The 1153433-nt window shown below is 41.9% G+C and overlaps 15 protein-coding genes and 2 long non-coding RNA genes across 71 annotated transcripts; 12 read left to right on the forward strand and 5 right to left on the reverse strand.

Annotated features, from left to right (window-relative positions):
- Positions 1–16435: 16435 nt before the first annotated feature.
- On the forward strand, positions 16436–30118 carry MYLIP (myosin regulatory light chain interacting protein). 2 transcript variants are annotated; one of them, XM_090136897.1, is made up of 7 exons: positions 16436–16654; positions 17326–17532; positions 25111–25296; positions 25736–25933; positions 26228–26392; positions 27981–28401; positions 28749–30118. In XM_090136897.1, exons 2-7 carry the CDS (start codon positions 17450–17452, stop codon positions 28836–28838), a joined length of 1143 nt encoding a protein of 380 aa, XP_089993023.1. In that variant the 5' UTR covers positions 16436–16654; positions 17326–17449; the 3' UTR covers positions 28839–30118. The 2 variants fall into 2 exon arrangements, with proteins under 2 accessions (XP_089993023.1, XP_031445255.1); XM_031589395.2 differs by having other exon boundaries at positions 17342–17532.
- A 31163-nt stretch (positions 30119–61281) lies between these two features.
- On the forward strand, positions 61282–102020 carry GMPR (guanosine monophosphate reductase). Of its 2 annotated transcripts, none has more exons than XM_031589393.2 (9): positions 61282–61828; positions 66349–66468; positions 67131–67214; positions 68673–68846; positions 74837–74918; positions 76774–76880; positions 82224–82266; positions 89395–89554; positions 97896–102020. In XM_031589393.2, the coding sequence occupies exons 1-9, from the start codon at positions 61742–61744 to the stop codon at positions 98074–98076; spliced, it is 1038 nt and encodes a 345-aa protein (XP_031445253.1). In that variant the 5' UTR covers positions 61282–61741; the 3' UTR covers positions 98077–102020. The 2 variants fall into 2 exon arrangements, with proteins under 2 accessions (XP_031445253.1, XP_031445254.1); XM_031589394.2 differs by lacking the exon at positions 61282–61828 and adding an exon at positions 62483–62620.
- An 80-nt stretch (positions 102021–102100) lies between these two features.
- Positions 102101–306720, reverse strand: ATXN1 (ataxin 1). 7 transcript variants are annotated; one of them, XM_031589391.2, is made up of 6 exons: positions 306399–306720; positions 301922–302042; positions 250881–251010; positions 187845–187968; positions 116559–118584; positions 102101–110202 (listed from the first exon to the last, which is right to left on the reverse strand). In XM_031589391.2, exons 5-6 carry the CDS (start codon positions 118422–118424, stop codon positions 109672–109674), a joined length of 2397 nt encoding a protein of 798 aa, XP_031445251.2. In that variant the 5' UTR covers positions 118425–118584; positions 187845–187968; positions 250881–251010; positions 301922–302042; positions 306399–306720; the 3' UTR covers positions 102101–109671. The 7 variants fall into 7 exon arrangements, with proteins under 7 accessions (XP_031445251.2, XP_089993025.1, XP_031445252.2 ...); XM_090136899.1 differs by lacking the exon at positions 306399–306720 and adding an exon at positions 305748–306181; XM_031589392.2 differs by lacking the exon at positions 306399–306720 and adding an exon at positions 304054–305024.
- Positions 306721–316328: 9608 nt separating this feature from the next.
- On the reverse strand, positions 316329–565496 carry LOC116226471 (uncharacterized). Of its 13 annotated transcripts, XM_090136912.1 has the most exons (11): positions 563363–564726; positions 561890–562176; positions 552229–552271; positions 493355–493448; positions 490160–490297; positions 421740–421856; positions 386598–386682; positions 383910–384070; positions 354916–355010; positions 325114–325203; positions 316329–316596 (listed from the first exon to the last, which is right to left on the reverse strand). In XM_090136912.1, exons 8-11 carry the CDS (start codon positions 384006–384008, stop codon positions 316434–316436), a joined length of 447 nt encoding a protein of 148 aa, XP_089993038.1. In that variant the 5' UTR covers positions 384009–384070; positions 386598–386682; positions 421740–421856; positions 490160–490297; positions 493355–493448; positions 552229–552271; positions 561890–562176; positions 563363–564726; the 3' UTR covers positions 316329–316433. The 13 variants fall into 13 exon arrangements, 11 of the variants coding, with proteins under 11 accessions (XP_089993038.1, XP_089993039.1, XP_089993037.1 ...); XM_090136913.1 differs by lacking the exons at positions 561890–562176; positions 563363–564726 and adding an exon at positions 565398–565496; XM_090136911.1 differs by lacking the exon at positions 561890–562176.
- Positions 328466–329772, forward strand: LOC149918395 (uncharacterized). Its single transcript, XR_016465419.1, has 3 exons — positions 328466–328610; positions 328691–328791; positions 329451–329772. It is a non-coding gene; the product is annotated as an uncharacterized LOC149918395 (long non-coding RNA).
- On the forward strand, positions 418548–429443 carry STMND1 (stathmin domain containing 1). Of its 5 annotated transcripts, XM_090136904.1 has the most exons (6): positions 418548–418851; positions 419501–419681; positions 421817–421971; positions 427081–427153; positions 428958–429197; positions 429328–429443. In XM_090136904.1, the coding sequence occupies exons 1-6, from the start codon at positions 418768–418770 to the stop codon at positions 429441–429443; spliced, it is 849 nt and encodes a 282-aa protein (XP_089993030.1). In that variant the 5' UTR covers positions 418548–418767. The 5 variants fall into 5 exon arrangements, with proteins under 5 accessions (XP_089993030.1, XP_089993031.1, XP_031445249.2 ...); XM_090136905.1 differs by lacking the exons at positions 428958–429197; positions 429328–429443 and adding an exon at positions 427610–428147 and having other exon boundaries at positions 418556–418851; XM_031589389.2 differs by lacking the exons at positions 428958–429197; positions 429328–429443 and having other exon boundaries at positions 418556–418851; positions 427081–427369.
- RBM24 (RNA binding motif protein 24) lies at positions 457758–468222 on the forward strand. Of its 3 annotated transcripts, none has more exons than XM_090136908.1 (5): positions 457758–458263; positions 458764–458887; positions 459920–459974; positions 465217–465268; positions 466152–468222. In XM_090136908.1, exons 1-5 carry the CDS (start codon positions 458096–458098, stop codon positions 466452–466454), a joined length of 702 nt encoding a protein of 233 aa, XP_089993034.1. In that variant the 5' UTR covers positions 457758–458095; the 3' UTR covers positions 466455–468222. The 3 variants fall into 3 exon arrangements, with proteins under 3 accessions (XP_089993034.1, XP_089993035.1, XP_031445248.1); XM_090136909.1 differs by having other exon boundaries at positions 457759–458263; positions 466124–466417; XM_031589388.2 differs by lacking the exon at positions 465217–465268 and having other exon boundaries at positions 457760–458263; positions 466124–468220.
- CAP2 (cyclase associated actin cytoskeleton regulatory protein 2) lies at positions 495200–561740 on the forward strand. Of its 2 annotated transcripts, none has more exons than XM_031589386.2 (13): positions 495200–495352; positions 506735–506859; positions 510366–510466; positions 526620–526697; positions 538895–539038; positions 539264–539349; positions 541090–541195; positions 552915–553113; positions 553975–554150; positions 555377–555500; positions 555693–555775; positions 558460–558600; positions 560160–561740. In XM_031589386.2, the coding sequence occupies exons 2-13, from the start codon at positions 506736–506738 to the stop codon at positions 560241–560243; spliced, it is 1446 nt and encodes a 481-aa protein (XP_031445246.2). In that variant the 5' UTR covers positions 495200–495352; position 506735; the 3' UTR covers positions 560244–561740. The 2 variants fall into 2 exon arrangements, with proteins under 2 accessions (XP_031445246.2, XP_089993029.1); XM_090136903.1 differs by having other exon boundaries at positions 495238–495352; positions 506806–506859.
- On the forward strand, positions 564727–571771 carry FAM8A1 (family with sequence similarity 8 member A1). The gene is made up of 5 exons (XM_090136907.1): positions 564727–565581; positions 567939–568059; positions 569923–570046; positions 570255–570394; positions 570644–571771. Exons 1-5 carry the CDS (start codon positions 565026–565028, stop codon positions 570786–570788), a joined length of 1086 nt encoding a protein of 361 aa, XP_089993033.1. The 5' UTR covers positions 564727–565025; the 3' UTR covers positions 570789–571771.
- An 831-nt stretch (positions 571772–572602) lies between these two features.
- On the reverse strand, positions 572603–620603 carry NUP153 (nucleoporin 153). 3 transcript variants are annotated; one of them, XM_031589384.2, is made up of 22 exons: positions 620217–620603; positions 602028–602244; positions 599622–599870; positions 598295–598434; positions 598084–598212; positions 595808–595924; positions 595641–595685; positions 595483–595536; positions 593356–593502; positions 592204–592256; positions 589025–589148; positions 587404–587541; positions 586201–586293; positions 585878–585965; positions 585457–585576; positions 583562–584176; positions 581693–581887; positions 580281–581132; positions 578316–578684; positions 576395–576667; positions 575109–575268; positions 572603–574655 (listed from the first exon to the last, which is right to left on the reverse strand). In XM_031589384.2, exons 1-22 carry the CDS (start codon positions 620334–620336, stop codon positions 574571–574573), a joined length of 4383 nt encoding a protein of 1460 aa, XP_031445244.2. In that variant the 5' UTR covers positions 620337–620603; the 3' UTR covers positions 572603–574570. The 3 variants fall into 3 exon arrangements, with proteins under 3 accessions (XP_031445244.2, XP_031445242.2, XP_031445243.2); XM_031589382.2 differs by having other exon boundaries at positions 585878–585968; positions 620217–620602; XM_031589383.2 differs by having other exon boundaries at positions 572605–574655; positions 585878–585968; positions 602028–602241; positions 620217–620602.
- A 1283-nt stretch (positions 620604–621886) lies between these two features.
- On the reverse strand, positions 621887–635814 carry LOC116226465 (tRNA selenocysteine 1-associated protein 1-like). 6 transcript variants are annotated; one of them, XM_031589376.2, is made up of 11 exons: positions 634935–635045; positions 634079–634261; positions 632154–632245; positions 631099–631175; positions 630863–631005; positions 630181–630312; positions 629185–629304; positions 626912–627107; positions 626352–626397; positions 625398–625566; positions 621887–622220 (listed from the first exon to the last, which is right to left on the reverse strand). In XM_031589376.2, the coding sequence occupies exons 4-10, from the start codon at positions 631126–631128 to the stop codon at positions 625430–625432; spliced, it is 804 nt and encodes a 267-aa protein (XP_031445236.1). In that variant the 5' UTR covers positions 631129–631175; positions 632154–632245; positions 634079–634261; positions 634935–635045; the 3' UTR covers positions 621887–622220; positions 625398–625429. The 6 variants fall into 6 exon arrangements, with proteins under 6 accessions (XP_031445236.1, XP_031445238.1, XP_031445237.1 ...); XM_031589378.2 differs by lacking the exons at positions 621887–622220; positions 634935–635045 and adding an exon at positions 635796–635814 and having other exon boundaries at positions 625168–625566; XM_031589377.2 differs by lacking the exons at positions 621887–622220; positions 634935–635045 and adding an exon at positions 635314–635453 and having other exon boundaries at positions 625168–625566.
- Positions 634960–645241, forward strand: PAK1IP1 (PAK1 interacting protein 1). 2 transcript variants are annotated; one of them, XM_031589375.2, is made up of 10 exons: positions 634960–635232; positions 635875–636037; positions 638588–638708; positions 638804–638878; positions 639661–639713; positions 640183–640328; positions 640417–640514; positions 641884–641983; positions 643815–643941; positions 644709–645241. In XM_031589375.2, the coding sequence occupies exons 1-10, from the start codon at positions 635170–635172 to the stop codon at positions 644867–644869; spliced, it is 1107 nt and encodes a 368-aa protein (XP_031445235.2). In that variant the 5' UTR covers positions 634960–635169; the 3' UTR covers positions 644870–645241. The 2 variants fall into 2 exon arrangements, with proteins under 2 accessions (XP_031445235.2, XP_089993047.1); XM_090136921.1 differs by lacking the exon at positions 634960–635232 and adding an exon at positions 635268–635378.
- Positions 645242–646959: 1718 nt separating this feature from the next.
- Positions 646960–652229, forward strand: LOC116226466 (transmembrane protein 14C-like). Its single transcript, XM_031589381.2, has 4 exons — positions 646960–647870; positions 649360–649461; positions 651451–651538; positions 651711–652229. Exons 1-4 carry the CDS (start codon positions 647795–647797, stop codon positions 651766–651768), a joined length of 324 nt encoding a protein of 107 aa, XP_031445241.2. The 5' UTR covers positions 646960–647794; the 3' UTR covers positions 651769–652229.
- An 18389-nt stretch (positions 652230–670618) lies between these two features.
- On the forward strand, positions 670619–740199 carry GFOD1 (Gfo/Idh/MocA-like oxidoreductase domain containing 1). Of its 6 annotated transcripts, none has more exons than XR_004166321.2 (3): positions 670619–671052; positions 732757–735460; positions 736364–740199. XR_004166321.2 is itself a non-coding variant. In XM_031589373.2 (2 exons), exons 1-2 carry the CDS (start codon positions 670800–670802, stop codon positions 733674–733676), a joined length of 1173 nt encoding a protein of 390 aa, XP_031445233.1. In that variant the 5' UTR covers positions 670619–670799; the 3' UTR covers positions 733677–740199. The 6 variants fall into 6 exon arrangements, 1 of the variants encoding a protein (XP_031445233.1); XR_016464970.1 differs by having other exon boundaries at positions 732757–734845; positions 735308–740199; XR_016464971.1 differs by having other exon boundaries at positions 732757–734795; positions 735293–740199.
- An 8593-nt stretch (positions 740200–748792) lies between these two features.
- TBC1D7 (TBC1 domain family member 7) lies at positions 748793–760076 on the forward strand. 8 transcript variants are annotated; one of them, XM_090136933.1, is made up of 9 exons: positions 748796–749328; positions 749982–750180; positions 750297–750417; positions 751359–751439; positions 753691–753878; positions 754827–754964; positions 756226–756371; positions 758915–759044; positions 759806–760076. In XM_090136933.1, exons 3-9 carry the CDS (start codon positions 750306–750308, stop codon positions 759890–759892), a joined length of 882 nt encoding a protein of 293 aa, XP_089993059.1. In that variant the 5' UTR covers positions 748796–749328; positions 749982–750180; positions 750297–750305; the 3' UTR covers positions 759893–760076. The 8 variants fall into 8 exon arrangements, with proteins under 8 accessions (XP_089993062.1, XP_089993059.1, XP_031445230.1 ...); XM_031589370.2 differs by having other exon boundaries at positions 748796–749324; XM_090136935.1 differs by having other exon boundaries at positions 748797–749328; positions 749982–750098.
- A 4579-nt stretch (positions 760077–764655) lies between these two features.
- LOC149918396 (uncharacterized) lies at positions 764656–774413 on the forward strand. Its single transcript, XR_016464972.1, has 3 exons — positions 764656–764979; positions 765660–765769; positions 773826–774413. It is a non-coding gene; the product is annotated as an uncharacterized LOC149918396 (long non-coding RNA).
- Positions 765486–1062161, reverse strand: PHACTR1 (phosphatase and actin regulator 1). Of its 8 annotated transcripts, none has more exons than XM_090136924.1 (17): positions 1062081–1062161; positions 1059929–1060042; positions 1049037–1049183; positions 1047811–1047957; positions 1035230–1035334; positions 888515–888679; positions 840685–840765; positions 833437–833622; positions 832248–832454; positions 823599–823932; positions 816603–816811; positions 814343–814499; positions 787920–787975; positions 783222–783283; positions 775416–775556; positions 772196–772272; positions 765488–770153 (listed from the first exon to the last, which is right to left on the reverse strand). In XM_090136924.1, the coding sequence occupies exons 2-17, from the start codon at positions 1059987–1059989 to the stop codon at positions 770138–770140; spliced, it is 2151 nt and encodes a 716-aa protein (XP_089993050.1). In that variant the 5' UTR covers positions 1059990–1060042; positions 1062081–1062161; the 3' UTR covers positions 765488–770137. The 8 variants fall into 8 exon arrangements, with proteins under 8 accessions (XP_089993054.1, XP_089993057.1, XP_089993056.1 ...); XM_090136925.1 differs by lacking the exon at positions 1062081–1062161 and adding an exon at positions 1061216–1061234; XM_031589369.2 differs by lacking the exon at positions 1035230–1035334 and having other exon boundaries at positions 765490–770153; positions 1062081–1062156.
- Between the last annotated feature and the right edge of the window lie 91272 nt (positions 1062162–1153433).

A 1153433-nucleotide genomic window follows, 5' to 3' on the forward strand; every position in this document is an offset into this window, starting at 1 on the left:
AAATCAATGTTGCTTCGATTACTTAGGACTGACTTGAACATGCTGATGTTTATTTACAGCAGTGGGGATCTACATCATGATTAATAAGAAAAATAGCTTGAACTTTGGTAGTATTTTTTACCTGGAGATTCTGAATTGCTTGTCTATGTCTTACATTTGGTAAAAATGTCTTATATTTGGTGAAGTATTGCATTAATTAATTTAGGACCTCATGGACACTTTTAATTCATGAAAAATACAAATTTAATCAGATATCTTATTAAAAAGACATGGTTTTATGTACATGGTATGAAGAAGAGAAATGCCTGGAGGCAGTTGAAGTCATTGTTTGCAGTCCTTTCGAACAGTCTGAAACCTATCTGAAACTCAAAACCTGTTTTCAGTCCTGCTGTCATGTTGCAGACAATCTGTTTGAACTCTAAAATCTTGTCAAGACCCTTCACCATGAGGGTGGTGGGACTCTGGCACAAACTGCCCAGCAAGGTTATAGATGCCCCCTCCAAGCATCCAAGGCCAGGCTGGATGGGGCTGTGAGCATCCTAGTCTAGATAGCAGGGGGTTGGAACTAAATGATCTTAAAGGTCCCTTCCAACCCAAACTGTTCTATGATTCCATGGTTCTGTAACTCTATAAATATCCTCAACCTTTGTGGTTATTTCTCTGCTACCCACCCTGTGCTCCCTTAGATTTGCTGCAGGCTCTGAAGCTGCTGGTAGTTCAGCCCTTTCTTTTGCCAAGCATCTTTTTTCTTCCCCCTGCCAAACTTTTCCTGATTGCTTCTCAGGGTTTTGTACCACTTCATTCACTCCACAGAGATTTTTTGCACAATCTGTAGTACACTGTGGATTCTAGTTCAGCACTCGAGGCATCTGTTGTGACCTGTATGTCCAGCAGTGCACATATGTGGTGTCTACATGTGCTCTGTGTGCATGTGTCTACTATCAATACACCTTCAGCCTTACTGCTGGGGGGCCTGGAGTGCGGCACCACGGCAGCCACAGCTTTCTTGGAGTGCTGGATCCAGCATACTGGATTTTCCTTTTTGTGATTTATCACTTCCTATCTGACTGTGTTCTTTTAACTAACAGAATGACATTTAACTTGGTGCTGGTGAAAGGACAAAAGGTATTTTGGCCTATAAATCTCACTGATCCTTCAGATCTATTATCTTATTATCAGTACTGTTCTTTCACATTTAGGTATATTACTCCAGTCTTACACGATATCAGTCCTATTTAGGGTCATGATCACAAAAAATACTATTGAATCCATTGGCTAACAAACAGCAATGGCCCACATTATATTTGTGTAGCTGAAGAACTCATCATTTTTTCTAAAACATTATCACTCTGCTATCCCTAGGAGTAGGAATTCTTTCCCAGTAGTTACCAAAGTCACAAATACAGAACACTGGTACAATGCTGTACATTTTTGTGGGTATCTGTGATACAAGATATAAGATTCCACTTTAAATGGCTGATATGACAGGGTAGTGGCATGCATTTAAAATAATTCCTGTGTCTTGACTGATGTTGACCCACTTCAATTGCTGAGAAAAGCAGTTTTTGTTATAGAGTACTTGATCATAACTATTGCAAAACCCTGAAAAACTGGAGCCAGTATTTCCTATCTCTTAAAGTAAGTATGTCTTTTGGTCTCAAGTCTGTACTTAAGATTCCTAGGTATTTTAGTACTTTAAATAACAATAATATTAGGTATTTTTGAATCTGTAGGCTGTACTGCATGACACATTTACAGCAAATTATTCAACTCAGAAATACCATTCATTGAAATGCTAATTTAAAGTCTTTAAAATAAATTTTGTTCCATAAGCTGCCTGCAGTATGTAAACACAAAAATCCACACTCAAAATCCCTCACTCCCTGTTCAGTAATTGTGTTTGCAATGAGTATGAAAGATACAGATCTTCAAAAGCTGTAATTGTGCATGTAATGCTAGAGTAAATAGGTGATATTCCTATTTTTTAGAGCATAGAAAGTAAGTTAAAGAAATTCGGCATAACTTTCAATAGGAATATCCTGGTTTAGTGCCCTTATTTGTTTCTTAATGTTGTGACAATTTTGTCTTGTTTGTGAATTGATCTTCGTGGATTAACGTGGCCATCTGACTGAAGTGCCTTAGGAATCTGCTCTGCAGAATTCACCCTATAATACCAGTCCTCTTTGTTTGTGGTTATCAGTTTTGGCTGAACGCAGACAAAGACCATCAGACAGTGGTGCACCACGATTGGAACACACTTCAAAGGTTGTTGACTGTTATGTTATGTTCCTTTCTTTAGATTTGCTCTGAAGAATACATTGAGATGTATAGTATTAACGTTTTGGAGAAGCACTCCTTCTGAATAACTCTGTATTTTAAGAAGCTGGGACATGAGCCAGAGACAAGCAAACAGTGGAATTATTCAGAGACTTAGGACAGGCAGTGCTGATCAGACGGCATCAGATGTTGAAAGAAGCAGGGCTCTGTCAGGTACCTGGCACTGAGTGGTGTTTGATACCAGGATGTGATGCCAAGAGTGATGATAGTAATGAGGAAAATAACCTCAGCGAAAGATAGACCAAATGCAGCACTGCCAAAGAGGTGAAGTGTAGAGGACAGCTGGGGAAGGTTAAATTAATGGATGCCAACAAAAAGAGGCTGATTGGTCAGAAGGTAGCTTTATTTTGGGAAATAGTGTGTCTGAATCATTGCATGGTCTGAAAACCTTCCAGTTAGCTCAAGCAGAAAAGGCTAATTGTGTAAGTTTGTAGAAGTGTGACATTACGGCATCTAAAAACATAACACTTGAAGAAATACATTTTTGAACCTTTAGGAGTTCTCAGACTGCTTAAATTTAGACTTATAAATTAGGGAGACAAATTAGAGGGGTAGTCTTTGTCGATTATTAATGGAAAGAGAGAAGAAGGAATGTGCTGGAGAGGGAGTGGGAGCTCCTCTAAGAGCGATTCAGAGCAGGAGCCTAATTTAAATGCTGTAGTTGCCCTCATAAGGAATTCCCCTCTCACTTCATTTAGTCATCTGCAGTATGTAAATATCCTCCAAAGAGAACTGAAAGAGTTTAGAAAAACAGAGTCCGCAATCAAAGGGAGAAGAGAGGAACTGATAATGTGGGGGGGCTGTTTCAAGCCCTAATAAAATCCCCAAATTATAATGGGGACAAGGGGTTAAAATCTGTGCCAGCATATACATTAGAGAAGAACACAATTAATCGAAAATTAATCTGTGACAAAAGAACCAGATTTTGCATCCAAGAAATTAAGCTGTCCAGAGAAAGAGTTGTGAAGAACAGACAGCAGTCAAATGTTAGAGTCATGATGAAATGTGAAAACACACAAAAAGAAGTGTGAGCAGGAAGACATGGAGGTCAAAATGAGCCTGCCAAAAAACACCACATCCTGTGGCAAATAATGCAAGCTGAACTTGGTGTGTTAGTCATAACATAAGAGGAACTTCACTGAACAGTAACACATTGCAAGAATTTGCAGTTACTAGCAGAGCATGGCAGTGTTCAAGTGGTGAAACAGAATGTCAATAGCACCTTTATTCCAGAAAAATTCACCGTTATAGCAAAAGCCAGTCGTTGCAGTAGAAGTCAGAGATCTGACAGGAAATAGGACATTTCTCCATTCTAATTAGACAAAGATGTACAAAATGGTGTAGTACCCACAAACATCCCATTGCATTCTTGCTCTCATCACAAACTGATCTCAGCTGAAGTTTGGGAGCACAGAACTTCTGAGGATGAGCTGAATGATATCTTCCAAAGGAAATAGAAGCTCTTTGCAGATCAGAGCTAGAAGGACTGTGCTGTCTCAGAGTGTACAACCCCAGCAAAAGGCCATGGTAAAGCATACACTGAAATGTTGGCAACTCTTTTTCCTCTTGGAATGATGGGACAAGTATAGTGAATAACTTTTCACATTTAAAGAAAATAAGATTAAATACTTCACTGAAATTGTCCACAGATAGCAAAAATAAGCAAATATATAAAAATATATATATTTTACTTTAACACTTTAACACGTGAAGTAATTCCAGGGGAAATGCCAAATCTTTTCTCTTCTTTTTGTACTGAAGGTTCCTCGTGGATTCTATTAGTGAGACAAAGTGTGTTAGTGTGCATCAGAAGCATATTTTATGAGGCATTCAGCTCATTTTGTTTGGAATGAGGTGTTTCACCACAAAGTGCCACAGATTGGATTTGATACAGAGCGTGAAATTTTGTGTAGAAGATGGCTTTGATGTAAAAAAGACTCACATCAAAGTCAGAATAGCAGCATGATTACTGGACCAAAGCAGAACAAACAAGAATGTCAATACGCGGCTAATTAATCTAACATGCTACAGAGTCAAGTAAATGCCACAACATACAGAGATGTTCCCTGAACAACTGACCTTACAAATAATTCCTTCCAACAAAGAAAGGGTGCAAGTATTCACTGGAAAAGGAATTGCTGTACGAAAACTTATGCCTACTGTAGTTTGCTTGCACAAGCAGGATGAGAGCAGTGTTCTGGTGCTGCAAGATGCCTGGAACAGAAATCTCAAAGGGAGTTTGAGACACTGAAGGATGATTACAGAGTCCTCAGTCCTTTGGGGAATGGCCATGGACTGTTCAAGCAGGATCATAGGAGGGCTGCACTGAAAGTAATGCCTTGCATTTTATTTTGCTGACCCACAATATCAGATGCAGTTGGTGGTATGGCAGTAGGTGTTCCGACTAATATTCCATTACATTTTGTTGCCATGCAACAGATGTCAGCAGAGGGGTTGTCTGACAAAATGGCATGTAACATGGAAGTGCATATGAAGCAAAGGTGTGTCACTGAACTCTTCCATTTGCATTCACTGACACTTGCTGAACATTGATGGGCACCAAACAGTGGGTGTGAGCACAGTGAGGCAATGGGTGGTACATTTCAGCAGTGGCAAAAGCAGCGTAAAAGAAAAACCACATTGTGGATGGCCAGGCACTGCTGTCACACCACAGAATGAAGAGTATCTTGATCAGTTCATCCACGTGACCAGGAAACTGTATACAGAGTTGAATAGCAGCTCCAGTGCATTAGAAAAGATGGTGGCAGTGTTGGAATATCACAAAATTTGCACTGGGTAGTCCCAAAGATGCTCACAATGGAGCAGAAGGAAAGCCATATGCAAGTTTTTCAGGACCTATTGAATCAATACAAGTCTGAACGTGATAGTTTCCTGGACTGTATAATTACTGGTGATGAGGTTTGGTTTCACCACTACAAGCTGGAGTCAAAACAACATTCCATGGCATGGCAATGTGTGAGTTTCTTATAGAAGTAAAAGTTCAAGACACAGCCCTCAGTGAGTGAAATGTTGACCATTGTCTTTGAAGTAGGAAAGAGATGATCCTTCTGGTTTTCAAGGAACCTGGACCAGACATCAACTCTGACCACTGCATCATAATGCTGACTAAGGTGAAGGCTAAAACTGCCAGAGTCAGACCAGAGAAGAAGACAACCTTTCTCCTGCAATATGATGATGCCAGGCCTCGTACCAGTTTGAAGACCATGGAGCACTTCACTTTAGCTGGATTGTCCTGCCACACCCACTACAGTCTGGATTTGGCACCTTCAGACTTCCATTTGTTCAGGCCAATGAAAGATGGACTGTGTGGGCAACATCTTCCCAGCAATTACACCATTACACCATTGTAGCAGCTGTGAAACAGTGGGTCACCTCTGCTGGTGCAGATTTTTATGAGTGTGGTATACAGGACCTTGTTTAGTGGAAATGCATAGAAGATGGTGGAGACTATGTTGAAAAATAGCATTTTGTAGTTGAGAATTTGCTCTATTAAATAGTGCTATTGTGTTCTTTGCATCTGTTGTTGTTTCCACTGAATAGGAGGCATTATTTTCAGAGTAACCTACATAGAACCACAGAATGGTTTGGGTTTGAATGGGCTTTAAAGACCATTTAAAGTTCCAACCCTACCTTCTATGGTCAGCATTGCTACATGCTACATGCTGCACAGGGCCCCATTCAACCTGGCCTTGAACACCTCCAGGGATGGGGCATCCACAGCTTCTCTGGGTAATCTCTTCCCCTGTCTCAACACACTCTGAGAAAAGGATTTCTTTCTAACATCTAAATTAATCTCCCTTTTTTAGTTTAAAACCAATCTTCCTTATCCTGTCACTATCTGCCCATGTAAAAAATTATTCTTCCTCTTGTTTATGAGCTCCCTTTAAATACTGGAATGAGGTCCCCCCAGAGACTTCTCCAAGCTGAAGAAACCCTGTTCCCTGAGCCTTTCTTCATAGGATGCCCGCACGCTGCTGGAGGTTACTAACTTCTCAGTAACATAGACTTGAAGACTGTGGCAATATGGATGTTAAAAAAGAACCAACAAAAAGTAAAACACTGAGCCTAGTTTCCTAAGGAAAAATGGCTAAAGTATTTCACTCATCTCTATCCCAGTAACTTCTGCAACTATTGACCAATCTCAGCTAAGTCTGACAAATAGACAGTCGTCTCAAAGACACATAATTGTTACAAAAGCTTTATGAAACTGGGTACTTATATAGAGAAGACAGACATTGTTTTGTTCCTCTACTAAGGAAAGATTGCAGCATGAACTCAGCCCTTATTAGACACCAGAGAAACCGCAAAAGGGGGTTATTACAAGTGCTTGAGTCAAAGGAGTGTCTCCAGCAAGAGGCATCGACTTATGAAACATCTGAGAATCCAACCACAAGCCAGATCATGAGCTTCATTAGTTTTAGTGCTGATAGGAGGAGTTGTTACATATGGAATGCCAGGATTCACTGAAACTGCTCGTTAGCGATTTCCTGCCATAGCCAAAAGCAGCTTCACAAACAGATATTTTCTTTCCACATTTTAACATATGATTTTGAATTGAATACAGATCTGTGAGTGGCTTAATGTTAGAAAACAACAACAACAAAACAGCCTTTCTGAACATTTAATAAAGGGCTCTCAGAAGGAGGTCTAGGGCCATGTTGACTACATGATAACAGCAGGATCTGGGTTCTCACCAAATATAGGCTTTAACTGACAGAGTAACAACTGTGAAAGAGTTGCCATAGAAATAATTAATGCACAGAATACCATATTTCCAGGTGTCAGGTAATGGGAAAGACTCCTTAATGAAAGATGGCAGATACTTAAAGACAGGGGGTTTGTGATTCTAAAGATGCTACAGAGGAAAGCAAAATAATTCCTAGAACTATCTGGACATCGTTTAGGAATTTAAGTATGTATGGAAAGGGGCAAATGGTTTTATGCTGGCCTTAAATGAACCTTGACATTAAAGGGCTTGTTAGAACAGTATGAAAAATGCAAAACAAGTCAAGTGAAAGAGCCCATATTCATGGCACATGAAAAATAGATTACCTCAAGCAAGACACACATTCCTGTGCTTTTTCATGGTCTGTTTCTGGTTTGGTTCTGATTTCTACTTAATTTAAAGTAGTAATTCTTGTAAGGAATGTATAATCCTCTTTGTAAATGATTTTTTTTTTACCTTCTGCAGAGAGAGAGAAGTGTTATTTTCCATGCAGAAAGTTAAAGAGCTTTGCATGCACTAATCTGTAACTGCTCTTCTTCTTCTCTTCAAAGTCCTGTGAGAGCTGCAGATACAAACATAATGTTTTAGCCAAGAAAAACTATTCGGGGGGATGCTGTCTAATGGATCTTAAACTCAGTTTTTGGAAATTACAAAGAATTGTTGGTTCTCAGTACTTTTTTTCTGACTACAAGAGGAATTGATACAGAACTAGAAGAGTGAGTGGAATCATAAAACAGATGTTTTCTTTTTAACCTTGGCCCACACAGTAATGACAGGTTTACTACGGACAGACTCTGGCCTTAATGACTTACATGAGTCACACAGACTACTACAAAACCCGTTGGGGTTTTCCCACAAAAAAACATAGGTTAAAAAATAGTCTATGGAATTTTTTCTTGCTAATCATTAGAATATACAAAGCAGCCTCTGAAATTAAGGATAGTTTATCTGACTTTTCTTTCTGTAGTATGTATTTAATAGAGGACTCTATAGTTTGCTTTTTGTTCTTTCCCCAGCTGTGGTTGACTCTAGATCAATCACAATGTACACCTTTCACACAGGTATACCCACTTCTGCACATAGGCCCTGCCATTCTGAGAAGTGTGATTTTTTGTTTGTTTGTAACATTAAAATCACTATTTTGGCCCACCTTTCTTGTTTGTTTGTTTCTATTTTGTTTTGTCTTAATCTCTGACTGATCTTAAGTGCTTCCATTAATAGATATTAAGATATTTTTGTTGTTTACAGATAGGCATTCTCAAGCATTTCTCAAGCGAGAAATCAAGTTCAGAACAAGGCAATTGCAGAGAAATTGAAATAATCAAGAAGTATTTTATGTGTGTGTTTCTGATGATCCTAAATCAAGAGATTGTGTTGTCTGTAGAGTACTGCATGAACTTCTATATTTTGCAGTTAATGTACAGAGCTTTCCTTTAAGAGCTTTTTTCTTCATATTTTTGCTTTATTCCCTTTCTTCTCCCAGTCTTTCACTGGGAAAGGAAATTAAATCCTAGATATTTTCTTCCATTACCAAGGAGATAACATTTTCATTACATCTCTTTCTACTCCCAAATTTGTATATATTGTCTTCTTTGTCTTCTGTTTCCTCTGCACTGCCTTCATTTCACAAATCCTTAGCTCAGTGTCCTCTCAAACTACTCTCACAAGGTGCATCAAGTAAACACCTCTCTCTCTTCCTATAAATGCACTTCATGAGCTGGTTTTTCCTCTTCACTAATATTCTTTTCTCTGTTAGAACTTTAAAGCTTCAAAGATGAGGACAGCTAAATTTGGGAGTTCTACGAATAAAATACCTCTTTTCCTGAGCTTCTTAAATACATGTGTAAAAAGCAGCCTAACTTTGTGATTACAGACTTCAGAAAAGAGTTACTGTCATTCTTCTGCATCAAGACCTCACAAGAAAGTGTCAGCTTTGGGATCCAGTTCATGAAAACAAATTCATTCACAGCACAGACAGTACCATGAGCCTTGCCTCTGTCTAACAAGCTCCCGACCCCACTAAGAACAAGTCATGTAACTGTGAGACAAATCGATTGTGTTTCACTTGCTTCTTGAGGCTGGCAAACTCTTCATTAACTTGATGGAACAACTGGTGTCATCCATTTGGGGAAATAACCTTCTGTACTCAAAAGGTGTTACTCAGAGTATGTACATACAAATATTTGTGTGTGCACACATATATGAATGTATGCGCTTTTAGCAGGAAATATATTTTTTTTTTCTTCATATTAGAAAATAGCTTAAAAAAAAAAAAAAGATGCTATATGTTCTGTCTTTGATACACATCCACACCATAAAGGTAGGCAGGAGTGAGTTTCCAGTCAGGGCTGTGAAGGAAACTATTCCCTACCCCAAACCACAGCACAGAAAAATGCTCTGTGCCACCAGAGTGGCATCATTCCTTGTCACTTACATCCTCCATTTTTATAGCAATGATAAGTACTGGATCTGTCAAGTGACAAAATCACCAACTTTGCCCTAAATTCTCCCTGAAACATGGCTTGAAAACCACCACACTCTGCATCAACTCCCCCAGATCTACTCAGTGCTTACTTTGCTTACTGTGGCATTTCTTAGAGAAAGATAAGCTTATTCACAGAAAGGAATGAGCACATTTATAAAATATTTATTTCCCTTTCATGGCAGATTTATAAGTTTTTGATCCATCTTAATTTACTTATTGTATATCTCTGTAATTGAAATTGTCATAATTTGGTGTCTGTTCCTCATTCGTTCACAAAAATATTCCAAGCACTAAACTAGAGAAAATTTTCTTATGTTGCTCAATTAGAGTTTTTGTTTTGTTAAAAATAATTATCAATATCTGAAAATGATGAAATTATTAATCTCTCTACTCAGTTTATGAGCTCTTTACTGTGTCCAGGAAGACCACAGACCCCAAGTTTTGCTAGTTATGAAACAGGAAATAAGTACACTGAAGTTACTGATGTTAGATGAATTTGAATATACAATAAGATATAAAAAATGAGTAAAGGTACTGAGTTCTAAGAGTGACCAGTTTTTAATTCCATTTTGTTATCAATCTTGTTGGCTGATGTTAAAGCGCATAACAGTCTTGTCTGCAAAGAACTTCAATTGAAAGATAATTCTCCTCAAAATGCCTTCCTGAAAAGCAGACTCACAAGGTTGTGCAACCAGATCACTCTTGTGTAGCTTGCATTTGATTCATTGTTTTGTTTGCTAAATATCTGCATACTCATTCGTAAATAAAACAATTTTAGGGTAAACACAAGAGCCAGCAAATTTTTACTTCTCCTTTTTAGTCTGTAAGCGAATGATGCCACTCCTCAATAAGAATGATGTGAACTGAATTCTTCTCAGAAAGAATGGTTATACAGTGGAACAGGTTATGCAAGGAAGTGGTGGAGTCGCCATCCCTGGTGTTGTTTAAGGAAAGGGTAGATGTGATACTAAGGGACATGGCTAAGTGGGGAAATACAGGTAGTAGGTGGACAGTTGGACTGCATGATCTTAGAGGAATTTTTCAGCCTTAATATGATTCTATGATTCTGTTTATACCAATTGAGGCTGATATAGTACAAAGTAGAATAAAACGGTATTTAAAATATACTAATCTCTAAAGCATTCCTGCTAGATTATGTTTCTATAAATTCTAAAATAAAAAATATAAGCTTTGTTGATTATAGTAACCATAATAGTGTTTTCTTTTCTCTTTTTAAAATTCTTTTTCTTATTAAAATTAACGTTTAGAAGAAGCCAGGGGAATTTCCTACTGTTAAATGACCACTTCCCTTTCTGATTCATACAGTGAAAGATTCATGCAGTAGGGCACTTCTAAAATTTGATGTGATATATTTTGACCTGCTCATAGATCAGTGTAATCTGGCAAGAAGCTCTAGAAGCAGAACAGGTAATTGTTACAGAATGATAGGATTATAAATAGATCTTTTTGTCTAATCAAAATTCTGGAAGGATGCCCTAATTAATTTCAATTTCTGCCATCAAATGACCGGTGTGACATCATCTGAACACCGAGTACTCTCAGAAGCTTGTGTTTTCCAGTCACAAAAGGAAAACATGATTTTTTCATCATGTACTGCTGCTATTAATAACTTTTTAGCTTCAGTCAAGCCAATGTGGTGGAGCTAATATTTCTTCAGTACAGGAGAAGGCTGTTGAATAAGAAAAAGACATAGAAAGGGAAAAAAACAAGCAGGAATGGAGATAATTCTTCCTTTCAAAAATAATTTGAATTATTATAAATATATTGAATATATTATAAATATATATGTTGAATAGTTACTGTGTGTGCAAAGTCTCCAAATTTTAAAACCGTTACAGTTAAGGCCATCCTTGGTGTTTGTAATCACTGTGCTTATGCATGTGCCTTTTTATGCACACTTTTGATCATCCAGACAGATACTTAAATACTGAGAGTTAATCTGAGCTGGAGATATACCAGCTTTGTGAAATGGGGGAAACTGCTTTTTTAAGTTCTGCTATTACAGGTTTTAGAATTTTTTTTATTATTATTTATTTACATTCAACGTAATTTCTGGGAATTGAGTTACGGGTTTTTTTTAAATATTATTATTTTTACATATATAAATGAAACTGAAATTGGTAAAGCAGCATAAAACAGCAGCAAATAAAAAAAATAGAAATAAACCAGAAGTAAAGAAATTAGCAAAACAAGTAGGCTGTAGCCTTCATTCGGTGCAACTGCACTGAATGAAGCTGAAGCTAATGGATCATATAAGTGGAAAAGGGCAGTTCTGGCATCAAAACCCACTCCCAGTGTGTTTCATTGGCACAATTAGACTTGTGTGGCAAGAAAAAGCAGATTGACCTCTCTAATTTCATGAGAGTTAGAAGGATATTGCACCATGCAAACTATAAAAATAAACACATTATATTTTAGTTCAGAAAGATGTTTCAGTAATTAGTGTTTATTTTATTTACAAGTATATATTTAATCACAAATCAATGTCATTCAGTGTATCATAGACTGAGTCACTGAAAAGATATGTACATTTGTTTGGTAAGCTTGTATTTATTAGCAAATGCCATCCTGAATGTTAGCATCAACTTAGTTTTAAAAGCTGTTTGTGTCTTTCCATCTCCTGAGAACAAATACTGTGAAAGCTGCTGAAAGCTTTGTGTCTTACTGCTGGAAAACCACAAAGATTAAAAATCAACCTCGAGGAAAAGGCACAAATGTAGCAGGACTGATCATGAGCATTTACCTTACATTATTATCTTATAGTCTCTGTTATTGGATAAAGCCTTGATAGCACCAGTACATTTTCTTTTATTTTCTCCAGTTTTTCATTTCTGTCATTGCCTGTGCTGGATTTTCTTCAGCACTAGAAAAAAAGTGGAAATTATTGTAGGCAAAGTTAGGTAAAATGCACAAACTGAATCAACCAGAAACAGAAAAATATCAGCATATCAGTCTTTCCATTCTTTATAGCAACAGTATGGTAAAAGGGTTATATTGACTGACTGATAGGGGTAAAAGTACAATGCTTATTCCAAAGGATTTATGAAATCAGTGTTTGCAAACTCTGTAGTGGAGAATAAAATACAACTTTGTGTGTGTGTGTGTGTGTATTTTGTGGCCTTGACTTTTATGATTACGGCAATGTCGTGGCTTCCTAGATACCTGTAATTTTCTTTTTAATTGTGGTTATTGAATGCTTGACACATACAGAAATAGCTATTATACCAACCCCTTCTCGATATTTTATTCTATTTAAATTCCAAGCAGTTTATCTCATTTTCCTGGCAGTTCTGAATGTGATGTGTGGAAGTGGAAACAACCTAAATACATGAGTTTATATGGGCAGCAGCAGGAACAAATAGTAGTGAGAATTTCTTTTGAAAGCTTTGATTCTAATCCGTGAGAGCACATTTTAACAACTTGAAAATAATCAATGATTATTCCATTCTAGAAGCACTAAAGGAAGTAAAATGCTCAGAAATTGAATCGATGACCTGGAAAACAAGCTCATGTCCAATGGAGATTTGATGTTGGGAGTTTCTGAATAAGTGCAGAAATGGAGAGATTATTTTTTGCTATCCATTATAAATAAATAAGTTATGAAATTGAGTTAATAGATTTCACGAGCAGCTGATACACGTCCCAGCAACCAGAAGAAATTTTCTGTAATGAGTCTAGCCCAAAACTGGAAGGGGTTTTGAGTACAAGATGCAATTCTACTTCACAGATTTATTTACCTAGCACAAAAAACAGACTAGGAGCTCAGGAGCTGCAAATCAGTGAAAGCTGAGAGAGGATTCTAGGGAGTAAGAATATGAATTTCTTCTTATAATCTTCACTACAGCATCATGTATTGGCCTTTGTAGCATATAAGCAGCCACAAGCACTTCTTGCTTGTTCATCCTGTAGTCTACCACTGAACTGAATCTGCAAGGAATAGGATTTGGTGCTGTCAACCTTTGGTCTGATCTGGTGGGATTGTTTTTATGTTCTTAAGAATGAACTGACATCCCTAGCTTTACTTTTGCGTAATGAGAGTCTTGGGTGTGATCACAGGATGCTTAAAACAGTAAACTTATGGACAATCTTAGCACATTAGTCTGTGTTTGTTATGTCGGTAATGGTGAACTAGAACAGTGGGAGGCATGTCAATCACTAGCAGGCTTTTTTTGCCATAGAAGCTAATTAAGCACTGGAGGAAGGTGTAAAGCAGAGGAGTTAGGACAAAGGCATGATATTTGGGAGAACACTAACAGGATTTTTCATTTTGAAAAAGAAAGTGTTAGTGTGTTTATGGATGGATAAGCGTCTCCCTTAAGCAACCGCTGGTGTCAGAGCAGCTCCTCGATTTTATGCTTCCCTCCATGCTGCTCAGCCAGCAGATCAGCAGCCACGTGAGTGATGTGCATTCACAGCATGACCAGCAGCCCTGACAGTGACAAGAAGGAAGCTAGACACTGCAGTTGTGCTCATGCACAAAGCAATTTCACCCAGGGAGGAGATGGCAGAAGAGACTGACTGCAATCATGTGATCCCCCTCAGCTCCAATTCAAATCATTCTGAAATGCATTTATGCCGAACTAGTCCTAGGTTACCCAGTTTGATGCAGAATGCAGAGAGACGGTCAGAAAAAAATAATAAAAAGAAAAAAGGGAAAGCAGAACTAGAATAGTAATGGCGCAGTATGTGCTTTCCAGTGCTTTTCTCTCAGGATTTATGTTAGGGGAAAATACATCATAGTGAATCCATCAGCCTGCGAGCAGCAAGGTTACTGCCGCTCTGTGCCTCCAGATCCAACCAGTAGTGAGGATGGAAATGCATTTGTAGTAGACACACACATACAGAACACACGTATACGCCCCATACAAGCACGTACATACATAGCTGGGCGTGCAGTTCGCAGGCACAGATTAACAAGTCCTTCATTTGCATTCCCACCTTCCCTCACACCTCTGTGGTCCTCCGGGTGTGTGGAGGTGGGCCCTTCCTGGCTCTATAATGGATCTGGGGCAGCCTACCAATCTGTCATAGCCTATAGGTATTTAAATCTACATCATATATTCTATTTAAGTCAGAATGAATGAGCTAGCATAAAATCAGAACAAGAAGAAAGTGTATACAAAGTGCAAGAATAAGGAAGAAAAAGGCAAGGTCTAACATCCTCACGCTGGTTCTGATTATTACAGGAAGTGGGATTACAAACCTGATGTTTGGTAGCAGTGAAGTGAATTTGACAGGATTCAATACCATGTGCAACAAGCAGCGTGAGAAAGGATCTTAGAGAAGGTGTTGTGTAAGCCTCTGGATAGCAAATCATAACTATGCTACTGGACTCCTCACGAGACGGAACATCCAGACAACAGCCTGGAGGCAACTTCCTTGTGAGCAAAGGAAGGAGAGGCATTAGCCTTTATTGGTAACAAGAGCAAATACTGCAGTGTAAGGCTCCAAGTTCAAAGGTCTGGAACTTTTCCACACAATTGCTTTCTCACAGGCTTTCCATTCAAATATCAGACAAGGAGGCACTACAAACAACACCTGCTGTGTGAAATAGGATGTGACCAAAAAGGAACCTTGTATAGGGATTACACCTAGGCAATTTATACTCATCTCAGTATGGTAGTGAAAGTGTGATCCATCCTGGAGGCACTGCTGTGGTGCAGCACTAAGTCATGACGTACAGCATCAAGATGGCACATTGGTGAGCAATGTTCTTCTACCATACTCCAAAGGTGAACATGCGTTTGTCAGTGTGCCTCACTGAATGGTACTAATCCATCAAAGAACCTAAGTGGGAGTAAAAGAGGCTTTGGGCTTTTCATTCGGGCAGAGCCCAACAGGCTGCAAGGTACTCTTAATTCCAGAGCTGTCCCATATATGTTAGTATAGGACATGGTTCTTTCCTGTCTCCTTAAAGCATGAATAAAACATCACAGAGGGCCTGCAGAAAGGAACGTCTTTATGTGACAGCAGCATCCGGATGACACACTTGAAAATGCTTGTTTTGCACAGGGCTTAACCAATCTATGCGATTTAGTGCTACAAGCTATTTTGGTGGCTTTAGGCTTAGCAGATTTCAAAGCAGGATAGTGCTCCTGCAGACATAATAAGAACACCTTCATCTGCGTTAGGTCAGACAAGAAGAAAACAGGAGGAATGTTGATGTATGCAGAAAAGGTGAGGCCTCTGGGAGGGGAGCCAGCCCTGCCCTATACTGAGAGCAAGGAGAGCCAACCCCTGCTGCATGAGTGTAATGCATGTGTAAGGAATGCCTGTCAGCTGTAAGCTGGCCATCACTGATGGGTGCTGAGTAAAACCTACAGTGTGCTATCACACCATTAGGGAAGGATTTCTTCACCTTCCTGTGGCATCTGACCCTGGCTGTTATCCAGGACACTCTTTGATTAAGACAGAAATCGGACAAAATGCCACAGCAGAGGTATGTATGCAAGCAAAACAGAAATGAAACCCAAAGTTTTCCTGCACTCACTCCAAAATAAACTGACGAACAAGTGGAGAAAGCAAAACATTCGGTGATTTTTATGTTGGTGGCTCATCTCCCCGTCATAAGTCCCTCCAAAGGAACTGTTTTTCCCAAACCCGTCCCGCGCCTTCCCTCTCCTCATCCCGTCCTTTCTCACCAAACCCCCAGGCCGGCAGGGGGCGCCCCACAGCCCAGCCCCGCACCCCAAATCAGCCGCAGCCGTTCTCCCGAGGACAGCGGCGCTGATTGGCGGCGGAGCGGCCCGCAGCGGCGAGCGGCACCTCGCGATTGGTCCGCAGGTGCCGTGCAGGGGGGAGAGGGGGAGGCAGAGGGTATATAAGAAGGGAGCGGCGGCAGCGGAGCGTGGTCAGTCGGAGCGTTTTGGTGGTGAGCGGGTGTAGGAGGCGAGCCGCAGCCACAGCCGCCCTTCCCCGCCGGTGACGGCAGCAGCCGCTCGGTGCGCCCGCGGCGGCGGCGCTGGCCGACCCCAGCCATGCTGTGCTATGTGACCAGGCCGGACGCGGTGGTGATGGAGGTGGAGGTAGAGGCGAAAGCCAACGGCGAGGACTGCCTCAACCAGGTGAGAGGCGTCCCCCGTGGGGCGGGCGGCGGTCTCCCTTTATTTCCCACCTTCTTTTTCTCCCCTCCCTTCCGTGTAGGATGCAGGGCTCGCCGCATCCCTCTCCTCGCCGCTCTCCGGCCCGGCGATGGTTATCGCCTTTCTCCTTCACTTGCGTGGGAAGGGCGGGCTGCCGGGGGATGCGGGCGGGGGGGGCTCGGGAGGCCTCGGCCTCGCTGCTGCAACCCCATCTCAACCCCCCACGCGGGGGGAGGAGGGCACGAAGGGACCCGTCTGGCCGCGGCGAGGCAGCCCGGGCGGGGCTCTCGGTGGCTGAGGCCGGGTCCAGGTGCGGCGAAGCTGCGGGAAGAGCCGAACGCCGCTGCCCCGGGCTGTGCGTGGGGCCCGGGTAAAGCCGAGCCCCGCCCGGGGAGCGCTGCTGGGTGGGCCTCTGCCCCGGGGGTCGTGAAGTCCGCGTTGTTCTCGGCCGGTGGGGACGTCGCCTGCTCGCTATCAGTGCTTGTTTACGTACTGCTTTGTACGCTGCTTTTTGAAAAATCTATTAAAAAAAAAAAACAACGTTCGTATAAAGATGCTCACGAACAGGGTTTCTCGTTTCAGGCTGCTCACACGCAACTCGATTTTTGAGTCGTGGTATCTTTGTCTAATCGTGTTGTTCCTTCCTTATAAAGGACCTCTTTCTTTCAGGTTTGCAGAAGGTTGGGGATCATAGAAGTTGATTACTTCGGACTGCAGTTCACTGGTAGCAAAGGGGAGAATCTATGGCTGAATCTGAGGAACAGGATTTCCCAGCAGATGGATGGTTTAGCTCCTTATCGGTTTAAATTAAGAGTCAAGTTCTTTGTAGAGCCGCATCTTATCTTACAAGAACAGACCAGGTAAGGTAAAGATGGCTATAAGCAAAGCTAAATTTGTTTTCAGCTTTGTTAACTTGTGAGAATTGCGGAGGCTCTATTTCTTCCATCTTCTGATGTTCCCTGTTCGACTTAGTTTTAAAAATCCATTATTTAAAAGCATTCACTTTCTAAAAAGAAAAAGTAAAGGCGTGAGTAGCTAGCAGAAAATGAGAAATCAGTGCTGGAGGAAACTGAACTAGCAGTAACAACTTATTTATATGGCAAATGTGTGTCCGATAGTAACCCCAGCTCAGTGGTGTTACTGTAGGTCGTTCTAAGGCAGGAAACAATTCCTCCCACAGAGCAAAAACTTGCTGAATTCCTTTTTGTCTGGTATCATGTTACAGTAGCTTTCAAACAGCTACAGGGCCTGTGAGGCTACAAAAGAAACAGCTGTTCTGCTTCTGTAGCCAGTCCTAGTAACTAAATTGTTATACTGCTAGCCAGACTTAGAGATTTCGAGTCCTTAGGTTAGTGAGGAGTGCTTGCTTTCACTCCCTGAGCTTGATGACTGCCTTACCACTTGATCTGCAGTTGCTTTCTCATTAGGGAAAGCTGAGTACTTAAGTTTAATACTGATCTCTCAACTAATGCTTTTTGTTTTAGGTAGTAAATGGGGCAGATGGAAGTCTAGTGTCTGGGTGCTAGTGCCAAAATGTGTTTTTGCTATTGGCCTTTACTTGGTACTTTCAGAATTAAGGCCATAAGTACAACACTCTTGTTCTGCACAGAATGTTTGTATAATTAATTTGGTCAGAAACTGATGTCCTGATTTGGTGTGTATTTCATGGAAAGAGATGTATTGAGGTTTTTCTTTGGTTATGTGTAAGGGTGAGGCTTTGGGGAATGGTTGTTGCCCACTCTGGTTGAAGTTTTCAGAATGCTATTTGTAGGACTTTATTTATTCTGCATAATAGACTTAGTTGGGCAAAGACATTCCAACAAATCCAGGGTTTGGTGTGTTTTTTTTTAAGGAAAATTCTAACTTCTGTGCTATATCTTTGGGCTCTTATTGAATGTTTTTCCACAAAAAAGATTGTCTTAAGCATTCTCAGTGGGAGTAAGTACAAAAAAAAAAAAGTAAATGATCTTTATGTAAAACAAAAGAAGCAACAAGGTCTCATTCCTGATGAGGCAGATGAGATTGCCCCTGAATGTGTTGGATGCATCTCCTCACTCAGACAAAATCAGGGTGAATCTGAGGAAACAAAGTGCAGGTGTGATTGGTGTTTTGCTGTTGCTTCTGAATGCTTGTTCTGCTTTACAAGGCTTTTGCAGGCACCTGTCTTCTTAACTTCAACACCATCAGTGCAAGTCTTGGCAGGCTGTCTAAGCTAACAGAGAGCTTGAAGTGGTGAAATGTACCCCCAAGGGCCTAGGAGACAGGTTTTGTAGCTAGGCTGCAATAGAACTTGTATGTACATACATCAAAGTCCATGAGTATATTCCACTATAAAGATGGCTTTAAAAGGTTGTAGGTGGGATGAGTTCTCCTTTAAGTATGAATTAAGACTGTTCTGAGATATTTTAACAAATAAGTCTAACACTGAGACTCTCAACGAGAGGTCTATTAAAATGAGGCTGTGGTGAAAATGAATTGATGTTTTTCAGAGAAATGGCTTATCTGGGGCCTTAGGAGTGTCCACATCTGCAAGATAATTACATAAAATGCGATCTTGAAGTGAGCTGTTCAGTCCACATCCAATCAATATGTGCTAAAAGTGCTTGTGTTAAAAATTAAATCCATGTTGCAAAATAGTTTGTGTTGGCTGCATTTTATTTGTATGCTCACTGGCCTTGCATGTAACAGACCTGGAACTCCATAGTGGTTGTGGTTAATGTGTATTTCTGTAGTGCTGGCACTGAGGTACAGTAAATCTGCTATTCCTTCTCAGGTCTGCCAAAGGGTTAAGCCATGCACCCTTATTTTAGTTTAAATGCAAATTTGTGTGGGATGAAGGGAAAGATAAAAATATGTTGAACCTGTGACTGAATTGGTAGGTGTGTCATAGAATAGAGTTAAAATGAGCTGTACAGTTACAACCAACACCTTGCTTCTTACTTTTACTTGTAAAGTTGTTGTTCTGGATGACAGAGATGGGTATTCTTGGTTTCCTGCAGCACAGTTACATGCACTGGTATACAATGCAAGGAGGGTGTTTCTGGCACTGTTTTCCTCTAGTCTTTGCATGAGGAAAGCTGGGGAAGTCTCAGTCCTGATGTTCTGCCTCTGAAGCTGACTTGCCTTGTAGGTGCGTCCTGAAACTGAAATCTGCAAGTAATTGTAAAATCATCTGGGTGATGTGCTTTGCCATGACTAAAAGCAAATGTCACCACTGAGTTGTTCTGGTTTCTCCACACGCTTGGGATGCTTTGTTGACCTCAGTTTGAGCACTTGATGGTAGAGATCTTTGTCTCGCCTTTATGTTTAGAACTTGGCTGTACGTTTCTGTTGCTTTTTGTCGTTCAGGTTTGTACATGCTGTGCGAGGAGCTGATCTGGCTGCTGAACATCAGCCCGCGCTCCTGTTATCTTTCATCACTGGAAGATCGCAGCCTCATGCATTTTTAATATTCTGATGCAAGGAAGCCTTCCTGCCACCAAATGCGAGGCTGTCATTGCGTCTTTGACCGCTGTGGCAACAGGCTGCCTTTACTGAGTGGAAAGCCGAGGAACGGTTATGCTTCGGCGGCGGGGTTTGCGGGAGAGCTGCGCGGGGCGGAACCCTCATGGCCGGGGCGCTCAGGGGCGGTGACCGCGAGTAACCCGAGCGGAGCGCGGCGCTTCCCGCCAATGGGCGGCCCCGGCTCCCCATTGGTGCGTGCGGCTCCCCGGTCTCCAGGCAGAGAGCGGGGCCCGGCAGAGCCAAAGTCCGCGTTTGGGTCATCGCCCAAAAGCAGAAATAATTTTCAAGTGGAGGTTGCTTGAGCAACGAAATGTTTACCCACCCACTTTCAGAACGGGCCGTGTGGCTCATCTTGTGTAATATGACTGAAAAGTATTCTTATGTAAGCTGTGGCAAGTTAAACAGTGTGTCTGCTTCTGACAGAACCCAGAGTCTCATGAAGTGTTCAAAATAAGTGTTTTGCCAACTTTTGGATAGGTAATTAGTGCTCTGGAGGCTGCTGTGTGTGCTATTTCCAAGTCTTGTAGTTCTGCTAGCTAAAATGAAGAGTGAGCTTGTAAAACTCCAGTGTTAGATGCACGTGGCCATGAGAAAAATAAGGAAAATATCCCACTGTCCCATGCTGGCACAACTGCCACAGCTTTTGTTACAGTGCAATTAGGTCTGCTGTAACGGACACCAGAATGAGCGTGGATCTGTCTCTGCAAGCAGAGCTGAGTTGCAGTGGGTAACCTTTCACCCACTGCTGAGCACAAATGAGGATAAAGATAGCAGGGGAAGAACGTAACTGCGAGGCTGTCTTTTACATATGGTTTATATCTGCTTTTAAAAATAGAACGATAATCTATTTCCTCAGCGATGTATTTTTAGGGATAACAATCGCGCCTTTGGTTTCTTCAGGCTGTGTAGTTGTAAATTACTGCGCAGCAGCAGTGAGCTTACCCTGGAAGCTCTTTTTAGGGGTGTCGTACCTGCAGAGGACAGGCAGTTCCTTGGGTTGGGCTCTAAGATACTTGCCAGAAGTCTGGCAAACGGATGGGCTCCCCTAATCTGGGAGCTGTTAGTGGTACGGGCACTTTTATTGGTGAAGGGTTGAGTTTTGGCACTTCTTCAGCTGTCGGCTGAGTTTAGAACATATCTTGGTATGCAAACTTATCTCTATTTGCACTGTTGTCCTTTGGTTTAAGCAACAACAGGAAAAGCTGTACAATGAGCCAAATTTTCACTGTAGAATTTTGAGTCCTAAAGTATGTAGTTATCTTCAGTAAGTGTTAATGAAGGAGAAATGAATTTTCTATTGCATATACTTCTTATAGCTCTTATTCTGTGCAGTCCTTAGTTCTATTCCAACTGATTTGACAATGGGCTGATCTCAACTCTTTTCCTTAGAAATATCAATACTTCACTGTAATGACACGTTTTTGGTAGTAGCAATCCATCTGATCAGCCTGCTTATCAGTTCTTCCTGAGAGAGAGGAAAGCAGCACTTGATTTGATACGTGGGTTTGTGACTTATGCCAAAATATATTCAGTATCAAATTACTTTTGTGCAACTAGCAAGTACATTAATCATGGCTATGCATTAAAGTGCTTTCCTATTCTCATGGGACTTAGATGGTGTGGAAAGTTTTAGGGCAGTATCATGATGGCTAAAGGAATATAAAATCACCCATGTAACCAGTGCTTGAGAAAAGCACGTGTGTTCTAACTTTCAAACTGCTTTTTCTTCCCTTTGGGAGGAGGCAGTTCTGGTGGCTTTGACAAACTTGTTGCTTTGTGCATTTATCAATATTTTTAAGTAGAAATTGAAAGAAGGTACTCCATAATTGAACATACAGGAATATCTAGCTGGCATGAGGTGCGGGGGGATGGAACTAATGTTCTTTCAAGCTGCACAGACTTCTGTACCAATGCTCTCACCTATAGAATGCAGCATATTTGTGACTGCAGTGGAAGGTTCTGTTTGCTTTTAAAGCTATCTTTAGCTGTGAGATGTCCCAGTATGCCTGGTGAATGTTAAGGTGACTAGCAGCCCCAATAAGAAATGGATGTACTTCTGGTGCACTTCTACTTATGAAGAACTGTTTTCTAAGGATAGCTGAAGGTTAAGTGGAACTTTGGCAAGAGCAGTAACAAAGTGGCAGGATGTACTATAAGAACATTGGGGGAAGAGGGGAAAAATGCCTTTCCTTTTGGTTACTTCTTGAACTTCTAGCATGTACATGGCATGTTAATATTTATTACAACTGAGGTGGTGAATGGTATGGAAACAAAAGCAATTACTGTATTATATGGTAGTCAAAATAAAGCGTTCTGTCAGCTATGTTGGAAACTCAACAGATTTCAGTTTAAAACAGCTTTAAACTCATTGGGTAAGAATTCCATTAAGTATAAAACACTAATACTAAAATTCCTTGAAAAATTGTGTGCCCTTCCACTGCCCAGCTTGTACATCTATAGAGGTGGTAAAAGCCCACCTTGTTTTTTTTATATCCAGAGGCTCTCAGAGAGATGGATTAAGTGCTGTCTAATGATTTCAGTAGAACCTCAGCTAAGGTCAGAAATTAATTTACAAAACCTTAAATACTTTCTGGTAAGTAATAGTATCTGTAATATGACCAGCTTTTCTAAAGATGATCTGTTGGGCCTTTCACACTTCACAGAATTAGATGTCTAACTGCCTCAGGGCTCCTGTTTTTTATTTTGCTGGAGTGTATTCAGCAGTGAAAGCACATTCTTTTGGCTTTCTGTTTGAAGATAAAAAAAAGGCTATAATTGTGTATAAAAAGAAAAATCTTTTTATAGTCACAGAATCTGACTGGTGTAATGTTTGTAACCTTGAAGGGTGTTGATTTTTGCAGTGGATATTGATGTATTTTTGGAAAAGCATAATCTTAAAAAAGGCTGGGTGGGAAGACTAATTAGAACTGCTTTTTCAGATGTATAAAACACTTGCAGCCCTCATTCTTTCATTTATAGATGCTTTTCCTTCCTGTGATGCATTTCAGGTCCAAAAAAGAAAAACACCAGTGCTGTAGCTTCACCTGTATCTGCAGGAGCCATCTTTTGTTTATTCACTTCCCCCCCTTGATGTCAGTAAGGTCTCCCTGCCAGAGCAGAATGCTGGCTTTTCCTTATGCTGTCATGTATGCAAAGTACACAAAATGAAGATACAAGTATTTAGGTGTGGCAGATGAAAACATGTCAGCTAATGAGAATAAAATTGACAGTTTCTTCTTTGAAATTCTGTAGGTGTAATTAGTATGTAGTTATAAGAACTAGAAAACCTGCTTTCATACTAGCAGGAGCAGAAGTGCATGGAAAAGCCTTTTTATTTTAGGAAATATTGATTGGGATTAAGGAAATGCTACTGTTTGGATTTATTTTGGCTACAACACTTTCATAATTAATTGGATTGGATTTATGGATAGATTTATGAATGGAGCTTTGAAAGGAGCACGTACAACCCATCCACCCACTTGAAAATCCCCAGCTATGCCTTTCTATGGCTCAAGGCAGAGGGACAGAGATTGTAGCAGAAGTTCGAGACTTCTACAGGAGGAGCCTAAACAAGGAATAGGCTGCTAACAGGAGAGACAGTTGTCAAGTTCTTGTGTTCCCACCACTCAAATCTGCATTCTGCAGGGGGGAATGCTGACTTCCCTCAGGCCCACTGAAGCATAGATCTGCATCTAAACATCTGAGTGATGCAGTTAGAACACTTGCCTGGCAAGCAACCAGTGTTGCTGTGCTGGTTGTAAGGGGAAGTGCTAATGCTGCAACATACTGCTGTAAAAAAAAATGTAATGGAGAAGCCTATGGGATGATATCTAATATTTTTCTCCTTTCAGAAGCTGTGGATTTGGGGGGCTGGTATTTGTGTTTTCTGAGCTCTGGTATTTACTGTCATAGAACAAAGAATGAGCACACGTTTTGCAAGATACGTAATGGATCATGCTGGGAAGGTAGCCCTGTAGAACTGAAGTGTGTTAGAAGAGGAGCTGCATGTGACATCCAGAGTTCCTTTTGGAAGGAAAGCTGATCACTAACCAGTGTTTGAACTTCAGTGATTCCACATAATTTCTTCAAAAAGATTACATTTAATTTTTAGAGAAGATGGTAGAATGAAAATGTCCTGTCATAGTAGAAGTTATGATGTATCCCTGTGAGTACTAAACTTGATTTATTGAAGGCTTTCTCAGTGAAACATAATTACTGCTGCATCTGGCATCCTTAAACATGCTGAATGTTAAGAAAAAGTGGAAAGAAAAGTATATTTCTTTCCCTGAAGGAAGATGAGGATGAATTTGCAGAAGTAAAGGTAGGCTACAGTGGAAATTAACAAGCTGCTGTTAGTGATTGTTAGAGAATGTGATTTGTCTGACTGGCCTATTATGTAATTAAGAACAGCTTAGTGAATTTTCCAGCTCATCTCAAACTAGCCTTGATTCCAAGTTACTCTCTTATTTATGCTCCTGACAAAAGTGTCATCTTTAATTGGTGGCAGAGCCATTGTAGAGGAAGTATGTTCTCCCTTGTGTGATAAAATTACATATGCTGTTTGAGCTGCTCTTCATAGATTTTCTTTTGTAATTTGTAAATAGTGACAAAAGGAAATAATCACAGGAAATTAACCTATGTGTTTCATTGGTATTTTACTTAGTGAAGTTAGTAAGTGGCCTTAAAAGTGAAAGCAACTTTTATTAAGACTGATGCTGAAGTGCTAGCTTCTTTTAATAATGCTTTCAGACAGTCTTTACTTGTATTCTCATCTTTAAGAGCACAGCAAGAAGGTGGGCTCCTTCCCCCTGTGCCAGAATGCTTATTATACTCACTTGATTACCAAGTGCCTTTGATGTGTATTTGATACCTATTTTGATTACCAAACATGTTGTATCATCTAGTATAAGCAAACATTTCTGATTTCATTGCAGGCATATGTTTTTCTTGCATATAAAAGAAGATCTTTTGGCTGGTAATCTTCAGTGTTCTTCAGAGCATGCAATCGAACTCAGTGCATTGTTGGCTCAGATGAAGTTTGGAGATTATAACCAGAACACTGCCAAGTACAATTATGAAGAGTTATGTGCAAAAGAGCTCACCACTACTATTCTGGAGAGGTAAAATAATAATAATAATAATAATAATGGAATAATATGGAAGCCAAAAGCACGGAACTTTGGTTATGACCTAAGCTGCTGATGCTGTAGTGTATCTAGTGGGGCTAAAATGCTTTCCTGTGGATTTTTCATTATGTATTTTATGCTGATTCAGGTGAATACTTAAGGAGAGGGTAGCTTAAAAGAGAAGTTTTGGTTGCATTTAGCTTTTATAGTTTTTAAGCAAATTATAGTATTATCTCCAAATATTCTCAGAATGTTTTTGAAATCTATTAAATGTGTCTGACCTGTTTTATCCAGCTATAGATTTCCAGTCATTTCAGACCCAGAAGAGTAATCTGTTTAACTAGGTCATCCAAAACCCATGTTACACCCACCTGCTACCAGTAGCAGCATGTACTTGAGTTACTTCATCTATCCTTCATCTTTTCACCAACAGCATTATTGCAAAGCACAAGGAGCTGGAAGGTCTAAGTCAAGCTTCTGCTGAATATCAGGTTCTACAGATTGTGACAACACTGGAGAACTATGGGGTAGAGTGGCACTCAGTTAGAGACAGTGAAGGGCAAAAGCTCCTTATTGGTGTTGGACCTGAAGGCATATCCATCTGTAAAGATGACTTTAGTCCCATCAACAGGTATGTATTATGTGGAAGTGTTTTTCATTATTGAGAACTGTGTGCGCCTCTGGTTTTTACATAAATGGACAAAATTGCTCTGAATTACTGAAAGGAACTATTGCAGTGTAGGTTGTGAGGGTAACAACCTGTTTACCAAGATAATTAGTCTTAATACTTCTGAGCTTTATGTACTTTTGAAGCAGTGTCTTCAGTATTACAAGCAATGGCGAAAAGTCATGGTTACTTCTGAAAGTGCACTTTCAGTTGTGGGAAATGCCCTTTAAATCTAAATAACGTTTTTTTTTTCCTTAGGATTGCTTATCCTGTTGTTCAAATGGCAACTCAGTCTGGGAAGAATGTGTATTTGACTGTTACTAAGGAGTCTGGTAACAGCGTTGTTCTCCTGTTTAAGATGATCAGTACAAGGGCAGCAAGTGGACTCTACAGAGCAATTACAGAGACCCATGCATTTTACAGGTGAGTACTGCCACTTGGATCAACTTAGCTCTTCCCTCAAGGCCAGAAGCTGAATAGGTTTTTGTTCCTTTCCATTCTGTGGGATGGGAGTATTTAAAAAAAAAAAAAGCAAGATTTTAGCACTTTACTATGAATAATAACATCTTAGGGATAGAAGCTTGCTGTTGTCTTTATTTCATGATACCTTGTGTATGAGTCAAGGTGAGAGCAAAGGAGCAGGGGAGAGCTTGTTTTTCAAAATGTGTAGCTTAGCTCATGTGTGTGTACTTGATATGTACTCCTTTCTCCCTTATTAGGCTGCTCTTGTTGCCAGAAGTTCTCTTCCTACAGTTCCTACGATTTTCCTATGTTTCCTCTTGACTCTGCTTACGTACTTAAAATGTTGTTTCATGCCAGGAGCTATCAGTTGTCTTTACCCTTCTGTTCTTTGAGGCAGAGCTGTTATAATTGATTTCTGATGGCTGATTTTTTTTGAAACTTCTCACTCCTATGTGAGGTCCAGCACTGATCAGTAGAAGTAACCATCAGTGATGTTTCTCCTCTAAATTAACTACCACATATCAATTATTTAAGAGAAGAATTGAACTTCAGCAGAAGAAGATGGCAAAGACCTGTCCTGCTTCTCATATCAGATCAATTTAATACAGTGAGAGTAATTGACATAAACTAGTTGCCTTTCTAACTGCTGCAGCTACTTAGCAGCTAACCACTACTTATTTTGTGAGCATGATGTTAAGCATGACTTGTTCTCCTTAATTATCTGCACATGCACTTTTATTTTGCATTCTTCTTACTACTTTCTAGGCAATTAAGCCTTAAATACTTATTAGACAATCTTAACTGTCTGGTCTTTGTCTCTGCTTGTCACTTCTGCTGTCCTTTGCAGTTTGTGATTGTAATTGAGCAAAATTCTAGCTAGTATTTGCCCATAAGCTTAGATTCTTGAACCTTAAGCCATCTCAAAGCTGTAGTCCTTGTTCTTTTCTTATCCTACATTGTCTAGAAAGGTGACAATGTCTTAAGCTTCTGCAGGTTTAGATCAGTGATCTGTGGTTAGGCTAGCTGAAGCACTCTAGCAAATGGAACTGCATTAAGTGAATCAGGGGAATCATTAAATTCAGGTGATGCAGTGCTAGTGTATCAATACTTAGTGTCAAGTCATGCTTTTAACCAAGCTTTCACTATGCTAAAACATTTTTAGAGCCTGTTTAGAGAAAGAGGTGTTGGTGGTTATGCCAGAGGCTATTAATTACAATTAAAGTAGCATCAAAGAATTACCATGTGAAGAGGTGCTGCCAGGCAGAATTATGTATTAAACAAGTGTTTGCTGTTTATATTTATTACCTCGACTCCTTTCAATAGGTTGATTGTTTTACCAGATTTTTGTACCTTTTCAAAGATATCGAATGTCACACTCTCTTCTATTTTAAAAATAGTTCCAAAAGAATTATGCAAACAATGTCATAGATCTGAAATATTTCAGACTGATTTTTGTTTTAATTTCAGTATGTTATTTCAGCTTTAGGAAAAATAATTCTAGAGGTGCTTATTAACTAAACAAATTTGCATTTGTCTTATTGTTTTATAGGTGTGACACTGTCACTAGTGCTGTCATGATGCAATATAGTCGAGACTTAAAGGGTCACCTAGCATCTCTCTTCCTGAATGAAAACATTAATCTTGGGAAAAAATATGTCTTTGACATTAAAAGAACCTCAAAAGAAGTTTATGATCATGCAAGAAGAGCTCTGTATAACGCTGGCATTGTGGATCTTGTTTCAAGAAGTGACCAAACCCCACCAAGTTCCCCTCTGAAATCTTCAGAGAGCAGCATGAACTGTGACAATTGTGAGGGTCTTAGCTGCCAACAAACAAAAGCTCTGCAAGAGAAATTACGGAAGCTAAAGGAGTCCATGCTTTGTATGGTGTGTTGTGAAGAGGAAATAAATTCAACCTTTTGTCCCTGTGGCCATACAGTGTGCTGCAAGGCCTGTGCTGCCCAGTTACAGGTAAGTCCTATGCCATTAAAGGGTGAGTTAAAGATGTGGAAGCCTGGTTTTCTGAATACTTACAGTTCTGGGTTAATTTGTGCACACTGATGTTAGTAAAACTGAGTTTTAAAATAGCTCTGAGTGAGCTAGTTTCAAAGGACATTCTGCTCAGATGAGTTGAAAAGATAAGCTTTAGCTGTGCAAGTCCTATTGTGGTGAGAGTAAGGATTACTAGCATCTTTCTCAGAATGTCCTGTTTTAAATACGGAGATCATGAAGTGCTGTTTGTTGTGTAAATAGTCTCCAGTAAAGGTAGAAATGTTCAAAATATGAAATAAACTGATTTCTTTATTTTTTCTTTGCAGTCATGTCCTGTTTGCAGATCTCGTGTAGAGCATGTCCAGCATGTGTACTTGCCAACCCACACTAGTCTTCTCAATCTGACTGTCATATGATCTGCGTGCACTCTTTAAACCCATCGTGTCCTCTTTAAACTGCACTAATACAAATTGCAACCATTGATTGTGAAGAAAGCAATCACTCTGGCACCAATCCATGATGAAAAGCAAAAATACTGCATTTTTGAACATAAATATTCTTCGCTCAGCATGCCCAAGATGGTTTGGGACAACTTTTGAGAGCAAAGCTGTTAATTGATTTATGTTACTGAAAAGGAAAATCATGTCTAAGTTTGTAGCATGGCAGTGTTGCCAAAAAGCTAGGGAGCCCTGGAGAAATGTGGTATATGCATTGTTATACCCAGCAAGAGCAATGCAGCCTTTTATTTTACTCTTCCAATTCTTTTTTTTAGTTCAGTCATTCCATTTATTTTAATAGTAAAACTAGCTTTTACAAATATCAGTTTAGTATGGCTTGTAGCTTCTGCTTTTAGTCAGTTGCTTTAAAGGGGGGGGAGAACACTGGAAAAAAAAGTTAAAAGGGTTCATCAAGCAGCTATGTTCAGTTTTCTTAAACAGAAAATCCCAATAGCGTAGCTTTCAAGGCAGAACAAGTTGGTTAATTTCAAAGTGCTGAGGATAGATCAGGAGAGTCTTTTAGTTCATAAAGATGCCCTATGGAAAGCACTGTTGAGTCTTCATCCACGATTCTCAGGCAAAGTATTCCCAGTATAAACCTGGGAAGATCCACATCCAGCTTGGAGGGTGATTGCAGCTGCTGCAGGCAGCTGCCCTGAAGTTGACTTTATTGCTGGGGATTGATATCAAAGTGTCAATCATGTACCATTGTGGTCATGCATAATTTTAAATGCTTTCTTTGGTTAATGTCTTTATTGGCTAGGTTATTAATTGCTGAAATGTTTTTATTCTCCACCTCCCCTCCCCCCCGTTTGGGCATTTGAGACTCCAGTTTCCTAGTATATTCTCCAGGATACAGAGGGAACTAGAGACCATGTTTGGGTGCAATACTGGCTTATTCAAAGCTAGAAAAGTACACTGTCACTTTACTGAATCTTTCTGACTATACTTTTCATATTGCCTTAATGTAGCAGTAATGTGTGTTTATGCATCTGTTTCTTTGCACAGACATTTTGTCAAAATATTAAAACTCTACTTTTTTATGACACATTAGCATATAAACCTTACTCTAAGAGGGTATTTATTTTTTCACTTTGTAAAGAAAATTTTGTTTCCTCATGAAGCAAGAGCTTTTGTCCTATATTGTAGGCAACTTCTGTCTTTTTATATTCAGATTAATAAAGGACTTTAAAAATCTATTTTGTGTTATAGGGCTGCTTTGTTCTGAAGACCTTCTGCAGCATTGCTGAACTGAAAATAAAGTATTAAGTATTGATGTTTGTCAGCTGGATTTTGTGGGTCATGTTCTAAGAGAGAGGGGATGAAGTGTGTAGAAATGCTGAGGGAGCAGAGAAAGTGGTGTGAATAGCTGCCTTTGTTTAGGCAGTGTATTTTATAACAACTGACATCTTCCAACTGTGAAACAGCCTTCAAAATTAACTTTGTGGAGAACTTTCCTGTGGGTGCTACTGAATTTGCTTCCAAAGCTAAGCTCTAGGAAAAAAAAAAAAGTTGTATTTTTCCTGTATGCTATTTACAGGAAGGGATAGGTATATAAGTATATTCAGGAAAAGTTGTCCAACTCTCATACCAATATACAATGATACTGAAGCATCCTCATTTCCTGAAGATTTTGTTCAGTGCTGATACAGTCACATTAACATCTAATCCATCATCCTATGGCAGCTGGCAGAAATGGATTGTAAATTAATTAAATTGATGTTAGTATAGGTACCTGATTAAAAGCATTCAACAAAATCAAACTTAAAGTAGGCAAATAACTTCTAATTAGATCTGCTGTGTAATTAGACATCCTAATAAAAATAATTCCAGTAGATAGAACTCTAATTAAGGTAGGATTTGACAGGTTATATGATATGGTTATATGATATAGGTGAAATTCCAGCAGAGCCTGTGACTTCTCTGTAGGTATTTTCTGCCTCATCTTGCAAATCTAAGCACAGGATCAAATAGGGGAGCCAGAGTGCAGGTTCAGGCAAGAGCCTGTCAAGTACTGTTTGTATTTGAGGCTGTTTGGAATCCAGGTCTGTGTTGGCAAATGAAAGTATGGAGGAGATAGCAGCTTTTTGCAGTTGAGAAAAGATGCATTTGATATGCTCTGCAATGAGTGTTTTTAACTAACTGCTATTTAATTGTTGGCAATTGAGTACCAGGTAAGCTGTTCTGAACCCAGTATCCCACTGAATCCTGCCTCTAAACTAAGTTTTCAGTAAGTGACTTGCAAAGAAAATATGAGTAGCTTTATTGTGTTCAGATAGCTTTCTCTGCAAGTGTTTAAAAGCTAGTTGATCATGCTATATTAGTTTTGCTTAACCATCTGAAGCTGCTGCAGTGTGCATTGCTCAGTGTGTGCAGTTCCAGTACACTCTCATGTAAGAAGTACCATGCCCAATCCTCGTGAGCTGCTGAGAGCTGTGAAAAGCATTAAAAGGAAACAATAGGAAATCTTGAACTCTCTGTGCCGTGTAGCTTACTTCAGAAAGAGTCTGGCCTCCTTTGCCAAAGTCCTGTTGATTCTCCTGAAAAGCACTGAAGTGTTGTAACAGATGTCAGTAGGAAGAAAGAGAAGCAACACAATAGTTCCTGGGAACAGCTGGAGTTTGTGTCCTTAATGCTTCTAAGAACTTAGGGACTGATCACAGCGCTTCCTCTGGTGTTTCTTGCACCTTACCTTTGTGTGTACCAGGTACTTCTAGCCAAGGCAGCTCCTACTCAAGACTTCCCATCTTTGCAAAAAAATGTTACCTCAGGAAATTCAGTTTTTCCTCTTTACAATCACTGTGCAGCCTCTGCTATCTCATCATGCACACACAAGGTCATTTTAAAAGGCTGCAGCTGCCAGTTTCTACTACAAGTAACCACACTGGAATAACTTGCCTTTGGAGGTGGCCTGACTAGCTGGGTGAGTCGCTTTGAGCTGGCAGCAGGGCTGCATTCAAAAGCAGCCATGCAAAGAGTGGGCTGAGAGTCTGAATCCTAGGAGAGATGTTTTTACCATATAGGTACGCACAAATGTTATATATTAATGAGGAAGTCAGGGATTTAGCTATAGCTACACCTGGGCTACAGTGGCTGGGAATGTCCAGCCCTCCCCTGGTAGCTGCCTGGCTTTAAATCCTGCAGCTTGAGGGAAAGCTCAGTCTGCAAGGAATTACAAAGGCAGGAAGCTGAGATGCTTCATGTTGCAACTGTCAAGAAAGCACAGCTCTTTAGTGCATAGTTGCTCATTCCAAGATTAGCAAAAATGTTAAAAAGCCAAAGAAATATAGAATAGAAGCTTTAGTATTTTTAAATTATTTTGGTTTATTCCCTGAGCGCTACAAAACCATTTACACAACAGCATTCGTAGATTTTAAGATTTATTTCCTTGTTAAGTCAGCTCTGTTGTGTTCCCCATGGAATGCCCCTGGGGAAAATTCTCATCTGCCAGCCTACGCCGTTTCACTTCACAGCAGCACACTGGCATGTTGATCAAAGATGGAGAACAGAGCATTAAAGTTATGCCTTGACAAATCTTAGCTTCAGCAGTGCCTGGTCAAAGATCCTTCTTGAATTTCCCTCAGAGCCTTTCTGTCTCCTCTGAGGGTAGTAAAAGCAGTCGTGGTTTCAGTGTCCTTTTGTTATCTGTGAAGGTTGGTCGGATCTAGGAAGAGGTGCCAGGAGCAATGCTGGAAAAGGGCCTTCAGAGCCCTGCCTGAAGGAAGGATTGAGATGAGAGGTGTCCAGAGCAGGGAAACAGGGTCTGCTGCACCCTCAGGGTCGGACCAGCGGAGCTGTGGCTACTGAGAGCAGGGGGTCTCTAGGGCTGCCCAGCAGCTAGCAGTCAGAGCACTCATGCATACACAGAGTTCCTGAAAGATAAAAAAGGTCAAGAAAAAAAACCATTCCAGCTTTCCCAGATCTTAACATCGGGTCACTTGCTGATTTCTTGCCAACCGAAATGGAGAATGTTTGCCAGCTGCTTGGAGCCTGGGGGAGGGCAAGAAGTGAAGCAGGGGAATCAACCTGCCCCTGAAAGCTGTTAACTTCCTCTGCCTTCACTTCCACCCTCTCCTCTGTCACCCAGCTGAGCGTCCCCACTCTTTGCTGACCTTTCCTTGTTCCTGAAAACTTTTCTGTTTTGTCAGCAATGACAATTGGGTTCCATCACTGGGCAGAGTGAGAACAAAATCAGTAGAACTGAATCCTTCCTCTTACTAGTGGGGTGCGAGATCAAAAATGTCTAAAGCTTCCCTTTCAGGGTCACTTAGTGGGTAGGAAAGGGCTTGTCTGGGTGTGTTCAAGGTGTTCTCTATCTCTGTTTTTATTTATTTAACTGGTGTCTAGCTTCTCTGCTTCTTCAAAGCAAATCAGTGCAGGTAACGATAGACAGTAACACGGCAACGCTTTACACAAACAGGCTTTCTGGAGCCAGATCTTCCACTCCTGCCAGAAAGCTGTTTGTCAGAGGAATCCATGCATCTGGCACCCAACTCCAATCAAAGCACTACAACCGTGGGAATTATAGAGACGTTGGCAGCTCGTCTGAAGAAACAGTATTTGTTTTCCTTGTTTAGAACTATAGTAGTCAATAGAGGACTCTCATTCAAACAGTAGCAATGACTGAAGTAAACCAGGCACAAAAATCAGACTGTTACGCCAAAGCTGACCCACCTCTTGCTTCAGAAGCCAGAGTTCCAATGTGGCAATACAGAAAAGACATATCCAGCAGCAAACAAGCCCTCAGGGTACACTGACAACGAACTCAGTGTTTCACCTTAACATACTCTGTCGGTGCCCCAACCTGACCTGGAATTCTTACAAACTCCTCCAGATCTGCTGTGGTTTCTGATGCTAACTTCCACCTCAGCCTCTCTAAAGAGCCACAGGGTGGGCTGGGAGCACCAGCCTGCCTGGGAGATACAGTCAGCGCCAGGGCACACTGACAACACGTGTGTTATTCATAAGGGCAGCAGCAAGTTCTTTACATTATGTTTATAACTACAGCTCCACTATTCCCTGGGTGAAATATCCCTCTGATGTGGTAGGAGATAGATGAGAACCCAGTCTTCCCCAGTAAAACATACATAAAAAAAGATTGCTTAGTTTTTGCTTTTAAGAATAATTGCAATCTTCTTGGAGGAGACATTAGAGACTAGTAGGGAAGGTCTGTGGGGAAAATTTCCAGCTAGGACAAACAGAGACAGAAATGTATTCAGAGAATCATAGAATGGTTTGGGATGGAAAGAACTTTGAAGATCATTTAGTTCCATCCCCCTGCCATGGGCAGGGCAGCCACCCACTGGATCAGACTGCCCAGGGCCCCATTCAACCTGGCCTTGAATGCCTCCAGGGATGGGGCACCCACAGCCTCTCTAAGCATGTTCCAATGCCTAACTACCCCTGAGTAAAAAACGCCTCCCAACATCTAAGATGAATTTCCCCTTTTATAGTTTAAAAGGATTCTTCCTTGTCCTCACATTATCAGGCCATGTAAAAAAGTCACACTCCCTCCTGTTAATAAGCTCCCTTTTAGAACTGGAAGGCCACAGTGAAGTCTTCCCATAGTCTTCTGTTCTCCAGCTAAACAAGCCCAGTTCCCTCAGCCTTTATTGATAGGAGAGATGCCTTACCCCTCTGATCACCTCTGTGGCACTCCTCTTGACCTGCTCGCACAGTTCTATGTCTTTCTTATGCTGGGGGCCCTGGCACACTGTTGTGTAAAGACATCTTAGGTCTGAGATAGGTTCCCAAGTGCTCAACCAGTGCCACTTTGCCCTCGTGCTATGTTCCTATCGGAAGGGTTTTCCTCAAAATCAACCCTCGTGTCATGCAAACAAGGCCATTATTGCAGATGTTTTTCCTACGTGGCAGGAAGCTCTGTGGCAATGGAAAAAAAGAAGCGTAATACCAAAACATGAGCACGGTGAACCAAATGTAAAATCAGCAGCATAGTTGTAACTCGTCTTGAAAATCCTGCCCCTGAGCGAGAGGGGAACCTGTGACTGTGAAAAGCAGAACCAGCAAGGGTATGGAACAAGTGGCAGGAAGACAAAGTACAACTCCCCAGCGATCACATACATTTCTGTGGTTTTTAATAATAAATGGAACCATGTCACATGCTTCTTTTCCCACACTTAGCCATGCAAACACCAAATTAGCAACCCCTGGCTGCCAAATCTTTGTGACCTAACATCAGTCACAGCCACAGAGAATGTTGCATTGGTAGTGCAGACAGAATCCCCACAGCTAATCCTCAGCCAAGTGCTGTCTCCCTGGATTGTCTGGTGAGGATTCAAGTCCTTTGCCATCTCACTGATGTACATTTTTCCCAGAGCAGTGGTGCCTGCTTTTACCCTGCATATTTGTGGAAGGGTTACAGCAGTGTTGTTGAAACACCAGCAACTTTCCTGGACACCTACTAAGAGATACTCATGCCCAAATGGTCAGTCTCTTGGGAGTTTTTCCTCACTATCGCAGACTCCCTGTTCTACTTCCACTGCAGCTCTAATCAAATACATTTCTGCCAAAAAAAAGGTTTATTTGCATGTGAAAATTTACCTTGGGTTGGTGTTCTGTTCTAGTAAAATACAAGTGTTCGAAAGGAGAAAGCTATGTATGTTGGTGAAAGGATATTTTAGTTTGTAACTTTGTCCAGCTTAAGAAAATTGTCATAAAAATGATGTCTTCAAACTTGCTATACTCTCAAAATAGACATTCAGACAGGCATACATTCTGTGAAGCATGAATTTTCAGTCACTGGAAAAGGTGTTTTCATAAAGTATAGCAAATGGTTAAACAGGAAGCTATAAGTCAAATTGTTCTGCTAATTCAGTGATGACTGATGATCACCAGATTGAAATTTCGCCTCCAGCTTCCACACAGCATCCAGTGTAAAGCTTCTCAGACCTGAGTTATGGCTGCTGCTGCATGCTTTGCTGCCTCTTGCATCCCACACTGAGCTGCCTGGTTTCTGAAGGTGTGATTCTCTGCCTTCACTATCATCTTCTCTCTGTGGACCCCAATTTGGTCACCTGTAATCCTCTTGCTGCCTCTCCTCCCCATTGCCCTGCCCATCTCCTCTGGCTCACTCTCACCCTGCACTCTTGATGCTTGAACCCAAACACTGGGAGCAGACCACAAGACACAAATGTGCAGGCACTGGGATCTATGATGAGCTGATGATCAAAGAAGCAGAAGATGGCTGGATTTGAAGGAGCTGTATGGTCCCAAGGCAGGGATAATTCTCTGTCCTTTTGAGGAAAAAGCTAAATAGGGATGTAACAAACTCTCTGTGATTCTGGGATTTTGCTAGGGATGTTCTTGAATCTACAGAGGCTTTGAGAATAAACATACATGTGGCTAAATCACCCCAGACAGGAAAGACTTCAAGAAAATATCATGTTTCCTATATAGTTTTCAGTAAATGAGAGTTGCTAATTGTTTGATCCTTCTAAGCATTTATTTCTCTGTGCTGTGCCTTAGCCTGCAGCAGGCTCCAGTCTGGACTGGAATTTTGGTTCTTATCCATGCAACAGTTTCATTGTGGTATTCCTTCCTAGAGATCCTCTCATCAGGTGCCACAGGTTGCCACAGAGACAGGACCAAGTCTGAAGCCAGCATCCAGACTTTGGATTAGATCTGTAAGGAGCAGTGAAAGAAAACCAGGTAAACCTCTGATTTGTGAGCTCAGCGTTGGGACTGCCACCTCAGCAGCACTGTCTGGGTATGCTTCTCCTCTTTGCTAAATACTGAGATGTGTTCTTCCCCCTGCCTGTCTGCTCCTGACATTCATTTCTTCCCCCTGGTTGGTACATTGAAGAACCAGGTAATTACTGCTCTGGTGTTTCCATTCTTTGGAAAATGCCCTGCTCTCCTCCAAAATGTGGATCTTTCTGCCTAAACAGAAGTGCTCGTGGTGAGTGGGTTAGCTTTGCTTGTTGTCTTGTGTTTGCTCCTCTGAAAAACAAAACATTTTCTGCAGACTTGCTCAGGGCTAAAAGAAGTGATTCATAAACCTCATTTTAGTGTGCAAGCCTCTACGTGATTATTAATTAGGATGAGATATCATCCTTATCCCTCCAAGCCATACATTGCCATCAATTCTGCTACAACCAACTGGTTCCTAGTTCTTCCAGACTGCTAAACCAGCTGGACTGTAAGAGGAGCATGTCTGAGGCACAATTTCATGGTGGCAGAGGCACAATAGGACCTTCACCTCAAACATACGGATTAATGCAGCTCTGTCCATGTCTGGACATGGCTCTCACTGGCCTTTACCTTGGCACAAACACAGCATAATGTTGGCAGGGATGGAGTGTGGCAGCCTCTGCTGCTCCTGAACACTCAGGCTTCTTCTGCTGAGCAAATGGAGCAGAATAATAAATGGACTGGTGGAAGGCAAAGCAAAGGAACTACAGAGTACACGTGCACACAAGTGCTTGTATGTGTGTATATATATATATACACATACATATATGTACGACTGTTACTGCTGATGCTACAAAGGCAATCTTGTATTGCTTGGAGACAACAATGACCTAGAAAATGGAGCAGGCGTCAAGGAGTAAGTGAGATGGAAAGAATCTAATCCTCATTAAACTGCTCTCTCTCTAGCAACAGATGGTATGCTTGGGAGTGTTTGCTGTTAAGAAAGTTAGAGCCCTGGACCAAAGGGAAAATAGAATCCACATTTAACTACTTGCATATGTTGACTTTTGGAATCATTTCCAGTCAGTACAACATCAGACATCCATACAGTGACTCCTGGATTTGGTCTGCTTCTGCTCTCTTGTTTGTTTGCTCTCTTGTTTGTCCTGTGAGCCAACATGACAGCAAGATGTTTGGTACTACTTTGCCATAAGTAGTAAACAAGTTCAGAGAACTACATAAACGAAAGGAGAACTGCAGTTCATGTTAGGATTGTATAGCAGAGAAATTTTAACACAGGCAGAAACAATTACTATGTCTCACATCACATGCTATTCAAAATAGCTGTGCCAATTTGCATCACTCAAAATCCGTTTTACTGTGTTGCCTGTCTGATTGTGATTGTTGGGTATCTTTTTAAGCCTCAACCAAAGAATTCTAAGAAAGACACAGAGAAAAAATATATATCATTTTGTCATCTTAAAAATTATCACCTGTGCAAATCCTTCCTGTACCACCAAATTTAGATAAACACGTGCATTTACTTATACCTATGTATCCAAGCATGCAGGTACGTGCGTTTCATTAGACTGAGGTTATTTTTCTTCCTACTCTACCTCCAGTGCTGATGGCCAAAGCTGCCATTCCCAGTTCCTTTGGTCGGGCTGCACGACCAAAATTCTTTTTCTAATACTGGCTGAATCCCCAAGGTGCTCCTGGAAAGAAAAAAATATCAGCTGTGTGAGGTGATAGATGTGCTGTCTTACAGGAAACAGCAAAGTGATTTCCATTAAAATATAGCATTAAATCTCACTCTTCTATCCCGCAGTGAAGCAATGGAAAAATTATCTCACGAGGAGGATATTTCTGTGATTTTGAGAGAGCTTCGCAGCCTCGCCTCTGTCACTGATACTGTCAAAGTGGCAAACTGCATGCCTTGAAGTGCTGTGCATTGCACAGCCATAAATCCTACAGGGATTGATATAGCAGGCTTAGTGCCGTCAGCCCCCGCTATGACAGGCTGTAGTGCTGTATGAGTGCATAACTTGGCAGGGGTCATGCAAGGTAGCAGGACCTTGCAACAGATCACACGCTTTCAAACAGCCTCGCATTTTCTGAGTGCTGCTGGGCGAGCAGCCTGGGTGCCATACTCTGTCTGTATCATTTAGTTTTGCCCTCAACTGTTTCTATCAAGGATGCATCTGTGCATCATTCTGAGAAGCAGAAATATTTATCAGGCGTTTTGTTGCCTTGTTTTCTGACCACCCCCCAAAAGCTACCTGTCATCTCCCAGTGCCATTGCCAAATCTCAGTGTGGCTGTTTTCAATGTGTGTTAAAGCTGTGCTAACGTGTGCTGAGAAAGCCCTCTTGGCCTGTGCTGACCACTTGGAATTCCAAATTAGCACAGTGATTCTATTTCACAGGCTACCAGCCAATGGGACATTTCACCTCACTTGTGAATTTCCATGCTCTGAAATAGGTCGGAGAAGCAGATGGCTTTGAAAGAAGATAAAAACAGAAAGGGTAGGGAGTCATCCTCCTGCTGTGCTCCTTGGATGACGCCCTTCCTGGCAGGTTGAGGGCTAACATGCAGTTTGGTGCACCTGGCACTGAGTAAACCATTGAGAGCATCCTGAGAATCTTCCTGATGTAGCACCAGCTGTGTCCAGAAGAGCCAGCTCCTGAGCATCTCCACTGGGAACTTCAAAAAGAGCAGCAGAAGGAGCTTTGCACCTACATATCTGAGGGCAAGAGAAGAACAGTATTCCATTAGCATGATGTTCAAGCTGTAATTAAATACAGGAACTGCCAACTGCAACATCTTTTAGATAACTGAGCAAGAACATCTCTGGGGAAGCCACCTTGGCCTGAGGTGTTTTTCTCACTTCTGTAGACACACGATAACTATAACATCCATATTCTAAACTTTTAATTATCACTTCAAACCTAGCAATGAAAGGCAGTCTAGGTAAACTGAAGACCCTCAAGGAACACAGAGAGGAAACCATCATGTTCCTGTGGTGTTTCAGTGTGTTTGAAGCCTATTTTCCCACATGCTATGGCAGTGTGTCAGGTAAGAACATTGCAGGGACACAAAACTCCAAGCCATGTGTCACAAAGATTTGCTTCCTTCTGGCTTCACGTTTTCTCTTCTCATAGAATCATAGAATGGTCTGGGTTGAAAAGGACTTCAAAGATCATCTAGTTATAACCCCCTTGCCATGGGCAGGGTCACCAGCCACTAGATCAGGCTTTTACTTGCCTTCCCCACTGTGTGCCCACCAGCACCTAATTTGTCTTCCAATAATCCACGTCTCTCTCAGGTTAATAACAGCTGCACAAAGAGAAGAGTCACTGTGACCACCAGCTGTGCCTGACAATGGCCAGACACAGAAAGTGAAGAAGCAGCACCACATGGAAACCCATCATGAATCCCTCCTGCTTCTTCATTGTGCTCCTGCCCGTGTGCAACAGGCACAGTACACTTGTGTACAAGCATATATATGGAAAGAAGTTCCTGGGAAAACCCAACCCAAGAATGGAATTTTGCTTGGCAGCCAGAAAGCAATTAGTATTAGCATTGTTTTCTTCTCTCAGGAAATGAGCTCCACCATCTAAGTTGGCCACCTGAAGCAGGTCTGAATGCAGCACTTAGAGCTCTGTGCCTTTCACCAGCAACTCAGTCTCGCTTGACCTCAGCCAAAAGCCCGAGGCTTTTCTGTGTGCCAGTTTAGCTGTGCCCTAATTTTATGCTAATAGTTGCAAAAATCAAGAACTGATTGTTTATTTATAATTAATGAGGGGTTTTTTTTCCAACACCAAGCAATGAATTTCTTAACGACATTCAAATCAGCTGTACATTGAGATGGAAATGGAGGATTATTTTTGTAAAGATACCAATGGTCCTAGTTAGTGACAGTCTGGTCTGGCCTTCCCTGCCAATGCTTTCTGTGTATGTTTTCCTGTTTTTTTTTGTTTTGTTTTGTTATGTTTGTTTTTAATTTTGATTCCTGTTTCATTTATACAGAGAAGAAAGACAGAGTATCAATGTACAAAGAATGTATCCAAGCCAAATGATTAAATCATGAGTTCAATATGAGCTGCAGAACAATAAAGTAATTCATCTTATCTCCAGCCTTGAAGAATGGATTAAAAAAAACCTTATAAAATTCACCACAAAAGTTATTTAGGAAAGATGTGAAATAATACTGTCAGCGAAGTACATGTAAAGAGAAATGCAGTGCTAAAAAAGGAAGAAATATTCACAGGCCTCTCTTCATATCAGCGGTAGTACTAGCAGTATCTATTTTTTTGCAATAAATTCTTGATTTATTTTTGTTTATCAAATGTCATAGAGAAAGGGAAACAGTCAGCAAGACTGACACACGTCAACGAATGTCCTCAGGGAACAGTGTCATCTGTGCCATTATGTTTGACCTCATTTGTCTGACTCGATTTGACAATTTAGGCTGCTATTTTTTCCTTCTGCCTTTTGAACAAGGAGCATCTGCAGCTTGAATTCACCTGGTTTCACATCAAATCCCATCTGATCATCCCCAGGAGTGTGGTTTGAAGCTATCTGATGGATAGGCCACAGGACCAGGAGCTGGGGTACCTTTGATGCGCAGCTGGAGAAGAGCTTTTGGTGTTGTTTCTTTCACAGGGGCTCTACTTCCCATGCGCCAAGGTTCTCTTCAGCTCCATGTTCCAGGAATGGGAACTATCAGCTGTCTCATTTCAACACTATGTTACTGTAGCAAATAAAATGCAACTGCAGATGCAGCTGCAGATAAGGCACTTCATGTTACTCAACTCCCATACTAACCACACATGAGATCACATTGCTCAACACTACTTGTCTGAAGCTACAGCAAGCAGCACAGAAGGACTCAGATAGAACTGTGCTCTTTGGAGATGTCTTCATTTTCCCCAGATGACACCTATGACTTGAGTGATTTGGAAATGCCGTGGAGCAGCCTCAAGGAATAAAATTTAGAAAAAGCAGAAAAATTAATTTAATGATAAAGCAGTCAGGAATCTTTCTGGAGCCTCTGTTAGTTTGTTGATATTAATGGGTTTTGTGACATTTATTGTGTTTTACAGGCTGTAGCCTCTCTGTGTGTGAGAAGCCCTTTCTCTAGAAGGAATTAATGTTAGGGTTAAAGAGGCAAGGAAATCATAGAATCATTTGAGTTGGAAAGGACCCTCAAATGTCACCTAGTCCAACTTCCCTGCAATAAACAGGGACACCTGCAGCTCCACCTGGTTGCTCAGATCCCTGTCCAGCCTGACTTTGAATGTTTCTGAGGACAGGTATCCACCATCTCTCTGGGGAGGAGTGTTGCCTTCCTTTGCAAAACCCCTGACCCCTTTCTTAGAGAGGATGTGGACCAAAGAGGCACACTCATCCTCACTCTCTTAAAGTGAAGATAGAGTCTGCTTCTCACGTTAACCCAGCAGAGTGTACAAGTTACCTGCTTCCTTCTGTATGGAAGCATCCAGGACCTGGAGGACCTGATACACTGAGAAGATAAAAAGCATTTAAAGGACTTTAATGATCACAGGAGTCACAGATTGAGGTGATACACTGAAGTGCTTCAAGAAATACCTTACTCTTTAATGGGTTGTCATTTCAAATAGATTTTATCCAGCAGGCCTAGGATCTGGTGAGTCATTTCTCTGCATCCTTATTCCTTAGCCAAGGTTTGCAAAGAAATATTTCTCAAGCTCAACACTCCAGGGCAAAACTATGATGACTGCCACAAAATCCTCCAGCTGCTTCCATCTGCACTTCTGAGTAGTGGTTTCTATGGGAAAGAGCTGGTATGTAGAATGACAGGATCATTAAGATTGGAAAAGACCACTGGGATCATCTAGGCCAACCATCAACCCATCACCACCATGGCCACCAACCCATGTCCCTCAGTGCCACATCTACTCTATGATACTCTGCCATTTAGTTTTTTTCTGGTGTTCTCACTACAGCTCGCTCTGAAATGATTTGGGAGCTGGATTCAGAAGAAAGGAGAAAAAAAAAAAAAAAAAGACTTAAAAATTTCCATACAGAGTTGTGGGTTTTTTAATATCTGAATTTTTTGGTGAAAAGTTGTGCAAGAAAAAAAAAGATAACAGAAAATAGTTTTATCTTTAGTCAATGAGCGTAAAAATTTCCACTTGATAAATCATTTGGCTTTTGGAGTTTTGACAGCCTCTGTACAAAATTTCTCAATAATTAGGTGCTTCCTTCTGCAACTGAACTTACTGGTGTTCTATAAACATTTATTCATTTAACATAAACCCCCCTTGAAAATGAAAATTCCATCTGCATCTTTCATCACATTTTCACTGGTGTCCCAACCCAGAAGAGCAGGGGAGTGCTACAGCCTATTTCCACAGTCAGGTGTCTGAGCAGCTGGTTCCTCACCTGGCTCTTTCCCCACAGAGCCCACCTCAGAAGAGATGAAAGTGCCTTGTGGGGAGATGGAGAAAACAGGCAGTTTTTCCACAAAAAAAAAAAAACCTTGAGATTTTGTTGCAAGCTAAGAGAAAGCAGAAGAGTTTTCAAAACCTCTGTTCTTCTGTAAGTTAGTTATTAGTCATGCTGAGCCCAAACTCCCAGCCACCCATGCTGCCTACCTACTGGCTTACCACCTGCTCCTGGTGTTCAGTGAGCCAGTTGTCTTCCCAGGCAATAACACAGGTAAATATAGCCCCTATAATTCAAAAGCTTCCTTCACAGGAAGACAGCAGTACAGCTGCACAGGCACTATTTGGGATGAGAGCTCTGAAGGAAATAGGGCAGGCTATCCTGGAGCTCAGTGTGAGCTCTGCAGCACTACAGCTGATACTGAAATGAATTAGAACAGTCAGCTCCAGCTCATTGCCTTTGATCTTTCTTCGTAGGTGATTTATAAGAGTGTTTCTGGAGTTCTGTGTGCACCTGAGCATAACACCAGTGGGCAAAGGAGCTTATATCACTGAAATTTTATGCCACAGAAGGCAAAGAAAGCTCCAAAAAGGCTTCAAGTAAAACCAGAAAATTCAGCATGTGTAAAAAGGAAAAGGATAGACAGCTGAAATATATGATCTTTAAAACACATTTCCAATACTCTATGGTCTCTGCTATGTTTTGCAGAGAATAGATGGAGGTAGGCAGGAATTTGGCAAGAGTGAACTGTGATTCAAGGCTGTGAGAGCCACGTAATCCTGTACCCTTCTGCAGCACTGGTACTCCTGGCCAGGGCATGAATCTGCAGACAGACTGAATTTAATATTCATTCTTCAAAATCAAATTAATACACTTCTGTGATACTTCAGAAAAAAGAAATAAAAGTACTCATTTTAGAGCTAAAACTCTGACCTTTTCTGTCCTTCTATTCCTTCAGAGAGCCTGATGTGTCACAGATCCTTATGAGGATAACTGTGCTTTGCAAAATGAGCATCAAATGCTGGTCCTGTACAGTTTTGGTTCATATCCACTTAGCAGCTCTGCAGGGCTGTTGTGGGCACAGTGCTGAATATGGAACTGCTGGCGTTGCCCTCATTTGTCCTTTTTACTTCAGGGTAATTTCTCCCCTCATTTTGCCTTTTCATTTTTTTTTTCTTCAATTCTTAATTCATTTCACCCTATTTGGACAAAGAAGCTCTCAGGAAAAAGCTGTCTCTCATTACATGTTGGTAAAACCAGGCCTTCAGCCAACCTGTTGTCTTTCTGAGCTATCAAAATAGCAATAAGAATAAAAATTAAAATATTTGCACATCATGGGAAAAAAAAAAAAAAAAGCAGTAAATCCAATTAATGGACTTTAACGCTCCTGAAATCCATAATTGTGCATTACTTCAGTTTTGTGGTGCTCCCTTCTCCTATGCAGTTCTAATGCCCAATCCTGGCACAAGCAGTTTTCTCCCAGACCCAGCAGCCCCCAGCTCTTCTCCTGTCAGGATGCACCCTATTGGTGCTGAGCAAACTTTGCAGAGCTGCACACAGCATTGACTGCCTGGGAACCAGCAAAATCTCTTCTCCCTAATCCTCAAAGCTTGCTTGAGCAGATTTGCTGGCATCATGCCTGTGCTAGAGGACAGGAACATTTAAAATCACATAATTTTTTTTGGCTCATTGAAACCATTCTGTTGCCTTGTTGTTTTGGGTTTTTTTTTTTTTTTCATTGCCATTCAGCTTGATTTGCAAGCAATTTTCTCAATGGAGCACTTCGCAGAGGTTGGGAGTGCGCTGTGCTCAATGCTGCTTCTTAACAGTAAGCCTCGTTGGTGCTGGTTTATTTTCTGGCACTGTCAGTTTGTGAGTAATGCTCACCTCCCCACTTCTGGCACAAACCCCTTCCTACACGGTCATCAGATGCCCAGTGAAGCTTACTCCATTCAGACAGATTCTCAACTCCCTTTTTACAGCTCACTTTCGGGATTCGTTGCTGCTTGTTAATGCAAGCCTCCAAGCATGCTGCTGCTGTGCATTTTTAAACACTTACCCAAATGTCATCTCTATTATTTCCAAACTCTCAGACTCTTTGGGGATAGCTTAGATGCAAATGAGCTGTCAAAGAAAGATTACTTGAACCAACATTCAGAATGACAAAGGCTTACAGCCTTCATGCACGGCTCATGGCTTCCAGCTTCTCAGTCAGCTGTTATTTGCCAAAATCTAGGGTTTATATGCACAGTCCAAAAAAGTGCTTTGCTTTGTTACTGTGGGTCACAGTTTCTTTTCTATCAAAAGATTTAAATCTCTCAGATGTAGAAAAATTCTGATTTCTGTGGCATCTCAGCGGTTGCTCAGCTACCCATTCACCCCACGCATTCCTTCTAACTAAAAAGGCATTTCAGAGGCTGCTGTCCTCTGCACACTGGAGTTGCTTTTCCCCATCCCACACTTTTTGGAGCTGCTGCACAGGTGGGCTGAAAGAATAATGATATTAATCTTACCCTGTGCAGAAGCGTGGAAAACAATGAGCATTGCTCAGGCACAACAAGCCAGGACCTCTCTTCCCAAATGCAGGCCTAAATTTAGCAGGCTCCAAGAGGAGCTGTGATGCCATTGCTGCAAGAAAAGAAGGGCAGTGAAGATGGTGAAGGGTCTGGAGCACAGGTCTTACAAGGAGTGTCTGAGGGAACTGGGGTTGTTTATTCTGGAAAAGAGGAGGCTCGAGGGAGACCTTATTGCTTCCCACAACTACGTGAAAGAAAGTGTGGTGAGGTGGGTGTTGACTTCTTCTCCCAGGTAACAGCAATAGGACGAGAGGGAATGGCCTCAAGTTGCACCAGGGGAGGTTCAGGTTGAATGTTAAGAAAAATTTCTTCTCAGAAGAGTGGTGAGGCATTGGAACAGGCTGCCAGGGAGATGGTGGAGTCACTGTCCCTGGAGGTGGTCAAGAAATGTGTAGATGCGGCACTGTGGGACATGGTTTAACAAGCATGGTGCTGAAGGGTTGGTGGTTGGTTGATCTTAGTGGTCTTTTCCAGCATTAGTGATTCTACAATTCTGTGAAAAGCACAGTTTTGCAGAGCTGAGCTTTGTAACTGTAGGTGGCACCCCTGCCTCTGCTATGGTGACACATTTTGCTAAGAGCTGGTTTCTTTCATAGAAAATCAGAGAGCCCCAGAGGCTGCGGAATTTAAAACAAATCCTGACCTGCTTTAACAGTGAGTGTTGCACACAGGAGATGCATATGCTCATGCACTCAATTAAAACGGGCTAGCAAGCCAAATTTGCCTGTCATACAACCACTGACGTCAACAGAAGGCCCTCTGTGCTTGAACAGCAGCTGTCACAATTTGTTCTGAGTAATATTTAGTCAAAATCAAATGCGGACAGAGACAGCAGGTATTCTGCAGATATTCTGGTCTAGCAGTGAGTGGGCCCTGGAAGAACAGGGTTTGGGGTACACAAGATCTGCTTAGCTCTGGCTTGCTGTGTTTGCTAAGAGCCCCTCTGCTCACACTGGCAGTGGTCCACAGGATGTCTTTTTCAGTAAGATAATGAAATGCAATTTTAAAAGTAAACACATACACTGCACTTTTCATCCCAAGAGCCTAAAAAGTGCACCTGGGCTCTAATTAATCTGCTCGGCATCTCTGCAAGGTAAAGGAATATCTTTCCCCCTGTGTGGAAACTGAGGCACGAGGAAGTGGAGGATCTTGCCAAAGGTCAAAGAAGAAATCCATCACAGGAGAAAAGATTTTCCTAATTGGTTAAAACCACAAACTAATGAGTACTCCCTGTAATTGATGAAGATGTGTTCTGTGCATTGCAAGGTTTATTCCTGCTGAGATATGCTTTGTGCTCACAAACTGCTGCATCAAGGCCAAAATTTATCAGTATGTCATACCCAGTTGGTTCTCAGCCCAAATCACTGCAGTCTGTAACCCCTGCCAGCATAGTTTATAGCTTTATGGATCAAGAGCATCAGGTTTGATAACCGCCAAGGCTCTGTCCCACAGCACCTTCAGAGATAACAAGGAAAAGTGCAGTGCAGTCAAATATGCATGTTATACAGTGCTGGATAAAAGGGAGCCATGTGCCAACTGCTGATGCTGTTGTTTACAACATATGAAGAGGAAAGGACACTATTTTTGTATGCGTGTCACTCCTTGAATGCGTCTAGTGGGAAAAGCCTTAGTATTTCCAGGCTCATGGATTCCTGCTCATGCCCCACTCCACTGCTGCTCATCTCGCTTTGAGGTCTGCCTCTCATATTGAGCAGGGTCTTCCCACTCAGACACAGGTTGAAATTGCTTTATGCTCCCATTTTACTCTGCACTTGGTCAGTGGGATTGTGTATTGTGACACATGTGATCAGAATCATTGTTTGCCTTGCCCTCAGTAGCAAAGCAGGGATGTACAGCACCCCGAGAGGATGGGGAGGGCACAGGGCCTGAATCGCCCTGGCCTACCTAGTGACCTCTCCTTGCACTGTGCCAGCCAGGGATGATGGTTACAGTCCTCCCAGCTCGCCCAGTTAAATTCGTTCCCTTAAGAATGAGCCGTGCTGACCTAGAAAATATAGCAGGAATGGATATGTTGGTTACCAGGTTACTGCTGTGCCTTGCAAAATCACAGTGAGCTCTTTCCTAAGGGATGAAGTTACACTTCCTGCCCCACGTGATAACATTCTCTGCAAGCACAGGGGTGACTGTAGTTCAAGTGGATTTAGTCATCAGGGTTGAGGCTGCATCACTGGGAACTGGACAAGACAGTAACTACCGTAGAAATAAAAGACCCTTTTGCAAAAGACCCAAAGAAAGATTTCTGCAGGAGTCCAGACTACATTCCTCCAGCTGAGCATTGGAGAAAAGTCTCAGTGGGCTCTCAGAAACCCCAGAAATTGCTGCAACCTCATCATCACATAAACAAGATTTTTATGTGTTGCAGGGAAAAAATGACAGAATTTTATCTTTAAAGATTGAGAAAATGCCTTGGGGCCCTAGGCAGTGATTGTTATTGACTTTAGTGACCACACTGTCACCAGGATGGAACACTTGGCCTTTATTCCCAGGCAACTTGGAACAATAGCTGGTGTATCGTGCGGCTTGCCTGTTTTCTTACAAAGCTGTGGTAGCTCTGAGAGTCAAAAGGGACATTATGGATCTATAATCTATTGCTTGGTCCACTGCCAGAACTTCTGGCCTTTTGTCCTATACTCATCACTTTCTAGAGGTTTATATTATTCGTCTTCAAAAACACTGCAGCATAACAGAAATGGAAAACTTGAGAAAAAAGAATTTTTTTATCTCAAATAAGTATTACTAACGCTGCAACACTGGAAGTATTTTCTCCTTCTTGAATCAATTCTAAAGAGGGATTTTCCAACTAATCTGCATTCGTTACAGAACTTGGAGTATTTCTACCATTGTGCTACAAACCTAGGAGATCATGTGGCAGAATTTAAGCTTCCCTCCCTACAGAGTACACCAGTTCTTTGTTACAATTGTAAAAAATTAAAAGGGAGAAAGAAAAGGCTGAACACAGGCCAAGAAAGGCTATATGCCTTGGGAGCTAGAGAGAGACATTTGTGGCACAGGTTTATTTACCTTCGCTCAGTTAACTTGTGTTAGCAGAAAAAATTGCCAGGTCTGCAGGGAGTGGGATAACATCTAATTAAATGACTAACGATGCTATTAGTTGGAGAAAACAAACGCTTTTCTTTTCTCTGGACTGGCATGTACCTCTCTACTGAGCACCTATGGAAGGGCTAAGCTTTAAGGGTGAAACACTTCTGATTTCTGGATTGCTGAGTAAGAAAAGGGCAGAAATCAGTTGTGTGTTGGGAGCACGGCAGCAGGGCATTATACAAATGAGCTTGAGGATCTGGAATTATTTCCTGATTCTACTAAAAGTAACATTGTATATGCTGAGATCCTATCTGAAGAGGAAAACACTAAAAAAAAATGTAGATATAAAACAAAGGGTATTTCACAAAAGCAATGGATTCTTTTTCTCATTTTGGTTGTTTTGGTTATGACTCAGAAGTTTAACTTTCCAGGCCACTCAATATTTGTTTACCAGAAAAGCTTCTTAGTACTTTGGACGATGGACATATAATGATTTGAGAGCTGTTTTAGCAGAAGTAAGCACACCGAGTCCTGCAAACTGCACATTCTTCATCATTGCTGTCAGTGTCCCAGATGTACTCAAGGCATTCACACCACACTTAGGAGGAGCTAGAACTGTTTTGCTTGTAGCTGAGCTGACCTGCAGTATGCTTGGCTGTGCACATCTATAGTCCATCCACTGCTTATGCATAAGGACTTGGTTCTGCTTGTGTGCTCTTCCCCAGCAGTCTTCATGCAAAGTACAGAAACAAAGTAAATCCAGCCATGTCCATGGGGTCAGGCTTACATTTCCCAGCACATCCTGGCTGTCACTTGAAATGTTCTCCTCCACTGAGACACAGGCTCTACTCACATTTTCTATGCTAAAAGAAATTGGAGTTAGTACTAGCACACAAACTCAGGGGCTTACAAATGCTGAGCACATCCAAAAATCAGGTGCTTCATTGTGGTGCTCGTATACATCTGCTTTAGGAATCTCATCTCAGAAAAGCCATTTGCAAATTTAGTTTAAATATTTTATCATGTCTATTCCCATCAGAAGTAGCTGCACAGATTAAATACAAAATGCCTGTAGAATCCTCAGATAAGATACACCACTAACTCAGAATGTATTGTTAATTACGATTAATTATTATTATTCTGCAGGCTGACAGGCATCTGACTGATGGATACTTCCTAATCCCTATTCTCTCCCCAGATTTACTTCCTAATTAGCGTCTTCTAGAACCTTGTAATCACATGCCAAGCAAATGAACTGTACGTTATCTAGCCAGATAGATTTCAGTAGATTTACTGACTTCCTTTGTCGCAAACAGGCTAGAAAAATAGAAACAGAAAAATTACACGATATAAATCATTGTTTTCTGTTGTGAGAAAGAAAGAAGTGGGGGGTGCTTTGTGCAGTGCTAAAGACACAAAGCAAGCAGCTGAGGACCGTGATACAAGAGTAAAGCCGCCCTCTGCAGGCTTCTCTGACACACATAATAAATTAAGGCACAGCATCTATAGGGCTGTGATGCTAACAGATTGCCTTAACTGGGAAAGAAAAAAGATAAGTCATTCATTCCCATACGCTCTTAGCTCCACGGGTCGTCTGTGCAGCTTAAAGGTCTCTTCTAGGTCTTGCATGTCAAAGCCTGAGGTTCATGTGCCTGTGTAGCAGAAATACAAAATGGTTGAGATGGGAAGGGGCCTCAGGAGGCCCTCTTGTCCAACCTTCCTGCTCCAGCAGGTTGCTCAGCTCCATGCCCAGATGTTCTGTGAAGATCTGAGCCTTCTCTTTGATATCCCCATCCAGCTATGTAGGTGCTAGAAGCAGCATTTCCCTCACATCCCCACTTCTCCTAAAGGCCACCTGTTTGGGAACACAAAGTAGTGCAGCGCGTCATTCACAAATGTGGGATGCACTCCCTCAGCCATTCAGGAAGCTTCATTGTAGGATTTTCAGCACTGCTGCAACTCCTTTAAGAGACAGAGCACAAAAGATGAGTGAGCATTCCAAATCTTCACCAGTCTGTTGGGCCAGCTCTAATACCAGCCCTCTGAACTGAGGGTGTTAAACTGAGTGACCAAAATGGAACAGTGCCTGTTTTATTCAGTACCAGGCTTCCCAGCAGATGGTTTGCATGCTCAACAAGTACTCCCTGACAAAGCTGTCCTGGAGAAGGAGCCAGCTTGTTGCCTGGAGAAAGCAGCTTGGAACCTCCCTGTCAGGACAGCCTGGTGTTTCCAGTGTCTGAGATTCCAGTCTAACCTGGGAGAAAACTGGCAGCAGATATCTTAAATGGGCTCCAGTTCAACCAGTGCTTATGCATAAGGAGCCCTGAGTATAAAGTTGAAATTATAAACTGTATATAGATTGCTTTCCCAAATCACCTCATACACAGATTTTGTAGGGGAGCAGGCACTTCTAGGAGCACTGCTGGGTACATGGTGCCACGTGCCTGCTGGGCACCTGTGCCATGTCACACAGTGACACACAGCTATGTATACCTGCCCCTCAGTCCTCCCAGCCCACCCTAACCAAAACACCAAGCTTTGACCCAGCCTGTTTGGAGAGCTCACAGTGCTCAGCCCTGCTGCCAGCAGGGAGAGAGTACGCACTGTGCATGCCAGAAATGTTGGTTCTGATCCCACAGTTCAGCTGCAGAAATTCACAAGAATTGAAGAGAAATCGGAGATTAAAATCTAGGCAAGCTATAATTGGCAAACCTGAAGGAGCGCAAGGAATGAGCTAAGATCTCCTTCACCTGATTAAGTGATGTCTGGAAGTGTTTCAGTGACACAACGGGAATTTTTAAGTACCAGCCATATATACTTGTCAAGATTGCTTTGTCACAAAGAGACAACGCCAAGTTGTTTGTTCTGATCTGCCTGCCGCTGAAATAGGATTTCACTCATTCAAAGGCACTCGCTCAACTATAAATACAAGGTCTAATACCAGCTGAGGTTTACTCCATATCTCCCAGGAGTTTCTCTCAGTCTTTTTTATATTTACTGGTTCCTAATGATTTCCTCAATCTGCAGACTTGTAGCAAGTGTTCATGATGTATAGTTTCATATGTATAGTTGTGACGTATATTCTATGTATGTCTATGATCCTTCTGTTCTTCCAAAGACACATTTAAACTCAGCACCAGAGGAATATAATAGAATGCATCAGAGCACTGTGTGTGTTGTGGTGTTTTCCCCGCTCTGTGCCTCCACATTACTGTCATTCAGGAGGAAACCAACACTGTCCCCTTGCTCCCCCCTTTTGATTCATGGCTCTGTGCAGCCCTGCACAGCTGAGATTCAGAAACAGTCTCCAGTTCCTCTCTATTAAGGGAGAAAATGATCACCAACATTTTATCACAGTCTTTTTCCCAGCTTTCTGTTAGTAGCCAACTATAAGGGGAGATTGGAGAGAAAGGGGGGAAACAGAAATTGAGTATTATACTAATGCCTGATGACCCAGTAATTAATACAATCTTTTCAAACATCCACTCTTGTCATGACAGTCAGACCTGTAAACTAAGCCTTTATTGACTTTTTGCCAGGAAAAAAAACAGGGAAATTAATGAAGGCAAATTAATTATTTGTCCCTGTGGTTTCTGATGTAAGAATACAGCTGGTCTTTATCAGTATGATTTGTTTGTTTCCTAAAGCTCAGTTCAGATATATGCCCATGATCACCGCATGCCACACTTCCATACTGATTAAATATGAAATGGATTTTAAATATCAAAATGGTTCTGTCTATCTGAGCTCCGTATTGAGTTGTGGAAAAAGAAAAACAAGGACTTTTTTTTCATCATATGCACGAGTCTGACATGACAACACTGGTGATTTCTATGGATTTAGTACCAATTTATTCTTACGCAAATGAGGGAAGGTAGACCCCATACTATGGAGTCTGTAGCACAGAATATCCCAATCTGGTGTTCAGTAGCCCAAATGTAGGGTTAGGAAAGTAATGAGGAGTAAAGAAAGATGTCCTTTTTTTTTTTTTTTTACCAAATTTGACACTGGACACAGTGATTCAGGAATGGATCCATTTCAGTGATCAGGAAATCAAATGTCTACAGCCCTTTTTTTATCCTTATCCTTTTTCCCACAAGCTAGGATAGCCCCACATATCTCATTTAACAAATTCCAAAGAACTTGTTTGCTTGGTCCCAAAGGGACACTGCAGCTCACTGATTTTCATGGCAAGTTCTTGTTCTGGCAAGAGATGTACTACCACCTGACAGCAGTGTGTCAGAGTGAAAAGATGAGAAGCAGCTTGCAGTTGTATAAAAAAAAAGCTCCAGAAAGACAGGAGCGAAAATAATTGAGCTAAACTAATGAGGAGTGAAAAAGGGGGGAGAAAAAGGCCCCCCATGTACTGCATTCATCGCGAGCCGGTTGTGCAGCCCAGGGCAGTGCCACAGCAGCACAAGGAGCAGTGATGTGGGCAGAACTGGCAGCAACTCGAATGTTCAGCTGTCTTTACTGAGGGACTGGCTGCAGCCCTAATACAGCGGGGTCAAGCAAGGGGACTGCAGGGAATGCAAGTGTCTGCTGGCCTTCCAGAGCTTAATGAAGCTAATTATTCCCTTTCCCACAGAGTCGGGCAGAAGGGCTCAGAAAAGCAATTGTGTTTTGCCTTTTTCCCTCCAAGGAGACAATGAGCTGCTGCTTAGGTAGCCTGGCGAAGTTGATTATTGGTCTCCTTTAGGCTCTCTCTAAAGGGGAAGAGCCTTTGCTATTCAAACGCAGTGGAAGGAAGATATACACACACAGGACAAAGAGATACCTTTACACAGGTTCTTTTAACTCAGGATACAGGATCAGCACAGACGTTACCATGTACCACAGGTGAACTGAGGCGTCAAATGGGAAATGGGACCTGAATGAGGAATCTCAGAAATTGTAAGAGAAGGTATTGAGGATGATAAAAATAAAGAGACATTTGGTAGTAGGAGAGTCAATTGTGTTCCTGGAAAATAGCCATCTTTGTGTAAAGTGGAGCTAACAGAGCAGTGATTATGAGTCTGCCAGCAGCAAATGTTCATGGTATCACTGAGATGTTTCACAATTTAGTCAGGGGAGCTCCAGATGAAAGCAAAACCTATTAGCACTGTGTGAGCTGGGGAAAAACGGAATGAACGGTATCTTATGTTTATATCACACCTCTCATCCTGAAGGATCCCAAAGCACTCTGTGAGCCACATATGGTAGTGTCTTCTGCCTTTGCTGAAATGTGGGCAACAGCATAGTTCAAGAAATGGCACTGCTGCATGGCAGCTTGGGACAAAGGCAGTGACAGGTAAGCAAAAATCAGTACGCAAAATAACAGATGAATTGCTGAGCAAAGACATGGAGTAACAGACTGAAAATATGCAGAATTTTCCAGAAGAATTAATTATATTAATGGAAAAAGATTTTGGTCAGAACTGGTGCCTTATGGAGCCTGGATGCTGTATGCTCACTGGGACAAAGAAAACTCTTGTTCCAGAGAGCTTTCCAGCAAAGGTATTGTACACAACAGTGAAATCCAAACAAAGATGTGATCTTGAATTTAGCCCCTCGTTCTCTTCCAAGAACAAAATCATTTACATTTATTTGCATTTTATTCTCAGAATGTATATATCTATCTATCAGTTATAAGGGCTATTTCAATATAGTTTATCGCTGATGAATAGACTTTTAAACATATTTGTTCACAGGAACAAGAGAACAGGTAAAGAGGATCCATTTTCTCCTTAAAATGGAGGGGTGTAATCAATAAGGTTTAATGCATGAGTTTCACAACACGCTTGTCCTATTCGATTACTGAAGGGTGGTGGACACACAGCAGCATACTGGAGACACACCAACAACTACAGACACACATCTAATGTGGCCTCACATGCTAATCATCGTCACTTTTCAAACAGCCTTGCAAAACTGCTGCATATTTTACAAGCTCATGCATTAAATTCTCCCTTCCCTTTTTATCATAATGATATTTGAGAATATTTAGCACGGTTTTATTTGCAGTGGGAGAGAGGCAGCATTTTCTAGGTCACTTTAAGAATATCTTTACTGTTAGTCGTGGAGGAATTATGGGTAAGAAAGGCATGGCAATGACAGCATAGTTGATGTTTATCATAATCCCTATGTAGGTGTGTTAATGAAATAGCATGTGACAGCTGATGAATGCAGCAGCTTTTATCTACATCACATTAAATTCTTAAAGCACAATCAGGGTCTGAGCCAGACATGTCCTCTATTTCCCCACGATAACAGGCAAATTGTGAGGTATTCTGCAAAAGCAAAACTTCCTAGACAAAGCATACAAGATAGTAAAAGTTCTGGGGAACGTAATGTTAAGTTCAAAAGACATAAGAATACATCTAGTTCAGAAAAACATAAATCTGCTTTCACTGTTTGTAGTGATTAAAAGACAGTGCTTAATACAGTTCAAACACTCTGTGGTGGTTTTTTTGTTTCGTTTTTTTTGCCTGTAGATGGTGCAGTTGGGCAGTAGAGTTTCAAAGATTTTCTTTAAATAAAGATGAAATCGGGATCAAGAGTTAGGCATTACCAGACGTTCACAGTTCAGAAACATTTTTTTCTGTTCAAAATTTGCAGCAAGATTTCCACCCAACACAAAAATATCAAGGAAAGCCCAGAAGATAAAGAAAATACTATTTGCCTATAGACTGCTTTTTACGAATGATGTGCCTCTCACTTATCTCATAGAGCAATGGCAGTGTGCTTATTGAAACAGGCTTTGGGCACCAAACCAAAGCAAACATTTACCAAGGTTAAAAGAGACAATGTTCTGACCCTTCTCGATAAGCAGGAAATGGACTTTCAGGACACCAGTTTGTCTTACTCCCAAGAGGCTGACCAAACCCATGGTGTGAAGCATAAGAGAATTGTTGTCTAATTTTCAATGCAGAACAATATCTGTGTTAACCACCTCGATCCTGAGCAACACAAACTCCAGGAAAAAGCTGGAAAAACCTGGAGCAAGATGTAGATGAACATAAGGGAAGCAGCATGTTGATACAGCTACAGCGATAATTTAAAACTAAAAACAAAGAAACAAATGACAAAAACAAAATCACAAAACACACACACAATCATTAAAAAATCCAGTCCAAGCCAAACATCAGTGCTAGCATTTGTGCTGCCCCAACACTACTCTGACTTCACTAGTGCAAACTGTGAAATCAGCTGCTTGCAAGACAAAAACCCTCGTGTAAAAGTGCTTCTTGAATTACCCTCACTTTGCACGAGCAGGTTGTATTGACACTGAACTCTTGGGAAGTCTTGAGCTAAAAATGATGGATGAAGCTCAGCTTCAAGCTTACATTAAAGTTTGAATACAAACACTGAGAGAGGGTTATTGCCAGACCCAATAGAGTCTGGCTTGTCACAGTGAAATTCTCATGCACTATCATGACAGAGGATCATTTGCTGACAAGAAGCTTCCAGCTGCTGTGCAGGCAACACAAGAAATTCATTTTTTGCTGAGCTCTTCTCAGCCCAAATCCTTCTACACGATTACTTTGATTCATTTATTTGAAAATATAATGTTATTTACTGAGGCAGTTTTTCTACCTAGCTTAACTTGCTGTTAAGAGAACATGGCCTAGTATCTTCTGGAAAACCCTGGTAAATCAGCTTAGATCTAGTCCACACAGAAGACCTCCTACTAGTCTGAGATGGGAGGACCACATAGCCAAGCTGTCCTATAATTTTAGAGGGTAACAGATGCAAAAACAAGGTCAGGCATGGGGTTCCAGAACCAGAACTATATTGTGAAAGAGGAAAATGTAGAAGAGGACCTAGAAATGCCCATCCCTCCCAATGGAAGTCCAAGGAGCCAAGGCACCAAGGAACTTCTTCAGAGTTATAAGAAAGAAGAATAGGTAGAGTTCACTGTCAGAGAGCCCTTTCCCTGCTGATGTTTGTGGTGGTGTGGATAACCACGCTGGCTGCTGTTAGAAAGAAGCTGATGAAATGACTCTGTGGGACTGCAGGCAATGTGTATACAACACAGATAGACGAAACCTCATGTGGTTGAAGGAGGAGCTCTAACAGTTGGCACAATGTGGAGTTCTGCCAGGCTGAACATACCCTGAAATGAGAGTTAAGAACTTTCCAGTTTCAGTACCAGTCCTAACAATGACCCTCTGCATGACTTCAGCCGTAAAGACGTACAACTCATGGCCAAGTTACAGCACGTTTTGGTGGTAACAAATCCTAATGGTAATAATGGGAATGAGTCCATTGTTTTTGCTGTGTGAAGTCAGTTTATATGCCAGATCAGTGTAGGCTTCAGAACTGTCACTTGTCTCTGATGTATTTCACCCAGTAGTGGTATTAAGTAGGGACAAAACCACTCAAGTCAGTAATTTCACTGCTAGAATGCCAATGTGTGACCATAATCAGAGTTTAGATGTGTAAATTGCACATGATTCTACTTCATCCTTGAATTTGTCTTTCCCTGCCTTTCTCTTAATGTAACAGAGCTTTAGTGATGGCTATGACCACCTAAGAAAGTATTTAATTACAAGAATTTTTAAAGCCCCTGGAGATCTTACAAGGGAATTATAGAATGGCTTGGGTTAGAAGGGATCTCAAAAATCATCTAGTTCCAATCCCCCTTCCATAGTAGGGTTGCCAGCCACTAAATCTGGCACTAGCTTAGGCTGCCCAGGGCCCCACCCAACCTGGCCTTGATCATCACCAGAAAGGAGGCATCCATAACCTCTCTGGGCATTCTGTTACAGCACCTCACAACCCTTTTGGTGAAGCACTTCTTCCTGACATCTCGTCTAAATCTCCTCTCTTTTAGTTCAATGCCATTCCTCCTTGTCCTATCCCTATTTACCCATGTAAAAAGTTGATTTCCCTCCTGTATATAATCTCAGTTTAAATACTGGGACACTGCAGCGAGGTGTCCCCAGAGCTTTCTCTTCTCCAGGCTGACCAAGCCCTGTTCCCTCAGTGTGTACAATACCACAGCATCACAGAGTGGCTGAGGTCTGCAGGGACCTCTCAAGGTCATCTGGTCCAATTCCTACTCGGGCAGGTTCAGCTAAGGAAGGTTATCCAGCACCATGTGTAGTTGGATTTTGAGGCTCTCCAAGATCAGAGAAGCTCCATAACCTCTTGGGAGCAAACTATCCCAGTGTTCCATCACCCTCACAGCAATAAAAGTGGGTTTTTTTTTTAATGTTCAAATGGAATTTTCTGTGTTTCAGCTTATGCTCATTTCATTTCCTCTCATACTGCCAGTCAGCACCACTGAAGGGAAAGTGGTTCTGTACATAGAGCTCTACAGCAACAACAGAATCTGCCTTCAATCCTGGGAGATGGCTGAAAATTTCCATGGAAATAATCTTATTTTCTTTTGCAGTATGTGGGTGTTAGATGTGATTTACAGAAGTATCACTTCACAGTGGATAGTATACAAGATAGCATGCAGACTTTTTTTCAAAACAATAAAGCCCTTAGTACACCAAACTGGACCAGAGCATGGCAATAAATGCTCCACCATGCAATGGTCCATACTCTTAATTGGTATCACACTCCCTTGGACAACTAGGGCAGCTACTACTTCCAGCACTCTGCCAGGTAGTCTGAGTACAGTTCAGGCATCAGACTGTTTCTAGTATGTAGTACGAGTAAAACCCCTGGGGCATCTGAACAGATGTTACAATCGCATTCTTGCAAGTACAAAGAATGGGCTTGGTTCATTTTATTTGTCAGCATATACAAGCTCTAAATTCATAAGCCACGGAAGGCCAGTGTCTCATTAATTATTGATTGTTATGACTACTCATAATTAGCATTTTAAACCTGCTGAAATCAAAAGGTATGGATACTGACACTCACGTAAGAAAACTGTACCCTGAATGAAAGGCTGACCTACTGAACTCAGTGTAGGCCTGGAGCTCAGATACTGATTAGTAGGATAACTTAAGATCTTTGAATTTAATGAAAATATCTCCGGCATGACTCTCTCCTCTTCAGAACAAGTGATCATCATGCACATGGCTGAAGTCAGCTTGGAACAGCTATGTAGGTCAGGGGTGTCAGCCCCACTCATTCCATTTCTGGTGACTATCAAGGCCAGCAAAAGACACAGTGTAGATGCTGCAGTACCAGTGATATTTCAGAAGAACTCCCTTATCTCCACAGCCAAAAGAAATCTGCTCGCATTTGCGGGGTTTGCTGAGTTAGGTCTCTTCATCCAGCTATTGGCAAATGCTTTTCAAAGTTGACAATGTCAAAATTCAAACGGAAAAATAAAAATTATTTTAATGTCTTGTAAGAAAACAAGGTTCTTTCTAAAAAATATTGCTTTTCCTTAACAGTGAAATAGCTTTGTCACATATCCTGCAGCATGTTGCTCTTTCCAGATGTTGCTCTTTCCAGATGTACAGTTTTGCTATGAAGTTGTGACACACAGTTTGTGGGAGCACTTAAACACTTGTGGGAGCAACACTTACTCTACTGTTCACCACACCCCTTAAATGCACAATTAACTCTGTTACAGGGTGTCTGTATGGAGCTGTATGAGGCCATAGAGTTTACTGGGAACCATAGCACAGAAGTCAGCAAGTACTTCAGCTGTCAGCTGTGTACCTGCATCAGGCTATTTGTTTCTGTTGATAAACAATGACAATCTCACTAAGCATCCATCCTAGAGGTGTGTCTGGTGCTCAGAAGTTATCGCTGATTGGCTTCTTTAGTACCAAGGAGCTGGTGGAGTTGTTCTTATTTAAATTAGAAGAAAACTGAGTATGGGTAAAAAGGGATGTTTTCAATGCCATATACAATTAACCTGGTAAACTGTAAGTGACCAACCTCCTGCTGGACTTTGTGTCACTGATCACAACCCTCTGAAGTTCAGTCAGTCAGGGTTCAGCCCACTTCACTGTCTTTTACCTAATCCACACTTCAACAGCTTATCTATGAAGATGTTACGGGAGTCTGTCAAAAGCCTTGCTAAAGTCAAAATAAACAACATCCATTGCTCGCATTGCTCACACCCCATCTACCAAACTAGAAGTTAGCTGAGCATGATTTTGCCTTGATAAATTCATGAGGACTACTTTCAGTCAGCTTCTTGTCTTTCATGTGTTAGGAAATATTTTCCAAGATAGTTTGCTCCATCACATTTCCAGGCGCTGAGGTGAGGCTGACTGGTCTGTAGTTCTCCACACTCTCCTGCTTGCTCTTCCTGAAAATGCCATCTGCTTTTTCCAGTCCTCAGGAATCTGCCTTCAAAGATAATGGAGGTGGTCTCACTGGCCAGCACCCGTACACATGCACAATTTCTTTAAATATTCCCTAACTTGATGCTGAGCAGCACAGCATCAGGCATAGATTTTCTCGGGTTTGCAGGTATTGCTGATAGCCACCAACTCCTACTAGGCACGACAGTGCTGACCTTCTGCATGCACAGTGCATCTCAGGAGCTCCTTTCTTGCTACTCAGCATTCAATCCATTCCACGACGGGTAAAGAGAAGATGTGGTGTCGGGAAGGGACAGAAAGCATTTGTGTTTTCTCCATTCTCAGTGTTCTCCACCATAGGCTTGCCACTTCCACAGGATCCATTCTCACCACTACTCGCTGCTTCTGAATAAAAAATTAATTTATTATTGAGTGGTAAATGGTGGGAGATGTGGTACATATCTGAAGGACAAACTTTAGTAGCTCTGTTATACTGATGCCTGTGGAGAAGTCACCAAGAGAACAGCCTTTGTTGTGCAGATGAGACGGATTGTAATGGTCTTATTTCACCTGAACACTTATGTGGGAAGAGCCTCAGCGACAAAATTCTCATGGGATATCTTCTGGAGTTTGAAGCTTCAAGGCTTACTGGAAGCCAGATTCAAGTCTTCTTCACCAGGACACTCGAAACAGAAAGCACTCAAGCATCTGTTTGCTGCAGAAAGCCTGGGCATCACACCCAGTCATACTAAATGACTCAGGACAGCAGGGCAAAGAGGTTGTAAAGAGCTTTGCTGGAGGGTGTTGACTGGATGCGTGCAACTTGTAGATAAAAAAGAGAATACTGCCTCATCCTGCAGGGTGTGCAAGGAAAGGAAACCAGCAATGACCCTCTCCTGCTTCACTTTCCAGTCACTGGAAACACTTGCGCTTTGCAAAGAACTCTTAACAACCTTTGTAATTAAATAGACTTTAAGCTCAAAGATCCCACGGTACCTCACGGTACCTTTGTATCAATCCTGTGCCAGTACATGCAGTCTGGACTCAACACACTTAATTCTGCCGCTATTACGAAAATAAGAAATGCGTGTGCTGAGGCAGCTGCAGGTGGCTGGCTGGCAGCTTGACCGCTCTCCTGTGACCAGCCAGCTGCAAACGTCTCACTTCTAACGCCGAACAGCGCTTTGCTCGGCTGTCACACCTGGAACCAGTTCGGAGGGGTGGGGGGGTGGATGGTCCCGAGATCCGGACCACGCTCTGAGGCGCCATCGCCAGCGGATGACAAGCAGGGACCGGGACACGAGCGCTTGAGGAAGCACTCCGCAAGCCCCGACTTCCATCAGCAACTTGCCGGGCAATGGGCCGGCCCTCTACGAGCCTGCAAAGTTCGGGGCGGGAAGCGGCGCTCAGCCCTCGGGGCCGGGCGGCGCGAGGTGGCGGTTGGTCGGCGGCCATCGGCCCGCAGCCATCAGCCCGCCGGCGCGGCGCGGGCAGCGGCAGGGGAGTCCCCAGGGCGGCGGGCTTCCCCACCGGCGCGGGTAGCGCCAGGGCCGCTCGCTCACACGGAGGCGCCATTTCCTCTGCCCTTCCTTTGCCCTTAAGCCGCCGTGTCGGCGGCCGTGCCCGCGCTCCGTCCCGCACCGGCGGTCTGCGGGCGGGAGCCGCGTCCCCGCTACGCAAGGAAACAGGGAGGGGGGAGAAGGGGCAGCGGGCTGCGCGGCTGACACCAGCCCGCTCCTAATAAAGCGATGGGGCCCGGCAGCCGCGCCGCGCTCCCCGCGCCCTATAAATAGGCTCCGTGCGCGGCCCGCGGGCTTTGGCCGCCCCGGCTCGGCAGGCGGCGCGGCGGAGCGGAGCGGAGCGCAGCGGGGCCGCCGTTGCCGCCAGGAGATCGCAGCAAGATGCCCCGGGTAGACGCAGACCTCAAGCTGGACTTTAAAGATGTCCTGCTCAGACCCAAACGAAGCAGCCTCAAAAGCAGATCCGAGGTGGGGGCGCTCAGCATGCTTTCCCCGCTCAGCCCCTAACTTCCCCAGCCCTCCGCCCTCCTTCCTTCCCCGCTTTATTTTTATCCCCCCACTCTAACGTAGCCGTGCCCTCCCCGATCGAAACGCCCTTTGCGAGGGGGGTGGGTGGATGCGGCGTTGCTTTTGGGAGCGGGAAGGGGGGGGGGGGGAGTTGAAGGGACCGGGGTTCTGCCCCGCTCCTCGGCGGAAAAAAGGGAAAATAAAAGGGTCGGAGGGCTGCCTGCTGCCGACAGGTGCCGCTGCGGAGAGCGGGGGGAGCTGCGCTGTGCGCCGGCTGGGCGCCTCGCTGCCTGGGTGCGTCTGCGCCCTCCGCCTCCGGGCCCGTTGGGCAGCGATCCGCCGCTCACACACGCACTGAAAGCGAAAAGGCGGCCGTGGCTCAGCTGTCCCGGGCTGCGAGCCCGTCAGGTGGCAACGGGAGCGGTGGGGTCCGTTCCTCCTGCAGCCATCGTAATCCGTCCCGTGGCCTGCTTTACTCCTCCGCTTCCCTTTTGGGCTCGGGGCTGATCCCCGCTGCTATCCCTCATCCCGGATCAGGGGAGACCCCAGGAAATCCTGTGGGGATTGCCTCCACGGAAAAGATGGCTGCCTCCGGAGCGAAGGTGCCTTCTGGTTCACCTCGCGTAACCCCGAGGCTGAGAAAGGATTTACTTTGACTGATGAAGGTTTTACGCTGTGCTGGGGGATGGAAAGAGGATTAAGCTTTTCTCCACGGGAAGCAGAGTTGTGAGGGACTGAGACCAAGGGAGCGAGGTAGAAAGAGAAGCCTGGAAAGGGCAGCGGGGTGGCTGTGTCTGTTAGGGGTGCGTGGATGGGGTTGGGGGCCAGCAGCTGAGCTGGAATGTTCTTGTCACTGTGCAGGTCTAAAATTGAAGGGACCTTCTCACTAGAAGGGTCACTTCAGGTTAGTCTTTTCTAAATTGCATGGAGTAACGTCCAGGCTGTGTGACTCTTGGTGCATAGCTGCTGCTCTCAAGGCCTGCAGGCTCATCACACAGCTTTTAGGCCCTTTCTGGCCCTTTGCTTTCATTACTCACAGCCCCTCTCTAAAAGTCACTGTGCCAGCCTGGCAAACAGGTGGAGCTGTGCTCCAGCGAGTGGCACATCGCTCCTTCAGAGTGCTGTTAGATGTATATTTAGCAGTGTGCAGGCTGTGGATAGAAGGGTTGCTGGGAAGGGAAAATGATAGGGGGAACATGAGCTGATATGGCAGGGTTGTAGCAGGTGGCTATGATGAACTGTTAAAAGCATTTCAGATGAGAAAAAGTGCGTGTCATGTGGGGGGAGGGGGTGGGTCAGTGGAAACTGATGAAGGTTAAGAAATTGGACACCATCACTGAGGCTGTAGCAACAGGAATAGAGTGTCTGTGAGAGCCAGATCTGAAATGGACAGCCACAGTCTGCCTCAAAACAAGAATATAAATAAATAGTGCTGGCAGCGGAACAGAGGTAGCATACTACAGTGCCTCTTACCCAGCAAGCTGCTGCTTTGAAGCTTTTATCAGCAAGGGTTTTGCTTTTTTGGTGTGAATGCCTTAATTTGCACAAGGCTAGCTTTCTGTGCAGTCAGCTCCTTAGCCAATTTGGGCTGTTTGCAGCTCTTCTTGAGGGTCTGTATTCTGATACTTGATTTTGATTCTGTGCGCTGTCTTCATTTTCTATCACTGCTTTCTCTCTGAAAAGATACCAGAAGCTTGAATTCAAACTCAGGGTGAAATGGTTGAAAACAAGGATTGGAGTCAGAGACTGTAGGAATACAGCATTGTTTGTCAGTGGCTTCTTGGTACTCCCATAACCTGTTACTCTTGCCTTTGCTGGATTTAGCCTCTGCAGAATGTCCTATGTAACTGCACTGGACTTGTAGCCCTCTAATTTTGAATTTGAATTTGTAAATTTAAATAAGTCCTGGGAGCTTTAACAGAACAGCCAAAGCCCCAGTATTTTCACATGCCTGAGGTGGGAGTTTAAAAAATAAAAAAATAAAAAATCCATTTAATGATCTATTTTTTTTTTCCTGAAGGAATATTTACTGTTGGTGAAAGATGGTGAGCAGTCCTTGAATTTGAACTTATTTTTTCTTATGCGTAGAACAATAAGCTATAAATTAGCTTTTTTCCACTCAGAAAATAGATTTGGGAGTTGTAGACCTCTGAAAGCATCAGCTCAGCAGCATTCAATAAGACAAGGAGGTCAGAAGAGTTACTAGAGGAACTTGATATGCCTGTCTTGAGTACGCAAGAATATTCTTCACAAGACTAGGGTACCATGCCAGAGCAGCTATAGAAAACAGCAGCAAGGGTATCAGTGGTAATGCTTGCTTTCCAGATGAGGAAACAAAAGGAAATCCTAGGACTATCCAGTATGGAGAAGCAGCAACTGTGGTGGGTATGCTAGAACTCCAAGAAGTGAGGAGTGGAATAGAAAAGGTGAAACTGATAAGTGGTTGCTGGTTGTCTCTTGCAAAACAAGATGCAGGAAGCAATGAATGTAGTTAGGAGGTAAAGGTCATGCTTTTTATGTAATGCATAAATAAGCTTTGGAATTTATTGCTATAGAATACCATAGAGACTAAAGATGTGAATGTTTTCAATAAAAGTACAGGGCAAGTTTTTTGTCCATGAGTGGCTATCTAGCTCAGGAGATCGGAGAGGTTTTTTGTCTTCATTGGTCTCTAAACACTGTCTTCTTGGAACCTGGGAAAGTAGGCTAAGGAAGGAGTCTTAAAACCTGCCTTGATTTTGATGTCTCCTTCCCAAACATTTGGTATTGGCTGTTTGGGGAACTAGAGCACCACATAAATTTGTACAGCCCCCTGCAGCATTTCTCCTTTTCTTGTATTACAAAAGCCTCATTAGTGGAGGCCCTGCAATTATCCTACACAAATGCTGTTGTTACAGTATTATCAACTGAGTGGATAATTGCATGAGATCCTTCTAACTGGTTGGCTAAAGGAGGTCATGTATTAAAAGTTACAGTAGATGAAAGTGAAAATTGTTGACATTAATGGCCTCATGTTTCCTGTGTAGCTTTGCATCTTGCCTCAGACTATTCTTAAGTTTACTCATCTTAAGTTCATATGAAGGATACTTTTCCTCTGTATTAGTGTAAGGTTGTAGGTCTGTACCATTGTCTCTGTAGGACTAGTTGTGTGATACTTCTTTTTCTTTTTTTCCTTGTTTCTAGTTAATAATTGCATAAAAAGTGAATGGAATACATTAAATGTCTTCCTTGTACTGTCTCCCCTTGTTAGCTGCAGCAGAAATTGATAGAAGAATGCTATGTCAGCAGAGATGGGTGGAGAACCAGGCCTCTCTGATAGTGAATGGGAAGAAGGGCGAGTCTCAGTTAAAATATATCTTAGATTGTCCTCTAACAATGTGACCCTTCACTTAGGAGCTTCAGCAAAATGAGAACCTGATCCATGATGTGTCAGTCAGACACAAAGTTGTTTCTCTTAAACCAGCAATGAAAAAATTAGATATCACTGTATTAATCAGTCAGAATGTAGCCAGAGCTCAGAACACACTGAGTTTATGACCAATAGTACTGTATTTTTTTTATAGTGCCTGTTTACTGGTTCTGGACTTCAGTTCAGGGAGGTCACTGGCTGTTCCTGGATTAAGGAAGTGAGGAATAAGGAAAACTATGAAAAAGCCTTCATTTTTCACTGTGTCATTTCAAAAACTAAACTAGTATCTTACTGTTGAGCATGTCTTAGGTTTCTTTTCCATTTTGCAAGATGCTAAGCAGACCAGTGGGAGCTAATCAAATTTTGGTGTTCCTCTTGTATTAGAACAAAATACCTGATGTTACTGCAATCATTTGAGAATGCTGAGAAGAATTAACTTTGAAGGCAAAGGCTGACACAGTTATAAGAAATTAACTTAGAAATTAGCTTGCTTTATGATTTAATAAACAAAGGTATGATTGTTCATATTGTATAGCCAAGAGTAGCTGGCAGCCATAGCAAAGAGTGAACTTGGTTTTGAATTATTGTACTGTCACTTACGTTAAAGAATGGGACAAAGCTATCTATGCCCTGGAGTCAGAGGAAATTCCAGCTCTTACTTCTGTGGAGTTAGGATTTCAGCTCTGGTTTCTCAGACAGCTACACAAACAGCTGTGGTTACTTCTATATAAAATCATCCACAGTCTTTTCTTTCCCTGTCTGTCTCTTCCAAACACATCTGCATTGTGCTTCTTGTTGTTGTTCTTTTAAATATCAACCCTCTTTGTCTTCCACAAGAGCTCTCTAACACAAAAAACAGTACTTCATATTTGTATTTTCCTTGTCATATGGAAAGCGGAGGTTGTAATTCATAAATGAAATTAAGTGAGGCAATAGTTGAATGAAAGGAGGAAGATCAGAAAATTTGAGGAGAAGTAAGAAACATCATTCAAACTTGCTGTCAGTGAAATGGTCACAAAACTCATTAGGATTCAATGAGTTACTGAAAAGAAGGTGTGCTTGTTTGTTGCAGGTTGACCTCACGCGCACTTTCACCTTCCTCAACTCCAAGCAGACGTACACGGGAATTCCCATTATAGTGGCAAACATGGACACTGTGGGAACTTTTGAAATGGCTGTGGTTATGGCTAAAGTAAGTCTTGGTTAATTTATAGGAATTAACGGTTAGGAACTCAGTGAGTAAAGGTAAACAGCCCTTGTCAGTTTTTAGCTATGAGTGAGAATGGGGCCGAGGTCCATTAGCAGTAAGGTGTGGTCTTGCTTCAAAGCAGCTGTACTTTTACAGCAGCACCGTTGCCTGGAGAGAGACCCACATTAAGGGTGTTAGTGGAAATGCTTACTGGATGTAGCTCAGCTTCAGGTGGGGGACTTCTAGAGCTTAGTTTTTGATGTGTATATATGTTCCATTGCAGGAAAAAAAGCTGTTAGCTAAAAAAGGCTTTGAAAGTGTGGGTTATTGAATAAAACTAGAGTCAGGAGTCTCTAGTTAATTAGCCTCTGGCCTCAAACCTTACCTTAATCTCTTGCAGTGCATAAGCACAAGCAAAATATTGACTATAACTTTATTAAATGTCAGAAACCTGATCCTGAAAAGTTGTTCAAGTATGCTAAGCTACCTTTGGAGAGCCATCTGGAGTTGTCTGGTCCCTTATTCACTGTTATTCATTGTTATTCTTTCAAGCAAGATGAGTCTATACTTAAAATGGGAATTTCTGATATCCTGTTTGTTATTCCACAGCTGAGGGAAAGATGATTTAACTTGGACATTAATGTAAGTTCTCTTATTTTTGCTAGCATGCAATGTTCACTGCAATTCACAAGCATTATTCTCTGGAAGAATGGAAACTGTTTGCTGCCAATCACCCAGAATGCCTAGAGGTACATTTTCATACTGTAAATTATTATGGTTTATTGCTTTGTTCTGAACTCACATACCTTGAGGTCTCTTGGGAATACTGTTGTGAAGTGAGGTTTTGGGGAATGGAGGTATTTGCTCTTATTTAACACATCTAGGGAAGTGGTTTGTCCTCTTTGAGTCTTTGAGTCCATTTTGCAAGTGCTTATGTTACGATGCAATAAGCAAAGAGTATCTATTCCTAGAAAGGAAACAGAAATACCCTGAACAAACAAGAAGGAAGCATCTGGGAATTGATCTGGCTGCTGGCCTTTTGTTCCTGGTGGGAGCAGTGATAGTGCTGGGAAGGGAGAAGCCCAAGTTCACAAATGTGAATCGCACTGTGTTAACCAATAGTGAAGTGACCCTGCATGCCCTAGTGCTAGGCAGAGTCTTTGCTGTCAGGTATGCCAGCAGACACATAGCCTGTGGGCTGGAGTGGGTGCTGGACTCAAGTAGGGATAAGTTTTGAAAGTTGTCAGTGTATGTATCTTCCATTTATCTCTTTGCACCAGTAGAAGAGCGGGTCTAGTTATCCCCAGTACTCCTCAGAGTTTGGCAGAGTATTGAAATGGTCCTGTATAGAAAAGAGTACTGTATAGCTGTATTGTATCCTTACCTTAGAATTATGTTGTATAAACTATTGATTACAGGATTGGCTGAAAGCCAATCTATCACTTAGGTTCATCAAGATTCCTTTTTGCCACCATAGGTTAGCAAGTGATCCTAGGAATATCCCATGCCTGAACACTTTGGCACTTAAATAGTTCTTTGTGGTTCATAATCACCAGAGCAGGCTCTCTTAGTGATTAAATTCTGACTTGCTCTGTGACCTTGGGTCTCAGTAGAGGTTTTTGGGCCAACTGCCATGGAAACTATTTTTCTGGTGTAGAGAACTTTTACGAAGACAGAGGAGGAAGCAATCTGCTTGTTTTTGATAGTAGCAGGCCCTGCTTCAGCGAGGGGGTTGGACTACAGCCTCCAGAGGTCCCTTACAGGCTGAACTGTTGTGTGATTCTGTAGATCAGGGAAGGGTTTAGTGAACTTAGATCCAAATCCCTCTCTATGACACTACTCCAACTCTTGCCTGGACTGTTTCCCTGTACATACACCAAGTTGGAGCTTCTGTGTCCATGTTAATGTAAATATAGCTGAACATTCGTTCAGGTGATTATATTTGACTATGATAAGCCACTTGGGAATGTAGTGCTCATAAAACAGTAACCTTGCTTTGTTTAAGATCCTGTAAACAAAACAGAGGTAACCTTCCTGGTATTGCCAGGAAGGCATTTATTTAATGTTATATAGCATGACTTCAACTAGTTTCCAGCACAGGTTTCCCTTGAAGCCCCTCCAAGACAACGCAATAGAAGATGTACAAGGAGTATTTTTTCTGCAGTTTTTACAAAATAATCTGTTTTGTTCTCCCTCTATCTTTCTAGCATGTAGCAGCAAGCTCAGGTAGTGGAAAAGATGATTTGGATAAATTAACAAGCATTCTAAAGGCCATCCCACCTATCAGATACATCTGCTTGGATGTGGCAAACGGCTATTCAGAACATTTTGTGACATTTGTGAAGTCTGTCCGTGCCCTGTTCCCAAATCACACCATTATGGTAAGTCTGTAGAAGGGTTGGAGGATGTGTATGTGAATTCTGTGAAAAGGGCCTGGAGTATGGCTGGTAGGCATTGAGAGCCGTGTAGTAGCTCCACCAATCTGTGTCCTCTGTTGGAGGGAAAAAAAGTAAAAAGAGAGAAAAAGAAGCCTGTCTGAAACATCTTGCTTTCCAGACAAATGTATGTGGACAGATATTCTTCTGAGAATACAGAGGGCAGCTCTATTCATCTCTCAGTTCAGCAAGGTGTTGACTCTGAGCCAGATGATGATGGTTTAATAACATGTTGGCACTGTCAATCTTCAATTGCTGAAAATATCTGTTCACTGTGTGCTCTGATGTAGCAGTGTGATGTTGACGTTTCGGGCTGGGTGGATCCAATTTTTCTACTACTCACATCCTCCTTCCTACACCAAATGCAACCTCTAATGATAAAATATGTAGGTTTAATTTGGTGATTCCACGCTGAGATTTGCTGCAGGAATGTGCCTACATCTGTGGCCAGTTGAGGCTGATAGCTATTTCCAGCTAGTAGATCACTAGTTGAACATAGACTAACCCTTGCTTACGAGGAGAACCATAGGAGTTTCGTGGAATTGTGAAGGAGATCGTGAGGGAGCAAAATAGTCACTGCCAGAGCTTTTCAGGCCCCTTCTGTGATATTCCTGTCCCTTCTCTGAGTGCTGCTGCCATTTTTCCTCTGGTCCTTTTGCACTAAGAGTAAGGTGTTTGCATCAGCAATGGGAATACTTGCAGCGAAGCCATAGTTTGACTTGTTTCTCAGGGCTTTTGATGGAGTGAGTCTGAATTTGTTTTCAGGAAAATAGCAGAAATTTTCAAGCAGCAGATTCTTAATGAGGCTACCAAACTTTCTTCACACCACTGCTGCAAAAAGTTACATGCTTAGGCAGCACTTTCCCACTTGTTCCTGCCAAGCATAACTGTTTGCATATAAAATAAGTGTGGAGTAAAAGTGATTGTAAGTGCACAGTTTGACTTGGTTCAAAAGGGAACTGCATGTTCAAGCAGCTTGCAGAAGACTACGTTCTTTCCTCCAATGTCAACAGAAAGCATCATTCTTGCCTGCTGAATGATGGCAGCACTGGAAAATTGAGGTCATCTGAAATGCCTGGCAGGGTTCTAGGTTAGCATAGGCTAATAAATAGGTATCCTTCATCACCTCCCAGCAGACATGGGAAGCTTTTTGGTATGTCTGTTTCTTATGACTTTGAGGAGAACCTTTGAAATTTTGAAGTGATAATTGTGGGTTTTTAGAGCTGGCTACTTCATGTTCACAATAGTGAGGGAAGGAACTGTTTCCTTGCTTTAGAATTAGTAACACTAGTGTTGTTATTACTCTAGTGTCTTTGGCTTGAAGTGTTGTGGGAGGGAATTTAAACAATTAAAAACAAAACCAAACAAATTCAAACCTCTTCCATGTCAGTTCTGGTGAGAAAATTGTAATCCCCTCTTCCACCTCCCCATAAATTGACTTTGCTGTCTGAGGAGGAAACTCAACTGAGATGAATTGCCCAGAAGGCTCTGGTGTAAGTGCCACAATTGGGTATCCAGCCCAGATATCAAGTCCAAGGTCCTTAGGCCAGCCTCATCCATCTTCCACGTCTGTTCAACTTTCTAGTTCCTTTGCTTCTGTGACTTAAGTTTTTTCTTCCTCTAAGTCTTGACCTGAGAGCACAACCTATTCAAAAACATATATGGGCCCTGACCTGTTCTCTCACCTTCTCCGACTGTGGCTCCTCTCTCTGATTGTGGCTTAGTATGACTTAGTATGGCTTGTGTTTTTCATCTCCTGCAACAGGGATAAACTTTCATTCCTAAAAGCATGCTAACAGACTTGGAGTGTTCAAAAACCTTCTGTTTTCCAAGGCTTCCAAAATCTGTGCAGTTTACAGAAGTCTCCAATTCAGCTAGGGAGACACACTTATACCCCATTTCCAAATGAGTTTACTTTACAGTCTGCACAAAAATGGCCTTCTGAAGCTGCTCCTGGCTGTAATACTCATCTAGACTGTTTTTACGGTACTCTGGAAGACATGTCCTGCTGCTGCCTGCTCTCTGGCTGATTTGATGTTGTTCTATGCCTGCAGTATGCTCTCTGCTGTCGTGGCTTTCAAACAAAAGAGTTAGCAGTTAAATACAAGATATAAAAGTAAAGAAGCTTTCTCATAGCTGAAAGTGATCTCCAGGACCTTGCAGGCTGTCTTGTTTGCTTTCCTCAGCATGACCATTCATTCCACAGTCAGCTGCAGTGCAGTACAAAACAATAATCCAATCCCAGGTCTCAGGGAATATGTGCTCCCAGGGGCTGCGTAATGGGTTCAGCTCTAAGGCTGAAATGTGATGTGCAAGGCAGCTGTGATTAACATAGTACTCTCTGGGGCCAGTACTCCAGTGTAGATGAAGGATGTTTCTTGCATAAGTGCTCTTCAAGAGCATGTTTTTCCTTTTCTAAATACTTGCTTTTATAATTACATTACCTTATTTTTTTTCTGCCCTGGACTTTTATACTGAATTACAAATATCAGTTTATCCATGAAAGACAAATGATGGGGAACACAGGTGGGGGCAAAAAAGGACTACATGAATTGCCTTGAATTAGATGAGATTGAGGATGGAGGAAAAAGCAGAGCTCCTGAGAGCTGCATGGATTTGGCTCTACTTCCCAGAATCAAGAATAATAGTTCAGTGGTGTGTTAAGCTGTAGCATAGTATGACATTTTTGGGTTGTGCCTCACATTGATATCTAAAGCAAAATTTCAGTTGACATTAATGATGGAGGGACAGAACTTTTATAGCAGTAAGTGTAGTTGATATTTATTAGTGTAATTGCTGGTGTTAGGGTTCTTCCATTTTACTGGAGGCCTCTTTAGCAAGCTAAAATATCAGTGCCAGCAAGCTTTCCCAAATATTTATTCTGAATTTTTCCATTGTGTAGTTTTCTGTTTGTTATACAGAAAAAGCCATGGTGAAAGGAGCAGAGATGTAGCAGAAAGGAAAAGGCTGAGGAAGGTTCATGCTTGCAGAAGGAGAAGCCCTCGCAAGATGTGGGCCAGAGAAGGCAATCAGAACTGCAAAACCAGAAGCAAAGGGAAACAGGGCCAGAAACCATTGTTCCCTTTGGAGTCAGTGACAGCACTTCTCATGGCCTCAGTGCCATTAGAATTCAGTTGGAAGAAACCACGTGGGTGCCTCCCAGTTTCTCTGCAAAAAGCAGCAGAGTCACTTTAGTTATGGTGTTTCCACATGGGCTGGAGTCCCAAAGCTGAGGCCAGCTGGAATCCCAGGTCAGAGGCAGTGATGCTGCCAAGGCTGTCTTGGGTAAGTCACTATATTGAGCACAAACACCCACCTGATGTGGGTCAGCCTAGCAAAGGGCATCATCCCTATCTTACTGTAAAGCACCCTTTACTTTGGTGGGTGGGAAGTGTCCTTTGGCAGTGTTCTGAGAGTGTGGAAGCACAGACTGTGCGTTTTCCTCTAGGATACAAGAAGAAAGTTTGAGAACTGTTGTCACAGACTTTTCTCCCCAGCTTGATCCATTGCCATTTGTCAGCAGCTTTCAATCAGTGCAGCAGTGTTCCTGTCTTAGTCAGTGTGAGTTGATATTTATAGCAGGCTTTTATGAGGCACAGTATCAAATGCCTGACTGAGATTCAGAGGCACTACTCTACTGTGTTCACTAATTTTATATCTGTCAGAGGAGCTTTATAATCCTGTTAGGTGAAATCTTGATCCCACTAAAGTCAGTAGTGAAACTCCTTTTGACTTTTGAGAGGTCAGGACTTCCCTCAGGTTTGACCCACAGTTTGGTCATCGCAGGTACTGTTGGAATGAGCCAGGGTGGCACTCACTGAAACCTCACACTAAAGAATGGTACAGCTGAATGTCATCCTGAGCATGTAGGGCCAGACCCACATCCAGGGTAATTTGCTAGATCTCCTAATAGCTGACCACATTGAAAGCATGCTGGTTAGCCTGAGCTGCAGGGACTTGCAGTTGTTACTGATGCTATTATTTTACTCCCAGAAGTAGCAAAGTTAGATGAGTGGTAAGGTGATTAGTAGGGTATATCTTCTTCAAGAAAGTTAGTTCTACAGCAGAGGAGCAATGCATTAGTATGTTGAGCATTGTTTTTGCTAACACAATACACCCACCAATTATGTTTCCTGACTGCTTTCCCAAGTGCACTACTTCTTCCAATTACTTTGCTTACTTTATGTTCTTAGTTAATTTTAAAGGAGGTTCATCTCTTTAGTCTCAGTCTTTTGACATTCATATTATCCATCCTCTTTTTTTTTTCCTCCCACTTCAAGTGATCTGTTTTTATCTTGGTGGTGGGCCTTTCAAAAGCCCTTTTACCTCTACTCAGCTGTCACGCTGGCATCAAGTGATAAAACAGCCATTGGTTTCAGTGGAAGCAGAGGTCAGCTGGATTTGAGACAAACAGCTTTCCTTGCTCTTCAGCTGTGATACTACAGTTCTTTCACATGCAGACAGCTGTATCTGACAGTGTTTTTTGTCCTCTTAGAGGTCTGAAAAGAGAAGCAAGCCTGTCATCAGTAGGCTGAAGTCTGCTATGTAGAGCTTCACATCTTCCCTGAAAAGTTGTTGAGGATCTGCAGATTCAGAAATACTGAAACACACTGGTGTGTGCACATGCATTCCAGGAAAAAAAAACCCGCATGTTGGAGACATAAGTGCTTTTCCCTGCTAGAATGAACATTTTGAATCGACGTATGCAGTTACAACATTCTTAGCTGTAATTTTGCATTAAACGTCTGGTTAACGTTTCTGAAGAGACAGCTTGACAACCTGCCATGCACTGCTAATAGGAAGACACTGCTGTTCAACTTTAGTACAGATTTGATCCTAAATCTCACTGAGCCACTGGCTTTAATATGTGTTTGCTCCTGTTGACAAATCTGTCGCATGTGCTCCAGTATTTCACCAAGTCATAACGTGCTTCACAGATAATCATCTGCTTTCCCAAAGTAGACTGCTTCCCAAATGTAAGCAGCATGCTCTCTGTCACCTCACCTTGGATTGTGTAATGCTTAGTATAACAAATTGCCACTGAGCAGAAAGAAAGCAACACTTAGCTGGAAATGCTGTACCTACATATTCTCAGTTTCTCAACGATTCTCTTTTATTATTTCTATTCTTTTTTTTAAATCAATATCATGCCATCTTGAGAAAAGTTAAGTAGGCCTGTGACATACACCACAAATTGCTGCCTAAATTTATCATTGTTTTTTCAAGTGCCTCACATTGTGACTTGCCAGCTGTTTCAGGTCAATGAAAGTGGGGGGTAAAATTCATTAAAAAGAAATAAATGATGAATTAGAAGCCAAAAAACAATAACAGGAGAATAGGTCTTGCCTGACGTTTCCTGGGCAGCTCACGTTAACTTCCACTTCCAGATGTTTTGTTTCAATAAAAATGAAGCAAATATTAAGTAAGCGTTTCAGGTTTTGCTTTCAGCTCTGCTTATATCAGCACTACTACAAACTTGCTAAGTCCTGAAAAATTGTTACATAACAGGTTTTCTCTAGATCTTAAATTCAATCTTAACAAATGAATTGCCCATCTCAGTACAAGTTTAAAGTGGATGAAGTGGGCAACTGGAATCATGTTTCATGTAAGTTTGTTATATACAGTTTTTGCTCATTAGGAACATGCTGTAGACGTTTCACAAAGCTGGGATCCAAAGCAGACTTGGTTTTGAAACATATCTTTTGCAACCTGAGCTTGCTGGACCAATCATGAAAGTAGTTAGAGTCTAGATTGTACCTGTATAATCTCTTCAATTTTAGTGGCATGTGCAGTGAAGAATACGGTGAGCTATATTCTCTCTGACTATGTAGCTCAACTAATAAAAGATCTGGATAAAACTCTACATTACCACATTTAGTCTTTGCTGCACTAGTCTTAAAATTGCCTGTATATGTGATATTGTTCCTTCTGTCTAGGCAGGCAACGTGGTGACAGGAGAGATGGTAGAAGAACTACTTCTTTCTGGAGCAGACATTATTAAAGTGGGTATCGGACCAGGTAAGTTGAATCCAGTCAAATAAGGGTGGTTTATGGTAACACTGGTGACTTAGTTGTCCGGATGGAACTAGTGTGTAATGCTGCAGCTGTCTGCTTGTCAGAATTCCTAGATCACTTAGGACAGTAAAGTAACAGTGCCCTTGCTCCATAGTATGTTTAAGAAATACATGGGCAGAGTGCTAGAGTAATGTACTACAAAATCTTGGATGTTGTGTTTCCAGGAAATGTAGATACCTATAGTTAGAAGCACAGAGTTGCCTGAGTTGCTGTGGCATTTTATGTCACATTTACTTCTTTTCCTCCTTTGCGTGTTTGTTCGTGTGCTCCTTCACTTTGCCATTTCTTTTACAGACCGCAGCTGGGGTCAAAGTGTAGGGGCTACATTTAACTGGCTAGCAAGTACCACTGACATATAACTGTGATCAGCCAGTGCAGTGCAGGAGGGTTCTTTATACTGCCAAATGATATGGCCTTTGAATGGGTAAACTGAGTATAAGAAACGATGCAACAGATGTTGCAGTTTTTCCATGGGAGGCCATCAAAGAACAGTAAATACTGCAAAATAGTTGAAGAGTAAGCAACAGAAATGTTGCAGTGCACTGTCACAGGAAAGTTCAGATATAAAAGATGTAGTAGTATGGTTTGTAGTTTCAAAGTAGAAACAGGACTAAATGTTGTGTAAGCCTCCCTGGATAGCTGCCAGCACAGAACTTTACAAGTTGACCAGCCAGTGACACAGGTAACAGATGTTCCTTGCAGAAGGACACCTTTTGAGGTCTCTCCTAGACAGTGGTTCACTTTGTGGATTATGGCAGTGATTTATTATAAAGCATTGGGCACATAAGTATATGTTTTCTCTGTGGAGATTATCTTAAAATCATTTTTTTCCTACTTTGCAGAAATACTTCTGAGTGCTTATACCTTGTCAGTTCTCAGCAAGATCATTGGAAACTTTTGCTTTACTGACAGTTTTGAGCGTACCTAGATGTCAGTTGGGTAAAGAGATTAACTGCAGTTGGGTGAAAAGATTTCACTGCATTTGGTTTAGGATCTGTTTTCTTGTTATCATGCAGACCTTTATGGCCTGTATTCTAAATGATAAGACATGGACTATCAAAAAGCAATCCTCTTTTTGACAATTCCTCTTGAAAAGTAGAGAAGGTATTCCAAAAGATCTATAGCCATGTTATCGTGGTCAAGCTGTAATTGGAGTATTTATATAAATGCCTATAGCTTTTAAAAATATATGTATACACCTTTATATATATATATATATATATATATATAGTAATACAAATATAAATATATGTATACACAGTCACACATGCACCATATATGTATACACACACCCCCACATATTTTCTATGATAATTTTTTTTAATTCATGTAGAAAATAGATAAATAAAAATATTTATTGGAAGAAATATTCAGATACTAAAAGCTGATGCTGAGCTTCACTGAAGCTGAGACTGTCTGGTTCCTTTGTCCCTTTTCCCTTCAGGCACCTTGGTCAGATTACTTTCCCATTAGGCATTAAATCCTCAGCAGGAAGCATTATGGATGAGACCTAAACTGGGAACTGGGGACCTGGAGAAGAAGGGGAGTGTTAGTCATTTTAATTACAGCTGCCATGAAGATAACATTTCAAAATTAAATTTCGTATGTCTTCCTTTTATCCATGAGAATAATGTTTACAATAGAGACTTCATGAGAAACAATACAGAGAGAAACACATTTTTTTCCTTTGCTAAAAGAAAGCAGTCTTGCAGGTCTTTTCCAACCATTGTGGTTCTGTGATTCTTTTCTGTCAGCCTAACTAACTGCCTGTGTTTTTTCCTCTCGTTTTCTTGTCTAGGTTCTGTGTGTACCACACGGATTAAGACAGGGGTGGGCTATCCACAGCTAAGTGCTGTTATTGAGTGTGCAGACTCAGCACATGGCTTGAAAGGACATATCATCTCTGTAAGTAAATATCATCTGCTCTCAGATTCCCACTGTGCAAACCATTGCGGAATGGGCGAATCAAACAGTCCAGTACCTTGCACGTTAAAGGCCATCTTTCTGTCATTTCCAGTTGATCCCTATACTAGCTGCTAGGTAGTGAAGATTTAAAGGAATCAACTTGCTTTAATGTTTAAAAAGACTTGGGCATTTCATTCCTGTTTGTGACTTTGGAAAGCTGCTGCTTGTTCCCTGAATTGAGTTGCTGAGTTGAGTATGTTGTTACACGAACAGAATAAGAAGCTTGATAACTCTCTTACTGAAGCAAAACAGTACTTCCTCCAAGAGATTTCTGAAAAATGAGTGAAATGTAAATATGGCCTTCCTTAGAGAGTAGGACTAAGTGACAGACAGGCAGCAGAGGGGAGTACAAGATAAAATGATACATCTGTCTATGCCTTAGTGGCTGGACGGATTCAGACAGAATCCTCACAAAGCTCTTTGTGCAGAAACAGCAGCATTTCAGAGGTGGGAGTGGATGAGCACAGTTGCTTGTTTGCTACTGATGCTCTGAGTAAATGCTGAACCTGCAGAGAAAAAAGAGGATACGTATGCATTGCCTGCTAATGGCAGCTTCCAGTCTACCAGCAAGATCAGACTCACCTCTCAGGGAAATCTATAAGCATGGTCTCAGACTGAGCTATACTGGAGCCTGCGGTACCCAAAGGTCCTGTGTGCTTAGGCATGCCTAGCCAGTCAGTGTGTCCCTGACTGCCAGGCTTGCAGACACTCTGCAGGCTGTCTGTTAGACAGCTGATAATCAGGCATCAGGGCTATGCAGCATTCTGTGCTCACAGGTACCCTTACTGTCAACAGTCTCCCTCTGTGGCTGTAGGAGAGACTGTTGTCATGTGAAATCACTGGAAAGCCCAGTTTTGTTTGATTGGGTTGTGACTAGTATCCTTGTGAGGAAATGTCCCTGTTTCTGAGGAGGGAGAGTAGGGGAGAGGAGAACAAACTGTGGTTAGGTAGAGGGCCTGACTGTACTTGGAGCTGTGGGTATATGGAGCAAGTAAACAAGTATAGCGTACTTGTCAGATCTCTCTTCTTTTTAATGTTAATGCACGTATATTCACTCCTCTCCCTGACTACCTTATCTGATTTTGCAGGGAAAAAAAAAGAAAAGCAGTCTGTGATTTTATGACTTGGGCAGTATTAGAAACATTTATGCCTGTAGCAGACAGCTGAATACATATGGAACAGAGCATGAAAGACTGGCTCATTACTACGAAGGCTGGATAACTGTATGTGTTGTCCCACTAGTGGTGCTCAGAAGCCCATCCTGGTTTTGCAATAAGCATTTTCTGCTAACAGCTCTCAGAAGACTCTCACTTTTCTGCTTTTCCAAGAAAACATGATTGTGTATCAGATGGTTGTGTGCAGTTCTGTTATTTCTTGCTTTGCAGATGGGATCTTGTAGGTTTCAGTGAGCCTACGTACCCCCCTAGCCATTACCCCATAACAAGGGTGTCTAGTACCTCTGCACCTCAAGTCTCTCATTCAAGCTAATGAGACTAGAGCAAGGGTTGAAGGTATTATGCTTTAATTATGCATTGTGCAGGTAGACACTGATGTGTTTATTGGAAAGGCTGGCCTGCATGGTTATTGCTGGACTTCTGGGAAGACTATTAAAGAAGAGAGGTACCCTTCTGAGAGGAGACACCAAATGGGAGCAAAGCTAAGTACATAATTGGGGCTAGACGCAAGAAGTAAACTTGGCGTTCCTCAAAATGTCTTGTTACTGCCATTTTGTAGATTAGGGAAGGGGCATACCTTGCCTGAGTCAAAAGAGACCTCTACAGGCAGAGTCTTACCATGGCCATCTACAGCAATTAGGCAGGAGAAAATATGCCCATGTTTTTGTCATGTTGATACCAAAGTGGCAGCAAGGATGTATGGGATTCAAAGCCTACCAGGTGTCTTCATGTGGATTATACCTGATGGTGTGGTGTGGGGGTGTCCCTTGGGGTGCTTTATTGCATTTTCTTCCCTTGCGTCCATCACCTTCATCAAATTGAGTCTCTGTAACGTTACATGTAAAGGGAAGTCCTATTCACAGAATAAGACAGCAACAATGCATAGCATGGTATGGACTCTCTGAGGAACACAACACACTTCAAATGCATTCTCTAGCAAGTCTGCTAGGATGGCAGCACAAACTGGGATTTCAAACAGTTTTGTATTACTGAAGTGATCATGCATGATTTTTGGAGCTGATATGTTGATAAAGAAGGTGACAATTTTCAGGCAGACATATTACTTTACAGTCACACATGCACAGAAGGGGGATGTACCAGTTACATTCCTCATGCTGAGTTATCTTTAAGACTTAAAGCTCACCTCAGAAATGAATCTTTCATGGCTCGCTGAAAGAGGAAACTGCCTAAGATATGGGTTGTGTCTATCCTGCACTATTTGTCTGGCAGCCAATAGTCTCACTTTTCGTTGGCTTTGATAAAGCACAGCAGTGAGTTACAGTGGAGAGGCCATTTAGCAGAAAAGCTCCTTCAGAAACACCCTACTCAACATAAAGTTTCTTTTTCTTGTAGGTCAGTGAGCTTCTCTGCTGGATAGAGAGGCAATCGTGTTTTAGTAACACATGCAGCAAATGTGGGGAATGCAAAACGGCGTTATATGTGTGCTCTTTCATCTCATCATTTGATTAATATCCCTTTTTTCTCTTTACCCTGCCTGGGTAATAGATCATAGGTATTGAAGGAAAAGGATGACTTAGGGGTTCTTCGTCTAGCTACTGCCATCCCTTTTCTTCCTCCACACAGAACGCTTTCCATACAGAAATATGCCCAGGATGTGTAGCTCAGAATAAAGCACCATATGTATTGTTTCTACTGCTATATATGCCACATACTTTATATATCTTCTGCATAATAAATAGCTGCCTGCTGATACTGTAGGAATAACTAATTATACTGTTTATTGTAAACGTTGCTTGAAACATACAAGTCATAGTTATACTTCTGTTGTAAGGTGGATATAATATTGAACCAGTTCGTGCTGTTTTTTCACCTTGTGTTTCTCCCCAGGCTAAATTTTGTTGTTGTAAATGGTCTGTCTATTTTGAGAACAAGATTGGGAAAAAAAAAATAATTTTAGCCATGATAAAATAATTCCATTGACTGGAAAGCTGTCTTCTCCTTTGCTTCAGCTTAACATCTAGTTGTTTCAGGGGCATGCCCGCTACAGGCTCCTTGGAAACCCTTTCCAGTAAGCCTGCTTCAGATTAATGCCAGTTCTCAATTTGCAGGGGGATTTGTACAGTTAAATTTCCCCAGGGCTGTGAGATAGAGGCTGTCTGCACCAAGCCCCATGACTGTAGCCCAGCAGTTCTACAGGTCATTCTAAGCCAAAATCCAGGCCCTTGCTGGAACTAGCTGAACTGCAAGGGGAAGATTCCCAGACTGAATGCAGCAGAAACACCATCTCATTTTCTAAGCAAAGCACTTGATTTTACACATGTAATGAAATATTTTAATGCATATAGCTTTATTATGGCATCTTCCAGCTTAACTGCTTAGTATATCTTCTTTTTGTTTTCCTTTCTTTGAAACATTGTCATTTAATTTACCTGCTTATGTGAAGTGGAGACATTACAGAAAAAGAAGTGCTGTGAATCATCATCATTTGTTCCTTTTATCTTAAATGGTAACACGTGAGCTTTTGGGATAGTTACCGAGTCTGCTCAGCGTTTTGTACCTTGATGATTTTTTTGAAGCAAATGATTAATGTTGACACAGTAAGACCCTCTATCCTTGTGAAAGCATAAAGCCTCCATCACTGCCACTACTGGGTTAATTATGAAAGTCAGGCACGGAGCCACACAACAAGAACAGACAGAAACCCACCGACCAGAGAGCATTTACAGCCAGCCGGTCTCAGTTAGAGTCAGGCAAATTCCTGACACTGTTCTTTGAAGATTATTAGACCCTTCTTTCTACCTCTGCTGTTCCTCCCCTGACACATGCATACGTACACTCTCACCCTCCTCCAGGCTCTGACAGAAAGAGAGAATTGCACAAGCACAGCCCTTAACAGGAGAGAGAGAGATTCAGCTGTCAACCCAGCACTCATTTCTGGAGCTGACAGCAAGAGTGTCTAGCTCAACAAAAAGCATAATGTGCTAGAGGTTATCAGCAAATGGAATAAAAGCCTTTAAACTTCTGCCAGGCACTGTTTCCAGTGGGATGCCTTTTGAAAAGCCACTCATTTTTGGATCCACCTGCTCAGTTTGTGTCTGAATCCTGTTCTGTGTGCAGAGGGGTTCTAATGCTCAGCCCCACTGCCAGCTACCTGTGAAAGCTGGCTCTAAAATGGCTGCTGGCAGGAGCTTCTAGCTGTGCTCAGCCACAGGTCATACAGGCATGTATTTCTAGCAACAGGGAGGTGAAACAAAATGAAGTAACCATACAATCTGGGGGGTAAACTCAAAAGCAGGAAGCCTGTCAGCAGTCTGCAAAAGACCCCGATCTTCAAAGAAATGGGGAGCTCTCTTGTTACGATGACTTTGTAGGGTTGAAGAAGCTTTCATCTGATGCTCAGAGCTTTATGAAACCTGAAAAGCCATAACACGTGAGATCTGCTATGTGCCTTCCTTTTTAACAGACCTATCACACATAAATGACTTTCCTCCCTCAACCAAAATGCCCTCATCAGTCACTTTGCTCTGAAACTGAAACACAAATTTCTAAAATGCTAAAGAACTGAAAGTGCTGTTGTTTCTTTACCTAGCCCGAAGCAAACAGTAAGGAGTAGGATGAGAGATTAATTTTCACTTACCAAAGATCAGATTACCCAATTTGCTTAAAGATTATCAGATCAAAATCCAACATATCTGATGATATGTTTCCTTATTCCTCCTACTGTGACCTTTTAATTTATTGTAAACTGCTGAGAAAGTTATTTTAAATGTCTTTGCTGGTTTATAGTAGGGGTTTGTGGTACCTCTGCATCATACAGCCTTTAATTAAAATGGCAGGGAATGATTCAGATCAAAAGAAGAGGTTTTTTGTTTTCCAGTTTCTGATTTAGGAAATGTCAGTCAAGAATTTACATCGCTGCTGTTACCAGTGGTATTATTGTTACACCATACTGGTAGAGTAAATGAGATTAATGTATAAATGCAATAGAAAGGATAATATGGATTCCCTAGAAACTCAGCCAAGTTGATATACCACTGATATACCAGTGATGCAGTCAGCTCCTGCTGAGCTTTTCCTGCAGAGAGGCCATTTGGCTGCGAATCACAGGGTGCTGATGTTTACCGGGTCCCTTCTTTTCTTTATGCAGGATGGAGGATGCAGCTGCCCAGGAGATGTTGCCAAAGCGTTTGGTAAGGACAATATGCAGGGCCACATGTTGCACCCTGTGTAACTCCAGCATGGCCAGCAGTGGTGCAGGAGTCAATTTGACCCCGTGTGTGTGATCAGTAGTAGGTTACATTTGTCCCTGTAGGTGACTGCAGTGAAATTAATACACTAGATATGAATTTGCTCTTTGGACTGGTCAGTCAAAATCCTACAGAGAAAAAGTATACAGTGGTCGAAGTCCTATTTAGAAACTATCTGCCAGATATGCACAGGATACAGCCACTGGGATAGTAATACAAAGAAAGCTGATAAGGGTTTCTTCTGAGTAGGGTTCAAAGATGACTGTAACACTGGCTGACCTGAGCTCTGGATGGATGAAGAGATGGTGAAACGTGTGTTGGAGAGAAGAACAAAGAAAAAAGCAGGGCAGATTCCCAGAGATGTTCTTGGGATCTCCACTTGAAGAGATGAGACTTTATTTATAATGTATCCCCTAAAGCTGAGCAGATGTCTAAAATGTCTAAGTTAATAATTAACAGGTTTTGCTCTCGTGCCAAAAGCTTCAGTAAATCGCACCAGCTTTTGCTGACAGAATAGAGAATTTAGCCTGTGAGTGCTTTCTGTTGGGAAAGTTACATCACTGTGGAGGGTCGAGGTTAGGATTGTCTCTTAGCCATGACATTTTTGCTGCTCTGTGTGTGAACAAAGGACTAAAAGGATCCCGGGCTTACAGGACACTTAAAGACAGTTCTCAGAATATCAGACCCTTTGGAGATGTCACAATAAGGTAATGCCCAGAATATAGTAGGACAGCATAGTCTCGTTGAGATTTCAGGGTAATACAAAACTAGAGACAGCATGTTGTGATACAACACATCTGCTCAGCAGGAAGCTTAGCAAGTATGGAAAGCACAGGCCTAAACTGAGATTACAGACCTTCCAAGAAAAAAAACTGAACCTCCTGGAAATTTTGAAACTGAAATCAGTCTTCTAAGTTTGCCAACAGCTCCTGGTTTTAGACAGTTGATATGACAAGACATAATTTTAAGCGCAGCCCAGGAGAGAGTGGTACCACCAAGGAATCTGCTCTGTCACAGGATTTCACAGGACCTTTGTGTTACCCGATGGGTGATGTGATGTGAAGATAGATACTTTCAGCTGAATGATTCTGACATAGCTGAACAGCAGCATCCACTCTTTCTGACAACAAGATTTTATTAAAAAAAAACACCCAACTTCTCCTCAGCTCAGATTAGCTGCCTATGACATCATGCAGCCTGCAGTGAAAGCTTTGTTCTCTCTGACTTTGTCTGGCTCCTCAGCTATCCCCAGATCTTGCTTACATTGTCTTTGGGGCATTGTGAACCTGCAGTGCCATCTCACTGCATTCTGTGCAACCTGGCCCTGAAAAGGTCTTTCTTCACAAGAGTATTCCCGGAAGTTATATTTTCCCTTGTAGTAGACTTGCTAGCAAGTCAGAAGGGTCCCTTTAACCTCTTTGGGCTATTCTGAAGAGAAGCTTGCTTGAAACCTATGAGGGGACAGATTCTGGACTTGCTGTTTGTTGTGAGGTGCTGGGATTCAACAGTGGGATGTCTGAAAGATACCACAGATTGTTCCTGGAGAGGAGGAGCATTGAAAACCTAAGATGACACAGACAGAAGTTGTACTCTGATGGTAGGACAGGCCAATCAGTCTGACCTGTGTGTCACAAGGATTAGAACTGATAATCTGGGGCAAAAGATTTACCATGTCTGGTTACGTATAACTGAGGCAGCCAGTCTGTGGACATCTGACTAGCTGGAGCTAGGTGTGCTTTTTTTAAAGATGGGTGCCGAAATAAGAGTCTGGAGATGGAGGCCTGGATGAAACATAGACAAGAGACCCAAAGAGGACTTTTTGTTAACTATCTTGTCAATTATACTGTCTCTTTTTGCTGTAAAGTCTTTATGAAAGGGATGTAGAGCAGTGACAGTGCAGCCATTTGAATCATTTAAAGTATGAGAAAGTCCCAGATGTGATGAGTAGCACTGAAAAATAGAAGAGGCGAGTTCATGGCAAGAGAAAGGTTTGAGTGGATTGATAGCAGCTGAGGAATTGTGGAAGAAAATAAACAAAAAACAACGGCATGAAAATGCTGAGAAGCTTTACAAGTAAAAGGTTACACCACTACTGGTGACAGGAATCAAGGGTAGATTGGGCATTTTGCAAAAGAAAAGCAAGGTAGAAACCTAATACAAAAGGGAAGGAGCAGAGAAACATTAAAGTAAAGGGACAAAAATGCAGGGGACAGACTGCTGGAATTCTGGAATTGCTGAATAGAAACTATTTATGGATTTGGGAAACTGAAGATGACACTGCCATCTGAGTATTGGAAATGATAATGGAAAATGGTTGATCAGGAGAAGAGATTTTGAAAGCATGAAAGAACCTTGTCTCTAAAACGGTTCACATAACTGCACCCTTGGAAGGGCTGATAACATGAATACATTTCTCAGAATGCCCCAGGGAGGCACTACTGTCCCTGTTTTTGTAGATGAAAAGTCAAAGCACAGAAATACTAAGTTCAGTCGCCTGAGGTCACATATTTTTTTGTGAAACAACCAGGAACAGAATGTGCCTTTTGAATCCTCTGCCAGCATCTTAAATGCAATATTTCTGTTCCTTACAGCAGTGGTGAGAAAGGATATGTGAGCAGAGAGTGAAAAGGAAGGAAAAATCAGATGGCAGAGTCAACTGGGAACCTACACTGGTTCCAAAATATACCTGACAGATCGTGCTAGCTTTTTTTCTTGTTTTCAAAAGCTGTGTCTGTACACCTACTGTTGCAAAGGCCCGCTGTCTCATCTGGAGCACAGGTGAACATTGCTTCCAGGGCCAGCTGTGCTGCATCTGCATGGGGGGCTGGCCATGCTACAAATCTAGGCTGACTCCACCTGAATTTGTGGAGAGTTTATCTGGTTATCAGTAATTATTGTGTTATCAGGCATATAAAAGCCATCTGAGGGACTTCCAGCAGAACTGTGTGAGAGCTGAAAGAGTAGGTTGGCTTCAGCATATCTTCTGTGGCTGTGTGAAAGAAAAGGTGTTGCAGGATATGAATGAGCAAAATCAGCCCAGTGTAGGGCTCAAGGGAGATGTCCTCCCCAGCGTCAGTGTGTTGAAGTGGCATTGTACAGGAACAGGCCAAGTCTAGCAAACTCTGGACAAACTACCTAGTTGTTTGTATACAGTGTACCCCATCACATCCTGTGTTATTTGGAGGATTGTTGCCAGGTGTTCCCATTCCTCCAGTACATAAAATAATGTCATACTGTGTGTACTTGAAAATGAAAGACTGCCAGGTGTGTACTGAAAGCATTACCCATGCTAACAGAAACAACGCCACACATAGGTAAGGAAACTACACCTAAGTAAGGAAAAACAATGCTAAAAATGCTGGTGCCTTCTGGTGACATGTTAAATGGAACTGAAGCGGAATAGACTTGAAATTTTGAGACAGGGCAGTAAGCATTATCATTCGAATGTTTAGAAATGCTGCAGTGTGCAAGGCAGAACTCTGTGCTGTATTTGTAGTAACATGGCACCTGTCTTCTGGAAGGGCTAGGTGAATTATGTTGTAGTTTGAAAGAGTTAATCAAATTGGAGGAGTTTCAATCTTGTAATTGAAACATATTTGCTTTCCTACCAAAATGTGCAGTCAAAAGAAAAATAATAGGTAGATACTTAAGTATGCAGGAACCAGAATTCTGTGATCCTAAAGCATAGATTTTGTCTGTTGGGCACTAATTGGAAGCTGTAGGACCCACAACCAGAGACAGAACTAGAAACTGTTAAATTGCTAGGCCACTATCCATCATGTCTGAGGAGCTGTGATAGTCCAGTGAAGTTTCTAGTGATCAGAAAAGGAGAAATATAACCCCCATTTTTAAAAAAGGAAAAAAGATCTGTGGAACTGCTGGCCAGTCTGTCTCACCTCAGTTCTCAGAAGATTATGGGGCATATCCTCCTGGAAACTATGCTGAGGGCACAGGGAGAGCAGATGTGACTGGTGACAGCCAGGATGGCTTCACTAAGGGCAAATCACACCTGACAAATTTGGTGGCCTTCTGTGATGGGGTTATAGCACTGGTGGATAGGAAAGAGCAGCTGACATCATCTGGTTGCGTGCAAAGTATTTGACACTGTCCTGCATAACATCCTTGGCTCTAAATCGAAGAAGCATGGGTGTGACAGATGGACCACTCAGTGGATAAGGAATTGGCTGGATGGTCACACTCAAAATGTTGCAGTTAGTGGCTCAGCGTCCAAGTGGAGACTGAGTGGCATTCCTTAGGTGTAGTATTGGGACCAGTGCTGTTTAACAAGTTTGTCAGCAACATGGAGAGTGGGACTGAGTGCACGCTCAGCAAGTTTGCTGACGATACCAGGCTGAGTGGTGCTCTTGACACACGGGACCTTGACAGGTTAGGAAATTGGGCCCATGCAAACGTCATGAAATTCAACAAGGCCAAGTGCAAAGTCCTGCACCTGGGTTGGGGCAATCCTATAAACCCATACAGAGTGGCAAATGGACTGAGATTGGCCCTGTGAGAAGGACTTGGAAGTTTTGGTTGATGAGAAACTCAACATGAGCCAGCAGTGTGTGCTTCCAGCCCAGAAAGCCAATCCTATCCTGGGCTTATCAAAAGAAGCGTGGCCAGCAGGGTGAGAGAGTTGATTATCCCCCTCTGTTCTGCTCTTGTGAGGCCCCACCTAGAGTACTGCATTCAGCTCTGGGGCCCCAACATAAAAGGACATGGAGCTGTTGAAGCAAGTCCAGAGTAAGGCCACAAGGATGGTTAGAGAGCTGGAACACCTCTCCTGTGAAGACAGGCTGAGGGAGTTGGGGTTGTCCAGCTTGGAGAAGACTCTCGGGATACCTCATTGGGCCCTTCCCCTACCAAAAGGGGTAACGAGAGATGAGCAGGGACTCTTTGTTAGGGAGTAGAGTGACAGGACAAGAGGTGATGGTTTTAAGTTAAAAGAGGGTAGATTTTGATTAGATAGTTGGAAGAAATTCTTGACTATGAGGGTGATGAGGCACTGAAAGAGGCTGCCCAGAGAAGCTATGAATGATCTGTGGAGACATTCAGGGCAAGGTTGGAAGGAGCTCTGGGCAACCTGTTCTGGTGGAAGATGTCCCTTCATATGGCAGGAGTGCAGAACGAGATGGTCTTTAAGGTCCCTTACAACCAAATCATTCTATGATTCTATGAAATAGGGATCAGAGGGTGCTATTGGCAAAGTAGAGTCTTGTGCTCTTTGGCAGGCCTTTGATTTGTTTAAAATCCTTTTTGAAACCTTTACTCTGAATCCTTTCCTCCTTCATCATGTTGTTATCTTCCATTCTTGAAGGAAACATCAACTAGATTTCCTAGAGTACTTATATTTTGCGAAGGTGGAACAGGAGTGTGTCAAATAGCAGCAGGAGCTCTCTGCCCATAATTGAGAATTATCTTAAAGGATAAGCATTCCCATTGTTTTTGACGAGTTAATAGTAGGATCAGGTGTGAGTCAAACTGAGGCTTTAAAACTTGGCCATCTGCAACAAGAGAACTCAGGTAGCTGGCACGATAGGATGCTTAAATGTGTGCCTGCCTATAAACTTTGCTTGTGATATGCTTAGCACTTTGGCACAAGCCTCATTTTTAATATCTCTTTACTAGGAACATATTGTTCTTTTCAAACAACAACCAGGCAAAAGGAGATGAGGTCAGCAGAGCAGCTGGTTGCTGTGCTCACAGCCATTGTTGATAGGTCTGCTCTTTAGTGAAAGGGAGGTGGGAGGGAACTGGCTTTTATAAACCAAAGCATACTCCACAGTTCTCATTTATTCTAAGATCAAAATACTCCTAAGTTCAGGTTTATGTACAGAGCTTTTAAACAGATGGCAGAAGCTGAGTAGATTTGATAATCATCTCGCTTACTTTTCAGATTTGGATAGAGGCATATCAGACCAAATCCTAAGTTCCAGACTTACCTAGCCTAGGATCTCCCTAGTGTCTTTGGACATGTTCATGACTAGGTGGGGCTAATTCAGGCTCACCTGCTTTCTAGGAAGTGAGGATTATATCCCTGTCCTTTTGCCAATTCTTTTGCTGAGCAGAGAGGAGGCTTGTTCTGCAACATGCGTATGGATGAAGCAGAGAGTTTCAGGGATAGGTCACCACAGCCTCATAAAAGAGTTAAAGCCAAACTTCTCCAAGCAAGACAAAATGTCACAGGAGTAGCTGCTGATGGAATAGTTCCAGTACAGCTGGAAATATTGGAAATCACAATCAGTCTTGGAAAACTAAGAGTAATTCTGAAAATGCTTATTTTACTCTCAGGAGACTGATTTCATGATTTGCCAAGCCTGGGAAGATGCGCAGACTGAGCAAATGTGACTGGGTATTCAGTGTTGTCACTCAGCACTTGAATAATTGTATTATTTAGGAGTTGTAGCTACCAGCAAACCTATTTTGTGCTGCATGCCAGGTACTACACAACCTAAAAGGAAACAAATGCAGACCCATCCTGATCCCCAGATCATCCTGTGCTGCACTGGACAAATATAGCTGATGGCTTGAAAAAGTCCATCATTTCATTAAAAAATCTGAGTGTTTTAAGTCAGCGTTGGGAGTAGGACATTCATGGGTATACCTTCCTTGAGGACACATTCCCATTCACAGCCTTTATGCTTCAGAGCTTTCAAGCAGGAGCTGTCCTCTTCTTTGTATAGCACAGAGAGGAACAGGTTCCACCCTGTTATTAGGGCTTCTGAGTATTGCAGTCACAATAGTAGTTGTTAAGGAGACGTGCTCAGATACTTCTGTAAACTAAGGGATAAAAACAATTTGAAAATAAAGAGTGTGGAGTGGAGTAGAATAATCTTACACCTTTGGCCCCACAAAAGAAAGTGATTCTTTCAATTTAAAATATCAGAGAATTCAGTGTTTCAACTCTTCAGTAAAGCATTTCTTCAAGTTTACTGCATGTATTACAAAGAAGACTTTCTGTACCCATCTGTGTAAGACTGTCAGTTGTTTTTGAATACTACTGTGTTCTTGCTTTGTCTTTCACCATCTCTCCATTCCCATCTTACTTACATACCACTCTGCTGATCACAGGAGCCGGTGCTGATTTTGTCATGCTTGGAGGAATGTTTGCAGGCCACGACCAGTGTGCTGGAGAGATTATAGAAAAGAATGGCAAGAAAGTTAAACTCTTCTATGGGATGAGCTCTGATACAGCCATGAAGAAGCATGCAGGAGGTGTTGCTGAATACAGGTAAGAATTTCTCTAGCAATTGCAAATACATAACTTCTGAAAGTGAATTCTGCAAAAGCCATGTGTTGCAAACAGGCCTGTGTTTCTGTTCTTGTTCAGGAATCCATTAGCAACACAGCATCTGATCTCTGGGAGGGGTGACATCAAAGAGGAGACAGGGAGAAGGAGCTGGGGGTGGCTAGCTGAGAGCAACCCTTTTCACTCAGTTGCAACCAGTTCAGCATACTTTCAAACTGGGAAACCATTCATCACTGTTCTGACCTTTGGGTCTCTCAAGATGTGTGTGAATTACATGTGGGTACATGGCACACCAAGCTGTGGTTTCTGGCTCTCTCTTTAAGCAGATTGTGTGTCCTGTTGGTGTATGGATTCCCAGCTGGCCCATATGCTTCTTTCTGCTTGCAAAGAGCGAGTGCCTGGTGAATCAGTGAAGCTGGGATTACCCCCAGTTTGGTGCTGCGTAACAGCTGTAACAGTACCAAGAGCCCAAGACCATCAGAGCCCTCCCAGTCACAGGCTGTAGCCACTGTACTCACACCTGGCTTTTTGGCAGTCTTTTTACACAGCACAATCATGCAGTACATATTTCTCACTCCTTTTGGGGTAAGAGAGCACCAGAGTACCCCATTATCCATTTCCCGAAATCATATAGCTTGTGGGAGCTTGATAAAACCCTCAGAGAGAATGCTTGGGGAAGGGAAGGCAGACAGGCTTTGTAAAGGAATCTTGTCCATTGCTACTTTACTCCTGAAACTGCTGAGAATTCTTACTTTCTGAAAAAGCAGATGACTCCAGAAAAACTTCTCATATGTTTTCCCTTAATGGCAGGTATTGCACTGCCCTGAGACAACATCGTTCTTGCATACTGTGTTAGAGTCATGATATGCTGATGTTGTCGCTTTGGTGTCGTGATTGAAGGTGTCGCTTTGAAATCTCCTCCACTGGTGTAGATTTAGACTCTGGTCCTATCTGATAGAGTGCTGTCTGTTAGTAAGGATCTCAAAGCCAGTGACTTTTCCCACTGTTCCAGTCATTTAAGATGGATGAGTCTTACTGGCCCTGTCTGCTGCACAACTGTCCTGGCATGCTTTTTTCCCTGATGTGTTCATCTGCTACCTGGGCAAGAGTTGCAACACTGTAAAGGTGACAGTATGGAATGAAAAGCAGATTGATATTTACAAAACAAAATGGAATTCATGCTTTGACACGAAGATGGGGTTGGAGCTTGATGATCCTTGAGGTCCCTTCCAACCCAAGCCATTCTCTGATTCTATGTGCTGATAGATCCATGGCAAAGAAGGAGACACGTATCAGATATAGCACCAGCTAGAGAGCGTATTTGATCCCACCTTCCATCTCCCACCTCAACATTAGCTTGTGTAGTTTGTCTGACACTTGTCAAGAGTTGAAATGCACCATAAAAATGTGCAGCAGTACCTCCAGCACTTTACAAAATGGTAGGATACAGCCTATTCAAGCATTTACACCACTTTCCTTTGGCCTAAAATATGAACTCTGAAGCTGCAATGGTAATAGAGACTGAGGATTATTGGTAGACACTGTGCAGGAGATACCCAGTGACTAATAAAGTCATTAACTTTTCTGGTCTGGCAGAAAACACAGGCTCATTAAAATAGAATTCTATATGAAGATGGGGAAATAGAGAGCTTATGGGTGCTGCACTTATCTGGTAGTCTGTGCCTACTAAACAGAGCATGGCTCAGAACTACATTCTGAGGAAGACTTCTGAGGAGAAAAATATCAGTAGGACATGGGGAGAAGAGATGATAGTAAAGAGTTTTTTCAAGGGCAAAGAAGTTTGAGTTGAGTTTTGTCATATCCCAAGGTCATTCTTTTGCAAGAAGTAAAGATGTTTGACAAGGAGAAATATAAAATAAGCACTGTGGTTTGAGGAGAGGATTTATATTCTGGCAGATTCTCAAGCCAAGATTTTTGTCCATCTGACTGGACAAGAAGGAAACAGAGATACCTCTACCTTTTGCCTGAGGAGCACTTACATTTCTTGAGTGGAACGTACCCTTTCTTCTTGACTTGAGCCCACGTACCTCTTTTCTGTGGCTCAGGTCAGAAGCTAGAGAGCAATGTGCAAAGGATTTTGTTTATTTCATATTGACTGTACCTGTACGAGCTTAAAAGCACCACTGCCTGTGAGATACAGCTTACTCTGACAACAGCAATGGGTTGCCTTTAGGAGCAAAGCATGTGACTGACTGTCCACCTGGTTAACCTGCAAGGCTCTTTTGGCACAGCAGGTTCAGTGTGCTTTTGCTTTCAAGCACAGTTGGCTATTTGTAGAAGGAGGAGCTCATCTGCATCTGGGACAAGCTGAAAGGATGCATCAGTGAGATGTTCTGCATACCTCTGAGCTGTGATTCACAGTGGTTTCATACCCAAGTCCACAGAAGCAATCTACATTTGTTGAACCTTTTTTGCCCCCAGATAATGTTTGGCATCAAAGTTTCTGAAGAAATGCTTACAGTGCGTGGCACTAGTAATTCTTTTACCATGTAAAAGTGGCAACTGCTTACAAAGAGGTGCTGTTAACCTTTTATCTGAGGTAACTCACTGTCCTTTCCTACTCTACACTTATGTCTAGCATGGGAAAGTCCTGATGCTGTTCAGGTATATGGTTAATGGTCACTCTCTGAGAGAACAGGATCAAGCATGCTGCACAGGAATCAGTGCAACAACATAGGCATTTAGTATCTGGCCACCACTGTGCTGCTGGAAGTCATAGGAGAAGTATAGGAAACCTTGCTGTAGCAGTGGGACAAAGAAGTAAGGCAGCTGTTAAATTCTGCTTTACCTAGTTACATGTGCATGTAATCTGAAAATAAGTATGCCCAGCAGGAGAATTAACTAACAGTGGTTCCCCTTAGAAATGAGAAAATGCAAGTTTATGTCTTGTAAGATTAAAGGATGTACAGAAAAGTGCTATATTTGGCTTGGTCTAGACCCCTTCAATTCCTTGTGGACAATACTACTATCAAGTTCTGCTTGATCCATAGCCATATTATGTTTTGTATCCTAATATTAAAAGTCCCCTGGGGATCTAGTTCTGAAACCCAGCAACAAGGGGAGCAGAAGTATAATCTGAAATTTTCAGTCCTTTTTGAGAAGCTGCTTTTTTTGTGCCACCAATAGGTAACATAGCAGGAGTTCCCCAGTCTACTGCTAGCTACCACAGCTCCAAGCATGAAGCCTGTAAGTCTCAGCTGTTAACTGTAAGGAGATGATTCTCATTTTGTTGGTGCTGCAGCCACAACGCGAAGCTGGCTATCCCTACCAGCCTTAGTCTTGCTCTTGCTTGGCCCACCAGCATGATGAATGTCATTGTAGATTAAAAAAATCAACTGTCAGTTATCCAGTACAGCAAATGCACTGGGCATGGAAGGGATGATCAGAAATGGTTTTCTTTCAATTACTTTTGTAGAAAAACTTACTGAAAGTTTAATTGCTTACTAGTTTAGGTCATGGCAAACTTGAACCACAAGGGTTCTAACTCAGCATTTTAGATGCTGGATACCTCAAACCTATCAAGTCAGTGGGACTTCTTTATGCAGGTTTTAAAAGCCCAGCTGTAAATCCCTACCAGTGACCCAAATAAGTTGTTTTGTCTTCAGAAGAACCTAAGCACTCAATGTTTTATTCAAGCAGTGCAGAGCTCGTTGTGCACAGCCCCCTGCAGAATCAGACTGCTTGTCACTGAACTTCAACTTCTGAAAATTACACATTCTGGCTGGAGAACCTGAACCTCCAGTAAACAGAGAAATTAAATTTGATGGGTAAGGTGAGATAGCTATAGTAAGAATAAAGTCATGTGTGTAATTGTTTTTGTAATGACTGTGTCAGGTTGAACACATTTAATTTGCATGGAATCTTTGGACCTTGTCTCATTAGCTGTCTGCCATTTACTTATTGGTTTATTTTTACATTTTTACCCCCTTTTACAAGGCATGGATCAGAGCTGGGAATTTCTGAAAGGCACCTATTAAGATTCTTTTTTGGGGAGAGAGAAAATAAGGCAAGTAAGGATAGAGACCACGGTATTGTTCAGTTAGAGCCAATTTGCTTTTGTTAACCCTTCTAAGATCTTATGTGAACATACAAAAGACACACTGCAGCCCTGCTGTGGTCACCTAGCAATTCACAGCTGCTACTGAGCTAGCTTTGGTATTTAAACTAACTAGGGGTGGAATTTGGGCCACAGAGACAGAATAGCATCAGCATCTGGCTGCTACTTACCATCTTTTTCTGTATCTCAAATGACAGCCTGAAAGACCTGCCCCCCAATTCCTGCCATCTCTTAAATGCTCCACTTGTGAGACTGCCTCACGCCAGGACAGTCTGAACCCTTTGCCATGGTCCATGTTTTGCCAGACTGACAGAACACCATCACTCCATCACACCCTTCCTGCCAGGATCCCCATCTGTGGTGCTCATCCGTCCATGCCTGCAGCAATCTTGTGCTGACTGCGAGTGAGGGCACGTACCACAGATTAGACCCATGCAAAATATCTAGAGCAAATCGTTTTCCCTTTCTGTTTGCTGTTCAGTGGCAAGAGACATAGAGTCTGCCAGAAGCATCTGGGCACACCCATTCCCAGCTGCTGGGAGACCCAGTTGCTCCTTCTTCACCTTTCTTTCCTGAGAAAGGGTTCGTTTCACATCATGGCTCCAAGCGTCAGAGCTGCAAATCCCTCAGCAGTTCCTGCTGACATGCTTACGCAGCCCTCTGCCAAGTGTGCCAGGTCCTGTGACACACCTTGTAATCCATGTGAATGGGCAGTCCACGCTGGCAAAACAGCCTCAACTAGGGAAACTTTTAATTATTTTGACTTATTGCCAACTAACATATACTTCTAATCAGTGATTTGGGTAATTAAGCCAACACCGAATTCGGTCCTTCTGGGACCCCTTTGACATGGAGCACCTCCTTGCAAGGTGTATCTCCAGCTGTGTAGCTTCTCAGATGCATCCACGCACATCTTCTAGAGGCTGCTGGCTCTTTCTTAAAGGCACATGAGCAGAGATGTAGTGTTCTCCCCCAACTTCATTATGAACTCTTTCAGCATCATCACAATCTTGATATATATCAGTTTTAAACTCCACTCTTCCTCTGTTTGCACAAGAAAGCAGAGATTAATACTGTAACAGTGCACTTAGTAAAATATTACTCTGTCCTGGGTATCATATTACAGGAGTTGGTGTCAGTTTGGTTATATATCCTTCAGACTTCACCCCTGGCCAGACTGTAGATGTGAATATTACAGCAACATATGCATACACTTAGTAAAATTCCAGCCACTCTCCAGGTGGCAGGATTTGTTAGCACAGTCTGAACTGTTGCCTGTTATAAACTCCACAGCTTGCCCCAACAAGACTAGAGTATTAGGGTTAACAGTAACACAGCCCAAACAACAAGCTTCCCCCTTCATCCCTGTGGATGAGATTAGAGGTTGATATAACAGTCTCAGTACGTACTTACTACAAATGTCATGCTTTGCTCCTGCTAAACACGTAACTCAGAAAGCCACAGCAATTTGAGTAGATATCCTTTTACAAAGCCCATGGACTAGATTATCAGTGTTAACACCATTATGATCTGAATGCTTCCTATGAGTATTACGTCTTGTTCCTTCAAAACGAATCACTAAGAACGTAACAGTAATTCAAGTTATTCACTGTGCTTTAGCATAGAAGCAAACAATTAAGATCATACAAGCAAAGACTGACACCAGTGTTGAAGGTACCAGTAGGGTCATGAGACCATTGGAGTGTTCAACATTCACAATACTGCCTTGTGGGCACTTCCCCATCTAGGGAGTAAGATGATGCACCAATGAGCTTAGGTCTCTTGGCCCTTGCTCTACAGACCTAACATTTACTGAGCATAGGTATGCACTGTCCTCACGAGCACAGACTTCTGTCCCAGTTCTGTCTTATAGTCCTTGTTCTTCAGAAGCATATGGAAGTCACAACATGTAGAATGGGAGAATTTTCAGCCCTTCTTGACACTTTTTTTTTCCTCAAGACTGAACATAAAATTGGACTCCCAGCATTTTCCTTAGGGCTGATCTCAGACCTGTCTTCCAGCATGCTTTTCTGGGTCACCTCTTGATATTCTGACTGTGTTTCAGCTGATACCAGTGAGCACTAGTAACACTGCCAAGCTATGGGAGCTTTTGGGTTGTGGTTTTAGCAATCACCACTTCGATAATTGTTTGATCTCCAAAGCCAGAATGGGCATCTCTCAGTGGCAGTGGCTGTAAATGTCCCATGTTTTAAAAATTTTGTTCTGAAAAAAGGACCACCAAGTGCTCACAGTCCTCAGAGTAATGCTCCCCTTACTGCAGGTCTGTTTAACCACTGTGACTGAGGCTGCCTCTAAGTACTTCATTTTCCAGTCAGCTCTCTGCTAGCAAACCCTGCAGCTAATGCTTCACACAACACCCATGCTAGAATTAACTGGGTGCTTATGCTTGAACTGACGGGGACATTCTTGCATCAATTCATTGGCACTCATGCATGAATTGAATGGACTATCATGCATAAGTGCAGAAAAAGCTGCATTTTTTGTCCCATCTAGTGGTAGGGCTCTTTCAGATGGCAAGATCTAGTAAATAAAATACAGTTTTCCCCAAGTCCCCAGTGTGCAGTCACAGTAGTCTCATGGAAGGCTCCCTGGAGGCTGAGCTGAAGCTCTAGACTCTGGCTGGAGGACATAGGCATGGTCAAAAAACAAGCTGCAAAATTGTTAGCAGGGCCACTTTTATGTCCTTTTGTGGCTGAGCCTTCTCATGCTGCTGGCACTAGGGCTAAAAGTAAAAGCTTGTCAACTCCTGCAGCAGAGTCCCAACACACCACTGAGCCCCAGTGCAGTCTGCTAGGTAGCAGCAGTATGTACATTTTCCATTGGCCACTTATTACAGTGTTTATTTAAGAGTTTCTTGCAAGAAAGAGTCAATTACTCATCAGATGTAAGGAAATTAATCATGGTTCCTTATTCACATGGCATATTAACACTTCTCCTTTATTGTCTCCCTAGGGCTTTGACCTTGCATTTAAACTAACAGAATGAAATATAGCCAGGCTCACACTCAAGTACCTCTACATAGCTGCTGGTGCTGTTGTTAATGATTTGCAAATGGAGCCTCCAAACAGGCATGCCCTTTCTTTCAAGCACTATCCCCTAGACAACTTGTTTAAGGGAAAAGTAAATAAAGCCACATTTACAACAATGACAGATCCCAGCCATCATTTTGAACTCTTATAGGAGAGAAGAGCAGCAATCCCCTCTTCCCCTCCACATTTCAAACTCTAATAATACTGAAGTGCCATCCAAAAAGCATTTAAAGCTGAGTCCTCAGCTGTCAATCCTCTATCTGCATGACATACAGAAATCTCAGCCGTTTCTGAGGAAGGAAACACAAGGATAAGGATTTAAGTCCAAAGTAAAGTTTGCCAGCTGTTGTCATCTGTTAGACCCCTTCCCAAGGCCGCCTTCTCCAACTCAGACAGATAGTGTGGTGCAGCACAAGCTTGGTCTAAAGATCAGCTTGTGATGGGGGAACTCTGCTGCAGGAGGAATTGCTGTGCGTGAGAAAGCTGAGGGGGAAGAGATGAAAGTTATTTGCTTGGAATCTCTTATTTTCAGATGTGCTCTTGGGGACAGTGTAAACCTGTGTTGGCATGTGCCCATACTTGATAGTATTCACAGTGTTTTTGTTTTTTGCTATCCTTTTTGCCTGCCTCTGAAATGTGCTAGCACACTTCTTTGCTTCTGGGCTCAGCTCTGCTGCAGCTTTCTGTAACAGGTTTCTCACTGTATCTGTGTTGGGCCTGAGGAACTGGGCCAGTAGGAGACAGCCGGAACATTTCTGTGTCTGATCAAGGGCGTGGGAGAGTGCCCTGCAGAGATCTGCTGCCCAGAACCTGCTGAGACTCAGCTCCCACATTTTCACATGAGGCCTAAGCCTGGCCATTCCTTTAAAGCTTGACACTGTCAAGGTCAAATCTGTCTTTCAGTAAACCTGGAAGCTTCCCTTGGAGATAGTGTATGATGGAGTGGAGGGGTGGGCAGATCTGTAAGGACAGATACAGAATATTGAAATATACACGAGATGTGTCCTCTTCTGGTTCATAGTATTGGTGACGGGAGTTGAAACATTTCAGTGCTTGAGAGCAGCAAGGAACAACAGATAAACAAGCAATAAAGCTGAGGGAATAACAGTGAACTGTACCACACATTGCTTCAGTAAACACGCTGTTATGTTTTGCGTAAGTAAAAAATAAATGCAGTAACCAATCTCTTCTCCAGGGCTTCAGAGGGCAGAACTGTGGAGGTACCGTACAAAGGAGATGTGGAACTCACCATCCTGGACATCCTTGGAGGGCTGCGTTCCACCTGCACCTACGTGGGAGCTGCCAAACTCAAGGAACTGAGCAGGAGAACAACATTCATCCGGGTCACCCAGCAGCACAGCCAGGTCTTCTCATAGCCCAGGACGGGGGGACTGGAAAGAGATGGGAGGAGAGGAGCAGGAAAGGTTGTTGGTCTGTTTTGATTTCTCCTCCACATTGCATTAATGGCAAACTCCTCTCTCTATGAATGGCAGTCTCATAGCCATGATGGCTTGGATTTGAAAGGGGAAGGCTGTGCTGTTAACACAGTGCCATTGATTCAAAATGCAATAGCCTCATCTTTTACTGTGCCTGATTTATTTTTTAATCAACATTTCTTCATCTGTTCTTTCTCCTCTGATAAATAGTTGCTGAAACCTCAGTTAGCAAGGAATTGGCTTGTACAGACATGGCTGTTGCACCTGCACACATACACACATTCCCTCTGTTAAGACTGACCTGTCAGCTACCATTGCTTCTGACAGTGCACCCTCCAGAGAAAAAGCTACAAGGAATTGAGTGGAGGGATCAAAAATCAAATTGTCTTCACCTTTCCTGTGGCAAAATGTTGGATGCTTGTGGCAGGGCTGCCAGCCTGCAGGATGTCAGAGGTGGCTGAGGCTTCTTGCTGTGATGATAAAAATGCCAGGTCTCTTTCACTCTCTGTTCACAGGGCTGGTACTGCCATTTTTAGTGAAACCTCTCCATGGACCAGCCTCTGCAGAGAAGCTGGCACTAAGTGTAGCAACCCCATGCTGTCTTCCCTGCCCCTGTCTGTGGAGATCATTCAGGAGAGAACATCTCAGAGCTTGCCTGCTTTACGTGCATGCAGTAATTGTGTTGCGTGGGTTGCTGCTTTCCCCTGTGCTCTGTGATCAGATTTTTAAGACATAGAAACTCAGCAACAGTAAACTCACCGAGGGGAGGTTTCTCCACAGCCCTCCCTGCTCCCATTTAAGTTTTCTGCCTGTTCATGTCCATTTAGCAGAGATGTAAAAATGTTGTGCTGTGCGTTGCCTGTGGCCAGGTGATTGAGGTTGGAGGAATCAAATTCACTTCTTAGCTACTTGGTACCACTCCTTTGCAATCCTTGACATTGTGAAAAGCAAAAGGGAGTTTTCAGCAGAGGAGCCTGATTGCAGGACACTGGTAGGCCAAGACTGAGTTAAAGCATTTGTTCTAAAGGCAGTAATGAATGTTTAAGACTCTGGATAACACTTTATGGCCCACTAATTAATTGATAAATCACAGTGAAATTTCTTTGGAAATAGACATTGCATCCACATGAATACCACAGTAGCTCGTTATGATAAATGATGTAAAAGTGAACAGCAATGAATTAATAATGCTTGGCCACTTACTTTGAAGTGCTGCTGAGATCATAATACAGCTGTTGTTACCTCGGTACTTCAGAGCCTTACTTTTCCCTCCTGCAGATATCTGTGGAAAGAGGCAGGCTTCCTTTGAAAAGCAAATGAGTGATCTGTAGGAAGAGGAATAGCAAAGAGGATCTCTAGATTTAAGCTCATTTGAGGGACTGCTCAAAAAGCCGTGCATGAGTATTGGTACCACTGGCCATTGTGAGAGCATATCTAGGCCACAAACTGATGCCCAGTGAGTTTTAAGTCTGTTGTGCACATTAGGAAAGGCTCAGTAGATCTTCTAAATGGCCTATTTTAAATGTCTTCCATTAAACATGTAGGAGTTAAGTCTTAATTGTGATATGACCCTTTCATTTATTTTGGAGATGAATAAGGGCCTTCATGTGAGCACAGGTTACACCCATGCTGAGTTTGAGAACCGTCTTTCCTGCTGGATCTCTTACAGGAATCTGAATGTAGAAGAGATGCAAACCCTGTGATAAAGGGTTTGATCTCTGTTTCCTCAAGCCTGACGGCATCATGTTTAGAAGATGCCCAATTTCTTTTTCACAAATCCTGCTCTTACCCTCACTAAGCCTCAAGTACAGGCAGCATTACTCTGTGCATCAGTACAACTGTAGGAGGTCACCATGCCTTTATGTACATGATGTGAAGTGTAGGGTGTAAAGGCAAATGAACAGCCCTGTGAGGAGCAGGATTAGATCGCGTCAGGCTGTCACGTTGCAGGCCTGCCCACAGATGTGTCTCTGCACTCGTGCCTTCATACGTGGGACATGCAGCAGTGTGCTGGTCTCATGCCTACACTCACTATTGCTTTTCTACTTTTTTTAGCTACATTGCTGAATGAAAGTTAAGAAATACATAGACGCATAGGATATATATTTATAAACATTTTTCTAAAAAGATCAGAACACTGAACAGAGCAGCTTTGTGACATCTCTGTCAAACAGTTTCTTTTTCCAAAGGACTGGTGCTGGGGTAATGGGGGGCTGCCTCTCTGCAAGGGTGGTGAGTGTGGGGGCCTCTCCCTGGGCAAGTTGTGTGCTTACCACAGCCACGTGCACCTTTCTCTGACCAGTGCCAATAGGAAAAGGTGAGAGTAAATTGGTAGTAAGAGTTGTCCCCAGTTCTCCAGTGACGCTGACAGTAAGAGTGATGGCTGGTAAAGCATGGACTTAAGGTATTTGGTTTTCTGAATAGCAGCTCTTGCCATCATTTTGAGAAGCAGCTCCTGTTCTTTTTGTTTTCTCCTTCTGTCTCCAGAGAGAGCAGGAGGGAGGATCAGCTGCAGAAAAGGTGAACCTATGGCATGGCTGTATCTCCCCCAGAAGTACATATTAGTTTTGTTCAGAGGCTGCACTCCCCCAAATCAGCCCTCCTTGCATATGGAACAAAGACAAGGTGGAGCCCTCATTTAGCACCCAGCCCTGTGCCTCCTCATTTGCCCTTGTATTCTCGTAGCCCCAGGTACTGTGCCCTGCACAAGCCCACAGCCACTTTGGCAAGGAACTGGGGTGTGCTGTGCCTGGTGGGATGGTCCACACCAAGACCACAAAATGCCATGTGCCATTTGCAGATCTACCTCACCTGCACATTTTACCTGGTTTTCTGTTACTTGTTGCCCTTCTGTGGAACATCTGTACATTTTCTAAGTGCTTACTTTTGGGTGATTCTGCTTGACCTGGTCTTCTTTAACCCTGCCACCCCAGCCCCATGTCTCCCCACTACAGGAGCATGGGAGATGAGCAGCACTGTAGGCTAAGGTCACACCTGCTTTCCCCAGCCAGGTAATTGCTAAGCTGAGCACACAAGAGCCAGTGCTGAGTTGTGGCACCACTGGCTCCACAGTGGTTGAATTGGGTACACCAAAATTTGTAAACAGAGATGAAAAAGGCCACGTTACGCTATTCAGACAAGCCTGGCAGTATTCTGCCAGATGCAGAACAAGCCACGTGGGCTCTTGTTTCTGAAAGAAATGAGTGCGTGCACTCAGTAGGCACTTGGCTCCCTCTTGGGCCGTGCTCTTCTGTGCATCTTTCTTCTCTCCTCAGGGCATGGAGTTGAATGTAGGATGTGGGGGACCCTGCAAGTGTGAGGAGCTGGGCAGGAGGAGCCTCTGCTTACTTTTGGAGAAGCGTTTCCCATGCCAGTGTGCCTGCATCTTCCTTTCTGCCAGGGAGAAGGGACTGGGGAAGAGCAAGAACCAGGGCAGCAATTAGCCAGACCTTAGCGTCCTGAGATGGGAACTCCTATTTTTTTTCAGACCTGGTCACTTTGAGAGTTCAAAGCCTTTTCTGAACCAAGTACTTCCTTTGCTTCTTTTGGGGTCTTTCAGATGCCCTCTCTAGCATTGACTTGATACCTTGTGTACTGTTGTTGAAGTTCTCACACGTAAATAAATAGTCTAGAACTCCTTGGTGTTGCCTGCGACAGCTTTAAGAAGCTTCTATATAATCAGCCACGCAGAGTTGCTGAGCCTTAGCCATTTCCCTGCCCCACGCCGCACTGCTGAGATGGTGATGGCACCATCTGCCCTCCCTGCAGCCAGCACGTGTCTGCGATGCCTCCAGCGCCAGGGACACGGTCATGTATCGCGTTTGGAAATTGTCCATGGGAAGTTTTGTTATGCAATAAAGAGCTTCACTCCAAAAGTCTGAGAAGGTTTTATGCCATGCACGGTGCATTCCTGGTGGGGGGAAGGAAATGGGGCAGAGGGCTTTCAGAGGAGTGCGATGCCACATTCAGCTGCTGCTCATAAAGACAAAGCACGCGTTTGCAATTGGCACTGTTATTTTATTAGTACGAGTATACTGAAACAATAAACTTGTACTGGTATACAGACAATTTATTTAAAACAATTTTGTTCAAATTTTGAATCAAACATTGTTTTATTATAATAATGAAATAATTTCTACCTAGAAAACCTGCAAGCACCATCAAAGAAAGGGACCATAAAATTCAATAAACAGACGCGAGTGTATCCTACAAATAGACACACCACCATTAGAAAATAGAATATGAATTCTTCCATTTTTTTTTTTAATATTTGTTTTAAAAAAGCTAGTGCAAGTACAATATTTTACACTGGAATTACAGAGAGTATGCACGCATATGGAAAAAAGTTCTCCTGTCACAATAAAAGCTCTTAACTATGTCTGTATGCACTTAAAATCTTCTCCTCTTTTCAATAAGGTGCAAAACGTTATTCCCTCCCTATTTCTCCTTTGTACTGGCCATGTCAGCTCGATTTCTCCCCAACACAAAGCTGCGATATCCCTTTTACTGGGCCTACGCTAGGAACTACGCTGGAAGTGTGATTTGCAACAACCCTCATGAGTACTACCAAATGAGAAGAAAAAAAACAAACGAACAAAAATAAAGGACCTCAGAAACGCTGAAGAATGGCAGACCCTCACCCGGCAAGGCCCCTGGCCAAGCGCTTTCGCAGCCGGCCCCAGCCCACCGGCTGCCAGCACGGTGACATAGCTAGTACAAAACGGTTTTCAGTAGCTCACCCGAACTGAAAAAGGTTGGGAAACCCCTGCCTGTAACCCTGCCCTCCCTTCCCCCCCCCCCCCCCCTTTTAACACTGCCAAAAGAACAGTGTTCAACAAGTTAATATATTATTCAAAAAAAAAAAAAAAGAGCAAATACATAACATTAGTGAGTTTCAACATTAGCTGACTGTCGTGAGAGGTTGTATCTACGCCCTAACAGATTAGTAACTTTGCGAAGAGGCCAGCCCAATGGCCAGACAGAGATGCCAATGCAGCCACCTGCAGCCGCCCTCGGCCCACGCTCACGCTCGGCTCCCAGACCCCACCCGCCGGCTCAGGCAGTTCTGCAGACTGCTTTCGAAAGGAGAGCAATTGGGTCCTCGGCTCTTAAAGCAAACCCCAGGGGGATCCCCGCCTCGGCTGACACCGCGAGGCCATGGGTCCGGCCCCGGGGTTTTTGCATGTCAGCAATCCAGTAGTACAGCAATGACAGCTCAACGAGTGACTTAACGCCTGCTGCACACAGCGCTTCCAATGCATGCCTACTGCATGGGCGAGGGGATGGGTGCAGGAGCTTTGACCGCTCGAAACAGAAGCAAACAAAAAAGAAACAACCTTGGTGAAGCCTCCGTAAAATCCTCAGTGGAAGACTTGAGTCCTTTCAGATAACGACAAGAAAAAAAAAAAAAAACCTACAGAAACCTTAGAGACTGTTATTGTATAAATACTACCTATTGGCTGAATGCACTTCATTGTAACGCAACTGGGGCCGTTCCTCCTGGTTCGGGGACACCTGGACACAGCGGTCACCGCCTTGCAGGGGATGGGAGCGCTTTGGGATGTCGCCCCACCGCCGGCCGCCAGCTGCCCAGCTCAATCTTTGGACTAGAAAGAGACCCTCTCCTCAAAAATGGCTCCAGGATTCTCTCCTTTGGGCTTCTGGAAAACAAACACCGGTCTCTTGAGCAACCGAGATCATCACTGGAAACCTGTCTGGTGTGTCTGCTCCCGGCAGCGGGGAGAGGGGGCAGCGGAAGGGGCCCGAAGGCCACGTGGCCTCGGGCACAGCCCTGCTGCTGGCACTGGGCTAGGATCCCTTGTTATAAACACTTCTTGCTCAGGATTATACTCTTTGGGTTTCGTCTGGAACAGGAAGTGCTGAAAAAAAGTGGAACAGCATCCCAGAGAGAGGAAAAAATGGGAGCGAGAGGCTTTGTGCAGGATCCCCAAGGGCATCGCCAGGCCTCCCCCAAACCAGCCCTGTCCCTCGGTGCAGGCAGGAGGGACCGGGAGCCAAATCCCACAGCAGAGCCACCCTCTGAAGTGCCCGGCAGCCGCACTCGAGAACTGCTGCTCCAAGGTGTGTTTTCAGCACAGGAATAAACAGTGTGAAGCACGACTCCACTCCCCAGAAACGGGACCCATGTAGTACGAACAGAAAATTAAGCACAGTTGTTCTTTAAGAGCCTTTTAAGTAATAATTCTTCCTGGCCAAAGCCAATACAAATCAGATCATCTAGACATGACAATTTCTATATACAAAAAACATGTAACTTTCAACCTTTCTCTGCTTTTGTATTTAAAAACTTTTTTTTTTTTTTTTTTTACAAACAAGGTATGAAACTCACTGTTCAAACAGAGCCATCTCTTTTTCAAACACTGAATGAATCATTCCAACATTCATTTTTCTTTTGTGCAATTTTTAAAACATTACCTGTACTCCTCAATGTGAGTGCTTCAAAAAAAGTTTCTATTTTTAATAAGCTTCTCAAATTAGGTTTACATCAAAAAATATTCCCACAAGATATAGTGCTACAAGAAAAGATCCTATCAGTAAAGGTAACACATCTGAAGCGAGGTCGTCTATGTAAAAGAAATTGTACTCTGGAGTAGAGGTGTGCAACTCGTTTGGGATTTCCCTATTGACACAGACACCAAACTGTCCTTGGGACAGGAAAATAAGTGGACGTGTAGGCTTACGGAATTCACGCGGATTGATTCATGTGCAAACCAACGCTTCTGTCTGGCTGTGGGTACACGTATGCAGATCTGCATTGACCGATTCTCATTTTTCTATTTATTTCTGGGACTTCGGGGGGGCCAGGAGGGTGAACCAGGAAAGGAAATGGCTGACTGCACTCTGGAGATGTGTTCACCCCTCTGCTCTCACATCAGCACTGGCCAGAGAGCGCTGAGGAGGCTCTGCTGGTACCTGTGGTGGCAGGGAGGGAAGAGAAGGAAACCACCTGTCCGAGCGCACGTCCCATTTCACCTCATGGAGCCCTTGGGCTGACCTCTCCGTGCGTGTCCAAGTGCCAGCAGGGCCAGGGCCCAGATGCTGCGCCGAGAGCCCCTCTCTGAAGTAACACTATTAGTGTTTAAAACGGAGAGGATCCGCTCTCCTCGATTTTGTTTTTAGCAGTTGCAAGCCTGAAGCGAATCATTTCCGTTTTAATATTGGCAACACACTTTAAGTGAAACAAATCTCTGCACAGAGTGAATTTTCATGATAACCAACAGCGACAGTTCACGCTGAGCCTGCTGCTTTTGTATTGCGATCTACGTGATATCTACAAAGTTAAAGTCATGAGATGCAGGAAATCCAAACTCGTCGGTAATGTTGTACATCCCTACTCCAGAGCAGTAAAAGTGCTGCTTCTGGTCACATCAGTGTACCACACATATGCCAGCCCCATCCCTGAGTAAAAGGTGTGAAAAATTTCTAAATGTTCCTTGATTGAGGGAAACGAGAGCAGTGATGTCACTTCCCCAGCGCTGAGAAAATGACAAACAGCGGCCGAAGAACGCGACGGCGGGATGAGGGACCTGAAGGAGTCAGAGGAACGTCCTCGTCCCGACGTCAGGTTCATCGGGGGAAAAATCCCAACAGCGACATACAAAACTGTGAAGTAGGTCAACAGCAACGCCAATTCGGGCTTCAGCTGAAGGACTTGAGGTAAGTGACATCAAACTCCAATTCCCCGCGATGTGGCCCAGACAAACTGAAACAATGCCTAAGTTAAACACTATAAGGAACAGTCATTTTATATATAGAGATATATAGATAGATTAGATAGATAGATAGATAGATAGACAGATAGATATTTTTAGAAATCCCTATAAAGAGGTTCTCGTTTTATTTTCTTTGCCCTGACTAATTTCTCGGTGATTGTATGCATTTCATTGTAAACTAAACAGGCCTGCTACAAAAAGGAGGAGAAGAAAAGAAAAAAGAGACCCAAAGAAAAAGACAACCACTGCAGCCCGTGCCGCGGGCGCGAGGCTGGAGCCAGAGGCACCCCACAGCTGGGAGCAGGGTCTCATGTGCGCAAAATCCCCTTCCCCCTCCCCCCCCGCCCCAAAAAAATAACAAACCCCAAACTCCTCTCTCGGTGGTTGTGGGGTGAGCTTGGGTTCAGCTTTTCTTCCTGGATCTTTTTTTTTTTTTTTCCCCGTTACACTGCGGAGGCCAGAGGCATGCATTTCAAACACACGGGGCTGCGGCAGGCCCGTGATTCACACGCCACGCACACTGAACACAAAAGAGGTCGGTGAGCCCTGGGTGTAGGGCTCACCTGGCCCTCGATTCACTGCTTTCTGGGGGGAGGGAGTTATTAGCAGGAAAAGAAGGAAGGAAGGAAGGAAGGAAGGAAGGAAGGAAGGAACGAAGCAAGGAAGGAACGAAGCAAGGAAGCAAGGAAGCATGGAAGGAACTATTCCAAGAGAACAGAAAGGGGAAACCAGAAGAGGGTATGAGATCTAGCTAACACCACACAGGTGAGTCTACGTTGGCACGTAAAGTATTGCACATCCTACAAAAGCCAAAGCACGGAAAGGGACAGTTGTTTGGAAAGAACCAGTTATTTCAGAATTCCTCAGTCTGAAATACAAGCACAGAACTAATACATTCCTATTGCTCCAAACTTATATATTTTTTTATTAGTTTTCTATTTTTTTTTAGTGTTAGTTGAATAGATCCAGTCAGTTCAATAGCCCCCGCTTCCTCATCAACCACAACCGTGAATGCGCGTGGTTCTCGTGGAGATTTCTTCCCAGTACGTGTGAATGACAGAAATAGTGGTACGAATGCCAAGTAACATCTGCGATTCTTTCTATTCCTTTACCATCGAAGCTCAAAAACGAAACAGGAAACGAAACAAAACAATAAATTGCAAGTGCCCTGAGCAGAGTATATGGAAGATTAAGCAACTTCTCTGAGCAGAAATATTAACGAAGAAGCACTACCTAAGCTGCGTGACTGTGAGAAGAAACCCGCTCAGCTGTTTGGTAGCCTGCTGAGAGGTTAATAAAATTCAAGGAAATTCAAGAATAGTTTCAAGCTATTTTAAACATATTTCAACTTTTTGGTGCACCCCAGAATACGGTATAAAAACAATTAGTTCTGGTGTGAGCTAAATTTCAAGTAACACATAACAGAGTCAAAGCTGGGGTTTGGGGTTAACCTTTCTTTTCTTAAATAAAAGCATTGCATTTTAGGGGAGAGGGAAAACGAGATTTTAAATAGGCTCGTTCGCTTTAGGTAATGTATTTCTAATATCCAGAACTTTGATTTCCTTTCCTCCCCATCAGTACGGCTTCTTTAAAACTACCTGAAGGCGGGAACTCACCAACCAAAAAAATGATGTGAATGCTCAACCCTGCAGGGCCCAAGCCAGACCCCACAGAAAGCAGTGGGGCCCTCCCTCCGTTGGCCCCAGGCGCCAAGCACCTTGTGTGAGCGGCTGGCTGTGCAGCCCTAATGGGGAGCTAAGCATCCCTGCAGCTCCTTCTGTACCAAACTCCTTAATCTAGTCGTCCGAATGGGAAACGAGGCAATGAAAAGAACAAAGAATCATAAGAAGAAAAATAACATCCGGCTTACGCCTTGCTTACGTATAGAAATGTTTCTCATGGAAAACTCTCAGCAAGTCTGAAGACAAATTCTCAGAGCTGTCCCGGTAGGACCTGGTTCTGTGTGGCAGATATGGCGGAGACCAAAATGGACTGGGAAAGGAACGTAACCCTACGAAACGGCCTAGAGCCAGGCAGGTTAGTGAGTCATTGCTACATTTGTTTATGCTCTTTCAGACACCCCCCCCCACCCCACAACATTATTAGGTAAAAACTGCAGGAATACCACACAAATGATAAACTCAAGATGTGCAAATTGCAAGATTCTTTAAAGTCCATCTTTTTCAAAAACACTGGACAAAGATTTTTTTTCTCTTTCCTTTCTCCTCTCTCTTATTTGTTTATTATCTGTCAGCTCGCATACGCCTTTAACTCATTCTCAAGCATTAAAGTTTAAAAAGTGCCTCCTATTAAGTAGTCCTTTGTGGACAATGACTGTCACATACTAGTTCAATAATTCACATTCATCCCTTTGAAACCACATGGAAACTTTCAGCGCCTTGCCTGTGAGAAAACTTTACAGAGTCGCGTGTAGTTACAGTGTTGAAGAGATTCGTTTGTTTGCTGCTGCTGCCTTCCGAGCAGATCAAAGTGAGATACAGTACGCACTGAACGTTAGACCAGGATGCTCAGCCATAAAGTGTGAACAGCATTTTAAGTGCTTAAAGACATTCTATGTTCCTCTTCAACATCGGGTTCCTGTGTCACACTGAAACTTGAAAAAAGTGGCACCGGTTGTCCATAATCATGAACCAAAAACAGTACTATAGAGTTAAAGACCGAGATCTGCAACCTAACTGCAAACGATGTGTGCCTGTGATCTCAAAGGGGCAGTATGCATCTCCCTCGTGGAAGCAAATGTCCATGGCATAACCTGACCGATGCGTCTAACACTGCACAGAAACAGGAGCGAGCCTGAGCCGGGCACATCACCCGGCCTGAGGCTCCCTGCACACCCACACACACCTGCGCACACTCGCACACACCCACACCACCAGGCAGCCCCGCAGGGTGAATGGTGCAGAACAGCCACCCTGTGTGTGTGTGTGTGTGCATGGCCTCTGGCAACGAACTGCACGAGCAAGCAGAAGGAAATGTTGGTGTGGCAGTTGCTTCGCGAATAAAAATCAGTGCAGTCGGACCCCATGGGGGAAATATATATGTACAGATACACACACACACACAAATATATATATATACATATATATATATATACATGCACATATATGTGTACATATATATACTGTGAATCTTGAGTAAGAGTTGGCTTATTGTTGACAAGGTCAGAGAGCATCTGATCCTTTTTGGTAACATCTGTGGGGCTGTGTCCTCCACATTCACCTGGGGTAAGAAAACCTCCTCACGAGCCCCCATTGCTGCAGGGCTGCCTCAGGCTGAGCACGCACACCACGCGTGACACATGCACACCACACATGACACGCACACCACGCGTGACACATGCCTCTGCTACAGTTCCCTTCTCCTCACCTCCCCCCAAAAACTGGAACAGGAACCAAAACAAGGAAAAAAACAAAACAAAACAAAACAAAAAACACAAAAAAACCCCAAAAACAAAAAACCCAACAAAATCACAGCTGGACCCTGTCCTACACGAGGTGTTAGAAAACAGGAGCCATGACAACACATTCATTTCCACTAAGGGTGTGTGAAGCAGATACTGCCCCTTCTGTAGCTCTCAGGAAACCTAGTCACTGACAAACACTTGTGGAAAAACATATGCACCAGTCTCCTGCATAATACCAGCTGCAACTATAACAACAAGGTTATAACATAAACCTAAAATAAGATGATAACATGTAAATACTGGGTTATTTAGTCTACAGTACAGTAATCTGGATAAAAATGACAAGGGATAGCCTAATTTCCTTTCCCCAAACAACATTTACTTTCCTACATTGGATCGACCTTCAATGCAAATCTTAACCTCCTGAGGAATAAAAGAAGGCTTGGGAAGAGTCAAAGGTGGTTCCTCTTCTGATTTCTCTAGTTTCCGCGATTCGGGGGCTGACCACCTTCTCTTCCTTGTTGCCGGGGGCTTGCTGGGTTCTGTTTTGGTGAGCAAAGGTGCTGCAGGCAATCCTATTTTGTCCGGAAACTTCAGTTCACCATTCTCAGCTAACATCTGTGCACTTCCCTGATTAATCCCATTTTCCTGCTCCGCATACCTGTGTCTACTTCCAGCTAGACTGTCATTCTTTGAATGCTTCAGCAAGATGCTAGCTGAGTCCACGGGCTGGCCCTTTTTAATAGAGCCGTTCTTCAGGTTCTTGAGCGTAAGCGATATGCAGACGTCCCCCACTGAGAGTTTGGAGCATGGCAAATCAAAGAGCTGGCTGGTTCTCTCGGGGCAGCAGGATGACCAGCCTTGTCCAAATACAAAAAAAGGGTATTCTACCAAGACCTCCACGCTGACCTGCAGAAAGAGAGGAGACAGCAGAGAGAGAGGGAGAGAGGAGAGAGTGTGAGACGGGCCCTTTGCCTTGGTGCACATGCGCAGCGGCCAGCAATCGTCGCTGGCGAGAGTCAAGCAGGGATTGTGCCGCTGCCATTTGGTTTCTGTGAAATCTGCACATCGTGCACCAGACTTCAGGCTTGTCCTTGTCAAACGGGTGTTAACTCTCTGACGGGTGTTGACTCTCTGAGCTCAGCACTTAACACAAAACCTCAACAGGAATTGATCTTTACTTCTCTCCAGATGCTCACAGGAACCCAGCAGGCAAAACAGCTTTGGCAGCTCACAAATTCTGCTCCCTGCTGTGCCCTCGTGGTACCTCAACCTCTTGTCCATGCTTACCAATACGTTCCAGCCAGAGGACGGCTCCCTGAGCTGGAAGAGGCTCTATTCCCAGCTCCAAAATCTGATTTCCTAGATGACTTCGGGAATGTCACCTCTCCTTCTTGGCCCATGCAGCTGTGTACTTACCAACATGAAATGGCTGAAGATGTTGATTTACAAGGGAAGGCCACAGGTGTGCGCAGAGCTGTGTCTGTAGCAGTGGGAACGAACCCACCTACCCTGAGCAGTCCTGGGCCTGGGCCACCTTGTGCCCTTCTCACACCACTCTTCCAGCAGCCAACCTCTCTGATTATAACCCATGAAAAGCATCTTTCTTGATTTCACTGCTCAGCCCAGCCCTGTCAGCCCCCACTTCACCCCACTTTCAAAACATGCATAGCTTTGGATCACACCTCATCACCGTACAGGCAGCTGCAATATCCAGGAGATCATACCAGCAGCAGGTGTCTGCTGCTCTGTGACCTGGCTCATGGTGGATCATAGGGCTAACATGATACAGCACTCAAATACCCTCTGATCTTTGTGCCATGCCTGTCCATGGGCTCAGACAGTGGATTTGGGCTCTTCTGACTCATGGCCTACAGGACACAACCTAACGCATCCCAAGGGCTCCTGGTTAGCAGCAGCCGGTAGCTCTGCTCCTCTCCCCACTGATATCACTCCCCCAGAAGCACCCTGCCTGCAAATAGGACCCCAGGCAGCTCCCCGTGCACTTCACCCGATGGATCATCATCCCCCCTGGCAGGAAGGCTGGATGTGGGATGTCCCATAGAGCAGAGCCATCAGATCATGAAAGCCTCGTGGCTTTTGACTGATTAAACCCACACCATGCCCTAGCAGACAACTGCAGTTCATGAGACAGGTCATTCCATTTATGGAAAAAAAAACAAAAAAACCTTTGAAAGATCTATGAATATATGCTACAATCTTATATGACCAGGCCAATCAATCTATTGTCTTGATGCTCCATCTGTCCAATATAGAAATGTCTGCCCCAAGTTTGAGATGCTATTCCAAAGACACACACCCCAGCAAGGGGTATGACAAAGAGAAGTGGGGAGGGAACATGCACTACCATCTCTTCCAGGTTTAAGTGAAACACACTGTCCAAACAGAGCTGTAGGCTTTCCTAATGAATGCAGATTTCTCATTTACATTGCTATAGTTTTCCTCTTCGTCTTCTCCTTCCTGTTTGCTATATATATATTTTCCTTTTTATACTTTCCCCACCCCATCAAAAGCAATGGGTATCATGGGTATCATCCATGCTTGTGTGCATTATCCTCAGTAACACACAAGTTCCTCTTGATGTGAACATGCTTTCACAGGTGGCAGTGCTTCTGTTTTACGTGGCATATAAAACACATGCCTGAAATATCAGTCACGGAAACAAAAACTGCTGCTTTGGCGGTGGTGATCATGAACAACACTAAACAATAAAGATGATGATCAATGCCAGAATATCCATGACCCAGTCACAGTGTTCATAGGCATCTATTGATCTGGAATGTGTTCCCTCACTTGCTATTAAGCATTGTTCTAACTAGCTGGATGTGGCTCTGGGCAGCCTGGTCTGGTGGTTGGCGGCCCTGAACGTAGCAGGGGGGTTGAAACTGGCTGATCATTGTGGTCCTTTTCAACCCAGGCCATTTTATGATTCATATCAAATCATGATATGATTTGATTCTAGCTATGTGTGGATTCAGCTCAACTGGGCTTTTAACATCACCATTCTCTACAAGTGATAGCAGTCAAACAACTTTAAGTGTGGAAGTTCAGAAGAAACACCTCCCCCATCATTCTCTCCTGACATGAGAGAAGTTAATTCTAAAAGCTTCTTCCCCTGATATCCTGACATCATTACTGTAAGGGACAAAGAAATTTGGAATTCCTTTCTGTGCCTTTCTGGTTACTAAGACAATAAAGCAAGAAACCAAAACACCGGCCTCTCTTCAAGCACCCTGGGGCTCTGTCGTTAAGTTACCTTTCCCAATGACCAGTGAGAGCACCCAAAACTTTTCAGCACAGTCAATGAATATCTCCACTTTCCTATGCCCCTTTGTCACATGATGTCTTGGCCATGCTCAGCTGAAGGAAAGCAATTCAGACTGCTCAGGAAGCAAAGGCTGGAGCTGGAGCACCGCTGACACATGCAGGAAGACCTGGTGCACAGGGAATAACATTCCCACTCTTTAGATACAGTGTCTTCAGAGAAGAACATGGAAATTTGCATTGCAGGGCCCACTGCAGCAACCATCGAGACAAGCACTAAAGCAAAGGGTGCCCAGTAGAAGTAAGGAATTGGATGTTCCCGCATCCAGGAACACAACATGAAGATCACATAAGGGAAGAGGGGGAGAGACATCCACCTGCTGCAGTGAACAGGCCAGCATCTGTTTCTGTGCCTGTGTCTGTGAAAAAGGTAAAGAAAAGGAGAGAGATGGGCAAAAGAAAAAATGAATGGTTTGCATGTGCAGAGATATATAAGGGAAACTGGATGTCAGTCTAAAAAATGTGCACCAAACTGTCAGGGCTTCTAACTAGAGGTGGGCTTCTCCATCTCTTATGTCTCTTATTCTGTTTCTGAAAGAAAAGCTAAGTTATGACCCAAATGCTCATCTTCTGTTTTAAAGTTGTACTTCAGAAACGATTAGGAGCTGAAGCTCAGGGATGAAAGTGAGCATTTCAGAGAACAACTTCTGCATCTCCTGTGTGTTGTAACCTTAACACAAATGGACGTGCATTGCTGCCTTCTGCTTGTTCCTGGCAGCAAAAGAAAGGACAGGTAATGAGGATGTATGTGTCACTGTGACAATAAGATGTGGAATTACAAAGAGATGCAGATCCACAGGGTTTTTTTAGGCAACGCAAATCCAAGGGGAATAACAGCTGGACTTTGGGTTCTAATCCATTTGGTACTTGCTTCACTTCTCATTCATCTGCAGCAGGGATGCTGTGAAGTGGGAACATCACATTTCTCAGGGCTAAGGACAGTTGTTTCACTGAAGAAGCATGTGGATTTAGGCGGGTTCATTCTCTTCTGCTCTCCACACCTGGCAGAGCATGGGATTAGCAAGGCACCCGGCGGAGGGGGAGCTGGGAGGATGGCCTCCTTCTGCCATAGCCCTCTGCTATGGAGGAGCAGTGATGATGTGGTACAATAGCAACTGCATGCTGCCTCCCTGTGTGCATGAGAGTTGTATACGCTCAGCTAAAAATAACCTCCTACTGCTGTCCCTCAGTTGGGGTGGAAATTAGCTCATGTTTGCATCGAGTCTGAAAAGATGAGTTCATCAGTATTCTGATGGCTTCCCAGAGATTGCTGGGAGGAGTATTTAAGTGAACGGAAGCTAATGGTAACAACGCTATTTTTGTACGGCACTTAGTCGTTACAACTCACGTCCCCCTGATAACACCATTCTAAAAGGTCCCTCTTTACAGAAGTGTATCTGCAAGAGAAACTGAGCTTAATAAAGTACGTTGGGAAGCTGAACTACGCATGCACTGCATTCTCACTTCACTTAGGAATCAACACGGATCTGAGTGCAGCAGCACCACAGAACCTCTGCCCTGAGCAGCCAGATTGAACAGCCTTCTTTCAATGGGAAGAAGACTAAGCCCTCCTCACACGAGCAATTTTCTATCGTGTAATGAGTGCCACATGCCTGCTAATAGGGCTAAATGCCTTCCTACAGCCATGCTAGTCTGAGGGCAAGGTCACACACGTAGAAACACTTCCCTCTCTCCAGCCAGGCATGGGAAAACCTGCACAGCTATCCCTGTGAGCGGGGACACAGCTGATCTGGGAAGGGACCCAAGCCCTGGAATCCGCAGGAAACCGAAATTAAACCCTCACACTAATGATATCTCTGCGTGACTCTCCCTCGCTTCAGTTCTGGAAGCATCCCCCGTGGGAAACACAGCTGGGGAGTATTTTGGCTGCGATGATGTCAGCCTGCTTCTGATAGGCTTCTGGATAAGGTGACACTTTGCTGGATGAGCCCGGCGCGCGCGTCTGTGCAGCCTCGGACCCAGCATGCATTCCGCCAGAGGATGGCAGTCCGCCCTCTGCAAAGGACCGCACCGTGCCAGCACATCCACCAGCTCAACACACACAACGCTACCTGCTGGTGCAGGGACCAGGCTCTGCTGCAGAAAGAGAAATGAGAGCGAGGTGACCACTGCGGAGGGGAGACCGCCGCTTCTGAAATCTCACGACTCAAAGCACCGGGGCAAATCATAGGAACTGGTTCTGATTCAAGGACAGGCCCCTACTGATGGGGCCTGTGGTACACAGCTCTCACTGTGAGAACCACAATACGGCTTGGAGGTGAAAAACAATCAGTCCTTATCCTGAAGGTATCCAAGGCCCTAAGCTGATCTTTCTATCAGTCCACTCGGTGATGCACACACATCTACAGACAAAATACATGGGGAATCTGCAAACTGACATGAGAAAGTGACTGTGTCACATGCAGTGATTCCCCTGTCTGTGCAGTTTGGGAAGGATAGGACACCAACTTGGAGTTGGACTCGATGATCCTTTGAGTCCCTTCCAACTCAGGCTGTTCTGTGGTTCTATAAGAATTCTGTGTGCGTGCTTTAATCCTCAGTACCAGATCTCTTTGCTTTTCCTACTCCAAACTGTCAGTCACAGGTGCTTTCCTGCATCCCCTTCCGGCTCCCCTCTCCCTCTCTCCCTCTGGGCATCCGTCTCTGAGGATGCAGCATCAGGGTGCTGCCCTTTGTAGCACTTGTGTTTCAAACCAAACCCAAAGCACTTGAAACAAAGTTATACTTTAAATGAGCACCTCTAGAGATCACACTATCTCTTACATCTAATCTGCTCCAGCTTCAACAGAACAGCATCTCAATTGCTCAGAAAACAAACAGTATTAAGATACTGCTTTATGATCAGTTACCATCTTAATGTAAGAGTTACTTTGGAAAATTACAGGATTTTTCCTATCCTGGAAACCTGTGAGATACAAAGTTCAGAAGTACAGCCTGCCTGGCCACCTCAATGGTTTTTCTTTCCAAACTTCCCTTGAACACACAGTTTATGTGAGCTGTGCAGTGTTTAAACTATCCACAGCTGAAGCCTTGGTAGAACTCCGCAGTGTTTTGGTAACTTACGTGTGTGAGTGGATGTGTTCCCAAAGAGCTCCAAGCTGTCTCTCAGCCATGGAAATTCACAGCCTTGTGCCCTACCTATTGCTCAAGGCTAAGATTTGTGCTGAATCTAGCCCAAGCTTTCTGGAGTGGATGGTCAAAATCACCTCTGAGAATGCAAAACAGCCTCTCGTACCGCTGAACTTATTTTGTATTTTAATAAAAAAACACAAAGATCGTGTAATTTCTCCTATGGGTTCTTGAGCTATAAAATACAGCAGGATTTATACCAAATCCTGACCTTTGTGTAGGCCCACGGGTGGCAGCAGATCCACCCATGTGCCTTGACTCTGACAGTGACACACTTGACCATACTTTGGCAAATCTCTTTGCTGCCCAGTGTCTTGGTTTGCCCCTTATCTCAGACTGGTTTTTCATGATGTCAGGACAGGCTTTTTTCCTCACTGTGTGTTTCAGCAGCGCTGGGTGCAGACAGGCTGGGGCCTCAGGTGGTATTGCCTTGAGTAGTATAACACTGCTGGGATTTCCTGTGCTTCCCTCGAACTGAGGAAGGCACTGAGAGTAATCCCATAGTATTTTAACCTGGGTGTAAGACAAGAGGGCAGACTGGTCCCTCAGAAAGTCACAGATATCCCATTTTATATCCAGGAAGCTACACCTGTCATCACTGTGACCCTGATGGATTCACCGGCACTGTGAGACAGGTGGTTTTGGGGCCAGGGTCAGCCTCATAGAGGGGTGTGAAGGGTGAAAAACTACCCTGGGCAGGTCTGAAGCAGCTGGGGCACACTGAGGTACCCCCATTACTCCCCCAACTCCCCGCCCCGTGTCGCTGTTACCTGTGCTCTATGCTCTCCAACCGCAAACTGTATCACAGCAATGCCTGGGTTATGGCTCTCTTCGATCCTCTCCACAGTGCTGGAGTCTATTTTCAGGTCATTGCTAATTTCCGCGCTCTGTATGAAGTCTTCTGTTTTTAAGTCCTCTACTTTCTTCAGCTCTCCGTTGGCCAGCTGGATGATTGACCCCTTCATGAAGTAGGGAGGCAGCGTGGGGGGGGCCGCAGCGGGGGACGCGATGGACTGCACCACGGGGAGGTGGATCTGCGCCTGCACCATGGTGGCCTGGTAGGCGGGCTGGGTGGTGTGGGGCTCGGCGCTGAAAGCCTCGCTCTTGGGGACAGCGGTGGTGACAAACGTGTGAGGCACTGCTGCGAACTGGGGAGACGAGGTGACAATGGCCGGCGTGACGCCCGACGGCTCAACGTCGGCGCTGCCGACCGGTATGAGCAGGGGCTGCGTGCCGGGGATCACCAGGTGCTGGGGCAGCCCCCCGGGGTACCCCAGCGCTTGCTGCTGGCTGCTCAGGTAGCCGATCACCGGCGGCTGGGTCCCGGCGTAGAAGGCTGTGGCCGGCAGCCCCACCGGGAGCTGCTCGGAGGCGCTGTGGGTCGTCTGGATGACGGTGTGGGGGGACAGCGTGGCCACGGCCTTCACCCCCTCGTGGCCCAAGGCCTGCTGCGGGGACAAAGCATAGGAGCGGTGGGTTGGCTTTCCTAGGTGCAAGCTTCCCTTGTCGTTGAGGGCTGAGGGAGAGTTCTCTCGGTTGGTGGCCTGCTGCACCTCCAAGTCCGCGGTTGGCGTGCTGCTGTTGGGGACCACCATGACGGAGGCTCGGACCCCTGAGGACTCCCGGGCACCATAGTCGGCAGGGCCCGAGTGCACCACCACGTGCCTGGTCTCGTAATGGTGAGGAGCTGATTTATTGCCTGCTTTGACCAGACCCATGTCAGCAGAGGGCGAAATGCCGTACCTCCGGCTCTTCTCTATCTCGCCGTTCAGCACCTCCTTGGCCTGCATGGCCTGCAGCCGGCCGCTCTCGGGCTTCTTGGGGGCATCCCTTGTGACAAAGTGCGAGGCATCACTGTACTGCACCACAACCTGGGAGGAGGGGCCGAGAGTGAGTGTGTGGGGGATCACCGTCTGGTGGGGGTGCAGGGGGACCGGGATGGTTGGAGGAGAGACGTTTCTGACCGCGCTCTGGGGAGAGCTGGAGATGTGGACGTACTGATTCTGCTGGGCAGGTGGAGGAGACCCCGCAGCGATCAGCCCGGGCGTCCTAACCAGGTGCGGCTCGACTTTGTGCCCCTGCTGGCTTAAGCCGCTCATGCTGGCCAGCAATGTGGAATAAGCCTCCAGCTGGGAGCGCTGGGATGGAGTGGTCGCGACAGCTGTGGCCGCCGCCACGGCGCCGGTTGCCGAATTGGCGGTCGGAGAGATCAGCTGCGAGGGGATGAACCCGGCATATGGTCCGCTGTACTGGGGCCCGACGAACTGGAACGTGTGCTGCAGGTGCGTGTACTGCACAGGGGAGACGGGGGTCCCGGACTGGGAGAGTGCGGACGAGTACACGGTGGGGAGCGTGGTGGGGGCCGGCACCGACCTGGGCGCGCTCGGTGGGGAATAGTCCAGCCCCGCCGGCGACGGCTTGTGCAGGCCCTGCTGCAAGCCCACCTCCGCCGACGTTCCCCCGGGCCTGTGCCTGCCCCCTAGGCTGCTCTGGCTGCCGGGGAGCCATGCTAGGTTGTCCGTGCGGTGGTTGTCATTCGGCAGGACCGGCTTCACCTCCGAAGGCAGGCTGGTGGCGGGGATCTCTCGCTTCTTGGGCGGCAGGCATTCATTGCTCCGCTCTTGGTTGGATTTCATCTTTCGCCGTCCCCCCTCCACTGTGCTTGCTTCACTGTCTGGCTGGCTCTGATTTCAGTCTGATAAATGGAAAGTCACATTTGATTTCTGCAAGGGATCCAGTGACTTCATGAGGAATCATCTCCCCGTGAGCACGATTCTCCAACGGCTCCTCTGGATTCTGCAACGAGAGGGTGGGTGAGGGAGGGCGAAATCACAATGTCAGCACTGGGGAATGGGGACAAAAAACGTGACACCTCAAACCAGCACTTAAGAAAGAGAGAAAAAAGGTAGAATGCCAACCCAGCTGGCCATTGTTGCTCTCATCTCAAGGAGCAGTGGACAGCTGTGCTGTAAAAGAGCAGCTAAGATTCTGGGCATATCTGTTTGCACATTCTGAAAACAATTAAAACTTCAGGCAGGTTGGAAACTCTCTGACACCATAAGGTGTCAGATTTATCTCCCAGTGACTCAGAGGCTCACTTCCTTCCCACTGCACCTTCAAGGTTCACTCTTCCATTCTTTCCTTTCCCTGCAACAACAGCATTGCATTCACACTACCATGTCCTAAAACGCCTGGGAACCTGGTGTGACCTCCTGCACAATATGTGCATAGCAGCTGGCAGCTGTACATGGAGTGGAGGGAAGGTGAGCTACTGCAGAGCCCTCAAATGCAGCACTGTTGCTGGACCAAGGAGGCTGTGGGCAGCCTGAAGACACTCCAGGAAGGAGAAGGTAAAGCTGAGCAAACTCCATCCCTTGAGGTATTCGAGGCCGTAGGCAGCCTGATCTGATGGGTGGCAGCCCACCCCATCGTAGAGGTTTGGAACCAGATAATCTTTAAGGTCCCTTCCAACCCAAGCCATTCTGTGATTCTATGACTCTACAAACTTGGCCCCAGAGATGCCTCATTTGGGAAAGCACATCCAGATCTTCCTGATCCCAACTGAGAGTCCCCATAGTGGTAAAAGCTCAGGATATTGTAGGGATTGGAGCAAAACCACCTATCCTGCATCACATTCACCCATCCAAAATCAACAAGTGCAAAATTAGGTCCTTAATCTATTTTATAGGGAAAACATCATAACTGAATCATGTCACGCTTTGAAAGAAAACCTGACAGACCTCCCCTACCTGCCTGACAGCAACAATAAACTTTAGGGAAAGGGACAGTTCCCAGCCACTATCCAGTCCCTGGCTTTCTAGATGTGTTTCTGGCTGCCCTGAAGGAGTTGCGAGCACGGCTGCTCACACGTTAGGCATTCTTGCAAGAAAAGTTGCATTGTGTGAAAGAAAAAGGGAGAAAGAAGATGGAAATAGGATATAAGTCACTTAAAAGTGAATGCTGAGCAACAGAAATGATAACTATCTTATGGCAAATAATATTCCTTTGGGGGATTTCCATTCCTATTGCCTCACGCCTAATGAACAACAAGCCTGATGTCTGTAAGTGCACACAGTGCATTGAAGACATACCAGGTTAAGGTGAAACCTATCTTTAAGAGCATTCTTTGCAACTGTGGTTCTCCAAGCTGCCATAATTCATCAGAAGCCCAAAGCATCCAATGGTTTGATACAATTTGTCTCAAGTTATTTTTTCTGTATGTTAAAAACAGAGCTAACAGCAACAGCCACACAGACCCTACAAAAACAGCCTGTTGTTTTGCCTTCACCCCCTCCACAGGTTGAATTGAGAAACCAGAGAAACATGAGCTGTAGGTTTGGGACCAGGCTGCCGAAAGGACTACATTTTGGGGCAGATTCTCTGCATTTGGACAGACGGAAGACAGAAGGAAGTTCACCCAAACGTGGGGCAGCCTCCTGAGAGCAAGAGCCAGTGATTCCCAGAGCACGGCTGCTCAGCTCTGGTCTGCCTTGACCCGCCAGGCATGGGCAGCCGGGAGCAGGCCCCGCCACCAGCACGGGCCTTCCCCTCCTCCTCGCAATTGCTCGCTGTGTCTTGGCAACAGCTAAAATTATTATCTTACACATGACTTACAGATTTTTATTTTTACGTCCAACTAAAAATAAAATCGCCGAGCTCACATTTGCGCAGTCATCCTTAGTTAAGTTTAGCTCACTGTAGCCTCCTGCCCGGGGCGGTCAGGCTGGCGGATCAGTCAGCGGTTCATGGCTGGGCAGCTGAAAGGGAGCCTGAGCGTGGGGCTGAGCACGGCCAGCTCCTTTGGCGGCAGTGGATGAGCCAGCCAGCCCCACACACAGTCGTTCCAACAGGTGGAGGCACATGGATTCAGATTCTCCGCATCAAAACTGCTAGTACAGAGCTGCGTGACACCCGGTGAAGCTTTGCTTTGTGGGAGCTGAAGCAAAGGTTTTTTTCTGATGAATAGGATGGAACAGATGAGTTCTGGGTAGTCCCCAAAGCCAATGCTGATGTTCTTCAAGAATACCATGAGCTAATTCTTCAATTTTTTCTTTTGTGAGTCTTTCATATGGCTCTTTTCATCATCACGGGTGACAAAAGGGCTACCCCGCATCTCCCGCAAAGCACAGGAGGAACGAGCAAGCCTAATGGAGGCAGAGCAGGAGGCAGCTGTGAAGGCTGCCCCACTTTTCCAAGCCCCACTACTTCACAATTCCACTTTGAACTCCAACAGACACAGGATGGGATGTGCAGAAATGCAAATGTGCAGCAGAAAGCAGCCTATCTCTGCTCCAAGACTTAGAAGTGAAGTGGTAAGTTTTCAGCATAATTCCAGTTCCAGCAGCAGCAGCAGCAAAGATAACACAGGCCTGACTGTGCTCGGCAAGCAAGACTAAAGTGCCTCCAAGGCAAGAGGTACAGGGCATGGTTAAATGCTTCCTAGCTGGCTGCCCCAGAAAGATGAACACTGCCTTCTGAGGTGTGGCACACAGTTTATTATTTGTGTGCTTTTTTGGGGGATCCGAGTCGTTTTTCCGACTATGGAGATTTCCCTTCTCTCTAATTTCAGAGCTGTCGATCATGACTTGCAAGATATGCAAAACAGCAGCTAGCACCAGGAGATTTTTTGCTCCCGCTTTGTGTATGTGCTTCACAAGAGTGTGCGTGCATGCGTGTGCAATTATGGCTTGGAAGGTAACGAGGACAAAGAGATCAGGGACAGCAGCTGGACTTCGGTATCTCTGGCAGCTCGTACACAGGGAGCATTGCTAAAGTGTCTGGACAGTCCCTGTCCGCTGGCAGCCTGCCCACACAAATTCCTGGAAAGGCTTAAGGCAGAAAAATAATCACTCGGAGGAGTCACCATCTGGGTTTACTCTGGTCCCGGAGGCATTGCTCGCTGGAGCTCAGGATGTGCATTTCTCATGCACAGCTCCAGCATGCCTCCGCAACGCACTTCAAACCTCACTACGCCTCCCGGAACACTATTTTTCTATTTATTTCATCTAACGAATCTAAAACCCACTAGAGCATACTGGATTACAGCCTGAAGGGCTGGCCACCTTTATTTATCACCTTTATCCAACACACCACTGGGTCTCCTTTCTGTCAGGCAACACCACCCCGCCTGGCAAGGCTCCAGCAATGAAATGCTCACAGCGTACACCCAAACACCCAGCCCCTGAACGACACCCGGCACACAGCTCTGTGCCTGCCGTGTTCCTGCAGGGGATGGCAGTGCAGGCTCACGCTCCTGCCCCATGCCTCCTGCTCACCCCACTCTGACATGATGAGTGGGCAATGTCAGCATCACCAACTGTCAGAGGAAAGGGAAGGCACTCAGTCCTCCATCCCCTCCTCTGCACTCTGAGGAGCTGGGCACCTCCAGGACTGAGAGGCTACAAGGCAAGGGATGCAGAGCGCTCTGCAGCTGCACATTTCTGGCTGTAGCCTCTCAGGATTGCATTAGCCCTGCCATGCGCATCTCAGTCAACAACAGCTACGTAAGTTCCTTATCTGACCCCACCGATTTCATGGCTCTCTGGCAGATTTCCCAGAAGGGCCAACTGGAGAGAGCCATTAATAAGGAACATGAAAACCTCTAACAAAATTTGAAATTCCCCTCCACAAACCAAAGGATTCCTTATCAACACTGCATCTGCAAGACAGATTGTCCACTGCAATGCTACCTCTTATTATACTTCTGGGAATCCACCCCAGCAAATTGCTACAGGTTTCTGCAGAGCGAGCAGCTATTTTGTGCATCTTTCTTCTCCTCGGTCGGATCAGAGAACCTCTGGACAATACAAAGAGTGACTGATAGTGAACTCAATGATTCAATCACTGGGCTCCTCCACCCAGTTCCATGACAGCTTCCACACACATGCAGCACGATGCAGCAGGTGGCCTGAGCTGCCCTAGCCACCAACTACAGCATCCCTTACTCCACGTTTCTTCCAAAGGAGTCCCTATCAGAGTCAAGCCCTCATCCTCCAGCATGTGCTGCAGATGCCAGCACCCTGCTGCTAAGCATGACCAAATGGGCAGGCTGGTACTGGAGACAAGGTCATGTTTGCTCCCCATGCCATGACCCTGCCTGCGGCAAGGCTGCCATTGGAGAGCACAGAAATCCCCTGCCTTGCAGAGCCCAACCCTGGCACTTACAAACCATGAGTCAGAGCTCCTTCATGCTCCTGAAACTTGTGGTACTGGCTCAGAAAGAGAAGATTTCTTAACATGATAAAGGTAGAGGGATTTTTGCCCTTTTCAAGACAGTTTTAGCTTACCCTTCTGTTGGGAGAGGCCCTTCAGTCTCGAGGCCTCTAGCTTCTCTGCAACCCACAAGACCAGAAACACATTATTTTAGATAAAAGTGGAATTTCCCACTTTATTATCTGACATCAGGAACTGGAGTTTTGCAAGGCAGCATCAGGTACCTCGGAGCCAGTGACAAATCTTCATGAGCTGACAATGCTGATTGCAGAGCAGTTTCTTTGAGGGTGAAGCACCAGCCTCCAGAGCTCTCTGCTGCCAGGGAGGGAGGAAGAGAAAGATGTAACCTGTACAGGGCAGAGCCAAGCATGCAAGTGTGTACAACTTCACAGCTGGCCCTCTTGGAATTGTACATCAGAAGTGCACATCGGTTAGCCAAGGAAAAGCACATCTCTGTAGCTACAAGGGGAAGACTTGAGTTTGTAGTTGGGCTGCTTATGTCTTGGGTTTCAATTCAGGCAGAACACGAACTATGGTCTGACATGACATGGGCACGTGCTCCAGCAGTGCAACCTTTCACCAGAGTGCCACGTTTAAGCAGACCATTAGAGATCTGTAAAAGCCCTCCTGGACAGATGCAAGATGTAACCTTTATTTTCCTGCCCAGCGCTGACTGCTACCAGCTGCAGGATGTCAGATCTGAAGGACCGGCTCGGCTGATATTACACAAGAAAATCCTTGACTCTTACACCAATCTCCCACAGGCATTTCTGCAGCTTAAATGAGTGAATAGAGCTCATTTATAAACAAGCATAATACAGAAATTACTTTGTTGATGTTTTTCCTTTATCTAAAATGTCCCAGCTAACAATGGGAGCTGCCTACACAATTTTCCATTGAAAATTTCACGAGTGACTATAAGCGTAGCAACACCCACTCGCCACTCGTTTTAACTTGTGACAGAAACTGTCATGCCTGCATGAACACATTTGCACCGCAGATATGTCACACGGGTCTCGTTCTGTGTGTCTCAAAACGCTCCCTTACAAGCTCCCTTTCCCACCCATGGCTGAACGACTTTAGAGAAGGTCTGGCTTTGTTTCCAGGAGAGATGAGTGTGATCCCCACAAAAAAATGATGGCTCCTGGGGGCGTTCCACCACTTTGAAGCTGCAGCCAGGAGCTCCAGAAGGCAGCAGCCGGCTGAGCTGCCATTGTACAGATAAGCACATGGGTTGCTGGGGAGGAACACGCCGCCACGCCAAGCTGATAGGGGGATCGTGCAAGAGCAGGGCTGTGGGGCCAGGCTGGGAAGGCCAGCTGCATGCTTGTGTCCTGCACTGGGAGCCCTTCCTGCTCACTGCTCTGCTGCTCCATTCCACATGCTAGCCTATTAGTTGCAATTAGTCCTTTTGTAAGGTGTTAGAGATGAATTCATGTTAAATTTCCCTTGAAATGGATTCCTCTCCTTTCAGGCTCCATTCAGCAAAGCTGTAACTGTCAGCAATTTCATCCGAGCTCTCGCTCATGGCCCAAGCCAATAGTTGGTGCCTTGCCAAATCAGCCTCACCAACCATTACATCTGTCAAAACCAAATTGCCAGCAGCTCACCCCTGGCCTCAAGGCACACAGCTGTGCCTGCCCTGTGCCACAGAAGATGCAAGGGACCTCAACATTCCCCTCTTCCCATTCGTTTCTTCTTTCTTTCTCTAATTCCTCCATTTCTCTTTTTAACTCAGAGTTGGTTCCGTGTGGGCATGCCCTACAGCATCACCTGTCCCAGTCCTACACAGACCCTCACCGGAGATGTGAACATTCTACGCCTCAGTGCACACAGGAAGGCATGCTGGCTTCCACACAAAAGAAAGAAAAAGCAGCCAAACCCACTGGTCTGCAGCTCCCTTCCCTCTACAGGAGCAGCCCACAGCACCAGAGGACAAGTCTGCTATTCTCCATCCTGCAGGAGCTTCCCTCCTGCACAACAGAAGCACAGGCAGCAGATCTAATAGGTAAAGGGAGTCAAATTCACCACCAGTGGCACTTGGCTGAGGCCAGCACAGCGAGGCCGAGATGGCCCCCATTGCTCTATCTGACAAGACAATGCAGAAAACCATTAAAAGAAAATGAAGTAATGCAGGTTTACATCAACATAGCAGGATACGCAGTCACAGGCTCCAGTCGCAATTAAAAAAAAGCATTCCAACTACAAATGCAAATCAGCATTGCTCTCAAGCAGGGAACACTGTCAAATGAAGGCGGTGTGCTAACAGCAGTGCCAGTGCTCTCAATTTAAGTACGTGAGAAACAAAGGTATGTAGCATCCAGGACTGCCAGAGAGAACTTGCTTTAAACTGCAGTCAAAAAGAACTGGGAGGATTTAAAAACGCCTTTTCTTACAAAAAGCAGATACAAGAAAACCTTTTTCTCCCCTTCTCCCAGCCAACAGAGAGAAGAAAAATAAATCACAGAACTCCCATAAAGGTTATTTATGTAGGAGTCTTGAACTCAGGAACTAAAAAATTCCTCCATTGGACACGCAGGTCTGTGAATCACAGCTTGGCCATCTGAATGGGCCTCGGGTAAAAGCTGCTGAGCAACAAAGACTCAGTGCTGCAATTGCTCAGTGAAAGCATCTGACCCATCTGCCACTCAGAATCCGAGGTGCAGCGACAAGTTACCCCTGACACCAGCAAAATGGACAAAAGGATGATGAGCTACCTGCAGCTGGTTTCAATCAAAAAGCCCAGTAATTACTGCAACCCTCTCCTGTGGCTCATATGGAGCGCAGCGTGGAGCTGTAAAGCATTATACAAGTCTAATGCACTGCCAGATCTCTCAGAGCAGTCAGCAGCCAAGTCACTCCCTCCCACCATTGGCTCAGCTTCATTAACTTAATCAGGTGTTCATTCATTCATTCACTCATCCATTCAAAAAAAAAAAAAAAAAAAATTACACTAAACCTGGCAAATAGCCAGTGCCATGTATGCAGGGAGCATGCTCACAGCAACCACTGGGGTGAGAAGAAAAAGGGTGAGATAGGCATTTATCAGCCTTTGTGCAGGGGCATGGGTTTTGCATGGAGCCTGGGTGAACATGTACCTTTGCCACAGCCTCCCAAAAAGCACTGGGGGCTCAGAAGCTGCAGTGGGGGCAGATGCAGATTCTGGAGAGCGTGGAATTGAGAACAGCCTTGTGAGTGCAGCCAGCAAGCAGCAGTTATTCTCCAGAGCAATGGACTAATTAATTAATTTGTTTATTTAGGGGGAAAAAAAATAGGAATTGTGGCAGGATCGACTCAAATAATTTTGCTGCAAGGTTCCTACCCTTTCATTTGCACATGCTACATATGTTGCACAGCTTAATCCAAGCAGAAGGGAACAAAGCAGAAAAGAAACACACAAACAAAGAAAAAAAGAAAAGAAAAAAGAAAGAAAGAAGAGGAGCTTCATACAATTGATGATAGGAGCATTTGCTAATGGAAATCTGCTTGACTCTTGTATCCAAAACGTAAGACTCTACATCCTCTAGCATTCAAGCATCAGATAGGAACCCCCTCACTTGCTCTCCTCAGCCCTTACATGTAAGTTTGCAAGGAACATTATTTCTTCCCTCTAGCTGTCATCAGAATGACTTTCACTGCATTTGTTTTTTCCAGCAAACTACAAGAAAGCTGCTTTATGACTATTCCAAAAAGCAGGCCTCAAGAGTCAGAGCTGACTTACTGTGAAGAGCTTCACGTAGTGAGCCAGGCTGGGCAATAAGGAAAGGGGAGAGGTGTTACATTTCCCACAGTGGAAGCTGAACAACAGTGTGAAAGCAGTCAGAATCTCTCCCCTTTATCTCACTCTGCCCTGTGCAAAAAAATACAGGCAGGTTACTGCGAGCAAGTTCATAACTGTGACATGGAGATACACAGCACTGCAGCTACATCGAAGTACAACTTACAGATGGGCAATAACAAAAACTGTAGTCCCTGGTGCAAGCCCTGAAGTTATTTCTCTTTGGACAAAAAAGCCCAACACAACAGAACACGTATTCTAAGGCCATGATCCATGGTACAAACAGCAAATCAGACACTCCAACAAAGAATCTAGAAAGGGTGACTAACATATGGCCAAGCTACAAGCCTGCAGTTTAGATGTACTGTAGAACGTAAGCTGAAGACCACAGACCATCACCCATTATTCTGGACCCAGCTCTTGTATCGTTTCCTGCATTTCTCTGTAGGTGTATGTACTGAAGAGCACTACGTACCTACTAGCATCTGGGGAACCAGCCACCAGCACCTGGTACACAAGCTAAAAGAGCATTCTATGTATTGTAGCTCCTCCACGAATGAACGGTGAAATACTGCTGAACAGTGCTTCTTTGACTGTACCAGACAACAGCACGTAAGAAGTACTAATCAGAAAACAAGAATTACTCCAGTTGCCTTTACTGTAGTAGGATTCTAAAAGAGAAAGACAAGAAAAGGTGTCTGAAGGTGAAACATTTTTTTCTCGTAGTCCCTGGTCTTCTGCCTTCCACACCGTGCAGAACACAGGCCAAACCTCAATGTAGTCTACATTAAAGTCAGTCTCCTTCTCTGGAAGTTCAATCTTGAGCTAAGGGCCTTTAAGTCATCCAAGAACCTAAACACTGTCTCTTTCATTACCACTTTCCCTATTTCTAATTGTTCTCTAAACAAGATCCAAAGCTTTGAGGTTCCTTGTGTTCTTTCCACTTCACCTCCCTGACATTACTACTTCATTCAAGAGACAGTGCAATTCTTTCCTCCTCTGTCCACTCTAGTCTATGTTAGCTTTCCCCCTCCCACCCAATCGGTTGCTCTTCTTCCAACAGCATCTTCCTTTTCTTCCACCAAGGCACCACACCGTAGTATGGCTTCATTCTTGTTTTCTCCATCACACTCAGGAGCATCCAGTGAGGGGTGACTTCTAACATAAGAAACAGCTATGTGAGTTCTAAAGCAGGTCACCAGACGCATGTACATAAGGCAGTGAAAGAAGAACAACAGCCTACAGATGCTACAAATTCCAAATGATCCAACGTTTGGTAGAGGTTCTAGTTCAATCTAGATAAAGAAAAAGGATGTGGTTTGAGGCGTTCTGGCTCTTTATATGAATCATTTCACTTCTGCCTCTGAAAGAAGCATTAGAAGAATGTGGGGTTTCATGATTCAAGGCAGGAGAATGAGAAGACAATATCTCAGCATTCTGAAATGAGGCTTGCGTGTCTAACTGCACTGCCAGCTCAGAGTTCACTTCTCACAAGTGTCAAGTATATTTTCCCTTCCATATCTTTGCAAGCCCCAGTTCTGTCTGTTGTCATCACTCATGGGATTTACCTAATCCCCGAAACAACGGAAAAAAAGTCATTTTTTTTCTGCCGGAGAAACAGAATCAAGTCTCAAGCACACACTGAAAAATTCAAATTGTGCGTATCATTTACTGTACCTCCATTCATTCACACTGTGTTGACAGTATAAATGCAAATGATGCCCATAAAAAATGCTGAACTGTGGTCCAATGTATTCAGCGGTATTTCTCAAAGATTTCCACTCACTTCTACTGTTCTCTGCTCACATTCCTCACACTTCAGCACATTCAAGCAGCTGCCTATTTATATAAACACAGCCTGAAACAGAAATGTTGATCTCCTCTTCTTCAAAGCTGCTGGCTTTAGCTGCATCCACTGGTCTGAAGTAGGAAGCATGGCAGAGGCAATGAGAAGGTACAATTCCTTTGAAAACTATGTAGGTTGCTCTGAAAGTAATGCCTCCTATTTATTTCCAGGGAAATAACAGATACAAAATGCACAATAACCCTATTTGATGGATCAAATTCTCAGCTACAAAATTCTGTTTTTCAACACAGTCACCACCATCAGTTATGCATTTTGCCACTGATTGACGAGACCTGCATGCTCATGAAAATCTGCACGACTGTCCCAGTTGTGGCTTGCCTTTCACATCGCTGCTGTCACTGCTGCAACACACCACTCGCTCCCTCACTGTGTTCACATCAGCTGTTTGGTCTCCATAAATGTTCAGCTAGTGTTAATGGATATCAATGAGTGCCATTTTTTCCACATGGAGTATCCCACACCTTTGCTCCATACTCACTTCCATGTCAGACACCATTCTCTGAGACTGCCCCACTGGAGCCATCTGTTGCACGGTAACAACATGTAATGGATTATTGGTGGGAAGGTTCAACCTCTACTAACATCCCACCAACATCCATCTCTGACATTGCAGGAGAATATCATAAAACAAGAGGCATTACTTTCAGAGCAACCCTCATATTATCCTTAGATTCAGCTACGAAGAGGGGCTCCATAGCTTCCTCACAAAAAATTCACCCTTACACAGTTTCATGTCTGATGCTAGTGGAGCATGATCTTGACCTTTTAAATTCATCACATCACATCATACACATCATGCACAACTTGCTCTACAGCTCCAGTCACACACAAATACATGATGGTGCAAGTCCAGATATTACTGGCACTCCTTGGACCCACACCAGTGAATCCTGCTCATGACCGTGCATCCTCTATTGACAAGGCTTCCCTATAAGCTTGAGCAGCTTCTTTGCACAGCACTCTTCAATTGCGCATCAGCCCTTCTGTAGTGACAGGCACGTCTGACTGCAGTTTCCCAATATGTATCAGCAGTTACTTCCTATAGGGCTTTGAAGTGTTCCCCCACACTGAGGCAAAGGCAAGACTTAGTACAAAAAAGTACAAAAACCTGTTCTCTAACCAGCCATACCTCACTAACGACAGGATTTTGGTTTCTGCGTCAGCTAAGGGCCTTTCAGAAGCACTCTCACAAAATAAGGGGAAGGGAATGAGATTCAGCTGGGGGTCTGAGTGCTTAAAACCTTTGTGCATTCCTCTTCAAATCAGCACTTAAGCACTGCTCTCCTGGAGAAGAAAACAGTTGAAATAGGCTCAGATCCTCCCACTGCAGAGTAGAACCCACTGGAGAGAATTTCCTGGGAGAAGAAAGCTCTCTGGGGAGTCCCTCACAAAAGCTGCCTTATCTCACCGAGAGGCTCGTTCCAAGGGGGATAAACAGGGAACATCGTGGCACTTCCAGCCTGCGCTCAGACACGCTGTGGCTCTGACAAATAAATGACAGCAGTGAAAGCAAAGTGATAGATGGGATGCATCCCACGATGGGAACATCACGTGCCATTGCACATTGTGAAAAGGAAAAATGATTTTTTTCCTACATTATTTACACTCTCAGGGATTCTTCAGCATTTAATTTGTTTACCGCTCCCTCTCTACCTCCTCTGATCCTTTCTTCTGAATGTATAATGCACAATGAGTTTACATCTGTTAATCTGGTTTGGTTTAGTTTCTTTTTCATGTGTGGTTTTTGACTTGGAGACTCCTTATGGTAGATACATACAGTTTCTCTTTTTTTTTTGTTCTCTGTTTTGTGTTTACAAATGGAAGTTACGTCTTCTTAGAAATGAAAAATGCTCCTGCAAGAGATGATTTCTAATTAGATTTCTAATTAGATTTAAATCTCTCCTAGCTGGGGCAAGACCTTCCAAAGCATTTTGAAACACTGCCATGTTGATTATCCATGCACATGAAAATCCGCATCCTTGCTCCCAGTTGGCAAAACCCAGGAGTCGAAGTGGAAAAAGAACCTTTCTTCTTCTGTGGTAGCACCATTCAACTCACTGCCCATGGGTTAAACACTGCCTGCAAAATCTTTCCTTTCGGCTCAGATTGCTGCTGAAGCAGCACAGTATCTCCTCTGATGCACAGCTGGGTTGAGATGACAGCTACTGTGCCAATTTAATGTGAGGGAAAAGGAGAAAGAGAGAGAAGGGATTGCTGTCTGGTGAAATGGGGCTGAAGGGGCTGCAGCATCTCGGCAGAACCCATACCTGCTGGCCCATCCCATACAGGAGGGAGGAGGGACACGTCTCCTGTACAGACACTGCTTTTGGTGTTTGGAGAAATGGGTTAAAGAGATTTTCTGTCAGTCCGAACTGCATTCATAAAGCTTTACATTTTGGACTGCACTGCTACAGCTTTACCAGCAAAACCTCCTAACAAACACCAGCCTTAGGACAACCTCAGCTCACTAGCAGTCTGCTGGCAAGAGTGGGAATATGCTCGTTGCATCTCTTCACTGAAAATGCTGAAGACTCTCTAAAGTGACAGATTTTAACAGGTGAATTTGACAGCTGTGCTTTGTGATGCCAGTCAGCACAATTGCACTGAAACCGCTTCAGTGAGGAGCTGCAAATGTGAAGGTAACACTGATAGTGCCTCAGCTGTGCAACTTAGGTCACACTCTACCCAAGACTTCTGCTGAGGTCCTCAGCATCCACTAACTGAAGTGTACGGCACACGAGAGTCCCACGGGAGCAGGGAGAGCACCACAAGCTGCAGCATATCCACAGGGAGCAGCTGCATGTAATAGTAGCTGCACTGCCTGCATCCATCAAAGCCCCACACGTCACAGATAAACTGTGAGCTAACAGAAAACCAAGGGAATGCTTGGTACCACCTATTGCACAGTCTGAATGCTTTCATTAGCCTAGGTGCCTCCTGCACATAGTTTTCTTCGTTTACAGAAACATTTCCAGTGCAAGTTGCAGACAAATCAGTCCTGAGATCACCAGCTGCAGCTGCTGCTTTCTGCATGCAAAGCATTGAGCAAATCAGCAGAGATGAGCACCCACTCACATCAAAATCTCCGAGATGTGGTTGACAACCCTGGTTAATTAAAAGACATGGGACCAGGCTAAAGCAAAACTGTCGCTCAGCAGCTTTGAATCAAAATCTGGCTGGTCTGACAAGGAATGGCAGCTTTCCTCATTTTCAGTCTATGGACAAGTACTTTCTCTATGGTTCTGGTCTAAAATTGTTTCCCCCCACACTTTGTTCTTTTCTGAACTACTGTTTTAGCATTTGCCTTCTTTACTCTCCTCACTTTGTGATTTCTGTCACTCTTGCTTGGTCTTTAAAGTTAGTTTCTGTCCTTGCTTTGCTATCAGTTAAAATGCCACTCTCACTAACAACATGAGGCTGAGTCAGAATGGAGACTGCACGTACACACTTCTGACTCTGGGAGAAAATTACTAAAATTGAAAAAGCACTGTGGGTAACATCCCTCTCACTGATGCCCAAACAGCAGAACTGCACCAGCGCAGTCTGTCAATAAAAACATCTACAACTGCTACAAAGCATTCATTGTGTTGATGCCTATAAAAAAGTTTTGCTTGGTTTTGTGCCCACTCCTCTGTCCACCAACTTTAAGCCTATGGAAAACACAGCAAAAAGGTAGTTGGTGGGTGCATCTAGTCTTTAATTTCCACCTTCAACACGTTCTTGAGGCTGATTTTTTATGCATTACTCTCATTTTAACCACGTAAGCATGTGGTGAAAGAAGGCTGACAGGGTTTTCTAACATTTGTGCAGGAAGGGTGGCTCATTCTGTTCACATTCATTGCAAAGAATCCTCACTTCATGGGCAGGTGAGCACAAACATGAAAAAATGCAACTGCTGATCTCAAACAGTGATCAAACAGTGTTAAATACGCATGTGAAATGCCATTTGTTTTGGATTTAATGGCATTTAAGTATAATCTTTGAAGAAGAACTGAACTAAGGCAGCCTCTCCTCTTCGTTCCCTGCTGGCAGAACATGGCCACCAGATTCAGAGCAGTTGCCACCAACAGGGTGATTCTGTTCAGATAATAAAACTAATAAAACGCTTTTTAAGAGTGGCTACCTGAAGTCTTGCTCTTTTCCACATGCTCAGAGTCACTTATTGCAATGGGAACGACATCAGGTCTTCCTTATATGAGGAATTTATTAATAAACCAAACCACAGTAGTAGCATATTAACAATGCAGTGACAAAAAGAGCAGTGAGACCAAACCAAACTTTCAGAACCTTTCCTTCTAAAACAATTTCCATAAGAGTAGGCCTAGTTTTGCTTCCGTAACACCTCTACAACATAGAGGAACTTCAAGTTCCAAAGTTATTTGGATATGTTATTGTGTCAGTTGTTTCCAGACTTATTCAAAAGGACGTCCTGAGCCAATTGCAAAGCCCTCTCTCTTACTGGAAGCTCCACCACTCCAAGCCACACTGCGTGACATCAAGCCTCGAGGGGCCATACCTGGTCTTCCAAACTCTCCACGTGAAGGTAATCAAGAATCTTGCAGGAAAATCATAACCGGGATGAGCTGAAAGAGACTGAACGAGCAGAAACAAAAGAAAATGGGACACTGGCCTTGATGACTTCAGGATAGATAATGTGATGAAAAGGCTCTGCCCTCTAGGTTGCTGGTTTGAAGCCAGGCCAGGCTGGAAATGCAAGTCAGTACTCCTGGGCAGCTGTTCTGAAGGGAGCTGACTCTATCAGGCTCATGCTCATTAGAGAATAAAAACCACGACAGCAACAGGGTGTGCTGCAGGAGGGAAGTGCTGAAAAAGCTTGGTCTCCTGCTTCTTGTTGTCACACATGCAGATGCTAGCTTGGAACAAAGCTATTTATACAGGGCTATCTGTTTCAAAGCAAACCTCACCAGCACTGACTTTCTGAAACCTGCACAGGTGCACCTTACGCTATTTTAAAAACAGCTTGCTTTGGCAGAACAGGGTTGGGTTTCCCTCCGTGCAACCCTATTACATTGGTGTGGAGAGACAAACTGGGAGACCACCAGCACAGCCATGCCTTTCAGCCACTACCAGCTGAATGTGAATCTCAGCATTATTACTGTATTCCTTCTTAAAATATTTAAGCAATGCCAAACTCGAAGGTGAACTGTGCATTCAGCTGGATCTGGAAGGCTTACAAAGTTTTTGGGAGGCCTGCAACGCCTCGTAACTGTTAAGTAAATGGTTAAAGCCAGCTGAATCAATGCAGGTGCAGCTTAATAATGAGCTGAACAGCTCTTCTTTTTTTTTTGTTGAGGTTAGACACTGCAAAGTCTGAGCTAACACTGCACCCCCCGGGACCGACCCGCTCCCAGCAGAGGCTGCAGCACATACATTAGCAGGACAGAGCAGCTTGCACTGTGCCTGCTCAGTAGATTAATACAGATTTTGTCCTCTGGGGCTGTCAGTCCCAAACCTTTCAGCAGAGATGAAATCTCTGAGAAAAAGAAGACAGACACTACTGGAAGTGCGTCTAAGTGTCTTTCTGGCTTTCAAACGAAACCTGAAGCATCTTCATTTCCAATTTAATATTTTAGTAAGCACTTTATTGGAAGAGACTGCGTAATGGGTTAATTTCGAAATGTCATTTATCTTTACTCACTGGGGATGACTCTCTGTAATTCACTTGAGGCTGCAACAGTCATGGATTAATACATCATCCTCCAACTCGAGAAGATAAAAGCCTAACAAGCTCTAACCTGCTCCACGAGCTATATTTAAGTAGTACTGGGTAATGATAAATATCTCCCATAAAATGTGTTCTCTTCACACTTCTTGTGAAAACTGCTGAGAGAACCAGCTGGTGAGATGGAGCTGACGGTCTTTGTTCGCAGCCCTGCGATCCATCCGCCATGAAACTGAAGCACTCCCTTCCCTGGCACCCTCTAGATGTGGGGCTGCCTTCAGAAGGGAGGCCAGTAAGGAGAGGCTGCTGTCACGGCTGCTGTCACTGCTGGTGTCACTGCAGGTGTTACTGCTGGTGTTAGGGCTGGTGTCACCGCTGGCTGCTGGTGCTGACAACTCTGCCATCACCCACCTTATTGCTGCCAGACTGGCAGGGAGGGAAAGAGCTGGGGAGGTGTGAGGGATATTTTGTTTTTCCTTAACCGTGCTGTGTTTCTGGCATTGGACATTTTGCAGAACAAAATGAAGAATGGGCTTCTCCACTGAAAAGCTGATAAACCAACAGGGATGGCTGTTGCAGCCAGAGTGGGAGAGATGCAGGAAGCGAGAGGTAGTGAAATCACACCCTTACACACACTGCTTATGGGCAAGTGAATCATTTCACATTTCCTAATTTTGCTTGCAAGTGGTGGATGCTGATAAGCATGTGGGGACCTCACAGTACAGGTGCTTGGACCATACTCCTGCCTCAGGAAGCTAGAAGAGGTCCAGGCCAGCCTAAACATACTCTTTTCCATTTTCATTGTTGCCTGCTGAGTAAATGTTAAACTTCGATGCCTTCAACGTCCCAGCCTGACCTAAAACCAGGTGCTAGGACCTTCAGATGGGGAGAGTTCTCCTGCCCAGGGCCTACAGAGAGTGACCTAACCACAGCAGAGGGATGCTGAGCTAGCTCCTTAACCATCCATCCATCCATCATGGGAACAACTGCACTTCCAGGAGATACTGATACCCAGCATCCTTCTAGCCCCCTTTTTCTCATTACAGGTCATCCAGAGAAGCTGTGGACGCCCCATCCCTTGAGGTATTCAAGGGTAGTTTGGATGAGACCACTATCAACCTGATTTAGTTTATCCCACAGCAGGGGCTTGCAAATGAATGGACTTGAAGGACCCTTCCAACTCAAGACATCCTATGATTCTCTGATTCCTCTCTTCACTGCTTTACACATGCTGACAACTCACATAGATCACTAGAGGGATAGAGTAGCACTGCAGCTCTCCATCCAGCCTGGAGAAACAGACAGTAAAATAAAAATTCTGCCTTTATGACATGCTAAATAGAAGACTGTGGCTGCAGCTGCATTCCTCAGACCCCGTGTGTATGCCACTGGAACTGGAAGGGTGAACTACTGTGGTTAAAATCACGGGTATCCTCTACAGACCTAACGCATTTCCCACTGTAAATTTCCTTACCTAATTAACACAGAAAAAGAAGTCATCTTCCTTCCACCCACCTGGCCACTTGAAGAGGCTGAACACCCTAAAGCTGCTTCAAAACTGTCTCTTCAGATAAAAAGCCATTTATTTTGTTTTATTTTATTCTGTGTTAAAAACTCCTCTGGCCTTGCCCAAGCCTCTCTGAGGGGAGCTGCAGAAGCCTGACTGCTCTGTGCCATGATGGGTGTCCTTTGCTGGCCTTGCCTTGGGCCTCCAGGCATTACTGGGATTCCCTCACCACACACAGCCACCCCTAATCCAGTTGTGCTTGTGCCTCCCTTTATCTCTCTTGAGTTAGGAGAGCTTTAGTTCAGAAATAATGCAAGCAGAGTAACCCAGTTCCATCTTTTCTTGCTAACTCTACCTTCATTTTACTTCAACAGTGCATTTGGACTCCTGTATATATTTCTTCTCAGATCACAATGATCTTGCAATAGGTTACTGTTCAAACATGTCCTTGACAACACAGAGCTGACCACCATGTTTTTTCCAAAATAATTCTGTAGAGATGATGTATTCCGTATTCCAGCAATGGCAGAAACATAATAAAATACTTTTTGCAGTTAGGAACCAGTAATACAAACTACTGCTTGCAAAGCAAATGCATTCTAGGTATGTTCATAAGTCCTATCACAACAGCACATCTGGCACATCAGGCTTCTGGGAGTGGGCAAATCCTAAACCCTCACTGAAAGGCAAAAATTATAAAAGCAGTAATAATAATGTGACAAAAATCCATGAATGCCAAAAAGCAACAGAAAAATATAATTAATCTGACCTCTGCAGTCTTCTACTCCTGATCACTGAATTTCATGGCTGAAATGTATGGCAGCTCATCACCAGAAGAGTGTATCAGATCTGCACATGAACTACAGCTCTATAGCTTATGCTCAAGATGCCCTTTATGTTGGTCTTATGAATAAAGAAATAAAAGAAAACCCAGTGTCCAACAGAAGGCTGCGCAGGATACGGTATCTTAAAATATCACAGAAAAAAGTAGGAATCAACTCCAGGAGGAGGAAAGTTTAGGTGCTAATGGCTCATACAGGGGACAGTAATTTCCATATAGTTTTGAAACCATTCAAAACATGCTTACATCCCTGTTCTCTAGTACTGGTTGCACTTGCTCTATGTATACGTATGATTCAGAACTACTTCAGCTTTGCTTTGGTAGAAAAACAAACTCAATTTTCCACATTCATATCACCTATCACACTGCTCATCCTGTTCTTTTTTTTTTTTTTTTTAACAGTCCGAAGGAAACGTCCTAGGTATTTGTGTAGAGGACTTTGCTGGGAGTTGAGTAGATTCATTTTTTATCATATGATAAAAATCCAGTTGTCCTCAAAACTTGTGCACACAAATCTGCAAAAGTAAATACCAGTCCTTACAGTATAAACAAAATAATTTTCAATTTTGAGATTTTCTTCCTTATCTACTAATGATTTTTTTTCCCCATCAGAGTGACATTTGCCCACATCCAAACACAACGTTTGTAACAGAGATCCAGTCACTGGGTACCTTTGTGCAATTTACAGCTGTCCAAGTGACTTCAATTCATTTAAGCAGAGATCAAAGCTGGTGTTTCCCTAGGTCCTGACCTAGCACAGGACTTGAAACCATTTAAGCTATTAACTTGAAACCACAGGGAACCAGCCTACTTAAAATCACATCACTGAGAACATGCAGATACTTGGCTTCAGGGCAGGCATGTGCTCTTTGCTGAACTGGGACACTGAGGCCCCACATGTGCTGAGCAGCGCTCTCTGAAGCAAAGGCATGGAGGCAAAAATTCCACTTAAATGGCTCAAGACTGTCAATCCACTGCTTTCCTCAGAAAGTAGCTTCAACACAATGTGGAATTTATCTTAATGCCACCATACAATTGCTCTTCTCACCATGGAAGGCTTCATTAGAGCTGGAGCCCAGGAAGGCTGGATGCTCCTCAAGAAGGAAATCTTAGAGATATAGGAGAAGGCTGTTCCCCTGTGCCACAAGATGAGCCAGTGGGGAAGAAGACCAGCATGGATGAACAGGAAACTTTTTCTGAGGCTCCAGGAGAAAAAGAGAGTCTATCTCCTGTGGAAAAAGGGTGGGCAACTCACGGAGAATACAAATAAGTTGTTAGGATATGCAGGGAGAAAATCAGAAAGGCAAAAGTCAAGCTTGAACTCAACCTGACCACTGTAGTAAGGGAGAACAAAAACCTTTTCTACAAATGAACAGTAAGAGGATGGCTAAGGAGAACCGCCATCCTTTACTGAATGCAGCAGGGAACATGACCACAGAGGATAAGGAAAAGGCTGAGGTTCTCAACGCCTTCTTTATTCCTGTCCTTAAAAGTCAGACCAGTTATCTTCAGGTTACTCTACCTCTTGACCTGGAAGTCTGAGATGGGGAGCAGAATAAAGCCCCCCTTGATTCAGTGGAAACAGTTAGAAACTGTCACAAGTCCATGGGGACAGATGGGAACCACCCAAGAGCGCTGAGGGAGCTGAGAGAGATGACTGCCAAGCTGCTTTCCACCATCTACCAGCAATCCAGAGAGGTCCCAGAGGACTGAAGGCTTGCCAATGTCACTTGTCTACAAGAAGGGTCATAAGGAGAATCCGAGGAACTACAGGCCTGTCAGCCTGACTGCGGTTGTTAGGGAAGGTAATGGAACAGATCATCTTGAATGAGATCACGTGGCATGTGCGGGAGAACCAGGGGATAAAGCCCAACCAGCATGGGCTCATGAAAGGTTGACCAACCGGATCTCCTTCTACGATGCCTGGGGACGAGACAAAGGCTGTTGATGTAGTCTACCTAGATTTCAGCAAAGCCTTTAGCATTGTCTCCCACAGTACTCTCCTGGAGAAGCTGGCAGCCCGTGGCTTGGACAGTTACACTTTCACACATTGCTGGGTAAAAAACTGGCTGGAGGACTGGGCCCAGAGAGTGGTGGTGAACGGAGCTAAATTCAGCTAGTGACTGGTCACAAGTGCTGTTCCCTAGGCACTGGTATCAGGGCCTGTCCTGCTTGGTATCTTTATTGATGACCAGAAAAAGGGCAACGAGTGCGCCCTCAGTAAGTTTGCAGATTATACCAACTTGTTGATCTACCTCAGGGTAGGAAAGCCCTACAGAGAGATCTGAACAGGCTGGATGGCTGGGCTGAGGCCAGTGGAATAAACCTTAACAAGACCAAGTTCTGGGTCCTGCACTTTGGCCACAAGAACCCCAGGCAACACTAAAGGCAAGGGGCAGAGTGGCTTGAAGACTGTGTGGAGGAAATGGACATGGGGGTCCACTGATTGGTGCTTGGCTAAATATGATCCAGCAGTGTGCCCAGGTGGCCAAGAAGGCCAATGGCATCCTGGCTTGTATCAGAAATAGTGTAGCTAGCACTCTGTACTCATCCCTCTGTACTCAGCTCTGGTGAGGCTGTACCTTAAGTACTGCATTCAGTTCTGGGCCCCTCACTACAAAAAAGACATTGAAACCCTGGGGAGTGTCCACAAAAGGTCAACGAAGATGCGAGGGGTCTGGAGCACAAGTCTTATGGGGAGCAGCTAAGGGAGCTGGGATTGTTCAGTCTGGAGAAAGGAGGCTCAGGGGAGACCTTACTGTTCTCTACAACTACCTGAAAGGAGGTTGTGGTGAGGTAGGGGTCTGCCTCTTCTCCCACGTAACAAACAACAGGACAAGAGTGAATGGCCTCAAGTTGCACCAAGGGAGGTTCAGGTTGGATATCAGGAAAAATTTCCAAACTCATTGATTCTGTGATTATATGATTCTATGATTCCATGTGTTGAGTTTTAGTCCGACAGGAAAGGCACAGAACTGTTTCCTGGGAAACAAGTGAAGTTGTGACCGATGCATGTTGTTAACTTTCCAGAAAGAGTACACTTTTTTTTTTTTAAGTGAAAAAAACATATGCAACAAATATGCCTGTTCCTTAGCACTACTCAGCACAACATGGTACTCCAGATTGGGCTTTCACAAAGCAGATAAACAGCAGAAATGACCAGAAGGATTTATAGAACCTTGACAGCACCAGGTAGAGTATAGTTTTTGTTTTATTTACTAGTATTTGCTATTTATACTTATCTGGTCATGCACGTTTCATTTCAAATTTAATCCCTGCACTTAAAATACTTTATCTTTGGAAGGAATTGCTCAGCAGATAGAAGCTGGACTCTCAGATCCTGTTTCCAGCTCTCCATTTGGTCCCCGGCTAATTATATATATCCGTATCTCTAATCACAAGGAACCTATTACAACTTTTAATGGAGTAACCTCATCGCATCTCTGTGGAGTGAGAACTCTTCTTGTTACTTCCACTTCAGAGATTGGAACAGAACACTTTGAGTTTGTCAGGGGAGACTGCAAACTGGAACTGGCAGCAGGTTGCAGCAAAAGGCCAGCTGAAAACCATGGTGGTGAGGGAAAGGCACAGGTCTCTTGTTCTAAACAGAGCAAAATGGACAGAGAGGAAAGGAAGGAGGTGAGATGCAGACAGCTGGAGGCTGCTGCCAGTTCAGTTAACTGTGCTGAATTTCAGCCAATGCCCTCACCACTACTCTATTTTACTCTTACAAGCTGTTAAGTGCAGTGACTTGGGCTAGCCAGAAAAAAATAACGAAAAAAAACCGATTAAAAAAAAACCCTAAACACCTTCTTTCAAAGCTGCAGAAAGAGTTACTCTTGATCAATTATCAAAAATCATGATTTATTAATAAAAAATTTCCTCTGCACATCACTTAATGCCATTGTTTAATTGACCTTAATAAGGAAGCCAGATATTTTAAAGCTCAGAAAATAACAGAGAAATGATGATATTCTGCTTTCTCATAATAATGTTGATGATTATGTCTTCTAAAACCCGTTCAGCAGTTTCTGATCTACTTGGTACTTCCAGGGGAATGCTATTTCCCAGATTCATTAACGACAGATTTTACACTCAAACCTTGTCCTCTGATGTTTGCAAAATGACCCTGATCACACAGGTTATCACCCCAGCCCTAGTAAATCATCCCAGTTTTGGTTTGTTTTAACACTGCGTTTTTCTCATCTTCCACTTCTGGTACAGTGTCCTCATGTCACCCTGAAGAAATATCAAGGAATCAAGAGGAGTTCTAGGGGAGAGCAGAGATAAAACAGGAGGAGAAATGCACAAAAGTATTTGTCTGCAATCCTATTACTAGACAAAATGCTTTACAAGGTTACCTTGTGGGGAACATGCCCTGTCCAAGAGTAAAAAATCCTTCCCGCAGCTGTTCAGTAAAATCCCCAAGTATAAAACACTTCTTTGAAGCCAAATTAATGATCCACAGCACGTTAGAAAGCATTTCTTCTGACATTTCTGTAGACATAAAGTTCTTTCACCCTTTTGCCTTTCAGCAAAGCCTCAGGAACAGACTTGCTCAGATTGATAAAACCTCAGAATAGAAAACACCACCAGGGACCGCCACAATGGAAACTATAATGAAGGATATAGGATACATATTGTGTGTATCGCCATTCTTTCTATGTATCTTTAGGCTGAAAATGCGGGGATTCAAAGGATGTATTTTTTGTCCATTCTAATAGGAGTTAAGAATAGAAATGACAAAGAATGTGATTTCCTTCATCTGTTTTCTTAGTGTTTCCCCATGGCTTTATCTGGTTAGTTTCCATTTTGCTTAGGGGAAAAGTTTTAATTTGTATAATTGGTTATGAGGGGAACTAAAAGATGGCCTGCATTTATAAATCGCAATACACAATAACAAAAATCTTTTGCACAAGACAGCTACCTTGAAACAATGGACTTTCTGTAGGTCAAACTTCACCCTAGTCAACACAATGGAATTAAGAAAAACAAAACAAACAACACACTCACAACCCCCCCCCACCCAAAAAAAAACAAACAAAACAACCAAAAGCAACACAAAAACCACAACAAAACAACAGGAAAGCTAAAGAAAAAGACATAATTTATAGCAGAGCCTATTCAGAGACCCAGAAGGGTACAAAAGCTTTCAAAAACTTTTCAACAGAAACCTCCAGTTACCAGTGGAAGCTTGTGCCTCTCAGGCCTTTTGTACATCCTGAACAGAACAATTAGCCCTAATAGCTCAGTGCCCACCCTCCACTAACCTGTTTCTCTCCCCTGGGGACCAGGGTGCTACAGATCATTAATTTCCACCTAAAATTCTCCAAAACTTTTCATGTATTAGTATGGGGAATACACAAAATAATTTCCTCCTAGGTTCTTCAGTTGACTTGAACGAGTATCCTAGGCAGACAGAGCTCCAAACATTGCCATTCTGTGGGAAGGACTCAGCTGGAGATCCTGCACTCCCTTTCCTACTCACTCACAACTGCTCTAGTCCCTTAAATGGGGAGATGGCATCCAACAGGCAGGTACAAGGATTCTCCCCAGTTACCACATTTCAGTTAGAAATGGCTTTCCAATCTGCAGCTTCTGTTTCTCTAAGGTGCCCAGATTAAACAGCTAGAGCATTGATTATTTTATTTTCTACAAGGTCTGCCCATTGCAGCTTTTCTAGAGGAAAAAACACAGTTGTGCTGAAATTCCCCTAGACTCTTAAGTGTGAAATCTCTGCCTAAGAGCATCTGAAACACAAGAGACTCCATCATGCCCAAATACCAGCGAGGGAGGACAAGCCACTGACTGCTTTGATGCACCAGGGGTTGCTTTCAGTGCCTCTGAATGTTGAGCAGGGTTTGACTTGTGTTCTTTTATATGAAGCATTGGTTTAAACTTCATGTCCTTGAGCTACTGAGGATTTGGTCATTCTTAAACAATCTCCCAAGAAGCTTCAACTGAAACCCATTTCTGGCCTATAAAATGGAAGAGAACAATTGTAATAGTGGCTTCAGACTAGCAAACAGACGCAAGGAACAAAAAGCTTTTATCAGTCCGCCTTCACGGGAGCTCTGTGGAAACACTGAACATCCCAAGTTGGAAGGGAATCACAGGGACCCTCAAGTCCAACTCCTGGCTCCACAAAGGACCACCCAACATTCAAACTCCATGCCTGAGAGCACTGCCCAAACACTTCTTGAACTCTGGCTGCTTGGGGCTGTAATCACAGCCCTGGGCTGCCTGTTCCATGCACACCACACTCTGGTGCAGGACCTTTCCCTAACCTCCAGCTACCCCTCCCCTGACGCAGCTCCATGCCGTTCCCTCGGGCCCTGTCTCTGTCACACAGAGCAGAGCTCAGCGCTGACCCTCCGCTCCCTGTGAGGAGCTGCAGCCACCATCAGGCCTCCCCTCAGCTCCTCTGCTCTGAGCTGAACACACCAAGGGACTTCAGCCACTCCAAATACACCTTGACCTCTAGATCCTTCGTCATCTTTGGAGTGAGTCCTCCATTGGATGCTCTCCAATAGTTCTATGTCCTTCTTATATTTGTGGCACACAAAACTGCACACAACAAACTGCACACCATGCACATCATGGGACAAATTCTGACCTTAACCGTTGGGAGGCTTCAATCTATCACAAATGCCACATTTTGACTGTAACAGACAGCAAACTCAGCTCCCAGACTTGCTTTCCTTCTCAGGCTGAGCACACAAACCTAGAAAGCGGGCTTAAAATGTCTGGATGGTTCCCTACGAACACCCCAGCTCCTCTGGGCCTCATGAAATCTCTTACCTCCCTCATTAATGAATGCTGGAGCCTGTAGAAAGCAGTACAGCATCACTGCAGTGTCTGCTGACCCTGAACAACCTCAACAGGTGCACGGCTCTTGCGGAAAACACATGTTGCTCTATCACTATTAATACACTGAGAGTGTGAATGGCATATGCATGTTTGTTTGCGTGGGGAGCATAAATTATGGAGTTCCCGGGTCTGCAGTCATCACCTTGCAGCTACAGTAAGTTTTCTGGGGAAAGCAAGGCATTTGGTCTAGGCATAAAACAGCACCAGGGCCTGCCAGCCACAGTGACACATGTGAGTGCCAAATCAGCACAGCATCCAGATGAAGGTTTCAGTGCTCCAGTGACCCAGAGGGTTCACCAACCAGGGAAGAAAACAGACAAATCACGTCGCCTCCAGACGACCCGGGTGAAGTAATCCTGCCATCAACAGCTTCTTCCTGCATTGCTGTGTGGACCAGCTGCTTCCTCCCCGCACTGTTAAGTACAAGGCAGGAGCTGTTTATTGTTTTGAGTGCAAGAATGAAAAATTGCAAGTTAAACTGATTTCCTGGGAAGGGAAAAGAGGAGAAATACAGTTCCTCTACAAAGCACCGGCCTGGATTTACCATAGCAAAGACTTACTTACCCCACGTGGCCAACAGCAGTTGGGTGATGTCCCTACATCTGTACCTTAACTCTGAAGCCACATAGAGCAGAAAAATAAGGTCTACTCTGCAGCAAGCAAGAAGAAGCACTGACTGAACTCATGGAGAGAAATCAGGGTACTTGTGCAAGGCTGAAAACGCCATTCCTTTTCAGCCTGACCACACAGCTGCTGCACGCACCCGAGCCACATGTGTGCTCACACCAGGTAGGAGAAAGGAAGAGATGATGTTCTGTATTCATTTATTTCAGGACCTCTCAGTTTTGTATGCAGATGAGAGGAAACGGTCGCCCCAAAACCTTTCCCTTACAGCTGGAAGATCTCTAGAAGGTGAGAAAGGTGTAGTTTCAAACTTCCCTGTGATCTTACCAGCTTGTGTTTTCATTGATGAGACTTCACTGCTCCTGCCACATGAAAGAGCTGGCTGAGTACTGCAGAACAAAAATAGAAAACACAAGGCAGCTAGCACTATTTTTTTTCCCCTGAAATCACACAGCTGTGCTACAAATCTATACCTTCTCTAAATTACTGGTGAAAGAGAAAGATTACCCAAAGTACATGCATTCTCCCTAGACCAAGTGCACAGGGCCCAGAGAGCACAAGCCATAACAACAAGAAAGCCTGCATTCTCTACATCTATGAGAAAATATTAATAAAGCAAACCAAAAAGAAAAACCCTTTGCTGACATCTTAAAGGAAGAAAGACTAGCTTTGTATTGCCCCAAAGGGGTCGTGCCTGTGCTTGGTAAAACCATGGCCATTGGCAATGGAGAGTAAATGTAGGAAGCGTTACCCCCCATGATATCCTTTGCAGACACTGGGGAGTCCAGACCTCACTCAGGAGGTGCACTTTCTCTGCACAGAGCTCTGGTGAAGAGGGTGTTCCCACACCCCATTCCCCACTCCCTTTGCTGTACATAGGGATATTTCACAGCACTTCAGGCAACCAAAGCAAGGATGAGCCCGGATTTGTCCCCTCCAAATGGTGACACAGCACAAATGTTACTGGCCCTGATGCAACTAGTGAATGAAATCAGACCACTGTGCAGCCAACTAGCCCTTGGTTGAGGAGACCACCTTTATATTTTCGTGGGCATCCCACAGATTCTATCTCATTTTTTGTGTGTCCCAGTCAGGTCCTTTTCTTTCATGCTCCTGCTGCTCCTGGTGGCCAGTCTGCAGAGTAGGGCAGACTGTATCTCATGCTTGCTTTGCTGGGGCAGGGATTCCTGTTCCTGTACCCACAGGCAGCCTGCCAACCTCATGTAAAGTTCTCTCATGGATAAGCTGTGTGGTTGACAGGCTCTGAGCATACAGTCTGAGTCCCATGGCAAGGCAGCAGCACGTGGATACACAAGCAGAGGCTCTGTGAAGGCACAGACCTGGGTAGACCCAGCCAGTAGGCTGAAGCATTACATCCACGCCTACTGATAGAGCCATTCCACACACAGAGAAAAAATGCTCAAAGAAAACAGTCTTTTGCAGGCATTGCAGCTGTTGCACAGCTTTTTGGCAGAAGCCACAATTCATACCACAGCCTTGTCACTCTCCACCCCTTTCCTGCAGCTCCTTTCCCTATCACCTCCACCAAGCAAGCACCTCAGTAAGGTTTATGGCAGACCTATGACATCTTGGGATGGCTGCACAGCACTGCTTTTCTGCTCCATTTTCCTGCTGCCTTCTGCCTATTGGCATCTTTTCTGGGCCACTTTTAGGCAAGGGCAAAAAAAAAAAAAAAAAAGAAAAAAAAAAGAAAAGATCTAAAACCACTGGATGGTGTATAGTCTTTCACCGTTCATTAACGACACAGCAATAGAAGCAGGTAGCAGCTGTGGCTCTCCAGCCCTTCCCATCCAGCTTGCTAATGCTTACTCCCTGCTTTTACACAATTTGATTAATTTGAAAAAAAAAAAAACCTGTTTATCACAAAGGCATTCATTTAATTTAACTATCCACGGAGGCCTTGGATAACATGCTTCACAGGTCCCATTCTCAGACTCATAATGATCAGCTCAGTCCCCTGCAGCCTCAAATCCCTTATTTAACAAGCACCTTTGGATCCAAGTACAATATTACACAGCTGACAAAGCAGCAATTAAAGAGAAATATTTTTAAAAGGTAGGGATGGTGAGAGAATAATCAGAGACACAATTGCCAGAAGCCTGTGTTAACTGAGGACACACTGGAGAAGTATGGATGATCCAGCCTCTTCACCACTTAATGTGAATAAACAGCTTACGAGTGGGAGAGGCTGAAAGGGGAGCAGCCTCCTTCCCTGTCACTAGAGAAGGCATGTGATGATCACTGAGCACAAGAAAAGCTCCGGTCTGTGAAATCAGAGAAAGGAAGGAGCCTGCTTCTTGTCCCTGTGCCTTTCTAATGAGCTCCCAGTGAGAGGCATCCGCAGTGGGCTGGGCACAGGCACGCAGCTACCTCCCAGGCCAGCCCTGAAGCCCCATCCTCAGCAACACCTGTGGGCTCTCACCAGTAGAGCCACCAGCACAGCGTGGTACACCAGCCTTTTTTGAGCTGTCTTCTGGGACTGCACGCTGTGTGTGAGCCTTTGATGCGCAGCAGAGCCCTGAGGTAGGGCTGACCCACCTTCACCTTTACACCACTGCACAATGGCTGGCGTGGTAAAATCCAAACGCTGGCCATTAAGTTTGGTCCCTGGAAGGCTGCAGCTATGAAAGGCTGTAATTTTCAGTTAGCTGAGAAACAAAATAAACAGCGCAGTCTTGACCTCACTCTTCTTTTGCCAGTAAAGCTTAACCAATGAGCAAAGGGAAAAAAAAAAAAAAGAAAAAGCAGAAAGCAGAAGAAATACAGCAGAGTGCAACTGTTTCCCTCAGGCACACAAGGGACTGACTCTTCCCCTGCACAACTGCTACCATACACCTCCACAGCTGGACACGCAGCCTCAAAGCTAATCTAAAGGTGCATACCTCACAACAACAGAAATGACCTGCACTGCTGTCTCTGGATAGTAGACAGGTTTTCTTCTCAAGGACAGTTTTACAAGGCTTGGGCACTGGAGAACGGCTTTTGCCAGTTCAGAATAACAATTCTTATTGCCTAAGTGTCACAACCCATAAAATCAACCTGGTGAAAGACCTAAATGAAAGATAGTTCTGAGCTAAGTCTCTATCATTATAATAAAAACAAACTGAAAAGATACGTATGACAATGCTATCTAAGGCTAAGTGACTCCAGAAAAGCAAAATCCAAGCTTTTCCATGAAGAGTTCGAAACCAGACCAGGCTCCATCACAGTAAGCATGACAGTGTCACGGTCACTCAGGAGTGCGTCAAGAGAAAACAGCCTCTCTTCAGGCTGGCATCAACCACCCTGGCTTCTATAAACAAACTTATCACATGTTTCAAAGTAATTGAGAAGGGAAACAGGCCAGGAAATTATCCAATCTGGTTTTGAATGAGCGCTTCAAGCGACAGAGACCTCAGGAGTCCCATAGTTACCACTGCTAGGAGACGATGCACAGCTAAGAGAGGAATAAAAAGACCCACCCAAGTAGAAGAAGGGCTGCAAAGCTAAGGAACTAGGAGGCCATGAAAGAAAACATGTTATTTAAAAAAAAAAAAAAAAAAAAAAAGGAAATCAAAGTAAGAACTCCAAAGGAGAAAGAAAGAAAAAGTCTCCAGGATTAGCCAGGAGAAGTACAGACAGATCCACTGTCTGAGAACAGCTTTACGAAATCTTACAGCACAATGACCTTTAAAAATAGCTTTATTTCCATAGCCAAAGCAGCACCACAACCTGCAACAAATAAAGTTACCATCCACCAAGAAGCTGAATGCACTGGCTTTAATGGGATTTCATGGTGCTCAGTAACTTGCAGGATTAGGTCCCTGCCAGCCAGCGCCAGGAAGGCACACAGGAGAAAACACAGTAAAACAACCCTGCAGAGTTATATTGTGCACAGTCTTTTACACTTAAGTGAACTGGATCAGCTGTTCCAACTACGCCAACATTCAACATACCACAATGGAATGACAACAGTCATAGGAGGTACTGGAGGCTTCTGAGAAATGCACTTTCCCCTAGCTGTTTCCCAGGAGATTATAGCAAGCAACCAGGATCTTTGTTGAGTGTTTTGGAGTGGAGGTTACCAATTTTTTTCAGTGGCTGTGTGAGGTTTATCGTCACGGTTATCAAGAGCAATGGTTAGGTTATCTATCCTATCTATGCCTCTCTACAAAGCCTACAAGCCCAAAGCATCACCTGCTCCGAAGGGCTGTATTGGGATCACACTGATGAGGTTATGGTTGTCTCCCTTGGATCTCAAGTCACACTCACATTTAAACACATCTTTGAACCCATGTTCCTGGACTGTCAGCTTTTCAGGAAGGAAGACACAGTGCTGAGTGAGACAGGCTGCAGGCAGGGGCTCTGAAGGTGGTGCAAAGATGAGATGGATGTTAGGGAAACAGCATCCCTGCACGTACAGGGAGGGAGTGCATAGGGAGGGAGTGAAGTTAAATCTTCAAAGACAGCATTGTTTTGCCATGCCCTGAAGTTTCAGCAGTTTCTTTTGGTGATTAGAGGAATTTCTAAAGCATTTTTGTTAAGAAAAGCGCTGTCATGTCAGGATTAGGGAGATGCCATCTGAGGCACTTTCACGTGGTCCCAGATATTAGAAATGGTCAGCAATGCAATTGCACAAGTAACATCAGTTTTATTATTATGGCTTTTCTATCAGTGTCTTCAAGCACATCATACCAGACAACAGAGGACTTGGGGGAAAAGATACAAGAGTTGTCCACAGAGGGATGATGCGGTGGTCACCTGCAAAGGGATGCAATGCTCTGAGAACGGGCGAAAGAACAGCAAAAACAATTAAGAAAAGGAAAGATGCTGTTTCTTTCCCCTTGCTGCTGCTCTATAGGCTGCTCACCTTCCAGCACAGCCTGCACAAGCAGCTCAGTCCGGTAGCCTTGCCAGCCCTGAGACCAGAACTGTAAGGGATGCTTGTAGGTCAGGTTTGATCCTAAAGAGCCTGTGGGAGGGTGAACAAAGACGGAGTGGGTATGTATGTAAAAATAAAAGACCATGAGACACCTGGTTCTGAGTACTGCTCCAAGCCTATTCCTTTCTCGCCGTTAATAGCACACCAGACTTCACAGAAACAAAAGCAAGCAGCAAGGCTCTTCCTCTCTCGAACAATAAAATAGAATAGTAAAACAGAAGCAAAGACTGACTCAGTTAGCCTAAGATCTTTTTGATAAAGGTTACTCAAATAAGCCACGTATGGAAGCTCTCCGTGTCTACAACATTTCTGCACTATTATTTGTAATAATATGACACCTCAGCTTGCGGAAGGTGCCACACTGGATACTAATAGCACACTTATTATTAGATTTTCTGCATGGTTACATAAGCCTGCAAAAGGGGAAAAATGTAAATGATTCAAGAAGATATTCTTCCTGTGGTTCTCATGAAGTCTTTAATATCTGAAGATTGAAGAAGATCCCTCCTGGCAAGAAACAATCAATTTTTATGCTTCATTAAAAGAGTTCTTTTAGTACTTTTAAGAAAATGCTTAAAGGCAAGTCAAGCGAAGAACGTATATATTTTCTTAATCTAAACAATTTGTGCTGAATTTTACTCTCAGATCTTCCTAACTCTTCTTCAAGGAAGACTAAGCTATGCGTGCAACTTTGTGTTTGCGTCTTCCTCATAATGTAACTCGTAGAGATCTGATAACATCTTGCCCTATCCAAACCCACCTGTGTGAGTGGGCATGGAATTCAAAAAAAGACAGAAGAAAGGCAAAAGCAAGTGGCTTCAACAGCAAGACAAGATTGCAGCCACTTGTGAGTCACTGACAGCATTCAGCACAGCTGGAATAATTTCTCTGTGTCAGTGCCCCGGTGCAAGGTATACAAGAACCTGCCCAGCTGTGAGGCCACAAGCACACCTCTTCATTATTCAGAAATGCTCAAGTCATAACAGTGATCTGGGAGGAGTGTGACTATCATACAGTCCTCAAAGGACCCGTTCCCCGAGGTCAGTCAGTGGCATGCACTCATCCCCAAAGTCAGAGTCAGTACCAGCCGGATCTAAGCCTGCTGCCCTCTGCATGGAAATGCTGCCTGACATGATGCATGTCCAAAAGAATGGCAGGCTAATCCACTGCTATTAACCAAACGTATCCGGTATGAGTTTACAGGTCGCTTGGTCGTATCAGAGGACTGCACACATGGTCACACAGAGCAGCAGATGCAGGAAGGGTTTACTATTCACTGCAGTATCTGTCCTTACCTGTCAATGAGCTGAAAGCTAATTTAAGCTTTCACATTGTCTCATACTTCACTGCTGTGCAAATGGCAATACAGGCGCTGTTATTTGTGCACAGGTCTGCTCACAGCTTAGGTAAGCAAGATAAATCATGTAAAACAGATTCAGAGGGCTGGCTGGCAAGTAGCTGTGTGCAAGAATCACTGCTCTTTTCCCTGTAAGTAGAAACGGTGTCTAGCAAACTTACTTTTTTGAAGGATTCAGCGTTCCTGCTCTCATGCATATGGAATGGGCTCCCAGCCCACAGCAAGCCTCTGGCAGCAGCAGGAACCAGGTGGCCATCACCAACATGGCAGAAAGCTTTGCCACTGTGCCACCAGCTCATCTAACCCCAGGTCATGAAGCTGGCAAGACAGCTGGCTCACCTTGTCTCCAATAGAGGTGTGGCTTCCACAAATACATGTAGTGACTTGCAAACTGCAGGCAAATACACGTAGTGCCTTTTCAGACACCCACTGAGCTGCCCACATGCAGGAAGTTGCAGCGTACTGCACCGCTGTACCCTAATCTAGTGCAAAAATAAAAATAAAAAATAAAATGAAAAAACAACTATTGCAAAGAGTAAACCGTGGCAAGGATTTCCTAGCACCTACAGCCAGGTGGTGGTACAGCAGTCCATGCTCAGCCTGGTTTCTTCACCTGAAGGACAATAGGAATAAGCCATGCTCTGCCTCTAGGTCACACCCCAGGCAAGAAGACCCATGCAACTGCAGCAAAGCCAGGATGCAAAGAGCCAACCTTTACATTCTGGGGAAGCAAGGACGCTTTTTTTTTAAGCCCTAAAGGCCATAGTTTGAGGCTTCTACCCCGTGACCACTATTGGCAAGAAGCAAAATCACCTTGAAAATCATTTGGGGTACTGCAGGTCCTCAACCCCTCAACAACTTCTGTAGCTCTGAGAACACTTCAAAGAAAGCCTTTTCTGTTCCTGCTGCCCCATGAAGGCACCGCTTAGTGTTGCAAAGAGAGGCAGATCTGCACAAGCACTGGAGAGCATCCTCTCACTTCATCACTGAAAATGAGTTTTGTAAGGACCAGTAACTTCTACCTCACATTCTTAAATTAACTTTCTAAATCCATTTGTAGGAACCAAAAAAAAAAAAAAAAAAGCAGGCTAAGCAGCTGCATCTGCCTGTTACTTAAGCAGAAGGCAGAGTTGTTCAGCACCTTTGAGTATCCGCCAGCTTTATTTAGGGGCCTAACTTCAGTCTCCCCAAAGGAAGATTCAAAGGGTCAGGCTTTTCACACATAAAAGCAATAAAGCTGCCTGTATTAGTGAGTGCACAACCCAAAACAGCTTTGTTGGAGTCGTTCATACCACCAGCATCACACATCTAAGTAAGCAGTGCCAATCAGGTGTACATAATTTCAGGATTGTTTACTACGTTTGTTTAGAAAATCACCTTGCAAGTTGTTTTTAAGCACTTTGTTTGCAAAGAACTGCAAGAATTGCCCCTAGGAAAGCAGATTTAATGGGCCATATTTTATTTTTCTGGAGAAACAGAAAATTCTGAATACAAAAACACAGAAAAACATGCTTGGAAACCTGCAAGTGAGATAAAAGGCCCATCTGAAAATGCAGCTCTTCGATGAGAAATGCTTGCTTGCTCCTGATGCAGGTGGTAGCTACCCATATTCATGGGTGCATATGAAGCCAGAGAAAATAAAAAAGGAGAGAACTACTCCGAAATGTCTTGCCTAATATAATATACCTAGATTGAATTTGTAAGCAGGTTATTATATTAATTATTTAGAGTACTGCTGTAAGAGGAGGTCGATTTTTGTGTGTGTATGCACATTTGGATTTTTTTGTACATTTATAACTGCTGAGTTTTGTTCTTTGCCTTAGAAGAAAGGAGCTGACTCTGCCTTCATTTACACTGATCTAACTCTTAAATTCAACATTACACTGCTGTAAAATTACTATTATCGAGGGGAAGAGTATTCTAAAATTATCCTTTCGGCAGAGAGCACAGAGCCTGAAACACACAGTGCTTCCAATACTGCTTTATCAGTACGGTGATCTCGGCAGTGCCGGCAATTCAGCCAGGAGAACCCATGAAAGGCAGTTCTGTGCTGGCACACACCAGGCCACGCACAGCTCCAGCTTCTCGACTGGCCAGCGGCGACGTTGCTCTTAGTAACACGGCAAGATTGATTAGGTACAATAAAAAAGGCATTTAGAAAGGCAGCGGGGGAATAAAGTTCCTCCCCTGTGAAAGCTGCTACCGTGCAGGGGAGTGAAAAATGCCAAGTTGTCAAAAAAGGGAAAGCGATAAAATATTCCAGGGACTGAACTAGTAAGTACATTCAGAGATCTGGTTATAATCAGAAAATCCTTGCTCTGCTCTGATCCAGAAGGAACGCAGTGCCATACCCCTGGTGAACCAGACACAAACCCACCGAGACCCTGCAGAGACATGGCAAGTGCTGTCATCATGATGTCTGCCTTTGAGATCTCACTCTGACTTCTGCTGCCCCTTCACTCCTGTCAGCACAGGCCAGCCAGCAGATGGACTGACAGACAGATGGACAGGTCTCCCTAGGCAGCTGCTTTCCTTCAGGAGGCTCCAGAAGATATCCTAGCACTGTGCAGGGAGCTGGGGGCTGTGATGAGCCAGCCCTTTCTTGGATAGTCCCGTGCCCCATCCCTAAACCTTTGGGGTTGTTCTGTGACTTCCACAATTAGAAACTGGCTTTTCTCTGGGATGGCAGGGCAGAGAGGAGCAGTCTTGCTGAAAACCACAGGCAGCTTCTTCCCAGCATGCTCCCGTGGTGGGAGGAATGGGTCAGGATCAGAACCTCTGCCTACCACTGGAGCACCTCTCCTATAAGGAAAGGTTGAGGGAACTGAGCTTGTTCAGCTTGGAAAAAAAGTAGGCTCTGGGGAGACCTCATTGTGGCCTTCCAATACTTGAAGGGAGCATATAAACAGGAGGATGAATGGTGTTTATGAGGATGGATAGTGAAAGGACAGGGAATGGTTTTAAACTAAGAGAAGTTTAGTTTAGATATTAGGAGGAAGTTTTTCACACAGAGGGTGGTGAGGCACTGGAACAGGTTGTCCAAAGAGGCTGTGGATGCTCCATCCTTGGAGGCATTCAAGGCCAGGCTGGATGTGGCTCTGGGCAGCCTGGTCTGGTGGTTGGCGACCCTGCACATAGCAGGGGGTTGGAACTAGATGATCATTGTGGTCCTTTTCAACCCATTCTATGATTCTGTGGTTCTATGAATGCTGTGTACTCACAGACACCTCACCATCTTTCCCATCATGAACCTCTGCAGCAGATAAGAATGGCACTCACCATCTCATCTGGATCCAGGCTCATCTCTCAAATGCACCCTGGCACACTGCAGCGTAACAAAACCATCACCACAAACACGCTGGTCACAGAAAACCCCAAAGCTGCTGGCTAACCTCAAAGTGACAAAAACTGATGGCACAGCACCGATGTTCCACTCATCTGCCAGAAGGTGATTCACAACAGGCAGGTGGTGAGCGCCCTGTTTGGGACCCTTTCATAGGCTTAGGTCATGTGTGGGGCTGCGTAACCCCTCTTCATTCCTTGGTGTGCATTCTGAACCTATCCACCCGTGTCTTTGCACTGAGACAGCTACACGTCCGCACACTGTACACACAAAGAAATGCAGATCAGACCGGCTTTCCTGCACGGCCCCGCAGAGACAAGTTTGCAGAGCCGCTTTAAATATCTCCCTTATTCAGAACACAGATTGGCTCGGCGAGGTGGTATATACACATTACTCTGTATACTGTGGATGTGTGAACATATGTTTGATAGCTAGCTCCCCCTATTCCGATACATAAAAACGAGTGCAAGTACACGCTTGTTCTTTTAAAACCTCGCCGCTGCTGACTCGAGCAGCGGTTCCCTGCAGGAATCTCACCCCTGCCCCTTCCTCCCCGGGGAGGCAGCAGGACTGCGGCTGGCTGCGAGCAGAGCACGATGCTGCGAGCATCAGCCAGAGGGGGCTGCGAGCGTGTGCCGTGCGCTGCCGCCGCCGCCGGGGCTGCGCTGCCTACTGTGCGAGAGGCTTTTCTCGCTTGCGTAAATCATTTCTTGAAATAATAACGCTTAAAATAGTTCAGCAAGTCTCCAGGTTTCTCACTTTTTTTTTTTTTTTTTAAGAAAAAAAAAAGCACGCGGAATTATGCATCCAGCACTGAATGCGCAGAGCAGCACGCTGCTGAGTACCTGCGCCTGAGACCGCGATTGGATTCCGATGGCACCAAACCCGCAGCGCTGGGGCTGCGCGTCCCTTCCCCAAACCGCCCTCACCTCAGGTTGTGAGCGCAGGCTCTGGCTGGCGGCGTTTGCTCACTCGACTGGATGCTAACGGTGAAGAAAGGGGCCAGACTGCTCGGGATAATGCATTGGACGGTGATAAAAATGTTTCCATGGAGCTGTACAGCAAAACAAAAATTGCTGCCCTTTTATCTGATGTGCACACATTTCATACTTGCAATATGTCTAAAGTGATTTTATGACTAAATCCTGGGAAAAATGCAAAGAATGCTTGGCTAGAAGCATACTTTTCCAGTAAAAACACAACATGGCTTATTAACTGCGGCACTTGGAGGAGGCTATTCAGCATGAAGTGCATTTTTTCAGCTCAAGACCGAAAACATGTGTTTGGCTATACATTTTCTTTGGCTTTGGGCACCAATTTGACTGACTATATTAGAGGGGTCTCAGAACCCTTTCAGTGCAGGCTGGCACCAGCACAAATGAAGCAGCATTCTATTATATGTGTCCGGGTATCGCTGCTTAAGGCAAGGTTAAAACCTCCTGACTTTTTCAGAATATATTACAGAGAAATAATGGAAACAAAAAGCTCCATTAGGTACCTCGTTAAGATTTTTGTAGTTGCTGATCAGCAGCAACCTTGTTATGGCAACACTTTTCAAAGTCACTGCGAGAAATGTTAATTGTGGCGATGGCGGGTGGGGACACGGCACAATGCGCTGCAAGAGCGGTACTATTAGTGTTACCGTGAGAACACGTTATGCCATTCCCATTCTATCTTTGCATGCTGGTGGGTGTAGGGTGATGTGACTCCGAATGATGTCAGATTACCCAGCCTACATTTTTCTTGGAAAGAAGCTCCTTCCTCCATTTCTCTAGCGGAAGGCCTCGGAAATACCAAGCTTAGGAGAGCTAGCTGAGCCGCATTGGGCTCTGAGGACATCTCCATGCTGCCTGGAATTTCTTCATCGGGACAAGGAGAAGGAATGTGCTGCTCCAATGCCTGGAAACACTTGAACATGCTCACCGGGGCCTGTGAAACCAGGAGAACAGATAACGAGGCTTGGTTCTCTGGACTAATCCCCAGGAAGCAGGATTTCACTGCCCGGAGTAGGCTGCGCTCCTGGCAATCTCAGGCACGTTTGTAAGTGGGTCGTAATGTCGCTCCTCTGGTCTCACTTTAAAATACTAATTGTGAAAGCTTTTGTCTCAAATCTGCATCTAACAAACAGGAAAGAGTGAACTTGGTCCAACACACCTACAGGGTACACTGTCTCCTCAGCATGCAGCTACTACTCATGAAACTGCCCAAGATAGAGCTTGTCAGGAAACACAATCAAATAATGGGTTTTGCTTTGAGCCAGCAGTGGGTTTGTACTTCTTTGCTCCCCCCATTCCCCAGTGCACCGTGAAAAGCTGAGCAATGGACCAGTGCCCACAGTTCTGGGCCAGCCTGGGCACATCGCTCCGGGTTGCACAAACTGCTCTGGGCAGTAAAACCGCACCGGACAACAACACTGTGTGCTGTTAAATGCAAAGAGAGAGCACAGTTCCACCCCAAGAGACGGACACTCACTGCAGGACAGGTGGCCAAACCATGAGGATTAGTCAGCTCACGTTTGAGCCAAAGACAAAATATTCTGAAGTCCATTCAGGGGCACGACACACTCCCTCTGTTGGCACTGCCTACGCTGAGCTAGGCAGCGATCAGAAGACTGCACTCCCATGTGCGAAAAGATGGGGCCAGATTTTTTCTGACTACTTTCTGGTATGCTGTCATGGGTGGGGAGGTAGAAAGATGCAATCTAGCCCAGTTCAGCCTTCCATGCTACACCGAGGGTGAGTGTACTTCTCACTCCTCTCCTTTACCTGTCCTGAAAGGAGCGCAGAGCTCTGTGGATGCCATCAGAGCTGTGAGACTGGGCCTACAATGATCACCTCACTTCCAGCTTTTCAAATAGCAGCTTCTCAAAATGACAAAAGGAACCACATACACCATGTTGAGAAGCCTTTGTTTCTCTTCTGGAAGGCTCTGCTCACCGTCAAGACAGGAATCAGTTTATATTTTTTTCCTCTAGAAAAATAAGATGCAGTATTTTTTTCTCTTGGATGAAGGCAACAAAGAGAAAAATGCTACTTCTGAAACCTGGAAATTTTTTACTCTTTTAGTGTCTTTCCAATGTGCACTGAAGCTTTAAAGATTAATTCTGAAACTCCTTAAAAAAATGAAAGAAAAAAGAAGTTATCAAATTTGACGATTCTTCCCACACAGGTACACCCTTGCCTTGCCACAGAAACACACACTCACATGTGCAGACTTTTCTGCCAGTCACCTGCACAGGACAAGAAACCTGTCCCATGGTGTGTGTGGGAATCCCATAAACACTGCTAGGAGATGAAGGATTGGAAAGAAAGGACAAAGCAGCCTTAAGCACGTGGCTGTGTCAGGACAACACCTCAGCTCTTCCCACAAATCTGAGTATTTAAATGTAAGGGGAAAGTACGAGTAACACCATCTTCTTTGAAGTGAGTCTGTTGGCAACTGCAGACGTGTTAATGTGTATGCGTGTAAAAGGAAAAGATTACTTATCACACACCGAAACATGTATTTTTGTTCATCACAAGACCGGCGTGTGGGGTTTTCCCTCTGCTAAACAGCCCCACTCCTCGTGGCCATCCCTCGGCTTCTAACATTTCTGCCTGCTTCTCCTATACTCCATCGGTGACTGCGCTTCACTCCTGAAATGCAGTTAGCACTGAACCGTTTATACCTCATCCAAGATGCTAGTCTCACACTTGGCACAGCTGATGAGTCCTAAAGAGAGCTACTGCCATGTAAGGCTGCTCGGCTGTGCACTTAGTGCCACCTCATCCGTATCAGTGTCCCATTTACCTTTACAGCTACAACCCAGGCTTGCTGATACACCATCCACAAATGTCAGACCAAGCTCTGAGCTGTCGATTGCTCACTTCCTTTGCCTCTTAACTCTGCAAGAGAATATTCTGCTGATCCACTGCAATTTTTCTGGTGCTTCTTAATTTTTGTATGCTTACCCTGAGCTGCAAAATGGCACTTTGCACATTACGGTTTGTAGTGAAACAGGCAATTTTTCTCCAAGCACCTTCCTTGCTCCTTTATTCATCTCTATTTTAAGCAACTTTCAGATGAGAACAATGTCAGACTGACAGCTCTGGAGACCAGAGTATTTCAGGGAGAGGAGCCAAGCACAACTCCCTTCCTCTACTAACAGCTAAGGCAAGCACTGTACTGCAAGAAACTGCATGCTCTTTCAGTTGGCGTTAGTCATTGGAAGTCCTTGTTCACCAAAATAATGTGCTGGGCAGGTACAAGACCATATCTACCCACTCAAAATGCTTCAAGGTACCAGGACTCGTATCATTCATCTAGAGGGACGAATCACATTGGTCAAGAGTTTGCTCTCCATTCCCACACAGTATTATACCTCTGCAGAGGATGAACAGAGGTGGTCTTACAATCACAGAATCGTTTGAGTTGGAAGGGAAGACGATGCAGTTCCAAACCCCCTGCCATGGACAGGGATAGCTCTCACCAGATCAAGCTGCCCAAGGCCCCATCCAACCTGGCCTCAAACACCTCCAGGGATGGGGCATCCACAGCTTCTCTGGGCAGCCTGTGCCAGTGCCTAAACACCTTCATAGTGAAAAATTGATTCCCAATATTCAATCTAAATCTACCCTTGTTTCGTTTAAGGCCATCACCTCTTGTCTTATCACCCCTTTCCCTGCTGGAATCCCTCTCCAGCTTTCCTGCAGTCCACCTTCAAGTACTGGAAGGCCACGATGGGGTCTCCCTCGGGCCTTCTCTTCTCCAGACTGAACAAAAGCCCAACTCTCTCAGCCTCTCTTCAGAGGAGAGATGCTTCAGCCCTCTGAGAATCCTTGTGGCCTACTCTGGAGTCATTCCAACAGCTCCATGGCCTTCTTACATTAAATAAATTCACCAAAGGATGGTGAAGACAGTTACTTCATAGATTGTTCTTTTGAGATCTAACTAAGAACAGACAGTCAATTTAAAAGCTATCCCAGAATTTGAGCCTAACAGGACTACCTATAGAAAAGCTCCAAGTAGTATCATAACGACTGTATTTTTTATTGAAGTCTACATAACTTAACAGGAACACAGCTCCAGTTTGTATCTCGTCTTGAAATTCAGCTTAATCTTTGCTGTTTTGTGAAGTAAAAAAACAAACTTCACATACACAGCTGAAAAAAGCCACCACTTTTCTCCCAGATCTGGAACACATGCTTTAATTCAATAGATCCAATACCATTTTTGAGTGACTTTTGTCTTGCATTGGTATACAAGCACAAAGACACAAAGCTACCTGAGAAATGACCCCAGCTGCTCCTTCAGAATGGGCTTACAGACAATGAGAACAGGAACACATTAAAAAGCAGAAGTGTATTTCATTATTTACAAGCATTATTAAGTGCCAGTACAGGATGATAAAAAAAATCAGTAAATCAGACAACCAAAACCCAGTGTACAACTAAGTGATAAAACCAGCCTTTAAAACCTTGATTTCCAGGCCAGACCCTATTATAAGGCTGTTAAAGCAGTCAAACAGCTGGCAGAAGCTAAGATGTGCATGGTGACCAATGGCTGCTTTAGTTCACCAATATCCATCACACCAGTTGATTACGTAAAGTCCGCATCAGTCATTTAATAAAGGAGAAATAAAGCCATTGTAATAGAATATAGCTTGCAGGATCAATACTTCCTGCTAAGGAAATAAATGCTTTGACAACAGCTCGACATACATTTCTTTCCAGACCTCTGTCCCCATCCTGCTACTTAGGTGGCAGCGGGAAATGCTTAACCTTGCTTTTCAGAGACCCTAAAAATCCTGTAAAACCAGCCATGACATGTAAGCTGTACAGGGGGCTCTAAGAGAGAGCAGCACTCAGGATGCTGCCAGTGTGGTGTGGTCTGCACACTGTAATGGAACTTGGCACTAGGAAGCCTCTATGGGGTCACCTGGTCTCTTCTATACTCAGTGCAAAGCATCAGAGGATGCAAACCCTCTGATTCTGAGTGTGCCAGCAGCAGATTATTTTCCCTGTGAAATTACCTAGCATGGACCTGAAAGGAAAGAGGCAATAGCTTTATATCCTTCATTCACCCATGGAGTGATAAAGAGAGTGCACATCAGCCATTCAAAGCCTCACAGCCCCAGCAGTGCAGAGAGCCTAGCAGGAAGGAAGAATTATGCTGGATATGGTGCCACAAACATAACCATCACTACTGGGTTATTAAAAAAATAAAAACCCTTAGTTTTCATCATACATGTTGCAGCTTTCTAGTCATGCACTCGCAAATTAGCCTTATGTCCATACAGAAAAACAGAGACACAAGAGACCAAGCATCTACATGAAAAGCACAATTTATGAACTTGGGGATTGCTGAGATACAGCAGAGCAGTGAATGAGTAAACCAGACCCGTTTGCTCAGCCCTTCTCACTGGCAGCAGCTGTTTGCTGCCTGCCAATAGCTTTTCCTCTGACTCTGAGAACGGCCCTATCAGCCTGTTCCAAGTCGAGCATAAAAAGTTTATCACCAGGTAGTTTTACAGTAAGGCAACTTGTGCTCTCTTTCGCAATGTTTTAGTAAGTGCAGCAAGCAGAGGCAGCTGCAGGGCAGAAACATTAACAGCAAGGGATTTTTGTGCTTCTGTGAGGAAACTCCTATTCAAATATATGCTAAAATGCAGCACTATCAGAAATCCCCAGGCCATTTCTAGCCATTGTCAGTGTTTGTACCTCCACTGATAGCACTGCAAAGGGTAAAATCACCTGGAAGGGGATGCTATGGTCCCCTCTGGGGCTGTATCCTGGGGCACTCCACCTCTGTCAGGGCTCGTTTAAATGATTCAGGTGATGTGGCTTCCACCCCATCCTACCAGGGATTATCCCACAATCTAGCAGATCTCACTAGCTGGAAGTGCTTCTGGATTTCAGCCTGGATTTTCTGTACTCCGAAATGCCTAGTCACACTGCTTGGACCACCCAAACCAGCTCCTCTCCAGACTTGGATATTTAAGTACAGGATTGGTAGTTTTAGCATCACCCTCGTCCTTTACCCTCTTCTCTCTCATTCAGACAAACCATTCGTATTTAATTCTTAATCTCTCTTCTTCTCTAGCGTATTAATCACTTTTGTTGCAGCTGTCTGAATTCTCTGCAATTTGCCAAAGTCTTTCTGGTAATGACAGACTCCTGCACACATGAACTTTGTATCTCCTAAAGCTCTGTCTGATAAAAGACACAGACCATTATGCACGCACACAGAAACATGCCAGACGTTTTCCAAATTCATTCTTTTTATAGAAAGAGCTTAACTTCTCTCAGGCAGGAAGTTAAAGGCATTTGTCTTTCTAAGTCCCCTAGCAGAGGTGGAAAAGTAACATACTGTACTTCTTTCAGATAAATAACTAACTGGCTCCCAACTGCTTTCCACTACTGCTCATTCTGTCTTGCAAAGGCAGCATATTTATTGATGTCTTCCTTTTCCAGGTCTCTAAGGAAGCTCATGTGGAAACTTCATGTTCTGGTTTTCAGAAACTGCTCAACTTGCCTTGGTTCAGCTAGCTGCTTAAGGACATCTCACACTCGTCCCTCACACTCTCCCTGGGCTCCTTTTCAATGAAAACTGGATTGTGAATGGGTAATAGATATGAACAAGGAAAGACACGCATAAGGAAACCTTATTCAACACTACCCTCCTTTAGTATTTTAGAACCTCAGGTTGCTGATGAACATGAAATACGGCAGAGAAAGATGCTACCTTACCCTAGGGTAAAACTTGTGCCACCTTGACGTGGAATTACATCTCTGCACCATCAGAAACTGGAATGATCTTGAGCAAGTGTGCCACTGATCTCTGTGCAGCAGCTGCCTTTTCCCCAGATGGGCTCCTACACAGTGCACACTCTAAATGTTTAATCCTGAATGCTTTAAGTGCTGAAAGGTATTCAGCAACTACCAAGTATCATGCAAGATTAACTTCCCAGCTATAGTTCAGGGTCAAGTATATGACAAAGACCATGATTTTGCAGATAAATTCATGTGACTTCAAGTTCCATTAAACGCAACAAGAATAGCAAAAAAAAGAAAGGGGGGGAAAGAGCACGTGCCACATCCAAATGCCCTCTCAACTGAAAACTCATTCACCACAAGGCAGAGGAGAGAGAGAAAAGCCTTTGCAGGTTGATGCCACTTAACTACAGGCAAGTTCTCTGCTCTAGCAAGATGACTCCCAGCACCTAGCATCAGAAATCATTTTATTTCTCACAAACATCCAGGACACTTTCACAGCAACAGAATTGAAAAAAAAAAAAACAAATTTAATGAAGCAGCCACTGAAAATCTTACTATTTATTTCACTTTTCTCATCTACTTGTAAGCTTACAGTATCCAACAGGCATTTTTATTTAAAAGTTAGAAGAAGTGAACCAAAACTCTTCATCTCTTGCTTGTTTCATATGAACAAAGCGTGTGCATGCAAATATTCTGAGCATAAAGAGAAACTCTTAAAGTCATTATCACATTATTTGTACCCTGAAGCGAGTCATAATTTGTATGCACCCTGCCAAGTACTTTCTGTCAAAGCTGAAGTAATTATTAGGATGTATGAAAGCAGGTGTCACTTCTGGCAAGTTATAAGATGGCTTTATATTCTCAGTTGCAACGGGATAAAAATGATCCCTAAAAAGAGCATAGCAGGCCATTACTTTACATCCAGTATCTATGTGAAACTAACAGTTGCTGCTTGTACTTCGTTTTGTTTTTTTTTTTTTTTTTCCTCCTCGGGATTTTAATTAAAGATTCAAGCTACTAAAAGACAAAAACTAAAAATACGTGCAAAATCAATCCCATTTTGCATAATTTCTGTTTAGTTTCATAACCAACTGTCAAGCCATCTGACCCTGATTTGCATGTGCTCTAAGGCAGGCAGTCGAACTCGCTTCCACGTCCCTGTCCCTGCTCACTCCCACACACGAACCTCCAGCTTCTCACAGGAATCTGTGCTGCAGCACTTCAGGACAGAGGGGACGCTGACTGTTATGATTACGGGGCCAAAGCGTTTCCAACTTAGGTGCCTGCATTTAAACACCAAACTCCATGTTTAGGCATCTGAACGAGCAGCTACTGTTTCAAAGGTGCTGGGCACCCTGCATCTCCCTATTTGTTTCTGTCAAACTTGCCAAAAAGAACATCTGCTTTTAATTAATTCTCGGAGAGCTGCAGGTACGCAGGAACTTTGAAAACCATCCCACTTACTTCAGTCCCTAAAGATACATCCAGGTGCCTACCTCTAGGCAGTCAACTTTTAAAATGCTGAAAAAGGAAAACCAGTATTGTTGTGTATAAATACATATATTTCACGTACAGATAAAGCCAAAGCCTTTGGATTCATGTTCCATACTTGATATACGATGTGATGTAAAAGCAAGTAGATTTGAATTTGTTGGAAAGCAGTGTTGCATGTTGCAACTGGAATTGTACATTGTTAATAATTAACATAATTGTAGTATTCAGGGAAACTTTCTTCCAAAGTTGCTCCTCTTCCTTGGGTAAGCAAGCAACCAACCAAATCAACCCCCAAAAGTAGATGCACTATGCAAAGACTGCAGGGAAACTGGAAATTTACTAGTGTATTTATTATGTAAGTTTATTTTCTTTTTCTTTCATTCAGACAGACACCCACATTCTTGACAGTGTAGAGCTTGAAAAGTTTTTTTTTTTTTTTTTTAATTTAAAAACTGCAAACAGAAGAAAAGCACAGGCTACCACCTGCCTCTGCATATCTTCAGAGCGTGCATTTGTGCTTCTGTGCACGATGCAACTGACTACCCCAAAAGAATAATACCCAAACACAGCAGCAATATTCTGCCCTACAACAAGGCTCCAACTCAAAAGGCAACAACATGAAAATGCACGTCTGCACGTGCATAAATTGCTGTCCTGAACCACAGACCAGGGACGACGCAGTCAATGGAAAGTTACTGCTCTGGGCCTGTCCTATTTCTTACTGAGACCTGCCAGGTAAGTGCATGCTTCTGTGTGCACATGTTGTCAATGTGCAAGATCACAGCGATGCTTCAGATTTATAAAAAGCTCACAAACTAGGTTTACAGTATACACACAACACCCGGTTAGCCTGTACCTGTTCAGGTATTTCCACACCTGAACCCACGGAGTTTCACGTGCTGCACTATGGCTCCAACTGAGCTGCCAGAGGCACGAAAAGCACAGGACAAAAAAAACACTGTCACCACTTTTATTGTGTTTGTTCAAAGCCTCAGGTTCCAATCAGGCAAGAAAAGGAGAGAAAAAAATATGCCCAATGAAATCCAGAAGCAATTCTACATTAGGCTTATATAAGGAGGACAGTAAGCAAGCCAGACCTGCTGCCCTATTTTGAAGGTCTGGCTCCCAGAAGCAGGATTAGGACAAGGACAAGGACCATGACCATCCTTGGACCAGCCCTGGCTACACACCACCAAGAAGACAAGGTTTGCCTTACCACGCCAGCTGTTTCCCTTCACTGTCATTTCAAAACTTCTGCTGTCACATGTTTATTTGTCACATATTAGGATTGGGAGGGCATTAGGCAAAGTGAGCCATCACTCAGTAGAGCAGGTTTCAGCCATGTGTCAGACTACTACACCATCCTTCGCAGCAAGTATTAGCTGGACGCCTCCTCTCCAATTCCATTCTGACTTCATCAAAACACTTTCTTCAGTGCACAGGATAATATCGTAGAATCACAGAATCACCAAAGTTGGAAACAGACCTCCAAGATCATCCAGTTCGACTGTCCACCTATCACCAACATTTCCCACTAAACCATGTCCCTCAGTACAACATCTAAATATTTCTTGAACACCTCCAGGGACAGTGACTCCACCACCTCCCCGGGCAGCCCGTTCCAGTGCCTGACCACTCTTTTGGAGAATAAGCTTTTCCTGTTCCTTTAAGACCTAAATGCAAAGTATCTATCCAAAACAAATGTTCTGGTGAGAAACTCTGAACTGCCAAACACTTGGACAAAGCAGGTGAGATATGCATGCCTACCTCTGCAGCCCCACATCAGAGAGAGAACATGGCAGTGGCTTCTGTACCATGCTGGAACAAATGCACTGTGTAAGTGCACTGCAGGTCACGAAAGCCCCAGGTATTGGACTTGAGTGGTGACTTTGGGAGAGTGCAGGACTCCAACAAAAGTCTCCCACAGCATTCTTGAGCGGTTCTTTCAATGGGAAGCAGGCCCATTCTGTGAGGCCAGGCTGGACTCCTGATGGTGAGGCCTGCCACACAAGGATGGGTCATGGCACTAGAATCAACAAGACGCTCGGGGGAATTGCTGGTTGGATTTATTGACAGCTCTATGGAAAGTGCTACCTGCTGATGTATGGGATGGAAGCATGGCTACATCTTGCAGATGGGGAGGTTAAAAGCCCTGAGGAAGAAGCGTTAATACCTGCAAGAGAAATAACCCAAACACAACCTGGTGAGGCTTGCAAGCAGTATCATCTAGGCTTGCAGAGGAGCACCACTAGCAAACACAGCAGGAGAGAAACAGATCCTTGAGATTATCCAGATATAGCCGACAAGAAGCCAATTACAATGAATATTTTAGAGAGGTGAATGCATTTAAGAAAAGCTCTGTGACACTGGGATCAGAGTACCCTGAGGAGTACTCTGAGTACCCGAGAGGCACAGCACACAGATACCACCGCAGTGCTGCTTGGGCACTTCTGCAAGTGCTGCAGCCACCATTTCTCAAGCCACAGACAGAAGCGCTTGTGTTTCACACTACAGTATCCTGTCACACGGGCACAGCCTTAAGAAACACCCTGTTTCCCAAAGCATGAGGAAAATCACTCAATTTCATTTTGGTTCAAGCAGGAATTATCGAGGTGCTGCCAATAGGACAAGAATTATCTCCTTCATCCAGGGTATGCTGAAGGGTGCAGAACAGAACTGCAGGCACAACTCTATTTTCACTGCACTTACTAGCCTGGAAACACTCAGAGCAGCCGCTTTGAAGGGGTTAATCCGCCCACTGCAGTATTTCTGGTAATGACTCACAAAATCCCACACAATTCTGATACCATTTTCTTGATAAAACTATGCATTTGGTTCTTAAAAAAAAAAAGAAGAAGAAGAAAGAAAAAAAGAAGACAAAACCCTAGTAGTTGCTTTTAGTAGCAAGGCAGTGGTGCACGAAGCCAACAGGCATCGAGTGGTACCAGCACAAAGCTGATCTCCTTGCACAGACCCTTCACAGACAGGGGGTGGAAAGGCAGGCTCTTCATCCTGTCACCAGTAATTTGCCTTGTTGTATGTTGGGACTTACACAGATGTTCGCATAATGTCTTGCATATGGACAGCAAAAGGAGCATTCATTTCAAGAATGACGTGATTGTCTGCGTGGTAAGGATAATAAGGGAAAACTCTCAAAATGCATCCAATGATACAGCTAAACGAGAAGCCAAACTGTTCCCAAATGAAAGGGCTTCTCGTGTAGTCAATGACAAAATTCAGACAAGATTTAATAGCAGTCTTTTTTCCTCTCATTTAAAAACCTGAATTAAATTTTACTCAAGCATCTTATGATATTCAGGAACACATACCAGAGCATAGTAGTGTTCACTCACCACCACAGAACATTAACTGAATTCGCTCTGAAAAAAATGTTCAACTATTTATAGAGAAGCTAAGAGAGAGAAAAAAAAAAAAAAAAAAAAAAAAAAAAAAAAGAAGATGCTTGCTGGGATTTTTTTTTTTTTTTTTTTTTTGGCAGGCTTCACTTGAAAGCAGCCAAACTCCCTTCTGCTTCTGTAAGGCAAAGGAACAGAGTGCTGGGTGCACCGAGGTCACAGGAAGAGAGCACTTAAACTTGTGCTTAAATTTGGGACAGCACTGTACCAGTTGCTTGGTCCTAAAGCTACCAAACTAAGTATTGCCTTGGAGAATAATATTTAAGTACAGCCTGAAGGAGAGATGCTTTCCTGAGGCTGTTCTTGAGCAGTTCTTGTAAGACTCCACAGCCTATTGCAGATTAGTGCCTGATGTTTTGTTCACCTGAAGGGATTCAGGATCCATGAGAACACCCAGCACGCTGTTCGAGTGCCCAACACCCTGGAGGTTGGAGCGGTCACACTGCACCAACAGGCTTGCTGTGAGATGGCTTGGGAAGAGATGCTGGAGCAAATTCACCCTCGTGACAAAAAAAAGCATACAGAGAAATCTGTATTTGGATCACTGTCACAGTAGAAAAGAAAACAAATTTGAAAGAATTGCTTTGTGGAAACATGTGGCATGTGAAGGCCGATAGCAATAACTTCAAATTCATTTATTTTTCTTTGATTTTTTTCAATTTAATACGCTGAACAAATTCCTGAAAAGAAATAAAATTTATAAGAGAAAAAAGCAGGTAAAGCCATTTCAGAAGCACTTTTCACCCACATTTAAAAAATGTCTCTCCAAAATGAGACAGATTGTAAGGGGCTCTGAGAATGAGTTTCCATGTCATCCTTCCTATAATAACATTATCATCACCAGACTTAGGTATGTCCCTACCTTTCTTCTCAGTTGGGTAACAGAACAAGTTTTAAGAGCTGCCACTGGTTCAATTAATTCAGAGACTGAAACTGCACTGTCAGCTGGTTGTAACATCACCCTATAGCTCTCGTGATCTGAGAGCCCCGAGCACAAAAGCTCTACATTATCTCCTCCTCATCCTGATGTTTTCTAAACCAAAGAGCAGAAGTCAATGCAAGAGGTAGAAGGCAGTCTCTTTGGAAAGCTGAGCAGCACCACCAAGCAAAACTGTTAACCTTATTTTGGCAAGGTGAAAGATTTGTATAACACTTTTTCCTCCTACTACATGTATTTACTCTAAAAAATCAATTTCCTTTGTTGCTATTTATTGCTGCATGTTGCTCAGTGGTTCTGAGAAACTGCATGGAAAATCACAACGTTGCACTTGTCAAATTGACCCTACAGGGTCATGCCACCAGTACGTGCTTCATCCCAAGAAGCAAGTCTGCCAAAGTCATGCTGTGCATATCATCACTAAACCCATGAGGAAATGCAAATTTGCCTGTATCATAGCTTATTTGCATAGCTTTCCATTGCTTTTGTACAACCTTTTTATAAAATGCCAATTTACTTCACTTTCCTACAGCTTACTGCCAGCGTGAGGTATTTACAGCTTTTATGCAAGGCATATTCAGCAGTTAAAACATTAAGAGACATAATTAAATGCATTTTGGAATTAGAACATGGCCTTTGAGACGACAACCTAAGGTTCAGGACTTTGGGACACAGAAGTGCCAACATCCCTTTGTAAAGGGGCAGAACCCTCCCTCTCACATGCTCAAGAGCTGCACAGCTTTTTCTATTTTGTATCTGATCTGCAAAAGCAGAAATATTTGCTTGCAAACTATGAAGGGCCTGAATCCAGTTACTGAGTACACATTTCACTCACACTGCTATCAGAATGGATGGCTGCCAGTTCAGTGTCTTGGCCGGCATTCAAACACGCTGATTGCTGAGCCTCCTTGGATTCCGAGCTCACAATTTCAGGAAAAAAAAAAAAAAAAGAAAGAAAGAAAGGGAAAAAAAAAAAAAAAAAAAGAAGGAAAAGAAAGAAAATAATCCCTGGACATGAAACGAAAAACCCTTCACAAACATTTTTGAGATGCTACTGGGCTGATTTCCCCCCCCCTCCCCTTTTGTCAATTCAGTTGCTGGAAACAGGCACACAAGCAGCTTTCTCTGCAAGGAAAGCAGTGAGGGAGTTTGGACTTTATCTATGCAGCTACAATACAATAAACGTTAGATTTGTCCTAGCCAAGCAATTTCCACACATGTAACAAGGTCAGCCTTCATTCAAGTCACCAGTGGAGGAAAAGATCTGTTTATACTTTTATATCTTAACTTGAAAAATAGGAAAGAAATGCTTCTGCGACTTCTGTCAAAACTGGGTGAGAGAGCACAGGGAGACCTTCTGCCTTACACAACGCCTTTTTTCTTTTTGTTTCCCTCACCACTCAGTACCAAGCCTGAGCAGATCCAAAAGCAAGCCCCTGGGAGCTCTGTGCTCCCACTTCCCTACCTTTGGTGGCATTTCTGGGGGCGCCCAGCTGCGTGCAGACCCTGCTCTCCCTGCATGGCAGCAGATGTTTTGGGTCAGGCTGCTCAGGCACTGCAACGGAGCTTGACAGGTGGTTGTTAATGGCCTCTACAAGGCATGTGGGAGGGCAGCCTGGCAGCGTAGCATCCTTTATTGTGACAGCTTAATAAGCCAAGTGGAGGCAGTTCAGTGCATTATTTTCTAAGACTAAATAGAAGTGACCAAACGCCAAACTGGATGGCCATATACATGTAGCCTATAGCCAACACAATAAACAGCATACATGTTCATTTAACATCCATACAACTCATGGACAAGCAGACCTGGCCCTGCCAGGTCAGTCTGGAAATAGCTCTGCTCTTTGCAAGATTACCTCCACGTGGTACCACACCTCTTAATGCAATCAGGTATGTCTATTCAATGATAATTGCTTGGGCTAATTATTAGAAAATTCAATTTATGCTCATCTGCCTGAGGGAAAGGGAGCATAAAATTAACTTGATGTATTTATTTAACTTTTTACAGCATTATTATTATTTAAAACTTATGACAGCACTGTGCTCAGAGGCCTCAGCTGGGATCAGGATCCCACCACAAGTACACAAATATCCACCCAGCTTGATATCCAGGCAAAGGTCCTGACCCTGCAAACTTTTAGACAAGAACTTTCCACAGACTGGGAGCAAGACTACAGAAATTAAAAGTCTATTATTCTTTATGGAAGTGAAGCAAGGGCATTAAGACACCACCTGATATATGCTGGCAGTCCACATCCAAAAGACCCCTATTTTGGAATAAAGTGCCATTTTTTGTTTTTATCATTAAATATTTAGATATAAAATCCCCTTCTATCCAATGCTGCCTTTTCTTGCTCCTATCTTACAATTAGGACCATCATCCATCCAGTGAATGCAAAAATGTGCAGGGAGACATCCTGGCCACAGGAACACAAGATTTATGTCAATAACCACATTGGGCAATTGTCAGAATCTTTTACTTTATATGCATGCTGTGAAACAATTCAATTTTTCCTTGTGGTAAACTTTGAAGGATGTATGTCTGAGAAAAGCAGCTAACAGTTCCACTTGCCTTCACTTCTAGACATCTGAACTCCAGCAGTTAGAGTTGATCTTTTTACTTATATTCAAGCATGTTTTTTCAGAGATAATCTAATTCAAGAATTGTACTGGTCAGACAATAATATCAATATTATCTTATTAATCAATATACTGTCACTATTTAAACTGAGACTCAAATATTTTACAAGATCAAATCAAAAGTTGGGGAAATTGCATCTTAAACTCTCCTGAGAACTGCCTGTATTGACATGAGACATGCAAAAGATTGCAGAAGAAAACGCTGAGAAAGGGAATTGTGCCTCCAGGCATCACTAGAAAGGCACTAGAATTAGAAGAACATTCGAATCAGAAGACCATTTCTTCCTCAGGCTCTTCACTGATGTTTTAGAAAAGAGCCACCCATCCATGTTCTCTGTGTTTGCTGAGGCTAAAGGGCAGCACATGTATGCAAGCATGGTCTGACCTCTAGGAACCTTCAGAGGCTCCTCAGCTCAGAGCAAATGAGGTGTCAGCATACACTCCATTCCCTGTTCTTCTCTTCATCACAAAAAGAGCTGAGATTAGCCCATACAGAGAAAAAATGGAAACACTGAATAAATACTCACTTTAGTGGGCTGTGCTGACAATCTCCTTTCAGTACAGCAGCTCAGGAAGGGTGAACGTGGGCAAACTCACATTTAAGGCTGGTCCTCCACAGCTGACACCTCTCTGTGCTCAAACACCAAAAAGACCTTGGAACAGATCTAAACCCCAAACTCACACAATGGTATAGCAGGTAGAGGAAGAACTTCTCCAGAACCGCAGGGTTTTGTTTGAAAATGTAAGGTGGGATAATGTCTTCTGCTACCCTTCCACACTCCTCTGCTTCAATTCGAGCTGCAGTTCAGTGGAGCTGTTTCAGGGTCCCACTAAATATGTCAAGGCTTCTACATGTAACTGCATTCTTGCAGCACAAAATGAAACAGAACAGCACAAGATGAAAGAAAAAGAAACCATCTTTTAGCCACACAAATTCTGTGTATTTTGCATATCGCTCCTAACACACACTGGCAGCCCACACCAAAAAGGCTCCTGTTTTGGAAGAAAGTGACATTTGAGTCACTTTTGTTTTTATCATTAGATAGGAAGACATCAAACACCACCTCCTCCCTAAAATGCCACTCAAGGCTTTACTGTGCTGCCATCCTTACAAGACTGGGTACTTTTCCCATCCTGAACTCAGGACAGGAACATAAGGAACAGGACTAGGACATGCTGCCTCTGCAACCAGCAGAAAATCCTGGCATTGCTTGCTGTTACCCACCCATCTCTCACTCCACCATTTTCTGGTGAAGAAGAAGCACCTAAACTACCAATTCTTACCCCGCAGGCCATGCTTTGCCCATGCTAGTCTCGCAAATGAGATAACTTCAGTTACACTTGTCAGTGAGATGAACTTCTCAAAAAAGGGGAATTTACTGCTCTAAGCATTTCAGACCTTTTTGACGGTTGGCTCTATCCTTTTTAATTCCAAAACCAACAACAACATCCATTCTTTGACAACAGGCCTTTATCAGGCTTAAAAAAAAAATAATAATTCAAACTAACCTGCTTACTTCAAAGCTATGATCATAATTTTAGCTGGCACATCATGAACAAAATGGTCTAGAACTAACCTCAAACAGTCATCTGGAGAAAAACAACATATTTTCCCATGTCATCACCACTATAGCACATACTAACCACAACTATTCAGCCTGTCAATTTTCAGTTTATATTATGATAACTTTACCTAAAAGCATTTCGTGGTTCAAAAACAGCAAGTGCAACGCCAAGGAAACGTTTGCTGAACTGACAAGCATGGCAGGGCTCGTGTCAGGAATAAGCTTTCTGTAAAGCAGGAAACAAAGTAAAAACAAATTTCACTGGGGACCAGGGACTTCTCAGAAATCCCCCACAATGCTAGCACATGTTGGTTTAATCCCAAATAATCATGGTAGATTAGGAGAAATGAATCTTACTTCAGTTGTCAACCTCCCATAAAAATCTTTAATAACTATGGTGAACAAGAAAAGGAATGCTTTTTTTTTTTTTTTTTTTTTTTTCTGTTTTTTAATTGCATTAGTGTCTCCATTTCCATAAATAGAAAGGTTTTTCATGTTCACTGAGTGTCTAAGAGAAGTAAAAAAGCAGCGATTTCTGGGAGTCTGGACAGGAAAGTATCTGCCAGGCACAAGGACTTTGCCAAATACACTTTCAGGCATGTAATCCCCATGATTCACAAGGAACCAAGCATATGTAGGCTTCAGTTACTTTCCTTATTTTAAGGAGGATAAAGGCAAAACTCCCATTAACAAGTGTTCTGGTTCAAATTCTATGCTTAAAACTCCAGACTCTGACAATCATACCCCCACATTCAGGTCTGAAAAATATTCTCAAGCTATTCTACTGCTTTATGTCACCCCTGCTAAAGCAAACGAGAAGTCACTGCATCACCACCTGATCTGGGCAAGGAAAAGATGGCCATGACTGCTTTAGCTGGATGTCTAGGTAAGAACAGCAAAGCAAGCAGCAAAACAGAACAAAAAGCACACCTTGAGGAGTCTATGAAAACACTCAGCAACTTACAGTAGTACTCTACTGATTTGCTGGGTCGCTGGGGTGCGATGCAGGTCTCTGCATAAATAATTGGAGGCTTTCCTTATGCAGTCTGTAAGAACAATCTGAACTGCTCTGTTCTGACTGCACCTTCCCTGGCCCTTCTCAGAAAAGATGCGAGTTTCTAAGGTGCAGCTTAGACACATCAGGGCAGCATTACTCCTGTGGTTAAGGGGGAATGCATGTCCCCCCTGTGTGGTTTTGGTGGGAAACACAGTTAAGGTGACTCACTGTCCCCAAGGACAGCTGATTTCAATACTGGGCTTGTAGGCCTGTGCTCTGAGGAGAAAAAAGAGGCAAGAATGGGGCAAAATAGGTAGGAGCTCTGCAGCTGAGCCTGTAATTATTTCAGAAGCAGTGCCTGGTTATCAAACTGCAGTGCCCCACACCCGGACTTATAAAGCCTGAGCCTTATAAGTTTGGGCAGATCTTCCATGATCTCACAGTGAGTCTGAGATAGACTGCATCCAGTGCTCACGAAACACAAAGCTGTGTTCCTCCACTGCTCTGACAGCAATTTATGTCAATGAATGTACTGCTGCTAATGTGCACTGAGCTCCCACTCCAGATGCCAAAGCCGTGCTCCGCACAAAGCCCGAACTGTGTGGTGCCCGGGCACAGCTTGCTATTAGCTGTATTTTCCCCCACCTCATGGAAGTTTTAAGGGAGTCATTATGAGAAAAGCAGGAGCATTGTAAGATGTGTCTAACCACTCAATAAGCTAACCTCATTTTTTTCATGTAAGTATTGCAACTCAGCAGTTCTACTATGGGATCCCAGAAAGCATGAAACATTCTTAATTTAGCAAGAACAACTGCATACTATGTCAACTACTGAAAATCTCAGTGTACAGCAGAAAATGTTTTGAGTCAACAGACTGAAAAGCAGGGCTGCTGGATTAGTTTTTTTTTTACAGCATGTTTGACGTTCTCAAGAAGAGATTTAAAAAGATGTAGTATCAGATATGAAATCCTACTTCTCTGCTTGAAGCTTCCATTACTTTCAGACTGTGCAATATGCTTTTGTTTGATTTTTTTTTCCCTGTATGAAAAATATGCTTTACAGTTGAGGCTTCATCAGTTTCACAGCACTAAAATGTATGCCTAACTTAAAATCAGTAAAGCCTACTGAAAACAAAAAGGGGCTGCTGAAAAGGTAAATATGCTCCGGTGTGTTGTCCTGAATAGGAATCAGACTTAAGTACGCAATTGGGTGTCTCTAAAATAGGTCTTCTATTAAGCACATATCACAACATAACCTTGTGTATCAAATAATAGCAAAAGCTTTCTGTCTTGCAGAGAATGACAGCACAGAAAAAACTGGAGGGCTTTGGGCATAAGATTTGATTGCGTTATTAGAAGGAATATTAACCTAGATGCCAAGGGTAAAGATCAAGCTCAAAAGGAATGAGCCAGGGATGCTGTTCCAGATGGAAAAGCCATGTGGGGTGTGACTCCATATCTACTGTGGAAATAAAAAAGGAAGAAAATTTAGTATTGAAAAAGCATACGAAAGGAAAATAACGCAGAAATCTGAGTAGTAGTAGGAAATGAAAGGCAGAATGATGAAAGGGGGCCTCCAGAAATTCTGAAGTGCAGGAACATCAATCAGCCAGCACAATAAAGTTTCAGTTGTTTCGCTTTGGATAAACACAAGCAGCTCCGAGTTTCAGGGCCTGTCCAGAGCACATTAACTCTCCCTCTGGACAAGACGTGGGCTTTGACAAACCACATGGACAGCTTTGCATGAGTTTCCAGAACCTACATGCTGAAAGGATAGATGCACAGCAGTACCCCATTACTGCTGTTGATATGTCCCAACAACATAACTGAAAAGGATGGAATTATGTCAGATGGTACCTCAGGCAGCGCTAAGACTAATGGGAAATTTTAAAAAGCAGAAATTAGGCTGACAACGGTATTAAAATCATTAACAACGGCTTAGGAGAAATAAAGGAAGCCATGAAGTCTGGATGCTTGAAACTTAATAGGGCAAGACACTTAAAAAGGCACTGCATAGAACTGTTCTGTCTTGTCAGGAAAATGGACAGCATGATCTATATTAATAGGACTCCTGTACCCCTTACATCAATGCAAACAGGAAGCACATGAATGTACAGCAAAAACAACAGTGAGGTAAAAGCTTACAGACAAAGGTATAAAACTCTTTCACTCAAATTCTATTTGATTCTCAGATGTGATTTTCAGCTAGAAGGCAAAAGTAATCCTTCTGGACAAGCTCACTGCAGGTTGGCTGGACTTTAATTGCAAAGGCAGGTCAACCCAGAAGCTAGAGTGTCCATTCTCTCCTCTGGCTTGGAGACTGTTGTTATTACATCTGTGTATTTACATGGCTAGCCAGAATAGACCTTGACCGACGCCTACAAACCTAATGCCATAATAGTAATAATAACAGTAATAAATTTGATATGAGAGATTCTTATTAGAACGTCAGAGAAGCACATACACATCACGTGTATAAATAATCTGCAAAAATAATTTCAGAGACATGTTTGCTCTTGCCTTTTGGTACCAAAGGCCCGACCTGAAGTCTGTAACGTCAATAAATAGGCTCAGAGACTTCAAAGCTGACTTTAGGGTATGGTATTTTTCCATAACTTTTCTTTTTAAGTCATGTTCCATCATGGTTATGGCTTCTTCTCTCTGGAAGCAACAGAACTACTTCAACTAACATACTTGAAATCAACTCACCTGAAGGCAGTTCAAGAGTCTTGGTCTCTATATAATTATCTGCCTAGAAACCACAGAGTCCGTGTCCGCTGCCTATTTGTTTACTTGTCTCTTGATCTAAGCGAAGGGATGCTTACTCAAATATACTTACTCCTTTTTTTTTTTTTTCAGTTTGCAAATCTCTCTTGCAAAGTTTAAACTCGGTCTTCCAATAAACAAGATGAGCCTGATTGCTTTGAAGTATCTTGGCTTTATCTGAGTGCACAAATGAAACATCTAACTGGTATAGCCATCTACGTCAGCACACCAGACATAAAGTAGTGTGAAAAACCAGGCTGCAACGCTTGCATATCTTTCATGCTTATTCTTTCACCCTTAAAGATGTTTTCTTGGTTAGCCAACTTTAAATCAATCTATTGTATATACAGCACTACTGAAAACCAGCACTCAAGTGTACAAGATAAACATGTGCTCCTACTGAAACATGAGATAGTAAATATGCATCCCTGTGATTACTACTGCTGCCATGAAGCTGCCTTCAATGCACAGAGCAATACAAAGCTGGGGAGCCATGCCAAGGAAGCAAGAGGCCATGTGCAGAAAAAGGCCAGCACTTTGGAAACACAAACAGTGCTGTGCAAGGGAGAAATGCAGGGTCACTGAAAACAAGGTCTGCCAGACATTACATATGTATACCCAGAATAAAGAGGGAAGTTTCTTCATACAAGAAGGAAGGCTTTCCTGCTCAGAATACATGTGGTCCCACAGCCACAGGGAAAGTAAAAGGCTCTGAATTCACATTTACTGCAGAAGTAATGTACTGTAAGTTTAGATATCTCCTTCCCCTTGGTGAGTGTGCAATTCTTGTTTTTTTTCCCCTGTTGCCTGATTATTTTTGCAAAATAAGTGAAAAAAAACCCAAACCAACACCCTTGGAATTTAATTGCTTTTAAGACTTCTATTTCCAGTGGGATATGGGGGGAATTGGTCAAAAGCTTCAGTACTATAGAGGGAATGAGACCAGACAGACATCATCACCACCACACACACCTCAGTTCCTTGGAATCCTGGCTAAAAACACCTCAGCTCTGAAGCAGAAATACTCAAGAAAGGATTTCATAATGCTTTACCTAAGAATGATACCAGTATCATTATCTCCATTTAATGGCTGAAGCACTGACTGGTCATGACATGCCTTGAGTCACTCATCAGATAGCTTTTACTTCTGGCTTTGCCACTGTTTCCTGATTGCAAGCTAGTTCCCCACCAGTGGAGTCATTCCAAACCACAGGCTGCAAGAGAAAAGGGATGCAGGAGTCAGCATGTGGATGTTTGAACACTCCTGCAGACAGGAAGGAAAGGGAAGATTTTTACAGGTGTGAAAGAAAACATGAAATGCAATTCTCATTCCAAAAGGCAACACCTGCCTCGAACAGGCTCAGTGCACTTGGCACTGTAGATGCATTTTATGAAAAGGCAGCACGGGACAAGACTAACTTCAATTAGCGCACACCATAGAAGTGATTGCTTCAATTAAGAAACAAGCCAGAACAAAACCAAAAACCCAGAGAAATCTCAGCAAGGCAGACAGTGGGATCTGAACTCTAGCTTTCTGATTCGGCATCTACCATACCTGCATCATGACCTGAGCTAAATGCTTTGTTCCAAATACCAGCAGACCTTAGCCTGGATTAACTGTCGGATCTTCCTGGTCTTCTCAAACTCCTGGAGAACCCACTCTGAGAGACCTGGAATGTTTCTGCTGAGTTTCAAATCTAGGTATGCTTAGCACTATTTGGCCAAGTCTCACAAAGACTAAACTGTTCCTCTCTTTCTTTGTTCCCTTTTCACGTGAAAAGAATACAGTAATCAGTCAGGAATCATTGAAATGATTCCTTACCTAAGAAAATGATTTTCCTTGCTTATCTCTTAGGTGATTACATTTGTAGTGACAAACACTGCCTGAGATCAGAGTTGTTGCAGTATTTGGTTCGAACTGCTGTATTGCTACCACTGCAAGTTGCAACATCATACAACATCAAACCACAGGGTGATGCCAGGACACAGCATTGTCATTACTCTGTGACTTAGCTGATCTGGGTATCAAACTGTCTTTCCTCTGAACTACAAGAAACTACATCAAGTGGAAGGATGCTACCAGTGAGGAAGGATTTTCAAGAAGGCAGTGTTTTGATACATGAGGGTGGTTCCTCAGGGTTCCTCTTGTTGGTTGCAAGTGAGATCAGGTAGGCTGGATGACAGCCACATGAACATCTTCACGGGTCGACTATCGCTCAGATAAAGCACTGGTCTGACTAATAACCATAAGAAAGCCTCCTACAGTCTCTGTTCCAGTAACACAGTTTACAGACAAACAATCTTCAGGCACAACTCCTTGTCCCCCACACCGTCTTCACCAAAGCAAAAACAGAAAGACAAAAAAAAAAAATTTTTTTTTTAAATCACAGAATCAAGGAGAGACACTTCAACCATGACTGCGTGACAAATACTTTCTACACCCAATCACGTAATCACGTGGGTTTTCCAGTATGATACTGGAAACTGAGACCGAATTCATGAGAGTTTCAGCTACACTGGTACCATAGTAGCTTAGCACAGTCACCATCAGTTAGGTGTGCTTTTTTGCAACATTTAGAAGTCCTGAAGGAACATTTGAAATGAAATGCTTTCAGTGAGCCTTAAATGCCTCATGCCATAAGCCTTAAAATAACAACCATAATTAAATTAAGGACCATCTATGCTGCTGACATTTACTTTCCTGGAGGAATAACTGCTTTACGCATTACCTCTAGCTCTGCTCTCACCAGACGCAGGCTTGGTGTTGGCATGGTGGTTTCCCTCTCTGACCACGGATAAATACTGCTCTCCGCTGCTCCAAGGCTCCAGCCCTTACACGTCAGGCAGCTTTATGAGCACACACAGGTCAACAAGCAGGCTCAGGGCTCGAGTCTGTAACCAAAAAAGCTACTGTATGCCTACAAGGCACAAGCACTGGAATTCTTCCTCTGCCAGTCCAGCAGACTGCCATCTCCCACTCCCCTCTTTCACTCCAAGAGCAGTCACTGCAGTTAAAGCTCTTCCCACCTTTTCAAGCCATTTTTATGCATTTAATGGGCACAGATCTGAGAATGAACCAGAAACTGCCAGTCCCAACTTGACCAAGGAGCAGCACTAAATCTGCAGTTCTAATTGAGTCTTCCTCTTAAGGTGGTCCTGAGGAGATGTTATTAGGCAGATCAAGTGAAAGTGGGAGCTGATTTGGCATTTAAAAATCTGTGAAATACTTGCATTGTGGTGAAAAACTACCTACCCATTATTTTGGCTGGAGTTTATACACAAAAGCAGCAGTATTGCTCAGTCTGAACGGAACCTGTCTTATTCACACACCAGTGGTGCAGAGCAAGCACCCATCTCTTCAAGAGAACCAAACACGTCCTTCTGGCATTAGACACACTGAGACAGTGTTTACATACTGATCTGCTAATAAGCAGAGTTGGGAATTCCAGAACAGGAGCTTTATATTTATTACTACTTTACATTACTATCAAACGTGCCAAGTACAGGCACTTTAAATTATGAGGGCTGCTATCGCACACTACTTTATCAGCCTTTCACACAACTGTGTTACTGAAGCATCTTGATAAGAATGTCTAAAATGTCTGCTATGCTTTAAAACAGCAAACCCTTCCTTTTCTGTTCTGACCCAGCCATTTCAGTCAACAGAGCTCATTCTACTCTTTCAAAACACTTTCTACTCACTTAATGACTGTGATCATTCTGACTGTCTTGGAAACTGCTAGTCCCAAAAATAATACAGCACAGCTATTTATTCATGCTCATGGCTTGACAGGATATTTTGAGGACTACCATCTCACAGCATGGAATGAAACATGGACTTCCATCTTATGGTAAGAGACCTAACTATCACACTCCAGCCTTCATACCCAGAACATCAATGCACCTTTAAAGTGAAGAAAATCAGGAAACTGTGCAACAAAAACAACCAACTTGCCAAAACCAGCATACGTTTTTACACTTGCTTTTACATTCCCAGGCCCGCTAAGATCAATATATATATAGACAAGCATGTGTGTATTTGTGTATACATATCCACTCACTCTTGAGTGCATTTCTCAGGAAGGTGCCAGTCAGAGGAAGAGCAGCCAGGAGTGTAAAAAGCCACTTCTACTACACTGAGCAAAACTAGTTTTATTTTTCATCATTTTTGAAGATTTGGGTTTTTTTTTGTTTTTGGTTTTTTTTGTTGTTGTTATGGTTTTTTTTTGGTTTTTTTTTTTTTTTTGCTTTGATTCGTTTTGAAGAGCTCAAAATTCTTCCAGTATTAACTCCTGAAACATGGCTTTTGTAAGCCCAGTCATTGCCTTTGAAACAGTATTTGACTATAAACTTACCTACGACCACAAACTTAACCTGTGTATGTTGTGATAGCTACCACTGAATCGAACATTAGAAGTCTGTATTTTAAAGGCTACCTATCCCTGCACTCATTTCAAGCTGCAGGAATTCCATTAGGGAAGCACAAAGAAGGGAGACATAGAGCAGGGAATGCATAGCGAATTAGCTATTAGATTTCACGACCTAATTTAACCTGCCAACCCATTTTTCTGCCACTCTCACAAACATAAATAGGATGAAAAGCAGAGGGTTCAAGTTCTTCGCACTGTTTTTCCTCAGTTCCACCATTTCTTACCATCTACCTGCACACTCCTCTCTCTCCCTTGGAGCTCCAGATGACCACCTCCAGAGCCAGGAAAACTGTTTTCTTGCAACAAGATGAAGAGGAGCTGCTGACATTAGCAGCATGAGCTGTTCTGAAAGCAAGGATGCTACAGGCAGTTGGTTGTTGAGGATCTTCCCTAATGCCATGTGCATTTTTTTTGCAGTCCCAGCAAGTTACCCAAAGCTGAATGATTCTTGAGAGCACAAATAATAAAACTGCAGGACACACCTGTGCTGCACAGCCACACGACACAGGCTCAGTTAGGGGCTTGTGATGAGACAGCTCAGTCATCTACAGCGTTCACTGAAGGGCAAGACTGTGCAGACACACTTGTTTGACTCTCACCAGCAGAAAACCAGTGGCAGGCAGCACCCTGCTCAGTCTAATTAGCATAATCAGGGAAGATGTAAAGGGAGAACCAGCACTAATTAGCCTGAGCAAAGCACCTTGTCAGCTTGGGAATCTCTGCACAGGGCTCTGATGCACAACTCAACGCATCAGCTGTGACTGAGCCTTTGCTCTGCCTGCAGTCAGCAGCGATTTCAGTGCGGCCAAGAACTATGTGCTGTTGAGGCAATGTGTCTCATCACCTAAGAGTGGAGTGGGGCAAATCCTCTTCTTAAAGCTCCTACAGGGGTCCTGCAGATCGATGTATGCAGCCCTCCCACTGCACACACTTAGGTATCTAGCTCAACAGTTCCTTTCTGTAATCTTTTTTTGAGAGAAGGGGATCCTATTCTGTTTGTCATGTATTTGGTCTTTTAGATTTCAATCTATGGCACTATAGGTTCTCAGGAGGGAAAGAACATGGTGCTAACAATACTTTCACTAATTTGCTGTTCCTTCCACATCTCAAAATACTCTCCAGATGGAAAGAGTTTATTTGTAAGAAGGAAAGCATAAGGCTGACTGAAGAAAAGTGATAATTACATTAGGATAACAATAACAACAACAAAACCTGCAGCTAATGAAGACTGCCTCTTCACTTAATTTAAGAAGGGGCTGCACCCTATAAGGAAGACACAGAAAGCTCTGTGGCTCACTCACCCTTTCTATGTGTGTCATTAGAATGCCAAACCCCTTCAGCTGAACTGGTTGGACTGGTCAGTGATAGCGACAGAAAGAAGTGCTTGTGCTCCTATCTTCTGGATCGTTCTGCAAGCTGCTCTTCAGGCTGAATAAAGATAGCTGTAGGAACTTGTTAATGGAGCAAGGAAAGGAAAGAGAAGCTGGCTGATTCTCACTGAGGATCTCACACACGTGTCTCAGCTGGCACAGCCTGAATGACAGAGGGAAATTATTTCATTTTTTTTTTTCTCTCAATAAGAAGCTGATTCCTTAACAAAGTTGCTTACAGTGCATGGCTTCACAAGAAATCAAACAAAACTCCTTTCAAAAAATCCAAACGAGACCCCAAACAGGTTAAGGCAAACATGAGAAGTGTCGGCTCCTCCAGTGCTTCTCCAGTCACTCTCTCTGGAGTGTCAAACTGGCTTTTGCTTCGCTGGAGGCTTGTGCTACCTGAAGTTTATTTTTTGGACCCATTAGCGCAGAATGCTACGTCAGGTTGTTGAGAAGAGAGGTTTTATTTGCCAGCAAGACAAGCTACTGCCAGATGAAGGCTTAAGGCACTGTTTGTCCCCTGCCTCCACTGCGAGGAGACTCTGCAGCGCTACTCACAGGTGCCTGCTCATCAAGGAAGCCAAACCCTATTTGTCCCAGCTCCTTTCAGCTGTCGCAGCTTTTGCAATGCTTTAGCAGGATCTACTGCCCTCCAGAAGCTGGAAGTGAGACAAAGAGAATTTACAAACCATCAGCCCAATTCTGATTGAGGGTTACCGGCTACAGAAACCCACAAATAATCTTCCTCTCCTCATCTAACACAACCTTACTGCCCAAACAGATTTCCTCTATCACTGCTGAGTGCAATGAACTTGATTTGCCATATGGGAAGCATTTCTCCATTATTTAAAGAGGTGCTGGGAGAATCTGTGAGAAATAAAAGACTGCAGTGCCTCAGGTTTCATTAGCATATCCCTCAATCTGACACCCCAACAGGAAAAGAAGTTTGCAGTGATCCTGGTAACTTGTTTCTTTATCTTCTTCCTCTTGACCTCTGTGCCATCAGGTGCCTCTGAAACATTCATCACTATCAGTGGCTAGAAACACTGATGCTGATTAACAGCCAGGAACATAAAGCTCACTGGGAAGGAACACAGATAGCATCAATGCTGCCAGTTTCCCTAAGACTATCTAATATACCTCTCCAGCATACGTATCCAGGGTCAACATGCCTGGCAGGCTGCAAACAAACCTGGAATAAAAATGAATGAACAAGCTGTTCTGAACAGTATTCTATGAGGGTAGCAGGGCTCATCACCCATTTAAACTAACCTACCGGTTACAGCAGCCCCTCCTTTCCAATGCACACTCTAAACAGTAAATGGAAGAAACTTCCCTTCTAGGAGACCTTAATTTGTATTCTCATCCTGCTGCTCCCACCACCACTACTAGCACTGAGAGTAGCATCAGCAGGCTACCAGATACTGGTGGGGCCATTGTGGGCACAAATCACCAACACAGCAGCACAGAAAAAGCAAAATAGCAAGGAAAGTGATATTCTAACAGCCACAGGACTCCTATGTTTTGGCCAGCTCCACCCTTGCAAATACCAGAACACCTTCCATGCCATGCTATCATCTGCAAAGCTGGGCTTTGCTCCCAATGCTTCTCCATGATTTACACCAAAGCCCCTCACATCAGGGAGCGCTGCCAGCAAGGACCTGAAGCCTCTCTAGCTAACAGCACCAAGTCAAAAGGTCAAAAAGTCAAAAAGACTGCAAGGAACGTCACTGAACTATAGAGATGCTTCTTCCTTGCAGAGCACAGGGTAGCACCCTGGCACTGTAATCATTAACAAATGCAATTCACCTGCCTTCCTTGCTTCGCTTACTCGCTCCAGTGCACTACGACTGCCTGGACTTCCCTAACGGCAAATCATGAAACCAAGCTGACAGCAAAAAGCTGGGGCAGCAGCTAAAGCTACTGCCAAAGAGAAATCTGTTTGCTCAGGCAAAAGCTGTTCTCAGTCCAAACATGGAAGTCATAATCTTACAGCCATTTGCTTGGAAGACAATGAAGGGAAGGCGTAGCAGGCTGGGAAACTGCAGCTCGCTACAGCACAAGAAGAGAACGATCTTTGTGCCCAGATTTCCTCGCTCTGCAGGGTAAGTTTTACAGAGCTGACAACCGGTAGCAACATGTAGTGGCCTCAGGCACCATGCCTGCCTATCAAAGACTTGGATTTTAGCCCTGGAGAAATTATAACTTCTCAGCTCTCTGGAAGCTCTACCGGCCAAGAAGAAGGTCAGTGAGTAACGACCGGCCCAACTAATGATTAGTTTAATACATGGATTGCATACTGCAATGTAGGGGTGCCTGGGGTGTAGGAAGAACAAAGGGGACAGAGGCAGGAGGAGGATCCCTTGAATGTGACTGGCACAGCATGCCTACTGGTTACAAAAGGCAACTCACCAGGGCTGCTACAACTGCATAGTGCTGCTGCGGTTGGGGCTGGCACACCAACAGAAAGCATGGAGCCAGCAGATCAGCAGCAGAGGTGAGGGAATGGGAAGATCAGCGACTTTTGGGTTGAAAAAGACATCAGGAAAGACAGGTTAGGAGACAGTGAATGGATATGGATAAAGAGGCACCCGACCTCAAGGCGGCCCCTCAGCACTCATGTCCAAGGGCACTGTCACCACACATTCCTCTGTGGAGCTGAAGCCACCTGAACATCACTCTGCTGGGTGGGAGGCGGTCCCAGCCCAGCCCCATGTGCTGCACTCAGAAGGTCTTCTGCAACACCCACTGTAATCCAGCATTCATCTGTTAAAATAAGCTGCCAAACCTAAGGCTGGAGTTACAGTCAGAGGCTTTTCTTTGTTGCAGCACTGCAAGAAATCCAAACTGTTTCAACTTCCTCTCCCAAATGTCAGCCTTGAGCCGCACTGGTCCGTCCGTCGGAAGCATGTGATGTGAAATAGAAGCCAGGAAATAAGACTTTCTGAATAAACATTTATTTGGTGAGAAATACTTCTGATTTTTGGCAGAGAAATGTCAGAAACCTGAAGCCCTATGTATAGCATGCCTACAGAATGCAATTTCTATTTAAAGGGAAGCTGCAGCTGTCCGTAGCTCTTAATGAAGAATAATGCCTGGGAATAAATTACTGCTGTTCAGAGAGACATTTCTCAAATGACAGCTCTTCTCTCTCCCCCTGTGAGTATGGAGCAACAGGCACTGGGCAGTTGTTGGGAAGAATGGACACACAAGACTCTCTCTTTCGTCAGCAGCGTAGCGATTTCCATGGAAAACTATGAAGTGCTTTAGCACACAGCTACAAGAGCAAATGCGTTCAGAGACACGAAGGCTGCATATGACACAACTTCCCTTCGCTTCTGCCAGGTGCGTGCAGCTCATCACAGTCACCGTGCATCAATTTCAACCACGCAGCGGACTCGGTGTTGACGGCGCTCTCAGCAAAGCACTGCCAACCCCAATGGCTCTGCGTTTCCCCGCAGAGGGGCTGCCACGCCGGCAGCCTGGGCAGGAGAAGCAGGTGATGCTCAAGGGAAAGGGTGCGCCGTGCCCTCGGCAGCGGCTCAGGAAGCAGTGCTGACATCAACCCCAGGAGCTGCTCCCTCCTGGCCCAGCCAGCGTGCAGGGTGCCAGGAAAAACAGGAGCGAGGGCTGCCAGGGGAGCAGTGTGAGCGAAAGAGGGAAACAAGGAGCAGGGAAGGTTAAGAATGGGGCTGGGGCAACACAACCCTGGAGATGCCCTCCTGCGAGCAGCTCCCCTCCGAAGTCACACGCTGGAAGGCTGCAGGAGAAAGGCACAGGGGTGTTTACTACCCCATCAGCTGCAGTTTGCCCAAAATAACAGCTCCAGATATGAGATCAACTGAATACATCTTGGTTATTGACACATATTGGGTTTAGAGATTTATTTTCTGTTTCCCACTGTGCCAGAGGTTTCAGGACAAGTGCAAAAAAAACCAACAAAAAATCACCACACATGAAGAAAAGCCCATGAGTGAGGAACATGCAGTTTCTTCACTGCTGCTGTCAGAATTGTGCTTGTGTGGCTAGCAGTCCAAAAAAGATGTGGTGTACATTTTTAGGACAGAAAAAATCTCCGAGTACCTACACTTCACCAGAGAATTACAAAACCTTATGCTGGAACTCACAAGGTACCCTACTGTAACAGCAAAGCAGCCTCACCTTCCTGTCTTGCTCCCTAGCTATGGGAAATAGCAGTCCTCCTTAAGAAACCCTCCTGACATCTCCTCTTCTCCCCGCAGAAGCAGAATATGGACTTGATTTGTATAAGCCCTGCTATCCCAGCACTTTACTTCATCCAGATGAGGAGGGCAGGAGAGAGGAAGCAAGAACGTGGTGCTGTTTAGTAAACAGGCAGTTTCTAGGTGGATCCGGGACGCTGGTCCCAGCTTACTGCCCACCCCCCCGCACTGAAGTTTGCTTCGGTGGCAGGAGGAGGAGGCGGAAGGGATGAGAGCAGCGGGGAGGGTCTGTGCTTTCCCTGCGTCGTAACGTGACAACACCCTGCAAACACTCGGGGGAAAGAGAGCGGTGCTTTTAAGGAAAATCACTGTGTGCTGGCATTTCCTTTCAGCACAAAGGGCAGCAGTGCCACCCCCCCCTGGCTCCAGGTACTTCTGTGTGCTAGAGAGGCTAATGCTGGAAGAAGAGGAGCCTGGCCGATGCCACCTTGCCACCACTCTGTCCTCCAGGCAAAGCAAGGTGACAAAACACACAAGGAACTCCTGAAGAGCTCTCCATTGCCTAGAGTGACCCCCTCCAAACATCCATCCTCAATGCCAGGCTGAGAGCCATTCTCAAGAGCACTTTATACTGTCTGTACCTGGAGAGGTGTCCTACTTTTTCTTCTCAAGCCAGGGCCTCATGAGTGTAATTCAGGGTTTCGGCACCTCAGCAGCAGGCCACAGCACTACACTTGCAGTGGGCTTATTTTAAACCACCGAGGACAGGGCAGAATGCAATAATCACAACACCAGCATCTCACACAGATACTCCATCCTCTACAGTGGCTGACAGTTCCCTCCCTCCTCATGAAGCTTATCTGGCTGATCCCAGACACCCAGACAGTCTGTATAGCACCCAGGGAATGCTCTCCTCACACGCAGTGCTGCTGCTGCTGCAATCAGCAGAGATGATTGAGACATCCTGAGGAAACACCTCCCGCTATCCCAACAGCTTCACATGCTAGAGCAGTTTATTATCATCATTATTATTCTGTAAGGCTGCTCCTCTCTGCTCTAGGACGTCAGTCTGCAAAGTAAGCCCTTGTGGTTTCAAAGAAGTCTTTCAAAGTGTGGGAATAAGCTGATATGGCTACATCTGCTTGGATACACAGACAGCGAGAAGCTCCAGGTCTCAGAGGTCCCTTATTCATTTTCTTGAGTTATTAACTCAGCAGCTTAGTGTTACTAGTTACTAACAATTCCAAACGTTAGCCTTGTTAACTATTTCACTGTTGATCAAGGCATGTAGGAAAGAGGAAAGACGACAAAGGCTTCTCTGTGTCTCCTGTAACGTTTGTTTTGCAAGCAGCCTTTGGAAAGCAGCACCACTTAGGTTCTATCTCAGTCTGCTCCCTAAGCCTGCAACCCAAACACGTAAGCAAGCCAAAGGAAGGCATCTGACTTCCAGGGAGCTAGAAGGAATGCACAGGAGTCAGAAAAAAAGAGTTCCCTTTACAAAATTTAGGGAAAGCACAACAACTAATTTACTCAAACTCTTAGACTCTGCAGCTGTGTTATCATCACTGACATCCTGAAGACTACTCAATAATGGTTCAAATATCAACTTACCTAACTTTGAAATTTTCAAGGTTTCTTAAGATCACAATACAAGGATTATTCTCAGACTTGGTAGGCAGGGAATTCTCGTTTCCTCTGCTTTTCAGGATGTTTACATCTGATCTGCACATTTGCCCATTTCAACCCAGAAGCGCAGTGAGCTTCACAAGAAAAACAATGAGCATATAAATATTTATGCCTTCTCTTTAGCCTTCACTCATGGGAAGGGTCTCTTTTATTAAAGGCTGAAGGACCAAAGTCTTAATTATATGAGTGTTTTTCTCTCTGAAGGTATGCTAGTCCAATTCCCATGAAAACAAATTTCCAAGAGGAACATTTGTATAGAAATGTACAGTACTCAATTTAATACAGCAAACTGATCAAAGGAACAGAAATTTGGAATATCAGATGCAAATAACCTCTAATTTGGAAGTAGTCAAATGATTTCAATCTATGTATGACCAATTACCGAATCTGAACTGTATGTTGAACTGTTATCCATAATATTTTTCATTTTCATTAGGCTACACCAGCACAAGGCCTTCAAAAGCAGGAGTACATATTTAGCTAAAAAAACAATAATGATTCATTACATAATTGTAACGGTCCAAGGGAAAGAAACCCAACATCATTCCTCAGTTATCACTATTCTGCCCTTGAAGTCATGAAAAAAAATAAATGAAGTAGAAGACAGTGGGAGGGAGAGAAATGAGAAGTCTGGTTTTGCAGCCTAACCCCCAAATAACTGCTCTTTGGTTTCAGCACAGCAAAAAGATGCTCAACACATCCCAGGTACTGGAGCAAATGTTACAACACAAATACCCCCACACAGAAAACACAATTGCAAAATACAAATATTATTGCTGTTAGGAACTCACAACATTCACTATGTTCTTCTCCAGGGAACTCAGGATTATCCTTTAGCATGAAGATTTTTCAGAAGCTGTTGGATTGCTCACAGGTCCTCAATGGCTTTCCTCTTTCAAATAAGGTGAGATAGAGCTGTAAAAGATAAGTAGAACAAACTAAGAAAGGAAAACGAGGAATAAAAGGAGGAAAATCTACACAGCTCTTCAGCAAATGCACAATCAATTCATACATTTCCTTGAAGCAAATGCATTTTTAATGGGCTACCAAGATGAAGATTCCAGTGTAGCGCGTTTGTCAAATGCTGATCTAGAATAGTAAGAGTCATTTGCTTTGCATCCTTATTACCAACAATTAAAACCCAGTTCAGAGTTGCTGAAGCATAATGAAACTGTTCTTAGATAATTCAATTGCTATAACAAGTGAGGGAAAAAAAACAAAACAAACACTGGGTCGTTTTGAATAATGTCTGCAAGTAAAGCCCAGGAAGTGGAAGAAGATCCAGGAATACTTTTGTTTCCAATGAACTTCTCTCAAGGAACAAGAGCACCTATCTATTTCTGCAGTTATCTGTAATACTGCAACAGAGAAGTACTGAAACCAAAAATATGCATACACACATTGCTACTCTTCAGTGGGAAGTATTTTTACACAGCTGAGATTTTTAATATTGTGCCTTTCTTTCATACTTATTTGACAGTATTTTTCTGCAAGCTACCTCTTAATTTTATTTTTTATTCTTACTAGCTATGTACCAGACATCAAGCTACCCTGAGCCTTTTTACAGTGGTTTGGGAAACCCATCATGCTACCTTTTTAATGGAACTCCACAATCAGCATTTAGTACAGAGTGTATTTCCATAGAGCCCAAATTGAGCCTTCATTTTCTTCAGTTGGGTTCCCATGGGCTATCTATCCTTCTCAAATTCTTGGTGTCCTGTCCTGTTACCAGCTCTTCCTATTTCTTTGACATAAGCCTCCTCAAACATTTTGTATGCTTTTTCAGGATTCACATACATAGAATCCACCCTATTAGGACTGCAGTAGAATCCATGTACATACGTGTGCAAAACAAAGATGTACACCTGAGATAGTCCAAGCTCTCTTTACGTTCAGTGGAGAACAGCAGGCAACCTAGAGAATAATTAATATGACTTATCTTAAACATCTGCTTTAGGACAGAATGAATCATTCTCCAGAAAGGTCTACTTCTCTCCCTCCATAAAGTAAGTCTAGACACTTAGCTCAGATTGGATGACTACAGATGAATGCAGATGAATCTCACCCTACGTGAAGGCAGGAAACAAGTCAGACAGACAGACAAGAGCATTCATGGGTGAAGAGCAAAGGGAAGACAACGCAATGGTAGTAGGCGAGGGAAACACTCAATGTTACAGCTCACAGAGAGCCCATTTCAGTTTAACAACAAAACCCTCCAAAACCCAAAGCACCAACTGCCCAACTGATCCAGACAGCTTTGGTGTAAGACTACCACAATTCACTGGCTGAGGTGAAGTCCTCAAAAAGCAGTGCCCATAAATGTTTGCTACCTCTTCCACCTGGTTGTGACTCTCCACTGCACACTGGCAATGACGACTGCTCTTAGTTGCGCACTCTCCCTGATGGATTGTAGCAATGCAATACACCTCTTACAAAAGCCTTTTTCATTAGGAAACCCTGACCTAGAATTACAGCTCCTCAGTGACTCAGGCACTGTAACCTCAAGATCCTTTGGATACCCAGGCCCAGGACTTTGGTCAACAACTCTTCCTCTCTGATAAAATGGGACTCTGCTGCTTATTTGACAGAGAAGTACAGTCAGATGTGGTCTTATAAGCTTTGTAATGATAGAAATCCAACCCAAAGGAGTAAAATACAACTTCTAAGTCGACCCTCAAAATTTTGTTTAACCTCAAACAGTTTATACTCAACTGAGAAGGCTGTGAGGTGACCTCACTGCAGACTAAAGGAAGCCTACAAACAGGAGGGGAGTCAACTCTTTGAAAGGGCAGATAACAGCAGGACAAGGGGAAATGGTTTTAAGTTGAAGGAGGGAAGATTTAGGTTGGATGTCAGGGAGAAGTTCTTTACTATGAGAGTGGTGAGGTGCTGGAACAGCTGCCCAGAGAGGTTGTGGATGCCCCGTCCATCCCTGGAGGTGTTCAAGGCCAGGTTGGATGGGGCCCTGGGCAGCCTGGTCTGGTATTAGATATGGAGGTTGGTGGACCTGCATACAGCAGAGGGGTTGGAGCTTGATGATCCTTGAAATCCCTTCCAATCCAAGCCATTCTATGATTCTGTGATTTACTTTTTTTTTTTTTTTAATTAGGTGAATTTCAAAGTAACAAAAAAAAAAAAAACCCTCTCAAAATACTTAAAACGTTTTGAGCCCAAGTGTTAAAAATGAAATATTTCATTATTTTCAAAATCAGTTCCTCTAGTTCTTTTCCCCCAGTAATTTGGCAATTAAAACATTTCTAAAAATTTCATTCTTAATTTTCGTTACTTCCCTCAACAAATCACCCAACACATATCTCTCGTTATTCAGCATTTTGGTGAATCTGAACATGGATTGCAAAGGACTACCAGAAAATACTTAGCATTTCAGCAAAAATTACGTGGCTTCCAAGTATTTTTAATATGAGCAGAGGTTTTTATTCCAGGCATATCTTGTCACCCATACCAAATCCTGCTTGCATCTATTCCTTCGTGCCACTCTCTAGAGTAAGCCACCCCTAACACTGCGCTTGAAACTCACTTTGGTCAGCAAATGACTTTCTACTAACTTCAATAGGCTGGATGAGGATTCTGATTTCAATTTAAACAAGGCTATGATTGACTGTACAAAGACTCAAGTCATGGAAATAAAAATCCTGCATGCTAAATATGCAGTTATCTTGACACCAGTTTCCAGTTTGTGTTGCAGGCTCCTTCCAGCATGAGGACACCAGAACAAGTCAACAAGAAGCACCTGTATGACATCATGTACTGGCAATCTGTAGCAGCTATCCTTGCACATACACTCATTTCATGGGAAAGACGGCATGAAGCAAGGCAACCAACCCCTAAGGGGAAAAAGGGTGAGAGAGCTGGTATTTACCACAGAGTACATATATATGCACCATGCACACAGCCAGTTATTAGGGAGCAGATGATACACTGCAGATCCATAAGCTAGTTTCATCTGCAGCAACGTGCTTGACCTTACCCTTTAGCAGCTGTTTCTGCAAGAGGCAAGTCGCCTATAAATGTTCCCAGCCATCTTTATGCTTAAGATTTAAAAACAGCATAGCACAAACTTCAGGACATGCACGGAGACACCCTGCTTCTGGAAGCACACTCCTCTCCTGTACAGCTGAGTGCTTATGCTCCAACCAGGACAATCTTTTTGCTACGCAGTTTCTGGCACTTTGCTCCACTTTGTGGAGAAGGGGAATGAGTTCTAGCTCTGAGGGACCATTGAGGAAGGAAGTGGGCTCCATCAGGCAAACATCTCATCCTCTGTTCCAGAACAAACAGCCTTCTTTCACCCTTGTCTACATTTGGAGCAACTATTCTGAAAGTGTGGAAAATACAGACAAGTACAGTGTGATTCTGGTTTGTTGCACCAACAAAATTTCAACCACACTTTGCCATCAAAGTTTCAACAAGGTCAATAAATCATTATCAAATATACAACATATATATGTATACATATATATATATATATATATATGATGGTTGAATCTTATTCATACGGTTCATAACCATATTGCAGATATGATTACTGACCACACTTCTGCTATTAGCAGGATCTGTTGCCAAGGAGCCTGGTTTTCACGGTCCCACAGCATTCTGTTTATTCAAATGTAACAGCATACCCTGCCTTTGAGCCCTAAGAAGAGCAGTGAATTGACCAATTAGAAGTGAAATGGAGATGAACAGACCTCAAATCTAAGAATGAGGAAATACTTTGGGGGAGTATTTAGATAATAAAATTGGACCCCAGGGCAATCAACAAGTAAGAACCACAGTACAAGCAAGCAATTGCAAACTGGCCAAACCAAGAAGCAGAAAGCAGCTCTGTGCAGTACACCACATTTATTCCAACCAAAGGTCATGCTCTCCACCTTGCTTTGAAGAGGAGGCAGTGAGAAATCACCATTTCTCCAGTCCTTTCCTGCAGGCTTTTAATTGTTGTTTCTTACTCTCTTGCCTCAGATAATTTGGTTTTCCTAATTCACAAATCAGCGTAAGCTAATAAAACTGTTTAAGAGACGGCAGCATTGTTCCTGTCTGAGTTGTTCTGTTGTTTGCTATTATCCCACAACTAATCCTTCAACTCAAATAAAACCGTAATTCATTTTCTCCTTTATTCTCCCGTGCATGAAACAGTTGCAGACAAGTTCAGTCCTGCCCTGCTGCAAATGGGAAAGGCGAGGCTGGATCTTTTTGGAGTGTATGCGATTTCAATTGCCCAATGTGCATATCATCTATCATGGGGGGAAGCAACTTCTAAAGGATTTCCAACAGGTCTAGCTGAGTTTATGCACACAGAAAAAATTTTAATGGAAAAGGGAATAAAACCAACTATTGTTCAGATTTCAAGTTAATAAAGGCTTCTCCACATCAGTCATGCCGAACTTTACCCATCTGAGAATCTGCTGACATTTTGTGTAGTGTACAAAGGCTGCTTCTGATGGGGCTGACTCACCTTTACATTAACTGTTCCGCTAATGTAAAAAGCCTTGAATTACAATTCAAACCTATTTGGGGGCTTACAACAAAGCCCTTTCACCTTAACATAAAAGAGGCTCAGTCTGCTTAAGAGCTGGGCATCACTCTAACTTCTGCTTACCACCCATTCCTCGTCCAAAGCTGACAACACGTGGAGCTCAGTTCTCCCCAGCCTGGCCATGTGAGCGAGCACTTCCACGGATTTGCACATCATCTGCAGAGAAACACCCAACTTCACCGCACCTCAAACCCGCTCTGTGCAGGGTGAATAAACCCTGTCTGGCTGCGAGGGAAAAGTAAATCAATGCACAACCTGCAGGTCCCAAAGCAGAAAAGCAATATGCAGCCTGTGGGGCTCAGACAACAAGGCCCTCCAATTTGTAGTAGGGGGAAGAACTTGCATGTTCTCTCCCCCAGCCCTATGAACACATCCACGGGCTGCTCCAGCCTTCTGCACCTTTTCTCCATGTGAGTGCTGTTCCCAGTGCAGGTACTCACTGGTGAAATGCAGTGCTGCAGGGTGGGAGCATCTGTCTGCAAGCAGCAGACCTATGGGGCCGGCATGCAGGGTAAGGCTCTATCTCACATCCTCCAGTGTAGAAGCCAGTACTTAAGGTGATCAGGAATTCTGAGCAACTAGCATAGCTGTAAGTCATACAGAAATCAGTATCCTGAGATTTAACTTAAAAAATGGCAGGTATTTTTCCCAACTCAACCTCAGGTAAAGCAGCATTGATCTCAATCCTACTCATTGGTTATACCTCAGTAATAACTACTTTTCCCAGTAAGACTTGAGGTTAAACTGTGGTTAGCCCTGCACTTAGTTTCTGAGGTTCTCCCATGAGGAGTACAGTATAAAATAGTGAAGCAGCAAGCAGGCAGGTGGGCGACATGCAGTGCCATCCAGGGAAAAGAAACCCAACAAGTCTGGGTTGTTTTGTCTATGGAGAAATTGAAGAAGCAACTTCTTCTTCCAAGAAGAAGAAATTGGAAAAAAAAAAAGCAAATAGTCCGTAACAATTCAGGCTCAGAGCCTGAATGTTGAACAGATACAAGCAATAAACGTAACCACTCAGGACGCTTCTGTTACATGACAAATATTTTTCTTTTGTGAAAGCCATTATGCAAAAAATGCAGCTCAGCCACAAGTACAGACAGTGAACCTCCTGCATGTTGGAGGAACCACAACACACTGCTAACTTGTGGATGAGAATGAGTCCAAGGGCTGTACCTTCATTAAATCCACAGACAGCATCACACAGGTGATGGCCACAGCACTTCCTGCAAACACAGCATAGAAGAGAGGACCCAAAAGCTGTGAGCCCCACAGCTCAGCAGCACCAAAATCACTGGCTGAGGTTCCATCTTTGTGCAGCAACTCAAGAGATAAACCACCTGGGGAAGACAGCTCTGAAGACAGGAGCACTAACAAACCCCAGCAGGCAGGCTGAGCCCTTGGCCAATCCCAGGGGATGCCCACCCTCCCAGCGCTGTGGTGTGGGTGAGTCTGGGCCAGGGCCCTGGGCCAGCAGCAGGATCCAACAGCAATTCAGCCTCCTACTTACACAGAGCTTCCCCGCGGCCTCGAGTAGCAGGTTTGGCCAAGAACAGCCAGAAGAGGGGAAGTTGGGAGCCTGGGGCCGTGCGGACAGACGGGCAGACGCAAGCTCAAACAATGCCATCACGTGAGCATCACTTCCTTAGGATGCCAGCCCAGAACCCACCCTTACCCTTCTCTCCCCGTTTCCAGCACAGATGCATCTTTTGTGCTTCTGACACAGTACTGTAAAACAAAGGCGCTATTGACAAACGTGGTTGGTTTTGTTTTTTTTTTGTAGGATTAAGATGACTACGCTGGCTCACAGCAGAGATTTCAATGATTTCAACACCGAACGCAAAGTAACAGGAACACCGCTTGGCAATAAATCCAGAGATTACCTGTTGAAACATTAATGGCAAACACCTTTTGATGTGGGCTGCTTTATGTGGTGCATAAGCCAGCACTGTAATTATGCATTTCCTTTCTATGAATCTAGTATGTAAACCTGAAGTGTTACTGTTTGTGTGTGTGTGTGTGTGCGTGCACACGTGTGTCTGTGTTACAGGAAATGCTCTCCAGCTGAGTCTGCAATTCAGCAGTGTAGCTGCACGTAGTACGTCTGCAGCGGGACCTCAGCCCTTTCATTCATTGTGCACCAAGCAGAGGGCTCCAGCAATTGCCACACTGAAGACAAATGCCAGCATGAGTCATAGCAGTCGGAGTGCAAACATGTTTGCTGTCGGGTGACTCATAATATCACATCCTGAATTCGCAGACCTTCCTATAAATAATAATTTCTGCTATTGTTGTATTTCTTTGATACAACGCAAGATTAAGCGCGATGCTGAATCTACAGCAGCTTTCCCAACTACGAAGAAAATGTTTTTCTACTCATCCCTTTTGTTCTTGACCACAGGCATCTATCTGCCTGCAGTAAGCTGTCCACGGTGACTGAAGAAGTAGTTGTGTCAATCAGACTTAGCAAAATCCAAACATGGCCCAAAACGTGTAACCAGGAAGAGCTACCTAGAAAAAATAGAGAGAACCAAGGCCAAACCATAGGACCTTTTACCTGTACATCCTTTCTGTATTGGCACTTGGCTGACGCCCTACTTCTGGCATGCCTTAGCACATTCAGCATGCAGACAAGAGGAACGTTATGTTGGTGTGGGATGCAGCCCAGCAAAGTGGCAACACATGGTGCATGGGCAGGGAGGGACTGGCCTGTCACCCTGCCAGATACCACATCCACATAGAGTGAAAGGCAGAGCAAAAGCTTCAGGAGCTCTCTGCCTTGGTACAGCACGCAGCCGTTGTTTCTTCACACCTGGTAACAAAATTAATGCACTGTAATAATTGGCAATGATTACCAATTCAGGAAAGCATCTGCATCAGAAAAGCCATGTAAGTGCCTTTTCAAATAGGGCGGAACTTAATCAGGTATACGGCCAAATTTATTCTGGAGGTTGCTGATAGGAACCTCTGAAATCTCTGCTAGCACGAAAAAAAAACAAACAACTAAGACTTTGTGACGGGTTTTGTGGGGCTTCTCTTACTTGATTTTCAGTTAGGAATTGATTCTCTTTTTACGTGAAAGAGAATTCATACATGTACAAATCTCTTTACATCAAGTCAAGGCAGTCTTGCCTTCCTCTCATTGTTCTGTAGAGTAACCACTCAGAAGTTCATTTCTGATACCTTTCTCAGGCAAAATAAAAGGCCTCTTAGAAAAATCTTATTGCTAAAACAATGGAATTCTCCCGGGAATGACTTCGTTATGGAAATGAAGTGACAGCTTCTTTTATCTAGCCAACCAGCAAGTCTGCATGTATAAAAGGTATTCTGTGCACAAAGTACAGTGAGTGGGAGGACATGAAAATGCTATTTTTAATCCCAATTTCAGTGTTCCTCCCATACAGATCTCCTGGAATAATAACAGCAACAACAATAATGATAATTAATAACGTCAAAAAAGGAGTATCATGTCTTAAAGGTGACTGTCATGTGAGAAAGGAACTCACAGTTAATGTCTTGTAAAATTTGGGGCAAATGCAAAGTTTTTTTTTTCAAATCACTTGATATCGAGCCATGAGTTTTGTGAGATTTACAATTTGCCCCCCCATCTTTCACACAGTTATGGAAGAAAAAAGCAAAAAAAAAAAAAAAAAAAAAAAAAGGCAAATAAGTTATTACTACAAACAACATGTGCTGTACCTCTACTGTTTGCTTTCCTGCAGCAACTGGTGCTTTCAGAAACGCTGCTATTCCTGAAGTTAACAACCGAGCTCTTAACGTTCAGCTAAGCACATGTCACAGTTTTCAACTTAGGAAAGAAAGAAAACCAAAGAAAATCCAGGACCTGGCGATGTTTCCAAATGCGCTGTAAGCAAGGGCAGAATGCATGCTTTGGCTTGAGGAGTGGAAAGCACCCCCAAAAGACCTTTCTTTGCTTCACTGGCTTCTGGATCCATTCCCCAAGTAATTCTAACAGAGCAGTGACAGCAGATTAACATACACAGAGAAAGCAGGAGCCAACCCTTCCTCCCAACCAGGAATATGCTAGCTTCAGTGGCCCTGGTGCACAATTATCTAAAGGCAGAAGTTAGCTCTGATTATTGCAAGATTGTTATTTGGTTGGGCTATCTCCTACCGGTGGTAGTTAGGACAAGCCTTTGCATTTCACACCTAATAAAAATTAAGGAGAGCGAGCAGGCAGTAACAAGAGGCCCAAGATGTGCAAGCACGCCGAGGTGCAACTCAAGACCCACTGGTGCAATCGCACTTGGAGCAGCCCTGCCACTGGAAAGTCCCCATTTCACACAAAATTGGAGCAAATGCAGAAATGACAGGTGCCATCTCTGCTGCTCCTGCAGCAATGTGTCACAGTCTGGCACTGCCTGGCCCACAGAGCTTTCCTCTGGGTCCTCAGTCTGCTTTTTCGGTCATGTAAAACCCTCACTGGAAGCAGGGCTGCATCCAGATGATCTTTAAGGTTCCTTCAAACTAAGCCATTCTAAGACTATGATCATATGATCAGTAGAGCGTGACTCATGCACAAACCATTGCCCCTGGCACCTCCCAGCATGGCAGCTAAGATCTACTCTCAACAGCCACCACTTACGGACTGTTCAGGGCATGCTTGAAGGCACTCCTGCTCTTTGACTCTCCTAGAGGAGAAGATTTCTTTCCATTTTTTCATTTAAATATGGTGGTAACAGAGGAAAAAAAAAATAGGACTGGAAGAAGTGAGCCCATTTTTCATTTCTGTCCATTGCTTGCTGCCAAACGTGCTCTCTGCTGGTCACTCACCCAGCTCAGTGCCAATGCAGTGCTTGGCTGGACACGTCACCAGTACTTAACCCTCAATAAAATTAAACACAATAATACTTAGCGCTCATTGAGACTTTTACATATGAGAAACACTATAAAAAAATTAACTGCACACTCACACTGTAACACCCCTGCAAGGTAAGTGTTATTATTCATGCCTTATGCAGAGGGGAATTCCACTGGAGAAAGGATAATTGACCTGCCCAAAGCTATGCAACACAGGTGCTCCTGTTTCCTGGTCCTCTGCTTATTCCAACAGACCAGTTGCAGCCTTTCCTGAAACTTGTAGCAAGTCAGATTCCTGCCATCCCTTCCACTTTTTTCTGCAGCTGAAGGAAGTGAGGGAGCAGCTCCCTCGTTGCACGTGGGGAATGTGAGTGGTCCCAGAGGGACCAGCGCTGACTGAGCAACAGCATTCCTGCCTCCACCTCCTTTCAGCCAGATAACAGGGCCTGCGGGAACACTACCAGCCCTTTCCACACACACCAACAACATTTTAAGTCTCTATGGATGTCCTATAGTCCTGGAGCAGGGACAACAGGGGGCAAGCGAGCAAGCAGTGGCTCATCTCTGTGGGTCAGGACCCAGCTGACAGCACTCACCGTGGCTGGTCACCGCTTGGCTGGTCCATTCTGCAGCAGGGCCTGCTGCTACATGGGGTGGATCTGAGCGTTTAACCACCTCTGGAAGGTGAAATCCCTTTGCCTTAATTGGTGGGGCTCATGCCTCTGGGCCTGCCACCGCTGCCTCGTCATGGCTTCTTAGGCAACATTTTAAGAACCATCTCACAGCAGCGCTTAAACCAACAGTAGCATTTGATCCCACCTACTCGAACCACTTTCCCTAGGTTGGGAGGAATGCTATAACCAATCACACCCTAGAAGAACTGGTTCCCCAAACTTCAGACAGAAAGGACCAGACCTCCAGGACATGGCAGCCCTCGCTCACTCCACTTGGAGGCAGTGGGCAGAAGTGCCACGTAATGTAACCAGCACAAAGTTGTGGCCGTGGGGGAGAACGTGGCAATGCATGGAAAATGTCATCGGCCAAAAGGCAATTAGCAGCCAGGCTAAATGCAGAAGCAGAAGGGAGTGGTTTCCTAACAAAACAAGCCTTGTTAAAAAATATGAGGAAAAAAAAAAAAAAACCACCCTAAACCTTGCTTTGCTCAGAAAAGCAGCATTCTCGGGAGACTGAAAGCATCTGAAAAAAATACTTCTGGGAAGCCTTCTGTAAAGATTATTCTTTACAGACAGATTTGGCAGCCCTTTCTGCTCTGTCTCCTAATGCTGCTGAGCATAACTATGTTAAGTCAATAAGCAAAGCCACTCAACGTTTTTTTGAGGTTTTCTAGGCCAAGAGAGGAAGCAGTGAGATAGGGAAGTTTTCAGAAGTGGGAGTTGTGCCTGCCTCGCTTCTAATTGTAGTGAAACTGTCAACCTCTGCGTTGTGTTTAAAGACGTTACACTTCAAAATCATTCCCTCTGTGCTTTGAATTGCTATACTTTTAAGCTAACTACTTCTAAAAGTGCTATTTTAAAAAAATGACATCTTCAACCACATTTAACGTTGCGAATAAATCTGAATTTGCAAAGTCTCATTGGGTCCCTGCAAAAGTGCAGATTTTTATCATACTTGACAGCCAATCTCTTGGAAACGATCTGTGCAAAAATTTAGATTATATTATATCGTATCAAGACATTCAAGAGAAAATGTGTTTTTCTTTGTTACAAGCTAAAAATAATGATGTTCTTTTCACCTCAGATTAAAAAAACCGCACTCAAGTGGCAAACAATAGTGAAACCAATTAGTAATCTTACAACCTAGAATCCTACTGACGTTCAGGCATGTATTAATCGTATTTCAGAATGAGCTAAAGGCACGCGTGGCCAAAAAAAAAGTGAACTAGGCTGAGCTGCACCCCTGCACTCAGCCAAAAGAGAAGTGAGTCCAGGCACTACACTGAGAGTGACAGGCGGTCAGTGCCCTTGCAAAGATCCTTGTCCCTGAATCCTACCAGAATGATAACTTCACACATAAGCCAATGTGCCAAATTTCTCTTTACTGCCCAGATCAAGCAATGAGAGTGATACCTGCTGAAATGCAGGGAGCTGAGGGAGCCCAGCTTTCCAAGTCTCCCCCATAGATATTTGAATTTTAGGGTAATTAGGAGGCCATGCTCCTTTCACGCTGTCACGAAATAGAGCATTCACGTTGATTTAGCTTTAATGATTTCAGAATAAGGAGGATGGTTTCAGAAGAGTAAAGGCGGTTAGGTTCAGTGAGACTTGGGCGTATTCACAGCTCATTGCTCAATGTAGTAAAACCAATTCAGACAAAATGTTTACTGCTAAATATCTGGGGAAATGGCAAACAGACATGTAAACAGCTCACAGAGCGTAGGCTGAGAGTGAGCTCCATGTGATCACAAGCTTCAGCAAGGACCTACCTTAAGCTTGTGTGCCCAGCACAAGGAAGCCCCAGCCCCTGCATAAAACTTTCCCCAAACAGAAGATTACACTGTACCTTGTGAGGCTGAAAAACTTTGAAGTGCTGTCCTGAGGTCTGCCAAAGTTCGAGGTGTTCCAAACGCCAGGTTTCAATTGAAGCTGATCTATTTTTCATATCCTTCTCCCAGTCCCTCATTTCTCTAAATCCTCTAAAGGAGGATAGTACTGTGTTTGTACTGGGAAAGAAGCTCCTACCATTTCTTGCCAATGACTGCCCCTCGCAGCACTTGGAGGTTGCATCAGGTGCTTTCCGAGGAAGTACAAGCTCACTCAGTGCTCACTGTATGATGGGCGCTCAGCCGGGCCAGGCTCTGGAGCCATGAATGTGCTCCTATGAGTTACTTCTGCACTGAGGAAGCAAGGTGACATGGTCTCCCTTCTACACTCCTCAACAAAAGCTCCTGGACCTCTAGCTTATGAGCCATCACCACTTCTCCATGCGAGGATATAATTCCTCCCCATCCCTTCCCAGTCCAACAGAAAAAACCCAGCCTCTTAACCACACAATAGTGATGCTGGCAAAATCCTCCCCCTCCAAACCCTTGGCACCAGCTTGTGCAAGAATCACAGAATCAGAGAGTCAAGAGGTGAGGAAACAGAGCTGTGTCACACGGGAACAGCTGAGCTACACTGAACAACAGCCAGCAACAGTTCTGACAAACCAGCCAGAGCCCAGCCCAGCTCGTTTCCCCACAGAGATGCTGCCCTGCAGAACTGAGCAGGGCTGCATCACCCTCTCGAGCACCACAACCATCTGGCAAACATGTTCATCTGATCATTGCCACAGTTCACAAATCCCTTGCAGGCTGGGCACAAGGTAAGCACAAAGTTTTTGCCAGGCCTGCACTTTTTTCTTCCCCGTTTCACGTCATGTGAATCATTTCTGTTTCCCAGCACCAAAGAGTTAATAGAAGAAAGAACTACTGTGGCATGTGCTCCGTGCAAGGGTAAGTGGATTGGCCAGCTATCAAAGCAGATTGTTAAATACTGCACTGAGCTCCCCATTTTTTCCCCTGACTGCAATAAACGTAAGGATTTAATGTGGCTGTAAATGTAAACCTAGACCACATCTGCTGATAAAGCAAAGTCTTTGTAGTTGCACAACTGCCGCTAACAGTATACAAAATACTTAACTTTCATGAATTCTCCTACACTCAAAAGCTGACCTGCAGCCTGCCTGAGGCAGCCAATGTGAACTGCACATTCAGCACAACTGCACCGTAAAGACAGAGGGGAAACGGCGATTGTGCTATAATACAAAATTAGACTTCTAAGAAAGTAAATCATTTGTGCAGCTGTTAGGTCACTGTAGTATTCTGAGCACCACTTCACCACACCAGACCAAAACATTTCAGCATGGCTGTCACTTGGAAGGCAGTGCTAGGTAACACAGTCATGTCATTTGTCTCCTTCATCATGGACATGAGCTGAACTGGTGTCTGTCACCTCCTGCTACTAGACTTTTCATTTAAATTAGCTGAGGCTGTTCTGCTGTTTGAAAAATTCTACAATCCTGCAATCGCATTGGTAGCTCAGAAGAGAGTGTATGATCTCTTGGGAAACTTCAGCCGCAGACTCTGGCCATCAACATTCATGCTACTTCTCAGAAGATAACTGAATTCTGATATAGTATTCTAATTTTAATTTCTTGGCAAGATATTCTCTCCTTACATGCACATGTCAGACACGGATTCTGTTCTAGCAGTGTTCCCTTGGTTAATTATTACCAAACCACTTGAAGGCTTCTCCACCACAAGTCAGGTGTGAGCAGCTAAGACTACCTAACAGGACTCAATCCCTGAATGCTTTCATTCTGAATGGCACAAGCAACCTTTGGTGAGCTACTTCCTTGTTGGTGCACGCTGTGCTCTGCTCTGTACTCCCCCGAGGAAGGTAACTCAGGGCAGCAGCACCTCTCCTAAACCACTAATCTTCTTTTTGAGATTCCTTCCTCTTACAAGACCTACAGGCATAAAATCCACCCCAGGATGTAACAAGCAACTCTTTCTACTGTCTTTAACATTATTATTCCAGAACTATTAATAATAGCAAAATAATTTCATTTGCACTGCTAGCAAATTTAATTTTCATATGTATAATCAACAGAATTATGCATACAAATAGACATTTACTCTTTCATCCTGGGCTTGGAGACAAAAAAAAAAAAGGAAGCATGCTTTATAGTTGGCCCCACTGGCATCTGTAGCTAATCCTGCAGCCTCAGGTTAAGTGGAACTCTGTGCTATCCCAGCCTATTTCTAGCTATCCAATACTTTCCCAGCCTATGACTAGTTTCATTTTAAAAACACCTGTGCTACAATATTCACATCCAGATTTCAAAGACCTAACTGTGTTTCGAGGTGCAAGTTAGATCAGACTCTATTTCACACAAGAGGACCATTCCTCAGGATTCCTACAAGGGGCCATGCATAACAGCAAAAGAGTCTGCAACAAATATGTAAAAAGGAAAGCTGAATCTCTGGGTCGAGAACAAGTGCGATGATTTCGCACCGGAATTGCACACACCCCATCTGCTGGCTTTCTGGAAGACTGAGAACTGGAACAGCAGCAAGTTTACCTCTTTGCTGAAGTTACACACGGAGCAGTGCCTGAGAGCTCAGTGCTGCACAAAGCTATGGGGAACTACAGCCTGTCCCAGGTGAACCACAAAGCAGCCCAGACCAAAAATCCAGTCAGAGCTAATACAGGCCACAGGAGATGAATGTACTCCAGCTGACAAAATTCTGGGTTGCACTGCGCACCTGCTTGTCTAAGACCCTTGACGCAAGCAGGGCTCACAGAACTGACCAGCAACAACCACAGTGTGAATCCAGAGTCTGAGGGGACTGTAAACATTGAAGACTACCATAAACCATCTTAATGAGTAACAGATCTCCTCAGGTCCTTCCCAGACATGCAGACTATCTCTGACAGCTTCACTGAAAGACACGCTGGTTCTGCCACGGGAATTAGCAGAATCCCAGTCTTGTGGGATTATCCTGGATTTCCAATGAGTCTCTTCTGGAAGTGATTGGTGTTAAAGCGCCAGCACTTTGTCACAAAGACTCATAATAGATGTGATTTCTACTAGAGGTTGAATTTACAGAAATTTTATTTGCATACAGGGTTGCGGTTGTTCCAGAAACAGACTCTTCAGTTATCTACGATGTTTGGAGGAACTCACTGTTGAAGAAAGAAAAAAGTATTTTTCTTTCATCGGCTACTGGCCTTCATCACAGGCCAAATTCTGCTCTTCCATCCACTGCCACGTCAGCAGTGTGGCCTGGGGTGAAACTGAGAGCGATACAACAGAATTGCACTGAAAGAAATGAAACTAAATGTTTAATTTTCAAAATGTAAATAGATTGCTCCAAAAGTACTGCCTCCTATTTATTTCCATGGAGACTACAACAGATACAAAGAGTACAGTAACATAAATTTGATAGAGCAAATTCTCAGCTACAAAACGCTACTTTTCAACATAGTCACCACCATTCCCTATGTGTTTTCATCAGCAGTGAACAAGAGCCACACTCGTGACAGTCTGCCATGGCCATCCAGAATGTAGTTTGTCTTTCATGTCACTGTCGCCACTGCTGAAACACACCACCCACCACCTCGCTGTGCTAACATCCACTGTTTGGGCTCCAGAAACATTCAGCTAGCATTGATGAATGTCAATGGGTGCCATTTTTTTGACATGGAGAAATTCAATGACACACCTCTGCTTCATATGCACTTTCATGTCAGATGCCATTTTGTCAGACTGCCCCTCTGCTGCCATCCATCACACAGCAACAGCATGTAACAGAATACTGGTGGGAAGGTTCAATCTCTACTGCCATACCACCAACATCCACCTCTGATATTGTGGGCCAACACAATAAATTAGGAGGCATTACTTTCAGATCAGCTGTTGTAGGTGATATTGCTTTTTAAAAATATTGTCCCTATGCAAAACATTTAAAATTTACCATCTGATTGGAGGCTACTTTTGCTGTTGACCTCTCGTCTCCATTTCCTGAGCCAAATGTTGAGAAGGCGTAGTACGGTTTCAAGCTATACACCAGCCAAAGAGAACAGTGATGTGAAACTGATATTTGTGTTTTGTCAGTACCAGCAAAGGTGTGTCTGCACAGAGCTGTGATAACTGTCAGCACCTCAAAGCAATTTAGATCTCTGGCTGTCTTTGCGCCAGGCAATCTTCAGAGCTGCAGATCTCTGGCTTCTGAGCGTTAATGTCTCAATAACTTCAGCTGTACAAGCTCCCCAAATTAAAACAGCACATTCATCCATTTCTAGGAATCAGCCACAGTTTGGATGACGCATCATTCCAGCGCTCAGTTTCTTCTGGCCACAAATGCATCCTAGAGGTCTTAAAACTCAGCCCTTCCCCAGCTCCAACTGGAGTTGGACCAAGTGTCCAGCACTGGCACCGGACCCAGTGCAGTGCCAGAGCGTTTCAGTAATGAACCCACTAGCATGGGAGATGTTTTTAGAACACTGGGCAGAAGGCACCTCTGCCAACAAGGTTCAGTGAGCTTTCTGCTGGTGACTTGAGCAGACGTATCGAATGTCAGCTGGTATGTTTATCTTCTTTAAACACTGAGCTGCCTTTCAAATAAAATCTAACTGGACAGATTACTGGTTTAATGCTAATGGAAACTGATCAAAAGACCCTAGATTATTTGGCTGCCTTACCTTAAAACCTTTTCCTGCTTTACTTTCCATGCAAAATACATCAAAAGAGTATTCCTATCAATGGAGACCCTGTAAAATAAGAATTTATGGAGAGGAGGAAAACGACACTAAAACTAGGTTGTGTATAAAAACATCAGAAACCCTCCATGCATTTGCACATGGACTACTTTGGAAAATAGGAATTAGAGACTTACTCCATATAAGCACATTTGAAAATATCACTCCTTATCTACAAAAGGCAGGTTTTCCTCAGTTTCCATCATGGTTCCTTTGGCTAGAAACAAAAGGCATTGGCAGGCTAGTGTAAAAAAGGAGCAAGCTGATACTGTCACTTTGGGAGAAGATAAACAGCAGTGGTCAAACCTCCACCAACCAGCTCTCCCTCCACGCCTGTTTGAAGGGACAATGGCTGGCCACCACCTGGACCAAAGCTGTCAGTGCATTTAAATGCAGAAAGGCTTTCATGATTCTCAGGCAGAACAAATATTTCTTTTTGTCTGAACTCTTTTTAGAAAGCATGAATAGCGGCTACATAGCAGAGCATAGATGCCTATTAACAAAGCCAATAACAATTACTGCTATGTCTAAGAATCAACAAAAAAAAACACATACCAATGTATTCCAAAGGCGTTTGCTCACAAAGCAAACTCAATCCACACAAGCCCCAGCAGAGAAACCCGATTGTACGTCATGATTTACAATCTCTCAGCAGGTTGTACTGGGTCCTCCAGATTCCGTGCTTGCCTTTGAAAGCAATTAAGTTTCTAGCACTTCTGGGAGCGACAAAGCTCCATCTACGCAACCTGCACGATGCAGTGGCTGAGCCTGCAGCCTGGTAGCCCACACGACAGCACTAAGAGGAGAGAACTTTCCCTCGACTCGTCTGGGAGCGGAGGTGTGCAAAGGGGCCCCTCTCTGCTTTGCTGCCATTTCATCCAGGCAGCCAGGTGGGGATGGATCTTCAGAACACCTGCAGGGCCCCTCTCAAACAAGAGAAAGAAATCTCTTTCCTCACCAGCGTGCACTTGGGAAACTGTGCAAGCTCAGCCGGTGTGACCTATTCCAATTACTCAGCAAGACTGAGAAGCCTTACTTACATTACAGCATGTCCAAAACCGTGACGAAACTGAGGCCCTGCTGTGCTACACTCTGTGCAAAAACATGAGAAGGCAGAACCTGCTCTATGCCGCTTACATCTTACGCAGAGCAAGCCATACCTGAGGCAAGGCAAGGGCAAGGAGCACGTGTGCAGTGGGAGCTTCATGTAACTGCAGTACAAATGCTGCTTCTGAGTTCTTGTAGTACAGCAGTACAGCCTGATCAAAACTACATCAGTCACAGGCCCCGGCAGCAAAAAGCAGCGCAGTTTCCATCACCACGCTGCTTGCAGATGTAGCACAGTCAGATTCTCTTGTGAGGACAGAGCAAGAATGGGGTGAGGAAGGGCAGGGCACGGGCAATGGCTGTAGCATGGCCCTAAGCAGACACAAGGCACCACCTCCCTGCAGGCAGGCCTGCGAGCTGCCTCTGGCTATCTGCAGCCGAGATGCTGCTGTGACATGGAGGTTCACACACAGCTTGCTCCATGGTGAATGTGAAAAGGCCAGTGCTCTCTCTTTACTTCTGTGCCTCAGACTATGTGTGTTTGGTGGTCGGAGCTGCTGAGTGCTCCAGGTGGGAGCAACCTCAGGAAGCTGCCAGCAGGCCTTTTGATCATTTCACTTTTTGCTCATTGGTCTATCTGCTTCCTCTGCCACACAGCAAGATAGCCGGCTCCTTGAACATGCTCAGTAAAGGTAAGAGACAGATGATTTCAAATATTGACATTTTCAAAATGATTTAAACCTAGTTACGAGAGTTCAGCTGGCTCTGTTTCCTCGCTGACAACATCTGTGGTTTCACAGTGATATTTTTGTGTTTCTCTTGCTCGCCTGTTGCTGTGCAAGGGCTCACAAATACAAATATTCTGCCAAACTTGGCAGAAAATAAATCAGAAAAAAAACACTTCCCCTCTTATCTCCTTTATACGGAGTTGCAGCCATTTTTAATGACCAGAGGTAAGTACTTTTGGAGACAGCACCGTTTTTAAAGAAGCCTGCAGACAAAGTGTCAGATGCTCTCATGTCCTTTAAGCCCTCATTAAAGTGCTCGAGCATCCTTGGACGGAAAGTGCTGAGACTCGGTCACGAACAGTTCATTAGGCACACAGAGATATACCGACGTGTCAAAAATGCTACATTCGCAAAGTGATGAGCTAAAAGACAGGGAAGCACTGGGGAAAAAAAAAGAAAAAAAAAAAAAGGCCAATTATGCAACATTTCATCTTGTTTAATTTTATCATCGCAGTATTTTTTTGCACGGAAAATGGTGCCATTCACTGTGTAGTAGAGCTGGTGCTACTGAATAAACAGTACTCAAGTAATTTGCTTCATTCTTGCTATTAAAAACAGTCCTAAGCCTTTTTAAAATATCTTTACTTCAAACGTGCTTTAAAGACAGAACAAACAATTCCCTCATAGGTTATTTTCTGGCTGCCACCATATTATCTAACTGCCTGACATACTAAAATTAGTGCATGTTCACAACACTCCTGTGAGAAGATTTTTCTCCCCTCCCATCTCTCCCAGACTCCGAGAGATTAGGTTGTGGACAAGGGTCCCTTCCAAACCCGACTCCACCACTCAAAGAGGCTTTCCTCCCACACACGTGCTCGGCACCAGCTGCCCCTCTTCCTGTGATGACTGTCTCCCTTTAGAAGTGCTAGCAGTCTGCTAGAAAAGCATTTTGTAATCCCTTATGGTGAAAATAAGTCAGAGGGGCTCTGGTCTGCAATTTCCTGTCTTTGATGCCACTCCAGCTTTGCCTAAAAGCCCCAGGGAGACATTCACCTCTCCCAAAGAGTCTCAAGAGGTTCTTTTCCAAGGGGAGGGCACTGAGCACATGGGGAGGCTGTGCTGTCACAGACACAAGCAGGACGTTTATCCATACCTGTAGGTCAGAATCACTGTGGGACTGAACCTTTAAATGCAGCAAACAGCACTCTATGAGAGGCACTGGAGTAACTTCAAGCAGTAGAGCAGAAGGCCTCCCATGAACTAATGCTGCAGGTTTAAGATGCAATATCCATTCACAGATACACACTGATAGCACAGAGATAGCAAGACTAAGGGGTAGAAACAGGTGGAGATAGATGTGTTCACACACAGCACCTCTGCCAGCCAGGTAATTGTGGTATTCTCTTGCTGGACACTACTTTTCTACCCCAAAGGTGCTGGAGCAAACAGTTTGAATGCCTCTCATCCACTCCAGTATAAAGTCAGATACCCAGAACAGCCCTAGCAGCAGTTTAAACTAAACTGTGTGATTTCATGGTAAGGTTTTTGTTCTGATTCAGAGGGGCAGCACTTGCATAATTCATTCTGCTGTCTCTGGCTATAGGGCTGTGCCAAGCACTATGGATCACAGCAAACAACTGAGAGTGGGACAGTCATGTATCTTCTCACCAAATAAGACAGGCAACATGAAACACCAGCCTCAGTAATCAGAAACTCCATCCCAATGTACAGAACAGAGATTTCCTTCTGATGTTCCCTTCTGTGGATTCAATCTCACTGCTTCCCTCCTCAGACTTTTTATCCCAATTTCCTTCAGGATCCTTATCTTAATCCCAATCCCATCTAATAATCCAGCCAGACAAGCTCCAAAATGCTGTCCCCACAATTGGTTTTTGCAATCCTAACAGCCCTCATCTCCTTGTTCAGAGAGCCCCATGTACCCACTCATCCAGAACATGCTCTCTTCCTCCTGTTTCACCCTTTCTGGGCAACCAACAGCTTTGCTGAAAACACGAGGGAACAATCAGTTTTCATCCTCTTGCTTCCTATGCTAGGATCATAGCTCTCCTCGGGAGACAGATGAGGCACTTCTGAGTTTATAAACTGACCAATTATGGATTTTTTTCCAGCAAATGAGAAGGACCCTAATGCCAGGGCAACTCCACATCCAAAATTCAAATATCCACCCTCAAATGCAAAGGTGCTACACAGCTACTCAATGAAACAGGTGGACTGTTTTTAAAAAGGGTACAAAAATATGATTTTCTGTGTCTTGTTCTCAAGACAACCGGAATTATTCACACTGAAATATAAAAAGAAAAAAAAAAATCAACGTGAAACAGCTACTAAGTATGGAAAAATGCCACTTCAAAAGGTTATCCTGGAAAATCACTAAATGTTGAGCAATGCTGATTGCAGGCACTTCAACCAGCTTTTCTTACATTACTTGCTATTTCCTACAGTTACTACTGAGGAAGACCCTTACACAAATCCATGATGCAGAGTAAAAATGAAAGAAGATCATAAACTCCAGTGATGTCTGGAAATACCTTGACACAGAGAAATACAGACTGTAATAAAGATGATGCCTAATTATGAGGCAATAGATGGTGAATGCATTGAGTGCAGAGATTTTTTGATTCAGATATACAAGAGGCAGGAAATCCAAATGTCACAGCCACAGCCTATTTACAAAAATTAGGAGGAAGTGTTGATTGGTTTCTATAGACACAAACATTGATATTCACACTAGAATCAAACAATTGTTCTTATGAGTAGAAGCAAGGTCAAACTCTCATCATAGTTAAGCAATCAAAGAAAGACAGCAAGAAAATCCTTTTGACACATGGCCTTCATCATCTAAGAGTCAAATGATTAAACTGCAAGAAAGCAAATAAAATGACTTTAAAACAAACATTTAGGTCTGTCTTCATAAAAACATGTAAGTTTTCAGCAGATGACTCAAATGTGAAAGTTTGTGGTCTTTGCTCTGGTAGCTGGGTAGGCTGTATTCTAAACTACTACGTAAATGAGTCAAATGTTTTTCATTTTCTAGGGTGCGAGTCGCACTCCTGAACCCTCCACAGAAGGGATCATCACTGCTGCTGAGCAAGAAAAGATGAAGGCAATGGGATATTAAGCTATTTTGCCCCACAGGGGACTTACACTCACTTTCATGGTGTGACTTAGCAGTTATAAAAGCACTTTCTCCTCATGTAAGGCTCCTGAACTAGAAACAAAAGGTCTATTTTTTTAATTGTATTAAAAGAGAGGCAGAAATGCAGATTTCCTCATGGATCATTCCAACTTTGTGCTTTGCAGAACATTTCACCATGATAACTATATTACAAAGACGTCTGTGCATTTTGTTATCCCGCTCAGACACAACTCTGGTGTTACTGACTGCTGTATTGAGTTGGACTTTCTGGTTCTCACCTATCTGAATCAAACAAAGAAGCTCTGCAAACAATAAAGCCTCATTTTTTGCATTACGTGGGTCTACTATGTAGTCCAAGCAGAACTTTTTCATCTGCTGGACAGGTAAATTTACAGGGGAAGAGTCAAAATGCATGCAGTGTGGGCCAGGCTTTCCTGGTAACTGTAAGGAAGCAGGCACAACCAAAGAAGCAAGGAAAAAGGAATCTTTCCTCCCACTGGAGGTGAAACGAAATTAAACCAAACTAAGAGTGTTCCAACAAACAGCCTCCTGGTGGCTGGATGTGGCTCTGGGCAGCTTGGTCTAGGGGTTGGTGACCCTGCCCATGGCAGCAAGGTTGAAATTAGATGATCTTTGAGGTCCTTTTCAACCCAGGCCATTCTATGATTCTCTGATCCTCTCATTTCCAAGCCAAACTGCTACAAGGAAGAGCAAAGCAAGTCCAGAGATGCATTTATTTTTTGAAAAAGAGTAGATTTTCAGATCACAAGCCATATATGTGTATAGCCTGACCAGTTTCATGGGGTGTACTGGAGTTAATTCTGATTCACATGGGTTTTGGATACCCTCCCTCATAACTTCTACGCCTTTCTGCATGAGGTACTTCAAAATGTCACTAGCTGAGGCAGGTATGTAATAATATCTCAGTCACCTTGTCATTAGGAGAGAAATCTAGGACAAATGGCTTATGATTGTTATGCATACTATTGCTTCTGGTTTTCTGCATGACATCCAAGCAAGGAAATAGTTAACAAAAAGGACTGTCTGAAGGTTTGAGTCTCCTTTTACAAGTGCTATTCAAACTGGGAAGGTGAGGCAGCAGTTTACAGAGGAAGAAGGAGAAAATAAAAACGAATTAGCAGAAATGGACAAGCACTTCTTTTTTTCTATTTTTCTTCTTTCTTTTTTTTTTTTTTTAAATAACAAAGCAATTCAACCTAGAAAAGAAACGCAGAGGGTAGGCTGCAAGTTAGGAGAGTGGATTTCATGAGCTGATCCACAGACTGAAGTCTGTTCCTCAGCACTACAGCAAACTTCACTCTCTGAAGCAGTAATTTAGAGGTAGAAACCATTCAGTGACATGCCACTGTCCTGGAGTGCATAAATCCTGCTGGTCTAGGATGCAAGATAGCTGAGGTAACTGAGCTGTGATCATGCCGGAAAAATGAGAGTGGAGAGAGCAGCTGAATGACATTGGTACACAACAAAAGCACTGAGGAAGCATTCAAATGGAAGGGTGTTCTTTAAGATAGAATAGTTGCCCAGGATTTTGGAAATTGAAGTCAAAGCACAGTACTACCAAGCTATTATGTATTGCTGAACTTGTCCTTCAGCCTTTCTGCATCTCACTGCTAAACAGGGATAACAATAGTTGCCTAATTCATACATGGACATGGGAATAAAAACATAAGGAGAGCAGAGCACCTGGATGCTCAGCCTACAACTTAGTGAAGAAAGCAACAGGGTCCCCCGACTCCCAAAGAAGTTAATTCTCACTACGACACAGATTGAAGAACTTCAATGCACAATGCCCTTTGTACATAAAGAACTGGACAGACTTTTACATCTTAACTGCTTTTAACAGACTATAAAACTGTGCACATTAGGAATCTCTGAGGCATCAAGCAGTAATATCTACAGGCAAACACCTGTACTAGAACAGAAGATCTGAAAAATCCACAAGATAGGGGAATGTATTCCAACAATTAAAAGTGCGTATTCCTGGAATTCAAGAAGAGAAATTCCAGTCTGTATCATTCACTAAGTTTCAAACAACAAGCTACCCGAGAACCTTCTGCCACACACACACAAAAAAAGTGGAAAATACAGAATTCTCCTGAGCTGTCTATGTCTCTATGATTTCCTAGATTAGTTCATTGCAGTAGTTAATTAAGCAGATCAATCTTTCATAGTCTTCTTTATAAGGTCAGAAATTCATGCAAATGATTAACTTCTTCCACCACTTGCAATAAGGACCTGCTTGAGGTAAAGTCTTTGGCAGGTTCCTCAGTTTAATACTTACCTTACAAGTGTGCCAGTATACTAACGAGAGAAAAACAAAAATCCTGACACTAAACAGCAAATACAAGGCCCAAAATGCATTAGTTATCAAGAAGCAGACAGAAACCAAAACCAGCTCTTCAACCATTTGCCTTTTCAAATCTCTATTTCTTCTTCTGGGGATCTTTGTTTATTGCAGCTGACTGTTCCCTATGTTTGCACTGGGGTGTCTCAGACCCTCTTTCCACAGAGATAAAAATATGTTTTTTTCTCACCATGTTATTAGCAATCATAGCAAACAGTTTCCTTTCATTTCTTCTCCACGACCTTTCTCAAGTTCTGCCTACTGCTTATCTAAAAGCAAAAGCTACAGCTGATGCTTATCATACATTTTTTTAATTAATTGTTTAAATGAAAAGCAATTCTACCTCTTATTCTAATGTATATGCAAGCCACCTGTAGTTTGGGGTGGGGAAGGGGCAGATTTTCCCATTGGCATACATTTTTCCTCCACATATCAGAATTTTTCACATCACATCCACTTCTATTTTGCCTCTTTTTTTCTTTTAATTTGTGACTTGTTGCTAGAGAAAACATTTTGCTTGGGCTCACTAAAGTCAATTATTACGCTACCCCAACTTAAATTGTTGGCGACAGCCAAAGCAACAAGGCAGCACAAACATCAAAAAGTCACCTGTCAAAACAAGAGCACATAAATACTGGTAAAAGTCAATAAATGCTGTAACTTTTGTGACACGCTGGTGTTACTCCTCTCCGATAATTACCAGATGACAATATAGTTTTAAAACAAGGACATTCTGTAATCAGTGACCCATCTATGCTGCTCAGCCATCTGATCCATCTCAAGGTCACTGTCTTTAGTAACTCGGTAAGAATTACATCATCTGTTCTACTATAGGGCACTTACATCATCGATTGATACCTGAGATCTGAGTGTTGTCAACAAATTCACGTTAGGGATGAGTCACAACTGGGCAGATAGCACAAAATGAAACTGTTCGGTCCAAGCCACATCCCCATTAAGACCACATTATAAAACTATCAACTCTGTTACTCTTACTAGTGTTACAGTGGGAACGGAAAGCTGTGTGAGATGGGGTGGAGAAGGTGCCACAGCAGCATACCCTTTGCAAAGACACAAGATGACAAAAGCTTTTGGTTTGAAGAGCTTGCAGCAGCCTGAAGTGTCAAGAGCAACGGAGGGTGGAAGAAAAAGGTGTAAGCAGATGGCAGCAGACCACATGTTATTTCTGCAAGCTTTTGGTGCTGGTTCAGTTTAAGGCAGTCACATGTTCACCTTCAACAGTGATAAGCCTTTTAAGCTATTTTAGTTCCCTTTGCCTTGAAACAGATCTGGCAGATGCAGACGGCAAGCTATAGTGTGTCAGTGGGAGATGTGCAAGCAGACAGATGTTGGGTCCTTCATTCCCCTGCAGCTGGCTTGGGAGCATAACTTGAGATGACACATTCAGAGAGGGAGAGATCAGCTGAAGACGAGCGGGTGAAGGTCTGGGAAAAAAAGAGGGTAAAGATGAGCCACTCACGAGTGAAGCTGAGCAAAAGAGGCTCAGGACAGAGAGGGTAGCTAAACTGAACTACTCATCAGCCCAGGGCAGAGAAGGTCAATGAGCAGCGTGGGCCCACAGTCTGTCTTCTGGCTGTGTTTGCAATTGTACCTCTTCTGGACAAGGTCTTCACAAAAGGGGAACTCCTTCATTGCCACTCATGGGAGACTGTTCAAGGAGGAGTCTGCTCTACCCACCTTTGCTCATCCAGGCTTTTGAGCAGTTATCGGGACTAGGGTAGACAAAGAAGAACTCCACTAAAAGGTTTCAGCAAAAACACTCAGAGCAAGATTCATTAAAAGGTGATAACTTGAACACTGGGGAAGCTATAATGTACAGTAATACCTGGAGGCACTGACCTACTTGGCTCCTGCACAGGCATACTGCAAATGACAGTTTCTTTCTCAAATACAAAGAGCAATACAGGGAATAAGAACCCCTGGGAAAGAGAACACCAAGCCGACATTTTCACCCCCGGATACACTAAATTAGGTATCAATCCATACTTCAGGACCTACGCAGCCAGCCTGTACACACAGAAGCTCACTCAAGTAGCATGAAGGGTTGTGGGCAACCTGCTTGCTCTGGAAATCAAGCTATGGCTAACAAGATTCAATAGCTCTGGCCTTAACAGACACTTCTGCGAAATGCAAGCACCAGCTCTAGCACCAGCATGGAAATTATATGAGGTTTCTAAATTGTAAGTCAAATGTTGAAAATTGCAAGTACATGTGCTGTGGCTGAAATGCCTGCAAGGGCAAGAACTTATCTGGCCATTTTAAAAGCTGATTTTTAAAACATCAGATTTTCCATAACCTAAAGGACAGATCACTTCCTTGTCCCCAGGCAGAACTCCACTGTCAGATACACACAGTACTGCACATTGCTCAGTCTTCTGCCTATATACTACACAGCAGTCATCTTTAACCAGAGTAGAATAATCACAGCATCAGAAAAACGACCACGAGGAGCTCATCTCAGAGAAGAGATTATTTTATGCCAGTTTAGAGCAAGGTAGTTAATAATAACTGTGTTCTCCTGGTGGGACCTGCTCCTGTTTACTCCACAACAAGAAGAAGGGAAAGCATATCCTTTGGAGTAACTTGTGATGCAAGGGCTGCCTCAGCGGGGCTCATTACAGGGTAAGGGCATTAGTCCTTTTCTGTTGTTGTAAATCCTTGGTGTATTTGCAGTAACAAAAAATTACTTTTGGAGTTGTTTGTTTGTTTTTTAAAGTACTTACAGTTCCAAGTGTTCAATGCCTTCCTCATGTCACACTTACAGCAGATTTAATAGGGAAGCACTGCTGGTGTCCAGGAGGTACTTTCTACCTTTGCAGACTAGAGAATAATTACACACGGAGAGGCTAAGCCTACCATCCCCTGTCAGTTTTTTGCTGAAATAACTCTATTGACTGATGAAATTAAGATGGAATGAGACTGCAGTAATCTATTACTGAATCAGGCCACAAAAAATAAAATCCGCTTTGTTAAAAATGGAGTCAACTCAAGAGACTTCCTTTCTCATTCCCTGTTCAGAAAAGCTCTTCTATTCTTTCCACATGAGGAATTCTGAAAAAGCAAGGCTGTAGGATTCTGGGCTCTTGTATTTTTTTGGACTGTAATATGCTCCACAGAAAGCTCAGCACAAAGTTAAGTGCACACTCTCCACAGGTAAGAGGAAATTAAAATCCAAGATGATAATAACCCATCCATACAGCTTACCACATCGTTTATCAAGCTGATAAATATGAAGTGAAATAAAAAGTTAAATGCTGCTTCAGTTTCATGACTGCTAGCTCTTTGTCACAGCCTAAGAACCCAGCTGTGTTCTGTGGAGGAGGAAACATGTCAGTGCAGCAAATCTCACCTGCAACGAGAAGTAGTTTATTGTGCCTAACTGTGAAAAGCAAATTGGTATCATGATCTGCAAGTCTGTATCTCCCAAGCATTGCTTCTATAATTTGCCTTTCTTTTGGAAAGAGCTAAGATTAGAATAACAATGCAAAAAGTTGCAGCTGAAATTAAATAAAGCTGGATTTCAGGCAAAGTTGTTAGATGGGAAAGGCTGGATGGAGATGGATCTACAGCACAAAATGAAGCACAACACAGTTAAAAAAAATTACACCTTAATTATTAGTGAGAAACTTTATTCTCAGATATCATGACAAAATCTGTGAAAAAAAATAATCTTAAAACATCTCTCCAGTAAGCCAGTTTGATAATTTATGAAAATGAAAGACAAAAAGAATGGATATTAGAAATTCTTTTTTTTTTTTTTTTAGAGATTCTTCTTTGTTCACCTAAAGAAGACAGTCTACATAAGCATGACTTGGGAGGAAGAATAAACTGGAAATCTAAATAAGGAATGAAGTAAAAATCCAACCCTCAATATGAAGAAACTCACCACTGGATTTCTTTCAAACCCTTTTTAAAACTCCACCACGTTTCCCAGCAGCAAGAATGACAGTATTTGTGTTTCACTGCTGGAGCACTAGCTAGCTGAGACTATGAAAACTGAATAGGATGGGATGGGACAACATAAAGACAGGAATCCCATATGTCACTGGATGTTCCCATTGCTTTGCAACTCCTTCACTGAGTAAGAGGCATAGAAGAGGAGGGCTTTGCAACAGCTGGCTTATGTCTCTTGGGGCTGAACTCCTCATTCTGTAGCCACTCAGCTCCCAGAGGCAAGATAAAGTCTGAACTATTACAAGCCCATCTACAATAATAAATTCCAGTCTTCTATACTGCTAAAGTATGATATACAACAAGGAGCCTCTTGTTTCTCATCCCACTGCCAGCACCTGCTGGTACACTCAGTTTCCACTCTCCCCTCTCCCTCCCTTCTCTCCCATGTTTTCAGACATCCTGTACTCAGTCTCCCACAGTTCCTCCCATCTCCTGTATCTTCCCAGCCAATCCCTCAACCTGTTGCTCTTTCCCAAGTTTCTTGGCTTTCCCATTTCTCTCCCAGACACTGTGGTTATCCATCCTGCTGCTCTTTCTCCTAGATGGTAATCTGATTTTAGTAAAATAGGGTGGTGGTTGCTTTTTCTTTTTCCCAGTAAAAACAACAACAAAGTAGCATGAATCTATGGTGTGGTGATGATAAAAGAATGAAGTATCACCTTTGCTCTTCTTTCTTCCAGAAGGTGAGACACAAAAAATATCATTATCAAAGGCAGAGATTAAGTTTATAAAAGCTAACTAGAATCAGTTTTTGGGACAGATGCGTCGACACCCCTTCTTGTCCAGATAAGCATCAGGCTGCCAGGGCTTTGTTATCACATTTCAGAAAGAAGACACCTTCCTCAGCATCCTAGTTGATTCATAGAATCACAGAATGGCTTGGGTTGGAAGGGACCCTAAGGATCATAAATTTCCAGCCCCCACTATAGGCAGGATATTCTCACAAGAAGCCTTTCCATATATAAAGGAAGAGTGGGAAAACCCCACAGCATAAGAGAAGAAGCACAGAGTGATCAAGGGTAATGTCCCTATATGAGACTGCAAATTGGCAGCACCACTGTAAGTGCACAGAATACAGGGTCTCTTGGCCTCAGCTACACCAAGCTGATAGAGGAAAGCCCTTCTCATAGAATCATCACAGGATGGGTTGAGTTGAGATGGGACCTTAAAGATCATTAATTACAATGCCCCTGACGTGGGCAGGGACACCTCCCAATAGATCAGGCTGTGAAGGGACCCATCCAACTTGGCTCTGAACGTCTCCGGGAATGGAGCATCCACTGATTCTCTGGGCAATCTGCTCTCCTTCTTTAGCTATGAAATACAACATAGCCACAGAAGCAGCCTTACTTAACCACAGACTTTGGTTATAGAGATGCTTCACAGGACACAAAAGCCAGAGAGACGGTCCTCAGAGAACACTTCCTTATAGAATCATAGAATCCTTGGAGTTGGAAGGGGCCTTCAAAGGCCATCTAGTCCAGCTGCCCTGCAATAAGCAGGGACATGCACAGTTAGATCAGGTTGCCCTGGGCCTTATCCAGCCTCACCCTGAAAGTCTCTAAGGGCATCCACTACATCACTGGGCAGCCTGTTCCAGAGCCTCACCACCTTCGCTGTAAAAGACTTCTCCTTACGACTAACCTAAATCTACCCTCTTTAAGCTTGAAACCAATTCCTCTTGTTCTATTACTACAGACCCCGCTCAAGCCTGTCCCCTTCTATCCTGTAACCCCCTTTAGATACTGTAAGGCTGCTATCAGGTCACCTTGCAGCCTTCTCTTCTACAGCCTGAACAGCCCCAGCTCTCTCAGCCTGTCTTTTTTTATTGAGGTTGGGGATGTGCGCTCCTCTGGCAGCCGCACTTAATGAGGGTTTCATCCTAGTGCACCTCTGAAAATTGCACATCCTCGCTGCAGCCAACCTTCATCTCCAAATGCTGAACACACTGATGAAGACAATGAGCAGCAAAGTGCCATAAAAGCTTAAGTGACGGCTGACGCAGCAGGTGCATTCAATGACAGCAGCTTGGAGTGTGGAAATTATTCTCTTAAGCCTTTTTTCCCCTCACCCTCCAAATGAGCACCTTTTGCTCCTCTGAGGGACAGGCCCTGGAGAAAGCGGAACTGCACAGAGGCTGCCATGAGCAACAACATGCCTTGCAGAACGAACAGGCCATCCCCAAGTCCCAAATATGATGGGACCCAGGCAGAAATACTGCAAATGTGTTCAACCACACAGAAAGCTGTGCCATGCAGGCTGCACTAATGGCAAGAAAAAGCTCAAATATGACCACGTACCACTGCAAAGGTCTTCGGCGCAATGGGTAGGGGACAGAAAAAGGTCTACCTTCAAGGAGAAAAATGCACTCAATACAGAAATGAAAGTGAAGAAAGCAGAATCTTCCTTCCAGAAACAGAATTTGGTGCCCACTGTCACTGGAGAACGAGAGCTGTGCCTGTGCTGTACACAGCTCAGCGATGGCTCTTTCCTGCTGCCCACGGCAGACTTCAGCAGAACTAATGCTGGTGCTTTCTAGCAGAGGAAGCAGGACCAGATGTATATTCAAACAGGGATTGATGCTACACTTACTCTGTTTTACTCCTGAACAACAGAAACTGGTGGTAGCAGTCAGTAAAGACTTGTTCAGCATATTCAAATGAACTCAGTGCATTTCTATGTGCGATTAACTGTGATTTATTTGAAGGCACTCTGTTAGCATTCACTTTTTCTGCTTCCTAAAACTCTTAATTAGTGAGGGCCAAGCCTCAATCTGAAACTATTTCATGTGTTGAAAAAAAGGTGGAAAAAAAGGGTTATTATCCAAACCAATACAGTGTTTCGGGGGAAAAAAAAAAAAGAATTTGCATCCTGAAGAGGAACAAATGCTTTAAGGACAGAGGCGGGGCAAGCTAGATTAAATAACTGAAGCAAGTCAAGACTCTGGAAGCCAGTTTTCACTTAATAAGAAGGCAAGTGGTGTTTCTGCCACCATTATTAGTCCTCTACTTTCTGCTGTTCTGATTAGTGTTTACATGTCCTGCGGTCTCGGAAAACAAACTAGCTCCAGCGTCTCTAAAGCAAAGCAACAAAGAAACAAGCATGCCTTATTTGTGATAAACTTGAATATGTAGTTAAAAATCATTTCCAACAGTTTTTATTTTATAATAGCTTTGATTTTCCATTTTAATTTTCTCTATTATTTCAAGTCAAGAGTTTAGGAAAAATAAAACCCAGATTATTTCTTAAAACATTGTTGCCCTAATCAGAAGGATATGGGGTTGGTGACTGACTGTGACTTCATCTGCCTTCCCCAAAGAACTTCAACACTCTTCAGCACCCACAATGGTGGGCCCTCTGCTCCCAATAGAGGTGGACAGATCATGTCCACGGATTGGCATTGTACTCCAGCATCTACACAGACTCAAATCAACTAGTCATGTTGGCCTTCAGGTTACAGGTACCCCCTAGAAGAGAGGACATTTGTGGATATACGCTTTCATGGTTAGATTTAGAAATACTGCATTTTGACACAGAATAGAAATCTGTGGATTTTTCAAGTACTTTCCAAGTACCTTTTCTTTATGTCAGTCAAACAAAAAGCTAGCTATACTTAACTCGTGCTGCATAAGCAAGTTCCTCTCACAATATACCAAGAGCTTTCATATGAAGCTGGTTGGCACTTCAGACCCTGAGCCAGGTTTGTTAAAATCTGTCCAAATACTGTAAATGAAATATGAAAGAGCTGTGCTACAAATAGAGCAACTGCAGAGGCTACGGCCCTGCCTACATTCACTCTCGTGTATTTTTACACGAAGCCTAGCACTGTATGATGTGGGTGCCAGCTATAGCTTTTACCGTGCTGCCAACACAACAGGATCCAAAAACAGATAACAAGGAAAATTCTAGGGCAGGAACAAGATTTGTTGGGGTTTTTTTAAGAATCATCATTGTAACACGTTCTATAGACATCGAAAATATAGATGCAAACTGCACTACAACTGTCAGTCAAAAATCATCTCAAAGTCATCACCTCCCTTCCAGAAGGGAGCCTTTCTGAATAAAGCACTGCTTCAGCTCCTGCCTCTACTGCAGGAAGTATTGTACCGTGATATGACAACACCATGACAAGTTCACAAAGCACATTGGACTGCATGGGATGAATGAGGCCATCTGACAGCCACGCTCAGGGACCCTGCTACAGCCCTGCCAGCACGCACAGCCTTAGCACAGTACGTTCAGGTTCACGGGAACTTTATGACTTAACTGCCCAGCAACATCTTGCAGCACCAAGTTTGCCTTCTTTCCTCCCTCCCATCTCACTGAATGCAGAGAAACGCTGCCTGGCCAAAGGCTTGCTCCTTGTTCTAAGGGCAAACCATGCTCTTCAACACTCAGATTTACCACAGCAAACTTTTGGAAATTGGCATCAGAGGACAGAGAACAAACCAAAACACCTCACATGGGATTGTGGAAGAAAAACTTCTGAACCAGTCGCAACTTGAAGCCTTTCATTAAATAGTAACAAGACTTTCTACAGAGTAGAAATCCACAGCTTGAGCAGCACATCCCTACTAAAGCAGCTGCAGACTTCTTTAAGAATTGACTCTTACTAAGGTTTGAAAGGGTCAATAGCTCTGCCACCCTTGAAATAGTTTCATCTTTTATTCCCTTTCTTTCCCATCCCCACGTTGTAGTAACCTTTCCTTTGTCAGAGATATGGGCAACCTAGGAGCTTCCTTGTGGTGCTTCACACACACATACAGAGAGCAACGAGAGCAGTGCAAGCAGCCCCACTCTGCTCATCCTTTTAGATGCACTCCCACGCATGCGTGGATGTGTGAAAAACAAAATGCAGGTTTCAGGCAGATAGGGAGCACTCACGAGCCTGTGGTTCCCAGGCTGGTACTGAGCACACATGGGTCTGTGCTGGAGAAAGCTGTCTGTGCAGCAAGAAGAGCTTCAGCAGTAGAAGTCTGTGAAAGTAGAATGCCCAAGCAAACTGCACTTATTTACTACATTATTTGTGTGCCTGATCATTAATATAAAGCAAATTATAACGCATGCAGGTGCTTATCAATCCCTGTAACAACCTAACGTAATGCTGTAACCCTCCAAACCTACAATACCACCGTATGGCACTGCCTTGGGGTTCCAGTAGTGCCGACTGGACTGCAACAGGATTTAAGCCTCTGGCTTTTTTATCAAGGATTTGAAAGACTTGGGGCTGTTTTCTTTTCCTTTTTTTTTAGTAACTACACAAGAAATGCTGTACTCCAAAATATATGGCAAGTTTGGGTTCATTAGATACCTAAGCAGAATGACCTGTTCCTTAAAAAAGAAAGAAGAAAAAAAGAAACAAAGACAGTTTGAAATAGAAACATTTCTAGTAGACATCATCAATATGTATCCTCTCGAGAGATCAGGCCTGCCACACACTGAACTTCTGGAAAGGGATCAGACAAAACTCCACCATCCTTGCCTGTTTTTTCTCTTTTACACCGATTTCTAAAGAATTTGGCTGACAAATGCCATCAGTTTCAGGATGGAGCTTAGCCCTGACCAGGTGCTAACCCAGCACACTGCTGAGCTCTGCCCATCACTGCTCCTCTCAGCCCCTCACTGCCTTCCTGATGTATTTATTTGGCTGGCAAAACAAAAGTAATGCTCACTGCACCCAGTGTTAGCCACTCGTTATTATTACTATCGCTCTTTTTCCACATGGCTCCAAGGAAATCTTTGCATTAAAACCGCCTTGCTGAGAGCACCATTCAGACTGGCTGCCAGGCCTGAGCACCCCGAGCCAGCCCACAGTCCTGCTGCAGCCCTGAGGGTGCTCTGACCTCAATAAGCACACACACCCCAGTGACAGGACACCGTGCCAGCATAAGACTCCAAGCTAAATATCCAACTTCACAATCAAACATCGATCACAAGGAGCTTTATTACATTTGGGATTTATTACGGAACTGCTTCAAATTTCTATTTTAAATTATTCTTCCCAGCAGGTTCGCTTTCTTTTTGCACTGCCTCTCTTTCCACCTAAGGCATTTTAAGTTCTTCATTTTTACTTATAACCCAGAGAACAAAAAAGGTCTCAAACACCTCTACTTCGTTTGATGAGCTGGAGAACATCTGGATCCTGAGATGACAGAAAAAGAAGGGAAACTGTATAACTGCATACGTGCACTGAGAGGGTGAGGATTTACTCTTCCTAAGAATATTCAGAATGCAACAAAGGAAAACTACGGATAATCAGAATCTTCTACGGAATGTTTCAATTTTCACTCATGGAAAAAGAGCTATATTTAGTAGGCATTATACATTACTTTAACTTCTGGTAAATTCAGTGGAATTAAGAGAACCAGATGGCCAAATATCTATGGAGTACTCAGATCTATTACACTGATGCAGAAACATTAGAGAGGAAGAAATCCTACACGTCTTGAGAGTAAGTAGCCTGTGCAGACCACATAATAACAAATGACATCATTATGCACTGCCTTGAAGAAAATGGCCTTTTGACTTTCAACAATTTATGTGTGCCATGGAACGTCAAGCTCTTCACATTTTCTTTTCTATTAAAAAAAAACAACCTTGAAGCGCTATTCCCTCTGATTAAGCACTAAGATTGTGCAGTGAAAAACCTCTACTCCCAATAAACAATCATTTGGCAACCTCAGTGATCACAGGATTTGAAAATCCTGGTATTACAAAACACTGGTTTACTATTTAAGGGTGAGTGAAAAATGAAAAGCACAGCTCCGAATTCCAGCCTGAAAAAGCCAACCCGCCCACCGCAGCATCACTGATGCACACAGAGAAAAACATCCCAACCACGGGGAAACATTATCGCTGGCTTATTGATCACCAGCAAAGAAAACTTCCTGCACCAATTGTGTCAGCATCCTCTCCTGGTGGAAGAAGCTTCATTGCGAGCTGATGGCACAAAGAGCAAGCAGACAGCCTTTGTTCAGTTTGAAACCCACCCCAGCGTGCAGCACAGAGGAAGGACGATGTATTGCCAAGGCTCCATGAGAGATGCAGACTCAGCTCCCTGCTGAGAGCCCAGCTCTGGGGTTGATTTTGCTGTCCAAGTGATGGAGGAGCCCCCATGTCCCCACTGAGGTGCCACATGCAGCCTCCAAAGGCAGTCCCTGGAAAGCAAAGCCTGACCTGCTGCACTATGCTGTCCAGCAAACAGACCCCGAGAACTGGAAGACGAAGGAAGGGAGAAACATCAAAGTTAACATACAATTGAAATTCTGCCTAAAATTCCACTTGAAAGATCACTGTTTCAGCCACATTCCAAAAATAACAATAGCAGCTCTATTTCAATGTGATGGCTGTAGTTACCCTAACACTGCAGTACCACCGTGTTTCTGAAAGACAATCAGTGACCATCAGAAAAACGAATAGTTTTGAGATGAAATCTGATGTTCCGTTTTCTCAGTCTGCAAATAAATGTGATGAGCACTGACATGAAAAGCATTTCAACTGTGCAAACACTGTTTTGTTCTATAAACATTAATAGGAAAGCACCTACCAACGCAGCCACGAGTAGGTCTAGCTGATTAAAACCTATTTTAAGCAGCATCCCCATACATTGTGTTAAAAATAATTTAATGTTCTGTTTTATAACAGGGAACTGAAAAACAAGCTGACAACCAAAGAACCGTAGTGAAACACAGGCTCTGGTTTTAAAGGACATATTGTAGAGGATCATGAGAAGATTTTTTCCTTTTTCCTCCACAAGTTTTAATACGAGTACGTTCTCTAACAACCACCCTAAAATGTATCTGCTGGAGGATTTCCCTCCTGCTTACCCACTAACTGTCCAGCCCCCACAGAACTGAACAAATTGCAGGTGCCAGCCCAACTAATTGAAGCTCACAAATCACTACCCCATCACTGGCAGACATGTACCTACACAGCGTTTTCCCACACAGGTTTTACTGGTTTACATTTAGATACTGATATTTAGATATCGATCAGTGTGAAAAGTGCACAAAGGCTAAATTAATTAGACAGCTTATACTTGTTTCAAGTTGTTTCCAGAGTGTAAAGTGGTCTTTATGTGCATGAAAATCCATGTCTGGGACTTGTGCTTTTTATAGTACTGATGTGAGAACCCTGCGCCATACTCCCAGTGCTGCCTGCAGTGGTTGCAGTCCCCAGAGGAAGTGTTAATGCTACAAAGGTTTCAGTCACCAGAAACCTCATCCCGTAAGATGCTAAATCCATCCCTTAAAGCTCTTAGGAGCTCTACCATGAATGGTCCTTGCTGCAGGACTGGGCCTTAAACTAAGATTCAAACACAAACCAGACCAGGGATGTCTTCAAATGTGGTCCTTCTGCTTTCTGGGGTTGGTGGTTTGTTTTGCTTTGTCTTTAAACTTCGTGCATCTTTGTTCAATTCACTGTGTTGGGGTTTATAACAAAAAAAAAAAAAAACCCAACCACCCAACAACCGCTCTCAGCCGTGAAACTAACTTGTGATTAACTGGCAGGAACATCGCAATTACAGCCAGGAAGAAAAAAGCACCACTCAAAACTCTGTATATTTTTATCTACACATATGTTATTACAAGTGACTTCTTTGACACCAGATATGCCATGCATTCTGTGCACATCGCTGCAGCTTTAACCATGAACTTCTCTCTCCTTAACCCTTTCAAACGAGGAAATTGCTCCACTCACAAAACCAAAATCCAGAAATCAAATCTCCCTGTGGTTTCCTCAACTAAATCACAGTATCTTGTCCCATGCAGGGGCAACGTCAGTGTTTATGTACCTGTGAACTGCTTTTTACACTTCTGCAGTTAATTCAAGCACCTGGAACACCATCCTGCTAGGGGCAGGATCAGAACCAGCAAAGCCCCTTTTTATTTTTTGGAAGCAGTTCTGACTTACCATTATGCTAAAGTACCATCACCCTCATTAGCAAGGCCTGGTGCAAGCCAGCATGTCAGCTTTGGTGCCTTCCTGCTAGAAGGAGAAGAAGCCCTTCATGACCAGATGGACCATCCAACACACTGAGTATACTTCAAGTACTAAAACTTCAAGTGTACTAAAAAGAACTTTTAAGGAGAAGCCCTAAGTGACAGTTCTGTGTCTGGATCTTGGGCACAGCACCAATTGCTGCCACGTCATGTTGCAGGCTGGAGAAGACAGCCCAGTTGTCTCCAGCACATATGTCATCAAGGGATTGTTTTCTGCTAGGAAATAATTAGACTAGCAACACATTTCTGTTAAAACACTGTGAAACAATAAAAAAAAAAAGGTTCTGATTCCAGGTTTAGATTTCACTTAAGCATAAATTGATAATGCACATAATTTCAGAGATATGACAGAACTTTGAGAAAGGGTTTTGTCCTTTAGTTATGATCAGTGAAGGTCAAATATGACCATGCAGTTTGGAATGAGAGGTTCTGAGCACTGGGAACACATCCTGCACGGGTTTAACTCGGGTCAACGACCAGGGAAATCAGTCTGGTCAGGACTAGCTGAGAACTCAGCCGTGGTCTGGACTTCCCTGTATGAAGGATAAATGTAAGAGCCAGGTTGGGCAGACAGCTGCTAAGAGCTCTGCAGATAATCCTCTGGCAGCATCACCCACATAAGGCAGGTACTGACGGCATCTCACAGACAGTACTTGTGGAGCTCTGATACTGCAACACAGCTAAAAACCGAGGAATACGTTTTTCAAGTAGCAGAGACAATTGTCCATTAATTTCAGAAGAGAAGGCCGATAACACACTTCACGAGTCACTAACACGGTGGAATTCATTTATTGCCTCTCATTCTCAGAACACGTGGGTGCAGGAATTACCAAATACTTGTACCAACTTGCTAAGCAGCGGTCTGTTTCCTTACATATTTTAGCTCCTAAAATTTGCCTATAGAACCATCTCTCCTGGTCCCTTCTCAGCACAGCCCATAACACAGCACTAGGCGGAGGCCGTGCAGCCGACACAAGCTGCGTTCTGCAGCACCGTGCCTTTTCGGCGCAGCGCTTTGAACTCAAACCTGCAAAGCGACAGTTCTGAAGCGCATTTTAGCGAGCAGCTCCTGAGGCTGCAGCCCCAAACTGCCACTGACAGTCTGACCTGCCGTGCTTCACTCCCACCATTGTGCTGGGTGTGAGCAGAGGCCCTCCCCGCCACGCACGCTCGCTCACACGCGCTGTGCGTTACATCATGCGCTTCGCCGCTAATAGTAAAGCCGGCAGAAAGGAATTTTATTTTTACACTTTCACACCACCCACTCCTAATTACTGTCAATCAGTGTCTCCCGCATAGTACACACTGCAAATGTGCATGGCCTTATTTGCGCTGGGGTTTTTGGCAAAAATTTCCACCGTTGCTAAAAACCGACCGGGCCCCCTGACTGCTGATGGACACAGACAGGAGCAGCCTGCAGGCACACCACTTTCCCCAGGAGCCACCACAACTCTCTGACTTCAGGACACGTTTCTATCAGTGCACTTCTGCTTCTCCTCTGCCAGGACACAAGTGGGAATGCGTCTGCAGTTGCACTCCCAGTCTGTCCCAATAACACCACAGCAGCAGAAGCCGGGAGGTAATTCTGCCCCCAGACCTGCTTTCCCAGCACACATGCCCGCACACCACTCATTTCTTTTTATAGCCTGCTTTTCCTTCTGATGCAAAAGTAAATCCAGCTCAGATGATTTCCCTGCCTTAACTTTTGTACAAGAGGAAGACAGAAAGCTAAAAAAAGAAAATTAGACACTTCAAGAAATCCGTGATTAAGACACAGAAACTAACAAGACAGATGGGCTGAAACGTTCGGGGAGCTTCAGTTCATCAGCCCATGTTTTTCAAAGTAAGCTATTGTCTTCCTCATTTAGCGTTCTTAAATCCTGTTTTTCTGTCCAATAACTTGGCATCATTTCTAAACTTGGAGTCCCCTTGCTAGGCATTCCAAAATAAACCCCAATATTTACTCAGAGGGCACACAGCCCTAAAACCTCACTATGATTTTTCTCCTCTCCTTTCCTTTGCCTCTCTGTCAAGTGCAGATACACACCATTGTTGGAGTGCCCTGCCACGGAGACCTCAAATCTCACCTGGCTGCATGCATTTGCCCTATGGGGCTTGTTAGCCAGTAGGCACAGGTAAGCACACTACCATAGCTAGGCGTGCTGGCCGGTGCTCCCCAATGCATCCTGCAAGGCCACAGCTCACAGTTCACAGGTGAAGCTCCACCTGGTGTTACCCTCCAAGCCGCACCTCGCTTTGCTCCTGCATGGAGGAACCACTGCTGACACTGGAGACATACTGCTGCACAGCAGAACCAGGAGGCCAGCTCTGCAGAAATGCTATCCCTAGGGCTAAGGAGGAGAAGTCAGTACTGTGCTCACCGAGAGCAAGGAAGGACTGCTTCTAGCAAGGGGCTCCCCAGCACCCAGAACGAGGGCCCAGGCCAGCCCCCAGGGCAGCCCTTTCTCCACTGAGAATCAGCTCCTCTTCTCTGCAGGGTGCACAAAGAAGCCACTAACTCAGAAAAAAAAAAAGAAAAGAAATAGACGAGGCAGGGGGGAGAAAGAAGGAAAAAAAACAACAAAACCTGTGACTCCGCACTTGGCAAAAGCCAGCACTCAGCAACAACCGCCGAACGCTGAGTCACTTCTTTCCCTTCCACCTGGCGAGAGGCTGCCCGGATCCATTCAGCAGAAAGCCTCTTTTCATTGAAACTGGCATAAATCTGGAGTAATTCCCTCCGTTCCAATGGAGCAGCTCAGGATTTACGGCAGCGTGACACGACAGGCAGAATCCAGGCCACAAGGAGCTGCAGCCCAGGTTCTCCTGCACAGAGCATGCAGCTGCATTCCCGTGGGCCCTGCTGCAAGCCGAGCTCAGCGCTGACGCCGGCGCTGCTTCTATTTTTCACGATGCTGTAATCTCCAGCAGATGCTCTGTGAGCAGAACCCTCAGAAGAAATTTCCCTCCTTCACGCACTTGGGGAAGATTTTGACAATCTATGAGCAGAAGAATGTTTAATAGCTCGAATTAATTATTTTTTCAGATCTAATTTTTTTTTTTTTTTTTTTTTTTTTTTCAGATTTCATTTAGTGCTCTAATTTGGTTTTGCCAAGATTTATATAATAATTATTTTTAACGTCTCACTGGACTGTGTGAAACAAGAGTTCAGAAGGCGGCAGAAATATCTTCTGTGCAGATAATGTGTGAACAAGCAAGGGAGAAGATCAAGATTCAGGGAATACCAATCAGCTTTACCAGACAATTATCTACTGTATTTATGCTCTCAGCTTAAGGAACAGCATTGTGAGAGGATTTAAGCATGCATTAGAAGGCTTCTATGAGCAGGAAGGAGCCTGAAAAAGCTGCAGATATGCCCCCCCCTCCCAGTGTACTACTGTGTGATTGCAACCAAAATAACAAATGGCACGTGAGCAGAAAAGGCAGCCTTCGAAACAGGACTCTTCCAACAGATAAGAGTTTCCTCTTTGCTATAAATACAACACCTATGTAAAAAAATGCATTCGCACATATAACCAGGGTTTTTCCAAACAAATGCAACCGGTCTTGTCTGTCTCGGTTAAGTACATTTACAACATTTAAGAATAGGATGTAACTGCTTAGAAACGGCAATGTGCTTGTAGTGCTTTCAATAGGGGGAACACAATGTGCTCTACAAATATTAATTTAGCCTGAACAACCAGGGAGGTATGCAAATATTACTTCCAGCTTCTACTGGAGAAGGCTGAGCACGGAAGGAGCTGCAAGGGTGATTTTCATCAGCCAGCCCTGAGCCAGACAAAGCTGGGCACCTGTGTGTCTGCAAGTACTTCTTGCAGTAGTCGTGTCCTGACTGACCTCCTAGCTGCACTGCAAATCACTGCTAGAAACTGAAGCCCTGCTTCTCCTCAGGAGGCCTAGACAAGCAGGCACTTTCTGCATCCCGACAGGTTTCACTGCCAGAATCAACAAGGCAGTGTGTGGACATGGGTGCATCTCATGGCACCTCCCAGCTCCTGCTTGCCCCAACCATGAGACCCACCTGGGATACATCAGAGCTCCCTCCCAATGGAAACCAGATTTCTGGGGGTTGCCCAGAAGTAAACGGTCTGGACATAACCAGAGACAGCACCTCAACTCACAACCAGGAAAGCAAGAGCATCACTGGTTTTGGCACTGACCAAGATAAACCACTGCAGCCATTTATCTGGGCAAGAGGAATTGCAAACAATCCACGTTACATATTGCTACTAAAAACATCACTCAAAAAGCTCTTTTGGTCACTGATGGGGTAAAAGTAGAGCAAAGCAACTGTCAGCAGCTTCTTCTTTTCTGGGGAAGGACAATGATGAATAACCCCTGGGGCACAACTGATAAGGACAGGCCTAGAATGTGAACAAGGCCGACAGGCCTCACTGCGTATTTTGCTTGTTTAAGTTCCATCTCTAATTCAAAGGGAGAAAAGAAACTTGTGAAGTAAAAGAAGCAGACAAGGAAAGAAGAGCAGAAATAGTAAGATATAAGTGACCTAAGAAGAAGCATTTCTGGACCATTTTTTTTCTACCACTCAACAGAATATCAGCAGAAGAGCGTGAAAGGCAGAGAAATGGGTTATCTCTAGGAGATACCACCCTGCAGCTTAGTCCACCTAGTGACAGCACTTTTGACCAGCAGCCCAAAGAAGGTAATCCTCAGAGCAACCGTGGCACTTCAGACACGGTCCAACTCCTTCCCTCCAACACCTTGGGTTTCCCTTACCACAGTTTGTTTACAGATATTTTACTTAGAATCTTCCATGTGAGCATCTGTCTCAGAATGATCTTTTTGGGGAAAGTTTCAGCAAAATGAAAGTTCACATATTCTGCAGAAAGAGAGTATGCAAATAGGTAGCTTAGACTCTATTAAATTTACCCTGCTGCTGTTGATGTTACTAATTCACTGAGATATAAAAGTGGTTTCAGGTTGTGGAGTATGCGTAAAATTCTGGCAGAAGTGTTATGCTGATCAGGAACGTGTCTTCGGCTACTGCTCTAAAAAAAAAAATCACCTAAATGCAGTCCATTTCAAATTGTTGGGGGAAAAAAAAAAAAAAAAGAAAAAACCAAACAAAAAAAACAGCTAGCCTTTAGACCTTTCAGCAGAACAAACTTCATGCCTCAGGCTTCAACGCAGCTCCATACTGGCCGTGGCATCTACAAAAGGGTCTGTCCTCACGGGACTCACGGCAGAACAAAAGACTGAGTTCTGAACAGCTTTGGGACTTTCTACATCAAGAAGCTACAGTTGGTAAAGAAAGATGCAATTACTTCAATACATTGTTCTTTACCTGAATATGAACAGAAACAAGGAAGAAACACAGAAACATGAAGAAAGATGTAGAGATTCCTGTTTGACTTTGTTTACAAAAAGTAAGTCCAAGCTAGAAGCAAGGCATCAGCAGTTAAAATATCTCCAACACAACTTACTGGTGCAAATATTTTCTGGCAACACAGCGTGATTGTATCTAAGACTCACGGTCTGCTGTTCTCTGAAATATTCTTCCCCTTCAAGATCAACACAGAGAGAGAGAGTGACACTGCCATGCCAAACTGTCCTCCCTGTGCTGCAAGGCAGCTTCGCTTAAACCCCACAAAATGCTGCATCTTAATTGTCAGAAATCTTCGTTAACAAATCTCCCTTTTCAGTTTTTGTGAACTGTGCTTTTCTTTTTGTTTGTAAACAAAGAAACAAATGAACAAAAAGCCAGAATGTAGAAAAGCTCTGCCAGAACTCAATTAATAAATAATGAGCATCGAGTGTTTTTGATCATTTCCTTCTGTCTGAGCCTCACAAACTGAGAGTAAAACAGTGTATGACCCTTTATAGAACAATTTTACTATCACATTACGTCCTCACTGGAAATGAAGCAAAACAAATAGGACATTCTGAATGGGAATGGTTCATCCAGTTTGGTGCAATGTTACCCACTGGAAGTACAGGGAGAAGAAATACACCATGCAGTTGCACAGCAGGATTTGCAAAGCATCTAGCTAGTCACACAGAGAAATGCAGCAAGCCCTAGCACAGTCTGAACTAACATTCTCCATTCTCCTACACTCTGCACTATGGAAATGTAACACTTTCCTCCTCAAAGGGCTGTATGATTTTTTGCTGAGCCTTTTGCATCATGTTAATGAAGTCACAACTTGAGTTTGAGCTCAAGCAGCTTCTCCAGAGGTATGAATCCAGAGGGAGGGACAAGAAAGGAGAGAAGATATCCTATCCCGTTGCTCTAACTGGAAGCATAGGAATGGGACGGGTTATTTTCATACTGAAAATAAGTTATTGGAAAATATTAACTAACAAAGAAGGTTTCCAAGAAGGGGAAGAGGGTCAGACACTGGGAAAGTATGTTTTGTTACCCTAGAGGAAAAAAAGAGGATGAGGAGGGAACACTTTGTGCTACGCAGTATTAGAGAAAAGAAACACATATAGAGACAACTACACAAGAAGCTTCCATCACTTTCTTAAAAAATACAGGGCATGAGGACAGATTCTATCTCTGTTGGCCTAAAGTTACATGACAGGAGTACATCAATTTATATCAGCTTCCTTCATTTATAAAATACAGGATACAGAATAACTTTTATGTCCTGGTGTTCCCGAGTGCATCATCTGTTTACATTTGGAAACTGCAATGACTGAGGTGCCCACCGTACATGCTGAACAGCCAGAATTCATGAAGTGAGGGAAAAGTCAAGCCTTCCATTACTTCAGACCCAATTTGACGAAAGCAAGCTTCAACTGACCTCCATCCAAAGCGTAAACACTTTCCTTAAAAACAGCTTAAATGCCAGTACTTTTAGAGGGTTCTGTCTGAATGTTATAAACTCCAGAGTGAATAAAACACAACTGAAAAAAAAAAAAGCCCTCAAAAAAAGTAATGTTTGTTGACATGTCACTGAAAAGAAGCAAATAATGGCTCATGACACAAAATAACCTGACGATAAATGCGAGGAAAAGTACTCTTTGAATGATTTATGCATGACCCATAAATTTTAGTATCATACAAAGAGTATAAACTCAGCAGTTCCAATTTGCTTTCACACAGGCAGTATTTTTTTATGCATGTATCTCAAGGCATACTTGCTCTCTCTCTGAAACTCCTGTTAGACATGTAACAATCATCTGTTTTGTGAAAGACTGGATTTGACCTCTTGGAAGAATCCCACACACACCAGCTTTCTCAAAAAGACAGGAACAACAACAAAACAACAGGTGGACACCAGAATAGGAAGAGAGGACAGCCTTTCTCTTCTGCCTCTTTAAAAGATACCGCCGCCTTTCATGCAGATGGAGAATGCTGCACTCACATAACAGAACATGGATTTCTCTTAGAAACTGCAGCTATAATTGTAGCTATTGCTTGTACTGCTTCCACCCTGTTAGTGTTATGATTGTCCACAGCATCACAGCTCAACCCAATTGCCAGCATTTCTGTTAAATGTCTAATCATTTTATATAACACACACACACACACAAAAAACCACCCTCAGAGTGCTACCTCCTTTATCTATTACATTATTTTTAACAGCAAGAGCATTAAAAAGCAATACTGTTTCCCTTCCCTTCATTGTCTGGAAGCCCCACATAAGTTCAAAACACGGATTCATTGGATGCTCTGCCCCTTTTGCAGATAAAATACTTTTCCCAAATCTGAGTGTTTTAAGGAGAACACACAGTAGTTTTATTTTTAATCATTCATCAAGCGGTATCTCATTCAATCTACTAAGAACTGGCTTTCATCATTTCCTTTTGCTGTATATGTTATCTGCCTGCAGTTACTACACATTACACAAAACAGCCATCCAAATGAATGGGCTGTGTTGTCCTGTTTACTCATATTGACAGCTTACACCTTAGGTAAGGACATCTGAGAGGCAGTATGTATTTTCATCACAACAGGCAAGGCATGGCAAGTCCATTTCTCTGCATGGAAGCAGCATGTTGGGCCAAGCAGTGGCAATAAGAAACCCAAGAAACTAAGTTCCTGACCACCTCTTATTTCCCTGCACTGACAAGAAGATAAAAAACCCTACAGAGTCAAAGTGCTAGGCATTTCTATCATTTCATGCAACCAGCTAGTCTGCTTAAGTCTCGGTCTGTTTGACTAGAAAGCATTATTTACGGAGCACACTACGATTCTTAGTAAATATATTTTTTTTTTCCAACTAGAATTACTTTTGCCTCTTGCATTTCCTTTCTTTTTTTTTTTTTTCCTTTTTTTTTTCTTAAAGGAAGGATGGCCCAATGAAAATTTAATGAGATAACCACTAAAAAAATACAACAGCTCTGATTTATAGGATCAGATAAAGAGATCAGAAATCTAAACACTCCTTACAGTCTTCCTTCTCGATTATTTATTACTTTGCATATTTTCCTTATTCCCTCACAATAACATGCTGGTAGGCCAGCCATATCACACTTATTTGCTCTTTGCCTAACAGATTCTTGCAACATTATCATTTCACATTTCAGATAACTGTGCGTGGTCTTGTTACCACAACAACACTGTAATGTCAGTACAAGAGAGTGGACTTCAACATACGGTTCTGTGTCACCTTGGCAAGCTCAAAAGAGCCAGGCAAAGGGAAGAAAAAGAAAGGATAGCAAAGAGAACAGGAGGAAAAGAGAAGAGCAGCACTCACTTTCATGTGGGAAGATACACCAAGAGGACAATCACTGTGCTTCACAGCGATGTACAAGAGAGACACCAGTGCTGGTCCACAGGTGCAGCCAAGCCCCCTGCTCACCACCACCACGTGCAGGCGCACACCCACATCACACAATGGGCAGAATGATAGTACAAACACCAACCTGACACATACAGACACTGTGGCAAACATCAGCCATCTCTTTCACTTCAACACAGAGGTCAAACAGCAGTGGTGGAACAGCTACTGTCCTAGAGATGCAAGGATAAGAAAGTCATGGAAACTGCATATACTTGACATGTAATGGGAATTAAACACAAGTAGACTTCCTCCTCCAAATGCCACGAGAGTACTAAGTAGCAACTTAACTGAAACAAGTCCTCTAAAAAGTTACTTCTCAATGCTTGCAAAATATTCCTGGGAGTTTTTCAGATATCACAGAAATCAGCGAATGCCTTCACCTGCTAATCGAACAAGGCTGTTTCTCATCTCATTGAAATCAACTTAATTTGAACAGTATGCAGCCAGGGCCCTTCCTACTGCTGTGTTCATTATTAGAGCTCTATAAATGTCACACCTTTATTTTATTAGTGAAAGACATATTTTAGACATTAACAATAAAAGCATTCTTGTACGTGAGCTTTCTTGGCCCCCGTTGTGACTCTGAATTCTTGAAGGTCAGATAAAACAGTCTGTAGAAAGGGAGAGAAGAAAATGTTCTGCAATTTCCTTTTAAAGAGCCTCTGCAGCAAAAAAGCCAATAAATAGTAGATTTGTTACATGACTTAGGGGCAGCCACAAATGCTAAGACCACAGTTAAATGAACCTGATCATGAAAGAAGCAGCAGCTTGTTCAACGCTGCATCTACATTAGTTAATTCGTTTTCTGATTCAAGTCCAAGACTTCACATTGTTCTACTTCCTCCTATTCCTCTGCTTGGATTCCCTTTGTGACACTTTATCAATGGAAAATCGAGGGAGGGGTTTCCAGCTGGGAGCCCAACAAAAAAAACAGGAGGTTCAGTCTGGTTTTCTCACTTGCACTGCAAGAGCCATTTCAGTGCCAGTAATAAAAGAAAAGCTACACAAAGAAAGAAAAGACATGACCTGAAATTATTTTATCATCACAAATGCTGCACTATTCTTTATTCCCCGGTATGCTTAGTCTCACACATAGCCACAATAAATTGCTAGCTTAACCAGAGCTCCTTGCAAATAAAGTATTTGTACTGAGGGACCGTGTCAGATAGAATTCCAGGGATATAATAAGAAGAAGTTAACAGTGCTGTTGGACAGACCTACTCTTTGTTATGCCTTTGTAATTAAATGAATTTATAGCTGTAATGTCCCAATTTAAGAAAAAACAATTACATACATATATGAATACACACACACCTGATTGTGTACTCTGCTAGCCTTGATGAAACCAGGCACAACCAGTAAGGGAGGCTCACTGGCATACTGAGAGATGTGCAAATTCCTTTTTGCTCAAACACACGTACATGGCTACATCTGGAGGTGTCATTACAGCAGCTGTGGCATAGGTGCTTGCATTAGAGTTGTAACCTTAGAGGTGGTTTTGAAAATGAGATCATTAGCACTAAGAGGATTTTCAAGGTAAGACAACGGATAGATTTGGTCTCATTTAAGACCAGAAAAAACTATTAATCATGCATTGGAACATTACAGCAGCACAGATCATTCGTCTTGGGAAGTACTTTGTGTAATAACAACAGAGCTCACATAAATGTATGAGAGCACAGCTCAACACAGATGACAGATCCCTTGAACTCTAGGGTAGCTATTTTCATACAGCACCAAGAAGTCCTGCCTACCACCGCCTTCTCAAACAAAAGGAAAAATGTCTCAAAAGTTTCAATATACAGTTACCCAGCCATTGCACGTTCTGCAAGTGTCCCAGAGATGAGGGAAATCTCCTTCTCACGCATACACTGCTCCAATAAACTGGCTGATGTGCCTGTAATGGCTCTGTTCTGAAAGCACTTGGAGATAGAACATAAATCAAGGTTCCTGTGACTAGAAGACAGCAGCTACGACCTCAGTTGTCTAAACTTGGCCAAGCAACGCAGGACAGAACAGTAAAGCTGAAAGGAAACCACTATGGTCAAAAATCAGGTATGAAGACTCCCCTCTTAAACACAAATACAAAGCTGGCAGTCATCAGGATCAAAGAGCCAGAGAGATTAGAAGGCACCTTGAGACAGCACGGCATAGTACCTGGACTCCCTGAAAATATTCTTCAGCCTGTAGGACAATTTTAACAATTTTTTCAAAAGGTAATGTGGGTATCTTGGGTATTTACACCATAATCAAACGGTAAACCTTGAGAACCAACAGCTAAGGCTCTCCAAATCTGTACTGATGACCACCTGCAAGGAAGAAATGTTTGGAGGAACTCAAGCATCATACACCTGCAGTCACCAAGACAGCATGACCATGCACTGTTTCTGTTAAGACTGCTGAGGAAGTGCCTTCATTACTCGTGGCAAACACAAGTTTTTCAACTAGGCTGCTGTAAAGCCACTACCTGCTCTATTTCACATCAAGCTTATGCCCTTATTTACTACTGCTTATGCCCTCCCTAAAAACATATATGAACTGCATGGGCACTCTCTCTAGCTCCAGTCATTTTTACTTTACTGCCTTCCACAACGTACAGAGTAATTCTAATTAAGCAGCTGAATGTGAAGTTTAGGGGAGAGTTAAGGAAGTATCTAATTCAAATCTAATCTCAGAGGCAAACAGTGGAAAAAAATTACTTAACTTATGAAGTAACTAAAAGAAGCTATGTGATCCTAGCGGATGCATCCTACACCACAACCCAGGCAAAAGGGACAGGAGAAAAGCAGCCTTTGAATACATTCCTTCTCGGGACCAAATCTTGATACTGGCCCATACGTCAGTCCCATCAAGCAAAACCATCAAATAAATCATTGTATTATTTGTGACCACCACTCTTCCTTGTCTACTGTCTCATCTTGGAGATAAGACAAGAGAAAAGATTTAAAAGATAAAGAACAAAAAAAACCCACAAAAAACAACCTGAACCTAGAATGGATAATTGCAAACTGGAAAATGGACTGGGGGGAGAAATCATTTCCTGTCCCTGCATCCTGAAGCACTAGATTTGAGAATAATTAATTAGAGACCAACAAGTTAAACAGCCTTAGAGGGTCTTTTTAATTTATTAAATATATTTTGCTTTAATCACATTAATTTTTCAGAGATGTACAATAATCTTTGTGGTTTAAAATGACTTTGTATTCATTTTTTAATGGAGAGTATTTTTACTCATTTAATACATTATCCTTCCAAGAAAAATTATCATACTTGACTATCATACTTAATGAGGCACTAATTAATACTCCTATTTCTCTCCATTTAAAACTCCTTTGGGAACTGAGGTCAGAAACCTGTTTTAATGCACAAGACACTTATCTACAGGACCCAAAAGGCATCTGCTTCCTGACGCGCTGCTCCAAGGACTACATACCCTTTGAAAACTCAAGACCAACACAAAAATGAATCCCATTTAGGAGCCATTGTCTCTTACTGGCACTGCCAATATCCACCTGCATGCTGGCCCAGCAAGGCTCCCCTCTTCTCAGAACTTGCCTATGAAGCCAGGTACTGCCCTGCCTTTTGTTTAGCAGCACGAAGTTACCTTTTCCACTCTCATCAGCCTGCAGCACGCAGGGAACATAACTGAAGGGCTCTGGCACTGCAGCGTGCTTGTAAAGCTGCTTGTTCTCCTGTCAGATCTCTGCCCAGCGCTGTGACACAATGAAAGGCAGCTCCACCTTCCTGCACTCAGTGGTCAGATGGAGCTGTGGCTTCCTGCCAGCTGCTCCAGCCCTCGCTGTGCCTTGCGAAGGGTGCGGTAGGCCAGTTCAGGTTGTAAACACCTCTTCGAGCAGCAGCAGCTGTCTTGTGCTTCAAGGATTTCAGCAGGTTTAAAAAACAATGACCAAGTGCAAGCTTTCCTAAAGTTCTTGTGAAATTTGCACAACACTCCGACTGCAAACCTAGGTTTGCTCCACACTGTATACTAATTGCAATTATCTAAGAGCAGCTCCGTGACTGGAGGAGGGGAGGAGAGGAAGGCTTCCTTTTGGCACAGCTTCTTCATAGTTCAAAGGACACATATGGCCTGCAAACACAGTGCAGGGGATAATTTAAAATTAAAGGAGGGATGGGAGGAAAATGAGAACACAGCAGCAACAAACAGTGTTGCTCTGGATCTATTCGACTGGAATTTCAAATAAACGGAAAGGAAAAAAGAAAGAAAAAAAAAACCACCCCTACTTTCATTTCATATCCAAACAGTCTGAGCAAGGGACCCCATATAGAACTTGCAAGGGTAGCAAGGAACATCTGCTTGCATTGTAAAAGGATGAAGAAAGTGTCTGAGTAAGGCAGGCCTGCTCTGCTTTGCAGCTGCTAGCAGCCTTGCAAAGGGAGCCACATGAAGTCAGCAGGCTGTGAGCTGGTGCCTCTGCCCGCGCCGGATCCCAATGGACATCTGCTCGTGGCTCTACTCTTAGAGAGACACCAGTGCCTACTCAACCACCAAAGGGCGCCAAATAAATAAATAATAAATAACAAACAAATAAAACAAATGTAAAAATAACAACAAAAGGAACCATCCACAACTACCCTCAGTTGTAATTTCTACACAATTATTGCACAACAACCGCCCATAACGAGAGAAATGAATTTATAACCACACGCAAGCTATATTTACCGGTGGGCTGGTGACAAAGCAGAACAGCAGGAAACCACAATGTGTGTCTTCGTACTTGTTCCTCCACAGAGCAGAGCACAGCAGGCTCCCCGTGCCACAGGGAGGGCCACACAGGTGATCCTGGACACACCAGCACGAGAGGAGCACGGCTGCACGGGGCAGGAGGCACCAGCCATGTGGGCAAAAGGTGCCACCTGACATCTGGGGGAGGCCATGCCAACCTGGGGCTATAAAGATCTGCTTGGCTGCTGAGTTTCACAGCTAGGCCACCCAAACAAATATGGAGTCTCATCTCCAAATGTACTGGCTTCCCTTGACTCCCCAGAAGACATTAAGTATCAGGAAAAATAAAAATCTCTACCTCATAATTGGACTGCCTGTCCTTCCAGGACAGTCAGAGCATGGCAGGTGTCCCTGCCCCTGGAAATGAACAGTATTCCCCAGGAGCACTGCCCTCTTCTCTTGCCAGCAGTATAACAGTCAATTCCCTCAAACTGGGGGTCTGGGACACAAAGACCGGTCCTCAGGAGGAGGCCCAAAAAAGACATCCACCAGGCCTCTGCTGAGGAGAGTCAGCTGGGTCCTACTCCATCACTAAGCTCAAGGGACCTCCACACCTCTGAAAATGTCACTTTTTGGGTAAGCTTGGCTGAAAATGAATCGCAGCTTCAGAGATTACCAACAGGACGGTCAGGCCAACGAACTCAAGGAAGACAGGCGGCGCGCTGACGACAGACCTGTTTTCTCAGGCTGACCCTGCACGCCGGTGTGCTGCGTCCATGAACAGGTCCTACTGAATTTTCTTTTTCTTTTTTTTTTTTTTTGAGGGATTATTTTTAACTTGGATCATTTCCCAGGCCTGGCTCAGAGTATGACTACAGAACGCTTATGTCAGCAGAAGGAAGCGATCTAACGAGCACCCAAGGGGGTAGGGGCGGGGGTGGGGGCAGGATGGCTGCTTTCACCATCCCGGCCACCTTAATGAGCTTGTAAAACAACAGCTTACGGACAGCAGGTTAAAAAGTCACAGTGCCAAGTTAACCGAGGAAGGCAGATGACAAAAAACAACAGCATACACTGGTTTCTGATACCACTGGGCCTTCCCTCTGGGAACAGAAACCTTACGTTCAGCCTCAGCACAGCACGGCTCCTGACACTCACGTAGGGAAAGTCCTGCAGCCTACGATGCGTGCTACGATGGAGACAAACTTCACACATGCTAATTACTGCTTCCTGCATTTATGCTGACCGATGCAGTACTCTTGCTCTGGTAGCATTGAGTAAACCTGTCATGAAAAGGAAGAATGCATTGGGCTCGTTATTGATCCTTGCAAATCCTGCCTAAGTACGATCACACTGTCTTGAAATGAAGCCCAGAAGGGCACTATTCTTCCAGAATCGAGTTGCTTTTGGAAGATGAGTCAAGGCCATTTCCACATATTTAGAACTCTTCTTGATGTTGCTGACAATTTTTCCTGGCTTTATACACACATTCTCTGATCCTTAAGGTATTTTCTTTCCCTTACTGCCGAGAGAAAGAGCCACACAAATAAAGAGAAATCTGACTATCCCAGGAAATTACGTAACTTACTATACAGAGTCAAATATGCACAAAGTAAGCTAACTGAAATAATATGATCTTTTCCCTTTAATACCCTTCATTTATAGTCATTGTAGGTGCTACATGTAGCAACAATAAGTGGAACAATTTCCAAGAGCAGTTTTCGTATTGAGACAACTATTTTATATCCCTCTGTGAAGCAGACAATTGCTCTAGCTCACTTTGCATGATGGCACCAGAGAAGGGCACCGTGAAGTAAGCCCAGAGTGGTAACTCTTCCCTAGAACCAGAGCTACAGCTCAAACCAGGCAGAGGCAACATCCACAGCCAAACTTTCTTAACAGCACCTGTATCTGGCAGGCTGAGGAAGGAGCTTCCAAAGTCACAATTCTGCCTCATTACCGAGGCTTCCTGCAGCACCAACAGCATATGGGGCTGACCTCTGCTGCAAACAAAACATCATTTGGGATCGGCACACGGGTGGGAAAGTTGTTCAACACAGGAAAGGATGAGCTCCAATTTGCAAAGTAATAGACGAAAGTTACGTAAGAAACTTTTATTGTAATCATGTGGATACATTGAGGCCTTGGTTGACAGCACTGCTCCATTCCCATTGTTCAATGGGGATGAAATAACACCCAGCTTAAAAAAACAGAATAAATAAATAAATTTAACAAACCACCGAAACCAAACCATATACAAGCCAAACAATAAAGGACAAAAAGTAAATCCATCACCAGGCACCCACTGTATTTTATGTTCCTTTTCTTCATCAATTATAATTATTGTGATGTTAATAAAGTGTTAAATGACAAAGTTAGATTACAAAGCAAAACAGAGATGGAGAAGGAAGTTAGCATCAGATGTGACGTGTCATAAATACCAGCAAGATAGCACAACTCTATGTAGTAAGTATAATTTGTTACTAGCCATCAGACTATAGCACCTAAGCTCAATGCAGAAAATAAATACTTCAAGCATGGCTAGAATAATAGCACTGAACTGTATGATACTAAATCAAGTGTTGTCTCAAATTGTTCTTCACAGCTGGAAAACAGTAATATGGCCCAAAAATGTATCATGACAAATGTGATATCATTTTCAAGTGTTCATCTTTACATTATAGCATATTCGTAAATGATGCATTTGTGAAGGTAGGAAAAGAAATGAGAAAAGAGGTTAATTAGTTAAATGCAAATAGTAGGGAAAATTGAAGAAAAAAATCAGAAGAAATTTGAGCTAAGAAATACGAAGAAGATTTTGTGTGTGTGCATGTGTGAAATGTAATACAATTCCAACTTTAGGTCATTTGGATTACATCTGTTCGTGCTGTTCAGTTCTCAGTTTCAGAAATTTTAGGGTTTTTTCACACGTGGTTTTAGAAATGGTGCATACCTCCAACTTGCGTTACATATTCCCAACATTTCCAAATAATTTAAGGTAAACTACAAATAGAATGGAAAATCTGAGGTAGATTACTGCCACTATTTTTCATTTTTCCAATGTACTATTAGGCTATTCATAACAAAAAGCAAATTAATATTTTTTGAATTAGCAATTAGAACAAACAAAGTATTTGGCAAATCTACTTAATACAAAATACTAGATAAGTGTTCTAGGCCTCAGTTTTTCAGACATTCATTACTGAATTATGACTTTATTCTATTAGCACTTTCAACAGTTTTTTAATGTAAAGCATAGCCTTGCTGATTTGCATTAATATTTAGGATACATATTCTAAAAAATGAATGAAACCAATCAACAAAAAGTATCCATCACTCTATCAGTTAACAAAAGCCTTAGGCCTCAGTTCAGGAGCAGGCCTCCTTTGAGAAATACAGAAGAGACATCTGAATACTTAATCATATTTAATTCTACATACTAAATATTTCAATGCAATCCCGCCTTGGATCCAGAATAAGGCAGACGCCACGGCACGTCAAACAGCATCATGCAGCCAGGGCAGGCACTCCTGTAACAGATCCTATGGACACAAGCAAGGGCAGGAGGTCCTCTCACAGCCCCTGCCGCAGCAAACAGGCAAATTCCCAAAGCTGCAGCTTGAAAGGAAAGGCAACATTTATCTCACATCGTGATATTCCATTGAGAAAATGAAGATAAAGCATCCTACTAACAATTATCCTTTGGATGCAAAGCCAGGGCCCAGGTAACATTCCAGACACAGGCAGAGTTTTCTAAATTATGCCAGTGAGCCTCAGAGAAGAGGCTGAAGCGCAGAGCTCCGAAAATACAATCTCTTCATATCAACAGGGCACACAAAGGGTTAACAAACCACTGCTGGTTATTCTTTATTAATCTCACCCCTCCCTTATTTAGCAATTTCCTCCTTAAATCCTGGCTTCTCTTGACCATTTCCCTCACAATTTCGGGTCCTTTTCCTCCCAAGATTATCATCTGCTACAAGTTCCCCCTCCTGTCCCATGCCTGCACACCAGGCTTTGTCCTGCTTCTCTGCATCACCCGACTTCTGGCTGGGCTTCACGCTCACTTCATATCTATAGCTCTCCTGTTCTTCCAAGCTTGCAAAGCTGGTTTTTACTCTGCTGCCTACAACTGCCAGGCCAAGGAGTAGAGTCTGCAAGCTGGAAAGAACAGCTCATGAGCACCAGCCACCAGGAGAGCTGGGCTTTGTCACTAGAAAACCAAGGTGGAAATGCACGCCTTGCAACTTATTTAGTTTGAAGCCTAAATGTTTCTGTCTAGAATGTCTGTTTGTATCTCAAGTCACAAAGAAGCCATTAGTACCAATAATGTGTCATTATGGGGGCGTCAGCAGAGACTCTGCAGCTAAGGTTAATTTGAGATGCACAATTTAAAGCAGAACTAAAATCCCTCAATTTCACACTTTAATGACTGAATTCAAATCATTCTTCAAATTTGACACGGTAGCTGTTAAGGGGACCCTTGCACTTTTCTTTTTTTGCCAATTTTTAAGTAAAATACAAGCTATCTATTGTAGAAGAAAAACATTACAGATCCTGCCTTGCAATCATTTTAACCCATTTTCCCCTTAGATTTCTTTTCAGCAGCTTAATTCTTCGTGAGTCTTTATACTTTGCCCATTCATTCTGACAAGCAAGATTATGCCTGATACAGGCTACTTCTGCAATTTGTAAAACAAATAGGCAGAGTTAATGATTTCACTCATAGTAACCCAAACGACTTTGCCAAGATCTGCTTACCTTAAACACACTACATCACCAACACAACAGTAGTATTTGCACAGTTCTCTGTTGTAAGTATTTCTACTCTCAACATCCTGCTAAAATACTGAAGTGATACAATCTTCATTCGTCCCATGGAAAACCAAGCAAAGACAGAAGGATGCTGTAGTTCAACAACAGCTTTAAGCTGATCCAAGCAGTGACCAAGAAGGGCAGTAACATCTTGTCCACCTCTTCTTCCAAGTCATTCTGACTTCTCCCTCCTGGCAGAAACACCACTCCTGATAAAGTAAGCAAGTAATGGGGACTCACCTATTTGAAAACTAGCTTGCCACAACAAAACTGAGCAGCCCACACTTAAAGAGACCTTGAAGCAACAATTCAAGCAACTTAAGATCATACATGAAACGTGCAACACAGCAAGAAACTGAACCAAAGTCTCCCAAATCCACTGATAGTTTTTATCAAGACACTTCCCTGACCACAGCTGACAAGATACAGTAAATAATTAAGTGGAATCTCATTACAGCACAACAAAGCAGCATGATAGTGCAAGATTCACACTGCTGAAGCAGAGATCTTCAAACAACTATCAGTGAAACACCTCCTGCTTCTTCCTCTGGATTCCTCAATACAGCTCACACTATGTTAGCAAAATACACAGAAACGTTTTCTTGTCATCCAACTCTCAACTCGATTTTGTGCTGAATTTTGAAGAAATCACAGTACAAGCACATAGACATTCTTTGGAGAACTGCCCTCCACGCTAAAAATGGCAATGGAATTGCACAAGGGGGAAAAAAATTCCAAGAAATCTTTGACTCATCCATTGTTATTCATCAGGTTTCTGGAGCAGAGAATGGAATGCCGTCAAGCTGAAACTGACAACTCTATTTTCCGATCTCTAAGTGATGTCAATCCTTCACGAAGCCACAAGTGCTGAGAAAATTTTCTCTGCAAAATTCTAAGAATGACTCTTAAATTTTGTTAGTTTGGGGGGAGGAAGAAAAAAAAACAGAGCTAAAAGAAGCACATGAAATTAAACTCCTACGTAGGTAAGGTTTTGAGTACTGAGAATATTAGGATTCACAGCTTTGTGCTCCCTGTGACTCAGACTCACTGCCACAGGTGTCAAGAGACCTGGGACCCAACTGGAGCTCTGCAGAAACCTGCTATATTGTGTGATTTTATTTTTTACTTTCTTTTACTACGTAGCAGAAGATTTGCCCCCAAGGACTCAGCATACACTTTGTACCTGTTCAGCTGATGTATTTTACTCCAAGTAGCTTTCACCCAGCAAAACCAGATTTTTCCGCTATCTAATTCTTATGGTTTTAGAACAACCATAAGGTTGTTCTAAAGGCAGTGCCGACCAAATATAACAGTAGAAATGGCTTCAATAAAGTTCTGAGAATTCCATCTACTCCGGCATGCCAGCACACTATTTTTAATTGTAGCTCATTAAAGATGTAATAGAAGAAGAATCACATCCACTTCCACCACTGCTCTGTCAAGGTAGTGAGCTAATCACACTGCTGAATCGTACAAGAAGGAATACTTCTGCATAGTGATTTAGGTAATCTAATTGGAAGGTAAAAAGCAGTGATTCACTCCTTGTTCTATCTGTTACTGCAACATGTTTTCTGCCTATCACGGGGCCCAAGCAGCCACACAGCGATTGATTGCAAATGTTAGTAAAACAGAGACCTGGAAATTGAAAAAAAAACCAAGTCAGATGAAATGCTGAACAGGAAAAAGAAAAAGAAATCTGGACTGCAGACGAGAAGTACTTTACAGAACAGCATGCAAATGCAGGCCTCTAAGGTAATTTAAACCAAATGCAGACTGCAGACTGAAACTGAAGTAGTTTGGTGAGTCAGCACAGTACGAGGACACTAAAACTACACATGAAAAGCGCAATTTTTTTTTGTATAACGCGTACTATTTCATTCCAAATTTACCAGAAACAAATTAATTGTCTCCTTCATGTTTAGCCTCCTCCTCTTTTTGGACTCGACCCCTACCTTCCAGAAACAAGCTGCATGCAGGCTGACTAGCTGTGAACTCTGATGTCTAGGACTTTCATTTCCCTTTCACAAAAATTTCATCTCCAGACCATGACAACGTTAATAAACAATCACTGGCACGAATGCCACTAGCTGTCTTCCAAGTTACGATTACTTTCCTCTGGAAATGAAAAAAATACTTAAAAGCAAAGCTGCGGAGAATCATTACAGGCTCCGACAATGTAAATGTCTCCCAGATTTTGCTGGCCCAGAGGCTTCAGCCACCTACAGCTCTGGTGCACACCAGGTCCTTAGCATCAACCACGGAAAGGAAGTCCCTGCCTCAAATATCTTCAAAGCCATAACAGTTTTTAAACTTACAAAACAATTTTCATCTTCGTTTTCATCTCATCTTGCCTCATACTTTCACAAGAACGTAATCATGTGAAAGCCACAACAATTGCTTGTTCATTGGAGACTGTCACTCTGTGAAGTGCTTTCTGAGATAGATTTGTATGGACAGACGTGTGTAGCAATGAATAATCCAAAAATATCCACAATACATAATAAGCGGAGTCTAGAAAAAAAATACCATGTACTGCAAACATGGCCCAAGTTGGAATGAATGCCGACAGTAGCAACAGGACAGGAAGAGCAAAATGTTATTGTACGTTACTGGCACGCAGCCCATAATTACAAAAAATACTGCAGCATTCCCCAGTAAGAGCAGAAAATATTATCATTTCAAACAAAGCAGCTGCAGCACCCTGTCTGTTGCTGCAACCACACTGCGGACACGTAGCAGAGGCAACAGAGGAGAGGGCGGCTGGCTGCTGAAGGACTCCTGGCCTGTGGGGTGGCACGTCTTCTCATGTCCACAGCTGCCCTGCACCAGAGCATGAGCAGCTCCTGGTCAGCAGCAGTGGGCTCTCACATGGGCTCCAGCTGCCAAGCCCTGTGGCATAGGAGAAAATGGTTTTAGCAGCCTCACAAATCTTCCTGTTCCAGCTCTTCAGTGTTAACTGCTGTCTTACCTGGCTGTCTCCAGCCCTCTACGAATGGTTTTTAACAAGGGGCTAGCAAGAGGCTCCCAAGCATCAGACGACACAGCAGTGCTGCTACAACCAGTACAATCTGTCTCCCAAGATAGTGAGCAGCTGCTCCACTGTGTATTACCCAAACAGAAGACAACAAGCACACAAGTTTATGGTCAGTGCTCTTCCCCACCCTCCACCCATGGGCTGTCAGCACAAGGCGCAGTCCCACCAGCTACAATCAAGTTGCAGCTCAGCCCCTCTGCTGACAGGCATGTAAAGCATACAGATTAGCAGCCCTAGTTCATCATTCGTAGTTCTATAAAGTTTCGTTTCTACATGAGTCATGAAAAAAAACTCAGCTAAGGAGCCAGACACTTTCTTCAGGCTTTATGTATTTGCAGAGCTAGAAAACAGAAATAGAAGTCTGAGCAGTGAGGTTAGCAGAGAAGGAAACACTGTTCAATTGAGAGAGAATTATTTCTAACTTGAGTTTCCTCTATAGACTGCAGATAGTTACAGAGTCTCTGGACAAAGCTGCAGAGCCTCAGCTTTGCCTCAGCTACCAACAGCACTACAGGTATTGAGAACCTCAGTCCTGCAATGCTAAGTTTGAGACATGCAACACCAGCTGTCAGTCAGTCTCTTTTAGACATACTCAAATCATGATCTTATTTTCTTGCTGCTGACCAGAAAGATGATGCCCTTAGGAGGGAGCACATTAACTGCCATACCACAATGCTGCCCAATTCACCAGTGCTTCTTGTCTTTCACACAGCAGTTTTTCTTTGTCAAACACGGAGATGACTGTAGCAGGAATGTATGCAGTCGGTTGCAAGACTACATTTTTGTATCCTCATAAGCCATTCACTGGTTTATAGATTCAAAGTCCCACAGGGAGGGCTGCTAATCCACACAAAGTCTCTGGGTGCAGATGTGACGTATGTAGCAGACGTGTAAAATAACATCTAACCAAACATCTCCCCAATAACTCTGCAGCTAGAGACTGAAAAGTCCTAAAAATGTGTCCAAGGGCAATGAAGAAGGGGAAGGATAAGAACAGAGTCCTGTATCTAGAAAGTAAAGAAAAGTTCAGGCTTTGTGAATTGCTTTTTTTATGGTGTAGTTACTTTTTCACATCCATAACTAAGCTGTGGCATCACAAGTGAGGACTACTGGGGGCTGGGGAGCACAGCCACTGAGACCTGTTTTGATCCACAGCAGACTGATCAACTAAATCCTTCTTGGTTTCTGGGAATCTTAAAGATCCTACCTCTGAATCCTCTACTGTGCTTCCAAAGACCTTCTTCCAAAAGGAAGATCTAACTCCTTGAGAAAAAAACACTTCTCAACAAAAAGCACACAGCTGTGTAACACTGATCAGCACAGAGGCCCCTCTCCACTCTCAGAGCTGATGTGTGGAGAACACAGCTTCCATGCTTTCACATGCAGAGAAGAGTGGTGGGTGAGAAAAAAAATCAAGATCTTGTTCAAAAGTCTCAATTTAAAACTTCTGGCTACTCCCATTTTATGAAGTTAAAACCAGTCTCTGCTAGGAGCTGCCTGAACTTTAGATCTGGATCCTGCCCTTTGCAAAGCTGCTAGTGGGCTTGGATCCAAGGCTTGAGTTCAAGCTCTTATCTCCTCCATGCTAAAACGACTAAAACCATGCATTCTTTATAGCAAATAGCCTCACAGAGAGGAAGCACAGTATTGGCATGGTTCATGTTTACATCACTCTTTCAAAAGCCAACGCACATGGTTGAAGTTGGAAATATAACAGTTTCTGTGTATTTTGCCTAATGTGGTTTACAGCCAGAGCAGTCAATGACTGCATCAGCTTCATCCATTTCAGTGGGTCAGGTTCAGGAGCAAAAAGTCCCAGGTGATGCTCACCAGCACTGAACACAACGTGGGCACGGGCAGCAGCACAGACGTGGCTGTGCCCTGCTGAAAGGGGGCCCCGGCTGTGCCACGACACACTCAGCTCCCCGCAGTGAAGGTCTCCATTCTCTGTCCCCACCACCTCCTCTTCACAAAGGCTTACACACACTTACATAAACAAATGAACAATTCCATTATGTGCCTGGCAGCCCGTGCACTTTCTTTCTGCTTCACAATAGAGGCGCCCCATTGAAAAGATCCATATACAGGGAAAAAAAAAACTAAGCAAGTCTCCAGCAAGCACACATATTATCAAAGCCTCATTTCCACTTAACACAAGTTGCTTTGGGAACGAATGCAGCTGACTTGAGGGGAAAAACACAAACAAACAAACAAGCAACCTCTTTTTCCATTAGCTAGGGAAAAAAAAAAAATCGAACCGGTGCCATCTTTGTTGAAGAGCTCCACTAAACTAATGGTTTAGGAGAGCTGAGGAGCATGGATGGAGGACAATTTGTGACTGATCACTGCCATCTGAACATGGCACGCTGACAGCTGAAAGAAGAGCAGAGAAAGGCAAAACAAAACAGGCATGTGTTTAATCTGGGCAGGCTCAGTCCCCCATTTTCACTCCCAGTGAAAAAATAAAAGGCTAAAGGAAGTCGGTCCCTCCGCCTGCTCAGCACCCACACAGCTCCCTGCCTCACACCACAGGACATGCGGATGGAGGCACTGCTTCTTCACGTGCTAGAAAAAAACACTGCAATATCTTAAAACGCATCTCTCACCACCAGAGAACCTCCCTTTCTCTGATACTGCCAGCGAGCTCCTCCACTCCCAAATGCATTGAAATCTAAACAAGACTCAACAATTTTGTGACTGCAACCGAGAGCTGATCGAATGATTATAAAGGTCACGCAGATGCTACAAAGATACCTTCCCTTGAACTTCAACGTGAGCTTCCTCAGAGACCAACAGCAAAAAGGCTGCCATGAAAGGAAAATCATGCATGTTATCCTTGTCTGATGTCAATGAAAAGAAGATAGGAGTAAAAGCATTGTGACTTGCACTCCACAGAGGTCAGAAGGAATGCTTGCTGACAAAAAATGGGGACTGGGAGGAAACGAGGTAGGCTCAGAGATATCACACAGGGCTCACTGTGGTTCCCCTCCCTTTCTCACCAGCCTGGTCTGGCCACAATTGCTGTCCTATCCCTGAAATAGGGTGAGCCCCAGAGAGCAAAGTCTTTTAACACCTGAGCTGCAGGGATGAGGGGAAAGATGGCGAAAGGAAGGGGGAGTTGTGAGAACCAGAGCTCCTGTATGTCATGTGGCAGCTGTCTCAAATGTATTTGCATTAATGCCTCACTTCACAACTACAAAAATTGCCTCAGAGTCCTACTGGCAGAGTCTTGTATCCCCTTTTGGGTTCACAGTCCCTAATGCAAGAAGTGCATGTAAAAAGAAGTTGTCCACACTGATTTGCAAGTTTCTAAGTTTTTTGGATAAATCTGTAGAAATGCCTACAGGACTGGTGCAATTTCCCAAGAAATGGCCCTAGTCCACCAACCAGAAAGGAAATATTTAGCTCCCTGCAGCGAGTCTCTTATTTCAAAAGAAACTTAATAGCTCTATTCCTACAGAGCAAATACAGAGCAATCACCAGGGGCCAGCTATGCTCTCCTTTCTTCTGAAACCTGGTAAGCAACAAATGTCTGCAAATGCCACCAGGCAAAGGGTTTTGATATTCTGTACAGCTGTGAGGTTATATGCCCTGCTTCTACCATGTTACATTGGTTCTTTTCATTCTGCAGGTCTTACAGTAATTTTGTTTTCTTCGGCACACTCGTGGGTCAGAAAGGAATAAATAACTTTTTTTTTTTTTTTAAGGTAGAGGCTGCTTTCTCAGTTTTCAGTTAGGCAGCATTTTGTTGGCTGGTTTTACAACTGTAACATTTCCTCTGAACTAGACAAAATAAAAAGACTCAGAGGTCATTCTTTTCTAATGAGAGAAATGAAAACAAAAAGAGAAAGACTAGAGAGAAAAGGTGGGCTCTTCATTGGAGTTCATAATTAATTGTCTTTATTAAAAATATTGAATAACTCAAGATAACACAATTCAGCTTCAGTCAAGGATCTCCTAGTTCTGCTGCTAGTTGAACACCCAAGTGCAAACTGCAACTCTGGTTATGAAAGGGGACATTATTTTCTTTATACTTTTAACTCTACTTGTTCGAAGACACACTGATGAAGTAATTAAGGGAGACATATTTATTAAAGCTGGTCGAGTACTAACAGGCTCCGTCAAGAAGTCTGGTAAGCACCAATGAGGTGCTTAAACATAAAAATGAGAACTATGTGATTAATATGAAAGTATCACTTAAGAATGCTGTAAGCTCCAATTACTCATGACATTATCAGCAACAGTAACATAACTGTATATGCACTGCATTTTCTTCAATAGCCTTCTTCTGCACAGTTCCCATGTCACACAGATTCCAAACTTGGAAATATTTAGGCGCATGCCTAACTTTCAGGGAGAATAGCCTCATTGATTTAAACAAGGTTCAACCCTTACAAATGTTAGAATGATTGCCTGTTTGCAGGACTGGACCTCACGGGGCCCATTTTCAAAAAGAAAAGTGCATTACATATTTTTGCTGTTGTTCTTTTCTCCCTCTCTCCACTATTTTTATTGCCATGGACACAAATATGACACTCGGAGGCAAAAAGGATTAATTTAATCACAAACTAACCGTAACTTATGAGAAGACCTTCCAGTCACTCACCTCAAACCATCTGAGTGTTCCGAGATGTTATTGCGCAAGTCTCCTTTCTTCTCTCTCCTCTCTCACATGAGATGCTGCAGCGGTTTTTTTCTGATGCTTTGCATTAAAACTCTTTCCTGGGCTCCAGGATCTTAAACAAAAACAAACCAAGAAACACTCAGAATGAACATGTCATTTCAAGTGATTGGTGGGTGGCACGGGGGAAATCCCTGACCTTTCTCCAATGTATATTTCATTACCTTCAGTGAGTGTGCTAACTCCCCACAGCAGAAGCACTCTTCTGTGGGCTGCGCTTACAACAAAACAAACCAGCAACTATTTTAGATCACTGAAAAACATGCCATTTTTAAAATCTCTATGGCAGTACGCTACAAAGTGTTTAAAGAAGGATCTGGTGTACAACCGGGCTCTGCAAAATAATGAAGGAGAAAAGGGACGAAAGCCCAGAGATGCAAATCAAGAAAGAAAAAATAAAAATAACTATTATGTAAGCATCAAACTGTGAGGGGAGAGCAATGATTGGCTTCATTATCATTGCAGTGCTACTAGTGATGTTATTACTAGCAGTAACATGCATAGCTCCCGAATCGAAGACGTTTTTGGAACGGTCAGGGGACACAGCGACGTGCCAGGGAACCTGCACAGTGCCTGCACTACAGAACCCAGCCCTAGCAGAGGAGAGGAAGGAAGGGAGGAGGAGGAGCGACAAAGCACTGAGTAAGAGAAACTGGCAGGTCTCTAACACAATCAATTCTGACGTTCTCCACCATCGCCAAAAAAGGTCTGAATGGGTCTGACCGCGACCTACGCGCTGCTGCACTACGCAAAGCGCTTCCTCGTCCCCTCCCGCACCCCCACTCCTCTCCTCACCCCTACCTGCGGTGCCACAGCCAGCAGCTGAGAGCCGGCAGCCCAGGCTCTGTCAGCAGGAAAACCCCTCGGCTGCGAGCAGCCTGCGCTGCCAGCCGACACAGAGCTCGCTTTCCCTTGGACGGCACGCTCCTGCATTTGCACGGCCCCGCTGGAGCGCAGGCATCCCGGTTATTCCCTCCGCACCATTTTTAGCACCAACAACTCTATTCCTCTGCATTCATTCCTGCGCTGCTGAAAGCCTGAACGGCGAGCCGTTCCCGTGGCTACACCTGTGACCGACCCCACCGAAACCAACAAGCTTTCACAACGTGACAAAGAAGAGAGTTTGACCTTGCGTGCAGTTGAGCCAAACTGCTTCGGGTTTTCTTCCCTCAGCTATGACAGACAGACAGCTCTGAACAATTTTTTCCATTGTTTTTAATTAAGAAATGGAGACATTATTCACAGCCTTCTGTGGCTGTACATACTTCAGAAAATACAACTTTCCCTAAAGTGGTCAGAAACTGTTAGAAATAAAGCTTTCCACATCACAGTTTACCTCCCCCCCTCCCTTAGAGAAAACCCAAAACTCAGCCCAAAGACCAACACACAAAACAGGGACAAGGTGGGCTTCCCTAAACCTGCCCAGGGGCTGCACCTGTTTCACCACTCCCGCAAGCTGCTTACAGCATGAACAAATCCCCAGATGCTCCATTTCAATCATCCTGCTCCTCCGTGCTCCTCCATGCCTAGGCTGCTCCTGCTTCCCTTGGGGAGCCCGCTCTCACGCTCAGCAGCCAAGCCTACAGATTTGCAGGGAGGGGACAGAGCCCTCCAAAGCTGTGACACAGATCCAGAGAAGGCTGCAAGTTCAAAGTGAAATGAGGACAACCTGTCCATGACTCATGCCACCCAGAAACGATTCTTAATTTAAGAAAGAGTGTTAAAAGGATTCTTTTACGGAGTGCCCCCTCTCTGAACCAATGAGCTCCTGCCTCTCTCCATCTTTCCCCAGCTCAAATACAAGGTAGCTGGGGACTCTATTTTAAGAGTGAAAACAGTGTAAAATCCTCCTGCCCTCATGTCTCTGTTAAAGAGACAGACTGTTTTTCGAGGGACAGATTCACAGCTATCCTCCAGACTTTTCACATGACCGAGGGGCAAATGATATGTGACACTTCCTGAAGGGCTGGAATAGCTGTAAATGACACCTGAGCTTCTACGGCGCCTTTTAGGTATGAGAGTTTGGCTCCTAATCATAGAATCACTAAGGTTGGAAAAGATGCACATGGCAGCTTAACCCTGATTTTCCTGTGCCTCAGTTTCCTCCATCTCTACAACAAAGATAACAGCATCTCAGAGGGCTGTAAGAAACACAACACCCACGCTGAATTAGTGGTGATGTGGTAACGTGGGCAAAGCTGCAGATACCTCTTAGCTCACGTGAAACTGAAACTTCACATCCCCCAGAAACAACATGGTAAGCCAAACCGAAGTGCCGGACATGGCTCTGTCCCTGTCTGAATCTGTTCTGCGGACAGCCCTTCCACCCATACAACTCCCTCCCTCCTCCTGGGTGCTCCCAGCAGGCGTGGGGCAGGCTGAATGGTTTCGCTGTAGTCACACGGCAGCTTTACAGCTGCTCAGAAAAGGCCTATTGTAGCCCTGTATTTTACTATCTTGAGCAGCATACATTCATTTGCTGTACAGCTCCTGTTACCCATCTGATCCTTACAGAAAAAGAAGCAACAAATCAGGGTTTGCCAAATGAAAAGCGGTTTTACTGCGAGGGAGGGATTTTTTTTGGTTACGGTATTAAAATCAGTGGTGAAATCTTAATGCATAACGATTCAGACACACAACTGACAGTCAGATGTGATGGACTTTGCAAAAACCTATGCGAGTCGATTTGACAGCCTAATTCTAAGTGCCTTGATTTTTCTGCACCGTACCCAGGCTTGAGTCAGGGAGGAAGGACAGTTCTGTACAGAGTGCACTCCTCCAGCATCCAACTACTCCACTCTCCCCCTTCTGGAGAAATGGATGCAGCTTCGAACAACTCTGCAACTAATGAGGTGGTGCAGAGTTCCTCCAGCCCCCCAGCACAGCCAAAGGCAAACTTATTGTGAAGCATAAATCATCCTCCTCCTCCCATGCACACTGCGTTGACCTTGCCAGCTGAAAAGAGGATGAATTTAGTCCGGGTTCCATCACAACAGCATCTCATCAAGCCTACAGCATGCCATACTCCTAATGCCCAGAAATTAAACGATGATCAATCAGCTCACATCTCCCCATAACATATAACTTCCTTAAAAGTTCTGATATCAGACAAAAATCACAGGGTCCTTTTCTTTGCCTCCAGAGCTGAAGGAATGCAACAAGTGCTATGCTGCTCTGCTGTTGCAAGGCGGAAATATTTTGCCTTTTAATGCAAGCTGAGATACATAATTCCCCTTGCTTTGTCAGTCAGGGACTTTAAGAAAACCTCCCAAGAGCTGCAGGCTGATGAAATGCCACCAGTGGGACTTTTCTCCCCCTGCAGCAATTCTGTCTCTCTCAAAGCGCTGCATGAGTTGCATGGACTGAACTGATTATCCATTCCAGTCAACTGGTACATTAATTATTTTAGCATTGCTTGACTATCATCAAAACTGATGAAAAACCATGGCAGTGGAAACAAAGAATGCAGTAAAGAAAGGAAATAAACCTCAGAACAAACTATAGAGGAAGACTCAGCTTATGTTTTCTGTGGATGAGGAGAAGATGGCTCTCCCGTCCACATTTTTGGATTTGGGGCAGGCTAAATCGCGTTTGCTGGTTAGCTACAAAGGATGGGGAAATGGCAGCACCAGGTTCTTTGTGCACCACTCATTCCACCAATAGGAATTCTTGTCCCCAGACACTGCAGAAAAGGGTCTGCTGCCCTTCCTTGCCTCTGAAAAGGAGTCAGCATGAAAACCATGAACTCCCCTCTTAGCAGCTGGGAGTGATTTTATTACCTGATTTTTGGAGCAAGGGCTACCAGCCCTCACTTACTGTGCCTGTACCTCAATGCATCCTGTTTATCACTAAAAAGTGATGCAGAGGCATGCTCTCTCCCTAGCCCAGAAGGTTGTTAGGTCTTTCCAAATCGTAATCACCCCAGCTTCCCCACACACAGACTGCAGGCCCTCCTGGACTCCCTTGTAAATACCTCGCTATCCCAGGATCTGAGCACAGCACCAGTGTCTCAAGAGAGATGTACTGTGCCACGCATCTGAGGCTCATCCTGCCGCACGCAGACTTGACGTACAGCCACCTCCATTCATCTAGATGCAAACCTCCTGTGCTCCTCTCTACTGAAAGCCAGGAGTGCCAGCATACGAACACCTGAATGCCATGTGTTCACATCCTCACAGTCTGTCAGGTAACATTTTTTGTAAAACTTGTGCTCTGGCCCTGAAAAGCAGTAGATTAGTAACTCTGCTAAATGCCGTGTATGGCCTTGAAAGAGGTGTTAAGAAAATCAAGTGCAACATGATGATTTGCAGTGTTCAGATACACTCCTCAAATTCAAGGGCTCTTAGAAAAAAGAAGAAGTTTTATGCTTTTTGGAACAGATGAGCCTGGAATTTTTTCTTTTATCTTCTCCTTACTTGCTCAGGCTCACCCACCTTCCAGCTATACAACACTGGATTCTGAGATGCATTAATTTGATGGTACATACAGAGATTGCACAATCTATACTCCTTATATATTTATGTATCTCCAGCAGCGCAGGGAAACGGGACACTTCAGGAGAAAACTCTGGCGACCTTTGTTGCAGGAAAATTTTCAGGTCTGACCACAAGCTTTTATTAGAACAAAAATATAACTGAGCCACAACCAGCTCAGCACTATTGCAGTTAACAAGCAGTGGTCTTACAATTTGAGATCAGCAAGACCATGGGAGCAGCAAATAAAACCTTCCATACAGAGAACAAATGTTGTCCTCTGTCTGGGTCAAGAGAGTTGGTTGGCTACAAAACCAGGTTGGCTACTGCAGCCAAATCTACCCTTTTAATGAAGGAGAGACAGGACACTGAAATAGATGAAGCTTTTGTACAAGCCTACTTGTCCAGACGTAATTACTTTTCTTCTTAAAGCACTGTGCTACTGTCTCTGTCATCTCTACTTCTACTTCCTTTTCCTCAGCACAAATCATAACACAAGCACTTTGACAAATAATGGGTTTGGTAGTAGGCTCTTTGGGCTGCCAACTGTCAAATCCAGAAAGCAGGACTGTCACATCTGCCACACTGGCTCTCACACCTACTGTCTAAGGTAACATCATACATTTTTCAAAGTCATGCGAGCAATAATGACATTACGTCTCACCCTACCATATGTTCCTTCCCTGCCTCAGGACACACACCAGAAGGAGTCTACACATCTTTTTATTACAATGGCTGATAACCTCAGTTCACTGCAGTATCTGAGCACCCTCTTTTGTTTAAGGATGTGAGAGCTGTCCCCAGCGGCACATGCTAATGTTAGCAAGTCATGCACAAATGTGAGATGGGTCATGATTTGTTTAGCATCTAACAATCACTTGGCATTTTTTAAGCTCCTAAAAGAAGATATGACCCCTCTTTTGGTAGGAGATTTCTTCTTTCCAACTTCTCAAAACAGCCTTCCTTTTCTGAGGCCTACTCACATCAACCTTCCCCTTTCAGTACTAAATGCAAAGAAAAGGGAAGAACATCAAGTAAGAAAAATGATAAAATGTGTTTTATTAACTGGTACGGCCACAAGATCATACAGCTGAAATACACCTTTCTTTCCATCCCTTTATTTCATAGTGTCCCTGTGGGACATGTCTCCATTTCTGCTTTTGTTCTGATCAGGGCTACGGCTTTTGAAGAAAGTCTCCCTCCTGCCTGGGCTTTTGCTTGTGTTGTGGGGTGATCCTGTAGCACATGAACTGAATCCCTCCCAAGAGGAACTAAACTAGAAGCACCAAGCTGTCCTGGAGCACAACTAATGGGCACGCACTCCATGGGACCTTACTGCTCAGAAGGAAAAGAAACCCTGAAACATGCCTGATGTAGTCTTCAGGATCCCAGCAACAAGTTTGGCACCACAAAGATCCTCCCCAGCTGGTCTACAAGACTTATTGATGCTGTTATAACCATAAAAACAAAGTATTTTACTGTCAGTCATCTTATTGTCACCATAAAAAATAAGAACATAATATTATATTTTAATTTAATATTACAACAGCCTAATGGTGACAGCAATCTTGAAGCAAACAATGGAGAGAGAAGGGAAGAGAGAACAAAGTAGTTTCTGTTACAACAACTAACAATTTCTGTAGCTGTAAAATTAATTCTATTACTCCTTAAAATATTGCTCTGACCTCCTTGCCTAACCAGTAGAGAATGGTTATAGAAAGGAAGATATAAACCAAGCAATTTAAAAAAAAAGAGAACACAAAACACTGCCTTTCTTCCACTAAACTCTGTGAAAAATAGAAAATTTTAGGTAGTAGTTGCAAAAACAGCCAGTAGAAAATTTCAGGCAGTAATGGCTTTCTGAGATGACTGTGTTGACATCTCAGCTTAAGGCAAATATGAGACTTGAAAATTTTTCTCAGGATGGGTCTTCTGTACTTTTTCCTACATCACTAAAAATCTTGAAATTTTCAAAATCTTTCAGTGTCTCATAATTAATTTTAGTAGTAAGATGCTCAATCCACTTTTCTGCAGCACACGGAAGGCTAAGAATCCTGTGATATGATGCCTAACTTTCTCAGTCACCTCTTCCAACTATGAGGAACTACCTGCTGAGCTCACAGAGGTTTGCAGGCCAGTTGGAGGCTCGCAGAAGCCACCCATCTACACAATCCACAACACTTGTTGCAAACATAACCAAGAAGGGACACAGCATCTTTTCCTCACAGTCCATTTTCCCCCTTGCAAGCAACAAGAGCACAGAACACAAATGTTTCACTGGAAGTTGTTAAAAAGTACCTGGTGATGGAAACTGCCTTGTGCAGGAAACAAACTAAAGCCGGTTGCTCCATCTGCTCAACTTCTGTTAAACATTTCTGGACTTGATAACAAATTTGAGACCAGGAATGACCCCGGGCACTCTTCTGAGGACCTGGCCGAGGACAAGTGAAACCCCTTCCTTGTACCCCACTATTTCTTGAGAGCTTCCCCTCTCCCTCTCGTGCCTCACACTGGCCCTCCACATGAGACAGCTCTGAGCTCGCTGCAAGCCGGAAGTCAAAACAAGGAGGAAGTCTGTGTAAAATCCACAATCTCACTTCACAACTACTGTCCGTTTTCATGAATGAAAAGGGCAAAGTCAGCAGGGGAAGCTGGGCCCTGTCACCACAGCTAACATGCTGTTTGTCCCCTTTCTTAAAAGCAGTCAATTTGCATGTGTTTCCTTCAAAGATAATTGTTTCTATGCGCAAGACCCATAGCTTCTAGTGAGCTTGATTTTTAAGAGAGTAGGTTTGCACTTAACCTCTCATCTTGCAGTTACCAGAGCCACCTGGTAATGTTTTGGACCTTTAATAACCAACCTCAGTGTTTAAATCTCATTCATTAGGGACTCTGCATGTGGAACAAGAGTGAACGGCTGCAACACCAGCTCTCCCACCCAGCTCTTGTCATGTCACTTTGTCTGTCTCCCTCTGGTTCCATTTGCTACCTGTAGGACATGGGAAACGAAAAAGAGAGCTGTTGGCTTAGAATAGAGGAAAGTTAGAAACCTAAAAATACTACATTTCTTAAGCAAATACAGGAAACACAAAAGGAGCTAAGGACCCTTAAAAGACCAGCTAGTCCCGTAAGTGGTGGAGGTCTGGACAGCTGGTTTATGGGCTTTGCCTCTGGCACGATAAGGGGCATGCTCTGAGCAAAGCTGGCCCAGCCCTGGGAGCCCCACAGCTGCTCACACCCCAGTGCCCTGTCCCATCTGCAACAGCATGGACAAGCCTTTCCTTCAGAAAGGTCACCAGCTTGTCGCCGCCCTACATCTGACCGCCTGTTTCATAAAACTGCTAGGAATTCAAGGTCTTTGTGATCTCAACCTTTCTGTTAAATTTAGCTGAAACTGGCCAGCGGATTCCAAAGCTATTACAGGGAGACTAAGAGAAAGATAGCAAGCTCAGGAAAGAAAACAAGCTTAAATATCGGTCCTGGCCCTTGAAAAATGATGTTGGACTGGCAAGAAAGGTAAACAACCAGATCTGATGTGAAAATTCAGAGCTGCAGTGCTAATTCTGCAAGATTAATTAGTACCAAATCCAAGCAGAGCCTTGCCCAGGGAGATTTATTTTACTTATGCTGCTGTGAAACACAGCTTTACTTTTACTCACCATGAATTGCATTCTGCTTATGAATAATATTAGTTATGTTTTCTGGGGAATTAAATTGTAATTTTTCCTCTGTTCCATTTAACACATTCAATTTACTACTGTAACTTGTTTGTGATACTACTCAATTGCAACTAGAGAAACTGGGACAACATTTTGTTCCTATGCAAGACAGGAAAAGTGTATCTAAGATTTAGGTACAGATAATAGAGTCAGATCTGCTTCAGATGACACAGGACAAGTGGGTGTCTGGGGTTTTTAGAGGGAGGTGAGGAAGAGAAAGGGTTTTTCCCCTGGAGGATCGAAACAAGGTACTTTTTCTTTAATGTGATTCATGATATAAGATAGATAATGACAACATCAGTTAGCAAAGCTCAGTTTGTGGAAAATTCAGAATGCTGCATATTGCTATGCACTTAGTGACCACGGTTTGTAAACAGGGAAAAAAAAAAAAACAAATTTCCAACTTATTTTGGATATTGTACCTCTACATGCACATACAAGTAGTGATATGGGCTGAAGTACAGTCTGCTCTCTTCAGGACTTACTCAAAACAAGGATAAAACTGCTTCCAACCTGCAAAGTTCTGTCATCCCAAAGCCAGCACTCACTCAATAGTTTTATTTTTCAGCACCAACCAGCACACATTTTAATAGTATACTCTCCTGTCTACGTTCCTCGATCTCACACGTAGTGTTTCATTTTGCTGCCCACCACCAGTGACTGCAGCACCACGTAACCCTCCCATGGCCAAAAATGAAAGTAACCAGCAGCCAGCCTCTGCAGAATCAACGAGGTTTGCAAGGAAACCAACTGCACAGCCTTCCTTCAAAGGAACAGAAAAGACAACATTCAGCTTTCAGCAACTGGAATACAACTAAATAAAGCTAACAATCAGCACACAATCACTTTAAAAGTAATACAGCAGTTTCTAGAAAGTTACAACCCCCCTCCCTGTGCTAGTCTCTGGACTCATGTTTGATGCCAAAATGCACATGCTTCAACCAGCAGGTATATGTGCATTTAAAAGTAAAATATTCTCAGATTAACCAACATACGGCTTTAAACACAAACTAAGAGACTTAAATATTAGCCAGGACCATTAAATGCCTTTAGGCTTATGCTAATCCAGTATGATACAGAACATACAATTTCAGCTTAGAATCCCTTCAGAAGCAGGAATCACCCTTCTTGTGCATGTAAGGGAACATCATTCAGCTCAAAAACGTGCAGAGACATCCGAGCTCTGTAAAAAGATTTCATCCACCCATGAACTTACTGCTTTCCTGGATGTTTTTGCAATTGTTAATGGGATATTATCATGAAAAACAAACTGATTTTCAATAAAATCTCTCGCTGTGAGAGTGATCTGCTGCCCTTAGTCCCACACGGCCAAATCCCCATGAGCACAAGTATAGCCACATTTGTATCACAGACAAAAGCTAAATGGAAACCAAAAACCCTTCACTGGCATTTGAGCATTTTTTTCAGAAGTGCTTTCCTCAAAGCCTCCTCAAGTTAGTATTAGCTATTTAAAATCTTTGCCTTTGAAAAATAACGGCAGCTGATCTGCATGCAAAAACACGGGGTATTTTGGTATTTTGATTTTTTCAAACGTTGAGGATTACTGGCATCTATGAACAAACGGCCATGGACTCCCTCTGCTTTCTATCCCATCAACATCACAAGCCACCCGCTGGAAGTGGTAAAAGCCTTGTAATTTGGGGGTTTTCCTGCATCATAAAGTTTGGCTGGAAACTCTCCAGAATAAGCCAACGAGGCTCTTTCAAACCCCAAACGTACCCATTTATGTGCTTAACGTTCAGGACTCCAAGAAGTGAGCTGGGCTGCTCCGATTTGTAAGCTAAACATCGGCGCAGCCAGCAGTGTAACCCAAGCCGGGCAGCGGTACCACAGCTAACTGCCCGGGGAGCTGAGCCGTCCTCCCTGCTTCTCCAGCTGTCCTTCCTCTGTATTGCAGGGAGCCAGGCGAACAACAAACGGGCCTGCTGCTGTCGGTGCTAATCGCCTGTTAGGCACGTCAGTCTGAAAGGCAAACTGACACGTCTATTCATTTTGACTGTTCCTAGTATTTATAATATCGTTTCTCTAGGACTGTGAAGTAGCTGCCAATTATTACTAGAATTTGGCACGCAGAAGCTCATGTATATGAAAAAACATGATCAAACAATATGCAGCTCATTAAAGGAAGTTTGTAACTCCGTTTCCTGCTCTAATACCTTGTTTTTATCTCTTGGAAGTATTTACCACACCACCTGATTAGGCTGAGCTGCTTATGTATTTTGAAAATACAAATTATGCCATCAGTCGTCTGCTGCATGACAGTAAACTTGCAATTACACAACTTCAGGAGCTCCTGCAGCACACCGAGCAGAACCCAGCCCCAAGTGCCAGCATGTAACAGCCAGGTTACCCAACTGGTACCCACCCACAAAGAAAACTGGGGCGTAAAACAGTTGAACCTTGTGCCGAGGGTGAACGGAGCTGCGTCTCTCTGGGTTACCTCTGTAGGCACACAAAGAGGGCAGCTCTTGCAGGGTGGCTGGCAAGTCTAACAGTACTACCTTAAGACTGATCTTCCACAGTCGGGCACAATGTCAATAATGTATGGAGTCCTAATCCTATCTTAAAACCTCCTCCCATTCTTTTTCTTTCCTCTCCTCCAGCTTGCCTTTCACGGCGCTCCTCACTAACGCAGACAGTTCAGCCCTTCTCATCTGCACAAAAACACACACCCGGAGTCGCTCCTGGCCTCCAGGGGCAGGATCCAGAGGGACTGTGACAGCTCACCACAATTAGTACACCACCGGCAGGAGGCACGGCCAGCCGAAGGACCTTGAGAAACCCACCCTTAATGCGTACATTCGTCCTCATTTCTATCAGTCAACTTAAAAGCCCCTCCCTGCACAGCACTGACAGCAATAGTCATAGCTGGAAGAGAAAAAAACGCAGGTGTAAGTGTAAAACTGCAGGGCTTAGGACGGCTTTCCAGTCTCATATGAAATAATTCCCTCAATGGTTAACAGCCGGCTTTCTCTCTGCTGATGTGACACGCTGTCTCAATTCACACGCTACCGGATTCCCAAGGCTGCAACCCATTCAGAAAGCCAGCGCGAACGCCACGGCCAATTTAAGATCTAAAGGAGGCTTTAAAGCAGCAGCTTACACCTGCGGAAGCCCGGTGCCAGCCTCCGTCAGAGGGGAGAGCACCACCTGGGCGAGCCTTCCTGCCCTCAGGAGCCCCCGCCGCCCGGTGCCAGCACCACAGCAGAGGCAGCCGCAGAGCCCTGCTCGTCTGCTTCTCCTCGTGATGTGGGAGGGAGCGGCGATTGGTCCCGCGCAGATCTGCATGGCACCAGTGATCTATTTATACAGCTCCAGCGGGATGAAACTCTGCCTAGAAACTGCAGCCGTCTCTCCAGCTCTCGCGCTGATGAGGGCTGGATGTCTCTCGTTCTGATTCTCGTGGTATTCCCTGCTAAATGACAATTATTTTAATTCTGTGTGGGGGAGAGCTGCCGGCGTGTTTTGCACGCCTTTCTGTACACCAGCTTCAGGATGCTTGCACCCAAAGGATTATCAACTGCGTCGCTGGGTTTTAGATTCCACATCTGTGATTTACAACACGACCACCAAAATTTGGCAGAGGATAACGCTCTCCATTAGGCTCAGTTAGTCAGCAGGCACTGAGAGTTCTTTCTTCTTTTTTCTTAAACATATGAAATAATAAAACAACAAAAAAAAATCATTTTAGAATCATTCTACATCCAACTGTCATTTGTGAGACTTTCTTGTATTATTAGTCAGAGCTTCTGGTGACAATATAACCCACAAGACTGAAACTTGAGTGGTTTATGCATGTCATCAGAGCCTGAGATAAAAATGCTGCCATTGAAGGTGGGACTATTTAATTTTTTATAATACTTTTGTATCAGTATAAAGCATTCGTTTAATTTACATCGGTGACTTCTTTTCTTAAAGCATTTATATCTGTTTGATCTTTTACAAATATCTAGTTCTTTTCTTCAGATCCAGCTCAGCACTTCAAAGACATTTTGCTACGACTTTTTAATTAAATTCCTACAAGTCCTTAGGGTTTGAGGTTTTTTTCCTTCTTTCTTCCAAGTCAGGTCGCAGCAGTTGCAAGCCCGTTATTTCAGCCCCCATTCCCAAATCTCAAACACTAACATGCATCTGAAAAAGCAAGGATCAGTTCTGTCACATGGTCACAGCCGCTCAGTGGAGCTGCTGCTATGAGGTCTCCACACCAACTCATGGCCACAGGCTGTAAGAGGCAAGGTGACAAATCCCCCGTTCCAGCAGAAAGGCTGAACCCCACCAAAAATTGGCCACGAAGGAAAACAGTGACTCCATGTCATGTCAGCACAGGAGCACTTGTGGATGCCACAACTGGTCACATGGCACTGTGTACCAGAACCTCATCCCTGACTTTACTACTAGAAAACCTCACAAAAATCAAAGCATATCAGAGCATAAAACAAAAACAAAGTGTCTGCTGGAATGAAAACCAGATGGATCAGCTAATTTCATTGCAATTCTCTAACAGTTCACACTGCTTCCGTGCTGCTTCCCCATACTCACGGATTCACACATGCACAATTTTGGGAAGCGAGGGTTAAGAAACAGGCTTTATGAACAAGCAAAGAAGTAGAAATTAAAGAACTGATTCATCAAACCAATTAAGCACATGATTAATTTCCGTTGTCTTCAGTGGAGCTTGACTACGGTTAGAGCGCTCTGTTGAATCGGGGTCCTCAAAACACAGCACTCCTCACCCTGTTTGATCTGATCAGGGCTTTAGGTGAAATGAAACACTTAAAAGGAACTAAAGGTAGGGAAATGCTCAGGTTTAGCAAGTTAGAGCCTTGTAGGAATTCTGCTGGTTAGGAAAAGCCCCATAGTGGCTTTGTAAATTTTCATCACCTCTAGCAGTTTTTGAATAATGCAGTGGCCTTTTTGGCAGCTTCACGAAGCTGTAATCTGCACAAGAAGTTCTACAATGTCTCAGCACTTCCTGGGGACTTTTAGCAGTAGGATAGTCTTGCAACACAAGCAGAGATTAATCATTTTCTAATGCATAGTAATAAATAATGTATCCCCCATAGTACATAAATTAAAGCCGTAATTCCATCCCAGTTCCGTGATGACACCAGAAGCCCAAGATGGAATTTCAGCTTCGTTATGACCAGTCAGGATACACATTATTCCTTAAATTATGTTCTGAGAGTTGATAATGAACTGAAAAGTTCTGAAGGCATTACCAAAAAAAAAAGAACATGTAATTACAAGAAGAAAGCAGAATTATTAAGTCAGATATTGTTTGCAGAACTTGCGAAAGTAAGCACTAAATCTCATCCCTGAAACACCCACTCAGCAGACTTCTGGCGAGGCGAGCACAGATCACTACTACTACCAACAAAACCTGAAAGTTCTGCTAGTACCAGAGAGCAATGCCCCCACCACAGCAAACAGTATGAGACTACACATGAAAGTACACTGTAATGTACGAACTGTACATGACACTGTAATGTACACTTACAACCCTGAAATGACTCCCAGAACCATACACGGTATTTTACTTACAAGTCAAACAAGAATTGTACACGTATGCAACAAGCCTAAAATACCAAGAGAAACTCACAATAAGCTTCAAGTCCATGCTTCTCTTCAGCAAGATATCTACTGAACAAAGTAAAAAGCTCACGATGGGACGTTTTGGTGCTTCTGATGACTGTAGAGCAAACACTGTGTAAGCTCTAAAAACCTTTCACGAAGAAGATGATCCTAAATCTTCTTTTGCAGACAATTTCAAGAAACCTTATGAAGACTCTGAAGACATCTTGCAGCCCTAGTAACAAGCACGTTAACAGAAGTAGTTTAGAAGCATGAAGAGAGAGAGCCAAAACAATCATCTAGAGTTACGTGCTGTAGTCACCCTGAACTTTTGTTACCAATTCCCATGATTTTTAGCAAATCCTGCAAGATTTCAACTAGGCCCAGAGTCAGGTTGCTTTCTAAAGCAAGAAGAAAATAACCTTCCGACCATCTTATACAAAAAAAGCACAGAACTTCACAGCATCTCCCATCGCGTGGAGTGGATTCAAGTTCTGAACTCTTTTTTTCAGTTCTATTCACAAATTTGATCTTTTATCTACCCTCATCTTTCTTGACAATGCGAGAATGTAAGCAGCACTCATGCTCTCTTGTTCTCCCCTTATATTTTCAGCTTAGAAAATTATAAGGAAAAGTAAAGAAAGGGAAGCCTAAAGATTATGGTAAAAAGTCATACAGAATGGTGCAGGAAGTTGACATTCAAAAAAGCTGAAAAAGTTCAAGCCTCGAGTAAGAGTTTTTGAATATCTGAGGCTTCCCCGCAAGCCACGTATTACTTGTTCCTTGCCTCCCTCTTTCTCTTCCTCTTTCCACTTCCTTCTTTTGATGTTACATAAAGCTTTCAAACCTGAACACCTGGTCTTACATTCCTGCATTCATAGTGGAGCACCTTAACAAGAATGGGCTAATAACCAGTGACTTCTTCTCTTTAACTTGCTTAGATAACCAGCAGAATTTTACATCTGGATATAACTATTTGCCTCGGCAATTAAGGGCACACATTTTCCAAGAATCCCATTTTCTCACCTTTTGCCTTTCATGACTGTTCATACAAATAAAAAAAACACTGAAAATCACGAGAAAACATAATGAGGACAAAGAGAGCAAGACAATCAATGCCTAGAGCTCCTTGCCTTCATGGTATCTACACGAGAAGCATATCATCACCTCTAAATAGCAACCTGAAACCTACTCAAGAGACTTACATAAGACGTGACTCAAGAACTAAAGCAATGAGTGTCAAAACATTCAAAGACACAGTACCCTCTGCTCCTAGTACTAAAGGAATAACTGCTGGCAATATACAAAGGAGAACGTTGCAACAGAGAAAAACTGCAGTAAAAACTTCTTAAGAGATTCAAAACCACCCAAACCAGTGAAGCCACACACTTCGTAACAAAAGTACAATACAATACTAGAAAAACTTCAACCAGATGTGGTCTGAAAGGTTTCTTATATCTCGGCAAACTGATACAAGCTCCCACCCTACATCTGCATTTTACTGGGGCTCAGGGAAAGGAACGGTCTTTTCTGAGACCTTTTAGCTAGGAGGTTATATTACTTCTGATATCTGGTTCATAGGAATGGCAACGTAACACAGAGACTAAAAGGTGACCCTGTAAATAAATGTCAGCTGCAAAATCAAATACCTTTCCAGGTCGGAGCCAAACACTGCAATATTGACAATATAAGCAAAATGCTGAAGAAGAAAAAATCTACAATGAAAAGAAAAGAAAAAAACACCTGGAAGTAAGCAAGAGGCAACGTGAGAGGGAGAGAGAGCGCACTGCAAACTTAACATTTGTACAATTCTGACTGATTTGGGTTCTTCCCATGCTCATCACCACACCATCTGTGCTTAAATAAAAATGGAAGGGCTCTTGATCACGTTTTCATTCTTTGTGCTAATACCACTTTCACTTTCATATTTTTTAAGGACTACACAAGTTGTTGATTCAGAAATTCATCTGAAATACTGCTTACATAATACATACTGGATTGATTCACAATTTCTGTCCAGCAAACTTCTGAGGAATACCATCATTGCACTGGTCATAAAAACATAAAGCAGGAACTGTTGCTCACAATGCTTTTCTTTCAATCTGGGAATTATGTTAAGTGACTTGCAATCTGAAAAGACATCACATACAGCTGAGTTCGAGCACTACCCTGCTAATTGGTTTTCTTTCCTTGCTCACTGGCACAATCCACAAGCGAGCATTCTTAGTAGCAGTAGTGAAGATCCCAGTGCTTGCAACTCAAGAAGAGCAGGACTTTAGAACCATGTAATTACAAGGAGGAGGAAAAAGTGTTATTAAAGGGTCCCCACTGCTGACACAGCACAAGCCTGGAGAAACTCCAACACATTACAACAAGCTGCATAGTGAGGCTTCCCCCACTGATACGACATCCAGAGATGTTGACAATGCACTACAGAAAATTCAAATTTCCCTCCCAGATGAAGGAAGGGGACAACAGAAAGTAGTTTCTGTTCATGAGATTTTTAAATTATCTAACATTACTAACTTCAAATTATCCATTGCCAATGAGTTTTTAGGTTGTTCAAATAGAGGCGTTAAGAGTCCAAAGCAGAAGCTGTTCCTACCATCAGATTATGGCTGGTGGTTTATTCTTGACAAAATATAGGGCAGATGAACATACAGCTAATGCATACTGTGTTAATTATGCTGTGGTGCCATGTAGTAACCCTGATGGGAGTTCACATGAATTGCAGTGGTTAGGGAGAGTAACAGTATCATATATACGCTCATATTCCATTAAGATGGCAGCTAAAGCACTGGAGGACTGCACTGTGAGGCTGTAATGATCTTAAGTGACACTGTTAGATTAAATACTGAAATGGGGGGAGTTCAGAAAGCCAATTTCAACACTGCTCTGTAACTTCAGTATTGCTCCTATTCCCAATTACTGATACCCGCTCGAGAAACGATGCCACTGTTTACACTGTAAGCACACACTGGCCTTACAACCTGCGAGCACACAGCACTGAGGATGCTGTAGGGAGCGCTGATACTTAAAGACAGCACACTGCCAAAACACAGCTTTAGTTTTAGAGGATGAGGTCCAACCAGCCCTGGGTAGCTCACCAGGTGCAGATCTTGTGGCTGAACACAGCAACTCCCATGGGAAACTGCTCTGGTTGGAGACATGCCATAGCCAATCCAAAACAGCTCGCACTGACCAAGATAAGAGAACACACGCTAAACATATCTACAAGTTTATGTATATACATATATAAGCTCCTTCCACAAAAACACACGTTTACAACATGCAGTTCTATTTTCTGATGTTAAGGTTTTGTCGCCTCCTCCTCGCGCTCCCTGCAAAAAAAATCTCCGCTCACTTTCCTCAATCATTAATCATATCAGTCTAATAAACATTCTGGCAATGACACTGTTTAAACAGCCTTCTCTCCACCCAAAATCCACTGGTAAATATTTTCGCATACAAGACGACCATCCCACAGCCCTGCCTTTGAACGCTAATCTAACAGAGCTCTGCAAGCCAGCACAGTGAAGAGCTGCTCTTTGGGAGGGGGAGTGCAGGAATGAAATGAGAGAGGGGCCTTTAAGATGAAATAAAAATAGACTCCCTTGATCCTACCATGACATGGCCCAGACATTCTCCCTGTGGGGGAAGAAAATGTTTCTTACTGCAGTGATAGTTTTTATAATGTTTTCTTCTTCGTTTTTTGTTGTTTTTTTTTTTTTTTTTTTTTTTTTTTCCCCAGTGCAACTCTGCTTCCTGAAGAATGCTTTATATAAAAGACGAGACACTTGGCAACCCAGCTCTGTTGCTTTGTGAAATTATTTTGGCAATGGCCCTATGTGCCAACTGCATTAAGCACATTGTTTATTTATTTATTTGTTTAGGGAGAAGTCAAAGGGAGCAAGCCATAGAAGTAATGTGTAGCATGAAAACCAGAGATGAAATGGGCAGGGAGGGACTGGAGCTTCTGCGTTGGGAAAACCTCAGCATCCGAGAGGAGATGATTCCAACCTCAAAGTGTTGCCGCTGCTCTGGGGCACACGCAGTGATTCCTGGATCCCAAGGCATTTAGCAAACATCAATTAATTAATTAATTAAGCCTCAATTCCACAACAAAGCCTGGTATCATTACACATCTATTTTGCATATGGGTAAAACGAGCTGCACAGTAAACCTAAGCCGCGCCGATCTCGCACCATGCCCCAAGGCAGGAGGCACGCTGCCTGGCTCTGCCAACCTCCCTCCCACCTCCAGTGAAACCAGAAAAAGCAGAAGTCTCCCCATGGCACCCTCTCCCAAGGGCACATGACCCCTGGGGCAGGGACCTCCACTGATAACATCAATCTCCCCACACCACACAGCACAGCTGAGATGTACCTCAGCACCTCGTTGGCAATGAGTCAGGGTCAGGCCCTATAGATGAGCCAGGGTCGTGTTCTTGCAGAGGCAGCAGCACAGCTTCCAAAGGGTTGAGGACTCAACCAAGAGACCCCGATTTCCTACTTATACCACCATGTGTTCAGCAAGATGGCCGTATGCTTGAGGACTGGGGCATGGAATGTATTCACGCTTACAAGAAAACAAGATGCTTCTCAGAAACAAATGGAATATTTTGCTTACAACCATGATTAGCCCCGTTTATTTACACAAGGGACCAACAAGGCTTGGCAAGACACCCCAGGGGACACCCAGCAACAGCAATTCACAGAACTGTCAAACTTTCAAGCTGAACAGGAAGGAGAGATGGGAAAGGGAGAGGACACGGTCTACCTACCTAGAGACAGAAGCAAGCAGCCAACTCCAGCACTGCAGAAGAGTGAAGTTCTGCACTTACTGCTCTCCCAGTACTTCCAGACTGCAAGCAGCAAAAGGCCCGGGCCACCCCAGCCACTGCTCAGCAGTCACACCATCACAGAAACACTGAATCGGGGTCTGGTCCCTTCCAGAGGATGTTACCATATCTAATTAACACGGCCTGCTGCAGAAAGGTACAGAAAGGCCTTTTCCCCCACTCAGAAGGGTGAGGCTGGCAAGAACAGCCTGGTCTTGGAAAAATTTTAAGCAGTTTGGTCTAAAAGAATGCTACAGCATTCTCATCATTTGTTTGGGCCACTGATAAAAAAAAAGTTTGATTTTGTTCCTAGATAATTGACACAGCAATCTAAATCTGTCTAGACTCTTGCTAGAAGAATAGGAGTAAAAACTTCCGTTACCTTCCCCTGCCTTGTTTGTTCTAGAATATTTTCCTGGGATTTTCGACCTTCATTTCTAGGCCAGTTTCAATGTGATAAAGGTAGTTATCTCAACAGCAATGCACAAGCCCAATTCTACAAGATTTATTCAAGGCAAAGTGACTGCCAGTTGTAACATAAGTTCAATGTGACCAAGGGCTCAGGACAGTGAAAAGCAGAACTCAACACGCGGGCAAACCACGCAGCAAGCCTTGCAAATCATCTGTACTCATCTTCCTCAGTGGAGCCCACATTCAGCTCTTCTGAAAAGGATTTAGGGATCTCAGGACTGGAAAGGGTCAAAGGTACAAAACCTCCACAAAGAAGGCCCTGGCAAAATTTCCCTCACCTGAAGGAAAGAAATGCCAAGACTCCACAACTAATTCCCTTTAACCTGAAAACCAATAAAATAGCACTTCAAGTGGGGGTTTCAACCCCGGTACACCAATTTACAGGTTGTCCACAGCAGATGCACACCTTGGGCTAGGAACTGATTTTGGAAGTGCAGGTCAAGGACAAGCAAGGGAAACCTCAGCATGAGCATGGTCTAATTAGCCCAACACAGGCAAATCTGAAGTCAAGAGGCTTTGTTTCTGTGTACATATACTAGGTATTAAGAGAGACATTTTTGTCTCTTCAAGACATATATTTTTTCTCAAGGCAAAATTTCACACCAAAACATTAATAAATACATTATCTCTTTAAATTTAGACCTTTTTAAAAAATAGGTATTCTCTACCAAGACAACTAAGGGGAATTGAGGTATTTTAGCTTGGGTCTGGCCATCCCAAAAGCCTCAAGTGCACAGCACTGACACGATATGAAAGACAAAATACCACAGTTTAAAATTCAGTTGCAGGTAGCTCACTTGCAGGGGAGAACGAGCTTGTGACAGAGAGACAAGGCTTGAGGGCAAAGGGTAGGACAGGACTGCACAGATGAGAGGGACAAGACTGACTTGTTTTTGGCTTGACACTTGTCAGTGAAAAAATAAGCGTGAGTCATAGTAAAGGTAACTCAAAGTGTGATGTGACTGCAGGGGAGAGCTGAGCAGACCACACTGCATGAGTCAGCAGCACAGATAAAAAGGGTGATAAGAAGCAGCAGATGGGACATGTCTTTACTAAAACAGCCCTGCAGGACACAGGCCTCCTTTGCTCTAATAAAACGTCCGTGCCAAGCTGCCGCGCGCTGGCGCATACACTTGAGATCCCATGAATCAAAGCAGCCTGCGCGCCGAGGTTAGGAAAGCAGCTGGCAGACAGGTGCAGACAGATCCACGTGCAAAAAGGCACAGAAAAGCAAAGCAACACACACACACACACACACAAACCCGAGCGAGTGCCCTGGGACAGCCCCAGCCTGGCTCAGACAGCAGGGTGGGGAGGAAGGGAAGGAGGGGAGGAAGCTGTCAGCGAGATCGTGGCATTCAGGCTGGCCGGTGGCCAGCTCTTCTGCTGTTGCCGCTCTCACTGCCTTCCCAGTGCTTTGTGCTTCACTGGCCAGCAGGCAGCCACAGCAGCATGGCTCGTCTACGCCTTGAGAAGCTCCCGGGCTTAAAGCTCCATCTCTCTGTACAGGACTGCAAACCTTGCAAAGCATTTAACCCCAAGAGACCAGGCATCGTGTCCTTGGGTAGAAGAAGCCATGCGATCATAGCTGACCTCAAATCAGGTGCAAAAATGCAACTTGCCACCCTGACCACAGCTTGCAGTAACAGTTCTTCGCTTTGAGCCCCGTCAGAAAAGACGAGGGCCTTCTGTCAGCAGCTCACATGAGGACAGAGTCAGCAGGAGCTCACAGCACCTTTCATCTTGCTTCTTGGCTGAGGTAAATTTATACCCTGCCTGCAAGGAGTAAGATGGAAAGTAAAATGCTCTATTTTTAGGCACAGGATCCTGCTTCACCAGGTTCATCTAATTTCTAAGAAACAAACCTTGGCAAAAGGTACGTAGTTGAGGGTGATGAGAGATGACTTGTTTCATATCCTTTTAGTGCAGCTCATAGCATGACTAGCATGAATCTAAGCAGATCTGCTTCAGTCACATATATGTGGCAGCTGCTTCTATCTGAGAGAGCCCCTACATTCTGGCAAAATAGATTATCGGTATTTCATTTTTTCCAGCCTGTCTTGACAAAATCAGCACGTTGCTCCCAAGTATTTCAATGGAGTCAGAAGGTGTGTCTACTCCCTCCCACCTCAAAACATCCCTATTTATAGGTGTCAGAAGTTGGCAGGTACATCGAGGAGGAGCAGCTGCAGAGCCTCACACACTCTGCACAGCAACAGCTCTGTTGTAACAGATTAACAGGCAGAGAGAGAGAGAGACGGGAAAGCACTGCACTTTCCTTCTTTACACACATCCCTGCTTTCAGACACAGCCTCACAGTGGCAATGACAGTCACAGTAAAAAGCCAAGCGGACAAGAGCTGATGCCTGCCCACCCCAGCCATGGCAGGGTCTGGCTCTGCATTGCAGCCACGTGCTTTTTGTAGGCTGAGCGCGCCCATGTGGAGGAGGAGGCTGAGGAATTGTTCTCCTAAGGACAGGGCAAGTATCAGCAAAGGGGGAGGGCGGTCAGCATGTAAGAGAAACGGCGAAGTTAGTTTTCATTTCCTGTCGGTTTTAGTCTCGTCAAGAGGCTTTGCTAGCTGCTACTTCCATTTTCTGGCCTGCCTGCTGAGGGTTGTTCACTCCCCGTGCCCAATGGCAGCAGGCCCCTGCTCGGCACAGCCCTGATGCCCACAGATCCAGTTGTCGCTGAGAACCAGGCTGCAGCCCCAAATCCCTGCACTGTCCCACCTCAAAGATGGATAAAAGAGCACACATCAGAGCTTCCACTGCTTAGAAGAAAGAAATGTGCCGAGTGTCTGAAAGCAGACGTGTGACTTTTCTTCCACAGTCTCAGCTCTTCCTGTTACCCCTTGAGGGGTCTGACCATCCAAGAACAACTCTGCGCTGATTTAGCCACTGGTTTTTGCACTCAGTGGGCTCTTCAATTTTCTTGGAACTCCCAATGCATTTCTGTGCTCTCTGCAGGCGATCCCTGAGACACATTGCACCATTTGCATGTGGGCACAGAGTGCTTGCTAACCTGATGGGAACTGCTGACAAATTGCCATCACAGCTCGGGCGCAGGCTCAGCAAGGTCCAGATAAGTGCTGCACCTATGTAACTCCCCAGAACAAATTAATGACAATTACTGATAGCTCTGCAAAAAGGGTTCATATGCCCCTCGGCCACAGTGCACTGGTAATATAAGCATTTATGTGCATTGGCTTTTAAAAGCAGCCATCAAATCACTCAGCCATCCAACCCAAGATGCGAGACACAGCCTGGCAGGGGTGACACCCCGCAGCAAAGGTGGCTGAGGACAGACAGGAGTCGAGCTAGGAGAGCAGAAGGCAAAGGTACAAGCGATAGAGCACAGGCTTCGTGTTGCTTAAGCAACACAGTGTGTGCCAGGAGCAGTAATTCCTACCCCAGGTGAACTGTGATCAGGAGCAACACCGGAGCAGAGGAAGTCATGGCTAAAAGAGATGGAAAAGGAAAAATCACCCAATCTTCAGCCTGAGCGCTTCTCTGAAGATTTATCTCATCCTTAATTCCTTCCTCAGTTTCCAAGAACTGCCAGTTCATGCAAACAGTGAAGGACAACACTGAGCCTGCCTTGTATCTTTGCATTCAGCTGATGTTTGCAAAGCTCTCTGAGAAGAAAAGCACCAGAGTCCAGCAGTGATCAGTGTTATCTCACATGACCCACACGTGTCTGTGAACTTGCTGCCCTCCATGCGACACAGCCACCTCTGCAGTCCTGAAGAGACAGGGGCATAAAGCAGTAAGCAGCATTCTGCTGGCCTTTTTCCAGGAGAGATTATGTAGCTGCAGCACATCAGAAGACAAAATATCTAACTTCATTTCTAAGATCTCTAAGCAGCGCTCAGTCTCATTTGCCGGTTCACAACTAGATGAACTTGAAATACAAAGTCACTTTCACGAGATCTAAGAACACAACTGGGAACTGGAAATGAATCACTTTCTTAGATTAAGAAAGGGGGGGGCTCAAAGGGCACCCCCAAAGACCCACATTTCAGCAGGTTCGTGCTTCAAAGTGAATCTATCGCACACCAAAGCTCCCCTCCTCTCCAGGCTGGTTGCCCAGACGCAGGCCAAGGTCTGAGCACAGAGCAGGAGGAGCCTCATGCCCTCCTGGGAGGAATGGGTGCTAGCTCACATACATTACACTCATCCCCATACAGATGCACAAGCATATGCACATGGTAGGTAGGGTTTGTTTTATAAAAACACATTTATAAATGTAAAAACGAACAGACATTTTATTATCAGATTACGACAGTCCATACCACATTCAGATGCTGTATCTATTGAAACGATTCAAATTCAGTTTCTCTTGACAGCAACATTCAGGAAGTTAGGTGCTTGCTGCTGAAGTCTTGAAGAAAAGTAGACCTGGAACCGACAGAAGCTATTGACTATACCTGTTAAACCAGGCACAACCAACGTCTTACATCAGCTTTCAGTAGCTGCAGCCTTTCTTCTTCAAGGCCATAGCGAGAATCTTCTTTACTCCGGTGTATTCAACAGGCCAAGCTTAACACTTAGCTCAGGTAAGAGAAAGATGTAAAAGGAAATAGGAGCAAAAATAACTTCTTAACAAAAGCAGTGAGGAAGAGATCAGGATCTATGATTCACAAAACTCTTTCAGATCATCATTACCAAAAAAAAAAAGTTTGACTTAATAACTACACTTAATTGCAATGACTTAATTTTAGTGTGAAACAAGTCTGTTTGTTTTTTTCTTTTCCTCCTATTTCCCAGATCCTAATTTATGGAAACATTTGGTTATATGCCAAATGTTTCATAATCTCCTTTTTGTGAGTTTTTGCTGAAAGTCTGTTTTCACTTGTATGTAACTTGACATAAGTCATATACAAAAATATAAACTATTAAACAGCAAACTCCATTGCTGATTATAAAAAGAAGCTGAAAATTCAGAAGCTCTCCTAGAAATATATGTTGGGCTTTATTAATGGTGAAACATGCAGAAATTGTTGTCCGAGATGAAAAAAGACATGAAATTACCAGAAGTACTGAAAGCATTCTTTTCCTTAAATACAATGCCTAAAAAGAGTAAATGCAAATCATGATTTAGAGGCTGACTGTTTTAGTAAAGGTTTCCTGCTCGCTGATTTTAATCACGATTGAAATCAGCGACTTTAATCCCCCTGAATAACCCTTCCCAGCAGGAGCAGTGCTGATTCATTTCTCATGAGATGGGACACTAAAGATCATGAAGAAGAATGTTAGTTCACTGATGCGTGGCAGATACGCTGGCACAGAGACAAACGCATGGTGGTATTTCAAATTTTAAAAAGGCGAGAGGCTAAAATACATGAACGTACGTGCACGTGTGAATGCACGCCCTCATCCTGTTATCACGCTAGATCAGAACACAGATCTGAGCAGCAGCAGACCAGAAGAAGGAAGATTTTGCACAGCTCTCGAGTGCTTGGGGCAGTTCTTGCAGATACAGAAACACGAGGACTGCCGCAGCAGCGGGTTTCTCAGAGTAGGCACAGCACCACGTGGCCGGAGCTGCACGGCTGTGGACATCAACGTGGTGATGTCTGACTGCTCTGGGTTAGTGTGGATCCTGCCAGGATTACAATAAGCCTTGCTAAATCCATGCTGGGCGTACAGTAACTCTGCGCCGTCCTCCATCAGTGCTGCTAGTCCTGGGCTGACAGCGACAAAATAGCCCTTGGGGCTGTGAAGCTGGGAACAGCGCTGAGAACCAGACTCAAACTACCTGGTCCTACCTCCTCAGGAGTTTCACACAGCTGCAGGATGACTGAGGCTGCAACGGTCCTCTGCTCCCACCTGGCCCCAGCTCTGCCCAAGCAGAGCCATCTGGAGCAGGGTGCCCAGAGCCACGTCCGGGCGGCTGCTGGAGATCTCCGAGGAGGAGACCCCACAGCCTCTGTGCCAGAACTCCATCACCCGCACAGCACACAAGTGCTGTCTGGTGTCAAGGCACTCCTACAGGTGTCCTGCAGCACCTCTACCACTCAGTTTGCTCCCACCAGCACAGATCTCCCGTTCCCTGCACTGCCCAGCAACCTGGGGTCTGGCAGGAAAATACCATTTTTCAAAAAAATAGAATAAAAAAAACACCCACATTTTTCTTCTATAGCAGGAACTCAGCTAGAAGGCCTCAAGGGACCTGTAGAAACTGGCAGAGTCACTAAGGTGATCCTCCCAACAGAATGAAAGGAGGAGTGGCTACCCAAGGAAACCACCAGACAGTCCTTCAGTCACACCACACCACAGACCACCTCCTCCACCCCCGCTCCACCCCTGAACACCAAGTGCATGGGGAGCTGCATTCCCAGGAGCTGCAGGAGCTGCCAAAGCCTTTTCTCCCTTCAGCAGCAAAGGGTGAGTTTGAGGTTCGCTCTTCAATTGCTGTCTCATGCACTTGTAACAAGACAACGACAAACAGCTCATAGCAATGAGGTAATTAAAGCCTGATTCTGCTCAGCCCGCTCCCCAACTCTCCACGTCAAGGAAATGCACAAGCATACAAACATCTAGCTTGAAAATACAGCGTCATGCTGTAGTGTAAAAGCGCTGTGCCTCACGGAGTGCCGCTGGCTTTACTACGGCCACGCTGTGCATTAGTGGGTACTGATTGCGTTTGCACAATATTTCAGCAAGCAGAGCCAAGCAACATCACTTCCTCTATTTCTGTATACGAGCAATGTATTTACAGGAACAGCCTTTTGAAACGTTCCAGTAAAATTAGCTTACTCACAGAATTTTTTTTCAACTAGAACAGAGAGCAGAAGGATAATATCATCATCACTTTTTGTGCATAAATCAGCTGTCTATTTACCACTGATGTGTTGCAATAATGAATTGCCACTATCTTTTGAGTTATTTGTTGTTATTGCAGTTTACCTAAGTTCACAGGATCACACACGCACAAAAAATGTTATTCATGATTCCCTAGGAAACGACCTTCAGAGGCACGTATTCCACCTCCTTCCCCAAGGCAGTGCCCAAAATACTCCTGGAGGAGGTTTGTCTGTTTTATAAAAAAACCTTCCAGTGATGATGCTTCCACAGCCTTCTCAAAGGCAAATGACTGCGGCACCAAAATACCCTTATTGCTTGAGAGCTTTCTTATATGTTTACCTACAACTTGCCACCTTCAGATGAAGGCCGTTTCCTCTCATCCTAGCCCCAGCAGTTCAGTCTCTCCCCTTCCTCCCTCCCCGCGGCAGCTGTCCGCATACTTGCACGCTGCTCTCATGCCTCTTATTGGCCTTCTTCCTTGTAGACTAAACAATCCCAATTCTTTCATCTTCCTTCCCAGGTGGTGTTTCCCAAATCTTTGATCGCTTTCACTGCCTTTTCTCTGGACGCCATCCATCTGGCTCCTCACAGTGCTGTACCCCAAGCTGGGTGCTGAGCCACTTCCAACGTCCAGCGGATGGGGTATTTCAGATATTTTCTCAACATATCCCAGAATGATGCTTCTTTTGGGGGGGAAATCATTCTGCAATCCCTTTACTCACAGCCACGCTGTCCTGCAAGCACAGATCAGGTTTGGGAGCCGCCAAGCTGGGCCTCTTTCCCATGCCAAGGCAGGGATGCCAGCAGCAGGGTGGGAGCCCAGGCATGCAGGGGAGGGCAAAGCCACCAGCTCAGCACAGCCCCAGCAGCACAGCTCCCGGGGGAGAGGAGAGCAGGACACACTGCAGGCTGGTTTCCTCTGGTGGTCTGAAAGCCAGCTGTGATCTTTTAACATCCTATTCAACTAAACCAGGCCAATCTACCTGCAGCACAGCCCCACTCCAGCCCACAGGCCTTCTGCTGCAGGATCACTGTCAGCCACTCCCCATCCTGTGCCACGCGTGGGCACTTCCACACCTATACACGGTGCTTATAGGTTTGTTCTCTATAATTTTTCCCCACAAAACCATTCCTCCAGTTAGTGAGGGCCAGTCCGAACTTCAGTTTTGCCTTCCTAGGAGCCTGCACCCGTCTCCATACTTCTTATCCTATGTAAATTTAATAACTGCTCTCGCTGCTCCGACAGCCATTTCAATAATGAAAACAATGAGTATTACCACAGCCAGGACAGATCTCTCGGGAATCTCACTCACGACAGACTTGCAATTTAACAGTAAACCATGAACAGCCACTTTGAATAGTGCCTGGTAAAACTCTCTGCACCCACACAACAACCTGCTCAACTGAGCCCCCAGCCTGCCTAAAAGAGAGCCGTGTTAGAAAGCAGCCAAAGTGTGCCCCACTAAAGACAGTATAATCTCATTTCGGTCAGAGAGAGAAGACCAATTACACTGCCACAGGCACCATTGGAAAGTCTGTGCTAACTACTGCCGTGAAAATATAAAGCATGCTGATAATAAGAGGAAAAGGGGCACTGAAAAACACGCTTTAGGATGGCAGGAGGAGCTTCAGCTGAGCCTGAGTTCTTGCTTCCAGCAAGAGAAAGGCTTAGAAGTAGTGAATTGAGATCCAGTATAAAAATGACAGGAATTCTGCACCTATCATTGACCACTGCTGACTTATCAGAGATTCAAAAACAGAGGTGGGTTTTTTTCCCCCCTTAAACATTTTCTTAGCTCTTCCAGATGTTTTTCAGATTGCATTCCTTACCTCTCCCTGACAACCTATCCTGCTCACGGACCAGAAACACACTATGCAGCAAAGATCACAACTTCCAGAGCCCAGACCGATGGCTTCATCGACCACTAAAAGCATCCCCAGAACCAGAACAAGTGGGCAGCAGCTGGTGCCTGAAAGAAGGAGAAAGGGTAAGTTCCATGGAAAGCGAAAGGTGAGGCAGCTTTCCAGCTCTGACTCCCTGCCTGCCAAAATAGCAATGCCCGGCCCACGCCTCGCTCTGACTTCAGCGGAAGATGTGCCTGTTTCCCAGGAGAGCTTCCTCTCACAACGCAGATGTGCTGCACTGAGGCAATCGCCTTCCGTTGCGTAACGCAACCCGGAATTAAACATTATATGCTATTTAGTATATTTCTAAAATGTAAACCAGAAGTTATAGCCAAGCTCCACGATGCTGCCAAGAATGTGAACGCTACGATTTTAGCGGGGAAGAACACATCCTCCCTCCTCCCACAGCTAGCTCTCAGTCGCAGTTTTGCTGAACTCTTTTGTAGTTGTCAGTAAACTATCAAGTCACACATCTCTATTGCTTTCATCTTCATCTTTGGCGACTGGGGTACCCCTGGCTCAGGACCTCGTGCTGCCGCCCACAGACCATCTGGGAAGAAGCTAGCAGGTGGCTGCACCAAGGTACGTGGGGCTGAGGCCACACAGTGCTGCTCTTCAGAAGAATATAAGTCTTTTCTAGCATATATTACATGTAGCCCAGGTTTCCACAGTGGAAAACTCACCAAGGGAATACTGTTTGCTCATAGCAGCAATGTATCCCAAAATTACAGTAATTTACAACTTCATTTCCATTGACAAAAGAAATAATATCATTTTCTTCTGACAAATATCGGCACACGAAAAAAGTAATGAATAAAATGTCTATAAACAGGTATCAAATAAAGCAACTATCAATCACTGTAACCAAGTTTTAATTAAATCATACGTTAAGTAAAAGAACACTGAAGTAAAACAAGCCACATAATCTGAAATCAAAATAAAAACCTGTCAATCATTCCAAAGCAGGGAAAGCACAAGTCAGAGAATTCAAATACCACAACCTGTTAACTGAACGGTCATGTAATTGTTACTTGTCAAATTCCAAATGTGCTAAAAGAAGCCAAACGTAGGGATTCAGCAAAGTATTTAAGCCTGTGCCAAAGTACATCTGTATTTTAAAAATGTTTTTAATGTGACAGAGAGCGTAAAACTGTGGGAGCATTCACATACACCTTTACAATGATTTATTTCTAAGAGAGAGAAAGAGAACACTCAGAAAGCTATCTGCACTGTCCACATTTTAGTATTACAAATCAAGTCAGCTTTTAGTCTTAGCTGAATACACATTTCTGGAGACACATCAGAAAGAACCCCAAGGATTAGCTCTAACACAAAAGGCAGAGGGAGTTGCCTGCCATCATCCTGCCAGTTTGCGGAATGGAAGAGTTAGCAAATGAGGCATGAAAAGATGTGAAAAAAGAAACTCATACCTGCAAAAAAACGCAGCAGTTATCAGGTGTGCAAGAACGTTACAGTAAGTACCATCATGCCCAATAGCAAGAATTGCTGGCCAGCCAGAAGTCCTTCCAGCCTCCTCAGGCAATACTTAGCATCCTTAAAGCTGGTTGCACTTATGAGCTGTTCTAATTTAATGTTATAAATTAAATTTGAATATGCAGCACTTTAGTTTTTAAGGCCCTGACCTCCACTTTAGAGCCCTCCCTAAGGCTTCTTCTACATCAAGGAAACATTCCTGTTTCTCTATTTCTGTTACTATGAAGGATAAAGCTGTCTGTTTTTTTCATTCCCAACACTGATGGGATAAGTGAAATGAAACATACGCATCCACCGCTTTAGGGAGGGCCCAAAAGCTTCCCTCCAGGCTGCTGAAAATCTCTCACTGATGCAGAAGGCGGCCTTCAGAGCGCAATGAGTTACAGTGCAGTGGAGAAGGGAGGGCACTATTCAAGTGTGTGGGTGCATGCACACAGACATGCAGGGAAAGTGAAGGAAGAGGCACAAGCAAACTACGTGATAATTCTCTGAATACGGAAACCCAACCTTGGACAGTGCAGATGGACAGTCAGGTCATGAAAACACAGAGTCAATTCAATACCAGAACATCTAGCAAGGTGGGCTGACAGGTTTCTAAGGGCAAAGGCTGCTTCTCTGGGGGATGGGGAGAGCTGCAGGGGGCAGGAAGAGTTCTGCACCATTCTGGAGCTGCCTCAAAAGTCACTCTAATCAATTTGATGGACAAAAAATTCAACAACAAATAAAGAGGGAAAAAGAACAAAAGGCCTAACTTACTGAATAAGATAGCACTTTAAGAGGTTTCCCCACTTTCCCTGCTGTAAAGCACTTCTGAAAAACTCAACTACTGAGCTACTGCTTTTCTTGACCTTTTCACTGAAAGAGAGCAGAGTAAAAACAGGAAAGAGCTAAAATGATATGCAATAAAGATGCTTCACGCTAGGAAAGTCTTTTGAGTCACAGCTGCAAATTCAGGCTGCGTAAGATCTGCCAATATAATGCTTATTAAAGACTATCTATTAACAGCACCGGCTGTCAAAACGGGTGTATTGTGTCTCAGTTGTTGCAGCAATATAATGCACACTATATCATGCAGCTCCGCAGTATTTCATTCTGTTGCTGGCTTTCTGCACCCAAAAACTCACTTCGGCTAATTTATAATAGCCTGAGTCCCACAGAGATTAGCTCTTCTGAATGCCCTTTTCTTAACAATAATGCAAATAAATATGGAAATAAATCTATTGTCTGAGGAACCCTTGCACTAATGTTGTTCTTTGATGGTTTGACTGATTTACTGTAGCTAGGAATCAAGAGTAAAGTGGATCACAGCTTAATATAGTGTGTGGTTAATCTTCCCTTTGCAAAATGCTGGTACACTATGGCCCAAATACCAGAGATTTATTTGATGTGTACATGCTTTCAAGCATTAGTAAACAAGTTGCAGCCCATTATGAAAGAAGAGTAGATCCAAACAGTGGAGAAGCTCTTTCTGTGTGCTAGACTGATAGAGGCAGTAGGATATACATAGATTTCTATGTGTAATAACTTTTTCATTTTGAATACCATTTCAACAAGGAGCACTGTTGTTTTTTTGCCTTTTTTTTTTTTTTTTTTAAGTGACTAAAATGCACCTGAGATCATCAGCCATGTCCTGATGCAGCACTACCTGAAGCATCACAGAACTGGCAGAGAGGCAGAGCCTTCTCCATTCCTTCCCTAATTGATTTTATTCCTCTTACCCACTTAAGTGTACAAAACTTATTTACATGGATCAGTGCTCTGTGGATAAGAAACCCAGTGCTTTAACACAGGCAAAAACACCCAGACTTTCAAAAAGCCATTTGTGCAATATGGTGCAGTTTTTCTACCTAGTAAAAAATACAATCATATGCTCAGGCACTGGCGGTAGAGGACAGCACCTAATTCCTTACCTCTCACCCACACACACGACTTTCTGCAGTTCTCCTGGCGTTTATACTATGCTTACTGACACTCCTCCTAGGCTCTAACTGGACAGCATCAGGCACTTGCTATCTTGGCCTTCATTTTACCTTCTCTGCTAAATACTACCTTGAAACGACTCAGGAACGGTTGCATCTGTTTTTTTCCCCATAACAAATGAAGAAGCCGTGCCTGGCAGAGAGAAAATGGGGTGGAAGGACCTTCCAGCCAAGAGAAAAATCTCAGCCACAGAGGGGATCCAGAAAACCTACAGTGCTAGAGCAGGCTCCCTAGCCAAAGTCTCAGCATTGGGCGGCAACTAGCAAATGGACATAGACATATACACCTATGAAAGTGGTGCTGTGAGAACAAACATACAAATGTGAGACTCCAGGACACCACAAGAAAGCAGCACAGCAAAAAGAGAGGATGCCAGTGTCTCAGATAAGCAGTTATGGCAATGTTTACTTAAACTGTTCTGCTGAGTTGTTCCCATTTCAAACAGCAAACTTTGATTTAAGGAAGAGACTTGCAGTACTGCCTTCATTTTTTTTCCCCTTCAAAGCACCAAAGCACTTCCTTCTTCAAAAACCAAATGAATAAAGTTTACATCCAAACCCCATCAGACCCAAAGATCTCGTATCTCAACTCTGTTAAAAGCAACAGTTAGTCTAGCCAAACAGTCCAACACTGTATTTAATAGCCTATAATATTTCTAATGCCCTACTGATCTGCTGGTCAAGCACAACCACCCCAGGGCAATGAATGCTACAGGGAAGGCACATGAAGACATGAAGCTCTTCCCTGGCTTTGCAAGCTCTGCTCTGACCCAGAGCACCACAGGCTCACCCAGTGCAGAACGTAGGACCTTCTCTGCAGAAGAAGGTCCGACGCAAGCAGACAAAGTAAAAATTAAAGCTGTGCCAAGCTTGTAAGCACAGAGCTACTCTTTCAAAGTAAGTTCTGCAGTTTTATGCATATGTTTTACTGTCTGATTTTATCAGACTCTCTCCTTCTCCTAGACTACTGCTTCCCTCATTTCACTTAAGGCTCTTCCCATTCATTCCTACTTTACATCCTCCATGCTGGAAGGCTTCTCAGATCACTCCCCCAGTTAAACTACAAATAAACTCAATGGCAAGCTCCTCTGACTCCAGTGGGAACAAGAGTGGGCATTTGCCCTGAGCAAAGGTACAAGCATCCCTCACATCCAGCAGTACTTTCCCCTGGCTGATCTAATGGATGCTTGGGAAAAGCATTTGAATGCAGACTGCACGCTTGCCAATCTTTACATTGGAAAATGCAGTTCATGCTGTCTCCTGACAAAAGCCACAGCACATGTTCTTCTATACAAGGTGCTCATGCAGGAAATTAAAAATATCTTTTCTAGTAAGCTATGCAAAGCAGAAACAGCCTCCTGGTACTATACAAGTTAAAAACATGCTAATTATAGAGTTCGTTATGAACTCCAGTAATGTGCCACAAGCCCTAGGTGCCCCTAGAATGAAGAATATTGCTTAAGCGAGGCCCTGGGGGGCACCTCCCTGCCACCACACGTGGGCAGGACCCCCAAAAGCATTAGGGGAAGGCAGCCAGAAGCAGCAGCTCTTCTACCTGCTGCCCTTCCTCTATCACTGTGCATCACTGCTGCTGAGGGCAAGGGGAAGGAGCCACACCTTGCTCCATTTCTCTTCAGGTGCTCCAGACCATGTAGACAGCACTCCTACAATCCTGGTGATGGTCATTCATCGGTTCAACATGAACTCTGCAATGACTGTAAGCCTTACCTGCAAACTCTCCACTCCCATCAGAGAAAGGCCTTACTACCCTATGCTGTACAATGCTATTCTGCACCTCAAGCCTGCTACTGAAGAGCACTTTCCACTGTCTTGCCAGTCTGACATTTCCAGTTATTACGCCAATCTCCACAGCTCACTACACATTATCATGCCAGCGGGCTGCTGTGAATTTGTGATGAAGCAAGAGACCATGCACATTCTACTACACCAAACTTTCAAGACCTCTGCTATGGGCCCTTCTACAGGGAGTGCAGTGGAATTTTGAAAAAGCTTTCAAACAGAATGCAAAAAAAGGGGAAAAAAAAAAAAAAAAGATTATTTGCATAGTAACTAAATAATGAAAGACAGGGTTTTTCAGTTCCACACTTCAGCATCTAAAAAATGGCCAGTGGAGTATGATCATGTACTAAAAAGTCATACGAAGGGAAAGATTCCCACCCACACTGACAGCAGTAGTTTATTCCCCTTCACAATGAAAACAAGCAGAAAGCATTTCACTCAGAAAGATGATTTTTCCAAGCAATCTCTTTGAGTTCTGTGAAAACAGCCATAACCACACCAGCACTAGCAGCATGCTTGTTAACTTTACAGAAGTCATGGCCTTATAAAGATTAATTTTAAAATAAATTCACCAAGCTATTGTACCACATTTTTATGTCAGTCAGATAAATTCCTTTATTAGAACAACAGTGAATTCTGGATATCAAAAAAAAAAAAACAAACCTGCACCTGCATTCACAGAGAAAGACAAAGATGTCAGTCTGCTGAAAATGGACATGAAGGAAGCAGGAAAAATGACATGAAAAAAAGAGTTAATGATGAATCCCTCCAGGAAGGCAAGGGCCAGCATGCTTTCCTGAGCATTCCTCTGGAGAAGCAGCTCTCAGTCAGAGGGTGCTCAGACCACAGCCGTTGGTCACTGTCACCACCACAGAGCATGAGCTAGAAACCACAGCTGCTTTACAAACTGATTAACCAAGGTAACCAGCAAGGCTTTACAGCACACGCCCTCCAGCCAGGACTGTGATGCTGAACGGTCTTCCCAGGGGAGCAGCACTAAGGAAGGGCAGCACGGTACTTTTGCCCAGCCAGGAGTGAGTGCAAGGCCTCTCTGGTGCCCAGGCCTTCAGGGAACTTTGGGCTGGCCCTGTCACCGAGATGTCCCCCACTACACAAGTGAGAACTGGCAGTCAGTGGTACCTGAGGGCTAGAAGGCACTGTCTGTAAACATGGTGCAATGTGCCTTTGTGCTCCAACTGTGGTGGGGCTTGCCTGAGATAGATTTATCACTGAAGCAAGCAGGACACCTGCAAGATACAGGTATAACAAATGCTTTTGTTTCGTTAAGGCTCTTTATCACACAAAAATCCCACAGAAATTTGTGCACCACACATGAAATAAACCTGCCCCACTGAAACGCAACAGCAAAGAGGGAGCAGGAGCAAGCAAGAAAAATGCAAACCTGGCTGCCAACCTCCAGGCAGCTCCCAGTTCCTCAAAAGCAAGACTTCAACAGCAGGCAAAGCCCCAGCTCTCACAGCTTCAAGCAGGAGGCCCCTAACGCTGCAATAAACTATCCTCTAGTCTCCTAAGTGCCCTTCAGGACAGATAGACGACCTCCATCCACAAGTCAACACCTGCTCCTGAAGGTTCAGATACATACTAGCTGAAAGTTCTCCAGACTCCATGAAATGAGGCTCTGATGCTGCTCCCACTCGTCTCTCACTACGCAGGGCAGGCAGGCAAGGCAGTGAGCACACCCCAGGAAGCAGGGCTCTGGGCTAACTTGCTTCACTGCTTCACATGCATTAAGGAATGAGACAGTAATATGGGAAGAAAACTTTCTGAGTTACAGTCTTGACTGCAAGGCTTGAAAATCACTAGCTGAGATACCTACTCCCCAGTTGGCTAATGACTCAGCTTTGCCAGCTTTGAAAGCAAATATTTAATAATTACCTAGTAAAGGGAAGTTGTGGACAGTTACACTTCAGGGTATTTCCAGAAATGACAAGTATTTTAAAATGGAAATTCACAAATTCTGCAGCATACATGATTTGAATATCTAGTGTACATCCTGGCCACGTACTATATTGCACACAAATACCACAGTGGGAACAGTTTTCCAAGACTACATATATCCCCAATGACACATCAGAATGCACTTTTAAGCAACAATGCAAAGGTAAAAGCATGCTGTCTATGGCAAGCTTTAAAGCTGCTACCATATTCTCTGTCAGTAGTCTACAGATTAACAGGGCCCTGATGCACTATAACACACTGACCACTCACAGCTCCACAGAAGATTATTCCTTTCACCATGAACATTAGCTGAAGATTAGGTACATGTTGCAATTATTCATTCATATTTTTAACTTGGTCAGCTCTTAAGATACTATAGTCAGGGGTTTAAGGTTTTTATTATTATTTTTCTTTAAAAGTCTGATCCTAATTCCATTAACTTGCACCAATATCAAGGGAGTACATTCAAGCTGTAACTCAGAAGATTAATGTTTTCTTAACAACTTATTTCTGTGTCCTTAACGGCTATACTAGATTAAAAAAAAAAGAAAATAATCATTTAATCTAATGTCTCGCCACTGACATTAGATGTAGGTGATACTTAGAGAAACAGTTAAATAAATAGAGCAAGTATAGAACATAAAAAAAAAGTATTTGGGTATGATTACTCCCATTTAGGCTGTGTTCAAAATCTAGATGCTTTTCTCAATCTTGCTATTAGGAACAGGCAGTAGAACAGTAAAACACATCTATATAATCACCTGCAACAGCAACCCATCTTGTAATAGGACAAAATCTCCTGAGCGTTTGTTTGCTAGGTTCTCATTTAGAACAGAGTAGATAGGCAGGCGGATAGCTGGCTACAAAATAAATTTACTGGTTAAGACCTAACCTCATGTATGGGAGATCCTCCTTCAGCTCCTTCTTGCTCTGGAGGCTCCCCAAACAACCATCTGCATCTATAAACATGCAAAATGACTTCAAAATAATAACAAACTGGAACACTTCCACAGCAACGTTTTCTATCCGCTCTGTATATGCTGCCAATCAACTCACAAAAAGCACAGCCCTAGAGAGTAAGATCTCCACGTATTAGTAACTACTTTTCCCAGATTTCCTTCGCAGAGGTGAGATTGTCCCTATTACAATTAACAGCTCAGGCAAGTTAAAAGCCACTGGCATCAGCTAGCAAAAATGAGACCGCTTACACTTGAAAATACCGAACGGTGCATCTTTGGTGTAAATATGCTGAAGTACCTCAGAGTATGTAAATATTTCAGAAGATAGATTACATTTGGAGTTGGTGGCTTTTTTGGTGTTTTTGTTGTTGTTGATGATGTTTTTTTAAATACATACCTACCTTTTTAAATTGCCTGGTAAGCAGTTTGTGCGGGGAGGAGTATGCTAAAATATATACGGTGCAGAAGTATGCTAAAATTACATTTGCATATTCTAAAGATAAAAGTTACCATTCATCATATCTGAGAACAAGAGTCTAAAAGCGCAAGATATACATTTATTTGAAGGGAAAAATAAGTCACAAGTACCAAAGCACTTTCAGAAAGGAGGCCGACAAACTTTTCCTTCCTGCCCGCAGAAAGAAAACTCCATTAACAAGCTTGCACGCACACTGCTGAACAGCCAGCTGCACATTGGGCCAACTTACACCAGCAGAGTAAGGCCAAAAACATGCCCACATACTCCATGACAGGGAACTTTGGAAAGCAATATCGCTTGCAAAAATACTTATGGAGACAATTTGGTAAGTCATTACCTAAAACAAGATAATTGGCAAGAGCTATCAGAGATTTATCAACGGTAGGGCACCGTCCATAACAACACTGCACTACACAGAAAGACAGAACATAAACAGGAATACTCTGGTTCCTCGTGCGGGCTCAGCTCTTGCTGGCTTGTTCTGTCTGCAGTGCACAGTATCAGCAGGGATTTTTCACCAGTCTCCACCTTTATTTTTGCATCCTCTTTGGAGGAAGTTTGCTAATTTGTGACTGCAGAGGCAGTGGTCCTTGGGCCTCCTCATGTATGAAGGCTGCCCCTTATTGTGTATTTTCACGGTAAACACTGTACTACCTGCCTCTGATAGCACCACATATTTTCACAAGAAGAAGGTAAGCTATAATGGACTTTCAAGTAAGAGGATGTGCAAACACACTCGTCTTCACACAGACACAAGGACAGCATGTTTGTTTGTTTAAAACAAAAAAGAAAGAAAAAAAGAAAAGAAAGGAAAAGAGAAAGTCGGCCCTTGTTAAAAGAAAACAAAAAGAGAAAAAGACAAAGCCAGCCCTGCTTTGTTCTTAGAAAAGAAAGACCTCCTTAGCCAAATCTGACCTCAGTAGCCAAATCTCTGTAGCCTAATCTGGCTGCTACAGAAGATAACTCGTAACACATTTCAAGTGAATTTGAGACTGGACAATAAAGGCAGTACATCTTCTTGAATCTTTTTGCACCCACCCACATTCATGGACCTGTACCACCACCCCCAATCCACTTAGTAGGTCCAATGCCATCGACCATTTTGAGAAAGCCTTCATCAAACAGCAGGGATGATGGAGAAATTACAAAAGAAAAAAGAAAAACAAAGAAAAAAAACAAAGAAAAAAACAAAGAAAAAAACCTGATTTCTCTGCTACCAACTCTCAGCTTACCTCTAGAGGGCTATTCCCCAAACTGAATACAGACTGCCCCAACCTGAAAGACAGTTTTGCCCCAGTTTTCATTTGGCATTTTTTTCAGCGTATCTGCAGGGCTTTAGAACTGCTGTGTTTTTATCTGATGAAAATGCTGTCTTTCCTCCTGCAGTCCTACAATTCTTTGTGGTGAGACTGTTTCAGTATCAATATTAATATTCAAATGTCAAGTTTGTGACACTACATTTCCTGTACTATTTAAAGCATTCAGAACAATTATTATCTGTGAAATATTAAACAGTAAATTTCTGCTACCTGCTTACTATTTCAACAGCTCTAACTGTGACAGAACAGCACTTACACCACTCCTGTGCAATTTTACATAGAGATGTATTGTTCTGCTTTTCTAGCAGTACTCATACATTTTCCCAAATTGACTTTTGTTGTTTTTAGCAAAGCCACCATTCATTCTCTTTTCTGGAGTGCCACTAAGATCTGAATCTCAACTGAGTTTGCAGTACTTATTGCTTCAGACTTTGGTCCATACATATTCCACAACCAAAAGCAATTTTCATATATAACAAGCCACCAAGGATTGTTTAAGTATTTATGGAAAGGTAATCCTTTCTACTGCACTTAAAAAAAAAAAAAACCAAAGCTTTCCTTTTGCCTGTTTTTCTCCATTTCAGTACTGAGTTCAATCTTTTCCTTTTGTAATTATCTAACCTTTGGTTACAAATATTTTTATTATAACAGATAGGTGTCTTCAGAAGTAACACACGTCAGAACAGTGCAGTTGAGAAAGCACTAACCTGCCACTCCTTCCTGCCAAGCTGCCAAGCTGTAGAGAAGCCTTCATATGATAATATCAACTGAAAATAGCAAATGTCCATTCTCACATTCAGAAAGGCGTGCGTTAATTACAGAATGGGTTTTTATCCTGGTCAAAAAACAGCTCTGGAAGAATGCACAAAAAACACGTCCAGCCTTCCACTAACAGGCAACTTTACAAGCCAAAGGTCAAAATAAACATTCCAAATAACGCAAGGAAAGTTTTACTTTCATTGTATGGCTTGATGATACCACAGAGTATCAGTATCATTGCAGAGGTCAGTTATTTCCACTGTTCTCCTCCCTGAAACTGCAGGACTGTTTCAGAACGTGCATGCTTCTTTCAGTCTTAATTAACTTCACCATAAATTCGAGCCAAAGGGGTCTGATCCCAACCCTCCAAAAGCCAACAGGAGGGACGCCAGTGGGAATAAAGCCTAAAACAACACGTCTACAGTAGTCAACAACTCTTGAGTTATATAAATGCTTGCTAATATCTCTATACTGACTGGCTATCAACATTTCCATTATAATCCATTTACTTGGGGACGTCTGTATGCTGGATTTTATCCATACTTCTCTCTAGCCAGCTGAGAGGAATTGTTTTTGAGTGAAACAAGCCACCTCCCTCCCCTCCAGAGACCTGCAAACAACTAATAAAGCCCTCATTTTCCACATAGACTAACAGGATCCCACCAACCTGGGCTGAAAGACCATCTACCTGCTTTGCTACAGCATGCTGTTGCAGAATGGTAAGAAGTAAATTCAGTCCTGCTGTAGGAAATCAAGGGCCACCAGCTTTTTCATGTAGTATGACATGAATAATCAGGACCAGGAATGCAACAATGAGGCTTGAACAGTTAATGAATAATGTGCCCTGTGATTCGTCATCATTCTGTTTACACTGCATTGAGAGTTATAAATGAAGTAATAAACAGTAAGATCCAGTCCACCAACACAAGAAGTGTACCAGGAGTAGTGTTTAGTGTTAACATCACAGCCAGTGTTCTTTCTACCCCACTCAGTGAAACCATCCTGAAATTTGGTCTCCTGTGGGCTCCAGAAGGACAGCTACATTAGCCCACAGATGCGTGGCCATATTATAACTGGACACATTATTTTAAAGTGTTTGAAGTAGCCTGAGTATGACAGAAGACATAGAAAAACAAATTCCATTCCACAATATGCAATTCGTACTAATGTTAATTAATTCACATTCACAACATAAGCTGAAGCTGTTCCAAATAAACCATTACGATACATTCTGAGAACATGTACTAGGAGCAAAACAGAACTTGGCTCAGTTCAACCAACCTACTGACACAACTTTATACATATTTCCCAAAGGAGTCTGAGTCTACCTTCTCCTACCTGCTCCTGGAAGGACATCAGTACCAGGCCCACCACACTGCTTAGTCAACAACCAGCTCTAGAAGGAATTCACTTAAGGGGTGCAACATTAACAGTTTTCAGCAGTGATGTAAGAAAGATTTGAGTGCAAATGCTTCTAAGAGACCTAGCTGAAGGAATGGGGATACGTGTTGTCCTCAGCTATCACAGTAAAGTACGGTCCTTCTTCCTCTTCCCCTTCCAAGAGTTCTCCATACCCACTCACTCGTCCTCAGGCCTCCCCAGATGCCTAGAAGCAGAACAAGATGGACGGGAGCACGCAAGACGGCCCTGCCACCGCCCCCCAGGATGTCCAGCTACTCTGCCCACCTGCATGGGATGTAATTCTGCTGAAGTGAACTCAATGAGACCACAGAGCACTCTACTTTGCAGACACTAATACAAGCTAAGACAGAGGAAGCTTGACAATCACCAGAATCAAGGCACCAGCTAAGCGAGGGGAGCCTTACATGGAGGCCAGCGACAGGTTCTCTCTCTGGGGCAGAAGCTTCTCAGGGTTTTGTCTAAGGTACAAACACACAAAGTTGATACACTTGCCTTTGCAAGGTGAACAGATTTGCTCTTGGTAGTAACCACAGATTCTTTTCAAGTCCTGAGCAGAAGTTAAGAGATGACCCAGGTCAGTACTCACACATCACACACCACAACCCTTCTCAAGTACACAGGAAAAATGCAACAGAACACTCAGCTACAGACCAAACCCCACTTGCATACACCACAAACGCATTTATTTTCCATGCCCATCCAAGAACGTAAATTGTCCAAAGGCTGAATACCAGCTCCTCACAAAGGACCTCGGAGCCATCGGAGCTCCCTGCCAGCTCCTAACAGGGCACTTGCCCATCATAAACTGCCCACATGCTCATGCTTTTCCCCAGGCAGAGCCATGCACTTTGCATCTAGGCAGCAGCTTGTTTTAATTGCACACTTCCTAGGACAGGTCTCAGTAAAACACACACAAAAACGCTACTCGTAAGTAAGAAGGGAAATCAGTGGCTACGACTGCAAAGCGCTGTTGCTAGCCAGAAATGAAGAGCACACAATCCAGCACTGAACGACTGCCAGCAAGGAGGAGTCCCAGTTTAAGGCCGCAAAAACACTTGGAAAGCTGTTACTTGGCTGATTACGTCTCTGCTGGAAGGGTAAGGTTTCAGAGTAGTGTGCCCAGCAGATTAGATGTGCGGCTCCCAGCACAGCTCGCAGGAGCTGCAGATCTGAACCACCACGCACGCTGCAACTGTACCCTTGCACGTACTAGCAATACAACCTGCCTCTGAGCAATACTGTGACAAAAATAATAGCAGTATCAATGAAACTCTACTCCGTTTGCAATGACCACAATACACGCCAGATTCTCGTTGAAATGAACTGCTCTGTAGGAAATTTTATAAACCAAGCGGGAGATATAAAGAAAATAGTAAGGGCAGTGCCTTTTTGGAAAAAAAAAAAAAAAAAAAAAAAAGAAGAAGAAGAAGAAGAAGAAAAGAAAAAAAAGGAAAAAAAAGGAAAAAAAAGAAAAAAGGGACAATTTGGCATTTGCAATGTGTACAAGATGCCTTCATACACTTTCCTGATTCCTTGCCAGTAACTATTCAAAAAAGACCACTTAACAAGCAAACAGGTCTTCAGCACAACAAATAATAAAAAAGAGAGCAAAGCTTGTGCTATTTAAATATCATGAAACATTCTGCTAATCATGCACAGATGGAAGTACAGACGCTTCTGCCAGACGCCTTGTTCCAAAACTTTGCTCTATTTTTAATTATTTGATGCGCAGAGGACCTGTTTGCTGATTAAAAGGGCACTGCCTTTAAAAGGACTCCATCAATATGGATTCTGGTTTTGTTTTTCATGGGAATGTAGAAAGCAGTAACTCCTAACTGTGAGCTCCCCGTAACAATTTGCTGTGGCTGCTTTCTGCCAGATACTTCTCTGGCCTTGGGAGACTACCTACAGATGGGAAAAACGAATCGAACTACGTGCAGTACTGTCTGAAAAATGCTGAGTAACTTCATTTGGATAATGCTTCTTTTCCCACAGCTTCCTTTTGTTTGTAACTCTTTTGGTGCTACCTACAACAAGCATCGATTTTCAGATGAGGGCACTATTTTTGACAGCTTTCCTTTCAGCCAGAGCATAGTTTTTTGTGAAAACACCTCCAAACTTCATCAACCAAAATACTTAGTGTAGTCAGAGCTTGGCAAAAACACTTAGATTAAAAAAAAAAAAAACACAAAAAATGGTGTGGGGGGGGAAGCAAGCCTTGCATTTTTCCCCTTCATACCTCCTGTGAACTTCACTCAATTCAGTGGGTACTTCATTCCTGTACTTCTCCACAGCAGTCAAGGAATTCTTCCCTCAGTGAAGAGCCTCACTCAGAATGCACAGCGTGTTCAATTTTTTTTCCCCTTTCTTTTACTGAATTAAGTGCTTTTCAAACATTCTTTTTTTGGCTCAGTTTACCTTTTATCTCAAAAGTTTTGCAATCTACTACTGTAGCATTCTGCCAGGATGAAAATGACTGGAAATTTAAGAAAAACAGCTCAGGCCGTTACTTTTGTCCCACTAGTATTACATGTACAAAAAACCACATTTTTAAAGCTCGCTAATGTTAATGATTGAAGCTGCTGCTATTAGCACAGTAAGAGCCCTCTGACTAGCAGACCACATGGTACAACAAGAAAGTAACAGTGACCCCATTATCTTATGAACAAATAACCCAAAGAGGGTGCCTCCCGGCTCATGCCCAGCTACAGAGAAAACAGCTGAATTACTTTTAAACTGCCAGCGTGTAACATTATACAAACAGATAAACGCGCCCGGTTTGTGAGCAACCAGCTGACCAGCCTGGAAAGCAAGGTGCCAGCTGAAGAGATGCTGCAGCTGCCAGCCAGGGAGGACTGGCAGGGGCAGGCAGGGCTGACAATCCAATGCGCTGCTCCAGAGAAGAAATAAAGGCTTTTTTTTAAAGGAGAAGGGAGGGCTGTATGGAGGGAAAGGCTTGTCCTGACAGATCATCCGGGCTGCAGAGCTCAGAACCCAACTATGACTAAGGAGGAAGGGAGGGAGATCAAACAATGTTCAAACTGGCCATTCTACAGATAATGACTGAGGTACTGAAAACCTCTAAGTGGAAATGGACTCTAGGCACACAGGGCGAGCCCAAAGAAGGGCAGCATGCAGCAAAACGTTGGGCAGGGAGCAAATGTGGAGTGGGTGCCCTACAAGTGGGTCAGGTGCTGCCAGGAATGCTGAACGTGGGAGAAACTCTGCAGAGAAGGAGGTGAGAAGAGAAACTGACTGGCCAGCAACAGGAGGGTAAATCAGGGAAAGGTTACAGCGGGACGATGGGGCAAAATACTGCCTGGCTGTATGAAGATGGAGTCTAATTCACCAGCACATCTACATGAACACCAGAAAATAGGACAGCTGACTGAGGTACAGTCTTCACTTTCTCTTCACTTGAAAGAAGAATCAAGCTACCAAGCATCCTACCAGCAAGCAGACCAACAGCTCCAACATCAGAGGGCCTCAGCCCTCCCACAGACACACAGCCAGATGCCACATTCTGTTACAGCCCATCCATAGGCACACGTTCCACTCAAACCTCAGCAGTAAGGATGGAGGTGGGCACCAGATCCCTTACCCTGGCTGTAGTGGAGCACCTTGCTGTAACGCAGGCACGAAGCATGACAAGCTGTGCTGCAGCCCAGGCTGCACAGCACTGCTGGTCTCACAGAGGCACACCAGCTAGAGCATGAGCTGCACAAACAGCACCAAGCACTGCAGCCAGCCCGCTGACAGCTCAAACAAACAGACTGCACAGTGCTGCTGCTAACGTAGCAGAAGCATGTCTTAGTTTGCATTTCTTCCATTCCTTTCAACCAGCATGACGTTCAACAAGTTCAGCTCCTTGTTGTCTTTCTTTGCTGCTATTTAACGCCTTTCAGATGCTTGCTACGTACCTCCTATCCATCTTACTTAGGGCCCATTCTGGCTGTTTTCTTAACAGATGTCAACATCTGGGTAGTAATGTCAAACAATAAATGTCACTCAGGAAGTTTATTTCACTCAGTCAGTGCACACTGTTTCTCCTGAATTTGCCACAGATCTGCAGTCAAAATAAGCTCGTGGTGACCAACAAATCCCAGGCTGTACCCCTGTCAGTTTGTGGCAGTCTCATAGTGGAAGCCCACACACTGGGACTGAGTTATTCCCTCAGCTTATACAAACATAGAACAAAATACAGATTTTGATTCTTTCTTCAGTCCTTCCAGTGTCATAGTGTCACCTATATTTTAAGTTAATCCATAACATAGTTGTGCAGTACCCAGAAAAAAGACACAGTGCAATTTTAAACTACAGGTTAGTGACCCGTGACATCCACCATTCCTCCTCTTTCCCCGTCAATGCAGACCTCAAAATACATTAGAGAGACTATACTGCAGTGTCAGCTATCCCCCTACACCTTAATCAGCTGTCGAGTTCAAAATGTAAATAGAACTGTATGATCAACAACAAAAACATCAGGCCAAATTGCAGGGAACATCCAAGAAAATTTACTAAGACTAACAGTAGGAAACTCGAAACTCATCCCTGATTCTAAGAGGAGGCAGAGGAGACCTAAGGGGAAAGTTAAGGCATCTTCTCAGTTCTGCAAACCAGAAGATGCAAAAGAAAAGTGTTTGCCCACTTGTTTGTTTTCGGACTTTCCACCAGCCCTGGAGAAGCATCGCCCACAGAGGAGTGCTGGTAACATGGCCGGAGCAGCTGGTGAGGATGCGGGCAGGGAGAACACAAAGGAGAGAAATACAGAGTCCAGCATGGATTAGTCCCTCATCTGTAGTAAAGCAGGATGGGGTGGCACCATTTCACTTTTCTGTTTTTTGACGCTGCCAAACAACTGAAGTCCTGAGTAATCTCCACACCTGTTATGACATGGGTTGGGAGTTTGTTCATTAAAACTGGATGCTCAAATTTTAAGACATTAGTATGAAATTAAAGTCTTGCAGTAACTAAGAGATGATGTTGATGATAAAAAAGTGTTTAACTTGCGTAAGTATTGGTAGAACAGTCACTACTGGTACATCTGCAGCAAAATATTTTACTTAGAAGTTCAATTTTAATCAAAAGAAAATTTGCATCCCTTGCTGAGGGAAGAAAATACCACTGATCAAATCTATGGTTCTTCAGCACAGCCTGAAGTGATAGGCAATGCTGCCCAAGCAAAGGCAGTTTTAAGGCAGTGCTGCTAAGTCTGAAGAGGAAATTGATCAGAGAACGGTAAAATGGAACTTATTTTTGTCTTAAAAATGAGAAAAAAATCACCCAAGTGGCAGCAAATATACAAACAGATAGAATGTAATTTTGTTAGATTTGAATTCTGTACTTCAAGCTACCTTTGATCAACTTGATTAACATTCCTTTCTAAAAATCTTATAGCTGATGCACTTCATGAACACAATTAAAGTAGATTAATCTGCTCTAAATTGTACATTTCATAAGATTACTGTTTCTCTGATTAATTTTACAAAAAAACATGTGCAACCATGTACAAATGCATTTTTGTCAATGATAAAATAAACCCCTGAGAGAGCTACTAGTAACTGGCCAAGAGATATCACTGTGAACATCTAATAAATCAGCATGATGCAATGTTCTGTGATCTCATACACCAAATACTACACTTCTTGTTCAAGAACAAGAAAAAAGAACCCAGTTGTCAGCTTATACCACCTGACTGGTTAAAATCCAGTTCTTCTGGTATTACTATCTACACGAAAACGCTGCCAGATAGTCAAAGTGACTGCAGTTGGTCCACAAACCCTCCTCTACTAAAATCGGTGATAAAATATTAATCACATTGAATGGCACGGTTTGACACAGTCGAATTTCAGAGATACTGGGTCTGAAAGGGACCCATCTGAGCCCCGATCTGAGGGGAAGGCTCACCTTGACCTCCCCAGGACAGCCGTGAGCAGACTGATGTCCCTTCACCCCACAAATCCCCCTGCCTGGTGCTGTAGCTAAGCGCTGCTGAACTCAGGTACCCTCTGGAAGCACTGCAAGGCAGTAATTAGCGTGAGGCTTGTAATGCATTCCCCAGCCAGAAACACGGGTTGCTGTGGCCACTGGAGTCAGAGAGTGTGAAAAGGGGCTGGGGGGGGGATGGGGATAAAGGAAAACAGGTAACAGCAGGGAAAACACGGTGGTATCCTATTTAAGTATCAAACATTAAGATAATTACCATTATCAACTGAACTGTCAAATAAGTATTACAGGAAAACAGTGATTTAAAAAAAAAAATTCCCATTAAAATATATTATTGCACTGGAGAGGATTAATGATGCACAGGAGATACCTCTGACACAAATGTGTATTTCCTAAATCGCGTTAGGCTTTGTTTTGATTTTTAGAGAAATGATGCATTTAACATCCTGTCTGCAGACGATACTATTTTAAAATGCAACCACAACAGCCATCTAAACCCTGCTTTTATTTTCTGGGAAACTCTGTGCACCGCTCCCATTAAGCTTACCGGTAACTGCAAACTGTTAACGTGCCTTAGTGTGGCTTCAGCATTCCTAGGCAAGGCTAAGCAGCAGTCAGAAAACAATGATATCCCCAGGCCCACACTGTAGTTTCTCAAGCAGAGATTAAGCACGGTATTCTGCTCAACAAGCTCATCACTGTTAAGTAACTCATCAGAAAATAAAGAGGGAATTATCAAATGGGAATTGCCAAGTAATTAGTTCTCTGAAGCAGATGACATACAACTGTTAAAGGGAGGGGCTTCCCTGTTAGTCATATGTCAGAGTAGAGCCTACTAATCTGTAAATAAAAATGCATTTCATATGATTAGCACGATGGGTTTGTAACCACTAGTGGTACATGAAGAATTAATTTGCAACTTTTTGTGCTGTAATAAGCCAGCGAGATTTTCTCCCTTTGCATACAATGAATTTTCCAACACTGCGGATCGCCTGCTGTCAGACTGCCTGGGGACAGACGGCCATGAAGACAGGCTGCTAGCAGGGAGGGGACGCGCTCAAGGGCTAAGGAGGAGGGTAAGTGCATTTACTATCATAGTAACCGGAAAAGGCACTCCCTGCTCAGCTGCTCCACGTGACACTGACAAGGACGGCACCAATGAGAAAACGTTCCCTGGCACACAAATTCAGAAGGATTAAGATTGCTTTCTGTACTTAGCCTTCTCCGTTAAAGCCTGACTTTCTTCAAGTAGCTCATCTCACAGAAATGCTCAATTTGCAAAACCTGAAGGGCCTTCATGCATGGGTACCTGACAAACAAAAATGTGGTAACGCTCACAACCACATTCCAGTACAAACGAGAAACACTTAAACTTTTCTGCTTTTTATAGACTGAAGAGTGAGTCAATAAACCCCTAAGCCAGGCTTTTGGCTAGTCCCAAATAGAACTGATCACTGCTAACTCACCGACAGCTGAAGAAGTAAATACCGAACGTACCAAGGGTAAGTGGAGGAGGGCATGTATGATGCTGAGGCCTGTACAGAACTACAGATCAGGGATGGCAATCACAGCATTTTGACCCTCAGCACGTGCTCTGTTTCTATCTAATATTTGCTCTATCAGCCAAAATATCACACTATAAAGTAATGCTAGCACAGGACAGATCTCCACAGCATATCACGGAAGGTGAATCAGACCTCAGGCAGTGGCTTATATCGCATTACCAATGAGAGCCTAGCACTTCCATCTAGACAAGTCACTACAGCCAGCTCCGTTTATACTTCAAACGGTGTTACAAAACCTCCAGTCAATCTGACATTGGGCTACAGCAGCATCTGCTGAGGAAACAGCAGAGCAAAGCCAAAGCAGGGCACCACGGGGGTGATGGGGTAGGGCTGGGGAGGTGGCCAGGCCTCATCTCCAACATCTGACACTGCATTCACGTCTTTTCATTTAATTTATCAAAGAGTTACTCACTCAGGCACAAAACAAACAATTAAAAAAAACTAAAATGATTTCTAATTACTCTCCAATTATACCTAGTTCACATCTTCATTTTATTTGTGCTGTTAATGTGCTCACAGTCTCCACCGCTGCCTTCTTTCAGCCCTACAGCCATTGCAGGCCTTGATAAACAGTGTAAGAGGGAGGAAATAAAATCAGCTGTGATAAAGGAACACCGATATGGCAATCAAAAAATTGCCTTTGGACACACTAATATTGAGACAGATTACCTCTTTCTACATTCAGTAAATAACATTTTAAGAGGACAGACTGCTGTTCATTTACAGAGAGCAGCAGCCAGAAGCCTGTGCAAAGCACAGCTTAGGCCTTCTGTGAAAAATAAACCCTAACAGGTAGTGTGCAGATACAGTTATGGAAAATTCAGCAAAAAAAAAAAATTTACAAACAGGCTGTGGCTGCAAATTCAACCCGATACTACAACGTGATTAACAGATATCAAGTGACTCAACAGTGAAAAAGATTGAAAAGAACACTCTAGTTATTCAAACATCCAGTGCCTCATGCAAAACCCTCTCGACACAACTGCTTAAAAGAAAGCATTGAGTCATTTGCCTGCGTGGAAGGAGGCAGAGCGAGTTCTGAACAAATAACAATAACTCGACATTTTTTAGCTCAGGCTAAAATTAACTAAAGTCAGGAATCAAAGAAAAAAAAAAAAAAGCCATATCTCAACACATGTAATTTTATTTTCACTAATCCCAGTGCCCTCATTCAGGCAGTGAGCTCTGCAGAATCTGCAGGAAAGCTGCTCGAAGCCGAGAGGCAGGCACGCCTCAAGCGTACGCACTGCAGCGGCTTCACTCCTTGCAGCCACATGCCTCCTTCCGTGAGTACAAACGCACGTGGGGGGACACCAGGGCTGAAGCAAAGTCTCTGAGCTCTGATACTAGAGGTGCCCGGTGAAATAAGCGTGCCTGATGTTCCGTCCCTCAGACAGAACTCGTGGCAATAACATGGGTCTGCGCAGAACAGAGCAGGGCTGTTGATACTTCACCCCCCCACCACAAAAAATGTGAGTGCTGGAAAAGATGCAGGCAGTGCTCGGTCTCGATTCATGAAACCTATTTGTGGCTGCTCACTGTGCTGCTCTGGGTCATGTTTGTTTCACGTGTTACTACTTTTGAGTTCCCTTCTGTTAAATCAAGCGCTTGTAAGAGATAACGCTTGTAAGCAGGCAGTCACTATCTCAGTAACTTTTTCTTTACTGATACAGTAGGGCTGATTTCGATCGATCCCTAGAGAAAATAAGCACTAACTAACAAGGCCAATAGAGGAACCCACAGCTCAGCTACAGAGACAGCACGTCCAAGAAAAGGAGCTGAAAAAGATCTGAAGTCCAGAAGACAACGCTGCATTTCAAACTGCACTGATACAGAAAAAAAGCAGCACAGTCCTGCCCTCCACTCACGCTGTAACCGAGACAACTGCAGCAGACTTAACTAGGTTACTTCTTCTTTAATCCAAACTGTTCCCAACACGTAACATACTTTTTCTCATGCCATCGCAGGAAGTGCCAGATGCTAAAATATTCAAAGTGACTTAGAGATACACTGCGGGTAACTCACACAGGATTCAACCAATGCACTTTAAATCATTTCTTCTAGTTAAGAGGCAGAAAGCTGTCCTGTAGTATTTATTTGCAGATGCAATTACAACTTCGTAAAACCTGCACCAGTTCTGCAAAAAAATGAAAGGTTTTGTGGAAATGTCACTGTCGTAACACAGAGCTCCCTTCTATTTGATCTCCCGAGCCCACAGCAGCTACCCAGTCAGTTCTGTCCCAAAAGTGAAAGATGAAATGTGTCAGTGCACAGGCACTTGGGCTGGCTGTTCCCCCAAGAAACTCCTCTTGCTCTGAAGAGGCATAGTGCCCCATCAGTCCCCCCCTCGCTACTCCAGCTCATTTGTAAACCCTAAGAGGCACGTCTTTACATGTAACTGCTTGCTCAGACAACTTCCCTTTACAGCACAGCACCCTACCCCACAGCCATAATAAAATGTAAATTACGTGCCACACACCTCTCTGACATGCTGTAAATATTACAAAGTGGTTCTGCAACAGAGGCCTTCTGGTCAACCTCTCATATGTAGAATGCTATAGTAATGGAGTTTTCTGGCTGCATTAAGGGGAAAAAAGCACCTTAACTTCTGCAAGTAATTGCTACATTTAATTTTCTTTCATTTAGAGACATCAAATTTTTTTATGACTTTTTGTCTTTCTTTTTTTTACCCCCCCAAAAAATTATTAGTAGCGTTGCCAATCTCAAGCACTCAAAAATCATGAAACAGGTCCAGAAAACCAAGCTGGCTTAATGACAATCAGATTAAAGAAATAAAATAAAAACTTATGTTCTTTTCATTGGCAGTATGATTGTTGAGCCCTTAGACTTGGTTCTTTCAAGGTATTCCCCCCAGCCACACAAGAAGGACAAGTGAGGAAGAGGAGAGGGAGCTGAGTGTGCTACTCCATCCTGTCTGGTTCCAGAACTTTGGGGAAAAAAATTAGAAGAACTGGAGTAAAAGACACTCGAGCACATCACTAGTGACCAGTTATCCTGGGAAGTATTCTCACGCCAGGCAAAGTTAAGTGCTTGAGAGGAAATCGGAATACCGAAAAGTCAAATGAGCTGCAAGGAACAAGAACTGCTAAAAATGTTCACAAAAGCACGGGGAGGATTTATATAATTATACTTGTGGTATTAACCAACAAAAGATCAAAGACTGTAAAACTTTTCCATTCGTGCTACAATTTTTTAGTAACTGCATATACTCTGACCTGAGGTGAACATAAAACCACTCATCTGGAACCCACTGTCCTGTCAGTCACCCAACTGAGTCACCAGAGCTAATGGAATTTCTATGATGAGTTTCTCCAGGACCTCTACTGCCAGGCACGGGAAGTACAGACATTTTGCAGGTAGATAATGGCACAGACTCCATTCAGGTGCCCATGCTGACCAGAACCCGCTGCAGACAGCGCGTGCTTGTTAGACACAAGAAAAGGCAGCACTTTCTCACCTTACTGACAGCGCATCTCTGTACGGCGAAGATGACGGTGAAGGTGGTCACTGTCCTGCAGGGGTCAACAATAAATTCACAGCTTGTATTGCTTGCCCGTCTGGCTCGGCCTGCGGCGTGACTGGCGATCCCAAAGTTGAAGAGGTGGGAGCCAAAATAAAACAAAGCAAAAACACAGGTAAGACTCAAATGGCAGCACCCTAAGACACCCTAATGAAGCCTGAGTGATTGCTTTACTATTACTCAAGCACAAATAAACTATAGATTCAGTCTTGCAGACAGCACACACACAGCACAGAATGTAGCCCACTTATTCCAACAGAATGCTCTTTTCCTAAATGTGATCTTGATAAGGTGAAGAACCAGAAGCGAGTCGAGCTGAGTTCAGTGCCAGCAGAACGTGATGTATCTGAGGAGGGGCACCGCTCAGAATACTGCTGCAACTGCTGCCATTGGGTGAATGCAGTCAGCCAGGGGAACGTGGCGTTACCTTGTCCTTAACCGCAGCACATTAGAGCCAGTGCACAGTGCTGCAAATGCTCAAACAATGTAAACAACAGCCAACGCTACCAGCATGATTCTTTTTTTTTCTACTCCTGAATTTTTCTTCGGTAAAAATACTGAGAGCAACAGCACTGACATTCTGCTGACATCACATATTCAACAAAATACTTTTTTTTCCCCCCCCCAGTTGGAATCTCACCAAATATTTTTATCACTCTTGGGACAATAAAAGGATTTAGTGGGAGCGTTTCTCCCTCACTGAGAAACACTTTTGTTGTTTCAGTTTATGAGCACGCTGACTCGTCCCTATTTATGGAAGGATTTACACACATACTTAACTCCAGATAGGTTCTTTAATCAATCCTCATTCAGCAAAACCCTCTCCGGGACATGTACTAAAGCAACTCTGCAGACTGGGACCAATACACACACATAGATTTGCATGTGTTTCAGAGCCATCTCAGACTATCTCAGGCTTTTAGGGGAAAAGCAGAAAGCATTCAGCATTGCCCTCTGTGTTTGCAGGGCGATCAAAAAGGAATTACAGTCATAGATCCAGTTTCTGCCTTTCTACAAAAGTCGGGAGACTGCAAAGTTTCTTCCGTTTAGAATCATCCATCATCAATCAGCTAAGCCAAAACTGTGTAAAAAACTTCAGTTCTTAAAAAATGCAAACCACCGAACAAGATGAGCATATGACATCAGATTCCAAAATGCTGTGCCTCTACCCGAGTAAAACCGAATAGGATCGGGATTTCTGGCTTGCAAGCTCAGGCTGAGCAAAGCATCCAACTTCCTACGGAGTACTCACTGGATATACAGCACGTCGTTTCAGCGAACTGCAGCATTTACCTGTGCCAAGCCTGTCAGACTGCTGCCTCTTCAGCTAATTGTGTTGGTATTTGTTACAGCAGAGTCGGTACCCTACCTCCGAGGAGACCTACAGCTCCATCTGCCACCCGAGCCGTGCAGTCCCCACCCCAGCCCAGTGTGCCCACCAGGCAGCCCGACCGCTGCCACGCAGCCCCGCACCCAGCCAGCGCTGCAGCCCCTCCGCAATTCTGACACGCGTTTCCTTTAAGCCCCGCTGCAGTTCTTCATCGCGTTTCCCCTCAATTAGCACCACAACAAGAGCCAGCACTGCACGAGCAATGACAACGGCAGTCCTCGCTGCCCTGTACTCAGACGTGCTGCTGAACTTCAGCACGGGGAGAATCAGGCCTTCGTTTTGCTCTGCGAGGCACGGCACTGAGACCATTACTTTCGCATCCTAATGTTTAAATCAGCAGTTGCTTTTCAGGTGAGCACATTTAACGTCTATTTTCTTAATTAAGATGAAACTAGGCCACTGGATCTATTACATAAAAATTTTGGTGAAGTGAAATTCCAGGCCTCTTGTAAATGTCTCTTAAAACAAGACCGGTTCCTTCAGCCTCCCTAAGTAAATCAGACCAGGCCAGGGAGAAGAGCTGCGCCTTGCAGGAAGTCTCTTAACTACGCACAAACGGCCTTTTCCAAGTAACCGTTTTGCAGTGCTCTGTCACACGGCTGAACTGCCTCTCCATGGAGCACCAGCAGCACCGGGCACGCAGTGGCAGCTCGACAGCAGCCGTGCTGTGAGCGCTCACCTTCTGCTACCGCTCCTCTTCACGGGCTGCCCTCCTTCCAGCCCCCTCGGCACGCAGAGGCAGGACGTTCCCCCCAGAGGCAGGCAGCCCGGGCACAGAGAGCCGGCCAGCACGGCCCACGGGCTGCCTGGGAGCTCCGGTGCTGCACCGTGCCGGCAGCTTCTCACCAGCGAGACGTGAAACGCTCCGGGCTGCGCTCTGTAGCAGCGTGGATGCACGTGCGGTTAGCAATGGGAGTAATTCACCGCTCCTGCACGTGGCTAAGGCGGCTCCTCCAGGGGGCAAAACTCCCACGGTGCTTTTTGCCGTAGAAAGATGTTGGGAAAACGATGGCTGCAGGCAGCGGATCAGCGCCTGAGCTCTGCTACTCTGCTCTGTGCCTGGCCGGGGTCCAACAAGCGGAGCTACCCCAGATACACACCGTGTGCGCGGCTCACAAGCAGCCCCTGGAGCCGCTCCAGGCCCGCGGCATTAGGACTGAGCACCAGATTGGGCGCCTGTGTGTGCGGGCAGCGGGGGGGGAAGGCCGGCATGAGATCCTCAGCTCGGCGCTCCTGGAGGGCGGCACGCAGCGCCGAGCTGCGCTGCCTGCTCTGTCACGGCGTTACGCCGTCTGGGGCGGAAAGTTTCCCACTCTATTACTCTGCCGTATTTCAACGAGCACGAATGCAAAATAAAGTAAATCAGAATACCGGCAACGAGTCGTTTGCCGCTAAGAAAATCTTTATATCGTACGCCCCTCGGGTTTTTTATGCGAGGGAGAAGGAAGCCAGCCGTCCCCCAACGCAGGAGCTCCTCGCTCAGTCACGCAGCGCCGGGCATTCCCAGCGGTAACGGCACGGCTGGGCGCGGGACGGCCCCGCGGCCTACAGCGGCCAGGCGGGGAGAGGGGAGCGGCGGCAAAGTTTTCGCGAGCCCGCAGCCCCCCGAGCGCCGCCGCCCGTTCCTCCCGCGCCCCGCACGCGGCACGGGGGCGGCGGGGCGCACGGCGCGCGCACACCTGAGCGGCCGGGGCCGTCTGTTGCCATGGCAGCGCGCTCTCATCGCGCGGCGGAGCGGGGCCGGGCGGGTTCCGGCGACGAGGGGCTGCGAGAAGAGCCCGGGACCGCGCGGGGGAAGGGCCGGAGGCGCGGCGCGGCGATCCCGCGGCGGAAGGGCTCGAAAGCGAAATTAAAAGCCCTCGGCGTGCCGCTGCACGGACGCGCAGCCCCGCGGCGCTCTGCCCGCGCGCGGAGGGGTTCCCGGCACGGCGCGGCTCGGGGCGTCCCCTCTCCCGGCTCGGCACGGGGTGCCCCCCGCCCGGCTCGGCACGGCTGCCCGCGGAGCGCCTGCTGTGCGGCCAACGGCGCTCAAACAGCCGCGGCTCCCCGCGCCGCACGGCGCATTATATAACGGCTTCCGACTCGCTCGCTCCTCCGTTAGCGCTCGGCGGTAATTCCTCCTCTGCTCGCGCTCCCCGCTCCGTCACGTTATTATCGCTATCGCAGCGGGCGCTGACGTTTCCCAGCGCCTTTAATTCAGACTTCGCTACCCCCAGGAATCGCGCTCGCGGATCGCGGCCCTACCGGGGCTGCCGGGGGAGGAGGAGGAGGGGATATCGAACAACACCGACCCGACCCCGAGCTCCGGTCGGCGCCGGGGCCGAGCGGCGCTGCCCCGCGGCCCTCCCACCCGCGCTCCCCCGGCGGCGGTACCGGGCGTTGTCCGCGGGCGGCCTGGGCCCCGGGAGCGGCGGCGCGGGGTGGCCGGCGGGCACGGCCCCGTCCCAGCGCCGCCTCCTCCTCCGCCAGCCGCTCGCTTCATTCACCCTCAGCGGCCGCCCAGCCCCTACTACATGCGCCGTGCGGCCGGGCCGCGGCCCCCCCGCTCCCACACACACACACACACATACACACACACACACGCACAGGCGCCGTGTCAGCACCCCGTCACGCACCGCACCGCCACACACACACACACACAAACACACACCCCGCAAAATGTCCACCGCGGACACCGGCACCCTGCCGGCGGGGTGAGGAAGAAGAAACGAGGAGGAGGAGCGGAAGGGCCGTACGAGCCCCGGGCCCAGGCCGCTGCCCTCGGCCATGTCGTGGCCCCCGCCCGGGCCGGGCCCTGAGGCTGGGCCGCAGCGCTGCCCCCCCGCACACACACACACACACACACGCGCACACACACACGCACACGCACAGCCGCCCCCGGCCCCGTGTTTTTCCAGCCGGGAACCGCGGGTGGCTCCGCAGCCCAAACAAGGGGAGAAGCCGGGGGAGGAGGAGGAGGAGAAGAAGAAGGAGGAGGAGGAGCGGGGGGGGCAGAAAGCAGAGGAGGAAGAAAAAGGCACTTACTGTAAAGTGTCAGTGGAGGTGGGGCTGGCGGGGGGGTCGGACCGAGACTCGCGCACCGCCGTCCTCCCGGGGCGGGGGTCTGTGTGTGTGTGTGTGTGTGTAAATGTGTGTGTGTAAATATGTGTGTGTGTGTATGTGGGCTCCTTCCCCCGCGGGTACACGCTGCGGGCTGCTCCGGCGCTGTAGTAGAAATGATGTCTGCGGTACAGCGCTCGCTGCCGCTCCGCTCTCCAGTATGTAAATGTGTAATAGAAGCCAAATATGGAGCAGTTGGCTGCCTCTGCAACAGCTCAAGGATCCTACTTCACGCGAAAGCGGGGGGGGGTGGAGGGGGGGGGGGGAGCGGGGAGGAGGAGGAGGAGGAGGAGGAGGAGGAGGCAAGGCAGCACTCTGGCAGGCGGCCAAGAGAGCCACACAGATTATTGCATACGCGCAGCACCGCCGGGGCCGGCGGCCTTAACCCTTTGGGGGCCGCCCGGGGCCGAGCCGCCTTCCTCCCCCCTCTGCGCTCCCCCCGCCCGGCCGCTCCTCGCCCCGACGCCCGCAGCGCCGGGAGCCGCACCGGCGGGCACCGGGAGCGGCGCGCTGCCGAGCGGGGAGAGGAGAGCGGGCTGGCCGTGCGGGATGCGGGAGCGCCGGCCGAGGCCGGGCTGTCGCTAAGGGAGGAAATAAACGCGCGCCAGGGAGCCGGGGACGGCTCGGAGGCAGCGCCGTGAGAGTCAGGGGAGGGGTGATTTTATTTAAGATGCCATATTGCGCTTTGCCGTGGAGAGCTGTGAAGCTTTGTAGAACAGGAGCCCGCATCCCACTCCCGTTTTCTGAATTAGTTTTATTTTTCCGGATCCTTGGCATATGCTCGAGTCGCTTTGTAGAGAGTACCTTCCACTTCATTCAGACCAAAGAGGCTCTGACTCATTCCGTCGCCGCACTACGAGGCAGGCAGGGCTGCACCACGCATGTTTGGGTACTCGCTCCCGCTGCGCTCCTCGCACACGCTCCGGCAGGATCCTCGCTCGTCTCTCCCGGCTGCGCGCAGACCACTGCCCGCCTCTCCCAGAATAAATGAATGGGAGGAACACAGCCACAGGACAGCGTCTGCTCTGCTTGCTGGCAACCCGACTGCCGCACAGGGAACCGCTCGCTCTGCTTCGGCATTAAGAAGGGAGGCACGACGCCGAGAAAGCCTCTCCCCATCCCAAAGTCACCGCACGAAATGCTGCATAAACCCCCACGGCTGGGTCTCACCCCAGAAGGGCTCCGAGAGCGCCCTGCACGCTCCCTGTGCTGTGGCTGCCCAGAGCAGGCTGTTGGCTGAGCCTCTTCCAATCCACCCCAGCACAGCTGTGAGCTCCAAGCAGATGTCTGTAGTGCAGATGTGTCATGTGTGTGTCCACAGGTAGTACTACTGTGTTTTAGCATTGGAACTAGCATTAGTCTGGATGCAAAAGACCCTAGGGCTCTGTCAGTATGCAGCTCAGCAAAGCAGTCCCTTCTATGAATGACTGTACTCATCCTCCGTATTTCCTAGAGAATGTGCTAATCTGCACAGCTCTTGACTGAGAGCTGGTATCGTCATATAGACTGGCTTTATGAGCATAAGGATATTGTAACAATGCAACTTCTACCTCTCCAGATCAGGTTTGCTACATAATCCAAAGTGATTGCCTGTTTCAGAGCACTCTGGGGACAGCAGCAGGCCCGGATGTCTGGACGAACGTGCCACTCAGCAATGAGATGGTGCATCTATGGCCATGTGGCAGACAGCAAAAATATCCTCACCCAGCTAATGCAAGGTTCATTGATTTAATGAAAGGAACCATAGGAGAGAGGCAGAGGCTGGAGACAGCTGGAAATCAAGTGAAGGCCCCGCAGAAGCTGCCACCCCATCCTCTGCATTCTGTTCTGCAGACGCAGCGTACTCCCTCCTGCCACCTTTTTTATTCCAGTTGTACTCCTGTTACCTCAGGAGAAAGGAATCTTTCCTTCTCAAACCTCCACCTTGCCAAGAGGTGTGGCACACGCCGTGGAAGAGAAGCCACATTCATGCTGAAGCAAGCTTTGGGCAACTTTCCCTTCTGCGGCAGGCTCGTGTAAGAGGCTTGTGTGTTCCTCCGTCCTGTGGCCATGGTGTTTGCCGCAGGACCCACACTTTTTGCCATGAGCCAGCCTCTGGCTTTTAAATCTTTGTCCATGTTTCTACTTCAAAGTTGGAAGAGCGTAAGTCAATTGTAAACCAAAGCGGTATTTTTTCCCAGCAAGGCAGCCTCTGCCCATGTCCTGGGGAAGTGCCATAATTGCAGGCAACCACATCGGGTTCACAAACTCACCTCCGTTTTGATGGTGGTTACATAACAGAGATAAGGGGACGGTGCCTTTGCTGGCATTGCCTGGTGCGCAGGATGCGCTTCCTCATCACAAGATGCCATTATACCTCTGCAGTTCCTCTTTTGAGGGCCTATGGCAGAGCTCAAAGCGTTCCCCCGACAGCGAGCAGCACACAGCACGGTGGGGACACCGAGGGTGGGAAGCAGCACCTGAGCAAGATCTCATGTGCTGCCATGGCCAGGACAAAGGTCCCTCATTGTCTATCAAGGCAGTGCAGTCTATTGACCCAGACGTGCAGAACTATGCCAGAGGTGAAAGTCATTTGCTACAGAAAATAGACACAATTGCAGACCCGGACAGTTCTGACACTAGGAATGGAGAGAGGCACTATGGCAGTGCAGTACGTGCAGATCAGGGCTCCAGCACCACGGTGTGAGTTGGACACAGGAACCCACTCGAGCAGTGCCTCCTGCCAGTAACATGCTGAAACTGGTCAGACTCCCCGTTGAACATGTTCTTGACCAAAAGACAGTCATCAGTTTGACGTGCAGGAGACACGTTGTCTAGGAGAAACTGTCTTTCAGTACACTGATGTCGTGCCTTCAACATGCATGCTTTATGTAATTAGTATTTGTAAAAAATGGGAAAATAAGAGGTAACATAAGTTGGAATTTTTTTTTTTTAACATCCAAGTTCAGGGAAATCCAGTGATTGATGACGCACTGCATGTGAACAGTAATTTTACAATTATCGATCATTACAGTCTAAGACTTCAATTTGTCATAAAATGACATTGTTGGTCTCATTACAGCCTCTAGTGGACAGTAGTAATCCACTTCACGGACCTGTCATGCAATCTGCTCAGATGACAAGTGTTATCAAGGTGGGGGTTATGCTGAAAGAACGCGAGTGCACCGCCGTGCTTGTCCCATGGCAAGAAGGATTTTCCAATAGAGTCAAAAGTTTGCTGGCATTGCTCTGAAAGTGCCTTGCTTTATGCTTCAGGTATCAGTGCTGGCTCGTAAATAAACAGAGAACTTTGCTCTCAATTTCAATCTCAGACAGCTTTCATTAAAAAAAAAAAAAAAAAAAAACAAACAAAAAAAAAACTAAATTAATCTCAAATGTTTTAAATGTTTTTATAACAGAAAATATTGGTTGTCATGTTTTTGGCTTAACTATGATGTTCTTATTCCAACTCAGATCTGCAGACTGTCCAATCCACCTCCTCTCTATTTATAGCCTGCTTGCATTCAGATAATTTTTGCAAATGCAGTTATTTTCATTGTTATTTCAGACATAGACAGGCAGCTGATTTAAGGTATTTTAACAGCTTTAACGAATCAGAAACTGTAATTTGGATTACAGCTGGCTAATTAAGGTATGCTTTCCTCTGGGAAGTTAAACATGTACACGACCTGAACAATAACATATTTAGAATGTATTCTTTAACTTGAAGTGCCACTTGTGTGAACACAATAACGTATGACTAACATCTTTATTTTTCTTGTATTCGCCTAGAAATGAGTGTATCCCTGTCAGAACAGGGAGGTCGATGATGGTCTCCAAAACTCTTAGCTGGGATTGTTTTCAGATGGAAGGAAATGAGAGTGGAGAACCAATGCTGTCTCTTTAAAGCCACAGTTATCTCATACAAATTAACATTTAGTGAAGCCAGAGCCAAGTATTCATGAAGACTAAGCAAGTATGTAGTACTACACTTCGACTCAAAGAGAAAACTCTATGATTTAAAATGCTGAGGTCAGAAAACTCTATGGTCTAAAATGCTGAGGTCCTTTGCAAGTGAATTCAAAGGAAAGGCTGCCATTGATTTCTTTACTGTATACAGATTTATTTACTGCGCCTGTGTATGGGCTGCAGGGTCACTGAACAAAACATTTTTGTCATATCTTATCAGATAGATAATGGGATATCAAGGTAAAAAATGTGTACCTCATCATTGTCTTGTTTTTTATAAAGAAGCAGTCAAGTTCTCCTTTAAAGTAACAATAGCTTCAATAGCTTTAAAATGAAAATATCTCCTTCAATGCAGATGTGACACAAGATGCTTTTTTGTTTGGTTGGTTTTGTTTGTTTTTTAAATAGAGAAAGCAGTTCATCAAGGGAACAAAAACTGATGACTCCTCTGAAGTCTTAAAATCGAGACAGGTTTCATCTTTTGAATATGTTGTCAGTTAGTTGTATGTCACTGAGGCACAAGGAAAAGCAGCTAAGCTACCAGTGGTGGCCCTGGGATGGACCACAGCCAAACCTAGCCCTAAATGCTGTTCCAGCAGTGACCAGTGGAAAATAAAAATGCTAAGTGCTTCTCTAGAGGTGCTCAATTGGTCTAGGCACACTCTAGTAATGACCACAACAGGTTGTCAGGTGCTTTGCAGCCTATGGTGTAAAGATGTCAGAGGTCTCCATAAAACTCTTGTGACACTGCCTTTAGCCCTGCAGGTGGTGTGAGCAGAAGGGTCAGGCAGGAGCAGAACCTCAGCTGCTGTCTCCTTCCTAGAAGCGATCACTTCATAGTGGGGTCAAAGTCCACCAGCAGGGAACAGAGAGAAGGCTCCATCGCGTGGAAAATTCTTGGCTTCCAGGACCTTCAAGGGACTGTTGTTAATGAGGATTAACATTCAACCAAAAGGAAGGCAAAGAAGTAATGAGAATTCACTGGCCACTTTCTCAGAGAGGGCTCTCTGCTTCTGGCAGGGAGCAGCCAGAGTCCACTCGAGTTGTCCCTTTAAGCCATACCTGCTACAGAGACTTATCTGGGAGTTCACTTGCCAGTTTTTTCTCTGTTACGGGCGTTATGGTCTAGACAGATTAGATTAGCATCTATCATGTAAACACTTTGGATTGGGAAATAACTCTTGTCCTTTCTTAAAGTGTTTTTCCTGCATATAAGGCAGTGTGGTTTGTAAAGCCTGTTACAGTCTCACTCATCAATACTATTCATATTTTGGTAAGCGATGTGAGTGTTCATGGAGGAGAAGGGGCTACAATGGGCTGTTTACCTGTTTGAACAGACTTAGGAATTGAAAACATGGATTTTTGACAGCTCAGTACTTTAACAGCCACAAGTGAGCTTTTCTGGTCTATTGAAGAAATCCATCCTACCTGGATCAGCACCCAAACAGACTTGCAGAACCAATATGCTTAATCCTGCTGCCAAGGCTTCACATTTTGTCCGTGTGCTAAAAATCTTTATGACATCTTTTATTGAGAAAAATGCACCATATGAATAACAGCTATTTTCTTCCCACATTGTCTCTATGTCTCCACAAAATAGGACACACAAGGGCCTTGGCCCCAAAGCTTTCATGCATATTCAGAACTGAAGTTTACAAAATTCAGCCAGTATTGGCAGATCTGGGCTTCTGCCTTGGTTTCAAGAAAGAGATAAGTGTAAGTTGCTTTATGTCCAAGACTAGAGTTATTTTGCACCTATCTTTTCACAGGAATGTTAAATGAAAGTCAATAACTAGCACTGTAGTAACCTAAAGCACAGTCAACACAATGCAATATATGTATCTTGTACACGGAAGAGAATGTGTTATATTTTCTTTGTTGTTGTTGTTGTTTTCAAAAGGTATTGCGTGCCACAAATCTGCAGCCACTTTGAGCACATTAACAAAGACTTAGAACAGTGCATAAACATCAAACAAAAATTTAAGTGGGATGGATAAGGGATGAAGCAATTGCAGTACCCTCTAAGACTTAATCCATAGTCACGATCAATAGAAAAATTTTCAGGCAGAGAAGGACTGCAGACATGACAGAACAGTCAATTGCTTGCAGGGTAGGAAGTCCTCAGCCTGCAAGCCTTTGACCAACAAGGTAGGTAAGCACAGTAAACATTTACCTTGTATCCAATTACAAGTTGAAGTGGTGTTTTTCTAGTTTCTTCTACTGCGTCCTAAGGTGACGATGTGGTGTCCTAAGGAACTCCAAAACTCTGAAATTTAAAAAAATGTCCTGAGAAAAGTGATAAGCCAGCAGTTATTTCAGCATATGTAGATTTGTTCAAAACTAGACCAGCACTGCTTTGACTTCTTACTATACAAAGGCAGCATCTCGCCCTCAGAGATCTTCCAGGTTCTCATGTTCTTTCTATACCCTTCAGCAGAGGCCTTCCTATAATAATTGTTCCCATCTTGGATAAAATGTCTTATCACGTCTCTCTCTTTCTCTCTGCCTACTTTTTCCACTGGACAGTTTCCATTTGCACCTGTCTTTGTAACTTGCATCTGCTCTCATATTGTCCTCATATGATATCATTTATTTATTTGTACATAACGTAATGATAGACACCTATTCAAAGCTCTGGAGGTCTATTAGCACATAGCAATTACAAGAAAAACCACAACAGTGTGAAAGCAGTCTTCTCAACAGAAATTTAGCTAGCCATCCCAGTACATCAGGAACACCTGCTCCAAGGACATCTTCAGCCTTCTCCCAGTGTGTGTGTGTCTTTTGCCATGAGGCTTCTCCCATAACAATAAAATCCAAGTGCTTGTGAGCTGTACTTCCTACCATAGGGATTGTTCTGTCCTGGGGTCGAGTATAGCCAAAAGAGTGGACCGGGCACCTGGTGGCAGGACCATCTCATCACAAGCTATTCCCATGCAAGAGATACCAGTTCTTAAATGGTTCCTCACTATAGATTTATCACAGCTCATATCCTCATTTTCTTTGTGCAGAAGGACATAATGGCCATACAGTGGTCCTAAGACAATAGTAGTCATAAGCAGATGCTTTAGTAGGCAAGGGCAGCCACATACTACTTCTTTCACATATTCCTCAGTCTTCTGCTATTTTCAGCTCAAGGACATCTCAAGTAGGATGTGGTTTCTGCCTAAACCTTGACAAATCTATCTTTCAAGACTTGTGCAATCTCCCCATGAGCACATGTAAACTTTATGCATCCACATCATGCTATGTCGCATTGCATGGGTCAAGTTCCTGATGCAAGAATTTTCTCTTTCTTTCTGCTGCATTCAATGCTCCTGGTTCTTGCACGGAGTCAGAGTGGCCAGTCTTTACCCACACTCTCCATGCTACCCAGACATCTCTCTTACTCCCCTTTAGTTGTCCTTCTTCCAAGTTGGGAAGGCCTAGTCTGTGCTGTTGTTACACAAACCCCTTTATTGAAGACATGACTGCATGTGGCACAACTCTAACCTGGTTTTGTCTTTCTCCATCTTGGTCTTAGTCTTGTCACACCTTCATTGCCTCTGTTCTTCTGCCTGTCAAATAGGGACCATAAAAATTAACCTGTTATCTTGCAAAACAGTGGTGACACAGTGGACTACAAGTATTTTTCCAAAAGCTTAGCCAAGGACTCAGAAAATCAACAATTCTACATATCAAGGACAAAAGAAAACAGTGTTAGTATAAACAAAAATAAAACCAGGATACTATCTACATTTTTTTCATACTTGTTGAGCAACACAGGCTGACTGAAACCCTTTCCATTTCACAAACTATCCCTGACAACCAACCTACTCTGGTGTTAAAAATCTGAAGTGATAGGACATCTCCCAGCAACCTCAGGGGATTATTTCACATGCTGACATGCAGCTCAGGTCTGAGAAGTCTGAAATGCTACAAAAGTTGGATTACCCAGTGATTTTCATATCATCTAATCTGTCTCTCCCCTTTCTTTCCACAATAAATCCCATTTGTTAGGACAGAAAAAATTAAGTCATTTCTCTCCCTTGTTTGGCCCATCGTCAGCTGAGATGTGTAAACGTGGTGTCAGCTTTAAGGTGTACAACTTGTCCTGTTGTCGTAATGATTCTGAATCACATATTTAAAGTTTACTACGTGCTTGAGGGTATGCCTTTGTGAACAAGTTATGGTGAGGCAATCAAGGGTGCGGTTTTACAGGACACTAGCTACTCTGCAGTAATTGCAAGGATGAACACCCTTTGCTTGCTGGTAAATGCAATATAAATTAGCCCAGAGAGACTGCCAGCTGTGACCACTTCTGCCACCCCACAAGTGCTTTTGCTGCTATTCTATGAGCACTGCTCCTTTTAGCTGTCCCTCCCCAGCAGTAATGCTATGCCCAGAATCAAACATGAGAGTTGCACATAAAACTACCATCCCCTACCCCCCCCACCAACACCTGTGGTCTTTTTATATATGATGATTTTTTAATTCAATAATTCACATTTTTAATTTAATTTAATGCAGTATTATTTTTTTGATTTATTTTCTTAATACATTGCTATAATCTTGCAAACTGAAGCCATATTTGCTAGGTGTTATCTCCCTTGCTGCTTTATGGCTCCAGCTCTTTTTATGTTTATATTGGAGGATACAAACTCAGCAGAGCCTTCGTTATTTATTATACCTGAGCCCTCTAGTTTTTGAACCCCTCTGTTTCCCTCTGCTGGTTAAAAACATAAAGAGGGATGGGGAACGTCAGTAGGGAGGGTGGGAAAGAGCTAGCAGTCCTTCAGTAATTCACACAGACAAGCCATGTGGCAGGAGGGGGCAGTGAAGACAGAGCTCCCCACTGCAGAGCAGCATGCTCTCATGTACACCCCAGAGATACCTCTGAGACCTGCGTTATTTTCACAGAGCATATATTCTTCGCAGGGTCCTAGGCAGCACTTATCAGCTGTAAAGAAATTCCTGCACAGTTTACAATCTGGGCAAGCATCCCAGCCCCTGTGTTGTCTCTCACTAGAGTCTCTACACAGTATCAGAGGTTCCCAGGAATGCTCCCAGAAGCTTTCAGCTCAGCCTGAGTCTCTGCCAAGCTGATCGGTTCCTCGGAGCTGCCTGGAGAGATCATCCTGAAGACTGCAGGGGGAGAGCTTGCGGGCTTCCCGAGAGTCCTGAAAGGCTGCATTTGTACAAGAGTCATGATCTGGCCTCCAAAAGCTCTTATCTGAACCAGGACATACTTATCTCAACCTTGCGCACACTTAAGGTCTCTCCAGTGAGACCACAATACACGCATGATTTCTGTAGTTGAAATAAAAGCCTTTGTATTGAAGTTACTCTTTCTGTGATTTCCTAAGATCATTGTTTATATTCTAGTAATCCCTCAGATCTCTAAATGAAGATCGATGCCCCTTTCCTGTTTTAACTAGATGCTCACAGCAGTTAGATGAGGCCAAGCTTTCTCCCCAGGCAGTTGACACAGGTCATGTGTCTGTAGTGAATGATGCACTCAAACAGTCCACTATTTGACACACATATCTCTGGGAACAGCTCTCTCTCAAGAAACAATTGGATTTTTAACACCAGCTGATTGTTCAGAAATAGCATATGATCAGTGGGGCAAAAAGGCAGATCTTCCCAAGGGTGAAATGACAACATTTTCTTATTTTAACATATGAAATTAAAATTTCCCGAAAGCAAAACAAAAGAAATTCCAAGAAGAGCAACCTAGCCCCTTATTTGTTCTTTGAAGAAACTTTACTTACTCTGGTTTCTTGTTGACTGTCTTGTTTCTTCTTGATTGTCTGGATGAGGAGCTACAAGACATGGTTTAGTGGCTTGTGGTACCAGTGGTAATGGGAGGATGGTTGGACCAGATGATCTTGCAGGTCATTTCCAACCTTGCGATTCTATGATTCTATGATTCTTAGGATTCACCCATCTTCCTAAATGTTAGCATTTTTAATGTTTTTTACCAGACAAGATTTTCAGTGGGTTTCTTAAATTCCCGCACACTGTCTTCTCTCAGTCTACTATTCCTGTGGCTGTACTTTCCTTGAATGGCATATTGGATTCAGGTAGTTTATGGTCAACAGTTCCCAGACTCCTTATAGCGCTCCAATCTTCAGTGGAAAGAAAGGAAAGAAAGGTAAGCTGGGAGCATTTACCAGCTTGAAATCTCTGCTGTCTGGATAATGGAGAAAAAAAAAAAAAGTTTTTTCCTTATTTCAGGACTTCAAACCCTAGCTGTATAATAAAAGTCAGGACCGCTACAGTCTACCAAAAATACATTTACCAGGGGAATGTTTTGGCTATTAGTTATTCCCCTTCAAACCCTTCCGACTGTGCGGTGTTGCTATTTTGCTTTGTTTTGATTTTTGTTCCTTTTTAAACTAACCTCAAGGAATTTCCCTCTCTCCCATCGTGGTTATCAAGCTGTAGCTTGTCGGCGGTGTAACTACTTGTGATGTATGATGCTTTCTTCTGCTCTCCTATGCTCCTTATCTCTGGTTAGCATTGATTAATGTCTCTTCCATACCAGTATTTCTGTCTGGAGGCTGAGCCCATTTGCCAGCAGTGCCCACCCGCTGACAGCCTCCACCACCCAGTGGCTCTGCTCCTGGGCCCTTCCCTACACTCCTGGTCAGGGACATTTGGAATGTAAATACTACCCTTCGTCTTCATCTTTTGTTTCGAGGATAAGACAAAACCAAATAATAATAAAACCTCCTCTATTTTGCACACAGGGAGCGCATGCCATTAATATTAATTAATTTATTTATTTCAAGCCGGTAAAAGAATTTGCTCTTAGGCTGGGAACGCGACTGCCAAGTTTCCTGCCTGCAATTTGTTACGGCTCAGTAGTAAACTACCCCTGAAAATAGGAATTTGAAATGGAAATACTGACGGGCCTTTTAACGAGGCTATAATAAGCAGGGTGCTTTATCCTGCGCGCCGCACGTCCTGACACAACGGCAGCCTATCATAGCATGCACGGAAAACAAACAGGGCCTCTCTGCATCGTGCTCCTGCCTGAAACCGGGCCGACGCAGGAAGCCAACGGAGCCGAAGACAAAGGCCCTGAAGGTCAAGCACACCACGCCCCAGCCTCACTGCTGCTGCTCAGCCCAGCGCTGCCATGCACACAACTTGCACTTGAATAACTTCCCTTTGATCAGCTTGCCATGAAAAAGAGGTGTAGCCTGCCACGCTGCTAGCGGGGTAAAGAAGCAGACTTTCCCATCAGGCTTAAGCTGCAAATTCATGAATCCAGGCTTTGCTCTGTTACATAGAACGAGGCTCCTAGAAGTGTCTGCTTGTTGCAAATGTTTCTCATCTGCTTAGAAGCGTACATTCCTTGTAATGCTCCATATGTAAAACATGTGGATGCTGAAGCTGGTTTGCATACCGGCTCTCGACTGTCCACTGAAAATGCTGTTATTCAGTGAGGCTGAACGCTCACAGTCCCAGCAGCAGTCAGCTGAGCATCCCCAGACTGACACCTGTAAATGGCAGCACCACTGCCTCTTTGGAAATAAAACTCCATCATTTTTCACAAGCTATCTGACAGCCACAAAAATAACTGAATTGTTCGTATGAAACTCATTCTTTGGGACCTGAACTGCACACTTGTAGTCTGTAGGACACACACTTAAATGCCATATATTGAACTGCCACATCATGTCTATTTTTACTAATCGAGTTTGCTTGTGTTTGGGCACGGTACCAGCTACTCAGCAAGTCCAGGAGATTAATGTAAAAGCCTCTCTCCATTTAGAAAGTATAGGCACTCCAGATTTACAGCTGCTTATTTTGAGGTGGCTGACTGCTGATCCTGATGTCTTTGAGTAACAGATGGCTTTCCGAGCTGCGCTGATAATGAAAATGATATAATTTGTCACTTAGCATTAAAACAAAGAAGAGACGTAGCACGGAAGAAAAAAGCAACGCATCGCCTTCTTCAAATGGCATACCTGAGAACGAGGGGAAAAAAAGGCTGGGCAAACCCAAAGGCTACCAATAGTCCTGGATATTCACATGTGGAATAACTTGCATAAAATAACCTGTTCTGTTCTGGACTGTGAGAGCATTGGCCCCTGTAATGTTAGAATTTATAGCTTTAATCTTCTTAAGAGCTGCATGGCTCTTCACGCATGCAGAGAATACAGATTTGATGTTTCTGAGATTAAAACTACTGAGCTGAACTTTTCTTGTTATTGGCCAAAAGCATTTGGAAACTTAATAAAGCATTCCATTAAAATCTTGGCATTTTAGTGATACAAAAGCAATAGGCTGCTAGCTCAAAACGTGAGTCCGAGTCAAAAGGACACTTCTAGGGAGAGATTGCGGAATTTAGGTTTTAACAAAGTTTGCAATGACTTAAAAATAGATCAAAGGAAATGCGAAGTAGAATAGAACAATAAATGCTTGCTGTAACCAGCAATGCACAAGCCTTTGTTGTTTAAACTTCATGACATTTAAAGATGTTTCTTCATGTTCTTCTAAACCTTCCACGTCTGCGAGTCCATGAATAGCTGGAAAAAGTACAGCGCACATCAGCGACGAGCTGTGTGGTCTTTAACAGGTAACATAAGGCCTGATTTTTCACAGTGATGAGAATCCACAGCCTCAGCTGAGATAAGCATGAGCTACTATTACAGCTGTAGACAATCAGCTTTACTCTGGAAAAAAATGCTCTGTCAAGGCTTGCTAGGCTACAGTTTTAGCTGCATAGAAAGCCCGTGCAGAACACAGTTAAGCACCTATGCGTCAGTGCATGATTTGGTTTGATCAGTGAAGGTGCAACCGATGTTTTTGTAGAAAGAAGCAGAATAATCATAGCAACAGTACAGTGCTATGAGTTCAAAGCTGTAGCATGACTGGAAAAAGGTGCTCTTGCCAGAATTGGAAAAGCCTCGTGCAGGTCCACGTAGGCCAGCAAGAGCAGAACTGCCCGGTGGCAGCTGCACTGCCAAGACTCTCTGTCCTTTCCAGCAAGAGAGAGTGAAGAGAAGCCTCTCTTACTGCTGTGTTACTGTGCTCAGCAGGTAAACAAACAAACAAAATGAAATAAGGACTTATAACCAAGCATAAAGTAAACAAAGATTCATAACCAACCCTAAAAGACAGGTTTCTTGCTTGGGTTCATTGAAGCGGTTTGGAGTTGTTGGATTTTTTTTGTCACAAGGTAAACAACATTCATTCCAGCATGCTTTGAAATGGTTTGCTCCTGTCAGTACTGGCAAAGACAGCTATGCTGGAGTTTGCCTTCACATGGTTATATCTTATTTACATCTTCTAGTTACAGTCTCCCTGTAAGTTGTGGTACAGAGGCTGAACATACACAGGCTATCTCCTGGAAAGCTTGTGGTTAGAGCCTTGGGATGCCTGCAGTGATAGCTGGGTGATGGAGACAACCTAATGCCTACAAACAAATCTCACCCTGGATTTTACCCCACTCAGAGAAGCACAGCGTTGAACCTGAACCACATGGCTGGTATGAATGAATGCCACACACGTAACACAGGCTCACCCCGCTGTACAAGCCCCCTGCCTTTTCAAAATATATTTGCCTTTACACTGTTGAACGTTGCAGGGTACTCATAAAACTGGCTGCTTCTGTGGCTGGTTTGCTCTGTTTTTTGTGGCACTGACATATGATGAGCTATGTACGATAACAGATGCCATTTGACAGCGCAAAATAATGGCGCTCAGACTTAAAACTGTAAATTATAAACAATCCCTCTCTAACTATAAAATGAATACTCAGAATGGGGAGCCTTGTCAACTCAGATATTAGTAAATCAAGTTGAGGAAGACAAATTATTCACTGAAGCTGAAGTAACTAAAATTTTATTCGGTTAACACTACTGTCATTGGAGTTCAGCTGTTCTTTGCTATAATTAGTAGATAGGGAACAGAGTGATTATGGGCAACACACAGTAAAATCAGCTACATGTTTTTTGCTGTGTAAAAGCAACAAAGTGTTTCTAATCTTCTGTCCTGTGTTGTTTTTTGTTTTTGTTTTTGTTTTTGTTTTCTGTCAGTAAAAAGATGCTGCATAAATACTTGCTATGGGTAAGATGCCTGGCCACATCAAGACAGCCGTTTCCCAAGGGGTTTCATAATAATATTTTCCCCACCGAACCACAGACATGAATTAAAAGTGACCCTGTTGGCCCACTGGTGCAGCTGCCATGTATTTGATTACAAACTCACTGGTACCAATGCCAAGAAGGGGAGTTACAACACAAACTGAATGTGAGTCCAGGCTCAGCTGTCCGCACGGAGTGTCTCTGGTAACCTGGCCACAAAAAGGCTTTGAGCACACAAAGAAATAATATTTACAATTTTTTATCCTTTAAAGAAAATGCATTCCTCTGGTCTTCCCCATCTCTTCATGAAATCCCAGTGCACTGTGCCTTCCCCAGAAGGCTGTGCTCTGGGCTCAGGTAGCCTTGCTTGCAAGGTATTCAGCAACTCCTGGAGAACTTGTAACATTTCAGATCCAAGACTTCTTCAGTAAAGACTCACGGGGAGAATGGCCAGGGGGATATATACATCAGGGCATAAGCCCATCACTAGGCCTTGTATGTGCTGACATACAAAAATGCATACTGCTTATTTTTGGGCTGAGCACTGGTCTACATTTAATCACACTGGATTCAGGAGGGGAAAGGAATGGAGAATGTGATCCTACTATTAGCACCATCTCTGGTGCAATGGCAACTGTATGAGTTCACATCAGCCCTGACTCCTGGTGAGGTATGGGGCTAGGGCACAGCAGGACAGGACAGGAGAGGGGGTGGCAGCTCTGGAAGCCTTGGCCTGAGCCTGCTGGACATGCTGCTGCAGTGGTTCCTGCCCTGGGAGATGCTCCCAAACTCCTCTGCTTAACAAAAGCAGTTAGGTTTGAGCCCATGCACTTGTACTGCTTGTAACTCCTAGAGTACCCGGTGCTAGATCCAGAGAAAGATTCAAGTGCCAGCACTAATCCAAGCCACACAAACCTGTCCAGCAGCTCCTTCCCATTTCTCTACAGATCCAGAGAACTTGAGTGAGAGTTAAGAGGAAACCCACAGAGCACCTTGCTTGTTAGGAGACCAAAGCTGAGACTGTTTTAGGTAACACAGTGAAAGGAGCCTCCTGAACCATCAAGCAGCCCCGCCTGGCACCCAAGCCAGCCAGGTTTGCAGAGCCTCCGCTTGGCTGTCCTGCAGCTCTTGTGCCTTGAGCCAGGGACACCGTGGGGCAGGAAGGTCCCATAGTCACTGTTTGTTGGGACTAACAGGTGAAGTGAACTCATGAGTCTCATTTGAATGCACGTGGCAAAATCACCATGCAAATCAAACAGGGCTGGCAGTCTGTGCCCATGATGCAAGCTAAACTCAAAACAGCTGAACGGTCATAAAACAGGGATTAAAGTTCAACGAGGAAGCTGATAACGAAGAAGCCAGCCCAGACTATGTCCTATTCTAGCCAGCACTACATTATCTTCTAATTTTAGAACAGCTGAAAATTTTTCCCAGTCCAGAAGTTGACAGGAGGCTGAGCAGCACCAGTACCATTAAATCTTTGTTTTCAGATGCCATGCTGTCTCCACACTGCAAGAAGTTGCTTCAGCATGTGAAATTTTACAGGAAGGCACACACTGTTGGTGGATGCCCATACAGGGAGCTATGTAATATGTTGAAACCATCTGGCATTTTGCGGTTTTACTCTATCAGTCAGACGCGCTGTCTGGAAACACAGGACTCAAACCCGGAGTCCTTGATTCAGGTCAGATACCTGCAGATGCCTGCGGACGTTTGGCTGGACTGAGAGCTGCAGAATAAAGCACTTAATTAAGCGGCTGGAGTTTATGATTGATTTCAAGGGCAGCTGAGCTGGAAGCCTGTTACTGCTTAGGAAGTTTTAGCAAATGTAATTATTATGGCATGTTTGATTTAATACAAGCTCTTTGTGAAATGCTCCAAAATATCATTTTAAAGACTAATTCTGTTGCTGTAGCGCTTTGTACCTCCTGTCAAAGCGATGGACTAGATGGGTCCCAATGTGAAGCTTACTAAAAATTACCACTAAAATTAATAGACCATAGTTACAGAAGAGTGTTTTGTATAGAATGACTTTCTCTGGACTGTGAACAATGCTGCAGAAAGCCGACTCTGGGTTACATTACTCCTGTGATCCAAATTTTTTTAACCAGCTGATGTCACTAGGGAGATTTGAAGTCTTTATAATTACAGCTCAAGGCCTGGAGGAAGAGGGAAGGAAAGACAATGAAATTATGTTTCATATGTTGATTCAGAGAGTAACCTGCAGTGGCCTGTTAACTTGCTTCATCTATCAGGAAAAGCAAATTAATCCTGTATCCAGTCAGCTTTATGAGTGGCAGCTCAATTTACTTCCCCAGTTACAAAGGGAAGAAAGTAGCCTTTTTGTCACAAGCAATCGCTTCCTGCAATGCTGCGGAATAAGATGTAAAATAGGCAAAGAGTTTCTAATGTCCTACTAAGAAGTAAAAACTGTTTCTTTCATCTTCCCTCAGAGAAGGAATTCAGGTTATGCTCTGCACTAAATTAAAGTGTTCTGCTCAGTTATGTACATGCACAGCTTTGAAAACTGTTCCTGCTTCTAGGTCAAGGGCTCTCCCTGTGGCCAGGTGCCAGCTTTATCCCTGGACTCCCATAATCCCTTGAAATAAATCAACTTTCCATTGAAATCCTCTGCCAGTTCCACTTCAGACTAAAATGTGCTGTCTGTAGCATGATGCTCTTTTATACTTTTGTGGAAAAAAAGAAGGGAAACAATGTGGTCATTGTATACTGGACACAGTTCGACGTAATCCGCGTTGTGTACATTAAAGGCTATCTTTGTGTGTTGCACTAGCCCCAAGTTTCAGCAATTATTATTAGAAATGAGAAAAATACCTCTGGATGAAGGAATGATTTGACTGGTTGACAAGGATCCCAGCCTGCATGCGTGTGTACCTCATTGCTACTCTGCTCACGTGGACTCAAGTGTGGGGATGCATTATACTACTGTTATACCACTTCCCAGCCCGGGCAGATGAAGCCCTCAAAGATTTTTTTTCTCTTTCCTTTTTATCTTTTCCCCTCTAATATCAATTTTCTTCTCTCTGTGTTATAAATGAACCTGAATACATTCACACGTTCCTGTGGAAGACTAAAAGCTGTCACTTCATTTCGGGGAATCAGGCGGTTTTCAGCTCAGCTGCAAGAAAGCCCAGATGCTACTACATCTCCGGGGGAAACTTATCTATTCAGAGAGGGGGAAACTTCAGAACAATAACAACAAAATAGAACTGAAAGATGCTGCTGCCATTCTCCTGCCAGTGCCAAGGTCAGCGCTTTGGAGAATGGGTGCCAGCCAGAAGCAGCAGCACCCTTCTTAGAAGTCTGACATTTCTGAAAAGCTCTCCTTCTCCCCACATCTCAGTAACTTTAAATGGTCTGCCAGTTAAATCAGAACAGCCTGGTATAAAGCTTCCAATTTTCTGACAACCTTTATATTCTCTTGGCTCCTACAAGGCCCTAAAGCTGATCGTGTATAATCCTGAGCTGAATGTAAAATAAATATGAAAACCTGTCATGATTTTACAGTTTTCCAAAGGATATTTCACTAAATAAAAAGAGCTGTACTTCTGGCACGCAAACTCTCCCCATAAAAATCACAGTTAGTGCTTTAAAATGAAGTTAGGTAGCCTGGTGCCAGACTCTGCCCTCCACAGCTCCCCTTTGGGCCTGGCCAGGTGCTGTAAACCCCGTCCATGGCTCAGACCTGAGCCAGGTCAGCTTGAGGTTCTCTCCAGCCTGCTGTGGAGCAGTGTAGGCCCCAGCCATTGCCATGCTGGGGCACAGCCTACATGGGCCAGCTGAGTCCTGCGCTGGCCATCAGTGTCATGCAGCCTAGAGTGCAGTCATTCAGCCCTGATGCCCCTGCCTGATGGTATAGCAATGGTTTGTAGGAACCTCTTCTGCTAAACTCATATTACTTAGCTATCTGCCTTACTTGCGTGTGAAAGCATGAGTTGGAGTGTCTACAAAGCAAGAGCACAAAAACAAATTTCAGCCATTGACAAACTAGAATTGATTTCAGGCTCCACTGGCTTTTTCAATCCTTGCAAGACTTGTACATCAAAGCATTGCTGATGTCCAGGCAAGAGGCACACGGATCTAATAAATATAATTATAGAATCCTTAGTGCTGGAAGGGACCTCTGAAGGCCATCTAGTCCAACTCCCCTGCAATGAACAGGGACACCACAGCTAGACCAGGTTGCCCAGGGCTTTATCCAGCCTTGCCTTGAAAGTCTCCAGGGATGGGACATCTACCACATCGCTGGGCAACCTGTTCCAGTGCCTCACCATCCTCACTGTAAAAGATGTTTTCCTTATATCTAACCTACATCTATCCTCTTTGAGCTTAAAACCATTTCCTTTTGTTCTGTCACCAAAAGTAGGAGCCAAACACAGCAACCTTGACAAAAGACATGCAGTGCATGCAGACTTTGCCGTCTGGTAGAGAAGTTAAAAGACCAATCCTGCAAGTCTTGGGATACACTGCAGTTAAACTGACTGCAGGTTTTGTTTGCACTGCGCTGTTTGGATGAAGGGTGGCTAGGAAGGCAGAAATAGAAGAAAGGCAAGGAAATTTAAAAAGTAAAAACCTTCATTATTGCTCACAATGTTTCCAGGTTTGTGTGTAGAGATCCTCTGTCCAACGCATCCTGCAGGTGTCCAGCATTACACACCTGCCTGTCTTCCATTCTCCTCCTGGAACAGGAAACAGGAAGTTGTACTGTTTAAAATCCACTGTAAAACATACAGCCAGGCCTATAATTTTCAGTCAGAAGGAGTGAAACTATCTGGTTTTCCCCTAGAAGCCCTTAGCGGGTACTTTCTTCAGTTAGCTTCACCGCCTTCAGGCTTTGCCTTTAAGCGAGGAGTGCAGCTGAACCCAAAAATTCAAAGCAAAACCCAATTGAAACCATTATGTTTTCATCTGGTTACATGTCAAAACCTCAAAACTCATGCACACAGCTCTCAAATTATAAACCCATCAGGTTGAACCCTAAAGCTAGGCCCAGGTTTGCCCCAAGACCCTGAAAATCTTCTAGAAAAGCCAATTCATGTCTCAAGTTCATAAAACCCAAGACAGTCAGGGAATTTTTCCAAGGTCAAACAATTAGTTAGAAGGGGAGCTAAGAGAAGAACCACAGCTCTAGCCACTTCACACTGCTACCGACAGAGGTAGAAACTCACTCTGCTTGAACTTCACTCTGTATAGCCTTAGCCAAGCCACTCAAAATAACCACTTTTTTGCCTGTTAATTGTCTTAGTAAGTCACAAGGAGATGAATGACTAAACACTACATCATCCCTCAAAGGATTCATCTGTGGAAAAAGCATCCACTTAGCTGCAGGGTACTTATTACTGCATAGCTTTGATTTTGCTACACAATGCATGCCCTGTTTATTGAAATGCTTATATGCTGCTCTGGGTGAAACCATCACTTACAGGTAGACTCTGAAGCTAAAGGAATGAGCTCAGATCCAGATGAGTGCATCTGGTCCCTAAACAAGACCCATCCAGTTATCTGGATCTGCAGAACTCTCTGAGATATTGGTTAATGACTCTGGACTTTTTTTTTTCTTCTTTTCATGCTATCTCAGCATTTAAAACACAACAACAAAATTTCAATTTGAGAAAACACAATTGCAGTCACAATGTCTCTCCCAGTAACTCTCTCCATGGCCCAAGACTCAGTGGAGAGCACCAGAGTGATACCAAGTTCACAGCATAATTTGATGCAGTCCCTTCTGAAACTAGATCATCATGCAATAGTCACCCATTTGCACGTTTCATATTGATAAAGCCAAAGCTTTAATCTGTAAGACATTTGGCAATACAGCAAGCAGCTGTTCCAGGGTCTAGGCTTGATAGTGAAATACCATCAGTTGAGAATTTCTACATACTGCTTTCTAATAGTCCCTGCTGTTTGACACCTGGAATGGCATTAAGGAGTTCTGGCTCTGTTTCCAGAGCTTCTCTATCAATGGCTGAAAGTGCTGCTACAAGACAAGAGAGGGATTAGCATTCAACAACTGAGTCTATTTATAGTATTAAAAACATTTTTGTGAGACAAAGGGTCAGCATTTGAAAAGTAAGGTATGGCTTATGTATACAGAGTTTAAAAACAAAAAAAAAAAAAGAAAAAAAAAAGATTAAAATACATAACGTTTTTCCCTTCAGATTAATTACTAGTTTCCTATATTCCCAGCTAGTTTTGCTTGCAGGGAAATTTCTCCTGAGCTCAGCAGCCAGCACTGTATCTAGGGCTAAACATTCCCACCATATCACTCCAATATTAAAAGAATCTTTCTGTCTTCCTGTTAAACCATACACTGATTACAAAATTCTTTTGCTTATTTAGGGCCAGATTCAATAAAAATTCTGCCCAGTTTCCGCATCATGGAAGGCCACAAAAGCCCTGAAATATTTTGGTTTTGAAGCTTTTGTGGGCTCCCATGGTTTGGATGCTGGGTAACAATTCCAGTGAATGTGGTCCTCATAAAGCTTTTCAAGGTCCCACTCCATATGGACCTAGCGATTTCTCTTTATTGTCTCCAGTGTGGATTACAATCCACTTCAGAGAATCTTTGAGTTATGCCTCCAGCTACAAGCTAAATCCTAGAGGAATAGGTCCTTTTCATATCAGGTCACATTCCCTGCAGAACACTGACAGAGAAATTAGTGTTTCTGAAAAGAAAGCACCACTTACAAAAATCTGGTATGTTTTGCATGGAAAGGCTTCAGATGAATATAAGTGAATGGTAAAATCTAAAAGGAAATTCAATAAACTACTCATTATCTATATTCATATGACTAAGCTACACATGGAACGTAGCTTTTATCCTGCATAAAAAATGTACAGATGTTCTATAGAAAACTGTATGAACAAACTTTAACCTCACGACTGCTATTATTTTGTAATAAAAGGCTTACAGAATAATGTGAGCTTTTTTTAGAATGTAAGTTCCATGTGAGTAGTGTGTTGTTAATTTAATATTAATGCAATGCACCAGGAAGAAGTCTGCACAGAATCTAAAATAGAGAGAATCACAGTGCTGCAGACGGGAGATTTGTGGCACGGATTTTATTTGTTTCAGCACTCAGCACAAAATTCATTGACCAGGATTCCCATTGCCACAGGCCATGGGATTCATCTATAGTTACTTCACATGCTTTGACATGAGAATTTTGCTGCAGCATTCCTGCCACCGATCCTAGGAATAATGCGTGCAAGTCACCTTGCACTGCACTGAAAATGTACCTCTCACTGTCAAGTGCATATGAATGAGCTTCTTTTTTTGGGAACAGCAAGAGGAAAAAAGAATACACTGAATAAACTTCTGAATTTCTTTTGCTAAACTACCCTTCAGGTAGCAGGTGTGAATGCCTTCACCAAACTCTTGCAGACTGCTAATGCGGTGCCTGCTATGCTTGTACTGCAAAGCAATTCAAACAGGGAGAGCAGAACAGAAATTTAGGTTCACCCATACGGTCTCCCCTTCCCAGTGTGTGAGCCCTCTCCTCTGCAGTGTCTGCCATTCAGAATACCTATCCTATATTTCTCTAAGGAGTCAGTTCACTGAAGTGAACCGCTGATTTACGACACCCGTTATTACAATTGCTTAGCAGCTCCCAAGCAAGTAAAAATAGCAACAATGATCTCTCCCACTTTTCCTTCCTTAGCACCCCACAGGAGAAGGAGCTTGATTAATCCTATAGGGTTACATACGCACTTGGGTGTTTCTATAGCTTACAGCAGGAGTTTGACATTTTCTGAAAGTGGCAGAGTCTACAGACATCTTATTCACTGCAGAAAGGCATTTCCTCAGTCTAGTTAGAGCTTCTGGGAAAGCTGTATGTCCAGAAGCTGCTTTCTCTAGCTTGACAGTTTCATTGCTTCTATGAAATGCGCTTGCATGTGATCATGGTCATAAAGGAACGCCCAGTCTCAGAACCAGTGAAGGCCACTTCCTTGGAAGCCTTCCAGGATCAAAAATGGAAACTTACCCTGAACTCCACACAATGGAGCACAGCTTCCATGCAGAGTAGAGAGAAGAAAATGGGGAGACATTCATAAACAACAGGCCTATTGCACTCATAAACAACAGGTCTATGGCAACGAGCATGGTAAAGATTGCTCCCATTTGTTCCCATTCAAATGATTTTAAATGCAGTTATTATTTTACAGGTACGATTGCAGCTGCCCTGCCTGCAACAGAGTACAGACAGCAGCCCAGTCCCTGCAGAACAGATGGATCCTTCCTATTTCTGTGCCTGTTCTGTGGGCAGGTACTGATGTCCAAAAGTTCACGAAAGTGTAACAAGCTTCAGAAGCCCTCAGCACTTGGAATAGTTACAGAAATATAGATTTCTCTTCTGCTGCTACAGTCATCACCTAAGTATCAACTACTAGGAAAATTTACATTAGTTTAATATTAGTTTCCATTGAAATTCCCTTTTAGTTGAGCTGACATAAAAGACAGAGTGGGCATTTTCATATTTCAGTGCTAAACCATGTTTTGGTTTAAGCTTAAACCAGTTGAGGATCTGAACTCGTACTTGCAAAGAAACTGGTCTTAAGCTAGTACAACTACATATATACAGTTGAGACCTTAGGCTTGCCTAGTTCCTTTGGGGCCATTTGCTCTGCAGTGCAGTGCCAACCTTAAACAGTCGCTAAGACTTGGGATGGCAGTAACCACGGTTGCAGTAAGGAATATGAAAGCATAGCTCTCATCTGTATAAGAGCAGGCTCTTCAGCTCACCACGTGGTCTCCCCCCAGCAGCCAGTTTTATCTACATATAATAGAAACCCTATCAGCTTCCAGGAATGAGGACTTGAAAAGAAGAAGACAGCCTCTCCTTGTGACTTGCGTAGTTCTGTTTTAGGAGGAAGATGAGAACTATTTCACAGGGCTTCCATTGATATGCACAGTTTCTTCACACAGGTCAGCAGCATTTGATGATCAACAGTACAAAATACCAAGAGAACATATCATTAAGCACTACCACTTCCCACAGATTGAAGTTATAAGGACAGCTTCACTACCCTGTGCTTTCCTGAAACCTCAGTGATCAAGTTACTGGCTGCCTCACAGATGATGTTAGAGATTAAATTTTGTCAACTCAATTAGCAGAGGACATTAAAGGTTTGGGTGGTAGATAGAGGACTGCTCATTGAAAGACATGTGGATGACTGAATCTTATGAGAGCACATATTAACCATGATGGAAGACTCAAATCAAAGCAGGAGGTCATAACTTCCATTATGACCCAAATACCCTGTTTCCATACCTATTTGCTCAAATATAGAAGACTACATTACATTTCTTCTCCAAGTTTAGCTTAAGTGCCTGGGATGTTTCAGTAGGGGCTGTGAAATGAGACATCTCACACACAGTGTGACAAGGTGACTAGCATCGACTGACATTTATAAAGCAACACTAGGCTCTTTTGGTAACATCAGAGTATTTGGCAAGTTCCACTTGGTGCCCATATTTCTGTCAGGCAACATCTCTGCTACCAGCACTCACAGGATGTCTTCCTGTTCTGCTCTAGTCCTCCCCCATGTCTGGTTTTGTACTGCTCCAACAATGGTCTGTCTTTGCAATCTGTTTACTTATTGCTGAGTGCTTAGAGAAGCTGGCATATTAGGTGTCAGACTTATCAGGGATGGGAAGAATTCACCACCTCCCTGCATCGGTGGCTGTTCCTTCCATTGCAAGTAATTGCAAAAATGTCTGGAGGAGAAACATTTCCTGTGCAGATGATGTTCCCATCTGCAATAACCTGCATGCAGGTACCCCTGTCCCCTTCAGGTAGGCTCAGAACTCCAATTCTTTGCTGTCAGCCCCATCACAACACCAATAACTTTGGCTTAATTTCCCCCAGCTGCCATCGCATCTCAGAAGGTCACACAGAACTATGCACATGACAAGGACACCAGGCACTTTTCAGAGTCCTGCCCCCACGTTTTTGGTGGGGAGGCGCAACATGCCCTAGGAAGCCCCACATATCCTGTGCTATTATAAAGCAACCACCACCAAAAACAACTTGGTGCCTTCTATGTGAGAACTAACGACTCACGGGCAAACTATTTGTCTATTAACATGTTTCAATAAAACAATCACTCCCAGTTGAGACTTACGAAAGACTGTGCCAGGCCACAGGATCAGCCCAGTTACACTGCGTATTACCACAATGCCAGGCCAGCAGGGTTTGCAGCAGAGGATGCAGCCGACATGCTCAGACAGGAGTTCCTGCCTGCGGGCCAACTGCTCCACAAACAGGACTCATGAGTGTCAGATGTCAAGTTCTCGTTTCATATCCTGCCTTCTTCCCCTTTGACCACCCTGGATCAGCATGGCTGTTCAGCAACTGGCAAAGACCATATCAGGTAGGGTAAGCATCAGTGTTGTTCCAGTTTTACAGCTGATAAAGAGAAGGTACGACTTCTGCAAGGTGGTGGTTGCTCCCCACAGCCACGTGCTTCAGGAGGGGTGGCTGAGGGCATTTGGAAGCCCTGAGTCTGTGTTCAAGAGTCATGAGCTGGTCCTGGTGCAAAGGCAGGCTTACACTTGGGTTTCTTAATGGAGTTCATGGAAGCGGGTGGAAATTGAACCACAGCCAAGGTGGAGAGCCATGTAGAACAGATGTCTTTGCAGAAGGTAAAACAAACAAAAATACTCAGAGCTGGATCTGGAACTTTTGGCCCACAGTAAATCTGTAAAAAGCCCCAAAGTGCTGGAGAGGGAGGCTGTCCGACACGCTAAAATTCCACATGAATAAAGTAAAACACATTTGCATTGCTAATTTAATAAAGGACTTCTTGACCCAAAGTCAAAGAGTAGTGCAAGCCTTCTGCATGGAAAAGCTCTGATAAGCACGTGCTTTTACTGTCTCTATGAGCCTTCAGTAATGCTGCTTTTTAAAAGTACATGTGCTTTTCCTAGTGTCTGATGCTAATTATCTTATCAGATAACAGGCAGCCCTGTGCTGAGTAGGTATGCAATATGTTAGCCTTGGGGGAAAAAAAAACACCTTATCATTCAAGTGGATTTGAGATTGCAGATGATCTTCTCAGTCTGTGGAAACTTTCCTCTGCGGCACAGGGCTTATATAAGGAAGGGAAAGAAGAGAAAATCAAACCCGTGCAGCTTTCAGGCTGCAATCCTCCCGGCAGTTCCATTCTCTCCTCTATCAGCATTTTGGAATGACACGCAGGTTAAACCGTTGGTCTGGCATGGAAAGCAGCTTTGGTAATTGCAAGTTTACATTACACTACAAACGAGCGGATTGTAGTAAACAGATGAACTGTGTAAATGAAGCATCGCCGCCCTCACTCCTTTGTGACTTGTATTCTGATACCACTGCTGCTGCTTTTACTACAGCTACTACGCTGCGAGGCTCCAGCTGACAGCTCCGCCTAAAGCCCTTTATTCATCTCTGTTACTACTTCAGCTGCTCTGAGAGCCAGAAGGCACGGAGGGCTCATTGGCCAGAGGCTCTCTAACCTCGCGGCCTGCCCAGGAAATCAATATGCCGCACTCGAGAACACAAAGATGAATTGTGAAGCCGGGGCCGGCGGAGGAACACGCGCCGCATCTGGAAGGACGCGGAGACAGCCAGTTCTGCTCTGACAGCAGCCTCCCAGCCCGCGCATGTTTGCACACCAACCTCGTGGCATCCTTCCAAGATAATTTGTGAACCTTGGTTCACACCATTTTCAAAGTAGGTCACATGCAGTAATCTCAGTTGAGGAGAGATACATTGTCAGCAGCAGGCACCGCAAGGAAGGCGAGAGCTGCGGCCGGCGAGCGAGCAGGGAGTGGGAGAGCTGTGGAAATGCACGGTGCGGGGCCAGCTGCAGCATGGTGCTCACCCTGCTCAGACAGATGGTGGGCGAGCTCCAGCAGCCCGGCCTCTTGCCGCTGGTGGCTGTAAAAGGACCGACTGTTCTCCTGGACGCACCGCCAGCGTGGCTTAAATATTAATCTGAATGAAAATACAGTGGGAGAGGAAATCTAACCTTTACTTAGCTCTGTGCTCCTGACAGCGGGAATCACGGCTAACTCTGAATTACGGGGTTTAAAGTTACCTCGGGCCGTGGAGTGTTGCTACCTAACACACTCCCCTCACCTTCCCCTGCACCGACAGACAAATCACAGGCTCAAAGGGAGACAGAACCTTTACTGAGAGCATTCCTAAAACACCTGCAGTTTCCTATATTTTCCCACACCCTGTGCTTCATCTCCTTCAGGGTGCAGAATTAGAAATGGCTGCTCTGAAAGTGATGCCTCCTCTTTTATTATGTTGGCCCACAATGTCAAAGGTGGATGTTCGTGGTATGGCAATAGAGGCTGAACCTTTCTGCCACTATTCCATCACATTTTGCTGCGATGTGACAGATGGCAGCAGAGGGACAGTCTGGCAGAATGGCATCTGACATGGAAGTGTGGATGAAGCAAAGGTGTGTCACTGAATTCCTCCATACAGAAAAAATGGCACTCACTGATATTCACTGATGCTTGCTGAATGTTGACGGAAACCAAACAGTGGATGTGGGTGGTGTGTTTCAGCAGTGGCAACAGGGACAGTGGGTCCCTCCTCTGGAGAGACCTACACACATTTCAGGAAGGTGGTGTTCACGAAAATGAATGCAGAGATGAGTATGCGTACTTGTTCCCACACTGTAACATCTGAAAGATCATCAGAGAATTACCAGTTGAAAGCAACAGCACAAAACTTTTCAGGCATAGGAGCTGCTGGCGACGTGTTGCCTTTAAGCACAGCCAGCACACCATCAGAGATGACTTAACGCGAGAAAGCTGACTGCTCTGCTTGCCTGAAGAGCGTTGCAGCATTATGTAATTTTTTTCTTTTTCTTTTTTCAAATGGGTTAATTTTTAAACAGGCTCGACTTAACCTTGCTTCTGGTCAATGGTTACCTGAATCTGAATGAATATGCAGTCCCTGAATAACTCTGCCCCAACGTAACACGTGTGCAACATTTTTAGCACTCAAAGCAACATGGAAACGGCAGAGCTGGGCAAGCATTGCTTTTTTTTTTGACTCCTACAAGGAAAAGGACTCAGTTTCCTCCATCTGAGAAGATGTACTTTTTCCTTCTTTTCTTTTTTCCCCTGTGATGTGTCAGGCTGGAAGTCTCAAATAGAAAGGAGCAAGTCATTTCTGAAGTTAGCGTGCTCTGTGCAAAGAGGGAGAGGAGAGCCAGCACGCTGTGGAATAGCAACCAGGCTCACGTCTCATCCATGAAACTGCAAAGAACAACTTTCTGCTTCTTTAGAGCAACATACCCGATCAATAGCTTGTCCAGGGAGCTGTAAGACATGCAGAAACATGCAACAGTGTGCAAGCTTTATCAGTTAAAAAGGTGCTATAATGAAGTCATAGGCAAATGCATAGAAAAATGGATAAACCCAGAAAGAGCTTTCACTTGGTACATAACAAGGGAACAACTCATTCTATAAGGCGGGATGTGATACTTCCCTGCCAAAATCCTATTGCTTGCCCATTATCACGAAGTTTTGTCAGAAAACTAACCAACAAAAATCCCTTCTGTGCTGCCTTCCTAAAAGAAAATCCCTTTAAGAAAATTTGCAACATAGAAAACCCCCAGACACCTCACATTTTTTTCCAGAATGACAAGGAAATCTAGTTGTGGTTACAAACGGGCTCGGCATTGTGCAGTTTCACATCATGCGAGTTTTATTACTTTTCAGACTAACTTCAGCATTTTCCCAGCCAGCTGCTGGCAGATGTCTTCTTAGGATTGAGAGCAAACCACTTTGAAAAGAAATTTGTTCATAAACCTTTTTAAATGGTACAGAAAAATTCTTTTGTATTTCTCATTCCAGCTTGGATGTAACTTCTTTTTTCCTTCCCCCTTTTTTTTTTTTTTTTTTTCAGTCTTTAAAAGGAATGAGTCTGAAATGTTAAACAGGTCACACAGTAATTAAGCATCTAAATGAAAATTAAATACACATTCAAAGGCTCAACTAATGGCGTATGCTAATTCAGAACAGGCATGTGTCACTCACGTTTTTCATGGCTGATCATTAGGATGTAAGCAACACTGGACCCATCAAATCCTGAGAAGAAACATAGTTGTCTTTCCGTGGTGCTAAAGGGAGCCCTACGCCAGCAAGGCAGTGGTGTGTTCATGAAGCTGATGTGATATGGCAGGGCAGCTGCAGCCCATTGTTGTGCCTGGCATCCAGGTACTGCGCCTAGGGAAGGTCTTCAATCTAGCCAAGAGCCCATGTGCCTGCTCTGGTCCGCAAAGCCACTCCTCACCCACACCAGCACGAGATCGAATCTGAAGGGCTGTGTTCAACTTTGGAAGCCCGTGTCTCAACTGAAAATACAGAGAAAAATTTCAGCAAGTCCTCTTCTGTTTAGCCCGGCGCCAAATTTATTTCCAGGGACGCGCACAACTTCTTGGCCTTGTGTTACTGAATACTTGTGGTTTGCTCACTTCTTCTTGTCCCTGACCTTTCATAGCACAGGTCTGGCAGCAGTATTTCAGATACACAAAAGGAATTGAATCCATATTTCCTTTGCAGAGTTGTGTTTGGGTTACTTGCATCTCTGTGACAGGTTTCCAGGTGGTTAAGAGCATTTTTCTTTGGCCTAGAGAAGGGAATACACAGTGCTGGATGAGATGAAAGGACCTCAGCATGGTCTTTACAGAGGTGCAACAGTAGCACAGGAGAGCTGCAAATGAACACTGCTGGTCTGTATGCAACCTGCACACCTCCAGCTGAAGACTCACTGCGAGCAAGCTTGGGATTGCTGGATCAAGAGCTGCAGTACTCTAATAAACTGCAGTTAAAGGAGATCTTTGGTCAATGCTGAGATTGAAGATGGATTAAAGGTGACTTAGTTCAATCTTTGCTCCCTTATCCTGAATTTCACGGGATCAGCACAGGTAAGGACTGAGTGCTAAGATATTATTTACTGCTTTTTGGATTTGCTGTTACAGGGAGTTCAAAGACAGCATGACCTGGCTCTTCCCAACTCCCACTGCACTTAGTAAGGGCTCTGACTTCACAGCATGCCAGATACCTGCAGCACCGAGACAGGAAACCCATACATCACCTCCCAAGTGATTTTTAAATTGTGTTGAGACTTTTATCATTTTTCAACAAACAAAACAAATTTTTTCAATACAGTTTCTGGATTACTCTAGTTGGGGTTGGAGAACCTCACTTGGTCTCTTCAACCTATGACTGGCAGATAGCTAGACAGGAGAGGAGATATAAAAACTGAGACTGTTACCACTGCACATTCATTAGCACACACATTTCTATACAAGAGAAGCTTTTCCCTAAAAACATCTCTATAGCACTGATGATACTGCAGAAGTCTCAACAGCTACTTCTTGGTTTTTTTGGTGGCCTCACAGTTCCTGTTGGTCCAAAGGATCACCCTCTACGTGGCTAGATGGTTGAAAAACACGTGGAAGGAAAAATGCAGCGCACATAGTAAAACTGGAGGATGTATTTTGGTTCCACTCACCTTTCTCCTTCCTTCTGTGCCCTCTTCTCTGCCCCAAGGAGTGCTGAACTAAGCCTGATGTGGGAAGTCTAGGAAGTCAAAACTTATACAGGTGGAACTGAAAGCAGAAGAGGCTCAAAAACCTATGCATATGTATCACCACTAATGTTTCTAACCAACTTGCTTAGCTGACCACCACTGGATTTACAGTCTTAATTTAGTGTTTTACACTTCCTACACTCAGAACGTCAAACTATGTCATCTCACTCAGGAGCCAAAAGAGCATGTCCTTCCATCTCATTCATTCAAGAGACAAATAGCACAATAGCTGGCTTAGTTTGAAACTCTCCATGCCCCAAGGCCATGAGTGTACCTGGATTTTATACACCATGATCCTCATAACTTTAACTCAGCAACACCCATATATATGTATCCTTCAGCTTAAAGTACGTGAGGTTTTCTTGTGTTGGCACTGATCAAAAAAGTGCTAATCCTTCTGGGATTAGTCAAATGGGGCTTAAAAACCCTCTCAGATGCTTTTCAGTTGCAAGATTTCCCTGGCAAGTGCGGACACTGGTCTCAGTCATGATTTCCCACAGAATCTAAGCTTTAATAAGAAAAAAAAAATCAGACCCACAGTAGCAAAATAACTTTTTCAAGTTCATACCCAATGCAAACTCTTGCAACACTTGCCTGCTGAATTTGCAGAGAAGCAGCTCCTGTCTGTGCTGTTCCTCCATCCCAGCACCGAATGAAATTACTGAGGGGACATCCTGATCTCTCGGGGACCCGTGTGCTGCAGCCCCTTAACTTCATGCTGAAGCTTGTGAAAGCTGGAACCAGAGGCAGGAATGGACACTGGAATGATTCACAGGAGATAAAGATCCTGAAAGAAGGAGGCTGGAGGAAAGGATGAGTAACAGAAATAGCTTGCTTGTTTCCTCTTCAGAAAAGCAAGGAAAGCGAGGGATGCTGAAATGAGAACATACTTTTTTCCCATGTGGCTACCAGGAAGTTGACAGGAAAAGAAAGGCCTGCTCTTGTTCAACAGCTAGAAATGGGAGCTTTGCCCTGAGCAGATACTCACTGGCTATAAAATGAACCAAGGAACTGTATCTCCAAGCACGGTCCTGCAGCCATTTCCTTGCAGAAAGTCCTCAGAGCTGGTAGGAGCAAGGGACTGAGCTTCTCAGGAGGACAGTAATACTTTATGACAGAAGTTGTCTTGCCTTCTGCAGGGGTGAGTTCCCAAATCAGTCTTGCAGGTACATTTGTTGAGAACTTTTCACTGATCTAAAACTGCACCAATTTTCTTCTATTTTGTGCAGTGAAATGGTGAATGTCAGTTTGGTGAGTATTCTTTTTATTCCACTACATTATGCTTTTTCAATGAAAATAATTACTAAAAAATAATAATGTTTGCTGGAATGTACTATTATTTCAGTATTCATCGTACCCTGAACACTGCATGTTTTACTAATTCAGATTGCTCTTCCCTGGGCCACTGTCTTATTCACTCACCTGAGAAACACAACAGCCCTGCTGGTACCTCAGCAGTCCCTGGGACTCACACAGTCACTCAAAGAGAGACTTTCCTCAATGTAAATAATGTAAATTAATCTTTTTCTTTTTCTGCACTCCATTTGATTTGGCTTAAGCCACATAATGCAGAGTTCTATCCCATCTGTCTCACTTAATTACAGTAATTGCAGAACCTAAATTTGCTTCCAAACATCATTAATTAATATTATACTACAGGATGGGTGGGTAAGGGGGGACAACTCCTCTATTTCTGATTCCTAAAATCCCCCAGCCAAACCAAAACAAGGTCTGGAAGATTTTGCATTCGTTTTCAATGTCAGTGTTGAGGACTTAATAACCACAGAATGTGCTCTGTGATCTTTAATAACTTCATATCATAAGCAAACATTGTTTGCTGGCCAACATTTTTGCTAAAAACATCTTAACTTGAATTCTTCTTTGTGCCAATGTACAGGAGACTTTGCTTCAACTAGGAAAATTTATGTAACAGGATACATAAGCCCTGTATGCTGTACTTAATTAGATTTTTTTCTTTTTTTGAGCAAAGTGTTACCAGTGTCTGAATTAAGCTTCAGATAATACTGCTTTAGACAGAGCAATCTGAATCAACCACACGTAAAATCAACCACATGTAACCCTATGGGTCACAGGTTGGGGAGGGGGGGGAGGGAAGGGGGAAGCCATCTAGTGGACAAAAAATGTAATTATTTACCAGAAAACATCTTCCTGCACAAAGCTTTTGCTGAAGAAACATCTTCCTGCACAAAGCTTTTGCTGAAGAGATGTTGTTTTTTTTTTTTTTTTTTAATGTCATTTTATCATCTGCAGCACCACTTCTCCATGAATCCTCTGGAAGCCTCTGGGAAAACAGAATTTACTGGAGAGTGACAGCATAGGTCTCTCAGCACAGGTTCCTGGCACATTCTGAGATTAGCAATCATCGTAAAACTTACAGATCAGTACTGTTCCTCCTGTCCCTCACACTGAAATTATCCGTGCATTTCTTACAGTGCCGTGAGGGCCGCCAGCCGACTGACTGAGCGTCTTATCGTTAGATGCAACGCTCTGTGCCAAGGAGACTGGTGTTGCCACAGGGTTTAAATAGCTGAGCTAATATTTAAACGTCTGTCCCCTCTGATCTCCGCAAAATGAGGAGAAGAGACTTTGTGACTGCACACAGACAGCTGCACGGTGCCCAGAGCGCTCTGCAGGCCGCAGCAAACCTCCTCTCCTCACAGGTAGTGGTGCAGCCCATGCAGCAGCACCCAGCTTCTCTCTAACATAAAGAGCAGGCAGGGGAATGAGGATCTCTCCTCCTGATGCCATCTGTGGTACTCACAGGCCTGTGCTGAAAGGCTGCCCATCAGCACTGTGCAGCGGGTTCAGTACCTGAATGTACCCCCAGCAAACCAGCTGCTGTGCATGGCTCTCTGCTTCCTTTTCTGCTTGTCACTATGGGGGAATAAAGCTAACAGCTTTTTTATGCTGTATTCTTGGAGGCCCAGCCCCAAATTCATTCTCCTCTGCCATGAAGTTCACAGCACTAATCTTGAAGAGCAGATAATGATCAGCCATGCCCGGGCAAGCCGCAGTACTGAAGCCAAAGTGTAATTTCTGTGGGATTACAACAACACAAACCACCATCATCAGTGACTGCACTGCGATGATGCAAGCAAACATCTGTAACTCCTGCTGCTCCAGGCGAAACACCGATGTGAGATTAGTGAGCTGCCACTTGGAGCCTGCTCTGACTGCAGCTTTCGTTCCCCTGACCGCACTGCTTTGGCTTCACCCAAGACACAACTCCAGATACTTTAGCCTTCCATTAAAATTAAAAACAAAGAAACCTCAGTCTTTCTAAATAATTTGTTTAGGAGCACCCCTGCAACAGTTCCCACCCAAGCCACCTTTGCAGTGGCAAGCTTTTACCAGGAGGTCTCCAGGGCTTCCCTTTTCCATTAACCTTGTGCGGCGCTCTGAGCTGCACCATACAGCAGCAGCCCTCTCCTTATGCTGCTCCTGTGTTTGTTCCAGCATGAGGAATATCCCATGCATCACTCCTGACAGAGCCACCTCGCCATGCTCAGATGATTCCTGTGTTGCTGGGTTATGGGACAAGGGAACAGCGGCTCCCCAACTATCTTTCATAGACCTTCTCTGCTGTCTCCTATTCATCCCCTTCCTAATGAATCACAGCCTTTTCTCTCTCCTCATAATAACCAAATAAGGATTTCAGAGTTTGGCCCATTCAGTACATTCTGTGTTTTAATACAGACAAGAATGGAATACAAAATACTGCCAAAAGTTTAGCAGCAGGGGCAACCTTTCTGCTATTTGCATGTCTACAGTTTCCAGTTCAACAATGCCGACTCGCTGTTACGCACAACCTCAAGGCAAGGAATTCATAAACAATAATAATAACTACCCAACTGGCCATGCAAATTGCAGGATGGCAGAGAGCAGAAAAATGCTGCTTTGCTCCTTCGCAAAGCTTGCAGCATAAACTTTGCGCTGTCAGTTTAAAACTTTGGCATATGCGTCTGCAAATGGGGAGGAACCCATTTTCAGATACTTGTGAAATATAAACTTCAGTTGTTGCCAAGCTCACAGATAGATTTGCTCCTTTTTATTTTTAAGTTTCCTGAATCTGTGAAGAAACCCACAAAGCCGTTTTAGAGCTGTGTAGCTATGAAAAATGTACGCGCTTCTGGTTTTTTTAAGCAACATGCTCAATCATTGTAATTATTCCTTGAGAATGCTTTTTAAAAAACAGAACCATGGCTATTTTTCACAGCTACAAAACCCTAAAACAGCTCTACAGCTTTCTGTGAAACTTAACAAAAAAAAAAAAAAAAAAAAGCCTTTCAGCTAAGAACAGTAAAAATAGATCAAAAACCAATTAGCTGGACCACATGGCAGAAGACAGGTGTGCTTTGGATGTGGTATTTATACAGAAACCAGATAATCATTTTTTCACTTTTACAGATTCCTGAGGACTAAAAATATCACAGGCCTCCCTTCACAGAAGCCCACTGCATCCAGTTAAAACACTGTCCACTCAGAGATTAACCTGAGGATGCAGCCTGAGACTTTTTGTCTTGCCTCCTCTGAAACTGAATTAACATTAAAAGCAGCAGGTGAATTATGGTAACAAGCCTTCAAAAGCAAGTCAACTCCTTTAGAAAGTGCAGCCAGAGAGAACGCCAGAAACATTGAAACCAATTAAGGCTGCTGTAGTGTTACACCTGTTCGAATGAATGCCAAATCCAGCCCAGAATTATTTACATTATGTTATTATCAAAAGGACATATGAGTAATGGGAAAATAGAAGTGGTTTATGCAAAACAGGCTCTGCTGAAACCAGCTGAAAACCTCAGGTACTTGCAGCGGATATCAGAGGCTGCAGCCAGATGTGTTACTGCCCTGGGTCAGGCAGAGGGACTCTGTATTCCAAGCCCCGCCAGCTGTCTGTCACTGTCCCCAAGCTGCCCGGTGTGTGCCAGAGTAAATACTCACATAATTGCTCCTTATGTAATTCAGTTGGAATGATCTTCCCCATCTTGTAACAGAAGTTTTTTTTTTTTAATGATATTGTTTAAGCAGACACAGATCTGGGGACTGATCATACAGGAGACTGCTGTGAGATCTGCAGAGGATAGCCCTTTGTAGGCAAACGGTGGGTGACAAGCAAATGGTGACAGGCTGGGAGCATCAACCTCTTCCCCAGGCTGTTGTCTTACTGAAAAAAAAGAGAGTGGGACATTGCTCCTGTAGCTTACAACCCCTTCCTTCCTGTGCACTTTCCCCACTGTATGAGACACTGCATGCATGAAAACCTAGGACAGGCAAGCAAGGGACATGGCTCCAAATACGAGGCTGGGAGCTGGAAGTGACCAAAGGAATCCACTGAAGTTGTCCAGCAAAAGGAATACCTGCAGGCCTCAGAGCCCTGCCGTGCCTTTGTCTTGCCTTTAGGATCTTGTCCTGTATCTGATGCTGCTGGCCAGCAGCTAAAAACTGAAAGACCTTCTGCAGAAGGTTTCCAAAACTACTTCCTCACTAAGCCCATCTTCTCATTGAAAATGCCCAGCTATCTCATGCAGATGACTTCAGTTACACTTCCCTGACACTTGGGTTAAGCTTAAATCCCTTTTCTCTAAATTCAGCCTTTTGTGGTGCATCTACTTTAACTGGTTCAGAAATGATTTCTCAACCCAGCAGAAAATCAAGCTGTCTCTTTTACTTTCTGCAAGCACATTCAATGGATTTGACCTTGAGATAACTATTGTCCATTCCTGTCACAGCCAGAATACACATAATTCACTTTGAGCATTTGTTTAAGTCAGCAATATGACAGAAAAAGACATCTCTATATTTTACACTAAAAAAGCCTTACAAAAGAGCTATTCTGTATAAAGAAGGTACATAACAAAGAACAGCAAGTTTTCACAATTCTGCTTCCAGTTTCACTAGGGCAGCAAAATGAAGGCTCTGCTCCATCCCCATACCTAGCACACGCACTATACAGATAAGAAAAGACAGGTTTTACAACACGTTGGATAAACTGCTGCTCCCCATTACTGCTCTGGGGAAACTAAGAATGGAAATAAAAGTTGTATAACAAGCAGCAGAGCACAGAACCAACAAAAAAAAGCACAATTCAATGCTGTGCTCAATGCACATCTCAGAGGACTTTGCTGGATTCTTGCTCTCTCCTAAAGAAATGCTCATTCCAGGAGTGGTTGAACACCGCAGAGTGATCATGGGCTCCAACAGAAGTGTGTGAATATGTTCCCAAGAAGCTCCCAACTGTGCTTCAAAACCCAAGATGACTGCCATTTAAGGTTCTTGAGGGCTGAAAGAGCTTACACATAAGATTTTCCTCTTGAAACCAAGAACATCAGGACCCAGAAAGAGTTCCAGCTGATTTTCCAAGCAGTGAGTGACTGGCTTTCTTAAATACAGCTGCTTTCTTCATTAGAAGACTAAAAATAGTTCTTCTCCTAGCAGGCTGACTTCCTCTTAAGCGTTCTGCCATATCCATGTGTGTATTTCATTCAGGGTTTCTGCATGTCTACGCCACTGTGATTCTATTTCAGCCTTTAAGTACATTCAAGAAATTTTTCATTTCCCTCTTCCATATTCACTCCAGATGTCCTGAACTGTCCAAAACTGTTTCATGTTAGGAGAATTTGTAGGGATATTCTGGCATTCACACTGCTTGCATCTGCTTCAGTGTTTTTAGGAAAGATCAACTTTCTTCCCCAACTGCTAACAAATATGGACAACAAGTTTATGGTTTTTAAACATCCATGATTAACAGTAGATGCTTTGCTTGTTTCTCATGTAGAAAGAATAACTAAATACTACCATATCAAACTTCCTTTTTTTTTTTTTTTTTCAATAGATGCTAGAGTAAGAAAACTGAGGAACTGAAATATTTCCATATGCCTCAGAAAGCATACTGCAACGGCAGCGCACACTTCTTCACAGTGCCGTGCCAGCATGCAAAAACCCTGTTTTGAAAAGATATCCAGACGGAGAGCTGGGAGACTGTTGAAGCACACGTTGCAGTGCTCCTCGCAATACCAGTCACCTTGTTTTCCAGACCATGCAAAAACTGTGCACTGCTGCTCTCTTCTAGCTCTCAGGGTGGTTGTGAAAATCAACGAGGGAGGGTAAAATCAAACACAGGAAGGTAGAGATACATCCTTATGTTTCCCCTTAACATTAAGTTTGTATAGAAACATAGAATGCCTTAGGTTGCCGGGAACCTCAGAGATCATCTGGTTCCAACCCTCCAGCCATGGACAGGGCTGCCATCCACCAGACCAGGCTGCCCAGGATCTCATCCAACCTGGCCTTGAACACCTCCAGGGATGGGACATCCACAACATCCCCAGGCAATCTGTTCAAGTGCCTCACACCCTCTGAGTAAAGAATTTCTGCCCAGCATGTAACCTAAATTTCTCCTTTTTAATTTAGGACCATTCCTCCTTGTTCTATCACTATCAGCCCAAGTAAAAAGTTGGTCCTTCTCTCATTTATAAGCTCCCTTCAAGTACTGGACGGCCAAAATGAGGTCTCCCTGGAGTCCTCTCCAAGCTAAACAAGCCCAACTCCCTAAACCTCTCTTCACAGAAGAGATGCTCCAACCCTTTGATCATCTACATGGCCGTCCTCTGGATCCTCTCCAAAAGCTCCACATCTTCCCTGTGTCAGGGGCCACAGGCCTGGACACAGTACTCCAGATGGAGCTTCACGAGGGCAGAGTAGAGGGGGACAATTCCCTCCCTCTCCCTGCTGCCACCCCCTTTTGATGCAGTCCAGGATAATGTTGACCTCCTGAGTTGCAAGTGCACACTTGGTGGATTATGTACAGCTTTTTGTCCAACAGGACTCGCAAGTCCTTCTCTGCAGGACTGCTCCCAAAGAGCTCTTCTACCTATCTGCACTCATGCCTGGGATTGCTCCAACCCAAGTGCAACACCTTTCACTTAGCTTTATTAAACTTCATTCAACTCTCATGTGCTTACTTTTCAAGGCCATCGAGATCCCTATGAATGGCACCCCTTCCCTCTATTTTATCAGCACTGCTTCCACAACAGATTCCCAGGAGACACCACTCATGACCTGCCTCCTCTTGGATATAGATATGTTGACTACAATTGTCTTGCTGTGACCATCCAACCAACTCTTTGTTCGCTGAATAGTCCAGCCTTCAAATCCATATCTCTCCAATTTAGGGATGAGGATGTGGTGTGGGACCTTGTCAAAGGCCTTGCACAAGTCTAGATAGATGACATCAGTTGACCTTCCTTTGCCTACCAATGCCATCATGCCATCACTCCATCACAGAAGGCCAGCAGACTGGTCAGACATGATCTGCCCTTGGTGAAGCTGCACTGGCTGTCTCAGATCTCCTCTTTGTATCACAGGTGCCTTAACATCTCTTCCAAGAGGATCAGCTCTGTGATCTTCCCAGGCACAAGTATGAGGCGCACCAGCCTGTAGTTCCCCAGGTCTTCCTTTCTCCCTTTCTTAAAAATGGGAGTTATGTGTCCCTTGTCCCTTTTTCCAGTCACCAGGGATTTTGTCTGACAGCCATGACTTTTCAAATATGATGGAGAGTGGCTTGGTAACCACATCAACCAATTCTTTTAGGACCCTAGGATGCATGTTGTCCAGTCCCATAGACTGATACACATTCATCCTCATGAGGCAGTTTCAAACTCTTATGGTGGGAGGGATTTGGCTTCCCCCATTTCCCTCGTGGAGGTTCAGGGACATGAGAGGTATGGGTAGCTTGGCTGGCAGTGAATACCAAAGCAAAAAACTCACTGAATACCACAGCCTTCTCCATGTTTGTTGAAGCCAGTTCTCCCTCCTCATTTATCAGAGGGGTATATTCTCCTTAGCCTGTCTCTTCTGACCACTGTATGTACAGAATCCCTTACTGTCTTTTTTAATATCCCTTGCCAAGTCCAGTTACGTGTGCATCTTAGTTTTCCTGATCCCATCTCTGCATGTCCAGACAGCATCCCTGCATAGCTCCCATGGTACTCATCCCTGCTTCCACAGTCTGTACTTTTCCTTCTTATCCCTCAGTCTGACCAGCAGGTCCTTGTTCAGCCATGCTGATTTCCTATCTCTTCTGCTTGATTTTTCATACTGGGTGATGGAGAGCTCTTGTGCTCTCAGAAAAGTGTCTTAAAGAGTTACCATTCCTATGTTCCTAAGGACGCTTTGCCAGGTGTCCTTAGGAACCATCTCCTCCAAAAATTCCTTAAACTTGCTTGGCTCTATGTTGCTCTGAAGGGTTCTTGAAGACCCAGATCTAAAGTAAGAGTCTGTGTTATGTGTTCATTATTGGACAAGCTGCATAAACATTAGTCTGGCACACCAGTGATAGTCTGGCACTGTTGGAGAACTGCATTTGCTTCTGCACCAGGAAAACTTCAGATATCATACCCAGACACTGCTCAGCATTCCCAGAAGCCAATGGAAAAGTTCTTAAAGCTTTGGTAAGAACTTCACGGATATCCCATGGATTTAAAAGGATGCAGCCCTTGAGATAAGAGATAAAAATTTGCTTCCCTGCAAGATCAGCAAGAGGGACATTAGGGATCAGCTCCACAGTGGATGAGGAACCAGAATTTAGCAGAGCTGAATTCCCCAGCTCCCGTGACTGCAAGGAAACTTCTGCCAATCCCAATACTCTTTTCTCTTGAATCCCTGAGCATGACTCTCCACATTGCTTTACAACTCTGAACAGTATACTTTGCAACGATGGGAACACCAGTTAAACCAATACCTTATCTCCTAAAATTCAAACCAGGAACATATTTACTTTTCCAAAGCTTTGGTTTTAAAGTATTGTGCACTTCACTGAATCTGTCCAGGATATAGCTGTGAAACAAGTTTTCTACTACTCAAGATATTTCTAGATAAAAAGGATTTGCATAAACATGATGAAACACTGGTAGCATTTCTGCCCAACCCTAATCTTCTTCCAAGTGTAGATGTGTTATCTAATGAACTTAAACAAGTACAACAGATAAGCTGGTTGCAAAATTTTCATGCTGGGGAAGATAATTTAAAGAGAACTCCAAGTCCTGTTTTTAGTCTTGAGTTGCAATCATGTGGATTACTAAATGTGTTGAGAATGCAAAGTGTTGAGAATCCCCAATCCCTTCTTACCTTATTTACTTCTAGAAGAGTTGAGGTTGGTTCCAACCACACAGCCTCGGGTCAGAAGTTGTTCTGAGAATGGTACTGCTTTTCACTTCTTGAAGAGGAAAGGGGAAGTAGAAATATGCTGATATCCAGAAAACTGAGAAAGATAAATGTCATCTAAGTCCTCCCTCAAATGTACACTAGATAATACCACCCTGAATAAAATAGTCTTGGCCATTTGTTATGCTAATAAAAAAACTCAGGTTTTCAACCCCTCTTTCTTCATAAATAGGAAATAACAGCTCACAAGAAGCCAAGTAGAAAGTAAATTCGTCTGGGTATGTTTTGCTCTGAACTGTGCTGCTGCACTCTCATGGCAATGCCAACCAAGAACAAAACTTGGCTTGCTGTATCCTTTCCCTCTAAATGTCTTATTCTGACCAAACAACTATGTTTTCTGATTAAACACTATATGGAGTGTGTTAATTTCTGCTTCAGCTGATTTTGCGACACTAAATGCAAATGCTTCCTGTACTTATGAATACAATCTGTTCATAGTGAATAGTTTAGAAAATCTGGCTGAGTTAAAACAGCAACAGTATCCATGTGGGACCAATCTTCCCTGGACAACTCTTGTACTTTGATTCATAAATTCTTTCCATAGGAAGTATCTGTGGAAAATCTCCAGCACATCCAGAAATACAGAACTCTGTTGTTTGAGTTATTATAAGTCCTGAGTACTTACTGCTTCTGCCTTTAGTTTTTAATTTATATAAGCATTGGCTCTTGGGTTCATATGAGACACTTCTATGCCTATTTTTCATTACTATAGAATGTATGTTTTAATAACTGCAATACCATCCATCATTAGCACTACCACATGAACCTATTAAAAAACAACTTCCAGTTCTGAAAAACCTAATTTCTGTACCTCTTCACCTGCTGTTATCATTCTGTATATTTGACCTGTGGAATAAAGATCCATTTGTTTGATTATGAAGTAAATGTACCACTGTCTGGCTTAGAGAACAGTATGTCAGGAAATGACAAAAGAAGTCTTGTAAGAGGTGAGAGTCACAGCAGTGAGCAATGGTAAATCTACAAATGAATGACTGAGACCCATAGTATTCATAATCCAGCACGTATGGAGCAGAAGATCACTGGAGGTAAGCGTGGCTGTGGGGATTTCAGAACACAGCCAGTATTTGTAAGAGACATTGGAAGCCAAAGGGTTTGTTTCCACACCAACAGTACATTTTGGACATGCTTAGTTGCCCAGAATGGAGAGCTTAAGCATGCCCAGGTGGTCTTCTGCTCATCTCTGGCAGTAAGAGCAATTACAATTTGTCATGCATTTCTGCAGCAGTGCCAGGTGCAGCCTTGAAACGAGAAGGAGCCCTTGTGCAACTCAGGGCCTTGTTTAAGAAGTGGTCCCAACAGAGGAACCCTAAGTCTTTCCTGAATTAAGACTTACATAACCTTTACTAGAACACTGCAGGAACTAGTCACGAAGAAAGAAGAAACTAGCACTTATTGCATATGAGAGTCCAACAAACATTTTAAGTCACAATGGCACCTTACTAAAATCTCCTGTCTGTCAAAGTTCTCTTTAAGTTCACTGCAACAACATAAGGCCTTTTCACAGAGTATTTATCCTCTGTTGTTTGCCTCTGTCAGGTTTATCCAGTATCTTTTTTCTCCTCTTTTCCCTGCTTTCTTCAAATGGTTTCTGTTCCTCATGTTTGCACAGCTCATCAGCCAAGGAAGTTCAGGTGTACCTTGAAGGTAGTGCCCACTGCACGATGCAGTCCTCATCTCTGAGCAGCAATTCTCTCACAGCTTGTCCAACTCCTACCCAGCCACTTCACTCAGGGCTCGAACAATAGTTGCAAATATGAAATTGCAGAGGATCACAAAGTGGTTGAGGCTGGCAGGGCCCTCTGGAGCTCATCTGGTCCAATCCCTGCTCAAGTAGGACCACCCAGAGCGGGGTGTCCAGGCCCACATCCAGGTGGCTTCTGGAGATCTCCAAAGAGGAGATCACATCCTCTCTGGTAGCCTGTTCTAGTGCTTTATCACTCACACAGCACATATGTGCATCCTGACATTTAGACAGAACCAATATCTTATCTTTCACACCAAGACAAGGTTCTAGCTCATTTTTCCACAGCAGGAATGCTGTGGCAGCAGATTTCTTTGGGTAAGCATTCAGTGGGTTTCTTTTAAAAACCGAATTAGTCATATGCAGAGTATGTCTAGAATGGAACAAGGCCAGAGATAAAGTCCTTTTTCAGCTCTAGCTACGGCAGCTGAAGAAGATGATCTTTCCAGCTGCTTCTCACCCCTCAACAGCAAGTTGACCTGGTAGAGTGAGTATTTTTCAGGCAAAACAACCAAAGCTTACTCAAGATGTTTAAATATTTAGTCTTTGCTCACCCAATTTGTCCTGAGTTAAGCAGGTTTATGAGTGGTCCCCACAATGCTGAGCCACAGGTCAGGCTGGCCAGTAACCTCTGATGTCAGTAGTAAATCTCCAGGTAGAAGATTGCTATTGGTAATAGCTTTCTCAGCTGGCTGGGAAATATGCATGATAGAACCTGTACCTGCAGCCTTGGACTAATGTAAATGCTTTTTATCACCAGTATAGCTTCTTCTTTTCCCTTATGGGATTGCCCTAGCATTACAAGCAACTTTATGCAGTATGATCTGTTCTATGCTATAGCTGAAAACAAATCAGCTTGCTCACATAAGTTCTGCCCAAGGTTATTACCCAGCACTTCTGAGAACAGGAAGGACAGCAGGTATAGAATTTTTCTTGAACAGTGCCTGGAAGAAGGAACTTTAATTTCTTCCACATAATAAATAAATAAAACAATTTAAAATTCATCTGTAATAAGTGTTCACTGTACTTAGTTCACCTAGCATTTTTCTCTTACTCTCAGAAGATCCTAAGTAGTTTAGCACAATACGAGTATCTTTGATTTCAGAGGCAAGGAAAACTGTTAAGAAATGTCAGAGATTACCTTCCATTAAGCTTGCCAGTTTGTAAACATGAAAGTGCACACACATGGCATTTGACTATGCCCTGATCAGTTTGAGCAAAAAGCAGGTATGACAAGTGTTCTCATTTAAGTTGTAGTCATTACCTCACGCTTCATACTTTCTGTTGATAGCAACCTTGTCATGCAGCCAAACAAACAACAACCAGCATAAACAAAATCGATCATCCTGTTCTTATAGTACAGAAATGTACATAATAAAACCCATCAATTCCCACAGAGATACACTTTAAAATAGTTAGGTTGCCGCTATAAAAGAGAGACATAAAATAAAAATAGGCTAACAGCATCTAAAGCTATTCTGTTGAGATGTCTGCAGCTGTAAATGGGTTAGTTTGGCTTTTTGAATTATAGTTTACAGACACATCTATACAAGATTACAGCTATGAGTTACTGGTGTGTATGGTTTAATGGATTTTCCTGCTCTCTGGTACTGAAAGCTCTCCGTCTGGAGTTTTGCTTCTCGACAGATCTAATCAACTAATACTATGTTTTACAATATTTTCTTATTAGCTACTAAACTTACGATTCTTGGACCTAAGGAATGAAGTAGGGAAAGCTACACATGTTTGATTTATGTGAAAATGGTCTCTATTTTTGTCTGTTTGCGCTATAGATATATTTGCCCTGAGAAAGTCAAAAGGCTTATGTTTCTCCTACCTCTAGAAGCAATTTTTTTAATACCCCTATTTAAATGCAATTTAAAATATAGCTGACTGCACTGATTAAACTTTACACAGTTTCCATTAGCTCTATAGCCAGTCCATGGCCTTATCCTGTAACACTCTTTCACATGAATAACTATTATCAAATGCTAACATATGCAAACTCTACCTCACTCAGCGACTTCCTTAATTGATAACAGCATTATGAAAAGAATTGAAACAACACCTTTGAATAGCGTCTGCCTCTATTATTCCTTTTGAATTTCTTGCTTCTATTACTGAGTGTATGGCTAGTGCCTAACAGGATCTGTAAGCAATTTGGTGAAACACACCTTTCATTTTCATCCAGGTGGATTTCAAGGACACTGGCCATTTGTAAGACATTTTGCCACGGCTCTCCTGATTCATCCACCAGAGGCGGCTTTTGAGAGCTGTTACTAACCTGAGCTGAGGTTTGAAACTGTACAATGAAAAACTCAACGTCAGGCACAGAAATCTCCAGGCTGAGCTCCCTGTATGGAGCTCCCTGCACAGAGTTCACACGACCTGGCTCACCTTGAGAAAGATGGTTTGTTTGTATTACACCATACATACACATAAATAACACCTACATCTTTAAAGCAGCAGCCCAATTACACCAGCTCTGTGTATGAACAGCACTAATACTGAAAACCACAGAGTTTAGATGAGGTATAAAATCTATATGTGCAATAAACAGTGCATTAGCGAGACACGCTGGGCTGCTGGAAAAAAAATCAGTGTAAAGGCAAAGCATGGAATTTCAGACAGGAGTCAAGCAGATCCCAGCACGGACTGCAGATGGACACTGCCATGCGAGTCTGATGTGGTTTTCCTGGTGGTAACCGAAGACAGGTAAATACTACTGCTGTGAAAATTTTATCTGTCTTAGTAACTCGGCTTCTGTCTGTACTGCACGTCTCCCAGAAGCATGTATTAAAGCACCACAAAGTGCAACACGTGACACCAGTCGACTTCTAACATCTGCTGCATAGAACACGGAAAAGCATTCCACAGGATTTCTAAGGAAAGATGACTTGTAAGCATGCAAGAGAGCATTGCTCATTCTTTTCTGCCAGCAACTGAATTCAACTTCAACCCGTTTCTAAAAGTTAGCAAAAATCTATCTGCCCATGCCAGCGCCGTCCGATGGGGCACCAAGGCAGAACGGGGCTGTGGGAAGGGAACTCAGGCATGGGGTCAGGAGCTGAGAGAGAGTGGGGCCAAGCTGTACTATGGGCTTTGCCAGTCAGAGCGTCAGGTTACGGCGTGATTCGGCTGAGTGAGGCGAGGTGAGAGGACTGGAAAGGAGATCTGTGGCCCCGCTGCTGTTACAAATTGAAACCGTGATGTAAATGGAGGAGGGGACAGCTGCATTATTCACGAATGACGGGGTGGCATCCATAGTGAAGGCAAGCCCTGCTCATCAAAATCTCACTCTCTCCGCTGACCTTATTGCCAGAGGTAAACCAGCCAGCGGGCATAATCCCACATGACATTGCTCTCAGTTTCCCGCTCCAGATTTCCAGGGCAGGTCATAAATACGAGCAAAACAGATGGCTATTCTTGGTAGCCAGTATATCGCGATGGCTTTCGCTAGGAACATCTGCAAATCCCCTGATGGCAGGGGTTGGCCTACTGCCGGCCATCCCACATCCCGCCCAGCTCCCCCACCACCTCAGCTCAACTTCTACGCCCGCACTGTGTGTAGAGCAGCAATTGATTTCGTGATAAGCATTTGATATTTATACAAGCGGAGAAGAGAGAGGGGGAAAAAAATCTGTCAGAAATAGCTTTACAGATGAGTCTTCTCATTGTCTAACAAGCTTTTCATTGTTTTTAATTTTCATTTCTCTCCATGGTTCAGGGCACTTTGAAAAAAATCTATTCAGCAGTTTCCCACTCATAATTCAAGAAAGAGAGTCATGTATTATAATAGAGGTAATTAGCTTTGACTGAAAATAATAAGCTTGGCACCAAATATCCCCCCACTACTGCACAGAATAACCATTTATCGTCTTATATACTCTCCATCAAGCCTAATTACTGCAACAGTAATTACTAACCTGTTGAAAGAACAAAAGAAAATGCAACTAGCTCTGCACCGAAATAAGGAGTACGTTGCTGCTTCTAATAAGGAGCTCTTGGTCACCCCTTTTCAGAGCACATTCACGTGACGCCATTTAGAGCCCTCTCAGCACATATATTTGTACCCCCAAAAAAGAAAATACATTCACAAATAGCCTGATTTTATGGCTAGGTCCCACCCCTTGGGACCAAATTTCTGTTCTGTTACACCGAAGGAATTCCAGGGATTTTTGGATTTCTGGGAATTTAAGAGAGCAGCGCCTGTCCCCAGCTGCCTGCTGCGATGCGGCAGATTTCCATATGCTGGACAGCTTTGCTTGCTTACTTTCCTGACCCGCCAAACCTCTCCCTGGCTGTTATTCTATCTCTCAACAGATACGCTGCCAATCACACCAAAGAGTGACAAGAAAAGATTCAAACAAATACAGCTCTCTGGATTCAAAGAATAACACACACTTACAGGGTTTACAGTACAGTCTGTAACTGCAGAAGTGTATTGTGTTCATCACTGCATCTCTCCCTAGTTCCACTCTACCACTGTTGCTCCTGTTTAAATTCAGCTTTGAACTCTACCTCTGACAGCTGATTAAGCACTGGAAAAAAAGCAGCAAGGGACATAACCCATTCCTTCTGCTGCTCAAAGTGCTCCCCATGCCACAAAAGAAGTGGCACTGGGGAGAGTTACACAGCCATCCAAGAAAGAAGAGTGAAGCTTCATCAGCTTCCACGGAATGGCTTGCATTGGAAAAGACCTTAAATGTCATCTAGTTCCACACTAAGCATGGACTGCTGCTCTGATTTTGGCAAGTAGAGATGGGGGAACCTGGTGCCTTCTAGACCATCAGTACTTTGCAAAATGCAGACTGCCAAAGTTGTTACGCTCATTCAATCCAGGAACTGGAACAATGCCACACAGCATATGCAAGCATTCACAGCTAATCAAATTGGCTGAAATTTCAGATATTGAATATTCTCTGGGAAACTGCTTGCAGTTATTCCACAGCATGTAAACAACACAACCCTCCCACCTTCAAAGCCCCCAACAAGCTATAAAGTAATTCACCACATAAAGACAACCCAAAAATACAATCTCAAAAGCCTCAGAGGCAGCAATCTGAAGCACTGAACAAGCATGAGTTTTTTCTTTGCCTCAAAATGATGAGACTGGTTTAAGGAGACTTTGGAGACTTTGGGTTTTTTTTTTTATTTTTCTGAGTTTTTGACTTTACCCCCTTGCATTTTGAGTCTTTAGGGACATCACGTTTCAGGGCATTTTCACCAGTAACATGCCTAGAAGTGACTTTAAAACAATAATAAAATTAAATTAAAAATCATTGCTTATCTCCCCCAGTCACACAACCCCAATGTGATACAGGCTTTAAGAAGAAAACAACAAAGACTCCAAGAACTGCCATGCATTTGCTTCTAATCAGTGTGTTCTTTTCCTCCAGTGAATGCACACTGCTAGGTGACATTCAGGCTGTCAGGGGAGAGAGATTCCCAATATTACAAGGCTACTAACAAATGCAGAAGCCAGGACACCCGTGATTATCCCATGCACAGAGAGAGAGGCACCACGTATTTTCAAAATAAAGGGGAAATGTCATAGCTTAATGGCTATGTCATCACAGGTTTTGAAAATATGTTGCAGTAGGATAAGATCACCAGTGTTTTCCACAGCTTTTTCCTGGCTATAAACAATATATGCTATGTTATTAATAAAAGTAAACACATTTTTCCTTCCCAAAAGCCTACTTAGGTATTATACTTTAACATTTTGTTAGTGAATTTAAGAGAAGCTTACAGCAGGGTTGGAGACTAGTAGATAAGCTGTAAACGACAATGTAAAAATCAGTAATTTTCTCTTGACAAAACTAAGAGGCATATCTGATCAATATCTTAAAAGGAAAAGACCTGAAAGTAAATTTGAATATAGTATTTAGCAATAATACAAGACAACATTTAGCATTAACACAACATCAACTCAGGCACCAAAAGCAAATGGAATTACATAATTTTCCTGTCTGCCCAGCAATAAAATATTCAGTTATGGGGTTAGTCTATGTGCCACAATACATTTCCTCATTAGCTGAAAGAAAATTGTTTCAATGGGTTTGTTTAAAAATTCTGTTTTCCCACCTTCCTAGTTGATTTCTTGTTTAGTCATTGAATTGCATTTCTCTTCATTCTTTCCCCAGCAGCACTAATAGTAGCTGCTCTCTGCTACTTGCAACATACTGTCTAACTGAACCAGGACAAAAAAAAACAGGGCTAAGTTGTAGGCATTGCTCCATTTGGAGAATGGTTACACCAGTTGTAAAAGACAAGAGACCTTAATATGCCCTTTAGGATTGATACAGTTTTCCTTGGTACCCTCTTGTAAGTCTGCCTTCACACACTCCAGCTAGTTGCCTTATCCTGCATGAGTCAGAGCAAAAAGGCCCACTCAGGAAAAGCATCCAAAGGAAATAGTAGCAAACCGGTTAGCTAAAAGTAGGACAGGCCTATGCCAAAACCAGAACCTCAAACATATCCGAACTTGGGAAATAAAGACCTTAATTTCACATGTATTCCCTGGATCTACAATGGGAATCAGAAGGCTTCTTAATATCTGTAATTATTTCTACTTGTAATGATGTTGTTTGGTCACTAGTGCTGTTTAACTGTTTCAATGCTTTCAGGAAAAGAAGTGGCTTGCTGGAGACAAAGAAAAATGGAGCATAACTCATTTTGTTTAGAACTGTTGCTTTCCTCACTAGTAAATACTTCTTTAAGCACTTCTGAGAGTCAGACCACTCTGATTCCCAGACACACTTCATAGAAGTCAAAAAATGATAGCGACCTACCTCAGTGACTGTATCAATCTGGCTTTTTGCTGAGCAGAAGCTTCAAAATTCAAGATGATAAACGTACAGAACACCTTCAGATTTGCGGCCAAATCCTAAAGAGACATAGTCAAAACAGAGGATTTGTTTTCAACATGAGCACACTTAGCATCAGGAGATCTTTGGCCTTCAAGTCTCTTCAAGACTCGCACCACTATCTTTGTTAAATATCTCACAGTAACTCTTCTCAGAATAGGTGGAATCATTTATCTGATGCAAACAGTTTTTACAACAGTTCTCTTTCACAGAATGAACCACACAGAGAGTACACCCTCTCACATGGTTTTATACAGAAAGGACTATTACACACTTTCAGGCTGAACGTGTTTTTGACTTCAGCACAAATTATTCCCCCTCTATAGCTCGCTTCATTGAAGTTACAAGATTGGTTGCAAAGAGAAATACATTACAGATAACAAATTCTCCAAGATATAGCTGCCTGCACAGCTGATACAGCAGGGCATACAGAACTGGGTATCAAGAATAATGCATGCTTTGTTGTAGACGAAAATGAAACTTCTTGCATACCGAGTTAATATAGATCTTGTTCAGAACATTTTTATATCTAGGCTCGTTATTCAGTTTGGAACTTCGTAACAATCTCACCCTCATGTGGCTTTACAACATACCCATGGGAATAATGTAATGACTGGACACGTCTCTAGGATTTTATGTGCATTCTTTCAAAAAACTTGAAATGTGGTCAGAAGTATTGTCAGACTCTCTCTATGAACAAACCCATCTGGACTGGAACTTCTTAGTCATAACAAAAAAATATAACTAAGTGAATTAACACTGCCCTTGTGAGATTCTCTGCTACATACAAATAATGTTTTACTGTCTCTCCCTATCAGATAGATCCTCACTGCCCATAATTTGGCTTTGGCAATGCTTGGCTACTGCTGACCACCTGATCTATGTTCACTCACTCTCTTCCTCTCCTGAGGAAAAGGCCAAACATTAACTCTTTCTTCTGGTATTCAGGCTGGTACATCTTTCTTGACCTAACCCTGCAGACAGACAGATGCCTTCTGCTTGAAGTGCTGGCATCTTAAAGGAAAAACTGAACTTCAGCAAGAACTATCAGTAGGTAAGGAAACGATACAATCATGTATGTTTCTCCATGGAACAAAACACAGTTTTCATCCATCCTACCTTACTGTTTAACCACAGACTATTGCAAGTTTTGCTGGAAGCACCAAAAGAGAAATAACTGCTGCTGGAAATCGTCTACCCACGTGTTTTCTGGATTAACAAAGCTCTGCCTCTGTTACAATTCCCAGAGGAATTCCCAGGCTCCCCTGTCTCCCAGCACTGCCATCATCATGTCCTTTATTGGTCTTTTTGCTCAGATAGGTCTACTCAGCCAAACTCTTGTAATCGCTGCCTGCTCCTCAGCACTAATGGTATCTCCCACACAGAACACCCCAGAGATTAACATCAACAGTATATGGAGTACAACCAGGTCTTTATGTAACCTGCTCTAAACAATACCACAGCCATCTGCCACAGGTACAAGGTTTCCGTTGTCCTCTGTGAAAACATGTACCTTGTTCCCTTTCCTCCTTCCAATGAGAAACTGTGTGTTGCTTCAAGTGCGACTAGTCATGCCCTAAAGCAAACAAATCTTCCTCAATTAATCCGTCTATATCACCCAATAAAGCCTGGCTCCTTTCACTGGCACGTCTTGGTTTCCAAATGTCCTGCATTAATCATCTTTCCCATTTCAGATCTGGGTCATTATGAATCTGCAGCTCATTCACCTTTAACTGATACTTCAGATATCAGGTCAGCTCTGCATAAAATGACCAAAACTTCCATGCCCACCAAGCCCAAGAAAAACTTCAAAAATCCACGTCTGGGTCCTTCTCTCAGTGACCAATTAACTTTCATATTTACAGAACATGACATTTGTTTCATGTGAACCTGATAATAAAAAAATATATATAGTTAATAGTATAGTGTCTAATTACAAGCCTATAAGTTTCCATGGTTCAATGTACGTATTATCTTCGGTCAAAGCCTGGGATGCTGTGGCACAGAAAAGGAATTAACACCTCTTCTCCCATGACAGAATGGTTAGCTCAGGATAATGCCGACCAACATTAAGCACAAGTGAGTAGTATAGCTTGTAGTGACCAAATAACTTCATACTACCAGTCCTATCACATTCCTATACAGGAACATCTAGGAAAACTATTTTATACTCTCTACAAATACCATTTTGAAGGTATGTACCACAGTTACGCCAGAATTTCCTTCGTACAGCAGCATAGGTTTGTCACAAAAAAGCTCCACAGACTTTTTCGCAGTTATACCAATGTTAGCTGAATTTAGAGACTTAACAGATATTAAAAACTGAGTGCATGAAGGAAGCATAAAGCAGAGGGAATGGTACTGGGATGCAGAGGTGTGATTTAGAGTTGGTTGCTACACATGGAAAATCTAGGGACCTCTACAGGGATCCTTACAGATGGAGTTGATTGGAAGTTTTTCCACGAGATCACCAAAGAGATGCAATGATCCAAGATTCCCATGCACAAATTCTGGCCAGATTAATAAGCACTCTGCCCTGGCTATATCAATTTTCGTGACCTAGGTGAAAGAAGGAAGCGGTACATGCTATGAACTTCCCCTCCTTCCAGCTCACAACCTGACACACATTTCTCCCAGTCAAAGAGAAGCAACCCAGAACACGACCCACCTTCCAATGGCTATGAGAGAGCCTGTGATGTGCTCATCTGGAGCCAGCCCAGAAGATTCCTAATGGCACCACGTTAACTCCAAGCTCTGACTGTCCTTCCCAAAGCTAAGCACAAATACTGCTCTGAAATAGGATCTGTTCCATTCGTGAAGTTGAAATAAATAGCATTAGAAAACAGGTCCATCTGGAACTAAGAGAGCTGAAACATTGTTTTTGTGCTTTTCTTGATCCCCAGAGTATTTGAGGCTCCAGATGCATCGAGAAAGAAACTGGTTATTTTAAGAAGCCTTTTTAACCCACTGGCTAGCTGGTGGGGGGGAGAAGGAGGTTGAAATGGAAGCTGCCTAATGACAAAATCCATGAACTCTGACCTTCTGTCTGAAGATGAAAGCTGAGTTAGATGATTTTTCTATAGATGTCATTAAGGCAGCTTTTAAGGCTACCCTATTTGAACTCTTAGTTGCACTTCAGTTCTGTAAACAACCGCCTGAGGGAGTTAAGTGAGTGGAAGCCCAAAAAACTAAGAAGCGTTTTCAGCAGGAGAGTATCAGTTGTAGTGAGAAACCATTTATGTCCTGCAGGGCCACTGGCTGTCACTATCTGTCTGACTATGGAGCCATATTTAGGTGTTTAACAGGAGCTAGTTAACATATTCCTTAATAGGTGGGTGGAGATGTGTTGGCCTCACCACATAGGCAACACAGACATCAAAATAGGCTAACCAACGTAATTTGAACCTGCTTAAGCTCACAACTGGTAGCAAGCACTGGAACTGCAACACAATTTCAGAGAACTGGCATAAGATTCATTTAATTCAGGGTGCTTCTAACAAGCATCCAGAGACCAGCAGACAACGCTACCTAAGTGGTCAGCTCACAAACAGCAGCTGATCAGTGAAGGACTTCCTCCACTTTCAGCTCACTGTCCCCTTACACACTGTAAGTTTTATCTAAAGCAGTTCTGGGTGACTTTTTTTTCCCTTAGAAGCATCTGTAGATGACTCGTGGCAATGCATTCCACAAGTTTAACAGATATTATATAAGACTGCTCTGCTTGAATTCAAATTTACAGCATTCAATCTTTGCTTCATACAATTAGAAAAACAACAACAAAAAGTTCCACTCAATCCAGGCTTTTATACCATTCATTAATTCGTCATCAAAAAACTGAAGATTAGTTGTAGACATGGCCTAAATTGAGAACGATCCCTAGTTCTCTGCTCAGAGATCCACTTCTTCCCTTCTGCTGAGCTTCCAGTTGCCTGACCATGCCCCAAGGCACCACAGTCCTTCCCAGAAACATTTTGCTACAGCACATACCGCACAGCTTCATCTTGTGATTCCACTGTTAGGCTGAAGGCTTTAAAAGAAAAAGAGTGAGTCCAAAACTAGCAATTCCTCATAGAAATAAGTAAATAAGGGAAAAAGCTGCTAACATCAGATACTGGGGGGAGGGGGATAACTGAGATTGGTTGCAAAAGAAAGGAGAGAGCAAATGGGCCCAAAGTAAGATCCTAGCAAATGAGAAGAAAATCTCACTTAGCTGGCATGCACTTCAGTAAACAGGTTGCATACTATACTCTGCTTCCCCACCACACTCCAAACGCTGCTCACATACGGAGTGTGAATGTTCTTGTTCAAATCCCATAAGGTTTTTATTTCCTCTGCTTATTGACAAAACAGTAAAAACACTATGTTGAACAATTTTGCTACAAGAAAACAGCAGTTTGTCAGAACGATCGAATCAGACATCCTTCAGTGGAAAAACCACAATGCTATTAGGCAGTGGAATGTAACAGAACAGTTCATTATATGGATACTAAAAGATGGCATTATTTTCTCTTAAAAGGTAGCGTTTATAAAAGGTACACACTACCACAAGCATATGAAAATTACTTAAAAAGGGAGTACAGAATGATGTTGAGAGGTTAAGTGAGGTGTTCCCCTTTATCTCCTCAGACAATACAAACCAAGCTGATGCTCAAGGAAACTGAAAGGCAGTGAATTTACCAACAACAAAAGGACTTTTTATTTATTCAGTGCATGATAAATAAGCCATGAAACTCGCAGTCTCGAGACATTATTAAAGCCAAGAGCTTATCGAGATTCAAAATGAGATTTTTATATATGCACACAATAGAAAAACTGGCAGTAGCTTAGAGCGGTAGGTTCTTTTGAAAACTTACAGGAAGACCTAGAAGCTAAAGTTTCACCTTCAAAACTGATATAAGAACAAGGTGATTACACCCACATGAATAAAGCCTTGTTCCATAATTGACTTCATCATTCAAGACCGTACAGGGGCTAAAGAGCTTCTCAACTGGAACTTACCCTACTTACTCTCATCTGACACTTTGAACAGCAAATCCAGCAAGCAGTCATTTGTCTGCTTTTGGTTTTCTGCTAAGACAATTTCTGTGCTTAAATCTGCTGTATCCTCAGAGGGGATGGCTGAGGTGGTCATTCACTGGCAAATTCCTCTCTAAGTTGTGAAAGTCCTGGACTCCTAAAGAGGACAGGAAGAACTGCGGCTGCAAGCAGAATTTGGACTCCTAGATGTTTTGGCAATATGTTCTGTATCTACAAAGATCTTTACTCGCCATTCTGGATTCTGTCCTTCATTTCTAAACTGCTTTGACAGAAGGCAAAATATTATCATGCAAAAAAAATACCCATAAAGTGAGCTGGGATTTGAATTAGGAAAGGGAATTAAGCAAGTAGCAAATTCACCAATGAATACAGCTTTTATTATTCCAAAGTATTTGCAAATATATGTTGAGTTCACTAGCTAGTTCCAACTAGCATCCTATTTCAGTAAACTACAAACATTAACATTTTAAGACAGAGAAAAATAAAGGCAACTTAGATACCTCTCCTCAGCCAGCCCACTGGGCACTTAGAGGCAAATATATGGTTACTCATAACTCTGGGACTTGCATTTTTCCAGGCTGAGGATCTTCTGACAGAAACTTGGCACACAGTATCTGTGGGCAATACTTTCAAGTTCACTACCTGCCTGAATATGTATCATGTACTCAGGGTCAAACAAAATGGTTCCATCTACTGTTGCTGCAGGAATGGATCCACGTTGCCTTGCAATTGGTCATAAAAGGACTTATTTTTCTATTACAGACAGAACCTCTCATCCAGAAATAGTAAATGGCTCCTTACTGTAACCACTGTTTCCCTCCGAAATGTCAACTGGGTCAGGAAAGAAATGTTTAAGGACAATAGCAACCAAGCCTCTCCCCCATTACTTGTTTCTTGAATAACTGTACCAAATTTTTCACTTTACCAGAAGGAATGACTATTCCTTCTCCATAATCATATGGCCCTGAACATATTCTAATGAGAGTATGTCACTGGTGCTTCTGTCATATAGCCTATAGAAACAAAAAGAAAACTTCCTTTTTTTTTAAAAAAAAGGCAGAAGTAGCAATAAGATGACAGAGATACCTCTGTAGGAGAGTCAGTTTTGGGTCATCTTCTTGCCAGTAAAAAGAGAATTGTCAGAGCACATACATAAAGAATTAGTCCACACCACTAATGCATTACCAGCCTTCAACAGAGCATCACGCACATTAGACTTTTTTATGTAGACAACCCTAATCCAAAGGCAATTCTCTGATCATCTTCTGACAAACAGAAAAGACGAGTATACTCACTCAAGTAAGAAGCCACTGGTCCTGCTACAATCAAAGCTGAGAAGCTTGTCTTTGTGCTGAGGCTAAGCTGGGGCAGTTTTCTCCATCAGATTGAGTATAGAAAACAGATTTAATGCTACTTATTTGTATCCCAGTGCTGTTAATGGGCTTGATCAACTAATGTTCACGCATTGTTTTGAGGATGTAAGTATTCTTTTAAAGTCTGTACTCATCTCTATTGGCAGAATATTTTCAGCACTGAGATCACTTGCTATATTAAATTCAATGCAATAAAGAGAAAGAAAAGTTAATGTGTTTATGTGCTGAGTTTACATATAAGGAAGGTAAATGGTTTAGACATAGGTACTTATCAGAAAGATCCTATTTGCTCTTCACAGCCATAACAAAGTTTTGGCAAAAACAAACCAGCAAGCAAACAAACAAACAAAACAAATAAACAAAAAAACAACAGGGAGATTTGCCAGAAATTTTAGGAGTAATACTTCATTATTTGGCATTTCCATAGCATGCTCCCCTGCCACTGAAAAAGCTTGCCTTGACTGAATAACCTTTAATTTGCATTTACATTCTCATATCTTTATCTATTATGCATTACATGCACATGAAGCCAAGTCTCTGATCATACAGAGATGCTATTTAGAGTACACAAAACTTCCCTGGAGGGTTTCCATTTAGAGAAAGAAACAGATTATCATAACTCTCATGCAATGGGAAGGAGAATACAAAAGGCGTAGCTATTTCCACTGCAGAGTATCAATGTCATTCATATGTCCCTATTTTAATATATTCATGTAAAGCAGCAGTCCTCCACAAAGAATTGGGAACAGGTTTCCAAGAACATCAGGTAGAAAATAGCTTTTGTTCTCTCTCCTGCTGTTGTCCAATTTGAACAGCAAAGAACTTCAGAATAAAATTTACAATAATCTGTTATGCAGCTCACCTGTAGTACTACAATTAGAGATTTCAGAAGGCTACATGCTGCCTTTCATTTCCAGCATGCTTGGCTTCCACTGATGGATACAAAAGGGCAATGCAATTAAATCACGTGGTAATAACTGTACGGAGTAAAACAAAGGGGAGGAACTCAACTAAAGAAAAATTGTAAAAAAAATAAAAAAATAAAAATAAAAAATTCCATGTAAACTCACCCTGTTCATGTGTTTTGCTCAGGAGAGAACAGGAAATCTTAACAGGTAACAGAGAAATCATGCTGAAACACTGGTGACAGAGTTTTGGTATGGAATGAGAAGTGGCAGAGAGGAGGGAGGAGATGGAAAGACAGTTTTTAAATTCTGCTGGATTTTTTCTTTTAGAGCTTAATGCTGGGTCATTTATGGGAATGAGCTTGTGTGTTGGATTCTCCTTAGGGGCCAGATGGGAGTGACTCCAAGGGGATTTTGTTCCAGAAAGAACACTCAGACCGAGTATCTCAGTTTTTAGCCAGCTGGAAGCCCAATCCCAAGACTGGAGGAATTAAATTCATTCTACTGGGACTCCGTTAGTACTTCTGGAGTAACATCAAAGATAACACCTTTTTTCTTTTTCCTTCTAAATAAATACACTTAGAAGACGCACAAGATTAGTCTTCTCTTGCATTCAGTGGTTGCTCTTTGCCTTCCTTCAGGGAGGATGCATTCAGTTAGACAGTGTTTCCCACTTACCCACTCCTATTTCTGTATTCATAAGGTGACTTGTAGAAGAAACGGTGGTCAGTCTAGTAGTCAGTCTCTGACTAAAATGAGTTACCAGAGACACCTTATTCAAGCACTGACGTTAAAATAACTTGTTAGTCCAACTGGCTAGGATAAAATCTCTGCCTCACAAGAACTTCCATGTCTGTGACCAACTTTGCCAGCAATTCCACCAGAGATCAAAAGCTGATGACTGCACACTGGGACTGCTCAGATAGCATGAGGCTGATCCAATATCAATTTCCAGATACGATGAACTAAAGTGAACAAAAGATCAGATTGCACTGTATCCTGAGCCCTCCAGCTGATTCCTTCCCAGTAAAGCACTCATGTCCCACAAAACATCGAGACAAACTAAAATGACCAGTTCAAGGTTCTGTGCTCATATATTTCAAGAAACAACAAATGGTCTGCATCTTTTCTCAACTATGATAAAGGAAGAAAGCATCTGGAAGCTTCATTTCTCCAAGCCCTGCTGAAACATTCTGTGCTTTGCTGAGCTAATGAGCAAGAGCAAGGAAGAAGGCAGAGGTCTGTATAACCAGGATTTTTTACTTCCGCTGTATCACCAGCCTCATCCCAATGAGTTACAAAATCCTGCAAGCTGGGATTTTGCCATCTCAGCTTGTGTGGACAGTACAGCCATAATAAATGGCCCAACAGTTTCTGTGTAATGAAATGAGGATATGTTCTTAGGTACAGACAAAAAAGAAAGAAAAAATAAACATTTTGTGAGGTGATGGTGTAGGGCAACCCAATTATATTAGCTGTAATGTGAAGTGACACTGGCTCCTAATGCTCTGCAGCCAACAAGGCTCATGGCTCTCTCCAGTATACTGACCTTCTGCAATGGAGGGAATGGAGAGTTTCCTCTCTCCCTCAGCACCCAGCATTTTATCAATACTTGGCTTCCAGCTGCCTAATGCTCCTCACAGTATCATCCACATCATTCAACAAAGATTTTGCCTTTTCTCTTTCTCCCTTACCCTCCATCAGGATGAAAAGAAACTCTGAAATGCCTGCAAGGGCTACACTGCCGTGGTGTGCAAGAAGGGCAGACTTTGCTGGTCCTTGCACATATTAAGACCTCAGTTCCCATTTGATGTTTAATGTCAGATCCTTGGCCGCACCCCTCTGTGTTGATACCTTACATGCTAAGCATCTCTTTGTGGTGCAACACCTCAGTGGTGCAGCTTGCAAGTGCTGAACCCAGTGAGATACTTCTGAAGTCATTTGTGAATGGCTCAGGGATTAGGACCATGAAATGAAGTAGAGGGCGTGCTGATCCTGCTGCACAAGAAAATCCTACAGCACTTTGGAAGGGCTTCTTTCCCTCTCCAGAGGCTATTTAGACCCTTGTTCAGGCACCAGTTCAGAGGGTGCAAACAATATCATCCTTGTACCAAACAACATGTGGCAGGACAGTTCATCATAAAGCTTACAAGGAATCCCTCCATTTTCTTTTCCTCTTCATTTCACCTTCCTTCTCTTAGTGGAAGTGTTCCTAGCTTTTCAGATAAAAATAAAAAAAGATTGGTCGTGAATCATGCAATTCCACTAATACCTAAAAACTATTGTACTGATGGGAAGAGAATCCTGACATTTGGACCCCAAATCTCATGCATTAAAAATATGCCAAATGTCCTTATTATAAAAAGCAGCAACAGAACAAATGTTAGAGATCAAATTCTTTACTGTGCAGCTGTACAAAAGAGGGATGCACGTTAGAGGTTTAGAATAGTCAGTGTGAAATGGTGAAAAGGGAAACATCTGCTACTTAATGAGATGTTACAAGCTTGTATTTTGTAATGAAAGTATACAAATTCAAGAGGAAAACAGAATCATACAGCCTGAAGCCAGGAAAATCCAAAGAGTGATGGACTGATCTTTAGGCCTTCAACATCAATAGGACTATTCATGCACATAAATATTACATGTGTATTTTAGCACCTGACTGAATTAAAGCCTTAGCCTTAGATAGCAAATCAAGAGTTCACTACTGGTTTTCAGCCTGCAGAAAAGACAGCCCATTCTGAGAAATGCACTGATTACCCTAGTTTATAATCTCTTTAATATCATAAGTTCTACAAAGATACATTTTGTTCCCTAGAGCTCCCCAGAAATCAGCTAAGCATATGGACTGCTTGCTTACACCTACTACAGAAGGCTGAGTATTGAGGATTTATATATTTTAGTCTATGTGGTGTAAATATGTATAAATTTATATTGTGTTAATTTATGGCATACACTACAGAAGGTTTTGCGTGAGCTACATTGCATTCCTTCCCACGTTTCTGCTGAAATATTCATCTTCGGGTCTTTTTCTCCATGTTTTCTTTAGTCTCGCCACAGATGTTTGGGCAGCTTGCGTTAGAAGGGAATATGCCTTAGAAGTACATTTAGGAATTTAGGTGATGAGAATACCAAACTCAACTGTGTGGCTACAGCCTGAGAGGATTAACAGGCTTGGTGAACACTCACCAATGTCTCAGACCTGCCTTCTGATACACTGGCACGCATCGCAACGTAACTCAAATTCAGCACCACCAAGACAGACACTCAGTGCACAGAGAGCTGCCAAACTAGTGCCTGACAAACATTGCATTCACACATAAAACACGGATACATAAAGCTGCCGTGCCAAAAGTAGGACTGATTCTCACAAGAACAGGCACCTGTATATCAACAAACTGCACTCAGCATCACCACAAGCAGTCCCTCCCATCTGCCTGCACAGAGCACTCGAGAATGAAGATGTATTACAGAGTCCCATTCTCTCTGAAATCAGTAATTCTCTTGCTGTTGGCTCAGCAAGAACAAGGTCAAGCCATTGGGCCAAAGCATAACCCTTATCTTTCACTGAGTCCTTATCACAAGTATATCAATGCAGCCTTTGTGTACAAGGACTGGCAGCAGCCCAGAAGTCTCAGTGCCAAATCAGGGCCATAACATCCAGTAAGAGATATGAAGACATACAGAAAACCTTTTTGAAAGCCTGACCTAGTCAAAAGAACTGGGGCTCCACATGATGTTTATTTGCTTACATTCAAGATGTTCAGCAACACATAGAATTTTGCTGACTTACTAGAACATAAAAATGCACAACTATATGAATAGTACCAAAGGGAGTTACCTAAATAAACTAATGCATCACATATAGCTATTTAAATCTTCCATTTATTACAGAGTTGCAAATGCAACACATACTACTGACAGAGAGGAATGACCAAGAGGATACATCTGAAAATATTTTTTCACACTGTTGTGAATTACCTTGAATTTTATTTTTGACCCTTTTTCCTCATTCATTGTCCAAAATCTTTTATGTGCTCTGCATTTGTAGCAATATACCGAAAGAGCTGGGTTCAAAGTCCAGCACTGCTTCAGATTCTCTATCTAGTTCTTGGAAAGTCTCTTTCTCCTTTGAGGCCCTCTGGGTAAAACACAGTTGTGGACATTTTTCTCCAGTTCTTTTTGCTTTTCTTGTCTATTTTGGATAAGCCACAGATTTTGAAAGGTTTTCTGATAGTTAAAGCTGTAACCATCGCTCTTGACCATCCCATCAGTCACTCTGCTTTGCCTCTGAGTGCCTATCCCTAAGTGCCTGCAGATGCTCACCAGATCTGGCCATACACCCTCAAATACCATATCCAACACAGTTTGTACATTGCCAAACGTAGGAGTAGCAAGAACAGGGTGATGCTAGAAGAATAAAACATGCAGTGGTAAAAAGCCGTAGATTTTAATAGAGCTTAATTTAGTTTTGCTGGATAGTTCCCTCATAAATACTACCACAACTATACCACACAATAGGAGATGCACCCAAAAATGCTTCTTCAGCATTTTTTATCAGCAGAAGTAGAACAATTATAACTTAGCAGACAAAATTTACAGTAAATCAATGAGGATGCACATAACATTACCCTGCCACATTGCTGTACAGAAGCTTATGTAGACCATATATTTTCCTGGTTTTATTTTATAAATAGGCCAGCTAAACCCTCACACAAAATTATCCACAACCAAAAATACATCTTTCAGATTACAGCCACTTTTCTACCTCAGCTCTGTCAACCCAACTCTTTACCAACCTACTGCCATGACCCTTCTTGTCTTACCTGCTGAAAGTATCCCATAGTAGAGTCTGAAGCAGCTCAGCTCAGAAAAGAGAAGTTAACAGGTCTGAACTTGGGATCAGAGCTCTCTGGTCCCACGTAGCTGACCCTAACCTTCTCCAAGGTAAAAGATTTCCATGTCATTGGGAAGATGCTAGTTGCCTGATATTTCCTAGCATAACATGCCCAGATCCTTAGGTAAGGTCTCAGAAGAGTCAAAGATGAAATAATAATGTTGTCCAGGGTTCCCATGAGGTTGATTTTGCTATTCTCATACTTTCTTCCACCTTTCCTCTTTCTCTCAGAATTTAATGATTGAAGGAATAAAAACAACAAAGTTAGTTACCACCCTATCACGCCTTAATGACAACATAGAACAGTCAATGAGTGTTGATGGTTTGATTACCTTGGTAGGCTGAAATATGTTCAGAGAGCATTTTGGTGAATTTAGGCAATGTACTGAATGGTAAAAGATAAAATGAAATCCCAAAAAGCAAAGTCTGATCTTAGATAATTAACAGCAGAAACAGGGCTAAATTGAAATAAATTATTCAGTGCAAGTACTTCAGACAGCTCTTAAGAATAACACATGGATCTGTGGCACTCTTTAGGGGACTTTGTACTTATAAACTAATTAATAGATCTGACTTCTCCATATGTAGTTTTTCCATCTGTAACAGATAAAGTATGGATAGGCTTCTTCATGTAATAGGGAAAATTAAAGTTATTTTAGTAAGTTGTAGAATTTTCTCTAACTTATTCAAAATGTGAACGTGTGAAATACCACAACAGAATGGAAATTGATTTTATAAAATGTGAGAGTGAACTACAGCATTCTGAAACATGTGGTGTAAAGTCAAAGACATATCGTACTGCTTCTTTCCCCTCCAACCACCGCCGAGGCATGTCACAACCTACACAGCAGATTGTAGCCAAAAGGTCAGCTAATAACATGCTCCTTGCTAAGAGGAATAAGCAAGAAGACCATGGCAGAAGTATCTTCACTCTAAAATGGAAAAGCTGCAAATTCCTGCCGCCCCAATTCATTGTATGACAAGACCTAAGCCTCAGCAAGCCTCAGTCACAAACTGGTGTGGAGATACAGTGGCCATTTTGTTTCCTGCTGAGTAATCATAGAATGGCTTGGGTTAAGCAGGATCACAAGGATCATGAAGTTCCAACCCCCTAGCCACAGGCAGGTTTGCAAACTGCTAGATCAGATTGCACAGGGCCCCATCCAACCTGGCTTTGAACAGTTCCAGGAATGGGCACTCACAACCTCTCCAAGCAGCCTGTTCCAGCACCTCACCACTCTCTCAGTGAAAAAACTTCCCCTGACACCTAATCTAAATCTCCCCTCCTTATTTTAAAACCATTCCTCCTTGTCCAATCACTATCTACCTGTGTAAAAAGTTGATTTCCCTCGAGTTTATTAACTGTCTTTAAATTTTGGAAGGTCACAATGAGGTCTTCCTGCAGCCTTCACTTTTCCATGCTGAACAAGCCCAGTTCCTTCTGCCTATCTTCATAGGAGAGACACTCCAGCCCTGCCCTCCAATTATCTTTGCGGCCCTACTCTGGTTTGGACCCTTTTGCAAAAGCTCCACATCTCTCCTGTACTGGGCCCCAGACTTGAACGCAGTGCTCCAGATGGGGCCTCACAAGGGCAGAAAAGAGGGGGGACAATCCCCTCCCTGTCCCTGCTGGCTCCCCCTCTCCTGATGCAGCCCAGGATACTGTCGGCCTTCCAGGCTACAAGCACACACTGCTGGCTCATTTTAAGTATTTCATCAATCAGGACCCCTAAATCCTTCTCAGCAGGGCTACTCTCAAAGAGTTCTTTCAGTTTGTATATATATCTGGGATTACCCTGACCCAAGTGCAAAGCCTTGCACATTGCTTTGTTGAACCTCATTAGGTTTACACCTTTTGAGTTTATCAAGGTCCCTCTGGAAGGAATCCCTTCCTTGTGTGGTATCAACCACACCACACTGCTTGGTGTCATCTGCAAACCTGCTGAGGGTACATTCAATCCCATCATCTACGTCACTGATAAATGTACTGAAGAGTACCAGTCCTGAGATGGATGCCTAGGGGAAATCGCTCATCACCGGCCTCCATCAGGATGTAGAGCCATTGACCACAACCCTCTGGCTGCAACCTTCCAAACAATTCCTTATCCACTAAATAGTCCACTCTTCAAATCCATATCTCTCCAATTCAGAGATAAGGATGTGGTGGGGGACCATGTCAGAGGCCTTGCAGAATCCAGGTAGATAACATCAGTTACCTTCCCTTTGTCCACCAATGCAGTTACTCCATCATAGATTGGTGACATTCCCTTGGTAGAGCCTTGTTGACTGTCCTGAATCACCTGCTCATCCCTCATGTGCTTTAATGTGTCTTCCAGGAGGATCTGTTCCATGACCTTCCCAGGCACAGAGTGAGATGCACCAGTCTGTAGTTTCCCAGGTCCTTCTTCCTCCCTTTCTTGTAAATGGGAGTGTTTCTCTTTGTCCAGTCCTTGGGGATTTTGCCTGACAGCCATGACTTCTCAAATATGATGGAGATCAGCTCAGCAACCACACCAGTCAGCTCCCTTAGGATCCTTGGATGCATGTCACCTGGCCCAAAGGACTTATGCACATTCAGTCTCACGAATCAGTCTCAGACTTGCTCTGCCCTTACAGTGGCGGGGGGGAGTTTGCTTCCCAAGATCCCACACAGAGTTTAGGCTCAGGGATGTGAGAATCCTGGCTGCCAGTGAAGACTGAGGCAAAGAACTCATTGAATAAATACTTGGATTCTTTGCATTAATCAACGCAATTGCTTCCACTCGCTTCTCATGGCATCCACACTGTTGTGTGTTCAGGAAAAACACTGCTCAGCATGGTAGGCTGAACAGAATTGGCACTCATGACCTCAGCTGGCCTATTGAACCAGTCTAAAATCTGTCTCCAGCTATTTCAACCAGTCCGGGATTTGAACACTGCTAGAACAGTGCTGAGAAATAGCTCATTTCTATTTTTATAGATAACACCATTTTACAGGATTAACTTTGACACTCAGACTGCAGAGGTAGCTTCCAAAGTTTTAGCCAAACTAATGTACCTCTGTCAGGGTCACCCACATACGTTATCTGAACCCCATCCATGAGGGCTGACAGTCTCTCATACTTCCCCCAAACCGCCTGCAGCCAGATGGAGGGCTGGTCAGTGTGGGAAGTTGCCTTTCACACAGATGTTAGCACATATGCATTTGTAAAGGTTAGTTATTTTTAAAGGTTATTTAGCAGAGAGAGCATTTTCAGATATGACAGTCTTAAATCTCAACTTTCAAAAGGCAAGAATTGTTGCTGACATCTACAACCAACCAAGTCACCATCAACATTCACACAAAACCTAAACTTTTTGAGAGGCTAAGAAATGTGTGGACAGTTTTCTATCCGACGTCTTTACTCCCAAGATGGTTCACAGCTCTCATCAACAGATTGTCCAGCAGTGGTGCCATGCCTAGCCAGAAACCATACCAAGAATTAGCACCTCTTAGTTGTTTCCCGTCTCCTTATCTCACATCGATCTCCAGCCCACACCTCATCACCCAGCAGCCCAAAATGTTTGGCCACTTTCCACTGGAAACTGCCTCTTATCCATCCCAATCACTACGATCTGATGCCCAGCAATGTTCCTGCCCTAGTCCCTAAATATAATGCTTACTCAAGCGTGTTGACATCAGATCTAATTACTGACTTCAAAATGAGCATTGAGAAGAGTTTCCTTCACCTCATCTTCTGTTGCCGAATAGAAACAAGTCCTGACATCTGTTCTTTAATTAGCATGAATAATGACAAACTTCAGATTGAATGAAACTCCAGGTTGTCTCCCAAAATTAGGCCTAAATCCAAACTAACCCAAACATTTTTGGATGCTGTACTCAGATTGAAAGGGGGGACAATTTCACTTCAACTATAAGCCAATTCTGCACACAATACTGCTAAGCTATTTTCTTCTTTTTATCCCACCTTTTTTTTCCCCTCAGACTTCAGTCTTTACAGAGTATTCTTCCTATCACCAGAATTACCAAGATTACCTTGCTTCATTTGGCCTAGTCAGAAATAAAACACTTAAGTGTGAGCACAAAAAAAGAAAAACAAAACAACAGTACACACGCCTAGACTATTATTCTCTCTCTTTTTTTTTTTTTTCTTGAACCTACATGCCTTTTTAACATAGCTGGAATTCATTCGCTCCTGCCCTTACTTTACAGTTACACACATCTTCTTTTTTTCATTCCCCATGCACTTTTCACTTTAGCAAGCTAAGAAAAGAGTCTCACATGCAGAAGATCCAAATTTATGCTATAGAAGAGCTATGACATTACTTGAAAAGAAAAAGAGGATACAGCAGCAGCAGAACTTACTATCCTCTACCACAATTCCACAGCCATCCAGCTGGACACAACATGGCCAGAATTGGTGCAGTCTTTCACAGGGCCCCCCTTTTTCATGCTACTGTATCAAAGACCATTTGAGAACTAAGAAACCCTTCCACTGTTTCATTTACCTTTCTGCTCAAGGAAACAAAAGTTTCCCTGGCAGCCTCTCTGATCTGGTCTGTATCTACTATGCTAGATAAAGAATAAAATACGGCACTGGAACAAAGCTGTTGTGTGCATCTCTTCCTCCCGTGGTCAGTGTTTGTGCTGCTGAGGTGAGGGCAAAAAGAGTGGATCAGCTCTCCCATTTTCTCAGCTGCTGTCCTGTGTAGGCTGCTCTTATCATGCAGTCATCATGCAGCAAGGTGAACGCTGCTCAACACAACAGCCAGTTTTCCCCCATGATGGTATCTCTCATCTCCGCCTGCTTTGATATCGCACACTTTGTTATTTGCAGACGAGCAGCCAGGTCAGTCAGTACCTATGTGAACACAGCCTGAGAGCCTGTTTCCAGCCACAGCTGCTATTCACCGGCCACGCTCAGAAAAAAGGAAAGCTGCTCTCTGGGGGCTGAGCTTGTTTCCTGTGTTGTAATTTCATAGAAGTGAATCTTCCACTAACCTGGTTGGCTGACACAAATGCTACATGGAACAACAGGAGGCTTGTCAGCACTGCTCCAGCATACAAATGAACATAACAGACGGGTAGCATTAAACTAACCTAAAGATAAAATTATGATCTTCAGTCATTGAGAAAGATGATAACTTAACCACAGGATGTATCGCAATTAGCTTCCTCAGCAGCCTACAGAAGCAATATATACAAATTACAAGATAATCTTCCGCAATTTGAAACCATTTAGGATCCTTAGCATCATACACTTGGATCAATTTAAATCTTAAAGTTGCTATCATCTTTCCTTCTTACTCAGAGATAAATATCTTCTCATTTTCTAGTGAAACAGAGTGGATGCATTTCTTTTTAATCTGGTCTTACCATATCATTTCTTTTTTCTTTTTTCTTTCTTTTTGTTTTAAAGTTAAATAGTTAAACTATAATGAACTCCACAGGACTCTGGTTGTAAAGAACAAGTGCTGGTCGCATCAATATCTGTATTAGATTGCCCCCAGTGGCAAGGAATTGTAAAAGACTTTCACATAGAAAGGGAAATGAAAAATTCCAATTGAGAAATAGGTCTGCTGGTGGGAAAAAAATAATGCTGCATTTAGAAATCTCTAAGCTTTCATCCATTTCTAGGAAACTGGAATGGGAGGAGCATTCCTCCTACTCCTGAAGACATCTGCACTGTGGGGATATAGGGAATCTACTGCAGTACAAACACGATTTTGGCAAGTTAAACCTTGTCAGAATCACAGCAAACTTTCCATTGATCTGGGTTCACTTATGCTTTTGTTACAGTTCTGGACTTCTTTCTGATGTTTCCCTTTGGATGTGCACTTTAAAACTATTTCATGAACTTGAGATGCTTGATTCTCCGCACAGTCTCAAGAGTAGGCAAGATATTTCTTTCTATGGTCGTCTCCTTCCTCCTCCTGCCTTGTTTTCAACTTGGCATCTGGCAAAGCTGGACAACTCTGCGACATAAAAATTCCCTTAACTGTGAGTAAGCCCTCTTTATTATGTCTTTCTTAATAAAATGGCTTGTTTGATTAATGTCTGTTTGCATGGAAAATTCTCGCTTCTCCTTTGCTCTCTCCAGCAATCACTTTGTGTTTTAGTGTCTGCTTTGGCAAGAGGAAAAAGTGGAATGCTGGGTTAAATTACAGCCCCTTCCTGAGATCTGTGGGACTTCTGTTGTTCATTTCCATGGCACCAAGATGTGACCCTTACTCTTAACATGAAGTCCCTGACGGTTACCTACTACACCATTTTAAGTCTCTGGAGCAATTGAACAAGTCCAAAGGTGCTATTTAAAATACCAGTGATTTTACAAAAGCCTGTTTAATTCATTAGGCTTTATCCAGTGCACCCAGTCTGGTCCAGACAAATCCAGTACTGTGTTCTCTCATGCTCCCTTGGCTTCTAAGCGGCAGTACTTTTAACTTTGTGTACAGAAAGAATTTAACACATACTGAATTAAAAAAAAATATATATATATCCTTCCCTATTGAAATCCATGGCTGATACGTGCACATGTGAAGATTTTAGAGTAACTGAATCTTTGCTACAGTTATTTAAAACCTGAACTGGAGACTCAAGCATTTTACAAGTTACTTGTCCTTGAGTTTATGGAAACAAATAACAGACCTGCAAACACTGATGTACTTGGCAGTTCTGGGTAGCTGTCTGGACTCACAGCCAATGGAATTAAACATTTGAGAGATTGTGATTCATGATATAATCTGATTATGAAGGTAATTACACCTCTTGTCATTGTTGACAATATATTATTATAGAGACAAAAATCTTGGTTCTGCTACCCAAATTCCAAGGGAAGGAATAGACAGAGAAAGAGAGAAGAAAACAAAACAACTTCCCTCTCATTTTATTAGACTCTTTGAGTCCAGAAAAAAAAAAAAAAAAAAAGAAAAGAAAGAAAAAGAAAAAATCTAACAAGAATCATATCCAGCAAGAATAAAGAATAAGGAAGTTTTCTTAAAAGTTAAAGTGAGAAATATTAAAGAGAGATGACACATTGTTGAAAGGCTATTTTCGATACATTTCTTAATAAACACATAAAGGCAAGTTTGAAACTTCTAGAAAACTAGAATGAAATAAAAAAAAGAAAATCCTGAATATAACACATGGTTTCAGCTTTGCAAGTAAGGAAACATGTTCCAGTACAGCCTGCAGAGGCAGAGGTTTTTCTAAGACAAAGAGTACATTGTTTTGAGAAGTGCAGGTCAGAATCAAGGACTGGATTCACTAGCCCATGTACTTTGCAGTCTATTTCTTAGTTCCATATCTACAGTAGCAAATACAGAGCTAAAACTGTAATCCTTCCACATTTTCCCCGGAGTTGCTTAATCTGTATGCTCATCCCTTACTTACTGCTTTTAAACTTCTCCTCATTGCAATGAAGATTAAGTTAATTTCTCAAGTTATTATCTCATAAAATCCTGCATGCCCAAGAGTTACTACTTTTCTTTTCATAACGAAATTAAATATATATATATCCCAATAGCTACAGGACATATTTCCCAACCACTAACTGAAACCCCAAAAGTTTAATGCACTGATTTCCTATTGAACAAATATTTGAGTAACTAATTTTTCTTAAGATCACCAGTGACCAGTGGAAAATTTCAGCATCATTACTGAAAAGGAAATTTTGATTGTGTGTGCCTGAAGATTAAGGAAGAGAGTCAGGTAATGAACAAAAACAAACAAACTGAAACAGAAAAAAATTCCACAAGTCAGGTTTATAGCACACACACCTTCTTAAGTTAAGTTATTATTATGAACCTTTTTAGGCTACTTATTTTCCCCATTGGACTTGCAGGCAGGGATGGGCCTCCTTGTACAAAGCAGTTCTTTGTGGTTTTTTTCAATTCTTTAATTTATCTAAAAGCCACCTGGACTTTCAGCTTGGTCTCTATATGCCTTTTTAAAGTAAGGATATTTTAATTTCCCATATTATCAACAGTGCAGATGGACGGCAGAGGTAGGAAAAATAAGGAGCCTAGATTATTCTGTTCTATATTATGGGATTTCCTCCATTTTTTTATATTAAAACTGCTATAAAAATTTTGCTTCCAAAGCCTCAGGTGAATCTAGTAGTTACAAAGAAGACAAAAACAGCACTTTGGAAATGTACCCATCCTTCCTGAAAAGAAACCAGACAGCTCAGATAAATGGTACTTGAACTTCTGAATTTAAAAAGCAACTTTACATAAGAAGCATAATTGAACCTGGGATCCACAAACCAAAAGGGGGAAAAGTAGGGCATAAACGGTTAAACCTCCATCAATATTTTACATCTGAAAAGTGCCAATCTTTTAAGACTGGTGGCTTTCAAAGCAGTGCAGACAGACTGTCCTCATGCTAAATTTTGTACCATTCACATTCTGCTCATTCATAAATTTGATGTAAATTTCAGAAGCTTTAAGGAAAAGAGAGCAGGAGGTTCTGTGGAAATGTAATGAAGTATGCTTATGATTATCTGCTTTTGGAAGAGTTAAGTTTATTGTAGGCACACATTAGCCACTTTCAGGACATAAAAGCCTGACTGTTCAGTGCTAGATGACATTTTTTCTAGGAATAATCTTACATCCTAACCATAGAAATGTGTGCTGCCCACAGCAAGGGACACATACGGCCCTGGAAATGCCATTCCCTTTCATGGTTGTAAACCAAAGCAACAAATCATTTCAGTAAGACCATTTTCTGTTTTCTGCTTGGTTCTACAAATAAAAAAGGGCATGGGCCTATCCTGCTTTGAAACAACAAAAAAAAATCACTTGGGAATTTAACAATAATTTAATTTGTATTAGCCATGGCACAACATAAACATTTTCCTCAAGGCCGAAGCACAAACAGATTGCACACATTTTCCATGTGTGGTTTTTTTTTGTTGGATTTTTTTTTTTTTTTTTTTTTTTTTGTCTGCGAGCTGCTGAGCCTGTTTTCATTAAAACAAAGAAAAGAACACTTCCTGTATGAATCAGAGTTTTGTATCCAAACTGCAGGATTCCTTATTTAATGGTCTACTTGTTGATTGAATTAATATGGATATTTAGCAAAGGTGGCCCAACTAGAAAAGCAGAGAGTCAAAGGACAGAAAATATCTTTGCAAAACAGAAACAGGGAAAATTAAGTCAAATAACACAGTGCCAGAGCAAACAGATACGACATGAGAATTTGTACTCCCCCACCCCCATTCCCATCAATATTAATTTGTGACACTTCCCTGCCCTATGAAGTAAGCACGAGCTTGAGGCAGGACTGTGAGAACAATCTTGCTCAAAACTAATGTCAGAAAAAGACAAAAGACAAGCTGCATGAGCTCCAGATGTGGTGGCCGGGCTCAGCTCTGTCAGTGTACCTTGTCCAAGAGCTTGCAGGAAGGTAGGGCTGCAGCTCTGGCCAACAGCTTTGGTACCCCCTACGTAGGAAGCTGAAGGGTTTAATAGCAGCTCTAGACTCATCCTAAGCTTCCATGAGCTGTACCTTACAAGACCTCCCTTTAAGGTGTCCACACTTTGTTGGACATGCAGGAAACTCAGTTCCTTTTGAAAATGAGACCACAGTCCCTCAGCTAGTCAGACTCTGTAACAGATAATCTTTTTCTTTGCCTTAGGTGTGAACTTTGTACAATTGTTTTCTCTCGACGCTTGTCTCACTGCAAAAGAAATCACCATACTGACTTAAATTTAATAGGATTTGAACTCTGTTTCCTGCCAAGAAAGCAGAATCTTTTAGTTTCCTGTGCACAGGAACACAGAGATGTTAAAATTAGCCACAAGCAGTATATTGCTCCCTGAATGTAAGAGAAAGGTATTGCAATTTACTGCACAAAGGAAATTACTTAAAACTATCGTATCTGCAAGTAACAGGTTTAAACAAAATGTTTTCTGGTTTGCCAAGACCATGTACACAAACAACAAAATGTATACATTTGGGTTTTGTGTAATGAAATGAGAACCACTTCAGGGTCACAGACAACACTGTTACTTAATTCAGCATCTTATAACCAGTGCTGAGATGCTTTTTTGGCCGTGGGCCACAGAGCACACAGTAACCCAGTTTGCTTTTGCTGCATCTCTTAATGCTTTTTTTCCTGATGGCAGCACAGCCAATGTTGTCAGTACTGTAGGTAGTGCCTGCAACAATTTGGAAGCTGGGGAGGAGCTGAGGATTTTCTGCCAACTCAGTTTTCAGCTTGCTCCCTACAATGCAGCACTCCAACAATTGTCACAGAAAGAAAAGCAGGAAGGGATGAAAGTACTACTGTTACTTTTGCTTAGTAGCAAGCTTTTCAAACTGAGCAGGAGACACAGCTGTAGAGTCAGGGCCTCCTACACATCCAATGGCTTGTTTCTGCTTCCCATTCCCTGAAGGTGGCTGTAGGCCAGTGGAGGGTCCTGACAGCACCCAATCTCTTACCAAGACAGTGACTGGGGTCTGCTTCCATGAAACTGAGGAGCAGGGAGCTGTCTGCTTCCATCTGTGTGCTGATTCAACCTGCAAACCTGGCAGAAAACAAGACCAGCTGAATGGAAGAGGCTGGATGGAGCTTATGGGAAAAAAAGAATGATGCAACTGGGACAGGGGGATGGAAAGAAGCAGAGGGAAAGAAAGCAGGGAATGTAGACAGTAGGCTTTAAATGTTGGCATTGATGCCCCAAGGACTGTAGTGCTGCAGTGTGCAAATAAAAGTCCTAGACTTTCTCCCTCAGACAAAGCAATATCTACTTCAAAATACAAAATCATTTACAGCCCTGAGCAGAAACATTCTGCCAGGAGTAATAAGTGCTTTTTCTCTTCCTTACAGAGAAGGAGCTCCACGAGCAGCAGATCCTATCAGCACCTGTCTCAGGGTTCTGTTCCGGCCTAGAAACTCTGGTGTCTAACAAGGACCAGATTCTGGATTCTGCAGCCTGCAAACCTCAGCAGTTTCTTACTCCTACCCAGGCACTTCCTTCTGAGAACTTCACAGACTCTTAATACATACCAGTCCCCTATCAAATTAGGTTATAATAGACCATGAGTTCATAAAAGATTGGTCACATCATGTGAAAGGAGAGATTAATAATTAATAAAGTCTGTTCTAATGCGTAATTACTTTTTTTCATTAGGAAGTATGTCTAACAGAATAAACACATTTCAGCTCTATTAACAACCAAGAGGCCAACACTGCTGGTTATAAAGCTATAAACCCAGAACTGCTCTGATGCATCAGCTACCTTCAGTGACAGCAAAGGGTAATGCAAAGCATCTGACTGACCAGCACTGACACGTACACAGCACCTAACCACAGCAGTTCTCAATCAGGTAACCAGGTGTATTTATGAGAAAGGATGGGGACAGCAGAGATCAGATTTTTGAACGACTCCTCACTTGCATTCAGCAAATTAAAACATTATGCTAGAATGTGGAGCACTGTGTGCTATAATTTTCCTGCTTTAGTCATACTCCAGAAATCAGAATATTTAAACACGTTTTGGAAAATTCTGTACTCTGTTGCCTGAGGTACAGTATTCCCAAAGGACACTGTTAATCCAACAAACTCCACAAAATAAGCAAAATGACTTTCCTTTATTACTTATGGCTGCTAAATTATAATAAAGGAAATGCAAATCTGGGTTCACTTTTTCTATCATTGTTTTATGTTTACTTTTGTATTCTGTTGGATTATAACAGATTAATTTGTTTTAGTTTTCTTTCTAGCCACTTTTCAAGCTCTAGCTTAGTAACAAGGCTCCATTTTCTTTCAGAAAAACAAAGTCCCAACATCTTCCAAAAATTTTCCATTTATGCTACAGTTTCTTAAAAAATAATTGCTAACCATGATAGTATTTGGACTTAGACTAGCTGGCAAAGCAATGTACTCACTAAGTGACAACACTTCCTTTGATAGTTATCTTCAGGCTATTTTTTAATACTTTAAGTCACTTCATTGCTTCAAGACCCAGATAACTTATTCTAGCTTGCTAAAGGAATTCTTGCTCTTACCCCACCACTGACTGCTCTGCCAGGAAAGCCCATTCCTAAACGAGGTGATATTGGGCCCAGAAGGGGAAGCAGAAAGGTGAAATGGCTGTAACTGTTAGCACAAGAAGCATTAGTTCCCTTCCATGCAATCTCAGGCGATCCATCTGTCCTACCTCCTAGCTGTAAGACTGGAGGAAAGACTGCTTTTATCTCCTGTTTCAATCAGACTCTTTCAATTGGAAATGAGTGTTTGTGCAAGACACAATGGGGCCACGCCACTGTTTGGAGCTTCCCAGTGCTCCTCTGATACAGATAACAAAAACAATTAGAAACAAAAGTACGCTGGGGCACTTCAAAAGCTATATACACTGATCATAAGTGGACTCAGCTTCATTTTCTGCAGCATATACAGCAGGATACTTTCCCCATGGCAATTGACATTTTGCACTAGCCTGGTTCCAACGAAAATTGATCTGATTCCTTCCTAATAACAACAGAGAGTCATCTTGGATGACAGATTTTAGCCATTAATTTAATTGATCATACGTACTGATACAGATTTGGGGAAATATTATTCTAGCATAGCAACACAAATCCAATCAGAAAAGCAGACTCAGAAAAGGTGAGTGACTCTCCTGAAAATGCAGTTTTACAACATTCACTCACTATGAAAGTTATTTTGATACAGAGTAAGGAAATACAACTGTAAAAATGATTCAGTAAAAAAACAGCAGCCAGGTTCTGCTTCCATTCCTGAAACACATTAGCTTATTTTCCTGCTAAAGAAACACTGGAAGCTTCATGCTCTAGAGCAGCAGCAGCTGTAATTCCCTACCATTTTGTTCATGGATCACTGTCAGCTTTCTGAATTCACAGTGGTCTACCCCTGTGCCTTAAAACGTTAACACAGCTTCACAGGACTGCTCTTGCAAAGGTGTGGGCTAACAACAGGGCTGCTGAAATCCAAGGCCAATTTGTTCTGATGACTTCAATTTTGGATTTGAGGTCTACAGCTAGGGTAAGTGGAATAGTGATGAATGTGGTAGCTCTTCATTTAGAGGTCACTCACGTACCAAACAGCCAACTTCTGCTGTAACGCCTCAGATTCGCCTCGTCATTTCCAACTTCAGCAGAGTCAGCCTTGAGGAAAGCACTGGCCTCATCCTGAGCACTATCCTGGACTCAGATTGCACAGTAACAAGGAATTCCTGGCACCATGGTACAGTAAACAGTTCTCCCATGTCCAGGATGTAACACCAGAACAGATGATAATAAATAAGCCACTTCAACAGGGCTGTGAAAAATGATCCGTGACATATCTGCGGAGAAGCAAATGTCATCTCGGAACAGGCTTGTCTGGATGCCTACAGGAGAGCTCACAAACCGTCTGGCTCAAGTTTGCAGCCCACTATGAGCACAGTGCTGTGAGCAGATTGGTGCCTGACTAATTTTGCACAGCGGTTCTCTACCTACCGAGTGCTCTTTCAAGCTATTAGCGTCACAGAATATCAAACGGGCTGTCACAAAGCTGTTTATTAACCAACTCCCAAATCCAGGCAGGTATCCAGCAGTAGCTGAGTACTGATATATGCACACACAAACACTACTTCTCTAGTAGGCCAGCTCACTGCATCTAATTCAGGACAGAGGTACAGCCCCCGTGTCTTTGGAAATTGGCACTTACGTGGGATTAGAAGTGCAGCTCCTTGCATTAAAAGCCTCTCTTCATGTGGCACTTAAAGAGCCACTCACAAAAGCTAACCTCAGCCTAGTGAGATCACAGATTTTTCTATAGTTGGTGGAGGAAGCAGCTCTGATGGAGAGCAAGGTGATCCAGAGGAGAGGCTTGACCTAACTATTCTGGTGGTCCTCCAGAGAACCCCACTCCCTTCACACATCACTTTCTGGGAAGCCTTTTGCAAATACCCCTCCTTTTATGCTGCAGAATCCTAAGACTTCACTGTGAATCTCATAGTATTTGATGTTTGTCTTGAAGACCCTTTTTATGAAGTCATTTAATTTTAATTTTATAGCAACCTTGGGTTTTGCTAAAGAAAATACATAAATTAGCTTTCCTGTATTGGAGAAAACTAGGAAGAGTAAAGCCCAGAGATTTAAAAAAAAATAAGGGAAGAGTGTCACAGAAATGCATCAGTAATGAAAATAAGCCAGACATTTCAGGACCTGATTCACCAATGTGTGGCATTAGTAATACTCTGCCCTATTGCAACAGCCGAAGAAGACTTGTAATTTGCAAAAGGAGTACTTGCATTCATCCTGTGTCCAGTTTTCTCAAATTCCCATGTATTTTAGAATGCCAGTCTATTCATCCTTTTAGGTCAAAATCAAATTTTTGTAATAAATTGGAAAAGTTAATCTCTTTTCAATATCTGCGAGCAAGAATTGTAATAAATTTTCCAAAAATGTCATGAGCACTGCTCAGCTGACAAAGTCATAGAATGGCCTGGGTTGAAAAAGACCACAATGATCATCCAGTTTCAACCCCCTGCTATGTGCAGGTCACCAACCAGCAGACCAGGCTGCCCAGAGCCACATCCAGCCTGGCCTTGAATGCCTCCAGGATGGGGCATCCACAGCCTCCTTGGGCAACCTGTTCCAGTTCGTCACCACCCTCTGGGTGACAAACTTCCTCCTCATATTCAACCTAAATCTCCCCTGTCTCAGTTTAAAACCATTCCCCCTTGTCCTATCACTATTCACCCTTGTAATTGTGATTTTCCCAGAAAGAAGTTGATATTCTAGGTCAGCTTCTCTTTGCTTTTTGGTGGAGTTCCTCTTGTAGTTTAGTTATGATCATTTGATGAAAATAGGGAAGTTACTCCATAATTTAGAATAAATCAGTTTTCTAAAGGAACCAAGGACACAATCTGAAATTTACTTTAAGCTGAACAGATTTGAGATGAAGCAATTTGATTTTGTTAGGCCTTCTCAAACTGCCTAAGACTAGACTTGTAAAAAATCAAGGCACATAAGTTAACCTTCAAATGCTCTGACAAGAATGAAGGGATTAAATTTGTTTAGTTCTGAAGAACCTTCACAAGATCTCCCATATTATACACTGGCACTCAATCAGTAAGAGCAACTTGTGCAACAGCAGGACTCCAACTCATGATCTGCAGAGGAGGAATCAACGCTCCAGGGAATTACATACTGTTGCCATGTCTATGCACCAGGCTGGAGGTATATAAGTCCTAGACTCTCCCAGTTGTAACTATCTTTTTATTTGATAGAGCTCCAAGTTCCAACTTTAAGGACTTGCTAGTTTTCTGTATTGTTGGAAGGGAACAGAAGAATATAATCAGTGCATGCAGGAGTTTGCGACCTGTTTTCCTGACTCTCTGAGCAGTGCATCTTAACTGTACTACAGCAAAGAGCCTTGAGATGTGGACCTAAGTATGGAGAGGAGAAGATACTATTATCAGCAGCTCTCTTTGGCACTGTATTCTTCATGCATCACCTTCCTGGTATTTTGAGAAGTTAAAAAAAAAAGAGAGAAACAGAGAGAGAGAGTGAAAGAGATAGAAAGAGAGATCTCCATTTTATTTAACAATCACCTGTGGACCATAGGAGACTATTATCATTATCATACTAGTAGATACCTCTATTAGGAAACTACTCAATGTACATTCACTGTAAATTTTCTCAAATTAAATTGTTGAATTTTTTTCTCTTAGCCTCAACCTCTGATCCAATCTAATCATGGCCTTTCATCTTTCGGCCCTAAAATCTGAGCAGAGAATTGATGTAACCATTTATCAGCTATTCAGGGATGTATACAGGGACATTTTGTTTTCTTCTCCTTTCTCTAGATTTATTATGGTGAGAAGCATTCTTTATTTACCCTTGAGAGGAGCACAGAGAGTCTCCCTAAGGGAAGAAATAACTTTCTAATGTGAAAATAAACCACTAGAAAATACAGTCCTGGCCCATTTATAAAAAGAGATGCATCATGGAAGAAACAGTAAGAGAATGCTTTTTCTTTGGTAAGTATCCTTGGTATCTATCCTTTGATCTCATTGTACTACCCCAACTTCTCTGTAATCTGCTTGTGGCATTTAACAGCTTCCTTAAGCACAGGTGCATGTATGCATTTATACACACTCAGCAGCAAGATATTCCTGACTGACATGTAATTAGTTTATTCATAACCATAATCTAAATTGTTATTCTTCAAACGACTGGATAATATACAAATCTGATAAAAACATACACACATAGATCAGAAATTACTGCTAAATACTTGGTCTACTTAACTGAAGTGACCTCCAGAGCACTGTAAGACAACCTGTACTGAAGCTAAAGATGCCAGAAAGGTTGAAGTATACATATATCATGTCCAACAGTCCTACTACTACAGTAACTATGGTGATTCCATATATGTAAAGCATATAGAGCTATTCAGTTGATATCTGAGACATATCTACTCCAAGGTAAATTAAAAAATTAGTTCCCAGACTGTGTTTTCACTGACTGCAATGGGAAAATGATTCTGTTATTCTACAAATTTATGTGTAAGTATCTACACATACACTACATCTCCAAAAACCTCATCTAGAGGGGTTTAATCTTGGTCCAAATTGGCCAAATTCAATTCTGAATGGCAATACATCATTTATCTGAGGAACCTTCCATGGAAGACGACTTATTGAGCCAAACCATTATAAGATTGTTAATGTCCAGATATGTAAAGTGAAAAAAACCTCTGGACTCACCAGTGAATGACGTGTTGCAGGTGCTGGATGCACTGGTCCAAGAGGAGTAAACGGTCGAAGTTGCTCACTGTTGGACTGGAATGGTAAACAGGCACTCATGTGAGTGATTACTTAAAGCAGACTTCTTCAGCATTTCCTCAGTTGGTGTGTCAGGTAATATTCTGGTCAGAAAAAGAGTTACTAGTCAATTACGGATCGCTTCAGGTGCATGTGTTTGTGGGAATACGACACCTGGTGCTCAGGTCCAGTGAAAGAACCCACTGAATTTCTAGAGGCAGCCCCAAGGATACAACTTCTACTTTCACAGTGCACCTCAAAATGGTATTGCATGAGACAGGGCTCAGCAGTAAAGCAGCACAACAGTGCATTTGGCCTTGTGATAAATGAACACACAGCAGTTCTGCACGTTGCTCACTGCCACAGATAGACCTCCTGCAGTGGTACCAGGAGGAGGCTGAGGCTCCTGAACTGTGCTTTCAACAGCTGCCATCCCTCCAAAGCACCAGCACTGATACCTAAGCAATCCAGGGATCACTAAATCTAGAAACCTACAGATAAAGAGCAGAAGATGGATATGGATTTGAATTGACTGGTTCCTCCTATTCCCTTCCCTGCCAATCCCCTTCTTGCGAGAGAAAATGTTGTCAGTCTGTGGTAATTACAACACCCACATCCCTATTACCATAAGGAAAAAAAAAAAAAAAAAAAAAGGTGGATGCCCTTCATGTGCCCTTCTTAGGTCTTCTTTCTACATATTTTCCCACTGCTCCTCCAATCATAATGGGCCAGAGTCAATCTGTTTCCTCTCCTGATGACACTGTGGCAGACGTCCACAGGCACTGCCTGCAGGAGCGTTCTCTCTGACAACGGAGAGCCAGCCTGCAACACTTCTATTCATAGAGCAAAAGAGAGAAATCTTCTCATGATTGGAGGCTCCTAGGTGAGCAACTACAATAACTGATCCAAATGTTTCCCTTGTATTATATGATCAGCGAGAATGTGTGTTTTCATTTGCATTTTTACCCTTTGGTTTTCTGCATCTGGTAAATACCGGCAAAGTAAATGTTAAGGTGTCAGCTATCTCTTCTAGAAAGTGATTGACAGTCCCTAAGTGCTCTGGGCTTTTTATAACCAATGTGAGTGACAGCTTTTAAGTGGAAGCAGTTCGTGCAAGTTTCAACCATTGGTTGTCTGCACGAATAACGTGGAATATTGGCTTTTCTTGTACCTATTTAATGGTATTTCCTTCTGCGTTGGCAGCAGCTCTAAACTTTAAGTTGTTACAGAGAAAAAAAATGTCTGTGTTCTCTGCTCTGCGCTTTTCTAAAGCCCTCAGCCCAACAAAAGGAAAAGTAAACTCACATAGTTCAAAGCAGCACAGCAGCAAATAAGTCATTTCTCTTCACATCAGGCCTGGCTAAAGGACAATGTTGCCCAGTACAGTAACATTTCTATGTAACCATTTTCAAACAGTCTCCACCAAAAGTTTTCAAGAAATCCAAGAGTAATTATTATCCCATCGATGTTCCCCATTAAAGCTGTTAACAACCGTGCTACTGAGCCCAATCTCTCTCTCATCCTGTCCCTGTATCAATCACAGAATTGCCAGGGTTGGAAGGGACCTCAAGGATCATGAATCTCCAACCCCCCTGCCACATGCAGGGCCACCAACCTCCACATTTAATGCTAGACCAGGCTGCCCAGGGCCCCATCCAATCTGGCCTTGAACACCTCCAGGGACAGGGCATCCACAGCCTCTCTGGGCAGCCTGTCAACCGGGAGAAACATGTGCTTGTATATTATACATAAAATCCAAGTTAAACATCAGATATGCACATGCTACTTCCAATAAATGAAACCAAATTAGCACCATCATTTAGAGTTTTGCATTTCAAATCCACACACAGGTGAAAGACAAAAAAAAAAAGCATATTTAGTGCACAAACAATTGTTAATCTAAATGCATCTACTTTAAATTGCAACAGACAAGTAACTTAAGCATTGTTGGTAAGCCTGTTTCAACAGTGCATGCTATTGGACTCAAAATGAGCATTTCTGTCCCCAGTGCTTTTCTCCCCCAGGTTACACAGCCCTGTGGCTAAGGTGAATGTTATGGGATACACAGCATGATAAAAAGAGAGCCTTGCTCTTTGGTTTGTTCCCCAGGAATTTCTTGCTGAGCTGAACATGAGCCTAGAAATAACCTCAGGTGCTCAGGGAGGCAAAGCTGTAAAGTCAATAAAAATGGCTGCTGGAACACCATTCAGATCTTATATTGCCATCGTGGAGTAATTATTAGGATACAGAACAAACCTTTCTGAATCCATAAATAACACACTGCTGTTAGCAGAGGACATTTATCTAGTCCCCTATGAAAAAGAAACCAATTGAACATTAAATAATAACCCACCTCACTTGCTTTGTTTTTATATTTACCTTTTCTCGTCCAGTTACATGACTTCAACAATTTATGCTTTAAAAACTTAAATATATACATATTTAAAAAAAATGTACGTGGTGATCATTTGTTAACTGTACAACATAATCTACCTCAGAGAGTAATACAACTTCCTCTTCTTTTCAGCTTCTCATTTTTCTCAACTTTAATGCAGTTGTGTAAGATTTTCCCCTCTCCAGAGGGACAGGCAATAATCAGGTTAGGTGGATATCTTTATGAATGACACTGACCTTAAAATTCACTTCATTTTTCTCTTCTATCCTTCCCAGCTCTTCTGATTCATTTTCTATAGCTGAATATCCCTAAAAAGAGAAGCTGGACACAGATAAACCATTTCACTTCAAAATTTATCCATGTGAAAAATAAACAAATCACTTGCCATCAGATGTTAGAAAATTACTTTAATCTTTAGTACCAGGTGAGTCCATTCATCTTCTTTCTAGAAAAGGGGGGAGGGGAGGGGAAGAACAATCTTAAAATAGTACCCTGAAAAAAGATAAGAAAAGAGCCAGGATACTACTTTTGTGTCTTTAAAGGAAAATAAATGAATTCACTTAACCCTGCTGAGAGAAATATTTCTCCAGGTTTTAGAGAGGAGTGCTTTATTTACATTGCACTTGGGTACTATTAACAGTTAAAATATTTTTTTGTATTTTCTTTGAGTAATTGATTTTAACACATGCAGTAACACTGATTAATCTAATCTACCTCCTGGAAAAAGTTTTCTTCTTATCTGTGTATTTTAAGATTAAAAATTATGCTCCAAACAGAGCTAGGGAAAGTTCTATAGAGCTACAAGATGCTTTCCTGAGTTTTCAAAATTTCATTCTCCCCTCAGATGAGCAACAGTAAAAAGTGAAAGAAAGTGTAAAAAAAAAAAAAAAAAAAAAAAAAAAAAGAAAAATTTCTCATGAGAATTAAGGTACCTATACTAAGCAACATGAATTTGGGATACCTTCAGTTTTAAATTCCTTCCTTCTCAAATTATTCACCTCAGAACTAACATTCACCACCTGCATTTTTAGAGGCTAGAAACCATCATGAGGTTTGCACAATATGCATTTGCTATCATAACACATTCATATATTTTACTTGCTATACTGGAAAAGATCTAGCTAAAGATGTTTTATTTCAGAACATTTCACTTGGCATCTGCTGGACACATTGGATACTACCAAGGTTAGCTATGCAGAAGTTTTCTCTGACTCTAAAATCTGTTCTAAGAGAATAGTAAAATGAGGATTATTCCATTTGTGAAGGGCATACAATGATTATAATGCAAACAGCAAATAAGATACTGTTCTGAGTCTGCTTCATATCCATCTATACAACTCTCAAAGAGGCCCTGAGAAATTCATCATGTGAAAACAGAAAGATAAGGATAGTTCTAGATTTTCACAACTTTAACTTAACACAGCAGAACTGCAATTGCAGAAAAGCTAATGGGTCAGTAGCAAAATATGAACCATGAAATGGGAGAGGATGATGCTTTGCAAGTTCAGCAATGCGGTTTCTAAAGTTGAGGCTCTTGTCCAGTTCATCAGCATACAATGAAGCAGCACAACAAGCTCTGAAGTCCTTGTTGAGAAAAGAGTATGCAAAGAAATATGGTATACGTGAACGTGAAGGAAAGAGATTGATGCCTGGCTTGTTCTGTGGCCATGTATTAGTGCACAAGATGGCTCCCTACATTCTACAAGACTTCAGAGGAACATAGGTTTGTATAACAAGCATACATCATACTGCCTTAATTTTAGACAAAGCATGTCCCATTTTAGTTTTTACATTTTTGTTTGTTTTGAGGTTTTTGTTTGGTGGTTGTTTTTTGATAACTAAATCCCTTTCATTCTTCAGACTGAGCTTTATGTGGTGCAGTAAAGCAGGCAGATCAGATTGGTTCTTCCCTGACTCAGCTAGGAATGAGTTGGTAGGACTGGAAAGAGTTGGGCCCTTCTGAATTGCTCAGGAATGATGGAACTATAGGAAGAATTGGCAGTGCCTCAGAGACATAGTCCTTGCAGAGAGAGTTAGGGCTAACCTTTCTTTGGTGAAGGCCTGGTGATGTGCATACGGTGTAGCAAGAATTTGATGTTGACATGGTATGACTCAGAAAGTTCAGTAATTGACACTGGTAATCTACAGCCTAAACAGGAAAGATGATTCCTTTGCAGCCAGCTATGCTATATAAAAGAAAGAGAGAATAAATATGTAATTTAAGAAGGTATTTGAAAACTAGGATTTCAAACTACTGTTTTTGAAAATGTTCCTGCTTCCCTATTCTATTCTGCTTTACACATCCCATATCTGTCATCTCTTTGAAAAAGGAAATAAGCATAAAAAAATTCCTATCCTTTGGGAAAAATTGAGTTAGCATAATGTAATATTCTCTAGTTAGCCATCAACAGCTATAACAACTCCTTAGATCTAACAGTTTCCTGATGTACTTTTTGAGAGAATATTTCTTGAGATGACATATGCTAATGATGGTTCTAGAGGCCCTGAGCATATGTATTGAGGTCTTAAACCTTAGATAACTTAAGCTCTGTTGCATTTTGACATGTCCAAGAATTATATACAGTTAAACCCAGAAACTGAATGCAGGGATTAATATAGGTCCAAGCTGTCCCTGTAGACTTACATTTTATTTACAACAGCATCTCTCCATTGAAGACAACGTTGTTGGTTTTTGGTTTATTTTAAGGAAATTCCTGGGGAGCTCTCAGTCCTCAGTTGGTGAATAAATAAGACTAGTTCCATACTTCTGAGCTACAGTTCAAGCAGGCCTTCAGGAGACATGGAAGTTCCACTGCATCTGGCAATACAACTTGCATCCTCAAATTTGCCTTCACAGCTGTAAATGCTAGGAGCAAACTTTTATCAATGTATCTGTCCTGTTGTTAGTCATCCACAGTGGTTTACCTAAGGATATGGAAAATGCCTCATTTGTCAGTAGGGATCTGTGTTGCCAGAAGCTAGCTTCCATTTCCCAGGTACCCAAAACTGCTCTAGTAGAAGACATCAGAATCTTCTAATTTCTGACAAAGTAAATGATAGGTGCAAAGAAGGAAGCATATTTAAGCAGAGTAGCAAAGCAGAAGGATAAGAACAGAAACAGTAGAGTTGGACAGAGTTAACAGATCGTATCTAAGATTGCAAGAAAAGAATCACATGCTGTTCTGGATTAGCAGAAAGACTACAGTCTCACTATTTAAAAGGACAAGGAAAATTTGGTTCAGAACAAATGTAAGTGAATTAGGCAACAGAAAACATCTCCTCGGCCATTGGTACAGAAAAAAAGAAATGCTAAGTGAAAAGCCCATTTTCGGATAGACCAACTCCAAACGTATGTTTAGAAGCTAAGAAAAGGAAGCATTTTGGTCTCAGCTTAATGCTGTCCCTGTGGGTAGCCCCATTTGTTTATTTTGCAGTGAACCTTCCAACGTCCCCTTTGCACAAATCATCCTGCCTCCAAACTCTCGGGCACTGTCCTCCCTTCAACCACAGCTTGCCGGCTCCTTCACAAAGCACTGGGCCTATTATATTTCAGCTAGCTTGTCATAGAGCCTAACAAGCTATTTCAATAGCTTCCTCACACTTGTGAGTTAGCGAGCTTTTAATGCTTCTTCGCCCTTACTTAAAAGAGACTGCTATTGGAAAACCTAATACATTCAATATGACAGGGCAGGGTTTACAAATCTAGTTGTCTGGTTTCTATTGACATTTAAAAACAATGTTAGTGACAAAAATGTAATTATTCCTAAATGATGGAAACAAGGAGCCAGGCGTACTGAATGAACTTGTTTTGAACCTCTATTCATTTCACTTCAGATTTTGGCAGAGGTTTTTGCTGGTTTCTATTTTATCCTAACTAGTTTATCCATGTTCCAGACTTTATGTTCTGCGGCTGTCAAGCTTTTCTGTGGAATTCACCCATTGCCACAGAACTGTACTGGAGAAATCCGGCATGCATTTGAAAAATAAGACAATTGTCTTGTTCTCACATGTACAGATCAAATTGAGAACATGCACTGAGCATATGCTGACAGAGTGCTCTCTCCATCACTTTTCAGGCTGCCTTAAATTGCAGTTTTGAAAGGTGTGAACTACCTCATTTATCTCAGTTGAGGATGGAAGGATTCCCCTGTTCCAATCTGTAGAATCTGCTGATTTGTACTGTGCCATAGAAATTCAGCATTTTTGCTACTAAATTTCCAGCCTTACTGCAAGCTAGTACTTTGCTTCCTTCCTCCAAGTTTCACTGGAACTCACTTTAAATGTTTGGCAATCTGCTCCGGGCAACTCTGAGCAGTGGGGCTGGACTGGGCCATTTCTAGTGGTCTCTTCCAATCTCTGCCATTGTGTGACAGAATTTCTCCATGGAAGGAGATGATTGCTCCATCGTAGCATTTGCTCTTCCTGCACTGTTCCATGCACACCTCCAACAAACACGTAGGGACTTAATTAATGCATACAGGTCAAGTCCACAGATGTCAGCTTACCAGTTAATACACTGCCATATGCAGATGAGAAATGATACAGCAGCAAGGCCCTACGAAACCATTAAAAACACTCTCCTATCTATACGAAATGCTTCTAACGTCTGTCTGGCTAGGAGTCAGCTGAGTAGAACTGCCATGATGAAAATCTGCCATCCCTACAGCCTCAAAGCTGTGCTTTGATGCAGGATGACTCAACACAGAAAGCTTAGACGATCCTTGCAGATGCTGGACCAGTGATGTGTTGGCAAAGACTCTTGCCATAAAGAAAGTCCACAAACAGCTATCTTGACTGGATTAATTTCTCGTTCTTCATAATTCACAATAAGACAAGAATTCTGAGACTTGTATAAGCACAACATAAGACACCTCTGTCCACTTTCAGCTTCACACCACCCATTCACAATATATTTCTTCTACCATGTTTCTGTTTTGCCTCAAACTCAGGTGGGATTCATGTTGGACAGATTCAGACAATTAAAACTTGGAAGCTTAACATCAGCTATTCAGCTGGGATCCCCTCACAATGAATCAATGAAACAGAGATCCCATAAGAACAAGACTTCATTTTCTAAGATAGGTATTTGAGACAGGTGGAATACAAAGAATTCTAGATAGATTTGCTGTTCTTCGTTGGCACTGAAAGAAACCTAGATATGGAACTGTCAGGTATCAAAATTTGTTTCAGAGGCATTCTGGTAAGATTACAAGTTTTTTGGAACAGCACTTCCTCTGGTGGGAACTCACCTTGTCTGTGTCTTCCTTTGCTGTTATGGTACAAATATGCATGGTATTATAAATGCAGTTATTTGTTACGATGAATGCTTTTAAGTTACTACACAACACTTTTCTTCTAGAGTGAAACAATGCAAACTGAAAAGCATATTTGCAATTAAATGTTTTAGTCTACCTAAGAACAGCTCGAACGAGTGTTCCAGTATTTCCTTTTGGTTGTAGTTGGTAAAATGAAAGCAAAGGCTGGTCAGCACATTTTCCATCATAATCTCAGAATAAGCAGGGATGGATCACAAAGTACTTCAGCAGTCAACACCACAAGCTTTAACGTGGACTAAAGGAAATTCAAGATAAGCTTCATCAATAGCTGGAAGTGAACATAAAAACAAATGGTTCAAAGCCATTAAGAAATGAAAGCTACCTGTGAGGTACTGTGACACTAGAAGCTCCCAAGCTGAATGAAACATGAAACTTGCTGAAAGAGTACGACACAGGTAGGAATCAAAAAGCTTTTCACCTAATTTTGCCTCTTACACACTGGAATGACTCCAGTGTATCCTTTATACTCTTTGTGCCTTTGTTTCCACATCTGTAATTCAGGTTACGTGTAGCCTGCAACAATAATTCCACAAGGACACAGGACAGCTGAAATGCTTTTTGAGATCCAAGGAAAGGTTCTAGAATTACAATTACCAAAAGCATGTGCAATTATTACTAACACCTCCAAACAGTATCTCAACTACAGGAAGGATGGCCCCCAGACACAAGCACTCAGAGCTGGACCTGAAGCAATGTGCTCTCAAGCTTCGTGAAGCCTGGAATCTCTCCCTGCTTCCAGCAGTGTGCACAGACACCCTGCAGCACTAGGCTATTAATCAATGCCTAAAGGCAAAACAAAAAGCTGCATTCGGACTTCACACAGCTGCAACTTCTTCCACCTAAACCCCAAAGGTCTGAAAATCTCTTTGATTTGTAGGAACAAGTGTTTCACAAATAACTAATCCATGCAGGAGTAAGTGCAAGAGCATCAAAGTGTCCATAAACACTCCAGTCGCTCAGCACAGCTAGGCATTCAGCCCTTAAGAATGCAGTCTCACTGAGAAATTATGCACTGTGAACAAACCAGTCACCGAGTACACCAAAGGTGAGGCAAAGAAACACATCACTGAAGCATTATTTTACACCAGTTTAACTCTTACCTTCATACAAAGACTGCATGAAAAAGAAGGTACTTTGGTTATATACTTTGGTACCATAAAAAAAACACTTCAGTATAAAACATTAAGCAATGGTGTCCTTAAGCTAGATCAGGAGTCTCGTATCCTTAAAGACCGTATTAAGTGTGAAGCTGTCAGTAGCCTTAGTGTTCACTAATGACAAAAGGAATTTTGTCCTGTTTATAACAAGCTGTCATGCTTTCCCTATCTGTGAAAAGCCAGTGCAGCCAAGCCATGGGAAATATAAGAAAATTACTGGAATTAGAAGGGGTGTATACGTTTCTGGGTTTCTAGGAAGGCTGAAGTACGAGAATTTCACAGATGTGGGGACTTTTGAGAGCATTCCAATTGAAACAAACTTGCAACAAACCCTGCCGAGAGGTTCATTCAACAGGATGAGCTAACCAAGAAAACAGTCATTTCTGGCTAGTTGCATCAATATTAGCAGCAGCTGTGAACTCAGTAAACAGCTCTGTTTTCTGGTTGTCAAAGAGCTGCTAAAGCAGATGTGAAACTCATCAAAAATAGGTCACGAGCAGAGAACATGCAAGGGAATGCATCAATACCAGAGTGATCTGAAAATAAGTAACGCTGGATTATCTCAGTAGTGTTTATTACCCCCAAACTGTACCTAACACAGAACTGTAACCAATAACTCCTTAATGTGAATGCTACGATAGGACCTTCCTCACAGCACGCTGGGTCAATAAGGGTGCGGTGCTTTCAACAGCTGAAATACTGAAGAAAAGGTGCTGAATTGCTCCCTGCTTTCTTTTGAATTAGGTTTTCCGAGACAAGTTTTCATCCCTGTCCTTCTTCTCAAACTCTATAATCATCTCAGACTGAGGTATTGCAATAAGCCAAACATGGAATTCGCCACAGCTTATTTTACTTTTGCCACTACAAACAGATTGTAAGTTCACTCTGTCTGATAGGCAACCCTCCAGCAACAGCCATTCCTCCACAGACAGGAATCGGGGCCAACACAGCAATTGCCTTCCCCTTCATGGCCCACAGGACCCACTTCCTCAGAATTCCCCCATATGGAAATTCACTTGGATCTACTTCTAGGACTCTTGCAGTATGTAAAACACTTCACTTCCTTTATTGTCAGGAATATGAAGGTAGGAGACTTAACTCCAAAGGAAGCAGGCTAAGAAAAATAACCTGCTTCATCTACAACAGGACTAAACAAGGAACCTACATGTTCTGCTGTTGCTGCGCCGAGTCTCCGTGGCCATCCTTCACAGTGCAGGTGTGAGGCTGTCTTTGGCCAAATGCCTTCAACAAGCTGAGTCGAAGCCTCATAGCCTGAAGCAGACTCAAGCACTTCCCTAGTCAGTCAGTTACCAGGTGAGGACAGACACACTCTCCTCTGGTTGTTTCCACTTCCACTACAATGGCAGGTTTTACCTCCAACACCGAATGACATCATATAATCAAACACTAGTAAGAAGGAGCTAGTCAAACAAACAAACAGAAAAGCTATTGCTGGTCAGCAAGTTAATGTCAATTCATGTTCAGCTGGGAGAAAATGGGTCTTCAGGAAGCATTCAGAAAAAACACTCCTTCATTTAAGTAGCAGCAGCTCAAAATAAAGCATAAAAAATAGAAATGGTGAAGACACTTCACTTTATTGATGTCCCAAACCAGCAATCAGGTTTCCAGAATTTCAGAAGAGAGGGAAGGGAGAATGGGAAAAGAGTTCACATCCAACTTAAAAGAAATCCCATGACTTATTTCAGTTGGAAGCCTTTGTTGAGGCAGATACTCATGCATTTTAGCACACATTTCCTATATCACAGAACCTAGGGTGAAACATGGTAATTGATTACCGTATTAAAATGGGTGTCCAAGCTTTCAGTAATAATGTAAGGGCTTTTTTTTTTTTTAATAAATGAGGGGTTATATCCCATATATAGCAACAGATGTGGATCTTGAATGCCCACTCATAATACTGCACTATGCTATTTAGAACTTGTTTCTAGAAAAGAAGACTGCCGAGGAAGAAGAGAAAAACATTACTTTCCTATGTGGACACAAAAGGATCACCTCATCCTTTCAGAAGAAATCAAGCCATGCTCTTCCACAATTTTCTTGCTCAGAATGCTCCTGCCCTCCTCATGGGGCAGCACGTTAAACACACTTGGCTGCTGCTCTTTGACTGCTGGCGATGCTTTCACTGCGGGATGATACAAGTTTGTAAAGTAGTGTGGATTCAAGCTTTTGCTGACAAATTGTTTGAGAAGGCATCTTCTGTCTCTACAGGCTGCAGTGAAAGGCTAAGCTCTCATTTTAACAACTGAGCAAACAGGTATAGTGCAGGGAAATTAGACGGCAACTATTTCTGAAAGCCTAACACAAGTTCAGTTCACGCAAGACATACACATGTTCCACATTTGCAGGATAAAGATGAAAATTCTCACCTTTGCATTTTGCACTTGTCTATTTGACTTACCAAATCTTTTGGGCCTGAATGAATTTTTATGTATGTGAATTCTGACTGAATCCAGCAAACTCAAATAAATCCCAGTGCAAACACGGGACTGTCAGCTCTCGAGGTCTGGCTCAGAATTTGGGGCTTTTGACACTTGAACTCTGCTTTCTCAGGTTGCTTTGAGATGTATTCAGGCTGGACTTGAACTCCGTGAGCCACTTCAACAGATTTTTATTTACTTCAGTGACAGAAATCCTTCCTCACAGATAACTCATCCGCTGTTAGTCATCAGATTCTCAGCTACAGTCAGACACTAAGTTGCCTTTTGTACTGCAATCTGTTGATAGACTGTTTAAACTGGTGCTTCCCCCAAATTTCCACTAGTTGCAGCACATTTTGAAAATTTGAAAAGGCTTATTTCAACTTGCCTGCAATGATCTCTGTATGTCTGGTAGGAAGCATAAGGAAGTGAATGACTAATCACATTCTTCCTAGTAATTGAGAAGTGTTGATGAATGCCAGGAAACATTGTAATAATTATTGAGGGGGAAAAAAAAAAAAGGAAAAAAAAACAAAAAACCAATGGGCAATACATTGGAAGCCTGACTACTTTCAGTAGAAGCAAAATAATTACATCTCCTAATTAGACACTGCTTTTAAAAAGAAAAAAAAAAGAATCAAAACAGTATACGTAATACACTGTCCATATGCATGTGCAAGAATCATAAGCTGAATGCATACACCTGTAGTATAATCATTCATCATTACAGCAATCCCAGCAGCTTTCTCTCAAAATTGGTAATGAATGCAGAAATAAACATAGCCAAACCATTTGTCTTTGATACACGTCTTCCACTATCTCATTTACTAAGCAGCACTTCAAGTTCTTTACTGTGAGAGTGGTGAGGTGCTGGAACAGCTGCCCAGAGAGGTTGTGGATGCCCCATCCCTGGAGGTGTTCAAGGCCAGGTTGGATGGGGCCCTGGGCAGCCTGGTCTAGTGTTAGATATGGAGGTTGGTGGCCCTGCTGCAGGCAGGGAGGTTGGAACTTCATTATCTTTGAGGTCTGTTCCAACCCGGGCCATTCTGTGATTCAAATGCTAATTTTGGTTCAATAAGACAAAATTATGCTTCTACATTTCACCATCTTTCTGAAACACAGGACTGTGTGAGGGACTGTCATCAGGGTGATCCTTGCTCTCCATGCTTCACTGGTGAGGCTGTATCTAAAATACTGCATCCAGCTCCTGGCTTCCCAGTACAAGAAAGATAAGGATTGTCTCGTATGAGTCCAGTGTAGGGTCACAAAAATGATAAAGTCTCTGAATATAGCCTCTCATCACAGAGATGCTGATAGAACTGGGAATGTCCAGCCTGCAAAAAAGATGGCTCAGGTGTTACCATAATATTTATAAATACATGATCTGAAACAATGAAGAGGCTCCTCTCAGTTGTGCCAATGGACAAGGCAATAGGCACAAACTGAAATATACAAGGTTGCATCTGAACACAAGAAAATACTTTTCTTAAATATATATATATACATATATATATATACAAATTATATATGTGTGTGTGTGTGTGTGTACTGAAGTCAAAATCTGGGACAGGTTGCTGAGAGAAGCAGTGGAGTCTTCATCCCTAGAGATATCCAGAATAAACTGGACATGGTCCTGGACAATCTGTTAGAGCTGGCCCTGCTTTGTGTGTGGACTGGACTACAAGATTGAGAAGTTCCTTCCAGCTTAACATTTGTGTAATCTTCCAATCTCATTTCAGAGCTCAAGTGAGATAAATTTCAGCCCTATATTATCTGTAATTACTTGGCTTAATAGCTATTCAAAGTCTCACAACCAGTGTAGATTACAGATTTTCATTACTTGGAACAAGTTCTTTTGTTTTTTCTTTGGTTTGTTTTGTTTTTTAATGTTTTGGAGAGCTAACAGAAATTGGGAAGTTGGAGTCTTAGAAAGAAATTTGAAATTTTCTTTGCAAATGCTCAGAATTAACTACTAGCTGTTGTTACCCTTCATGGTATCTGTGTTCCCATATAGTGATAATATTAAATAAATAAAAAAAAAAGCTGAGGCATAGCAAAGCCATTCCAGAAGGTAAATAGTTCTCTACTGTATTTAAAGCTTCTGTCAGGACAACTAAATTGTAACAAGAGTTATTTCTCTACAAAACATTTCTCTACAAAAACCCTGCAAAAGGAAAAAAATAAGAACGTGTCAGGAGGGACAATTATTACTATTCTTTTACTTTCCAAGTGTCATCAATTGGTAATCTCACACTCTACAGCATTGCACAGAGAATTGAAGCTTATCAAAATTAAAACCGAAACACAAATTTAATAGATGATGAGATCATCTCAGGGTTCACCTTTAGGAGCAGAACACCAAGAGACCATCTAATAAGGCTGCTGAAAGATGAGCAGCTTGACACATCCGTAGGTATCACATCACAAATCAGAGTGTGGCAGGGTTAAGTATGCAATGAACAATTAGAGCACCTGCTGGCATTTCAGAAATGGAGAATAGACAAGGTTCAAAAAGAAAAACCATTTCTAACTGGAAAATACAAGTTCATGCTAATGCATTCGAAGTTATACACTAAGAAATCATTCAGAGTTCTAACAAATTTATTATGTCATATCAGAATAAGGTACTTAAAGCTTGCAAAAGCAGTTTAAAAAATACTTAGTGTGATAGCAATGAGGTCCTTCTCAGAGAATTTGAAAAATTCTGTTTTTTAAAATGAAAACATTAATGGGCTGCTCACACCTATTATAAAAACATTACTGATAAAATTAAAGAGAAATGAGTGGCTAGGATGCTAGTTTGATATTTGAGACTGCTCTCTGCTCATCTACAGCTCTTCTATACAGATGATCTAGTCTTTGTGTAACTTTCACACTCATAATCTGTGCTTAGCAGGGCTGCCTCTATCACATTAACAACTGATAATGTGACGTTAACAACTGTCAGGTTTGCCAAGGCTCAGTATCCAACCTGACTTTGAACACTTCCAATGGTGGGGCATCCACAGCTTCTCTAGGCAACCAGTTCCAGTGTCTCACAACCTCAATACGAAAAATTTATTCCTTATATCCAGCCTAAATCTATCCTCCCTCACTTTAAAGCCATTGCCTCTTCTCCTGTCACTTCAGGCCCTGGAAGAGGTCCCCACCTGACAGACCAATGTGTGTGACTTAGATGAACAAGGAGGGAACAGCAGAAAGTTGAAAGAGGAATACAACAAAGTATGAAAAACTTATCAAAGATAAGAGACATCTTCTCTGCCTTCACCATCTCACTTCCTCAGATTCCCCCCAAACTCTCTCAGACGTGGTCATGAAAAGATTCCAGAGCATAGGAAAAAACTGGGGTACAAAAAAAAGATAAAAGCCACCAGAAAATACATGAATGTTTACAGCAATTGCATAGACTCCCTTCTTTCCCATTCTTCCCCTGAGCAGTATTATTTATCTAAAGCAGTACCTTTACATAGCAAGTTCTACGCAAGTTCTACAGAATACAAAAGTAATAACAAGTCATTTCCCTGGTGCAGCAATTGTATTTGCTTAAATAAGTCACTGAAACTCAGAATGAAGTACAAGGTAAAGGATGTTATGCAATGAGAATGTAACAGGCAGATACGTTGCTAAACTAAAACTAAAAAAAGCTGCACATAAAATTGAAGATTAAAAGTTGTGCCTGGTGGGCTGCATACCAATATGCCAACAGAAAAAAGAAATAACTACAGAAACAGCTAGGATGTTAAAAACGTTAACACAGGGCTTAATATGTGGCAAGAGGACAAGCTAAAGAAAACACTAAGATGCATACAGATATATCAAATCTAGCTTAGAGGAAAAAGTAGTGAAGTTCTGAACATGAAGAGCAGCCTGAAGGGTGCTCTACAGTTATTCAGTCAAAGACAGAGATGCTGCCTGCACCCTCTTGTGTAAGATTTATTTCAGGCTCACAGATCTCATTCCACAGTCCTGTCCTACAGACCAGAACAGCAGGGACAACAGAAGTGGCAGAAGCAGCCTAAAATGCCAGCATAAAACCCATAGCTGAAGCACAATAAGTGCTTGTTCCTGTGTGATCTCTTAAGTGCATGTGGAAACAAGGCAGGGTCAATTGTGCATGTCAATTTGCATGGCTGTAATGTTCACACAACCATAAGACTCAGAAGAAAACATACCAATAACTTACTGTGAGCTCATAAAAGTCCACTTTCAATTGTTCCGTGAAACTTTTAACTCAATCTGGAAGCGGTATGTTGGGCTGCAACTATCTGCCTATCTTCTATTTTCTCTGGTTTCAGAGGAAGTTGGTTGCCCACATCCTTTCATACTGTATATACTTCTATAAGAGCTTCCCAGGGCTCACAAGGTTCACCCTAAGCTGAAGGGAGCAGCTAGCAAATGAGGCCCACCTCTCCACACAGAAAGAGCCCTGCAGGGCAGCTAGAAGCAGGAGAAGTGATGGATTATCATACATAGCAAGCAACAGGACTAGAGGGAATGGGCTCAAGTTGCACCAGGGAAATTCAGGTTGGACGTTAGGAGATGCTACTTCTCCAAGAGAGTGGTCAGGCATTGGAACGGGCTGCCCAGGGAGGTGGTGGAGTCACCAACCCTGGAGGTGTTGAAGAAACGTTTAGATGTTGTAGAGGGACATGGTTTAGTGGGAAATATTGGTGATAGGTGGATGATTGCACTGGATGATCTTAGAGGTCTTTTCCAGCCTTGATGATTCTATGATTCTATATCTGTGGGTTTCTCCTTCCAGGCACCAGCACATCAACAGATTTGCAGACTAGTTGTTCAGTCTATAAAAAATAGCAGCAATGCCTTGTCAGACCATCCCGAATTCCAATTACAACCCAATTAATTCCCCACCCACTGCCTCTCTGCAAGGCAAGGCAGACCTTCAAGGCAGGCACATCAAGAAGAAAGGTGCTGACTGTGAGCAACAGAGCTTTCTGCCATTCAAAACACACAAGTGCCATGTGAACAGTACACACTGTTGTAAGCTTTGCTGTGAGAAATCTTTCTGAAAACTAAATCAGTGCAGAAGGAAAAAAATACATGTATCAAGATTTTTTATTTTTTATTTTTTATTTTAATACTAAAGACTAATTGCACAGTGAAAGCCCTGCTCAAGCCCTAAGCAACACTTTGCAGCACATGAGGGATATAGATTCACTTTAATTTTATTAGGATAGTTACTTGAAATAAGGAGCAGGTTTCATCTAGGGATAAAAGCTCTGCTATTTCTCCTCCAATTTAAGACACTGCTGTAAGGATGCCAGCCTGAAAGAACTAAGCTATAATAAATGTAGCAAAGCTCCCAATGATTTCATAAGCATGTGCTGCAGGCATTCAGAGGAGATATAATCATTACGTGCCATGGTGGCAACTGTGTGTTACCCGTATCCACTGCGGTGAGGCAAACTATGAAACACGTAGATGAATTAGAAGGAATACAAAAAAGGGGCAGTGAGGCTGAAAGGGTTTAGAAAACAATAATAAAAAGGGAAGGTTAAAACAATTGTTTGTTTAGTCAGAAAGAGGTGAGGAGACGTATGTTCCCAAGAAATAGGAGGAGTTTCAGGTGGCTTTTTGAATAAAATGAAGACATTGCAAGTTTCTTTGTTCACGTAGTACCATTAACGTGGTTTGTGGTAAAGAGGATTTAGCTAATTATCCAGGGAAAAACCTTTCCAGCAGTAGGTGTAATTACACAAAACGGGCTACTCAGAGGGTCGTGGCATCCTTTTCATCGGAGAGTTTTTAAGTGAGAAAAGAAAGACAGAAAGATGGGGGGGAAAGTGAAAAGCGTGCACCACCACCACAGCCTCGTTCTGCCCCTCAGCGCCGCGCTCGGGCGGGCCTCAGGTAGCGGCGCAGCGGCGGCACTGCGCCCCCTGGCGGCCGCACCCCGCCACTGCCGGCGGCTTCCTGCTCCCTCCTTCCCCTCCCGCTCCCCCTGCAGCCGCCTGAAGGTGCTCAACCCGGGCATGCTGCACAGAGGTCTGCGGTCCCGCGGCTAGCTATTTTCTGTAATGACTGCCACACGGCCGGAGGCATGAGCCTACCAAGGAGATTCGAACACTATCATCATCCTATTCTGTCAGCATGCAGCCACCCCTCCATTTAATTCAGCTGTTCGAGCACAAACCTCACGGAACGTTTGCCCTCCTGTTACTCCAGAGATGGTTCAGCAATACCAGCCACCTAACAGAGATTCAGGGGCAGCAGAAAAGAACAACGGCAAAAAAAAAGCTCCTACTGATTTCCAAATGTCAACCCAACCTCCAAATAGGTTGTCACTCAGCTGGGGAAAGAATCGCTTGTCGCCCAGTGTGGAGAGAGCAAAAAATAACACAAGCCCACTTTGATGGGTAGAGTGAACTGCCACCATCCAGCAGTTTCTGCGTCCTGCTCCATCAGCGTCATCGCCCATCCAAGCCTAGTCTGCTTGGGTCCCAAGGAACAAACAAGCTGCCCATGCAACCCCTCTGCGAAGGAGCCAGGTCTGTTTCTCCCTGCAAGGAAGACAGGAGAACTGGGGAGCCTACTTACTGTTGCAAGGCAGGAGATTTCAGACCATTCCATGCTTGCAGCGCTAAACATGCAACCCTCATTTCCCTGGATAATTAACCCTCATTTTCCACACTTCACTTCTCAACCACTCTGCCACAAACACATCTCCTACTTTCAAGCCCTTCCCAAAGAAAGTGCATTTCTGAGAATGTGCGTGTGTACATCTGACAAGCCACAGTTTGATTTAGTCTGCTGAAGCATATTTGTAGCCTGTCATTCCCCACCTCTGATTCAGTCTGCATACTTTCTGCTAAGTGCTGCCTGCATGCCTACCAGAGTAAAGGGATCCTCCCGCAGCACAGAACCAAACACTTCTAACAGACAAACCAATTTGGACAAGAAGGTAAACCATTCACCTTGGCATTTGCCAGTAATCTCTAATTCTAAAGAGCACTCAATAGTGGTAAGTAAACTAAAACAAGGAAAAACATCCAGATGATGTATTCCATACTCCATACTCAACATTTTTTATGCTTCCAGAAGAGACTGGCTCTGAAAACCTTAGCACAACCTGTTTCCCTACCATTTGTCCACAAAGAACTGTGAATACAGAGTAGGCCCACTTCCTTGTGGCTCTAAGGTAAGTTGCACTCAAGCAACTAAGAGATCTCTGGAAGAACTGGGAAGTCTAAAAAGCCTGCAGAATTTTATTTATTTATTTATTTATTGAGAAAAACTGGACCTACACTCAGATGTGTGAAATTAAGAAGGACAGTGGCACCTATGAAAACAAGTGAAAACAGCTTGATCAGCTCCTAGCAGGAGCAACTCCACCAGGATTGAGTGGGTTTGGGGGGAAGTAATATATTAACAACCAACCAACACTGTCCTGGTTTCAGCTGGAACAGTTGTTTGGTTTTTTTTTTCTTTATAGTGTCTAGTATGATGCTATATTTTGCTTTTGGGAGGAAACCAATGCTGATAACAGATGGATGTTTCAGTTGTTGCTGGGCAGTGGCTGTACAGAGCCAAGGACACTTCAGCTTCTCATACTGCCTTGCCAGCAAGGGACTTGGGAGGCACAAGAAACTGGGAGAGGACACAAACTGCCCCTAGGGATATCCCATACTGTAGACAGTATGTGAAAAAACTATAAAACTGGGGGGAGTTGGCCGGAGAGGTGGGGGGCAGCTGCTGCTTGGGGACCAACTGGGCATCAATGGTGAGCAACTGTATTGTGTGTCACTCACTCACTTATTTTGTAATTTTTTTTTTTTTTTTGGTCTATCTTCTTCTTCTGTCTTAGTAAATAGCTTTTATTCCAATCCACAAATTCTATTTTCTTGAGTGGTGGCTGTTTTTTTTCTGATTTTCTCCCTCACCCCCGCTGGCTGTGCAGTACTTGCTGCCTGTCAGGTTAAACCCCAACACTAACCAAAGCCAAGTCTCACAGATTCTGGTTCTGATATAGAGAAGGCAGAACTATCCTGGCACTGAATGCCATAAACCCTATAGTATTACTTCATCTTTGAGATCTAAAGACAGGAAAAAGCCCAGACACATAACTGTCAACTTTTAACATTTCACAAACCTCAGCATTTTCTAACAGCTGCTGCAGTCCTGCATAGTAGATTTAAGCCCCACAACAAGCATCTTGCCTCTCTTACTTACATTTCCAATATCATTCAGAAATCATCTCAGACCTTCAGAAGTTCATGAACCACTTTTCCAGACGTGTACATGCTTGAAAGCCTTGAGAATCTAGCACAAGCAGACAGGCACCCAGAGCCAGTCTCTGGACTTTCCTTGTGAATGGCATGATTTAATTGCATCCCTTACATTTATGTTTTTATTTAAATGAGTTGCCTTTCTGACAGAACAGGGAGAATTTACAGAGAGATGTAAAGTATTTGCTCAGTTCTTCCCCATCATCTGTAACAGGCTGACGTGAAGCCCTGCAAAAAGCACCAGAGCTTTGTTGTTGTTCTGCATCCTTTGCTAGCAATATCTTTCTGGTCAGTGCTGATCATATCCCAGGTATATGAATGTGATCTTCATAGGTAATGCTCAGGTAATGCAGACTGACATTACACAGCATCCACAGAAGGACATACCTATTTATACCCATCATAAAGCAGTGGCCAAAACAGCTTAAAGCTTATACAATTCTCCTAGCACAGGCACATATTGAACCTATTTCCAAACTCTCAACAGCAGTGAACTATATGAAAAAGGACAGGTTGAGAAGAAAAGGACAGATAAACCAGGTTGTTCTATATTCTGCACAATACAGAGCAGCATCTGTCTTTTTTTTCCCAGACACATGGCATTAAAATAGAGACATACCCATGAATGTAAAACAATGTGAACCATCACATTCCTAGACACTTGTGTGATGCACGTGTCAGTAATAACAACACTTTAAACACAGAAAAAAGTGATTATACAGATCTAACAGTTTGTTTCCTGTCTTCACGTCCTGTTTGTAACAGCCAGACTCTAAGACTGGAAAATAATTGGATTTCTCTGGACATCATTCTTTGCAGTACACTTTTTTCCTTTGTCCTCTTACCAGAGCATTGTCAGCTCACCAGGTATTCCCAAAATGCCCATGTGCTTTCTGTCTGAGCAGTCTGCAGCACTGTTCTCACCAGCAGGACAGCCAGACAGAACATCTTTCTCCTTCTCTCTATTAAGGCACATTACTCAGCAATATCTTTTGGCTGAGGACACTAGCCTTTCATCCAGGCACTGATTTATGTAAGATTTGGGTAATCTTTGTTTGGAAATGCTTCTTCCCTAGAAAGTTCCTTAAAAAGCTCATTTCTGTTCAAGAACTGAGCATGTTGCAGTTGCAGACAGAGGCAGAATCTGCTGGTGGGAAAAGACAGTCATTACAGTCATTCTTCCCAAAGGGAAGGCAGTTCCTGGACAACACTCTGGAGAGGACACTTCACACCTACACGTGCCCTGTACATATGGCTCATCTGGGAGATCAGAAAAGTACCCTGAGAAATACCCCTGACAATCCTTGCAGTAATGAGTCATTTTCTAAAGCACACAGTGAAACACTGCCAGCTTTTTTTTTTTCCCCCTCTTGTCATCCTAAGTATTTGTGGATGAAATCATTTTGAGTCAAGCAAGCAAAGTACATTTGCACATTTACAAATTATCCAGCTAATTCGTACCCAGTTCAGAAACAAAAGTAGATCTCTTCCCACAACAGGAATTTTTCTCATGTACTTAAAGACCCAGAGACATAAGCTGCTATTTTAGAGTCACAAATCAAATTATCACTTGTGCAAAAGAAAGACTTGGAGCTTGCCTCCATCAAGGGCAGAGACTTCAAGGCTATACCAAGAAACTCCTTCAGCCTCCACAGTTTGTCCATTCAGAACGTGGTCTCTAAAGATTTGCCAGTACAGGCCGATGCAACTGCACAGTGCTCCCTGTTTAGTAAATACTGACTGGCTAACCTGTAAGATTGGTGTAGGACACATTAAAAGCCCTCTAAATGCTAAGTGTGTAGCCCATGTTACAACTTCTTCAGCTATGACCACATGGCTGCATTTCTAGCACAGCCTGGAGTGATGCTCAGCTGTTTGGCCCGTGCTTATATGCTAGCCATGATAGTGAAAGACACAGATATGTTCCATCCCTCCCACACACTCACTTACATTTGGTTCCCTGTGCAGAAAATGCTTGTGTACAAGTGGTAGAAAAGCCACACTTGTCCCAGTTTCGGGCCATGGAGAGGACAAGTCTAGAAACAGATTTTAAAAAGGCCAGGGACTTGGCATTCAGTAAGATTTATGGTCACCAAAGATATCCTTTCGTCTGGGATTCCTAAAATATTGCAACAGTCCTTGAAAATACTGTGACCAGCGGCATAGAAAGTGCTGAACAAGAATTATGGAACAACTATAAAAGCAAAGCAGCTCCCAGGGCCTGGTGCATTGGGAGACTGTACTTCCTTCCTACATATGAAACAAATAACAGCGTGAGTCAGGAAGACAGCAGCAAAGAAAGATGTGTGAGATTGAGGGAATTCCTTCCTGAACATAAGGACAGAAAAATAGCCCAGAACTGTATGAACCCTAGAAGAGACAAGTACAGAAAGGAGGGCATGGTTTCGTACTCTCTCCCATAAACTCTCCTACTTCCTAAGACGGCAGAACCACTAGAGCAACTAAGGGGAAAAAAAAAAAAAGAAAAAAAAAAGAAAAAAAAAACCTGTTTAATATATAGAATTATGCCGTAGTAATTTATTTTCCTCTTTAACTTTTAAACACATCCAGCAACAAAAGCACCTCTAAATAGCACAGTGCCACAGACTGCTCGAGTGCCTGAAGGCACCAGGTCGTACTCCCCATCTCACCAACAGTGCCAAGTGTGCAGATACAGATCAGTTTTCCTCTGCTGGGTGTTAACCAACACCTTCTACTCCCTCAGCCCTTGAGCAGCAATGAGACAGCTGCCAGCCTCCTGTCACCACAGATACCTTGCCTGCTGTCTAATTTTCAAGAAGCAAACAGAACCAAACTCTGCCCTCCTCTGGGTAAAGCCTGGGGAGTGACGCGCATTTATTAAACACCTCATTTAAAATCAGATCCTTTGCTACAAAAATACATCATAACTAATGACATTTTGTGTTGGACACCACTGCCACAGATCCATAACCTGGAAGAGACAGCTGCAAGGGAAATATTTGCCCCTAGCTTTCAGACAAGCAGCCTGTCTCTGTGCTATCAGTCTGCTCCAAAGCTTCAAGATAGCAATGGAAAGAGGGGGAGGAAGAAAAAGCCCTCTAAGGCTCTCCCACGCTAATTTTAATATAGAGCATGCTAACTGGTTGGCTAGGCTTTTGTAACAGAAGAGATTAACCAGGATCTGCAGTAGCACAGACAAGGACATGCATGTGTTCTGCCACCTATAAATAGGATCTCCACTTAACAAAAACACAACCCAAACAGCCAGCTGCTAACAACACGACCATAGTGTCCAGGCAGCAACTGAAAGGAACACTTGTTTGGTGAATAGAACTGTGCAGCCTACTCATGCTTCAACTGGCAAAAATGATGTATGGATGAATGTTTGATGAGAAATAATAGTATTAACATGGTCTCTGAAAAGTCAGGAGGGAGATATGCTAAGCAAGAAAACGTACTTTGAACTGCACATTCAGAGCATGACTGTGAGCAGGGCTTTCAAAAAGTGAGCATTTTTTTTTTTCCACTCATAATGGCCACTGGCAACTTCAGCAAGAACAGCAAGCAAGGACTGACAAGCAGCAAGGACAGCAAAGCCACTTCTGTGCATGGAGCCCAGCTCTGCCCCGGAGAAATTCAGGTTTGAGTCTCAGCTCTGTCACAGAATTCCTATGTGATGAGTTGCACAACTGTGCTAGAGATGTAACAGTTCCCTACCTACAGGGCTATTTCAAGGATGAATTTATTGAAGGTAGGGCAAGCCAAATTGTTTTCCTAGCTCTAGACACAGTCCTTGCAGAACACAAGGAGAACACTGGGACAGGGAAGAGGACTTAAGGCAGAAGCTTTTTGCAAAACCAGTGGATGAACCATGTTTTCTGAAGAGGTGCTGGGAATGTGCATAAATAAATTCTTACTCAGCAAAGGAGGAGAAGCAGCAGACACTTGCCAGATTACTACTAAAAAGTTCTATCAAAGCCAAGTCTTTCAGGTTTGAAGCAGCAGCCCCCCAAAAGGTACACTGCAGGTGCTTTGCGAGAAAGCTGGGTTGGCTTATGGAAGAGCTGGTGCTCCTGGTAAACACGGCTTCTGCTTTGTGCAGAGCACTGCTCAGTCACTGCCAGGCTGGTACCTTGGTGCCATTCTACGTACTACATGTTACGTGACTGCTTGCAAGCTGGGGTATAGATTCACAAGGTCAACTTGGTTTGATTTCCCAACCCAAAAAGCTTTCCATTAAGGAAACACCTAAACCCTGACTCAGCTGACTTTACTGAGCACCCAGGCCAGAAGGCTAAGCAGACTCACCCAACAGACAAGCTACCAAACGCCCCACGATGGGGCCTCTGAGCCAGACCACTATCCTCCTGCCCAGCCCACACCACATTCCTGTGCCACTCAGCCCTGTGGCTGGCACCTGCTGATTTAATTGCTGCTCTGTGGTTGGGCTGCACCTTGAAGCTGCTCTAATCCAGCTTGCATTGCCCACACCATGATACGTGTGCCTCTGGCAGCCAAGTCTGGGTTTGCGTGTTTGAACCAGCTCTAAAACAGAGGTCTTACTTCACATGAATCAACAGCTTTGAATCCAGAACACGTACACCAATAGAAATAGTGCATAAATCCCCACTGTTGTTCTGTTGTTTGCTTTTTTCCTCTGGAAGATCACAGCAAAACCTGCCAGATTGTACCTGTCTGAGCTCTTAGAGAAGGCCACGCTGCAGAACTTATTGCAGTACTCTAATTTTAAAGAGAAGGACAGAGAGCTCACTCTCACCACGTAGTGTGGACATCCTACAACTAATAGTGAATTATGCTGTAAAGGTTTGTATTAGAGGAAAAGAGACATTGAATGCTAGAAATTCCTTTCAGAGGAAGTTAAATATAAGTTGATATACCTGAGAAGAGCATGGGAGGTAATGGATGATCAAAGGCCAAGGGTCACTTTTTGCTCCTTTCAGCTGTGAGGCTCTCACCTGGAACTGTTTTTGACATCTAAAGACATTTTTCTTTCTCAGTGCCCCTGAGTGCATGTCACATACCCATCCATTCTGGAACAGGCACAGCATGAAATACTTTGAGGAGCTGACATTATATTAACAAGCCATATGTTTTTCTTTAATGGCCTCAATGGGAGTCGCTTGTAAACAACAGCAGAAATTATCACAGCTATTTAAAGGCTGAACATTTGCTTAATTTACTCTGCAGAGAAACATCACCAGTACTATTACGTTGGTCATATGTTAAACCACATACAGCACTAAAGACCTATGGTGACAGGTACACAAACCAAGCCATAGTCCCAAACAGATTTCAGAACCATTTTCCATCTTCCTCTACAGTAGCTCAGGTGCCAGAGCTTGTAATGTGACCAATTGATTTTTTAATCAACATATTTTTCATATTCATATTGTGACTACAGCTGAGGGTCCCTGCTTGAACATGCAAAATGAAACATCATTTCTCCTCCCAGTGTCACCACGAGTTGTTATAAATGAGCAGGACAAACTTAGAACGCAAGGCTTTCTATAGAGTCATAAAGGTAGGATAGGATCCTCACAGGTCTTTAAACTGCATTGAAATCCATCACTTTTAATCATGTTTTTATGTGAATATTCCAGTTTTCTTGAAGAAAATCATCAAAACAGAATGACCTGCAATTATGCTGTGTTTTTATAACTCTAGCACTTCTGCTAATCAGGAAAATGCAGATCTTGCACACACTTGCTGGTTTAGACAGCCCTACATTTTGCACATCTATTCTCTGACGACTGCTGAAATAATGTCCTTTAGTAACTACCTCACTGAACTGCATGCATTACCACCCACAATGACAGCAGGCTCTTGGGCACAAAATAACCTTTATGTTAAAATAAGTCTACTCTTGGTTGGATTAAAAAAAAAAAAAACCACTCGTGCACGCACACCAGGAAAGAGACAGCATAAAATAACTCCACCAAACGTCAACCATATCGGTTTTAAAAGTGAGCAATTAGAATACAAGAGGAGAGATTTTGACAGCGTGTTTGCATTTTGCTTTTTCCATTTACTGCAGTAACAGACTGTTCTGTCACACTCACATGGCTCTTCACCAGTTATACTTGCAAAACCCAAAAGCATCTGCTGAGGGAAATCAGCAATGCAGTTGTCATAGAAGAGTAACTGTGATGGTCCTATTATCGTTGCCCAAGTGAAATGTTAACTCAAACTCCAGTAACCTGGCAAGGCTGACCAGAGGCTCCACACACCCACAGCAGTACTGTGAGTTTTACTGTGAGATTTCATGTTAGGATTTCACCTCAGACCGACCGCTCATGTCAGAAAGACATGAGATTGGTGTTATTTATTTCTTGGGAATGCAGAATAAGTCTCATGCATACAAGAGGCTGGCAACCAGTCCAAGAATTGGTTAAATCTCCATCAAATGAACAGCACCCCATTAAGAAACGACTGCTCTGCAGCACAGCTTTGCTGGCTTTGTCATCTGACACTTCCTTAGTAAATTACAAGTCATCTACAAAGCGAGCTGGGAAAGGGCATCATCCTATATTCTCCTGTGTAATGTTGCAGCACACCACTAAAAATAGGTGCTGCCTCCACTCCAGAGATGGAGGCTTCTTGAGAGCAAGGCATTTTTACACACAGCATTTACACAACGCACTGCACTCTGGTATATCACTGTTGGCCTGTGTGCAAAATGAACAGACCCGTAATATTTCTCCAACCTAAAAGTTATCGCAGCCACACAGATAGGTGGAAGAGTATTTACTAGAAGCACACTATTTTAATTCCTGCCTTCACACTATTTTAACTCTTGCCATCACGCTATTTTTCCTCTTGCCTTTTCTTCCTTCCTTTTTCTTTTTTCTTTTTCTTTTTTTTTGGGGGGGGGGGAGGGTTGTTTCATTTTTTGTTTTTTCTTTTTTCTTTTTTTTTAATTCAATTGGCGTAACTGCTAAAATAGCAAAACAGCTCCATGTTTCTGCTAATCTTCTTGGAAGCGTGTAATAGTGAAAAACATTTCAGGAAAAGTTTTGAAATCCGTTTGGGTATTGTTCTTTTTTTCATTGTTTTGTGTCTTTTTTTTTTAAAGCACACCCCATTTAAACGGAACAAACAGCAGGTTTCTGACCTCAGTCTCCCTCTCATAGACCATTCCTCGTTTAGACAGAGCAGTTGAATCAATCTATTTGTGAACTGCTTTTGCATTATGACTCTGCATAAATGCATAGCAGAGGACTTCAGGAATAGAACACAAATCGAGGTTAAATAAGGATAACTATTTAGCTAATTCTTTGAATACAGAGATGAGAAATCTGTTCCTACATACTACTTCTCGCTACAAGAATGTCAAAAACTTTTAGCAGGCCAACACTCTGTTTGTGCAGGTGTTTGCAAACAATGAAAGCGACAGCCCACGTCCCACAAGAAACCAAGACAACAGATGAAACAGAAGCAGCCCAGGGCAATAACAGACAAAGAGTGAATGTCCTCACTCAGAAGAAAGGAAGAGGAAGAGAAGCAGAGGGATATCACCTGGCAAAGGGCCTGCTGAAGCAAGAGGTGGACGAAGAGATTGCAAAAGGTTAAAATACAAGCCTATGAACCTGTTATGTATAAAGGTGGCTGGGAGTCTGTAGGAAGCTGCCAACAAGCAGAGGAGTAAGGCTGTGGCACAGTTACTTTCGAAGCTCTGACAATTTTGTATTAAACAGCTGCTAAAGTGGCAGTTGGTCACTGTGCAAAAAGTAGGTTTATGATGAGATGCTCACAGTAATGATGAACTGCATTTGGCAGTCCAAGGAGATGGCTTCCCCTTATTGCATGGCCTGTCTCTCAGCAGAAGAGAAATGCCACTAGGAACAAGCAGTTCCCCACCTCACTGCTGCCTGCCAAGGGAACGTGAGGCCAACGCTTTGTGCTTTGCTTGTTCCAGTTCAGGAAAACTGAGCCTGAAAAGCTTTGCTCAGCATGGCCTGCGTTCTGCAAACAACAGCAGAGCTCTAATTAACAGCACAGATTTCACCTCAGCAAACTGTTTAAAAAGAAATAAAATCTAAGCATTATGTGAATGCTCTGAGTTTAATCCATAGGGCAAAGAGCTGAAATAGATTCTGACTAGGCGGTCCCTGGAAAACATCTATATTATATGCCTCATTTCTCATTTCAGGAACATCCCAAGTCCAACATGTAGCAGCTCTAAATGCAGTTGAGCTGAAAGGAGAATGCCAGATTCAAATACTCATGAGAAAAGTTCAAATCTGGAGTCTAATTAACATCACAGAACTCTCTTATCTCTTACAAGGGAAAGCTGCAGGGATGTCAGGCAGAGTTTCCGTGCACTTCTGCTAGGCACCTAGATTCCAGACAACAGCATTCTCCCAAGCCCTTCCACAAAGCCCAGAATCAGGCAGGAACAAGTGAGGCTGCTGGCTACTTGGACTGGAAGGCTGCCCACCCCCGAGGTTGCTCTGGAGCCAGCTGGGGCTGTCTCTGGACAGCCATCTTCCAGGAACAGAGCCATCCTGTCCCACAGAAAAGTGCTCTAGCTGCACTTCTCATGGTGAGGCTAATGACCAGAACATTCCCTATCTGCTCCAACAATTACAAGTGCATGGGATCTGGAGTCTTGGGTCTCCTTCACCCCCTGTGGGATAAATTTCCCAAACTGCAGTGTTACCCAGCGATGCGCAGAAGCTCAAGGTGGGACTGTGTACATCTATGCTTTCCCACCCATTAGCACATCACCGCACACAGCTTGTTCCAAGGGATGGAGAGACATTGCCAGGAGATATTGATTTATGCTCACCCTTCCTACCATGCAGAAGTTCCCTCATTCTGACAGAGGCCTTTCATTGAATCCAGTACAATGGTATGCAATTCTAGGCTCCTGTGTTCCCTTGGCAAAGCACATTTGGACTTAACCCAGAAACCTGGAAGAAGAACCCCTGGCAATTTCTACTGCATCTTGAAAGGCTTCATCATTAGCGTCATAGGCTTTATATGTTTCAGCCTATCACCACCAAATCAGACAGAAAGAGTAAAAAAAAAAATCTGGCATCAAGTATTAAGCCTAAAGAGCAGGCAATCTCAGCCCAGCAAATCAAAGCGAGACCTCTGGTCTATTCCCAACCCATCTGATAGAGAGGCTGCCTTCTGCCACTGACATTTACTACAAAAACACTCCTTGCAAGAAGATCAAATATAACTGTTAATGAAGGGCACAGGACTCTTTCATACCATCTGCGAGAAATCTTCAAGGGTACAAACAATAATTCTTCAGAAGACCAGAAAATCCACCAATTCCCATTAGATTGACAACACAGATCCTATTGAGACCAACAGATACACTTACATCAGCAGTCTCAGTAAGGATGGAAAAGGCTGCTGCACTTGGCTGACAGCAGAAGCATCTGAGATGGGGACATGAGTAGCACTCCAAGTTTAAAAGAGGAGCACAAACAGTTTGATGTTATTTTTGGGGGGAGAGAGAAAGAACATAAAAGAGATGCAGGCAAACAACACATTTCAGATAAGTGTCATCTTTCAACGTTATGAAGCTTTTCCAGCTGGACAGAGAAAGAAAGAGCTCTTATGTCTTCCTGGTCCAGGCCAACTACATTCTGCACAGAACTGGATGCAGAAGCAGGACGCAACACAGAAGTTGTGAAAATCATGGAGTTCTGTCCCTCAAGCAGCCAGGGCAGCCTAACAGACAGATACCAGTGCCCCCCATCCCCACACACACACCTCATTTCACCACATTACAATTAAAGCCACTGAAGGCCAGCCTGAATTCTCATTCAAAGCTGCACTACGCAAAAGCCACGTCTGAACACTGCAGTAAGAGAAAAATGAGCACTCCCAATTAATAAGGAGCACAGTACCTGAATGAATTTTCTAGGAACAGCAAGTGGCAGAATTTAGTTGTTCTTACTGAAAAGAAAGACACTAAGTTTGGTCCCAAACTCTCACTTCCTACTTAGGAGCCTTTTCTTGAACTGCCACATGTTTGTGAGAAAACTGCAGCCCCAAAAAGAGAATGTGAGCACCCCTGCTCCTCATAGAGATTCAAGTGGGGATTTGGTGCTATTTAGTTGAACAGAATTTAGTCAGTTAGGGAAACTGAAACAATAACATATGTGAAACAGCTTGATTCCTGAGGATGTGAACTATACAATTTTTTTTTTTTAAAACCCACACTCTCACCATAACATTCATTTAGTAAATCTGAATAAGAAATGTATTCAATAGCAACACAATCTGCATGTGAACATTCTGTCAAGAGAAAGACTAAATTCCATGAATCGATAATTTGTTTCAATTGCCTTGGTTTTTGTTTACTATGCTATATTTGCTGAGTATTAGCTTATTAATGTTTTATTAATGTTGGACATCGTCCACGTTAAATCTCTGCACAGGACTGAGTGAACAAGGCCTGTATTTTCTTTGACTTCAAAGAGAGTGAAGAATCTGCAGAACTGCTTTCCAGACTGTGCTGTACTCTATTTGCTCTGCTGTCCTAAGTTCAGAAAAATCACCACATCATCTAAATTTGAGACAAAAGACCTTTCATTCAGTAGATCATATTTTGCAAAACTATTATTTATAGAATGTTGGTAACACACGTAGCATTGTAGTTAACATCAGCCTATTGGCCATTAAATATTTATTTTCATCAAAAGGCTGGCCAGCTGATTTTTAATATTGACAGAGTTCTCTCCTGTATACAACATTTGTTCTAGCTGAAGAGATCTGGTAGAATTTGTTAATCAACTGTAACTACTTGCCATCCATAAAATTGATGGAAAGAAGGGAAAAAACTGCTAGTGGGATCCAAAGACAAACACTTTTACTTAAAACTCTGTGAAAAGAAATCCCGCTCTCTCCATATGTTTTTTTCTTGGCTCTTAATCATCTTTTCATTGGCTTCCAGCTGGCTGTCTCACTATCATCTAGCAGTATCACCAGCAAGACCAACTTGTTATGCTGAAGTCAGGCATAGAGAGAGGAGAACTGCAGAGCAGAGTGACTAGATGCAGCAATCTTGACTAGGAACAAATCAAGTAGAAGCAATGCATGGCAGGGTCACTTCCCTTGTGTCAGCGCAGCAACCAATGCCACGCTCCTGAAATGCATCAGCAGGTCTGTGCTGGTGCTTTTTGGGAGTGGGAGTGAAGAACGACTACTACAATTGAAGCTAGAGGGAAATTCTGCAGGCAGAAGCGTAATTACCTGAGTGGGAATTCTGGCAGAAAACCCAAACCTCTCTCTCTCCTTAAATAGAAACAAATGCCAGTTTGCAGTCACCATGGAGAGATTACGTATGCTACTTGGATCACACACAATACTGAAATACAACACACACAGGAAAGTCAGCCATGGAGCTGGTTTAGCTGTATACAACCAGCAATCTATTGACTACAGCCATTCAGTCAGCTCCTCTCCTTCTAGTCATCTTCCTATTCCTAGCTTTTCCAAATATTAAGGCTCATACCACAGTTTGGGTTCACATGAAAGCTCAGCCCTGCGAGGTGTTTAACCCTTCTGGGAAGGGAAGGTCAGCCTCTAGGCATCTCCCAGACAGCCTAGACAGCTTGTAGAGCTGAAGTAAACCTTCAGTGAGGCAATGCCCTCTTGGGCAAATGCTTCAGCCCAAAAATGTAAACTTATTTTCCATGTACTGAAAACAGCTGATTCGTTTGGGCTGAAACTCTCCCACTCACCACCACTTTTTCTGTGCTGCTACTCTTTGAAAAACTCTTGTGCCCCATTGCTCTAGGTCAAAATTAGAGAGGAGGCCTATGTTTGTCTCAAGTGCCTTCTGTCATTCCTGTGAAACTCAGACTAACCTGGTCTCCATAGCAGATGCTCTGTGGAGGCAGCAGGGTGAAAATTTCTCAGCAGGAGTCAAACTCACTGTGTATACATGATGAAAGTGTAGCATGCCCATGGCATGGAAATTCTGGATTTCAGGCAGAGCTGGTCTTCATCTGTCCTGTGGTCGGGGTTACCCTTAAGGTGAAAGCCCTGACAAATTTATCCACTTCCAACCACATAAGACAGAAATAGAAGAAACAGTGGGGAAAGAAACATTATACAGTGCATGGCTATTAAAGTCTACTGAGATTCAACTAAGCAACAACCTTTGAAATGCAGCCTCTGGTCTTCAGAGGCTTTGATTTCTGTTACAAGATTTCTTAGTTTTGGTCTGCATCCAGCATCCATCTGGTCACCTCTCACAGTAAGGCCCATATCTTCTTGCTCAACCTCTGATTTCTGTCCCTATCCCCTCCTTCTGCTCACTGTATAACTCAGCTTGTTTTCTGTCTTCTGTCTCTCTCAGTCCTGTAGTTTTCTATTGTTCAAACTCAATAGGAATGTTGTCAGACTAAAAATTTCATAAGTTTTTTCAATCACCTGAACCAGCCTCAGAACATTAGGAGAGTGGGTTTTTTTTTCATCTGCAGACATATCAGGCTGGTGGTATTACATGAGAATCTTCTACTTACCCAGACCAACAAAATGCTGTTCTGTATCAGGAAAGCCATTCCACGAATGGTCCTGTTCTCACTTCTCTGCAGTAGCTCACTAAATGAGGAGCTTACAGGGGAGACAGCTGATAAGGTTGCAGACACTGAGATGCCCTTGTTCCCATTCAGTTTTCAAAACAATCCTGCAAATCACCTAACAACTTCAGATTTGAGTTCTGAAAACAACTCTTCTCATTTTAAAATATACATGCATTTCAATTTCCTCCATGTAACACAAGCAATTATGGAGACAGCTGTTTCTGATTTCATTGTCATTTTTCCCCAACATGCACATCCGTGTGACTGGTTTTGGTTTGCATTCTCACAAGACAAGACATTGAGGCCAGCACATTTCCCCTTCCCACCATTACTGGCTTTTTCACAGCTCCTCTCTCTTTCCAGTTTTAATGTTGTGGTTCACATATGCTGTATTCCTTGGGTTTTCTTAAAGGGAAATATCCTGTATTTATATTTATGAAGAACTGCCCTCTTTCAAACAACACCATGCATCCTAGCACATTGATGGTACTAAAATTTGCTTCTTCTCCATTTTACAAATCCATGAAAAGCTACTAAAACAAGGGGAAGATTTTCCATCATTTTCAGTCTGTGTTGATTTGAAAGCAGTCTGATCTTGAAAGTTTGCAGCTCCTATTGCTTGAAAACAATGGCCAGCACGGCAATTTAATCACATGCATGAGATACCAAGGCTCAGGCTTTAGGTGTACAAACTGTAAAGATCTGAGAAGGTTCTTTTCATTTCAACAAAATAAATGAGTGCAATTCTCATGCCATTTGTTATATCCTGCATATTCTATTTCTACAAATGGTCACTTATTTTTCTTTTTATGTACCAAGAATTAATTTGTAAAATATGAATCATAAAGCTTACCTTGTTTCCAGTTATGCTACAACCTACAATCTTACACTTAATCAATTTCCTTACTTTAGAAACTGAATTTCAGTTTCTATTTTATTACTTGCATTTGAAGGAGCAAAGAATAATCACCTTTCTGAAATGACTAAAATATCACCTACTGTTTACTTACAAACAAGTTTTAGAATTGCACCATCCCTGCAAGTGTTTAATCAGAAATTCAAACAAGAAATTCAGCCTGTACATCACGTCCTGACACACGCTGGGTAGCAATTATATTTCAGCATTACCACACACAACCTGCAAACCTCTGCTAGTGGAAAGGAACAACAGAAAAGCAACAACAATGTATTGGCGCACCAAAAGGTTGACTTGAGTTCAAAGTAGACATCAGAAACAGTTCTCCTTTGATCATGCATAAAAGGGAGAAAAAGAAGAAAAATTCTACAGACTTATTTCTTAAGAGACAGGATAATCACATTTGATTCTTTCTGGCAGCTCTAGGATGCCAGCACAGGTAGGTATGAGCAGTCATACACAGAGAGATGTTAGCTACGTCCTGGAAACCATATAATAACCTTAGTGCAGTGCTTTGCTCAATAGAATAAGGCATGCCGAGGCAGAGAAGATTACTTCAGGCTCATTGCCACGTAAAAGAGTTTGTGGCTTTCCAGCCACCCCAGCTGACTGGTTTGGACTGCAGACAAGAGAAACACAGAGGGCTGCCTGCAGCCATGCCTCCAGAATGATCTCCCAGGCTGGAGTCGTTCTCTCAGTGCTGGGGTTGGTTTGATTCTGAAAGCTCATCAACCTTACCACTTGAAGGACTCATTTGTCATGTAAATATCTCAGTTTCACATACGTGGAAAAAAATGGCAAGTTTTACAGTTGGTTTTCCAGTATGAACCAGAGTAAGGTCACAAGCTGACACTGATTTGTTACCAGGATCTCAGTACACCACATAAATACCATCTCACTGGCATAAGATATTTTGAATACTTTGATTTTATGCAAAATGCCTGCTTCTTTCATTATTTGTAAAAATAATTATTTCTTTCAACTTCAATACTTGTTGATCTCAGCTAAAGTAACCCGAGACACGATCAGTTATGATCTTCTACTGGCAGCACTCTGTTCATATTTCTCTGACAGCTTTTTACAAAATCTTCTTGGAAGCATAAACTGTGGTGTTGGGTTTTTCCCCCCTCCATCTCCTACAAGCATCTATCTCAAAGGATGTGAGCAGATGCAAACAGTAATCAAGAAATTATACAGCGATTTCAGAAGACATTTAAAACATTTTCCTTAACCACAGCCAGCCTGTTTCCTGACTACATCTCCTCTCATTTAAACATTTGCCAAGCTGTTTGGAATGCTAGAATTGGGAGTTATTTTTTTCCCAATTTCTAATGGAGATGAGGAATACTTAAGAAATCTGACCAGAGACTGATAATGCGTATTTTACTTTACCCAACAGTATGTTATTCCTAAAGAAAAAGAAGAAGAAGAAGAAGCTGGAGACACTCAAGTGTCTTCAGTTCAGTTCTCTCAGGAGGTTCACTGACCCTCAATGACCAGCAGATCAAAATCTCCAGCTAGCCGAGAAGCAGCACATTCCCTCTCAGCTTCAGATGAGGGAGCCTGGTCAAAGACAATGAGGTCTGCACGCCAGGACACAACATGAAAGCCTTCTGTGGTGCTATTTATTGTAGCAACAGGCCTGGGCAACAGTTTGATGCCATGGTGATCATGAATAACCAAACTCCCAATGATGAGATGAGGGCATTCCTACTGCTTGGACTTGCAACAGGGAAAAGCAGATGGTCCCCATTTCATCATGGGCTGCAATACATCTAACAGGGTTGCTGCAGCACAGCTGTCTTCTGAGGAGCTACAGAACAACTATGAAGCCAAAAGCCAGGTAGCTATTTCTTCCAAACAGTCTCTGTACAGAGTATGTTATGAGATGTCTTAGCATGGGAGTGTACAAGGATATATGTATACAGAGAAGCAGTTTTGCTGTATCTCAGAGGCTGTCAGGGAGCTCTTTACGAACAGCATTAACTCTTAGCTTCATATAAGTCTTAAACCAGAGGGGAATCAGACTCACCATTTGGCCACATGCATGACCTGATTTTACAGCAGCTGAAAATCTGCCTTTCACAGTCTGCATCATTTTGCAGCACATCAGCAGGGTGGATATTGCCTCAAAAAAATATTTTGAGGCAGAGAACTCTGTATATATCCAAATATTACACGATACATGTGCGTAGCCGTTTTGTGAGGACTGCACAGTTGAATTGGCTGAAGCCCAAACTCAGTCACAAGAATATATCCAGTCTCTACTCCTACATTGGTCATTCCTTCCTTTCTGAAATTATATGAGACCTTTCATCACCACGAACATCAATCAACCTGTGACAAAACACAGATAAGTATCAGGAATGTCACTATATTCCACTTTACTCTGAACATGTCAAGCCTATGGGACTATTCTAGAGACTGCTTTCTCCTTACACATTTAAGAGTCCTCAAGGACTTCTCTCATTCGTTTCTTCATTTTCTTGCAGACTACAAGTGACAGTGCTGACAGAACACAGGCCGCCACCACACAGGAGGGGGCAGCTTGGACAGGGGGCACTTCAGAGAATGGAAGCAAACTTGAAGTTGAAGCCAGCGAGGGAGGCTTTCCTGAGAAATCAACAGAAAGATTTACACCTTCTGAAAAAAGAAGCAACGCACAAAGCACAGGTGAATAGCAGTTGAAGGTCATATCAGCTCCATAGAGAGAGACCTAGAAATGAACCATCTTGAGCCTATTGCCAGCCCTCTTCAATTCACAGCAATGTTCTTGCCATGACACCGCAAGGACTGAGCTCTTCACACTGGTTTGAAGCCTTGCAATAGTAGTGGAAAGTATTTCCTAACCACTCGTTATGTTCTGCAGCATGACTCAGCTCTCGCTACCAGAACAGGCAGAAGGGTATATACTTTTCTTGGCAGACTCTGGGAACAGACCAGGAGAACATACTCAGCCTTGTTGTCTCCAGAGGCAGCACTCGCTAACAGGGATTATGGCACGGCACACTGGGAACATACGTTGCCCACGCTAGTGCTCTCAGCCTGATGCTATCAAGTCAAGCTTTCCTTCTTCTTTTTTCTTCCCCCCTCCCCCCAAACAGAATGGCAAACACTATTCTCTTAACTAGCATCAGGTGTAGACAGCGAGTAAATGCCACGTTATTACTTAAGATTGCAGCAAAAAGTTATCATACAAAGAAAACAATAGAACTGCCCAAAGTTATCACAGCACGAAGCAGAGATCTGCCAAGAACTTTTTCTAAATGTCTTAAGTTCAAGGCAACATTTAAGTTGAAACTCTCATGTAGTCTTAGGAATACTGATGTAAGATTTGCTGATAGAAAAGCAGTACTGTCTTTGGTGAATACAAACCCCCTAGTTTTATAGTTTACTTTTCAAGTGCTATGAACAGCTTATATTTCACACAACACTGAACAGAAGATCTAAAGTGGCTATTTACTCTTTCTTATAAAGAAGGGCTACAATAAAATATTCCAAATTGAACACAAAAGGAGTAATTACTGATGTTTGCTATTCATTAAAGAGGACTTAACTCCCAACGCCACAGAAGGATGTGATGAAAGGATTTCATTTCAAATTGATTTGCTTGCTCCGAAATAAAGCATTTCATTTAATGCTGAGTTCCTTTCCTTTGTCCTTGCTAAAAAGATAACTTCACAGGAAATTTCTAAACAGAATTCTTGAAATCATCCTTCAAGCTTCTGTTTCAAGAAACAAAAAAGAGATACTGTAGCTTTTTTTTTCTTCTCTTGAATGAATGTATTAGTGAAACCCATACAAATTGACATTGCTAATCAGTGTTGCCCATTTATCATGCTTTTATTTATTTGCCAAAGGATGTTTTAGCATATACAGCCTTCTGACTGTTTATGTGCACTGACTGACATCTGAGCCCCAGTGCCTTTTGGGTGACTGATTCAGTTATTTTAGGAGAGAGAGGGAGTCAACTTATACAAGATGGTAGATGTTTTGTATTTGTGTTTTACAACCAGAAATTAAAGAAAAGCCAACACTGCCATAGCCACTTTGCTTAAAAAGATGGGCAGATATCAAATAACTGTGATTTTGACTTGGTCCAAGTATTCTTCATACAAAAGCTCTATTTTCTGCCAGTAGAAACTGGGCAGATGGGATAACTGTCAGCTGAGGGTTGAAATACCTGATAGGCCTTGGCAAACTCATTGCTTATTCATGTCTAATAAGTGGAAACTAAACAGCCCCTCAGAAGGGTTATCAAAATAATTTGGATTTATTCTTAACTGTTGTTTATAAATATATGATTAAGTGTTGGAATGCATGTGATAATGCTCAAATGTAGTGGCACAACAAAAATCATAAGCCATGAAAGCATATGAAAATTTGCATTCATCTAACAGAAGAGTACAGTGATTTTTACAAGACAGCCAGTGTAGGATGGGATAATACAAGCCTATTAATGGGTCCTCTCTCACCAGCTCACACAGTGCTTAAGAACTTGAATTGTAAAACCTGTTCACAGCCTCTGTTTGGGAACATATTGTCTTCACAAACATTCAGCACCTGCTTCCATGCATTTGGCCCTCTGGGTATAACTGGCCATACTGGGAAATTGAACTTGTTTTCCAGCCATTTGAAAGCTTACTCAGCATTTAAGTCGTGAAGAGAGCCTCAAGCAGGCCTTCTCTACAGTATGTTATCAGAATGCAATCTCTTCAATTAAAAGCTCACCTTGAAGATGGCGTTCAAATGATTCACGATTTAAGTGCTCTGCAAGCAGTAAGTTCTGATGTTTTCATCTTTTCAAGATGCACTATTCACCAGTGGGTTCGTCAGCAAATCATGGCCCTTAGAAGAAACAGAGAGACAAAAATCATCAGACATTCTTGAGGAGCTGAGGATGCAGGGAATAATCAGGAGCCAAAGTACTACCGCCAGGACTGGAGAAGCACATGAAAACAAGGTGAGCATCATTACATGACACAAGATCTCTGCTATGGAGTTTTGACTCTTTTGTGAGCTCCACGAGAGTCAATTTCTCTATATGCACAGCATCCAGACAAACCTCCTCTACGATTTTAGCGGCAAGATGTTGAACATAAAACCGTATAATGAGGATGCTAATAAAATTGAAGCTGGCAGTAGTATTCATTCAGTTGTGAAACAAGCCTAGAAGCTGTAAACATGGGTACAGAAGAGAAAGGGGCAGTATTAAGAGACCAGTTCTTTGAAAAACTCACTGGAGAATACGTGCCACAAACTTGTTTCTCAAGTCCACAAAACTACGAGAAACATCACTAATAATTACTAATAATTACATTTGCATTTGATCTCAGACTGAAAAACCATTAGAAAATGTTGTGAGCTTTTTTTATCTGGTTATGTTGTTGTCTTGATTTTTTAAAATAATTTTATAGAACAAGTATTGGATTAAGAAACAAGTGTCCATTTTCTTTTCATTCTGAATAATAACCTGAGGCTTATTTTGGCTTCTGAACTCAAGCTCATTCTTTGTTGTTAAGCATTGTGCTAGGAATCAGTTACTTTTTACAGATAGGGCTTCAAGTACAGATGGTAGGAGGGAGAAAATCCATAAGGAGATTGTAAGAAGTTTAATGCCATTTGTGGCTGTATCCAAAGCACAATCCTTGGACTGACTGGACACGAACAATTCAAGCTCAGACCAAGGATGATTCTGAGTAGCTTTGAAGTTTGAGGCATGCCATTTACTCATCTCTAACCCTGACCACTTACATTAAGGTAACGTGGAAGCTTTCATAAAAAGCACTGAACAAGCCTCACATAATGGTCTGGCTAGTGGTGCAGCACAATGTGCTTCCTACTCTGAGCATTTTGGAAATAGGGACTGAAAAATATCTGAGTGCAGCTTCTCCGTAGCCTTTACTTACTTCCCTCAGACATTTATTTTTTATTTTTTGGAGTATCTGAGAGGAATATTCCCTCTGTGGCTAGATTTAGTTAACACCCTTGCAGGCAGGCTTTTGTATTTTTCCCCTTCATAAAACAGGTGAGCGTCAGTTCTTTTTTTCCCTCCTGTATTAAAAAGCTGTCTGCTATTAAATTACACGTACTCTTTTACTGACAGAAGCTCAGTCTGAGCTACTCCTCCTTAGGGAATTTCTGTATACCACCTCCTTACAGAAGGAAAGTCCTATGTTGTTGGTCTTTTTTTCCCCTCAAATATTAAATAATTACTTAATGTATATATCAACATAGCTTTTAAAAAAGCGAGCCTTGAACTTTTCACCAAAAAAGGCAGATTTTCCAAGTGATATTTCACATTTGAGCTGGGCCCACTGCTGGGTGATCTACAACTGAAAACAGATCTGCCACTAGCTGTTAGCTCTTCCTTAGTAGCCATTGAGAAATTGGCCTGTGCTGCCTCCTGTAAGAATAATTTATTACTTTAGAGCTAAAAATCCAGAAGATTATCGATGAACAGAGGGATTAAATGCATTGAATACAGACAGTAGAAAAGGGTTATTACCCTAACACATTCCAAATTACAACACGTGGTGCTGGATTTTGAGCATTAACACACAGGTAAATTCACAGCTGAAATTTTGGAATTGACCAAACATAAGGACAAATGGCTTTGTAGTGAATTTCAGTCCAGCACTAGGTTCAACGAAGAAAAGAGCTCAGACTTCACAGCATTATGAAAGATTAGTTCAATCAGGTTTGGGGTTTACTTTTACAATAATATTGCAGACTGAGATATCCTTGTGGGAGCTTTCCTCCCACAAAGGATGTAACTCTACTCCATGTAAGTATCTGCATCCCTTAAGCTGTGGTAGCATTACGCATCTTCTCAGGATTTCCTACCATTGCCAAAACTCTGAAACCACTGCACTGAAGCCTTCAGTCTTCTGACTTGTCCTTCACTTTATCCTGAACCAAGTGAATTCTGAGCAGTGAAGGCTAAGATGCTTGTTTCTAAGCATTACTGCTCTAAAGGGTAAGTACTTCTGAGAGCAATGTTTTGGGGGGCTAGTCTAACAGAGCCAGGAAGAGCTGCTCACACAATGAGATAAACTACTCTCTGTAACTTTAATGGTGGCTGTTACCAAAAATTTCAGCAGAGCCAGGACTTCTACCTAAATTGCAGATATCAAGGTTTCTTTGTGCGATCGTATTTTGGCATTTAGGCTTTTTTGTTTTTTTAAAAACTACAATTTTTCTTCCAGCGCTTGAAAATATTTTAGCTGAAGTCCAATGTGACAGATTTTCATCCTCACCACTGCCAAGTTCCATTAAGCTTTTCTTTAGTTCATTAGTAACTAGTTGTAGCACATAATCAATCAGGTACCTTTTTTCCAAGTCTACCTTTAGAAACACTCTGATGTGTGAGCTAGAGAGTAACCAGCAGTACTCAAATATATTGTCTCAAATGGAGCTGTCTATGGGAATTTGATCTACTTATGAGTTCCCATTTACAGAACATATGCATAGGTAATTATCTTAGCTTTTCCACTGCAGTTAGCTTTCACTGTGGGTTCCCAGGGTTTCGAAGGAGCTGAATGAGGTGGTTGCCAAGCCACCCTCCATCATATTTGAAAAGTCTTGGCTGTCAGGTGAGGTCCCAGGTGACTGGAAAAAGGGTCATGTCACTACCAGTTATAAGAAAGGGAGCAAGGAGGACAAAGTGCAAGGTTTTGCACTTGGGCCGGAGAAATCCCAGGAATACAGGCTGGGAAGAGCAACCCTTGAGAGCAGCACTGCGGAGAAGGACCTGGGAATCCTGGTGGATGAAAAACTGAACGAGCCAGCAGTGTGCTCTTGCAGCTCGAAAAGCAAATGGTATCCTGAGCTCCATCAGAAGAGGGGTTGCCAGCAGGGACAGGGAGGTGATTGTCCCTCTCTATTCTGCCCTTGTGAGGCCCCATCTGGAGTGCTGTGTCCAGGTCTGGGGCCCCCAGTACAAGTAAGACAGAGAGCTGCTGGAGAGGGTCCAGAGAAGAGTCACAAAGGTGATTGAACACCTCCCCTCTGGAAACAGGCTGAGGGAGCTGGGCTTGTTCAGCCTGGAGAAGGCTGCAGGGTGACTTCATTGCAGCCTTTTGGTACCTAAAGGGAGCCTACAAACAGGAGGGGAATCAACTCTTCACAAGAGCAGATAATGGCAGAACAAAGGGAAATGGTTTTAAGTTGAGGGAGGGAAGATTTAGGTTGGATAGCAGGGGGAAGTTCTTTACCAAGAGAGTGGAGAGGTGCTGGAACAGCTGCCTAGAGGGGTTGTGGATGCCCCATCCCTGGAGGTGTTCAAGGCCAGGTTGGATGGGGCCCTGGACAGCCTGGTCTAGCATTAGATATGGAGGTTGGCAGCCCTACCACAGGCAGGGGTGTTGGAGCTCGATGATCCTTGAGGTCCCCTCCAACCCAAGTCATTCTGATTCTACGATTCCTTGAACCTATGAGAACTCCAGATCTCTCACAGCTGTTTAAATCAAAGATAAATTATTTTCTCAGCTTACATAATCAGAGAACTACCTGGAAAGCTACATTGTTGCTGAGCACCTCATTCAGTTCAGATGCATAGGGAAGAATTCAATTTACCTCTTCCAATATAATCCACAGTTAGTTTATCTTTGGTGAAGAAGGACAATCTCAGCATGCAATACCTTCTCACATTAGGCTTCTGTTAGAAAGCCCTTTATCATTAGAAAGAAGAGGGTTTTTTTTTTGGTTTTTTTTTTTTCCCCTTTTGGAAAAAAAACAGTTCTTTTTGTTTCATTTTTACAACAATTGAACATTGTGCAGATTTTTTGTATGTCACCTGCATTCAGAACATCCCCTCCGAATATTAGTTTTCTTCCTACTGATTCATGCTCCACCTTCATTTCACTAAATGAGTCACCCTCTATACTATTTGCAGCACTTAACGCTTCTGGCAGTGAGGTCTGACTTATAGAATTATTTAAGGCTGTAAAAGTATGGCAAGCAGATATCCCAGGAGATTTATAAACAGGACAGTGTGTATTTCAGCAACCAGAGGTCCCTGGTTTGACTCCAACACTGTTAAAGCTGCTTATAGTAGACTTCATCCTCCTGGCTGCTTAGATAATCACTGCATCTTTCCAGGAATAGAGATCTAGGACTGGGTTGCTCATTTGCATGCAGCAGAGGCCAGCAGTAATGTGATTATGAAGCTTTAACAAAACAATCCTTAAATTTCTTCAGCAGTAGTAAAGCAGACTCCTTTTCTCTACTGAATTCCCACATCAACTGGGTACAAAGCAACATTAGAATCTTCACAGACTCATCTCTTGCCAGAAAATGGGAAGTCTTATTGCAACAGCACTCCTGAGCAAGTGAACACTCAGGTTATTACCACATTGCTATTTACAGGCTTCCTTTGGTACCTGAATCCACCACTTCTATGCATGGAAAGAAAAAAAAAAAAAAAAGCAGAAGGCAAGCAGCAAAATGTCACTCCAATATCAAAATAGACTCTGCTGAAATCTTTTAATGTCTCTACAGAGAGATGCCCTGGAAAAGATGCTGAAGAAACCACCAGCTAGGCTGGAAAAAATGTGGTTTGGAAACAAGGAAGTGAATGATTTTTACAGCAAAGGACATGAAGACTGCTGAAGGGGGGGGGGGGGGGGGGAAAGAGGTCATCTGATTCTGTTGTGTATTCTTCAGCATTTGCTTTATCACGTGAAACCCTCTGCTTTTTACACACTGATCTAACATAGACAGTTTGTGTGCAAGCTGCTACCAAAATGCAATCAATGGCAGCAAGTGGATCCTATATTCCTCTCATAGATTTTGAGAGATCAAGTTAATAGTTTAATTTTGCTGAAAGCCTGAAAGATTATCCTAAAAATATGCAGAGGAGGGGAAGCTTCTAAGGCAGTTTTTCCTGCAATAAAAAAATGCATATTCTATGGACACAAGAGTAAATTGGCTAAGTTTGATGCTAACTGGAGTGATGTTCTGATTTAATTTGGGTAGGAAGACTGAAAGAAATGCTGCATATGATTGATGAATCTTCTTCCTGCTTCCATCCCTCTTTATAGAGCACTGGGGTTTTTCTGTTTTGTTTTAGGTTAGGGAAAAGGAACTAAACAGGAAACCACAACACACTGCATTTTATCCAGCAACGGCCCATCAAACTACAGGTAAACAGACTGAAAAGGACTGCCCAAGTTTTCAAAGTCAAGAAAGCACAGATGCCCCTCAGTCATCACCTTTACGTGGTGAGATAAGTGTACTGCTGCAGGAAATAACTGCAGAAGAAACCACAAATTATTACACTGAGGACTTTACCATTGAGTCTGATATAACTTACAACTGTATCAATGAAACAATCTGGATCTAAGCCATCCTGCAAAGAAGGAACCTCTCTGCTGCTTTTTATCTCGGGGCTTAAGTAGATGATTAATCCTGAGCTGATGTTTGTGGTTACCTATTTCACCTTGGAAAACTCTACTTTCACATTTTTACACACTAGTTGAAGGAAACAAAGCAAGTAAGAAAAGGAAGAGGCAAATTAGTGACCCGCCAGTCTCTACATTGGAGTTACATACATATGAACAGGTTCTATTACACTTAACTCTAGAATCCCCTTTTTCTAGAGAACAGGAGTTTGGAAAGGCATTGTAAACATACAGAAAGGCATAAAAGGAGGAGTGAAGGAAGAAAAAAAAGCCTGAACAGCTACAAGATTTGGAGTAGTAAAACACAGTGGAGACCTAAACATAAGAACAAAGAATTTTAACTTACTGTGCAGGCAGGGATGTGAAAGCTTCAGACATTAAGGCAACAACAGGCCACAGGAACGTCTGTGTATACAGAGCAAGAACTAATACTGAAACTGCAGTGGAGAAAACAACTAATTGGCTGAGATATACAAAGTACAGGTGAGTTACCCATCTAGTCAGGAAGAATGTGATCGGTCTCCATTGGAAGGATAGGACTGTTTCCATAACAGAGCAATAAATTTGCAATCTCCCATTCCCTACCTCCTATACACATGCAACATCTAATATACCCAGCTCTTCCAAAACCAGTGTAACAGCAATGGCTGCATTTGTGCTTTGCTTCTTACCACCCATACCATCCCCTTCTGGTTCATCTCTAGACATGCCTAATCCTTACTTCCATACCACACTCACACCCACCTGCTATGCTGGCTTTTTTAATTCTTGACCTCCAGCTCCTGATGATGCATTCTTCCTTTCTGCCTTCTAAGCCAAGGAAATTCAGTTACAGTACAGGACCACTGCTCTCTTTGCCAGGTACTATAGAAAAGAGAAAAACTTAGCCTTTATTTGTACAGTCTCATTGTGGTTCTCCCTATTACTCTCTGGAAATTAAAGAAATAAATAAACAATGCTTGCGCTGAAACATTAAAGGTAGGAACAAGATCTCATCTCGTTACTCAGGCAGCTGGGATCCCACCTGAGTGAGTAAGCTCACCAAGAAGAGACCAATGCTTCAGGTTTGGCCATATTGTTGGTTTTTAAGAAAAAGATGGGACACAGTAGCAAATAGAAAAGCAATACTGAAAATTACCCTGCGTTGCCTGGAAAGAACTGTAAAAATACTGAAGAAAAAGAGAAACAAACTTAGGAAAAAGAAGAACTTTGGTCAGCTGGCTTGAAGTCATCCAACTGTCTGACAGACAGGGGAAGCAGGAGATTGCAAATGTGTTTTCACCATACAGTTAACGAATGTTGTTCACCGAATTTTCTCTTAGATACTTTAAGCTAAGGCTGCCTAGCCAGGCATGGAATAAAAACGTGTGTTTGTGTGCACACATAGCCATACAGACTGTTCTATTGAGCTGATTAGCCTCCTTTCTAACGAAGGTAAAGACACCGAAGCACTAGTAGTTGCCCAAAGCCTTCCTGTGGTTTCAGAAGGATGGGACAAACAGTTGTCTGTCCCCACCCAAGCGTCCTTTCTTCCACTATTTCCCAGATAAGGATTTTAGCTCCCTGCAGCACAAAAGGCCTCGTGACACACAGAGCGAGAAGCGCAGCAGCAGGCAAGGTGCCTTTCTGCACTGCGACCACCTGTGGGCTCCTGCACGGCTCAGCTGCGTCAGACACGCTGCTCTCCCACATCAGCCACACGGCAAGGACAGCCCGAGAAAAGCAGCAGTGAACAGGAGAGCTTCTGAAGGTGTCATTTTAAGACAAAGTTCAAATCTCTCTGCTGGTAACGTTTGCTTTACTAATAAGAAAAGCAGTAAAGCAGTTCAGGCTTGCCTTACTGAGTTGTGTATTTACCTGAAAGCTAATCTAACTCGTACTGAAAGGCACCCATGTCTTCCCATTGCCTTTAGCAGATGTTGGACTCATCCCCCAGTGCACAACAGTAGCAAAGCAGGGAGAACAAAGCTACGTTTGTGAGCAAAGGAGCTGCCTGCTGTTCTGCCTGCACCCAGAGAACGGGATGTTGTGACCGTTCCAGTGAATAAACCACCGCTGGCAAGCATCTGACAACGGCAGGGCTCTCAGCAGGCGCAGACGCTTTTAAATCCCCACGCGGCTCCCTCGGGCCCTGCCGCTGACACAGAGAGCGGAGCTCAGCGCTTCCACAGCCTCCACGCGAGGAGCCGCCACGAGGCTTCCCTTCAGCCTCCGCACAGCGAGCCGGGCGCGCCCGGCTCCACGCCGCGCCCTGCCGTCGGCGGAGCGGGGCTCTCACCGCCCCCCCACGCCCAGCAGGTGTCACCCTGCCCCGCGCAACTCCCCGCCGCGCCCCGCTCCCGGCCTCGGGCCGCCGGCCCCTGCTCGCTGCCGCCCCGCCGCGGCCCAGCTCGGCGCTGCCTCGGGGCAGCTTTTGTCTCTCTCTCTCTCTCTCTCTCCCCCTCTTGCCTTCCTCGTTTGGCTCCTCTGTTCCTCCGGCGTTCTTTCTGTTTGAGCAAGTTCTCTTTTCTCCCCAGCCCGCGGGCAGTCTCCATCTCGTCCCTGCTGCTCTGCAGTTCTCTACATCTTCCCAGGATGGGGATGGCAAGAAGTGAAACCTCCGACCGAGGAGTGCTTGAACTCGGTGTGCATCTTGCTGTGTAAGCAGCCCGAGGTGCCAAGCGCTGCACCGCAGCACGCTCACAGCTGTCCCCTGTGGAGCTGCACTCTTCCTTAATTTGCTCCGTCTGCATTTCAATACCACCTGGAACGACGAAACCCAAATCAGTCCCTAAAGCTTTACCCGAGCTGCGCTTTAGCCGTCTGCCTCTTTAAACGTAGCTAAGGCCAAGCAGAGTTATTACATGGTGGGGGTAAAACTCAGCTATCTGCGGTGATGCTTTGGCATGAATTCAGGAAGCCTTCCATGCTGGGAAGGGCCATTAAACAATGTCATCTGACCTCCTGCACGTACAGAACATCGCATTAAATTACTGGCTGTAGTACTCGGGGGTACAGAGGGATCTTAAATGAAAAGTCAGAATCAGGGCCCTCCAACCTCGCTTTGTTTTCCTCCGTTAATTTGACATTTCAAAATAACTTGGCTGCTTTTCAAGTGCTGTCAGAAGTGCTGGTTTCCCTTTGAGGAGCAGTAACTTCTGATTTCAGGCAGTACATCAAGAGAAACCATCATTTCTCTTCCCAGCACAGAGCCGGCGAGTACTGAGAAGAGATGTTAGCGATTGCATAAGCCACTGCTGAAGAAATCCCAACTGGCAGAAGATCCCGGGTCGCACCGCACGAGGGGGAGTCTGGGGGCAGAGGGCACAGCAGAGGGCTGGACTCAGGAGGAGAGAGGGTGGGAAATGGAATGCTTTCGGACAGAGAAGCCTCTGCTGCACAACCCCTCCTAGAGTGGGAATAACAAAAATATTTCTCTCCTTCTCCTTTTGAAAAACCAAACCGTTTGATAAAACAAAGACACAACTTTTACAAAGTAGAAATGGCAACAATCACGCCCAGCAGGGACTCCATTTTGCTCGTTGAATTCCCCCTCCTTTCCTGTTGTCTTGCAGATTAGGAAGGCACGGGATAAAGAGATCTTGTCAGGGATATTAATGGAGCCCTCCCTCCAGATAACTGCAGAGGCTCGGGTCCCAGCCCCTCTCACCGCGAGGCAGCTCGCTGTGGAGATGTGTTCCCAAACAAGCTGATAGAGGCTATCTTGGGGTGGTGAGGATGGAGCAGGGCACAAACACCCTTCCCAGCTGTGTAACCCCTGAGTGCCCTCACTCCCAGCTACCCTGCTAATGTTTCTGCTGGGATTTTATGCTGTTGCAGTGATTTGTTCTGAAATAGAGACCTGACAGATCAATGAACAGCAGAACATGCTTGCTGTCTACAGCGCTTTCCCACTTCACTGATATTTTGCTTTCTTGCTTCTCTGGCAGTTTTACTGTATAAAGTGTTTTTGTTTTAGAGAGGATAGTGAGAGAAAGACAATGAAAGAGGTAAACAAATGCAGAGAAGAGATTTACAAAGACAGCACAGGGAAATTTCTTTCTGCTCCAGATGGGAGTTTTCAGTGCGCTGTGGCAGCACGTAGTGCCCAACCACTACAGTATGTTGGTAGGACTGCTTCCATTATTTTCACCCTATTTATATTCTGGAAGAACGTAAATAAATATAAAGCCAGCTATGATATGGAATGATGATTATTGGCAACAGCATCTCTAAGAGCTGCTTAGACTAGAGTTGTACTTAAAAATCAAATGTATGAGAACCAGCTGCAGATCTGCAAAATGTAGAAAGTCCTGCGAGGAACTAAAAATTTCCTTCTGATGTTCTCCTCTCATGTGGTTGTTACCTTTCCTGTTACACTCGCTGGATGCTTAGAAATGGAAACATGAATAGTTGAAGTTACAGAGACAACGCTCCTAGGCTGGAACTGCAAAGGATCTAAATTCTCAGTAACACAGTGTTATGCTGTGACTTCATCTATGCTGCAAAATCAAACATGCCTGGGCCAGATGGCATGGAACATCAATAACCATCCTATCAAATTCTATCATCACTAAAAAATGTCTGTATCTGAACACAGAAATGGTCCTCTATCATAATATCTTCTGAATTGTAACTTGGAGCTTCCTTGAAAAGCACTAATTGGGAAATGTAAAAACTGCTGGAGATTGTTTGGACAGTTTAGTTTATATTTGGAAACCTTCCTGGCCACTGTTTAAATTACTAGAGTGGATGCTGTCTGAAACTATGTTTTTCTCATCTTTTTAACTTATGTGATGGTCCATCTTCTCTGTATTATGTCCTTTCGATTACATGGCCAAAAAACTTAATTATCCCCTCATTTTATACATATCAGATAGAAATGAGCTATTTTAGTGATTGTCATATTTAACACAAAATTCATTAAACTGAACCCGGAATTCTTGATAGAAGCTCTGAGCTTTAATCACCATGACCCTAGCGACTGATAGGTCTCGTGTCCTACCTATTCCCTGAGAGATCCTGGAAAATCACCCCTCTCCTCTGCAAAGGCAGTTCAGTCTTCCTTTAGGAACTCTTGTTCTCTATAGTGGGCTGGCAGGCAAAAGTGAGACCAGTGGAAGAGAAGACTTTCTAACCAACAGCTCATGAGCTAGGAAGCCAGTGGACTAGAAGTGCTCCCCACCAGCTAAGCTGCTTCTCAGCACATTCATGCCTCTCCTAGGATATGAGCATTTTAAAGCAAAAGATACTTCATGATCCTGTAAGATACAAGCACTAGATGGAGCAGCGGGCAAACTTCTGTACTCTTTTATTGCTCATATCCAATCCATGAAGTTACCAGATAGCCCACTCGGAATTTGAGCTGAGTTTTCTTAAGGCACCTGTTTAGGCTTCCAGACATTTCCCCACATGGAGAAAAAGTTACCTTATTGAAAGGGAAAAAAGCATACTGTTAGAAAATAGCATCATGATTCTAAACGTAACTTGGAAGGAGAGAGAGGACTGTTGTACACAGGTCCCTAGGAAGTAATGTCTCCTATTCATTTCCTTGGAAATGACAACAGATACAAAGAGCACAAAAATACTGCTTGATAGAACAAATTCACAACTACAAAACAGTGTTTTTCAACAGTGACCCATGAACTATGCATTTGCACCAGCAATGAACAAGAGCCAGCATGCTATGCTCATAAAAATCTGCATGGCCATCCAGGACGTGGCTTGTCTTTCATGTCACTGTCACCACTGCTGAAACGCAAACCCCACCACCTCATTGTGCTCACATCCACTGCTTGGTCTCCATAAACATTCAGCAAGTATTGATGAATGTCAGTGGGTGCCATTTTTTCTGCACGGAGGAATTCGGTGACACACCTTTGCTTCATTCACACTTCCATGTCAGATGCCATTTCGTCAGTTTGCCCTTCTGCTGCCAGCTGTTGCCCAGCAGTAAAATGTGATGGAATGTTGGTGGGAAGGTTCAACCTCTACCACCACACCACCAACATCCACCTCTGATGTTGTGGGCCAACATAATAAAATAGGGGGCATTACTTTCAGAGCAGCCCTCATATATAGCTTTTAATCATTTGAGAATGCCACTGTGAAATTTAGCTTTCTTTAAAAAACAAACGATAGAAGAGGATAGGAGATATTTTCAACCCTTCCCTTAACAAAAACAATCTCTGTCAACCAACAGCTAGTGCTTAGCTTATCAATCTCTCCACTGTGCCTTACTCTGTCACCTCAGTTCCCTGTTCTGGCTTCTCAAATGAACACCCTTTGGAGCTGATTGAATAATCTACTTTCCACTTCAAGACATCACACAAATGGGGAAAAAAAAAAAAAAAAAAAAAACAACCCAACCAAAAATATGTGAATTGGATAAGGAATTATTCAATTTAGCTTCAAGACCCTCTGTTTTAAACCTCATTGTAAAAATGAAAGGGGGTCACTTTTAAAATGAAAAGTGAAACCAGACTGTTTCAGAAGTGACACATTGTCTGAGGTCTTACCCTTTCCTGCTTTTTCCACTCCAGGCTATTTATCAAAGTCTGTAGTACCCAACATTGCCAATTTCATGGCAAATGACTTTAATTTTCCAGAAACTGTAAGTGTCCCTTGCTGGATTACTAAGGAAATAACCATAGAATATAAAATGATTACTTGAGAGCTATCTGAAGAATTATTCATGTCAGCAGATATATAACCATATGCAAACATTTATATAATCACAAAGTTGATGTCGACCCCAAATTCTTCTCCTAATTTTTTCCTCACTCTTTTCTAACATGCTTCCTAAATTTGTCCAGTGGTTTGCACAGAACCCATCAGTCTGACTTCTTGCATACTCCTAAGACAGAGGAACAAATAACAGCTTGGTTAGGACTCAAAAAAAAATCGTTTCACTTACACATGTAAAGCTGTTAGTTAACAGAATTCAAGCATCAACTGTGTAATGAGTGTTGTCTGACTGCAAAAACAATTTATTTTGCATTTTACAACCCAATGTAGCATCAGGCTGCATCTCTTACTAACCCTGGCTTCATCTCTCAGGAGATCTGGCAGTGACTTTTGCTGCAAGGAAGAAGGAAGACCCCACAGCAGTAATTACTGCCTTATTCACCTCATTCCCAGTCTTGCCTTGACCCTTGCAGGCCCTGGTAACAACAGCAGCAGAGGTGATGCACAGGCAGCACACTGTAGTCAGATAGCTCACTCTCACCTCATCTAGCACAGGTGCCATGGACAGTCACTGAGGAGGACAGACTTCAGGACACAGGAGACTGACAGTCTCTCTTTGGTGATGCCCACTGCCAGGATAAGGGCAATGGGCACAAACTAGAACACAGGAGTTCCCACCTGAACATGAGGAAGAGCTTTACTTTGAAGGTGACAGAGCACTGAAACAGGATGCCCAGAGAGGTTGTAGAGTCTCCTTCTATGGAGATATTCAAGCCTGCACACTTTCCTGTGCAGGCTTCTGTAGGGAATCTGCTTTAGCTGGGGGTTGGACTTGATGAGGTCCATTCCAACCCCTATGATTCTGTCATTTTGTGACTTAATTATCAGTGCCTGAAGCTGGCCTTGATCCAAGGGGTGATGGCAGTGTGTGTTAACACGTGCAATATACCTATATTAAAACCTGGCTAGGGATGTTTTGAATATAAGCAAATTAATGCAAACATCACACCTTAAATCCTACATCAGTGAAATGCAAAAAAGGCACAATTGAAGTGAGCCCAAGCATTTGGCACTGGAAGGAAATCCCACACAAGAGTATTTAGTTTCACAGAAAAAGACCTCAAGTTGTACAAATCTGAATGATAATACCCAATTGATTTTCTGAAGGGAACCACTCACATGTTGAGGACATGCAAAATAGATATAAAATCACTTTCACCTGAGTTTCCATTGGCTGTACAGGAGACAAATCCTATTTCCATGACATAACTGCTGTGCAAAGTTGCATAGCCAGATGGAAATAGGACTGTGCCAACACAGTGACTATGCACACCACATTCAGTGGTTGCTTATCATACACACTGTTGTAGTGTACTCCCATTTCAAATGGCAATTGCTCTAAATTATGATAATGTACTTTAACTGAAGCTCTTCTGTATGGAAGACAAGGTTAACATTTCTTGAACTTGAAAGTCATGCACTTTTTTTTGCAAAGTGTTATTTCACTTAGTGGAATAACAAAGAGTAGAAGCAGAAACAGACGGCTTGCACTTGTTGGTATCCTTTCTAATGCAGTCATCAAAGCAATGCTGTGGCAAGAGGAATAGCTCAAGCACATCACCGAGCTTTGAATCATTCTATGCCATTATTTGAAAGTTTCCATGAAGCCCGAGAGACTGTTAAATTATCGAATCTTAATTTTGGAAATGCAGTATTTCCAATGATGCCTTCACAAAAGACTGAAATTTTGTTTGCTCCTCATCCTCCATTCCCCCTTCTCCTCCTTTTTCTCCTCAAGCAATAATAATACCAAAGTACAAAATCCCCATGCAACAGCAGAAGAAAGAGAAGCATGAGATAGTATAAAGCACTACTGAACAATAAAATAAGGGCAATCTGTATTAAAAGTTTAGATTCAGTGCATCCCAAAAGAACATACTAACATAAGACCCCATGGATTAATCTTCCATTAACATGAAATATAACTCATTTTCACGTTTTACGATGGCCATCTACTCAATGGAGTCAAAATGATTTGGGTGGTTGCTGTCAGCTCCGTCTTACGATTGCAAGGAGGCAGCAGTCCTTTTCTCCCAAAGGGCTGTGATGTGTGCAGAGCGGGAGGATTTCAGCTATGCTCCTCTTTTCTTCTTTCTTTTCTTTTTTTCTTTCTTTTTTAACTGTGCTTTGCTTAGGGAGAGCATAACAGCTCTTTTATTTTTGTGATCCTGCCAGAAGGCTGTGAGGCTGGAGAATGCAGGCTGAAGCTCTGTCAGCTTGTTCCTAGCAACACGTATACTCTGCATTTCATATTAGCCAGTTTAATATGATTATGGGACTTTGTTTTCTCATTGCTGGAGTACAGTTTTTATTTATGAAGAGGGGCACAGGTATTGCTGTTTTGACTAGATGCTTCTTTGAAACTTTCTTTAACATCTAAAGCTTTTTTTTCTGGCAACCAACTTGTTCTCTAACAACAACGGGCTGGGAGTTTTGATAGATCCATTTAGCCTTTTGAGAAACAACTAAATTCTGTGGGTTAACTTGTCTTCTTTTACCATCTAAGGAATATTGGCAAGCTGCAACCATTTCCCTCTGTTGGCCCTTGAAATGATTCTTCATGCTTTTGTCACATAATTAAAATTAGATTATTGCAACTCCCTGCTGGCTGGCCTTAGAGCTTTGTAAACATTCCAGCTGGCCCATAGGTTTGTAGTGAAAGGGATGCACTAAGCATATTCTTTCTTTGTCCTCTTTTCTCTCATCTGTGTTGAAATCACTGCAGTTGCTAACTGCCAGCAGAATGTATTTGGTTATTGCTTTCTAAGGGCAGCGAACATAATGTCAGAGACATTATGTGCCAAAGTCTCTCCAAGCTTTGCTTGAAACAGTCTGGATGCAGGAGCTTTCAATCTATTTTTTCTTTGTCGGTGAGGTCTTTTTCTGCTGAAAAAAAGAAGGCAAAGAAGAGGGAGGGAACAGAGGAGCACAGACTCCCTTAATGCCACATTCAAAAGGAAAATGGATACAGCTCTACATGATTTCAAAACCAGGGACTGCCTTTCATTGACTCGTATGTAAACACCATGAACATTATGCAGTTACTTCTCCTATGACAAAATGACTCTCTTTCCCCTCAAAAGATTAAAGCCATTTTGCAATAACAGCATCTCCCACTACTGCTAGGCTTTCTGAGTTCAGGAGGCTGCTTCCCTGGCTGACTTCTTTTTATGTCACATTTGCTTATGGACCATTACTCCCACATTCGCATCCAAGCAGTTCTGTCCTATAAATCTTGTATGTAACATTGTGATTGTGTGAGATTTGCTTGATGAGCTTGTATGGATTATTGAATTAAAGTTCTCAAGAGACTGAATGACTAATTGTTGAGGGGAAAGAACAATGCAGGGATAATAGCGCTTTAAAAGTAAGTAATACTGATGGCATAGTTTGTGTTTGGACATGATTGCTCATCTGTCACAAGGACAGATCCCCTCTTAGTGTTCCCTGGTTCATGGGCCCATAACCTCTCACCTCTGTAATCAGCTAGTGAATAAGCACTTATTTTTCTGAAAGTGAATTGTAACAGTGAAGAAGCACAAACAGGCAGTAAAGCTGGCTGTATTGAATTCTCCGTTTCTGTTGGAGCCCCATCACTTTCACCGAGCCAAGGGTACGTTTGTTAAGATTGAGTTTTAGCATAGTCTTGGCCAGCCAGTGTTATGAAACAGTGACTATGGATGCAGGACCACAGTGTAAGACTGTAAAGTACGATGTGACTTTATTTGTGCTTCACGTTGTCACTCATATTAATTGTAGAATCACAGAACCATTACGGCTGGAAAGAACACTAAGATCATCTAGTCCAACCATAAACCATCCATGATATATGTTCCAGCATAGTCACCTTTCTGCCTAATCGTTTTTTCTATGCTTTTGTTGCCTAGCCCTTTGGGCACCAATGTTAGGTTGTAAAGCTCTGTTACCAGCCAGGGACTTGATTTTAAATCCCGTGGGCACATTTCCAGAAAGGCTGCTCCCCCATCCAGCTGAAGGCAGGAGAGCTGCAGGTCTTTGGCAGCTCTGCAAATCAAGACTGCAGCTCCTAGAAGTCTGAGAACACAGTTGATTCTCACACTCAGTTCCTGCCATGGTGCAGTTTGTGACTGCTGGCAGTCACAGCATAACATGGGCTTGGTTTCTCCTTTCCCTTGTCCCACTGGGGCTTTTGCTAACATAAATATGTTACCGTGTGTAAGCAAGTGCTCAGTGCTGCAGTTAATGCAAAGAACAGATCTCCTGTGACAGAGACTGTACTTGCAGTGCCCTGCTGCCTTCCCAGGGCAAACATCTCTGCTGGGGACTGGCTGCTCTGCACTGCTGGCACACCGCTGCCTCGGAGCAGGGCTGGTGCCAGTCTCCCGACAGCCCTAAGTACTGCAGCCAAGGCACCATGTATCAGGGCTGTGCATGTGTCAAGGACAGGTTTCCCAGCCTGAAATGTCAAAGCAACTGTTTTTCCCTCAGGAGGTGCACTTGTCTCTGTGGTGAAGAAAATGTATTATCACAAGTGTTGCCTTTCAGCTCAGAGCTGGCTACAGACTAAACAGGCACCGAACCCACCAAAGTCTCAGCATCTCTCTCAGCAGAAACAACTCAGATCTTCAGACTTTTTCTTCCAAGAACCAGCCTGCTTCCAAAAGGACTGAGCTGAACAGTGACCAGTGCAGCCCTCCCCTCCAAACGTCACATGATAATTGCTTGGAAAGCAACACTTAACATTTTTTCTACCAAGAACAACTCTCAAACCTGGCATCCTTGTTAGCCATTTTCAGACATTTTCTGGTCATGACCCTGTTTCAAATTGAGACTCCACTTCTGGTGAGCCCTTGACCCCACATACAGGCGTGGATAAAAGGCTCCTAACTGGGCTCTGTACTTTGCTCCTAACTTTACAGACCCCACGCAGAGATGTGACCCCTGGTTTCAGACCAAGGGATGTGGAGTACTTCAGCTTGCTTCGGCCAATTGCTGGAGCTCATGGAGGAATGTGCAGCAATGTTTCTTCTGCTGGAGGCATGAGAGTATGCTGAAACTCAGCTGAGAGCCCACTCCTGACCAGACACCAGTTTCATTCTGGGCTCAGCTGCTGACTTGAGCTGCTAACTGAATTGAGTTAGGTGCTGCTGCAAACTGTAGGAGCCAAAAACTGTGATGTTTTTAACAGTTAAAGCAATGCTACAGAAACACAGGTTTCTGGAATATAAAACAAAAAGTTAAGTAGAAGGAAGTGGATAATTTACTACTGGACTAAAATGCACAGGAAGAAAAACTCTGGTTAACTTTCACAAGCAATTTCACATTAGTTCTCCTGTGTGGCTTTGATCATGTTTCTCTCTTTCAAAGTAACAGGAGGGAGGATGGTGTGGGTTCTTTTGTTTTCTTTTTTTTTTTAAATTAGGACATCTGGGCAGTGACCCAACCGAAGCCTCACATCCCTAAAAGAAGTCTGTCTGACCATAACTTGCATATTCCAGTTTTCATTCACAGGCAAAGACTTATCTCTTGTCCAAGTCTTTTTACTCTCTCCTAATCCAAATACAAATTCTAACTTAACTTAAAATAGACATGTCAGAAACATTTGACATGACCTGCATGCCTTTCAACAAGTGATAATCAAATTTCCTTGCCGTACTAAGGTTGAGCAGGACACATTTCTTTTTAAAAAACAAAACAAAACAACACAACCTCCGTATCGTGTTGAATTTGTGAAACACGATGGAAGTTTTTATTTTATGTAAAGGAATTAAAAGGGAGTAAGAGCAGTTAAGAGCACATTTGCTGAATATAGGATGAGAGTAGGAGGCATGCTTCTTTGTGAAACAGCATACATGCAGTGTTAGTGAAAATTAAAGAGCAGAGGGGGGATTATTTTTCTGCTTTTTTCTGTTTATTTATTGTGTAAATTCAGTTTCCCCTGTATAAATATTTAACTTCTCTCTTTCTCTTTGAAAATCAAACAGCAGCAGGGATAAAAAAGCAAAGAATGCAATTGTAAAATTGGCATTACAGTGGATTTGTGCAGGTTTGGGGTCTGTAACAAATTCTAGGGCATTTGTTATGAAATTACTAAAGTTCCTTACAATTCACTGGAAAGGAATAACACAGTTCCAAAAGGAAACTACAGACAGAGAAGATGGTTCTTTTAGAAGAAAGCAGTGAAAATGCAGCAATGTTCTGCAGAAAAAGGAGAGAAGATAAAGGTGTATAGAAAGAGAAGTCATTCCAGTCACTTTTGGCACAGGCTTCCTCTGGAAATGTTTGTCCCAGCAATATAAACAAATAGGCTCATGCAGTCTGTGGTTAAAATTATCAATGTCTCACTGGCTTGTGATCCAGACTAAGCAGGGCATTAAAAAATCCAAAAGAGCACAGCATCTTCTATTCCTGAAGAGACAGAAAAGGTACACTGACATAACAGTTTCCAACAGCTGTCATAACACTGTGCATGGGGTTACGCTTTAGCTGACGGACAACAGCCTCTTGCACACAGGGCGCAGGAGCCATGCTTCATGGAGCTGCATGTTTCCAGGTTCAGCTCTGGTTTCTCTGTACAGTACACAACAGCTTAATCCCTGAGATTGCCCGGGTCCTCCTGTGAGGGGTCTCCAGCATGTCCTTTTCTGGCTTTTCCCAGGTGGAAAAATGATACTCCTTTCCTCCTTCATTTGATTGTATCTGGCTTTTCTTCTGGCACAAAAAGGCCGTCCTCACTCAGAGGTGTGATGAGATGGGGAGGAGAGGACTTTTCCTTTTCACATCAATTGCCTTATTTGGGGGTGTGAAAGTTCCAAATCTCTGATAAATACGGCACCGGTGACAAAAACAGCTAGTTGTCATGGCATCACTGCTCTTAAGACATGAAGTTATGGGTTAAAAACATCTTATTTATTGGAACTTCTTACTTAATTGAAGAAAGTTTGATGCAACTGTTACTCAGAGAAAAACTATTGTGAGGACTGCAGAGTGGAAAAGCTCAAAATTATCAAATGATCATCCTAGAAAGAGTCTTGCTGTGTGAGATGCTGCTGTGCATGTTCCTATGAGACAGGAGATGGAACAGGAAGGAGACCAACAAGACTCCTTTCCTATTCCTTGCCCCAGCTCCAGGGAGATTGCTGGTCCTCTCTGAAAAGGTCCTCTGTGGAAAAGGAATCCTGCTGCCCTTCCCAAAACACTTCTACATGGAAAAATGAAGAGAAGTTGCCCACAGACGCTTACAAAAACGAAAGCAGACAGCAGGCCTCTGGAGCTGATGGATATTCCAAAATAAATGATGCAGGAGGAGATCTTGTTCCTGTCAAGCAGTTGCATGGGCCTACCAGCTTCAGGAGGGGCATTCTGTCCCAGAAACTTCTATAATCGGTTCTTGCCTTGCAGGGAGAGATAAGGACCCCATGGCTTAAATTTTTCTATGGGAAGTTTGCTGATACCGTCTGAAGATGTCTTAGCTGTTTCCAATGGATTCCTATTGCAGGTGATAGAGGAAATTCTGAAGATCAGGTCTCTTGACTCCCCTCTTTGTATGCAGTTTGAGGCACCTCAAGCCTGGGTCTCCATCGGTCTAAGAAAATAGCAAAGACCGGGTAATTTCTGGGTGGAAAAAATGAGAATCGTACCTCAGGGTGCATTAAAACCAACCAACCAAACAACAACAACAACAAAAACAGCACTTTTTTTTTTTTTTTTTTTGTAGAGATACCGCCTGGATTCTCACTCAGAAAAAAATCAATTTGCAATGCTAAAGCCACGCTTAAAAAAAACAACAGCAAAGAAAGCTAGAGAAGGTGTCAAATGTCAGATAGAAAGTATGGTCTGAAAAAATGAAAGAGGAGTATGGATGAAGATGATGCAAGAATGTTAAAGAAACATCCAGTTTTCTCATTGTCTTTGCAGATGGCAATTTGCGTCATTGTCATTTTTAAGATGCTTCTGGACTTTTCCGTCTCTCCCAGTTTCAGCTGTTCCTTACTATCCTGACACTGGACAACAGGCTAATGCCCCCTGACATGCCAAATGTGGAGCAACCCATTTGCATAGGCCATGCTCTACTGGAGGGGATGAAAGCTCTGAAAAGCAGCAGGAATGGTAATTCCCTTAACCTTTTCCTCTTGCCTCTCTCTCCCAAAGTGACAGTGTGATTGTGTTTACAAGGCAGAATTAACACCTGGGACAACACACAGTCAATGGATGTGGAACTCACGTTCTACGCAAATGATGCTGAGCGGCTGAAAGACCTTTCTGTGATGAAGTTTTCAGGACAATTTCCTACAGAAGGGACCAGAAATGTTGGTGATTATACACACTGCATGCTCGATTTACCTACTCCCAGAAAAATGTCTGATTTAGACCATTATGAATTGCATGTGTTTCAACAATTTCACTGGTACCAGTATACACAACAGTAGGGAAGCAAGGACGACCCACAGAGGCTGAGTATTAGTGAAGATGAATCCACCAAAGGTTTTAGATATCCATATTTTCCGTAACGCTCACAGCAACTTCTGAGTAACTGACCACTCCTGGTATGACTAATGATGCAACTACTTATTTTCACCAGTCTTTGAAAATTAATCAAAACACAACACACTGTTTAAAACAGAAATGCTCGCTAATCTGCTGTCAACTGCAGCAACGTATTTCAGCACGTACGTGAATTTTAGCACACACACAGTCACGTTGCATGCAGTATAACACTAAAAGCTGTGTGCTCACACCGACTACTCTGTAGGGTCTCCATCTGTCTGTATAAAGTTGCACCAAGCCTGCGCAACTTCACTTTGAAGCCATTAGTTTTGGCCCTACAGGAAGCTATTTATAAATATCTGAATTAATTAAGTCAGTTCTGTACAGCAGAAAAAAGGAATCAACTTAATGTGGTCGCTATGGCAACAAATATTTCCTGGATGTAGTTTTGCTGCTGATCAGCAATGGCCTCCCCACATTCCTCATGATAGCAAAAGTTGTTGAGCTTTTTAGCTTGTATTGAAAATCTTCCTTCAGAGTAAGATAAACTTGAAGTCTGAGTATTTTAGACAAAGATTCCTCTCCAGTAGCGTCTCACACTAGTTTAAAATTATTCAGATCTTGAAACCGTGATCCAAAATTTTCCCTTCATCTTGCCCCCTCCTATTCCTGACTAGTGTGCTGAGAGTCTCTGGGATACTGAGCGAATCCATGGATGCTGACTGCATTTTGTTATTAAAGTGACCCTTCCACCACTGACTGAGCACGGCTGGAAAAATGACAGCAGAGAACAACCTGTTGTTTTCAACAGACAGTCTTGGCTGACCCTTGTGTCCACACCAAGCAAAAATAGAAAATAAAAGGTGCTGACTCTTTGCCAGCCCCATCTGCAAAATACACTCCTGGCCATGTCAATCACACTGATGAGACTCTACGTGCAGTACACGATAGAAATGTCCAAGTCATGTCTACGCCTTGTTGCTAAATTTGCCAAATGAGTCCCCAACCTCCTCACAGCTTTGTGAAGGCCATGCTTTGTGGACTGGGAGTCTTTGGTGGGCAGTGGATACCTCAGAGGGCTTCAAGAGTTTGTCTGCACTTGTGTAGAGCTCAGAGATGTCAAGAGGTAGTGCGAGCTTCTTTCCTTTTTGTCTTTTTCATTTCTTTTCTCGAGTAGATTAAACAAAATATTAAATATGCTTTCAAACAAACACCAGTCTTGCACGCTGCCAAATGAGATGGCATGTACAGGACAGATGTATGATTCCAATCTGCTTTTACTTTCCTGTTTTTAGAAATAGGGGCCTCAAATGTGTGCGGTCAGAATACATGTGTCTGTCCATGTATTTTTTTCCCTCCTCTTAATAACTAGAAATCTATTTTATTCAGTGTTAACCAAATGTAGCAAAGGAGGTATGTTTTCACTGTTAAGTTTCATGAAAATAGGTCACAAGGAACAGAGATCCTTTCCATGTCCTGACTGTTAGGAAAGCTAGATTGCTCTCTTTCCGCAAGAATCCCCATCAGAGCTGGAAACCAAAAAATGCACACACTCGTGATTGCCTCAGCTGTGTGAGAAGCTTCAGCAGCAATGGGCACCTTTTTAAGTCACTGTTATCAGACGGCTGGAAGCTACACTGTTCACATGGCCAAAATTATGGCGGAGCAAAACAGAGAAGCTGGAAGAAGGGAAATGCATGATTAGCCTCTGATTTGCAAATTCACTGCATTCATTTTGAGCTTTGTGGGTTTTCTTGTGGATTTTTTTTTTTTTTCCATCGATTAGGAGAAACTCAAGTTAGCAAAGTAGCTATTGAGATAAGGCATGTAGAAAATCCGGAACAAAACGATAGAGCTGCCATGACTACCCTCTAATCTTCAGCTTTCAAGCCCCTCCTGGCCCAAGTCACCTTCTGAGGACAGCAAAGGAAATGCGTGACCTCTCCGCCACATGCACCCCATGGCAGCAGGACCCACTGCACCAGCTGCTGCTGGTTCCTGAGCTTACAGCTAGGCTTCTGGCATTGTATTTATTAATACAGTCTTTAAAAAGCCAGTATTTCTAGTAAAATTAAAGGCTACCAGACCTCTTAAAGAAATATCTCACTTCCCTGTGTAAGTAAAAGATTCACACAAATCTGAAGTCTTTTAAGGTTGAATAGCTTAGTAGGACAGGGAACTGAGAGAGTATGCCCAGCCCCAATGTAGCTGTTTGTTAATGGGTTACAGCTACACTGTGGTGTTATCTGATGTTTTGCTTTCTAATGTACATGTTTAAAAAAGAATAATGAAAGTGTAAATAAACTGAAAAGAATCCTGGGGACAGAAGAGGATCTATGAGGAATTCATTCAGTGAAAAATACAAACATATTGCTTCATACTGTGTTATTGACCATATATATAAGCTAATTCTTCCATGTCTCATTTGCCTAACAGCATGGAAACTGCCAGCATTTTAAGAGCTGCTATCAGGTAACTTGCAATGACATTAGCCAGACCATACAAACAGTGAACAGGCTCTAGTGACTGTGTTTTTGAACCTGATCCTATGAGATGCTGCATGCTTTTTCTCCACATAGCCTTTAAGATGGCTAGACACAAACGGACTCCCACAGACCTCTGTACTGAGAGCAGCTATGCAGTGTACTGCAAGGAGAGAGCTCTGAGAAGTGTCAACTGGCTGGGACTGATCTGACATTTCAGTTTTATCCCTTGCCAGTGCAGGGGACTCTTTCCCTGCATTAAACTTCTTATGCTTTTCTGTCAAATCTCAATTAGCCAGGTGAGAAAAATGCTGCATAATACCTAGCTTTAACTTTCAAGACTGTTTTCCTGACACATCGAGGGTCACAGCATCATGGAGGAACTCCACAGTTGCAGCTACTCCCTGTGCAACACGCTAACACAAAACAGTCACAGCAAGAGACAGACAGAATGGATCTGAACGACAGAAATACTCTGACTTCTCAAAAACACTTGTGCGTGTACTTAACTCATTACAAGGAATTCCTTTATTTTCTAGGGGCCCAGAAGACGCATATCAGATAGACTGGCAGCACAGACAAAACCACTAAAACTTACATAGGACATTTTTACAGAACAGGGATCTGAACCAAGTGCCCCTAAGAACAGAATCACTACTTCTACCACACGCCCATGCATCCTTTTGCAAACATTTCCTCCCCTTATATAAGAATATGAAAATATTTTTCTATCCCCTTGCATATCATCCCAACTTTAAACAATTCCTCTCACTCTCCAGTATTTCACATGAACTTCTAATCTGGGTTGCATTTAGCTTTTTCAAGCTAGCTTTCTCCCATCCCCACTTTAATAGCCCCGATTAACACGCTTGAGAGACAAACACGAACAAAAATCTCCCTTTCCCTCTGAAGTATGGCATTCATGAAGATATCATGAATAAGTAAACATTATCTCGTGTTCTGTTTCTTTTGTCTAGCTTATTGGTGTTGAGAAAGCTTCTTCTTCATTTATTTATGTTGGTATTTTATTTCCTTCCTGAGTTTCAAAGATGAACAGAGAAAAATAAATACCACAGAAATAGTTGATAGGCTGAAACAACCATGTGCTTTCTTCCCAGGGAAGTAAAAAAAAAAAAAGTTTTAATACAAAGTTTTTGTTGTCTCGGTATTTCATTTAATACAACTCATAATATGGAATGTATGACAGTCTATGTATGACAATAGCTAGCAAGCCAGAGCATCAAAATCCTGTTTTCCAATGTGCAGGATTCCAATTTGTTCTCTTAATACTGATTCAATGATATTGGATTCTAGATTGCTAAATTACTGTTGTGCTTAGAACTGGGGCAATCTTGTCTAGAGCAAGCCTATTCTAATGGCAGAATGTGTACAGACCAGCAGCTGGTCAGTTTGCACAATCCTCACCAAGGTCCCAGATAACACTCCTGCATTTCTTACTTTCTTTCAAATTCCCCTGAGAGATGCTGCAATACAACATACCAGCAGGACCCAATGGCTGTGAGATTGGGTCAGCTGGTGGATTAATTCTTGCTTACCTGACCTTGCTTAACTCTTTAGCAGATCTTGGTAAAATGATCAAATCTCAGAAAAATTATTGCTCAGACTGATTTTAAAAAGCATTGATTTGGTAAACCTCACAGCAAATGAATAGACTTTGACAGAACTAACTGGATAGATTAGATGCAGTAGGGCAGAAGAGACAGCCTACAGAAAACCCAAGCATTGTACCTGAAACCTATAAGCAATAAGCACAACAGTTAACTTGTTTCACGTTGGCAGAGTCTGTTTTTCAAATCCATGAAAATTCCTCAGTGGAATTACATCCAACTTGATCCCTGTGCATGGCTAACCACAAGGCAATGTGATAGCTTTTCTGCAGCACTAACTTAGCACGCTCACAGTTGTAGCATCTTAGCAAAGGTCCTTTCCAGAGGGGAAAATGGAGGCATTAGAGCATGACACGTTTTCCATGTCCTACTTCATAACCTCACACCTTAGATGAACTGTGAAAGTTAAGACTAAGGGTCTAACGGCACAAGCCAGCCAAACAGTACTATTTTTATCCTCATGACAAAGTCAGAAGGGTTTTCTCCTTCTTGTTAAAGACAAAAGCCATGCATTTTCTGAATGAGGGCAGTGAAGGCTACAAGAATGTTTAAAAACCCCACATAAACTTTTTTGGTTGCAGAAGTGAAGATGTAGATGCTACACTGACAAAGTGTAACTGGCTTGAATTTCCACTGATAAACAGAGCGAACCAACAAAAAAACAAACAAATAAAAAAATTTACTGTGCATTTTGAAGCTGTTGCCTGCAGGTTAAACACATTTTTTTGACAAAGCTGACTTTCAGCTTTGTAGGATGAATGCAGAAAGCAATGGCAATTGCAGCACTCCTCCCTCCTGAGTCACTTCCGTGAAGACATGACAGGAAGATGGGAGGAGGAGAGCTGTGTGCTGCAAGTGTCACCTTACCAGCACGTGTGCTGCAGAGATCCTGACCTTCTGGGGGAGAATGAAGAAAATCACTGTGGTTCTTCTCAGCGGGAAACTCTTTCCACTTTGGGGCCCTGGCCAAATCCTAACATAGCTAAATCTACCTACCAAAATGAAATAAGAAACAATATTTTTTTCAATCCGAGCCAGAAAAATACTATCACTGAACAGAAGAAGATAATCTGCTCTGACAGTCCTTGAAGGAGAGGAATGCTGTGTCACAGTGCAGAACTAGCTGTACCACTGCAGCAGGTGGTGGGACACAGTGCAGGCCAGTCAATCTCCGGGAGATCCTTCTGGAATGGAGGGCACCAAACTGCTGTCATGTGTCACTGCTTTTTTTAACAAATGGCATCTAATCCAAAAAGCAGAGCCACCTAAAAGCTATTGTTGGCTTGGCACTATTTTTAGTTGAAGCTTGCAAAAGTAGACTAGCTTGCAAAGTAGACAAGCTTGCAAAGTAGACTAAATGGTAAAAAGTTTGGGCTAAAAATACTTGATGGCAAGATTTGATACCTTTGGATCAGAAAACACAACTGAGGTAGTAAAAACAGTTGTGTATTCCCACAGCACAACTCTCTGCCTCAGTATGGGCAAGACTGTCAAGATGCTGTTTGTCCTGAGAGGGCAGCATGCAAGTGGGATGCCCAGTGGGTAAAGTTCATGTGCCCTCCCAAACTCTGTCTTCCAGCACTTATAAAGCTCTAGTTTGAGTGTCTGAATCAGAATATAAGGGGGTCTCATATTCAGGTGAAGAAGACAGAGCACAAATTTGTTGCCTCCCCTCATCCTCCATGTTTCTCCATGCCCCAGATGCCTTCGAAGAAAAGGGGAGGACAGTTCAGTGGAGTAGCTCATCCTTCTCTTTTCCTCTGCTCATGCTGGGATTAGCAGAGATGTCCCTGGGCAAGGACAGAGGAACACTAAAACCCTCCTTTTCCTCTTAACGCGACAGAGGCAAAAGCACATTTTGGACCTCTGCTCTGACTGTCTCAGTGGTTAGTTGAAAGTTAAGTTGCCTGCAAGCTTGGTTTCCCCAGGACAAGCAGTGCAAGAGGAAATAAGTCCTTTTAAAAAAGAAGTGTTGGGCTGAACTTAGCAAATGAGGATGTGGTATCTCCAGGCCATAAATTAGAGCCTTTCAGCTCTCTGACAGGAATGTGCAAGTCATTTCTCAGGAGGGCTGAGAGTGCATGAACCACACAGAAGTTGATTCCTGGATCCAGAGCTGCAGTACTGAGATGTTCACGTGACAGGTAATTAGTTGCTCACTAAGAACTTCCCCCAGAAGCATTCCTCCAACATGGCTAAGGACTGAAGGGAATAAAGTATGTCTGAATGACCTTTTCTCTGTATTTCTCTCCACCTATCGACTTTTCTCTTTCTCCACCTATCCGCTTTTCTTTTTCCAATATATGTGCACTGGTACCCTGTTCTATGAAGCTTTCTATGTCAACTGTCTGTTTAATCCCTTGTAGTAGTAACTAACTAGGGTTTAGTGGCTCCTGTCTTTCATCAGAATTCCAGTATTTGTGTTTCTTTTTTTCCTGCTTATCTTGACTGAAGTCTAGATTCAACCTGATGTAACTGGATTTTGTTTCACTGCCCTTAGCAGAGATCCACCAATTTGGATTGGCAGAGAATTTTTTCACAGTGATATTCTTTTACTAAGACTTTTTGTTTTGTGTATGAAATACAAGCAAGCAATGAGTTATATGGGTCTGTCAGTTCAGGCTACATGTATATGGCTTAGCAGGCAGCTCTGACCACTTGTTCTTCCACCAAATAACAAGATGAGGGGGGTATAAGACATTTTAAAGATGTGCAGGAGTTGGATAGAGAGGGTTGTGCTTCCCACAGAGCCATCCAGCTGTTATGCCAAGCAAATTAACTTCAGTATGGATTTGCAGACTTGTTAGATACTTTCTAGATACCTGTCCTCAGCAGGACAAGGGTGAATGGTTTTAATTTGAGGGAGGGAAGATTTAGGTTGGGTGTCAGGGGGAAGTTCTTTACTATGAGAGTGGTGAGGTGCTGGAACAGCTGCCCAGAGAGGCTGTGGATGCCCCGTCCATCCCTGGAGGTGTTCAAGGCCAGGTTGGATGGGGCCCTGGGCAGCCTGGTCTGGTATTAAATGTGGAGGTTGGTGGCCCTGCATGTAGCAGGGGGGTTGGAGTTTAGTGATACTTGAGGTCCCTTCCAACCCAGGTCATTCTGCGATTCTGTTTCATAGCTGCCTGTGGGCAGGACAAATAAATCTGGTGTTTAACACTTCTACTTCTAAGCTTCAGCTAGTTTGCAAATCTACATTTATTCCTTCCCCTGATGTTGACATAATTAATTGTTGTTCTCCTGACTCTACTTCTTCATATGGTAAGTGTGAGAGCTTCCCTCCATTCACAGAGCATATGACCATCATAGGACAACTTCAGATCTTGCTCTAGCACTGGGAAGCACTATTCAGTATGGCATTCATGCTCTGGTATTCATAAACCTTGCCATGTGTTCCTCTATCACCAGCACGTGCTTGCAGAACCCTTTATGGATGCACTCAACATTCTGCGTACAGTTATCATTCACCCCTGCTTCATCTGACATACCCATTACTTTCTTATATACAGGCAATATGTCTTTCATACACAGTTTCACAAGCTTTGAATTTTGTTTGCTGAATCACTGAAATTTTGTGTCAGCTCTCCCACTGCCCTTGAAAGGGAAGAACAACCACATCAGATTGAAACTACCCTTGGTACTCTACATTAGGTGATACAACTGGGAGTAGTGAGGTTTACAGTAGACAGAGATCATGCTGATTAGTGCTCAGATATTATAGAGAAAGAGACTTTGGAAAACAGTGAGATTAATAGGTTTCAGGGGAAAAAAAAAATTCTATGGTGAAATCTGTTCTAACAGGCATACTGCCAGGAGAGACCTAGTAGGAGCTTTACCAATTCAGATTTTTCTAACAGAAGTTGACAGTTCAAGAAGTAATCATAGATAAGGACTATACATCAGTAAGAATGAGAAGATGATGGGGATGTTGAGGTTTCTAAGTTTCTCAAGGACATGAGAGTGCACTGCCTACTACTGTACGGTGTGCTTCCCAGAGTCAGTCAAACTTATTGCCCAAGCCACTGAGCAGAGACACGCTGCTCCTCTGTAACAGGATGTGGTTGGTGGATTAGAAGACAAAGCCATGTCTGATGTTATTAGCTGAATGCTTTCACAGAGCTATGGCATTATGGAACTTCAGCAGAAATGTCCCGCTGTCCAAACTGATCATCTTTACAAGTTTAACAGAAAAATAATTACTTTTCAGCCCTGCTCAAAACCCATGGAGTTTTAGGCACTAAGCATTCTAGTGATAGCAGTAGCAAATCAATGTGTGTGTATATGTGTATATAAATATACAGAGAAATTTTGGAATTTCACTTGGGTGTGTTTACTTCATGATGTACTGAATGTTCTGACGACCTTTCTTATTTACTGAAAAAAGCGCCAGCAAGAATGAATGGCGTGCAATATAATCAGGGGTCTTTGTTATTTTCAGAAACCTAATGAATGAACACATGACATCCACCGCTTTTTGACATGACAGGCATATGGTGTTCATAAATAAATAAAAAGCCTGATGATACAGTTGGGTTGATACCACCGAGTGGTAACATTTGGTGAGCTGGCAAGTTGTCTACTCTATCTTACCTTGACAACAAAAACACAAAATATCTGAGTAAAAACAATTAATTGTAACTGATAGCTTTTGCAGTTTCCTCCAATGAAGTCACATTACCGGGTTCCAAAAGAAACATTAGACTGCTCTTTAATGTATAGCTTCAGATATACTTATAATAACAATTAAAATTATTGGGGAGGCATTTTTCAGCCACAATAGCAGTCAGCAACAATATCTACATGCCTGGTAGAGACTCACAGCAATATCAAAGAGTGAAGCAGAACCAAGGTGCCTACATTTTACTTACACTCAAAACTGAGATCCTGAAAATGCCAGAATAGCCACCTAATGGACAGATACTGCTCTTGGGTTTCATAACAGTGGTGATTACAGAAATGTGATTGAGCCAGGTTCAGTTTTCAAATCTCTCTATGACCTCCAGATCCCAGTTTCTCATCTCTCCAAGGAACGCTCTACATAGATCTGTCTTTCCACATTCTCACTGCTTGCTTGAAAAATCACACTTTCACCAGTGGCATCACTACTGCAAAATTTGGAGGATATAGGAATATATGTATTTCTTCCACACTTGCATTTCAAAGCTACAACCTGATCCCTAGCAGTGAGTCATCCCAGTGATCCATTCACAGATATAAAATACAAATTATTACATGCAATTGAGATAATAACTATGGTATAGCTGCCCACAGACCTCACTGCAGCAAACCAAATGCAGTACGATTCTTGTCTTTAAATCTTCAAACCCACTAGTCTGACTGCAAACTTAGTCATACAACCAGTGTAGTCAGGTAAACACCAATCAATCAACAGCTAACTCTAAAATCATCCTCATCTCAGAATTCATCCAACTTCATCAGTTTCCTGTGATACCTACAGGTTCCACAGACATCTTCAGGCTTCACTGTGCTGAACCCTGACCTATAGCAAAAAGATACAAGGCCTGATCAGGCCAGAACATACATGAGATGGGTATAATCTGGAGGATTGATTCTTCTGGGGTGTTTGTGGTCAGCTCCCTTGGATTAAGGCTAGCTTAAAATTTGGGGTTAGGGTACAGTTTAGGAGAGCATACATTGTATGCCTGTACACAGTAGTATTTAGATGTCTTGAATTTATTTCCAGATGCTTGAGGTCACTTCCCTTTGGGAAGCATGGAGTTAAACTGACAATTAAGACTGAGAAAGAGTTGAAAATATTTTATTTTCTGACAGCTGCTTAATAAGATACAGGCTGGTACGGTAATGCCAAATCAGCCTTCATTTGGTCACAGGATAGTAAAGATCACCATTGTGAGTCAGAGGGCTGTGTTTGTTTTTCATAGGGTATGCAAAAATACAGGCTCACACTGACAGTACTGAATACACGAGAGTTAGCTGCAGCACCTCTCTGGAATTTAGGCTAGAATTCCCGAGGGATCCAAAGGCTGGAAATGTTAACCCTACATTATGTCAGAACCACCAAAGTAGGAAGAGGTTTAGTGCTGGCAGGACTGAAAGGTTAAAAACTGAGTTTTGAGGGGTTACCCCTCAATGGTGGGGGTTCTCGTGTTTATTTTGGTGATATGGTTGGGCTAAAGGAAATAATTGTCGGGAGTATTTATTTCTGAATGTCACTGGAATTGTCATCTGTTAATGGCCAGGAACATCTCTCCTTGTTTTAGAAAAGAGAATCAGTTAATACGCTGAAGTAATATGAAAATTTCTTTGGAACATCTTAAGGCTACATTAAGTGTTCAGTTTTAAGAAAAGCTAAGGTTTGAGTGAGAACTATATGGAGAATTGTATGACCATCTTATCTTCAAAGGAATATCAAAGAAGAAAAGGGATGGTATCAAAGAGATTGCACACGATACTCACAGCAGTCACCTCTTAAATTAAACTGTGGCTAGCTGGAAGATTGGGATTAGGGTGTGAGAGAAACGAGATGATAGAACTGTGGTTCTAGGAAAGCTGGGTTTGGCAAAAGATGTGGTGTCATTGGTAGTTTCAGTTCAAGGTTAGGAAAAGGGCAAGGACTGCTGGTATTAAATTTAAAGCCTGCAGGAGCCATTGAGTAGAATGAGGTTTAGTACACAAGAAAATATAATGGGTAACAATTTGACCTTGGATGGTTGTGCTCATTCTCCTGAATCAGCCTTCATTTGGTCACAGGATAGTAAAGATTATTAAGCAGCTGTCAGAAAATAAAATATTTTCAACTCTTTCTCAGTCTTAATTGTCAGTTTAACTCCATGCTTCCCAAAGGGAAGTGACCTCAACCATCTGGAAATAAATTCAAGACATCTAAATACTACCGTGTTCAGGCATACAATGTATGCTCTCCTAAACTGTACCCTAACCCCAAATTTTGAGCTAGCCTTAGGCTAGTGTTAGGATTAAGAACGGGTGTTGGAACACTGAGTTTATTTCCGAGTTCTGTGGGAACTGTACTCAGTTGACAGCTGTTCCTGAGAGGACGAGGCTAGATGCAACAGGTAATAGCTACTTTCTAAGACACAAGGGGTTGAAGATCTGCTGTCATTTCTCCTTCCTGAAGGGGCCACCAAAACTCAGTCCTGACCAAGCCTACAGTTTGCTGTCTGCCGCAGAAGTATCTTAAATACCAGTGAGCACCACTCTTGATTTTGATCCAGATAAGTTTGTTAGCATCTCTTGCCCAGAACTCTTTATCTCAAAATTGTGGTTAGGTCAGTCACTTCTGCCCAGACAAAACTACTCATACCCTAATCATTCCTGGAAGTAGTTGGGCACCCTGGCTCTTCCAAAAGGTGGCATGAAAGCCATTCCCAGTTCACCTTAACCCCAACTGAGCACTGGATTCCATGGCTCCAACCCCTTGTTAGTGACTATATTAATCCTATGGATCCAGCAACAAATGAAATTCTGCCTTTGGCTTCTCAGATTCTCTGAACTGAACTCAACACAGAGAACAAAGAAATAACCCTGTTGTTTGTCCAGACCAACTTTGTGCTTTTCTGTCCTGATCAACAGAATGCCTCAGCTCAGTCTTCACAGGATTATGATATCCACTGCAACAAGCTCAGATTGACAGCCCTGGTGAACTCCAAGCAGGATTGAGGTAGGTGACAGAACTCAAGAATGGGGGAGAGTTAGAGCTACTGTGCAAAAAGGAAACAGAGGTTGAAGAGCCAGTTCTACTGCACGCTGGGAAAGAACTCCTGCATAGGCTGTATGGGTTTAGAAAAGGATCACTGTGCTTTAGATAAACAGACCAAGAATGAGAATGGGAAAATGAAGATAACTAGCCTAGGATTTAACCTATGATTAAGATGAAAGAAGAGATACAGCTTTTTGGAGAAGATAGATGGATGAATTAGGAGAGGTGACAGAATAGAAAAAGCTGACAGTACTCGTTAGGAAAATGTTTAAAAAAGGTCTGCTCAACTGAATTTTAAACTCGTGATTAAAACCACAGAATGAGATGAAGATATATTTTTGGTTCATGTAGGGTCTGTAAGTCTGTAGCATGATGGTAGTGTTGTAGTGCAACTTAGGTCTATTGATGTGAGAGTTACCTTTCCTTGTTGAAGGCTATGATTGCTTGGAATCACATGTGTACCTAAGGAGATAAGGACCTGAAAAGGCTTGTTCATTGCAGGAACCCACAAGGGCTGCAAAAGCAGTAGGAAGAGCAGGGACATCAGACGGAATTAAGCTGTGTTTTTTCCTTAAGAAATGCTTCCTGGACCTCAAGTTAATTATGTCACTGTGGTTGTGTTTGATTTGTGACAGACAGATTCAGGCTAGTACAAAGGCCAGCTGATGAATCCTGTCTAAACATAAGAATTCTGCCCTTTATTGGGATATATATATATGGAAAGTTAATTTTTGTTTCTGGATCCTGGAAGACCAGCTGTTTTGGGCTCAGTCAGCCAAAATTACCAGTCTTCCACTTGGACTCAGTTTTGTGTTGGGCTGTGGATACAGCTTGAAACTGGTGAGATTGATCAGCTCCATCTGTTGCCGCAGGCTTTATAGGCTAGAAGACTGGGAAGAGGAGTGCTGCCTTTGCAGATGCAACACACTTAAGACTGTGGGAAGGAAAGAAATTCTTGAGTGACTACAGCTAGAACTAAGGACAGATTTCTTAGCTGTACAGCAGGCAGCTGCAGGTTTGGAGAGAGAACCCGGGCAAACAGGATAGGAAGAGGATTCATTTGCTGAAGTGAGATCCAAGATTAAAGATATCAAAGCAGTGTGAGTGTTCTTTTTATGCCTGAAGTCTGTAAGTCCACAGGTCTGGTACGGGCACTGACAATATGAAGTCATTGCTCAATTACAGCAAACAAACTGTATTTGTTACAGTTGATCCCAGAGGCCAATTAAGCTGAAAATTTGTTTCCAAAAACCCCTCTATTGGATCAGATCCGATGACAGGTTTGAGGCTTTAAGGAAGCTTTGTACTGAAGATCTACTAGAATAGGTGGCTGTAGAAGGCTGACAATATTTGGAGGATGGATGATGTAGTCAGCTGTAAGAAATCACACTATAGCAATCAAAAGTTGATGGGCAAGAGAATAAAGATAAAAGTCTGGTGTCTGGAATGAAAAAGGCAAATTCCTTAATACAGCTGCAATTACTTCTGGGATAGCCAAACATTATTTTTCTGGCCTTAATGCAAGAATCCATGACTACATGGACTACAATGACTACAAAACTAGGCTAGTTTTCCATTTCTGCAGACATCACAAGACAAGCAGGAGTGGTGGGCACAGAAAGGGATAGGGTTGGTTTTAGATGAAGTTCATCCTTTTAGTCCTCAAAGGGGTGAGAAGTTTACAGTACTCCTAAGCAGTGTGCTGTAGTGCTCTACGGTGTGCTGACACCTTGAGTGGGACTACTGCATAAGTTCAGGTCACTGGGCCAGAGCGTAAGGTGACAATTAACCATCAGAGCAGAATTGGCTGTGTTGTGTTTAACAGAGAGTTCCAGACCACTATAAGAAGTATGCTGGGAGATATCTTGGGGCAGAGTTAATGGCCTTACTGGATTCAGGCCAAGGTTAATGCCTTGGCATCACAGGAAGTGAAAAACAACATTTATGTCTGGATCACAGAATCACAAAATGGTTGAAGTGACAAAGGGCCCTCTGGGTCCACTTGGTCCAGAACTCAGAGCAGGGTACCCAAACCCATGTCCAGGATGAGACTCCAAAACCTGTCTGGGCATTCTCTGCCAGTGCTCCATTACCCACACAGCACAGAAGTTCTGCCTGGTGTTCAGAGGGAACCTCCTGTGCTCCAGTTTGTCAACTGCCTCTTGTCCTGGCACGGGGCATCACTGAAAACACCTGGCCCTGTCTTCATTGCATCCTCCCTTTAGGTATTTAGACACTGAAGAGATACCTCCTGAGCCTCCTCTTCTCCAGGCTATAAAGTCTCGTCTCTCTCAGTCTTTCATCTCTCAGGATCCTGCTATATTTGCTAAGCTTAAATCTCAGTTATTCCTAACATAGTAACACAAATTGTTTAATCTGCAGAATCTGAAGGATGGTGTGGGGTTTGGGGTTAGTTTTAGTGACAGCACAGCCTGGTACTGGACATTCTAGGCCATTAGAACCAGTACAACAACTGCTGAAGAAAATCAGGCAGGGCCAATATTAGATATGGGGCAAGCTGGGCCTAAGACTAGGATTGATGTCATGGGTAATATTTGGCACTAGAGGGACTGAAAAGTTCTTAAAAGTCATTTCTGGAAACCGGTGCATTGCTCCTATTTGTTAAGGAGAAGGGACTTCACAGGGAAAGTCTAACAGACGAAAGCACACGGAGAAAGAGGCACTAGGTCTTATCAAGGCGTTGTGACCACAAGGGTATGGTTCAGAAGTCTGTACACATGTGCACATATGTTTCTCCAATCTGTAACCTTCCTCCCATCCTTCCTGTCTCCCTGTGAGCCTCCCTGCCCCCCAGCTCCCACAGCCCTCCGTGTCCTTTCTTTTGTTCTGCCGCATCCTTCTCAGCGCAGCACAGGGCCGAGGCAGCAAGAGGAGAGAAAGAGGAGAGAAGCAGCTTTACCAATTGCTTTGGCCCTGCGTGCAGAACAATAACAACCACCAACCCCACAATAACAGTAGTAATGGAAATGCTGCCGGGCCCCGGCTTTTCCAGCTTGGGGTGTAAGGCAGGTGATGCGGCTGGGGGTCTTCTGGCGTTTGGGTTGGGATGTAAGCATCTGGGGGCTGCCGGCTCGCAGCGGTGACCCCACAACCCAGCCGGCACTGCTTATCTGCCCAAGCCCGGAGCAAAGCAGCCTGGGGACACGCGCAGCTTCCCCGCCGGGCCCTCCGGCAGCAGCCCCTTGTCCCGACGGCGTCCAGCTGTTGCCGCCAGCTGTGTGCCAGCCCCGGCCGAGCCGCGGCCGAGCGCGGGGGCCGCCCTGCCGCCGTCCCCGCCCCTGCGGGAGGAGGAGGAGGAACCGAGAGTGCCCGACCCGGTGGCTTTTAGGGGAGGAGGCCACTCGCCGCTTAGCGCTCCTCCGCCCGCCGCCGCTCCGCCGGGCTGGCCGCTGCCCGGCCGCTGCCCCCTCCCGTCCCCGGCACCTACCTCGAGCCCCCCGCGGGCTGCGGGGCTCCGCGCCCGGAGCAGGAGGCAGCTGGGCGGGCAGAAGCAGCGGGGAGCCGCGCCGCGACCGGGTGGCGGGGGGGAGACGGGAGGCAGAGAGGAGGAAAAAGAAGGCAGGAGAACAGCGAGGGCTGACTCTGGGAGCGGGTCTCGGCGCCCAGGACCCGCACGCCCCGGCGGCCACGCGTGGGTGCAGAGCTCAGGGCCGGGCGGAAGATGCACACGACGCAGAAGGACACCACCTACACCAAGATCTTCGTCGGGGGCTTGCCCTACCACACCACCGACTCCAGCCTGCGCAAGTACTTCGAGGTGTTCGGCGACATCGAGGAGGCGGTGGTCATCACCGACCGGCAGACGGGCAAGTCCCGGGGATACGGCTTTGTAAGTGCGAGGACGGCTGCGGCCGCCGTCGGGAGAAACTTCTGCGGGGGTCGCTGCGTGGGGAACGGGAGGGCTAGGATCTTCCTTCCTTTCTTTCTTTCTTTCTATCTTTCTTTCTTTCTTTCTTTCTTTCTTTCTTTCTTTCTTTCTTTCTTTCTTTCTTTCTTTCTTTCTTGGTTTTTTGTTTTGTTTTGTTTTGTTTTGTTTTTCCCCTCCCTGCTGGGCACTTCGGAGAGAGGCGGGGGGGGGGGAGGATTACTGAAAAAGGAGATGGAGGGCGAATCCCGTCGCTTCTCGCCCAGCCTGTTGCTCCCTGATACGGCCTCGCCAAGGGTTATCTGCCGCCGGCGGAGCTCGGCCCGCGCCCTCGGCAGCTGCCGGCTGTCCCGGAGCAGCAAGGCGAGGCTTTACCAATTGCGGCCGGGCGGCTGAACCGGGGCGGGGGGCTTTCTCCCAGCCGCCCCGAGGGAGAGATCTAACGCAGAGCTTCGCCCCTGAAGGTCACCATGGCCGACAGAGCCGCTGCCGAACGAGCGTGTAAGGACCCCAACCCCATCATCGATGGTAGGAAGGCCAACGTCAACCTGGCGTACCTGGGTGCCAAGCCGAGGATCATGCAGCCAGGTGAGGACGCAGCTCTGCGTGCACCCCGGGTTCTTGAAGTGAGTTGGGAAACTTTGGGAAAAGGTAGTGCTGGGCCACACTTCCCCAAAGCACATTGGGTGGTCAGGTGTGCTTTTGTCTCAAAATGCAGTACGAAGTAACTTTGTGCCTATTTGCTTAAGCACCAAAAGCAATTGGAGATACAATATCCCAAGTTCTCCAGGAGGTTTTGCGCAGTTCAGACTCTTCATTGGCTGTTCTCACTGCTGGGAACGTGGTGGAGCTGACCATTTACAGTATCATTGCAGGGAAAGAGTGGCCCAGGAATGAATCGCTTCCAGTGTGTGAGGTCTAATTAATACAAACAGTATCTTAAAGGAAAGTCCTAAAACAGATGGGAGTTATGAGAAGGATTTTAAAATGAAATAGCATTTTCCAAGGCCACATCTGAGCCAATCTGATGTCCTTGCCGCTTCCCAAGTGCTGCCTCACACCCTGAGAGCTGTGGGCACAGCGTGTGTAAATGTCTGTGCTCTGAAGGTGTTGAGCCCAGGGAGCACTGTGAGCAGTTCAGTGCACACACAGGAAAGAGATTTTGTGCTTGGGCATTTGGAGAGCAGAAACAAAGTCTAGGATTTGAACCCCTGCTAAATCCTCATGTGGAAAGGGCTAAGGCTTAAGTCTGTAGAAACAGCACAGATACACCGATGGTTAAAAAGGGCCATATATAGATTGACAGTAAGGACCCGAATGGAGCACAAAATAAAAAGTTAATGAAAACTTTGTGCTTGTTATTTAGCCAGAGTAATTCTTCTGAACACTACTAGGGAAGCGTGAGCTTCACTGTTTTAATTTCTGCATGGATGTGTGTGTGTGTGTGTGTGTGTGTGTGTGTGTGTGTGTCGGGGCCAACGTGTTTTGCTTTCTGGTTTGTGGTTCTCCAGCCTTACAGATAGCACCACTGGAGGCTGTTACCCTGCGTTTGTGTGCGTGTGTGTGGCAAATAGCCAAAGGAACACTCATACGGAGAATGTGATGTGTTTTCCTTGGTAGGTTTTGCCTTTGGTGTTCAGCAGCTTCATCCAGCTCTCATACAGAGGCCTTTTGGGTAAGTCTGTTCAATGGGACTTCAAACAGGGGAGGAGAAATCTTTAAAAAAAAAAAAAAAAAAAAAAGCGGAAAGCAAAAGTATGATCCTTGAAGGCCTCTGGCAGTAGCATCCTTATAAACACAGCAGCAGTACTGCAGTTTGCAGACTTACAAACGTGTGCCTGTAACTGTGCTCTCCTTGTCGGTAACGTTCTGAATGCTGTAGCCGAGTCAAGTTGTGTGGGACGCGTCCCCTCCACCTAAGCAGCCTGGTCCCGTATGACCCTATGATAAAACAAGGAGGTATGACTTTATGCAAGATTGCTGTGCCCCGTTTCTCTTTTTTCAGCTTGACTCAATGTTATTTATCTCTTTCTAATCTGACAGGGATCGTTTACAGTTAAGATAACTGATCAGAAGGATATGATGATAAGAGGTGGAATAGTTCTGTTTGGAATTAAACTCTGTAACCAGTAGACTCAAACACAAACAAGCTAAAATGGTGATTAACGATGCATGTATGTTTTTTTCATATAGTCAATAGACCTCCGTGTGCTTTTTTTCATTTATTTATTACGGTAATGAAGTGGTGTTGATAGCTAAACTGTGTGCTTTTATTTACTTGAAAGAGCTGTAGTGAAAGTGTTTTTTTTTTCTGGGGGGGGGGGTCTTTTTAATTTTGTTTTTGTTGTTGAGGAGTGACTTTGCCATGGGGAGCAAAGGGCCTTTTTTTGTTTCCTTGCTTTCAAGCTGTAGCTTGTGACTTTTTTAACCTTATTTTGTAGTGAGTGCTAAATGGTGTGACTTCTTGGTTTTTTTAAGTGAATCAACATATTGCTTGCATGTTCATAATTTTGGGGGGGTTTGTTCTCGGGAGGGGTGTGGAGCTCCTTATTAACAATGTGCGTCCTGTTGGGCTTTCTAATTGGAGATTTTTTCCTTCGGTCTGACTTTAATACATAGCACATTTCTCCTTTACTCGAGTATACTGTTCCTAAGTATTTCTAACTCTTGCTTCCTATAGGCATTTAATTAGGAGGTGAGGTCTGCTTGAAACTTCCGATACGGCGTCACTTCACTAATGCACATTGGCTGAGAAACTCATTGCAAAATAATGCATTTGGCTAATTAATGAAAAAGCTAACAATCAAGTAGGGAAAACGTGTCACAACTGTATTTTCCTCCTTTGACTAGAGTAGCTTCAGTGTAGTGTACCCAGCTGCTACTAAGCAGGAATAGCTTCTCAATAGGTTGCTTCATCAAACCTGTAGGTAACTGTATGAAAAAAAGTTTTCCTTTATGTGCTTTTAGAGGAGAACGTTTGCCCTCCTGAGACACCTGGGGAGGTTGTGGAAAACTTTCTGTCTTTTTTTCTTCTTCCTCTGCTGTACTTTGTTTGACTTCTTTGAAGTGTGAGGAGACGGCAGTGTGTGCGCAGTGCTCAGTGTGTGACGCCAGCACCGAGGAGGGCAGGAGGTGGAGTGCATGGTCTGCAGAGCTGTTACAGCCCTGCTGCAAAGAGGAACCAGTGAACTGCCCAGGGACCAGCCGTGGAGAGAGTATTTGCTGAGCATAACAGAAAAGGAGAACCTGTGCAATCTGTTGCTTAAAGCACTGTGCAAGTGGAGGGCTCCTTCTTGCTTTCCGTACCCCGAGCCAACAATAGATCATTTAAATCTTGCTTAGGTCAGGGGAATTCTTCCAGCAGGCTGAATAAGGTTTTATTTCTAATGCAAAGTATATAAATCTGAGGAAAGGAATGTTGGTACCAGGGTCGTGTATATATCAAATTAGTCACTTTTTAATCCTTGCTTTTTGCCTTTCTTTTGCTATGTACAGACAAAAGAGATTACTAAACCTGCTTCCCCCTGGAAATTTCCAATGGCCTGTGTATTTTCTAAGGGATGTAGTTCAGATTAGGAAGGACAGCGTTCATTAGGACAAATGAAAACCTTCATTCTCTATATTCCTTGACAATTCTGCTGGGCTGTCTCAGTGCTTGAATCTACATTTATTAAGAGCTCACTCTCAGATGATGCTGCATGGATTGCACTGAAATATTTGCACACCTTAAAACCTCTCATCCTCCCATGCAGTTGCATTTAAAAATAAAACAAAAAAAATTTTACTAATATGCTTTAAATGGATTGTAGTAATGATTCATTACCAACCCTCTGCTAACCCTTACATAGAGGCTGCAAAAATTTTATTTCGTTTTGCTTTTTCCCTATCAATCAGAATGCAGATTAGTAAGGTGCTGCCATACTCCGGTATGGTCAACAGTATTTTGTCATGACTGCCCACCTAACAAGCAAGAAACTGAAGATAATTGGAGTATGACAAATTACTTTACTGAAAAGATGCAGAAATACAGTATTCCAAATTAAATACAACTTTTATTGCAGTGGAGGGAACTAGCAACTAGCTTAGCTTCAATGCATGTTTGGTCACAGGACTGGTTATCTACAGCTCTGTTTTCAGGATTGCTTATTGAAATACTACCCCTGAATTCAATAGGAATTTAAGGAGAGGGAAAACAACTTTGTCTCCTAAAGCAGGTTTTCTCATTTTGCTTACATAATTTTTATTTTAATATTATGGATGAAAAATATAGGGTTACGCAGAGGGACTGGTGTAGGATATGACTTGTTCTGTCAGAGTTTGTCCCTTTATTTTTTTCTAGAACTTGTAGTGTCTCAATCAAAATGAGGACATTCCTATTCCCACTCTTTTTAGTAAGACCAGAGTTAAATCTCAAGTTGATAAGGCTGCTATCAAGTAGTCAGCTGATACTGCCTGCTTGTTACTGTCTCCTCTAGTTCTGTCTGTAGCCAGGCAATTCTGCCTTCCTTAAGAGAGATGCAGAAGCCCTCTTTTAGTTTGTGATCGGGAGACCTGTGTGTATCAGACTACTGCTAACCAGGATCTAGGGAGTGAAGCCAGAACGGTCAGAAGTGAACCCACAGAGTGCTAAATGTCCTCTTGCTGTTATCAGACACAAATTCAAAAGGGAGCACCTTAAGGGGATGCCTTGATGCTTCTGTGACCTATTTTTATTATCAGGAAAGCTGTTCATTGACTAAATTCTACTCGGTAGTTATGCTCACCAAACCTTACCACGGTCTGAAGCAAAACATGTCAGTCAAAGTTAAATAACCACCTTCTCAATGGTGTAGCGTTGAGATTTCAATTATGTGTTACTAAGGCTGAATTTCTGCATGACACAGCTCTCTGCATTAGTCTAAACTGTCCTTTCCTTTAAAACAATTAGCTGTCGCCTTATTATTGCTTATAGGATTATTTTAGGAGGCCTTAGTTAAAAACACATCTTCTGTTATAACAACAGGGGAAGTCGTAAGGCACACGGCAGGCGTGGATGTCATTTCATTTTGAATATCCCAAAGCTATAGTTGCTGCTAAAGTTAAATGTGGCTTTCCTTTTCCTTTAGTGCAAGAGCTTAAAACAACAAATACATGTTCCAAAATAAAAACTACTGTCAGGAAAGAAAGCTCAAACCATGTGCAATTCCCACACTCTTACTTTCAAGAACAAAGCAGCAGCTTTTATTTAAAATTATTGACACTAAGGATATCCAGCACTATTAGGCACTGCTTTTTCAACTTTTGACCTGGCAGAGCACTAAAAGCAGTTGGGTTCTGAATGGCAAGGCTCTGCACGTGCTGGCCTCTGCAGTAGGTAGAAATTTACTTTGGCCATATAAAGCCTTTTCACTCGACTCAAAACAGTTGTAGCATGACAGATGATCAAAAATAGCCCCAGTGCAGCTTACGCTGTCAATCACCATGTGTGAAATGGCACGGTGGTGAGGAGCCTGCCCGGGGTTTATGTTTGTTGTAGGGTAAGATGTGGCAAACGGGTAATGTTTCATAACTTCACCACCTGTTAGTTTCTTGGCTTAATGAAACAAGTCATAAGAGTTTAAGTGGGAGCACATGTATCTTTCTGTCTTGTTCAAGGATCCGATCGAGTGTCCTAAAGTCCTAAGAAAATTCTAGTAACATCGGTTGCAGACAACACGAGCACTTAGATAAGCCTTCTTGCTGTACCATTTCTGTTAGAATGATTCTATTTCATAAATGCCATACGTAAAAATTCCTGTGATGTGATGCTGAATGGACTCTTACATGATGCAGAAGGGGCTCTCAGTGACTTTAAAGTCGTTTTTATTCCTCTTTACTTAATACTTAAAAAACATGATGTTATATTTATTGAGATTGTCCTTGGCTGGGGACCAATACGAAATGCATGTTCTTGCTCATCCATCTTGTATGGGGAGCTCAGGTAATGATGTGTATTTAAATGCACAGAGCCAGCATAAATATGCTTCAAATGCAGTTCTGGCTAATCACATCATAAATTAGGTGAGTTTTAAAAACCCAATTTATTGTTTTATCTTACGTTTTCTTTCCTTTCCCAGCCCTATTTGTCATTCTCTTTTTTTTTTTTTTTCTCATTTCTCCCTTCACACATTAGGAAGTGAATTCCATTGACACGTTGGGTTTTCATGATTGTGGTGTTCCTATTCACGCCACTGAGCTCTTCTTTTTCCTAAAAAAGAAAACCAGGCTGTTCCAAAGTCTGGTTTTCATGTATTTTATACTATTTCTTTGCTATGAATCTAGGTGCCATTGCCCCTTCTGATTGAAATGCTTCCTTGTTGACCATTTAGGTAAATCTTGATGTCATTTTAAAAATTAAAAAACCAAAAAAGCTTTCCATTAGAACTTGCAATTGGAGGACACAGTGTACTACTGCAGGTTGCATCTGTGCTACAGTGCACTAAAAGAGTTGTCTGTAAAGGTAAATTTCATTATTAAATAGCAGTAAATTTGCACAAGCAGTTTTACATGAGTTTATAAAGACTCACTTTCTGGAAATGAGTTTGGAATGTGAAGGACTTCTCAGTGAAAATCCAGATGCGAGACAGAGCTATGGATTTTAAATGACAATCATATCAGATGCATCATTTTGAAAAACTGTATTATGTGATCAAACACAACTTTGAGGTGAATTTGTGTGTACAGTTCTCTTGTGGAGAAGATGGGAAAGTGTGTGTACTGATTTGTTCAGAATGGTAATTGCTTAAGCCATACATTTGTTTGGTTTCTTTTGTTTGATTGGTTGGTTGTTTTTTTTTGTTGTTGTTGTTGTTTTTTTTGCTTTTGTTAAGCACCAGATTTATTTAGACTTAATCCTATTCCCACCTTCCAAAAAACTCTATGCTGTATGTCTTGCATAGAAATAAACAAGCTGGCACAAAACAGGACAGCAGTGGCCTGATAATCAAACAGGTTTGACCCTTGTGTCCTTATGAACTTTTTAAAAGTGTGATGCACATGTACTTAGGAGTCACTGTTATGGATTTTAATAGCATCTATGTAGCTTCCCTCAATGGCCTCTTGTGACGGAGTGAGCTGCACTATAGTTCGTTTGGAAAGTGTGATTCTTGCTGTGTTTACCACACTTGTGAACTTTATTTAAACTCTTTTGTCGCCTGTGTTGTTGGTTTTTTTTTGTTTTTATTTTCTTATTTTTAATAAGGGTGACTGAGGTTGCAGAGAAATTAATGTGTGCTGAGTCTGCATAGCAACTTAAGTAGGGTTGCCACAATACACCTTTCTTTCCTGCTCCCCCCAGAACACTTTATGTAAAATCAGAGTTAAGCTGTTTTGTTGCCTTATTGGCTATTGTCAAACAGTGAGGCTGTCAAACCGCTGTGTTACTAATAATAACAGTACTCACAGGAAATAATTTCACTAAGAGACAAGTAGTTCGGCGAGAAGCAGGATCACCAAAACCACTTGAGGTGTTTTGAAAAACAAATGCTGCAATCAAGCCTGCTCCTTCAGAGTTGCCTTAAACTGACATCAGTAACCCTGGGCTTCTAAAGGGTTTGATAACATCCCACGTAACATCCTCAAGCAACCTTAAACGCTCCTGTTTAACTCGGCTATAAGGCTGTGCTTTAGAGCAACGCACGTTTTCAGGCCAACAAACTGATAACCGGTCTGTTCCACCTAGTTATTGTGGCAACCCTATGCACATAACAACAACTAAATTGAGTTTGTCTGACTTCGGAGTACGGATACGACGCTTAGGCGCTAACTCGCCTACCACCTCTGACTCCCTCTCCCATCTTTCAACAGGATCCCAGCTCACTATGTCTATCCACAGGCTTTTGTGCAGCCCGGAGTGGTAATTCCCCACGTTCAACCCGCAGCAGCCGCTGCTTCCACTACGCCCTACATCGATTACACCGGAGCTGCCTACGCCCAGTACTCGGCGGCGGCGGCCGCCTATGAGCAATACCCGTACGCCGCCTCTCCGGCCGCCGCTGCCGGCTACGTGGCGGCGGGGGGCTACGGCTACGCGGTGCAGCAGCCCATCACCGCAGCGGCACCGGGGACGGCGGCTGCGGCGGCTGCGGCTTTTGGCCAGTACCAACCCCAACAGCTGCAGACAGATCGTATGCAATAGCAGACGGACTCCCGAGGGAAGCTCGTTCTTTCTCTTCCTCTTTTTGGCCTTCCAGTATAAGTAGTTAATCAGAGACGATTGATGTTAACTAAGGAGCTTTAAGGAAAGCGACGCTATTGCGAGACTAAAGAGTTTTTATTCCACTGTCTTCATACAGTATGCATCCAAATCTTGTTGTTAGAGGGGAGGGGTAGTGCGGCATGGCTAGTTTCGAGTATCGATCCAGAAGAAAATGGGGAAAATATACTGTACTGTCATGAAAGAGTGGCAGGAGTAGCAATGGGACTTTGTATTTTAAAAGAAACAAGAACCAAAAAAGCAAAGGTGTATTTTTACAGTATCAGGGAAGCAAAACTGCCTTTTATAAGTGAGAAAGTGGTATTCAACAAGTTCGAACCAGGGGAAAAAACTGAGTCAGCAATATGTAACCTTTATCCATTTAAGAGGAAAAAGCACTGATTGTCCTTTGTAGCTTTCAGAAGCTGTCTTCGTGAGATAGCATCTTCCCACCGTTTCACTAACGGGCATCGAACAACCCAAGGAAGATGGCCTGCTAGTAAGATGGCGGACAGGCACCAAAGTTATTTTCTTATCTGTCCTCTGGATGAGTGGAACTATGGAGCAAGTGATGTGGAAGTAAGGGGTGCAACAGCTGTAGAGACAATCAATAACACAGACAGTTCTGGACAGAACACATCACTCATGCTCATGTGATGAGCTTGTCACATCCTAATCCCTCGCCCCATCCTGTTTCACTTTTGGGAAACTTTAACTGCTGGTGTCAGCTATTCTGATTCTAAAATAGGATCAGCCCTTTACTACAACAGCCTTCTCTTTCTATTTATTGCATCTATTCGTAACTTGTGAATAAAGGCAGGAAGAAGCTTAATGAATTAAAACTTTTAAGAACTGTGTTAAGGGAATTTTCTTTTCTGAAACCATTTGTACGATTTTAATATCTATTTCAGGACTATATTTAAAATATTTATTAGTGAACGTACATTACACAAGGCAACTTTTGTTACCAAGACTGCAGTTCTTCAAGGGTTAATGGTATGTGATTTATACTGTGCCTTAATTGTTATGCTATTTAAAAAGAAATATTTATTTTGAAAGTTTTACTATGCTGTGCTCTAAAGAAAGCAACTTTAGATGTGACACTGTAAAATTATGTATTCATCTCATGGCATAAATTATTTAGTAGACTTAGATGTAGCATATTAAATATTAACCTAATTAACTAAGGATGTTGACTTGGATTTATTTAAATTCAGTATGTGCACTGTATGAGGGTACTCTTAAATTAACACTTTTTTTTAGGTTTTTACATTAAATATTGTTAGTTCATTCTTTTTCCCTCTAATAGTTCTTCATGTAGACCTCTCAAGTACATTAGTGCAGTTTTCTCACTCATCTGTATGTAGACTGACTATTTTTCCCTTTGCTAGGAAATGCTGCTTTACATTGTCCTGTGAAACTACAATACTTGCAATTTTTATTCTTGACCGAAATGGAATTTAATATTTTACACTGTATTGGATTTTTTTATACTTGAACAATTTCATACAAGGGAAGACAGGATAGCATTTTTACGGACTTTTATCCAATGTCACTGGATTTATTTTAAGTATTCTGAGTACTAGCCAGTGTTACAATGTAGACATGACTCTTCTGTGCATATTATTTATTCAGTATGTATATTGCTTTACAACATTTCAGATCTTTTAATCAATTCACTCATATTAAAAACAATAAAAAATGTTGTTGCATATTGTCTCTTGATGTCTTTGCTCAAACTGTCTTAGATGTTGTCTAGCTAAAATTTGGGGGCCAACCTTTTATGTAATTTTCTTGGTCTGTGAGCTGAACAGTGCAGTGCCTTCAAGTGTATAAACTGTAAACTGTATTAAATAGAGGAAACTCTACAGAGAAAATGGAGAAGATTCATCTTAAAGGTTATCGTAAAATAACTGTGAGTGGAAGGGACTCTGGGAGTTCATCAGATCCCAGACCAGGTTGCTTATGTCTTTGTACAGTTCTGTCTTAAAATCCTCCATTCAGAGACTGCAAAACCCCACTACGTGAACCATTTCGTTGCCTAACTGTCCACATAGTATTTTTTTTTTTTTTTTCCTTTATCTAGCCCAAGCCTCCCTGATTATTTATGACCTTCATCTCTCATTCTTTGGCAGAGAGCCCAACCCTATCTTCTCAGTAACCTCCACTTAGCAACTGGAAAGTTGCCGTTCTCTTCTGTGGGCTGGACAAACCCCATCGCCTGAGCCTCTGCTCTTAAATTTCATGCTTCAACCCCCAGCCATCTTTCTGATCTTCCAATGGATTCATTAGGGTTTATCAAAAGCTTTCATATGCTGGGGAAGTCTAGATTGGACTCACTCTGCCAGATGTGATCTAATGAGCACTGAATGAAAGGGAATTACCAATTCCCTTCATCTGCCACCTGTGCTGCTGTTCATATGGTCTAATGCACTTTCACTGCTGCCAGGGTTTGCCACTAACTCACAGTCAGCCCGACACAAGGCCTTGCATGCCCTTTCCAGCAGAGACAAGCCAGCCATGCCTTATAAGCCTGTGCAGGGTCCTAGTCCATCTGAGGTGCAGGATGCTATATTAGTCCACACTGAATTTCAATGGGGCTCCTGTTGGCCCTATCCTCTAGCAGACATGAATCTGTCTGAATGGCAGGCCTGATCTCAAGCACATCAACTGCACTGTCCTGTTAGTATCATCAGTGATAGCCTGAAAGTACTGCATCCTGCCTCTGCGTCTAATTGACAAAGACATCAGACAGGACAATCCCTGTGGAATTCGATTTGTAACCAACTTTCAAGCACAGTATGAGCCCTTCTGGACATCAATCTGGTTAGGATTTTGCCCATCCAGACTGAAACATCTGAAATTGGATACAAGGATTCTGTGTGAGACTGCACAAAAAGCCTTGCTAACTCAAGGTAGACCTCTGCTTTCCCCTCATCCACAATGAAGTCATTTAATCATAGGAGGTAATCAGTTTGGTCTGGCACAATTTACACTTGTAAATTCATGCTGACTCTTCCCAATTACTACCTTCTTCTTCATGTGCCAATAAATTACTTCTAATATTGCCTGCACTGTGACTGTCACAGAAACTGACTGTCCTGCGGTTCTCTGGATTCTCCTTGCCCCACTGAAGATGGGTGCACTACCTGCCTTTCTTCAGTAATGCAGATCCTGATCTCTGTACCGTTCCAAAGATAGTGAGCAGCCTCACAATGGCAACATCCAGCTCTCCTATTACCCATAGCTGCAATTCATCTGGGAAGTGGCAGGAGTCATATAATGGAATCATAAAATCATGATGCAAGAGACCTTAAAGACCACCCATTTCCAACCCCCCCCTGCCAGAGGCAGCATTGTCACCAACTAGATCAGGCTGCCCGGGGTCTCATCCAACCTAGCCTTGAATGCTTCTGGGGATGGGGCATCCACAGCTTCACTGGGTAACCACTCCCATGCCACACCATCCTTTTGAACAGAGAATTTCCTTCCAATATATCATCAAAATCTCCACTCTTTTAGTTTAAAACCATTTCCCTTGTTCTATTACTATTGCAATGCATAAAAAGTTGGTCTGTCTCCTATTTTTAAGCTCTCTTCAAGTACTGGAAGGCTGCGGTGAGGTGACCTCTGAGCCTTCTCTTCTCCAGATTGAACAATCCCAGCTCCCTCAGCCTGTCTCTGTAGGAGAGATGCTCCTTTGATCATCTTTGTGGCCCTTTTCTGGACCTGCTTCAACAGCTACACATATTTCTTGTGCTGGGGGCCCCCAGTACTCCAGACCTCACAAGGGCAGAGTAGAGGACGACAATCACCTCCAGCCCAGGATACAATTGGCTTTTCAGGCTACAGGCATACATTGTTGGCTCACACGAAGATTTTCATCCAACAGCACCCTTCAGTTCTTCTCTGTAGGGGTGCACTCAGTGAGTTCTCCTAGACAGTACACATAACTGGGATTGCTGCAACCCAAATGCAACACCTTGTACTTGGTCTGGTTGAACCTCATTAGACTCTTTTGGGCTCACTTTTCAAGCACGTCCAGGTTCCTTTGGATGGCATTCCTTCCTTCCACTTTATCAACTGCACCACTCAGCTTGGTGTGTGTCATCAGGAAACTTGCTGAGAGTACACTTAAACCCCCTACCCACCTCATTGGATAAATATGATGAAGAGCACTGACTGCAAGAAAGACCTCTGAGAGACACCATTCAACACTGGCCTCTACTGGACATAAAGCTATTGACTGCAATCCTCTGGCTGTGACTATTTACCCAATTTTCTACTCTCTTCTACCATTTCCCCTTCCCTAGACAAGGTCTGTCCATAGGACATAGTATCAAGTAAGAATTAAAACCAGACACACCTCTGAAAGGAAGAAGGAGAGCACAGATGGCTCATGAAAATATGCGGTACAGTAATATCTTACTTAAGCTAGGATAAAGAAGACATCTTTGCCCTACACAGATACACTCCTGCCAATCCTGGGACCTTCTCCAGCCTCCATTCAGAGATGACTGATAGCCCAGGGTGGGGTGTGATAAAGAACAATTGCTGCCCTGGACAGAGGCTGTGTTGAGGTCCACAGCAGGGACAGAGTAAGCTTATGATACAATTTACAAAGGTCAGTTGTATGTTGGCTCTGTAACTTGAGAACTTAACCTCACCAAAATTTAAATGTGCAAATTCTAGTAGCAGACCTAGCTTTGGACATACAACACGAACGCTACCTTATTCTTGCTAAATGTGTAGATGAACAGGCCTCTGGATATAAAACATATAACAATAACATTTCACATACTTGAAATGAAAATAGTTCATGTTACCAGAGCATAAAATAACTGAGAAACAGCAACACTTAATTGTGAAATGCAGAAACATTAGCATTTTACTTGAGAGATGGCATATATGCAAGTAGCAATGAGTTGCATACAATAAAACTTCCAGTGCTGTTACCAAAATCATAGAATCATAGAATCATAGAATCACTAAGGTTGGAAAAGACCCACAAGATCATCCAGTCCAACCATTCACCCATCACCAATGGTTCTCGCTAAACCATGTCCCTCAACACAACATCCAGACGTTCCTTGAAATCTTCAAAAGAGATTTGACATGGAAAAGTGACCAGCGCTGAGCTCCTTGCAGAGTGGGATGGAGAAGCTGAAACTAGGAACACGTTTGTTCAGTAGTGTGTAGATAAAAAAGGTATCATGCCTTGAAATGTTGCATGTATGAGCTAAAGCTGCTAGAATTGCAGTTTTTCTGAATGTTTGCATTTTTCTAATAACTTGTGAACATAACTTGGCATTACTAGAGTTCACTGCATCTATTACTGTTGGATTTTTAAAGCAAGTGAAAGGAATTTAATAAGATTAAAATACGATGCAACCATTCATAGCACCCCTTAGCCTTGCTAATCAGATACAGAGCCTTTTCAAACTGAGCAGTTCCCCAGTTCTGCTCAATACATGCATCCTATTGATTATTAAGGTTACATAGGGTGTGCACTAAAAGTTTACATCCAACTATTCCAAGTGTATCCTGCAAACAATAAAGAAATGCTCTTTTAAACCAGTTTATTACATCATGCCACCATACTACTACACATAAGGGTCCCAATGCACAGGTTCTTTGTATTATTTATGTTATATATACTACGTTTAGCAAAACCAAGCAAATACGTTAAGAGTAGCTTTGAAAATATACAGTTATGGATGAATTTACATTATGCATACTACGAGTGATGACTGGGCTATGGGAGTTTGTGTTTGTGTTCTTTTTTCCCCTAAAGCACAGTCAAAAACTATGAGAACAAATAACCTTGACACAGTGCCAAAGAGTAAAGAGAAAACTGCAACTACAACTGTGCCCAAGCATACAGATATGCACACAGAACAATTATCTCCTTCTCTCCACTTGAGGAAAACAAACTCCTTTTCCCAGTTCAGTGTGCCAACTTTGCTGTGATAAGCCCCGAATATGGGTTAGCTTAAAGTAAAATTATTTTTGATCTAGCCAGTCTTGGATTAGGGAGGAACCCACCAAAGTCTGCTTCATCACCAAACATCTGAAAGTTAGGGGTTGCAGAAATCCAAATTAATTGGTGAGAGGTCTCTGAGACAGATACACTCTAGCTCAATATAACCATGTTAAGTCTTTGGACAAGACTTCATAGGCGTGCCTGCTACTTCTCTCTCTAAATGTGGCTGTGGTGGGCCACATGTTCTCCACTTTCAAACAGAGCAAGGGCTCTTGTAGGTGCCAATGCACTTCCTGCTTAAGAGGGGTAGAACGTGTCAGTTACATTAAGACAAGCCACCAGTCTTTCACCTCAAACTTATTTGAACTTTAAGAAATCTGAAAAAAAAAAAAATCTTTACAAAGGAAGCCTTCGTACCCACAATTCATCTTCTGCATTTATTTACTTCATTGGAGAGCAGAGCAAAAAATGTCAAAATGGCAAAACTGACAGAAACAGTTAATAAGGAAAGCTCAGTGATTCTTCTCCCTGCCATTCATTTGTTAATAGAGCTTTGTCACTGAACTTGCAAAGGATGTGAATCAATCTTTATGACACCTTTGAAGAACTGGAAAAGTTTTTATCCAGCACTTTTATTGTTAGGTTTTTTGGTGGTTGTTTTATTTTCCTGGTTTGTAGAAATGAGAAAAATAAGAACACAATTCAGAAAAATAATATTAAAAAAAAAAAAATTCTGTGTTCTGTTACTTTTAAAAAATAGTTAAAACTATTTTAAAAAATCATAAATTCTTTAAAAGAAAATATCCCTGCATTAAGAAAGTATTAGAGTAGAATGTCCTGATTTTTCCTGACATGAGCCATTACAATTGAAAAGTTTCCAAAAGAGTTCTGCTTCAGTATATTTTCCAGCTGCTTCAAAGGGAGGACTGATTACTTGCTCAAGGCTGTGGATGCCATAATGATGCCAAAAATTAGGATTCCCAGGCTATTTGCTCAAACCACTGGAATTCTTCTCCTAATTTGATCACTAGCAATATTTCTGAATGAAAACAGAAACAATGAAAGTGTAGAGGCAAAGATTATTCTCAGACAAATGGAACTCCAGTAGAAATACTTTGGTCAGGCAATTTGGGAATATTTTATACAGTTAAGTGAACACTGAGAAAAAAAAAAAGCATGAACATAAATAGTCTTGAAAGTGCAAGTTTTTTTTTGAAGTGTCCAAGCTTTTTTAAATGATGGTCAGTCTCTATTATAATGTAATTTCTTTATCAGTGCTAATGATGAAGGGCCTTAAATTGGGCTGGCCTCTTTGACCAGTGTTCTTTCTTCCACAGAAGATGGGAGGTGGTAAGTAGCATATCAGTGTGATAAGGGATGTCCATTATCCGTGTTTTTCAACACACAATTATGAAGCAGTGCACGTTTTTAGGCATAAATATATTTTACATACACTACATAAGGAAGAAGTGGTCTTCATAAATCAAACATTAGGTCATTACAGTATGCAAATCTAAGCATTATTGTTTCCCAAATTTCATCAATGTTACCTCCTTTTTTTATTAGTGAATAATTTTATCAATTAAATACACATACTCTTCTCATTTTCTGTAAAGTGCATCCTTTCACTAACTAGAGTGCCATCATAATTTATGTTTTTCATGTAACAGAGAATATAAAGAACTTTAGGCTTTATTCTTCTATAAATATCATCAGTTCCACTTACCCTACTGTATCCTGAGACCGGTTTTCCACTGACCTTATCAAGAACAGCCATTTTCCTGCCTACTCTAACAGCACCTGGAATCTTACCAAAAGAAATCAGAACCCAATGTAAAGCTTCAGGACCAGTGGCTAAATGTGAAATCAGGAGCGTGTCCTTCAGCCTTCAGAGGACTTGTGTGGGGAGGGAGCTGGTCCTCTTGGGGCTGTTACAGCTCAGCTGAAGGCATGCAAAGGGCACACGGCAATTGAAAGGCTCTCTTGTGTGAATGCATTGGTTTAGCTTAATAAAGGCTAAGCAAAGGGCAAACAAGACTTCACTGTAGTGACTCTCTAGGGTAGAAAATCTTGGTGCTCAGTGGAACTTCAATAAACCAAGCTGGCTTCAAAAATCCTGTCCTCTGCTTAATGCGCTCTGTAACGCAGCACTTCGATCTGTCCCCACTTGTGGTAGCAATGCTTGCCAGCAGTTCTCTAAGAATAAGGGTTGACATAGAAAATGTCTGCAGAGGAGCATCATGGCATCTGGCTTTCCTAAACTCAGAGAATGGCAGTATTAGGGAGAAGCAGGCATTGTGTCTACTCTGCATTCTATAGTATGTAAGATATGGTTTACGTGCCAACAGCACTATATTAAAGGTATTTTGTTCCAGGAGGGCTGCTTGGCTGCTAATTACCACAGCCATTGCTACAGAGGGCAGAATAGCAAGCTCTGGGCACAATGGAGATGTGCTTGATACCATAGGACTGCAATCAGGGCCCAGACTGAAAGCAGAAGATCTGCACGAATCTGAGGGATCTGCAGGAGGTCAGAGAGGTTTATTTTAAAGACTGGAAGTACAGACTGTTCAGTGGCCATGAAAGTGCTATTGCTTGCAAACATAAGAAAGTTTTCACATTTTTTGTTTGGTTGGTTGGTTTTTACATTTACCGTGGTATTTAATGTGCTTAGCATGATGGGACAATTGTTCAGAGTTTTAAATCTAAAAGCAGATCTTTCATGTCTTTACTGGTTGAGTAGTAATGAGTGTAGTTTTTGCCCATTTGGTGACACATGAAGACAAATAGGCCAACAGGAAAACAAAATGTTTTATAGTGGGATGTTACTAAACGTAGGCAGGGTTACCCGCAAAGTCCCAGATTCTGCCAGTTGCACTGGTAAAAGATTTAATGATAACATTTTGCTTTGAATTCCTACATCAGCAATGACCTCAAAAAAAAAAAAAAAAAAAAAAATCCATAACTATTTTACTGCATTGTTGATAGATGCTGTTATTTAGAAGATCTTCACAAGAACATCTGGCACCTCCAGAGAACAACTCAAAATGTTGAACAGAGTAAGTTGCAGGTAAACCTACAAACATCACTTTGCTCTACTAGGCATTGACTTGCTATAAAATCTGTACCCTGGCAACACATTCCAACCCTTGCATGGTATGGTGGTAGGATAATTCTGCTGCTCACTATGATACTATTAGTGTTGAAATTTCTCATGCTGCTCCCATTCCTGAGAAGTGGTAGAAAGCACTGCATGTAGGGATTTGGGGACAGATGGAGTAAGATCATTCAAAGAGAAGCATCTGGGCAAAAAATGTTAACTATGAAGTTGGAGGACTGTAGTCCAGATAATGCAGCCACCTACGCACATCTCTAGTTTGTAGGCTTCATGGAAGCTTGTCTGGATTTACGTGTTCATGATCCTACTATATGAGGTTCTACAAATTCAGATTTTCCACCACAGCCTCATTTCAATTAAAAATAAAACTGACCTAACTGTTCTTCCTTCTACAACTGAAACCTTTCCTCTTTCTCAAGCAGTATGGTGACATGAACCTGAAGAGCCTTGTTAGGGAAATTCTTCTAAGTCACCAGGTGGTGAAAAGCCATTGGCAAAGATCTTCTTAACCTATAGGCCGGAAAGCTGGACATTTAGAAGGCAGTTACTTCAATTATCATAGGCAATACATTGAAAACACTGATGGACACTGCCTCCCTCATTATTTCTCAAATTCACTATCTCATTTCTCTACAGATAAGTGCACCTGCACTCATTTCTCATAAACTCACTTTCTATATATTTACACAAGAATGTAAAATAATGAATTGCCTAGTCTGCTGCTAATCATGGAGAAAATGAGGACTTCAGCATACATGGAAACTGAAGTTTCTTTTTGCAACAGAGAAATTTACTTAAGTGTTAGAAGTGCAACATTAGGTCATACATGTGAAATTTTGAATCAGTTTATCCTTTTGGTTAAACGTTCCTGTTACGGGAATGTAAGGTCAAGGTTTTCCAAAACAAAAGATTATCTTTTAAATACACAGTCAAAGGCCTTCAGGTATCTGAAAAGTTAATGCAAATTCTTTCTTTAAAAATAATTAACCTGCACTGTGAACATTTCTTCTCAGTCATTTCAAGCATTTTTCCCTATGCCAGATACACGTAGGTTTCCTCGGCAAAAGTTCTATCCCTCTGTCTCACATAATATTTTATCAGATTTGATTGTAAGTCTTCTGACACAAACCTTTTCCTATAAGTACTTACTATATGCTACATAATGTTATATTTCACCAAGAAGTTGTAATCATTCAAGCATCTATCACAAAATGTTTGATCTAATATACTAATTTGCATTTTATACCTTCCACCTCTTACAAATTGCTCAATTATTTTATTATTCTGTGACTTTACCTTCATGACCTCCAAAACAGCTGCTGCTGCTTTTTTTCTCTGCTAGCTCAGACACAGCAATGCAGGTCAGGCAGCATGAAAGCTGTCAAAAATTTGCTGCCCAATTAGGTTTTTGTGGCTGCTGTTGTTGAAAAATAATTATTGACTACCTCCATTCCCTTTTTCACTTTCTTTCCATTCTTTCTACCTGCTATTTTTTCTCCTCTCAGGCTTCAAGCTGAGACCAGGCTCTCTTACATTTTCTAGTTCATTGAAGGTCATTAGCAAACAGCTTCAGAGAAGCTAGACAGCATGTTTGCTCTTTTCATGGTGCTGTATTTCAGTTTTTGATGGGACAGAATCTCTTTAGATCTTCTCCAGTACTCTTCTTTTCACATAAGCTCTTTGTTCCTAATGATACAGGAAAGATACTCACATACTGTTTCTTGCTTTTGTGACTGAAAAACAGCAGAGCCACAATTTCAAAGGTAAAGTACATGTTACTGTATACAGACGTTGGCATATGCCTTTACATCACTGATGCACTCACCCAAATTGGATGCAAGTATATGACCAGGTGCTTTACTGTCTATATATGTGAGTAAATTAAAAGCTGTACGTATAATAAAATATATGTGCAATGCATAAAGCCTTGAAAATCTGTCCCATTCTACATTCTTATAGTCTATTTTCTAAAGTCACCATGTTCTTCCTACAAACTTGTTTTAGACCCTGCCAAATTCTAGAGATTGTCAGATCATTCAAGCCTGCCAAATTTACCTCCTCCAGCTCGCTCTCTGGAATACAAAGCTATCTAAATCTAACAGGTCCTACCCAGAATGTGTTTTGAATATTAAAATCAACTGCCACCAGCACATTTTCTTCAAGTGGAATGGTATTCCAATGAATGGCATTCACATGCTGAACGATTAGTAGGGAGTCTTGATAAGGTCAGGAAATACAAGATAAACTCCTAAAGCAGTAGATTAAGAGACTACTAACAAGTAAACAATATTTTTCAGAGCGACCTACTTTCTGTGGAGGAAACAACCAAAAACCAAAAGATCAATTCAAGATGGAGGGAGCAGAAAAGGACTCCCAGAGATCCGGCAGAAAGGGTTCATTTGTGAAAAAAAGACGAAAGTATGGAAGCAGACAAGGAAAAAGAAAAGATTAAGTAATTCACTCTTTCAATAAAGTTAACAGAATTTGCATATCCATTCCTGTTCCAGAAGCTTTGGAATTCTGTTTTTCTCCAGCTGTTTTTCTTATCATTGTGGCATGCTTTCTCTTCACACGTAAGGCCACTTAGCTCTCAGATTCTCTCTTTAGCAGACTGCTGGCATCTTTCAGCTGCTCTCAGGCCTTCTCTTTTACATCTCCCAGCTGCCTCTCTTACCCCTCACAACATTACTGGCCCACTCATCTTGTGTATTTTTTTAAAATCATTTCCAGCTGCCACATTTGTGCTCTAGATACTTTTCATTCTCTCTCCCTCTCAGAATATGTCACTTTGGAGTGTTTCTGGGGGCTAATGGGATGACAACAAGTTTCCAAAGCCTCTTTCTGCCCTAAAAGGAATTTCATTCAAATCCTCTTAAGATTTTCATGCATCCAACTAAAAAATTTGGGGGGCTATCTGTCAATGCTGGGAAGGAAGAGGGTGTGCTGCTAAAATCCCTAAGGTGCTAAAAACACATCAATGATCAGATAATGAAATCTCACCTCCTGCTGTTTCACAGATCTCATGTATCGTGCTCTCTGGACTCTAAATTGTGCCCAAGCTCCCACAGTACGTACGAAAGTTCTGAAGTTCAGAAGAAATCCCAGGTTACAGTTCAGAATCTCTTGCCCAATAGTGTCCAGATTGTTAAGTTACTCTTGCAGACCGCAAACTCTGGGCTGACGAGGAAAAGGCTTTATGAGTTTTTAAGAAACTGCGCTTCAGTACATGTGAATCCTTTGTCTTTCATACTCAAGAAATAATCTTTGTAAACCAATTCCTCTTAACTGTGTAAATGACAGTTTAAACACACACTTGGTGGCTATTCTCACTGTTTTGCACTTTAAGAAATGGGTGACGCTTTTATTTTATCTTGGTTTTGCAAAATTTTATACCAAACTTATGTGACTATAGAAAAATTTAATTACCATCTAATTAAATTTACTCAAATTTAAATTTCAAAGCTATTCCTTCCTCCAAAACTTTGGCAAAAGCCAAATGAAAATATGGCTGGGGGAGGTGCTTATATATTACGGAATCTTAATTGGGCCTTCTATAATCTCCCTTTCAACAATGTCATTTGAATAAACATGCATGAAGGTTCAGGAAAGGATATTTATATTCATATATCCTGACAGAAGCTTAGATTTACCCACTGGAGCATACAGGCTGAGGCACTTTCTCTGCAACAGGTGCCCACAGTCCAAAGGGAAGCCAGGACAAAATATGTTGGCATCCAGCACTTGCTTTGAAATAGGTCACAAACTTGGAAAATCCATTTATAAGCATCGCAGCAGACTGCAGAAAGGGAATATATTTGGAACCGCCCAAGGAAGGAACCCTCCTCTGCCACTATGCAGAAAGGTTCCCCTCCTCATCCTTTTCTCTTTCTCTTGCTGAATCTCCCATCATAGGCAGAGCAAAAAAGGACTTTGGATCTGCTTGTTCTAAATGACTGGAAGGAAAAAGAAACAGTCTTCTTAGGTTTTGAAAAATATCAGTAGGAGTCTGCAGTTTAAGAGCAGATTTAGTTACCACAGTGGCTGGGAGAGAAGCAAACATAAAACTGGTGGGGCAAAATAGAGGAGAGGCTGGAAGAAAGATTTTAAAGAGCTTCACAGACATCTGGACACAGCGTCCTTCTCCATGGTACAGTGAAATAATTTAACGTTCTCCAGATACCTTCAAAGACCTTTAGATCAGGTCTTGTGATCTTGTATTCAGACTAGAGGGCTTAAATAAAGTGTATTAACAAGCACTTTCAAACACACCTTAGCATGGATGGAGTCAGGACAGCTTTGAGTTCTTCACAGCATACATGATTGTTACCCAACCTGAGAACAAAAACACCAGGTTCCTTTCCAGTTGGGTTTCTGGTATTCCCAAAAACCTTCTCTGATGATTTTGAAAGGCTTTACAAGTCAGCTCATGAAACAAAGGAGAATCAAATTCCACAATTAACTAGGAAGTCATCTAGCACACACAGCTCTCTATACCTGCCAAGTACTAATGCTACTCTAAAAAGAACCCTATTATAAGAAATGGCGTTATTTGGATTAGACTAAGCTGAGGTTGCCTGGTTCCAAAGAAACCAAATAGGACTGTGACACAGCACTCTCTACTTTCCACATGAGATCACCAGATATATTTGACAGTGATAAACGAGAATGGGATTATATATTCAGTATACAAACACAGCATCACCTTCTATAACCAGGCTTACATCAAATTAAAAGGCAAAAATAGGATCAAATGTTTTCCCTCTTAAAAAAAAAAAAACAAAAAAAAAACATTACAAACACAACAATAAGAGAAATGCCCTCTCCTTCCTCCAAATGTGTCTTCCCCTTCTTCTTGTCCTCCCCTTAAGGCAATCATCACACATGCACTGTCTGCCAATGCCAACTACTACAATTTTTTGTACCGTATTTTACAAGTGCTGAATACTATAATCTGACACAAAGCAGAAATTGTGTCCAGTAGAGACACAGTAATTTCCACAGGCCTGACCTTATTCTAGGAAAACTAGCTTGCTCCCTGGATATAGACAAGGGACACATAGATCTTCTGAGTTACTGCTGGAAGGAGCTTCTTTTGGATGCATGGAAAAAGAGCTAAGGGGGATGAGTTCATCTTTGGTAAAGCTTGCTTTTGAGGATTCTCCTTCAAGTTTTGTTTGCTTCTATGTAAAGTACAAGTCAGGTTTGACTAATTCTGCATCTCTGATTAAAACTGAACTAAATCTTGAAGACAGTTCACAGACACTATCATAAAAGAATACAGCAACACAGCAAATTATGAATGTATTGTATCAACAGCAATGGTAATCCATTGCTAATTCACAGAACAATCACTAGCAGCCCTAAAGATATAACCTTAAATTATGATATTCAAAATTGTCAGTAGCAAATAAGCTACTGACATAGCTTGTGTCTAAATAGACCATTTGAAATCACTGGAGGATTATGTTCATGATATATTTCAACTAGTTTCAGAAGAATCAAGACGGATTTATTTTGTGAGAATTCCTAGTCAATTGTAAAAACCACATCTCCAGTAAACAGGTCAATAAAGAAGGAAAAAGTTGTCTAAGAAGAAATGAACAGTGTTTTTCTGAAACAAAATAATTACAGCAAACTTCCGTAAGTCCATAGTCCGTTCAAATGTTCATTCTGGAGGGTGAATGAAGTGCACAAGGACCTCTAATGGCTTGAAGAGAAGGATATTACTATTGTTTTTACTAATTTTTAAGATTTATCTTCCAATAAGTCTCTGGTCAGCATCTGTGAGCTGACACAGTGAGGATACTGCACAGTGTTTATATTACACGGATACAGATTTCCATGTAGATTCTGCAAATGAAGATTTGTAACTCTCTAAAAGCCACACACTATAATTAAAGAACAGATGTCACAGATTTGAATCCATATCACTGAACACTAAGGTATGAAAGAATGAGAGGATTAATCAAATATAGTAAATGATCTCACATAGCTGCATACTGAATTTTATCTGAGATATACTGCGGCATACCAAACACATATGCAATACAGTCATTTTAAGTACAAAACAGAAGCTTTTTTTTTTGCATCATGAGTTTATTCTTTTAACCCACAAATTCTTTTAGTGTTGAGGCAAAGTTGCTTGTTTACGCAGGCACACACTCAGATGAACACAGCTATCTAAAAGCCTTTTCTACATTGACTTTCCCACACCATTTCTACTGTGTTATAGGATCATAGACTCATCTAAGTTGGAAAATCCTTCAAGCTCATCAAATCCAACCATCAACCTCACCTACCAAGTCCCTACTTTAAACCGTGACTCTTAGTGCCATGTCCACATGTGACTTAAATACCTCCAGGGACAGGCACTCAGGCACTTCCCTGAACAGCCCATTCCAATGCTTGGCCTCCCTCTCCAAGAAGAAGTTACAGTGCATCAGCTCTTTCTGATGACACTTGCTCACTGTAGTATGAATGCATGTGCATGCATCTGCATGTGAATTAAGAGCCAGACAATGTGTGGAATGTAAAAGATGCACCCATTGTGGAACGAGCATGGGTTTGGTAGCACAAAGGTGTGAACCCAAATGCCTCAGGGATTGCATAGAGGAGAGTTTCAAAAAAGCTAAGTGGGACAGATATTATCCTTGTGTAGCCTTCTTTAAGTTTGTCTGATAACATTGTGTGGTAGGTGCTCTTGAGAAAAAAGAACTGCTAGGGAAATATAGACATTTCCTCACATTTTAAGAGGTGCAGATTTTATAAATTCTTTCAAAATTCTTGACTGATGAGCAGGAGTTACTGTAATTTTACTGGCCATATTTATTTGGCTAGGACAAGGGACTAATAGCAAATGTATTTATTAAATGACTTTTCTTCAGACAAAAGAAAGCAGGAGGTTATTTACAAAGGAGTAGTCATAGCAAATCTGTAACTTTGAAAGGCAGATTATTTAAAAGTTGTGAAAAAGTTTTAAAAGTTGTTGCATATAAGCAAAATGATTTTTTAGAAAGTTTCGGTCCTTTATAAAGTTGCACCAGAATTTCACAGCCTCAGCATCAAGGATCATGCTGTAAAATCCAACGTTCCTTCCATTATTAAGTATAGCACATGTATAAATATGAGCATGTGGATTAAGAGCCACACATAATTACTATCCTCCTTTGTCTTTTTAGGACATCGCTGTATCCTGGCAGTACATGCAACCCATAGAGACAACCAAATGTTTGCTGCTATACACGCCCCCAGAGCTGGTAATGGCCAGTCCCATTTTGGCTTGCACACCACCAGCCAAAATAGCCAATAGTGCTGCCAAACTCAAAATACCTCACTATGTCCTTCTGATAATACCAAAGGACAAGAGTTCCACAAGTTCAGAACTGTTACCCTTCTGAAACAAATGGAACTTGACTGGAAAAGTATCATAAGGTAACTGAAGGGACAGCTGTATCATAAAACTTATTTGAGCCAAACGAGCCAGCTGCATCATAAAGCAACTGGAGAGCCAAGTAACATAAATTCCCCTGCTTTTCTGCCACGGCCGTGAACTTTACTCACTACCTATATAGCTACTAACACACAGGTTTGATGGCAAGTTATTTCTTAAAGCCCATAATACATTCTAAACGAATATATTTGTGCTGAGCTGTAACACTGAAGAGCCATCTGAATGCAGAACCCACAGCACGACATGTGTCAGCGGGACTCTCAAGCTCAAACTATTCTATTAAAGCCCAATGCAAAGTTCAACAACTGAGCTTTTGATCCACAGCATTTGGTCTGTGACTCACACAGGAATTTGACACATTCATCCTTTGCTGCAAGAACCTTGATTGAGGCTTCCTATGTGGTTAATAAAAAGTTAACTGAGTAATGTCCTCACATCAGTCTGTTGTTCACCAATGCCTATTAGCACAACCTCACAGCTCCCACTCACCTCCCACCTTCTGGTATCATATCTGTGTCCAGAACTGTGTTTCTGGAGAGCCTTCATAGGCATGACTGGACAATGACCTGACAATATTCAGTTGTCAGAAAAGCCACTGTTGACTGGCAAATGTTTTTGCTGCAGTCACATAAATAAAGTCCTAAATCATTAACAGTTCTGGTTTGAGATTGTATTTTGAAGAATTTACCCAATTGCATGAACACTGGGACAGACATACAGCAGATCTCTACAACCTTCAGTAATGGTTTAGTGATCTAGAAGGACTGATAATTTGATCTTGAATACTTAATAGGTAAAAATAATTGTTACAGGTAAGAGTCAACTTCTAAAATACTAAGAAAAAGCATTTATCATGGTATATATTAGCCAATTAATGCTATTCAAAGACATAATTCTTCCCTAAAGAGGTAACAACATCATCTAGAGGTAAAGGAAAGTGAGAGAAACTATGCTACTAGAGAGATTTAATACAATAAAACTTCAATTTGCAGTCTTATCAACACTAATGTGTATTTATCTCATAAAAAGAAGTTTGAAGAGGTTGGGGAGAATGCCCAAATTTCATTTTCAGACAAAATCAAAGTCAAAGCAAAAACCCAAAGACATTCTTAATAGCAAATAATAATAATAATAATAATCTATAGTTTTATTTAAAGTTACTAGTTATGTTGTGTCCAGATTCTGTAGCCAAAAAAATGCCACCAAATGTACAGGAAATAAATATCCACGGCAAAAACTCTTTGGTACAGGAAACAATCAGGTAGTGATTATGAGGTGGCAGCAAATGAGGTTGTTTTAAACCCTTGGAAGATCATTCTCTAATGTATCAAATAAGAATATTCCTCTTTCAGCTTCCAGGGAAGAAAAGGATAAGAACCATAAAAATGGGAGATTTGTACAGAACCAAGTCCTAGAAATAAATCTAGGAAATCTGAATTAAAACTGTAAAAATTTGGAGATAATGTAGAGGGAGCCACAGGATGTATTTTAAGCATTTTCAATGCAAGGTTTACTTCCACTTTACTGAAATTGGTCTTATTTAGTATGAAACTCCATTCAACACACAAATCACACATATTTTGTGCCTGAAACAACAAAAAGCAGCAACTTGGCCAAGTTTCCTAACCCATCTGTGGATAAGACCAGAAAGCATTAGTTTATGGAGAAAAGTAGTTGACTTGGCAAGTCTGCATGTGGCATGCTGACCTTTTTTTTTTTTTTTTCAGAAAAGGTCACCATGGAGTTGGGTTCCTGAACTTCCCAGGGTTTCTGCTGCTCTAAAGTTAGAGGTCTTTCAGAGTGTACTATCATGACAGCCTAAAGAAACACAAATTACTAAGTCACTTTTTTAATTCCTATAAAACCTTTTCAGGAGCTCAGGAGCAATAAAGGGTGGTATCAGTCCAGTTCGTGGTGATCAACAGCTGTGACCATTGCTGAAAGCCTCAGCACGTAAGAACAGCTGCATTTAAGTGAAAGGCTGAAGGGTTCTGTGTTTCTGGGAGGAGGTTTGATTGCCTGTTGTCCACTCCAGCAAAACCCAAGAGTGTGGCTTACAATGCTGTCATGCTGGCTCTCTTGTTACATTAATGCAGTTGAAAGTATTTTTAGTGGAATATAAACACACTACACAGCTCAGACTGCAGGAAGCAAGTTCTAAGCCATGACAGATTATAATAGACCGATTTGCTAAACAAGCACATAGAAATCCTTGAGTTCTCCTGCACTTAAAGCAATGGAACAACAAAGTGAAACAGGTTTAACCCTGATACCAGGTTAAAACTCAAACAATGTGTGGCAAAGCCTTTCATTTTTGCAGGGTGTGGATTCACACACGGGACAGTCAAACCAGTTTCTGAAGAGACAAAAACTCACAGTGATGATTTTAAACAATCAGAGAATAACTCAGACAGAGTTGCAGATACTACAAATCATATTATTATTATAATTTCAAAGGAGCAATGTTGCTACATTGTTGAACTTTGCAATAATTATTTCAGACTAAATGATGTTACTTTTTTTTTCAAGTGTATTTATTTTATATATAACATATTTTTATATGTAGTTCCCTGGTTCCATGTTTTTAGGTTGCATCAGAAAAAAAAAAAGTCACACATAAGGCAGAAGCCACTGCAGGAAAGGACTCCGCTGCTGAAATTAAGATATTTTAATGGCACACTGCAATTCAATATCATAGAATCATAGAATCCTTAGAGATGGAAGGGACCTTTAAAAGCCATCTACTCCAACTCCTCCCCTGCAATAAGCAGGGACATGCACAGCTCGATCAGGTTGCCCAAGGCCTGATCCAGCCAGGCCTTGAAAGCCTCCAAGGATGGGACATCCATCACATCTCTGGGCAACCTGTTCCAGTGCCTCAGCACCCTTGCTGTAAAATACTTTTCCTTATATCTAACCTAAATCCACCCTCTCTAAGCTTGAAACCATTTCCCCTTGTTCCATCACCACAAACCCTGCTCAAGAGTCTGTCCCCTTCTTTTCTGTCCCTCTTTATATAAAGCTCCCCTTTAGATATCAAGGCCATTCTCAGGTCACCTTGGAGCCTTCTCTTCTCCAAGCTTAACAGCTCATGCTCTCTCAACCCGTCCTCATAGGAGAGGTGTTACATCCCTTGGATCACTTTTGTGGCCCTCCTCTGGACACATTCCAACAGCTCCATGTCTCTCCTGTACTGAGGACTCCACATCTGGACACAGTACTACTCCAGGTGAGGCTTCACTAACGCAGAGTAGAGGAGCAGGATCACCTCCCTTGACCTGCTGGTCATGTTTCTTTCAATGCAGCTCAGGGTACAGTTGGCTTTCTGAGCTGTGAGGGCACACTGCTGGCTCATGTCCAGCTTCCCATTCACCAGTACCCTCAGGTCCATTATGGCAGGGCTGTGCTCAATCCTTTCATCCTCCAGATTGCATTGGTAGTGGATGTTCCCTTTGACCACGTTCAAGATCTTGCACTTGGATTTGTTGAACCTCATGAGGTTCACCTGGGCCCACTGCTCAAGCTTGTCTAAGTCCCTCTGGATGCCGTTCCATCCCTCTGAACTGCACAGAGTTGGTATCATCTGCAAACTTGCTGAATGTGCACTTGACCCCACTGCCAGTGTAATTGATGAAGATATTAACAGCAATATGCATAACAATGGTAACTATTATGGCTACTGGTATTGGAATTCCTCAGACAAAATAGATCACTTCTGTAAATACATGGTAAACCAGTCCTAATACTATACTGACACATTTGTTCTTATCATCCTACACGTGATTACATCTCTCCAGCCAGTCAGAAATTTGTGTATACTGTGTAAGGGGAGCCACAAGCACATTCTTAACATCCAAAGATTTTTAAAATTGAAAAAAGAAAGAAAAAAAAAAGTGAGAATGTGGTTGCTTTTCAACCAAGTATAAAAAACCAGGCAGAACCCAATGTTGCTGTGTATATACTGAGTAATCATGCCCTGTGCAGGTGGAGCATGGAAGGTGAAATCCACAGGCAGTGAATGAGGTTGCAGGGCATGATGCACACCTACACACCCACACAGCATCTGCTACTGCTATTGCAGTCAATAGACCTGGTATCTGGAGGAAGTGAACAACATTCTTTGGAGGTGAGCTGACTCAGCTGCACAAAGGCTTCAGGAGGTCTGCACTGACATTTTTGCTAATTATTTGTTGAATTACGGCTATCTCCGATTAAATAAAAGTAGTGGCTTGCTTGACTTCAGCTGGAACAGGAGTAGACCCATAAGAACTGCCACCTGCTCTTTCCAGTCAATGGGTAAACTTGCATTGACTTCAATCATCCTGTAACAAACAGACCTTTAAGCGTGGGGCTCTCCCGTAAACAAAACCGAACTAAAATCAGCAGGTGTTCTGCTCAGAAAGGTTCTTGTATGAACTTCCAGTGTCTAAAAACAGCTCCAAGATAAACAAAAATGAATCAGCACTGGTGATCTTCTATTTAGGGAAATACATTCTTGTAAGAGACCTGAACAGCTCTGAGGATCTGAGCTTTCATTAATTTTCCTCTTCCTCGAAAATATACATGAAGTTAATTGTTCTAATGCTCATATTTGTTAGCATCCAGCCAACAGTCAGATATCTGCCAAGGTGACTGTGAATCTAAGTTTTGTTTGTATCCTTTAAAAAACCAATATTTGTATTTCAGAAAACAAAGAAATTAAAATGGTAGTGATTAAAGTCCTAGAACTGACATCCAACAGGAGAGTGACAAGTTAAATTACTAGTGAAAGAAAGCAAATAATAGGCCCTTCAGGTCTGTTTTTATTAACCTAATGACCAATGACCACACAAAACATACAACCTTTAGGCTGAGGACATGTACCACAATAAAAATGAGGACAACCAATGAAGAAATCAATCCTGGAACAAATTCCATGTATGGAGCTTCAGGTTCTCCACCAAATTTGTTTGATAACATTGAAAACCAAAAAGATGTATGGAAGACCCACTATGAAAACACTGAAGATTCCTAGGAAAACTACACTACAGAATTATTTCTTTTTTTTTTTTTTAATTATCACGTTAACACTGGTGATGAATTATTGATGTTGATAGATAACTCAGAAAGAAGGGATTATATGGGTTGCTCACCAGAATGGGTGATGGACATCAGCCTGATATTCCAAGAATGTTAATGTAGGAATCATTTTCTCTTTTGTTTCTCTAGAAGATTTCACTCCATTGTTTCTCTAATGTATTTTGTTTTCCTTTTGTTAAGTGCTATACAGAGGAACTTGCAGCAGTTCATTCCCTGCAACGCCTGAGGTCCCCCAGTATAGCCCATAATTTTGCTTGTGACTAAGGTACGTACACAGGAGGTCACAGTAGCCAGACAAAACCCTTGCACAAGATGATGATTTGGCTGATTATTACAGGCTGAATGAAGCTGGTGGCTGGAAGAGGCTGACATTTCTGAACTGGTCAGCTCAGATACAAGCAACAATCTTTTATATGCTGTGGGACTGATAGGTACCTTTAATACTGGTTTGATTTTGCAAGAAATACATTCTTCGAGCATGCAACTGTTTTGATTATTTCCTTATAATGTTTTACAAGTACCACAAGGCACATGGCTTTGAAACAGCACTTTATAAGAGGTGCAGTACCTGAATCTATCTTATATATGGAAAATTAGCTGGAGTTGCTTTTAACAAATGCGTAAATCCAATAAAGAACTTAAAAGTGTTTGTGGACCACAAATTCACTATGAAGATACTTCTGGAGTATTTCCTTTCCATCTAAAACATTTATATTTTAACCTGATAAGATACATAGAATTTTGGATTAGACTGCATGTTATTTACTGTTAAATTTATATTGTATTCTAAGCAGTTCTGTTTTCCTTCAAAACTTACATATATTGCCAGACAAATTATCTGACATCTAAATATCAAATTGTCACCATGCTTCTCCCATGCTCCTTTTTCATACTCTGTGATAAGTCAGAGCCAGATCTTCTTTACATCAGTGGAAATCTGTATAGAACTAACAGTTTTGTTTCAGAGGCACTGATATCTAAGCTGATGTACTTACTTACACCAACACTTTCTTTATTTTTAACTCTGATGGCCTAATTCATAAATCAGCTTTGCAATGTTGTGTTCCTTTTTTTTCCTTTATGAAGTTACAAGAGTGGCACATTTGATGGGGCATTAAAGAAGATCTCCAAGATGAATTATTCAGCAGAGCAAACAATATTCTCTTAAGAAAACGACAGCTTCTAGAAATATGGTACAGTAGGTACAGAGCCCATGTAAATACAGGAAAGCAGGAAAATAAGAATTAAATAAATGACTTGTTTTGAAACAAAACATTTTTTTTCTAGTACATGAATCATCGGTTTATATTTATTCAAGAGAAACGTTAAGGTGAAAATTTAGGATGAAAGTTCATCAGCCAGTGGCAAAACACACTGATTTGAGGAGGGACAGGATTTCACCCCAGCAGAGCAAAACATTTGTAATTCTTTCTAAGCCATTTTAGGCATCAAACAAATACTTTTTTTTTTCTTTCTTTCTTTTTTTTTTTTTTTTAACCTTTGTTTGCTCCTCCTTCCTTTTTTGGGAAAAAAAATAAAAAATAAAAGGAGTAGAAGACAATCTGTCTACTGGAAGATCATCTGGCTAAAAAGGCAGAATCATTTTCTGGCTTTATATTTGTTCTTCTGTTTTCATAGAAGGACTCAGTACACAGATGATGGTAATTCAGAAAGTAATGGAAAAAAGCAAGCCATTATGCAAAGTATCTCAACTAAAGTCTATGAAAGGAAAACCAGTTTTTCATTTACCACAAGAAACTCTTCTACCTCAGCTGAATGAGAAAAGCATGTGTTGATAGGGATATATAATGGGGCTGGTCTCAGAAAGCTCTCAGAGTACTGAAAAAAAATGTTTTCTCTTCATTTGCCATGGAGATGAAAAGTAGGGTAAATGATTCTGCGTGGCTCTGTGCTGCTGTACTTGATCAGCTCCTCATATCTAATCTAGGCAGTCATCATTTGTAAAATAGTAATTTAGGCCAACAAAACTACATATTAATGTAAACAGTGTACTGTACCTAGGGATCCATACCAGCAGTCTCATTTTGCAGCAGGATGTAAAATTGAGACATCCTCAGTCCTGAAGTCCATAGCTGAGAGAGGGATTGAAGGAGCAGAAGAAAATTCACACCGCTGTCACCCTTGGCATTCCAGTGCTGTATGAAAAAGCACAAATCACCTCAGTACCTTTCCAGATTAAGTCAAAGATTTCAGATGCTGACATTCAAAACTTTTCCACTCATTTCTATATTAGGGTTAGCAAGAGTGCTCACAGAAGACTAATGTCAAAAGCTAAATGGTTATTTACAGGGCAAGCCCAATCACGTTGACTACAGCAAGCCAAAGGACTTTATTCTCTGCCTGAATTGGGTTGGAAAGGACTTCTCACTCTTCCAAGGCAGAGGAGCTTGGAGGTGGACAAAACGAGCTAGGAACGCTGTTTGCAGAAAGGAGTAGCAAAAGTCACCTAGCACCAAATTTACTACAGGTAATTTCAGATAAAGAACATAAATCTCTTACTCACAGCTCTCTGACAAAGGGTATGGCCTAGTCAAGAGCTTGCAACAACACTAAATATGTGTCTGCTAGAATACTTTGGTTATCTATTCATGCAGCTATATTTCCTATGAAGTGTACTGTCTGTAACAATTAAATAACCAAGTTATCAATTCATATGATTTTACCATAAATTTTGTACAGCTTGGTGTTTTCCTTAAACTGCCATTTCCTAGAATCTAGTGATTTAACATAATGAAGACAAAGAAAAATTAAGCTTCTAGTCCAGTGGGTTTTACAGTAAACCTTGAATCCACGACTTAGTTATTCTCTCAAATCTCAGAAAAGCAACATAAAGAATCTCAAATATACTCAAAAAATCATATTTTCCCCATGTCTGGATTTTTCAGTACTTCTACTGCTCTGACTGTCTGGGCTTTCTCATACAAGAGCATTAATCTCAGGGAATCATTAGTAAGTCATCCCAGGACAAAGTTTAGAGCTGGCCCTATGCTTTCTATCTTCAGGGTGAGAAACATGATTGTAATCTGGTTTTACTGGAACTTCTGAGGATGCTGGGACACTTTGAATGAGCCAGAGCAGTTGGGAAAACTAACACTGACCAATGAATGAGACTCTGTCATTCCTTTTGACAGTTCCATCCATAGCTTTCACACGCATAGCTGAAGATGACAGAACACTACAATCACACGCTTGGAAATTTTGCTTTCCTTCTTCTGATTCTCTGTTCCAGCATCCTCACTAAAAGTATTCCTTGCAAATTTCTGCCTGTAATTAAAATCATTTAAAAAAACTTCACTTGAAATCTGTATCAAAATCGGCATCAAAATCTGTATCAAAATAGGATTTTTAGCAGTGTGCTAGAAGCCTGTATCTCATGATAATAAATAGATAGGGCAATGTAAATAATTAGCAGAACTGAAGCTCAGGCTTATGGTCTTCTCTGAGTAGCCTTCCCAATAGAACAGCTCCACAGAAAGGAATTAAAACACCAAACTATCATTAGTGAAAGTAGTCACAAAAATTAGTATTTGTGAGATCAAGACATTTTCCCTCTGGATTCAGCAAAGCCTGATGCCACTACTCACATACTTAATGACATATTAAGCACAGTCTGAAAAAGGACAGATAGTCCACTTGTTTGGCAGAATCTTCTCTTTTTTTTTATCTGTGTGTCTTGGCACTGGATCTGTGTGAGGTACCCACAGAGCTTTCTTCACTGATTCATTTAGCTTACTGTGAACGTTTTTTTCCAGTGCTGAAGACTAAACAATAGATTTGGTAAGCAAAGGGCATCCTGACAAATGCACTCAAATGTAGACCAAATAAGTCACACTACCAAGACTTCCATAAGATATTCCATTTTGTTTTCACCTCAATATGTACAATTTAAATTCATTTTCATTTTTACTTATTGCCCCAGCAAAGACAAATTCCATGAAATCAAGGACATGAGCAGCAATATCTGTTTTTCTCCAAACTCATCTATGAATCATTTAGATGCAACTTTTATCAACGGGGAAATTTTACAACTGTATACATTCAAAGTTTATTTTCAACAAATTGTGAGAAGGTAGCCATAAACATTTTCAACAGTGGAAAAAAAAACATGCATGCAAATTGAATATGCACCAGAGTATTTTCTTCTAAGTAGGTTGCAATTCTGTCATCCTATAGAGATTTTGGTGTCTCTAGAGCAGCTTCTGACACGTACTTTGGGATCCCTGCACAACTTCAGAAATACATTCTTCTAAAAAAGGAAATAAAATAAACCAGCCTTGGCACAGATTGTGTGCAGGAGCAAAGATAAAAATGAAAAAAAAAAAAAATTAGAAAGTTATATTAAATGCCATATACTGTTCTCCATGGCATACCGTATTTTAATTGGATACCTTTCAGCAAGAGGGCTCTTACTGCACTTTTTGCACAGAAGAGCTCCTTATAACTTCAGCCATGAACTGGAATTGTAAGATTTTTTTTTTCTTCCAGCATTAATGCATGGTATCTACATTTTAAAGACTTTAGAAGACTTCAGAAGACTTTTGAGAAGATTTTTAAACCTTTTGGTTCTGCAGTTGTTGATTCTTTCTGTACTGAAAAAAAAAAAAAAGTATACAAATAAAAATCTCTAACTTCCAACTTTTAGTGTTGCGATTTCTGGCATCAATTTATTTTCTGCCTATAAACCAACAAATGAATGCATTGTTAAACTGAAGAAAAAAACCTCAGCCTCAAAATCTGATCTTCCAGACTTTCCTTGCTCAGTGTTTCACTTGATGTCAATGCCAAGCAGTTTCAAAACACATTTTTATTGCAGTCCAAGCCTTTTTTTTTTTTTCTTTTTTTTTTTTTTTTTCCTGGATGGGTTAGAACAATAGTATGTCATCTACTCAATATTTTGCAGAGTCCAAAATTTGCATCTCTCTCATTCTTTTCTTTTCTTCCCTGTAGGGGACTGTTGCTAGGCTTGAGTTAACTATGGAATTCTTTATAGAACTGCCTTTTAAGATTGTCTTCATTTATGTAGAAACCAAAGTGGGCAAGATTTTCCCCTCTAATATGTTTTCAGGCAGGAGCTACATCTTATATCTCTACTTGCCACTGGGTTTCCTCTTTATTATGAGGTCACTTTACAATCACAGAAGCTCTTGTTTCTCCCTTCTAGCTAAATTTATCACTTCTTGTGTCCTCCTTACCTTAGCCTTTGATGTTTGCCAACGTCCTCCTGGGGAGGTGAAAAGAGCAAAAGAGCTTGATTGTTTTGTGTAGCTCCTACGCTTGAAGAATGCACTAGAAGAAGTCAGAAGGGAAGATGTGTTACAGGGAATTTATTTCAGACGCACAAGTTATCTGCCAACCTGGTAGCCTGTAATCTGTTCCACATAAAAAAAAATGCCCAACTGTTTTCCCCTCCTTTTTACATGCCTGTGATGTTAAAGAGTGATGTGGAGTGCTTGATTGTCTCCTACAGTAAGAGCTTGTAAAATATTTCATAAGTTAATGGCATCACATTTTTCTCAAATTAAATTGACAATGAAGAAATTGGAGGGCATTTGGCATCCCAGAATTTCCATTTATCCCACTGACACTGCAAAGGTATTGGGATGTTTTTTCTCTCTGTAGTAAGGTATATGGATCTGGAGCTTTCATTTAGTTATTCCACAATTTGTTAAACTTTTTGTGTTTCATTTCCAGAAGGAGATCTTCTAAGCTTCTTTCTTGCTTCTCTTAAGCAGTGTCTGTGTCCTGAGCATTTCTGCAACCAGGTGTTCAGTTTCATACTATGTTTTTCCTGCTTGCAAGATTTGCCAAGACCATTATTTAAAAACAGCTGCGATTTCATCTGTGTCCTTTTCTTCTTTTTTTTAAATACACCAAGAAGTTGTTCCTTTCATTGTCTACAGGATGCTGCAGTTCTGACTTCTATCAACTTCCACAGCAGCGTTTTGATCCTAGGCTGATCCTTGCAGTCAGCTTGCTTTTGCTTATTGCTGTTTCCACATCTCATTTCTGTACAGATACTAAGGTCTGCTGTAGCTATGGCATCTTTTTTATGATTCAGGTTTCCACAGCCCCCATTTAAGAACTGCATAACTGAGACCAATATTTCTATCTTACATTTTACAGCGTTGTCAAATGCTCAGACGTCAAACACAAAGTCTTCTAAAATAAACTATGTATTTGACAGAGAAAATTGCCACCAGTTTTTGCACAGCCACGTGGCTGACCTGGAAAAATGCTTGCAATCATTTATTTATTTTTTTATGAGTGACTAATGACTCCTATTTCATTTCAGCGCAAACTGTTTCATTAAAGGCTACGAACTCGTGCTCTTCCCCCAAGATCCTGTGCAGAAAGTCAGCTCAGCAATACCTGGAGGGGAAGCAGATTTCAGGTGAGTGATCACACCCCTTTTGGGACCACGTGGCTGAGCACCGCACAAGTGCAGAACCCATGTGGTCACAGGCACTGGTGTGAAGCCCACAGATCCTGACACACAAGGCCTAGGCACGTGGGTTTGCCTCCAGTGAGAAGTCGTGCTGCATGGCAGCCACCCCACCGCAGACACAGCTGTCGCAGAGCTCAGGCTGCTACAATCGACTCCGCTTTGCAGAAGGCAGCCAGACTGCCCGCGGCACACCTTTGGGTCTGCGTGCACACGCTTCCCACACCGTCCCGCTCACCCAAGCCGTGCTCAGCAGGCGAGCGGGGCCGGCACAGCTGTGGCCACGGGTGCCCCTGCGCCGCGTGCCCGTGCCCTCGCAGCCCGGCCGCTGCCCGCTCCTCCGCGATGCCGCACGGCTGCCATTTCCTCTCCGGCACCGCGCTGCCGTCACCGCTAAGAGACACCTCAGCCTTTCCCTCTCCTTCCATTTTCACACTCCACCCACTTTTCGCTTTCTTTCTCCATCTCTGTCACCGTCTCTCTCTCTTTCTGGACTTGTCTTTATTTGGCACTCCCGGAAGCCGACGGGCATTTCTCTCCCTGCCTGCTCGGGCAGCTGATGTGACTGACTGACACCGGCTCCCGCTGAGGAGGAGGAGGAGAAGGAGGAGGAGGAGGAGGGAGAGCGACGGCGAGGAGAGGCGAGGGAGGGGGGGAGCGAGCGGCCGGCCACGGATTGTCATTGCAGAGAGAAGGAGGAAAAAAAAAAAAAAAAAAAAAAAGGGGGCTGCGCGGGTCATCAAAACAGGTAATTCAAGAGCAGACAGCGCCGGGAGGGGCGGGATGCGGGGAGCAGCCGGAGCGGCCCGACCTCCCCCCGGCCGGCTGCCTGGGGCGGGCCCGGGGCTGCGGGTGCGCCGCCGCCGAGCCGCAGCGGAGGGGCCCGGCAGGGGCTGGGCCGCAGCGGACATCTTGCGGGGGGGATGAGGGGACGGCGGGGGGCGCGCGGCTCGGGGACGGGTGCCGAGAGCCATCTGGGTCGCGGCCCGGCTGCCGCCGGCTCGGGTCCGCCCGTCGGCTGCCACCTGCGCGGCACAGCCTTCCGCCGCCTCGGCGTGAGGAAGAAGCCGGAGGGCGAGAAAAAGTCCCGAAAAACGGCAAGCGGGTGACGGTGCCGCTCCGGGGTCGGACTCGGAGCCCTCGGGCGGCACGAGCCCGGAGCGAACCCCGGAGGGGTGGAGGTGGTGGTCCCGCAGCCCCCGGCCCGACCCCTGTCGGGTCTTGGAATTACCCCCTGCTTGTTCGTGCTGACCTGGCGGCGCACCCGGCCCCTCGCTCCGTCAGCGTGAGCTGATCTCATTTTGTGCCAGGCAGCTGCGAGGCTCGCTGCTTAGCCGGGCTCCGAAATGTTGGTTGAGCCAGAGGTGTGCGTTGGAGGTGAGAGAGATCCAGGTGCTGAGCAGCCCCCGGGTACGGCTGTGAGCAAAGAGCTGGGTTAAACGGGGTCTCGGGGAGAGAGAGCTGAAGAAAAAACGTAACATCTGTATAAATGCGTGTATGTATGAGGGATTCCACACATCCTGAAGGGTGTTCTGGGGCAGCGGGAAGAAGACAGAAAATATAGAATTGTGAAGCTGAGATGCTGCGGTTTGCAGTAAGTTGACAAGTGGAAGGAGCACTCCCAGAGCCTCAGCCAGCACAAAGCAGAAAGCTCGCCTTGGCCCCAGCTGGAAATGTAAATCTGTCCTTTGCCTTGATGTTGCTGTTGAGCTGTACCTCACCTTATCAACAGTGAGGATTTTAATCAGTTAAAATGCCGACTTCTTAAGGGGCAATCTTAAAAACAAAGTCTATCTGGGGAAAAAAAAACCAACAACAACCAACAAACCCATACCTGTCTTTATATGTATTACCTAAGCATGGTTGTCATTGAATGATAGAAAATGTTTTCAGAAAATAAAATAAAATCTTGCATAGAATTAGGATTTTGCAATAGTGAAATAATGTAAGGGAGTCAAGTTTGCAGGAGGCAGAGTGGGATCAATACTTCATTTTTGAATCATTTTTTTTCTAAGTCTGACAAATGTGGCAATGGCTCCATTGTTCTGTGAAACTGCAGTCAGAAAAATAGGACTATTTTAGAAATGTAACTTTAAACATTATTTAAAATAGGAAAAGTGGTAGATGGAATGAGTTGAAACTAATACAGTGCTCCCAAAGCTGGCCGATTAAAGCATTACTAATAGTTGGACATCCAAGTTTATGCAAACTGTATCCTACCATTTCCTTTTAATTAGCACCTATGCAAACAATTAAAAACTCTGTGTGTTTTCAAAAGAGGGGTTTCATGACAGTGAGAGAATCTATATTGAGCAGGTCTGCACAAGAACAAAAAGCAATACACCTACTGTAGCAAAGCCATTTACGCTGAGCAACACGACATTTTAGGTCTTGGGTGTAACAAAAATGTCAGTCTTCAGAACGTTCTGACGATTCCTTTGTTTCTTTCCCCGCAAGTGAATGATGTTCAGATGTGGACAGGCAGAACTCCAAATGTCATGAATAAAATATGTTTTCTCAATTAAATAAAAATGAAGAGAATATGCATTATTTACTATTACTGTAGAGCAGTTGTATGACATATTTTCATTATTCTTTGTCACCTATGGCACTCAGTTCAGAGGAAAAAAAGGTAGTGATTTTATTCTTTGTCACCTATGGCACTCAATTCAGAGGAAAAAAAAGGTAGTAATTCTTGATATATCATGAGGAGATATGCCAAGATATGTATGATCTTGTCAAGGATGCTAAGATTCCATTTATTGACAAAACTCCTTACCATTAGTATTTCTAGTCCCAGTGTATTAACTATTTTAGCCATTTAAAATTTGAAAGTCAGCCTGAACTAGAAATAAAACAATAGAATTATAATTCCCACAGCAAAAAAAATAAATCATGGGAATTGGAATTAGCAGAGATTAGAAAAAGAAGTATAATGCAGAAAGGAGGACTGGATGCAGAACAGTTGTGTTCAGCTCACAGTCTTGACATTGACTTGCAACATTACCTGGAGCAAGTCACAGGGCCTTTCCATGTTGCAATCTGTAGCTTGTCAGAGACAATAACATTCCGAGAGGTTTGAACTCCAGAGAGAAAAATGGTGGACAACCAAATATCTTAAAAAATATTCTTTGTGATCCTTCATGTTTTTAAATGTTGTGTGCGATGGTAGAAAACTCAATAGTTGCAGTTTTGCCTAGTAGGTCATCTGACTCAGGGAAAGAGAATATTTTTTTATCATGTTTATTGGTCGAAAACAAAACAAAACAAATGCCTCCAATAAATCAGGTATAAATTAGTTCAGTTATTCAGACAGCTATTTTATTATCATAGAATCCTTAGAGTTGGAAGGGATCTCTGAAGGCCATGTGGTCCAGCTGCCCTTCAATGAACAGGGGCATCCACTGCTAGATCAGGTTGCCCAGGGCCAGATTAGGTAAAGTGGTAATTTTTTTTCTGTTTGATTAAGCACTCACAATACAGAGAAATAATTTCAATTGTCTTCTCCAAAATTTTAGATGCATCTTTTGCAGTAGGAGTACTTGGCATCAGTATAATTTTTTCTGAGGTATACAGTCAGCTCCAGCTGCTCTCATATTTCTGAAAAATTAGTGATATTGACAGATGTGGTTTACTGACTCCCCAAATGAAAAATGGTTTGAACTCAAAAGGCTCAGCTATTTTTGGAGAACGTCACTCTTAGAACTATGCCAGAATATCAGCACCTCTGCTAAGCAGTGAACACTGAGATGACAAAAGCACACAAATGCAGCTGCACCTATGGCAGGAATTCTGCTGATTCAGCTTTGTACAGCAAGAGCATGAGGGTTTTTTTTGTTTTGCTTTTTAACTTCTGTAACTTTTGTCACCATGATAGCAAGACTTAATGGCATATGTAACACCTTAGTCTGTATACTGAGTACTTTGGTCTTTGTTTCTCCTGCAGAAGTTTGGATATGCTGTGTCAAACCTTGGGGTGTTTTTGTTACCAAAAAAGGTCCCACTGAGGCCACTTTCCTAAATATATTAAAGGAGAATGCTGTGTCTGACCCACGTGTTTCAGAGGAAAAAAAAAAAAAAAACAACAAAACTAGAGAGATTAGAGAAACTGCTTTCAAAATCCAAAACAGCAGTAGTGCTATTCTGGGAATCAAAGGCTTAATGTGGTGTATATTAAAAAAAAAACGGGTAAATGATCAAGTCCCTAATGGAATAATGTCTTATTTTTCCAAGAAGACATGCTCAGACCCTGTGCATTAAAGCTATGTTTTCTATTATTTTAAATACTCTATTAGTTGCTTTCTGGAAGGAATGGAAGGAACGATTTACATTTCCATGTGTAATCTGTCATTGTTTAGACAAAAAAAATAGTTGAGTGATTCACCTAACAGCTCAGGGTCCTCTGAAGTACTGAAAAGGCTACTCTTATAAACATCTAAGATGAATCCAGTTTGATCTTTCTGGGCTGAAACAGAGGAGGAATAAGAAGCTGAACATCTCAGATCTTGTACATGAGCAAGGTTGCATGGATTATCATTATAAATTAGGATCTCTAAGGAAATGGAAAGGTCTTTTTCAGTAGCAGTGCCCATTTCATCCTGAATCAGAAATGAAGGTACAATGCATTGCATTTCTAGTAGAACTGCAGTCACTAGCCTGGATTTTACAATGGGAGGTGGGCCAAGATGTAAAGTTTTTGTGATCAATGAAGATCAAACAATGAAGCCACAATGGAGTGAAGGGAGTAGGCAGATGGCAAAGTGTGCTTCAGCCCTCCTGGCTTCTGCCATGCTGAGAGAAGGGTCAGTGGTTGCAGACTGAGCAGGGAGCACCAGGAGCCTGAGAGCATCAGACACAGAGTGCTGAGATGGTAACTGTGGCAGGACATTCTGGAGAGAAAACTAGACTAGCTGACTTGGGTGAAATTAACTCAAATTATTCTGACATCTGATGGATGTCCATCAATACTTCAAGTTGTAGTACTCTTTGTTACTCACAGTTGCTGTTGTTTCACTTAATGTGATTGAGTGCATCCGAGTGACTTCCTTTGCACAGCCAGAGGAATGCTTCCTCTGACTTTTGAATTCACAGTGAGATATGTTCAAGCAATGGACGCATTCCAGAGATGACTTGGCATACCTACTCTTGCAGGTTGAAATGAGAAATAGCTGCATGAGTGGAAGGGATTATCCATCAGTGTGAATGGTGGAGAAAATCTCTGATAATCAGGAAATTCAAGCTTTTGCTCAACATGGATATGCAAACAAAGCAAGATGCAGTAGCATTCTGGAAGGCCAACCTCCCACTAAACCATATTGTTACTAACCCTGGTGCTGAGGAACTCAGCAGTCTCATCTTTTCTGCAAAAAATAATTGCATAGTTCGTATTTTTAGAGTTTGAAACACTATTTGTTTAGTGTTAACTTTCTGCATTTGCTTTTCTGTCACATGCCAGAAGTGGTGAAACACTTGTAGGGTTTTGTGCTTTGTGGAGTTTACTACTCTTTTGAGCAGTACAAATTCAATTTGATTGGAATCATAGCATAAATAATCTTACTGTTCAGTTATTATGAACTGAACTAAAGCCCTTTAATAAAATCAGTGCCTGCATGTAGTGTTTTCTCAGAGCAGCAAGGCAGTCTGCTTACATACAGTAATTGGACTTGTGACAGGTAATTAAATGGCTTGTAAGGCCTTTAGGATGCTTGATTACATGAAAATCACTATGCTGATACATAGTAAATGAAGTGGATAAGAACACTATGTATCAGTTGATTGAAGAGACACTAAAGCTCTTACACTTCATGGGATGGAAAGAAGAAAATAAAAACAAGACAAAGGACTATAAGCAGCAGTAGTTGATTGAAGAGACACTAAAGCTCTTACACTTCATGGGATGGAAAGAAGAAAATAAAAACAAGACAAAGGACTATAAGCAGCAGTAACGTTAAAAAAAGGAGCATAGAAAGGAGAATGTACTTGGAAACTGGGTTGCCTTGGTTATTTTAAGTCAATCATGCTTACACAAGCTGTCAAGTCTTGACTGCTTCAGTAGATCATTAAATAATGAACTTGTTCTTTCTGATCACAAAATTGGTAAGACTGCCAGAATTATTCAGCAAGGGGTGGGAGATCTTCACAAAACTTATGTATAATTAGAAATGAATTGATATTCCAGGAAGCACCAAGCTCATACAGGAATACATGACATATTTTATAACTTGAACACAGGAAGTTCCATACAAACATGCAGAAGTACTTCTTTATCACAAGTCACAAGTCTTTGGGATACCTATCAAAACAGAGATGGTTTTACTAAGCCAGTCTGTAGTATTTTTAAGATAGTGGGATACAAAAATGCCTTAATTCCTTTCCTGTCTGTTTATTTTTACCAGCAGGGAGTCAGCACTGGGAGTGAAGGAAGCAGGGCAAGAGCTGGTGTACAAGCAGCAAAATGTGTTTTGTGGTACCAGTGCTATAAAGCCAGACAAAGGACAAATGTAGGTTAAACTGAAGAGGTACAACATGAACTTGCCTTTTCCTCTTCTACACCTTGCCAGGTCTACATCTTTTCTGCTAATAAAAAATAATCCTTTAAAAACAATCAGTATGCCAAAAACAGATGTCTACAGACAAGATTATTTTGGTAGCGCACTTTCATGCACAACACAGGTCTCATTTCTAGCATATAAATACGCACATTGAGCTACACACAAAAAGCAGAAGTCACCCATTTTTGTCTGCTATTCCAGCTATAAAATTTGGCCATTTTGACACGCAAAAAAAGAAAGAAAGAAAGAAAGAAAGATAGAAAGAAAGAAAGAAAGTTGTTACAATTCTAAGTACATTTAAATATACAAGAGTACATCTTTTACTTGGATAAAATAAGATAAAATTTCCCTATACTTAGAAGAGCATGGCTTCCAAAGGAACTTTTATACAAGACACAGAGACAAAACAAGACTAAATGGTCAATCAAAAGCTCTAATTTGACCCCTGGATCATTCTCACATAGGCCTTTTCCAAGAGGTCCTTTGCTTTAATCCAACTTGACATCACTTTGACAAGCCTCTGTTTACATTCCTCCCACACAGCTAATTGGAAACAAAACACAAACCATACAAGGTAATGTTTCTGTCTACCAACACATTTTCTTCTAACCAATACATGCTTGCTCTGTGATCTCCACCCAAAAGCTTTTATGGTAATAAACCAAATAGTTTCAGCAGCACCTCACTCACCATTCATCTGGTAACAGCCTGCTTCTCAGTTCTACTTGGGAATGAGCAGCCCTCAAGATCCTCAAACCAATAGGTTTTCATTGTTTGGACTAAAATGGGGTGGAGCAAGAATTTGGATCTGACACCAAAGGTAGCAAAAAGGCTGCATGCTCAACACAGCTTGGAGTTGGTACATACAGCTGAATGGCAGTGCAGGAAAGCTAGCCAGTTATGGCTCATGCTGACTGTGTATAAAGTGTTGTAAGATGCTTTTGTAATTTGATGGGACATTCAAAAATGTGTATGCATTTCTCCCCCTTTGATATCTACTGTATCTAAGAACTCTTTGAGGAGACCATACTTTCAATCTGTAAGGCATTTGTGACTAGCTGTAGGACTGTACTAGTTGGCAGTGTGAGGATTTGCATATTTTGTTTATCGCATATCTCAGTAGCAGTTTTTTAAAGACTATGAGAGGAGACACATGTAAAGGCTGCAATACTTTCAAGAATAAAACTGTGTTTTTCTAAGCAGCATAGCAATGTTAGATGAAATAAAAATAACAGATTCTTGCCTGTCATAGGTAACTGCCTTTTTTTTGGCTTAGAGAAGAAAAGCAAAATCTAACCTGTAGTATCTCAAATGATGAAAATGAATCAGACCTAATTAATGTCACAGATGTGGGAGGAGTGGTATGAAGGAAAACAAAAACAACAAGCACAAAACAAATAAATGAAAAAATCACCTCTTTTTTCTTCTAAATTAAAAGAGGAATTAAAGGAACCCATGGAATCTCTTGATGCTATTTGTCAGAATATCATACATGACAGGGTGGCACCATTCCTACATTCAACCTGCCATTTTTATGTGCCTGACAAATCAACTCTTTTGTTTATTTATACCCCTTATGCTACTACACTGTTCCTCCCTGTGGTCTTGTTAGGTCTTGTTACAGCTTGTATCTTCTTGAGACAGAACAATATGGTCCTCTGTCAGAAGTCACATGCGATGATAGCAAGCATAGTACCTGAGTGTTTTGGCTTACAGTTTGACTGCTGTTTGGGATGAACACATCAGGGAATTTTAGTGTACAGACAAGTTTTTTCCATTGATAATAGATAAATGGTGCTTTGAGACAGGTGTCAAATTGGGGAGTAGAGCAGTGCTGTTCTGTGTATAAAAACAGATCTGCTTTTTGGTCTTCAGTGTGTCCTTCTTCGCTTCTTTAAGTGAAGAAAGGATTGGCAGTTGTATTGCCATGTGCCATTAGCACCCCACAAAAGATACCACTAACAGGAAACAGGGCAGCTGTATGAATCTTCTGTGCTTTTTGTGCACCAGAGCAATGCCAACATTTAAACAGTTTGTTCCTAGCTCTTAGCTGACTGTATGTTCAATGAAGAACATTCTGCTTGTCCACCCAGAAAACTGGATCCAGGATTACACTGGACTTGAAGTATTATTGGTTTTAACTCCTTATAGGTAATCAGCATCAAACCTGAGAAAGGTGTATGAATAACCCTGATAATCCACATCAAGAATAAAGCTTTAATTAAAATCCCAGTGAAAACAAGATAGAGGATCTGTCTTGATGTAAAATCTTGCTTCATGGCAGTGGAGGCATCCCACGGATGTATTTACATCTTCTTTATTAAGATGCAAAGATTTTATTTGGCACTGTAAGTAGACCGTTCTCATTTTTATTTATAATTTTTAGCTCCAGTACTACATTGCACAGACTTCACAGAGTCAAGCTCTGCCATTTGTGCTCTGAGATCTTCTGAGCTCTGGGTTTGTGGCATCAGTTTAACCTTGCAGAGTGCAGTATGGACTGATAATTAATCAGATGGACTCTAAATACAGGTCAAGAAAATGATGAAGGTTATCATGAGTCAAATATGTGAATCCCTAAATATAGGCAAAGTTGCCAATGTTTAGACTGAAAATGGATCAAGAGAGTTCTGCTGTTGGCCAGTTGACTCTTTACTTCAGAACAGTAACTCAATTCCAGTCTTATTCGTAAGAAACCTAGCTGACTGACAGTAAAGCAGATGTATATATCAGGTTATTGTTTGTACAGCTGATGTACTCTTGTAGTGTTTTACACAGTAACAGCAAAAGTATACTTGTACATTGTTCATAAAGGACAGGGTACCTGAATGAATACTTATGTGCACACATGTACATGAGTATAGTTACAAATACCATGTAATCGTGCATTTAATCTATAAGTAGGCAGATAGAAAGGGGAATTCAACGTAAACATAATGACTGAGTAGCTCTTAGGAGTAAGATTTCTTCTAAAAACAGCAAAAAAAACCCTGGCAGCACTGAAGTTGTGGTCAAAATGGTTCTGACTTCTGTCTAAAGAAATTGGAACAATATGTTATTTTCACACAGAGGGTGGTGAGGCACTGGCCCAAGGAGGTTGTGGATGCCCCATCTCTGGAGGCATTCAAGGCCAGGCTGGATGTGGCTCTGGGCAGCCTGGTCTGGTGGTTGGCGACCCCTGCACATAGCAGGGGGTTGAAACTACACGATCATTGTGGTTTTTTTCAACCCAGGCCATTCTATGATTCTGTGATTATTCTGTAATTGTCCCACTGTTGATATCTGACTTTAGAACAACACTGTAGTCTTGCAGCTTTTTGGAACTGAATAAAACTGTGAAGAATATCGTGAACAAAAGACTGTGTTGCTGTTGGAAAGTATTGCACAGAAATGTCCACAGGGTCATTGTGTTATTCCATTGAGCTTCTGACTCCATAATCTATGTTTTTAGCATCTTACAGGGGCCAGTTTCTTGGGAAGAACATCACAAGTCTGATCTATTGCTGTTTGTTTGGAAGATTCCTCCAAGTGTGTGTAGTCACATCAGAACTGAATCCTTCAACAAGCAAAATCAGGCTAAAGAGACAAAAAGGAGCCACTCTTACAAAGAAATTTTGTACTTTTCATCAGTGAAAATTTTGGAGCAGATGAAAAAAATAAATAGACCATGTCTTCAAGTAAAGACAAACAGGAAATACCCTGAAATATACTTTAAAATGCTGATGAGAAGAACTGACTGTTAGTATGCTTCAGTTAGATCAGCCACACTTTAAACTGCTCTAAAAGATAACTTTTAAAATAAGCATGTTTTGAAGCTTTTAGCTAGTAGAGTAGAATGTGAAAGGAATGTGCCCTTAATACTTTTGAGGAATAAGAGTGCTTTCTTTTAAGAAAAAGTTCAATATTTTCAGAAAAAATTTGCACATTTCAGGTCTCCTGACACCTTCATATTACTCCTGCCAAGATACTTGTAACCTTATAAATGTGAAGGGTTTTTTGGTTTTGCTTTGGAGAATTCATTGATATTTTAAACAGAAATACATTTTAAATACATGCAGAAGAGACCCTCCCCACCCCTCAATTTTGGACAGTGCTTATATGCACGTTGATTCATGTTGTCCTCTTCTAGGGATTTGCTTTCTTATTTAATGTAAATCAGGAAAAAGAAAAAAACAACACATAATCTACAGACAGAACTTTCTCATGAGAATGGTTCTCCCAAGACTTTCGCATTGTAAAATCTTCTGTTTCATTCTTAGGTCAAACACAAATCTCCTTATTTTTATAGGGCAAAGCCTGAAAGCCCCACCTTGTTTGACTGACAGTATGACTCAGCATGAGAGCTCTGCTCCCACCATCCTCATAGTCTCTCTCATGCTTAAATTTTCAAAATAAAAATAAGGATTAGAAATACTGATTTTTAAATCAGAAGCCCTGCTTTTCATATTACTCTACTTTTTGATAAAATAATTTAGACTTTCTCCCGAGGGCAAGGGAACACCGAAGCAGCATTATTTGTTTTGCTCACTAGAAAAATATTGCATAGGATAGGGGATATAAGCCATCATGTGGGGGCTCTGCTTGAGCTCACGTGGGTCACGTCTTCATCAAGAGCCATAGATCACCACTGGCTCCCTTACTGTATGTCACTCAGAATAAAACACACACAACCTTAAGTTAAAACTACTTGTTATATTAAATTATGGGAGATTTAAACATAGCTTTCTCTTTGCTTATGTAACTGTTTCTTAGTCTGTAGCGTATAGAGCACAGTGTTCCCTGAGATATTGGCTAGCATTCAAAAATGTCAATGCCTACACTTCCCCACATGTGAGAAAACAGACAATCACTTCATGGAGAAATGAAATGATGTGCGAATTGTTCAAAATGTAGCCCGATTTCATTTTACATCAAAAGCACTGTTGCAGTACTGTGTGCAAGTAGGCTCCTGTTTTTTTCTTTCCAAATGTTAATCAGTGCTTGATTTGAAAAGCTTGGGATGTACTGATTGACATCACATTCGGTCTTAAAAAAAGAAAAATAATTAAGAGATGGGAAATCACACCAGAAGAACAACCAAAACTGCCTCTTCACAGTAGTCACTCAGTAAAGTGGTTGAGCCTTACTAGAAAGCCTAGAAGACCCAGGCAGGTCTCAGCATGTATTTTTAGAAAAATCAGGAGGTAGACATTTAAAGGCTGGCTTTTAGTCAAGTTTTAATCAAATCTGTATGTTTGCCCCAGGAACTGACTGATGCAGATCACTGCCGGCACACGTTTCTACCAATCACACTGATAAAGATTTCACAAACTGTCCAAATACAGACTGCCCAAAGCTGCACCAGCAGTAGTTTGTATCCATTTACAAGGAAAACCAAAGGCTGAGCACTGGTCAAATTCCTTGCTGACACAGAAGTAAGTTATCGTTTGTCAGCTGCTTTGCTACAGCCAGAAAGACAATAGTTAAAAAAAGGAGCTTTTGCCATAAATGTTGATAAAGCCATGAGATGAGTAGAGCACGAGGTAAAGCAAGGGCTTTCTCGAAGGGGTCTAATGCTCTTTCCTGAATGACTTTTTTAGAATGGCAGAGAATCATGGCTTGATGGAGAGATTGGAGAAAGCAGTGACTCGACTTGAATCATTATTTTCAGATTCCCAGAGATCTGGTGGAATGGAGTGTGATGCGATGAACGGTGTCAATGGAAGTAAGTCTTTTTTTTTTAAGTACTACCTCTTTCTGTTATTAGAAATCTAGCTTGGAAGAAGAGCGTGTGTTTGTCTTCTAAGCATGATTATTAACATATACGGCCTAGAAAATTCAATATTAGTCATATCTCTTAAATATGTGGTCCATATTTCAAGCTTTATTGCTCTTTCGATTTTAGCATTTATATTGTTGTAGATAACTCACCAGATGACATCTCCTTGAGCCCAGTTAGCAGAAGAAATGAGACATCCCAAAAATGCACAGCATAAATATTCCTAAAGAAGTCAGCAATATAAAACACTGAGTCTATTTTCCAGCTCTCTGAATTTCATGTTGTGCACCATGATTTAATTGATTACTATCCTTACTCAAATATGAGTTTGTTCATAAGCACTTGCTCACTCAGATCTGCCACACATCCTTGGCCTTGCTTTCATCACTCTTGAGCTCTCCTTTCTCAAGTGGATCTCCAAAGCACTAACTGGAAATACATGAAAAAAAACACCTGTCCTTATCTATGCACCTCATACTGCCAAATCATTTTTTTCCACCCCTTAGTTTTTTTGTTTTTCTTGCAATCTATAGGATAAATAACCTTATAAATGTGGTAGTACTGATGTTGATTTAATAGAAGTGCCTCTTTCCTTTCTCAGGAGCTGTTGTTTTGTTTTTTTAAACCCAGAATCCCTGCATATATCCCTGTCTAATCTTCACATCAGTTGCTTTGCACATTCCTTAGCCCTTTCCCACCTTCTTCATGGGAGAGCACATCCTATCATGGACTTGGTATACAGAATGCTGCAGAAAAAGTAGAAAGTTGCAGGCAGTTCCCTTATTGACAGAAGCAAGTTACTGTGTGATGTCAGCTGCTTTGTTGTAACTGTACACCAGCCCTTATCCAACAACACATGTGGCTACACATGCTATGGGCCTAAATGCCAGCAGTTGCTGTGGAGCAGCTGATTGAAAGCAATGTTTCTGTGGCAGGAAGGGAGCATCTTCCAGCAGGCTTCCAGAACAGAGGACTTAGCTGGTCAGAGTGAGCTTCAGTAATAAAATGTGTACAGTGTGGAGAAAATCCAGACAGCTAGTAAGCCTTAGCAAAGTAATGGAGAAATATGACTCATGTACAAGATGACAAATAAATTGATTGCTACTAAGAAGTCTACATTTTTCAAAAACGTAGGCTTCAATCCTGTAATGAATCAATTTGGGTGAGTCTCTACTAACACAAAGCTTAGAACTGCAGAACCAGGGCTGCTTTTACAAAGGAGAACAATTCACCCCAAGCATATCCTTAGCCTACCCTACGAATTGAAGAAAGGTGAAGAGCCTCTCCCTCCACTCCCCCTCCCCCAGAGAAGCGGAGCCTTAAAAACCCTCAGCAGGTCCTCAGAAGAGACTGACTGACAAGTGTTGTATGAGTGAGATGGTAAACCATACCTGCTGGGAGAAGCAGCAGCAAGAAACTGGTAAGAGCAGCAGAATGAGGAGCTGCCCAGGCTGAGCTGGCTCACATGGGGACTCGGAAATCAGCTTTTGCTGATGCAGTTAGGACAGACTGTATCCGTTTTTCACTTGGAATGACTGATGTACAAACAGTGCCACAAACATAATTCTGTATGCTCTTGCTACTTTGCAGAGGCTCCCGTAAGTCTCCACAACAATTGCAGAGCTGACAGTCTTACAGAACTCTTCTTCTACTTTAAAACAGATGCTCTGCCCAAGAATGTGACATTTTTGAAGTCCCTAGTGAAAATGGAGATACATTGCTTTCTTCTACTATGCTCTCTCCCCCTAAAAGATCCATAACTAGAAGTATCCCAAAAAAATAAGCTTGAGTTTTTTAATTTAGGGGTTTTTTTGAAACAACTAAATAGTGGGGAACATGAGAGGAATGTACTGTGCTTTTACTTTTTTCCTAAATGGCACTACAACAATGGGATTGCAAACAAATCATTCAATTGCTCTGCACAACTCACAGCACACTCTAGTAAATGCTCCTGGGAGTTAGCTGTATTGAATAGTAAAAAATAGCAGAGTCGCTTTCTAGTTCTGCATAGCACAAATGCCATTTGCTGAACTGCTATTTAAAAGTGTGCTCTAAAGTAAAAGGTTACAATGATTCTCTTGGAGACGCGCGCAGATTTCAACAAAGAACATAAATAGGCTTTGAAAAGCATCTCTACAACTAAAACCTTTTGTAGCCTGGGTCATTTGAGGGGTTTACACACAAGCACTGAATATGGAAGAAAGCCCAGAAATTCCTCAGAATTAAAGGTGAGTGACATCAAGAGAACAAAAGAAGCCTTGAAATCCCGCCTAGTTGTCTAACTACATTTTTTTTTTTACACAGACCATTGCAAATTCCCATTACCAAAGCCCTTCTTTTTTCTGTCGAGGAGCCAGATGACTCTTAGGAATTAAAGAGGGCTTTCAAGATTATGAATTTGGATGTAATAGGTTAAAGCACTCTCTCTGAAGAAAGCCCCGTACCTCTTCAGAGCAGTCTCCAGGCTTTTTTAAGCAGGCAGAGAGGCTGGAAAGAATTTTCACCATATTCTCTCAGATATTACAAATGCCATAAATTCACATATGCGTTGCTCCTGCTGGACCTAACGAAAGTTCTGATGCACCAACAAGACAGGAGGATGTGTTAGAGAGGAAGAAGAGGGCTGGAAAACACTGAAGGAAAGAGTTCTTTTGCCATCTTAAAGGATATCACATAAAGTGATTTAGAAATCCAGTTATGTAAGAAACTGAGTCCCATCTTGGTCTTCTGATTGTCCACTTCATCAGAAAATAGCTCTTTATACTATATAAAACACAGTAATTCTATTTTTCTGGCAGAATATATAGCACATAAATAGTCAGAGGGATATGACATCTAGCAGATTTGTTTGAGCCTTCTTTCTCCAATGTCTGTTGTGTACGATCACACAACAAAATAAGGAGATTGCAGTGCCACATCTCACTGCCTAAACAGACTGTCAGTAAATTCTAAATGCTGGAAATTTAATTACTTGTTATGAATGACTACCAAACAATACAGAAATCTTCAGGAATGGGTGGATAGTATAAAAACAGTTGTTCAGGACGGTGCAGATTCTTTTTAGGGAGTAATATTTGTTTTTTGTACAGTAATAGAATTTTGTTAAGACAACCATCCTTGTTGCACCATTATGCTTTTGAAAGGCTGAGAGATGTTTACTGTAGCACCTGTTATTTTAATACAAAAGAGGCATCCCACTGTATGCAAAGTAAAATCTCTTTGTGCTCCTTGACAAGTTTTACAAGGAGCAGTATTTTTCCTTTCTAGAAACTAAAAAAATGTATATAATGCATCCTTTTTCACTGATTTCACAAATCAATGAATACAGCAGAAATTAAGTTACAGCAATTTCCCCCATTTCTTTGCTATTTCCCCTCCATGTGCTACACAGGGAAATCCTGTACTTTGTTTACTGTATGGACCCATTATAATGGAATGCTCTTCTTCTGTAGGCATAGCTCCATACGTGGAGGCCTTTGATAGGCTGCTGAATGGAAGTGTTGCTGAGTTTCTCAGGTACAGCAAGATTCTTGAAGGTGATGTGAAGACACATGTGAGTATTACTCAAATTTTCTGCCCATAATATAAATGTACAAATCTTGGAAGCTATGTGATCAGCTTTGATGGCTGAGCAGAGGAGAATTTTAATGTCAGTTCTCTGAATTATTTGTTCTTGATAATACTGGCATAAAACACTGGGAGCATTTGGTTGGGAAAGGGCTTTTGCATTCATGAGAAGAGACTTCTCTTCTATAACACCCAAGATCAAACACTGTAATGCACAAAACCTCTAAATATTCTCAGGTGCAAGCAAGTTGAATTGTCCTGTTGGCTGCTAAGCTCTTTGCAGGACAGGAACATAATTAAGAACAAGTGTCAGCAACTGAGAAACAGGAAGAAAGGTGGGTCAGAGCAGTGGTAACATCTCATGGATGTGTCTTCTAAGCATCTATATCATCATACCAATTAATGCAGAGTTTTGACTCCCCTTTTTTTTTTTTTACTCGTATCTCTTTCATTTGGAGCGACATAGAAAACTAAAAGATGGGTACGTCAGACATTTAAGTGTCTCTTTCTTACCATGTATGTCATGGCAAGAAAGTACAATGGTATTTTCATGATGAAACCAGTTTGTAAGCTTGTGATCAGAGTTTGTTTCATTTTATTTTTTAATACTGTCTTCTCTAACTTTGTTAGTGCTAGAATGAAAAAAATGGGCTCATTTTACTGCAGTTCACAACAGCTTATCTATACATGTCTTGCCAAGAAATCACACACAGAAGAGATAAGGTCACTTTGAGCTTTGTCTGAAGGAGCGTGAAGTTATTGACTTGGTCTAGTAGATCCATGCAGTCAGGCCTTTCTCCACAAGTGTTAATTGTTCCCCAATTCCTTGCAGCTGCTGATCAATGTAAAAAAAACCCTGTAGCCAGAAAAGCATGTAGTTCTACAGGAAACTGGGATTGAAAGGACATAATAAATACTTTGCAAGACAGCCAAAGTAACTGTTCACAGAGCAAGAGCTCTGGGATTTTTCTGTCTGTGCTTTTTCTGTGATATTATATGTTCTTGTTAGCAGGGTAGAGATTCTGACCTAGTTAGGCCTAAAATACTAGAGGGAGTAGGAGATCAGATGATTCTTGAGGATCCTCATGTTTTTAGAAAATGCCAGGCTTCAATTTAATCTGAAAGCCTCTTCACCTTGACAGTTATACTATAAGATACTGTATGTGTACTTAGCTCTTAAAATAAATAAGGGAAAAAATAACAAACTGAGAAAAATAAGTATACCTCTAATTGAGCAGGGAATTGATCCCTGGAAAGGATCTGTTCTACCTTTAGCCATAAAGATCATAAGGCACCATTATTTTGCAGTTGATTTCTCAACAGTCTAAACCTGATAGATAGCAATAGGCACAGTACTGCACCCCAACACTAAGCAACAAGAAAGTTTGCATTTAACTTTCTAAATGACCGGAACGTTTTTGTAATTTTTTTTTAGTTTATGGTATCTGTAAATGTTTAAATCAGTAAGCATATTAATTTACATATTTGACACTTATCACTGAGTCCATACACAAAAATGTTTATAATTTATCTCTCAGGTCTGTGGATAGTCTCCAGCATATTATTGATGATAGTGTAATGAAAACTGTGGTACAGAGTGTATTTTAGGACTATTAGATTAGACATAAACAACTTTCCTTTACATAAAGAAACTGGTGATTCTGATTGCAGTCTATTAAATATTCTGAAATCTTAGATTCTGAATATACAGGATGAAGCAGACTGTGGTTGCCTTATGCTCGTACTTATCACAGCAGCAACATCTGTGCTTTACCTTAACGAGTGGAACAAGGAGTATTTTTCTTCTGGGGGTCTTATTATGTGTCCTCAGCATTATACTTGCAGCTGCTGTCTCTGCCACATAATTAGCTGAAGGGAAGATTGTATTTTATTTCAGAAAACACCTGTTGCCTAGAAAACCTCACATACCTGACTCACCAGAATGGTAATATGAGAGAAAGGGAGACTTTATATTATGCTACAGAAATAAAGGATTTAACATGATGTGTTTTGTGCTGATTGCTGTAAGGATTGTGTGGTTTGTGTTTCTGGTGAAAGGAAGAACACAGCCATAACTAATATCCGTTGGGGAGCCCAACTCCTATTCTTTCAGCATGCTGAAACAGTCTATTGAAAGTGAACAAAAAAAAAGAGAACTAGCAGCTAGCTCCTGGCTCCATGCAGCACAGTGGATTTCACAAAGATTATTTTATCAAAAAAGCGTTCAATCTTGAGAACAACTTATTTCTCGTTCAAATTACAGTATAAGCAATGCTGAATCTCTGAGGTCAACTACAGTACAGAAACTAACCACTTAAAAAGACAGAATAGCTAGGTTTTTTACACAGTCTGTTTAAAACAAATTAACTTATGTAAATGGCTAGGATGAGATCCTTTTGCTGTTCTGTCATTACAGCAGAAAGACCTGGTGATTATATGGGTACTTCTGTGGCATGCAAAGTGCCCTACAGGCATATAATTTATGAAGCTGTACCTAGACAGAGAATTTATGAAGAACTTGTGTTCTGTCCATGTCATAACTACAGATCACATGAAGTCAGTGGAAGAGTGAATATGGCCAGGACTGCTGCCAACCAGCTGTCCTTGGCTTGACATACCCGTGTCTTGAAGGCTGTCACCACCTATTACAGTTTAGAACAGCCACCCTGAAGCTGATTGACCATATGTGCCAACACTGGACCATTCTTCTGTCAAAATGAGGGAATTCAAAAGCATAGAGGATAGATTGTGGGTCTGCAGTATGGACAGTGTTCTTATATCCAGCAGATAGATAGCACTGGCTGACTGCTAGATCACAAAATGTAGTCCTATCACTATTTGCCCAGAACATCCACCACAACAGAAGATGTGCTGAGGATGATGGAGAGCTGCCTGTGGGAGACACAATCTGTCTTCAGATTGTATCCTGGTGAGGAAGCTGGGCACTCACGTCTGATGGGCTCTGCCATGTCACAGCAAAGCAAGCAGGATCTTACAAGGCCACGAGTAGATTTTTGTGATGAACTTCTTCACATTGTTTTTGTTTATGTGATATTGCAAGTGATGAGGTACTTTGGCTTGAATTTGAACAATGTACCAGATGGGACATAGTGATAAGAAGAGAATGTACTAGTTCTACAAGAAAAGGACTGATAACATAAAATGTCCATATTATGGTATTTTATGTGATTCAAAACAGAGGAGAATTACAGCCTTCCTGTCAAACAAATCTACTAATACTTCCTATTTAAATTATTTTATATTTGTAAAAATCTCCTAACCTCCCAACCCCACCACTTCAAAGAAAAGATTGTTTAGGGGATTCAGTTATGTTCCTGCTTCTCTCATCCAAGCTATTTAGCTTGGAAAGGAAAACTATAGAAATATTGATATCTTTTTCCTCCTCTCTGTCATCAACTTCTAGCTGCTGAAATGCAGAGCTTAGCACAGACAGACAGCAACATTGTGAAGCATACATCGGAGTGCCCAGGAATAAAAAGTTTGTTGGTTGGCTTGCTCCTTCCTGAGACAGTTAAGATATGACTCATTTACATGTGTGATACACAAACAAATAGCAGGGGAACAGCAATTTCCAGCATGTTATCCCATCTGCAGGGGCTCTCTGTGTGCATGCACTGATCTTGTACTATTGTGAGCAGGGGAAGCAGCGTTCACATTACAGAAATTTTATTTGCATGCTTATATTTATGGAGGTTTTCTTCATCTATTGTGCGAAAGCCTCTACTCCTTCCAGCCACAGTCCGTGTAAATACAGTCAGGCATCTGAAGGCAAGAGTTATCTTTAATGAGGTATATTTAATGAGTTATCTTTATACTTGCTCTTGGAAAAGCGCAGCTCCAGTCTGGACTGTCAGCAAAGTTAAAAAATCATTGCTTTCTCATTTCATCCAAAAAGTAGTTACTACACATGAAACAGCCACATCTTGTCTTTTCTTGTGAGTGATGTTGAAGAGCTCCTCAATGACTTTCATAACCTTGAACTTTGAACAGGATGTGCTGTCTCTGATACACCAAAAAACACTTCTGCACTTTATATTACCTAATCAAAGCACAGACTATCAAACCCATTATCTGGCTGATTCCTCATTAACAAGCAATTTGCTTACAGGGCAACAGAATGCACAAGTGTACTCTCGTGTTGTTCTTTTGTGCCCAGAGGCTGTGCGGTTTTAGGCATTGTGTTGAAAGTTGAATTAGAGCTCAGAGAAGAGGATGATGTCAACATGCCCAAAGAGAAGCTTGCTGTCACGCTGTCTTTGCATTTCTGTGAGGGGTATTTTCTGGTGGATGAAATAAACACCAAACCAAGTAGCTACCACAGGATTGGGAAAAACAGAATACAAAAAAAAAAAAACAAGAATAAAGACAGGTATTTTTATACATTAACAAAACAGCTAAAAAAAAGAAACTAAACATAGAAAACAGTACTGCCATCCACTAAAATCAAAAAGAAACAAAAAGAAAACCAAAACCAAATAATCAGCGATGAAAAATATTGGGAATGTAGCAATATTAGAATTGATTTTTAATGATATTGCAATCATATTTCTCATCCTGCATGTGTACAACAAGATAGTTCATAATATAAGCTATGAAAAATGTTTGCTTAAATATGAAATATACACAATGAAGCCAGGTGGCTAATCCAGAGCAATTACCACTTTTAGATGTTTTACAACTTTTGATTTATCTGCTCCAAGGAATGACTTCATTTCTAGACTAAGGGTTGGATCTGGCTTACAAAATAAGCAGGATTTACTGGGTCACATGAAGGCATGGTTACACTTATCTAACTGTAAGATACCTGGCTGGCAAGAAGAATGGCTCTGAAATATGAATAACCTGGCCTGGCTTGTCCAAACTAACAATCCCTGAAAGACTGGGAATTTTTCTGTTAATTTTGAAGAAAACTGGATCAAGCTCACAGTTTCTCAGTAACGTCATCGTACTAAATGCAACCTGCTTTTTCTCTTATTTAAAAAGGCAAGGAAGAGAGTCTAACAGACCATACTGAAAAATACATGACATGGTGGCCAGTACTGGGCAATTAGTGTATTGCAGGCATGAGAAACATGCACCTGCAAATTCAGGGTAATAGTTGTCGGAATATACAATGAGGGTGTTCCATACGGTATTCTCTGAGTCGGAAACATAAGAAAATATTAACACCCAATGCTGTCAAACAGTTTTCATAGCCTGTTTTCATGGAGCTTGCTTCTTTGCATATGGAATAGTTCCCGACTAAATTCAAATATGTTTGTTTCAGAGTGGAGTTGGATCAGGGGACATTTCTTGGATTAGAGTCTAATACCCCTAAAGCAGAAATGATGTCTGTGTCTGGTTATCCAGTAAAATAAGACTGATTTCAAAAGGATGCCTGAAAAACGGTATTGGAAAGATTTGTGTGGGAAGTGTTAGAAGCAATGGGAAATGAAATTAAAACTCCATCATGTTTGCCCAGCCGTTTTAAGTCTCTAAGTCAGAATTGATTATATGCTCTAGCTCATGCTAATTTTATTATCCTCTAAAATCTTTTCAATGGATTTTTCTATGGATTCGTTACAAGTAGACTGCAGACATAGAGGCAGAAGAGCCCCACAAGTTGAAGACCATTGCAGCAATTTAACCAAAAACCATAAGGTAATAAAGTTACATGACGAAATTAATTAGCCAAATGATAGGTAGTTTTTGTGTGAGGACCAACTGCACTCACAGCTGCAAACACACTGTGACTGCTTCTCAGTGAGCCTGTTGCAAAGTCATGGGGTAAGACAGATCTTAGAGGAAACCATGGAGAAGATTACTGGGAAGGAGTTGAGACATGGAGATGGCAGAGACCCAAGGCCCATGAGGGAGTTGTCAGAAGCCTTGATAAGATTTCAGATTTCAGTCTTTTACTGTTCTCTGATTCAAAGCAATCCGGGCTTGGGAGGATATAGGTGACAGTCATCTTTAGTTACTCCACCTCTGAAAAGAGAGGTCTGGGTATCTTAAAAGAGTAATTTCCAGTGAACCACTCACAAATCAGACCACATTGATCCATCAGCAAAACTGAGACAGAGAAGCAGAGAGACAACATTCCTGCTTTCATCATCAGGATGAACTTCTTGTGACTGAAAACTCTTTCTTTATTGACACCAATGCTCATGGTTCTTATTTCGTATAGGAGGAACTACAACTTCAGATTGGAGCTGTACGCTATGTAAGCTCATTTATTTCAAGCTGCAGAATACGCATCAATGGATGTTTCAGTTTTTTAAACTTTTTTCTTTTTCTTTTTTGAGTACCATACTGTGACACTTATCTCCTGTGCTTGATTAATGTCATTTGTTGCTATAGGCTATGAGCAAGCATTTTGTAATTTTCAGTCTCATTCTTTCTGAAAAGCACACACACGCTCTTCTCACTCATCCTGCCTCCCCATCCCTGACCTGCTTTTATTTTGTTAGTTTGTGGCTGCAAATGTTTTGAGTGTATAGAACTGCTAGGATTGGAAAGTGAGAAGGCTGTCCATTGTAGTCAGCAAAAAAAAGCAAACAATGAGCTCAGAATCTGGCTCTTCAGACAGTTTCTAGCAAAAAGGAGTTCAGTGAATAATGAAAATTAAGCCACAAGGGAAACCAATGTGCAGTTTCAGTGTTGTTTTTAATAAGCTGGGAGTACTGTCAGGAATGATGAGGATAGAATGTGGCTACAAATCTGTATTGCCTCTTTATCCAGTTTGATTTGTATGATCAATATGGGAGTTTTCTGAATGTTAGAGAGTCCATTAGAAGAGATTAAAACATGTCACTGCCACTGCTCATTTTTATTAGTCTCTTGACATCCATAAGTTGATGTATTTCTATAATTAATCTGAACTGCAAAACAGTTCAATTATTTGCTTTTTTTTTGTCTCAGGTAATTAACTGTGTTTTACTCTAGAGCTTAGAGCAATGAAAGATTGATTTGGGAACTTGAGGGAGATCTTTAAGGCTGAAATGTTTCTTTTTTGTTGCTTCAATACATATTGTGTTCAAAGAACAGCCTTTTTGCAGGCTTACTTTTCAATTACATCAACATGCATGTAGATGCATCTTTCCTTTCAGAGAGCCTGAGATCCAGCCTCCAAATATACCTTGGCTTTCGATGTCACGGAATCATAGAATCACAGAATCATTTGAGTTGGAAGTGGTGTTTAAAGCTCAAAGATTATGCAGTCCAACTCCCCTGCAATAGGGACACCTACAGCGACATCAGGTTGCTCTGATTGCTGTCCAGCCTGATGTTGCATGTCTTGAGAGACGGGGCATCCACTGCCTCTCTGGGGAACTTGTTCCAGTGCTTCACTACCCTTATTATACATTTCTTACATCCAGTCTAAATCTTGCCTTGTTTAGTTTGAAACCATTTCCCCTTGACCTATCAAGGACCATTTCCCCTTGTCCTATCTTCACCCTTCTAAAGAGTTTATCTCCTTTGCTTATAGCCCCACTTTAGACACTGTAAGGCCACTCTCCTGGAGCCTTCTCTTCTCCGGGCTGAACAGCCCCAGCTCTCTCAGCCTGTCCTTATAGGGAAGGTGTTCCAACCCTTGGATCTTTTTTGTGGCCCTCCTCTGGATGCACTCCAACAGGTCCATGTCCCTCCTGCACTGAGGACTCCATACCTGGATGCGCAGAGTAGAAGGGCAGGATCACCTCCCTCAACCTGCTGGCCATGCTTTTTTTGATGCAGCCCAAGATATGGTTGGCTTTCTGGGCTGCAAGGGCACATTGCTGGCTCATGTCTAGCTTGTCATCTACCAGTATGCTCAAAGTCGGTCAGGGAGGACTTGCCCTTTGTGAAGCCATGCTGGTTGTCTCTTATCACCTCCCTGTCTTCAGTGTGTTTTAGCACAGCTTCCAGGAGGCTCTATCTGTTTCATGATTTTCCCTGGCACAGAGGTGAGGCTGACAGCTCAATCAAATCAGCAATCAAATATTGCTGAGATTGACTTGGCGACTACATCAGCCAATTCCCCAGGACCCAGGGATGCATCCTGTCGGGATCCATGCACTTATAAATGTTCAGGTTCCTCAGGTGGTCGCTCACTTGATCTTCACTTACAGTGGAAGGGACACTGCTCCCCCACTTGCACTTTCCGACCCATCTGCTTAAGGGATGTTGAAGGAGAGATGTCAGCCTACTCCTTGTCCATTGTTACCAGCCTGCCTTTATTGCTCGTTAGGGGAGGTACACCTTCTTCAACTTTCCTTTTCTGGTTGATATGCCTGTAGGAGATTTTCTTATTCTTCTTTGCACCCCTTTCCAAGTCCAGTTCCAGTTTAGCCTTAGCAGAAAACCTCAGTGGCAAAGTGGCCTATCAGCAAAATAATCAGGGTTCCAGCAGCCAGTGCAGGCAAAAGCACATTTCTGCAGAGGCCTGCAGATTGCTGGGACCTCAGCTGTTGTCAGATGGGCTGCTTTATGTTTTCTATCCCTTACAGAAAATGTAGAATTACCTTTACCTGGGGAAATGAGGTTTCTCCTCAACACAAGCAGTGAAGTCCTACAAGAATTCTGAACTCGGACTTCAACAGAAAAAAAAAGGAGCCTGAATTTTAAAAAATGGTTGACCCTGATAATAGCCAATTTTGGAATTCATCTATTTGGTACACTATGTGGTTTCTATTGATTTCAGGAAGTAATACATGTTTTCTGAGATACAGAGAGCAGCTCCAAGTAATAGCAGAAACTAGAAGCTTTGAGAGTCTGTGAGACTTGAATGTACTGTGATCTCTGTTCTTTAATCAAGTCCTGGAGTGAGTTGGTTTTTCTTTCCCATCTGTCTTTGAGAAATAAACTTGCTTTTGCAGGGTAGTCTGGATGTGAAGCTATACAAGCTCTGTTTCTTCAAAGATTGTGGCTAACTTCTGTAAATGTGTGTGCAGGTTGGGCTGCTTTCTCTCTGCCCTCCCTGATTAAAAAGAAAATTACAATTTTGGGAGGGCACATCCTTTGATGTGATATAAAGGATATTCTCATAATGTCATTAGTTAATTAATTCTCCTTGGAAAATTGCATCATTTTCTGAATAGTCATTCTTTTATAGCATTAGCCTTTCAACTCAGGAATCCTGGAGGCAACTTGAAGGCAGATCAAAACCAACTGATCACTGGCTGCTGTTTCACATATTCTATATCTCATGAAATATACTATGACTGTCTTTAGTTATTAAAATCTCAGATCAGCATTGCTGGCCTAGTATGGACTAGTAGTAGTGTCTCCTAGTAGCCTAGTAGTGATGTCTCCTCCATAGTTTAAAGAATCCATTTGTTATGATGGTTTTACATTTGTTCTTAAGATATCTGATGTTTTTATCAGCTGGTTTTGTTTTTTTTTTGTTGTTTGGTTATTTTTAATGACGAACAGTATTTACGTATTATAAAGGCAGTACATGTCAACACAAGTTCTTCACAGCTGAGAATCAATGTTGGGAATGTCCAGATAAGCCCCAGAGACTGGAAGATCATAGATTGCAATGTGCCAGTACCATCTTTACTTCCACTGGTGGGGAGTCCTTTAAATGCAGATGCTGAACTGTACGCTATGCAATGAGGCAGCTTTGAAATCTTTAGCAGGTAACTGGCTCCTTGCAGAAGATAGCAGATTGCAGTGTTAGTGGCAAATTTGAATTCTTGAAAATCTTCAATATGATTCATAAAATAAAGTTATTGAAAGAAAACAAACAAACAAAAAAGCCCTCTAGTCTGTAAATAGATCACAACTCCAGTAATGTCTGGACTAATTCTTTGCACAGTTCTCAGTACTCTTCTGTACTGAATCTTCTTGAATCTCCAACCATCAGTACCCTACATTTGTTTTCAGAACTTTCCTATAAAAGCTGAAAGGAACAGAGGTCATGAGAGATTTCTGGCGATTTGCAAGGAGATTCATGGAGAACTAAAGAATCTGTAAGTCAAAAAAGCAGTCTGAGCTTTAGAAAGCATCAGTTAGTACAGATTTGATCTGGTATTGCTCTTCTTCTCTAGTGGGTGGGGGATATTAGAGATGTTTTGGAAGAATATGATCTACTTTTTCACTTGGTAGTAGTTAGTAGCCTTAGTGGCCCTCCAGTCAAATATTTATCTGTTTGGAATGACAAATGAAGAAAATAATTGACTACTTCTGCTATGCAAATTAATAAAGAATTATTTAACAAAGCTGACATTTTAGTGACATTCTTCAGGTTTTAAAATTAACAGTCCCTTAAGATCAATAAGCCCTGTTCACATCACTCAAAACTGGGAGCATAAATTCTAGAACACTGGAACAAATTCTCTAAGGCAATATTTTTGTAATTTATGTAACAGAAGTTGATGTGGCTTTAAATACTCCTTTGCTCCCCTGCGTCTATACAGTTCATGTTATACAGACAACTAAAATGACAGGTGAGTAGAGGTTTGTGCCAAACAATTACTATCTGTCTTAGGTCATTAACTTCACTGGAAGTAAGAGCTGTAAGAGCTCTGAGTATTTTAAATCACAGTCAAGCTATCTGAAAGATAAAATTAGTGAACATAGATACAGATGTTTCTCTGAAACAACAAATAAATAACCTTGGCTAGCACTGTGCACAGCTAAATGACAGTGTTTAAGACACCAACAGATATAAACAGCTAGAGAGACCAGCCCTGCTCTAACCTTAGATTGGTACTGGACAGGCAGAAGCAATGCTGAGAAATTTTAGCAAAAATTACCTAATATAGACATAGCTATGGAGACTGGAAAACACTATAAAAATACAGGACAGCTGATTAGTGGTGGCCAAATTTATCTGTAACTGAAAATAGAAAAGAAAACATCTGGGGTGGAGTCTGGCTCCATCAAAATCAATGGCAAATTTCCCACTGACTTCAATTTTGACCACAATTTCAACCCTGTTTTCTGCATATACCAGTAAGAGAAAGGTGACAGTTTTTTTCTTTCCTTTTCCCGTACCAAGTGCGTTGCTTGGAGAACTGCCACTAACTTCAGCATTTGGCTCAATTCTAAAAAGAAATCTATATCAGCCAATTAACTATACAAAACAAATAGTATCTCTTCAGCTGGCCTGGGTAGTTTCTATGGCAGCCCCATACTTAATCTAAACACCATTCTTTTTCCATTTCTTGCTTCTCCATTTAAGCCACCAGCCACTTCTCCACTTCACTTTGTAGAGGCTCTTGAAAGCAGAATGTAGAAGATGAACTCTTTCTCCTTCTCTGGCAGTATTGTTCCCTTCACAGAAAGATTGGGTATTAGCCCATAAGACTGAAGTTCCATCTGTAGTTGCTATTTGCCATCAGTCATTGTGTCTTTTGCTAGACCCAAAGGACCCCAAATGATTGAGGCAGAACCTGTGATTAAAACTCTGGGCCATTAACTAAATCCTTACTCTCTTTCCAATGTCCTCTTTAATATTTTGTTTCAGAACAAAGTCATTGTGTGTATTTTCAAAATCCAAAATATACATATATCTGTATTTTGATTTGCAAATTATCACTGTTGATGCCCGAATGTATATATATGCAGATGTGTATTATTTTCCAAGTACAGAAGTTCAGTGAATTCTGATATTTACATTATGCTTATATATGCAATACATTATGATATTTCCTCAGTGCTATAACTGAGGAAATACATTATTAAATGTAATCACACCTGTCAATTTATATTATCAGGTCAATAGATTTATACTATTGACTGAATTTCATTAGGAAATCTTCTGTTTCTATTATTTCTATTTTATTTTACTATTTTTTTTTCCCAAAACTGAATTTACTCATAACAAGATCTGAATGCATGTGCTTGTCTTCCTCTTGTAGGCTGCCAAACTGTTGTTACATAAATAATATTTGTATTCATTAGTGCTTGGATACCAGTGTGATGGGCAACTTAGATTGAATAAGATGTTTAAAATAAGAAAGAGACATCTTAAGGACAAATGATTCCTCTATTAATTTCTGCAGGCTGAACTGTGAAGAGGTCTGTCTATGCTGTTACTGTGACATTGATGCAGAGGCCAGTCCCTGTAGTCACACACAGATTTCAACAGAAATGGAACTGGGCTGGCATGTCAGAATTCTTCACTTCCAGTCACAGTAACCACCTAAGACAACTATAAAGCACACCTTAGGTAGAGGATTAAGACAACTTCTTCCACAATTTACTGTTTGGGAAACTGAGGAGGAGAATGGCATGCAGGCAATCTGGGCATTTGAGCCCAAAGTCACAGCCATCTCCTCCAGCCTGTAGCAGAATAGAAAATATTCTGAAGAACTTGCTTCCTTCAAAATGTTTGCCTCAGCTGCAGAATCTATCTGATGATTGCTGTATCAGTACATAATCCCAAGAATGCCAAGAGGATTACCCAAAGTTTTGAGATATCATTTATCTGCTGCTCCAAAATATCCCATTTCTATCTGCAGAAAAATGTGTGCAAGTTTGTGTTCTAGTCCACTCTGATAAGTTTACTCACAATCTCCATTCCTTTTTTACACTCAGTCTTCATTACTATCATTCATTATAATGGAAAGAATCTCAGTTGATTTATTCTGTGGCAATCTTTTGGCTGAGCAGCACAAGCTGTTGAGAAAAATCCTTCTGATCCATTTTCACTTACTAGACTTCAGGATACGAGGTCTAATGAAAAAGTCAGTTCCATATTAAAAGGTGCTTCTGCTTGGTTACACAGCCGGCTTGCTAAAAGGAAGGAAGTAGCAATGAAGTGTCACATTGCAAATACTGAAAGAATTGAGGTGATGATAAACTGAACTAATGCATTCTTAATTAGAAGAAGCTCTTCTAATACTTTTGATAGGATGCATGGAAAGAAGTGCTGCATGTTTGGAAACATTAAACTCAGAAACCCACTTTTAATGCTGCTGGAGAAAGAAGGAAGTATCTGTTGCAGAAGTCTTGTGAAATTGGGCTTGTAAAAATTCAAAATCTGTGTTAGCACAATCCTTTGATTAAGATTTAATTTCAAAGGTAAGAAATATCAGTGCTTTTCCCCCTATACAGCTAAAAGTCTATGGGGCTGGATAATTTCAGGGGTATGGTATCACCAGTCAATACAAGTCCACTGACCACTGAATGTTTCCAATGTCCTACAGTAAGTAAGGGCTAATAAAAACAATGTGGAAAGCTAGTGCAACAGCAGAAAAGTGAAAAATCAGACACAAAACCAGTTGTTACATCTTACTGTGAGGGGAGAAAGAAGTTCTACTCAGTCTACATGTGTAAGCGGGAACCCAAAAGTAAGGATTTAAGGCAGTATAAAAAAAAAAAAAAAGCCAGACTTTTTATTTTCAAACTCTTGTTTTGTGATCTGTCAGCGTTCAAAGTTCTGCCTTAAAATAATGTTGGCTCCTTGTAGGAATTTGGAAGAACCCTTCTGAACTTCACCCTCTGAGTTAGCTGGAAATCTGAAGATGAGACTATGTTTTTGACCTTGTTTACAGACCTCTGTTACCAGAGCTCTTCTTCCTTCTCTTTGATATTTACCTTCTGTATGAGAAAGAATCTCTCCTTGAGAGTTGGCTGTCCTGCTGAGAAGGACTTAGGGGTTCTGGTAGATGAAAAACTCAAAATGAGCCAGCAGTGTGTGCTTGCAGCTCAGAAAGCTGACAGTACCCTGGGCTGCATCAGGAGAGGAGTGGCCAGCAGGGCGAGGAAGGTGATTGTCCCTTTCTACTCTGCTCTGGTAAGGCCCCATCTGCAGTACTGCAACCAGGATGGGGCCCCCAATACAGGAAGGATGTGGAGCTCTTGGAGAGGGTACAGAGGAGGGCCATGAAGATGATCAGAGGGCTGGAACACCTTTCCTATGAAGTCAGGCTGAAGTAGCTGGGCTTGTTCAGTCTGGAGAAGAGAAGGTTGCAGGGAGACCTCATTATGGCATTTCAGTATTTAAAGGGAGATTATAAACATGAGGGAAATTAACTTTTTAGACAGGCAGACAGTGATAGGACAAGGGGAAATGGTTTCAAACTAAAGGAGGGAAGATTTAGATTAGATATCAGGGCAAGTTTTTTCACTGTGGTGAGGTGCTGGAACAGGGTGCCTGGAGAGGTTGTGGATGCCCCATCCCTGGTGCTGTTTTAGGCCAGGTTGGATGAGGCGCCAGGCATCCTGATCAGATGTTTGATCTAGTGGTTGGCAACTGTCTGTGACAGGGAGATTGGAACCTGATGATCCTTGATCATCACATTACACAAGCTATTGTATGACTCTATGATGTTATACATCAAGAACAATGTAAGGATGCTCAACTTACTCTTCAGCTCATGACCATGGCCTCAATTCATGTCTTTACTGTTCTTTACTGTTCTAGTAGCTAAAAAGACATATGGCTTAGTTTTACTTCTCTATGCAAGACAGATCAACAAGGCATTTATCCTTCATTCCCTTGCTTTTTTATTTTATAATCTCTGAACCAAATTCTCCTTGATAATCAAGGCCTCTTCTCACTCTTTGTAGGTTCTGTACTTAGTATCTTGCTTCAGTCGTTTATGCATCCAGGGACTAGCTAATTCTTCTCTCGTCCAGCATGTGCAGATTATTTCCATTATCAGTGCAAATCCATCTTTTCCTGCATTCAGTTAATTGAATTCCTCAGGCCACTCATCTTCATTCACTGATTTTTCTATATTCCACAAATCTGCCCTTCGAAAATACCGACCTGTAGATTTATTTTTGTCCATCTTGAAGTTTCAGAAGAACTGAATCCATTCATAATCACTCCTCCTTGGATATTACTTTTTGGTCAGCTGGTCTGCAAGATCCTCCTTATGCACAAAAATTAAGCTTAAAATAGCATGCATGTTGTTTTACAAATTTCTGAACCAAAAATCAGTCTTCTGAAATGCCTAAAAAAACCCAAACCTTGCCATTATTGATAGTATTTTTATCTGTCTGAAAAAGTTGTTTCCTATACTCATATAACTTCCCTTGTTATTTATTTATCCATTTATAGAGATGACTGCCTTCTTACAAATCTTAGCTTGTCAGAGCATAACATACCCCTTCTACACAAATACTGTCCAAGTTGTCCTCTTTTACCACTTTTCCTTGCTATGATTTTCAACCTAACGGATTAAGTTTTATTCATACCATCACATTTTAAGATAGATAAACACCATTTGGCTTTGAACTTTGAACTTCCTAACTTTAATGTAATTTAAGTTGCACCCACATAAGCCCATAAAATTTTCTTGTTTTCTTTTTAGACTGAAGGAACCTCAAAGACAAATAGCATGAATTTCCCCACCCTTTCACAAAGTGATTATAAATGTACTCATTCATATTAGATTAACTTAACAGCATTTGGTTTGGTTTTATATAACTAATACATGCTATTTATGAATAGTTCTTTTCTTTGCTAATAACTCATCATTCTAGTCATTACTCATCCACTTGAATAAGATATAGGTGATCCTGAATTACTGATTACATTCAAATCAAAATACATCATTCATAATATAAGGAAAATGTGTAGTGTTCAAAAACAAATTTGTCAGATGCAGATTTAATCCAAATTCTACAGTTCTGTGGGGGCAATAGCCCAAAAATCCTCAGCCACCCTCATCTCTCATAGCCATCAGTCTTAGGGTCTGCACAGGGAAATACAGGAAAGGAATGAGTTACAGCCTCATCTCTCAATACATATGCCAAACTCAACTCTTCTTGAACATCATTACAGCCTAAGGTACCATTCAACAGAAAGTTTGCAGGCTGCAGGTCTCAGCATAGTAAGTTGTTATCTTGCACTCTGAGTATAAACACTGCCATTACATTGCCATTAAAATGCCTGAACATTTTCTGAAGTGGTAAAATTGAGTCCTTCCATGACTTATCTTATAAATGATAAGCAAAAGGCTGCATATCAACTTGTTTTATTTCCTATCTGAAGAAGATAGGAAGCCTAACCTGAGATTTAAAATATATATATATATATAGCTAAGCCACTATAGTACATTTTTTCCAGTCAACATTGCTGTGATTTAGATGAGAAACAGCAAGAAAAATTTGAGCTGTCACACTTGACTTTGAGCTGCCAAAGAGAAGTACTGGAGGTCACAGGCTAAGATTTAACTTATCTCCTTTCCTTACAGGCAGAGATGGTACGTGCTGCTTTCCAAGCACAGAGATCTTTCCTGGTGTTAGCATCTCAATGTCAAGAGCCTCAAGAGGTAAGAAAACTGACCTACAGTTTCAAGAGTCACTGCATTAAAAGGCTGTCTTCCTGCATGTTTTGTATCAACCCTGCATTTGCTTCTATTTGTTACTTTATACAGTGTACTTAGATGCTTGCTTTTAGTGTTATTAGCATGGTACTGTAATAATCAGAAAGTTTACAATAACCAGAGTGAGGAAATTTTTCTGAACGAATACATATAAGATCACTGTAGAAAGCAAAGGAGGTTTCCATTATAGGGCTGTAAGTAGGATCAGTTTTTCTCTGGAAGCTGAAGATACTAGGCAATATAATGACTTCTTGCTAGCCCCACAGGGATGTTGTATAATAGTCTTGGAAGTTAGGGAATAAGCTATTGAGAGAAAAAAAAGATCAATACTAGCCTGCAGAATGAATACTCTCAGAGCTCTGGATTAGTCTGATTTTGGAAGAGGCAAAGCTTTTCATCAAGAAAAGGAAAAGGCATTTTAGATCAAGTTGATTTATTTACTTTAGTGGTAACCTTTCACAACTAGGAGGCTCAGGGAGGCTGTGGAGTTGTTAAGAAATGTCATTTGAACTGAAATGAAATGTCATTTGTGGTTTCTGCAGGGCACAAAGTTTTGGATAGTAGCACTGTATGAGTCCTGGAAACAATGATTGGGCAGCCCTGCTGTGGGACTGCTCTCCATCCTTCCTTCTGTGAGTGTGCAGAGAATGAAAACTTTCCTTACACAGCTTTCAGTTCTGTCTTTTACTGGTAGCTCATAGTTCACTAAATTCTGTATTCTCAAATCTGAGCTCTCTGCAACTAGGATGAATTATTGAAATTTTGCTGTCATTACGAATCTTAGAGAGAAAGACTGAAAGTTTTACTAATCAGTATCTTTTAATGTACTCAAGGAAAAAAAAGGAAGAAATAAAAAAAAACCACACAGATATTCCAGATGAGACTTTTGATTTACAGAGTTCCAAGCAAGGGAAGGGATCTGTTGTTTTTCCATCTGTCCCTGATCTCAGAGAGTAAAAGTGAATCATGATTTGCAGAGAACTGGCAAAATTCCCACTGGTACAGGCCTCAAGAAGTCATTGATGTTGGCTGTGAACACAATCGCACCCAGTGGCCCACAAAACTCTTTGTGCTTGTTGGTAAAATATTCTCCAACAGACAGTTTCCAATGGCCACTAATGTAATGCAGTGCTCCAGACTGTTGGTATTGTCCCCCCTCTGGTGAAAGGAGAAATTCAAGCTCACTACTTGGTGATGTGTTATCAGTCTGATTTCCTCTGCTTTTCAAGTGAGAATTAGGGTGGCTTCTCCTCGATTTTACCCTTAACATTTTCTGAACCTGATTTCAAAGATTTGAGATTTTTTTCAGCTGTAAAGTTCAGAAACTTTCATTTTAAAATGGCAACAAAACAAGCAAAGAAAAAAAAAAGCGTAAAAAGAGATTCTCCTGTGATCCAGAACAGCAGCTGCAGAAGCATTAAGAAAAGCAACAAATAATAAAAACCTTGCTATAAATATAACCACAGTTGGCCACATGTATAGCTGGGCATTATCAGGCTTGCATAGAATTGTTCAGCTTGTTGACGGCAAAAAAAGTATTTTTTTTTATCATTGAATTATCTTTAAGCACAGAGGAAGTGCCAGATGATACGTGTGTTAAAATGCCAGGAATATTACAAGTTAAGGTTCGTTTCTCAGTGACAACAAACCCAATCCAATTACTGAAGGTTTTTTAAAGTGAAGACTGTTAGGTGCATATTTTTGATAAGCATCCAAAGCTCTACAGTTGTTAATTCCTTTCCTCTTTTTGCACATACTTTTTGCACGGTCCTACATGCAGCTGTAAAGCAGACAACCTGAAACTAGTTGAAGGCTGCCTATTGTATGAAACTTGAATAGTATGCTCCACTGCAGAGACAGACAGCACAAAAAGCATCAGGCTTTTTATATCTCCATCTCAATGGGGAAAAGAATCCTTTTGCAAAGCTGTATTGGTTAACAGTTTAGAAAAACCTAGTTAACACCAGATAAAGCCAGGGAGGGAAAGAATCAGGGGTCCTTCCCTCTCCAGGACTTTATTGATGCAATGTCATCTGGGCTCTGGTTGTATTTGCAGCCTAGAGCTACAGAGTCAGTGTGGAATCCAAACAGGAAAGCTAGTCATTAGTGTATCAGAATGCACAGGGTAGAGAAAAGCAAATGAAGATGACAGCATATCTATAAATGCAAGAGAAAAGAGAGTAATTCTGTCATTCAGCTGTCTAGACTGTTTGCTTTATAATGTAAAGCTGTGAATGAGCCAGCGGGCTGCGATTATGGCATAGTAGCTTTGCAGACATTCAGAGACAGCGGTGTGGAGACTGAGGGGATTTACTGAGTTCCTGTCATGTTGGGATGTCATATGTGGTGCCTTAAAAAAAAAAGGGGGGGGGAGGGGGGAGGGGAAAATGCCCTGCAAAAATAAATTAGCTCAGCTCTTGCAGCTTATAAACTAATGAACAAGGAATTCAAACTAAAAGAAAGCTCCTGCATGTATAATGATCCTTAGACTTTTCTGTGCTTAGCAAAGAAGGAAGAGAAATACATATCACACAAAAAGCAATATTTTTCTCCTCTGTGAAAATGTTGCAGGCTGAAGCATTCTTTCAGATCTTGAACTCCTTCTGTGAGTCACTAGCAAACATTTTCAGTTCAGCTTGCTTAAGCTGCTTCTGCAGAGTTTTGCTCCTTGATAATAAAGCTGATAATTTTTCGTTTGGAATCTGCTGCAGTGCATAGCCTCAATTATCTGTATATGTGAAAACAGTAGGAGCTGGGAAGGTAATTCCAGCTGGCATACCGATCTAGCATCAACTGCAATAAATTACTTAGCAGAGAGCATGTTCTGTTACTTTTTATGGTCATGTTCTATATTTGTGTGTGCAGTGGAAGAGATCACATGGCAAAACCACCGTTTGATATTCCTGTTTGTGTATGTCCCAGTTAATGGCTGCTGGGTGCAGGCTCATTCAGCAAGAGGGAATATTTAAGTTCATCTGCTTCTCAGAAATTACATTCTGACATCAAACTTCACATGTTAAAAATAAAAGTCTGTAGGAAGTTGTTTATTATATAAAGATAGCAGAAGGAAGATGGCAAATGGAAAACAAATCACATTGTCATTTTATTCTGGGAGATGTTTTCTAAAAGGTATTTTGAGAGGATGTTGCTCGGGCAATTCAGAAGATAATGTGTTAAAGAAACGTCAAACATCAACCTTCACAAAACATTTATGATATATGTTTTGGATGTGAATTTTCTTAAGTCAAATTACAATTCTGACTGAAAACTTATTATGTTGTATAATAATGTTAAAAGTTGTTAGCCTTCCTAAGCAACTCTGTCTGTTTAACAAGCTTTTTAATTCAGGATCTTGTACACAAACATATGAGATCACTGCACCAAAAATATGAGGCACTGCACTAAATTCCTTATCAATGGTAACTTATATCATCTTCTCTTTATGGGTTGCTTCATTTCATTTTAAATGTTCAAATAATTTTGAATTACACATATTATTAGTTATTACTAGATATAATGTTCTATATAATATTTAACAATGTATTTATGTATTATTTTTATATTATTTATATATTGTTGTTATTAATTATTAATTCTAAAACTCAGAGTAACAAATAATGATAGAATAAGAAAAGATGCTGCTGTGTTTAATGGGAGCTACACACATTTACTTTGATCCTCTGAGTTGTTACGTGAAGAGAGTTAGTTTTAGTTAATGAAGTCATGGTACATAAATTGACATTGGTGACTTGAAACTTTTAAGTGTTTTAGCATGTCTTAAGTCTTCCCACAAACAGAAAAATGTCCTTGTAATTAGGCAAAACTCAGAATGAATGCATCCAATGGTAAGAAGCACTGCAAACAGTGACGAATGCAGTTCAGACTATAAATTATTACATAACTCCTCATTGAACTAAAATGAAATGCTGAGTTCATGCGACTGGCAGAACTAATGGATTTAATTACTAACATGATGTAGACAAACATTCCAATGAAATACCTGCTTAAATATCCAGAATGTATACACAGGGAAGTGAGAGGTGAGAGAGGCCTTTCCTTTTCTTTTTTCTTTTTTTCCTAGAAAAGCGGAAAAACATAAACCCAGGAAACTATTTGAAGTTGGAATGAGAGCCATGGAAACAAATTCTGAAGTTTTTAATTTCTTCATAGTCAAGCAAAAATTCCATTGTAGAAACAGAATAGTTCTGGCCATTTCTCTAACTAGAGTTATTCTCAGATTTTTTCTTCTGGAAATTAAAGATGGAGATTTACAGTTTCGTACTTTCTTTCAGTTTAGGATTAGTCATTTTTTTCTCCTATTTTTAAATCACTCTGGTAACAGAACTCCTTGGAGTCCTGCATCCTAGCAGCATTTGTTTTCTAATTATACTGTCTTGGTTTTTGCTTTTGTCATTCCATTTTCCACTATTTTTCCCCATACCTTCCAGAATCGCCCTTACTTTTTTCCAAAAATATAAAGACCAGTATATTCTTCATTATTTCATAACTTACTTATGCTAAAGAGTTTGAGCCAGTTTCGCTGCCACTTTACTTAGTTGGTTGACTGCTGCAAAGCTTCACCTTTGCATCTAGAAATAGCTTAAGGAAGAATTTGTTTCAGTCCTTTTAAGGTTCTCAGGTCTCAAACTTACAGAAGGTGCCAAAGAGTGACATGGACAGACTCTGAGAGTCCTGAGCTCCAAAGGGAACCCCTTCCCCCATCCTTCTCTCTGAAATCTTGTCAAACTGTTAACATATTTCTGTTATCAGGACGCCTACAATTGCTTGAGATGTGTGGTCTTAGCCATAGCAATGGACCAACTGACAGTTTCCAGTTGCTATTCTGCTGCCTTGCTGTGGACACAGGCTCATTTCTGGATATTGTTGCTAACTCCTAGTTTCAATCTGGCTTTCATCTTTGATTATTTCTTTGTTGCAGGTGTATTGCCAGATAGCCCCTTGGCACCTATAACCTCATAATGTTGTCTCAAAAGTGTTAGATAGCATTTGAGCAGCCTAAGCTCATGATATTTTCTGATCGTGTAGTTAATATCTGTAGGTATTCTTGTACCACGTCTCTTTCCTCACTCGTGTTTACCAAAACTCCCAAATTGAAAATCCCTTAGTGAAAAGAATGATGCAAGTGAAATTCAGTTCTGCCCTGCAAGCAGAGCAGTTGGCTATAAGAAGGCCCAGAGACACCTCAGGATCCAGGGAACACAGAAGGGTCAGATTGGTGCCACATCTCCCAGTGGCAGGGAAGCAGAGGCAGAGACGCACATCAGCACACACTCATGTCAACACCACCAAGCAGAGACTCTCCAGCATCCTATGTCTAATGCAAGAGCCAGGCTCCAGTAAGCACAGGCTTCTTCCCTTGTTTTATTCATACATCAATACTGGGACTAAGAACAGTATCACCCTATAAGGAAGACATTAGCCAAGATGGCACTCCACACATTATCTAGCTCTTCACTTGACATACCCTCTAAGTAGTTCTGGGGATCCCATAGGCTCTCACTGCTGAGTTCTGCTGTGCCCTCTAATAATGTCCTAAAATCACCAGACTAGTTTTCAATCCCTCTAGCAATGCTTGTATTCAAACTGTGTCATGTAAGAGCCTACTGAACTGTGCTGCACCCCCTTTCTCACTTAGCATAATGTTCTTTAGATCTGTTAAATGCAAATCCAAAACAATACACTCCTGTCCCTGTGCTACCCAATTGTTTCCCAGGATGTTTAGACTATGTGTGAGCTGCTAGGAGGGAAAGAACTAGGGCAACAGCCAACTGAAAAGCAGGGCTTTTCAGGTTCACAGTTATTCCAAAGTTTTCTGAATTTGTTTTGGTATAAATTGGACCACAGTAAGTAATTTTTTGAATTCTGAGAGTTATGCTCATTCATAGGCTACTTATTGAACTTGTCAGTTTTATATTTTTTCACTAGGGAGATCTCAGGTGAACCACATGAATGTCCGAACAGCTAACAGATCTGTCCTGGCACATACCTATGTGGAACCTAACCAGCCTTAACAAAAACTTGTGAGATCTCAGATGTTATGCACAGAACAACTGTGGCTCCATAGAATACCATTTTCTGAAAGAATTTTGCTAGTTCAGATGGCCTAGGGTCCATTGGCATGGACCACGATCATAGCAGCAAAGATCAAGGAGTAAATCAATAGACTGGAAACAGTTAATATGTGTAGTTTTCTTGATGAGGTGTGGGATGTTTTTTGGCCTGTGTGCCTCAAGCAGGAGGCACCCTTCCGTGCTGAAGGTGCTGCTCATGAGGATCTGTAGTGGAAAGGAAAACAATATAGAGAGCACTGAAGTCCATTTAAAAAACAAAGTGTTGTCCAAAAGTGTAGAGTGTGATTTGGCACTGCTGCAAACTGCTGCATGCAGCTCCTATCATGCCCTGGATCTCTCCACAGGTTAGCAGCTATTCTCTTTGATGTTCTTCTCCATTTACCTTACCTAAGAGTTAGCATTTCAAAATGACTAAATTTGTCATGTGGGATTTGGGTTTGGTGTTCCCATTTTTTTCACAAGCACAGAATTGCTACAGCTCAACTTGGCTGTTAGATTGAGAATTTATGTGCTAAGAGGAATAAATGCCAAATACCAATTAAGTCACTTTGGAAGCACACAAATGTGTCTAAGCTTCCGTGTGGATGAAGCTGACGAGACATTTCTGCACATTTGTCTCCCTGTGCCATAGTCCTGCTGCTGCACAGCGGTGAGTTGAAGTGGCAAAACATGTACTATCTGCAAATACTTGTTATACCACTATGCTGAAAATGTACAGGCTAAGAAAACAAGATCAAAATAAATTAAGCTCTCTCTGTCATTAGCTAGGAGACCTCTGAACCCTAGAAATATCGGTATATTCTAAGGATGGGAATGTGAACCACTGGGTTCATGTGCAGTAGGTTACACTGTGGTGTGAAATGGAAATATGAAACACTGTGATGTGAAACACTTTGTGCTACAGGAGATGGAGATAAGCAGTGTGAAAAGAAGTTTGGTGGCAGCCAATAAAAAAAAACTGACAGTGTTTCACTGAAGAAATGAGGTAAAGAAAAAAATGTAAGTGTCTGACAAATCCAGATTTTCACTACAAGCAGCATGATTTGGAGGCTCAAAGTTATGAACTAGCTTAGATTCACCTCTGAAAAAAAAAATGTTTTCCATATACTCATAGAAAGATTATTCCTCACCCTAATTTGAACATTGATTCCATTCACATACACAGACACAACAGAAAAGATAAGCCCTTCTGATACCTCATGTATGCCAAAAAAGGGATCAGCTCCAATTTTCAAGTCTTCTGTGCAGTTTGCCTTCTACAAAATATGGGAAAGTACAGTTGACCTGAAACTATTTTACTTTCATATCAGAGCCATCCATAAACGAAACGCTCCTCGCTGGTGGTCACTAGAACTACTGGTACTCTAAACATATTGAACAGAATGAGATTGTGCTCATCAGCATTAAGAGTCAAGGCAGGCATCTTGCTTAAGGTGTCCTTCTGAGCCCTCTTTACAGTTAATGGCAGCACATCTTGAGTGGAATCTTCACTGTAACATCTATTAAAGACAGAAAGAATTCCTCAGGGACATCTCTTTCTTCAGCTATAATAGAGGGAATTAAGTCTCAGCTGAGAGAGCAGATGCTCATTCCTTGAGCTGTTAGACCTGCATGTGGTAGATGCTGTCCATGACATCTTTCACCCCATGAAAGTGTGGGATGGGACCATACTAGGTTGTTAACAGATAGAATGGCTGAATCTACATTACTGTTTTAGTTCACATGGGGGCAATGCTTTTTCTCCAAATCAGCTCCACTTACTGTGCTGTGATCACACTGCAGTCTGAGGATGTGCAAAATGGGTACCTTTCTGATGACGTTAAATGGAACACTGCCACAGTCTCATAGAGCACCTCAACTGCAATTTACAGCTAGTCCAAAATAACTTCCCAGAGATGCATACAGTGTGAATGCCAGGTCCTCAGCACCAACTGTTTTGCTCTACAGATCCATTCCTGCTAAGCTGCACTATTTGCCAACATGCACAAAGACAGATGATTCAAATCAATTCTGCTTGCCTGTGAAAAATATAATGCAAATGAAATGGAGACTTTGAACTAATGGAAGAAAAGAAAATAACAGAACTGTAGAATGGAGACAGCATAAAATTAAGGTTGTTCAGGCTGCAGCTGAGTAAAATGAAGGCCTGTTGATCTCAAATGTTCTCAGTTTTCTTTTACTGGTCCTATCCTAAACGCTCCACCCCCTCACTTAACATAACTTAAAAGAGTATTTGTTCCCTTGCCGTGTTTTTTTCACACCAGGCTGGGTCAGCTTAAGCATTTTAATAGTGAGGTCTGAAAAGTCACCACCCATCAACATAAAAATTCTTCAGTTAACAATCTCAACCTCAAAACCATGTAATATTAGCCAGAAAGTACATAAGTTCTTTAAGAGCTGTATTTTTATTTACCTGCTGGGTTTTGTGCTGTTGCAATTCATGCTGGCAGGCTTCTGGACCACAATGATCCTGAGAAAATACCTGTTTTCTCCAGTGAAGCCTGAGGTTTTCAACTAGTCGTTTGTTCCAGCAGCCAAAGGTTAAGCAAGCTTTATTATGCATATTTAAGCAGTTTTATTGTGCCTTAATAGGCAAATCTCAAAATACAACAGTTTGGCCTTTCTCTGAATTAAATCCACGTGCCTCAGTCCTGTTAACCTGTCGTTGGTGGAATTTCTGTGCATATTATGAAAAATCTGAAGGAAAAAAAAAAATGTGTTCAGTAGGTTCTGTGGGAATACTGGTATTCCAGGCCATTTTGTAGGACTGGGCCTGGACTGCTCAACCTCTGAAACCAAAGCCTAAGGCACTTCTTTTTGTATTCTGCAACTTTTTTTGTTGGTTTTTTTTTCCTACTCAGTGCAGTGGTCTCACTATTCTTGATTTTCTATTAAGAATTGTGGATCAAAGCTGACTAGTTGTTTGGGTATTAATATTTAAAAAGACAGTCTGGTTCTAATAATCATTAAGAAGGGACAAAGGAATACAGGAATTACTTTTGATATTTTTATGTTGTGCCATTATTGCATTTTTAAACATTTCAGCAAAACTGATCTTATAATAGGAATGGTGTTCATACAAAGACTGTTAAAATTCTGTTAAACAACTGTGCTGTGTCTTAAATAACTAGACATCTTATCTGGCACATGCCAAAGGCATGCTGTAGATTTTTCCAACAACTCTGATTCATCTCCTTGAATTAATTTTTTCCTAGAGATACAATATGGACAATCAGTTAATTAATAACTGTTCTTACAGTCATTACCATGAAGAGATCGTTCTCCTAGAACTCTTAGCACAACTGGTTCTGTACTGTAGAGCCAAACAAGACTGATTAATGCCAGAATTAACGAGCCTTTCTATATCCATATGCCATATACACTATAATTCATCTGCAGTCTAATCACTAACTAAAAGTTTTGAATCAACTGCACGGAGACAAGACTCAAGTGGTTCTGTGCAGGCCTGTATTCCTTCATTCCTGACCATTACACAGAAGCTCAGATCATAAGAAGCTCACACACACACACACAGTGCAGTCATCCAGACAAGCAGAAATCATTACAAGATAGGATAAGTGCTCAGAGAAGGGAAGGTAAGCTATACTGTTCTTACAGTGCAAAATAGACAGGATAGAGCTGAAGATATCCTCAAGCCCTTTGTGGTTCTTTGCCAAGTGAATGATTACTTTGAGCTACTTCCCTTAGCAATATATTATTTGCCTTTAAAACTCTTACACTGAACTTCTGTGAAATTACTTCAATTCACTACAATTTTCTTAACAGTTGATTCCCTCCAGGTTAAGACCTGTGTTCTGAAGCACAGAAATACTGTCTGTACCAGTAAGAGGAAACCCTCACAAAAGTGGTTGGGAGTTTTTCCAACAGTGTAAGCAGAGTAGGAGGAAGGGAGCTCTTATGTTCCCACTAAGGAAAATGTTCAGCCCTGATGTTGCCTTCTTATCAAAATAAATATAAATATCAAAATATTCTACAAAGGCAACCAGCTATATTAACATTGTTTCATATAGAGGAAGCTGGAGCACGGAAAGGTAACTCAGCTTTCCTAAAATCTGACAATAATTTGGTGGAAGAGCTGCAAACAGAACCTCCCTTTGCAGACTCTCACTTCAGTGCCCTATCTGCAGAAGTGTGCTGCCTCCCAGCGCTGTCTAGATATGCCAGGCATCTGCACAGCTGTATTTTTAGTCCTGATATCCTCACTGTCTGGAACTGGACCATGAAGACTCACAATAAGCCAAAGACTGTAAATATCCCTTCAACTTTATAGGAGGAAAACTGGCATCATATCAAAGAAGAACAAGCACTTTCTTCAATTTCAGTTTTGCTAACTACTGTCATACTTAAAAGATTTCCTTAAAAAAAACTAAGAACCAACCAGCTGCAGTATGTTGTAAACAAGAAAAATTAGAAGGAAGAGTTCCTGCAGAATGTAACATGTTATGGCAACAGAATCAATTTTTCTTAACTACAAATAACAGAGGTTTCGGGGCTCTTTCAGACCTAATGATTGAGCTGGTCATTAAGTCATAAACAAAAATCTTTCCATCTCCCAGTACTACTGTAAACCTTGGTTTTCTCCCAGCCCACTTTGCTGCAGGAGAAGACCAAAAATTCCCATGCATTTCAGATGCCCAAGCCTTTCTCAAAACTACTTTACCACTAAAATATTAAGGCTCTATTGTTGGATCAAAATTCCTTTCAAAATTCATAACCTATTTTTGTCCTATTTTGAGGAGTGTCTTTTGAGTTTTCTCGATCCATAGCAAACATGCTTATTTTCATGATCTTTGAGGTCCCTCCTAACCCAAGCTACTCCACGATTCTATAATTCTATGACATAATATTCTATGAAGCTGAGGTCTCACGGGAAGCTGGAAAGAGGTAATACAGAGACGGAGACCAGATAGCAGGTATATACACATTATTTTGTGTGATAACAGGACAGTCCTCAAAATTATGAGGATTAGTTTCCTCTGGCAAACACATCCACTAAACAAGGACTCCTGAGGGGAAAAAAAAGGTGAGTAGAAAGTACGGAGTTCTGCTACTTTGTCAGGAAAATAATACCTTGGGTGAATTCCGAGTGAAGAGCCAGGGAAACTCAGAATGGGGCACTCTCTTTGGTGGGACCTAGTATGGGTTCTGCAGGCATACTTTTGCAATGAAGACTGTGACTGTTTTTATAGAAACATATTACAAAGTTGCAAAATTCAGCAGCTCTTTTGCTTGTAAACTAATGACTGCTTCTCCCTGAATGAGTTGTTTCTGAGTGGAAGAATTTTTCCCAGCAATTTAGTGCTCCAAATTAGTTTTTCTGAGACACTGAAACTGTGTGATTAACATTCACTTTGCAGAGGAGAAGAGCTTGGATAGCTTTACATTCATTCTGCTTTTCTCCTCACTCCAGACACTGTTCCTTCCGCTCAACACTCATTCCCCTGGATACCATTCCTTTCTGATTAACACAGGGGAATTTCTCCAAGCCATGCCTTGCAGGCAATGTTTTTCCCATGAAACGTTCCCATATTACTTGCAGCCAAAGGAAGTTTAAACATTAAAACTTACCAGTAGGGAGATCTAAAATGGATATTGCCTTCACTGCATTACTTTCTAAATCTTGCTGCCAGATGATAAGGGGTCACTAACTAACAAGTGATTTGTTTCTTATAGAAAGAACAGCTTGGCTATTAATATGAAAAGTTCCAGCCAGTTAAAAACTCTGAAAAAGCTCCAGAAAAATGCTAAAACTCTGAGATACGGGGTCTCTATGGGCCTTAATCAGGATGGCATGTAAAAATGCTGCCAATGCTGTGAACAATTTTTGCTGCATCACATTATTAATACTTAATGTCAGTGCACTTTGCTGCTACAGCCAGAGCGGGGTAATTAAACTGTTACTTTATTGTAGAGAATATGCTTTTCTTTTCTTCCCACTGTTAACACGACAGGCAGGAAGGACATTGTTACACCAGAGCGTGTTTTTGGACCGCCGATTGTTAACAGCAGCGTTCTCTTTTTTTCTTGCAGAATGAAGTGGCTGTGCTTCTCAAGCCAATATCAGAGAAGATTCAGGAAATACAGAACTTTAGAGAAAGAAACAGGGGAAGTCAAATGTTCAACCATCTCTCAGCTGTCAGTGAAAGCATACCTGCACTTGGCTGGATAGCAGTGGTAAGTCACACACAGGCCAGCTGGGAGGGCTGTCAATGGATGTTGTGGCACAGAATAGGTCCAAATCTTGCAGAACTTTGTAGTCTCATCTGCATAGTTCTTCACTCTACTACAACCAAGAAGCTGCTTTATATTATACCTAATATATCAGGGAAGGTGTCTGACTAATGTTTTACCTCCTTTCTCCTTCTGTTGTTTCCTGCTACCATGGGTTGATGGTCCTAGTCTCCTAAACCAGGCCCTTATGTCAAGGAGATGAATGATGCTGCTACCTTTTATACTAACAGGGTATTAAAGGACTACAAGCACAGGTATGTTGCAAAGCCCCAGTGTCTACTAGCCACCATGAGAGAAGAGAGCATTAACCATGCTAACAGGGTTCACAATCCCATCACAAAAAAAAAAAAAAAAACAAAAAACAAAAACATTTTGTAAACAAAAAAGCATTTGTTAAAATCTGATCACAGTAGCTTGCTTTCCCCTCCTCATCTTAGACCAGCAGTGTGTCGCAGCGAGAATGGCAGCAGCACAAGCAAAGCTGGTTTTCGTTCTCTGCAAGTTAATATGATTAATTTTCAGGAGTGCCAGAATGTTGGCTAACTAGCTGCTATGTGTCCCTGTCTCACTTGTGCACTCAAACTGTTACTGTTTTTTCTCTCTGCTTGGAAATGCATGTTTACATGCTAGGTGTGTACAGTTGAGCATCTACTCTCAGAGCTCACAGTGATTTTTTTCTGTACTACTACACTGTTCTTAAAAAGCACAGGGAATTCACAGAACAGTTCCATGAATGGGATCAGGAAAAGAGAATAAGTGTAGATCCTTTCTATGCACTTTTAACAAATGTCATGTGTAAGTCCTTTTCATTTGGTACTTTTGGAGGCCAGATTTTGGCTTTTTATTTTTATATCCTCAGTGAAAAATAGTGTTTGGAGTTGAGTTTCTTCTCTTTAGTGAGGAAAACTTTATATACTTATGTATTTAAATATATAGTTTTATGTATAGATTTCAGTTTGTTCTATATGTATAAATATATTACATATGTATTATATATGTGAAATACATATTATATATTATTATTTTTTGAAGCCTTAGTTGACCTGCTTGAGGTAACTGAACATTTTTTACAATTTAGCTTTGGAAGTACTTATCTTAAAGCAAAATAAAATCTCACATCAAGGTGTAAAGAGGGTGCATTAGCTAGGTACAAAGTTAGTTCTTCTCCTAACAAGGAATTCTTCCCATGTTTTTAACTGAATATTTGACCAGATCACAGTGTCTTCCAAAGCAGTGGAAAGCTGTCTCTTGACTTCACTAGGCCTTGGATTAAACCCATTGTCCCAGATCCTCAGCTGTATTAAACATCAAGCTCCAAAGGAAATAAACAGGGGGTAGGTACCCAAGCACTTGTGAGCATCCACTCCATGGCAGTCACTGTTCAGTAATTACTCTTATGTGGAGTTCCCTAAGTAAGGACCACTCTTACAAGCAGTTTCTCTTTCTGTATGTACTTCCTGTTCTCACTTAATGTACCAGTGGAAGACTTAAGCCTTCCAAATAATGATTCCAGAGCCAACTTTTATTTGCATCAAAACGCTTGATGTATAAGTTTTTCAGTCAGATCCTTATTATATACTAGCTATACTAATACTAGCTTATACATGAGCTAGTATTACACTGGCTACATATGAACTTGGGAGCTAGAGCACTGTAGGTAACCCACAAATAGTTCATTTTCGAAAATTCAGAACCTCGAGATTGAGTCCAGGAAGCTGCTACAAAGTTCCAGATAGCTTCAGTGCTTCTTCAGTTGACTGTGAGTTTGAACAGGAGGAGGCAACACCCTACCAGCAGGCTGTGCTAGAGGCACCACTGCCTCTGGAAGAGCCCAAAAACTTCTAATAGGCCTGAGTATCTTCAGCACTGTGCTGGCTTGCTCCCTGCTAACTGGTTTGTCCATGGCTGCAGGCTTTATCTGCTGTACGCATGAATAGCAGCATTTTCTGATGTGAAGTACAAACACAGATATAAATATTGTTTGTTTTTTACAGTGATACACGTCATGTTGATTGGGTGAAGTCCTACTTGAACATCTGGTCTGACCTTCAAGCATATATCAAAGAACATCATACTACAGGTCTCACCTGGAGTAAAACTGTAAGCACCCTTCATTGTTTCATGAAAAAAAAAAAAAAGTAACCAATTTGACTTTTAATGGTCATTAGCTCAGAAAAATACATATCCAGGTGAGAAACAGAATTAATGGCCAATGAACTTCCTAGCCAAGATGACAGAAGCTTGAAAGACAGGCAAAGTTGATCTATCAGGCCACTGTGATACAGTTTTTGAGGAAAAAAGATTTGTTTGGGGTGGTTACAACTATAATTCCCAGTTGCAGATAGTGAGGAAAGACAGACACTTCTCCAGGCCAGATACAGTGGAACACAGGAACAAAAACAAAACATGTAAAGGAAAAAGAAATTCATGCCAAGTTCTTAGTCCACAGTTAGCCATCTGTATAAACTTAGTATTTTATACATAAAGAGATAATTTCTGAAATACATATACTTCATATATATATTCAGAGAGATAGCATATATAACTGTACTATTTATGCTCTCTATATGAGCATCTTCTGGGTGATACATCTGAAATGGATAACAAGATGATCACAATGAATATTGTTCTCTAAAAGAAGTAAAAAACATTAGGAATGAGTTTTCTGTTAGATATAAAGGTGAGAGTTTATGTCAACAGTCTACATTCATGCAGTGTTCTACATAAGATTGGAATAACGTACTTACATTTATTACCAAGTTACAAGATTTGCTGTCATAATTTTCTAAACTTACCAGTGCACACACATACTTGCACATACAGTCATTCATACCAAGACTATCACTTATGCATAGGCAAACATTTTTATTTTTAATTGAAAGACCGTTAAGAGGCTGACATAGACTATCAGATAACTTAATTCTCAGACCCAAATCATGGTGACAACACAAGGAAGTGAAACGGATCTTTATGATTGAATGTATATTAACATGGTATCTAGAAAAGTTACTTCATCTCCCATGTATGGAAGACATAATCATATGAAAGAATGTAGAACATATACTACTTGTTCTCAGCTACAGACACTGTACAAGTCCTTACAGTATTCAAATGCAAGTTCAAATACAAGAGAAACTATGATCTGTGTGTACTTTTTAGTTTGAAGCAATGCAAAAATATTTAAACCTGATAAATTGAAAGACTGGAATTATCTCCTGCTTTGTAGGGTTCTGTAGTAAAAATCTGAAATGTTAAATATGATGCTCTCTCTTAATTCAGTACAAAGTTTCACACATGCTACATCTGACTCTATTGTAATCAGTGAGCATGAGAAGAGCCGATGATTTTTAAGTGACTGTTAGGAAAGCATAAGAAATTATAGCATCCTGCTAGCAGTTATCCTAAGAATCTGGAACGAGTTTAATTCTGCCAATAAAGAAAGATACATGTATCAGTGCATCTTTAATTAAATAGAATTTTACAAGAATAGAAGTAGTGCTATAGAGATTTGTTATATTTGTTACACAATATAGAAGGAAACCTCAGTGCTGTGAGTACTGGTAATCTTACAGAAAGTGTGGCTATTGCAGATTATATTTGACTGGTCTTAAATGCATCTCAGCCGTCACATCTCTCTATTTTCCTTTCCTTTGATATGCAGCAAATTGCTGAAACCAAATCTAGGTGTGACTTGTTTATTCGTATTAATCGTATTTTACTGTGAACAGTGCTTATTATATCTTGAGTGATGAGACTACTAGTATATCTGAAGCATTGTTTTCACTCAATTTGGATATTGCTTTCATTTGAAAGAAGATATCTTGAAAATATGGATCATATGAACTATCATTCATATAATGTATGTCAGAAAGATTAAGTTAAAGGTTATACGTCTACAGGAAAGCGGTTTGTAAATTTTTATTTCATGTGATTGTAAGGACATTGGAATCCAGTGAGGTAGCAGGTTGTTTAAATACCTTGTTTAGATGTTGTTTAAATATTTTTATGAAGATTGGTAACAATTACATCCATGAAAGCGATGAATTACTAAAATGATACTGTGATTTTTTAATGCATTTTAAGGTGAGAATGAAAGTGACGGATTCATGCTGCGTGAAGTTAAGCATGAAGATCTGCAGAATCAGGGCCTAGACAGAAAGGGAGGTTATAAGAAAGAAGCAGACAGACTCTTTGGCAGGGTTTGTTGTGATAGAACAAGGGAAATGGTTTCAAACTAAAAGAGGTGAGATTTAGGTTGGATATAAGGAAAAATGCTTTGTACAATAAGGGTTGTCCAGATTGCCCAGAGATGTGGTGGATGCCCCATCCCTGGAGGTGTGCAAGGTCAGCCTGGAGCATGCTTTGAGCAACCTGATCTCACGTGTAGGTGTCCACGTTCATTGCAGAGTGGTTGGACTAGGTGACCTTTAAAAGTCCCTTCCAAAAGATTCTATGATTCTATGAAATAAAATATTTAAAAGTCGTAGAAATATTCCAGATGCAGTTGTTAATCATGGCACACAGCAGCTTCCACTTATATGCATAAAAGAAAAAAACAGTGTGGCAAGGCATTAAGAAGGTGGTACATTTATGAAAGGGAGACGTTGATACAGAAAAGCTATTCTGCTTTTAGGGGGAGAGAGAAAGAAAGCAAGTCTTTGACCAGTGAAAGTACACATTTATAAGTACACTATAGCAATAATTTAGCCTTCATAGCTGCAGAAGTCAACAAAGCAATGCTAGAAGCATTAATAGAAAAAGCTGTTAAGTGAAATATTTGGGTAATTCTGAAGAGAACATCAACTACTGCATTTCTTAGAGCTGTATTATTTTAGCTTGGACTGCAACAAAACACCAATAGCATCAGTCCAGGCTAAGCTTGTGTTTCCAAAAAGGACGGGGCAGTTTTTTTAATGGGCAGTTGGCCTCTTTATCTATAGATGCAGCATGGTGTGGCACACACATTTCTGGCCGTGCTCCAAGGCAGTATCACAAAGCCATGCAATTTCCAGCCCCCATGTACCCATCCATCAAGTTGCACAGCGCAGCTGCAGCCAACTTTGTAACAAATCATTGGTACATACAGCAGTGTTCTTGGCTCTGGCAGTAGCACACAGGCAGACACTTTAGAGAAAAGTGTCAGAAATGTCTTAATAAATTACAGGACATGCACTAAAACTAAAACACATAAATGTATCCTGTAGTGAGAAGCAGTTCAGTGTACTCTCTATATATCACTTAAAGCATCTTGATAATTGGAACAATAGTAATTACCCACCTAATAGAGATATGCAAGCATTAACTTGCTGCCATATATGAAATTCTGAAGTGTCAGTGAGTTTTATGCAAAAAATGAAATGCAGTAAGTGGCCGGTGTAGCATTTTACCCATTCAGCAACTGTCATGTTTGCTTGCTGCAGCTTTCTGACTTAAACATGAAATGTACAGCTGTAACAGTAACCTCTGTCCTTTTTTCAGTCTTTACTGAAAATAGCAAGTGTCCTTTTCCTTCCCCCCACCTCCTAAAGAAGGGATTCCATTGAAGCACAGCTCGCTCTTTCCTCCCTGCTTTTTTTTTTTTTCTTTCTTTTGGTGGTGTAAAGAAATGAACAGCTGTAATATAAGCTCACAAGAATGCCTCATAAAAGTTTGTTTGCTACAAGGACTGCATGAGTAAGCTGGGGGAAGTGAAACTTCTGCTCCTATTATTGCAGGTTAACTCTGCAGCAAGAAAATGAGAGGTTGCTGTAGTTTCCTGTACATCAAATAAGTGTTAAGAAAGAGATCTTGCTCAAGGATAATTGTCTTAAATGTTCCTCTCATTTGCAGATAGAGCTGCAGTAAGTTTTTGCTGTTTGTACACAGTTGTCATTTAGGATGAATTTTGACAGCAGGATTTGAAGAGGTATTCACAAAATAGGGGTGAATTTCTTTACAGTGTTTGGTTTAACACAAAATGACACTCAAGTAATGAATGCTCTCCCACCCCCGTTTACAAATCAAAACAAATTGCTAGCAGGAAGCCTGCATCTGCATAGCAGTTGATGTAGTTGAATCAGTTAAGATTTATTTATAACCTATTCCCACTGAATCATAGAATGGCTTGGGTTGGAAGGGACCTCCTGAAGTCTTTTTCCCTTTCATTAATGTACATATATATATGGTCATATACTATTCTAAAAACATTATTTAAAAGTTGAAATTCACCACAGGTTCTACAAATGGCCATCACACATCCTACATCAGCCTGAGTGCAATTACACTGGCCTCAATGCAACCTTTGGCCATTTTGTGCTCACCCAGAATAATCACCTGCAGATATTTTCCTATTAAAAGGCTCTGCCTGTCTCCTGTACTATCAAAATACTTTCTTGCAACGTATCAACTCTCTAAATAACAATGTGAACAAGTTGAAAAAGACCAAATCCTGCAGGCGAAAGCCTTCTATTATCATTACAGTATCTCTTCTGTGCTGTTTGGTTTGACTCACTTATCAAGAAGCCATCGTCTGAGCCACTTCACTGAAGCTAAAGGTCAAAACTGTAGTGCCAAATTCCATCCAAAGCCACAGCTGCAATCCCAGAGGCTTCACTCTGACAGAACTAATGGCAGCACACACAGACTGATTTAAATGTCTGTACCTTGGATAAGACACAGACTTTTTCAGAGTGTTCGGTTTTTCTTGTCATAGCTTTTCCTTGCCTCTTCTGTCTCTTTCTCTTCCCTTTTATTTCCTTTTCTTCTTCCTCTTCCTCTCCCTCTCCTCCTTTCCTTATGTTTGATGTTAAAAATTTGTTCCCTTTAGCTGTTTGTTTCTCAGACAATAGACAACATACAGGTTTTGATATATGATCAATTTAGAAACTGGCCTCCAGAAAGATACAGGAAAAACCCTTTCCTTAAGGCAGTTTCTTATTTGGAAACTGCCCTAAAAGTTGCCCATCATTTTAGAAGCATCCTGGCAACTCTATAATTAGTTGCTTCTGTTGGACTTTGCCACTATGACATTGAAGTCCCTTTGAAAAAAGTGGTTTTACTCCCTTATTTAAAAAATGGCTGAAAATACATGTCTCTGCTGGCTATCAGTGGTGTCCTTTCAATGTCAGTGACCCAACACCACTCAGACATGTTAGGAAGAGGCTGGAAGAGGTTTGTTTGACAACAGCTGTCAAACGTAACATGTAACATAATGCAACCTGGTTTCAGTGGAAAAGGGAAAGGGAAGAGAAAACTGAAAGCATGTAAAATGGAGAGAAAAAGAAAAAAGAACATCTATTAAAACTTCAGTGTAACGCAGTAGAGTCATCTTCTTTTTAACTGAATTTTTGTTTAAGTATAGGATGGTTTAATGTGCCTATGGGAGCAAGTTCCTCCTTGACAACTGCACTAAGATACAGCTTTCAGATGGTTTAGAAGACCATGGCTGTGTATAACATTTCTGACTGGGTACCTGGGAAGATGTGAGGACCACTTTAAATCCTCAACAGGTGACAAATGGCAGAAATGCATTAAAAGGGGCTTAAAAGTTTGCAAACTCAACAGATAAGTAATTCTGGGACTCAGTAACAAGAAAAAAAGAGCCTAGTCTGTTTTTTGTTGCTTTGTGATTTAAGTCTCAATGATTACGGGCCCTGCAAGTCAGCTGTTTCATCTAGTAAATTGTGTATCTGAGGGCAGCAGAACCCCCATGCAGACAGGTGGCATAAATACAGTACGTAATAGGACTGTTGTGCTAAGCTACTTTTACACACAAAAACACCTTAACAAGAGCTCTGTGCCCCTAAGTCAGAGTCCATCTGTTCCCAGAGGTTGACACATGATATTTTGAGCTCCACAATTCTTGTCTTTGCCTGTGCATATGTACAAGAAGAACGATACAGAATGCTGTGATCATTTTAGGTGTGAAACTAGGATTGCTAAAAGAGAGGGTTTTTTTGTTTCTTTTCTTTTAAGGAGAACATAGCCCCTGTTAAGATTTCTATTTACCTGCTGCCTTGAAAAGATGGCTTTTCAATAAATGAAGGGAGGGATATTATGCCTATTTCTAAGCCACTTGTTGCCTCAGCCATAGATAGATATTATATCTTAACGTGAGTTACAAACAAAAAAGTACCATATATTACGTGCACATTCATACTGAATTTCTTTATATGCATTGTATAGATATTTATAATCTGTTTGTCTTTGGTTAAAACTGTCCATTAGTGTTACAAGAGATGGCTGTTCACTTTAATATTCCACAGCAGGTTCCCACCATAAGAACTTTGTTCCTCCCTGTACACATGCTGCACATCAGCTAAAGCTAGATAAACACAGAGAAATACTGTGGTGGTTTGTACAGGGCCTGGCCCATAAGACCTTCTCATCCTCCCTCAGGACAGCAGCATGTGATAAAATTGCATGGTTCCATTTCAGCTCTTCCCAGCTGCCACTGGGAACCAGTGACAGCAGCAAGAGATTCTAATTATGGTTCTTTGCTGTTATGATACTACAAACACAACAGCATGTCAAGCTGCATATAGCCCCTAGGACCTACAGAGCACTTGTATAGACACTGTCGTGTTTCTCTGACAAGACTGGCCACTGCATTGTGCTCCAAGGAAAGCCCTTGGTAGACATGCTCTGTATGCAAGGTCTAGCTCTCCAAAATCAAGGGTTTCGCTCATCTCTACTGTAATTTCAAGGGAATTAAATAAGATTCAGCACAGATGAATTTTAATTAGCCAGCTACCCCAAAAATAAACAGTCTCTTCTTTATTCCACTGAGCCAGGTAGGCAGACAGCTTGGAGAGAAAAAAAAAAAATACCTCACCCTTCTGCCAGTCCTATGAGATAAAGCTAGAAATACAGCTTACTCTGAGCTTGTACTGCAATCCTGCAAACCCTTCCACGGTGATAATATACATTTATCAGACCCAAGGCTGTCAGCAGCTTCAGATGCTGGCTCCAGGGAAATGGCTGAGGCACAGGCAATGGGAAGCTCTTGAGCCTCTGCAGATGGCTCTGGGCTATCCAGCAAAGGCTATCCCTGACCCCTTCCTGTCACTTCATTCAGATCATAGTTTAGAAGGAGGCCAAAGACATTTTTCTTTTCCCAGAGAGAAGAATTCTGGAATATTTTGTCCTCTTCATAACTATTTCTAATGACCACAGGGCCTGCATCCTCTGTTCCTGATTGGACCTTACTCAGAGAATGACACCTTTTCCAATATTTCAGGAGGCCCTGGGAACAAGATTGCAACCATATCAAGTTCACTCTGATACAAAGCTAACAGGTTAAACATTAATGGCTTGTTTTCATGTTGCATTTTCATGAAGAAAGGCTGAAGCTATCTATCTATTCCCCTCGCAATTCTTTCAAGGGGCATATTTTCAAATGATGAAAAAAATGACCTCAGCAACATGGCAATGAGAACATTTGGCTATCAGCACAACTTGTCACGAAGTGTACAGACACCACTGCACTGAGAACAGCAGCTGTTACCAAGGCAAACAGCTGAAATAAAAGAGGAAGAAAGGCGGCTTGCAAATAACCGCCTTTGCTAGTCCAAATGGCTCTTAATACTCTTTGTGTAAAGACACACTGTTGTTAACATCTGCTTGAAGTTAATATAAAGAGTTGTTTGCAAATAGCAAAGCTGGTAAGCACCTGCTGCCTCAGGAAAGATGAACTTTTGTGGGCATAACGTGCTATTTTATTCCCAGCAGCTCTCGTAAACACCATGCTATACAGAAAAGAAATGAATGGACTCTGTGAAGAGCACTTTAGTTGAAATAGGATATTCACAAATAGAACTATACACAAGTATTGCTAGATACCAGAACAGTTTAAGAGTCTGGTTCAGAAATATTCTAGAGCCCGAGGATCTAAGTAGTCTTAGAAAGATGACTAAGAAAAGGAAACCAATTTTCAGTGACTTAGGTTGATAATACTGAGGTCTGTGCATTAACAGAGGTCGAAACTAATCAAAAGAAGAAAGTTCCTGGAGCCACTTCTCTAGTCTGGTTTTAAAACTGCCCTGGGCACAAGCATGTTTTAGTCCAGCACAATCTCCCTGACATGCAGGGAATGCAAGAAGTGTACTGTGTTTCCTGCAGTTCATTTGCACCTTCCATCCCCTTCTAAGTGTTACCCTGAGTCGTTCCTCCCACAAAAATATTTCATATCGACTTGACTGTTAGCTTGATTTCCATCAGGTAAATCAAAATGGAAAAGAAAAGAAGATAAAAGCTAGAGTGAGATAGAGCACTTCTATACAGCATGACTCTGTATGCCTTCCCAAGTCTTCCAGACCTCTGTCTCTTTTCCATGCTGCTCTGTTTCATTTGAGGATTGTTGTACTGCATGTATCGATGTCATTAGATGGTAGGCTTACAGTGGAGCAGTTAGTCCTGGCCCTATCATTAACAGCCCTTTTAGACTTTGACTTGCCTTTTCATTTTGCCTAGGTTAACTTATGACTGAAATCATTTGCAGTTTTCAGAATGGCAGCAGATTTTCAGATCCTGGCCATAGATGTATAGACATAATTGAAAACGTCACCATGTTCTGTTAGCTTCTGTAGCTGTAACTCGGTCATAAACAAGAATTTGTCACAAAGGAGAAAAGTTTACAACAAAGGTTCAGTCCGTCTCTTATTTCTGTGATTCCACAAGGTCACAAAGAAAAATGAAGAACCCCAGTTGTCTTCTCCTCGTGACAGCTCCTGTACTGTTATTATGTATAACCCAACATCTTTTGAGCACAGTAGAGATAGCCACTGACTTCAGAGGATGGACCAACCTTGTAAAGAAAAGTGGAGGGTTTTGACTAGACTTGGTTTATCTCTGGGAGTACTGCTTTAGAAGAAGAACATGCTCGTAATTGCCCAGATCCTTTCCCACCTCTGCCCTTGAAAAGTAAATAAGACATTCTCCAGTCACATAAGACCATGTCTGAATTTGATTATTTAAAATCCTTCTGTTTTATTTGTGTTTTCACTAGATAGTCCTTTCAGAGTTCTGGGAGAGGGATCATCCACTTCCCACGATTAAATTCTTCTGAGTTTTGCTTCTACTTTGGTTACTGGACATTCCCTTCCCTTTGTTCCTGTTTGGAAAACTGCCCTTTGATTAGCTTCAGCTTAGCATCACTACTTAGCATCATCGTTTGAGTTCAGAGTCTCCTGCATAGATCAGGCATAGGCCTTTAGCACCTGAAGCAAAGAGATTGGCAGCGACCCACCATTCTGTGCTATATGCAGAACATGCAGATAACTCCTGCATGTTTGTAGCTTTTGCAGAATTTAATTGGTGTTAATTACAAAAGAACGTCGGCTGCTTCTGCTTCTAGGTGACAGTTGCTCCTCAAACAACGACTCTTTCACACACAAGTTTCTGGAAAATCACAGTACTGTATTTATGCAGGTGGAAGCTATAAAGTATGTTGGGAAATCAGACAGCCAAATTTTTATCTCAAGCCACAAGTTATTAACCACTACTGCCAGTACTACCATTAATCTACTCACTTAAAGCATACATAATTCATAGCTGCAGGTTCACACTGCAGTGTGGATGGTGAGTGCCATTTCTGTGTAGCTGAGTATTTTAAAAAGACCTGCAAATGCAATGTTCATAATTCTGGATAACCAGGACATAGTGAATTCAGTTGCTATGGTTGCAGGCAACAGATAGGGAAGATCTCTGTTGCACCTCAGGCAGCAATAACTGATTGTGCCACTAAATCCACTTACATTCATTTTTTACTATAGTAATTCACAGTTGTGCTGACTCTGCTGCAGGTAACATTACTGACATGAGCACAGGCAGGAAGATGGGCACTGTAAATAGAGTTCCCAGTGGGGGAGTTGTCCCCAGTCCAAAATAATAGCCTATAATTACCAAGTACATATGCAGAAATGCTCGGAATTAAATGTATCCGTGCAACAGTGAAATGTCTCTAAGAGCAAACAACATCAGAACCTGGTTCTGGTGTATCTTGACAATAAATGATAATCAATTCCAAAATGGGATTCTCCTCTTTTGCTGACATTTGGTTAAAAACATTTAACAGCACGGGGGAGAACTCATTGCTTTAAGAGATCACAGATCCTTTCAGAAACAATCAGGCCGTGCTGTTACATCAGCTTTGTTACTCACCTGAGTCTTACTGTGCAAGTGCAGTTTTAATGCCACTAATGTGTATGTGTAATGTGACAAAGTATCTTGCAGTGTATTTATCACTGAAGTAATCATAAATGGTTGTCCTGAATGGAACAGTACCCACATGCTGAAGACCCACATGCTGAAGACCCACGTGCCAAGAGAAGGGTTACATTAAGATGTTAATTAATGTTGTTATTACTTTTCCATGCTGCTTAAATCAGGGTCATACAGACTGTTGGGTACTCAAGTGTGCCAGTCTTTTTTTTTTTTTTAAAGGATGTCTGAAGAATAACAAAAGTGTGTGCACCTCAGCCCCCTTCACATTTGAGATCACAAGCCAAAGCTAGTTCACTGTTTAAAAATTAGCTACAGATTTTACTCCTGTGAGATGCATGAACCATATGGATGCTTTGATGTTTTCACTTAGTGCAAAGCAGAAAGTAGTGGTACATTAAACAATTAAAAATATCCTTTGAGTCCAGCTAAGCAATATCTGTTTCCAGTATTGGTTACCTGGGATGCATTTTTAACAACCTATATCTCCTAACAAAGGCAGCCAATTAGGAGACATGACTCTGTAAGTCTCTGTCATTTTTCCACTGTATCTACCTACCTAATGAATATTATATAATGCATATATATAATATAATGCAATGCACAACACTTGGATAGGTAGCTAAATTAATCAGACCAACCTAATTTTTTCTAGCAGTTCTTACAAAAGTCTCTGCTGTGCTGCAGAGATGCTGTCTAGATGAGCAATTTCTGGCATCAGAGTGACACTCAGTGGCAAGACAGGAAAAGCGATTCTCAGTTTCACGGATTCTTTGTATCTTTAGTATCAGTAGGATGCATAAAATTGTAATCAGCTCATTATCAGTATTCCCTTTTTGTTTAATAATATTATATATGAGCATCACCATTCAGACAAAAACATCAAAACATTTACTTTTGATTGTGCAAACTAATAGAATGATTGCACTACTTACTTTATCAGGGTCCCCTCACTCATTATTCATGTGCTGCCATCTCCTGCAATTGAAGACAAATAATTTGAGAAATCAAAAAATATTGAATTTCATAAAGAACTGACTTGAATGACCATAGCTTTGTATTCTGCTGCAATTCAAATCTTTGCAGATTACTTCAACAGTCTGAAGAATAGCATTTTACATACTTTTTATAGTTGAGAATCTTGCATAACTGACATTCAGTGACCCTCTCAGTTATTTTTTAGACAAAACATTTTCAGTGTTTCTGAACACACATCAAGTTACTGAATACAGTGTCTCAAGAAAAAAAAAAGAGATTTTTGCTTTTATATCTGAGAAGTATTTACATATCACACCACATATAAATCATATGGAAACTTTAATATTGGAGATGTTTAATAATACTCTTGGCAAACATTTTGTATAAATATGTTAGGTGGAGTAGCTGTGCAGCAGAGTGGCTGTGTGGACTGCCTGCCTTTCCAGCCTGGTTTCCATTGATGCGAGGAAAGATTAATAGTGTTTAATAACCACTTATGATGCTAGAAGTTCTTCTGAACATGTGGCTGCCTGGGATCAATGAAACTCAACAGTATCCAAGGATGTTAACAAGTAAGAGCTATCATAATAAAGTGTTCCTTGAAACACTGTATTTAAAAATAATTTCCATCTATCCCACACAGGGTCCTGTTGCATCAGCCGTGTCTATGAGATCTGTCCTAACCAGTGGGTCATGCCCCTCTTCAACACCTCCTCCACCACCACCACCTCCACCAGGACCTCCCCCCATCTTTGACACAGAAACCCCCCCAAAGGATGAAGGAACGGCATCTCGCTCAGCACTGTTTGCACAGCTTAACCAAGGAGAGGCAATTACCAAAGGTCAGGAGAAAAGAAATCAAATTGTGACCCTTGAGTCAAACTACATCAACAGCTGTTGCATGTACTGACCCAAATTCCACCAATGTTTTAAAGCTACGTTTAGGCAACAGAGATCTTTCCAAGGCTTGTACTGGTCCATCTGGATGAGACAGCATACCAAACCCTCCTTTAGAAGTAGCAGCACTCAAAATTGTTCAGTATTCCTGAAATTCACACCACTTATTTCGAAGTCTCCATTTAATTTCAATGCAACCGCGTTAGACATCTTCAATCGCCAGTAGCTGGTGAACTTCAAAGTTGCAATTACAGTCAGAAGTTATTCCTGTTTCTGACCCACAGTCAGTGTACCAACCTGTGTCAAAATGTGTCATACATTTGCATGGAAAGGTGTGGCTCACAAATCAGTGTGATAAAACCTTTTGTATTAATACTGAATAGTTGTAATTAAAGTAGATGGCTGTGAATTTAAATATTTACAATTGATATGTCTGTCTCTAGTGTCAAATTAGAAAAAGAATCTCACTTTTCTGGATGTAGAAATACTCAATAGCAAGATCACAGATCTCTCTACAGATGGAGAGGATCTAAAAGACTGCTGCATTTCTTGTAAAGATTTTAAGAAAGCCCATCCCCGGTCAAAGAGGTTTTATATAAATGGCTAAAAATATCTATGCCAGTTACACTTCAGGTGGTTACCCAGGCAAAGCATGAGGAAATAAAAAATGTCAACTTATCAGATAATTTAACACAATTGATTGCAAATGATTTAGATACTATCTTTCTTATTTCAAAATGAATAGCCTTAGGACGAGAGAACAGATTCTTTTTTACAATATAATATAACCCTTCTTTTTTTCCAAGGGCTTCGCCATGTCTCTGACGACCAGAAGACTCACAAGAACCCCAGCCTACGTGCCCAAGGTCCACCCGCTCGTTCTCCCACGAAAAGCCATACTCCAAGTCCCACCTCCCCCAAGAACTCCCCGCAGCAGAGCCATGCCCCCGTCTTGGAGCTAGAGGGGAAAAAATGGAGAGTGGTGCGTTCCAGTCACACCGCGGAATTGCACACTGCACACCTGCTTGAGCACTGAGATTCTTGCAAAAGGATGTCCACGAGCAAGTAGCAACAAATCAAATTTGCAACTAAAATTTGCAACTACCATGCCTTACTCCTGTTTAGCTGTTATTATTCTCTAAGATGTAAAATTAATTCATTTGTCTCTGAGAATCTAAAACAATTCATCTGAGCCAGAAAATGTTGAAACCAACAAATAAATTCTAGCAAAAACAGACAGTGCTCCAGAAACAAATCCAGTGGAGAATTCCAATTAAAATCCCTTTTTGCAGGCCACTCTTGTGAGAAAATATGTATTATTAGCAGAGAGCACTTTTTCCATCCTTATTAACTGATGGAATTATACATTTATTTTTCATCACTCAGTTGCTCATTCCATGCAAGTACCTCTCTCATACTTAAAAGGGCAGAAGTATTTTCCTTTTGTTCAATCTACAGAAGAAAAAGATAGCCTTGTTTATAGCCTGGGAGTTAATTTATGGAGGCACATAGCAAGCTATCTGGGAGTGAAAAGCCATGCCATTGTGTTGGTTTAAAGAGGGAGAAAGCAATAAGCAATTTAGTCATGCAGAAGTTTCAATACACAGTCAATACTGTGGAATAAAGTTTGCACAAAGTGTAGCCACAATTTACCTCTGTTATTTTGCATTAGGGTTGTATACCTGGAACTTCCCTTGTGGATTGCTAGCCTTTCTTTGACATACATTAAGTGTAAATGTCCTTTTGCACTTCCTCATGAAAGAAAACTTCTTTGCATATTCCTCCTTATTGTTTAAGGTACTGCCTGCACCAGCTCACGATATACTGTATGCAGCCCTAGATAGCATTGCTGGGAGTGAAAACTTGGTTTGGCCTTCAGCATGCTGGTTCTAAGTTTAATGAGAGCCAAACAAGAGTTCTGTGAGGGCATTCTTACACTGCTGAGAGCATAATGTCTTTGCCACCAAGTCAGTGGGTTTTGTCTTGGTCTATGCCAAGTTCTTCAGTTCTGCAGCTCTGGAATGTACACATGCATCACCACAGGCTGAGGTAGGTGAAATATCCAGCCACCAATCACACTGGATTTTTAAGCCACCAGAAGGATATTGTTCTGTTGCAGCGATGCAATGACTTGATGATGTGTTGTACTAAGCTCTCTCTGACTGTTAGCTGGTTAAAGATAACCAAATAAACTTTGTTCTGAAATAGGAATATCAAGAGGATAAGAACGACCTCGTCATTACCAACACTGAACTCAAGCAAGTAGCCTACATCTTCAAGTGTAACAAGTCTACACTTCAGATAAAAGGGAAGATCAATTCGATTACTATTGGTGAGTGGATAGCTCAGCTGGACTTTAAATGCCAATCTTGAAAAAACTGACATGCAATTAATAACGCGTGTGAATCATTTCATTCATCGTGATGGGCTGATCACCAGTGATCAGCTATGCAGTATGAGACAGCTGGTGTGCATATATTTGCTTTTATCTTGCCTTTCTTATTTATAATTATTTTTATTTCAGATAACTGTAAAAAGTTTGGCCTTGTGTTTGACAACGTTGTGGGAATCGTGGAAGTGATCAATTCCAGGGATATTCAGATTCAGGTAAACATCTGTTTGAAAAACAAAGAGAGAAAGAGAACAGGCAGAAAGAACATGCCCAACATGTAGTTGCAAGAGATTATTATAAACTCACGTGCACATGAAGAGTAAGAGACTGGTGCAGCCAAACGTATCTTGATATATAGTGAATTCTGCTGATGTATTTAGAAAATGCCTATGAATACTACTGATCATTACTGAATAAACTTCATTTAGCCCAACACCTGGTTCCAGTGAAACGAAAGAGATCTATTCAGTGGAATCACAGAATCATAGAATAGCTTGGGTTGGAAGGGACCTTCAAGGTCATCCAGTTCCAATCCTCCTGCCCTGGGCAGGGTTGAAATATTTTTATTTCTGGCCTTAATTCTGTTGCTTTCATGGTAAACAGCTCCTGAAATTGAAAGTTTAGCAGTGCTTCAAATTCCAGCAGTTAGCTAATTGGTTTCTGAGCCCAGAAGTTGTTTTTTTTCTTTCTTTTTTTTTTTCTTCCCCTCTCAATGAAAACATTCAAATAGACTATCAAGGACAACTAAATGACATAAAGTGAAAGCAGGCTCTTGGATTTTGAAGATCTCCCTGCCAGCAACTTGACTCATTACATGAGAAGATAATGCAGACAACTTGCCTACATACGGGCTGTGAGTCTCTGCTGGTTTTGTCCTAGACAACCAGTGAGTAAAACTTCATCAGAGATTGCCTTCTTTTGTGCTTCTTTGAAATGAAAATATACATTTTTTTAATCCAGATCTTGCCCTCCCTGTACATTGCCCTATTCAAAATACAGAGAGTCTGCCTGCATTTACAGCACTTCACTCATCCTGTTCCAAAGAGGTCTAACTGTACAAGCTCTAATACTGGGCTGTGACCAACACAGATGATCTTGTCTTAAGAAAAGCCTCTGGGATGCTTTATTTTAAGAGAAAAATAATTAAATGTGAATTAAATTATATTAAACTGCCTGTCTTCTTCACAAAAGGTGAGGTCTTTTGCTTAAAAGGCTGTGTCTGCAGTATCTATAAACAGGCCTGTTCCATGCCTCAGAAATACTGGTCACAGATATCACATTAAAAAACAGAATTTTTTTTTGCTGTTTTGCACCTCTTGCGAGTGACTGACATTGCTACCAGCTGTGCATCATCTTCTGAGTGTAACAAGCAGGTTTAGTCATGATCACTACACATCTTATGGCACAGGCATTTAAACATCCCAGGCATTTGGCTGGTTTGTGTTTTTTTTTCCTAAATAAATATATTATTTTTATCATTACTGCTAGAACTTCTCATGAAAGACAAAAAAACTCCTATGTAAGGAACAGCAAAACTGGAGGTTGTTCATATTCATGCAAAGGGGAAATATCTTTTCTAAGAACAAAAATTCTTTTGATTAAGCAGGTTCTATGAATATTGCATAAGGCTTCTATGGCATAGAACAGAGTGGAGTTACACTTAAGATTCTGGCTATAAGCTGCCTAATTCTGCAGGGTTTGAGCATGCCAAGTGCTCAGAACCTCCATTTTCTCAGTATTTTGAAGATCTGAGCTCATAAATTGCAAATATATCACATATTAATGCAACGAATTACCCTACGATTTTTCTGTATTTGCTTCAGTGCCTTACTTCTTGGCTCTTCTTTCTCCCAGTGGCATTTTATTTTTCCCTGATGTTTGCAAAACATATAACATTAAACACAGACTCCTTTTGCCCTCTATTGCATGAGATCCTGCAAAGGAGAGGAAAGATCAGGCTAGGAAGCACTGATCCATTACGTAGATCAGACTTCAGGAGGAGGGCAGAGTGCAATAGACAGACCACTAGCTCTTTGTTTGCTGACACATGTAAGGAACTGAAGCTGAAATTATATTCTAAACTCAAATGATGGGAGACACTTTTCTTTTTATTAGCGAGTAGATCTCTGTCACGTGCTGTTATTGTTTTATAGCTCAAAGTAACCTTTGCCCATTGACCACAGTGTACTGCTGCATTCAGCCAGTGGGCAGGAGGAGGAGGAATTTTTACTGGCAGCTGTGAGTCAGCCAGTTAGCCAGGTAGAGACCTTTTAACCTGTAGAATGGTCAACATGAGAAGATTCACTTCCTTTTCCCCCCCTCAAGTGAATCTCATGCTTGCTTTTAACATGATGTAAGAAATATCTTTGAAAATGTAATTAAATTGATCTTCATGCATTTTTAGGGCTCTATCTTGCCTGAAGGGTATAAAACCCTCTCCTGTTGTGTGCTACAAATCCAGGAAGAATTTTTAAGTCTTTGGAATGCATCATAAAACACTTCTTTTCGATGCTGAGGTCCTTCATTTGCCTAGAATGGGTTGGAGTTCGTGTGTTTGATTTCTTGCCATCCTGCTGATGAACAAGCTGAATGCTGCCTGAGTATCAGCACAGAAATATCACTGGCAATAGAGGGAATGGAGAAAAAACTTGCATCAAATCATACATTAAGAGCTTGCTGTGTATTATAAGCTTGCAGTTGCACAGAGAACATTGTTATCACCATGAAGAACTTCTAGCACTTAGCAAATGGGTATCTCAAATACAAGCATCATGCAGGCAGACAATGTACAGATCAGATGTTGATGGGCAAAATTAGACCTGGCAGGCAATAAAAATTATATTAACAGAGTCTTTGTTTGCTTTCTAAGATTCGATGATGAGTATATCTCATTTTTCAGGTGATGGGGAAAGTGCCAACCATTTCCATTAACAAAACAGAAGGCTGTCACATCTACCTCAGTGAGGAATCATTAGATTGTGAGATCGTGAGCGCCAAGTCTTCTGAGATGAACATCCTCATCCCCCAAGATGGTGATTATGTGAGTGAGATTATTTTTAGAGATTCTCTCCCTCTACCCTTCTAGCCTTGCTAGATAAAACTGCTAGGACAGTAAGAGCTAACACACCACATGTATGAACATGACCAAGAGATGATCCAAAACAATTGAATTTCTGTGTCCTGTTTTCTCAGCTGTCAGTGCAGAAAGAGACTTCTTCCGTTGGCGGGGGCACAAATTTCAGAGATTAGACATTATTTCTCCCCATTTTTACAGATGATGGCTTCATCTCCCATCCACTTAATTTTCTTTTTTTTTTAAAGTTGGTTCCTAAACATGATCTCCCAGTGGGACTCACTTCACACATTATTTGAGAGCACTCTGCCTGAAGAGGATGACACTAAAGTTAAGATAGAAATCTTTCAGCTCCAAGTGAAATTATAAAGTATTTACTTTTTTTTTCCCTAAGACTGTTGATACATGGGCAGTATCTGTAGAATTCTTTCTAGTATTTTTCAAAACATGGTTCTTAAACATCACTTAAACATGAGGTGTGCCTTTTTTAACTCAAGGGCTCCTTTTTTGTCCTAGTAAGACCTTAATACTTGGCTCTCCATCATTTCTATTAAAGCTATCCACTGTTGTGTCACACTGTAGCAAGGCAACATGCAGGTAAAGCACACTTATTCAACAGAGTAGTTTTGAAGTTGCACTGAATGACTCAAGATAGAACTTGAATTTGCCATAAATCTTCCACTCTGGAATACTGTATGGCAGAAGGGTTTAGGCTTTACAAAAGAAGAGATGTGACAAGAGAATTTGCATGCGCCACTTTCCCCAAAGTGATTACTGGATGCTCATCTTCAGGCAAATAAAAAGGGAATGATTTTCAGTGAGTGCATATCTACCTGCTTCTGAAGAAAAAAAAAAGACCTCTTTGATGAGTCTCTCTCCTCAAATTGCCACTATTGTGTGAAGTCACTGGCTATCAAAACACTGTGAGATCTGAAAGAAAAAAAATCCTTTCCTCCACACTTCTGTTCTCTGAGAACCGAGGAGGACCCAACATCTCTCATGTTTTCATTGAATATATGCAATGGAAGGAAACTTCCTTCAAGGTTCCGCTTTGTTTTGTCTGCCCCACAAAGAATGCTATGTCTCTTGAAGTTTATCACACGTCAAATGATAGGTTGGTATTTTAGATTTTACTCTTCTGTGTTATATCATTTGCTTTCTTCTTTAAAATTAATCTTCTCACTAAATCTTCACTTTAAATCCCTTCTCCTTCAGCCAGTTGCTGATGGAGCCTAAAGTCATTTCTGACATGAGGTTTATTTACTTAGCTGTCCCAAATAATGGTGTGAGAAGGATTTTTACACAGGAGTACCACAGCGAGGCTATTTGAACCTAGGTAGCAGTAAGGCTTTTTCCTGCGTGGCATTGAAAGTAGTTTCCTAGGGTAACGAGGAAGGGCTCTATAATCCTGGCATGTCTGAGCTCTCAATGCTTTCCCAGTCATGTAGCACTAATAGTATTCCACCAGTTTTCATGAGGTATCCGCTGTTTATCTAATCATCATTGTTGCTTTTGTTTCTTACCAGAAAGAATTTCCGGTTCCTGAACAGTTCAAGACAGCATGGGATGGATCTAAGTTGGTCACTGAACCTGCAGAGATCGTGGGTTAGCCTCCTAACAGCACCCAGCGCTCACTGACCGTGATCAGACCACAGCCAGCAGAAAACAACGCAGCAATGTAAAGAACTAGAAATAGCAGTAGCTCCTACTGCTCTCATAGGCCTTCAAGCATTAGCTGTGCATGCTAGAAACAATAACTTGTCTGGCACGCTTTTGGTTAGGCACCTCAGCATTTCTCAAGTTTCCACAGTTTGCCTTCACTTATGGTTTTACTTCTCAATGATGTCATGTGAATGTAATGGCTTGAAACCCCCGCCTTCCAGCCACCTCATTGGTTTGAAACACTTTATTCGTTAAGCCAAAATACTGCATGATACACTCAGTTATCACATTGCTTCCGGGCATTCCTTTTTATGTTTCTGCTATCAAAAATAGCATTAGGACTCTAAGGTGAGATTTTTCACCTCTTATGCTACTCCTGTACAACACAGTACAAACGCACCCCTGGAGAGAACTACCTGACAGCTCCTTGTAGTTCAGTGGCAATTTTTTCAGCAAGCAAAAAGAACATAACTTTCAGCAATACGTTTTCCTAATGGAAGATGAAATAACATGATATTTTAATCTAACACTTTTCTAATATGCATATTTAGAAGATCCCTGTGTTTCCAGTGGTACAGGATTTTATTCTGGTCCACACAGACTTGCTGTAACCCTCTCATTTCTTGAGAATCAGGAATTTTTTTGAAACTGAAGCCTCATGTGAGCTAACAGCTTGCAGCAAGTCACCTGGAAGTTTTTGCTCCACAGGTATCTTTTGTTGTTAACACAATCCCTCATGCTTTAAAATTCCACACTGTATGCTGCACACTGCACCTTTGCTATTCAGCAAGTTGGCAGGGGAAATACCATGACTGGGCAGGTGGTTTTCCCAGGGCGAGAGGCACATGTCAGATTCACTTAGTTTGCTTGTTAAAGTTCCTTTAAAAAAAAAAAATCTATCTATCATGGCTGTCATAGCTTCTGTTAATTAAAATCTTTCTATTTCTTCCCTGCATTTCTAACACTTAATTTCAAATCCATCCACGAAGCAAAGCCATAGATTTATGACCTATCAGTTGAGCCCAAATAAAGCCCACTCAGCCCTTCAGTTCTACTTTCTATAGTCCCTATTGTACGTGCTTTTTTAACAAAGGTGGAGTCTTGTATACATTTGTACTATTTCAGCACATAGTACAATAAAATTTTAAAATTTTGCAGCCAGCATATGTTTTTGATCACTTGTAATACTTTGTAATGGTGAAATCAAAGTGAAATGCTTGCAGAGCTAGTTACAAGCTACATTTTGTGCCTAATTTACCTTGAAAGTACATTAATCCTTGAGGGTTTTTAACTATCTTTGATTGTAAACCCTACATAACAACAGTAGTGCTCATTCCGCAAGGTTTTGCTCTGGTCTTTAAATCCATATGTATAACGTGTTTGCCTTAGTATATAACATTTTTCAACAGTAAACTTCTTATGAATTAAAAAAGGAAAAATGTACTTGTTTAAATATAAAGTTACTCAGAATTTACTGTGCTGTACTGTTTGTCCCATATGCCCTCCCCATCTTAAATGCCATTTCATTAGCTTCTGAGAAGTAGCTTCTCCTCCCATCTAATGAAACATCATCACATCAGCAGCCATCACCCACCTGACAGCAAGTAGTGGTTGTGCTGCACGTGAGCAGGTGAAGTTTTGTGCATATAACTTCTGTGACAGCACTAGAACCCAGCTGTTCATGGTTCTCATTTCTAGGTACACCTGTATCTTCCAGAGATTTTGTCTAGGGAGATGTCATGACCAGTACAAGTTTATAAGGTCTACTTTCTATTTTCAGCTTTTTCCAGTGTTTCTCTACATGTCTTTGGATGAATGCCTCCCATGTTAACAAGCTCCAGGAGCAGTCCATCCCATATTTCACTTAGACATGCAGCATATCTGAAAAATAGCATCACATACTTGTAATAAAAGGATTGTGGGAGGATTGTTTCATCTTCAAATCATAATCATGATTTGTTCTCATTCTGGAGCATTCTGATCTGAAAGACTGAGCAGTGTTTTTATTCAGCATCAACAGGGATGAAGTCATCACACAAAGACAGGAAGCCACGTGCTCCCATGGAGGTATGGCACAAAACAAGTCTAAAATGCTTGCTGGTGAACGGAAAACAGTGAGGCAGCTCTGACTTGCTACAAGGACAAACTCCTTAGTTTTTCCAAAGGGTTCAGCTCCCTCCTTAAGGGTTTACTTGTATCAATTTTCTTTTAAACATTTCAGAGCGAACTCCCTTATGGCTAAGCCTTCTCTCTACACTCCTGCAATGTACAAGACCCAAGCACAATTGTTGAGGAGTTTCTTAACAGTCACACTGTGTGCTTGAAGGCCTGACCACACCAGAGAACTCTGTCAGAGAGCAGAGGTTGTAAAGATAAAGAAGAAGGCCTTACATTAAAAGACACAAGGTAACACAGATAACTGGAGAAAAGGCCAATGAAGTCCACGCAGCATTAGACACCAGAAAAGTAGAATAGGAGAGAGACTTGTTAAGTATGCAGACATCTTTTATCAAGTATGCAACAGCCACGTGGCACTAAGCCATAACTGTTTTGTCAGCTCTAATCCTTGGGAAAAATATTTGCTGTATATCTTCAGTAGTTAGAGCTGCTCTCTGCAACCTATCTTCAAAAATGGAAAGGAATGCAAAATAAACAAGATAAATCCAAGGTTCTGATTCTACCCTATATGACTTCATGTACAATTAAGTGTAAAAAACTCCTTTTTGAAAGAATAATTACATACATCTTGAGTTAGAAATAGTCACCAAGCTGCAAAATGACAATTTGATGAGAGATCCCAGCTGTGGTCAGTTGTATCCACATCCCCACCAGCAAACCTAACCTGTGTTTAAGGATTGACTCCAGCAAGGAATAAAGCACTAAATGCTAAACAGCCCTAACATTCCATCAATCCCTTCTTTTTACTGCACACTGCCACAGGAAATACACCACGTATTTCAGATTAGTCTGTATAGTCAATGAATATACAGATATTGTAATTAAGAAATATACAAGAGAGTTTGGCTAAGCAGGTTACTACACACCCCCACACACAAAAAAAGCTTACCCTTGTCCTGGGCTTGCTGGAAAACCCCAAAAGGAGGGATCTTCAGAAAGATCCTCTCCTACTGGTAGTCAGTTCTTAAATGGGTCTAGGGGAGGTGCAGCCAGGCTCCACTTCTTTCGGCAGCACAGGTGAAGTGCCTTCAGCTGAGCTCCTAGGGCTGACTCATGGCTCACATCGGGTGATCAATCAGAGGTTCAGGCCATAATTCAGCAGTTCCCATACAGTCTTCACTGCTTTAAAATTGTGTTTCTGTTCTAAATCTAACCAGAGAACAGTACCTGCGGTGCATACATTGCTATGGAATGAACGTGTATGATGTAACTAGCCTGTTCATTTTTATAAACCTGTGTGGGTCAAATGTTCACTAGGCTGCAAATCAGCTGGCACAATATATGAAAGTTTTGATGTAAGCTTTCAAATGTAAACAGTGTTTTTCTTGTGAGATCTCATGCTTTCTTCAATAGCATGAAGAGCAACGAGGAAAAGGACCAAACCCAGGCCAGGCTGGGGCCTCTCAGGTAGAAAGCAGCAGAACAAGGGGCGCTGGGCACGAGCTGGCACACAGGAGGTTGTGTCTAACCACCAGACATCACTTCTGTGCTGTGCAGGTGATGGAGCACAGGCTGCCCACAGGCTGCAGGGTCTCCTCCTTGGAGATCTCCAGAAGCCGCCTGGCCGTGGCTCTGAGCGCGCTGCTCGGGCAGGGCTGGGGCCAGGTGGGCACAGACAGCCCTGCCAGCCTCAGCCATCCTGCGGCTGTGCGATATCGGCTTAGTCAGTCAGAACATCGCTTCCTTTGTGGAATTGGCAATATCGGAGCAGTGACTCCGCGTATCCACCAGATGGCAGAGAGCAGCTGAGGCGCGGGCAATGGCCGTTCCTCTTAACGCTGGGCTCGTGTGCGCAAAGGCTGTGCGTGCTATCAAGGGACCGAGAAACTGCTCTCTAAGCGTCGCTGTTAAGACGTTAAAAGATCGTCTCGGTTAAAGGTCTGAGGGGACCGAATGCGGAAGAAGAAAAAACATCCACCTGCTGGAATAATTTAAGACTGTTTTTTGAACACCGCTACTTCCACAATTAACACCATTTCCATTAAAAGTACGTCGTAAAAAACCTGATCGCGGCGCTGGTGCTCAACAGAGCTACAGAAGAGAAAAGGCTGAGCAACCTCAAGCCTGCACTTGAAATCCACAAATCTTCCCAGCGTTCCAGCAAATTACATCCCTGTCTCCCAGTGCCACAGTTTCCCAGTTGGTCGGGTTATCCGCCCGCTTTCTTTCGGATTTCGAAACGAAGTCTGCGCTGCGTCACAGGGAGGCGGGAAGGCTGAGGTGCTGAGGCGCCTCGCGCCGTCACACGGCAGGGTGGGGGCGGGGCGGGGCGGGGCGGCGGCTCTGCCTGCATCCAGCCGGGGCGGCTGCGGGGCCGCAGGTCCCCTCGCTGGGGCGCTCGAACGCTCCCCGGCCCAAGCGCGGCCCTCCGTCGGCGCTGGGCGAAACCATCTGGCGGCACAGGGGTTGGAAAGCCGCTTCCTCTCCCGACGCGCGGTGTTTTTCGGCTTTCCCTGCTCACGCCCCCTCCCCCCCGCCGAGAGGGAGAGGCGAGGCGCACCCTGGCGCACGCGCGGTTCGGGCGGCGCTCGGCGTCAGCGGCGCTGCCGGAGATGGCGGATCCCGGCACGGAGCCGGGCACGGCCCGCAGCGGCGCCGGAGCGGCGGCGGCGACGGCCGGGGACGCCCGGGACGCGAGCGACGGCGGCGGCGGAGATGTCGTTCCCGCGTCGCCGCCTCCGCCGCCCCGCTCTGCGCCGGCGGCCGCGGGGAGCGACGACGGGGGGAAGGCGCTGAGCGCGGCGGAGTACGCGCGGCGGGTGCACCAGTGGCTGTGGGACTCGTACTGCGGCTACCTCAGCTGGCACTGCGGCCTGCCCGCCCTGCTCGCCGCCGGCCCCGCCGCCCGCCTCGCCGCCCCGCCGCCGCCCCCTCCCTCCGCCCCGCCGGGTTCCGCTCCCGCCGCCTACTACAGCCCCTTCTACCTCTTTGCCCCGCCGCCCGCCTCTGCCGCCGCCGCCGCCGCTCCGGGGCCCCGCGCCCCCCCCGCGCCCGCCGCCGCCTCCTCCTGGCCGCCGGCTGCCGCCGGGCTGTCACCGCTGCCCCGCGCGGCTCCCGGCTCCGGCGGCGGCGGTGCCGCCCCGCGGGAGGCTGCGGGCCGGCCGGCAGGTGAGTGAGGGCGGCCTCGGCCGCGTGTGCGCCGCGCTCGTGCGGGTGCCGCCGGCTCCAAGCGCGGCTCGGGTGGCGAGAGCCGAACCGACTTCATCCGCTCCTTTCCGCGCGGGCCCCGCGGTGGCGTCGCGTGGCCGAGAAGCAGAGCCGTGCCCGCGTTCAGCGGGCTGGCAGCAGAACCGGAGTTCGCTTCGGATGTCGGTATTTGCGGAGTGCGCGTGGCAGTGCTTCTGCTCGCGTTCGCTTGAGAGCGAAGCAAACCGCGTGCGGGTGCTTCCCCGCTGGCTGTGGGGACGGCTGCCTCCTTCGTTCCGGGGCCGCCGAGCAGTGCTGCGAGCGCCGGTGGACGGGCATCCATCCGGCTGTGCTGCCGAGGCCCCTGGACAAACACCAGGTGTCCCGGCCCTCCGCGGGGCAAAGTGCAGCGGGCAGTGTTGCGCCGTCGGTGTGAGCTCGCTGCCCGGAGAGCATTTTTCCTTCCTTTTTTTGTTGTTGTTCTCTTCGAAGGAAAGGGACTCTGACTTTTAAACGTGCTTTTGGTGGTTTGTTTGAGCAAGGTTGCGGTGCAAAGGTGCAAAGTAGTGGCTTCTTTCGTTCGGGGTCATAGATTGCTTTTATAGATTGGTTTTGAAAGGAAGCTGCCTGTCCCTAAGGCAGAGCACGCAAAGGTGGATAGAAGTGTTCCTAAAGAGCTTCGTAAAAACCCAGAAAACAAATCCAGTATGCCCAAGGCAACTGGGGGCACGGACTGCTCTTCCTGCTGGTGGATGTGGTTATTCTGAATGCTTATTACTGTCGTGACACCCGGCTTTCCTAAAGGAATTCTTTGTGTGCCCCTGTGCTCTGATGCAGTCAGTTGTGCTCCAGCTCGTGAGGGGATGCATCTGGAACAGCTCAAGTGATTACATCTCCTTTTCTGCTGCGGATTATTGTCCTTAGAGCAAGCTTGGCAGGAAGGGGCATGTTTCCATCCTGGTGCTGTTGTAATTTACAGCCCCGTGTGCTTATGTAACATAAGCTGTCACTTATTTCAGCTGAACTTTGCACATTTTCAGCTGGAGTATCAAAAAGCAGAGCAGGTGACTGCCTCTCCCAGCTCAGTCTGCCTGCAGCCGAGTGTCAGTTGTATGTCAGTTGTATGTCGGGCAGCAGCAAGCTTTTGTTGGATGCTAATTGGGACAAAGCATCTTAAACCACCTTGCCCCTCCCTGCCTTAGTGTAGCAGGTTACCACTGAGCGCAGTAGAACAAAGCATGCTCAGGCTTCAGTTGCCCTGTGTCACTGCCTGATTAGTGCGAACCCTCCTTCATGTAAGGGGCTGGGCTTTGAGCTGCACATTGCTTTCTGCTGTCCCCACCACACGTTAATTTCTGATATAAAAGAACACCTCCTTAAATTGCTGCGGTGGAGACACGCTGAAGTCTTAGCAGAACTTAATGTAACTTGAATGCTTCCACAGCCACACACACTTCTGCCTCACTCAGTCGCTGTGTCTGTGTGTCCAGGTGACACTGCTACCATCAGCCACCGTGCTGCATTTGAAGAGTGCATTTGCTCTGTGCTTTCTGCTGCTACATGCTTGAGCTGGGCCAGGGGAGGCTGAGGTACAGAATCCTCTGTTAGAAGCTATTTGACAACTTGGATACGCTTCAGCGGTGCAAACTGGATCTATTTTAGTATTCCTTATGTAAGTCATGCTGCTCGACAGATAGTATCAATGTGGAGTTAAAGAACTTGCTCTTGCATGATCACTGCTTTGATGTACTTACTGCATTTAAAAGCACAGAAGTGCCCTGGGCTTGCAGCTTCACATGCGCTGCTTGTGAGGCCAAGACTGGCAGTAGCAGTTCTGGAAGCTGAACTATTCTGGGTGAAATTCAACATAGAGCACTGATGTTTTTCATGATGTTTTTTTGAGATTGGGGTGAGAATTTCCTTTTCCCCTTCCCCCCCTTTTTCTCCTTTTCCTGTCTGTGGGACAGGCATTTGCAGAAATGCTGTTTATTTTGCCCCCATCTGCCCTCGGCCAGTGACACTGGGGAAATGGGTTATGTTTTCTGGCTCATAGAGGAGTGTGCTGTGTTGTATTATAATAAACAGCATAAGAACCTTTCTGACAGATGTGACTAATGCTTTCATCTGCTCCTGTTTCTGGGTCTGACCCGAAGGCTCATGTTACTGAAGTAATTCAGATGCGTTTTTTAACTGATAGACTTCTAGAGAAGAATTCTTGGTGTGAGCTGAGATAAAGCTCTTGGTTGTGTTCTTGAGAAAGGTATATGTGAAGTATCCTTGAGAGAATTGAACTTTTTAGAGCAGTACAAGCTGAGTAATCCTAACTGTTTCTGTTGCAGGTCGGGAGTTCATTATCCCTTCGCTGGCACACAGGTTCATAGCAGAGATGGTGGATTTCTTCATTCTGTTCTTCATAAAGGCAACCATAGTTTTAAGTATTATGCACCTCAGTGGGATAAAGTAAGTAGAACAATATGAGGGTTTACTGTATACAGCTTTAGGGTTTTTGTGCTCTTTGAGGTGTCACGATGTCTATGTGCTGTGGTTATGCATCTGATGTCTCTTTCTTAACTGGCACAGGTAGAGGAAACAGCCCCACTATAAGATAACCTCCTTTTAAATCTTTCCTGATCTGGGGTCAGCTGATGGCAGGGGGAAGAATGTTTTTATCTCAGATCATGTCAAATATGTATCAAAAGGAAGGTTGCTAGGAACGTTGCCATGCTGCAGGCTTTACTGTGCATAAGCTGGAGGGAAAAATGGAATAAGCATCATATGCATCAACTATGCACCAGATTGAAAGTCTTCACATTTTTATACTTGATGTATTTTTTATTTTTTTCTTTTAATTGATTAATTACTTTGAAGGCTTTCTCCTTCTGCTCCTTCTTATTCCATGGCTGATTCGGTTCCTCCACTTTGATATATTCAAATATTTCAGTCTTATAAGGAGATGGAGGCTTAGTACGGTCCATACGCCTACATTTCAGAATTGAAGGTTTCTGCTAAAACAGCCTTCCAAATGTTGACTGGATGTAAACTGATACCACAGAGATAACATCTTTTGGACAGGTTGAACTGCTGCTTGAAAGGTGCGTGGAAGAGGCTTAAATCCAAACCAGTAAATGTCAGTGTAAATTATCAGTGTTCGTTGTTCAAATAAGCAGGCAAATGAAATGCCAACCTCTCCGTTCTGTTCAGTTGCCAAAGCCTCCAACTCTAACCTGGCAGCTTGTATTTCTAGCTTGTAGGCCAAAAATGATACAGAAGGTACAGGAAAGCTGGAGAACAGCTATACATGTATTGCTTCTGAAAAAATGGCGGTGGTGATTGAATCTTCTTCTTTTTGAATTAATGTACAGTATATATTACTGCTCTTCCAAGAGCCACAAAGTTGCTTGCAGGCAGCTTCAGAAAAACATTTGTTTTTCCTGGTGAGCTGTGTGCTGGAGGCCAGGCTGAGCTGTCATGAAAAAGCACATCCTCTCTGAAGACAAACACATCGGGCCAACATTGCACTGAAGGGAAAAGCAGATTGTGCCATACTATCATTTTCTCAGTTCCTCATCTTTTTTGATCCTGAACAGAGAGGAGAGCAAGTAGTGCATGTCTGGGTCGTTTCCAAGTGGGACCACACCTACTTAAATAGAAATTATAATCTCGATGGGTCACTGAAAAGTCACCTAAGTACACATTGCAAGTGTGCCTATTCCAAGTTTCAGATGCTGTATCTGTGGTTTGACTTGTGAAAATACACAGCTGATTCCAGACTGCTGCTTTGCATAGCCTCGTTAGGGGAAATGGCTCAAAGTTTCAACTGCTCGGTGAAAGCATTTTGAAACTGCTGAGAAGACAGACCCTGGTCATGCAAAGGGGGAGAAGTGTCCTTTGCTTGCCTGGTGACTTGCAAATTGTGCCTTACAAGAGAACAGCGCTTTGGGTTCCCATCTCCCTCGTTCATCTTGTACTGAAGATACTTGTATCCGTGTATTTAGTTAGATGATTGTGGAATCCCTTGTGTATCTCTCAAGAATGAGAGTTTTCCTAACAATTCTGCAGCTCACTGCATAGGCCATCCTGTTACAAACGTGCTAACAATGAATTTTTTCATAATGAAAAACCAAACAGCAGCTCAGAAGGAAACCTACCAGTGTTAGGAATTTTAGTGGATGGCTTAATATCACAGAAGCTGAAGAGGTAGTGTTCTTTTTTAATAACAGAACTGAAGAAGTGAGTTCTAGTATTAGAAGGGACAAATGAGTTCTGGCTTTTGTGTAGTGTTTTGTTATTGTTGTTTTTTTAAAGTTATCTCATTTTCAACAGAGACATCTCTAAATTTGCAATGCATTACATAATAGAAGAAATAGATGAAGATACATCCATGGAAGATTTGCAGAAAATGATGGTAGTAGCTCTCATCTACAGGTTACTAGTCTGCTTCTACGAGGTAACTACTCCTACATTTGAACTTCTGTAATTCATACTTGGCAGTTCTCGAATAAACAAACAGAACAAACGTATCATCAGTGGCCAGTGAAGTAAATCCTTTTTACTTTGAGTTCTGTGAAGCTACGTGACTTTCAGTTGAAAGCTAAGTTTGCCATACCAGTGAACTACAGTGCGTTGTGTGGAATTGAAATAACTTCTTTTTGCAGATAATCTGTATTTGGGGAGCAGGCGGAGCAACCCCAGGGAAGTTCTTGCTTGGACTGCGAGTTGTGACATGTGATACGTCTGTACTCATCGCACCCAGTCGTGTCTTAGTCATTCCATCTTCTAATGTCAGTATGACAACGTAAGTATTTCATGTTAATGGTATGGGAAGTGTGCAGTTCGGAAGGAAATGCACCATGTCTTTATTGTTGGCTTTTGCCAGAATTGGATTGCCAAGAACCATTCTCAGATTCTTTCTATGTAACAATTATTCAGTTGTGAATATTTTCCAGTTCAGGTGGTAAAACAATCTCTAAGCTGTGGAGGTTGTGGGTTTGGGGAAAGCAGAAAAGTGACAGTAAGGCACTGAATACTTTTATTCTCTTTTCAGGTCTACAATAAGAGCTTTGATCAAGAATTTTTCTATTGCTTCATTTTTTCCTGCATTCATTACGCTGCTGTTTTTTCAGCACAACAGAACAGCCTACGATATTGTAGCAGGAACTATTGTGGTAAGAAGAAATGGAATCAGATGATATCAAAAGATGACAGACTCCCATGACTGTTTTTGAATACTGTTCCCAAATGAATAAAGACCTACCCTGAAACTGACATTGAGATGACCGTCCGAATCTTAAGCCCAAAATAAAGCAGAACAATTCTGAAGCTAAAGGAAACGGGTTTCTTCAGAGCGGTGCCGGCAGCTACCTGCAAAGTATTGGAGTTCTCACCAATGCCAAAGAATTTTGAGAGAAATGATATGTATTAACAGTAGCTTGAAAATAAGTGGCTCTGTTAATAACTGCAGAACGGTGCTGTTCTGTTTGTCATCCTGGGGGGAAAACTGAGAAATACTCCACCTCTAAAGAGATGTTTTTCCTACAGGTTTGGGTATTGGAGGTAACTAACTAGCAAATGATGTTTTCCAAGCAGTTGCCTGAGTTGTGTTGTTGCAGACTCTTTGAGGGAAAGGAAACTGCAGTATTGGAGAGTAAGGCATGTTCACTGAGTTACAGTGACAGATGTGTAGAAAGAAAAGAGTGTTTATTGCTGCCTTTATTATTGCTTCACAGATCATATTCCCTCACCTCTTAAAAGTATTTTATCTGAATATTGATGTGACAAGTTTTTTTTTGCATGATTATCTTAAGTATTGTCATTTATTTAATGTGTCAAAGCTAACGAGGTAAAATGGTAGCTGCTTTTTCTCTGGAAAGGGTATTTTACACTGCAGTGTTAGTAAATTGCCATGTATGTAATTTTGGAGCTGTGAACAGCACATGTCATTTGCTTTTCTCTGGAGTGAAAGCACTTGTCTATTTCTTGCATATAATATCAAGCAAAACAGCTGACTGAGTTTCCAGGAGCATGCAGAAACTATTAACTGAAACGTGTTATGGGTGTAAGTCTACAGAAATACAAATACTACTTGTTTTCACTTTATATTCTGGCTAACTGTTGGTATATTCAGAATAACTTCAATACTGAATAAAAAAGCCTAATATTTTGCATGATTATACATAGCTTTGATTTTCGTTCTTATGGCATTAGTATCTTGGAAAGGGCTATCTAAAACGTTGATGTTTTATTAAAATTTGAAGAAGAGTTTAGAATCCTCCCAGAGCAGTGTTTGTCTCTTCTTCGCTGAAGCACATCTGCTGCTGCAATTCTTACCCTTTCTTCCCTTTTAGAGGTAGACAATAGAAGTATTTGTATGAGCTCTTCTTCTCTTTTAAGGTGAAACAGCTTAAAAGCAGTAACATGTTAATATTCTGCATTAGTTTAGTTTGACAAGGGTTGCTATTTTGTTTATGAAGAGAACTTTTTTGCATATACTTTCTGATCTTTATTTGCTGAGAATAGCATTTTCTCCTCACTGAACTTTCTAAAACTTCCCAGAATGAGGTCACTACCTTTTTGGATAATGACTTTCAGATTCTTTGCTATAAACAATCAGTTGTCTTACCTAGAAACCCCACTTCCAACTGCATCATCAGAAACTGTATCTGTACCAAAATACAAAGAACAGCACTGCTGATTTGAGTGTTAGAAGTTTAGGAGGGGCTGTCCATCCTGAGAGAAGCTGAAGTTGTTAGAACTGACAAAAGCCATTCTGGGTTGGGTGTTGCCTATTTATATTTTCACCATGAATACAGATAGAACTTTTGGTCTAGTTCCTGCAGTGGTGACCTAGAAACTGGGATTCAGGATGGAAGCAGGTAGAACCATAGCTGGATAAAATTTCAATGTTAATGCATCAGATTTTTCTTAGCCTGGAGAAAAATACTACCCTGTCCAGAGCAGGCAAAGAAAAAAATTACAATTCAGAAAAGCCAAAGCTGGTCAGGGAAAAACAAATATCCAGTTGCCTAGACAAGTGCCTGTTTATTTTTTCAGTTTGTAGGTTCTGTACTTGGCAGGTAAAAAGGCTGAGGAAAACTGAGTGGCATTTCTCTGATTTAGGCACCTTGAAATATCTAACTGCAAACAATCTGTCCATGGCAGCAAGATGTGATCACCTGAATAACAGCTTAGCTCTGTGCTTTTCAAGTCCAGTTGCTAAGCGCTTTTTCTGTGAATAGAAATACTGATCAATTCTACACATGCTGCAGGACTGACAAAAGTGAAAGTTGGTCTTTGTCCTCCTGTGAAGTGTAGCTCACAGTTGGAAAAGTTTCAGAACATGGGCATGTATGGCTGTAGAAATGCAAAGCAGCATTGAATGGCAAAAGTGCTGCTAAGTAACCACTAACATATCTGAAATTTATATCAACTCTAAACTAGGTGGGCCACGCAGGCTTTTCTCCCTTAGTAATATGAGATGGAAGTGGTGCTTTCACTGTTTGCTGCAGTAAATGAATGGATCTCAACCATAAACTAAATGCTACAGCTTACCAAAAGCTCAGCTGTAGTCCCTGAAGAACCAAGAGCCTCCTTCCTCTCCCTTTACTGGACTGTCTGCTCTCTAAGAAACTTTTCTCACTCCTACAGGGGTGGAAAAAAACACATCATCCACTTCCAGTTGGGTATATTTTGTTGTGGTGAATGTTTGTACGGTTAAGTTTTGTAGTACAAGTTAGCCATGTTGCTACAGTAGATGAGTTGAGTCAGACTTATGGCTCCAAGCAAGCCCACTATAAAACTCTATTGTAGAGTTTTAGAGGTTCCAGTTAGCTGCTAATTTAAACAATTCAAGTCCACTGTGGTTGCAGAAAGCATGTGACAAGCAGTGGGCATGAGCACACTGCCTTGCAGCACAGCTGTAGTCACCAAGGCCTTCATTTAGAGTTAAAACTGCCAGACAATATTTCATATTTTTATTGATGGCATTTATCCCATGGTTTAACATGTTAATTATACTGTAATAAACATGGCTTTAATATTAAACTTTTCCTTATTATCCAAAGTCACCACAGTCCATTTCAGTAAATATAAAAATATATACTTAATACTTTGTACAATACTGGTTTTTGGTCCAAACAAAAATGGATCAGAAAAGCCAATAAACTTACTTTAAGAATTCCCAATTTTAAAGATTTTCTAAATGGATTTAGGCAACTTTGAATAATGGGATTTACATAATAAAATCTGAGACAATACTAAACAAAAATGGCCGTAACACACAAAATTAAAATTTCAATTTCACAGATCTGTTATGCCAAAAAAGTACATAGAGAAACAAAACTTATTTACACGTTTCATAATAAAATAACAAAGGCGAGACAGGTGATAAAGGGCTGTAAGAATGAAAATATAGAAATAGCATATAATTATTAAATGGAGAACTACAGATCTAACAAGTCCTTAGCATGAATCATCCTGTAATCAGTCTTCCTCTATCAGAAAATTTTAGTGCACAATACACCCAAACTCACTCACTTCACACATACACCGGCACAAACTCAGCATAGAAATCATTCGTTACCAACATTCTCTACTCTATACAGAACCCCTCACTGGTATAATTACAATTCGGAGGCGTCAGTAAACGCAGATGAGCGCACATAGTGGTGCAGATGAAGAGGTATTGTACAAGCCATTCACTGTGCGGGCTATACTCATCTCTATAGCCGAACCATGCCGAGTCAGTGAAAGAAGTAACTTGCTGGATTCTAAAATAGTTTTGCTTGAGAACGGCCCTGTTGCCAACTCTACTTGTTACAAAAAAAACTAAACGAGGGAGGGAAGGAAAGGGCAGCAGAGTTCTATATTCCTTTAGGCAGATCTGACTTCAGCTAACCCAGCATGAGGTACGATCCCAACAACTGAACAATGCAGGGCAGCAGCTGCTTTGAAAGTTGCTTTACCAATCAGGCGATTACTTTCTACGTCTAACTGCAGCCTTTATCTTCCGACCAGAAACTGAAGATCCAGAGGCAGAGAAAATATTTTTTCCATTAGTCCTATCAAAAGAAATTAGTAGTGCAGAGTTTAGGACAATACAGTTGATAATTCGGTAGCAGCACTGAGCAGATATTCCAGAACAACTGTTTTATCATCTGGCTCACTAGTTAGCAGCTGGCAACAAACAGAGTATGACGAACAGGAAAAGAGTTCCAGAAACCAAAAGCAATTAAATCTCTCATTCAGCAGGTACGCAGCACATAGTGGCTAAATGCAGACCTTATTTGTCAAGAACATTTCACATGGGTGCGTGATATTTCTGAGAACCAGGCTGCTGTAAAGCTGGCACTGCTTACTTAGCCAGTAACACTCATAGAGCAAGGAAAGATGCCATGCTTAGGCATAAATTCCAAGATTCATCAGAGCACCTCACAATTTAACATCAGTAGAGGCTGCACACAGTCCACTGATACTAGCAAAAGCTCAAGTAAAATTCTGATATGGTCTCTTACCCCACTGTAAATGTTGGAGGCTGGCTGAATGAAAATCCTGAAGAGCCAGAAGGCTGTACCGGTGCTGCTGGTGCAGGAGGATTTGCACCAAAAGTAAATACTTCTGGGTTACTTGTAAAGTTGAAATTAGAAGTACTACTTCCAAACTGGAATACAGGACCTAAGAAAGATGGAGTAGAAGCAGAAGGGAATAAGAAAATGAAATTTGAGTTCATTCTTCCCAGCAAAATCCTCACCATCCTCCCACTACATCTATCAAACATTGCTCAAGATGGCAAAGCTTGGGGTGGGAGGAAGGTTTACAAGAAATGCTAAATTACCACAGGAACAACACTTAGGAAACTTCATTTGCTTCAGTAGAGAACGATAAAGGGATTCTATGTAAGACTGCTGGCACACTGCTAACTCTTTCCTGCTCTCTGTATTGCCATTAATTTATGTCTGCATGCACTGAAATATATTAATGAAGTCTCAAATCGCAGTACTAAATTATCTAGATTCACCATTTAAACAAACTTTGTTGTGTAACTGCAGTCCAAAAAATAACATTAACCATTCCTACAATCAAAGTAACACAGACAAACCACAGGGATTTTTCTCTTTAAACTCCTACTTCATTCATTAAAGAATGAAAGAGCAACTAACATGGTGTGCCAACTAATTACTGATTAATACAAATGCAGGCTGCTTTCAACAGAGAGTATTTTGCAAAATGTCTGAGAAGAAAAGAGGCTTTTCTTTTTTAACCGGCCCTAACCCTTTTCTGTATCTGAAGCTATGTTATCAAATACAAGTGTTTTACCTATGAATGTGTTTAATTGAAAAATAATTACTACTGTGGAACAGGTCTTACACTTCAATTGCAAGGATCATTCTTGCCAGCATATTTCAGAAAAAGAACTTTAAATGAAGCTTTCACCCATAAATGTCTAGTACTAGCAATATATCTCACACAAGAAAGCCTCCAATCCAAATAAGTTGGCAAAAAAACTAAAAACTACTCTGTAACAAATCCAAAAAGAACTGTGCAGTGCTTCTGCCACTCTGGTCTGTGCAACCTGTTGGTGAAGCTGGTGTACCCACAGCACATCTCTGGCAGTCAGGAATCAGATGCACATTACTTAACCCTGCACCCGCCCCTTTTATGGAGGTTAATTCTTACAGTTGAGTATGTGCAAAAGGCAGAAATCATCTCACTAAACTTCAAATGCACTTCATGGAAACCAACCCACCAACTAACCAAGCTCTCTTTGAGACCAGAAAGGAAGAGGATGGTCAACACTCACCAGCACCAGAGGTGCCAGAGCCAAAACCCGGTTGTTGGCTCGACTGCTGTCCAAACACAGGGGGCTGAGTACTGCTTGTCACAGAGCCGAAGGCAGGAGGCGCAGGCTGCGGGCCAGCTGAAAACAGCGTTGTTGACAGGGATCCAAAGCTGGGAGCATTTGGCTGGCCGGAGCCCTGGCTCTGGCCAAATGCTGGTAGCTGACCGGCACCGAATGCTGGGCCAGCAGCAGCCGCTGAAGACCCAGACCCAAAGACAAATGAAGAGGATGACCCTCAGGAAAAAGAAGAGAAATTTCAGTATGTGCTGGGTCGTTTTGTTTGTCACAGAGCTGCATGTTTGCAGCCGGGTAGGTAAAACAACAAACAGTACCTCCTTCGTAATAGGAATTATACCTTTTCTTGTAAATAACCTGAAAAACAGCATGCTTACAAGAGTCAGTCGACATATACCTCAAACACTGGTTGTCTAGACTCAAATTACTGTTAGCCATTCATGTTCTAGAAACAGACTCCCACAAATAGCACATGCTGATTTGTGTTTACTAAGAGTTATTTATATCACGGGTAAAGAACACTCATTCATTTCTTTCTGATATTTTAATCATTCAAAATACAGCTCCTGATCTATTAGAATCAGGAGAACGCACATCTTTCCTCTTGTAAGCACCTGCACCCCTTCCTAATCCAAGTGTTTACAATTAGCAATTTCTGGAGACCAAATCAGGCTTGCAGGGACCTAACTCAGCTACCAGAATAATTCCATCCCTTCATACAACAGAAAACAAGCTCATTCAATTAGCTGCTTTGGTTCTGCATGGCCAGCAGAAATAATGAGAAGAAAATACGTGGCTGAACAGTGACTTCAAACACATGCACTTCTGCTGAGCAAAAAGACATTCTAAATAGCACTATTAATCTAAATTCAATTTAAGCAGATGTCATGCAACAAAAAAATATCCATCTCTGCAACACAACTCAAAATGGCTGACTGTTTTTCCAAGAAGGAAAACAGAAGTTAAGACAGACTAAAAGGTATTCAAATACTTTTATGAAGATTTTTGATAGATAGTTTCATTTACTAACAAAAAGATGCTGGAAGTTCCTGACTTGCTAGTGGGTTAGACTAATCTGCTTATTGCTGTAACTTAGGACTGTTCTCTCTCTGTTTCTGATATACAAAAAATAACAGATTTAATCAGGAAACTGATCAGAATAGTTGTAGCTTCCTTACAGGTTCAATTTTATTGCCAACAATTTCTAGGCTAGCAGAAATACAGATTATTTGGAAACTTCAGCTTTGTGCCATACTGCTAAATTCATGCTGGACTTCGGTGAGCTAATGCATATAGAACATGAAAAAAAAAAATCCAGATACTTGTTTTTGTGTTCAGGTGACCAAGAAAATGAAAGACTAGCTATAATGCTCATTAGAAGTCACTCTTTACAAAGCAGCAGTTACATATATATACCAATACTGTGTTTGTAACATACACTTGTGAAGGATGGACATTACAAATCTTGATGTTATTTACAATGCTGAAGAGTTTTAGGTATGGGAGAGAAAAAAACTGAAGCTGTAACTGACTTTTAACCTTCAGCACTGGATTGATACTGAGAAGAGGGGAATTCATTCTCACAATGACAAGTTCTTATGCAAATGAAAGCCAATAAAGGATTGTCCACTGCACAAAGTAACAGCACAGCCAGTGATTCCTAAACTGTATTTCCCAGACTGCCTGAAAACCTGAGCCCCAAGCATTAGCATTGTTTATCTATTGTTGAATGTAAATAGTCACTACTTTTCTCTCTTTCCATATGTTTTGCCTACACGTTCTTCATGAAACACTATTTCCCTGCTCCACTTATCTATTCTGTGATCTAACAGCAAAAAAAAAAAAAAAAGCACCTGCTTAAATGTACCTGTTGAACTTGATGTGGCCATGGCTCCAAAGGTAAAGCCAGAACTTGCTGCACTGCTACTGTTGGCTCCTGAACCGAAGACAAACGGAGCAACTGCTGCACCAGTGGTGGAAGATGTGGTTGCTGGTTTGCTTTCTTGAGAGAAGCCAAATGACTGAGATGCTGTAGATTCTGCAGAATTGCCAAAAGCAGTGCTGCTCACAGTGTTGCTGGCTTGCCCAAACACAAAAGGAGTGGGAACCGGTGCAGGGTTGGAGGAAGAGGTGACGCTGCCAAATACGCTGCTGCTGTTGGCTGAAGTGGTGGGTACAGCTGTGCTGGAGGAACTGGAGCTCAAGAAGCTGAAGGATGGCTTTGCTGCTCCTTGATCTGCGAGGGACAACAGGACACGAAATGTTGCAAAACACCTAAGTGCGTGAAACAGAGACCTGTTCCAACAGCTGTACAAGGAGAAACCCTGGATGACGCCTCAACTACTATGCAGCTACTGTGGATTATTTAAGATCCAGATTTAATACACTGACTGCCACCATTCACAATTAATGGAATGGGAGAACTGTGAAGAATGATGACACCACCACAGTTCTAGGCTTTAGCAGTTACAGACACCAAGCATTGGCTATAACAATCAGAACCAGATTTAACCAGTACATCTCAACTCCCCACAGAAGAACAACATCAATTACCTGCAACGCTTCTATAGTTTGTTAAATGGAACACAGGAAAAAAAAAAAAAAAAAAAACAACAAAAACAGTGGAACAGTTTCTTTTGTAGCCTCTCCTGAAATTACAGCCCTGGGCCTACAGCCCTAAAGCCAGCTAAGCTGATCATCCTGCAGCCTCGCTCTTATGGCTTAAGCTCACTGCACTTCAGTACTTTCAAGACCTGCTTTTGGGAGCCATGGAGAACAGCCCTCTGTTACAGAACTGTCATACAGAGTACAATTTTAGATTTAAAGTTATTTTTTCAAGTATATATGATTCCTCAGCTTTCCCTAAGCTTCTGCTCTCACATTATTATACCTGACCCCATTCTTCATTTCCCATTGCCGTTTTTTCCAGCAGTTATGGATCTTTTCATCTATGCCACTTGTAAGGAACTCTCTACTGTGTTGAAGACGACTTGTTAAAGTCTCCTTTTTACACAGGGTATTTCGTCAAATTCCCATGACTAAATCAAACTCCAGAACTTCAACTGGAAGCCAAAACAATACAACCACCTCCCCTCCACTAATTCTCACAATCCCCAATCTGCTCAGTACAAGCTCAATCGTAAGAATACAAAGGTTAAAAATCACTATACCCCTATGCACTGCTTTTATTCCCTGTTCTTTTCCTTATTACTTCCAAAGTTAGTAGAAGTTAGTAACAAACTCCGTTCTCTAGACCATGGTTGATAAGTCATACAAATAGAATTACAATCAGAATTTTTTCACACAGTAATTGTCACTAAAATCTTTCAGTCCAGTCTTTCAGAAGATAAAAGATACACAAAACTGTGCAGCATCTATTAAATGACTTCCATACCTTCATGGCAGTAGAATTGCAGCAGTACACCCAGCAGCACAGCTACAAGTACACATGAATGAGACACTTTCTCACATCTCCCTTCACAATGCACAAGGCCTCTATGTCACCACACTAAAGACTTTACCACCAATAATGCTGCTAGCACAGAAACCATACAAAATACCTGCGCTCACATGGGATGCAATACAAGTTCCTTAAGGTGCAACAATTTTTGTCTAAACCTAGTCTTAAAACTCACTGAAATTGAAATAGGAATTGCTACTAATTGTCTATACATCAACAATTGGAACAGAAATTACACTACATACAGTAATTAAGCTTTTTCTAAAGCTCTAGTACACGAACCTATTAGCTCCTACAGATTTTGTAACTTACAACTTCAGAGGTACTATTTGAGGGACTTAGACAACTGAAGATAAAAGATATTCTTCTTACCTGAACTACTAGCTTGGGCCCCAAATGAAAAAGCTGGCTTTGCCTGCTCCGTTTCCTTCTCTGATGGTTTAACAAAGCTGAAGTTGAACATAGGTTTTGCTGTGCTTTCTTCTTTGGTATGCTCAGACTGCCCAACAGAAAAGACAGGTTGTGCCTTTGACTCTTCATTGTCAGCTTTCTTCCCAAACACTAACGGAGCAGCAGAACTGACAGAATCCTGTTTCTCTTCTGTCCTTCCCAAAACAAACTGCGAGGCAGGTGCCGACTCCACGTTACCAAAAGAGAAGCCTCCCTTTGTTGAAGGAGTTTCATCCTTTCTCTCATCTGGTTTCTTAAATGCAAAAGAAGCTGACGCAACTTCATTTTCTGCCACAGTTCCAAAAGTGAAGCCAGCGACTGCAGTTTTATTCTCATTGGCAGTTATGGAAGAAGTAGAACTCGAACCAAAACTGAAACCTCCCAGTACTGGTTGTTGTTCTTTCTTTTCCTGCTGTCCCAGGCTTGCTGTCCCAAACTGAAACGTTAAAGGAGCCGGACTACTTGTAGACGGAAGGCCAAAGGTAAAATTGTTACTTTTATCTTCCTTTTTATTCTCTTCTGATTTAGAGTCCGAGGATGAAACTCCAAATTTAAAGTTCCCTGAACTGCTAGGAAACTTGAACCCCCCAGGTGCAGTGTTGGAAGATGCAGATTCAGATGCAATGCCAAACTTGAAGCCCCCTTGTTCTCCAAATTTAAAACTTCCTGTGGTACTCGATGTTTGAGAATCAGAGGATGATGACTGTGATGACTGAACACCAAATGTAAATGATGGCAGTGCAGCATTTGTGGACACAGCAGAAGCATCAAAACCTGCAGAAATAAGAAATAACGTTTACTTCATAATCTATGGTACACCTGTGGCACATGAAGGCTTTAGCTACCTAACTGGGGTTCTAGTCCCAAACTTCCCAATCAAAACTTAAAAAAAAAAAAAAACAAAACACAAAACAACACACAAAAAACAACCCAAAATCAAAACAGAAAACAAAATCCCCTTACACTTCTCTCTAAATAAACCTTTTCACAATGGTATTTTTTTGTCCGCTGCTTGGCTTTCAGATGTGTACTAGTATTAGATGTAATACACTTAACATTATTATTACACTTTTTGCCTATACTTCAAATGAACATCACGGAAGACCAAGAACAAGCATGTTGTTAAAAAAGGCTTTTCTCTAAAAACCATACATTTATTCTTGGGAAAATGTGTGGAAACATACAGGCAACCTTATCTAGACAATATTCCTAAAGGAAAAAATGAACAAATTTGCCATAGCTCTAAGGAAAAAAAAAATAACTGAGCTTTAAAAAAAAGTCTAAGCAAAACAAATTGCAGAATGCACATCCTCATTTTAATCTGTAAGTATTACCTTTGAACTCTGCTTTTGTGCCTGGCTTTGCACTTTCACAGGCTACACACTTTGTGGCCTCCGGTTTGTTTTGGACCATGCAGACCTCACAATCCCAGCTTCCTTCAGGCTTCTTGAATTTGTCTAAATCCAGAAGTTCTCCAGAAGGAGCAGCAAATGCAGATGCACTGCTGCTGGTCACAGGCACTGAACTCCCTAGGAGATAAGCAGTAATTAAACACTCTGCTTGAGTTATAAAGCGAACATGAAGTTTTTTAAGAACCTCTCAAATGCTCTCGAGTTTACAAATCAGACAAGTGTAACAGTGAAACATCAAACAACAGCTATTCATACAATACAACAACACAGTCCACTTCAGATGTAATTCATGGATATTCTTATCAACTAAACTTATGAAAATAATTTCTGCTGACACAAGTAACCCGTAGTCGATGTTAGCACACACAAATTGATGATGAGTGTAAAGTGATGTGAAGCTAACAATTTATCAGATTTATCTATCTCCAAATTCCAAAGTCAGACATGTTGGAAACTATACCATCATGAAACAAACAAAAAAATCAGAAATGAACCCAAAGCTTCCAGACACACAGCTCTGTTTAGCACACAAGCTGCACTATCATCAAGAGCAGCAGAAGTCTCCATAAAAGAGGCCTGAAAGACACTGCTTTCCTTCTGATTTTTCTCCCCTGCAAAGGAATAGTTGATGCTGCAGCAGAAATCTTGTAGCTCCATAAGCATGAGGATTGAAGCAGCCACCCAGAAGGCAAAAAAGCATCACACTGACATCTTCACTCCAACCATTTTAAATCACTGAGGGCAGCTTTTAAAAGAGAGGCAAAAAAAAATGCCTTGTATTTGAAACAATAAAGACAGAGTGTTCTCTTTCATGGTATACCCAGCAGATTTTATCCTCATCTTATTTTCAACACTCTTCCCCTTCACAGATGTAACATATCCATGTGGGAAATTCACCAGGAGGATAACAGTAAGCCCCTCATTTCCAAAATCCCTCCCTGCAATGGCTACAGTTTCACATAAAGGTTCTCAGAGGCTCTCTGAGAGAATCAGCTCTCCCTGAAACGCATTATTTTACCTGATGAAATTTCACTCTCATTATACGGGATGATTGCAAAAACAATATCTAGTTGGTCCTAAATTTTTTTCTTCAGGATTATATTTGAAAATGTGTTTTTTTGACATATTAGTATATTAAATGATGTGTAGAGTCAAGACATTCACAACATCAAATAGCAGGAAGCAATCCAGAACTAGATTGAAGAACCCAGTGGGTTACCTATATTCTTTAAGCCTACCACTGACCTTCACTGGGATACCTGGACGCCAGGCTTTGCTTTAGCTTGAGATGACTAGTTAGGACTATACAGTCTTGAAATCTAGCTTCCTATCCACCCTCATGTAATACAAGAGGTGAGTGGAGATATTTTTGATTAAGGTTTGTAAATATGATTTTTACTTTTTTTGATAAAGACAAAGCTTTTTTTTTTTTTTTAAACTCTTTCTACTGAGTTCACATTTTTTTTCTGGTGAAAAATCAGTGAATAGATCTTAAATTAAGTCACCCAGTTCAGATATCTTTCCTCACCAACAGCAATGCAAGGAGTATTTGCTTTGACTCAACTCTGTACTAACACACTGCACAATCAGTTCAATTAATGTGATAGGCTGGAACCTGGGCTGACACCTTGAAAGTGCCTGTAGTCATTCTTGCAGACAGGCATTAACCCATCAATCACATCTGGCTGTTGTGCTGTTCAAAATATTTTCTATGTTTCTTTGGTTTTTTTTTATTCCATAACGAAAATTACAGACTAAGATGGAAACAACAGGTTAAAAAAAAAGCCATACCTGGTTTCTCGGACTGACAGGCTACACATTTGCTATCTTCTGCCTTATTTGACACAAAGCATGTTGCACAGTCCCAAGAGCCTTTTGGCTTCTTAAACTTGTCTCCAAAGCCCAGAGTGACTGTGGTGTCAGTGCTGCTGGAGGAGGATGTCACAGTCACCGAGCTCTCTGTAGTCACTGGCAATGCCAGAGTAGGCATTACTCCCATTCCAGGCTTTGGTGTCTCACACGCTACACATTTTGTAGCTTCAGGTTTGTTCTGGACCAGACAGGTATCACAATCCCACGTTCCAGGCGCTGCCTTGAATTTGTCTCCAAAGCCCAGCATCCCTACTGGAGAGGCTGCTGCCTTGGTGGAGCCACTTGGACTTGAGCTCATTGTCTGTTTCGTACTCTCAGTTGTTGACACTTTAGCAGCTTGACAAGTGACACACTTGCTGTCTGTGGCTTTGTTCTGCAAACATGGGTCACATGGATCAGTCTGCCAATACGACGATGCTTGTTTAGAGGTCTCTTTACCTGCAGAAAAACTACTTATTGCAGGCCTTGTATAGACCACTGTGCTTGTGATAGGCTGTGCAGATGCAGAGGAGTGTGTTTTTACAGATGCAAATCCTGGAGGAGAAAAAAATATATATCTTCTTGTTAAAGCTGTACCCCACTACACTTACCGGAGTTACTTCTGACACTACAGGGCATAAATTTTAACTCAAGTGTCAACAGTTACCAATATACATTCAGACTGAGTGCAAAAGGAAGTCGCTGGAAATCTGATCTAAACTGATTGAATTTCATATGCTGCACTGAGACACCACAGAAAGCTTCATTTAACTCTTCACTTTCAGTAAAGTTTGAAATCAATTTTTTCACTGATTGACACGTGTAAGCAAACAGTGGCTGAATGAAATCTGACTGTTCATCATGGACTGGAAATAATTCAGTTTCACCAAGACACCATGCCCAAGCAAATCAAATTTCTGAAGCCATTCCTTCTGTAGTAACTATTCAAATTTACTTCAGTAACCGTACGACAGTTTGCCCTTGGAACAGTAATGCACACAATTATTTCCCCACAGGTGCTGAATATTAATTAATAAGACAGTAGAACAATTGTCTCAATTTTATAATCTTCCTTTAAAGAGTGCTGGACACAGGCCAACTTGTTATTTTAAGATGTCAATTTTAACAGCAAACAGAAGCTGCTAACAAAGATACAGTAAAGGAAATGCACCTTCAGTAGCAGCTCAAGTTGCCTGTAAAGCTAAAATAAATAATGTGTTGTTGGCTTATTTTTTAATCAGCAATGAAGCCTTAGAACAGCGTGGATATAGATCCTGCTTCTCTTAAATTGAAGAAGAAAGTGACTGTCACTTCATTCAGAGGTCTTTCCTTAAACAAAACACAGTGTATTTTCTCTCACTTTGCTCCTTCCAGTACAAAAAAATTACAATTTAAGGCCCAAAGATTTGCAGCTTTTGCAGCATATTTAGGAATGAAATCCCTTACTCTTTTTTATATATTTCTATTTTCAGGACTGTTGAAAGTGGGATAGGAATGCTGAGATTTACAAACATTTCCTTTTCAATTCCATAAAGTTTACTTATTTAAAATCAAGCACTGATTATTTGACTGATTGTCTTCGTTCCTCATTTACATTCTAACACAATAGAAATGCAATCCATCTAGTTTTGAAGTTGCAGTTTTACTTTAACCAACAAAAACCACTTAGAATGGGCAGATTCATCCTAACAGATGTAGCACCTAACACAGTGCTTTTCTACGTTTGTATTTACAGCTGACATTGCATCAACCATGATGTAAGCTTTTTTTTTTTTTTTAAATCCATGTTAGCATTTTTTTTGCTCTATCTTCTAAAAAGAAGTTCATTATCTCACCAGGGTTTCTTAGAATGTCTAACACACTCCCTTCCTTTAAGACCTTTGCAGGTTTGAAGGGACCATCGTATTCTTCTTTTTCTTCCTTTTTATTGCTGATGCTGTTTACAGCGGTGGTATCTTTAGAAACAAGAGAAAACAAAAACATCTTTCATGATGCAATCCAATTAGAACAGAATACATCCACTTTTGCCAGTAACAAAAACTTCCAACTTTCATGAATCTAAGAATCTTTAAAATTCAACCTGCTTTACAATTTTTAGTTACACCTTGTAAAAGCAGATCTGTCACTGAAAAAAATATACTGCAGAAGCCCAACACTGTCTGAAATCGCTAGCATGCTCAGAAAGGATAGATTTAGTATTTAATACACAAAAAGAAGATCTGCACTTCAGAACTGAAGTGCTAAAGTTGCAGTTACCGCGGGTAAGTAAGGACGTCACTGCTGTATCACTGCATCCAGAGCGCTCTGCCGATTTTACAACAGGAACACTAAATGTAAACCCAATCTGCTACGAAAAAGAGAGGTTTTTCAGAGTCTGAAACTGAAGAAACTTTAATAAAATTCATACACAAATATAAATCTGAAACCAAATCTCTTAATTTTTGGTACACGTACTGGATGACTAATCATAAGCCAGAAACCTACATTATCATTTTTCCCATTAGCACAGCCCTGTTTTAATGTTCTGCAATATTCTACTAAACGTCTGATAAAAAGTTGAGCTTTTCTCTTTTACTTACAGACAACGGAGGTAGCACTTCTGCCTCAGTAGATTTCACAATAGGAGATGAAAATCTGAACACAGGACTGCCAGCATTACTTGTTGGCTGGACCTGTATTTTCAAAAGAATAAAAGTTTTATATCTAAGAGCAGCAACCAGCTGAATTCAGAATCCAACAGAAGTTTTGCAGAAGTTCAGAAAACTGATGTTTTAGTTATTTCTAATCCACAGGTGAAAGCAACAATAAAACAAAATGAAGTCTGCTAATGAGTATACAAGACATCATCTTTAAAACCACATCGCACAAACCAAGAGAAAAAGATGAGATGCTACTTAGGTCTAAACATACGGAAAAGCAGGAAATTGAAGACATCTAAACTCAGCTCTACTAAAGAACTTCCTTGACAGATTAAAGCAGGTATCTGCTTCAAAAAATGAGAAAGTATTTCAAGTATTCTGGAGCAGATTAATGTTTATTTTTCTATAGTAATATAAATTATTGCACCCTAGGCTCGTTCTTTGTAAGGCTTGAACAACCACTTATGCTACCTCTCATTCAATAACCTCATGTCATGGTGTAACCACTGTAGGCAGCTAGCCATTCCCTTCACGTGGGCAGGGAAAAGAATCAGAAAGGTAAAAGAAGTTCAGTAGCATAATGGCCACTTGGAAAACCAAATGATGCATCCCTGAACATCCCCTCTCTTATCCCCCCGTGTTACTGCTGAGCACGACGCTATTGGTTGGCTCATCCCTTTGGTCACACTTCTCCCAGCCCTTGTGCACCTCAGCCTGCTTGCTGCCAGGGCTGCGTGAGAAGCAGAAATGGCCGTGATGCTGTATAAGCACTACACAACAACAGCTGAACACTGGTCTGCTATCAACACTGCGTTCATCACAGACTGGCAACTTTGCATAGCCGCTATAAAGAAAATTAACTCTATCCCTGCCAGGATGAACAGCTTGGCATAAAATCCCACCCCCCCCAAATTTCCATAGTGTTTGAAACAGTTTTACAGTTATCTTAACCAGACGTTTGCAAGTTTAAAACCGATAATCAAAAAACTGCATTTTTCTCTCCAAATTGCAAATACAACTCTGAATTATTCAACTGAGTATGAACTAATGCTGGTTAGTTTCATGAGTACCATTTGTTAACTTGCAACAAAGCAGATATATACTCATACTGAAAAGAATTCATAGCATACAACAAAGATTTACCTTGTTCATCACTGATGTAGAAACAGTGCTCGGTGACGATGAGACAGTACTGCTAGTCAGAAAACTGAAGTTGAAAGGAGCCAGTGATGCAGTACTGATGGGTAGGGATATTTTCGGGAGTACCGGTTCCTCTACTTCCTAGAGTTGCAAATTAAAATTTTTCTCTTTTACAAAACATACTACTTTCTCATCCTGCTCCACTCTGATTTCTTAATAAAATTAAACATAACAAAAACACAGAGTAAGAGAAAGCAAATTTTCAAAAGGAATTCCTAATCTCCCCGTCTCAGTCTGTGCAGTCATTTTTTAATTCATGGCAGGCCTGCTTTCACATTACACCACATTCACCACCAGTCCAGTAAGAATACTGGAAGTTACCTCAAATTTGTTACCTGTGCAGAACAGAGAGAGGTACAGATCAGACTTTTTTGTTGTTGTTTTCTATGCTTTAGTCATTAATGCTCTAGAGAAACATCACCATTTCTAAATATCCTCATTTCTTCCTTTAATATTAAACTCTCAAGACTAATGAGAAAATGTTCTTGCAGAATTAGACAGGGCAGCTGTTCAAGTTTCTGAAGCCACTACAACAATGAATTTAGAAAAATGTAACATTTAAAGTATGTGGGTTCAGTACACAAACAAAACACAAAATGCCTACAAAGAAAGCTACAGAAGATTGGTAAATCCAGCCATGTATGAGGCTGCAAATCAGAAATCAGTACCTCTTAAAAACAACTGGGTTTGTTCTTGCCTTTTAACCTATTTGGTAACCAAGACTGGATGAGTTCAGGTTTAAATGAGAACTACCAATCTAATCACAGTCTGCACAGAAGCACCAAGATCTAAATAGAAATGAATGACTAAGCAGAGATAAATAGGTACTACAGACATTCAGTGTATCCTATGACTTACAAGTGTTCCACAATTTTGATTTGAAAAGTTTATGGAACATAGCTAGTTTTATCTGTATCACTATTTTATTTGAATTATATAAACATACTCCATTGTTTATGATTTCTTTATATGGCATCAGCTAAAAGACCAACTTACAGACTTACACTAAAGATATAGTTACAGGCAGCTCAGATAACATCCAATCAGAAAAATAATCTTTCGAGTATTTGTGACTACAGCTTTGAAACAAGAAAAAAACCCTTTCACAACAAGTTGAGTAAGTATCAGAAATTCTAAGTTATCATTAGCAGACGTGCAGAACACCATTTTCTAATTCTCTTATGAACTCTTGGCCCATATGTCTATGAGACTTAAATAGGAAACAAATTCAATACACTTTGTTTACATCCTTGGCACTTGTTACAAGAATCACTGCATTACAGAAACTATACAAACCTCCACTAAAACATTCCTGTTCTTAGGACTCATTCATTTAACCGCTAGTGGAAAACTTTCTAGCACAAGGAATCTTCAGTACTGCAAAACTACAAATTTCAGAACTACGTAGGCAAGGTTCAAACAGACTAAGTAAACAGGAGCTTGCTCTGAAACCCACAAGAAAAAAAAAAAACACAGACCTAAGGCTGCATTCTTATACTTTACTGTGAGGTAATAAAACTGACATGTCATCTCAAAGACAGCAATCAATGGAAAAGTCACTTACCTGTTCTTGTCCAGACTTTGATACGTAGTGTACCCCTCTTTCCCTTCTCATCTTGCCACCACCACTTACTCCTGAAGTCAGACCATTGGATGCAGGAGTACTGAATTTGGGGTAGGTCAAATTGCTAGCACAGAATAACAACACATGGGTTGGGGAGGTTAAAAAAAAAAAAAAAGAGGAAAAAAAATAAGAAAAAGTTATCAATTTATTTTCAAGCTATTATAGCCATCATTAGTCCTAGGACTGAAACCCGTTAATCAGAATCAGGAAAACAGTAAAGCTGCTTCACAAGCTCCTAAATGCTGGTAAACACAATTTTTGCTTTTTAGAACATCAGGTTTAAAAAAAAAAAAAAGCAAGGAAAATGACATACGAAGTTGTAATATCCACATGGGAATGATGACTAAGCCAGAAGACCTGAAATAGAAGAGCTGATTCATATTGATAATTTCTAATGCTTCTTTTAGATAGTCCAGACATGGACTGGTTCTCCAATTCTGTGATGAACATTAACTCTGCAAGGATATAAAAGAACAACTCATGAAAATACACAAGGAGTATATGTATGCACACATGGGAAACACTGCCTACAGCTCTGATGGAAGAGAGAGCCCTTAAGATGGTAAGATAATATGGCAGAAGTTTCAGAAGCAGCTCAGGCTTTTATGTGGCCATTAGAAGGATGGCAGAGGTGTTTGGGTGTGCCAACATTCCAGAATTCTTTTCAGACATGAACACAGATCCCTTTTGTAATGCACACAAAGGCATTTCTCTGTTTGTTATGAAAGCCTTGATAAAAACCAGAAAGATTTCCTAATGCAAGTGCTAACAGAAGAAAAAGAAAAAAACACATCACAAACCAGAAGTGAAATAAAGGATAACATCAGAAGTACTATGGCAACAAAATGAAATATCCCTGGAAAAAAATAAAAAATCACTATATCAAAGCAATCAGTCATTAAAGAATTAAGTATATTAGATCACATTGGAAGACACCAGGTCCAGTTTCTGGAAGATTGAAGAAAAGAACTGGTCTAAACTTGTCAGATACTTGAAAGCAGTCTGATTAGCACTGTAACTGCTGAGAGGAAGCCAGATCCCTAAGGCCATATGCTCAGGCTTTTCTCTAAACTAAACTGTCAATCAATCAGAATTCTGAAAAAAGTCTTATGTCAAAACAGATCTTTATTCAGACAACTATAGCCTGCATATAATAGTCTATTATTCCTCTTTCTCTTAACACATATCAGCTTCAAGGGGCAAAGACATTTGTCGTCTTTGAGTAAATCCATCCCACAACCAGACAAGTTTAACGAACAAATAGCCTTTGGTAGGTTGAAAATAGCTTAACCAGTATTCCACTCTTACCAGAATATCAGTGTTGTGTTCCTGATTTACAGCATGGCACACAGCAAAGACTGGTTTCAAAAAAGGGAAAAAGAAAAAAACCAGGAAAGAAAACAACATCTACCTACTCTACTGACAAAAAGTAAGACACTGCAACATTGCAATAAACACTGAGAATGAAATAAAATGAAGAATGTTTTCTGAATCTCCTTTTTACATAGAGGAGTAGAATGGATTTCTACAAACAACAATTTAGAACTGTTTGCGAAAAAAAACCCACAAGTCAAACCCAACACCTCTTTGCATTAATACCAAAACCTTAAAGCCAATCTCACACCCCTGAAAGGGCAGCTGTTGTGAAGTCAAACTTTTAGATGCCAAATCAAAGCGTTGAGGTGTTGTTGGTTTGTTTGGGTTTTTTTTATGAGCCAAAGAATGCCCCAGGCCACATAGGAATTGCTTGGCCGATGAACAGAGTCCTGTTAGTGTTGTTTGAAGAGAAAAATCCACACCCCAAAAGATAACCTTAGAGTCATCTTCACTCAAGCTTTATTGAAAATACTGTTAGCTATGTGGAGGAGAACTTATTCTACCTACCTAAACTAAGTAAGCCACGTAGCACAAAACAATCTCCTCAAGACAATTACAACTGTTAACTCCCTGGGAATTTTGTTTTAGAAACAAAATTTGACCTCAAAAGGTTCTGTAAAGCTCCTGGTTTTCATGCTAACTCAGAGCAGAAAAATGACTTCTCCAAGAAAGGAACTTAAAAAATAAAAAAAAAATTTTCCTCCAGGTTTCTTGCAAAAAACAAACAATATCCCTCACCCCCAAAAAACAACCAAAAAAAACACCCAAACCAAAGGATAACAAACATACTCCTGAGCTGTACGTCATGCTGTCTTATAGAGAATCCCTCAGAAAAAATCATTCCTTTAGGACCCAGCTTTCAAGCTTCAAGCAATGAAACTAAACAAATCACTAAAACTCATAGCTCTTACTCCAGATAATATCAAGATGGATAAATGGTTTCATTGTCAATAAGTAAACTGATAAACTACAAAATATCTGCCAAAGTGAAATTTCTAACACTAGAGATTTAGTTGAATTGAAAACTAAATTATCCTTACTTCCTAAAGAAAAATGGCCTCCAATAGCAAATACCCTTTCCGTGGATACAGAATCATAACTGTAATGCTATTAATGCCATGGAAAACACAGCAATGACAGCAGGGTAGCGAAGTCCTGGGCTGCAGAAAGTGAGGATAAGCCCAAACACAGCAGCCATGGATAGAAAAAAAGGAAAAAAAGCTGCTTGCCCTTGGAAGGCCTCAGGTAGGCAGGGATCTCCAGCAAGATACCCTCACCTCCACTGCCAACTCTTAAATGAGGTCTGGAAAGAGGTGGATCCTGGCTCCACACTCCTTCTGGTCACTCAGGTACACAGCATGTACCTGAGGTTTGGCCCTGCCTTCCCACCAGGTGCTCAATCACTGCTTCAGGTGTGACTTAGTATTTCTGCTACAATTATGTACCTTGTTTCCAACCTTTATATCCTACTAAGGAGATAGACACGGGGAAAAAATCATTACTGATACATCACTGATAATCTAATTTCATTCTTGATTATCTTCCTTCCTTTCTTAAAAACAAAAATTTTCTCAAACCTACACTGATCTTCAAATATGATTTAGACTTTACAGCTCTCAAAAGACAAAATTTTTGTTCCCATTACTGAGAACTGTTACTGCATTTCCAAAGAGACATGCAGGCAGAACACAGTGACAGTTTTCTTCATACAAGTTAGTCTTAAATTAATAGATCTGTCATACCTTTCAGATGGTTCTACATGCTGTTCTTCAGGCAAACTCTTCTCTTTCACTTCCTGCAAATTATTTCAAGATTTAGCTAAACATATATACTATATGCAAAGTGCAGACAATGAACTGTGTTGTTTTCCTGTATTTTCATTGGCTAGCTTTTTTATTTATACCACTAAATACACCTCTACCTAATTAATCTTGTTCTCTAATTCAGTATTCTAGGTACAGCTCAGCTAAATTTGGGGGCTAAAACAAGTACTGTTGCTTCTCTTAGCACTGAGGATGAACTGACAGACTAGTTAATCACATTTGTCAAACTTTCTACCAAAGAAAGTAATAAAACGAAACATAATGGTAATAGTATTGGGTGATGGGGAATCAAATCAAGTTTTCTTAATAAAGCTAGTGCTAATTTACAAGCCCATTAAAAGGGCTTCAGTTATATCATTTATCAAAGATCAAAACAAAACAACACACCCTTCCCTTCAAAAAAAAAAAAAAAACCCAAGCAGTTGCTGCTATGCTCTTTTTCAGAACTCTGTTAAAGAAAGATTGTGCTGGCTAAACAATACAGAGATTGAGAGATTTCAAAGCAGTAACCAATCAGTAATGACTACCCACTTTCATCTCTTGCCTAGAAGGTCCACAGATTTAACACCTGGCCATTTCTACATTCAGACCAATACTGGGAATGTGGTGGTTTTTCAGAGACACCACTCTTGTTTTTACAGAAAACTTATCAGAGAATCCATCTACACCAAAGGGATCAAGAATTATAACTAAGCACATTGTCAGAAATCTCAGTTGGAGCACACAGCTCACCTGGAAGAGCTTATACACAACATCAGCATGCTCCATCAAGGACAGCTTTGTGTACAGGAGGATACAAAAGGAAAATATTGCTTCTGTCTTTTAATATTCTTTCACTGAAAACAGCCTGACCCTATAGTCATAGTTACATTGTGAAATCACCAGAAGCCACTTAATTATTCCAAAAAATGTAGTTAAATCCAGAAAACCTCAATCTATTTCTCAATAGTTCCCACTGCTTTCATGCCTATCTCAAACATTCTATCAGTACTCTTTGCAAAGAAAGAGCATCTCATTAAAGTAACTGGTTAGAAACATTCCAGGCAGGTAAGGACTGCAGAATTTACTTACTTTGTGCTTTGTATCTACTCTCTGGTGAATTTTGCTAGAATCAGCAGATGGAGTCAAAGATGGTTTAAAATACTGGGTCCGACTTCCTGACAGAGAGATTGCCTTTGGTGTCACCAGTTTCTGAACAGGCGGATGGTGAGATTCCATCTTAGAAAGGGAAGCAGTAATCAGTTTATTCTTGCACCCACCAAATTTAACTGCAGTATTTACGGATGAAAACAATTGCAGAATCATAAACATCCCATTAGTCTTGGAACTCAATGTTAATCATTACAAAATTCTATAAGCATTCACCTCACAGAGGGAAATCACCAGAAAACCAGTGATGAAGTCCAGAAAGCTACACAGAAGTAGCCAAAGATTGACTAAATCTCATTTCAAAATTGGGCAGTTAATTTCATAGACAAAACAATTCACGCTACCATAATCAAAATAACTCATGTTCCTATAATATTCCTCTCTTTTCCTCTGCCTACACTGTGATATTTTTTACTAGCTTAATCCACTGATTTATCATTCAAAGCATTAAGCAACTGATACAGCCTTCTGGGCTTCGTACTACCTACATTTTCCTCCTTCAAAGCCAAACACTTAAAAAAAAAAAAAAAGTTGTCAAATAACCTTAAAATAATCTCCCTCACTAAAATGTCATCTAACATTTTAGATTTGTACTAAATACACTTAAAGTACTCATTTAATTTTCCCATTCAAAGTATTTTCACAGACCAGAGCTGAATTTTTTTTTTTTTAAACAGAAAGCACTGAATGTTCTGCAAAACTGACTTCACTGAACTGTCAAACAGAAAGCAAACTCAAAGGGCTATGAGATTTACCAAATGCTCCATCCACAGTCTTAATGAACAGAAGAATCAGTCTTATGAAGTTTGCTATTCTTTCATATGAACAGAAAACTTCACATTAACTTCTCTCAACACCTGGTAATAAAATTCACACTATCTATAATGTGATTAAAAATACATCTTTCTAAGAATTATTTGAAACGTTGGCTAAAACACATTTTACTTAAATTCACAATTCTGCTTTGAATGAACAGTGTTTCATTGCTGGCTTTAAAAGTAAATGACTTAAGTAAACAAAAATTGCCCAGTTAGCTGTTTAGTACACCAAAAGCTATTCTGTCCAATGCAGATCCTTGAAATAAGTGGAATACCACATACATCACTGCTACCCACTGCAAAAGCTTTGCCTGAGCATACAAGAGTTCTGGAAAGCAGGGAAACAGAGAGCCATGTCCTTTGCAAATAATTGCTTTTCATCACAGGCTACCCTTCTCCTGCCAAACATTATGAATCCTAGCATTATGAATAGACAATCTATCTCTTTTTACCAGTGACAGCTGTGTGCAACATTCGTTTACTGCCTGACAACTTCAAGCTCTCTGTTGCAAATCTGGCAGATCTTTCTTAATGCCTTATCACAGGTGTGGTTCTACAATTTAACTGAGAATTCACACCAGATTTGTTTGCAGTTAATTGGGTAATACTTATGCTGTACTTTACTTTTCTGTAATCTTGTAATTTAGCACACAGCAAAAAGAAGGTGCAGGAAGTCCAGATGTTTGTGAACTCTGTAAACTTAATTATACATCCAATCAAGGAATTATATAAAGGACAGAAATTAACAATTTTCATTTTGATTATCTGGATGGTGATAATAAACAGAAGTACTCTCTTTCTGAACCTGAATCAACACAGAAGCCTGCACTAAATCTATGTGAACACTTGATCGTTACTTTGCTATCTGTAATCACTTCTTCAAGATAAAGCTTTCCTAAACAGGAATTTTAACACACAGCTTCACTCCAAGATGCAGGACAAGACAAAACTACTTTATGTGGTCTAGAAAAGTTGTTTCTTCATTTGACATATCAAGACACCAGCACACAAAGATCACATAAATGTTTAACCTGAATAATCTTCACAGCTCTCCATTTAGTGCAGGTAGAATTACATTTTTTAGCTATTTTCACACAACCAAGATACGAATTCATAACTGTAATGCTAACATTAACTTGTACTCGTGCGTACAATGCCACCAAGGTGAAATTTCTTGTGATAGCACTGAAGCAAAGAAAATTTCTCAGCTTAAGAAGTTACTGGTTCTTACCTGTTTTCGAGTGGAATGGAAGCCCGTAATATCCAGCACACTTCTGTCCACAGGCTAAGGGAAAGAAAGAAAGCCTAAATATTAGAGATACTTACTTTTTTTTTTTTTCCCCCTGAGACAGGGGCAATAGAAATGTGTGGGTTTCACAGTCAACTTACAGAAGATAGTGGACTGGTAACAGAAGATGGAATTCTTTTCGCATCCTATGGAAAAAATAATAAATTAAACAGGGCCCAACACAGGGAAGACTTTCATTCTTTACTGGCACACGTACTAAGTTTTATAAGTATATGAAATAAAGTAGATTAAAAGGAGTGCCACTTACTGCCAGAGGACTTGACATCTTCTCTAGCGACTGCAGGATGCGCCGTGCTGTGGAACTTGTCACACCATAGGATTGCACGTTTGCTTGTTTAGCTTTCATTTGCCTTCTTACTGGTGTCTGAAAAAAAGCAACACTGTAATTGTCATGCTGTTCAATTTTGAGTCAAATACACATGTATTTTATGTCCCCAGGCTACACGAACAACATAACCAATATTCTCTGATGACAGAGAATAATGCATTCACTAAGAGTTCGTGACATAATGAAAATACATTCTGAGTTCATAGCAGTTTAACTGGGTCTCCAATATATCTTGCACAAGAGATAAAACTAAAAAAGAAATCCATATGTATAGAAAGTAAAGATGGAAGATGTTATGAGTGCCAGCATCTCTGAAGCAGTAATCAGGAAAACAGAACTGAAGCAAAGGCTTGTGATGCAGAAAGCACTTTCACTAACAACACAGACCTGAAGAGTTTCATAATGGTGCAAGCGTATCATCTTTAAATCAGTGTATACAACCACAACTAGGAATTCCTAGTTTTACTTCTCTCTTGCTTCTTCCCCTCCCTCAGGAGGGGAAGCTGCAAATCTTTTTCTCTGTTTAGTAAGATAAAGCTCTGACTTGAACAGTAACAGATCAAAACACATTACGATGAAGAAATAAACTATTTTACATGCACCACAATTTAATTCAGCATGGCAGTGTAACCACATTGTGCTTATCACACAATGTGAAGAATAGGAAGCAGATTGTACAGCATACAAAAACTTCAGCAAGGCTCACAGGATCATGTAATGGTTGATCTGGGAAGGGGTCTCTGGGTCTACCAAGTCCAGCCCCTGCTCAAGCAGGGACACCCAGAGCAGGGTGCCCAGGTCTGCATCAAGGCACCTTAGGGAGATCTCCAAGGAAGAGACTCCACAGCCTCTGAACAGCCTGTATCAATGTTCCATCACCTGCACAGCACAGAAGTGCTTCCTGGTAACAACATAGAACCTCCAGTGTTCCAGTTTGTGCCCACTGCCTGCTGTCCCAGCATTAGGCACCACTGAAAAGAGCCCAGTGCTCCATCCTCTTGGCATCCACTCTTCAAGGATTTACAGACACTGATTAGATCCTCCCTGAGCCTCCCCTGATCCAGGCTGAACAGGCCCAGCTCTCTCAGCCTCTTCTCATAAGAGAGGTGTTCCAATCCCTTCATCATCTTGGTGGCCCTCTTCTGGACTCTTCCCAGTATGTTGCTGTAATCCACAGCAAACAGCAATAAGCAAGCTACTCTCTCCTTAAAAAGCCTAATATTCTGGTTCCTCTTTTCAGTGTAACCCACAGTTACACTGCAAAAAGTTAAAATAACTGATCAAAGAGGGCTTCCAGCTTGCAGGAAGTTTTAAAAACAAGTTTTCATGGTTTCCCAAGCATCAGAATCTTGCACTGCCCTTGTTCCCATTCTGGAATGGACTGCCAGAATAGATCCAGAAAACCGTGTTTCAATTTCCTTCAAGTTCCTTTTGATTTTTTTTTTCCTTATAAAGGGCATTTTGATTAAAATACATTCCTACCAAACCTGATCTGAGTTTTACTTTTGATTCAACTCTAGCTACTGAGAGCTGTCAGCATTTATTTACAGCTTTATTTCAGAGCACCCAGAACTCTTAGGGGCAAATAACTCTTTTCAAGAACAATATGAAACATATTAAAATAAAAAAGAATGCTACTGTTCACCTTGAGATTGCATTTAGTCCTGCATGCCCCTCTCTAGGCAGCAGTAGAATAAAGGATTTGTAATGCTCATTTTAGATACAGTAAAGAGTGAACAGCCTTATACAATTTATTCATAGCATGAGCGTAGATACAACTGTGTAAGTTCTACAGACAAATATCAGACAGGTCTGACTGCTGTAGCTTTTGCTACTATAAACACAAGTTCGTGATGTTATGCTCTCATTGTTTTAATTGTGTGATGTTATTTTAACATGATACAGGTAGAGATACACAATGGCGCTCAAATGGAATATTTTTAAAGATTTAACAATAGAGGAAATCCCAACTACAAACATCTAGCTTTAACAGTCATTCTTGTTCATTAAAACAAATATTTACATAACACCTATTAAAAATAATTTAAATAGCAATTGCTATTTAAATTTCTACTCTTGCAGGCGGAGAGGGGAGAATAAGAGCTGCTGCCACATTCTCAGCTCTCCTCTGAAAGCTACAGTACACTACTTCAGTATTTCAACCACTATTTCTTACCACGCTGTTTTTCCCATACCTGATAAGGAGCAATTCGCACTTTTGTCTGCCTTGCTGCTGCAGCTGCTCCACCATAAGTGGTCTTTCCAGGGTAAAATGGAGAATCTCCAAGCTGGCTTGTCTTAAAGACAGAAGTGTTTCCAAGCGACTATAAAAACACAGTATGGTAACTGATTAGTAAAATGGGTACACATTTAAAATGATTGAAATAAATACTGTGCAGTACTTACAGGAGAGAGAGCTCCAAAAGCAGATAAATTGAATGCAGGTTTCTTTGAACTAGATGCAGAATGCTGGGAGAGGGAATGAGATCTTTCAGCTTCTGTGGACCAGAGCACTGGTGCTGAATTGGTTTTTGAAACTGCGATATCTGCCAAAAAGATACACACTGGATGTAAATGCCTTGAGTACAAAAAGAACTCCTGTTATTAAAGGACTCAAGTCTGTGATCCTTAATACAAAAAATACCCTTGACTTCAGCGTTCTTTAAACAGATCAATTTCACATACAGTCTGAAAAATCAAGTACCAATGCTGAACTTGAAAACTGTTCAACACAAGTACAGTTACTTTTCAGCAATCTTGGGAAGCCAATTCTATGTTTCCGATGCAACGTGTTTTTTTTTTTCTTTCATATCAAGATAAAAGGGAACTGCATAACACCAGTGAATCTGTAAGGACACAAAGTTTTCCCTGTGTTGGTGAAAGGCTGGAGGCCAGCATAGGTCATAACTGCACAAGTTTTAAACCTGAAAGATTCCCAAAAGGCTGATCTAACAGAGTTAATCTGTTTCCCATGTATGTTTTTATGAAGACGCATCAGAATGCTCTGGTAGGCAAAGGTCATATTGCTAAAGCCTGGCAACATCTACTCTGAACTTCAAAAATATGTACACCACTAAACTTGCTGAGAATGCCTCAATCCCTGCTTATACTAGAAAAAGCTGCAAACCTGCTGTTTGCCCTTTCACAGGGAGGTGACCCAGGTACCCATTTACATCAATACAACATTCATTTTTTATTTTAAAATACTGTGCATTCCTTAGTGAGCTCAGCATAAAACATGGCAGCATCGACAGCAGAAGCCTTCTTTCAAGAAAGGCCAGAAAAGCAGCTCAAACACAATCAGAATAGTTCCTTTATCTGCTCTTTGTGAAACACAAGAAAACAACCTGCGTTTCCATTTGTCACCTGTAGTTACTCACTTTTAACTAGGTGTCTGCTGGACACTGAGTCACTCTTCCTTCCAAGTGATCAACCTAGTTGTCAAGCTAGAGCGAGTCACTTTCATTTGCTACCACCCCAGTTCAAAATCTACATATAACTAGCTGAAAGTAGGTAAATCAGTGATTTTTTGGAACATCAAGGTCTCATAAATGTACTTCCGAGCACAGTTATATTAAAACGTTGACTGAAACAAATACTTCTAAAACACTAAAAATTCAATTCAATTCTCACTTCCAAAGCTGACATTCACTTATTTTATTTACTAAGTTGATGAGGAATACGAACGAATGCAAAGTACTTCACGTCATGGAAAAATTAAACTAAAAATTACCTTTATCAGACGCTCTAGAGGAGAAGCCACTGGTTGTTGAGATGTTATCATCATCGTGCTGAGAGGTAGAATCTTTTATTTCTTTTACAAGAGACAGTCCAGGATTGCCAATGCCAAGTGTAGAAGATGTAGAGGGCTGACAAGGTGGTACAGCGGAATCTAACACGGTACAGTTCAAATGGCTCCGATGAAGAGAGGGCCTTGTTAACACAACTGAAAAGTTCAGTGCTGATCTACTCGTGGATGGTTCTAAATACAAACAGGAAGATGATTAGCTTTCCTATAGGCAAGCTCATAGAAGCCAAAACCTGTTTTCTATCAACAGTCAAGCTATTGCCAAGATCTAAGCACAAAAATAGAGAAGCCAAATTTAACTTCTTCCTCATCCAGATAGGGTTTCATCTGTGTGATTACAACAGCAACACTACTTGCAATTCTAGGTATTAATATCACATCACGAAAAAGTTAAATATGGGGCTTTACAACATCAGGTCCTGACTTCATGCTCAACTGCTGGATCTTTTACTAATCAAGCATATAGACTCCTTCCTCTTGCATGAAAAGCTTGCAATAAACTTCAAAAATTTGAGATCACGTGGCAATTTGCAGACAACACTGCAGTTTATATAATCTTGGCACAAAGATCCCATTAGTTTGAATACAACATGAAAATGAATGTTTGCAGTACTTTTTCTTTTTTTTTTTCCTCCCAAACAAACCTACAAATCAGGTCATGCCACATGCAAATGTTGTTATCTCCTATCCATTAACTTCTGAGATTTTAAGCCAAGAGACAAGTAAGCATGTTGGCCCAAGTAACCAAACAAGCATTTTTTCCTCTGGAACCAAAGGGTCTACAAACACTGCCAGTGGCCTGGAGGGGGTGGCCTCACAGCTCCAACTTGCTAAATGAACAGGACTACTAATAAATATCTTGCCTGATGAAAGTTCACTCTCTCAGGAATCCTGGGAATTCACATGATTTTGAGCCGCTCTCCCCTTGATACTTGCACTGAAGCTTAAACTAGCTAGTTCAATCCTCATAGCCACTGCAATACCACTAATCAGTTCTCCAAAACATTAGCAGATTTTTAGGACAGTATTGCTTGAAATACTTGATCAGGCAGGCAAGGAATACAGGCTCTAGCACATAGGTGTCTCAGAGCTAAAGAAACAGGTTTATCTAAAATTGTAGTAATAACTAACTTAAGCAAAAAAAAAAAAAAAAAAAATCAAAACAAATCTTAAACACAGCAAGTAACAAACACAGACAGTAACATAAGTTAGCAAAGGTTCTACACGGTCCACCTGCTCCTGATCTTCTGGAGTTAGTAAGTTTGCTGTGCAGCTGTTCTTACTAAAAGGTTCTTTCACAGAGTTCTACAGAAAAGCCAACATGTGTTCCCCAGTAGTGAAGACATTATCTGTTGTTTTATTCAAACTTACTCCCAAGCTACAGCAATACAGAAAGCAATAAACTCCTTGTTTACAATTAGATGACATTGGAGGCAAAGATACTTCCTCATTATTTTTGACTCTGACAACAACAGAAGCAACTGACTTTCCATATTATCTACGATTACCTTTACATGCTCAGACAAAACTATTCTCCTTATTAAGAGATGAGTTCCCCCAACAGCTATCAAAGAGGAACCCAACTGAAAGCACATGCAAATTTACACAGCAGGACTACAGAATCATTTGGAGGAACTTGATTTAAAACAAAGATGAATTTTTAACATGGTATAGAGGCTGCAAGTCTCTGCCAAGAATCCAAATATCTTTTCAAAGACAACAGCCTAGAGACTAACACATATCCTAATTTTATTGAATATTCTAAAAATAATGACATAAATCACATGCACGAGTTCCCCGGTTCGCCATTAAGCTAACAAGGAGCTTTACTAAACTGATTTAAGTCCAAAAGGTAAACAAATAACATTAAAAAACTCAAGACATGAAAAGAATTTTTTCCTCTGCCATTCTAGAATCTACTTTTTGTTTTCAGGACTTCAAAACAAATTAATGTTTTTAATTGCCTTAGGCAGTTAGACAAAGTTTCATTCCAGGTCTTCTAAAAAAGCAAAAAGAAAATACAACTTAGCACATTTGTAAATGACTATTGTCAGCATTTGCTACCTGACTAATAGAGTACACAAAGTTAATGGATGGCTTCCAAGAGTTCTAAGTTCTATGCTTTACAACTGTACTTACAGTTTAAAGCTAAGATAGTTTCACAAACTGCTGTTGTTTTGGGGTTTGTTTTTTTTTGTTAACTTGCGGGGGAGGGGCTGGTTTTAATTACATCAAAATACTCTTAGCAGATTCCTTTGGAAATTTAGATTCAAAACCAGAAATCTGTGAAGAAATAGAGATAACCAGAACACTAAATGATTTCTCACATACCTTCCAGGTTAATTCCTGCTGGTTCAGGTGTGACTCTCCCATCGGTCATTATGGTATCTTCATCTCCATAATCGTGATGATAGTTTACTGGATTCTCTTCCTGGTTTGTAGATTCATTTGTATCTACACATTCATCTTCACTTTTATTAAAATACTTCTGTAGCCATCCTGGTACGATGTTTTTCACTGATTCTGTCATTCTGCTAATGATTCCCTGCTTGAAAGAAGAAATACTTCTTTAATTACAGAAACCCAGCCGACACATATGCTGGGATACAATCTTCCACAGACCTCAAAGACAGATGTTATACAGCAAATATTGAGAACAAGAGTAAGATGCAGGAGGTTGATCCTTAGTATAGGATTGCTGCACTTCTGGGACGCTTAAAATTCCCCTAAGATTGATTTCTGACTACCTATTAATACTCAAGTTCTGAAGCTTCCATCAAAGTTCTCCAGCAGCTTGTCAATTCACAAGGCCATCAGGAAACTATTTCTACATAACTCCTGATCTACATACTTTCTCCACAACTCCTCCTCCACATACTCAATTGGAAACCACCTAAAACAGAAACCCAGCAGTTATCTGCAGCGATAGTGAAGATCATTCTATCCACTAAAAGCAGGGAGTCTAAATATTGCTGTTTTTTCTCATGCTGAATCACAGTAATAACATGCATCAAAAAAAACATTGCTATACTCTGAACAGTCAGTGTAACCTGATCAAAATCCAGGAAGAAACACAGCTACATCTGCAGTATCAGCTGCATCACAACAGGTATGTTAAATAGACCCCTTCTGATCAAATTTCAGTTTATGGACATTAAAGTTTCAGACCTCCAAACACTATTACTCCACAACTACTATACACTTAACAACCATTTCCATTTTGCCATTTACAAATCCTTTGCAATTCTTACACTCCACGTTAAAAGAATGCTGATTTACCATGTTATAGTTCACTTTTTCCTTTCATTCCCTCAAAACTTTAGCATCCCTTTCTATCCAATGGCTTGCAGCACTCCCTCTCACACTGCTGACAGCCACGAAGCTGCTTGGCTCCTTATCCTACAAGCAAACACGAAGGCTGATTCAGCAACTCCAACACTGAACACCAAGAAGTGACAAAAGTGAATGGAATACAGCAGAAAATCTGTTCAGTGGTTGCTGATGCGTGCACACAAGTTTTGCCTGGTTTTGTACCAACAGTTCTGCTCTACCACTTTTCTGGTTTTGGGAAATAAAACTTTCTAGCTGAAATTATTATTTGGGTGTAAAAAAATGATAATATGCTTTGAACATGCTGAAGTTAGTTACAGTCTAACAAAATTCTGAGATAACAACCGTGCATACACACAAAAAAACAACAACAAAAAACCCCTCATAACCAAAATAGAAGCCTGTATCATTGAAGTATTCCACAGACGACAGTGCAAACACTGAGATACAAGAATTATAAACACTGATACACCCTTGAATCCAGAACTAGGAGGGAGGTAAGGAAAGAGGAAAGAGTAGAAAACAAAAAGCCTTTTCACAGGAAGAAAGTCATCCTAATTCACAATTAGACATTTTTTCTAATGATCTGTTATTCTATTGTTTACTTGCACAAGGACAGAATAAACACCCGGGGACAGTTTCAGCCTTGCAGGATACCACGGAATAAACACATCCATCACAATTACTACATTAAAATACGCACGAGTACAAAGTGCTCAGAACGTTGCTATTCTTCTCTTAAACACTAAGCCTCAGCTTTCCTGCAGAAACCACAAATGCAGATGATGCCAGAGTTCACAAGCAGTTCAACACACGGTGTCAGCAGAGCAGCTCCTTCTAATCCCCCAGCCCCTCCTTGACACCTTTTTCTCTGACACATTCCGCTTTTTACCAGCCCTACCAACGAAAGAGCACTGGGACAAAGCATCATACAGGATAACATTTGCAAAAAAGAGCAAATGCTCAGGCATCAAAGGCAATGTTCTGTCACAAAAGGCACTGTTTCATGCAGTATTGCTGGAGAGTAGCTCAGACAGAGCACTGCTATTACAATAGGCCCACAGGTTTCTCTTGCTGAAGAAATCCCATCAGTACTGAGTGCTGCCAAAGATCAAGGAAGAAGCTGCAGGCATTCAGAAGAGCAATCACCCTGTCAATCTTTAGTAATCCAAATGAATAACTGGAGAGCCTAACTAGACAAGCAGTTAGAGATGACGTTTTATCATCCACATCTAAAGCCAAGCTGGTCTGACCCTTTCTTGCACATGGCAGCCTTGCCACTGTTGTCCACACTACCACCTTTCTGAACCCAGGATAATTCCTTATACAGTTCAGAAGCTGGGAGTCTCCACACAACCATACTGCAGAGTACTGATGGTACATTTCAGGTTCCCTGCATGGGCATCAGCAGTCCCTCCAGAGGCAGTGGGAAACTGACTCAACAACTTGAGTTCAAAGGAGAGGAGGTCTGGGTCCTGCAGAGGCAGGGCAACGAGCAGTTTTACCCACTTCCTCTTATGGCAACTTACTGAGGAGAGGGTGCACAAGCACCAGAGGCTGTTGTCAAAAACTTCCCAATCTTCTGGAACCCCCTAGCTGAGCAGACGTGAGGGACCTGCCACCTCCAGGGCAGTCTGTAACCAAGTGGACTACGTGATGGTGAACACGCACATTTTGTTGTTGGCTGAGTCTCCACCCACAGATCAAGGCTCCAACTCAAGACAACACTGAATCCAAGAACGTGGTGAAAAATCTCTTTCACTTTTGTTTTGTCTGTCTTTCACTGTCTTCCTGTTTCTCCCCTCGATCTCTTTTCATTTGTTTTCTCTAATAGCTACTGCCTAAATGTGCCTCAGAGTAGCTGACTAGGAAATAACACCTGTGTCAGAGTATCCTTTATCCATAATGTTTACTGTTGTTAGAAAGCTGCCTAATTTTGCCTCAAGGTAGTTGACTAATCGGAAAACTCAAATTGTTTTGTATTGCTGCTCTGACCCTGACACCTCCACAACCCCTGTGGACCAAGGACTGTCCTACTTGGGGGAATCCAAAGATTCACCTTCCTCACAACCCACCAAGTGGGATGACACAGGCTGACAAGGATGCTGTATACCTCATCTATAGCAGCAGCACTCCAGAGATCAAATCTGATGCTTTCAGTAGTATGCATAGGAGCATTAAGGTAGGGCTCATCTGGACCGCCTGCCAAACCATCCCCACCATGCCCACTTATCTATGTCCCTCAGTGTCAAATCTACATGTTTCTTGAACATCTCCAGGGATAGTGACTCCACCTCCACAGGCAGCCTGTTCCAATGCCTCATCACTGTTTTAGAGGAGAAATTTTTCCTAATATCCACCCTGAACTTAAGTTGCACCCAGGTGCAACTTAAGACCATTACATCTCATTCTATCACTAGTTATCCAGGAGAAGAGGCTAGCCCCCAACCTGGCTACAACCTCCTCAGGTCACCATGGAGAGAAATGAGGTCTCTCCTGGGTCTCCTCCAGACTGAACAATCCCAGTTCCCTCAGACATTCCCCCTAAGACCTGTGCTCTAGATCCTTCACAGCTTTGTTGCTCTTCTCTGGATGTGCTCCAGGGCCTCAACATCTTTCTTGTTGTGAGGGGCCCAAAACTGAACACAGTACTCGATGCAGCCTCATCAGCGCTGAGAACAGAGAGATGATATGATCACTTCCCTGCTCCTGCTGGCAACACTATTTCTGATACAAGCCAGGCTGCCTTCTTGGCCACCTGGAGACACTGCTGGCTCATGTTCAGCCAGCTGCTGACTAGCACTTCCAGATCATTTTCTTCCACAAAGCTTGCCAGCCACACTGCCCCAAGCCTGTAGCATTGCATGGGGTTGTTGTGAGCAAAATGCAGGAGCTGGCACTTGGTCTCAATGAACCTCATACAACTGGCCTGAGCCCACAATCCATCGATACATATGGTGAAGCAAATTAAATACAAGTAAAAAGCTACCTACATTTATTTCACCTACAACTTCCAAGCTGATTTCATTAAAAAAAAAAGAAAGTTTAATGAATCTTGCAATTCCTGGAATATATTGGACAATCTTGCAATGCAGAAAAAAAGGAAACAACCCAAGAATCAGACGTGCCTCCTTTTGTAACAAGACATGCCTGCGTAATGCTCAACCCCTCACACCACAGTTACTTACCAGGCCCTCCCTTGTCACCTGAACTCACTACACATATGCCCAGCATGCTGCCACACAACAACTTCTCTGATGCCAGCCCTGTGCTCAGAGGAGGGGCAGCTCTGTTGTTCCTCATTGCTACCGGACCAGGAAGCTCAGCAACGTGATACGGTGACAGGGAGAATCTCAGTTGTGAGTAGCAGCAATTCAGTCAGTGAATACGTTTTGGTCCTTCAGCAGATTCAGAATTAACTCACTGATTTCAGCAGTTTGAGAGCTGCTCTCAGTTCCAGCAGTTGTCTGCTGATGTTAAATGCACTCACACGCAACGCTCATCCGAAAATAGCAGTAGGAAAGCAGAACAAAGCACAGAACATGGAGAAGAGATCCAATAGCTTATGAATAGGTATTTACAACAGCTCTTCAAACGCCGTGCATCCCAAGCGCCTGCAGCACTGCTGGGTATGTCTCCACCAACACATACATGCACCACCACAGCAACAGTAACTACAGCTGCAGCTCAGAGGCACGCTGCCTTGGGATGTGACTCCAAACAAATGATGTGCTGTAGGCACCCGAGAGTAAACAAGCAAGTGTCCTAATTCACTACTTTAAAATGCTATTTTCTGAAAGGGTTTATGTACAGAAATAAAAATCAATAGGTTTCAATTACAGTTTGACTTTCAACCTTAAAAGCAGACCATCTCTTGGCAATAATTATTTATCAACAGCGGTCTCTCGCATAGCAGTGGGGGCAGAGTGATGGCAGAAATACTCAGAAACAACGCGTTACCAGAAAACATGGTTCCGGTAACTCTGGTTTCTGTAATTGAGTTGATTTCAATCCAAGAGGCTTAAGTAAATCCCACTGTACAACAAGGGATGTATTAAAAAAAAGAAGAAAAAAACACAGAAGGGCTACACACTAACATGAACCCTTCAGAGATGCGAAAAGCACAACCTGACAGGAGAGCTAATTTCTACTTCCCCGTACACACACTTCTAAGAGCATCAAGGCCAACTCAGATTTTTTTATTTTGCTTCCCATCTCAAAGCTCAAGCTCTTAAAAGATACAAATCAGTAATTCCTCAAAAAGAAAGCCTATACCTGAGAGTGAAGTTCAGTGAGAAGCAGCACTTCCCACCACCACTGACAGAACTCGGGCTCCCTCCATCCCCCACATTACCCAGTGCCAGCTCTGGCGCAGCAGGCTGTTCTCCTTACTAGCTGAATTTGTTAATCTGGCAAAAAGCACATGTTTCTCTGCTGGACTAATGAGTTCAGCTGGCGCAGTGCAACGAAAATGGCTCAGGAGAAAGAGAAAGATCAGGCAGCAGGACAAGAGAAAGAAGCAGTAAGACTTCTCCCTTCCTCTGACCAAATATGCACAGATACTCAGTCATGTAACATCCATATCAGGGCTGTATCGAACTGACTCAGCCAAAATTTCACCTACAGCTTTTGCAACAGCTCAACATTTGGTTACAGTGGTGCTAGTGCAAAAGCAAGGATAGAAATGGAAACGTGACATGGTTGTCTCCTGCAGCAGCACAGACGCAGACTGGCTCCAAACTAGCTGTGCTCTTTTCCTTTAGGGAGTGGTTTCAGTCTGGATTTAGGACAGCAGAGTTTGATATTTCATTTAGAAAACAGACAATAAAACTTATGACTTAATAAGAACAATATGTTACAGGAATGTCATCAAGTACACGACAGTGGAAAAAAACAACTGTTTTATTTAAGGCAACTGGACTAGTACAAATTTATTTTCAAAGACCATGAAGAAGGGTTTATGCTTCCAGATGCAAGTACTTCCTTCTTACTGTGTGAAACGAGCCTTTTTAGCCTAGCTGTAGGATGAACATCCAGGGACACTCATGCTGTTCCCCATTCTGGCACTCCCTGCACATTTCCATGAGGAAGACAACAGCCCATCATTATTGCATCCATCTGAGTGCAAAAAGCCAGCGTGTGCTCCTGTAGGTAAACCAGCATCTAACCCACTTAATCCCCAGGTTAAATCCTAGTGACACCAAACAGTTTTATCTCGAGTTTAGTCCACGCCTACAGCCACATTTTCAAAAGAGGGAGCAATGTACAGGACACCTCCCTTCTTAGTACCAGCACTGTGCGAGGCTCCAGCCAATCCTCAGCAGAAATCAAGAGACGGTGCTGCAAATTATGAAGTGCATATGGAGTGGTAGACACTGAGACCTATCAGCATCAAAAACAAAAATTAGGACTAAGGAGACAACCTGCACTTACAGCTTCGTGAACTGTTTTGAATGAATTTGTTCTTAATCTAAGAAGGGGCTATCAGTATATTTATTATTGAAAAACTGCTGCACAATGCAGCACAGCTGCAAGGGCCCTAATTCTACCAACCAAAACTCAGCTCAGATTTCTTTTTCTTTTCCTGTAAGGGTACCCCTTCAGTCTAAACTATTTTTATTCAACATCTAAAACAATGCATGGTACCAGGGTAGCAAACTCTCACAACCACACAGATACGCAGTCTAAATGGTGCAAAGTTAAAATTATCAAAAAATACACTTTCCAAAGCACCAGATGGTCTTTACAAGGCCATTAGTACAAGCTATGAGATTTAGCAAGATGTATGATAACAAACATTTATATTTAGGATTGAAATAGAGTTTAGGCATAAAATCTTACTTATAGATATTCTCTGTACAGTAAGACACAATTCATCACAGTATTTCAACATGATCAAAGATATCTGCCAAAAGAAATGGCAACCTTTCTGTTCCCTCCATTTACAGGAAATAAGTATGCATACAAATGTATGCTTTCCACGTATTACATCACATCCTATGCATCTGCTACCTCTGATAATATATTTGACTCCCAGCAATTAATTAAACAATATTTTCACTGCCACTTTGCCTAAACGCACCCACGAGCTACAGCTCTGAGTAGAGAGGACACGTTATGTGGGTAAACTACAAGCAAGAGCAGGCCAAATCCCACAGCAGCTTCTGAAGCAATGGTTAAATGCCATTCAAGGGCAACTCACAGCTTGCTGATGCTCATCTCCATGTCCAATGTTTTCTAGCGCAGATGTTACAGATAATTTGAAGTGCTTTCTGTCACTTCAGAGCAGCACTCCAGAGTAAATCATAAACTCATAACAAGAAGACTGGAACTACATTTTCTCATTATATGTGGTGTTAATAAAAGATGGCCAAGTACTCTTACGCTCCCTCTGAACAGCTACTGATCTACAGACTGAGCTGATCACAGCATACACTGGTGGGCACGCAAAAGCCTGTTAGCATGTCAACCCTATTAAACACAGAATCACTTCTTCTTATACACCAGCTTGACCTTGCAAGTTAAAACTTAGTAATCAAAGAATCACCTTTCGTTATTCCCTGTGCTCACCTGAAAGTAAGCAAAGCTCTAAGCCTTCTTACTTTTGAAGCATCATACATCAGTGCTGTTTAGTATGTGCAAGTTAGATCTCACAATTCAACTAAGTCAGCAGAACCTGCAATTAAACAGGGCAGAAGTTTTTAAAATTGTATATTACATTTGATCCTGCTGCACACATTTCTAACCAGATTTAAGACAAACTAAAATGCTGACTCAGACACAGCTGCTTTAGCTGCAGCTACGGTTATATTCTTTGACATTTTAAGCTAATATTCTAAAACGGTAAAGCCAACATAGGTTCACCTCTGCTGCAGGGCAGTAATCTCCAGCAAATAGGGGCAGCAACTTATTTCTGGCCATGTGTCTGCTCCACAGTTCATCTGACAGAATCAAGAGCATCTCACAATGGATCTCTAAAAACCATTCTCTTACTACTAATACAAAAAAAGAGATTGCCACTGCACAGAGATCTATTCAGTGGCTCTAAATAATAGTATACAATTCTTTAAATCTGCATATATTCTCCAGCTCTGCATACTAAGTTTATTAACAAATTCTTAAGGCTGACATTACTGCAGTTGTGACGTTCGAATTACCACGTGCCTGGTGCAGAGGAACAATTCAAATCTTTGGCTGGTCTTGGAGGCAACCAGAGCTAGAGCACTAAGAGGGGAAGGAGCCACGAGACCCAGTTCATGCAGAAAAGAGTTAGACTCAAAACAGACTACAGCTTCAAAGCAAAGTCAGCTATTTTTTCAGGACACACTTGCACAACTCCTCCCAAAAGCAGAGCTATGGAGACAGTAATAAACAACCTTACCAAGGAGAAAGAAAATTTTCTGCTGGCACAGGTATTTGCAAAGCAAGCATGTGTGTTAAAACTGTAGCTTTAAGCTTAGCGCTAGAGGTATAAATGTTAACACACACATTTTTTCCACAACAATAGAGATTATCATGAGCTTATGCTTACTTTAAAAAAAGATGGCGATCACAACCATGCCAAGCACACATACAGACACTATAATTAAATGCAAAGTGCAATTATAAGATGAGTTACAGAATCTCAAAAGGAACTGCCGCCCTGAAAACGTCAGTAGTACTGCCCCAACACAACAGCTTTAGTGCTGTGCTATTTCCTAGACAGCAGAAAAATAACTTCAAGTCTTCTCTTGTCAAAAGAAGGGGGATATATCTGTAATCTCTCCAATAACAACAAAGAAAAGCAAGCATCATAGTTGAGAAGATCTTTTTATTAATAAGCATTTTTGTAAAGTAATCTGGAATTACAACAGTGACAAATACTGTATCAGCAAGTTGCAAAATGCCTTATGCTTCAGGCAGTCAAACAAGCTAGTTCCTACTCGCCTTGGCCCCATTTTCAGATGACCCATCTGCCTTGGCTTGAAAGGGCTCAGGGTAATCTTCCAGTTCCTTTCACTAACAGAGGTGAGGGAGTAACAAGCTGAAATGGTGAGTAACTGTGAGTAACACCAGTGCCTCAACTGTTAGCAAAATCATCATCTCTTTAGCTTAAAATATGAACATAAATCATGCCTTTGATTCAACATTGAAACGGATAGGGAAGACCCGGGCAAAAGGAGGAAGCAAGTCCAGGCTTTAACGCAAAACTAGTTGGGAAAAAAAAAAAAAACAGAACATAGTGGCATGAATGGGAGATCCATGGCACAAGACATCGGTACAAGGGAAAGTAATAAAAATATCCAAATTCAGGAGAGTTGCTCATGAAACTGAATAGATGAATTACTAAATATCTTAACAGGTAATAAGAAAATCTACCTAATAGCTAAAATTCTTCATTAGAAAAACATTACAGACATTGAATAATTCTTCATCCTCAGACATGTATATTATGTTACAAAAAGCACAAAAAAGAGTTTTCATCACATTGTCTTTGTAGAACACACCAAAGTGTATACTGGGGAATCACGCTTCTATAAATACCAGTGTTCAACAGTTCCTAATTGTACAATCACTACTCAATTAATACTGGAAAAAAAAACATGGGAAACTATATTGCACAACCTATCATTAAAAATACAGAAGATGCTTTTAAAAGATGATTTGGAACTTCTAACCGTACAGAAATCTCTGTAGCAGTGCTCTTCTTGAGGGCAACCCTGCAACTTACTCTATATAACATGCAACAGCATGATGGAAGTGTTATTTCTTTCCTCAAAAAGCAGCACTGTCCTTAAGACACTTCCCTCAACAAAAAGGATTGTGCACCTGAATTGGCATTTATGCTGAAACCACATCTACATGGTTCAACAGCAGCAATGCCAGAGGCTGCATAGCACCACAGGTTATCTTGTCCAACTCAGAGAAAGGACAGAAGAGCAGGCTGCCAAGGCAAGGGCTGTGTCCAGCAGGGCTTCAAGCATCTCCAAGGATGGAAACCTCTCTGAGAAGTTCTTCCAACAGGTCTTCTCTTGCAGACAAAAGACTATGCTACAATGAAAAAGAATATCCCATTTAAATACATTGCCTCTTTACCTATTGCTATGACCATTCAGAAATGGCAAAAGGTACATTGTTCCATCTTTCATATACTCTCAATAGGCATACGCTGACAACAGGTCTCCCCTTCACCTCCCCTTCTTAAGGTGAACACATCCAACTCTCTCAGTCTGTCCTTGTTCTGTGCGTCCCAACCTTAGCCATTTTGGTGGCTCTCAGCTAGATTCACTCCAGTATGTCAATGTCTTTTGTGTGTGTGTGTGTGCTCAGCTTTGGCAACTCCAGTACACAACACTTCTGGACGTACAGTACAGAGGAGAACAACCACCTCCCCCAGCCTCCTGCCCACAAACTTACTAATACTGCCCAGCACACAGTTGGCCTCCTCTGCCCCAAGTGTATGCTGCTGACACAGGTTCAACTTGTAGTCCAACAGCTTTGGGGAGGTTTTATTCCAGATGAAGGACTTTTTTGCTTTTGTCATAGAATCATTCTGGTTGGAAAACATCTTCAATATATCATCAAGCTGAATATACATACACCTGTTGGGCCTGACTGGACTCACCTGAGTACTGAGGGAGTTGGCTCAACAATTTACAGAACGTCACAGGATCTGGGGATGTCTCCACTGAATGGAAGCTAGCCAAGCTCATACCCAGCTACAAAAAGGGCACGAGCCTAGACCCAGGAAACTACAGACTTGTTAATCTGACATAAGTGCCTGGAAAAGTTAAAGAGATTATCCTAGGGAATATAGAAGGCATTTAAAGATCAGGTGTAGGTAGTGTGGGTTCATCAAGGGAACGTCCTGCCTTAGTAATCCAACCTCCTTCAGGGATAAGGTCACCCTCCCGGTGAATGCAGGGAAGGCTGTAGATGCAGTCTTTCTGGATTGCAGTAAGGCCTTTGATAGCATCCTTCACATCACCCTTCTGGACAGACTGTCCAATAGCAAGGTGAACAGGTTCACACTGCACTGGAGGATGAACCAGCAGAACAGCAGAGTGGAAAGAGTTATAGTGAGTGGGGTTACATCTGGCTGGCAGGCGGTTACCAGTAGTATTCCCCAGGGCTCAATTCTAGGGCCAGACCTATTCAACATTTACATCAGCTATCTGGATGCAGGACTGGATTGCATCCTTAGAAAGACTGCCAATGACAGTAAGCTTGGAGGTGCTGCTGGTTCTCTGGAGGGACGAGAAGCCTTGAAGTGGGATCAAGATAGACAGGAGCACTCAGTCATCAGCAATGGCATGAAGTCCAACAAATGCAAGTGCTGCACCTAGGACAGAGCAATGCCAGACACGAGCAAAGACTGGAAGAGAAGTAGCTCTGGAGAGCAGCTCAGCAGAGAGGAACCTGGAAGTGCAGGTGACAGCAGGTTTAGCATGAGCTGCAGTTTCTGGTAGCCAGAGGGCAAAATGCATTTTGGGGTGCATTAAGCACAGTACAGCCAGTTGGTCAAAAGAGGTGCATCTCCTGCTGCACTTAGTGTTGGTGCAGCCTCACCTCAAATACTATGTGCAGTTCTAAACTCCACAACATAAAAATATATTTAAATACCTGAATGCATCCAGAGGAGAAAAAACAAAGCAAAAACAGGCTTCCTACATTGGTGGTTGATGTCCCATGACTGTCAGTGTTCAAGAAGAATTTGGATAGCGTTTTCGATAACATGCTTTAAATCAAAACATCAACCTGATCTACCAAGACTCATGACTAAGCCATGTCCTCAGTGCAACGTTCACATGTCTCTTAAATACCTCCAGGGACAGTGAATCCAACACTTTCCTGGACAGCCCATTCCAGTGGTTGATCACTCCCCCATGAAGAAATTCTTCACAATACCAAATCTAGGCCTCCCCCGTGCTATCACTGACATCCTACCACTTGTCACCTGAGAAAAGATGCTGGAACCCTCCTTGCCACAGCCTCCTGTCATACAGTTGTAGAGAGCAATGACATCTCCCCTCAGCCTCCTCTTCTCAACACTGAACAGCCCCAATTCCCTCAAAAAGACATATTTTCTAGTCTTTTCACAAGCTTCACTACTCTTTCCCGGATGCACTCGAGCAACTTTGTTTCCTTTTTGTAGTGAGAGGCCCAAAACTGAACTGCATCCAGATGTGGAGTCCTCAAGTACAGGAGACACGAACCTGTTCAAGCACATCCAGAGGATGGCCACAAAAGCCTGAGGACAGGCTGGGAGAGCTGGGGATGTTCAGCCTCTCTTCAGAGGGACATGATAGCAGCCCTTCAGGAGGGCTGTAAGAAAAAAGGAGACAAACTCTTTAGCAGGGACTGTTGTGACAGGATATGGGGAAATGGTTTCAAACTAAAAGAGGGAAGATTTTGATTGGATACAAGGAAGAAGTTTTTTACAATAAAGGTAATGAAGCACTGGAACAGGTTGCCCATCAATGACCCATCCCTGGTGACACCCAAGGTCAGGCTGGATGGGGCTCTGGGCAACCTGATGTAGCTGTAGGTGTCCCTCTTCATTGCAGGGGAGCTGGACTAGGTGACCCTTAAAGGTCCTTTCCAACTCAAACAATTCTATGACTGTATGATTTGAGATGTGCATCACTAACATTGCATACAGCAAGACAATCCCTTCCCCAGTCCTGCTGACCACACCATTTCTGACACAAACCTGGATGCCTTTGGTGTCCTTGGCCACACTGATGGCTCATGTTCAGCTGGCTGTTGACTAACACCTCCTTTTCTGCTGGACAGCTTTACAGCCACACTTTCCCCAGCCTGTACCACTGCATGGGGCTGTTTTGCCCCAACAACCTGAGGTTCCTGCCAGCCCATCAAGAAATCCCAACAGCAGCTTTGCCCTTCAGCATTTGGATGTTCCCCTCTTAAGTTTGCTATCATCCAGGAACCCAGTGGGGGTGCTGTCCTTCTCTCATTCCTGTTGCTTTCTAAAGACATAATACAGAATTAGTCCAAATATCAACCCCCAGGAGACTCTTAACAGTTGGCTATCAGTGTATCTCAGTACCATCGATCACAGCCCTTTAAGGCCAATGGTCCAGCTAGTCTTCCAACCACTTGGTGGTCTACTTGATGAGCACGTATTTCACCAATTTGTCTACAAGAAAAATACAGAAGACCATGCTGAGAGCCTTGCTGATCTCCAGGTGAGCCACGCTGACTGAGCCAGACATCCATCCTGCTCGTGTTAAATTTGTTACACAATGCTGTGGTAGCATTCACGCTGATCCAAAATAGCTCTGCTCAAACTTTTTCAGGTAAGCAGAAGAAATTTGGTACTCTATCCTCAGTTCTGAATCAGCAGCTCAGTTCCCGCACAGCAGGGAAGCAAGAACCAATGCTAATTACTGACTGGAGGAATAAGTAATGCAGAGGAAATGATGAGCTGCTGGCAAATGAAGGCAACGTCGGCGTCCCAGCTAAGGGACAATTCTTTCATCTACTTTAAAATCTTCTGTCTGAAGACACCGCTCACTAATATTGCTCTTCCCCAAGGCTGTCGTGAAAACACTTTGCAAGACAGAAACCAAAACATTCATAAAATGGGACAGTAATCAAGATTCTACTGTTTGCTGTACCACTGACAGCACTGCTAGCTTAAGTGAGGGGAAACTGTCAGCATTTCAGCTAAGATCTTCCCAACCAGGATACATAATTTGCTTGTGATGCCAGCCCAAAGCCAAGTAATATATTTAAACATTTGTTTTGCTAATACAATTTGATATTGCTGGAACAGAGACAAAACATCATTTAAGGACGACACTCTAAACATTTCTTAAAGTTTACAAACATTTTGCCCAAGGTGCTAATCTGCTACTAAATCAAAACCACCACCTAAGCACACTTTGAGGTATAATCCTATTGGTAAGAATTAAACCAATAGTCATATTTGCTTAGCTCCCTATGGACATTCTTAATAGATTAAAGATTTTTATAGATTAATACTTTGCTTCCTAAGATTCATGAAACAACAACTAATTTACATTACTCAACAGGATATTCTAGGAACTCTTTGCATGAATTTCAAGATTTCACCCCCAAATAAACCCAGCAGTTTATACAACTCCAGCCCACAGCCTGCAGGCACTGCACACCAAGAAAATTCCAGGCATAAATCAAGTACAAGTTTATAACTGGCCCGTCTTCATTACACAATCAGGTGATACTGTAATGATTTAGGCATTGCTGCACACAGTTTAGATTCCTGATCCCGTAACTACTCTGTCCTTACATGACATCGCACGTGACTCTAAACTTCACCCATCCAAGCAGAGGTGCTTTACAATTGGGACCCACAGAACACATCTCCTCTTTCTGGTACCATCCCAGACCGGACATCCCAGTCAGAATCAGACTAATCACAAACATGCAGAAACTTCTGCTGGTTTCTTCAATGAAAGCCTCTAGATTGTTTTGTTTTATACCAGGGTAGCATCACTACCAATACACACTAGAACATATGTATATGTTTGAAAAAAGTAAAAACCACCTGAAGTTTCAGTCTACAAATATGATGGCCAAAAACCTCTAATTTGAAGCTTAACATAAGCAAATAGGTTTACAGGAAGGTTAAAAAGGCTTCTCAAGTATAACTGATTATCTTTTTCTCATGCCTGAATCTTCTTGTAGGATTTAAGAGTCCAGGAGAATCCATGTTCTCTGACATTTTCATTTGAATGATTGATTAGCAAATAAATAATAACCCCAAAGGTTATTTGAGTCTCTTCTTCTATAATGACAATTTCAAATCTCTGAAGCTTACCTATATTCTGCTTGGAACAGAATGGCACCATTCCAGGCTAATCAGTACATATACACAAAAAAGCAAAACTAAACCTAAAGCTAGCAATAAGAACATGGAGATATCATAAAGAAGCTATTTAATAACTTAATAATGTCAATAGTCATCCCATTAGCATACCCACCCTAGTAATTGCAGTCATCAACCTACCTAAATGACCTGAACAACCCAGCATTTAAAGCACTTCTGGCCACGCCCAGAAGATGAAACCCACATGCCAGGCACAACAGCTCCCTTGTCCAAACACACTTAGCCCTCAGAGCACAGACATGACTTTAAGCCAAGTGTCCAAACTCTTTATGTGGAGCAGGAGAATGGAAGTCTCAGCAAGAGGAAGCTGAACAGGTAGCATGCCAAGTGTGGCATTACCTAAACTCAATACAATCAGCATGGAGTTGTCATCATTCAGCCATTAGGAAAACCCAGTTGCTGGAAGGGATTCCTAAATTCTACCTCCAGAATGCCTAACCAGGAACACAGAAGGGCCTTTTGTCTCTGAAGATTGCCAACCTAGAATCCTTCACAGTGAGTGAGTCTGTACCACCTTTACTTAGCAGTGCTGCTACTTTTTGCTTGTTTGTTTGATAACACAGCTACTGAGAGTACCCTTTGTTGTAAGGCAGGATGGCAGTCCTGGAGGGAAAGCACCATGGCTTAAGTTCCTTCGCTAATGTGGCAATCAGCATCCGTATCTCCATATCCCAGGACAGCACACAAACTGCAAGTCACCAAGTGTTCTTCTCCAGGCAGCATCTGTTCACCTCTCCTATTATGGCTGGTTTTAAAAAGGCATTAGATTTAAAAACAAACAAGCAAATAAAAACATAATGAAGCATGGCTCTAAACATTAATCATCAAGCACACAGGCAGGAAATAACAGGCTTCGGACGCTTGCTGCAGGAACATCTAATGCAAACCAAGTAACAAGTTTTGAAACCGTGGACCAGAGCACACACAACTCCATTCTTGTAGGGCAGCATTTTCTTATATATCCTCTTTCTGGCTCAGTGAATCATGCTTTCTTTTTCTGGATAGCAGCACAGCTTCAACCAAGAGAACTGAGGATAACACTCAGCTTGACGACTGGGATATCTGCCTGGAAAGTGGAAGATGTAGGTTGATTGCTCCAGGCAAAAAAGGAAACTGAAGCAGGGTCTACCACATTCTGAACAAATGCTTTAACTAATAGTTTTTAAAAAGCATCAGCACCTCCTCTTGCAAATGCCTTCCAAAGCTGTCACTGTATTTTGTAGAAGAGCGACTGCAGCATATATTGGAGACGATCGGAGAATTCCCACCTGACAAAAATCCCCAGGAACTACAATTAAAGAACAACACCCAGAAAGCAGGCAGCGATGAAATAGGCTAATCATCCCTCATACAAGAGGGAAAAAAATCATCAATTTGATTTCCCAGAAATTCAAAGCTGTCAGCTATGCTGCCCACAGTGCCCAGGCACCCTCAGAGCTTGATGGTATGAGACTGTGGGTTTTCAGGGCCACAATTTTGACCACGAGCATCTCAAACAGGTTTACTCTCAGTGAATCTACTCAGTGATAAAAGTCGGAGGGGGGAAGATCAGAATCAGAGGTGTAACTTCAAGATAAAATCGCACCAATCGCTCGCAGGTCCTCCCAAACTCATCACTGAGACCAATAAATCACAGAACCTCTCTGGAGAGGAATGTTATATTGAAAACAGGAACATATGTTCATTGATTTCAATTTCAACTCCGTTTTCAGTTAGCTACCTACCCAGAGCTCATTCTTTTATGCAATACAAGTTTACACAATTCACATGGTTAAAAAGCTACTCACTATAATAAGCACACCTCTCCGTCTGCCATTTACTAACTGGCTACACTTTTCCCTTCCAACAAGCTGCTGTTCTGCCTTACATGTTGGTGCTGCAACACCCACCACCAGGGCAAAATCCACAGACACAGAATCAAAGAATCACGGAATCATAGAAAGAACTGGGTTGAAAAGGACAGAATCACAGGACAGCCAGGGTTGGAAGGGACCTCAAGGACCATGAATCTCCAACCCCCCTGCCACATGCAGGGCCACCAACCTCCTCATTTAATACTAGACTAGGCTGCTCAGGGCCCCATCCAATCTGGCCTTGAACACCTCCAGGGATGGCGCATCCACGATCTCTCTGGGCAACCTGTGCCAGCACCTCACCACACTCTCTGTAAGAGAAAAAGAATTTCTCCCTGACATCCAATCTAAATCTTCCCTCCCTCAACTTAAAACCATTTCCAGGACTACAAAGTCCATCTAGTTTCAACATCTGCTACGTGCAGGGTTGCCAACTAGCAGACCAGGCTGCCCAGAGCCACATCCAGCCTGGCCTTGAATGCCTCCAGGGATGGGGCATCCACAACCTCCTTGGGCAACCTGTTCCAGTGCGTCACCACCCTCTTGGGTTAAGAACTTCCTCCTAATATCCAACCTAAACCTCCCCTGTCTTAGTTTAAAACTATTCCCCCTTGTCCTACCACTATCCAGCCTCACAAACAGCTGTTAAACATCCATCCCTCCGGCACACTGCGCTGCCTAAACAAACCTGCTGAGAAACGCTTCCAGATATCAGACAATAGCAGGACTAGAAAGCCATCTCTGCTGATTACTTTAAACACAAGCGCGAGGCTTATCAGTTATCGACGCAGTATCAGCGCAGGAAATTCACGGCAACTTGAACGCTCGTTCACTAAGAGCTTTCAGCACTCTGTCAGCGCGGCGACTCTCCTCACAAAGTGCCGGCAGCCTCACGTGGACAACGTCGCTCAGTCAACGGAGCGTGCGAGACTCAGCGCTCCTCCAAAGCTCCGGACGCGGCTCAGGCAGCAGCAGCACGCGCGGGACGCGCCCCGACTTCCGCGCCCGCACGCAGCGCCGTGGCTCGCGTTCCTATTGGAACAGACGCGAGGTCCGCCCGCACGGCCAACTCCAGGCGCGCGAGCACGCGAGGAAGGCGCCCCGAAGCCCCTCGCGCGGCGGCACCGGCGGGCTCCCCGCCCTCTCCGAGGGGCCCCGAGCTCCCGGCCTTTGTTGCTCGCCCCCTCCGCGCCCCGGGCCGCACGCGGAGCGCGGGGCGGGCGGCGAGGGGTTGCGAGGGGTTGCGAGGGGTCGCGAGGGGCTGCGAGGGCCGTTCCCCTCCCCGCGCCCTGCCGCCGGGCGGGGAGGCCTCTCCCGCAGCGCTCCGCTCTCCCGCCGGTCCCGCCGCCGGCACCGAGGGGAACAAAAGGGGCCGCCCCGGGCCCGCCCCCGCCCGGCGCCTCGCACGTGGGGACCGACCGAGAGAGGGGCGGCCCCGCTCCGCCGTCCCCCGCCGCGCCTCACCTGCCTGCTCCTGCCGTACGGAGGCTTCGCGGCGCCCAGGTGGTACCGCCGGGTCCGGATCTTGCCGCCGCCGCCGCCGCCGGCTCCTCCTCCCGCTCCTCCGCCGCCGCCCGAGGCCATGCTGGGACGCGGCCCCTCGGCCGCCCGCCGCTCCGCTCCTCTCCGCTCCGCGCTGTCACCGCCCGTCCCCCGCCCTCCACGCGCCGCGCGGCCTGGAAGGAGCGGGGGCCCCGCGCGGCCTGCCCCTCCCCTCCGCCCCGCTCGGCAAAGCTCCGCTCCGCCGGCCTTCCTCCGCGCGCGAGCGCGCACCCCTTCTCCTCAGCCGTGCGCGCGCCCCCCCTCGCCCCGCTGCCGCGCGCCCTTCGCCCGCTCCCGCCTCGCGCGCTCGGCGCCGGCCGGCCCCGTCCTGCCCGCCCGCCCGCTCGCGGCCGAGCCGCTGCGCCCCGCCCCCACCCCCCTCCGGGCTCCGGCTCCGGCTCCGACCAACCACACGGCGCCGTCTCGTCAACCGGCCGCGCCGCCGCGTCATCCGGCCGCGACGGACCGGCGTGCACCGCGCCGCGGGGTGGGCGGGGCTGCGCGGGAAACCCCGGCGCGAGCGCGGGGCGTGTGGGGCTGCTGGCGCGCGGAGCGGGAAGGGCCATTAACGCGGGCGGGGAGAAGGGCTGGGCCTGCAGCGCGGCGTGCGCTTCCTCGAAAGGAAAAACGCCTTTCCGTTGTGAATTGGAAAAACATAAAATAATTGTCCCTTTGTAGTGTGGCGCTGGAAGGGGATAGCTGTGGCTCTGCGGTACGTTTAGTGCGCTGGTTTGTGCGGGGGTGAGCAGAGCGGCGCAGCACCTTCATTGCACGGAATTCAGCACGAATGTGCACCTCCAGTACAGAATGTGCTAGAAATTGTGTAGGAGATGGCGATCATAGGATGTTCTCAGGTGGAGAGGACCCAGAAGGTGACCGAGGCCATCGCAGGTCGCAGTGCCCTTGGGATGCCCACATCCCTTTCATCTATGTCCACCTAAAGTCCTCACCTGAGGGAAATGCTGATCAGTGAGCAGCAAAGGAACTGCTGCAGGAGTCTCAGCCACAAGCTTGGCACTAAATCTCTGCTTCTTGTTTTAGCTTTGATTTTTTTCTAACTCTCCTCTGCTGTTTTCCCAGCTGTCTTCGAGGATTTGCTAGCTCTTTTCCTCAGTCCTGCCTCCACTGCCAAACAAATGACTTCTGAACCCCCCTCTCCCCCCCAGGAGCAGAATTACTTGCTAGGTAGTTCACATCACACACTGCACTTTCAGAGCTTTCTTCTCCCACCTGCTGACAGTACACCTTCAGTTGCAGCAGGATGGTTTGCATCAACACCTTCCTTCCAGAACATGGAAAGCCTCATCTTTAGCCTAGAACATTATCATGCTAAATTCTAACTTAACAGAGAGGTTACACAATGCATTTCCATTTTGGGAGGAGCAAGATTCACAAAGAGAGATAAACTGCCCTTTGATAACACACTGAGCAGAGAAAATGCTGACTTCTGGAATGGCATCTCCTTGGGGAACTGACTAAAATCACATCTGCGTTGGCTATCTAATAGCTAGGCAGAGGTAAAACACAAATCCCTTTTTCTCATGCACACTAACTACATTAAGGTAACCATATTATGGTAACATGATTTGATTTTCCAGCTCAGCATCAAAGGCAGCTACGCTGTTTTCTCCGTAAATTCAAATGCTGCTTTATTTATTTTGCTTCCAATTTTCTTATTTAGAACAATTTCTAAACAGTGACAGGCCTTTAATGACACTCATGACTCAGAAATATTTGCAAATGTAGTCAGTGTCCATTAACATGTGTCACTTAATTGTTGCTAAAGGTGAGCCAAAACAAAAAGGCAAATATATGCATCCAGCAGAATGATAATGATCATCACCATTTGATCAATCTTCCCTGTGAGTTTTATCTGCACGTTACTTTGAGGTAGCGCTAGAAAGAAGCAGTTGGTCCAGAGCATCCCTGCAAAAAGAAACATTCATGGCTTAAGTACCATTTACTCTTCATGCATCCTTTTAAGAACTCTTTAACCTTTCTTGACAGTTGCTTTTTCCTTGCTCACTGACTATGAGATTAGTAGTAACCCCTCAAACCTTCCTGATCACAGAAGAGATAGGAAACAAAACACTGCTGTTCTTGAACAATCTAGCAGGTTTTGTGTAAAGGTACCCTCTATTACAGCTGTATCCAATGAAAAGAGTTTATGAATCCATTACTGGGTATTCTTGTAGAAAACTTCCAAACAAAAATAGTTCACCCAGTTCAGCTGGGTGAAACAAAACAGAACTAGAAGCAAGCTATAGTGGGGTTGTAAAAGTATATATATTTTTAATAAGTCTGAAGCAAATCAAGCTCCCATTGCCATCACATCTTTGCAGATCTGATAAACTGACAGCAGACACCCACATGATGTGTTCAGCTAAAAAAGGCTGGCAGTTGTCAAACAGCTGTGAGTTTATTTAGTAAAAAGACTCAGCAAAGCACTCCAGCAGTTTTGGTGCAATTCCATCTTCCTGTACTTGCCATTCACTGGTAACAGCACAGGAAGAAACCTGCCATTCTCTATGCTCTTACGGTAAAGAATTGTACTGCACACACTATCCTAATCCCATGTACATACTCCTACCAGGAAAGGAGAATACACGAGGAAGTCTCAGGAGACAGAAAAAGAGGTCAGAAAACTGTTGTAGAACAGTTACACACCAGCTGCAACCAACATCTCTTCCTCACCTCATTTCTGTTTCTGTTGACTGCAAGAGAATATGCTCCCAACATTTTTCAGATCAGGAGAATTAATGGCCCAAACAACTCTCATTCACTGAACTACAAAAAAATAGTACTTTCACAATGTAGGCACTTTATAGTCCAGAACAGAAGGAGCATGTATCTAAGAACAGTCATAGAGCATAAAGACTGTCTGCACAAGATGGGGTGGCCACAGACTTGTTTTTCTGAGTTTTACATACTTTGGTCATACACCATCACTGTATCAGACTAAGTGAAATCACACACCTATGTGGGCCCCTCATTACACAATTCACGTATTATAGACCAACTCTGCTAAAACAAACAAACAAAAAAAAATAGCACAGATACTTCACAGTATTTCTGTTAGGCCAACAGATATCCCTAATATCACATTTTTGGTGGATAACAACAAATATTTCCATAAAGTAATGAAGGTAACCTAAGCACAGGGTTCAGTGATGCTATGCAAACCTTGTCAAAGCAGTTGTTTTGGAGGCACAGACCTGAAAGCAATCTTGCTGCTCGTAAGGATGCTAGATATAAAATCCTTTGCTTAGCTGACCAATTTGTACTTTTTAAGTTCAAGCACCACAGCTATGTACAACTGAAGTGGCAAACCTTGTAAGCTTTTGAAGCTTTAGCACCACCATCCAAATTCAAGAAGCCTACACTTACTGTTCTTGAGTTTCTCACCTGCTCAGTCCCCTGAAACAACTCCATATATGCACACATGCAAGTTATTTCCCTCTAGATTCTCTCCACTTCATCTTTCACCTCTACCTAACATCATATTCTTGTTACTAAATCCCTTCAACCTAATGCTCCAAAGACTCACCTCACAAAGGGGAATGGTCCAACAATTTCTTTTACCTAGCTCCAGTGCTTCTCTGTTTTGGGGAGAGCTAGCTGCAGTTGCTGAAACTGATACCTTTACCCCTGCCTCCCTACACATATGCCTGCACTAAAAGCAGGAAGAACGCATTTCTAGTAGTCCAAAGGCCTCTTCTATTTCAGAACGTCCTTGCTTCATGGCAAGATTATGACAATATTACCAACACAAGTCAAACAGTGAAGAAAACACAGCGAATTTCTGGTCATCAGCTCATTCAGGAATAGCACATAGCTTATAATCACTACTTTCATTACCTGCATCAAGTCATAACCTACACCATGTCATAAAAAAAGGCCAAAGAACTTGATTATTGCCTGCCATCACAACAGTTAGATTTCCCCTACAATACACATAGTAGTATCAAACCACCTCACCTGGCTTTAGCAGCTTCCACAGCTATTGTTACAGCAATTTCTGCTCTTTTTTCCTAGAATATTCTACTGCCTCCAGCCTGACCTATTTATCATTACATACATTAAGTAATCCAATAGACAGAGGGTTAACTAAACCTGTCTGGAAAATAATTTACACCTTCCAAGATGAGAGTAGTTTAGAAGCACCACATTACTAGCTTCAAACTATTTTCCTCCCTTCCTTTCTTTGAATACATTCATCACTTCAAAGTTCTGTAACCTCATAACTATAAAAACCTTTAATCTTCAGGAATACCACAGAAATTGTCAACGATAGGGAGGAAATTAAAGAGTTCTTACTAGGATATTTGTGTTTTTGGTTGCTTTTTGTTGTTCCCCATGTGTTATTCCCTCCTTTAAGCCAGCAAGTTGTTATCTCCAATAATTTTCAGGTTGAAAAGTGTATTGTATACATGCGTATACAATATACATACTATAAATGTATGAAGTGTGAGCTGAGAAGTAAGCAAAAGCTGAATGCTGAGGCTGAAATTGACAGCAAGGATCATCCTTAGTCCATGGAACTTTTGCAGCCATGGCAGCTGAAGTTTGAACTTCTGTATGCTTAAATACCATATTTATAAACCAATTTTAACTGAAGTAGCAGATTAATAACAGTGTCAGATGCCTGCAGGAGGAAGGGAGCACAAGAAATTTCATAGCAAAACCTAGGAACATCTCCCACCCTATACTTTTAAACTAAACAAGTAGTCTACAAGTGAGTGCTGGATTTTGCTAGTGTCCTAACACCCATACAAAAATAAAGATGAATGAGATACCCTTACTACCCCCAATTAAATTCTGTAAGCCAGAAGAGAACATCCTACACATATGTATGAGTGAAGTCCCTTGCTGGCAGGTTTGCAGAAACAAAATTTTATTTACACAGGCAAGTCTATCTTTAGACCTCAATTAACTCTTTACATTTCTAGAATATTTACATGATTTCATGAAGCTCCAAGAATAGAGTGATGAACAAAAGAAAAAGATTACAGAAACTGTCAAAAGCATAGCAAAAGAAATCCAACCTATCGTTGTGCTTTAAAACTTATGATCTAGAGTAATGTAGAAGTGTAGTTTTAGCACCTTGGTCATAACGGCCATGCTATATAAGACACTTAAATAGCAGAGGGGATTTCAGAAGTGACCGTATCCAGAGGTTGCCAGTGACAATTCATAAGCGAATCATAGAGTTCTTCACTTGTCTCCATAAATTGTCTGTTCATTTCATCAACATCCAAGTACAACTGTGGATCTGAAAACAAAAGCCCAGTAAGTACAAGCATCAGCACTGAGGTATGCACACAAATCTCAAGAGAAATGCCTAGTAAAACATTTTTGCTGAACAAAATAGATTTAGTAATAATTTTTAATAAGACATTTATTCCCCTAAAACATTAAACAAACCTGTCAACTCCCATTTTCTTCTGGGGATTTGTGTATTAGAAGGCTAGGACTCTTATTTGTCATTCAAGGTAAGATCATGTTTACAAATAACCAACAATAAAACCTTCACAAAAATCATTTATTCATTTCTGCTATACTATGTATTCCGTGTAATAAAGCTTTGAACACTAGAACAAGATGCTTTCACACAAGGAACTGCCTGCAAGCTTCCCAAGACAAAGAATTCCATTTTGTACCAAATCCGTAAGCGCAAGCTGAAACCTCCCTTTAGAACTTGCAATGTAAAGCTTTTACCTCATGGTATAGAAAACAAAGCTCATGCTTATGAGTGAGTTTCTCATACAGAATTTGCTTAGTGGATCAATACAAGGAAAATAAATCCTATATTAGAACTTTTCAAAACAGACTGAAGGCATACTTATAGGAACGCTACTGCAGATGCCTCATTTCATTTCATATAGCATATGCCATATTAGCTTTAAAACCCCTAAGTGATCTCAGATGAACCACAGAGGGCTGACTCTTGTATCAGCTCAATTTCCAAGATGCTCTTCTGGTTCATCCAGCCTTGTATTGTTTAAGGCCACACAAGTATGGCTAAACACATAAGACACAATGACAGATCATCATTACCTTCAGTAAGTAGGTCATCACTGATTTCAGCCATAGCCGAAGATTCCTGCAAGACAGAATTTAATCAATTTTACAAAGCTTTCTAAATTCAAAATAACGTTGTTACCCTGAGACATTCTCTCTTTCCACAGACATACAAAATGCCATTTACCCTTGCAGTTACTTTTAAAAGCAAGCCATATTACAGTACAGGTTGGAAGGGACTTCTGCAAGTCATAACTGACAAAGTGACCAAGGTAAGATCATTTACAACAGATATCTGCTCTAAGCAAAGCATACTGGGGAAAAAAGAGGAACAGAAGCAGCATATACAGTTGTGTTGTCAAAACAATCAAAAAAATTTGATATACACAAATAATGTATACTACAAATAATGTAAACTACTAGTTCTATGCATAAACTATAAGCACAGATACCTCTGAACGTAGTCCGCTATTCTAATCTCCATGCTAAGCAGAAAGCATAGTTTCAGTTTTAGAACATATTTGCTCCAATTCACACAATTTGTACAGCTATCCACAAAGTTTCTTTATTTAAGGCAAGTGTGTAGTATGTTTTACCTCAAAAACAGCTGGAGCCATAACAGCATCTCCTAAAGAGCAGTCTCCGATAGCTTGCATGCTATCATAGGCAGCATAGGAGTTGTAGTTATACTCAGCATATGCATCATAATTCCACTGTGAGTAGTAGTTCTGATAATCCTGGTAATAATCATTATAGTTGTATGACTGGTACCGCTGGAATTCTGCTTTCAGTCTGAAACATGAGAAGAGTTTGAGAACCACAAACTGTAAATCCAGTTTTCCAGTTAAACAACATGCCAGCTTACACATTTCAAAGCTTAATGCAACTGTTTAGGAAAGCTTCCATTTAAGTGACAGCTTAAGGCACAGCACAGGATCTTGTATTTAAACAGAAGCAGATGTCCTCACCTTTGCCAATATCAAAAGTTATTGTTTTTCATTAAATCCAGAGCTTTGACACTGTTATCATACAGAGTATTCTTAGTGATGGCATAAGCAAGCTGCTCGTAAGCCTTTGTGCTCTGCAAAGATTAATTTAAGACCAGAGACATTTATCAAACACAGCTGCTTTAAAGATGCAGTCTTAACCCTTTCATATTTTGTTTGGTTAATTACTAGATATTTCTTCCAGAAATATGTGAATGAACTCAGATTATCCATTTCAGAGAAGCATCTTACACTGCCTGCTAGTTTGCCACATCTGCCTCTACCTGCACAGTTTAGTCCATCAAGCTTTCAATAGTTGCCAAGAATAGCAGTCAGGTGAAGCCAGTCTTGCTTAACACCATACTTCTAATTGTCCATTAAGATGATCAAATCTGTGGAAAACTATGAAATACACTTTATTTTTTTTTTTATGAAAAAGGGGCCACATGATTAATTTTCAGTACTCCCCCCTGCCTGAGATTCTCTGGGGCAGCCTCAGACAAGTGGCAAGAATCAAGACAAGAGTTATCTTAACTAAAACTAATGCACACTACATAAAGTACATTCAGATAACCATGCTGCGTATTCCAGAAAATCCTTTTTAGACATCTTTTTACTAGTTGTATACGGGCAGACCTCCTCTTATAGTGGGGAAGCAGAGAAATCAGTTGCATACATTTTTGTGTGTGCTGAATACAAACTGAAGGAGTTCAGTAACAGTCACCAAAATGAGTAAACTTTCAAACTGTTTAATTTCATGACTGGATATTTTGATGCTAAGACAGGTACTCAGCCCTCCAGAAACATACTAATGATGTTTATTTTAATACCTAGATTGTATTTGTTTAACTATTGTAAAGTGCCTAAGTCCTAACATAGATATTCTATTGTCCCATAGTGAACAAACAATCTTGAGCCTTCTGCTTCCAACTGCATTCCTCCTTAAAAGTACTGTTGACATCCTTCTGGATAACAGAAGCAAGGAAACATGTTTGTGTGACCTACTCTTGTTTCTAAAATAATTATGGTCAGAGCAATTTAGGATAGTGCTCTCTCAGGCAACAGCATTTCCATTCTAAAGCAAAAAGAGGCAACATTTGCAGAATTATGCCAGGTAAACAGAAACAAAAGTATCATTTTTTTTACTGTTAAACATAATATACAAGTTAACCTCGCATACATACTGAAATTGTTCATATGGAAGGTTTTTTTCCCAGCATCCTGGATCAAAATTTGATAAAATTTAGTATCAATTCTTTTAAATGTTCAGAGTTGAATTGCCTTAACTAACTGACAGACCTGAGATGAAAAGAGTAAAATCCCTCTCAGAAAGTGCTACACTCCCCACTGCCCTAAGCTATTGGAAAGCAAAGAGCAGTACTTTGAAAACTGTTCTAGTAAGATTTCCCTTGGCTTTCTCCTATATTCCTGTGTCTTTTCCCCACTTAAGAATTCCTTTCCCTGCCAGCATACTGTAAAACTAGTGATGTGCTTCTTTCCTCAAACTAGAGGGAAAGGTCTAAGAACAAAAACTCCCTAACATATGAAAACCACCTGTCCCTTCTGCTTTATTCAGGCCCAAACCTGGAAAATATTTACAAATGCATTCAGCTTTGCTACTTGAGAAATAAAGCTGGCTGCAAAAGCAGCTAAGCCCAAGCTACACTGTGTGGTTAGACTTGAGTTGGATTCCCCCAGCAATCCTGAAACAGGCTGATAAATCCAGGGAGTCAAAACAATCTCTCTGCATTTTTGATTTTGTAGACTGCATCTTACAGCCAGTGTTACAGCCATTACAGCAAGGGCCACAGACTTTACAAAGGCAGAGCTACAAGAATCTGATTATTTAGAATAACTGTATCAATGCACAACTCATTGGTTACCTTTTAGAAATTCCTATGCTCAGCCGGATTCGTTTTCCCCCCAGACCTGGTGCATTCTGGCAGTCTTGCAGTGCCCTCATCTGATCACCTTGCTCACCAAATCTGACATAGGCATACCCTCTACAATTTTCAAAAGGGAGAAAACAAATTCTAGTATGCATAACAGTTACAAAACTAATGAATTCAATCTGTCTTCTACAAAAACAGAAGGTAGCAGCTACTATAGCTTCTATTACTTAAGCAACCTCTCTGGCATATGCACATGCACGGAAGAGGCTTTCACCAAATTAAAAACTTGGGCCAGAAGCAAAAAGCCTGTTCTTTGGTAGCAATAAGATGCAACTTGCTGAGAGCCAGCAGAACAATACATTTTAATTGCTATCTGCATAAGTAATCAGATTCTATATTTCTGCATATACAGAGTTCATTTATCAGTTATTAATGCACTCCTACTACTGTAGAACACTAGGATTCTTTTTATCTGCCCTAAGATTCTTGAATTAATCTGTTACAGGCAGCACTGTCTGAACAGTAAACTCCCTCATTCCTGCTTGACTCACTGCATGGCCAACAGTTTCAGCTAGGCTTTATTTACTATCAATAAAATTGCATTCAATCTCCCAATGCCCTCAGATTTGCCAGACCTCATGCTTTTCCCCCCCACACACAAAAAATTGGAACTTTAACCTCAGTATTGCAGATGACAGATACAAAGCTGCACCAATTTCAGTGCACAGTTCTCCCTTCTCCCAGCATGTTTTTTTTTTTTTTAAATGTAAATATACATGACTACATCAAAGCTTTTCAAAGTTAACTAACTGCTTAAACCAGCGTTTTAGAAACTCAAGGACCTGTGCTGTTAAGAAAAGCAGTGCTTAAGACTAATCTCATTTCTCTTGCCTCAGAAAAAAAAGCAGGGAAGTTCTGACACGAGTTCTTATATATCACTACAGAAGCAAACACAACCAATTGCATTACAAATTCACACTGAATTACCTGGAATATCCCAGCAGGTCTGTTGCTATTTTGCAGTCAAGACATGAGGGGTACCTCTTTAGGAAATAGTCATAGAGCTGGAAATCATCCACTTCTGGAGTAAGCTCCCCAACAAATATTGAATAATCCGGTCTTTAAGATGATAAAGAAAACAGTTTTAAAACTTTGAGACCAAAATATTGATTCCAGTATTAAAGCAATTATTATATTACAGCTTGTTAAAACCAGACAAATTAGTATAGAGTACTTCAGAGCAAAAACACACTGAAATGTACAGAACTGCAATGCCACCACACCAGCATATATTTCTCTGGTATTGTTGGTCTAATTCTACTGCTTTAGCAACAAGGATCCATTTTCTGAAAACCTTCAGAAATTTGTTTCAAAGATAAACATATTTATTTAGAGATACACATATCTCTATACACACACACACACACACACACAGTAGGGGGTTGGAACCAGATGACCTTAAAGGCCCCTTCCAACCCAAGCCATTCTGTGATTGCCCAAACAAGAGGCACAGAAATACCATGAAAAATTAACTCATACTACAGCCATGGCTATGACTATTTTGCCACCACTTGCCAGTGATCACAGAATTTTTCAAGTGAGTGATGACATTCAGTGGTTGCCATCAACCTCAGCAGAGCCAGAGCTTTTCACATTAAAAGGACTTTACCTGACTGTGCTACTGGTAGTAGTAGTAGCACTAACAAACTCTATCCTTCCTGGTTTTATTTTGTTCTTTTTCTTCCGTTTCTTCTGTGGTGTTCTCCACCAGCTGTAGGCCTGGAGACATTCTCGCTTTTTCCCAAGTAAATCCTGTTGGGATAAAAAAAACCTCTATAGTATTTAGCCTCATTTACATTCCTCCCTCCCACTCCCCATCACCACAGGTGATTTCCCCATATTCACCTTGCCCTTGAAAGAAGCCTGGGGTCCCATTTCTCCCTCCGCCTCCCATGAGGGAAAGCAGCCTCTGGGGAAAATGCCTGGCAAAAATAACAGAGCCAAAGGATTGTATGAACAGCCACATTCCCCTGACTTGTCAAGCTGGCTAATGGATTGACAGCTTCCTCTTGGAATTCGGAAGAAAGCAGTTAGTCCTTCGATGCTGGTCAATCCTAAATGTTAAGTAGCTCCAGGACTGGACTGTGCTCCACCTGAGCTCTAAGACTCTCTCTCAAAAAAAAAAAAAAAGCCTTCAGTGGCACAGCCAAAAAATATATATAAAAATATCACTCTTGCTCAGAAAGGGATCTCAGCTTTCCCTCTCTCCCCTCTCCTAGGAATTCTTCTTTGCTTGTATGAGGTATCACTTCTCACTACCTATAGTAGACCACTCTCCCAGGCCAGGAACAACAGGAGGCCCATTAATGGAATGTAAGAAGAAAGAAGACCACGAACAGGCACCAACTTGGCTGAGGGAAAACACTAAACCCAGATGCAAGGCCAGGAAGAAAGAGGCATAAAAAGCACCTCAAAAAAAAAAAAAAAACTGTAAACCCCAAAAGCCACAGTTTAAAAAATGTGGGGTAACTAAACAAAAAAAGGAAACAGCCATATTAACAGGTTGCCTCCCTCATTTAATATTCTGAAGAACAATTTCCAAAAATAAGAATGGTATTTTTCAGTAACTTTACTTACGCAGTGTTTAATGTTCTTCCTCTAGAACACCTCTACATAACTTACATAGAGAGTGTTATTTGCAAGATCCTTCAGAAGAACTCATGCTCAAATAATCCAAACTGCAAAGTTTAATGCCATGCTCCCAACCTGTTTCGGTTGTTATGATTAAGTATACAGAGGACAACCACCAATTACCAAATTACCAGAGGAAATCATGGGACTAGAAGAAAACCCCACTCAGAGTGAGCTAGCTATTTCAGCTTTACATTCACCGGGGATTTTGAATGTTCTGGAACCCATTTAGACACTACAAACCTGAGTTTCTCACCAAATGATCTTACCTGGCTCGCCATGGTTGGAAAAAAAATAAATCTGTCTTCTGCCTTCCTCAAGGGACACAGATGCAACAGTTCAGTTTATTGCAATCCTTCAGCTGAAAAAAAGTGTGAGGGAGGACCAAGAATCTTAATTCTGAAATCAATTAATTCCAAAGATGTTCACTCTGTCTAACAGTTTTAACATTATTAATTCACAGCTAGGGAATGCAAGTTCTGACTTATCATTGCTAAAGCAGTGGAGATAAAAATGATATATGACTAAGGGCATTACAATTAGAAGTTGTAGCAGTTCAGTTCCTGTTGTCCAAAGCACTATAAAATTTTATAAACAGCTTTATAGTTACCTACAGTTTACTCACTGTCTGGAAAACATACCAAGTCATAATTTACAAGTTCTAAAACAATTAAAAACAAGGCAACAAAATACAAGCTGTTTTCTACAATATCTCAAGATCTGCTTCACCCCACCCCACCCCGCCCCTTTCGAACCAAATTAGCATTTGTATCTTCCTATGGCACAAAATTATACAGCTGAAAAGGAGCAGTGATACTTCCTAAGTTTTGGTGAATAAAACAGTAAATATAGAAAAAATAGTTAAGGTAAAATTGATCCAATTGATCCTTCTCTGAACCTTTTCTTAGTTATATCTTGTCTTTTGTCTCAGACACACTTCCCTGAGAATGAATTAGCAACAAAGAGGGACCTTTTCCTACTACTAAAATCCTGGACACCCTTCACTTAAAAGGCATATACCTATTCCCAATTGATAACCTTTCCTGACCCCCACCCAAGTCACCCCAGAAAACATTTCATTTACAGAACACAAGGGCTTCTCTAAAAGTAATGCCCCCTATGTTATTATGTCAACCCACAACGTCAGAGGTGGATGTTGTTAGTATGGCAGTAAAGGCTGAACCTTCCTACCAAAGCCCATTACATATTGTTGCCACGGAACAGACAGCAGCAGAGGGGCAGTCGACAAAATGGCATCTGACATAGAAATGTGGATGAAGCAAAGGGGTGGAATTTAATTCCACCATGCAGAAAAAACAGCACCCACTGACATTATCAACATTTGCTGAACATTTAAGGAGACCAAAAGGTAGATTTGAGCACAGTAAATGATATATTTCAACAGCAGCAACAGTGGGTCACCTCTGCTGGTATGGATTTGCAGGCTCTTGTTCATGGCTGCCAAAAACACACAGCTAATGTTGGTGACTATGTTGAAAAACAGTGCTATTATGCTTTTTATATCTGCTGTAACTTTTGTGGAAATAAACAGGAGGCATCACTATCAAAGCAACTTCTGTATTATCCCCTTGCACACAATTGTTCATTCACCACTACTTTTTGTTTTTATATCCAAGGTAACTCTTCGAAGAAGACACTTGATTGCTGGAATTTAACTCCCATTTTCACATAACAAGTTATGTAACACTCCAAACTGATTGGTTGGAGTCATATGCACATAATTAGAGTACTTGTAATGCCTCACAGGCGTGACCATGCAGGTGAACAGTTCAGCACGGTGCTTCTGAAAATGGGTTATGCTATCCTGGCACGGGATAGCCATGGTGTTACACAAGATAGCTACACACTTCATCTCCATACCCATTTCACACCCAATGAAGTTGTGAAGTACAAACAAGGCCTTAAATACAGGTACATACCAGTAAGGTCAGTGTATAACCTCTTAATAAACATAACTGTGCTTATTATGAGGGATGATCATCAGCATATTTTTTTCCAATTAAGGAGGTCACATTAATAAGAATAGCCTTAAGTTTCTTAACTTTAGTTCCTTAACTTAAACCTTACTTTTATTAAAAAGAAGCCAAACTCTCAATGCCTTCAATATTGGCATACTAATCCTTGTATTCCCCAGTGCATGATGCTTTATTTTATTTATTTACAGAAAACTTACCACTCTTCACTCGTGCAGATTTACCAGGAGATGCCAAACACTACAACACAACTTCACACCAAAAAAAAAAAAAGTACGAGAGGGCAAATGATGCAATAGCTCTGCGACCACAGTTACTGCAGACTCATGCAAAACTGCTCTCGTACTCTTCTCCCATCCGCTCTTCACTGGTGCTTCTTTTCACTGCAAGTCAAAAACACATTTAAAAAGCAGTTGAGAGAGCATGCATGTGACACGATGAGTATACCTTCAAGCCCAGCTATGCTCACAGCACGTTTATCCCTTAGGTGGGGCAGGTTTAACCTCCAAAACTCAAGCAGTTCCTTCTCTGGCTTACATAGGCTCCCCACCGGGCTCCTCACCCCACGGCTTGGCTGCGCGTTAGCTGTAAATACGCCCGCCCCGCCGTCTCAGTAGCGCCGGGCCGGGCCGCCCCTCCCAGCCTACCATAGAGAGGTGACGGGGGGGGGGGGGGTTGTTTGCCACCGTGCCGCTCCGCGCGGCGACAACAGCGCCCCGCCCGGCCAAAGTCCCCCGCCGCAGCAGCCTGGCGCCGGGGCCGCGCTGCCCGTTTCCTGCTGCGCCCGCGGCAATAAAAAGCGCCAGAAAATAGAAACGTCGCGACAAAGCGCGCCGGGCGCGGGGGGCAGCGCGGGTACGGCGGAGCCGCTCGGTTCCCCCCGCCGCCGCGGGGTGACGCGGCCTAACGGCCGCGGCCTCCACGCCCCGCGGGCCCCGTCGGGGCGGCCCCGACGCGCCGGGCCGCGGGAAGCGCCGCTTCTCCTTCCCCGGCGTCGCTTGACCGTTCGCCTCCCGCCCCCCGAGCTCGGCCCTCCCGCCCCGGGCCCGCACTAACGCCTCTCGCCGTCCGCGCCGCCATCGGGAGCCGCGCTCCCCGCGCTTCCGCCCCGCGAGGACCCCTGTGCCGGGCTGCCTCGCGAGGACCCCTCAGCCGGGCTGCCCCGCGGCGCGCCTGACTCCGCGGCGCCGCGCCTTCCCCCGCCGCCCCTCAGAGCGCCGCCGCCCACCGGCAGGCACCGCCGAGGACGGGCCGAGAGCCAGCGACGGGGCGCAGAGGGGAGACCGCGCCGATGGAGCTGGTGGCCGGCTGCTACGAGCAGATCCTCTTCGGCTTCGCCGCGCGGCCCGGACAGGTAACGCGGCGGAAGGAAGGAAGGCAGGCAGGCAGGCAGGCAGGCAGGCAGGCGCGCAGAGGCCCAGCGGCCGCCACCCACCTGAGGCACCCCGCTGCTCGTCGCCGCCGCTCTCGCTCGGGCCGTGGCCGCGGGGCCGCCTCGGGGTGGGCTTTTAAAGCTCGGCGGGGGCGGGGCGGCCGCCCGCAGGCACAGGCTCGGCCCACGGCGCGTGGGAGCGGCGGGTCCTGCGCGGCTCGTTGCTCTGCTGCCTTCCTGCCGGCCTCGGCGCACCGGCAGCCGCCACGTGGTTCCCGAGGGCCGGCGGGAGGCGGGAGGGTGTCAGCGGGGGAGAACGGGGAGTCGGCCTGCCGGGTCCTCCGCTTGTAGCTGCGTGCGGGTTGTGTGCGCGCACAGCCGCGTCTGCGAGCGGGGCTGATTGTAACGGGTGGGCTGGGCGCTGAGATCGCCCTGCCTGGTCTTGTAACGGCGCGTTAACTCAACGCTGTGCCGTCATCCTTGTAGCTAAGCGTGATTTCCTTGCCTTTTACACGTCGGCTTCTTGAGATTTTGTGAACTCTTACCCTGGTCGCTTCTTGGCTGATGAAGCCGTGAGGTTCCTTCTCTTCAGAAAGACCCCTTCGTTTTGTGTTTCCTTCACAGCCCTGGACGGTTACCCCCGATTTTACCCACCATGCCCACACCGCTTCCCTGTCGGCGGTAGCAGTGAACAACAAGTACGTGGTCACGGGGAGCAGGGATGAGTCGATCCAGATCTATGACATGAGGAAGAAGGTGGAGCACGGGGCGCTGTTGCAGCACAATGGTAAGGGAGCTTAGCGATAAGCATCAGGGATAGAAACTCAGAACTGAACGTCTGTTCGTTACCAGAAGAAGAGAATTCAGATTGTTCTGCTTTTCGGTAGTCTTCAGTAGCTGTGATATTTCAGCCACCATGGTCTGATGATACAGACAAGGCAAGCTTTTGAGTGTGAAAATCCAAAAATTGTTTTGGGCGTCGGACCACAAATACATCTGCTGCTTCCAATTGTTTTTAGTTTTACCCATTTCAGAATTTATGGCCCAGAAATTACTTAAGAATGATTTTTATTCTACCAGCACAGTTTCTCCAGACCATGCCTGCTCCAGACAGCCATCTTTCCCAGTGTCCTTGTTCCATCAACCACCCAAAAGAGATGGTTTGTGTGTAAGGACAGGCTGCTGCTGCCAGAAGGGTTACCTTGTACCTTAAAATCATAGAATCACAAGGTTGGAAAGGACCTACAAGTTCATCTAGTCCAACCAACCTCCCATTACCACTGCTACCACAAGCACTAAACCATATCTCGTAGCTCCTCATCCATATTCCTCTTGAACACTGCCAGGGACGGCGACTCCACCACCTCCCTGGGCAGCCATTCCAATGCCTGTCCACTCTCTGAGAGAAAAAGTTTTTCCTCATGTCTAACCTAAACCTCCTCTGGTACAACTTGTGGCCATTTCCTTGGGACCTGTTTGTTGCCTGGGAGAAGAGGCCAAACCCCTCCTCATCACATCATCACATCTTCCTCATCACCTTGCCTGATTTGTGTACTTCCTAGATTACAGTTGTCAAAAAGACAGTTGATATTAGTCCATAGCTCAGGTCACCTGGGGCTCAGTCCCAGTTGTCCTTTTTCTCCTGATAGTCTAGAAGTATAATGGAGCTAAATTCACCACGGTACCTGCATTCAACTTCTGTACAGTAAACAGGGTGCTTCTGTTACAGTTGAACTTGGCTGGCAGCTCAGCATCACACAGCCATTTGCTCACCATCCCCACCAGTGGGATGGAGGAGAGAATCAGGGGAAAAAAGAACTCAAAAACTATTTGCTAAGACAGAGAAAAAGAAAATAGTGATGATGTTTATACAGAACAAGTTATGCACAATGCAATTGCTCACCACTAATTCCCAGCCAGTCCCTGAGCAGCAGCTGCACCCCCCACCCAATTTCCCCCAGTTTTATAGTTTGTTCACATGATGCCATATGGTATGGGATATCCCTTTGGCCAGTTTAGGTCAGCTGTCCTGGTTCTGTCCACTCCTAGTTCCTTGTTCCCCCCACAGCCCATCACTTGCAGGGCAGTATGAGAAGCTGACAAACTGAAATGTCCTTGGCTCTGTGCAACACTGCTCAGCAACAACTGAAATGTCTGTGTTATCAGCGTTGCTTTTCTCCTTGAGCCAGAACGCAGCATATCAGAGTTGCAGAGTTTTGCACTTGGGCCGGAGGAATCCCAGGCATCCCTACAGACTGGAAGGAGCAGTCCTTGAGAGCAGCCCTGTGGAGAAGGACCTGGGGGTCTTGGTAGACGAAAAACTTAACATGAGCCAGCAGTGTGCCCTTGCGGCTCGGAAGGCAAATGGGATCCTGGGCTCCATCAGAAGAGGGGTGGCCAGCAGGGACAGAGAGGTGATTGTTCCCCTCTACTCTGCTCTTGTGAGGCCCCATCTGGAATACTGCGTCCAGGTCTGGAGCCCCCAGTACAAGAAAGACAGGGAGCTGTTGGAGAGGGTCCAGAGGAGGGCCACAAAGATGATCAGGGGACTGGAGCACCTCCCCTATGAGGACAGGCTGAGGGAGCTGGGCTTGTTCAGCCTGGAGAAAAGAAGGCTGCGGGGTGACCTCATTGCAGCCTTTCAGTACCTAAAGGGAGCCTACAAAGAGGAGGGGAATCAACTCTTTGAAAGGGTGAGTGACAGCAGGACAAGGGGAAATGGTTTTAAGCTGAGGGAAGGGAGATATAGGTTGGATGTCAGGGGGAAATTCTTTACGGAGAGAGTGGTGAGGTACTGGAACAGGCTGCCCAGGGAGGTTGTGGATGCCCCGTCCCTGGAGGTGTTCAAAGCCAGATTGGATGGGGCCCTGGGCAGTCTGGTCTAGCATTAGGTGGAATGGTGGTGGCCCTGCATGTGGCAGGGGGGTTGGAGATTCATGATCCTTGAGGTCCCTTCCAACCCTGGCAATTCTGTGATTCTGTGATCAGGCACTATAAAGAAAATGAACTCTGTCCCACCTGAAACAGTGGTAAATTCAGCTGTGTGCCAAGAGCAGGGCTTTGATGTAAGAACACTGCATATCAGTGGTAGAACCTGTGTGTCACCTGCACCATGCTGGACAAGTACTGCTATGTCAGAGAGCAGATCAGACACTTCAGACATGTAGGACTGTAGAGGAACTAAGAGAGCACGTCAACTAATGTAACAGGAATGTTTGTAGCTAGTTTGAATGCTAGAAGCACCTCTGTTAGTTAATACGTTCCCTCTGTTAGTTAATACGTGTGGTAACTGTTCAGTACGTACAAGATTGTTGATAGCTCTGGATTGAATTTCTAGGCACAATAACTTGTCTGGAGTTCTATGGTACTGCACATCTGCTGAGTGGGGCTGAAGATGGACTAATTTGTATATGGAACACAAAGAGATGGGAATGCCTGAAATCCATTAAGGCACATAAGTGAGTTTCTTAAATCTGCATATTCAGATGAGTTTTCATAATTATTTTCTTTGTAAATAATATATGTGGCTAACACTTTGTTTTGTTTTTATCAGAGGGCACGTGACATCTCTTTCAATTCATCCATCCGGGAAATTAGCTTTGTCAGTAGGAACAGATAAAACATTAAGGTGAGTCCAAACTAATAAAGAAGGGCTCAGAATCATAGTTCAGAATCATATTCTGCTATAAGCAACAGTTCCTTGTTGTGACTAGACTGTGTGAGACTGATGAAACATACCTTCAAGTGAAATCATTTCTTTGTCTTTTTAAGTTCTAGGTACAAGCAATATCATAAAGTCTTCTTAAAACAGTTTTTTCTATTTTTAGCTTCATCCCTGGAGGCATTCAAGGCCAGGCTGGATGTGGCTCTGGGCAGCCTGGTCTGATGGTTGGCGACCCTGCACATAGCAGGGGGGTTGGAACTGGGTGATCATTGTGGTCCTTTTCAACCCAGGCCATTCTATGATTCTATGATCCTTCCTGCTGAATTCTGACTCTTTTTAGTCACCTGTAGATGTATGAATGCATTTGCATTCTGGAATAAAAATTAACTACTGAAAGCCATCAAATTTTATTCAGTGTTAGAAAAGTAAATTTACACTTGGAGTGTATATGAGTTGCCATATAGATATATGCAAGTATTTTAAGCTTGCTGTATTATCAAGACAAATTGGTATTTGGCTTCCTTTTGTGCTCTGCATTGCAAACTGATTTATAAAATAAATATCACAAATTCAGCCTTACAGTGTACAAGCAATATATTTAGTCATGAATTTCTCCTGCATTAAGGAAAGCACTGAAAGATAGAGATGCTTAAAAGCTTCCTTCAGATGCGCCATGTCAGCTGATAGGATTTCAGTTTCACTGTGCTGTTTAACTAAAATGCACGTTATCTGTTGCTGTCTTTCAGAACTTGGAATCTTGTAGAAGGACGATCAGCCTTTATCAAAAACCTGAAGCAAAGTGAGTTTATCAGTCCAAATCCATTAATAAGTGAATTTGATAGTTGGGTTTTCTTTGTTTTTGGTTTTTTTTTTTTTTAGAAAGAAAGGTAGACTGTGTTAATCAATAAGTCAGTTAATTGTGAGCTATTTTCACATTGTATTTTACACACGCTGGAAAGTACGTGTCCTTGAATAGTAGTCATTTACCAAAAGGAAAACATAGTGACAGTAAAAATCCTTTTTTCCCCCCTTGAAGTTTGATATCAGAACATTAAATAAATATGTTTTTTTTTTTCCCTTCCTTTATGCACTTCTGTTAATCAGAAATGAACATTTAAGAGCACACATTTACTTGATTTTTTTCTTCTGAATTTTTCTCTGCTTCACCTAGAACATAGTGTGTAGCCACTAGAAGGATGTTTACTTTTAGTGTATCACGTGTTATAGAATACAAAAACCTGTGTATAAGGATGTTCCTCTGTCTTCAGATGCCCACATAATTAAATGGTCCCCTGATGGAGAGAAATATGTGACTGTGATAACAAATAAAGTGGATATCTACAAACTCGATACAGCTTCAATCACTGGCACTATCACAATAGAGAAAAGAATTTCTTCCATTAGATTTATTACAGTAAGTACAAGAGAAAAGCTGAGAAGCTAACTTCTTTGAAACGTATGAATTTAATCATACTTGCATTTCTTTTTTTTCCCATTCCAAGGATTCTGTCCTTGCCATAGCTGGAGATGATGAAATTATAAGGTTCTACAGCTGCGACTCTCAAAAATGTCTGTGTGAATTTAAAGCTCATGAAAACAGGTATTTTATATTTGTGTACTATTTAAATATATATGGCAGTGCTGAGTACTCAGTATACAAAGTTCAGTGACTTGCAGTGTTCACACATTTTACTACTGTTCTTGTATTCGTATAGAAAGGAAATTTACCTAATGTGCTGAATTCCAAGTTTGGAACAGACTTGTTTGCTTTAGGCATAAGCAGAAGTACTGTGCTATCCTTGCATGCTACAAAAATAGCTGGGTTTAGAATTAGGAATATTACAGTTCTAACCTTAACAATTTAAGTACTGTGTAAAACATTCAGGTCTACAGTATAAGATCAGTATAGATCATATCTAAATATATGTCTTAAATATAAGACCTACATATACTGGTATGACTCTGCATTAATACTTTTTTTTTTTTCACAAAGAAGATCTTCCTCTCTTTTCCCTCCTCAAAGCTTTGTTGTGTCTGAACTGATATGTCTCTACAACTTATAGTACAAAAACCTTCATTGGGTTCTGTAGTGCTTCTCAGCCAATGAGATGAAAATTGCTCAGCGGGGTTTCCAATGCAAAACTGGATTATACTGGACAGGCACATTTGAAATAAGACATCTTGTGATGTCTGACTCTCATAGTTGGGTCAGTCCTCGTAACAGTTGCACCCTTGGCAGCTGTGAATTATCCAGCAGGTTGGTGGGGAACTGCTCAGGGGTGGCTGGTTCCTCTGAATGTCTGGTCACCATGGTGTATTTGTAGTGGAAAGCTGCTAGGTGGGGAGATCAAACCAGAAAAGGTTCTAGCAAATTATTTGATTTTATATCAAATGCATGCTATATATATGTAACACTTTTATATATGTGTATGAAACATGCTTACATATATATGTGTACAATTTTTCTCAGTGTATTTCATGTATTTCTGAAAGTGGGCACTGGTATTTGGCAAGTAGGCAAGACTATCTAAAGAATGTTTAGCCTTTACAGTTTCTAATTGTTTAGGATACTTACATAAAACATACCAGTTGTATTCATTCCAGACAGTAGGATATTGTCTGTTGTTGTATACCAAGTATTTTTCCTAGTTCTGATTTTAATTATTTTAATTAATCAAAACAGGAAAACTTTAGCTACTGTGTCACTGATGCAGATAATTGTGTACTTAAAGGTACTGAAACGTTCTGAATTGAATCCTAACTGCCTAGCAAGGACATGTATTCCTACTCTAAATGCCAGCACTCAAAATGGATTATCTTTCCAAGTTACTGCCTGTCCTTTGTGGGTTTTTTTACTGTTCAGATTGACTCCTATACTGTTGCCTGTGCATCTTTAATTGCTGTCAGCTTACTGTTCTGAAGGGATCTGCCATGTAACGCAGTAACCAAGTATAACACTTTCTTCACAGAATAAAAGATATCTATAGTTTTGAAAGGGAAGGACAACATCTTATTGTTACTGCATCCAGTGATGGTTACATTAAAGTGTGGAATCTGGATCTTAATAAGGTCAGTCTGTTCAACTGCTCAACTTATGGAAAAGCATCAATCAAAATTGTGGAGTGTTTTGTTGTAATAATCAATTTTAAAGCACTGGTGGAATTTTATTTGTAATCTGCATGTCTTGATCCTTCTCCCCATTATGTTCAGTGCACATATGTATGTCTACACATAATTTATGCACCTGTATATTTTGGCATCTTTTCTTTTAACAAGCTATAAAATCAGATGAATTTATGAAGCTCTCTTCTGTACATGAAATTATGCTTCTCTTCAAATGTACCTGGCAAAATTTACCATTGTCCAAACAATTACATATGTTGTAATGACTGCAGTGAAGTTTTGTAGTACTGTTGGCTGTTGCTAACCATTTAAATGATCTGTTAATTAGGGCTGGTGGTTATTCATGTAAAGTGCAAAAAAGTATTATGCAGAAAAACTCAAATCATAGAATGTAGAATTGCTCAGGTTGGAAAAGACCATAAAGATCATCAAGTCCATTACTATACTATATACATTTATTTCATGTATTTTCAAACAATTCTGAGTAGCACAATTTAACAAGGAATTGTTATTATCTTTAAAGTTCCCCTACTTTACTGTTTTGTTCTGGGACTTGTCTTGTAAAAGCAGAATTAGATTTTTTATTTAATGCCCAATAATAAGAGCTCTACTATATTCTGCTATAAATATCTTAACATTGAAATAGATCTCACTTTGTATTTCTATTCTGAATTCATGCATTTTTAATTTCAGCCCTCGTGATGGTTTTTATATTCTTTTAAGTGCAGTAGTGAAAATCCTTTTTTCCCCTTCGTCTGAAATCCCAGGTCTGCTTTTGCATGATTGAAATAGTGATTGAGGAACTCTTTAACTTTCTCTGTGACATTGTCTTTACTTTTACCAAATATGTGATTTTTTTTTTTCTTTTTACTGCACAGACAAATCTTTGTAAACCCTTACATAACTCTGTGGGTTGCTCTGCCCAGCTGTGAGAGGCACAATACCTTTACTAGAAGTAGTTTGTAGAGGATTGGTGCTGCTGTTCTGCACGTGTGTCTGTGACACATTATCCTTGATACCTGTAGTAGGATATTTGCTCAACAGTTCCAGAGCTGAGCATACAGGTGCAGTTAAGCAATTTGAAACACACTACGTAGGGATTGTTTTCAATCAGCAGCCATGTTTTTGTGAGGGACAAAAAGAACCTGGTGCAGTAACTTAATTCAAATTATTTTAACTCTATACTGAAAACGCCTTGTACTCTGGACAAACTTCTGAAAACATTCACCTTTTTTTGTGGGCCTTTGACTCGTCTACTTATTCATCCTGTCAGACCACCTCTGCATGGTAAAGCATGCTGATCTCACTTATCAAGATGTGCACTTGCAGCTCTTGGGAGTTTTTTATAAAAAACACCTCTGAGGAGTGGTAGCAGAAACAGGGCTGTGACTGTGACCATTAACCTGCATGCAGCCTCTGGTTCTCAACATTTTTAGGAACCCTACCATTTTCAGGAGGAAGTTTTTAACTCTGAGGGTGGTGAAGCACTGGAACAGGTTGCCCAAGGAGGTTGTGGATGCCCCATCCCTGGAGGCATTCAAGGCCAGGCTGGATGTGGCTCTGGGCAGCCTGGTCTGCTGGTTGGTCACCCTGCACATAGCAGGGGTTGAAACTAGATGATCTTTGTGGTCCTTTCCAACCCAGGTTATTCTATGATTCTGTGATTCTCCAGAAAAGAAGTGGGAACTGGACCATAAAATACTTCCTCAGTTTAGGCAGTTTAGTAAATTTTTAAATAGAAGTGATGTTTAATTAATTTTTTTTTTTCCACATTCAGATTAAAAATGTGCCATCTTTATTATGTGAAGTCAACACCAAAGCTAGGCTGACATGCCTTGCAGTGTGGCTTGACCAAGCTTCAGAAATGAAAGAAAATTGTGAAAAAACTGCAACAACAACTCAAGGTAATAAAATTATCTGTATTTTCAGTTGTTAATGTGACTGTGAAATGTAAGATAGTGAATGGGAGATTTTTACTGTATGCCTTGGAAAAAGCTTTTGTAGTTCAAAGAACTGGGGGATGTGACACTGGCAAGTTGCATACATATCTACACCCATTTAATAGTCTCAGGCCTGCACGTAATAAAGCCACAACTATGGAAACTATTTGTAAGCAGACACACACAGGAACTGAGTGATGATTTGGAATTGAGGGAAATAGTTCTTTTGGATGTGGAAACTTAATTTGTGATACATTGTATTGTAACTAGAGGACATCTTTTCACTTCTGTGATATGAAAGCTTTGTTTTTCTTTAGTGGAATAACATACTAAGGGAAACTCTGAAGCTTTCAGGACAGATAACAAAAGATTAAACAGTTTGATAGAACTGAATGTTCTTGTATTGCCGTGAACAAAATTAGATCTGATGCCAGTGCAGTTGGTCAAATTTAGGAAGTCTGGCCTAGGGATTGGTTGGTTGGTTGGTTGGTTGGTGGCATGAATTGTTGATTTTTTTTGCTGTTGTTGTTTTTCTGTATAGTGACTTACTTCCATGTTTCATCTTTTGATATTTTCTTAACACAAAAGTAGCATAGATGACAACTCCACTGTAAATCAATTATGGTTTAAATTCCTCCTTTTTTAACGGGAGATACAAATAAGCCTCTGTAATATTTTAGACTACAGACTGGAAATAAATGTCAGAGTGAATAATTTTTTGCTTTTTTCAGCAAATGAAGATGAGAATCCATCAGTAGACAAGAAGAAGGAAGTCTGTGGGATGAATAAAAGTGGTAAATTGACAAAACAACACAGAAAAATTGTTCCAGCTAAGCGAAAATTGGAAGCTCCACTGCAAAAGAAGAAAAAGAAGCAAAATAGCTCAGAATGAAGGCGAATGCTTTTTCTCCTGAATAAGAAGTAAATGCTGGTGTTGCTGTAGTTTTTACAAGGATGTTTTTACAACATCTTGACAGGACAAACACCTCTGAACTGATACGGTTTTCAAGAGTAATTATTTATTTCTTACCCAGATGAATTGGCTGATCATTCTGAGAAATAGTAAAAGAGATGGCAACTTTACCTGAGAGAATGAGGCTAAAATAAACTCACAGTATGTAATACTTATATTTTTATATTTACAACAGCACACACTTTTTAAAAGATTCTGAAATCGACAGCTAAAATGATAAAAATAGCTACATCTGTCTCAGTTAATTTTTGTCTCTGCTAAATGCATATTAAAGTTATATACAGTTTTTCATTCTTATGTTGAAAATTCTCTGTTCAGTCCACTGCAAATATAATCTGCCTTTGTCTCTCATGACTTCTACTTTAAGAAGGAACATATTCAAATTTTTTAAAATATTATCACTTTCCATTCGTACATTGACAAAAAACTGCTTTTTAGTTCTTAATCCAGAGTTATGCAGAGATTTTATAAGCTGAATGTTTGTTTTTTTACTGTATACTCAATGCATTTCATTTTTTCTTTAAGTCCTTGCACCCCTATATAAAGTCTAGGTCCCTCTTTTTTGTAGGAGTTTCCTGACTCAAATGACCACTTTAAGAGTGTTTATTAAAAGTTTACATCATATACTTTCAAGAACTTCCAAAATTCCAGTGTGAATGAAATATGGATAGATTAGCTCTGGGGGTTCACATGATTGAAATCCTGTGTTCAGAATACAATATATATGTTTACATAAAAGAGTTAATAGGGTTTTACTTTCTCTTCTCCATACCCATATTTTTTCATGTCCTTGATCTGAATCATGTTGTTTAAGAAAAAAATCTAACATTTGAAACATTTGTCACTTTGGTAAAATGTCAGCTGTCTGTTCTGCACTTAAGCAGAAAGTGCATTCTCAACCTTCTCAGTCAGAATTTTGTCCTAAGTCTTATTTCAGTTACACAGTGGGAAAAACAAAAGTTTAGCATTTGACCTTGCCCAGCTCAAAGTTCTCTTTCTTCTTTTAAATGAAGGGATTCTAATGTTTTGTTTTCCAATACTACTAGAGTAGTCATTATTTATTCTGTTTTCATAAGGTAATTGGAATTAGGCTTTATCCTTATTCAGTTTAATAACAATATGCTCTTTCATATCCTGAGATATGGAAGTCACCTGAGAGAAGATAGAAAAAAAAAAAAAACAGGAAAAAGAGCCCTGTTTGGAACCTCCTTCCTTAGGGTTGTAAAATAAACAACTCCAGCCTAGCTCTGTATGCTCAGACATTGAAACAGAGCATCTGAGCTGTTATGAGATGGCTCATGTGCCAATTGCAATATTCTCTTGAAGGCAGATGTCTGTGTTTCTCCTTTGCAACTGTTTCCCTTATTTAGATGAGTTATGAGAACACCACGTCTGAATAGGCAGTATACTCCATTTAAATGAGCCCAGCAATAAAGGGTTGTTTTTAACTTAAACAGGCTCCTACAGCTAACATAGAACTTACATTTTTCTCTCATTGAAGCTTATACTTCATAAAGCACAAGAGATTCACAGTTTTTGTCTTATGTCTGTGCTTGACAAAAAGGCTGTCACTAGTAGAACAATTTCCATTGAAATTTCAAAAACATGAGCCCATGGCCATGAGCATCACAGCGATAGAAGCCAGGTGTCATGAGCACCAGCAAAAACCCAGTCTGCACAGCGTTTTAAGGATGAAAAAGCAAAAATTCCATTGATCTTTGGTTCAGAGCTTTAAGCTTACAAGTCAAATTGCACATTTGTAAGAATCCAAACTCCCTGGGTATTAATATCTCATAAGATTCAGAACTTTTTGTGAACATGAGGCTGAAAAGTCAAGTGCAAGCAGCTTCTAAGACAAAATGCAAAAAGTCTTGGAAGCAAAACTTGTTTCATACACCTGGAGTACATGCTTGGCTACCAACCAGTGCTTGGCAGAACTGCAATTTGTTCTCTGCTGCACACTGTCCCTTTCAGAACGTTTTCCATTCTGGTTTTCAGGGAACTAGCTAGAACAACAGAAGGCAGCAGCAGAGAAAAAGAATGATAGAATCGTTAAGGTTGGAAAAGACAACTGAGATCATTAAGTCCAACTGCCAACCCACCCCACCATGCCCACTAACCACGTCCTTCAGTGTCACATCCACACAGCTCCTGACCACCTCCATGTGACCTCACCACGTCCCCGGGCAGCCCATTCCTGGGCTCACAGCTCTGAGGAGAAGAAACCTTTCCTAACATGCAACCCGAACCAGCCTTGGTGCAACTTGAGGGTGCAACTCTTGCCCTATCGGCGTCACCTGGGAGAGCCCGACCCAAAGAGGTAGCAGAAATGAAAAAGCTCATCCTGCGTCAAGAACAGCGAGATGGGTGGCAGCGGTAAAACGCCACAAGAACCTCGAAGCAAACCAGAAGCAGCACCAGCCTGGAGGCTTCCTCAGCACCCCAGGCGCGTTATTCACAACTCTAGCCGAATGAGCAAACACGGTCGATTCCCACCCATCGGCACGGGCGGGCTCTTCTGTCGCTTTTCTTCCTCGAATCGGACGGAACGGGGCGGCTCCGCGCCGCTCTCTCACCTCCCCTTCCGCAAGGCGCCCCGCTCCGCCCCGCTCCACGGCCGGTGGATGGGCACGGCTGGCACCGCTCCTGCCTACGGCCAGCCCCACAGCCGGCCCCACGGCTGCTTTCCCAGCCCATCCTGCGTGTCACTTCTTGGCTTGGGGTTCGGGCAGGCCCTCCCGAGGCAAAAAATATCCTTCTTATTATTTGCCCCCCTCCCTCCGCCCCACCGCGTTTTGAACGACTCCCCCTCCCCCCCCCCCAGTTTATTTTCCAGTTTTCAGCATGGCCGTGGATTGGATCGGCTTCGGCTACGCCGCTCTGGTGACATCGGGAGGGCTCATTGGCTACGTTAAAGCAGGTACGGTGCTGGAAGCGCCTTCCGACCCTCTTCCCTGCTTGTTCCGACAGCCCCCCACCTCGCAGTCCCGAGGGGGAGAAGCGAGTGAGGCTGTGCAGGGCGCTGATAGCGGGGCTCGGGGCGCGGTGCCGTCGGAGGAGCTGCTGCTGGGTCCGATAAGCTGCAGTCCGCCTCCTGCGGGGCGCCGATAACGCAGTTCGGCGTTGGGCGATGCGGCTGGACTGGAGTAGGTCTGCTTCAGAAATGCTGTTCTCCTGTTGTTAAGCTCGGTCCTTTCCTGGACTCCCCGTCACATGCTTAGTTGCCACCCTGTTGCTTTCGTTTCCCCAGTTTGCCTTAGTCTGGGCAGAGGCGTGGATTCATCCCTCCTGAAACTCTTTCTACTTGGAAAGTCCTTTTACATAATGTTTGCAGTATGAAGGTGTATGAGTTCATAGGAAGACACCAAGAAGCATCCCAGCAGATACGATCACACAAGTGTTCGTGCCCACTCTAGCCTGCTTTCTCTTGGCTTGCTTTTTCCATTGGGCTGCAAGTGGAGTTCAGAACAGGAGAGACAATAGAATCATAGAATTGCTCAGGTTGGAAAAGACCTTAAAGATCATCGAGTCCAACCACAACCTAACCATACTGCCCTAACTCTAACAACCCTCTGCTAAATCCTGTCCCTGAGCACCACATCCAAACGGTTTTTAAACACATCCAGGGATGGTGACTCAACCACCTCCCTGGGGAGCCTATTGCAGTGCTTAACAACCCTTGTTGTAAATAAGTGTTTCCTGATATCCAACCTGAACCTCCCCTGACGCAAATACTGAGAACTTCAGTAACTAATTTCATCAGCATTACTCTGAGGCCATTACAAAGTGGGAGATGTCTTATTGGGCAGGAAGGAATTCAGATCACAAGCAGTAAGTCCTGAACTCTCCATTTGCATGACTGAAAGCATTCACCCCCCAGTGGTCTTGTCACTTCATTGCTCAATGAATAAATCACCAATGTTCTGTAGCTCGGGATTATCACTTGTGCTGAGGACTTGATCCCTTGATTTAGGTGAGCCCAGGGTGTTTGACTCCTTTTTACTTTGGAAACTTCTCATTTGTGTAAATGCCCTCCCACCTAGTTCAGTTCTCATCTCTTTTTCTGATCTTAAACATGCAGTGCTTTTCAAGAAATTCTGGAATTGAAACAATGTACTTTTGTCTGCAAAAAGAAAACATCAATTCTTTCACTTTTCTCTTTGGTCATGTATTCATGACTTAAGGATTTAAATACTGATGCTTTTTGTATCTTGTGCAAGAGTATCTAAATATGATTATTGGTTCAGGTCAGGATGGCCTTAAAATTTTATAAGACACCCCCCCCCTCCCCAATTCCTCAGTCTGTTTCGTAACAATGAAACATTTTTTGTTATTTATAGTGTTTTACAAAACAAGTAATGAGTTTGTTCTTGAGCTTCCAATAAATGTGTTGTCTTTTCTTTATTCAGGCAGTGTTCCGTCGCTGGCTGCTGGGCTGCTCTTTGGAAGTCTGGCTGGACTGGGTGCCTATCAGCTCTCCCAAAATCCAAGCAATGTTTGGATTTCTCTGAGTAAGTCTTTTAGCATTTTATTTACAAAGGAGTATATTTACCCTTACCTACAGGCGTTCATTTAATTCTTTGCTGAGGAATTAAACTGATAGTATTATAAATTTAATTTAAAACAGAACTTTAAACTTATGTTTAGTGAAAATCTCTAATAGTAGCCAAACTCCACTGTTCTCTCTGGAATATGAGCTGTCTGCATTGCTTACATTTTAGGCTGCTACATCTCAGATGCTTGTGGGAGTGCATTGTTGGTGTAATTCTTTTGCCAGTTTTTGTGTTAGCTCTATCTTCGCTCCATTCCCGATCTGCAGAAGACATTGTTCCCACAGCATGTGACCGTTCTCTGATGCCAGCCATGGTGCAGTCCCCCTGGACTGGCTGCACTGGTGATGCCACCATGCACCTGTCTCACACCGGGGTATTTGGAAGATCACAGTGAAAGGAAAATTCTAGTAAATTGATGTCTAACCTGAGCGTGTCCTCTTTTGGGCTGGATCCAATGTTCAGCAGCCAACATGAGTCTGGAGCATTTCAGGAGGAGAGATTTCCCTGCAGGCTGCCTGTGCCCCCAACAGGTTATTTGCTTATTGGTGAAAATAGCAGAGATTGTAATTGGCTTATTTTTATGTTTGACGGATGTGTGCACGAGAAGCAAGCTTCACGAGTTCTATTTCTTCTTCCTCCTTCTGGAACTGGAGCTCCCCTTTGAGAAATCAGCTACCGAGAGTCACTGCTTACTCCATGCTTAAAGGGGTGCCACTGACAGAGCATTCCTTTGCTGAGGCTGTGCCGTAGCACCTCGCTCTTTTTCATACATATGAAAGCTGGAAGTGAAAGGAGAGGGCCCAGCATTTTTTTTTTTTTTAGCATAGTCTGCAGTGCAGCTCACTTCCATTTCCCCAGCTACTAGACAGGCCAAAGGCTGTGCACAGTCATGCCTCATCAACTGGCATCAGCTGTGAGCACAGCCAGATGAACTGGACTGAGACCAAGTATTTTCCCAAATGTCAGTGACAGCCAGATACTTTTTCAATAGTTCAGTAACACGCAGAGGCTGTCTTATTCTCCTTTTCACACTTTGAGGTTTTTGGAGAAGGTCTGTTTCAGACAAAATGACATTTAGTTTGGTGTGCACATTCTGAATACTGGCTATTGATCAGAGCTGGAGGCATTGGAATACTGAAATAATTTTCTTCTTGTTGGATTGTGATCCCAGTGTTTTACACGTGTAATTACATGAGGCTGTTAGATGTCAGTGACAATATTTAGAGTAGCGTTAGGGAGGAAGAATGCCATGACTAGGGGTGAGAATGAGCTGGGCCTTGCCAGCCCAGCTATCACACAGAAGCAGTGCAAGCAGATAAGGTGTTGTTCCAATCACATCGTTACATGCAGCTGTTACCCCTGGATAGCAGCTACATGCTAAGCATTTCATTGGTATCATTTCCATATAGTTTTCTTTGGAATTTCTTCAAGATCCAGTGTTCTAAGGATTGCCCTTTCTATTTTACTATCTGGGTGAAACTCCTTCACTTTTCTCAGTGTCAGGGTGGATAGCTATCTCTGATCTTAGCAGTAGGTGAAGCAGGCTGTAAAGGGTTGGTAACAGATAAGAAAGTGCTATCTCCCTCTTACAAGAAGTGGGGAAATTACATGTCCAGGCTTAGTGTTTTGCTGGGAAAGAGTCGAGTTCCAGGGTAATACACTGTAGATTCTCTAAAGAAGCACATTTTGACAAACAAACTTGCAGAGTGTGTGTGCAGAAGCACAGGGTGCAGCATCTGCCAGAAGTTGGTTTAGAATATCCACTCTTCATGCACTGAGGCACTCCAAAATTTACAGTTTATTTTCCTTTTTTTTTTTTAACCCATCATGTGAAATAACCCTTTCCACTTTTTACTTGATGGTACTACTTATTTCTGTTCTGAACTGTAGCATCTCTCTTATACATGTACATCTCTGCTGACTGGACTCTTCAATCTTTCATTTCAGTTACATCTGGAACGCTGACTGCCATAATGGGAACAAGATTTTACAACTCTGGAAAGTTCATGCCTGCAGGGCTGATTGCTGGTGTCAGGTACAACAGGATTTTTTACTTCCTTAATTAAACTGAGATGGAGTAAATCTCATTTTCTGCATCTTTTTTGTTTCTCTGCATCTGTTACGTGAGAAATATTTGAAAATGAGTTGGTAAGTTATAACTGTTGTTTAATTCTGTGAATTTACTGGGTCTTTTTCACCTTATACAGTTTGCTGATGGTTGGAAGATTAGCACTGAAGATGGTGGAAAAGCCCCATGAAAAGTAACCGCTCATTTTACTGCTTATCATCTGGATGAGAAAACCTGATAATGACACTGTGAAGCAAGAAAATCAGGATGGATAGTTTACTTACAAAGTGCCATTTATTTCAAGAATCTGGTAGAGCTCTTACTGTGCAGTGAGAATTTGGTCCTGGTTGTTTTTTTGAAACACATTTCAATGTATTTTGACACTTTCAATGTTTATACTCCAAAATATACTGATGACATATATGAAGTAGAGTGGATCTGTAATTAAGCAAGCAACCATGAAGTGTCACCAGAAACAACTGGCTGAATACAGCACTGAATCCCATAACTTTTATACCAAGTACTACAGTATGCTTTACCTGCTGTATCCTGAGTTGATATGTCACGTCTGTATAACACCAAACAAATCTTATCTTTTTATTGTGAAATGATGCTCAAATGTTGCTTTTCTACAAGTAAAACCTGTTACAAACCTTTATTTGGTATGTTTTTGTGATCCTTTCTGTGCGTACGGGGTATATTTTATTTTTACCTTCTTGTCCTTACCTCAGTCTCTGTAGTGAACTACTCTATGAGTGTTGTCTTCTGATGGTATTCAAAAATCACTTTTTAAAATGGAAGAGCAGAAGATTAAGTTAGGGGCCTTTGTTAACACACTGTCTTTTATTGATCTACAGTCACTGATGCGCTGAGTACTTACAGATTGTAACTCATAATCTAAAGTGCTATTTTATGTAGTGACTACTTAAGATTTTACTTTGGGACCTCTGTGCCATGAAGGATACCAAACTTCTGTCAGCAGCATGACATATAAAAGATATATAACTTAAATGTTATGCAACTACTTCTCATTTTGTAGTGCTGAAAGGAGTATATAACAATTCTCTTGGGAAGTACATCAAGCTGATTTTAAACCGCTTAATTTCTCTCTTTCTTTGGCCACTGCCAAAGATGTATTTCTTGTTCTGAACATTTCATTTAACAGCGTTGAGCCTGAGTGACAATTGCATTGTTTTGGATCAATGGAAACCCACATGTAGTAGATTGAGTGTTGTTACAGTAGAAAGTAAGAATGAAGGTGGATCTATAGATGCTGGGCCAGTCGTGCAGTGTTTTATTAATTCTCTTAACAAAAGTTATCAAATTAATTCCAGGTTTTCAAACATATTTCACACTGTGACCTCCCTTGTTTCTGGGCACTTAACCCATAAATAACCCAATCTGCAGGGAGCAATGCTGACAGCATGTAAAATTATGTCTGAATTTCTAGTCTCAGTTAAATCACAGTTCTCTTTTGACCGTGCTGTAAGTAAAACCTAATGGCATTTTTGTAATGGCCTTAGAATATTCTTAATCCATTCTATGTAATTGGATGGGAAATTCCATCCCTGCTATGAAATTTTCTTGAGCCATTCAAGAAGAAAAAACATTAATACTCTTAAAAGCTGAGTATTAGGCAATTCTACAAATTCCATTTCCTATTTTATTGTGTAGGTTTTGGTTTTGCTGTTGTATTTTTCTTCCGCCAAGGGTGGGATCTATACAAACTGAGATTATTCCTTTTGCATTGAATTCATCCTGTGAGCATGCCATGGCTTCAGAGAAGCTCCATGCTGTTACTCAAGTTGTTTCTGGATGTAACATTTTTAAAGAGTGATTTAACTTTTTAAAATGTAATTATTTGCAGGAAATGAATTGTTAAAATAATTAAAGTTACGTTAAAATAATTAAGCTATGGTTAGTCTTTTCAAAGCAGACTCTGAAACTAGAAAGAAGTTAAATATTGTTGATAGTGGATAGCATGAAAAAAGCATGGAAAGAGTGCCACTTTTTTAGACATGGAAAACGGAAACTACATAGACTGAGTTATCAGACTTGAACAAATCAGATTTTAGTTGTGCCTCCAGAACTCAGTAAATACATCATAGTAATGATGGAACAAGAGAATTTAGGTAGGCAAACCTTTATTCTGCAGACTGAAAGCCCAGGCTTCTATTCCACATGCTACCGTCATACTGAAAGTGCCACACAAAGTTTTGGGTGACAGCAGGTAATGTGAAGAACTTCATCCCTCTCCTGAGGGCCTCAAAGACTCCAGGAGGGGATTTTGTATTCATTTTGGTAGATAAACGATCCTTTGAAAACAGGAGTTAGCCCTAGACTTTGTCAAGAGGGTGTACAAGAGTTTTTTTCATAGTAAGTGCTTCCCATATGTCCATATAAGAAAGACTTAGGGAGCATCCAAAGGAGGGTTACAAAGATGGTGAAGGTTCTGGAGGTCAAGGTGGATGAGGGCCCTTGGTCTTTTCTGCCCAGAGCAGAGGAGCTGAGGGGAGGCCTCACGGTAGCTGCAGCTCCTCACAAGGGGAGAGGAGGGACAGCACTGAGCTCTGCTCTCCGCTCAGGCCACGAGCTGCCCCACAGTGGGGTTACTGCCTGGGAAGCCAGCACACCAGAGAAGAGATTGCAAAGTGCCTGGAACATGTGGGGGAATAGAAGCAACTATTTTCTAGTCTTCCTTTAAAGCTATGTAGTAACTGGTAAAAATACAAAATCAGTCCTGAAGCGGAGGAATGGAACCTGGGATGTCCCTTGCCAGGTAGAAAACCCAAGAGACAATCTAAATTTTATTTATGCTATATGTTTTCTCTGGGGCTAGCCCCAGGTCTATTCACATTCAGGAGCTTACTTGTGGTCTCCTAGTTACTCCTTAAAACCTTGCAGTGGTGCTCTGCTCTTCCTGATAACTGGGCACTGCTGGAATCCCATTGCGGGATCTCCTGGCTGAGGTGAGTTGTTCACACCTGGGCAATGCCAGGCATGAATGTTATGGGAATGTTACAAACCATACAGCTGGCTGGAATGAAGGTTGTTTTGGGGTCAAAACCATCCGTGCCTCAACTGTGCTTTATTCTTTACTTATATGGGGTAGAGAGCTGGAATACAGCAATGAAGTACTGAGGTTCAGTGGCAGCATTGAGTTGAGGGGAGCAAAAAGTCCTTTTACTCACCTGTCAATGGATGTCACACCCTAAACTGTTCTTTCAATTCATATGACTTTCATGACTAGCAAAATCCCTTTCATGTAGTACAAATACATAATGTAGTTTAGGAATGTAGGTAGAACAGGTGCCAGTCTTTCAGTGTAGCAAAGGAAAATGAGAGGATGGAAATGTTTCGAGTGAAAAGGTTTAGAGGGGAAGTAGTCATGGCCCATTCTACTTTATCCCTTGTTCTAAGAATATAGTCAATGACTGTTTTTAATGCAAAGCATATCCTCTAGCTCTCCTTCTGCTGCAGGCTTTGGAAGTGCCATTTGCAACGTCCCAGTTCTGTCAGTCACTGTGCTGGAGCTGCTGGCACTCTGTCATCCCTGGCTGAGGGGCAGTCTGTGCTGAAACTAATATGGCCTGAAGTATTCAGCAATTATCATTTCTGTGGTGGTAAAATTCCTAGCTTCTTAGCAATGCATTCATGCTTTCTGACTGAACAATTTAATCACCTGGAAAAATGAGAGGGGAAAAAAAGGTCAAGAGAACCTCCAGGCAGTGACAGCAGGAGGCGGAAAGTCTTTGTTCCCCCAGAATCCCGAGAAAAAAATGGCAAAGCTCTGCATCAATAGTGGCACAGGGACATCCAGATGCATCTCCTCTCCTGCTTCCTTGAAGCGCCACAATGGAGCAGATCAAAGTGCTCAGGCTTTTGTGCCATATCCCCATCTCAGTTCACAGGTGACTTTGGATGGTTTTTGTATTCCTGTGCCTTTCTTCTCAACATGTGAATTGGAGATAATGTTTTATTTCTCCTCTCCTGCACACTGTTTTCTACATCCCTGGTGGTAACAGTGTGTGGCGTTACACGTTCCCTGCCCCAGAAGCAAGGAGCATTAGGTTTGATGCCAGCTTATTGCTAAGTAACTAACACAGTCTGTCCTTGTTTTAATTTGATCCTCTTTTAAAAAACAGCAAGAAAAATTACAGTAGAGTTATTTGCCTTCTATCATTACATTAAATGTTAGCATTTCATAGAATCATAGAATATTCTGAGTTGATCAAGCCCAACTCCTTGCATAGTACATTGAAATCCCCTCCTGTAAGTACTATAAGTTGAGTTGAATTTTAGTATTAATACTTAACATATTTCATTTTCAAAGATGAAGAAAGGATTCCAGATTTTGGGAGTGAGATTAGGAGGAGGATGGTTCCTTCTGTGACCCCTATGACACAAAAGGGCAACAGTGCTTGCTGAAAGCACCAATTCCCAATTTCCTCATTACGTGGAGATTCTTCCATTCTTTTCCCAGTGCCCGGGAGAGCTCTGTGCTGGTGCCTCCCTATCTCTCCAAGCAGCCTGCTAGCAGAAATAGCCCCCTGTTTCAGGAGGACTGAGGTATCAACAGTGCTATGATGTGCTGAGCAAACTCCAGAAGCAAGCAGCGTGTTCCCTGTGCTCCTCTGTCATCTGGTCTTGCATATTCGTGATAAGTTTTTTGTTTCTTTGGTTGGTTTGGTTGGTTTTATTTTTTCTTTGTTATTATTATTCATTTTTAGTTAGGTTTGGATTTGGTTTTTCATTTATGTGCACTGGGGGGCCGGCAGAGGGCGGCAGTGTCCATCCGACGTTCTGCTGGGCGAGGGGATGAGCAACCCTGAAGCGAGCTCCCTTGCCTCTAAGACGGGGTTCCCCCCTCAGCTGTCAGATTTGGATTGCCAAGGGCTCGCTCAGGCCGATCCGAGAGCCCGGCCGCTTCTCCATCGCGACTACGGGGCCCACCAGGAGTGTTACAGCATCCCACCCAGTGCTGCTAAGGAGTGCAGAGCTGCACAAAGAAGAAATAAAGGCCCCCATCCTCTCCTCCTGTGCCCTCTCCTATCACTTCCTGAGCGCATTTGAAGCCCAGCTTCTCGCACATGCACTTTGGCATCAATAAACAAAATCTGCAGGTTCAGCCAGCCTGAAGAATGGGCAGGGGGGGTAGCACTGCAAATCTCCTTCTTCAAGCACTTACAGGGATTTTTCTCTCTTAAGAAATAGATAAACATTACAGTTTACAGTATGTAACCAGGGAGAGGATGCTGGATATGTTTCTCTGAAGGTCACTTCAGAGTGCTTGCAGGAAATAGGAAATGGCAGCATCTGCTGCTACCTGCAGGCATCCCATAGGCAGGAGAGTCATTGGATGCACTGAAATTCCTCCTGCTGCTCTGCTCCCCAATAAACCCCTCCAGAGCTTCCTCCTGGGATGGGCCAGGTGTGCTTCATCAGCATGCAGCACCACTGCCAGCAGAGGAAGGTAACAGACAACAGCAGGAGAGAAAATAGATGGAAAGCAGCAGGATCAGAGTAAATGCTTTTGAATTCTGGATGCACATTTTCTTTTGTGGAGGTTCTCATTAGTCTGTGGGATTACAAAGACCTAAAATACTCCAAGGTGAGACTGGGGCTGATTCACTTACCTAAGAAGAAAGCCTATACTGGGAGGTAAGGGAAATATTTGGTGATGGGTGCAAGAACCCAAGGGCCACGACAAAGGGCACAGTGACAAACCTAAAATGCTCCAAATGTATCATAACCCATAATCTGTTAACATGGTCTTCCACATTCTCCAGCTACTTACACAGTGCTAGCAGTGCACCAGTCACTCCGCCCTAGAAGCCAGCAAATATTCCCTATAGTGGATGGTAAAAGGCTACAGGCTTTTCTGAGGCAGAGAAGGCAGCAGCCTGCCATTATTCCTTTTTTGGTTAGCTGTTAGCTTAGGAGTACTGGGAGCAGTGTGTTACAAGAACACAGAAAACAGCCACAGACTGTGTTAGATATGTTTGAGACAGAATGAAACCCACAGGACTCCTGTGGGATCTAAGCTTATCTCAGGAGTGCTCCTCACAGATGAGCGTGACACCCACTGTTGTCACCTATAGACACTCAGAGTTCCTTAGATAGCATTCTCTGTAAGGACAGAGCAAAAGAAGATGTTAAAAGCACTTAGGTCCTTCCTTGTCAGCCTTTAGCAGGGTGTGACGTGTGTGTTAGCAATACAGCAGGAAGGAGGAGAGTTAGATGTTTAAATGGCCATGTTAAGTCAGATCTTATTAGTGCTATTTATTCTTTTTTCTTTTTTTCTCTCCACAGGAGCAGTCAGTGCAGACAGACAAAGAAGAGATTTGGAGGAAGAAGGGTGAGGGAGGTCAGCATCCTATTAATTGCATCTCGTTTAGCTGGGTTACTGCAGCTGACCTCATTCCAATCTGTAATTGCCATCTTGGTTTAAAACCCAGGATGGCAATATCACTAAAGCTCTGGGTCTGCTTTGAGTTCCACTGCATTTATCATCCTCTTTTTCTTAATCAAACATGTATCAGAAATTGAGGAGAGGGTTTTCCACTTTGTTTCCATTGACCCTAAGGGGAAATAAGTTTGTGCAGCATCTTTGGTAGGAAGGAAAGAAATAAACGCCAGATGATTACACTAAAAAAAAAAAAAGAAAAAGAAGAAAGAGTGGACTATCTGGAGTGGAGTGAAGATGGTGCCCTGAATGAAGGTTTCTGAGAAAGTTCTAGTTATCTGTGCTGTCCTGTGTTAGTGCCCCCTCCAAGCACCTGTCCTCCTGTCCTGAGATTTTCTGCAGAGAGATCTGTTAATGAGATGAGTTTCAAAGACTATGATTGGAGTAAATCTATTCACAGATCTTGCCAAAAAAACTCTCATCAGAGAACATAAGGAGAAGGTATTTTTGTGTTAATTTCTCTGGAGGTCATTCTGAAATTTATGGAGGAGGAGAAAAGCAAAGCACTGAGCTTTTCTGTAGGTACTCTGGGGACAAGACTGATTCAGGCTCAGCTTAATCACCGTGCCTGGGTAAACTAATGTTCAACAACACACCTCGAAGTGCTGTGCAGTAAGTCCTCACTTATGGAACCCTCTGCCTGCAGACAAGGGAGTCTGAGGCACCTCTACCCTGGGAGGGTGCAAACCAGAGCAGCCTGACATCTCAAGCTGCCAGCGTTCCTTTCCTTCTTGGTCAGGAAACTTCCCTAAGCCCCAGCAGTTCCCTCTGTATGGGAAATGATGGTCAGCATGGCTTTGGCTTCAGACATAGCGTGGGGCAAAACAGGTTAATTTTAGGCTAAGATTCCCAGCTGTGCTCCATTGTTCGTGCCCATGACAGAGCCATCTGTGTGGTACCCTGCCAGGAGAGGTGGCAACACTGCTGTTTGCTCCCACACACTTGAAGAAGTCACAGAGATGCTTTAAGGCACATCAGCTGATGCAGTTTTCAGGGCATGGGGCTCAGCTGGAAATAACCTAAGCTCCATCCCACATTGCTTATGCCTTCTTCAGCCACGCAGACTGGGGAGTAGGTACCAGTGGTCCTTATTACGTAATGATTCATGCAGCCTGGCCGCATCCACCCTGCTATCCTTTCTGGCAGAAGATTTAAAATTCCTGTCACCTTCAGCTGAATTTCTCAGGGATTCTTATAAACCTACAGGAAAGTGCACAAATGCCAGCAACCTGTCTCAGGCAATACATGAAATTCAAATGACAAAATCAAATGCAATTTCTTTCTTCAGCATTATGGCAGGTGCAGCACGGTGAAACCACCACAACACACTATAAATTTGAACAAGAGAAGGTGTGGGAAAAGAAAGGGAAGGTGGCTTTGTTCAGGTCATGCACCTAATGAAAAATAAACAGCAGAAAGCTTGCTTTTATCAAGTTTGATCAAATTTTAGATTTCTAGCTGAACTGCTGCGTATACACTGATATCAGTGTATAAGCCCATGGTGCCCTGCCAAGGGAATAGCTTCTTCCCACCAGAAAGCTGTGGGGAGTCTCCGCAGGAGTCATTTTGACAAACAACTGCAGCTTCTGGCCCCTAGAAGAAGACACTGTTTTCCCTGACATTTATGTTGCCTTAATGTGACCATGTCGTGCACACAAGGATAAAGTGCTTTAAGGAAACATATCTCTGAGGAGAATGAAAAAGCCTTTGATAAGAAATCACATGTTTCTCAAGTAAATCTCTGATCTGAGGCAAGAAACTCTATGTAATTAAATTTTATTTTCCTACGCATAATTAAGACAAAACTAATGTCTATGGTGTAGATTCTCCTCCTTGCAGCCTGAATCATAGCTTAGAGGGAGATTTCAGTGCTCTCTATTGAATTGTAGCAGAGACAAAGGAAATTTTAGAGGACAAATGAAGGATGCGCTTGAAACCCAGCTATGTTAATTTGTGCTCTGCTCCGTATTGATCTTGCTTTCTGCTTTCAAATTTGGCGTGGGCTCTGCAACTCTGCCACAGGCAGATTGCCATGAAAGAGTTTTGTATGCTTTTACCCGGCAGCATTGGATGCTCTGCGGTTCTGATACCCACTTGCTCTATCAATCTCGCAGAATTACTGCCCTTCCACACCCTGCTCTACAATCACAGCAATCTGCCCATCCAATCAGTCCATTAAAAATTGTCCAGCATTCCTTGGAAAACAAAACAAAGCAAAACAAAACAGATGGCTTGCAAAATGTCGCTTAGTCTTTTTGCACTGCCATGTTTCATCCTGCAGAATTGCTGATAGTGTTACAGCTTCGAGTTTCTCCATATTAATTGCAATGATATTTTTCAGTCTTTTCCTGCCAGCCAAGCTGCTGGCTTTTGATCAGAAATCACATGTGTGCTAGGAAGACGTGGACTGCTGTCAGCTGGTGCCAGTCTGCTGTGCCACAGAGGGAAGAGTGAGGTGCAACAGCTGGGGAGGGAAAAGGGTGTACTGACATGCTGATGTACAATTTATATGAAAATATGTGGTAAATAGGAGCTTCAAACCCCTTATACTTCACATAAAACATTGGGCGGGGACTGAGTTTCTGATTGGCTTCTGCTCTACATGGGAGCCCCAGATTTCAGTGGCTGTTGCTGTAAATGCTTGTGATTCTCTAATGCAATAGTGAATTCCTGGAGAGAGATGAGGTGCCCCAAACACTTTGTTCCAGGAAAAAAAACTGTTCTGGCTTTTGCTTCCTGCATAACAAAAAGGGAGCAAATGCCAGAGCAGTCATCCAGGTAACTCTATTGCGTGGTGCTTGTTTTATGCCATCTCTCTTTGGAGCATTTTCTAAGAACTGAGGTTTATTATTAGAAGTCCTGACTTCTCCAGCCTTTCCTGACACTTCCTTTGAACATCTTCATCTTCTCTAAGGCAGCTTCTCTAAGGTTCTCCTTTTTCTCTTCCCCTCTCTTGTGCCTCCTGTAAAGAGCACTGAAATTGCCTCCACATATTGATCAGCCATTCCTGCCCAACTAATTTCTGCTTTCTCTCAGGCCATCCAGCAGTCTTGGGTAATTTAAAGGTAAGAACTGTACAGACTATATGTTTCTTTCCCTACTCTTTTCTTTGTACACATGTTGGGCATGGCGAAGCCCTCCTGGCCTTGAAGATGATCTGAATGTAAGCAAATGATCAGGACTTTATTATCATCATGTGATACTGGACCAGAAATTCAGCATTTTGGTTTTCATACTCCACATCCTCAGCAGTTTACCTTGCTTTGTTCAGTGCTGAGGTCTAATTGAGATCTCTCTGTAGCATCAGGTACTGAGCATGGCCTGACCTGGAAGTCTCCTTGGCCTTATATGCATCTCCCCATATACTGTGCTGCCTGTCCAAAATTAATCTGAATTCCCTCCAGGAGAGGGCCAGTACCTCTGAACCAAATGGAGAAGAAGGTCCCATGGCATGCATCATCTATGTATCCTGGTGGAAATGGGGTGGTTGTAATCCATGTATTACAAGAAAAGAGAAAGCTCTTCCCTGCAAGCTATCAACATAAGCCAGCTGTGCAGCAAGTCTAATTTGAGAAGAGTAAGCTTTGATGTGGTCATCAATATCAAGGATGTCTTGGAAGCTTCTTAACTCTGGGTCTTAGTGAAGGTTTTGCTAGGTTTTGCTAAGGTTTTTACAAGACAGGGCATTTGCTTGTGAGGCAGAGGGAAGACCTGAGCTCCAGCCCTCACTCAAAATAAAAGCTCAGTGTTTTAGCAATGCATTTGCTAACAAGGCTTTAAAGAAGGGCAGAGTACTGACATGGGGAGACAAGTCAGTAAGTAAACTTCTGGAGCAGCCATTTACTGAAGTGATGAACAAGGCCTTTTCACTTGGAGCCTTCCCTGCAAGTGAGGAAACCATTTTCCTTCATTTCAGTGTCTTTGTTTTAGCTTGGGCAATGACTTTTTCACTAGAAATAAGAAATTAAATAAGAGGTTTAAGAAGCAGAAAACATATTTTTCCTAACTGTCTGGTTAACAGATTATTTCACGAATTTCCTTTGTTTAATAATTCATCTGACTCTAAATACAGAATGTATTTTCATACCTTCTTCTTCCACATCCAAAGCATTTAATATGACTTTATTTAATAACAGAAAACAATGCTGCCTTTTTGCACGTTGTTACAACCTAATTTCTACCCAAAAGCAATTCAGCAAAACTCCTAGGGAAGGAATTGAATTAGCTAGTAAATACAAAATATCATTTGCCAATTTCTGATATAATAAGAGGTAAACATGAAGTGTTAGAGTAAAAACTGTAGTTCAGTATTTAAATGTGTGGCACAGTAAGTTAGCAAATACAAGAGAGAATGAAACATAGCAAAAGGCTTCGGATGCTATGGAAGAAATCTCAGCGGTTGCCAACTAGAGGAGTCAGCCGCTCTCTGGGAAAATGATTAAGCACAAATGCAAAGTGGGAATAAAGCAGATCACTTTAACCAAGGTCACTCACTTCCTCCTTTAAGTGTCAATTAAATGACTGCTTAAATCCCTTGCACATAAATCACTCCACCCAGCTCATTTTGCACAGCAGAAGGCAGGGAGTTGATGTGTCCCTATGGCCACAAAAGTGAAGGAGGGTAACCTGCTAGCGTTGTCGCTGCGGGCTGCAGCTTCAGTTCACCTTCATCCATTCCCAGCCCTTTCTCTCTAAGGGCTTCCATCAAATATCCATTTTGCCTCCCGTTTCTCTCTCCTGCACTTCTGAGAAGCGAGGCACCTCTGACTGCTGCTTGGCTTTCCTCTCCCCAACACCCACCTCTTTACCTTTGTTCATCCCATTCATGTTCCCTGTAGATCTCACGCACCAGTGAGCTACTTGTGAAACCATCACACGTGTGTGGTTGGTGTCATTCTGACATTATGCATCCTGCCTGTATTTCATACAAACTACACAGCCCGTGTGCAGCCTGGCAATCCTGCATGCCTGTGGCAGAGTTCCCCATTGATGCCATTCTACCTGCTGAAGCCACATCTCCAGCAGCTGGAATGGCTCTGGCTTGGTGGTGCTGAGGGAAGCACTGTCTAGGGGATAGAGGTTAATGGGAGACAACACCTGGGCCACTAAAACATGTTGGCTGCTGGTTAACGCTACTGCAAATGTGATGGGGGAGGGGACTGACTCGAGGCAGGTTTGTCCATCTTGGATGAAAGGAATAACTGTGGGGTTGGGAAGCTTTGTGGTTTCATTTACTGGGGGAGTTTAACACGGAGAAGAGCAGGATTTCCATCACACAAGGCTACTGTGAATCTAGTCTGAGAGTATTTGCTGCAGGAAAAGAGTTAATATTTTCTCCTCCCTAGCTGTCGTGAAAATGAGTCATAATTTAATTAAGGGCCATTTTCTATGCCAGATGAATGATACCTTGGTATCTGAAATGATAAAAAACAATGCAAAGACAAAAATGTCACATTCCAGCACTCTAATCACAATGCTCTTCCTTCCCTTCATTGTGTTCTCCATTTTTTTCAGGTCTGAAATGAATAAAACAAAACCCAAGCAGCTCGCCTTTCGAGATGTCCATGATTTCAGGACAAGTGCCATTTGCTTTTTTTTGACTTGCCTTGGAGTCTTCCCATCACAATATTTACTGTATTTCATTTCTCTGCGGAATCAAATCCAGTTAAGTCCAAAATCTAAAAGTAAATGCACTAACCCAGATTTGTAAAACGTCTTACAAATGTGATTAAAACCAGTCTAGCTTTTCATGGTAAATAATAAAAGTTATGTGTCTCATAGAGATACGTAGCCAAATGCACCCAGTGAGTACAGTGCTGTCTTGATATCCTCCTTTGTCCTGCTTCTTACTAGAACAACAAGAGCACACTGATACGTCTTACAGTGTCCCACATTAAGTATGTGGGACACAGGCTGATGTGTACCGTATTAGACTTCTGATTCTGTAATGTCCTTAATAAATCTGCCCTACTTTCGTTGTTGAGATGCTTTTCTAATATGAAAAGTGCTTAGCCCACAGACTTATCCATATTCAAAGAAATATTCTTGTATTACTAAGCAGTCCTCAGCCATCTACTTTTGGTCATTTGCCCTGTATTAAAAGGTGTGTGTCTGAGAGACTCACAGCAGCTGAAGTTTACATTACCATGTGTACTAGAGAAGAGATGTGTGGCACCAGCAAGCTGTCTGTTGCAGCCCTCCCTGCAATAAAATGTCATCAAGTTCTTCATGAAAGTGTATTTGATCAATCACAGATGCCGCACTGGTTCCTAGAATAGTAGCTGTGTTACTCCTGACGATTAATATCTGATTTCTGATGATATGTAGTTCTCTGAGCTGTTAAAATACTTCTGAAGAAACATTCACCTCCCAAATAAAGTTCCTTTGAAAATGTGCGTTTTCATTTCAGGAGGAAGATTAAGCCTTGTTTAAATATTAACAGGAATTTCTGGTGTGGAAATTGTTTATTTTCAACAGGGTGTCAGTGTTGAGCTGATCTGATTTCAAAGAACATCTGAAGAAACATAACCTCATTAAATCTGGTGCCTTATTGCCTGTTTGAGAGGCAGAATATCTGAGAGGGCAGCTCTGCTCTGATCGTCCTGTGGGTGACAACTGGGTACCAGAGACCACCAGCTCCTAGGAACCAGACCTCCATGAGGGAGGAAGGAACAACCTTCACACTCAGCTCAGCTGATGCTGAATGATGGCACATGCTGGGCAAGGTGAAAGAGGAAGGGGAAATTATTAATTTCAAGAAGGAAGTCTTCAGTTCTGAAAAACCTAATACCTTGTTGACTAGGAGGGAAAGAATTAAAGTTTGCTGTTTCTTTCTGTGCGTTCCATGTGTGATTACATGGGAATGAAGCACAGAGGCACTCTACCACTTCTGTACAGCACATAACAATAGCTGTGGCAAATGGGACTGCCTTTATGGGGAAAGGAGAAGTCTTCTATGGTGAATAGATAAAGAAAGCACATAGCATCTACTTCAAAACACCCCTGTGAACTATGATTAAGTGTTGTGAATGCATGATGCCTTCATGCACTGCACAGTGTAACCTCTGTACCCCCTGGATAGGGATGCTCTACCCAGAGAGACAAGAACCTTCCAAAGGTGGATCAAAGAACTCCAAATAATGTTTTTGCTATTTCAGCTAAAGGAGAATTTGCAAAGAGCCAGAAGCCTAGAAACTGCTTGGGATTAATTTTACCCTTTGAACAAATAAAGAGCATATGACTGAGCATTATCGATTTAACAAAGAAAATCACAGGCCAGGTAATGCACGATGAACTTCAACATGATCCAGTCAGTACAGGTGGTGAATCTAAAGCCTCACATTTGAATATTGAGATCCTAAAGAACATGATTTTAAGGGAGAAATAGCTGTGCAGAGTAATTGCAAATATCTGGAGGCATATCTGTTCATACTGTGGTACTGGATTAGACCAAGCCAATTATTTTTCTTAATATTTGTTTTCTCAGTGCATAAAAAGGAAGGACTTTTTGAGTAGCCTTTTTTTTTTTTTTTTCTGTTCAGGTTAAAAATAGTCACAAACCAACTTATGAGCCATAAGTTCGAAGTTAAAATTGAAATAAGTGAGGAAGACTGTGTAGGATGACAGGTTTGAGGCGGCTTTGGGGAGTTAGATGGGTTCAGCTCCTCCCAGGAAATGATACTCCAGAGATTCAGCATCTTCCCAGCTCTCACAGTACCTGTGCTTGTTGTAACATGCACAAAAAATTTCTTGCCTACCCTGACTGAATCACTGAGCCTTTGTCCAACAGGAGCAGGTTTTCCATTGTGAAATGGAGCTGATTTGCAGTACGCTGGAGGGCTCTCCAAATCTGCAGTACTTAACATGTGTTATTCACGCAGATCTATTTTCCTTTAAAACTCACCCCACAACTGACTTCTTCAAGGCCATTGTAGTCCTAGCCACTTCCAGAGACAGGACACAGACAAGGGGACAACTGCCTAACTGCAGAGCAGAACATCCTTGCATCCATCTCCTGTCAAAGTGCATTTTTTACCCGATTGAACTCCTTCACAACACGTGTCGCATGGAAAGACTCAAAAACCTTGACACTGCACATGCTTGCTGTCATGCAGTCCCCTGTGACTAATAAATCGATGGTGCTCTGCTGCCTTCATCCTGAAGAAACATCTCAGCTGCCCTGCGAATGGTGTGGAATGTTCTATTGCTTTAATAATAATCACTTCCGCAGCACATTACAGCTATTTGCACACTGCTTAACAAGTGTGATGTGGCACAAACTACTGCTTAGGCTCAAAACTATTTTTCAGAATTAAGAATTTCAATATGACTCATTGAGTGGAAAAATACAGATCATGGCCTGAACAAGCAAATAGCCCGTGAGAAAGGGCTCGTGTTAACTTGGGAACACAAGTAAACTGCCACTAGCTTCTGCATGCAGCTGGAAGAAACTTGTTTTGAGAAACTGCTCTGTAGATGTAATCAAGCATCCTTGCTTTCTGTGAATGACCTTGCTTATACTGATATGCGATCCTTTATTGTCTCTCACTGTTATATATATGGTCATAGTACTAAGAGGGGTTAGCAGACCTCTTGCTGGCTGCCACTGGGACCTGCTGGGGGTAGTCCCAGGGCAAGCACTCTACCGGCCGCCCCAGGTAATGTGAGTACCTCTTCATTAAACTGATGAACTTTGCGTACTTTCTTGTGGGTCAGTAAACCTCATGCAGAAGTGCTGGTGCTTTTGCATTACACTCGCTCACTCTGTTATAATCTTTTTCTGCATGGTACTAATATGAGAATCCCCTTCTCCACGTGTCTACTTATGCCTGACAGCAGCCATGGATTTGCTAAGGCAGCTTAGTAAGATTTAGCTACTGCTGTCCAGTCTCTTGCATTCATCCAGGGTCTCAGGACGCCTGGCAGGAGCACTTGCAGCAGCCAGAGCTCTCCAGGAAAATGCTCTGTTACTGACCTGTGCCTGACAGGAGCTCATGAAAGTCAGCTAGGCCAAAACTGCAAGGGTCTACAAGTTGAGTACATTTTGGGTGCTCAGTTATTCTCAATACCCACAAAATAATAAGTTCTCAAGACCCAACAAATAACATTGTACTTGAGCATCAGTTACTACTCATGTAAAGTGGGAATGCCCATACTTGTTTGTCTTCCTTCACTAGATGTTTAAATAATTAAAGAGTGGAAATTGTACATACTTAAATCCTTCTGTGTGCCTTAATGAACAGAGTGCTAACAACTTCCAAAGTTTCTTGTTAGCTATGTAGTTTCTTAAAGCCTTGCTAGTTTCCTTAAAGCCCATCCACATTTGGCATAGATATCTTGTGAAGAATGGCTTTGGAAACTGGAAAAGAATAAACTGAAAATATACTGAGCAGGTTAAGATAGTCTGGGTATGGACAACACTCCCACTGAAAAGAATGACAAATGGCACACACTCTACTTTTTTTCTAGTGCTCTCCATGGGTTGCACTTCTCAGGAATGAATTTCATGATCACGACATGATCACAGCATCACTGAATCATAGGGGTTGGAAGGGACCTCTGGAGATCATTTAGTTCAAACCCTGCTGAAGTGGGCTCCCTGGAGAAGGTTGCACAGGAAAGACTGTCCAGAGGAGATTCCACAACTCCGTGGGGATCCTGCTCCAGTGCTCTGTCATCCTCACAGTAAATACATTTTTCTCAGTGGAAATGTATTCAAAGAGACATTAAAATGAAATTTATGGCTGATCAGATTTCTGTTTGTCTGAGAAATTACAAGTTGCATTATATTAGATGTAAAAAGGACTTGAGCAACACAGTTCACACATCGTTTCTAGTGTGGTAGATGACTCAGTAAGGCTGAGTGGGAGAACCAGACAGGTCTGAATCACCACTTTTTCCTCCTCTCTGAAACAGTATTATCTCCAAGCAAATAATTTCCAGTCTCAAAGATGCAGCAGTTCAGTAGAGGCAATCACAAACCTCACGTCCCAGAAGGAGCCAACTGGTTAATGAAAATTCACAGCTGCTTCATATTCGAAGACACTGATGTATGTAGAAGGAAATTAGTTAATTAATCTTACAATTCTGGAACTTGAGAAGTATTTGGAGAGACAGTGAGCTCCATTTCATGATTTCACAGAAGCCATGTATTATTTAGCTCTTTCCATTGTTCAGACTGATGTATGAGAAACACAGCTGTGGAGTCTGACAGGAAAAATGAGAAAGACCAGATTTCAAGAACAGAGAAGTAAGAAACAGTTTGGGTTCCCGATGTTCTATCAAACAGATCTGCATTTTTCTGGCAAGTTCAGTGGGCAATGAACAGAAACCTGTGCAATACGTGGGAAGACCTTCACACATTTTGACAAGTAGATTGAGGACTTTTATCTGCTAAGAGATGACTGCATTTGGAAGACCACCAACATTCTGCATTTTCCTTAAGCCAACTAATAACAAGCATTTGCACATCATGTGTGCTTGACTGATCCTGTCATACCCTCCTGTATCTTTTAATATCTAGTACTTACTAACTAGATTGGTAATGTTAAATTGAAGTACAAAGCTAAATAACAGTTGAATAAAAATAATTAAATGAAACATAAAAAAAAAATAAGGATTTCTGATTTTTATAATATCAAAATTTGATAAAGAAGAAACCAATACTGTTCTACAGAAATTACCTGAAAACATACGAAATTCAACTGAGAAGACAGTTTCAAATCTTTGCAACCAACATTATCAGACTTCTGCAGAGGAGATATTAAGATGGGATTTCTCACATAAAGTTGGTGATGTACCAGGATATACACTGCATAATAAAACTATGTGGTGCTGGAAAACTCAACTGAAATACATTATAGGACCAAAATGGTGATCGTAAGGCTTTCATTACTTTCTTGCTGATTGCTTTCATTTACAGAATTCAGAAATGCAACTTTATGCTTTATGGTAATCATTAATTTCAGAATGAGAAATAGTCCAAAGAACTGTACTCTTCATTGTTTAAGGAAAAAAATGTTTTCTACCAGAGAAATCCACATGTGTGTGTATTCCTTGAAGGAAGCTGCAGCAACTGTAAGAACAAAATGTTGCCTCTCTTGACGAGACTGGCAGACTTAGGAATGGAAAGACATCAAAGATAAATGGAACACAGGAGGCCTCAAAGTTCCTGGAGTACATGCAGCCCAAGGAGCCTCAGTTCCAGCTAGACGTGTTTTCAAAGCAGAGCACTTCAGTGCTGCCTTAACCTTTCTTGCACTGCACAAAAATATCGACTGGATTTGATAGTATGAAAAGTCAGTAAGTAGCCACTACAAATAGTGATGTGGATTTTACCACAGATTCTGTTGTCAGTGATGATTGCAGTTGCCTACATTGCAGTAAGACCATACTCTACATTACTCAGAAGGTTATTGTCCTGCTTTGGCTTCCCTCAGCCCTCTTGGGTGCTCATGGGGACTGGCAAGCACAACATGGTCATCCTATTTCACAGTTAACTGAAGAAGAATAGCACCTTGCTCTAGTGCAGACTGGTTTGGGTCCTCTGCAGCTGATGGGGCATACAGCCCAGGGCAGGTCCGGTCATTCACAAATGGTGTTGCTGTGTGTTCTCATGCCCAGCACCCTGACCATTTTGGTGGGCTTCTGCTGGACTTGTTGTGTTTTAAGCACTCTGTCACAAAATTGGTGAAGGGTCTGGAGGGGGAGACATACGAGGAGCAGCTGAGGTGCCTTGGTTGGTTCAGCCCAGAGCAGAGGAGCTGAGAGAGACCTCATGGTGGCTGCAGCTCCTCAGGAGGGGAGAGGAGGGTCAGCACTGAGCTCTGCTCTCTGGTGGCAGGGACAAGGCCCGAGGGAACGGCATGGGGCTGTGTCAGGGGAGGGTCAGATGGGGGTTGGGGAAAGGTTCTGAACAGGGAGTGGCGGGCATGGAACAGGCTGCCCAGAGCGGTGGTCAGAGCTGCAAGCTGCCAGAGTTCCAGAAGTGTTTGGACAATGCCATCGGACATTGGCTTTGAATTCTGAGTGCTGCTGCGCGGAGCCAGGAGGCTCATTGATCCCTGAGGGTTCCTTCCAATTCGAGATATCCTATGGTTCCGTGAACCAAGGAAATGCCGCACAACCGTGGTTACTGGACAAACGGCTGCAGTTCGCGTTCCAGCTGATGGGAGCCCACAGCACCCGTCTCCTCTAGGTCAGTGCTACCAGTGCATGGAAAGCACGGCATGGTCAGCTTCTTTTTGCCACACAGCGGTGTTATTTCAACCGCTTTTGTCTTTCCGCCCTTCTCTATTCTATCCTTCCTTCCTACCTGAAAGGAAGGAAGCACGGATGGAACGCGATCCCTGCCCCTCGGTGGCAGCAGCCCGCCCACCGCCGCCATTTTCGGCCCCTCCCGCCCGCCGCGCCCCCAGCCCCACACCCGCGGCTCGGCCTGCTGGGCGGAGCCAGAGCCGGAGGGGCGGGGCCTGGCGGGCGGCAGCCACCAATGGTGCGGCGGGGGCGGGGCGCGCCGCCCGGGGAGGCGGCCGGCGGGCGGCCGCGGCCGACATGGCGGGGGAGCGGCGCTGCCGCCCGCGGTCGGGAGCGGGATGGTGCGGGCATGGCGGCGCTGCTGAGGCGGCGCGGGGCGGCGGCGGGGCCCGCTGACAGCGGGGAGCAGCGGGAGCCGCGTCCCCTTTCCGGCCGCGCGGCGGCTGCCCTCGGGTGCGGGCGGCGCTGAGGGCGAGCGGGGGGCGGCCGCGCGCCCGCGCCGCCGCCATGCTGCCCGGCGTGGGGGTGTTCGGCACCGGGCTGACGGCGCGGGTGATCGTGCCGCTGCTGCAGGCGGAGGGCTTCGCGGTGAAGGCGCTGTGGGGCCGCACGGCCGAGGAGGCGGAGGAGCTGGCCAAGGAGATGAGCGTGCCCTTCCACACCAGCCGCATCGACGAGGTGCTGCTGCACCAGGACGTGGACCTGGTGTGCGTCAACCTGCCGCCGCCGCTCACCCGTCAGGTCGCCGTCAAGACGTTGGGTGAGTGCGGGGCTCCGCGGCCGTGGTGCTGCGGGCAGTGCCCGGGGGAGCGCCCGGCCCGGGGCCGGGAGGGCGGCTGGGTGGAGGATCGCGGAGGACCCGAGGTGACGCTGCGCCCTGTCCCTCTCCGAGCGTCTGTAGCCGCTCCCCGTCGCGTGCTGTTCTTGCGAATGATGCTGGGAAGCGGTGTGGCTGAGCCCGTAGCTCGCTGATGCAATCTGCTAGCGACGGAGCGAAAGAATTGAAACAAAAAGGTGTTCGCTGGGAGAAGAGCCGTGCCCGGTTCTCTTTCAACCTCCGGTTAGTTTGCTTTCCTCCGGCTGCCCCGCTGCCGGCTGTTTGCCTGCTGTAGAGGTAGTAACGGCGACTAAACGGCCCCGGTCTCCCTGTTGTTTCGGAGAGAAATGTCTGCTGCTCGATTTTAATTTGAATTTCGTGGAAATGGAAGTTATGGTGTGTCGAAGCAGGTGGCAACGAGGGATGGGAGCTGTGCTTCCCGAACAGCTGCTCTCCCTTCTCTTCCTCACCACTCCGTCCCTGCTCGCCCTGGAGCTGGCTTTTGCCCTGCTGCTGGGCTTGGCGTTCGTAAAATGGGGCTTCAGGGTCCCCCTGGCCAGCACGAACAGTTCCTTCCTATGATAAGGAAAGGATGTGGGTCTTTTTGAAAAACAACACCACATCTTTCTTTTTTGGTATGCTTGTTTTCCTTTTGGGGCTTCGTGCAAGAAACACTGTGTGGCAGCCAGTGGTAGGACATGAGCAGCTGTACCAGAGGTTCCACTCATAGAACCTCGTCTTCAAGAGGGCTGAAACTGATGTCCTGCACTGCAAGAGATTAAAGAAAGCCAGTGTTGTTCATTGATACACCCTGATCTGGTTTCTATGTGGGGAGAGGCATATCTGTCCTGGAAAGCTGCAGACTCCATTTTTTTCCCCTAACCTATATTTTGTTTTTTGAAGTCCCTTGTTGCTAGAAGCGCTGTTTTCAGGCAAAGAGGTTTCGTTATCAAAAAGCAAAGAGCCTGGGGCAGCAGCTGGTGGGTTTCCATTGCGTGCCTGTGTTTGCACTGTGAGTCCTCAGTGCCTTTAGCCCAATGCCTTCTTCCTGATGTGGGCACTGGAGGTGGTGTGGGGCCAGGCAGGTGTCCTCACAGCTTTGTGCTCAAACAGTGCCACAGGAAGCGTGCGGTTGTGTTGTTGTTGCTAGTGCTGTGACATACAGGCACGTATTGCTGCTTTATGCTTATTTTGGGCACAGTGGCCCAGCCCTTCAACCACTACTACAATGCAAAAGTGTGAATTCAGCCTTAGTTCAGGAAGTCCCCCAAACTGTAGCTTCCTGGAAGCAAGGAGGGAGAAAATGACAAGCTTAAAAGCTCTATTTCCCTCCTGATAACTTTTCCACTGGTGTCTTCTGCTTATCCCTGTTAGAAATAGAACCAGATCCAGTTCAGGGGCCTGTTCTGCAGTTCTCAGCTGACTTGCTGCTTGGTAATCAGGAAGGATCTGCACTTAAATATTTGGGTGAGCCTAGAAACCAGTCTGAGTGTTGAGTAAGGATGTTTTCCCTTCTCACTGAGCAGAAATGTTCAGCATGTCTGCTAGCATTGTTCTGCTTTCACCCTGCCTGTGTGCACCGGCAATGCAGTTATGTCTCAGGCCTGGCCAGGAAAGGGGATGGGTTCTGCATGCAGACACAGTGTGTCACCAAAACCCTTACCTGTGTTTAGCATCAGAAGGGATCCTGGTACAGTGCAAGCCTCCACCTCATTAGAAATTGTCAGCGTAATCCCTCTACCATATTTAACTGAGTCAATTAAATATGACTTTCTTCAGATGCTCACTGGAATTTGCACCGTGTGACTGAATAGCTGCTGCATCACTTGAAGTGATTGCTGCAGGTGGAGCTGAGAAGATGACATTTCATGTCTGTGTTTTAGGGAAAGCTGCAGCCATTTCTGGTTGCTTTGGTACTTGAGTCAAGCCTGTTTAACTTAAGAGAATTTATTGTGAATGTTCCCGTGAATGCTTATGTTTTGCACTGGCACTAAACGCCAGATGTTCTTCAAGCATGTTTCTGGAAATGTTAACCTACTGACTGTTTTTGCTTCCTCTCAGTTCAGCTATGGACAGAAGCACTAAGCTATATGCTAAGTATCCACTGCATACTTGCAGCCACGTCTGCACAGCATTATTTTTGAAATGTTTATGTTGCAGTAGTACCTGGTAGAAGTCTGTTCTGCCTGGGGACTGTGCAGGCAGAGTACAACTTTCCCAGCCCTGTGCAGCTTCTTCCTCTTAAGAGCACTTAAATTTGTTTGCTGACCAGTGCTTCTGTATTTGATCGTGGTCATGAGGGAACATCTTCAAGAATAAAGGGACATAAATTGTGCTGCTGAGCTCCTGCCGTCCCTTTGTGCAGACAGGTGGTACAGGCCTGTCGTTTGGAAGGTGTTTGTGGGAGCCTGGAGGTGATGAAATGCTGGCAGAGTATTGCTGGGCCTACCCCTGAGATCAAAGCAACATCACCTGTGCTGAAGTAATTCACAGATCTGATGTAATTTGTAATTCACTTACACATTCCTTTGCACTCACTCATACAAATAATTAAGAGGTAACCGAGTTCTAGCTGTGGACCAGCTTCTGTGATCCATGTTTTACAATGTGCTAAGATCCTCTATTAAGGTAAGATACTATCACAATTATGAATATCAATGTAATATTTGTCCCGCAATATTGAATTTAAAACTGACTGACAAGCAGTGACATTGAGCAGAACAAGCACTTGTGCTTGGAAGGCAAGCGACTTTGCAACGTATTAAAAGTGAATTATGGGCATCTTATTGCAAAAGAAGTCAGATGCAATGCTGTCTATCTTCAGTTTGCAGAGCTGGGAAGGAAGGGCAGTGTTGCTCTTTTATCACATGACAGATGTGAGAAAGTGAGTCCAGAGAGCGTGCTGGCAGGCAGCTGCAAGTCTTCATCTTGCTAGAGTGATGGCTGTGTGTATTTTAGAAGAAGCAGAACATAGCACACAGCTCTCCCATGCCTTTTTTTCAGTACTGCAGGTCTTCAGTACTGTATTCCAGTCTGGTTCCTGTGAAACTCCTGGGACTGAGTGCACAAGACAGTTAAGGTAGAGATGACTGTTCAGGTACCATTGTAAAATGAACGAAATCAACAACAACAACAAAAAACCCTTGTTTCCTTCCTGGCTTTTAGATCAAATGCACTTTCCCACTTTTTCCTTGTGAAAGTAAATACCAGTTCAGGTTCTGTGGTGGTAACGTAATTGGGATGCCCAGTATGGAGCACTGGGGGTGCTGGGGCACTGAATTCTTGTTGCAGTGACACACCCAGGTTTGCTGAGGCTGAGGAGCAGCTAGCAGGGATCAAAATCCTGCTGCACCAAGTGAGGCTGTGTCAGAGGTTACTCTGCCTATGGCTGCCTTGGCTAAAAGAATACCTGCCCTCAGCGCTTAGAACAGCAGCATGGGGTACCAGGGCATGGGCACCCTCCTTTCTAAGACTAGAGAAGTTCTGAGAAAAGGTGTGTTTATAGCTCTAGTTGTATATAGAGTATTGTAGTTATTTAACTTCAGGAATAAATTACAGCAGTCCTGACAGACTGAGCCCTATAACACAGAGGATAGATATTTTGTCATTATTTTTCTTGACCCTATACCTTTATTCTTAATTGTAGTGGCCACTGTTCCGTGTGCTACAGTGCTGGGTTGACTGGTCCTTGCCCACACCCTTACTGCAGTGTCTTCCTTTACTGGGTTTGGGACTTGTCCTTGACCTGTACAACCTGTCAGCATAAAGGACTGTCAGAGCGAGCTCAGCACTCGGTCAGCAGGTGAAGGAATTGGGGCCTGCTCCTGGAGTTTCCAGCTTTGGGGGGATGTTAATTAAAGGAGTTTACAAAGAATGCGTAGATAAATGCAGAGAAAGGAGAATCTCCCGGGCAAATAAAAGGACAGTTTTCAGGTTTCCCAGTGTTGCTTCTACTCTCCTCTAAAGACCTCTTAATGCTCAAGTCTGACACCACATAACAGAGATTTGCCATGTGACTTCAGAGTTGGGTAGCTGAGCCTGAACACACTGAACTGTCTGCTTGTTTGAGAACTAAATCGTGCTGAGGCATACTGGAGCTCATTGCCCTCTTCTCTGTATGTACAATAGATTTTTGTCCATTTAGCAGTAGTGATAGCAAAGCACCAAGGATTAAAATGGAGTTAAATTCCAGGCAGCCAGGGCTGGTGTTTTCCACAAGCTGCTACAGTGCAACAACGCCCTTCACTATTAATATCAGCTTGCCATGGTGTTATCCGGAGTTGCTAAGAATTGCTCTGATTTCCTCAAACCACCAAAGCAGAAGCCTTTACCCTGCTGTGTATTTTTCGTTACTCGCTTAATAACCCTGCAGCTCACATGAGTGAGCTGTCAAAGTCAGAGACCTAATTTACAAGGTCAGCATGCAGGCGTGCAACAAAACCACAGTTCTCACAGAAAAATGATGTCAGGTCTTAAGACTTGATTTAATCAGATTTATTTAAATAGCTATGTAAGGAACAATTCCTCGTTAGGTTCTCTAAATTGATTTAAGGCCTGGTCTGCCCATACATTTTGTAGTGGTATAATTATTACTGCTAGGGTTATGATTTCTTGAATGCAATAATAGTTCCATGGCCATTAGAAGTCCAGCTGGTGTGTGTGCCATTCTTCACCCTTAATAACTTCTCTCTCCTATGGAGGTGCAAATGGCCACTTGCATGTACATGCAGAGCATTTAGCTGCTATGAATTTGTCTTTACTACAAGTGTGGTCCAGCTCTGACTGTACTGGTACATTATAGAGCCAGTCCTATTTAGCATCGTTTGCAAATAATACTAAATCAGGAGATGACATTGACTCCTTCAAGGGTAGAGAGGCCTTGCACGGAGATCTTGGCCATCTAGGGATGACTGGGCAGTCACTGACCATGTGAAGTGGGGGATGAGAGGCTGCAGTGAAGCCCTGCAGAAGGAGTTGGACTGGAGGGTCCATATGGGTCCATTTCAGCTTGGGCTGTTCAGTGACTCAATGAGCTGTACTCTCTATGAAGGTTGGTGATGCATCAGTTCAGGTGATTTATTTTTGCAGATGTTGGGAGGAATGCAGTTTGGTTTTCAGGTCAGTATGAGCTTGGAGGCCTTTGAGCAAAAGCCCCAGAGGTTTAAACATTTTTCTTTTCAGGTGGCTGCTCTAAAAATGTGGTGAAGAGCAGGGGAGTCTGAGCCTCACTGCATAGTAAAACTGGCACCGATTGCCCTCCTTAGTACAGCATTGCACAGGATCAATGCTCCTTGTTATTGAAGGCATAACAAAGCTGAAAAGTTGCCCTCTAACCTTGAGTACTATAGGTGTCTCCTATACCTGCAGTGGAACTGGCATCCAGGGTCACAGAAGTACAGATTTTAGCAATGCGCAAGTCAGCATTCTGACTCACAGACTGACAGGAGTCTTATGGTCTTGCCGTGGATGGGATCACATTGGGTGTATCCCCTCTTTTCTTTTGTGAGGAGATCACGGCAGCCTTCATTTCAGCCCAGCCAGGGCTAGTGATAAAAGTTATTCATGAGGCATAACTCCTAGGTCTCAGCATGGTGATGAACACAGAAAATGAGAACGTGGTGAGAGAAACTTGCAAATGAGGTACATAAGTGGGTCTAATGATTGTCAGTGATATAAGAATAAACACAAAGATTTAATACAGGGTTCAAAATAATTTTGGTCTTTTGCGTCTGTGCCTGAATTTAACTTCAGGGTACAAAGTGATGCCTTCAGTGTCATTGCAACAGCAGTCACAGCTTTAGTGAAGCAGATGGGGGTGGGAAAAAAAGGTAGCAGCTTTGTTTTGCATTCTGATGTTTCCATGGCTTTTATCAGCAATAAAGACCCTTGTTTTGGCACTTCCTTGCAGTGAATGTTTGGCAGCTCTAGCTCTTCCATCTGGTCATTATTTGCCAGGAAATGCCCAGAAGAGAGGTCATGGTTGAATTAAATACTGTCTCTAGGGTACTGGGCTTCACACAACTAATGAGAGGCCTTAATATAGAGAGCTTTTCAAAATCCAAGAGTCAAGCAAGGACAGAGAACCATAAAATAGTAGTTATCCTTACTGCTGAATTGATGTTGCTTAAAAATGTGAAACAAGACTAAACTGAGCACTCACACAGTTCTTCCTCTAGGTATTTATTCATATGCATTGTGCACATGTTTACTTACATTTGTACGTATGAATATACACATATAGGTACACATATATGTACATTTGTGTGCATAAAAGTTGATTAATGTTCAGATGAAAAATATTTAAATTAAAAAATTCCTGGAAGTTCCTCCCCTTCCTTCACTTCCTCCACCCATAAAAGACAATGCAGTTGCTACTGGTTTATGTGAGAGTAGGAAAGGGGTGAGATAATTGCTTAGAAAACATCTGGAAAGTGCTTTGCTGTCCATAATGCTAGTCAAGCTCATGTACATTAAAATAAATGTCAGAAATGTATCTCTGAAAGAGGCGTTTAATAGCTCAGATTTTGATGTTGCTTACTCCACTGTGAATGCCAGTAAAGCTCTGCTGAATCAGAGGAAATAGTTGATGTTACTGAGAATCTGTGGTGGTCTGGAGGAAAATCAGCCACACAGCAGGGAGAGCAGGTTGGCCTTGCAGAAATGTGTCCTCTGATCAAAGATGCGTTGTGTCCATGTAGGAACTGATTGATGAGAGTCTTGGGACACCGTTGTGCAAATCTTTGCTGACTTTGGTAGTCGTCTTGAAGAGAAAGTCCCTGATTCCTTACAGGGAATATTTGTTGGATGTAATAATTCATGTAAGTAGGAACTGGCATGCAAACTGCACTTGCGCTGGTTCAACAACAACAACAAAAAACAATTAAATGAAACTAAGCTACATCTGTGGAATTCCACAGCTTGGTATGGTTGCACTTGTGGAACGTGTTATGGTAGCATGACTGTAGGAGTGAAAGTGTTAGGAGTAAAGGTGCATAGAAACATGAGCCCCAGCCTGTGGAAGTCAATTGGCCAATCAGTGTAATGGTACTTGCTGAATTCTTTTGTGACTTGCTAATTTCTTTGAAGGAACTTGCTGGGAAACATGCTTTATGATTAAAGGAGATGAGATGCTCTGATAAAGACTCATTTCTAAGGCAGAGCACTAACTGTAGTCCCTGAAATTAGCTTGTGAATGCAAGATACAGCATTTTCCAAAAACGTATGAAGGTGACCCTTAGCTTTGTGTCCTTGATTTACAGGTAGAACTCATTGCTGATGTTGCTGGAGAATTCTGCTTCAAAATTACTGTAGTGAGGTGCTCAAATTGTGATGTCCTACTTTGCTAAAATAGCCAAAGTGTGTTTGGATGTGGTCTGTGACTGCTAGCATAGTTTCTGAGAGCCACACACCTGAAATGTTAACACTGCTAGTAATTTTTTTTTGCTGGACCCCATCATCTAACCTTTAGGAAAAAGCATTCTGATGCTTTGTATGCCTAAGCTGAGCAACGTCTCATGCTTGCGAGTCATCTGTCTGATGAATGCCTCTTGTAAGTACTCATCTGTTTGCCCATGTGGTGTGACTTGGTGTTGGTTAGTAGATTTCTTTGTCTTCCATCATAATGCCATTAGCCTTGCGACTCTTCGTGTAAATCTGCATTGATACTGTGAGCGCTGCTGTCAGAAACTGCAGATCTGCTCACATGGATCGAGTGATCCCTTCTGAGGGCTGCTTCACCCACCTATTTCCCACTGTACAGAGGGAGCAAAGCAGCTTCTGAAGGAAATGTGGGAATTTGGAGGGACTTTCTTCTTTGGGGAATATTCACAGCTGACAGTGATCGGTGGCAGTGTTGAGCTGTAGAATTGTGTCTAGCACTGAATATTCTGGAGGTTGCTGTTGCAAGTAATCATCTCAGTATCAGTCCTGTATTTAACAGATGCTATAAAAAATATTATGAATTCAGTTTTCTATGAGCAGTGATAGATCAGCAGCTGGGAGGTTTGTATATTTATTTTTAATGGGAGTTTCTCTTTGGTGTATTGCAGACTGGGAAAACCTTTTCTTCAGCAAACAAGGAGGGTGTGGCTGGGCTGGAGGGAGGAGTTGCTTTTTTTTTTTTTTTTTTTTTACTTTTGAGTGATCAACAGTAGCATGCATGTATGCAATGCTGTTTGCAAATACATCAGCTTAAGCTGTTACTCAAGGTTGTGATAAAGTTCAGATTTGCAGCTGCTGTTGAGTAGAGTTTAAGTGTACAAATATCTTTGTTGATGACCTGGATGAGAGCACCGAGTGCACATTCAGTGAATTTGCAGATGACACCAGGTTGGCAGGAAGGGTCAATCTGTATGGGGATAGGGTGGCCCTACAGGGGGAGCCGGACTGGCTGGTTGGCTGGGCTGAGGCCAGTGGGATGTATTTCAACAAGACCAAGTGCTGGATCCTGCACTTTGACCTCAACAACCCCAGGCTTCACTATGGACTTGGGGCAGAGTGGCTGGGAGATTGTGTGGTAGAAATGGACTAGGAGTGTTGACACTCAGGTTGCCAAGAAGGTCAATGGCATCCTGGCTTGTATAAGAAATAGTGTTGCCAGCAGGAGCAGGGAATTGATCATCCTCCTGTACTCAGCACTGCACCTCGAGTACTGTCTTCAGTTTTGGGCCCCTCACTACAAGAAAGACAGAGGCCCTAGAGCGTGTTTGCAGAAGGGCAGTGAAACTATGAGGGGATCTGGAGCACAAGTCTTATGGGGACTGGCTAAGGGAGCTGGGATTGTTCACTCTGGAAGAAGTAGGTCTGAAGGGTTACCTTATTGCTCTCTGCAACTACCTGAAGGGAGGTTGTGGTGAGGTGGGAATAAACCCCTTCTCCCATGTAACTAGCAGTAGCACTGGTGGGAATGGCCTCAGGCTGCATCAGGAGAGATTCAGGTTGGATATAATACTCCTCCAGGAGAGTGATCAGGCACTGGAATGGGCTGCCCTGGTGATGGAGGCGTTCAAGAAACGTGTAGATGCTGTACTGAGGGACATAGTTCAGAGGGAAATATTGGTGATAGGTGGACAGTTGCACTGGATGATCTTAGAGGTCTTTTCCAACCTCGGTGGTTCTGTGATTTAATACCAGGTCTTGGCATTTTTCAATCCTGTTCTGTCTTTTAAGACTGCTTGCTCAGGGCCTTCTCATTCAGGCAGAATAGCCTGAGGATGCTGGGTGAAAATCAGCAGAGTGCTGGTGGTTGCTGCAGCCTCTCTCCATGTTCTGTAACTGTACTTAAAAGGAGTTTGCACCAAATAGAATTGAGCTGCCAAGAACCATGTGCAAGACCTTTCCTTCTCTGTCTGCGTCTGCTTTTCCCCAGATTAGTAGGCAGAGCTGTTAAAAACATTCCCATCCCTTGGTGCTCAAAGGAGAACTGGGATGATCCATCAAATCTACCTTTTAGTGAGACATTAAAACTTCTCCTGAAGCATCTGAAATACACTGCAACAAGTGCAGCATTAAGTGACCTTGTGAGCTCTGCAGTAATGGTTGGGAAAAGAAAGGGAGAGGATGTTGAGGCTTTTGCTAACTTACTACTTACCCTGATATATCCTTTTGTTGAAAAGGATGAATAAAAATTAGCTGTTTGGGAAGTGACTAAGATGTGAGGTTAATTTGATAGCATAGAAGAATAAGAAATTGTTGTTTGGTTACCAAGGAATGTATTTTATCAAGGCAGGACATGGCTTTCACTTTGTATTCAAGAGGATTGCGTATTTTCAGAATTCACACACACACTGATAAAGTTTCCTGCTTGGCATTATTGGGTGTCTGCACCTCTACCAATGCCACCAAGGTAATAATGACCAATATTTTCAATATTTAAAACTTTCTTCCTGATCTTGTGATGCTAGCCTAAGTTGTGCATGGGCTGAATGGTGCATAAAACTGGAAACTGCGTGGTGGAATTGATCACATCATGTCGATTATAGCCTTATGGTTCTAATGAGTGTGAATATACTGCATATTCTTATGTGTATCAAAATCTCTACTTAGCACACACTTTGGATAGCTGTGTGCTGGAGTATGAGGCTTGTGATATGACTGCAACTATTGATATCAGAAAATGAATTTCAGACTAAGACAAACTCTTTTGCACCTTGGATTGCAAAACCATACTGTGAGCCTGAGTTTTGATATAATATAGCTGTGCTGTTCCAGTCTCTAAACCGGTAATTACAAGAGTATGAGAGATGGATTGATGTGGGCAGTGGTTAAGATATTAATTAAAATACCATGGCTCATGTGAGTAACAATGTGAGATTTACCTCTAGATTTCCTTAAAGAATTTAATCTTTGGTGTTCATACTTCTGTCTACCTGCATGCTAATGCAACTCAGGCTTTTTCCCATGAATATATGGTTGCAGTTTATTTTTCCCATGTTTTGAATTGAATTATGAAGAGATAGAGTGAAGAACTTGGACAGCTGGGGTCAGGAATCTGCGTGCATCTGGTTCCCAGTTTCACAGGACCTATAGCCCTTAATGTAGAACTGTGAAGATACTTTTCCTCTGTTCTTTTTTCAGAGCTCTGACAAGAGGTTTTACTGTGACTGGAAGGTGCCTTGACCCTTAGACAGCTTGCCCTGTGTCTCTTGGTAAAAAGCAGGAGGATGCATGCAGTTGTCCAATAGGCAGTCAGTATACTAAGTTGTCAGTGCAGAGATGACTATTACTTGGTGAGAGGCAACCAGGAAGACTCTACTGCATCATGCTTTAAAAGTCAAATCCTGAAAGTTCTGGTGGGGCACTGGCACAGGCTGCCCAGAGAAGCTGTGGATGGCCCCATTCCTGAAAGCATTCAAGGGCAGTATGGATGGGGCCCTGAGCATCCAGATCTGGTGGGTAGCAGCCCTGCCCATGGCTGGAGGCTTGAAACTAGGTGGTCTTTAAGGTCCCCTCCAACTCAAGTTGTTCTGTGTTTCTGTTGAGACAACTTATACCTTCCAGACCTTTCAAATTGGCCCACCTAGAGTTTGAGTAGTACTGAGGACTCTAAAAGAACTTCTGTGTGCTTGAAATGAGAAGGCTTTGAAAGCTTCTCATTTGTTACTGGCAGAAAGTTGTGTCTTTGAAGTTGCTTGCTTTCCAGCCGTGCCTGTTTTGTTCCAGACTTCTAAAGAAACTAGCGTGCTACCAAACATAGTGTTAAAAAAAAAAGTGAGAAGCCAAACCCAATCAGTTGCATTGTCTTGGGATTTCTGTGATATTAGGAAAGAAGGACTAGATAAAGTGTTTGTTTTTTTTTTAAACAGATACCTTTTTTGTGTGTAATGTTTGCTTTATGGCTGATACTTAATTGCCAAGTTTCGTGTTGGAGCAGGTGGTTAATCTGTAAACACTGGAATTGGGATAAGAGAGTGCCATTCATGATGGAAGTGTGTAGTGAAACCTGTGAGTACTGAACTGTTGTATAGCTTAAGCAGCAGCAAGCTTTTGCCAAAACAGAAAATGCTGTATTGTTTTTGCATGGCTGGTTTTCTTATTCAGCATCTTCCATTTGACTTGTTACCTTCACTTGAAAGCAGTATCAAAGACGGGACATGTCCAGGGCTTTGATCACTGACAGCCCATGCTGTCCCCACATCCCTGTACAAGGGATAGAAGCCATGCAGGCTCACATCTCTTCTTTGTCTCCTTTTGCAGGAGCCAGATGCTTGCTGCAGGTTTCTTGAATGTGAAGCAAATGTGGGAGGCTGTACCCATCTCTTTGTAAAACCTCACATTGAAAGGGTGTAATGTGCTTTGGCATTTCTCGTCTTTGAAAATACACACCCAGAGCTAGGAACCATCAGATAACATCTGACTGGAAGAGGAGGATGTGTTTCAGGGGCTGTTCTCAGGGCCTGAGTATGAGACACCTCCCTGGTTAGAAACAGAAAGAAAGATAACTATGGAAAGTTGAAATGGAGACCTATGATGCTGACAAATGTGGCCAGAGGAAACCAGCTGAATAAAGGTCTGTGAGGAGTGAGTATGGTGAGGGAGTAGGAGAGGAGCAGCACAGTGCTGCTGCAGCAGGACTTGCCGCAAACGGAAAGGGAAGGAGGGTGTAGCCGGTGGCTGTGTCAGTGGTTCAGAGCACTCCTTTGCTCACTTCCTCGATGTCTGTGGGCTGCGTTCCCACCTCCTTACAATCTTGCTGGTCTGTAGTTGCTCACCCTCAGAAGACTGAGCAGAAGCTGCTCCCAAAGTGTCTCTAGGAGTGGGTGATGGGGTGCAATTGGGAGGAGGTGGCTGAGGCTGGTCCTGGGGCAGGGCTTGTGTTGTGCTGGGGAAGGGAGAGCCTGAAGGGATGCTGGAGAGGAGGAAGACAAACTGAATTTCATGCGAAAGAATTCAGTGGGAGCTGTAGCATCTCTGATGCACAGTGAATTAATGAACCTTCCTTGGAAATAAAAGTGCTTTAAAAAATGATTAAAGTGGTGTGTATCTTTTAATGTTCTTTCTGCAAACTAGCTAGAGCTTATTTGAGGAAGGTGCTCTATGTGTAAGCTCTCTCTCTGTGGAGATGAACTTCATGGAATTGACTGAGAAATACAGGCACTTACCTGGCACCACTGGCTCCAAGCTGAATTTCCATGTGCAGGGCATGCATGACAAGTGTCCTGCTCTGGCAGAAATCAATTTAGGCATCAAATGCAGCAGCTTACTGAGGATATCTCTGTAGCAGTGACGCATGAAAAGTTAGCCTTTCTTAGAAGAAAAAGAAGACAAAGAGAAGTTGAGCATAGTTACAGGCTGTTATTTATTAAGCAGTGGCGGTGAATATCTACTTCAGCATCACTAAGCCACAAGACGTTTAATAAGAACCCTGTTGAATAACTTCAGGTTTTGCCAAAGCCAGTAAGATCTGTTTGGCTTGATGTGACGTGGAGATGCATCAGAAGTTGCCCAGACTCAAGTCCTTTCAATTGTGCAAGCTGTCTGCTTCTTGCCTCAGTTGCTGAAGTGCACCAGCCAACGTGGCCTAGCTGGTGACAATTCAGCCTATATTTAGAGAGTGGATAAACATTGTTTGAAACCTCAGACATGGATTTTGGGCTCCAGGGCAATTCTTTTCTTCTATTCTCTGGGGAAGGGAGCAGCATTGAGCAGAGCTCTGTTGAGACTTGGTCACATTTGCTGCCCTCAGCTCTGTGTCACAGCCCTGCCATCTGCCTCATTCGGCTGTCACCCAGCTCCTGTGAGGCACTGCAGAGCTCTGTATGTTAGCCAGACCTGTGTTATGATGCTGTCTGGTTCTGGCAGTAGTTTACCTACTGTGTGTTTCAGCTGTGCAGCAGGCATTACTGTAGAATCACAGAATGGTTTGGATTAGAAGGGACCTTAAAGACCACCCAGTTCCATCCAACTGACGCTGAACCTTCCAGTGATGGGGCATCCACAGCTTCTCTGGGCAACTTTTATCATTACCTCATCACCCTCTGAAAGAATTTATTCAGAATATTCAGTCTAAATTTAACCTCTTTTAGTTTAAAGCCATTACCCTTGTCCTATCACTCTGTTTCCTGACAATCCCTCCCCATGTTTCTTGTAGGCCCCTTTAGGTGCTGGAAAGCCTCAGTGATGTCTCCACAGAACCTTCTCTACTGGAGGCTGAACAACCCCAGCTCCCTCAACTACCCTTCACAGGAGAGTTGCTCCAGCAGCAGTGCGCAAACTTACTTCTTGTAACGTTTAATTGGAGTTAAATGCCCCAATGATTTATAAACAAATAAATAATGCTGCTAAGAGCATCTCCGTGACCTCATTTTTGGAGACCCAGGCTGGTATTTCTTATTGCACAGCAATAGTTGAGTGTATTTCCAGAGCTTTGGGAGTTCCCTTCAAGTGGCTGGTAGGGAACAAATTGCTTGTAGGAGTTGTTAGAATTGCCTGTGGCTCAGTTAGGCCCCAGTGCAGAAGGGCAGCAAGCAACATGGGGCTTTATTTGCTCAGTGCTTCTGCTTTGGGTCAGACAAGGCTTAAGGTCATGCCTCAGCTACATGCAAAGGGCTTTGTGTCTGGAGGGGAATGAGATGAGTGGAAGAAGGGTGTTTAGGTCCTCATGAATCCTTCCTGAAGCTTTTGTATACTATTAGTTTCTGGAGAGTGAATCCATGGCAGTACTCTTTTCTTGGGGCAGGCTTTCCGCTTTGTAAATAAAAGAGTAACTTGGATGTCAGGGGGAAATTCTTTACAGAGAGAGTGGTGAGGCTGCCCAGAGAAGTTGTGGATGCCCTGTTCCTGGAGGTGTTCAAGGCCAGATTGAATGGGGCCCTGGGCAGCCTGTTCCCAGCGTTAAATGAGGAGGTTGGTAGCCCTGCATGTGGCAGGGGGGTTGAAGATTCATGATCCTTGAGGTCCCTTCCAACTCAGGTCATTCTGTGATTCTGTGAGTATAACTTGGGCAAAAAAAACCCAAACAAACACAGCTCTGAGGTTGTGGATGACGTTTTACATGAAGAAAAATCAAATCCTGTGATGTTGCTCAGTGTGAGTTGCCATCGCATTGTCTGCAGACACCTACTTTCTCTTAAATTCCCAAGGGGGAAAAATACGATGATTATTTTAACTTAAACAGTTGCAGATGACACAAATGGGGAACTGAGATACAGAAGAACTCAATTGTATTAATTTATTTTCAGAACAGCCTGGTGGTCCTTGAACTAAAAGTTGCTGAGAAGCTTGTGAGTTACAGCTAGTTGAGGGTTGTCCATCTCTCACTCAGTTCTGTGCACATGCTGGCACATTTCTGAACCCTAGGTTTGAAGCAGAGAGCTAAGGGACCTGTCACTGGCTTGCTTGGCTTGGCCCAAGGGAGCAGCTTAGCTTCTTCCTAACATGGCTATTTCTTGAGTTTGCATGACTCTGTATAATTAAACTATGTTTTTCTTCTCTTGGTTTCTTTTTATCCAAGTTTTTCTCATGCGAGTTATTTTGGATTAGATGGGATTTACAAGAAAGAGCGCACATTACGTTTCAAGGTTTGCTTCTACTATTGCATTGACGTACTGATTCCCTATCCCCTAGGGTCAAACCTCTAGCCTAAGAGCCAGAATTTAAGAAGATTTTTCTGTAGGGTGGAGGAGTATTTTGTGATTTCACCCCCTATGAGTTCACCCTCTCCCTCTTGTGCTGGTCCTTCATTATTTCACACTCCACCCATACAAAATGGAAGAAAAGGCTGGCTTAGCCTTTACTGTGATCCTTACGTGTAGCCATCTGCTTGGGAGGCATTGTTGATATTACATGCAGTTTGATCTTCTGGTGACTCATTTTTGAATGCTGGAACATCCCTGTATATTGTTAAGCCATCTTTGAACCTTGCTGTGTCACAGCAGTGTATGCAAAGAATAAATCCACTGAAGTCGGTCAAGTAACACCAGCATGAAACTGAAGTGGCCAGAAAATCACGTCTCCTTTTTTTCTAGATTATGCGTACCAGGAAGTAGTGAAAGCTTCAACTGAGCACGGAGAATTTCAAAATTTGATTTGCCTACTGAAGAGACTGGCCAAGTGTACTGAAAATAATTTCAGAGACTGCAAGCTGATTTGAACCATGTCCCTGGAGCTGCACAGACAGGTTATGTGTTTTGTGTGAACTTGGCAAGCACTCACCTTCCTCCAGTGGGCTGGGAAGTGCAGAAATGTGATTCCTTGATTCACCTGGTTGACTGGCCCTCTGGGAAGGGTCTGCTGTTTGTGGAGTGGAGAGCAGAGGCTGCTGATATAATTAGATTGATTACCTCTTGTTTGCACAGTGATTTCAGAGTACTTTCAGGAAGCCCACATGAATTCACTTATGACTTGTTAGTGCTGTGTTTGGAAGACAATAGTCAGTGTGACCAAATGTTAAAGCACACAAAAGCAGTGCAGAAGGGAAAGGTTGCTTAGGCACAAGTGTACCTGTGCAGTAACCCCATGTTCTCCTAACACTTCTCATCCTTGTACCTCCTGTCTTGGCAGTGAAAAACAAAAATAACTGTCACGTTCATCAGAAACTTCAGTGTATTTCTGAAAAGCATACCTCACCCAGCAGGAATTCAGCAAATCCATTTAACAGGCTTATGGTGCTGAGTCTGAGGTGTTTTAGCCCAGCTGACTGTCACCTGGCATAACCTGGTCTTGTTCATACTGATTGCTGTGGCATTAGTGTAGGAAGTTTGTGCAGGAGCATGGTATTGCGTGCAGTTTCTTCATGAAGCATGTTTTTACAGAGGAGCTAAGTAGATGCAGAAACATGGAGTTGCATAGGTTAGAGTAACCAAATAAAAACCAAACCCCCCAAAATCACCCAAAACTAGTCAGCAGCCACTACTATTTTCCTGTTCTTGTATTTGTCATTCCTGGAGGCTCAGATTTTGATGACTTCCTTGGTAGTTGTCCTTCTCTCGGATTTTAATCCAGCAACAATGCTAAAATTGCAGTTTCTTCCTTTTCCATCCTCCACTGCTTACTTTACTGTCTAAGCCATGAGATTACTGCTGTTGTACCTTTAATATACTAGGAACAAAACCTACTGAAAATAGTATGATCAGACAGAGCAGATTAACGTTGTCATTTGATTGCATTGTACTAAGCTTTATTTATTGCTCTATGTGTAGCAGTAGATATTTTAGCTTGCACAGATGTGCCATGATGTTCTTAGTCCCATGACTGCCCTTTCTTTTAACAGTCACAATTCATTACAAAACAAAACAAAAACAACAACAACAAAAAGTTCAGATAGAAAACTGGCATAATTGTGGCATACTGGAAAAACCAGTCACGTTGTATCTTTGGAATTAGCTGCAATGGATTTATCATGAAAACAGCTGTTTAGGTTTGGGTTTGTCTCAAACAGTCAAATTCCTGCTGCATCATACATTTCCAACCACTTGAATAGTCAGAACTGTTGAGGTCACCTAGGCAGTGTCTTGCATAGAGCAGAGTTGCATCTCATTTAAAATATTTTCCCATTTGGAGATTCTGCTGTTTTCCTCAGAAGGTTGTAGTTCGAATGAGTCTCTCTGCTGTAGGACTGTCTGACCTTTGCAGTCAGGCTGTCTTCTTCATTGAGCTCCCTTATTTCAATGTAACTTCAATTTCTAACACCTCAGTGAGTTCTCTTTAATTCTTTAGTTTCCTTTCTTTGGGTTCACATCCACCTCTGTTAGAGATTTCTGCACTGGTGTGTCATGCATGTAATTTCAGCAACAACATTGAAAGACGTGTTTGTTAATGATGTGTATCATCTTCTGAACTGTGTGCAACTGATGTTCATTTGGAATGGTTGGAGAGTCAAACCATCATGGTGGAAAAGCTTGGAAGTTGGTAACCCCTCACGCTTGGGTTCCAGTATAAAATCTTACTCAAATGGTGGGTAAAAAGCAGAGAAGCTGCCTCCGTGATGCCTGCGGTTGCAGTCCATCTTCTGATGTGATATTGGTGACCCATCAGAGGTTTTGAACTGTTTAAAGTCTACATAGATAACACTGAATATATGAAGCTGGATGGATTGTGAAAGAAGCACATGCAAGAAAATTACCATGTGTTTTCTCAAAACTTCTGGAACTGCACTGCTGAGGGTTTGTGTTTTCACTCTTTACCACTTCATTCTTTACCACTATATGCATTGAATAGGTTGTGATGTGTTTTCACACTGCTGTGTGAAGCTGGTCTGTGGGATGCTGCTGGAACCCATTAGGCCCACTGATCACAGCCATATTGGGCAGACAGACAATACCTGTGATTTTTCACCTCTTCAGTGACCAGCTTGGTCTAACAGGTCTTGCCATTCAACTGGGTGATGTTCTAGTGGTATTTGTGAGCTGATGGAAAAGGGTGGTGAGCAGCTGCTTAAAACTAACATGCACTCTGTGGAATCCATTTGCAGTTCTGTGTCCTGAACTGAAGCTGTATTTTTACAGCATCAAGGCAGAACTCTGTTGTGAGGTCATTTTTGGGAGGAGTGCTTAAGTATTTGAGCAAGGTGAGCTCTGTACAAGGAAATTCACATATTTTGCTATATAAGGAAACCCCTGGCTGGGCGTGATCTTTTGAATATACAGATCTTATTAGTGAACACTTTGAGGGTGCTAAAGAGAGCTAGACTAAGTGGGATTCTGCTAAGTGTTAGCCTAGCCATATTAGATGCTGGGGACATTAGTTGGGCTCCCTAAGTTGTACCAATATGTTATAAATTGTGTGGATCCATGGCAATAACCCGGCAGCTGTTTTCCTCTGGAAGGATCGTTGAGGACTGAATGAACAAGGAAATCAAAACCCCTGTATTTTCAGGTATTTGTCCTTTTCTGGACTGGAGTGCTGTGGAAAAAAAATCACAGCTGCTGCTCTGTGCAGAAGCAGCATACAGGTCCCTGGGGATGTCAGTCTCATGCTCCCACCAGCCTTAAATTCAAGAACAATAAACTGCAGTTGTTGTATTACAAGACCCAAATGTAATGCATAAAGAACATGTGGCACATTAGATCTTATTCATAAAGAAACGTGCATCTAGTTTACAGTCTTTGTAAATATGTCATCTTAATGCCTTTCTGGTACCTATCAGCAAGGCTCTGTCTCTACTTGAATTAGGCAGACCTGACAGCTTCTGAAACTTGACCCTGAATTGTATGACAAGCAGCGATGAACTCTGAACGTGAGTGAATAATGGTCAGTTTTGATTTCAGGAAAATAAATTCTTACAATCTTAAGTTTTTTGTTTTTTTTTTTTCTTTTAATTCTTCACTGTCTCTCTAGTATCGTTATAAATCTTCATCCCTGTTTAATGGAGACACCCCTTATAGAATTACATCTAGGTATGTACACCAGCACCAAGCTTTGGATATCCTTCTCTGCAGTGTGTTACATGGCATTTCTTAGATTTGGTGGTTCGAAGTTGTTAGCCATCTCATTGTTCCTTGAGATGTTTCTTTGTAGTTTAGTTAATACATTTGAAATCCTCCTTTGGACTGCAGTTTCTGAGTCACTTGCTGATACATGATAGAGCACGAGGAACAGATACCTGCTGTTCCACAAGGCTCTGAATAACTGAAGTGTTGCATGTCTACTTCTCATTAACTGAATTGCCCAGATTCTTTGGACAAATTAAGCTGGGCTCAATGTGAAACTTGTGAGAGTGCATGATCCAGCATGGCTGGTGCTTTCTAGCACTCTTTTAGTGGTAGCACTGATCTTTTAAGTAGCCCATAGAAAGCAGCAGCTTAATTCAGTCATTGTTATTTGGAAGAGGAAAAAAAAATGAATTCCCAAAGGCACTGCAGGCATTATGAAAATGATCTTAAATAACAATACATTCTACTCTAACTGAAAACTTTGGGCAGTAAATGACTGAAAGACACTGGTCTGTGGGATGATGAGGTAGCCTGGAATGGAACCAAGGTCCAGAGGAGACAAGAAGACTTCCCAGTGCTTGCAGCCAGCTTTGGCCTGGGTCCTCAGATGAATTTTCCAGAAATGCTCTGCCTCATTGCTTCTATATGCAGTAAGAGCAGGGAAGCAAACACTGAGCCTTCCTGAGCTGCTGAATTTAACTTCCTCTGTGAGTGGTTTAAAAGCATGGAGGGGAGGGGCCAGAACTGCCTTATCAAGTTAGATGCTGTATGTTCTCCCAAGAGCTGGTTTTGCAAGTGGCTTAAACTCAGCTGGGAAGCTCCTTTTATCACACTGCCAATGTGAAATGTATTTCTCTGCCCAGATGTGCCATGCTAGTAACCGTGAAAGATATCTGCATAGCTTAGTGCAGCTTTTTGTCTGGATTTGTGAGCTTTTGTGGGGAAATTTGATGACTGTCTATGAGAAGGAAGCTAGAGAATAGGCTTCAGCATCCACATGTCCTCCTATGGTGCCTGTCTCCTTAACCTGTACTCCTTTTCCTGAGCTCTCTAGCTTCTGCTGTCTTCAGGTTGCCTTCAGGTTAACTACACTTGGACAGACAGCAAGATTAGTATGGCAGCCTCCATACCCTGCTGGAGGGTTTCAGGATGGTTCTTCAGTCTCTTCTGAATGCTGATAATTCTTCAAACTGGGAAACAAAACACAACCTAAATGCAGTGAAAACAAGAGCAGGTCTTCCTGCAAGTACAAGAGCAGGCAGTTCTTTCCCGCTGAGATTATCTGAGCCAGGCAGCCTTTCCCCTCTCATCTTCAAAGCCCTTGATTTAAGGAAGGAGAACAATTATGCAATCAGTAAGGATAATGGCTATTTACTTTTGGAAACAATGGACTTGATGAACCACAAAAAATGACCTAATTTTCAGAAGCACATTTGCCTTGGAGCAAACTGTCTTAGTTTGGAATAGAAATAAGTGCATTATCTTCGTGAGGTGGTAGAAGGTGACCTTGTGTCAGTGGTTTTCTCTTGAGATTGACGCAGCCCAAATCATGGAAGTACATCAGGTTGGAAAACTAAGCAGAGATATTTAAAGTAATGATCACGTAATAATAATAAAAAAAACATAGCTTCATAGTGATTCCGAATTCTCAAGCTTGTAAGACAACTTGCTGTAATCACCTTGCATATGCTAAAAGTATGGCTTTTCTCTGACTGCAGTAGGATTTTGCCACAAATTAGTCAATATGTGGAAAATAGCTCCCCTGTTTAGACATGTCCGTGTAGGTTACAGTGTAATTACCATCTTTGTTAAAATGTGTTGGGGCCTGTGTAGGCATGGATAATAGGGTGTTATGTACTGATTAGCATATTCTTAAAATACAGGGAATATGGTTTGGCTTGCTGTGCTAGCTGGATTGAATTATAAAATGGAGGTGGTGGTGGGAGGGTAGAACTATTCCTATTCCTTTCTCAGATCTTTTGATGCTTCATCCAACCCATGTGCCTGCAAGAGCTAAGACCTGTACTGTATCTTCAGCCTGGGCTGACAGTAACTACTCCATTTTGAGCAGTTCTGGCATTTATATGGGTTTATTTTTCAGACTGTAGTCTGAGAATTATTTCTGCCTTCAAGAATGGAAATAAGTACCAGTGGAAGCACATGTAAAGTGTTTGGCCTCTCAGCACTCTCAGCTGTGCAAAATGTGCATGGCAAAGATGTTGGATGATAAGGTCTTGCTGCTCGTCACGATGGCTGCAGGGAAACAATTGCTGAAAGCTGCATGTGAACCTAATAGAGGAATACTTAATGGAGAAAAAAGAACGGGGAAAGATCAGTTTTGTGTGTGTGGGTGTGGGTGTCTGTGTGATACAGAAGAGGAGAACATCACCTTTTAAGAACTGCATACCCTTTTTGAAATAGATTTTAAATTTCTACTGCAAATGCTTTTCCTTTTAGGCAGTGTACAGTCATGGTGACCTAAGCTGTATGGAAACTCATGGCATCTTATATTTGATGAAATTGGGAAAAAAACAAACTTTCAAGCACACAGACCTTTCTTCAAGTTTGACTTAAAAAAAAAAAAAGTTATAGAAGCTTTTGTGGGTTAGTTGAACATAGTGAAACTTCAACAGACTTTCTGTTCTTTATTTTTATTTTGCATTTTGACTAACAAACCTAACTAAAGCTCTTTCTACTTCACTGATGCATGCAGGAATAGTGTAACTGTGAGCACATGTAGTTTTGAGCAGACTCTGCAGTAAAACTCTCTACTGATGCTTTATGCCATTCAGGCCTTTGCCAGTGCTGTTCAGTCCCCCAAAAGCCTGGATTAAAAATATCTTGCACAGTCAGAGATGGTTAATCTATGCTTGGTTTATATGCCTGGAGAAGCAAAAAGTTTTTTTCTATGATTGGTTAGGCCTTTTGACATTGTACCATAGGTATGGCCATGCTTTAATCCTTCCAACATGCAGAAAACTAGGAGGATTTGCTCTATATTTCATTCAGGAGGAGCATCTCCTGCATCTCAAGTTTTCAGGACCACTGATACTGAGGACCCAGGCTCTCCAGAACAAGAGTACACCAACAGGAACAAAAGCAGAGTGAGAGTCTCAGTTTTTCACCCTCGTGGCCTAAAGCTGTCCCCAAATAGAAAAATATTGGTTGGTGCCTCGTATACCTTCACATAGCTAGGTGAAAATCAGCATCAGTGGAGCTGGAGTAGCACAAATATCAGCACACCCTGTGTAAAGTCACTAGGTATGCTTCAATTCATGAATGTCCATACTGTGCTTTCATCACTCTTAATGCTAGAGTAGAACTCATGTGTTGGCACACGCAGTGGTCGTGTTCTGCTTGCAGTGTAGACGTGGCCTTGGGCCTTTCTCCACATGGAAACACCAAACAAACCTTCAGAAGCTGTGTTATAATTGCTTACTTTTGAAAATGGGACAAAGCTTAAAATAATGCGTGTTAAAGGTGGAAATTCCCATGTAAGATTTCTGGGTGATTCTTGTTCAGAGTGGTTATTCTACATGATGCTATTATACGTGAGCATTTGACTCAATGAGCTACAAACTAGGCTTCGCTTTCCTCATTGAGCTATTATGAAACTTGTGCTGGTTGCACAACAGAAACACTAATGCTGATGCAGCTGTATGGCTATAAAGATAGCTTTATTTCAGTAAGAAAAAATGGAACAAGCTATCTATAATAAGCCATGATATCCATGTAACTTTTTGCAACAGATGGACTGAGGAGTCTGTGAGCTTAAGAAAGTTTTTAAGAACGACTCTTGATTTTTGACTATGATTGTTTCCCTTTTCTGTGGGTGTCTACTAATAAGCTATATAATTAAATCAGGATGTGCATATTCTGAAATATTTTCTTACAGAATTGCAGGTTTACACCCATGTAGCCAAGAATAGCAAACACATTTATATATTTTGTTTTCTTACTTTTACCTCTCAGCTCTTCTGGTACACAGACTACTTATATCCAGAACAAGCCAATATGCCTATGGCCATACATTAGATCTGCATTGTGTTGCCATACATTACCACACATTATCTACTATTATTGGGTTACACATCACCATACTCTTGGCCCTACCTGTCACATGAGCAGGATTCCACCATGCTAGGTACTGAATCAGCACAAAGAAGAAATCTGATTCCTTTTCCTGAGGTTCTCACCTTAATAGAAATCAATGTATAACAGGTGTCTATAGATAATATGTGGGAGAGTAAAGAGAAGACAAGCACTGTTTTACATTCTGGGTGTCAGGTCTGATAAAAATGGAGGAGGCGAGTGTAGGGATAGGAAAGTATGGAAGTGCTTGTTGGAAAGTCTGATTGTTGGGTAATAATGAAAGGCTTCACTGGCAGCAGCAGAAATCAATACCTCCGTGACAAGTGAGAAATGATAGATAGGGTGAAGATAAGTGATGGAAAGGCTTGAAGCCAAAGATAAGATAAAGAAGCTTATGTTTGATGCAAGAGTGTGTGGAGAGAGCTGGTGGAGACAGCAGCGAGGGGATAGTGATGGGCTGGGAAAGCAATCTCTGCTGAAGTGTTCTGAATGGGGGAGAGCAAGTTTCTCTTGACCAGGACTTGAGGAAACTTTGTCAGAGTAACTGATATGTCAGGTTTTGGAAGCCCAAGAAAGGAAGAACTGTGCAGACTGTATAAAAAGTACCTGCAGATGTCCTGTCTACTCTGTCTTGCAAAATATGCTAGAATAGATTTAAAGTGTGTTTTCTACTAGCTACTGCACTTGTAGGTACCTCTGTTTGGGAATAACAGTCCAATTTGTGTTCAGCTTAACCCTTTCTTAAGTGAAGCATCAGAAAAGCATCATGTGTAGCTGAGGAACACCAGGAGCAGATGTCAGGAGAAGCTCTGTCTAAGCAAGACCTTCAGCATAATCCAGATATGCAGACCTAAAAAGTGCATGTCCAAGGTAACAGCTAGCAATACAGGGTTGACCTGTGTTGTCTCTGGGATGAAAAGCAACAGGTGATGAAATCTGATGGGAAGTAAAACGTTGCTTCTACATTGTTGTGCTTGAGCTGAAAGGTGGATTTTCTTGGTAAACCATCCTGAAGACAGATTAAGAATTCACCGAGCGCTGAAAGTGAAAGTCTGGAAATAGTTGTACCTCTGTGCGTCATCAGTTCAGCTACAGCTGAAACCATTTGCTCAAATAATTCAGAGGTAAGCTGCAGAGGAAGAAGAAAAGCTGCTCAGAGTATCATAGGTAACAGGACCACAGAATATTAGAGGGAATGCTAAGGAGGACATGAATAAAGCAGGAGAAATCAAGTTTAGATAGTCACAATTTTTTTTTCTTTTTGCATGCCTGAAGAGTCAACTATTGCATTAATGCTGTTGTGGTGCTGTCACGTCCCATTAGTGATGCTGGATGCTGTATGATTAATGCTGTTACAACGGTTCTATAATGCAGAATATATTCAATCAATGGTTATATTAGCATTCTCACCGTGGCAAACAATTGAATTAATATTGTGTGCAGCAGTAACGAGACAAGAAAGTTATATGGTGATTAATCACTCACTGCCAATGCTGCCACTTGGCGCAGTGTTTATTTTTTCTTTCTGTGAAAGATATCAGCAATAACAAAGGTAGATTTAATAATGTAATTTTTTTCCTACCTTCCTCAACTAAGTATTTTTGGGGATAGGGTTGTTCAGCAAGCAAGCAATGGCCAATGGGGAAAACTTCTGCTTTTGATTATGTTACAAGCATCTTGCAGCTACCTTAAGTTTTCCATTGCCAAAACTTAAAATGGCAGGATAAAAGTGATAGGAGCAAGGGAAACTATTTGCTAAAGACCAAAACATATGCAGGTTTTTTCATTATGTAAGCCCTCAAACACTTTTACTGCATGCTTTTGTTGAAGAAGTGTAATTTTTATTGTAAAAGCAGTATTTCATGGTGAAGAAGTAAATAACTGATTTTCAAACATGATGTACCCAGCTATGCTTTGTTTCTCTATACAAGCTGCTTTCCCAGCCAGGTGCTGGCTGTCTGTGGTCCTCCCTGTGGCTGGGGCTTGTATCTTCATATGTGACTTCGTTGGACACTGAACATGGTGCAACGACAAGATCTATCCTGGTGGTTTTTTTAGAGGTTGAGGTCTGTGGGGATTATCACAGAACATAGGTGGCCCAGCAGAGATCTGGGAGACTGGTGTTGGAGCTATTGTGAGAGCAGAATTGTAAGGCTATTCTGGGCGATGGCAGGGATGCCTTATGTCCGTTGTGTCTCTGGAGAACCAAGGGCTGTGTGGCTGCCTTGGATGTTTGTAATGACTGAATACTACTCATTGATATGGCAAAATGAGGATTTTTAGTTAACTGGTCCCTATTTCCCATTTGTCCCAAAGTTTAAACAATTCTGTGAGGCTGTCCTGTGAAACTTTTATCCCAGCTCTTTTTCCCTTGTTGAAAGCGAGTCTATCTGCTGCTGACATGGCTGAGGCTGAGTGAAGACCATTGCCCATGGTCCTCTCTTTCCTGAGCTGTTCTTTTTTCCCTATGATTTTACTGCTTAGGCGTCCTGCCTGCTGCTCTAATAAATGGGGATTTCTGCCCTTTAGAATGGAACGGTGTAGCACCATTTAGTCACCTTGTGATTCCATTAAATATTAAGCTGTCAAAGAGGTGAATAAACTACTGGTGAAATCTAAGCTATAAATAAGGCTTGATTAGCTATTCTGTTTGGCTGTTTTGTGCAAAGCAGATGTAAAACTGCTGCATCTTCAACAAGGTATGAGTTATACTCTGCTTGAACCAATTGCTGGTAGAGAGGCCAGTACTGTATACAGCATAATACCATTGTGACTGACAGGTATGGGTGAGTTCCAGAAACAACACTGGCCTAGAAATACAGGATCATATTTAGAGATCTGCTTGGTTGTGTCAGAGCTATTAGATTGTGATTTGCTTAAGGAACCCCTCATCTTGGATGATCATTTGTTCACACGCCTTGACTTTGCAGGAGTGATTACTGTATACAATTAGTGTTGGGTAGTATTAATATCGTTAAGAATGCTAATGCCAGTTTATCACATTTCTAACTAGCTTTATGTAATCCACTGGCACTTGTAAATGTGAAATTTTGCTTACTTTCTTCTTTTTAACAACATTTACTCTGTTCTTTCTCATCAAACCATCTCATCTGGTTTGATGCACCAGTCTGCTGCATCAAACAGACTGGTCATAGCCATGGGACATCTGGCTGTTGTTCTCAGAGTTCAGAGAGTTGTGCTATGGTTTCATTTTTTTAAAGGTAAAAAGAAAGGGAAATAGATGGATGGCATTCCCTTTACTGGACTCTTGTTCTTGTCTGAGCAAAATGACAGTGGAAGCATTCAGGCTGAATTCACAAGATTTGCTCCTGGGAACTTGTTTAGTGGCTGGATCTCCTCTGCCTCTGTAGACCTTACAGTGAATACTTCTAAACAAGTGGTGATCATAGAAATGCCTGACGTTTCAAGCAGCAGAAGGAATTGGCTTTGGGAAGGCACTTATTGATTTGTAAAAATAAAAAAAAATCACAACAAGCAACAGTTAGTGAAATAAAGCTTCACTGTACGCTGACTGTCCTTCTGTATTTATTATATGGTAATTGTTAGCTATTTCCTATATAATTCTATCACTGGCTTACCACTAATAATACAGTTTAAAGATACTGGTAACAAATTATTAATGGAGGACTCATTGCAGGAGGGAATTTGTCAAAAGTTTGGGTTGTGTATTTTTTTCCCCCCGTACATTTCTGTGTGTAGACTTTACATCATTTTTTTTCCATAGAGACTATTTGACTCATATGTCAGGAGACCTGAAGTCATGGGAAGAAAAACCCAACTAACCAAATCAGTTAAAATGCTATTTATCTCCCAGGACCCAGTTTTTCTTAGATGGGTGAATCTTCCTCTAAATTTCAACATCTGTTGCTCAGCCTTGCTCACAGCTCGGTGGTGACCTGCTGTTGGTCAGACTTTTGCGAAACTGTGACAGCAGTTGTGGCAGAATACAGCAGTGACACCACAGCATGTCCTGAGGTTCTCTGAGTCATGTTAGATTCAGGAAACAACAGTATAAATAGAGCTCTCCGAATAGTAGCTTTACATCATCATCATGTGTTTCCAGTCGGGGGATAAATGCTTCCTCATTCCAGTGGTTATATCACTTTTCCAGACCCTCTCTAAAACTAAATATAGTCATAGAAAGTGTCCCTGCACATGTAAACTAAAGCAGTTGAGTCATTTAAGACCTTGGGGAGTTGTTGAGAATATGCTGTATCATCCATTGCTAACAGACGCAAGGAGGAACCATTAGTAGTAAGAAGGATGTATATGGTCTTCTAGCTGAAGAGTGTGCTTGGAGGTCAGTAATTCTGTTGCATATGCATTAGCCTTGTGGGGATGACTCTGTCTGTTTGTTTGTCTGCTGATACTAAAGTGACAAAGCACAGCCCATGACCAAGACATCAGGCTACCTTCTGTGTAGAGGAGGATGTGGAATCCCTCAGCAGCTATGTGACACCCCTGGTCACTTGCGTTTCTACAAGCCACACTCCACTTGCCACTGGAGTTCCATTTCAATGGAATAGTAAGGAAGCAGAGGGATTTCTTGCACCTGATTTTGGTTGCTGCTGAACACATGCCCTCACTGTTTCACTCAGAACACCTGAAACAGCAGCATTGTTGGGTCATGTGGTAGGCTGTCAAATTCAGAATCATCCAGAATCAGTGGCTGCTCCTGAAAGTGTTGACTGTAACCATTGTTAAGAAGAGGCAGTGAGTTGAAACAAGAGACATTACAGATGGAATAAAATGCAGTCAAGTGTTTAAGCCCTGTACAAAGGTCAGTAGTATTTGTGAGATTGAAAGAACTAATGGAGGGACCATCTCAATGAGCAACTGCCCTGACATCTCATAGTGTTGCAGGGATATCTGCTCATTCCCCTACCTTAATGACACTATAATTACTAACCATTGCAGAGTCTTGCTATTCTTGCTGTTCTTATAGTGCAGTCCAGTCTCAGAAAGCAAATAATAAGCACTGTACGCAGCCAGCATTTCAAAATAAGGGGATAGTCCCCTTTCAATCTTTGGACATGGAAATATAGGAAGAAAATCACTGCTTAGGCCTGTAATTTGCTAGATGGCCACGGGAGCTGGTAGTACATGGAGAGCACAGCTCTGCAGTGCTGGCAGCACCACTGTAACCAGGGGAGATAAGCTCTGCTCCGTTCTGGGCTTTCTGAAGTCCCTTTACCTGAGTCTCTATACCAGATAAATGTACTCTTTTAGTTATGTGATTGAATATTTTGGATATACCAAAATGGGAGGCTGCTTCTGTAGTTCTACACCATAGCTTGCAGATGTAAGAGCACATTTTTGCGGGAAAAGCAGCTGTCAGGTGGCACTTCAGTCTGTAGAGAAAGAATCAAATACATCCTGCAGTTACAGTTCAGGCTTCTGTGCATTACATTCAATGTAAACCCTTCTCATAATTCACTTGGATTTGGCAAACACATATCTATAAAGCATATTTGGATTTATTGAGGATATTTCTCGATTGAGGATCTTTGATTTTTTCCCTGCAGACAGTGGGAGCTCATTCACCAATTTCTGAAATGCTGCTTTGCAGAGCTGAGAGGTGCCACTTGTCAGAAGGCACAAAGGAGCACTGCCCATGCTCACAGCGTTAACGCAGGGAGCAGTACTCATGCTGTTATTATGGGGAAATTCATGGGTAGGTAAATGGTAATTTTCCAAACCAGAATTTGGCACAGCAGAACTAATTTATTCTTCCTCTTGAACAAAAACACTACAGAGTTTTGATCGGCCATAGTGATTTGATGTCTGTGAGATCCAGCAGGATGCAAATAGGGAAAAAGAAAACACAGCAGTGGCTTTACCTGCAGTTCCCACTTTTTCTTCCAAGTGCTTACCAATATCTGTGTGTTATCTAGGTGCTGAAATGAGAATTGTCTTTCTCTTCAGCTTTCAGGTTGCCGTGTCTCTTGTCTTAACCAGCCTGTGCACAGCATGAAAAGGTTTACTGTGCATGGGAAGCAGCTTAGCGCTTCAGGCGCAGAGAGACTGGGAACTGGACAACAAAGGCTCCTTGTGAATCGCCAAGAAATACTTTCCTTATAGTAACTAAACAGAGAAATTAATGTCAGTGCAAATGCAGCACTGCTGTGTTCAGCTGGCAGAGCCCCGCTCAGTCTCACAGTGAAGATGTTTTTATTCAGCTTCCTTCCCAATGCCCTGCCTTCTGGCCTGGGTCGTGCAGTATGTAGGTGCCTGTGAGACACCCCCACTTGCACACTGATGCCCTCAGACCTGGTCTGCGTCCAGAACAGTCTCAGGGGGTTTGGCATTTATTTCTTCTGTCTTGTTAAGCTACATCAGGCTGCTCTTGCAGCCTCCACATGGCATTCCTCTTTGGTACACACTTTCTCCGTCTCCAGGGCATCACTTGTGGAAGGAGACATTGCCTGGCAGGAGCTCAGGGAACACAAATATTTGGGACTCTGATGGTGAACCATGTTTCTTTTGATGTTTGTTTGCTCTTTAGAAACGTCCATGTGATGCAGGGGCTGACAGGATGTAGAAGCATATGATCTGGTCAGCCCTGGATTACGGTAGCTTTTGTAAAGCATTTTAGCCTTGAGCAGTATTCATCCTCTTGCCTTTTCTGGTTGTACAAGGAGAAGGGACGTTTGCTGCAGGCCAGACTCAGTAGGTCAGTAACTTAAACAAGTTCATTATTTATTTTCCTGTGGCATCTGTAGTCTCCCTTCAGGGCCAAAAAAACTGTATTTGAAGTCTGTAAATATACATGTTCCTTTCTCTGAGAGCTTATGACCTTATTGAGCACCAGGAGGAAGTTGTAACAAAAACAGTTAAACAAATTCAGTTAAACAAATTGAATCTTTGTGCAGAAACATATTCTGATGCTAGAAGAAAAAATTAGCAGGAAACTTTCCAGCTATTCTAAGTGACGTTTTTTTTTATCATTAGAGCATTTTGGGGCCAGTGAGTTCAGAAAAGTCCGTGAAGCAAAGCACCTCATATCCATTTGTAGAATCATGTAGGTTAGAAAAGACCTCTAAGATCATCTAGTTCAACTGTCAAACAATACACGCTCAATCATCAGGAGGTTACTTTTGTCTGTTTTTCTGACTAGAGCAGTCTCAGTGTGAGCCCTGCATGCTTCAGCAAAAGACTTTTGCAAGCAAATCACAGAACAAAAAACTCAAGAGCCCTTTTCTCCATGCAGCTTTTGGAGAAAACCTTTGGTTTAAACAAAGGGAACCAAGCCAGGAGTGTGGGGAAGGACTTAGGCTTCCTGCTGAGATGAAATCACTTTTGATTCTGTCTGGGAGATACATTCTGGGAACAGAAACAAGTGTCTGAAGGAGCAGTGAGATGAGAAGAGTGGGTGGTGACAAGTGTAGCATGGTGTGAGAGGATAGTGGCTCTTTTTTACACCCTGGTAGCGACCTGAAGGACAGGAGGAAGGTCTCATACTGGTACTGACAGACACAGTCTGCTGAGAATTGAGTCAATTTGAGAAAAACAAGCTAAAAGTTTTGCCCGTGGCAGGTAATTTTGGTTTGTCAAATATTGCATTTTCACTGTCTTGTCACATGGGAGCCCATTGTGAACACTGTGTATCACCATAAAGATGGAACAAGAAAAACAACTCCTTTCACGGCTCACATGATTTGTCACATTTTTCTGTTTTTAAGATATCTTTCTTGCCAATGTTGCTGTACACAAAAGCCCTGCACAGGTTTTTTGGAGATACCAGCATGTCCCTGTTCACTGCAGTGGAGTTGGACTAGATGACCTTTAAAGGTCCCTTCCAACTCAAACAATTCTGTGATTCTATGATTGTGTGTCCCCCCTTTTTCACTTTATCCCTTGGTAGTAGTGGGCTGTATCAAAAAGATACAGTAAGACTTGATTCTTTAGAGGAAATCAAGAATAATCCCAAAGAAGTCAGATTTTTCCCTGGTGTCCAAGCTGCTCAGAGGTCCGAAGGGACGAATCAAATCCACAGAATACCCTGAGTTGGAAAGTGCCCACATGGGTCATTGAGTCCAACCCCTGGCTCCACACAGCACCAATCCAAACTCAAACCGGATGTCCGAGAGCAGCCTGGGGCCGTGAACACTGCCCTGGAGAGCCTATTCCAGGACCCAGCCACCCTCTGGTGAAGAACCTTATCCTAACCCTCCCCTGACGCAGCCCCATGCTGTTCCCTCGGGTCCTGTTGCCATCACCAGGGAGCAGAGCTCAGCGCTGCCATAGTGAAGAGCTTCAGGCTGCGGTGAGGACTCTCCTCAGCCCCCTCAAAGCTGAACAAACCCAAACCTCAGCTGCTGCCCTATCTTGCAGAAGGTGTTGCATGTTTTAACTCCTAAAGGGATTGGCTTCATTCTTGCCCTTTTGCCACTGTGACACCAGTGAAGATGCAGTGGTATAACCAAGGGAGGAAATAAATGAAAGAGACTTAACCTTGATTTGGATACTTCAAGTACTAAAATTCTTGGAACATTAGTCGCTTTATTAACAATCTTACTAAGTTTGTAAGGGTATTTGGGCTGGTTAAGAAGTGTTTTAGTGACATACTAAGTCATAAACTTCCTTGACTTCAGTCTAAGCTTTTATCCTGTTTTGGGCAATATTCCCACACTAGGACAAGACTGCTCATTCCATTTCAAATAACCTCTATATCCAAAAGAAATGAGGTGTTTCTTTGATTGTTCTTCCTATTGTAACACATGAAAACAAGTACAAAGCCAGTAAACTGCATAGGATTAAGATGATCCAAGCTAGGATGAATCAGAGTTTTCAAGTTATGTATGTCACACTCTTTTCACAGATGACTCACATCTGTCTTTTGTTGAGGCTTGGGGTCTTACTGGATTTGACAGTCAAGTTCCTCAGCATGAACAAATTGGCTTTGCATGAATGTTCATAAGACCAAATTATACATGGAGCCAAAATTTTAAAATCCATTTAATATGTAGACAGAAAACAAGAGGTATAACTTGAAGATGTTTTTTTTCTAAAATTTAAGCTCAAGTTTGCTAAAGCCCTTTATTTCTGCAGTCAGTTAGACTCCTACTGGTCTATTCTTTGCCTTTAGTGTTATGCCAGGAGATTAGATGCAGGTGAAAGATAGCTAAAATAAGAGCGAGCAGGGAGAATGATTCTTCCCTTTGCTTTTGTCAGTCATCGCTATAGTAGGCCACACATAAAACAGTTTATTTGGAGGATATTTATTTATACAATGTGTGTACGAAGACTTTATGTGTCAGGTAATTATTGCAGTAGAAAAAACAACAGTGATGGTGTCAGCAAGGCAACCACTCCTCCATGTCATCTGGCATCTGTTGAAGTCCTTTCTCAGTGTCCTCCTGTGCTTATTGTTCAGAGCATGTGAGCTCCAGGCCTTGCAGGCATGTTTATAATTACTGTTCCCAGTGTCATCCTGATGCTGCTTGCTGCACCATGGAGAACTGCTTAAGGGTAGCTCTGAACTTTCATCAGGCTACTCTGTTACATGCCTGGCTTCTAGTAAAATGATAAAAGCAAATCTCACAAGAGCAGGGGGTGAACACTGGAACAAGATGCTCACAGACGTTGTGGAAACTCCTTCTCTGGAGATATTCAAAACCTGCGTGGACATTTTCCTGTGTGATCCTCTGCTTTAGCAGAGGGCTGGGCTAGGTGATCTCCAGAGGTCCTTTCCAGCCCCTACAATTCTGTGATTCTGTGTGTTGGGATGTTTAGTATTAAAACAGGTTTGAAGAGGGATGAGCATCAGTTTGCCAAGGGGATGTCATAAAGGGAGTTTACCAGGATTCTCAGTGGTGTGAAAATGAATAACTGCATATATGGGGATATATAAGAGAGTGCTTATCTGCTGTGGAATTCATTCCCCGGAGACAGGGTAAATGGAGAAAATTTTTGGTAGGCTTCATGAATATTGGTTTTTGCAAGGGAGTTAATGAATGCTAATGGAAATCAATCCCAAATTATGTGCCCCAAAATAGCAGCCACCTAGCCATCAGTCTTATAAATATTAAGAAACACCCAAATAGGTCACACCTGTTTTCTTCTCTAGCCCTAAATGTATTGTTGTCCAGAGAGAGTGCAGGTGCCTGGCTACATTGCAGTCCCCTGCAGACACAGTTCTTGTATTTGAGATGTTAGTAGGAACATTCTTACATGTTCCCTGTTTATGGACCCTGTTTGTACCTGGATTTGTTTAATCCCTTTCTGAACCTGCTGGTGCTGTGGCAGGTGTTACTGATCACTGCTGAGGCAACGCGTTCCAAAAGTTCACTAGTGCATCTCAGTAGAAATGTACCTTCTTTTATTAATTTTGAATGATTTCCTGCTAGGTGAATTTCCTGCATCACTGAATTAAGTGAAGAACAATTCCATGAGTACTTTTTTTCAGTGCCTTCATAGCTTTGTAAACTTTGATCATATCCCCTATCGTGCATTTCCTTTTAAGCTAAAGACCTTTCAGTCTCTTTGTAGAACAGCTTCTTTGTCCTCTTAATCATTGTAGTTGCCCATTTGTGTACCTTTTTGTTTCATCCTCCTTTAGATGCAGAAAGCAGAAACACGCACAATACTTGGTAGGTCTCTAAATTTCATAAAGATGGAGCTTTGTAAGTGGAACTAAAATGCTACGCGGTTCACCACAAAGAAGAACCACCTAAGCTTCCAGTTTGAATACTCACTGGGCATTGACATGCCAGATACATTTTAAAACACTGAGATAATAGCGTTTTGTAATATGTTTGCTATTTTGTATGGTAACTGTGAATGACGTGTTACAGAAGATACAAAGATAGGATGGGTCAAAACAACATAGCACTACCTCACACCACACATGGTCCCAACTCTACAAACATTTCCAGCTGTTGTGTTGCCAAGAACAGTCACATGGATTTGCAGGGACTATTCATGATAGTAAGCAGCATTGTTGTATCTGAACTCACTATGTTTATGTGTGTTCATACATATGTGCATATAGATATAAGAGCTGTTTTGTTTTGTTTTTTGATAACACTTATATTTTGCCAGTGTAATTGTCAATGCCTTAAAAAGGAGGAGGGCTTACTTCTGTGATTCAGAATTTGTAGCTAGACTGGGAGAATATTTTACACAGGTTAAGATTAGAAGTGAATCTGAAGGTGTCTAAGCTTGGCCACATGGGTAAGGATCAGTCTTGTAGTGAGAATTAAGGTTTCCAAGTTTCTTTGGCATGGCTCCCTGCGGATGGAGGGCTGACCCTGGAGGGTTAACTTTGCATAATAAGCAATGTCATGGCCATCTTCCCTCAGGAACAGTGAAGAAATATCCCATTTTCTTGCTGAGTGATCGTCTTTATTTGAATTTCAACCCCTATGTCCCCTGAATGAATTGCACATTTTGAACCAGGGTAGTTCTGTGCTGGCTTCAGTAGTTGAAAAACTTGGAGACCGCAGCTCATGGCAGAGATTAGCTGTGATATTTTACCCCCTTGACCTGTGTTCAGAGAATCTCCATGTTTTTTTGATTGGAGGGTATAAATAGCGGAGGATATCAAATTTGATCTTCTAATTTGCAAGGAGAAAACTGAAAAAAAGCATTACCTGTGAGAGGCATTGCATTACAAGTTGGCAGTCTGAATCCTTTGTGTGCGGGGAAAATGAAAATATAAATCAGTATTTAGTTCAAGTTTCAAAATTTTCTATCAAGATAATAGGAGAATTAATATGATAAATTACTAATTATGATTAATAGTCAAAATTGTCCTGTGAATCAAATTTCCAGTGTCTCAAAAACAGCAGCACTTTTTCTGGGATAAATGTGGTCCACTTTGGCGTCTTCTTCATTTCATTTTTTCTGCATTTTCTTACTTCATTAATGAATGATAATCCATCCAAAAAGATATATGATTTTATGGCTTTATGGTGCAGCTGCACTCCCTTGCAATATGAAGTTTGTCTGCCTTCCAGAAGTGGCACATTTCATCCATGACTGTCATAAAAGCTGCTAACCAAACCAGCAGACTTGTGTTTCAGCCATTTTCATTATATTTTTAAGTCAAGTCATCTTCAGGAATCTTCCAGCTCTCCTGTCTTCATAGTACAGCAACACTGAAATTTCCTCTCCTGGGATATCAGCTGTCATCTCTGAGTCACTGAGAATCGAGTTTGATGATATCTTCCCAGTCCTCAGTGAAACATTTGCTTGTAGGACCATCTGCCCCTTTAATAGAGTTGTCATTTCAGCATAGCTTCAATTTCTGCAGCAGCTGCCCGTTGATAATAAGTCAGATGCAGAGATGTTGCAGAGAAGAGCAGCAGAGCCTGACTGTAGTGCTGTCATTAACTTCAGCTCACTCTGACCGTACAGCATCTCCCCAGCTGAAGAAATGGGCATTGTATAATTCTCTGCCTGATCCACCCTTCAGATCTCTTCTTGAAATGTCTCCAGCTATGAGGACGAGTCATACAACAGCTCAGACCAGATGCCTTTTTCATGGCTTCTGCCTACAGTGAGCATCTTTCCATTCCTGTTACAGTGTGTTTTTAGATTGACTTGGCTAACTCAGTTGAAAACATTGGCAAAGACGTAGGAATTTACCACTTAAATGTGGGTTAGCAATTCTGAATTCTCTTTTTAGGCTTGATTTTGAGCTCATACTGTCTGTTCAGTATTAGAACTTGCCAGACAAGTCTTTCAGTTGTTCAAGTGAGTATACCTGCTGGTCCACTACATATGTCAAGCTCATAGCACCCCTGGAGGATTGAGACTCGCAGTGACTCTTGTAGGTCAAGAAGAACTGGCACAAAGGCTGTGTGTTTTAGGAGGTAGACATTCTGTAAGCATAGCCCAGATAAAAGCCTGCACTTTATGAACAGACCCTTCGTGAGTGACTTGCAGTTGTTCTCTTTACAGATGTCCTCTGTGACCAGGCACTAAAGTGCCAAATAGGCATTATGAAACAGTGCAGCTCAGGAAGGATCATTCTAATTTTTTGCCTGTTAGCCTGAGATCTGAGAGATGCAAATTAACTATTCTCTCCTGCTGCTGATATCTGTGTCCTTTATAGTAGAGGCCTGTCTCAATTAACTTTAGACTCTATTTAGGCATCTGGTCACAACTGGATACCAACGTTGTCTTCGTAGGTGGTAGAAATACAGTCAGCATCCTGAAATATGTCTAAATTAGATAAGGTAAATAGCCTTCCAGAGGTGTGTATTTATATCAGTTGAGTTCGGAGGAACCCCAGATGTTTGGTTTAGCCTAGATACTTAAATTTGTAATGGCAGAAAGCAGCAGAAATGAATCCAGGGTTTGTAGTCTCTCTATGCCTCTTTTGACTGATTATACAAATCTTTAATGATTATCTGCTGCTTTGCAGGATGTGGTGGCTGATAATATTGAAAGTGCTCAGAGATTTTATAAATGACTAAGTGAGCTTTGCAAAAGGGAAACCTGCCTCAAATAAAGTGATGGTGCCTTCGAGTGGGAAAAAAGTTTTATCCTCCTCCCAAACAACTAGGTTTATAAAATTTGTGAAGACAGAAGCACAGACAGCTTATGTGGTTAGAGCAGTAACTAACATGATTTAATAAACAGATTGTTAGGTAGAAGTACCACTTGCTTCCTACTCTTTTAAGAACCTCCTTGTGACAGGGTCTCACACCCTGTTCTGTGAGTTTGTGAAAAACACAGTGATGCTTTCTCTCTGCAAGAGATATGGATAGATTCTTGTGGCCCAGCTGCTGGGAAGCTGGTTTTCTGCTTGGCCATGTGAGCTGAGGGAGAATCACCATGAAGGATCCTCAGTGCTTGGTGCATTGTGCAGAGATGGGAGTTAGAAGGTGCTTGAGTTTGTCCTTGGGGATCATTCAGCCCAGTGAGGTAGTGAGGAAGACATACCACCATCTGGTTTAGCTCAGTAGCCCTCCCACTGAAAGGAGTATGAAGTCATTGCAGTGTTATCTAAGGCGTTTTGGTGGTCTGTTTCATACCACCTGACAGTCTGGGAAGACTTCAAAAAGGTTGCGCAGTGAGATGCCTGGTATGCCAGATAAGATCTGCTTAGCCAGAATTACTTGATTTTTCTTCAAGATCAGGTTTGTATTGGTTTAGTAGAGTCAGGGGGAGGTTCTTTACTGAGAGATTGATGAGGTGCTGGACAGGGTGCCCAAAGAGGCTGTTGGATATGCTTCCTGGAGGTGTTTAATGCCAGGTTGGATGGGGCCCTGGGCAATCTGATCTAGTATTTGATCTAGCAGCTGGCGACCTGCTTGTGGCAGAGGGGCTGGAACTTCGTGATCCGTGAGGTCCCTTCCAACCCAACCCAAGCCATTGTATGATTTTATGATTCTGTGAATCTCATCCACCACAGCCAGATGCACTGGCCATCTCCGAGGCACTATTTGAACTCAACTTCACTCGTCTGGAGAAAAATTCTTTGTTTTAGTGTGAGATTCAGTGTGTAATGGTAATTTTTTATTTATTTTGTTTGTTTGTTTGCTTTGCTTTTGCCCATTCTATCCTGCTCAATTTTCATCAGGAATATTGTTAATTTCCTGACAGGTTACAAAAGCCACCCATGGCCTCAAACTTGTCTATTTGCACAGCTCTACTCCCAGCAGGGCATGACTCACAGTTAGTATGAACTGCTGGAAATGTTTTCCCACTCCTTTGTGTCTGTGCTTATTGAGAGAACCGGGGAATAACATTAAGACTCTAAGTGCTTTTCTGTAAGAATGTAGTACGCTGGCTCTCAGTTGTGATACAGTTGTGATACAACTTCCCTGCAGGCAGTTTGCTTTATCCCTCAAGCAGTGCTGCCTCCTTGAATGAGTGATGTTACAGTTCTCGTTTACTCCTCAGTAAGTTTCTGGTGGGACATGTCCACTATGTGCTACACAATGAGAATGGAAGCATGTTTTCACTCATAGGTGCACCTTACTCTTATGCTACCAACAGCTGCCTTCAAAGAGGCTGTCAGGTTTTCTTATGCTGGCACAGCTGGGGTTGTTCTGAAGCTGCGTTTGGTACACGTGATACCTTTTCCAAGTGTATCACTGTTAGATGTTTCTCACCTTCCTCTGGAGAACTCTACTTTGCAGAAAAAAAACCCATCACATAATAGGCAGACAGCCTGGAGTGTGTTGAAGGAAGGAAGCCCTCTGATTTTAAATTGTTCATCTTTCTATCTCACTCATCTATACATGTTAACATACATTACAAAGAAACACCTTAGATTTCTTTTTAAATCAAAATTGTAGATTATTTCCTAGTCTTGCACAGCATACCTGTATAATAATTACACTTACCTGTTTTCCTGTTACACATTTTGTTACGCCACTGCGTCTTTATCTGGGGTGGGGAGCTGGGGAATGTGAACTTTGAACTGATATTTCCTCCCATTTCCCTGCCTTAACTGGACTGAGTGCTCATGGGATCTTGCTGTTTAGAGTTTGGCCATAGTTTGAAACCTTCTGAGACCTCTGTGACTGAGTAAGTCAGCTCTAGAGTTTGGCTGATGATCACCTTTTTTGTTTTATTGTCTATTGTATTCCTAATGCAATGATGTAAAATCCTTTCTGAAAAAGGGTCAAGCTGAAAGAACTAGCTCTTAAATATAACTGATTTTGTTTTATATAACTAGGACTATTTTTTAAAGACAGCCTTTAAATATTTGGTGACACATTTTCCTCTGTAACTCAAAGATTAGTATCTTGTATTGGCTGATAGTGTGAGATCATTTGCCAGCATACAGAGGTTGCCAGTTGTTTTCTTTTCATCTTACCAGGTTTGGCTTTCTGCCATGTCTGGAAGCAATGTTTGAGTATTGTATCTAGATGATGGTCCAGCTCCCTGCAGCTAACCACTGCTCACTGACTTCCTCTAACAAGCTTCTTTGCTGTCTGGGATACTATTCAGCCTTTCTTGGATTACTCAAGATGGATCAGGCAAAGGCCACATGTTAGCATAGTTTTTTGGTTACTGCTTATACAGCTTATCTCTTCTCTGCCTGGCACCTTGTGTGTTGACTAGCATATCTGAAAGCTCAACCTAAACCCCTTCCAAGTCAGAAAAACAACATTTAGTAGAAGAGAATGGAACATCAGCCCTTCCTCCTCTTCCTCTTTTTTTGCTTTATTTTAAAAAATTTTTCTTTCATTCTTTTTCTGAAGATGTCATTGTGGTATGTTGTGTTTGCAATACGTTGTGCCTGCAAAGGTAAAGGCATGCTTTACTAAAAAGCCATAGCCATTAGTCATGAGTCATGATCCATCGCTGAGCTGGAGTCTGTAAATAGCAGAACTAATAAAACCTAATTCTCTTCCTTTTTTTTTTTTTTTTTTTTTGTGTGTGTGTTATAGCATGGGGTTACTGAGCATATTAAAAAGTCACGTAATATTCAAAGCCTGATCCCACTAACTTTTATTTTTTTGTGAGGATCACCTACAAATGATTCTGTCCCATCTCATTCTGTTGTAAAGAAATGCAGAGAATTGAATCTCTGAAATTTTCTCACGGTCAAGATGATTTGCAAATTGTTTGCTATCTGTTAAGGAGTGGGTGCTTTATCTCCTCTTTTACACTGCTCTGTTCGTTTCTTTCGTCTTCAATTCTTATCTTCACTGTCTAAACCTTAAGGGTTTGAATGAATGAAACTCTATTAAAATCTGGCATATAGCTCAATAATAGACATATAAATGTTTTATCCCAGATGTTCCCCAAAAGAATGGATAAGTGTGAAAAAGGCTGCTATGCCAGATGCTGTAAAGTTCGCTGTGAGTTGAAACCATTCCTAGGATGAAGCATTGCAGTTGCAGAAGCAGGCAGGCACAAAATGCTATGTACTGTCTCCAGATGAAACCATACAATGACGAGTCTGACTTTCTCAGTGGGACTGACCAGTTGCATTCTTTCTTATGCTTCAGCATGATAAAATGGCCTAATGTAATGACTGCAAGAGGTCTAGTTTTTATGTGGTTAAAATGTGCCCAGAAGCCCAGCACTGTATCGGTGATACTTGGCCATATGGCAGGGATGAAGCATTGCTAGGAGCTGGCTGCCAAGATAAACAAGTGTTTGATGTATCACCTTCTCACAGTATGATCTTAGAGGTCCCTTGCAGCCCTTGAGAGGCATTTGAGTACGAGGGGACTGCTGCAGCCTTTCTGTGCTCTGTGGAGAAACTGTCCCTTTATACCCCAACATACATCTGTGTGCACTGTGGAGGGAAGTGAAGACTTCAGCCAGATTCACATTTGTTTGTTTCAGGTTTCTCCTTGCCACTGATTTTGATTACACTTTGGAGTGATAGTGGTGGGGCAAGTGGGAACAAGCAGCTCTTCTGGAGGGGAGTGAAGAGAAGAAGCTGCTGATGATTTTGTGTGGGAAATCAAATTAAGCATTAGCAAAACAACTGGAGCAGGATTTTGCCCAAGGAACAGAGAGCGGGTTTCTCCTGCTCCTTTGGTCTCATTTTCTGCCTGAGGAAAGCTGGGACAGCAAAGATGATGAATGGTCTGAAGGGCGAGACATGTGAGGAGCAGCTGAGATCCCCTGGTTTGTTCAGCCCGGAGCAGAGGAGCTGAGGGGAGGCCTCATGGCGGCTGCAGCTCCTCATGAGGGGAATGCAGGAGCAGCACTGAGCTCTGCTTTCTGGTGGCAGGGACTGGACTCGAGGGAATGGCAAGGAGATTTGGCCTGGATATTAGTGAAAGGTTCTTCATGGACAGGGTGGTCAGGCACTGGGACAGGGCAGTGGTTATGGCACCAGGCTGCCAGAGTTCAAGAAGTGTTTGGACACTGCTCTGAGACGTTGGGTTTGAGTTTTGGAGTTGGACTTGATGATCCTTATTGGTCCCTTCCATATTGGGATTTTCTGAAATCCTATGATCTTGAGTGTGTTGTGTTGAGGTGGACTAACATGTGTGGTTTGCTGGAAACATCAGAGAAGTTGCACTGGCTGCTTCTAACAAATAGCTGCAGAGTGGATAAGGGCTGCTTTTAGCCTCCCTCTTCTAAAACTGCCTGATCCTATTGAAATGCTTCACAGAGGACAAAAGCTCAGCACTGAAGACAAGGTTTAATTGTGTTAATTCTGTTGGGAGAAATAGAGTGCCCTGAATGCAGGTCGAGGATGACCCTGACAGACTGCAGATAAATGACTGAGAACCCTTAGCTGAGAACCAAACTGGTAGGAAGTTATCTCTGAGCACTCAGAGACAGGCAAAGTTGGTTTTAATAGCATCTGATATTCCTTTTCCTTCCATAAACCTCACTGGGGGACAGCTGAGGTAACTGGGATTGTTTAGTCCAGAGAAGAGCTCAGGGGAGAGCTTACAGCTCTCTAAAACTGCCTGAAAAGAGGTTGTGGCAAGGTGGGGTTGACCTCTTCTTGTGTTTAACTAGAGATAGGATGAGAAGAAATGTCCTCGAATTGTACAAGGGGAGGTTCAGGTTGGGTGTCAGGAAAAACTCTGAAAGAGAGGTGAGGCACTGGAACAAGCTGCCCAGGGAGGTGGTGGAGTCACCATCCCCGGAGGTGTTCAAGAAATGTTTAGATGCTGTACTGAGAGATGTGGTTTAGTGGGGAAATATTGGTGGTAGGTTGACAGTTGGACTGGATGATCTTAGGGGTCTTCCCCAGCCTTGGTGATTCCATGATTCCTGTGTCTGAAGACTGGCTGTGGTGGTGTTTTACAGCTAACACTAGAGTTTCTACACCTGCACTCAAAGGCTTTCTTTATGGAGAAGCCTGAGATTAAAATTCCCAATGGTGTGCTGTAGAAGTACTTACAGATGCCCCTTTGGACAACCAAAGGGATGCTTCATGCCTTGAAACTTTGACATCCTCCTGGAGATAGTGAAGCATGTTCAGCTCCCACCTTAATAGAGGTTTATCTACTTCTTTATCTGGGGAACCCAGATTACAGTTCCTTGGTCTGTGGCACAAATAAATCCAGCCAAGATCCTTGCAGAGATCTCTCCTGTAACTATAATCAATAAAAATTATTTTTGGAAGTGCATTTGGAATACTTTGAGGCAGAAGCTGCCAATACTGCCTGGTATGCTAATTGTATAGAAGGCAGTAATCTTCTTTTTAGGTACAATTTGTGCTGAAGGGAGTAAACCACTTACATCTAGCAAGTAGAAACGAGACCTGAAAGAGTTTACAGCGTTTTAGTGCACTTAGGTGAGGAGAACTGGACGGCAGAGCTCTGCACACTTCTGTAGCCATCCTCTATTCTCTCAGTGGGAGGCTGGATCCCCTCTGTAATTCCAGTGCTTGACAGAAAGTATAAACAAGTGAATAAAAATCATGTAACATGAAAATTTTCCTAAGGTAAGGTAGCAGTGATGTGGCTGCCTGCATATTTGCATGGGAGCAGTCATTAATCAAGTGTGCCTGAGGCTCATTTGTTTCCTCCACTAGTAATTGCTTCCATTTGGCAGCTGGACGTGCTTTCAGCACTGGGATAGGTGGTGCAAGATTGCTAAACCTCTGGTAGGTCATTGGTGTGAATGACAGCTCTTTCTTGATGTGTTTCTTCCTTCTAGCCTTTTTCAGCAATTACTAAAACTGTTAGAGTATTTTTAGATGAAAAAATCTTGCTTAAATTATGGACTCTAAAACTTTTCCTTCCCCCCAGTCTATCCTTTTTTCATTTTCTGTGTTCTGTATAATATATAATATTGTAACCTTTTTTCCAGGCTTTGTACAGTAATGCTAGAAGCCAATGAATTATCTTTTTTTGCCTTCCACCCTTCTCTGAAATGGATGTTTTGTTACCTGTCCTCAAATTTTCCTAGGCAACTGACTCACTCTTAAAGCAGGTGTGCATGTCACAGCTGATATTTTGTCTGGATGAGCTCATTGCTTGATGTGCTTTGGAGGGTAATTTGCATGGCAGCAAGACTCTTCAATACTGCAGTGAATGTACAAGCTGGGAACATTTGCTTTCTCTAAAGGAAGCATCAGAGCTTTTTCTGAAATGGAAGCAAAAGAACAAGAGTTGAGCAAACGTTGGCATCACTTTCCATCCACAGAATTTTGTGACCAGGTGACCAGATTCCTATTTTGTTGATTCTCACTGTGGAAGAGACGATTTTAGATGAGTAAAACAATGGCAACAACAGAAGCCCTGGACCATATGGTTGGAGAACAAAATATTCTCTGTAGACTGAAGAGATCTGGTTTTGTTGAGAACAAACAATGCATTTTTTTTTCCAAAGGATAGCCCAACTGGATGTGACTCAGAAGGGAACCATCCAATTTTCTATGAAGCCCAGCTTCTTCTCAGCATCAGAGAGCCAACTGAAATCTGCTGTGTTGAAAAATCATTGGCATCAGCAGAGACATGTGCTTTGTTCACCCACAAGTATTATAACATCAAAAGTAATTTTGTTATGGGAAGCCAAGCCTGTAACAGTAAAGATAAGGCTTGTCCAAGCTAGAAAAACTTGCATTGATGTGATGACATCCTACGGATAATTGTATGGAAATGGAAAACTCCTCTGCTAACAGGGCTGCCTTGGTGCAAAATGGAGCTTGCAACAGAAAGGCTGTTCCAGAATGTTGCCATATTTATGTCCTGCCATGTCTCCAGGACAAACACTAATGGCACAGTTTGAGAAAAGCATTTCTGAAACTAAATATATGTACAGTGGACGAAAACTTACTGAAGAAATCTGTATATCCAGTCAGCACACAAAATGCATGCAGATGTTTGGCAGTACATGTGTGAAATCCCTGAAGGTCAAGCAGCCTGTTATCTCCTGATGAGCTCCAGCCGCTGCTCTGCACCAAGCCCCTGCAGTGGGGTAATGTGTGGCTCTGGTCTGACCCACAGGGCCAAATCTCTCCTAAGGCAGCAGTGCAAACAGAGCAGGCAGCACTGAGTACACAGATAACGTGGTGCAGAGGTATGCTGGCTGTATTTTCCTGTGGGAAATGATCATCCATTTACTATTTCTGATCTTATGTTGTCTGATATAGTTTCCTAAATCTTCAGAAGATGAAAACCTATCAGCAGATGTTTCTCCAAAGAATAGAAGGGGAGGAAACACATACATATTGTTCACTGTTAACATGCCCTTGCAAGCTAAGGACACCTTCAGTAAAATAGCCCAGGTGGCTTCTGTCCTGGAAGACTGATTTGGACTTGGTTGCGTGCTTACTTTAACTTCTGCCAGCACGTATAGCCTTGGGGGCAAAGCCAGGGCTTGTAACATCCCTGGCAGAAGTGCATACGTTTGCACGGGCAATGCAGCGTTTGATAGGAGGTGCTGACTGCAGCAATTGAAACACCCTTTTGGTGCATGCTGCTGCTTGAACTTAGCTTCCCACAGTGCTGCTTTTGAATAAGGCTTGCCTCATGAGAAAGCACAAAAAGTTGTTTAGGCACCCACCTCTTGGTGCACCGAGTCACTGGGCTGAACTTTTGCCTGCAACCAGTTGCTTACAGACAAATTGGCCTCTCCTGGGTTTGGCACTCTGCTTCTGGTTAGGTGGGGTAAATATTAACTCTTAGTTGGAAGAATAGTAGGTATGTTGCAAATAAATCTCTTGCACCTAACTCTCCAGCGTACACACTGGTGACATCTACCTCAGCTGGGCCTTGCAGAACCTGTGCCACTGAAGGCTTCCAGGCTGGGGGTCTGTCTCTCCATAGGTATAACCATGACCAGCTGGTGTTTCTATTTAGCTTTGAAGGAGTTTTTGTCATTTCACTAAGAGAGCCACTTCCAACAGTGAGATAACTGAGAATTTGGGATTTTGTTGTTGTAACTCATTGCGACTCATGTTCTGGTGCCTTCTGTAGTATCTTATCTGCACATTGCCATATTGTTCTGCCTATGGGAGGGCTTTGTAGAAGGAGGAAGGAAAATATGCTGTGATAATAAGTGTTTTTTTAATTTATTTTTATTTTTCTGTATAAGGAATGGTGGGGTGGACCTATTTTTTTTTTTTGCTCAGCACATTTTTTAATGACATGTTTACTCTGTGCCCTCCATCTTCAGTAATCTGACTCCCAGATGTTAAAGAATGAACCAAAATGATTACAAAGCTCCCTTCAAAAATGTTTTTTTTTTTTTTTCTCTGATACATTTAGCATCACATTTCAACATTTTTTCTCTGCAGTCACAGGGTTTGCGTTTTAAGCAGGCTTTTAACGTACGAATTTGAGATCTGTGCGAATTTGGTGATCTTTATAACATAAGAATGGTGCCTCTCAGCTTTGTGGAGGGCTTGGAGACCTACGAGTGAGCTGTGATACATAACTAGCAAGGGAGGAATTTCAGTAATACTGCAGTTGCTTGTTGGTTATTCCTGTTCCTGCAAAGGAATAATCTGACTCCAGATTTTTCAGCAGCAGGTGCAGATACCAACTTGCACTTGAAGTAGAAATTGGTGATGGCACTGAAAGGTCAAAAAGCTCCGCTCCGATGTGTCCTAGGTTGCTTCTATCTGATCTGTGAGGATTCCCAGTTCAATAGGCTGGACTCGTAAACAGAAGAGAAAAATAAGCGGGTAGTTTTATTAAAACTTCTAAGCAACAAAAATTATATTAATTTGGAACCAACCCTTGACACACAAAGCCTGAGCGAGTGACACTCTTGTGTTGTTGGCCAAAGAGGGGTCTTCTCTGATGGCCTCTCACCTTGTGCTGCTCAGCTGGAGTTTGGAGCTTGTTCTTGTATGAATCCACTCCTGCACTGTCACATTTTAGTTTCTGACTGGAAGCATCATGCAGATAGAAGCACATCCCAAGTAATACAAATACAAATATTGTATCAGAAATAGCATAGCTAGCAGGAGCACAGAGGTGGTTGTCCCGTGTTCCCACAGTGCTGGTAAGGCTGCACCTCAGGTACTGTGTTCAGTTTTGGGTCCCTCACTACAAGAAAGACAGTGAGGCCCTGGAGTGTGCCCAGAGAATGGCAACAAAGCTGTGAGGGCTCTGAAGCACAGGTCTTATGAGGAGAGGCTGAGGGTGCTGGGGTTGTTCAGTCTGAAGGAGGCTTAGGGGAGACCTTACTGCTCTCTGCAACTCCCTGAAAGGAGGTGCTGGTGAGGTGGGAGTTGGCCTTTTCTCCCACATAACAGAGATAGGATAAGAAGAAAAGGCCTCAATTTGTGCCAAAGGAGGTTCAGATTGGATGTTAGGAAAAACTTCTCTGAGAGAGTGGTAATGCATTGGAACAAGCGAGGTGGTGCAGTCACCATCTCTGGAGATGTTCAATAAATGTATAGATGTGGTATTAAGGGACGTGTTTTGGTGGGGAAATATTAGTGGTAGGTGGATGGTTGGGCTTGGATCATCTTAGAGGTTCTTTCTTTTAAATGGTTCTATGAAACCTCCAAGGAACCGTCTGACCTACATGTAAACTAGTTCTGGTGTAGGATGTGGGGTGTGGTGTTTTATATACAAAGTGGTATGGCTTCTAATGGGGCTGGTTTTACTGGTATAAGAATGGCTTATAGCAGTGAGCCAAATCACTATAAAGTACTTTTTTATCAATAAAACCATGCTTGGTGGTATGTTTTTCATGCATCATTATGGAATAATAACAAACTACTTGTAGGCACAGCCTAAAAAAACTAAGATACCTTGGCTAGCTTTTAGTCTGTTCTGATTCATGTGTCTTTTAATTTATTAAAACCCTGGGCTATATTAAATGATCTTAGAGATACAAGCATGTTATTATGAAGCCACTTGAGGTACTGTTGAATGGGACTGCAGAGCTATGCAAATTGGAGTCATTTCCATTTGACATATGCACTGTAACTGTTGAACACTTTACTTTTTATGTCTTTTGTAGTTAATTCACAGTCTCCTTTTAACACTGGGAAGTATAATTATTTGCCATCAGCAAATCCATGCTAACAAAAATATATTTTTTGTTTGCCTGCAGCCTTTCTTGATTTCGTGATGAAGTACTGCTATTCAGAGGAACCAGTGCTGGCCTCAGAGTACCCAGCAGAGCAAGAAAACATTGCAGTCAGAAAAAGAAATGCAATTAATTAGCCTAAGCTTCTTTCCAGCATCCCAACACTGGGCCTCCTGGTCATAGTGAGTTGCCCCTGTGAACAGATCAGTCAGAATTAAAATCTCGATGGGACTAATAGTGAGACTGTGTCAACTCTGAGACTTCTTGCTCTTCTTCTGTAGGGGCTACCACTAGAAAATGATGTGTATTTGAGGAAAATGGTGATATTAAGCTGAAATACTTTCTAGGGCTGTTTTTGCATGGGAACCTGAGCCAAACTGACAAGGTCTGTGGCTGAAAATTACGGTATTTGAAGGGATTAAGGCTTCTAACTGCATAGTGCAGAAATGAAGGGATTTTTACTCACTTGAAAATGAATTGTACTTTCTGCCCTCTTTTTCCTTGAAGATCAGTGTTAAGCAGGCTACTGAAAGGAGATGTCAGTGCAAGTGCTTTCTAAGCATTACTGACCCACTTTACAGGTATTTTATTCTTCATTGACTCAGGCATATATCTGCCTTAGATAGCTACAGATCGCTGCGTCTTTCACCCACTGCAGCACAGGTCAAGTACAGGAGAGCCTTCCCCCACAAGTTTCTACCCGTGGGCTATTGCATGAAATTCTCCTGGGGCTTCAGATGGTGGAGGACAGAACGACTGCATCCTGGCAAGGTTACATAAAGTCCTGCATCCTGGCCCACAGTCCTCCCATAGCAGAAAGCGAAGAGGAGCTGCCCATATTGACCTTCCTTTCTTGTGTGGATATCCAGCACTAAGATGGATTTGTGAATACAGGTTAATTTTCCACAGTGAGCTTGTTGAGCATCTTGGGCCCCAGGATTACAATGCAGATACATCAACAGCAGACAGTAAGGATGATGATCAGATTGATGATGAAGAACACCTTAAGCTGGGCTGCCACAATTGTCTGGACCCAGCCTACTGAACTCAGCAGGGAAGTGTTCCAGTGTTGACTTGTTTTCAGCAGATTTACAGCAGTGGGAAGGAGTTCCCAGTCTCCATTAGAAGAAGCTGTGAAAAAGCCTAGTGAAATATGGTTTCAGCTGCTACTGTAGCATAGCTGTGTCTCGTCCAGTGCACGCCTGGCCAGTGTGAGCATGAATGGCATTTTCCAAGAAACCCTTTTGGGAGGATTAGCCTACAGATTGACTGCAGACAGGGCAATCTGGAGTCCAGGCAGGTTGAACCCAATGAGTTACTGCTATCTGAGTCAGCTGGTTGAGCTGCACTCAGTCCTTGGCTCCTGTGTAAGCTCTGCAGCCCAGGGAGTAATTAGTCAGGCATCCATCTTATGGATCCTGGGTTGGAGCCAGTGAAGCGCAATGTCACTGTCTCACGTATTTGGAATTGCTGATTCACTTTGATCCATCCTTGCTGCTGCTTTTCAGAATGGACCCTGTTTAATGGCACTTAGCTCCCTCTGCCAGGAGTAAAATGTTAACTGAAAAAGTGCCCCTGTTCTAAGGCTACTTCTTTTGATAGAGCAGGGGGCTTTGGACTTATTTTAAAGTTTCTTGGAGAACCTTATAACTCTAAGTATGAAGTAGTTTTGGCTGAAAAGTTTCTGAAAGTGCAATTAGTTTAAACCACAGGTTGCTCTAATCTGTGCATTGTTGTTCCATTGATCTTGTTGATGGAAGAACCTAGCTAATGGCCAGTTTGACTGCTTTCATTAATGAGATTAAAGCTGAGGTAAATATGACCTGAAGCTTACTAAGGCTCAGTGCTTACTCCACTGAAAACTCCACTACCAGAACACTCACTGACTTCAAGATGGAAGATGTGGACAGAGGGAATCAGACCCAGTAATGGCTGCAGTAGAGCTGAGTTTGTCAGCATCATGTGGAGGAGGTGGGGTCTTCTCTGAGCACGTGTTTTGGATCGACAGTATCCCAACAGAGAGATACCGTTATGGCTGGTATTTTAATTAAAGTGGCTTGATTTTCTTAAGTTGGCCGAGCCAGCTTATTTTCTTCATCTGTGTGCTGTCATCCTGATCCTTGTGATCCTTTCTTTTTGGCGAGATGTAAAACCCAACACTGAGTGGGTTTCTGGGTTCTGAGCCAGAGGGTTTGGTCTGTGAAATGGAAAATGAGAAGCCATGAGGAATCAAGCCATGGCCTCATCCATAAATAGTCTCAGGCAAACTCTGGTGACATAGGTAGGTGGAAAAATACCATCCTACAGACTGGCTGGTGTGTTTACACTTGTGTAGTCTCCCAGATCCTAGTGAAATGGTACACCAGAAAAAAAAAGGATATAGAAAAGGCACTCTTCAGCCCCTTGGGTAAAGTTGAGATGTTGGTTCAGCTGCCCTGATTGCCTTTTGATTCCATTTTTTGAAAGGAGTGATTGTGCCAGCCTCTCTGGTTCCTGTGCTAATGCAACTCAGCGAGCGGAGAGGCAACCACTGACACAACGAGCAGGAAACAAATGAGAGAACTCTGTCCTCCCTAAGACACCTCGTGCAACCTGGCTCTCATCCGTCCATTCTAACTTTGGATTACTTCAGAAGATCTGATCCCACAGCTAGGCAAAATCTGGTGGGCTTTGGGAATGTTTGGCCAGTACTTATAAACTGACGTTTTCCATTTCTGTTGTTCTATGTTACATATACTCATTACTGAGCAAAAGAAACGACGCCGTATACCTCCACCTACAGCATCTTTCTATCTCTATGCGTGAAAGGAGCTCCCCCAGTGCTCCCCATTGCTTTTTTTATATGTGAATCTGTTTGTACATGCATATAGATCAAAGTCAAAAGTGTTTGTGGGACACAGTTTTCAGATGTGTCTGGTTAAGATAGCCCATCCCATTCTATAGTCTTGCTGCCTTGTAGTCAGCACAGTATTTGGGAAGGCAAGTAATGATTTTTAAATTTATTTTAACCACTCAAATCAGAAAATTAGGTCAAATGCATGCTCCATTCACCCAGCACTGCAGGGCTTACTCACATTTGCTTCAGCACAGAGATTCTTCAAACTCCACTGTGCAGGGAAAGAAGTAGAAATACTCCAGCTAAAAATATCAGAGAGAGATAAGGTTAGAAAAAATGTTCTGGGTCACATAGGTAGTGAAGCTGATGCTTCCTATAATCATGTAGCAAGGATTGTACTAGAAACTGCAATGCATCTCATACAGATAGTATCACTGAATGTTTACTAAAGAAAACCCTGAAATACGAAGTGCAGGAGGGCACAGGGTTTGCTGTGGTGCCATGTGAGATACAGACTGATATGGCACTGCAACATATAGGGTGGTTTTTTTAACTCAGTTTTCCTGACACTTTCCCTATCACTTGGCTGGTGAGATGTATTTTTTCAAGGTTCTTAAAGCTTCTTGAATCCTGTAAAATATACAAAACAATGGCTACATTAATTACTCGCAGGCATGAATCTGTTGTTTCTTTTCTGTCAGTTTCTTATTTAGTACCTGATTACAACTTGCTAGTTTTAACGGGGGTAGAAGGGGTAGGCAGGAGAAACATAAGAAAATTAACTCTAATTATCAGCCATAAATTTATCTGACTCAGTAAGCATAAACAATTCTTTTCGGAAAGGCAAGCTGAAAGAAAATGGAACTGCCTGTTTTCCTAATCCTACCAAAGCCTTTACAACAGCTGGGCATTTAGCTGTTGTCAGCTAACACAGAAAGAAACATATTTAAAGGCGGATAATAATGCCTCCTGAGAGTAGTGATTGACCACAGGCTGTGATTTTATCACTATGGAAAGGGAGGGTATTAAAATATGCTGGACTGATGGCATGCATTTTGCACAAGAATGTGAATAGAGGAACTGAGAGTAATTGGAACAAGTGAAGGACCAAATACAGGGATTTTCAGAGTTTTTTATTTAGTCTTTAAACAATTAAAGTCCCACTGAAATTAATGAGCATTTGGTCGAGTGAAGCAGAATCATTTCCCTTTGTCAGTTTATCTCAGTACATAGGGAAGCCTTTCATTTCTTTTCTTGAGCGGGGAAGTGCTCAGCAGGGATATAGTTTTGATGGCAATTTGGATACATAAAAATTGAAGAGGAATTTGGGAAAGCCAGCACAGTTTGTCCCATATACATTTTCCCAAGCGCACATGAGAGCATGGAAAGCACCCGAGTAGGGCTCAGGGAATGTAATTCTCAGCATGTTTCAGATGCATGAACAGATAAGCTCAAGCTGGGACCCCTGGAGCATTCCCTTGCAGCGTGCATCTAGCTGGTTTGTCAGGGTGGATCTGCACCTTTAGATTTCCCAGCAGTTAAAGTTTTTGTACAGAGATTAAAATCCACAAAGTCCTTCATTTATTTCATTTTCCTCTGATGTTATTTGCATAAGTGCCTGCAGAGAAATGATCAGGATGACACACCAGGTGGGATGGGAACCAAGCGTTGCACTCACCCATGTTAGGGAAGAGCTGGCGACTTTTGAAGTGACTTGCAAACTGTGCTTGCATACACCACAATGCAAGACTTGGTTGCTTTTCTTGCTCTCAAGCACATTGCCTAGGGATTTGGTAATGCATATTCTTTATAATCCCACATCAAAGGCTGTTGTTGAAAAGGACACGATTAACCATGCTGACAGACCAAAAATTCTTATTGGAAAACTTACATTCACAACAGGGCATTGTCCGAATACAGATGCATAATCTGCGGAGGAGAATTCATGTATCTGTGCTGTGCTCATCCAGTATCAAGCTCCAGATGAACTGCAGCTGTGTCTGAGAGCTGTGGATACTGCTACAGCAGTATTTGTACCTGTGGCATTATATGCACAGACATGATCTCAGTCCATAAACCTAATTACCACCTCTATGCAAATCAAAGTTAGTACTGATATTAATAGATAATGAAAACTAATATCATCATTATGGTCTTCTCTCATCCTTATTAGCATTCTGGTTCTGCTCAGATGCCACTCTATTTCCTGCAGGCATCATTACAATCTCTTGGAGCCAGGAGGTGCACTTGCTCAGCTCAGCACCACACCTTGCCTCAGCCACCAACCAGTATCTTTTCCAAGAAAAAATAAAAAAATAAAAAAACAATTCCCAGCCTCTCTTCCCATTTCCTAGGCTGGTTTTGCAGACTTCTGATCCAGCTGAGATCGTTTCCCAGAATTGACAGCTCACCAATCTTGCCTGCTGTGATGGCTTGCAGCTGCAGAGCTGTTCATGTGGACTGTGCTCCTCCTGAGCTGGGTGACACATGGGTGCCAACTGATGCAGCTGTGTGCCACTTCCAGTGGCGGCAGCTCCATCTCTGCAGGGTGCTCCTATTATTGTACCTGTCACCACTGAAGCACGCTTGGTCTTAATCTACAGCTGTAAAGCAGCCAAGGCAGAAGCAATTGAAGTTTTCCTCTGTTTATTCAAATGTTTAGATTTTTGTCTGTGGAAAGGAGATTACAGCAGTAAGAATAAACCGAAAACCTTGAATCACAGTGTGGTACACCAGGGCTAGAAGAAGGCACCAAACTGTATGGTGCTGACTCCAAGCTGTGTTGCTGTTGACACATCTAAAGGACAGGATACCATCCAGAGAGACCTAGACATGTTCCAGAAGTGGGCCCAGGTGAACCTTGTGAGGTTCAACAAAGCCAAGTACAAGATCATGCACCTGGGTCGTGACAACTACTATCAATACAAGCTGAAGAATGAAAGAGCACAGCCCTGCTGAAAAGAACTTCAGGGTACTGGTGGATGGCAAACTGGACATGAGCCAGCATTGTGCCCGCACAGCCTAGAAAGCCAACCGTACCCTGGGCTGCATCAAAAGAAATGTGGCCAGCTGGTCGAGGGAGATGATCCTGCCCCTTTACTCTGTGCTATTGAGTTCTGGGTCCAGCTGTAGAGTCCTCAATACCAGAGAGACATGGACCTGTTGGAGCCAGAGAAGGCTCCTCCTCCAGATGAGGACCATAAAAATGGTCCAAGGAGTGGAATACCTTCCCTACAAGGACAGACTGAGAGAGCTGAGGCTGTTCAGTCTGGAGAAGAGAAAGCTCTGGGGAGACCTGAGAGTGGCCTTTCAGGGGGCCTTCAAGGAGGGCTATAAGAAAGAAGGGGACAGACTCTTTAGCAGTGTCTGTTGTGATAGGACAATGGGAAATGGTTTCAAACTGAAAGAGATGAGATTTAGACTGGATGTAAGGAAGTCTTTTTTACAGTTACAGTGATGAGGCAGTGGCACAGGTTGCCCAGAGAGGTGGTGGAAGCCCCATCCTTGAAGACATTCAGGGTGAGGCTGGATGGGGCTCAGGGCAACCTTATGGAACTGGAGGTGTCCCTGTTCATTGCAGGGAAGTTGGACTAAGTGACTTTTAGGGATCTCTTCCAATTCAGACCTTCTGTGATTCTAAGATAGATGAGCTGAGCCCCTCGTTTGATGGTAGTGGTGTACACTGTTTGGGCATGTGTGTGTTTACTGTATTTAGTCTTTCATCTAATATTTGTGATGTGCATCTCATTCCTTTGACTATGAAATATGACAGTACAAGTGTTTATTTACATCATAATATTTTGATGCAGAGGAAGAGATTCAGGGTTTGCAAAATCTGTAGAAGCAATTGGTTTCCTATGGCCAAATGAGCTGTTGCTAGTTAGCAGCGAGGTGTACTGCCCTCTGTGTGCCTCCCCAGTCTGTTTCAGTTGCAAAGGGAAATCTGTTCCTTACGTCGCTGTTATTTTACCTCACACTTGGAGCAGACGAGGAATACACACACATGCCCTATTAGTATGAATTAGTTTGTGAGCTATGACTCAGTATGCTATAGCAACTTGATTTTTTGCAGCAGCTATATATATCTGTGATTATCAGAGATTGTCTTAGCCAGTGTTAGAGCTGTGACTAATGCCAATCTTTTAGGCAGGCATTCATCACCCAGATTTATCTCCTTGTCAAAAGTTTTGTTAAATAAGGTTTCCTCGAAGAAACATTGTCTTGCCATCAATTTTCCCCTGCCAGATCCATTGATTGAAATAAATGCTTTTTTTTCTGAGTCATTTAAGGAACTGAATGACAGATCATGTGCTGAATATGATAAATACAACCAGTGTTGTTATTGTCACTCAAAGTTTTACTGTATCACAGTATTGACAGCAGCAGCCTCTAGTAAGAGCAGAGACACGTGTACGTGCTAAGAAAAAATAAATGTCCTGTGTGAAAATGCGCTTGAATCACCTCACACTAAGCTTGCTTGTTGTCATGAGGTCACCCAGAATGCACTCCAAGAGCAGATCAAAAATCCAGTAGTTTCTTCGTTGCTCCTGCTAGAAGTGTACGTACCCGTATTTATTCAGACCATTTTTCTGAGAGATTCCAAAGCTTTTTGTTGCTTTGTAGTATGTGATTCATCTCCAAATTCGATACATCAGAAAAGAGTATCAGCCCCATTGCACAGCCTGCCGCAGTACTACATTCCTCTTGTCTGATGTAGAGTTGGACAATAGCTTAAGTAGCACTCACATCACTTTTTTAAATTGATAGCTTTAATCATCATTACTTCCTCCTCCCCAGAAGAGCACAGTCTCTTTCTTCCTGTGTCATTGTTATTTTTTCTGCAGAAAAGATGCTAGCAGGGCTCACACCAGCATTGCGCTGAAGGAGACCCTTTGGGGATGTGCTTCTGAGGCCCAGGGATGTTGCCAATGCCACTTGGGTACACTGTGTTTCTCTAAGCTGGTGGCTGCAAACTCCCATCCCCTTCCATGTCCTTCTTTCCTCCAAGTAGCATTCTTCCTTCTGTTCCCTGCCCCCTTCTCCCTTCCCTCAGCCAGTTTTCCTTTGCTGCATCCCACTTAGGGCTACAGAATCTGCCCAAAGGGGCAAAGTGTCCCTGTGGTCATCCCCTGCAGCTTAGTGCAGAAGGAGCAGTGGCAGTTTGTGGAGTGATGAAGAAGGGTAAGTTCTCAGCAAGAAGCATTGCAGCAGATGAAGAGCAGACCAGAAAATGGTGGTTGGCCAGTGCTGATGGTTTATGGCTTGTGATGCTTGTAGCATGCTAAATTCTATCTCTGACAGACTGAAGAGCCAGCCCAAATATTAGAACTCGCTTTTAATAAAAAGCATTGTTAAGAGCCACGGCTCCCAAATTCTGTATTAGCATAGCTTTTTGAGAGGCAGTCTGAACATCGTGTGTCTCTCTGGTACACCTGAGCTAGAAATGCAGAGCAGTGCTGAACTGGTTTGTTCCAGCTTCAGATGAAAGGGAGCACGGCTCTGAGGTTGTATTAAGGAGGGATGTGAAACAGAAAAAATAGCATCATTGCTCTCAGTTCTGAGGGCTGACCCCTGCAGGCAGCAGCTCAGGGCACTTACAGCTCAGATCACTACCCGTCTTTGGGATTTCATAGGCATGATGGATTTGGGAAGGAAAGAACTTTCTGACTGGCAACGTTAGTTTTATTTAGGGTTGTCTCTTAGGCAAGAGTCAATGTAGATAGCTGAGAACACTTTTTGAGGTCCTGGCTAAATGATAGCATTCCAGTGCTATGTTTGCAGATTTGAAAGAAAAGGATAGAAGGCAGTGGTGTGAGGATTTCTGAAGTTACTACCTTCAATCAATTCTGTATGTTTTTGCATGTAGGTATACACCAGAATTCATTTAAATTTTTATGCAATATCAAAATGGAAAGGCGTTTTTTGAATACCTATGGGGACTGCATCAGCACAGTACCCTGGCTTGATTAATATTGCAAACAGATCTCTGTCTAGTGTGGGAATATGCAAAACACACAGCTCTGCTGATGCTTGGCTTATATCAAACGTCAATTTAACTGCAGGGAACTGTGCACCGGCTCCTGGCGCCTCATGTGATTTCTGAGATGGTTTCTATGCAAAACCACAGAGCTGGCAATGTGTGCATGTTTGTGCACAAGAGGAAATTGCTGCAAGTAAACTATCTGAATGAGAAGTAGTGACTTCTGATATGTCATTTTGTTTTGATTCTGTTTTGACTATGATTTTTGATATTTCCCCAGGTGAGGTCTGGCCAATATCTGGTCGGGTCGAAATGAAAACATCAATTTGCAGCAAAGTAGTGTTTTTAAACTGAATTTGCTACTTTTTTGTTGTTGTTGAGGTGGGCACATTTAGGAAAGCAGCTGTATATCCTAGCTTAACTATTCAGTATTATAATGCTGGAAGAATGAGACACTCTGTTCACATGTTAGATGATACTGCTGTGTATCTTCAAACCATGTCAAAGTGCATTGGGAATGAAATTGTGATCTGATTGCAACTATTAATACGTATACTAATAATATAGCACATGTCGCTGCAACATGTGTTATGAGCCAAGAACAGAGCTAAGTGCCAAAGATGATTTTCTCTCTGATTCTGCATAGGATCTAAAGGCAACAACAGCCATAATGGTCAAGGTCTGAGTAGAAGCTTTTGTCCTTTAGTCTGTATTTATTTATTGAAGTCATATTAATAGTTTCTAATAGTAATAATGTGGATTGCCACCATTTGGAATGCAATTTTGAGTTAGCTTCTTAAAAAAAACAAACACACAAAAACACAACGGTTTTAAAGCAGATGCTATCATCTGATATAAACGTTGAAAAGCGTCTATTTGAAATAAGCTGGTAAGCTTGCTCTTCCACAACTCCTGTATTTCAGAACTGTTCTTTGAGTGTTAGCAGCTCTCCGTAACCTTTAGAAGTGTGTTTTTCTGCTGACCGACTTAGCTTAGGCCACCGAAGCCTTACTTTCCCTTTCAGCCCTATCCAGTAGTAGTGACTGCTAACTAACAAACCTTTCGTCAGTGTCAGTGAGGGTTTTGGTTATGTGCCCAGACACCAAAGAAAGCTCTTTTTTATTTTCTTCTGAATAGGAGGAGAAAAAACTGTACTGAGGCATCCTGTCCTAAGTTGAACAGATAGAGAAGTAGTCTTGCCACAGTTCAGTGATGGATACTCTTCTTTACTTATTATTTTACTGTGAAAATGTGTTTGTCTGTATTTAAAGCAATCGGAGCAGATGGGAACAAGCTGACATGGCATTGTCCAGAGCTGATGAAGGCTGTGCCTCTTACGGTTCCTGAGGCCTGGCCCAGGAACTCTGCTCAGCTGTGGGTTGTGCAGCTCAGGGGCATTGCAGGGACACTGGTAACTGAGGAGTTAGGGCCTTTTGTAAATGAAGAACTGCAGACCTCAACCATTTCAAAATCCATTTCAAAATCTGGATTTCTTACTCCACCTCCTCACTATTATTACTCTACACAGAAAAAAAAAAAAAAAAAAATGCTGCTGAGCTGGACTGTATCTGTTTTTCTCTTAGGGAGAAGTAGATACAGTCTCTCTCTCTGGTGTCAGCAACAGAACCCCAGGGAATGGCATGGGGCTGCAGCAGGGGAAGGTCAGATTGAGGGGTAGGGAAAGGTTCTTCACCAGACAGTGACTGGGCCCTGGAACAGGCTGCCCAGGGCAGTGGTCAGGGCTGCAAACTGCTGGAGTTCAGGGAGTGTTTGGACACTGCTCTCACATCAAGTTTGAATTTTGGGTGATCTTGTGTGGAGCCAGGGGTTGGACTGGATGATCCTTGTGGGTCCCTTCCAGTTCAGGATGTTCTGTGATTCTGGGATTTTACTGTCATTTGTGGGCTGTTTGGCTTTCAAAATGATCTCCGTATCACCAAGGATTTCTAAAGCAAAGGCAGAAGTTAGTAAATATCACTGACATCCAGACAGAACTTACTGTGAGGTGATTGACAAACCATTAGTAAACATACTGGTAAAATTTGACTTTTCTGCATAAGGTGCTTGAGAAATCTCCACTCAAAAGAATGATAGCATAAACAATTTTCTTCTGTTTCCTCAGCTGTTTCTAGAGATCTATTTGGACACACACTCCTTCAGAGATCTCTTAAATAACCTTCTTAAAATAAGCACAGATTGGTATCTTAAGCTTTTGAGGTTTTACTTGGAAGATTCAGAACAGTCCCAGCAGGGCCATTCAGCCCTTATATTTCCTTGTAAAACACTGAGAATATGCTAATGTTAGTAGTAGTTTCATAATGTTCATTTTAAAGAGGAACCAAGCAGTCATCAGATGTTGTCATCTTCTGCTCTTGAGCAAACAAACCTGTAAGTCAAATTCTCTTGTGTCACTTTGCTTACACTCACGTCCTTACATGGTTTTGAGGACAGTGGGAGCACATTATACTTCAGTGATTGGCCTAGGGATTTGGTGTGTCTAATGGATGGATTCCTTCCATCTCCACCATTGTTATTTCCTGCTGGTGTGGCTTGGGGAAGCAGAACTATTGGGTATAACCTAGTTCCCACCTCACGGCCCCTCCACTGTGGGCACAGTGACTCATTGTCAGCACAGGACAGTGGCTGCTCGTGCAGAATCTTTGCAGGTCTGGCCACCTGTGCCTGGAGTACCATGGGATGGAGTGGGCCGAAGGCATGTAGCTAGCAGTGTACATAGTGTGATTTTCAAGGATGTGTGAAATGACAAACCACGTTTGCAGAGCCTACACACGGAGAATGGGAGTGGGTATTGTGTACAGGTCAGTTCCCCAAAAGTGCTCCTTTGGAGTCTGCAGGCAGAAGCACAGGACTGTCAGTGTTGAGAAGGATGGCCTTCCTTCCACACTGCCCTCTGTGTGCATGTTGCTGCTTTATAGAATGCCTGAAAGGGAAGGTGCACTTTTTCCTTCTCCTTTGTAAGGGAAACAAAGGGAGAAGAGCAGAAAATGGCAGTGTTTTGATCCTCCAGCTTCTTATTCTAGCTGCGTAAACACACCAGAGTATTCCTGTAAATTGAATTAAGCAAACCTTTTATGTTCTCTCCCTGTTTCAAGATAGTTAAGGTGGCTGCTTGCAGATTTGCAGCTAGAGAGAAGACAAAGACACATAGTGTGCACAGGCTCAAGTGCTGAGCGGTGTCACGCTGGAAGAACTTGGACGAGCCTTAATGGAGTACAAAAGCTTTCTGAGCGCCAACCAGAAATCTGCTTAAATCCCTGACAGGGATGAGAGCACAGCATGTATTATCAGCATATGCACAGGCTCTAGGAACATTTGCATTTCGGATTTGCTGTAATTAAAAGGCTTCAAGCTTTCCAAAAAGGTTGAAATGGTAGAAGGAGTAAATGTAAGAGTCCACATTTTTCCTGTCTCCATACAAATATTGAGGGCTTTCCCTTTTTGCTGCATGTGTGCCTTACTTATGATCTGAATAGCAATTTTTCTTCAATATAAGGAATGTGAAAACTCTTAAGTTTTTCTTTATTTATTATCATCACTTGGTACGTAGATAAGGACAGCCCTGTTTCCTGTCCCCATTCAGTCATGACTGAGCCCCCACTGAGCCTGGCCACTGAGCACACAGCTAGAAGTTTGTCCCCAGGCTCCAGTGCCTAATGAAAGCAAACCCTTTTCCTCACATGCACATGTAGAGCTGCATGTCTTGAGAGGTGAGTCCCTGCACAAACCCCGGATGAGATGAGACAGACACCTGAGAGGCAGGAAGACACAAGCTGAACTGGAGCAGAAAGTCACACGTGTCAAATAGTAGAGAAGAGGTCAAGCCATGAGGTAGTATCAGTGGGTTCTTTGGGGAGAAATGGCTTTTTCAGGAAGATTCCACTGTAGGCAAGTTTTGACTGGCTTCTCTTATTTCGTAATCAGTTTGCCAGACTATGATCTCTCTGCAAAGAGTCTGTGGCTCAAAGTGGGCTGTTATATTAGTTATCAGCATTGTGGCACAGCTGGATCTACTAGTTCGAGGAATATAGGGCAGGTGGATGAATGCGGAAACACGTGCAGAAAAATATTATTCAGAAGCAGGAAAAGGAATGTTATGAAGTTGAAAATGGCAACTAATTCACCAGTTGTAGTCTGTAAAGATGAGAGAGAAAGGTGAGAAAGGAAGTCTGTGGCCATTGAATAGAGGATTCCTAGCTAGCATGAGAGGAAAATGAGTCCCTCTGTGCTTACCTGACTGTGTAGTAGGTAAATAGGTCAAGTTGAAGGAATCTTTCCCTTTTTGGCTGTTACTAGATGTGACTGCCACCTCCGTGGTGACAGCCCTCCCTCCAGTTTCAGCTACTCAAATAGCAGACGACAAAGACTGGGAATAGGCAGTGTGGATAAGCTGGTTATTGCATGTTTGGACTGTGACCCCCTTCTTCTTGCAGTCAGACTGTTAAATATTCATGTAAGCGGGCTCAGGCAGATCCTTGCCATCTGTCTGTATTTATGACTTCATCCAAACAGCTCCAAAACATGTGAAATTTTATCCTCACAACATCTCTCTAAAGAAAAAGGAATTCCTCTCCTGTCTTAAGGGAAAAGCACAAAGAGATGGAGTGATTTACTGGATTTATTCATCTGGACTCCAGCAGACAGGATCCAAACTCAGCTCTTCTAAATGCCAGACCCAGCTATAGCCCTGGGTTCCCAAGACAAAGTTCATATTTAGTGCTATAGGGTGTTTTTATATATAGCTCACCTAATACTGCTCATTGAACATAAAAAAAATCCAAATTTGTGACTATAAAGGAAACTGGAGCCCTAAAGAATTTTCTTTTTCTTTTATCCCATGTCAAAAGCTTAGGTGCAGGCCTTATGTAAATGTACTACTCCTTTCTGCTGTGACATATGCCTCCAGTCATCTCATGCTGAACGTGGGAAGGTGGGAAGTAATCTACCCGTGGTCACACTTCACACTTGCTCTCTGCAGATGAGTTTTTGCTGTAGGCTTCTGCCTGTTACTTTGTTCATCTGTCACCATTTGTGTGTATGGATACTGAGTGAAAGTATTTGACAAGGAAAAATCAATATGAAAACCATTATTTAGGCGTCTCAGCTTGCGCTGCATTCAGCTGCATACCTTGATGGCCAGATGAAACAGGATCATTGTGCAAGCTTCAGTAAGCTGTGCACATATGGGCAATTCTGGGAGGGAACAGATTGTCACAGTTACGTTTGACCTGTTTTAGAGCAATTGTGGCTCTCCCTTGGCACTGTGGTTGTGTTGTTGACATCTCTCAAGAGTTCCGTCAAAAAAATGCCTGTCTTTTTCAGAATAGCGTGGTGTTCTGTGAGAAGCAACTCCTGCATTCTAAATTATGCAACAAGCCCAGTACTTTCCGTGTCCCTGGTGAAGGCACCTTGAACAGTCAGAAGGGGAAGGATGAAGGAACAAGGCCATTGAGAAGACAAGCCCAGGTCTGCCAGTGCACTTACTTCAAGTCACTGTGGACATGAGGCTGTGTGACTCATGTGCTGTAGGGATTTGAATCTGAAGCTCAGCTTCAGCTCCTGGAAGCCCACACACAGGCAGGGCATCACAGAAGAGATGCGAGTGAGATGGCAGAGCTGAGGGGGTTGGTTTTACGTCTGTTCCCAGAAGGTAGCAAATGTGGGGTAGTAGTCCACTTTACCTTAGCTTACTTTCTTATCTATCCAAACTGTCTTATCTATCCAGACTGTCGTTGTACTACTTAGAGACATGATTGCATTTTAAGAACAAAAAGGGTACATTTTCATCATGGTGCTTAAGAATTACGTGAATGCCAGAGGGGATCTTTGTGTCTTTAACACAATATCAAAATATTTTCTTTCAGGGGTCTTTCTCCATGGCTTAGTTTGAGGTGATGAGTTTACTCATCAGTATATTTTTGTTGATTTATTTTGTGAATGTTTTTCAGGCATTGGAAAAAATGTCATCTGTGACCGAACAGCGACTCCGCTGGATGCCTTCAGGATGATGACTGCAGCTCATTACTACCCAAAACTCATGAGCATTATGGGGAACGTACTGCGCTTCCTGCCCGCCTTTGTGAAGATGAAGCAGCTGATCCAGGAGGGTTACGTGGGGGAGCTGCTGGTGTGCGAGGTGCAGGTTCACAGCGGAAGCCTGCTGGGAAAGAAGTACAACTGGAGCTGTGACGACCTGATGGGGGGCGGAGGTTTGCACTCGGTTGGCACCTACATCATTGATCTGCTGACATTCCTCACCAGCCAGAAGGCTGTGAAGGTGCACGGCTTGCTCAAGACCTTCGTGAAGCAGACGGACCACATCAAGGGGATACGGCAGATCACCAGTGATGACTTCTGTACGTTTCAGATGGTTCTGGAAGGTGGCGTGTGCTGCACGGTGACGCTCAACTTCAACGTTCCAGGGGAGTTCAAACAAGACATTATCGTGGTGGGCTCGGCGGGACGGCTGATTGTCATCGGCACTGATCTCTATGGACAGAGCAACAACTCTCCTCAGCGGGAGCTCCTGCTGAAGGACTCCACACCGGTCAGCAACTCCTTGCTTCCGGAGAAGGCCTTCAGTGACATCCCTTCCCCGTACCTCCGAGGCACCATTAAGATGGTCCAAGCTGTCCGGCAGGCCTTTGAGGACCAGGACGACAGGAGGACCTGGGACGGGAGGCCTCTCACGATGGCTGCCACTTTTGACGACTGTCTGTATGCCCTGTGTGTGGTGGACACCATTAAAAAGTCAAACCAGCTGGGGGAGTGGCAGAACATTTCCATCATGACCGAGGAGCCAGAACTGAGCCCAGCGTACTTAATCAGTGAAGCCATGCGGAAGAGCAGGATGTCTCTGTACTGCTAGCTCCACTCAGCTTCTAGGAAAGAATAGGAACCAGACAGCTCTTAAAGGAAATGGTAATTCAGCCCTTTTGAAGGGCTTGAACATCTTGCAAACAGCTGTGGGGAGAGGGGAGAAAGAAATATGGTGTTTGGATCAACTAAATCTGTTGGTGGCTAAATACCAAAGTGGAAAGGTCCTTAGCAATGCCCAAAATGGATAGGAAAGTTGAGAGCTGACTTACCTGTTTTAATAACAGTATTATCTGGATGATTGGAAATATGTATCATGGACTCGTCTCCTGCTTGCAGGTGCTTTAGATTATCCAATTGCGTTTACTGTGAAAGGTTGGGAAGATCCTTTTAGATTTTCCTTACCTACCAGAGGGCTGTGAAGGTACTGTCATGTCATCAAATTTTCTGTAGTGTCTGACATGAATGGTTCCTACCATGACAGCTGACACCACCATGCTGTACTACTACACCTCCAACCAACACACAGAACAATGGGACTTCGTGTGAGCGTTGTGTGATGCAGAAAATTTTGGCAGCTCAGTTTTCATACAGCTTCTTAGGAGCTTCTATGTGTTGGTTTAGTTAATCGTTTTGTCATTTTCTTTTAAAGCACAATTTTGTGTAGCTTTTACAAAAAAAGCAGCCCTCAACTGCAGTGCATATGACCCATTTATTGTGGGAGGGAGGGTCTGTGAGCTCATGGTAAGCTTCAGTGTTTATTGTACAGATTTGTTGATTGAAATGGGTTGTGAAAAACTTTCATGAATGGCAGGTGGCATGAAAAAGTGCTGGTGGGTTTTATTACACAGCTGAACTCGAGTTAGCCTCACAAAGGTTTGCACACAATCTCCTGTGTGTGGGACTCACTTTTGAGTGAATTCATCTCGCATTTTGGTTTTAGGTTGATAACAAAATAGTAGAAATCTAACCCCCAAACCTTGCGATGCTTAGACAGTTCTTCTGAACCTTTGTGAAGTCATACTTGAGACATCCACAGCAACAATTAATTTCATGTAGCTCAACCCCGAAGCTTTCACCTCCACCAAATGGTGCTTGTGAGTGAAAAATAGAAAGGGATGAGAAGATTTCCTTTCATTTCCAGGGAAAAAATTACCGTCACCTATCAGAGGTGGGAAGAGGAACCCCACCTCTTTACCTGCTTCAAGTGGCTAGCTGCTGGTACTGTAGTGATCGTTCCCTGTCATCAGTGCAGGGGTGGACAAACCTTCTTGATAAGTTTGTACTGTCTTTTTTAGTAGTTTAGTTTGCAGTCTTGAAAGAATATATTCTTTCAGTTCTTAAAAAAATCTAGTGAAAGGCACATGTATTATCCCAGTAAATGGGGATGCTGTTTTTCTGCATAAAGCTGCTCCTGGGCATATGTGTTTACAGCACTAGGTCTTCAGATAGGAAAAAAAAAAAACAAGCATATAGCACTAAATTATATTAAACTTGATAAAAACTGTTTCAGGATTCTTTTTCTTCATTTTGACTAGGGGAACGAGGAAGACATTTGGACAAAGAGTAAATAAGAAAATATGACCCTCTTTTCAGATTAGTGTTGCCATTTGGGGTTAGAAAGAGTGCAATCAGAATAGTTCAGGTTTTTTTAAAAAGCACTTACAGTTTTGCTACTTTTAGGAGCGCTAAGGGCTTCTGAAGAGCTCCTTCAAATGAGTTCATCTGATTGCTGTATGCTCCTGCCTGTCCTGTTCCCGGTTTTAGTGCTGCATGATTTTGAACAGGAGAGTATCATTAGTGTGACTCATCTGACACAAGCCAGCTAAAAGTCAGGTATGTTGTCCCCATCAGCTCTGCAAGAACATGGTTGTCAGTACAGAGAGAACTCTCCAAAGAGTGATGCAGTTCATCCTCAGATTAAGATAGAAGCAGTGCGTAGTGGAAACTCCAGTCCTCCTCCTTTCTCTGTGCAGAAAATCTTGGCTTCTACATTGTTAGGTCGCTAATGTTAGGAAACTTGAATCTCACCCCAAAATTATTAGTGCATGCTTGATTTTTAAAGGGTATGTATGTGTGACCTTTCGTGAAGTATTCCCTTAAGTGTCAGAGCGTGACTGATGATGGAGTAATGTAATACCACAAAACTGCAGCCAAACAGAGAACTGTTCCTGTCCATATTGTTCTGCCAGCTTTAGCGATTGTGTCTGGGGCGGTCAGCTTTTCATTCCTGCTTGGAAGAAGCTTTTGACAAATTTGAATGTTGTTCCTACAATGATCTATCTGAGAATTCCTGTATTAGTGTCCGTGCCAACAGGAATTTCCTATTGTAATTGTCATGGTATTCCATGATGTACAGTTACAGCCCTTTAAAATGCACAGAAAAATACAGAAGACCAAATTTGATCAAGAAATCATCCCTCTCCTCTGAAAAATTGAATTAGCTTGAAAGGGATCAAGAGAGTGTTTTAATATAATAAGGCAGAAGCCCTTTATTGAAAATACTGGCAAGTTCAAGTCATGAATGTAAGCACAGTAGATAAGTAACCGTGTCTAGTTACATATCATCCAAAACTGGAACTAAACAGGGACCAAAATGTTTGTGAATCTTACTTCTTAGTGGTTTGTGCTGGAATTGCTGCTCATTTCTTTGCACCTTATTTTGGTTCATGAATGTGGACAGCTTTTCCTACCTGCATTTTACTTTTTTCTGTGTCGTTCTGGGTTTTATGATTCCAGTTGGAAGAAGATACCCTGGAATCCTAGACAACCCTCCCTGCAGTGAGCTGACAGCAGGTGAAACACAAGGAACAGGAACAGGTCCTGACCTTAACCTATCTTGGATCCGGAGGTTTCAGTGTCAGTCATCATCCACACTCTGTGCAGACTTAGCAATGCAGAACTTGCTGCTTAGCAGAAATAAAATGTAATGCTTTGGTTACAGAGCCACCTGATACTTGTGTTAGTCCTGTATTGTTGGATCCTGTACAGCTCACTGTGTGACCACAGCTCCCAGAGAGGTAGCCAGGGTGAGCAGGGGCAGAAGCAGAGGGGCATCCTTTTCTGACAGCAGCACAGGTCTTAGGCTAGATTGAGGTGAACTGTTATCTAACTGGGACGGCAGCAGTGACTGCATACATTCAGGATTGTATTACAGTTTTTCCATTCTCTAGGAGGCGAAGATGCTGTAGTTCCAAATGTAAAGATGCTTAACTTCCACCTGGCTTAGAGGAGCCAGGAATTGGTTTATTTATAGAATATGTACAATTCTAAAAATAAATGTTACTTTACAGTCTGGGATCTTCCTTGGTAGTATGAAGCCTTCTGCTCTTTTGGTACAGCTGAAAAGTACATTGGGTTGCCCTAAGTAGCCTCTGTAGTTCCTGCTGGCTTTGAGAATTTGGGCAGCAGTTAGAAGAGATGTACTTGATTGAACTCAAAAGCGGTACCACACCAGGAAACATACATTTGGAATTGCACTTTTAATGCTGTGCCACAATGTGTGAGATGAACGCTGCTAGAATTGGTGCAGGCCTAATAGCCAAACTGAGGCTGCTGCTGGAATTTACAGTAGCCCCCAAATGAGCTTTTTCATACACTAGATGATAAATATTAATTCCTTTTTCCCAGGGCTGCTGTTGAGAGGCTCTTTCATTTGCCATCTACCTGTGCACATAGGATACTGAACATTATGGTCTGTTGCCAAAGACGAAAAGAGCCAAAGGGGGCATCCAGGGTGAAGTGCTCTTCTGCTTTGTAGGAGCCTCCTCCAGTGCTGGGATGGTCAGCTGAAAGATTGTTTTCAATGGGAATCAGATTGGGCTCCACACCAGGGGTAGCAAGGCAACCCTTCCCTGTGTCCCTGTGCTCCTGCTAGATGCGTGCACAGCCTCAGTGCTGACCTCAGTGAAGTCCTGCATGGAGGTGTAAGACCTCTGCAAGAGCTTTGGGTTTTCCTATATCTAATATTGTGCATGTGTTAAATTAGTAGTACTTTAGCTGTGTAGATAAAAAATACTGAGTAGAGATGGTATGTCCTTACCCATGCAGCCAATAAGGCAGAGAATCAGGGCTTGCGTAGACAAGTTTAGGCTCAGGATGGACTTTTGCAGAGTTCATCCTTGGCATTGGCTGAAAGCATGAGAAATTCCTGCCCAGCCAGCACGGGGCAATCAGAGGCACTCTCCACTTTGTACTTCGTGTTTCCTTCTTTTGAATAGCTTTGGAATCGTGATGATTGTGCAGGTGAGCAGCTGTCCTGGGAGTTCAGCCGTTCAAAGAAGGAGACCTTCCTGCTGTGTGCAATCGCAGCACAAAGACAATTCAATTTCTGTTACCTTGTTTATTTCCGCGTGCATACAAAAGTGGAAAAGACCCAGACAAATCAAAACGATTCTCTACCAAAAAAAAAAAAAAAAAAAAGAAGCTGATTTTATTTCATGGGTAAAGATAAATGTAGTAGCTTGATGGTGTCCTTGCAGAGATTCAGAAATTACTGATGACAGTTTTTTGTTTCTGGGAATGTTTAAATTTGACTTTGTTCTCTTTCCTTCAGTATAAAGTATCACAAATTGTGAAATCTCTTCACTGTTGTGTATTTACAAAGGTCTAAATGCACCCAGCAGAAGTTTGGCTTTGTGCAGATACTTCACACGTTGGCTTTTGGTCCAGTGGCCCAGTGATGTACCCTTGAGTACATACAAAGCACAGCACTGGGCTGTTTGACCTCTGCAGCACTCTCTGGGTATTTAGGACTGGTTTTGAAATGGCAGGATTGTTCAGGATAGCAACTTCTTTTTATTGAAGTTGTTAATTGTGGGGAGCAAAGCTTGTAAGTTTTAGAGATGACGTATGACTGAATGATCATTGGCAGTTGTATCTGCTTTAAAATTTCCACTCTCTCTTGAGCTGCTGGATGGAGTATGTCCAGTAAAAACAACTTCCCCTTCACAATAACCGCCCACTTCCATTTGCTCATGAAAAGAAGAAATTTTCAGTAGACAGGACAATACATAAAGCTGTGTTCATGAATCAGTGTCATAACCTCATGGCTTACTGAGTGTATGAAGCCAGAGCCCAGGCAAGTAATGGCTTTTTCAGAGCTGCCAAATCAAAGCAGTGGGGTTCAAGAGTGATGGGTATCAGCGTGGGTCAAACTGAAATAGCTTTTATTCATCATTTTCTGTGAAATGAACAAACAAAATAGCTGTGGTCAATCCAAAACTGAACACAACACATGCAGAAGGTCTATTTTATTTTATTTTTTTTAAATTTTACTTTTGGGATTAAGTTCCATTTCTAAAGAATGCTGTTTTGAAATGAAGTTTTTAAAAAATCCCTTTTATTATGTTTTGGCGTTTGTGAAATTAACAGTTTGGGGTTGTGTTTTTTTCTTATTTTAGGTTCACACTTAAAAAAAAAACCATGCCTGTTTGGTGGATACCACTGCCTTTGGGCAGGTCCACCTCTGAACCTGCACCCTTGCAGTGTCATGCAGTGACTCCCTTCCAGCATTTGAATTTGGCCATGTGGGTTTCATTTGTATTTTCTTGCGGCAAAGGGAAAACTGGTTCATTACACAGTGTTGGCTGTAGATAATCAAAATACTGTTTGCAGCAGTGCCAGCCATCGTCTCTAAAAGCACTTAAATCTATTAACGTGTTTACTGTGGTTATTTATGACCTTGCAGCCATCCATTGCTCTCTTTTCTTTTTACACCATCCGTCAGACTCGCTTACCTCCCCTTCTTTCATTCCATTGCGAGTCAAGAGGCGGGTCTCCCCATTTCCCCAAGTTTGCTTCCAGTCTGTGTTCCACGTGGCATACAGGGTGGCTAATGTATGACTTGAAGTAACTTTGGAGACAAATCCATTAAAGAAAGTGTTAACAACACAACCACTCAAGTACATGGCATACCTGATCCCCCTGCTAGGGCAGGAATCCAAGCTCCCTGCTGTGCTGTGCTACACAAATGACACTCACTGTTTCTCTCTGTACTGGTTTTATTTGATTTTGAAAATGAGAATATGTTCAGTTTGTTGCTGTGTCAATATTAAGTATATATTTATTGTTTTTCAGACATACATACATATATATAAATGCTATATATATATATATATAATGTCAACGCATGGACATATGTACAGTAGATATTTTAAAGAGCTATTTATCAAGAAAAGTAAGTGTTATAAGTAAACAGAGTTTATATTTTATATATTATGTAGATAGCAAAAAAAAAAAAAAAAGCAACAAAAAAAGTGTTTAAATTATAGTAGGACTTTTTGGGGTAGGGGGGTGGGGTTGGAGGGATGGTGAGGGCCGGTTCCAGCATTTTAAACAGCCAAACTACTTTGTACGGAAGCTGCCTGCTGTGCCTCTCGGCTGCAATATCTGTTTGTTTCTTCTTCTGGAAGATGATGTGCATTGTTACTTTTACATTGCTTGGGGAATGTAGTTAGTTTATTCTCGGCCAACTGGTATGTGCTGCTTAAATCATGGTTTCCTGTTGTTCTGCATATTTGCATCGATGGAATAAAAGGATCTTAACTGGCAAATAAAGACATAAAAGGATGTGATCCCAACTGTCTGTCATTTTTTCCCATGTATTCAGGGAGTGGGGTAATTGCCCTCACTTTCACCTGTGTTTCCTGGTCAGTCTGTAGGTTCAACATATGTGAGTAAAACACCCAGGCATTGTACTTGGGGTGGGGATTCTGGTGGAAGAAGAGAGGGAAGGAAGGTTTAGCACTGGCCTGTCTGAAGTTTTAATGCTGCTGCCAGGCCTGAGCTAATGCCTGCCAAGCCATGTGTCCCAGGGTGACAGCTGGTTTTATTGCCAAAGGGTGCCACCAAAGGCAGCATGGCTGGCAGCAGAGAAAATGAGGACATAGGATGCCTGTCCTGGGCACAGCCTGGAGACCCCTTCAGGCCTTCCTCCCATCCCCATGTCCTGGGATGCCTTTCCTTCCTCATCCTCATCCTCAGCTCCTTCCGGTGACCTACATCTGCTCAGCCCTCATCTTGTCCCTTGTAACACCTCTGTTACACCTCATCAAGCGCGAAACAGGAGATAGGACAAGGGGGACTGGTTTTAAACTAAGACAGGAGAGGTTTAGGTTAGATATTATGAAGGAGTTTTTCACTCTGAGGATGGTGACACACTGGAACAGGTTGCCCAAGGAGGCTGTGGATGCCCCATCCCTGGAGGCATTCAAGGCCAGGCTGGATGTGGCTCTGGGCAGCCTGGTCTGGTGATTGGCAACCCTGCACATAGCAGGGGTTGGAACTAGATGATTGTTGTGGTCCTTTTCAACCCAGGCCATTCTATGATTCTATGATAATAAGAAGCAGTGGGAAATCCTGGGCTCTAAAGAAAGACTTATTGCTTTTAAGATGTTGCAAAAAGGCCAGAGCATTGTCTGTGCTGCTTTGTCGATCTTGCAGCAGAGCACTCAGGAAGATGGTAGATCTGCTCATGTCAGTACTCACCCATTTCTCAGGCACCAAGAACGTGCAGCGAGGCTGAGGCAGCAGGCTGTGCATGAATGGGAAATCACAGCCATTGACAATGCACACCTCCCTCAGATCACATGGTGTAGTGAACTGCAAATTTCTGTAATATACAAAAATCTACACAGTGCTTATAGCTTTTACTTCAACACAGAACTGCAGCGTAGTACTCATTTCCACTACTACCATTGCACCTATATTACTTTAAAGATGTATCAATGTTTATATGCACATAAAATGCACTTTGCTCTGTTTTAATACACATTGTTTTCTTAGACTGAATAGAAGTATGCAAAGCGAGGGAGAATTGGTGCCCAGGCAAATGCAGCTCAGTCAGGCTTCCAGACCAGCGCCCCAACTGATCAATTAACCTCTGAAATAAAACAGGGTCAAACTTTATGACATATTCTTAACAGTAAAACCAAGACTGCTTTCATTTCAAAGGTTAAGACATAGAAATCTTTGGAAAACAGCACCTACGGGAACAATTCCTATGAAAGGACGCTTCAGAGATACAGTGGAATCCAGCACACAGTACTTAACTATACAGGTAAGCGCAAATGCAGCAGTGGGTATAAAAATACCACGCTAATGAGGCTATAGAAATGCTAAGGTAAACTTTTTCAAATGTGGGTCAGTGTAGTGAGACACCGAGGTGTAGATTTATGAAGCAAAGTAAGAGTTCTGCTATTAAATGTAGGTAATGTGAAAATGGAGGTGAGGGGGGAAACCCCTTCCCATTTTCCATAGCTTTGCAAGGCTTCTGAGGTCCCACTGGCTTGTTCTGCTGTTCTCTGGAGCCTCTGCTGATTAACAGCCATGCAGGAAAAACAATGGAAGGCTCGTAGCCATAAATATTAAGCAGAGGTATGTTAAATGCACTGCATTGTTCTCCTTGGGATTGAAGAATTTGCCGAGGAAAAGTGCTGCTGTGCCAAAGAGCAGCGGCACCAAATGCCTTCATTGCTAATTCCTGTCAGGTAGCTGTGGAGCACTTTGTAATGCACCAGTGCAATAGCTGCATTTCTGTGCCAGCATACGTAGCAGACAGGATAATGGTGCATTTTCTGTTCAGGTAATATTCCAGAGTGCCTTACAGGCCAGACAGCACAGTCCTGCCTCCTGCAGCCTGGGGAATGGCTGCCACAGCCCAGCAGCACCCAAAGAACCTGTGCCTGTGCTGGCTGCTGTTGCTGCTGTCGCACTCGGCGTGGATGGAAGCAATCTCCATCACGCAGCCTCTAGAAGATGCCCTTGGGAGGCACACTAGTACTAGCTATTACTTGTCTCCTGCATACATCACAACTTGTAATACGTTTTCCCCTTGAGAATGCTCCGTCTAATGAATTCAGCACCACAAACCTTGGTGTGGCACCCCACCTTTGCCTTCAAATGAACGACTGCGGTCATTTCCTTGCAGCTACAGCTCCGTGAGCAGGGCCCGCAGGACGAGGCTGGGCTGCTGGCAGATGGAGAGCAGCAACCCTCACTCCTGCCCCCAGCTCCGTTCCTGTCATCCGCGGGCGCTGGCAGCAGGGAGCGTGTGTGCAGCCATATGCTTCATGTGGCTTCATTTAGCTGGAAACCAAAAATGCGGCTTTTTGCTGGATTCGTTTTTAGGCAGATCTGCTCCCACATCTGATCCATTGTCGACAGCAATTTATGCCAGATTGCTTTAATAGCAGAATGCAAATAGAAACCAGGTTGCTTGTGTGCCAGAAATGTGCTTTTTTTCCCCCCATTGGATCAAAGATTGAGTGTACTAACTGTAGAATAATAAACAAGTCCAAAAAAAATGGAATGAATGGACAACAGTTTTAAGCTTTGTATTTCCACAAGAAAGGATGTACATGTAAGCAAAGGTTTTGTAGGAGAGTGGAGGCCCCTTCCTCCAGACATTGATGCACAGTAACTCGTGCTGCAGGAGTGGTGTATGGACAGTGTTAGAGACCTTTCAGTGCCTGCTCCAATCTGTTTTATTAACTCTGCCTTTTGCAGCTAATCACATCTTGCAGACTAAAGGCTTTTGCAGAAATTACCATGTCACATCCAGGCAATGATGACTGCCTCTCAATGCAACCGGCTTTGTGGCCTGCACAAATACATTTTGCACAGTGAAACCTGAAAAAGCTCAATCCTACATTTCAGCCCTCAAAAATACAGAGATAGCTGGAAATTGAGGTCAACTTGTAGCACACTACATTTTGTTTGGTGGCCTTTTTTCCCACTGCTGTCTCTACACAACTAGATTTTATTTTTTAACATTTCAGTGGTGCTGTTTCTGTCTGTGGCAAAAAAAGGGTTTACACTTCAAACTGTTCCAGGCTCTCCAGACCGTGAAGGAAGGTAATCAGAGAGCAGAAGACGAGACCAAGACAAAAAGCAGATTCACAAGAAATGCAGGGAACAAGAACGTTCCTGGGTGCTAATGACCCATTCTCTATTCTGTGAAATTCTTAGAAACATTCCAAGCGTGATTTTTGGCTAAGATCAACTTGTATTCTTCTGTATCCTTCCTGCGGCACAGTCTGAAGTTAGCACACAGCACAGACTATTCCCACTAAGCAAGTTGCTTATAACCACCCCCTTTTGGAGGTGATGAAGTTAATAACAGGGTCGTTGGTCATCTGCCCAATTGATGTTGGTGCCAAGAGAGTGGTGGTCCCAGGCACTTCATCTGCTGCTGTAGATGTAGTTTAGAGTTGGTAGAATTGGTGGATGCTGGTATTACTAAACAACTGTGTTAAAAAAATGAGTCCCTCTCTGTCCCAGAGTGAGGCAATACAGGTATAAGCTGTGCACAATGCAATTTGATTGAAACGGACTATTCTACCATTCACTTTTCTGAGCCTTTTGCTTGCAGTTTCAAAACAACAGAATCAAGTTGCAGCAGGACACCCTGCCCTTCTGGCTTCAGAAACTTCTGGCTAGGAATAATTTCTGTTAGCACTACAGGAGGAACAGGGCCTCCGTGGAGAAAGGACTGAGTCACTTGCTGATTAGACAGAGCTATCCACCCACATTTGGCAAATGTCTGTACTGCTTCACGCGTTTGAAGTGCCTTGTAAACACGAACAAGTCCCCGCAGAATGAGCTGTGTGATCATCTCAGTTTGGCAGCTGGCAAGGCAGAGGCAGAGGAGAAGTTGGTGAGCTCATTCTCTGATGAATGTTGCTTTTCTCTCAATTACCTGGTGTTGTTTTCTTCTGAATTAGAAGTTCCCTCCCCCATCTACTGAAACATAACTGCCAAAGGACCTTCCAAATGCCCAGGATTGAAATTCTCATTCTAGACAGGGTACAACTTTAGGTCTGTATGAAATTCCTGCCTGCTTAGAAATACTCTTGCACATAATAATATTTTAAAAACACATTAAAAAGGCAGTTTGGGTAGGATTTTCTCCTTCTATGGACTGACTGATCTGAACTGTACAGCATCAAAAAAAAAGATCTTAAAACTGGAAGAACTGAAATTGCAGTGTGCAGTTTTAAAACACATAGAGTGATCTTTGTTTTTATGGCAGGAGCTCAGTGGCTTTACAAAGGAGGCACGTACCACTCATTATCTTCACCTTGTCTTTTGGAAAACCAAAACGCCATGTTGTTCAAGGCCACACAGAGTACATCCATGACATCCACTTATTAAATCCTGCTGCTTTAATTTCTAGTTCAATTTAAATAGTTCTTAAGCCTAATACAATCTCATTCATTGTAATTAATATAATTAGTCATATATAATTAATGTCTAATAAGCTGCTGCCATTTGTGAATGCCAACTAAGCTAGTGTTGTCAGCACAGCCTAAGTTCAAATTCACCAGTTTAGGAAAGCGCCAGCAACACCAAAGCCAATGCCAACAGCTTTATTTAAGTGAACACATTTTATCTAACCTTATCTATGGAGGGGAAAGTGAGAGACACTGCACTCTCCAAGCATTGATTTTAAAACCATGCTTATAAAATTAGCAGCAATCTATGTGCTCATCAGGAAATCACTAAAATAATCAATTGGCTTGGAACAGTCCAAGTCACTCCACAGTTCTGCTGTACACTGCAAGGAAGGGTGTTAGAGGAGTGTGTTTGCCTGCACCCTGCAGTTCACACTGCTTAGTTTGGCAAAGATTTCTTGTAAAAAAAGAACCTTTACAGAAAATTCCTTTTATTTCCTGATGGCAACTTCTCAGTGCTAACAGCAGCAAATCATCACCTGGAGAGGCAGATGGCAATCATCTTACTGCAATTTGGGAATTACGGAGTAAATTGCTCTGTGTTTTTACAGCTTTCCATTATTCTGTAGGACAACAAGCAGGCAGCGGGACATTGGCAGTACTTTTAATGACTATGGGAACATGGGCCTAGATGGCCAGTATAGAAAACCATGATCAGGAGAGAGGTGGAGACGACTTTGTCCTATCACAAAGCAAACATCAGTCAGACGTTCCAGCTCAACAGCTTGTCTTCATGCATTAAAACAAGCCTGGAAACCACGACTGATATAATTTAGAGTAATTAATTAGTTGCTGCTCAATCCTTTAAACGAATGCGCTAACAAAGCCCCCTGAGCTCCACCGAGATCAAAAGCCGGCTTGTGCACAAGGCTCACCCCCCCTTGGTAGGCAGTCGTTTTGAAAGGAGGCAATTATATGACAAATTATTCTTTGGGGGTACAACTGCAGGCTGTGCTGCATGGCTTTGGTGAGATCTGAGCCTTTCGCCCCTCATTAGCGATCCAGAGAAGTCACTGGTTTAGGTTCTCCCTGTCGAGCCATGGGCAGATACTCGCAATATGGCAACAGGATTTGTTCCATCTCTAGTCATACATAGTAAAATCAAATACCTGATCCATAATGCATGACCTCTTCATTATGATTCTCAAGGCCTATCACTTTCCCAACATCTGTCTAAACTGACCAACACTTTTCCCCCTGTCATCTCATTGTCACATCCCAATTAAAGAGCTACAAAGCAGAAGAAAGATGCTTTGAAACTATTATCACATGGAGACCCAAATGTGCCATGCATGCTGACACTACAAAGCATGTTTTTGGTGCTATTTAAAAACTCACAACATTTTCAGTCAAAAACATCAATTCTGTCCTTTTAACTCAGCTACCAGTCAGACTGGTAGAAGAAGAATTGGGGCGTGCACAATTGTGTATCTGATGTTAAGTAACAAATCCAAGTTATGTCTGGAATCCAGAAGACATCCTAAAAAATCATAACACAGTCTTAAATAAATTCATTTACTACTGGAGCAAGCAACTGCATTTTACTACTTTCTCAGCAATTGTCTTGCACTTTCCTTATGTGTCTGCAGACAAAAACATGTCACCTCTGAAATGCTCTCGTTCTCTATGAGAAATGGGAAAACAGAGAAGTAGGACATATGTGCACTCAGTATCCCAAGTTCAGCCACTCATCACGGTGTTTTCAGCCCCGTGGGCCTTTTCCTTGCTGCCATTCGAGGATATGAAATCGTGATTACAGAGTTTGGCCTGCTTGGAGACAGGCCTGGTTATTGTGCTGCCATGCTGAAATGAAAGGCTAAACTCCCTTTTGCTGCCAAAGAGTTTTATGATATTTTTATTACCCTAGAGTGCTGTTGTTTTGTTCTGTCTCACTTCAACAAGAGATTAAATTGGGAACATTTATAGGTCTGACATGCATTCTTCTGTCAGGTAGAATGTAAACAGAAGAATGGTGTTGTTTTGGCTAAGAAATGGGGCCAAACTTTTCTTGATCTGTTGATGTTCATGATAAAAAAGTGATGTGAATGTATAAGTAAATTGTCTTTTCCATTAGCACAGCTCTACTCCATTAACACAGCCCTACTCACCAACTGTTCATGATTCTGAAGAAACAGGAGCATCTTAGAAATCCTATCTTAGGAAAGCTGAGATTACAAACTTATAACTCCTTTCTAAAACATTAATCACCTCCTGCTGCAATAGGAACATGCTGTGGTGCTTCAGAAGGCTGAAAGTATACACTGCTTTTCTTACCCAGTGAAGATATTCTCAGGCAAGAGTACTACAAAGAAAAAAAAAGAAGAAAAAAAAGAAAAAAAAAAAAGAAAAAGAAATGCATCTTCAATGGGTTCAGAGCAAGTGAAGCCCACCTAAAAGCAGTTTTTATTTTTTGTAGGTAACAACATGCATTGTAACACCATACAAATGTGGACCTCTGTGCTGAGTAAAATCAATGTTCCATTGCTTTGCATTTTCATCTTCTTCTGATAAATTCACAGAAGGTATGCTTCCAGTGATTATTGTAATTCCACTGATAGATCAGTCATACATGAGAGAACAAAGCCTGGTACACTTCCTAAGAGTTGCAATATTCAGAAGCATACCACTCCTATGTGATTATTCCAGCTTTAATAGCAAAAGCATTGATTTTCAAGAACCACGGGCACAATACAGTTCATATTTTGAACGAAAAAAAGCCACAAAAGTATTAGCAATGTCCATTTGTCTTCTCTCTCATGTGACTTTGTATGCCAGTGATTAACTCACTTTGCAATACAGATACATCACTATAAAATAAGCACATTACCACCCAAAGGAACAGATAAAAGTGAGACATGCACTACGTTAGCAGGATAATAATTATTCTTGTTTTGCTATCTGCAATAATTCCAAGCCAATTCCAAAACTGTACTACTTTTATCTTTCACGTGTACTACCTTATGTTATTGCACTCCAAAAATTCAGCATCTATGCTACCATGGTTTGGAGAGATGCCTAGGAAGGTATGATACATCAGTCAACTGATTTTTCTTCCACTCAGCTGGTTGACACCTGCAGCTATTTGTGATGAGATTCTGCTTTCATTTACAATGGCAACAAATAGATTCCATTGATAGGAATGAAGATATTTAATATCTCTAGCCAAAGGGCAAAAAGATCATTTGTTTGGGTCATGAAAGAGCGGGTCCAGTGGAGGGCCATTTAGATGATCAGAGGGCTGGAGCACCTCTCCTATGAAGAAAGGTTGAGGGAACTGGGCTTGTTTAGCTTGGAGAAGAGAAGGGGAGACCTCAGTGTGGCCTTCCAGTACTTGAAGGGAGCGTATAAACAGGAGGGGGAATGGCTGTTTACATGGGTTGATAGTGATAGGACAAGGGGGAATGGTTTTAAACTAAGACAGGGGAGATTTAGGTTGGATATTAGGAGGAAGCTTTTCACACAGAGGGTGGTGAAGCACTGGAACAGGTTGCCCAAGGAGGTTGTGGATGCCCCATCCCTGCAGGCATTCAAGGCCAGGCTGGATGTGGCTCTGGGCAGCCTGGTCTGGTAGTTGGCGACCCTGCACATAGCAGGGGGTTGGAACTAGATGATCATCGTGGTCCTTTTCAACCCAGGCCATTCTATGATTCTATGTCATGTCATCACCCATGTGCTTGGCAACAGTGATTCACAGCATATAGAGCCAATTAGCCATTTTCAGTGCAGGTGTATGTAGAAGTTACAAAGAAGTAAGCCTGTTAAAATAAGAAGGTCCAAGTCTTTATAGAGCTGTCTTAAAACAATAATAATAGAAGCTTAGCCATCATTTTTTTCATTAAACGATGAATAATAATCATCCACATAATAATAACCATTAGCAATTCATGCCAAGCTTTAATTTCATTTGTGTTTTGAAAGCCTTGGATTAAACTATTTCGTAGCAATCTACACACAGTGACGGGATGCTGGGTCATGGGTCAGTGGGAAATACTGGTGACAAATGGGCGGTCGGACTGGATGATCCTGGAGGACTGTTTCCAACCTTGGTGATTCTATGACTGCTTATCAGTATTCTCGTGACACGAGTCAGCCTCCAATAGCTCCAAAGAGCCATCTAGCGATGGAAGGCCAAAAAAAAAATCGCAAACCCACACAGATGGCACCAGGCTGCCACCTGCCGCTGCGCGAGAAGCACTTCACTGAGCACAACAGCCTTGCTAGCAGCGACGGGACGACACGAACAGCCCCAGGTTGTGCCAGGGGAGGCACAGGATGGGTATCAGGAAAAAAAATTCTTCTCATAAAGTGCCGCGAGGCGCCGCAACGGGCCGCCCAGGGAGGCGGCGCTGAGGAGCGAGGACGCAGACGCCAGAAGCGGCAGCCCCGCCTCCACCCCTGTGGCGCCAACCCGCCCCTCTGAGCGGGCGGTGCCTGCGCATGCGCCGTGAGGAGCCCGTCCTGCTACAGTAGGTGCCGCGGGGCGGTGGGTGGGTTCAGCCGTTGGCCGCGCTCGGGTCCGTCTTCCGTTCGCCGGGCTCTCGGCCTCAGCTCGGCTTCCGTGAGCCGCGCCTCCATTGTGCTGAGCCTACGTGCTCCCCAGCGTGACCCTGTCTGTGCGGGCACGGGGGGACGGCCGGCTTCGGCTCTGCACTGCCGAAAAGCATTGTGCTGTATGGTTTCTGGCCGGTCTGGGTTTGATCCTACATAGCACTGAAAAAGGATTTAATTTGAAAACAAAACAAAGCCACCACCACCAATAACAAAAAAAAACACAACCCCACAGCCACTAGGCCTAGTGGACGTGATGATTCGTTGGCAAAACGTGGTCTTTGTTGATGTCTGCAGATGCCTCGCTGCTCTCGTGCGTTTCGGTGTGTGGAGGAGCAGGTTGGTTTGACTGGAGGAGTCCTGCAAATCATAACTCGGCTGCTCCTCCAGATTGCCTGCCAGCGCTGCTGCCATCGCTGTGCTTAGAGGTTCAGGTCCTTTGTCACCCTTTGGGTTAAAAATTAGAGCTTTGTTATCTATGCAAGCCTGCAAAGGAGAACTGAGAATTGATATTTAAAAGGTGAAACGTAAGGAAAGACGTGGTGCTCACTATAGCAATTTGCTATTGTTTCCAGTATAGGGATGAGAAGGTTGTGCCTCTCTAGTACTGGAAGGATAAACTCAAAACTGTGCCCGTGTCTGATAGCGACGTGAACGTTTAATCCAGATCTGCAACTTAAGAAGAGAGCTCGGTACGTTGCCTTGTTCTTTCCTGTCACCTCTGTGCTACTGAGCCCAAAGCCAGTTGGCCCGTGTCTCTGCTTGCCTCGTCTGGTGAGTATGGAACCTGATGGTTTTGTAACTTCTCTGCGTAACAGCTGTATGCAGTTTGGGTTTCTGTACCCTAGATTTTGCAACTCATAAATTGAATTACTGCTTTTCTCCAAAAGGAATCAGCCATGGCCGATGACTCTCAAAGAAACTTCCGCTCGGTCTATTATGAAAAAGTGGGCTTTCGTGGAGTTGAAGAAAAGAAGTCACTGGAAATTTTGTTAAAAGATGACAGATTGGGCAAGTTGATTTCAGTGTTTCCTCTATTACTTTGGTGATTGGGCATCTGGATGGGGAGGGAGTCATACAAGGTGTATTGCTGCTGCACTTAGTGCATGTTAGAGTTTTACATCCCTTACCAAGGATTCTTTTTTTCCATCCTTTCCCTTTCATCTCTCAGTACAAGCAGTCCCTTGAGTTTCAGGGATTTGAGAACCTGATTTTTAAAGAATATTAAACATCTGCATGCTTGGTGGGTTTTTTTTTTTTTTTTATTCTCTCATTCTCTGTGGTCAAGAAGCTTAAAGTTTTTTGGTGTTTTTTTTTTTAAATGAAAACAGTTTCCATCTGAAAATATATTGTCTCCTGCTCTTAATTCCATCTAACCTTGTAACAGTGATGGTTTTGTTATTGATACTTGTCTTTTCTGAATGCCATATCTTTAATAGGATGGAAAGATAGATGTCCCTTTAGCAAAGTCCCGAATTGCTTTGAGATAGCAACACAGTTTACAAAATGCTTATAAAAATGGTAGTTTCTTCCTGGTCTGACGTAGGGTAGCTTTAGTTGTATTGTAAATCAAGTCAATGTGGGTTGCCCAAGGAGGCTGTGGATGCCCCATCCCTGGAGGCATTCAAGGCCAGGCTGGATGTGGCTCTGGGCAGCCTGGTCTGCAGGTTGGCAACCCTGCACATAGCAGGGGGGTTGGAACTCGATGATCGTTGTGGTCCTTTTCAACCCAGGCCATTCTGTGATTCTATGATTTTTTTCAGAGGAAATACTGTTGCAGTTTATTAGACAGTTCTATTCTCAACTGAACAAGTGAAAGCATTTGTTAATATTATATCGTGTAAGTGTGGATTTTGATCTGCAACTAAGTATTTGTCATATTTAGATAAGCAGAGACTCAAAACTGTTATTCTATTAAAACTTTTTTATCTTAAATTTCTATTTCTCTACAGATATTGAGAAGCTTTGCACCTTCAGTCAGAGGTTCCCTCTCCCATCCATGTATCGTATACTGGTGTGGAAGGTTCTTCTAGGTATGAAACAACATCTGTGATTCTCTATAGAAATGAGTATGTACAATGCCCCCCTCTAATCCTACTTAATAGCATGGATTCTGTACTGTTTTCTACTGATACATATGTAGCCTACTTTTATATTCACTGAGGATGCACAGTAGCAATTATAAAAGTATTGCATGTGTACTTTTTGAGAACTTTTGCAGAAGTACACACAGAAGAGTGTATTTTAGTCTGTAACGCTACCCAAGTAAATGTATGAGATGGATTTAAAAGGTGATTTGTCAGTCACTGATACCTGATAGGGTTTTCAGATCTGTTTGTAAAATAAAAGGCAACTGAGTAAAGCAGTCATTAAGCTTAAAAAGCTTGGCAAGCTATGCAAATGTATGTTTATGTTTTGGAGAAGTTGTGTTCTGTCAGATCTTGGTTTGAAGATTACTTCTGTTTTTGTTTCTGGCTTGAAATGATATTATCTGTCTAAGAAGATATGAGGCCAGAGAAAGTATATAGCCCAGAAACCATGCAAAACAAGACATGAAACATGCAGAGATTCTGTTCTCCTTGGAGTTTGTTAATCATATGATCAGTTGCAAGGCGCTAATGACTTTTCACTAAGTGGTCAAGTGTGTTGGATTTACTGGATTTGAGACCATGACACTTGGAGACAGGGCAGATTGTGGAGGGTCCTGGAGTTCTGACTCACAAAAGGTATCAGGAGAGGTTCCCTTAGAGGGATGTAAGAGGGGGTACATTCCCTTAGAGGGAATGTAAGAAACACTGCCAAATTGTGTGTGAAATAGGGTGCATGACTGAATCTTTGGAAGAGAAATGTGATCTACTGCATTATTGGTGGTTGAGCATCACACCACTGTTGAAAAGCTTGAGTATGTCTTCTTTTTGTTCTTGGTGTCCACGTGCCACTACACGTGGAGCTGGAAATAATGTATGAGGAAGCTTTATCTGAATTTTAAACAATCTCTTAAAATGGCTTTCTCCTCCACCTTCTCCAATTTCCTGCAGGAATCGTGCCTTCATATTAATGGTTCACTTAGTATACCTTGATGTTGTCCCAGGTGACGTGGTATGTCAGAGTTGTCTCTGTTGACCTCTCGTTCAAGTGTGACTCAGGATGGTGTTGAGGCTGAAATAGTTTCTAGACATGCCAGTGTTAAGATTCTTTTCTGTCTGCCAAAAGGAGTCTTCTCTGTTTAAGAAAAGCAGTTGGCAGTGTGTAACATAACACAGATGTTAACTGCTTTTGGATCACATAAAAATGTCTTGCTCCATCCCAGCTTTTTCAGTGCAAATAAGTTTGCAGTTGGGAAATAAAAGATAAGTTACTGTCTGTAGTGCTTGGTACTAAACCTCAAACATGTCATGGTTTAACACTTTGACAGCAATTCTCCTCCCCCCCCTTTCCGTTTAAATGAAATATGAAAGCAGGAGGTAGCCTGCTTTAAGACTGAGTTTTGAAGAATGTCTTGTTCTCATGGGTTTCTACAACAGGAAGAATTCTGCTCCATTGGTGATATGAAAATGGTGTTTTTTCGTTTTGATGTTTCTCAGATCTTCTTTCTACTGTAACCAGTGACAGCTGTGTTGTGAGCACTGCAAGATTCAGCCTTGAGTTAGAATCACAGAATCGCAGAATGGCCTGGGTTGAAAAGGATCACAGTGATCACCTAGTTTCAACCCCCCAGCTATGTGTAGGGTTGCCAACCTGCAGACCAGGCTGCCCAGAGCCACATCCAGCCTGGCCTTGAATGCCTCCAGGGATGGAGAAGGAAACAATGAAATGCTGAGAATTTCTTCTGGATGTCAGAAACAGTTTTGTTTTCTCTGCTTCTCTACATGGATATATAGATATGTATTTTCTCCATCTAGAAAGCTATTTATGTTGTGCTGAGAAAGTCAAAAGCCCTACATCAAAAGGTGCTCGGATGGTATTCTTAAATTCTAACCCGAAGTTGGTTCAGCCACGTAGTTGATTTTGCTTCTAGGTGTGATTTTAGAGAGGATTAATTTCTATAATATGGTGTGCAAAGGTGTTTCCAGCACAGATCTAACATCAAATTAAGTAATAAAACTGTAATGTATGGCATCTTTGCATTAGTTAATTGTATGTATATTCTCTGCCAGGTCCTACATTTCCATAGGCTAGAGTGTTAGTAGGAATTGAAGTGAGGCAGATCTCTTGGAAAGAGAGTTTTGATGTTTTTTCTCTTTATGGAAGCTTTTTTATTATTATTATTATTTTTTTTTTTAGGAATTATTCCTCCTCACCATAAATCTCATGCTTTGGTGATGAACTACCGGAAGGAGCAGTACTGGGATATCCACCATGCTCTTCATGTAATTCGTTTTATCAATGACTCTACCCCACAGGTAGATGTTTTCCTCCGCATACATCAACTGGAATCAGGCAAGTTGCCTCGAAACTTGGCTTATCCTTTGGTAAGTTTCCATTCTAATAGCATTTAAGCCATAGAATCAAAAAATCACAAGGTTGGAAAGGACCTATAAGATCATCTAGTCCAACCGTGCCTGTAGTGTGATGATGAGAAGTGTGTGGGCTTCATATATAAGCCTCTGTAAAAGAAGAGGTGATGAAAGGAACCATGAACTTTCTGAAGCAGACATTACCTTATATTTTATGTTCACTTTCCATGCTCACTTGAGCCCAGCTTTATTACTCTTCATCTATAGAATAGGGTGTATCTATAGAATAGTTAGCTCTATCCTGTGTGCAGTTACACTTAGAACTGTGTTTTAGGCATACTGATACTTCTTATACCAAGGATCTTTTCTTCTGGAGAAAATGAAATAGTGTGCCAGTCACACACTTCTAGACTTTTATTGTGGGGAGTAAGAGTCTCATCATCTGGAAAAGTTGCTTATTTGTCTCTGGAAAGGTGTTTTATCTCAAATCAAATAAGATGAAGGTAGGGATATAGCTCATGGCTGCTTTCTTTTCTTCTGTAATTAATATCCATTACAATGGTGTTTGAGGGGCCTGTTTGGCAAGGGAAAAGAAAAAAAATTCTGCTGGTTTAAAATGTGGGTTATAGAAATAGGAATATTGCAGTGCCATCAGGAGATGAATTCTCATTTGAGAACATTTGGGGACTTTGAATCAGAGTTGATCCAAACTCCTGTTGTATGGTTTGTTTTAAAAACAAGACAAATCTTATTTGTTCTTCTTTATTAGATATCTGTCACCATAATGCAGCTGTTTCCCAGTGCTTTATTTATAAATATGTCAGGAACAGCTGGCAGCTCTCTTTATATACTTAGATTCCATTCTCTTTTTGCAAAGAGCAGGGAAAAGGAATGTACAAATAATGTAAGTTGTGCAGTCTAATTCTACAGTGTAGTTAGTTCTTTTTTCACTTTGTTTTCCAGGAACCAGAAGATGAAGTGTTTCTTGCAATTGCTAAGGCAATGGAGGAAATGGTGGAGGATCCTATAGAATGCTATTGGCTTGTCAGTTGCTTTGTGAATCAGCTTAACAGCAAGCACAAAGATTCACTGCAGCAACTAGTAAGGATAAAATACTTTTGTGTGTGTGTGTGTGTGTGAGAGAGAGGGGAAAACTGTAAGAGGGAAAGAAGTAAAAAAGTCATGGGAAGCATGCCTTCTGAGCATTCTGGTAGTCACAATGAATAGAGACAGCTGGAGTGTCAGAGGCAGTACCTGTGGATTCTGTTCTGGCAACAGTTCTAAGAGGAAGGAGCAATGCTTTTGGAATTGTGGTTGTATTATCTGATAGGACACTTTGCCTAAAGTAACATTAGAAAAAAATTGGTTTTCTTTGCTACATTGTAGTTCTCAATTACGAGTTTTTTTAAGCTTAGCTGTAGCTTACATTGCATTTAGATGAGTTACATTTCTCAGTCACTTTGGAGTTTTGTTTAAAACAAAGATGTAAAAAAAACTTAAGAACATTTAGATTCATGTCTGCTGCTTTTCTGGCTTGTCCTTAAGAGTCCAATACTCCTCACCCAATACTGGGTGATAATGAGGCAAAGCACAACTGTTTTTCTAGAAGCTATGTGCCTCAATTACATAGGGAGTATCCCTAAGTTGTCATTGTAATGTACACATTGTACCAAGACTGATGGATAAAGGAAGTGCTTTTTCTTTGACAACTATATTAACTCCTTATCTTATTATGACAAAAAGTGTAAAGACACTCTAGGATTTATGAAAACATGTGTTGTGTTACATTAGAGCTTGAGCAAAATGATAACTATTCACATCTTTAAGCCTATTTGTGTGCTCGTCTGTTGCCCTTTCTATACATGTTGTGCTTTTAAACAACAAATAAATGCCCAGCTTTTTATTTATTGCGCAGGGATTTAGTCTGAGAATTGATTTTCTTGTTTTTGGTGCAATGTGTGTAGGTTGTTATGATGTGTGCTAAGGCAATTAGCTTCAAGGTGGATGAAACTCAGTGTTACTTGTGAGGACAACAGTAATTAGTGCAGCATGAATCTCTGCATTGCCTTAAGCTCTCCAAAACCTGCATTAGGGAAGAGTGCATGTATATTTTTGAAGTCCTGCTGGTGGTCAGCAATTTAAGGAGACTGGGGCTGTTTATTTAGTGAGTTTATTTAACGAGTTAATTTCAGAAATCAACAATACTTATATTTTGGAACACCGTGTTTTTAGTTAAAATAATGCAAATTCAACACTTAAACGTGTCTATGCTTACAGGATTTTGAAGGTACTTCTTGTTTTACAATGTTCTGTAAGAGGGGGCAGCAGGGAATTATCTAAACTTTTGCACTTCCTTTCTCAGCCAAAAATTCTGGAGCAGTATTTGAACATTGAAGACAGTAGGCTTCTGATGCATCTGAAGGCATGTGCTGCAATGAGCAAGCTCCCTTATGATCTTTGGTTTAAGAAGTGTTTTGCAGGCTGTTTACCTGAGTCCAGTTTACAGAGGCAAGATTTTTTTTTTTTCCTTTTCTGCTTGTTATTCCATAGTAATTTTAAATTGTTGTTTTACCTGTTGTGTAGTTATGGAGTTAGCTTTATTGCTGACTTGGAAATGACACAATTTTGTTTTGTTCTACTTGTTACTGATACAAGATAAGCTGTTTGTGATCACCTCTAGCAAGGAAGGAGTTGAATATAGCAATTTGTTCTGTTAGGCACTTCTCACCTCCTAGGATTTAAAACTTCTAATCCCCTATTAGTGATAGATAGCTGAAAGGAGTCAGCTCTCAGGCTTTTAAACTGAAATCCTTGCTTAGGGAGCAATGGTAATACTGTATCATTATCAGATGACATAGATTTTGGTAATGTTTATTTGAACAAAAAAATATTAGGGCATGTTTAGCATCACTAGGTTAAAGAAGTCCTTATTCTGCAGTTTGCAGTTTCAGCATTACCCTGTGTGTGGCATGCTTGTTGTTACGTGGCAGGCTCTGCCCACCAAACAGTCTATTCTGTGTTGTGGCTCTATAATATGGAGGTTAAAAACTTTCACTCTTGCTTTAGCTACAGAATCAGAGCATTGGAACTTCTGGTGGCACAACGGTTCTATTTACCAACAGTTTGTATGACAACATGATAGATGTGCACTTTGCCTTTGCCAGTTTAGATTTCTAAATTATTCAGTTGTAATCAAAATGGCCATATTTGCTAAGGAAATAACATACTTTGTGGGCAGCGTGTGACAGATGAACTTAATTAATGCTTGGAGATTCAGTTTGGATTAGAATCTGAAAGCCTGAATGCTTATCTGAAATGCATCCAAATGGCAGTATTAGAACTGCTGAGAACTGCAAACAGCTCCCCCAGTTCTCCTATGAGTTTTACTTAATTTTTCAAGTGACAGCTGATTTGAGTGTGGTGTTTTATGATTTAATTTAATTTCTGATTTAATACTGTATTTCTTAGAGAGGTTGCTTTGTCTAGTTGTAGCCCTCTCTGCCATGCAGCAAAACTGAAATTTCATCTTTTTTTCTAAGATCTACAAGGTTTGTGTACACTGTACAGAAATTTTATCCAGTAATGGTGAGATGAAGTGTGCATAATGCCATTCCTGTATTCCTGACAGGTGCTGTCATTTGGTGTATGTACTCTTACAGTGCACTCCTATGCTTAACCATAGCTAAAAATTGCACATCAATTTATATTAAGTGGATTTGGAAAACTAATGTAGAAAGCTTTCAAGAAACTTCCTTTGAGCTTATGCAGTGGTTTTGCTCTGCTTGCCCTGATGAAACTGACAAAAATATGACTTGAGTCAGAGTTTGAAAAGTAGATGCTGTATAACAGCAGCAAACATTCCATGTTATGAATTAAAAAAGACTTTGCTTAAAGGTGTGATAGGAATTTTCATCTGGCCATTGAAGCTCATTATGCCTGCTGTGTGTTCTCATGGCACTCCAAGTTGAAGTGCAAGTTCTTCCAAGAGAAAAGGTCGTGCCAAAATTGAATTGTCTTTTGAAGAAGCACACCTGCAGATCCAAGTTTATAGGTGGGCTGTAGAAGATGTTTTCCAGTTACTATATTTAGAGATTATAGAGAATGGTGTGTGATCTCTGTCTCCAGTGGTTTTATTTGAAAGGAGAAACACTTGTCACAAGTACTGGGATGGATTAAAGAAAGGTAATCTTCAGAAGGTCTTTCTGACACAGCTCTTAAATGTGAAGAACTGAAAATAATGCAGGAACATTAAAGCTGCCATCTGACAGATGGTCTCACACCGGTTTTGGATAATCTTTCATCCCATGTCTGTTGAGCTGGGCCTGAAATAGAGTTGCTGGATGAAGGGTGGTTTCAAATTGTTGCAGGCTGTTTTAGTACTGTGAATCTCTTCCAGTAGTTATAGAGGTTCTGTTGCTAAAGAACGTGCATTCTGTGAAGGCCTGTGAAGGTTTTCTGGTTTCCTTAAAACTGTGAGGTCCAGGCCTGGCTCTTACAGGTATAGTAGGAGTGCTTTGTAGTTCTGAGAGAGTCTGTGCACGGTGGAATGAGTTGCAACACTTAAATTTGGTACAAGGAACAACTATTAAACATTATGGACTGTACCTTGCTGCTTGAGATATAGTGATTGAGAATTTCATTCTTCTGAACGTTCAGTTACCTGACTATTTGAAGAATCTCGTTATTAAGCATGCTAGCAAATTGTTTCCTTTTTTTGCACTAAGAAAAATTCTCACCCATAGCACACCATATGGAATAGTTGTCACAGTTCAGGCTGTTAAAACATGATTTGCTTTCTGCATTTGAGCTTGTAAGCAGTTCCATTTCTAAACAAGGACATGGCACATTAATACATTTGCTTGCCATCACTCAGTACAGATTGAGGAACTGATAAATGTCTATTGACTGTGACCTGAATAATTTAATATACTTATTGCTAGTCAGGAAAACAGTCTGAAAAAGGTAATTGTACAAACACTATTCTAGCAGATACAGAAGCAGATAAGGACTACAGTAATGCTTAGTGATCCCTTTATCATTTCTTTTTCCAGGGTTTGGGACAAAGTTATTAGTGGATCCTGCAAAATTCTCGTTTTTGTTGCTTTGGAGATATTGTTAACCTTTAAAATGAAGATAATTGCACTGGCCACTGCAGAAAAGATCACCCAGTTTTTGGAAAATGTAAGTGAAATGTAATATTATACCCTGTGCTGTGCAGTTACCTCGCATGGCCCATAAAAATGTCTTTTGGCCTCGGTCATTTGTTGTTTTAAACATACCAGAAGAAGGGATGAGAGGAATAGTTTCTGTCTGGAGGTAAGGTTTCCATAGAATGAAAGGATTGTAGGCTCTGGTAATATGTTATTTATGTTTGTGCAGATTTGACAGCATTCTTTGTGATAATAAAGGTGTTTTTTTTTTCCTGTGAAAATAAGCATGGATGAAGTCAGATTAATTTTTCTAGAACATCTTACCAGGACTGGTGTCTTGAACCCCTTCTGTTCCTTTTCTGGGCATGAACCTGTAGGCTCAGGGCATGCTTTTTGTTGCTTTGGCATTGGGATCTTAAAGCTACCCCTGAACTTTCCCTTTGTGGAAAGACATGAGTGTGACAGCAGGGTTGTGTGATCCTCACGTGACCTAGGGTAGCTGGCTTGGATGTGTTTATGGTCATGGATGGGCCAGCATAAGTCCTGTCTGATGACAGATGAGGGGTGTAAAGTAAGAGAACCTTGAGTTCTCCTGTTTTGTAAATAAGTGTTGTGTCTAACACTTGGGGGTGATTGTAGGATTTGAGGGATGCTAGGGATGCAGGGAGATGGGATTGTAGTTTCTCTTTGATAAAGAGATGAAACTTGAATTGGAGATTCAAAATCTGTATTTAAAATAAAACAGTCCACATAAATTGCACTGACAAGGCATCTTAACTTAATCTTTTGTAGATTCCTCAAGATAACACTGATGCTATTGTCAGCAAAGCTGTAGATCTGTGGCGCACACACTGTGGGACTCCAGCACACTCTGTCTGAGAACTTTCCCCACTTACAACAGCTTGGGAAAAAAAAGCATTTAAAAATTTTCCTCTTACTGTTCTTCCCTCTTTGTGGTATAATGTTCTTCATTTCTTCTCCAATTCAAAGATGCTATTGAAGCATTTCACGGCATAGTGATCAATGTGTAAATATTTTTCAATAAATATGGATGGAGTGAAAATACTGAGTGGTGATATGATTATGCCTGGGGCATTTTAATCCAGCCAGCTACACTATTCTGATTGCACAGTGTGTTCTAAGGCTTTTGGGGAAGTAAATCTAATTCCTGGAGCAAGGTAAGTAGGCTGACTTGTAGAAAATACTTCTGTATGCCAGCTTATACATTATAGAACTAGTTACTACTTGGAGGTGTTTTTAAGGTGAACGTGTAGTATCTTTTATTTTGCTGGAACTCGGCGAACAAAACACATTCCTTTGCTGGAAATTTAAAAGTACTCTATCAATACCATAGACTTGCAGATAAATGCAAAAGAGGCATCACTGAGACAGAGAAAGTCATCACAATGACCGTGTGAGACGTATTTTTCTTCCTGTCTGCCAATGAACTGTCTATGGCTGTACCTTGTTTGTTTGTGCTCAGTGAAAAATGCTCTGGAAAGATGCTCAGTGATTTGGCCAAATTAAATATTACTCTGCAAATAATGAGTTTCCATTTCTCTTGAATGTGTAGTCAATACTGCAATCTTAGGGCTTGACAAAGGAGGAGGCATCTTTGGAGTGTCTGGATATTTGCATAGTAGATGTACTAAAGAATTATTATTTGAAAAGAAAACATTGCTACATGTAAACCTGCTAGCTTCCTCATTTTATAATGGCAAAATGATGTGGCCAGCAAGTCCACATCTCATTTAGGTTCACGATTTGAAATGTTTCTAAGGGAGGTTGTGTCTGGGATGGGACCTGTCCTCTTCGGCTTCTTTATCAGTGATGTAGGGGAAGGGATGGAGTGCTTATTCTGTTTATCGTTTGCAGATGAAACCAAACTGATTGTGTGTTGATTATCAGGTGATACAGCAATGTTGGGACTGTAGATGTAAGCTGAAATCAGAGGATTTTCGGATAGGCTATAGGGAAAAGATTTTTCCCCCATGAAGACAGTCAAGCAGTAGATACAGCTCATAGAAACTGTAGTTTCCACTTTTGGGAGATTTCCAAGTTCTAACTAGTCATGTTCCTGAGCAATCTGGCCTTGCTTTGAGCAGCAGGTTGGACAAGAGACATGCAGAGGTCCTTTCCAGCCTGATTTACCCTGTGATCTGTCCTATACTGAAGTGTAACTTTAGACAAGTATGGAAGAAATCAGTGAAAGGAGTAATTATAATTCAGAATAAAAGGCAAGTAATAAAAAATACCACTGAGCATGACTCAGGGACTACATAGATATTTCATATTTACTGCATTTATTTGTTGTGGCTTGAATTTGTTGTTGTTTTATGCTTGTTTGGTTTAGTTTTCAAAATAAGTTAGATGCAGAAATATAATTTATGATGCAGGTAAAAGCAGAGAGTGATTGGCCACAGATACAGGTTGCTGGAGAACTAATCCTATAAAAGTGTAAAATCACATTTCTACACCTGATACCGACCACAGAATCATATATAAGAATACATTGCTTAGTTATTTAATTCAGAGGTGCTTCTCTGCCAAGTACATTTGCTACTCCTCAAAGAGTGTATTTAGTTTGCACTCAGAGCAGACTTCAGATGCTTCAGACATTTAAATTTGTTTTAAACTAGGTCAAGTTTACCTTCCAACAGGTTAGCTGGGGAAGTGTGGAGCTCAGCTCAGGTTATAGGAAAGAACCTGGTGAGATCATCTGTGTGTGATTTTGAATGCTGCCCTTAATGCTCCTGAAATGCCTGGGTCTGCCCCATTCAGAAAAAGCTTGTTTGTGTCTGCTTTGAAAGCCACTGCTGTGTCTGCATTGTGGTATAGTGTAATCCATTCAGCTCACTTCAAAAAGGAGCTTGTTTTTCTAGAGTAGGTGTGAAAGCTGAATAATGTGGTTAAGAAAGAGTGTATGTGTTCTGTGAATAACAGCACTTCTTTCTGTACCGTTCAATGCACAAGTTTTTCAAATAATCAGCAGTGGTACAGTCAGAGAGTGCTTATTTGAACATTTTTCCCTTAGGATGCACAGCTTACAAAAAGTTATGTATGCATTATTCAAGCCTCTACACTGCAGATTACTAAAAAAAAACCCCACTCACACAAAAACAAAAACCAAGCACTGATGACATGGAAGGTGTTTAGCAGTTTCAGAGCTGAAAGGGAATCAATAACTCATATTCCGTGAAGAGAGAAGCCCTGAATCAAGATTAAAAGTGCCACTCAGTGTTCCTGCTTTCAGACTAGTCAGAGCGTATTCATTCCTCCAATCACTATTGGACTGAAGGCTACAAACTTTTTTTTTTGTTTTTAAACTTTTTGCTTTTAACTTAGAGAATCCTTCTCAATCAGTGGGTAGACCCTGGAGCTGCTCTGACAGGCAAAGAATTGGCACAGAATCACAGAGTGGCTGAGGTTGGACAGGACTGCAGCAGGTCATGATTTAGTGGAGGGTTGTTACAGTTAGGGTAGTATGGTGAGGTTGTGGTTGGAATAGATGATCTTTAAGATCTTTTCCAACCTGAGCAATTCTATGATCCTATGCAAAGAAATAGCAGAACTATTTCTATGACCAAATACATTATTTATTCTGGACTGTTCTGAAGAAAGGAAGCTCTCCAGAGAATAAATAATGGCTCATCTCCATGCTGCTTTCACTGATCTTAGTAGATGTTTGTGTATATCTTAATCTGCAGCTTTTACTTTGGATTTGTGATCCACGAACAAAACCCACCAAACCTTACTGACTTCTTAAAAGGTTGAAAGTTTGAATATGGCTAACTAATCTGCTTTTGGTGATGTCTGCTCGGTTGAATGTAATACTTCAGTTCTGAAGCCTACTTTCTAAGAGAATAGGAGAACAGTAAAATGTGAGTTGTCACTGTTCTCATTGTGTAATGAGCAGATTTGAGTTCAAAGTAAGGGTCTTTATGGTCCCAGCTTAGAACAGAGTCTGCCTTTGGGAAGCGGGGAAAAGTTTCTCACAGGGAGGTGAGGTGTTGGCACAGGCTGCCCAGAGAAGCTGTTGGGTGCCCAATCCCTGGATGGTGTTCAAGACCACGTTGGATAAAGGTTAGTCTAGTGAGAGGTGTCCTTGCCCACTGCTGAGGGCTTAGAACTAAGCAGTCTTTAAGGTCCCTTCCAACCAAACCATTCTGTCATTCTATGATATGCTGCTAACGTTTGCTCTTTTTGCACAAAAGCACTGCAATAAATGCAGTTTCTAGATGTACATTTTTAGTGGACAATCCCAGTTTGGTCACTTATCTACTACAAATTATTATTGTTACAGTTTCCTTTCAGTTTCACATAGTTGTGCACCCTACTGAAATCCCTAGCTAAGTAATTCAAGGAAAAGGGTTAGCTTTCAAATTTGTTTTTTCTTTTCACCCAGTACAGGAGTGTGCTGATGAGTCATCTGACAGTCATTTTTCTTCTTTCCTGAGAACCTTGAAATTTATTTTTTTCTTTATTTATGTTATTTCTGCTCAACTGGCTGAGTATGTAACTGCTTACCAGCCACTTGTTTCTCCATATAGAACTGTTTTTTTTTTTTCCTTTCCCCAGAGACAATAGAAACAACACTGGAGCACTTACTTTAGAGAGTGAAAGCCCCTCCCTTTTCTTCCCATGCCAAGTATCTTTGTGGACTTTGCAAACAAGAAAAATAACCTTGCTTTGGTCCAGTTCTCCTCTCAAGCAGTGCCTTCCCTCCAGAGAGGTTGAGAGGAATGCCACATCTGTACTCAGCCATGTTGCATACACCAGTTCTTGTTCAGTGATAGTCCAAATAACTGATGGAAATTCCAGATAAGAAAAGTAATGGCAGATGGTGCTTTAAAAATGATCACAGAATCATAGAATTGTTTGGGTTGGAAGGGACTTGGAAGATCATCTGGTTCCAACCCCCTGCTATAGGCAGGGACACCTTCCACTAGACCAGGTTGCTCACAGCTCCATCCAGCCTGGCCTTGAATGCTTCCAGGGAAGGGATATCCACATTGTCTCTGGGCAATCTGTTCCAGTGTCTCACCACCCTCACAGTAAAGAATTTATTTCTAATATGTACTCAAAATGATGAGTAATTTGAACTCTAGTGATGGATTTGAAAACATGGAAAGAAATGGAGCAGAGTGTGGAGTTGAGTGTCAGATAATAACTCAGAGGTTGGTAAAGTAACAGTGATACGTCAGGTGTCTGTGGGTAGGAGATCAGTTGGTAAAAACTGAGTTCTTGTAGTTGCATGAGGGATGCTTTCACAATGTAGTTACCTTTACAAGATAGTCACTCAGGCCTGAGTGTCCTGGTGGTTCTTAGGTTTGTTGTTACTGGCTGGAAATTCCTGTGCTGAAGCAGAGCCCTACTGTTCTGTGTGCTATCCTGTGTCACTTTGCACTGGACAGGGCAAGTTGGTATCCAATAATGAGTTTCACAAAAGCCAGTCCAAAACTCTATAAGGTTTCCTAGCTGAGCAGTGCAGTGAAATGCTCTCTGTTAGGCTTTTGGTACAACAAGAGAGTGTGGGGGAATGGAGTTGCTCCTCTTTCATATGCTAATTGTTAATCCAGGTTGTCGGTGGAGACCTGGGAAAGGAATCTGCCTGGGTGTGTGTCTTGTCCCGTGCTGTCTACTGCCTGGAGACCAGTTTACATCACCACAGTAGTCCACATTCGGAGAGGTGGAAATGCTCCTCACCTGGGGCTGCAGTCACAGCAGATTAAGTGTGTGTGTTTGGAGCTAGCTTCTAGATGCCACCAGTAAGGTTTGATGAATTCATGTATGTCAAACTTGGACACTCATCAAATAGAAGCTAAAATAGCGATTATTGTAGTTCATGTCACAGTAACAATACATATCAGAAGAGAGACTGCAAGCTGCACCTTGCTTGTGGGTGTTTCTGTGGGCCTACCATCAGAGGGCACATCTCTCAAAGTGGTTTGAAGCAGCTGATAAAGGTGAGCTGGTTCTTGGAGGCTGTGTCTGATGGAGAGAGCTGATTTTTTTTTCAACCCTTCTCTTAGTTTCCTGCCTGCAGGTGGCATTAGATAGCAATTTGATTGCAGGTAATGAGTGGACTTCACTGAACATGCTTCTCTCTTTCCTTAGGCTAGTTTTACAAAAAGCTGAAGTCCAAATGTAAAAACACAGCCCTTGTGTAGGGATCCCTGTGCAAGAGGTTGGCTTTACCTTCTCACATTCCTTGTACATTGCAGCCCTACCAGTATGTATGTATGTATGTGTGTGTGTATATATATATATTGCACTGAAATTCCTGTATGTAACTAAAACATGATATGATCCTGCTTTGCAATCACTAGGTAGCTGGGGAAAGGGAATCTTTAGTAAAAAACAACGATTTAAAAAAAACACAAACTTATTCAACCACATCTCCCAGCAGAATTTGGTCATTTAAAGTAATGCCTCCCAGCTATTGAAACTACTCCTGGAATTTGGGTCAGAGAAATCAGAGGATGGAAAGGCCAGATGAATGTAGTGGGATGGGCCTGTAGTATTGCTTTGCTGAACAGCAATAATACTTGCTAGTACTACTCACAGGCATTTTCCTCTAATCACACTGTGATGTTTTTAGATCTGTGTCTACTGCAGACTGCTGATCTTGTTCTTTCTTCATTAGCCTGGTGTTGGTACAGCTTTGGAGCCGAGTTGAATCGTTGTCCCTTGCCCAGTTTCACTGAACCGAGAGGCTCAGCCAACACAACTGCAACGACCCACAGACCTGCCCTGGTAAGGCCAGCTCTTCTGCCATGCAGGGAGCAGGGGACGGCTGCCTTCAGCTGTGCCAGTCATTGGGACAGTGTGAGAAAACACACAGACACTTGAATGCTTCTTTTTTTTTAAATGATTTTTTTTAAGAAACTGCATACATCAGGGACAAACAATAATTTAAATAGCATGCAGTTTCAGTATGTACAAAAACTAGGACATAGAGATCCAGCTTAATTTTTTTTCTAGTTATTTACATTGTTTTCATACAGCCATAATCTGTTAAATTACAATACTGGAAGAGCACATGATTGACAGCCACCACACTCACTCCTATACAAAGACAAACTATATACATACACTTGGATATCAACTGGTAAATGCAACTGGTGCAGGAGTAACTGGGACACATGGGAAAGCAGATAGTGTGCCCGTCACATCCTCTTTGCTTACAGAAGTTGTTCCAAGCTCAAGCAGGCTGAACACCTGGGAAAAATTATTTGTCCCCTTTTTTCTTTCCTGATTTTTTTTATCAGCGTAGTCATCTGCCATGGCTATTCAAAGTGATGTTATTTGCAGGCATGTTAGGGAGCCCCTGTCCACATATAACTATGGGTTTTCCATCTTGCCCTTTTTTGTGTGAGTGCAAGCGTTAATGTAACTAGGCAGGCTGGAAGTGCTCCCACTCTTCGTTTGTAGTGTTTCCACTGTACAGATGGCACTGTAGAAATAGTGGACGCTGGGTTTCGTGGCCAGCTGCAGTGGTGATGAAGTGCTGTGGTTTCACATGTAAACCTTAGGCTGAAATGTATTTGTGGAATGGGCTTACTACCAAGCTTCAGTTGACATAAAATTGTTAATAGAAATCTATTATATTATTTTTTCCTCCTTCTTCCTCTTTCAGTAACATCTGGAGTGTGCACCTGGAATTGTCTAGACACAAAAGCTGGTCTGAGCCCTATCCCAGGGAGCCTTGAGCCTAGAACTATTTCAGCATGCAAGTACTTAACCAATGGTGCCTAGGGTGCAGAAAGCCCACAACACCAACCTTCCCCTTTGGCCCTGAGTCCATTGCCCATACAGTCCCTGTAGTCCAGCCCTGGCAAGAGTGTGGGTGGGAACACAATGCCAATGTTGTGCTACCTTGCCATTGCTTTTTTCCAAATCATAGAACTTTCATCTAGAAGTTCTGCAGTTGCTGTTTCAATTCTTTCTTTCTTCCTGCTCAGTTTCCAGCTCATCTTTTCACGGGCTGTAGGACAGGTCCTGTTACTTGTACATTTTAAGTATGAATAACCCACAGTTCAGCTGATAATAATAATAAGAAAAACTTGACTCTCGTATATTACGTCCATTATCAGCCCTGGAAAAACAGTTTTTGTTCTGTGTTGACTTCTTCCATTCTCTAAATGTGATGTAGTTTCTTTATTGCTACTGTTAATCTCTTCCTAATGTGAATGAGAATGACTGGTGGTAACTGATTCTTCGGCAGGAATGCTGTCTTTATTTCCTTCACATAATCCAGCTTGATGGGGGAATCAGGACTACTTTTTCCCTCTCCCAACAAAATCATGGCTGTGGTAGAGATGGCTTTCACAGATGAGAAAACTGAGTTCTCAAGAAAACAGGTTAAAACAATGGATTAGCTGTTCCCCAGCCTACTTGCAACTTCCCAAGAATGATAGAGTTGGGTCTGCCCAAAGAGGACATGCTGTGATATTCAGGCACTGACAAGTTCTTGAAGAATGCCTTGTCATAGGATAACTTTGCAAAATACCCCAAACTGCTGGAGCTAAAGCCAGGTGAGGTGCCAGTTCTGCAGTGCTTACTGGTGTCTAAAACTTCATATTGCTTCTTCTGCCTCCTCCTTTTCAGTAACAGGCTGTACTTATGAGTTGGAGGAAATCTGGCAGTTCTTCCACTGATTCCTTGTGTCTGCTTGGACTGTTAGAAGTTAATATAATTAAAAAATAAAATAAAAGCATTGCCCTGGGGACAACATGAATCCTGAGGCAGCCAGAGGCAGACTACTTGCTCAGAGGTCAGCAGGAACTTGCCTTGGGCTCACTGGCCAAAGGCACAGTGGCAGGGGACTGACCAGCATTTATTGGGACCTAGCTGTTATGCCCCTCAACCACTGCTGAAGGGTTTGTTTAGGCTACCAGCTGGCAGAGGTAGGTGCTGTCAGGGTCAGTAGCTGTATGAGATGCTGCCCACAGACTACCCATTCCCCTGTAGACTTTAGCACTGACAACAGCCTGCTACTTCTACCTCTTCCTCTTCATTTTAATAATCAAATTAAGAAAAAAAAAAAAATTCCTTTCCCTCCCACTAGCCTATTCCATCTGCAATCTCTGTTACTGCTCTCCTTCCCATTCATACCAAATCTCTAGGCTCATGAAGCCATGGTGCTATAGGCTCTATGCAGGGAAGAGGAGGGCTTGTTGCTCCTCAGCCATTCTGCAGAGCCCCTTCCTGATGCTGTATGTGTGGTTAAAAGCCTAGAGGTTTTTTTCCCCCTTTCTTAAAGCCTGTGATGCAGTCTTGTTACATGTATGTGTGAATAAATTCAACAACCACGATCCCCAGCTTTTCAGGAACATAACTGCAAAGCAGTGTCTGTCTGGCTATCAGTGCTCTGAGATGCTGCCTCTTGTCTCCAGTGGAGCACATCTCTGAGGTACTGAGTACCACTGAATGCAAATGGAGTCTGAGCATCGTTTGGGCTGTGTGCAGGTTCTTTTGCACCAGAGGAATGAAACTGAGGCCTGAGATGAGGCAGGAGTGCTGGGCGTTATACAGTATTGGCCAGAAAATGCTCATGCAAGAGAGAGGCCTCTTGGCCCATGATTAGTGAAGGGCAAGGTTAGCATGGAGGCAGAGTGACAGCACAGAGGGGTAGACAGATACTGGAAGACAGAAAGGGAAAAAGAAAAAATAACAGAAATAACAGTGCTTTAGTTAAACTCTGGCCTCTCTGTTCAAACATTCTAAGCATAGTAGCTATTATGGAAATAAAAAGGTGTCCTGAAGTAATAATTTGGAACTTACAGTAATGTTGCTATTGTGCTTTGGATCACTGACCCAAAACAGTATAATGAGAGCTAGAAAGGACTCATAGGCAATGTTTGCCCACACTTACTGGCACTGCACTAGTTAAGGACTTGAATCTAAAAGGTGTTGGCCTACATCCAGAAAAGCACTTAAATGTGTTCAGCTTCAATGAAGCCTGTGAGACCTGGTCTGGATTTCAGTGAGACTGTCTGCATGCTTGTTTAGCGTTAAGCACACATTCAAGTAGGCAGGTAAACCAGGCCCAGAGCATCCAGCTCTCTGTGCCCTACTGGGTCAGTTCATGTGTTAAACCTCTATGGTAAAAATAAACAAAAGTACAGCAATAGGCCCCTGGATTTCTGTCTTTATGCTTCAGCTGCACGTACCAGTGAGGAGTCCCACCATCCATACCAATGCAACAGCTTTCCTTTGTTAGGCTAGTTAACACACTGTCATGCTTTTCTCAGTACACATTTAGGGTCAGTTCTTTACACCTGGTATAGGGAGGATAACTGTCCCCAGTTTTCCCATGGCGTGCCCTCTGCAGCACAGGTGGCAATCCCAGCCCTTCTTGCTGCTGGAGGTGTGTCGGCCCTCACAAAATCATGAGGCTTGAGCATAAAAACAAGCTACAGAGTGAGAGAATACCATGCAGTGACCATGTAGGGAGTCCTTTTTTCTTCTTGGGAGCCAACTATTGTCATATGCTTTTCCAGGGTAGGCAAGCAAGCAGCTTCAAGTCAGATGATGGTTGCAGATGAAAGGGCCCACAGAGTAGTTTTGCTTCTTCCCTGTCCTTGTAAGGTGCTTGCAGACTGAAAGGAGCGTTTGGTATAAGGAAGTCCTTTAGTGCCATAGGTGCAGGTCTGCTGGAGACTTCACCCAGGCCTGTGGTTCCCTGGATACCATTTCAGGGCTCTCTCAGGCTGATGACAGAGGCTTGTCAGGGTGAGGGGTACCTGAAGGTGAACTAATGGATGCCCCACCAGCTGGGCTTGACCACTATGGCAAATCCACATGCCAGGAAAGTCTTACACATAAATGCTGCGTCTTGGCACAATTCCCACCAGGGGTATTTTCTGTAATTGAAGCTTGAGCCAGCAGGTCTTATGATGCTGCAGTACCCATCACATGTACATACAATTTTCTTTTATATTTTTAAATATTCATCTACTTTTTTTTTTTCTTTCTTTCTTTCTTTTTTTTTTTTTTTTTGTAGAAAGGCAGTTCATAAGATTTACATTGTACATAACAGGGAAGTGAATAATACCAGCACTTATGGTTCCTTTTTGTTATGTTTTGAAGACAGCATAGTAGTCAGGTAGAATTTAACTGCTACGGTCTGTGAAACCTAAAATGCAAGGGAGGGAAAAAGAAAGAAGTAGTAAGATAATATTTTCACATATATGGTACAAATTAAAAGAAAAAAAAAAGGGACCTAACTGCTACAAAATTATGCAGCTGGATTCCTGCAGTACTGACATCACCATGCTGGCACTGCAGAACTAGAACAGACATGGAAACTTCTTTGGTTCTCACCAGACTTGCAGCTCACAGGCATTAGCAGTTAGCACTCAGATCTATCAGAAGCTTCTCCGTGTTTCTGGTAGGTCTGAAGAGAGGAGCAGGGCTGAAAAGGCCACCGTTTCTGCAAGAGCTCAGCAGCAAGAGGCTTGTTTTATCAGCTGTGCAAATGCATTTTTTTAAGGTTTGATTTTTTGAATGTGAGATTTTTTTGAACTAATTAATCTGTCCCACTAGGAAAGCAGCAGTGACACTCTCAGCCCAGCTCGTGCCACTGCTTAATGACACGAATAGGTCATTACCTTGCTAATGATTTTATAATGGTGATTTATCTAAGTTTATTTAAGGGAATTACTCTCCTTTGTTTCAGCCTGCTCCCTTCAAGTGCGTATTTCCTGAGGCCATTTGCCAAACCAGCAAGTCCTGCTGAACTTCAAACCTTTGTGCCAATTTCTATTGTATTAACTGTAGCTTTGAGTTTGCCTGTCCCAGGCCTGAATGGGTCAAAGCCACTTGGTAGCTGTCAAACACCAATGAGCATAACTCAAAGGGTAACCACTCACCCTAGCAATGGAAAAGAAGCAAAATACTGCTCTGAAACCTGCAAAAGGTAAGCAGGTAGACAGGCTTCCTGGAAAACTAAACTAGCCTGTAGTTTTGTGGGATGCTAACGTGCCTCAAGGAAGTCACTGGAGCTCAACTGCTTGTAGCAACATCTGCTTTTAAACAGCTTCATCCCTTGTAAGTTAGATGTGCTCAGTGAGCCAAGTGTCCCTCAAAGCCTCAGTCACTGGAGCTGACAGACCTGGCCAGATCTCATGGCTCAAAGGCAGCTGCTTGCTTGTCTTTAGCAGCACTTCATCATAACAGTGATCACTGCAGCACATGACAGGCAGTGCAAGGTGTATTGTTACAGCAAGGGATACATGCATTATAAATGTGGTGAATTTTAATAAAGAATTTATCATTAAAAAAATCCCCTAGGGCAAGAAATATTTTGCCTTAAGCTTTTTTGTATTTTTCTTAAAAGCCTTAAGTGCATTTTTTATGACCACCACCCGTCTGATGAATACATCAGTGTGCTATCAGCACTGTCTGGGCTGAAACCAGGACATGGGGAGGGCACAGTGCAGTGCTGACTCAAGTGATGGCAAATAATTGTGTGCATTCTGATACATTGGCTAGCCATGGTCCTGTGAACAGCAAAAAATACTCAGCTGTGTTTTCTGTTTTGATAAAGGAACTTGAGAATAAGCTTCAAGATTTAAAAAAAAAAAACATCAGCTTTTTGGTATATTTTTGACTCCCTTTTCAGTCAACATAAATACATTAGAACTGCAGATTTTCAAATGGAATGTATAGAGCAGCAATCACACATTCAGCTCAAACAAAAATCTGATCACGTCTCTTTACCAGACTTCTATAAGCCCTCTCTTACCAGAGAAATAGCCCTCGCTTCACAACCAGACCTTATTCCTGTCATTGCTCTTTGGCACTATGTACAATTGTGAGTAACTATTCCCCTTCTGCATGGCCAATGCAAGACATAGATGACAGTACTGAGAATTTGCACTCATTCATCCCTTTCTATGTACTTACTCTATAAGAGTTCCCTGTCCTTCTCTTCAATGCTATTTACCCTTGATAGCAGCAGAACTGACACCAGAGCATGATGATTTAAAACAAGAGGTTACACAGCCTCCATACAGCCATGCAATAGGGCAGCATAAGTTCATTAGTGTGTTTCTTTGACAGCCTGTAATTCTAAGTGGGGTCATGAGTTCACAGGGTGCTTGAGAAATGGTTGCTGTTTTCTGTTTTTTTGGAAAACAACGGTATTCATTGCTATCCTTAAAATAATGAACTTACCTTGTTAGATGCCTACTTAATTCATGAACTTCCATTTCAGAGCTTTTAAATTCATTAAGCTCTTTACGAATGGCTGCCTGCAAAGGACAAATAAACTCATAAATGTATAAATGACAGAAATCAAAACAAGTTCACTTTGTTCTCAAAACAATATATTAGAAGTGAAACAAATAACATTATTAGAGAGAAAAAAACAACATGAAAAGGAAAACAGGTAAGTGTTCTAAATTGCATAAAGGGAAGAAATAAATGCTTCAGTGAGATGGATCAGTTTGAAAATGCAGACAGTGCTGATACAAAAGCCAATTTGGGTTTATTATGTAAACACTTTCATATACAAAATCCAAATTAGCATAAGTATGAGACAAAAATCATGCACCAGAGCTTCTCAAACCCTGTGCTCTGTTTCAGAGATGGACCGTGAGTAAACTTAGCGTTGGTAGATCTCACCAGAATTACATCTGAGATGTCTCTCCCCTTTATGCAGTCCTAAATTCCCTTTGGTGAAGCCACCTAATCTGGGGCTGAACTTACTCGAGAGGGAAAGGGGGTGGCCTAGCTCCCTGCTCTTCACAGGCCATGCCCCTCTGCCCTCATCCTCTATTCTGACCCAGTTGTTCCACCTGCCAAACCCATCCAAATTCACCTTAAGTAAGTGCTTGGATGAACTTCAGTAGGAGAACCTGTTACCTTCAGCTTCTGTGGTTTGTCCACGTGGGAAAAGAAAGTGATGAGAAGGGGAATACTGACAAAGAAAAAGAAAGGTTGACTTTGAGGGACTCAGCTTCTTCATGGAAAGGGTTCTCAGCAAAAATGGCTCTAGCCCCACACTGCAGGCTTCTGACAGTGCTGTGATATTTGTAGCACACAAGTGGGCCTCTCCATGAGCACAAAGAACAGATGTGCCAGGTGCCAGTGTGGCCAAGTGCTCCCATGAGCCTGAGGTGTGTGCCACTGCTGGGAACATCAGTGGCTGGAAATGGCCACTCCAATTACGGGTACTTGTGGCTGTCAAGAATATTTTCTTGATTAAGTCTAAACCAGGATAAAGAGCTCAAGCCCAAAACAGGGCTTCCACAGCAACCACTGATCTGTTCACCAATGACCTTTGCCTGGACAAGGCCTACATGACAGATCTTGTGAGCATGACCTATAGAACGAGCCTCTTGTGCTCTTCCTACACAGCTCTGCCTCTGTCTGTCAGAGCAGAGAGATGACTATGCACCAGCTCAAGGGTCTACCTTCAGCAGACCCATTTGCTGCTCAAGTGACTGTGAAGGAGGTCAAATGGGCTGCTACCTCCCATTGGGTTTGAAATCTATCACCTCCTGCATCTCTTAGCTGCTGGGGAGATGCAGGAGTGCCCTTCTTCCTCCAACAGTCAGACCTGGGAAAGATGAAGCCTGGCTGAACAGAGTTCCCCATGTCCAGAACACAGAGGAGGATTTACTGAGAAACAGAAAAGCCCATTACTAAAATCTACTTCTGCAATAAATTTAGTCTGTGCTGACCAATGAAGGCAGTTATTGAATCAGAACTTTTAGAAGAAAATAATAGGATGTTGTAGCTTTGTCAGGTTCTGTGGCGTTGATTCCAACTTGGTTTCTTTTTTTTTTTTTTTTCCCAACAGAAGAAAGTGGTAGGGAAAAGAAGGTGATCTGAATGGCAGGAATTAGAACACTTCCCAGATGACCCAAACGTGAATAATATGCCAGAAAAAAAGGTTCGTTTAGAGAAAAATGAGTCCTCTGATTTGTGTACTGACCTCGCACATGTTATAAAGAAGGAAAGGTGACCTCAAAGTACTTCTTTTTCATACTAAACTATTTAACAGGCTAGGTTTCATAGAGATATTTGATAATTATTCTTTCCACAGACACAGGTGAGAAAAGACCTCTCTGGACACCTCATCTTCTCTTCCCCGATGAGGTATTTCCACACCTTCCATCCCATGCAGAGATCTCTCAAAGACAGAAGAACTGATTGGAAATTTATTCCTTCCCTCACCTATTGGGAGAATGTAACTCCCAACACATAGATAGGACAACACTTTAGTCGACTGAAACTTAGCTAATACGGTGATATAAAATGGGAAAAGTGAATTTAATGCCCTGTATTATGGTCTAGGGACAGTCCAGAGAAAGATTTTTTTGTTCAGATCAGTTTATACTGCATGAAAGTTACTGAAAGCTAAGCTGAAAAGGGCCTCTACTGAGGAGAAAACTGGTGGTTACAAAACTTCACAATTAAACAAGTTAAATAAGTAAAACTGTCTGTCCTTTCCTCTATGAAGCAAACCAAGAGCACCACAGGTAATTGTAACAGCCAGAATTCCAGCTCCTTTAAACACTGGATATCATGGTCTGGTCTCCATCACTGCATCAGGCCCTCAGCAAAGATATATGCAGGGCTTAAATCCAGGTACCCGAATGTCTTCAAAATCACAAGGGCATCATAGAGTGAATTTAAGGCACAGCAGTCACCAACCAGGCTCAGAGCCCTCTCTTCTTACAACAGCCATAAAGCATTTAAATTCTTCTTCATCACTTAGACCCTCAGGATGTGACTTTGAACATTTAATAGCGATTTAACCTCTCTGCAACCAGCACTGACACCAGAGACACTGCTTCATGAAGCCAGAACTGGTTTGCAGAGGACAGTGCACTCATTACCAAATATGCAGCTGTTTTTCATCTGCAGGGCTCATGAGGCCTCTGCTTAGTGGTTACAGTGCTGTGTGGGAGGGGGCAGGTATCCTGAAGAAGGCAGGTATCACACCTGCCTCACTCCCTACAGAAAAGTAACCTGCCCTTGGTGGGATGGAGGTGCTTTTGCCAATTTGACCTGCTGGCATTCTTGCAGCCAGGCCTACTCAGTTCTGGCAGGTGCTGCTCTGTTAGGTCTGTCTTGTGGAAAATTGCTTCTGGGCATTCTCATCTGGCAGAATTATGTGGCAAGCCCCAAATCAATAAACAAATAACACAGGGCTACCATCAAGGCTTTTCCTCAAAGGATCTTTTTAAATGATGTAACGCCGCTATGTTTCCACACACACAGGAGCCTTCTTGCCAAAGGTGTATAACTCAAACCACAAACCTGGTGAACTGGGAAGAGAGCTCAGATGGTTTCTCCCTGCTGGCTGTGGGACCCGAGGGGTGCTGTTGACCATGACATGCTCTAGCTGTTCAGGTCATGGCTCTCCCCAGGTCACTCCACTTACTTTGTCGGCAGCCGTGAGTCGTGTCCAGGGTTTGTCTGCCCTCCTGTCATAGTCCTGTGCGTCGGCCACCTCCACGTAGTCGCTGAAGCGGATGAGGATCTTCCTCTCACGCAGCTCCTCTACCGTGGGCCTCTGACTCAGCTGCGTGGTTGAAGAAGTGATGGAAAAAGACATCAGAACTTCACTTCTTCCCTGCAGAGTGCTGCCTGGGGATCAGTTTTACTACAAACGCCATTGTGATAATAAGAGAGTTCAAACATCACCAGTACTACTGTTTTTACCAGACTTTCACAGACCTGCTACCTGGGAGATAGATAACCTGTTGTTTGCTGCAGCACCTCGTTTGTCATCCCACCTTGCTGCTGGAGCACAACGCTGTTGTTTGGGAAGCAGCTGTGGCAAAAGCTGCCAATCCTTGGCAGAAATTGGATGTAACGCAACAAAGACAGCTGGCACAGTGATGCCTCAGGAGGAGACAAAGACCTTATAACCTCACACTCTCCCATATGCTCCCTTGTCTTGAGCTGCTATGGATGCCTTAATGCTGACTGGGAAGAGCTATGCACAGGATCAGGCTGGATCCTGCCTTGAGTTAGTTGCAAAAGGTGACAAACAACTTTCCTTACCATTCTGACATTCTGCAGACCTGCCCTTATCCTCCAGACTGGTGGGCAGGATGATGACCATTGCTTGCTGGATGTTTCACTGATGCTGCAGCTCAATTTTATGCCACAGCATACTTGATTTCAACAGCTTACACTGCATATTACAAGCCAAATAACAAATTGCGAGGGTGGGCTGTATCATGTCAAGAAAGCATCTTTACTGTTCCAAAGCCATTTATTTCAAACTTCTCAGCAGAGAGAGCAGCCCGAGTCAATCTCTGGTAGTCCATGTGTGGAATGGCCACTTACATGGCCAAGGATAGGTATGGCATTTTGGGATCAGTTCTCCTTGGATGCTCAGCTTGCTGGTTCATGTCAAGTGGAATTACATGACTGTTTCTGAAGAAGACACAACAGGTGTGTGCGTGTGGATGTGCATTAGCTGCTAATCCTCCATTAGTGAAACATCTGTAACAATGATATTATCAGGAAAAATAACCATAAACTGCTAACATTTAGCTAGACAGTATCTCATGCTATTACCACTCACTAGAAATAAGTGGCCTTTGCAATACTTCACTCTTGTGACCAGTGAAAAGTTAAGTACTTCATAAAATGCTTGAGACTCTTTTCTGCAAAGGAGTTCAGGCTCCCGGATCCTGATGTGCAATTCCACCTATTTCCCAAATTAAGCATCTCCCAGGGAGAATTAACATTCAAACCAGAGAGGATGCTGAGAGGAGGATGAAAAATCTGCGAGATCACAGAAGAGAAGCCCACCTCCCTACAGCAAGCAATTGCCGGGGTAGGACTGCTCCCCCATCCCATCCCACCTCTGCACTTAAATCCCTGTGTGACTCTCTTTGGATCACCCCTGGAGGATGCTTGCCTCTCTCTTCTCTTTTATAAGAAAGCGTTGCTACTGGAGGTGACAGTGGTGCTGCTCTACTGACACAGACAGTCCTCAGCACTCACAAAAAGTGGGTTTTTTTCATCACCTGCAGAAAGGCTGCAAAGCTGCACTGCTACCCCAGTGAGCTGCTCAGGACAACAGGAACCCTGCTCTACCCCTCCTGTCTGTAGCTGAGACACTTGTGCCCAGAGAAGAGAAAGAAATCACAGAAGGAAGTGTAACCAAGCACACACCTCTACTGCCATGTCGTGCCTTTGCCCAGGGCAGCATCCATCAAGTTGTAGCTTGGTGGTTCGTGTATTGCCTCTCAAGTCATAAGCCTCAGAGATGCTTCTCTCTGTCCTACAACTCATCTGGAATGTGATTCCAAATCACTAGTTTTTCCAGCAGTCTTGCTACTGGCAGCTGGCAGCTTTGTTAGTACTGATGCACTGCTAATGAGACAACACAGCAGAATTTTTCTTTCAGTTTCTTTTTTTTTAATCTATGCCCGGACAGTGGGGATAGAGAAGATCTTTGTACTGAAATAATGATGTGACTACAGCCAAATACTGCAAAGATAAGGGTGTGAGACTTCACCTTTACTTTTATCATCTCCTTTTTTTTTTACCCAGCAGCTAGAATAAAGGGTGAATCACCAATATTATCTGTATCATTCTCAGCTTTTAACATTTCAGGACACAGCACAGATGACACTTTGACTATTCTTTCAAATAAAATGTTTTATGACATGGAGTATGCTGACATCAGCAAAAAACGAAATCTATCAGCTTAACTCTGTGTTTCTAAATGGTACCAAGGAAAAAAGGGATTCCTGTAAGTCTTGCAAGCTGGAAGAAGCCTTCCAGAAAATGATTAGCTCTATTTCACAGCTTCTGTCAACTTTTACCAGCTGACTCTTGTGTTTGTATCCATCTTAGAGATGAACAAGTTTTACAGAGGAGAGAGCAGATGACTGCTGATCCACTGCACCACGCTGTGCCAAGCTGATGTCTGGCTGGTGTCAAGAATGCCACAGCATCACAAGCCCATTGTGAAACTTTGGTGTTAATGTGGTTTTTTCATTCTTAGGTGGCACCTGAATGTAACACAGACTAAAATCTGGTTGCGCTCTTCCTCTACAACTGCATATTGTTTTTAGATGCCCTGATTTTGCTTTGGAAGCATACAACCACTGCAACACCACTGCAATGTTAGGTATTGTACACCTCACTACAGTGGTGGTTTGTGTCCCCATCCCTACCGAGCAGCTGGGGCAGTGAAGTTCAAAGACAAAGCAAACAGCTCAGGGTGACCCAGGACCCCATGGCAGAGCTCTGAGCTGCCATGAGATGCACCGCTCCTGTGCCAGTGCTCTGCCTGAAATACTGTCCTTATATCCAGCAGCTAATGTATGGCCATAAATCTACATATATTTACATACATAAACACACACACACACTTATATTAAGCCAAAGCACAGATCTGATCATAATAAATGGAGAGAAAAGGACAATAATTTTAAGATAGCAATAAAAGCTTCATTATTTGTACTGTTAACAAACTGCCCTGCCTCTTTCTCATGCCATTACAGAGGCTTCTTGTGAACTGCTAAGCTCTCTCCATACGTCTGCATTATGCAGAGCACCCTTAAATCTTAAGGGCAGCAGTAGCTGGCAGACAGCTTTGCAGAACACTCTGTAAGTGTCCATTCAGTGTCAGTTTGTGACAAGGGCACAGCTCACCTGAGATCTCACCTTGGCATTTATTTTAATGACCTGTGAGTTACAGTCTCTTGGATCAAAATTACTTAATGCTACACAATCCTTCATGGACCACATCTGAAAACGAGCTCTGCTTCTTCTAACAGGAAGAATCAAGAATGTTTGAAAGTTACAGGGAAAGGACACATTCAAGGACATGAGGCAACTGCTTACAGCAAGAGGTGCTGCTCCAAGCAGGGAAAAAGGGATCTCTCTCTCTCTCTGTGCTCAATCCACGGCTCCCTACAAGTTCAGCCCAGTAAGGGACACTGGGACATCTGGGAACTTTTCAGGGGCACCAGAGGGAGGTGTTTTCTTAAAAAGATGGCACAAGCATTGGCATTTTTTACAAGTATGACAAGGGTGTGTTTTTTTTTTCTTCTTACCAATGCTAAAATTAGAAGGATGTCCATGTCAGGTCTGGGGGTACTACCTACATTTCTGTTCATCTATTTGTGAAGATTTGTGAGTTGAGGGAGAATGACAATTCAATGGCAAGTCACCACATTATTTTAGTGTGAATGTGAACAAAAACTGTTGTCATGGGAGGCCAAGTTTTCCCCTGGATATTTTGGATCACTAGAGATAAATATGGGCACATTGCAAGCCTTGATATTAAGCTAGTTTTCAAGGAAAGTTTTAACTCAAACCCCTGTGTTCTCAGCATGGAATATGAAGCAAACTAAAGCACTGTCACCAGGTAAAGTGGAGGGAAAACCAATCTCAGTCTGGTCTTGGGATTTAGTCAAATGTGAAATGCTGAGTTTGCTCTTCTTCAGACACAACGAAGCTTGTTACCCTGTCTCTTCACTGCTTGCTTTGTTACCTCATTAAAATGTTACGATTGTTATTTATGGAAGAAACCAAAGTGAAAAATGACAGACTCTAACTAGCAGTGCTAACAACCTCCTCACCTCTTTGCTCCCCACCTTTTGTGCTAAGACATAGGAGCAGGATGTGACTTAAATGCCCCAAAGCTGTTTTCCCTCTTTGACTATAAATGTTGTTTATCCAAATTAGCAGCTAACCTTTACTGCTTTCTGACCTTTTTTCCCCCTTCCTCTCACCTCCCTCTGCTTTGCCACACAACTCATTATTTCAAACATCCCGTCCTGATGCAGGTGAGGGGAGGTCCATTATAGAAAATACTTATCAGCAAGACACTTCCTGGAGAGACTCCAGCTTGCTCTCCCATGAATAGAGGCTTTAAGCTGTACTGGAGCAGGAATTTAACAGGAACAAAGACTATTGCATGGATTTTAAAAAACAGCCACATCTCTTCACTTCGGTTGTTTCTACTGCTACAAGAATTTCAGTCTTGTAGCCAGTGAAAGACAATGGGGGGACAGGAAGCAGTGAACAGCTCTGGGGAACAGGGAGAATAATGCTATTTGAGAGAAGGCAGGAAAAGCAGAGCTTTGCCTACTCTTTAAATCTGTAATATCTTCCATTCATTCAGGCTACAACTCTATGTCTGTGGAAAACCTCAGGGGGAGTTCAGGCTCATGTTAATTGCCTTGGTGCTACACCAAATTCTCTACAGCTAGGAGAGAATAAATTCTTAGTTGTAGTTTCTGGAGGCCCAGATCTCCTTGTGAAAGGAAACTGGATCCAACACTTCTCCCAGAGGATCTCTGCACATTCACAGTCCTGGAATGGGCTTGGTAGGTGTCTGCAACCAGAACTCAGAGAAATCCCCACCTATTCATGTTCCTCAATTCAAACAGTAGGAGTCCAGGTGACCAAAGCTGCCAGTGGGACTCCACGGGAGAGAGCACAGGGTAGGACAGATGTGCAAAACCCACCCTGGGCACTCAGGTGGGAGGCAAATATCTCACCCTCATCTGGCAGGAGGGAAAAAAGTTCCTGAGAAACCGCTTCAAGCACTACCTGCCTACTTTTTATTCTCTGAATGACAGCTATTTCCTATCCCCAGTTAGTTAATTTGGAGTTAGATGAGTCTGAGAGCATGAAAAGTGCTTAAAAGTGCAGCTTGCTATAGGCTACCCAACTTCTTAGAGTTTTTTTAGAAATTGCCTGTCCATGTGATGAATTCAAGCAGATATTTATTACTGCCTTTAATAAGACATCTAGACCTAGTAAGGTAATTTCAGTTATTACAGCATGTCATGTTACAACTCATCATCATTATACTGTAGCAAAGTGTGATTGCTGAAGGAATTTTAGGAACAGCTTTCTAATGGATGAGGAAATGGGCTGTACCCTTGGAGCTGGAATCACGCCATCGGAAAATCAGAACAGTAACAATTTCTACAGTGCAAAGTCAAAAGTCTTTTCAGCGGCTTCTGCAGAACCCCTTCTGATTACAACCAGACATGGATACAAGAAGGCAACATGGCATACTCTCCTTATGTTGAATTCACCCTGTGGGCATGTCTGCATGAGAACTCAGTGCAAATAGAGAGGTCTGCTGGGCAACACTCTTGACGTGCTCAATTAAATTTCTGCTTGATCTGAGGTTTAAAATCCTTTGGTAATAAGACTTCAGTACAAATCGACAGAAGGAGCCTGCCACTCTGCTGCAAACACGACACATCTGGGACATGTTCATGAAAGACAGAGCTGGGGAATAACAATTTCTGCAGGATTCACTAGGCACTTGGCATTTCTAGTTGTCATCTAGCCATTAGCACACTTTATTCACTTCTTTCCTCTAGACATTACTGAGCCTCTGTGATGGTACATTTGGCAGGTGAGAATGAGATTCCTTGTTAGACCGAGCCTGTGGTTAGAATCATTGAATCACTAAGTTTGGAAAAGACTGCTAAGATCATCTAGTCCTGGAACAATTTACAACAGTTTAACAAGTAAGCAAAATCAAACAATATATGTTATGTTGCTACCAGCCTTACAAACGTGCTGGGGCAAAAGAAAATATTTGGTAAAAGGTCCCCCCCCCCCAAAAAAAAAAAGGCTAAAAGCAGTATAGCCTGGAATGTTGGTACGAACACTGACCTGCCAAGGAACTGAACTGGCTCGTTCCTACTTAAAAGTGCAAACAAGACAAAGGAAAAAAAACCTTACAGAAATCTACTGAGATTTCAGGGAGCAGTCATGCTGTAGCCTGGATGTTTTAGTTCAGGATTTAGCTGTGGCCTCTATCTCTAATAGACAATTCATTTGCTATGTACTTTTCCTACAAAAGAGCAGAGGATGGGAACTGTATGGTGATAGTGCGGGATGCTTTAGCAAGCCCCCACTTGTAAGGCAGCAGATTAGCTATGGGAAGCTTTGTTTTTTATCTACTACAGTTGTTCATCAGATGGCATAAAGCTTCATACTGGATTCCTGTACATGTTTACTCTTCAATGCCTATAGAAATCGACAATCTGGTAAAGCAGCACTTCTACCCTTTGCACTGAGCTTAAATCCTACAAAATCTCTGCACTACAGTTAGGTTCTATTCCTTCAGACAGTGCTAGAAGGGGATAAGAGCATCCCTACCATTATTGGAAGGAATTAGCATCTTTAAAATAGTATTATAGCTCTCTGGGCCACATTCTTTGTTCCTGCAGACAAAGGCAGTATCACCCAGTTGGTGTCAGAGAACTCTGCTGATTTAATTGAGTTGAGAATAAAGTCTGAGATTTTTAAGCATGAAAGAAAACAATCCAGCTCTCTGAATGTAAGCTTTGCATATATATTCAGTGTCCTTTTCCTGTCATTATTTGCACCATAAAAGCTTGCAGTCACATATGCCAAAAAGACTAAGCCACCTAAAAACGTATAGAGGAATGGTGCTGCTCCATTAGCTTGTGAGTTTTTAGAGGACTTTCTCCTGCTCTGTAGGTGGGAAATAGAAGCGAGTGGTGAAATAAAGTTTACCTGCAATAACAGGACAGACTGTTGGCTATGTATATTGGGACATCTGTAGACATTTACACCAGCCGAGAATCTGAACGTGTGTATCTGAAATTACTGTTCTTCAGTTTTAAGAGCAAATGACTTTCAAATGGGAGAAAAACCAAAACCAAACTATCCTGTTTACTTCGTCCTTCCCTGCTGATACAAGATTGTACGATTGTTTTCTGCACTATACACCATTTTCCAAGTGCTTGTCTCTATTTAGTTGGAATGCCTCAAGTGGCAATCTCCCCTTCCAGAAAAAGTTTATTTCCTAGTTTACTGCTTTTTCAGTTGGAACTTTCAAATGCAATCAACATTGTTTTAACTTTGCTCTCTCCTTGTAATAGCTTTTTAAGCTATTCCATTTACACAGAGCAGAGTTAGACTAATGCTAGGCTGTGCATCCTGCATAGTCCAAAGCTGGTTCTGTTACAAAGTCTAGACCTTACTTTGGCCAACTTCAAGATGTTACTGTTAATAGCCTGCACAGAACTTCCCTTCCCTGTCCATGGACTTAAACTCTGTAGCAGAGGTGATGTCTTTTTTTAAAGACTTCTTTCAAGACTGGTTTCATACCCTGGTTTTGAAAATAGCGCTGTGGAAAAGAGAAAATGCAAACAGTTGTGCAGTAGGAAGAAAGTTACGGTAATGCCTTAATAGGATCAAAGCTGCTCCTCACCTTACGTGTTAATCTTCTCTTTATCTCTCGTTTTTCTTCCTGCTCCTCTTGCTCGTTCCGGGCTGTAAGAGATATAAAGGAATCTCAAGCTGCAGACATCAAATATGCAAAGCATGCAACAAATAAGCCTGTCCATCAGTATATTAATGTTTCAGAACCTCTCTGATACACAGCATGGGACTGGTGAGCCTGCCTGACCCATAGCTTCTTTGCTTCTTCACACACTTCATAAATATCTGCACATCTTTCCCTGTGCTGGTACTCTTCATGTGTGCCACTCTGTCAAAGGGCCAGGCAATGAGCCATTATCTCACTGCTGTGGGGGGTTCAGCTATGATATGGTTTGATTCTGAGAGGTCAACAGCTGAAAAGGAAACATGCATATAATTTTTTTTCCCTGTATGGAATGGAAATGGTTAGAAAACTCAGAGTAGGGATGTTAGGCAATATCTGCAACTTCACATGACCTGAGCAGAGTGAAGAGAGAATCTCCTTCCCTCCTTCATGAGCCTTCACAGCATTGTACTGGAGTGAAAAAACACATCCTAGGAAATCCACTTTCAACATTAAGCCAAAAAATCACATGCTACAAGTTCTCACCAGCGTAAGCCTAAACCATTACCACTCGAGAGGGCAGTAAGATTTGACTACATTACCTTTTTTTTTTCAATTTAGTTACAGGTTCTCATGCATGTCTTGGCAATGAACTTTTCTGAAAGTCAATAAAATCACAGGTTTCTGTGTACTCCACTACTCGTTCAGTTAGGATCTGTTTTAACTGCTTCGTTGATATATGAATTGCATCTTACTAAAATCAAGCCCAAAGGAAAGCAAATGCAACTCAGCTACAAGTACCCTGTGCCCCTTGTGTGATTTGGTTTTCACTCAGACAGAACTAACTCAGGCACCAATAACAATAACTCTGCAGGGAAGATACAGACATCCAAGGCCATGTTGGGGTAGGAGGCTTGAACTAAATCACTTAAATTCAGTCTAAAATAAATCCAAGGGGAGCAGGTACCTCTGGCAGAGTGATAGTAACAAAATAGAATATAAGGTTCAAGAGACTGTGTGGGCAAAGTCACACAAGAAGCAAGAAGAAGGGCTGGGCTGGGCACCAGTTTTTTGCTGCTCAGGACAACAGAGAGCCACTCCAAGGTGATTGCTCACTGACTTCATCAGGACTGGGAATTCTCCACCAAAGTGGACAAAGAGCCCACCAATGGGTTGTATGATGGTTTACAACACGCCCATTACCTTTAAATGCCATTTTCCCCAAAATACTGCTTGCATCGTCTGGAGGAAGGAAGCTGATATTGGAGCCAAAAGATTAGAAGACACCATGGGCTTACAAATAGGTTTTTAAATGCTAACTAGAATACCTATATTGTTACATACACTTTTATCTTTCAATGGTTTCTTTCCCTGCTGGGCTGGATTCTGATTTAGCAACTGCTCTTCCCATTGTGTCTCAAATTTTATTCTTCCCACTGTGTCTCAAATTTGGAGAAGCCAGGACTGCAAACAGCCACTCACAGAAGCACAGCCACTAATAAATCCTTTAAGATTAAGCCAGAGAGAACGCTAAATGGAGTCCACATGGTGCCTGGGCAGAACTGAAAGTATATGAGGAGTTATGTATAAACTGAGTCAAAGTGGTTCACTTTTGTACTCCGCATACAATGCCTTTCTTTTCTCCTCATTTCTCAGCCCATTTACCAACCTTCAGAGACAGTCAGGCAGGCTGAAAACCTTGGTCAGGTACAAGCTGGGAATTAGGAATACATTCTCCTCTGAAAACAGAAAGTACTATTTCTTTAATGTCAATTAAACAGTGCTGATCTACAGAACTGTTGCTTTATTTTATGTATTCAGGAGCTGCTCTGTTTCTTTAGGGTTTAGTGGGTCAGAGTTTTCAGGCCTAATTTCTGTGCTAGTGTGAAATGTCTCCAGGCATTCTGAGGCCATCAGACCCCATCTACCCAAGTTTTTGTGAGGAATTCATGCAAGTCTGATGTGCAGGACTGATGAGTGAAGTATTTGTATCCATCACAGAAGTTGTACTGGGGCATCTAGGCATCCTTCCTTGTAAACTTACATGGCCTGCAAGTGCTAATTGCAAAAAGAGTAGTTTAGTCTTCACACTAACCCTACAGGTCTGTACTTCTCCGCACTGTGTGCCTTTGATTTCATTAAGAGTCACTGCATTGGGTACATGTCAGTGAAGGACTGGTCAAGCACATGCCCCCCTGTTCTCAGTTTCTTTGCTGTGCCTGCTGTAATCTGACTGCTGCTACAAGCAAGTAATGGATTCTTGTAATTTAACAAAGACAGTACTTTTGTAAGTATCCCTGCAGCATGGAGCTAGGAAGGGATCACTTCACTTATAGGGAATGGATGCACATCTGCATTTTGCCTCATTTCTTCCCATCACAACTGGCAATAATGCAGTTACACATCACAGGAACAACTGCATCAAGGAAATGTCAGCTTTAACTGCAGAGGAAATCCTATTTACTTCACCTGGGAGAATGCTGGGATTTCTTTTTGGTGTGTGCTGTGAACTGGGCTTTTGCAAACAACTTGAGCTGTTTACACAGAGAGTTTGAAGTCTTAATTATTGCATCCTGTATCTCTTTCTCCATTGGCTTCACTGTATCTATCAAAATTCTCAGAAATCTAGGGAAAGGACATAAAGTAATTCTGTACTGAACTGATGCTATATTTACTTGTTTAAGAGTGGAATATTATTTTATGTATTTTTTAAGTTGTGTAACTATTTTTAAATGTTTGTTCCTTGTACTGTTGTGCTTCACCAAAAATTATGATGCCTTGGGAATACCACTTTAGCTTTTCCTGTGACTATGATGTTGTTTGTCTAACAGGACAGACATGGTTTTGGGCAGATGTGTGCTTAGGAATCAAGATAAAAAATTCAGTTTAAGAAATAAAGTATAGTTCTGGATTCACAGCAATATTTTCAGGCACATTTGTGTCATTTAGGAGCCTTTACTAAATTCAGAAGGAAACTGATGAGGCTCATAGGATAATTCCCCTGCAAAACAAAACAACTCAAGTCTCTGCGTGGGAGAGATTAGGAAATCTCTGATAGGACCCCAGCTTTGGTCATGTCACTTCTCTGCTTCTAACACTTCATCCAGAGCTGCTGCCTGAGACCCCCCCCATCTTCCCACAGCCCCTGGCAGCCACCTGCACCAGTGCCAGGGCGGTGTTTACTGGTCACATACCAGTGCCAGGTCCTGCATGGCACGCGCTGCTTCATACTGGTAGCCAGAGCCAGGATGACAACACAAGCTGCTGAGAGAATTGGCCTCTGTCCCCATTAGCCTGAGCTCATTGTTGGTCATGTTGCAGGTTCCCCCTCCTCCAGCTGTCCTGATAGCCTCTGCCCCAAGGCAGTCACAGAGGGATGTGCCACCAGTTCCTCAGTTTCTGCCCCCTTGAAGACTCAACTCCCCCAGCTGCTGGCACAGGAGCTAGGGATGAATAGTAGGAGCATGGCTATCACAGGCTAACACAAAGAAATGGCTTTCCTGGCAGCCTTGGGCTTCCTGCATTCTCTTTGCTGTCTATTCTTTGCTCCTCTTTGCACTGATAGCGATGTCTCTGTCTTCCCTTGTCTGCCATGCATGACAACACGAACAGATGAATAACATATTAGGAGTTTGATTCTGAAGAATTTAATCAATCGTTTCTGCTAATTTCCAGAGAATCTGTCTTTTGCTACCACACTTCTATGATTCTGTGCAAGTTTGTTGTTTGAACAATAGAAGATATACAATGGACCAACCTACGATGCTCTTTTAAGGTACCATTTAGGAATACTCTTGTCAGTGTTCATGTTTAAAATTTCCCTGGAATGAAGGATTTACTAACTTAAAAAAGGAAGAAGTTGTTTATTCAGTTCTCTATTTCCAAAGTTACAGCAATAATGAGATGAACAGCTTTGCGTTCCTGTTAAAAATCAAACACTTCAGTGTGAGTAATGAAACACATTTTTTTTTCCCTATTCATTCACAAGATTACAAGGTTTGTGCAAGACTCAGTCCTGCTTCTCTTGGAACTGGTGACAACAGATCTAGTACTGTAACTTAACACAGGCTCTCCAAATGATAGTCTGTCCCTTTAAAATATACTTTAATGATCTGAGGATCTATCGTAAGTTTTTGGCTGATTTAAAGGAAGAGTTTCAGGGGAACATTTCACTGGAATTATCCCAAGTAACACAGGATTCTTTTTTGAATTAAATAAAGGCTCCACCTAAGTCTAGATTGCTGTGAAGGTTTTTAGCAAAACTCATCAAGCCATGCTCTAATGGCTTTACCAGCTTATAATGGGATGCTCGTATCCGTGTGAGAGCAGCACAGAAAGGCTTTTCAGAATGATCCTCTGTTGGGAACAGGACTTGCAAAAAAGACTCAGTGTTGTTGTTTTTTTCTTTCCCAAGGGCTATTCATTCATGTGAATTTACTGACTAGGATTTTAATGAATTATTTCTGCAGCTCTGAATGTTGCTGCAGACTTGCACACTTACTTGCATTTATGATGCATTTTGTTTTTAATCGTGATGCACGTATGGAATAGCTGATGTTTTATAAAAAGAACCCACACCATATACATCTAAACTAATACAAACTAGCCAGCTTCAGATTAAATGTCAGCAGTATCAGGACTTACGTTTCAGAATGTTCCTCTGCTCCAATTCTTCAGCTGTCGGCCTCTGGCTCAGTCGTCTGCGAAAAAAGTCCAAGATCAGTTTCTGGACCATATCACATCCTCCTCAGCTCACTGTCTTTGAGAGTTATTTTGAGGTGTGAAAGGCAGAGCAGAAAGTGCCAACACTGCTCCATTATGCACTTGGTATGCCTGGCCCATGCGTGACACAGACCATGCTTCACTTTCGCAGTTTCCTCTGTGTTCAGCCCATGAAAGACGAACTACGTTATGTCATCTTAGGCACAGCACTCCCACCCCTACCCCAGGCAGAGCTGCTGGGAGTTTAAGCTACACAGATGTCTTCACTTAATTTCCTTCCTCCCATGCCTGCTTCCTGCCTCGCACAAGCATTTCTAGCTGAGACCCTGCTAACCCTCTCCCTGCCCTCTTGTGAGCCTCCAGGCTTGTCCAAACAGCATCTGAACACGCAGGCAGCCTGCAGAAAAAAACAAGGGACAGTTTGGCAGTGCTGAGGGCCGAACAATAGTGGCACTCCTCCTCCACAGCTCCACTCCCCTCCTCCTCTGGTGGCTTGTATGAAACCTTACAGTGAAGATCATCGGCACGTCAACCTGTAGGACAGATCCACAACAAATGCAATCTAATTCCAAACAGGGGCCCTGAGAGCAGAAACAATCTGAATATTCAGAATACAAAGCAAAGCAGAAAAGCACAAAGGGATCTTGGGGAAAACAAAGACAACCGCTGCGATGACATCAGAAGTCAACACTGTTGGGCCTGCTCCTGCTCTCACCAGGCTCAATGGGAGTTCTGTCAGTGCTGCCAGTGACAGGACACCACCTTCTCATCCCTCAGGCATGGTCATTCAGTGCAGAATTGGAAGTGACTGGCTTTGCCTCTTTGCCATGGCACATCAATCATATACCTCACTTGAAAAAGCATCGATAGGGACAGAAACTTGACATAATTCAGAAGTAAAGAACACCTACAAAGTACATTGAAGATGAAAGTACTGTTTGAATGCTTGCTATTACCATCTTTAAGATACAGTAGCTGTTGCTCATGGAATACTTCACCTCAGTATTAAGAAAAAATTAAAGCCACTATATTTCTATCAGCAGTTGAGATTCAAAGAGAATAAGTTGCCAAGTTTAGGTCCACTAAGAGTTTCTGCAGAAACTGAGTTATATAAAGCTTTTAATCCACCACACTGTGATGTTTCTCAAGAGGAAGCATCAGATGAATGTTCAGGACAGACTCCATCCACCCAGTGTGCAGCGCTTCTGTAGAAACAACACACTAAATGTAAGAAGACGTCAATCTGAAAAGAAGGCTTCCAAAAAACTCCTCCTCTTCCAGAAGAAAATGATGATTAAAAGACTCAGCTAACAGTTTTGTCAAGAATGGTTCACATTGGACCATTTCAAACAAAAGGCAGAGGTTTTGTCTATCTACACGAATGATTTACATAAAAGAGCAAGTCTTCCATGTATTTACTTCTCAGTATCTGCCATAAAGTAGATGAATTTAAACAAAGTTTTTACTTCACTGTGTCACTGCTTCCACACTGAAGTGAGGGATTTCCTCCAAGTGTGCCCTACACATGTATCCCCAGTCTCCTCTGCAGCTCAGAGACCTACACACTATGCAATTCTTCCCTAAGATGCCCGGTAGGGGTCCAGTGAAAACCAGCCAGAAACACCTGTGTTCCCCATCAAGAATCAAAGTATTTTATGGATCCCATAAAATACCTTTTTCAGGCTGTAATGCTCTCCTGCCTCAAGGATGACCACTGTTCTAAAGGGATGAAGTCACATGGCAGAGAAAGCCATTTTGGTAGACACAGTGTAGATATCTAGAGCTGTTTGTATATATAGGTTGTGGGTAGTTTCTGGACTCTTAGATATGCAAGAACTTGTTAATAGCAAAACTTAAGCCGTAGGAATAAAATAACCTTCGGAGCTGGCAATGAACAGCTCTGAAAGTACCTGACCTCTAGGACTGGTGTCTAATCTTGATTTTCATGGACTGCTGCTACATTCCTTATTTTGGGTTGACTGGGCCTGCTCCCTCATTGTTTGTTTCTCTGATGATCAAAACAGTGAAACAACCCCTTCCCCAGTCCTTCTCATCCAGGCTATCGCAATTATTTTTCTTGTTCTCCTGCTCTTTTCATTTCATTTCTTTTGCTTCCACAGTGACTTCCATCCCCAAACTATCTTTGAACTCTACAAACTCCACTAACTCCTCAGAAAAGCCATCTTTTAGTTTTTATTTTTTTCCCTCTTAACTTTTGGGTTTGCCATAGTTTGGGCAGCTGTTAACATTTTTGAACATCTCAGTTCTAGGTACTATCCTATAAATAAATAAATGTTAGCAGCTCTTGCTTTGTTATTGTGGCTGCAAAGATAGGTTTTTTTTTCCACACCTAATTTCCGTGTACCGTCTCCAGTGCATTGTTGTGATCTTAGCAAACAGTAGATGTGATAACTCCACTCTTTGTCTTTCCTTCCTGTGTTGCGGCACAACAAAAATATTAACGAAGCCCACCTAGATCGCAGAGGCTGATTTCAGAGGTTTGATTGCTGGATTGCTGCTGTGCCTTCTTTCATTTAACATCACAGGGGCTGCATGAGGCTGTCAAGAAGCCAGAGGTCAAGAAACAAGTGTCTAATTAGCAGCACAATCAGAACAAACAGGAGAAAAAGGAGGTGAGAAATGATGTGGCGGCAGACCTCCTGCAATAGCAAATGCAGGAACTGCTTATGAAAACTATCAGAATCAAGTGGGATGCAAGTTACTGATTGGAATGGGAACTCTGTTTTGTGAGCTGCAGGAGTGTAAATATCTGACCAAGGAAAAGACAGGCCTTAGAAAGCACCAGCCTTTCAACATTCTTTTCTCTATTTAAAGACCTTCATGTAAACATGCTTAACCATGTGTGAACATGCCATCCTTTTTATTTTGCAATAAAAATCAGGCATTCAAGACGACAGGGAGGCATGCTTCTTGTAACCTGTGCTCTGCAATGTGTTGTCTGTTTTACACTTCACACGTTTTTGTGGTATTGCTAATAGTGGTTTTATGAATAAACTGATAAAGATTTCCCTATTAAAATAATAATAAAAAAAAATCAAACCTTCCTGAGATTTCTGTTGACATAAAGAAAGCCTTGTTAAGATTTCATTGAAAATATAATATTCAGATGAGGTTGTCAGTGAAAAATAAGTTTGCTCAGATTTATAAAAATAAGTGACGGCAAACTAATTTTCTGAATTAATTCCCTACAGGATCAAAACACACTGCAGTCCTTGTGCTAGCACTATACAGTGCTCATTTCTTAGTAAAAACTTCACATGGTGTTTTTATTTCATTTCCATTTTTTTCTTTCTGCTTTGTTGAACTTGTTCTGATCAGGGCTGAGCACGTCATGGTGGATGACCAAGAGTTTGGGGGCAGGAGGAACAATCACTTGCAAAGTATACTGCCCTCAATTTAAAGTATTGGCTGATGGGGATGCAGTCTCTTCAGGGAGTAAGAAGGGGGACAGACAGCATTTTCAGTGATGGATGCTACTGTTTGGAGCCTGCACAGCCAACTCAAGACTCAGAATGGGAAGTTCCTGCTTAATGCGACAATGTGCAATAAAAAGAAATACTGGCTGCACACCTCTCCAGGCAACACCAAAAACTTAAGTTAAGAGTCCGCACAGTGATGCTTAGCCTGCTCTGCAGTGTAGTCATGCCCAAGGGCTCTCAGGACAATGGCCACCTATCTGCAGATAGGTAACACTTCTGAAGCAAGGCACTCCTGACTGCCTAGGCTGTCCCCTGACTAAGAGTCACGGGTTTTATCTCCACAGTCTCTTGCAGTGCTGTGCATAAGCTCAGAGAAAGACTTGGTTAAAGTCATTCATGTATGGTGCTGGATTGGTGGTTTTTAGATGTGTAGAATTCCTCTTTATCTCTTCTCAGCGGGCAAGAAGAGATTGTAAGCTCTTACAACGGGCTCATCTGTAAGTATAAGAACCGGATCCAGAACATGGCTTGCTGGAAAATGACACCTCATTTACTTGCCAGGTTTGTTAACACCAAGAGTTTGCAGATACAGGAGGCAGAATCCAGCAGCTCTTCAGTGCTTGAATGGTGACATGTGGCAGGCGTGACCCTTGAGCAGCAAACAGGTCACAGGTGGTCACAACAGGGCATGCAGAAGTGTAGTGAGGTGCCCACAACACCACCAACATATTCTAGAGCTCATCCGTGCTCACAGTCTGTTCCTGTGGTATAAATCACCACGACGTAAAGTAACTTCTGAGTGCAGGGGGTTATATCTACTGGAGTAACTCTTAAATTAATTCTCTAGAAGCAAATCTTTTTACTTAAGTGCATCTGGGTTCATACCACCCTAGAGATTGCTCTAACAGAGGAGCTGGGCACATGAGAAGGAAGCTGCTACAAAGAACGACTTGTCGCATAGCTCTTTAGTTGGCATAAATGAGCACAACTGAAGCCAGCAGAGCTGCGCTGATTTAAATCAGCTATATAATTCAACATGAAGAAAATTCAATGGCAGTAAAGAGTCTTACTATTGCTTAATTTAGCATGCCTTTCTCAATAATAGTGCTGATAGCAAAGCAATATTGATGAAGGATAACTTACCAGGGGCTCTTTGTACTCCCATGACAAATGCAGAAAATTGGAAGATGAAAATGGATGAGAAGAAAAGCTTTTATTTGCTTGTGACAGTTAACTGTTAGCAAAGGGCAAGAAAAAAAATGACCTCCTTTCCTTATGCCACTGCACAATGAGCAAAAAATATCTGTAAGCTCAGCAGCTCACCTTCTCTGAACTGTCAACCCAGATACTGTCAGCCAGACTTAAGAGACTACAAAAACTATCTCCTAACAGGATTTATAAAATGGGATTAACACAGTTTTATCAATCAGTGAATAAGCTGAAGGGATATTAAATAGAAAATCCCTATCCAAAGAGGAAAATGTAAGACTTCTACACCATTACGATTTCTGTACTAGACTCCATTAAGATGTTGGCTAATTTGTAGGATACATTATCTCCTCCTTTAAGCTCTCCTCCTCTTGTGACAAATCTCTTGGTATCAGTCATGGTAACACTCTTTATAACTGTTTTTCTTGGGAAATTAAGGCAATAAAACCATAAGGAGCGTTTGCCACGACTCAGTTACCATGTAATGACTACTCCTCACTTCCCTGTTGATTCTAAGCATTCAGCCTCTCGGAGACTGTAGTGTTCCTGCAGCTAAAAAGAGGCCTGTGGTAAGAGCAGTCCACAGGGGGCAGAGTCTTCTGGTCACCCCTAGAAGAAGCACCACTGAGAGAGTCTCAATGAGAACTATTTAGGAAATTTTGGTAGGATGTGCTTGCTTACAGCAAAAAAAAAAAATAATAATAACAACTGCAAAATATCAGTTGGAGATCTATGTTGGAGATCTTCCTGATGCTGCCTTTGCATCTCAGTTTGTTCCCTGGGCTGCATCACCTGATGTAGGATAGATAGAGCAGTCCCATGCCCTGAAAGAGAGATGTAGCGCTTGGGCTTAGCACCTCTTCTGAGTGCACTGCAGGAAATGTGGTCCAGCACATGAAACAACAGAATGACAGCTCCTATAGCATGTCTGCAGACATGCATCTAGAAGGGCTCTGCAAGAAAATAACATTTTCAACAAAAAATGTTTCAGATTTTAATTTAGGCTTTAAGCAGCCTCCTTCTGCTCCTCACATCATGCTTATTCCAGACTTCGTTTTGTGTTAAGAAACACAATCAGTATAAACTTTAAATCTCTACCTAGTCTAGATTGCCATGAAGACTTTAAGGAAAACTTATCAGTACTTTTTCTGCTTACTCCAGCATCTGAATAGTGGAAAATAAAACCAAATGGGCACTTTGTCTAAAACTTTTTTTCATTCCTTAGCCCTTGTGAATTATTCTGGACCCATTGCTCAATGTATTCTTTTCTGTTTAAGCTGATTGAGGAATTGATTTCTTTGGGTTTTGATTTACTCTTGGGAAGTTACAAGCACCTCAGAAAACAATAGGCTGTCCACATTAGATCAGATTAGGTCTCCTGGGGAAAGAGAATCATGTTCAAAATGTAGATTTCAACAATTCACTGGGCCTACATTAAGCTAAAATCTTGTCTATCATATACAGAACACATTTCCATAAAATACCTAAATAAAGCAGGACCATCTTGGTCTGTGAACTCTGCATGTTATGAAATTAAAGGAATGACTAGACAGTCCTAGAGCTATGACCAGAAGCAGAGTTATACACCTAATGACACATCCAAGTCAGCCATCTTTTGTAAGATCAGAATCTTCCTTTACAAAAGGGACCGTGGTATCACAATGCACAGACCTGCTTTTCACCAAGGAATTATCATTTTCTTATTGTTTTCTCAAGATAAAGCCATGCATTTCCAAAAATTCAGACTTCAGCTCCTTTTTCAGTAATACTAGCTGCAAAATGCTTACTGATATCTTGAACACTGCAAGAGCACACAAGATCGTCGCACAATTTGAGCTCTGAAATGGAGCTTCCTCTGTTTCATTCTCATACTGTTTCATTATCATCAGACCTTTTAGCCAAATGCTAGCTGTTCACATAAAATACCACCATAAAAGTTTAATTTCGAAAAAGGGCATGGTGGAATTAAAACAGTTGTACCGTGTGAGCTTTGTAGCATTAGCTCTCAAATCTCTTATCCCTAACTGCAACAGCAAAATGTCCAACAACTGTAGTAGGAAACAAAGAACAATTTTTTTTTTTTAGAAGAGAGGACTTACTACGTATCTAATTCAAGAATGTATTTTTGGAACAATAAAAATTGGATATTTTTGAGTACTAAAAATGCAGAAGGCATTTTTTTCTTTAGAAAAAAAAAACGTTCAAAAGTGGTAGTGACTGGTCTCCTGTGAAGCTTTGAGAAAAGACATCTGCTTCTAAAAAAGTAGTAATGCTCAACTGATAGCTGATTTCATGAAGTATAATTCACAGTTCAAGGTCAATCCATTAATGACTTGAATGAATAAAACGGCGCTGCCGTCTGATTTGAATGGATGTGCTTGCTATCTAAGGCATTATTGTGGCTACTTACTTTTAGAATCTTTTCTCTCTATAGTTACGTGGTTTTATATTTGTGAACAAACATAAGTCTCTAAAGATGCATTTTTTAAAGGAAAAATTTGGAGGCTAAATCTTAGAAACATTATTTTCCTTACTCCTCGTAAGACATCAAATTTAATATTCTTTTTCTCCAAAGATCAATGTTTGGAGGCTTCTCCTACTACCTCCTGGTGCTCACGTTCTCAGTTTTGAGCTGTAGCCTTTGTACTTGGAAAATCTGTAGAAGACCAGATCCCATTAATACATTTGTAAAGGTGTCCTCCATCTTCTGTAGTTGAAGACCTAGAACTATCTTAAGGACCATTCAGCCTAACAACAGACCTGACAGAGCCCCAGATCCCTTCACTCTGTCAACCAAACAAGCTGGTTGGTGTTTTTAGAAACTTAGATTGAATAAATGTAGAGTCTCCCTCTTGTTTCCAGTCCTTGACTACTTATTCCCAAAAAAGTTACCCCTGAAAGTACACTCATCTCCAAGGAAAACTTAAGTAACAAAGTCCACTTCCACCTTTACAGGTACTGATGCTCAGGGAAGCTCATTCAAACAAGGCCTGATACAGGAATAAAGCAGCTATTCTTGTACAATGTGCAGTAGCCTAGAGATGGGGATAGGAAGCAATTTTTTAGGCAGGAAGATCTGTGGGTTCAGTAAAGAGAACTGTGGAGGGAAGCTGAGATGAGTATGGGAACACAGCCTTATTTCTTAAAATTCCTCTAAAATCCACTGATCTTTTCCTCCTCTGACAGTTCTCCTTGCTATCTACATCTGTCACAGGCTTACATTTTGCCTATGCTGAGAAGTAGTTGCTGGCTCCAAGGAAGCACTAAGAGCTGAAGCACATAAGAGAAGAACCATCCTTTTTACACATCTGATTTAGCTAGCATGAAAGTAAGACCTCCTGATGAGCCTTTGTGTACAACCATGTTGATGTGGTGACTACATACAGAACATGATGACTATATTTTCATAACCTGTGCATTAGTAGATATCTTACGCTTCTGGCACTGTAAGTATGGAACTTAATTAGAAAAGCAAAAGCAGCCTATCTTCTAACTTATATAGCCACTTGCACAACTGCAATCTTAAAAACACTAAGTCAGAATGAGCTAAAGCATGTAAGCAACCAACACTGCTTGATAGTCCAAATAATCTGTGAATTTAGTGATGAAATTCAATTCAAAATACAAAAAGACGTTGATTCTAATGAAGGAAACTTGTGGGGAAAGTTTTTTCCAATTTGCTGATGGTGGGCCCAACACTTTTATGTTAACTTGAAAAAACTTTCTGTTATTGCAGCAACTACAGACCACTCAAAAATAGAAACAAACAGAAGAGTAGGTATTATGTTGTTTTGTTATAGAACAGCATTAGCATGAAGAAAGGCGAGTAAACACTACTGCACAAATCAAATTCATCTCCAAACACTTTGAGTATGGGAATGCAAAAAAAATCAACTTACTTTCTGAGAAAGGAATCACAATCTAAAACACTCAGTGACTCGGAAAATCTACCATACATGAATTCTAAAGAAACACTTTCATAACAGAAGTTGGCAGTACCAGTAATGCAGAGCCATAACAATTCAGTTTCTGGGAGAAAGGATGCATAGGAAATAGGATGGCATCCATACTTTGTCTTGTTATTGAAGTGGAAAATTCCTCGAACAATTTTGAGAGCTTTAAGAGTGATTAACTATATTGTGTCAGTGACATTTCAGTCTCCCAGACTATATAAAAGGCAGGCTAGCTTATAAAGAGCAGTGAATTATTGCAAAATGTTCACTTGGAGATCAAGAATTAGGCCTGGGTCAAACATTTATGACAAACAGTAAAATTGCCAAAAATTGAATTCCAGCAGGTCAGAAACTATGTACAAGATGAGGTCAAACTTGGTGAACAGTTTCAGCTGAGGAAACAATTTACTAGACACTACTTAAAAGAGTTTAAAAAAGCATTAAAAATACACTGGATAAAATATTTGGTACTGGCCTGAAATTGTATTTTTTCATTTGTAATAAAAATTTAACTCCTCACTGCGCTATTTTTATTGTTTTCTCTCCCATACTTGTTACTTATTTTGTTCCAGCTGAGTACCAAATGTGAAAAACCCCTTATTCAGCCAACTACAGTAGACAAAACTCTTCTTGCAGTAACTGTGACAGCAATTACAAGCCCAGATTTACTGAAGCAGCTTACAAGGCTGGCTCTTCCCAGCAGCAGCATTGCCAGCTGCAGTGCAGATGTCTGGGTCATTCCTGTCCATTTAACAGTCACATCTACATCTGGGCTACCTGCTGATTAGACTGAATCTTTGCATGTATTTTACAACATTGATTCTTTTGTATCTGCTTCACTGCTTGCAAATTCAGTTCTTATCTTTCCAGGTAACCACATGTTTCATCACCCTACCCAGAGATTTTCCTATTCTCTAAATTCCCACTGTGTTCAAGGACACAACCCATCCTCTTCTGGATGGCATATATTTAACACCTTAACTACCAGGGTCTACTTCTGCCCCTATGCACTGGCAAAACCCAGAAATATATATGTGTGTATTTAAATGGCAGCATCTCCTGAAACATCAGTGAAAACAAAGTGCACCTGAGGCAGAAGATACCAAGAATGGCTGGTTTAAAAAAAAAGAGACACTGTTCACCTGTCTACCCTTTAAAAACACACACTTTAGGAAACTGCATGGCTGTGATTTTGACAAGGTATCAGACACTATCTAATCAGACTTACATCATCACCTTTACATTTAAATCTGGTGGCCTAAAAGCATGATGACATTTTTTTTTTTTCTCGGGAGAAGTCTTGTTCCATCTGCATTTTATTCTCTTGCAATTACTGAGATGTGTATAATTACCCTGAGGCTAAATTTGGACCACAAAGTCATAATCCTTTTTTGTTGCTTCATAAGTATTTCCACAGTAAAACAAATGGAATGTTATAAAGAAGCTTATTACACTGAATAAGGAATTAGCAGCAGGAATCAATAATCTCCAAAGTAACACAGATCCTCTTTCCAGGCAGATACTCTTTACTTCCAAACAAACAGAATCAAACCCAGGAACCAAAACACTTCCAGGGGGATGCATGTGATATGCTGAATAGGCTGTAGTCTTTCTTCTCTTTATGCACAGTGCAACATCAGCTTTTACATTCTTCCCCTGAAGCTTCAAGGGATTGGTTCAATGCCCACTGAAGTTTCTCCAGTGTCAGTTTTCCAACTAAGATCAGGTGTGTGTACACATATTACCCAGCTTCCTGCGACATTCTATCAAAGTAAAAACCTGCTTGACATTCTAGCTGCTGAGGGGAGAGCAGCAGCCTTCTTTTTTTTTTTTCTGTTTAATTGGAGTGAAGTAGAAGAAACAACCAGCTACCTTTTCTTTATATAACATGGGAGAGAAGCTCATTCCTGTCTTAAATAAGCAATTGATTTTTTGAGCTCCTTACTGATCCAAATAGCTTATTCAGCCCGCATCCAGGCAGAAGGGCTAAAGAGGGTTATTATTTAGAGTGCTTTGTATGTCAGTTAAGCAAAGTATGCTTGTTCGTGGCTGCTGACAGGCCATAGGAGAGGCCTAGATTTCTCTGCAGGGCATGCTCAGATGACTAGAGATGCCAGAACTGATAAAATTCTGTCCTAGGCATCCAGTACTCTGTTTTTGTGTCACTGTGTTGTTTCCTGTATCCCCAGCTGAAGGCAAGGAGAGGGAGCTGGGAGGGAGAACTGGCACACTTATCCTGATAAAATCCCTTCTGAACGTGTACTGATATATAAATGTTGGTAAAACTGGAGACTGCAGTTACTGCTGTAAAAGGCTGTAGATTGGTATTAAAACACACTGCCTAAGAAGGTCTGTGCAAACAGACACAGTGTCTGCTTCCTAGTTTCGCTTGACTTCATCATTAAAATGCACAGTCTCTCATGCATTGGCATTGAGCTCAGCCCCTCCTTCCAGCCTCTGTGGGCCAAGGCCATGTGGACTTGCTTTTTGCTTTACAAGCATACTAAATTCACATCTGTACCTTATAGTTCATTGGGTGTTAAGCCCAATTTCATGACTGGAGGTTATCTTGTGCTAACAACAACTTTGCTCCTGCTTGACAACAGTGGTGCTCTGCATAGCCCAGCTAACAAACGCCAGCTGCTAAGAAAGAGAGGGAAAAATGTCTCACAGCTACTACAGTGTCAGTCTGGTTTGAACAGTGTTACTGGCAAAATGTGCATCAAATACATTTATCCATCCTACTTCCTATTAGATATATTAGAACTTTACTTTATTCTGTATTATTGGAGATCTTTGCTGTTCTAACAGTAACAGAGAGCAGCACTGCAGGCTGCCTGGGACATTTCTGAAAGCAGCAATCTCTTTTTCCCAAACAGAGATAGAGCAATAAATTGCTGTTTGTTGTCTCTGGAACAGAAAGTTTGGAAGCAGATTACCTTTTTTTTCAAAATTCTTCTTTGTATAGTCAGAAAAGCTAAATATATATATATATATATATATATACACAAAGAATTTGAAAATCCTTTGGAAGTGAAACTGGAAATTTGCAATGGCAGGGAAGGACTGTGGGTATGGGGAAATGCAGGGCTGAGAGAAATGTTTGTTAGAAGTTGGGCATCTGGAGTTGATTTCCATGCAAACACAATGTGTCTGTGAGATGTTCTTGTTTAGAAAGTGAGTTTTGGTCATTTTTTCCACGCAGCATGAGGACTTTAGTCTTCAGAGCTAACCCAATACTCTCTTGTAACTGAAGTGAACTGGAGACTTTTACTGTCTGCATGTAATAGTAAGACATTTGTCAGAGCTTGTGACCTGGCTAAATTGTCTGTGTTGGCACAGCCATTGTGGAATAACCTAAAGCAGAATAAAATATTGTAGGGAATTGTATTGGAATAGCTTCATGAGGCATGATCACAGTAACCTTGGAATTGGGGAGAGGGCAGAGACTAAGAATTTGGGAAGGTCTGAGACAGAATTTGACCACTCTGCACTGCCACAGGCACACGAAAATCAGCCAACAATCCTGTACACTTCAAAAGGCTAAGAAGTTGCCAACACTCTAAAGACTTGTGCAGCTTTTTCTGATGCCTTACGGTATCATATAATGACTGAATGGCTGGGGTTAAAGGGCCTGCTCATGCAGGACCACCCAGAACAGGTTGCCTAGGATCAAGACCAGATGGCTTATTAGTAACTTTGAGGGAGAAGACTCCACAACCAGCTCTAGAAACTTTTGCCACAACTCAGTTTCCATCACAGTAAAAAAGAGTTTCTTGAAGTTCAGGTAAAATCTTCTGTGTTTTGATTTATGACTGTTGCCTCTTGTCCTGCCACTGGGCACCACTGAGTCTTCACTCCATCCTCTTTGCATTCTCAGGGATTTGTACACAACGATAAGGACTCTTCTTCTCCAAGCCTAACAGCACCTCCTCTTTTTTAAATGTGGGACATTCTACTGCACAATCATTTTTGTGGCCCTTTTTTACAATCCATCCAGGAGCTCCACGTCTCTGTTTTACTGGAGTGCCCAGAACTGGACACATCACTCCAGCTGTGGTCTCACCAGTGCTGAGGAGAGGGCAAGGATCATCTTATCAGCCTGCTAGCAACACTCCTCCTAATGTTACTCCTAACTATACTATTAGCCTTCCGCACCAGCAAGGATGTGTTGCTGGCTCACGTTCAACTTGTTGTTCACTATGACCACCAGGTATTTTCCTGTCAGGCTGCTTTCTGGCTACGTGCTCACCAGCATGCAGTGGCTGTTCCTCCCTAGGTACACGACTTGGCACTTCTTGTTGAACTTTATGTGGCTCCTGTTAGCCCGTTTCTCCAGCTTGTCCAGTGCCCTCTGGATGACAGCATGAACCCATGCAGTAGCTGTCACTCCTCCCAGTTTTGCGCAGCAGGCAAACTTGCCAAGGCCAGTCATAGAAGTTATCAAGTTGATCAAGCATGACTTTTCTACAGTGATGCCATGCTGACTGCTCTCGATGCCATTCTGATCTTCCATGCGCCTGGAAATGGTTTCCAGGATTAGTGATTCCATTACTTTCCTGGAAAATGAAGTGAGGTTGACAGGCCTGCAGTCCTCTGGGTCCTCGTAGAGATAGGAGGTATGTTTACTTCCAGTCTTTGGGAACTTCTCTTGGTCACCCTGCTTGTTTAAAAGATGATTGAGAATAACCTTGCAATACCATCAGCCAGCTTCCAGCACTTGTAAGTGGACCTTTTTAGGACTTAAACACGTCCAGTTTGCTTAAGTATTCCCTGAACTGACTCTCTTCCACTCGTGTACATTTTCCTTGCTCCAGATTTTCCACTTCTCTCTCAGACCTGAGACTCGTGAAGGCAAGCTTTGCTGGTAAAGACAGGTGGAGAAGGCATTAAGCGCCTCACCATTTTCCATAACCTGTGTCATTAGGTCCACTGATTCATTAAGCAGTGGTCCTACATTTTCCCTAGCCTTCCCTTTTTAAACTATAGCATGAATTTTGACATCTTTGAACAAATTTAATGTATCTTTTGACATCTTCAAACAAATTTAATTCCACTTGGGCTTTAACTTTCCTAAATTCATCCCTGCACGATTGGACAGTGTTTCTATATTCCTCCCAGCTTACCTGCCCCTGCCTCCACCTTCTGTATGCTTCTGTTTTGTGTTTAAGTTTGGCCAGGAGCTCCTCATTTACCCATGCAGGCTTCCTGGCATTTTTGCCATTCCTGAGCTTTGAGGAAGTGATCCTTGAATATTAAGCAGGTTTCTTGGACCCCTCCTTCTCTTGAAAGTTCTATCGCTGGCCTTAATTCTTAAAACATGAAATGTCAAGTTACAAAGGAACACAACTCGGAGAAAGGCAAGATACAATGAAAGGCAGGTGGTACAACCAAATCTGAGGTAGTCAGGTTTGCAGCAGTGAGTGAGGAAGCTGAGAGAAGTGAGCTGGCATGACTCTTATTCCTCCACTGATGACTTGCATTTCCTCATTGCTCTCTTTATGTCTGCTCTAGAATCCTTTAGACTGTACTCTACAGTGCCTTGAACCAGAGGGTGGAGGTGGATTTACTAGCACTACTAAACTTTGAGGAGAAATAAGACAGAATAAAGACTTAGAACAGAAGAATTAGTCAAGGGAAAGGGGAATAAAAGTACCTCCCGAAAATGTGCCACACATGGTGGATTTTGGAGGCAAAAATCAGACATTTTCACTGCTGCAGAGCATCCTTTCAGCTGTCATATTACATTAGAAAACGTGATTGGGCCCTGAATGCAATGAATGCGATAGAATTAATGCAGTGTATAATACTGGCAGCTGTTCTATCTGCAGTAGTATATTAGACTATTCACTGGTCTACAAGAGAAGATGAAATTGATGGTGGAATATCATGTAAGTTTACAACATTTATCTCAGAATATAAGAGAAAAGGGTTAAGGGAGATGCAAAGGGTCAGGAACAGGAAAGGGAGGGAGTATCTGGGATGGTTTAGCCCCTGGGACATCAGGCACCTGTTTGTTTAAGAGGAGAAAAGGAGGTTTTTGGAGCAGCTGGAGAATGTCTTGGTGAGAGCATTCAAGAAGGAACTGAACTCTCAGCCTTGAGAGTGATGTGCAGATGAGATAAGTTGAACCTAACTGTAAGCCTGACTCCAAACAAACTGACTCCTGCCTGGCAGGCTGTCTCCTTTTACAGCCAAAACCTGGATATGAGGATGGGGAATTCCTTACACTGGGGCAGAGAATGCTTTAGGAAAGGCAGAGATCACAATTCAGGTGATCCCATTTCACAGAGCAGCCAAATAGTCCAAATGAGCTCATTGCTTACACTGCTTTGAGCTCAGCTGGAGGTGGACCAGCTGATTGGGCCATGAAAAAGCTTTCATGGCAGATGGCCCAGAACCTTTCCCTACAGCTTCTGCAAAGACCTCCTGAAGACAGCATTTACTTGAAGTTTGCATCACCTGGGATGCTCCCCAGCAGGGTCCGGGTGCAACTAAACTGCCATCTGCCAACCTACCAGATGATAAGGGTTCCTAAACATGCTGCCTCTGCATCCCCACTGGTAGCATCAGCACCTGGCCCTGTGCACATCAAGGAGAAGAGAGACTCGTTTGAGCAGCATTCCCTGGCCCTGCTGAAGGAATGGTCTGGCATCTTTCAGCCTCTGCTGTTTGAGATCAGGGTCTGCTGCTTGCACGGCTTGCTTTTATATCAAAGACAGTTGATTACAGGGAGGAAAGATGATTTCTGTCTTGATTACTGCAACAAAACGAATTGTGAAGACCTTTCCAGAGCACCAATAAACTCGGATACTCTGCAGGATAAATTGTCCAGCCTTGCATTACAGATGCTTGCTCATTTAGCAAATACAATATATTGAATGCTTATTTTATTAATAACTCATTAGCCATCAGTGTTCTGCCTCCTGAATTCAGGGATGTCAGTGAAGAACCATGTGGCTGAATTTACCATGGTGCTAAAGTACGCTTTTGCTGTAGTTTGCTGGTTTGCAAATTATTCATCAGAAGGGCGAGCAATGAATGTTAAAGATAGCATACTTAGAGATACATCGATGTGGTCTACTGAAATTGAGAACACTTCCTCTTCTTTAATGTTATTAACATAAACAGTAATTTTACATGGTTGAGTCTGAGGCTAAAGGATTTACTTTAATCCCCACATATGGTCTGCACAGTGGCTTTGAATTCCAGTGCACTGAAATATGAGCATAATTCTCATCTGCACTTACCTTTAGAAGACCTTGGAGATTTCCTGCATGTATGCAAAAAGTCTCTTTATTTCCAAGTGATTCTTATGTTAATACTATCTATTAGGGAAAGCATGCAAAGTTCAAACTTTGCACCAGGTGTAATGACAAACTAATTAATTAATTAATTTTTCTTGTCACTGGTACATTTGTCCAAAATACATTTAATCTCATATAAAACACATATATGTATAACATTAAATTCTATTAACTACACGGTCAGTTGTTCACAAAGTTAGTTCTATTTACCCACATACAAAAAGCCAAGTATGGAATTCCCATGTTTCTGCATGTAGACAAGACCGTGCAGCCAGCAGTCCAGCTTGTGCTCACAGTAGTAACCACAGTACACATACATAAGCACATGTATATTTAAAAGCTTGTAAAAGCATTTAAAAGATGTTTAAAAAAGCTTTTAAAAGATTGGAATCCAGATGAAAAATTGGTTTTATGTGCCTAGCTCCTTAAAGTGGGTTACCAGTGTTAATCTCCTGCATGTGTACTGTCAAATAGGATATAACAAGGGGAAAAATACAAACAGTAACTCCAGAATCTGGGTATGGTTTCCTCTGTCCTCCCCTGGTCTTCCCAGTACACGAAAGACATTGGCATCAGGCTCTCAGGACTGGGGAGAGGCCAGGGAACCCCACTTCCCAGGACAGGCAGAAAGAAATGCTTTTGATCAACATTAAGGAAAGAAGGGAGAGAGGGGTCTGAGTGTTCCTAGCTGCTGTAGCTGCTTAACTGGGCACGTGGAAGAGGACAAAGCCTGGCTTTTCTCACAGGTGCTCAGGCCCTCAGTGGAGCAGGTGCAACTCCCAGCTAGGCTGCTCCATTTTTGTTAGCATTAAACAGCAAAAGAAAAAAAAAATCTTTCTAAAGCCAGAACATAACATCTTGAAATTACTTCCTAGTTTGTTTCAATTTTTATTAATATGTGTCATACTTTCAGTCAAGAGAGCACTGTGTGGACTCTACATGGCCTGTTGTTTACTGGAGAAATAAAAGATGATTTCTATTACTGACATAAGCTATTTCCTTGTTACTGCCACAAGCTTTCATTATATTATATATACACTATATATCACCATGAATAATTTTGCCCAGCAGAGAAATGTGGCTTCCTCTGAGGTAAAAGCTGACAGTGATTTGACAACTAAAAGCAACACTACAATCAATTCAGGACAGGAAATGAAGGATGCCACACCCCATTGAATCTGCAAAGGAAACAAAGGTAGACTAAATATATTTGTTGTCAGAATAAGTTAGATTTCGAATTCAGACTGTAGGAAGAATTAGGGGGCTGAAGTGGATGGAAAGTCTGAAGAGGAAATTGTAACTCCATAATGCATTCTGGTTTAGATTCTGCAGAGAAAAGATGGGAGAAACAGCTGCTGCGATGAAAAAACAGTGACTTGTACTGCTTCTGTGAGAGCAGGGAATAGGAGTAGTGAGAGATCTCAGGAATAACAAATAATAACTTCCTGGACTGGCAACAACTCTGACCGAAATGATAACTTCTGATGCTGAACAAATACTGTCCATTTTTCCCCAGTGGCCACCTGGGTGCCTCTGCAGAGACCCTGCACTCCAATGCTGCTTCCTGCTGCCTGCTGCCTCCCATTAAGAGATTTCTCTCCTCAGCATGTCTTCTCCTCTATGGTAACATTAATAAACTGTGTCTGCACGTTTGGTGCCCCACCTTCTAATGTGAAGAGACACATCTGCCCAAGGAGAGACTACAACCAGCCAGACTGTATCCAGTCTGCAGAACTTTGATAAATAGAAGGCCCTGGCTGAGGAAAACTGGTGGTGACAGCGATTCATCTCATCCTGACTTGGAGCTGCAGCAAAGGAGAGGTCACACTGCCAAGGCCCATCAAGATCATGGGTCAAGGACACCGTTCATCCCATAGGCAAGGGAGCATGTAAGGGTGATGGGTTTTGTGGTGACAGCATCACCTTCTCCTCTCCAGATTGCTCCACTGACCTTTTGCCATAGCAAAACATAATCATAAATTACTCAGACGAAGCAAATTCCTATTGTTTATGGTTTGAACTCATACATCAAAACAACAGTAATAGAATCATTTGTGATGTTAGACTTGTGTTTTTCCATGATGGATGCTACCTATGAAAACTGCTGACAGATAGAGATAAGTCTGAAACATATTCAGAAATGAGGATCCTTGTTTTACTGAGACAGAATTAGATGTCTAAAAAGATCCTGATATCTTGGTGTTTTTTTTTTCGAAAGCACACCAAACTTGCTGTCAATGAGAGTTTGTCAACTAGTAGATTTTTTCCAAAGTTCATAGGTACATATGTACATTTGGAGACTTCAGTATACCTTAAACATACTTATGTACACGTGTGTATGTATCTTTCAGTCCCTTAGGTCAGAAAGACTGTAGAAGACACAGCCTTTCCAGAGCATTTTAACTACAAGGCCACCTTTCCATTCAGAGCAACACAGTTCACCAGGATAACAATAACAGAAAACAGGGCTGACAAGGGTGTTGAGAGTTTATCTCATCCATACCCCTTGCATAGGACTGAGATCCGTTCGACTGCATTTACTCCTGGTGTTAAGCGCACATGTGTAATGGTAACTCATTTCCAATTTGTTGCCTACAGATAATCACCTGTTTTTGCTGCCTTCCTCTGGTGCTAAGGACAATTTAGATACCTTCTTGGTTCAGCTTCCTCACAAAGTTTAATAGAAGGGTACATAACCACCTATTTTTCCTAGCTACCAACGCAGCTAAAACCCAGGCTCAGGCCTCTGCAGCTTTTTCTAGTCACTCCCATTCATGCATCTAGCACTGTCGATCCTCCCCTCTAATCCAGGATTCAGATGAGCTTGTTTACCACAATCCCATTTTCCGTGTGATTTATCCCCAGCACCTGATGTGTGAAGAGGCAAGCTACACACAACACACGCTGCAGTTAGAGGTTAGGGATGAGCTCTTGCTTTAGGCACTTGTTTTTCTCTCATTAGTGAAAGCTAACAATAAATGTGAGAATTGTAGACGTCAGAGGTAATTAGGAAGAAATTATTTCATGTTACCCAACAAAAGGAGGCCTGTGAATAAAGCTTAATCCTACTGTCTGTCCACTCTTTCTATCCCTAAATGACTCTGAGATGAAGAGGAAACAAAATGCTCTCCACAGCACTGGATGAACAGCCGTTAGGAGATTCAGCCCTAACAGGGCCCATCTCGTTTCCATCATCTGGCTGAAAAAAGCCTCCCCTCAATGGGACTGCAACACAGTCTAAATAATTAATTGCTTCAAAGAGCTGAGTCTCTTCACCACAGAGTATTTTGATAAATAAGGAGATCTCTTTGGATTATTCATTCCCTTCAGGGTTCTGAAAGAACTGTTGTGCATTTCCAGAAGCCAGGTTTCTCACACAATCCAGCATCCAAGGGAGCCGTGACTGTGGTACTACAGAGTGGCCTGTGCCCTGCCATGGCCATGCACCACTGCCAGTCTCAGCATTTCCTCCAAATATGTGACCTGCTCTCAAAGCTCAGATCTATTTTTTTTTTTTTTTTTGGTCTGAAATAAAAGATCTCACATCTGTTAATGTGAGAAACGGGAGTCAGGAAGCAAACTTAGAGCAGCCATGCCAGCACACCTCCAGCATGGGAGGCCAGGTAGGGGAGTCCTGCTCTGCCTGCTGACACCTGACACAGCGTATGGATGGGACAGGACTGGTGAAAGCAAGCTGACAAGTGATGGGTGCAATCAATAGATTAGCGACTGTTCTATGAATATAAACAAATGCTTAAGCTATTGAACTGGAACATTAGTCACATTTCCTACGGATCATGTTCTTACAATCCATCTGAAGGAGAATGGCCACTAGCACAATGATAACATCACACTGCTCTTTATTTGCGTTTGTTCACCTGAAAACCACAACTGGCTGAAGCTACTGGACTGTATTCCATTAGCATTATGTTTAAGATGGAAGGAAATTTTGAAGACAAGTAAAGAAAATGATCCAACTACCTTTGCAGATCAACTTTTCCTTTAACATTGGTAATACCTCTGCCAACTTCACTCTGAAAAAGCTATCCTTTACCCATATTGCCTAAATTTTCTACCTTTCTGTATGGTTCTTCTGTTTACAAACATTCTGCAATGCTCTTTTTCCTCCACACTCACCCTCACACAGAGAGACACAAAGATAACTGGCAGCTCATGTGAGCAAGTGCAAAAACCTCACAGCAGCCACATGACGCTTAAAATCAATGGCAATTTTTTATGTGTGTGGCAATTCACCAAGTCCATTTCACCTCAGGATTTGTTTCTAGGCAGTGTTTTTCAGCACACCTGGGGAAGACATAGTATTGATTGGGGAGTGTGGAGATTAGATTACTTTTCTGATCAAGATAGTAGGCCACCATCATCTGTCAAACTTGCCATTCCATAACAAAGATGTATGACTTTTCACACTACATTTTTAAGTCACAGACATCTTCCAACTATTACCAAAGCATCAATGGGACTATAAACACATCTGGCAGGTATGCCCATATTTCATATGTACATATTTACAGCCAGATCCTTAAAGAGACAGTCTCTCTGATCTACCTTCCTTCTTCCTATTCTTTGTCTTGTGATACTTGCAATGTGTTATTTATATTGCTTCAGACTGATATTTTCCACTTGCTGCTGTAGGGATAGCATCCTATCATGTATTAAGGAGTGCATAAATCTAAGGAATACAATAAACAATGCAGTGCACTACTGTATATCTGTCAGCGTGGCTTGCCACTGTCTCACTGCCTTAAAGCCAAAAGAACACACTCATACACTACATACAACATCTTTGTTATGGAATGGCAAGTTTGACAGATGATGGTTGCCTACTTTCGATCAGAAAAGTAATCTAATCTCCACACTCCCCAGTCAATACTATGTCTTCCCCAGGTGTGCTGAAAACACACTCATACACTAACACACTCATAGGGCTCAAGAATTGGATGTCCATCAATCAAAGTCATAATAGAGGTAAAAGGTAATGTCAGGAAACTTCAAGAAGATACTTTCTTGTTTATTTGTTTCTAATTTAATTATTTTTGTTATTTAATGTGCAGAAGGCTGCTTCCCTACTCCATCTCTCTTTGCTTTCACAGTAGATACAGTTAAATATGACTCCAACTACTGACAGCTCTTGGCAGTAGCACAGCACAGAATGTAAAATCTTACTGGATTGCCCGAGGCATCTGCTGATGATCAGCAGCAGTCCCCTGACACACACTGCTCACCTGGGTAGCCTTTAATCTTCCCTGCCTTGTGACTTGCAGTCAACCTGTCCTGTGCCCTAAGGTGGGCAGGAGTATACTGATGAGATAGACATGACACTGATGAGATAAAGAGTGTATCGAGAAACAACAAGGTCCCTTAACACTGATTCTGACTGTTAGGCAAAGTGAAGCATAACACTCTATATTATCAGATTTTTTGTATAATTGTTTGACCTTATTCCAGGAGGTTTGAAAAGCCATGAGGGAAGCAATTCAGTGAGAGCAGATAAAGACAATGCCATGCATTCTTTAAAAGCAGTGGAGCAAAATCTCAGCTTCGAGACTCTTGTATCTAACTGCTGATGAGCCTCTTTTCTACAGTTGAGGGTTAAGAGACTGTGCTTTAGACAGCTTCCCTTATAGGATAAATGACAGATTGCCCATAGTCTAAAGAAACATGTCTCAAGGTATGGCAGAGGCGTTGTGAAAGACATGCAAAGATCTGGTCTTACCAGATCAAGGGAGCACAGAGTCCTCAGAAAATTTTGGAGCAGTGTATAACTATAAAGAAATATATAGACACATTTTCTCTAAAGGGCTTTTGTGCTTACTAAATAATACATCAACAGAAGAAGCTTGTGTGATCTCTTAAAATCACCACTGTGATTTCTCGGGAAGAAAGAAATGCAGACTGGAACACTTATCTTGGTGGAAGGGGATAGTCATACAATCACTGGAGACGTGCAGCACTGCTGTGCACTGCCTATCAGTGGTGGACCTCCTCCTTGCCAGAGGCTCCTGACAGGCCGTGACTTTGTCATTGTACCAACAGTGCCTCCAAATCAGTTCCAGTTCCTATCTGTATCCTGATTTTGCAATCATAGCCCAGAAATACATACTCTCACTGATTTCCACTGAAAGCAAAGTTCAGTCCCTCCAACCTGCTCTAACCTGAATGACTGGGGAACCAGTGCTTCTCTGAATGTTAGACAACCAGAACGACAGTCAAAAGGCAGAAATCGGACTTCTCCCTCCGCTTGCTAATATTCAGGGCCTTCTTTCATCTTCTATTTTTCTTTCTAGCTTACGGCCACTTATATGCACTTCCTGTGCAGCTTGTGAAGATATGCAAGCACCACAGGATGAAATGGAGGAGGAGACTGGGAGAACCTCAGCAGGCAGAGCAAAAAGTAAACTATACCCACTTAAAGATTTATTTGTGCAGATGGTCTGCATTTCAGAATAGAAGTTAATGGAACTATAAGGGTTTTTAGCAGCCAAGAACATGGTCTTTAGCATCCGCTTCTTATCCCCAAATCATGTTGTTCTGCATCTTAATTCACTATTTTTGCTTCTGGTTGCATAGTTAAGTGTCACATTTTGGAGGAATCTATTCTGGTTTGTTTAGAAGAGAAGGTCTTCTAATGAGTTGCTGCAATTGCTGAATAAGGACTGCCAGAAAACAGTCTATGGCACAGGCATGTTTTGCAATAAGATCAGTTTTTACTTGGGCCTGCCTTTGCTGAGCCTTGAAACAGGATATACATCAGTGAAGCAATACATTCACATGAATCATAGAATCACAGAATTGTAGAGGTTGGAATGGTCCTTTAGAGACCATCAAGACCAACCCCCTGCTAAAGCAGGTTCCCTACAGTAGGTCACACAGTTAGGTGTCCAGATGGGTCTTGAATATCTCCAGAGAAAGAGACTCCATAACCTCTCTGGGCAGCCTGTCCCAGAGCTCTGTCACTCTGACATAAACAACTTCTTCCTTGTGTTAGTACAGAACTTCCTGTGTTACAGTTTCTGTCCGTTGCCTTTTGTTCTATTGCTGCACACTGCACCCCATCAACTTGACTCTTGCACTTTAGATACTTATAAACAGTTACGAGGTCTCTTCTCAGCCTTCTCTTCTACAGACTGAAGAGTCCCAGGTCTCCCAGCCTTTCCTCCTACGGGAGATGCTCCAGGCCACTGATCATCTTTGTCAGCCTCTGCTGGACTCTTTCTCAGAGATCCCTGTCCTTTTTGAACAGGGGAACCAGAACTGGACACAGTACTCCAGATGAGGTTCATCAGGGCAGAGTAGAAGAGGAGGATCACCTCCCTCGATCCACTGGCCACGCTCTTTAATGCACCCCAGGATACCATTGGCCTTCATGGCCACAAGGGCACACTGCTGGCTCATGGCCAACCTGTAATCCATGAGGACACCCAGGTCCTCGGTCTGTCCAGGTCTTGCTGAACAGCAGCACAGTCTTCTGGTGTGTCAGCCACTCCTCCCAGCTTTGTATCATCAGCATCCAGGACACTGATGAAGATACTGAACAAGACTGGATCCAGCACTGATCCCTGGAGAACACCACTAGTTACAGACCTCCAACCAAACTCTGCGCCACAAATGAAGTGTGAGTCCAGTAGGCCACAACAGTCTAAATTTGTCTCATGACTAAGCTAATACTCAGATGTGCAGTGGGCCATATTCTGCTGTAAGATATAGCCTCTGCAGCCTCATCCTTGCAACTGGTCCAATATAAGCCCAGACACTATTTTCCTAAATTGGGAAACAGCTACGTGGTTAAGCCAGCTCAGGAGTCTCTCTACCAGCTGGCAGATGCAATAATAAAATCACAATTTTTTTCTGCAGCTACTGCTACTTTCTGCTACTTTTAAATAAGATATGATCAAAAAGCTCTGAGCCAAGTTGGTTCTTGGTGCTACTCTAACAAGGCTGGACTATACTTGGGATGATTTTGGACCAATGCAGTATGCCAATGGTCAATCTCTCAATATGCCAGTCTATAAGCTTTTAAAATAACACTCTCTTTATAGTACTAAATTTTGATTTGGCAAATGGTACAGCTAATGAGCTCTTCTAAACTAAATACTGTGAGGATTATGAATAAATACTGAAGTATCCTAATCACCCTCTTGCTGAAAATTATTTGATCCATTACAGACAACAATAACTATTTGCTGAAGTTTTTATTCTGCATTTTTTACTTCTGTAAGTAGCATATGTAATTTCATTGGCTGGTTATTTTAAACCATAGAGGACCATTGGTAGAATAGCACAAATCCCTCTGAAATCCAAAATTGCCATCTGCAATTATATTCTGCATCTCACATCTTCTCTAAAGACTATAAATGCTTCGCCTCTTTGATTTTGCTTGGCATTTGCATTACTGTGGGACAATTACTAAGCAATGGCAAAAGACAGATGGAATAATGAAGTCTGGACGTAAAGAAATATTGTCCAAATTGAAATATTCCCTCTCTTTCAATCTAATATTTGTCAGCCTGTATACATCAATACATCACATTTAGATATAAGGCTCTGTTAAGACATGTACCCTTCTTTTTGATGCTGAAACATCTGTGGTTTTTTGCATATTAGAGATGAAGAAAGCGGTTTTCTCCTCATATTTCTTGATTATTCAAAAGGATGAGACACTGAATGGTTAATACTTGTCATTGAAAGGTCAGAGTGAAAAGTATATTTTTTCAGAAAAGGCTAGTGAAATTCTACCAATTTCAGTGATATTACACAGGTAACAAATGAGAATGAACCAGCAATGGCTCAGCTATTTTTTGTTTGTATATACACAGTTTTAATTATTGGAAGCATATGTGATTACTTCTAAGTCATGCTACAAGACAAACTCAAGCATTATACCTCAAACTCTGAATAAGCACAGATAATGGTACAAATTTGGGGAAAAAACAATGACATTGTGAGAATAGGTGGCTTACACAGGAAGGGTTCTGGGTATTGCCAAAATAAGCTTCCCCATGTTAAAAAGACACATGCTAAAGAAACATGCTTCATGTTGAAAAAAGCATGCTTTGGAGAGATAAGGGATAAAATATTTATAATAAACAATCACCTGGAGCACAGTGAGCTGCAGTCAACATTTGCAAGTTACACTGTTTACCTTCATTAGGCAGAGCAGTAAAAATTTTAAGAAACACAAATAATCTAGGCAAATGGGCAGCACAGTAGAAATGCTGTTTAATGTCACTGTAGGGTCAAGTGATGCAGATCAAGATTCACTAAAGATAAAAATTTCAACTCCTCACACACCTCAAAGGTTCAAAATTAATTACGTAAGACCAAGACTGGGACCTTGTTATCCTGCACTGCTCTTTTGGATCATCAACTTCACATCCATTTAACAAGGTATTAAGCTGAACAAAGACTGGACTGAACAATTTTGATGCCCATCAACAGTGCAGCACCATCTGTGGTGTTGTAGCCCTTCACAAAAATACTGAAGAGTTAGACAGGGTTTGGAGAAAGCTAAGTGTGATTCAGCACAAAGAAAGACTTTCAAAGATGTACTGGAACAATGTGGTTAGTTTATTCCAAAGAATGGATAAATGAGTCCTTGCATCCCTGCAATAAAAAAGATGCTCCTCCACTCCATTAAAAAAAAAAAAAAAAGGTAGAAAAAAAGCCAACAGAAAATTGGCTGGTCTTCCTTGTGGATTTCTTGGTTAAACCAGAAAGCAACCAATAGCACTCACTGGCTCTACATACCACCAAGCTGATAACATAACAGTGTTAGATCAACTGCAGAAATTATGGCTGGAGCACAGGAAGTTCGTAAACATTCCTACCTGTCCTTGCTTTACTAATCCTTGATGGAAATGTTTCATTAATGGGTACCCCTCCACTTTCCATACAATAGAGAAAAACAGAACAGCTGGTGAATAAATGCTGTTATAAAGAGGAAAGAGTGTATGAAGGTAAATCTGTTCAAGCCTGACACAACAAAAAATACTGAAGGATGAAAGTATTTTGGATCAAAACAAGACTCTCCTACTCAATGGAGACTCAACTGAGAAAGATATGCCTCTGTCCCTTGGTCAAAATATTACAATATTAAATGGCACCTAGAGCTACAATCCAAAATGTTATCAAAGCTGAACTTATCCCAACAGTGCATTGAAAACAACCAAACCCATGTAGTTCATGCAGGTACTTATATAACCAAAGGTCCTGTACTATACACCTGAAAAATGAAATCTCTGTATGGAATGTTACAGTACAGCAGCTTTAACTCTTACAGCCTTTTTCTTTTTCCCATGGCTTTTCCTCTTGCATATTGTGAACAAACAGATCTCAGATGTTCGCAGACTATATATAAAAAAGGTGTGTCCCACCACATATTTCCAAAAACAAGAGCTAGAAAAACATTAATCTCCTACCTTGTTAACTTTGTCCCAATCTGCTGCCTAAGTTCAAGTCTCTCTTCATCAGTCTGCATAGGGAGGATGTTCTTTTCCTCCAACTCTCGCTTGGAAGGCCTGTTGCTGAGTTTGATTGCTAAAGAGTCCTTTCTGCAGACTTTCATTGCCAGGGAACCTGTGAGAGAGAAGAGAGGCTCTGCCAAAGGAGCTGTCATCATTTCATTCCAGCATACAGCAGGCAAGGAAGTGGCAGGCAAGGGAGGGTGCTACATTCTTATTTACAATGTTATGGATTGTAGGAAAAAGGGCATCAATTAACACCTGGGTTTCAGTTAGCCTCAATTCATGCCCTAATACAGAAAAGATGAATTTTGTAGTTACACAGGAAAAAGAATATTGCTTCGCAGAGGGAGTAGAGAATAAAGGCTTGTTTCATAATTTCTAGAAGCATCTTTAGTGTTTCAGAATTCATAATGGAATGAATAATTAAACCTCTGAGAGGGCAGCAGAGCTACAGCATGTGGAAAGAGAGAGGCATCTCTCTCTTGCAGTGTAACACCAAGACATCCAAGTTAGCATTAAAAAAAAAATCAGATCTATGAGAAGTGGAATAGACCTTTAAGTACATTAGCTGATTCTGCTTCTCAGGCAGTGACAGTGGCAAAGACAGTGTGAAAACCAGTGGTCTTTTATGGTGCAAGCTTGCTTCCCTTGGTTTGCACCCAAAGCAGACTGAGCAGGGTAGAGAGGCACAAGCAGACCACAAGCCCCTAAGAGGTTATAGACTTTGTCAGGAGAATGGCAGAAATGCACTTCTGCTTTGCTTCTTCATTTAAGGCAACAGACTCTGATTTCACCTGCAAGGTAAGGTAAGATTCTGAGATGGTGAAATATGCCTGTTTTAGAAACTTGTGTGCGCTTTAAAAATGGTGTGATTAATGGCTATTGGTTTTCAGGAGAAAAAAAATTAAATGGCCTGAAGCTTCAGCTCAAACTGCAGGATGGCAAGACGTCCTTTGTGTCACATACAAAGTAAGGTATCTCATCTTCATGAGAGCCCTATGATGGCACACCAACACGGCTGTTTTTCCCAGAGAGGTCAGAAATGGGGCAAAAGTCCCTCCAAGCTGTAGTTGCGATACAATTAACCCATTCATATCTGAGCCCAATTTGCCACTACTACCACAGTAAATTGGAATAAAATCACACATAATCCAGCACTGGCATTTTATATTCATTTTGTGCTGATACAAGCACCTCAACAGAGTGTAAGCCAGTAGAGAACTGCCCATAGCAGTTAGATAACTATCTAAGCATGGGTATATAAATTTGATTCCCAGTTTGAGTAACAATGATGCAAATATGAAATAACTCCAAAAAAGCAGAAGTTATCCTCATGCAAAAACATTGTATAGTAAAATCAGATTCATTTTCTCAGTTATATAAGATCAAGTCAAGAGTTCAGGTTTATAGATTAAAAAAACTAAAGAACAAAAACAGAACAGAGAAAAAAACTGGGATCTAAACACAAACCAACTTACTCCCACACATACTCTCACATTGTTTGCAAAGTAAAATGCATCAGAGTGGAAAGCAGAACTATGCTGCATTCCTGTGCAGAACAGAGCATCTGTATACCAATCATTTGCACAACTCTCTCTACCATCACAATCTAAATTGCACACCACAGGCTTTTTAAGTAGGTGTGCTAGGAAGAAAAATAAGATCTTCCCCACTTTTCATTCATATCTTCTTCTATAGAAATTTCAAGACTACTTCCTCTATTCTTTGGTTTGCATTTAGGGCTTTTATTCTCTGATCATGATCCCTTTAAAAGCATGTGCAAACTTCTGATTCTGATGTGATTTAATACTGACAGTGCTCATAAGATCTGATTATCTATCTGTGGCACTTTGGTAACCCTGCTGAGATGATCCTGACTTAAGCCAAAGTCAGTGCTTCTCTATACTCCTGACACTTGGAATAGTGAATCTGAAAGTCAGTTTGAAAGTAAACTAAGATAAAACAAAAAAGGTCATTTGAATTCTGTACGAGAACTACCCACACAGGGATTCACATGGATTAGGGTAATCAGTTTAAATTCATACTCCTCATTATTTTCAATTAATTTACAAAATGTCCCCATGTAGTCAAACCCTGAGAAAAGCAAAAGCCATGGTCAAGAAAGAAAATTCATAGGCCGTGTGTTTCCTTTGTATATTGAGATTTCAGAGGAAAACTTCAATAAATGAGAAAGGAAAAATGGAATGCATCTAACTTGTAAATAACGAGTTATCCTCATCTTCGTCTTCCTCCTCCTCCTCTTCCTGTCTTGGGTAGAGACAGGAAGAATCTTCATAGTCAGCTTCATGAGGCACATTTTCTTTATTGTCATCGCATTCAATCACAACAGTTGGCACTTGTCTCATGTCTGGAAGGCCTCCAGGTCCTGTTTTTGTAACATTGTCACCTGTGTGTAAACCAGAGCTGTTGGAAAAGAAGAACAAATAAATAAACTAAAAGGAAACAGTACAATGGAAGACTGGGTTGCTTCTCTCACTGCTTTTAGTAATGGTCTTACATCCCTTTAGCTCTGCCTATGTGCTGATTTCAGTGTCCTTCAACAAGGATCACACTAATACAAGTAACGAAATAGGAACATGAAGAGTTGAAGACTGAAGTCAAACATCACTCATGTTGCTCTTCTATCATGAAATGAGAATGAGAGATCCATAGGCAAAAATGATCATAGAGTCACAAAATCATAGAATCATAGAATGGCCTGGGTTGAAAAGGACCACAAAGACCATCTGGTTCCAACCCCCTGCTATGTGCAGGGTCGCCAACCATCAGACCAAGCTGGCCAGAGCCACATCCAGCCTGGCCTTGAATGCCTGCAGGGATGGGGCATCCACAGCCTCCTTGGGCAACCTGTTCCAGTGCCTCACCACCCTCTGAGTGAAAAACTTCCCCCTGATGATGTCTGCTGAAGTTTATTCCTGACTGGGGAGAAACTGTTCTCTCTCCAAGGAGTCCCACCTGAGACAACAAGTGCATGAAAGGTGAGGAACGTGTGCCTGCTGGACACTCTCTGTGTCAAATTCTCATTTTACTTTGCACAAGCATTCAAGAGTGAAATGAAATGTGCTGGCCAAGCTGCACTTGAAGCACTCAAATTTGGGAGTGACCTTACCAAGTGCTAAGAAGCCTCAATTCTCTTCAGTACTACTCAGAGCACAAGAGGCATTCCACATCTTGAAGAAAAAAAAAAGTTGTATTTTTCTCTTTAAATGATTTTCTGTGAAGTCAACTTGAAACATTTCTCTTTCTTTCTAATCTAAATTTAACGTAGACTCTCAAGTGGCTGCCAGATAACATCCCAGAGAATGTTATAAAAATGTACTTTTGGGTACATAATGCTAGGACACAATGAGCTTAGGGATTAAGGAGAATAAAAGGCTTCAGATCCTGTGAGTAAACTGTACCATGCTGTTATCATTGTGTTCAGCTTCTAAGGAATCGTTTTGTTAATTGCAACATTTATTATCACAGACTAACCAAGAATGAGCTGCATAGCTTTACTGGATGCTTTGAAGAGAGGAACTCCATTTTCTTAGTAATATTCTATGTTTCACACCAAAATGCATGGAAAACTCACAAAAAGGTGGCTTGTGAATTTGTGTTAGACTTCAGTAAGTTCAACCTAAGAAATTTTTAATGCAGCAGTAGTATTAGAACTCACCAGGTGAATTCTCCTAATGACACACAAATGCCTTTACAAATACTAACTCCCAAGGTAGTGCTACATTAAAAAAAAATTCAACTTACTAATTTCATTTGAAAAATGATTTTGCTATATAACCTATCTTTTTGTAGCTCCTTCAAGAGGAAAGGCAGGAAATTCAGAAGCCTGGATTTTCAAGAGAAACTAGAATAGAGAAATTCTGATAATAATGCTAAAAGAATGGTGACCACAATCATTAATTCACCTGATTTGAAAACAATACATTCACAGAGAATAAGTGCATGTTGGCTAAGTCCCTTCTGGAAACACAAATGAAAGCAGCAGAAAATAGTTCAGCACCCAGGAGCATTTGGTGCTTCACTGCTCTGTGAAGGATGTATGTAGGTTACGGATTCATCCATATGTGCATAGGGCAGCAGATATCAAAGTGGCTCACCAATGTAGGTTACCAAGCAGGTATCAAACGGAAACAAGATTTACAAACTACCACACTACATCTTTATTTGAACTACTGCTCTAGAAATAGAAGTCTTCTCATCTCATTGTAATTTTTCTGAATCATCCATTTTCTTGCTAAAACTATTTTCTATTTTAAGTCCCTCATTTTTCCTAATGTTTTGTGTTTTTCTTGACTAAACTCAGCCTTCTTCACATCATTTTGACTAAGTCAGCTGTCTAAGCAAAGCCTGTGAAATACATGCATTATTGCAGTATGCTTAAGAAAGATGAACCAAAGTCACTGTATATCTTCACTGCGTATAAATTCCTCGGGTCATTAGCCAAAAGAAACCATAGTCAGGTGGTCTACACCACAACATTTTTCAGCATTATTCGTTGAAAAGCACACCGTTGTTTCAAACAGTCCATTTTAAATCAGCTTCATCTTTTGCCACAAAATTAGAGAAGAGAGCCATAGCTAAGCACGTACTTGTTTTAAAAAGATAAATGTATTTTAATGCATAGATTTGAATAATTCATAGCTATGCACTTATTGTCGTATCGTTCTTATGTGATCAAAATGGCAAAAATGTTACATTACTACAGCTTCCAATATTTCTAGTGAATCATAGAATCACAGAATGGCCAGGGTTGAAAAGGACCAGAACGATCATGTAATTTCAACCCCCCTGCTGTGTGCAGGGTTGCCAACCACCAGACCAGGCTGCCCAGAGCCACGTCCAGCCTGGCCTTGAATGCCTAGTGGGAAAAGATATTCATGAAAAATCAGAATGTGTAAGTGGCTCATGTTACAGAAAAAAATGTGAATAGAAAGAAAAGTGAAATGTCTCCTGTGAAATCTAGTAGGAGAAAGTACATGCTTCTCTTCTGTTATCACAGTCTCTTAGATCTGGAATAAAGAGTTTCACTCTTACCAGCATGTTCTGATCCATGGGACACTGTCCTGTACTTATCAGTTAAAACAAAAATTCAAGTGACTGTATATACATTTATACTGTTTGGGTATATGTGAGAGACAGAGAGAAGGAAGGCAGAAGTATAAATATTATGTGTTTCTTTCCTTAGGTAATACTGAAGTTCAGACAAAAAGCACTTATTTTGATGAGCTTTATGGGAGATAAATGTTTTCTCAATCAAATACATTTTATAAGATTTACAAGACACTGTCAGGAATATTAAATGCATTTCATTTTGTGAATGTACAGTCTGAAGCTGAACCGTATGTCCCAGAAGAAATGGTCTCACAAACTGTCTTTTGGACAGCACAATTTTTTGCTTCTCTATCATGGATTCAATTCTAGTCCAGGGTGAGATACAGACACTTAACAGCTCCTCAGTATATGCACTGAGTCAGTTCCTATAGTATAACAATCCACAGAGTAATTGAAATCATTTCTTGTCTTACCAGTCAGATGAGGAACTCTATGGGCTTCTGGTCAAGAAGCTACTAAGTTGGAGTTAAAGGCATATTACAGTGGCATAAGAGGCTTTCTAAAGCTTCCCCTATTGCTACATTTTGCTGAGATCTTTTTGGGCATGGTCCTTCCTCTCAATTTCAATTCAGTCAGGAGGATCAAGCCTTTGGTGGATGCTGGTGGCAGGAATTAATGGAGCTTCAGTATCTCTTAAAATGCATCACAGATTGGTAAAAAATGATGCCAGAATTGGTGACCTTACACATAGCAGGGGGTTGAAACTAGATGATCATTGTGGTCCTTTTCAGCCCCGGCCATTCTATGATTCTGTGATTTATGCTGAACACATATACTTTGGGTTGAAGCTGAAAGTTGTGTAAAAATTACCTTGTTGGTAAAAATTACCAACAGAGGTTGCAGAAAAAAGGTTACATGGAAATCACACTTCTCTCTGTTTCTTCTTAATCTATCATAAATCTGGTAATTTATCAGGGAAAACGAAGGCACGCTGGCTGTGTAAATGATGTCTTAATAATCATATTGTGACCAAGGATAGATTTTCCTTATAAGAATAGGTTACAAATAGATGTTTTAAGTACCAGAATTTTTTTGGAATCAAAAGTCTAAAGTGTGTAAATGAACCTAATGCTCTACAGAGTCTGCAATAAAACTGAATAAAAGATCTGGGAATTAACTGCAGTTTTAAGCAGCTAGAGGAAGAGGAGCTCAGAAGCTTTCTCAAGGTCAAACACAGCAAAATAACTTCTGGCTTCCTTTCTGGTACAGAGAGACAGCTCATTTTTCTTTGGCCAAAACTGTAGTGCATTGGCAAATCAAATATTGTTCTTCAGATGCTGCTAGGCTATCTGAATTCCAGAGACCCCATCTGCAAAAAAAACCCAACAAAAATAACAAAACCTGTGCAGATTGCTACTTTTTCTTTCATCCTGTCCACACTGACAGTCCTGGTTGAGGGAGTATTGTGAAGTATAAGATCAGTTTAGCAGACAAAATGTGGATTTGGTGTGTGTATCAATGGAATTTAACAGAGTTGAGATTCTACTCTATCAGGAATAAAAAAATAGATACAGGGAAGAGAAAATAATTAATATAGGAAACAACTAAATAAATGGAGAGCAGGATACTAATCTGTATTTGTCTATGAGATTCTCCTTTATTAAAGAAAATAATCCCCTGAATCACCAGACTTGGAATCAATATTAAATGGAGTAGAAAAGCTATTATTCTATCATGTAGGACTGTTTCAAGATAAAGACTGATCAGCAAAAAAAAAAAGCCTCAAGATTGTTGGCCCAAGAGCAGTGACCCAGTAGTGTGTTATCTCAGAAGGAACAGTAAAGCTCTGCATGTCACTGTCTATCTTATGCGTGCAACAAACGGGAGCACATTACTGAATTTTAAACAGAAGAAAGTACATCTAGGATCTGTGCAGTTTTAAAAGGCTTTCAGCATTTCTGGGCTGAAATGTCCAATGAAAGATACTGAAATATGATTTCCATTGGGTTCCATTCAGAGTTTATGCAATTAAGGGAAAAGAAGTACTGTCAGAAGCATTAGAAAAAAGCAGTATTTGGTACAACCAATCTCCTAAATTAGATGTGTGTATCTTAGAAATCTGCACAGGCCACGGTCTTGCTTGGAAAAGTAGTTTTAAGATTTTAACAGCAAATGTCAGTTCCACAGACCCTTTTGTCTATCAATATTATGAAATAACAATTGCTGTAGTAGAGGAAACAGTCATTTCCTATTTTCTCTCCTGTGAATAGAAACACTATTGATTTGTTTTGACAAGGAGAATAACTGAAGTACTCAATACTTTATTTCATGAATGAAATAACAGTTAATCACCCCAAAAGGCTATGAAAAACCAACTGCAATATCATGAACTAGGATTCATTTTAATTTTTAATGTGAAATATCAGTGCCACAACCTTTCTTACTCTCGTCTGCAGAGGGATGCAACTGCATCATATTAAGGCATGAATCCTCGCTTATTACATTATTAACAAGCAGCACAGCTTTGAATTTAAATTAATAGTTAAAACCAAACAGCATAACCTTCTTTAAATCAGTTAAGCATACTTGCAGACGTAAACTTGAAAATTGGAGCTTTTGTTGCTGTGGGGCAACAGATGCCAGAGTGAAGTCATACACTGAGAGATTTCACTGTGCCTTTTGCACACAATGTGAGCCAGACTGTAAGGTCAATATCCAACCTGTGCTGGGGATGGCATTAGCAGTGCTGCCACAAAGGAGCCTCTGGGAGACACTGCTATCCTCTGCACTCTGTGCACCAGGCTCTGGGCTGATGCATATGCATCTGACGAGCCCTGCTAGCAATGTGAGAGGTAACTAGGTGGTCACTGGGCACAGGATGGATTGTGAATGCTCTTTCTAATCCTTCTGCTACAGTTCTTTTATTGATGGGAACAGGAATCTCCATCACTGTCCTTATAGATTTCCCCCAGCAGAGAATTTTGTCAGGCTGCATAAGTATTAGCCCCCTTGATCTAACTGCAGAGATCTCAGTATCCTGGAAGTGAAATAAGCTGACAGAGGAGGACAGCCTCTGTTCCTCTGACTATTTTTAGTGGCAGCAAGTAGAATCTGCCAAATCTAATAGAAATCCTTTTAACTGTGCAATATAATGAAGGTAATGTTATCACAAAGAGATACTGGGGCAAGTCATTAGGCATTTTGTCCGTTAGACCAAATATTTTAGCTTCCTTTACAACAGAAGGATGATCTGATGTGCCTAGAACAAGCTGGTTACAAAGCTGCCCTTGTAACTAAAAAGAACGTCATTTTTGGACTATCTTCTCTATTCTGCAACTTGCTCAATTTTCATCTGAAAGTCAAAATAATTTTTCCAAAGCTTGCTGATCTAGTAGTCTGTGAGGACAGCTTGCATTTATGCAACATGCTTCACTTATTCAGACCACTTGAAACAGCATTCAGAGATGCTCACAAGTGACAGTAATGAAAAACAGCCCCAACGTGGGTAAGGCACTTCTGATTAAATGTACAACCTTCTTCCAGATGCAAATGCATAAGAAGGGAGCTGCTGTGGAAAGGGTTAAATACTTAATTTAAAGTAATTGAAATAATTTAAATAGTGTATTTATTTATAATAGCCCTGCTAAGTGACTTGTACAAAGTTCTCATAGGTTGTTTTGAGCTAATTGGTAATGCTAATCAGATGTCCTGGTTGAGTGGCACGTTTGGTTTTAATGCTCTTTTCTGAATCTTTCATTTCCTTTACTTATTATTTTTTTGTTTTTTAAGCAATCCTCCACATAACTGGAGCTGTGCAGTTATATACTCTACAGTATATACTGCAAACCAGACACGTTCTCTTAGCCTTCTCTACACTAGCATGTAAGCTAGCAAGGACAGGACAAGGGCTCAGGAAATTTGGTCTTTTTCACCTTTCTGCCACGCAGTTTTATAACAAGCCTGGAAAAGCTTGTCTCTCTTTCTCCAACAATGACTCTGCTCTGAAAGTGCTTGATCCCCAGACAAGGGGCTTGATTCCAGTACTGTCAGTATGACTCCGATGTTAATATTAACATTGACAGAGGCTAGGAGGAAAACAGTGCACATTAATACATAATTTTAAAAGTTGATCCATTACCTTTCTAGTCTTTGCATGGTCATGGCTAGTGTTTTGTTCAGTTCCTCTATCATCCGGCACCCTGAAGGGTGTATGGGCAACGTGCTGGATCCAGAAGGCAGGTGCTGGCTGTGGCTGCCATACTGGAGCTGGTGCTGGTGAGCTGCTAACTGGGATGGCAGGACAGTGTGATGGTGCTGAGTCAAAGGCTGCTGGGAGCTCTTCTGCGTGGAATAGGATGAGAGAGAGGAGAGGTCTGGCCCCCCTAAAGGCATGCAAATCATGACTTTCTTTGGAGGTAGTGGAGGTGACAGTTTAACTGGCATACAAGGCAGTTTCACAGGAGCGCCAGGATCTAGAACAGAAGAAAAAGAGGCCCTGGTGTTAATTTTCATGGCAGTGCCAGAGTGAGCAGGTACTGAGTTTGCTAATCAGTGCAGGTGTGTGCTTCCCCTCCCCTGTGTGACAGACAGCTCTGCATAGCTTTCATTCAGCACTGTTTTTAAAGACCGGTTGGTTTGCAGCAGATCTCAGTCTCAGAAAAACATCCCAAAGTTGTACATGCCTCTAAAGAAACAAAGTAAGCAATGCTTAACAAGGCTTGTGGCACACTTCAACACCTTAAAGCACTAACCCCTCAAACCAGCCCTGAGAAGTAAGCACAACCTCTCCTACTCAACAGGCACTTAAACACAGAAAGCAGTTTGGAGTCTGAAGTTAGGGGATGACTCATCACCATCCCTGCTGGAGTGAAAGCTCAGGCATATCTGACCCTTCTCAGCTACTGCAGTGCAATTACTACAAGTCACCTCTCTTACAGCTTTGTAAGGTGCAAAAAATCTGGTGTCAAAAATTACGTTAAAGGGCAAAAGAGAAATGAGACAGGATTTGAATGTTAAATAGGAGTAAACTGGAAAAAATAAAGGATACGGGAGGAGAAGATGGTAAAGGGTGGAAGATAGTTAGAATTAACACATTATTTTACAGAAGACTTGGCAGACACTTTTCTAATCTTAACTTTTTTAACTCCAGGCGTACACTTGAATAACATAGTTGTTCTGTCAAGCAAAGACTCCCCTGGTTTCCATGGAAAGTCAGTGGGAGGTCCATAAACAAACATCTCTGCCTGGACTAGGCTGCAGGATGCAGATTTTTGGAGCTGCACAGTGAAAGGGTTTCAAAAAGGAGAACAGGTAATGGGAGGGCTTGGAGTTTCCAAAATGTGTGTGGGGAATGATCACACAATATGCTAGCAGCAAAGAAAATGATAGTAAATATATATATATTGTGAGCTGCAAGGCCAAGCCCTACATAGCATGGAATCCCACCCCAGACATTCGGCTCTGCAATGCTCAGCATGCTCTCTGGATTCCTGTAGCTTCAGTTCACATTCTTGGTGTAAAATGGTAAAGGAATTGAAGGGTCAGAATCTTCTTATGGCCCAAGAAAGCTTGGCAGTAAGATGCCGCTTCCTCTAGTTTCAAATGACATCACTCTCCTGAGTAATACCTGATTTTTAAAGTCATTTTCCAGATGGTTCTTTTTAGTGTTAACTACCCTTCTCCCTGATCTCTTTATCCTTCCCTCCTTATGGACTATCCTGTCCATAAGTACTAATACTTGTACTAGTACTTGTACTAGTATCCATATCTACTAGTCAGGGTGCACAAGGTCAATACCAAGACTTGTAAGATCTAATGCTTCTTGAAAATGCTTAAGGACAGTAAGGTGGAAGAATACCATGCATAATGCCAAGCTCATTCATGGCATTGGACTTTCTGATACTGATGTTACTCTAGAACAAAAAAGCCCACACAAACAGCAAGCCTTCCCTTTCTTCAAGAGACCAGGGAGGAAAAGGGTGTGCAAAGATGAAACAGAGGCATGGACAGATAGTGGTCTTTCCAAATTGTAGAGCAGGACAGTTACAGATGTGAGAACCCAAGTCTTTCTTTTTTCAGTGCAATATCATATCACAGAATCATAGAATGGCTGAGGTTGGGGGGGACCTTAAAGATTACTCGGTTCCAACTCCACTGAGATCTCCCCAGAGCCTTCTCTACACCAAGCTAAACAAGCCCAACTCCCTCAATCTTTCTTCATAAGAGAGATACTCCAGCCCTTCAGTCATCTTTGTGGCCCTGCTCTGAACCCACTCTTACAGCTCCACATTCCTTCAACCCCAGGCGTGGACACAGTTCTCCAAATGGGTCCTCATAAGCACAGAGTAGAGGGAGACAAAACGCTTCCTTCTCCCTGCTGGCTACTCCTGTTTCAGTGCAGCCCAGGATACTGTTGGTCTTCTGGGCTGGAAGTGCTGGCAGACTGCTGGCTCATGTCCAGCTCTTTGTTCATCAGAACCCCTAAGTCCTTCTCCACACAGCTGTTCTCAGTGAGTTCTTTTCCCATTCTGTATTCTTTATTTGGGATTGCCTCAATCCAAGTGCAACATCTTGTACTTAGCCTTGTTAAACCTCATTAGATTCTCATGTGCCCACTTTTTGAGTATGTCCAGATCCTTCTGGATGGCATCCCGCCTTTCTGTTGCGTCAACTGCACCACTCAGCTTGGTGTCATCAGCAAACTCGTGAAGGGTACACTCAAACCCACTGTTTATGTCACTGATAAAGACATTGACGAGCACTGGTCCCAGGACGGACCCCTGGGGGACACCTCTTGTGACTGGCCTCCACCTGGCAACAACCCTCTACCTATGACCATCCAATTATATCTTTATCCACCAAACAGTCCAACCTTCAAATCCATATCTCTCTAATTCAGAGATGATGATGTGGTGTGGAACTATGTCAAAGGCCTTGCACAAGTCCAGGTAGGTGACATCAGTTGCCCTTCCTTTCTCCACAGATGCCATCACTCCAAAAAAAGGCCATTGGACTGGTCAGGCACAATCTGCCCCTGGTGAAGCCAAGTTGGCTGTCTCAGATCACCTCCACATCTCACATATGTCTTAACATCTTTTCCAGGAAGATCTGCTCCATTGGCCTTTAGTTTCCCGGGTCTTCCTTTCTCCCTTTCTTGAATATGGGAGTGATATTTCCCTTTTTCCAGTCACCAAGACTCTGCCACAAAACTTCACCTGACAGACGTGATATCTGCTCAATGTTGCCTCTCTCGAAGGCAAAAATTCTGATGGCTCCATCAAGGCTGAAATCTAACTCAGGGGACTGCCAAATGACAGGGCACTGTCCTCTCCACTAAAGCAGATTGTCTACTGTATAGTAGGAAAAAAAAAGACTTTCAAGATTTTCTTTGCAAGCACAAGCAGGTCTCCAAGTTACTGTGTTTTAGTTACATACACATTAGTTGTGTATATCTTTGTATTCTCCATAAAAGAACACATTTTCAATAGAAGATAAATAAGAAAAAGGAGTAAATTACGTAGAGCCCTGAGAGCATAAGGCTCCTATGGGGTTTGTAGTAACAAAATGTGTTCATACATTTGTGCTCCAGGCAATTTCACCTCGGGAGCTGGTCCTGAATTACAAAAATTACCCTAAGATCTTCATTTTCACACTGAAAAGTGCAGATCTGTCTGTTAGTTTTGTATTCGTTTCTGCTGTATATGCTCAATTAACATTTTCACCTGATAGTGCCTGTGCCATGATACACCATTATTTTTTTATGTGATATACAGAGTGAATTCAAAAGAGATTCCAACTGCAGGTATCTCTTGCTTCCCCTCAGCCTCCTCTGCTCTGGGTTGAATGAACCAAAATACTTCAGCTCTTCCTTATACGCCTTGGCCTCTAAACCCTTCCCCATCTTCGTAGCTCTTATATGGACTCTATAATAGTTTTGTGTCCCTCTCATACTGCGGCACCCACAGCTGCCCCCAGTGCTTGAGGTGAAGCCACACAGCATAGAGCACCTTCTCTCGCCCATTTGGCAGTGCTGAGCCTGATGCATCTCAGGGTATGGTTAGCATTTTGGGCTGCTAATGTCTAAATGCAGCCTTGAAAGTGAACCAGTGGCATTAAATCCATTCGTCTACTGTCTACCTTCAGGAGAATTATATGTGCCTGTTAAAAAAAATAAAGGCTAAAAGAAGAATGACTGCAACAGAAGGAAAGTTTGATCCATTCACACAGAAATGTATCAATATGTCTTCACTGTCATCAGTAATGGTGACAAGCCCTGCACTGAAAATTAAACAGAGTGGACTGGTTAGCAAGTGTTCTGAACAAATGGGACTTTGCTCAAATCCATGGGTTCCAGGCATGGAACTACCATTGTGGATTAAAGGACAGAATGACTTGTCCATTGTGCCTAAAAGCCTCCATTTTACAGTTCTTTCTTTTATTAATTTCACAATATTTGTGATGTATGAAGCAGAGATAAAAATGCTTATTGTCTCCAGCGTGGAATATCCATCAGAAATTGACATTTGTAGATAAATAAGTAGCTGGGTAGGAGAAATATGAGCAAGGAATCTGTGATAACTGTCTTCTCGGAAGAAGATTACTAGAGTTTTAAATCATTGCACAAAACGCTAATGTGACAGAAGAGAAGCCAACTGTGTGAAGCCAGGTGTGCAAGCCTGATTAATCTCCTCTGGATTAGATTCTTCATGCTCACAGTAATGAGAAATTTTGCAAGATGTTGGTTCCCAATAGGGTTGTGACCACTCAGAACTGTACATGGTTAAGTAATAAGTGTGTCATAATTACGAAAAAGATGTTTAGACATTAAAAGTTTTATGATAATGCAGGGACTCAATCCCAGCAGTTCAGTTAAATTTGGTCCCAGGTGATGATTTCAGTTCTTCCTTAATCTTCAATGAAATGAGGGGGCTGAAGTGTTGTCCTCAATGCCTGAGCACTGCATGTGGATATTGGAAAATGAAAATTGAAAGAAATTCTGCCCATGAAGTTCCTCTAATACTGATCATATTTGAAAGCCAGCAGGAGCTCACTAGGAGGTAACTGGCCAACAGGAAATGCAGAGCAGTGGATCGACGGTATCAAAACAATTAAGAATTGCATTTTTCTCCTAGATCTGCCCATCTTGTGCTAGGAAGGAATCAAATAATGCTTAAGAGAGGCATGCTGCTTTGTTCCAACAGTGTAAAAAGTAAAGAGATGCTATGATGGCATTTCCACACCCGTGACAGGATGCTCTGTGCTGATGCAGCATTACCAAGAGCATTGGGAGATGGGGTGGAGAAAAGTACCAAGCACCCTTCTGCAGCAGAGGAGGCACCCCTGCCAGTGACTGCTCTACAGCCCTGTCTCCATTCCCACATGATTTCATCCCCTTCTTAAGGCACTTGGGCCTTGAGAAGAGTCATGCCATGGCTGCGTGATTTATATGTGCTACAGGCAATCATCTTCCTGTCATTTTAAAAACCAATTATTCATTTTTATTTTCCACAAAATCGTATGTGCTTTTACATGATTATTTTAGGCCTGCTCTTTTATGTGCATTTCTTATCATGGAAAAGACCAATCTTTGTATTAGCACATGCTTCCAGAGGTGAAGATTGTTTCTTTGACATTTCTAAAACCTGTATTACATTATTTGTCAAACCCTGCAAGTCAGTCTTCATATCATTACTGAAGAACTCTGGGGCAAGTTCTCAGCAAGAAGTATATCAGACACAAAGGAAACTCTTATTTCCTCAAGTTCTGTGTTCTGTGTTTATTCATTCTTTTTTTTTTTTGTCCTTACTATAGAATCATAGAATTTTTGAGTTGGGAAAGGACCCCTTAAGTCCAACTCCCTTGCAATGAACACTGTAGGGACACCTATACCTACCTTAGGTTGTTCCGAGCCCCATCCATCCTGACCTTGAATGTCTCCAGGGACAGGGCATCCACCAGATCTCTGGGCAACCTGCTCTAATGCTTCTCTACCCTTTTATTGTAAAAACCTTCCTTATATTCAGTCTAAATCTCCCCTCTTTTAGTTTGAATCCATTTCCCTAAGTCACAACAGACTCTGCTATAAAGTCTGTCCCCTTCTTTCATACAGTCCCCCATTTAGATACTGAAATGCTGCTCTCAGGTCTCCCCAGAGCCTTCTCTTCTCTGAGCTGAACAGCCCCAGCTCTCTCACCAGGAGAGGTGTTCCACCCATTCAATCATTTTTGTGGTCTTCCTCTGGATGCACTTCAGCAGGTCCACATCTCTCCTGTACTGATATTGGGGGCTGCTGCAAACCAGGTGCAAGACCTTGCATTTGGGTTTCATGAGCCTGGGCCCATTGCTCAGACCTGGGCCCATTGCTCAGACCTGTCTGGGTCTCTCTGAATAGCAACCTGTCCCTCAGGCATGTTGACCACACCACACATCTTGGTGTCATTTGCAAACCTTCAGATGTCACTGTCATTGATGAAGAAGTTAAAGTGCATTGGTCCCAGATCTGACCCCAAAGGGACATCGTTTTACTGATTTTATACCTTTAGTGATTTTATAATATCATGTTCTCATTTACATTTGTAAAAAACACATTTACATTAAATAGTTATGCATATATACATTTTGCATACATACATACAAACATGTTAAGACTGAAGTTGAGGCATTTCTGTAACTTCTGACTGAAATGTGTTCCATCACAAGATCACATTTTCCCTTGCAGTCTTGTTGAACAGAGATAACTAACAGGCCATTAACCACTGTTCCTTCCTACTAGTCATGCTCAGAATCTCTTAATCTTTCCTTCAATATTCTCAAAAAATATTTAGTAGAGAAATGAGTGTGTAATGAGAATAATCTTCACCTTGAGTGCCAGGATTCAGATTTTACCTGTTTTCCCATACACAAGCTGAGGATGTCTCTAGGGTTATTAGTAAAAGAATAGCCTTCATTCTGTTTCTCACTGATGAGAGTGCTTCATTAGGATTGACTGCTCATTTCCAACAACTATACATGGCTAATATGATTACCACTGGAGAACACAAGGAGCTGAACATGCACATCCTTAGACCATGAATGTCAATGGATCCTTAAGAAAAAGCTTAATGATTTTATTTATAAAGTGTGTACAAATGAGGCTTTCTGTTCTAGCAGGAATACCTTAACCAAATCTAAATCTCAGCTCTTTTCTCCTGCATGTACAAGAGTCTGTCCATATGCACATACAAGAGATCAGTTATGATCGAATGAGAGATGAGTAAAGGCTACCAAGAACTAAGAGAAGTCACAGTTATATTTCACTTTAATTGGAAAGTCGTCACCATCAAGCAATTGATTTATGCTTGAGACCAATTCAACTTCACACAAAATTTCCAGCTGCAAAAAAACCCCAAACCATCAGAAGCAACCATGGTGCAATTCTTCTGCTATCTTCCATGAAAGGAAGGCTTATGAATGATGGGTACTTAGTACCAGAGGCTTTCCCTACACCTTAGTTTTTTTTTTACCTACACTATTCCTTTCTTATTTTTATTATTTTTAAATATTGTCTTCATGTTGGCCTCATTTTTGAGCCGCTTTTTGTAATTAGAATGAAATGGAAGGTAATAGGAAGCTGTCACTTTCCTCACCTGAAGCCATTAATACTGCTACCTGGCTTTCCAGGCTGCAGAAATGCCCATTTGGTTTGTAGTGTAAGGCAATTATGTGTAGATTTTGGCAGGCAAGAAAGCAAAGAGATTCCACAAAAAATGAACAAAACTATATTGAACAAAAATGTGTAGCCATCCAAACAGGAACATGAAGAGACCACATACAGTTATGAGAGAAAACCAGAACATGTTCTTCCCTAATGAGCTCTTTTCTGATATTTTTCTTAACCTACATAAAACAAGCATTAACTTCCAGGAAAAAATAGTAACTTGAATATATTAATGAAGACTGAACATTTTTCACATTAGCCCTGAAAAGGCTGGAGTAGCATTAACACCAGAAGAGCAACCCAGTGAGAACACCAGGAGCTGCCCCACAACAGAGATGAACCACATCTCGTCTTGACCTTGGGATTTCAAGGCGCTACATCCTGGGAAGTGGCTGAAACTATGAGCAGACTGTTCAAAAGATGCAAGCAAGGACTTAGGGAACCTTTTTTGTTCTGAGTAAATGAAATAATTCTTTGTTTCAGTGGCCTAAATGACAGACAAGAGAGTGGAGTCCAGAGGAAGCAGGTGGCAGGAAGTGTGAGCAGGGAGTTACAATGGCAAGAAGCCGTGGGATAGTACAGCCTGTGTAAGGACAGGGGGGCAAGTGAAAGAGAAACAGGGAAAAATGTAGGGTGTGTGCAGTGGGACCTGTCCAGATGGTGGTTGAGGGGAGAAGTGACAAAGAGCAATAGCAGAAAGCAAAATTCTCCCTCTCCTCTCAACCCCATTGTCCTTTATGATTACAGGCATTTAAAGATGTCTAGTGTTTTCCTGGTATTTCCTTTCCCATCAATGCACATTCTGTAATTTTTGTGGCAATGGTACATCTTGATAAAAAACAGTGAGGGAAATGCTATGCCAGCATTAGGTAATTATGTCTGAGAGGGGGAGAGTCCTGAAGCAACCCTGATGATGGTGCAGCCTGAAAATGCTTTGTGATACCTGCCCTAGGTACAACACACATATGTTACCAGTACACACAACAACATGGGCGAACATCTTTACAGAAGGACACAGAGCACCTTGCTATAAGGGCAGGCTTTTCCTATAAGGGAAATGGTGGTGCTGAGGATCTAGGAACACCAACTTACCAGTTAAGTGGCTGGCAATCCTGGCAATAGGTTTAGGAGGCAGGGCAGGGGGCTGTTTGAGGAGGGACAACTGTTTCACTGGGGTGTCCTCATGGTCTCCAGGGAAAGCAGCAGATTTTTTGGGGGGAAGTAGCAGGACTGGCTTAGCTGTAGGATCTTGGGACAGGAGGACTCCAGATTCATTGGATGTGGGGCTCTCTTCAGACACTGGAGGACACAACCACATCATAGACGCAACAACGTTACGAGCAAAGCAGTAGCGGATACAGCCATTGTAGAACGTGAAAAGCAGAGCAAGAATGCAGGTTGACTAGAAGATTTCACTCAAACATCGTGTAACACAGAAAGGAAGGAAAGAAAGAAAAAGAGAAAGAGTAACACACATCTACACAACGGCTGAATTTCCCATTACCTCTGACAGAAGTCAGCTCCCTTACGCCAGCCTGGGACGTATTCCCACGTGTTGAATACAAATGTTTCAAACATCACATCCTGGATGTTCTGTCACGACAGCTTGCTCAGGACCTTATATGTTAGCAGGTGGTCCTTAGATTTATACTATAACCGTAAAAGCACCTCACAAGAGCTATTCCATTTCAAAGAGGTCGCGTAGTTCGCCCGGTCACAGATGGGCACTTCTGCTAGTCACTTTTCCTCACCTGACCTTCATCCACAACTCTCAGTGCTACACAGAATGAGGGGTTAACTTAGATGTACACACTGTTGTCTCTCTTTATAGATTGAGGATGAAGCTTAGATAGCCTCATCAGCAGCACAGCTGGCTGCTAATTACTGAAAGTTGTATGATGTAAATGTCACCCAACACCACACTGCGAGAAAAGGACAAGACATACCCCAGGGTTAAAAATATTGTCAGACCCCTTGAGCTCATTGCCACACCTGAGAAGTAGCAGGAGAAAAATCCACAGCTACAAGTTGACAAAATGCAGAGACTTTGCTTTACTTGCAGACCTTACTTGTGCAGAAGCAGTAGATACTGCTATGCTGAGAGAGCAGAAATTTTTTTATGGAGCATTCAGTGATAATCCATTTGCTGTTATCTCCTTCTCCACCAGAAGACCTTGGTCTTCAGCAAGGTCTTCTTGAGACTACACACCAAAAGTTAGAGGTCAAAAACTTGTTTCAAACAGCTTAAAGTAGCTATGGCATGATGAAAACAAGATGTTACCTGTCCCATCCATGATCTCTGTGGTTGGGAGCACCTCGTAAGAGCAGGGTTCCCCAGGTGCTGAGCCTGACTCCAGTTCTGCTAGGGCTGGCAGGGATACCTGGCTGGAGCTCAGCACTTGTCCAGAGCCCAGAGGCTGCCCATTCTCCAAAGCTCCTTCTTCATTTGGTATGGAGAGCTCTCCATCTGTTAATATTTGGAAGAAAGCAAAATGATAACAGAAGACACATAATTAAGATGCAGAATAATTCAAAGTGAATCCTGCTAACAGTAACATATTGTTTGTGAGTGAGAAACCTGAACTAAGCCATTGTATGTATGTAGAAGACAGGGATAACAATCAAAACAATATGGTTTGGATCTCAAAAATATAACTTATGTTGAATAATTTTTGAATATATCTGACTGATGTTCTGTCTGTAACTGTTTCACAGAAGTGTGACAGCATTTCATTTGCCTGACAGGGTTGTTATGTGATATGATATGTGATGTATGAATTATGTATTATGATATGTGGTCTAAGCTGGATGGCTCTCAGTCACCTTTCATCTGATAGAGTGATAAAATCTGTTTTTCCCTCTGTCTCCACTTAAGCTGTGAACTGAGAAATGAGAATGGGCTGGAACTGAAGCTATCAAGCTTTTTTCTTTAAAAAAAACAAACACAGCAATACATGATTTATATTTTAATGATAATAACAAATATTATTCCCTTCCACCATTTTTTACACTATAAGGGCACAAACAAAATCACAGACGTATGCCACTGTTTTATATACTAATAAAAAACTACTGTAGTCTTCCAGCACGACCAAGAGTATAAGTAAGGGAAAGAAAAATTTCTATAGTTGCCAGGTGAAGGTCTTGATATTCAGATAAAGCAGATTACATTTTAGAAGTCTTTTTTTTTAAGTCGTTATTAATAACTTACCCATTTGAGCAAACATTTCTGGATCAGCAATTGTTACTTTTTTTCCTATCAAATACCACTTCACATTAGAAATAATATAGAACAGAAGGGTGGGATCAACTCATTCTCCACAGCATCAACCCACATGATTTTTATATCAGAACTTGTTATGCACAGCCCTCTGCTACCTAGAGGCAAAGACTACACCGACATCTCAATTACAATTTTATGAAGTGTTCTGCCATTATGAGTGGGAGCCTGAAAATATAACCAGAATGTGACCTGTAAAGCAGAAAGCCCAGCAGGCAGATAAAGAGAGCCTAGTGTTACCACACATTCAAATTATCATTTTTTTAAATCAAATTCAGAATACCCAGATCTAGTTCTTGATTTTGGGGCAACTGTGACTAGCCTAATTACTGCTCACTGTACCAAACAGAGATGTGTATCATTCAAGTGAGCACACATTTTCCCCTCACAGGGATAAGATGTGCATAATGTTTTGGAAAAAAACACTGAAGAGATAAAAAAAAATGTTAAGTTACACTTAGATGTCAAGACACTGCAATTAACAAGTCTGGAAAGAAATCAGATTATTTTCTGACTTGTAAAGTTTCTGTACAGCATGTAAAGATGATCTATTGTTTATTTTGGTATTGTTAGGAACAGCAAGGTCTTGACATTCTTGGTTATCTTTTTGAAGAACTAGAGTTTTTACTGCGTACTGTTACATCATAGCAGACTGAAACTCTACCTGTAGCTTTCAGAGCAAACAACTGAGCTGGCAAAAGGTGGCAACATTAATCAAAACTGAAGGTTTCAGCCAGCTGTTCACAGCACAGCTTCACTGTAGGTGCTTCGGTCATTTGATACAAACCATTTTATTTCCCTAGACAGCAAAGATCAAACAACAGTTCAGCCAACATTTAAGCTGAATGTTTTTTTGACTTAGCTGTTTCAGTGGAAATACTACATATCCTGTTCTTGATTTGTCTCTCTTTTATAAACATGCCCCTTCACGGTGTTCAGGATAAAGGCTGCTGTTATCTCAGATGCATGGTTTCATGAAAGATCATAACTATTTACTGAGCAGAATAATTGCTTTTTGAACCAAAGACAGTGACTATATCCAGCAGTATTTACTAAGTTCAGCACAGGACTAAATTTAACCATTATTCTTACCTAAGAGAAAGATATTTTCTTAAAGGATATCTACATATTTTAATGAAGTGAGATGCCAATTGTAACATGTTGATCTTACAGACTTAAATACACTTTGCACTTCTCAAGGTATATTCAGGATGACTGAGAAAAAGCAAAATATGAGATAAAGTTTTGACTTTCATTTTTCAACATAATAACAAGCATGACACTTCTCTGTACTTACAGCATAACCTATTTTAATCTTCCCTCCATATATCTCTAATCTTCATCTAGACTCTAAAAATCATCCTCAGATTTCACTGAAAAGATCAGACATGACACAGAATCATGACTGAAACATATACCCTAACTTTGAGCTTGCTTAAAGCTACAAAGGGAGCTGCTAAAACACAGAAAACAGATCAAACACAGATAAAATCATCATTTTTAGAGTGAAGAATCTCTCAGTGTGAATTAATCCTGGATCAGAGGCATGCTTGACAATCAGATATAAAAGGCAAATTAATTGCTATTTTTAAAGCACTAGAAGCTATTTTAGTTAGCTGACATACAAATGAAAAGAATTCTAGTAATGCAATTATGATATATAAGGATGAATCAATTAGTCTTAAGGAAGTGGCTAAGAGTTTAAAGTTAATTTTGCACATTGATAACATAATCTTTTGTTCTCATGCTTGCTAAATCCTTTGCTGTATTTTCTCAGAGCCTGCTGTTTCTAACTGGAAAAAGACTTTCCCTAAATGCATGAGGCTTTTTGATAAAGCAGGTGGAGTACGAGTCAGTTTGATCTGGAAGGGACCAAAATGAACAACATGAATTCTGCAGCAAAATGAGCACGTGAAGGATGCTGCCCTGCTGATCCTGCTTCCTGCTGTGGAAGAAGCAGAACCTCAGAGAAAATTCTCTGACACAGAAAACTCTACCCAGACTTGTTGGTTCACCTTTGCATATGAAAAAAACAATATGGGGTGAAGGCTCAGAAATACGGAGATGATATGTTTAAAAGAGGTGGACCCTGGGAACTTGTTTGGCCTAGCAGCTAGACTGCTCACCCAGCACCAGTCTTATCTACTGAAGGATGAGGGTTTGAACTCTCAGCTCGGTGTAATTCTTAGACTATCACAAGTTCATGAGGCCAGATGGAATCTATTCCAGGGTACTGATGGAGCTGGCAAAAGCGCTTGACAAACATTTCATCATCTATCAACAGACATCGTCAACTGGGAAGCTCTTAAATGACTGGAGAACTGTCAATGTGACTCCCATTTTCATGAAGGGTCATAAGGAGGATCTGGGGAATGACAGGCCTGTCAACCTGACCATGGTATCGGGGAAGGTTATGGAGCAGATCATCTTGGCCAAGAAGACCAACAGCATTCTGATTTGTATCAATAATACAGTAGCACCAGTCAGTAATGGTCAGTAATACCAACAGCACTAGTGAAGAAATTGTCCTCCTGTACTCAGCACTGGTGAGGCTGCACCTTGATCTCTGTTCAGTACTGAGCCCCTCACTACTAGAAAGACATCGAGGCCCTGCAACGTGCCTAGAGAAGGGCAGAGAAGCTGAGAAGGGTCTGGAAAACAAATCTTATAAGGAACAGCTCAGGGAACAGGGATTGATTAGTCTGGAGAAGAGGAGGCTGAGGAAAGACCTTATAGACTCTATACAGTGACCTGAAAGAAGATTGTAGAGAGGTGGAGGTTGACTTCTTCTGTCAGGTATCTAGAGATAGGATGAGAGGGAACAGCCTCAAACTGTGTTGTGGAGGTTCAGGTTGAATATTAGGAAAAAAATTACTTTCAGAATGAGTAATCAAGATGTTCAAGAAACATGTAGATGTGGCATAGCTTAGTGGATGAGATGAAGGGAGGTTTTTTCCAGCCTTTACGATTCTGTGATTCTGTGATTAAGCATGGTTTGTACTCAGGAACTCATTCACCAGATTCACTTTTGGGTACTTCTTGAAAATAACTTAGTGTGAAGCAGCCCAATTTGCATGTGGACAGTGCCTAGCTGGTACAGACCAGTCTTTCTGTTGTTTCCTTTCTTTGGAGCTCTGCCTGCCTTATCACCATATCTTTTGATTCTGAACACCTTAGCACAGAGAACTTCTCGTATGACTGAAAAATGTCAAGCTCATGAGCTCCTTCCACAGATAAATGACTAAGGAAGTGAAAATGATACAGAGAATTCTACATCCCATGTTACTTTCCATTTTTAGTCGTCATCTTCAGTACTGGCCTGCTTTCAGGTAAGAACGGATAGGAAATTATTCTTGATGGTGAAGGGTAGGAAAGGTGGGGCACATCCATGCCGAGGCGATGCAACACTGAGCTCTGTTGCTCGTGGTTTATCATTCACAGAACATTTTCAAATCCTGACAGGTTATAGGTAATTTGAAATATGGGTTTTAAAACCTCATTTTGTTCAGATGGATAGTAAAAAAATGCGAAGATGATGATTGCCCACAAGGAATCATTGCATTGTTATCTCTGAAGCAAACGATCAGTATACACATTCAGAAATTTCTCACTACAGGAATACTTGTTTATGTTCAGATTAAAGAAGAGGTATCAAAATACTACCATTACGTTTAATTCTTTGACTGGTGTTGTAGCACATCAGGCAACTCTAAAGACAGTCGCTTTTGAAATGGCTACAGTTTGATGTTAAAATCAAAGCTATTCATCTTTGTGTTTGAGCTCTTGACTCTGCCAGTCCACAAACTATTAGAACAGAAGGCATCTAATCAGGTACTTCTTCAGTGTACAGTTTTTCTAAAAGTACACTGTATTTGAAATAGAAGCAGACTTTGCCTACATTTCCAGAAGATTCAAGTTACAGAACCTATAAAAGAACGAAAAGTTATTTGGGCACGAGTCTGGACCTTGCCAAGAAATGAGCTCCCTGCACTTCAGTCTAGTGTGGTTTCACTTGAACAATTACATGCGAGGGTCACCGAAATAATAAAATCATTTATTGTTTCCCAAAAATAGCAGCTGGAATGCAGTGACTCTCCTATGTGTGAACACTGTGACTTACTGTGCTCTGTTAGCTCTCAGCTGCTGGATGACACAGTCACCTGGAAAGCCAGCAAATCCCAAAGCAAACTGGTCAGAGTGTCACTCTAAACAACAGGAGAACAAACTGGCTGTCTAATTCTGGTTTTCTTCAGCATAGATGATAAAATAACACTAAGTGCACTGCAGTTTCGGAATTTCTGTTCTTATGTCAGTCTATCTGTATAGTTTCCTTTAATCTGTTTAAGAAAAAGGCAAAATAATCACTCCTCAGCTTTGGTCTCCTCTTTGGAAAGGCAGAGATTTAGCATTATGGTTCCTCCTGTTGTCTGTGCAAGATGATTCTTGGCATAGAAAGCATAGAAACAACCATCAAATAAAGCTTTCTGCTATGAAGTGCAGCGCTTCCATGAAGTATTGGAGACTAGCTATCAGAAAGTACAAGGAAAATGTTATTTCTGCTTAAGGTTTACAGCGAGATATAATACCCTTTATGAGAACCATGCTTGTCCTACTATATCAATGAAGAAAATGTTACTTTTCCTCTACACATTTTGCCTTACTTACATTCTTACATCATATGTGATCACCACTGCTATACTTCTACACAACTATCTTCCCCTCTCCTCTGCTTCTTTCAAGGAAGGACTCCTTTCTGTGTTTGCAAACAGCACGAAGTAAGGTGAAGATACTGAATTAGATATCTAGCTGTGTTGGGTGACAGTTTCCAATTTAGTTGCATCTGACAATAAAAGTCTGATGTCTCTACATTTTGTACTGGAAATAGGAAAAGGCAGCATGTATTTCCTACTAGGTTTTTCTGATATGAAAAGGTGAAAAATGACTACAAAGAGGAGATTTTTTGTTTGTTTTCATGATGAGGGCCTCCATGAAATGCCTACTTCACCAGGCGACAAAGAAGATTACAGACTACTGCAGTCCTTTGCAGGAGAGAAGGGAGAATTTCCCTGAGTTTCAAGGCAGAGAACAGGATCAAGTTGCACAGGAGGGATTTTATTAAGGATGCCTTTAGGTGAGTGTAGGGATGACAAGAAGCTGACTTCCAAGCTCCCCAGGGTGCTGAACTGGGAGCCTTGCTGGTAACGGAGACACCTGGCTGCATATTCAATCCAAGTCACTGTCCAGAAAGTGCAAAAACCAAGGTACCGAGAAGGGAAAATCTTTTGCCAGTTGTGGTTTCTACTCTGCACTTGCATCTAGGATGACTTTCAAGACAGCTAGCCATAGTGAGAGCTCAAGCATACTCAAAGGATTAAAAAGCATCTAGAATAGGTAACAGATGAAAAACATAGAAAGTAATCACAAGCTGCACATTTTTACATCATCTCTTCTTTCCCACCAAGCTAGATCAAAGTTGATTTAAATGATCCAGATTTTATAAGATAGATCCTACTTAGAAAAACTCTGGAAGTTCAATTGACTTTTACCAGGTTTTGTTGTGGTATTGTTAAACACTTCTAGACTTGGAATTAATGAGGCATCAAAGCACATACCTAAGTTCAATTGAAATTAAAATGCAACCTTGGCACGCCAATGCAGTTTGCTTAATTAACTGCCTTAGTTACTGACAAGAGAAGCAGCAAACAAACAAAAGCTGGAGTTAAATACACACACAAATATGTAATAGATATCAATTATTCGTTATGCTACCTGTGTAAAATAATGGTGTTTTGCATAAGTAATACATCACCAACTCAACAAATGAATAATTCTGAACGGGGAAATATTATTATTATGCATTCTGAGTTGTTTCAAGTGTTCTATGCTCATCACACAATCCCAAATCTTAAAAACATTTCTCTTCTCCATAACCATTAATCCTACAGTGACTCAACCAGAGATAATAAATGCATGCACAGACCCATTCTATCTGCTCTCAGTCGGGATGCCTCGCTGTTTTGCAGCAGGTGACTACTGCACAATGTTGTGATTTATATTTTACTGTTTTACATTTCTGATCAGCTTACAATTTTATTTGCAAGATCCACCAAGAGATGTTTGGAGACCTTATTCTGCACGGTTCTGCCATTCCAGATGGTACAGCCAGTTCTCAATGTTATGACAAAGTAAGATCTGTCCATAAAACTATATGGGATGTCAATTTAACATTGTGAAAAGAAGAACGCTTACCTTTATCAAAAATTTCCTTTAGCACTCCTCGCTTTATAAGCTCCTCTCTGCTTTGCCTCATTGATATCTTTCTTTCCAAAGCTGAAAGCAAAGGAGAAGGGGGATTATTAACAGAAAAGAAAGGATATGTTTCAAAATGTTTTTTCTCCACTCACAGACAGAGAAAAATGAGTGTATCAAAAGCCCAGAGAAACTCCTTGGTCTTGAAGTAAGGCCGATATTGAGAGAAATGTCTATAGACTGACTTATTTGAGGGAATGTCTCAATTGCCATTTCCCAATTTGGATACATGACCAAATGTTTCTTGCAAAGAGAGAACAAAAAAATAATGCAAAAGCTAGCAAGGGAAAGGTAAAAAAGAAGGTAATGTGAAAGATCATGGAGAAAGACATGGCTATGGATTGTCCTCTGGCCATGGAAGAGGACTGGCACTGCTGGTGCCCTGAAGACAAGGCTGATTTGCTACTAACTCCAATGAGAGTAGAACAAGGCATTTGGTATAGTGCCAAAAATGAGCTGTTTAATGGAGTCTTCTCCCTGGAGGGGTGTTTTCCTCAAAATAAGTACAAACAAATGACACTCCACGACAGTAATTTAACACCAGGTCTCAACAGCCTGGGTCCTGTATTTGCTGCTTGGAGACTGTGGTCACCGGGGCAGCAAGATGACAGATAGAAATTTCATGTTTGTTTAGTTCAGCAGTAATTAAAACAATGTCCAATTAACCAAAACATCACAAAGGACATGGATTCAGGCAAATTGCTGAAAGGCAGCAAGCAAGGGGCACGAGAAGTGATGTGCAGGAGGGGCTGCGACTGTGGGCGCTCTCTGAGAAACAGGCTCATGCTTGCCAAAAAAGAGGCACAGTTAAGGGCGAATCGCTTCTGCCATATGCTCCCCTATCAGACACAGCGCAGATGCACACACAGATGAACTGGGACTTTGCTTCTTCGGTCTGCCCAAGGCAGATTTAAAGCAAAAGGGGCTCTGAAACACTCTGCCCCCTGAAAACATGAGGATGTAACCTTTTCCGGCGCTGCTGGCTGTTCGCTGTTCCCAGAGGGACACAATATATTTGGTGAATTAGTTGTGCTTACACTGACACACTGCATTCACTGCAATTTATTTGCTGTTAGATACGAGTGGCTTAGCACGAACAAGGCAGCGCTGATTTAAAAAGCATTCAATTCCATAATATCAATTTAGATTTCTCCATTTTTAAAATCTGCTTTGAACATGTATTCTTCAGGACTAAGAATGCCAGCAGACACAATCTGTAGCTAATAAAATCCCTGCTTTCTTCTGAACACACCCTCTGAGCTTCAACATCAATCAGAATTATGACATTACAAGCCCCGCTGGCCCGCTGTGTGGCACAGTTTTATTTCTGAAGCTCTTAACGTAACAGCCCAGTTTAAGAAGTGCTTTAGGCATCTCACTGCCTTTCAGCAGAACTGAGATTTCTTTTGACAGATAGACACCCCAACAATCAGCCTGCAGAGTTGCCTTGTAGACTGGCCGTCCATCTGTCTTTTCCTTACATCCAAGCAGCCTTGTTCCGGTATGGCATTTAAAGCTTCTTCTCTAAGAACAGCCACCATCAGTCCCTCCAAAAAAAAAAAAAGTCAAAACAAGCTACAGCTAATCCTTGAGCTTTCTCCCGCCACACAGATCATTAAAATCCTGTCTTTAAAGACTAATTTGGCCTTACTGAACTCCTTTTCCAGTAAGTCTGGGAAACAGTAATTTTCCCCGAATGCAAACAGAGTAGAGCACTCAGCTTGTGTTGGTCGGAGGGCAATTAAGTTGAGCAAACCAGCAGCAAAGCAGCAGCTTCTGTCTGTAGGCCTGCAGCATTCTTCACAAAACAAAGAGAGAGGCAAATTCTGCTATTTCTGAACTTCACCAGAAATAGCAAAGTAACAGACTCACGCTTTACACACAAATCCGAGCACATGACTGCAGGAGTATTACCATATGTTGTATATATACAAGTAGATAGATTTCCACACGAGATGCTGGGTTTTCATATACCATACACAAATCAGCCAGGTGAGAACAGCCAACAAAAGGTACAGATCCCATGGGCTGTGTAGATCAAGCCATCAAAGTCAACCACTGAGGACATGAACGTGTCTGTCATTTTGCACAAGCATTGGCACCCACTGGCGTTCTTCATCCCACCCATTTGCCTTGTGAACAGTCAGCTGTGCAGTTATGCAGCACAATTACTGCTGATTTCATGGCCAGGCATTCCCATCACATTATAAAAGCAGCAGTAAGGAACCCAGTAATACTTCCGCGGTCTGATTCCTAACCTGGATATTATGCAGAAGCAGAGGAGTAACTTTCCCAAAACTATTACTGAGCAACATACTCAAATATAGGGCAAGAATTCTCAGAAACACAGATTATTTTGCAGTCCACCTAGCACTCCATCTAAATTTTCAGCAGACTAAATACATAGGTTCTTTCACACATCCACTTTTCATTGTAATCTGTTTCTAATCCAGAATGGCAAAAAGAAAATCAACCCCCCCATAACCCAAATCAAACCACGCCAGTTTGAAGCTTAGATGAAAGCAATCTTTTTATCAGTTTCCAAATCCTTTCTATATAGGCACAGAACTGAAAGTATTAATTATTTTCCTACTAAGCCAGTTTAATTAATAAGATATTTAGAGGAAGGGCATGCTGGGCTAAGAGCAGCACTGAATGATAATAACAGATGCTATACTAAAACGATGGAACACGCTGCTTTCTCTTATTACAAATCTTCCTCCCGAACAAGTCTTGCACATTTAAATGCGTAAACTGCTACGCTACTGCAGGATCAAGTGAAAAAAAAAACAACGTACAAGTGTCTAGATGCAGAACTCATTAGGCTCTAACAGCTTGTACAATCAAATGTTTCACTCTGCCCGGATTTCTCTGACAGAGATTGCCAGATCTTTTACGAAGGATTTTATTTTCAAGCAGAAAGCTGATAGAGAACAAATTCATTCACTTTCAATTGAGAGGGGATCCATTCAGAGTACATAAAATAAATAAAAAACAGTACTGTAAATAAAAAATCCTCGATTCATGAGAACCCTGTAAATTCTGTGATGGGAACAAATAAAATATAATTAATACTTAACAAAAGATGTATTGCTTCATTGGTGATTTTCCTTGGTGATTAACCTCATTTTGTTCATTCCTACAATCTTCCAGGAGATTAGAAATAAGCATTAAGCCCTCTTTATGGGGACTGCTTATACCAGAAACTGGTTATCTTAACAAATTCATCCGTTTTCCACAAATGCTGTTACCAGCTTCTAGAAGTGAGATGTCTGTGCTTTATGACATAAACGTACAGATTTTGCCACTGAGCTCTGCAGTAGCTATTACTTTCAAGTTCTGATGAATAAACAGTGGGAAATATTTTTATTAAAGCTCCCGAGCTAGTGGTTTTGAACTCTTCCCCCAGGAGCAGCACCCCTCCACTGTTCAAACACAGCTCTTCTCTGTGGCAGACCCATTAAAGCCCTGACAGGGTCACGAGGATTTCCAGCCCCTCCACTCTGCAAATCAAGCACAGTTTTGTCTTTATTCCTCTAATAATCTGCTGTGCTCCACGATGACAGTGCTTGTGGGCCATTCCTCCAGCTGAGAAGTTGAAGCATGCTGCTGCCTTTGTGCCAAGTGCCTCTGCTGTTCTATTAAGCAGCCAAAGAGGCATTTATGTAGTCAGGATATTTGACCTTTCTGTCCTGCCATTCTTTGCCCCAGGACCAAGACATCCCAGGTGAACTCTTCCAACATGCATCTCCCCTTCACATAACTTGTCATGTTGCTGTTTAAACCAAGCAGTGGACTAAACGCTAAAGTCCTGCCCTTTCTATTTAACTGGCAATCAAAACTAAAACCTGCTAGCTAGCAGACTCTTAACCCTGCTTTCTTCTGAGGTTGCCCTCAGCCTAAAGAGCACTGGGGACTTCTTTGCATGAGTTCTTCCTCTCAAAGGTCATTATAACCTTCATGATGATTTTAGGAAGCAAAGATCATTAGCTATGAATGAAGCACAGAGGAGGAGCTTCCTGGTGCATCAATTATATTTGAATTCAATAGATAAAAAATTGCTTTGCTAATGTTTCAGTTTTGAATAACTAGAAACAACTGAACCAATAATTGTTGTGCAGTGTTAAGAAGAACTATCATTAATTTCCTTTAGATTTGCAAAGGAGAATTTTCCAGGCGTGATGGATTATGTGTGAAGGAAATAGACCTGGGGGTGTTGGTTGATGCTTGGCTGAACATGAGCCAGCAGTGTGCCCAGGTGGCCAAGAAGGCCAATGGCATCCTGGCTTGTAAAGGAAATAGTGTAGGCAGCAGGAGCAAGGAAATAACCATCCCTCTGTACTCAGCCCTGGCGAGATCACACCTTGAGTGCTGCGTGCTCAGTTTTGGGCCCCTCACTACAAAAAAAAGACATTAAGGCTCTGGAGCGTGTCCAGAGAAGGGCAACGAAGCTGGTGAGGGGTCTGGAGCACGAGTCTTATAAAGACTGGCTGAGACTAAGACTGGAGCTGGGATTGTTCAGTCTGGAGAAGAGGAGGATCAGGGGAGACCTTACTGCTCTCTGTAACTCCCTGAAAGGAGGTTGTGGTGAGCTGGAAGTTGGCCTCTTCTCCCGTGTAACTAGCAATAGGACAAAAGGGAATGGCCTCAAGTTGCTCCAGGTGAGATCTGGGTTGGATGTTAGGAAAAATTTCTTCTCCAAAAGAGTGGTCAGGTGCTAGAATGAGCTTCCTAGGGAGATGGTGGAGTCACCGTCCCTGGAGGTGTTCAAGAAATGTTTGGATGTTGTGCTGAGGGATGTGGTTTAGTGGGGAAATATTGGTGGTATGTAGATGGTTGAACTGGATGATCTTGGGGGTCTTCTCCAGTCTTGGTGATTCTATGATTATCTATCATAACAAGTTGCATCACACTGAAACTCTTCTACCTACGTAGACTTTCTTGATAATCAAAGAGAGCAGGATTCACCTGTTAAATTTATACAGTGTGAGCTTCTGATTCCAAGTTGGTCCCCTTATATAGTAAAAGAGCAATTCTCAGGCATGACTGACCTCAGCCTAACGTAGCGTCTAAAACAGGCTAAACTGCACCATGGAAATGCCTGTTATTCTTTCCAGACTGCAAAGGAAGCTAACGGTGAGCAGCTGAGCTGGAGAATTACCAAATGAGGACTGAATCTAATCTTGAAATCAAAACGGACAGAAGAAAATGTTATGAAAGATATAGACAAAAGTCTCAGACAAAGTTGAGGAAAACAAAGGTGTGCCAGCTCATACAGAGTTCTATTAATTTTAGGATTGATTCAGTATTTGTAGCATCATTGCTGTGAGCTTGAGGTTTGAGCAATGTTAAAACATAGCTTGGATGAAATAACTGTTTTGTTTTCCTTAGCCCTGAATACTTTTTTTTTTTTTGCTTATAACATTAGTATATTTCTTGGAGCCTGAGGGAAGGAAAACTAACTCAACAGGTTTCTGAGTATCTGAGATTTGAAGTGTCTTACAAAAGTTTTGGGTCTCTGTAGCCTCAGCCAGGATTTTCCTATAACAGTAGTATCTACAAAATCTGTCTCTGATAACTACCTAGAAAGGATTAAAGCATCTGTTTGACTGATGTCCACCCATGAATTTCCTGTTCTGACTGTACCCAAGCACTTGCATTATATGAAATTACAAATAAGTGAATGTCAGTTGGAAAAAGATGTAAGGGTACTAAAAGTTAAGCCTGATTTCTTTAAAAAATAAAATACTATAAATATCTTTCCAGGTGACACTTTGTGTTGACAAAATCAATCCCTTTCAGTATGTGAACCATTTGGCAAACTTCTGTGGTAAGTGCTATAAGACTAAGAAAATAGGAACAGTATTGATACCCTGCTAGGTGAGTTAAAACCACTGGAGAAGCAAAGCAGTATTACTGTTGCTATAGAAGTGGCAAAGGGAGGTACAAACAAGTTGAAACAACTCAGCTCATCACCTACTTGATCATTTGCAAATAATTAACAGCAATCATTGTGTAGCCAGTGGCCTACACACTAGGCTATAAAACGAGACTTCTAGATGCACTGTTTTTTTAATCTGTAATTAATATGAATAAAACAACAGGAAAAAGAGGCCCAAAGCCAAAAACAAACTATTGATTTTATTTTATTTTTAGTACTGAAAGTACAAGCAGATCTATTTTAGATTATGATTACCTAAAACACAGAGATTATATTAGGGCATATTGCTTCCACTTACATTTAGACAAACTCAAAACACCAGCCCATCTCCTGTAAGAAGCACTGGACTAGGAGCATGGACAACTGCCATTTGCCATAGCCTAGCCACTGAACTTACACAGTAGGAATGTTCACATTGCTTTGAGAATGCAGGCTCAAACCTCAAATTTCCAATTACTAATTAGAAAGGTTTAGAAGGTATAACAGCTGTCAGACCTGTTGGCTACAGATGAAAATTGAATTATTTCCTCCTTACTGATGGAATCTGATGAAAGCAAAACTGCAGAAAAGGTGAAAGCAACCTTAAGAAAACTAGATTTATACTGATTGTTACTACATACAAAGTAAACTGTCAGAAGACAGGCTCAGGATAAAAGAGTTTCAAGGTCAAAACTGTAAACACAGAATTACAGGAGCTAATCAAGGTACTACAAACCAAATAAGCAAAGAAGATCACAAAATAGTGGAAATCAGAAATGCAGTCAGTGTACAAATCCAAATTCAGCAAATACAGGGAAAGCCGGAGAAATAATATTTGAATGATTTCCTCTAATATAATTAAAGAAGGAACTTAATCAGAAATCTCATTTAAGTACAGACAGACTGTATATTTTTCATATACAAAATGACTTTTAAAAAATCAATAAAAGAAGCTACTTTCCTAAGTACTGGACTTCAACTAGATCCAAAGTAACCCAACATAATGGATTTCACAGGCTCAACAGAGCTAGTCTGTAAAAAGATGAATGCATGAAAACAGGAACTAAAATAAAGGATCTTAACAAATATAACAAAAGGCTTGAAAAAATATATCAGAGAATGGAAGTGAGAAGAAAACAAGTCCCTAGACATCCAGAAGAAAAATGGCACTGTCTCCAACTGCTCAGCTAATAAGCAAAGCAGAACTCCACTTGGTCAATGTAATATGATAGTCTATGAGTAGTATTTTGAAAAGACCTGCATTTTCACCCTTGTTGTGGTTTAACTTGGCATGCAATGGAACACCACACAGCCTTTCACTCACCACCCACCCTCCCAGTGGGATGGGGGAGAGAATCAATAAAAAGAAAAAAGAAAAAAAGTAGAACTTGTAAAAAAACTATTTACCAAGACAGAAAAAAGAAGAAATAACAATAATTATATATAAACACACATACACATACATATACACACATACACATATATATACACACACTCACAAAGCAAGGGATGCGCAAAGCAACTGCTCCCTACCCACTGAATGATGTCCAGCCAGTCCCCAAACAGCAACAGACTCCCTAGCCAACTGGTTTTATAGTTTGTTCACATGATGCAGTGTGGAATGGGATATCCCTTTGGCCAGTTTAGGTCCTGGTTCTGTTCCCTCCCAGTTTCTTGTGCACCCCCAGCCCCATTGCTGCAACAGCAGTATGAGAAACTGAAAACTGAAACATCCTCAGCTCTGCACAGCACTGCTCAGCAACAATTGAAACATCAGTGTGTAATCAACATTGGTTTCTTTCCCAAAGCCCAGTTGTACCAGACACTGAATAAAATCAGCTCTGTCCCAGCTGAAACCAGGACAACTTTCTCTGTACATAATTGGTTTTCTTGTCACACTTGAGTAGGAATGTACAGAAGGCTAGGAAGTATTCAGAAAGCTAACCAGAATATGTTGCAAAAGAAGAAAAGGCATTCCTTGCATTCTTTCCTGGGAACTGTAGCAAAGCATTTTTGTGATTTCTTAGGTATACTAGAACTGGAAAGTTGAATCACCAAAATATGTTGCTTCCACATCACTTAATGAAAAATGAGCTTCAGTGGCTTATTTAAAGAAACCAGCAAGAACGTAACATAGCATACATTAGAGAACACCTGCCCTACAATTACAGTGTGATTACAGCACAGAAAGTTATATCCTGGGAATTCTGAATATATATAATTTAGGCATCAAAAACAGTATGGAAGGAGGTGGTACTGCCTTCTTAGAAGATTTTCATCCAAGTAAGAAACCTGGCAGGATTTAAGAGCCCACGCTGAATTCCTACTTCATCCTAATTAACTAAAGATAAATTGAGTATGGCTATTACCACCATTGTTCTAACTGAGATGAAGCTGTGTCCTAAGTGCCAGCAGAAGGCAGCTGACACAATGATAGAATATCCACCTGTGTCTTCAGATGAATCACAAGTGAATGAAATCATGGTTTCTCCTGCAGGCTTCTGCCCTATAACAAACACGCAGAAGTTGTAGCATCAACTAAACTGAGAATGTGGGTTTTTCTTGCAACCAGATAAGACCGGTACTGCCTCTGAAATTATTAGAAAGAAATCTGTAGGAACAGCAGCAGCTACATAGCTCAAAGAATGGCTGCTTTTTTTAAAGTAACTCAGCTTGCTTTAGGCACCTCCCAGTCGCAGATTTCTGCAATATAAGAAACAACAGCTATGTTGTAGGCTAATCAGTGAGCAGCCAGGTGAGATTTCTGAAGTGTGCTTCCTTTGCTCCAAGAAGGTACCCAGACAGATGATGCAGCTGTTAGGGATCTGCAGTGTCATTTGCAATGGCAGAAATGCCTTTTTGGTGTTCTGCTACTTAATAGTTGAAGGCACATTCCTCAGAGCAAGAACCAAATCACCTATATAGTGGGCACTGCTTGAATAATACAACTCAAGTGACTTTCTGCAGCTGAAAAGAATTCTCTTCACAGTATTTTACACATGGGATATAAATAACCAGGCAAGCTGCTGCTTTTGGATTTGCTCCTCATCAGACAGTGCATCCAGATGGCATAATACAGCGTAGATAATACAGAAGCAAGTCTGGCAGATGTCAGGAAACTGGATTATACGGTGTAACTTTTAGAGGATGAAGAAGTCAGTTTTCTTGGTGCAGAAACAATGGGGAAAAATATCAAGATAAAACTAAAGCAGCTACAATGGATGGCTAGGAAGGGAAGATGATTGCTTGGACTGACTACTGAGAGATGACAACCAAACTGCTGGCCAGTGTCTGGTCCCCTTGTTTAGCATCTGGGAGGATCACAGTGCTGACAGAAGAAACAGCTGCAATCAGTAAGATCAGTAAGCAACACAGCTCTTCTTATAGTAACAGCAAACTGCTGTGCAGTTCATTTTACAGCTTGGATTTACCTTACAGCTATAACTTTACCAACATAAATTGCCTGGTACCCACAGACAGATGTGCAAAAATAGTGCCTTACTCCTTAATGAAATTTTGCTTTGGCTATCGAGACAGCTTTATCTACTAAAACTCCTATCTCACCTCACAGGGATTTGGGATAACATGAAAAATACCAGCACAAAATGATGCCCCAAAGTGTTTGTCTGAACACATGACGCTGCTGCTGTAAATTACATTTAGGAAAAAAATTCTTCATTTACACTGGAATGATTAGTACAATGCAGACTACCAAACAGACACACAAAGCAGATGGATTGTTTGGATAGTTGTATATCTACATCCATATATACAACTATTTAAAATAAGCACCACAAAGAACAGCTTGGAACTAAGCAATACCTATTTAAATCCAAAATTGTCTTGGCACCTTTTTGAGAGAGAAGCTGTTAGGATATCAAATTCTTCTGGGAGACCATCGCTAACCTTTTTTACACCCAGAAAATGTCAACTCAGATCACACAAATTAAAAATACATTTGTTATGAGAATGAACTGCCCACATCCCTTCAACACAGAGCTCTGTTAGGAACTAGACAGGAAATCATTCATTTAAGACTTGATTATAGGGATGACTGAATCACAGAGCAACAGACACTTCCTTCAAAATATGAAAATTCCCAAATTGCAGCTGTCATATCATCCAGCAATTATCTTTGGACGATATTTCCAGCTTGTGTAACAGCACTAGTTGGTCAGTACATAGCAGACTTAATGCTGAAATAAAGCAAAGTTTTATGTATTCATTTATCTTTAACACCAGTCTCTTATTGCAATAGTTGGTCTACTTCCCGTTTTGGAAGCTGAAAGTTGTTCAAGTAATGCTGTGCATTTGTCATTTCAGTATACTTAACATATTTAGAGGCTTGGTCTGATTGCCTTTGATTGTCTTGATCTGTTTTGCCTAAAAACATAACTTCCCCACATGGAGGGAAACTTTCCACAATACAAGCCAGTCCTCCAGAAACAACAGATCAAAAAAGGAGGAGATTGGGATCTCAGCCACAGTCATATGAAATTCAGAATAGCTTCATGAGAATTTGCATGTACCATCCTGCTTAATAGCGTGAATTGTTCCACTATTTAAGTTGGAGCTAATATTTTTACTGTCCATCAATGATAAAATGGTTTTATTTTCCTCTCTAGCAAAAATATGATGCTGAAGCGATCTGAGAAAATGCAGCATTTTTACTTTAGTATTAGAGACGATTTTAGTGTGTTTTGTTGTTGTTGTTGGTTTTTTTTGTCTGCAGAAACATAGTTGGGATGGGGAAACAGAGCTGAAGATGCCAAAGAATTTAGACTGAACTGGACTATTTTCAGTACTGAACATTTCTGAACTGAAGTACTGATAAGAGGCAAATTCGGAGATGGATAGGCAGGAAGGACAATGAAGTGAAGGAGATACAATAGCAGCCTAGTCACATTTCTTACAGTGCTATCACATTACAAAGGTAGATAACATTACATAAAAGAAGGGTAGAACTGAAGTCTGGTATCTCAGCATTCCAGTTCAAGTGTCTTGACTGCCTAGAGACTAATAAAGTGTATCTGTTAAAAATGTAAAAAATCAAACACAGAACTGTTAGATTCATAGATGACCTAAGGTTAAAAGCAGCAGTCTAGAAGGATATTACGTGGCATATAACCTAGATAAGATTAAAAAGTTGTTATTGTGAAAAGTCCAAAAGTTGCCTAGGGATTACAGAACAGCGAGCTCGGTTTCCATACCACCAGTCTAGGAAATACTACACAGGATAAACCTAAAAATAGGAGACCCAGAAGAGAAGAGAGATGAGAGAAGAATCATCCTGGACTCGAGGGGAGAAGCTCATAGAAGTCAATGAATGAATGTTCAGCTCCATATAGTGCTTCTGGAGTTCCAAAACCCTTTTGTTAAAGTCATTAAAGCAATAAGAATTGTGTAAGATGAGAATGAGTGTCCTCCAGAGGATTAATAACATTTAGAAAGTGAGGAGGAATGTCCCATACGTGTAACAGAGAGATGTGGTAGGCCCTGCTCTCTTTTTCACAAAGATTAATTGTAGAAAGGGCAGCAAGAGGGAGAAAACAACATTTGCTGACTGTGACCAAATTAAGTTGACTGTAAAGTGCCACAGAAGATATTATTATACTAAACGACAAGTGACAAAACTCAACATTGATAAAAGCAAACAAAACACATTTGAGATAAGTCTGCCCTAACTGTATGCACACAATGATAGCTGAAAGTCATTTCCCCTGAATGACTGGGAAGTGCAGGAAAAAGAAGAAAAAAAAGAAAAACAGGAAACAGAAATCAGGAATTATTAGGAAATAAATACAGCTCTGTACTCCTCTATGGCTAATGCCAGTCTGATTGTCAGTTGCCGAAAGGACACAGTAGAACCAAACAAGTTATGGAGAAAAAGGAAGAAGACACATTAAAGAGATGGCGTATCTTGTACATGAGTAAGCAATAATGGTGGAGCTGTATTTTTTGTGTCATCTTTTATATTAAGCTTCTGGTACCCCGGCATTCACAAAAGTGCATGGTAGCAGTCAGCTTGGCTGTGTTCTGTGTGAACCAGACAGTTCCCTTGAAGGAGAAACTGGGGTACGAACCAGCATCAGTACACACATTCTATGCAATGGTGGGAGCAGCACCACACAGGGCACCTTTGGCTCTCTAAAGCATTCGCACAGGCTGTTCTGGATCCACTAATAACTGAAAACTCACTGCAGAAGGGCTTTTGCCCCTGCTCACATTCCATTGCTCCAGATGAGGAGACATAACAACACAGAGAAGCAAGTCAGTCTGCACCATCTGCCCTTGGGACCATAGGCCATGCTAGAGCAAACACTGCAAAACAGAGCTCTTTACTCTGGGAAATGGGCTGCTAATTGGGAATACAGTGGAGGTTTGTAACAGAATTCACTCACTTGTAAAGTGCAAGAAATAAAGAGAACCAAACAAAACTGTCTGTGTGCATGTGAAAAAAAGAAAAAAAAAAAAGTGCAGTGTATTTTTCTCTTGTGGAATTAACTGGGAAGTGATGTCCATTAAGGCCAAAAATGTAATTGGGTTAAAATAACATTATTCAAATAATAACGCATAATAAGCCCACAGGTGACTTTTAGATCTGGGGGGCCTGGATACAACTTTTGTCTAATGAATTTCTGAGCGCTGGGCTCTGATTTGGTATGTGAGAGGATAGATAAGTACTCACCCTGCTTCTAACATATTAATAGAACCACAGAATCCTTTGAGTTAGAAGGGACCTTTAAAGGTCATCTATTCCAACTCCCCTGCAATGAACAGGGACACCTACTGCTCCATTCTGCTGCTCAGAGCCCTGTCCAACCTGACCTTGAATGTCTCCAGGGACGGAGTTTCCACCATCTCTCTGGATAACCTGTGCCAGTGCTTCACCACCCTTACTGTATAAAACTTCTTCCTTATATCCAAACCAAATCTCCCCTCTTTTAGTTTGAAACCATTTCCCCTTGTCCTATCACAACAGACCCTGCTGAACAGCGTGTCTCCTCCTTTCTTACAGCCCACCTTTATATACTGAAAGGCTGCTTCTACTAAATCTAACTGTTGACTGGAGAAAGATACTGGAATACACAGACTTTGGTTTGATCTACTATGTCTCACTTCAACCACATTTTTCTTTGAAGGATGCGTTTAATGAATCAGGAGAAAACACCCTTGATCCCAACACACAAAAATACAGTGTATTCAATTACCTAACTGTTGGGAATGTGCAAAGGCATCTAATTTGCCTTTGAAAGGAACCTGAATTTTATCTCCTTACTATAACTGTCAGGGGATTTTTCTTGCATGATTAAATCACTCCTGTTAAGTAATACAGAGTTCAACATACTGGCATCTAAAATTACAAAAATGGATTTAGCTTTCATTGCCTGGGTAGTGTTAGTTGCAAAAGTAGCATGCTAGCTATTGTGTCAGCCAGGTTTAGGATACATCATAGGTCTTGCAGGCTTCACAATTTTTATTCATTAATTCCTAAGAAAGCTGAGTGAGGATTTTTGTTGTTATTTAATTTTTTTTTTAATGCGTTTCATGTTGGAAATATCTTAATTATTACTGATTGCATTTTGACAGTGCAGTATGAAAAGTGTCAATGGAATGCAAACTCGAAATGTGAAAGCCTGCCCAAGGTAGGGTAATGACCCAACTATAGATGGTTTCTGGTAACAAAGGAAAATAAAGCCAAGCTGTTCTCAGAGTCTGACTAATGCTTCATAGAAGAGATAGAGAGAGGCTGCAAATCACTATTCCATGTACACTTCCAAGTTTGATGGAAGTTGATATTACCTTAAAATTTTTTTCAGAAGACTATCAAAATGCCAGTAGGTAGTTATAAATACATTAATTAAAATATTCATGAAGTAAATTCAAAATTCGGAAGTAAGTGAAGAAGTAATACAACACACTGATTAAATCTACCTAAATATTTTTCTATTTCAAATTTATCCTGTTTTATTTTTATTGTTATTTTTACACTAGGAAGATTGGGATGATTTATTTTTGTAAAAGTTATTTCTGTTGCATAATAGCAATAGATGTCAGTCTATTTCTGCCATCATAATTAGTTGCTGTGGAGATGGTTGAAATATCACAGATTATTATAATTGCAAATGAGGAATAAACAGCAGGCAAGGATGACACTGATAATCTTCAAATATTGCAAGGTTGCTTGAAACTAGTTAACTACAAGATTTTAGAATTTGACACAGTAAAGAGCAGGCTCAGAGAATATGGGAGTAGTGCACATTTCAGATGATACACTATGAAGAAACGAGACTGATACATATGATAGCATCTTAAATTTAGCCCAGTGTTATAGTAAGATTACTGTATAACCTATGTATCTCTTGATTGTATTAAGTATAATTTTGCCTTTAGAGAAGTCACTTATGTTATTCACCTTTATTACTGTGAGGCAAAACAAAATAGCAGTAGTACATGAAATCAGTGGGTGTTATCCTGAACTAATATTCCTTGGCAGATAAATGAAGGAGAAACAGGTGTTCAAGTGTCTGCATGAAAAGTAGCTAGAATTACCCCCTTGACATAATTCTTTAAAAGGCAAGTATTGAACTGCACTTTTCAGGTAACACTAACAAACCTCTCTGAGGGAAGAAGGACAAAGCAGACAAAAATAAAACTCCCAGTTTACAACATAACTCACTTGCATTATGCTGTATTATGCTGTAGGGCTGGCTGGCACTAAAAGTGAAACTCAACTGTGTAATGAGAACTGCACAACTGATTGTGTGTAATGAAGTTGCCTTCCTACAGCCACTGCGTACACTTCCAAAATGACAACATTAGTAAATCTTTGCCTTTTCTGCCTCAGTAGCATGAAGCAATTTAAAAAATACACATAAATTCCCAAAATTAGGCTTTTATGAAGAAACAGACTTTTTAAAGCTTGACTGAACTAAATACTAAGCTAAATGCTCTCTTATGTATTGCTGTTTAAAGCTAAGTTGATGAATACTGAAACAAGAATGGAAAGTGAGAAGCATTAAGGGAAAGTGAGAAGCATCTGCTTGCAAAACAAGATTTCTTCCCCTCTCTGAGCATAGCTGAGTGAGTGATATCAGAATTATACTTTCAAGATTTCTGTTCCATCTTTGGATACAATTTTTTTAAACACCAGACAAATATCCTGGAACTGAAGTTCACTAAGACAATGGATTTGGTGGAGTAACTGTGGAGAGCCTCAGAATATCAGTGGATTTATACTGATTGATTGGCCAACCACTGAGTGGTTTTAGTACCAATAGACCTGAGTTCAAAGATACTGGAATGGAAAGATCTTTGGTTTGTACACGTATAGTTGAAATAACAGTATGTCCAATCACTCACTCTGATGTGATGAAGGATGAAGGAACTCACATCTGCTACTTAACAAGGCAAAACAAAACAAAGCAAATCAAAAAACCCAATCACCTGCTGTCTTACCCACTTATTTCACCTTTTTAAACCACTGCTGCTGAAGTGGTAGCTTGACAATTAGGCTATTTGATGTGAATCCTCTTGCTGTTAAACTGATTTTGTTTGTGTTTGTTAAGTAGTTCTGCTTAGCAAGCAATTAAACGAACTCAAAACTGAAAATGCATCTGGTTTAGAAATTTTCTTCTCTGCTGGTCAAACAAGAGACTACTCATCTCCCATTTCCCCATCAAGGCTGGGCAGAGGACATGTACTGTCCTTTCATTTCTGCATACTAAATAAAACCATGATTTATCCAAATTACAATTAAGCCAAATTTAGAATCACAGAATCATTTAGGTTGGAAAAGATCTTCAAGATCACAAAGTCCAACCATTAACCTGACCTACTGTATTCCATCACTAAACCATGTTCCTTAGCAACACATCCATCTCTTAAAAATCTCCAGGGATGGGGATTCCATCACATAGCTGGGCAGCCTATTCCAGTGTTTGAGTAACCTCTCTGTGAGGAAATTTTTTCCAATGCCCAATCTAAACCACTCTTGGTACAACTTGAGGCCATCTTCTCATGGTCTATCACTTCACACCCAAGAAAAGAGCATGACACCCTTGCTGCAATCTCCCATCTCTTAGGTAGTTCTAAGAGAGCAATGAGGTCTTCCTTCAACCCCCTTTTCTTCACACTGAGCAGCTTCAGTTCCCTCAGTCACTCCTCAAAAAATCACATTTTCTAGCCCCTTTGTTGCTCTCCCCTGCACACATTCGAGCAACTTGAAATCTTTGTAGCGAGGGGCCCAAAACTTAACAAAGTATTGAAGGTGCTGCCTCACCAGTACTATGTACAAGGGAATAGTCAATTCTGTAGTCCTGCTGGACACGCAGAAATCTGATGCAGGCCATGATGCCACTGGTTACCTGGGCACACTGATAGCTCATGTTCAGCCAGGTCCTTTCTTGCTTGGCAGCTTTCCAGCCATTTTTCTCCAAGCCCATACTTCTGTATAATGTTTTTATGACCCAAATGCAGCATCTGGCATTTACCCTTCTTGAGTATCATACAGTTGGATGCGTCCCATCAACCTAGCTTATCCAGATCCCATTTGCACAGCCTTCCTACCCTCAACTACATGAACAGCCTATCCTAACTTAGAATCATAGAAACACCAATCTTGGAAAAGACCTCCAAGATCATATAGTCCAACCATTCAACTTGGTATTGTCTGCAAACTTACCGAGGATATGCTTGATTCTCCCATCAAGACCAATGATAAATATGATAAAAACTGGCCCCAAGACTGAGCTGTGGGGACTGCCACCTGTGACCAGTTGCCAACTGGATTTAACTCCATTCACTAGGACTCCCTGGGCCTGGCCATCCATCCAGCAACCTGTACACCTGTCCAAGCCATGAGCCTCTTGAGAAGATGACTGGGTGGAAGACTGTCAAAGGCTTTACTAACATCCAGGTAGACAACATTCACAGCCTTTTAATCTTCCCTTAGCTTTCATAAACCCATACTAGCTGCTTCTGATCACTCATTTAGATGCATGTGATTTAAGCCCAGTTTTTGAGTATGATACTCTAGCTACTTTAGCAATAAAGGAAGTCATGCAGCAGAACAAGCAATTTGATGGAGGAGTTACAAAATCATCAGCAAAAATTTTTAGGACCAACACTGACAAACATGTGGTGTGAACAACAAATGCCTAGCATGGCTAAGGGACAGGAAATTACTTCTTATAAGATCTTTTATCTGCAGTTATCCATCAGCTCCTGAAAATGGATATGACTACTATGACTCACTGATCTAATCTGTGAGATGACACAGATGTGCAATTTTCATGAACTCAAGTAGCAGTTTCCTGATTTTTTTTACTGCAGCAATGAAAGAGTAACATCTTCTGCACTGAAATCTACTAGAACGGGTGAGACTTGATACAGCCCTGATTCTGTAAACATTTAATTGAGATCATGACGCTTATTTTTATGTGCTATTTCTTTGTCATAAAAGAGAACCTTGAGAATGGAGGTCTTCATAAATGTGAGAAACAATTACTTGAGAATCAATGGTCTAGATACTTCCAGGTCGGTGGAAGTGACCAGGTATTTTGTAAATCGCAAAATCACCAGTTTAGACAAGTCTTTTCTTAATTACAGATATATTGATTAACACAACTCATAACTCACTGAAGTTACAACTTAAAAAGGAGAAGACTTATGTCCCTCCTAAGATGTCATGCACTCCCAGCTAGACTAAGAAAACTAACTGAAACTAACTCTCAAGAACATTAGGCCTTTGAGAAGCCTCTCTTCCTCCTGGGATTAGATTTGTTTGCTGGACAGTAGCAGGTAGTTGCCATTTTTTCCTCTGTTTCTTTGTTTATTTAATGAGTAATAGTTAAAAATAAATGAGATGTCAATGCCACAGTATTTGCAATTTCCATATAACACAGCTTAGCCAAACAGTCTAGACAAGTCCATGAATACGGGCAGCATTTCTAGACTGCTTTGAGATAGCTGATAATTTATAAATGGAAACTGACATCAACCACAGAAATACAGGATTAGCCACGAAGCAGAATGAGAAGTTATTAAAAGATTAAAACAACAACAAACAGCAGAGAAATGGAGAAACTTGAAAATAGATTTTCTTTTTCACTGGGATTCAGATGACATATTAGGGTTTTGCAGGCTGTGTCTGAGAGAAAGCCAAAGGCTAAACACAATGAAGGAGATGAATGTATCAAAGCCTGAGCAGTTACTAGGTGGGCTCTTCTTGCAAGCATCTCCTGTGCAATTCTTATGTAGAAAAACCCCGAGGACTTAAAATCTTAGCATTAATTTGAATATTTTGGAGCTATATTGTTCTTTATCTTGCCTTTTAGACATTGAAGGGGAGTCAGGCAGGTGTGACTGTTAAGTACTGCTTAGGAAAACATTCAGGCAGTTTTACATACTGAGTTGAATGAGGCATATTCACAACAGGCTTACTGCCTTGGCAAAAAGCAGGAGATAATTAAATAATTATGATTTTGTATTTGCACAAAATTATTTAATAACAGTGTATTTATAAAGTCAATGGATAGATATGGACATGCCAGCTGGCTTCCTTCCATCTCAACATATTATAATCAGTTCTGATTATTTTTTTTTTTCAGGTGTAAAAATAAAGGCATTATTTAGGTAACTAATTACTACAACCACAGAACCAAATTGTGCTCTATTATAATTACTAAAATCTAAGATAAACTTTCACTGAAGTTCATGTGCTTATTGTGGATGCAAACTGATGCAGGAGGTATCTATATTTTTACTTAAATTACTTTAAACAGTGGTGTAAATTCACAGTTAAAGAAAAGATTAAGGGGTAGAATCTCCCCCCCACCCCTCTCTATTGTTTTTTTAACTATTACTGTTGCTTGCCCTATTTGTTTTTTCTTCTTTGGCACAAAAGGGTCTGAAATGACATAGAAATGATTGCTATTTCCATAGGGCTATTATTTCATCTCAGAAATATCATGCAAAGAAATGTTTGTTTACCGCTGGATTTGTTAATGAGTTGAGGAACTGAAATGATATTTGTTGTGCAGTGCTATTGGATTTGATAAAACTGCTCACTTTCCTCAAATAATCAATTGTATGTGTCTAATTGATGCTACTAAGAAAAATCTTTGAGCAGATTTGGAAACACTTTTTTTTGCCACTCTCTTCTTGAGAGGACAATTTGAATTATTCAGGATAAGCATCTTCCAGGGCAGATAAGATCTGCATTTTTAATACAGGAGAAAATGCAGATATACATGCATAATAATCTCCATCTCCATGTAAATGGAAATTGAAGTCCTCCTCCCATTGTAGGTTACTTTTACCCAAGTTCAGACAGCAGAGCTCAAAGCAAGATCTATGATGTGTTTGATTTTCCACATTCTTTATAAAGAAGAGGCATTTTTTTTCCAAGTGACTTTTTGATTGCACTCTGCTCTATCCCTTTATTTAGGCCTGGTATGCTATAAGAAGAGCAATTACAGTAACATAAGCATTAGGTACAGGCTCTGACAACCAAATCAAACTAAAAAAATATCAATTGTCACATTAAAATTGCTTTTGGTATTACATCTTTCATCAGGAAGAGGGTAATACATCCTGAGCCTACATAAACAGATTACTCAGCCACCCCTGAAATGCAGGCAGTGCAGAGGTGGAAAGCAATAATTGTGATGTGCTAGTCACACAGAGAGCTCTTGAGGGAATGCAGAAAAAAAAAGCACAAAAAACCAAGCAAAGAGTTGAAAATGCACAGGGAAGTGTGAAAGGAAAAGGGTAAAAGAATTGCCCAAGGTGGAACTTGATCCTAACAGTGGTTCTCGTGCGCACTTGTTCTTGTGACAATTCCTAATGTATTTTCAGTGATTGCAAGTAGTGATTAATGCCTGCTTTCCTTTAGTATGATCTTTATCAGTGTGACTTTTCTTATTGACACCTGGTAATGCAGTAATTTACATTCACAGAATACACTGGACCTTGTGGGCCAGTTAGTAACACTTTCCACATCTCTGCTGATTCTCCTAGAAAGCATGAAAACTACAAGGCACAAAACGAATACAAAGAATTTAACCTTCACTATACCATACGAGCAAAACCAATGTGTCCCTCTGGAAAGGCACAGACCTCATATCATAATCCAGCTGTGTCTACCTAGGTGACCACACAGCTAATTCTTCTGCATAATCTCTTTCCTATGGTTCCCTATGACAAAGTTGTAGTCCCTACTAGCAAATGAAACTCAAATGAGCTGAACTTTTTTGTGGAAATATTATTTATGAATTTGCCCTTGATGGAATTCATTGGTTTACCATGCCTGCAATGCAAATAGCTTGATAATGCAAGAAACTTTTCCTAGCCTTTCCCCGAGTACATGTAAGAAAACATGACAGAATTTAACTTTCTAGAAATTATGAATAGATAAATATATAAACACGGGTATTTTCCTTCAGGACAATGTACCAATAGGAATACTTTACTATTTTCACTGCGGTGGTCCCCTAAATCTCCTCATATTCAAATGGAACTGCATGCTGTAGCATTGTTCTAGGTAACAAATAAAGAGCACTGCCATGTTCTTTGATTTTCATTGTCTGTGGCTTTTTGATAACTCTCAAGTTTTTACAGAAGAGAACCAGAAGTCTGCTCATTTCACTTTATTGGTAAGTGGTGCAAAAAGAGTAGGAATGAGTTGTTCACATCCTATTAACTTAATTATGGGTTAAGTTAAGCCCCCTATAAGGCCATCCTTCCTTTTCTTCTCAACACTGGCAGCCTTTAAACCATGTTTCCTAATGAGGAGAGGTGATACCTTCTGCAGTACCACAACAAGCTCTTTTTTTGTGTGTGTTTGTGTTTTAAATTTCTTCTTATTATTTTAAAATACCATTCTTCCAGTGCTTTACTGAAAAACTCTTCCTTAAGCCAGTTTCTATGAGCACAATAAAACACTTCCTTTAAACTGCAAAACCCTGTAGCTTTGGATGTTGACAAGAGGATGAGTAACTCAAGGGCTAATTGTATCCAAACAAAATTATCAAATCCCAAGTGAGCCAGTATCTTCTTACCACGATAGACAACCATAGCCAAGATGAATCACTGTTTGTTCACTTTGTTGAATTTGTACTTTTTCTCATATTTTGAGTCCTTTCCTTTCCTTGGTCCCTGGAAATAAGCACTAACTACAGAGAGGGAGACTGGAGAACAGGCAAAGTAAGGTTTTCAAGCAAAATGCTTAACTGTACTGCCAAATCTGTGCTTGAGTACCCTTATTTTTGTCAGGCTCCTCTATTCTTGTGAAGTTTCATAAGGTTTTTTACTGGTCGAAAAATTACAGAACAACCCAAATCCCCTATCGTGAGAGATGCTGTACCATAATTAAGAAATAATTTGCATTTCAACACTGGCTTCTGTTGAAGAAGATCAAAGAGCTCAACCATTATAGTGTCTTAACATCTCTCTCAGGTATTATTCCTATTGGAAATCGAAGACAAAGCCCACATCTGTGTTTGGTGCTTTATCTGTGGATAAGGTTTCCCCATGCTTGGGCAGCTAATGCTGGAGGATGAAATACCTCTCTGCCCCACAGATCTTGCAGCCCTACACAAGACAATCTCTGCACAATATAGAAACCACTCACTTGTTTAGAAAATGAGAAAAGAACTCATAGTTTTACTACTAACTCCAGCTGATAGCATTTATCTTAATTTAGATTGTTATGGGACCCTGAAGATGAAGGCACTGATTGTACTCCTTTAGTGGTTACTCTCTTTATCTGGTTAACATCACAAGTTCCATCCAAAAATTACAAAGTTCCACCAATAATTACAAAGCAGCACCTCCACATCTATCTCCAAAAAAATAATGCCATACTCAACCCATAATCTTATGGATTGTAAAATGAAATCTTCTGAAGTGAAAAAAAAGTTGTCCTTTTGAATTAATTTGCTTCAGGAAGCAAACACTTCAGGATCATTTAGACAACATTATAAATGCTATCTTTAAATGTACAAGTAAAATAGAAAGTTTGCTGGGGAAACTTGAACATTATGCTTTTCTCATGAATACTTATTTAAGAGGAAACTACAGGCCTGTTATTTGATAACAAGTCTTGTTCCAGCTAGCTGAAAACTGCCATCTTTCCTCTACACTCTGATGTTTGTGATGGTTCTGGTTTCTCCAGCAGAGTTTAAATGAGAAAAAATGGTTTCAATATAAATAAATAAATAGCTTAAAATGTCTAAGAAGCCTTCAGAATCAGAGACATCTGATTTAAAAATACCTTAGAAAATGTCTTTCTAATTACAGTACTTTTCTGCCTGGAAATAAGGACACGTATCACAGTGACAATTACGTCAGATAGGTTTGTAGTGAGAGGTCCAGTTAAGAGGAACTTAGTTAAATGAGAGGGGAGATAAGTGAAGTATTGTCCTAATAACACGTAACATTTCTATTTTCAAAGACCATGTAACATCTCTCTGAGTATGACTGCTCAAGGTAAATGCTCCCACAATGCAATGTACTACTGAATTTAAAGAACTGAAAAATGACAGTTTATCAGTCCAGAAAGTGGAGTGGAGCTTGATCCCAAATTCTCAAGGGTGTCAGAGAAACACAGGAGGGATGAGCAGTGCTGACTGGAGCAAAGCTCAATGAAACACTCTTGGTTCTGCTGCTGGGCAGTGATAGCCTTGTATCCTGTGCAGGCAGGGACTATTCTGAGCCTCCAGTGCTTGCACTGGGAGTTCACAGTCTGCAACTCTGGGAAGGCTAATAAATTTGATCATTAGTGAACTTCCATCTTATGTGGTGTAGGAATGCACGAGTGTTATGAGACTATGCATGCGAGACCCCCTCCCCATGTTGATCCCTCTCCCACAGCAATCTATCTTTAAGATGTGACAAACAGCTAAGCAAGCATCGCATACAAAGATGTTGGCAGATTGTTTTTTCTCTCACTGTAAACTTTTGCCTCACAATATTAAATACAATTGTAAAATATTCTCCAGATTAGATGTTAAAGAGGTCTAGTGCTCCATCTCTTACTGCTGGCAATGAAGAGCTTTATCTAATTAAAGCCATGAGCTGAATGTGTCTGCTGATTCTAATCATCAGCAGTTTTATTGTTAGGTTATGCAATTCTAATTAAAGATAATTTTAGGCAACAGAAAAGGTTTCATTTTAACGAGGAAAAAAATACATATCATGTCCTTATAGGTCTATTTAAGAATTATTTTTAAGCTTTATTTTTAGCTGATAGCTCTCTGCATACGAGCTACAAGTAAGCATTCAAATAAGAAATTTCTCACTGTACTGTTAGATGTTGTAGTACGGCCATGGCACACAGGCACTTGGAATGCTACCTGAAATCAGGTACTGCTGGTGTGGTCTAAGGCCAAGGTCAGGACAGAGCCAATAAAAATGAAGCAGAAGATGTATTATTTCTCTTTCAGTATTCCAATTTTTCATTATAACTAAGCATGAGTTCAAAAATTAAAATAAATAAATAAATAAATTAGAGGAAACATTCTATGAAAAATATTCACAGTCACGGATATGGATCTACCAAAAGAGGTTCAGAATGGCTGGAATAATTGGAGTGGACTTTATTTTTATTGTCCAAAGCAGAGAGAGGATTACAGTGTGGAAAAGTAGTTGCGAGGGCTGCATGCAGCTGCACTCACATAGAGGTTATCATATTCTTAGTAATCCATGCTTCTGGGTATATGGGGCTCAGCTGTGAGACTCTACAATTTGGGATGTGCCCCCGTGGTGCAGGCACAGAGGGATGACCCAGCTGCACACCCTGATCTGTGCTGGCACTCTGCTGCTGCTACTGCTGACAGTTCAATGCTTTCTGTGGTGTAGGAGAGGGGAGATTTGCAGGCATTTTTGTGGATTCAAATAAGGGTTGGGAGGGCCCATCTTGCAGAACAGCTGATTTTGCTGATCAGTTTTAATCAGCAAAAGAAAGAAGACATGTCTGAGGATGGAGGAGGAAAGAGAAATTGTAAGAGGAAGGCTCTACAGGAGGGAATAGGAGAAAGCAAGTAGGAGTATGGCAAGGTAATAAGCAGTTAATTCATTGGCACAAGCCTTACTGAACATGCTGTTCTGCTTTATGGTTAGAAAGAGGCTTCACAAGAAACCTCTACGTTTTCAGGCTTCTAATGTAATTTTTTTAAGCCTATCTTGGTTACATATGAAATGAAGAAAAGGTTTTCTCTGCTAACATGAAAAACTTTATATATTTTTAAACAAATGTCTAATCCTGATATGTCTCCATTTTACACTGGATTCCCCCCCCAAAATGTGACGAATAAAGCAATGGAAATTATGAGATGCCTATGGAAAATCACTTGTGTACATTCCTGGTTAACCCATCAGGCAGCTAAAGATCCTGTATTACAGCAGATGAAGTAAGGCATTTGAAACATAGAAGAGTTTGGGTTGGAAGGGACCTGTAAGATCCTCTGGTTCCAACCCCGTGCTATAGGCATGGACACCTCCCACTCGACCAGGTTGCTCACAGCTCCATCCAGCCTGGCCTTCAATGCTTCCAGAGAGGGGTCATCAACAGCCATTCTGGGCAACCTGTTCCAGTGTCTCACCACCCTCACAGTAAAGAGTTTCTTCCTAATATCTAGTCTAAACCTACCCTTTTCCAGTTTAAAGCCATTTCCCCCCCCCCCCCCATCTTGTTGCTACCTTCTAAAAAGTCCCTCCCCAAGGAAGTTTTAATGACATATTTCTAAAAGTCACTTCCTTGTAGGTGTTTAGGTCCCTACTGTCAAAAGCAATGCTTACAATACTAACATTTCTTTTAGAGAAAGGGAATCTTTAAGTTACAGTAGATACAACTTTCTTATCAATACTTTCAGAGGAAAAAAAAATGTTCCAATTCCTTTTCATGCTTTTACTCTTATATCCAGTAGTCTACTGTATGACTACTTCTTGTTGTCAGCCTCAAGACTGGGGGAGGCAATTGCCTGGATTGAATTTGAAGTCAGAATAAAATTGGAGTCTGGTTCTTGTCAGATGCCAGACAAGAATAGAGCCTGAAACTCCGAATATGAAAGTCAGGTTTTTTTAACGTGGTGAACATATTCAACAGTGGGCTTTATTTCATCTCAATTTTTAGTTTATCTTTTGTGACTACCTGAGAATGCTGTCAGCTCATTTGGCTATTACGGGCTCACAGCAAACAAAACTCTCTGTAAAACTCAGAGGGCTTATGAAAAGAAGAAAGTGGGTGGCACAAAATTGTCTGCATTGAATTGCTTAAAGCTACTTTAAAAATAGACTGCTTGGAATAACCAGCCTAACTAGACTGTTACAAGAAATCTGCTTGACCTTTACGATACTTCTGTGGTAATACTGGGATGGAAGAAGCTGAGATTCTTGCCGTCAAGGTTCCCAGGCCCTGCATGCCTCTCCTCTCTTGAGACTCAAACACTGAGCATCACTGTGCCAAATATTATGAGTCTTAGCTCATTTTATACTTATGACATAAATTTTAAGTTCAAAAAGGCTTCCATTTAAATTAGTCACAAATGGGATCAAGTAGGAATAACTATTGATTTAATGGGCATATTCTTCTCAATATTTGTATAGCCAGGGACATGATTTAGTGGAAGGTTGTTATAGTTAGGGTAGTATGGTTAGCTTGAGGTTGGACTTGATGATCTTTAAGGTCTTCTCCAACCTGAGCAATTCTATGATTCTATGCTGTCTCTAGATGGCTTCTTTGCGAACAGCATCCCTTGGGCCTTAAGAGTTGCTCAGTGACTGAGCTTGTCACTCAGATTATAATGTCTGCCAGTGCCTGTCAGGATTTACAAAATGAGCTGTGTCACGCCAGTACTTGTTCTGTACTGGGAGCCAGGTCAGAGCTCAGTTGTGCAGCCCTTGGCAGAAAGGGCCATGGTGCCAGGGGTGGGCGTCAGCTTCTCCCAAAGGCAGAATTCCCATTGCCGCAACAGCAGGATACAGATTTTAACTCTGTCCATGCAGAGAAATGCAACACATAATCTTCCTACACACAAAAGATTTCTGCCTGGGATGGAAGCTGCGGTCTGTAACCAGCACTATTTCCTAGCTTATGGACCAGGCTTATCCAGAACCTGATGAGGTTTCACAGTGTTGACAGGAGTGATTTCCTAGCTGTTTTCAGTTGTTGGGCATGTAGAAAGTAGCAGGTTAAGGCTTACGTTAATGTTCAGGGCAGCAAGGTTGAGGAGCAAGAACTTAGTAAGTCTTGAAAAGTCAGAAAGGAGAAGGTGAAGACTGGGGATGAGAAGCTCACTCTGCAGAGAGGCACACACATCTGCACACAAGTATTGGAAGCATTAAGTGTACAGTTCCAGGATGACACCCCACTGATACTCAACCCTATAAAGCTGCTGCCTAAGCCAGGCAGGACATGCAAGCAACAATCTGCAGAAATGAGAAATGAAAGGGCACTCACTCTGCTATAGTCAGCAGATTGGCAGCAGAGCTCAGAAGATAATGGGGTTTTCTGATTTCCTGGCCAGCTGCTTTGTCACTGCAACTTTAATCAACTTTGAAGTACAATGGTGCAAAAAATGCAGAGAAGTCCCTCATCCTTGCTACAATTTCTGCCAGAACTGAACATCAGCTACAAGTCTAATTCGTAGCTGTGAGAAAAAGAAAGGGATACCCAGTGAAAACTGGTGGGTGTAACAGCACTCCCTTTTAAAGGGAGTCCTGATGCTGGTCTTGACCACTCTCGTTGGCGCCTGAGTCCTGTTGGCTGTCCTGAGCTCCTTTATGAACTAGGGGTGTGAAGGACTGCGAATAGTCACCTCAGGAAAACTTCATAGAACCACAGAATGTCCCGAGTTGTAAGGAACCCACAGGGATTGAGTCCAACTCTTGGCTCCATACTCAAAAATCAAACTCTATGGCTAGGAGTGTTGTCCAAATAATAACATCTGTCCAACGTGTTCTCATATTGTGGTGCCCAGACCTGCCCCAATGGCAGTGCTGGGCCTCAGGCACTCAGGGTACAGTTGGTCCTTTGGGCTGCCAGGGCATGCTGCTGGCTCACATTCAACTTGCCATCAGCCAGAATCCCCAAATTCCTTTGTGGCTTTTCTCCAGTGTCTCTGCCTCTTGTCCCCAGTCTGCACTCATACTGAGTGTTGGAGGTGGTGATTGTTCAGCTTTCTGATTTGTCAAGCTATTTCTGCAAGGCCTCTCTACCTTCCAGGGATTCAAAAGTTCCTTCCAATTTAGTGTCATCTGCAAAATTACTTCGTATACCTTCAAGCCCTGCATCCAGGTAATTGATGATAACATTAGAGAACTGGCCCTATTTCCTTGGTGAACTTCATTTATGTGGAATAAATCTGGTTAAGATGAATGATTTCTCAAGAACTATATCCTGTGCTGACCCTTAAGTACAGAAAGTTGTACACTTATCAGACTACTTACTGCCAACCTAAAACTTACAGAAGAAAATGTAGCTGAAAACTGGCAATAAAAATATCTCCAGTGGTTTAGACAGTCTTCCTTGACACTGTTAGAGTTATTTCTAGAGCTTACATACATTACTTATATATTCAAATGCAGCAAAGAAAATCTGTGCACTATTTTTTAAATAAATTTACAGAAGCTGTCTAACATCCTCAAGCTGACATGATCTGAGTCAGCTTTTGCCCTTCCACCACTGTTTTCCTATCTCCACTCAGATAATACATGGAGGAGCTCACCCAGAGCTGTGCATATTCGTGTCTGTGCTGGTGCCGTGAATTGTGTATGGTCCCACAAACCAAATGTTATTGAGACGTACCATTTTTAGCTAAAGGACAAAAATAAGGTTGAGCTATGAATTATATGACTATATATTTGTGACTATGATTCTATGATTATTTTTGTTCAGATGGTTTGCACTGCTTTAGGTGAGGATCACATCTTCGTTCAATCAGGCTAAAGCTCTGGTGACAGCATTTGTTAAGCTTTGGCCATTTATGTAACTTCATACAATCCCTCTCATATAAAAGTATAGACACACCATACAGCCAACCTGCTACATGTGCTTTTTTAAGGGTAACCATAAGTGCAACCATTATTACTTAAAAGAAAATGTAAAAAGGTAGATATGCTTTTCCAGGCTGATATTTTTCAAAGTGAGGTATGCTAAATTTTAACGATAAAGTAATATATAAATGTTTTTGCTTTAAAAAAACTTGCAAGTAGAAAAATCTGCTGAAGTACAGGCACTCTATGACACAGTGTACTCAATGTTAGCTAAGTTGAGCAAGACAAAGATAGCAATTGCAATAAGCAATTGTTCAATGCTCCAGCCTCCTAAGAGGAATCAGAAGGGAAAGACCTGCACTTCCTGAGTTTTCCAGTTCTTTTTTACATAGTCAAATATAAGGGCAAAGATGGCCAGAGTTAGGGAGCTTCTCCCAAAGGGCCCAAAAGAGCCCAGACAAATATGCTGAGGAAGTATCTAAGAAGAGGCAGAAATTTTGGAAACGCTAACCAGCATTAAGAATTTTCTGAGTACTGCTACTGGATTTACTGCGTCCAGCAAAATGACTGCAGGTATTAAATTTATTCCAAAAGTATATAGGAGACTATATATTCTGATATGACCAGCCACATGCTTTTCGACAAACAGTAATACTATTATTAAATCTAAAATAAAACACTCTGAAAATAAAATATGCCTCTTCATAACACAGAGGCTAACACTGTTTGCTCAACACAGGCATCTACCGTATAGACGAGATGTGACAAACTTGGCAACACCAGAGAGGATCTTATATTAGAACCTCTGAAGCCTCTTCAGGCCTATAGGGGTGTTAGTACTGCTTACCTTGCAGAGTACAACCTACTACATAAACATTAATACAGTCTTTTTCAGGTTGTAATGATATTGTGCAGTCTGGGAAATGACAGCCAACTAGTAACATATTCTGTGGAAAACTCTCAAATTCTCAGATCATTTTCTGAATCAGTCATGTACATCAGAATCAAGTAAGTGCCATCTGTAATAGCAAAATAATGCCTCAACCCTTCAGTAGGACTGGATCGAGCCTTTCCTCCATTGCCCTCTAGTTTTACTCCATGTATGTCTCTGAGCTTTCCCAATAGCTTTGCTCTTAAGTTTCACCTTTGAGAAATACCTAGTAATATGCATGTGGTACCTTACGAAGATACTATATGGAAAAGATTAACCCATTACAAATATAAAACATTTTAACAGCCATCTTTATAGTTTCAACCCTAGCAGCTGCACGTGGGACAGGTGCTGCTGAATGTGGCATTCCACCAGGAATGTCTGAAAAAACAGGGACTTGAATAAGGCTGCACAGTGCAAACCAATGACTTGTGTAGACAAGAAACTTTTGAAACAAGGACGTTTTTAATGAAAACTTCTTTCTGCAACAGGGAGCAGCATCCACTAATTCAAACAGCTTTTCCAGTTAATTTACTTTTTCAGAGAGGGTCCAAAGTTCATTAATGTCCTTGGTAAGGTTTCTTTCTCCACACAAAATGCAGAGTATTTTTACAATGCGAACACATGCCAGCTTCTACAAGCTTAGGTGAAGATACTACAAAGTCCTGATCCTGCTACTGCCACTAAGTTTCAGTCTCCAGATTATAATGCTTTTATCTGAAAATATGCTTAGATGGGTAATGTTCAGTATATGAATTTATGAGGAATTGTTTTTCTGGTTTGTTCAATTCCACTTCTGCACTGTCATGAGTTACACACTTAAGGAAAATAACAGGATTATAGTTTTCTTTGCAATATCAGCATTATCCTGACTAGATATTAAAAGAAATGAATAATGAGTGTAGCTGTAATACAAAAACCAGAAGTTCCAGTGATCTTCAATCATGAAAACTTCACTATCTCTGAATATCAAGCATTTTTGTGTATCCAGCATATTTTGTATATTTTGGAGCTGAAATATTTTACATATTTCATTGTTCTGAATTCAGATGTGAGCTTCACCAGAGTTCAAGGAACATGTGATCTAGGAACATTTGTAGCTAACAGCATTATTAAAAATTAATCTTTATAAATACATAATCATTTTTCTATGGCATGGAAACTTAAGTGGTTTGTGACCTCCTGCTGTTCTTCATAAAATGCTGCAATAATATGTTTCATCTTTTTCTCAAACAACCCTACTACTGCTGTGCTGTGGAATATTATGGATCAATATTAAAACAACAGTTAATAGGCAAGAATTGTGAGTATACACAGATAAGTGGAGAGACAGGTGGAGAGAATTAAGTGTCCCAGGTGAGAATGATTCATTTTCTGTATAAAGAACAGTGGCTTTTGTCTTCCTGATGCCAGTCTGTTATGTTAATGAGCAGTTATTTGCCTGTCCTGATGCAAGCCTTCTTTCTGTGTATACCCCAAGCTGAAGAAGAATCACACACCCTACTAAGATGAACCTTCTAATTTAAGTAGAAAATTGCAATTATTTTGTCAAATCCTTTAATTAGCAGATGGTATTACTGCCGTTGTGGGTCAGACACCACTCTGAGAACCCCAAAGCAATCCCATTATTCTCAAGTGGGACAAAGAAATGTAAACAAAGACTATTTCCACTTCAGTCTCCTGTAATTAAGTGGAACAGAGTAGAGAAAGGACATGAGAAATATAAAATCCCTGTTAAATGTTTGAAACTCACGAAGTGTTTTTCTAGCACTGTTGGCTTCAAACTGTGCCAGGGGAGATTTAGGCTGGATCTTAGGAAATACTGCTTCTCTGAAAGAGTGGTCAGGCACTGCAATGGGCTGCCCAGGGAGGTGGTGGAGTCACAACCCTGGAGGTGTTCAAGGAACGTTTGGATGTTGTGTTGAGAGACATGGTTGAGTAAGAACTATTGGTGATAGGTGGATGGTTGGACTGGAAGATCTTGTAGGCCTTTTCCAACCTTGGTGTTTCTGTGATTCTGTGATAAACCCAGCTCAGAAAAATTACAAAGAAATTTTAGATGAAGAGTCAAAATTACCTATTCTCATCCTAACGTGTCTGACTGAAGTTCAGGTATATCTTTCACCAGAACTGGCATAGAGGAAGATGCACCATCTATGTCCTAAAACTGACTTCAAAAAACCACACTGAGAAGTAAAATTTTAAAGACCTATCATTCTCAAATAGGAAGTAAGTCCAAATGCTAAAATTGCCAAGGGAGTGACACCTCCTGAAATCCTGCCTATCTTTGTGCTCACTGAAACAAAGGCAGATTGGTAATTTATTCTCCTCAGAATCATCAGAATCAGTTTCAGATAGTCACAGTTTCACTACAAACAGTCACTTGAGTGTGGACTGCTGTTAAATGTGATGCATCTTCAGAGCTCAAATGCAAACGTGTAAACATGCACACATCATCAAAACATCTGAGGTGCACTAAAACAGTTATATCAGGATTTTCATTTCCAAGGAAGCCACTGTGAGAGTTTCTTTTCTGTATCTGCAAGCAGTTGGTGAGAGCAGCAGCGAACATTGTGTCTGCCTAATCCAATGTGTCCCATGGATTTCCTCCATTCTCACCACGCTGCCCCACGTTGCAAAGTTTCCTTAAATCTAAAGCTGTCTGCCTGATAAACTATTCTGCCAGGTCTGCTTTGTGTGGTTTCCCATGCCCAACTGTTCATGCGAAGGGCTGCAGCTCACAGCCCAGTTCACCCATGGAACATCCTTCATTGATCTGGCACATCATTCAGCAATGCACAAAAATGCCTAGTAGCACCCTTGGGCACCTCTGAACATAAAGCATGAAGCAATAGGGCACTTCAGTATCCAGGTGCACAGAGAAAACACCAGGAACCACAGAAATGAATATTCCCAGCTCCCTTAACTTTTTGGCCACTACACATTCAGTTATGTTGAATTCCACTAGGAACTGTCCATTTAAAACTCTTTATGGGCTTTGACAGTCTTAGAAGGAAAGAGCATATGTCTGTGCACATTAACATGCAGCTGGGAAGAACTGTACCCCTGCTGATTCACATACTGAAATAAAGAGGAGATTGGAAGAGTCTGGCACTGTCTTATTGTGGGCCTGGATACTACAGAATCTCTTTACATCTTGTTATTGTTATACATAATCGTACATCACTATGAACTCTGCAAATCTAGCAAAACATTTTACTTGGTAGAGGCCTCTCCTTATCCATTTCTGGGGCAACAAAAATCAAGTAAGAAAGAAGACTCTGAATTACACGTACCTCATTCCAAAACTAGAAGCTGAAAAGAGAACCCTACTTCTATTATGTGCTCCATTGCTTTTACTTTTACTTAGTAGCATACAATCCATAAATTCAATAGAAAAGTAACATAAAATATGCATATGTTTACACAACTAAGCTAAATCTGTTTTACACATGAATGACCAAGAACTGGAATGGCTTTTAAATTATATAATAAAATTAACAAATTAAAACATGGATAGTAGGAACTAGAACATATACCATTTTATGGTTGTCCAATTTGTTCTAGTCTATTGAGGTATACAATAACTTTTCTATACTTATATTTCTGTTGAAGAAACTGCTCTGAATGGCTCACTCCTAAAGCAGAGTGATTAAATGTTTCTTAACGCATTTAACCTCACAGAATAATTGCTCACATCAATTCACATCAAGCATGTGCAGCCAAAATTTAAATTATGGGCTACAAATCTCCGCTGTATGGATTTTCATCAGCATTTTAAAACTAGAAAGAAGAAAGTGAGAATTGATGCATGTGAGCATATGTAAGTATGTGCTAACTGCACAAATATACATTAGATACCTACTCATGCCTTCCTTGTCTTCCTGCTATCTTTATTCAGCATCTATTCTTTGTTATTCATTTACAAAGAGTATAGAGACTACCCCATGCTTCTTACCTTCAAGCACTGAGCACAGGTTTACTTCTGCCTAGGAGTTAGCTCTGCAATTGAAAGACAAGTAACTGAACAGATTAAAATCGACTGGATGAACAAAGGAGCGTGGAGCCAACTTAGTCTTTTACTTACAATGTCAATGTTACCCAATCTGAAGAATTAAACAGAAACCTGGACATACTGAAAGATATCTGTAATAAACATGTGAAGCAAAGTCAATTTTGATCTCAAATAAGTAAAAATCAATTTTTAGTTGCTGCTTCATTTTAACCAGATGATACTGGTTATTATAAATAACTAAAAAATGGGAAAACTTTCACATGGATCTTCTAAAGGAAACTGCAAAATGACACATATTCTGTGTGTGGCCTGGACCTGCCTTGGATGAGGTCTTGTGCTGTCCCTGCATTGAACGTGATACTATTGACATCTGGCTGGGACATCTCTGGCAGGAAGAGCTGGAGACTTCAACCTGGGTTGCATTGAGGAAGCTGCTATCTGACTTGGACATTTTCTCACGATATGAAGTACAGAAAAAAAATAAAATCCTTCAGGGGTACGCTCTGAGCAATTACAGAGCAAGCAGTACTGACAGAATAAAAAATAACCCAGGTTTTACTAAAATATGGTGGACCACTGACTGGAAAGGATACCCCAAAGCCTGAAAATGATGTCAGGCAGATGGCAAGAAGATGCAGGTCAGCGTGCTCACGTCAGTTCAGGATTGGTTCCAATTTCTAAAATCTTGCCCACTGCTTAATTTATTTTTCCTAGACCTAATACTTATTGAAATTTAATTAAAGTAGTGTTTGGATTTAAGCACTCCACCATAGCATTAGCTACCCACTCATCGTAGTGCTGCTCTCCTCAGAGACATACTGGCTGTGGTTTACACAGCAATTGCTGCTTCTCCACAGAGGGAAGATTGGTCCCATGATGCTCATGTGCTTCCTGATTTCAAGCCGTTACATTTCATTAAGAGACAGCTAAAATTGCCTCAGTGGCTTCCTTGTATTACTTTTCCACATAAGCAGTTGGTTCAATTTCCATGGGGATGCTACAGAGACAGGAACAGGATGAGAGGTATCTCTTGATGCTGTCTTCCTACACAGAAGCAGTCCCACTTCAAAAGACTTTGGGAAACTCACAGGAGCAACTACAAATGGAAATGACTAAAGGTCGTTTGGAGACTAATGGGAAAAAAAGCATTTTCATTATTCAAACAAAATTATAAAAAAATAAAAAAAAAAGATGGCCAAGAAATCAGCATTTTGTAGACAATTTCCACATTATTCAATGACATGATTTGTTCCACAGTTATCTCCTTTAATAAATGTACATACATTTTTTTTTTTTGTCTTCTTACTTACTCAAGAACATTATTTAAAGTGGTCTTGTCACCAACTGGGATGTCCTAGATAAGCAAAAGAAAGCCTCCTGGCTACACCCTATTTTTACATAGGGTCAGGCCTGTTGTCACTGGAGGCGATGAGATTTTTCACCAACAAGTTTAACAGACAGAAAACTGCAATGCATCATCTACTGTGGGAAGGTGATGCAACGAAGGACAATGCTCAAACACATGTATAGATTACAGGGGAAAAAGTTGGACATGAGCATATGTATGTAAAGGTTGTACTGGACTAGCAAGTATTACATGAGTAAGGAGATTCTTTACACCACTTGGTATGACTTAGTCTGAGGCTCCTGACTATTAGCCTTATTTTTATGCAGCTTCTCTGCAGCACAACAGATATCAACCAAACAGCAGAAAAAGTACTTAGCCCATACCTAAGCACATGTGCTTGGAATAGCTACTGCTTTGTTCATCCTAATCTACAGGGAGTTTCACATCAAGTATGCAGAGCAATTTGTTCATAATATGCATAGCAGTACCACGTTTGCTCTAACACTAGCTAAGAGAGAGCTCTGCTCTTCTGGAGATACTGTTGGCTTTCATTAGACAGTGCAATCCTCAAAGCCTGTTTTCTTTTTGTCCCATTTATCTGTGCAGTGAACTATGGTTTGGCATATTTTTAATTGGTACAGATGGAGAGTGTCACAGATCTCTTCCTCGTGGCTTTTCTATGCTGAGTACTCCCAGCGCTCACTTGTATGGTTCCCCCTTCTAAGAGTGCAAGGAAAGCAAAGAGACCAATATAACTCACATTGCAGCCCTGGGTATCAAGGGTGCTCAGATACAAACTGTATTTTCTGGATAAAACCATGTTACCAAGACAACAGATATCACACACACGAGCCACTCTCCCCCTCAGGGCACTTAATTCCATAGATAAATCCTGACGATCCTGGTCAAATAAAACTCTTTTTCTCAGCAGTCATTCTGATCAGCATAGGAGGAAGATGTCATGGCTATCCTGAAGAGTTCAGAGCCAGCCAGTTCAGTAAATGAACCAGTGCCAGATGACAAGGAATAAGTTGTAAATAAGCATATATAAGTAAATAAGTATATATAAGTAAATAAGTAAAACTGCCAGCTCTTCACCGGCAGCAGGAGCTCAGGGATTTTGGAAATCCACGTTCAAGTCCCAGCATGTAGAATAGTCCATCAGTGGTAGCAGGGTCAAGCTCATGACTTCCTGCAAGATAGGCTCAGCTAATTCCCTCTCAACAGAGGCAAGAATCCTAACATATCTTGATTAAAAAATGAATTCATATTACATTTGCTAACTTAATGGCACCAATTCAACTCTCACCTATGTGAGTTCAGAATGAGCTTACACTACAGTACAGCTGAGACATGAGTTGATCTAAACACAGTCATTCAAACAAGAGCAGTTGAATCAAGCCAGTTTCACAATCCTTGCAGTAAAACCAGAACACGGACTAATCCGCTAGCCTAACAAATAGGGGGATTTTGATTGGTTTTGTCAGCTACTTGCAGAGCATTTTGCCTACAGGAGTATTGTCTGCACATTAATGCCAGGAATACTACAGCGTCACTGGCCTCTTGTTTCAGCACAATGCCTTTGTGGATTCTGATGCAAAAAGTCAACATCAATATTTAAAGGTAGCTGTTCCGGACTATGAGCTTTCTAGGGCATAAACATCACATCTAAGTAAAAAAATGGTGCATGGGCTTGGTTTCTACAAGGGACGAGTACATGTGCTGTACTTGCGAAGATGATAGACTCTCATGCTATGGAGACCAAGGATGGATGTCTAGTGGTTCAGTCTGTTTAGATCCATCACTGAATGATGGGCAGTTGTCACTGATTGCGTTCTTCTAGTTTATAAATCAGTATACATGAATTTCTCTGGTTGTCATTCCTTTTGTTCTGAACAGGTAATAGTGGTGTTTGGTGAACTAGCTAGAAATCCATCAGGACTCTGTTATGTACTGGTTCATACATACACCCAGAAATATTGTGAACAGGTATAGTATAGGCTCTGATTCTGCCCTCTCCTTGTATATCCACAGAGAATCATATGTAACATGGCAGAGGCCATACTACAGCAAATTATCCTGTTCTGTCAGAAGAAAACTGTCCTCCATGCCACTGAGGATCCCTTCAGAATGAGGCCACTGCAACACATTCATTCCTGGATATGGCAGTGGTCTAAGGGCTTTTAAAAAACTAATTACTCATAGTCAGAGGAAGGAAAAAAAACAAGAACAAAACACCAGGGTGTGGCAAAAGATGAATGAGATGATGACATAAAGAGATTATGAGACTAGTTATCCCCTAGTTCAAGGGTAAATAACAATCAAGAAAAGGTTTACGAAGTCCTTCAAAATGAAGTCATCATCATCAGAACACAGCATCTGTACAGCAGGTTTACAAGTGGCAGGGGCATTTGTCTACCTTGAGAAAAACAAGTAGGCCAAGTTATTTATTGCACAGTCAAGATAATCCTTGCCTTTGATACGGTTCACTGCAAAGAACACTGAAAGCTCTCAGTCGGATTGCTGTGCTAGCACACTCAGGATTGTCCCTGCACCACCAGTGACGGCTGTTAGGACCCTGTGCTTTCTTTTCCTTCTTTGTTACGACCTCTTGCACTCCCCTTTGTCCACTGTACCATAGGGTTCTCTTTGGAACGCAGCTAACTAAAATTTTCTGATTTTAAAAAGTGGAGGAAAAGGTTCTTGCATTTTCAGTCATCTCACGAAAAGACTAACTGTGATAGAATTACTTACAGGTAAATACAAACTTCAATAAATACTACTCATTTCTAATTCCTTTCCTTCTAGTAATGCCAGATCAAAGACAGCCACACATTAATTGTGGATTTTCTTCCACATGGGATTTGCTTTGTTTTCCTTTGCTGCTGCCTTTTCAGAAACTCCTTGAAGTGGACTCCTCACACCACTTATTCATGGCCTCTGAAACATGAGTTCTTCTTCTGTTCGTGGGTATCTCTTAGGGTGATGAGGCTTCCCTAGGAAATGCTAATATCTTCTTTCCTTCCTATTTCCTCCTTTTCAATGCAAATGAGAGGCTATGGATAGATTACACCTATCATAAAATCTACAGGTATCATAAAATCCCCAATTATTTCTGTAAACAATTTTTCAGAAGTTCTGATCCTTCCTTACAGAATTACCTTTGCTTTAAATATTTTGGATTCAGGACTGAAGGTGTATAAGGTTGCCAAGAGCACTGCCACTCTTCCAAACCAATCCAGAACAGCCAAGGTGACCTTTTAGTACCAGTCAGTCAATGTCTATTTTCTCTCATTCATTTTCATGTATTTTTTGAAGCAATTTTGAATCTCTTGTGTTTCTCCACCCTACCTGATAAACTCATTACCTATTTCTAATTTCAGCCATCTTTGGTGATGGAACGAAAGACCATGAAATTATGTTCCTAAAGCTCTGGCAAACTAGCAGGCAGGCTAGAGGAAAGTGATTCAAATTGCATTCCTAGTCTCACGATTAATCCAGGAAAGAGTAACCTATATAAAATCAGCTCTCATAAGTTCTCTTGTTTATGGAATTATAGCTTTGCTTCTTTTCCCCACAGCTATCAACAAAAATCCTCCAGAAGAGATGATGTCTCCAGAAATAGTTAGCATTTAAGAAAAAAACCCAAACCCCCATGCTCAGGCATATCTAATGTTCAGTCCAAACACCATCTGAGTATTTCACTCACAACCAACTATATCTTTGTTTAACTAATGCTTAATATGCCTATAGCATATTTTTTCATTACATACGAAATTGGGAGGAATGCTAGTGTGACTACTTAATACAGGCTTGATCCTAGGCCATGAAAACCAAAGGGGATTCAACAATCATTTTTACTGGGCTTTCTTTTGGGTCCATAAAGCACGCAGGCTTTTAGGGATATGTGTACAGTTTTGAAAATGTAAGTGCCAGCATATAAGTGTGGACAAAGAATTGATTTTTGATGACGGTGATAGAAAATTCATGAGCTTCCAAGTGTTTTTAGGCAGAACTTAAATCTAAAAGGCTGCACACAGTGTGTTTTCAGCACATGTTCACATCCTGGAGGCACCTTGTCCTGCAGACACAAAGCTCACTACTGCAAGGAGCCAAGCGCCCACTGAGCACCACTGTCTTTTTTTGCATACAAAGCTCCTTGGAAGGGGGACTGTGCAGCTGGCAGGAGCCTTTGCAGGCTGTCTGCATGAGCAAAGGATCTTGGCATTCAGCAACTGCCTGCCAGGCACCCTGCACCCAGTGAAGACAGGGAGAATTCATCAGCTTCAGCAGAAAGAAAAATCAAACCCATTGTCAACTACTTTCAGCACAAACACAAGTCACCTTCAGGCAGCAGGGTTTCTGGGCACTCTTTGGACCTCACTTGGAGCACTGCTTATCTATGCACTTTCAGCTGTCAGCCCCATGCAACTGTGGAATTAATGATGAGCACATGGAGACCATGAGCATTTTGCAAAACTTAGGGAGGTGATGGATTTGTGTTTTCAGGTTAAAGCAGTAGCTAGCAGCAAAAGTAAATTCCCTGAGTAATTTCTCTTTTAAACTAGGCAAATAATGCCATTGGTTAAATTGAAAAAGTATGATTCACCATAGCAAAAGGCTGTTTTTTACTGCCTGCTTTGATAAACAGAATTGTTTGTGTTGCCTGATTAACTTGGAAAGACGCATAGAGCTCTGAAGGTACAAAGGACCAAGAATGTTAACTATCAAATTAAGACCTTTTAAGGGGAAATAAGGACTGTAGATTCAAATATGTACATGCACATATTCAGTTGCAAAATAATTGAGATTGTCAGTTTTTCTGCCTGGCAATATACATCTGCTACTTGAATAATAGCAAAGGAATAGCTGGTGATGTCAGCGTTACTGATCTATCCTCCCATTACTTCTATCTAAAAGTGTGTGTGTGGGGGGAGGAGGGGGTCAGAAAGACAGGCTGCTATAATGAAAGAAACATCTTGTAGACAACAAGAACTCAAATGCAGCCAACAGCAGAGAGTACTACATTCAGTCTATACAAATCAATGCAAACCAAAATATGTCTTCTTTTTAACCACCTCCAGTTTTCTTTACAGAGATACTGCAATACAGAACAGAAACATCCCTCTGGAAATGTAATTGGATTAGGTAAAGCAAACTACAAATATTAAAAACACCTACTGTGTTTTTCAAAATGGAGTTTAAATACTAGAAGAAATCTAAACATTTTTTTTTCTGTTCTTTTGGTTTCCAAGACTTCTGGAGTCACAATGGGGCTTTTTATAGTTTGCTTTTTATTACTAGAATCCAAGATTCTCTCTGAAGGCCTATACTTAGCAAGTAGGAGGTCTGAGGGAAGTATTGCACATTGGTAGATTGACCAAAAATTAGAGGAGACCACAATCTGCAATATTTGGAGCCTACATGACCTACGGGCATTGTTTAGGATAAGAAGGAGAGAGATCAGCAGCAAAATTTGGAAGAGAGCCCAAGTTTTCTCTCTTTACCAAATGCTCCAATCACCACCTCTGGATTCTTCTGCCTGGCCCGTGCAGTCAGTCTTGGTAGCCAGGAGTAGCTCTCACCAACCCAATAGGGCCTCTGAATCTTGTGGCAGATCATGTCAGTAATCTACATTCCTTCCTGCTAGTTCTTGTGGCTACTTACACAGGCTCTCAAGAAAAGCCATCTAAATTAAGTAACTCAAGGAGGATCGGCAATGCTATATTAAATACTTGTGTGGACATTTTAATTCAGAGCTGAATTGGCCTTAATGAATTAAAATAAGATGAATGAGTTCATGAACTGAATAAACATCCACCCTAGGGCTTACAGTGACATAACTAATCCATTTCATATTTACAGTTTAAATAATTCAGAACAACCTTCCCAAGTAACGATGGATAAACAAGCCATAGAATAAACAAGACTTAGATGAAGATTTCTGAAAAACAACTGCTCTTTGTCAAACTATCTTTGATTTTCTATTTATAATCTGATTTTTTTCCTGTTAAATCTCTAAAAATAGGGCAACTCAGATTCTCTTTCTAGCAACTGTTTGTTATTCCTCTACATGCTAGCCCTAGCAGCCCTGGAAAGAGTGCATGGTTAATGGCTTTGTCTGGGTGACTGCTATCCACGTTTCAGATCCCTGTGGATCTGGGATTTCTCATCCCTATTGCCAAAATCCTATTCATGTAGCTGCATGTGCCTTTTCAATGTATTTCACAGACAGTGAAATAAAGGGCAGCTACCATGATTAAAAAATCTTATCAGATTAAGAGTCACCGGGCTGCGTATTCGCATTACTGTAACAACTCAATTCCCAACCAAAATATGGGTCAACCATCAATCAGGTCACTGATATGGCAGGACTCAATCGATGTGCTGTCACATTGGCCTCAGGGATTCCTGCTTCATTTCCTCTCCCATGGGAAACAGCCAGCAAGAGCAAAGCCGTATTCGAGGAATAGAACTCCCTCAACAGCAGCTCTAAGCAAAGGCATCTAACGAATTTCCCATTTGGAAATCACTCACTGTGATGTGAGTAGCAGTGGTATCTAAAACACGTGGTGGATTTTCCATATTGTTGTTCTGGGAGTGAGAGACGTTCACCCCTAAGCAAAAGCAGAATGTACTGAGCAGATTCTTCCAGCCACAGCACCCGAACCCTGCAGTGCCATGAACAAGCTCTGCTGACTCTCAAGATGTGCACCTACATAACATAGGTTATTGACCAATGAGAGATTTGTGTGGTAATATCCAATGGCTGTTTCTTTGATGGAACAACAAAAATGACCCCTGGCGTGACTTTCTTAAAAGCCACATCCTGAGACCATCCTACCAGAAAGGAGAAAAAAGACTGCTTGCTGTGTCTGGGACAACCTCATGCAACTGCTGCCCTTTAGGCTTTGTTCTCGCCACACAGAATGCCTCGTGCCTCTATGTCACTGTAAAACACTGCTGCTTCCCCCCACATCATTAAAGACAGCATGAAAAACCTGAAGAATGAAAGCCAACAGCCTGAGAAACAGTAATTAATTTTCATGCTTCAAATGCAGTTTAAAAATAAAAAGAAGCTTCAGTGTATTTCGTTATTAAATGAAAACATTCTAAAATAATCTGTAAGCACACAGTTTGATGAAGACTGTACCTTCATGAGTCATGGCAATAGCAGCTGAAGATATACAACGTTTTTTTAAACAAAAATGTGCTTCTTCCAAATGTGCTTGTTCTCTCTCTCTCAAACCAGATACTCTATTATTGCTCATTCTGAACACTTCTGAAGCCATCTCCAGCGAATGTCATTCTCTAATCCATGTAGCATGTAGAAGTGTATGCAATTAACAGCATCTATTTTTCAATCCTCAAAATCGGCTGTAAATTCTCTAATGGATTAATTGTATTATTACATTATTTTAAAAGGAATGCATTGTTGTAGAATTATGTCACAGTATTACACTTCGGATGCCCTCGTATAATTTTCACAGCAGCTGGAAATGTAATTAGCATAAAAACAAAACAGCCTCATTAAACATTCCTTTTCTGTAAGATGGGACACATTTAAAAGCCCCGTCTCAATGGCTCTATTAAAGCTGTGTGCAGAGCTGGGATGGGGCTCCAACAGCACCAAAATGCATTTTCAGTCCAGTTCACCAGTGTCTCCTTCTTCAAACCTGAAAGTGTAATACAGAAGCCCTCAAGGAAACACAAAGATGCTGCTCTGCAGTGGGATAAGCACAGCTGGGTGAGTGATTGTACTCCCCATTTTTGAAACAGAAGCTTGCAATTGGCAAGTCAAGTATAAAAATAGACAACTGCTGTAACTGCCCTCTGTGTGCAAATCAAAGCTGCACCTTCTGAACATAACTGCTCATTTGCATTCTTTTAATCTGTTCAAAATGCCAGATTTGAAAACACAAAGGATTTATAATTCCAGCAATAAAGAAGCAAGTGTCACTCAGGCTTTCCCTTGCTACAAAGTGCTTAATTAAGCTTTGGGTTGTTAATCTCATTGCGGGTTGGAAAATGACCATTCGGTTTAAAAATCTCTGTGGGATCTTTTGTTCCGCAGCAGTAAGCAGATATGCAGGCTAGTTTGTGATCACTATATGGAAATGCTGAAGTTTCAAACAGTTCTGATTGAATTCTGGTGCAGCTCCGAGCCAGCTTCTCAAGAGGCAGTAAGGAAACGTTAGTGCATGCAGAAAGCAGCACAGGCAACCTGCGTTTAGACCTAGAACTCTTCTCTTTCTTTTCACTTCAAAAATTGAGAATGCATAGAACGTGCGGTTTCAGATCAATGCAAAAAAATGAAATCTAAAGTTTTAATGAATAAATTTGAAATCATTATTTACATAATAATTAAGATTTTCATTGCTTATCCATTGCTTGAGGTCAAACGGTGTAATATTTCAGCAGACATGAAAAAGAAACATTTTCCTGTCTGGCCATTTTATAGTTGCTATTCACATTTTTAGCTATACTGGTATCTAGTTCAAATTTGAAACAAATGTAAATCTGAATAAAAACACCTACGATTCATCCACAAATTACTGAAATACGATATGCTTATTTTCTAACTTGTCCTTCAGATAAAAATATTTGCTTAAGTCAGTGTATACTTGTGATTTAGATATCAGCTTCAGACAAGGATGAGAACAGGACAAGCTTCTGCGTATCTTCAGACTGAGCTACACTGCAGGAGAGGACTTTGCTCTCTGATAGGAGAAGAAACATAATTATCTCAGTCTTTCATACCTAAACCTAGAGAAAGACTGGCCTAAAAGTGTAAGAGGAATTGTAACTGAAAAAACTAATTAATTAAACCTTTCACATGGGATCACAGTAGTTATTAAATAAAAATTCAAGTGATCAGAATGAGATCCTAATGTGTTTTAGAACACAGGTGTCCTCATGGAAGCACACAAAGCAATCATTTTCCAAACAGAAGAGAATAGGAATGTTTAAGAGCAGCACCGGCAACAAATTATTGAACTTCTACCATTCAGAATATTCTGAAAAGGAAAGTGCAAAATATTTACCTATTGTAGTTAGAAATCATCAGCCATAGGAATTAAAATGATATGGACATCACTGATGAAAAACAGCTCCTCTAATTGCAGATTTATCACATTTTGTTTTCTGCTTGTGTTAATCAGAATTACTCAAAGCCCCTGCCTGTAAATGTTGTTAAATTTACACAGTCCCTCTGCTGACTGGAAGACTTACTGTATATAAACATACTGCCATATGAAATTTTATACAGTGCTTTTTGAAAGATCCTGGTTTGGAAAAACTGAAGTAATAAGGCTCCACAAATGAAAAAAAAATAGCACTTGAGCATAAAACAAATGTCTGTTTTAATACAGATCCAGAAGTGGAACGGCTAGAAGTTTCATGAGTGAATATAGTTTTGGCACACTTGCTTTTCTTTAAACAGTTTGAGTGAGTGAGAAAGCACGTGGAAGTGCTTGTACGACATCCCTAAAAGAATCCAGATGCTCCATTTTGCATCACTGCCTGTGTTAATGGGCTTCATTCTTTAAACTCAGTGTACAGACCTCAGCTATTTTAGAAGAGCAACTGATACCAGGAAAGAGTCCTAAGGTCCTCAGGCAGCAGGTCAAAATGCTCACGTCCTGAAAGCCCCCGTCTCCCTGCCCAACCCTTCCCAGCCCAACAGATCTTTTCTGGCTTATGCTCATTTGCTTCTTAGCTCTTCAGATATGTCGGTCTACCTTGTTCACTCCCAGTCTTTATCCCTACAAACTCTGTAGTCCTACATCCTGAACAGGTGAATCTCTGAGACAGGCCAACCTCTACAACCTCTAATTTCACCCTAAGGCTGTAACAAGGAGCTTCATGGCTTTCTATGAGGAGACAAGTGAAAGTAGGCTTTGAAGTACCTAGAGAAAGCAGAGATTAGCAGATTTCCTTTTCTCACTTTAGTATTACTACCTCAGACAATCCTCCACTTAGCAAAAAAAAGCTGCAGTGGAGCTCCCTTCAGACACTGGACTTTCTCTGCTAATTGTACAGGATGCCTGCGTACCTAACCCAAACACTGACAAATCATTTGCCCCTCCTACTTACTACTGAGATTTATCCAGACCCCTTATCTCCTGCTTTCCTCTTTTCAGCACAACCATTCTCCTCCAGATACAAATTACAGGCTTCCTCTTCCCTGTGTCTGAGCACTGCAACTTTGGGATGGATGAAGGAAAAGAAAGGCATCAGTTCTTTAAAATAAAGGTCACCAGACACCTGAAATGGCAAAACAAGATGTTTTTCCCAATAATGACTCCTGTAAGCAGCTGAATTTTTTTTTCTGAAAGGTTGTAAGCAGTTAGCTCTTGATGAATGCGGGGACAAAAAGCCACTTCAATAATATTTTAAATAATCCCAGAACCTATCTCCCCTCAAGCTTCTTTATTTCAGTGACAACACGCACTTCCTCCTCCAAAACACAGCCAAGAACTGACATTTCACCAGCACGTGCACAGCAGTGCAATAAAACACCAGCACACCCAGAAACTGTTTTGAAATTCACATCAAGGCAAGCAGAACAAGATCGCGGTATGGAAATGACGACAAAGGTCTAGCTGAGGAGACAATCAGCTTTCCTTCCTGCTATCTGCTATGCTGTTTCCCACTACGTTTGATGGAGCTTTAAAAATATTGGGCGGTCTGCTGGAGTCATCCCAGCTGCATCCAGCTGGGAACAAGCTCAGGCAAAGAAAATTCCCAGTTCCTTCCCTTGCTTCTTCTGCCGTATGTAAGGCTGCTGCTCATCAGTTAAAGGAAGCAGACTCATTAAGTGATATAATCTTGGCAGTTTGACTGTACTCCCAAAGCTTTATCATATTGCTCACTGCTATGAGGGACCCTTTGCCGTACCACAGTAATAAACGTTTCCACACTGTGTGTGCAAGAAGAATCAATAATCCTTAGCACAGAGCTTTTAGTCTAATAAAGATATAGATGCAAGATGTTATCACTTCAAACTCCCCAAAAAAGGCAACCTTTCAGCCTTCGATATCACAGAAAAAAAAAAAAGCCATTAATTTCAAAGAAACTTTCAACAGATAAGGTCACATGTTTTGACCCATAACACTTCTGACATTTAAAATAATTGAATCTATTGTTGCGGCAAAAAAAGGCTAATAAAATACTTGTATTAGTATTTATTTTTAATAATTACTCATGTTCTGTACAGGTAGGAAAGCTTGGGTGCATGTCTGCAGGACACTAATAGGTTTTTTTTTTCTCAAAGCATCACATTCATCAGTGCACTAGAAGAAAATAAACCTGTATTAGGAAGTATCATGCTGACTCTCATTATGCCACCTCATAAGCTTGTCCTTTGAGTCACTGTAAAAATTAAATATATTTTCTTAGTGAGATCAGGGGTATTAGACTAGAGCTCGTGGAAACACAGGTGGAAAAACACTAGTTTTCAGCGTGCAAAATATTTTGTATTACATACGGTAGGTTCAATCAGTGCCACTGAATTGTCAGATAGAGGTCTGACAGGATTTTGCTGGATTCCCATTCCTCAGGACTGTGGATGATGAAAACTGTGGGGTCCCCAGCTCTGATGCAGTCCAGAAGCAAGTCTCCCCCAGTGCTTCCTGCAGAGTGCTTGGCAAATTTGACATCTGTGTCAATTCTGCTGTAGTTATTAGCAGGGGAGCTGACAAGAATACCAATTTTGCCAAGCAGCTGCAGGATATTGTTGGCTTACAAGAAACGGGAAAAAAAAAAAAAAGGTTTTGGATTCAGCTGAAATCAAACTCAGCACCTCAGTCAAACATTTCCTGCAAACTGGATATCCTGCTTTTAATTTGTTCTTCAGACACTGAAGTCCCATTTACAAGAGAAGGAGATATGCTGGTTGGTCAGGTTAAGCTTTCTGAGAAAAGGAAGTACATGTTTTTCCTCTGGTTTTAATCCCTGCACGCTTTTCAAATTTTTTGGTAAATGGGGACAGTCTACATAATGACTCTTGCAATGCCCAGAGCAGACCATGCAGGCATATTCAAGCCAGCTTCAACCTAATTAGTCTAACTCTATGCAGCTCAGTTCCAGTTCATGGAGCTGGTTAAACCATATAAATAAATACAAGGGGCATTTCTGCATCCCATGGTACATCCAGTACTGCTGTGGTTATGCTATGTAACCAATGAGCCCAGAGTGCTACAACTAGCTTCAAACTGGTCGTCACTAAAGCATCCACGTATCCAGTGCTCCTTGTGAGCATTGCACATTTCATAGAAATCCTTTACACTGCACTATACAGTTATGGCTGCTACAGAACATGAAAGACAAGCTCTTTGTTTTGCAGAAACATGTCATTTTTGTGACAATAGTTTTTCAGCTGTCAAACGAAAAATACAATCACCAGTCAGAGTAATGCAGCCATCCATTCCAGCTCATTAGTCCTTGCCTGACAAATCAGAGAGCAACTTAAACACCACACTGTACAGTGCACCCTTAGGTCTGAACCCTGCAAAATCTTATTCTGCATTTAACCTCATGCATGAATTTGCAGTTGGCTAAATCAGACTTCTTGTGCTATTATGGGTCATTTGGAAGAGTACAGACTTAGGGATGTCAGTATACTCCAGCCCTGCCTGAAAGCATCCACTGTGCAATAAACAGGTCAGAGAGCAACTGGGCTATAATTCAAGTATCTTCTGGCAACTGCTTTGTTCCTTGTTCCACTGAGAATGATAAAAAGTCAGAAGAAAACTCATGTTTTTCTTCTTCAGACAATCCGGACTTAAGATTTGCTGGAACACATGTACTAATTATTAGTCATCATGGAAGACCAAAGAAAAGAAGCCTTCTAAGTAAGTAAAATAGAGTCTGAAACAAATCAGGTACATATTTCTATGAATCAGTGCATGGATTCTTGGGATTCTTGCTCAGACAAATTTGCAATATAAAAACATGTATTTTCAGCTTTCTCTTCTATATAAATGTATATAAATATATGTATATACATACATAAAGTGTTAAACTTTATACTTAAATACTTACAGACTTATATACATATATAAAGTATATAAAGTCTTTAAACATATTTAAAAGTGTTAAATCAGGAGTGCTAAATGCAATGACAGGAGGAGAGGTGTGGCAGGAAGAGAGATTTGTTTTTCTCAGAAAACAAGTGACACATTTTTCCAGCCCAATGGAAAAAATAATTTATGGTTACACGAATTACTCAAGAAAATGTCAACTCCTTTGCCATCTCCTTTTCTGTTCCTGTTTGTACTTACAGAGTTTGATTGTGGCTGTACCCTCCACTTGGTTTGTCTTTTCATTCACACCATTTCCTTTATCCACAGCCTGCTAAATCAGTGTATGAAATGTGGTGTTTATTTTTTTCCTTCTTTTAAGAAAGGGCTGGTAACAAAGATCGCTTAGAATCTGAGAAATCTCTGCCAGCCAAGCTACAACCATAAGAAGCATATAAATTGGGGCTGCATTAACAGCTTTTAGCTTTGTTGATCAAACAGACCAAGATTAACAAACCAGCCCGACAGCGACTGTTACCTGCAGAAGTGTGTTTGAATTTTTCACTCTTCTTCTTCCTCCATTTCCATGGCTTAAATAGCCTTCCAAGAGTGGCAAATTTGCTTCTTCTTCTGATTGGAGGTGTGTGTGTCCCAGGTACTAGAGAATCTGAACGCATTGCAGCCAGTCTTTCCACCTCCTCCGCTGGATTTTTCCGCAAGAAAAGGAGAAAGAAACAAAATAAAAAAGTGAAATAGATATTTTAATAAATTATCAGAGAACCACACAGATGGTAATTTTTTTCCATGGTTACAGAAACTACTAAAAAAGGGAAAAAAAAAACATTATCTTTATTATTTTAACTTTATTTTCTTTCAATTGAACTCATGCTCTGTTGTAAAGATCTGTATTAACAATAGGATTCAAGAGAAACTTGCATGAACTAATACTGACCAAGGGCAAGGACTAAAACCCCTTGATGTTATCACTGTGTTCACTGAAACTGTCTGGGTTCCGAAAGGGGCCTACATTAGGGATTTCCTAGTGAAAGGGTGTTAAGAATCCAGAAGGTTCCTTCCTATGTTTCTGCCAACCCAATCCCCTCCTTCTAAGTCTTTAAAACTAGAGACTTGGAGAACTTTAACACAGTCCACAGTCAGAGCTGAATTTTCTAAGGAGAGGCTACAGACTTTCACTGAACTTCTGTTGTTTAAAAAAAAATAAAAATTCTGCAGTCATTACATTGTAATACATCAAGGAAGACTCTACTTAAACAAACCAACAGATGAATCTGAAGATTCTGGGATATATTGAAAGGCATGTAAAGAAGAAAACCATCATCAGACATAGTCAACAGTATCATTTGTCAAGGGAAAGTCAAATCTGATCTCCTTCTAGGATAAGGCCATCCACTTGTTAGATGAAAGGAAGGTGGTGGATGCAGTCTTTCTAGACTTCAATGGGATCTGGAGCATTGGGCAATCATCAATGTAATGAAATTCAACAAGGGTAAACACTGGTTGCTGCACATGGGATGGAGCAATGCCAGACACAAGAACAGAGTGGGAGATAAGTGGCTGGAGAGCAGCTCAGCAGAGAGGGGCAAGGGGATGCAAGGGGATGCAAGCTCAGTGTGAGCAGCATTGTGCCTGGCAGCCAAGGGGCAAAGCATGTTTTGGGGTGCATTAAGCATAGTACAGCCAGCTGGCCAAAAGAAGTGATTATTCCATGACTGGGCCAGCACTGATGGAGCATCACATTGGGTACTGGAGTTCTGGGCTCCACAGTATAAAGAGGATGTTGAAGTACTTGAAAGAACCTGCAAGAGGCACCAAAGTTGATAACAGGGCTGGAAGGCATGTACTGGGGGGAGGTGTGGAGAACACCTGACCTCCTCTTCTCCATATGGGACAGCCCGAGAGGCCTTCATTGCTCTTTGCATCTTCCTGAAGAGAGGAAGCAAAGGGAGATGCCAGGCTCTGCACCTTCCTGGTAACCAACAGCAGACATGCAGGAACAACATAGGCTGGTTCAGACTAGGAAACATTAGGAAACTTCTCTGTACTGTTGAGAATGGTCAAACACTGGAACAAGTTTCCTAGAAAAGTGGTACTTTCCCCATGCCTGTCAGTGTTCAAGAGGCATTTGATAATGTCCTCAATAATGTGCTGTAACTTTTGTGAGCTTTGGAACGTTCAGGCTGTTGGATTAATTGATCTTTGATGGTCCCTTCCAACTGAACTGTTCTGTCATTTCCCAGCCTTGTGTTGTAATGCAGCACTGCCAGGAAAACAGAGGTGAGTGGTTTGCAAAAAGGCAGTCTGGATTAATAAAGGCAGAACATAGATCTTCACTGACACCATTCTGAAGTCAGCAGCTCAGTGTTTTCATTCTGCCAGCAGTATTTAAGGATTAACCTCAGTCGTGAGCACAAGCTCTGGAGCCTCAACAAGAACAGAGCTTTGAAGGGATGAACACACCTACGCCATAGAACAAACCAGAGATTTTAGCTGTCAAATTCTTGTGCATCTCAACGGAAAATTTTAAAAGGCTTTAAGTGTGCCAAATTTAGGTTGGCTTTCGTGGGAACCAAGAGAGATGCCTCTAGCATAAAGGAAATCCCATTATCAGATCTCTAAACTAAAATATTATTTGAGCTTTTCAGGTTTTTCAAGGAGGTTGCTTATTTTGTTCTTGCTTTTTTTTTTTTTTTTTTAACATTGGCAACACAATTCTCTTTCTTGTAAAATATCACCGCCAGATACAGCCGCCTGTAAGTTTTTTGAGAAAAGACACAGGCCAAAAGGACAGAGAGTCAAGGTGTATCCCTAGAACTGGTAAAAAACATCTATTCTTCGGGGCAATGGAGAGAAACAGACATCTCTGAGAACTTTTTTTTTTTTTTTTCCAATTAAAAACAGAGGGGAAAAAAGGAAGTCTGGTCGAACATTTAATTCTGTTTCAGCTCTTCATATTGTGCCTAACTGCCTAGAGAAATTCCTGCTTATACGGACAACCCATTACAAGGTACTGTCCTATGGAGGGATAGGACATGCTGCATCAAGGCTGCATGTCACCTGGCTATGCTGAACACACATTATTGTGAAGGTAAAAAGAAGGAACTGGGTATTTCCTTATGCTTCTTGATTTCACTGGGACATGCAGGGCTTCAAAGACCTGCAAGGGGTATATATAGATCAACTTACTCTATATGCAGATCCAAAGAGAACACACCTTTTCCCATCTCCTCTATTTTTAAGATGCCTCTAGTTACAAAGAGCACAAGACCACACTGTGATCTACTGCTGGGATTTTACACAGATGCTGCTAAAAGCAGTGGGCTGGTACTGACTTTGCTGTCCTGCTTGAGGTACAAGGGGTGTAGAGGCAACCCACTGAACAAACTAGAAATGACAGACTACTGCAGCTGAATTAGGCTTGCTGCTACATAAATCCACAGCTGAAATATAATGAAATTCCTCCTGCAGCTTGCCCTCTCTCCCATGCCCCTCACTGAGACAACATTTCTGCTACCACAGTAACCCCACAGTTACTAAACCTCAGAGCAGCACAGCTCTTTGAGAGTTGGTCCCAGTTACCACTGCCAAGGCCATTTCCAGGTGAAATAACATCCCTTAAAAATCTTATTTCATATAGCATATTTGTGCTGCACACTAGCTGTGCTCTCACTGCCCCCAGGAAGTTTCTCCTGCTGAGAGTAAACTAGCATGGATTCACCATCAGGCAACACGAATACTAGAGTCAAAAGGAATTTACCCATAGGGATGGGTTCCTTAAAAGCCAAAAGGTGTCAAAACCAGTTCCATGTTTTGACTGCTGTTCTGTGAATTTCAGTATTCTGTCCTACGTGGATCTGTTCCAGGAGCCTTGCTGGGTTCTCCATCAGCCATGAAGAGATGTGGCCATTCTCCCTCATCCTCTCCAAACATACACAGCTCTGAGTTAATGCAAATAACAGCTCTTCTTTCTCCTTTCGTTCCTATTTTTCAGAAGGACTACCCCTTTCTTTTTTTTTCTCCCTATGCAAAATACTCTCAAGAGCGATGCTAATTCAAAGCATAATAATCACTGGCTAGGAACGAAGCACATTAGCATAAAGCCATGACAGTTTTAATACAGCAAGAATAAAATCAGACCATGATGCAAGAAGTAAAAGCCAGATTTGAGCACTCATTTTCTGCTGCATCTTTCCTTTGAGTTGGCCAGGTTTCTCTGCCTTTTTGACTCCTAATGACTATTGACTATCTGTGGGCTGTGACACCCACTGCTGACAGCAGGCTCTGTGGGCTGGTTTCACACCCTTGCTGTTCCCAAAAAAGGTGGTACTTGCACAAGTGCAAACCATTCCAGGCCTAAACATTTTTTGCCTTCAGAGAGAAGGGCAGTCCCATCTTGATCAGTTTGCTGACCTAGGAAAGGGAACTGGTGCGTCCATTGGTGTCACACTGGAGTCACACTGCTGAGGTCTTGTCTTTAGCCTGGTGCCACAAATGTGATGATTACAGGTTACTTTTGATGCTGATTCTCTGTGCTTTTGGGAACTTGTTCTGATTTACTGCAGGACCTGCAAGAGAGATCTTGCAGAAAAACAGAAGGATACTGGTACCTGCACTCATGGCAAGAGGGTGATGCTCTCCACTCTCACTTCCTTCTGTCCCAGCTGTCATCCCAGAATAGCAATGGAGAAACTAAATAAGAGATTGGGTTTGTTTGTTTTTTTGCTTGTGAAAAAGTTCTTAAGATTGTACTGTAAACTTCAAGACATATAAAGTTTATATAGATTGGAGGGCTTAAAGACCTGTGATTCTAATTTTAAAAAGCACCACAAATCTAAAATAATTTGTGATTTAAAAAAATGCTGCCAAATTGATTAAAACATACTTCTGAGACCTAAAAAATCTACAAGGTCTGAAAGTTGATTTCTTTCCCTATTTTTTTTTCTTCTCATTTTGCAGATAACCTTTATTTTGATTATTTTTAAAATAAAGCCACTTTAAGTTTCACTGGTTGAAACATACTGCATGATTGTCAGATGGACAAAATTAGCAAGTCATGGACAAGCACTGTGAAAACCACTTCTTCATAACAGTCAATTTACCAGCCCTAGGAAAAAGAGGCCTGGCCAAGTTGGACATGTTCTTTGTGTTCTTATGAACTTCCCACATCTTTCATTAGGACACTGATTTCCAGAAGGTCCAGTGAGAAACATAAACATCACCTATTTTGTTGCTTTGAGCAGTGTAGGAGGCAGATCTAGGTCCTCCCAAAGAAAACACACTGTACTCAGTTTTGTCAGAGAACAAGTTCTGTCATTCCAGTGTCTGTCTGGGAATCACAGCCTCTGTTAATGCTGCCAATATATATGGTCCAGGTTTCATTTTAGAAAAGCCACTGTTTTCCCATTCAGGTACACAGCAATTTTTGAAGCCCGCCAATCCCATCCGTGATCTTTAATATTTCCTTCCTTGCTCATAATCACACCCTTTTTTCATTGACCATTTCTAATCATCATTGCTCATACTCAGTTATATTGATGTCTTAACAGGCAGTTCACAAAGTTAGATTTTAAGCTTTTCCAGTAAACACCAATATCTAAATTGTGCTTTCTGTTATATTTATACAAATCTCCATTAACAACCTGGAAATGATCTTGGCTCTACATATGCAAATGAGTAAAAATGCCATTCATTTAAGGATAACACTTGTATATATATTAACAAAAACAAAAACCACAATACTTATTCCCAATCCACAGCCAATCAGTCCTTATTCTACAGATTAATTTCCAAGCATTTACTGTTTTGAGTTTTCTTTTATACTCCGCATACTGAGCATTCCTCACTTTAGAGTGCACAGACCTTTCTCTAAAACCTCTGTTCTACCTAAAATGTGGAAGGGCAATGTCTTTTTGAAATAACAGGAAACTTGAACGACTACTCTAATTGCCGAGCACTGATGCCTTCTCTTTACCTGAACAGGAACACTTTCAATTAAAAAAAAAAACAAAACAAAATAACGCCTTGTTTTTCTTCCAGCAAAATGGTTCATTTTCTGCTCTTCTATTATCATCTGTACTGTTATTTCTCTTTAATTTCCCTCCGCACCTGGAATTAATTTTCAGCAGCCCTCCTGTTACTATTTGAATTACCCATTTAAACTTTCCCTAACTTCTCAACGAAAGACAAGGCATGGCATACAGCAGGCTGAAGGCAGTCTTGCCAGACGGGGATGATTAGCTCTTTGGTTGACAACAGCTCCCACTGGAAGTCTGCATTTGTAATGCCACTGGCTGGGCTGGCACAGTGGGTTTATGAGCCATGAAGAGACTGTCAGTAGCGTTTCTTTGCATGCTAAGTAGCACTCCCCCTTCCTAAAGCACTGCCAATTATTACCGCTCCCCAGGTGTGCCATCACTCTACATTGCGTGCGTAAACTGAATCTCTTACCATTTATGTTTGCCCGTTTCAGCACAGGTATCAGACCATGGTACAGCTCTGCTCTCTGCTGTGATCCTTCTACCTCAGTGTTTATATTTCTCTTGGCAGAACAGAAGCACAATGAATATCTTTAGAAGTCCAATCCCTTTAGGACCCTGCTTCCGACTTCGCCACACTTTGACGTAAAGCGTTAATTATTCATGCCGATTGCAATCCGAAAGCCATTTTTTAGCCTTTGCAAACTATACTGTATTGTAGGTTACACTATAAATAGGTCTTTATTGGTATGAAATCTCTCAAAACACCAAGCATTTCCCTTACTTTAAGATAATGCACAGGATTTTGGCTGGCAACAAAAGCGCTTTATCAGGTTATGTCATTAATAGCTACATAATTGCTGTAATTATAGAAAATAAGGATCGTTGCGTTTCACTGATCTCAGCTGTTTTGTCTTTGCTTTATTGCTCTCATTACTCACTGCATTTCCCACCTCCTAAGTGTTTATTACATATAGATTTAGAGCTATGTTCAACAAACAGTGCTGCAGCACCTTGCTTTTGAGTGCCTGGATGCAGGAACAGAACCCACAGACCTCTTTCAGGCACCTGACACAATATGTAGAGACTCAGCTGCTCCAAAAGGGGATGAGGAGCAGCCACTAAGAGTGCAGCACAACCAAATGGCACCCAAGAGAAGAAAAGCACCAGCACAAGCAAATCTGAGTTCTTAGGCCTAAATGGAAGCAATTCCACACATCCCAGGAATACGTGCTTTGTTAAGAAGCTTCAGCTTAAAAGGAAGGGGAATTTTACCCATCCTAAATGGAAAAGAGAGGAGATTGATAGTTTGTGCTCTTAGGAAAGTAGAGGAAGAATGATGAGATAGGAAGGACTTACTGTTGGAGCAGACAGAACACTTATCTGGGAGACAGGAGAACCAGAGGGTCACTTCTTTCATCCTCCTGTGAAATTCCAAGCCCATGTTCCCAACATTTCCTTGGGAACACCAGTGGACTTTGTACTGTGATGGATGGGAGAGTATTTCCCATCTCTCTTACTGAATTATTGTGAAGATGAACTGGGTTTGAAAGAAAGAATGAATGGAAGCATGGCTCCCAATAGTCAGGACAGTCACCTGTGAGCAAAAAGACTCTTCTCCCAAAAGTGTTTCAGCATGTGAAGAACTAAGCAGATTCTAAGCACAAGCAGATCAGGAGCTGGATGAGTGCACATTCAATCCATTCAGCTTCTGAGACTGAAAACCAACTGTTTAAAAGATGGAATCGAATTGCCTACTAAGCCATGCACATAATATTAAAAATTACTACTTTTTAAACCTTCTTAGAAAGTACTTTGCAAAGTTTACAATGAGAATAAATCTCTCAACACCAAAAAGTTCAGAGGAGAATGCTGAGTATGATTCACACAGGACTGTCTGTAATTCAAGGCTCTACACTGTGCAACAAAAGAAATGTTACAAGGCAATGCTGCTGTAGTGGTGTTGGTGACCCTCATGTTACTTAAAACTCTGCAACACCACTAACTGTGGTAGGACTGTAAACAGTGGCACAGGGCTGCATCTGTACAGATGCTTGTGCTGCTAAACCCCAGAGGCAGTCCTAACCACTTCTGAGTCATCCTCTAGCTCACCAAATACAGAATTAAGCCTCATTAATTGTAGCTCAAATTCTTCTCCAAACTCAGTGCTATGGAAGCAGAGAAGCTGCCTTCCTGCAGGCAAGTCTTCAATCCACTCAACAAGAATAAACAGCACTGAAATCCATGTACCTTCAACTCTGAAATGTATTCCAGTGAAGAACTAGTTCATATTTTTACACATTTTGATTCAGTGAAGGCCTTGCAACTGATTAAAGTGTCTTCTTGGAGGAGCTGGTAATGATAACATTTTCATGGTTGGATTTCTCTCTTATACCAGCCTGAACTGCAAATTCTGTAGAGCTGCAAAATATAAAAGGAACCCAAGAAAAGAATTTGTTCCATGGAGGCCTGAAGGCTTGTGGCTACATTTTGCTAGTTGCCATTTGGACAGAGGCAGACACAGCACCGCATCCTGCACTGCTCTCTGTACAACGGGAGTCAGTGGGAAGTTCTCCCTAAGCAAAGTGCTCAGCCTTTCCACAAAGAGACTGCTGGTGCTAAAGGCTGTCCGTTTATTTTGAGAAAGTCTAGAAAAAAATATTGTAAGTGCTTCTAATTTTGTAGGAGACCTTCTGATCAAGTGAACAATTTCTGATCTTTATCTTCTGAAGTTCTTAAAAGTAGGAATATCCAATAATTTAATTTGTCTTACTAAAGATGTGCACTTTAAAAGGCCTTCTAAATTTGTTACTGATTTTTATGTTTCCTTAATAGTCATATTTATGCTCATTATAAGCGTGCATTTGGTATAATTACTCTTTTCCTCTTGGCCAACTTCCTATAACTTCTTTAAAGAACAGAAATAGATGTTGCTTTTTCCCATGAGATTCAGCACAGAGTTTACAAGGAAATGGTTTGAACTTTCTAGCTCTTAAAGGTAGGTAACTTGTTCCTTCTCTTCTGGCCATTAAAGTAATTAAAAGCTTCATTTTTTATTTTTATGATGATACTAGTAGGATGGCACCACTGAGTTTATAAGATTTAACAGTTGTAATGCTGTTCCCAGGGTGGAATTACTTCCAATAAGATGATATGAGAATAAATATGAGTATTAATGAAACAAAAATCTGTAAGAGCCTAGCAAAAAAATTAAGGAAGAAAAGTCAGTAGAGACAGCTTGTATCCATATATCCATGTTCAGGAATTAAAAGGACTTTCAGTACCTGAAAATAACTACATACAGTTTTCTCCAACATACGTTAGGATAGGAATTCCTTTATTGATTCAAATGATGGTTAGTTTAGACTTTTGGCTGAGGTGAAATTTCTGTTTAGGCCCTTGCGGTAGAGATTTGAGTTTCAGAGCTGAATATTCAGAGGGGAGAAAACACCAACAGCTCCTTTAAAGTCATGAATAAAGCATGCTGGTTTGCTGGCTAAAATATATGACGTATTTCTGTGTGGATTTCGTAACTGTGATTCCATTTTTTTCACCTTTTTTTAGCATCTAGGATGTCTCACAATTGCTAAGATCTATGGGGTATTTCTCTTGCCCCACAGATTCAGAGGAAAGGCTCTGAGTTTTGTTTATTCTGACTACGGTGGACCATATAAGGCTATATTTATCCTGCCTTTAAAACGATGGAGCTGATCAAGTTATCAAGTTGCTTATACCTTCCTAAGAAACATTACAGTCAAGGAAAGGATCTATGCACATAGCTTGAAGTTCATGAATAATTCCAGGTCAGAAACCAGAAATAGCTCAGAAAATGAGAAAGATTTTAAATCAGAGCAAAGGGAAAAAAATACCTCAAGGAATCAAGAAAACATTAACACTGAAAAACCTACTGAAATAGTTCCATCAATTTTATGCACGGTAATAATGGTGGCAGAGAAAAACACTTGAAACACTGACCATACCAAACCAAAAGGCAAAGGTCACAAGTAGTAGGTTACCTTACCAAGCCATTTAGTGACTGGATGATCATCTTGGGGACTAGGATCATATTTTATCTGTCAAAATTTGGCAAATGAAGGAAAAATAGGGCCCTCTGCTCTTTCCTTGTGAGGAATACATTAATGAGACAAGCAGGGGAAAGAGGAAGGAAGGTGAACTTAATTATGTGTGATCCTTCTCATATGGGGCTTGGACATGTTGACTGCATGCTAAAACCTGCCTCTTTATTGAGGTCAGAGGATTTCACTGGCCAAAGCTGTAAGAGGGCATGCTAAAATTCACATACAGAAAAAAACAAATTGGTGGAGAAGACTTTACAGTTTGGTCTTAATGGGTGCTTTCATTTGCAGTAATGGGAATGGCCCCTTTCTGTGGTGGTTGAGAGAAACCAGAGGCATCTTGCGTGCCAAGAATTGAGTGGAACATCTCAGAAGCACACTGGAGTGTGCCTATGAAGAGCCACTTGACCACAAAATTGGCAGCAATATTCATTTTGCAATATCATGAAGGTAAATGTAGCAGGCATCTGCAGGAGATTTCATTTCAATACAGAAATAAGATAAAAGCCAACCAGAACCCGACATTCATTACAGTAAAACACTTATCTTCTTTTACCCTTTCACCGCTGGCAGTGGACAAATAACAAACTGATGAAATCTGTCTTCCCTAAATGCTGAAGGTTTCCTCTCAAATTTATCAAGATTCTGCCACAAAGCAGACATTTAACAAAAAGAAGAAAGCTTTTGGCAATTTCAATTGCCTCTGTTCATATAATCCAAGGGGGCACAACGTTCTCAACTTTAGGTACCAGTCTCTTTTGGACAAAGTGTTTGTACAAGAAAGTACCAGAGACTCCTTTCTATCAAGTCAAATGTTAGATTGTGGAGAAAGCTGAACAAACTTGCATGTACACTATTTCAACTAAGCTGGAGTCTTTGCCACACACACTTGGTTTTCAAAAACCTCTTTACTTAAACAGCATTTGTTTTAGATTCACTAGCAAGAGATTGGCCACTACCACGACATCTGGCCAAGGAACTCAAGCTTCACAAGGTTTGTGGTGATGCTTAGGGAGAAACAAACTAATAAAGGACAAAACAGATATGTTTAAAAGTACCTACAGACAAACATATACAAATAGAGACTGGTAAACAAAAAATGCAATCATAATGCAGATAACTTAAGTAAATTAACTGTCATAGCGTGTGAAGACCATCATCATCTTTGTCTACAAATCACAGGCAATTACTGTGTTAGCTCAAAGCAGCTCATTTCTAAAATTACCACCCATCTTCATACAGAATTTACCTTACCTGCAATTTTAACTCTTACTTTTTGTACTTATCACAGAGATCACTTTGTAAAGGAGGTTGAGGGTGAAAAACTGACAAAAGAAAACGAACTCAAATGAAAGCAATCCTGAAGTGTCTTTCTCAAACCCTTGTGCAATGCTGGAAAATATATTATTATTGAGCTGAAAATCACCTTTCAGCTTACTGAACTGGCTGCTCTGCCAACTTGATACGAATGCAGAGCGATCGATCAGTCGATTGTAACTGCAGGATCCCTGCATTTCCTATTAGGCTGATGGGTTTCCATGCACAGCATAAGGAGAATGGAGTTTACATGATGATAGAAATGCATAGAAAGTCAATTCTACATTAGTAACTCGAGCACTTTCCTAGAGTTGAACAATGCAGACAAAATGCAGCCTGTATTTTATTGAGACACACAAGAAAGAGAAGAGAAAAACCTTCTGAATCTCATCTTGTTTACACTTGCCACATAGGGAGAGTCTTTGAGGGAAGGGAAGCTGCATAACCAAACCTCATGAGTCCCTCCCTGCTTTCTCAATTAGGTATTGTGCCTAATTACCTCCAACCTCTGCTGGAGGACTCAAAGACTGGCAGCCAGAGAACAGACGGGCAGAAATTGTGCTTCTCAATTCAGATGCTGGAACAGGCAGAAAATCCCATCTTTAGCACCACAGCAGACAGCTGGAAGTCAACTTCCAACTCTTATGGCTATAAACCAGCAAACAATTACCTTGGGGCTGTAAATATTAATGAAAACTTCAGTCATCCCACTCTTTTTTGAGTGACATTTCTCAGTTGGGTATGCTTCAGACTCAAACAGCCTAAGTTACACACAAGTCTCTGCACCTGGCTTTTACTTCTGTCTGAACCCAGATTTCAAGGCTCCTTAGTGAATAAAGCCGGTGTGCTAGTATAAGGAGAGCATCCTGCTTTGCTGGTGTACGGGAGGAAGAGTTCAAGTTTTCAGCATTAAAAAAACAAAACAAAACAAAACAACAAAACCCACAGTGCTGGTGCTACAATAGCATTTGAATATCGGAAATGTCGAAGTAGCTGCACCCAATGGATGTGCAAAGAGACAAAACCAGTGCCATAGTGTTTATGACATGGACCACTGACATTAGGAACCATGGATATGGTCTATGTGGATATGGATATATGGGTCACAACTACTTCAGAGACGCTTTCTAATAGATGGCCTGTGAATGCAGTAGACCCAAGTGGCATTTTGAGACCTGGTTCATTTGTTGGGATGTAGTTAATGACTAGTCTACTTACTTAACGTCTCAGTCACATTCAAGACTGCTAACCAACACTTCCATCTGTTGATTATTGAATCTGTGTAAAAAGAGCTAAAAATTGGGACAGTGGCATTCTTGTTACAGCTGTACATCCCTGAGCCCACTGCTGAAGGTTATCAACTATTTCTAACAAAACTTGGGCATGCCTTTCTTGAAATGACCTGATTTTCTCAGTGTTACCATCACTACTCTTTCTATGCTTCCAGACCTTTAAAAGGAAAGGATTTTAAATGCCATTACTTTCCAGTTTTTCAGATAATAAACTTCTCTTAGGAGGCAAGGTGAAATAAAAAGCATTCTCTGCCATCAAAATCTCAAAATAAATTAAATAACTGGATCTATTTATCCATTTTAATTTTATTCCCTATACTCACACCGCACAAAGCTATTAGACTAATGGCCTGAAAAAAGTCACGCAAAAGATGACAGAGGGCAAGATCCTTCACTTAAGCAGTGATAGGGGAGGGTGTCAGCTGAACTGCAGGACTAAACCTCCTCAGCTGGGAGGAAGGGGAGAAGATATGATGTACACATTACATCCCTTCTAAAAAATCCCAAACTACAGATACCTTAGGCTCAAACCCAGCACAAAAGGTTGCTGTGCAGTAATGCCTCCTATTTATTTCCATGGGAATTATAACAGATACAAAGAGCACACTAACACTGTTCGATAGAGCAAATTCTCAGCTATGAACTACAGCCACAACAACACTGTCACCACCATCAGCCAATTCACGAGCAGATGAGCTGATTGAGACACTCCTCATCTTGTAGTGTAACAGCTGTGCATGGCCACCCAGAACGTGGCTTGTATTTCATGTCACTGTCACCACTGCTGAAATGCACCACCCACTGCCTCACTTACAGCCACTGCTGGGTCTCCAGAAACATTTAGCAAGTGTTGATGAATATCAGTAGGTGCCATTTTTTTTCCACACTGAAGAATTCAGTGACACACCTTTGCTTCATACTCTCTTCCGTGTCAGACGCCATTCTATCAGACTGCCCCATTGCTGCCATCTGTCACACAGCAACACAATGTAATGGGATATTGATGGAAAGCTTCAACCTCTACTGACATACCACCAGCATTCATCTCTGATGTTATGGGCCCACATAATAAAAATGGAGATATTTCTTTTGGAGCAGACTTTGCACATCTTAAATAGCAAATCTCAGGCTACAGAGAGCTGGCATGTAGCTTACATTGAACACTTCTCCAAGTTTGGTTGCAGAAATGGGTAAGATAGTAAATCTCAGTTACACAGACCAAAGTCTTGGAGCCTGTGTGTCTCTCATGATGATTAGCATGGTACAAAACACACATATGGAGATAACTACTCTCTTCTTTTCTTGGGACATTTTTTGACACAAGTTTTCTTCTATGAAAAAAAAAAAAAAATATGGGCAAATATTTGTCTTTTATTCTGGAGTCGTATTTTCAAAACTCAAAAATTTCCGCTACCTATGCAAAGAAAATCTCCAAAGACTGTCAGTCAGGTCTGGTCATTCCTTAGTAGCAGTTTTTCACACTGAGCTTTTTCCCCAAGAGAAAAACAGTGATGGTCCCTGAGTTGTCTCTCAACAGCACATCTTCATGGTGGTAGTTGGGCTCCATGACTATGTGGGTATCTTTTAGAGAGAGTGGCCTGTGCAAAAATAAGTCAGAATGGTACAACTAGTCATTTCAAAGAAGCTACAGCAGATGACTTCAAAATTACTGATTTTACTTTTGATTTCAACTATCCTGTGTTTTTCAGAGTAACAAGAAAAACATCTATTAAATCCAAGAGGTTCAGCCAAAGGTAGAGGCTCTACTACATCTACCTCATCTTGCTTGAAACTGGACCAAAAGCCAGGGAAGTCATGGAGACACAACAGTGACAAGATCAGACATTACCCTGTTCCTCCACCCAATCCTTCCTGAGACATTACGACAAAAAGCAACAGACAAGTGGAGATTCACGTCACCTCACAAGAGCCCCCCCAAAAAAGTGAGGGGACAGTTTTCAGCTCATAGCGATGTCAAGAATATCATTACTTTTCCTTAAGCATACAAATTAAATTCACAAAGGAAAATGTGGGGCCTCCAAGTACATCCCAGCCTTCACCTCTTAGCAGCTTTGCTGCATCCATCCAGAGAATTAAAAATGTCACAGCACCTTTCACGTTCCAAAAAAGCGATTGCAAATTCCAGACCACACTGCACACTTGACCACCATACAGTTTGGTGTTCCCCTTCAATTGTTCCTGTGCCCTGATGCTGGGTCATCTGCTTCGGATGATGTGTGAGACCTGACACCATCAACTTACCAGCCTACAACCACATGCAGTTACTCTCAGACATCCCAGCAGAGCGTTACAAGGTGGTATCATACACAATCACACTGAAATTGTTTTGGCAAACGAGTGGTTGAATAAGACGACGCCAAAAGGAAGCTAAATGTTGTCTGATTGCAAGCAAGACAATCGTAGGAGATGCAAAGGAAGAGCTATGCATTTACTACAAGCCACTGAAATGGATCAAGAAATAAACTCATACACTACAACAGAACCTGTATTGCTGAGGTAATATCAATGAGTGATAGCATTATATATACAACAGTATACTTGAAAGAATAGGTTTGGTTCATTAGTCAAGGAACCCATAAGTGAACCCTGTCATAATGTGGTATTAGCTATTTCTAAACAGAGGCAGAAGCTATTATAATAGCATGAACTGATACAAAATAGCACCAGTTGCAAATTGAAAGTATGAAACAAAAAGAGAAGAAAGGAAGAACTCTCCTGTGACAGAATACTGATTTGGATTCTCTCTTCCGATCTCTTCCCCACATAACCAATATTTTCCTGCTGTCTGGCTGGGACTGGCAGTGATGTTATTAATGATCAAAATTCCAGAAATTGATTTTAATTGATTTTAATTCAAAAAATTGATTTCTATAAATCTCATTTACTTCTGAAGAATCCCAAGTCTTAAAAAGAGAAACAAGCCACCTAGGCAAACCATCGTCTAAAAAAAAAAAAAAAACATTTCTAAGGGAGTAAGAGATGCACTCAGAAAAGAAAAAACACAGAAGAGGAAATTAACTGCACACATGGGCAGGGATCAGAGCGTAAAATAGGACAGAGGGATGACGCAAGAAGATGCAGAATGCCAAGCTTGTTTGGGCAGGTTGATATCAGATGGTCTCAAATGCTCTGATAACAGCAGAACAAGCAGAGAGTCTGCCCTTCCATTACATGTGCCGCCCCCTGCACTTTGCCCCTTTATTACACACTGCCTTCTCTTTAAGAGTAAAGAGCTTGTGGCCCTTTGCATTTTAACAAATAGCTCTGTATTGTATTGCTGACATATTTAACGTGATACAGAAGATGTAAAACTAGACATATTATTCAGAAATACAATAAATACCTAGAAAAGATCGTAATTGTTAAGTATAGAAAATGCTGTATTGCTTTCATCACCCTCACAGGCATCTACTTTCCTTTTTCGGACTGCCCTTAAGGAACCAATCTTTTTGTTGAGTATTCAGTGTTAACCTGATGTTTATATTTAAGAAGCTTACGTATCCCCATACTTTCAACTTGGTTCTCTGAACAGAGGATAGGGTGGTAAGATGCTATCAAATGATGGCAGTGGAGTTATGGCTTAAAGGAGAGAAATCAATTAGAAAAGACGGGGCTGAAACATGCCAGCTGCCTGCACTCTAAGGACAACAGGAATTGCTGTGGCCTCTTATCAGTGTTCATAAGTTAACACTGTGTAATAAAAACAAAAGGAGTTTGAGCCATTGTGAGCAATTCCATCTTTTCTGTTGTTGTTGTTGTTATTCTTAAAATTTCTCACATTAATGATACAGCCCAGAAGAGGCTGCTTACATTTCTCCCATGGGAACATAGGCATTTTCATCCTAAAACACAGGACAGAGTCATGGGTTTATATAAGCTTGATGTAATCACAGAATCAGAACATCCCAAATTGGAAAGAACCCATAAAGATAACTGAGTCCAGATACTTGCACCACACAGGACCACCAAAAATCAGACCATATGTCTGAGGGAGTTGTTCAGATGTTTCTTGAATTCTGACAAACTTGGTGCCATGACCAGTGCCCTAGGCAGGCTGTTTCAGTACCTGATCACTCTCTGGTGATGAACCTTTTCTAGATATCCAGTCTGACCCTTCCTTGATGCAGCTTCATGCTGTTCTCTCGCATTCTATCGCTGGTCATCAGAAAAAGGAGATCAGCACTGCCCCTCACTTCCCTCATGAGGAAGCCATAGATTGCAGTGAGGTCTCTGCTTAGCTGAACAAACCAAGGGACCTCAGTCTCTCCTTATACATCTTCCCCTCTAGGCTCTTCACCATCTTTGTAGCTCTCCTTTGGATACTCTCTAATAGTTTTATGCCCTTTTTGTACAGTGGTGCCCAAAACTGCACGTGGTACTGAAGGTGAGGCTGCACAGCACAGCGTAGAGTGGGACAATCACTGCCCTTGACAGGCTAAGAATGCCGTGCTTGATGCAATCCAAGATACAGTGGGCCATCCTGGCTTCCTGGGCACACTGTCGACTCATGTTCAACTTGCTGTTGAACAAGACCCTTAAATCTCATTCAGCAGGGCTTCTCTCCAGCATCTTATTCCCTGTATAGCCATGGTTGCCCCTTGCAGATGGAAAATATGGCCCTTGTTCTTCTTAAACTTCATGCAGCTGGGGATTGTCCAGCTCTCTCATTTGTCTAGATCTCTCTGTAAGACTTTCCAGTCTCGATGGAGTCAACAGTTCCTCCCAGTTTAATATTGTCAGCCAACTTAACCAAAATACCTTCTACTACATCCAAGTCATTTACAAAGATATTAAAGAGAACTGGCCCTAAAATGGAGCGCTGGGGAATTCTGCTAGTAACTAGCTGCTAGCCTGATGTAACTCCATTACTATTATAACCCTTTGGGCCTGACCCATCAGCCAATTGCTGAGCAGCTGCATTATGTTTTTGCCTAGGTGTGTGCTGGACATTTTGTTCAGAAGGATACTGTGAAGAGCAGTATCAAAAAACTTCACGGAAATCCAAAAAAGACAACATCAACCTTGGTCAACTAGATGGGTGATCTTTTCATAAAAGAAAATGATCAGTTAAATGGGATCTTCCTCTCACGAATGCTGACTGTGACCAATGACCACACTGTCCTTCAGACATTTTTCAGGAATTCCCAGCATGATTTTCTTCATGATTTTACTAGGCATTCAAGTAAGAGTAATAGGCTGACAGGCCTGTAATTACCAGTGTCTTCCTTTTTGCTTTTCTCATAAATTAAAACAATGTTAGCCAGCTTCCAGTCAACTGGTATGTCTCCAGATTCCCAAGACCATTGAAAAATAACTGAGAGAGGTCTTGCAATGAAATTGGCCCTCCGGATACCTTGTGATGAATTCCATCAGATCCCTTAAACTTATATACATTCAGGTGGAACAGAAAATCCTGCACAAGTTCAGCACTGGCTGGGAATTAATTGTCACCACAGTCACGTTCCTCTACCCTGCGGCACCTGATATTGCATACAGCCTTTTCACCCATACTCTCACTTACCCAAATGAACTACCTATAATTCTACCTACACATTTCTCATTGTTTCAGTCAATAGTGTAAACTATATTTGGACCAAGGCATCTTCTGGGGCTCTCTCAGACAATCCCAGAGCTCTGCTGGGTGACTACCAGTGCAACCTTCTCAGCAAAATGCCCCTCACCATTCACTGAATGGACACACATGGAGTACACAGCTGCTTTACTCTGGGGACAGACACTTTTGCCACAGGCACATGAGCAGCTCATGGACTTGTCATGGAGTTCCTGGAGGGATGGCCATATGAAGGAAAGCTCATGCCACTGCAAGCTTCTTAAGGTGAAGGACTGATCCCACTGTGCCAGTGAAGATGGTAAACCCTAATCTTTCTTACCAGAAATAAATATTTATCTCGTCCTACAAAATGCTGAGGGCACTCATCTTTCAGAGCAGAAAGTGATGCTGGTGGGGGCAAGGTGCGCTGTCAGACTCCTGGCACCACTGGCATCTGCTCAACTGCACCAGCTTCCTTTGCCACAGCATCACATTCATCTCAAATCAAACACTTACAAAAATAAACCTATTCTATTTTATAATCTGTGTTGTCAAGCAGACATATTTCACCCTATAGTGAAAGGCTCATGCCTTTTTTTTCCCCCTTTCTTTAAGGTAACTATCCCTCAGAGACTAAAGACACACACTGCATAATTACATGGGCTGTTGTAACCCAAAGCATGTTTTTCAGCTTCCTACACTTCACAGCAGGACCAGGTGTGCTGGTTTTCTTTTCTGCTTATCCATTCTGTGAGGTTTACTTTTTTTATTCTCCAAAATATTTTAGGAGATAGAACAGGTACAGTCGTAAATGACTGCAGTGCCTCATAGCCACATACTGCGCATGCTCTGGAGGTGGTAATGGAAGAGCAGCTACTGGTTGATATAGTGTGAGAATTAGTGAAGAAAAACTTACATTTATACACAGTCCTCTGCAAGGACTACTGCTTTTCTATATGATAATTATTTCATTTAGTAGTTACTTTTGTGAGAAGCAAAATAATCACCTCAGAGACGGTCTCTTAAGAGATGATAAAGTAAATGTTCTCAAATTTTCTAGTTGAAACAATAGCAGAAAGTCTTCAGTTCCAGGTTATCACAAATACATTTTCAATTTTGAAAAAAATATTTACCTCTGGAAATTCTAGAAAAGAGATGACATCAGAAAAACAAATGTTTTTCTACATTCCTACAGCAACAGTATCTCAGTCCATGCTGATTTTCAAACACGTATGTACAAGATAAGAATTGCCATTTAAACAGCAAAAATCTGAATTGTGGCACTGTATGATATATGTACTGGATAGGAACTCTGAATGAGATCTTTTGGGTATATGTATTCTTAATATTATGTAAATGTCCACTTTGCTTGTACATAAAGACCCAAAATCCTTGATCCCCATGATTCTTGGCACTAGGCATAGAGATATGCAAAAATAGCAAGAGGCAGCTCTTTTTTTCCTCCAAAAAAGATCTCACAGAAGGCAGATGAAAGAAAATCCCATCATTTCAGTTTTACAGCTACAGAACTGAGGTCCAGAACTGAGGTCCACACAGACAGATGTGTCCAAAGCTTCCCAGAGATCTGCTGGAGAAGTGTGAATGGAGTTGCAAAACTCTCAACAGAGAACACTGGTCTGTCATGATAATAAAAATCACTTTTCTCTGTGCACTTTTCTCCCTCTCCTCCAATACACAGTTACGTAACTGCTTTCCACTTGAGCTTTCTTGCCAGATCCTTTGCACAAAAACCAATAGTAACCCACTTCACTTACTCAGATCTTTTTGGGATACTTTCTACTCTTCAACAGTTTTCTCACCACAGTAAAGAAGAGATGTATCTGAACAGTGCTTCAGAACCAAGCTCAGATGTCTGCAAGGGGCCAAGATTCAGACTCAGTGTACGAACACTAAATAAAATCCAGCCACTGTGTTCTCCCTTTATTTGGCCCCATAACTACTGTTCTCTTGCTCATAAGCATTTCACCTTCAATGGCTCTCCCAGAAACCTCTGAAATCACAGTACATTTAGAAGTACTTTGTACATACCAGGAGATTATCAGCACTGCACACACTCAGTGCATCTGGATCTCTTCTAGTTCAGGCTCCCCGTTGTCTAGAAGTTTATAATCCACCTTCCCATGTTTACATTCAGACAGCATTTTCATCCCCCTCAATACCTGCGGTAGTTTCAAAATACCTCCACTTCTGTTGTCCTCCCAGTTCTTGCCCATCTTGGGACTTCGATCACTCCTCACCCAGCTTCTCCCAGCATTTCCCTCCCAGCACTCCAGCAACATTCAGAACTCAGTGCAGACTGCTCTTCTATTCCTTGGGGTGTCTCATGCCTTTGTACATTTGACCTCTCCCTCTCAGTTCAGCCTACCATGTCTGATTGCCTTGCTGACATTCTGCCCTGGATATTCTACGGCTGCTCAGACTTCACAGGATGAAACCAAACACTTCATTCTTCCCTCAGAAGGGGGAATTTCTGCTGCAACACCATTCCTGCTCACCAAAGTTTTCAGTACTGATGCCTTATACACCCCTCTCTGTTTTCTATTTTCTGACTAATTTGGCATTAAATGCAACTGTGACTTTCAGTATGACGGCTAAAACATTTCCTATTTCCATCTGCATGCCTGTCACCTCTGGCTCTTCTCTGAGCTTTTCCCTTCTCATTTTTTACCTCATCAAAATGCTGCATCCACACCGTCCCTTCATCCTTACTTCAGGGAGTCCATCTGCATGTCCAAATTCCTTCAGCAGCTTCTCCCCAAATTAAATGACCTCCCTTTGAAGATACCATAGGTCTCAGCACCTGCCTCCAGCATTTCCTTTGGGTGCACTGCTATCTCTTCTGCTCTCATCTTGTGCCTCTTGCTAGATAGCTTAGTGGCCTTAGAATGATTTCGTCTTTTTCAGTATGAATTTTCCTTCCCCTGTTTTGTCAATGCTGAGAAAGCAGAGTAAAATCATGACTAGAATCCAGGATTCACAACTAGATTTGGAAGGTATTAAATCAATAGTACCCCACTGGTTTGCCTATACTATAAGGAGAGAATCCCAGCCTTTGTATGTAGTACCAACAAATGGAATAATTGTTCAGGTTGTAGGAGCCACAACCTGGTCTATTAACATAGCTGCAGGCCTGAAACCTATCTAAAGTATATAAAGGTTTGGATAGGAGGGTGAAGTTGGCAATGATGGAAAAAGGTGTGCATTTCTGTTAATAGGAAGAACTAAGCTGTCCCCTCTTTTGGTATCTTCAGGCTGAACAACTTCATGGACACCTAGATATCCCTACAGGCTTTTCCATACAGATTTTTACCTGATACCCCTTATCCTTCCTGCTGATACCACAATCACATCATAATTTCAGTTCATAGATAATCCTTTTCCTCCCAGCTTCTAAGGTCTAGAACTGGTACCAACCACGGAGATACCAGCCTGAAAAATGATTAGGTCAGAGCCGAGCCAGCAAACCTGAGACTACAGTTTCCTTACTTTCTAATAGAAACTCACAGCTGTGTGTGCTGGTGGGAGGGAAAGCAGTGAGGTTGTATTGTTATTACATCTTTTTTAAATGATGGCCATGAAAAGTTATTTGCATGGAGGTGAATGAAATCCTACCCCATAGAATGAGGAGGTGGAGATGGGTGGATGAGATGCTCTGGTGGCTGGAAGCCTCCATGCCCTATTCTTTGTCTCTCTGGGTTGCTGGATTATCCCCTTCCAGGAGGCATACTCTCCCCTCAGATTACCTAACAGTTTGAAGCTAAACAATCAAACAAAAAAAAGAAAGTAAAGTTCTTAAATGTATATCTATTAGTCTGTTTGTAAGCATCCATGCACATATGTATTCCATTAAAAAGGAGGAAAGCAATGCTCCTTTCTTACTGTGCTAAGATTTAAACTAAAGGGTTGCAAAAACAAACAAAAAAAGAAAATAACAGCAAAAGACATAGATGCAGTCGACTTTCAGGGCAATTCAATTAATCTAAGAGAGCATATTCTTAATAAATGGCTTCATTTGATTTTAAGGATAAATAATCCATGCTAACAGCATGAAGTACCTGCTGCTGCTGTGCATAGCTCTTCATTTGGTATCTGTGGGGCTTACTGTCACCAGCAGCACATAAGGGGAAAGAAAATACTTAATATTTTGTATAGCATTCATCAGATTCTTCCTTCTGCTGTAGTGGCAGTATAGGCAGTAAGAGTGCTTAACCCACTGTGGGTTTCCAGGCTTCCCAGGGAGTCTTCACCCTTTACACTGAAAGCAATTTTGTTCTGCTTTAGCTGTGGTTTAATCCAAGAAAAACTATCTTAATGCTGATCCTGAAGAGACACGAGCAAAACCACAGTCACTTAATTAAACTGTAAACCTATAATTGACAACAGACCATTAGATCCCAAACAGTATTTCCTTCTTTTGCACTAAGCAATTCATGCCAGATTTGGTTAAATAAAATATATAACAATCAGTTTCAGAGACAAAAACTGAAAAATGAAGTGCCAACAACTGCTGAGAAGCCTCAGCTCAAAAATAATAATTTCATATTCACATTTCTCACCAAAAAAGCCTTTCCCTGACCTTCAGAATACGAGATCCGCCTACTCCATCAGATAGGGAGCTCTAAAGCAAGCCTTCGATCCCAAGTAACATGAAAAACCACACAGCAAGACAAAGTAATACAACATCGAACAGGAATGTAGGTAACATCTGTGAGCCTGGTTTTTGCCTGAATGCTTCTATCCTTCTTTTAGTTCTCAGCTTCACCTAATTGCTGACTTTGGCAAAATCCAAATAATTTGTCATCGTTGACTTCAAATATTTGCATTCACAAAACCATAAAAAGCACATACGTACCTCTAGCAACACCTGCGATCGATTATACCGTCACTCTCTGAATACCCTCTGGAGATTTTGCTCAGTCCCAAAAGGAGAGGGGGAAGGGATGAGAACAGTTGTCTGATGAAGAACACTGTATTAACTCCAATAAAAATATGATTTTCCCCACGCGTTTGACAGCATGGTGAAAATCATGCTAGCCGGATTCCATGCAAAGCAGTCCTTCCAAACACTGAGTTGAGTCAAGCAAACTCTACTGCAGCACGATGAGGAAAAAGTTGATGTATCAAGGCAGAAACCCCAATCTAAAATTCAAGGGAATGGTAACAAAACAGAATCAATACACACAGCAATTTCTATAGCAACTGGGGAAAAAAGAAAAAAAAAAAAAAAAAAGAGTTGGCTCCTTAACTGCTAGCACAAAGCTTCTGTGGCAAATTAGGGGACCTGTCCCTACTGGCACTCCTCTGATCGACACGCTGAATCGATGCCCAGTGCGTTCCTCCCGCGCTCGCTCTCCTGCTTCCCTGGGCTCTGTGCAGGGCACGCCACGATCCCAGGCTGTGAGCGGAGCGCACACAAGCACACACGCGCAGCCCATGCCAGCACACACGCTCCTGCTCGCTCCTACACCCACAGCATCTCCGCACTCACCGTCACGGGCTTCCTCCCCGCGACTGCAGTTGCTGCAAATGTGTTTGATCTCCTTGCCTATGTGACAGTGTAGCACGAACGAGACATTGTTGTTAGTGGCGGGCTCCTTCAGTGGCTTCATCCTCACTAGATAGAAAGCTTTCTTTTTAGGTTTTTCTCCGCTCATGCCTGAAACAGAGCCCTGCCCGCTGCCAGGAGAAGGAAAAGCCAGCATCCCAGGCTGCCTGGCGCGTGTGCAAGCCGCCATCCGCTCGCTCTTGCCTTGGTGTTCATCTGCCACACGCCACAGGGATCATGGGGAGGGCTAGGGGAGAGGGGAGGCGGGCGGCGGCAGACGGCAGCGCTCCCCAGCTCGGCTGCCCCCCACGACCCTGCTGCTCCACCAATCCGGCCGGGCTGGGCTGGAGGATGCTCTGTCTCCCCCCTCACCCCCCACCCTGCGAGCATCCTCCCTTCGCTCCCTTCCTCCCGTTCCCTGTCTCCTGCTCTGGCAGCCCCTCCCCAGGTCTCCAGGCAGGATGCATGGGCACTAGTGCAGCCCGTTCCACAGTTATCAATATTTTATACACCAAGAGCCAGCCTGCCAGCTGGCAGAGGGCTGTGCCCCCCGGCCCCACACAAGGCTTTGGCGGGCCTGGGTGCTGCAGCCAGCTCCTCTCCTCCAAATCCCTTCTGCTTTTTCTCCTTGCTTGCTTCCTTTTTAAAGCCAGAGGAGAGCCTCTGTCTGCTCCTGTCCTGTGTGTGGCTTGCAGTGACAGCTTTTGACAGCAGCTGGCACTGCCTGAGGACATCTGAACAGGACCGCTCTCCCTCACACTGAGACTGAGCAGCATGCAGGGTTTGGATTTCTTCAGAGCTCATCATGCACACCCCCTTTCTTTGCCTCTAGCCCAAGACACAGCTGCCCAAGGAGCAGCCAGACAGCCCCGGGTGCATGTACTCATGTCTGGGTGCTTTCATGGCTCCTGCAGCCTGAAGGGAATTGTAACCTCTGATCAGATGCCTTCCTGATCACCCGCTGCCCACATGCCCCAAAGCATGCCCTCTTTCCATAGCAGAGCAAACAGCCTGAGCTGCCCATCCTGTTGAAGCTGAAGCTCAGGAAAGAGCCTGTGATGCAAGGATGAGGGGGCAGGAGGACGCAAGGGACAGGATGCTTGCTTCATGCAGGCTTTGGGGAGGAAAGCCCGAGGAGGTGGTAACCTCAGCTATTTCTGGTAGCTGCCAGAGTAACATGAGTACTGTTGCTTTAAATCTTCAGCAAGCTATCAGTTTGGCAAGCACAGAGTAGAGAGTGCAATTGGGGCAGGCAAAACAAGGTAAAACAACACCATTCTCCTTATTTTTAGCCTTTTTTCCATGCTAGAAGAAATCAACTAATTCCACAATTCTTTGCCCTTTTCACACCTTGTTGCTGTATTTTCTCTAACAAGAGGCTACAGTGGCTCTGATCATCCTCAGCTGCATGTGAAGCAGGCAGTGAGAATTCTGCCTAAAAGATGGAGCAGAAACTTAAGGATTCAGCGCCTGCTTTTCCATTTTCTCAAATGCACACACACACACAAGATACATGCAATGAAACCACTGACCTACTTGTTCTGCGTCATTCTGATGCGGGTCCAACTTCTCACCTGGCACTACAGGGAGCTGAAGCCTTGAGATGTCACACAGCAAGAACTGCGAGCCTTCACTCTTCTCAGCAGCTCTCACAAATGAGACGAGGTGCTGTGAGGGCTTCATGCAGTTCACTAAGCCATGCAAAGCATCCTGCACATTGTGCTATGGTTAGGCTCATGTTGAATGGAGTCAGTTGCCTCGGGTTAAGCACTGCCCTGAAGGACTTGATTTTGCATGGTTGCTCATCTAAAATTCTCACCAGTTTCATACATAAGTGTGAGGAGAACAGGAAATGCAGCACTACTGAGGAGAAAGCAGATGAATTCCTAAAATGTGCATCTCATGTAGCTGCAAGTTAATGCTCTGAGAAGCTGTCCCTTTGAATGTTTGATGCTGAGACAGTGTTTGTTCAATTGTATGTTTGGAAAGAAAAAGTTGAGAACAGTCTGATCCCCTACCAGTCACACAGCAGTTTGGTCACTCACAGTGGATTCCCCTCTAACTTAATTATTGCCTTTGAGAACACCCGTGATTCAGAAAATAATTAGGTAAGCAGAAGACACGGCCAGCCAGAATTCACCTCCTGAACTTCCTCGGAATTCAGTGCTGCCTGTCATGGGCATCCAGCACTGCTGTGCTAAAGAAATGCATCAGGAAAGGAATGCAAATTCCAACATCAGCTTCCCTGCATTTTGGAAATGCTGTCTTCTGGGCAGTATTGGGGTGCTGTGCCTCACCTGTTTTAGGAAAGGAAACTACAGTGATATGTTCAGCAGAGTTGGATACCAGCTAAGCTGGTTTTCAGAGGCAAATGGCCTTATGCTTCAGGAACAGGGTAGGACTCGGGGCATGAAAAACTGGGTCAGACCATCAGTTTTTTGCAGTCTCCTTCTGTGACCTTGGACAAATTACTCACATAGTCTTGACATCTCAGCTCCTTTGCTAAAGAGCAGTCATATCAATATTTCTGTTTCTCAGACAAATTCTATGAAATCACACTGCAAGGTGCTCTGAAAGTATTTGCATGACAGGGAAGGAAAAAAACTGTTCAAATACTGCTCTTCAGAAGGAAACAAAAACACTTTCCATTAGGCTAAGTGTGAATGGTTCACTCAGTTTGAACTTAATGCTTTATTTTCAAAAATCCTTAGATTTTCTTTCAAGTGCTTTAGTCGTTCCCTTTCAATTCTTTTTATTCTGAAACTGTAAAATACACCTCAGATCTGTAAACAGTTTTGGTATGTAAAACCTTCTGTTTTTTTTAGTGACACTATCTCCTGTCCTCAAACAGCTTTTAAAGATGAATGGGAGCAGCCTCCTTCTCTATCTTCATGTAGAGGCTGAATAAGATTATGTGTCTACTCCTAAAAGTCTCAAGCAATTTGGTCCAGGTTCACAGATCTATGGTACAGCAGGAGAACAACCGAGTGTTTACAGGAATGGACTGAGCTTTCTCAAGCAGGTCCCAGGAGACTGCAGGAATCCAGCTGTTTGGGGACATTTAGGAATTAAACAACTCCTTCACGGCATCACATCCACCAATTCCACGTGGATATGAACCCAAAATTATCACAGAGAAAGGTCAGTGAGTTTTTTCTTGCAGGTGCTATGTATTTTAAATGCAAACAAGTCCTGGAGCCATCTGCCAGTACATCTCTTGTAACATGCACTTTGCTACAACATGCAAATTGCCTTCATTCCTAAGAGCTGTCTTACAGAGAATCTGAATTTCACATAGCTCATAAAACAAAAATATGTTTAATTATGATCTGCGTAATTATGGTGAAAGCTGCCGCTGCTAATCAGTTCCAGGACAAATAATGTAGAATGAACATACTACAGTATTCCTGCAGAAAAGGACTTGCTTTGTCTTGTTTTTAAAAATAAGTTAAAAAAAAAATAAATAAAAAAAAACTTAATAACTCTTCCACTGCCTCAGTATGTGGCTGCAAACGCTGGCATAATTTTATTGCACAGTGGACACCAAAATCAATGAAGAGGAAGTCAGACAGTTGGTTATCTGACAGTAAATCAACAAACTTGAGTTTTATTCCCACTCCAAATTCATTTCTTATATAGCCTTGGGAAACCATGTGTGCGATCAGTTCCTCCCACCTCAGCCTTTCCCATTAAGAAAAGTGCCACTTTCAGTGTCCATAGAGAAGCATCCCCTTCAGACAGCTACTGAGAGGAGGACTCATATCTACATCAAAATCTTTGAGGTTCCATTCTGTTTCTCCTGCAACATGACTCCCTTGCCTCAAATCCCCTGGCTGAATCTTTCTTGGGCCACCATGCCCTCAAATAATCTGTGAGAAGCAAAGAAGGATGCTGGAACCGGTCAAGATAGAACAGGAAATTCTCTAGAATTCTCAGAAAAGAAGATTTCTTGTTACTTAGCAGTGTCATTGTTCACCCAGTGCCAGTAAGGACACTTCTCAAATCTTCACTAAGCTTTTAAGCCAAACCATGGGGACACCCCTGCAGGCAGGACAGGTCCCATTCTGCTTCCAGAACAAATAAATGGACATCAGAAATCATGTGGAAGCCTCTCAGCCACATCTTCCTTGAGTGTCACTCTGAAGAGCCTGTGGTAATTGTGCTGTCCTAGTGGCTGCAAGTTCAAAATGCTACACAAATCCAAGTCTAACAAGGCAAGATTGCTTTTTTAAGCAGTTTAGCCTTTCTAACCAAAACATCATGATTCACTTGTTTTACTGTCTATTTAGATGTTTTTGCAGGGCAATTTTATCTAAATATTTCCATATCTTTCCTGTATCTTCTGCCCACTGTACCATGAATCCAGTGAAAATAAAAAAAGAGATAAAAAATAAATTAACTAATTACCAGCTGCTCTGGTGATTAATGCATACATCTACGTTATATTACACACATTCAAGCTGATCAGCTTGCAGAGAAGCTGAAAATATGTACAATCTGATCAACTGATAGCAACAGGCAGACACTAACACTGTATCCCCTTTGGCAGCATCAACATATTGGATGGCATGACATGTAGGGAGCAGCCAAGGGGTCTGAGTTTGTTCAGCCCAGAGCAGAGGAGCTGAGGGGAGGCCTGATGGCGGCTGCAGCTCCTCACAGGGAGCGGAGGGCAGCGCTGAGCTCTGCTCTGTGTGACAGCGACGGGGCCTGAGGGAATGGCATGGAGCTGCGTCAGGGGAGGGGCAGCTGGGGGTTAGGGAAAGGATCTTCACCAGAGGGTGTTCAGGCCCTGGAACAGGCTACCAGGGCAGTGGTCAGGGCCTCATGTGCTGGAGTCCAAGGAGCATTTGAACAACATTCTCAGACACTGAATTTTGGATGGTCTTGTGTGGAGCCAGGGGTTGGACTTGGTGATCTTTGTGGGTCCCTTCCAATTCAGGGTATTCTATGATCTATTATGGACAAGAAATCCCCCAAGTCCACCTTAGGATAGCTAACATTTGCCAAAGGAGTGTTGTCAGGTGGAGGATCCTCCTGCTTGTGACAAAACTGGACGTGCTGCTCACCAGGCAGTTGGTGCAGCACTATCTGGCCTAAGATGGAGATCGAGGGTGCAAGGCTGACAGCATTTCTATCTGTTTCTGCTTACTGCATGGCACATCAGCAAAACTAGGAGGGCAGGGAGGAGGGAGAATCAGCTTGAGACTCCTGCAAGCCAAAATAGAATATGACCTTTTTAGTTCTGCAGCTATAAACACATTCTTAAGTAACAATCCTATACTACTCACAGTCACAAGCCCCAGAGAGCCAGGTGATGAGTGCTGCACAAACAAAAACAAACTGAAGGGAGAAGAAAGGAAGGGAAGTGCTCTGTCTTGGCCATACTGTGTTTAAGCAGCGTTGCTGAAGCATCTCATGGCTCATTTTTGCTCTACTTGCAGGAATTTCCATGTCTTGTGCACACACTTTGCCATAATGGAGCTTTCTCCATATTTAGGAGAAGCCCTGCTTTATTTCAATGTGATGCCATATGGTGTGATAAAAATGAACAGAAAAGGTTACACACATAAAACACATAAGCTTACAAACACCTGTTTGCCACAAGTGTGAAGCACTGCTGATGGTGAAGGGCTTCTAAGGATAGAAAGAAAGATGCCATCATACCCCGCAGGACAGACGGGAAGTTGCTGAACTGCCATTTGAATGCTGAACAGTGCACACACACAAAAACCCAGACACGTATGTGTAATTAATTCACAAAGGCCTGAGGAAGCTAAGGGTAAATATCAGCAGTGAGCCAGTGTGGAGTCTATCTGTAAAACAGCTGGGCAAGCAATCACTCATTCTCATTAGATGACAATCAAAGGAAGAGAATCTTTATGCTGAAATTACACAGGAAGTTCTCCCTAGCAAAGTCACTGCACGTCACTCCTGTGCTCCCAATTTAGATATAGCTATAACCTCGAGGCCAACAAAAGCAGTTCTGGAGACCTCAGTGCAATTATGAGACTGAAACAAAAGAGAAATCTGCATCTAGTTCTGCCTGGCCAGTTCAGCAGCTCACACTGCTGTATATCAAAACATACAACAAAACACAGCAGCATTGTTGACCTGAAGACTTAAACATGCAGCAGATTGACACTGGAAGAATACCAAGTCCAATACACGTTATGGATTTTCACTCCTCCCACCCCCAAAATACTTCTTCCTTTCTGCTCATAAATAAAGAGTTCTGCATCTTCTCCTTCCTCCTGCCAAAACCAGAGCCATCTTATATACATGCACAGAAAAACACAAAAAGAACAGCACCACTATAGAACCAAACCCACAGTCAAGTATCTGCTGCATCTATTCCTCCTAACAGGGTTATGTTCCCCCACAGCACGCTAACAAAAGCTCAGTGAGGGGAAAAGGCAGAGCGCATTTGTGTGTGTGCGTGCCTAGCAAGCCCTTGGGGGAAAAGCTGGATGTGACATTGTCACAAATGCTCCTAGCTACAAAAATGACGAGAGGGTCCAGAAGAGTAGTTCAAGACTTCAGAGTAAAAGCAGGCCAACACTGGCCTGCTGAGGGTGACAAATAGGCAGAACGGTTCTCACATCATGCCTTTGTTTTATACCTTTGCTTATGGATACAGTAATAAGGCACTTGTGTTCTGTTGGCTCCAAGTAATACTATATCTAAAAAATGAAGTAAACAAGGCAATGGGAGGATTCCTGAGATTTGCATTACAATTGTTACATAACAACACGATCAAATGTTTAGTTTAATGTAAGATGGAAAACACAGCAGAAGCCCTGCATTTTCTATGTGCGACGGAGCAATTTGGAATTGTGGAACTGATCAAACTGCGTGCGACAAACTGTCGACTTGCAATAGCCTTTTCTGGAGACTCCAGCACGCAAAGACAGCGCAGCAAAGCAGTCAACAGCTTTCAGAACATCACTACGTTTTCTTACTATTTTCTCCAGACGCCTCAAGACGGGAGAACAAAATCTACTTGGAAAAAAAAATCTACTTGCAATTGCTAGTGCCTAGAAATCTTGGGTGATCAACTTCAGGCATGTGAGAGAAACTCAGTCTTTCTAGATATAACACTATCGTGAAACTCCATCCCTTTTTACAGTGTGTTGGATAGACATGATTATCACAAAATCCCAGAGGTCTAAGACTTTCCATTCCCTGTCACAAGCATTCAAGGACTGAGCTACACACAGTGCTCTGGCTGCTTGGTCTTCAGAGAGGTTTGACTCATCTGGCTTTAAGGAAAATTTAAGAAAATAGGTCAAACTGAACTTTCCATCACAGGCAATTGTAACGAAGTCAATCAGCTTGCACAAGCATTGCTCTCAGCACAAGTTGCCCCTGCACTTCTGCCAACATGACTAATCAAATTAATTCCTGATGATATCATGGCTTCCCAAAGAATATGCATAGACTACCATTCCCTGATAATCTGTATTTTTATTGTCACTTCCTGGGTCCAAATTGTGGCGAAGGATACGACCGTAGAAATCTTTGGTGAAGCAATACATACAGAAAAAGTAAGAGTGTGGCTTGAAATTGCTAGACAGACCAAAAGACTTATTTCAAAGCAATTAAATGGACAGTTATTATCTCAGAAATTCTCTACTGGCTACTGAGATCACCAGTCTAAAGCAGACAAAGTTACGATCAGAATATAATAGAGATGACTGGATTTTTTGCCTCTGAATGACTCATATTAAGTCTGTTGCTCGTAGTTCAGAACAATTTACTTGAAGGTCAGGAGTGTGACTGTGCATGCCGAACACTCATTTAGGGAATAATTTCATTAAAAAAAAAAAAAAAAAAGAATAAGAAGAGGTAAATTATGAGTAAGTTTTGCAGACTTTGCCCCTAAGATCTCACTTGTAATAACATTTTATACACTTGCTCAAACTTTCCAGACCTAGGTCTTGCATGGGCCACTGGGCCAGCCATGTAGAACTAGTGAGCTTTCATCTCAGTTACACTGCTCGTGACAGATCCTCTGGTTTTCAGGGCAGTTGTGTTTAAAGCAACCTGAGAAAGCCATAAGCTGTAAAAGCTGTAGAAGATGTTCATGTGGGGAAAGCCAGAAAGCAATTCCAGTAGGATCAGACCCTGACCAAACCCAGAAGAAAAACAGGAGGCTAAGCTGAAGGAGCAAGTGATCTGCTTGCAAAATAGTAAAAGTGATGGACAATTCAAATGATTAGGAAACCAGGCAGAGATTCAAGAGGGAACATAAGGGTAGCGGAAGCAGCAAGAAGAGAAAAAAGATGATGGGAAAGAGGAGGAAAGACAGAAGATAAGACAAGCAGTGAATAGACGTTACTTTCAGGGTGCCTTTGAACTGGCAGGCCCTCCCAACCTTCAGAAGTTTCCCCACCACCAAAAAGCTCTTTGTAATTACAGCTGCACAGTGTGGGAACCTGGTACACCCGAGCGACTGCAAAGGAAGATTAAGGCATGCTGGCTGGAAGTGGAAGCTTTCAAAAGCATATGCTTCCACTGGGCCTGACAGTGGCACACACCGTCAATCTCCTCACTTCAATAAGCACTCATATTTTTCTCAAATTAGAAAAGAAAAAGAAAAAAAAAAGACAACACAGATCTCCAGGAACAGCATACAGTTTCCATACATATATCTCAGTGAGCTAGCAGCTCAAGGTACTGAAATGAAGCAAGAAGCCTCTGACAGTATAATAAGCCTCTTTTTCAATCTTTTCCTCCTTTAGCACAAACACAGCCTCCTCTGAAAAGCATGGAAATCTGCATGAAGAGTCTTTCTCCAAATAGCAGCAAAAAAAGGATTCTTCCTTCTCTCTTTTCAGTCCCCCATTACCTTTGTTGCAGTCCCACCATTTTCCACCAGTGAGATTCCTACCTCTTCGTTGCTGCTTGTACTTTCACTGTGGACTGGGACGAAGCACAACATACACAGTGCATTTGGGACAAGTTTGGCTTTGCAGCATTTCCATACTATCATTTCTTACTGCCCCCAGAGTTTAACACAACCAGGGTAGTCTCTACAACCCAACTGACAAGACACGTGCCTTCAACACATCTTTCTGATGAAGGGCCATATTAAATATTGCTTTCCTCCTTAAAGCCCTCAATAGAAATCAACAAAAGAAGCTGCAGTGTGCTAAAGGATCTGAAGAAAGCGCTGTATAATCAGTTCTTGATGAAATCCTGGAACATATTAAGTGAAATTTGCTGAGCTTTCTAACATCTGCCTGTTGGATAATTATAAAGCCTAAAGATCCAGATTGGATTTTAGTAATTTTTCAGGATCTTTTAGAAAAGAAGGAAGCACTAAGCCCTACCATGGCTTAAATCTAAATCAGCTTTCTCAGTGATGTATTGTCACAATGTATTAGCTATACTACTCCTTGAAATCTTAGCCATCATGTGTGCAAATTATAAGATATAATTTTTTTTGTGGATTTTTTTTTCAGTTTTGTTTAGGTTCTTATGGATCCAACTGCTCCACCAGCATGATCCTGTGCTGACTGCAATGCCTGTCTGCTGAAGCAGACAAAGGACAAAGGTGGGAGTAGCACAAGATGTACAAAAAGATTTTGCTTTTACTTAAAGTTTGAATAGAATTTGAATGTATGACAGAAACCCAAAGTGGAAAGTCTGCAGTACAACATACATTTCAGTCACAGTGGAGGAAATACAGAAAAATGGTGGAAATACCTACTTCAGAACTTTTTTATTGCTTTGTATTACAAAAAACTCCAAGGAATCCCAGCAGAACTCAGGAACTGCAGTATACAATGCACTCTGAATAAACATTTCAACACGTTTTTTGTCTTAATGACCTTTTTCTTCAAATTTTCTCTAAGTGCAAGAATTCTCTGAGCTTAAAGCAGCCCATCTTTGAGACTCTGGTAAAGCTCTAGGTGCATCATGATGTCAATAGCAGATGGGTTTTGGGTTATGATTGGAAATTTATCAATAAAGTCTACATTAAGAGGCCAAACACATTGATGTTCCTTGTACCAATATGAATAACTAAGTATTTTTATTGTTCAAGGGCAGCATTTAAATGAGACTATGCTGGGAGAAGATCCAGAAGAGAACACTTTGCATTCTCCTGTGATGCCTGCACAGAATCACACCCATCTGCATAAGAAGATATTTTCACCTCTCCACAACAGGTTGTGGCTTAGAGGTAAGACTAATTACTCATCTTCAAGCATGTGACCAAGTTGCCCAGGGAAGTGATGAAATTTAGTGCTTATCAAGATTGGGCCAAACAAGTCCCTGAGCATGGGCCTGTTTTGAGCTCCTAAAATCCCATCCCACCTGAGTTATTCCATGACTTTAAAACATGCAGTCAATAATATCTTCCTCTGACATGTAAAACTTCATGCTAACAATCAAAGGCAATCTAGCTCATGGAGATGTCCCTGATTAAAAAAAAAAAGAAAAAGAAAAAAAGAAAAATAGAAGAAGATGAAGAAACTTATGCCATGCTATACTGCTGCATTCTATGCCTGCAAAGCAACCAAGCTTGACAGCCTGGGTAATAGTTTTTAGCTGCTTGGCTGAGGTACTTCAGTTGGACATGACCATCCTAATAGCCCTTTGTTATGAAGCTGCTGAGTTGCACATATGAGAATACACCTAGTTTGTCAAAGTTTTCTCAGAGAAACCCCTCCTCATGGGACCTTCAACTTCTTCTTGAGAGATCTCACACTCTATAAGCTGCAAATAAGGTTTTCACATCAAGGTGCTGCTTTTCTTCTGGCCCTATTTTCTAGCTGCTTTGAGAAATCCTGAACTATGCACATTTTCTAACTATGCCTTGTAACCTTCCCTGACAGAGGCTCATCCATCACTTCTGAACTGCTTCTGTCTGAAGGAACGTGCTCTCTGTGCTCTGGTTGCGAGGACAAATCTCTGGGCACACACAACAAGTATCACACAAAGTGTGTGCCCGAGGGACAGCTTCCTTGAAACCTGAACAGAAACACAGAAGTACAAATGGAAAAGATTCCAGCCCCTGACAATATAGGGCACTAACAGTCACCGCATGTGTGAGAGAAGGAATTTTGTGAGGCTAATCTGATCTCCAATAGGAGGCATGGAGACCAATAAGGGAGGGAACAAATGTTTGCTTTGCTCTTTCTCTTGTTCTTCTGACCAAAGCAGGACTCAACAGCGAAAAAGGTGACAAAACAAGGACACGAGTTGTAGAAAATGAAGTAGCTTATTATAAAGCTATTATGAATAGTTGGCTTGCTGCTTAGCTAAGGGATAACAAAGTTAGCAATTAGAGATGATGAATGGTTGAAGGGGTTTTATAATGATATGAAAAGATTCTCATCTTCATATCAGACACATTGAATTCGGGTCAAGTCAGTGCCAAGTGAACGTGAATGCCATATGATTTATTTCATCAGGCTGCGTGGAATAAGCGTGGTCTCCTGTAAGCTCTTTAGGACAAAGGCTTATTCATAAGTAATTATCTGTAATAAAGACCTCAACCTGCATAAGGAGCTGCTTTATACAAGGTATTTTTCAAACAGCCCAGCCTGGAAAAGGTAATGATTCGACTGGATAGAACTGTAGAAGTATCACCTTAATTTCAATATGACAAAGAGAAACTGAGCATAGCTTGTCTTGTGTCTTACAAAAACTGTGTGCCAGAGCCTGACTTGAAGCCATGTCAAATTACAAGCTATGCCTCCTGCTTGGGTGTTCAGAAATTGCACAGTGCACACTGGGCACAACTGAAGTCTTCATAAAGAAGCAAAGAACAAAGAAAAGGTACCCTTATGTATAGTCACAGTGCTCACCAGCTCCTAAAGAGCTTGCTTCTGCTCTTACAAGTCCTGCAGTGAGAAAGAGAAGGCATATTAGCTAGTACCAAGGGAAGGCAGCAGCTTCTGGCTCACTAGCAATAGATATAAACAACACAATCTACCTCTTCTGTTGGGTTGCAGTCACAGAATCTCTGGGATTTTCAAGTCACAACTTGTAGTTCAACTCCTTACCAGATTTTTTTTTAGCAACTCAGAATTATTAGTCCCCCATTTTTTATGTTTTGGGAACAGTAAATGTAGCCATGAGTAGACAGGTTAGAGGTAGTGCTGAATACACACTGGTAAAGGGGCCAAAAATTAGTAAAAAAGCTGGAGGACAAGAGGAAGGTAGAAAAGTAAATTGAGTTTGGGAGATGTATAATCACGTTGAGTAATGGGTCTTTGCAAACTTTCCCTGGGTCCCTAAAATATCACCTCAAAACCAAGTGCATGGAGGGGAGCAGCTGGGAGGTGAGTCAGTCTTCTATTCCCTGTGCTGAACTGCACAACCCATGCTGTCAAATTTTGTGTTTTGGCAATTTGCCCAAAGAGAAAATAGTTGCCATTCTAAGAAGTTCGAAGCACTGAGTTTAGAAGCAGGTTTTGAGGACTTGTAAATGAGAAACTTTGTCTCCAAGGCAGGAATGTGCTAATTCAGGTATGACTAAGTAACATTAATCAAAGCAACTCAGGGAGGAGGTGGAAGAAAACGTCCCCATGGCTACAATAAAAGCACAGTTTCGTAAGGAGGATGAAGTAGAGACAAGGGAAGTCTGGCTTTGGGTGGCACAGGTAGAGTTGTCTTTTCCTTTGTTTTTTTCTGTCTTTTCTCCCCATCCTCTGAGGAAAATAGAGAGAAGCAAGCATTTTGAACAATGGAGCAATGGGGACCTGTTCCAGCTGGATTCAGGTGAACAAGTTAGAAGCTAGCTGGGATGCCAGACCAGTCAGGGAACTTCTTTACTCGCAGAAATGATGCTACATTCTGTTATCTTTTTGTGTTTTCTTCTGTTAAAAATCTATAGATGGAAAACATGTATCCTCTTTACCTTATCTTCTGCCAAATTGGACATAGACCATGTAAGGAAGCATTTCTGCTGCACAGTTATGATAACATTGGGACCCTTCTACAAACATCAACATTTTTAACAGTCCCAGGATATTCAAAGGCTTGCAGTTGCCCAATCACAGGGGTGATGATGCTAAGTTTTAGAAGATAATAAATCATTCAGGGATAAACAAGGAGAACACTTTGGGGGAAAACAGTAAGAAGTCATGGTCCTTAGGATACTGAGGAATGAAAGACAACGACATTGACCTTTGCTTTTTGTTCATAGGTTTTGAAATTGAGTACGGTCATTCAGATGCAGAACACCGAGTTCAACTGTTTCATGGAAGCAACTCAGAAAATACAATCTGTCTGTGTGTAACATACTTATAAAGGCATCAGTAGATTGAGGAGATACGGCAGGCCTGGGTCATTTGCCTCAGTTGACAAGAAGTATGGGACACCGTAATATCTTTCAGTCCCAAGGGTCTGAATTGTTGTTAGTCAATGCTCTGCAACTGAACAACTCCCAGCTGCCTACTGGTTAGGAGGCCAGGCAGTAAGAAAATAGTACCTGGAGTCAACGCAAACAAAATATTGTTTAATGAGCATTTTAATGGTGATTACAGCAGTTTTCTGTTTGTTTTTCCTTGTGTAGATTTTCACTTGCTTTGCGCACTGCCTTCTGTACTGAACTGAACCTTTGGTTCAAAGGATGGCTGGGCCATTGGGTCAGATAAGACACAGACCTTTTCAAAACGCAAAAACATCCTTCAAATGCAGTAGTCCTAATAAAGGCTTTTGATAATGCAACCTTTGCAAAAATAGGTTTTACGGCAACAATGGATCTCTGCAGTGGTGGTGACTTAAAAAATAAATCAGAATGGGGAAAAGTAACAGTGCAAGCTTTGTGTCTGGATGCTTGATATACCTTTATAATTTTAATCTTTAGAAACAATCTTTGTAGATTGCTGTGCTCAGAAATGAAATACATTGAAATTCAAACCAAAGATCCTGAAACAAACCTGACCGCAGGCATTAACAATGCTCCAGTAAGTACGCTGAAACACTTTAATATTCCAGGTCAATGAAGCTTATTCTAAGCAAAACATCTGGAGCATTGTAAATCCAGCTTTCTTTAAATACTACGCTCAGCTTCTATTCATTTAAGATTCCTTTCCATTACGCTCCTAATCAACGGCATTTTGCAAAACCATCTCTTGTACCATCTCCCGCATTAAAAATTAAATCTTCCTTTTCCTCTCTCATTCTATCAAACATAGTTTTTCAAGGCAGAGTGTTAAAATCCTAATTTCTGGTGACTGGTGCTGGTATTTGATCCACATAGAGAATTTAAATGTTGATATATGGTCAGAAAGTTTTAAAATTCATTCATACCTTTGCTGTGAGGTTTTTTTTTTCCTCCACAGAGCTGGACTGAAACAAACATTTGTAGCATATAAGGCTAGGTTCAGATCTAGGCTAAGGAAATGAATCTTCTTTGCTTCTTAAGCTTTTTAAAGGGAGTCACTCATATCAGAACTGAAATGGAAAAGGGAGGAGTGCTTCTAACCCATTAAGCTGGTGAACAATTATTTAAATAAGCATCCAATGTATTTTGTCTGCATTCAACTAGGTCAAACTGGGCATCTTTGGAGAATAAGCTTTCTTGGCAAACTGATATTACCAATTCCTGTCCATAAGACTTTACACAAGCAATCTCCCCTCCTTCCTCTTACAGAAAAAAAACACAACTACAGAACATTTCTCCTATGCTCAGTACATCCAGTCTGCTGCATTCTCAGCCTCGAGGTTGAGAAGTGTCTGAGGTTTAGATGCACTGAGGCTGTGCATCTAGTCCTGAAGTGCACACAAACCAGGCATATTTTCTACCTCAAAAATCTGTTCCTTTAACATGATACTTTGAGGTCCTTCCTAAAGCAGATGCACAAAACTGATGCTTGCTTGATAATTGTCCTCTTTCACGCTCAGAAATTCCTCTTTGGCCTTCCCTTGCAGTAAAAATATCTCATTAAGTAAACCTGTGTAAACTCCTTTATCTATAAAATTAGTAAACTAAAAAACTATATATAAGTAAATACTTACAAACTTAGCTCAGATCAATGTTAAATTAAACTCCCCTATTGTGCTAAACTGGATGCAAATACATGCAAATATTGCTGTAAAATGTCTTTTGCATTGCTCAATGTGAAGCAGGTGATCCCAGGATTACAGATGTAATTTTCAAAGAAAAACCACTTGTAATCTCTCCAGCCATGCTATAGGTAGTTCTTTTCAAAGAGAACGTTTGATTTCAGTGAGGTTCATATCGCGTAAAGATGGCTTCATTTGTTGTGCTTTAGACATAAGTAGTATTTTATGGATACACAGCCAGGAAAAGGCACTACTCAATCCTGTCCTTAAGTAGCATGAGCCCATTAGAAAGGTGATTTCTAGAGCATTACTGAAACAGTAAAATCTCTCAAGACAGACAACAGCCAAAAGTGTAGCTACACTGTGTAAACAAACACAAAACTCCCAAAGAAAATATTATTACTTATAATTGAACTACAGTATGTCCTGGAGGACATACAGAAGAGAGATGAGGGTAAGTCATTGTAATAGAAACCCTGGAAGAATCTCTTACAGACTGGTGTTTTTTTTTTTTTAATGGGTAAATAACTGAGACAAAGAAATGGTATGCACAAAATCGTAGGGTAGCTAAGAGCTGCAAAACACAGAACAAGTGAGAGCAGCTTGCTTTCTATGGTGGCTCCAGTCAATCCTTATGGAAGATATTCACTACAAGCCTCCTGGTATCTCTGGAAGAAGGGACTACAAGTCGCCAACGGCACAAGGTCAAGGACTGGAATTTGCTTTTAGAAGATATCTCTACACAAGGTAATGCACGTTATCCTTACCTGGAAGAAGTGCTGTGCCATGCAGACATTCTGTCATCTAGCTGAGAGAAGCAGAAGAAGAAAGAGCTGACTTTTGCCAGCTTCCCTAGGATTTGCGGTAACAGTTAGCAACCGCGCCGTTGCCATTTGAAAAGAACGAGCGAATGTGTGTGGGCTGTGGCAGGCTGTGTGCCGGCTGTTATGCCAAGATGCAGAAGCAGCATCTCAGAGGTGGCTTTTCAGGATATTCATCGTGGGTTCTTTTTATTTATTTATTCATTTATTCATTTATTTCCTTTTCTAAAAGTGAACAACCAAACCTTATTCAGGCTCCTAGAAGAAGACACCCAAAGATGATGTTTCCAGTAATACATAAACTTTTTGGCTATGGCACAGATCTTTGGGTTTTGTTTTTTTTTTTTTTTTTTCTAGCTTTGTAGTAGCTTTCATGCATTACATACAAAAATGAATACATTGTTTGCCTAGAGTATCCCTAAGGGAGCAAAGTTATTGAAGTCTGAAATATCTTCATCCCATTTGCTGCTCCGGGGCTGATTGCTAACCTGCACCTGCCATTCATGAGAACTGAAAGTTAGATGGTCAGAAATAAAAGCTCGTGAAAAGAAAACATGTTTTATAGAAATATATGAAAAGAAAAATCTATTATTATCCAGTCACATCAGTGACAGTAAGAACCTCCCAGCTTCTCAACCAGGTACAATTAACAATTGTTTCAAACAATCAATGAGTTAATTAAAGCAGTAACTTTCCATTACATTTCAAAGGGAATATATTAGGTGGTGGAGAACACTGGAAAATGTAAAGTAGTACTTATATTTAAAAGATGAGCAGGAACAATAGCAGGAAAGGAGTGTATGCCTGAGTCCTGCATGATTTCCTAGCAGCATGCAGTGCCAATTGCTGGTGTTGCTGCATCACATAGAGGCTCTTCCACCCTTGTGGGTACATACTATACTCACATCAAGAGACCTGAAGACCCAGAAAACTCAAAACACAACTCTTCTCCCATGCAGTAAGTCGTTTAACCAGCCAAGCTGCTCCAAAATGTGCTTGGAGGCACAGAAATGTAGCATGCAACTGACACCAACTGACCTCTTCCTCTAACCAGCACATTTGGAAGTGGCTGAAAGAACATGACTCCTATCAGCAATTGCTTTTCACTTTGAACACTGGATTGCTGATACTTAGAGCTTTCTTTTTTTTTTTTTTTTTTTGTCTCGTTTTTAGGCTACTTACTAGTAAAGACTTCTGATTTCACTATCCCTGTGAAACAGAAGATGACAGGAAAAACGGGGAGCACATTGCCAAGCACAACTATAACTTGTGCATCTTTACATGAATCCTACTGCTCAGCTCTGATTTGCTGCAGAAACATAATTTTAGCATGGTGTGAGATACTCATTTGTATCAAAGACAATTGATAAATTGATGCCTACCATAAAAGCCAGCAATATCAAGGGCCTCGAGCTTTTGTGGTTCATTATGATCTCAAGAGTGCTCAGGTCTGCATCCAATTACGTGTTGCCAGAATGTAATTTCAGCATCAAGTAGAGAATGTGAACTTCTTGATTCTGCTCAATAAAGCCAACAAAAAATATCACTGTTGAGTTTCAGCTGAAGCCCAGTCCCTTCTTCATCTGACAGCTGGGCATTTCATTACAACGGGAGCTCTTTGAATGCTCTTGGAAGGTTAACACATGGGTACCAGAAAGCCACTGCTTCTTTGATGAAAATGCAGCAGAGTGCACGTGCTCTGGGCTCTCCTTTTTCAGGCTGACCAGAACAAGGGATTCATTGGCAGAACAATCATCCCACTCAGGTACAGGGAAGGTGCCCAGCTCTGGCACTCTCCAAATGGTAAGCATGTTTGTTGCTCAGATAATATATATTCTGTATTTAAAAAAAGACAAGCTAGCATACAAAAAAAGAACAGGAATGTATTAGGAAAGTTATAAATCGAGCATTTTTCTCTCTATCCCTAAACAAGGCTGAGTTACTTATTGTCACCCTCCTCTGGACATGTCTGCCTGCTATATTGTTAACTGCTTGGATGAATGAGATGTAAGAAAGATAGGAGCAATCCATCCCCTGCCTTCAAATACTCTGAGCACCTACCATGCTCACTCATCAGTGCTGAACTCAGTGTAGAGCTCAACACCCTCAGTTGCTGGTTCACCTTCCAGCATTACTTGTAATTTGTTGCTGGGAGATATCCAGACCTACACACTTAGACAAACATGGGCATGCTAGGCTGTGGAGGGATGGGGTCAGGAAAGCCAAGGCCCAGCTTAATCTAAACTTGGCAAGGGATGCCAAGAAGAACACGAAAGGCTTCTACAGGTACCTCAACCTGAGAAAAAGTAAGTCCAGCAGGGTGTACCCCCCTCTCCCAGTGATTGATACAGGCAAGCTGGTAACAAAAGACAAGGAGAAGGCTCAAGTACTTAACTTTTTTTGCCTTGGTCTTCTCTTATAACTGCTCACCACACAGCCCTCAAATATTTGGTTTGGTAGGAGGGGACTGGGGAAGCAATGTCCCTACCACTGTAAGTGAAGATCAGGTTTGAGACCACCTGAGGAACCTGGACATCCATAAGTCTACAAGTCCCGATGAGGTACGTCCCAGTCCTGAGGGAACGGGCTGATGTGCTTGCCAAGCCGCTCTCAATGACATTTCAATAGTTGTGGCGGTCAGGTGAAGTCCACAGTACTGGAAAAAAGGCAGTGTCACACCCATGTTTAAGAAGAGTACAAAGGATGACCCTGGGAGCTACCAACCTGTCAGTCTGACCTCTGTGCCAGGAAAGATCATGGAGTAGATTCTCCTGGAAGCTACGCTAAGGCTCATGGAAGAGAGGGAGGTGATAATGGAGAACCAGCATGGCTTCACCAAGGGCAAATCCTGCTTGATCAACTTAGTGACTTTCTATAATGGTGTCAATGCATCAATGGACAAGGGAAGAGCCACTGATGTCATCTACCTGGACTTCAGTAAGGCCTTTGACATAGTACCCCACAATATCCTTCTCTCCAAATTGGAAATATGTGGATTAGATGGGGTGGACTGTTCAATGGATGAAGAACTGGCTGCAGGACTGAGTCCAGAGAGTGGTGGTCAATGCCTCAATGTTTGGATGGAGGCAGGTGATGAGCAGTGCACCCCGGGGGTCAGTGCTGGGACCCTTTAATGTCTTTAATGACATTGATTGTGGGGTCAAATGCACCCTCAGCAAGTTTACAGATGACACCAAGCTGCAGGGTGCAGTCAACACACCAGAGAGATGGGATGGCATCCAGAGGAACCTAAACAGGATTGAGCAGTGGGTCAAGGTGAACCTCACAAGGTTCAACAAATCCAAATGCAAGGTCTTGCACCTGGGTCATGGCAACCCTCACTACCAATACAAGCTGGGGGATGAAAGGATTGAATGCGGCCCTGGCGAAAAAGACCTGGAGTACTGGTGGATGGCAAGCTGGACATGAACCAGCAGTATGTCCTCAAAGCCTGGGCTGCATCAAAAGAAGCATGGCCAGTAGTTTGAAGGAGGTGATCCTGCACCTCTACACTGTGCTGGTGAGGCCTCATCTGGAGCACTGCATCCAAATGTGGAGTCTTCAGCACAGGAGAGACATGAACCTGTTGGAGTGTGTCCAAAGGAGGGCTAAAAAACAATCCAGGGGATGGAATACTTCTCCCATGAGGAGAGGTTGAGAGAGCTGGGGCTGTTCAGTCTGAAGAAAAGGAGCCTCTGAGGTGACTTGATAGCAGCTCTTCAGTATCTGAAGGGGAGCAACAGGAAAGAAGTGGACAGTTTCTTTAGCAGGGTCTGTGATAAAACAAGGGGAAATGGCTTCAAGCTTAATGAGGGTTGGTTTAACTTGGATATAAGGAAAAAGTCTTTTACAGTGAGGGTGGAAAGACACTGGAACAGGTTGCCCAGAGATGTGGTTGATGCCCCATCCCTGGAGACTTTCAAAATGAGGTTGGATCAGGTCCTGGGTAACCTAATCTAGCTGTGCATGTCCCTGCTTATTTCAGGGGAGCTGGATGACCTTTAAAGGTCATCTAGATCAACTCTAAGGATTCTGCAATTCCATGATTCTATGATTTACACAAAGTTGGCCTCAGAAATCAAGACATTCCTTTTGTTCACTGATGCTATAACCAGATCTAGATTGTGTCTGTTTCAAGGAGAAAAATTTATATTGCAAACTAGTTCCTAATATAAACTTAATATTTTTTGCACACTGGGAACAGATAACTTTTTTTGCTGTATTATCACATTCAATCTCTGAGGCTTTGACACAATGAAAGCTTCCCTGTAATAACTGCACAGAGACTTAAAAAGAATTATGTTTCCCTAATGGAATGTCACCAGATTGTGATTAATTTGCCTTCCCTTGAGGTCTCAGAGTAAGATGACTGAAAGAAAACAAAAAAGGCAAATCTGAAGCCTCAGGTTTTGACTACTAACTATGAATAGCCCAACTTCAAGTGCACTAAAGATTTCTGAAAGCATGGACAAAAATTTTCTAAAAGGCAGCAATCTTAAAAATGTGCCCACCTGACCGCACTGAGAAGCAAAAAAAAATAAGTCTAAACCACACCATTTTTCATCTCCTTTTCAAACACAATTCCTAAAACGAAGCCATGGTTTTCCTGGAGGCACAGAGTCATGTACATGACAGAAGTAAGGTTGCAAGCACATCAGTTACAACAATACTTTTTCAGAGAAAAGTAGTCTGCAAGCAAGAAAGCTTGAATACAAAACAGGTCAAAATCACTCCAAAATGACACAAGAGACCACAAAGACTTCAAAACAACTGACCAGTCTAATGGCTTTCAAAAAATAAAAAATGAAAATCAAACTAATACTGTTCTTCAGAGAAATCACACATCAGAAATAGAAAAGCAAACACATATAGGGTTGGATGCCAAGTCATCAGTTCCCCCACAAACTGAGTCCCTGCACAGCTCACATGAGGGATGGACACAATCCAATATAACTGGGGAACGAGTTAGCATACAGCCTACCAGTTCACTGAAGTAGACCTTTTAGGGCCCATTCTACATTGGTGAAGGAGGGGATTAATTTCCTTGATTCATTTATTTTTAGGAAAAATAACAACTACTGTTAAACACCACGACATCCAGACTGGACTTCTCTCACTGCTTCTGCTATTTTAAGGCATCTGTAAATAACTGATTACAGTGCCACCACTTATTTATATCTACAGATGGCTTCTTGTCTTGGCAGAAGGAGGAAAACTACCACCTCAGGCTTAAAGGAAGTTTCTCAAGACAGGTTTGTCACTCCTGCTGCTTGTGACTACATGCTTAGGCCTTAGAGCTACTGCATCTACATGGCTTGTGAAGGGAACAAAGTTTCTTTCATGTTGAGGTAAATATGCAGAACACAGAAAGCTATACTAATTAGCTAAATACACTGCTGGTGTAAGACAGCATAAGTCCGTAGAGCTGAACATGTTGGTGACATTTACTCCAACTTGAGGTCTTTCCCAATAACAAGAGTAATAAATACAAGTCATTTGGACGACAAGCCTGCCTCTCTCCTCAAACAATAATAGAATGATTTGAGTTGGAAGGGACACTTAAACATCACCTAGTCCAGCTCCCTTGCAATGAATAAGGACATCTACAGCACAACAGGGTGCTCAGAGCCCCATCCAACCTTGACCAGAATGTCTCCAGGGACAGGGCATCCACCATCCCTCTGGGCAACCTGCTCTAATGCTTCTCTACCCTTTTATTGTAAAAACCTTCCTTATATCCAGTCTAAATCTCCCCTCTTTTAGTTTGAATCCATTTCCCTAAGTCACAACAGACTCTGCTATAAAGTCTGTCCCCTTCTTTCATACAGTCCCTCCTTTAGATACTGAAATGCTGCTCTCAGGTCTCCTGGAGCCTTTTCTTCTCCAGACTGAACAGCCCCAGCTCTCTCAGCTTGTCCTTCTGTCCCTCGCATCATTTTTGTTGCCTTCTCAGGACATGCTCTAACTGATCCAAGTCCCTCCCGTACTGAGGACTCCACATCTGGATGCAGTACTCCAGGTGAGGTCTCACAGCACAGAGTAGAGAGACAGGCTCACCTAAGCTCACATCACCTCCCAAGAACATGTGTCTGCAGATGAAGGCTTCTCAGGTCTCCTACCTTGCTGCAAGGTTAGCAATTACACTCCATCCATGAAAAACCTGAGCAAGACAGGTAACTTCAAACTATGGGTGAGCTTGGGAGCAGCAGCAGAATTTACTGGCTTTTTCAACCAGAATCCTACCGTGCTTATTTCAAGATCTGAAGCTTTCCCCAGGAGATGCATGTCTGATCTGTGTCAGGTCTCCAGAGTGTATGTCAGGCTGGCCTTTGGGGAATGGAGAAAGCACATCTGGCTGGTTGTATTATTCGGATCTTTTCAATCTACTCTGCTTAACTGCTTATGGTAGCAGGACTAAAGGAAGAAAAGCCATAGCTTGTTTTCTTCTCAAAAAATTTGATCCTTGTTTTCTCCTAAATAATTCTAACTCCCATTAATTATTTTAGACATTTAATGAAGACAAAAATACTTCCAGTATTTGGTTTTTTGTAAATTAGAAATGAGAGGCTCAAAAGCCTCATATGCTTAAACACACAACTTTCTTTCCTATTTGCTTGTTTCAGATTTGTTTACAACAGCTAAAAATTTAACCGAGGTGTTATCTACTACCCTTCATACTCCTGCCCCTGAAAAAAGTCAGTATGGCATAGTTGAGCATAAAATAATATCAAAATTCTTGGCTGTCTGGATCAGCAGTATGAAGGCAGTAAAACTGAAAGAAAGCTCATTAGCATGACATAACATTCATTTATAATAAGTAAGATTTAAGTACTGCAGCCTGATTAATCTGCAGATATTTCTATTAGTAGGAGAGGTGCTGTACAAGTCTTGAGGTTTAGTTCATTGCATCACATTAAGCAAAAGGTAGGAAAGGTACAAGGAGAGACAGATTCATCCCATCTAACTCCACTGACTCGAAAAGCTGATCCATTTCATTTTTGGAGAGGCTCTGACCTGATGTCAAATACATGCAGACTGATGGCTTCTCCTGATAACCTTTCTCCAGCAGGACACTGAAGGTGTTTTGGATTTACTATTTTAAAGCATTTTCCCCACTCCATTTCTCAGTGTATATAAAGTATGAAGATGAAAAAGATGAATGTTCCATGCTTCAAAGTATTTTGGGATGAATTCACACTTATCAGCTAGGTGAGCACCAAAGGGAAAAAACAACCACATCACAGAAAGTGAGACTTGCAACCCTGCCTGCCATTACATCTGAAAAAGGCAGTGTATTTTTGAAAATATATTTCTATTGGAATGGTTGGTCTTGCAGCGCTCAGCAAAACTCAGCAGCTCACTGCAGAAGTGACTGCACAAGGTCCCTCTTTGTAGGGAACCTTCAAATCTCTTCTATAGCTTTTAAGACTAGCAATCTAAATTCTCCAGAGTCAAATCTTCCTTACTTTCCCACTGATCTGTTAAAGGATGAAGCACCAAAGGATAAACCATTAAACAGAATAACTTGACATCCAGAAGACCCTTTCCAGCCTCAAATATTCTGTAATGCTAAGTAGTGTGGATTTACTCAGAAATTAACTTTGCTATATTGGAAAATAATCCAGGTAAGAGTTGCTTAACTCAAGTTGACAATCTCTAAAAAGCTAGATTTAGAAAAACAGTTTGAAAAAAGAAAAAGAGAGTAATGCTCCAGTTTGTTTTGGTACAGAGTAAATCCTGGACGATCACATGGGATTCTCTTTCCTACTTCACTGTCTTGAAACAACTCAAAGTAAGACACAAATTAGTTCCAAGCACGAATATCACTTCTTCCCTAGCATGGGCTTCCCCTCACCTTTCTTGAGGGAATGGAAACAACCACCGAGCAATGTCTGTCTCTCAAAAAATGTTCTCCCTTCCTGCAGAGGTTTTTCTTTCCCACTATAGCTGCACTCAAAAAAGTCTGCAACATTCCCTTCATTTATAACAATATTCTGAACCTATGGTGATCTGACAATTAGGTAAGAGAATTAGAAAACCAAGCACATTTCGCAATAGACATTTTGAGCCACTCAAGACCAAAGCTGTGCTAAACAAGAGTTACACAGAGGCAGAAATACTGCAGTGTCGGTCAGACTCACAGCTGCTGTTAGCTCTGTTCTACAGCTTCCCTGTTCTCTAAGTATAATCCTGCAGACTCTTTTCCCCACTTTCAGTTTACTGCTAGGCCACAGGCTTTCTAACAAGCACATCTGCTCCTTTACCAGCTTGATAGGCTCTGAAAAGCTCTGAAGACATCTTCTGTTGCCCTATCAGGTAGTGCTAGGATTAGAAAGCTTGAAGTATCTGGATTTTACTCACATATGCATCAGAGTCAATTACTTGAAGATCCAGGCAAAAAATGTGAAGTTCTAGCTTGTTTCTCAATTCATTTTACCAGACCTTAACCCCTCCATTGGGCTATAATTTTTTTCTAGTCAACATATGCAGGATTGCTCTGGGGAGACCTTATTGTGGCCTTCCAATATGTGAAGGGAGCATATAAACAGGAGGGGGTATGACTATTTACGAGGGTGGATAGCGATAGGATGAGGGGGAATGGTTTTAAACTGAGACAGGGGAGGTTTAAGTTAGATATCAGGAGGAAGTTTTTCACACAGAGGGTGGTGAGACACTGGAACAGGTTGCCCAAGGAGGCTGTGGATGCCCCATCCTGGAGGCATTCAAGGCCAGGCTGGATGTGGCTCTGGGCAGCCTGGGCTGGTGGTTGGACCCTGCACAAAGCAGGGGGTTGGAACTAGATGATCATTGTGGTCCTTTTCAGCCCAGGCCATTCTATGATTCTATGATTCCTTTTCCACCTATCACAGTTTCTTTGGAAAAAGCTCTCATTTGCAGGACGAAGTGTGTGATCCAACAAAGTGTGACAGTACCTTCCGGGAGATTCTGATCTTCAGTTAGTCTGACTACCACTTACGAAAATCAGTGGGTCCATGTTTCCCTGGCTATGTGATCCTAATTCTTACTGCCTTCAGTGGAGGCAATGCACAGTATCAGAGTATTCAGCTTCTTATCTCAACACCTGGGCTGGGGAGAATCACAAAAGTTATGTAAGGGGATGGTCAAATTATTTCTTCTTCAAAAGATACCATAGTGACATGTTGTTAGCTACCTACAGGTCTAAAGAACTTCCTTGATAGCTGCAAACACGTTGGCATATGGTAAGTAAGCTGGATATGAGCCAGCAGTGTGCAACCCAGAAAACCAACTGTATCCTGGGCTGCATCAAGAGAAGTGTGGCCAGCAGAGCGAGGAATGTGATGCTGCCCTTCTACTCTGTACTGGTGAGACCACACCTGGAGTTCTGTGTCCAGATGTGGAATCCAGATGTCCTCGGTACAGGAGAGATATGGATCTGTTATGCCCAGAGGAGGGCCATGAAATTGATCTAAGGGATGGAACGCTTCCCCTACAAGGACAGGCGGAGAGAGCTGGGGCTGTTCAGTCTGGAGAAGAAAAGGCTCTGGGAAGACCTGAGAGCAGCATTTCAGTATCTAAAGGGGGGACTGTAGGAAAGAAGGGGACAGACTTTATAGCAGAGTCTGTTGTGATAAGACTTAGGGAAATGGATTCAAACTAAAAGAGGGAGATTTAGACTGGATATTAGGAAGGTTTTTACAATAAAAGGGTAGAGAAGCATTAGAGCAGGTTGCCCAGAGGGATGGTGGATGCCCTGTCCCTGGAGACATTCTGGTCAAGGCTGGATGGGGCTCTGAGCACCCTGATGTAGCTGTACTGTCCCTGTTCACTGCAGGGGAGTTGGACAAGGTGACCTTTATGGGTCTCTTCCAAAGCAATTCCATGATTCTGTATTTGACTATACAGACAACCTCTAACTTCACTGAGCAATAGCATTACACAAGTGATGAATACATCTATAAACATCAACTTCAGGAGACTTTCCCACAGAATTATGCCGTTCAATGGTGCAGGTTACAGGAAAAGAGACATTTCTACTAGCTGCCCTCCAAAAAGACAAAACAAAAGACAAGATCAGCTGTATCTCAGGTTCAGCTGACCACAACCAGGGCCACAGGCTCAGAATAAGATAACAGAGCTTTACAAAGGCCCGCCCCTCCTTAGGAACACAGGGTGTAGCTCTATTAACACATTAGTAAGGGCAGCAGGGTTAGGTCCCCACTACATCTGTTGTGTGATGCAGTGACAGCTACACATATGAAAGACGCCTTCTAGTTATCAAAGCTTTAGTTGAAACCTTTTTGCTGTGAATATCTCCACTGAGAAATAAATGCAGGGAGAAGATTTGGCAAACACTGCAAACCCTGACAAACCTCCAAACACACAGCACTGTGAGCAGCACAGTTACTGTGGAGGACTACCAAGCGTAAACCACACTTTGTGTTCTCAAGTTTCTTTACAAACTAGTTTATTTATTTTTCAGAAATGACATCACCCACCAGCAAAATCTTTCTCTCTAAAGTAGATACCCATACAGTATTTCTACTTTGCAAAAATAAATACCAGAACCATTACTCAAAACTGACTAGAAGCTTGAATAGCACAAGAGGAAAATGTAACTATCCAATCTAACACAAGGTTATGTCATGCCCTGCCAGGAAAATAACGAAATAATTAAGAGAAAAAAGCTGTTACTTTGTTTTACTACAATGAGGTAGTGGTAAAAATACTGGGGGATTTATTTTGCTTTTCCAGCTCTTTTCCAAACTACTTCTTCTTCAATACTGGCTAAGTTGTTCAGTCTTTCTAGACTCTAAATAATAAAAGTTTAGTAGCTGGATATCCAGTATGGTTATGGTTGTGTAAGTATCTGTTCTTTGGCCATGAAGAAAGACAGCAGAAGTACATAGAGGAGAATACCTATTTTGCTCCACACCATGAGCACACATGTATTTACCTAACAGTTACACAGGTCTATCATCACAGCATCCACTGCCAGCAATCAGCCTCTCTACTCCCAGCCATGTTTCAGAGAAGCTTGAGCAGAAACCCGCGTGACAGGTCATAACTGACCCATACCTGTTTCCTCATGGGAAGAAAAAACAAATACCAGTGCTTATCACTGAGAAAGATCAGCAGACTGCTTCTACTCTTAACATCCATGATAAAAACTGCCACAAGAGACGATCAGTCAATTTCTTGTGAAAGCATCTCCTTCACCAAAAAAATACTGTTTTTGCACTCTACTCTCAGATCATGATTCCTCTCTGGATCCTTTCTGCACTTTGATAGATGCTGCAGTTCTGCATAATCACAGAGCATAGAACAATCATAAGATGGATTTGAAATGCAAGCTCCATTTCCCAGTGCACTCTCTGCTGCCTTTCTGAACAAAGCTTTTCTACTCTCTCTGCTTGTGGTCCTCCTGCAGCGAGTTCAAAACCAAATGTCAACAACAATAAGAAAAAATAAAAATTATCAGCAGAACATCATTTCCCTCTGCGTTAGCATTTTTTTTCTACCTTTCCTAAGCTTCTTTGCAACAGAGGACTGAAAGAAGTTGTTTCAGGTCTTCTGGATAACTTTTTATGATACCTTTATCATGCGTGCTGCTCTTCAGCAGTTACTGCAGATCTCAATTGCAATAGGATTTGCAAGTCAATCCTCTATCTGTAAATCCCAGATGGCTCAGTAATTTTTAGCTCAGCTATTGATCTCCTCATTCATACATACCAGCTTCTGGGCAAACACACCCAGCTGCTATCATCATCCACATCCGACTGCCACAAGCAGAAGAGAGGACTTTGCAAACCCAAATGCTATCGATTAATAACATCACCACTAGAAGAAATAAAACCAGGCAGTAACAAGTGCAAGGCTTGTGCATTTGCCTACCTGATAGAGATCAAAAGGCTGCATCCACACTCCCTTCCTCACTCTGCAACATCTGTGCTTTCTGAAACTGAGCAACAGCCTCCTTAAGACTTGTACTCTGAAAACCCATCCAGCCTTGTGGTGCCAGACAGCCTCTTCTCCTCTGTCTTCAGCCAGCCGCAAAACAAGTTACAATTCAATGACCAGCTCCCGTATAAAAGGAAGATACAGAGGTCAAAACAATCAATGCAATTAACTGTCCCAAAAACAGAGCAAGGATTTTTGTAAAATGGGAACATTCCGTTTTTAATCTGGCCCTTCCCCCCCCACCCCCCCTCCCTTTCCATATATTAACTATAAATGAAGAGGGTCTTTAGTGGATGCTGGCATATCTCACTCCAGCTGCTCTCTCTTTCTCTCTCTGTCCTATACCACTGCAAAACTGTGAGAATGGATTTAGGATCCCATAAGTTTGGGGATGCTGTGACTGCTGCTTACCTCTGTGAGGCAGCAACTCCTAGCTCCTTACTCAGGTCTCCAAGGGACCGTTCATTCTGATATGCCTTAGGTGAAACCGTTTTCATTGACAGAGGGTTGTTGTGGGGGAAAGGAAACAAGCTAAAAGTCCAGCTAGCCTGTGTTCTCCCTCTCAGAACACTGAACACCATAAATGCAGCTTCCATGTGGCTGCTGTGCTAGTAGATGTCAGAAAAAGCGGCATGGGTATCACATGCTACCACCACACATTTGTGTTTTAGACACTGTTGAGCTCCTAAAAATGCAGTTTGTCTCCTTCTGCAGGGAATTACTCAGGCAGCCTGTCACACGGCCTGCAGCAGCACAATTATATAATTCACTCCAGGATAAGGCTCTCCAGGGTTCAGGTTGGGGAAGCAGAGAAGATAGATAAAACCACATGACGACAAGGGAACACTGTCTTAGTGCAATTAACACCTTGTAACTCTACCAGCTTGCACTCACACTGGGCTCACTGTCTCAGAAAAACTTGGTTACATAGCAGTGTAAACCTCACCTAAGTTAGAAAGGAACCCACTACTACAGGAAGTTGAAAGGAAGATAGCAAGAAGTCTGCAACACATTTTCAGTAAGGGAAAGGCCACCATGTGGACGAGGATACGTATGCATGTTAGTTTATCCAGATCCAGAAGTTTCAGTTGTATAAATGCAGAAGAAACTTTTAAATTCCAATTCAAATCCCACACAAGGCTTCTCCAAGGTTTAAAGGTGTTCACAACTAGAACATCTCAGGGTTTCATAAAGTCTAAAGTGATCTGATAAAAGCATTTAGGATGGAGAGGTTGGATTACACCACTTCCATCGTAATGCTGCAGAAGGTTTTTGCAGTACAAAGTAAGATATAATTAGCATGGAGTTGTTTATCTATGCAAATGCAGCATAGAGACTCTCTTGGCCTTTTGTCACGACAGGAGTTTTCATTTGATTTAAAACTTAGTCCAAGCCATTTAATCCCAACTCCTGCCCAAAGTTTAGAAACATTTGGATTCATTGCTTTGATGCATCTGACTGTAGTGACAGATTCCTGCAGCTACGGGTCGGACCTCCATCAGCACAACCAGCACTGACGTTACAGAGATCTTGGGGGTCTGGTGGATGCTATCATGTTCCCTTTCCACATGTGTTTACGGACATTCCTTAGGTTATGCTTGCCCCCCAGGACCACTAAATGCTCCATTTGCTCCAGTTAGTAGATTCAAACTAATTTTCAACTTCTTTCACCAAACTGCTTGTCATATTTCTTCCCTGATCACAGTTTTGTTTTTTAATTGTCTTCTTTCTGTTTAAGTTGTTAAATAAGGGAGCCAGTTTCATTTTACGGATTATTTCACATAATTGTCCATTCATTCCCCTGCACAATACAGGTTTTACAAGTGCCTCTCCTTATCATCAGGGATATTATTTACAATGCCAGAAGATATCCAGTTGCCAACCAACGATCACAGAACTGTGACTTTTCTCATCCACGATTTCTGTCCCTCCGAAACTACCCCGATTCTATCTGGCCTGGGGCACTCATGCCTATAGGGCTGTGCAGCCCACCCAAAGCACCCACTGATCACCACAAACCATCATCTTCCACCAAGGAGGCAGAGGAGGGGTACCTGCCAGCCATGCCACGAGAGCCAGCGCTCCGGAAAACATCCTCAGGAAAAGGAGGCATTATTAGGAAAACATGCTGTTCATGTAACATGCTGCTCATTCTGCTGCAGTGACATTCTCACTTAAGGGCAATACAAGCCTGCACTGATCTCCCAAGCACAGAGCACCTTAAGCTGGAGCCCGGCTGTCCCTCAGGCTCCACACTTTTTTTCTCTCTGGAGAGCTTCACGCTCTGGGTATGGCACCATCTCAACACTCCTCTCACCAGCAAGCTGCCCTCTCCTTACTAACACCACTTAGCCCCACAAAACAAGCACAGGAAAACCAACAGGAAATCAATGTTCACTGTGAAATTGAAAAAAAAAAGTGCCCACGGGTTGAGTTTGGTGCTGGACATCTAAATGAAAACTGGCAATGATGAAAAAGCTTATGTGAAAAGCTGACAGACTACTCTGATTTCTGTGATCATACTGTCCTAAAGCTGTTGGCCTCTGGAAGGAGCACAGAACACTATTTTAACTTCATATTGATGACTGTACGTAGTACTGCTGCACACTTTGAATCACTAGTGGAACAAAAGCTGGGCTTATGCCACAGAGTACCTCTCCAAGTATTAGGAAACACCTGACACTTGCCTCACAAATGTTTCTGGAGTTCTGATGCATCACGTAGTTTCATCTCCAAGGCCCACGCTTTAAAACTAAATCTCACCAAAGATATGAGATTCTTGCATGGCCACATAGTCCTGGGAGATGGGCTTCTACTAAGAATCTCTGTGTGAAGTCACACGTGAAGTCTAGATGTGCTGCACACAGAAAGGCTGAACGTTTGGGGCAGCTATCATCATTGGTGCAGCTTCACTGCATTCACTCGACTCAGTACAGTGGGTCCATTTTTTTTCTGCATCACAGCGATACATATGAAAAAATAAAACCCATTTCATCAGCTAAGTCAGATCAAAGTGGAAAATGGGCAGGAACATCCAATGTCAAGCAGGGCTTACATGAAACAGGCAGCAATACTTAAGTTTTTGTAGAAGACTTATTTTTAATGCTGTATCTCAGAGCAGCAAGAGCGTAATTTTCCCCTTTTCTCACTATAAGTGCCTTCCTATTTTAAAATAATCCCAAACCTTGTCTATTTCAAACTCTTCAGGAATAACGTGAAAGTAATGCCTAGCAGAATGTTAATGACACAGAGATTTACTGAAGATTAAATTTGATTAAATGTTGCTAAGTAATGGAGCAATTTGGGGGACAACGAAGTAGTGAGGGAGTTTCTGAACTCGGGCTTTTGTCTGTAAAACTTTAAGTAATTTATTAATAGAGTTCTTATTATTAAGCATTTCACATAGGCAACTTAAATGAGTGCTAAAAGAAAGTCCACAGCATAAATATTCTTAGCATTAAAATGCTGTGTGTCAGAGAACACTCACAAAACAAAAACACCTTGGAAACAATAGCAATACAGCTGCTTTCCTTTTCTACAACGTTCAGCAGAAAAAGAGAGCAATTAATCCTTACAGCATTCCTTTGAAACTCAGCCAGAACTTACTGTTCTCCTTCTTCAGATACGCGGACTGAGGTAGGACAGCAAAGTTGTTTGGCTAAAGACACAGGGAAAGCCTAAGGGTAAAAATCAGAGGTGCATTCACAGCTCCAAGCCTGTTCCAGTTCTGGTGACTCAAGTAGGTTTCTGCAGTGTTCTTACTCACTGGTTCTCTGTGCAGAGCCTGACACAGTGCAGACTCCTTATTACCTGGCTGTAAGACAAATCCTGGTGCAACTAATTTGGCGAAGATCTTCATGTTGTGTAGCATAAGTGAAAAATGAGGCTATCCACTGTCTTGTCTCCTATACGGTTTTGGCTATCCACTTAGTGACACAACACTGTACAAAAGGAATTTGGGTGCTATGTGACCTCAAATCACATGAAGCATGAATTCCATATAGCACACGCACACATGCAATCTTATTTTCTTAAGAACTACTTTTGTTATCACATACACCACTACTTCTTAAATACATAAGCTTTTCCCAACTCCATCCCAATTAGAAGGGCAATAACCGTACACCAAAGGCCAAAAGTTTCTGGGAGAAGAGAAATATCTTTGAATCTATGTAGAGTAAGTACACAGTTCAACCACAAATGTGCACTGCATCCTTTGTAACACGCAGACAGCTAGATTAGGACAAAAGCACAGACTGATCTGTTTGGCAGTGCATGAGTTTCCCCCATCCAAACAACCAGAACGTTGCAGCCAGGGCCATAACAAAAGTAAGACAATGAAAATGGCTGGTTTTTAGTAGCCTTTGAGAGTGGAATGATAAATGGGAGCAAACACAGCTAAGTTCTGTCAGCTGCTTTAAGAAGGTAGGCTGTGGGCTCACAAAACACAAGCAGGTAGCATTCAGAAAGAAAGGAAGCAGCAGCAAACATGATCAGTCTTGGCTTCAAGGTCAAATCTAACAGCAAAGGTAGAAAAACAGCACAAGTCATAGGGAGAAAACATTAATCTGTTGATATCTGCATACCTTGGCTACAAATAGTGGCCAGCAACTGGAAACCAAAGCAGCTCACTTGTGGTGCAGTCACTGTATGCACTTCTTCAATAGCTCCACACTGCTTACTGAAGACACTTTTACACAAAGAAGGTTTTCAGTGGTATCAAGGGTAATGCTGAAGAGAGGTGCTTATACTTTCAGACGGCGGAAATGCACGCAAGTGGTAATGATGTACTTCAGAATGCAAAGTTCTGAGAACAGGTGAAAACAAGTAATGAAATGGCCAATACAGCACACAGATAATGACAGGATATCATGCAGGCCCACATCTTCCCTAATACAACTGCACTGAAGTGCAACAGGGCAAATTCTATAAAGGTAATAATTTAGTACCTGCATATATCCCATGGCCCTAAGGAGAGCTAAGAACTGAAGCCTTAATGATCTGACAAAGAGTTGCAAGCTTTTGAGATGGTCAGTTTTTCACAGAGCTGGGATCAGGTGGGTGCAGTAGCAAAATGCCTTGGAAATGATTATCTTTTTGTATTTCTAAGAACTGAAAGAGACCGAAGGAACAATCTTTTCTGATCCTGATTACGCATCAGAAGCAGCATGCAGAAAGCACCTCACTCCAATCCCTCTGAGCTTCTACAACAAAGAAAGTACCCAGGAACATCCAGATTGTTAGCTAGACATCCTTGTGCAAAATAAATATCCAAAAGTCAGCAACTCTTCTCTGGAGAAAAATATGCAGTATCTGTGGGGAGATTCTGGAAAACCAGCCTGTGGATTTATCCTGACTTTGGAATACATGTACCCAATGAAAGTGTTATTGAGTGCTATGCAGGCCAAGTTTATTGTCACAAATAAACCTCAAAGGGCTGAGTCTGAATTCAGTTTCAAGAGATGTGGATTTGACTCATATTTTAATTCCAGAGCTTGGTCTAATTCCAGCTGTGAACCATAAGGAGAAGACTATATTGGTGAAGTTCTGAAATAAGCCTGCAGGCTCCTCTTCCAGCTTCCTCATCTGGCTTCAATAATTTCAAGCAAAATCCTCCTCCTAGTAGTAGTTATTTACAGCTTATGTCTCTTTTAAACTCTCAGATATTCAGACTTTCCAAACTGAAAGGACTGCCTACGAAAATGCAATAAAACACTCATAAGCTGCCTCCACCATATTCAATGTAATATCCAGCAGAAATAGTGACTTTCCATCAAAGGGCCACCACAGAAGACTCATCTATGACATGACACTGCCACTTACAATGAGTTGTACCACAGGAGCTAAGAAGAAAAAGCAGGAAACTAGTAAGACCTCCTTAAATTATTGCAAGGACATCAAAGCTAATAATCATTCAAATGACCCTCATCCATGTGCTATGGATTGTAAAAAAGATGGAAAGGGTGTGAAAGAGAGTAAAACATGAGAGAAAAGGTAGATGAGACTAAACCAGAAATTGCCAGTACTGAGACTAAAATGAACTGTTTGATCTTTTAGAGGCAAGATCCAAACTGAATCCCAGCTATGGTTATTTTTAATACATCTTTGCTTTCTAACTTTTCAGAGTAATGCTTTTATTCTCTTATTTAACATTTGAGAGAGCACAGACTGCACTACTTGTGCAGATGAAAAAAAAACCATTTGCACGCTTCAAGAAAAACGTTTGATGAACTTACACAAATTTTCCCCCAGTAACTACAAAACCCTGACACAATACCAAGAGCTCATTTAAGACTAATGCAATGCAGATGATGCAATCCATGCTGCAGGAGTCAACTTTAGAAAAAAATATTTTCCTTGTATTTGAGGACCATCTCAAGGACACAAAGGAATCTTGTTTTGGGGAAATCCACTGAATTAATGTAGGATGAGGTTCCTCTTTTGTCTTGCTCTAAGATGCTGTCCTTAGGTCTGTAGCCCTTTGAGACATGTGGCCTCACTCATGCATCACAGTTCAGGCATTGAAAGCCATCCAAATTTCCTTATCCACTGTGTTCAATGATAGAGAGTACAGTCCACTGCTGGGATTCTTTTCAAAATACTGTGTCAAAAAGTATTTACTGCTCTGAGATCAATGAGAGCAGCATAGCAATTGGGAAAACGTCAAAGCTGGCTAATGTGACCGATACCAGGCTTCAATTTGTCCACAAAGCTACTCTGCAATGCAGTGAGATCTTCTTGTCTTCCATACCCTCAAAATCAGCATTCTTTTTTGCTTCTCTGATCTCAAATTTGAAGAAATAATATTCCCACTCCTAAAAAATGAAACTACTCTCATATGGGCACCATAAAGTTTTTGGTTTCTTGTACAAAATAAATAAATTCAATCCTAAACTGAATTCACACAAAGACAAGCCGCTCTGCTAAATTCAGCTGCAAAGTTATATCTAATATGAACAGATCAATGACAACACATAAGAACTACTCCCAAGTCATCAATGCAAAAAGGTCACACAGGAGGAGATGTAGGAACCACCCTGCAGAGATTCACCTAGCATTCGATTCTAGTCTGAACAAGGGTTTCACACAATGCAGAACAGTGGTTGCTCCTCGTGTACCAACCTTCCCAGGTTCAATCCCAGTCTGTGACCAAAGAAAGGCAGAATCACTTACAGCAAGACAAATCAAACAAAACAGTATCAGGAGCTCTGCAAAACTACTCTTTTAAAAAACTTCACTGAAAAACTTTCTTTTTTAAAAAGATTTCCCACACGTTGCTTCTGGATGGTCAACAATTTCTTGATCAGTCTCTTGATTTCTTCAAATGCCAAACAACAGTGTGGAGAGCATGTTTCCCATTGTAACAACCCTAATTTGGTATGTCAGGACATGTGGCAGTAGTACAATGAATGTGCAGTCTGTAGATCTCTGTGTATTTATTGGCCTTTGTTTAAAATCTGGCCATGAAAGTTCATATAGCAAAGAAACGACATCTCCTAGAGCACCTGTAATGCCTCTGATCACGAGGATAAACACTGAATATATCATTCAACAGTATCCAGGGAAGGAAAAACATACAGAAGAAAAAAAAAACAACCCTAAACATTACCTCTGCATTTTCATTCAGAAAAGGATAAAAAGAAATGGCTACAAAAGCAAATCACATCGAAAATATTTCAGGTTCTGTACCATGCCTCAAAGATGCACAGGGTAGATTGGTCAGCAAAGAAAAAATGGAGGTTATGGTACCTCCCTAGCTGCAGATGGGGAGCTCACAAAAGCCCATTTTCTCTTGAAGTCTCTGTAACACTGCAAGCTGTAGCCTTGCTCTGGGCAAGCCCTTGTGTTCTTTTGGTCAGAACTTCAGAAGGATCATTAAGACCTACTGCTTTATACCTATGCTCATCAGCACCTGTATTTCAGGAAAGCCACATTTCATGGCTAGCATGAAACATTTGAGCCATACAATTCAAATTCTTCAGCAGACTACCCTCTTTGACAGCAAATCCCAGACCTTTCTAGCACCGAGCATCTTTCATAGTGAAAGTCTTCCCCCAGCCAACAATTATCAGAACTGCATCTGAGTGAACATCATTGGAATATCATCCCTGCCTCTTAATTTTGGAGCAGAAAAAAAAAAAAAAGGTAATTTCAATTTATAGAAGTTTCTTATGCTTGTTTTTGTTGTGCCATGGGAGAAAAAAATATATATATTTAATTATCCCAGACCTCAATTCTCTTAAAAAAATAAATAAACTTAAAAAAAAAAAAAAAAAAAAAAAAGAAACACATTATCAATGTTCCACATTACTAAATGCAGGTTACTCAGAAAAAAGGATCATGGACCAGAATTTTGCTCCTTTTCTGCAGACACATATAGGTAAGAGACAGCTCTCTCTTCCCAGCCACGGGCCCAGAGGGTCCGTCTTCTCCTATGTGCTCTTCATCCCCACTAAGGAAGGGGAATCTGTTGGCTGAACAAGAGGCACCAGTGGATGAGCAGCCTGCCCAGGAGCAGGGCGTCTGCAGTCCCAGCTCCTTAAAAGATCCAGAAAGTAGGCAAAGGAAACCAGACAGATTTCCAGCAAACATTTGCATGCTTTCTTGCAAATTGGTTCCAAAGAACTCTATAATTGTAACAAGTCAGCCCTAGCAGGTAGAATAAATAAACCATCTCGATGGAGAGCTTCTTGCTGTTCTGACATGAAGTCATGAACATGGAATGTTCTCACTTTGCATTTTTTTTAACAAAAGCCAGTAAAACATTTAGTTCAAGGCAGACTCTTCAGTGGCTATTCCACATACAAAGAAAACCCAAAGTGGCTTAGGAGTTGTTTGGGGAAAAAAAATATTACTCATTCTATTCTATGTGTGCCCTCTGTCTAAGTAGGGAATTGTCTGACAATTTTAGAAGCATCAAAAAGTGGCCCAGCACACCTTTCCTGTATGTAAGACTTAAAGTTTTTAGATCTGATACCTCAAGTCCTTTCCGCATCTAGAAGCATTCACTATAAATTTTACTGCAATGTTGTGAATCCTAAGACTAGATCAGACTGAGACAGCAAACCTTAAATTTGTCACTGGCTGGAAAATCTCACCTTGCTCTGAGGGTAGCTGGAAACACATTTGTAGCTCTATTACAAATTGAGTTGGGTGACTGAGCAAGTCACTTGCCTTTCCCTCAGCAAGCACCTCCCTTTATCTCCTTGTCCATCTGCTTATTTAGATTGTAAACTCCTCAAGACAAGGACTGTACTTGCACCAGGGCTACTTGAAGGGGCTACAGTTTGCCAACTACTACCTTTCATCATAATACTGCTACTGATAAGGACTGAAGGTAACCACATCTCTCCAGAGTACTTAAGCGTGGTGATGCTATCCAATATATAAAGAAAACAGTTATTGTTTTTTCTTGCAGACAGTGAAACTAATTTGCTATTTTGAATTCAGCTAAAATGATAAAAGTTCCTTTTAAAAATTTTAAGCACGTGCTTCCGAATTTCACAGCACTCCTTTTTCAGGAAAGGCATTTCTAGAAATCCATTACACAACTTTATTTTTTATGAAAAAGGTCAAGTGAAGTGATAATCTTAAAAGTATTGAGTCAATGCTTATAGAGAAGTATATATTTTGCCCAAGCAGTTTCAGAAGCAAGCATCTAAAATTACCTCAAATGCCCAATACATTTTTCTACATTTGTTAACAGCGCAATATTAACACCAAGAGGTGTGACGTGCCCACATCACTGCAGCAGAGATTATCCTCAGGACTCCAGAAGTGCCCAGAGGGATGCTGCAATGCTGCACAGCACAGATGAAGCAGACACCTAGTGAAGGAAGCCAGCAGGACTGCAGGAAGTTTGGACTACATTTCCAAACAGTCTAATCTTGGACAGAGAAATTCTTCCAGGTCCTCTGAGTCTCCTGTGGGAGGGTGGTGGGCAACCTCAAGCAGATTCCATGTCCAGATAACAGGCTGTGCTCCACTAACTTCACAGCATTAGCCCTGCTGAAACCTATTTAATGCATCAAAGAGTTCATTCCGAACTGGGTGCTTTGGTTGCAAGTGTGCTGCTGCCACATCGCAGCTGTAATTCATATATCTTCCTTTCAAGCTAATCAAAAATCACAACAGAGCAAGAACCTTTCTCCCTCATTTTCCTTCTTTTTTAATTTATCAAGCTCATTTAATACAACTGGAGTGCGTACGAGATAAGAATATAAAATCATATCATAGAATCATAGAAGGACCTGGGTTGAAAAGGACCACAAAGCAGGGTACTTCCAACCCCCTGCTATGTGCAGGGTCACCAACCACCACACCAGGCTGCCCAGAGCCACATCCAGCCTGGCCTTGAATACCTGCAGGGATGGGGCATCCACAACCTCCTTGGGCAACCTGTTCCAGTGCCTCACCATCCTCTGTGTGAAAAACTTCCTCCTGATATCCAACCTAAACCTCCCCATCTCAGTTTAAAACCATTCCCCCTTGTCCTATCACTATCCACCCTCGTAAACAGCCATTCCCCCTCCTGTTTATATGCTTCCTTCTAATTTGCTTTGACAGTTGCTCAATGAAGCTACAAAAGCATAAACCAAACATTTCAGGTGTCCCAGGAAGGAACTGCCCCAAGAAAGAGCTGAGAAAGAACCACTGGCCCACAGGTGCTCTTATTCAAAAAAGTCATTCAGCAAAACGAACTTAACTGATATGGGTATATTTCCTTTCATTTTGCCTGCTATGTTATTATGCACACCTCTTCTGGTTTCTTATCACAGCTATAAATTGAATGAACTCTGGATGCTTTGCAGATGAACCATATCCCAATTAAAGTTTTAGCTCTGAAACATGTCTTTTCCTTCGTGTAATCTGAGTTTAAGTCCAAAGTTAGACTTCAAGAATAATCCCTTACTTTTAGCATGTGGTGATGTCAATTAATGGGGTTTGCTCCACACCGGATCCAGGGCTCCGAAGTCTCATAAACCAATAATGATATAAAGACCCGAAAAAGCCTTCCTAGGAGTGAATGAGTGCACAGTACTTGATTAAATATGATGGCTTAAAACTAATCAAACCACTCATCACACTCCCCAGAGCCTCTATCCTGCAAAGAATTCAATTGGACTATCCGAGTATGTAAAATAACTCGCTTGCTAATGTCTGTGCTTACTTTGCCTTTTATAAAATTCATGCTCTGCTAAATGCACGCACATTTATATGTTAGTTTTAAAGAAATATGGTAGTGATAAATGTTTTTTAATAAAAGAAACTGAATTATTTCTACCATATTCTTCTTGAATTATTTCCACAGTGAATTTCTTTCCTACTCACAAATGCTGTTTCGCGCTCATAAAATGTATGCTCCCAGTGGGTACACCAACCATCTGCCTGCATGTAAGCATGTCCTAGAAGTACGTGAATTTGCATTCCTGAATTTCATAAATGAGCAAATATCACAACAGCAATGAGAAATTTGAAGTTGCTAGATCGTATCTGTGAGTTTCTTCTAAGCGAAATACAATGCAACGAGAATAGAAATGTGTAAAACATACCATCACTGCAAACAGTAGAATATAGAATCAACATAGATGCATAGAATATCCCGAGCTGGAAAAGACCCACAAGGATCATGGTGTCCAACTCCTGGCTCCACACAGGATCACCCAAAATCCAAACCCTACGTCTGAGAGCAGTGTCCAAACACCCATTGAACTCTGTTGGGACCGTGCCTGCTGCCCTGGGCAGCCTGCTCCAGTGCCCAGACACCCTGTGGTGAAGAAACTTTCCCTAATGGCTGATCTATAAGAATAGGACTGGCCTAATACCTGTGTATTTTATTTCAGAGATGCTAATAATGACAGAAGCTTAATTACATCACATAATAAATATTAACTGCATCTTACCATGAGTGAAGTTTATGCCCAGAAATTCTATATCATGCTTCTTCCTTACAGTATTGCTGTAAAGATCTTAGCATTATTCACACAGGATTATTTATCAGATGATGCCCCCTAGCAGATACTAAAAATATACAAGATTTGCTTTTCAAGAAATAGCTTTTGCCTTATAAAAATCCACCAAGTTCACAGAGAGTTTAAGCTGCAGCTTACTGAGACTGCTAATCCGAAATACAATCCTGTGAACTGTTTCTTCAAAGATCTTAATGCACACACTCAAGGATAAGGATAAACTATTAACTGTCACTAGCATTTCAAGCAGGGGCCATTGGAGATGAGACTCTCTTGCAGGAATCCACAGTTCTGGTTAAACAGTAAGCTGTATGAAGATAGTTGGTGGTATGGGGACCTGTGTGGCTCCATATTCTCAACCTGCAGCACTATTGCGACCCTCCCATGAGCTGGCAACTCTCTGGAAGTTTCAGCTCATGGAACCAGGTGATCACATCATCACATCTGGTCTTACTGAGAGAAAAAGAAAGTGGAGAAAAACTCAGCCCTTAGATCTATACAGATAGCTCTGAAAACGTGACTCCTCACATCTTAAATTCCAGAATGCAAACAAAAAACGTTGCACATTTTATTCAAAAAATACTTCAGGGAGTGTTAGAGTGCTTTAGGGGATGTCCCATGACTTTAAGCTCTTGTTTTTGGCACTGCTATTGCAATCCTCCAAGTGATCTGGTGACAGCCAGCTGTACGCCTGAGACACGTCCTGGAAGCAGCATAGCAGAAAAGGGGAAAAACCAGGGCAGGAAAGAAAGGAGATGAACCCCTTATCATTTCTGAATCCTAACTAGAAAATGGATTGTTCCTTGCACCATTTCCCAGAGTTATTTTAGAGAATGCTTAACAATTTTATTTGCAGATACATTTACTTTTTATAAATGACTTTGGAAAGATGTCATAGCTGAAAGGAATAGAATGTCTTGAATTGGCATCCCTGTGGGTATTTTCTCCCCTCAACTTCAACTGACACTTAATAGTTACTACTTGTTTTTTATTGTCACCAGCTTTAATTATTAGTCAATATTTACCATAACAGCATTAATGAGCCCCAAATCTTCCACGATTGATTAGTTTTCCATCATGCTGCATTTACTGGAAAATACGTGGAAACAATACAAGGGTGTGTATCGTTAAAGCTTTGCAGGACTGCAGAGTGCAGGCTGCATTGCCTGTTACCACCAGATGTCAGTGCTACATAACTATATGGAGCACCAGAACAGCCGCATCTCCAAATCACATGGAACCAGAAAGTATCCTCTCAGTTTTGAAATGTCACCATCAAGACAAAAACAATCGAACAAACAAACAAAAACGACCACGGATCACACTGCAAGGAGGCTACCTTTGTCTTTTTTTGCAGAGATGGTGCTATGTTTGGGGTTTTTTTCCTACAATTGGCTTACTTTGCTCGTTTGAATTTTCAGTTCAGCTCCCGGCAGTGGTATGAGATGGTATTAACCCAAGGAAGACTGCTTATCCTATCCCCTGATTGTAAGCAAGGCAAGCTACTGTTGCATTCATGGTTGCTTTTGTTGTCCTTGTTGATTATATTTAAATTGCTACAAAATTATGAAGCTCTTTCTTCAGTAATAATCATCCCTCTAATCTAGTCATTATTCCAACTCCACAATAGACAGAGTACTTTATAGCCTGATATTCCTAGATTTCTTTCATGTTCAATTACTTATAATTATACAAACAAGTCTGAAATTGATGATCTGTGCATATAATTATAGATTCTGCAACTCAGCATAAGCAAATAAAGGAAACAACCCCTATTTTACAACAGTTTCTAATAGTCAGGCACTGTAAATTTAATTGCAGTAAAGGGTAGATGGTATATTAAGTAATTAGCAACAAAACTGCTATTTCAGGATAATTAAACCATCACATGGGCACTGGAGTTCACTTTCAGAGCAATCTTTCAAGTTATGGTGAAGGAGCCCTAGCAATTTCCAAACCTGAGCATATGAACACCTTTCTTCTTTATGCACGTTAAAAATATTGTGTCAAAAAGATGTGTATTGATGATGTGACTGTATCTTCAAACCCACTTAGGACTCTCTCCTATTACACCATCCGCTTTACTGAATTGACAGAAGAAGGACAAGTTTGCACTAATATTCCAAAGAATGAACCAAATACCAATAGTGGAGACATTACCTCAAATCCATGAGAGAACATTGAAGGGACTTAAAATCACGACAAGCTAAGCAACAGAAGAGATTCTGAGAAAGTACATGCAGATTATAGTAGAAGAATATAGTCACAAAACTATGAGGAAATAAATCCATATTCAGTACAACTTATCATAGGCATCTTCACAATTACTGTTTCTTTAACAGACTGTATTTTCTTGTACATAAACACAGTTACTGGGCTAAGACTTGCAGTCTGGTAAAGACAACAGTCATTATAGAAATATTTAACAATTGTGACTCAATTAATTAGACTTGGTATGAGTGATTCACTGAATTCTGACAATGTTAATATCTTCTTATAAGGCATCCTTTCACATTTAAGTTTTTAACTTTCACATTTTAAAGTCAATAACAAATCTCCCATTGACTTTAATGGTACATGATCAGAGCCCATGGATAAGACAAATTGACTTGGTTAAATCTTATTTTCAGGATCATTAAAGCACCAGGAAATTAATCGATCCTTTCTTTGCTACATTATCAAGCTTTCAGATGTGAAGAAAAATTGTTTTTAAACTTGAGCATTCAGTTCCAAATTACTGCCTTCCTATAGGGATAGACACTTGGTAGCAGAAATTAGATTCCCATTAACTCTAACTCATCTGCTAATGGAAAAAATTGTACCTCTCCGCAGCTTTTCTTGGCTGCCATGCAAGTACCTCTTCAAAACAAAGACTCTCAATTCACAAGGTATTTCATTTTTAACTTGTTTCTTCTGCATTATTGAAAAGTAATTTGCTAACTGATACATCAGTCCTGAAATACTCAAGGGCAGGGCCAGACGTTCCCAGGTGAGGGAGTGACTGTCTCTGCCTAGGGAAACACTCAAGAAAACTTGCTAGCTTCCAAGGAAGCAGAGAACTGTGCTGGAGGAAAGCAAACTGTACAGTGGTGACCCGAACAGAGATTTACCAAAACAGAAGATGCCAAATAGGTATTTGTCTCTCCCAGCTCGTTAGCTCTGCCCAGTATGAGACAGGATCTACAGAAGGACCTGGGTTTTCTGATGGACAACAGGTTGGCCATGAGCCAGCAGTTCTTCCCTCTAAGCCAAGAAGGTCACTGATATCCTGGAATGCACTGAAAAGAGCATGGCCAGCAGATTGAGAGAGATGATTCTCCTCTTCTACTCTGCCCTGTTGAGGCCACGTTTGGACTGCTGTGTTCAGTTCCAGGCTCCACAGTTCGAAAAAAAGACAAGGATCTCCTCAAAGGAGTCCAGTGGAGGGCCACAAAGATGATTAAGGGTGTGGAGCATTTCCCCTACCAGGAAAGCTGAGTAACGTGGGTCTGTTTAGCCTGGAGAAAAAAAGACTAAAGGAGAATCTGATAAATGTTTATAAATATCTAAAGGGAGGTGGGAGGCAACTGGATGAGACCAGGTTCTTCTTGGTGGCGTGTAACAATAGGACAAGGACTAATGGTCTAGAACTTGAACATTACAAGTCCCATACTAACATGCAGAACTTCTTTATGATAAGGGTGATGGAGCACTGGCACAGATTGCCCAGAGAGGTTATGGAGTCTCCTTCAGTGGAGATATTCAAGACCTATCTGAATGACTACCTGTGTGACCTATCATGGAAATCTGCTTTAGCAGGGGGATTTGACTCAGTGATCTCTGGAGCTCCCTTCCAAACACTGCCATTCTGCAGTTCTGAGAATGCAGCTAGACAGACTGCCAAGTGTGCATCCACACATGACTTCCAGGCAACAAGATTTTCCCAGGGGAGATTCTATCACCTGGTAGTATGGTCAGGCATCAAGCAAGCTTAGTGTGATTTAGGTCACCTTTTTAACCTACTTAAATTTGGTTCTGCTGTAAATCCACAAAAAAATCTCATTTTCTAACAGCTGACTAAATCTCAGAGTTTGATTACATTAAAAAGATGATTCCTGGCAGTTAAGGTTTAATAATGGGACTCTCATTTAGTAGCTGAACTAATATAGTGGCTTTCTGCTGCCAAAAGGCATCCATCTCTCCTCCCGTCAGGCAGCTCACTCATGCTACTTCCTTTGAGTGGCTTGCTAATCTGGAAAAAGAAAAAGAAATAGTAGCTACAATAACAAGAATGAATAGCTTATGAATAGCCAAAGTAGCACACAGGAAGAAGCCAGGATCTCATTGCTGAGAGATGGCAATAAGGAAAAGGGAATGGCATTACGGGAGTGTCAGGCTAGGAGTTAGGAAAAGATTCTTCTCCAGAGGAAGTGGTCCTGGAACAGGAACCTGGAACTGAGTCCTGGAACAGGCTCCCCAAGGCTGTGGTCACAGCAACGAGCTGCTGGAGGTCAGGGAGTGCTTGGACGGTGCTCTCAGAAATATGGTTTGATTTTTGGATGGTGCTGTGTGGAGCCAGGAGTTGGTCTCAATGATCCTTGTTGGCCCCTTCCAACTCAAAACATTCTATGATTCTACGACTCTAAGAGTGGGAACACTGCTTTGGTGGAAAAGAGGCATTAAATAATCCATCTACCCCCCCAAAAAAAACAATAAGAATGCACATTTACAACAGATATAGTTATACCATAATATGATCATGAGAAAATCTGAAAAACTGGGACTTAAGAACCACCCGAAACAGTAAACAGTCCATCTCACATGCAGTGTTTCGTGTGACCACAAGATGGAGATGAAACTTAAAAATTAAACTGAAGTCTCACCAGTGTGGAGTCATACTAGTATATAATCATTGCTGATACCAACTAATTGACAACCGAGCGTTACTGGCAGCATGGGGATTTCTTAGCTCCTTGCTCTCTGCTCAGCAGCCTAGGATGCAATCAGTACAAAGTAAATATTGTAGAGACGTGTCACAGTGGCTTTCATTTGGGGCGGAATAAAGAACCACAGCATTGTGTCAGAAGCAGCCTTTGAGTGTTGCCTTAGGTTCTGGACTGATACAGTGCAACAAGCTGTGATCTGTTATGTTTCTCCCCTCCTGGCTCCAGAGGATTATTATTTTTGAAATAACTAATTGGTTGGTAGCGAAAATCTCCTCATATCTGACTGTTTAAAATCGTGCACTAGAAATGTTGAATCAGTTCAGGAGCAATTAGTCAACTAGTTACCTTCCACAGAATTTGAGTTAAACACAATGAACATCATTACTGTGCTCAACCCTGCAGTGTTGTGAATACTGATGCACTTTTATCAAATAGAAAGGATCTGCAGGAGGAACAGGTTCTCCCCCCCCCCCCCCAACCCCCCCATTTTGTACTACTTTTGTGTAGGATTACAGCTTAATATTGGAGCTGTAGAGCAAGAGCAGCCCACAGTGCTGTGAGCAGTTCTTTCATAAACGTTGCAAGATCTTCTTAGATGGAGATAGCGAGGTTCCCTCACGTATATGAAAATGCTGTTCATGCACACGTTGAACCGTTAGGGAAACAGAGGTACAGAAAGATGCATGGAAGTGATTTCCCAAAAACATACCATCTGTGTCTAAAACCACACAACCTGCAAGTACTTCCTTAGCATCACATCATGCACCTGCACATATTCTACCTCCTTGGCAGCCCACGCTTCCACAAGAAGGAAATCCAGGCATATAAGCTCTGGTGATATCCAGCCACATCCAGCATGATAAGAACCAGAAGTCTGGCACAGGCTGGGTGTGATTGGATTCTACCATGTAGTTTGGCACTACCGGCAGTGTTGAAGAATGAAGTGATAATTTCAAGGCCTTTTATAAGCATCAACCCACTCTTGTAATCACAAAGTGCTCAAATGCTATTATGGTATCCTGAATCTGAAAATTCTCTATTTTTTTTTTCCTATTACTCCTTTATATTCCACCAAGAGGCCAGATTGAATCATAGACAACATACGCAGTGAAGACTGAAGCTACATAGGACACAACTGCCCTCAGATAATATAACCTTACAGAGAGGAGAAAAATACAAAGCACTGAACTGTCATAGGATGCTCAGACAAAATAAACAACTAGTTGCAGATTTTTGCAGACTGAAGACAAGCTCAACAGGTGAGCAAGAATCACTTTTCAGAGGTATCCTAGGTAGACTATGTATGTTTTAATGTGTTAACATTCCTGCTAACCATCATGCAGATGTACAAGAACTAGGATGTGTGAACAGACACGTAGACTCAGTGATGGACAATGCTCTGAAACCAAGGGGATATTTCTCACAGGCTAGGGAATTTTGTGTGGAAAAGGAAAGGCCTTTCTAGTACAGATAAGCAGGAAACAAAGTGGATCCCTCCCCTCCCAACACATAAAGAGTGCCTTTCACCAGTATGTGTATGCAGTCACTTTGCAAGACCAAGATTATTCTCGTTTTTTCTGTATAAATATAGAAATCTGAACACAAAGCAGGGCAGGGATCTGTAAGTTGCCTGCTGCTCATACTTTAAAATCACTATACAAGATAACCAGGTTACATTTATTAAAACTCAGGCAGCAAATACTGCAATATGTTTTGGAAACTGGGCAGAGAATTATTTTCCTCATTGCAGTGAAGCTGAGCAGCACAGCAATCAGATAAAGTTGTTTTTGGGCACACAGAGTTTTTCCTCTTGGGACGGCTGAGTTGTAATTTTAACTATTTCTCTAAGCTGGTGATATAGTAGGAATGAAATTATGTGAGGGAATGATTTACCAGCTTTCTCTTGGCATCTGTATCTGGAAATAAACATAAAGAGCAAATAGCTGGCAAGTCACAAAGGAGGAGAATTCTTTCTTATATTAAATGAGCAGTCTGCATTTTTTCTGCAATAAACACAGGCTGAGATGACAATCAGCACAAGAAACAGAGCGTATCCAGAATGCCCTGAAATAATACCAGTTCCTGGGTGCAGAGATGTGGGTGTTGTTTGATGGTACTGTTGATCAAGTAGGCATGCCCTGAGCAGTTCTAGAAAAGAATGTATTCCCAAAATTGGGAACCAGATACCAAAACTTGATGTCACTGTGAGACATCCAAACCACTACAGTGAGCAAATGGTGCTCTTCTTTTTCTGATGCATGATGGATGCCAAAGGCTCCTCTAGCTCTTTCCAGCACAGCTGGGGCTGGGCAAAGGATCAGCTCTGAGCTCAGATCAGCTGGCCCCAGTTACCTCATCACTCCATGCTGCCTCACCTCCATCCAAAGCCAGGGGTGCTGGCTGTCCTGCACTCTCTGGCAAGCAGCACTTACTGCTGGCCACTTGCAGAGGGACACTCAGGGTGCCTGCATGTTGGTTTGTCTTACTGCCTTCCTTGTGGTTCCACCACAGCTCTGACATCAGGTAACATACATGCAGCTACATCACTTTGTTAAATCATGTTTACTATGACAATGCAGGCTCTCCTCTGCTATTTAAAGTAAAATACAAGCTTTTGCTTGTAGGTGTGGATAATAATACAGGCTGAGGCACATCAATCGTGCTTCACAATAACCACCTTATCTGACAAGCTTGCATCTTTCCCCCTTGCCCCAATGTAATGCTTAATTAATGCATTTCAGTCTGTTGAAAACATAACTGTGCCTGACAGAGGTCTAACTCTGAAGGTGTCAGGTAAGGAAGTGTCAAACTCTGAAACACTCCCTGCTGAGTAAGCCCCTGAAAGTCTGAACTTGCTCTGAATTACCTGACCCTCAAATGGGCGTACAGTAGGACATCAGGCTGCTTCCTTTTATTTATTTATAACAAACAAACAATAACAACAACAAAAACAACCAATAAAAGCACAATAAGAAACTAAAGTTTTGAGATGGGGCTTCTGTAATTCACCGTCCCATTCGTTATGCAGGAATAGGGAGTTAATTCATTATTATAGCTGTTAGAATGGTGAGGTACAATCTTTTATCTGAGTCCTTCTAAAGATGCCTGATGCTCTGCACTTGGGAGCCAAGTGGGAAGACAGTCAAAATGGAGAGTGGGAGGAGAGAAAGGAAGCAGAAGAGAAATTTAATCTTTTTTTAAACTGAAGTGTAAGGATGAAAACCATGACTGTGAAAACCATGTTGGATTATATGTACGAGTTTCATGGTGAAACCTTGATCTACAAGTTTTATGAAAGTCATCAGAAGTCTGTTTGCACAGCTGCTTATTCCTGAGTTTCTCTATGAAGGATGAGGACAGTCCACACACGTGACAGGCAGTAGAGATTTTATGGATGAAAGAGATGTGAAATTGAGCCATTACTGAACCGAAGGAGTAGAAGAAAAAAAAAGCACGTAAGCAACAGTTGTTACTCAAACAAATCAGGAATAAATTCAGTTTATGAAATTATCATCAGAACTTCTGTGGATTTACCTGTTGATATCTCAAGGCAGGATGTTAGAAAATGTAATACAGTGGACCAGGTTTGACAGAAAATACTGAACTTTCTAGAGTATGTTAAATTAACATGAGATCTAACTTAGTGGGCATTTAGCTCTAAATATCTTCAAATTTCCAGAATTTTTCAAACCTGTTTTCTCACTTCAATTTCTTAGAAAAACAGATCACTGCAAGTGAGAAGAACACTTTGTGGAAAAGTACTTAAAGCAAAGGAAAAGCATACAGCACATTTTGATCACATTAAGATATGCAAATTTAAGTCCTATGTTGTGCAAGTTTATGTTCCATTTTTTAATTGCAAGCCTCTCGGAAAAAAACTATTGTAGCAATAATAGGATAAACAGTGTGACAATGTGAAGTCAGTGAACGCATATGAATACTGATGAAATGTGTATAAAATATGCCTTGACTATTCAGCCTTGACTGCCTCACTTTCCATTTCCTCTGCTCTATAGCTAAATATAGATTGCCTATTAGATACAGGTGTCACAGCTCATTATATTTAAACCTAGTGCCCTAAGTCTATTTGTTGGTATGTTGCCTATCTCCGAATTGCAATTTCAGCCTGGCATGAGACTGTGTGTTAGGAAGGGCTGGTATTTTGTGAAGATGTCTGGAGATAGAAATTCTGTAACGAAGATTCAAACCTGAATTGATTAATTTTGACAGAATCTTTTACCTGCCCTTTTTTAATTATTACACAGTAGAAAAACAATGCTGGGAATTGCTGCACATTGCACCCAAAATAAAATAAAAGCTATCTTCAAAAACAATATTAAATATTAACAAGCTAATGAAGATTTATGCACCAAAAATAGACAAGCTTGATCACCTGGACGTCTTGCTTCTTTTTGCTTGTTTAAGAACACATTCTAATAGATGGTGTTACTATTTATTGCTTTCTATCACGAATTGGGCCACATACTGTGAAAGCATCAGAATCATGGTGATAAAAAATTGTGTGACTCTATATATGACATTCTGGGGAGAAACCCAAACCTCAATATTTCATCTACTTAAAAACAACATTGTTTTTATGCAATTGAACAACAGAAAACTCAGTTATATACAAAGATTGCAATATCTACTGTCCAGGCATTTTGTAAAATTCCACTGTCATGTAACTGCATGTGTGATGCTGAAGCAAGTGTTCCCGCATTGCACTGTTCCCCCAGACATTTGTATCTTCTCTCTTCCTTGTTTGTTTGGCCTAACTGTGCTTGCTGGTGATGCTGTTCTTGCCAAGGTTTAAACAAAAAGATTTTGTTAATAACAATATCATTCACATTATAGGTGTTTCTAAACAAGTATTTATGAGAGTTCTCTAAGAAAGATCACTAACTCTCTAGAATTGCAAGCTCCATACTGTCATTAATAGAAGGTTCTGAGCCCTGCATGGTACTTGCAGAATGCAGAATTTTATTGACCAAGGCAGTAGAGGGGCACAACAAATACTGTGAAGGCTGCAGAGCTCAGCAGTTATGGATGATGCTGCCATTCAATGGGAGCAAAATCAGAGAATCAGCACTGGGAAAATTTCTGAGTAATCACTGATTTTCCTTGTTTTTTGCTAAAAGCAGAGGGTACTCATTTACTTTATCTCTATGAGCGATTATCACACAGATCAAGACAGATTTATAGACTCAATAGCTCCATAGGTAAAAACGTGATTTAACACAAGATTACACATAATGCAGCCTCTTTCATCGTGAAAATATGTGGCTAACTCTAAAGAAAGCATTTAGCTAAAATGAAAATAGCCCCAAATGATGGCAGAGCAAATACATTCATTAGCAATTGAGGGATTTGGAAGAGATTTTCATAGATGGGGAAAAATATAGAGGAATTTTCATATAAAGCCTTTAAAACCCAACACACACACATCCCTAAAAGGACTTAGTGGTGAGGGATGAACGGATTAATCTGTTATTCTCCTCCTCCTCTGAGTGTGATGGACAGCATGAATGAGAACCATTAGAGCTTTAATGAGTACATGCAGTGGAAGAGAGATGGTGTAAATGGTTTCTCTGTCACAGCTGCAATCACTGAGATGGTGGGACCACTAAAATGATCCTTGATGGAGCCTTGTGAACCTGGAGGCAGGGGTTGGTGTGAATGAAAGACTTAAAATGAAGACAAACAAAACATGTACGTCAGAATAGCTTCCCAACCACTCCAAGAAAAACTCTTTCCCAGCCCCGGGAGGCAGTGATGAGGAAAAACAGGGACAAAGCACAAAATGGGAGAAACTGGAAAGAAAATATGGAGAAAGGAAAAGCTGTGAATTAGAAAAAAGAAAGTGAAGGATTATTTTCTGCTGCAGACAATAAAGATCTCAATCCACGCCATAAAAAGATTAGCTACGCTGGATAATATAATGGGACATTCAAAGCACACACTGGAGATCTTTCCTAGTTGTTATACTGGGGACAAAATATGTATCAACGCCCAGCTCTTAGAAGTGAAACAGTATGTCAGTGCCTAGAGAGACTATGTGCTGAGATCATTTTATAGCACTGCGCACGCAAATGTTAACAATACAAATTTAGAGCTCAGATACAATACAGAAAGCAGTTGTGGATAACATGCCCACACTGCACGTTGTGAATTTCATGCCCCAAAGAGATGCTGTTCTCACAACACATAGAAGTGCACGCACACACCTGACAATAAACAAGAATTTTGCGGGCCACGAGCAAAAAGGTAAGTTTAAATGGAAAATCTGAGGGAGGAAAGCACTAATAGTTTTGAAGGTTTAGAGGCCAAGATGTATCAGGAGCGACTGAGATCCGTTGGTTTGTTCAGGCCAGAGCAGAGGAGCTGAGGGGAGGCCTCATGGCAGAGCGGAGGGCCAGCGCTGAGCTCTGCTCTCTGGTGACAGCACCAGGACCTGAGGGAACGGCATGTGGCTGCATTGGGGGAGGGTTGGGTTGGGTGTTAGAAAAAGGTTCTTTATGGACAGGGTGGTTGGGCCCTGGAACGGGCTGCCCAGGGCAGTGATCAGAGCCCCAAGTGCCAGAGTTCATGGAGTGTTTGGACAAGACTCTCAGACACTGGGTTTGAATTTTGGGTGGTTCTGTGTGGAGACAGGAGTTAAACTCAATGATCTTTGTGGGTCCCTTTTAATTTAGGCTATTTTATGATTCTGAAGAATCTCTTCTTCTTCACTGTGAGTGAGAAGCGCTGGATGGTCAAGACAGCATTCTAAAATATGAAGGTACAGTATGAGACAAGACAGACAGGAAGTGCCTGCAGGAAAAGAGGAGATGAGGGTATGGATGCAAGTACTGGGAAATGCTTGAGTCATGTACACAAGTATTGCATAAACTACAGATGAGATGTCATATTTTCTGACTACATCATTTAGACATGGAAAAAAGAAAAAAAAGGAGTTCTGTAGCATTTTTGCTCAACGTTCACAGTGAGTGACAATAGATCCTCCCCTGAATAATCCAAAGGTGTACAAAAACCAACAAACCCCTGATCCAAAGAAAAAAACAACCAAAAACAACAACAACCAGAAGACACCACCTTCTGAATTCCCATTTTTTTTGCAGCTAGCTTAAGAAACTTTGCAAATAAGTGACCTGGTTTAGCCTATTCTAGTGCATGTATGGGAAGTCAGGTCAACTCATAGAGGGCCGAGAAAGGTTTCACAGTGTGATGCAAAGCAATAATATTCTTCATGATATTGATATGCATGTTTGTAATTTAATGCATCTCATGCATCTCTGAAAAAAAAAAAAAAAAGGTTGCTCTTCTCTTTGATTCATTTTTTAAGTAGACAAATTTTGTGTTGTCCTCTTCTCATTCAAGAAAAAGAAAGAATAAATTAGTGGAGACTGTAAAGTTCTTGTCATTTAAAACTTGTGGCATAAAACATTGGTAATCTGTGAGAACTCGCTGAAGTCCGTGCTTGGCAAGCTCTCCTGGCCCAGAAGAGCCCATTACAGCCAGCTTAATCCTTTCAGATACCACAAAACAAAGCAAAACACACAACTATCGTTCTTTAAAAAGGTGGCACTGCAGAATTTCTGTATGGTTATCTCAATTTGTTCTAAGCTGGATTTATTTCTACTAACCCTGTTCTGCCGAGCCTAATGAATTAGCAGTTAAAGAAAAAAAAAAAGGGGGAAACATTTGATTCAATTAACCAAAAAAAACCCACCAACCAGTGTCTAGTCTATCTTCTGAGCCACAGTAACTGCATTACGAAGAGACAGCAGGAAAACTAAGACTTCTGCAATTGGTTCTACATTTGGTTTTAAGTCAGACACCGTGTGTCATCTTCTCCTGCAAACTGCTGTTCCTAAAAATCAGTAGCGTTTACACAGAAAAAGATACAGCTTTTTGTTAAGCCCAAAATGCTAATGCCAGCATCCAGAATGTCCTAGCATCACCCTGAAGGAGGATGACCCTGCTGGCATGGCAGGGAGGAAAAACCAAACAGGCTCTGAATCACACACATGGGAGGTAAACATAGCAGCAGCCTTTCACACATGGAAATACAACCCATTTTTAGTCAGTTCCAACTCCCATGAACATCATCCTGAAATACAGGCTTCCTGACTCAACAAACAAGATCTGATCATAACATTCAGTTTTGTCACCAAATTTTTCACAGACAAAAACCCTGATAATCTTCATAGACATAAAACTTAGTGTTTGAAAAGATGTTATTTTAAACGAAGTTTATAAGATACTTCCATCTTACGAATGATCACGCTCCGAACTACAGTAACACAGACAATGTAGTTATTGGGCTTCAACATCAATTTGAACTACGCTTTACCTCTTTCCTTTGCCTGTAATGCAGAACTCGCTCTTTATTCAACACTAGTATTTTGATTATGGATTGCAGATCATCCTTACAAGTAAATGTAAACATACTCTTACCTAAATCACTTGTGTACCAGCTGCACAAGTTTCAGAGTCTCTCTTCTCTTCCTGAGGGTAAAAAAAAACAAACCTCCAACACAACAGGCAATTTTATTGTATTTTGGCAGCAGTTCCAGTAGGAATGTTAGAACTCAGACAAGCATGAAGAATAAGTATTCCTTTTAATTTTGGAAAATTGTCTATTTGAGCACTTCAGAAAACAGCTAACATACTTTGAGCTGTTACCCAGAGAACCTCTTTCCAGACCTGGGAAGCCATTATATCTTTTCTATATGTCACGATCACCATATTCACTCAAAAATGGTTAAGGCTTTTGATAAAAACAATTTCCTTTGTTAATATAGGGCAAATTTCCACAGGCTTCAGTACATATTGAAGACAATCTAGAAGGAGATATGTACAGATCTCCTGTGAATGCACGCGTGTGTGTATGTATATATATAAAAATCTATTTTGTTCAGAGCAGGTCCACTGCATTCATTACTCTTATTTAATCAGGTATCCTTAAATTGGCCACCACATTTGACAGTAAGCTACAGAACAGTTATTGAAGACCCTGTGAATGAAGAGTGGGTGTAACGACGGGGATGAAGTGAGCTGTGAGATGTTACAGGTATCACACAAATTAGACTTCCGACTGAAAAAAAAACAAGAATACGTAGGAGAGAAAAACAAACACTTCTACAGTGTCTTTTAAAGCTGGGAGGTCACAGAAGTAACACAGTATTTTCTGTGAAAATAGTACCTTCTAAGCTGCTTATGTATTTTCAGACTACTCATTCGTATTTCCTGAGTTGGCACCATAACTGATTGTTAAATGCAGAGTTGATTGCATTCTCCAGCAACTTTACAGAGGTACCTGAGACTGACTGAAAAACACACTGAGGGTAAGCAGCAAGCCCCTGATGTGGCAGTACAGTGGATAGTTGCACAAAATGGAAGGAAGCAGCGGCATCTCTATTAGGAGGCTGAAAAAAGGTGGTTTTACTTCCATTGCTCAGAGACTAATCGCGAGAAAAATAAATCTGATGACATACTTGTGCATCTGCTTATGACCTATCATCTCCAGCCACAAGCCAAGACTGGAGTAGATGAAGAGCATGGGACTTTTGGGAATGAAGGAAAACATTTAGCACATGGATGTGCCCTTGGTCCTCACAAAGGCACTGAAGAGATCTTAAGTCCTAAGGTCATGTCCTATATGGATGGTCTTACTAAGTCCTTATTATTAAGTGCCAAAACGTTCTGATAACTTGCTCACCCTTGTCTTGCTGTATACGAAACTTTAATACAACTGCAAAGCCTGCATTACCCAAGAGCTAACATTTTAACCAAAGATAGAAGATCTCTATCCTTCAGCAGTTTTAAGAGGAATTTGAAAGGCTTCATCATGCAAAGAAAACACACCAAAAGAAAAACTGTTTTTGTTTAGAAGCAGATAAAGCTTGGTCATTTCATGTAGCCATTCTGAAAGAAGCAGTTTGGAAAGGACTCAAGTGTACACGATTCTCAACTGCAACACAGACAGCAGTGGGGATAGGAAATCTTGAAAGATTTATCTCTTCAGTCCAGATGAGCATCATGCAGTTCATTTCATTCCTCCCACTCTCCTTAGTGCAAGAGCATTACGCAAGAAGGAAGAAGTGTGCACACAGGGATGGGAGGGAAAGAGTGGATGTGGGTGTGTATGTGTGAGAAAGATTGCTTGTTCTTTCTAGCTTTACTTGGGTGTGAAATAACAAAAATAGTTACTCTTGACATGTTCATGTGTTTGCACTTTAGCTTAAAAACTTAAAAGAAAATAGAAGAAATTAAGTACTTCAAGAAGTTTGCCAAACACTGGTTGAGAGCTAGATTCCTGTTGCATGGCTAACAGGAAAGCAGCTTTGCAATAGAATGCAGCTCAGAGATCTGCATGCAGAACACAGAAATAGCAAGGGAAATAATTAATGCAGCATCTGGCATGGCTCAAAAGAGCCCAGAGTCCTGGCAGAACGTGGATTAACAATGCACAAGTATAATGTGTGCTATATGCACCATATCATTCAAAAGCGAATGTTTGTACAGCTTGCTTACATCTTAACTTGAAATTTAAAGCTGTCATGTCAAAACCCAAGTAGATGCTCCCCCATGGAGAGGACAGTCTCCCCCTCTGTTCACTTAGGCTTCTCAGGTAGAACTGCCAACAACAGCAACAACTAAAATGCAAAACCATAATGAGATAGCACAGGTCTCCTGAGCAAGACCATCAATTAACTTTGAGAGCAACCTTCTGACAGATTGTCAAATGGCAACAACTACTATCTTCAGCATTGCGTTAGGGGACAGCCTTATGCTACAACACCTTCAATTGCTGGTGACAGGCTTTCCCAGGAATATTCTTTATCCCTGCAATTTGCTTGATTTGCTGGGTTCTGCTATACACATACTTTGTATTTTACAGTTGCTTTATTTTCCTCCTTAGCTGTATGAGAAATGAACGCCTTAGAAAGAAAGACACACACACACACAAAAACCAACCACAAAAAACAAATATTAAGCTTTCTGCTTTTTCAGGATGTGCCGAGTTGTACATAGATTTTGGCTTTAGCCTGCAAGTCTATTACATTCTTGTGGTAATGTTTTAGCAAGACTGTGAAGGACCCAGTATGGGTGCAGCTTACTGAAATAAGTAAACGTGTATACATAACCTCATAACTGTTTCACTACCCCTCTCTCATAGGAAACTGGCTGTTATCTGGTAACTTGTATCCAAAGATTTAGCCCTCTTGCAGCTTCTTTCCTCCATGTACCTCCATGAAGAGGATGTGTGAAAATACACCTGAATCAAAATCCCTGAGCCCCTGGTAAACTGACATTACTTACTGCATGCTATAGATAAATACTGCTCAGATGGACAAAATAAAACAAACTTAACTCTAAAGTAGGGCACTGTGTGCAACAGGAAGTAGACTTTATGTATATAAAGAATATGTTTGCAATGAGATGAGCAGACTACATTTTCTTAGCTGATACAATCTGTATGAAGTCACCTGGATCACGTTATCACTTTCTTAATGATACGAAAAAAGCAGTAAAAAGCACGTATCAACTTAATTGCATACACTACTACATTGTTGTTGTTTGTTTTGAAAATGGCAATGAAATTAAGCAACAGATCAAAGGAACATACAGCAGATGGAAATGCAGGCAGGAAATAATGTGCGATCCATCGTGGAAAAACAGTAGGCTACAGAATATTCCATAATAGCATTACTGAACCCCTAAACTGTTCCACTCCAGTGGCCTCACTGGACAACCAACGTGGAAATGGAAGAAAAAGAACATCATCCAGAAGCCAGAGCACTTAGGTAGCAGGAAGGTGGGTTCCAATTTCTCCTGGAAACTAACTTTTAAGTATTTTATGCGAAAAGTTAAGCAAAACAAGAACTCTGGTGTATCTAATGTGCAGATGCCAAAAGCTCCTCATAGATAGCAGATGGAAAAAAGACACCTAAGTCAGGGCTGTGATTTCTGCCTGGCACAGGCTGCCTTAGTCCAAATCCCCACTACATATTTTTCCCAAAGAGCTTGACTGAGAAGGAGCTCCATCTGTAAAGACCTGCATCCACACTGAGACCTGTTCCATCAACAGAACTGATTTATATTCTGCACTTAAACACTTGACACAGTTTTTCTACATCCTTTTAATTGTACCTAATGACAGTCTCTCATTTATCATCATCATGTTTTCAGTCTTGAAGGTGCTAACCAAAATTATAAATCCTTAGCATCCACCTTTCTAATAACAGTAATCATTCAGGTAGTTAATATATTCCTTCCCTCTCATTTCTCTTTTCACTTTCAATGCACAGCTTGTTAATTATTGACATCCATTGTGTGGGCAAAAGCATTGGGTTGTCTCTTTAGTACTTGCCAATGATTCTTTGACTGATGTCAGGGGAAGAAAATACAACTGAAACGACTAGGAGTGGAAACACTGGCAGCCATTCTGCAGCAGCTGATGCCTTTACATGAAAAGGGCTGAATTCATTCTCTCTGTACCCAGAGGAGTAACAGGGATAAACATGGCCCACAGAGCAACTTGAAGTACGTCACTGCCAGTTTCCCATATGCATAAAACATGAGTTAATCTCACAGGAAAGAGCAACATCTGAACATGGGGCAAGATCCCAGTGCAGCCAAGATGGGTCACTCTGCTTGGGGAACAGTACTCAAATTGTGAGTGGGAAGGAATAGCACAGGTATTCATGAAAGAAAACAGCCCAACTCAGGTCCTAAAGACATAGTTGTCCTCTCTACCATCCTGCTGCCTATGTTCCCAAGGCTGGAGCAGAACAAAAACAAGAGAAAACTAAGGAGGAAGGACAGATTTACAGAAATGAGATATTTGTATTTCTAGCATTTCTGGGTAACATCGTAAGCCAAGTTTACTCAGGCCAATAGGCTTCACATCACTCTTCTATGTGATCAGATCCTTATTACAACAGCAGGCTCTTCCTGAATTGTGGTTCATTACTTAGCATGTGTGACAACCCAGAGATGCTCCTGCAGGTACTTAAAGCAAGTGCCTACAGATTTCAGAAGCAAGTAGTTACAGTCTTCTTCACAGCCTTTGCTTACTAGTCATTTTTGACAAGTATAAACAGTAATAATTATATCAAGCTCAGTTTTGAAACCAAGCTCTTATTCCAAGTTTCTCTAATATGCTTAAAAGGATGCATCAGCTTGTTTTGAAAACAGGCAGCTTCTCTACACAATGCCCAGGGATCTAATTACATAGATCTGCAATGAGAAAGGACTGAAAGAAAGTCAGATATTTCACTTATTATACTGTATAGCAGCAGCCTCTCCTTGAAACCTCATCAGAGTATAAAACACTGCATGCTCCTAACATCACACTTTTTAAGAATATAAATGCAAAACATTTGGTATTTATTTGCAGTCTGATTCAAGAGATTAGTGAAGTCTCTTTCCATTGTTTCTCTTGTCTACTCTCTCTCTAGCTGATTACCCTCATTAAACACTGTGACCCAGAGTCCATGAAATGGAGATCCCAGTTCATGCCACAATTACAATCAATGCTTGACTCCCGAGAAAACAAAGAAAAAAAGAAACTGAAAAACCAAATATTTTAATTATCAAATGCCAGAATATTGATCTCACTTGTAATACATCTTACTGAGTGAAATACCAAGTTCTTATATTGATAAAATGTGAGGGCAGGCTTGTGGGCCACAATCAGCTTTCCTGTTTCTCCCAACTCTTTCTGTCTATCTAAGAAAAATATATTTTCTTTCCAAGCAAATCTTATCTTACTTAATCTTAAACATAGAATTTAGTATTGATTTTATGCTTTCTACTCTCTGGTTATACCAAATTTAAATGTGTGCTGTTGTGTTTAGGGAAACAGATGTACTCCTGAGAAACCAGGCAGTTGGGCTGTTTGCTGCATATGATGCACAACAACAACATACAAAACAACAGAGAAATACTATGTAAATTACAATTCCACAGAAGTCACAGAATCATTAAGGTTAGAAAAGACCACTAAGATCATCTAGTCCATCCATAAACCCATCATCACCATGCCCACTATAACACATCTCTCAGTGCCACATCTACACATTTCTTGAACACCTCCAGGGACAGTGACTCTACCACTATCCTGGGCAGCCTGTTCCAATGCTTGATCACACCTTTGGGGCAGAATTTCTTCCTAACATCTAGCCTGAACCTCCCCTGGTGCAAGTTAAGTCCATTCTTTCTTGTCTTATTGCTGTTACTTGGGATAAGAGGATGATCCCCACCTACAGGAGGCTACAGCCTCCTTTCAAGTCACTGTAGAGAGCAATTAAGTCTCCCCTGAGCCTCCTCTTCTCCAGACTGAACAATCTCAGCTCCCTCAGCCTCTCCTCATAAGACTTGTGTTCCAGACCCTACACAGCTCTGTTGTCCTTCTTTAGACATGCTCCAGGGCCTCAATGTTTTCCTTGTAGTGAGGGGCCCCAAACTGAACACATTACTTGAGATGAGGCCTAAATAAACGATTACATCTAGGATCTAGCTGCCTACAGCTTACCTATCAACTGTCAGTGGCACACCATCACTGAAATGTTATGGTACAATAAAATTAAAATCTAGTGGCTTGTGATGATGAGATGGTTATCACTACTCAACTACTCTGTCAATTAACAGTCCTATGAAAATGAATAGCTTCTGAAAAAAAAGGTATCACTGATTATCAAAAAGCTTAAGAAAACAAGATAGATGAACCTATCCTGAAGTTTTGCAAAACATTTTATTGCACCAGTGCCAAGGGAAATAACAGATTACTCTCCTTTTTCATAAGGCAAAATATTCGTGTGTCTACTGTTATAATCTGTTTAAACTGAATCCAGGTAATGATGACTAAGTGTTGAAAGTTGAATAATGGCACACAACATTTTATGAATATTGACAGAAGTCAAATGAATGACAAATAGAATTAACAGTAAATTAAAAAGATGAAAATAAAGATATGTTAAGTGAGGTTACCATGTAGGGCCATCAGGGTTGAGCTAGAAGAATTTCTCATAATGTTAGCCTTTAAACACAGGCCTGCAGGAAATTATGTACTTGACATCATTTGTTTCATACAAAGAGTAGGTAAAAGAATTCATCTTGACACAAATCCCAATAATAAGAACATAACCATCTTTTCTGGTGTCAAGTTAACTTTCTGCTTTGAAAAAAATCAATCAGGATTTGAGGAAAGAAATATTAAAATAGCACAGTAGAAGTTTCTTTTCTAAATCTTTGAATTCTAAAAATGAAAGTGGTACATGACTAAAAACTGGGAGTTCAATTCACTGACTCTAATTAAATGTTTCATGAATGAGTAAGCTAGTTTTGAACACAAAAATGTTTTGGCAAGCTTATTTTTTTCTGTCTGCAAAAAACCTTTTAATCCTAGCATTCTAATATTAAATAAAGCCATTATTAAAGAAGAGCAAAATAGATTTCTTTCCCCCTGTATAAATGCGTGATATACCCACAGCCTGAATGGTTATCAAAACTAGTCCCTATATAAGATAATATGAGAAAAGGTCCACAGAAAGACAAACAGATAATCAGACACATATCAAAAATATATACCGTGTAAAGAATAATTAAGCAGACCACATCCAATCAGGATCTAGAGATGGCTGAGGGAAAGATGACAGGCATTCATAAAGCTTGCAGGAAATAAATAAGAAACAACCAACCACTGTGTCTTCTAATGAAATAAAATTAGAACAGTAAGTCCTGCGTGTGTCAGGACAAAAACAGCAAAAGAGGCTTTTTTTCCATGCACAGTTTAGGGACTGCCTGCTAGAGGAAAAGATGCTAAAAATCTTACTGAGTTCATAAAGCACTCAGACAAATACATGGCAAAAAAAAAAAAAAAAAAAATCCGTTATGGGATATTAAACATAGAAAAGCTTATTTGGCTGATATAGTCCATAAGTGACAAATCTTCCAGAGAGCAATATAGTGCACTAGGGAAGAATTAATACATGCTTACCTCATTATTATATTCTTTCCTAGGCACGAGCTATTAGCTGGTATTAGCTGGGAAAAGAGCCTAGGCTAAACAAACCTTCTGTCTGTGGCAGTATGCACATTAAGTTTATCAAATAAAAAGAACTCAAAATGCTAACATGAATATCAACTGCACCTTCATCAGTTCCCATTCTTATATTGCCTGACATTGCGTAGAAGTCTAAAAAAAAAAAAATCACTAACAAAAAAATCACATCCAATAAAGCTGACCAACTTTAAAAAAAAATGTAGAAATTGAGAATGCTTAATGTGCATCCAACTGGAATGAAATTATGCAGGCAATTACATAATGTGCATTTGCCAGCTTAACCAAACAACCCTAGCTTTTAGTTCCTAAGTGTCATTTAGTTGTAAATCAACATGGTTCAGATGGTCATACACACTCTAAGAATGAACAATTCTCTAGGAAAACAACAAACAAGTACAAATGAAACAGAAAATGAATATGAACCATTTACGTAATCGATTTCTGCTGGCTGATTATTTAATCTATTTTAATCGCAATTTCAAATCCATCAACTCTGCCTGTAAATATGTTCCTTCTGTTTCAAAGCTATTTGCGAGAAATATCAATTCACAAACTTCAGTGGGGTGTCAAAAAATAACACGCTGTTCTGAGGCACTAATTAATTATAGACACACACACACAAAAAAACCAACACAACATCAATTGTCAGCACATTTTCTCCAGCAAATGCTATCGGAGTTTGCAAGAGATAAATCGGCAGTATGCACTTTGCTCTCTGATAATAACAGTAATGGTGGTCTGAGGAAACTAAGCTGGCTTGACACACGCTGCATTTCCATCTCTCTGTCCTTCCCAGTAGCTTCAAAATCTGGTGGCCAAAGCTGAGCCACTAGGTAGCAATCTTAACAGTGACAGTAATTCTACAGGGGAGGGAAAAAACCTTGGATGATTTGTTGGCCTCAGCTTTTGACAGGCCTTGAGGCATCACCATGAGAAGCTGTCATGCCTGTGCCATTGGAAAATGTGATGCCAAGTGGCTGAGGTTCATCTAACCCAGCCAGACACCCTCCTACAAGGCTGCTGCAGCTAGCAAGGCTTTGGCTCTGGTACAGAGCAAGGCAGCAGCCTCACTTCCACAGGTATCAATAAGGCAAACCCACCCAGGGCTTAAGTGCTAGACTGCTTAGAAAGACATCCTGGTGCTAGTTAGCTTGATGGAACAGACCCAGTCAGAGAGCCTGAGGAGAGGGAGAGCTGCGGGCAGAGGGTCTGCTTTATACCGTGCCTTTCTTCAACAGCAAAGATTTTGAAGGCAGGATGAAAGCCTATAAAAAATTTGGCTTCGTTCTTTTTTGTGCTGTGGAACCACATGTGGTGCCTTACTTTGGAACCATTCTTTTTTCCATCTCCTTCTCAACTGCTACATCAGCAGCAAAATCCAGTAAAAACGACAGCTTTCTGAAAATGATGAGATCATTTAGCAAGAGGGAATATTTACAAGGACAAAAGAAGCAGCTGGATGCTCAACTCCCCCTGTTCAGTAAGAGCTGAGAACCTAAGTAACAATTAAGACTGAGCTAGCTAGCAGTCACCAAGCTGCTGCACCCCAAAGCAGACAGCAGCAAATTCCCCTGTGGAGATCACCCGTTGAAGAGTAGATGCTGGTGTACTTGCTAAATGAACGGTCAATGACAAACCACTTCTGCTTCCTCAGAGCAAAGGGATATAAGCTCGTCTCTCAGACTATAGCACAGGAATGAGAATGACACAATAAGACCATTTCACACAGAGGGTGGTGATGCACTGGAACAGGCTGCACAAGGAGGCTGTGGATGCCCCATCCCTGGAGGCATTCAAGGCCAGGCTGGATGTGGCTCTGGGCATCCTGGTCTAGTGGTTGGTGATCCTGCACGTAGCAGGGGGTTAAAACTAGATGATCATCATGGTTCTTTTCAACCCAGACCATTCTATGATTCTGTGGTTTGCAAATAGTGTTACTCTGGGGAGCACACAAGGGACTGGCCTGGTAACTCCAGTCATTATCGTTATCCCTCCACTCGTCTCATTATTACCATTACTTGAAACAGCAAATGCACATGATCACAAAAACACAGTCAGGTGTGCTATTTTCTTTTCCCATGTATGCTGTTAAACGCATTTTTTCAAACTGGTATTGTGTGCTCACAGTTCCACCAGCATGAAGAAACTTATTTTAGGATTGCTCTATACATTGGGCACAAACAGGAAGGTAGCAGTTCATGCACTTGCAGGCAGCAACATTTGCACAAATGGGGAGCACAGCTGAGCGTGCATAAATACTTGCAGAGATTTATAGCACAAGAAAATAAAAAAAAAAAAAGAAAGAAGTCACTCATCTTCCACTGTGTGAGAGTTTTTGCAGTCAGAGAGGGGTGAGAAAGAAGGTGCAGTATGTTGTCAGTCAGGTGTTAAGCATGTAGGTCACCCCAAAAGTAATGCCTCCTATCTGTTTTTATGGAAACTACAACAGATACGAAGAGCACAACCACACTGTTTGACAGAGCAAATTTCAGCTACAAAACACTGTTTCAACAGTCATCACCATTAGCTATGCAGTTTCGCTAGCTGTGACCAAGAGCCTGCATGGTCTGGACTCTCAAAGTTTATTTCAGCTGGCTACGCTGCAGACTTGCACCATTTATGCTGGCTTTTATTCTCAGCAGGGTGCCAGTCAGCCAGTCAAAATCCAGTCAGTTTGATGCCCTGAGCAAGTCGATTTCAGCTATTTAAAAGCACTGAAATTAATGGGCTCTTATAATAGCAAAACTCAGAAGAAATACCTGCCTCTCAATAGTAAGCAACGTTTAGTGACAATAAACAAATCCTCAGCATTTCCTTCACCTTCAGATTTCCTAGTATAATGCCATCATAAGAAGATTAGTCCTAAGCTAGCACAGTACAAGTTTAATGATTTCATACTTGTCCCTGCTGACCCTCCAGTGTGCCAGCAAGTATTGATTTCTAATGCAGCATACAAAGCTCATGGAAGGAGAGCGCTGGAGGCAAGAGGGAAGAAATAAGCCATGTTATAGTTAACCAGTAACTGCCCATTTAATTTTATATATAAAGCATGCTGTCAGTCTGACATCAGCTGTGCTTACTGTCACCACACAAATTCCTACAGAACAAACCATTTATCTCTGGCAGCAGAAGGACTTTAGGCCAAGACATCTCTGCAGCTCTTCAGAAGATGATCAGTTAGTGAGTAATGCCTACTCATGTCTTCACTTTGATCGTTACTATTGATAGTATAGTTCTGGGCCTTTCCAGTCACTCACTTTTATTTTCAGTTTAAACAGAATACAGAAGAACATGTCATGTTTATTTGCAACTGGAAAAATGTTTAAAAGGAATTTATTTGTGTGTGTTTTGAAAAAAGAAGCATCACTTGGCTCTCCAGCTTGTGCAGATTGAGACGGTGCTGTGCTGTGCTGATCAATGATGTATTTGACTCCTTTTCTTCAGCAGATCACAATGCAACCAGACTCACATTAGTCAGCAGCAGCACTCTTCTAAACACATAAGAGGAAAACATCAAATCATATATATTTAAATAACATCATCATGAAAAATCCCAAATTGCTTTCCCCAGTTAGTACAGATTATTTGGAGTGAGTCCAACAAAAGAAGCAGTTCTGCTGGAAGAGTTTGCCTTAAGCTGGTATAAGATTTCTCACCGAGCAGATCAAAAGTTACTTCATATTTGAAAAACTTCTGACTGACTCCTACATTTATTTTGTGCTTGATCTCCACTCATGTATGCAGACTGGTGCTAATCTTAATACTAAAGCCTTTTACTGTCAGGGCAAAATACAGAATGCACTAGAAATTGCAACACATCATGAGATTGGCCATCAGCACATGTTCCTGTCCCTACTCGTCAGTGTCTTCCCACTTCTTCCCTATCTCCATTTTAGAAATCAGAAACTTTGCCTGCTGTAAGTGACAGAGCTGAAGCTCAGAAAGCTCTGTAGAGTCTTCTGATAAGGAAGGATCATGAACTCATCAGTGCTTCCGAAGGTATAAGCAATAGTTTCACATTCTTCCCTACGTGAGGAAAGTAAAAAATACTTCTGGGTTACAGCAGAGTAATGAACACACACTCTTCATTATCATTTGTTCAGACATCATGCTCTCAGTGCTGTTGAGAACCAGAGAAGCTAATCATCTTTCACTTAAAATTAGAAATAACAGCAGCTTTCCGGATTATGAACTAGGATTCATAATCTCTCTGAAATTTATTTCAGAAGAAAGAATTCTGACTGAGGCAACAAGTTATTCCAGTCATTTTTTCTTTAACTATTTTATTAACTTCTGTGAGAGAAGTTGGGCTTTTTTGGTTGGGCTAGAGAACTCGTAAGGAAATCTTAAGATCAGGTGTTTAAATGTCACTGTTCTCACATACCAAAAAAACCAGTGTTTTTAAAACATCCAAGGGTAAGAAACGGATCCTAAATAAGTTAGAAGTTGAAATCAAGGGCAAAACAACATGTCTAGAAACTCACCCAAAATCTCAGGGTAAGTCTGGCACATTCAACATCAACTGCTTTGTTGCTGAGAAGAAGCTGTGAATTATTTGATCATCACAGATGAACACTGAGGATTGACTTCTGAAAGGGATCCCCCACCACACTGAGTCACATGTTAAAAGATATCCCTAAGTAAAGGTTGAGCAGGCTTTTACAGGATTAAGCAGAAGTAGCTTAAAATCATCCTCCGAGATAGTAGTTTGCTTATAAGAACAGTGCTTAACTACAACTTCCCTACACTGAAATGGAACAATTGACAGGCACCCTGTAACTTAATAAGGCAGGTGAAACACTACATGGAAATGTAGTAAGTTCTCTCATTAAATTTTTGTAGGCAGGATTTTGAACCCAAGCATGCTCAACAGGATGAGATGCTGAAGAAGTGATTACTTGAGGTATCATTACCGGAGTGTATTGATGAAGTGGAAAACAGAGCATGAGGAGGAGATGCATGGGAGGTATAACTACCATTTACAGTGTCTGACTTTAATGGTACGCTATAGCAATGTGAATAAATCCACAGCTTAAGTGCCAAGGTAGCTATGCTGAAGAGGCTCTCCTGAAACCATTCTGCACATACACAACACATACGACTATAAGGATCTACCTACGCACAACCGAATCCACTGATTATCAGATGATTGTAGCACCTCTTCTGTGCAAACCCACATAGCCTTAAAGATGATTATAGACTGGAACAATGCTCATCTACTTACAAGTATCATCATCTGTTCCCTTCACTGAGACAGTAGGCTCAACATGTGTATAAAACAACCCCAAACAAATCCTTATTCAATATAATACAAGTGGGCAAAATCATCTTCGATTAGAAACAACAATTATGCCAATGTTTAACTAATGAAGCTCACCTATGATGTACGTATTTCTCTCTAACACACACAGCTGGGAACACATTTCTCTGCTTACACCGATGAAGTCACATCTTCATATATACACAATAGCTGTAGGTCTGTGCTTTAGCATCTACTGCTTTACTCTTGCTAAAAATGTCTTTGTCATTTCATGAAGCTGTTGCCCCCAGTTATGAAACAGACCTTTCTTCAAATTGTCAGAACAAAACATGCTGCCACTTAATGCGCTTAGCCACTAAAAATTTGGAGCTCTTTCCACCCTGCAGCTATTAAAGATCTTAAAACTGTTTACCTGTTTACTCAGAAAAGCTCTGACTTGGAAGAACTGCAATGCCATTTCAAAGGCTTCCATGTTGGAGGATCAACAGTGTGGGCTTAGTGACCGTCAAAGCAAGAGAACACTTTGTTCTGGAAACATATTTTGAAGAATGCAGTGAAACAGTAGTATTTCCTACATTATATTTTAAAACAATTGTCTATCTCAAGGTCCAACACTTTTTAGTTATGTAAAGCCCGTTACATAGCAGTATCCACTGAAGAGCAGAAGAAAAATAGTGTATAGCAACTCCTTCTGTCCTTACTCTCACTGAAGAGCCATTCTAAAGCAGAGGACAAAGACAAAGCCACCAGAAAAGCTCTCTTTGTTATATGCCTCCTAAGTTTGAAGGTTCTGGGGTGGAGAAGCACCCTGTGAAAGCCAGCTGATTGCCAGCAGTCTTTCTTCAGCATAGGAATGTATGCAAGTGTGGGAGTCAGACTGAAGACAAGACGGTACTTTGATCAAGTTCTGCACAGAAGCCTGAACTCTGATCACCACACTTCTGCCTTTTTACTTTATCGCTTTCTATTTAAAAGGTTATAATTTGCTTCAAAGCAAATAGTTAAGAAAAAAAAACAAGTTAAATTTCCTTGGAAGTATTTAGCTTTAACTGAAAAAGAGAAAGCACACAGTTGTTTTGTTTTGTTTTGTTTTTTTAATACAAGTGTTATCTAAAATATACTTTTGGTTTAGTTTGTTTCTAAAGAGAAAAACATTGACGATGCTTCATATAAAACCAATCCACTGTGAGTGGTTGTCACAGTCCCATTTTAGGAGGGTTAGTTACCACTGCCAGGTCTCCAGTCACAGGTAAGGACTCATGTACCAGGTTTGCTAAGGGGCAAAGCATTCTAAACCTTCAGCTCAACCAGATTACGCCCTCCTTCACAATATCATGAATCCTGAACTATTCAGTAGCAGTTGTAAGGTAAAGTTAAAAATATTTCTTCCATGTATACATTTCACCACATTAACACAGTGCAGCATTGACATTTGCAGAGACAGACTTTGTAAGTTCCCTTTAAAAGTCAGTGGGGAACGAGTCAGCAGCAACTGATCTCCCCATAAAGTAAGCCATCACAATATGGAAAATGAATTGCTCCTTTAAAGCTTTAAGCATCTCATACATTCTTTTGTCTGTAAATGAGGCCTAAAAGGATTAGCTCAGATTTAGAGCTTCCCTTGAACAGGAATCCTGTCCAAACTGTCCTTATGTCATGCATCCAGAGACCTGCTGGGCTTTCCCATTATCCTGGGAGCCACTGCAAAACGAATCAAATTCTAACAAACAGAAAAAAACAGTCTGCATCTCTGCTAGGCTGTTTAAAGGAGATACTTCATCCTGAAGATGTCATTCTATCCTTTGCTACAGAATATTCATCAGGACTAACCCCTGGAGTTAATGGCATCGTATATTAAGAGGACAGGAAGGGGAAGAAATAAAGGGTTCAGGACTTCAAGGAAAAAGTCTGTACTAAAACAATCTTACCTGGTATTCATGCTTCTGCCTGGTTGTTTGAGGGGAATGGGAGTCTTTTCCATCTTCTCAGCAGCAAAAAAGCCTTTCTACGTCTATAATTTGGCAGCCACACAGTTGGGCCCTTTATGGAGCATTTAAGATGCGGTTACAGAGGCCCTGCACCTGCAGCAGCTCAAGGGGTAGAGCCAGCCCCACTCTTCCCAGAAGGCAAAATGCCCTGCACTGGTCAAAACCAGGTTGGTTAGGTTCTCTTTACTGAAAAGGTAAGGCCCATGGGCTTTGTGTCATTAAATATCCAGCAAATACTTTCAGAGTGGGGAAAAAACTTTCTTCCTATTGACTTCCTTTGCTTTTGCTCAGAACAGAAAGACAGCCAAGCATCCTGACTAGTGATAGGGTATTTTTGTGACAGCCCCTCTCATCCACAATAGAGGCAAAAATAAGAAAGATCTCAAAAGTGAGCTCAGCCCCCTTGTTGTTGAAACCCTCTCTTCTGCCTCCCCATACGTGCAATCAAGCGCCACACAAAGCAAAATGGCAACCACATCTCAGGCGTGAGAAGAGCTGCACAAACCTACAGCATTCACTCAAACACTGCTTCCCCATAGCATGATTGTCTACCTTTTTTAAATTAAAGAAACACAGCATTATCTGTAGCATCATCAGCCAACCTTACTTTTACACTGAAGTGGAAATAGCTTCTCTCCTCACTGACCATTTCCTGTCAGCTTTCCCCAGTCTTCAAGTAATTTCTAATAATGTTCTAATACTTTTGTTTCCTCTTTCAACTAAAGACACATAAAACATCCTTACCTTATGTTACCTATAAGAGCCATTACATTACTTTTTTTGTAGAGATGGAGAGACACTAGGCAGCATGCTGAGCCTCTGGATACATCGGAAGTGAAAAGGAAGCTGACAAAATTCAAATCCTTATTCACAATAAAATTAACATCCTTCTTACAAATAGGAGTACTGAAAGACTATTTCATATTGAGATTCAGAAAAGACTAGTGAGCCTAGCAGAACAGCCTCGATTTAACAGAGACTTGAGACATTCTTTAACATTTGGTAAACTTGAAAATTTTATAGTAGAATGGCTTAAGTTGAAACGGACCTTTTGGTACTTCATCCAAATGAGTAAATTTTGTCAATCAGCCAATCAAGCTGCAGATGTGAATCCATACGTTAGGAGGCACATTCAATAGATGTAGACCTGCTAAAATGTGAGCAAGCAAAACTTGCAAGGAAGCTTTCATCAACTGCAGAGAGGCTGGGCAGCAGAAAAAGCCTCTACAATCCCTAGCATGGGCATTCTACCCATGGAGGGCTAAGAGGGGGGTTATGTGTTTCATGCATATTTATGCATGAGATGTTTAATTGCAGACATGCCTGTTTTACTGATGTGCATTTCTTCAAAGCAATATTAAAAATTTTAGCTGTGTTAGCACAGCATAACCTGACACCACACACAGCAGTGTTTTCTTAGCTAATTTGAAAGAAAGCAGAAACCTTTTCTTAATCTCATGGGTTTTGTGCCAGATTCTACAAGGACCACAAAAACAAATCCAGTCCCACAGCTCACAATCATGTGGCCATTTGCAGGAGACATGCAAAGCAGTGTAGAAGGCAGAATCAAGTTTTGGACCACACACCACGCTCATGAAATCAGGCAAATATGTATGTAAAATTAGTTGCAATTTTGCAGACTAGTACAGAATCTTAAATTCCCATCTGTTTTAGGCCTTGTCTTGGTATTCACTTGAAGTGAGAACATTGCCAGTTGATGCAGCCCACTGGGGATCTGCACAATACTCCACACTTGGTGCTACACCTTCACTGGCGACAGGAAGTTACTGAGTGCAGTATTGTCCAGAATTAATTGAAAACACACACCTTACTGCTCAAATATTACTCTCAGATATTTTGTATCTCAAAGCCTCAACTACAGTTAGAACTGTTTGAGTGGAAACAGCATAATTTACTAAAGAACTGAAACATATGGCCTTCCCGTACATGAAGGGAGCTTACAGGCAGGAGGGGAACTGAATTTTTACATGGTCTAATAGTGACAGGACAAGGAGGAATAGCTTCAAACTAAAAGAGGGGAAATGTAGGTTAGATGTTAGGAAGAAATTTTTTGCTCAGAGGTCTGTGAGGCATTGGAACAGGTTGCCCAGAGAGGTTGTGGATGATCCCTGGGGGCGTTCAAAGCCAGGCTGGATGGGACCCTGGGCAGCCTGATCTCATGGTTGGCAACCCTGTCCATGGCACGGAGTTGGAGCTGGATAATCTTTAAGGTTCCTTCCAACCTAAACCACTCTATGATTCATATTTCTTGATGACGTATTTTACCAAGCTTTAATTAATACAAGTTTTCTATAAAGTTGTAAAGGGGAATGAAAAGGGAAGTAGAAATGAAGAAATTGGATGCCTTTGTAGGTGAAATCTATGAAGGAGAAAAGTCTATGTTCTACTGCTTCTTCAGGTTTTGAATAAATCAGGTTTTGGATAGCACAGTATGATCAAATTATACATCTGACCATTCTGATGAGAGCTCTGCAGTTCAAAACTTCCGGAACGCCGCTCAGTAGATATTTTAAATACCTAACTTCAGGCAAGTTGTACAAACACAAAAATTGGCTAAGATTCACCCCATCCTGTGTTTTAAAATTTATGTTTAAGAAAACCACTGATTAATTTATAAAGACAGATTTCATGCTGCGGGCTACTGAAATGCCTTTCTCTTCCTGAGTTACTTTGTAATCCATATTTTATGATGTATTTCTTCTACTCCATATTTGATAGTTCACAAATAGGCATGAACAGAAACCTCAGCACTGGAAATACACTTTCTCCAGATCACTTGACAGCTTCCTTCCAACTCATACATACCCAACCCACTAGTTTTCTGTTTTGTTGCCCTGTTTTTTATGTTTTAATAAATAAATAAATATATATATATATAAAGAAATAAAGTTTTGCTACTTGTATACATGCAATATATATTTATTTTATTTGCAGACCAAGACAATTCCTCTTCACTCAGTTTGAACTAAAAGGTTGGACACCCAGGTTCCAGCTTATTGAGGTTGTTGTACTTCTCTCAGTCATCACATACTTCAGCTCTCAAGGATATGCAATGCTATTTTTAAATAATGGAGTCTGTGAGAAATTTACCACCTCTAAGTCTTCAGAACAAGAAAAATAAAATTCTGTTAGTAAACAGTTACTAGAATTAATACTATCAAATCTCATTTCCCAACTCCATGGAATAACCAGCTGTATGCACTGATTTTACTACTGTGTTAAATTTAGAAAAAATAATGGTAAGATCTTGCAGCAAGTTTCCCCATGAGCACTCTACAAGAATGGTGTGGACAAAGACAGTTCCTTGGAAATAAAGGATGGATAGAGTATGTGCTAGTACATTGGACCAGAAGAACAACAGCAACATATGAGAGGTCAAAAATATTGTTATGTTCCCTGTTTTATGTTGGCCCACAACATCAGAGGCTGATGTTGGCAGTAGAGATTGAACCTTCCAACCAATATTCCATTGCATTTTGTTGCTGTGTAACAGATGGCAGCAAAGGGGCAGTCTGACAGAATGATGTCTGACATGGCTGGATGATAAGTGCATCACTGAATTCCTCCATATGGAAAAAAATGGCACCCACTGACATTCATCAATACTTGCTGAACATTTACAGAGACCAAACAGTGGATGTGAGCACAGTGAGGCTGTGTGTGGTGCATTTCAGAAACAACACTATCATAGCCGTTGTGAAACAGTGGGTCATCTCTGCTGGTGCAGATTTTTATGGGTGTGATATGCTGACTCTTGTTCATCAGTGGTGCACATGCATAGCTAATGGTGGTGATTATACTGGAAAATACAATTTTGTAGCTGAGAATTTGATCTATCACATAGTGTGGTTGTACTCTTTGTAACTTTTTTAGTTTCTGTAGAAATAAATAGGAGGCATTACTTTTGGAGTGACCTAAGCATTTGAGATGGTCATACTTCAGGACTGGTGTGTTTTAAAAGGAAAAACACCTTTAGAACTCCAACAGATCTATTTTGAAATGCCATTATTTGGAAAACACAGCTGAAAATTTTTCTTTTCAGTATCAAAAATTCACCTGGCTTCCCTGTACACCACTCAAGATAACATGACATCGTGGCTGTGGTATTTCCTTCCAGTGGCATAAAAGAAACCAGGGAGCAAAAATAATATATTAATATTTTTTTTCTCTACCTGTTGCCCAATTTATTGCTTTCTCTTGGTTTGACTTACCCACTGAGTAACATTCACTTCTGCTCACATACATCTGCCCTATAGATCAAGCAATACTGCAGCTATTGTAACTTCTTTCAGACAAAGCTATCTTCAATGATGATATACTACCATTTGCCTTACAGGATGTTCTGTTTTCTACAGTGCTTACCTGAAATCTCATTAGTCTTCAGCTTTATGCAGAATGTGCATCTTCTCATCTCATAATTAAACTCAGAGAACAGTTTTGATCCATAAGAACAAAGGAAATGCAACACATGAAACATCTTGTCTGACAGTTTAAATTTTTTATGAGTTAGGCACTATATTACTTAAATTATTGTTTTCATTGCACCTTTTAGTATCTGCAAAGATGAAGTATTAGCTCTGTTTTATGATATAAGCATGCAGATGTTTCCTCCAGTATAGTCCCAACTCCTCTTTTATGTTCTAGCTATTATCATCAATATGGGGTGGAGGTGTAGAACAAATACAAAATAGTTTGTTACGAATTTTGATGGTAAGCATCCCAAATAATCTACTCCTGTTGTATGGCTTTCTGAACTAATGTGCTTAGACAGATTTCCAACAGAATGAAGAATCAAGCACTACTTGAGTAGATATTTTGTGTTCGCTCCTCTTATCAACATGCTAGTTGATTTTACTTGCCACACCTTTGGCTTTGAATGTGAACTCAGAAAATAAGTTACAGGCATTTTGCAAATGCGCCCTCTGGGATTAGTTACACCATAAGGACACAAAGCATAGATAACCATATTTTTCAAACAAAATTATTTGGCTTTGGACAGTTTTTTGCTTCCCAAAACATATATGTTAAGTTTTTACTGTACCTTTTGCTCTTATGTGTTGTATTTTAACAATACAGGGCAGAAAGAAAGAAGACCAGTTACTTCTGAGAGCAGTGGAAAAGTGGTCAGTTATTTTTAGAATGACACATTTTTAGAATGACAGAATAACTGTTTCAAAATACAGGAGATGCAACTTACAGAAAAACATCCTCACTCTTAGGGTAGATTTGAATGATTAGAGATATCTAATTTGGATAGTATTGCAGAAATAATGGGATTCAAGATGTACCGTCATCAGAGTTCAGCTTCAAACTCATCCATTGAGTAAAAAAACCAAAACACCACCGAAGACCCTGTTTGCACGATAAACATTTGTGCTGTTAGCTTTAGTAAGCCTATTTAGGCTTATTGATAGCTAAGAAATCTCCCAAATGACTAGAATTCAGTGCAATAGATTGTGATGTATTTTATATTTCATTGCAATTCCACATCTACAGAATTTTTCTACAGAACTACAGCTGTGTTGCTGCATCTGTTCTATAGCTGCACAGGCTTACCTTCCAGAGTAATTAGGCACTTATCTTAAGAATGCTTAAAAGGTAAAAAAAACACTCCCCCATTCAGGCTCTGCAGTACCATGAGTGCTGGATTATAGTGACTGAAGTCAATGAGGTATTTTATGAAATACACAGGAAAAGTGTGCCTACAGTAATGTCATGCTAAGATGGAGCAGCAAAACTGTAACGCTGCTTTTTCAATGTAATAATTATTTTCTTTATTTCATACGCAACTATTTTTGAATTATAGGAACCATCAGAAACTAGGTAAAATCACCCTGCCGTTAGATTGTGTAGTGAAGGTAAGGCAGTATTGAACCTGGATATTTCTGTTCTCCAGCTAGATTTTCTGGAGGAAGGGAAAGTAACTGACATTTTCTACCCTGTAAATAATGCTTTAAATGAATCTCTGATTGCCCCAAAAAATGAAATCAAACTCTTCAGACTTACAGCAGTCATTACACAGAATTACTGTCCTCTGACTAACTTCATTGGATAACAACTCTGGTGAAGGCCTAAAAAGACTTAAAAATATTTACTAGCTTTGTCATTAGCATCAAAAGAAGCATTTTTAACCCTCTGAATTGACAAACTCTATGTTTTAAGTCCAAGAATTTTACATCTTAATGAAATATCATCTATTTATAAAGACATTTGTTGATCTTGGAAAGAAGCTGATCTCAGCTGACTGCTGGCTACGCTAGGATCCCCTTTAGAAAACAAAAGGCAGCATCAGCAAAAACAGCTGAGATTGTATAAAACCAGCTAGCTTTGGCTTTCCAGACCTGGATCATTCTGCACACTCAGAGAGGAAAAAAGGGGGAAAAAGGATTCAAGAAGTCTTGGTTTTAAACCTAGTGTAGTCACAAACTTATTCTGTCACCTAGATGAAAATGGTAAGATTTTTTTTTTTAAACATATATATATTTTTAGGCAGAGCCCATTTATTTTCTAGACTTAACTGGAAGTAAGCATGATCATGCTGCAGTTTGGTTTAGCACTTAGAACAGCGGCAGACAAATGACTCCTCGTAGTTGTGCCAGCTGAAACTGTGGAGGCAGAATTCTAGACTGACACCATGTTGCAAAGTTTATTATGACAAGATTATACATAAATGACCTTTACAATCCTGTTCTGTGCCTGCAGTTCTTAAATGCTAAAGCACAAGAGTATATGCTTATGAAGAACATAAATGCATATGCTATTTAAAACTTCAGCTGGATTATAGAGCAAGTTATCATTTTTAAAGAGCACTCTGAATTTGACTAAAGAAATTAAATGCCCTAAATGAGAATAATCTCCTGAGATATTCATGAAGGGTTTTAAATTCAATGTATAAAAAGATTTATCCCATTTGTCAACTGCCATATAGAAAGCCAACTCCTGTAAAAGAAATGCTTCAAATTTCACTCCTCTGACATTTTCTAAAATTGAAGTATTTCTTCATGGCAGGAAGTTCCAGATTATTAATGAACAGTAGAATAGCTAGCAATAAAATAATAATTTGAGGCAACTCTAATGGTTTCTCTAACTTGGCATAAGGAACAATGTAAAATGGTGGTTTGCTAATGTTAATTCCATCACCAGAGATTGATTTTAAGTGGATACCCTCTACGCCAATGCATTTTTAATAGTCTGTGATTCAGATTTAATTTATGGAGAAACATTTTTTTGCTCTTTTCCTCTCCATATTTAGCTCTCCTTCACCTATTAGGTTTGCAGGACAGTGACTAATATTAAAAAATACAGCACCATACAAAACTGAAAAATCATGCTCTGAACTTAAGTAGAAAACATGTAGATTGCCATCAGATTTCCAAGTAGTCTCACAAACACTGCAAAACTGCTGTTATACTACAACTATTCCATGATGTATGTATGTACGTTCAGGTAAAATGGAGTTAGAAGAAGTTAGCAGCTAGATGAAACTAAATCACAGAGTCACAGGGATTGGAAGGGACCTCAAGAGATCATCAACTCCTGCTAAAGCAGGTACCCTCCAACAGATTGCACAGCTAAACGTCCAAACAGGTCTTGAATATCTCCATAGGAGACTCTACAACCTCTCTGGGCAACCTGTGTCAGTGCTCTGTCACCCTTACCGTAATGAAGATCTTTCACATGTTAGTACAGAACTTCCTATGTTCAAGTTTAGGCCATTGCTCCCTGAGCTATTGCTACACACCACTGAGAAGAGCCTGGCCTCATCCATTTGCCTCCCACCTCCCTTTAGATATTTATAAACATGTATCAGATCCTCCTTCTGTCTTCTTTTCCCCAGGCTGACCCAGGTTACTCAGCTTTCCTCACAGGGGAGATGCTCCAGACCCTTAGTCATCTTTATTGTCCTCTGCTGGACTTCTTCTAGGAGATTCCTGTCTTTTGTGAACTGGGGAGCCCAGAACTGGACATGGCATTCTAAACATGGCCTCACCAGGGCAGAGTAGAGGGAGAGAATCACCTCCCTCAACCTGCTGGCCATGCTGTTTTTAATGCACCCCAGGATACCATACTGGAAGTTAAGTATAGACACAGACCTAGTATTTACATAAAAAGATATGAAGAAAATAACTGTGAGTAGATTCAACTTGTGCTTGAATCACAAATTCTAGGATTTCTAATCTTAGCTTTCTGGTGTGCTAGAACTGCACTTCCAGACACTCTTAACAATTTCTTCACTCTTACTGATCAAACACTTCAGTAATAAGCATCTTCCCACCAAAGTCTCCAATCTAGTAGGTTCTCACTGAATAAGCTACTGAAATACTGTAATACTTGACCACTTAAAAAAATGGGGTGGTGCTGCCCACTTTTCATAAAGTACAGAAATGAGAAGTTGAGAAGTTTGAACTTACTCCCCCCCTATCAGTCTGAAGGATTCAGTCTCATAACTCTTCCAGTCTTCCATTGAAAATTTACACTTTTAGCATCAGCACTCTGTATTGAGGAATTTCATAGCTTAACAGCATGCTTTGATGAACTACATCCTTTCGTTGGTTCCTCCATCACTCCAACTTCACTTGACAACCCTTAGCTCTCATGTTGAAGGAGTGCTGAGTAGATGATCTCTATACCCCTTTTCCACTCTCCCATCTGATTAAATATATCTGCGTTGTACCTTCTCACATCTGTACCTTTTTTTTTTTTACCTTACCTAAACTAATCAGTTATTCCCGCAGTTATTTCCACAGCTCTCATCGTCCTCACCACCTCTATGCTGTCTCCATTCTGCTATATTTCTTCTGATACAGGCCAACTAAAACCACAAAAAGCATTCATAATGCATCTGCAGCTGATGTTCTTGGTACCTACACAACGAAGGCTTGGCTGCAGAAGGTCTCCAGTGAAAGATTCAGGGAGAGGAACAGAACAGTACCAGAAGCTCACTCTGAAAAGCAGCCACACTACAGCAAAGTCAGTCTTCAGTTTTGCAAGCAATATAACTAAGTCATAATGCTTCATCAGCAAGCAACTAAATTCCCATGTTAGAACAACTTTAAAATGATGAAAAATCAACAACGTGAGTAAAACAAGGACAAGGTTCAAGCACTGACAAGAAGCCATGTGATACGGTTGTAAGCTGAAAACCAACAAAGCAAATAGTCCAACACAGTAACAAAAACAAACATAGAGACCTCTCTGCTAGGCTTTATGTCTAGGCTTATGCTGAAGCTACTTTTTTTTTTTTTTTTTTTTTTTAACAAAACCAGACCTAAATTCAAAGTATTCATTTACTATTGCCACTTAGGGTTTTTGGTTGCAAGCTCAGACTCCTATGTTGCTCACAGAGGAACTGCAGCCAGATACAGCAATAAGGAACTACTGAAAGTGACAGTACAATTCCTAGATTGAAAAAAACTGTTCCTGCTCAGAAGTCTAATTACTTCGTAGTTGGGTGAATTTTACTGCACAGCTTTAGGACTTGTAAAGCATATATTCCTTTCCCTAAGAGGAGGGGATTTTATGATTCGGGACTGCAGCACCTTTAAAACTCAGTAAAAACCATTTACAACAAAAAATCAGAATGACAGAATTAACAGTAATCTTATTTTGCTTTGCCACTCCAGAAATGAGAAGTGTACAGATGCCCGGAGCAGGCTGAGGGCTCCCAAGAGAAAGTGGGACGCTGAAGCAGATTGGAAATGAGCCAGAACAGGCAAAAAACACAGCAGCAGATGTCCTGTCTGATGGGGATAGGCCTCTCTTCAGACTTCAGAGGTCTCAGTTCAGAGCAGGTAAATCTTGAGGGAAAAGAGAACATCCAACAACAGAAACAAGAAAGTTCCTTCCTCTCGCGCCCAATTTATAAAGAATACTGCCAACAAAAGACTTTAAACTAAATGCCATTATGGCTTTTTTTTTCTTGCAACAGCATTTATCATCTTTATTTTGAGCTGCTCCACAATGAAGTACAAAGATAAGCTGAGTGAAACATGCTGCTACTGACAGAGGAAAAACAGCAAGCAATTTTATAGACTGGTATGAAAATAGAAGAGATGGAAGTGGTAGAATGCGGGACATTTTGTCTTTGGATAAAAAGCCTTTTGATAAGCACGTTTAAAGCTAACTTAAAATCAAATAAACTCATGAATTCAGCGCTCTCTTGAAAGAGTGACCATCACTCATGTCTGCTTGTTTTTCATGGCACTGCTGAGCAGGTTTAAGGAGGAAAAGCACGAAGTAAACTGGGAAAACAACAGCACTGCCATTTTGTGAGGTCAAACACTTATTGCAATTTTGGCAAGTCACCAGATAGTCCAAGACCCAAAGCTTTTCATTGCAAAATGCATTGGGTGAGTTACACATTTCAGATAGTTCCATTCATTAAAATGATAGGAGATCCAAGTGATACTTTTAAGTGAAGGGAAAATAAAGTGTGAAATACGAATTAATTTTCACTATGTCAGGAAACATGTTCCATCTGGCTCTGCAGAATATATTGATTCTCTTACTGGAATAAAAAACTGATTAGTCTTCCATTGTTTCAGTTTACTCACAAGGGAACCAGAGTTTCTCTCAGGAAAACTTCTTTCCCATTATGTATTAAGTATTCAGAGCAAAATCAATTTTGCATGGTTACGTAGCTGCTACAGATTTTCTTATACTGCAAGCATTTCCTTCTCTCCTCTGGCAAGTAATAGCCCTGCAGAAGTTAAGAGTTCAGCTCCATCCTTGTGCCAAGCCAAACCTTCAGGCAAGAAAACTTTCACTAGAACAAAGAATAGTGTCAAATCAAGTTAACTTTTATTTTTGGTAGGAGCTTTGGACGTGCACAAGTAAAGGTTTTGCCTTACAATCTTCTCTTCCTTATGCTGATCAAGCAGAATTCAAGTTCTTTAAGAGACAATTGATCAGTGACCTAAAATTTCATGACATGGTAGAAAAATATTGCCTCTTGCAGAACTGGGAGGAAGAATGCTGCCAAGAAACATTTTAGCCAAAATGTTGATCATTTTTCCTTCAGATATCTTTATGGGTAAGACCCATAGGGAAAAATTTAAAAGAACAGACTGAAATCACTGCAGACAAATTGACAGAAGTTACTCTACAAAGTCACTTGACTAAATGGGAAGAGATGGTCAGATGATGTAGTTGAATATAAATTCAGAGTTACTTTTTTCCAATATGTATATATATGCACACTTCTACACACAGAAACACACTTTATATGTATTATATAAATAAAAAAGCAACAAAACAACCAGTCTTCTACCTGTACAACTTAACACGGATTCATTCTGTTCTGAACTTCTTACAATTACTAGAAGATTTACCATTCTCTACTTGGCTGTACAGATAGCTTAAAAACAAAAACCAGAATAGTGTAGCACAATAGAAGTGTTCTCACTCTATGTGATTCTCCAGGACTTCTCAACAAACATCAAACACTTCCATTCTCACAAAGTGCTCCTGCTTTTACTGCTTATCCAGATGGGCGTACATTCAGTTTGCTTTCGCACAGCACTGAAGTACTGATAGCTCACAATTATTTATCCCCAGGGGCTCCGTGTCCAAAATGAGTTCATATCCAGAGATGAACTCAGTATGTAAAGACATGTGGCCCATATTACCAACATAAAAATAAAACTACATAGGCCAATTGTGAAAAAAAGGTGACAATTTCAGCTCTAATTCAAAGGAAGCATTAAATCTCTGTCCAGCAAGTACAGCTAAATAAACTTCTGCCCATGTCTTCGCTGCACTGCCATCATATCTTGTGGTCGTTGTCACAGCCACCCTGTCACTGCCAGCCCACTCAATGCACTGCCATTGGAGCTGTTTAGTTAAGCAACTACAGCCTACAGCTCCCTCTTTGTACAGATAATTCTAGCTCTGAATAAACTGTCAATCTCAAGAAGCAATTTTTATTTTTCATAAGGAGAAGAAAATTACTGGCTGCTGACTCAAGAAAAGTGAATAACATTAATTGATATGTGTGAAGTACTAATGCTGAAAAGCATTGTTTAGGTGCTAAGTATTGTTACTGCTGGTGATGACTTATTAATACCCTGATGGCATCATTAATAGGGAAGAAGGATTTCTTCCCTGTACAATCTTGAAGCATAACAATATAGATTCCCCAAACGCCACCACCACCACCACACATTTCTGGCTAAATGCATTTTTACCAGTAAGCTGATATATCCTTACTGAGTTTAGGGAGGCTGCAGTGGGATGCCCTTCTTAAAAATGCTTATGCTTAGTCAACAAGCAGCTGCCAGTTGTCTTCTGGTTTCTAAATCCACAGACCCAGCAATAAACAGATTTAGAAATGTCTCAGCAGTGAGCATTCTTGTTCAGCAGCCCTTCTGCTAAGGGTATCAAGCTGGATCAGCCACTGAATGGAGGATTTATTTCACATGAATGAAAAAATCCCCTTACAGCCTTTCTTCCCTGATATTAATTCTCAGTTTAACAACTTTAAGTCTAGAGCTGGATTTGCATTTGTAGCTTCCACATGGGGGATTAAGTGCATTAAAACAGCCCGTAAAGGAATGAAAAACTTCCCCTCCGACTGAAGTGTGGGCTGACCAAAGCAACCATCCATGTTTTTCATTATTTTGCCTTATGCCCCTAAGTGGCTACAACAACCTCCAGCTGAACTGGGAAATCCAGTTCTTTCAATAAAGCTCAGAAGCCTCAGATAGACAGTACTAACAATTCAACACTCTTTTTTTTTTTTTTTTTTTTTTTTTATCATCCACAAAGAAAGTCTAGTGCCAAGTAGCCCCCTAAAAGAATGCTTGGGGAAATTGGAATATAGTATTTAATTGCTCACAAGGTATAAAAACATGTTCATGCTATATGTTTGTGAATGAAGAAAGATATCCTTGCAGTGTTTGAATTACTGGATTCAGTAAGTAAATACACTGCTTTGAATTACATAGCACTTGGAAATTATCATTTTCATTGTGGATACCTAAAAACATGTTATTAAGTGTTATTAGGAAACATATGTCTGCCATAAAAGTTCTATTATATAAACTGACATCCACTTTTGAAAGGATGTGGAAGCTTAAATATTCAGTCTTTCCAAAACAAATATTCACAGGAGGAAAACATTCTGCACTGAGAACCTAGTAGACAAGTTATTAAAAATCCACACAGTGACTGGCACAGCATTTTCACCTGCCTCTTCCATTCTTCAGCACCATCATTTGATTTTCTTTAGTTAATCAGAAATATAGGGGGCTAGCACTGATATCACATAAGACAATATTTTCCATTTCCATTTGTTCTAGCAGTTGCAGTGTTTTCCAAAATAGAATGATTACATGTGCCTTGCTTGTAAAAACCTACTCGCAATTAAACCCACAGTACAATCTTCAGGTTAGTCAATACCAAAGTTCTGATTTTTTGGTTTGGCACTATGGAACTTAATGTGCCTTGTTTATGAAGAAGTTTGAACTGAGATGACAGAAAAAGGAAGAAATAAGAGAAATCAATCTTTTATCAACTGCAGAGGGGAAACTCAATTAAATGAGAATGCAGCAATATAGAGTAGGCAGAAGCTCCATCCATTTGAAAAGGGAAGGAAATTTAACATTAATGTGAAGAATAGGCAGGTAGACAATATAGTTAGCAATAGGACTAATATGACTAGTATATAGGATGTAGGAGGCTGTAGAAGATGCCCAAATCTTGTGTTCAGGCCTGCTGAACTCAATAGTTGGAGCTCAGCACAATCACAGAAGTGTAACAGTAAAACCTGGGAAAAGCAGATATCTCAAAAAGGTTTCTAAAGCCTTTAATATGAACATGAAAGTACAGTAAATTAGAAAACATATCTATAGCTGAAGAGACTATTAGTTCTGAAGTGAGCAGGAGAAAACATCATCTGTGTAGTAGAAGTAAGATGTCAGAAAAGAAGATACGTGTGGCATGTCAAAAGCTTGTTTCTGCTTTGTCAATCCAATGTTCCCATTGTTCTGTTGTGCTACTGAATGTGGCTCCTATAGAGAAAGAAAGACTGATGCTTGCTCACAAGTATCCAGTCTATAGATCTATTTTGTTAGGAAATAATAACCAAGTCCACTGTAATCAGTAGAAACTTTATCCGATGATGATTTGTAAACTCTTGAAGACTGAAGTGGGAGTTTCCACTGATCCCTACTTACAGGTATGGGGAGCCACTGTAACGTGTCTCTTTCACTGCCAGAAGCAGCTCCAACTACATCCCAACAGCAGAGCTCTACTCTTTTTGTAGATTGCAGCATAGACTGAGGTACAGTGAGAATCTGACTCAAATTCAGCAGGATTGAAAGACTAAACCACATTTTCATTGATCTAGAATACCTCTGCAGCTTTTTCCTTCATGGCTGAGACCACGCTCTTCCAGCTGAGACACTTAGCGCAGAACCATTATGTTCTCCCTTCTCCTAAAGGATCTTTAGCATCTCCCAAAATACAAAATGCTGAAGGGCCATAAAGAGATGAAAACGTGAACATGGATAAAACCTTATGCATTAACTGAGACTGTTCACATAATTACTTGTGAGTAACTACTTGGCCAAAATACAAATGCTTTTTTGTGGGTGTGTGCAATACGCATCTTTTGCTGGCACTGAATAGTTCTTACTGTGCTAACATGCTGAGAAACCTTCAAAGAGCTTTTCTATTTACTGCAAATTGCTGGTATTTTAAAAATTACTTCTGAGCTAACAAAAAAACACATATACTTATTTGAATATTGTATGTACATGTGTATGCAGAACACTTTATGGTAAATCCATGGCTACATTTTGAGTAGACTTCCTACACCCTATGAAATTGTCATTTCACCCAACTGCATTTCTGATTAAATAGTTCTGAAAATGGAACTTCAGTAACACAAACTAAATTTAGAACTTGCATTAACTTGCATTATCTGTTCCACAATTTCACACTGCAAAAATCATCTTCTGCTCATTAATTCTTCCAAGAAAGGTTTCTGGGTGTTTGTTTTTGTTTTTGTCTAAATAGCAAATTAAAAGATAGAAACTCCTTGTTTCCTCACTCTTCCATTTTGTAATTCACCCAGTCTCCGCATTTTAGGCAGTTCAGATCTAGGAAAGCCATTTGTACAGAGAGCTATAATAAAATTTGGGAAGTATAAGACAACTGTAAAAATAAATGAGAACAAGATACTGGGCCATTAAGGTGCTGTTAAGCAGTTCCCACCATAACAGGAGATACTAAAATCCAATGGCCGATAATCAGCTGGACTCTATGTGCTCAGCTTCAGAATTGCTTCTTGTTATATCTTAATTGCAGCTATTTTTAAATTAGAAAAAAAGGAACAGCTGGCAGATAGTTTTAATTGGGGGTCCTTCCTGCGGCAGTTTAATTTCCTTTCTTGAAGCTTCATGAAGAGCAAAAGCTCTTTCTTTTCATGATTGGATTAATCATTTATCAGATTAAATAACTCACTGCCACTGGACAAATGTCTGAGCTTTGCAAGTTACCTTCAGTCCCTGACAATGTAAAAATCTAGGTTCTCCCTCAGGAAGAGAGCAAATACATCACCAAAAAAGAAATCCAGCTGCTACAAACACCAGAAAGCAGGGCTTTATCTACTACACCATGCCAGCATTGCTAACCCTTGTATGCTTACAAACTGCAGGACAGCTCTATGCAGAAGCAAGTCCTAAGCAAGCTCTAGTGCCTACCAGCAGAAGCTGGTGCGCTACAAGCTCTGGCTGGCTGCTCATGAGGACAGCTCTTCCTGGACCAACTCAGTTGTATCACTTCACTAAAAAATAATCAGAAAAGTATACAGACACTTGTAATAATACATCAGGAATACTAAGTATTCAGGTAGCAATGAAGTACATTTTTCATATCTTTATTCAAATCACTTATTTGCCAAGAAAGCCTTATGGTTGTCTTAAACTTGTTTCCATAAGAGTAAATGTGTTTAACAGACCGGGGGACAGTTCCACTGTTACCAAGCTAAGAAAGATGGATAAAGATGGATACATTTTCAACAGAAGTAATCTTTTCAATATCTTTTTACTAGGATGACATGAGTGGTCTGGGATACTAACAATTACTAAAGTGGAACTTAACACATGAATAATGATTTTTATTCACATCATAAACCTCAGGAACCAAAGAACAAAGTAAATTCTGCTCATATTGGTCACAAATAAGAACCTGAATACTGTCAAGGAGCCAAGTAAAACCAAAGCATTAATTTTGCTGTTCCAGAGATGGAACCACTTTTTCTTGTAATTGAATACTACAGGACTGAATCTACATTAATTTTCTAAAACGACAAATTCATTTCCTATTATAAGAAAAAAGCAAAGGTTCAGAAAACAGGCCCTCACTTTTTTTTTCTTTTCTTTTTTTTTTTTTTTTTTTTGCTTTATGCTACAACTCCACTGTGACACATACATATATATAGGCATATCCTATATATATTCCTTTGGGTTGATGAACTCAGACACTACGTCAAGATTAAAGCATAATAAAACTTCCACTACAAGCGTGAAAAAATCCTCTTCCATTACAGACTAGCTTGCTAAATAGATCTAGATGTGTGACTTGCAGCCTTTCCACAGTTTTAATAAGAAAGAAAAACAAGGCAATTTCTACTTTAATGATTTTTTTAATCTGTTGTCAGAAACATTATAGCTGACCAAGCAGATGATTCAAGGAAAAGATTAAGTCTCATTGTCTCATTAGAAACAGTAGAAAACAAATGAGATGATAGAATAAGAGGGTAAGAAAACACTCCTAAGGAAATGATCTTAAGAATATGCATCAATGGGAACTATTTATTCCTCTGCAAAATACTTCCTCAATGGCCTCCAAGCAGTAACTCAAGACAATAGGGTTCAAAGTATCACATAACCAGGATGTGAGTCAGAGACTTGCTTCTACTTCTTGCTCTGCTATTAACCTACTGCATGATCTTGGCAGGTCCTGTTGCTCTCTAAACCTCTGATGCCTCACCACTGAAACTATGGGAGTGATATTTTTACCATGAGTATTTAGATAAAAAGTTAATCCTTTTCTTAAAGTAGGAATGTCCTCCACTGACTGTGATTGAAGTCTCACCCAGATTTTGTGCCAGCATTACTCTCTCAAGTGAAGACAGTGTCATTTGGCCATTATACAAGTTGAGAGAATACTGTAAGTCCGCTGCATATAAATCCCTCAGAATGAGGAAATGGGAGAAGCAAAGTGGGACTATAGAGGTGATATGTTATGATTCAATCAATGGCTTCTTAATTCATAACACCAACACCAATTCATAAATAATAAAGCCATTAAAAAAAACCTGCTCCAGTGTGGATGATATGATTTTTCAACTGAGGTAGAAGGCTTAAGACAAAAAATTGTAAATATCCTGTTATTTTCCTGAAAATTATTAAGGAATGGAAGACTAAACTTTTCAGGATAGATGGCTGAGAAATATGAAGATTCAGACTTGCTTGCTCATCGGTTAATCTTCAAGTAGTACCATATAGCTCAGGCTAATGTGGCACACTAGTGACCTAGAATACCTACCATGAAGATCCATGTCTGCGGTTTATCTATGTAACAGGTAGAGGAACAGATCATCTTAGTCAAGCTCTGAAAGCACGAATATCTTTAGATACAGATTATAAACCAAAATGACCTCTTTCTAAGCAAAGATCCTAAGAAAGATCCTAAAACTTCACTGCAAGATAATACTGGAAGTCCCTAGATGGGTTAAGGTTCTACATTCTAAGGACTGCCTGCAAAAGTAACTCAGCAAATATACCATGGTGGGAAAAGAAGTATAATCATTCACCCTCCAAATATGAAAACTTACTTTTAAAATAAGCCAACAAGTCTGTACATTTGTGCAATCCATTGGGCAGCCCTGGAGCCAGACCTGGCAAGCAGCTTGCTTCCACCCACCATGTCTGATGAGGAAACCTAGCCCAAGCAGCTGAGTGCCTGGTTAGATGAGCTGAAAATACTCCTGTCTCTATATAGGAAAGGAGATTCTTCCTCACTCCTCTGCTGCAGAAACCTGCTTGGATCTGCTTCCAAGCTGCAGCAGATGAGACGTCCATACCTCTTTAAAGAGCCAGTGCATCTGCCCAGCTCTGTGTCAAGACAGCAACAAGCTATTTCAGTAGCAAATGCACTGATGGAAAGAAGAGAAGGAATTGTCTGCTGCTTCAGGGCAGTAGTAGAAACTGTCCCTCCTGAAAAATGGCGAGGTGGAGATTGTTGTATCATTCTCAAGCCACAGTTACTCATGTTTTAAGATACTGGACAAATAATATAACAGCAGCACATGCACTCACTTAATACAAAGCACAAGAAAGACAAGTACATTGTTCAAACTAATAATCTGAATAAAATCTATGCAAGCCGGTGCTATCTTTCTCTATCGTTCTTTCCCTTTTCTCCCCCTTCATTACACTACTGTGGGGTGAAAAACAGCAGCAAGATAATATTTCCTCAGTATTTTCCTCTAAATTTAATGTATTGTCCCACATCTATCTAAGATCATTGAAACGTTTGACATATACAGACTTCCCCTCCTCCCAAATGTGTGTTATTTCCTTTTAAAAAAAATGTTATTTATATATTCTTTATTTTAAAATAAAGGAACATAACAGACATATTTCAATATTTTTTGGAGTATGAGGGACATTCTACTCTAAACTCTCTTCAACAGAAACCAGAATAAGCATTTCTACGTTAGCTCATATTTGTCAGAACTGGAGCTTTCAAGGACATAGAACAAAGTTGCTTTGATTGACTGTCAATTGGAGGAACCAAAAAAAAAAAAAAAGAAGAAGAAGAAAAAAAAGGATAAACTAAATGTATTCCCAGGATTTTCCAAGACAGAAGATGGACACCTACTTGATACAAGTGGTATCAGCATGAAGTATCATTACATACTGGGATGCCACATCTAGCAAATAACAGAGGAAAGAAAATAGGCCCTTGAATGGTGATATGCAAAGCAGTATGGAGGGAAGAGAACTGCTAGTGAGAAGAGACATTTAATGTGATGTCTATGATAGCAGTTGAACTTGATGACAGAAGGATCCTCTTAGGCTTGTTCCTGAAAGATGTATGACTGGACCAGCTAAGCTCAAACCAACCATGGAGATATTTTGACATTTCAAAACAAACAAACACCAAAATTCTCTAAAGACAGAAAAAGGAAAACTGCCTTAACCACCCAGATGAATGTCACTGCTCCCTGTCATATTACCACAGAACCATAGAATATCCTGAGTTGAAAGGGATCCATAAGGATCATCGAGTCCAACTCCTGCCTCTGCACAGGATCATACAAATTCAGACCATATGTCTGAGAGCATTGTTCAAATGCTCCTTGAACTTTGGCAGCTTGGGGCTGTGACCACTGTTCTGGGCAGCCTGTTTCAGGGTCTGAACACTCTCTGGTGAGGAATCTCTTCCTAACCTCCAACTTGACTCTCCCCTGACACAACCCCATGCCATTCCCTCGGGCCCTGTTGCTGTCACACAGAGCAGAGCTCAGCGCTGCCCCTTCATGAGGAGCTGCATCCGCCATGAGGCCTTTCCTCAGCTCCTCTGCTCTGGGCTGAACAAACCCAGGGACCTCTGCCCTGCATTCAGAAAGGCTACCTTCAGCAACTGCATAAGATGCGAAAAGGAGGTCCTATAGCAAACAGCAGTTCAAGTGCCAGAAATGCAACGCAGCACAGGCTTGCCAGCTTGGGCTCTGAAAGCAGTCAAGCTGCTATGTGCTCAGACAAGAAAACCTTCTTTAGCTGAGCTACCGACACTGGGTGTTGCAGCACACTGACACAGGTCTGCAGATTTTGGAGTGAGCTCTGCTACAATAAACAGTGGCACCCTTTTGCCACATCACTCCAAAGACCATGGATGTTATCCTCGATGCCTGTGAGTCTCCAAAGCTGCTGTAGTTCCTAATTAGTCTCCAAAGTATTACGTTAAACCATGGTACTTCTGAAGTGTTTTCAATGAATAACAATCACCAGCACAGCAACACAAGAATGTCCCACAGTTCTGATGTGTCATATAATCACAGAACAGAATGGCTGAGGTGCCAGTGACCTCTGGTTGTAATTTGGACCCTGCTCAAGCAGGGTTACCTACAGCCACATGTCCAGGACCAGGAGGCTTCTGAACACCTCCAAGGAGGGAGACTTCACGACTGTCCTTAGAACATGTACCAGCTATCCATCTGTAGTCCAGTTTAAAAAAAAAAAGTGTTTCTAAATGTTCAGACAAAACTATGTTTCAGTTTGTCCCCATACCTACAGTTAAGTCACTGGGCAGCCATGAAAAGAGCCTGGCTCTGTTCGCCCTGCACTCTTCCTTCATGTAGTTATAGAAGTTGATGAGATCCCTCTCTGAGCCTTCTCCAGGCTGAAGAGTCCCAGCTCTCAGATTCCTCAGACAGGTGCTCCACCTCCTTCATCATCCTTGTACCCCTTTGCTGCATGCCTATCTTGTACTGTGGAAACCATAATCAGACTTCAGATGCAGTCTCATCTGTGCTGAACAGGGGGAAAGGATCATCTCTCTCAACACGCCAGTAACTCTTTTCTCAGTGAAGCCCAAGTTGTCCTTAGCCTTCATTGCAGCAAGGATACAGCGCTGGCTCATACTGTATCATGCCTTTAATGTATTGTCCAGTAGAAAAATGTCTGGAAATCTAGACACTGAATATAATCTTAATAGAACACTTGAATAGATGCTCTGGGATTTATGGGTATGAATAAATACAAGGTAAGGACAATCGAGTTTTGTTAAAAAATAAAAAATGTAGCAAAATTAGAAACCCATGGAAGGATGACCTCAGGGACAAAGCTATTCAGAAGAATGGTAGTTATTGGGTGTGAACATAATAAAAGTATGGCACTTTAAAGACATAAAAAACAGAAGCAAATAATATAAAACATGTAAGCAAAACCACAACTTTTTGAAATCGTATGTAGAAAAACCCAGAAAATTAGACAGGTAGAGAGGCAGTGTAAGTTAAAACTGACGATTCTCTAAATACATCACGATCAAGAGGAAGAACATTATTTCAGTTACTTAACAGGTCCATTTCTCAAGGCAGAGTAGAATTTACAAAAGTATTCAAAATCTAATTTAAAAAAAAAAAAAAAGCAGATATAATTAAGAACTTAAGTTAGATTTAACAATAGAGAATTACAGGTCAAAATACAGAAAGAAAAGGTCAAGACGTATTTAGTGAAGTTATTTTTACTCAAGTCAACAGGACAATTATATCTACCCACTATTCCATAGAAACAATCTGGAAAAGTTGTTAATCAGCAAGTGTTACCTCTGGGGGAAAAAAGCAGTGTCTAATCTGTAAGAGTGGGAAGAAAAGGACATACAGACAAGACTACTTGTCTGGAATCATACTAAATAAATTCTTAAACAATCAGCTGTCTACCACCTTTTCTCATCTTATCTTAAATCCCAAATTATCGCATAGACTTGTTGAGAACAAGCTTAAGTCTAATCAACGTGGTTTCCTACTTGACCTCATGCATTAGAAGGAAGGGCAGGGGGAAAAAATAGGAGAAATATTACAAGAGGTGATGTAAAGGATTGTTTTTTCTTAAAACCATTGGTACTATTCCTTTAAATGACTCTCAGATTGATCAGCAGGTTGAGAACACATATCTAAAAGAGTATCTATTAATCATTCAGCACAAAGCAGAGTGTTTTAAGTAAGATCTCTGGGGAGAAGTCATTCCTTGGCATGGGCACATTCAATATCTCCAGCAGTTACCCTAATAGTATCAGAGTGGGTGGGTGTTGACTGAAGGAGTAGCACAGCGGTTTACAGAAGACAATTAGAACTAAAAATGAGCTTGATCAATTTATGAAAGTCCCATATAAATAATACAAAATGAAGCCAAGCAAAAATACTACAAAGAGAATGCTACAATGCTACAGTGAGAAAACCAGAAGCAGAACATGTATGCTGGAATAACTGGCTAAAGTGCGCAAAACAAATCTTTAATACACATCCAAAACAAGTCTTGTGTGTAAGCACAAGCTAGACAATAATAGATCAGGAACAGTATTTTCCATGATACTTTTTAATGAAAGGAATTACCTTCTGATAAAAAAAAAAAAATCTCACTGACCATTATTTTGGTAAGGCTTCACTAAAATCTAACAAGCTTTGACTCATAAAGAATATGTAAGTATTGAATATAGCTTTAACTTTAAAATATTTAAAGAGACACATATTCAAGAGACAAACAAATTTCAATGGCTGTTTTCATCTTTATATTCTCAATGTTCTTACACCATCAAGACTTCGCATTACTGAAATGAAAAACTTTTACAATATATTAGGGACATAAATAATTCCAGTGCATTAATTATTAAATGTCCCTGCTGCAACCCGCAGCAATATTCATGAATATTCCAAAGAGTTTCTCACCAATACTCTTCATGGAGGAAAGGAAAAAAGAGCGTAAGAGTTTTCACTATAGTAAATAAGAGAAGTCCCATTTTTATTTTCTTGTTTTATGTAAATATCTACTGCACTACCTCATAGAACAAGTTGTAGTGCTTGTTCATGTGAAATATTCACATTGCAATGATTATAGAGTTATAATATAGAAGCATATAGAATAAAATATAGAGTTTTGCAAGTTTCTCATTAAATCAAATCAGTTTGCTTAAACTAAGTTCTATAGTCTTAAACAGCAACAATTGAATTATAGTACTTTTAACTGCAAAGGCAGTCTTTGAACATTAATGCTGACATTAAAAGATCATCAATAGGAAGGTATCACCTATTTCACTTCAATTTCATAAAATGTATATCAGTATTTCACATCAATTGGTATACAGGCTTATGTCATTGTACTTATCTTTGAACAAATCCTGTATTACACCAGATAAAGCAGTCTTGTTTATTAACAGCATACATAACTGAGATAAATCAGCATATATGATTAAACACCCAAAGATGAATTTGATGTACATTCAACAACTAAATCATAATCACAAGAGGAAGTGTGATGACATCCACTTCTTAGTGTGCAACACTATTTCCAGGTGCTTACAATGCTACTGAAGATAAACTGTAAGAATTCTGAAACACAAGCCAAAAGAGCCAAGTTTCCAAACCAACCGTTTCTCACAGGGAACTCAATCTAAAATCTGGTAAAATTCAACAGAAATCTATGAACCATGTCAGTGGAAGCTGGCAGGAAACAAGGTTGTGTTCCACAAATACACAGAAGTGGTGAAAGCTACCTCTGAAATTTCCTTATTCCAATTGAAGTCCAGAGGAAAAGAAAAGAATAATTTGACTTTTAGCTTAGAATTTAACAGACTTGTAAAAGACAGATTTTCACTCTTGCCTCAATGTGAATGAAGTACTGTGCCTCAACTTCAGGTGTTTTCTTCCCTTCTGATTTCCATGTTGTAGCTAAACCTGACACAGTGAAAAGTCAATTAAGCACTCTAGTAACATTAGCTAAAGCCACTGCATAAGAAATAGCTCACAATTTATTTAAAGTATTTGTATAGCAATTACTCACAAAGTGCTGCACTTCGTTGAGATTTCCTGTTCATCTTGATCTGATTACAAGAAGTCTTTTGTAATCAGAGCAATTTGAAAGTATTTCACAGAAGTAACAATGTGCACACATTAAATCTAATTTGGGAACCTGAAAAATCTACATTTTTTAATGGTCTTGTGGACAGGAAGTCTTGTATATACAGCAGCCATTCTGAGAAAAGCAAGGCTCCTACCATGTTCCTCCCATGGAATATATGCAGTGTTGTTTTGATGAAAAAATACAGTTTACGTTGCACTAATTCTCATCTCCCATTAATAGCAGTAATTCATTTCTTTAGTCTTCAGTGTTTATCTACTCCAAGGAATGTTGGAGTGTGGATAAATTAAAAACAACTCCCCGCAGCCTCTCCCTTCCCCCATCCCCAAAGAACTATGTGTACTTGGAAGTGAATGGAAAGGCACAACACAATTCATTTCTGTGATACTCAGGTCAAGTTTGACAATACAAGATGAGATACTAAAGAGACTGGAAGCTCCTGTGACTTGTGCTAAATGTCATACAGTAATAAGAGCATGCTTTGCAGAGATGCTCTGCACTCCAAGTCATCACAGTGTGACCTCCGAAGGATACCAAGGCAGAATTACTAACATAAAAATCACAGAAATCAGTATCCACAGAAATACAGATACTAGTACTTTCTATAACTGGCCAGACTAAGTCCTGGACAGGAGCATGACAGATGCAGCACGTGCCTCTGCAAGCAGAGAGCAGTTAAGTGCCTATCTGGACCCAGATGGGAAAGGTTAGCTAAATCAGCAGTAAATGTGCTTTAGTCCTGAAGAACTGCTTGATGAGAAAGACTTGTATATCTGTTTCCCTTCAAGAAACAGAGATCAAATACAATTATTTTTCTCAATTATGAGACATGTGAACAACATAACTGAGTGTGGGAAGGAAAGTGGTAAAAGAACAGCTTTTGGTTTTATTAAGCTATGTTTCAAAACAATTGCTCAGTTTAGCAGCCTAGTGAGTCCTGAGGATCAAGATGTATCACACAGCACAAAACATACACGCACCTTCGTTGTGCTATTCTTCAATAATCTCCACATCAGTCTTTTACAAACAGGTCAGCATTCTCTCCTATTCTGCTCTCTATACACAGAAATACTTTCTCTCTTCTATTACATTCACACTCATCTGACCTCTTCCAAATATCCTCTGAAGACATGTGCACAAACAGCTCTTAATGTGTGGAGCATGATAGGTGCTCCTTCAGCATGCCTTCCTGCTTAGTTTAACCTGAGGGAAGCCCAGCACCCAGAATCACAGAACTGAGTGCTCACAAAAACTGAGACTGCCCAGTTTTTGTGGGCTAACTTGTCCAGGCATTGACTGCACTAATAGTTTTATTTCCCTTCCACTGCTTCAATTTGACAGTTGCCTCTTGTCCTCTTTCTGTGTACCTCCACACAGAACCTGGCCTGCCTCATGTCCCCTTTCCAAGGCTGCTGGGCAATGCAAGCCAAAACTGCATTCTGATGAACACCAGTATTGATATACCTGATAATTATGGCCCAATTATGGGTTTGAATTTACATCTGGATAGACACTGCATTGGAAAAGCAAAGTGTTAGCTCTATACCAGAATATTAAGCTAGTTTAAAACCCTGAAAGGACAACCAGCTGAGCTTAGATGTGTATTCTTCTGACAGGATATAGTCCATTTTAATCTAAACTGATACATTCACATAGGGAGTTTTAAACAGGATTAAATATTGCAAATTTTCTACATAACTTGAAGAGTACTCTAGCAAAAAGATGGTGCATGGGGCTAAAGAACACTTTTGCTGTGATCCAAAAATGAAATTATCCTTCATGTTATAAAAGCGTCTTTTCTGTTCTACTGAGTCATTTTTGCACTACTTTCTCCTGCAGATGAACACACCTTCTTTTAATGAAGTAAAGCTTGTTCCAAACTTTGTGGGAGTTGAACAAATTCACAGACAAATTTATGTTAAACACTTCTTCCCCAACATTACTTCCAGCAGAGGCAACTCTGTGTGAGTATTGACAGACAAGGTTTCAGGCTCTTGCTGACATTTCAGCTCATGTTTAATTCCTTCTGTAACAGGCCTAAATAGCATAGTGGTTAAAATATCATGTCTTAGAGAATATTCTGAGCTGGAATGGACCCACAAGGATCATGGTGTCCACCTCCTGCCTCCACACAGGACTGCGCAATGACCATATTTCTGAGAGTTGTCCAAACACTGCATGACCTCTGGCAGCCTGGGGCCATGCCCACTGCCCTGGGGAGCCTGTTCCAGAGCCTGAACACCCTCTGGTGAAGAATCTTTTTCTAACCCCCACCTTGACCCTCCCCTGACACAGCCCCATGCTGTTCCCTCGGGTCCTGTCACAGTCACAGAGAGCAGAGCTCAGCGCTGCCCTCCGCTCCCTGTGAGGAGCTGAAGCCGCCATGAGGCCTCCCCTCTGCTCTGGGCTGAACACACCAAGGGACCTCAGCTGCTTCTCATACACACTGCCCTCCAGGTCCTTCAGTATCTTCATAGCCCTTTGTAACTTTCTTGTATAGCCATGCTAACATTTCCACATGCATCACTGCTTCCCAGCAACAACAGGACTTACAGCTTCACAGACTCCATGTTGTATTGCCAAGGGAGAAGACTACAAGCACAGCCAAAGCAGCCCTGGTTTCTGGAAGTACTGGTGGCCCTCAGACTCAAACCACCACCAGCTCAGGAGTGTCATGGGAACAACCACAAGCGTGGCTGGCTCTGTACACCTCCCTGCTCAGGATGGCAGAGAGCCATGAGGCCTTCTCCTGTGCTTGCTAGATCATAGCAATCAATAGAAAGGAATGTATGAATTTAGGTGAGAGCTTGTTCCATTGAATCTCCAAGAAGCAACTGTCATCTTCTTCACATGGACTGCACTCAAGCATGGGAGAAAAGAATAGGAAACATCAATTGATTTACAAGAGGTGAAAAATCTAAGATGGATAGGTGCCACAAATTAGAAGCTGACGTATAACAGTAAAAGCCGTATGCTTAAAAGTCCACAGACTGCATGCCCTCATATTTACTGACTTCATTCCTTTGCTTCACATACTATTTCAAAATAGGCCTTTCTAGAATTAAATTTAGCAGAATTTGAGCAATGCAGCTTCCAGAAGCTATTTACTTTGTGTTTTATAGGGTTTAGCTGAAAAAAAAAGAAAAAAAGTTTTCTTTGTTTTTAGATGAACGCTGGAGATCCAACACAGGCCCAGGAAATCCTGTTATTTTCTTATTTCCAAGGGACTACTCTAAAATAAGACAAGAAACAAAAGCCTGATATCTTTGCAGCACTTTGCACTGCCCATTTGCACCACTTAACTACTTCTGATTCCTGGAAAGTTTCCAGTGCTCGGTGTCACCTCTCTGATCTAAAGCATTTAATATGATATGATTTATTACTATGCAGACTAAATGCATAGTGCTGCAATTTCTTGTTTTTCCAGTTTAAAGGAAATTGCTTTACATTTTAGGTTGACTTATTTTTTTTTTCTTAAAGTCCTCCCACAGTTCAATTTACAAAATGAACCATAGAAAAACTTACATAATTAGATTACACAGGACTGTATTGGATTGAATTCAGTATTTGCAACTAATTTCTATGGCATGTTCTATAATGGTATCTAAGAACCAGAAAGCCTTTTTTTCCCCCTTTTTTTGCTCAGTTATGCTATGCTTTCTCCTTATTAAATAAAATATATGTCCATGTTTAGATTAGCAACACTTTGGGAAATGCATCTGATTCAATTCCTTTTATTACCACAAACGTAAGGCACAAAGCAGGTGCAGGTTATCACAGAATCTGATCATGGTCTACTTGCTTCTGGTCAGATGATGCAGCAGTACCCATGTATACGTGAAGGTCTCTCTACTCCATTTAAACTTGGCTTGTATCCTCTACTAAATCCAACTTCTGTAAAGTAACAACAGGGCAGAGCACCTACAGTTACGTGACACTTGTACCAAAGTATTCAGGTCTCAGCACACAGGAACAGGGATACAGTAATCAGTAGTAAGCTGCTCAATTTACAACTCTTATTGCTATTTTATCTATAGAATATCAAGTAGGTATGCTATTTTAAGTTTATTTCCTCAAAGCTGTTTTGCAGTTTACAGCAGTACTTCTTGAGCTACAGAGCAAATGCTTTGCTCTTGTGTACCAAGCCTCTGTCCCCAGGCAATGCTGATTGTGAGAACAATGCAAAGAGGACTGTTGAAATGGTGCTGTATTAATCTAATGCTGTATTAATCTGAATGCTGAAAAACAGGCTTGTAAATCTGCATGCTCAGAATTAGCGCATTTAAGGTTACACATGAGTTGAAAAAAGAGTTGTGGGATGGGGTAGGATTTTGAAGCACAAGAATGTTATCTACTCGTTTAAAAAACAAAATAAAATTTTAAAACTACTTTCATTGAGTAAAACCAGGCTTTCAGAAGGGAATATCCAGAGGAATCAGCCTTTATGTACAACTAACACAACCCTGACCACATTAAAAGCTTTTTTCAACAGCTAAACTAATGCCTCTCTATCCCTTCCAACCTAGGTGGATGCCTTATAGAGTGGAATTTTCTACCACTGCAAATTAAGTTTAGCACTTTTGGTCATATCTATTGGCAAAAAAAGAAGTAAAAAAAAAAAAAAAAAAAAAAAAGAACAGAAAAAAAAAAGGAAAGAAAAGAGAAAGAAACCAAAATAGAGCATAAAAATGTGCTCCCAAAGAAGGGATAAGAGGTTTTTATGTTTTTAAAATGTAATGTGATGTTCATTAAGGCTCACTTGGGCAGGCTGATGATGAAACCTCATCATTAGTCATTCAGAAAAACACTAGAACCGAAACATAAGAAAATCTTCCCAGAAGTGAAGCATGTTGATTTTTACTTTTTCACTATTAGGAAACAAAAAGAAGGACAAAAAAGCCTAATGGATTGGCAAAGTGTAAAGTAGTTCCCAGGTACCAATTGCACTGAACCTGCCCACCTGATGACCACAGGCAACTGAGATAGAAGAAACTGTACAAAGAAGCACAATAAGAAGCACAATTAATAATACATAAATTAGTACTTTTCAGCCCATCAGGAACTTTATTGCTGCAATGTGGAGTCACAGAGCTAAACGATACTCCCTCTTCTTATTTTTGACTGGAAAATGAGGAGGCCAGCACATCTTACTTGCGTAGGAGCAAGGAGACGAGCTCAAAGAAAGCTCAGAGAATTGCTTCCACACACTTTTTGTAAAGTATCAGAAAGGACATACTTTTTCAAGCACAAAGTATGTTCCATGCTCAATGTGACAATTCCTCCATGAGTCTTCATTTGGCTCCACTCTAGCCAGCCTGCAATGGATGCCCTCAAGCAAAAGAAAGAGGAGCACCATTACATTGGCTCTTCTTTCCAGAAGGTACAGAGAAACTACATCTCTTCTTGCTCTATGCACTACATAAGAATGCTCCTGAGGCTTGACCTAGAGCTCAAGGCAAACTTGTTCCTTGCTATGCATCACCTCAGGAATTAGCAGGCAAATAAACTCAAGGGTAAAATCACTTCCCATTGTCCTACACACAGAAACTGTAGTAAATTTGCAATAAAATCTTGGAAAACTAGGTAGACATACTGAAGTCTTAAAATAAGTACCGTGTTTCAGTAAAAAAAAAAATGATTCCATGAATTTTGCATGAAGTGATTTCAACTGAGATCACCAATCACAGTACTTTAGTTCAATCAGGCCTATATGCAACAACAGCTACTGCTCCCAAAAGAGCTGCTGTGCAGCTGACAATCATGCATCTACAACAACAGCAAAGATAACACCACTGCTATCAAGAAACTGACAGTTCCTCATATTGTTTAAGAATGGATTTTATAAGGATGCTTACATCTTTTCTAATATTAGTGAAAGAATGATGTAACATTTAAATAAGGATTTAAGTATGGTCACCCATGCATCACAGAATCATAGGGGATGGAAGGGACCTCTGAGGGTCATCAAGACCAAACTTGGAACCAACGTGCTGAAATCTTGACCTAAAAGATCTACAGTGAATTGAGATGCTACTGTAATCAAATTAATGTTCAAATTAAAAGCTATTCAAATTTTCATTTTGTACATTTGCCTGAAGTGAAATCATTAATTTGAACAAAATACTTGAAAACTGTAATGCTAATAAGCATCTCTTAAAGCCTCATCTGAAACATTTCCTTTCTCATCCTTTCCAGTTAATAAAACATAGGAAGTTATCCTAGACACCCGAATTTTCCTGAAGGCAAAGGAAACTAATGTGAAAGAACATCAGCCATACCAGACAAAAGATCATCAAGTAAGTGATTTTCAAGAGCGGCCAGAGATGGAAGTCATTTTAGGCAGTGGTCAGAGCCCTTGAGCACATGAGAGAAAACACATCAGCCAAGCTTCCAGATTTGAAGGAAAGACTGATAATTACTAGTGCCTTTCTCTGTACGTGATTCTGGGAAGAACATCTCTATCCTTCACATCTGGGCGAACCCAGTGAGATTGTTCCTCTTAAAATTGCAGCAGATGAGAAACACTGTAAATCAGGACATCAGAGAAAACTAATTATGAGACCTCAAGCACTTCCTTCTGTCTTGCTTACATTACCTTCAGACCAGTTTATGGCTCTTTGTGAATTCTTTCCTTGGTCCCTCAGCTATACAAGGGATCCAAGCATCAAAATTAAGGTATTGGGAATTCCTGTTCAAAGCAAGCTCTGTAAAAAGTCCCTTTGTAAAAGCACCAACAAAAGCTCTAATACCTATGCAGTACTAAATTAAATATTAATAATATGTATTTTTATTCTTGTATTTCTATAAGCTTTTACGATACAAGGGCTGTTCTAAAAGTAATGCCTCCTATTTTATTGTGATAGCCCATGATGTCAGAGATGGGATGGCAGTAGGGTAGGGTTGAATCTTCCCATTAATATCTCATTGCATTTTGTTGCTGTGCAACAGATGGCAGTAGAGGGGCAATCTGACAAAATGGTGCCTGACATGGAAGTGTGGATGAAGCAGAGCTGTGTTACTGAATTCATCCATGTGGAAAAAATGGAATGCACTGACATTCATCAACACTTGCTTAATATTTCTGGAGATCAAACAGTGGATGTGAGCACAGTGATGCAGAGGATTATGCGTTTCAGCAGTGATGACAGCAATGTGAAAGACAAGCCATGTTCCAAGTGGCCATGCAGATTTTTACAAGCATGGCATGCAGGCTCCTGTTCTTCACTGGGGAAAACGTGTAGTTTATGATGGAGACTGTTGAAAAACAGTGTTCTATAGCTGAGAATTTGTTCTATCATATAGTGTTACTGTTCTTTTTGTATCCATTGCAGTTTCCATAGAAACGGATAGTTGGCATTACTTTCAGAGTAACCTTGTTGAAACCTCTGAAACTCCACTTTTTGTACCAAAGGTCCCAATGTTGTTACTCATCAGCATGTTGTAACTCTTGGCAGACCTCAAATAAGTGTTTTAATCTGAATTGAAGTGTCTGCCACAAGTTTATCACTGGACTTGAAATTTGTGATCTACTTCAGCAGTTGAGCTAGTTGACTCTCCTGCTCCATGCTCCAAAACAGTAGCAAGACATCTAGGATTACTGCTGATGAAGGAGGATATGCTTACATTAGTAATACAATTCTTGAAAAATTAGTTCTCAGTATGTTGAAGGACACTTGGAAAAACATCATCTAATCCTGTAACCAAGCAATTTGTCAAAGAGGTCACTCTAAATACACTTTAAAGTTTCTCAACAAACAGTGATTTTTCAAAACAACTTCACAGCTTTCAGCACAGTTTATTTCACTTGTTTTGTGAGGAGTTTGTATCTATAGCATTTAGTCCCTCCTTTCTTGCAAAATACATGCAGGGTAATGACACCAGGAATACACAGCCCGTCCTGGATTGGACCCTCAGTATCAGCTCCTGGAAGCACAGCTTGGTAACACAGCCATCTTACACTCTTTTTCCTTACAGAAAGTCAGCTTAGAGGTAAGAAAAAAGTCATTTCAAGACAAGGAAAAAAGCCTGAACAACTTGACATGGTAATGGGAATAAATGAAGACAGCTTGCCTGCAAGAGAAGGAGTCTGTCAAAAGACTGCATTTAAGCTTTACAGCAGTTGTGCAGTACTGCTGAAGGCTCAGTATGCCACCGTGTCTCTACAGAAGCTGTCAGGTGCCAGAGCAGGAACTACATAGCTTGTAGCTCTCTCTTTCTTTCCCCCTCCCTGAATAACACAGGGGGAAGAGGCCAAATTAGGAATCAGGCCCCAAAGGTTGCACCTTAAAGACAAATGAAACTAAGCCAGTGGGCATTCAGTCACATCTCCATCCCTCAGTGGCTGGCTGCATTAGCAATAATGCCTTATACCTCTTGAGGATTGCTTCCTACGCAGATGAAGTTAAGAGAAAAAGGCTTTTGTCTTCTTTTGTTGTTTTTTTTTTTTTCCCTGTGCTTCTGCAACCTAAGTGGCTTGTTATTTGGCCTTTCTCTTGGCTTGAGCAGCTCCATCCTCTTCACCTCTGCTTCCAACACCTATACCTTCTGCACAGTGTTACACAAAACAAAGAAAATGAGATGGTCTTGCTGTATGAAAAAAAGACAGGGAGCAATATTTACTATTTTAAAGCTATTGTATCTTTAAGAAAATTTGAAAAGAAAGTTAATTTAGGGGAAGACTGTTTTTCACTTTCACTTCAAAGCACTCATAAAATTCAAGTACCTACTCAAAAAAAGAAAAAAAAAACTAGCAATTGGTTCAGACTATGAGACTTCAAATGAAGTTTTCAATGTTTAACTATAAATGGAGTAAGTTAAAAGTCTTCATAAGTCAAGTTTCATCCTCAGAGATGTACCCTATCAATTTTACATGTAATTAAGCTGCATTTTTTTCATATGCCAGAAAGAAATTAAAACTTGGCACAAAATTACAACATTCCAGAAGAAAACATTCACAGCAGTGAAAAGCTGTGTGTTACATCATCTTTAAATCTAGACAATCATGTATTTGTTTCCCTGGCATTTTTCATGTCATTCATAAGATGTGGTGAGGTGGGGGTTGGCCTCTTCTCCTGCATAACAGGATTAGAGGTAATGGCCTCAAGTTGTGCCAGGGGAGTTTCAGGTTGGGTATTACGAAAAATTTCTTCTCCAAAGAATGGTTGTATGCTGGAATGGGCTGCCCAGAGAGGTGGTTGCATCATCTACCCTGGAGGTGTTCAAGAAATGTTCAGGTGTTCTACTAAAGGACAAGGCTTATTGGGAAACACTGGTGATAGGGGGATGGTTGGACTAGATAATCTTGAAGGTCTTTTCTAACCTTGGTGATTCTATGATTCTATGTCGGGCATGCAGGGAATCCTTCAGCCTCCTGGGAGATTCAGACTAGCACTTCTCCTCCGGTATTCTGGCTCAAATGATCACTTACCTATCAACAGTTATTATCTACCAGATGTAAACGATTCCTTACACACATGCAGCAGACCTGGATAGTCCCAGCAGAGATATACTGGTGTCCAAATGTGATCTGTTTGCTTTTAAAAAGAAAGTTCTACCTCCTGCTACAAGGAGAGCAGTTCAGGCATTTCTTGAGGCCTTCAAACAAGGCAGTACAAATATTTGCCACAGGATTCAGAGAAGACAGCCCAATTAACAGACGATGGATGCTCAGAAATTCCTTCTCCTATGCAACACACATCTAAGAATGTCACAACCAACAATATTTATGAAGTGATCATGGGGACAGGTAGAGAGCCTCTGAGTGAGAATTCCCCTTTGTAATCAGACTCCAGAAAGTAGCCCGCCTTCTTTGGGCAATTACTGTGTACCAAAAAGCAGTGTCCCTGTATATCAATAGAAACAATAGCTATGCTAGGAGATATCCTGCTAGAGGGCAGCACATACACATACTCCTAAAAGCCAGCTAGAAAATACCATGGAAAAGGTAAAACCTGTTTATTAAAAATCACCCGAGCTTTATTTAGTTTTTAATCACCTTTGCTAGAGATTGCACCAGAAATATAAACTGTTTCTTCACCATATGCCATATGTTGCTGGTCTGCGCTAAGATGGAAATATGGTGAATATGGGATAAGAATCCAAGAAGAGCACTGAAAGGAAGATAGATTACAGAAATCAGTTCTCAGAACATGACATTATGAAGAGCAAGCAATTTTTGTCTCAGGTAGCAAAAATGTTAACTCTTAGGGGGAAGGGAACAGAACAGAACAGACAAGAATAAACCCAGCATAAAATAAATCAAAGATGTACTGCCAAAAATTATCAAGCTTCTTTTTCATTATGATTCTTCCTAATATGCTTAAATTTCTCAAATACCTTGAGCAAACAACTTTCATCCTAACAACTGTCTGAGAGCTGCTTCACTATGTGATTTGGTTTTGCTTCTTTTTTTAAACATTCCCTCATTGAAACTTTTTCTAAAATCTCAGGAAAATCTTATTGGTATTATCAATTGTTATTACATTTAAAAGACTACTGAAGAATCACCAGCAAGACAGAGTTCTGCAGACATTCTTGCAGAAAAAATCGTCACTTCTATCACTGATCATGAAAAATGAATGAAAGGCTTCATGAATACCATCAAAGTGTTCTGATTTCTGTCTTCAAGATGATTTTGTACCTGTTCAGTTCTGGATTTAACCTTTTCTTCTTGAAGTCTTTTCTGATTGATAGAGGTCCACACAGTTCAACTACAATAATTCTTTTCTCAACAAAATTGAGTAAGTATAGAGTCAACTCTGCTGGGAAACAAACATTAAATTTCCAGAAAGTCTGGGTTATTTTAGCCAATAATCGATCTTTGTCATTTTATGTAATAACATTATTCACTTATTTACTCGAAGTAAGTACAATTATTGCTGTACCCTGGCGGTGGTTTTTTTTGTTATGTTCTCTGTTGTTGTTTTTTTTAGAATGGTTACAGAATAGGCATCGTGAAGTTGTAAAATACCAAGACATAAAGTTTCTGAAATCACTTTGTATCTCTTTCTTTATGCAATAAGCATGAATAATTAGAACAAGACAAACGGTTGCCACTTCAAGATTAAGTACAGACCATGGAGAGAAAAAAGGAAAGGACGTGAGAGCCCATATGATGAACTTGATTCTGCAGGTGAAGGGGTAAGTTCTGGACAGGAGTGGATACATGTTCTGAGTTAACAGCCCACTTGGTATCTGGTGTTGGAAGCACTGCTTTGGCTTTTATCATCAAGGACCCGTCAAGGAACAGGAGCAGAGAGACCAACTTGAATAAGCAGGATAAAAGCACCTTTGCCAAAAGACTTGCCAACTTGGTGCAGAGGATTTTAAACCAGGCACATTTGGGGGCAGCAAAAACAGCTCATGATTAAATGAGAGAATGGAGATAAGGGAGAGTCAAGTTACTAAGAGTTCTGAAAAAGAATAATGCAGGTTTAAAGAAGGCCATCTCATGTTCCACACAGGTGTACAGCCTGGGATACAAATAGGAGCTACCAGAGCCCCATGTGTAGATGCACAATGACAATTTGTTGAAAGTACCTGTGACACAGTGGGATTGTCCACAGAGACACAGCTGGATGGATGGAAGGATGGATGGACAGATAGATGGATGGATGGATGGATGGATGGAGACAGGCAAATGAAAGGAGCAAATGAATCACAATCTCCCACAGCCCTACTGCATATGTGAAGAGAAAACCCAATTTTAAAGTAACAGAATGAATATATTAGAAAGTATTTGCAATGTATTCAGCTTTGCATTCAGGTACCTAATACCAGCTCTCTTAATATGCAAATTTTTGTAGCCAAATATTTCTTCTTCCAATATTTCCCAGTATCTATTACACCTTAGCCATCAAGAAAGCCCATCCCTAAGCTTAACTTCATGCTGAATGGCTATATTTTCACAAGATTTTCATCTTCAGGAGAGTTAATATTCATGAATTTGCAAATGCATATTATTCACAACTTTTGATTCAGAATAAGGATTGTTATTTCTGTGTTCATTAATCACATTTTTTTGAATTTTATCAATTGTAATTAACATACATATGGCTTTGGAATTGAAATTTCACAATATAAAATGTATTAAAATTTTGATATAAACGATACTGGTAATGAAACACAAACAAAATCTAATGCCATATGAAAAAAGATGTCTGACATTTTGCCCTGAAGGGATCCAAGCAAAGCAAGATTAATGAGAGTACTCTCTGCTGATTGTATTCTGTCATCTTCCTGAAGAAAACAATTCTCAGCCCACTTGGGTGAATTAGAGTTCATGCACTGTGAAGGTACGGAGATGATTTGGGGAACTGGAATCCTTTATTAATCCTCTGCTGAGGGATGCTGAGACATCCTGAGAGTTTTACCACGTCAGTCAGGGAGGAATCATGGTATCACATTATCCAGATAATTCACATGCTTTTTGCTCAAACTCGTATTGTCAGTTGCATTGAAATTTTTACAGAACTGAAAATTAGCAACTAAGTAGGTTTTCCTGGCAGGTATTGTCTGAGCTCTGAGATTCCACCTCATGCTCTCTGGGGGTCCTTTGTTCACCTGAACAGAACTGCAAGTACCATCTTGTTAGCACAAAGGAATAGTGGAAGCAGAAAGGAGAGGCTCACTCAGAACTAGCACAGGAGATAACTGCAAAGCATTAGGAGACACTTAACTTTTACAGGTTTGCTTTTAAGGAGCATGAGGGATGGAGCAGGGGAAGAAAGAGGAAAAGGAACATGCTTATGTTTCAAGCTTAAAAGTTACTGATTCAATAGAATATCTAAATCTGGGGATTCTGAACCATACTGTACAGACATATGAGCTGTCAGCTGCAAAATACTCCTACGGCACTAAGAGTTGAATGTAGCACCATATGTTATGCCATGATTATTGATTTTCATTAGATGTCAAAGAAGATTTCCAATTTTAATCTCCATTTTCAATCATTATTTTATTTGGCAGTCTAAACACAATGATGACAGACATTATCTTGATCCAATCTCTGAGCACCTGCTGTAGGTATGTTCTTTCCCCACTCCTCCCTCTTCCTTTAAAGTTTGAAGGGAAAAAAAAAGAGAAACCTTGAGATTGAACAAGTCTGAGGGATTTTGCTGGGTGACAACACCAAGCTCATTAATACACTGTTTCCTTATAAGAAAGCTTTGATGGACAGAGAACCTGCTTTAGCAGGAGGGTTGGACTCGATGACCTCTGAAAGTCCCTTCCAACTCATTCTGAGATTCTGTGTGATAGCAGCCTATGACTTGTGGCCTTTAAAGAAAGAAGTCACACTGTATTGTAAAGCTGAAACTGTGTAAGTACAAATCATTTCCCATACAGAACAAGGCAATCCTATGAAGAAGCTGGCATTCCCATTCCTTCTCACCTTCTGACTCTAGCAACAGGATGAGAGAGGAATGTCAAAACTGTGAACATTCATCGCCCTCCTTTTATTTACACAGGGATGGGTGAAGAGGCTAGGAGAACATTTAGAGATGAGTGCAATGTCCCATGTCCATGTTGACTGACCAAAGTAAAACCGCATGTGCTGGTCCCGTGACATTTATCAAAAGTCATTTAACCCCATCTTTGAACAAATGGCAGAAAACGTGACACAATGGTCAGAGGAGTTTACTCCTCTCCTGATGCTGTGCAATGGAATGCCATCCTTGGCTGCACTGAGCTGTATAAGTACGGAGAATAGCATTCTCCAGGGACAGCTGCACAGCAGCTTCACGAACACCGTAATTCCTCCCACAGCAAAATGCCAGTCTATACATCACTGTCTGCAAATATGCATTCTACGCTTGCACAAAACCTTTTGCATCTGTTTCCACAGATGTGTATCATTGCTTTTTGAGTAAGAGAAAGACCCCCACACTTTTCACTTGGGATTAGTGGTAAGAGTTCACAGGTGCACGTAAAGCAGCTGGGAATGACTTTTGGATGCACAGCAACCGGCAGCACAGGTCACAGAATGCCATAGACATCAATGGTCTCAGAGGCACTGGCCCTGATAAAGCTACTCCCTACCCCTGCTGCAGTAACTGCTCTGTTCTCCCTGTTTTCTCTATCTCTGATGTTTAAAGTAACCTCAAGCAATGAACCATACCTAATTGCATTTTGGTTTGTCACCAGCCCAGATAATTCATGTAGTCTTCTAACGCTACCAGATCAATGACTTTCACTTTCCCATCTCTTCACACTTCAATGAGGTGAATAGTTTCTGTAGCTGGATAATGTCTCCCTAGTATCATTTTTTTTTCATTTTATGCAAGATTTAATACATTCTCCATCTACAAATTCTTATAAAAATGCTATTTGAATTTACACAAAATAGTCTGCATTTTAAGAACGCTGAGAGCAGCAGCAAAAGATTACATTTCCTTATGGAAATTACTCATGTAACACCTGCTAGTCACAGTGAAAGCAACAGAATCCATACCTACAGCCTTCTTGCTTTTCTTTTCAACTCCTCCAGGTGCCTCAGGTAACAGTTTTCTGACAGAGCAATATCAAGTTACAAAACATAAATGTATAGCTCAGTTTACCTTTCAAATCAAAATTCACTTGGCAATATGGTAGGGACATAACTGTTCAAGCTGGAGTCACTGTCAGGTTTGGGTTTACAGTATAGAAAGGGTACTGTTTGCCAACATGCAATAGCTGACAGTGCAAGGTCAAACACGGAGAGCATCGGGCTGTGAAGAGGCATTTATTCCATTTACTTAACACCATGCTGAGTTTCTGGTACCTACTGTAAAGTGGCATCCCCTTTTCAGTACAGCTTGTGCTAGCTCTACCACTGTGCAACTTAATTAGAGAGTAATTTTGCATGAAATAGCTCATGAGGTTTGAGCAGGACGGCAGCACAGGTAGGTCAGTAGCTGCTGTTACATTTGGAGCACCAGCGATGATGACACAGCTATCGACAACCCAAAAATAACACTGCTTGAGCAGCACTATGCTTTCTGGTGGGAGCTGAGTTATTCTGCACTCGCCATCAAGATAGGCAGGGCAAATATTTCTAGTCAGCATGTCTCCAACTGTTAGATCATTAAGGTGCCTGCAAATGCTTGACATCTCGGATAGATGCTATTTGTAAGAAAAGTACTACTGTACACAAATATGCACAAAAGATGTGTGTGTATGTACGTACACAGACAGAATGCAACCCAAGACACAGCCAACATACTACAGCTCCTCCTGTTTTCTCAGTGCAGTGAGGGGAAACTCAAAGCCTGACCAGTCAAGAACAAAAAGCCAGGAGGTTGGTCACTTTTAAAACAAACAGAAAGGAATTATATTGCCACTTCCCTGGTCTGCCGTGTGAGACTCATTCTCCACAACTGTTTTTGAACAGCCACTCTGGTTTTGCTTTGCTTTAAATAAAGCACACACTGCATGCTGCTTCCCGATTTTTTCCAAGCATAAAAGACATCCAGTGGGATCTGATGAAGTAATTCTAAGTATGTTAAATTCTTCTGGGAAGTACATGACTGGAATATTTATTTGAAGTAATAATTCATTTTCTAGCAGAGTCTTCTGTTTGCGCAGACAACAGAAGCATTCTTGATCCTCTCAGCAGTGTCTATTTGTTGAGTCATACACAGAGGGGGAAGACTCTCAAGTGAGTTTTTAGGTAAACTTTCATTGTCTTATTTCACATGAGGAGTATTAAAAGTATGATATTAATAGAATTAACAACAAAAACAAGACCGGCTGACCCACACGTTTTATACTGGGCTGTAGTCATAGAGGCTTGAGCTCTGAAGGATTTGGTGAGTGATATGCTAAATATTTGTGCAGTACAGATGTGATCACTTGGTTTCTATACCAAAGCACTGACTGCTTTGATTTTAGCAGCTAGAGACAAATCACTAAGCACACCAACACCCACTGTACCTTTGTAGTAAGATCTTCAAAGGACTCCAGCAAGTTAGGTCTGCTTTTTCTCTGTTCAGCCTAATTCTAACAGTCTTTAATCAGTTTACATTTTTTCTGCATGGCTTCCCAGCACATCAGTTGAAGTCTTATGCAAAGATGCTTTTCAAAAAGGCTGGCCTACATGCAGAATATAGGACATGGCTCTTGACAGTCCTCCTTGTCTGGGCTTCTGATCGATTTTAAAAGAATGGAGCCCTATGACAAACTTTTAATAATCCCTCCAGACAAGAGCAGTAACCTGAATAAATCCAAAGCATAAAACTACTCACTTCCAACCACTGCATTTTTATTGTTTCCTATGGACTGTCACACATTGTGGTTGTCCAGTCCAAAAGCTTCTGCTGCCTACATAACTGAAGATTTTTATCATCAACAGGTATTGTCCTACCAGTTTGTTTTCGCTGCCACGCAGCAGCATCAGGTGGATGATGCCCATGTTTCTGCATTCCAATTGTTAGTCATATTTTCTGCTACTTAAAGGTAAAACAGTAATCTAGAAAGAAGCACTTACATAGTTGGGATAATAGCAGAATGACAGATGTTATGTTTGTATCTGATGTGTTCTGCATCTTACTTTGCAAAAAGTCAAAATTTTTGGAACTAATTTGTTCCGTAGCTTCTCATCTATCACCACAATCTGTTGGTGTTCTTGGATAATTATTTTTTAATTAAACTAAGTGACTCTCACCTTCTCCTTGACTTTGAATTCCATGATGCTGGTTCCTCACTCAGGTCAAGCAAGAGCAGTGCAGAACTTCCCTAATTTCCTTCGTATGGAGTCATGTCTGATCAAGAATGCACCCTCTATCTGGAAGGATTTTTGCAAGTTCTGTTATGCTGCTGCATAAATACCTCTAAAACATGCACTAAATGGGACCTAGCACAGCAAAACTATGCTTTCTGTGCATGAAAGCTTTAATTGAGCCATGGCAAGCAAAAGATTGACTGCTTTTCTGCACTATCCCAGTGGCATACAAGTCAGATCCTTTAATACATATATAGAGAGTTGCAGCACTGTTTGCTAGAAGGAGGGAAGGAGACATGAAGAATCGAGAGAAAGAGCCAGAAAAAAAGACAGAGAGTGTGACTGTATGTCTTTTGAAAATAGTTTGCTCCCTACCATCCAGGAAGTATTCAACAACCATCATTTATACACTTATCCAAAAACTCCCTTCTGATTTGTCTGCCTCAGTAACCATCAGTCCTCCACAGGAGTTAAAAAATGTTCTGCTGCTACAACAAATAAAACACACAAGAAAAGAATCATAAGACTCTATGGTGTACTGGGGCTACTATTCAAATCACAGGTTCTTTATATCTGGTTTAGTAACAACCATAAACTAAGCAATAATAAATGTCATTGTTACCTCTTCAGACCTGTTCTGGATGCTAAGGAAAGGGAATTTGGCAGCCAGCAGCACTGCTATCATTCAGGCAGGATCACATTCCCCAGGGTTGCCTTGTCCAATTTGTTTGTTTTTCCGTCTTATGTTCATATATGCAGTCCTTTTTCCTGTGCTACACAGGATCATTCTGTGCTACTATTCCTCACGAGGATGATCATGAGTTATAAGAAAAACAAGCAGTATTTATTAAATGAGCAAAGTTCATTTCTTATGCTGCGTGTTTCTTATTCTGCAATCTGCTGTGTTTATTCACTTGTTCATTGATGCATATTTCATTAATTTCAAACAGGCTTCCTAGTCATTGTTTCAGACTAAGCTCCAGGCAAATAAAACATTTAAGCAAGTGCAGGACAGAAGTTTAAGAGTGTAGATAATCCTACTCAGAGAACTGAAGTAGAATTAGCTGTAGAGCAACATCTGCCCCTGGTGTGGAGTAAGAATAAAATAGGAAAACGTTCATCCTCTACCCTCAAACATTTGTGAAACACAATCTGTTTTTACAGTACTTCACAATCACACTTTTCTCCAGGAAGGGAGGTTTTGCATTAATTGCCAGAAACTGCATGTCTAAAAATAAAAGATGCAAAAAAGGAATCTTACGATACTGATGAAGTGAGAAGAATCTCAAAGCTTTGAGCTAGATTTTTGACGGCAATAGAATGCGCTAAGAATAGCAAATGAGTAGGAGTAGTCAAGGCTGAAAAGTTTCTGAAGTGCTTTGCTGATTTCTCTGCAGTCTCTTATTCAGGCTACCTGTTATGTGAGAACATTAAATATTTTGCGTCTCGATAGGTAGTTGGGAAATGTCTATTTTTGACTTGTACACAATTCAGTGGCGTAGCCACAGTATTAATAAGAGCAGAACTTGTCTTAGATTTGTTGACAGGGAATTCCGATGGTTATATCAACTAAGTCAACAAAAAGATGTAGTGACATGTTAGGCCAAAAGACACCTAGCAAGTGTCTGTCTCCACATTTGTTGCAATGCAGTTAGAAAGGTGTGTAACAAAAGGATTTTAAAAGAAAATCCAAAAAAATTCACCTGCTGGGCAGGTGAAAGATGGATCTTGATTGGATGAGTCAAAATCTACTCTGGCACAGCTCAACCTGAATCTCTGCTCTCCCAGATAATTATTCTAGAATCAAAATTAATACAGTTAACCAAATCCTTGAGAAAGTCACCAGTAAATTTCTTCACAAAAATCACTGTGGAGCAACTGAACCTCAGAATTGGCTCTAAGAATTTATAGAATTAAGAGAGATTACATCAGAGCTTCATGCTCCTGGCTTTTTCAAAGAGAAGCCAATGCTGACACTGTGGGCAGCAGGACTCTAGCAAGATCAGTAGGTCACTATCTTTCAAGAAGGCATGCTTTTACCTGACCTGTATAAGATTTTTATTGTTGTTGTGGTTGGCAAGGCACTGACACAGGCTGCCCAAAGAAGCCGTGGAGATACCAACCCTGGAGATGCTCAAGGTCAGGTTGAATGGGGCCCTGAGCAGTCTGGTCTAGTTGTTGGCAACCCTGTCCATGGCAGGGGGTTGGAACTGGATGGTCTTTAAGGTCCCTTACAATCTATGCCACTCTATGATCCTATGATCGGATTTATTGAAGGAAACAGGCATTCCACATTGATAAGAGGTTTGATAGGAAAACAAACAAGTAAAACAGTGGACTTGAAATAAAAACATATGGCAGTTGCATAAATAAGAATACAAACACTTGGTGAGAAATAGGTTGCTAAAATAGGTTTGCAAGTACAGTTTACACAGCTGCATTAACACTGAGGTCTCAGACAGCTCTTAGGACAGTGAGACTAATCACTTAATCGTCAGTAACTTTAGAAAACCATAAAATAGCTTTCTTTTAAAACAAGTACCCTTGTTTTAAACACCAGTAATTTTTAATATGAAATATGAATATCCTTTTCTGCTGCTGAAATTTGCAGTTGAAGTTAAATATGTCATAACACTATGGCTATTATATGAAAACCTTTGTGAAGCTTTGTCACCTTAGGTCTATCACACAACAATATCCATTCTCTTTGAAGGCAAGTGAGTGCATTTGCTACATTATCTGATTTCACACAGTCAAGGAATAAAGATCTATTGGGGAACCCAGATCCGGTATGCCATATAGCTAACTGCTGAACACACTTAGTTCAGACATTTCAGTAGAAGACAAAAAAATTGTGCTAATTGTTTTCTTTTAGCAGAGGCAGCAAAAGCTGGTGTAGGTAGGGATTTCACTTTCATTCTGCCTGGGTCACTAGTTAAGGGCTTTCTGCAGTCTTGCATTCATGCAATAGTCCAATTTGCCTTCTGACTTCTTATTGAAGGGCTGTTTTCTTTGCCTTTCATACATACCCTCACTTCTACTTCATTTCAACAGCTGCTTCCCCTGTCCATAAGAAAGGAAATACTTGCAAGGACTCAGTAGGTCTGTGGACCTTCCACTGTACTTTTGCTCTGAACTGTGATTACCTGGAATCATGATTGAATCACAGATAGCACTCGGACTTTCTGTTACAAAACATAAATCAACCTCTGGCTGTGGGAACCAGGATGCTCCACTGAGCAGCTCTCACTGCATGCCAGACAAACCCTGGCTACTAGTTCTCCAGTATATTCATTGAAGTTTTCATCAGAGCCAGGTGGACACCTGGTCCTGTGTTTAAAGAGAGTTACATCATTTACATAAAACAAACGAGGACAATCAGAAGTACTGTAATAAACATCACTCTCCTTATGTTCATCCTTACTGAGAGTGTTATCTGAGATGATTTAGTAGCATACTCATATATGTCTTCCAAGCCTGTGAAATTGGGCAACTTGCAAAAGTCTCAGTTCTTGTCCAGAATGTAACCTAATGTAATTTCATCATACTGCTAATATTTAAGCTCCTTCACTGTTACCTATAGACTGGCAGCATAGCCACTGTGAGAGCTCATCATCATCTAACATTTCTTGCAGAATTCATAGCAACAAGTTGAGTCATCCCTGTTCGGGTGAGTCACTCATGCTACTTGATACACATTCTCTTTAAGTCACACAGAATAGCTAAGTGACAGCCACCAGCAGCCCTATGATTTTCAAACTTCTGCATCATTGTATCTCTCATTAGAACTTCTTATTGCTAAGAAGTCTTCACTATGAGACAAATGTAATTAACAAATTCATTCCTGTTAACATCATTAAAAAAAAGAAGAACAAAACAGATCTTTTACATACATGCAAAAAAGCCCTTATACCTGATGATGCCAAAGCACTGCATAAAAATTCATAAAAAGTTACCGTGGTCATTATAAGGAATCAAACATGCAGGAAATTTCTAAAGCTGATGTTTGAGATCAGTTTTCAGAGACTGACAGCAATCCAACCTCTGCAGGGACACTTTGAAACACTGCAGAAAAGCCTTCTAATTTCTCTGCTTATAAGCCCTACTGAGTCCTTTCTGTTATCTTCAGAACAAAAAAAGGGTAGTAATAAAAATGTGCAACTGACATTGCAAGTAGTAATGCAGTACTGACCTGCTCCTTAGGCATTAACATAATAGTTAAACAAAACACCTTGAGTATCAGCACACAGATCAGGAAGGTATGAGACTGTATCTGAAAGGCAGTGTCCAGTTCTAGGGTTCCTAAGTTCTGTACTCCCCAGGAAAGATAGAGATATATTGGAGTGAGACCAGCAAAAGGTGGTAAAGACGATTAAGGGCTTACAGTATCTTTTGTATGTAGAGAGGCTAAAATAGGTGTTACTGTTCAACCTGTAGAAGAAAAGGCTCAGGAGGATGTTATCAACATGTATAAATATCTGATGGCAGACTGTAGAGAAGATGGAGTTGGGCCCTTCTCAATAGTATCCAGTGAAAGCACAAAAGGCAAGGGGCACAAATTGAAATAAAAGAAATTAGATTAAAACATATGAAAAAATGATTGCAGTGAGGACAGTCAAAACATTGCCATAGGTTGCCCAGAGAGTCTGTGGAGTCTCCATCCATGGAAATATTCAAAACCCAACTAGAAATAGCCCTGAGCAACCTGCTGTATTTGATCCTTCTTTGTGCAAGGTAGACAATCTCCAAAGCACTCTTCCAACCTCAACTATTCTGCATACAAATGCTTAAATGAAGCACTAAGGAATCATTTGATTTTTAATCTGGAATTACCTGGAATGATATTGGGCAATATTTGTGATATACTTCAAAATAGGCTGGCAAGAGGAGACTTCCTGTGCAGAGAGGATGTGTCTGCCCTTGGTTCTCTGGTCTTTGTGTTTGGGCAAAAACGAATAATCAATCATTTCAACTGAACAGTTTATCCTTTCCAGGGATTTTTCACTTAAGTTTGTCACAAGAACACGTGAGCCTTTCTTGACTCTTACTTGCTCCTCAAATAGATTGTGAAGGTGCTACCTGGGGACTGCAGGGCTTTCATTTTAAAATTACTAACCTCATTACCCAGTGAGAACTTCCAAAAATTCCCCACAACCCTCTCATGGCAGTTTCAACTATGGTGTTTAAGACAAATTTAGCAAAGTGCAACACAAGCAACGATGCAAGACCAAAATTTGCTGTTACAAGCAATGAAGAACATGCAATCAAACACTTGCAAGTTCAAAACCCAGCTTTGTGATCCAATCTCCCTCTAAGTCTGTTTTCGTCACCTTCAAATGCTGGTAAGCCAATGTATCTGTGCATGTGTGAGAAGTAAAAAACGTGCTCAGAGAAAGAAAAAGCAAATGGGTGAGGAGCAAACAGAAAGGAATGGCTTACAGCTGCAGTTTTAAAACTGCATATCCCATATCATTAGCAGAGCACTAATTACTTCACAAGCTGACTCCAATGGCTCTGAACCAGCAGAATACTGCTGTGTGTGTGAAGCCAGAGGCCACTGCTCCCCTCACTGACAATATCTGGCTAAGCTGAGTTATTGGACTTCTGCCTACAGCATGGATGCTTCTGATCCTTTCCTTGCTTGTCCTCAACTGAGAGGAAGAGGAGCAGATGATACACAGAGTTGCAGAGGCTCCTCTGCACACAAGTGCACAAACTTTGGTCTTCTGCTCAATCTCCAGACAGCACTAGCCACAAAAACCCCATAACATCTTTTTATTGCTGAAGCTTTATAACTCTCTGCCAATTCACCTGGTAGTACCAAGTAACAAATACCTGTTCCATTCAGCTTCCTGAAACTTGTGGGGAAAAAAATAAAGAAAAAAGCTGAGTAATATCTTGCTTCCTAATAATTATTATGCATGTGTTAGAAAAGTTTACAAAACACATTTTGCTACAGTACTTTGGGTTACTGCAAATTGGAGTTTAACATTTGCCATTTTAACAGTTCGGTTGTCTTTACTAAAGCAGAGATTTGTATGCCTGAGATAAAGTGCTGTTAACATCAAAGTCACAAACTTTTGCTTCCTGTTAGAAAAATACAGTCTTTAACCCCATAAGTCTGCTGATTTCTGTCTCTGAGCAAGTTTTCAGGTTTCTGTATTACCCCAGAGAATTATCATGTTGGGACTAAGCTGCCCACCAGTTTTTAATTAGATGGACTGAAGCATTAATTGTTGACCAAGCTACTACTGAAGCCAATAACAGTACTGTAAGGTAAACTCATGCATGCTCTTGAAAATAATGAATTTTGAAAACTTACCCATTAAGTAATAAAAAGAAAGTAATGGTATACCTTCAACAGCACATTGCTACAATACAGAATACTGGGGAGCCAAAAATAAGGTTGAATGGATACTGTAAAACGTATGAAAGCGACAGTCCAGTGAGCAAATGAAAAGATAAATGCTTTAAGAGGTGATTTCCTGAATTTCCATTGCATGCCTCCTATTGCACTTGTGCAGGAGAAATTGTTACGATGGTTGAAATCCTGCTGCTGAAATCCTTAACCAAGTTGCTTTTACAGACAAGAACATGCACAGTTGGCTGAAGCAAGGACAGCAGCAGGAGCACTCCTAGGTTTCAGTTCACTGAGATGCTGAAGTCCAGGCAAACGTTCAAGCTCACATCTCAATGTTTTACTGTTTAACTAGGACAGTCACAGTCTATGGTTAAGAGCAAATGGCTCTACTGCTCACGGAAGGACAGCTTGTTTAAGTTTGGGAAACTATGTTTTTACAGCAATAAGAGTGCCCCATCATATGATTCATGCTTTTACATATGTTTAGCTAAACAAATGCATGCAAACAAAGAAAAACATACACCTTTATTCAATGTAATGCTGCTTGTAGCACTTTCAAAGCATGAAGAGCTCAAAGCTCTTCATCAGGCAGAGAGGGTACAGGTCAGCCCTGAGACAAGCTGCACAAGCAGGGAATTGGACTCAGCAATTGCTTTGAAGCTCTTTCTAGCCCTGCATTTTAATGATGCTTTATTGATGCACAGGAGTAAGCTGACAGTGCTTTGAAATAAGATGTGAGAGCCGCCATCCTCATGTTGATAGTCCTCTTTTCTGCATGGCAGGAAGGCAGAGTGTGCAAGGCCACTTCCCTCAGCTGTTTAACAATAAGCAAGCCATCATATCTGAGAAACCACGAAGATGTAAGAAAAGACAACAACTGTGCTAGGAAATGAAGAAATGTTATTCCTCAAGAAACTACATTTGGAAAGGAATGAGGGGCTTAACAATCCCTCCTTTTGCTTTCACACTACAACTGCTTAATGTTGCTGATTCTACTCCATGCCTCCCACATCATCCCTCCATTCCCAAAAGCCAGAATCTTGTCTCGTTTCTTTCCTATAGGAAGGTATATAAACAACAAAAAACTCATGCTACAAGGACAGAATAGGGAAGTTTTGCTTGCAAATGCTGCCCTTGTTGTGGCTTTAGATACAGTTCCAATGTAACATAATCTGCTTTAAATCCAAACTGGTATGGGATTTTTCTCTTAGCTGTGAATGCCTGTACCCTCCCATAAGGAGGCAGCTACTTGGTAGCTATGCAGAGAGCTGGTCCAGGCAGTGGATCCAGCTGAAAACTCTTTTTTAGGGGGGGGGGGGTGGAGGAGGGAGCTATTCTTTTACTGGATTATTCATTCTGGACAGTTGCTAGTGCCAGCTGAAGACACAGTACATGGCAGGGATAGGTCAGATCGTGGCAACTAACACACAGATTAACTTAAACTACCACAATACTATTTCTTTATACATCAGAGTAGATCCCAGGTTTTCAAGCATGAAATAATGAAATGGTGCTCAACCACAGAAAGCAGTAGTGGCTCTGCAAAGTGCCCCCTTCCATTCTCTGAAAGGCTCTGCTCCGTGATGATGGCTCTCTCAAATGCAAGCCTTTGTCAGATGTGCTTTTGGTCTTAAATCTCAAATCACAAACAACTGTCATTTTCAGTTAAGTGATACTATAAGGCTATTTGCGCTTTTCTTTCCATGTAGTCATGGAAGGTTTTATGATGCTAAAATGTTCAGAAATTTTAATCAAGCTGCGAAAAAGCAAAATAATATTTTCCCAGATTTACAAGCAGTATAGGAAAAAAACAACTTCACAGAAATTAGTTTTCTGGAAGTATGGGAAATCATGTTTAAAGCTAGCCAACTTTGAGCCACCCGTGTCAGCTGAAAATCCACAGGAGTTATTATTCATTCATTGATGTGTAGCTGCAGTTGTCACAGATGGCTCAGGCCCCGTGACACAGTGCAGCAAAATACTTATGCAGTGCTGCAATGAAAAGAACACATTGCAAGAGCAGCCACTCCATTACCAAGAAGCTTTCAAAATCTCTGGAAGTCAGAGAGCCTGCAGAGGGAGAAGAGAGAGAAATCAAGTCTGGGGACTGCTAACGTTGAACTGCTAAGCATGTTGGTTTTGATGAGTCCAGATCTGCTGAAGGCCGGCAAAAAAGTCGACTGAAAAGATTTAACAGTTTCAACTGTCCAAGTAAAATTCTTTGATCAAGTATATTTTGAAAGCACGAAATCCCTGCTATCTCAGCAGAAGATTAAAGAATTTCTCTGCACAAAAGCTGTGATTCTGCAGGAAGAAATCCAATGAACCATTTGGGAAATGACGACCTCTCTGTGAACCTCAGAGGCAGCCTTGGAGTTATTTTTCACTTTCCGTCAGCTGAATCTCCCCTTTAACATCAGGAACACGAGTTTATTCACACTTATCCATTGAAAAACATCTTTTAACTTTCGTATCTAGATTTATGCTTACGATGCTAGTTGAATAACTACACTGAGTAAAGCTTCTTAGAAGCACTAGGGGTACATCAATACCTGAGGACATTTCCTCTCCTTCTCCCTCCCTACATTTTTTCCTCACAGGTAAGACATGAATGCACTGAGGAATAGTTCTAAATTTGTTTGGATAAAAAAATGGGGGAAGAAAAAAAAAAGAAACAGAAAATGAAGCAGTTGAAATCTTGTACTAATAGCAGGTCCACCTTTCCTATGAAATCTTGTTCAAATGTAGCTTCTCTTGCTTATGCCTGGAAATATGCAGAAATTACAGCTGTGTGTCCCTGCCATCTTATTCATAACAGTATTTAGTATTTTTGAAAAAGTGATGGGGTTGTTCAGAAAAGAAAATCACAGTCAAAAACCCAGTCTGGTTAAGCAAAGACTTTCAGCACCACGTATTGTATACTTTTAAAACAGACTCTCACAGGAAGAAAGGAACTGATTTAAATGTGTTCTCCCAAATAAAAAAAGGAACCAATTTAATATAGGGAGATTAAAGAACAACTGATTCGCAGCAATTAAAATAACAGGCTGAACATTAGAAACATCTGCACAGAATGTGAAACGACGACTGAGTCCTTTTCATCTGAGCTTCCACAGGAAAATAATTTCAATTGAAAGGGTGGTGATGTTCTATGCTCTTTTGTTGGTGGTGAGAGTGGGGCTTTTTGTTTGTTAGACTGATTTCTTGTTTAGTCATTTGCTTTTTTTTTTTTTTTTTTTTTTTAGATTTCCAGTAACCAAACAAAGAAACTCCTAGGAAATACAATGAGTTGCTTTACTGAAAAGGTATAAGACATGCCATTGCATTCATCACTACCCAGTAACTGAAGAACAAAGACAATAGGGGAAGAACACTCCAGTTAATCAGTCAAAAAAAGAATAGAAACTCTTCTAAAAGAAAAAAAGTGAGTACTGAACTAATGAGAGCCAGGATAATACAGATGGCTCACTTGAAACAACTCTGAAATAGAAATATTTCTTATAAACAGGACAACAGTAAACTAACATGCATCTGTGGAAGGGTCAGAAAAAGCATCTCAGCTGAAATTCAGAATAATGAACTAGAGCTACAAGCAGTGTCACTGGTGACTTAGAAAAAAGAGTAAGCTTTGGCAAAAAGGGCAAAGGATACCTAAGGAATATTTTCATTATCTCCTTTCCTTTCATCAGCCTGTGACCAAACTTAGGATTACCTGTAGACTGAATTACCTTGAAAACTCAACAATAAAAGTCAGTTTTTAAAAATCAGAAAGAATGGAAGGGAGGAATGCACAGAAGATACCTGTAGTCTGTAATCTTTTACATTAAGAAAAAAAACAGGAAGTGATCCAAAGACATCCTTAGAGGTCTGAGAAGTGTTGAAAAGGGAAAATAAATAAATATATATTTATCTAAGGCACCCAACATTCATTTTGAAAGCGATGCATCTGTTTTTTCTTTAGATGACTGGCTCACAACATAGCAGAATGCTTCAGGAAGCCACACGAGGACATCACATCCATTTTTAAATGACTACAGCAAATTTAGAGTTTGTCACGTGGAAAGTTTTATCACAAAATATTCACACTGATATTTTCAGAGTGTACTGTCAGTACAAATTATCAGTAATACACGTTACCACAAACGTTCAATTACACTGAATATATGACTAATTTCTTATTCATTGAATGGCCACAGAGGCATTCCTTAATACTGGATGTGCTACATTACAACAGATGGTGGTACCTCAACTGTTTGCATTTGATAACCTACCAGTAAAAGCATTCCTTTTATAAAAAAAAAAGAAGTTCCATAAAGGGAAGAAAGTTTCCCCTTCATATCTCCAAAAATGATGCTCTGTTCCATTGCAATTCATTCTAAATTGAGGTCTGATTAATTCTACACAATCAAAATTATGAAACAGAAGGCACATGGCTTTAGTACCAATTTCCAGAAACAGGCATGCAGAAAGAAAAAGAATTTCCTGGAAGGTCATGTCCTTATGACACTCCAGGTAAAAACACGCTAAAGAGACCAACAAACCACAATAACAATAAGGGAGGAAAACCTGCACACAGGTAACTCAAGCCTCATTTCCTATGTGAGGCTCAACCATTCTGAAATGTGGCAACTGTTAGTGAGCCTTGTCTAGCATGGGCACTAGGAAGAATGACTAAACAGCTTGAGCAATGTAGCAGGGATGCCTCAGTGACACTCTTGTAAGTACTACAATTAAGGCTAGGAAAGGTCTTTCACAATTAGGGTCACAGATTGCCTGTTGGATATATGAATGAGTGTCTTTTACCCATTTGTATGTGTATGAAGGATGATATACATATGTATATGTATGAATGGATGTCTTTTTCACATAGTATAAACTTGTACAGCAAAACAGCAGACTAAAATCCCAGATTTAAGAGATTATTTCTGTGCTTCTTTTGACTGGTCGAGTACTAATTTCCCAGGTATCATATGAATCAGCATCAAAATAAAAGCTTGAAATGAATAAACGACAAGGATGCAGTGTTTGATACAGTATATAGCCAAAAAAGGCATACAGGAAGTAGCAGGAGTTGCTGCTTGTAGCTGAACCACAAACAACCAAAACCAAAATAAAACCCCACCAGCCACCAGTTCCTTTCCTACAACTGCACTTGGCATACTCCTAACTTCTCAAGTATTTCTTAAGCTGCTCTTTACAGCAAATGCTCGTATTTCATTCACCAGGCTGCTGAAATATAAAGGTAGCACTCAATTAGAAAACCTACTGGTTGGACAGACACAAGACAGAATTGATTTGAAACTCTAATTTTACCTCCTCATTTCTCATTACGGTATGATCAAAACCCACATCTATGTAAGCACACTGAGGCTCTTCTAAAAAAGAACACCGATTTCAGTGGTAAAAATGAATCAAGAGGTTGTTCTGGCAGTACTAAGTGACCTCTTCCAGCAGAACACCATCTGAATGGCTGAGATTGGGGTCTTCACAACTTCAGTTTTCATGCATTAGTCTCCAGGCAGAGGAGATGAAAGGTGGCAGAACACGCAATTGCAGATGCGCTGAGATCTAACAAGTATGAAGAACAGTACAGGGCCTGGCCAGAGATAAGGTGTTCAAATGCCATCTGGAGAATTTAAATGGTGCTCATAAAGATCGCTTACCGGATTTTTAGTCATTCTACTTGCTGAGAGGAAAAACAACCCCCTTGGAATTCCTTAAGGGCTGGATTGTAGAAGAAAGCCAGAGAAGGATCTGCTGATGCCAAAGTCTGTGGGGCCTCAGCGTTTTCTGATATGCATCGAGCAGCATTTCCTCCAGGTTGCAGAATGCGTGACCTTCATCCTCCTTCAGTGGCAAGCACAACCAATGCACTGCTAGCCCTGAGTTTGGATCACTCAGCAAAAGCCCCACAAAATCCAATGAACATCTCCCGTACTAAAAATCTTGCCTACAGACCAGCAAGGCAGAGAGGGGAAAAAACTAAATAATTTTAGCAAGAAGGCTTACATTATTTACATCTCCTTCTTGCTGGGTTTATAATAGCTTAACTCAGAGGAGTTCCTTTTCACTGACACAGACCTAACCTGAAAAGGAAGCACTGATGCTTTTCAAGCAAACAAATACTGAGGGACAGACATTCTTGTCTTCAAGGGCTGGATCCACAGGGCAGCGGCACAGAATGGCAGCACAGCAGGAAAGCCCTGAAGGGCAGATTTCTTCCCTGACACATGAGCAGAGCATGGCAGGTGCTGAGAAACATGAATGACCTTAATGCTTCTTGGTGTAGGCACCTACCCTGGTGTGACACACATCCCAGCAGGAGGGCTGCTCAGTGGGGTCCAGACTGACTGCACAGAGAAAGCAGCTCTTCCCATCTCACGCAGCAGAGATGGAAATGCTTTGGGAAGTGTGCTGCCTTTCTCTCTTGCCCTCCTGATCCCCCAGCAGCAGCGTGCCCGTTCTGCAACCCCTGCTCACAAGTGCAGTCCCACTGCAAGGAGCAGGGCTGCTTGAGCAAGTAGCTGCTACTCAAAATCTGTCACCTTCACACTTGGCATAAAGCCTCCAACTCTCAGAATTACCAGTTTGGTGGTGATTCATGTAACAAAGCAGCCTGTGCAGCGTCAAGACAAAAAATGCCTCCTCGCAGTGAAACAAGCAGCAAAAAGCTCTGCATATTCCCAGATCTGAGTTACAGGTATCCTTCTTCCCTTCTTTCCGCCCCATCATCTTCTTTTGTTTTTGTGATTATTGTTACTCATATTTAAATGTTCATGTGGTGTTAAGTCAAGGTCAATTGCAAATCTGATAATAACAAATGATCTTTTCCTTTTAGTTATTGTACTGTGTAGAGACTTTAGAAAAGAAGTTGTTCTATGAACACCACTGCAGCACCACGTTACTCTTTTTCTTCTTATCTTCTACTTTTACAATGTTGTTTTAAAACTTTTAATTATTAATTACCAGTAGTTACTTAAGTTGCACATCTGTCTTAATTCTATCATCTCATGCTTTGCACTGCGCCACTAACTTTAGCCTTTGAGTCCATGAGAAGGAGTTCCTAAGTAAGAAGGCAAATGTGAGCACTACAGTTTCACCTTCATCTTTTTGCAGTGTGCAGAATATTTGGCTTTTCTATTTCTTGGCATTTAAGATGCTAGCACTAGGCCTCCTGCTGCCCTGTTAACTGCCAGATAATGCATCATCTGACAGTCATTAGCACTTTAAAGAAAACCTGCAGGAATTCTGACCTCCACTATTTTATTGTATTAAATTAAATTTTGGAACCCAAGCACCTTGAATGTCTGGTTTGAACATAGAAGAGGCTAAAGACAGAACATACTCCATATTTCATAGCCTGGGTTTGCTCATCAGACCCTTCAAGGACATAGCCATTTGGGTAAGATGCCTTTCCCAGCCATTCAAATCCTTCTACCAGCAAACTCCATGTCCCAGTAGCCATTCCAATTCAGATCTATAGCAGCAAAAAGACAAGAAATGGATGTGAACAAGTCTAGACTGTCATATTTTCTCTTGCTTTTCTCTCAGATTCTGCCAAACAGACCAACAGCGATCATGTTGAGAACCCCAAGACATAAGCAAGCTACAAGAAAAGCATGCAATTAATAAAACCACATGCAGGTCAGCCACTGAAAAGCAATGCTGAAATAGTGAGTAGACTGGGCATTTTCGTAGGATTTTCTAAGCCCACACACCAAAGTAAACTCTCCATCACACTAAGGCTAGAACAGAGTTTCTCACTACTGGGTAGCAAGTCCTGACTGAAATAACGCCCTATATCAGCAAAACGACTCACTAGCTTTGCATGTATTTCTGATATGCTTTTGGTGGGAGCTCACTGATTCTTTGGACATCATGTTATTCTGAAAAATACAGAACCACTGAAATCAACCTCCATCACTGCTGCTGGTGCCTAGCAGGACAGCTCTAGGAGAATCAAAATCCTGTTAAAAACTTCCAGGCTCTTGATTTGCCTAATGAAATGCACCCCACCTGCTGTTACATCTATTTCTCATTTCTGTCCTCAAATGCAGAAGACTCAATGCTCTGAAGATAAGTCAGCATTGAAAGAATCACTCTGCACCCCAAATGACCAAAATAAAAGCATTTATATGACTTCTGTAAACTTTGCCCATTATTCCTCTGACTTTCTGATTAGCATAGCCAATATGTTCTGCAATAACTGAAGAACTGCAGCAGTCACGTACCTCTGATTTGTCTATTCTTTTGACACTACAGAGAGCAAAAGCTCAGATCTGATGAACTGCTGCTCCAATTCAGTGCATCCATTACTTTGTATTAACTGCAGAGATTCCATCTAACTCAGCAGTGTCTATTAATATTTCAATATAGTTAATTAATACTTATCTGCTAGGACTTATGGGATGAGAAATACAGTTTTTTCTCCTTGCTGTTGCACCAGTGTACCAACACCACAATATATATAGCATACCAGTGTCCTCATTGGCCCAGAAAAGTCTACTTGTAGTGCAAGCACTGAGAGCTCAGCCACAAATTACTTTCCACAGGGCATCCTGAGGACAGTAGTAAGGCTACGGCAGGTAGCATCTCCTGCTACACAGTTTTTCTTAGACAGAAATATATACATTTCTAGCACGTGTCTGATTGACCATGCATGCTCTGTGGAGAAGCTCTTTGAACATACAGAAAAGTACATAGACTTACAAATGTCCAGAGGCAGGCTTAGTCTATTGCTCAGATGGGCTTGCTTCACATCTGGAGATCCCTGGCAAACGTTTTGCAGACTTGGATTCCTTCCCCGCAGAGAAGCTGTGTTTGGGCAGAAACAAGAAGAAACCTGGCACATCTGACAACTGTAAGCCATGGAGATATTCAGAGGCTGTTTGAGCCAGCAGCCCAAGTGATGGGGAAGAGACTACGCAAACATTAATGGTGTGCTGTGATCAGGGATCTGGGGAACACTCCTGCCTTCCTAAAGCTGTACATGTGTCCCAGGCACACCACTACCATGCACTAAGGTGCACATCAAACACATGTCTGTGGCTCTGGTTTCCAGGAGGCTGATCTATGCAAACACAGTACCTAGGGAACTATCTCAATCTGAAGGCAACACAGAATATAACAGCTGCAAGGATGTTTCTTTATTAAATGATTGCATTTTGATGACTGTCCAAACAAGAAAAACAGCAGTACTTGAGAATGAAAAACATCATTTAAAGAGCTGTAACTCCCTTCTCCAGTAGCCCATTTCAAGCTAAGTAACAATCAGCTTCAATGGCACTTTGTTTCACGACATGATTTTCATCCACTAAATTGGCTTTTCACCTCTCAGTGTTGATGTGGACATTCTCCCTTTCACCTTAATCAGGCATGCTTCCTTAGGCCCCAGTGAAAATGAGGGTGCAAGAAGGGAAAACACAAGGCCCTAGCATGCTAATTTGCCTTTTAGAGACAGATTCGGGAACATTCTTCTGATGTCTGTTAACAATGAACCAAGACACATCAGTGCTTTCCTAAAGTAGATCCTTTCACAGTCGTAATAGGACAAACCAGGAGAGGGCTAAGAAACTCAGCTTAACCATGATACAGCATTTCTTTCTTTTCCATGGCAAATTACCGTAACAGAACTGTAAGAGAATTTGTATCTATTTGAAGAAGGATGGTGATCTATCCAGAACTGTGTTATCTATGTAATACAAGCTCACATTGCAGCAAATTTAAGCACTAATCACAACGATCATTACACTGAATTTCCTTTAAGACATTTCTTACCATCTTCCTCAAAAGGCATTTCAAATATCATGCAGCAATTATACCCTTTAGGGAGGGGAATTGAATACAGCCATCTAGTTACTTTTGTACCAGTGAACTTTAATTACTCTGCAACCCTTTAAGGGCTGTTTTGGGAGATTCATGCAGTGTAAAAGGTAACCAGAGCTCTGGGTAACTGTTTAGTGTTCACTGGGAACCAGGAACTGTACTGTATAAAAGGGACTATGGATACAAGTATAATTTAAACGAATAGGAAAGCAGTCTGATGAGCTCTTTAGAATTTTCTTTTGTTTTCAAGCCCCCCCAAACTCCTTAAAATTGCATTAAAAATAAGCCTATTTGCCCCTTTTTTGTATCCTTTTCCTGGGAGGAAAGGGAGGAGAAAGAAGAGTGAAGCAACTTTGAAAAGCATTGTTTTAACTTAATTTTTGAAGCTGCCAGAAAAAGTTCCTAAGGTGAGGAGCACACGCATACAAACCTATCACCATAACCCTCACTGGGCAAATCATGCAAGTGTAGTGACAGGATATTGCAATGAGATAAGCTTCTTTGCACAAGATGTAAACCTGAGCTCTGAGGTCAAAGTGGTTTCAGGGTATTGTAGAGTCAGTAGATAAAGAGTTGAAAAAGAACTTGCACTGGCTTTTATCATCACATCCTTAGCCAAAACGAAGAAAAATACAGAGAAGCTCTGTTACAAATAACTGCTATTTCTTCAATCTCAAAAGAAGGATGACTACAATGAAGTTTTCAGAAGGGAGGGTGCATACTTTGGGGAGAGCATCCACTCTACTACACAGAATTAAGGTAGGAGATTCCCAAGGGAAACAGGAAATATCATCAGAGGACTTTGTCAGCGGCAAGTGGTTGGCACTCAGGTTGTAGTTTATAGAAGAGAATAAAAGCTTTTTATGAAGGTACATAAATACCTGCACATTTGTGCCACAAGATACAAAAGATCTAGCAGGAAAAAGCATCTTAGTCTCAGATATAATACTCTGTACACAGACTTATAGAAGCTATTTAAGAGATGCTAAATAACAAAAATACAATCCTCTGTATCAAAAATAAAACCCAGTAAGTAGGGGAAAAATACACCAAACAACAAAAAAATCCCAACACATTCAATTCTAGCACAAAGAAACATCTTTCCTCTATCCACTCTCCTTTTCAGGGAAGGAAACATATCTTAATGATTACATTCACTTTGCCCTTTCTTCCCTTTCTCCACACATACAAAGGCTTCCCAGAAAAAAAATGTATTGATCCCTTCCAAAATTTGGAGAGGGAAAAAGTCACTAAAACTACTAAGCTCACTTAGCCAAAGACTAAGACACAACACACGTTCAACACCACTCTCACTCTTTTTTTTTTTTTTTTTTGCATGATTTCTAGGCGTTCTGAGGCTCTGCCTCGTGGAAAGGACATACACACTGGCTGGGGACGACTTCTCCTGGCACACTTGAAGACAGAATAAGGGCAACAGGTACGTTCTTGTTTTTTCATTGAATGACACATTACTTAAGAGGTCACGCTGTAAGCAGGAGCAATCATAACAGCAATATTCTTCTCCACCAGGAAAACAAACAGATGAGGGACATCTTTATGTACAGCCCCGGGTCTCCTAAGATTTCACCGCTAGCTAAACCAAGACATGAGAGAAGATCTAAGCTACCAAGAACACCTTCTTGGAGATTCAACCTATATTTCTTTGCTTAAAGCACTTTAAACCTCTGCCTCAGATTCAATATAAAATTCTCAAGTGGATAAAACAGTTCCCAAAGGCAAGCCTTTCACAACATCCCATTCAACAAAAGAAGCTGCACATACAGTAATGGCTATGGCACAAACAGTTCTGCTGCATGCATGAACCTAATCCATCAGTTTCACACAAGTGAACAATGAAGATCATATATGTTCCATATATATATAGCAGCAAAAAGTTACATGGGACTTCAGATGTCCTGAATGATGGATTTTACTATGGCTAATCCTGTTACCACACCTACTGCCTTGGTATATGCCTCTGTATCTTGCTGACAGTAATCTTTCTCTTTCTCTTGTGAGCCTTAATGAAAGCTAAGTATCTCTTTATTCACTACACTGATACAGCTGGTAAGACTTTTCACTTTAGCAGACACAGAGGGAAGAAAGGAGTTTAAAAGCAGAATGCATCTCTGAAAAGACAAGCAAACAAAGGTCCTGCATTCAGCTCCCTCTCAGCATCAAGCGCTACTGCTTAATATTGCAGTTGGCTACAGGCACAGAAACATAACTTTAAACACCTCCAAGGAGGAAGCAGCTAACACAGCTTCTGACCTGTCTTCCTGTGACTGACGTGGGGAATTGCAAAAGCAAATACCTCGCTGTTCCTTAGCGATCCTTCCACTGCCCTCTATCAGCCTTTTACACTGGTGGCAGATGGTCCCCGTGCACTCCTGAGGCTGCTGACATATCCATAGGTACATCTGGGGCTGCTCTGGGGGCACCTGCTAAGAACAGGCTTCTGCTGCCTCAGACAGCATTAACTGGCTGCAGCTAAGTTTAGCCTTGCCAATTCTTACTGACATCCCATGCCCTCTTTCACCTTAATCTTGGTGACTCTTTCCCCTTGTTTCCTACTATTCTGCTATAAAACATGTTAACCAAAAGCTATATTCCATCTTCGTAATGATATTTCCCGATCAAACGGTTCTGTTGCTCTCCCTTTGGGTCTCCTTAGCACTGTCAGAGCTGTTAGATGCACTGCTTCCAGAGGGAAAAGCTTTCAAGGTCTGACCCCAAGGTTATTAACTGATGCCTATCTTGTTTTTCTTTTTTTAAAAAAAATAGGCATTATTAATACATTAATTTGTTCCTAAAAATATTTGTAGCAACCTTATCAAATTCATTCTACAGAACGGATGGTTCATCAGAGCTTTGAGATAAGACTGAATTACAATTTGGTCCTTCCTAATTTCTTTTTTTGCCTCTCAACCATATGAGACTATTTAGCAGGTTATTTGTTAATCCCATTTCATTTTTATATTATTTTTGAAATGTTCCAAGATTCTGCCACGCTTCCACACAGAGAAGCGTTGTTTTCCACTTATTTTTAGCCCTTTCAACCTACTACATAATTGTGATAACTCTGAAACAAACCATAAAAGTTTTTTGAAAAGTTAATCAATTCAGTGATCTACAAAGAGCCTTTACGTGTAGGGTAAGCCATAAGGAATAGGTGCTGATAAGACAGTGATAAGACAAATTAAATTGTTCACAAACACCTGAACATGCCAAGTTTCTTTAATCAGCGACCACTTACAAGCAGCTTAATTCAATTTATTTGTAGCTCTTCATGTCAGTATTTTCAACAAACCCCCTTTCTCTACAATGAACCGAAGAGCACTCAGAAAGCAGAGAGCAGGAACAATTGCTCTAAGGAATTATTGGCTTGCCAATAACCAGGGAAGCACCTTGTAGATTATACGGCTCTTTATCAGAGATCCTAAGAACACAGAGTGACCATTTAAAGCCCAGTGCATAGATGGCAACTCAGCCAAGAAACTGCAGACTCACGATGCTGCTGCCCTGATAAACACACACAAATGAAAAAGATGGCAGAGAAATAGAGGACATAAAAGCTGAGGGCATGGCACGGGACCTCTTCACAATGGGTCAGTAGAGCACAGAGCATGCAACAAAGTCTTCATACTCACATACTTTCAAACCTGAAACAGAGCATGTGGAAAGCTGTTCTCATGTCCATCAGTAGGTTCCTCACCACTCCTAACACATCTTTTTTTTTTATTTGCACAAGACAAAAAGGACATAGAAGCAGACAAGAGTCACACTGAAACAGATCCTGCCCAGGGGGGGCATGAAGCTTGCAACAGGCACTTGCTATTTCCAACACTCTTGCAAAGAATTAGATTTAGCCTTGATGAAAAATTCTCTTCCACTTTAATAATATATCAAGTATTTAATTTGCTTATAAACTATTAAGCAGATACCTGTCTGTCCAAGTACTGTTAGCACTAATCATAAAAATCATATTGCGCTATAAATTATGCATAGATATTCTGGTTAGCTGAAACATGTGCTGCAGTCATTACCCATCATAGTTAAAATGGCATGTGTCCATACGGTATATCAACATGAAAACACTTGTCAGATACTTCCCATCCCTTATGTACTTCATAACCAGCATGAAACCACAGACAGTCTGGAGTGTTGAAGAAACACTCAGGTTATCTTCCAATTTTGCTTCTCTATTTTCTTGCTGAATTTGCTACTCAATAAAATTTGTCTTTGGGCATCACCTTCATTTTGTTTCTTATAGGTTAAATTTAAGTATCAAGGAATGAAAGTTCTTATGGTGCCATTTTACAAAGCCTGCAGTAATGGCAATAATTACCTTCTTTCAAATAGTCAATAACATCAGTTCTATAAGGACACCTAGGGAAGACAGCCATGTAGGTCCTCAGCATATCGATACAAAATAAGACCACCAAAGCACTCTAAACAAAAAATCAATAGAATTGCAGGGTTATAAATGGTGAACTGCAAACAATTTTACCTTAAAAGCATTCTGAATGAAGAGAAAAATTTCAGATGGCCTTATTAACAAGTTGTATAACCATGTAAAACAAACTGATATAATTAAAACGTAACCGACACTTTTTGCACCTTAGGAGATGCACCATTCTGACTGCTCACCAGCAAGAAAGAACAAATGCAGACAAGTACAATATTGCAACTGATACCATGGTCTGAAGCACAAGAAGCAACTGTTAATAACATAAGATTTCATTAGCACTGAAACTTTGTACGTTCTGAAAGCAGCTCAGGACATTCTTTCTGCACCGACGACTTCTGTCATACTGCAAAATCTTACAAACTTTAATTCTGATGGCATTATTACTTACACTTCTAGCTGTGAGTATTACTGTCAGTAGTCCCAATGAAACCAATTAGTTGACTCAGAGTAATTAAGCATTAGGGCTAATTATACCTGTTACTGGGAATTAGGCCTTTTCTTTTCACTAGATTGTAATGCTAATATTTCAGAGTTAGGATTGCTGGTTCTGACAATTATATCTAAAGTTTTAGAAAATGTCTTTTCCTTAAAGTTTTCCTAGTCCCACTACGAAAACTACAACTCCTGATGAAATGAGAAAGAATAAAACATTTTGCAGTCTCTCATCTTGCAGGAACAAACTAGACTATATTAACCCAACAACCTTATCAAGCAAAAGGCAAATAGAAAGAGAACATCTTACTCCAGTGAATTCTATGATATTGATTTCCAAGAAGAACTGGGTTACCAACAAAGCACTACAGCAGCCTTACAACCATATCTAATGCAGACAGTTACAAAATGCATCAGATCTGTATATCTTGCCCCAGAAGATAACCTGCACCTTCCTTCCATCTCCTGCCACAGTTATTTCACAGCTATGTCAGTGCTGGAGACTGCCTCCAAAGCCAAGTACAAGACTGAAGAAGCTCAGTTGTAGTTCTGACCTCTCGAAACAGAACATTTGCCTGACACAAACAGCATTGATCCTGAGGCATTTTCAGCAACTTCATCTAGACCTGGAAAGGGACGTCTGTCTCAGATGGCTTATTCTTGTTGTATGATGTGCGGAGTGTGTCTTAAAGGCTTGCTTTCACTGGTGTGCACTCTTCCAGGATTTGGCAAAATAAGGGATGGGTAAGGATTTGGTCTCTAGTTGTGCTGCCACATAAGCAGCTAATGGTCATAATTCAATCAAAACAAAGTGCAGATGTGAATTTTGGTAACATAAAGCCTGATTACAGAACAGACCAGCTGTTCAAACCCTTTCATACAGGTATTCAGAAATGCTTTGTCAAAAATCAGTGAAACAACTTCATAAGTACAAGAGAATCTCCATGACAATAATCTGAGGGAGTGATTAGAACAGAGAAAGAAGGTGGAATTTTTCCAAGCATGCATTTTTACTAATCTTTCTCCAGAAAGAAATAAAACATCCCACACACATTGCAAAGCTACTACTGCATATTTCTTCCCTGTTCTTCCGAGCCCAATCTTTCCTGCCTGAAATCACAAGCCCACCATAATTTGGAAGTATTTTTAAAAACACAAATATACACTTCACATCACTCCTTAAATATAATTCCCAATCCCATAAATTCAAAGTAGCCCAAATTCCTAGTTATTCCAATCATGAAACCACACAGAATACTTTATTATAGGCAGACACAAACATACACTGGATAAACAGAAACAAAAAAAAACACAACTCAAAAAACATTTAACATGACTAGAGAGACAATGGTGTTAGTGTACTAAACCATACGTAAGGGTGACCAGAGGCAAACTGAGAAACAGATTTTTAAATAAAATGTTGAGTTTTAGGGAAAAAAAAACAAAAAACAAACAGAAATAGATGGGATGGAGATTCCTATAGAAAATCCAGCTAAGTCACTTAATTTTGTTTTCACTTTCTTAGACTTTACCCATCTCAGGGAGCTCTATAAATGTTCTTTCTTTCTTTACACAGTAACAAATTATAACCAGCTCCTTGCTCACTGAAGAAAAATGTACTGCATTATAGATAAATCAACAGATGAGGCTAAGATGCATGACATTATCATTCTATTAGAAGGGAAAATTGTGCATCATTTTACCCTTTGAAAAGTACTCAGTACAGCTCTAAAGCTATATGATGGAATGAATATAGCAGTGCAAATATTAACAGTGAGACAGCCTAGCACAAAGGCTGTAAGAAGCACTACAGCCCAAAAAGACTGTCGAAAGTGTCAGGATGGCAAAAATGGAAGAAATTTTTGATTTGAACTTTGTGCCCAGCTCAGACTGGGGAAGTTCTTGTGTCTGAAACCTTCAACCACTTTCTCAGGTTCTTTGTGTTCAGGCTCTCTCACACCAGCCATGCATCACAGAAACAACCAACTACGAACATTTCCAGCTCACTAACATTTGTCTCAGCCATTCAGCTGTTTCTGCCAGGATCCTCCTCCCCCTTTACACCCTGTGAATCAATTCTCCTTGCAGTAGCACTGACACAGGCTGATGTTGCCGTTTGGAGTTGTTTTTTTCCCCCAAAATGAGTTAATCATCACTGCTTTAAGCAGCATTGAGCTGACCTGCCTTTCTAGATGCAAGAATCTTTCTTCCCTCTGCATGGCAAAACTGTGCAGAGCCACTCAGTCCCTTTCCTCTCAGCTTTGCTTTCCCAGAACATCCCAGGAGAACATGTGACAAAGAGATGAAACCAAATTTTTATCACTGAAGGGAAGAAGAGACATTTATTTCTACAACCTGGCTCTGATCCCTGGCTGAAATCTATAAATGACTTAGATCACTTGAGGATCCAGACATTGGGTGAGATCTCTGAGAGACTTCAGTGCACCTGAAATGTGTGCTGTGCCTCAGGACGGACTGAGCCAGCGAGCTCTGGAGCCAGCATTGCCTGCAGGACCTCCACTAGTCTGTTCTTTCAGTACCTTACTCCCTGCTCCTCAGTGCACATCCCAACCCCTCCATCCCTCTGACCGTGGGTTTCCATTCAGTTGCATCACTGGCCCATGCTTTTGAGTCTAAGGTGGGGAGATGTTAAAACTCAAGAGCTCCCCTCCCCTAGTTGTACAGCGCAGAGGCTAAATATGTTCCTTCCTAAGGAACTCTCTTGGCTGACCCCTTGTACAGCTACTGCAGTCATTCTTCCCTTATGCCATCAGCAAGGCACTGGCTTTCTTTCTCCCCAAGTTTACATTCCCAGTTAAATTCTAAGTAGACAACCAACCTTGTTTAAGCAAAGACTGATGCTTGGTGACCTCCCTGAATCATCTTGGGAAGACAGATAAGGTGAAGATGGCTTCTTGCTCCCTTAACAAGAAATCTCTCTCTAAAATCAGCACTGCAATGGATTGCAGTACAAATCTTACTTTTCAGCTAGGAAAAAAGTATCTGTCTGTATATAGAAGAAAACTTGATCAGATCAGCTCACGGTAGTACTGTCCCCTGCAGCCCACAGATATGATATAAAAGGGATGGCAGAAGAAAAATACACGTATTGGATCATTTAGTGAGAGTTGTAAGTGGTCTACTTCCTTATCACTCACTACCTCTGCTAATTTATAAAACTTGAGAGTTACCTACCATGCACTGCCACTGTAAACCTAGAATATTTCGCAACAAGAGGAATAGAAATAGGTCAAAGCCTCTAAAAACACATTAGCTACTCAGATGGAACAGTCTCAGGAGAGAGATGATGCCATTGAACAGTTGTCACAGATGGAGACTCAAGTTTTCAGAAGCAATTTGGGATTAGCTTATAGGTGCCTGAAGAAGGAGGTTAGAAAGAGAAATTGAAAATTGATGTTAGGAAGACGTGGAATAAAAGCCAAAGCTTCACGTTAAGAGATGGAGCCATGCCAGACTGCTAAACAAAATAAAGAAAACAAAAGATGGCCACTCAAAAGCAAGAGAGCATTTCACATTCCTCTAATGTGGCAATGGAGGAAGTCTTTCAGAAAATTAAAAAAATCATTTTTGTACGTGGACTGATTCATTATCAAATATGGAAAAAATCTGTATCTGTCTATATTTTTATTGTTATGCAGCCACATTAATTTCAGCAGAAGAGGTAATCTAAATCCTTTGGGAAACATTATCCTCTTGATATGAGCACATAACTCAGATTAATAGGATTTGCATATGTATAGTAGTAAGGAAAATAACCCTGAGTTTGGAAAACAGCTTTGTATTTTAAACGGATTGGGAAGACCAACAGAAATATATACTGGGGACAAATAATTGAACAGCATTTTTAACTCATGCTAGGTGATAATTGCGAGTTAATTGAGCAGTATTTAGAAATGAGCAAAATAAGCTAGGGTATTTTGGACAATCAAAGCAAAATTGTAAATACGTTCTGAAGAGAAGGGCAGACAATTTGCATTGCTAATCACTTTTTTTTTTTTTTTTTTTTACAGTGCCGACCAAATCTATGCTTTCCCCAAATTGACTCTGTATGCAGTCTCTCAGTTGTTCAACAATATAGATAACAACAGTAATGGTATAATTATAACTTACAGCAGAAGTAGATAAAAACCTGCTAGTTCTTAACCAGTGGTTGTAATTAAGAGTGGAGAAGGGTAATATTCACTTATTCTGCTTATGTTTCATTAATAAAGGGGGATTTTAAGTTCCAATACAGGAAAGCAGCTGCATGCTGCATCCCAGCCCTGACCATGTCCTGAAAGAAGACAATGAGTGGGCAATGCAACCCGATGTGTAGCAGCTGTAGGAAAAAAAATACCTCTGTAAGCAGAGGCTGAGCAGCAGCCATAGATATGGAATGCATTACGTGGAAAACAAGTGATCAGCACATAAGGCAGAGGTTATTTCCTGCGCCCCACGTGTCACCTTACTTTCGTTCAGATGGAGAACAAAGCATTCCTTCCTTTCCACTCTCTTCCCCTGCACAAGCATGGGAGCACACGTACGTTGGGTGTGCACCGCCAGGTAACCCACGGGAAAGCCGGACACGGCGAGCGCCGCCCCTCCCCGCCGCGGAGCCGTTTCAGCACCACGGGCGGCGGACAGCTCCCAGCCACGTGTTCAGTCCGCAACCTCAAAGCGCGCGGAGGGACCTCCAGGACGCTCCGGAGTAAGGCTCCAATCCTACATCCAAACCCTACATCGCACAGCAACATCACGCTAAAATGCCTCAACAAGATGCCCAGCAGCTGTTTCCTTGGAATACAGAGTCCCTGCATTCAGGGTGCGTGGCTCGTGCTTTCTGTAGTACCAAAGGAGTAAATCCAAAAGCTCAGAAATGAAGTGGGCACCGCTGGCACGTTTTGCTTACTTTAGCTCACTCACTCAATGCCGGTTGCTAAGCAAATTTTTTTTTCTTTAAGCTCCAAACTACTCACTGCCAGATGGATTAATGAAAACACATGCTTGCACTGCTCAACACACTTTTCATTTATATTTCTTGATAAACCGACACTACTTTTAATAATTTCTTTTAAAGGAATTCCACCTCTTAAAGTAAAGATGTAAATTCAAGTGAGGAGAGGAAAGCGGAGGAACAGAAAGAAGCTAAATGTAATCATCACATTTTCCAGTGGATTGCAGAAAAGAGGCACCTAGGGACTTGAGGGCCCTTGGGGACTTGTAGTAAAGACAGCACGCCTGGCTCAGCATAGAGATGTGAGGCACCAGGTGACCTGAAGGAATCTTGCTCTTAACTGGTTTATCTATTTATAACTACATGACATAGTATTATTACCTGTGACAGCACAAGACAACACAGGAGTATTTCAGCAGACCAATAACCACATGCAGCCTTGCACAATTTACACCTTACACACAGCATTGCTCTTTGTGTTTTCACTCCTCATTCCCTAGACCTAAGACCTGGTCTCTGACACTGTACTCCAGCCTGTGCCCTGAAATGTCACTAACTTACCACAGCTTGGTGTGTCTTTAAGAAGTCACCATCAGAGAGAAATAATGACCCGCTGCACAACGCAGCCAACTGTTCTGCCAATGGTACTACCAAACCATGCATTACCCATTACCAAGGGTGTAATTACAGCAAGGATGACAGGAGGGGGAGGGGAATCCCCTCCATCACCTAACCGAGGAGAAAACACTTCTCTTTTCTGTCATCTCCAACTTTCAGCCAGCTGAAAGGGGAAGGAGGCACAGGGAGCCTGCAGCAAGGAAAGAAGCAACACCATGGCGGCTCTTTGCCCCTCTTAAGGAGCTGACAAGAGGGAGCTGCACCAAAGCACACTGCACAGGGAGGCTGTTCCATCTGCTGCTGGGACACAAAGCTGCAGCAGGGCTTCCCAGCTATCAATCCTCCCTCACACCCTGGCGAACAGGGGAAGTTCGGTGCCTTACAGAAAGCCAACAGAAAGTACTTTCTTTTTCTTTGTGTTGCAGTTTGGGTGCAGTTTACTGTTGACACAACCCGTAAGGGATGAAGAGGTCGGAGGAGGGGAACAGCAGGGCCTAGCACCTGGGACAAGCACCACGTGTGGTACGAGCTGGTGGGACAGCTGAAACCCAAGGTGCTATGAGGTGGCTGCGAGAAAGGGGCAGAGACCGTGGAGCAAGGAGGCTAGTCCTAAACCATACGAGTGGGGAAGAGGGAAGGAGGAAGCGAATTTGGGGAGCCAGAGGTAGACCGGCAAGCGGTGGAAGGCGCACAACTTGAGAGCGACGAAAAAGCAACGGCGAGACAATGGCAGATTTCAGGAGAGCAGGTGGGCAAGGCGGGGACGGCCGCCCTGGCACTTCGCAGGGCCAACCCCAGCACGAGGGAGCCGGGTGGGACGGGCAGCACGCGGGCAGCGGGCCGGGGGCCAAACGCAGGCCGTGGGGGACCGGGGGAGGCCGGGATGCGGCCGGCGGGCCCCGAAGGTGCGAAGCAGGGCCCGGCAGCGGCCCCGGGATGCTCGGCGGACCCCCGCTCCCCGTCCCCAGCCCGCACCGGGCCGACTCTCACCTGCCTCGAGGTTGAAGGAGATGCGGGCCTCGGCGAGGTACGGAGTGTCGCTTTTGGAGCGGACGCGGCGGATGGGTCTGCGGTCGATGTCCTCCTCGGAAGATGCCGCCATTAATGTGGGCACGGTGAGCAGCGTGGCCCGGCGAGCTGGCGAGGGCGAGCGGCGGAACGGCGCGGGGCGGCCGGGCAGAGGAGGGGGCGGCGGGGGCGGGCGGGAGGGACGGAGGGAAAGCAGGCGGGGGGGGGTTGGGGGGGGAAGGGGGAGGGGAGGCGAGGACGGGGAAGGGAGAGAGGGAAAGGGAGAAAGGAGCGGAGGGAGGGAGAGAGGGAAAACCCGTCAAGGATCCGCGGACGGGAGCGCCGGCCCTGCCCGCTGCCCCTCCCGCCCCGGGGCGCCCGGCGCCGCCCGCCCCGCCCGGCGGAGGGCACGGCACGGGGCGCGGCCAGGCGGCCCTCGGAGCCCCGCGCCCGGCCGAGCTGCCCCCGCCGCCCAGGACCCGGCCCAGGTGCCCCCACAGCGGGGCTGCGGCCTGCCCCGCGCTCCCCGAGCCGCTCCGGGGATGGGGATGAGGTAAACCGCGGCCACGCGTTTAGAAGGGCCAACGAGAGGAGCCCGTGGCAGCACCTGTGTGTACGAGTCGCTGCGGCACGTGTTTGGGAGATTCGGATTGCTTAACAAGAAGGCGGTCGCTTAAGGTCGCTAATTTGTCACCGTCTCAGAGTCTTTTGCTCTGGTCAACCTCAGCACCCAAGGGACACCGGCAGGTGCCCAGTGACTGCGGGCAGCCATAAAGTTTTGGGGATGCCTTTCTTGCTCATTCGTGCAGAATCAACACTTAGTTCTTTTGCCTATCAAACCTGCAGGGGGTTTGGAGCACGCTGGATGTTCTTTCTGTGGTTGTAAAGTCAGCTTAAGCCAAAGTTTGCCATTAGGACGTAATGGCTTTGTAAAAGTTTACAAGAACTTTTAGGTTTCTCGGTGACTGCAGTGGATAAGGTGTAAATATAGCTTGTTTGCAAAGCTATTCAGTTTGCTCTGACGTTACTGCCTTGCCCCAGCAAACATGGACAAAATCACTGGTCAGCACCTGCAATAAGATTCTTAGAAGGATCCGTACTCCTAAATACGTAGGGGCATGCAGCAGAACAGATGTGACATCCCAGGATCTCTGGTGAACCACCACGCAACTGGTGAGCAAGGGGGTACTTACTTAAGGTGCTCTTACCTGTGTCAAGGTTGAAGCATATTCGAGCTTCTTCTAAGTACGGGGTGTCACTCTTAGACCGGAGTCTTCTGATGGGTCTGCGGTCTATGTCTTCCTCAGAAGATGCTGACATCAGCGTGGGCACAGTGAGCAGAGTTGCCCGACGAGCTGATAAGAAAGAATGAATGAAGAGGAGAATAGCAGGAGAAATGGAAATGGGGACAAAGAGGAAGGAAAAAAAAAAAAAAGAGAAGAAAAGAGAAATAAAATTGTTCAGTGGAAATTAGAATCTGCAGCGTGTGGTGTGAAGTCCCTGCCTCGTGCGCTGCAGAACTTAAGGGCTGATTCAAATGATGCCAAGATGAGGAAAAAATGATGCCTCAAAGACACAGCTAATAACTCTGTTTCTGACACAGACTGCCTGTTCACAGTTACTAATTTGGCTACTTAAACCATTCTTCACAACTTGTCCATAGCTGCAGTGCCTCCTTCTCTGAATATTGTTTTTCAGACCACGATGCCCAAGTAATGGGAGTTGCCAGGTGTTCACTTAGTTTGCAGGACTTGGTGGAATCTGTGCCCTGGAGTGCGTGAGATGATACATATAAAAACTAACCCCAAATTCAGTTTCTTGGTGTCTTAATTTTGTGCACTCAAATTGACAGCTAATTTTTGTTCTTAATCACTCCATGTCTTAGTATCTTAATTGTGAAATGTGGAATTATCAGTTTCTTTCATGAGGGATTTTTTGAAAATATAAATTCATTAATGTTTGTAAAGTATTCATATACTTTGGTGAAGCACCAGTGAAAAGCCCACGAGGAAATGAATATTTCTATCTGCTGTATGGGCTTTAAATTGCTCGTTGCCATGCCTTAAAGGAGGAGAAAGCAAAATATTTAATATTAGTTCATTATGTGAGTACTGCCCACTGATGAAGCAAGTGGAAGGATAGTAAAAAAATTACTGTGTCATCATACAATTCGGAATTGAACCATAATACATATGGATTAGAGAACTGAATTAATGTTGCAGAGGCAACCTTCATTCTGGCATTGCGTAAGTATTCAGCACTTGACCTTATAGCCTTAATGATATCCCTTTAATGTAGGTGTTTTTAATGTAAAATGTAATTACGGGCGTCTGTTGAGCGCATTTGGTGTCATGCCTATAAATTACAAATCACAAACAGAAGAGCTCCTATAAATATATCCACCTCAGCTCTGTAAGTAGATAGAGGTTATCACAAATGCTAGATTGGATCTGTCTGATCACTGAAAGCGTGAGTGCCATGCACAAGTACTTTGCCAGTATCTTCTTTTTTCCTTTACCTCGTACAGAGCTGGGAAGAGAATTTCTGCTTGAAACCCCTTCCTTGCCTTTCATGTGGGACTATTAACATTACAGTGGGACTCTGTAAGAGATTGCTCTCTCTTCAATAAGAAGGTGCAAAAAAAATCTAGGGCTTGAGAGTTTCACACCCTCAAATTCTATCTTTTTATTATGGCTTCAAGGTGGGCTTCAGAGGGTTTGATTCCGGTCTGCCATGCACATGCTCTCAAATCACACCTGGCATATCATTGTGCCCAGGCCTAGTCTAAAGCCTGGGTATTTCTTGCTGTTTGGGCATCACCTTTTTCAAGCCCATATCTCTTTTGTAAGCTACTGCACTAATAATGAGCTAATAATGAACTCTATTCTCCTGCTGGGGATGTAGAGCTGATGGTGACTAAGTGCAAACTCTGCAGCCTGGTAACTGTGATTCTTTCTTTAATTTTTTTTTTCTTTTTGAGAGTTCTAAATAATACCTGTCAATTAGAAGCCTTCTGATGCCTAAAACCTGACTTAGGTGCTAGGAATGATAGCATGTAATTAGTACGATTTAACAAAAGCTGTCATGCTCTATTTTCCAATTTGCAGAGTCACATAGTTTACCAAACATGCAAATCTGTGCTGCTGGATGTAGTAGTTATTTCTGCTCTAACTTATTTGTTTTCTGGTTTTAAATAGATTCCTTTCAAGTTTTTGATCCTTTCTAACACAACATTTGAATGTGAAGTAAAACCAAAGGGCAAGAGTTGAAATTGATTTAATGGGGCCAGCTATTTAGATTAAGCTAAAGTAAACACTGCTACTAGACTGTAAACTATTACTCAGTTGTAACAGGGATGTACAGTAATGAAGATAAAAGAGAATAGAAAAACTCTGCAAGGGAGAATTTTGTCTATGGCATCATCAAATTTACACTTAAGGAAGATTTATCAGTATATGAAGTCAGAATTGTAAAAACCATCTCATAAAAGGAACATGTGAAAAAATTGTCATTCAAAGCTGGCATGCTTTAGCTATAGTTAAAGTCAGAGAAAAGGCATCCATGCATTTCAGGGGTGAATGGATGACAGCACAGGAGACCATGTAGGGAAAAAAAAAAAGGTACCAAATTACATACACATTTCTTGTAAACAGAAGATAAGAGTGGACTTTCCTATAGTCATTTATAGGTCATTTTTATTTTGGAGGTCAAAATGTTGGGGTCTAACATGTATTCATTTTGATTAGAGGTAGGTGGATGCAGGAAAATGTTTCCTGGATTAATCATTACATACTATTTTAACAACCATGATTATCTCCCCATTATCTCCCCTTTATGCATATCACCAACAGGAGTTTTCAAGAATGACTTGAAATTTCAAATAAGTACAGGAACATTTTAGAGGGAGTTAATTTGGAGTAAATATTTTTGCAACAGAAGCCTAAGATTGATTCTTACCCAACCATAGAAGTAGGAGATATGGTTGTATACATTCAAATATCCATTCAGTGGCACTGAATATGCATGTATGTCATGAGTACAGCTGTGCATGCTCTTTTCCTTACTGTAAATCATTGCACTCCATATTATGGAAATGACTTGCCACATATTTTTTGGTAAAGCTGACAGCATTTCTCCCATGTGACCACGTGTCCAACACCAACAATCAGCCAGTGTCTCTAGCTTCAGATACTCTCCACAAATGAGCTCAGTGTCTGCTACACATTTTTAGGGTATCACCCTACAGGAGAATTAGGAACTACACCCTTGAAGGTCTTGGAGTATGGGAGTGGCGTTGTGATAAGGAACCATTTTATACCTCAAATGGATTTGAGACCAGCATCCAAAAGCTCCTTTAAAACAATTCTACCTTGAGACAGAACACAGATTTTGGCTAAATTCTTTTGTTCTGCTTGATTGTTCCTGATATGACAGGAAAATCAGCACATTTTGCCAACATCGTGTCTGATATTTGTTAGAAAGGGAACAAAAACGGTTAGTTATGGAGGAAAAACACTTAAGAAATTGAGTAACATATGTAATGACATGTTAGAATTGATTATATATCATCTCATGTTTGTTTTTTTGACAATAGTGCATGTTATGGAAATGTGACACAAGTATGTGTTAGGAAGAGGGGAATGAGAAATGCATGAAGGATTATAGCTCAATTTCAGAGGCATTTGAAACATGTAATTTCAATTTGTGTAGTTACATTGAGAGGAGGTCCTAGTTTTGAAAACTGAAATCACTGAAAACAGGAGGGATGGTTTGCAAAGAATTTTTTGTGTTTTCCATTTTTTTCCCATGAAAATAAATTTTCACATACTTTAATGTAAATATAAGCATTAGTATTTTTTTTTTTTTGCCAAAAGTCTAGCTTTATGTCTTGCTATAATAATTGATTTTTTAAAGACTCACTTCTTTAGAAGAGCTTTCAGAGATGAAATCATTCTCCTAAAATGAGTCAAAGAAAATATGAAATATTCATCTAGATTTTCCCATCCACTTTTGTCAATTAACTTTTACTGAAATGTTAGAATATCTCAGTGGTGACTCAACTACCCTGGTCATTTTTGGTTTAATAGTGTCTTTAACTACAAAGTCTAATTTGCATCACTAATTCTTGCCTGTGAATTGCAAACAAAACTCTTGATTTTGATCCCACTACAAGTGAAGTGTTAAAACGTTTCTGCTGGAGATATCTAGACTGAAATGGAAAAGGCAGTGTTTGTGATGTGTACAATCACAGATGACATGGAAATAACTGTAAGGGAATTTTGATTTTACGACAGCAATCCTTAAGATGTTTTGGAGGAAAAAAATCATTTTTTAGGTCAAATTTTGAACACGTTTGTAGAATACCTTTGAAACCATTTTAATTGCAGTGTTGCTGTTGCTAACAGTAGGAGTCTTTCTTGCTAGTTATTTTCATTAGATAAGGATGTGAGCATCTTATTTCTGCCCAGCACCCTCTCCTCTTTCAGTTTTCCTCCTTTTGTGGAAAGGGCTCACCATAGTATCACACGTAGATAATGCAGACAGATGTGTGGTTTTGGCTAGGTATAAGCTTTCAAATCATTAGTTCAGGTAGGTTTTGATGCATCTAGAATATGATATCCCATCTGTGCTAGAAAAAAATACTAGATTGTGAAAATTCTTTTTTAAAGACAGTCAAACAATGGGTCCAAATGAATGTTTACCAAAAAGTCTTGTGGGCTGGTTTAGTGGCACTTCAGTTTTGACTTGTTTTAAATTCAAGTGGTAAAGAAGAACTTTTGAAGTATTAGAGATGTGAAATGGGGTATGACTGACAGGAAAGGAAAACAGCAGAATGCGTGTGCAAGCACTGGAGAGAACATGACTTGTTATTTATGAAGAAAGATGTATAGGCTCATGTCTCCCAGATAAACACAGAAGTATGTATCCATACATATGGATTGCTGCATCTCTCTAAAACGAAGCTAATGAGATTTCTGACATCAGTTTGATGGACACTGATAACCTGAAAGTGCTTAGATACACAATTGCAAACAGTAGTACATAGGGCAAAAAGGCATCCAATCTGTGCACAAGTGTGTTATGCTGGCTTGTGATGTTTGGGTAAATGTAAACTTTTTATATCTAACTAACAATTTTTTGTACATTTTAGAGGAAGTGTGCTTTTACTTCTGTCTTTGCATCCAAAGACATGGGCTTTAGAACATCTGTATTAAAAAAAAAAATTGAGAAGGGTAGGGAAGAGTAAGGTAAAGAAGGGTGGGGAAGGGGAAGGGGAAGGGGAAGGGAAGGGGAAGGGGAAGGGAAGGGAAGGGAAGGGAAGGGAAGGGAAGGGAAGGGAAGGGAAGGGAAGGGAAGGGAAGGGAAGGGAAGGGAAGGGAAGGGAAGGGAAGGGAAGGGAAGGGAAGGGAAGGGAAGGGAAGGGAAGGGAAGGGAAGGGAAGGGAAGGGAAGGGAAGGGAAGGGAAGGGAAGGGAAGGGAAGGGAAGGGAAGGGAAGGGAAGGGAAGGGAAGGGAGGAAAACACCTAGATGATTATGAAATGGGGCAAGCAGAAGTCTTGTTATTTTAAATTATTTTTTAATAGAACAAAATACATTTAGCATTTGGAAACAGTCTTTTTCAACTGTGAGGAATGCAGAGGTTTTCTAAAAGTTTTTGCATTTAAGGGTATAAGTAAGTAAATCTCAAGCATTCTAGTTCTGTTTAGTTATGCCATTGAGAATTAGAAGATTCTTATTTCTTCTAACTTTAGTTTGGCTGACTGGATATTGAAATAAATAGCCAAAAGGTGTAGTGACTACAACACATGGTGAGCTATTTTAATAGAATTGAAGAGGCTAATCTACCTGACTGTGCAAGACCATGGTGTTCAGTTACCAGTTCCTAACTTCTAAATAATGACAGAAGATGTGGGAAGGGAAAAAAACATTTATGAAGGATGAGGGCGAGGCAGATGTTGATTGTTTACTTCCTGGAATTTAAAGGGATGGAAATTGATTACATCAGGAATGTTCTTTGCTGTTAGTAATTTGCCGTTATTAATCTCATTATTCTGAGAATAAATAACATCACATTAATAAGACCTGAAAAAATGTCATAATTCTAAGGAGATATTGATCTTTACAATGAGTTATAAACAAAAATAAATTGATAGGTGGAGTGTCCCAATGCTACTTTTCACAATGAACATCTGCAGTGGAATCAATCTGGGCTAGGATTTGGGGATACTGCAGCAATACTTTTTTGAAGTACTGGCCATCATTTAATATGCAAAAGCAGGAGGGAAGCAGCACTGAGTAGTCAGCAGTGATTAAAGTCAAACGTCAAGAATGAGTCAGCACTGTATGAATTAAAATAAATGAGCAAAAGTGAAGCACAGGGAAATAAATAAATTGTGGCAACAGAGTTGGAGCGGGGAATGTAGAATTAAAACATTAACTGGGAGTATTTTATTAAACTTTGAAAAACAGTGAAGTAGTATTTCCTTGAGGCAATCTCTTGAGTAATCATTCCCTATGTGTCTACACCATCCAATGCATATGTTATCTGGCTGCCCTTTGTACTATACTCTGTTATCCATTTGCCCAATATACTATGTTGTTCCTTATTTCCATATTATTCTACTTTGCATTTTTTAAATTACTCCTCACATTCATCAAGTAGCTTGCAACCAGTTTGAGCACATCTCATGCGAGTGGATCTATAAATAATTTATAGATACAAAGATAGTTTAAGATAAGCCTTCAAGAGAGTTTTGTTCAGTTACTTAAGTATGCACAGAGTATCCTGCCAAATGGACTGGGAAACAACTTCAACGTCTGTGGGAGCATCCTGGAAATGTTCAATTAATGCAGTTAATTTTAAGTTTCATGCCCCCTGCTGGGTAAAAGGAGATAAGACTGAAAAAGTGGACGTACAGGTCTGGAAGAAATTAGAAATTATTTTATGATTGAGTTAAAAGTTGCCTGAGAGCAGAGGGGAACAGAGTCAGTCTGTGGAGAAGAGGTGGACTCACAGCCCAGAGCAGCATCCTGACCATGATGTCCAGCCTGTCCTTTTGGGTTGTGGTGTGTGGCTTCATTACAGCTTGACATATTCTAGGGAAGTTGCTCCCTTTCCTGAATTGGGTGTTTTCTTGCCTGTCAGCATGGGATTTCTCCATGCAAACAAATACCACCAGCACACTTGTCTTCTGAGTTCGCTGCTTAGGCTTCTTAAATTGGTGCAAAGCATTAGTCGTGATTTATATTATCCTATGGAAGATGTCTATGATTAGGTGAACCCTGCTTTCAAAATGATTGTTGTTCTCCACTGATACCTGCCAGGTAACTAGTCAGATGACTTAGGTGGCCACATCTTCATTGAGAATGCTTAAGGGGCAAGTGAGCTGAATCCTGCCCCATTATATACCTTCAGCAGTGGTGGATTTGTATTTAGAACGTGCTGACATTCCAAAGCGACTAGCATTTGGCTTCTGTACCCTTCAAAGGGAAAAACAATTTCCAAATATTAAAGCCCGGTCCATATTTACATTTCAGATTTTGACTTTCCTACAGAAAGGTGTTAGATACAGGGCCACAGTCCCTCTTCTCTCGTTTCTGACTTGCAGATGCGTCACCAGGCATTACGCAGTTGGCAAGGACACCCCATCTCCTAGATCCCAACATACGGTCACAGAAGAGACAGTCAGGATATTTCTGGCTGGTATCTGAAGGCTACAGCCAGCTGGCTTCATTTACCAAGTTTTCTAAATCTAGACAATCTTTGCTGCCAGATCCAGCTTTTGTGACTTTTCCATCCCTCCTGCTTTCGCTTTCTGTGGAGGAAATGGGGAGCAGCTGTTTGAGCAGCACATGCGCCCAAATGGCCAACATCCTCTGTTCTGCACTCAGCCCACGGGAGGGAGGTGATGGCTTCTGCTGCAGAAGGAGAGGATGGGAGAGGAGGCAGCTGATAAGGTAACACCTCTCTCCTCCTACCCTACAGCAGCAAAGGCAGCTCTGTAGCTTTCTACAGGGGTAGAAACAGCCTGTGGGTGTTAGTGCAGGCAGCGTGGGATAGAGAACCAGCTAGCTGCTGGTGCCAAGGCCCTGATTCTGTCCCTTTGCTAAGGTCAGAGTATCCTGCACTCAACTACAGAAGACCTGAGGTCAGCTGGGATTTGGTATAATCTGCTAGCAGTGCTGTCATAGCTCTTTGAGTTCCTTCCAAACATCTTGCAGCCCTATTCCTTCCCTTCTCTCCCACTCACAAGGAGTGGGTACAGTTGAGAATGAGTGCTTTCCAGCTGCTATTTGTAACACTGTCGTGTCATTAATGTGAAAACATTGGAAAGGAGGTTTTGTTCGTGATCTGGAGGATCAAAGGATTAAAAGGCAGAAGTCTTCCAATCTCACAGGAAGAGTAAGTGGGTCATAAACCCCTATTACATGATATGTGAACAGAGTGAATTGTAATGCAATAACTGTAATAATAACTACAGTAATAACACATATAATGCATTTTGATATTGTTTTTAATTAAATAGCAGAACGTTGTGGTATTCTTTCACTCAATTCCAGCATAACGAGGTTTTAATGCACACATATAAGCTCTTTGATAGCATGATTTGCTAATAACATCGTGTCATTATGTTAGCATCAAATAGTTTCTTGTGATACCATTAGGTAGATCTGGTGACAATGCTTTCTTGAAGTCATTTCAGTTCCAATCTAGCAACTTGAGCTAAGCTATTTATGTTGGATGGGTGCCTCACAAACACTGTGTTTTTGGGTGTGTGGGTTTTTTTTTTTCTTCTGAAAGTTTAAGCTAACACAGCTTAACTTTTTCTCAGAAGGCAGATAAAGCATGAGATAGGTTCCTTTTGCCCATGTTTGGAGAAATCATTCCATTATCTCATATAGAAATGCCTATGCTGTAGAAAACAAAATTTGGGACGAGGTACAAAGATGCCAGGAGATGTGTACAGGCAGCACCAATTGCACACTGGGAGAGGGTTGAGTTCTTTGTTGTGCACGGGGGTAAAATAGTTCAGAGGAATGAGATTATATCAATACTCCTGGGACTTAGGGAGTTGATAAAGGCGCTATCTATGGGAAGCAATCCAGATGCAGCTTTTTCAGAGGATTATCATTTGCCCCATTGAAGCCATCCTGTCTCCTCATGCTTGGTGCAACCTCAGACACTGAATGCCTCCTGAAGCCGGGGAAAAAGCATTAATAGCAGCAGAGAAGGAGATGAAAAGTTCAGGGGGACCAAGTGTAAGTGGAGTTTGGATCTTGTATCAATGAGCTGTTCCCACTTACAGAGGTGATGAGGATTTGGGAGCCTCTGTACCACACTGTGATGCACAAGGGAAGCATGTCATTTTTATTGGTGTCTTTGAAAAAAGTTTCACATGCAGATGGGCAGAAAGTCCACAGTTCTCAGTGCTGGTTTCTGTTTGTTTTGTCCAAAGGGTAGAAGCCCTCATGATAGATCTAAATGTCAAACCCCAGCTGATGACCTGTGTATCATACAGATCGTATGTGATACATTTCTGCATAATGGATTTTTTTCTCTCTTTGTGTTTTAAAAGGCAAAATAACTGCATTAAAACAAGGAATCAACCAGGTACTAAGGTGAACATTTCAGTGTCAACAATGTAATTTCTCCAAATATGGGTAAAATAACATTTTTACCCCCTGTCTTCTTGGAAATATTTACAGTGAAGGTTACCTGTGTAACTAGCTACCTTGTGCATATTAATGTAATAGTCTTCCATTGCACAAATACGTATTACTTCTTCCACAATCCTCTCTATGCCTTGCAGTGCACAGGAAGTGTGCTGTTGATAAAGTGATACAGCTTATAAAGCATTAAAATGCACATTTCTAATTTTTTGTTTCTATGGAATAGAAAAGAGATCTGTTCCCATAGGGATATCAAAGAACCTGTTCTAACATTGCTTCTATAGCAATGCTCAGGCATCCATTGCATTTTCGAGATGGAGAAAAAAACGAGCAAAATTAGTCATTATGCTCAGCTGGTTTTAACTTGACTTTGAGGAGCTTAGCATTTGCTTCTGCTGTTGTTCAATTTGGAAGGCAGTCTTGTGACAAGAAGGGGTTTATGGCAATGTTACTCTGTGATGTGCAGATGAAAATGCATTACAGTGATCGGGGCAGCAGCTGGGCAATGCAGCACCTCAGTTGAGCCAAAGGTTAAGTGTTGCTGACCTTGATGTGTCCTGGGATGGTGGCAGTTCCCCTGATGGGTTCAGCTCTGGGAGGATGGCCTCCAGAAGGAAGGCCAAATTCTGGTGTCTCAGCTTTGAATGGGAGTAACTGATGAAATTAATGGCAGAAAAAAACTACTGAACCATGATTTTGGAGAACGGTATGTAAAAAGAAAAAGGCTTGCTACATTTTTTTCTGCCATTTTGTACAGTGCTTTAAGGAATAAAAAACCTCCTCTTTGAAACTGCAAGTTTTCTCCAAAAATAGAACTGACGAAGAAAATGTGAACTGACTTTACCAAAAATATCATCTATGTCGTGAATAGTTCTCAGCTATCTTAAAGCAAAGAAGTCTGATTACTCCTTTGCTCTCTTGCTATTCAGGGGAGGCCAGTATTTCACAGGGAAGGATGCAGACCACCCTCGGCGTGCTGCTTACATACAACACACTGAAATGCCTCAGACCTTTCCCAAGTCAGTTATAGCTTCAGAACAGAATTATACCAGCCTATGTACCAAGCCATCCCAATAGCACTGAGAAATGAGGAAGGAGGAGAAGAACAGCACAGTGTAGCAGTGTGCAGTTCCCTGCTCTCTCCAGCTTGTCCAGTCTGATTCTGCAGCCCCAACCTGGATCTCGTCTGTTCCTTTTGCCCCCGCTGTACACCAAGCAGCTTTCTTAGCTTTTCCTTATCCTCTGACAGGGCAGATCAGCCTAATCATTACTCTTCTTGTAATCACTTTTACACCCTGTATGTTTTGAAGACTTTCTGCTTGCATACACTTCAGTAGCTCAGTCACAAGGGCTGGCCATTGCGCGGCACTGTACGCCTTAGCAGTATGGTTAAAACAGCAATTGTTGAGATAGTGCTGGAGTCTCTTACCTTGGGCTCCTTGACTGTAAAACATTCTCTGAGCAGACTCGACATCCAAAAAGTAGTCCATTTTGAAGGAACTTAATGTGTGTATGCAGTGCTCTGGTATGATCAATCAGATTCCTGGGAAAATAACACAGATGTCAGACAGAAGAAAGTTGTTGAGTTTCTTGGTGGGAAACAAACAAACAAACAAACCAGCAGAGGCAGTCCTTAAAGGATGTAGTTTAGCATATTAGAGTCAAAACATTTCCAAATCACTATTCATAGAGCTCCACAAGTATCCTTTGCTATTTTAGGATATTTGGTTTAAACCTTTGTCTAAAGACATAAGAGAAAAGTGCTGCTACAGTAATATTACCTTTTTAGTACAATCACCTTTATGCTAGCCACATTCTCAATTTCTTTCAGTACATACTTAGGTTCCTCTGCCTGTTACATTTGCACTTAAAAATGAGATCAGAAAACCTTGGGGATGCCCAGGTCACTCAGTGCCAAGGGCACTAGCAATGCTGGGACCTCTGATCAGTCACTCCTGTAACAGGCTACACTGGTGCTGCGTACGACAAAATCAGCACTAGAAAAGAAATGAACAGAAGAATGAACAGAAAACCAGCCTTCCCTTTTTTCTCCCCCCTTACTGACCAGAAAGTAGCAGCAGCAAAATACTGCACCATTAGTTTTAAAAGCAGTGATAAGAGTGACAATTAAGAAATGATAGGATACTCCCAGGACAGTTTCCTAGTTGATATTTATATTTTTGGAATCCTTCTAAACTTTGGGTCTGTCTAAACCATAGGTTACATCTGTGTGTCTAAGACACATCTGCCTGCAGAGTTCCTGGGATTATGCACATTAAGCTGACCCATGCTACCTCCTTCGTTTTCATCTGCTCTCAGCAACTCACATAAAAATCCAAGGTTTGCAGAGAAGGCACAATCCAATCTTTCCTCCACTCTAACCTTAGTTACAGCACAATCATAAACATGCAAACAGCTCTGCACAACGTTTATTTTAAGACAGACAGACAAAAATACCTCCAGTTCTTTTCCATACAAACCTAACGGAAAGATTTGAGCAGAGAGACTTGAGACCCTTGCTTCAAGCAATTCCTTTAATTACGTTGGCAAAAATCAGGAAACCGGGGTTCCAAAGCTTTTTCTTTTTTCTTCAATTCAGCTTTCATCAACATGCAGTCCTTTCCGAAATTCAGAAGCCTACCTTGGCAAGGAAACTTTTAAAATTCCTCAGCAATTAACTTGACTGTAGCACTCCCAAGCCAGAAGCTATACTTACTGCAAAATATCAAGAGCTGCCTGGCAGTCGTGTAAGCTCCAGTAGTTTCAAGGAAGGTTTCTTTGATCTTACTAAATGTCCCCAGTGTAAGCAAACAATTTTGATTGTTTGATTGGAACTCTGATGAATAATGCATAACGTCAACTGGACTTCCTTTATCAGATAAAAATGGCCAGGAGATGTTGTTACTTAGCAACAGGAGGTGACACTATGATCATCTTCTCCACTCCCCCTCACCCTTCGTACTGAAAAATTAAGCCCCTGGTTTTGATTTGATAAAAACTTTCCCAAGAAAAAAAAAATCTTCTTCAAGTTTCCTGAAGAATTTGTTTTTTTCACTCCGATCTTCCTCACTGCAGCTCATATTCTGAGGTATTTTTAAGTGTTTCATAATGATTAACCATAAGATTGTGTTTTGTGTAGAAATTTGCTTCCAGAAAGTGAAATGCCTACTTTCTTCATTTACCACAAGGGTAATGAGACTGTTAAATATTTTGCTATGACTATAATGTAAATCATGTCTTAGAAAGATTCAGTTCTGATCTGGTACTGCTTACTGGACAAGGCATACAGAAAAAAGCAACACACAAAACATGCCAGTAATATTATGAAATATAGAAATTATCCAGAAACCTTTTCTATACCAGAATTCCTACTTTTAAGTGATTCATTCATTCTTGAAGATGCTGTAATACTTGATACAAGCATTAGCTAGGAATCATTGCATTTCTGCATGAGATACAGCCTTGTACAAAAACACACGATGAAGCTTTTTGCAGAAAGTATGCCTGGATCAAAAGCAGAAGCAGTGTGAAGGATTTTAAAAAGAAATAAACAAAATCACATGCAGGAGATAAGTACTTACCAGTGTTACTGACCTCTTTCCATCCCACTGTCATGGAATAAGACTGAACGAATGCAAGCCAGTCTGTGAGCCAGAATGAACAGCTTCTAATTTTCACTTCAACCTCGAAATCAAGAATACTGAATACAGAAAGGTGACGGATCTGCTGTTTTATATTATGATGAAGTGAAAGCTCTTAGCACAGATCTGAGTAGAACTGCTTTTTTTTATACTACATTAGCCTGCTAATTTGAGGAAAGTGAAAGGCTTTGTTTTACTGTCTTTTATCTGTTCTCTTTGCTACCCCCACAATTTAATTTGCATTTAAAATTATTCTTATGTCTCCAATGCACTCCAAGGTGTGGAGCATTTTCTAATCGTGATGAATGTTCAGTGTGGTTTTTGTGCAATTCCACTTTTATTCTGAGCCAGAAACATGGTGAGTAATTATAATTGCCAGCTATTTTCTAGAATGAAATACAGAGTGGTTGTCTGATGCAGTTTCTGATTTTTCCTCCATTTAGCAATACATTGCAACAAACTACTCAGTCAAAGCATCAGTAAAAACATAAATCAAATAGCACAGTGTCATGTCATGATAGCTTAAACATGCATATCCACAGATTGTGAAAGCAGAATAAGATTCTACTGAGATATTTTCAATAATAATATGCCTTTCTCAGACTTGAAAGTGGGCTTGGACAGTTAATAAACTGAAATATAACACAGTTATTTTTTGTTGGCTTCTAGTTAATCTAGTTTAATGTTCCTGGAGTCTCACATTGTTTGGATTTGGAGTCCTAATAAAGCCAGGCACTGGGGGCTGACAAAGGCATTGCTATTAAGTTGCATGGGACATCCCTCATGAGAGGGTCAGGACCTGCTTTGCCCAGCAGTTCATGGGATGGGTCCCCAAATCCTGATGTTGGAAGTGGACCAGAATGTGACAAAGACAGCGATAAAGCAATCTCAAAAGTTCTGGCCAAAAGGAGCATCAGGCTCAGTATTCGGACATTTGCAGATGATCTGCTCAACAGATCAGGTGTAACTGCCCTCTGAAGTGCACTGCCACCAAACAATGCTGATGCTCAAAACTGGGGGTTCTGAAAGGTCAGATTTTCATTTCAGCATCGACCAGCTCTTTAAATCAAATAGCAAAGATTTTTTGGCTTTTAAGAAGAAACCCAAGAAGATAAATAAACGCTCAGAGTATAGGTTCTTCGGTGCAGGCTAGAAAGTAAAAATCACCCTGGGCAGGCTATACCATGGATCTCCACACAAAAATTTCTTTCATGCACCTGCAAAGCACCCAGGAGGTATCAAAGATAGGGGTGAGCTACATGATTCTCAGGTAGAATCAGGCATGGTTGTTCCTACACTGGCACCCTACTAAATGTGATTAGATTGAGTAGGCGTCTCACAGTGCTACCTACATGGTGGATCTGGCTTATGAAAGCAGTGCTCCTGTTTTCTGAGGTATGACAAACGTTTTCATTCCTGAACACAAATTAAAGAAAAAACAAACAGCAAGAACACTACAGGCTTTTCTCTATGCACTCCTTGTATTTGAGAGAGTTTATGTTTGCCCTGATGACTACTGAACAGTAGATCCTTCCAATCTGTCCTCTGATAATTATTAGATTAATTATATTTTGGATCACAGTCTGTTTGCTTCTTTAGCCCCACTGACTTTCTTTAACAGAAAACCAGGAAAAAAAGAAAGAAAGACTAGGAACAGACACACAGATGGAAAAGAAGAGGATAAAAGAAGATTATTCTTCATGTTCTGCAAAGATATCTGCTTGCTTGCTTTTTAGAGGCAGTGGATCTCTCAGTCAAAAGGAGGCTGAGAACAATACAACTTTGCATGCTGGAGAATGTTTTACAACACCTGTCCATTAGCCTTTGGTGTGTTCTTCTGATCCCCTTTGTCATCATCCTTTCAAGTCTGCACTGTCACTTCCATCCTGACCGACAAGTGCAGCCATTGAAATCACCAGCAACCCCTGCTGACCATTGCACGATCAACCATTTCAATACGTTCATCCATCTCAGGGTTTTACAGTTCACTTTAAATTATTGTGCAGCAGTTCTGACAGCTGCCAAAGAGCTCTCTCTGACTAGGGGGTACTTAGCAACAGGAAAGATAACTGCACCTTTTTATTTATATGTTTCTGTGGCATTAATCACATTGAGGAAAATCCTCGCCTGCCTGGTTTCGAAGCCTTCGAGGATGGCAGCGCACATTTGACCTTCAGTCTACCTCACACAGGGAAATCCATTACCTCTAGTTCAGCTGAAAAGCCTACATGTCTAGAAAAATGTTCAGGTGAAACAGAACAGTTCTGAGTTGAAGATGGTTCCCAGACTCTACTCTACATCTCTATGAAAGCTTCCCTATGCTCCATCAACCCCTGAAGCCAAACATGCAAAAACTCTGCTCCTGACCAGACCTCTTATCAGCACAGATCCTTATTCAGGATAGATTTGCAATGGTTTTGTAACTTAGACAGATGCCCACAGAGGAGCAGACTGAGACTGAAGTGTTTGTGAGCTACATGTTAAAACCACCCAACCGACCTCAGAGGAAAATTGTCACGCTTTGCAGAAATCTACAGCTGCCATTCCTCATCACACACTTAAGTAACCTACTGCATCACATTTGACTTTTTCCCAAATTAAAAAAAGAAAACCGAACCAAAAAAAAAAAAAAATTTACAGACCAACCCTCAAGAGGAAAGTAATTGAACACTTGGCATTTAAAAGAAGTGACTAGCCTTCTGGTTTTCTAACAGTCAGATACATGTAGGCAACAGGGCTGGCTCTTTTTCCTACCCTGAACTCTCTATTGAGAACATAACTGTTAACTGTAGTGACTCAGAGCTTAAAAAAAAAAAAAAAAGAAAGAAAGAAAGAAAAAAGAAAAAAAAAAGAAAAAGAAAAAAGAAAAGAAAAAAAAAAGTCTGCTGCTGACAAACACTAATATTAACCTGAAAGAAAGTGGGAGAGAGAATGTAATGTGTGACTGAAAAAGTGTAGGCAAGGTGATTATTACAGAGAGTTGTTTCCTGAGGGATACATTCAGAATAAAGGAAGAATGTAAAAGTTTAAGCCCCTAAGCTATGAAAAGTAGGTTTTTAAAAATCATAATTATCAGTATTGTGCTTAGATATATTAAAAAGAGAGGATTGCTAACAAAATTAGGACACAAATGTGTTCTCTGTTTCTTACTTGTAATGCAAGACAAATACTAGGATACAGCATACAATAAAAAGCAAAAATTCTCAAATGAGAGTTACATGCACTTCACAGTGTCAGAGACTAAAATTGATGTTTACCCAAATTTCTACAGGTTTTGTACAACTCCATCTTCAGGTTCACAAGGTTGAGATTCCCAAGATAACACATCTGAGTTATAGGAAAGATGTCCTGAAGAAAAGACATTCTCACTATGGATGTATTTGTTTCTAATGTTTCTCCTATGAAAATTACCAATACCAGAAACACTGTAGAGATCATAAAGGTAGATCTGGCTCTTTAAAAACAGCAGAAAGTTTGGTTTTGGCTTTTGTAGCATCAGGATCACACTCCAATTATTTAGTTCTGCAGCAAGTATTTTAGTTTCCAATGCAGAAAATACGAGCTTGAAAAGAAGCACCTCCAGCATCCTGTGACGTGAACAAGAAGTTACAGAAGTTATTATTTGAGAAAATCTTAAAGTGCTGTCATAGAGAACAAAGGTTAGATATCCTGCATAAAAAAACCTCTATTCTAATATGATATATGGCAGTTTGATACGCCTTCATTTGAGGGAGGAGAAGTTGAAGTCATAATTATATGATAAACATATTAGAGAGAAGAGCTTTTGGAAGAGCACATGTGTTAAAGCCTAGTCCTTCAGTCCTTATATAGGCAGAAGTTCTTCTGCATTAAATAGGCCTTCATCATCTTCAATTACATGACTAGATTTTTTTATTCCTATAACAAACTACACTGGAATAAAGGGGAAAAACAACAAAACTTCCCAGTTTCACTCTCACAGGTGATGTGGGGAGAAGCAGAGTCGTGTAGAGCTACGTGAGGCAGAGGACATGGATGAAACGAGTAATACAGATCGTTTGGATAAGTTTCCTCCATAGCCCCACCAGCACACAACGGTTGTGGAGGCAGAAACATCCTTTTTGACTTCCCACTCTCTCTTCTAGGAGTTCTGGCTAGGGAGCTTTAAAAGGGTTCAAAGGAGCAGCAAAAAAACAGTGTGGAACTCAGTAAAATCATCTAGTCTCTATGCTGTCCTAGGACCAAGCAGTCCCCAAAGCTAGATCTAGCCCTCACATGAAGGGCAGTGCAATTGGCTGACAACACAATTAGGAACACTTTTAATTTGCAGTTGATAAAACCACAGAATCATTAAGGATGGAAAAAACCACTAAGATCATCTGCTCCAACTACCAACCCATCTCTACCATGCCCACATCCCTCAGTGCCGTATCCACACATTTCTTGAACGCCTCCAAGGACGGTGACACCACCACCGCTCTGGGCAGCCCGCTCCAATATCTCACCACACTTTAGGAAAATAAATTTTTTCTAATATACAACCTAAATCTCCCCTGGTGCAACTCAAGACCATTACTTCTCACCCTATCACTAATTACCTGGCAGAAGAGATTTGACTCCCACTTTGCTACTGCCTCCTTTCAGGCAGTTGTAGAGAGCGTTAAGGTCTCCCCTGAGCCTCTTCTCTTCCACACTCAAAATCCCAGTTCCCTCAGCTGCTCCTCAGAAGACCTGTGCTCCAGACCTTTCATCAGCTTCATTGCCCTTCTCTGGACATGCTCCAGGGCTTCAGTGTCTTTCTTGTAGAGAGAAGCTTAAAACTGAACACAGTACTCAATGTGCGGCCTCACCAGTGCTGAGTAGAGGGGGCCGATCACCTCCCTGCTCCTGCTGACTACACTTTCTGATACAAACCAGGATGTCACTGGACTTTTTGGCCACCTGACACATTGCTGGCTCATATTCAGATCGTTTTCTTCCATGCATCTTTCCAGCCACTCAGCCCCAGGCCTGTAGCGATGCATGAGGTTGTTTTGACCAAACTGTAGGACCCAGTACTTGGTCTTGTTCAAACTCATACACTTGGCCTCAGTCCGTCGATCCTCCCTGTCCAGATCTCTCTGTAGAGCCTTCCTACCCTCAGGCAGATCAACATTTACTCCCAGTTTGGTGTCATTTGTACCCCCCAAAAAACACCGACGCAGGTACAAATGACCTCAGTTTCAGCTTTCATCAAAAGCTGGGGGAAAACTCAACACAGGGAGACTGGAAACAAATATGCGTTTACAGTCTTCTATTGGCCTTTGAGAAATTGCACTGCTAGGGGATCATTCCTAAATCTGTTTTCAGTTGGCTGCTGGTTGTAAATGGGATAAACAATTCTGAAATAACTGAGCAGCTGGACAGAAGCACTGTAACTTGATTAAATTTGATAAAAATCCAGGAATTGCTATCTGATGAGGACAAAACCAAATTACTTCTTGTCAACCGACTCTATGGAAGGCAAAGACATAACAATGGAGTATTAACGAAATTACAAAATACTGTTCTCAAATAGCATGGTGATTTAATATTCACAGGGCACCATGCATACATAGATAAATAATGCATATGAATGCCAGACTCTGAATTATTTACATAAAATCAGTCTCCTTTCCTGTTTTTTACATCATATCATCCTCCAAAAACGGCATCGATTCTAATGAAGTTTTCAAAGGTGTTTGGCCTACATTTTTAATGATAAATTTTGCTAGGAGAACAGCAGTGAGAGCTTCAGTAAAAACATCCACCTGCCTTTTGTTTCCTACCCTCTGGAGCTACTAAGGAGCCACATCTTTTACAAAACAAGTAAGTGTAATCAGCAAAATCATCCTGATACCTCAAGAATACTTGGACAATAATCATTGTACGTCACTACTAGAGTTATTCCACAGTTTGCATCTATCCCTACCTTAGGTTAGACACAATTTACCATATGTGCAAGTTGAGTGTTTTTGTGCATTTCAAAAATGTAAGTATATGCAACTACATATTACTGTGCTGTCCTGATTTTATGAAAAGATTTGATCCTGCACAGTGCAGGGCTATGCTGTGTCAAAAATGACAAGTAAAATAGCAAGCCAGAAGAACCTAATTCTATCTTAATGATAGTGAGATGGTAGAGCTGTCAAGTTACTTCTGCCTGATGGCAAAAGCATGACCTAAAACAGGAATACATATTGTAACTACATGCTCCATTAGCATGATGGAGGCTGCACGAGTTCTCCTGTCTCCTCAGACATGCCTGTTTTCTGCCCACATCCTCCTCCTTTTCACACACTGCAGTCTCAGGAGAGCTTTAAACTCTTTATGTTGCGCATGATTTCAAAGTATTTCTATTTAGCTTTGAGCAAAACTGCTTTGCACCTTCTGTAGAAATTTGTAGGACTAACACCAAATTCGCATCCCACTTTGGAACATCTAATGCAGATCCTCTCTTCTAGTTCCTTTAACCTGATGGAAAATCAGGTCTTTGAGCAGAGTGCTGGAACCTAGATGGTTTCTAAAAAAGAACGTCAGCTGAGGACAGGTATAGTGTTTTATGTGGGTTGTGCTTATTTCCAGTCAAACGCTTTGAGAATAAAATTAATGTTTATTCTGGTGCCCATCGTTCCCTAGTTGTTAGAAACACTACAATCATATGAGTGTGGTACATCCTCATGAACTAATAGAACAGCATGTGCAGCAAGCTGCAAATTATTGCCCTGACAAATGACATTTTGCAGTCTACGGGTGGCCTTCTCAAGATAACGTTTGATGTTTGCTCAGCATCCCCCCGGCTGATAATAGGCAATTTTAATAAAACTTTCATTCTTTAGAAAAATGAAGAAAAAAGGCACATGGGGCACAGCCTAGAATATAGTGATATAGTGTTGTGTTGTTTTTTTTTTTTTTTTTTTTTTAATTCCATTTCAGAGGTGCCTGACTGAGAACTTAGGAGAAGTCAATGGAAAGTCCAGTTAATTTAGATTATGCTTATTAAGTGTAGCACATCACTATCTTTGCTCATGGGGCAGATCCTTTTCTTATGGAGTTCTTAGAGAAACACTGGAAGTTATGACATTAAGCCACCTGGTTAGATATCATTTGTGTGCTATATAGTAGTCATTTCTGAAACTTTTCTTTTTGTTATCAAAACCAGAAGCTGCCCCTTTGTGTGGCACACATACTATTCACATTCAATTTCCAGGGACCTGAATGTCAACAGACAGCACAGCTAACATCATACTCTTGATCATACTTGACATGAGTGTGCATTCTAACATTGGATGATCACAGGATTAGATTGCATGCTGTGATACGGCTTGCATCCTCAGCTTTTTGACATCATTGTGCAGGAGCTCATAAAATATCTGTAATTGAAGTCTCATGTTCTGTTGATTCTCAGAATTCCATCCAAGTGAATGTTTATGAGACCGAACAAACAGAAGCCTGGTCTGAAAACCAGGTCTTCACAGAATCACAGAATGGCCAGGGTTAGAAGGGACCTCAAAGATCATGAATCTCCAACCCCTCTGCCATATGCAGGGCCACCAACTTCCACTTTTAATACTAGACCAGGCTGCCCAGGTCCCCATCCAATCTGGCCTTGAATGCCTCCAGGGATGGGGCATCCACAACCTCTCTGGGCAGCTGTTCCAGCACCTCACCGCTCTCTCTGTAAAGAACTTCCCCCTGGCATCCAACCTAAACCTTCCCTCCCTCAACTTAAAACCATTTCCCCTTGTCCTGCAGTTATCTACCCTTTCCAAGAGTTGACTCCCCTCCTGTTTGTAGGCTCCCTTTAGGTACTGAAAGGCTGCAATGAGGTCACCCCGCAGCCTTCTTTTCTCCAGGCTGAACAAGCCCATCTCCCTCAGCCTGTCCTCATAGGGGAGTCCCCTGATCACCTTTGTGGCTCTCCTCTGGACCCTCTCCAACAGCTCTCAGTCTTTCTTGTACTGGGGGCTCCAGACCTGGACACAGCACTCCAGATGGAGCCTCACAAGAGCAGAGTAGAGGGGGACAATCACCTCCCTGTCCCTGCTGACCAGCTCTCTTCTGATGGAGACCAGGATACCATTTGTTTGTTAGTCTCGCTAGTTCTGTTGCAATTAGGGTGTGCACAGTAGCAACTGCAGGACACAGATTTCCTTGGGTTACTGCAGCACAGATTTACAGGTAGTGCTCAGGAGGAATGGTTGCCTGGTAGGTCCTGCATTGCACATCAGGAGGAAATGTGGAGCTTGGAGCAGCTGTGGAATTACAGCCCTGAAGCTACGAAGATGCATGTTTTATAGAGGTCATTGCCTCTGCAGGGAGGTGAAGGTGATGCCTTGTCTGTTAACATAGCCTCATTGTGTTTTTTAGAGAAATATGACTTTAATATATCCCTTTCACCTATAAAAGATTCCCAGGGTAATAATAACAGTAAAAACCCTCCCCAAAATGTTTTCTTTTTAAACACATCAAGCATCAGGAAAGCTGTCATTTCAGACCAACTTCTGCCCATCCCTATGGCAACTAATGGAAGCATTTAATACTATATATACAAAATGTAATTTGCTCCCCCGCCATCTCTAGTTATACTCTTCTTTTTATGCTAAAATTGCTCCATGACGCCTACAATGTTTGGAAAATGCTTCTGAAGTGACATGCATCAGAGGTTCAACGTCACTGCAAAAAAGCTCAAGTGACCAATTAAAAATACTGATTTTGAAAATGCAGATGATGAAATTAACAAAGACCAAAAATATCTAGTCTGAGAGGTCATATTTGTAGTTTTAGAAAGCCCGTTATTAAAACCAACAATGTCTTTAGAGAATAAAGGAAGGAGAGGGGGGGGTGAACATCAGACACTGATGATCAAACCAGCAGCAGTGACATTATTTAATACATTTACAGGCTGCAATCAGCAATCTCTGTCATATAAAAGAACTTTTCAGAGCTGCTAAGCAGTCTCTGGAAATCCTTCCTTTGCCTGGCCCCTTATAGCTTTAGAAGTTACTTAAAGTCAGCTTGAACTTAGGGCTTAATAATATTAAAATAAAAATAATGAAAAGATAAAAGTAATACGGATTTTTTTAATCTCCTTTCTCGGAAGGAGGGGATGTGGAGTATTTATTATTCACATCTCTGTGTTATGAAGCTTCTGTTACAGAGAGCACATTCTCAGTTATTCGACTCTTCAGATCATCTGCCTTGCTGTTCTCTATGACTTACATCTTTTATCTGTACCTGTTTCAGAGTACCACACAGAAAAACACATTATGGAGTACAAAAATACTAGGAAAGAAGCATACTAGGACTGAACTACTTCTTCTGTTACCCACTTTAAAGTAGCCAAACATGTACAAAGAGCATCACAATTTCAAGTAGGCCAGATTAAATATACAATGTTATTCTCTATAAACGTATTAATCAGAATCATAGAATGGTTTGGGTTGGAAGGGACCTTAAAGATAACCTAATAACCTAATAAAGTTTCAACCTCCCTGCTGCAGGGATATCTCCCACTAGATGAGGTTGCCCAAAGCCCTATCCAACCCAGCCTTGAACGCTTTCAGAGTTGGAACATTCACAGCATCTCTGTGCACCACTCTCATTGTGAATAATTTCTTCTAAATGTCTAATCTAAATCTGTCCTTTTTCAGTTTACCTCTTGTCCTGTTCACTACACTCTTTGATAAAGAGTCCTTCTCCAGCTCTGTTCTAGGCTCCCCTTTTAGGTACTGAAAGGCTATTGTAAGATCTCCTTGCAATCTTCTCCAGGCTGAACAACCCCAACTCTCTCAGCCTCTCTTTGTAAGAGGGAAGACTTCATCCCTCTGATCATGTTTTTGGTCTCCTCTGAATCCAATCAAACAGCTCCATGTCTTTCTTGTGCTGGGGGCTTCAAAGCTGAATGCAGATGGGAAGTCATGAGGGCAGAGCAGAGGTGGACAGTGAACTCCTTCACCCTCCTGGCCACAATTCTTTTAATGCAGCCCAGAATATGGTTGGCTTTCTAGGCTGCATTTGCACATTGCTGGCTCACATTAATTTTCTCATCAACCAACAACCCCAAGTCCTTCTCCTCAGGGCTGCTTTCAATACATTCTCCATCCAGCTTGTATTTGTTCTTGGGATTGCCTTGGTCAAGGTGCAGGGTCTTGCATTTGGCTTTAAACTTTATGAGGTTCTCATAGGTGTGTCAAGATAGATTGATGTCTCTGACAAACTTGCCAAGGTACACTCAATCTCACTGTCTGTGTTGCTGGGTAAGATGTTAAATAGTGCCAGTCTCAATACTGAGGAACACCATTCATCATTGATCTCCACCTGGACACTGAACCCTTGATCACAACTCTGAGTGCCTCCATATAGCCAATTTCTTGCCCACTGAGTGTTCCATCTGTGGTACACATTTCTCTCCAATTTAGAGGCAAGATATAACGTGGGACAGTGTCAAACACTTTGCGTAGGTGAATGTAGCTGGTATCAATTGTCCTTCCTTTATTTATTAACTCTGTAAATCTGTCACAGAAAGCACCACATTTGTCAGACATGATTTGCCTTTAGCAAAACCATACTGAATATCATCAATCACATTTTACTTTCTGTGTGCCTTAGCAGAATTTCCAGGAGGATCTGCTCCACAATCTTGCTGGGCACAGAAGTAAGACTGACTGGCCTGTAGTTCCCCAGTATTCCATTTTTCCTTTTTTCAAAAAAATGGGGATTAATCTTTCCCTTTTTCTTTCACTAGAAACTTTAGCAAACTGCCACAACTTCTCAAATACAGGGCTTAGCAACTTCCTCTGGTAGTTCCCTCAGGACCTGTAGATGCATCTCATCAGGTCCCATTGTGCAAAATCAGGTTCTCACATGGTCTTTAACCTGATCTTCTCTTACAACAAGTGGTTCTTCGTTCTCCCATTCTCTCCCTTTGTCTTCTGTGATTTGGGCAGTGTGCCTAGAGCACTTGCCATTGAAGACTCTCGGGCAAAAAAGATACTGACACTGACTTGTCAGCATCTTTGGGGTCACTGATCTCAGCCCTCTCCATATCCCGGGTAACCAGGTCATCATATTTCCTTTCAGAAGGGGCCCACATTTTCCCTGGTCTTCCTTCTATCACCGACATACTTAAAGAAGCTTTTCTTATTGCCATTGTTGTGCCTGGCCAGATTTAATTCTGTCAGGGCTTTAGCTTTACTAACCTGATCCCAGCCTGCTTGGACAATTTCTGTATTTCTCCCAGGCTATCTGTCTACTCTCAGTAAGCTTTTTTTTTGTGTGTTGGACTTTGTCCATAATACACTTCTTTTTCCATGGAATTTTTACTTCACTTTTTTTTTGTTGAGATGCATCACTCCTGAGCTTGGAGGAGGTTATCCTTGAATATTAGCCAGTTTTCTAGGGCCCATCTTCCCTCCAGAGCTTTGTTCCATGGTACTGTACCAAGCAGATCCCTATCTATAAATATCTAAGGTGCAGGAAACAAAGGGACAAGGCCAGGCTCTTTTCAGCAGTATGTGATGATACGGCACGGGGAAATGGCCAAAAAACTGCACAAAGCGAAAGGAAGTTTTGCACAAATGTGCTTAAGAACTTCTTCATAGTAAGGGTGATGGAGCACTGGAACAGGCTGCCTAGAGAGATTGTGGAGTTTCCTTCTCTTGAGACATTCAAAACCCTCCTGGACACCTATCTGTGCAATCTGGTCTAGGGAGCCTGCTTTGGCAGGGGGGTTGGACTAGATAATCTCTAGATGTCCCTTCCAGCCTCTACAATTCTGTGACTCTGTGAGGCCAAAATCTGCTCTTCTAAAGTGCAGGGTAGTAATCTTGCTGCATACACTGCTTGCTGCCCTAGTAATCCTGAACTCCACCATTTCATGGTGGTTGCAGGTTCACATTCTCCACCACCCTCTCCTTGGTGAGAACGAAGCCCAGTATAGCATCACTCTGTGTTGGCTCCTTCATTACTTGAAGAAGGAAGCACTCTAGAAATTGCTTATGCCTTAATGTGTCATCTCTTCAACAGCAAGGAAAGCTATCATCTGCAAAGTACTCTCAGTAGCTTCATAGTAGGCTTAGAGGGAAAAAAAGGAAAGGAAAGGAAAGGAAAGGAAAGGAAAGGAAAGGAAAGGAAAGGAAAGGAAAGGAAAGGAAAGGAAAGGAAAGGAAAGGAAAGGAAAGGAAAGGAAAGGAAAGGAAAGGAAAGGAAAGGAAAGGAAAGGAAAGGAAAGGAAAGGAAAGGAAAGGAAAGGAAAGGAAAGGAAAGGAAAGGAAAGGAAAGGAAAGGAAAGGAAAGGAAAGGAAAGGAAAGGAAAGGAAAGGAAAGGAAAGGAAAGGAAAGGAAAGGAAAGGAAAGGAAAGGAAAGGAAAGGAAAGGAAAGGAAAGGAAAGGAAAGGAAAGGAAAGGAAAGGAAAGGAAAGGAGAGGGGAGAGGGGAGAGGGGAAGGGAAAGGGGAAGGGGAAAGAAGAGAAGAGAAGGGGAAAGAAGAGAAGAGAAGAGGAAAGAAGAGAAGAGAAGAGGAAAGAAGAGAAGAGAAGAGGAAAGAAGAGAAGAGAAGAGAAGAGAAGAGAAGAGAAGAGAAGAGAAGAGAAGAGAAGAGAAGAGAAGAGAAGAGAAGAGAAGAGAAGAGAAGAGAAGAGAAGAGAAGAGAAGAGAAAAGAAAAGAAAAGAAAAGAAAAGAAAAGAAAAGAAAAGAAAAGAAAAGAAAAGAAAAGAAAAGAAAAGAAAAGAAAAGAAAAGAAAAGAAAAGAAAAGAAAAGAAAAGAAAAGAAAAGAAAAGAAAAGAAAAGAATTTTGTACAGAATTTTGTGTCTCAGTGATATCTAACGTGGGTAAGAAAGAAAATGTCAGCTGACCCGAGAGACTGTTTTTTTCCAGTATTTCTTTTGGTGCATACAAAAGAACCTCAGCCACTGCTGTGGAGGTAAGCTCACTGAAGTTCACAAAGCCAGAGAGGTACTCAGCTGTTAAGCTATTCTCCCAGTGCTCTGTATTTTGTCAGCAGCCAAAAAAATATTAACTACTCCAGATGTTGCTTCAGAGCAATTCAAGAGAGCCTCCTGCTTCCCTTTCCTCACAGCTTTTCTGAGGAATCAGTGGAAATGAGCTCTCCATGAGAATCCTTCTTTACCTCCTTCAAGCCCAAAGTGGCTCAGCATTTGCTCCTGTGATGCCTCAATGTTCACAACTCACAATGAGACTTCAGTGGATCTCTAATGAGCCTAACTCATCTGGCTGTAGAAGTAAGAGAAAATGCTGTACTTTGTTTAGCTCAAAAATGAGATACGGTAGGACTAAATTAAATGGTGTCCCTTACCAAAGGGAGTACTTGGACAGTATCTATAGCAGCTCTCTGTTGTATATGACAGGCTCCTTTAGCCAAACACTAGCATTGCTAAAATTAAGATGTGTTTTATGCCTGTCCTCTGTGAGCCCATTGTTTGACCCCATGTGAACAGCACACATTGGGAGATATTAACATTTTTTAGTTTGTGTGATCTTTCATGACTAGGCTGTAATTTTCCTCTAAATGCCTGGAGCCTATGAGAAAACGAAATTTGCTGGAAACAATTGTAAAAGCCTGAGGAGGTAAGGACTGGAACACACGAATTGTATGTGTTTATTAAAGGAGAGATGTCGTGTACTCTCCAGAAAAAGGATTACTATGGAAGGAAAGAGTCTTTGAAGGCAGCACTTAATGCAGTTGCAGTGTAAATGACAAACCGGGATAGATCAATAAAAAGACAGCGTACAACAGCAATGAAAGCACAGAAATAGAAGACAGAGGGGACCTTGAGAAATTTTCTAGTCCCTGTGCAATGAGACAAAATTAACCTTACCTAGCTCATTCTTCACAGATGTTTCTCTAATCTACCCTTTAAAACCTCCCTTGAAAGACAGCCCAACCTCCCTGGTAAGCCTTTCTAGTGTTACAGTACCATTTAGGGTTATTATTTCTCTTCTTAAAATCATCCAATTTCTTTGCTACAAATTGGGCTTTTTTTTCCCCCCCTTTTCCTCCAGCGCATATCGTGAATAATTGAGCAACATGATGTAACTAGAATGTTTCACATAGAGATAACGTATTCAATTACTTTGCTGAAGGCAGAATCACATTTCTCTGTTGGTGACTAGAAAGCCACCATGAGAATCTTTGAAGAATACAGTTGACATTTCTTCTTAATGAAGAACATGTTAACGGTGCTCAATGCAAATCTGCCTAGTTCCTCAAGCACTCTGCTCTTCAAGCACTCTGTAAAGGCTTTTTCCTATGCTTTGTCACCTCAGAAAAGGACTCTGTTTAGTTTATTTAATAATCCATTGGATTTCCCAATCATCTGGAACACAGTGACAGAGATAGATACGGTCATTATTAGTTTAAAAAAGCCCCCATAGCATATTCATCATTAATATTCTACTAATATCTTGTGCAATTTTCAAATCCAGAGCTTCCTTACTCTTACAACTCATGCATATTTCTGTAACAAATAAATTCCTGTCATCTAGCCCCAGACCTTTCACTGTCTTCTCTCTCTGATGGCTTCTGTCCCTACCACATTGATTTGTTTCCTGTAAGTTGTATTCAGTAACTGAAGATGGAGTAGGATAATGGCAAGTTGGAGATTTCATAGTTACCTCCAGAGGAATCATAAGATACAAGGGCTCTGAGACAACAGGCAGTCAGACTCCCCCTTCACTTCATCCCCAAGAAGTTAGTGAAGAGTAGCTACAGTGATGTGTATTCTAGCTTTGGTTAGGTAATAAATACCCTGAGCAGGATGAAAGCTAAACCTTGGCAAGTATGAAGTAGACTGGCTCAAGCATCCCCCTGGATGCTAGGTCCCTTTTGCCACAGAAGCTGGGCTGGCACCTCCACTGCTGCCGCAACTGCTGATTTTGGGGAGGACTGAAACTTCTCAGCAATAGCTGAGCTATAGTTCTTGGCAAAGCAAAGGACTGAAACAGAGCTCTGGCAATGAGTTTCAAAGCCACTGCTGCTAAAGGACTGCATCTATGCCCTGTGTGTCTGCTTTGTTATGAAACTCTGTTTTGCCTAAACCTAGCTGCAAGAAGGAGCCCAGCCCTTAGCTGGGAGTGCAGATTTAAGTACCTGGCAGTCCATGACTTAAGTACCCAAATGGCTTCCTTCTGCTGAGATTAGAAGGGGTAGTTCCAGCCTGGCTAAATTTTACTCCTCAATTCACAGCAGATCTGGATTTTACTGAGAGATTTAGGTAAGTACTGTATATATTAGCTTTAAAAATCTTCAGAAAAATAAATAATTTACAGTCTGTACTATTTCACTACTATTATTATTCATAATTTGCCTTTCTGAGTCCCTAACACCTATAGGCATTTCTCAAAAGCCCCACTATGTCAGGTGATGCAAAAATAATCCCTACCTGAATGAATTTACCATCTAAATGTTTACTCATTTAAATCAATAGCTGTATCTCCTGGGAGAAGAGCATACCTTCTAGTGAAAAGGAGCAGGGAAACAACGGAGAGCAGAAGGTTCATTATCATTAGAGGGATACCGGAGCAAGCCTGCTGTGTCTTGCTGTGTTTCAGCTCACAGGCACACCACACAAGTGCTTCTGAGATTTCAGTAAGATATAACCATGCTGCATTTATTCTGTAGGTGACCCAGTGCCATTTCCCCCCCTCTTTTCAGAGTTTTTTTTCTTGGAAACATTGCATCCTTTCTGCAAATTTTAATCTGCTGCTCCTCCACACACTAAGACTCAACCACATGAGATTCAGGACACTAACATGTTAAGAAAGGGAAAAAATACATAAACTAAGGATAGGTAGCATAAGCAGCAGTGTGCACTGTTTCTTCAAAGACATAGCCATTCTGGCACCAGCACTTGAACTGGCACACTAATTACACACAGAACAATGTATTTAAATTCTTGGTCACTACCACACACCACCCCCTGTCCTAGACCAAGGGGTGGCAACTATAATATGAGTTCCAGATACAGTGTCTCAATAGAGTCTACTTAAGTCGATCCAAAAGTTATGCCTCCTGTTTATTTCCAAAGAAACTACAATGGACACAAAGAGCACAACTGCACTACTTGATAGATCAAATTCTCAGTTACAAAACACTATTTTCCAACACAGTCAACACCATTAGTTATGTGTTTTTACCAATGATGAACAAGAGCCTGCATGTCATGCTCATAAAATCCACATCAGCAGAGATGATCTACTGTCTCTGTTGCTGCTGCTGAAACTCACCACCCAACACCTCACTGTGCTCACATCTACTCTTGGGTGTTCAGAAATATTCAAGAAGCATCAATGAATGTCAGTGTGTGCCTTTTTTTTTTTCCACATGGAAGAATTCAGTGACACACCTTTGCTTCATACAAACTCCCATGTCAGATGCCATTTTGTCACAGTGCCCCTCTGCTGCCATCTGTCCAACAGTAACAAAATGTAATGGAATACTGAAGGGAAGGTTCAAACCTTTCTGCCACATCACCAACATTTGCCTCTGATGTCATGGGTCAATATGATAAAAGAGGAGGTGTTACTTTCAGAGTAGCCCTCATACAAAGGGAGCAGTGGCACTAAAAGGGGCATCATTAGGAGGCTGCAATCATCAGCCTCAGTCTCTCAGATCAGATGTCATTGATCTGCTAAACAGAATTGGCTCTCATGAGTTCCTACTAGCACAAATACAATTGAATTTGCAAAAAGAAAAGCAGTAGCTTTCTTCACTCTGTTATGTTTTAGAAATCAGTAAATAAGGCTAGAAGATAGTGGGAGAGATAATGAAATATAAGTAAATAACTGGCCCCTTGGAACCAGATGATATGGAGGGACCCATCTATATATGAAATGGATAGAGAAAGTGGAACTCTTTCCATCTGGAATTTTTGTAGCCTAAAGCTTCAATAGGGAAAATGCATATACACATGTTTAAAAGCATGTAAAACAAACAAAAAATAGAAACCATTTATCCATTCTCCACAGTTTGTTCACTTCTAGAGGACATGGACCCAATGATGAAACATGAAAATAGCTATCCTGACCCACATGTACTGCTCTGGTGCACACAGACTTGCTAAAGCTGCAGAAATGTGATTTTTACTCACATAGCTTTTTAAAAAATAGGATGCCTTTTCTCTAGTCATTCTCTGGCAAAGTACTGTATATCTAATTTTGTTAAATTCCAAAACACAGTGTGCACCAAAGCACTTGTAGGTGTAAGTAGAATGTCAAGAATGAGTCAAAGATTAATACCCAAATTATAGAGTGCAAAAAGGGAATTATAGTCTTAAATATCCCGTTAAGAACTAGAAAGTTTTACCTAGTTGAAAGTACTATTTGCATTGTAATAAGTAAAGTGCTATTCCCTTTAGTTAAGGAAATTCTTTAATAGTCCCAGGCTTGAGCAGGAGAAGTGCATAGGATGAAGTGGTGATTTGATCACATACTTACAAACTTCAGCATAATCCTTATTCATTACATCACTTATTTAATATAGGGCTATATTGCAGTCACATCTACTTCCACTGGTCTGCTGAACAAAGATGAATGTAAGACTGTACTTAGGTGCTTATGATAACAGGTGCTTGACTAGTTTCTTTCCTTAAAACATATAGCTTCTTTCATTATTGCACCATAAGATTATCAAGTAGCAAGTTTTCTGCTTTCACTGATCTTCCCCTCAAAAATCTTCTGCTACCTGCTCTGTTTTTCCATCCATCCTTACAAAGCTTTCTTTTGCTTTCTTAAATAAAAAGTAAAAAGGGAAAAAAAGGTTACCTGAGCAGTAATCTCAAAGAACAAAACCAACCAAACAAAACCCTGCAAATGATGTTGTTACTGCTTCCCGCTTTCTCATTTTCATCTTTGGAAGCTGACAAACTGTGAATCCCCCTCAAGAGTATCAGTCAATAAGAGAGGTTTACAACTTGGTGTTGCCAATACAAAGACAATCAGCACCTTAACAAACTAGGCAAGTGCACAGTCATGCTCTTTAGTCCCCCAGCCCTGCTAAAATTCCCACTGGGAACAGATGATCAAAGCTCCTCTTCCACCATCAGAGTTTCTATATGACATTTAGCTTTCGTATGATATTCACTGAGTGAGGTCAGTTCCAGTTCTGGTAAGAAGATCTTATATTCAACATGGGTCTCGGCGTCCCACATAAAACCATACTGGCATGTTTTCAGAAGGAAGAAGGAAGGTGCGAACACTACAGCAATAATAATTAGGCCATCTTAAGTAGCTGAGGTAGGAAATGAGCTAATTTCCCTAATGTTCAGTTCCCAGTAACTGAGACTGAGGGCAGGAAAACAGGAACAGAGAGGAAAGAGGAGGTCATTACACCTTTGGCTAGAGAAGCTACTTGTGGTTGTTGTTCAAAGTGCTGGCTGCTTTATCTTTAGAAGGTGAGGAAAGATGGACTGTTCAAGGTTATGGGTCATGGAGTCCAAACAGCCACACACAGAAGTCAGTTGTGATGACTTAACATTATTGTTACATGATTATTAAGACTACTCATGGACCTGTTAATGCATTTTTGTTTCAAATTTCTGTAACTTTTACATTACTATAAATCTAGATTTTAAATTAATTCTTCAAGTTAGGAGTAAAAATGCACCTTGGTTGGTGCTGAATTTGATTCTTCACAACCTAACTCATAGTGTATTCATGGGAAGGATGATGAAAATGCCCCATCTCTGTTCCCTCACACCTCATTCAATTTCTTTTCCTTTGTCTGAATAGCAGGGGCTGAGACCTAGAAAAATACTGGGCCAGATCTGTGAAGTGGCTAGACTTAGTCTGGGTTCACAGTAATTTGTGATAGCAGAAACCCACAGGCTGAAAATTCACCTAGAGACAGTCAAAGCATGAAGATAGACTTTCCTCCATACCAAGGCTATCATGAGTCACCAGGGACCTATTCAATGAAGAGCTTTGGGGTTTTGGTGCTTTGCCATGTAATATGCAAATCAATAAGCTCAATTAGAGAGGCTTTGTGAGTCATTTTCTAGTGTAAATTTGTCATTCTGCCCTGCACAACAAGGGGAGAAAGTGGAGGATGCTAAGGACACCATAGTGTCTATACAGATGAGTACATGTCCAGCAACACTTAAGCACCTGAAAAAGCCCCTAAGTCTCTTAATGGATCTTCCCTTAAATCATCAAAAACATTGGGAGGTACAGCCAGGGAATCTGAGGAATTGTTGATTAAGTGACTTCCACAAATGAGAACTTTGTGGGATCCTCGACTCAGCTGTCCCCAGTGGGAATTGTGGTGACAGGGCCACAGGACTGAAGGAAATATGTTCATCTTCCCTTGCAGTTCAAGACAGATACTGGCACTAAGTGTAATTTAAGTCAAGTCTCCCTGCTCCTGTTTCAGGGAATTCATGCCTTTATCTTCAAATTTTCATTTAATTATCCTTTTTAATTTGCTGTTTTGTATTGTTGTATTATTCTCTCCTTATATCAATAATCTCAGAGTGCTATTTTCTATCTTGTTCCCACAGATGATAGGGGAGGAAAATCAAAAACAAAAGTCAGAGACAATGGGGGCATAATGAAAATGAAATCATGTGCCTCCAGATTAAAAAGAGGAAATGTATTAAACTGTTAAAAGTACAGTAGCTCATCCTCTGGCAGTGGATGTATCTCCATAGCTTCTCCATCACTCTCAGGTGCATCCATCTTCATTAATTTGATGGTCAGGAGCCTCTTCAGCAGCTGTCTCTTCATGGCAGCAGGAGTATCCATCCTGTCTCCTTGAAAGAAGCAGCACTACTCTCTTGTGGAGAATGAGCAACCACTGTTTTCAGTCACCCAGTGACTGTGGCATTCTAGCCACAGGCTCCACATAGCACTCAGAACAGAAGACTGTGAGATGGCAGTGACATCAGGAGGCTATGGTGTTGTCATTTAACAGTGCTGCATGGTCACAAAAACAAGGCAGTGTTGGCAGTTGGGGCCTATGGCCTGTGAATTGCCCCTGTGTTGAAGGAGGAAGAAGAGCAAGGGTGCTGAGGGCCACTTTCCTGGGGATGGCTCCCTTGTACAATTTTTCTTGATAAAAATAATGGTTTTCCCTTCGATGCAGGGATCAGCAGGGACTTCAGATCCCTCTTCCTCTCATGCATGGGGTCCCTTAACTGAAAGAGTAGAAAGAGTGTAGGAGATATGGGGAGTCTCTGCTATCCCCTTTGAGATGCCCAGATGCCTGAAAGTGGAGCCACCTGGACTTGAAGCCACTTCTGCCACTGATGTAGAACCAGTTGCAAAGCCATGTGAAGGGCTGAGCAGCAGTCAGCTGGACTGAGTATGGTTACCAGGTAGCTCCACAAATTCCTTAACTGAAAACACAGGGATTAATCCTTGGTAAATCATAGCCAGCTTGTTCTGGTACCAGAAATAATTTACTTAGGCAGATGGATGTGTAAAATGGTACCTCCAACGCTATTTTTGGATACATCTGTATTTAATGAGGCTCAAAAATCCTTCAACTTACAGTTCATATAAAAATCACACTCCTAGATGAGTAGATATCAATGCATACTCCTCTAAGAGTTCTAAACAGTATATTAAAATCAAGGTAGACAACATGAAATAGAATATCTGAACTTGGAAGGGATCCATAATGATCACCAACTTCTGGCTCTGCATGAGACCAACCAAAATTCAAACCATATTTTGGAAAGCGTTATCCAGATACCTCTTGAATTCTGGCGAGAACCTTTTTTTAATATCCAGCTTTTCTCTTGGGTCCCATGGAGTTCATCAGAGGAGGTCTCAGGGAGAAGGGACAGAAGTGAATGGGTGGCTGTCCCCCATCATTTGACTCCTATATTCTTCAAGCATCCTGAAGGTATTCAGATCCTAAAATCAGGTAAAGAGGAAAGAAAGGTATTTCTGTTTCCTGTGCAGTGACTAAATTACAAGCAGTGTTCCAAGAAATTGACCAGACTGATGAATATAACCAGCTCGTTAATTTCTCACTGTCATTAAGCACATCGCATGCTAATGGTTCAAGAATATTTTTAATGTATTGCTGCAGAGACAGTAATGATACTTCTTTTGATTTGTAGACAAACATATGGAAGTGATTCTAATGATGCTCAGAAGCATGTTTCATCTGCCTCTCAGAGCACTACCAACCACCTTCTTGTTTAGTCAGCACTCAGCGAGACCGGTACTGCTTCAGCCACATAGGCTACTGTTACTTTGCACTGCTCATTAGCTAATTAACTGTGGAAGAATAGGAAACCAAAATAACCTTTGGGAAACAGACTTATTTAGACTCGCGAACTTAGTATAGAGAACCCTGCCAAAAATTATTTTATTTTTATTATAAAGGAAAGGAGGTTCATCAGTGAAACTGTTCCAAAGACCAGACTTTCAAAAACTTGCATTTTCATCAGTTAAGAATACTGAATATCTATCTGTGATTATTTTTAGGAGTATCTATTAAATACCACTTCTCTTCATCAGCCAGCTTGGACATACCATACTCCAAAGTATCATCTTTTAGTAAGTATTAAGATGACATTTGCTCTATATTCACAGCTTACTCCTCTAGTTAGAACAGCATAGCTTACATTGGCAATTTCTAAAGGAGGTAACCCAAACCAACAGATGAGAAATCTCAAGGTAATCCGTTGTCCTTGTGCTTCCATGAAATCCTTGTTTCAAGTTAAAATCAGGGCTATGTTTACAGAAGATGACTCAAGCTACTCTTCAATCAAAGTTTTCTCTATAGAATTTCTTTATTTCCTTCCAGCTCCTTCTTACATTAAAGAGGCTGGTTTATTTTTGCTTAATGCAACTCATTTGTTCTGATTTGTGGATGGGTCAGAAAAATAGTCTTGTATCTCTAGATACAATTCAAGGACTCAAATCTCTCTAGAAAGACTGGAAAGGTTAGTAGACAAACTGTGAACTTACACTTGGTATACATACATGAGATAGAGAAAGTGAAGGTAGTCAAGTTCTAATTGTAGTTGAGACATGGTCAAAAAAATTTTTTTTTTGGATTCTGCTTTAAGACTGTGCCTCATTCACCCTTGAGCATCTCACAAACAAGATATTGCACATGAGGACATTCCTAGGAAGTCAAGAGGTAATGGCAATATATTTAGGAGGCTCAAATTTTTTTTTTTTTGTGTCTGTGTAAAGTACAAACATGTAAGTGGTGTCCAAGTGTGTCAGCATCTTATTAGGAGGGCAATCCAGAGAAGACAGCTGAAGAAAAATTGAAATATATGAGGTTTATTCAAAAATTGCACCAGAGAACTGCAATATGAGTTACCACATTGAAAGAAGGATTGTTCAAAATCTGTCTGTAGTTAATTCTAGTTCTGTGATTTTGTGGTATAGGAGGGAGACTGAATCACTAACTGAATAGGAAAAGGAACACGGATGGGCATCTAACTTCAGTAGTTAGAAGTATTATGAAGTAATGCTTCAGAAGTATCAAGGTCAAAGTCACCAAGATAAAAGCTTCAGTCTGCAAGAATAAACAGCATCAGAAACTATTCCTGATGAAAACTCCTTAAATGCAAAGGAACACTGAAACACACTGATAAACTTCATGTAAACTTTGGCTTCTACTAACATTTAAAAACTAGAAAATTTTTTTTAAAAAGGCCCACAACAACGTACCAATAAGAAGACTTTTAGCCCTATTCTTGTGTCTGTAAATAGTAAATGAGATCTCTAAGCTCACAAACTGCAAGGGAATGCACATATCATTTCACATACTGATTCCTGCAGATACATAATTATCTATGTAAATGTGAGCAGCATTTTCTTTCACATGAGATTATTCTCCTCTTTAGGCAGACTTATAGGAAGATTCCAGTGAAACAGCAATTCATTCTATGTTTTGCCTTTAATTATGATACTTAGGTAAAGTTGTTCACCTGCAGCAGCCATAGTCATGTGTCCTGCATTTTTAGTAATAGGAAAAATTATGCTAGTGTTTTAAATCTTTTGTGAAACTACATGTAATATCCTGCTTCCTACCACCAGAACTGGGGCAAAATTTCAGACATGTATTCAGAAAATCATGTGGAAACTATGTTGGAAATTAAAAAAAAAAAAAAGTACACAACACCCATTATGAAAGCCTTGCCTTTGGTAGTAGCTCTCAGTATATGCCCAGAGAAGTTAAATTTGCCTCTGAGACAGGACTTAGACTCCTGGCTTTTTAAGAACAAACAAACACCCTGACAATATGTACACACTGGTGGATGATAGGCTGGAAATCAACCCCACTGACAGTGACTTGGGCATTCTGGTTTGTGGCAAGTTGAAAGAGAGCCAGCAGCATGCCCTGGAAGCACAAAAGGCCAACTGTACCCTGGGGTGCATCACCAGCACTGCCACCACGCAAGGGAAGGGGTTGTCCAACTGTGCTCTATGCTGTGCTGTGCGGCTGCACCTCCAGCACTGGGGGCAGGTCTTGGTGCCACTATATAAGGAGGGCATAAAACCATTAGAGAGCATCCAAAGGAAGGCTATGAAGGTGGTGAATGTAGTAGAGGACAAGGTGTATGAGGAGCAGGTGAGGTCACTTTGTTGGTTCAGCCCAGAGCAGAGGAGCTGAGGGGAGGCCTGATGGCGGCTGCAGCTCCTCACAGGGAGCGGAGGGCAGCGCTGAGCTCTGCTCTGTGTGACAGCGACAGGGCCTGAGGGAACGGCATGGAGCTGCGTCAGGGGAGGGGCTGGGTGTTAGGGAAAGGCTCTTCACCAGAGAGTGGTCCAGCCCTGGAACAGGCTGTCCAGGGCTGTGGTCACAGCCCTGAGATGCCAGAGTTCAGGCAGTGTTTGAACTATGCTCTCAGACATCAGGTTTGAATTCTGGGTGGTCCTGTGCAGAGCTAGGGGTTGGACTTGAGGATCCTTGTGGGTCTATTCCAACTCAGGATATTCTGTGATTCTTTTATACTATTCTTTCCTTTCTGCTTTCTGCTCTTCTGATTCTTTCCTAGCATGCTCCCATTGAGCCACCCACTTCCTCTGCATAAAGCAAGAGGTCTGGGTGTTAAGGATCTGCTTCAGATTACTTGCCATGTTGAAAACAAGAGGAAAGTGTTATAGGCTGTTTGTCATAATGGAAAATCTGATTTCTCAGGCACAAATTGAAAGCACGATAAAGAATATTGAAGACGACAAACAAATTTCCCATTATTTAATGTTATTTAATGGAACAAAGTTCAGGGTGTCAGTGTGTATTATCCTAAAGAACACAGCAAAGGCAACATCAGAATAAAAGTGGATGGATTCTTTGTTAGTCATGGTAGAAAACTGAGACAAACAACCAAACCAGACCAAAAATGCATAGGTAGGTTGCCTTGAAAGTAATGTCTCCTATTTGCTTCCACGGAAATTAAAACAGATACGAAGAGTACAATAACACTGTTTGATTGAGCAAATTCTCAGCTACAAAACATCAAATTCAAAAATGCTGTAGATGAACAAAACTTTGCATGCTGCACTCATAAAGATCTGCACCAGCAAAGGTGACCCACTGTCACTATCACCACTGATAAAACACAACACCCACCCCCTCACTGTGCTCACATCCACTGCTTGGGCTCCAGAAATGTTCAGCAAGCATTGATGAATGCTAATGGGAGCCATTTTTTATGCATGGAGGAATTCAATGACACACCTTTGTTTCATACACAATTCCATGTCAAATGCCATTTTGTCAGACTGCCCCTCTGCTGACATCTGTGACACAGCAACAGAATGTAATGAGATACTGACGGGAAGGTTCAGCTTCTACTGGCATACCACCAACATCCACCTTTGATACTGTGGGCCAAAATACTAAAATTGGATGCATTACATTCAGAGCAGTCTTCATGCATCTTGGATTTTTAATACATTTGTATAGAAACTGCTTTAGTAATACCTGTTATTGAGGAAGAACTGTTGACTTGCCTTAGAATGCCCAAGAAGCAGCAGAGCCAGAGCAATGTATACATATTTCAGTCCCCTACCTAGTAGTTTGTAGTTTGTGTCAAATACTGCTTGATTTCATTTTGGTATGAAAAATATATTGGTGTCTCAAAACATATTTATAAAAACTTTTGTTTCAGTCATCAGGAAAGTTGATTTATCCCTTGAGCTAACCAGTATTTTTTTTTCAAAAGCAGTGCTGAAACTTGATTTGAAACTTCTTTTTTTTCAATATACGATGCCAGTTTATGACAGCTCTCTATTAAATGTCCCTATTTCATAAGATTTACTTTGATAACACCAACACGCCAGAGAAATGCATAGTAGATTCCTTCAAATCCATTACTAAAATATCCCATACCAAATGTTTGAACTTGTAGGTAGTGTCTGTTATTTCAATATTTGCTACATAATTGTTATGATTATGACTAAGAACATATTTAATCATCACACTCTTTGACAAACACGATTTAAAATTGAATGTTGCTTGCTTTCTTTTTTTTTTTCCTCCCAAATAATATGTCAGTGTACTGCATATAGTATTTGCAATATTCCTGCAATGCAGTTTCTTTTTTGTATGTCTCCTCCTTATTTTAAATTCTTGCTTGATGTTACTGAGAAGAATGAGTATTTCTGCAAAGGCTGATGAGTGTGCTATGACTCTTTATACATGCTGGAAGCATATAGATTATGCATTTCTCTGTGCATGCAAAAATATGCACTTGTTCATGGAACTCTGATACTTCTAGAAGTCAACATCTGTTCACAGAAGTGGCTATTGGCATACACTTATCTGTGAATCAATATGCAAATATATGCAACTGCAGTGAAAGAAGTTCCTCAAGATTTGACGAAAACCATTTACTTTTCACAGTTAGAATTCTGAAGTGACTGACAGGTCCATTGTCACAGCCCTTATGGAAGCTGACTGTCTACTTTTTCACCTAAGAAAGCAGAATATTATTCAAGTGCAAGAAGCATTATAACGAACACAGCACTTTCCAAGTCTGCTAACATTTTCATAGAATCACAGAATCATTAAGGCTGGAAAAGTCCTCTAAGATCATCTAGTCTGACTGCCCAGCTACCACCACTGTTGCCCACAAAACCATGTTCCTAAGTACCACAACTATCCTTTGCTTAAACATCTCCAGGGACAGCCACCCCACCACTTCTCTGGGCAGACTGTGCCAAGGCCTCAACCCTTTTTCTGAGAAGATATTCTTCCTAATATCCAACATGAACCTCCCTTGGTGGCGCCACTTGAGGCCATCGCTTCTCATGCTACTGCTGTTACGTGAGAGTAGAGGCCAACTCCCACCTCACCACAACCTCTTTCCAGGAGCTGGAGGGAGCGATGAGCGCTCCCCTGTGCCTCCTCTTCTCCAGACTGAACCATCCCATTCCCTCAACCACTCCTCACAGGACAGTGCTCCAGACTCCTCAGAGTGTCATTACCCTTCTCTGGACACACACCAGCACCTCGATGTTCTTTGCAGTGAGAGTCCCAGCAGTGAACACAGCACTTGAGGTGCAGCCTCACCAGCGCTGGGTACTGGGGGACCAATTTTTCAGGACTAATATTAGAATGCTAAAAGCTTTAAACAACCTACTTAGAGCCAATGCTTGATAATCAGTCAGCTGCTTCCACAATGCATGTTGTACAATAAGTAATCATGCCCTCCAATCATGCCCTGTCAAACCACAGAGAGCTAAAGCAGTAACTTAAGACATAGGCTTAAGCAAAGGCATTCTCCCTGCTTTAAAAAGCAGATTAAGCATGTGACAGATGCTTTGTGATAATTCATGAGTGGTATAGGCTGACCTGGTTTTGATGATGTTGATTATAGGAGAATATGTTGGTTTTATTTAATTAGAAGACAGACAAAATCTGAAATACTTGGTAAAAGTGACTTACATTCTGATAAACACCCTCAGGCCAGTGAGGGTGATAAAACCCTCATTGTCAATGGTGGAGATCCTATTTCTAGGCTCCAGTCAAGCTGTCAGAATTTCTATGGCCAGTATTAGAGATTAAGATCAAAACAACTCCAGTGACTATGTAAAATATCCACAGACTGGAATACTTAGAAACCAAAGAGACTGTGATAAAATTGAACTGGTGGAGGCTATAGGGAACTTGTATCGCCCTCTCTCCATAACATGGGGAAAAGAATCTGCTAAGGTAACAAGGTCATTTTTCCCCATTTGCTTTACTCTTTTTTGCTTATATTGTTTTAAGACCTTTACATACTCAGGATATATTTTTGGTGCCCTTAAGTTAAGCTTGAAGAATTTATGAGGTATCTGAGGGTGTGGAAATCTTACTATTCTACAGAAAATAGAGACACAAACATCTGAGCTCAGAAGTTCCAGGTGATGGTAGCTCTTATTCACATAAATAGAAGCTTTATGTTTCATCATTAGAATAATATATCCTTCATACAGGGAATCTTGTTTAATTCATTGTATGAATGTATTCAATGTAAGCTGATTTCCCTGCTGTTGATCTGTCAGTGCAGAAGACTTTCCAATAGATCATCAGAAGAAACTTGCACTGGTACTGGATGGAGAGACTCCTGATCTCTCTGGTTACATCTGCTCCTTTCCACTGGGAAGTTGGTTTTCTACTATGGTTTATCATAACATTTTAATGGACATCTGCTCTGGTACCTGTTAGGACATGGTGGGATTTTACACCATGTTTCTGTGTAAAACAGCACATGCATGGGTCAGGGACACAGACAAAAAAGAAAAACAAGACACGTGCCCAAGTAAGTTTCTGTTTGGTATGAAGCTGGGATGCACACTCAGCCTTACAAGCTCAAAAGTGACCTGTTTTCAAGAAAAAGTCAAGTGTAGTGCATATGGCAGAGTTCCCAGTGAGTTCAGCAGGGCCACAATTTCATTTTGGACCTCTTGATATTTCTGTTATTGCTTCTTCCAGCTGACCTCACCACAAGGCGCCTTTGCAGGCATGGTGATGTTCAGCCTTTTGTGACCAATGAATATATATTCCTTGTACGTACCATACCAGAAATTCAGCCTTCAGCTTTATCCAGATCTGTGTGCGACTCTGCACTAGTTACATGACAAATAGCTCCACTTAAATCTTTTCTCACTTTGCCATCACACACTGATATCTCACTGCTGACACTGACACACTGCATATTTTGCTGTTCTGCTCACTCATGAGTTATCCATTCACTGGGGATAACTGCTGTATTAAATTCTGTCATTAAAGGATTATGCAGGGCAAACGGTTATAAAAATAAGGTGTTATTAACTATTTCTGTGTCCATAACTGGACAAATGTTTGTCTGAAGCATCAAGTGAAAAAGCTTCTATACAACGATAGAGAAATATTTTTTGAATTTGGGTCAATTTATCTAAAGTGTCTGTTCTTAGAAATAGCTGTGGTGGGAGTGCGCAACAAACAAACCTGAAAAAGTCAAAACATTGTATCCTGACGTTTTTGGTAGTGATGTATTTTGCTTTTCAAGCACAAAACAACTTTTCCATTTGAAATGACTTCCAAAATGTATTTAAAAATTATTCAGAAAACTCAAATTGAAAACAACACTGCTTCAGACCAATCAAGACACTTCTTCACCAGAAGTGATTCTTTTTAGTTCTTAATCTGCGATTTTTTTGTTTAAATATTCATCATCTGAAATCAAAATTACTTCTTTATTTTTCTGTAGCTGTCAGCAAATCAATAAACCCTTCTTCAAATTCAGCTGTAATCCTAGATCCTAGTCTTCAGCTCTGAGACTAAGATAAGTACCTGTTTAGGTTCTGCACTGAATAAATATGAGTTCCAGGTCCTTCAAACTACCAAGGCCTCCCCAGCTCTCCTTTCTCCTCTTCAGGTTTTATAAATAATATTTTTCTTCACTGCTTAATGGAAAGAAGATGACGGTATTTTAGAAGTTATGAGAAGGTGACACATTTCAAGGATGCTGTTCCTGACATTTCTGGTCATCAAAGGGGCAAAATAAAGCATGACCTACAATTCTATATTTTGAGATTGTGGACATTTCCTTGGGTATCTGAAAGGCCCTTTGATAAATAACATCTATGTGGGAGGATGAATCTAAAGACACAGAAACCAGGAGCGAGTAAAGCAACAGAAAGGAAATTAAGAGAAGATACATCATTTTTTACAGAGAGCACTTGCCTAATGAAGTTAGTGTGTGTAGAAACCTCACTCTCTAAGAATAGATTGAGCAATTAAATTCAAATTGAAGTTCAGTTCTTCATTTTTCTACAGTTTAAACGTTTTGGAATAGACTAGGCTCCATTTGTATATACATATATTAAAAAAAAGAACACATTTCAATATAAAATGCTTTTCAAGCTGCTTATGCATATACACACTTTTCACACATCAGGAGAAGCGCACAGAATCAACCAGAAGCAGTTAAGTCAAACTCCTAGCACCCTTCCTTTGTTCAGCTCCCACAAATTTCTGCTGCTGGTGGGTGTAAGTCTTTTGAACTCCTTGAAAGCAACAAGGAAAACCATACATCAGTGCATTTAACCATATACCTTCCTGGGCTGCAAGCAGAACAGCTTTTGACTTGAACAGGAGCATTCATCCAAGGCTGCGATGGTTTGCAGCTCAGAGCATTCCCTTAGGCTTCTCTGTTTATTCTGCATTTGTTTATAGGTTTCAGTGACACATTTTTATCTAAACACCTCAAACTGAGTGTACTTTCCTTAGTAGCAGGAGGAAGGTAAGCTCTGCTCTCTGGGTGAAAAGATGAAATGAGTTGATGTGACCAGAAGAACATTAGAGAGCTTGTCCACAGGGAGCTGCTCCTCTGCAAGATGTGCCCATGTATTCCACATCCTTATTTTCTCATTCTAGTTGATGACCACCACTAAATTCAACTCTCTTGTCACTTGTTGTGGAGTCATATTTCGTAGAGATAGTGAAAAACCTGGTCTAATGCCTTGTAATGTTTTTGAGAGACACAATTATGAGATACTTTCAAGCTGTCGCAGAGGCAGAAAAAGAAAGCAAGCTTCTGTTGCTAGGACAGAACTATAGAAGCTTTCAAATATTTTAGATAAATAAAAGCAAAGAACAAGAAAGCCTGGAGAAGGAAAGAAGTATGAGGGAAAGGGTAGGAATCTAATAAAACCAGAGCCAAGAATCTGGAAATAGCAAAGACTTTTTACAGGCAAAGACAATACAGAAATAGACTACTACCCCAGAAGGCAGAAGAAAGCCTGAATTCATATTTGCTGCTATTTGTAGACTTACTCAGACACATTGCAGCAAAATAAACACTTACCCACATCATTAAATCAGCTCCATGATGCACCCAAAACATTTTGCTCCCGCTTGGCGAGAAAAGGATGTACAAAACCTCTGTCACACATTGGCCCAAACCAAATCAAGCTACCAGGTTGTTTAAAATATGCAAATGGAACAAGCAAAATCCTCAGGAGTGCTACCTGCCCTACTCCTGTGCCAGACAAAGAGTAACCCACTTTGGCCAGGTGGAGGCCGCTTCCCCTTCCCATGGGGAACCAGTGGGGCTTTGAATGCACTTGGAGTGGCCCGATTCAGACTGGTCTCATCATGGGGAGATGAGAGCCTCTGAAAGGTTAGGGATTGCCTAGAGGTCAGCTCAGCGGGAATTCGAAAGCCTCAAACCAGCATATGCTGCACTTACAGTGAGCACTGTTCCACTAAATCACAAGGTTGCACGTGTTGCTTCCTTAATCAAGGAGCAGAACAGAGGCTGGCCCTGCACCACTCCCAGAGGAAATGCTGTTCTGCCAACCTGGCTCTGACTCACTGTTTTGACACTTGGCATTAAAGCTTCTGTAGTTTGACAACTAGCAGAATGCAGGCATTTAAAAACCCTGTTATTTCACCTCTGTGCTCAATTTTTAAACAACTGTGCTAATTGAAAAAAGGTGCATCGTTATTTACCGCATCAGTCCCCTGAATATACTGAGCGTTGTTCCAAGTTATTGTAACTCTCCTTTTTAAAGTGGATTTAAGCCATTATGGTCTATCACATAAATCCTTCTTAGTTTGTGGATTATTGACCTGATAGGCCCAAACAGCTCCATCTGTCCATTTAAATGGACATGAACAATGTGAGCATTTATTGCTTTCAATCCTATGATGTGTAAAGTGCTTTCTTTCCCTGCTTGTGTGTGTGTGTACTTTCAGTATTCAGGGACAATTTACTGCTGAAGTCTTGTCTCAACTCTTTTAATTATAGGGCTTTCCAGGGCAAACTGCCCACATACTGTAGAATAAGCAAGCATAAAGCTACTTGAGTTAGGAAATGAAGCTGCTGACTTAGAGCCAGCCCTAAGTAGCAATATAAAAGTTGATAGACTGGAGGAACATTTGGAAGTGAAAAAAGAACTCCCTGTTGAAATGTTGATAGGAATCCAGTCTTGGGTAATGAAGCTTTTATATCCACAGTGAAAGTTGCTTTTGGATATATACTCCAAATTGTTCTAATGAATGAATGTACGAGATGCTCTAAGGGACATTTGTTGAAGTGAAAATAGGAATAAAATAGTTTATTGCCTCTTGATATGTGTCGTGGGTCAGGGTGAGAGCATCCAGAAAAACAACAGGCATTTTTCATTAGTCAGTAATTGTTGGTAAAATCAATTACAAAAACTGAGTTAATCATGTTGTTGAGGCCAGTAATTTCTGATGGAAGTATTAAAGTGCTATAAAAAGTTTGCTGTGTGTAATCCCTTTATTCCCATGCCACTGATGTTCTACACACAGAATTATTGCTGTGGTGTGATGCACTGAATAGACTGGAGAACAAATACAAAGACAGAAAATGCAAATTTTTGCTCTCACCTCAGCCTGATGGATTTCATTATTTCACTGTTCTCTGTTGTCCTCTTCATATGGGAGAACCACTCAATTGCCAGGCTGGACATGCAAAGCAGGCAGGTGTATGTAGAATTTTAGTATGCCCATGGCTTGTTTCTGACATGGGTGGGTTCTGGTTTCAATGCCTATTAGTGGAAAAGAAAACTTTTAACAACTCAGTCCTGAATATTATTAAGAAATCTAGAGAATAAAAGCACACCTTGCAGATGGCCTGTGAAAACCTTTGGATACATAAACTGAAATGTCTTAGCACTGACACTTAGATGAGAGGGATCTGTCTTTGCAAGAAGCTTCACATTTTTGATGCAGATCTAGATATGAGCTGTGCATGCACTGGACACATGGCTACTTTTTCATGGATGGGGAATCTCAGAGAAAATTGAGGATATTTTGTAATGTTGAATTTTAAGGAAGCAATTGAGCAGACACTGAACTGACTATCATGGTTGGAAATGAACAAAAAGGATATGGCCCCAAAAAACAGAGAAGCCATTTTTGCTTACATAGTACACAACACTGTGAAACAGTGCCTCGGTAATTCCCATAATTTGTTCTTAAAGTAACCAGTCACTCAAAGGCTTCCTTAGCTGGAGCTTTTGCATTTATCATCTTTGTGAAGAATTTGTCTTTTGCTTTTTAACTCTTATACTTCTAGCATTAAATCAGTTGTGGCTGGGAAGAGTGAGTTGTCAGTGTTGTATGGAAAGCTTCTGATGATCTCAAAAGGAAATCAGCTTGTGTACAGCTAGATGTTGTGAATTTGTAGTCATAATTTTCAAAAAAGAAATATCAGGTGCTAAGATTTTCTCAAAGCCATCCATGCGCTAAGGCCAGATCGTCTGAAGCTGTTAAATACATTTGATCATATTGGGACATGATGGTGTTAATCTAAGTGCACTTGTGCATATAGTCACAGATACCAGTCCAGTTACTGTTCAGTTTTTTGTTGTTCTGTTTTTGTTTTTTTTTTTCTTTCATATGTAAGTAACTCAGTGCATATGATTTTCATCAGGATCTTCTGTCCCAATTCATCATTCACTTCTGTAGGATTAACAACACCAGTGTTGTGACAAAATCTGAGCATAAATCTTGAATGAAATATTTCTTATATGATATGAAATGAACTTTTTTTTTCTCAAAATGACCCAAATAAAGGTCATTCACAGCAGTTAAATTTGTTGCATCCTAGGTGCTCACATTTTCTTTTGGCAAATAGAAATGTGATGGCCTCTGAAGACAGTTACCCAGCTCATAGGAGGTAGCAGCAGCTTCCCTGTCTGAAAGAATTTGAAACTCTGCCATTATACAAAGTCAAAGCAAAAGTTTGAAACCTTGAGGAAACTTTCACTCCATAGGCATCAAACTGAACAAATATTTCTCAGGATGAGCTCATGTAATCCTGCCATACTGAATCACACGTCATCCCAAATTTGAAAGAACTCACAAGAATCACCAAGACCAACTCCTGGGTCCACACAGGACTGAAGATCAGCCTCTATATCTAAGAGCATTTGCCAAACATTCCCTGAACTCCAGCAGCTCAGGGCTGAGCCAACTGTCCTCGGCAGCCTGTTCCAGGGCCTGACCACTCTGTGGTGAAGAACCGTTTCCTAATCCTCACCTGACCCACCTCTGACGCAGCTCCATGCCGTTCCCTCAGGCCTTGTCTCTGTCACACAGAGCAGAGCTCAGCGCTGACCCTCTGCTCCCTGTGAGGAGCTGCAGCCGCCATGAGGCCTCCCCTCAGCTCCTCTGCTTTGGGCTGAACCAGCCAAGGGACCTCAGCTGCTCCTCATACAACTTGCCCTCTACTACATTCACCATCTTCATAGCCTTCCTTTGGATGCTCTCTAATAGTTTTATGCCCTCCTTATATAGTGGCTCCCAGACCTGCCCCGTGCTGGAGGTGTGGCTGCACAGCACAGAGCAGAGGGGACAACCCCTCTCCTCACCCAGTGGCAGTGCTGGGCCTGATGCACTCCAGGGTATGGCTGGCCCTTTTTGGGTTGCCAGGGCATGCTGCTGGCTAACATTCAACTTGCTGTGAACAAGAACTCCCAGATCTGCAGGGCTGATTTCCAGCATCTCATTCCTGAGTGTGTACATATTGCCCTAGCTAGGGCTGCCCCATTCCAGGTGCAGGATGCTTGGCCTAATGGAAAGAGATTGATCCATATGTTCATCTACACATTGGGCAATTCTTCTAGCAACACCTATGTAGTGCTGACACATTTCGAGATATGGAAAGAAATGATAAAAATAATGAATGAAACATTAAACATTAAAACTTTGCTTCCTGAGATGCAAGCAGATTATTGCCTTATGTTATACATATGCCATATCCATTATTTTTGATATGACATATCTAGAATTTCCAGGGAATGCTGTTTTGTATAGTGTATAGTATTGCATTTTTATCCTATAGAAGTAGCAGCTGAATATCTGATAATGGAGCATCCACGAAATAGGATGTGCTATAAGCCCTTTCTCAACAATGGGCCAGTTATATTAAAAATTTATTAAAAATTTTGTCTTGAGCCAGATGGGAAGAGCAAAGTTTGTCAAGTCTATGGAAACCCATGGAATGTTATAGAGTGTGAATCTCACAGAGGTTCAAAGTAAAAGTGACTGTCAGTAAGTACAGAGATGTCTGCAGGACTCTGTGCAGATCATTCACATATTTTCATACACTAGGTTAGATTCTGCAGTGCCTAAATCCAGCAAATCTGATCCTAAATGGTCCCAGAGGGGGAATGTGGCCTAGCTTATGAGAATTTTGCTGTGCTGCCCTCTGCTCTCCCAAGAGAGGTGGCTGCCTGTGAGTGAGCTCTGTGCAAATAAGGAACAGTTTGCTCATTTAGCTTTGCAGCAGCTGTAAACACTCAAGCTCTTTTCTTCCTCTTAGGTACCAGAAAGCCTTTGTGGAAGGACTGTCATAAAGCTTTTATATAGTACCTATAGGACTGCTTGTCAGAAGAAGCCTCTGTGTGGTTCCCTAATAAAAATAATGACTGAATAATCATCAGCAATATACATGCAAATTGGATTTCCGATTGCATGGAGACACAGGACAGTGTTCATCCATCACGGGCACGAAAGCAATTGTGAGCAGTCCCCAGAGGCTGTCCCCTCCAAGACTGCATGAAATCAGTCTGGCAGCCTGTGAAATGCACAGCCCAACTCCTCAGTCTACACAAACACTCATCCTCTTGCCACAGAGGCACTAAGGAAGGTAGAATATAAAGACTGTTTTCAGGAGTTATATACTTGTTCCTTGGTGAGAGGCTGATCACTATTTTATCTGTACTGAACAATGTATATAAGCAAATTGTGCGTAATTCTGACAAAATACTATCAACATCATGACAGTCTCCTGTTGTGTGTTGGGGCATTTGGCACACAACGTTACCGAGTCAGATGTTTGTTCCTTTTTTGATGCTTGGTGTTTGTGTTTTGCCTGTTGCTTTGACTCACACTCTCGCTTTAGTAAAGACTTGTTATACTGTTGTCATGTACAGTGTTCACAGATTTATGCCAGAGGATTGAACTTTAGTAGCCAGAAAGTCTCAGCTTTACTCCTTATGGTAGGGGCTGCTCCCTGCTAGAAGCTTTTTCTCTTTCCCAGATAGAGAAATGAGCCCAACTGACAATATCCCAGAACTGCTGTGCAGTCTTGCAATACTGCTAAGTCACATGCATCTTCTGAGGGTTGATGATCTGCGCTCTTCCAGCCTTGCCAACAAAAGCCTTTCTATTGACTTCAGTGGGAGACGACAAAAGCTACAAGGAGTGGAAGCTGAACTCTCTGTGTAAGGAGGAGCTGTACAGCAAGTGAGGTGATCACATCCGGACTAGTCTTAACAAAATCCAGATGAAATCCAGAGGTTTCTAAAGCTTATAAAAATTGAGGGAGAATCACTAGTCAGAATTAATGGCTTCACCTTTTACACTGCAGGCATTGCAAAGCAGCCCTGGCTGGTTTTTCTGCATTAGGATAAAACTAAATGAATGGGCAAGACAATTGCAGATGAAACTTTAATACTGATGAAAAACTGTGCAGTACAAAAGAATGTCACACGAATGACTAAACGGTGCTAACTGTTAAAGCTTCATGTTCACAGCTTTTATTCTAAGTATAACTACTACCCACAAAAGAAAAAGAAAAAAAAAAAAAAAAAAGCATGCTTACATTCCTTGTGCCCTTGTGGCCGAAAAGGCGAGTGTTATCCTAGGGTTCATCAAGAAGAGCATGGCCAGCAATTTGAGGGAGGCAGTCTTTCCCTTCCACTCTGCCCTGGTGAGGCCACAACAGGAGTACTGTGTCCAGTTCTGGATTCCTCAGTTCAAAAAAGACAGTGATCTCCTAGAGGGAGTCTAGCGGAAGGCCACAATGATGGTGAGAAACCTGGAACATCTCTGTTCTGAGGAAAGGCTAAAACACCTGGGAGAAGACAACTGAGGGAAGGATTTCATCACTGTTTATATATACCTACAGTGTGGAAGTCAGGTGGATGAGGCCAAGCTCTTTTCAGTGGTGTGCAGCAATAGAACAAGGGGCAACAAGAACAAACTGTACACAAGAAGGTCCACTAACAACAGGAAGAAGTTTAAGAACTTCTTTCCTTTGAGGGTGACAGAGCACTGGAACAGGCTGCCCAGAGAGGCTGTTGAGTCTCCTTCTCTTGAGATATTCTAAACCCACCTGGACACTTTCCTATGTGATCTGCTGTAGAGAACCTGCTTTTGCAAGGAGTTGGACTTGATGGTCTCCAGAGGACCCTTTTTCAACCCCTGTGATGATGTGATTTCTAGCAACTGACCCTGGAGAAGAAAATCAGTCCTGAATACCTCTGAAGGCTTGGCAAGTGTCTGGAGATGCATGTTTATCTGCCTGATTGAGGCATGGGACTACTAACACCTTTAGTCTGGCTTTCTCTTTGAGTGCAGAAATTCTGTCCAAATGCCAAAACCTGGCACTGTTTGCACTGGTTTTGAATCTCAGTGCTTCTAGCAGCCCTCCCTGGGCAGCACAACCAATACCCACGGCATGTCAGCCCCACAGCAGAAGTGTCAGTATGAGCAGATAGGAGGTAGAGTTCAAGAGCAAAGGAGCACAGCTTTTAAGGCTACAAACACTGAGAGGGCTGCAGGAAGGCAAAGGGGACTCTCCCCGGTGCCTTCCCGATGGCAAACAGACCACCTCCCACCTCACGCCTTCAGTTTAGAGATCAAGCCACGGGTGATTTTAGAGGGAACAGAAGGAAGATTAAAAAGCAAAGCAAAGCACGGAGCGTTTCCGTGGCGGCGATGCTGCGTGAAGCGAGAACAAAGGGCCCCGTCTCTCCAGCAACGCAAGGAGCCCTCTAGAGGCAGCTGCAGCGAAAGCCATCCCTACCATGGTGGTGGGACACGGAGAGCCCATTTTCAAGCCTCTGTGCCCTTTTCAGCCCCTGTTCCCTGCATCCCTCCGTCTGGCCCCTCCTGAGTCCCCACAGGATGGAGAGGTGCTGAGCAACAGGGCGCAGCCAGGTGCTCAAACTGCAGGTCTTTAAAGCTGCTTACAAAATATTTGCATACCACCCTCTGGTACATTATATCCAGGCAGTCCTCACCCTTCCTGGCATTTCCTTAAAGGCCGTGACATGGCAAGGACAGAGGAAAGACTTCTCCCACCCATGCAGTGATTATCCGTGGTCTCTCACACTGCTCAGGGTGAGGCCCATTGCCATGCACCTCAGCACTGCTCCCTGGGTGTGTGACTGGGGCATCTGATGATATTTGCTGGACCCGTCTGCCAGAAGTGCTGGAGCAGCAGTGATGACTTGCTTCTCATCTGCCTGAAATGGAGGCAAAGTGGCCTCGAGTGCAGCCTCTCAGAGGCGGCTGCCGTGACTGCCTGCTCTTTCTGTTTCACTGTTCATGCTTCACTTTCAAGGACTCGGGAGTTATTAAAAGCTGCAGTTTGATGTATAAGAGAAGTTACTCACGCTTTAAAAAAAAAAAAAACAAAAAAAAAACAAATCCCCAAAAAACAACCCTCCAGGCACTTCTGTGCACCTATCTTAACAAGAGAGAGCAAAATCTTTCTGAAACTTTCCTGGGAAATGTGCTGTGTTCTGCTTAGAGAGGTTCACAGATATACAGAGGAGTCTTGCACCTCTTGCACCCCTTCTCTGCTTTCTCCTCAAAACTCTGGATGTTGGCTACCTCCCTAATACTAATCCACCATTTCTCCATGGGGAGAAACTTTCCTTTTACTCCCTGTTTCCCCAAAGCAACCACTCTGTGAGCTCAGTGACAAGGGGCATAAGCCCGCTGTGACAATGTTTGCTGTTGAATGCTTGTGCTCCAGTGGTCCACAAGATCCATCAGCCAAATGGTCTCAGCAACCCAGCAACTTATCAGCTAGAACAGCTAGGTCTGGCATTTCTCACCTCTGTGCTTTTCTTGACTAAATCTTAATTAACAACCTATTAAAAATCCAGCTTTTGATTAAGAGATTGATAATTTATAACATAATTAATTTCTCTCAAACATCTATCTCAGATAAAGAAAAAAAAATAAAGAAGAAGGAAAAGCTACAATGTGTTTATAAAAACACCTACAAATCTCTCAGGATATTTATGGGGTGATATGGAAATAGCATGCATATTTCTTTTCTTTGGACTTCAATTTACTGTGCACATTATTTTTAAAGGTGGGATGTCTGCTTTGATTCAGGTTTGAACATGTTTACCAATCCTCACCTGGCTGCTTTTGGAGAGTGATACAGGGAGGTCTTTTGATTTTTCCCTGTCCAAATGGGAGCAAATATTAGTGCATACATTTAAGAAAAAAAAAAAAAAAAAAAGAATGCAAACATATACTTCTATTTAATCTCCTTATAATATTTGTTTTGGTAAACTGATAAGACTTCTAGAATCAGCATTTGTATGTGAGATAAGGCTTGATGCTTGGGCAGATATGTTAGCAAGGCAGGGAAGGGAATATTTATTTTTGTAAGTCTGTGACAGAATTTCTGTAAATCTAAAAAAGATGCATATCTTTTATAAAATGTTAGTGCTGTGAAAGCAACAGTCCACATATTTCATCTGCTTGTTATATTATTCGTCTCCTTTGAGCTAAAAACCCCCACTGCTGTAAGTAGTAGTAACAGCAATTTCTATCCCACTAGTATCAGATCCCTAAATACTTGTAACACAGGCTAGTCCTAAACTGAATAACACAAAAAACATCTTAAGACAACCAAAAATTTGTTTTTTACTTCTGACTTTGTCTTTCAGGCTACAGAATCCTGAAGAACAGAATTTGCTTTTTCTTGGGCCTAAGAGTAGAAAACAATATATTGTTTCCATTTAGCAAGTCTCCTTTGAGAACTCAACCTGAGATTGAATACGCAGCTGTATCATAAGCTTTTCATGTCCAGCCCATCAGGAGGGGAGGAATATGGCTTGGAAGGTGCCGTTATCTTCTTTTGGAAGCACCCTGGCATTTTAGCCTATCTTTAGGTTCCATTTTACGATGTTAGTAAGTTTTCTTCCTTCCTCTTTGGAATTAGAGAAAGATTAAAGTTGAATGCCTTTCTTTTGGCTTATAAGGTGGAAATCCTTTGGGACTTGGAGAGAATTTTGCCTTTGTCATGACTGTCTAGTTAGTGCTGAGGTTTCACTGCTTTTGTCTGAATTCCAGATATCAGTAAATGGGCTTTGAGTGTTCCCTCTCTGGGAACCTCCCCCATTGTGTGATCACCCACACAGTAAAAATGTTTTTCTTACATTGCCACAAAATTTCCCATGTTTTGACATATATCTATTGTCTCTTGTCCCTCCAATGTGCATTTCCACGTCTGGTTCAGTATTTGCACACGGCAGGCCTCCCATTCAACTTCTCTCCTCCTGGCTGATCTCTCACTTCTCTCATTCTATCCTCATATTTAATGTGTGCCACTTTCTTGGTATCCCTCTGCTAGACTTGCTCCAGATCATCATCACCCTTCTTGTACAGGAGAGGCCAAAGCTAGACACAGCACTCCAGATGCAGTCTCACAAGTGCAAAATAGAGGGGAAATTATCACCTCATTCTTGCTAACACAGTCCAGGCTGCCATGGGCCTTCCTTGCTCCAAGGATTCATTGCTGGCTCTCGGTCAACTTGATGTCCAGCAGGACACCTAGGCCTTGTCTGCAAAGCTGCTCTCCAGCCACTCAGTCCTCAGCCTGTTCTGTGCATGGAATTGTGCCTCACCAGGGCACGGCTTGGTATTTCCTTTTGTTGAACTTCATGAGGTTCATCTTGGGCCATTTGTCCAATCTGTTCTCCAGTATATTGACTTTTTTCTTGCTTTGGTATCACCTGAAAACTTGTGGAAAGCACACTCATTCCTCTCATCCTCTCCCTTGGTAAAGACTCTAAACAGTACTGTGCCCATTATGGATCTCTGAGGAACTGTGGGGATACATGGCCCCCATTTGGACTTTGTTCACATTATCAGCACCCTTGCAGCCTGAACGTTCAAATGTTTTTCCACTCAATTTATTGTCCCCTTCTTTCAATCCATCTCTCACCAACTTCATTATAAATTCTATTTCCAGAGGAAGATATGGAATAATCTGTAACTTATAATAACCGCTTGAGTTCTCAACAAAACATTTTTATCAGTTTAAACATTACATAAATATATAACTTGCTGTGGAATCTTATGCTGAAGTCTTCTTCTGTGGAATGTGAAATTGCTGCTGGTCTGCCTTGAGTTTTGCCAAATAACTAGTGCAGAAATCAAGAATACTATGAGATTGAGGGCAGCTTGGATAGAGTGGGTGCTGGAAGAAAACTTACATAATGCTATGTCAGACTGAAGTTTGATTTAGTAATTTTAAAAACATTAAGCTCATTCAGCAGATAATGAGACTGTGAGCTAATCTCTAGATGTCAAGCTATCACTCTGATTTGAGATACAACTGCCAAAAATGTATAAACAGTGTTGTTAGTGTCTTTAGTAAGTTTGTAGATAATGCCCTGCAGTGTACATGCATTATTTCTTAGTTCTTGGAGATGTAAGATTTTTTTTTTAATTTAATTTGATTTGTAGTAATTAGTTTGATGCTTACTGTTCTGTACATAGCTGTTGTAAATTTCTCTCCTCAGTAAGCTGAGAGAAAGGATCACAGAAATCAACTGATACTAAGGAAAACTATAGAAATTAAAGATTGCAAAATTATGAATAAAACTTCTTTATAATAAATTTCTTTCAGAATATTTCAGAATTATTTTTAATATCCCTTGGATATTGTATTATTGTGTCTATGTATTATATATAGAAGAAACACTTTCAGAAGAGGGACTTGTGATTTTAAATGCTACTATTTTAGTTGCTAAAGTTGAGGAATTTTCCTGGAGGCTGGTCATCTGAAGGTGATACTTGTCACTTTCCAACAACTCTTTGCATTCTCTGATTTGACAAACATTTTGAAAATGGGGGTTTTGTAACTGTTCTGGTTCACACAGTCCCATCTACTCAGATCATAAGTGGGGCTGTTATCCTATTTCTATGTATTATGCATCTGCGGTGGTGCCAAGGATGTTTGGTAAACAAGCATTTGACTTTCACATTGGCTGTAGTAATGCCAGAATACCAGCATTGAAGAAGCCAGGCTCTGAAATTTGAAGATATTTCAGATGATTTCAATGGGAATTAGGAGGCTGCCTTTGGATGCTCTGTGTTCTACATGTAGGATTGTATGGGAACTGCTGAATCACGGCCTGAACCTCTGATTGACCACCTGAGGCAAGCCATGAATCAGCCCTGGGAGCACAGCTGAAGGCAATTCTCCTGTGTTGCTGGAAGGGGTGGAGCCTGGCTGCACCTCTCCTAGACCCATTTAAGAGCTGACTACCAGTGGGAAAGGATCTTTTCTGGAGGTCCCTCCTTTGGAGTTTTACAGCAAGCCCAGGACACAGCTAAGTACTCTATCTATTCTCTGTTGGTATAATAACCTACTTAGCCAAGCTTTCTGGTATATTTCATAATTATAGCATCTGTATATTCATTGATTATACAAGGATGAACTGTTCCAGATCCTCTAAGGCTTACTATGCCCTGCAAATGACTCAGTGGTTCAGGCTCCCAGATTGCTCAGCTTTGAAAGACCACAGTGCACTGCAGCCTTGCTTACCTACCTGCATCCTCCTTGAAGCAGTGCAGGGTGCACAGGGGCTGTTGTGTGCACACCTCTTGTCTCAGCATGCAGCTGGGACTCAAGATTCATGAGAGCACCACAGGCAGCATGTATTGCCCAGTAAGAAGTGGATGAACAGAAGTATTTGGAGAGTCTGGAGGAAGCTGAGAAACTTGTGAAGAACAGGAAAGGCACTTAAAAGAAAAGAGAAACATATGAAGAAGAAACATGAAGGTGGTCAGACAGACCTTTTCAAATTTCAAGGACATATTCCTGTCTTACTGTGCAGATAGCATTAATTTTCTGCAGTGGAAAAATTAGTGCAATAGCAGACCAAAAACCTAAATATAGCTGCTTCTACACTTAGTTACTGTGTAATGCAGTTTGCCGATGGTTGCCGGAGAAACCCATTTATGCTGTTTAACAAAGTTGTGCTGTCCCTGCTTTATCCTCTCCCACATAATGAACTTTTAAAAAAGTGAAGGTTTAGTACAGAATTGAACTATTGGGAATGTGCTGCATACAGAAGCAGTAAGTGTTTGGATGTCAACTGCGTGCATGTACTTTTCCATTGTGGAGTATGGCATAATTGCTCAAGGTGTCTTTCTGTAGTGCTTGAGAAAGGCAGTGTTGTTAGCACCATCTGAGCTCTTCTATCAAGGCACGTGCTCAGGTGTGGAGGTGGATAAGGAGATGTACTTTCACAACGTTCTTGGCAAAACTTTCACCCATCTCTTGAATTCAGCAAGGGCTGAACTTCTTAACAGTAATGAGATGTTTAACTTCATGATGGAGTGATGGTATCAGTGGACAAAAGAAGGACAACTAATATTGTCTACCTGGATTTGTGTAAGGCCTTTGACGTGGCCCATAACACATCCTTATTTCTAAATTGGTAAAATATGGATTTGAAGGCTGGACTATTCAATGGATAAAGGAGTGGTTGGATGGTCACAGGCAGAGGGCAGTTGTCAATGGCTCTGTGTCCAGGTGGAGACTGGTCACAGTCCCCCAGGAGTCTTATGACTGGTGTTCTTCAACATATTTATCAGTGATAAATGACAGTGGGATAGAGTGTATCCTCAGTAAGTTTGCTGATGACATCAAGCTGAGTGGTGCAGTTGAAATGATAGAAGAGAGAGACCTCATCCTGAGGGACCTGAGCATACTTGAAATGGGGACTGATGAGGTTCAACAAGGCCAAGTGCAAAGCATTGCACTTGGGTTGAGGCAATTCCAGATACTTTTTCCAGATATGGGAAAAGAACTCGGTGAGAGCAGCTTTGTGGAGAAGGACTTGGGTGTTCTGATGGTCAAAAAGCTGAACATGAGCCAGCAGTGTGCTCTTACATCTGGGAAGGACAACTGTATACTGGGCTGCATCAAAAGAGGGGTGGCCAGCTGGGAGAAGGATGTAATTGTCCACTTCTACTCTGCCCTTGTGAGACTCCATCTAGAGTACTGTGTCCAGCCTGGGGCTCATAGTATAGGAAGGATGCAAAGCTGTTGGAGTAGGTCCAGAGGAGGGCCACAGAGATGAGGAGAGGGATGTGATTGTCCCCCTCTACTTGGCTCTTGTGAGGCCCATCTGCAGTATTGCATCCAGGCCTGGGGCCCCCCAGTACAGAAAGGACATGGAGCTCTTGCAGCAGGTCCAGAGGAGGGCACTAAGATGATCAGAGGGCTGGAGCACCTCTCCTATGAAGACAGGTTGAGAGAGCTGTGCTCGTTCAGCCTGAAGAAGAGAAAACTCCAGGGAGACCTCATTGCAGCCTTTCAGTACTTGAAGGGAACTTGCCGGAGGGGGATCAACTTTTCACATGAACTCATAGTAATTAAACTATAAGAGGGGAGATCCAGGTAGATGGTAGGAAGAAATCTTTTACTCAGAAGATGGTGAAGCACTGGGACAGGTAGCCCAGAGAAGTTGTGGATGCCCCATCTGTGGAGGCATTCAAGGTCATGTTGGATGGGATCCTGGGCAACCTGATCTAGTGGTTGGCAATCCTGCCTATGGCAGGAGGGTTGGAACTAGATGATCTGCAAGCCATTCCAACCTAAGCCATTCTATGACTCACATTTTTTCATGGTGTTAATCTCTCTGAAAGGACTTGAAGCAGACAGGCCAGGAACCTGAACTGAAAGCACCGCCTATGTCCTTGAACAGACCTTCCTAAGTGCTGCAACCCAGAGCTGGCTGACAGAAGATCAAGACTGCAGTATCCATACTGAACTGTGGGACCTGTGCATTAAGATTCAGTGAGATTGCCAAGAGCACAAGGGAAACAGGCAGGAATTCTGTAGCCTGGGAAGCAGATTGGTAGAATAAAACATAGAGCTACAAAATCATGAGTCTCAAATGTAGACGTTGAATAACTGTTCAGTCTCCTCTGGTACAAAGAGTAGGGTCCATAAATAATTCTGGCCTCCAGGTATCATCCAGGCCTCTTCCCTCACTGCTACTTCTTGTCTAAAGGAACCATTCAAATGTATCTTCACTTTTAATGTGTTTGATTTCTGCTGAACTTATACATTGTGCAGTTATTTAGTCACTGAGAATAACCTCCAGTTTCTCATGGTGCTTCTTTCATGGAATGGATTTTTGTGTTGGGTTGTGGACTGACATCTGTTACTCTTGGTCAAGATGAAGAGCAAAAATTCAGTCCTCTGGTACTTGCTCTCTGTAATTCCCTTTAAATAGGCCTGTGAAGTTCATGAAGGTCTTACAGTCTTTTAAAAGAAGCACATCCAGGACTTCCCTTGGGATTTCCCCTTTTGGTTCTGAAATTATCTCAGTTTTATTACTTATTGATTAACCAAGGCATCAGTCTTATAAAAAAAGGCTTCAGCAAAGCAATGAACAGGGAAGGAATTACACTGAATAGCAACAAGGCTTAAAGCATGGCTACTGAAAATAAGAAGTATTGATCTTGAGAAATATTGGCCCTACCTGGGGAACAGCGGAGCCACAAGAGGGGGGGGAAAAAAAAAAAAGGACATGGTATCAGCTCACAGCAGAAGCTTGTCTTTGAGATGAGAAAAATCAAGTCAGAGAGGGGAGTGATGGTAAACAGGTGACAGCACTCATCTAGGGAGAAAAACCAAAACCAAACAAATAAGGAAACATCATGCACACATGAAGCCAATCTGCTAAGCAGAGAGGGCAAAGTCACCTAAATGATTTGTGTGCTGCAGTTAATGAACACTCACAACTGGACAGGAGATCAATAGCAGTGACAATTAGATATTGAGTAGAAGGAAAACAATATGGAAGCACCATGACTAGACTCCTAGAAACGTGTGAACATGGGGAAAGGAATTGGAATTTAGAGAGCTCAGTGATTCAATTTTCTCTGCCCTGTAAACAGACTTATTTCTTACGAAAGGTATCTTCAAGCCTTTTTAAAACAATCTCAGACGCTTTCCTTGCTACTGGTCAATTGCTTTCTCTCATTTCTTTCCCAGAGTTCTCCCCAAGCCTCCCTTTATTGGTCAAAAACAGAAATGTAGAGCATTTTTGTTTTTCACACATTTTCTTTCTCATGGAACGGTATTTTAAAGGCTGCATTCTGAGTACTTGTTTCATACTCTTTTCTGCCTAAAATGCCAAATCACTTTTTCTTCATTTCTCCTTCATACTCCGACTTCTGCAGTGAGGCCCTGGTACTTCATTAGAGTTGTCAGGCACTGCTGTAGCACTGATAATCATAATAAAGAGCAATGCACAATTCCAGGACACGTTTCAGTGTCCTTTTCACCTCAGCAAACGTGTGCAGGCAGTGATACACTGAAAGGTCTACTCCTAACCACTGTGGTTGCCTAGCTTAAAAAATCCTGCTGCCTTTGTGTTGTTGTCTCTCTGATTACTGTGGCTTTCATTATCACATTTCTTTCATCAAGGTTTCCGAAGTCAGTTGTTAATAGTACTTTCCTCCTAACTTTCTGGCTCTCATCTCTGTGAACAGACAGTAGCTGTTCTCTTTCAATTTACAAAAGTACAAAAGGTTTCCATCGGCTTTCTGCGCTACCTACACACTTAGAAAACAGAGCAGGGGGGTGGGCTGCACGTGATCCATTAGCAACCATTCCCCTTGCAAGAGCCTTTAAAAAAAAAAAAAAAAAAAGATTTTATGTGTGATGCTGACCACAAATAAATTTGTACTTCACAACATCTCCAAGTTTTGATAGAGGGGTGAGACAGTCTCTTTTTGCAGCTGTACTTTCTCTTGTGATCAGTGATTCAACCACAGACAAGTATCAGACAAGTTTCAGCAAGTGCCAGCCTAAGGGGTTGGTTTTAACAAGGACTCTAATTCTGTTTTCTCAATGATGAGGTAAAACAGGAGCACATCTCAGGCTGGGAAGCCAGCAGGGTACTTACATGTATGTGTCCGAATGGAGGCAGAGCTCACCTTGCTGCCTCAGCCCTGAGATGGAGCCAATGCATGGCCCTCAGCACTGTATGCTGTCAGTGCAGCTGGAAATTTGATAGCCACAAAATGTGGGTGTACATCAGTGGTAGTGTCAAGGGCTGGGAGATGTCAAGCCTGCTGGCAGAGGAATAGAGCAGGAAAATAAGGGATAGAGGAGAGGATAATGGACTTAGCTGCAAGAACACAAGGTTCCTGCAATGCTTAGGGTTCAAGCACTAGAGAAGACATAAGAAAGAATGTGGGTGACAATCACTGTTTTCAGTATCCTCCCACATAGCAACTGCTTCTATTGAGGCTTTCTATTGTGAAAGCCCTTCTACTGCAAACAAAGATGTAGTTCCTGGTGAGCCTTGGCTCCCGGCAGAGGAGAATACCATGCTTTGGTCAACAACAGGGAAAATGTCTTCATACCTTTGCTCCACTGGTGTGCTGGAGATGCTCTTCCCCATCAGCTCAGCACAGAGGACACCCATGTACACCATCATGGTGGGGGTATGAGCCTTCACATCTCTGGTGGTCTGCACCTGAATTTGGAGCTTATGCCTGAATCTGAATTTTTCTACTTGAATTCATTTATATTTTTTAATGATTCTTTTTACTATTATTTTTAGCTTCCAAGTGGTACAAAAGGGAATTTTCATTCTCTAAGAAATGTGACCAGAATAATGGTAGATAAACCTAAATTTAACTATAAAAATATGACAGAATATGAACATTTAGCAAGGGAATTCAAGTAAAAAAAAAAAAAAAAAAAAAAGTAATTCAGATTAAATATATATATATTTATCTTACAAATCAGAGCTAAGCAGATCCAAATAATACGTATTGCAAAGTACTCAGGAAATTTGCCAGTTTTTCATAAGAATTCTGGAAGATCTTCACTGCAAGAGGAAAAAGAGAAGAAATGTTGAACCTAATGAGGTTCAACAAGACTAAGTGCAGGGTGTTGCACTTGGGCCAGAGCAACCCCAGGTATTTATATAGACTGGGTGAAGAACCCCTTGAGAGCAGCTCTGCAGAGAAGGACTTGGGGGTCCTGGTGGATGAGAAGCTGGACATGAGCCAGCAGTGTACGCTTGCAGCCCAGAAAGCCAACTATGTCCTGGGCTGCTTTAAAAAAGGGGTGGCCAGCAGGGAGAGGGAGGTGATTGTCCCCCTCTATTCGGCTCTTGTGAGGCCCCATCTGCAGCACTGCGTCCAGGCCTGGGGCCCCCAGTACAGGAAGGACATGGAGCTCTTGCAGTAGGTCCAGAGGAGGGCACACATCAGAGGGCTGGAGCACCTCTCCTGTGAGGAAAGGTTGAGGGAACTGGGCTTGTATAGCTTGGAGAAGAGAAGGCTCCGGGGAGACCTCATTGTGACCTTCCAGTGCTTGAAGGGAGCGTATAAACAGGAGGGGCTGTTTACAAGGGTGGATAGTAATAGGACAAGGGAATGGTCTTAAACTGAGACAGGGGAGGTTTAAGTTAGATATTGGGAGGAAGTTTTTCACTCAGAGTGTAGTGATGCACTGGAACAGGTTGCCCAAGGAAGTTGTGGATGCCCCATCCCTGGAAGCGTTCAAGGCCAGGCTGGATGTGGCTCTGGGCAGCCTGGTCTACTGGATGGTGACCCTGCATATTAGCAGGGGGGTTGAAACTAGATGATCTCTGGACCTTTTCAACCCAGGCCATTCTATGATCCTATGATTCTATGAGTCTATGAAAAGATGTGCTACTGTTTAGGGAAAAGAGCTTTCTGGTCCGTTGCTAAATATATGTTTCTTTCAGGATACAATGCTGGAACAAATATTATTAGTAGTAGTCATTGAAGTACCAGTGGCTAAGATGTTCGAAAGTATCATTATTTCACATTTGACGGGTTACTTTGAAGTAATTATGTACATGTACAGGTCAGCTGTACTGTAGTATCTATGTGAGAATACTGGTTGTAAAGCAGAATTACAAAAATGCCAAGTACTGTTTCTGTTAATCAATTTACACCAGCTGTTCTCATTATTGGTCAGAAAGTTGGTAATTGAAGGATCATTAAGAAGTGAGAATTTATCTTGAAATAACTTCAGCAAACAGTGTCCTTTATTGGATTTCTTTATCTGAACACCAGCTCCAGTATTTATCAAGGCTGCAATATGTTTGTGTATGTACAAGTCTCTCCTGCCCTCCTCTACAATTTACTGAGTGAGCAAAACAGCTTACTGGTAGATGGAATTTAATGCATGTACATGGCAAGGCCTCATCATAGAACTAAAACAGAGCCTTCTGCGTTCAAAATAAACCTTTAGAAAACCTGTGCACACCTGCCAAAAGAGTGACAGCTTGGCAGAGACACTGCAGGGAATAGGGTTCCCAGGGTCTCAGAGGGATGAAATGCTGCAGATAGCTGGCTTAGGGAGTTAAAGGGAAGACATTGGGAGCTACTTTTTGAACACAGCTGTAAATTGAAACCAAATCCCCTGCAACAGGGAAGCTGGAAATTTGCACAGATCTTTATTTAAAGCATCATTTTCCAGCTTCTCTCTCATAACTTAGCAAACAACATGCCTTGAATATGAACCAAGCTCTGTGTGCTGGGACTTTTTTATTTTTTGGTTTTCACCCTATCTTTCAACAGCTTCCAAGCCAGGAGATATTCAGGACCTCCTCATCATTTGCCACTCCACGCCAGGGCAAACAGGGTGAGCCCCAGCCAGCTGCTCACTGCGCATCCTTCAGCACTCATAGACCTCTGCGTGTTGTAAACACACTGACTGCTAATGCTCTTTGGATAAACAGCATGGCATTGTTTGGCTCTTATGTTATAACTGCAGTGGGATTTTGGAAACCCCTTTGGATATTTCAGGGCAGCGTGGCACAGGAAAGCACACAAAGAGGGAGGTCTGCACTCCGCAGACCTTAACGTCGGCAAAGTGAGCTCATATCTTTCCTATCCTCAGCACAGGTAATTATGCCCTCCCACTGCTTTAAACAAAAATACATTCTTCTCTTTCAAACAGTCACATTTTGATAACTCTTTTCTGCCCACCTTAGCTCATATCAATCAGGCTTTACGTAACAGTGGTATTTTGAGAAGTGACACCTACTCTGCAGAACAGCTATTAGCAAAGGCCAACTTAGAAAGGACAAACATGAAATGTTATATTCTGGCTATGGACAGTGTTTTCACAAATAACAAGCAGAAGGAAAAGCTGGCCTGGAGGGAGGATTTGACACAGAGGGATCCTTAATAGTAAATAGGATTTCTTTTCTTGGAGCAATTTCTGGCCTTAATTATGTTTTCATTTTCAGCGTACTACAGAAGAGGGCAGTATAAACTAAGTGTTTTGCATATTGTAATAATGCTTCTGTGGTCTCATTAGCAGCACTGAAACTTAAATTGATGCTTCTGTTAATACCTTAAGGAATGATTTGTTCAAGAGCAAAGCTGCCATATTAAATCTCTGGTTCATTTTCCAGAGGATTTTCTATCCTGACTCTTACAAACAGAGCTAGAAGTCTCCTTTTGGTTTGTCTGTTCTGTAAATCCAGCATATAGTCTGCATGCAAAGTGTAGATCTGATAAATGCTAAACAAGCAAAGCGGGCTCAGTAGTGAATAAGGTAGGAAATTGCAGCACAGAGCTTTTACCGACTCCTGGGGGGATAGGAAGCCTGAATCAGAAGAAAGTCTGCTTCTCCAGGATTCTGCTTCTACAAGTTTTCATTTTCATCCATCTGCAGCTGAAGGACTCCTGATGAAAGAGCCTTAGACGGTGCTTTCAGCCTTTAAAAGTGCTTCTGTAAGTTACTGTGCTAGCATACATTTGACAGGATAGCATGGACAGGGAGCTTTAACAAGACTAAGTCCTGCACTTCAGTCACAACAACTCCATGCATTGCAACAAGGCTCGAGGCAGGGTGGCTGACAAGCTGAGCAGAGAAAAAGGATCTGGATGTGTTGACAGCAGGCTGAACATGAGCCAGCAGTGTGCCCAGGGGTCCAAGAAGGCCGATGGCATCCTGGCTTGCATCAGAAATGGCGTAGTCAGCAGGAGCAGGGTGGTGATTGTCTCTCTGTACTCAGCTCTGGTGAGGCTGTACCTTGAGTACTGTGTTCAGTTTTGGTTCCCTCACTACAAGAAAGACACTGAGGCCCTGGAGTGTGTCCAGAGAAGGGCAGTGAGACTGTGAAATGTCTGGAGAACTACATGTAAGAGCAATTGCTGAGGGAACTGAGATTGTTCAGTCTGGAGAAGAGGAGGTTCAGGGGAGACCTTTAACACTCCCTACAACTCCTGAAAGGAGGTTGTGGTGATGTGGGGGTCAGCCTTTTCTTCCACATAACTAATGATAGGATGAGAGGGAATGTCCTAAAAAAAATTTCATCTCAGAAGAGTGTTGATGTATTGGAACAGGCTGCCCAGGGAGATGGTGGAGTGTCACCATCCCTGAAGGTTTTCAAGAAAAGGGGTAAATGTCGCACTGAGTGGTTGGTAGTTGGACTAGATGACCTTAGTGGTCCTTTCTGACCTTAATGAATCTGACTGTATGAAGGTGTCAGTCTAGTTTTCTGTTTAAAAATATAAGCGTGTACGACCCTGTCTTCTTGGATTGACCTCACCACCACACAGCTGTAATGCTGTCCTGTCTTAACATGATTTACCACTGCAGCAGCAGCATCACCACCTCTTGTCATGAGCTGGAGGCAGCAAGTGAAAGGAGGCAATATTCTTCATCAACCTAACTGATACTATGAGGAAAATACACAAGCTCTCAATCTTTTCCTCGGGCCTTCAAGGAGTTAAGTGTTCAGATTATTTTGTGCTTCTTCCTCTCCGTAGCACTCTTTCCCTTACATAACAGTTCTGCTCCCCTTACATAATAGTAACTTTCTAAAAAATCTTTCATTGCTGATTTTTTTTTTTAATGGTTTGAATCTCTCCAAAGAGAGATTTCTCTGTGAACTATGACAGGAAACATCAGACAGCTTGTGGAGGTTGCGTGTGCAAAAGGAAAGAAAAAGTTTCCTCTGAAAGCTGGAAGGAAGGGGATGAAATTACTATATATAACATCACAGGCTGAAAGTTATAATTTGACATTTGAAGTGTACCCAGGGAGAAACTTGGATGAAATCAAGTTTGAAAATCTAACAGGAAACCACAGGGTCTGTAGGTGGGTACAATCTAATTGAGAATTTCATAGATGCGTTTAGCAGGGATAGTGCTCTAATAAAAACATCTATAAAAATAATTTTCTGTGAAAATCTTTAGGATTCAACAGCAGGAGAAGGGGAAATAAAGAAAGAGAGGCAGAGAAACGGGGAGAGAATCTGACTAAAGTAACATCTGCTGAAAATTGCATGTTTTACAATCTTGTGTAGGAGGACTCTAAACATTTAATGATGCAAACGTCAGACTCATATTTCAAGTGCCCCAAAGCATGAAATGTTCAGATTAAGAGATGGAGTTTCTGCCCATCTGTAGCAGAATCACACTGCTATTTATAGACTTGCTTTTCTTAAGTAACTAAAATGGTTTCTTCTCACCAGCAGGCAAACCGATAACTGAATGTAACTGAGTCATCCGAATACACTGCAGCAGTCCTCAAATTAAGAGGAAGCCTAAATCCTACCTTTTCACCTATGAGAGCACCTAGGTAGGCAGATAGTGTCCAAATGCTGCCCTTTGAAGAATGTTGCAATGCCTATTAAAAAAAAAAAAAGGCAATTTTGTAATTCTTGGAGATTTTCTGACAGTTTCCTCTGAAATTTTCCACAGCTCTGCCAAGCTTCTCCTCCTCCTCCACTTGCAGGTTCTGCTTGCTTGACAAGGAGGATCACGACAGGATTTGCTGGGGAGAGCCACAGTCAGAGAAGTCTGTTTTTAACCTACCCACACAGTTAACCTGAATGCGCCCCAGAAAACACACTAGTTAAGTGCATTATGTGCATTTATTTTGTCAGCTGCTTTTCACGGGTGTCACTTGAGCAGTCACTGTATAAGCACTCTCCTGTTGATTCAGGTTTGCTGTGTGTGAAATCCCTATCAAATAGAAACAACGTCTGTAAGGAAATGTGACCATCAGCCAGGCTCAGCCCTGAATACGATAGAAAAAACATCCACCTGACATTGCAGTGTATAGAGTACAGAGAGATTGTGGTTGTTTAGAATAGCTGGAATTGTGTATTAATTTTGGGTTTTTTTTGGCAAGTCATGCACTTTTTCAGGAGGAAGAGCTGCATTATGATTGTTACCCTTGTCATTCCAGGAACCTCTTCAGGGCACCGATGGATGAGTTGGACGTTGGCATTAAGCTGAGATTAAAGTGCTGAGGAGTTAGAAAGTGTTGGATAAAAGTGAACAAGGAACACAAAGGACAAATCTCTGCCACTTTATGCTTTCTACATGTGACACAGACTGTCACTAGGAGGCTGTTGTGCCACTGACGACATGACTGCTCTCATTTCCCCATCACTTAATCTCACAGCTTACATCTCCTCGGGCCTTGGAACTGTGCCTCTGCCTTCACTAGTCTCAGTGAGACCTGGAAACATGCCTTATTCAGACAAGACAGAGAATGCCTAATGCTAGAAGTATCTGCTAGCGTCTCTGAGTTCAGGCAGCTTCTGTCCTCTGCAGGAGGAACTGCAGAGGGAACTCAGCCCTTGCTGCCAGGGTCTTGTATCCACATGGAAAATCAGTTTTCCAGGGCAGCTCGCCGTGCCATGTATGGTTTCCACAATGTCACTGGACAGTTGTGAGTGAAGCAAACTGCTTGTTTGCCATCATTGCTTCCCTGTTCGTGCTGTGCAGAGCAGTAAAGCACATGGGTACATCTTAGGCTTCTCCTGCATGGTGCAGCATGAGGGACAAATTCCTCAAAGTCCTGCCAGACCCTGGCCTCAGTTATGTCAACCAGAGAAACATCACTCAATATTTTCCCAAGATAAATGCACGTTGTATGCTATTAATTTGAATGAATGTAAACATAAATGACTAAATTTCTTCAAGAAGAACTTGCAGAGATTGACCCAGCTGGAAAATGTATCAAACATCCCATTCCTGTCACCTGGATTTCAGATTGTGATCTTCTTATCTTAAAGGGGACATCCTTCTAACTTGTGAACCAAACAACATTACACCATGACTTGTTCACCCAGTTGCAACTAATCACTGGATCCATGTGTGAACACCAAGTGTCACAGTGCTCCTCCTTGGTAACTCAAAGATCAAAGCTCCATGCTATGCATACATACTAAAAACTTTGTCCAGACCTTAAGATACTTAAAATTTCAGTGGACAAGAAGAGAGAACTGACTGGGCATGTGCAATGCTGCTGGAAAAGGTAGCATAGGCATGGTGTCCAAGTTTACACCAGGGAGGCGGGGAAAGAGCATCTGGGTGGCAACAGGTGGATGTTCAGCACATGCACACCACATGTTATGCAAGCTTGGGAAAAAAGAGCAATTTTCTTGTAGGTAATGCAAGTGCAAGAAATGCTCCTCAATGTGTTTCCTGAATTATACACTATGCTAATATGTAACATTCTGGTTCATTAGCAGGGACCTCTGGGGCTGCAGAGGTGTGGGCCTCTTCTGCTTAGTATTTCAGACTTGATAATTAGTTCTAACCAAAGCACAAGCTGAAGAAGGTATTCGTAGTAGGAATCGACTTCTGAGACACGCACTCTTCGTGAAATTAGATAGTGCTCACTAGAGGGCACCAACACCTCAGCTTAGCTCCAAGACTGCTGTGTCCATCCAAAGAACAGTTCGTGGATGATTCCCCTGCTCACTGCTAGGAATTAGCATATAAGGAAATAAAAATGTTAGATAATAACAGTAAGAAAAGTTTTTCATGTGAAAAGAAAAAGATTTAGGCTAACAATGAGGCTTCAAACTTTTTGTTCAATAAGACAACTTTCCTAACATTATGCAAACTTTCAACACTGACAAAATAAATTGAATTGTGTAAAGGTCACTTTAAAAAGAAACAAGAAAACAGAAAAGAGTAAAATTATCTAACTGCAGTTAAGTACATGCAGCCTGATGTATCACAAGAAGTGAGATAATTACTAAAGAGGGAGGTGATATGGAACAAACAGTATGGCTTCACCAAAGGCACGTCCTGCCTGACCAACTTTGTTGCTTTTTATGATGGCATAACTGTCAGTGGACAAGAGACGAGCCACTGATGTCATCTATCTGAACTTCAGGTCTTTGACGTAGTGCCCCAGAACATCCTTCTCTCAAAAAGATATGAGAGAAAGATATGGAAAGATATGGATTTGATGGGTGGGCTGTTTGACAGACAAGGAACTGGTTGTGCAAGATTGCACCCATGGAGTAGTGGTCAATGGGTCCGTGTCTGGATGGAGATCAGTGATGAGTGGTGTTCCTCAGGGGTCTGTACTGAGACCAGTGCTTCATCAGTGACACTGACAGTGGAATTGAGTGCACCTTGAGTAAGTCTGTGGATGATACCAACCTGTGTGGTGCGGTGAACTCTCCTGAAGGATGGGATGCCATCCAGAGAGACCTAGACAGGCTTGAGCAGTGGGCCCAGGTGAAGTTCAGCAAATCCAAGTGTGGGGTCTTTTACCTCTGTTGTGGCTACCCCTACTATCAGTAAAAGCTGGAGGATGTAAGGATGCAAAGCCCTTCTGAAAAGAACTTGGGGATACTGGTGGATGGCAAGCTGGAAATGAGCCAGTTATGTGCCCTTGCAGCCCAGAAAGCCAACCGTATCCTGGGCTGCATCAAATGAAATGTGGCCAGCAGGTCAATGGCGGTGATCCTGCCTCTCTGCTCTGCACTGGTGAGGCCTTACTTGAAGTAATGTGTCCAGATGTCCTCAGTACAGGAGAGATGTGGACCTATTGGAGCACGGCCCGAGGAGAGCCACCAAAATGATGGTGCCTCTGAGGACTGGAGCTGGAGTCCTGGAGAAGAAAAGGTTCTGGGGATACCTGAAAGCAGCATTTCAGTATCCAAAGGGAGACTGTAAGAAAGGAGGGGGTGAACTCTTTAGTGAGTCTGTTGTGATAGGACAAGTGGAAATGATTTTAAACTGGAAGAGGGGAGATTTAGATTGGATATAAGGAAGAAGTTTTTTTACAGTAAGGGTGATAAGTAACTAGAACAGGTTACCCAGAGAAACACTCATTGCTGGAGACATTCAAGGCCAGTCTGGACAGGGCTCTGAGCAACCTGATGTAGCTATAGGTATCCCCATTCATTGCAGGGGAGTTGGACTAGATGATCTTCCAAGGGTCCTTTCCAACTCAAAAGATTCTATGATTCTATGAAATTATTAGTTAAATGTTTACCCGTGTTTTTCAATACACTTTGCATGGAAGCAACAGCCTGAACCTGGAAGGATACTGCAGGTCTTTCACACACTGGCAAAATTTACCTACCTTACTATCTAGAAAAAAGCTAGTTTCACTTTTGCCAAGAGTGACAGGCAGGTCCATCCCACCCTCCCATCTCCTTGAGCTCTGCTGTTTCCCACAACAGCCTGACCCAGTCAGCTCAGGACATACTGCTGGTCCAGCCTCTCAGCCAACTTCCAGCTCTGACCTAAAGCACCGAGGTGCTCAAAACTGAGAGCCTAAAAACAGGCTCTCCTGAATACAGGAAGATAGCAAGGCTGTTTAATCACCTAAAACTATACAGCCTCAGCTTTGCTTCCTCAAGGATGCAAACATTTCTTTTTAGCAAGGCTTGGCAGTAACAGTCTTCCTCCTGGATTTCAGCTTCCTAAAGCATTCGTGGGAAAGTATTGTATGATCTGACTGAAGGGGCTGTTGGCTTTAAGGGACCAAACAATGTGATGCTTAAAGCACAGGCTGGCACACAGGATAACAGCTTTGTGCAGGGTCAGAACCCAAATCTGGGTCTGGGTAGCATATCTGAGTACCCTTTGCACTGCTTTGTCCTCATTTGGTTTAAAAGGTATCTCTGAGAGCAAAGAATTGGTCTATGCCTCATTTCTTGACAATAAAAAGATTGGAAAACATGAGGAAGTATATTAAAAGTGTAAGAAAAAAAGACCATTGAAGGTACACATGAAAGCAATCTTCCAACAGGTAGAATAAGGCAGCATTGTGTTTGTTCTGCAACTCTTGGCAAAGCTGAGTGTGAGATCTGCTTGAAGCAGACCTGTATCATCAGAGACAGGTGGCTGTGAGTAAAAACACAACTTCCCTGTCTGAAACCCAATCATTATAAAAAAGTAGATGCTTATAAGGTTATTTGGCATTTTATGAGTACTAAGAGTTGATTATATTCCTCTAGAAGAGCATCCTGGTGCCTAACTCCCTGCATATTTAATAAGTCAAGGAGACTTCTCTCCAAAGCAGGCATCAGTACTGGAAGGGAAGGGGCAATACCAGTCTCCCAGGTGAGCCCTCAGCTTCTCACAGCCCTTGTGTTCATCTTCTGAAAACTATTTCCTGACATAAAGTGTTGTTTGAGAGGGAGTTATTCATCTCCCAAGTACTGCCGACATTCTGGTACTGGGTGATACACTTCAGGGAGGAGATGAGCAAGTTTAGCTGGGCTCAGAGCTGAGCAAAAGCAATGACAAAAGGCCTGGGAAATACAACCTGTGAGGAGCAAACAAGGAGTCGTGTTAAATCTTGATTAACATAGCGGTGAAGGATTGACAATACGTCCAGTAAACCTGCTGTGAAATATGTGGAAGAATACCTCATTTCAGAGTGATGCAGAAGATGATCTCCTGAGACCCTCTTACAGGGTGACTGTATGATTCTCTGAAATCTTGGGTTTAGAAATCTGTCTAGAATTACAGTGAAAGGAAAAAAAAAAAAAAAAAAAAAAAAAAAAAAAGTCTGATAGTTTTATCTCTCTTTTATCATACAAGAAACCTGAAGCAAGGACTTCATCAGAAGAAAGCCATTAAATGACTCTGAGGTACAGCAGTTTTCCCTTTAGGTGGAAAATGTCTCAATAAAAATCCCCACAACAAGAAACAAACACCATAAAAATCCAGAAATGTGTTGTGTTTTACCTGAGTTCCAGTAAATATAAATGAATTGCCAGCATGGGACCCGAGCAAATATTCCAAGGCAAGACAGACCAAAGGATAAGGCAAGAGCAATCACCAGCCTGTTCTTTAGCTTGCCTTTTTGCCTTTAAAAGGTGTCAGCAAAGCCAACCCTGAGTATCAACACATATACAGGCTCACAAATAGGCTGGTTGACAAGAATTTCTCTGATTACAACAACCCTATCACAATGATAGCTGCATCATGCTGGGATGACAAAAAGACATTTTGCTAGTAAACTTTAGGAAAAGAGGAAAACATTTCACTGCAAGTGAGAAAGGGAAGAGAAGGGACCAATTAACAGAATTATACTTCAGTGAGAGAAGAAAGAATGTAAAGAGGACAACAGTTCCCCTTTTGGCACAGTGGTGACAAGAAAACTTGAGAAGCAGTGCCTAGAGGGAAGGAAAACAGCAGCAAGTCCAAGGAAATGGGCACGCCATGGGTACACAGTGCACAAGAACCAAGTTGCACCCTTTCTGAGTATGCCTGTTTGTTTCTATTGTGCAGACCTGTTTTTGCTTTGCTCAATAATTCTCTGTGCTGACCTTCTAAGGACAGACACGTTAGGGAATTTCAGATGGTGCTGTAATGTCTTGGCCATTGAAAACTCTTCCTTATTATGTCGGAAATGTTCTGTTGATGCTTTCTTTAGCAACTTTACTGGCTCTGTTGCAAACTGTTATTTAATTTATATTCAGTTTATGAGCTGGCTGGCAGGAACATCTAGCAATTTTGGGGGGAGAAGGATTTTTTTTTTTTTTAATAGTTACTTGTTTGGTAACTAGCTAATTTGTCATCGAGCTGTGATATTCCTAATGAACCCCATTCTCCCATTTTCTTATTCTGTGCTTGCATGCTGTCATGGTGAACAAAAAGCAAAAGCAAAACATAAAACAGAAGGTGAGATGAGGTGCCTAAACCCAAGGTCAGTTACTGAAAAAGGGAAATTCAAAGTCCCATAACCTTTCAAGGATGTTGCTGCATCCTCCAGAGGCTCCCTGTGGTGATGGTGAGGAACTGCATGTGACCCCATCTTCAAGGTCAAACAGACTGAACACAAGGCCAAGAAACCACACAAGGTGGTGGCACGTCTTCTCCTTAGCAGCCCTATCCCTGTACCAGAAGGAGAAAAGCTCCTAGTCCCATCCTCTTGCCTCATTCTAAAAGCTTCTGTGGTATTGCTGACCTTTCCACCAACTCAAGGTCTGTACTTAAGCAAGAAGCAATGACCTCCAATGCTCATCTCTCAACCTCCCGTACAATTCTGCATTCAAGTGAAGGAGATCAAGGAGCATTTTATGGAGCCTCTAATATATACATTTCATACCTTAGTGCAATCTCATCACTTCCAGTTCTCAGAGCCATTCAAGACCACCACATGCATTTCATTTCAGTTTTAAAAGCAGATGTTTAAAACCAGGCCACGCTCCTCGAGAAGCATACAGAGTCCATGCTGTTCTTGCCTGCCAGCATTCCCAAAATCTGCAGCTTATTCTTCCATCCAGATCTCATTTTTATTTTCTCTTCCATTTTAAAACTTTGTGAACATAAAAATAGCCCCCTACAAATTCAGAGAAAAACTCTAGAACAAAAAATAATGCAACAACAAATCTGATAAGAGAAAAACAGAAAGGGAAAGAGGGGAGGGCATGCCACAAATTATATCACTGTCAACATGGAAATGCTTAAAGAATGCATATTGAGAAACAACAGGAATTAAGAGGCCACAGCTGCGTGATGAGTAGTGATAAGGAACTGCCATCCTTTAATAAGGCATCCTAGGAGACATGCTTCAAATGTCCCTTTCCCCCCGGCCTCCCTAATCTGCAGACAAACAGTACCTGCAAGAAAAGAGCCATCATAACAAAAATAAGAACTCTAGGCCTCATTTACTCTTGTTGTTCTGGATTAAAACAGAGTTGAGCTAAATCAGTGAGCAAATAAAATACATACAGGCAAAGCTTCTGCAAGCATCGAGGGTAAAAGGCAGAAGAAAAGAGAGGGGTAAATAGCAGCATTAACTCTGCAATTGTTACTAGTCTGTCAACAAACATACTTTAGGGATTTTCTTGTTAAGCCAGGTGGATATATAGCAGTGGCAGAGGATTTCAGCCTTTCAGGTTTGTTTAAAACTCTCCACACACTTTAACTAAAAATGCACACAACAAACTCTCCTCGGGCTTCTTTCATGTTGCAGGAGTGCAAGGTAAATGTTTTAGCAGCCATTTGTTGGGCTGGACTTTTTGCTGTTGAGCAAACTAAAGTCCAAACTAAAAGAGGAAAGCACTTTCACTCCTCCTGGGCTTTATGCATACCATTCCTCCATTTATTTATTTTAAGCATTTTGCTGAGGACCCGAGCACTTTGCAGAACAGCCTAAATGCAAATACATATCTCAACTTTACAGCCTTTCTTTTGATTTTACCATGGTCTGATCTCTTCTAAATCACCTTCGATGCTGCCAAAATTACTGTGACTTGGGAAATAGTTCATGCCCAACCAGAACCCAGATTCTGTACTCTTATGCTGCTCACCATCCCCTTAGAGAAAGGGTGTCTTGCAGCTGTATGGAAAAGCTTGGAAATGCCACTAGAATGCTTTCAAGAGTCTGAAAACGCAGAATGTGAGGAGCGAGAATCCCAGATTCTTTATGACATTTAAAATAAAGGCAATGCAGTTTTTGAGCTGAAGATTGTGAACTTCTGAGTAAGAATGAGTTTGCATAATGTCACAGAAGCTTTAAAGTGTTGACTGAAAGCAAGCAATTAACAACAAGAAACAACAATAAAAATTAAAAACAATAGAAAATAAACATTTGACAACATACTTAAGCTGCAAACATGTTAATATTCTTTGATATTTGTGCTTCAAAATTAAAACAGTATGAACTATTTGGAATACTGGAAGAAAAACAAAGATGTGAAAAATGCTATGGAGTGAAGCTCTTGAATGAGGGAAGTGACTTACAAGCACAGGCTGATCTTTAAAGTCAATCAGTTATCTCCATGACAGTGAAGGGCTGGAGGACTGAACCACACAGTTAGGTGTCTCAGCACAGCCTGGTGCCAAGGCTGGACACTCATCATAAACAAACAAACAAGAATATTTTGGTGGAAGTTAACTTCCTGCCCCACTCGCACAGGCTGTGCTGAGGTTATAAAGGCAAATATTTATCATTTGATAAAAGGTTATGATCTGCAGACCTTGGAATTACTCTTGGTCACAGCAGCTTTTAAAGGCTGTTTTTACAAGCAGGCAGCCAAACTGCTCGAGTTTCCTGTGTAATCTATGACAATTTTATTTTTATGTTCTCCAGAGAGCTGTGCCCTGGTGGTGGCTGGAGACTACAGATCATCTTGCGGGATCCACTCATCAGCTACAGCTTCAGACATCCCCAGAGTGAGTGCCAGGGATGGACGTGGGGAAAGGGAAGCCCTGCAGTCTTCCCATCTTATTCACAGGTCAAGAGGACAAAGAGAGCAAAAAATCAGCGGTGTCTGCAAGTAGGCAACCAGGCATGCAATCCTAACAATACTTGTTTGCTCCCAGTCAGACTCTGTGCATGAATTTGAGGCTTCAGGTTTATTATAAAAATGCTGACTGCATCTCCTGTTGTCAGAGAAGCTGTAAATACTTGTGTGAGATAGGATAATTTTTTAAAGCCTAGACACAGAATGCTGGACAGTTTGTTATGCACTTGAAGAGAAAAAAATTCTCTCTTTATCTTGAGAATAAGTTTACAGCCTCCATTCAATTTCTGCTTCTTTTTCATGGATACTCAAGGAAGGATAGAGCCCCCGACATCTGCTCTGTACTGCTTCATGCTGGGCACAGGCTCTGACCTGCAGCCTTGGTGCTTCTTTCCTCCCTTGTTTGACAGCTTTATCACCTCCATCTTCTAACTGATCCAAGTATTTCTGCCTACAGAAGGGTTTAATTTAGCCCTAAATTAGGAAGTCCAAGTTCTTCCAGGCACACTTCCAAAAAGTGTTTGTTTGTCTTTGTTAGTGTTTGTTCTTTCTCATTGTTTTCTCATTTACTCAATCTTAGTCTTTAAATGTCTTCTGATATATTTCCCCCTTAAGCTGCAAATTCCTACCCTATTGGGCTGCATATCTCTGCTTTTCAGTCAGCTCTCCTAGTCCAGCACCGCAGTGTTTCCCTGGAAAAACCCTTATGGTGAGAGCTGAAGTACTTCAGTACAGGCATATCCCATTTGTCTGTGTGTCCTACCAGACATGCAAAAGTGACCAAATGAAGAAAAAGAGAACCAAGTGTTGCTTTGATGCTTTTGTGAGGTCATTATCCTCGTTACTCACACACAGAGCACACATGGATGTATTTCTCAACCTCAGAAGCGTCGTGTATTTCTCTAGGAATGCGGTCGTCATCCTCCTGGGTAGGCATTTCCAGGAAGAAAACTAAGAAGAAACTGAGCAAGTGATCATATCTGATAAACTGTGAATAACCATCTGAAACCTGCTGTAACAAACAATACGGTGTCGTCACAACTGTTCAGTGCATACTGAAAGAAGAGCAGCATGTTAATAGAAACAGGGCTCTACCCAGAGCTGAGCTTTTTTCTTTGTCCACTGAAGTTCATTCATGACTAATCTTAGATGTATGTGTGGAGCCAGTCAAGCCAATGTTGTTCTCAAGGTCTGCTTTGTCTAACTCTTTGCTTTTCTGCTTTTAAATACCCTAGAGGCTATGGCACACTGTGTCTGAACAGCATCTAGTGCATTAACCACAATTAGCCATTTAATAATAAAAGTAAGCCCAGATCCTTATGCCGGCTCACACGAGATATACCTGTGCCAAGATTTTTTTAAAGTGACTCATGCTTCGAGGAAGATCTTTTGTTACCCTGAACCACTTCTTCCATCCCCACACCTCATGGATCTGTCCCTAGGTCCTTGGAAGTTCTTATATCCTTGCGCATGGGTGTTATGTCTGTGGCTGTCCAGCTCTGTTGTCCCTTCTTAATATGTATGGATTACTGGTCAGGCTCCTCAAATGTTTCAGTGCCATGGAATGCCATAATTTAGAAGAGGGAAATGAAACTGAGTGCTTCTTTTGGACACCAAGACTGATACAGAAGGACATGGAGCACATGGGTGGGAGGAGGTGTACACAGAGTGCAGCTGAGGCCAACTTTTTAATTCATGTCAAGATCCAACAGGTGGATAAAACAGGCAAATGGGAGCATTCAAAGGAGTGATGGGATGTGAAAGATGTCTATCAGAAGTGTTTCATCCCTCAGCATCTGCGGCAAATGTTAATTATGTGTTCCCTTCACTCCTCTTCTCATATTTATTTGTTGGAAAACAGTGCTCTTCACTGGTTTGGTCCTGGTCTGGGAGGAGATTTTGCCTAACCCAAGCCAAGTACCTTCCTTGAGAGGCCAGGAGATGTCTCTGTGACGCAGATGAAGCAAAAGGAACAAGACCAAGAGCAGACTATGCCCACCGTCCAGGCTGCTGCCAGTCAAGCACCAGCACTGAGCCACCCTGGGGGGATTTCATCCATGTTCCCCCCACTGCTGTCCTGTTTTGACCCACCTGCCGTGATCTCTAACCAAAATCTCCTTTCTGACAGGGGATGTTTCTCAGCTTCCAGACTCCAGCTTAACTTCTGGGCTGTTGGGGACTGTGCCTGCCTGGCAGGGATGTGGGACAGCTCCTGGCAGGGTTGAGCACATCTCCGAGAGGCACCACTCAGACCCTTCTGATTCCTTCCCCGGCTCTTTTGTCTGCTCAGTGCAGTGGCAGTGCTGGCTGCGTGACTTTCTGCATGCTGAGGGATGCTTGAGTTGACATGATGGACATTCCCCCTTTGAACTGAGCCCAAGCTCGTGCCAGAAAGGCCCATGATAGATTCCCCGTGCCATCCTGCAAAACAGGCTGAAATATAGCACCTTTTAACCAAAGCTTAGGGTAAACAATACAGCCTGTACTTCGGCTCATAAACAGTCTGCATTATTACAAAAGGCATTTCAAACACGGTGTGCTATGGCTTGACCTTAAAAGCTATAGACAATCTAGTGGAGCACAGACGGTTTCATAAAGTACAATCGCTTCCTGCAATTCTTGGGGCAGTGCAGCCGGAGCCGTGCAAATCCTGTTTTCCCTGCATTGTTTCCTGCATGTGAATATCATCAGTCTAGCGGTGCTTGTAACCATGGCACTTGTTAAACAGGAGCAGGGAGCCTTCTGATAAAGCCATCTGGGACTCCAAAGGTTTGCATGGGGCTGGCAGCTCCGATGGGCAGAGCGAGGTGGTGGTGCCAGCCACCAAAGCAATGCACAACAGCAAGAAGTGCTTTGATAACAGCTGCTTGGTGAAGGAGTGGTCAGATCCATAGGGAAGGCATGAAAGGTGGTAGTAGGAGCACAGCAAGCTCCTTGCCCCTCCTCAGTCATGTGGGGACACTTTAACCCTCAGCAGAGATCTGCACATTTGGAAATACCTTGCAGACAGGAAAAGAAGAAGCATTGGATAGAGATGCTGCTTCAGACTGACTGAGTACATAACTGAAGGTGAACCCTCTACTGCAAAACCAGTTTGTGCTTTGGATGGGATTATCAACTCCCTAATATATACATGCACATACATATATTTATATATTTTTTAAGGATGTTAGCCTGGGTGCATCAGGTTTTAGACAATGCAAAGACAGCACTTGCCCAGAGTATTCAGGACTGCCAAATCTTGTCAGTATTAAGTTTTTAGAGAAGTTTCCTTTAATTAAATGCATGTAATTACACATTTACAGAACAGTGCACAGTAAGATGACTATCAGGCATTTGGCCATCATCAGGTGCTGCGTGGTCTTCAGTGGACTTTGAACTGAAGCAGCAGTACTCTGTTTAACATGGGGAGGTAGCTGGGTCAGTGAGACTTCGGATATCATTCTGTGAAAGGATTAATTTACTGACTGCTGCATCTCATAATGAAACTAATAGCATCGAGTCTGAACTCAGCATACAAAGCAGCATCTGCAGCGTGAACTGGGCTGAGGTTCTGCAAATCTCAGAGCAATGAAAACCTGCTGACAGGGAAATGTTACATAAGTAATGAACCAAATAGGGCAGGACATATTTCATCATGTTCGTAGAACACCGTACCAAAACATTTTGATTTTAAGAAAGAAGGGTGTTTGCCTGGGGAAGGAGAGAACATAGTTTTTGTGCTGCATGAATTGAAGGTGAGCTTTCAAACATAAGGTAAGTGGGATAATGTTGGTCACACAACGGTCAAGCTCGTGAAAAGAGTAACATCTACAAAACAAACAAACAAACAAACAAAACCAGCTATTTCTAGATAGAAAACTTCAGCAGCATCATAGAAGTAGTAAGTCATGTCTTGCAAGAAGAAACTGTAGAAAAGTGCAGTAAAGTCACTGTGTGAGACTCTGTTTGGACAGTCACAAAGCAGCGTGCATTGCAGAGATAAGAAAAAATAGCAAGCATCATTAAAACCAACAGGATAGGACCAGGAGCTTGTGAAAGATTGCTGTAACAAAGAAATCTCTATAGGAGTGGAAGTGCAGGCTTATGTTGATGAATGAGGATAAAGAAATAGTGCAAGTATTTAAGTGCAAATATGAATAGCAGCTAGCAAGGGATGTGAAAGGCTTCCCAGATGTCCAAAGGCAGCAGGTCAACACAGGAAAACCTGCTACTTACTGAATAAAGAGGACGGATAATAGCCAAAACAAGACTGTTGAAGTCTGGGGGGAAAAAAAAAAAGTGAACTGTGAGATTGATTTAGCAGGTGATAGGTGTAAAGACAAAGATAGAAAAAAGAATTGCTTGGATAATTTTTAGATAAGATAAATGCTTTCAAGATCATGAGGCCTGATGAAACTCACACTACTGTAATTAAGGAACTAATCAAAGCAGTCTGAGCTATTAGCCATTATCTGCAAGAATTCAGGGATTAAAGAGGGTATCCCAAGGGGCTGGAAAATGGCAGAGAGAGGACCTATCTTTACAGGGAGGAAAGAGGAGGAGCCAGGGAATTCAAAACTAATCTGCTTGACTTTGATAAATGGAAAGATAATAGAACAAATAATTAAATAGCTAAGTTATAACCCTAAAGAGAACAATATGTTGACAAATATCAGCAAGTGTGGGGTTTTATTTAATTATTTTTAAATAGAAAGTATGTCGGACCATTTCTTCTACTGTGTAAGCAGTCTAGTAATTAAGAAGGAGGCAGGATGCCATCTTCCTACACTATGTTCTGAGAAGCAAAACAGGAAAATATGGCACTTGAATGTGCCGCTGAGTGAAAAGAACCTGAACCTTGAGTTCAGTTATTGATCATTTACCGTCTGTCATTTAAGGAAGTGCTTCACACATTTATTCTGATCTCTGCTCTACTCACCTTATTCGTTAGGGAGGGGGAATGGCAGTGAGCAGAGCACTTACAGAGCTAGATGTAAAGCTACTGAATGATCTAAAGAGGAGGAGAAGGGGAGTTCAAACTGGCAGCATGAAATCCTGTGAAGATTGATGTGAGGCATTATTGAATGCATTAGTAAATTAGAGTGAATAAGCAGAGGAGATGCAGCATGCCAAGAAGAGATCTTGGGGTTAAAGAGGATCGGGAGCTCAATGTGAACAGAGAAAAAGAAGCAGAGCCTTTTTTCATCATGTATCAATAGAAGAGTAGATATGAGATAAGACAGTCGGCTTGCTCTGTGTGACACTGGTGAGGCATCTGCTTGGTGCCCTCTGCAATGAGATCAGTGCACAAGTGAAAGTTTAGAAGAGAGCAATGGGGATGACATGATGTGAGAAAGGGGTTATACAGGAGAAGGTTGGGGAAAATAGTAGAGAAACAGGAGCAATGGGAAAACAAGAGAGAAGAGATGCTGTTAGTCTTCTAGCGTACAAAAAAAAAGGTGTTAACAACAACAAAAAAAGCTTTTTTTGTTCTCTGTTCTGGCAGAAAAATTGGTTCCTTTTGCACAATGATTTAACCTAGCAGCTTGGAAAAATCTCCCTCATTTGAGGGATAGCTCAGGGTTGGAACAAGCTTTCAAGAGGAGGCTGTACAAACCCTGCCATTGGAGGAGGGTTAGAGAAACATCAGCTGGGGTTGCTCTAGGTCGTCTCTTGAGGTTCCTTCCAACCCTGCTTTTGTATGATTTTGTGGAGTAATTAAGGTCCTGTTTAACATTATGCACTTAAGTGACTTGCAAAATAGGCAGTGTTCTGAGCTGAGCACATGTTTAATTGCTTTGCTGGTCTCAGGCCCAAGGTATTTCTGGTAGGTGTTAATTTGTTCCAAAGATTCTTGCTAGCAATTATTCCCATATGAACATTGACACCTGCATAAAAATAAAAGCAGCATTCTTCTCTTTCCAAGCTGCTGCATTCTTTTCAAACCATCCTGCCTTCCTCTGATAATACTAAGGAAATAAAAGATTCTCTGTTTGAAAGAAGTTTTATGGAAGGAAATTATTTCCTCATGCACTGCAGATACAAGAGAAACATGATCTCAGTCACACAGGGAGAAAAATGTCATATCAGTAATGTAGCAAAGCACGTATATCTTCCTAGCTCATTCAAAACAACATATAGTACACACTCATATCACACTGATATATTCTCCTAAGCCTTGAATGGATGGATAACTTCTTGTCTTACATCAGCAGGGCCATTATATTTAGTTCCTAGTATATCTCTGCATTTAACCACACCATGCTTTGCCTCTGTAGCAGCCAGCGTGTGGTGGCCTCCATCACCACAAGCAGCAGCTGAGTCCACAAGGGGAGAAAAAGACACCTCCGAGGAACTGAGACATACTGAGATTTACTGGGCTTTCCCAAAGGCAGATATCCTCCTTCCCCAAACACGGAGCTGAACCCCATCAGCATATGGCTGAAGCTTGCACGGGGATGTTGATGCTGAGTACAGCTTGAGTACCAACAAATCCTCATCTCTGTTGCAGTTGTGTGGTTTTTTTGTGTGTGTATGTGTAGCGCAGTGTTATTCAAGAGCATCAGTCATGATTCAGGTTTTCCCACTCTGTGCTATGCATGCAAACATACAACAAATGAAGGAGCCCTGCCTAAAGCCTTCCAAACCAAGTGCTAGGTGAAATGCCACAGGTGGCTACCACAGGCAGGGAGGAACAAAAGGAAACCGTGAGTCAGGTTGTGCTGTTATCTGAGAAATGCTGCTGCTTACAGAGGTGAAGTTTAGCCCTTATGAGGCTGTTTGTGAAATGGGAGGAGAAACAGCCATCTTTGCCTTAAAATTTGGTGGGTGAAAGAGTGAGTGAATGTTCTGATGGGGGGCTCCTGAGCCCAGAAAGCCAAGCAATGGGGTGCTCATGGTGCCAGCAAGAGGCCTTCCTCCACATCCTCACTGCAGAGCTGGCTATGAAAGGACTTGGACCTGGAGGTAAAACAGAGCATGAGGTTGAGGTGGGTCTGGATCAGTTTTAAGCCCCGAGGAGAAATAATAAAGAAAAGCAACAAACACTACAAATAGTGACTTGGGGCCCAGGAGGTGTCCAGGTCAGCCACACTTGCTGCTGAGCTTCACCAGACCTCCATTAATCAGCAGTTTCTGCCTCTGTATGTTTTGGCTAGGTAAGACAAGCCCCTCACATCCCCTGTTGATGGTGAATGTCACCATTCCATCCTATGGGCTGGTCCTGTTCTGGGACCTCTCTCTTTCACAGGGAAACTGGTAAAAATGGAGGGAAATACTCATAGTCAGGCACTGGAATGGGCTGGGCAGGAGTGGTGGAGTTACCAACCTTGGAGATGTTCAAGGAATGCTTAGATGTTGTGAGAACTGTTGGTGACAGGTGGAAGGTTGGACTGGATTATAGATCTTTTCCAACCCTGGTGATTCGATGATTCTATGGTCAAGAGGTTTCCTGTTCCAACTGCAAATTGTCTTCTGAGCAGGATTTCACGGTCATGATTGGGTGATTTGTTGCTTTCTTTCCTTAATACAACAAAAAATTACCAGTTTTCTTGGGAATATTTTCAACAGAAATATTGAAACCTTGATTTTGAGTTTGCTTTCTATAAAAAATTAGAACAGAATTTAAGAGATACTTGGATTTTCTTGGCTACCTGTGGATATGTTTCGACATGTTCTAAAGATTTTTTACCCCTTCTCTCTGAATTTTCAAATATGCTGTTCCACGTATGGAATTTCTTTTTGATGCTGCAGTACTTTAATTCTGATAAATTCGAAGTACCATCATTTATTATTAAAACTGCAGAATTTATGAATTACTATTTTCTTAAAATGTACAATCTTACCAACCTTTATTTCAAATATACTTATATTTTCCATCTTTCTTACAGACACATGAATTGATATTTTTCCCAGCATTTATCCTCTGAATACAAGTTTTCAAACACAGCTCCAACAGGCAGCTTCAGTATGTAAGGCCTAATCCTTCAATTGTTTCACTGATGAAAATCTCAATAACACAATTAAATCTCTGGCATGTGATGTGTGTTGTTTTTTTTCTCTCTTTATCAGTAATATTTACTCTTAATTCTAGAGTAAATACAGTGCCATTATACCCAGACTGCAGCACAAGAGCTTACTGACTGTTGTCTTATAGACCACTTCCAAGGTTCTCTAGGAAAAACCCAATAAAGCCTTGGTAAAACCTTAAAATTATCACCCCGATTAACACTCCCTCCCCATGCTGCAGGAGGACAGAAAATCCCCAAGACACCAAGTGCAATCTCCTGTTTGCTTTCAAAACAAGAAAGCTTTGTATGGGCAATGAAAATAGTTGTTGGCAACACCTTTCTCCTCAAGGGAGTGCCCTTTGGTGCTTGCCCATGGAGCATACTTGCTCTTTGTGCCTTAGAGCTTATCCATTTTTCTAGACATCAGTTTTCCAGAAAGGCAAGGTTTGCAGTTCATTTCTAATAAACTGCAGAATTAGCAGAAACTTAACATTCTAAGGCAAAACACAGCTTGTTGGGAAGCTGAATACCAAAACATTCCTATTATACATTGAATAATTCTGATTATTTTTGTTTCTATTGGAAAAAGATAAGCAATTCCACTAGCTTTGGATCCGTTCCACTGTGGAGAACACATAAAAAGAATGCTATAATTGGAGATGGCAGGGAAGATAAAAGAAAAAAAATGGGAGGGGGTGTTTCCTTGGAAAGCACAGTAAATTAAAACCAAAACTGTCCTTGAAGACCTATTGTTTTTGCTTGCTTTTCAATGAGGAACACAGAAAATATTTTTCGCTTGGGTGCAGAGAAGTATCTCTAGTTTACGGAGGCACACCCCAGGATGGTGAGTAGCCAGTTGGTAAGAGTGCTCTTCCTCTTTCAGATTACAGCCCACTTCTCAAGTGAGTATCTGCATGCATGAGCTGTCGGTTATTGTGCATGTGTGCATGTCCCCTCCACCCCTGCCTTCTTTTTTAATTTTTATTTTTTGGCAAAAACATCTGGGAGCGTCTCGGTTTCATTCCACTTTGACATCAGTGTCAACACCTTGAAATATTTTGCAAAATGGAATTCTTGTTGCCTGCCCAGCCCTGTAATCAAAATATTGAGGTTTCCTCAGACACCCCTTTTACCAGCAGGTCTGTAAATCCTTAAATTAAATGATGAGCTAAAATATACCTGCCTGCAGACAGAAGCTGGCACATCTTGCATTGAAAATTCTAGTCAGCCCCTCGTGCATTCAGTATGATAATTGTTTAAATAAACAACAACCCAGCAGCACAGAGCTTGTGAGAGAGATAGCTGGTAACTGTTACAAGTGAGCACAAGTGAGGGCACAGAATAAGGAACACAGGTTACAAAAATATCAGAATGCTGCAGAATAAAAAATTCCACCTGCGGTGTTAATGGATGCTCTCAAGCAACAGCATGGGAGCAACATGTTTGTTGGCAGACACCAACCTTAAAATCATAGAATGGCTTGGGTTGGATGAGACCTCAAAGCCCACCCAGTTCCAACCCCTGCCATGGGCAAGGCTGCCACCCACCCGATCAGGCTGCCCAGGGTCCCATCCAACCCAGCCTTGAAAGCCTCCAGGGATGGGTCAGAAGGCCTTCTGCCTTGCCTTCAGGAAATTTTTAGGGGAGAGGCATGGATGTGTACATCCAAAGCTCCTTGCCAAAAGCTGAATCTAATCAACATTTTGGGCTTCTCAAGCTCTGAAAGGGAGTCCTCTGCAACCTTGGCTTTTGTTCCTGATATTTGGATGCAGGCCTCATCTAGCAAGGCTGATGGGCACCCATGGATGCATGAGCTCTCTTCACGAAGATTCCTCTTATTGTTCTTCCCCCTTATTTTGTTATTCTTGCCACACAAATGAAAAATCCTTCAGAGAGAGCCTACCGGAAAACACAAGACACATTCAAATGCTCTCTCTTCATTGTTCCCAGAAGATTAATGACACTTAGGCCAATGGGCCCACTGCTCTATTCCCATAATCCACATGCCAATGGGGAACAAATGAAAACATCTAACTGGAATTTCCACTCAGCTTGTCTCAACAGCACACGAAAAGCCAGGATAAATCAAATTACAACTGTAGAGTACAACACAGACATTCCCTTCTCCTTTTGAAACAAACAAACAAGCAAGCAAATGCACAAACAAATAAGAGAACAGCCTGGCTTAATTGGTGAAGTCAAGCAGAGCTGGCTGTGTAACAAAAAAGAAAGCTGTGCTTTCATTTGGCTCGAGGCTACCTTCTCATGCCTACACTAATCCAGCCATCAGTGACGATCCTGTGGATTTTGAATATTTTATGAGAAAGGAAGGCTGCTGTTGGCTGTTTGCAGATGGTTCTTGATGCTGCTTACATCTTCTTGACTGATCTAGGCCACCTCTCCTCAGATCCAAGGTCTTGACCCATGCCCTTTGCAGACACCACAAGCAGAAATAGAGAGCTGCTGCACCCTATGGAACGCCCATCCCCATTGAGAATGGATGTTGACGTGTTTGCCCTGAATTCCAGCACAGCTGTCCCAGTGGCTGGCAGATTAATTGCTGCACTGACACCCATCACTCATAGCCCCAAGCGTCCCCTGAGGCAAGGTGTCTTCTTCATTCTGGGCTGTTGGTGCTGAAGAAAGGCAGTCACTCACTTTGAAGCGTGTTAACAGGTTGCATGCCTGAAAAAGCAAGTGTTATATAAACATGCAGGTCTGGGGGCAATGTTTTGTTGCCTGACTCTCTAAGAACTCTCATTGCAGTTACTGAGTTACTGGTTTGGGGAGGTTGGGAAAATAAGACAGGATTGAGTCCAGAGTGATGGCAAAGACATCAGGTAAAGCCAGCAGACTAAGACAAAGCACTGAACCCCAAAGAGCCTGAGAAATGAAGGAAGGCAGAGTGCAGTTCATGGAGTTGTAGAATGGTTTTGGTTTGGAAGGGACCTTTGAGATCTTCTAGTTCCAACTCTATAGACAGGGACACCTCCCTCTAGACCAGGTTGCTCAAAGCCCCATCCAGCCTGGCCTTGAATGCATCCAAGGAGGGAGCATCCATAACCTCTCTGGGCAACCTGTTCCAGTGTCTCACCACCCTCACAGTAAAGAATTTATTCCTAATATCTAGTCTAAGCCTACCAGAAGCACTGCTTCTGCCAAAGTGACTCAGGAAGTCCCTGGTACAAAAAGCAGTCACTGGCACCTAAGCTATGTCCTGGAAATCCCTCTCATATACCTTTCCCAGACTTTGCACCTCAAACCATCACACTGAAAGTGCTGTTTTCTATTTATCTCTATGTTAAGTAACACTTACTAGATGTGATGAGTAAAACACACTGATCTTCAGCACAGATAAAGTTCTCCTTGTCCAAAACTAACCGACCAGCCAGAGGCTTATCATGCAAAGGGATGTGCTGATCCCATGATGCTGTGAGCTATCACTATTTATCTGGTATTTACAGCCTTACGACAGCCAAGTAGCAGATCATCAGCTGTCTGTAGTCCAGTCTATTTCTTTCAATGACTTTTTCCTTTAAATTTAATGTTTCAAGCTATCTACAGCAAGCCTCTCTATCACATAATTTTATTGTTTTAAATACAGATACACTAACAAGAAGCCTAAAAATCATACCTGGCACAGTTTGTTGTGGATTACATGAAGAACTGGTAGTGCAGAAGATCTACACTAGCAAATGGCTTTACTCACTCTGCATTTGCTGAGGCAAGAAGCACAGAACCAGAGCTAAAGGCAATCACAGCTTGCTTACTTCCATTATATTTTCTTCTGTGGAAATCAGAGCAAAGAAGAAAAGCAACATTTGTTTGTAGTAGCTGAGAGACATTTGTCAAATTTCAGCTACTTTCAAACATGAGTGCCTACAAGTAACTGTTATCTTCCAGATGGCTAAATAACTGTCCTGAATTATGAGAGGCTGCAACATCAGTAATGGATGCTGGAGTCTGCAGCAGATAATGTCCAAAAACACCAAACCTGCCACTAGCATCTGCTACTTAGCAGGGCTGGGAGGGCCAACAGACAGGCAATCCACTCTTACAATACTGATTAGCATCACTGCCTGACCGCTGCACTCGTGGGTCCTTTCTGGCTACCTACATTTCCCTCCTTTGTTACTGCTGGCAATGAGATCCCACCGACCAAAACATTTTGTTTATTTTGTTGCAATAGCTGTGATGAGTGGTCATAACCTCTGCTAGAGAACGTGGCATGGTTGTAGCCATTGGAGAAGGATGCCTGTGCTGAAGGCCGTGCCAGAAGTATAGCATTGCTCTTGTATTGGAGGTGCCAAAGGATGGGTTACTGCAGCCTTCTTCAAGGGCTTCCCAGCAATGATTTTTTTAAGATGTCTTTTAAGCAAGCAGCCAGTCTGGAATTAGAAATAGCCAGCAAGGAGGTGGTGTTACACAAGAAGGTTTAGGAGAAGCTGCTTGCTCCAAACCACAGCACAGGGAATACTCGTTCTCCTCAACGTGGGTGGGATACACACACATCAGCTCCACACAACATGAAAATGAGCTGCAGCACTTAATTACTTTGATATGCCTGAAGACCAAGAGAGTTGGCTAGCAAAGCAGATGGTGGTAAACATGTACCTCGCTATTTTAGGATGCTGCTGAGCTTCTGCTGCTGCTGCATTCTCTGTCTCTCCACTAGGTGCATCCTAAGAGGCAGTGCTTGCAGAGCTCCCCTCTTCGGCAGCTGTGAAAAGCCACACCTTGTGACAGAATGAACTGTCAGCCCATCCAAGGACAAGTCATCCTTAGGGGAAACCAAGGCCACTGCACCACCCATGCTGTAACATCAGCCACCCACTTCTGTGAGCATCTTGGACAGGTGAGCAAAAGCAGCATGTCAACATACGCACATACCACTGACCTCCAGAAATAGCATTACGAGATGCACTGGGATGGTATTTTTTTTTTCTCCTCTCCACCCCCATGACAAAGGTCTCTTAACACTTCCCCGTGGTTATTGTTTTCAGGCCATGCAACTGCAGTGCCCCAGAGGGGCCGGGCTGGAGCCTGGTGTGATCCACACCCACATTCCTCGCCAGTGGGAGACGGAAGTCTCCACGCCGCCTCTATTTGCACGACTTACTGTATATTTCCCTAGAAGGACAATGAGCAGCTACCCAAGTGTGGCTGTGCAAGAAGTCTCCCAGATGCCTAGCGCTGTAACTTATGCACTCAAAACAAGGGATTTGCAAAGCACAGAAATTCCCTGCGTGCTTCTCCTCTGAGGTTTTTTGTGGGATTTGTTTTCTTCCTCTAAGAGACAGTCATTGCATGAGTAACGCTGTCTGTCCCTTGTATGGGTTCATTTGTCATTCATTTCTGCTTCCTTCTTGTCAAGGAAACTTACAGTCTTCTGGAATTCTATTTGCTTTTATGGATAAAACACAGAAAATCCCTCTTTCATAAATACATAACCTCTTGAGTTCTTACATGAAAAAGCTACAAGTGTTGCCATTTGCAGATGAGAGCATCTCATCACCAGGAGATGCTTAAGTATGTTCTGATTGTACAAGACGCGAGCAATTCTTCTGGCTTGTACCAATAGACAAGTGTACGTTTTAAAAGAACAAGATTATCTCACTACAGGCTTAGCACATGTTCTTCATCAGAGATAGCTGAGGGCAAGGTAAGGGTAGTTTTGTGGCTGCCTTGATGGTAAGAGAATAGGAAGAACGCAAAACTAGTATCTTCCAATAAACAAGCAAGCTTTGGTGCACACCAGAGCTGGTATGCTCCCATCTTCTTACATTTTTTCTCAGCTCCGTGTGAAGTTACTTTCTTCCTGAGAAAAAGTGGATGAGATTTTGAGAGAAATTAAAGTCTAAGAGCTGAAAGGGGGAGGAATGTAGCTGTGGGACCTTACTGACATAGCTCTGAAGGCAGCCAGCCTCTTCTTTGCTAGTACTCATATAATTTACATTTTGTTGGCCATTTCAATGAGCATGAGGTGATTAAATAATAATAAAGTTTATTAGTGCTTTTTGCTATTTCTGCTATGAGCACAGCTACCCAAGGAGGAAGATTTATTTCACTTGAGTTGTCTGAGCATTACGCATGTGGCATGACCTGGTGCGTCTGGACTCCTGCTCAAGTCAGTGAGATGAGCTCTTCTGAGAATGGTTCAACCTGTTCTGTGACAGATATCAGAGACAAGAGAGATGAATCATCCTGTAGACAGGCTTTACTTCATGTGCTGAGGATATAGGGGCTCTTGATAACTAGACTTAGCCTTAAGTGACTAAAATTAAGTGAGGTGAATCATGCCCCAAAGGTGATTTTTTTATGCTAGAAATGCTGACCTTAACCCACCTGACAAAATTAGTGAGGCAGAAAAGTCTATCACTGTAAACTTGGCCATGACTTTGCAGTTCAGGAATTTGAAATGTTTGCCAGACGTTCAGTTCCTCCTACAAACTACCCTCCCTTCCTGGAGGATATTGTACCTGCATGTCCCTGTGCAGACCTGACACCCCAGAAACTTTTGCTGCCCACTCCTCACCTCCAGCCCTCCTTGTTTCGACAATATAGGCCCAAGCCCCTCCAAAGAGAAAAAACATCTTTTCCTCTCTGTTTCCAATGGCACTTATGGCAACTCAAAACATCAAGCAAATAATCTCTCAAATTAAACGTCTTCAGTGCATCAAAGATGAGTCTTACCATTTAATAGGAAATCTTGTTATTTAAGCCTCTCCCATCCAACCAGGATGAGAAACAAGTGAATGAGCACTATTACTCTGATAGTGAAACTCACTGGTTGTTCATACAGGGGAATCACAAGGAAAAACCTCTACAATACACATCCATAGGTAATACATTTTGGCCCATTGTAGCAAGAGAGATCAATGAAGGTCTCATCCTAAACTCTAGCAGACAGGGCACAAGCTTAAGTCCCGATTTAATAGTTCTCACAACCCTTCCCAAACCTACTTTTGTAGCATTACTTAACACTACTGCAAATAAGCACATCGACATATATTCCCAGCTCTTTCCAAATCTTGCTAAATTCCTGGCCTGAGAGACAGCATGGCCTAATGAGTTGCATATCTGAATTATATTGCATAGGAAAAACTGTTCAAAATAATTTCTCAGCTTACTTGCTACCTTTCAGTTTCTTTTGCATCCTTGGATAGTAGTTAGGGCACTTCAGGAATTTTCCAGTGAAACAGATTAGAAAAGGGCAATTCAGAATGACAGTGTCTTTAGGAAATGTGTCTGTTTGACAGTCTTCTGATAAAGAATATGTAAGATGAGTCCTGAAGTGTTTTCCTGCTGGGCTGCCTGATGTGGTAATGGGAAAAGGAATTGCTGCTGTCATCCTCACTCCAGGGCAAGTCATCGCCTGAGTTGGCCACAGGTTGGAAACAAGAGGTCCTGGGAACTCTGGCCCCTGATGTCCTGAACTTAGACATCCTCTGCAAAGACTTTTAAAGTTTTCCCGGACAATGTTTCTGTTCCAATTCTTTTTTCTTTTTTTTTTCTTTTTTTTCTTTTTTTTTTTTGTGGAACTCCCCTTTTGCAGAAAGTTTGGAAAATATGTTTTGCCCCCTCCTCCCTAAGTCTGCATCACTTCTTCCCTCTCTTGCCACCCAGAAATAGAAACATTTGGCCCAGCATCATTACATTCAATCTTTTTACTGTCTAATTTTAAGAAATAGTTGCCACCTTTCCAACCAATTTCCTTCTCAGGGTATGGAGCCTGCCACCAGTTTTCTCTGCTCTCCTGAAGAATTTCTCTAAATCTGCAGTGCCTTTTCTGAGCAGTAAATCAACAGCAGAGTTCCCAATGCCTTTAGTGGGGAACAGGATCAGTATTTTCCCTGTAAAGAGACATGTAAATTTAGGATGACTAAATTTACCTGAGTATTTGCATACCAACAACCACTACCCAAAGGGTGTGCAGAGAGCACGTTGGTGTGTAACAATGCGCAGTATTTGGCAGTACTTCAAAATTTTGCTTCTTCCCTTTTGGTATGTCTCCGGCATGTAACTGCAACTCTCTTAGGAACTTAACTGAACACCAAATACGGGAAAAATGACTCATTACGTTAGAAATGCAGACCCCTTCTATTTGCAAGGAGAATTTCATGCTTTCTCTTCCATTCCTGTCTGGTCTGAGAGAATAGACCTGAAGGCACATTTAAGATTGCTTCCTCTAAAGGTTCATTTTAGCTTAGTATCAGCCTATCATCACAAAATGAAACCAAAAATTCTCACAGAGAACAAAAAGAAAGTGCCAAAAGGTTCTTCTAATGGATGTTTTTCTTCAGTGTCTTCTGAAAGAGACAGAGGTTACATTAACACAAATTTCAGGAAAAACAAAAAAGCAATTCCCAAACCCTGACATCATGGGTAAACAAACAAACAAACAAAAAAGCACCATGGCAAATCCACACCTTTCATTCCCTTCATTTTTCACACCATTCTTTCCTCATCCCATCAAGGGGAATATGAAACAAAGCAAGTAGGCACAGAACTGATTCGCGTTGGAAATTTACAAAGGAGCCTACAGCTCTCCCTCCATAACATCTGCTGGGGTCTGCAGTCTGCATCACTATACTGGAGATGGAATGAGAGGAAGGGATTTGTTCAGGGTGACGCAATGCAAATGATGAAGCTGCAACAGACCTGTTGAAAACCAAAGTTGAACATTTCAACACCCAAAGCAACCTCTCCAAATGTAGTTGCTCCCAAAGCCTGGAAGATTTTGAGAGCCACAGCTGTGACTGATAGTTTAGCTCTTTTCCATTTCATTGTAATTCTTGCAGCTTGTCCTCTGGCAAGCACTTGGCCCTCACAGCTGCATCACAACAAAACTGTATGGAGGCACAAGGAAACTTATCACAGCATGCTATCGCAACCAGCCACCAGTGACAAGTGCACAGACCTTACTGTCTACCTTGAACTATACATAGACAGCCAAGCCTGGAAAAACATGAGTTGGACCATCCAGCCCACTCACTCTTACCACAAGGATTATTTCCTTACTTTATTTTTGCTATTGTCTTCCCCTATCTAGTCTCACCCACCCATGTCAGTCTGAAAGTTTCTTCCAGTCACACTCAAGTTTACGAATTTTTTTCCTAATGTCTAGCCTGATTCTTTTTCCATTTTTAATTTTAGACCAAACTCTGTTCAACCACTTTCTTGATAATCCAGATAACTTTCTTCCTTTCTTTCATGCAATTTCCTTTCACTTATTTATATTGCTATCATGTCATCACCCCTCAGCCTAAATTTTTCCAAGAGCTCTTAGCCAACTCACTCTCTATTCCAGCATATCATGCAGTCTTCTCAGCTGCTTTTCCAATGCTTTCCAGCTAGTTTTTCTACCATTATAATGGTTTCAGCTCTCATGTAGCATTTTGCAAGCTAAGTTCTCTGCTCCCATCCAGCTTGTAAATATAAGAGGCTAATAAATTTGTGCTCTGTATTTGCATTGTTTGTCTTCAAGGCTTTTAAACAATTCATTGCCTTCAGCATCTAGTTCATTACCATCACTGTTAGCTCACAAAAAATAAGGGCCAAGATTACACCCAAATCTATGAGCTCAAAGAGGAGACTGAGCAAAGGTCTCATGTATGGGCTTAGAGATGAAGGCAACATTTCCCAACACAGTCTGAGCAACAAGGAAAATGCCAGACTTTGTATTTTGGTACAAACCTTCCTCTGAGAAAACGAGTCCTTAGAGATAGCACCGACCCCAGAGGGGACATCACTGCTGCCTTTGCAGCCCAAGGGCCCTACCCACAAGCCCTGTCCTTGCTAACTCCCACAGGAGACAGAAGCATGCGCCTCTGGGATTCAAGATCCACAAGGCTGCATAGCTCCCAGAGCACAGAAATGTTGATGGCTCTGGGGGGACCCAAAAGAGGAGGTGGCCTTTCACAAGAGATGAGAGAGGAAAAAGTCCATGAAACAGCTTGAAGTAGTAGTAAAAAATAAGGACAAAACTTAGCATTAAAAAGAAAAAAAGTCAACATTCAGAAGGGTTTCGGTAAAAGAAACAATAAAATGGGAATAGAGCAAAACTTTTGAAGGAGAAGGGATTTTTTTCACTGGCACATAGGGCAATCAGAAATAAATTTTTCCACTGGTTTCAACAGGACTAATACAACTTCACATGTATCCAAAAAATGGTGTGCTTACATGTGGATGATTATAAATGCATTGCTTAAAGAAGCACAATCAGCTCTTCAGTGTATTCTGCTGTATCTTAGCTCTGTTTTTCACTAGGTGGTTTAGAACTAACCAAATGCTAACTCCTACTCAGCCAGTTTTGCCCACTTGTACTGCTTTATATTATCTTAGTCTGGAGAGAAACTGCTTTTACCTTCGAGAAATGTAACACACAAATGATTATTGTGTAAAGGGCTTTAAAAAAAAAAGTGTTACTTGCATATTGTATCCTTTTTATGATCTTTAAATACATAAATCACACCTTAGCAAATAACTCTCTTCCTTCCCCTCACAATTTGAACTGTACCCATCAATCATTGGAATTTGACCCCTGTTTTTAACTTACTGCATGCTGCAGTTATTCAAACACTGACCTTGCTGAGACTGACAATAGCCCAATAACAAGAACTTCTCAGTCTTAAATGCTAGCTAGCCCTATGATTTTCATAGAATATCAGTAACTATACAGGAGGATTAGGTGTGCAATTGTCATTTTGTCTTTTAAGCTATCCCTCTCTACTATCCTCGTGTCACACCACTAGAACCTTGTGCATAGCTTGTATATTTCCTCAACATTTTCCAGTGTGAGCAACAGAAAAAATAAAGTAAAAAAACCTTTTTCTGACAAAGAATAGGCTGTTCTGGTGATGTAGCTGAAGACAGCCCCGTGTTCCTGAAAATGTTACTGAAGTGGCAATGATGGGAGTTTCCTAATGTCAACATTTCTGATTCAGGACCAGCTGAGAACTGAGATAGAGATGTTTTAGATAATCTCAACTGTAACCTGGTTGGGATCATCTGTAAGCTTTCACACACTCAAGCCATGGACAGCCTTCTCAGCCTCTGGCTGTGTCACCCCACCTCATTGCTTGCATAGGTTTCAAACACTGTGATTTCAGATCCAACTGAAAACAACACTTCTTTTGGTACTTTTAAGTTAGCCTCACAACCACCAGAGCTGGTGCAAAGCAAAGAGCATGAGAAGAAAGGCATAGATTTGCTGACAGGAGAGAGCAAGCAGGAGCATGGTGGCCTCATACTGCTCAAAGCAACTGTGAAACTGCACCACTGGTTACTGGCCCCAGGCCATGGCTACCCATGGCCTGTGTTATCTGCCACAAGTTATGCTGGGTGGATTATCTAATCTTCAAAGTATACCAAGCTTATTAATTATAAATAGTTCACCTGTGTAGTTCCCTAGCAGACTACTATGGCAATTTTAACGCTCATATTTACCACTCCTTCACCTCACAGTCAAGATCCCTGCTCTGGGGTGAGCTTTCCACTACTACGCACCTCTGCAGATAGTTTTTCCTCAGTAGAAGAGCTATTCACAACTGCTTACACTTCATAGTCTTGGCAACATCTACAGCTAACTCAGCTTCCATGGCAGCTCAGCTCCTAGCACCTCCCTGATGAGAAATTTGTCCTTGGTTAGCATTCTGTTTTGCTTTGGGGCAGAGGAAAGATAAAGAAAGGAGATTTTTTTTCTGTCCACCTACTTCTTCTCTCCAGTTTTTGTTATAGTGAAGCATTAGGGCAGACCCTACGTGAATTTACAGGATTAAAAAGCGAGATTATCCTCGTTGTCAAAATAGAATTGAAGGAGTCAGATGCAGCCCTCTCCCTGCTGCATATGTAGTGTTTAATTGGGCAATGACCTAATGTAATCACTTTGTATATCAGTTTATACAATGCTGATGTGAAGCTAGTAATTACCTTCCTAAAAACAGTGGCTCTTGTGGCACCAAGTTAGAATAGCGAAATTAAAGAAACCGGGCTTCTGAGAAAGTAATTAAGAAATGTTTGCAAAGCTCTGTGATTATGAGATAAGTGCTGCGCAGGCTCTGAGACGCTAATCATTACAGTCAAACCTCTTTTGGTGATGTGCTACGCAGGTAATTAGCACAATGGCTCCAGAGAAAGGAGACCTGCTACTCTCTCTCACCCGGATGGTCCCTAATAGCTGAACAGATTGATGTAATTCTGGAAGAATTACATTTTAGATTTCCTAGCAGCTGTAGTGAAGAAAAAGAAAAGTGAGTAAGAGGGAAGAATTAGGACATGATTTCCAATCCAGTAGGAAGGAAAGGCCTTGTCTAGTTACAGGCAGAAGTATCTTACAAGGGTTTGCCAGTAAGCAGAACTGAAAATCTTCAGCCGAGGGATACAGACATCGGGATAAGAAATATTAGATTTTCCATAGTACTATTATTGCAGGAAAGTGGGTCAGGAAGTCAAGAAACCAATTAATGAATGGGGAACAGTATGCAAGGCAAAAACAAGTATCAGCATTTTTCCCCCCTTGAAACTGTTGATAACTTGAAGCTGTTTCAATAATGATATCCCAGACCGATGACAATGCTTCCTCCCACCATCCAACATTATCCTGTTGCTTTGTGTTTCGAAGGGCCGTCAGTCACATGCAAAACAAGGAATAAAGGGTCAGCAAGAGAGGACAGGATATGAAGGAATGTTGCACAAGCAAGTCAAAGCTTTTGAATGTACAGAAGCCCAGCATGGACCCTAGCATCTTGATAAAGCCTTCCACAACATCAGCCATTGGTGTTTGTGCCAGGGAAGCCAGCAGGTCCATGTGCATCATCAGTGTAAGCAAGAGCGTCCATACATGGTTCCATTGCCATGCATTGCCCATAGTTAGCACCTTGGTCTAGAATTCTTCCAACAAATCTAGATACTGCAAGGAAACTATTCGTACAATTTGATCTTTTCTCTTTCCTGACTCTATTTTTTCCTTTCTTTAGATGCATCTATCCTCATAGAAAGAAAAAAAAATACTATCAGTGGAACTGAGGTCTTGCATGCAGCAGGCACACATGCTTCAGAGGAACTCACATGCATCTTGGAGCAGCAGGAAAGGATCCAATTCGAACACCTTAGGTGTCAGCGTTGAACACATTTTTCACATCAATGCTGGTTCATGTCCATGCCCACAGTTACCTTTCATATTTACTGCTCAGGGCACAGTTGATCCAGAGAGATCTAAAGGAGAGTAAGAAATGGCAAATGATACCTGTGTGAAATGATGGGAGAGCACTACTTCACTGGGAAAAATCCACTGAGAACATCAGCCCAACACCCAACAGCCCAACACCCAACAGCCAACCCTCTTGCTGAGAATAACTTTCCCTACTTTCCCTAAGTAACAAGCTTCTTTGGGTCCAGTCTTGACATCTTTTCAGATTACAGAAAAGCAGTCTCTGAAATCACGTGCACAGTATTATGTAGTATTATATAATAGTAGACATCGTATAATAGTTGATTCATCACATAATTCGTATGTCATTTTTCCCCATTAAAAAAAGGCTTTACTTATAATCCAGAGAGCACTTGACAGCCTTTTTTCTGTAGACTGTGCGCCCATGGATTCTGAACATTTTGTCCTTTAGGTTGCAGTTTGCAGTTTAACACAACATTAGCAAGAGCTCATGTCAGAAGAGGAGCAAAGTATCAAGGAGCAAGAAAAGCCATTAGACAAGCCTGTTTAAATTGCATTAATTTTACCATTGTTAGCATCTAGATAAAAGCATACAAGTGACCATCTGACAAAGATGGGTTTCTAAAATTCAGGGAAAATTACAATCTAAAGGCCACATTCCAGCTTCTTTGATGATAGATTAAGACTGAGCCTCTTAAAGCTCATAGCTACTAAACTGTTAAGGGTCAGTGAGGAGAGTAGCCCTGGAAGTAATGTGGACTGTTTAACAGACTAAAGCTGTCCAGCTAATTTTTTTTTTTCCTCAAAAAGCTAAAGCCAGAACAAAAGGGCAACTTCAGAAGGGGAAGAGACCACACACACCTGGTAGATCAGAATAGGTGCCAGGAAGATGTAGATTCCTTCTTAACAAGAAGAAATATTGCTTAAATTTTCAGAACTGCACAAAATTAAGACTCCATGTAACTAATTCAGCCTTTTCTTAACTCTGTGCAAACACTTGGAATTGGCTAGGTAGTGAGCATATTCGAACTTCTATCTTGTCTGATATCCATAGATTTGGCCTAAATACTGCTCATATGGCTTTGAACAAGAGTTTGAACCATTAGGGGCAAGAAAAATAACTTTTTTTTTTTACAGGATTCAAACCACAACAGTAGTAAGTCAGATAAAATGTGAGGTTTTTCATATATGTTCAACCCATTGTAACTACTTAATCTAAATAACAAATAGGAAAGTATCCACTGTTTGGGAATTTAAAAAAAGGTCTGACTTCAGGATATGATCTGATTGCATTACAACCACCTTCTGTTAACTGAGCTTTCACAAAACACATTACAGCCCTGTCCTGGAGTTTAGATAAGCCTTTTAAAGCTGGTAAAGCTTCCATTTACTAACAATAGTGACAAACAGTGATCAAAGGCGAGTACAAGCTTTTTCTTTAGCTGAAATAACACTTGAATTTTCCTCCCTCTGTGCCACAGCTTCTGTAATAGCATCTTACCCCAGGTTTGACTCCTATTCACAGGAATGGTGTGAGCACTGAGGAACTACATTTTAAAATACTACTTGTCCCACTCATCCAAAGAATAACCTGAGTGTAACAGAAACACTGAGAAAGAATAGCATGCCTGGTAGTCCTTTCAGTGGCACTGAAAGGATCTGAAAGAGGACAAGAGAGAGCAGAACTACAGCCTTAGGGAAAAGGCCAAGATAACCTCTTCGATCAGGAAGACAATATTCCCCTTTACCAAACACAAGAACTGTTAGATTTTAGCTCAGCAAAATCCATGAGACCACTCTCACCCTGATTCTTTCTCAGAATGTCTCAAATATCAATTGCTTAAAGTTGTGCACTTATTTAACTACTTTAACTACTAATTGAACTACATCAATGCCACCTCACTTATTCACTTTCATATACCCATGAAATCCAGTGACATTAAACAGCAGTTTAGAAGAAAACATAATCAAAACAAAGCCTATTTGAGTATAGCAGCACTCTCACTCATTGCTCCTAAAGAGAAAGTCTTCAATAAAAGCCTATATCTTCAAAGAAATATGGCCATTCTTTTGCCTACCTGAGCCTCATCTGCCACCTTTTGTCCACTCGTGTGGTCCTTCTGAACATGGCATAGCATTTCCCTGTGCAAAACTACCTAGTATTATCTGCAGACTTGGAGATTTTACCATTCCATCACTTCTTTCCTCTCCACTGTGAATGAAGACATAACAGTGATCCCTGCAGGACTCTGCTGCTGACTGGAATCCTCTGGCCATTTAGGTTCTTAACAACTTCCACGCTGTGGAACACTGCAAGCACTCTAAGAGGCCTTTGACAATTCAATACATCATGTTGACTGGATTATTTTCACTCAAGAGCTATTGATACCCTTCTACAGATCCAGAGACAGACACTCCCTTTGCAGAAGCTGACTCCTTCCCAAAGATGCATGGAGTCATCTATTACCTTCACAACAATGCAAGTCAGATTGGTCTGACTTCCTAGTTCTAACCTACAGTTTGTTATTCTAAAGGTAAATAAAATAAAGGAAATATTCTAATTAAAGTGAATTTCCTTCTCCACTTAAGAATAAGTCCTGCCCTCTGTCCACTTCATATGTCTTGCTGGTGAAGTCTAGTTTGATATTTCAATATGGATAAAGACCACATACAGCATTTTGTCTGTATTCAGTAGGTCTGAGGCATTGTAGACTAGGAGAAAAAGGGCAGTTAAGTCATTCTGGAGAGTTAAAAACAATTTTGGGCAATCCCAAGGGTCTTGTGTTTTGTACTCCAAATTCTTCAGCTGTAAGGCAATTTTCTAATTGAGAAGCACTTCCTAAGGAGCCATTCTTTCACTCCTTTCTGCAAGAGGGCACAAACATTCTGCATTTTTGACTGTGAGCGTACAATGTTATCTGCTCATTCTCTCTTATGTAAGTTTGCAGGAATGCTGAAAGACTTTCCGGGCTCTGGGAGGTTAGGGGTTGGAATCAGGTCCATTGTATATCACTGCATTGGCTTCTTGGGACGTGAAGTTATTGCAATTAAGATACTGGCCGGATGTGTCGGCTAAAGAACCCAACTGATATTACAGGCATTTATTGATAATGCAACTTCTGAGGAAGATATCTGAGGAATTGTTCATGCTTTCCTCTGCAAGCAAGCAAACCATATGGATTTATCGGAAGCACACAACACTTTATCAAGCTAGAGAGAAAAAGAATACTGTTTATTTTTCTGTAGAGGAATGTTCTCTTTTAGTTTTGAGAGCCAGTTGCCTCAACTGGCACTGTGACCCATTTAAGGCCCCAGTAGACTTTTTGCTCTGGTTTAATTCAGTGTTATCTTTGACCTGATTATTATTTACTATGTGTGTTGTGATGATGACGTCTCTAAGCTGTAGTCAAAGAGAAGGGCATCACTGTGTTAGATACTGTACGAACATGGAACTGAAAGATAACTGTTGCCCTGAACTGTACAACTAAATGGGGTGCTTGCACATAAAGAGGAAAGCATCAGCTGGAGGCTAGACTACAGGTCTGGAGCAGGCCTCCCTTCCTTACCTGTGCAATCTCGAATAAGTGGCTTTCCCCCAGTCTCATTTGACATTGGCAGCACTGTGCACAAAACCCAGATGTACAGCAGAGCATCCTATATCAAGATTGATTTCTCTTGTGGCACTTGGGATTTAAGCAGACCTTCTGTGTTTGAGTGGCTATAGCTTTTTCCATGTGCCAGTTGGCAGATATGGAGAAAATACTGACCTGAAACTCCAGGCACGCACCTGACACTCCCTCTGCAAAGTGTTAAGACCTTTCTGTGAAGATGAAAATCCTTTCTCAGAAGCCTTATCACACTCCTGAGAACATTTTGTTTGGCAGCAGCTGCCGAGTGACCACCTGCTCCCAGAATATTTTGGGTCCTTTCTTACTGCTTGAGGATAGCATCCAAAACTCCATTAGCAAGGCCGCTGCTTGGTTTAGTTTCACCATTTACCACATCAAGGTTGGAGGCCTCAATGGTCTTGCAAGATGGAGCTCTTTGCCAGAAGAGTTCTGGTTGGATCAGTGTCCACCTGTCTGGATCTGGCAGCAGGGATCCAAATGTTTTTCCAAAGCTGCTGATTGCCAGACCGCCCTTGAGAAACAGGCTAGATCTACACCAAAGCACTGGTAAAAGTGTTTTCTTCTGTGTCTCGGGATGAGTCATGGCTCACTAAACAAATTCTTTCTTTTCAGTGCCCAAGCTTAAATTTCAAGAGTCTGAAACGCACAAACATGTATGCTCTACACAGGCTAAAGGCAGCCCAGGGGAGGCCAAAGGACAGAGAGAAATACTGGCATTCTAGTCCTACTGCAGCACTGGATTCATTCTCCTGATTTTGTATTAAGTATGTCTATATTACTTTTTCAGTAATATTTCAACTCTGTCTAGGTTTTGATACTCCCCAGGTGGAGATTTATTGAGTCATTTCCATCTGTGCTGCGAGGACGAGTATTAGCTGGTGCTGCCAAGAAAAATGGAGCAAAATAACAAACGAGGCTCTGTGGGCTATTCATATTGAGCTTCTTCTCTTTTGTTCAACTGCAGCATCTTGCTTTCTTGTGCTTCCTCTCTACCATGCGCTAAAATCTACTACTACAAATATCCATGCAAATAACCTCATGCATAATAAAAAAATGAACCAGATGTCTATTGTGAACTGGTTGAATCTTTGGTAATAAAATAATAAAAAGTCTGGTGGGGCACATAAAAGTCTATCTTCATCATACAAGATATTGGTGGACCCAAGGCTTAAAAACTCATGAACCCTCTGTATATATGTCCTCTGCATTGAAAGTACAAGAAATAAGCTTAAAGAACACCTCTGACCTTTATAGAAGGTGTCAAAATGACATCATGGCTGGAAAAGTTGGTGTCAAACTAGCAACTCATGTTTACCTTATTTCACTTATATTACTGTAATTGAAGAACAAAATATACACAGCAGACAGCATAGTTCCATAGTTTGGGCATCTGGGTCCTAATACAATGTACTCAAGACTATTTTCTTTCTCACAAAAGCCACTTTGGCCTCCCAGCTTCTGCACACTTTTAAAGTTGTTCTCAGATGTATTTATGTCTGTAGATTGCAAGCTGTCTTGGAAGAAATGGAAATACGATGAAGAAGTGTTTTTTCTATCTTTTAAGTGGATAGCATTAACAGCATTCTAACATTAATAAATATAATAATTATAATAATTGTCTCCCAACAGGACGTTCATAAATAGCTTAAGGCACACTGCTCTAATTGTAGAAATTTGTCCTCGCAGATAAGAAATGTCAATTAAAATGCAAGCTTTGCAGAGCATAGATAAGCTTCATATACAAGTGGTACACACACACACATACAAAAAGGTATTTGTTTGTTTGGATTTTTTTTTTAAACACTGCCACAAGTAGTAAATGAAAAGTAATGTGCAGGAACAGAATGAGCATACTGTAAAAGCACAGTAAATTCTATCATAATGACTATGTTGTCTTATCACAGTGGTGCACAGTTTTAAATGCAAATATTACCTCAGATACAGTCAACTACCTACAATTAAGAACATTTAGGTAAAAAATGTAAAAATTATTTTATATTCCTTAGTGACTTGGTCTTCAAAACAACATCATACATTTACTCATCTGTGTCTAAGCTAGCAGACATTTGCTTTCACTAATTTTTAGCTTGGTACTTGTGTAGTGGATATAATGCAAGACGTGTTAGACTATAAAGGGGAACATGGGCTGACCAGAGACGGAGGCACAGTCACACACTTTCTTATGCTAGTGTCTTGGGCTATTAGCAGAGGGCAAAGGGAAGATGATCCACCTGCCCATCCAACATATTTAATAGTCAAATAATTTTACAATGCGGTTTCTGTGCTATGCAACACAATACCTTCCTAATATTGTCACCATCTTGGACACTTTGAGAAATTACAGCCTAAGTCTCAGAAGGCACAGAATTGAACTGGAAATTATTTTGTTATGCCATTGTCTGCTTTGACATATGCTGGTAAAGCATGGCCTAAACCAGACTTAATATGATCCTTACCTTCATGGGAGATCAAGGAGAGGTTGTGCACAGAGATGCAGCAAACAGGATTCTGGGGAAAGATTATCTATAGCTATCCAAAGCAGACTGGTAGGGCTTTTCTCTTCAATTAGGAATTTTATGTGAAATATAGTTAGAGTAGAAAACACAGTATATATCATCAGAGAACAAAACTAAGTAAGGAAGTCATTGATCTCAGTAATTTTCTGGATGCAAAAACCATGATGAGATTTTTTTATAGCCTTTCTACTCTAAGAAAGTTAGTATTTGTTTTTAATTTCATACCAAAAAAAAAAAAAAAAAATTAAAAAGTTTGTGTGCTAGCAGAAGGAATGTCTGAAAATGGACCCAAATGTTTGTGTGTGATGGCCATATGTAATTAAAATGCTTAAAGAAAGGAAAACTTTGCATTTCCTGTCACAATTCCATTCAAAAAAAATTACTGAAAATCCATCATTGAGCAGAACGTTTTGCCTGAGATGGGTTGCTTTTTCCCCTTCAGAATTCCTGGCACAATATAAATCAAACAAATTCAAGATAGCAAAGACGGGAAAATCATTATTACAATCACAAAACCAGCAAAAAGGTCAACAAGAAGGAGAACAACAATAGGATTCTGGTAACTGTTTGGGAAGAAACTATTCCTGCTGCAGTCAAACTCACTGTTTTCATAACACAAATTAAATACCAAGGTAATTCCCCAGAGTCTTCTGCAGAGTGGCTCAGTCGCAGTGGTAGAAGCCACTACAGCACAGTGCACAATATCATTATGAAAACCTCCCAGCTGCTAAATTACCATGCAGCTCAGAGGTCTTTGAAGTTAAGCTGGAGTCAAGCCTACCTTTTCAAACCATAGCATTGTTATTATTATTCTTTTCCTCCTATTCCTGTCCATTTCCCTGTCTTCCTCTTTTACTTTCCCCTGACAGGCAGCTGCACTTTAAGCTCCATTCACAATCTGAGAAGCTGTTAGAGGGAGTACTGTTATACTGGAAGAGAGATGGCTGAGCTTCTCACTTCTCTAGCCAGGGATGAGGGACTCACAGATGCTCCCCATTTTCAATATTTTATTTGATCACTGATGTCCAATATTTACCCTATAAATGTGTGATTAGTGAGGTGTAAGCTGCCATCTTATACTCAAATGGCTCAGGAGATATTTCAGCAAGGTGACCTTTGCAAACATCCATTCTGAAAAGAGGTGGCATTTGGATTTGTTTGTCTGTTCAGCTTTGGACAATGAAGAATCACTGAGATTGCTTTTACTAATCAATAAAATGTGACGTTCTAGATACAGAAGTTCTTAAATGAAAGTTGTCAAGGAACTGCAGGCATCAAAACAACTTTCTTAATAATATTTTGTACCGGGAAGCTTAGATTTTCATGAGTAATATGCAAAAAAATTGTATTTTATTTCTTACATAGGGAGCAGATTTGTGTACAGTACTACGTCAGTCCCTCTCTGAGCAAAGAACAGTAATACAACTGTCACGGAATGACACAGAAGGAGAAACCACTATTAGAAAAAAGCTAAATGCTTGGTAAAGAACATATAGCAGCAATACGATCAAAAGAAAAGACTGAGTTAGTTGTTTCCTGCCAATCAGCAGGTGTAATACGTGTTCTTATGCAATTAATAGCTGTAGAGGTTTCACCAGATAACATCAATCTAATAACAGGCTACTTCATCATTCTAAACTATTCAACACACAGTCTGAGCCATGGTTTATAGAATCTAAAACGCATATTCTCTGTGTTGTTTCATTCATTTTCAGGTACACACCCATTACTTTACCTTGCAAAACAGTCCAGTATGTTAATTTCTTTCACCGAGGAACTTGGCTGATGTAAATTCATGATTTCATGAGAGTGTCAGCGATGCAGGATGAACACAATGAAAAGAAGAATTCTTTCTGGAGACTCAGTGGGGTGGTAGGAGGGAAGATGTTTCTGCTCCTTTTTTGGGCCATACGTTTCCAGGCCATTAGTGTTTCTTTTCCTCACTTTCCAGGCCATAGTCTTATGGCTGCTGCCCTCAGCAAAGACTGGCTGCCATTTACTGTGAGTCAGGCACTCCTGGAACATTTTGTGCTTCATTTAGCTCTTCTGTAAGTGGAAATAAATGGAATTAAGTGGTTGTTTATCAAGATGTTTGTCCTTAAAAGAAATTGCCAGACTAACATCAACGTTTGAAATTAAGCAGCCAAATAGGAGAAACGTTTTCACAAGTTTGAAATTCTAATCTACATTAGAGTTTAAACCCAAATATCTGGTCTGTCTCCTACTCACCTCATCTCTCCCCTAAAATCTAGAAGCTTCAGCCTCTAGTCCAGAATATCTGAGATACAGAAACCTTTAAAACTTTTTTTGGATCTCTTTGGAGACATCAAATGATGCATCTAATGCCTAAACTGACTGTTCAGGGGGCTTGTTATTAGTAATACTTTCTATTGTGACTTAGCAGAATTTTGAAAACGAATTGGAAAAAATCTAGAATTTCATTTCCTACCAATGGTTTTCCATGGGACACCATTATCAGGGTCCAGCCACAATTTTCTACAGGTAAGAACTGAGACTGCATGTTTTATTCCTTCTTGTTGGGAAGCAAAATGTTCCAGGCTCAAGTAACTAATAGATTCCAGAAAGTCCATTCTGTGAATCACATCTTATAGTGTAGATTACAAAATCCAGTTTAGGAAATGGCATTTTTCCTGATGATCTTCTGAGACTAGTGTTAGAAACACAAGCAAGTGTGAGAGAAGACTTTATTCACCATCATATCAAAAAATAGAACTGGAAATGGCTTTATATCAAGTTTTCTGTGCATTTGCACTTCTCAAATGGCACACATTTAATTTTACTTAACCTAGAATGAAATTTGAAGATGGTGAGAATAGCTGAATGAATGGAGGAACTTCTGGGAACTCTTAACTTTATTGGCTGCCTAGTGCACAATACAATGAAGACAGCCGACAGCCTTGTCTGTTCATGCAGTAACTTATCCCATTGCTATTGCTAAATCCCTAAAAAGGATGAACTTTTCTTGGGATGGTGAGGGAACAAGCAATGAA

This window comes from Phasianus colchicus, chromosome 3, assembly GCF_987193195.1.
Source record: "Phasianus colchicus chromosome 3, bPhaCol1.hap1.1, whole genome shotgun sequence".
Classification (NCBI taxonomy): domain Eukaryota; kingdom Metazoa; phylum Chordata; class Aves; order Galliformes; family Phasianidae; genus Phasianus; species Phasianus colchicus.

Bases quoted from the DNA above. Each gene is read 5' to 3' on its own strand.
- MYLIP (XM_031589395.2), top strand. From the start codon at position 16,568: ATGCTGTGCTATGTGACCAGGCCGGACGCGGTGGTGATGGAGGTGGAG. The intron at 25,934-26,227 runs GTATGTATTATG...TTTTTTCCTTAG, and splicing joins GACTTTAGTCCCATCAACAG to GATTGCTTATCCTGTTGTTC. The intron at 28,402-28,748 runs GTAAGTCCTATG...TTTTCTTTGCAG, and splicing joins CCTGTGCTGCCCAGTTACAG to TCATGTCCTGTTTGCAGATC.
- GMPR (XM_031589393.2), top strand. From the start codon at position 61,742: ATGCCCCGGGTAGACGCAGACCTCAAGCTGGACTTTAAAGATGTCCTG. The intron at 74,919-76,773 runs GTAAGTTGAATC...TTTCTTGTCTAG, and splicing joins TAAAGTGGGTATCGGACCAG to GTTCTGTGTGTACCACACGG. The intron at 82,267-89,394 runs GTAAGGACAATA...TGCTGATCACAG, and splicing joins AGATGTTGCCAAAGCGTTTG to GAGCCGGTGCTGATTTTGTC.
- ATXN1 (XM_090136900.1), bottom strand. From the start codon at position 118,424: ATGAAATCCAACCAAGAGCGGAGCAATGAATGCCTGCCGCCCAAGAAG. The intron at 110,203-116,558 runs GTAACAGCGACA...CTCTTTCTGCAG, and splicing joins TTGGAGAGCATAGAGCACAG to GTCAGCGTGGAGGTCTTGGT.
- LOC116226471 (XM_090136913.1), bottom strand. From the start codon at position 384,008: ATGAGTGCCTGTTTACCATTCCAGTCCAACAGTGAGCAACTTCGACCG. The intron at 355,011-383,909 runs GTGAGTCCAGAG...ATGTCTCTTTAG, and splicing joins CTGCAACACGTCATTCACTG to GATTTGGCCGCAAATCTGAA. The intron at 316,597-325,113 runs GTGAGCAATAAT...TCCATTATCCAG, and splicing joins CACACAAACCTGGAAACATT to ACAGCAGAGATTTCAAGCTG.
- STMND1 (XM_090136904.1), top strand. From the start codon at position 418,768: ATGGGCTGCAATACATCTAACAGGGTTGCTGCAGCACAGCTGTCTTCT. The intron at 418,852-419,500 runs GTAGCTATTTCT...ATTTTCTTGCAG, and splicing joins ACTATGAAGCCAAAAGCCAG to ACTACAAGTGACAGTGCTGA. The intron at 419,682-421,816 runs GTGAATAGCAGT...CATCTTTTCAAG, and splicing joins AAGCAACGCACAAAGCACAG to ATGCACTATTCACCAGTGGG.
- RBM24 (XM_090136908.1), top strand. From the start codon at position 458,096: ATGCACACGACGCAGAAGGACACCACCTACACCAAGATCTTCGTCGGG. The intron at 458,264-458,763 runs GTAAGTGCGAGG...TCGCCCCTGAAG, and splicing joins AGTCCCGGGGATACGGCTTT to GTCACCATGGCCGACAGAGC. The intron at 459,975-465,216 runs GTAAGTCTGTTC...TGTCTTGCATAG, and splicing joins CTCATACAGAGGCCTTTTGG to AAATAAACAAGCTGGCACAA.
- CAP2 (XM_031589386.2), top strand. From the start codon at position 506,736: ATGGCAGAGAATCATGGCTTGATGGAGAGATTGGAGAAAGCAGTGACT. The intron at 539,350-541,089 runs GTATGTTGCAAA...TGTTTTTTACAG, and splicing joins TTAAAGGACTACAAGCACAG to TGATACACGTCATGTTGATT. The intron at 558,601-560,159 runs GTGAGTGAGATT...GTTTCTTACCAG, and splicing joins TCCCCCAAGATGGTGATTAT to AAAGAATTTCCGGTTCCTGA.
- FAM8A1 (XM_090136907.1), top strand. From the start codon at position 565,026: ATGGCGGATCCCGGCACGGAGCCGGGCACGGCCCGCAGCGGCGCCGGA. The intron at 565,582-567,938 runs GTGAGTGAGGGC...TTTCTGTTGCAG, and splicing joins GGCTGCGGGCCGGCCGGCAG to GTCGGGAGTTCATTATCCCT. The intron at 568,060-569,922 runs GTAAGTAGAACA...CATTTTCAACAG, and splicing joins ATGCACCTCAGTGGGATAAA to AGACATCTCTAAATTTGCAA.
- NUP153 (XM_031589382.2), bottom strand. From the start codon at position 620,336: ATGGCCTCGGGCGGCGGCGGAGGAGCGGGAGGAGGAGCCGGCGGCGGC. The intron at 599,871-602,027 runs GTATGTGAGAAA...GTTTGTATTTAG, and splicing joins AGCAGGAATTAACCTGGAAG to AACCATCCACGAGTAGATCA. The intron at 598,435-599,621 runs GTAATTTTTAGT...TCTTTTTGGCAG, and splicing joins CTCTAGAGCGTCTGATAAAG to ATATCGCAGTTTCAAAAACC.
- LOC116226465 (XM_031589376.2), bottom strand. From the start codon at position 631,128: ATGGGACCCCAGGCTTCTTTCAAGGGCAAG. The intron at 630,313-630,862 runs GTAAAGTCCTTT...ATCATCTTAAAG, and splicing joins ACTACCAGTAGCACAGTCAG to ACCGGATTATTCAATATTTG. The intron at 626,398-626,911 runs GTAAAACATACT...TCTGTCTTGCAG, and splicing joins TGGCTCCAGCTGTTTTTGAG to GAATCTTCGGCTATGGCTGA.
- PAK1IP1 (XM_031589375.2), top strand. From the start codon at position 635,170: ATGGAGCTGGTGGCCGGCTGCTACGAGCAGATCCTCTTCGGCTTCGCC. The intron at 636,038-638,587 runs GTAAGGGAGCTT...TTGAATTTCTAG, and splicing joins GGCGCTGTTGCAGCACAATG to GCACAATAACTTGTCTGGAG. The intron at 639,714-640,182 runs GTGAGTTTATCA...CTCTGTCTTCAG, and splicing joins TATCAAAAACCTGAAGCAAA to ATGCCCACATAATTAAATGG.
- LOC116226466 (XM_031589381.2), top strand. From the start codon at position 647,795: ATGGCCGTGGATTGGATCGGCTTCGGCTACGCCGCTCTGGTGACATCG. The intron at 647,871-649,359 runs GTACGGTGCTGG...TTCTTTATTCAG, and splicing joins CATTGGCTACGTTAAAGCAG to GCAGTGTTCCGTCGCTGGCT. The intron at 651,539-651,710 runs GTACAACAGGAT...CACCTTATACAG, and splicing joins GGGCTGATTGCTGGTGTCAG to TTTGCTGATGGTTGGAAGAT.
- GFOD1 (XM_031589373.2), top strand. From the start codon at position 670,800: ATGCTGCCCGGCGTGGGGGTGTTCGGCACCGGGCTGACGGCGCGGGTG. The intron at 671,053-732,756 runs GTGAGTGCGGGG...AATGTTTTTCAG, and splicing joins GGTCGCCGTCAAGACGTTGG to GCATTGGAAAAAATGTCATC.
- TBC1D7 (XM_090136933.1), top strand. From the start codon at position 750,306: ATGGCCGATGACTCTCAAAGAAACTTCCGCTCGGTCTATTATGAAAAA. The intron at 750,418-751,358 runs GCAAGTTGATTT...ATTTCTCTACAG, and splicing joins GTTAAAAGATGACAGATTGG to ATATTGAGAAGCTTTGCACC. The intron at 753,879-754,826 runs GTAAGTTTCCAT...TTTGTTTTCCAG, and splicing joins GAAACTTGGCTTATCCTTTG to GAACCAGAAGATGAAGTGTT.
- PHACTR1 (XM_090136924.1), bottom strand. From the start codon at position 1,059,989: ATGGACTACTTTTTGGATGTCGAGTCTGCTCAGAGAATGTTTTACAGT. The intron at 1,035,335-1,047,810 runs GTGAGAGTCGGC...GCCCAAACACAG, and splicing joins CTCCTTCAACCTCGAGGCAG to CTTCTCTGCGGGGAAGGAAT. The intron at 775,557-783,221 runs GTGAGGAGCAGC...TCAACCACGCAG, and splicing joins AGAGAAGATTAACACGTAAG to CTGAGTCAGAGGCCCACGGT.